Consider the following 1153433-nt stretch of genomic DNA (forward strand, 5'->3'; position numbering starts at 1 on the left):
AGAAAACTTTTCTGAATTAAATAGTGAGCTTGGCCTACAAGTATCCCTTTATTCTTAAAGATCAAAATTTTCACTACAATATGTTTGTCATTTCAAATATAAAAGAATATTTTGCAAGTGTTCTATCAGGAAGTAATATAGTTTACCAATAAAAGAGCAAAAATAAGGCTAATCTGAGACATTTTCTCTGTAACTGTAAACATTAAAGAAAGTCTATAGAGTGTTATTAATAAAAACATTGTATTATAATTTAAGAATTAAAAAAAGAATATCAAGTCATGAAAATCTGTACAATCTGCAAATCAATGGAGAACCATAGGATGTACATATATTTTATGTAAATTGTTACATACTTCATGATTACTTCTGTAATCTCATCATTCAAAAACTGAAAAAAGAAAAAAATGGTTACAGGCATATTTTCATGTCAAAAAACATCAGCATCTTTTTTATTGGCTGTTTTTTACTATGAGATGTAGCAGCTGTACGTTAATTTATTTAACCTGTCCTTATTGAGGTACATTTGGATTTCTTCCAGTTTTTCACTATTACAGATAGTGCTACAATAAACATTCATATAAATACTGGTTTTTCGTGTGTGCATTTTTAAAAAACTTTAATTTTAGATTTGAGGGTACATGTGAAGGTTTGTTACATAGGTAAACTCATGTCATGTGGGTTTGTTGTACATATTATTTCATCACCCAGGTATTAAGCCCAGTACCCAATCTTTTCTGCTCCTCTTCCTCCTCTCACCCTCTACCCTCAAGTAGGCCCCAGTGTTTGCAGTTTCCTTCTTTGTGTTCATAAGTTCTTATTATTTAGCTCCCACTTATAAGAGAAAATGTGGGTTTTGGCTTTCTGTTCCTTTGTTAGTTTGCTAAGGATAATAGCCTCCAGCTCCATCCATGTTCTCACAAAGGGTATGATCTTGTTCTTTTTTATGGCTGCATAGTATTACATGGTATATAGGTACCACATATTCTTTATCGAATCTGTCATTGATGGGCATTTAGGTTGATTCCATGTCCTTGCTATTGTGAATAGTGCTGCAATGAACATTTGCATGCATGTGTCTTTATGGTAAAATCATTTATATTTCTCTGGGTATATACCCAGTAATGGGATTACTGGGTCGAATGATAATTCTGCCTTTAGCACTTTGAGAAACCACTGTACTGCTTTCCACAATGGTTGAACTAATTTACACTCCCACCAACAGTGTGTAAGTGTTCTCTTCTCTAGGCAACTTTGCCAGAATCTATTAATAATAGCCATTCTAACAGGTGTGAAATGGTATCTCATTGTGGTTTTCATTTGCATTTCTCTAATTAGCAGTGGTATTGAGCCTTTTTTCATATGTTTGTTGGCTGCACATATGTCTTCTTTTGAGAAGTGTCTGTTCGTGTCCTTTGCCCACTTTTTAACAAGGTTGTTTGTTTTTCTCTTGTAAATTGGTTATGTTCCTTGTAGATGCTGGATATTAGACCTTTGTCAGATTCATAGTTTGCAAAAATTTTTGCCCATTTTGTAGGTTGTCTGTTTGCTCTGTTGATAGTTTCTTTTGCAGTGCAGAAGCTCTTTAGTTAATTAGATTTCATTTGTCACTTTTAAGTTTAATTAGATCTCACTTGTCAATTTTTGCTTTTGTTGCAATTGTTTTTGGCATCTTTGCCATGAAATCTTTGCCCGTTGCTATGTCCAGGATAGTATTGCCTAGGTTGTCTTCCAGGGTTTTGATAGTTTTGGGTTTTACACTTAAGTCTTGGTTTTTTGAGTCTACATCTTGAGTTGATTTTTGTATATGGTGTAAGGAAGTGGTTCAGCTTCCATCTTCTATGTATGGCTAGCCGGTTATCCCAGCACCATTTATTGAATAGGGAATCCTTTCTCCATTGCTCATCTTTGTCAGCTTTGTCAAAGATCAGGTGGTCATAGATGTGTGGCCTTATTTCTGGGCTCTCTCTCCTGTTCAATTGGTCTACGTGCCTGTTTTTGTAGCAGTACTATGCTGTTTTGCTTACTGTGGCCTTGTAGTATAGTTTGAAGTCAGGTAACATGATGCCTCCAGCTTTCCTCTTTTTGCTTAGGATTGCCTTGGCCATTTGGGCAGTTTTGGTTCCATATGAATTTTAAAATAGTTTTTTTCTAGTTCTGTGAAGAATGTTATTGGTAGCTTGACACAAATAGCGTTGAATCTGTAAATTGCTTTGGGCAGTATGGCCATTTTAATAATATTGATTCTTCCTATCCATGAGCATGCGATGTTTTCCCATTTGTTTGTGTCTTCTCTGATTTCTTTCAGCAGTGTTTTGTAATTCTCATTGTAAACATCTTTCACCTCCCTGGTTAGCTGTATTCCTAAATATTTTATTCCTTTTTTTACTATAAGTTCTGGAATACATCTGCAGAATGTGCAGGTTTATTACATAGTTATACAAGTGCCATGGTGATTTGCTGCACCCATCAACCCGTCATCTATATTAGGTATTTATCCTAATGCTATCCCTCTCTTAGCCCCCTACCCCCTGATAGGCCCCAGTGTGTGATGTTCCCCTCCTTGTGTCCATGTGTTCTCATTGTTCAACTCCCACTTATGAGTGAGAACCTGTGGTGTTTGGTTTTCTGTTCCTGTGTTAGTTTGCTGAGAATGATGGTTTCCAGCTTCATCCATGTCCCTGCAAAGGACATAAACTCATCCTTTTTTAGGGCTGCATAGTATTTCATGGTGTATATGTGCCCTATTTTCTCGATCTCCTGACCTTGTGATCCGCCCGCCTTGGCCTCCCAAAGTGCTGGGATTACAGACGTGAGCCACTGCGCCCAGCCCAATATGTGCCCTATTTTCTTTATCCAGTCTATTATTGATAGGCATTTGGGTTGGTTCCAAGTCTTTGCTATTGTAAATAGTGCTGCAATAAACATGTGTGTGCATGTGTCTTTATAGTAGAATGATTTATAATCCTTTGGGTATATACCCAGTAATGGGATTGCTGGGTCAAATGGTATTTCTGGTTCTAGATCCTTGAAGAATGGCCACACTGTCTTCCACAACAGCTGAACTAGTTTACACTCCCACCAACAGTAAAAGCATTCCTATTTCTCCACATCCTCTCCAGGATCTGTTGTTTCCTGACATTTTAATAATCACCATTCTAACTGGTGTGAGATGGTATTTCATCGAGGTTTTGATTTGCATTTCTCTAATGACCAGTGATGATGAGCTTTTTTTCATATGTTTATTGGCTGCATAAATGTCTTCTTTTGAGAAGTGTCTGTTCATATCCTTTGCCCACTTTTTGATGGGGTTGTTTTTTTCTTGTAAATTTGTTTAACTTCCTTGTAGATTCTGGATATTAGTCCTTTGTCAGATGGATAGATTACAAAAATTTTCTCCCATTCTGTAGGTTGCCTGTTCACTCTCATGATAGTTTCCTTTGCTGAGCAGAAGCTCTTTAGTTTAGTTAAATCCCATTTGTCAATGTTGGCTTTTGTTGCCATTGCTTTTGGTGTTTTCCTCATGAAATCTTTGCCCATGCTTATGTCCTGAATGGTATTGCCTAGGTTTTCTTCTAGGGTTTTTATGGTTTTAGGTTTTATGTTTAAGTCTTTAACCCATCTTGAGTTAACTTTTGTATAAGGTGTAAGGAAGGGGTCTAGTTTCAGTTTTTTGCATATCACTAGCCAGTTTTCCCACACCATTTATTAAATAGGGAATCCTTTCCCCATTTCTTTTTTTTCAGGTTTGTCAAAGATCAGATGGTTGTAGATGTGTGACATTATTTCTGAGGCCTCTGTTCTGTTCCATTGGTCTATATCTCTGTTTTGGTACCAGTACCATGCTGTTTTGGTGACTGTAGCCTTGTAGTATAGTTTGAAGTCAGATAGCGTGATGCCTCCAGCTTTGTTCATTTTGCTTAGGATTGTCTTGGCTATATGGGCTCTTTTTTGGTTTCATATGAAAGTTAAAGTAGTTTTTTCCAATTCTGTGAAGAAAGTCAATGGTAGCTTAATAGGGATAGCGTTGAATCTGTAAATTACTTTGGGCAGTATGGCCATTTTATATTGATTCTTTCTATCCATGAGTATGGAATGTTTTTCCATTTGTTTGTGTCCTCTCTTATTTCGCTGAGCAGTGGTTTGTAGTTCTCCTTGAAGAGGTCCTTCACATCCCTTGTAAGTTGGATTCCCAGGTATTTCATTCTCTTTGTAGCAATTGTGAATGGGAGTTCACTCATGATTTGGCTTTCTGTTTGTCTATTATTGGTGTATAGGAATGCTTTGTGATTTTTGCACATTGATTTTGTATCCTGAGACTTTGTTGAAGTTGCTTATCAGCTTAATGAGATTTCGGGCTGAGACATTGGGGCTTTCTAAATATATAATCATGTCATCTGCAAACAGAGACAATTTGACTTCCTCTCTTCCTATTTGAACACCCTTTTTTTTTTCTCTTGCCTGATTGCCCTGGCCAGAACTTCCAATACTGTGTTGAATAGGAGTTGTGAGAGAGGGCATCCTTGTCTTGTGCTGATTTTCAAAGGGAATGCTTCCTGCTTTTGCCCATTCAGTATGATATTGGCTGTGAGTTTGTCATAAATAGCTCTTATTATTTTGAGATACGTTCCATCAATAGCTAGTTTATTGAGAGTTTTTAGCATGAAAGGGTGTTGAATTTTATGAAAGGCCTTTTCTGCATCTATTGAGATAATGATGTGGTTTTTGTCATTGGTTCTGTTTATGTGATGTATTTCATTTATTGATTTGCGTATGTTGAACCAGCCTTGCATCCGAGGGATGAAGCCAACTTGAGCATGGTGGATAAGCTTTTGATGTGCTGCTGGATTCAGTTTGCCAGTATTTTATTGAGGATTTTCACATTGATGTTCATCGGGGATATTGGCCTGAAATTTTCTTTTTTTGTTGTGTCTCTGCCAGGTTTGGGTATCAGGATAATGCTGGTCTCATAAAATGAGTGAGGAAGAGTTTCAGAAGGCACAGTACCAGCTCCTCTTTGTACCTGTGGTAGAATATGGCTCTGATTCCTTCTGGTCCCGGGCTTTTTTTGGTTGGTAGGCTATTAATTACTGCCTCAATTTCAGAACTTGTTATTGGTCTATCCAGAGATTCAACTTCTTCCTGGTTTAGCCTTAAGAGGGTGTATGTGTCCAGGAATTTATCCATTTCTTCTAGATTTTCTAGTTTATTTGCATAGAGGTGTTTATAGTATTCTCTGATGGTGGTTTGTATTTCTGTGGGATAAGTGGTGATATGTCTTTTATCATTTTTTATTGTATCTGTTTGATTCTTCTCTTTTCTTCTTTATTAGTCTGGCTAGTGGTCTATCTATTTTGTTAATCTTTACAAAAAAATCAGCTCCTGAATTCATTGATTTTTTGAAGGCTTTTCATGTCTCTATCCCCTTCAGTTCTGATCTGATCTTAGTTATTTCTTGTCTTCTGCTAGATTTTGAATTCGTTTGCTCTTGCTTCTCTAGTTCTTTTAATTATAATGTTAGGGTGCCAATTTTAGATCTTTCCCACTTTCTCCTGTGGGCATTTAGTGCTATATATTTTCCTCTAAACACTGCTTTAGCTGTGTCCCAGAGATTCTGGTTCATTGTGTCTTTGTTCTCATTGGTTTCAAAGAACTTCTTTATTTCTGCCTTAATTTTGTTATTTACCCAGTAGTCATTCAGGAGCAGGTTGTTCAGTTTCCATGTAGTTGTGCTGTTTTGAGTGAGTTTCTTAATCCTGAGTTCTAATTTGATTGCACTGTTGTCTGAGAGACTGTTTGTTATGATTTCCTTCTTTTGCGTTTGCTGAGGAGTGTGTTACTTCCAATTACGTGGTCAATTTTAGAATAAGTGTGATGTGGTGCTGAGATATATTCTTTTGATTTGGTGTGGAGAGTTCTGTAGATGTCTATTAGGTCCTCTTGGTCCAGAGCTGAGTTGAAGTCCTGAATATCCTTGTTAATTTTCTGCCCCATTGATCTTTCCAATATTGACAGTGGGGTGTTAAAGTCTCCCACTATTATTGCATTGGAGTGTATGTCTCTTTGTAGGTCTCTAAGAATTTGCTTTATGAATCTAGGTGCTTCTGTATTGGGTGCATATATATTTAGGATAGTTAGCTCTTCTTGTTGCATCAATTCCTTTACAATTATGTAATGTCCTTCTTTGTATTTTGTGATCTTTGTTGGTTTAAAGTCTGTTTTATCAGAGACTAGGACTGCAACCTCTGTGTGTGTCTTCGCACATGAGATGGGTCTCCTGAATACAGAACACCGATGGGTCTTGGCTCTTTATCCAATTTGCCAGTCTGTGTCTTTTAATTGGGACACTTAGCCTGTTTACATTTAAGGTTAATGAGTGAATTTGATCCTGTCATTATGATACTAGCTGGTTATTTTGCCCATTCATTGATGCAGTTTCTTCATAGTATCGATGGTCTTTACAATTTGGTATGTTATTGCAGTGGCTGGTACCGGTTTTTACTTTCCATATTTAGTGCTTCCTTCAGGAGGTTTGTAATGCAGGCCTGGTGGTGACAAAATCTCTAAGCATTTGCTTGTCTGTAAAGGATTTTATTTCTCCTTCACTTATGAAGCTTAGTTTGGCTAGGTATGAAATTCTGTGTTGAAAACTCTTTTCTTTGAGAATGTTGAATATTCACCCCCACTCTCTTCTCGCTTGTTGGGTTTTTGCAGAGAGATCTGCTGTTAGTCTGATGGGCTTTCCTTTGTGGATAACCTGACCTTTATCTCTGGCTGCCCTTAACATTTTTTCCTTCATTTCAACCTTGGTGAATCTGATGATTACATGTCTTGGAGTTGGTCTTCTCGAGGAGTATCTTAGTGGTGTTCTTTGTATTTCCTGAATTTGAATGTTGGCCTGTCTTGCTAGGTTGGGGAAGTTCTCCTGGATAATATCTTGAAGAGTGTTTTCCAACTTGGTTCCATTCTCCCCATCACTTTCAGTTACAACAATCAAACATAGGTTTGGTCTTTTTGCATAGTCCCATATTTCTTGGAGGCTTTATTCATTTCTTTTAATTATTTTTTCTCTAATCTTGTCTTCACACTTTGTTTCATTTGGTTGATCTTCAGTCTCTGATATCCTTTCTTCTGTTTCATTGATTTGGCTATTGATACTTGTGTATGCTTCACGAAGTTCTCGTGTTGTATTTTTCAGCTCCATCACGTCATTTATGTTCTTCTCTCAACTGGTTATTCTAGTTAGCAATTCCTCTAACCTTTTTTCAAGATTCTTAGCTTCCTTGCATTGTGTTAGAACATGCTCCTTTAGCTCAGAGGAGTTTGTTATTACCCACCTTCTGAAGCCTACCTCTGTCAACTTGTCAAACTCATTCTCCAACCAGTTTTGTTCCTTTGCTGGCAAGGAGTTGTGATCCTTTGGAGGAGAAGAGGCGTTCTGGTTTTTGGAATTTTGAGCCTTTTTGTGCAGTTTTTTCCTGATCTTCGTGGATTTATGTACCTTTCGTCTTTGTTGTTGGTGACCTTTGGATGGGGTTTTTATGTGGACCTCCTTTTTGTTGATGATGATGCTATTCCTTTCTGTTTGTTAGTTTTCCTTCTCAGTCAGGCCCCTCTGCTGCAGGTCTGCTGGAGTTTGCTGGAGGTCCACTCCAGACCTTGTTTGCCTAGGTATCACCAGCGGAGGCTGCAGAACAGCAAAGACTGATGTCTGTTCCTTCCTCTGGAAGCTTCATCCCAGAGGGGCATCCGCCAGGTGGCAGCCATAGCTCTCCTGTATGAGGTGTCTGTCGACCCCTGCTGGGAGGTGTCTCCCAGTCAGGAGGCATGGGGGTCAGGGACCCACTTGAGGAGGCAGTCTGTCCCTTAGCAGACCTTGAGCACTGTGCTGGGAGATCTGCTGCTCTCTTCAGAGCCAGCAGGCAGGAAGTTTTAAGTCTGCTGAAGCTGTACCCACAGCTGCTCCTTCCCCCAGGTCCTCTATTCCAGAGAGATGGGAGTTTTATCTATAAGCACTTGACTGGGGCTGCTGCCTTTCTTTCAGAGATGACCTGCCCAGAGAGGAGGAATCTAGAGAGGCAGTCTGGCCACAGTGGCTTTGCTGAGCTGTGGTGGGCTCTGCCCATTTTGACCTTCCTGGCAGCTTTGTTTACACTGTGAGGGAAAAACTGCCTAATCAAGCCTCAGTAATCGCAGACACCCCTCCCCCCACCACGCTCACACATCGCAGGTTGACTTCACACTGTTTCGCTGGCAGCGAGAATTTCAAGCCAGTGGATCTTAGCTTCCCGGGCTCCGTGGGGGTGGGATCCTCTGAGCTAGACCAGTTTGCTCCCTGGCTTCATCCCTCTTTCCAGAGGAGTGAATGGTTCTGTCTCTCTGGCATTCCAGGCGCCACTGGGGTATGAAAAAACAAAACAAAACAAAACAAAAGAAAACAAAACAAAACAAAAAAACACCTGCAGCTAGCTTGGTGTCTGCCCAAATGGACCCCCAGTTTTGCGCTTGAAACCCAGGGCCCTGGTGGTGTAGGCACCTGAGGGAATCATCTGGTCTGTGGGTTGTGAAAACCATGGGAAAAGTGTGGTATCTGGGCTGGAACGCACAGTCCCTCACGTCTTCTCTTGGCTAGGGGAGGGAGTTCCCAGACCCCTTGTGCTTTCCAGGTGAGGTGACACTCCACCCTGCTTTGGCTCAACCTCCGTGAGCTGCACCCACTGTCTAACCAGTCCCAGTGAGATGAGCTGTGTATCTCAGTCAAAAATGCAGAAATCACGCACCTTCTGTGTTGATCTTGCCAGGAGTTGCAGACTGGAGCTATTCCTATTCGGCCATCTTGCCAGCCACGGGTATTTTATTCTTTTTGTGGCAATTGTGAATGGGATTGACTTTCTTATTTGGCTGTGGTTGGTGTATAGGAATGCTAGCGATTTTTGTACATTGAGTTTGTATCCTGAAACTTTGCTGAAGTTGTTTATCAGCTGAAGGAGCTTTTAGGCCAAGGCGTGTTTTGATTATCTTAGAGTTGGCCTTGTTCAACTTTGCTAATCTGATAAGGGTGAAATGATATCTCATTGTAATTTTTATTTGTGTTGTTCAAATGTTACTGAAGTTGAGTACCCTTTTGTATGCTTAGTGTTGTTTGCTTTTATTTTCTCATTTCAGAAGGTACCCTTTGCCATTTTTTCTTTTTTTTAATTTATTATTATTATACTTTAAGTTCTAGGGTACATGTGCACAATGTGCAGGTTAGTTACATATGTATACCTGTGCCATGCTGGTGGGCTGCACCCACTAACTTGTCATCTAGCATTAGGTATATCTCCCAGTGCTATCCCTCCCCCCTCCCCCCACCCCACAACAGTCCCCAGAGTGTGATGTTCCCCTTCCTGTGTCCATGTGTTCTCATTGTTCAATTCCCACCTATGAGTGAGAATATGCGGTGTTTGGTTTTTTGTTCTTGCGATAGTTTACTGAGAATGATGATTTCCAATTTCATCCATGTCCCTAAAATGTGGCACATATACACCATAGAATACTATGCAGCCATTTTTTCTATTATAACTTATTTTTGTTCTTTTTAAAAATTTTTAGTTTATAAGAGCTTATTGTATATTAAATAATATATTCTTTTCTCTTATCACATGTAGCTGAAAATATTTTCCGCAGTTTGTCACTTTTTAAAAAATTAGTTTGAGGTGTTGTTTGACTAAATGTAGTTTTTAATTTTTAGTTTTTTATATTCAAATTTTCCAGACCTCAAGTTTATGGTTCCTGATTCTTATGACATGTTAGGAATTTCTTACCCTAAGATTTTTAGAAAAACTCAACTAAAGTATATTTTATAGCCTTTGTGGTATTTTTTTTTAAATTACATTTTTGATATACCTGACTTCAATTTTGATATAAAAAGGTAGAATTTCAACTAGGAATGTAGCTTTTGATTTCATTCTATACACAAACTAGTGTTAGTAGGGGTTAAATGTTTCTAATCTTAATCTTTCCCCCAAGTTGATATCTTGCTGACCAAATATCATATATTAAATAATATTTCATCTTTTCCCAAGTGATTTTTATCATATACTGAATTACCACATATATTAAGTTCTACTGCTAGATTATATTTAATGAAATACTCATATTTAATTTAGGAGGCTGTGTCACATATAGAAAAAGTATAGCTTTGAGGCCAGATTCACGTAGGTGTATGAAATCATTTTGAAGAGAACTTATCTTTCTTGAGCGTCCACTATTTGCTAAGTACCTTATATATAACTCTTATTTCCAAGCTGTCTGACCTTTAGTTAAGTACTTACCATTTCCTTTCTTCTTCACCTGTGTAATTTGAACTGTATACCTATTCCCTACGGTTTTTCTGGGTTTCAAATGAAATACTGTAAGGCAATTCATGCTTTGCACAATAGTGCAGTTCCATAAAAATGACCATGTAAACTGAAAACATGTAAGGTGGTCTCATTGATTATTGAGAAAAATTATTGTTTTGTGTCTTTTAAAAATTTTGTCAAAATGTCATCACAAACTCTTACTGTTTGTTATAAATGTATAAGGGAATGAAATAAAATTATGAAACTAATGTTTACTCATACACTATAATTTAAAACATTAGAAATATTGAAAATTAAAGTGTTTTATATCGTTGTGAAAATTGTTGTATCGGGAATAGTGTGAATAGTATTCACCTTGTCTTACAGTAACTTTCAATATGGATCAAGAATCTTTTCTATACCTTGGTGAGTTGTCATACTCTTTTCCAAGTTTGAATCAGCTTCAGTATCTTATCATTTGCACTGTAAATATTGTGAAATATCTCCAAGAGTTTCTTTAATGTGAAAATTTTCACTAGTGTCATTTCTTCAGGGACCGCCCCATCCTTTTCTTACAATGACTTTCCTGATTTATGTTGATTGGCTCACCTTCACGAAGTTCCCTCTGGCTTCATATCTAGAGTCTCTTGATTGATGGCAGTGTTATACTTTCCATTGTCAGATAGTTCTTCTATAGGTCCGTTTATGTTTGATTCTAATTTCACTTTCTGTGTTATTATTTATTGTTTCATTGCTTCTCTTTGTCTTTCTTGGCCAATTGCATGTTTCAGTTATCATTCATTTATTTCACTGCATACACAAACTGGTGTTAGTTGGAGTTAAATACTTCTAATCTTGATTTTTCTCAAAGTTGCCATCTTGTTCATCAAATATCATATATTAAACACTATTTTGTCTTTTCCCAAGTGATTTTTATCATATACTAAATTACCACATATATTAGGCTGTAATTATTGATTGTATTTAATGAAATACTCTAATTTAAGAGGCTGTGTCACATATTGAAAAAAATATAACTTTTATAGATATATATCTATTTTCATAAAATGTCATGGATGTGTCACTGAGAGACAAGGGGACAACACAGCTACACATCTTGCCGTATGTGTATGAACTGAATAACAGATGATTAGTGACCAATCACTGGCAGACATTGAAAGAAGTGATGAAATAGATCACTAGTCATGATGCACATTGTTACTACATAGTAGATTTGTAGACTGAAGAGCCAGCAGTGAGGTTTGTACTTAATGCAATTATTCACAGTATACCGTGAGAACTGAAATCTGAACTGTGCTCTCGGGGAGCTAGTGTTCTTTAAATAAACTGTGGAATCTGAAATATATGTATATCAGAATTGTGAAAAGGTAAGAACTGGATGCAAAGTATATCCCACAGTCCTTGACACAAAGTAGGTGCTCATAAAAGTTAAGCTTCCTTTTATTTTCCATTTAGATGAATCTAAACAGGCCTACACAAATTTTAGTGTTAATTGGGGTTAGTCATTGTGTCCTTCAGCTACTACTAACCTCTGTATACTCCATCCTATAATCATGGTTTCCCTCCCAGTTTGGGGCTCTAGTTATATCTGACATTTTCAACCATTATTTATAAATATGTGAGTTTTAAAATTAAATGTTCTCCCTCAAAAAATGTTCACAAATCACTTAGGCACTGATAATGAAACAAGTGAGTCTTACCAATGAGAGTAGCTTTAGGTAGGTGACCAAGCAGAAAGTTCATTCAAGGGTTGATGTTTTAAATTTTTACTTCTAATGATGTTGAATTTGAATTATTTATTGGCTGTAGGAGACTAGGATGTTGAATTTATTGTAGAACCTTGAAAAGTGTTGTTACTTCCTTTTGCTAGCACCTTAGTACAGATACAACATTGTTGCAGTGCCACTTCCTCTCTTAGAGGTCTTCATTGAGTATGTGAAATGACTCCGAAATACCAATTTCAGACATGCCCATTTTAGGTGATAGTTTATCTTTCACAAAGGTAGGCCACCATTTTGTCATTCTTTAGCAGATGCCAATTGCTGTTAAGCTAAACTTGCTATAAACAATAGTAGTTCTCTGGCATGATGACTCTTATGGCCATCTGTTAGGATGGCACTGTGCCCACCCATAGGGTGGTATGCCAGTTTCAACAGGGCACAGGTGCCAGCCAAACATAGGTTTAGAAGGCTAGCCTGCAAGAACTCAGCAAGGAGATCCTCCAAGTGGTTAGTGATGCCAAATTAGACCCACATGCTTCATTACAAGGGATCACATCTGTTGATGCTTGTGGGCATTATATTGTCAATTAAGGCTTTTCTTTCTGTTTCTTTATTCATTCCAACTTTGGAATGCGAATACAGAAAATCAGGAGCAAAATTACTCCTTGGCCAGAAAAATAATCAGTATTTCCCATGTCATCCCCTGATGTCAGTTTTCTGCAGCTCCAAACTTTATTCTAAATTATGTGAAAACCGAAAGACACATGATGCTAACTTATGATGCTCTATTATTAAAGATGACATTTAGGAAACAACCAGCTAACTCTATCTCTGATTATCGACAACATTTTAAGAATTTATCCGCTGGAAACAGAGATTTTAATCCTAGTTAAGTGTGTGTCTCATGTATCATCTGTTATTTCTTTATTAAAGGATTATTTTCAACCAAAGACAAGATGGACCACAACGAGTAATTTATTATCCAGTGTTCTCTTTCATGTCTGGGCTGCAGTGCATGGCTTGACTCCAGAATAGTGTTATTACACCTTTGTGTGTTTCAAACTACACTACAGGTTAGGTACATGAGACATAAGGGAAATACAGCTACCTTTGCCACATAGAAACACAGAAAGAGTTTTTGGAGATTTGGGAACAGAGGCAGGGCTGAGGTTAGAGAGATTTCTTGTTGTATAATAGAGACCCTGGTAGTGTCTTAAATATGGGATGGTGTTTAGAAGTTCACATCAGTCATTTTCATTTCCCCCAAATGTTTATGCACCTAGATTACAGATACATTCATGAAGAATTAATAATACCATAGCTTGTCATGTAAAATAACCTAGAGGACTTTGGCATATATGCTTGACTTTTGTGATTGCTAGCTTAACATGTGTGTTTTCCTTCTCTCACTCTTTTCCCTTGATAACACCAACATAAACAGAAATCAAAACTGGGCATTCTGTTCCATCCCAGTGTATTATCTCCTCATGGTACTGAGCGTTCAATCTACCAATCCTAATTATCAGGCAGATTAGAAGTAACCAAAGCAGGATATATCCCACAAAGGCACAGAAATTATAGCATGGAAACAGCATAAAGGGACGTGGGTGATGGTGGGGAAGAGGAAAAGAGTAGAGTGGTGAGTGCACAAGCATTGAGGTCACACAGACCTGGGTTGGAATTCCAGCTCTACTCCTAGCTCCTATTAATTCTACCAGTTACTACTAGCAGATGTGTAAGCTTGGGCAAAACATTAAACCTCTCTCATCCTCATTTGTCTCACCTGTAAAATAAAGACAATTATACACACACACACGCTCACGCATGCACACACATACACACATACCTACTGGCACATAGTGGGCACTCTGCAAATGGTTGTTATTAACAATATGATTACTATTATTATGGTTTAGAGTCAAGGAAAGGAAAGGGTGGCAGAAGAACAATTTTATTTTGTCAGCGTAATGACTCAGAGGGCCCACCAGGTGCTTCTTCAGAATTATTTTGGAAAGCTAAATGTATTATGATTTCCCAGCATACTCCCCACAGTGGCTGCCCTAAGTGCCATTATTCTCTCCTAGCCCCTAATCCCATCATAATGCCTTCACCATGCACAGCTGATCATCTTTCCTCTCTGCATAATTAACCTTTCTCTCTTTTAGGATTATATTTAACACATACAAATATATATATATATATATATATATAATTTTTGGGGGGTTATCCAGTGCCCTGTGGCATGTGGTTTTCTTTTTTTTATTATTATTATACTTAAGTTCTGGGATACATGTGCAGAACGTACAGATTCGTTACATAGGTATACATGTGCCATGGTGGTTTGCTGCACCCATCAACCCATATCTGCATTAGGTATTTCTCCTAATGTTATCCCTACCCTTGCCCCCGCCCCCTGACAGGCCCTGGTGTGTGATGTTCTCCTCCCTGTGCCCATATGTTCTAGTTGTTCAACTCCCACTTATAAGTGAGAACATGTGGTGTTTGGTTTTCTGTTCCTGTGTTAGTTTGCTGAGAATGATGGTTTCCAGCTTCATCCACGCCCCTGCAAAGGACATGAACTCATTCTTTTTTATGGCTGCATAGTATTCTGTGGTGCATATGTGCCACATTTTCTTTATCCAGTCTATTATTGTATATAATTTTTCTATTCAGTATAAAGAAAAGTGTGATGAACATGCATATACCCACCCTGAAGCTTAAGGATCCAAGATCACAAACATCACTGAAGTTTCCTGTGTGCCACCCCTGCCCTCATTATGCCTCCTTCATCCCCATGAGGGCAAACACTATTCTGATTTTATCTTTTCTTCTTTTTCATTGTTTTCTGTTATACTTTTATCACATATGTGTCAATACTTAAATAATACATTGTCAGTGCTTTTGAGCATTATATGAATGGTGTCATACTGCCTGTTTTTCCCTCTGCAAGTTGCTTTTTTCACTCAACATTATGTTTGTGCAATTCATCCATGTTGATGCATTTTTGCAGTTCATTCATTCTCATATAAATAGTATTTCATAGAATGAATGAAACATAATTTATTCATTCTTCTTTTGGTGTCTATCTGGATTGTTTCCCACTTTTTGCTACTAATGAACATTCTTAAGCTTGTCTCTTCATGTACATGTGCAAAAGATTATTTAGGTATATACCTGGGAGAGAAACTGCTGACATTTAGGGTCTGTTTAACTTCAACTTTTCAAGACAATGTGAAACTTTTTGAAAAAAACTATGTTAATTAATACTTTAACCAGCAGTGAACATAATTCTCTTTGCTTTACATCCTGACTAGATCTCAGTATCATCAGACTTCAAAATTTTTGCCAATCCAGTGGTATAAAACTATACCCCATTCCTTCTAATCTGTGTTTCCCTTATTACTAATGAAGGTGGGCATCTTTCCATGTTTATTGGCCATTCATGTTTATTATTCTGTGAAATGCCTGTTAAATGTTTTGTCTGTTTTCCTCCTGACTTGTTAGAAGTGACCCACTTTATCTTAGTACACTTTTTGCCTTAAAGTTGACTTTATCTAATATCAGTAAACAATTTCAGCTTTCTTTGAGGTGGTATCAGCGTAATAAAGTTTATCACTTTCTGTTACCTTCAATCTTTCTGTTATCCTGTGTTTTAGGTGAGTCTCTAATAGCTAGCAGGTAAACAGATTTTAAAAAATTCAGATAAACAATCTTTGTCTTTTAACTGGAACATTTAGTTCACTTATACTTAATGTAATTAATGACATATTTAAATCTACTGTTCTTATATTTTCAGTTAGTCTTGGCTGTTCTATTTAATTTTCCTTTCATTAATTGTGGCCTTTTAGAGTGATCACATGTGTTTGTATTCCATCCCCCTTCCTGTACTGGTTTAGAAGTTATATATGCTTTATTTGTTATTTCAATTACAAATATATATACTTTACTTCTATTATTTTCAGTTATACTATGCACACTTATTAAAAACTAACGGCAAGGAATAACTTTACCCTTCTCCTGGGGAGTACAAAGAGCTTAAGACAGTTTTACTCTGTCATCCTTCCAACTTTTATTACTATTAAATAATTTTATTTCAGTTTTTTTAAGCCCACCAGATATCATTACTACAGTTCTTAAAAATTGATACATAATACTTGTACATATTTATGGGGTACATGTGATATTTTGATACATGCATACAATGTATAATTATTAAGTCAGGGTAATTGGGATTACTATGATTTTATAAAATCAGTGGTCATTATATTTGCCTACACATTTGCTACTACTTTTTTTAATACTTCTTGCATGTCAGATCTTCTATCTGCGACTACAGTCCTTCTGCTTGAAGTATATCTTTTAAAATTTCCTTCAGTGAGGCTCTGTTGGTGACGAATTTTTTGTTTATTTTTAAATGTCTTTATTTCCCCTTTGTTCTTATAGTACACTTTTTTTCTGAGTGTAGGATTTTTTTTTAGCACATTGAAATTTTTATTCTACTCTCCTCTGGCTTCCATAGTTAGTATTTCTCTGGCTTACTTAAAGGTTTTCTTGTTTTCCTATGATGTCTCTGGGTATAGATTTCTCTTTGTTTTTGTTGTTTTCCCTATTTAGGAATTGTTGTGTTTTTGGAATCTGTGAATTAGAATTTGTTAGTTCTGGAAAATTATCAACCATTATTTCTTCAAATATTGCCTCTATTCTTTCCAGTTTTCCCTTCTGGGAGTCTGATTAGACTTATGCTAAACCTTCACATACTGTAATCCATATCTTTTAGCTTCCCTTTCATATTTTTATCTGTGCTCCGATCTAGGTAATTTCCTTAGATACGCACTTTAGTTCACCATTTCTGGCTTCAGCTATATGTATTCAATTTGTTGCTTAAGCCATCCATTAAGATTTAATATCAGTGGTTATATTTAAGTTGTTTCTATTTTTAATTCTCAAATATTTATGTTCGTTGTTGATGATCTCTTGTTTTCTGCCCATTTTTGTTTCTTTTATTTCTTTGAAGATCCAGATGATTGTGCATCCTATTTTTTTTTTATTAGTAACAGTTAAAATTATTGGTTGGGTGCAGTGGCTCACACTTGTAATCCCAGCACGTGGCGAGGCCTAGGCTGGAGGATCACTTGAGCCCAGGAGTTCAAGACCAGCCTGTGCAACATGGCAAATCCCTGTTTCCACCAAAAAAAAAAAAAAAATTGGCCAGGGGCAGGGGAGGGGGTTGGGAGGTGGTGGCACACACCCATAGTCTCAGCTATGGGGAGGAGGGGACTGTTGCTGAGGCCAGAGGATTGCTTGAGCCCAGGAGGTCCAAGCTGCAGTGAGCTGAGATCCTGTCACTGTACTCCAGCCTGGGGGATAGAGGGAGGCCCTGTCTCAAAACAACAACAACAACAACAAATACTTAAAATTCTTAAAGGTTTAAATCTGTTCTTTCTTGTTTCTTCTGAGTCTTATTCATGGTAACTTGTTTCCTTATGTGGTTAGTGATTAAACACTTGTTTCCTTATGTGTTGTGTGCTTCTACTTGGCTAAACAATCTGTGAGGCTCTTATAGGTCTGGGTTGAGGATGGTTTTTTCACAGATAATTTTATGTGCTTTTGCTGGCCTAAAGGGATGCTACTATACTGGAATAACTTCTAGGCTTGGTGTTTTTCAACCATGCTGGTTGAGTAAATTTAAATCCCAGTTTCTTCTAAAGGAGATCTCTGGAAACAAATTTTTGGGTTTGGGGTGTAGTAGAGATTCCTACTATTATTATTAATTCATGTCCTTCTGCACCTGTGGTGAAGAAAAGTTTCCTTGTGGGCTTGCTCTAATGGCTGACAGATTTTGTTTCTGGCCTATTTTTCACTGACAATGTAGCACCTTGAAGAGAGCCAGATGTACCTGATTATCTCAGGTACAGCTTCTTTATTTGCCTAGGCCCAACGATTGGGATTTCATTTCCAACTTCCAAAACTCTCCGTTACTGGCATGAATATCTTCACACTGGGTTTTCTTTACTTTTACATTGTTTACTACCCAGTTCTGGTTTCAGCTTGTTCCTCCTTCTTTATCTACCTCCTACCCCAACTTCTGCTTTTCCCTCCCCCACTACCTTCGATTCTTCTTACTTTCTTCTGAGCTCGGCAATGCATTGTAAAATATATTGTTATAAGTCATCCACAGCATTTAGAATTTTCGAAGTAGTAGGGCTGTTTAGAATATCTTGTTCACAATGTTACCAAAACAGTTTTCCGTCTCTTAATTTCTAGTTCTCAAACTGTAGTGTCTTTTTTTCTTGCAAATAACACCTTTTTGTGTGTCCTTGATCTCATCTCTGCCCAGCTCCTCCCAAACCTGTTAGTCTGTTTCATCTTCAACATTTTTCCCTTCTGTATCCAAATGCCTCTGGGTATCCTTCCAAGAAAATCTTCCCACAATCCTAGTAGCTCTCAAACTACTATTTTATCTTTCTGATTACTGTAACTAATCAATCAAATATTATCTTTCTACGGCTCACACCTGTAATCCAAGCACTTACGGAGGCCAAGATGGGTGGATCACTTGAGGTCAGGAGTTCGAGATCAGCCTGGCTAACCCCGTCTCTACTAAAAATACAAAAATTAGCCGGGTGTGGTGGCGCATGCCTGTAATCCCAGCTACTCTGGAGGCTGAGGCAGGAGAATCGCTTGAACGCAGGAGACAGAGGTTGCAGTGAGCCGAGATCATGCTACTGCACTCTAGCCTGGGTTACAGAGTAAGACTCCATCTCAAAAAAACAAAACAAAACAAATAAACAAATATTATCTTTCTAATAATCTCCGCAGCTGGCAGCATTCTTTGACACCAACCCTCTTTCTTCTCTGAAACTTGAAACCCTTGGACTCCTCTCTCACTTCATATACAGGCTGTTGCCCAATCCTATATGATAGGGCTTGCTCTGGAACATATTTCATATCCATTTTTTCCTGTCCCAGGACACAGCCCCAGTTAATTAGTATAACCTTCTCTAACCAGTCTCTCCAGCTCAATTCTCACCAAAGCTGCATCTTCAATTCAGTAATGCGCTGCCTGGGTTTTCCATTAAAATGACCTGAGATGCTTTAAAAAATGTTAATACCCAAATCTCACCCCCAAGATTTCTGATTTGATGAATATGGTAGGGGGCTTTGCGCATCAGGATATTTTTTTTTAAAGCTCCCAGGTGATTCTAATATGCAGCCAACCTTGTGATTTATTGTTGTAACCCAGTGGTTCTCACAGTTCAGAGTGCATCTGACACCTCTGGAGGGTTCATTCAAAGTGAGTGCTGGGCACCACCCCCACAATTTCTAATTCAGTAAGTCTGCAGCAGGCCTGAACGTCTCACAAGCACTCAGGTGAAAATGATGACGCTGGACCAGGGACCACAGCTCTAATTCTATAGCCGTAGCTGAACAACAGGTCTCATAATATCGTTGCTCTGCTCTAAATCCTTTAAGGGTTCCCTATTAACTATCAAAATAAGTACAAGTCACTCTTTATATGGCCTTCAAAGCCCTTTACCATCTCTTCCTAGATTCCTAATTCCTGCTATATTTTCTATTACTTTCCCTATGTATCAATCAAATGGGACTACTGGCTCTTTTTTAAATCCAACTAGTATTATCTCTTGCCTTCATATATTTGCTCATATTGTTTTGTTTGTTTTTGAAAAATAAACTTTATTGTGTATATTTGAGGTATATGGCATGATGTTTTTTATATATATAGTATAATGGTTACCATAGGAGAACAAATTAACATATCTATCATCCCATTCTTTCCTCTCTGGCAAGAGCAGCTATAATCTACTCAGGAAAAATCCCAAATACAATACACTATTATTAACTATAATCCTCATATTGTACATTCGATCTTTCAACTTGTTCATCCTACATGTTTTTTTATTTTGTACCCTTTAACTGACATCTCCCCATTTCTTCCCCCCACCCTGCCACGACCCTGTAGAAAGACTGTTTTATTCTGTCTCTGTATATTTGACATTTTATTTAAAAAAAGATTCCACATATAAGAGATATCATGCAATATGATTTTTCTTTCTGTGTCTGGCTTATTTCATTTAGCATAATATCCTCCAGATTCAGCCATGTTGTGGCAAATGGCAGGATCTCTTCCTTTTTTAAGGCCAAATAATATTTCATTACACACACACACACACACACACACACACACATACAGTTCCTTTACCCATTCATCCATTGATGGACATCTAAATTGTTTCCCTGTCTTGCCTGTCATGAATAATGTTTCAATGAACATGGGAGTGCAGATATCTTATATGAAGTGGTAATTTCCTCTCCTTTGAGTATATGCCCAGAAGAGGGATTGCTGGCAATTGATGCTGATAATTGATTATGGTAATTACCATAATCATATGGTAATTCTGTTTTTAATTTCTTTAGGAACCTCTATAATATTTTTATAATGGCTGAACCAATCTACATTCCCACCACCAGTGTACAAGGGTTTCTTTTTCTCCACACCCTCAGCAACCCTTGTTATCTCTTATCTTTTTGATAATAGCTATACTAACAGGTGGGGAGTGGTATCTCATAGTGATTTTGGTTTGCATTTTCCTGATAATTAGTGATGTTAAGCACTATTTACTCATATTGTTATCCTGGCTAGTGCTTATGTGTTCACCTGTCAAAATTCTATCTATCCTTCAAGGTTTATCTCACATACCTCCCTCAATGATATTTCCTTTTTCTCAGTCCCCAACTGCCAATACATACACTCACTCACTCATTAACTCATTTATTCAGTATCACAACAGGGTCTCCCCAAAATCTTTCTACTATCACAGGCTGCCCAAACGATGCACATTAGATATGTGAAAGTCTTTATGCTTAACCACTTCCACAATTTATCAAACTAAATTTTAAATGTCTTGAAGAGAAGGAATGTATTGTATTATTAATAATACCTTATGTCCTTGCTATTCAAAGTGTGATCCAAGGCCAAACAGCATTGACATCACCTGGGTGCTCAATAACGATGTAAAAATCTCAGGTCCCATCCCAGAACTGTTGAATTAGAATCTACATTTAAAGGATGTGCAGGTGATTTGTATGCACATTAAATCTTGAGAAGCAGTCTGTAGTACCTAGAACAATGCTTGGCAAATAGTAAGTACACTTATGTGCTGCAGAATGACATTTTGGACAATAATGGACAATGTATATGACAGTGGCCCCATAAGATTATAATGTATTTTACTGTATCTTTTCTATGTTTGAATATGATTAAATAAACATTTATTATACTGTTACAGTTGCCTATTCAGGACAGTACCTGCTGTACAGCTTTGTAGCCTGGGTGTATAGTAGGCTACACCATCTAGGTTTGCATAAATGCACTCTAGGATGTTTGCACAATGGTGAAATCACTTAAAGATACATTTTTCAGAACGTGGCCCATCAAGTGTCACATGATCATACATGACAAATATATGTTGACCTGAATCATTTAGAATAGGAAATACAGCAGAATAGATCTATATTTTTTTCTGACCTTCCTCAGGGATACAGCTCATCAAATTGCATCCTGTATCATTGCGCAGTAAACAATAGGATTCACTGAGTCAAGATTGAATCAGAAAACAAGAGTAGGAACACAGAGATGATATCAGAAAGTAGGAACACGTCTGTGGAAGAATTTGTAATCTAACTCAGCAGACTAGACAGACTCACTGAGAAGATAATCTCAGTTTGGAGTGACTAGATAACAACCTTGTTGTAGAACATTTCTGCTGAAATGCAAAGTCCCCACCACCTGTGGGGCAGCAGCACGGTGAGGATTGCTCAGTTCCCAAGAATTTCTCTCTCTCCTTATGGAGTTTTGGGTTCCTTTATTTTTGAAAATTTAGACTTTTTAGTTTGAATCCTAGGAGAGAAAGATTGGTCAGGAGGAGTATTGCCTAGTGCTGTTAGTCACTTCAATGTAAGCGACCACCTTGAATTAGCGCACAGGTCAGTGAATCATGATTATCTGGCAGACATTTTATTATCCCATACTTGATGATATATTTTGTGTATATAGTCCATTCCCACTTTCACTGACGGAATTAAATGATCATTTATCAATCATAATTTTAAAATATTTATATCACACTTCATTCTGCAGAGGATTTAAGGCCATTTACAACATTTATATATACATGAATCAGATATGGGGGAAATATAAATCAAAATTTTAAAATATTAAGATTATAGAAAGAACAACACTTGTACCTAGATAAAAAAAGATCAACAGAATTGTCATAGTTGAATTTCAAATTTGCATCTGAGCTCCCTGGAAGCTAAAGTGAAAAAGGGAGGCATCAGTTCTACCAGTTGTTTTTGCAAACTCAAATAATGAAAAGTGCCTTTTAAAGGGAAAAATAAATTACTACAAAACTTATCTCTTAGCCTACTTTTACTATACTGTTATCATACTATGGAAAAAATAAAAGTGAACACAAACTTCTCATGTCTATGGTCTTAAACAACTACAAAACTGAATATATATATTATATATTACATATATAACATATATAAAGCAAAACTACAAAACCAATGACATCCAAAATAATTACATAAATTTAATGGACAGATGATGATGTGCTGAAACTAAATTTTGAATGTGGGGCCAAGTAGAGAAAAGATGTATTATCATCCTTTGTTTTCTACTTGTTTGTGGACTTGATCTTTCGGTTTTCTGCATGATGGACCATCATTTGGGTCATCATTGTTATCATGGTCATTATTTTTCTTCTTTAACAAGGAATTCCTTTTTTAACCACCCAGCCATTTTGTGTCAGGCAAGGAAATTTAACAGTGCATTCAAAAATCTACGAATGATTTACCAAAAATAGAATTTAAATTAAAGTTATTCACTGCATATTTTTTACAACTCTTACAGCGAATGAATTTAGAGAGTGGATGGAGTACATATTCTCCAAATATGCTGCACTATATGGCATGGCATAATGCTGAAAAGCCAGGGTTTGAAGTTTCAGGAGTAGGGTTGAATCCTGCCTCTAATATATATGAACAGTGCAACTTTTGGGAAATTACTTAACTTTTCTGGTCCTCTGTTTCATCATCCGTTAAAATGGGGGTAATGATAATACCCTATTATTAAGACTGTTGAAAAGAATGAATGAGATAATGCATGTAACATGCTTGTGTCAGTCAAGATTTAACCAGAGACCAGAACCAGCAGGAGATATATATACTAAGAGAGTCACTGCAAGGAATTGGTTTGCATAACTGTGGGAGTTGGCTAGACAATTCTGAATAAATAGGGCAGGCTGTTAGGAAGGGCCTGGAACCCTTGGGCATAGGCTGAAGCTGTGGCCGATAGACAGCAGAATTTCTTCTTCAGGAAAGCCTCAGCTCTGCTCTTAAAGCCTTTCACCTAATTGAATCAGGTCCACCTATATTATCTAGGATAATCTCCTTTACTTAAAGTTAACTGATTATGGACTTTAGTCACATCTGCAATACAACTTCATGGAATTCATGGGTTAGTGTTTGACTGACTAATTGGAGACTGAAACCTAGCCAAGTCAACATACAAAACTATCACAGTGCCCAACATGGAGAATGACTTATAGTGACTACTTGGTAGATGGTAGACAGCGATACTGTTGGAATGCTGCGTGACCATGGGCAAGACATAGAAGTGTTTTGAGAAGTAGCCTGGGGTAAAACATGAGATTCGGAGTTGGACAGACCCGAATTCAAATCCTATTATAGCAATTTACTAGCTGGATACATTCAGGCAAATGACATTTCCTCTCAAAGCCCTTGTTTCCTCACCTGTAAATAAATGTGAGATAGTACTCCTGACAGCTACCATGTGAGGTAAGTGTTACATGAGATTAGGCAAAATGCTTGGAATGTATAATAATTCAACAATGGTAGAAATTCCACTTTTCCCATTTGTTTTCTTCTTAACCTCTCTGGTCATCTGCCTTCTTTTCTATAGCATGAGAAAAAATATAACACCTACTAATAGTTTTTTAAGGATTGAATGAAATAATGCATTGGATCTTTAAATGTATATAGTAAGCACTCAATAAATGTTAGCCATAAATATTCATATTATTATTCTCTTTTTTAGCGTAAATAAAGGTTTTATTGGTCAGTTTGGGTGAGTGACAAACTGACATGTCCCCAATTCACTATTCCACATATCCAAGCCCCTGAGGGGGCAAGAGGAGAAGCTAAGCTTATTGATGGTGGGCAACGGGTGAGAGGTGGAAAGGACTTGAAGGCCTCTGAGGGTTAACAAGGCTACCGGGACTGAAACCAACATCCTAGGAATAAGTCCAGGATGGAGAAGGCATCATCCAGGGCTGGAGGTCTTGGTGATTCTGGATCATCCTAGGACTGCTATCTGCTTCGTGTTGGGTTACTGCGGTCTCTTTCCGGCCCTCACTGTCCACCACAGTCCAGCGCTCCTCCACTATCCCATCTGGCTTAGTGATCTTGGTCACAGAGATGCTCTTGAAATAGGATCTGGGCTGGGGCTGTAGAACCGGGCCAAGACCCTCCTGGGAAACCCGGGAATCAAGATCATTGTCCTCTCTGGTTCTAGGATGGGGGTCCACAGGCCATACGTCATCAGACCTATGAAATGGTCTCTGGGAGCCCCAGTCTGGTGCTGGTTTGGGGGAATCACTTCTTGCATCACTCTGCAAGACCCCTCAAAGATCCTGGGATGGTGACTATCTGGATACTTAAGCATTGATTCTCGAAGTGCCTGTCCCTCCCGCAGTCTCTCACCAGGTGTCTCTGACTCAGAACCTGGAAGGAAGTTCAGGAGGATGGGAAGGCAAGGTCCAGGCCCCCGTATTGCTGAAGATACTATTGAAATCTTGTACTAGGTCATCAAAGCCGAAGTTATCGTGGAAACGGATCCCTCCTCCTGGGCTGAAGCTGAAGCCAAAGCCAAATTCCTCGGTGGCGGGGGAGGGGTGGGGTGGTGAGGACTATGGAACCTAGGGTTCCCACAGCCCCATGAGACCCCTTCTTCCTCTTCTTCCTCACCATCATCTTCATCTCGAGTCATCCCTCCAAAAAAGGGATCTCTGTGGCTCTGAGGTCCAGGAAAGCCGAAAAAGCCCCGGAACAGATCAAAGAGGCTCATTCCCATATTAGGACTGGAATCTTTGAACCCCTCCAGTGGTCCATTCGCAGAAAGGGGAAACCTGCACAGCCCTGTGGGAAATTGAGTGAGGCGTCAGCCCATATTACTATTCTCTAACCATCACTTCTTGCAGTTGGGCTTCCAATAAGCACAGAATATCAGATAGCTTGAGATTGTCCACTCAGAGGAAGCCTGGAACCAAGGAATTCTATGTTGCTAGTTGAGGGCAGATTCATATGCTTTAGGGATCTAACCAAAACCTTGTTTTCTTATGTGAAATTGGGGATCTGCCTTCAAAATTGTAGATATTTTACCTCCTTGTATAGTATCTACAGGCAGAGACAGATTTTTCCCTTAGGAAGTAGTTAGGAAGTTTCCCTTAGGAAGTACTTCAAGTGAATAAGTTTTTAGGATTAAGCCATGGAAGTTGTATCTCATGAGGCTCTTCCCAAACTAGGGCACAATTTCCTATTAAAATGAAACCAATATTTTGCAGATTAACCATGCACACCAAACCTGAAACTTCCTTTCCCCTATGCCTTATTTCAAACCTATTCCCAACTCTTATAGACTCCACCTACAATATATTCTGAATCCAACAATTTCTCAGCCGTGCTGCTACCACTGTAGGCCAAATCCCCATTGCCTCTGACCTAGCTGCTCTCTGCCCTCCACTGTAGCCTCATTCTAATCCATTATTTACAAATCAGCCAGAGGATCCTCTAGAAATGTAAGCCTGATCATGTTATTCCCTTCTTCCTGCCCAACAGCCTCTGCAGGTTCCTTACTGCACTTAGGATAAGGGCTAACATCCTTTATGACACACAAGACCCTTCATGGCCTGGTCTCTGCCAACCTGTAGTGGACATTGTTGGTTTGGAGCAGCTCAGTATTCATTCTTTCTTCCTAACTACATTCCGCTTTTCTTTTAGAAAATAATTTCTTTCCCATTGGATATAGTCTGGGGGTACCATCAGACAGGCACTCTGTCCTCCCCTAGGTGGGGGCAAGCTCATATTGAAAACAAGACCATTAGGATGCTCCAGGAACTGAAGCAGAGGGACAAAGAGGCAGAAATTGGTTAAAGTTGATTCATCCAAGTGGGTAGCACCCAGACCTGGCAATTTGTATGCTGATACCCTTCCTGGACTTCCTACTCCCTAGCTCTTTGAAGCTTTCTAAATCCTGTTCATTTGAAAACTTTCCCATCAATCCTTTAAGCTCCCAATATCCTTCCCCAAACTGTTTCTCCTCTGTCATTTGTGTCACTTTTCTGCTGTCTCGCTCTGATCCAGTTATATTGCTTGTATTAGTCTGTTCTCACGCTACTATGAAGAATACCGAGACTGGGTAATTTATAAAGAAAAGAGGTTTAATTGACCCACAGTTCTGCATGGTTGAGGAGGCCTCAGGAAACTTACAATCATGGCAGAAGGGGAAAAGGCACATCTTACATAGTGGCAGGCAAGAGAAAGCATGTGTGAACACAGTAAAAACTACCATGTATAAAACCATCAGATCTTGTGAGAATTCGTTCACTATCCTGAGAACAGCACGGGGGAAACTGTCCCCATAATCCAATCACTTCCCTCCCTCCATATGTGGGGATTACAATTCACGGTGAGATTTGGGTGGGGACACAGAGCCAAACCATATCAATATGCTACATTACCTTTGCTCTGAATCTTCTTTCCCCACCTACTTTAGTCAGGTACTCACTCTCAAGATCTCAGCTCAAAGTTATTTCCTTATGATGCCTTCTCTAATTTCCCTCATTAGTTCAAATCCTTCTATTGGAGGTCTTGTGGAACTCTGCTTTTCCTCTATGTAGCTCTTAATGCAGCTGTTATTTTACTGAGTTGTGTGAAACTTTGTTTCTCTTGCTCCTAGAATACTAATTCCAAGAAGGCAGACATTGCATTCATTTTGTTTACTGATGCACCCTTGGTAGTGGGGCAGTGCCTACCATATACAAGGCTCCCAATAAATATTTGTTAAATAGATGAAAGCAAAATTTGTGTGGAAACTTAAGCCAAAATATGATACTTCTAAAACAATTCATGCTTGTTGGCAGTATAGCCATACGAAAACACAGTCAGGCTTTTCTATAGCCAGGGGTACCTTAGTGGAAAAAATTAAGACATACTGAAATAGTTGTCACTCACCTCAACAAGCAAATGCTTGGAGATTATGCCTGCAGAAGTCATATTTCTTCATTCATTCATTTACTCATTCCTTTATTTATTATCTACTCATCCATGTAGTCAACAAAAATGTGTTTAGAACTCAATTACTGGGGCTCCAAAGATGAATAATGAGATCAGATAAGCTTTGAGTATTAAATATATGTTTTTTGTTATAAATATAACCAGTTAATATAGAGAAAATATAAGTTAACTAGTTATTTGATGTAGAAATGGATATGCAAATAACTGATTTTTTTTTTCCTAAGATAATTGCCCTCATACAGTCATCAAAATAATGTTCATTGGGTTACTGTTTTTATTTTCACTTTTAAGACGACCTTCCTAATTATTTCCCCAGTATCATGGCTCTTTATCTCAGTATTAGCAGAGACATTTCCATCTTTCATTGCCTGATAGCCCCAAGTGTCTCCAACTAGATTGTGGAACATTGTGAAGGTTTTTACCATGTTCATGCTACATAACTAATTTTCATTGGCCGTGTTTCTTAAAAAAAACAACAACACAACACACATACTACATATTTTAAGAGAGGAGATAAGTAGGGCATCAAATAAAATAAAATAAGATAAAGTTCTGTACTCCAAAAAGATTGGAAATTACTCATGTTATCTTTTAAGAGTCAGCTTCCATCTATGATTTTTCTAGTCTCTCTCTCTTTCCCTCCCTGCCTCCCTCCCACCTTCTCCGTCTCTCCTAGGGTTTTAAAAATGTTCCAGCCCAACTCTGTCCATACACAATGAACATGTTACTCTAAATTCAATAATATTTCAGTTTTTAAGAAAGCATAAGTGATTGCTTCTTTGTTTTAATCACTTGCCCTACTTAATTCATTCATTATACTCAGAGGCTCTGAGATTAAGCCCCCAGGCTGGACAGCTTCATATGAATCCTTTATTTTTTATCTATTCCAAGTTAGATTAAGTCTAGGTCCTGTTTAATGAGGTGCCACTGCTGGGTTTTCATGCAGAAAGAATTCCTCATCCTCAGTGGTATGTATATACCAAATAAATTATCTTTTATTTCTTGAATCTCTGACTACTGCTTCCTGTATGAAAGACTACGATTATGAGCTCCCTGGGATCTGGGCAGCTGGATTTCTTTGATATGGATTTTTTTTCCTTTTCACCAAAGCCCTATCTTGTTTTTTTATTATATTTAGGGAGTGTGAGATTATGAAGAGTTTTCTAGACAGCACCAAGTGCCATGCCATGATGAATTGACTCAAGTTATTGAGTTAGGACTCCCCATGCTCCAGTCAATTTATATTCTTTGCTATAATCTGTTTATAAATGAGCAAAACTACTTTATGTTTCTGCCACAAATTTTATTGTGTGTGTGTGTGGTCACATGTGTGTTTGTGTGTGTTTTGGTGGGAGGAATTGTTAATGTTTTTATTTTTCATGCATGGTTGTGCACACAAATTCAATAATTTAATTTCCCCTTAAATACTGCCTTTTCCCAAACATCCAGTTTCCAGATTAAAAAAATGCATATGTAGGAGTGTTTGCAGTGTGCACTACATTCCTTGAAGACTAGTCTCACAAGGCTCTCTCATCACAACTAAGAGTTGTCATCCTGGCACTACTAAAGTGTTCACTGCTGCTGCTGAGATAATGGTACTGATTCCCCATGGGCCTGCTTGGATAGACTGGGACTCAGCAGCCCCATAGTAAGGTTAGGAAATAGTCAGGGAGGTGAAGAAGACAAAAAAAAAAATATATAGAACAAAAGGGTGGGTGGTGGAGGTAGAAGGGAGGAGAAGTTCTCATGGAAGGCAATAAGACATCAGTACTGCCAGCACATTACCCCCAGTGGCACCATTCCCAGCCCACTGTAGACAATCTGGATCCACAAGTCTGCTTTTTGGGACAAATTAATGTGTTTGGTAAGAACTCACTAGTAATGAGGCCAGTGTCTTGGGTAATGTTATCATACGGTCCACTTCGCTTTGTATAGAGGAAAAATAGTTTCCACGCACTCTTACTGCTGCTAATTACCAACAAAGAAAACCAAGACAGAGAGTAAATGGCAGAGTACAGATTTCTACCAATAACCACAAATCAAATGCTGCAGCAGGTTATATATAATTACAGCTTATCCTTACAAAATCATTTATAAAAGAACAGGTGGATTTTACCAAGCTTAATATTCTGCTAATTTAGAGCTCTGTAGCAACACCCTGCCAGAGCAGTGAATCTCAAACTTTTTCATACCATGCAGCAACAAGAATGCCTATCCAAACTCCTTGAGTAACCACATGAGTCTGTTCATGATTGGAAGCTACAGATCCGGGGGCTCCAGCTGTCCCAGGTCTCACCCAACCAATATGAGAACTGAAGGAATGAATATAGGGCCACCACTGTAATCCCACTAGTTAGATGATCTCTGTTCTAGACATTTTCAGCAAAATGGGATTCTACCACTTCATTTTAAAGTCAACTTTGATGGAATTACTCTAATAAGCACGTTTATCGATTTAAACTCTTGGATATGTATGCACGTGTGTGTGTGTGTGTGTGTGTGTGTGTGTGTGTATGTATGTATTTCTGTGAAAGCATTTCTATTTTTTTTGTTAAATCATTTCTCTTTCAACTTTATATTTCCACGACTGAGTCATAAGGCTTATTGCCCCAAGGGAGGAGAGAACAAAACCTGCCCCAAACAAAGAGGTTGTTGATCAGCTGTAAGTCTTAAAAATGGACTATTTTGAGACCATAGATAGACCATTGTCTTGAAAAACCAACTCTGTTGACAGATAAAATTATTTGCTAATTTTTTTTTTTTTTAGTTCTCATTTAACATATGACAAACTGGGCATAGCTGCCTAGATCATGGAGGTTTACTATATTCTTAAAATAGAGAAAACTCAGGAAGTGAGAAAAAAAGTTGAAACAGTTTTTTCTGTTCCTAGCTAGTAAGGGAAAAAAGAGAGAAGAGGGAAGGAGAAGGAAGAATTCACATGCTGGAATGTTTCTTGTCCCTGCTCTTGACATATTTTGGATTGGCCTTGGACTCTTGCAAAGGCCTGCACAGGGCCACATCCAGCATGCTTCAAAAGTAATAATAATACGGGAGAGCAAAGTAAGGAAGCTGCCCATCTGTGCTGAAGGCAGTGATCAAGGATCCCCATGGACTGGATCAGCTGGAAGATTCAACATATCCTGATGAGGGAGTGAGGAGGGGCTGAAAATGCCTGTAGTTGGAAAAAAATTGTCTCTATGAATGAGGACTTCCAATCTGAAGAAAAGTGATTGAGGCTATGGACCCTAGTGCTGAGTGTCAGCTGGTTGCCTCGAAAGGTCAGATGGAACTCACTGTACCTTAGATGTCACTAGTCCAGGGGGCAGAATACAGCACGGAAGTCTTCCCTTAGCCATGGTTTCACTTTCTATGGTTTAACTTAGCCACCATCTACCACAGTCTAAAAATATTACAATATTTTGAGAGACAGAAACCACATTCATATAACTTTTATTACAGTATATTATTGTAATTGTTCTACTTTATTATTAGTTATTGTTGTTAATCTCTTAGTGTGCCTAATTTATACATGAAATGTTATTATAGGTATATATGCATAAAATGTAGTATGTATTGGATTTTATACTATCTGCAGTTTCAGGCATCAACTGGGGGTCATGGAACATATCCCCAGCAGATAAACGGGAACTATCATAGCTGTTCTGTTACAGACACTAGCTAGGATCTAGGAAGCATCATGTGGACTCAGAGACACTATCTCCTCTGCCACCTTAGAGCAGATTCTAAGGTGGCCTTCTATGATTCCCAGCTGCTGGTGGTCACAACCTTGTGTCATCTCCTCTAGTTGATTATGGGCCGTACCTGTGACTTGCTTTCAACCAATAGAATGTGCCAAAGGGGATGGGGTGTTTACTCCCATGATCACATTATGTCATATGTCAAATATGAAGGTATCTCACTCCTGTGATTATGTTATATTATACAACACTCTGTCTTGCTAGCAAACTGTCTCAAGAGTCTCTTATTTTCTGTTGCTGGCTTTGAAGAAGCAAGCTGTCATGAACCCTACTGCCACAGAGAAATGAAATAATGTCAACAACCTGAGTGACCTTAAAAGTGGATCTTTCCCCAGTGGAACCTACAGATTAGAACCCAGTCTTGCTCAGTACCCTCATTTACAGCCTCGTGAGACCCTGAGCAGAAGGCCCAGTTAAGCTGTGCCCAGCTCTCTGATCCACAGAAACTTTAATACATATGTGTTGTTTTAAGCCACAAAGGTTGTGATAATTTGTTTTTTTTTCTTTTATTTATTATTATTATACTTTAGGTATATCTCCCAATGCTATCCCTCCCCCTGTGATAATTTGTTATGTATCATAGAAAACAAATATACCTAAGGTCACATAAGCCTCAGCCCCCTTGTATACCTGCAGACCACTTTTTTTTTTTTTTTTTTTTTTTTTTTTGGTGAGACGGAGTCTCGCCCTGTCACCTAGGCTGGAGTGCAGTGGCTGGATCTCTGCTCATTGCAAGCTCCACCTCCTGGGTTCACGCCATTTTCCTGCCTCAGTCTCCCGAGTAGCTGGGACTACAGGCACCCGCCACAATGCCCAGCTAATTTTTTTTTGTATTTTTAGTAGAGACGCGGTTTCAGTGTGTTAGCCAGGATGGTCTCGATCTCCTGACCTTGTGATCTGCCCACCTCGGCCTCCCAAAGTGCTGGGATTACAGGCATGAGCCATCATGTCCAGCTAATACCTGCAGACCACCTCGAAGAAGAAAAGGAGAGGAGGAGAAACTCTGAAAAAGAAAACATTTATCCAATAGAGACTGAATTGAAAAAAGACCATTAAAAGCAGAAGACATTGAATTGGACTGGGTTTACTCAACTGCAAGACATTTTTCCTAATATCCAAGAGTGTGGGGGTTGCCAAGATCATGTGGATGTTTTGATAAACTATAGAGAAATAAGGTACTTTTTGTATGTCTGAGTCTAGTGAGAGTAGATTAGTGATACACACACATACCTGCATACACAAATGCTTCAGACACATTATTGTGGTTATCTTGAAATTTATGTTTGGAGTCATTTTTGGGAGTTTCAATTCTTCTTGGATCCAGAGCATTCATGTCTATGATACCTCTTTACTTTAACCTGATGTTAAATCGAGATCAACTTGTGAACATCAAGGAGAACAAAATATATTAATGAGCCCAATAAACATCCTGTTTCTTTTCTTTCTTTTTTTTTTTTTCCCCCCTGAGGCGGAGTTTTCCCCTGTTACCCAGGCTGGAGTGCAGTGGCATGCAATCTCGGCTCACTGCAACCTCTGCCTCTGGGGTTCAAGCAATTCTCCTGCCTCAGCCTCCCATGTAGCTGGGATTACAGGTATACGACACTACACCTGGCTAATTTTTTCTTTTAGTAGAGACGGGGTTTCACCATGTGGGTCAGGCTGGTCTCGAACTCCTGACCTCAAATGATGCAACGCCTCGGCCTCCCAAAGTGCTGGGATTATAGGTGTGAGCCACCGCACCCAGCCCAATCCTGTTTCTTTGAACATGGTTTAATAAAATGAATAAAGCCTAGTATCTATGACTTCTGTTTGTGGTGTTTGGACTGCTCAATATAATGAGCCTTCATTTGGGAAACTGTATCTTCATCTGTAAGAAACTTTAAGATCTGGAGGAAGCATTAAAATGGCCCAGTTGATTGATTATACTTGGATGGAGTTCAGAATTGTTTATGGCAATGCATCTGGGAAACACTAGACACTGGCAGAGTTCAGGTGTCCTTCAGCAGCCACACGACTTGTGTTGACAGTGTGAAATGAAAGGTTTGCATTCTGACAGGGAAACCGGCATAGATCACGGGCACCATCCAGGATATTGTTCACTTGAAGTTCCCTGAGTGGACTCGAACCTCTCCAAAAAGAGATGCACTAATGGAGATTGTTAGATTCAATCTAACAATCTTGCCTCTAACATTTTGTTAGAGGCAAAATGATGATTGGCACAGTATTTATCTTTCCTACCCAGCTGTGCCGGAGCCAATCATTCCTAAGTAGCTGATCCCCCATCACTTTATAGCAGAGGAGTTCTCTTGTTGGGTATCAGATACTTTGCTTCCCTGATCCCTTATTCAGTGTGGGCAGGACCCATTGAATTTCCATCCATTTGATACATGAGGAAAGATTCATCTCTACACTCCTCAAATGAGGACCCAGGACTCCTGTGAGTCCTGGGCTAAGAAGTGCCTCTGAGCAAGAATAGGCCAGAAGGAAATAAAAGGATATATTGTTTTCCTTCCAGAAATGGACATGAGGATGGGTGTAGAGTTCATCTGTCTTTAGGAGTGAGGTCTTGGCAGTGGTCACACAAGCAGCTGGCCACTCCAAGGGGTTGGCAAGCTACAGGTGCAGCCCAGGGCTTTAAGTAGAACAATGCCTACAGTGGAAGGAGAGAGGAGAAATCAAACTGCTGGTAGTGTTGTGAGGTTCTTCCTCTTCTAGTTCATTTTCAGCAAAATTAAATGATCAACTGCTCATTTGATTTTTCTCACAAATGCATAAACCACTAACAAAGAAGTTATGGAACACAATGGATATGCACTGAGTTCACTGAGTTATACTAATTTCCTCAAAAAACTGTGCCTTTTGAAAGAGAAAATAATCATTCTTAGGACAGTATGGAATAACTTCCTTTAATAAATTTAAATCTATTTTTAAATATAAAGGTTTAAGTTGAGTAGAGTGGGCATGGAGATAGGGAAAAGGGAGAGAATTACTTACATCCATGAGTTCGTGTGTGTGACTGTTTTCTTGAAACATCCATATATCGTACTTCCTAGAGCTTAGGCAGTCTACTTTTTCAAGAGGAGTAGCAGTTTGCATTCCTCTACATCTGGGTACTATATTGGGGGCACTGAGCAGGAGGCCTTCTTCCTACTGACTTCTTTAGAGAAAAGAACAGTAACATTTCAGCTCCATAGTGGGCTGTTATCAAACATTTTGAACTATAATCTTGTAATTGCTATTAATGTTGCATTAAAAGATTATTTAATGAAGGAGATCATGCCAGGAAAAAGCATTATAATAACTCCAAGCAGCCTGCCTTCCACATACCTAGAAAAATTCCCTACTATAGTGGAAAGTGAAGACGAGCACTGCTTGCCAGTTCTAAATAATAGGCTTCACACTAGAATTATTAAGACCTGTTGCTTTTGTCATGCACTCACACACGTGTGCACATGCACACATACACACACACACCCCCCTCATAGACAGAAATACAAAATTGATACCAGTGGCTCACGATAAGTTGAACAGAAGTTTCTAGCTTCAACTGCAGTATTTAATCCGAGATAGTGGGGTAAGAACTTTATATAGAGAAACTCTATGGAGTCGGCCTTCAAGTATGTTTTATGTAGAAAAAGATTTCCTCTGCCCATCTCTCCCCAGTCTCTAGGTCCTCTTTTCTTTTGCAGCCAAGTTTTCAGAGGCTTGCATCTAAATCTGGAGGAAAAGCCATGTTTGGACTGAGAAGCTGGGTGGCAAAGCAGAAGAATTACCTGATTGCAAACTAGTATAGGTATTTCTTTGGACAAAAATTAGGTTCTGCGTGGGGCAATATGGCTTTTTAGGACACACATCTGGTTGGTGTATTTTACACCCCTTGTTTTGGAAAGCTACTTTAATCTTCACCTGTGTGGAGAAGCAAAACTGAGACTGAGAAACAAAATTTCTGTACAGCAAACCAGAGTTTGGCTTCTGTAAGCACGTCCCCCAAACACCAAGAGCTTGTCTGTAGTTACCAAAGAAAAGGAACTATCCTTTATTGAATTTTTGTCATGCTCTAGGCTTTGAGATCAATGCCTCATACATATCTGACTAGGGCAAGGTTTCCCAACCTCAGAATTATTGACATTTGGGACTGGAAAACTTGAGGGGCTGTAGTGTGCCTTTTAGGATGTTTAGCGTCATCCCTGACCTTCACTCACTGGATGCCAGTAGCACCACACTCCCCCCAGTAATAACAACCAAAAATGTCTGTAGACATTGCTCAGTGTCCCCTACTGAGGAACATATTTGCCACCAGTTGAGACCCACTGCTTTAGTGTGATTCTCAAATCCTATGTATCTGGTGCTATCATTATTCCCATTTAACAGATGGGGGAACCTGAGGCACTGAGAGGTAGTGACTCGCCCCGGATCATATGAGTAATGTGTGTCAGAGCTCCCAGCTTCTTCTCTTCTGTGCTGTCTCCAGCCTATTAGGTGATGAGAACAGCCGAGTGGATGATATGGTTGGGCTCTGTGTCACCACCCAAATCTCACCTTGTAGCTCCCATAATTTCCCACATATTGTGGGAGGGACCCAGTGACAGATAATTAAATCATGGGGGCGGGTCTTTCCCATGCTGTTCTCGTGATAGTGAATGGGTCTCACGAGATCTGATAGTTTTTAAAACAGGAATTTCCCTGCACAAGCTCTCTTCTCTTCTCTGCCACCATGAGAGACATGCCTTTTGCCTTCTGCCATGATTGTAAGGCTTCCCCAGCTATGTGGAACTGTAAGTCCAATTAAACCTTTCCTTTGTAAATTGTCCAGTCTCGGGTATGTCTTTAACAGAAACATGAAAACACACTAATACAGTAAATTGGTACCAGTAGAGTGGGGTGTTGCTGAAAAGATACCTGAAAATGTGGAAATGACTTTAGAACTTGGTAATGGGCAGAGGTTGGAACAGTTTGGAGGGCTCAGAAGAAGACAGGAAAATGTGGGAAAGTTTGGAATTCCCTAAAGACTTGTTGAATGGCTTTGACCAAAATACTGATAGTTATTATGGACGATAAAGTCCAGGTTGAGGTGGTCTCAGATGGAAATGAGGAACTTGTTGGGAATTGAAGCAAAGGTGACTCTTGTTATGTTTTAGCAAAGAGACTGGTGTCATTTTGCACCTGCCCTAGAGATTTGTGGAACTTTGAACTTGAGAAAGATGATTTAGGGTATCTGGCAAAACAAATTTCTAAGCAGAAAAGCATTCAAGAAGTGACTTGGGTGCTGTTAAAGGTATTCAGTTTTATAAGGGAAGTGAAGCATAAAAGTTCAGAGAATTTGCAGCCTGACAATGCAATAGAAAAGAAAATCCCATTTTCTGAGAAGAAATTCAAGCCAGCTGCAGAAATTTGCATAAGTAACAAGGAGCCGAATGTTAATCCCCAAGACTATGGGGAAAATGTCTCCAGGGCATGTGAGAGACCTTTGCTGCAGAGCCTCCCATCACAGGCCTGGAGGTTTAGGAAGAAAAAATGGTTTCCTGGGCTGGGCCCAGGGTCCCTCTGCTGTGTGCCCTGCATCCCAGCTGCTCCAGCTGTGATTGATACGGGCCAAGGTACAGTTCGGGCTGTTGCTTCAGAAGGTGGAAGCCCTAAGCCTTGGCAGCTTCCACATGGTGTTGAGCCTGCAGGTGCAACCTTTCTTTTGGAAGTTGTCTAGTCTCAGGTATATCTTTATCAGCAGTGTGAAAACAGGTTAATACAGTGGGCCTGACCATCAGTTTGGGGCCATCTAGGAAGTAGGTTACTTCACATGTTGACACCTGAGTTTCTGTCCAAGCTTTAAAGGAAGCAGCACTAGAATTACGGCCGGAAGCCTGAGGACCTACCCCAGAATCCTTTGCTTCACACTCAGCAGTGACCATTATCATCATCATCATCACAGGCATGGAAGAGATTTCAGGTTTTGAAGATTATCTGTTTTCTAGAGCCAGGTCTCATTATCTTTCTAGATATCTGGGTTTCAACTACAGCCAAATAGAAAAGGAGTGAAACACCAGGAAGATTGGGTTCTGATCTTGTGTAACTTTGGACAAATCCTTGCCCTTCTCTGTACCTCATTTGGACATGTGTGCAAGGAGAAGGTTAGACCTCATTATCTTAAAAGGCCATTTTAGCTCCAACATCTTATAAGAGGGCTTAGCCAATATTAACTGTAACTTGTATTAGGTGCCCTTGGGACTCAGCGTTGCTGGCTTAATGGCTATGAATTTGGTAAATGGTTTGGAGAAGGCTTATTGAAAGCATCTCAGAAATACCTTCCTTCTGCAGACTTAGAAGGACCTAGGCACAGACTATTTCTGAGGGAGAATACGGAGAGAGGAAAATTCCTTGTCACTGCTTGTTTTTCTACATTTTAAAAACCACTGCCACCAACCTGGGGAAATGCCACTGATTTGGCATTATGAAAAGAGTATAAAGACTTTTGCTCACAGTGCTATGGCTTTTATTAGATTTCTGGGGAAAGAACAGCAAAGCATTCCTTATTATATATCTTCAGGTCAGAATTCTATTGCTTTTGGCCAAAGGCCATTGCAAGACTTATAAAGCAAAGGGTAGATTCACTGTGATTTTTAGAAGAATTTGTAAAGATCAGAACAGAACTAAGTTAGAATAAGTCTCTGAGTGTAAGAATTGTCAACATTATCACATTTTTTCCTAAAAGGAATAATCATTCTTCGCTGTTTGAACTAGGGTCTACAATAGCTTATGCTTCAGTATTTGAATAATTCAATGCAAATAGACACTTGAAATATATGTCTGCAAAATTCCATAGGTAGTTAAAACTAGCCCCCAAGCTTTTGAGCTATATTCAGAAACAGATGACTTTGTGTACAACCGTGGACTTAGCCCACATATACGTGTTTCCCAAACTAGGAGATTCTGGCTGGTACTGCCTTCAATCATGAAAGTCAGCATGCCTTGGAAATAGAGTGCTGTAAAGGACTGGTTCTCCACCTTGACTGCACATTTGAAACACCTGGGAGAGCTTTAGAAGATACTGTTGCAAAGGTCCCACTACCCAGGATTCTTACTCAATTGGCCTGGCATGTGGCTTGGGAATTTGGGGTTTTTTAAAGTCCTGCAGCTGAATGAGCAGGCGAAGTTAAGAACTATCCTGTAAAGGCTTTTCTGGAAGGTAAGTTTTTCCAAGTGATTCCTTTTTACCATCCCACAACTATCTGGGAAATTATATGTGGGAATGAAAACAGTTTGGGGCATGCAATAAGTACTCAGTGTGTGCTCAATATGAATCTGAATCTGGAAGAAATATGCCTTTAACATAGCCAGGCCATCAAATGGAGTGTCTGGTCAAATATAGTTTTCCATATTTTTTTTTTGCCTCCACTTCTCACCTCAACTCCAGGTCTAAACATCCAGTTGTCCAATGGACATCCCTTACATGTCCCATGAGGACCTCACTTCCCATACACCTAGGCCTGGACTTGTGCTTGTCTTTCACAAAACCTGTTTCTCTTCCTCAGTTCTCCATATTGGCAGTGAAAGATACCCATCTAACCAGACACATAACTCATCTCCCTTCTCCTCTCTCTTCCCCACATCCACTCATGTATAGCCTTTTAAATTCTACATTAGAAGTTTCTTTTTAATATGCCTCCTCCCTCCTTTTCTCCTTTTTTCTCCATCACCATCATCACTACTTTAATATAAGGACCGCTCATCCCTTATTGCCTTCCAGAGGCTCAGGACATTTCAATGCTGGCTGCTAAATAGAATCATCTGGTGGAACTTTGAAAACATCCTGATGTCTGAGATCACCTTCAGATACTGGTTTCAAATGTTCTGGGATGGGTCAGCATACAGACTATTAAAAAGTAAACTCCCTGCTTTATAATATGTGGCTGAAGTTAGGGATCTCTGCATCTTATAGACTTCTCTTAATAACTTCCTGCCTCCAAACATGTGTTATCTGCTACCTGCTGACATAATCTTATGAAATTCCTGTTTAAACCCTTCAGTTGTTCCCTATAATCTCTTTGGTAAAGCCCAGAGTCCTTTGCAAGGCATTGGTGGTCCTTGGAGATCTGATCCCAGCTGATTTTTATGCTCCATCCCTTACCATGTCCCTTTTGCATATTACTTCATCAGCTCACATCCCTGGAGTTTTTTCACACTGCTCCCTCCCCTGAGTGCCTTTTCCTCCTTCTCTGCCCAGCAATAATTCATCTGGGTCCTTGTCTTCTGGGATCCCCAAAGTACATTGTTTAATCTTTGTTCTAGCACTGATCACATTGTAGACTAGTCAAAATTGCTGAAGTGTTTGTTTCTCTACCTCACTCTGCTTCAAATGGATTTTTATCTGTTTGAGGACAAGGACCGTGTCATATTCATCTTGTATCCCTACTGCGTGGGTCACTATGCATTGTAAAGATTCAATAAAGTGATTAAACCAATAGGCCAGTGCCTAGTTCAACCCTGTACATCAAAAGGAATAATATTGACACAATACAAATTATTTATGAAATTTGTTCTCCCTATTATGAGGCTGAGCCCAACATAAGTTTGTTATCTAGTTCTCAGGGGGAAAAATGACAGTTTCTTTAGGTATTTTATTATGATCTCACAAATACAGATTCTGATGTGAGTCCAAAATGACCACATTAATGTTTGCAAGGTACTGGAGAGGTGAGGGTGAGGGTAAATATAAGAGTGCTTTTAGAAAACTCTTTTGTAATGTTTCCAGGTTTGCACTCTGTTCATTATCCCAGCCCCATTTCTTTATTCAGATAGAATTTGGGTCACTGAATTACAGTATGGAAGAATTTTAGAGGAAGATCGATTAAGTGGCCCCTTTTGGTGCAAGAGAACTTCAGTCTGGCTCCTATGGCTTTAGTAACTTTGGCCTTTACTATCTTAGCATGTCATTTCCAGGAAAGTGCTTAGTTAAAATAAATACCTAGCTATTTAAATACCCAGTATCAATCAATTGACTGACAATATGGAGCCCATCAAATTGTCATTTGTCCCTCTCCCGATCGTCAATTTTTTTTGGGTAATTAATATTTCATGATAATTCCTTAAGTGAATTATTCTATGCAGATATATATTTGGGCTCCTAGGTGGGTATTTTTGTATGTATTTATATTATACCTCATTTCACAAAGGAATTAAGGTAACTTGTAAGAGGACAAAAAATTACATAAAAATTAAGAAAAAATTCCAGGGTTATAATGGTTATACGTTTTAATAAAATATTGGCAACCACAGGGATAGAGGTTTCTAGGGTCACTCGAGGGAGGAAAAATACTGCACAAGGTAGCTTTTGAAATTTTGATGTTAGATTGTTATCTTGAATTTTATAGAACAAAAGTAAGGCATGTATTTTATAAAATATTTACTATAAAGGAAAAAGTTTCATGACTGCTTATTCTGTACTTTATTGATTTTATGTTAAAAATGTAAACAAAGATTATCAGCAGTATTTATTACAAACATTTCTAGGACTCTGTTATCAAGTAACAAACTGGAACACTATCCAATAATACCTCGGCAGGACAGACCAGAGCCCAGGATTACCTTACTTTTTAAAAATGACAGAGAATGGGAGGAGAACACAGGTATACAAGGAGAAAAGTCACTAGGTACAGCCAACACAGTAAATAAACAGAATAATAATAGCAGGCCAAAAACTTAGTTTATTACTTGTACACAGCAGCAATTTAGAATTTGTGCAGAGATAATGAAATGCCCTATAATCTGATTTCCAGATTAAGTGTGTCATTAAGATAAAGGTTGAATAGAAGCAGGACTAAGGTATGCCCTTGCTTCACTCATGGTCAAAGAACTGGCAATTCCTACCTTTATTTCATCTGGGGTGCTGGTGAGAACCTGTTGAAGCAGAACTAAGAGACGCCTATCAGTGACGATGCAAGGCTATTTGTCCAGAGCTGATTTCTTGTGACAGAGCCAGAGGCTGCAGCAAAATCTACAAATGCAGCAGCGTAGTGTTTAATAGGGCTTCATACACTTTGTTGTACAAAATAATAAAGACGTCTTATTCTGTGTAAAATTCTTGTGCACTGAGAGCAAGTCATGCTAAACTAAGCTTAATGCCTTAACCATCTATTTAAACAGTTTTCAAAGTCTGTTATTAGACTCATTTGATCAGGAGATTGTTATAGATGTAATACATCTGGTTTTCTGCAGTGTTTGCTATTTACTCATTCAACAAATATTTGTCAAATAGCTGCTACCTGCTACTCCATGCCAGGCACTTCTCTAGGCACTGGGGAAACAGCAGTGGACAAAACAGTTAAAAACCCATGTTTCTTGGAGCTGACATTCTAGTGGGAAAGAGAGAAAACAATCAAGTAAATAATATAGTGTATCTGTTGATGTCAGTGCTGGGGGTTAGAGAATACTTGGCCAGTGGGGCCTGAGATGGGATGGGGGATATTATTTAATATAAGATAATCAGGGCAGGCCTCTCTAATAAAGTGACTATGAGCAGAGACTTGAAGGAAGAAAGGGAGACAGTCATGTGGCTGTCTAGGTAGAGTATCCCAGGTGGAAGGAACAGCAAGTGCAAAGGTCCCAGAGTACAAATGTTAGTGTTTGAAATGTGGCAGGGAGGCCAGCAGGACTACAGCTGATCGTGCCAGGAGGAGAGTGAAAGGAGAGAGGAGGAAAGAACAATGGCAGGAGATGAGAGGAAGGGACACATAATGTTGCAGTGAAGACCTTGGGGTTTACTGGGAGCAGAATGGGATGTCATGTTCTCCTCTGGCATCTTGAAGACGGAGAAATGAAAACTGAATAGAAGTACAGGTAAGTGAATTCCTGGGTGATGAAGCCACTACATCTGAAGTGATGATTAATTGATCAATGTAACAATGGAGCGAGGTCTCCAAGTGGCCTATCATGGAGTTCTGCACTTGGCTGTGCCATCATATGCAATTCCTTTGACTTGGGTAAGTAATCATGATTATATTAATAATAGCTAATACTTACCTAGCACTTACTGCAAGCCAAGCACAATTCCAATTGTTTTACATGTATTCCCTCATGTAATTCGCACAACAGCTTTATGATTAAGTGCTATTATAATCATCACTGATAAAGCTATGGAAACACTAAGATGCAAAATAAAGTGCCCTGCCTGGGTCACAAGGCTAGCATGATGGTGACCTGGTTCCAGAGTCTGTCCTCACAATCATTATACCGCACTCTCAACATAGAACACATATATGGTCACCAAATTTTCAGATAAAACAAAGCTGCCATAAATGATAATACGTTCGCTGACAGAAGCAGGGTTCATAGGAGACACATTTTTCCGTGGTGATCTAGAACATAAACACACACACACACACACACACACACACACACACACACGACTTATATAGCAGTATTCACTTTTACTATGTGAGTTGTACTCTATCTTTTCTTTTTCTAATTTTAATTTTTTTAAATAAGACATGACAACCAAACAAATTTTACATATCAATAACAGGTCCCAGCCCACAGTTTGAAAAACAGTTACCTACAACAAGGTATTAGTAAAACCTAGTCCTCCCAGAATACAAGGTATCACTTGCATTTATCACCCACCCCACCTATATACATATGTATACCCCCTGTCCAGATATTCTCTGGTATTTGTACTGTCTAACTGAATAAAGAGGAGCCTTATGAATGGGCTGTGGGAAAAATGGTATTCTGGCTATATTAAAAAGTTGACCCATAGAGTAGAGGAACAAGCACCCAGTTTTTTCATTAGGGAGATCTCACATGACTGAACCAATGGGCAGATAGCCAGAAGGCAAGTTCTATGTCCAGCTGTATAGCATAGACTAGAGCATGGAATACATTGTCCACTGACGTGTCAATGACTTTGTGGTTGCGCTTGACAGAAATTCCCCCATTATTTTGGAAATAGGTTTGTCATCAGCCCTAGTGTTCTGTGAGTTTCATTTTTTCTTGAGTGTCTTTATATGTATTTTAAGAGAAAAACTGCATCAAGAGCTGATAATCTTAACCATGATGTGGTAGATAGTTTTTGCTAAAATTCAAATCTTATTATTGAATAGTACGAAAGTTAAATTTTATTTTATAGTCCCCTTCCTTCATGTCTTTTTCTTTTCTTTTTAGCATAACACACTATCATTTGGGTCCTGGTCATTTATTGTCACTATTTTTCATTTATGACAGGGAACTAGATCTTAGATGATCATTGATTTATTTTGATGAAACAGTAAATTTCATATCCCTAAACACAACATTGAAATATAAAAATACCAATTAGGCCAGGTGCCGTGGCTCTTGCCTGTAATCCCAGCACTTTGAGAGGCTGAGGCGAGTGGATCACGAGATCAGGAGATCGAGACCATTCTGGCTAACATGGTGAAAACCTGTCTCTACGAAAAATACAAAAATTAACTGAGTGTGGTGGCATGTGCCTGTATTCCCAGCTACTTGGGAGGCTGAGGAAGGAGAATTGCTTGAACCAGGGAGTGGGAGGTTGCAGTGAGCTGAGATTGCACAACAGCACTCTAGCCTGGCAACAGAGTAAGACTCCATCCCCCCCAAAAAAAGAGAAATTCATCTTTACATATTTGAACTACCATTAATGTAATGACTTGGTAAGTACATGTTTTTGCAATATGAGTTGGTCTGTCTGCTATGCCACAGGCTCTTGAGAACTTGCCATGCCTATAGAACAAAGGCCGCATGTCATCTCGGTCCTCTTACCTCTCTTCCCCTCTTTGAATGACTCTCTTTTCTCTTGGTCTTTCATGATAGCATTTGCCCTTTACTTGGTACCAAAGCTCTTGTATGAAAATGCAAGTTCTGAAAGTTATATTAGCATTTAGTTACAAGGTGGCCACTAGATGAAAGTGATACTTTTATAATAATAAATGAAAATATAAAACTAAATAATTTTTATAAAACTTCAAGATCCCTGAAAATTTGTCATTTGGTTCCAGTTTGAGAAACATTGAGTTACACAATTGATACATTTCTAATGAAAGATGCTACTATTTATTCGAAGGAAATAAAGTATTTTATGGTGGGAAATGTTAAGTTTATCCTATGGCTTTCCAGGGTGAAAACAGCAAAAACAAGGCTGATGTTATATAGTTCTTTCTCATAACAATATGAGCACATCAAAAGTGACTTTGATGGAGCAAAGGCAATGTGGTTCAAGCAGGCACCATTCTGGTGGCCAGGCTTAATCCCAGGGAAGAGTGTAAAGAAGCTAGAAAGTGGCTAGTGGACTACAGGTCCTTCAGCTGGTGTCTGGTGTGGCACTGTGCTTCAGAGCATAGGCTGCCAAAAAAAAAGCACGGACTGTAGAGTCACAGATCTGGATTTCAATCCTGGCTCCACATCCTATGCTGATTTCTGTTATTTTCTCATTAGCCTGAGATATTTAAAATATTTCTAATTGGCAGCAGTGTGGCCGTAAACACAAAAGCCAACATGGGCGCTAAAATCACAAAGCAGTGCCCAGTTATAGGGGGTCATCCAGATGGTTTCTAAAATTCTTCACTGCTATTAATATTTTAGATCTTCTATCAAAGTTAAAATCCACACTTTAAAACATTGTTATGTAACTACAGAACCTCAAGAATATAGCGGTGGACCTTAGCTTAGGAAAGTGGGTTAAGGGAAGTCCCAACATTCTGTAGTAAACCTTAAGTCAGATTAGACCTTGCCTTATTTGAGGATGAAGTAACTGAGCACAAGATCTAAGAAAACAGTATATCTAAACAGGACTGAGACAGAATGTACCTTACAGCCTGTCTACTCACACTGCAATATGCATGATAATCCTGGTGTATCGTGTAAAATGCAAATTGCCATTCTGCAAGACCAGGCTGGCCTAAGATCATGCATTTCTAACTAAGCTTCCAGGTTATGCCATGCTATTGGTCTGCAGACCACTCTTTGAGTAGGAAGGGATTAGAACTCTGGTTCTCAAATTTGGCTACATATTTGAATCCCATGGAAAGATTTAAAAAATACTTATGACTTGGGCCCACCTTCTGAGATTCTGATCTAATTGATATGGAGCCTGAGCTAGGCATCATGGTTTGTAAAAGCTCTCAGGGTGATTTTTATTATGCAGCCAAGTATGAGAAGCACTGCTTTAGAGAAAGCACCCAGAAGTAGGTGAATAGAGGGGTGGCAAGAGGTCTAGAAATCATTCCACATAAGAGACAGCTGAAAACAAACCAGATTATTTAGCCCAGATTAAGAGAAATATGTGTGTGCATGTGTGTATATAAGGTCTCTGTGTTCTTATATTTGATGGCAGATAAGTAGACTGAGTCTGATTGTTGCAGAGGATACAGCTAGGGCTGAAGGATGAAAGCTACAGATTAACTTGATTTCAGCTTTTCACTTTAGCACAAGTTTGTGCTTTCTGACCTATTGGGCTGTCCAGTAAAGGAACAATCTCTCCGACAGAGTAGTGAGTTCCCCACCTGTCAAAGTGTACATGCAGAAGCTAAGTGCTGGTCTGCTGGCTGGGTTTCAAAAGGCTCTGTATTAGTCCATTCTCGCACTGCTATAAAGAACTACCTGAGACTGGGAAATTTATAAAGAAAAGAGGTTTAATTGACTCAGTTCTACATGGCTGGGGAGGCAGGCCTCAGGAAAATTCCAATCATGGTGGAGGGCGAAGAGAAAGCAAGCACATCTTTACACGTCGGAGCATGACAGCGGCGGGGAGTGAGGGGCTCCTCCTCCAACACGTGGGGATTACAATTCGAGATGAGATTTGGAGGGGGACACAGAGCCAAACCATATCAGGCTCACTGCAAAGGTTGGGAGTTTAAGCTATCTGACCTCAAATTTTCCTCCCGAGGGGCACGGCTCTCAGAAGCCCCCTGATTGGACCCCAATGTCTGCCCTAACCATGTCAGGTTGTGATTCTGGAAGTTACTTTATTCTTTAAAAGTTTGAGCAACTGGAGAATAGATATAGCCAAAGAGACCTCATTATATGACTAGGGCTTTAATTATAAGATGACTTTTTTCCTTTTAAATTTGAATAGTACATCATTTTTATGCAGTTGATTAAATAATAAACCTACCTTCTCACCCTTATTTGTGATTGCATTCATAAGCCATGAATAATTAGAAATAATATTTGAAACAAAGGCCTTCTGGGCTTATCTCATGAAAAAAATAATTAAACCATAATGAAATTTCATAAGAATAATCAGCCTCCTTACCCCCATTCCCAAAGACCACACACACACACACACACACACACACACACACACACACTATATTTAATATTTCTCAAAACCAGGAGAATTAGTGTGGGTTGTTTGTTCTTCCATGTGTCTCAGCATAGTGCTGTGTGTGTGTGTCTGTGTGTGTGTGTCTGTGTGTGTGCATGTATGTGTGTCTTTGGGTGATGTTGTTTATCTCTGTTAGATTTACCCTCATTTTGTGTTGACCAAGTGGTCAAATCTCAGACCTCTCAACAGAGGCAGTGTGGGGAAAGCAAATGGGCTTGGGAGTCAGAACAGGGGTCAATCCTGGAGCTGCCATTCCCTAGCTGCCCCATGATCATGGACAAAGTGCTCTAAGTCATGATAATAATGCCTTCCGTATAGAGCTGTGGCCATGATCGCTAAGATAACACCTTTTAAGTGCCTAGTGCAGAGCAGTACTGGGCACATTTAGGGGCTCAACAAAGGGCAACTATTACTGATATACTGCCAGTATGATTTATAAGCCCCTGACTCCCAGGCACTTCATACATATAAATGAGTAGTATGTAATCGTGAATGGGCAGCTGACATTCCCCAAAATGGCAGCTGTCTTGTGTTTGCTGATCCAGAATGCCTGAAAAGTGATTTACCTAAAGACAATGCAATTTTTGGAAAAATGTGGAGAATTAACAAATCCAGATATCTGAGATTCTCTGCCACCACTCAGTCCCTTCTGGCTCCTACTGTTGCAGACAGTAAAAATGATACTAATGATGACCTGCACAGCAGCAGCTATGGAGATGACATTTCTTGAGCTCTTACCACATGTCAGGTACTGCTCAAAGCTTTCCATGCGTTGGCTCTTTAATATGAAGTAACTATTGTTGACTCCGTTTTACAGATGAAGAAAATGAGGCTTAATGAGATTGGGAAGTTGCCCGGGACTACACAACTGATATGTACATGAAAGTATGGGTTCACAATCCCTTGTCTGCAATTCTGAAATCCAATATGGATTAGAAACTGAATTTCTTTTTGCAAGTTTCCAGCAAACTTCTTTGGTGTCCTAACTCCTTCTGAACAGACTGTATAGCTATTTGCAGCCTATTTATTCTACTTAATCTGACCATTCATCTGCTTCACGTCAGAAAAATTACTGTCTTGATTCCAGGGTGCTACTCCTGACTCCACTAGTGGTGTTACATCACATACAGTTACGTACATTGGATTGCATTTGTAAGACCTAAACAATTCTGATTTTTGAAACATTAGGCACCAAGTGTTTTGGGTGAGGAATCACAACCCTGCTGTTGAAAATATCCATATTTAAGTCACATGTGCATTGATTAACCATTTGTGAGTTTGACTGGTAGGCTCACCATGGAAGGGATTGACTTACTAATGGACTTCTGCAACACAGCCCTTCTCTAAGCTTCTGCCTATAAAACCCAAGGAAGAGAAATTGTCAAAGCCCTGCCCTCTGTGATATGCCGGTGCTATTTGGGGGAAGCGCCTAGAAGGATGCAAGGCTAAGGACAAGGAAACCTAACTTGAGAACAGCTGCAAACAATACACTCTAATTTCCATGATTAACATTAAATGAGACATTTGGGAAAGGTGAGAAGCATAGTTCCATTCCCCAACTCCTTGAAGTGCTTTCACATTTCTCTTTCTCTTTTGCAGCCATAGTTGGTAGAGAAGCTCAGTGGTGTGTGGAAAAAGGAGGCCCCAGAGCTGTCCTTCTTTATCCCATGGCCACAGCCGTTCCTCAGCTCATAAACAGCTGAGTCTTGGGGATTCTTCAGTGCCTCTGCTTGGACTAGGCACTAGGAAAATTTGCTGCTGTAAGTTGCCACAACCTGACCACAGCTATCCTATATTTATCCTTCTGTTGCACAACTTTAAAGGTAAGTGTTTGTTTGAAATAGATAGACTTTTTAAGGGAAAGGGAAGGCAGGACATAGAAGAGGGGCAGCACAGAAAAGACATGAGCAGAAATATCTTCCTGATGATTGATCAATCCCCCAAATGCAGACAGAATTCTGTATTTTCCCACCACAGGTGGTATTGCCCACCAAAATATTGGTTTTATTTTGCTTTTTCCTCTTATTTTCTGATGCAATTTGTCATGACTCACTTTGTGTTTCAGATGACAGGATGCAGAGAACTTAACGACTTTTGGGAAAATACAGTGAAATCAGAATGAAAATTGAATGTGATTTCTTGTGGTGCTCAACCAAGAACCAATATCGTTAGTCCATTCTGGTACATTTTTTTTCTAACTTTTTAAAACATAAAAATAACTAACTTGTATTTGTGCTGACCATGTGCCAGGCACAGTACTTGGCATTTTATTAATTTATGCCACACAACCACCTCATGTGGTGAGGCAGTAATTTTTTATTTTTTAAAAACTTTTAGGTTCGGGAGTACATGTGAAGGTTTGTTACATAGGTAAATTCATGTCATGGGGGTTTGTTGTACATATTATTTCATCACCCAGGTATTAAGACCAGTACTCAATAGTTTTCCACTCCTCTCCCTCCTCCCACCCTTCACCCTCAAGTAGACCCCAGTGTGTATCGTTCCACTCTTTCTGTCCCTGAGTTCTCATCATTTAGTTCCCACATATAAGTGAGAACATGTGGTGTTTGGTTTTGTGTTCCTGCATTAGTTTGCTAAGGATAATAGCCTCCAGATCCATCCATGTTCCTGCAAAAGACATGATCTAGTTCTTTTTTATGGCCTGAGACAGTATTTTAAGAAACAGATTTATTGAGGCATAATTCACATACCATAAGATCCACCCATTTAAAGTCTACAATTCAATGGTTTTTACTGTATTTACAGATATGTGCAATGATCACTGCAATGAATTTTAAAGTAATCCATCACTCCAAAAAGAAACCCCATACCCATTAGCAGTCATTTCCTATTCCTTCTCCCCTCCACCCCTGGAAACCTCTGGTCTATTTTCTGTATTTATGGATTTGCCTTTTCTGGGCATTTCATATAAATGGAATCATACAATATATGGCTATTTCTGAGTGGCTTCTTGTACTTAGCATCATGTTTTGGAGGTTTTCCATATTGTTGCATGGATCAGTACTTCATTGTTTTTAAGACTCAATAATATTCCATTGTGTTGGTAGATTTCATATTGTTTATCTACCCATCCATTGAAGGGCATTTGGATTCTTTCCAGTTTGGAGCTATTATCAATAATACTGCCATAAACATTAGTATACAAGTTTTTGTGTAAACATATGTCCTTATTTCTTTTTGGTATAGACCTAGGAGTGGAAGAGACAGTATATTTATTGTCTTCATTTTACAGGAGAAGGAACATAACCACTGAGATCATATGTCTCTATTTCATCAGCAAGTCAAGGCATTCAGTCAGCTGATCTAGTTGAGCATAGTGGCTTTAAAGTCACACTGATGTGGGTTCAAATTCTGCCTTTGCCACTTAATCACTGTGACCTTTGGTAAGTCAGTTAATCTCCATGAAGCTTGGTTTTCTTTTCTGTGGAATGGCGATGAAAACAATAGTAGCTATATCATGATCACTGTTGTTGTGAAGATTAAAGGAAATATTACATGTGATGTGCTGAGCATAAGACTTGCCTAGCACATAGTGCTGAGAAGGTTCTAGCTGCTATTACTATTAGCCTCTCCTGAAGCACCTAGAATATTACTGATAAAGCCTAGTTCAAAGTGATATTAACAATGAGCTCTGTGGTGTATGAGTTGTCATTGAGTCCAGAAAAGGGTGAGAGTCTTCAGAAATAATTACAGAAACTAAAGTAAGCATCTTCTAAGCTTAGAGACTGACATTTGGAAAGACATGCATGACTCAGAGTCAGGCTGACCCAGGGGCAGAACAGCCCACAACTAAACTGTCTGGAAGCACCACTCCAGATGGATTTTGTGGGCATGAAAGGGCCAGGAAGCCAACTCTATAGCCATCATAAAGGCTTCCTCCCAGCAAACCAGTGTTTCAGGAGGTCCAGACACATTGGTGAGGTTTCTCTTACATACTTGATAGGAGTGAGGTTGTATAGTGCAGTGACTAATGGTAGGAACCCTCACACACGACCACTTGCATTTAACCCTGCTTTACCACTTACTCACTGTGGGAGGTTGGGCAAGTGACTTTATCTGTGCCTCAATTTCCTCATCTGTGAAGTAACTAATAACAACCCCTACCTCACAGGGCTGTTATGAGAATTAAATGAGTCCATATATGTAAGATAGTAGGAACAGTACCTGGCACAGTATAAGTCCTATACAGGTTCAATGTTGCTGTTATTACTATTGTCCTCTTGTCTTGTAGCTGAGGGTCTTTCCAAGGGCCTGTTGGCCCAGAGGAATGATGGGTTGCTTCTTATTTCTATTACTGTTACATAACAAGTGACGCCAAAACATAGTGACTTAAAATAACAACCATTTCATTAGACTCATTTGCTCCCTGTGGCATCAATTAATGTCATTCAGTAATATTCAACTTGTATATGGGCTAGTATGAAGAATTCGAGATACCTTTATTCCCATATCTGGTGGCTCCTGGGGATGACTCAAAGATCAGGACTACCAGCAGAGGACTTTCACCTGGCCTGTCCTTGTGGCTTGGGCTTCCTTACCCCATGGGAGACTCGGGGTAGTCAGCCTCCTTCCATGGAAATTCAGGGCTCCTAATGCAAATGCCCCAGTGGATGGGCAGAAGCCACATGGCATTCTATGACTTAGTATTGGAAGTCTTGCAATGTCACTTCTGCCACAGAGCTTGTAAGTAATTAAGCCAGGATTTGAACCCAGGTCTGTTTGTCAGCAGAGTTTGTATTTGGAATGAGTCTTTCTCCTTACTCTGGGGAAAAATGGGATGTGTAGAAAGATGTCTCATTGGTATGGTACAAAGCTAACTGCATATGGCAATTTTCACTGAAATTATTCATTTGGTTTCCTCCCATGGTCACTTTATTACAGATAAATACAGCTGATGTCTCCACAGCATGTGATATGATTCTGGTAGAAGGGAAAGTAAATAAAAGAAATTCCTTTTTCTCAAAGACAATCAGGTTTATTCTTACTCCCAGAGAACTCATAGTTTTCACTTAACTCAAAAAGAAAAAAAGGAAAAGTACTAACCAAGAGCCAACTTGAGGAAGCAGCAGTTGGGAGCCACGAAGACATTTCTCTGAACTACCAAGTGTTGTGTGTAGGGGGAAAATGGATTTATTGAAATGCAAAAATATACAGTACACGTTATGCTGAAAATTGCCTATGTTGTAATTTAAATTTAAGGATGCTATAAAAAAATCAAATGTGGAGTAGGCCCACTTTCTCTATATTCAGATTGAGTCTGCCCTTATTACAATAATTACAGTACTATGCAATCATTATTTAAAGGGATCAATGATTTTAATGTGACTGATGTCATATGTAGCACAGTCACTGGAAAATATTATGCTTGTGAATGAAACAAGGCCAAGAGCTATTGAAATTCAGATATAGGCAGCTTTCTTTGTTTCATTAAGATGGTCTTGTCAGATAACATGGAAAAATGACAATTCATATAATCTGTTCCACTCTCTTAGTGCTTTCAGTTATGAATGTGAACTTTACCAAGCCCTCAAGAAGAAGAGAGCTGAGAGTTTAAGGTTATTGTATTTTCTTAGGTTATGGTTCAAGAGAAATTCTCAGTAGATTCAGAATCAGGTTATATTTATTTGGTACCTTTCCTGTCCCCGGCACCATACTAGGCATTTTTACCTCACGTTTGCTTAATTAATCTTCCTAACAAACTGTTGGTGATCAGTATCCTTAGCTCTGGTTTTATAGTTGAGGCAACTGAGACTCAGAGCACCTTTTGGAGGGAGGGACACTGTGGCTTGTGCCCTGACCAAATTTCTCTCTATCACTCTCATTCTACCCTTTCCCCATTTTCGGCTGCTTCAGAATTCTCAGTTCTTCAGTGCACTCTGTTTATTTTCAGTTCTTAGCTTTAGACCTGTGCTTTCCTCTGCCTGGAAGGCTGTTCCCATCTTGCGGAGATCCTTTAAGTTTCCATTCAAAATGACTGTTGTCAAAGCCCTTCTCTGGTTCCTCAGATGGAGTTAGGCCTATCCTCTACCTGCTTCCAGAAAGTTCATGCTCAATATTCATTCCCAGTCCTTTGCAGACATGTAAGTATTGAAGTATCTGAGTGACTCTTTAGATGTTAGTTTGTTTCCCGCATTAGCATTATAACTGTAATAAGGCAGGGGGTTTTGTTTACCTTGTGCTTCACCACACCCTTGTACCTAGTGCATTTCCTGGCACACAGTAAGTTCTCAATAAACATAAATTGACAGGCTGATCAGAGAAACTATTGACTTGCCCATAATCACACAACTGGTTTCTGCAACAGGGAAGAGCAATGAGCAAATTTATGATTCATCCTCCCATTTATACTCTAGCAAACAAGCTGATAGTTTTAGGATTAGGTTCTGCCTGATTAGAAGTATGAATGTAAGTAGCATTGGCTGAGTTACGTTTTCTGCATGAGAAGTTGAAATAAAGTTTACCTTTTAAAGTTATTCATAGTAGATTAGTACAGTGGTCTGGAGCACAGTTTTTGGAGCCAAGCTGTCTTGGTTTGAATCAAGCGATATGTGACCTCAGACAAGTTACTTAAACCTCACTGTACCTTACTTTCCTCATCTGTAAACTGGGGACAATAATAATAGTATCTGTCTCATAGAAAAGTTGTAAGGATGAAGTGATTTAATACAAGTAAAATGCTTAGAAACATGCCTGGCACATGGTAAGTGCTATGTAACTTCTGTTTGTAATGCATAGTATCCATCAGAAAAATCAAGTCCTCCTAGAACCTCAGAATGTGATGTTATTTGGAAATAGGGTTTTTTGCTGATGTAGCTAGTTAAGAACCTCGAGATGAAATCATCCTGGATTTAGGATAAGCCTTGCATTCAATGGTTGGTGTTATTATAAGAAGAGGAGAAGACACAGGCACACAGAGATGAAGGCCGTCTGAAGACAGCGTCAGAGATTCAAGTAATACATCTATAAACCAAGGAATTCCAAGGATTGCCAGCAACTGTCAGATGCTACAAGAGAGGCCTGTAACAAATTCATCCCAGTGAGGGTGAGAGAGGCCAGAGTGCCATGTGGTGACCTGAGGCCAGCTGCTTCCCCTGTTACCTCACTATCCCTGCCAGGGCCCAACTTGCAGGCCTCTCTGGCCAGAGGTTGGCTGCCCTCTTCTCAGCAATCCTGCTGTGTGTTCCCTTCTCTGCTTATCCTTCCATGGTAACTTTCCTTCCAACGTTTCTTCCTTAGGACCTTTAGAAGCCTGGTCCTGAGCTTAACTATTTTCCTTATCTAACATCCTTAACTAACATCTTTCACAGAATGTCTGCCCAACTCCTGCCTTGCTTCAAATCTGTTTCCAGTGCAGGCTGCTGGTTTTCCATGAGGATGGGAGCTCTTTCCTCAGACCCCCATTGACACTTGTTTCCTATGGCAGCTGTAACAAAGTTGCACAAATTACGGGCTTAAAACAAAAGAAATTTACTTTTCCACAGTTCTGGAAGTGAGAAGTTTGAAATAGGTTTTACTGGGCCAAAATCAAGGCTGGATTCCCTCTGGAGGCATTCAGGGAGAATCCTTCCTTGCCCCTTCCAGCTTCTGGTGGCTGCTGGCATTCCTTGGTTTGTGGCCACATCATCCCAACCTCTGCCTGTTGGGCGCATTGCCTGCTCATCTTCTGTGTCTCTCCCTCTTCCTCTCTTATAAAGACATTTGCAGTGACATTTGGGGCCCATCTGGATAATCCAGGATCATCCCCTCATCTCAAAATCCTTACTTTAATTACATTTGCAAAATCCCTTTTGCCAAATAAAGTCACAATCACAAATTCTGTGGATTCAGATGTGGGCATGTCTTTGGGTTCCATTCTCAGCTTCCTACAATCCTTCCGACCCTCCTCTCCTCCTTTATGGAAGATGTCTTCACCTTAGTAGTGGACCACCTGCTGGCTGCAGTCATCTGTGGTGCCCTGCTCATGCCCTCACAGCTCATTGTTTGGGGTCTTCCTCTCCATTATAAGGTCTGCCAGCATCCTTCCCGGGTGGCCTCAGTGTTCTTGCAGAAAGCCTACCCATTACCCTGGTCTCACAGCTCTCAGACCCCTTTTGTTCTCATGACCTCTGTACTCCAGAGGCTTCCATCTTCATGGTTAATTTCTCCTTTGAAATTTGAAACTTCAGTATCTCATTCTCTTGCCACAACTACCAAACTATTCTGGTTTCTCATGTCCTTACTTCCTTCTTCCTGCTTTTATGATCTCAATTTGATCTCTGGTCCAGTTAGCCCTCTCTGACTTCACTGTCTTCCCTGTTCAGAAGTGGCCTAGCACTCCAATAATCCATTTACCTGTTGCCAACTATGTATTGCATTTTTTATTTTGTGGTACAGAACTCCAACTCCGGGAATCTGAACTATCTGGAGGTTTTATACATCAGAAATCTTGACCCCACCCATATCTTAGCCTACACTGTCTGTAGGCTTTAGATATTCTTAGTAGTTTTAATCTTTCCTAATGTACTTTTTATAAGGAGTATTTACATTTTTATAAGGAGCATTTACATTCCCATTATACTATAGAGGAAAGTAGCAAGTTTGTCCCATTAAAATACAAAACAATGAAGCTGAACTGTGTGATATTTGAATACCAGCAGAACTTGGGTAAGGATTCAAATACTTTGAATCTAAATGGGCTGCTTAGTCTGTCCTTTTTATGAGAGGAGAAAAATAAACATGGTTAGAAAATGGCAGTTCTGTTTGAAAATAACTTTAACTCCATCAGTAGGTTTTCCCAGGTCGTGTTTGAAAAACTTCCAAAGAAAGATAGTTTCTTCATTTTGCAACCTCATTGTACTGATGGAAAGAGAAGTGGGAATGTTGGAGTCCAAACAGTTTTCAATGCCATGTGAGCAACGAAGGGCCACAATGCCATCCTCTGTCCCTTTGTCCCACCTTTACTACTGTAAGTGGCATTTTGAAACAGCCCATGGCATTTTCATTGTATAATCTTGCCTCATCCCTTGCTGTCCCCATTCCTTGACTCACACATGGGGACATTCCAACAAATAGGACAAAATTGACCCAAAGAATCCCTGAGGCAGTAGCATCAGGCATCTGAGACCAACTTGGAAGGTTGTTCCCCTGGCATTTAATTCACCCTCCCCCTTCCATTCATCCTGCCAAGAACAGGACTTCAGCATTCTGGGGCTTCATGGAAGCTCCTTTTAGAGCTTCACTCCAGGATATGGATTTAAGTGTCTGTGTTGAGGTTAGGATTTACCTTGTGCAAAGTCCTGAGCTGGGTGCACAGAGATGATCGAGGACACAGAATCCTTCAGGGAGTTTACATAGTGATGTGGAGAGTGAAGACGGTAGCATGCTGGAACTGCCTTAAAGAGATTACAAGAGCTAATCATTACATTTTTAAGAGTTCTGAGAGCTGTTTGTTAAATGCAATCACTATTAAAAATTCAATCATATAAACATGTAATGAAATGCATTTTATTGAAAACAAAGTAAATTCATCACTTTCTAATTATTTTATGATATTATTTGTGCAACTGGGATTATTTCCATCTATTGGTGTAGCGGGAACAGTATATAGTCATTAACTACTGTGCAATCCTCACAACCCTCCATTCAGTGACACCATATTGGTAGCTTGAAATTGACCATGGAGTCATGGTAGGAGTATTTACAACATTGAAATCAGCAAACACTGTAAATCAGGACTTTTTTCCAGAAAGTCAGTTATTCAACATTGACAGTGTCACCCCTGGTTGGGCAGGGAGAGAATGCCTTAGTAATGACTGAGTGCAATAATAGAAGCTCAAGCAAGTTCTCTGTTTCTGTTGGGAAAATGCTTCAAAATGGTGATGATATTTGAGAAAGACCTTGAAGGATGAATTACATTTTATCTGGCAGAGATTGATAGGTATGGTATCCTTGAAACACAGAATAATGAGCAAGGTCATGGCAGGGATAAAGCATTGGACATACCTGAGCAATAGCCAGGAATGTATCTGGCTGACATACATGGCCTGTGTAAGGCAGTAGGAAAATGAGGATGAGAAAGCCAGTCAAAGACTAAATGTAGAGGGTTTGAAAGCTGCAGTTAGGAGCTTGAATAAAATTCAGAGGAAAATAGGGGGCCAGGGGAGACTTTAGAGTGGAAGCAAAGCATCTTGAGAGCTGTGTTACCAGGAGCATGCAATAGGGCCAGAAGCAGGAGGCTGATTAGGAAGTCACTGCCTCTGTACTGTGGAGCTAACAAGGACCTAAAGTGGGATTCTGACTCAGGAAGGAGAAAGGAGGCTTCTGATGCAAGAGACATTTTGAATGTGTATTTCACAAATCTTGGCTAAAGTGTTGTTTCTATCTTTGAATGTTTCCAACGCTAGCTTTCGTATAACTTTCTACTGTTATCTGAGTGGTCTCTTAGCCATGTGATAAAAGAAAAAATATATAGGTAGATATAAAATTCATGCTTTTAATGGCAACAATGGACAAGTGTTTCACTAGTTATTTTCTGATTCAACTCCCTAAGGATGTGCCTGATATCTTCAATGTGGATTCAGGAGGATAAATAACAATATTTTAAATGTTTCATATGGTTAATCTAATTATAGGAGCCAATAGCCAATGTAGCAGTGTAGTAGGCAGCTTCTACGACAATGGTTTCATAGCTTGACCTCTAGAAAATTAGTATGGAAAAAGATTAAACTGAGGCCAGGAAAAAAATCTCTCTCTCTCTCCCTCTCTCTCTCTCCCTCCCCCCTCCCCCTCCCTCTCTCCACCTCTCTCCCTCCCTCTCCTTCTTCCCTCTCTCCCTTCCTCTCCCTCTTCCCTCTCTCTTCTTCTCTCTCTCTCCCCCCTCTTCCTCTCTCTCTCTCCCTCTCCCCCCTCTCTCTCCCTCTCCCTCTTCCCTCTCTCTTCCTCTCTCTCTCTCCTCCTCTCCCCACTCCCCTTCTCTCTCCCTCTCTCCTTATCTCCAAAAATTAAATAAATAGTTTTTTCATTAGCAATACTCATGAAATTTTGCTGTGGAGACATGGAATTCCAGGAGAGAAGTTTGGTTTCCTCACCACAGTCTGAGAGGGAGACCAGCATCCAGTATGAAATACTTCAATCTAGGAAGGATCATTTAGAGACAGGGTCTCTTTCTCTCTCACTCAGGCTGGAGTGCAGTGACACCATCATAGCTGGCAGCCTCAAACTCCTGGGCTAAAGCAACCCTCCCACCTCAGCCTCACGAGTAGCGAGGACTACAGGCATGCCACTACAACCAGGTAATTTTAAAATTTTTCATAGAGATGAGGTCTTACTATTTTGCCCAGGCTAGTCTCGAACTCCTGGCCTGAGGCAATCCTCCTGCCTTGGCCTCCCAAAGCACTGGGATCATAGGTGTAAGCCACACCCAGCCCCAATTTTTCTGTCTTTCCCCTCTCCCCATCCCCTGTTCTTTATTGAAAACCCGGGTTTCTCAGTTGTTTCAAAAAGTGCCTGAAAGCTTTGCAAAGTTGTGGTTTAGAAAACTCATGGTTGGACTTCAGCAGACTTGAAGTTGGCACATCAGACACCCTACCCTTAAAAACACCAAGTTCAACACCTCACTTCTGAGATTTCTTAGAAAAGAAAGCTCCCTATAGTCTTCCATCTTGAAATATAATGGAGATAAGGCTGCTACTGACACCGATTAAAGATGGTTGTGATTAAACTTGCTGATGTTTGTACGTGGAATTTACATTCATCTTGGGGGGTGAGAAGAGTGTGTGGCAATGTTTCTTTTCAGTTGCAGGGGGAGCTTTGAAAATGCTGGGTGGGTTGGAACAGGGATACCTGAGGATATTCAGAAGAGGCAATGGGAAAGATTGGAGTGGATGTTCTAGAGGTAGAGTGGATAAGAACTGGAGAAGAATGGATTGGATATAGTGTGCTGTGGATGATGAGGGCCTATGGTGTAGTGAGAGGCATTGGGTGGGCATGGATACTGTTCAGGAGGCAGTTAAATAATTGCTTTATTTCTTGCTATCAACCTTTTGGAGGTGATACTGGGAAAAGACTATGAGAATGATCTGGCCCTGGACATAGTTTTTCTTAGAGAATGAGTCATTTATAGAAGATTACTCTGAGAAATAAATTGGAGGAAAGATAACAATGGGTGCAGGTAGAACAACTTGGGGAACTATTGGTGACAGTTTTGGTGAGAGATGATGGGGACCTGAGGCTAGTGTATTGATGATGGAAATGGAGAACCTCAAAGGTGGAAGGCAATTGTGAAGATAGATGCTGAGTGACATGAGGGGAAAAGAAATTTAAGAATGAAATTTTAGAAAGAAGGCCTCTGATACATTTATTTGATGCCAAAAAGGGTCAGCTTCAGACAAAATCTGGGAACCATGGCACCAGAATGGAGTGATTTGGGGTAATTACTCTTTCTCAGTTGTGGTCTGTGACTGTCAGAGATCACAGGCAATGGGCAATCTTTGAACCCCATTTTCCTCTGAACTCTTCAGGAGCAGATGTGTTTCCAAACGTCAGTCTCTTCTGTAGTGGGCAACAACCTTTTCCCCTTTGTGTTTTGTTTTTTCCAAAACTTACCCCAAGACCTCGCTTCACATAGTTTTCTAACCTCTTGATGTCATTTCCTTGGGGCTGTGCCCTGGAGAGGCCCAGAAAGCCTCAGCTGGGGAAAAGAGGGGTCTTTGATTAGAGCAATCTCCAGCACAAAACACCTTGTCTTCCATTTGTATCTCGCTGGCTTTGGGAGCTACATGCTAACTTCCGTGGACAATTCAAGAAAAGCTTTTTGTCCGTTGTTTTCACAGGTAACCCAGTGACAATGTTCTCTTTACCTGAAGAAAGATTTGTGCCTATTGTCACTGTTTATAATTCAAAGTACAAGCTTTACACCTCTGATTCTCATAGTAAAACTACCATTGCAGTGGAAATATTTATATGACAGGATTCCCAAGCCTAATCAATGGCACACTTATTCCAAGTAGCAGTTGATGTGATTACTCTCAGGACAAAAAGAAAGCACTTGGACTACATCTAGGACTTCATAATAATGAAATTGGATATAAAATGAACCAATGCCAAGCCAGCTTTAATTCTCCGCTGTTTCAGACCATGGTTCTAACTGGGAGTTAGAGGGGATATCCCTCAAATTCTGTCCTTGAATGGTAACTACTGTATGAAAGTTTACCTTTTCCAATATCATGTTAAACATTGGAGATAGTCACCAAGTAATCTTTAGTATATCCTAAAGCCAAGCCTTGGACTGGCTGGTGTTAGTCCAAGGGTAATAACCAGGGAGCAATGAGAAGAAAGGAGGAGCTTGGCAGCAAGCAATATTAGTGGAAATTTTCTCCTCAGCAGGAGTTGGGAGCAAAAGGCGGCCTGTATATGGATGTTTGTTTCTTTTTTTTTTTTCTTATTCTTATTCTTATTCTTCTTCTTATTATTATTATTATACTTTAGGCTCTATGGTACATGTGCGCAACGTGCAGGTAAGTTACATATGTATACATGTGCCATGCTGGTGCGCTGCACCCACCAACTCGTCATCTAGCATTAGGTATATCTCCCAATGCTATCCCTCCCCCCTCCCCCCACCCCAAAACAGTCCCCGAACTGTGATGTTCCCCTTCCTGTGTCCATGTGTTCTCATTGTTCAATTCCCACCTATGAGTGAGAATATGCGGTGTTTGGTTTTTTGTTCTTGCGATAGTTTACTGAGAATGATGATTTCCAATTTCATCCATGTCCCTACAAAGGACGTGAACTCATCATTTTTTATGGCTGCATAGTATTCCATGGTGTATATGTGCCACATTTTCTTAATCCAGTCTATCATTGTTGGACATTTGGGTTGGTTCCAAGTCTTTGCTATTGTGAATAATGCTGCAATAAACATACGTGTGCATGTGTCTTTATAGCAGCATGATTTATAGTCCTTTGGGTATATACCCAGTAATGGGATGGCTGGGTCAAATGGTATTTCTAGTTCTAGATCCCTGAGGAATCGCCACACTGACTTTCACAAGGGTTGAACTAGTTTACAGTCCCACCAACAGTGTAAAAGTGTTCCTATTTCTCCACATCCTCTCCAGCACCTGTTGTTTCCTGACTTTTAAATGATTGCCATTCTAACTGGTGTGAGATGGTATCTCATTGTGGTTTTGATTTGCATTTCTCTGATGGCCAGTGATGGTGAGCATTTTTTCATGTGTTTTTTGGCTGCATAAATCAAAAAGTGGGCAAAGGACATGAACAGACACTTCTCAAAAGGATGTTTGTTCCTTGATCCTGGACATTTCAAAGACTGGGAGCCAGGCAAGCCAGTATTGGAATTCTGATGGCGTGACCAGAGAATCAGTTTTCTTATCAATAAAACATTTTCTCACAGAGTTCTTAGATTCCCCCATTCCATCACAAACTTATTCTTCCCTCAGTGCCTCATTGCTTCCCATCTCAGAAAATGGTACTGCTGTCCAATCAGTTGCTCAATCCCAAAACGATTTACTCCTTTCTTGTCCCTCTGCCCACATCTAATTCATCAGCAAGTCCTTCAAATCCCACCTCCAAAGCATAGCCCAAGTTTACCTACTTCTTGTAAAAGATCTGTATAATGAAAACTATAAAACACTGATGAAAGAAATTGAAGAGGACATCAAAAAATGGAAAGATATTTCATGTTCATGTATCCTAAAAATTTCTATACCACTCAGAGCAATCTACAGATTCAGTGCACTCCCTATAAAAATACTAATGACATTCTTCACAGAAATAGAAAAAACAATCCTAAAATTTATATGGAACCATACACAAAAGACCCAGAATAGCCAAAACTATCCTAAGCAAAAAGAACAAAACCAAAGGAATCACATTACCTGACTTCAAGTAATACTACAGAGCTATAGTTACCAAAACAGCATGGTACTGGCATAAAAACAGACACAGACTAATGGAACAGAGTAGAAAACCCATAAGCAAATCCACACACCTATGGTGAATTCATTTCTGACAGAGGTGTCAAGAACATACACTGGGAAAAAAGCCTCTTCTATCAATGGTCCTGGGAAAACTGGATATCCATCTGCAGAAGAATGAAATTAGACCCCTATCTCTTGTGATATACAAAAATCAAATCAAAATGGATTAAATACATACATCTAAGATTATGAAACTACTACAAGAAAACATCAGGGAAACTCCAGGACATTGACTAGGCAAAAATTTCTTGAGTAATAGCTCACAAGCAGAGGCAACTGAAGCAAAAATGGACAAATGGGCTCACTTCAAGTTAAAAAGCTTCCACGCATCAAAGGAAACAATCAACAAAGTGAAGAGACAAACTACAGAATGGGAGAAAATATTTGTCAACTACCCATCTGACAAGGAATTAATAGTGAGAATATATAAGGAGCTCAAACAACTTTAAAGGAAAACTAATAATCTGATTTAAAAACTGGCAAAAGATTTGAATAGACATTTCTCAAAAGAAGACATACAAATGACAAACAGGCATATGAAAAGGTGCTCGATATCACTGATCATCAGAGAAATGCAAATCAAAACTACAATGAGAAATCATCTCACCCCAGTTAACTGACTTCTACCCAAAAGAAAGGCAATAGCAAATGCTGGCGAGGATGTGGAGAAAAGGTAGCCCTTTTACAATGTTGGTAGGAATGTAAATTAGTACAACCACTATGGAGAACAGTTTGGAAGTTCCTCAAAACCTGAAAATAGAGCTACCATATGATCCAGCCATCCCACTGCTGGGTATACACCCAAAAGAAAGGAAATCAGCATATCAAAAAGATATCTGCACTCCCATGTCTGTTGCAGCACCGTTTACAATAGCTAAGATTTGGAAGCAACCTAAGTGTCCATCAACAGATGAATGGGGAAAGAAAATGTGATACTTACACACAATGGAGTACTATTCAGCCATATAAAAGAACAGAATCTAGTCATTTGGAACAACTTGGATGAAACTGGAGGGCGTTATATTGCATCAAATAAGCCAGGCACAGAAAGATAAACTTCACATATTCTCACTTATTTTGGGGAGCTAAAAATGAATACATTGAACTCATGGAGGTGAAGAGTAGAAGGATGGTTACCAGAGGTTGGGAAGGGTAGTAGTGTTCGGGGGTGAAGGTGGGGATAATTAATGGGTACAAAAAAAGTAGTTAGAGTGAATAAAACGTAATATTTGATAGCACAACAGGGTGACTATAGTCAATAATAATTTAATTGTACATTTAAAAATAAGTAAAAGAGTATAACTGGATTGTTTTTAACACAGAGGATAAGTGCTTGAGAAGATGGATACTCCATTCTCCATAATGTGATTATTATGAATTGCATGTGTGTATCAAAACATCTCATGTACCCCATAAATATATATGCCTACTATGTATTCACAACAATAAAAATTTTAAAAATTAAAAAAAAAATTATTGTTGTAGACAAAAGTTTACCTACTTTTCTTCATCTCCTCTAGCCATGCACTCTCTAGTTCCTGGACATATCTCACCAGGTCTCCACCCTAACTGTTCTCCATTCACCCACTCTTATCCCCCCCCTCCAATCTATTTCCCAGAGTAACCTTCTAAGAATTCAAATTGATTTACAATCCTCCAGTGGCTTGCCATTGCACTTAGAGTACAATCCATACTCCCCACTCCTTTCTACTGGTTTCAAGGCCCTCACCAATCAGTTCCTGCCTGTCTGTCTGGTTTCATCTCATGCACACTTCCATCTGGCTCGCTAAGTTCCAGCCACCCTGGTAATATTCGTCCAGTTGCAAGAACACAGGTGACTCTTCCCTACATGAAAGCATTTGCCTGGCTGTTCCCTCCACCTAAAACACTCTTGTCCCTACACCAACCCACCTCCCGTCTTTGCATGACTGGCTCTTTCAGGCCTTGACTCAAATATAACCCTCATCCGTATACACTCTATTGAAAGGAGCACTTGTCCCTTGACACAATCTATGGCATCACCCTATGTCAGTTATATTCATAGGACTTATCCTTTGTACCCATTTTTATTTGTGTGATTTTCATGTTTATTGCTGGCTTCTCCTCAGACCATATGCTGTATAACAACAGGGACCTTAACTGTCTTATTCCCATGGCTTTTCCGGCATCTAGAATGGTGCTTGACACATAGGAGGTACTGTATACATGTTGGTTAGAAATGAATGAATGAATACAAATGAGTAAGATGAATAAAATTTTGTGAGGATCAAGTGAAATAATAGAGGATGAAATCATCTGTAAACTGTAGAGTTCCATATTTTGCAGTTGTTTTTCTTTGTTCCATTATAATCCTTGCACTGCTTATTCTCCAGAACTCCTCTCCACGGAAGATGGAGAATGGTCAATTCTTTGCTACTGGTCTCTGCCTTATGCATTGGCCACACATGCTGTTAATTTGTTTGGTGAATTTTCAGTAGTTGCTGCTTCTGGGCCTCAGCATATCCAGCATTTATTTTGGCTTAATGATCCATCAGCCCATTTTATATTTTTGAACACTGTAAAGCCTGAATTATTAGGGGAAAAAATTATAATTTACTTTAGGAGATAGTTGGTTTATCCATTCACAGTGATTTTCTGTCCCTTTTCTAGGTAAGCTGGTTTAGAGATGCCTGAGGCCCATAAACTACAAATTTTAAGATGAACTGTGTCAACAGAGCCCTTTTTTCTTCCATGGTAGATAGAGTGACCAGTTGATTCTCTCTGTAAGAGAGGGTCTTTCAGAGAGCAGCTTAAAGACAAACCGCTATCATCTTTGTTTGAATAAATATTAAAAATCCTAGGGCTCTTCTCCCAAGGGTGCTGCTTATGCCTCCCAATTGTGTCCTTCCCCAAAGCATGGAATCAAGTACTTCCAATTGGTTGCTGAGTCACCTGCCATGGGCCTCTCCAAATAGTAACTCTTACCTTAGCTTTTCCAGCCAAGCCAATTCCTAACCTCATACCTAAAGGTGCTGGTTGAGACGATGGCTGCTGCTGTCTTGAAAGGTAATGAGGGAGGCTGGGCTGCCTGGTAGACTCAACATCATCACAGTGGTAACAGTGACAGTGCCATGTCATCAGTATCACAGAGAATCTCATGTGCTTTCCAAAGCTTTCCCATGAACTGGATTTCCTCAAGGACAGTTTGAAGAAGCTGCCTCCAGAAAACGATAGCTGGCCTATTTTCTGCCTGCACAGTGTATCAATAAGGGAAACTAATTGCATATTTCCTAAAGCCTCTTCTAACCTTTGACTGTGAGAAAAATCTAGAAATCCTAATTTCCAGCGCTCAGGTGTTTGCTGCCCAGGGAACAAGATTATTTTTCTTGTTGGCCTTGAATTTCTGTTTACATCTCTATAGATATATTGTCTCATTTGTTTGAATTTAGATGTGTCTCTCAGGAATTAGATTTTCTTTTGCCTGATTCCTTTGGTGTTTGTTTTGTTACCCATGGTAATCCTTACAGAAAGACGTGATATCAGTTGCAGGATTGTGTTCATTTTCAATGAAATAAAAGCAGAGAATACCATAAAACTCAGGCAGCCCATGATGTGAGCTTACAGCTACAAATTTCTTATAACCTTAATTATGGTCTTTTGCATTTTGCATTGTTTATCACTTTTCAGATGACATTGTCAAATCAATTAAGACTCCTACGAACTTAAACATTTAAAAATCCTATTCTCTATCTGAAGAGACTGACAAATGACATCATTTATTCTGAGAGCCGATTGGGTTTGGGCTTCTCAGTCAACATATTTGCAATCATCTCTTGCCTTTTCACTGTTAATTTTAGGGATTACCATAGTTAGCATTCTGCCAGTCTTCACTAGAGAAATAAATGTCCCTCATGAAAGAGAAAGTGTGCACTAAACTGGAAACTGCTGCCTCGCTATAAAGATTCTGAGGTTCAGGGAAACAAAAATCTGAATCTTTGCTAAAGCAAGCTGTTCTGATCTATTTGCCACGAAATCTCTCTTCACTGTTTCCTCTTAACCCCAATCTTGTTGTATATCCTTAAGCCAAATGCCTTATTGCTGTGAATAAGAAATCCTCTTTTATAATGTGCGTATATCCTTGCAGTCAGGAGACAGCCTGGCCTGGCTGTAGCTATAGGGGCCTCTGCAGGTCTGAGGTTAGTGGGAGGAATGTTTCATACCCAGAGTATCTGGGATTAGGGAAGTCAAGGAAGGGTAGCTGAGGTCAGTACACCAAAAGAGAGTAAACAGGTTACCAAAAGGGGAGAAAGGTTGAGATTCTACTGTAGAGACAGAGAAGAATAGAGCTGAGGAGAAGAGGATTAGAGGCCATGGGTTGAAACCTAAGTGAATGGGTGGGCCTGGGAACATTCTTTGTGGCAGAGGTACTGGGCTATGACTCGCATGTGGCTTTTTATTTGAATTCCTTGTTATTTGCATGGGAGAACCTGATCAACTATATCCTGGACATGGCAAAAACATGCCTTCTTCGTATGATGAGCAAACTTTTGTGCATAGGGAAGAATTATTGTGGAAAATAAAGATATTCATCAACATCATTTCCCCATTAAAAATGAAAATTGCTATATCGTCTCATGGCAAAAATGCAAATACTTACAACTTAGATTACCTACTTTATTGAAGAGCTTCAATGAGAAAATTGGCATTACTTTTAGTCACTGAAATTAATATCTAGACATAAGCGTTCCCTTTGAAAACTGGCACAAGACAGGGATTCCCTCTCTCACCACTCCTATTCAACATAGTGTTGGAAGTTCTGGCCAGGGCGTTTGGGCAAGAGGAAGAAATAAAAGGTATTCAATTAGGAAAAGAGGAAGTTAAATTGTCCCTGTTTGCAGATGACATGATTGTATATTTAGAAAACCCCATCGTCTCAGCCCAAAATCTCCTTAAGCTGATAAGCAACTGCAGCAAAGTCTCAGGATAAAAAATCAATGTGCAAAAATCGCAAGCATTCCTATACGCCTGTAACAGACAAACAGAAAGCCAAATCATGAGTGAACTCCCATTCACAATTGCTACAAAGAGAATAAAATACCTAGGAATCCAACTTACAAGGGGTGTGAAGGACCTCTTCAAGGAGAACTACAAACCACTGCTCAATGAAATAAGAGGATACAAACAAATGGAAGAACAGAACATTCCATGCTCATGGATAGGAAGAATCAATATCGTGAAAATGGCCATACTGCCCAAGGTAATTTATAGATTCAATGCCATTCCCATCAAGCTACCAATGACTTTCTTCACAGAATTGGAAAAAACTATTTTAAAGTTCATATGGAACCAAAAAAGAGCCCACATTGCCAAGACAATCCTAAGCCAAAAGAACAAAGCTGGAGGCATCACGCTACCTGACTTCAAACTATACTACAAGGACACAGCAACAAAAACAGCATGGCACTGGTACCAAAACAGAGATATAGACCAATGGAACAGAACAGAGCCCTCAGAAATAACGCCGCATATCTACAACTATCTGATCTTTGACAAGCCTGACAAAAACAAACAATGGGGAAAGGATTCCCTATTTAATAAATGGTGCTGGGAAAACTGGCTAGCCATATGTAGAAAGCTGAAACTGGATCCCTTCCTTACACCTTATACAAAAATTCATTCAAGATGGATTAAAGATTTAAATGTTAGACCTAAAACCATAAAAACCCCAGAAGAAAACCTGGGCAATACCATTCAGGACATAGGCATGGGAAAGGGCTTCATGTCTAAAACACCAAAAGCAATGGCAACAAAAGCCAAAACTGACAAATGGGATCTAATTAAACTAAAGAGCTTCTGCACAGCAAAAGAAACTACCATCAGAGTGAACAGGCAACCTACAGAATGGGAGAGAATTTTTGCAGTCTACCCATCTGACAAAGGGCTAATATCCAGAATCTACAAAGAACTTAAACAAATTTACAAGAAAAAATCAAACAACCCTATGAAAAAGTGGGCAAAGGATATGAACAGACCCTTTTCAAAAGAAGACATTTATGCAGCCAACAGACACATGAAAAAATGCTCATCATCACTGGTCATCAGAGAAATGCAAATCAAAACCCCAATGAGATACCATCTCACACCAGTTGGAATGACGATCATTAAAAAGTCAGGAAACAACAGGTGCTGGAGAGGATGTGGAGAAATAGGAATGCTTTTACACTGTTGGTGGTAGTGCAAACTAGTTCAACCATTGTGGAAGACAGTGTGGCGATTCCTCAAGGATCTGGAACTAGAAATACCATTTGACCCAGCAATCCCATTATGGGCTATATACCCAAAGGATTATAAATCATGCTACTATAAAGACACATCCATATGTATGTTTATTGCAGCACTACTCACAATAGCAAAGACTTGGACCCGACCCAAATGTCCATCAATGATAGACTGGATTAAGAAAATATGGCAGATATACACCATGGAATACTATGCAGCCATAAAAAAGGATGAGTTCCTGTCCTTTGCAGGGACATGGATGAAGCTGGAAACCATCATTCTCAGCAAACTATCGCAAATACAGAAAACCATACACTGCATGTTCTCACTTAAAGGTGGGAATTGAACAATGAGAACACTTGGACACGGGGCGGGGAATATCACACACCAGGGCCTGTCCTGGGGTGGGGGGATGGGAGAGGGATAGCATCAGGAGAAATAGCTAATGTAAATGATGAGTTAATGGGTGCAGCAAACCAACACGGCACACGTATACATATGTAACAAACCTGCATATTGTGTACATGTACCTAGAACTTAAAGTATAATAAAAAAAATTAACTACTCATATTAAAAAAATACTTTTTAAAAGTCGTTTTAAAGTATAAATACACACACAGACACACACACACACAAAAGAGAACCTAATTTCAGTGGGGTTGGGTCTAAAATTTTAACCTAATTTCATTGGGGTTAGGTTTAAACATTCAAGTGTTTCATTGGCTACAGGATAATGTACAAAAAAATGGCCACAGGTTAATATACAACAGCATAAGTACAATAAAAGGAATGGAGAGCACCACCCATACAGATTCTGATGGGGACGGCATCCCTGAAAATTGGGCAGTATGGTAGCCCTGAGTGAGCCTTAGCACGTGCCCTGGGTGAATGACCAAGGTAGATAAGTATAGTGCTTCTGCGTTCTTCAACTCTTCATTTATTCTTAATTTCTAAGAGAAGTGTACATCAGGAGACACAATGAAGAGAAATATGTGAAAAGGAGTGACTGACCTATTAAAATTAGAAGTTTCAAACTGCTAAAGGTAAAAAGGAGTGCAATTAATAGATGCGCAGGGCCAAAATCAACTAGCACTGTTTCAGAAACTGGAATCTATGTTCACCCTAATTAGCATCCTCTGTAGCAAGAAGTCTTAACCAACCTTGACAGGAAGGAGAGTTTCAAAAATGAATTGATTGACAATGAATTTCTTTTCAGCACTTTTACCTCTGAAGTAGTTTTCTATGGAAATTTATGGGTTTATATTAATTATCAAGTTAAGATTCGGTCTCTATATAAAAAATCTTGAGCATTATTTTATTTAACACATATTTCTTCCATATCCCCCAGGAGAAAATATCTAGCAATTTCTTTTTTGTGTTTTTATTTTTAAAAATAAACTCACTTTCATATACACGCATATCTAGGGATTTATAAAAGAAACTCAAATCATAAATTTCTGGGACCTTATCTATTCTTTCCTTGATTATCAGAATATTAAATGTTGATGATTTTTAAAAAAACATCTGGACATATTTGAGAAATAGCACACTGGGAGGCAATCTTCTAATATTTCTCCTGAGATGAGAGAACATGTCATAGTAAGGACAGAAGCCCACCATTGGCCTACCAGTCCTGAGTTGCTCATCTCTTGGGTATACTAGAAGGAGTGATGGATATACTCTAAAATGGTTCCTGACCAGATGCTGGGACATGCAGTGATTTCCAGAGCTCTGGAAATTAGACCTCATAGAGTAGGTGACATTTGAGAAAAGACTTACAGCAAGTAAGGAAGTGAGCTAAGGGGTTATCTGTAGATGAATATCTGAGACAGAGAGACCAGTAGGTACAAAGGTCCTGAGACAGAAATTTGACTGGCATTTGAGGAACAGTAAAGAGGCCAGTATGTTATGTCCCCCAGGCATTATTGAGGTAGATGAGAGTGCTGCCAAGCAGGAAAAACCTTTGGCCAAACTACTTTTCATTGCTGTCAGTGGCACCCTCTGAGGAGGCCCTCAGTGGGTGAGAGATGGAGGACTCTAGAGATCACGGGTGATAGTTAAAGGGAACATATATAGAAAATTGGGGTGAAAACCAAAGGCTTTGTAATTTTTTAAGTTGCTCTGAAGAAGACACTGTTAAGAGGATGAAGAGAAAAGCCAAGACTAGGAGAATATATTTGCAAGTCACATATTTGACAAAGAGCTTGTAAAGAAACACACAGAAATTCAACAATATAAAAAAAAAATTAAGAAGGCAAAATATTTAAACAGACACCTCACCAATTAACAAAAAATTTAAGAGGGCAAAATATTTAAACTGACACCTCACCAATTAACATATGCAGATGGCAAAGAAGCACATAAAATTATGCTCACCACCATTTATCATTATAGAATTGTAAATCAAAATCACTATGAAATACCATACATACCTATTAGATTGGCTAAAAATCCCCAGCACTGACAACACCAAATTTGGATAAGGATGCAGAGCAGCAGGAACTTTCATTCATTGCTGGTGGGAATGCAAAATGGTATAGCCATGTTGGAAAGTAGTTTGGCAGTGTCTTACAAAGCTAAACTTTAGTCACTTTAATGTTACTTCAGCAATCACACTGCTAGGTATAATCCAAGTGAATTGAAAACACATATCCACAGAAAAACTCGTGAATGTTCCTAACAGTTTCATTTATAATCACTAAAAACTGGAAGCAACGCAGGTGTCCTTCAATAGATGAATGAATAAACAAATATGGTCCACCCATACAATGACATACTATTAAATCAGTCTGAACAGGCATGCTTCCATTTATATTATACTCTGGAAAAGGCAAAATTTTAGAAAAAGAAAACAGATTCTTGGTTTCCAGGGATTGGGGAAGTAGGGAGGGTTGTATAGGTGAAGCACAAGAGATTTTATTAGGGTGGTAAAATTAATGTGTGTGAATTGTATTGGTGCATTTCACACTATGCATTTGTCAAAACCCACAGAACTTTATGGTATGAATAGTAAACGTTAATGTATACAAATTTTTAAAAATCATTTTGGAGATCAGAGAATCCCAGAATGGAATACAGAACAGGACAGAAGAACCCAACTGTATTATAAATGTATGAAATAACCTCACTGAAGGGAATGGGGGAAAATGTGCTGCCCTAAGTAACAGTGGAAATGGAGTCTTTAAGAATAAAGGCCAAATAAACTGCACCTAAGCACTAACTTCTAGTTAATAAAGTCGTTCCCCATAGAGGTATAGATTAACAATTATGACACTGCTATACATGTATACTTGAACAACTAAGTAAATTTATGGTAGATGATGGGAACCAGGATTTTCACTGTTGAAATGGGAGCTTACAGATAAGCAAGGGGAAGAAGCTAGAATGATCCATCTGATAATGAAATGGAGTTGGAGACATGGTATGAACTCATGTTTAGCTTAATTTAGATACAAATGGTTACATATAGAACTATATGTAGATATGTATATATACAGGCATTAGTAGAGATATACACCTCCTTGCTCTGTTGGCTGAGAGTGCCAGTAGCAATGAGCATACTTAGTACTCATATTTCAGTTTCTAATACCACCCTCCAACACAAGGAAACCAGAACTCCTTTGAGAGACAGCTGATTCTAGAACTGGGTCAGGAAATATCTAAGGTGAGCCTGGGGCATTTCATAGTAACAGAAATTAAGGAAATACTTAAACAAATTTGATAGGTATATTACAAAGGGGTACAGGGGCCAAATGAAAGCACCCCTAATAGCTAAAGCCAGAACAATATAGCCAACAAAATAAAGTAATATTGTATTATAACTCAAAGTGTAAAGTAAATATCTATGAGTCCATACTGATAAAAATTAAAAGTTGTATAAATAAATAAGTTAGGGAGAGAGACAATTCTCCCATTCAGAAGAATTATCTGGATACTGTGTTCTCCAAGAGGTGGAGCATGACTATGCACTCCTGCAGTGGGTGAGGAGCGGCTTTACAGTGGAAAAACTTGATATATGCTACATCAGCCAGGTCATCAAGGTTAACATCGACAGTGATAAATCATGTTGATAATATGTTCCATTGATATGATGTGACAAGAATGGCACTTTGCCTCTGTGGTCTTCTACCCAAAAACCCATAACCCCAGTCTACTCATGAGAAGAGCATCAGAAAAATCCCAATTGAGAGACATCCTGCAAAATACCTGATCAGTACTCTTCAAAAATGTCAAGATAATTAAAAAAAAAAAAAAAAAAAAAGGAAAGCTTGAGAAACTGTCACAGCCAAGAAGATCCTCAAGAGACATGACCACTAAATGTTATTTGGTATCTTGGATGGGATCCTGGAACTGAAAAAGAACTTTTGGGAAAAATCTAAGGAAATCTGACTTAATAATAATGATGTGTTTATACGAGTTCATTAGTTGCAACAACTGGATTATACTAATGTAATTGGCAAACTGGGTGTTGAGGGTGGGTATACACAGGAACTCTTCATGCTATCCTTGCAACTTTTCTGTAAATCTGAAAACGTTCTGAAGTAGAAAAGTTTATTTAAAACAAACAACAACAATAAAGCCCACATAAGGCTTCTGGAGTCAGATTCACCTAGGTTTAGATCCTCCCTCTGCCACTTACTAGCTCTATGAACTTGGGCAAGGTACCACATCTCACTGGGCCTCTGTTTCCTCCTGCATAAAATGGAATATGAAAATCGACCTGATAGGGTTGTTGTGAGAAATGTCGTGAGGTAAGTGTGATAGCATATATAATGCACATGGCTATTAGTTAGGAAGCACTCAATGAATGGAAGGTATGGTTAAAAGCCATGTGTGCTTTTGCTACCTGGTGGGGAGGCAGCAGCTTGCAGGGTTCCTGGAGTATGGCAGAAGAGATCAGTAAACTTTAGAAGACAGCTAAAGCAGGAAAGAGAGCCAGCCAGGAGCATCTACCAGGAGCCAGAGTGTGGAGCTAGGAAATGGGAACGCAGTTCAGATGAGAACAAGGAGCATAAATCCAAGGGGCTCTCAACATGAGGCTGAGCTGTTGCCCCAGCCTCATTTTTAGTTTCTCTCCATATTTTCGAACATGGGAAGGCCACCTGTGTTTAAAATCTCTCGGGTGGTGTAAGCCAAGTGAGGCAAACCCCTTAAAGTGGCACTGTCATTATCTTAATTGGTATTTCTCTCACCTGCTCCCCTCTTTTATTAGTTCAGTCTTTTGGTCTGATTCAATCTTATGCCAACTTTTCTAACAGGATGAAAGTAAGCCATGGCTTAGAGATCTGAAGATATGTTGCTTATTGATATTATTTGAAAGGAAGTGTCATTGGTATTGTAGTATCCAGTCCCATCTTGGGAAATAGTAGACAGGTTCTCAAAGTACATGGAGGCCAGGCTACAAATTTGCATGTACAGAGTTACTCTTTGAAAATGAGCTCTAGTAGTCCCTACTTCATTAATTTTGTGGTGCTTACTTCATTTACTAATTTAGTTTTTGCTTCATTAATTTTCTTAGAATTGCTTTAACATTTTAAATGCCAGTAGCAATTCCTCTTCCACAACTATACAATGAAAATGTGTGCTTGCATTTTCCCTTCCCATTTACTCTCTTACTTCTGCAGTCTCATATGCATGCCACACTTGATTTTCCAATTTGCTAATTATCCATGGGAAATATTTGATCTCATGTTTATTCTCACTCTCCTTAACACAGGCTTCTAGTGGTATTTTATTCTTTTCCCTCTTTCTTTCAGGGGAAGAACCTAAAGAAGACCTAAAATGCTTTGGCTTTAAGATCAAGATCAATACCTCTCAATTAGATGTTTCTGAGACCTTTGAATATGGGTTGTTACCTCTTCTAAGAAAATAACTGTGATATATTGCTCTTTTGAATTCACACTGTGACAACGATGTGATACATACACAACTACTACGCAACAGGCACTAAATGCTACCATCACAAAATCCAAGGCTAACTAGTAATGGGAGAAGGGAATTATAGAAAAACTCAGAGTCTGTACTTGGAAATGATGTGCAGGCTCTACACTTTTCCATAAAATGTATGGCACTGGGCATGGCTAAGAGAAGATACAAAATCGGGAGAAGTCAGTTGTACAAGTTTAGTGCTGCATACCTATATGGACTCTCCCTGTAAGACAATAGCTACTCTGGAAAATGTGCTGGTATATCAGTCCATTTTCACACTGCTGATAAAGACATACTCGAGACTTGGAAATTTACAAAAGGAAGAGGTTTAATGGACTCACAGTTCCATGCAGCTGGGGAGGCCTCGCAATCATGGCACAAGGTGAAAGGCATGTCCCACATGACAGCAGACAATAGAAGAGAACTTGTACAGGGAAACTCTCCTTTATACAACTATCAGATCTCATGAGACTTATTCACTATCATGAGAATAGCATGGGAAAGACCCGCCCCCATGATTCAGTTACCTCCCACCGGGTCCTTCCCATGACACATGGGAATTCAAGATGAGATTTGGGTGAGGACGCAGCTAAACCATATCAGCTGGTATTCTTAGCTCTCAGGGGATTCAAGTTGCCTAGGAGCAAAAAAAATTCCCATTCTCTCATTACTGCACAGCAGATGCTGTTCATTGATGGCAGAGCTGAGCTATGAGGAGTCTCAAGACCTTCTTCAGTGGGCCTTCATAATTTAGACTTAATTATATACTCTTAGTGCTGCCTGGTACTTTTTTTTTGAAAGAACATTTTTTTTTGATGCAACCCACAGCTGAAATCAAAGGCTCAATTTAGTGTGTTTCCAATGAAATATCATATATTTGACGAAATTACTAGGGGGAAAGCCCAAATACCATACTGGATAGATGACTTGTCTGACCGCACAGGGACTTCCCATTTGTGAAACAGACCACTGTAATGTGTGTTTCTTGGCAGGGCTGGTGTCTTAATTTTTTTTTAAAAAACACCTAGTACATATGGGGGCACTCAATTTTTGAAGAACAAATGAAGCTATCATAGAAATGTGTTTATTACATATGTTACAGAAATTGGAATATTTTAAAAGTTTTAAACAAATTTGCTTCCTAGCTAAAGACAGAATAAAGGCAGAATAAGTAGCAGAGTAATAAATTTCTTTTGTTTTTTTCTTCAACTTTTATTTCAAGTCTCAGGGTACATGTACAGGATGTGCAGGTTCATTACGTAGGTTGACATGTGCCATGGTGGTTTGCTGCACATATCAACCCATCACGTAGGTATTAAGCCCAGCATCCATTAGCTATTCTTCCTGATGCTCTCCCTCCCACAACATGCCCCTTCCTACAGGCCTTGTGTGAACCCCAGTATGTGTTGTTCACCCCCATGTTTCTGTGTGTCCTCATTGTTCAGCTCCCACTTATAAGTGAGAACATGCAGTGTTTGGTTTTCTCTTCCTATGTTTGGCAAAGTGATAAATTTCTATCCTGTGCAAATGACAGCCTGTGCTGAGGACAGCCTCTTAACAATGATAGCTGCTTTATTTCCTAAGTAAGTTTGATAATCACAAATCAGACATTCATAATAAAGCCAGGATCATCCCATTTTTCTTTGGTTTAAGACATTTCATAAGGCAGGAGGATATAATTAAACAATGATTGGCTTTTGGACTAAGAATATACTCACAAACACCGTGAATTAATTAAAAAAAAAACAAGATAATTTGAGCATTTTTTTCCTGCTGTGGCTAATATTTGACATTTGGTACATTCATTGTAAAGTTATCAATTCCAATTTTTACTGCAAACTGAAATGGCTATTTTATTTTTCTTTCTTTCTCTTTTTAATTTTAAACAAATGTACCAGTATTATTTTCTTTCTAAATGAGTATTATCCTTCAGACTAGTCTCCTCACTGAAAATACACTCATTCCAATGATGTCCCAATTGTTCAAATCGTTTTTGTTGCTACTCTCTTCATTCATTTATTCCGTAAGTGTCTGTGCCAGACACTATGGTACATCCTGGAGACAGAGTGGAGAGCAAGGCTTGGCCTCTGACTTTCCAGAGTTTTCAGTCTAGTCTCATGGTGCTGCCCTCAAGACAGTTGTGGTTCTCATAAGAAAACCACTCATTTAATAGTTTCTTTCTCTCGCTAAATCTTTTCTGTCAGCCTGATTACAGAATGGATATACATGTACCTGAATGAGTTTTTACAAATCAAATAAAACCAAAAAAGCAAACTACCACCATAGTAGCCTTACTTCTATCCATTAGTCTCCCTCCTCTGGGTTATCCCCACTGGTCTCCCTGCTCACTATCTTAATCCACTACCATTTAAAACCCTTTAAAATTTTTATTTCTTCATTTTCCCTAAGAGAGGGTCAACACTACCCTTCTGATCTCATCTCTTGCCTCGTCTTCTTTTCATGTTTAGTAATCTAGGCTACCTCTGTGATGGGCATTATCTGAGACCTTGCAGATCTCAGGCTACTCTTCTGTTGCTTTTACATGTGAAAGACAGCTTTGCTGGGTCTAAATCCTTAGGCCACTGTCATTGTCCCTCAAAACCTTGTAGGCATTGCTCCTTTGTCTTTTGGTGTTTTTTTGTTGAAATGGACAAATAATAGATAACTTGATTTGAGTCTTTGTTTGCTGCTTGAGGGCTAGCAGGAATCTTTTTAATAATAATTTAACAGGATATATCTGGATTATATATCGATCTTAGTTCAATTTTGTCTGAAATGTGGAAAATGGCAATCCTCTCCAAATCCAATTTCAGATAATTTTTCTGAACTGAAAATTTTCTTCGATTATAACTTTGATTGTTGTTTCTAATCTGTTTGCTCCATTTATTTCCTCAGAAGCAACTGGTACTGGTAGGTAGAATATGTCACCTATCTTCCACAATGGTTATTTTGTTCTCTAATCCCTACCAAGCATTTTAGAGATGTTTTTTGATATAGTTCTCTGTTTCAATGATTCAGCTTTCTGTTGTGTCAAGTCTACTTACTCCTTTTGATTTATTCTTTCATCTTGATTATTGTATTTTTCTGTTTGGTTGCATCACAGGAATCTGGGATGGATGATTGTATACATTCCTAAATGATCATGGAATGTGTTTGCTCCTTTATTTTCACTTTTATTGCAGATAAACCTCATTTTTTTTCTGATTGTCTCATACCTGTATTAAAGGCAATTTGGGAGGTTTTCTGGTGACCTCACCCATCTCATTGTCTTCCTGGAGGACAGATGTATGCATTTAAACACAACATAAATGCTGAATTCTGTGAATATTGTTAGCATGTCTTTAAAAGCACCAACATACATTTACTGCAACTGCATTAGCCATAACCTGGATAGGTCTCCCATATTTTGTAACTATGTTCACAGTCCTTTTCTGTAAATTGTAGTACTTTATGTTGATTCTTATTTTTAAATTAAAAAATGCATAACTAAAACTCATTTTTCCTCTCCATGTTCTTGATGTTTTCCTATTCTTTCCATGTCTCTTTACCATGTCTCTTAGTAAATGTAGCACTTTATATACATCTGCTAATAGCTCAATTAAAACACTACATTAAATTTTGGTCATTAATTTTATTTCCTTCAAAATGAAGATAACATTTTTTTCTGATCACAAAAGTAATACATACTCTATAAAAACTCAGGCAATATAGAAGCAGGTCACATGTTTTGAAAGAAGTTCATAGAAGGGAAAAATGATGTAGGTGATAATGGTTCAATTTCTAGGGAGAAACTGATGGAACTAAATTATACCGCCTAGGAAAGAAGTAGTTAGACACGTAGGTGCTGTTTTATTCATTTTTTGAAATTCTTAAGATAATGTCCAGGCTCTTAGAAAAGGAAGAAAATCTTTTGCCTGGTAACTCTCAGAAACTGCTAAATACTTAGGAAATACAGTTATGCAAGGCTCAAAGAATATGTAGTTCAACTATCCATTTAAAAATCAGATGTTGTACATGTTTCTAACTATCTGAAATGCCTGCATGTTTATGATAGAGGGAGCATTTAATGGGGTTGGACAGACTGGATTTCCAGACTCCAAAATACAGATGATGAATTGCAAATTCCTTCTACTTTATCCCTATGGGTTATGGTTTCCTCCTTAAAAGCTGTATTTGAATGATATATAGTGGCTGGTAATAGCATCTAGCTCCAACCTTGGAACTCCCTTTGGAACTCTGTAAAGCTTATGGTTTTTGTTCATATTCCTTTCTTTTAAAAGAATAGATCCCATGTTCTATTCTGAAGGACTATTAGTTGGAGCAGCAATTAGTAGGAATATTAATAAGTCCTTTCAAATATAAATGTGTATGTATGCAGTTACAGATGTGACTGTAAATGTGAAATGCCTATATAAATAATGCATATTTTCAAGAAAAATGCAAACTTTTCTTTTTAATTTTTTTAAATTAACAGATACAACTGTACATATTTGACATGTGCAACATGATGCTTTGGCGTATACCTACATTGAAGAATGACTAAATCTAGTGAATTAACATATGCACTACCTCACATAGTTATCATTTTTGTGCTGAAAACATTTTGCATCCACTCTCCATATTTTTCAAGAATACATTGTTAACTATATTCACCATGTTGTACAATAGATCTCTTGAACTTATTCCTCTTATTGAACTGAAGTTTTATATCCTTTGACCAACATTTCCCCAGCCACACTATAGCCACCTCCGCCTCTGGTAATTACCATTCTACTATATTTCTATGAGGTCAACTTTTTTAGCTTCCACATATGAGGGGGATGGTGTGGTATTTGTTTTTCTGTGTCTGGCTTATTTCACTTAGGTAATGTCCTCTAGGTTCATCCATGTTGTTGCAAGTTACACGATTCCTTCTTTTTTATGACTGAATAGTATTTGTTTGTGTATATACCACATTTTCTTTATACAGTCATTAATTGGCAGACACTTAGGTTGATTCTATATCTTGGCTATTGTGAATAATGCTGCAATGAATATGGGAGTGTAGGTATCCCTTTGACATACCAATTTCATTTCCTTTGGCTATATACCCAGTAGTAGGATTGCTAGATCATATGATAGTTTTATTTTTAATTTTTTGAGGAATCTCCATACCATTTTCCATAATGGCTCTACTAATTTACATTTCCCCCAAGAGTATGCAAGTGTGTCCTTTTCTCCACATCCTTTCCAACACTTGTTATCTTTTGTCTTTTTGATTATAGCCATTCTAACAGATGTGAGGGGATATCTCATTGTGGTTTTAATTTTCATTTTCCTCATCATTAACAATGCTGAGCATTTTTTCAAATAACCGTTGGCCAGTTCTATGTCTCCCTTTAAGAAATATCTACTCAGGTCTTTTGCCCATTTCTAAATTAGATTACTTTTTTTTTCTTTTGCTATGGAGTTGAGTTCCTCATATATTTTGTATATTAACTTTTCATCACATACATAATTTGCAAATATTTTCTCCCATTCTATAGATTGTCTCTTTACTCTGCTGATTTTTTCCTTTGCTGTGCAAAACTTTTTAATTTGATGCAATGCCATTTGTCTATTTTTGGTTTTGTTGCGTGTGCTTTCGAGGTCATATCCAAAAATTATCAGTCACAACAATGTCATGGAGCATTTTTCCTATGGTTTCTTTAAGTGGTTTCATAGTTTTGGGTCTTTCATTTAAGTCTTTCATGCAGGTTAAGTTGATGTTTATATATGGTGTGAGATAGGGCCTAATTTCATTCTTCTGCATGTGAATATCCAGTTTTCCTAACACCATTTATGAGACTGCCCTTTCCTTGTTTTATGTTCTTGATACCTTTGTGGAAAATTAATTGGCTATAAATGTGTGAATTTATTTCTGAGTTGTCTATTCTGTTCCATGTGTCTGTTTTTATGCCACTCCTTTGCTGTTTTGGTTACAATAGGTTTGTCATATATTTTGAAGTCAGGTAGTGTGATGCCTCAAGTTTTGCTCTTTACAGTGAAGATTCCTATGGCTAATCAGGACCTTTGTGGCTCCCTATGACTTTAAGGATAGTTCTTTGTATTTCTGTGAAGAATATCATTGTTATGTTGATAGAAGTAGTGTTGAAACTGTGGATAACTTTGGGTAGTACAAATGTTTTAAAAATATTTTTCTTCCAATTTGTGTACAGGTGATATCTCTGCATTTATTCGTGTCTTTTTCTTTCATCAATATGTTATTGCTTTCAGTGTACAGATGTCTTACCTCCTTGGTTAAATTTATTCCTAAGTATTTGTGGAGTTTTAGAAATGAGATTGTTTTCCTGATTTCTTTTTCATATTGTTTGCTGGTAGTGTGTATAAATGCTACTGAATTTTGTATGTTATTTTGTATCCTGTAACTTTACTGAATTTGTTTATTAGTTATAACAGTATTTTGGTAGAGTCTTTAGGGTTTTCTATATATAAGGTCATGTCATCTGCAAACAGGGATAATTTAAATTCTTCCTAATTTGAATGCCTTTTATTTCTTTTTCTTGTTTTATTGCTCTGGCCTCAGACCTCTGTTACTATATTGAATAAAAATGGCAAGGGTGGGCTTCCTTTTCTGATATGGCTTGGCCGTGTCTCCACCCAAATCTCATCTTGAATTATAATCTTCAAGTGTCCTGGGAGGAACCTGGTGGGAGTAATTGAATCATGGGGGCAGTTTCCCCCATGCTGTTCTCATGGTAGTGAGTGAGTTCTCATGAGGTCTGATGGTTTTACACATGTCTGGCATTTCCCCTGCTGGCACTTCTCTCTCTTGCCACCATGGGAATAAGGACATGTTTTCTTCCCCTTCCGCCATGATTGTAAGTTTCCTGAAGCCTCCCCAGACACATGGAACTGTGAGTCAATTAAACCTCTTTTATTTATAAATTACCCAATTTCAAGTATTTCTTCATCCCAGCATGCGAATGAACTAATATAGTAAGTTGGTATCAAGGTAGTGGGGTGCTGCTATAAGGATATCAAAAAATGTGGAAGTGACTTTGGAACTGGGTAACAGGCAGCGGTTGGAACACTTTGGAGGGCTCAAAAGAAGACCAGAAAATGTGGGAAAGTTTGGAACTTCCTACAGACTTGTTGAATGGTTTTGACCAAAATGCTGATAGTGATATGGACAATGAAATCCAGGCTGAGGTGGTCTCAGATGGAGATGAGGAACTTGTTGGGAACCAGAGTAAAGGTCACTTTTTCTATGCTTTAAGAGACTGGAGGCATTTTGCCCCTGCCCTAGAGATCTGTGGAACTTTAAACTTGAAAGAGATGATTTAGGGTATCTGGCAGAAGAAGTTTCTAAGCAGTGAAGTGTTCAAAAGGAAGCAGAGCATAATAGTTTGGAAAATTTGCAGCCCAACAATGCAATAGAAAAGAAAAACCCATTTTCTGAGGAGAAATTCAAGCTGGTGGTAGAAATTTGCATACATAATGAGGAGCTGAATGTTAATCAACAAGACAATGGGGAAAATGTCTCCAGGGCACATCAGAGACCTTTACAGCAGTCCCTCTTATCAAAAGCCCAGAGGCCTAGGAGAGAAAAATGGTTTCCTGGCCAGGCCCAGGGCTCCTCTGCCCTGCGCAGCCTCAGGACATGGTGCCTTGCATCCCAGCTGCTTCAGCTCCAGTGGTGGATAAAAGGGGGCAAGGTACAGCTTTAGCCATTGCTTTGGAGGGTACAAGCCCCAAGTCATGGTGGCTTCCATGTGATGTTGAGCTTGTGGGTACACAGAGGTAAAGAACTGAGGTTTGGTAACCTCCACCTAGATTTCAAAGGTTGTATGTAAATGCCTGGATGTCCAGGCAGAAGGTTGCTGCAGGGGTAGAGCCCTCATGGAGAACCTCTGGTAGGGCAGTGCAGAAGGGAAATGTGGGGTTGAAGCCGCCACACAGAGTCCCCACTAAAGCATTGCCTAGTGGAACTGTGAGAAGAGGGACACTGTCCTCCAGACCCCAGAATGGTAGATCCTCTGACAGCTTATACCACGCATCTGGAAAAGCAGCAGATAATCAATGCAAGCCCATGAAAGCAGCTGGCTGGGGGGGCTGTACCCTGCAAAGCCACAGGGGCAGAGCTGCCCAAGACCATGGGAGCCCACCTCTTGTATCAGGGTGATCTGGATGTGAGACATGGAGTCAAAGGAGATCATTTTGGAACTTAAAAGTTTAATGACTACCCTATTGGATTTTGGACTTGCATGGGGCCTGTAGCCCCTTTGTTTTCACCAATTTCTCCCATTTGTAATGGGTGTATTTACCGAATGCCTGTACCCCCATTGTATCTAGGAAGTAACCTGCTTTTTATTTTACAGGCTCACAGGTGTACGGGACTTGCCTTGTCTGAGATGAGACCTTGGACTTGGACTTTTGAGTTAATGCCAGAATGAGTTAAGACTTTGGGGGACTGTTGGAAAGGCATGATTGTGTTTTAAAATGTGAGAACATGAGATTTGGTAGGGGCCAAGGGCACAATGATGTGGTTTGGCTGTGTCCCCACCCAAATCTCATCTGAATTGTAATCGCCACAATCCCCACGTGTAGAACCTGGCAGGAGGTAATTGAATCATAGAGCCAGTTTCCCCCATGATATTCTCATGATAGTGAGTGAGTTCTCATGAAATCTGTTAGTTTTATAAGTATCTGGCATTTCCACTTCTAGCATGTCTCTCTCCTACCACCATATGAAGAAGGATGTGTTTGCTTCCCCTTCTGCCATGATTTTAAGTTTCCTGAGGCTTCCCAGCCATGTGAATCTGTGAATCAATTAAACCTCCTTTCTTTATAAATTACCCAGTCTTGGGCATTCATAGCAGCATGAGAATGGACTAATACAGTTTCTTATTTTGAATCTCTGGGGAAAAGCTTTCAAATTTTCCTATATGAGTGTGATGTTAGCATATGATATATGACCTTTATGGTATTGAGATATACTGCTTTTATATCTAATTTGTAAAGAGTTTTTACTATAAAAGGATGTTGAATTTTTTCAAGTACTTTTTCTGCATCTACTGAAATGTTTTTTCCTTCATTCCGTTAGTGTGATGTGTCACATTTATTTATTTGCATATGTTGAACCATTTTGCATCCCTGGTATGAATCCCACTTAATTACAGTGCTTTTTATTTTAAATGTGCTATTGAAGTCAGTTTGCTATAATAGTATTTTGCAGAATATTTTTGCATCTATGTTTCTTAGGGGTTTTGGCCTGTAGTTTTTTTTTTTTTTTTTCAATGTCTTCTTTTGACTTTGGTATCAGGGTGATGCTGGCCTTGTAAAATGATTTTGGAAGCATTCCCTCCTTTTTGATGCTTTTAGATGATTTGGGAAAAATTGGATTTAAAAAAATTCGGAAGGATTCATCAGTGAAGCCGTCATTTCCTGGGCTTCACTTTGATGAGAAACTTTGTATTATTGATTCAATTGCTTTACTCATTGGTATGCTAAGATTTTTTATTTCTTCACAATTAAGTCTTCATAGGTTGTATGCATCAAGGAATTTATCCATGTCTACTGGGTTATCTCATGCATTGGTGTATAAGCCTTCAAAATAATCTCTTATGATCCTTTGCATTTCCATGTTATCAGATGTAATGTCTCCTTTTTCTTTTTTACTCTCTCTTTTTTTTTTCATTATACTTTAAGTTCTGGGATACATGTGCAGAATGTACAGGTTGGTTACATATCGGGAGAAATTCAGCCCCGATATTTCATGTAGGTTCTTTTCTATTTTCCCTAAGTGTTAGCTGGTCTGAGAAATAAAGGGACAGAGTACAAAAGAGAGAAATTTTAAAGCTGGGTGTCCGGGGGAGACATCACAAGTCAGCAGGTTCCATGATGCCCCCCGAGCCTTAAAACCAGCAAGTTTTGATTAGTGATTTTGAAAAGGGGAGGGAGTGTACGAATAGGGTGTGGGTCACAGAGATCACATGCTTCACAAGGTAATAAGATATCACAAGGCAAATGGAGGCAGGGTGAGATTACAGGACCACAGGACTGGGGAGAAATTAAAATTAAATTGCTAATGAAGTTTCGGGCACGCATTGTCATTGATAACATCTTATCAGGAGACAGTGTTTGAGAGCAGACAACTGGTCTGACCAAAATTTATTAGGCGGAATTTCCTCGTCCTAATAAGCCTGGGAGCACTACGGGAGACAGGGGCTTATTTCATCCCTACAGCTGCGACCGTAAAAGACAGCCACCCCTGAAGCGGCCATTTCAGAGGCCTACCCACAGGGATGCATTCTCTTTCTCAGGGATGTTCCTTGCTGAGAAAAATAATTCAGAGATATTTCTCCCATTTGCTTTTGAAAGAAGAGAAATATGGCTCTGTTCCGCCCAGCTCATCAGTGGTCAGAGTTTAAGGTCATCTCTCTTGTTCCCTGAACATTGCTGTGACACTGTTCTTTTTTCAAGGTGCCCAGATTTCATATTGTTCAAACACACATGGTCTACAAGCAATTTGTGCAGTTAATGCAATCATCACAGGGTCCTGAGGTGACATACATCCTCCTCAGCTTACAAAGATGATGGGATTAAGAGATTGAAGTAAAGACAGGCATAGGAAATCACAAGGGTATTGATTGGGGAAGTGATAAGTGTCCATGAAATCTTCACAATTTATGTTCAGAGATTGCAGTAAAGACAGGTGTAAGAAATTATAAAAGTATTATTATAAAAGTATTAATTTGGGGAACGAATAAATGTCCATGAAATCTTCACAATTTATGTTCTTCTGCCATGGCTTCAGCCGGTCCCTCCGTTTGGGGTCCCTGACTTCCCGCAACATCTACATAAGTATACATGTGCCATGGTGGTTTGCTGCACCCATGAACGCATTATCTACATTAAGTATTTCTCCTAATGCTATCCCTCCCCTAGGCCCCCACCCCCCAAACAGGCCCCAGTGTGTGATGTTCCCCTCCCTGTGTCCATGTGTTCTCATTGTTCAACTCCTATTTATGAGGGAGAACATGTGGTATTTAGTTTTTCTCTTCTTTTGTTAACTTGCTGAGAATGATGGTTTCCAGCTTCATCCATGTCCCCACAAAGGACATGAACTCATCCTTTTTATGGCTGCATAGTATTCCATGGTATATATGTGCCACATTTACTTATCCAGTTTATTATTGATGGGCATTTGTGTTGGTTCCAAGTCTTTGCTATTGTGAATAGTGCTGCAATAAACATACGTGTGCATGTTTCTTTACAGTAGAATGATTTATAATGCTTTGGGTATATACTCAGTAATGGGATTGCTGGGTCAAATGGTATTTCTGGTTCTAGGTCCTTGAGGAATTGCCACAGTCTTCCACAATGGTTAAACTAATGTACACTCCCACAAACAGTGTAAAAGCGCCTCCTATTTCTCCACAACCTCTCCAGCATCTGTTTCCTGACTTTTTAATGATCGCCATTCTAATAGGCGTGAAATGGTATCTCATTGTGGTTTTGATTTGCATTTCTCTAATGAGGTGATGCTTAGCTTTTTTTCATATGTTTCCTGGCCGCAAAAATGTCTTCTTTTGAGAAGCATCTGTTCATATCCTTCAGCCACTTTTTGATGGGGTTGTTTGTTTTTTCTCTTATAAATTTAAGTTTCTTATAGAGTCTGGATATTAGCCCTTTGTCAGATGGATAGATTTCAAAAACTTTCACCCATTCTGTAGGTTGACTGTTCACTCTGATGAGTTTCTTTTGCTGTGCAGAAACTCTTTAGATTATTTAAATCTCATTTGTCAATTTTGGCTTTTGTTGCCATTGCTTTTGACGTTTTAGCCATGAAGTCTTTGACCATGCCTATGTCCTGAATGGTATTGCCTAGGTTTTCTTCTAGAGTTTTTATTGTTTTAGGTCTTGGGTTTAAGTAATTAATCCATCTTGAGTTAATTTTTGTATAAGGTGTAAGGAAGGCGTCCAGTTTCAGTTTTCTCCATATGGCTAGCCAGATTTCTCAACACCATTTATTAAATAGGGATTACATTTATTGATTTGCATATGTTGAACCAGCCTTGCATCCCAGGGATGAAGCCGACTTGATCATGGTGGATAAGCTTTTTGATGTGCTGCTGAATTAGGTTTGCCAGTATTTTATTGAGGATTTTTGCATTGATGTTCATCAGGGATATTGGCCTGAAACTTTCTTTTTTGGTGTGTCTCAGCAAGGTTGTGGTATCAGGATGATGCTGGACTCATGAGTTAGGGAGGAATCCCTCTTTTTCTATTGTTTGGAACAGTTTCGTAAGGAATGATACTAACTCCTCTTTGTACCTCTGGTGGAATTTGGCTGTGAATCTCTCTGATCCTGGGCTTTTTTTGGTTGTTAGGGTATTAATTACTGCCTCAATTTCAGAACTTGTTATTGGTCTCTTCAGGGATTCGACTTCTTATTGGTTCAGTCTTGGGAGGGTGTATGTGTCCAGGAATTTATCCATTTCTTCTAGATTTTCTAGTTTATTTGTGTAGAGGTGTTTACATTATTCTCTGATGGTAGTTTGTATTTCTGTGGGATCAGTGGTGATATACAGTTTATCATTTTTTATTGTTTCTATTTGATTCTTCTCTCTTTTCTTCTTTATTAGTCTGGCTACTGGGCTATTTCGTTAATCTTTTCAAAAAACAAGCTCCTGGATTCATTGATTTTTTTGAAGGATTTTCAGCCTTTTTGCACTGGTTTTTCCTCATTTTTGTGGATTTATCTACCTTTGGTCTTTGATGTTGGCGACCTTCAGAGGGAGTTTTTGTGTGGATGTCCTTTTTGTTGATGTTGATGCAATTTCTTTCTGTTTGTTAGTTTTCCTTCTAACAGTCAGGCCTCTCTGCCACAGGTCTGCTGGAGTTTGCTGGAGGTCCACTCCAGACCTTGTTTGCCTAGGTATCACCAGCAGAGGCTGCAGAACAGCAAAGATTGCTATCTGTTCCTTCCTCTGGAAGCTTCATCCCAGAGGGGCACCCGCCAGATGCCAGCCAGAGCTCTCCTGTATGAGGTGTCTGATGACCCCTGTTGGGAGGTGTCTCCCAGTCAGGAGGCACAAGGGTCAGGGATCCACTTGAGGAGGCAGTCTTTCCCCTAACAGAGCTCGAGCACTGTGCTTTGAGATCTGCTGCTCTCTTCAGTGATGGCAGGCAGGAACATTTAAGTCTGCTGAAGCTGCACCCACAGCTGCCCCTTCTCCCAGTTGCTCTTTCCCATGGAGATGGGCGTTTTATCTATAAGACCCTGATTGGGGCTACTGCCTTTCTTTCAGAGATGCCCTGCCCAGAGAGGAGGAATCTAGAGAGGCAATCTGGCTACAGTGGCAAAGCTGCAGTGGGCTCTGCCCAGTTTGAACTTCCTGGTGGCTTTGTTTACACTGTGAGGGGAAAACCCACCTAATAAAGCCTCAGTAATGGTAGACACCCCTCCTCCCCACCAAGGTCGAGCATCCGAGGTCCACTTCAGACTGCTTTGCTGCCAGTGAGAATTTCAAGCTAGTGGACCTTATGTTTTCGGGCTCCATGGGGATGGGATCCACTGAACTAGAGCACTTGGCTCCACGGCTTCAGCCCCCTTTCCAGGGGAGTGAATGGTTCTGTCTCGCTGGCATTCCAGGCACCACTGGGGTATGGAAAAAAAAAAAACTCCTGCAGCTAGCTTGGTGTCTGCCCAAAGGGCTGCCCAGTTTTGTGCTTGAAACCCTGGGCCCTGGTGGTGTATACAACCAAATGAATCTCCTGGTCTACAGGTTGCGAAGACCGTGGGAAGGGTGTAGTATCTGGGCTGGAATGCACTGCTCCTCATGGCACAGTCCCTCATGGCTTCCCTTGGCTAGGGGAGGGAGTTCCCCGACCCCTTGTGCTTCCTGGGTGAGGTGATGCCCCACCCTGCTTTGGCTCGCCCTCCGTGGGCTGCACCCACTGTCTAACCAGTCCCAATGAGATGAGCTGGGTACCTCAGTTGGAAATGCAGAAATCACCCACCTTCTGCGTTGATCTTGCTGGGAGCTGAATTTTTCAGATTTAAGATATACAACCAATAAGCATAATGTGAATACTCCAAAACTGGTCCCAAGCATTTTGGATAAGGAATACTCAGCCTGTTTAAGTAGAACTACTCTTGTAATTGTAAATATCTATGCATCCAATATTGTAATATCTTTTCTTATCCCTTTACTATGTCTATTTTATTTATTTATATTATTTATTTATATACTATTTTGTGTATGTGTATCCATATAGGTGAAATGAGTTTCTTGTAAGCAACATATAGCTGGGTCATGTTTTAAAAAATGTATTTAACCACTCTGTGGCTTTTGATTGGAGAATTTCATCTATTTATATTCAAAGTAATTATTGACAGGAATTACAACTACTATTTTGTTAATTGTTTTCTAGTTGTTTTATAGATTCTTTGTTTCTTTCTTCCTCTCTTGCTGTATTCCTTTGTGGCTAAATGATATTCTCTTGTAGTGTGTTTTGATTCTTTGTGTATCTACTATAGTTTTTTGCTTTGTCATTACCATGAGGCTTATAGAAAACATCTTATTGTTATAACTGATTATTTTAAGCTTGTGACAATTTAACACTGACTGCAAAAAGAAAACCCACCTTTATACTTTTAGTGCACTCCCTTTCCACATTTTGGATTTTTGATGTCACAATTTATATCTTTCTATATTTCATATATCATAACAAATTATTGTAGCTATTATTGTTATGTTTAATAGCTTAGTCTGTTAATCTTCATACTAAAAATATCAATGATTTAAACACCACTGTTACGGTATTAGAATATTCTGAATTGAATGTGTGCTTACTTTTACTAGTGAGTTTTATACTTTTAGATGTTTTCTTATTCATTAGTGTTATTTTTCTTGTAGCTTGAAGAACTTCTTTTAGCATATTTTTGTAAGACAGGTCTGGCGGTAGTGAACTCCTTTAGCTTTTTTTCATCTAGGAAAATATTTATCTCTCTTTCATTTCTTAAGAACAGCTTTGCTGGGTATAGTATTCTTGATTGACAAGTTTTTCTCCCCTTCAGCACTTTCAGTATATCATCCCACTCTTTAATGGCCTGTAAGGTCTCTGTTGAGAAGTCTACTGTTAGATATATTGGATATCCCTTATGTCATTGGCTTCTTTTCTCTTGCTGCTTTTAGGATCCTTCCTTTGTCTTTGATTTTTTACATTTTAGTTATAATGTCATGAGAGTCTTATTTAGATTGAATCTTATTGGAGACCTTTGACTTTTTATAAAAAAAAGTTTATATTTTTATGCATGTTTGGAAAGTATTTTTTCTATTATTACTTCAAATAAGCTTTCTACCACTTGATTTTTCTCTTCTCTTTTTATGACACCTATGACTCAAATATTTGTTCTTTTGATGTTCTCCCATAAATCTTTTACCCTTTCTTTATTCCTTTCCGCTTTTTTCTCTGACTATATAGTTTCAAATAACCTGTCTCTGAGTTCACAAATTCATTCTTCTGCTTGGTCAATTTTGCAGTTGATGCTCTCAATAGCATTTTTCATTTTGTTCATTGTGTTTTTCATTATCAGGATTTCTGTTTGATGTTTTTCATTGTTTCAGTCTATTAAATCTTTTGTTCTGGTCACTTATTGCTTTCCTTTTTTGTTGAATTGTTTCTCTTTATTTTCTTGAAGTTTGATGAGCTTCCTTAAAACTGTTGTTTTCAACACTTTTTCAGCACTTCATACATCTGAATTTCATTAGAGTCAGTCACTAGCACCTTATTTGATCCGATTGTGATGTCATGTTTCCTTGATCCTTGTGGTTGTGCATTGATGTCTGTGCATTGGAAGAAGAATGTGCTCATTCCAGTCTTCACCAACTGGCTTTGCCTGGGAAAGTCCAGTTGCAAATATGTCACTTATGTGCATCAGAAGCCTGGGGCAGCTGCAACCATCATGGCACTGCCAGAAACTTGGGGTACCCTGTGGAAGGCACAGCAATGGGTTGGACCAGAAGCCCAAGGAAGATGCAGCCAGCATTAGACTGGGACACAAATGAAGCCAGGGGCCAGTGAGGCCTGCCTACTGCGAGGGCTGCCTGAAACTGAGGGCTGTTGATGATGGCCTGGACGTGGTACAGGCTAGAGATTGGGTTTGCCATACAAGGCTGATGTCTAGAGGAGCTCTGTGGCACTGTCTGGCACTGGGACAGGTCTAGAGTCTCAATTTGTGGGTACTGGCCTGGTATTTGGGGCCATGAGGATCTGCCCAGGGCTAGGTTCTACTGCAGCAGTCCCAGTGTTGGGATCCCAGAAAAAGTCCTGCACTCACTGACGTCTCTTTCCCCCACATAAAGGGTATCTTTCTTTGTATTGTGCTGCCTGGTGTTGGCAGAGGGTGACCTGGCTAAGGTAAAACTGTCCTCCCTGTCCTCTTCAATGTGTCTTTTCTTATTATTGTGCTAAAACCAGGTACTCTGATATCTCACCTGTTTTCCTTAACTCTTGTGAAGGTATTTTTGTTGTTGTTGTTTGAATAGTTGCTTAAATTGATGTTTCTGCAGGGGGGCAATTACTAGAGAGTACTACTCCATCATCTTGCTCTGTCCCTTCTCAAAGTTACCATTTACTAGTCAAATGATATCTTAGTACTGAGCAAGTACCCAATGAAACCATTCTTATTTTCATGTAAATGGATATCTTTAGTTACTTGGCCAATTGTCCATAATTTCCAAGAACATAAACTTTACTGTGAGAAAGTTGTTTCAATACTCATTCATTCTTTCACTCATTCACTCTTTTATTGAGAATCTGTTGTGTATCAAGTATTGTACTAGCTTCTGGATAAATAATAACAAAAAGAGTAGAAGAGGCTTTGTTTTCTATGAGCTAGTAATACTCCAGTGGAGTCTACAGGTAATTATAAAATTGTACAATAAGTACAAGGACAGAAATGGCTACATGGTGCCAGTAGAGCACATAGTAGAGATATCTTACTTAGAGTGATGGACTAGAATGTAAAAGGCATGTTTATCAATGATATACATTGGCTCAGTTTCTATCACAAGGAGGGTTTCATGCTGAATTCTGAGTATTCAAGAGGTATATGACCTCAGTGGGCTTAAGATCAAATTGGTGAGAAGGAATATTTACATATTTAGGGAATAACAAGAAGACAGAATTGTTGTAGGACAGGAGTAGGAAATAAAGTTGAAGAGGTAGTTTAGAGCCATGTTATAAAGGTCCCTGAATGCTATAGTAAGAGGTTTTATAATTTATTCAATGTACTAATGAGTAAAAAAGGGCATTGAAGGATTTTAAGAAGGGATGAATGAATATGTCTAACTTCTCTGCTATAATATAAGCTCAAAGAATCCAGGAACTGTGTGTCCCATGTTTGGCACTGTCAATCCAGAGCCTAGCTCAATTTTTGTCCTACAGCATGTACTCAATAAATGTATATTGACCAACAGCCTATATACAAAGTGCTGCCTTAGAAAGATAACTCTGGCTGGCCGGGTGTGGTGGCTCATGCCTGTAATCCCAGCACTTTGGAGGGCCGAGGTGGGTGAATCACAAGGTCAGGAGATGGAGACCATCCTAGCTAACACAGTGAAACCCCGTCTCTACTGAAAATACAAAAAAATTAGCTGGGTGTGGTGGCAGGTGCCTGTAGTCCCAGCTACTAGTGAGGCTGAGGCAGGAGAATGCCGTGAACCTGGGAGGCGGAGCTTGCAGTGAGCTGAGATTGCACCACTGCACTCCACCCTGGGCAACAGAGCGAGACTCCGTTTCAAAAAAAAAAAAAAAAGATAACTGGCTGTGGTTAACAGCAAGTATTAGGTGGCAGACTAGAGTCAAATGAAAAAAAAGTCTGGCTGTTCTTGAGTAAAGTAATGAATGTCTGGGCTATAGAGAGAATATTGGAAACAGAATGAGGAAATGCTTGCAAGGAAGAAGTGGGTAGCTCTTAATGACCGGATAGGTTAATGAGCAAGGCAAATGTTGGAAACAAGGGTTATTCTAAGGTTTTAAGAGGATAATAGCAAAGGGCTGTTGGCAGAAATAGGGTAGTCTAGCAGAGAAACTAATTTGGGGAGAAAAATTATGAGTATGGGCTTTAAAAATACAAATACACTAGTCCAAAAATTGTCAACTAATTTCCAATAGACCAAGTATCTAAGAGATTGTAGACAACTAGTTTTGTCTGTTGTTATACTACACAGTGGTTATGTTCAAGCCATCAGTTATAGTAATGGTCTTATGCCAAGGCTATAATATTTTCCACACACATCAATAGGCAGGAAGTCCACTATGCCTTTTAAGATGGAAGCTTTTTGAGTGTGGAGTGTCTTAGTCTGTTTTGTGCTGTTATAACAGAATACCTGAGACTAGGTAATTTATAATAAATAGAAATTTACTGGCACACAGTTCTGGAGGTTGGGAATTCCAAAGTCAAGATCCTACTTAAAGGACCTTGGCAAGAGCCTTCTTGCTGCATTATCACATGGCTGAAGGCAGAAGGGCAAAAGCACAAGAAATGAACCCACTCCTATGAGTACTTTTTATGTCAGCATCAATCCATTCATGAAGGTGGAGCCCTAATGACCTAAACACCTCCCATTAAGCCTTACCTCCCAACATTTGTTGCATTGAGAATTAAGTTTCCAACACATGAATTCTGGGGAACACATTCAAACCACAGCATGGAGCAAATGAATCAATCAAATGAAAGTGTAAGTGACTTCAACAGCAACTCAATAATAATAATAATAAATCATAACAGAATTTTTGAAATACCTAACTATTGAAATACTATCTTTTTAAATTCAGTACCGCAATTTCAAAGTCCTGTTTCATTAACTAGTATACTGAAAAAATAATGATATGTATGTCCTTGCAGAGAACAGGAGTTGAATGGTGTTTAAAAAAATAGTAATAAAATACAATAGCAATTTACTAAGCCAATATGTCATAACTTTGATTATGCAAAAAGTGAAGTGGAGTGTAGTGAATTTGAGGTCAACTTTTCAAACAAGTCATCAGGGGGAAAATAAGAAAAGTGGCAAAGAGCTAAATATGCATGAAGCTGCTATTGAAGTTTAATGGAAAAATGGGGCTCTTGTCAGCTAGCTGAGTACTTAATAATGTTAACACCACTACAAACAAGTTGTGGTTTATTGCTTCAATTTCCTACATACTGGCAAGAGAATTAACAAGACTGATGCACTAAGATCTTAGATTTCAGTCAAATTAGGTGACTAAGAGGGTGATGAAAAAAACACTTGTTCTTGAAGGGAACACAACTCTATCAGGAACTTGTTACATTCTGCATCAGATCATTGGATAAGCTGCTGATTTAACAGTTACACTGAAAAGAAAACCCTTTAATCAGTCCTTTCTGCACAAGAGTTATTATGTTACTTTATTTAAAGGAATCATACGCAGAAGTAGGAAATTTAAGTACATCTTTAAATATTTGTGTGTGAATTCAGAGATGAATAAAATACAATGACTTTGTGAATATCCCTGATTCATTCAGAGTGTAAGATACTAGTGAAGTAGACTTTTTAAAGGTGAATGTACTTCAGTTTTCCCTGAGATTTAATGGAGGCTCTCCAAGAAATTAAACGGCTCACCTGTAATGTCTTAGTCAAATAGAAACTTTCTCCTTCAAGCTCTTTCTCAGCACCAGTACGGATACTACCCAATGTCAATCATCAGTGTTCGTATCCACCTTTTCTGGCTCATAAACCAGACAGAGAAAAGAGACTGGTCCATTACAAAATAGCAAGTACAGGCCAGGCACGGTGGCTCACACCTGTAATCCCAGCACTTTGGGAGGCTGAGGCTGGTGGATCACTTGAGGTCAGGAGTTCAAGACCAGCCTAGCCAACATGGTGAAACCCCATCTCTACTTAAAATACAAAAATTAGCCAGGTGTGGTGGCAGGTGCCTGTAGTCCCAGCTACTCGGGAGGCTGAGGCAGGAGAATCGCTTGAACTTGGGAGGTGGAGATTGCCCTGAGCCAAGATTATGCCACTGCTCTCCAGCCTGGGTGACAGAGCAAGACTCCATCTCAAAAATAGGTAAATAAAAATTTTTTAAAAATCAAAATAGCATATACATATGGCCTCTTTAGAAAAGAGTAAAACAAGAGGTAAAAATATGAGCCCAACTGATGAAGAGCTAAAGATGTTGCTGAGGAAGTATCACTGCAGCTTCAGCTTATTCAGTGAAAAATATCTATATTGGGTATACAAACTGATTAAAAGTCACCTAATAATAGTATATGGAGAAAAAACAGACTGTCATTGTTTAAAATATTAAGTTTTTCCATAGAATATGGGATGCTTTTTTAATTTGCAAGTTGATTTTTTTTTTTTTACTTTAAGTTCCTGGATACGTGTGCAGAATGTGCAGGTTTGTTACATAGGTATACATGTGCCATGGTGGTTTGCTGCACCTATCAACCCATCACCTAGGTTTTAAGCACAGCATGCATTAGGTATGTGTCTTATTACTCTCCCTGCTCTTGGCCTCCAACCCCTGACAGGCCCCTGTGTGTGTTGTTCCCCTCCGTGTCCATGTGTTCTCCTTGTTCAACTCCCACTCATGGGTGAAAACATGTGGCATTTGGTTTTCTGTTCCTGTGTTAGTTTGTTGAGAATGATGGCTTCTAGCTTCATCCATGTCCCTGCAAAGAACATGATCTCATTCTTTTTTATGGCTGCATAGTATTCCATGATGTATATGTGCCACATTTTCTTTATCCAGTCTATCATTGATGGGCATTTGGGTTGGTTCCAAGTCTTTGCTATTGTAAATAGTGCAAATTTACAAGAAAAAAAACAACCCCATCAAAAAGTGGGCAAAGGATATGTACAGACACTTCTCAAAAGAAGACATTTATGTGGCCAACAAATATGTGAAAAAAAGCTCATCATCACTGATCATTAGAGAAATGCAAATCAAAACCACAATGAGATACCATCTCACGCCAGTCAAAATGGTGATTATTAAAAAGTCAGGAAATAATAGATGCTGGTGAGGCTGTGGAGAAATAGGAATGCTTTTACACTGTTGGTGGGAGTGTAAATTAGTTCAACCCTTGTGGGAGAGAGTGTGGCAATTCCTCAAGGATCTAGAACCAGAACTACCATTTGACCCAGCAGTCCCATTACTGGGTATATGCCCAAAGGATTATAAACCATTCTACTATAGAAACACATGTACATCTATGTTTATTGATATTTTTTCTTCAGAAGATTTACCTGGTTTGATTCTTCTATTGGAGTAGAGGTTATAGATTCATTTAATCATAGGTTATTAGACCTTAGAAATCCAGTAGTTTAAAACTTTTAGCTGCGGAATTATTTTTAAAATGAAATCTTATGTGAAAGCCCAATATATCTATGGATGAAAACAGAGCTGCTTGGGTAAAAGTGGGGAAAGGAGCTGGCCCCACCAGCTGTCCCTGCCATCTCTGCAGCAGCCACTCCTAAGGCACATTAGAGGATCCCTAGAATAGTAGGTGTGATTAGAAAACACATAAATTTCACAAATAATAAAACTAAGGCTCGGAGGTAATAAAGTGACTTGGCCAAGGTCACACAACCAAGAAGGCAGAGGTAGTATTTAGGTCTTCCAAGCTGGGCTAAAGTCAAGATGTTTATAGCCACCCACTGGATGGTAAAAGGTGGCTTACCTCATCAGGCCTCTCAAAACTATCACTTTGTGGCAATTTTTAGAAATAATTAACACGAAAGAGAAAGTTACATTAATTTTCCTCCCATTAGATAGATGGCTTAAGAGTAAAAGGCAAAACAGCTTTTGTCTAGTGCTTGGTAGCTCTCAATTCCATGGAGGAAAGGAAGAGGCTAGGCACAGTCATTAGGAGGGCTTCTTACAGAAGCCGAAGTTGCTTGGGAAATTACAGAACCATTGACTAGAATACATCAAGTACAAAAGGGATATGCAATAATAGAAAAGTAGTTATGCACCTAAGTCCTGAAATGTAGTATTACATCCATCCTGAGAGGTAATCACTCCTGTCATTGCTAAGCTCTGCAATCATTCAGTCTAGCATGATAGATGGCTTTGTGCTCAATCCCATCACAGGCAGATCTTGCTTCAGAACCCTGGGCTCTTATGGCTCAGCTGAGGTTCAGGCAGAAGAGAGAAATAGCCATCCTGGCAGTTTTTCGCTAACCTTTAGGTATTGGTTATTGGCCTACTTAATGGAAATAAATGATTTTTTTTCATTAGTGCTTTATGGAGCCATTTAAAATTATAATCTTTCCTGTCTCAGAATTAGTTTAATATGATCCACTATGATTACCTCTAATTGGATTTAATTTAGATTAAAATGTTTGAGCTCATATAATGGATAAGGCTCTATTGCAGTGTGTGTCGGGAGGGGGGCATGTGGGTATGCCGCTTAAATTTCAGGAGATTGATTTTTCCTGCTATTGACTGCTGCAATTTATGTTACTAAACCCTGGACTAGCAAATAGTCAGAATGTCATTTTACTGCAAAAATAGTTTGTCCTTGTTGAAAGTTGTAGTTAGAGAACACAGAGTGTACTAAAATTCTATCTTGAGAAGGAATAAAATAGAGGCATGCTGTTTTCTTCTATCCCTTTCCCAACCCCCACCCCTGAGTATATGCTGCAACTTTTGCCCTAAAATGTGTATTTGTGCCTATATATCTCTCTAAAGCTCTTGAGGTTTTGTTGGCCATTCCTCATGTGGATACTGAAGAACCCTTGTTAATGGGCAAAATGGTAAATGGCATAAGCATTTAATTCAGGGAGTAATCATGGTAGAAACAGTCTAGGGCTCTAAACAATAGATGAAATGCTCCTCGTTGTGAAAGAGTAGGGGCTGATGGTTAGCATTGCATGAGAGCCCATTCCCGACACCTAACAGTGGTGTTTGCTTTCTGCTTGCTTCTATGTCCCGAGTGGATCCTTGCTTGTGTCTTGCTGCTTCCTTCCTCTATTAGGGCTATAAAATGACTTAGTTTTGCCATAATCAGGTGACTAAAACATTGCGGTGCTTTTCCAAACATGTATTTTTAAAGCCATTTACACAGTGACACTGTGTTTTAAGAGCTCAGTGTGTCTCTCCAGGGGCCTGGCACTTGCAGCTCACTAATGCACTGGCTTAGTTCCCTTTCTAACAGGAGGCACCGGTTAAAAGCCTGCTCCCACCTCAGACCCATTGATTCTAAAATGTGACTGGCCCAAAGGAGCCTTATTTTAGTGATTAAGACTTCAGATGGATTACCCTTGACTTGAATGCTATGGATGGATTTGGTTGTCACAGTGTGCAGATTTAGGGTTTGCTATTGAAAGCCACAGAGATGGGATATCAGAACTGTTCCCTGTAAAACTGGAAGCATTATATACTGACTAAACATGTGCATGAAATCCAAGAGGGCAGGAGAAGCAAATCTGGTTCCAAACCTGATGAGCATAATGCCTCCTTCCTCTGGTTTCTTTCCAGTCTTTCCTAGCATTCTGGGAGCTAGAATTTACAGCCTTGGGAACCTATTAAAATGAGTTTCAGAGTATTATGGAATTAAAAATGAGGAGTTAGGAGGAAAATTTGCTTGGAACCAGGCAAATTTATCAATACTTGCATTCACTTTGCTTTTGTTCCACCTTGAAACATCTGAGCATAGAAGTGATAGAAAAATAGACTCATCAGTACAAGTGAGTTGCTAATATTACAACTGAGAAGCTGACCTTGATAACCCTGGAGGGAGAGTTGGATGTTGGTGCTTCCTCTTTTATCCTTCATAGGTTGAGTCCCCTTAGAAACTGTTACTTTTGGGGTTAGACGTTGATTATAATCAGACTTTCCACTTGACTATGGGTTGTTATGTTCTTGTTGAAGGATAGACAGGAAACATCAAGATAGACACCATTGTTGTCAACAGGACTGGGTAATCCCCATTCACTATCAAGAGAAGGAAGGAAGTCCAGTTTTCATTTCCTTCTGTGAGATGGAGTATATAGCAAATATGAAAACCATCAAAGAATCTATGGAGGCTTCTGTTTAGTCTACAGCCAAGAATAAGTTAAGTCTCAATGTGAAGAGTAAAGATATATCTTTAGTAACTCATATAATTTAACAAAGCAGCTCCTGAATGAAATAAATGTGAGGAAGTGTGATGTGAATCTTAATAGAAAAGAGGAACTGGTAGCACAAATAAACAGTTTTCTAGATTGTCAGGACACTTATGGGTTCATGTAAATCCAATTCAGAATATGAGCTAGGGATTCCCAACTCTCCTTTAGTGGCGGTGCTCCCTTACTTAACAATCTTCTGTTCCGGCCCCATTTCTCTAAATAAAAGTAGTGAATGACATTTGTTTGTTATATTTCAGATTAAAGCGAGGATAAAATTATTTTTAATGAGGGATAATACAATTTTACAGTGCTCCTTAAGATCACTGGAGGCATTCTGAGGTGTCACAAAACCAATATTGGGAAACTAAACTAACTCTTCCGTTAAATTTGGTTTAAAGAGTTGGCAACTTTCAAATGTGTAATAAGTATGTTTAGAAATCATGAGGACAAACTTCCTCTGGGTTTTTACCAATTTCACCTTTTACCACAGCTCTTCCAACTCTGTGGCCATCTGTTTTGAGGTGGAGACTGATAAGTCCCACAGGAAACTTCAGATTCTTATCTATTCTTACTGATGCAAGAGACATCTCAGTCTCAGGGGAATTTTGTGGTCTAGTTCTTAAATAATAGCATCCCTATTAAAATGCACATTTGGTGATCTGGTTCATCTGAATAGACAAAATAAGAGGCTATATGGATTGGTTGATTGTTAGTACAGCCAGCCAAAGAGAGCACAGCCAGCAACCTACTGTTGAATTTTGGAAAGGGTGAACATAGCCAGTGGAAGCTGTTATTGTCCTTGTTATTATTATCATTGTCATTGTTATAAAATAATTCACATAAAAATCTAATAAATAGTATAAAATTAAAAGTAAAGTTTTCTTCTCTCTCCCCTCAACCCCAGTCCCATTTCCTAGAGAAGCTACTTTTAGCTTTTTTAATGATTCTAGAGTACCATAATACTAAAAATATAATGTTCTTTCTTGCTTTTTCATTGTTAAATAGTACATATTGACAGTATTTTCTGTTGCTCTTATATATGAGGAATTCAGGAAACTACACTCACTGTTTTCCAGATTTCATCTCAACTTCCTGATTTTATTAGATATATTATTTTTAAAATCGCCAGTGATTTCATTTTCAAATTTGAACAATGTATATCCAGCTCTATTTCTTGTTTCATCAAATTTTGACACTATTTATTTACTCCCTACTTTGTAAACAAAATAAACTAACACATACACACATATCCCACGTCTCCTTCTCTCCTGCCTCCTGTTGTCTCCTACATCATTACTCTTACGTTGTCAAGGTTTGTAACATTTACAACGTATTCTGTAACTACTGATTTGAACCATATGAAATTGTCATTTATGTTGGTCAAAAATAGTTAAATATCAGCAGTTTTATGTGGTTCATTCCATGTTTGCAGATGATATAATCTTATATTTGGAAAAACCCAGGGTCCACCAAAAAACTATTAGAACTGATAAACAAATTCAGTAAAGTTGCAGTATACTAATACAATTATGTTTTCTGTGCTTGCCTATAGCTTGATTCTAAAAGTTGAAAGCCAATAGACATTCATAATATTAGGTATATGTATGTTTCTCATGACAACAAAGTTTCATAAGATCCATGGTTTTAAATAGCATTTAATGACTTTCATAAATAAATTCCCAGTCTCAACCTGTTCCCTGTAGTACAGACTGATATCTAACTTCCTACTTACGTGTGCATTCTAACATGCTATCTCAAACTTAACTTGTCCAAAACATCTTTTTCTCTTTAATTTTTTATTTATAATTTTTGTGGGTACATAGTAGATATATATATTTATGGGATACATGAAATGTTTTGATACAGGCATATAAAATATAATAATCACCATCTGGGGCCAAGATGACTGACTACAAGCAGCTATGGTGCGTGACTCTCATGGAGAGAAATGAAAAGGGCGAGTAAATATGGCACCTTCAACTGAAACACCCAGGGACTCACATTGGGACTGATCAGGGAAACAGCTTGACCCACAGGGAATGGAGAAAAGCAAGGCAGGGCGACAGCCCACCTGGGAGTGACATGGAACCAAGGGAATTTCCCCTGCCCAGAGAAGCAGTGAGTGAATGTGCAACCCAGGGAAACCATGCTTCTCCCATGGATCCTTGCAACCCTTGGGTCAGGAGATCCCCTCATGAACCCACTCCTCTAGGGCCTTCAGTCTGACACACAGAGCTGCATGGAGTCTTGGCAGAACAGCCACTCAGGCATGCATGGAGGCCCAGGACACTCAGGCATGCATGGAGGCCCAGGAGCTTTACCTACTGTGGCACTGGGCTTTCCGGCAAAAAAGACTGCCACTCTGGTAAGGTGGGAGGTGGGACCTCCATACATACCCCTACAGAGGGGACTGAATCCAGGAGGCAGAGCAGCGATGGTCTGCGGGCCCCACTTCCACTGTGTCCCACAAGATAAGACCCACTGCTTTAGAATTCCAGCCCCACCAGCAACAGTATTGAGCCTACCTGGGATGGAGTTCTAAGGCGCGGAGGAGGAGGAGGGGCGGGCAGCCATCTTTGCTGTTTGGGCAACTCAGCCATTCTACCCTGTGGGCTTTAGAGAGTCCAAACCAACTGTGAACCAAACGTATCTCACAGCACAGCACAGCTGCTCTACCACAACATAGCCAGACTGCTTATTTAAGTGGATACCTGACCTGTTCCTCCTCACTGGGCAGGACCTCCCAACTGGGGCCTCCAGTCACCCCCATTGATGTTCTCTGGCTGACAGAGATTTGAATTCTTTCTGGGATGGAGTTCCCAGAGGTGGAGGTAGGCTGCCATCTTTGCTATTTGGGCAACTTAGACATTCCAGCCTGTGGGATTTGGAGAGCCCAAGCCAACCACCGTAGAAGTGATACCTCAGCATAGCACAGCTGCTCTATGAAAATGTGGCCAGACTCCTTCATTAAAAGGATCCCTGATGCCGTTTCTCCTCACCAAGAGGATCTCCTAATCAGGGCCTCCAGCCTCCCCTGCCAGTGTTCTCTATGGGATTGAGTTTCTGGGGGAGGGGTGGGCCACCACCTTTGCTGTTTGGGCAACCCAGATATTCCAGTCTGCAGGCTTTGGAGAGTCCAAACTGACCAGGGGTGGAAGGAATCCCCCAGCCCAGCACAGCTGCTCTACCAAAACATGGTCAGACTACTTCTTTAAGCCTGTCCCCAATCCATTCCTGCTCACTGTGTGGGACCTCTCAACTGGGGCCTCCAGCCACCCCCACTGGTGTTCTCTGGCTGACAGAGATTTGAAAACTTCATGGACAGGGCTCCCAGAGAGAGGGGCAGACCACCATCTTTGCTGTTTTGGGAACTCAGCCATTCCAGCCTCCACACTTTGGAGAGCCAAAGCCAACTGGCAGAGGCAGTACCCCAGCATAGTGCAGCTGCTCTATGAAGGCACAGCCAGACTGCTGCTTTAAGCAGATCCCTGATCCCCTTCCTCCTGACTGGGCAAGACCTCCCAAAGGGAGTCTCCAGTCACTCCGACAGGTGCATTCAGGCCAGCAATAGGTTCATACCTCCCTGGGATGAAGCTCTCAGAGGAAGGGATGGGCTTCCATCTTTCTTGTTTTGCAGACTTCACTAGTGATACTTCCAGGTACTAGAAAATGCGAGGCAATTAGGGACTGTAGTGGAACCCCAGCAAATGGCAGCAGCACTATGGAAAAGTGGCCAGACTACTAAAAGAAAAAAAAAAGCCATCCAAAGGTCAACAACCTCAAAGATTAAAGGTAGGTCAGCCCACAAAGATGAGAAAGACTCAGTGCAAGAATGCTGAAAACTCAAAAAGCCAGAGTGCCCTCTTTTCTCCAATGACTGGATCACCTCTCCAGTAAGGGTTCAGAACTGGGCTGAGGCTGAGATGGCTGAAATGACAAAAGTAGAATTCAGAATGTGGATAAACACAATCTTCACTGAGCTTAAGGAGCACATTGTAACCCAATGCAGGAAAGCTAAAAATCATAAAATATTGCAGGAAGTGACAGACAAAATAGCCAGTATAGAGAAGAATGTAACGAACCTGATGGAGCTGAAAAACACAATACAAGAATTTCATAATGCAATCACAAGTATTAATAGCAGAAAAGACCAAGTGGAGGAAAGAATCTCAAAGTTTGAGGACTGTGTTTCTGAAATAAGACAGACAGACGAGAATAGAGAAAAAAGAATGAAAAGGAATGAACAAAACCTCCAGGAAATGTGGGATTGTGTAAAGAGACTGGATCTACAACTAATTGGTGTGCCTGAAAGAGATGAGGAGAATGGAACCAATTTGGAGAACATAGTTCAGAATATCATCCAGGAGAACGTCCCCAACCTAGCTAGATAGATCAACACTCAAATTCAGGAAATTCAGAGAACCCAAGTAAGATACTCCATGAGAAGATCATTCCAAAGACACATAATCATCAGATTCTTTAAGGTTGAAATGAAAGAAAAAACATTAAGGGCATCTAGAGAGAAAGATCAGGTCATCTACAAAGGGAAACTCATTAGACGAACAGCAGACCTCTCAGGAGAAACCTTTCAAGTCAGAAGAGATTGGGAGCCAATATTCAAAATTCTTAAAGAAAAGAAATTCCAACCCAGAATTTCTTGTCCAGACAAACTAAACTTCATAAGCAAAGGACAGATAAGATCTTTTTCAGACAAGCAAATGCTGAGGGAATTCATTACCACCAGACCTGCCTTAAAAGAGATCTTGAAAGGAGCACTAAACCTAGAGGGGAAAGACCACTACCAGCCACTACAAAAACACACTGAAGTACATAGACTGGTGACACTATAAAGCAACCACATAAACAAGTCTGAAAAATAACCAGCTAACAGCATGATGACAGGATCAAATCCACACATATCAATACTAACCTTAAATGTAAATGGACTAAATGCCCCCAATTAAAAGACACACAATGGCAAGCTGAATCAAGAACCAAGACCCATTAGTACGCTGTCTTCAAGAGAACCATCTCACATGCAATGACAGACACACACAGACTCTAAATAAAGAGATGGAGGAAAATCTACCAAGCAAATGGAAAACAGAAAAAAGCTGGGGTCACAATCCTAGTTTCTGATGAAACAAACTTTAAACCAACAATATCAAAAAAGACAAAGAATGGCAGTACATAATAGTAAAGGGTTCAATTCAACAAAAAGAGCTAACTACCCTAAGTATATATGCACCCAATACAAGAGCACCCAGATTCATAAAGCAAGTTCTTAGAGATGTTCAAAGAGAACTAGACTCCTAAATAATAATAGTGGGAGACTGTAACACCCACTGACAATATCATCATCAAGACAGAAAATTAACAAAGATAGTCAGGACCTGAACTCAGCTTGGGATCAAATGGACCTGATGGATATCTTCAGAACTGTCCACCCAAAAACAACAGAATATATATTCTTCTCATTGCCACGTGGCACTTACTCTAAAATTGATCACATAATTGTAAGTAAAACCTCCGCAGCAAATGCAAAAGAACTGAAATCATAACAGCCTCTTGGACTACAGCATAACAAATTAGAACTCAAGACTAAGGAATTCACTCAAAACCACACAATTGCATGGAAATTGAATAACCTACTCTTGAATGACTTTGTGGTAAATAAAGAAATTGTCAGAAATCAAGAAGTTTTTGAAACTAATGAGATGAAAGATGCAACATACCAGAATCTCCAGGACACAGTGAAGGCAGTGTTAAGAGGGAAATTTATAGCACTAAATGCCCACATCAAAAAGATCTCAAGATAACAACCTAACATCACAAGTAAAAGAATTAAAGAACCAAGAGCAAACAAATCCCAAAGCTAGCAGAAGACAATAACCAAAATCAGAGCAGAACTGAAGGGGATAGAGACATGAAAAGCCATTCAAAAGAGCAGTGAATCTTGGAGATGGTTTTTTAAAAAATATAATAAAATAAATAGTCTGCAAGCTAGACTAATAAAGAAGAAAAGAGAGAAGATTCAAATAAACACAATCGGAAACGAAAAAGGGGATATTACCACTGACCCCACAGAAATACAACCATCAGAGAATACTATAAATACCCCTATACACACAAACTAGAAAACCTAGAAGAGATGGATAAATTCCTGAACACATACACTCTCCCAAGACTGAACAAGGAAGAAATTGATTCCCTGAGCAGATCAATAATGTGTTCTGAAGTTGAGTCAGTAATAAATAGCCTACCAACCAAAAAAATCCCAGGACCTGATGGATTCACAGCTGAATTCTACCAGAAGTACAAAGAAGAGCTAGTACCAGTCCTACTGAAACTATTCCAAAAAATTGAAAAGGAGGGACTCTTTCTAACTCGTTCTATGAGGCCAGAATCATCCTGATACCAAAACCTGGCAGAGATAAAACAAAAACAAAAACAAAAAAGAAAGAAAACTTCAGGCCAATATCCTTGATGAACATCGTTGCAAAAATCTTCAATAAAATACTGGCAAACCGAACCCAGCAGTACATCAAAAAGCTTATCCACCACTATCAAACAGACATTATCCCCAGGATGCAAGTTTGGTTCAAAATATGCAAATCAAAAAATGTGATTCATCACATAAATAGAACTAAAGACAAAAACCACATGATTGTATCAATAGAAACAGAAAGGCCTTCAATAAAATTCAACATTCCTTTTTGTTAAAAACTCTCAATAAACATGGTATTAAAGGAACATACTCCAGAACCATAAGAACCATATGTGTCAAACTGACAGCCAATATCATAGTGAATGGGCAAAGGCTGGAAGCATTTTCCCTGAAAACTGGCGCAAGACAAGGATGCCCTCATCACTCTTATTTCACATAGTATTGGAAGTTCTGGCCAGGGCAATCAGGCAAGAGAAAGAAATAAAGGGCATTCAAATAGGAAGACAGGAAGTCCAGCTATGCCTGTTTGCAGATGACGTGATCCTATATCTAGAAAGCCCTGTCTCAGCCCAAAAGCCACTTAAACTAATAAGCAACTTCAGCAAAGTCTCAGGATACAAAATATATATGCAAAAATCACTAGCATCCCTATACACCACCAACAACCATACTGAGAGCCAAATCAGAAATGAACTCCCATTCATAATTGTCACAAAAAGAATAAAATACCTAGAATTACAGCTAACTAGGGAGGTGAAAGATCTCTAGAAAGAGAACTACAAACCACTGTTCAAAGAAATCAGAGATGGCACAAACAAATGTAAAAACTTTCCATGCTCATGGATAGGAAGAATCAATATTGTGAAAATGGCCCTACTGCCCTAAGCAATCTATAGATTCAATGCTATTCCCATTAAATTACCATTGGCATTCTTCACAGAACTAGAAAAAATTATTTTAGAATTCATATGGAACCAAAAAAAAAAAAAAAGCCCAAATAGCCAAGGCAATCCTAAGCAATAAGAACAAAGCTGGAGGTATCACGCTACCTGACTTCAGACTATACTACAGGGATACAGTAACCAAAAGAGCATAGTACTGGTATAAGAACAGATACATAGACAAATGGAACAGAATAGAGAACCCAGAAATAAGACTGCACACCTACACCTATCTAATCTTTGACAAACCTGAAAAAAGCAGGTTTGTCAAACGATTCCCTATTCAATAAATAGTACTAGGATAACTGGCTAGCCATATGCAGAAGATTGAAACTGGACCCCTTCCTTACAACATACATAAAAATCAACTGAAGATGGAATAAGGACTTAAATACAAAACCCAAAACTATAAAAACCCTGGAATACAACCTAGGAAATACCATTCAGAATATAAGCATGGCAAAGATTTCATGATGAAGATGGCGAAAGCAATTGCAACAGTAGAACAAATTGACAAATGCGATCTAATTAAACTAAACAGCCCCTGCACTGCAAAAATAAACTATCAACAGAGTAAACAGACAACCTACAGAATGGGAGAAAATTTTTGCAAACTGTGCATCTGACAAAGGTCTAATATCCAGCATTTATAAGGAACTTAAATTTGCAAGAGAAAAACCAACAACCTCATTAAAAAGTGGACAAAGGACATGAACACTTCTAAAGAAGACATACACGCGGCTAACAGTCATATAAAAAAAAAGCTTAACATCACTTGTCATTAGAGAAATGCAAATCCAAACCACAATGTGATATCATTTCACACCAGTCAGAATGGCTAGTATTAAAAAGTCAAAAAATAACAGCTGCTGGTGAGGTTGTGGAGAAAAGGGAACACTTACACACTGTTTTGGGGAGTGTAAATTAGTTCTACCATTGTGGAAAGCAGTATGGCGATTGCTCAAAGAGCTAAAAACAGAACTACCATTTGACTCAGCAGTCCTATTATTGGGTATATACCCAAAGGAATATAAACAAATCTATTATAAAGACACACACACAGGTATGTTCACTGCAGCACTATTCACAATAGCAAACACATGGAGTCAACCTAAATGCCCATCAATGATAGACTGGATAAAGAAAATGTGCTACCCATATGCCATGGCATACTATGCAGCCATAAAAAACAACAGGATCATGTCCTTTGCAGGGACATGGATGAAGCTGGAGGCCATTATGCTTAGTAAACTAACACAGGAACAGAAAACCAAATATTGCATATTCTCACTTATAAGCGGGAGCTAAATGACGAGAACGCATGGACACAGAAACAGGAACAACATACACTGGGGCCTGTTGGAAGCTGGAGTGTGGGAGGAGGGAGTGGATCAGAAAAGCTAATATGTACTAGGCCTAATACCTCGGTGATGAAATAATCTGTGCGACAAACCCCCATGACACATATTTACCTATGTAACAAACTTGTGCATGTACCCCTGAACTTAAAATTAACATATATTTAAATGTGTGTGTATGTGAAATGGGGTATCCATCTCCTCAACTATTTATCCTTTGTGTTACAATCTATACTTTTATTTTAAAATGTACAATTAAATTAGTATTGACAATAGTCACCCTGTTGTGCTATCAGGTAGTAGATCTTATTAATTCCTAGCTTGAAAAACCATCTCTCTGCCTGTTTCTAGTAAAAGACACCACTACCCATCAGTTGCTGAAACCCCAAACCTGGGAGTCATCTCAGATTCCTACCTGTCTTTCACTCCCTACTCTACTTCCAATAATATCTCCTATTGTCTCTTCCTCCAAAACATATCCTAAATTGATCAATTCTCAACCCCTCTAATATTACCAACCTCATTCAAGCCATTATCGTCTCTTGAATCATAGTCTAGCAAATAGTAACTGGTCTCCCTGTTTATATTCTTGGTCTCATACCTACAGTCTATTTTCCAGAGGGTAAGCAGAATGATTTTAAAGCAGAATCCGATCATTTCCCTCCCCTCCTTAAAACCCTCCAATGGTTCTGTTGTATTTAGAATGAAAGAAGAAAACCTTTTGCATGGCCTGCAAGGCTCTGCATAATTCAGCCGCAAACAAACCTCTCTGATCATGTGTTCCATCACTCATGTCCCTCATCTGTGGTCTTTCAGCTACAGTGGCCTTGCTGTTTCTGCCCCATACCATGATGCTTCCTACATTAAGGCCTTAAAATGTGCTGTTTCCTCTGCCTGCAATACTCTGTTTTCAGATCTTTCCATGGCTGGCTCTTTGCTGTCATTCAGGTCTCAGTGCAAATATCACCTCCTTGCCTGATCACTCAATCTTAAATAGAACATACTGCCCCATCAATGGTCACTCATAACCTGCTCTACCACCTACCCAGTTTTATTTTCTTCATAATACTTAGAAGTTGAAATTTTCTTGTTTCTTTATTTGTTCCTTATTTATCTTCCACTATCTGAATGTTTGCTCCATTATGACAGAGTATTTTTTCTGTTTTTGTTCAGTCATGTATCCCCTGAGCACCTAGGACCAATGTCCAGCATGTAATATGCACTCAAAAAATATTTATTAAACAATACACTTTCTAAAGAAAGATGCCACATTCAGTTTGCTTCATCATTTGAAACATAGCTCTTTTGTGCAGCTTTTCTTTTGTGCAGCTTTTTTTTTTTGCCAGAGTTTCTAATTGCCTTTTCTTCCCTCCGTCTCCCCCTCCCTTCCTTCCTTCCTTTCTTCCTTCCTGTCTCTGACAGAAGAGGCACTTGCTACTATTTCATCACTAAGAACCTCAAAGTTCTTACACATGCAGTTTGTGGGATAGATTTATTTTCTTCTTAAAGATATTTTTCAAGCATTCCTCTAACTTCATGTCCGGATTGAATCAATTACCTTCTAACATTCTGGGATACATTTTTATTTCCCACTTTAAAAGTACATCCTTGAATGTTTTTCCCAAAAAAAAAATGAAAATTAAAATTTCTAAGTCTTTTTATGCAGAAAATGGCTTTATTTTGCCCTCTCAGTTGATTGTTTTTTCTAGAAATAAAATTACAGGTTTTAATTTATTTCCCATTAGAACTTTAAAGATATTGTTCTTTACAGTTTTAATAAGGAGAGTAACATCAATCTGATCCCACTCCTTTAGAGATGACTGATTTAATTGGTTTTCTTTTACACCAGGAATCTTTTCATTTGTTCGCTTATTCCACAAATGTTTATGGTGTATCTACTATATGTCAGGTAGTATTTTAGTAACTAGATGTATAGAAATGAATAAAACATTGTTCATTGTTTTGTAGGCTAAAATCCCTGCCTCATGAAGCTTATTTTCTAGTGGGTAAAGAGAATAAAAAGTATAAGTATATAAAATTTGTGGTATATAAGGTGGTGATAAATCCTCGGTAGACAAATAAAGCATGGAGGGATAAGAAGTACTAGGGGAGGGGATTACACTTAGATAAGGTGGTCTCAGAACTCTTCACTAGGAAAATGACTTTTGAGTAAAGATTTGAAGGAATCATAAGGATAAATCATGCCAATATCTGATGGGAAATATTTCCAAAGAAAACGAATAGTCACAAAAGCCCTGATTTTAAAGCCAGGCAAGTTCATTTCAGAAATAGTGGGGAGGGCAGGTAGACCAGTGGAATAAATGAATGAGTAGTGTGAGATGAAGTCATGGGCAAGTCATGGAAGATGTGATAGGTTAGAATAAAGAATTTGGTATTTACTCTGAGTGAGATATGAAACCACTATCAGGTTTCAAAGAAAGTCTTCTGGATTGAAATAGACTAAATATGGGCAAAGGCAGAAGCAAGGAGACTAGTGAGAAGGGTACTGCAATAATCCAGGTAAGAATGATGATGGTTTGGATTAGGGTGGTGGCAGCTGAAGTGGTGAGGAGTGTCTAGATTCTGGATATATTTTCAGACAGAGACAACAAGGTTTTCTGCATGTGAAATATAGGAGAAACAAGAGTCAAGGATAAATCAAAGTATTTTTTCCTAAGCAACTGAAAATATGCCATAATTAAAGTATGTGAGGGAAATTATAGGGAGATGTTTCCTTTGGGTGGGGTGGGTGGGATATCAGAAGCTCAGTTTCATGTATCAATTTTGAGATGTCAAGTAGGCAGTTGGATATACCAATCTGGATTCAGGAGAAAAATCCAGGATGAAGATTTAAAGTTAAGACTCATCAGCCTATAACTGGTATTTAAATTCATGACACTGGATAATTCCTCTTAGGAAGTAAGAAGAGATAGAAAAGAGTACCAAGAACCAAGTCGTGAGTTACTTCAATGTTTACAGTCTGTGGAAATGAGAAACCAGCAAAGAGACTAGAAAGGAATGACTTGTTATCAAGAGGGGAAATCTACAGTGAATGATGTTTCCTGGAAGCTAAGTGATTTTTCTCTTTATCTTTCATGAACTGAAATTTCAACATGAGTAGGTATGGGCCATTTTTTTAAATCCTGTTTGGCACTCAAAGGGCCCTTTTTATTTTATCACCTAGGTAATCAGCATAGTACTTGATAAGGAGTTTTTTGATCTCACCCTCCTCCCACCCTTCACACTTAAGTAGGCCATGGTGTCTGTTGTTCTCTTCTTTGTGTCCATATGCACTCAGTGTGTAGCTACCACTTATTAATGTTCCCAGGATTATCTATTTCCTCTAGTGTCATTTTTTTCCCAATTCAGGCTAGTCCTTCTCTTTCATGTTGTTGTTTTTCCTCAAACATCTAATTATCTATTATTGGTCATTTTAATTTATGGATGAAGAACTATATTGACTAGAACAGTCACTGGCATGGGTTTCTTTTACAGTTATACATGTACGTAACTCCAAAAGGCTACTCTCTAGATGGAAAATGCTGAATACTAAATATAGACTCTGTGGAAATGGGTTGACAGGCTTCTTTTTAGGATTTCTTAGTGGGAAGTAGGCAGGCTGCCTCAAGACTCCTCCATGTAAGTGCTAAAGTAAGGAAGTCTTTACTTTGGGAGTAGGGTAATTCAGAGTTCATTTTAGAAGTAGAAGACTTTCATGTATTTCATTCCTTGATGAAGTTAACTTTCCTTGTTGTGTTTTTTGTTTGTTTTGTTTTGTTTTTGAGACAGAGCCTCACTGTCACGAGTTCAATGGCATGATCTAGGCTCACTGCAACCTCTGCCTCCCAGGTTCAAGTGATTCTGGTGCCTCAGCCTCCCAAGTAGCTGGGGCTACAGGTGCACGCCACTGCCCCCAGCTAATTTTTGTATTTTTAGTAGAGACAGTGTTTCACCATGACAGGCCAGGCTGGTCTGGAACTCCTGACCTCAGGTGATCTGCCCACCTTGGCCTCCTAAAGTGCTGGGATTACAGGAGTGAGCCACTGTGCCAGGATTTCCTTGTTTTTTTTGTTTGTTTGTTTGTTTTTTGGTTTTTTTCCACTTCATATGAGGTGTAGTGTCATAATACTCTGTACTCTGCCTCTTTACTTTGCTACAATATTCATAGTATTGGCCTTCTCTAGGAAAATATTCTACTCTGTTTAAGAAACTGTACTTAGAACTCCAGAAAGGAATAAATATTATAGCTAGCTACTTTGTATGCATAGAATAGGGGGAGGGAACAGCTGGCCTTATTACCCATGGACAGTTTCCAATGTGACTACCCTGATATCTCTCCCACACCCCATTTCTGCACTTAGCACCTAATGACTATGAGCTTGGTACCTTTCAGGGGCTCTTACAAAGTATCTCCACCTCCCTGAGCCTTCTTCCATATGTATTTTGGATGACACCAGGCCGTGTGGTTCTAATCAATACACTATGATGCTTCACAATATATCTTTACTTTGATTTGGTTGGGTCCATGAAGAATGGGGAAGTAAACAAAAGTGCTCAGTCATCTGGAACCAGAAATCCTGCGGCTATTTTCCAACTTTAAACACTAACTACAGTACTTTCCTCACTTTTTGGTTCATCTCATAAAATGTTTACAGCATTAAACTTTTTATGTATGATATATATGTATGATATACTGCTTTCAACAAACTGTTCTTAGCCTCCAGATATCCTACCACATGCTTACATTTTCTTCTTTTACCTGGTGGTTGGAAATGGTGGCTAGGGAAGGGAAGAAGAACTAAGGTATTTCATTTAATATCCTTTACAGCTTTATGAGGTGGATAATATCCCCATCTTACAAATGATGAAGCAGTGGCTTAGTGAATACAGGAACTAGCCCAATGCCATTTGCATTGTCAGTAGTAGACCTGGTATTGGAATCCAAGTCTATTTTACTGTAAACCTATACTTGTGTTACAACAAGCTCCCTCCCCACCTTCCTGACATTGTCCTCTACCATAGAAAAGAACTCTGCCCAACTTAATGAATAATATTTGTAGGCATTAAAAATTAAAAATTAAAATTTCAACATGGTATGTATGAGAAGCATTGTAGTTATAGGATTTAATTGGTGATGAAGTGGTTTAGTGATTTATAATATTTTTTCTTTGCGAAACACATTGTTTTTCAAATGTTAAGAATTCTTTCTCAGTGGGAAGGCTGATAGTTTGTGCCTTTTATTTCTGTCATAAGTTTAATGAATAACCAGTAAAATTCTGCTGGAGGTAGTGGTTGTGTGAGTAATTTTTGTTGTTCATGGTCTGAGTTTGCATTGCAGGCGGTTGCTCATTTTTTTCAATCTGGCAGCTTTAATAGAATAGAAGAGCAGCTATCCTGAATGCAGTTGACTGTTACTGTCCAGCTGTAACAGCTAAATCCCACAGGTACTTACTCAGTTGTAGAGCTGTGAATGCACCCAATCAGCAATGATATGAATAGATTGAGGGAAGTATATTGGAGAACTCAAGGAGCAGACTGGCTGTAGCAGGATAGACCCCTCAAACCAGGCCATAGTGAGAAGTTCATCACTCTCTTCATTTTGCAGCCTCTTCTCCACTGACTGTCTTAGTCCATTTTGTGTTGCTATAAAGGAATACCTGACTGGGTAATTTATAAAGAAAACAGTTTTATTTCACTCGCAGTTCTGCAGGCTGGGAAGTCTGAGAAGCATGGCACTGGCATTTACTTGGCTTCTGGTAGGGCCAGGTGCTAGGTCAAAACATGGTAGATGAGGTCAAAGGGGAAGTGGATACATGCAAAGAGAGAAAATCTGAGGGTCATCTTGGCTTTATAACAACCCACTCTCAAGAGAACTAATCCATTCCCAGGAGAGTCCTATGAGAGTGAGAACTCACTCACTACTCTAAGAATAGCAACAAGTCCTTCATGAGGGATATGCCCCCACGACCCAAACACCTCCCACGAGGTTCCACCTCCAAACACTACCACATTGGGGATCAAATTTCAATATGAGTTTTGATGGGGGCAAACTCAAACCATAGCATACCATATAATCCGCAGTTCAACATGCAGGAACACACAGAACACAGGAAAGCACATTATAGTTACAATAGATTCACTTCTAGCTACTGAAAAAGTGCACTTGGGTCCTGGGGATAGTGCATCTGACCCTCTTAACCTCTGTAACTCACTTTTCCACCCCAGCTTTTCTGTCCTTCAATGAGTTTGCCCTTGTTCCTGGGGACTGCAGAGCTCAAGTGTGATGTTCTTGTCTATGTGCTGGGTCACCTTATTATAAAAACATTCAGCTGCTCATCCCTTGTGTGATGGCCTGATACCCATTCTTAGACCAGAGTTTCTCAGGCCTGATTCTTTCAAGGCTGATTGGACTTTCCCCCAAACAAATGTTTATTTGGTTATTACTAAATGCAAAAAAACCTTCCATTTTAAAAATAATACTAAAATGTTTATGAAGATAGAATCCGATAGGGCTGGAATTTGGGAGAGGTAAGAGAGATGAGCCTTGCAAGTGTTGCATCAGCTCTCACCAAAATATTTTCTTAACATTTGAAACAAGGGCAAGAAAAAAATCTCAGAATTGCTGTTTTGCTTTTTATCACTTCAAATGAGAAGTATAAAAATGTGTTCAAAAGGTCTTAAGAGTGATATAAATGCAAAATATGACTATGTAACTAAGTCTGGCTAAGTCTTTGACTCACTAAAGATTTACACTAATTTGACCCTTTTTCCCCTAAGTCATATAGAAAACAATAAGGCAGCAAACATATGCTGCAAGTGTCACTCTAAGCAGAAAGAATGTGACCTGCTATTGGGGAGTATTTGGTTTAACTTTCCAGCCTTCCTTTCTTTTCTTAATTACCATTTACTTAGAACACAAAACAAAGAGAAACACAGTGCTTAGCTCCCCATCACATTTATGGAGATGCCTTTTACAGTCCCAACTGAGAAAGGATAAGATGGCAATTGTATTTTACAAGCAATTAGAGGAATTTCTGGATTTCTACACACTCTGTGACTTGGCATCATGATAGAATCTAAAAGATTTTAATGTTAGTCCTGAAAGATGGTAAAAATCATGTCTTGTGATGTAGAAAATGGAAGTTTCTTCCAAAGCTGCATTAATGAGCCTATTTCCCTAAACCTCGTTAAGCCAACCATAGATGCTGTTCAGTTTCAGCCTATCTTACAGTTATTAGAAGATGATGTCAAAGTGGCAAAGATTTAGAATTTACAAGTTAAGACTTAGTGTTCAACTCTGGCCTTTGAACTACCCTGAAGTTATCTTCTAATTTAATTAAAGGCACATAACTAATTCAATAAGCTACACATATCCTGACTTGGAGTGCTTTGCAGGTAGTCTAGGAAAAAAGGAATAAAGAAACTATGTTTTTATAAATACAGTGTAGTACAGGTGTTACTGACTCCTGGAGATATTCAATTCCTGTGAATTAACAAACCAAAGCTGGAATTTGAGACAAGCCTAGAAAATTACAGATTAGATCATAGTAAAATAGGAAAAAAATCAAAATCCAGTGTAAGAAATTAAACTCAGTGTTTTTTTATTGGGGAAGGTATTCAACAGAGTGTGTGTGGTTGACCTAAAGGTACAAAATAAAGCTTGCACCTCAATTGGGGTAGCTCAAGTTTTTGTCTGCAGAAGCATGATGCTTTTCTGTCCTCTTTCATATGGGATTGCCTAGGAGCATTCGAAAGGTGAGGATGAGAGTCAGCCATTTGACTTTATATCAATTGCTGTTTTAAGGAAGCCATTTCTTAAAGGTGTTCATTTCTGTTTCTATGTCCAAATTTAGGAATAAAATAAATACTATAAATATCCATTAAAGCAATCCCATTTTTCACACTGCTTTACAGTTTACAAAGCACTTTGATCTCCCATCATTTAATATCTGAGAGGCAGGAAGGTAGCACAGTAGAGAGTTTCGGCTCTGGTTATCTGCCTAGTAGCTGTGTGCCCCTGGAAAAATATAGTGCCTGGCTGAGCCCCCATGTCTTCACTTGTCCTAAGGGGATCGCAGTACCTACTTGTGAGGGGGATTGTGAGAAATAAAGAAACACATGCCAAATGCCTGGTGCTGTCCTGGCACAGAAGGAAGCCCTAGCAAACATGAGCTCTCATTGTTATTAATATACCAAAGACCCTATAAATTAGACATGATTATTTCTAAACTGCAATTCATGAATCCAAGGCTTGGGGAGGTGAAATGACTGGCCAAATCAGCAGAAAAAAAGGATTTGAACTCAAGTCTTCTTATTCACTTATTCAAGTTTAGAGTGTACTCCAGTTCCCATACCACGACTGGTTAACGAGTGTATTTATTTCCTATGACTTCTGTAACCAATTACCACAAACTTGGTAGCTTAAAACAACATAAATTTATTCTCTCACAGTTCTTGAGGCCAGAAATACAAAATCCGTTTCACTGGGCTGAAATTAAGGTGTCAGCAAGACCCAATTCTTCCAGAGGCTCTACAGGAAAATCCATTCCTTGCCTCTTCAGCCTCTGGTGGCTGCTTACCTTCCTTTGCTTGTGGCTGCATCACTCAAATCTCTATCTCTGTGGACACATTGCCTTATCTTTTTCTGTGGGTGTCAAATCTCCACTGCTTCACTTTTATAAGGCTACTTGCGATTACATTTACGGCCCACCTGGATAATCTAGTGTAAATTCATCATCCTGAGATCTTTAACTTCATCACATCTGCAAAGTCCTTTTTGACCATATAAGGTAACAGAGACATATTACAGGGATTAAGACATGGATATCTTTTGAGAGCCAGTTATTGAGTCTACCACAGCTAGTATGGAAAAATTTGTCTGGGCAACCTGCACCTAGCTTGGTTTCTACCCATGCCAGTTTATTCAAATGCAAATCCATCTCTATTCTCCTGCTGGCTTAGACATCTGGAGCCTTGCCAGCCAATCTGGTCCCTTAGCCTGCTTTTGCATGAGCCTAGAACTTCAAAAGTCTGATTCCAGCTTCATCCTCAAGATCCACAATTGCCTTTCTGCTTGGATCTGACCCTTACTGGTTTTTCATGCCTCTCCCCAACGTATGACCTATACGCCCAGGGAATACCTCCAAAAGTCAGGTTAATTCCATCTCATTCAACAAGGGTTGATCTACATTCTACAGTTAGAGAAGGGGATAGTGGTGGAAGGCTCTGATGCACTCAGATTGGCTAGGATGTGAGTCAAGGATTTCAGGGCCTACAACCCTGGGTATCTTCTCTAGGATAATGGTGCTTTGAGGAAGTTCTGGAGAAGGCTACTGCTCCGTGGCCGGTGCTGGCTGCTCTGTAAGCCCCTGTATAATTTTACTGATGCTTATTGAAATACACACATACACATACACACACAACATACATGTATGTATGCACATGTGTGTATGTGTGTATATATAATATAGTCATAGATACACACATAGGATGAAGTATTTTGATGAAAAGTATAGGATATATGCATATACTTATAGATATATCCTATACTTTTCATCAAAGTACTTTATTTGTATATTCTAATTCACATGACAACTCAAATAATACCACTCAGTGGTTCTCATGCATTCATTTACTGAGAACCTCCTCCATGCCAGGCCCCTTTGCTTGGGGTTAGGGATACAGAGGTGAATCTCCTGTGGTCTGCACTCTTACATGGATCACAGTTTAGGGAGTAGACAGATTTAGATATGAGTAATTAAAGAATAGAGTGATTGTTGCTATTAGACTATGCAATCCTGGGATCAGGGTGAGGCGAGTGAGGTATACACGTGGGGCACAAAATTTAAGGAGTCTCCAAAATCTCAGTATTCAAGGTAATTAATATTTTACTGCAATACTTTGAAAAAAATTAATGGGAAAAAATCCATGATGAACAAAAGTGCCTTCTTTTGCCATGTAAGGTAACATATTGACAGGTTTCAAGAATTGAGTCATGAATATCTTTGGGGAAGGGGCATTATTCATCCTACCACAGGTACTAACATGTGAATGAGCATAATACTTTGTGGGGCAGTGCCTGTAAAAGGGGAAGCTGGGAAGGGAGTGGCAGAAGTGAGTCCACCACCCACACTTACAGATAGTTACCTGTCTTCACATTGATTCTTGTAAGTGTTTGGGGGGTGCTGGCAGTAGCTGAGCTTTGGTTGGAAGTCTGTAGGATCTTTTGTCTTGCCAAAATAGACTAGGCCTGATCAACTTTGGCAATCACTGCTCTGGGAAATCAAAGCAGGAGTTTGAATAGACATGTTCCACCTTGACAGGGTGCTAGCCAAACTTGGCATTATGGCCATCTGGAGAGATGACTAGTGATGTAGGTTCCATATGTGCTGGAGGGAATATTTTTTTGGATTGGTCAATGCATTGACCGCTGTGGTGTCTGAAGCTAGCAAGCTTGAAATGTGTGAGTCGATGAGAGCTGATGCCTTCAGGATGACATTCTTGGAATGTTTCACCAACTTACTGAGGGTCACAATGGACAAAAGAGTTAGTGTGATGCAAATGTTAGAGGCAGCTCCTAATAGGCAGCAGATCAAGTTGAAATCTCTAAGCATATCTTGCTTGCATTGGAAAGAATTTGTCCTAGCCTGCTTCAATTTCAAGATAAGAGCCAGGGCAGTGTGAATCTTGATTAAGTTAATGCAGAAAAAGAAATAGAATACTTAGGAACAGAAAGTACAAGAAGGGCCAGGTTTACTAGCCCACATTATACCTCTCCTCTCCTGCCCCCACATTTCATCCACATAGCATCTACCTGTTACAGAATCCTCCCAGAAGGTACATGTTTCATTTCTCAAACAGAAGCAATTTTCATAGTCTTCCAGTAGATCTTTAGTCATATTTCTATTTCCAAGTCAGGGTTACATCATGGTCAGCTAAGAAATATATCTTGTTTTTAATGTCTTTTTTTATTATAAGTGTAATAAATATTCATTCTAAAGAAACTGGGAAAGTATAGAAAAATGAGATAAGGGGAGAAATCATGTAATCAGACCCCTGAAAAACTAATTATTGAAGTATATTTTCTTTCAGTTGTTTTCAATGCATAGTGACTTTTCTATGCTTAGTTATATACATGCATGTGGGTATATATATGTGTGTGTGTGTATAGATGTAGAAATAGTATATATGTATATATATGTGTGTCTGTCTATACAGGATACACACATCATATACACATATATATACACACACACACATATATACACATATATGATTAAGAGTTTTTACAACTTTTTACTCTGATTATTTCTTACCATTTTTTGTTCTCATCTATTTTGACCTGATGATCAGCATCAGCCCACACAGTCAACCACTTCCTTCTCAAAACACTTACTTCTCTGGGCTTTTCTATCACTGAACTCCTAATTTTCATCTGATTCACTTCCCATTTGTTCTGAGAGTCCTTTGTCATCATGGCTTCCTTTGACTACTGAATGTTGGAATTCTTCAGAGCTAAGACCTGCTCCTCTTTTCTTCTGGCTTTGTATTTCTGCTCCAGGTGGTTTCTCCCATTGTCATGATTTTAAATACTATTTGGATGCAGATGCCTCTCATATTTTGATCTCTAGTACGAACCTCTTCTTTAAAATCCAGGTTTACACACCCAGCTGCCTTACTTGACATCTCTACTAGAATGTTTCACAGGCATCTCACACTCAACAGGTCTACACAGAGCTCTTGACTTCCCCTTCCTACACCTGCCTCTCCAATCTTGCCTGTTTCAGCAAATGTTACCATGTTCCACCTGTGGCTCAGTCCCAAATGAAGGCATCACCTCCATTTCCCTTGCCTCTCACATCCAATCCATCACCAAGTCCTGCTTAGCCTATCCCATATTAGGCTTTGAATTGACCCATTTCTTTCTATCACCATTGCTATCCCTTGGGCTACCTGACTATGACAACAGTCTCTAACTCTTGTCTCTTCTAATCAATTCTTTATGTAATATCCATAATCATCTTTTATAAAATAAATTATATTATGTGATAAAAATTCTTAAATATCTAGCTATTGACCTGATAAATGAATTATGGTATAAACATATGATGGAATACTATACTCTTATAAAAACAAATGAAGCAGGCAGCCATGACTGAAATGGAAAGATCTCCAAGATATGTTATTAAATGAAAAAAAAGTCAATATAGAGAGTAGCATATAATAGCAAAAGTAGTAAGTTTTGGCGTAAGAAATATAGATAAAACAATATCCATTTGTATCTCCATCATAACTCTAAAAGCCTTCATAATAAACTAATAAAATGGTTATTTGTGGATGGGTAAGGGAAATATGTGGTAGACAGGTAAAGGGGTGGGGGCAAGACATGCACAGTAAACCTTTTTTATATTGTTTGGATTTTTGAACCATGTGGATGTATTTCCTATTCAAAAAATAAAACTAGAAATAGCTTCCCATTGCACATAGAATAAAATTAATTTTCCTTGCCATGGTCTACAAGGCCTCTGCTCACCCACCACCACTTCCCTACCATTCCTATCACTCTCTCACCGCTTCTCAGTTCAAATGATCTTCCTTAGTTAATCCTATACACCATGCATTTTTCCATCTCAGTGCCTTTGTGCTTCCTTTTTTCTTTGCCTTGACTGCCATTTCTCCTGGTCTTCACATGGCTAACTCCATGAAATCTCTGTTAAAACATGACTTCAGGCCAGGCACAGTAGTTCATGCCTGTAATCTAAGCACTTTGGGAGGCTGAAGCAGGAGGATCACTAGAACCTAGGACTTTAAAACCAGGCTGGTAAATATAGTGAGACCCCATCTCTAAACAATAAAAAATTGTTCAGGTGTGGTGGTGTGTGCCTGTAGTCCTAGCTGTTGGGGAAGCTGAGGCAGGAGGATCTCTTGATCCCAGGAGTTTGAGGCTTCAGTGAACCATAATCGCACCACTGCACTCCAGCCTGTGGGACAGAGTTAGACTCCCCCCGACCAAGAAAAAAAAGGTCACATCAGAGATCTTGTCCCTGAGGTGACTTGGTAGGTTTGCTGCATCCTACCTTTTATTCATCTCAATCACGGTACCTTGGTCTCTTCCTTCCTAGCACGTGCCACCATTTTTCATTATTTTGTTTAAATAAATAATTTATTTGGTTGCTCATCATCTATATCTTTCACTAGACACCAAACTTCATGAGGATGGGAACCACATATATCTTTTTCACTGTTGTATAACCAGCTTCTGCCCTCTCTGCCTGATACATAGTAGGTAATCAGTAAATGTTAACTGCATGTGTAAATGCAGATGCATGTCATAAGCATTTAAGCCACATCACTGTAATTTTTTTAGAATACCTTTGTAATAATTGTGTAATATTCCATCCAGTGGCTACACAATAGTTAATGCAGCCATTTTCATGTTGACATTTAGGTGGTTATCAAAAATGTATGAAAATATGCTTAACCTCAGCATTGTCAATATTGCATATAGTCATGTTTAATTTTTTATTTATGTGATAGTTTGAAAAGTGATACCTTTAAAAATTTTAATTTTTCTTTCTTTGCTGATACAGTATTACATGCTTTCCATATGAACCACTTGGATTTCTTTTTTATGGATTGTCCTAAACATCTTTTGAATTATATCCTTCTCTTACTCCAATGCTAATGTCTTAAATCCAGGTCTTATCATTTCTGGCCTAGATTGTTTAACAGCTTTCCTACTAGTCTTGTGATCTCTAGCCTCACTGCCTTCCTTTCAGGAGAATGTATCCTTTCTCCTAAAGCCAGAGTGTCTTTTTTTTTTTTTTTTCTAAAATGAACATTTGTTTATAGTATTTACAGTATTGCTTAGAACTCTTGATCCCATTGCCTAGAAGATAAAGACTAAGATCTGTCATGTTTTACCCCACAATTATAGCTTCAACGGATCCAGCTAAAAGTCTTACCCCCATCCAACATCACATACTCATACCCAACCCCCTGCCACACACACACGTCATGTTCATGTCTAGTTAATTACTCTCTCTGGGAACACCCTTGTATCCCATCTTTCATCCAGCTGGGAAACATCTGCTCATCTTTCAAGATTAGATCAAGGGTCAGTTCTTCTATGAAGACTGAGTCTCCCAGTCTTGGTAAAACTGACCACTACCTTCCTCATGTTACTCTTATACTTCAGATTTTTATCATAGCAACTGTAATACTTGGTTGTGCTCCTTTTTTCAAGTTCAATTCCTAGTAGATTTTAACTACTTTAAGAGACCATTTCTTATAAACTTTACCTTCCCTAGTGCCTAGCACATTTCTTGAAACATGTAGTCTATAGCCAATGAATATGTATTGAAGGTATTTGCCATTATTTGAGTATTAGTATTTCCTTATAGATTTATATGAGTGATTTATATGTTAAACATAATAATTCTTTGTTTTACTTATGAATATTTTCATCAGCTTACAAATTGTTTAAGTTTGATTATAATATGCTTGAATAAGTTGGTTGCTTTATAGGAGTGTTAAATCTGTATAAAGTCAAATTTATTAATGTTCTAAATTATTTTTCATTATTTCTAAGTTTAGAAATTCCTATTCCCATTAGAGATTTGATAAATATTTATCTCTGTTTTCTTCTAGTTTTATTGTTTGCATGTTTTAAACATTTAACTCGGCTGGGTGCAGTGGCTCATGCCTGTAATCCCAGCACTTTGGGAGGCCAAGGCTGGCAGATCACGAGGTCAGGAGATCAAGACCATCCTGGCTAACATGGTGAAACCCTGTCTCTACTAAAAAAAATACAAAAAAAATTAGCCGGGCATGGTGGTGGGCGCCTGTAGTCCCAGCTACTCGGGAAGCTGAGGCAGGAGAATGGTATGAACCCGGGAGGCGGAGCTTGCCATGAGCCGAGACTACACCGCTGCACTCCAGCCTGGGTGACAGAGTGAGTCTCCGTCTCAAAAAAAAAAAAAAAAAAAAAAAATTTAACTCAATAATCCATCTGGAATTTACTTAATGATGTATAATAAGTATTTCATTTATTTTTCCCTAGTTAATTAACTACTTGTCCCAATATCATTTATTAATAAACCTTTTTCCCCCTTGATTTGAGATACCTTCTTTATCATATATTTGTTTCATATACATAGTAAGATCAGCATGGGCAATATACATGACTTCATTCATTTGTATGTCTGCATTTGTTCCGGTACCCTAATGCTTTAATAATTATAGATCTATAACCTGTATTTCAAATGCAGTAAGGTATAAATGAAATTGTTAATATCTGATATGATGAATTTCCATTCATTACTCTTGTTTTTCAAAGTTTTCTATGCAATGTTTTTCCATTTTTTTCTCAATTAAATCTTAGGATTACTTTATTGAGTTCCCAAAGGAGTACTGCTATTATTTTGTTTGGAATTCAGCTGAAATTATAAGTAATTTAAAAGAGAATTAATCTTCCTTTACCACATTTAGTCTTCCAACTCAGAAACATGGTGTTATCCCCTACTTATTCAAGTCTTTTTTAAATATATTTCTCAGTAAAGTTTTAGAGTTCTCTATTGTAGGTCTCATATGGTTCCAATTAAGATTACTCCTAGGCTTTTGAATTGCATTCAGAAAACTTCTCTGGTATGACTGAAAATGACCATGCAACCCACTGATAAATCTAAACCAGAATGTTGGGGCTGATATTTTTTAGGCCACGTGGTCTGATGGCAATTGAGGCCATATAGTGTAGTGGTTATGTTCATAGGCTTTGGTGTCTAGATAGATGTGATTCTGAATCCTGGTTGTCACTTATTGACTATGTGACCTTGGGCAAATTATGTAAACTCTGTTTCAGCTGCTTCATCTAGAGAACAGGGATACTAACAGTACCTCTCCTCATAGGGGTGTGGTAAGGAACTTGCAGGATAATGAAAGTGAAAGCTTAACATGGTGCTTCGGACATAATAAGTGCTCAATAAATGTGAGCTAAGATGGCCGTGCTGATTAATGGTGACAACAGAGAAGAATTGGAAATAGAACTATCTTGAAAATTCTGATAGCCAAAAATCACAGGAAAATGAAAAGGAAAAATACCCAAAGGAAAGTGAATGTAAACAGGGAGAGGAAAGTTAGAAAAGAATAGGTGCTTGTGTTAGGGAGTTATAAGACTCTCTTTTCTGGTTTGAAGAATATGGAAAAAGGCTGTATCATTATAGGAAGTAGCAATAAGAACTACACTAGGGAAACTACCAGAAGCCAAGGAGAGGGAAGGGGAAGCAATGATATGCCATAGATTTGATTCATCATTTTATTAATCACAGCATATTTTGTTTGAGAATGTCAGTAGCATTCAACTAGAAGGATAGATCACTTTTTAAATGTGTACAAGCATGGAGTAGAGAATGGGGAGAATGGAAGGGAGGGAGGAAGGGAAATAGAAGAGAGGTTGGTTCTTGTATGTGAATGCTTACACAAATGTATACTTAATTATGCCATATGAACAGCAGAGTTTGAATTTTAATCTAGAGGTGTTTTGGCATGGTCAACTGCAAGGAGGAAACTTCATTTATTGTGTGTAATCTTGTTTGCGGAAAAATCAAATTAGCATCCTTAATTTAATCTGAAGTACAAACAGGAAGCTGAAGGCTGAGGAGCCCTGTAAAGAGAATATGGGAAAGTGTCATGTTGCCTAATGGTTCCTGTTCCAACTCCTTTCTATTCCCATTAATATCCCCAAGATGCAACTCAGCAATGATATTGATATGGTTTGACTGTGTCCCCACCCAAATCTCATCTTGAATTGTAGCTCCCATATTCCCACTTGTTGTAGGAGGGACCTGGTGGGAGATAATTGAATCATGGGTGTGGTTTCCCCCATACTGTTCTCATGGTAATGAATAAGTCTCACAAGATCTGATCGTTTCATAAGGGGAAACTCCTTTCACTTGGCTCTCATTCTGTCTGGTTTGTCACCATGTAAGACGTGTTTTTCACCTTCCACCAGGGTTGTGAGGCCTCCCCAGCCACATAGAACTGTGAGTTCATTAAACCCCTTTTTCTTTATAAATTACCCAGTCTCGAGTATGTCTTTATCAGCAGCATGAAAACAGACTAATACATTAAATCGGTACCAGTAAAGTCGGACGATTCTGTAAAGATACCCAAAAATGTGAAAGCGACTTTGGAAATGGGTAACAGGCAGAACTTGGAACAGTTTGGAGAGCTCAGAAGAAGACAGGAAAATACGGGAAAGTTTGGAACTTCCTAGAGACTCATTGAATGACTTTTACCAAAATGCTGATAATGATATGGAACAATGAAATCTGGGTTGAGGTGGTCTCAGGTGGAGATGAGGAACTTCTTGGGAATTGGAGTTAGTTGCAGACATAGTAAAAGTGACTCTTGCTATGTTTTAGCAAAGAGACTGGCAGCATTTTGCCCCTGCCCTAAAGTTTTGTGGAACTTTTCACTTGAGGGAGATGACTTACGGTTTCTGGTGGAAGAAATTTCTAAGCAGCTGAACATTCAAGATGTGACTCGGGTGCTGTTAAAAGCATTCAGTTTTAAAAGGGAAACAGAGCATTAAAATTCAGAAAATTTGCAGCCTGTTGATGTGACAGAAAAGAAAAACCCATTTTCTGAGGAGAAATTCAAGTCAGCTGCAGACATTTGCATAAGTAATGAGGAGTCAAATGTTAATCCCCAAGACAATGGGAAAAATGTCTCCAGGGCAAGCCAGAGACCTTTGTGGCAGCCCCTCCCATCACAGGCTGCTCCCCAGAGGCTTAGGAGGAAAAAATGGTTTCATGGACCAGGCCCAGGGCCCCACTGCTACATGCAGCCTAAAGACTTGGTACTCTGCTTCCCAGCCACTCTAGCCATGGCTAAAAGGGGGCCAAGGTACAGCTTGAGATGTTGCTTCAGAGGGTGCAAGCCCCAAGACTTGGCAGTTTCCACTGTTGAGCCTGCAGGTGTGCAGAAGTCAAGAATTGAGGCTTATAAATCTCTATGTAGATTTCAGAGGATGTATGGAAATGTATGGATGTCCAGGCAAAAGTTTGCTGCAGGGCGAGGGCCCTCATGGAGTACCTCTGCTAGGGCAGTGCAGAAGGGAATTGTGGGGTTGAAGCCCCCACACAGAGTGCCTACTGAGGCACTGCCTAGTTGAGTTATGAGAAGAGGGCCACCATCCTCCAGACCCCAGAATGGTAGATTCACCAACAGCTGGCACTGTGTGCCCAGAAAAGCTGCAGACACTCAATGCCAGCCCATGAAAGCAACCAAGAGGCAGGTTATAACCCGCAAAGCCACAGGGGCAGAGCTGCCCAAGACCATGAGAACCCACCTCTTGCGTCAGTGTGAGCTGAATATAAGACATGGAGTCAAAGGAGATAATTTTAGAGCTTTAAGATTTGATTGCCCTGCTGGATTTTGGACTTGCATGGGGTTGTATCCCCTTCATTTTGGCCAATTTCTCCCTTTTGGAATGGGTGTATTTAGCCAATGCCTGTACAGGCTCATAGGCAGAAGGGACTTGCCTTGTCTCGGATGAGACTTTGGGCTGTGGACTGTTGAGTTAATGCTGAAATGAGTAAAGACCTTGGGGGACTGTTGGGAAGGCGTGATTGGTTTTGAAATGTGAGGACATGAGATTTGGGAGGGTCCAGGGACAGAATGATATGGCTTGGCTGTGTCCCTACCCACATCTCATCTTGAATTGTAGCTCTCACGATTTCCATGTGTTGTGGGAGGAACCCAGTAGGAAATAATTGAATAATGGGGGCAGTTTCCCCATACTGTTCTCGTGGTAGTGAATAAGTCTCATGAGATCTGATGGTTTTATAAGGGGAAACCCCTTTTGCTTGGCTCTCATTCTCTCTTGTCTGGTGCCAGGTAAGATGCGCCTTTCACCTTCTGTCATAATTATGAGGCCTCCCCAGCCATGTGGAACTGTGAGTCCATTAAACCTCTTTTTCTTTATAAATTACCCAGTCTCAGGTATGTCTTTATCAGCAGTGTGAAAACAGACTAATACAGATATTTTTAGATACAAGGTCCATTATTAAATATAAGATATTCTAGATATTCTGGAGTATCATGGCATACTCTAACATTAGTTCTGTAAAAGGCCTTCAAGACCAACTAATCGAAGGGCTTCATTTGACAGATAGCATCACTAAGGCCCATAGGAGGGAAATGACTCATGTACAGTTGTGTGGCGAGCTGGTTGGCAGAGCTACAACTGACACTGGGATCTCCTGATTCACAGCGCCCTTCTTTTCACCATAACACAGATTCTGCCTATTTTTGGAAACCCCCTAGGACATCTGTCTCTTGGCATATACTCATCCTTTGCTCTGGGACCTTCTAGTGCATGTAGGATATGTTTTATAAAAACTTACCAACGTGATTTTCTTTCCGTGGGGGACTAGGTTGATGGGAACATAATACAGACCACACATGGAGAAGGAAAGAATATTTTCCAGAAGTTAAATTGTATTTTTATCTTTTTCCCTCTAGAGGTATTTCTGAAAAGATTTTTAAAAATTTAAACATTATCACTTCATAGCCTCAAAGGCCGGCCTATCTGGGCAAGGTGTTCAAGATAGGCTGTGCCAATTCTGCTTCCCTTCTAGGGATCCCATGGGAAAATGGCTTACATCTATAGAACACTAGTTTTCCTCAAAGTATGTAATAACAATGATAATAACACTTACAGAACCCTTTGCAGCTTTCAAAATGCATACATATTATTTTAAAAAGCTATATTATGTTTCTGATTATACACATGTTCTTGCTCTTTAAAAAAATCAAAACTATAGAAACATACAATATAGACAGTATGTTCCATAATCTTACACCACTGGAGATAGTTATAGCTGTTAACCATTTAGCCTCTGTTTCCTGTAGACCATGTTCTTTACATATGTAGATGTATAGTTTCTCACTATTACAAAAGGGAGCACCCAATATAAAGAATTTTGCCCTTGATATTTTTTCAACTCTCAATGTGTCCTGGATAGCTTTCCATCCTGATCTATGTATCTTATTTTTTCTTATTATACTTTAAGTTTTACGGTACATGTGCATAACATGCAGGCTTGTTACATATGTATACATGTGCCATGTTGGTGTGCTGCACCCATTAACTCATCATTTAGCATTAGGTATATCTCCTAATGCTATCCCTCCCCCCACCCCACAACAGGCCCCAGTGTGTGATGTTCCCCTTCCTGTGTCCACGTGTTCTCATTGTTCAATTCCCACCTATGAGTGAGAACATGTGGTGTTTGGTTTTTTGTCCTTGCGATAGTGTGCTGAGAATGGTGGTTTCCAGCTTCATCCGTGTCCCTACAAAGGACATGAACTCACCATTTTATATGGCTGCATAGTATTCCATGGTGTATATGTGCCACATTTTCTTAATCCAGTCTATCATTGTCGGACATTTGGGTTGGTTCCAAGTCTTTGCTATTGTGAATAGTGCCTCATTAAACATACGTGTGCATGTGTCTTTATAGCAGCATGATTTATAATCCTTTGGGTATATACCCAGTAATGGGATGGCTGGGTCAAATGGTATTTCTAGTTCTAGATCCCTGAGGAATCACCACACTGACTTCCACAATGGTTGAACTAGTTTATAGTCCCACCAACAGTGTAAAACTGTTCCTATTTCTCCACATCCTCTCCAGCACCTGTTGTTTTCTGACTTTTTAATGATCACCATTCTAACTGGTGGGAGATGGTATCTCATTGTGGTTTTGATCTGCATTTCTCTGATGGCCAGTGATGATGAGCATTTTTTCATGTGTCTGTTGGCTGAATAAATGTCTTGTTTTGAGAAGTGTCTGCTCATGTCCTTCGCCCAATTGTTGATGGGGTTGTTTGTTTTTTTCTTGTAAATTTGTTTGAGTTCATTTTAGATTCTGGATATTAGCCCTTTGTCGGATGAGTAGATTGCAAAAATTTTCTCCCATTCTGTAGGTTTCCTGCTCACTCTGATGGTAGTTTCTTTTGCTGTGCAGAGCTCTTTATTTTAATTAGCTCCCATTTGTCAATTTTGGCTTTTGTTGCCATTGTTTTTGGTGTTTTAGACATGGAGTCCTTGCCCATGCCTATGTCCTGAATGGTATTGCCTAGGTTTTCTTCTAGGGCTTTTATAGTTTTAGGTCTAACATTTAAGTCTTCAATCCACCTTGAATGAATTTTTGTATGAGGTGTAAGGAAGGGGTCCAGTTTCAGCTTTCTCCATATGGCTAGCCAGTTTTCCCAGCACCATTTATTAAATAGGGAATCGTTTCCCCATTTCTTGTTTTTGTCAGGTTTGTCAAAGATCAGATAGTTGTAGATATGCGGCATTATTTCTGAGGGCTCTGTTCCATTCCATTGGTCTATATCTCTGTTTTGGCACCAGTACCATGCCGTTTTGGTTACTGTAGCCTTGTAGGATGGTTGGAAGTCAGGTAGCAGGATGCCTCCAGCTTTGTGCTTTTGGCTTAGGATTGACTTGGCCATGCAGGCTCTTTTTTGGTTCCATATGAACTTTAAAGTAGTTTTTTCCAATTCTGTGAAGAAAGTTGTTGGTAGCTTGATGGGGATGGCATTGAATCTATAAATTACCTTAGGCAGTATGGCCATTTTCATGATATTGATTCTTCCTACCCATGAGCATGGAATGTTCTTCCATTTGTTTGTAACCTCTTTTATTTCATTGAGCAGTGGTTTGTGGTTCTCCTTGAAGAGGTCCTTCACATCCCTTGTAAGTTGGATTCCTAGGTATTTTATTCTTTTTGAAGCAATTGAGAATGGGAGTTCACTCATGATTTGGCTCTCTGTTTGTCTGTTATTGGTGTATAAGAATGCTTGTGATTTTTGCACATTGATTTTGTATCCTGAGACTTTGCTGAAGTTGCTTATCAGCTTAAGGAGATTTTGGGCTGAGACGATGGGGTTTTCTAGATATACAATCATGTCATCTGCAAACAGGGACAGTTTGACTTCCTCTTTTCCTAATTGAATACCCTTTATTTTCTTCTCCTGCCTGGTTGCCCTGGCCAGAACTATGTTGAATAGGAGTGGTGAGAGAGGGCATCCCTGTCTTGTGCAACTTTTCAAAGGGAATGCTTCCAGTTTTTGCCCATTCAGTATGATATTGGCTGTGGGTTTGTCATAAATAGCTATTATTATTTTGAGATATATCCCATCAATACCTAATTTATTGAGAGTTTTTAGCATGAAGTGTTGTTGAATTTTGTCAAAGGCCTTTTCTGCATCTATTGAGATAATCATGTGGTTTTTGTCATTGGTTCTGTTTATGTGCTGGATTACATTTATTGATTTGCATATGTTGAACCAGCCTCGCATCCCAGGGATGAAGCCCACTTGATCATGGTGGATAAGCTTTTTGATGTGCTGCTGGATTCGGTTTGCCAGTATTTTCTTGAGGATTTTTGCATCAATGTTCATCAGGGATATTGGTCTAAAATTCTCTTTTTTTGTTGTGTCTCTGCCAGGCTTTGGTATCAGGATGATGCTGGCCTCATAAAATGAGTTAGGGAGGATTCCCTCTTTTTCTATTGATCAGAATAATTTCATAAGGAATTGTATCAGCTCCTCCTTGTACCTCTGGGAGAATTTGGCTGTGAATCTGTCTGGTCCTGGAATTTTTTTGGTTGGTAAGCTATTAATTATTGCCTCAATTTCAGAGCCTATTATTGGTCTATTCAGAGATTCATCTTCTTCCTGGTTTAGTCTTGGGAGGGTGTATGTGTCAAGGAATTCATCCATTTCTTCTAGATTTTCTAGTTTATTTGCGTAGAGGTGTTTATAGTATTCTCTGATGGTAGTTTGTATTTCTGTGGGATCGGTGGTGATGTCCCCTTTATCATTTTTTTATTGCATCTATTTGATTCTTCTCCCTTTTCTTCTTTATTAGTCTTGCTAGCGGTCTATCAATTTTGTTGATCTTTTCAAAAAACAGGCTCCTGGATTCATTGATTTTTTGAAGGGTTTTTTGTGTCTCTATCTCCTTCAGTTCTGCTCTGATCTTAGTTATTTCTTGCCTTCTGCTAGCTTTTGAATGTGTTTGCTCTTGCTTTTCTAGTTCTTTTAATTGTGATGTTAGGGTGTCAATTTTGGATCTTTCCTGCTTTCTCTTGTGGGCATTTAGTGCTATAAATTTCCCTCCACACACTGCTTTGAATGTGTCCAAGAGATTCTGGTATGTTGTGTCTTTGTTCTCATTGGTTTCAAAGAACATCTTTATTTCTGCCTTCATTTCATTATGTACCCAGTAGTCATTCAGGAGCAGGTTGTTCAGTTTCCATGTAGTTGAGCGGTTTTGAGTGAGTTTCTTAATCCTGAGTTCTAGTTTGATTGCAGTGTGGTCTGAGAGACAGTTTGTTATAATTTCTGTTCTTTTATATTTGCTAAGGAGTGCTTTACTTCCAACTATGTGGTCAATTTTAGAATAGGTGTGGTGTGGGGCTGAGAAAAATGTATATTCTGTTGATTTGGGGTGGAGAGTTCTGTAGATGTCTATTAGGTCCACTTAGTACAGAGCTGAGTTCAATTCCTGGATATCCTTGTTGACTTTCTGTCTCGTTGATCTGTCTAATGTTGACAGTGGGGTGTTAAAATCTCCCATTATTGTTGTGTGGGAGTCTAAGTCTCTTTGTAGGTCACTAAGGACTTGCTTTATGAATCTGGGTGCTCCTGTATTGGGTGCATATATATTTAGGATAGTTAGCTCTGCTTGTTGAATTGATCCCTTTACCATTATGTAATGGCCTTCTTTGTCTCTTTTGATCTTTGTTGGCTTAAAGTCTGTTTTATCAGAGACTAGGATTGCAATCCCTGCCTTTTTTTGTTTTGCATTTGCTTGGTAGATCTTCCTCCATCCTTTTATTTTGAGCCTATGTGTGTCTCTGCACATGAGATGGGTTTCCTGAATACAGCACACTGATGGGTCTTGAGTTTTTATCCAATTTGCCAGTCTGTGTCTTTTAATTGGAGCATTTAGCCCATTTACATTTAAGGTTAATATTGTTATGTGTGAATTTGATCCTGTCATTATGATGTCACCTGGTTATTTTGCTCGTTAGTTGATGCAGTTTCTTCCTAGCCTTGATGGTCTTTACAATTTGGCATGTTTTTGCAGTGGCTGGTACCGGTTGTTCCTTTCCATGTTTAATGCTTCCTTCATGAGCTCTTTTAGGGCAGGCCTGGTGGTGACAAAATCTTTCAGCATTTGCTTGTCTGTAAAGGATTTTATTTCTCCTTCACTTATGAAGCTTAGTTTGGCTGGATATGAAATTCTGGGTTGAAAATTCTTTTCTTTAAGAATGTTGAATATTGGCCCCCACTCTCTTCTGACTTGTAGAGTTTCTGCCAAGAGATCTGCTTTTAGTCTGATGGGCTACCCTTTGTGGGCAACCCGACCTTTCTCTCTGGCTGCCCTTAACATTTTTTCCTTCATTTCAACTTTGGTGAATCTGACAATTATGTGTCTTGGAGTTGCTCTTCTCGAGGAGCATCTTTGTGGCATTCTCTGTATTTCCTGAATTTGAATGTTGGCCTGCCTTGCTAGATTCGGGAAGTTCTCCTGGATAATATCCTGCAGAGTGTTTTCAAACTTGGTTCCATTCTCCCCATCACTTTCAGGTACACCAATCAGAGGTAGATTTGGTCTTTTCACATAGTCCCACGTTTCTTGGAGGCTTTGTTCATTTCTTTTTGTTCTTTTTTCTCTAAACTTCTCTTCTCACTTCATTTCATTCATTTGATCTTCCATCACTGATACCCTTTCTTCCAGTTGATCGAATCGGCTACTGAGGCTTGTGCATTCGTCACATAGTTCTCGTGCCATGGTTTTCAGCTCCATCAGGTCCTTTAAGGACTTCTGTGCATTGGTTATTCTAGTTAGCCACTTGTCTAATTTGTTTTTCAAGGTTTTTAACTTCTTTGCCACGTGCTCAAACTTTGTCTTTTTGCTGGGTGTAGTTTCATCATCTGAAGCCTTCTTCTCCCAACTCATCAAAGTCATTCTCTGTCCAGCTTTGTTCCATTGCTGGTGAGGAGCTGCATTCCTTTGGAGGAGAGGTGCTCTGATTTTTAGAGTTTTCAGTTTTTCTGCTCTGTTTTTTTCCCCATCTTTGTGGTTTTATCTGCCTTTGGTCTTTGATGACGGTGACATACAGATGGGGTTTTGACGTGGATGTCCTTTCTGTTTGTTAGTTTTCCTTCTAACAGTAAGGACCCTCAGCTGCAGCTCTGTTGGAGTTTGCTGGAGGTCCACTCCAGACGCTGTTTGCCTGGGTATCAGCAGCGGAGTCTGCAGAACAGTGAATATTGGTGAACAGCAAATGTTGCTGCCTGATCTTTCCTCTGGAAGTTTTGTCTCAGAGGAGTACCTGGCCGTGTGAGGTGTCAGTCTGCCCCTACTGTGGGGTGCCTCCCAGTTAGGCTACTCGGGTGTCAGAGACCTACTTGAGGAGGCTGTCTGTCCATTCTAGATCTCAAGCTGCATGCTGGGAGGACCACTACTCTCTTCAACGTTGTCAGACAGGGACATTTAAGTCTGCAGAGGTTTCTGCTGCCTTTTGTTTGGCTATGCCCTGCCCCCAGAGGTGGAGTCTACAGAGGCAGGTGGGCCTCCTTGAGCTGTGGTGGGCTCCCCCCACTTCGAGCTTCGCAGCCTGCTTGTTTACCTACTCAAGCCTCGGCAATGGCAGGCGCCCCTCCCCCAGCCTCACTGCTGCCTTGCAGTTTGATCTCAGACTGCTGTGCTAGCAATGAGCGAGTCTCCGTGGGCGTAGGACTCTCCGAGCCAGGCACGGGATATAATCTCCTAGTGTGCCATTTGCTAAGACCATCAGAAAAGCGCAGTATTAGGGTGGGAGTGACCCGATTTTCCAGGTGCCATCTGTCACCCCTTTCTTTGACTAGGAAAGGGAATTCCCTGACCCCTTGCACTTGCCAGGTGAGGTGATGCCTCACCCTGCTTTGGCTCACACTCGGTGTGCTGCACCCACTGTCCTGCACCCACTGTCCGACACTCCCCAGTGAGATGAACCCAGTACCTCAGTTGGAAATGCAGAAATCACCTATCTTCTGCGTCGCTCATGCTGGGAGCTGTAGACTGGAGCTGTTCCTGTTCGGCCATCTTAGCTCCACCCCTGTATCTTATTGTTTAATGGATATGTAGTACAGTTGACCCTAGAACAACATGGGTTTGAACTGTGTAGGTCCACTTATACATGGAGTTTCTTCTACTTCTGCCAGCCCTGAGACAGCAAGACCAACTCTTTCTCTTCCTCCTTCTCCTTTGACTACTCAACATGATGAGGATGAAGAGGATGAAAACCTTTATGATGATTTACTTGCATTTATTGGATAGTAAATGTATTTTCTCCTCCTTATGATTTTCTTAATAATATTTTCTTTTTCCTAGCTTACTTTATTGTAAGAATACAGTATAGTGGTAATCAATTGTTTATGTTATTGGTAAGGCTTCCAGTCAACAGTAGACTATTAGCAGTTAAGTTTTGAGAGAGTCAAACTTATATATGGATTTTCAACTGTGCGGGAATTGGTGCCCCTAACCCCTAAGTTGTTCAAGTGTCAACTGTATGCCATTGAAGAGATACTCTTTAATCCTTATAACAGAGATCTGCAAGTTATAGCCCACCAGCCAAATCCAGCCCACCTCCTATTTTTACAAATAAAGTTTTACTAAAAGACAACCATGCTTGTTTGCTTACGTATTATTATCTATGGCTATTTTTGTGTCACAATTGCAGAGATGAGTAGTTGCCACAGAGACCATCTGGCCTTCAAAACTGAACGTATTTACTATCTACTACCTGATTCTACAGAAAAAAAGTTTTCTAACCCTGTCTTATAACAACCACCCAAATTAAGCAAGGCACAGATTGCCTTATTTGGGCAATTGTGTGTGTGTCGGGGGAGGGGTGGTGAATGTTTCTGTGTGTTCATGTATGTATGTATGTGTCCTACAAATTTCATCCTATGTGGTAGTCTCATTCCTGAAATATCACATGTCAATTGAAGAATAATTTCAATGACCTCAGTTTGCTAATTAAAGAAGTATTACACCAAGTGATTTGTTCTAATGAAGAGTTCTTCTAAAAAGTGAAAAGGCAACACCTAATACCATACTGTTTTATTCAGTATTTTGGCTTGCTATAATGTGCCCCTGTCCATCTAAAACCCATATATGCCAGCACACATACTTACACACTCGTAAATACATTCATATGTACATTCACATTCATATTCACTCATTCACACACACACACACACACACTCATACATGCACAAAATACAATGTGAAATGAGTAATATCATGCCATCAGCATTAGCAGGCTTGTGCTTATTTTGGCTTTCTCATTCACCTTATCCTAGGAGGTGCCACAGTCCTCAGGTCCACTGAGGGAAAGAAAGGTTTAAGAAGTGTGGCCTGGCACAGTGGATCTTACCTGTAATTCCCTCACTTTGAGAGGCTGAGGTGTAAAGATTGCTTGAGCAAGGAGTTTGAGACCAGCCTGGGCAGCATAGTGAGACCTCATTTCTACAAAAACAAAAATATGAAAAAAAGAGCTGGTTGTCATGGTATGTGCCTGTAGTCTAGGCTACTCAGGAGGCTGAGGCAGGAGGATGGCTTGAGCCCAGGACTTTGAGGATGCAGTGAGCTGAGATGATGCCACTGCATGCCAGCCTAAAGGACAGAGCGATAGTATACCTCCAAAAAAATAAAAAGGTGAGATGTAGTGGCTTTGACAGATCTATGAGCTTGAAGGTAGGAAGAATATTCGGTGGAGTGAACAGCAGGAAAGGAAACCAAGTTGGAAGTGGGACGCCCAGATGTGGAGGAAACAGGAGACTGGAGCCTCTCTAGAGAAGGCTAGCCTAGTAGAGAGACCCGATCCCATAAATCAATGGTTTGTTCTGGGGCAGAAAGGGGGATAAGAAGCCATTGGCAGTACTACAGACAAGGTGGAATGGGAAGACCAAGCACATGGAAAAGATTGTGTCATTAATCTGAACAAGAGCAAAAAGAAAAGCCACCAGTTGTTGAATACTTCCTATGAGCTGGGCACTAGGTTAAATGCTTACCTGCTTACTTAGTTAAACCAATACTTGTCCTTCCCCTTCCTAGCTGAGCAGCTTCAGCTAAGTCACTAAACCTATCTGAGTCTCCCTTTCCTCATTTATACACTGGGAATAATAATGACACAGCCATCACAGATTTCTGGTGAGGGTTAAATACTTATAATGTGCTTAGAGCATTGCTCAGCACTCACATAATAAATGTTAGCCATCATTATCTTTGTTATCATAATTTCTTTGCCTATGACTTGGGTGCTATTATGATCGCCATATTACAGATGATGAAATAGAGGCTTAGGGAGTTTGCATGACTTGTCTAAATTGTCACAGAGAGTATGTTAGAGGAACAGGTTTTGGATCCCAAGTGAGAGTTCTTAAACACTCTACTCCAGGGCTTCTCCATCTTCCACTTGCAGATGGATCACCAGAGCATCCTATTAAAGTGCAGACCTTTAAGTCTGCAGATATGGAATGGGGCCTGAGATTCTACACTTCTAAGGAGCCACCGGGGGATGCTGGGTTGCTGATCCTTGGCCACATTTTCAGGAGGAAGGTTCTATTACCTTTCTATTAGAGACCTAGGTCTTCACACTAAGGAGATTCTTCTTAAGAATGTCTGTCTGAATTTCTCAACACTCTCCTCATTGAGTTTAGAACATTGGCTTTCAGGGTTTTTTTTTTTTTCACCTTAGATATGAGTCTCACAGAATTCAATTTAGTTTATCCTATAACTTGTCATCATTTTCAGACATGTCATTTGAATCAGCAATACAAAAATACTCACCAAGTTATCCTAGCTTTGCCAGTTAAATCGCTTTTAGTGCTTATCAAATCAATTTCTGAAATGCCAGTTTCTTATTGTTAATTATTACCTTTTTACTTTTATGAAAGGTAATGTATTTTCTTTGGTTCTTTTCCTAACCATCCATTCAATAAATATGTATTACCTCCCTACCATCGGCCAGGCACTGTTTTGGACACTCAGCATAGAAAAATGAACAAAAACAGGCAGCTTATCCTCAGGGAGTTGAAAACCTGTTAGAGGGAGGATAAAGAGAAAAATAAGTAAGAATACCAGATAGCAAGTTATTGATAAATTACAATAGAGACAAGTAAATCCAGGCAGCCGGGCAGGGAGAAGGTTGGGGGTGGTGAGGGGTGAGAATAGGAGATGCTTTTTTTCTGTAGAGTATCTAGGGAAGGCCACACAAATAATGTGTCCCTTAAACACAGCCCTCAGGAAAATGAGACAATACCATGTGTCTCTCTGGGGAAAGAATATTCTAAGCAAATATTTGGAGAAAAACCAGGAGGAGATTGTGGAAGTCAGAGAGTAGGAGGTAGCAAGAGTTAAGTTTGGAGAAGTCATGGGGTGGCACTGGCTAGGGAGTACCTTAGAGAGCTGTGGAAGAACTTGGGCTTTTACTTTCATGAGATGGGATCAATGGCAGAATTTTGAGCAGAGGAGTTTTTACAAGATGACTCTGGCTTCTGCATAAAGAATAATGAGGGGGAGGGGTTAGGGTCAGGTAGAAATGGAACATACACCAGTTAGGAGGTTGGAAATATTTGCTTTACGGTATGTTATGATGTAAGTAAGCATTTAACCACTGACAAGTTTGCAGGGTTGAACTCTGTCCAAAGGATCAGCAATAAGGATGGCAAAAACTACCATTGACCAAGGATCTACTCTATTTCAGGCACTCAGATAATGGTTTCACATGGTGTGATCTCACTGAATCCTCACCACAACCCTATCAAGTAGGTCATGGCCATTTTCAGAGAAGGAAACCAAGGTGCAGAGAGGTTAAGCCACTTGCTCACGATCACATAGCCAAAAAAAGGACAAAATCAGGATTCAAGCTTAAGTCTCTAATTTCACAATACTATCCTTCCCATAATCATAAGGATCACAATTAAAGACAGATCAAAACTACTGTCAACTGTAATTTATCTTTATTCTGTCTTTATCAATATGCTAACAAAATTGTGCTATTCCATGGCTTTATGACCAACCTTTAATTTGGAGCAATGCAAAATAACATAATGAGTATAAGATCCTAGGCTGAGAAACTGGGTCCAATTTTATCAGATGACTCTCTTGGCAAAGGAGATAAGAAGTCTGTTCTTAGCTGACCTATCAGCTTTCCAAAGCTTTTTGAGACAAACTCATTTTTGAGCCTCTTTTCCTCTAATTCTGATAATTTCATCAGCTACTTGTATTAAGGGGAACAGGTCACTCTCCCTGCTAGACACTGCTGATTAGTTTATGCTGGAGGCCGTCTTACGTGCTTGGTTGTTTAGGATGTCTTGCCTCTGTGAAGTGGCACTTAAGGCAAAACAAGGTTTTAAAGGCAAAACAAGGTTTATATTGCTTTTCAACCCTGGTGTTAGAAAAGCTTCTACTATGGATCATATGCTCATGGAATTAACTGCAATTTTTTAAGAACTTTATAGTGAACCCACTGCATTTGGTAAATTCAATTTAGTAGCCAAAAGACAAAGTCATTGCTGTAATTGTTAGGATCATATTACCTTGGAAATGCTAGAGTAACTTAAACAGAGAAAATATATTTTAGTTCTGGGTAAAACAAATCTAATAGGTCCATTTAACTCAGTGATACTACCCTTTCATCCCTTCCATGCTCTCCTAAACATGTGTGCACACTCATGCGCATACACACACAGACACACACACACACACACATACACACACACACAGGAAAGGCTGCAAGCTGTCTTTATAGACTTTCTATTGCTTCAGAAGCCACTTCCTGGCCTGGTCTTTCATCTGAAATCTCAGTATGACATCTCAGCACTGAAGGCAGTTATTTCTGTTGGTCTCTGGTTGAGAGATAGGCAGCGTCCCATCTCCAAAGCTTCATTCTGTGGGTTGGGTAGCCATGCTGCCCCTCACCCTCACCCCAACCTGCTCCCCAGCCAACATCCAGGAAAGAAGATGAAACTCTGGTGTGTAGACTTAACAATATTTTTTTAAAGACTGTAAATCTCTACTATTTATTGCTAGCAAATAAGCATCCTGGTGATTCACATGTATTTTCTGGCAAATGCTCACAGATACATGGCCAGCTGTTGCCCAAATTAAAGGGCATAAAGTGTCCCCTGTGAGCAAAAGTTGCAAGAACTTTATCTAGAAACTGTCAAGCAAATCTTAAGGCTTTGCCACTTAACTGCCTCATGACCACAAGCAAGTAACTTCAGCTCTCTGAGCCACAGGGTTCTCATTTATAAATGAGGTAAATGGCATTTCCTTCCTTTCCACTTGCATTGGCCCTCATTTTCCCCAGTGCAGGTCCTCTGGTTTGGTGGTGAGTTGTTTTCCCATCATAGATGCACTTAAGTGCTGTTTCCGGATAATGGGAAAGCAGAAAGCCGCAGGTGAGAACAGAGAGCTGATGGGCCACATTCTCCCTGATTAACCCCATGGGAATCCTTAGGCACATTTCAAGTCCTTTGGCCAGAATACAGGCCACCTAAGACCTTGCAGGGACTGAAGGACCAGCCTTTGGGAGAAGGGTGCTGCCTCAAGTGGCCCAAGGAAAGAGTCCCACAGGCAAATGTGGGTGCTCAAGCTGTAGCCTGGGCATCTTGGGTAATGTGATATTCTGAACTTCTGGATGGTGCTTTTCAGTTTATAAAACATTTTACCATCCACAATTGCATTCAAGCTTTCTACTCATGTGTGAGGTGGGCAGGACAGTTGTTACTCTACGTCCATTTTTACAGATTAAAAAACTGAGACTCAGAGAGTTGAAGGGACTTGCTCTTAGATGCAAGAGTCCAATCCATAAGACGAGCTTTACTAATCATAAACTCAGTGCTTTTTCATTATCTCCCCACCTTACTGCCAGATCTTTCCCTAGATTTGAAATAATAATGCAGCTGTTTTCCCTTCATGACACCTGTGAGGAAATGGAGCTGAAATTCTCTTTGTCTACACTTAGTCCCTGATGATCTTGTGGCTTTAAATATGCACAGATGCATTTGCATCTCCAGCATGGCCTCTTTTGAACTCTAGCCTCATCTATCCAACTGACTACTTGGAGTCTCCTCTGGGATTGCTAGGAGATATTTTGAACTTAGGAGGTTCCAAACTGAAATCCTGATATTTCCCTACCCCCTGTCCAGACAGGCCATTCTTCCAGCTGCTCTGGCCAGAAGCCCTGGAGTCACCTTTGACATCTCTCCTCTTATACCCTATGTCTGAGCTATCAGCAAAATATATTCTCCAATCTAACCATTTTGTCCCCTCCCACTGCTACCAGCCGGGTCTGAGTGGATCTCATCTCTCCTCTGCATCACTACAATCATCTCTCTGTTCCTACTGGTTCTTTCCTTTTCCCCTCAACACTTTATTCCTCCCAGAGGCAGCCTGATCACATGTGAGTCACAGCATAGCCCTCCTCTTCTCAAAACCTTCCCATGGCCCCCCAACTCACTCAGAGTAAAAGTCTCCACAGTGGCTTCTGAGGCCTTGCATGATCCAGACACCCTCTAACTTCTTTTTTTTTTTTTTTTTTTGAGACAGAGTCTCACTCTGTCGCCCAGGCTGGAGTGAAGTGGCGCGATCTAGGCTCACTGCAAGCTCCGCCTCCCGGGTTCACGCCATTCTCCTGCCTCAGCCTCGCGAGCAGCTGGGACTACAGGCGCCCACCACCAGTCCCGGCTAATGTTTTGTATTTTTTTTTTTAGTAGAGACAGGCTTTCACCGTGTAGCCAGGATGGTCTCTATCTCCTGACCTCGTGATCCACCCGCCTCGGCCTCCCAAAGTGCTGGGATTACAGGCGTGAGCCACCGCGCCCAGCCCAGACACCCTATAACTTCTTAGACCTTCTCTCTTATTACTTTCCTTTGGCTTCTCTCTTTTTCTTCTTCTTTTTTTTTTTTTTTTTTTTTTTAAATCTGTCACTGACTTGAAGCTCAACACTTGGCTATTCTCTTCACTCAAATTTCACTTCCCACCTAGCTGTTCCAGGAACAAACCAGACTGTTCCTACCTCAAGGCCTTTGTCTTAGCTGGTTCCTCTGCCTGGACCATGTACCCTCTTCACCCAGATATCATCAGGGCTACCCCCCCAACAACTCCCACAAAGTAGTGGCTGAAGACATTTTGTTGGATGGATATCTATTGAACATAGAAAGGTGGAGATAGAAAGCCAGTGAATGTCAGAGATGAGGAACTAAGGACACCAAGTCATTCAATTCATGCTGAGACCTTAGTCCCTGCCCCCAGGGCATTGTAATTTATAGGTTTGCATACTTGAGTAAATCATGCTTAGGATAATGATTAGAGACAGGATTAACAGTTGCCTCTCAAGGGCAGGGACCTGTATGCTTCATTTTTGAAACTCTAGCTACTAGCTATTAAGGTATAGTGAATGCTGAATAAAATGTTTATAGAGTACATGAAGAAATGATGGGTGATCCCATGAACAGAAAGGGGAATTATTAACTACAGATAAAAACGCTGGTGAGAGAGAGAATAAACATCCTTAATGATGATAATAGCAAACAGTGTGTAGCGTTTACTCCATGTCTGACACTATTCTAAATATTTTATACATATTAACTCATGTACTTTTCATGTAACCTTCTGAGGTATATATTTCCCCATTTTTCCAATGAGGAAACAGAAATACTTTGAAGTTAAATAGCTTGACCATGACCACACAGCTACTTAAATTTAAAGCTGAGATTTGAACCCAGGCAATCTGATCCCAAGTCTATGTTTTTATCTCCCACATTATACCAAATCTAAAATTTAAGATTATTATAAATGTTTATTTTAATATGCTGAGCCCTGGAGAGATGATTAAGGAGAGAATAATACTACTAGAATTCACTATTTTCCACTGTTTTTGAACCTTTATTAGACCAAAATTTTAGACTACCTTATTGACTAATGTTTAACAAGTCATATCTTAGATTATTATTCTTCTTGTTTTTTAAAAGCTCAATGTGATTTATGAGTTTGCATACCTACGTGAGTCAGCTTTAGGATAATGATTACAAATGAGTTAGGGGTTGCCCCTCAAGACCAGAACCTCGTATGCTTCATTTTTGAAACTAGCTTTTAGCCCAGAAAAGATATTGTTCAAATAATATAAAAATAAAAGGTTTTGCTCATGTGCTCTACTAAAAATATCATGGCTGGGGCATGGATTGGGGTGACTTTGACCTAGGCTAGAATGCCATCTATCAAAGGAAAAGAACAGAAGTTATGTGACCTTGAAAACTACTTTGAGAACCAAAGAATAAATTTCTACGGACTTGTTCTACAGTAAAGAACTCTGCCAAGATGGGTACATATTTATGCCAAGCAAGCAGAAATCAGTGTTGTTTTCATTTTGATTACTGTTCTTTGAGCATCCTGGGGAGATAGGCTAACAAGATGTGTGTGTGTATACATATATATATATATAAAAGACCTTCTATATATGAATATATATATTCATACATATATTCATATATATTCATTATATATATTCAAAGCCTTTTAAACACATATCACTATTATTAGAATGATGAAGAGACTTAGAGCAGTTTGATATTGTTATCTTTAGGTTACCTAATTTAGCATATGGGATTTAAAAGCTATATTCCTATTACCCTGTTCCTTTCAGCTAGTAAAAACATTAAAATCTCAGTGAAAATTGAGTCAATAAGATCACATAATATATACTCAGCTGCACGTCTCTATTGACAAAAGTACAATGAAAACATTGTGGTCTTACATAAATCTTTCTTCATAGCTCACTGGAATAAGTACATTCTTAGACAGTTTAATACTTTTTGTTAAATATATGAAGACAACAGTGAACTATATGTCCAGTAGATTGCTACCTAAGTTTTGTGATACAGTCTGTCATTGTGGCCACCTGTGTCCCAATATAATTAAGTTATTAGATCAGTCGATTCTGACATGGGGTGTTCTATGCATCAATTTGATAGACAAAAACAGCAAGAGTTGAATAATCTTCTTGGATAGTAGTTGCCAAAACTTGCTATAGTCTTGCTGTTTAAGAGAAGCCACTAGACTTATGAATATATTCCATTAGCTTGGCAGAATGCATTTCTGTAACATGCAGTCTCTGATGCAGAAGTAGTCATCATAGGGATGTTGTGGGGAGGGACAGTGACATCATTCAGCACCATTCAATAGCCATTCACATAGTACGTGCTCTGTGCCAGGCCCTGAGGTAGGCCCTGGGGGCACAAAGATGAAGAAGTCATAGTCCTGCCCCAATTTATAGCACTCCCTTTGGCTTTGAAATAGTATCTAATAGCTTTAGCATTCAATGGGAAGCTTATTGTGGCATTGGAAGGTAAAGGTTTTGTTTGCTTTGAGGAGGAAGGCTTCATCAGGTTGTGCTGATTCAATTGCTTGACATTTTCCTTTTCACTTTTCACCAGGGAACAATGGATTTCTGTGCAGAAATCACATGGATTGGCAGTTTGTAATTAGGGTGATTAAGGATTTTCCTAAAAAGTGTGAAGATGACAACAGCTATAAATAAAAGTTTAACTATTCGTAATTAATTTAGTCATAGCTTATGTATTACTACAAATGTTAGTAGCATCACTTGTAAATATATCATTGACTTGGAAATGAAAATGACTTATTGAATTTTGTAGTCCATTCTCTATCAATGCAAAATTTTTCCCTCCTGTATTTTCTTAATTGCTTAAGCCAATCTGTCATGTTTTTAACGACTTGATATATTAATAAATTAAGGTTTGGGGCCCACAGAGGGAAAATGTATATATATATTACAGTAGATTATGTTCCTTACAGGAGGGTTATACTCCTGTCAATATCAAACTTATTTGCTTTTTAAAAAGAAAAACAAAGGAGACTTAAAATTTTAAGAGAGAATGTTGAGTTCAATATAAAGACTAGCAAGAAAATTACAGTTATTAAAAGGCCTTCTATTTGAGTAAAATGATCACAATTTAATATTTAGACTCACTCTGTTGCAATATTTTTATTCGTGTTTAGTATTGTAACCATTTTGGATACCACATATTTTGAGGTTTTTCCAAAATGTCCTTAAAGAAATTAATGAACAATTGACTCTTTTGGTATAGGCTGTTTCTTCATCTCTAATACTCCTGCTTTTATCCAAGACACAGTAAGCTCCAACTTTTTCACGTTTCTCCTGCTGTGAACTCCAGTACCCTATATTTTTACCTAGAAGCACGGTTCTGTTGTGTCCTCTGGTTACCGATCCCCTGCACCCCTCCCCCCGTCTCTCTCTCTCTCTCTCTCTCTCTCTCTCATTTGAAATGTAGTTCCCTTCTTTCAGTACATTTTTTCCCTTCCCAAACTGGTGCCCATGATAGAAAAATGACATGTGATTGGGGCCAATGAAGCAACTATTATTACAAATCCCAAGAACTAGGCCAAAGAAGAAATGAATAGAAAAGCAATGACTAGACTTGAGTATAATTTTAAAAAAAATAGAAAATACAAATGAATTATGACACCTGTCATCTTTTTAATATGGAATTCTGTCCAATACCCCAAATCACTTGACATTTATATGTGACTTTGTTTTCACAAACTCTTTGAGTACAAAGAACTTTGTGATAATTACTTGGTTATTTATTCATGTTCTATGTGGGAGTTCAGCATTATATCAAGATCTCTTTTACATTAGGAGAACTTGAAGATGACAGGAAGACTGCTCTTTCAGCACCACTGACTCATGGGAAGTACAGAGGAAACCAAGAACAATGCTAATCTAAACAGCTCCACCTCCCAACTTGGACATGGTTCTCCTTGGGATCAGTAGTTTAGAACCACTTATTGTTCATTTCTTGAACAAAGGAACAGGCAATTTTTTTTCTTTCTTGAATTTGGAGATGGGAAACTTCATATTCTCACATTCAGATTCATGATTACCAGATTTTTAATTAATCTTACACATGTATCTTTTTTTTTCTCATGCTGAAAATTTCAGTGATTTGGAAAGAGGCAGGTGGAGTCCTGGCAGAGTTTGTAGAATGAAAGGGACTGGAGTTGACTTAAATGTTGGTACTTAAGAGGCACCAAGTTAGGAAAAGTTGAAAATTTTAAAAGGAAGGGATGGTCAATAGTGTAAAATTCCTGATAAAGTAGGAAGAGGGACACTCTATCCATAATATTACTAGGCCGCAAGCAGGGTTCTAGAATACTGGTGCAGGAATCCTACAAAGTCTTTGTCACTTGGAAGATCTCTTCCTCCTGGATTCTGTAGGAATGCATATCTTCCCCTAAGTTGATCTTGTCATGACCATTTAGGTTTAAGAGAAGGCATCATATATTGGTTCTCTACCGTCCATAGCAACACACTTAGGAATAGAACTGGCTTGGATTCCCAGGCCGATATTCTTTCCCTACATTATGCTTTTGTTGTTGAACATAGTGTTTTTAAAAATTATATCTTCATTATTTTAATTGCTGGTTAATGATTTTCTCTGTACTTCGTACATTTTGTCTACTGGTTTTATTTAGAGCTGGTTTCTGCATATGAAGTAAATCTGAGAGAGTGGGTCCTCCTTGCCCAGATGTCTAATGCAGCCCTCCTCTCCCACTCCTCTTCTCATATCCCTCTCATCACTGGTTCTACAGTCTTATACTACTTATTACCATTTGAAAATATCTCTTTAGGTTGTTTAATTTTTTATGATCTAATTAACTCCCCAACTGGACTTTGAGCTCCTTGAAGATATAAAATTTCTTTGTTCTGGTACTAGAACCATACCCCAAGTTCCAAACAGTGATTATCACATAGAAGCCCTTGGATAAGGCCATTCTAGAAGTTTGTAAGAAGTTCATATTTGTCCTTTCCTCAAAAACATAATTTGTAACAAATAAATAGATAAATAATAAACTCATTAAATGGAGTATCTGCAATAAGGTAGTATGTGTTTATTCATTCTTTTTTGATCAAATATTTACCAAATTACTATTTGGGCTGTGCACTGGGCTGGGTGTTTAGAGTACAGTAAAAATGAGACATGGCTCCTGCCTTCAAAGAACGTATAGTCTAATAAAAAAAAAACAAAACAGACATGTAAACAAAAATAGAAATATTGAGTAAAAAAACACTACATTCAAAGTCTATATAAATCATCTCTTCCCCCTCCACCCTGGCTTCACTGGAGTCATAAAGGGATATTTAAAAAATACTGATGCCTGAAAGAAGTCAGAGACAAAAGGCCACGTATTATTTGATTCCAGTTACGTGAAAATTTAAAATAAGCAAATGCATAGAGAGAGAAAGGAGATTAGTAGATACTGAGGGCTGAGGGGTGGAGGAAGAGAAGAAATGAGGAGTGACTGTTAATGTTGGTTTTCTATGTTCTAGAATTGGATAGTGGTAATAGTTGCATAACCTTGAAAATATACTAAAAAATTCAATTTTATACTAAATGAGTGCATTATATGGTATGTGAATTATATATCAATACAATTTTTTTAAAAATTCTGATGCCTGACTTTCACTTCTAAAGATTCTGATTTAATCAGTCTGGAATGTACTGTGGGCATTGAGGTTTTCAGAGGCATCTCTTGGGACCTAGGTTGAGGACCACTGGTCTGACTACAGTGGTAGGTAAGAGAAGGCAGGGATCAACCCTGTTCAGGAGAATTAGAAAGTTTTCCAGTGGCAGAAGATAGAATTAAAAGTTAAACAAGTCATTTGACTTTCATAGGTGTGACTAAGACTTGAGTCGACATAGAAATAGTCTATTATTGCTAATTTGCCAAGATTTTGTCAATATCTAAGCACTAATTTAACATAGTCCCTTTTATCTGCAGTGTCACTTTTCAAGGTTTCAGTTACCTGCAGTCAACCATGGTACAACAATATTAAATGTAAAATTCCAGAAATAAACAATTCCTATGTTTTAAATTGCAAACACCATTCTGAGTTGTGTGAACAAATCTTGAGCCATCCTGCTCCATCCTGCCTGGGACATGAATCATCCTTTTGTCCAGCATAGCCATGCTAGGGATGCTACTCTCCTGTTAGCCACTTAGTAGCTATCTCGGTGATCAGATTGACTGTTGTAGTATAGTAATGCTTGTGTTCAAGTAACCCTTATTTTAATTAATAATAGCCCCAAAGCACAAGAGTAGTGATGCTGGCATATTGTTAATCACTGGCTTTGCTTAATTTATAAATTAAACTTTATAATAGATATGTATGTACTTTAGAGGGAAAAAAACATAGTATGTGTAGGTTTCAGTACCATCCATGGTTTCAGGCATCCATTAGGGGTCTAGAAACATATCCATCAGAGATAAGGGAGGACTACTATATTTATGGAGCATTGTCACTATGGCTTCTAGGTGGTGAAGCAGGTGAGATTTCTTACCTTCAAATATAGAATATGGAATTTTATTTTTCCATATCTAAGCAGTCATATATATTCTGCTTAAATATGCATTCTGACCCTGATGTAGTAAAGTTTTTGGAATTTCACAAGGGAGTGGATAAAGCCAGTGAACATAACAAATTTTGAATAGCTTGGGATCATAAAAGAGTCACTCCTTGATCAGAGAGCTTTCTAAACTTTGGTAATTTTCTACCTCATAGCTGGTAAGACGGTAGATATACAGAATCAGTACAGTTTACAAAGGAAATTTCTTACATGTTAGCCTCCATTTGTGCTGTTCTCAAAGTTACTTTAAAATACGAAACCAACACTAGTCAAAAGCCCTTTAATTTTGATTATTTTTGCAACAGAAAATGGCAATTTGCTCAAGGGGAGAATTAGGAAATTTGATATGAGTTAGACTCACCACCCCACTTCATGTTTCACAACCTGAAATTTAGATGACAAGGCTGAATTATCCAATTACTGACTACAAATTCTTATCATTTCAGATGTTGACTAATGTTCTTGTGCTTCTCTGCCTCCTGTTACTTCAGCATTTAGAACATGATTATAGTAGACAAGAGCTTTCTTATTGGCTCGTGATGACTATAGACTCCACAGGAGCAAAATGGTCAGGAAAGATGACAAGAAAGAATAAGAGAAAGAGGAACACAGAGAAGGTGGTAGGGGTGGTAGAGCTACCGAAATGCAGATTAGAAGTGGCAGCTCACAGACTCACAAGGCAATAGATCACCACTTCCAAACCTTTGTGCTTATCAACCTGACCTTAGTCCTTATTAAAAACACAGATCTCTAGTCCCACCACTAGAATTGAGTCCAGCAGATATAGGGTGAGGCTCTAGAATCTGAATTTTTACATGGTCTCACCCAGATGCAAATGGTTCCCAGCCCACAGTTTGAGAAACCCCGCAAGAGAGATAGCATGACTAGTACTAGCAACAAAAACCACGTTTTGTAAATATAGAGCATTTTCACTGCATTTTTCTTTTTGCTTCTCATATGATCTTAGAAGATAGATTAGGTAGATATTGTTTTTCCTCATTTTAAAAATGAGTACACTAAAGTTATAGGAAGTTAAATGATCTGAAATCCAACTTTTTCTACTCTTAGATGACCAATCCTTTTACTAAAGGAAGAAACATGCACTAAAATAATTCAGTAATATAGAGACATTCAGTGTAAGGGTAAGCCTGCCTCATTAAGAAAATGGTCTTTAATGCAGGGTACTATTAAAGGGTAGAAGATAATAGAATATATTTTGTGGAAAGTTTTTTTAAAGTTTTAACATGTCAAAGTTTAAGACACCTCAAGTGCTTCCTTTCTTTAGTTTGAGCCTTCACTAATATAGAATCATCTAATGAAATATTTATTCAATAAATATGCTGCATAATTGAGATATTACTGGGACACAGCTTTGCATCTGTAACCCTTTGAAAACATCCTCAGTTTTGTACATATTATTTTATCATTATTATCCTTTATTATTTTAAAATGTATTTGCATCTTACACATATCTATGCTATTGTGCATGTGTAAACACAATAAGCCCATAAACAGTATTCAACATTTCCTCATTAAGTCAGTATTCTCCCATACACGTTGTTGTCCTACTTCATCTACCACTTTCTAAGATGTGAATCACCCATTCAGGTGCTCACTTTTTGTTTCATCCTCAAAATTGTAATTCTTTGTTCTTGATCCTCATCCCTTCACTCTGTTGAATAAGACTTTTTAAGCTCTCTGTGGCCATTAACTTGTTTCTTCATTCTTCCTTACATAATCTTGCCTGAAAAGCTCTTTTGTGGCACACCGTGAACCTATGTTGCTACAGGGACTGGTGGGTTGGAGCTAGGCTCTAATTATTTTCTTCTGCCTTTGTAAACTTGAAGTGCTAAAACACGAAACTACCACATAATTCTGTATTGATCATGTTCAGCCCTCCCTCCTCTGGTGACAAGCTGCCTTCTGACTATAAATCAAGGGGGCTATGCCAACAGTCACCTCCTGGCAGCCCTATACATTTTGAAGGGAGCCATGAAATGAACAAGAAACTAGTGCCAAAACGTTCTTGATCAAACATATAATTTCCTAATGAAAAACTCTCAAATCCTTCAGATGGTCCCTTCCTTTATTGGTGTCTTTATTCCCATGGACCAATTTATTTTAACATCTTCCCCTTCAAACAATTGTCAAGAACACTGATGAGCCCTTCTTTGACCTTTGTATTTTGAACCCTGGCATTTTTTTTTTCATGTTGAGCCCACATGTTTGTAGCTTTATGCTTTGTTTCACCAATTTTGGCTCCCGCTTCTTAAGCTTACCCTTTAGAGATTTTTAATCCATGCTGGCATTCATCTGCTGCTTTTGCCAAGGTGATACAATACATCAGCTGTATCAGCTGTGACTGGTGTGGTTGGCCATACTAGGCCTGACAGAAGAAAGCCCCAAAGTGGACCAAACTGAACACCTTTAGTCCAGATAATACAGATGCAGAAAGATGGAGACTGTCCCATCAAATTCAGAAAAGCAAGAGTTTCAAGTGTAAAAAAAAAAAATCACAAACATTTGGCCCAGATGATATGGCTGTCTGAATACTATATTACTTCTCATGTAAGCTGTTCCTGGGTGCCGAATACTAAGTATCTTAGTCAGTTCACACTGCTATGACAAAATGCAACAGGCTGGGTGGCTTAAACAATAGGAATGTATTTATCACAATTCTGGAGGCTGGAAATCCAAGATCAGTGTGCAAACATGGTTCGATTTCATTGAGGCCTCTCTGCCTGGCTTGTAGATAGCTATTTTCTTGTGTGTATTTGAATGACAGGGAGGAAGAGCAAAAGATAGAATATGAATGCAAGCTTTCTCTTGTCTCTTATTATAAGGAAAATTCCCATCATGAGGGTCCCACCTTCATGACCTCATCTAACCCTAAGTACCTCTTAAATGTACCATCTCCAAAGACCATCACATTAGTGCTTCCACATACAAATTTTGGAGAAGGGTACACAAACATTCAGTCCATGACACAAAGGGTGTGAAAGACAGTAAACCCATTTCCAATATCTCTGGCCTGGTGGACATCTCCATGTGAGCTGCCAACACTACAGAATTCAGGGCATGCCTTTGAAAGATGCAAGGGAAGCCTGGGCAGCTGAGCCCATCCCTGCATCCTTATTTCATTTGATCTTTGGTACTGCTGATCTACTGCTTTGATAATAAACCAAAGTAAAAGTGACCTCAAACCTGGATCAAACTTCATAGTTTAGTCTCGTGCAACTGTAATCAACTGTTACTTTTTTATCTCCACTGCTCTGTAGACCTTATCAGCAGGTCCACAGGCAACACATAGAGGAAGAGGCTCTGGGAGAGGCTTTGCCTCATTCTTTGCTTTATATTCACTTCTATTCCCCAACCTGCTTTTTCTAACTTTACTGGTTATTGATCCTGACCATGTGATTGCATTGACATTGAATGAAATCATTCTTTAAAGAATTTCCTTTTTTTATCTTTCAGAGTTGTATTAATAATTGAACTCATAAATATGCGCATATTTTTAGATGTCAGGGCATTGTACAAAAATGTGAGAAAATGTTATTGAGAACTGCTTTAAAGAGCTTAGGACAATGATGGAACAGATGGGGCTCTTTCTCCATGGAATCTCTCATTCTGTCGTTTGTCTGCTGTGGCTAGGACACAACTGTCAAAGGCAGGTGACTGAATGCAAAAAGATATTTACAATGACTGAAACTGACAAGGGACTAATATCAAGACTAGAGAAGGTCTTCCTGCAAAACAAACAGAAAGACAGCAGCCTAATATAAATATGGGGGAAACATATGAACAGGCAGTTCTCAGAAGGGAAAACCCAAAAAGCTTAGAAGCCTGCGAAGAAGTGTTCAAAATCATTATTAGTCAGAAAAACACAATTTTAATGGATGAGCTGTTACTTGGCAACTATTAGGCAAAATTAGTAAGAGGCAATGCTAAGTAAACAGCAGAGACATGAAGGCAGAGGGGCCTGGGGCACTGATGATGGGAGAATAGACTTTGAAGCCCTGCAAAGGGGCCGCCTCTAATATTTCTTGGAGATTCATACCCTGAATTCATACGTTCCAGCTCTCTTTTGCTGCATAGCAAGCAACTGTCTACTCAGTGGCTTTAAAAAATCAATTCTTATTCTGCTCATTAGTCTTCAAATTGGGCAGTGCTTAATAGGGAAAGCTCATCTCTGCTCCTTGTGGCCAGGGTAGCTCAAAGGCTGGGGAGTGACTTGATAACTGGGGGCTGGAACCATCAGAAACTCACTCCCATGCCTGGCACTTGCTTGCTGGCCATAGGCTAGCATCCTAGTTGAGGCTGTTGGCCAGGATTCTTCCAGGTGACTTCATCTTGTGGCTGTTTGGCTGCCACTCAGCATGGTGGCTGGGTCCCAAGAGTGACGGGCCCCACAGATCAAGAAAAAGATGCATGATATTTCAATGACCTAGCCTTGGCATTATGTAGCACTGTTTCAACTGGCTTCAACTCCTGATCAAGAAAAGAGAATGGGAACCTTACCTCTCAATGAAGAGTGTGAAACTCACATTGTAGAAAGTGTGTGAGGATGGGATAGGTATGGTCACCATTTTTAGAAAATGCTGTCTTCTACATCCTAACCAGAATCTCTGCCGCTGGGTTTCTACCTCAAAGGAATTTTCATTTAGGTCGACAGAATATTTCTGGCCATGTTACTGCAGCACTGATTTTGGTAGTAGAAAGTTGGAGGTGAGCAAATGTCCACCACTGAGAGATTAGAGAGTTGAGACATGATACACAAAACAGCATTACCCTGACACAAGAGTATTAGCTCAGGTTGGTGCAGTGGCTCACACCTGTAATCCCAGAAATTTGGGAGGACAAGGCAGGCAGATCACTTGAGGCCAGGAGTTCCAGACCAGCCTGACCAACATGGTGAGACCCCATCTCTACCAAATATACAAAAATTAACTGGGCATCATGGGGGTATGCCTGTAATCCCAGTCACTTGGGAGGCTGAGACAGGAGAATAGCTTGAACCCAGGAGACAGGGGTTGCAATGAACTGAGATCATGCCACTGCACTCTAGTCCGGGTAATAGAACAAGACCCTGTTTCAAAAAAAAAAAAAGAAAAAAGAAAGAAAGTGTTAGCTCATGGCAATGTCAATGGCTCATTAAAAGAGATAGATAGATCAACTGATCAATAGACCCATCAATTGATAGCTAGATATAGATAAAGACATGTAGATATCATATATATCTTATTTTAATAGGTCAGCAGTTAACACCATAAGATGTATAGTGCAACATCATTTGTATAAAGACACATACACAAAACAAAAATTCATCTTTTCCAAGAACATTTACAAAAGAAATGAATAGTTTCAACGCATTAAAAATGGCATCTCATGTTTGAGACATACATTTTAAAAAGAAGAGGAGGAACCAAGAAATGGACTCACACAGGCATTCATTCAATTTTTAAAACACCACAGTTGCACCCCCCCATCCATGGTTTCATTCTCCACGGTGTCCATTACCTGTGGTCAATCTTGGTCCAAAAATTCTAAATAGAAAGTTTTAGGCCAGGCGTGGTGGCTCACGCCTGTAATCCCACACTCTGGGAGGCCGAGACAGGTGGATCACCTGAGGTCAGGAGTTCGAGACCAGCCTGGCCAACATGGTGAAAGCCCATCTCTACTAAAAAATAAAAAAATTAGCCGGGCGTGGTGGCGGGTGCCTGTAATCCCAGCTACTTGGGGGACTGAGGTAGGAGAATCACTCAAAACCGGGAGGCAGAGGTTGCGGTGAGCTGAGATTGTGCCATAGCACGCACTCAAATGTGGGCAACAATGGCAAAACTCTGTCTCAAAAAAAAAAAAAAAAGTTTCCGAAACAAAAAATCCATAAGTGTTAAGTTGCTGGGAGTTCAGCATAGTGCGATGAAATCTCGCACCACCGGCTCTGTCCCACGGAGGATGGACGTCATCCCCTTGTCCTGCATATCCATGCTGTAGGCGCCGCCCACCACTAGTCACTCAGTAGCTGTCTCAGTTATCAGATTGATGGTCATGGAATCTCATCACGTAGACCTTTTATTATTATTATTATTATTATACTTAAAGTTTTAGCGTACATGTGCACAACGTGCAGGTTTGTTACATATGTATACATGTGCCATGTTGGTGTGCTGCATCCATTAACTCGTCATTTAACATCAGGAATATCTCCTAATGCTATCCCTTCCCCCTTCCCCTACCCCACAAAGGCCCCAGTGTGTGATGTTCCCCTTCCTGTGTGCATGTGTTCTCATTGTTCAATTCCCACCTATGAGTGAGAACATGCGGTGTTTGGTTTTTTTGTCCTTGCGATAGATTGCTGAGAATGATGGTTTCCAGCTTACCCATGTCCCTACAAAGGACATGAAGTCATCCTTTTTTATGGCTGCATAGTATTCCATGGTGTATATGTGCTACATTTTCTTAATTCACTCTATCATTGTTGGACATTTGGCTTGGCTCCAAGTCTTTGCTATTGTGAATAGTGCCTCATTAAACATACGTGTGCATGTGTCTTTATAGCAGCATGATTTATAATCCTTTGGGTATATACCCAGTAATGGGATGGCTGGGTCAAATGGTATTTCTAGTTCTAGATCCCTGAGGAATCGCCACACTGACTTCCACAAGGGTTGAACTAGTTTACAGTCCCACCAACAGTGTAAAAGTGTTCCTATTTCTCTACATCCTCTCCGGCACCTGTTGTTTCCTGACTTTTTAATGATCGCCATTCTAACTGGTGTGGGATGGTATCTCAATGTGGTTTTGATTTGCATTTCTCTGATGGCCAGTGATGATGAGCATTTTTTCATGTGTCTCTTGGCTGCATAAATGTCTTCTTTTGAGAAGTGTCTGTTCATATCCTTTGCCCACTTTTTGATGGGGTTGTTTGTTTTTTTCTTGTAAATTTGTTTGAGCTCTTTGTAGATTCTGGATATTAGCCAATTGTCAGAAGAGTAGATTGCAAAAATTTTCTTCCATTCTGTAGGTTGCCTGTTCACTCTGATGGTAGTTTCTTTTGCTGTGCAGAAGCTCTTGAGTTTAATTAGATCCCATTTGTCAATTTTGGCTTTTGTTGCCATTGCTTTTGGTGTTTTAGATATGAAGTCCTTGCCCATGCCTATGTCCTGAATGGTATTGCCTAGGTTTTCTTCTAGGGTTTTTATGGTTTTAGGTCTAACATTTAAGTCTTTAATCCATCTTGAATGAATTTTTGTATAAGGTGTAAGGAAGGGATCCAGTTTCAGCTTTTTACATATGGCTAGCCAGTTTTCCCAGCACCATTTATTAAATAGGGAATCCTTTCCCCATTGCTTGTTTTTGTCAGGTTTGTCAAAGATCAGATAGTTGTAGATATGTGGCATTATTTCTGAGGGCTCTGTTCTGTTCCATTGGTATATATCTCTGTTTTGGTACCAGTACCATGCTGTTTTCGTTACTGTAGCCTTGTAGCATAGTTTGAAGTCAGGTAGTGTGATGCCTCCAGCTTTGTTCTTTTTGCTTAGGATTGACTTGGAAATGCGGGCTCTTTTTTGGTTCCATATGAACTTTAAAGTAGTTTTTATCCAATTGTGTGAAGAAAGTCATTGGTAGCTTGATGGGAATGGCACTGAATCTATAAATTACCTTAGGCAGTATGGCCATTTTCACGATATTGATTCTTCCTACCCATGAGCATGGAATGTTCTTCCATTTGTTTGTATCCTCTTTTATTTCATTGAGCAGTGGTTTGTAGTTCTCCTTGAAGAGGTCCTTCACATCCCTTGTGAGTTGGATTCCTAGGTATTTTATTCTCTTTGAAGCAATTGTGAATGGGAGTTCACTCATGATTTGGCTCTCTGTTTGTCTGTTATTGGTGTATAAGAATGCTTGTGATTTTTGCACATTGATTTTGTATCCTGAGACTTTCCTGAAGTTGTTTACCAGCTTAAGGAGATTTTAGGCTGAGACGATGGGGTTTTCTAGATATACAATTATGTCATCTGCAAACAGGGACAATTTGACTTCCTCTTTTCCTAATTGAATACCCTTTATTTCCTTCTCCTGCCTGGTTGCCCTGGCCAGAACTTCCAACAGTGTGTTGAATAGGAGTGGTGAGAGAGGACAAACCTGTTTTGTGCCACTTTTCAAAGGGAATGCTTCCAGTTTAGATAGCTCTTATTATTTTGAGATACATCCCATCAATACCTAATTTGTTGAGAGTTTTTAGCATGAAGCGTTGCTGAATTTTGTCAAAGGCCTTTTCTGCATCTATTGAGATAATCATGTGGGTTTTGTCATTGGTTCTGTTTATATGCTGGATTACGTTTATTGATTTGTGTATGTTGAACCAGCCTTGTATCCCAAGGATGAAACCCACATGATCATGGTGGATAAGCTTTTTGAGATGCTGCTGGATTCGGTTTGCCAGTGTTTTCTTGAGGATTTTTGCATCGATGTTCATCAGGGATATTGGTCTAAAATTCTCTTTTTTTGTTGTGTCTCTGCCAGGCTTTGGTATCAGGATGATGCTGGCCTCATAAAATGAGTTAGGGAGGATTCCCTCTTTTTCTATTAATTGGAATAATTTCAGAAGGAATGGTACCAGCTCCTCCTTGTACCTCTGGGAGAATTCGGCTGTGAATCCATCTGGTCCTGGACTTCTTTTGGTTGGTAAGCTATTAATTATTGCCTCAATTTCAGAGCCTGTTATTGGTCTACTAAGAGATTCAACTTCTTCCTGATTTAGTCTTGGGAGGGTGTATGTGTCGAGGAATTTATCCATTTCTTCTAGATTTTCTAGTTTATTTGCGTAGAGGTGTTTATAGTATTCTCTGATGGTTGTTTGTATTTTTGTGGGATTGGTGGTGATATCCCCTTTATCATTTTTTATTGCGTCTATTTGATTCTTCTCTCTTTTCTTCTTTATTAGGCTTGCTAGCAGTCTATCAATTTTGTTGATCTTTTCAGAAAACAAGCTCCTGGATTTACTGATTTTTGGAAGGGATTTTTGTGTCTCTATTTCCTTCAGTTCTGCTCTGATCTTAGTTATTTCTTACCTTCTTCTAGCTTTTGAATGTGTTTGCTCTTGCTTCTCTAGTTGTTTTAATTGTGATGTTAGGGTGTCAGCTTTAGATCTTTCCTGCTTTCTCTTGTGGGCATTTAGTGCTATAAATTTCCCTCCACACACTGCTTTAAATGTGTCCCAGAGATTCTGGTATGTTGTGTCTTTGTTCTCGTTGGTTTCAAAGAACATCTATATTTCTGCCTTCATTTCATTATGTACCCAGTAGTCATTCAGGAGCAGGTTGTTCAGTTTCCATGTATTTGAGTGGTTTTGATTGAGTTTCTTAATCCTGAGTTCTAGTTTGATTGTACTGTGGTCTGAGAGACAGTTTGTTATAATTCCTGTTCTTTTCCATTTGCTGAGGAGAGCTTTACTTCCAACTATGTGGTCAATTTTAGAATAGGTGTGGTGTGGTGCTGAGAAGAATGTATATTCTGTTGATTTGAGGTGGTGAGTTCTGTAGATGTCTATTAGGTCAGCTTGGTGCAGAGCTGAGTTCAATTCCTGGATATCCTTGTTAACTTTCTGTCTCATTGATCTGTCTAATGTTGACAGTGGGATGTTAATGTCTCCCATTATTATTGTGTGGGAGTCTAAGTCTCTTTGTAGGTCTCTAAGGACTTGCTTTATGAGTCTGGGTGCTCCTGTATTGGGTGCATATATATTTAGGATAGTTAGCTCTTCTTGTTGAATTGATCCCTTTACCATTATGTAATGACCTTCTTTGTCTCTTTTGATCTTTGTTGGTTTCAAGTCTGTTTTATCAGAGACTAGGATTCCAACCCCTGCTTTTTTTTTTTTTTTTCCATTTGCTTGGTAGATCTTCCTCCATCCCTTTATTTTGAGCCTATTTGTGTGTCTGCACATGAGATGGGTTTCCTGAATACAGCACACTGATGGGTCTTGAATCTGTATCCAATTTGCCAGTCTGTGTCTTTTAATTGGAGCATTTAGCCCATTTACATTTAAGGTTAATATTGTTATGTGTGAATTTGATCCTGTCATTATGATGTCAGCTGGTTATTTTGCTCATTAGTTGATGCAATTTGTCGCTAGCATCAATGTTCTTTACAATTTGGCATGTTTTTGCAGTGGCTGGTACTGGTTGTTCCTTTCCATGTTTAGTGCTTCCTTCAGGAGCTCTCATAGGGCAGGCCTGGTGGTGACAAAATCTCTCAGCATTTGCTTGTCTGTAAAGGATTTTATTTCTCCTTCACTTATGAAGCTTAGTTTGGCTGGATATGAAATTCTGGGTTGAAAATTCTTTTCTTTAAGAATGTTGAATATTGGCCCCCACTGTCTTCTGGCTTGTAGAGTTTCTGCCAAGAGATCCGCTGTTAGTCTGATGGGCTTCCCTTTGTGGGTATCATGACCTTTCTCTCTGGCTGCCCTTAACATTTTTTCCTTCATTTCAACTTTGGTGAATCTGACAATTATGTGTCTTGGAGTTGCCCTTCTCGAGGAGTATCTTTGTGGAATTCTCTGTATTTCCTGAATTTGAATGTTGGCCTGCCTTGCTAGATTGGGGAAGTTCTCCTGGATAATATCCTGCAGAGTGTTTTCCAACTTGGTTCCATTCTCCCCGTCACTTTCAGGTACACCAATCGGACGTAGATTTGGTCTTTTCACATAGTCCCATATTTCTTGGAGGCTTTGTTCATTTCTTTTTATTCTTTTTTTTCTCTAAACTTCTCTTCTCACTTCATTTCATTCATTTGATCTTCCATCACTGATACCCTTTCTTCCAGTTGATCGAATCGGCTACTGAAGCTTGTGCATTCGTCACATAGATCTCGTGCCATGGCTTTCAGCTCCATCAGGTCCTTTAAGGACTTCTCTGCATTGGTTATTCTAGTTAGCCATTCGTCTAATCGTTTTTCAAGGTTTTTAACTTCTTTGCCATAGGTTCAAACTTCCTCCTTTAGCTTGGAGTAGTTTGATCGTCTGAAGCCTTCTTCTCTCAACTCGTCAAAGTCATTCTCTGTCCAGCTTTGTTCCACTGCTGGTGAGGAGCTGCATTCCTTTGGAGGAGGAGAGGCGCTCTGATTTTTAGAAATTTCAGTTTTTCTGCTCTGTTTTTTCCCCATCTTTGTGGTTTTATCTACCTTTGGTCTTTGATGATGGTGACGTACATATGGGGTTTTGGTATGGATGTCCTTTCTGTTTGTTAGTTTTCCTTCTAACAGTCAGGACCCTCAGCTGCAGGTCTGTTGGAGTTTGCTGGAGGTCCAATCCAGACCCTGTTTGCCTGGGTATCAGCAGCGGAGGCTGCAGAACAGTGAATATTGGTGAACAGCAAATGTTGCTGCCTGATCATTCCTCTGGAAGTTTTGTCTCAGAGGAGTACCCGGCTGTGTGAGGTGTCAGTCTGCCCCTACTGGGGCTGCCTCCCAGTTAGGCTACTTGGGGTTCAGGGACCCACTTGAGGAGGCAGTCTGTCTGTTCTCAGATCTCAAGCTGTGTACTGGGAGAATCACTACTCTCTTCAAACCTGTTAAACAGGGACATTTAAGTCTGCAGAGGTTTCTGCTGCCTTTTGTTTGGCTGTGCCCTGTCCCCAGAGGTGGAGTCTACAGAGGCAGGCAGGCCTCCTTGAGCTGTGGTGGACTCCAACCCAGTTCGAGCTTCCCGCCCGCTTTGTTTACCTACTCAAGCCTGAGGAATGGAGGGCGCCCCTCCCCAGCCTCGCTGCCGCCTTGCGGTTTGATCTCAGACTGCTGTGCTAGCAATGAGTGAGGCTCTGTGGGCGTAGGACCCTCTCAGCCAGGTGCAGGATCTAATCTCCTGGTGTGCCGTTTGCTAACACCGTCAGAAAAGCGCAGTATTAAGATGGAGTGACCCGATTTTACAGGTGCCGTCTGTCACCCCTTTCTTTGGCTAGGAAAGGGAATTCCCTGACCCCTTTCACTTCCAGGGTGAGGCGATAGCTCGCCCTGCTTCAGATCACGCTTGGTGCACTGCACCCACTGTCCTGCACCCACTGTCTGACAATCCCCCATGAGATAAACCCTGTACCTCAGTTGGAAATGCAGAAATCATTCGTCTTCTGCATCGCTCACGCTGGGAGTTGTAGACTGGAGCTGTTCCTAATCGGCCATCTTGGCTAAACTCCAAGAATTTATTTAAGCTCCCACTATGTGCCAGGTGCTGTTCTGAGCACTGAATATACAACAGTGAACAATAGAGATAGAAACTCTGCCCTGGTAATGCTGACATTAGGCAGAATATTAGATCGCAAGAGGTACCAAGCAGGGAATGGGGATAAGCAGTGCTAATGGCCACTTCAAACAGAAACTTGAACAAATTTATAAGAAAACAACAAACAACTCCATTAAAAAGTCGGCAAAGGACATGAACAGACACTTCTCAAAAGAAGACATACACGTGGCCAACAAGCATATGAAAAAAAGCTTAACATCACTGATCATTAGGGAAATGCAAATCCAAACCACAATGAGATACCATCTCATGCCAGTCAGAATGGCAATTATTAAAAAATCAAGAAACAGCAGATGCTGGTGAGGCTGCAGATAAATAGGAATGCTTTTACACTGTTGGTGAGAATATAAATTAGTTCAACCATTGTGGAAGACAGCGTGCAATTCCTCAAAGACCTAGAACCAGAAATACCATTTGACCCAGCAATCCCATTACTGGGTATATACCGAAAGGAATATAAATCATTCTGTTATAAAGATACATGCACACATATGTTTATTGCAGCACTATTCACAATAGCAAAGACATAGAACCAACCCAAATGCCCATCAATGATAGACTGGATAAAGAATATGTGGTACACATACACCATGGAACACAATGTAGCCATAAAAAGTAAGGAGATCATGTTCTTTGCAGGGATATGGATGGAGCTCGAAACCATTATCCTCAGCAAACTAACAGAGGAACAGAAAACCAAACACTGCATGTTCTCGCTTATAAGTAGGAGCGGAACAATGAGAACACATGGACACAGTGAGGGGAACAACACACACTGTAGCCTGTTAGGGTGGGGGTATGGTGGACGGGAGAGCATCAGGATAAATAGCTAATGTATTTGGGGTTTAATACCTAGGTGATGGGTTGATAGGTGCAGCAAACCACCAAGGCATAAATTTTCCTATGTAACAAACCTGCACATCCTGCACATGTATCCTAAAACTTAAAATTTAAAAATGAAATGAAAGAAAAATTTTAAAAATTGGATAGTGGTAATGGTTGCACAACTCTATGATAATGTACTAAAAACCACTGAATTTTGTACTTTATAGGGATGAATTTTATGTTATGTGAATTACATCTCAATAAAGTTGTAAAATAAAGAGGAAGGCCTGGCCAACAGGGCCTCTAGAGCTTTACTTCAAGTAATAGATTGTGAAAACTCAGCATGTGATACATGTGACAGGCCCACTCTTTAGGAGAAAACATGGAGCACACTGAGAGGTGGGAGAGTGAGTGAAAGAAAGAGGATGAGTAAGTGTTTCATCTCCCCCACCCACCCCATAAGGGTGGACTTTGTGGGAAAATGGAGGTTTGACAAAAATATTCCAACCAGATTTTTGGGGAAGTTGCCAACAGAGCAGATGTATGCCATCTTCACTGTCTGAGACTCTGGAAGACCACCTTTAAGAGTGTCCCTCACCAATAAGGAGTGATCATAACAGAGGAGGAATGGATACAAAAAGAAGGCCACTTCTTCCATAGCTCCTACCTGGCATAGAGGGATCCAGAAGTCTCTACATGCTCCCAGTGAGGGACATGGAAGGCAGCTGAATGTTGAGAGCCAAGGTGACTCCATGGCAGAGGCTACAGGTGGCCAGCCTAATCCAGGGCTGGTAGAATCATGTGGCTGAGACACAGAGGGCCTCAAAGGCAGTCATAGGATAAGGCAGGGCCTACTAGACAGGATGGAGAGCAACATCATGCCTGGATTGAGATGACAGGACAAGCGGTATTTCGTTAGCCCTGTACCTCATTGTTGGATGCCAGGAAAGTGGAGTATCTGAGGACATTACCATAGAGGCCATGAGCATCCCCACAAGGATCTCCTTGCCAACCTCTGTTGCTATCTTGGAAAAAAAGTATACAGGGATGGGTGGTGAAACTCTGGAACACTCAGCATTTACCTAAAGGGACTAAGTTAACCCAGAAGAGACTATTTTTGATTGAAGGAGACTGCATACCCACTAATTAGAAGATTTTAAGATACCTCTCATCACCATTATTTATTGTAATAGGGACTTCAGATAGAGATAAGAACACTTATCAGAGTTTCTTGACCAATCATTGACACTCTGGGTAAGATAATCCTTTGTTATGCAGGATTGTCCTGGGCATTGCAAGACGTTCAGCAGCATCTAAGCCCTCTACCCATTAGATGCCAGTAGTCACTCTACCCTCCATTCCAGAAGTCACAAAAACCTCACCTTTCAAGAGTAAAATTGCCCCCAGCCAAGAAACATTTCATTTTATGCATTCTATACACATCTGAGGACAGAGGGCTCATTTTTCCACCCCTCTCTCTACCTACATGTTCTAGCTCAGGCCTCAAATATTCTACATGATGTGAGACAAGCAAACTTCCTCTCCTGTGTGACTTCTTCCTCCTGTTGAACAATGCAAAGAGCCTGAAAGCCATGCCCTTTCCTGCATAATACATGCCCTTCTTTGTATTCGGCTTTGTTTCTTATACTAAAATTACATCCTGTTTCTTTGCTCTCAGAGCCCCACAGGCTGTGTCTCGAACTTCCTGTGTTCTGATATGTTGTATTACCTGTTCTGAGATGTGCTTTCTGCCACTAGTGTGATTTTAATTCATCCTTCCAGGTTTCCTTTGCCCTCCTGCATTTTTCCCCCTCCTACACTGCCTCCCATAGCGGCTACTCTTACCTCAGCACTCTTCTTTATTTCTTCTTTTTTGAGTTGGGTCCATCTCTCTTGGCTCTACTCAGCCCTTTTACCCTTGGTTTATTTTCCAATGGATTCTGGGAGGTGCCCATCCCCTACCTGCTCCACCTCCACCCTGCTGACCTCCTCTGTAGAATCCGATGAGCCATTGCTACTGAATGAGGAAAGGCTTAACCTTCCATTCCCCACCCCATATTCCTTTCCCTAGCCCCTCTTTTTCCTCCATAGCTTCTGTCTCTGTTTTTATTCTTTGTTTCTTGTCCACTGCAAGGTAAAATTCAGCCTCTTCCTTATGTTCCTCATCTCACCCTTTCCCACATTTGTGACATGTCTGTGGTCTTCCCTTTGTCACGTGAAGAACAGCAGTGGGGTGGACAGCCTAGTGAAGAAGATGCCCACAGTGCTGGGAGTCAGTCATTCAGACAGGGACATAGATCTTGGAACTTATACATTTCTCAGCTGTGTAAAATATGGGTAATAAGAGTCCCTAATCCATAGGGGCACTGAAGGATTCAATGAGTTTGCAGTGTACAATGTTTAGTACATTCTAAACTGTATACCCTGATATCTAGTGGATATGCAGTGAATGTTTGTCAAATGGCTAAAATTTTGCATGATATGCAGCCCAAGACCTGGCACATAGTGAATGCTCAAAGTAAAAATATTCTTCACCTGAACTGAATCAAACTCTCTTTTCGATATTAGATTTGATGGTCCAGACCTCAAAGCCAAACCTTACTTTCTTCATAAGTCACAGTCTTTTCTTCTTCAGATTGAAACTTCTCCTATGTCTATAATTTGATTCCTCAAGAAAGCAAAGATGCTACCTGAACCTACTACACAGAATCCTTCCCAAACTATTCTTACTGACTCTTCTCCTAGTGTACCCTACAAAGTAAACTCATTATTTTTCTGCTGATTTGAAGCTTATATCAAACTTTATGGGAATTTAATCACGACAAATTTGTCCCTAGGGTACATGCCAATTGGATTAGTAATCAGGATCCCCTGCACATAATCTCTGTGCAGCTTTTGAAGCAGATCCACATGCCAAATCTTCCCTTGGAGGACTCTCCCTGCTCTCCTCCTCCTCAATGTGGAAAAAATTTCTTATCTTTTCTCCTTTGTCAGCTTCTCTTCTGCCTGTATCTCTCATGGAGGGCTAAGGAGAGATGCCACTGACATTAATTGCCTCCTTTTTACCTCCTCCTTGCTCCCCATTATTTTATTCCTCTTTCCTCCACCCTGCTGCCATTCTTCAGACTTTTTTCTTTTCCCTCTGATTATTAAACTGAATTTAATCCTGCTGGATAAATTGAGCAGGTGGTATTAGAACCGTTGACAGATGAGGAAAGTCAGAGTGGCACATTACCACCATTGTTCAAGTGATAGAATAGCACAGCACTGCTGGAATCCAGATTAGACGTGAAGGTCCCACCTCTGAGCCTGTGGATTTTTCACTTTGTCAAAACCATATTGACTTCAAACAGAGTGTCAGTGGACATTACCAATCTCTACAAAATCTAAGGTATGTTGTGTTTTTATCGTTAAAGGTTGTTACCCATAATGAAGAAAGGATTCATATTAGTCTAATACTTCTATAGAGCAGTGTTCAAAATCATTAGTGTTTTATCTCCATATTTGTCATTTGTTATTTCAAAAATTATTTATGTACATAAACAGGAAACAGTAACTACAATTTTATAGCACTTCAAATTTACAAAGTCATTTTATAACCCATTGTTTCATTTGCATCCTCAAAACAATCTTGCAAAGAGTGCATTGTTAACCCTATTTTACAGATCATGAAACTGAGGCTCAGAAAACTTCAATAATTTAATGCAAGACACTCAGCTAGGAAATGACAGAACCTTGAGTTGGAAACTTTTCTTCCTGATTTCAAAGCTCATGCCCTTTCAGTTTGAGCATTTTACTTCACACATGAAGGGGCTGTGCTTCTAAAACCCATTTAGCTTAGTTTATGAATATTTATTTTCAAGAGTAGAAATGCGTCAAATTTACAGACAAACAATGTAAGGCAAATCAGTAATATTATGTTTAGCTATTGATATGAGATGATGCCACTTGCAGAAATAAAATTCATTACAGGCAATAGATCTTTTTCATGACTAGGCTTTGCTAGATCTTATTATTTTGTAAATAGCACCAAAATAAAGGAGTTGGGTTTATTAGGGTAATTAAACAAGTTGATTTAGTCCCCACTTGAGCACAGTGGGCCAAGGCTCGCCTGATTGCTCACTCACAGTGCTCTAAAGGCCTGTGACAGGGTATGGGGAAAACAAACTGGGCTTTGCAGACCTGCATGTGAGGCACCTGCATTTTCAGCATTGGGGGCTTGATCAGGATTTCCATAATGAAGTTAGAAGACAGGAAGATCTGAGACTAGATTATACAGCTCGTTGAAAATTCAAACTCTGTTTCTGTGAATTATTAGAATAGATTTAATCCCCAAGTTAAAAGGTTACATGCCTGAATTCATTTTGTATAGGGAGATGAAGTTCCCTTTCAGTTTTGAGTTTGTGGATGGACCAGATGGCATGTACATGCCCAGAAGGCCAGGTGACACAATGAGGGGGTAGATGCTTATGTACACGTTTCTGGATAGAGATTTCGTAACTTCCATGAGTTTCACAAAGAGGGCAGGGATTGGTTAGCCACTGACAAAGAGGGCAGTTGATGCATTGGGAGTGAGTAAGCCCACCTGGAGGGAGTGGGAATAGAGGAAGGTCCCAGGCAGAACCTAGAAAATCGACCAACTATAATACATATCAGACATTTTAATAAAATTATTCTCAAATCAGTGTCACATGAATTACAGATGGTGTGATTGGACATCACAATGATAAAGGTGGTGGTGATTCCTGGTGACTTTTGATTTTGGGCCTATGGATGTATCATATGTGATGCATAAACCCCTTCAAATTGGATGCAAAACTTTGTGTATATGTGCATATAAGCATGTCTAGGGAGAGGAGCTCTAGATTTCCTCAAAGTCTTAGAGAGGGTACTTGACCCCTTTGAAGGTTAGGAATCACTGTGGGGATGGAGCAAGATGGCAGACTAGAAGCCTCCATCATTATTCCTCCCAACTGGAACAACAAATTTTAACAATTATCTGCACACAGAAAACCAATGTCACAAGAACCGAAAATTAGGTGAGTAATCACAGTACCTAGATTTCACTTCATATTACTATAAGAGACATTGAGGAGAGCAGGAGAAACAATCTTGAATTGCCAAAACCACCCCTTCCCCATCCTGCAGCAGTGGCCATGCTGCATGGAGAGAGAATCTGCACTGTGGGGAGGGAGAGCACAGAGACTGGGGAACTTTACATTAAAATCAGTATTGCTCTGTCACAGGGGAGAATAAAGCCATGCTGGGTTCAACTAGCACCTGTGCATAGAAGGATCATTTGGAAAAGACCTGGCCCAGAGGGGCATCACCCATCCCAGGGGTTCGAACATGAGTTTCTCAGCAAGCCTCGCCACCATGGGCTGAAGTGCTTTGGGGTCCTAGGCAAACTTAAAGGCAGTCTAGGACACAAGGACTACAATTTCTAGACAACTGCTAGTGCTAGGCAGGGCTTAGAGCCAGCGAACTAGGGTGGCACATGATCTAGGGAGACACCAGCTGGTGTGGCTAAGGGAGGGCTTGCACCATCCCTCCCCCAGCCCTCCCCCAGCCCTCAGGCAGTGCAACTCAGAGCAACAAAAGTGACTCCTTCCTTCTGCTTAAAGAGAGGAGAGCAAAGGGTAAAGGGGACTTTGGTTTCTGCCTTGGATACCAGCTCAACCATAGTAGGATAGGGCACTAGGCAGAGTTCTGAGGCCCCCATTTCAGGACCAAGTTCACAGATGAAATTTCTAGTCACACCCAGGGCCAAAAGGGAATCTACTGCCTTGAAGGAAAGGACCCAGTACTGGCAGGATTTATCACCCACTGACTAAAGAGCCCTTGGGCCCTGAATAAGCAGCAGTGATGCCCAGGAAGTACACCATGGGCCTTGGGCTTTAAGACCTGCTGACTACAGGTGTGACCCAGCATATTCTGAGCTGTGGTGACTATGGTGAAAGACTCCTTCTGTTTGAGAAGAGCAGAGGGAAAAGTAAAGGAGACTTTGTCATGCACCTTGGGTACCAGCTCAGCCACAATAGGGTAGAGAAACAAGCAGGCTCTTAGAGTACCCGAGTCCAGACCTAAGCCCTTGGCCCACATTTCTAGACCTGACCTTGGCCAGAGGGGAGCCCACTGCCATAAACGATGAGTCCCAGGACTGGTAGCATTCACCACAAGCTGATGGAAGAACTCTTGGGCTTTAGGTAAACATCAGCAGTAGCCTGGCAGAACCTCCATTGACCAGTGGTGGTGGCCACAGGGAGAGGCTCCTCTACCTGTGGAAAGGGGAAGGCAAAGTGGGAAGGACTTTGCCTTCTGGTGTAAGTACCAGCTTAACCTCAGAATAGAACACTAGGTAAACTGCTGAGGTAAACTGCTGAGGTAAACACTAGGTAAACTCCAATACCTGGCTCCCAGACAGCATCCCTGGACATGCCCAGGGCCTGAGGGAATGCACCACCCTGAAGAACAGGGCCTTGGGCAAGATCCAGTGCTGTGCTGGCCTCAGGTCTCATCCTGAAGCCACAGGGGTACTTGTATCACCACACCCTCAGCTCCAAGTGGATCAGCACAGAGAGAGACTCTATTTGTTTGGGAGAAAGTAAGGGAAAAGAACAAGAGTCTTTTCCCAGAAATCCAGAGAATTCTTCCAGATCCTATACCAGACCACCAAGGCAGTACCTCTACAAGTCTGCAAAAACCACAGTGTTAGTGGACTTGGGCCCAATTTCCTTCAAATACCTGGAAAGCCTTTCCAAGAAGGACAGGTATAAACAAGCCCAGACTGTGAAGAATACAATAAATATCTAACTCTTGAATGCCCAGACACCAACAAACATCTACAAGCATCAACATCATCCAGGAAAACATGACCTCACCAAATGAACTAAATAAGGCACCAGGGAACAATCCTGCAGAAACAGATATGTGACCTTTCAGACAAAAAATTCAAAATAGCTGTCTAGAGGAAACTCAAAGAATTTCAAGGAAAAACAGAGAAGGAATTCAGAATCCTGTCAGATAAATTTAACAAAGAGATTGAAATAACAACAACAAAATAAAGCAGAAATTCTAGAGTTGAAAAATGCAATTGACATGCGAAAGAATGCATCAGTCTCTTAATAGCAGAAGTGATCAAGCAGTAGAAAGAATTACTGAGATTGAAGGCAGGCTATTTGAAAAAAACACAGAGAAGACAAAATAAAAAATAATAAAAAACAATGAAGCATGCCTACAGGATGTAGAAAATAAACGCAAGAGGGCAAATCTAAATGTTATTGGCCTTAAAGAGGAGGTAGAGAGATAGATATAGAAAGTTTATTCAAAGGGATAATATCAGAGGACTTCCCAAACCTAGACAAAGATATCAACGTTCAAGTACAAGAAGGTTATACAACACCAAGTAGATTTAACCCAAAGAAGATGACATCAAGGCATTTAATAATCAACCTCCAAAAGGTCAAAAATAACAGATCATAAAAGCAGCGAGAGAAAAGAAGCAAATAACATACAATGGAGTTCCAATATGTCTGGCAGCATACTTTTAAGTGGAAGGCTTACAGGCCAGGAGACAGTGGCATGACATATTTAAAGTGTTGAAGGAAAAAAGTTTTACCCTAGAATAGTATATCCTGCAAAATATCCTTCAAACATGAAAGAGAAATAAAGACCTTTCCAGATGATATGGATTGGCTCTGTGTCCCCACTCAAATCTCATGTTGAATTATAATTCCTAGTGTTGAAGGTGGGGCCTGGTGGGAGGTAATTGGATCACAGGGGTGGTTTCTAATTATTTAGCACCATATCCTTAGTGCTATCTCATGATTAAGCTCTCATGAGATCTGGTTATTTAAAAGTATATAACACCACCCCCTTTACTCTCTCTCTTCTGCTCCACCATGTGAAGATTGCATCTGTTTCCCCTTCTGCCAAGATTGTAAGTTTCCTGAGGCCTCCCGAGCCATGCCTCCTGTACAGCAAGCAGAACTGTGACTGAATTAAACCTCTTTTCTCCATAAATTACCCAGTCTCAGGTATATTTTTATAGTGTGAGAACAGATTAATACACCAGACAAACAAAAGCTGTGAGACTTTGTCAATACCAGACCTTTCCTACAAGAAATGCTAAAGGGACTTCTTCAGTCAAAAAGAAAAGGATGTTAATGAGCAAGAAGAAACCATCTGAAGGTACGAAATTCAATGGTAATAGTAAGCACACAGAAAAGCACAGAATAGTATAACACTGTAATGGTGGTGTGTAAACTACTTTTGTCTTAAGTAGAAAGACTAAATGATGAACCAATAAAAATAATAACTAAAACAACTTTTAAAGACATAGATAGTAAAATAAGACATAAAGAGAAACAAATTAAAAAGCAGAGGGATGAAGTTAAAATGTAGATATTTTATTAGTTTTCTTTTTGTGTGTTTGTATCTTTATTTGTATATGCAATCAGTGTTGTCATCAGTTTAAAACAATTGGTTACAATGGTATTTGCAAATCTTATGGTAACCTCAAATTTAAAAAATGTGCAACAGATACACACACACACACACACACACACACACACACAAACACAGAGCAAGAAATTAAAGCATATCACCAAAGAAAACAACCTTTGCTAAAAGGAAGACAGGAAGGTAGAGAAACCTTCAAAACCACTAAAAAAAATGTCAGGAGTAAGTCCCTACTTATCAACAATAACATTGAATGTAAGTAGACTAAATTCTCCAATGAAAAGATACTGAGAGGCTAAATAGATGAAAAAACAAGACCCAATAATCTTTTGCCTACAAGAAACACACTTCACCTATAAATATGCATATAAACTCAAAATAAAGGAAGGGAAAAAGATATTCTATGCCAATGGAAATCAAAATGGAGCAGGAGTAGCTATACCAATATCAGACAAAATAGGTTTCAAGAAAAAAACTGCAAAGAAGAGACAAAGAAGGTTATCATATGATGATAAAAGGGTTAATTTAGCAGGAGGATATAATGATTATAAATATATGTGCACACAACACTGGAGCACAACACCCAGATATATAAAGCAAATATTAGTAGAGTTAAAGGGAGAGGTAGACAGCAATACAACAGTAACTGGAGACTTCAACACACACTTTCAGCATTAGACAGAAGTCCAGTCAGAAGATCAATAAAGAAATATCAAATTTAATGTGCACTATGGAACAAATGGACCTAATAGATATTTACAGAACATTTAATCCAATGGCAGAATACACACTCTTCTCCTCAGCACATGGATTATTCTCATTCTGTAACCACAATGGAATAGAACTAGAAATCAATAACAAGAGAAATTTTAGAAGCTATATGAACACACAGAAATTAAACAATATGCTCTTGAGTGATCAGTGGGTCAATGAAAAAGATAAGAAGGAAATTGAAAAGTTTCTTAAAACAAATGAAAAAGGAAATACAACATACCAAAACCTATGGGATACAGGAAAACCAGTACTAAGAGGGAATCTTATTGCTATAAATGCCTACATCAAAATAAAAAAAAAACATCAAATAGATAATCTAATAATGAATCTTAAAGAATTAGAAAAGCAAAAGGAAGCCAAACCCTAAATTAGGAGAAGAAAATAAAAAGGATCAGAGCAGAAAAAAATGAATTTGAAATGAAGAAAACAATACAAAAGATCAATGAAACAAAAAGTTGGTTTTATGAAAAGATAAAATTGACAAACCTTTAGCCAGACTACAGAAAAAAGAGAGAAGACCCAAATAGATACAATCGGAGATTTTAAAAAAGGAGATATTACAACTGAAACTCAAAGGATCATTAGTGGCCCCTATGAACAATTATGTGCCAATAAATTAGAAAATCAAGAAGAAATGGATAAATTCCTAGACACACACAACCTACTAAGATTGAACCATAAAGAAACCCAAAATCTGAGCAAACCAATAACAAGAAATGAGATCTAAGCTGTAATAAAAAGTCTCCCAATAAAGAAAAGCCTGAGACCCAACGGCTTCACTGCTGAATTCTACCTAACATTTAAAGAAGAACTGATACCAATCCTACTATAACTGTTGTGAAATGGAGGAGGAGGGAGTACTTCCAAACTCATTCTATGAGGCCAGTATTACCCTGATACCAAAATCAGAGCAAAGACACATCAAAAAGAAAGAAAGGAAGAAAGGAAGGAAGGAAGAAAGGAAGAAAGGAAGGAAGGAAGAAAGAAAGAAAGAAGGAAAGAAAAGAAAGAAAGAAAGGGAAAGAAAACCACAGGCCAGTATGTCTGATAAATATTGATGCAGAAGTCCTTAACAAAATACTAGCAAACAAAATTCAGCAATACATTAAAAAGATCATTAATCATGACCAAGTGATATTTATCATAGGGAGGCAACGGTAGTTCAACATACACAAATTAATCAATATGATACATCATATCAACAGAGCGGAAGACAAAAATCATATGATCATTTCAATTGATGCTGAAAAAGCATTTGATAAACTTCAACATTCCTTCATGATAAAAACCCTCAAAAAATGGGTATAGAAGGAACATACCTCAACATAATAAAAGCTGTATATGACAGACCCACAGCTAGTATCATACTGAATGGGAAAAACTGAAACCCATTCCTCTAAGACCTGAGACATGACAAGGGTGCCAACTTTCACCACTGTTATTTAACATAGTACTGGAAGGCCTAGCTAGAGCAATCAGACAAGAGAAAGATATAAAGAACATCCAAATTGGAAAGGAAGAAGTCAAATTGTCCTTGTTTGCAGATGATATTATCTCATATTAGGAAAAACCTAAAGACTCCACACAAAAAAACTATTAGAACTGAAAAATGAATTCAGTAAAGTTGCAGGATACAAAATCAACATACAAAAATCAGTAGTATTTCTGTATGCCAACAGTGAACAATCTAAAAAAAAAAAAATTGAAAGTAAGCCTATTTGCAATAGCAACAAATAAAACTAAATAACTGTTAATTAACTTAACCAAAGAAGTAAATAATCCCTACAAGGATAACTACACAAAGCTGATAAAAGAAATTGAAGAGGACAAACACAAAACATGAAAAGATATACCATGTTCACGTATTGGAAGACTCAATATCGTTAAAAAGACTGTACCACCCAAAGCAGTCTACGGATTCAATTCAATGCTGTCCCTATCAAAATACAAATGACATTCTTCACAGATTTAAAAGAAACCATCCTAAAATTTACATGGAATCACAGAAGACTAAGAAAAGCCAAAGCTATCCTAAGCATAAAGAACAAAACTGGAGGAATCACATTACCTGACTTCAAATTATACTAGAGAACTATAGTAACCAAAACAATGTGGTACTGGTATAAAAACAGACACATAGACCAATGGAGTAGAAGGCAGAACCCAGAAAGAAATCCACTGCCTACAGTTAACTCATTTTTGAGAAATGTGTGAAGAACATACGTTAGGGAAAATACATTAGGGTCTCTTCAATAAATGGTGGTGCTGTGAAAACTGGATATCCATATGCAGAAGAATGAAACTAGACCCCTATATTTCACCACATACAAAAGTCGAATCAAGATGTGTTAAAGACTTCACTCTAAAATCTAAAATTATGTGACTACTGCAAGAAAACATTGGGGAACATCTCCAGGTTATTGGTCTAGCCAAAAATTTCTTGAGTGATACCCCACAAGCACAGGCAACCAGGGCAAAAATGCACAAATGGAATCACATCAAGTTACAAAGCTTTTGCACAATAAAGGAAACAATCAACAAAATGAAGAGACAACCCACAAAATCGGAGAAAATATTTGCCAGCTACCCATCTAACAAGGGATTAATAACCAGAATATATAAGAAACACAAACAACTCTATAGGGAAAAAAGTAATATTCTGATCAAAAGATGAGCAAAAGATTTGAATGGACATTTCTCAAAAAAAAAAAAAACATACAAATGGCAAACAGGCATAGGAAAAGGTGCTCAACATCACTATCATTAGAGAAATGCAAATTGAAACCACAATGAGAGATCATCTCAGTCAAGTTAAAATGGCTCATATCCAAAAGAAAGTAAATAACAGATGCTAGCAAGTATGTAAAGAAAAGAGAACCTTTGTACATCATTGGTGGAAATATAAATTAGTACAACCAATATGGAGAACATTTTGGAGGTTCCTCAAAAAACTAAAAATAGAGATACTATATGAAGCATTCCCACTGCTGGGTATATACTCAATAGAAAGAAGATCAGTATATCAAAGAGGTGTTTGCACTTCCATTATTATTACAGCAGTAATATCCAAGATTTGGAAATAACCTAAGTGTCCATTAACATAGAAAACGGGGTACTCCTAAGCTAGCAGAAGACAAAAAATAAAATCAGAGCTGAACTGAAGGAGATAGAGATACAATAAAACATTCAAAAGATCAATTAATCCAAGAGCTGGTTTTTTGAGAAAATTAATAAAATAGACCGCTAGCTAGACGAATAAAGAAAAGAGAGAAGATTCAAATAAACACCATCAGAAATGATAAGGGGGATATTACCACTGAGCCCACAGAAATTCAACCAACCACCAGAGGATATTATAAACCCCTCTATGCACATAAACTGGAAAATCTAGAAGAAATGAATACATACCTGAACACATACACTCTCACAAGACTGAACGAGGAAGAAGTTGAATCCCTGAATATACCAATAATGAGTTCTGAAATTGAGGCAGTAATAAATAGCTTACCACCACCACCAACAACAAAAGGCCCAGGACCAGATGGATTCACAGCTGAATTCTACCAGATGTATGAAAATGAACTGGTGCCATTCCTACTGAAATGATTCCAAAATATTGAAAAAGAGGGACTCCTCCCTAACTCATTCTATGAGGCCAGAATCATCATGATAGCAAAACCTGGCAGAGATACAACAAAAAAAGAAAACTTCAGGCTAATATCCTTGATGAACATCGGTGCAAAAATCCTCAAGAAAATACTAGCAAACTGAATCCAGCAGCACATCAGAAAGCTTATCCACCACAAGCAAATAGGGTTCTTCCCTGGGATGCAAGGTTGGTTCAACATACATAAATCAATAAATGTGATTCATCACATAAACAAAACTAAAGACAAAAACCACATGATTATCTCAATAAATGCAGAAAAGGCTCTCTGAAAAATTCATCCTTTCGTGTTAAAAACTCTCAATAAACCAGGTACTGAAGGAACATACCTCAGAATAACAAGAGCCATATGTGACAAACCCACAGCCAATATCATACTGAATGGGAAACAGCTGGAAGCATCCGCCTTGAAAACTTGCACAAAACAAGGATGCCTTCTCTCACCACTTCTATTCAACATAATATTAGAGGTTCTGCAAGGCATTCCAGCTGATGGGCCTCGCTGAGCTCCCAGCTGACAGCCAGCACCAACCTACAGCAGTATAAGTGATCATCTTGTACTTTCCTGCCCAGTCAAATTTCAGATGTCTGCAACTCCAAGCACATTGAGCAAAAGGTTCACAGAGATGAGTCCAGTCCTCTGTCAACCCAGATAATCCTGAGACAATAAATAGTTATTGTTTTAACCCACTACGTTTTGAGATAATTTTTTACACAGGAACAATCAAAATAGTTATTTTCACTTCTCATGGGTAAGTATTAGGAGTAGAACTGCTGACAGGCCAGGCGCAGTGGCTCACGCCTGTAATCCCAGCTCTTTGGGAGGCCAAGGTGGGCAGATTACCTGAGGTCGGGAGTTCAAGACCAGCCTGACCAACATGAAGAAACCCATCTCTACTAAAAATACAAAAATTAGCTGGGCTTGGTGGCGCATGCCTGTAATCTCAGCTACTCGGGAGGCTGAGGCCTACTTAAACCTGGTAGGCGGAAGTTGTGGTGAGCTGAGATTGAGCCATTGCATTCCAGCCTGGGCAATAAGAGTGAAACTCCATCTCAAAAAAATAAAAAATAAAAAAATGAGTAGAACTGCTGGATCATATAATATCTGTATATTAATCTTTATAGAAAATTACCAAATTATTGTCAAAAGTAGTTTTACCTCTTCATACTCCCACTAGCAAAGTAAGAGTGCTCTGGTTTCTCCATATACTCATCATAACTCTTTTTAAAATTTTAGCTACTGGCAATTAGTCATGGTATCCCATTGGGTTTTTAATTATTATTTCATGATTACTAATAATGTTGAAAACTTTTCATTGCGTTTAATTATCATTTGTAAATCTTCCTTTGTGGAATCTATTTACAAATCTTTTGTCTATTTTGTTTTAAATTGAGTTTTTGCCATTTTATATTTATTTGTCGGAGTTCATTGCATATTCTAGATACAAGTCCTTTGATTCATAGATAAATGTATTGTGACTCTTTTTATATATATATATTTTTTATTATACTTTAAGTTCTAGGGTACATGTGCACAATGTGCAAGTTTGTTACATATGTATACAAGTGCCATGTTGGTGTGCTGCACTGATTAACTCATCATTTACATAAGGTATATCTCCTAATGCTATCCCTTCCCCCTCCCCCCACCCCACAACAGACCCCAGTGTGTGATGTCCCCCTTCCTCTGTCCAACTGTTCTCATTGTTCAATTCCCACCGACGAGTGAGAACATGTGATATTTGGTTTTTTGTACTTGTGATAGTTTGGTCAGAATGATGGTTTCCAGCTTCATCCATGTCCCTACAAAGGAGATGAAGTCATCCTTTTTTATGGCTACATAGTATTCCATGGTGTATATGTGCCACATTTTCTTAATTCACTCTATCATTGTTGGACATTTGGCTTGGCTCCAAGTCTTTGCTATTGTGAATAGTGCCACATTAAACACACGTGTGCATGTGTATTTATAGCAGCATGATTTATAATCCTTTGGGTACATACTCAGTAATGGGATGGATGGGTCAAATGGTATTTCTAGTTCTAGAACCCTGAGGAATCGCCACACTGTCTTCCACAATGGTTGAACCAGTTTACAGTCCCACCAACAGTGTAAAAGTGTTCCTATTTCTCCACATCCTCTCCAGCACCTGTTGTTTCCTGACTTTTCAATGATCACCACTCTAACTGGTGTGAGATGGTATCTCATTGTGGTTTTGATTTGCATCTCTCTGATGGCCAGTGATGATGAGCATTTTTTCATGTGTCTCTTGGCTGCATAAATGTCTTCTTTTGAGAAGTGTCTGTTCGTATCCTTTGCCCACTTGTTGATGGGGTTGTTTTTTTCTTGTAAATTTGTTTGAGTTCATTGTAGATTCTGCATATTAGCCCTTTGTCAGATGAGTAGATTGCAAAAATTTTCTCCCATTCTATAGGTTTCCTGTTCACTCTGATGGTAGTTTCTTTTGCTGTGCAGAAGCTCTTTGGTTTAATTAGATCCCATTTGTCAATTTTGGCTTTTGTTGCCATTGCTTTTGGTGTTTTAGACATGAAGTCCTTGCCCATGCCTATGTCCCGAATGGTATTGCCTAGGTTTTCTTCTAGGGTTTTTATGGTTTTAGGTCTAACATTTAAGTCTTTAATCCATCTTGAATGAATTTTTGTATAAGGTGTAAGGAAGGGATCCAGTTTCAGCTTTCTACATATGGCTCGCCAGTTTTCCCAGCACCATTTATTAAACAGGGAATCGTTTCCCCATTTCTTGTTTTTGTCAGGTCTGTCAAAGATCAGATAGTTGTAGATGTGTGGTATTTTTTCTGAGGGCTCTGTTCTGTTCCATTGGTCTATATCTCTGTTTTGGTACCAGTACCATGCTGTTTTCATTACTGTAGCTTGTAGTATAGTTTGAAGTCAGGTAGTGTGATGCCTCCAGCTTTGTTCTTTTGGCTTAGGATTGACTTGGCGATGCGGGCTCTTTTTTGGTTCCATATGAACTTTAAAGTACTTTTTTCCAATTGTGTGAAGAAAGTCATTGGTAGCTTGATGGGGATGGCATTGAATCTATAAATTACCTTAGGCAGTATGGCCATTTTCACGGTATTGATTCTTCCTACCCATGAGCATGGAATGTTCTTCTATTTGTTTGTATCCTCTTTTATTTCATTGAGCTGTGGTTTGTGATTCTCCTTGAAGAGGTCCTTGACATCCCTTGTAAGTTGGATTCCTAGGTATTTTATTCTCTTTGAAGCAATTGTGAATGGGAGTTCATTCATGATTTGGCTCCCTGTTTGTCTGTTATTGGTGTATAAGAATGCTTGTTATTTTTGCACATTGATTTTGTATCCTGAGACTTTGCTGAAGTTGCTTATAAGCTTAAGGAGATTTTGGGCTGAGACAATGGGGTTTTCTAGATATACAATCATGTCATCTGCAAACAGGGACAATTTGACTTCCTCTTTTCCTAATTGAATACCCTTTATTTCCTTCTCCTGCCTAATTGCCCTGGCCAGAACTTCCAACACTATGTTGAATAGGAGTGGTGAGAGAGGGCATCCCTATCTTGTGCCACTTTTCAAAGGGAATGCTTCCAGTTTTTGCCCATTCAGTATGACATTGGCTGCGGGTTTGTCATAAATAGCTCTTATTATTTGGAGATACGTTCCATCAATAGCTAGTTTATTGAGAGTTTTTAGCGTGAAGTGTTGTTGAATTTTGTCGAAGGCCTTTTCTGCATCTGTTGAGATAATCATGTGGTTTTTTTCTTTGGTTCTGTTTATATGCTGGATTATATTTATTGATTTGCGTATGTTGAACCAGCCTTGCATCCCAGGGATGAAGCCCACTTGATCATGCTGGATAAGCTTTTTGATGTGCTGCTGGATTCGGTTTGCCAGTATTTTATTGAGGATTTTTGCATCAATGTTCATCAGGGATATTGGTCTAAGATTCTCTTTTTTGTTGTGTCTCTGCCAGGCTTTGGTATCAGGATGATGCTGGCCTCATAAAATGAGTTAGGGAGGATTCCCTCTTTTTCTATTGATTGGAATAGTTTCAGAAGGAATGGTACCAGCTCCTTCTTGTACCTCTGAGAGAATTCGGCTGTGAATCCATCTGGTCCTGGACTTTTTTTGGATGGGAAGCTATTAATTATTGCCTCAATTTCAGAGCCTATTATTGGTCTATTCAGAGATTCATCTTCTTCCTGGTTTAGTCTTGGGAGGGTGTATGTGTCAAGGAATTTATCCGTTTCTTCTAGATTTTCTGGTTTATTTGCGTAGAGGTGTTTATAGTATTCTCTGATGGTAGTTTGTATTTTTGTGGGATCGTTGGTGATATCCCCTTTATCATTTTTTATTGCATCTATTTGATTGTTCTCTCTTTTCTTCTTTATTAGTCTTGCTAGCAGTCTATCAGTTTTGTTGATCTTTTCAAAAAACTAGCTCCTGGATTCATTGATTTCTTGAAGGGTTTTTTGTGTCTCTATCTCCTTCAATTCTGCTCTGATCTTAGTTATTTCTTACCTTCTTCTAGCTTTTGAATGTGTTTGCTCTTGCTTTTCTAGTTCTTTTAATTGTGATGTTAGGGTGTCAATTTTAGATCTTTCCTGCTTTCTCTTGTGGGCATTTAGTGCTATAAATTTCCCTCTACACACTACTTTAAATGTGTCCCAGAGATTCCGGTAGGTTGTGTCTTTGTTCTTGTTGGTTTCAAAGAACATCTTTATTTCTGCCTTCATTTCGTTATCTACTCAGTAGTCATTCAGGAGCAGGTTGTTCAGTTTCCATGTAGTTGAGAGGTTTTGAGTGAGTTTCTTAATCCTGAGTTCTAGTTTGATTGCACTGTGGTCTGAGTGACAGTTTGTTATAATTTCTGTTCTTTTACATTTGCTGAGGAGTGCTTTACTTCCAACTCTTTGGTCAGTTTTGGAATAAGTGCATTGTGGTGCTGAGAAGAATGTATATTCTGTTGATTTGGGGTGGAGAGTTCTGTAGATGTCTATTAGGTCCGTTTGGTGCAGAGCTGAGTTCAATTCCTGGATATCCTTGTTAACTTTCTGTCTCGTTGATCTGTCTAATGTTGACAGTGGGGTGTTAAAGTCTCCTGTTATTGTTGTGTGGGAGTCTAAGTCTCTTTGTAGGTCTCTAAGGACTTGCTTTATGAATCTGGGTGCTCCTGTATTGGGTGCATATATATTTAGGATAGTTAGCTCTTCTTGTTGAATTGATCCCTTTACCATTATGTAATGGCCTTCTTTGTCTCTTTTGTTCTTTGTTGGTTTAAAGTCTGTTTTATCAGAGACTAGGATTGCAATCCCTGCCTTTTTTTGTTTTGCATTTGCTTGGTAGATCTTCTTCAATCCCTTTATTTTGAGCCTATGTGTGTCTCTGCACGTGAGATGGGTTTCCTGAAAACAGCACACTGATGGGTCTTGACTCTTTATCCAATTTGCCAGTCTGTGTCTTTTAATTGGAGCATTTAGCCCATTTACATTTAAGGTTAATATTGTTATGTATGAATTTGATCCTGTCATTATGATGTCAGCTGGTTATTTTGCTCGTTAGTTGATGCAGTTTCTTCCTAGCCTCGATGGTCTTTACAATTTTACGTTTTTGCAGTGGCTGGTACTGGTTTTTCCTTTCCATGTTTAGCACTTCCTTCAGGAGCTCTTTTAGGGCAGGCCTGGTGGTGACAAAATCTCAGCATTTGCTTGTCTGTAAAGTATTTTATTTCTCCTTCACTTTATGAAGCTTAGTTTGGCTGGATATGAAATTCTGGGTTGAAAATTATTTTCTTTAAGAATGTTGAATATTGGCCCCCACTCTCTTCTGGCTTGTAGAGTTTCTGCCGAGAGATCAGCTCTTAGTCTGATGGGCTTCCCTTTGTGGGTAACCCGACCTTTCTCTCTGGCTGCCCTTAACATTTTTTCCTTCATTTCAACTTCGGTGAATCTGACAATTATGTGTCTTGGAGTTGCTCTTCTCGAGGAGTATCTTTGTGGTGTTCTCTGTATTTCCTGAATTTGAATGTTGGCCTGCCTTGCTAGATTGGGGAAGTTCTCCTGGATAATATCCTGCAGAGTGTTTTCCAACTTGGTTCCATTCTCCCCATCAATTTCAGGTACACCAATCGGACGTAGATTTGGTCTTTTCACATAGTCCCATATTTCTTGGAGGCTTTGTTCATTTCTTTTTATTATTTTTTCTCTAAACTTCTCTTCTCGCTTCATTTCATTCATCTTCCATCACTGATACCCTTTCTTCCAGTTGATTGAATCAGCTACTGAGGCTTGTACATTCGTCACACAGATCTCGTGCCATGGCTTTCAGCTCCATCAGGTCCTTTAAGGACTTCTGTGCATTGGTTATTCTAGTTAGCCATTCAACTATTCTTTTTTCTAGGTTTTTAACCTCTTTGCAATGGGTTCGAACTTCCTCCTTTTGCTTAGAGAAATTTGATCATCTGAAGCCTTCTTCTCATCAAAGTCATTCTCCATCCAGCTTTGTTCCATTGCTGGTGAAGAGCTGCATTCCTTTGGAGGAGGAGAGGCGCTCTGATTTTTAGAATTTTCAGTTTTTCTGCTCTGTTTTTTCCCCATCTTTGTGGTTTTATCTACCTTTGGTCTTTGATGATGGTGACGTACAGATGGGGTTTTGGTGTGGATGTCCTTTCTGTTTGTTAGTTTTCCTTCTAACAGTCAGGACCCTCAGATGCAGGTCTGTTGGAGTTTGCTGGACATCTACTCCAGACCCTGTTTTCCTGGGTATCAGCAGCGGAGGCTGCAGAACAGCGAATATTGGTGAACAGCAAATGTTGCTGCCTGATCGTTCCTCTGGAAGTTTCTTTTCATAGGGGTACCCAGCCATGTGAGGTATCAATCTGCCCCTACTGGGGGGTGCCTCCCAGTTAGGCTACTTGGGGTTCAGGGACCCACTTGAGGAGGCAGTCTGTCTGTTCTCAGATCTCAAGCTGCATGCTAGGGGAACCACTACTCTCTTCCAAGCTGTCAGACAGGGACATTTAAGTCTGCAGAGGTTTCTGCTGCCTTTTGTTTGGCTATGCCCTGCCCCGAGAGGTGGAGTCTACAGAGGCAGGCAGGCCTCCTTGAGCTGTGGTGGGCTCCACCCAGTTCAAGCTTACCGGCCTGCTTTGTTTACCTACTCAAGCCTCAGCAATGGTGGGCGCCCCTCTCCCTGCCTCACTGCCACATTGCAGTTCAAGTTCAGACTGCCATGCTAGCAATGAGCGAGGTTCCGTGGGCATAGGACCCTCCGAGCCAGACGCGGGATATAATCTCTTGGTGTGCCGTTTGCTAAGACCGTCAGAAAAGCACAGTATTAGGGTGGGAGTGACCCGATTTTCCAGGTGCCATTTGTCACCCCTTCCTTTGGCTAGGAAAGGGAATTCCCTGACCCCTTGCACTTCCCGAGTGAGGCGATGCCTCGCCCTGCTTCGGCTCACGCTCAGTGTCCTGCACCCACTGTCCTGCACCCACTGTCCAACAATCACCAGTGAGATGAACCTGGTACCTTAGTTGGAAATGCAGAAATCACCCGTCTTCTGAGTCGCTCATGCTAGGAGCTGTAGCCTGGAGCTGTTCCTATTCGGCCATCTTTGAACTGCCATATTGTGATTCTTTACTCCAATCTATAGCTTGACTTTTTATTTTCTTAAGAATGTCTTTGAGGAAGAGAAAGTTTGAATTCTGATGAAGTCAAATTTACCAGTTTTTAAAATGATTAATAATATTTTTTGTGTGTTCTCTATAAGAAATCATTGTCTACCTCCGAGGTTGAAAGATATTCTCTTACAACTTTTCTTAAAGTTTTCCTTTACCTTTTATATTCATGTATATAGACCATATTAAATTAATTTTTTGTGAATGGACCAAAATAGTAATTGAGATACATTGTTTCATTTTTAATATAACTATCCAATTATTATAAGAAGATTTTTGAAAACTTTATTCATTAAATTTACTCAGAACCAATACATATATATGTATATATATACATGTATGTGTGTGTGTATATATATATGTATTTATGTGTGTATGTGTGTGTGTGTGTATGTATATATATATATGTGTGTGTGTACATATATATATATATATATATATATGAGGTTCTGGCTAGATAGATCAGGCAAGAGGAAGAAATAAATAGTATTCAAATAGGAGGACAGGAGGTCAAAGTATGCCTGTTTGCAGATGACATAGTCCTATATCTAGAGAACTCCATCTTCTCAGCCCAAAAGCTTCTCAAGCTGATAAGCAACTTCAGCAAAGTTTCAGGATATGAAATGTATGTGTAGAAGTCACTAGTATTCCTACACACCAAAAACAGTCAAGCCAATAGCCAAATCGTGAATGAACTACCACTCACAATTGCTGCAAAAAGAATAAAATACGTAGGAATAGAGCCAGAAAGGGAAGTAAAGGACAAGTGAAAATGTGGTACATATACAGCATAGAATACTATGCAGCTATATAAAAGAATAAGATTGTGTCCTTTGCAGGGACATGGATGAAGCTGGAGTCCATTATTAGCAAATAATGCAGGAACAGACAAACAAATACTGCATGTTCTCACTTATAAGAGGGAGGTAAATGATGAGAACAGATGGACACATAGAAGGAAACAATGGATACTGGGGCCTACTGAATGGCAGAGGGTGAGAGGAAGGAAAGGATCAGAAACAATAATGAATAATAGGCTTAATACCTGGGTGATGAAATAATCTGTATAATATACCCCCATGAGACAAATTTGACTATGTAACAAACCTGTACATCCTCCACATGTACCCCTGAACTTAACAGTTATAAAAAAAAGAAAATGAGGTGCTTATACACAATGGAGTACTATTCAGTCATAAAAATGGATGAGATTCTATCATTTTCAACAACATGGAAGGAACTGGAGATCATTATGTTAAGTGAAATAAGCCAGGCACAGAAAGACAAACTGGATATTCTGACTTATTTGTCAGATCTAAAAATCAAAACAGTTGAATTCATGAACACAGAGTGTAGATGGATGGTTGCCAGAGGCCGGGAATGGTAGTGGGGATCAGGCAGTAATGGTTATTGGGTACAAAAAATAGTTAACAAGAATGTATAAATCTAGTATTTGATAGCACAACAGGGAGACTACAGTCAATAATAATTTCCTTGTACATTTAAAAATAACTAAGGGTATAATTGGATTATTTGTAATACAAAGGTTGCATGCTTGAGGGATGGATACCCAATTTTTTATAATATGATTATTACACATTGTGTTCCTGTACCAAGATATCTCATGTACCCCATAAACATATACATCTATGTACTCACAAATATTGAAAGTAAAATAATTTTTTTAAAAGAATCACTACAGTGGAAGAAACATTTGTGAAGCTTTGAACTCTGACAATAACAGTGATTCAGCCTCCTTCCTATGTCAGACTCTCAGATTTACATTCCTTTCCATCTCTCTCTTTTTTGTTTATTTGACACAGTAGTGCATTAAGTTCAGAATAATGCAGTCCAATCTGAATACATAAGAGCTGAAAGGGGAAAGCTGAAAGGAGTGTATCTGAAGGGATTACTCCAAGAAGACTCCCCCAGAAGAGGTCTCTCTTAAAGTGAGATCTAGCAGGTCTGTTTAGCACTTGATTCTTGAGCTGGCATGCAGGAACAAGGCTGCTTGGGCAGAAAGGCATGGACAAGAGAGCTTTGGATGACCACACAATTGAGCATTGCATTCACATGCAAGACAAGGTATTTCCTTTTTGATTGTGTAAGACTCTATAAATGAGGAAGGTCATTGCCAGACAGAAAACTTCATGGACTATTTATCATTATAAAGTGGGCAGAAGATATTGACTGACCTGGTGGCTTAATCAGAATTCTGAGCAAAAGCTTCATTAAATGATAATTCAGTGCATCAAATTTATATAGTCCCTGTCTTCATTAACAATATAAATGTTTATTTAACATAACATTTTGGAATTGAACACAGTATGGTAATAAGTTTCTTCCCTCCCTAAGCTGCTAGCAATTGATTCTCACCTAGTTGTGTGGGTGACACTTAGGCTTTAGCCTTCTCAAGAATAATCCATGAGGCATGAGTTACTGTGCTATAATTCATATTTTGCCAGGGTTTTTAGATTTTATAAAGGAAGCTGTCTTTGGCATCAGTGGGAAATCTCCAGGAACAGACTGGATCTGTGATAGGACAGCCTCAGAATATTCTAGAATACAAATGGTGCTCTTGAGCTCCCCAATTTATTCCCAGCAAGAGGCCGAGGTTTTTGCAGGTATGCCCCCATTTATGTCATAGGTGTGCTTCTGAAAATCACTGTGTAAACACATCCACATACATAAATAATGAAGCTTTAAATTAACAGTATATTGTCACTATTGAAGAACAAGTTTTTGCAAAGCGAAATATCTTTTTGTAATGTGAATATCATCACTGGTTTTATAAGCATGGTTTCTGGCATATTCAGCTTCTTTAGAAGTGAAACCTATTCATATGTAAGCCCAGGGAACTAGTAATTGCAGTCTTCATGTGTTCAGGTTGACTGGGTCAATATTTTTACAGGGTCTCTCTAATTCTTTTAAGTTGGGAGCAGATGGCCCTGTTACATGAATGATAAATTGTGAAAATTGAGCTTAGAAGAAAAAATAGTATTAGAATCAAATAAAACTTGTTATGAAGTTAAAATGAGACATGTCTAATGATTTGTGTGGTAATTGGGCCAAAATATTAAGTGGTTTCTATAAATGGCTATAATTAGTGTGACTCTAGAAAGCCAGTCAAACATTTCTAGGGACAGAGGATGTTGAAGAGAGTGTTAAAGAAAAGTGACCAGACCTTTTTGAGAGCCCCTAGAGCCATATCTCAGAAGGACTCAGGGCTTTCCCCCCTTCAGCTAGGCATGCCAATAGCTCAGGTTTCAAGGAATTCCTGATTGATAGAGATTTATTATGTCAGACCCAAACCTGTAAGACCAAACCAGGCAAGTCATACTTATCGTGGACCACTTGTTTCTCAAGTTGAGCATGACTCAGAATCCCCTGGAAAGCTTGTTAAAGCACAGAGGACTGAGACCCATTCCCAGTGCTTCTCATTCAGTAGGCCTAGGATTGGGCTCAATAATTTGTATTTCTAACAAGTTCTGATGTGATGCTATTCCTTTGCGGGGACACTCTTTGAGAATCACTGGCTTAGAGAAAGGGTGGACATCTTAGTCTGTTTTCTGCTACTATAACAGAATACCCGAGACTGGATAATTGATAAACAGTAGACATTTATTTGGCTTATGGTTCTGGAGGCTGAGTCAGCATCCAGTGAGGGCCCTCATGCTGCACCATTCCATGGTGGGGGGAGGAGGGGCAAGAGAAGGCAAGAGTAAAAACTTTTATAACAACCAATTCTCACAATAACGAACCCACTTCTGAGATAAGGACATTAACCCATTCTTGAGAGTGGAGCCCACATGGCCTAATCACATCTTAACAGTCCTACCTCTTAATATTATCAAAATGGCTATTAACATTCAACATGAATTTTGGAGGGGACCTTCAAGCCATAGAAGTGCCACTGCAGGAACCTCAGGAACAAATGGCTAATCACGAGAAGAAGCCCAATAAGTTGTCATTTTTACCTCATGACATGGAGAGAGAACTGGGTCCAGGGGTGAGTGGGCTTCAAGAGCTATCAGCTCTCCTCAGTATCCCTCTCCCCAGGGTCTCACTTGCATTCATGGATTCATTGGAGACATATCAGTCATGGGAACTGCAGCAGAGAAGATTACAGTCCAGAAGGTATGATGAAATGTGCACACTGGATGAGAATCTAAGTTGACAATGCTATGTGCATACAAGAGGTACAACTCCTAATACAACTACACTTCTCAGTTTCATTCACCTCCTATTCTCCAATATGACAATTTCCCACACTCCCTCTCCACAATCACCCAACACGTCTTGCTCCATTCTCATTTAGGGGATGAACTTACATTTTACTTCATCAAAAACACCAAAACAATCCAAAGAGAATTTTCACAAGCTTCCACATCTCTCCAACCACCTTCACCTGAGCCATGTATTTGGTCTTCTATTCCATTACACTGGGTTAATTCGAGTTCTCCAGAGAAACGGAACCAACAGGATGTGTGTGTACGTATATGCATAGATGATAGACAGATAGATAGATAGATAGATAGATAGATAGATAGATACATACATACATACATACATACATACATACATAGACAGACAGACAGACAGACAGATAGACTTTAAGGAATTGGCTCACACAATTGTTAGGGCTGGCAAGTCTAAAATCTGCAGGGTAGGTTGGCAGGCTGGAGACCCAGGAAAGAGTTGATGTTGCAGTTCAAGTCCAAAGGCACTCTGGAAGCAGAATTCCCTCTTCTTTGGGGTACCTCGGTTTTCCTTAAGGCCTTCAACTGATTGCCTGAGGCCCACCATATTATAGAAGGGAATCTGCTTTACTCAGACTCTACTGATTTAAATGTTAATCACATCCAAAACACCCTCACAGAAATATTCAGGATAATGTTTAACCAAATATCTGGGTAATGCAGCCCAGCCAAGTTGACACATAAAATTAACCATCACACTGGGTTAATTGGTCATGTTCTTTCCTGGGCCAGTCCTTGCAATGGTGTCCTACCTAGATCCCATGCCCCTCACACATTCATGAACTTCTTTCCTGCCATCTGTCCTTGTTTTCCTTCCTGATCATTTTTTTCTACTTGATCTTTCTCATCAGCTATAATATCTCTCATCGTTATAAATTTTCCCTTGACCCCCATATCCTCCTCTAGCTACTTCCCAGTGGCTCTGCTCCCCTTTACAGCAAATCTTCTCCAGAGAGTTGTCTATAACTGCTCTCTCAATTCTTACTCCTCCAATTCTCCATTGAACTCACTGCAGTGAGTTCAGTTGAATGCCTTAGGTGAAGGCCTTAAGTGAAAGCAGTCAGGCTTTCATCCCTAAAACTACACTTGTCAAGGCTACTAGTCACTCTGTTGGTGTCAAATCCAATGGATGTTGTTCAGTACTCATCAAGCAGCAGCATTTGGCACACTTGGTTTCTTCATTTTTCTTCAAATATGTTCTTCAGTTGTCTCTCAGTACACCACACTCTGGGTTTTGCTCTACCTCATTGGCCACTAATGTATCAGTCTTCTTTGCTGGTTTCTTCTCATCCTCCTGATTTCTAAATATCAGAGTACCCTTTGGCTTAGTCCTTGGCTCTCTCATCTTTTCTATTTATGTTCACCTGCTAGGTGATCTAATGTGGCCCCATGGCTTTAAATACTTTGGATATACTAATGACCTCAAAGTTACTCCAATAAATGTGTAACTGCACGCTGGAATCAATCCAATGAAAGAAAGATACACTGTGCTATGAGATCATATGCCAGGGGTTCTTGTCTCAATCTAAAACAGGTGTTTACAAACTTTGGCCTGTAGACCAATATTCAGCTTGCAATCTGTTTTTGCCAATAAAGTCTTATTGGAACAGAGCTCCACCCATTTGTGTACTATAAGGCTGCTTTTTATACTACAATGGCAGAGTTGAATCTTTGTGACAGAGATTATACAGCCAGCAAACCTGAAAATATTTACTGTTTGGCCCAGAAGTTTGTTGACCCCTGGCTGGGAGATCAAGGAACACAAGATATTTGAATTGAGGTCAGAAATATGAATAGGAGTCATCCAGGCAAAGCAGAGACAAGAGCATTTCAAGGCACTAGAACTGCACTGTACAAACGTTGAGAGGGAAGGGAGCATGGGGAATCAGAGCACCTAATGGAAAGCTAATATGCCTGGAGAATGGGTTCAACATACCAAACAAGGCTGATTAATGGTGGGGGCAGTTGTGCACCTCACAAATATTGCATAAACCAGTGCTTCCAAAACTTTATTATGTGTTAAAATAAAAACACCTGTTAAAATGCAGATTCTGATTCAATAGGTCTGGGATGGGGCCTGTGATGCTGCATTTTAAGCAAGGATCAGGGGACACCTAAGTGGTATGTCTTCAGATCACATTTCGAATAGGAAGCCATGCTGAGTGGTTGGATAAGAGGCATGGGCGGGGGAAGAAGGAATAAAGGATGATTCCAAATTTCTAACTTGAGCAACCAGGTAATGCCACTCACTGGGATGAGAATACTGGGGACCAATAACGTTTGAAGATGGAGATGCTGAGTTTAGTCTTGGATAAGCTAAATTTGTGGTGCCGATGGGGACGTTTAGGTGTAGACCAGTGGGTAGTTGAATATTGAAGGTTGAGTTTAAAGGGGGAAATTGGTACTAAGGGAGGGTTTCTCAAAATTAGATGAATGAGACTTATGCATTTTGATAGGCTGGGGAAAGGAAGATTTAATGGGGATGTATCCAGAGGAATTGCTCCCCTTGGACAGGAAGACATGGGGGTGTGAAAGGTAAAAATGTTTGTTTCTGTAGGTGTGGTGGGTGGAGGGGAGCTTGAAGACACTCTCACTCTTTGCCCCTATTTCCCTTGTGAAAAAGGAAGCAAGGCCATCTGCTGACAATGAAGAGATAGAGTTGAGAATGGAAGAAGGGGGACACATTTATGATATGTGTATGTGAAACGTCAGTAATTTGTGTCTTCAGATAAAATTGTATTTTATTTTAAGCATTGTGGCTGTATGGTGTGGTGGAAAAAGCCTGAAAATTGGAGAGAATCAAGAAACCAGGGTTTTAGTACCAGCCCTGGTATTGACTTACTATTTGACACTTGACAAATCGTTTTCCCTGTCTGGGCTTCAATTTGCTTATTTATAAAATGAGAGGAGTGGGAATTTATCTCAAGGTCTCATCCAGTTTGATGGTTCTGAGTCAATACCAAAAAATTTAAATTTAGCATACAAGTGAAAACAAATATTTACGTTATATATACAATCGTAATGAGAAATACTATGTCAAAAATTGGATGCGATTCAAATATACATTTTATTTTAAGTCACCCTAAAAGTAATTGATGCACTAGAAAAGATAAGAAATTCTATAAAGATTTAGGTCTGTTAGGATTTCTGACTAAGGGTGTGCAATAATACATGACACTCATAATCTTTCAACTGCTTGGTAGTCATAAATCTGTCTTCACAAAATACCCTGGGAGACTGTTTCCCTTTTAAGATGGTATGGAAACTGAGGCAAGTAAATTGTGACTTGTCTAGAGCTTTGAAGGAAGCTTGCAGTCCTGTTTATTAAAGCCAGGACATGAGAAGGGTCATATTTGGCTGATTTTCTTTACTTGAAATGAAAAGGCTCTGGAGGAAGCTTGTAGGGAAACTGGGTCATGTCACCTTCACCTAATGACATGAAGCATATCCTATCAACAAGATTATCTTCTTTTAAGGGATATTTTAGAAGCTTCTTGAGAGCAGAAAACTATATACAACCCGTCTAGATATTTTTTACAGTTTCTAGAATGCATAGTAGGAAATAAATATGTAGTAGTTGAATAAGATTTTCTTTTTAAGCATTGTGTTTTAGAATGAGAAAATTAGACTTTTCCCAGTAATGCCTGGCCATAATCAGAAAAGTAATGGCTGATCCTCAGGTTCAGAGTTTTGCTCACAGAGAAGTGAGCTCTTATACTTTGTTCCTGGCAGGGAATTTGTTCTTGCCCAACTTGCTCTCTGGAATGAGAAAGTGGACTTTGGCCTTTTACTAAGCTGCTGTGTCCCAGTGTAACTGAAAATTTTCTTTACTGTTTTCCCATCTAGATGTTCAAAGCAATGGTGCCTCCTCCTATCTACCCCAAAGGTTTTTGTAATGATAGCCCTTCAGGACACTGAGCTCTTAGAAGAAGGGTATATATATATGAAAAGTATTATCATATACAAAACAGATACTTTTCAGCCAAGATACATTTTAAAACTAAAATGAATACAGTTTCTGGAGTGTCAGTTAATAAATATAAATGAATATACTGAACTTATCTGCATCATAGGGGGACTGAAAGAAGCAATTGATGTTTATAAGCTTTCTTGAAGTCTTTGAATTAAAGAGTCTAAAATGTGTAAGGTATGATGACCTTCCTTATTATGAAAGTTATAATTAATACACACACACATTGTTCAATTCAGATTCATAGCTAGGACTTGTTTAAATTGAACAAACCCTTTAAAATTAATATTTGGGGAGGTAGTCTCTATTCTCTCTAGAGTTCTAACTCATTTGGGTGGGCACAAACTTATACAGATTCTAGTCTCACCCAAGTACATTCTGCCACCTGTATTTTTTTTTTTTTTTTTTTTTTTTTTTTTGAGATGGAGTTTCACTCTTGTTTCCCAGGCTGGAGTGCAATGGAGTGATCTCGGCTCACCGCAGTCTCCGCCTCCCAGGTTCAAGCGATTCTCCTGCTCAGCCTCTGAAGTAGCTGAGATTACAGGCACGCGTCACCATGCCTGGCTAATTTTTGTATTTTTAGTAGAGAGGGGGTTTTACCACGTCGGTCAGGCTGGTCTCGAACTCCTGACCTCAGGTGATCCACCAGCCTCGGCGTCCAAAAGTGCTGGGATTACAGGCGTGAGCCACCGCACCCGGCCCTGCCACCTGTATTTTATAATTTTAGTAATCTGCCTTGCATTCATGGCAGGAAAGACTTAAATAACCCTGTGTTATTTATTCGAGCTTCACAGAAATCAGGAGCCAAATAAGAGGGAGGAGAGATATTTCTACATTTAGCAAGGTTACTTCAGATGACTGGACGTTCTCTGTGACATTTGCTTTAAAAACATTCTTCCGGTTTCATTAAACTGTCTTTGATAGATATCAACCAAATATTCCCTGTAGTCTAGTTTTTCACATTCCTAAATGATTGTCATTAGAGTTAGAAGGGAAAAAGGGATATACGAGTAAATGGGCTGAGATGGGGGGCAGACAGTTGGAAGAACTCATGGGGCAGGGCAAAGGAGTGACCAGTATTCATTAAGCAACAAAAACCTGTGGAACTTTTTAGAAGTATACTGTATTTTCATTCATTTGCTGAGAATGTAGATACAATTTGTTCAGATTACAAAGGAATGTCCCACTTAAGAACATACTGTTCAGAAGGACAGAGAACAAAATGTTTCTGCCCAAGCTCACTTGCTCAGGGTGTGCTAGGGAAAAGAAAAAAATTACCATTTTTATAGTTCAAAAACACTTGAATACTCTCCACTGTATAATTCTTTTAACTTTGCTGTGGATTTGAATTTTCTACAATAAAATGTCAGAGAAAAAAATAGAAATGTCTCTTTACTCCTATTCCACTACCACCCCTCCCTACTTCAGGCATCAAGCACACAGAATCAGAGCTCAGTGAATCTATCTAATTACTTTGTAAATTATATATTCTAGAATGTTCTTTGCCATTCTAAGGTGAAATTTAGGCATTCCTCTCTCATCACCTAAGGAGACGACAATAATATTATCAGAGCCAAACTATAGTAAGAGGTCTTTAAATACATTGAATCATACAGGACATAGAAAAGGTGGTAATAACAGACCCATACACACACATTATTAATACCCAAGTAGCCAGAGGTGATCTGAGGTTTTCCTCTTTGGAGGTGACAGACCAAGAGGTACACAGGGAAATAGTTCACAGTAAAAGAAAAGAAAAGAAAAAAGCAGTGGTCTTCATTATGTGGTATACCCTGTAGGTTCTTTAAAAAAATGTGGATTGACTATTTAAAAAGTGAAGTAACCAAATCTTATTGTTCAATTACTGTTGCAATTATGAGGATTGTATTTTCCAAACCCAAACTGGGACATACACTTTGAAACTGGGACTGCCTAGAAAATTCAGAATGTGTGATATATCCAGCAGTCTGATTCTGGTCTCTTTCTTTGTACTCCATAGAACTGAAGGAAAACATTTGAGACAAAATTCTATGAAGGTTTGTTATGAATCTCATTTTATGTTAAGGGACAATTGGCATTTTTGAATTGGAGTCCTGGGGCTGAAAGCACATGTGCATAATGTAAATATCTTAATTATCATTCATTATCCATCTTCAGAAGTACATTATTATACATAATTATGCATATGCCTCTAAAGAGGTATGGTTTTTACCTACAGTGACCACAGTTCCCAAATCCCAAACCAAGAAGCATAATCAGCATGATTTAACAAGGAGATTGGATTTTTTGAAATCTGGGCTGTCCTGAAAAAGCTCAAATATCCCTTGGCAATATCTGTGTCGAATATGCATGCACCTTTTAATAAAGCAAGGCAGAATAGGCCTGTTGTTCAGAGGAAAAAGGTCAGAAGAAGGTCATGGGTGGGTGACCTTGGAGCCATTTGGTCATATCTCTTTTGCAGCTGGGAGGAGTGAGGAAGGTTAACAGCAAAAGCTCTAAGAAAAAAAACAAAACAAAACAAAAAAAAACAAAAAAAACAAGGTCTGCATTTGGCATTGGAGTAAAAAGAGAAAAAGAAACTAGCATTTTGAAGGGCAGGCAGTAGTACCCTGGGAGGATTCTCTCTTAGACTGGGGACTTGGACCCTGGCCTCACTGTGTGTGAGCATAAAAGCTGTGATGGGCTGAATTATATACCCCAAAACTTATATGTTGAAATCCTAACTCCAAGTACAATAGAATGTGACTGTATTTAGAAATAGGATGTTTAAAGAGGTAGTTATGTTAAATGAGTTTAATTGGGTGTGACATAATCCAATCGGATTGGTGTCCTTATAAGAAGAGAAGATTAGGACACAGACACACACTCATGGAAGACCATGTGAAGACACATGGAGAAGATGGCCATCTACAAGCCAAGGAGACAAGACACAAAAGAAACCAAACCTGCAGACTTCTAACCTCCAAAACTGTGACACAGTAAATTTCTGTTGTCTAAGACACCCAGTCTGTGGTACAGTCAGTCCTCTTTTCCATGGGTTCAGCATGTGCAAATTCAATCAATCATGGATTCAAAATTTCTAAAAATAGCAATACAACAGTAACAATAACACAAAATTTTAAAAAATACAGTATAACAACTATTTACATAGCATTTACATTACATTAGGGATAAGTAATCTGGAGATGATTTAAAGTATATGAGAAGATGTGTGTAGGTTATATGCAAATACTATACCATTTTAAGTTAGGGACTTGAGCCTCCAAGGATTTTGGTATTGTGCAACCAATACCCACGGATACCAAGGGACGACTGTACTTTATTACAGCAGCCTGCCAAACCAGCACACCAACGTAATGTTGATGCACATCAGGGACTCCAACAGGAAGGGAGCCATGTGGACCTGGAAGGGAATAGGTCCTCTGGAAATTTCTTGCCCTTGGCGTTTTATTTCTCTGGTTCTTGGAGAAAGGCCCAAATAGAAACTTAGAAAATGTGACACACTCTGAGACCTATCGTTGTGAATTTTCTACCCCTGTTTCCAGCCTTTTCAGAGTGATTTGGGCATCACATAACCAGTGTGAGGCTTTACCAGTACTTGTATGAAATCAGCTTGCAAAGACACTGAGAAGGCTGGTACCATCAAAAAGATTCCTCATGATAGCACTGATGGATGTTACCCTCTAGTTCCCCCAAAGAGAGTTACAATGTCATGAGATGGCATCATCTTCAACTGATACCTCAATAGCTATTTGAATTTGATCACGTGCAAGGACAGTATTTGGTTGTAGTTGTTAACAGTGCCCTGGGTTATTGCCATCTCCCAAGATAGAAATCAAGAGAGATCACCAAACATAGCAGCAAAGGAAAGTTTATTCAGCTTGTGCAGAGGGATTCAGCACCAAGAAGGGGAAAAGAAATGGACTGCTTCTTAAAGGTAGTCTGTGGGTTAGGGCAATAGGGATTTTCTAGAGGAAACTATTACATCAGGGCAGGTAGGAGGGGTTTTTCTAGTGCTTGTGCATTAGCTCAACATGCTCCTTCATACATCATATGTAGCATTAGCATTTTAAATCTCCACCCTAGTCATAACTTTTGGCATTAAAATGAGAAGGGGTTAACCATAGTTTGGAGTTTAAGACTAAGTGTACATGAGGGGCCCCAGGGAAATCCCTAGCCTCCTGAAGTAGAAACTTTCTATTAATAGCTTCTTGGGTCTTTTGTTACTGATTGGCTGAAAGTTAGGTAAGCTACAGCTTGAGTAGTAGATTCTTGTTATTTTCCTCTAGACCATATTAAAACATGAAACCCTTAGGCAAAAAATTCATGACCAAGAACCCAAAAGCAAATGCAATGAAAACAAAAATAAATAAATGGGAACTAATTAAAGAGCTTCTGCACAACAAAAGAAATAATCAGCAGAGTAAAGGAACAACCCACGGAGTGGGAGAAAATCTTCACAAATTACGCATCTGACAAACGTCTCATACCCAGAGTCTACAGGGAACTCAAACAAATCCACAAGAAAAAACAAATAATCCCATCAAAAAGTGGCCAAAGGACATAAATAGACAATTCTCAAAAGAAGATACACAAATGGCCAAGAAACATATGAAAACAATGCTCAACATCACTAAAAATGCAAATTAAAACCACAATGAGATACCACCTTATTTCTTTAAGAATTGTTATAACTAAAAGATCAAAAAATAGTAAATGTTGGCATGGATGTGATGAAAAGGGAACACTTTTACACTGCTGGTGGGCATGTAAACTAGTACAACCACTATGGAAAACAGAATGGAAATTCCTTAAAGAACTAAAAGTAGAACTACCATTCAATCCAGCAATCCCATTACTGGGTATCTACCCAAAGGAAATGAAGTCATTATATGGAAAAGACACATGTACACACATCTTTATAGCAGTGCAATTTGCAATTGCAAAAATATGGAGCCAACCTAAATAACCATCAACCAACAAGTGAATAAACAAAGTGTGGTATACATACACCATGGAATACTACTTAGCCATAAAATGGAACAAAATGATGGCCTTTGTAGAAACTTGGATGGAGCTTGAGGTCAGTAATCTAAGCGAAGTAACTTAGGAATGGAAAACCAAATATCATACGTTATCACTTATAAGTGGAAGCTAAGCTATGAGGACACAAAAGCACAAGAATGATATAATGGTCTTTGGGGACTCCGGGAGAAGGGTGGGAGGGGGTGAGGGACAAGAGTACATACTGGGTATAGTGTACACTGCTCAGGTAATGAGTGCATCAAAATCTCGGAAATCACCACTAAAGAACTTATCCATGTAACCAAAAATTACCTGTTCCTCAAAAACTTTCTAAATTAAAAGTAAAAAATAAAATAAATCAGGGAAGCAACCAGCCTGCCTATTTCATTCCTCCATGAGAGATTGTATCCTCCTTATTCTTAAGGGGTTCTGGGTGAAGGTCTTTTTTTCTGTAGCTACTTTATGCCGAGCATGGGCATACTCCCTATCTTTATCCCTGGGAGGAACAGTCATCTCTCACAACTTGGTAGAGGGGCCAATATGGTCTGGACTGGCGGCCTCCAGAATTGGCTGGAAGCCTTGTATGACAACTAACTTGACATAAAATTATTATCTGGAACACAAAAATTTTACTAGTAGGTTAAACAAACATTAAACAAACAACAGCCCAGAAATTAATAGAAAAAGCATGGCCAATAAGGGCCCCAAGAAGGGAAGAAACCAAGTTGTATAGGGTAAGGCTGATTTTACAGCATTCCATATCGAGTCAGCTGTTGGATTCCCTTTGCCTAAAGAGTGTAGCCACTTTGCCTGATTACAGATTGTTTGGATGTTAACTTCTACTTGCCCTGTTGTATTTATCCAAGTACAGCAGGAGGTGTTGGCGACTGTGTGTATGCCTCCTTGTTCTGCCAATAGATAGTCTAGGTCTAAGTGGTTATCCAACACCACATTAGCAAGAAAATTGATGGAGGTCTTCAGAACTTTCAGAGCCTTTCCTGTCTTGTCTACTATATGACCAGTCTGTCATGTCAGATTACATAAGGTTACCTCACAGTAAGTGAAGACTCCGCAAAAGGCCACTAGTCCAATATTTAGGCCTATTCCCACTGTGACCATGCTGAGGCCTCACCTTGTTCAACTAGGGGCCTGATGTTGGCAGGTAGAGTTACAGAAGATTACTTCATTTATCATTTCCAAGGCACATTTACCCACGAATTGTATATTGTCTATGCAAGAATAGGCCTGAGCCAGTGGAGAAAATGTATAAGAGAAGTAGGACGTGACCCATGGGAGGTGGTTATTAGGGTGGCCATAAAGAAAAACAATTCTGGGAGGAGTGCAAATGCAAATGTCCTCCTGGGTGTTATTGAGAATTGTGAGGTTCAGGTTATTAATTGTGCAACTGGGGCCTTGATAATTGTCTGTGTATTGCTCCATGATTTAATGTACTAGGTGGTCAGGGATGACCTTTGAGTTACCTTGGAGTATGGCAGATCTGCCCCCGTAACTGAGCTTGTAAATTGCTGTGAACCCTTGGGGCAGTGTAAAGCCATATTTCTAAAGTGGTGGGATGTTACCCTGCCAGTATTCACATTGCTCTGAGTAATCAGAAAGCGTTTTGCTAGCAGGTTTGGGCCCATATATTTTTAGTATTTCTATAGGGCACCAATGAGTTAACTTATATGTGCAGAATTTTAAATTAGAGGTGGGGTACCAAGTAAAGTTGTAATGAGAAGGAAAATTGCAAGGAATACATCCTGCTCAGGTGTAGTTTAATTCCTCATTTCCTATAGCGAGAGAATAGTTTTTAGCTGGGGGAAGGGTATAACAAGGAACTTGATGGGTAGGAAGCAGTCTGGCAGCTAAAGGATAGGGTTTAGATAGCTGGCCTCTATTTAAGTGATATATGATCAGGTTTAGGGTAGACAGGTTTAAGGATCTGCAAAAGGAACACCCAAAGAGAATTGGCGGTGCCTGTGGCAGATCCAGCAGTTAGAAAGGGATTCTCCTCTACTGATGATTTTGGAGAAGCTGACTAGGCTATTGCAATTCCAGGGGCCTTGCACCCAGACTAAAAGGAAGAGGGTATAATGAGAGCATGATTAATATTCAAGTCAGGATGCCAGTTTGGTTAATAATTATGCACTTGTAAGTGACTTGATTCTAGCCAATAGGGAGCAGACAGAGTGATGCCAACCAGTAGATTATTAAGAAAACACTAACAATTAACAGGAAGAGTAAGCACACTCGTATCAGTTATTTATTTAAGAGTATTGCTTAGTTTTATTGCTGCCTTCCAGAGGCAGCTTCCTGAACAAATACTTGAGGTCCTCTGTAGGCTTCCAGGAGTAGACTGTTTCCTCTGAAAAGGCCTGTTCGTCAGGAGAAGCAAAAGGTTTTATTCTAGAGACATGAACTCAAGTCGGAAGTCCTTCCAACGTTATGACTGTTGGAGTGGACAAGATAACCTGGTAAGGACCCTTCTATTTTTCAGTTAACTGATCCTCCGGGTTTCCTTCTCACCATGTCTTGAGTAGGACCTGTGAACCTGGGCTAACATGGAAATGATCTGAAATCCCCTTTCCTAGCTGAGGTAATCTTATTACTATATTGAATGATTGACTGCTGAACTTGTCCCAAGTTAATGATGTATTTTAGAGCCTGATTTAAATCTTCATCTAGTAGAAAGCTTGTTTTGAGAAAAGGCCACCCATAGATCATTTCAAAGGGGCTGAGCTTTGTGTTTCCCTTCGGGACAGCCTTTAATCTTAGTAAGGCAATAGGAAGAAACTTAATCTGTGATTCCTCGGTGTTTTGGCATAGTTTAGCCAAGGTTTTGTTTGTTTGTTTGTTTGTTTGTTTGTTTCTTAAAGAGTTTGGTTTATTCTTTCAAGCTTCCTGGAATACTGAGAATGTCAGGTGGAGTGAAGTTTGTACTGGATGCCAAGACTGCTAGACAGTCCTTGGGTGACCCAGGTGATAAAAGATGGCCTGTTGTCACTTTGTAGGGAGGCTGAGAGCCTTAACCTAGGAATTATTTTTTTTAAGCAGCCATTTACAAACTTTGGTTGCTTTCTCTGTTCACATGGGAAAAGCTTTCCCCCAGCCTGTGAAAGTGTCTGCCAAAAATAAAAGATATTTGAATCACCCTTTGGGAGCATCTGTGAAAAATCAGTTTGCAATCCTCTCCAAGACAGGTCCCCCAGTGTTGCACTAGAGCAGTCAGAGGTGGAGCCGGTAGATGGTCTTGGGGATTATTTCTAAGACAAATTTCATATGCCTGAATTACCTGATCCACTGTGGTTTTTAAAGCCTTGCCCAGTAGGAGATTTTGAATTAAATTTCATAGTGAGCACCTCCTATAATAAGTTGCCTCATGAAGGCCCTTTATGATTTTCCACTGGTCAGCTTCTGGTAAGAAGAGGCATCCTTGCTAATCTTCTAGACATCCCTGACCATTTAAATTGTATCCCTCCTCCTCTGGCAATTTCTGTTTTAATTGGCTGTATTGGGGATTTGAAGGCAAAGTGGAGGGTCTTATTACAAGGGCCAAAGTGTCAAGTTACCCTATCCATGCTGCCTGTTTGGCACTTTATCAGCCTGGTTGTTTCCTTGGTTGATTAAAGAACTGTCCTTTTGGTGCCCTTTACAGTGTATAACAGCTATTTGGTCAGGGAGTTGAACTGACTCAAAAAAGGATAGAATCACTTCCTTATCTTTTATTGGGGAACTCCTAGCAATCAATATTAACCTCTCTTTCCAGACGGCTGCATGAGCATGGAGCACCAGGAATCTATACTTAAGAGTCAGTAGATACATTAAGACTTCTTCCTTCCCCAAGCTGAAGAGCCCTGAGTAGGGCTCTGAGCTCTTTTCCTGAGCTGAAGTGCTTAGGGGAAGTGCTTTTGTTTCTATGGCTTAGTTTAGGCTGACAGCATGTCCTGCCTTCCAGACTCCATTCTCTACAAAGGTACTCCCATGTAAACCATTCTTCATCTGGATTTTCTAAGAGGGTGTCCTGCAGGTCCATTCAGCTAGAATAGGTCTTCTCTAAAGTCTCCAAACAGGTGTGTTCTGGTGTCCCGAAAGTGAATGAGGGAAGCAGGGTGGCAGATTTCAAGGTCTAACATACCTTTAAGGTCTAGAGTGTCCAGTAGCAGGGCCTGCTATTGAGTTAACCTCCCCCCAGTCAACCAGTGGTGCCCTTTTATTTCTAACACATCCTGGACCTGGTGGGGAGTGTAAACATCAAGGAGTTGGCCTGTGTGAGTTTGGAGACCTCTCTAACCAGGAGGCTAGGGGCTGCCAGTGCTCTAAGGCAGCTGGGCCACCCCTGGGCTACTGGGTGTAATAGCTTTGAAAAGTAAGCCACTGGCCTTTGAACAGGCCCTAGCTTCTGAATTAGGACTTCCAGGGCTTATCCATACCTCTCATGTACAAAAAGAAAGGAAGTCTTCCACAAATCTGGGCAAGTTCCACACATTCCCAGGCAGGAGCCTGCCAAAACTCAGATTTTAGAGTCTCATATGCTTGCTGGAGACCTTTTTCCCAGTGGGACAGTTCTTTTTCTCCACCCTTGAGTACCTCATAAAGGGGTTTTACTATGAGGTCAAAGTTTGGGACCCAAATCTGGCAGAAGCTGGCCATCCCCAGAAATCCCCATAGCTCTCTTCTATTACCAGGGACCAGTAGGAAGCAATTGCCTTCTTTCAGTCTGGGGTGAGCATTCTGGCTCCTGCAGTAAGTATGAATCCTAGATAGTGAACCTGTATCTTGGAGATCTGAGTCTTGGAATAGGAGCTCTTATATCCCTAGTCAGCCAAGAAACTTAAGATTTTAATAGTATTTTGTTGAGAATCATGGAAGTCCTCACTAAGAATAAGCAAATTGTCCCCATCTTGCATACACCCTTTCAAGACTGAGCCAGGAAGAAATTGATTCCCTAAACAAACCAATAATGAGCTCTGAAATTGAATCAATAATAAATAGCTTACCAACTAAAAAAAAAAAAAAAAAAAGAAAAAAAAAAAAAAAAAAAACCTGGGACCTGATGGATTCACAGCTGAATTCTACAAGATTTACAAAGAAGAGCTTGTATAATTCCTACAGAAACTATTCCAAGAAAATTGAGGAGGATGGACTCCTCCTCAACTCATTCTATGAAGCCAGAATCATCTTGATACCAAAACATGGCAGAGACACAACAAAAAAAGAAAACTTCAGGCCAATATCCTTGATGAACATTGATGCAAAAATCCTCAGCAAAATACCTACAAAACAAATTCATCAGCACATTAAAAAGCTGATCCACCATGATCAAGTAGGCCTCATCCCCGGGATGCAAGTTTGGTTCAACATACTCAAATCAATAAATGTGATTCACCCCATAAACAGAACTAAAGACAAAAATTGCATGAGTATGTCAATAGATGCAGAAAAGGCTTTAAATAAAATTCAACACTGTTTCATGTTAAAACTCTCAAAAAATTAGGTATTGAGGGAACATGCCTCAAAATAATAAGGGCCATCTATGACAAACCCACAGTCAATATTCATACTAAATGGGCAAAAGCTAAAAACATTCCCCTTGAAAACCAGCACAAGACAAGGATGCCCTCTCTCACCACTTCTATTCAACATAGTATTGGAAGTCCTAGCCACAGCAATCAGGCAAGAGAAAGAGATAAAGGGCATCTAAATATGATGAGAGGAAGTCAAACTATCTCTGTTTGCAGATGATATAATTTTATATCTAGAAAATCACATAGTCTAAGTTGAAGATCTCCTCCAGCTGATAAATAATTTCAGCAAAGTTGCAGGGTACAATATCAATGTACAAAAATTACTGGCATTCCTATACACCAACAACAGCCAAACCAAGAGCCAAATCAGAAAAGCACTCCCACTCACAATTGCCACAAAAAGAATAAAATACCTAGGAATACAGCTAACCAGGGGGGTGAAATGTCTCTATAATGAAAATTATGAAACACTGCTGAAAGAAATCAGAGAAGACATAAACAAATGGAAAATCATCTCATGATCATGGTTAGGTAGAATAAATATCATTAAAATGTCTATACTGCCCAAAGCAATTTACAGATTTAGTGCTATTCCTATTAAACTACCAAGGCCATTCTTCATAGAACTAGAAAAAAAAAACTATTTTAAAATTCATGTGGAACCAAAAAAGAGCCGGAATAGCCAAGGCACTGCTAAGGAAAAAGAACAAAGCTGGAGGCATAATGTTACCCGACTTCAAACTATACTACAAGGCTACAGTAACCAAAACAGCATGATATTGGTACAAAAACAGTCTTGTAGACTAATGGAACAGAATAGCCTAGAAATAAGGCCACACATCTATGACCATCTGCCCTTCGACAAAGCTGACAAAAACTAGCAATGGAGAAAAGACTCCCTATTCAATAAATGGTGCTGGGATAACTGGCTAGCGATGTGCAGAAGATTGAAGCTGGATGCCTTCCTTATACCATACACAATAATCAACTCAAGATGAATTAAAGACTTAAATGTAAAACCAAAAACTCTAAAAACTTGGAAGACAACCCAGGCAATACCATCCTGGACACAGGCATGGGCAAAGATTTCATGATGAAGACACCAAAAGCAATCATGACAAAAGCAAAAATTGAAAAGTGGGATCTAATTAAACTTAAGAACTTCTGCACAGCAAAAGAAACTATCAACAGAGTGAACAGACAACCTAGAGAGTGGCAGAAAATATTTGCAAACTATGCATGTGACAAAAGTCTAATATGCAGCATCTATAAGGGACTTAAACAAATTTACAAGACAAAAACAACCCCATTAAAAAGTGGGCAAAGGACATGAACAGACACTTCTCAAAAGAAGACATTCATGTGGCCAAAAAACATATGAAAGAAAGCTCAACATTATTGATCATTAGAGAAATGCAAATGAAATCCACAATGAAATACCATCTCATGTCAGTCAGAATGGTGATTATTAAAAAGTCAAAAAATAACAGATACTGGCAAGGTTACCAAAAGAATAAGGAACACTTTTACATTGTTGGTGGGAGTGTACATTATTTCAACCATTGTGGAAGACAACGTGGTGATTTCACAAAGACCTAGAAGCAGAAATACCATTTGACCCAGCAATCCCATTACTGAGTGTATACCCAAAGGAATATAAATCATTCTATTACAAAGATATATGCATGGGTATGTTCATTGCAGTGCTATTCACAATAGCAAAGACATGGAAGCAACTTAAATGCCCATCAATGACCGGATTGGATAAAGAAAATGTGGTGCATATACACCTTGGAATACTATGCAGCCATGAAAAAAGGAATGAGATCATATCCTTTGCAGGGACATAGATGGAGCTGGAGGCCATTATCCTTAGCAAAAAAACACAGGAACAGAAAACCGAATACCACATGTTCTCACTTATAAGTGGGAGCTTAATAATGAAAACACATGGACACATAGATGTGAACAACATGCCCTGGGGCCTATCAAAGAGTGGAGGGTGGGAGGAGGGAAAGGAAAAGAACAATTAACTATCGTGTACTAGGCTTAATACCTGAGTGATGAAATAATATGTATATCAAACCCCCATGACATGTGTTTACCTATGTAACAAACTTTCATATGTACTCCCAAACCTAAAATAAAAGTTAAAAAAAAAAGGCCGGGTGCAGTGGTTCACACCTGTAATCCCAGCACTTTGGGAGGCTGAGGCGGGTGGATCACGAGGTCAGGAGATCGAGACCATCCTGGCTAACACGGTGAAACCCCGTCTCTACTAAAAATACAAAAAAAATTACCGGATGTGGTGGCGGGCACCTGTAGTCCCAGCTACTCAGGAAGCTGAGGCAGGAGAATGGTGTGAACCCGGGAGGCAGAGCTTGCAGTGAGCCGAGATTGCGCCACTGCACTCTAGCCTGGGAGATAGAGCGAGACTCTGTCTAAAAAAAAAAAAAAAAAAAAAATGATATTAAAAGACACACTACAGACCGGTAGAAAATATTTGTGTATTATGAACTTGCTAAGAATTGTATTTAGAATGTATAAAAAACTCATTCAACTCAATAATAATAAAAGTTAAAATCTATTTAAAAAAAAAAAAAAGAAAAGGGTACATGTATCCAAACTGTCCTTCCAGCGCCATCTGTTACCTCTCAGAGGGGAAAGTAACTCTGTGCTGGTGGAGAAGTAAAGGAAGGTACAAGCTTGGAACCTGATCAGAGCCCCATTGGGAATAGCACTGGGGGTTGTTGGGAAGTGGAAGGGTAAGTCCTCCCTGATCCAGCCCAGTATGGAGGAGGCTCAGAGTGAGAGGAAGGAGGACCCACCAGGGCAGAAGGACTCGTTGCTCCTGCCTACCTCTGGAGAGGTGTTGAGAAGACAGCATCTACAGGGTCAAAGTCTAAAGCAGAAATTGGCTCCTTTTTCAATTGTTTGAGAGATGCCACACAGACTGCAGGAGTCCCAGAGTTTTGGATCCTGGTTTAATTTTATAAAGCCAGCACATATGGGATCTCAACGCATTTATTAGAATTTCTGCAATACAAATTCAATTGTAAATAGTGTTATAACTCAAAGACCCCATTCCTAGGCTGTGTCTCTTTGTCCCCCTGGGGATTCCAAAGCCAAGCAACATTACAGAGAAACATCAGCTTCTTTTTCTTTAGATTATCCAATTCAAATTCATCTCAATTACTCAGGATGCATCCTGGGGAGAAATCTTTTGGTATGCTTGCAGTGTTTTCCATGGTAGACCTGGTGTCCTATGATTAAGTAGCCTGGTGAGGGATGGAACCCTTGGCTCTGACGAACCACTCCTCTTCCCACCCAACCCAGACCCTCAGAAACCCGGTGAGAACCAGGCAAGACAAGGAGGACAGAGGGAAGGGAGCTGACTGAGGGAGCTTGAGAGACTCTAGCTCTCAAATTTTCTGGCCACAGCCCTCAAAATCTAATAGGTTGTAGATTTTGCACCAGCTCTGAGTAGAACCTACTGTATATTTACATTCATTGCCACTGACTCTATCAAAAGATAAGGTGATGGACTAGACAAACAAAAAGAGTAAAGTGGTGATCTGGTCTAGTGAGTAAGCCCTTCTCCCAGGAATTGTGAAGGGTCAGGCTCACATGCAACAAAGACCATCAAGGGAAGTACATTTTCACTTAGACAAATGACAAAACAAATTTCCAGTTTCCAGACCCCATAAAGATGACAAAAATTGAGGAAAGTACTGAGAAATTTCAAAGTCTGAGACAAAAGGGAACTCCAGGTTGCTGACTGCTTTTTAGCCAGCTCAAGAACAGGGGACAATTTTTCAGTTCAATACCAGAAAGCTGAGCCAGATTCACTCCAGCTACCCAAACAAAATACCAGATGGGTAAATAGGAATCACTCCCATTGGCCAAACAGAAACTGAAACCAGCGTTCCAAGAGCTGATTAATTAAACACCAGGACTCCTGAAGAGTCAAAACAGACTGAAAAGGAAGAAGGTGAAGGGAAAAAAAGGAAAGGAAAGGGAAGATAGAAGATGAATGAAAGGGAACGGGGACACACTCAGAGTCTGGATCTGATTCACCAAGGCGCTAACACTAAAACAGTGGTCCAGAGTGCCAGCTTTTGTTCATGTCTGGTCAGACACCTCCTTCCTCTGGGCAATCTCACTCACTCTCCTGGGACCTAAAAGGAGAGCCTCACCTGGGGTGCCACAGAATGTTACCAGCATCATGGATTCTTGTGATTGCCCAGGATAGAAACCAAAAGAGATAACCAAACATAGCAGCAAAGGAAAGTTTATTCCACTTGTGCACAGGGGAGTCAGCACCAAGAAGGGAAAAGAAATGGGTTGCTTATCGAAGGTAGTCTGCGAGTTAGCTTTATAGGCGTTTTCTACAAGAAAGTATTACATCGGGGCATGTATAGGAGTAGGAGGGATTTTTCTAGTGCTTGTGCATTGGCTCAACATGCTTCATCATACATCATATGTAGAATTAGCATTTTACGTCTCCACCTCTGGGCATGATTTTTAACATTAAAATAAGGAAGGGGTAACTATAGTTTGAAGTTTAACTCTAACTGCACATGCAGGGCCCTGGGGAAGTCCCTAGCCCCCTGAAGCAGGAATTTGTGGTTAACAGCTTCTTGGGTCTTTTATTACTGATTGGTTGAGAGTTAGGTAAGTTACAGCTTGAGTAGGGCACTTTCATTCTTTTACTCCAGACCATATTAGAACAGGGAACCAACCAGCCTGCCTGTCTCATAGCTAGTTTGCTTTAATCTGTTCCCAGCTTACCTTCCTTTTCTCAGATGAAATGAGACTCAGGTTAACCAAAATGCCATCCTACCTTTTGTCTTTTGACTAGACACATTGCAGAGGTTTGGATTTGTTAACCTGGGATGGGAAAGGCTGAGAGGGGAAATGATCCTGGGTATGCTAATGAGAAGAAAGAAAACAAGGATGGCACGGATACCTCTCTCTCCCCCTTCTATGTGTGTCCTCTACCTGTTGTACATTCGTAAGAGATAGGTATTAATATAACCTACACTTCGTAGGTGAGGAAACAGGCTCAGAGAGTGAAAGGGACTTGACCAAAGTCACAGAGCCAGTGAGTCACAGGGTCAGGGAGAGAAGTCATGTCTGCATGACTCAAAGCTTATGTCTCTAATTACCCTACATACTACCCCGTGGCCTTTGCAAGTTATAAATAGGTCATGCTGGCTTTACTCATTAAGTCCTGGGTTGCTAAAGTGAAAGAAAAACTTCCTTCCCAGTATGCCTTGTACACATCCTGAAACTGAAAGAAAGCACTTTAGAACAAATTAAAGGCAGTTGTCTTCTGTGTCTTAGGGAACAAACATACTGATTGTATTTTTAACCTCAAATTGTAGAGCCTGAAAAAACTGGCTTGAGAAGGAGCCTAGATCATTCCCTGGACACCTAGAGGTCTAGAGGGCATGATAGAGGTTCACAAGTTTTTCTCAATGTGAAACAAACAATAATCCTCCCAACCAGACAGAGAATTTACATATGCTCCCTTTCAGACTGGGCAGGCAGACAAAGTCACAAGTGCTTTGACTTTGGGCTAAGGATTCTGTCAAGTCCATCAATCCTTTAACCTCACCTTCACAGCCATGATAGCTAACCCTGACTGAACACTTTCTGTGTGCCAGCCACTGTTCCACTTCCTTTACTCTTCGTAACAACCCTGAGGTTATGACTAGTATCACCTCTATTTTGCAGAGGAGAAACTTGAGGGCATCCCATGCTGACAAGAAACTGATTGGGAGTTACCCAATCCTTTCAATTAATTCTTTAAAAGGGAAAATTTATTTAATTACTACCTCATAAATGCAGGTGGTAAAGAAGGCTATTCAAATAAATAAATGCTGTTTGATATAGCAAAATATTTCAAAATGTGTAGTCTCCAGTGAGGAGAGTTCTTTATAAAGGTGGCCTTGATGATGAGAAGCTTTGGGCTGTCGATTGGCTTAGATCATATAATGAGTGATAATCTTACTGGGCTCTCAGAGAATTCCAGGCAGTCTAATGTAAACCCTAACCTTTGGGGGCCCATCTCAGGAAGATCAGTAACCATTCTTGCTCAAATTCATTGCTAGAGTCTCTGGGCTGGGTCATCGGAATGACCCATTTCATATGTAAAGTCTTTGAACACAAGAAATCAATCATCTTGTAACACTAAGATAACTCAAAAACCCAAAAACATGCAAAAAGGGACACACGTGTATGATAAATCTGTGGCTTGGGCCCCATTTATACTCTAAAATACATCACTCTTGCCTTTTGTTCTACTTATTGTCACTGGCTGCACTTTGCTAGAATGGTCAGATCCATTGGGGGTAAAAATCCCAAGCATAGCAACAGTGTCCAAGCAGAAGCAGCAGTCAAATGTTTTTAACCATCAGAGGGAAGGCCTGTGTACCAATAATCAACTCAGAAGCCAAATCAAAGTGGGTTCCACTGTAGCAGAAATGATGTGGAGTAGAACTAGCAAGGAAGGGCAAGCAGGCCCCATCTTTTAGAATTTTGCACCAGATCCGTGGAAATCTCAGTCCAGCAAAATGCATCTCAGCCAGCTAGAAGAAAACCGCTGGCTGAAAGTTTAGTGGCAGAAAATGTGACCCGATTTTCTTCAGAAATAACAATGATGGTCACTGAGTGATAACTAACTACACGCCAGATACTATTCTAAGTGTATGTTATCTCATTTGATTTTGTGAAGGGATACACAGCAACCCCATTTTGCATGGAGGGAAACTGAGGCTCAGGAAGATTAAGGAACTCTCCAAGGTGACACAATTTCAAAGCAGCAGGGCTAGAATTCTAATCTCAGTATGTGTAAATTCTAAGTCCATGTGTTTACCGACTAGACCAGGGAATAGCAAACTTTTCCTGTAAAGAGCCATATAAATATTTTCAGGCTTACAGACTACGTGGTCTCTCTCACAATGACTATTCTGCTGTCATAGTGCAAAAGCAGCAAAGAACAATACATAAATAAATGTGCATGACTGTGTTCCAATAAATCTTTATTATAAAACACAGGCAGTGGGCCACATTTCACCATAGTTTGCTGACCCCTGAACTAGGCTATAACGCTTCCCTAGTTGTCTGAAGCAACAATTTGCTCTGGTCTTACACTTAAGTGCCCTGTAATCAGAGACAGTGGTCTATTGGAAGGAAAGGGAACTGAGCTTAAAGGTTTCGGTTCGAGCCTCAATAGTGTCACTTTTTGTGGGAACTTGGGCATGTTATGAAATGCCTTTGTGCCTTAGTTTCTCTATTTACAAATAAAAATGAGACTTACTCTTCTGTGTACCTCACTGGAATATGTGTTTTCAGGAAGATAGGGAAAACATGGATGGCCTGCACCTTGATAAATGTAATTGCCATGTAAATCTTATGTGCTTACTTTTCCTTATACCAGGGAGTGGTTACCTGGAGCCCTGGTGTCTTTGGAAGGAGCAGATACCCCATAGCTTTTCTGCAGAAGCAGGTGAGTCAGGGGCACTTGCATACTCCTGTGAAACTCGATTCCTATGGCAACAAACAGAATCAGAAGCAGCTCCCATGCTGTGCAACAGAACAATGGGAAGACAGCAAACTAGAAAGGGAAAATCAGACAAGATATGGAATTGCAAGAATTGTCGGTTAAGCTCAGCTTGAGTGGCTAATGCTGATACCCAAATAAACTGCTGATGTTGATAACGTACTGTCTCTCTCAGTGATAGGGATTGTTTACATTGCGTGAGAGAGAGCTCTTGCCTTGTTGAAGCACGTGTTTGTGACACCATTTAACAGTTAAATAATATACTTCTTCCTGACAAGGGGCTTTTCAGTGCTCTCACATCTGGGCACCGAGAAGGAACTTTCCAACTAATCCCAGAAACTTCCACCTGTAGAAAGAGGCTGCAAGGAGGACGAGTCACTCAAGCTGAAATGGCCTGTACAGAGTATTTGGTCCAACTTTTCATGCTTCCAGTAGGGAAAAAGACCCAAGAGGTGGCCAGCTGAAGGTCCTTAGATGTAAATAGCAAGACCTGCACTAGAACCTGCACAAGACCTGACTCTTTTGCCCAGTGAGTCGTCCCATATTTGGAATTTGAAATGTCTGCTTCAATACACTGATATGTATTACCGTTACTTTCATTGAAATACCCTGATATTGGCAAATAAGCCCAAGGCAAGAATTTCCTTGCTGATTATTTTTGCAAATCTTCAGTTCAAAGCCAATTATTTGGCCTCCTTCATTCCAAAGCATAAGGAACAAGGCCCTCTACACCTCCATTTTCCCATGCAATAATTTAAAAAATTAGGTGACAGTCAGTAGCTTGCTCTTTTCTCTTAGTTCTAGTCATTATTACTTAGAGTCACATTGTAAATAGTTAATACTGATTTTCAGTATGTTTTAAGAGAACAAGTGGTATCTATTGTAAGACAACTTTTTTTCTTTCTTTCTTTTTTTTTTTTTTTTTTTTTTTTTTTGAGATGGAATCTCGCTCTGTCACCCAGGTGGGAGTGCAGTGGTGCGATCTCGGCTCACTGAAACCTCTGCCTCCCAGGTTCAAGCGATTCTCCTGCCTCAGCCTCCTGAGTAGCTGGGATTATAAGTGTGTGCCACCACACCTGGCTGATTTTTGTATTTTTAGTACAGACAGGGTTTCACCATGTTGGCCAGGCTGGTCTTGAACTCCTAACCTAAGGTGATCCACCCGCCTTGGCCTCCCAAAGTGCTGGGATACAGGCATGAGCCACCATGCCTGGCCAAGACAACTTTTTTAAAGCTCTCCTTTACTAATAATATCTAGACCCAACCACTGTGTACTATCTCCTAATAAATATTTTGTAAATTTTACCCTTAAAGTTACCAAAAAATAAAATATTTTAACTTTGCCAGTCTAGGAAAACCTCAAACAACAAAACCTCTGGGTCCCTGGATGTGAGAGTTATTTTTTCCTTAATTAGCTTTTAGATATCTGCACCTATTTGCAGAGAGTTTTGTATTTTTATAATGTTTTCAGGCAAGGTATTTCCTCAACATTGCCAAGGTATTTAATTTTATCTTATGCATTGTACACATGAGGAAACATTGGGGCAAGGAGAGCTTAAATATAACAATAAAAACATGGGATTTGGAGTCAGTGAGATTCAACCCATAGCTCCTTTATATTCTAGTTGTATGATCATGGGATAATTACCCAAACTCTCCATCCTCAGTTTTCTCATCAATAAATAGGGAAAATAATGGTACCTGCCTCCTAGGATTGAGTTCCAGGTGAAATGAGCTAATGCAAGTATGCTTGGCAAAGATGTGCTCAATAAGTGTTAGCCATTATTTCCTTGAGGAACCTGGGAAGTTTATACCACTTACATTCTACGATGCAGGATAAAAATGTGAAATATTTATTTTGAAGTCATGAATAATGTTAAATAAAAATGCAGAAATGCCAATTGTTAGTGCTGACATACACGCACCTTCTATGTTAAACCAACTTAAACTCAATTTCTCCATCAAAAATTCCATGCTGTGAGAAAATTTTTTCTGTCACCCAAATGCTTTCCCATTTTGAATGTAACTGGTATGTTTTATTAATGCTACATTATTTCCCACTGAACCGTTTTTCCTCCAGAGCATGTGATGTCATTTATAGCCACTGGCACACACATTTCTTCCATATTTTGTCAATTAAGCATGTCATAGAATTTAATATTTACAGTCTTGTATGGTTCACTGAACTAATTGCGGGAAAGAGAAATAATGACATGGGGAACAAAATAAGACATTCTGCTTTCACCAAAGAACTGGGGATAGAATCCTACCCTGTTGATTTTATTAGTGAATATTAAATATAATTATGAGGCTTATAATGAACATACTAATAACTTTGTTAAGCATTTCAAAGAACAAATTAATATTTAAATATTTAATATCTGGAACTCAAACTTTCACACTCATGCTTGCCAATTCTCTCATAACAGACAAGATTTGCCTTAGGAAGCAGATGGTACAGCATGTTTGTGGAAGGTAATGTTGCTTGTTGCCAAAACCTAGGTAACACAGAGGCAATCTCATTTGTGTCGGTGAGATTTGTGTGGTAGCATGGGCAGGCCACAGAAATTTTTGGTTTTGGCATAAGCAATTATGGGCAGAAATGTGTTACCCTAAAATTCCTGTGTTGAAGTCCTAAGCCCAACTACCTCAGGATGTGACTGTATTTGAAGGTAGGATCTTCAAAGAGATAATTAAGGTTAAATGAAGTCATAAGGGTGGGTTCCTAATCCAATGTGACTGGTGTCTTGATAAGAAGAGGAGATTTGGACACAGACACACAGGGAAGACCATTTAAAGAAGCAGGGAAAAGGTAGCCATCTACAAGCCAAGGAGAGAGGCTTCAGAAGAAACCAACACTGCTGATAGTTTGGTCTTAGACTTCTAGTCTCCATAACTGTTAGGAAATAAATTTCCATTGTTTACGCCAACCAATCTGTGGTGCTTTGTTATGGCAGCCTGAACAAACCCATATATAAGCCCAGTCATTGATGACTTGATCCCCTCAGCTGAGGCAGGGAATCATAGTAAGTTCATATATGTGTATCCTTCCACCTCATTGACTCAATGAGTGAGGAGCAAAGCTGTCAAAACACCCAGAAGGCCCTGTCTAAAGGCCTGCCTCTCAGGTAACAGAAGAGCTGGAATTTCCAAACAGAAGTCAGGCATGGGACACCAGAGTACAGTCAGGAGTTCAGAAACCTAAGGATGCAAAGCACAGGTTAAAGAGACAGCAAAGTGTCAGGAGCCACGGCACACAGAAGGGCCATAATACAGGCTGATAATAAATCTAAGCTCAAGTAAATGGATCAAATGCCAAGATGTGAACCTGATTCAGACAGTGATTTCTGCTTTTGCAAGTGGTTTTCTTATATTCTTTCTGTATATGCACGAACAAGTTCTGAGATGGTTAGTGTTGAGCTGGAAGAAGAAGCATGGTTACAGTGAAAAGGACATTGGGCTTCCAGTAAGGAAGTCTGAACTCACATTCCTGGTTTCAAATTATTCTGGCAATTCATTGTTCTGGAATATATTAGGTATTTATTTACAGTGTGTCAAGTGCTGAGCTAGGTGCTAGGGACACAGAGGAATAAGTGATCCAGAGGGAAAGGAGAGGGAGATAAGGGAAATTGCGGCCGAGGTTGGTTACGTTAGAGCTGTGACAAAGTATGCGGTGAGGACTTTCATTTAAGTTTCATCAGAATAAACACTCTGATGACAATTCAATACTCTGGATAAGGAAGGGGCCTCAGGATAGCTGACTAGATTCATCTGGTACTTGCCTTTCCAGCAGAGAGGAATCAAAATAGCCACTAGATAATCACACTTTGAATATATCATCTAAGAAAGAACACTGTAGTTCAACAGAGAAGTGATGGGAAGCACTGAAAACAAGGAAGGAGAAGAAAGCCAGGAAGCCTGTTTGGCTGGAATTAGCAGAGAGTCTGGAGAGGTTCCTCAATGTGGGGAAAGGGTAAGTGAGAGACCCCCAGCAGTCCACATTTCCTTTGCAGATAATCCTAGCCACAGGAAAGCACCTTGACCCTCACAGGCCCTGAGACACACACAGGGATCTGCCTGGAGACCTTGTGAAGGCATTGCTCCAGAGAGAGGGCTCATACTGGGTCCCACAAACACCTGAGTCCCAAGAAGCTCCAGCATGGCACCATTTTGAGAGATCAGCCCTCACCAGACAGTGTCCTTCCCTGGGGCTCAACAGCCCCTGCATCTCCACATACCTGGAGCCCCACTGACATAACCTACTCATAGCCACCACCACCAGGATTGAGATGAGAGCCACAGTCAACGACTCCAAACACCCCAGCAAAGGGGTGGCCACACATTTTCACTCACCCAAAGGACAAATATGACTGGGCTTTGCTCATGCCTTGGCTCTGCACTGGTGGCAACGCCCATAGCCCCAGCTACCTGCCTACCTCTGTTTTCACTTAAAGTAACACTGCCCTCCCCAGTAGCAGGGCCACTATACAGCTGCTGCTGCCTCTACCTGAGAATTCTTCTGGGGGCCTGTGGATCACCCACCCTTGCCAACCATAACCAGTGCCTGTACACACCAACAGGGACTCTGAGGGAAGGTCTGTTTGGACCAGCTTTACGCACTCCCAGTATTCAAACAAACCATCTGGGGGTTTGGCGATGGCCAAGCCCAGTTCACCACTGGTGGCACCTGAGCACTCCTCCTGGGATCTGACGTCAGGCCCATCCAACCTGCTGGTACCATCACAGCTGAAACTCAACTGCACAGGCCATATGGAGGGCTGGGGACTGGCCCACCCAACACCAACACAGGCAACCACCAACCCCAACATGGACCGCTTGGGTCCCAGAAGGTGTCTTACTACTGCCACTGCCATTGCTCAGGCTGCACCTGCTGCCCAGGAGCTGGAAATCTCTCTCACCTACTTAGCCCCCTACAGCCACTCCTGGCACATGATCAAGCCATCCAGAGGCCCCCAAATCAGCCCTCCTAGACTTGCTAGCACAGGTGGCAGCATATGCCACCCTGGGACCCAAGAACAGGAATGCGTAACCTACTAGTGCCACCACTGGGGCCCAAAGACTAGCCCAGCTGGTGTCCCAGTCCACAGGAAAACTTTACCACCCCCTTCATTAACAACCATGCCCTAAGCCAGGAAGTAAATCACAGACACTATTGGCAGTGTTTACAGCTGAAGAAATCATACAAAGAACACACTACTGTATGCATGTAGAATCAAAGCCAAAGTGCCCTCCCAAACCAATACCATAGATACATCTTCAGGAAAAAGTCCTCCCATATAAAAATAAATTTTAAAAAATAGGAAGAAGTGACTGTTATACCAGATATGAATATATTAATGTAAGGACACAGGAAACATGAAACAGCAAAGAAATATATCATCTCCAAAGGAAAGTAATAATTCTTCAGCAACAGATTCCAATCAAAAAGAAACTTACAAAATTTAAGGAAAAAATCAAAATATTCATAGTAAAGAAGCTCAGTGAGATACAAGACAATTCTGGAAAACACAAATAAATTAGAAAAACAATTCATGATATAAATGAGAAATTTACCAAATATATATACACATCAAAAATGAACCAGAAATACCAGAAGTAAAGAATTCATCGGATGAAATACAAAATACATTTGCTTCGACAATAGACTAGCTCAAGTAGAAAAAAATAATCTCGGAACTTGAAGACACTTCATTTTAAATAACCCTGTAAGAAAGAAATTAAAAAAAATACAAAGTGACCAAAGCCCTCATAACATATAAAATACCATGAAGAGACCAAGCATTCAAATTTTGAAGGCAAAGAGAAAGCAAAAGGATTAGAAAAGCTATTTAATGCAATAATAGATTTAAAAATTGCCAAGCCTAGCAAGGGATTCAGACATTCACATACAGAAGTAGATACATGTCAAAAAGATCTTCTCCACAGCACATTAGTCAAACAGTCAAAAGTCAAAGAGAAAAAAATGTATAACTTTAAGAGAAAAGCGGCTGGGCACGGTGGCTCACGCCTGTAATCCCAGCACTTTGGGAGGCCAAGGCGAGTGGATCACAAGGTTAAGAGTTCAAGACCAGCCTGACCAACATGGTGAAACCCCATCTCTACTAAAAATACAAAAATTAGCTGGGCATGGTGGTGTGCGCCTCAGAAAGCTGAGGCAGGAGTAATCGCTTGAACCCAGGAGGCAGAAGTTGCAGTGAGCCGAGATTGCGCCACTGCACTCCAGCCTAGGTGACAGAGTGAGACTGTGTCTAAAAAAAAAAAAAAAAAGAGAGAGAGAGAGAAAAGAAAATAAAGGAATCTCCCTCAAAATAACAGAAGATTTCTCAGCAGAAACCTTATAAGCCAGAAGAGAATAGTGTGATATATTCAAAGTACTGAAAAAAAAAAAAAGACACCCACCAGTCAGCGATCCTATACCCAGCAATACTATCTTTCATAAATGAAGGAAAAAGAAAGTGCTTTCCAGACAAGCAAAAGCTGAGGGAATTCATCACAGCTAGACTGATTCTACAAAAAGTGTTTAAGAGAATCTTAAAGCAAGAAATGAAAGAACAATCATGAAAATATAAAAACATTGGTACAGCAACCACTAAAAGAAGGAAGAGAAACAACTCAAATGTTACTATGACAGAATACCACCGAACCACAATGATAAACAAAAGAGAGAAAGAAAGGAAAGACGGAAATACAAAACAACCAGAAATTAATTAGTAAAATGAAAGGAATAAGCTCTCAAATAGCAATAATAACCTTGAATGTAAACCGATAAAACTTTTCTCTTAAAAGATATAGATTGGCTAAATGGATAAAAAATATGACCTAACTATACGTTGCCTACAAAAACTCATCTTACCTGTAAAGACACATACAGTCTAAAGCAATGGAAAAAGATATTCCATGCAAATAGAAACCAAAAGCAAGCAGTAGTAACTAAACTTACATTGAATGATAAAAATGAATAATAAGTCAAAAACAGTAACAAGAGACAAAAAGATTATTGTATAATGATAAATTAATTCATCAAGATGATAAAACAATGCTAAACATATATGCACCCTACACTGAAACACCCAGAAATATGAAGCAAATATTATTATATCTAAAGAAGTGTGGTGATTCCTCAGGGATCTAGAACTAGAAATACCATTTAACCCAGCCATCCCATTACTGGGTATACACCCAAAAGACCATAAATCATGCTGCTATAAAGACACAAGCACGCGTATGTTTATTGCGGCACTATTCACAATAGCAAAGACTTGGAACCAACCTAAATGTCCAACAATGATAGACTGGATTAAGAAAATGTGGCACATATACACCATGGAATACTATGCAGCCATAATAAATGATGAGTTCATGTCCTTTGTAGGGACATGGATGAAATTGGAAATCATCATTCTCAGTAAACTATCGCAAGAACAAGAAACCAAACACCGCATATTCTCACTTATAGATGGGAATTGAACAATGAGAACACATGGACACAGGAAGGGGAACATCACACTCTGGGGACTGTTGTGGGGTGGGGGAAGGGGGGAGGGATAGCATGAGGAGATATACCTAATGCTAAATGACGAGTTAATGGGTGCAGCACACCAGCATGGCACATGTATACATATGTAACTAACTTGCACATTGTGCACATGTACCCTAAAACTTAAAGTATAATAATAATAATAAAAAAAATACTTCCAGACACCAAAAAAATAAATAAATAAATAAAGAAGTGATAGACTTCAATACAATAATACTTGGGGACTTCAACACCCCACTCTCAGCATTAGGAAGATTATCCAGACAGAAAAATAGACAAAGGAAGTTTAGATTTAAACTGCACATTACATAAAACTAACTTAACAGACATTTATAGAACAGTTTATTCAACAGCTACAAAATAAGCATTTTTCTCATCAGAACATGGAAAGTTCTTCAGGATAGATCATATGTTAGGACACTAAACAAATCTCAACCAATTTAAAAAAATGGAATCATAACGAGTATCTTCTCAGACAATAATGGAATAAAACCAAATATTAATAACAAGAGGAACTTTGAAAATTGTACACGTTCATGGAAAGTAAACAACATGCTCCTGAACAATCATTGGGTAAAGCAAGAAATTAAGGAGGAAATAAAAAAATTTTTTGGAAAAAAATGAAAATAAAAACACAACATCCCCAAATCTATAGGATATAGCAAAAGCAATGGTAAAAAGGAATTTTATAACAATAAATGCCTACATCAAAAAAGTAGAATGATTTCAAATAAACAATCTGTCAATACAACCCAAGGAACTAGAAAAGCAAGAGAAAACAAAACCCCAAATTAGAAGGAAAAAAATAATAAAAATCAGAGCAGAACTAGACAAAAATAGAGATTAAAAGAATAATGCATAGGTTTCATTAAATAAAAAGTTTTTTTCTAAAAAAAACAACATTGATAAACCATTTGCTAGGCTAACCAAGATTAAAAAAAGAGAAGACCAAAAAAATAAAATCTGAAATGGAAAAGAAGACATAACAACTAATACCATGGAAATACAAAAAAATCATCGGAGTCTATAATCAGCAAGTATACACTAAGAAACTAGAACACCTGGAGAAAATAGATAAATTCCGAGGTACACACAACCTACCAAGATTGAATCAGAAAAAGATATGAAAACTGAACAGACCACTAATGAGTAATGAGATCGAATCGGTAATAAAAGGCCTCTCAACAAAGATAAGTTCAGAACCTGGTGTCTTCACTGCCAAATTCTACCAAACATCCAAAGAAGAACTTACACCAATTCTCAAACTATTCCAAAAAACTGAAGAGGAGGAAATTCTCTCTAACTAATTTTACAAAGCCAGCAATACTCTGAATTGACAAAACAGACAAGAACACAAAAAAGAAAACTACAAGCCAATATTCCTGATAAACATAGATGTAAAAATTCTCAACAAAAAACTAGCAAATTAACCCCAACAGCACATCAAAAAATAATATACCATAATCAAGTGAGAGTTAGCCCAAGGATGCAAGGAGGGTTCAACATACACAAATCAATAAACAATATATGTCACACCAAAAGAATGAAGGACATAAACTATAGGATCATCTCAACAGAAACAGAAAAAGCATTTGATAAAATTCAACATCTCTTCATAATAAAAACTCTCAACCCACTAGGCATAGAAAGAATATGCCTCAACATATTAATGACCATATATGACAAACCTACAGCTACCATCATACTAAATAAGGAAAAGCTGAAAACCTTTTCCCTAAGAACTGAAACAAGACAAGAATGCCCATTTTCACCACTCTTATTCAGCATAGTACTGGAGGTCCTAGCCAGAGGAATTGGCAACAGAAAAAATAAAAGACATCCAAATTGGAAAAGAAGTCAAATTGTTCCTCTTTGTTGATTATATGATCTTATATCTAGAAAAACCTAGAGACTCCACCAAAAAACACTTAGATCTGTTAAATAAATTAAGTTGCAGGATACAAATCAACATATGAAAATCAGCAACACTTCTATATAGCAACAATGAAATAGCTGAGAAAGAAATCAAGAAGGCAACTCCATTTATAATAGCTACAAAAAAGTAAAATACTTAAGAATAAATTTAACCAAGGAGGTGAAAGGTCTCTACAAGGAAAATGACAAAACACTGATAAAAGAAATTGAAGAGGACACAAACAAATGGAAAGACATCCCAAACTCATGAATCAGAAGAATTAATATGATTAAAATGACCAAAATGCCCAAGGCAATCTAAAGATTCAATGTAATTCCTATCCAAAATACTAGCGTCATTTTTCACAGAAATAGAAAAAACACTCCAAAAATTTGTATAGAAACAAAAAATAAAAAAGAGCCAAAATATCCAAAGCAATCCTGAACAAAAATATCAAAGCTGGAGGCATTGTACCATCTGACTTCAAAATATATTACAAGGCTATGCTAACCAAAACAGCATGGTATTGGTAGAAAAACAGATGCATAGACCAATGGAATAGAATAGAGAACCCATAAATAAATCCATTTATTTACAGCCAATTGATTTTCAACAAAGGCATAGAGAGCAAACATTGGAGAAAGAATACTCTGTTCAATAAATGGTTCTGAGAAAATTGAGTGCCCATATGCAGAAAAATGAAACTGGACCCCTATCAAAAATACACTCAAGATAGACTAAAGACTTGAATGTAAGAACTGAAATTGTAAAACTACTAAAAGAAAATAGGGAAAACACTTCAGAACATTGGTCTAGGCAAAAATTTTATGTCTAAAACTCCAAAAGCACAAACAGCCAAAACAAAAATGGACAAATGGGACTATATTAAACTAAAAAGCTTCTACACACCAAAGGAAACAATCAATAGAGTGCAGATACAACCTGTAGAATGGGAAAAATAACTTCAAATTATTCATCTGACAAAGGACTAATATCCAGAATACACAAGGAACTCAAACCACTCAACGGTAGAAAACAACAACAACAAAAACCCAAATAATCCTATTAAAAAGTGGGCAAAGGACATGAACGGACATTTCTCAGAAGAAGGTATACAAATGGCCAGAAGGTATGTGAAAAAAATGTTCAGCAGTACTAACCAAGGAAATGGAAATCAAAACCACATGAAATAACATTTTATTTGAGTTAGAATGGCTATTATTAAAAAACAACAACAGTTGCTGGTGAAGATGTGGTGTAAAGGAAATTCTTGTGCACTGTTAGTAGGATTTTAAATTAGTACAGCCACTATGAAAAACAGTAGGAAATTTCTCAAAGAAAGTACAAATAGAACTACCGTATGGTCCAGTAATCCCCCTACTAGGTACCTATCCAAAGACAAGAAACCAATATATCAAAGGGATACCTGTACTTGCATGTTTATTGCAGCAGCAATCACAATAGCAAAGATATAGAATCAAACTATATAAATGTCCAACAATGGTTAAATGAATAAAGAAAATGTATGTGTGTGTGTGTGTATATATATGTATATATATGTGTATATATGTATATATGTATATATGTATATATGTGTATATATGTATATATGTATATATGTGTATATGTGTATATATGTATATATGTGTATATATGTGTATATGTGTATATATATATATGTGTATATGTGTATATATGTATATATGTGTATATGTGTATATATGTATATATGTGTATATGTGTATATATGTATGTGTGTATGTGTGTGTATATATGTGTGTGTGTATATATGTGTATATATACGTATATATATGCATATATATACGTATATATATGCATATGTATACGTGTATATGCATATGTATACGTGTATATGCATATGTATACGTGTATATGCATATGTATATGTGTATATGCATATGTATACGTGTATATGCATATGTATACGTGTATATGCATATACATATGTGTGTATGCATATGTATATGTGTGTATGCATATGTATATGTGTGTATGCATATATATACACACACATACATGTATATATGCACACACACATATATCTATATACAAATGTATATATATATATATACATACATATGTGGGTATATATACAGCTATAAAAAGAATGAAATCATGTTATTTGCAGCAATATGGATGGAACTGGATGTCATTATGTCTAATGAAATAAGCCAAACACAGAAAGACAACTTTCTCATGTTCTTACTTATATGTGGGATCTTAAAAAGTTGATTTTTGTGCGTGTAGAGAGTAGAAAAGTAGATACCAGAGGCTGGGAACAGTGCATGGGTGGAATGAGGGAATGAAGAGTGGTCAGCCAATGGGTACAAACATAGTTAAATAGAAGATATAATTTCAAATGTTAGGTAGCAGAGTAGAGTGATTATACTTAGCAACAATGCATTGTATGTTTCTAAATAGTTAAAAGAGAGGGCTTGAAATGTTCCCAATACATAGAAATGATAAATACTCAATGTGGTCAACACCCCAAATACCCTGACTTGATCATTACACAGTCTATACATGTAACAAAATATCTCATGTACCTGATAAATATATATAAATATTATGCATCAGTAAAAGAAGTCCACAGCTATATAGAATGTACATTCTTCTAAAGCACATGTGGAAAACTTTAAAGCTTTGACAACACCTTGGGCCAAAAGCAAGCCTAACACCTTTTAAAGTATAATAATCAGCTCTCTGCAGTAAATAAAAATTAATACAAAAAATACAGCTAACACAGCCCCATTTGTTTGTCTTTTTTATTTTTTCATTGCTTAACTTTAATTGAAAATATAGACCTTAAAATATGGCACACTTTTTGTACTCTTTTGAAATTTCACCGTCAAACTTGTTTTGCTTTAAGTATTGTTTTCCTGATTTTGTATAGTTGTCTGGCTGTGTTCTCTTGTAGCTCATTGAGCTTCTTTAATATAATTATTGAGAATTCTTTGTTAGGTAGTTCATCAATCTCCATTTTTTCAGGGTGTGTTACTGATGATTTATTTACTTTCTTTGATGGTGTACGTTTTCATGCTTATTCATGATCCCTGTGGCCTTGATGTTAATTTCTCAATTTTAATTAATTTATTATGATTATGTAAGATGTTAACATTAGGAGAAGTGGGTGAAGTGTATACAAAACATTTCTGAACTATGTTTGCAACTCTTTTATAATTCTAAAACTATTTCAAAATAAAATATTTTTTAAACATTGATAATACCAAGGGTTGGCAAGGATACAGAACAACTGGATCACTCATATATTGCTGGTGGGAATCAGTTTGACACTCTGGAAATAAGTTTGACAGTTTCTCATAAAACTAATCATACACAAAGCATGCACTAATCAGGCAAATCATCACTTGCACTCATGGGCATTTACCCTAGGGAAATGAAAACTTATACCTGCACAAACAAATGTATAGGAATGTTTATATAAACCTCATTAATAAGAACCAAAACTAAAAATAAAATTTAGATGTCCTTCAACAAGCAAATCATTAAATAAAAGTCCTGTGATATATCCATACCACACACTGCTAGTCAGCAATAAAAAATAATGAATTGTTGATGCACAAAACAACTTACATGGACTTAGAGGGATTTATGCTATGTAAAACACCAATATCCAAAGGTTACATGTCGTATGTGCATTTTAATGATATGTTGATGGCATTCTGAAAAGACAAGACTAAAGCTATAGTGATAGATAACTAATCAATAGTTGTCAGGGTTTAGTGGTAGGGTGATGGGACAATTCTGTATTTTTATTGTCCTGGTGGTTATATGAATTTATACATGGGGTAGAATTCATGGAACTACACACCAAAAAGTAAAATTTACTATATGATAATTCTTAAAATAAATAAATAAAATACCTACATCAAAAATTAGAGCACTTCATACTTTTACTGTATTTATATTATAAACTTATAGAAAGGTGAAATAATTTCATTCATGGTGTTGTGTGGATTAATAGCTTATTCCTTTTAATCACCGAGTGGTATTTCATTGAACGAATAAACCATAGTTTATTTATTTATTCAGCTATTGAATGATATCTTTATTGCTTCAACTTTGGGGTAATTATAAATAAAGCTGCCCATAAACATCTTTATACAGGTTTTTGTGTAAACATAGTTTTTTTCAATTCACTTGAAAATACCTTGGAGTGGCATTATTGCATTATATGGCAGGCATATGTTTAAATTTATAAGAAACCACCAAACTATATTACAAAATGGCTATATCATTTTGCATTCCCACCAGCAACGAATGAGAAGTATTGTTGCTCTGAATCATTGCCAGCAATTGGTGTTGTCTTTTTAAATTTACTTTAGCCCTTCTAAATAGGCATGTAGTGATTCTTACCAAGGTTTGATTTGCATCTCTCTAATGGCTCGTGATGTTGAACATCTTTTCTTGCACATATTTGTTTATATCTTCTTTGGTGAAGTTTTAGTTCGAGTTTGTTGCTCTTTTTAAAATTGGGCTATTGTTTTCTTACTATGGAGTTTTGAGAGATTTTATATATTCTAGATACAAGCCATTTGTCAGATACATGGTTTACAAATATTTTCTCTTAATCTGTGATTTGTCTTTTTATTTATTTGACAATGTCTTTAACAGAACAACACTTTAAAAACTTTTTTAAGGACCCATTTATCTTCTTTTGCAGAATTATGCTTTGGATGCCATATCTGAGAACCTATATCCTAACCCCATGTCATGAAGATTTTCTCCTACCTTATCTACTTAATATCTTACAATTGTATGTCTTACATGTAAATCTATCATCCATTTTGAGTTAATTTTATATAAGGTGTGAAGTTTAGATAAAGAGTCATTTTGTTGTTGTTGTTGTTGTTATTGTTGTTTAGGGATATCCAATTGCTCCAGCATCATTTGTTGAAGACTGTTCTTTCTCCATTGAATTGTTTTTGTACCTTTGTTAAAAGTCAATTGGTAATAATTGTTTGGGTCTATTTCTGGGTTTCTTATTCTGTTCCATTCATCTATGTGTTTAGCCCTCAGACAATAGTAAACTGTCTCAAATACTGTAGCATTATAATAAGTCTTAAAATCAGGCAAAATAATTTTTCCAAATTTAGTCTTCTTTAAGTTTTTTTTTTTTTTTGCTATTCTAATTCCTTTACCTTTCAATATATATTTTAGAACCAAACTGTCTATATCTGCAAAATGATCCTGCTAGGATTTTGATAGGGATTGTGTTAAACCTGTATATCAATTTGGGGAGCATTGACATATTTGCTATGTAGAATCTTTTTATCCATGAACATAGTATGTCCCTCCATTTATTTAGGTCTTTGATTTCTTTCATCATCATTTTGTGGCTTTCAGATTACAGATCCTGTGCATTTTTCAATTGTTTTTCTGTAGAGGTGGGGTCTCACTGTGTTGCACAGCCTGGTCTCAAACTCTGGCCTCCAGCAATCCTCCCACCTTGAACAGACAAAGTGCTGAGATTACAGGCAGGAGCCATGATTCCAGGCCTTTGTGTATTCTTTAGATCAAATGTATACCTAAGTATGAAAAAGAGCAGGATAATGGAGGCAGGGATTGTAATTTCAAGTAGGGTAGTCAAGGTGATAGTTGAGAAAAGACCTAAAAGACATGAGGGGGTTAGTCATGCTAATATCTTGGAGAAGATAATTTCCAGTACTGCCAAAGCTCTATCAGTGAAAAGCCTTTAATGCAGGAGCATTCTAGGCATAGGAAGAGGAAGGAGGCTAGTTGACTGGTGTAGGGCAAATGAAGGGGAGAGTAATAGGAGAGGAGTAAGAAAGACAGAATAGATGGACAAGGCTGTATAGGACCTTGTAGATCAGGCCTTACACAAGACTTTGGCTTTTATCCTGAGTGAAATGGTGAGCTACTAGAGGAAAGTGTGCAGAGAAGGGCCATCATCCTGTTTTGATTTTAAGAGAACCCCTCTGGCAGCTATGTTGAGAACAGACTATGAGTGATCAAAGATAGAAGAAGCCAGTCCAGCTTAGGTGACTATGTAGTAAACCAGAAGTGGTTGTATTCTAAAGAATTTGCTCATTCAACAAATAAGCATTGAGCAATGGTGGAGGTTGTGGGAAGTTATCAATGATGCCACCAAAATCTCAGGCAGTTATCTGGAAAGTGACAACTGTGAAACCAAATTTGGAAAAGAAAAATACATTACAACAGCATGTATAAACCATCTAATTACAAGTGTTAAAATCTAATTAGTATTCAGTTTATAACACCTAAGGTGCAAACAGCAGTGTGTGGGAAGCCTAGGATGCTGTTGGACCTATCCTCTTTGCATGGATGAACACTCTTTATTGTCTACAATAAGTCTCCACATAAATATGTATGGCATATCTACCAGCTTTGCAAAAGTTATAAGAACTCAGTATTAGGCATTGGGGAATTTGATACAGATGAAATAGTACTGCACGGTAGGTTTATTCCTTAAGAAAACCAAAACTTCAATTAAACTGTCAGTCTTGTTGATTGGGAAAGAGAAGCAGATTTTTACTTGGTGTTGTTTCTTCCGCTTAGCCAATAATATGTGATCCCAAATCACACTTCTAGTTTTTGATGTGTGCATTCATAAGTGTTTGTCATGGGGCCTGATATAATTAAATGGATTTTCAAGTGTTTTTCGAGGTACATTGCCCTCCATCCTCAGAGTACTATGGCCATTATGCTGTAGATCTTCATTAGGCAAAACTTATAAATCTTCAGTGGCTTCATAAGGATGGATTAAAAATTAACTCAGGGTTTTTAATGTTGAAACTTATGAGCTGTTATTTTATTAGGGCATATTTTATTCCTCCTACTGCACATATCTACAAATAGCATATACCCTCAGTATAATCCCAGTACTAGTAATAGACTGTTCACTTGTTTTAAAAAGTAATTTAGACTGGAATGAGTAACTATGCCCTAATTGATATAAAGCAGGTTGAAGTTATTTCTTTGATTAGTTTATCATTTTTTGGCATGGGATTATCCATAATGTGAGTTATAACCTAATGGAAGCCTCCTGAAATGAATAGTAAATATAGATCTTCTAGCTTGTTATAAAGTCATTGGGTAATATAATCTTAGAGGTAGAAGGATCCCTATCTTTTAAAGGAGGAAATTCTCTCCCCCATCTCCCTAAGAATTGGTTATCGAGCCTCTGCTCAGACAGTTTCATCAATGGGGAGCTCCTTCATTTTGGAACAACCCAGTTTTATCAAATCTGTCTCTCCAGCCCTTCTACCTACTGGTCCCACTGGAATAAATCAGAACCGATCTACTCCTTCTTCCACTTGAGAGCCCTTCAAATACTTGAATCCCACTGTCCCTGTCCCTGTCCCCTATATCTTTCCCTGGTCTGGTTTTCTTCCTCTGGATGTCCATATTCTTCCTCACTTTTGACATCCTTGGTTCTGAATACCAAACACTTTGGCACCCCAGCTGGGCCTTTCCTGGAGTCTCTTGAGATTTCTGTCTCAGCTTGTCATTTACTTTAACAAGAAAAAGAATTCACAATGTTTCTGGGTCTGAAAAGGAGTGCTAGAAGGGGAGACAGCCCAACCATCTGGATGACAGACTCTCTCAGAGTTATACAGGACACTCTTCAAGTGTGGTAAGGAGGCCAAAAAATGCAAACATCATAAAATTTGGGGGTCATGCTACACCGTCCTGCTCCCTAAGTATAATCAGCCAAAAGAATTTGTTGGGTTCTACTGAAACCTCACTATTCATTCTGTCTCCCAATAATTTAACTGATTAGTTGCTAGCAGGTACATTGGATTGTAGTGAATTAGACCACTAAATGCCCCCATTTGATTAGTAAGGTGATATAACTGGCTCACAGATAGAGTAAGATTACTTTGGATTTCTCAGGGACCTAACTAGGTCAATTAATCAACTATTTGATCTACTGTTCAATGGCTGACCACCAGAAGCAAATGCTTATTTGCCTGGATTGGGATCATTAATATTACCTAGTATTGGCTGGGCATGGTGGCTCATGCCTGTAATCCCAGCACTTTGGGAGGCCGAGGCAGGTGGATCACCTGAGGTCAGGAGTTTGAGACCAGCCTGATCCACACAGTGAAATCCCATCTCTACTAAAAACATAAAAATTGGCCGGGTATGGTGGCAGGCGCCTGTAGTCCCAGCTACTTGGGAGGCTGAGACAGGAGAATTGCTTGAGCCCAGGAGCCAGAGGTTGCAGTGAGCTGAGATCACACCACTGCACTCCAGCCTGGGCGACAGAGAGAGACTCTGTCTCAAAAATAATAGTAATAGTAATAATAATACCTGATATTTATTGCTTATTATATGTAAGACAGTGTGTTAAGCATTATGTAATTTAATCCTCATAATAACTTCATTAGGGAAGTTTCATTATCCACATTTTACAGATGAAAAACTGAACATCCAATAGAGCTCAAGTGACTTGCCCTGGGTTACACAGACAGTAAATAGTGGAGATGTGATTCAAATACAAATCTGTCTCACTGCAAAAGCCCAAGCCCTTGGTCATAATATTATTGGTCTAAAGCTCTGTAGTTGTAACATCAGGCTTAGTGCTCATCATGCAAGTCTAGAGAATGAAGATATGCCCCATGTGGTGAGGTTAGAAGTTGAAGAGTTCTGGTAGGTAAGTAGGCCACTTCAGCAGAGATGCTATTCATCTATTATTATTTATCCCTCCATATTTATGCTTAATATCATTATCCAGGAGTGGCCAAGGCCTCCTTTCCAATCCCTCCCCCTGATTCTTGAACCTCATCCTTCACAGCAAAAGAGTTATCTCTGGATTCCAAGGTGTCAAATATCTGATAGGATAAACAAATTCATCTCAATATGTGAATAAAACAAGACTAGAGCACCTATGCCCCAGACTATTCCTTTATCTCTCTATTATTATAACATGTTCTCATTTAATGAAAGACTTCTGTATGCATTCTTCTGCATTAGCTGTCAAACCTTGAAGAATCACTGAAATAATGGGGGTTTCAGAGAAACTCCTAGATAAGTAGGTGGAAAACACATGTTGGATAAGGTATAGCCTTGGCGAACTTCATTGATTGCAGCTCTCTGCAGAGTTAATTCTATAGATGCATTATGAAGGCCGCCAGTTAACAATTCAAATATTACATTTGCTTTGCATAAGAACGTACACTTCATAGGCAGAGTGGGGGCAATGTTTTCATCTGCAGTAAAACCCCTGATTAAGCCATGTAATTAGGTTAATCAGGTGCTTTGGTTTCCTAACACAAGAAGTTTTACTGAATAGTAATACTAGATTCTTGGCAGCAATGTCAAAGATAAGCTGGTGTGTGTGTGTGTGTGTGTGTGTGTGTGTGTGTGTGTGTGTGTTTAAGTGCATTTCAGATAAGATAATCAAATTACTGTCACAAAATTCTAGAGTCTCTTGGCTATAAAGTGACATACTAAATATTGCTTTCTAATTTTCCGTTGTAATGCATGAAAGAGATAAGCACATACTTTTTATCAACAGCAATGAAAAATGCAAATCTATTGGAATAATAAAAAGATCTACTTAATGTTAATTAAGAGATAACTTTTTAAAGGAAATAATTTGCTGTTTGGAACTCTTTGATATCAAGGATCTGCTTCAGAAGGTTAAAGGTTAATTTTTGCAATTGATCCCATGTAGAGAACTGTCTTCCAGGAATTGTTCTCATATTGTTCCAAAGTGAGCATAGAGGGAAATGTAGAAGCCAGGAATCAAAAGAAACCAAGCAATGTGAAAATGATAAATCAGTGGGGCAGATGGAATTAATTTAGCAAATAGCAAATATGTTAGCTTGAGTGTCCATTTTGCACGGTGGATATCTATAGATAGCTTATTATGAATAAACAATATACCATAATGAAAGTTTCACCATAGTGTTTTTGAAAAATGGTGTAGTTACTCATTTGGAAGTATCCATCCAGAATGGATTATTATTAGTACTCAATTCTGAGACAGAAGAACCAAAGAGTTTGTTCCTTGGAGGACTAACTTTATTCCATAAGGTAACCCAAAGTAATACTGTCTTTATTAGTTTCCTGGGACTATCATAACAAATGACCACAAATTTGGTGGCTTACAACAACAGGAATGTATTGTCACATTGTTCCAGAGGCTAGGAGTCTGGACTCAAAATGTTGGCAGGACCATGCTCTCTCTAAAAGCTCTGGTGGTCTATCCTTCATTATTTCTTCCAGCTTCTGGTGGTTGCCAGCAATCCTTGGCATTCCTTGGTTTGTAGAAGCATCATTCCAATCACTAATCCAACTGTGTTAGCCCGTTTACATACTGCTGATAAAGACATACCCAAGGCTGTGCAATTTACAAAAGAAAGAGGTTTATTGGACTTACAGTTCCACATGGCTGGGGAGGCCTCACAATCACGGTGTAGGGCAAGGAGGAGCAAGTCACACCTTACATGGATGGCAGCAGGCAAAGAGAGGAGCTTCTGCAGGGAAACTCCCATTTTTAAAACCATCAGATTTCTTGAGGCCCATTCACTGTCATGAGAACAGCACAGGTAAGACCCACCTCCATGATTCAATCATCTCCCACCAGGTCCCTCCTACAACACATGGGAATTATGGGAGCTACAAGATAATATTTGGGTGGGGACACAGAGCCAAACCATATCACCAGCCTAATCCAGTATGACATTATCTTAACTTGATTACACCTGCAATGATCCTGCTTGTGAATAAGGTTACATTCACATGTATCTTTATTAAGACTTTAACATACCTTTATGGAGGACACAATTCAATTCATAAGAGTGTCCTATAAAAAGCACTAAATTTTTAAAAATCTCTTGATTAAAGGAAGAGATTCCAACCAACTACACTTCAACGATGCTATATCTTTAGTACCGAGTGTAGAAACTTGAATGAGAAACTAACAATGGACAAAACAAAAAACTCAAATACTCTTTTTAATTCTGGGTATTAGTCTGTTCTCACACTGCTAATAAAAACATACCCAAGACTGGGAAATTTATAAAGGAAAGAGGTTTAATTGACTCACAGTTCAGCATGGCTGGGTAGGCCTCAGGAAACTTACAATCATGGCAAAAGGGGAAGCAAACATGTCCTTCTTCACATGGTGGCAGGAAGGAGAAGTGCTAAGCAAAGAAGGAAAAGCCCCTTATAAAGCCATCAGATCTCATGAGAACTCACTCACTATCATAAGAACAGAAGCATGGAGGTAACTGGCCCCATGATTCAATTACCTCCCACTAGGTCTCTCCCATGGCATGTGGGGATTATGGGAACTTACAATTCAATATGGGATTTAGGTGAGGACACAGCTGATATGGTTTGGCTGTGTCCCCACCCAAATCTCACCTTGAATTGTAATAATCTTCATGTGTCAAGGGTGGGGCCAGGTGAAGTTAATTGAATCATGGGGGCAGTTTCCCCCGCATTGTTCTCATGGCAGTGAATAAGTCTCACGAGATCTGATGGTTTTGTAAATGGGAGTTCCCCTGCACAAGCTCTCTTGCCTGCTGCCATGTAAGACATCCCTTTGCTCTTCCATCATCTTCCACCATGACTGTGAGGCCTCCCCAGCCATGTAGAACTGTGAGTCTATTAAACCTCTTTCCTTTATAAATTACCCAGTCTTTAGTATGTATTTATTAGCAGCATGAGAACAGACTAATACAATATCCAAACCATATCATTCTGGGACGCCCTTTTCCTATCTACCACCTCTGCTTCCCAATATATCCCTAGAGTTAGTGGGGAGGGTGGGTGGTATCTTCAAAGTGACCATACATCCCATCCCTGAGCTTCATCTGAACCCCATTCTCACATCATACTTGATTAAGAGCACAGGCTTTAGAATCTTATTATTTACATTCAAATTTCAGCTACCTGCCCCCCCCCCCCCACCGGACCGTAACTTACCAACTGGCTTCATCCCTCAGTACCAACTAACACACAAATTGAAGGAGCTGTCACCATTTCTTTAGCTGAGTTTCTTACAGTGAAGTTGCTTAGTGAATTCCATCATTTGATGTCAAACTCCCTGCCACAACCCTATTAACTTTGAAAATCTTTTTTTAATGTTTTCATTAAAAGAAAAATATCCTTCTCAATGCATTACATTATTTTATTCATACATAACTAGATATCTAGCTCTTCATTTTGAACCTAATGCTCATCGTGGGATTTGCTCCTTTGACCTTTATGATCTTGTGGAAATCAGCATAAAATATGTTCTGGGAATTCTTTTTTCTAAATATTATTTTTGACAAATGCTGGATGTTTTAACTGATCTTTGACTTAAACCCTGGCAGTTTTATCTTTTATGTCTTCCTTTGCTCTTGTGGATGGGTTGGGGTGGTTTTTCTGAAAAGAATGTCAAAACACAGCAAACGGTTTAGAATAACTCTGTTTATATCCCTTGGTGAGAGGGGAAAGGTCTTGGGAGAGAATTAATAATGTCCTATTGCTGCTCGCAAAGGACATCAAACAAATTGGTAGTGATCTTGTTTATCGTGCAAGATAGTACTGAAATTCATAAGGATGAACTAAAGCTGAAGAGCCTAAAGTCTGGACCAGATGAAAGGGCCATTCTGTGCAGGTCTGGGTTGTACATTAGTGCAAGATGAGAATTCAAAGACAAGATGGCTGGTCAGTAAACTCACAGGAGAAATGTATTTATGGATGGAATGAGGGTGTAAGAATTTATAGTCAGAAGCAGTATATGTTTGTTTTTGTCTATATTGTAAAATTATTCTGAACAATTTTGAAAATCACTTGCTTCCATCTGCTTCTCAAGGGAATTCTGCCAGGCTACAAGCTTTCTCTCTTCTCCCAGGTCACTGGGCATCAATGGGACAAATAATCACTCCATGGCATTAGTGTGTATATCAAGAAAGAGAAAGTCACTCTTTAATAAAGCTAGAAAACACCAATATTTTCTCAGGAGAAATTGCAATTTTCATTTTTAATCTTACAACTGATAAAGTTGTACAAGATTCAGGACTTCCATTTTTCTCAGGTAAGTAAGGCTCCTTAACTATTATTTCTAGGGCTTTGATGGAGCCCTTTACCTCTTGGCCTCCCAAAGAACCCAAGCTACACCCAGGCAATCATATATCACTTATAAAGCACAACATGCAATGAAGGCTTAACTTCTAGGGCAGGAAGTGGCATGAATATACCTGCAGTTTGATGCAAGTATTCTAGGAGGAAAATAGTTCTCATTTACAACCAAAACGTGCACCCAGGAAGGGACAAATTTTCAGAGCCCCAGATAAGGAGGCAAGTGGCCAGGGTTCCTGACCCAGCTGTCACACAAACTATATGACCATAAGCAGGCAGCCTGCAATTTCCCCATCTCTAATATGAACAGGTTTGACTAAGTGAAATCTAAGGAGCTTTCCTGTGCTAAAGTTGAGGTGGTTCCCTACACACTATGCAGCTGTGTCCCAGTGTGGCTTTTGGGATCCATTTCTGTGTCCAGGCTTTTTCCATACTTCTGCACTATACATTTCTATTTACTCCCTTCCTCTGTACCTCACTCATCATTTTTCTTTTTCTCTTTGTTTCTCTAACCCTATTTCTTCCCTTTCCCCTCACCCTACATTAGGATTAAGTAAATTCCCTTTGGGATCTTTTTAGTGTTCAAGTGGCATTTAGATGTTAACAAAGCTACTAACCTCTGTTCTCTTAACAAACCAGGCTTTTTTATTTTAAATCAAATTTCAAAATATATGCAAGAAGCTCTTAATACCCACAGGTTATGATGAGGCATTGTAGAGATCCTGCAGTAATGCTGTTTCCATCTGGCACTCAGGGACTCTTTCACCAGGCTGCTGACATCTTGTCTGCATTCAGCAGTTCCCCTAATCTCATTGTTACCCCTACCCCAAGGAGTTTCCTAGGGCTAGAGAGACAACCTGATTGTATGTGGCCCTTCTGGAAACCAAGATGCTCTAACTTGAAGAGAGTACAGCTGTAAGTTACTTTGCCAGGACCCACTCAAACAGTCATGGTGGACCTCTCCACAAGGTGGCCCTTCTAGCCTTGTGTGGCCACTATTTGAACAACTTGAAATGCTCCATCTCTCATGTACATGTAGAGTAAATCACATTCTTATTTGTTTTATAATTTGCACAGAAGATATCTGCAGCCCTTTAGGTCCTCCACAATCACAAAATATTCCTTTGCCTCTGATCTGGGACATTGCGAAATTAGTATAAGCTAGTGTCTATTTGCCAAGTGCTCAGTCCCTCCTCACCATGACTCCATGGGGTAGATGCTATTATTAACATCCCTATTCTGCAGCTGAGGAAATTGAGGCATGGAGATGTTATGCAATTTGCCAGAACATATACAGTTAAGCAAGGAGCTGAGCTGAGTATCAAACCAAGGTAGCCTGGATGAAAGCATAGGTACTTAACCACTCTACCATGTTCACATTTTCTTTTCCCCAGTTCCACAGCCAGTCAGTGGTGGGACTAGAAAAAGAACCCATGTCTGTCTGGGGATAGAGCCCACATCCTCAGCCAGTATGTCCTGTGGAGACATGGTGGGGTTATGAAGCAGGCTGACCATGATATGCCTTCTTTCTTGTGATTCTGATGCTGTAATAATTGAAGTGGGGCAGGAGAAACACAATCAACAGTTGTAGATATTCAGGCTTTGGGGTATCACTTTGTAAAGGAGAAACCTGAAACTAAATGCATACCATGAGAATTACAGAACTACCAAACTAAAATGGCAGGGAAATTGTAATATCTAAAATCAGCTTGAGGCAGAATCTAATAAAGAGGGGTGGGGATTCAGTAACTTCTTGCATTCACACAATAAACTAATAAACTTGGCAATTGTCATAATATTTGGTTTCATCGAGAACAGAGCCTGTTTGCAACAGGGAATAACTTAATCTGTTAATTAAATACAAAATTCAGTTCGCATAAAAACATAATAATTAACCTTTTCTTACTTTAGGATAGCTGCATCAGTAAATACTGGAATTTCTCAAGAAAGGAAATAAGGGGGTACTTATGTCTGTAATGCTCACTATTGCTTTGCTGCTATAGATTTGCAAGTTCAGCACTCAGGAGACTTTTGTTTTAATTTTTAGATGTTTTTAATTTATTACAATTAGTGTATGCTACTATCTGGCAACAGTAGATTATTCAGTTAAATTCATGTTACTTTGGGTATATACCCAGTAATGGGATATACCCAAAGGATTATAAATCATGCTGCTATAAAGACACATGCACACATGTTTATTGCGGCACTATTCACAATAGCAAAGACTTGGAACCAACCCAAATGTCCAACAACGATAGACTGGATTAAGAAAATGTGGCACATATACACCATGGAATACTATGCAGTCATAAAAAATGATGAGTTCATGTCCCTTCTAGGGACATGGATTAAACTGGAAAACATCATTCTCAGCAAACTATCGCAAGGACAAAAAACCAAACACTGCATGTTCTCACTCATAGGTGGGAATTGAACAATGAGAACACATGGACACAGGAAGGGGAACATCACACACCAGGGACTGTTGTGTGGGGGGAGGGGGCAGGGATAGCATCAGGAGATATACCTAATGCTAAATGATGAGTTAATGGGTGCAGCACACCAACATGGCACATGTATACATATGTAACAAACTTGCACGTTGTGCACATGTACCCTAAAACTTAAAGTATAATAATAATAAAAATTAAAAAAAAAATTCATGTTACTTGAGCTACAAAAGATTCCTAGAGGAGTGTCCTGCTGTGAATTTCTACTTCTTTAAGCCCAACTAACCCCTCCACCCCCAAAATTCATTTTTAACACTTTAAGAAGCAAATTAATTGATCATTAATTGATATGGTAGATAATTAAATAGAACAAGATTGAAGGGATTAACGCTTGAATATAGAGCCAATCACAAACCTCTGTGCAGGTAGGATGGTGCAGTAGTTAAGCACCCAGGTATTCAAATAGACCTGGCTTTATAACCCAGCTCTTCCAGTTATTTAGCTGCAGAACCATAGGTCAGTTACCTAACATCTCAAAGGCTCCTTCCCTTGTTTGGGGTTAATGATAGGTTCCTATTTCATAGTACCACTGTTATAAAGATTAAGCAAGACAGCAAGGCTGAAGAGCTTGGCCCAGAGCCATCTACATTCTCCCTTTGATAAGCTAGGCTGTATTAATCCTGTGGTTTTCCAGAAAAGCCAGGCTCTCTCTGGTCTCTTTTAAGAGCTTATAGTCCCCTTCACTTGGCCAGAAACACAACCTGCCATGTCCATTGCCTTCTCTTGGCTCTCTCCTGCATGTCTTCCAGGCATGTATTCAGATGTGACTTTCCTTAAGAAGTCTTTCTTACTGTTAATTCTGTTAAGTGTGATAACAGTTATGTTGAAAACAAGTTTGTAATTTAAAGATGTGCAGTAAAGTATGTATAGGTGAAATGAAATAACATCTGATTTGCTTTGAAATAATAGTTCAGGAGAAAATGGGAAGAAGAAAATAAATGAAATGAGGTTGGCAAGATGCTGGTAACTATTGAAGCTGGGATATGGGTACACAGGGGTTTAATATAGAATTCTCTTTACTTTAGGGTATATTTATATACAGATCCCCAGTAATGACTGTAGCCTCCAAAACTATCATTATCTGAATAAATGTAAAGATGTTTTTGAGTATATATTTAAGATATATTAGAAATAAAAATCTTCCTTAAATCCCCTATTCAGCTTATTTAGGTGTCCCTCCTAGATAATCCTTAACAGCAGTATTATATTATCCCATTACTGCTACCCTAATTATCTGTTCCCTGGATGGTCCCCATTATTAGACCATGAAATCCTTGAAGGTAAGAATCTGTGTATTAGTAATTTATGTATCGCCACACCTGAAGCAAAACATATAAATGTAAGATGAACACTATGAAAAAAATATTCATTGAGTTAAATAAACATTTTATTTAGAATGCCTCTTTCATGCTTTGAAGGCTTGTTCTCCAAGGAGCTTGTTATCAGGACCTTCCTAAAGCAGTCTTAGGTGCTGAGAGTTCTGTCCTATATCAGGCACTGGCTCTTGGAACTAATTAAAGAGAAAAGCCATTGTAACACATGCTTATGCTAAGAGTCAAAAACTCTCTGTCACTAATTGTCTTTAGTTAGAAAGAGGTGAATTTCCACTTTGTCCAAAGAATGCAACATTCACTTTCTCCCAACAGCTTTAAGCTGTAACTTTGACTTAACAAATGTGTGCGTAACACTTCCTTAACAGTTCCCCAGTAATGCCAGTAGCCTCCAAAACTATCATGATCTAAATAAATATAAAGATGTTTTTGAGTATATATTTAAGATATATTTATGATAGCATTGATGGTACTGCTCCTGTCTCCAAAACATTTACTTTCCTGTCACTTTTACATTGTGTATACAGGTAAGAACATATTTTTAGAAAATATGGTATGTTTCTGAAGATCAAAATGTGATGTTAGCATACATCCCACTTAATTGTCAAAGCTTCATAACATGGCAGGGGTGAGGGGAGTTTAGGGAGATGTTGGTTAAATGATACAAAATTTTAGTTAAATAGGAGGAATACGTTCAAGAGATCTATTGTACAACATGGTGACTATAGCTAATAACAACGTATTGTCTTTTAAAAATTGCTAAGACAGTAGATTTTAACTATTCTTACCACAAAAAATAAATATGTGAAGTAATACATGTGTTAACTAGCTTATTTTGGGTATTCCACAGTGTATGCATATTTCAGAACAACATGTTGTGCACAATAAATATACACAATTTGTATTTGTCAGTTAAAATAAACAAACAAATGTATGTGTTAAAAAAAAAAAATCCGTAGCACTATTCAGCCCATCTTGAAGCACTGGGGCCATTCATCATTAAGTAATTAGAGGCAAGTTAGTCACCCATTCAATAAATGTCTGTTATGATCTTTTCATACATGCCAAACCATCTTTTAGGCACTGGGAATACATTGAAGAACAAACCACGTAAACACTCCTGCCATCATGGAGTTTACATTTTAGAGAATTCCACTAGTCCCATGTTAGAGATGCAAACAACTAGTGTAGGAAGTTCTCACTGGAAGCTATTCACTGAGGAGCTTGTTGCACTACACTCCTTCCATCTCATCTACTAGTCAAGGACCTTGTTCTAATCATTCTCCTATCTGTCTCCTGAGTCATCAATGTTATTTTCTCTACTAGATCATTTTCACAAATGTATACACATAATGTATCCCAATTAAGAAAAAATGCTCTTGAGAGTTCCGGAGCCAGAATGGCCGAATAGGAATAGTTCTGGTCTATAGCTCCCAATGTGAGTGACGCAGAAGATGGGCGATTTCTGCATTTCCATCTGAGGTACCGGGTTCATCTCACTAGGGAGTACCAGACAGTGGGCACAGGACAGTGGGTCCAGCGCACCATGCACGAGCTGAAGCAGGGCTAGGCATTGCCTCACTCAGGAAGTGCAAGGGGTCAGGGAGTTCCCTTTCCTGGTCAAGGAAAGGGGTGACAGACGGCACCTGGAAAATCGGGTCACTCCCGCCTGAATACTGTGCTTTTCCAACGGGCTTAGGAAATGGCGCACCAGGAGATTATATCCCGCACCTGGCTCGGAGGGTCCTATGCCCACGGAGTCTCACTGATTGCTATCACAGCAGTCTGAGATCAAACTGCAAGGCAGCAGCGAGGCTGGTGGAGGGGCTCCCACCATTGCCCAAGCTCGCTTAGGTAAACAAAGCAGCTGGGAAGCTCCAACTGGGTGGAGCCCACCACAGCTCAAGGAGGCCTGCCTGCCTCTGAGGCTCCACCTCTGGGGGCAGGGCACAGACAAACAAAAAGAGAGCAGTAACCTCTGCAGACTTAAATGTCCCTGTCTGACAGCTTTGAAGAGAGCAGTGGTTCTCCCAGAATGCAGCTGGAGATCTGAGAATGGGCAGACTGCCTCCTCAAGTGGATCCCTGACCCCTGACCCCCGAGCAGCCTCACTGGGAGGCACGCCCCAGTAGGGGCGGCCTGACACCTCACACGGACAGGTACTCCTCTGAGACAAAACTTCCAGAGGAACGATCAGACAGCAGCATTCACGGTTCACGAAAATCCGCAGTTCTGCAGACACTGCTGCTGATACCCAGGCAAACAGTGTCTAGAGTGAACCTCTAGCAAACTCTGACAGACCTGCAGCTCAGGGTCCTGTCTGTTAGAAGGAAAACTAACAAACAGAAAGGACATCCACACCAAAAACCCATCTGTACGTCACCATCATCAAAGACCAAAAGTAGATAAAACCACAAAGATGGGGAAAAAACACAGCAGAAAAACTGCAAACTCTAAAAAGCAGAGCGCCTCTCCTCCTCCAAAGGAGCGCAGTTCCTCACCAGCAATGGAAAAAAGCTAGACGGAGAATGACTTTGACGAGTTGAGAGAAGAAGTCTTCAGACAATCAAACTACTCCGAGCTACAGGAGGAAATTCAAACCAAAGGCAAAGAAGTTGAAAACTTTGAAAAAAATTTAGACGAATGTATAACTAGAATAACCAATACAGAGAAGTGCTTAAAGGAGCTGATGGAACTGAAAACCAAGGCTCGAGAAATACATGAAGAATGCAGAAGCCTCAGGAGCCGATGTGATCAACTGGAAGAAAGGGTATCAGTGATGGAAGATGAAATGAATGAAATGAAGCAAGAAGGAAAGTTTAGAGAAAAAAGAATAAAAAGAAACGAACAAAGCCTCCAAGAAATATGGGACTATGTGAAAAGACCAAATCTACGTCTGATTGGTGTACCTGAAAGTGACTGGGAGAATGGAACCAAGTTGGAAAACACTCCGCAGGATACTATCCAGGAGAACTTCCCCAATCTAGCAAGGAAGGTCAACATTCAGATTCAGGAAATACAGAGAATGCCACAAAGATACTCCTCGAGAAGAGCAACTCCAAGCCACATAATTGTCAGATTCACCAAAGTTGAAATGAAGGAAAAAATGTTAAGGGCAGCCAGAGGGAAAGGTCGGGTTACCCACAAAGGGAAGCCCATCAGACTAACAGCGGATCTCTCGGCAGAAACCCTACAAGCCAGAAGAGAGTGGGGGCCAATATTCAACATTCTTAAAGAAAAGAATTTTCAACCCAGAATTTCATATCCAGCCAAACTAAGCTTCATAAGTGAAGGAGAAATAAAATACTTTACAGACAAGCAAATGCTGAGAGATTTTTGTCACCACCAGGCCTGCCCTAAAAGAGCTCCTGAAGGAAGCACTAAACATGGAAAGGAAAAACCAGTACCAGCCACTGCAAAATCATGCCAAAATGTAAAGACCATCGAGACTAGGAAGAAACTGCATCAACTAACGAGCATAATAACCAGCTAGCATCACAATGACAGGATCAAATTCACACATAACAATATTAACTTTAAATGTACATGGGCTAAATGCTCCAATTAAAAGACACAGACTGGCAAATTGGATAAAGATTCAAGACCCATCAGTGTGCTGTATTCAGGAAACCCATCTCACGTGCAGAGACACACATAGGCTCAAAATAAAAGGATGGAGGAAGATCTACCAAGCAAATGGAAAACAAAAAAAGGCAGGGGTTGCAATCCTAGTCTCTGATAAAACAGACTTTAAACCAACAAAGATCAAAAGAGACAAAGAAGGCCATTACATAATGGTAAAGGGATCAATTCAACAAGAAGAGCTAACTATTCTAAATATATATGCACCCAATACAGGAGCACCCAGATTCATAAAGCAAGTCCTGAGTGACCTACAAAGATACTTAGACTCCCACACAATAATAATGGGAGACTTTAACACCCCACTGTCAACATTAGACAGATCAACGAGACAGAAAGTTAACAAGGATACTCAGGAATTGAACTCAGCTCAGCACCAAGTGGACCTAATAGACAACTACAGAACTCTCCACCCCAAATCAACAGAATATACATTTTTTTCAGCACCACACCACACCTATTCCAAAATTGACCACATACTTGGAAATAAAGCTCTCCTCAGCAAATATAAAAGAACAGAAATTATAACAAACTGTCTCTCAGACCACAGTGCAATCAAACTAGAACTCAGGATTAAGAAACTCACTCAAAACCACTCAACTACATGGAAACTGAACAACCTGCTCCTGAATGACTACTGAGTACATAATGAAATGAAGGCAGAAATAAAGATGTTCTTTGAAACCAACGAGAACAAAGACACAACATACCAGAATCTCTGGGACACATTCAAAGCAGTGTGTAGAGGGAAATTTATAGCACTAAATGCCCACAAGAGAAAGCAGGAAAGATCCAAAATTGACACCTTAACATCACAATTAAAAGAACTAGAAAAGCAAGAGCAAACACATTCGAAAGCTAGCAGAAGTCAAGAAATAACTAAAATCAGAGCAGAACTGAAGGAAATAGAGACACAAAAAACCCTTCAAAAAATTAATGAATCCAGGAGCTGGTTTTTTGAAAGGATCAACAAAATTGATAGACCGCTAGCAAGACTAATAAAGAAAAAAACAGAGAAGAATCAAATAGATGCACTAAAAAATGATAAAGGGGATATCACTACCGATCCCACAGAAATACAAACTACCATCAGAGAATACTACAAACAACTCTACGCAAATAAACCAGAAAATCTAGAAGAAATGGATAAATTCCTCGACACATACACTCTCCCAAGACTAAACCAGGAAGAAGTTGAATCTCTGAATAGACCAATAACAGGATCTGAAATTGTGGCAATAATCAATAGCTTACCATCCAAAAAGAGTCCAGGACCAGATGGATTCACAGCTGAATTCTACCAGAGGTACAAGGAGGAACAGGTACCGTTCCTTCTGAAATTATTCCAATCAATAGAAAAAGAGGGAATCCTCCCTAACTCATTTTATGAGGCCAGCATCATCCTGATACCAAAGCTGGGCAGAGACACAACCAAAAAAAAAAGAATTTTAGACCAATATCCCTGATGAACATTGATGCAAAAATCCTCAATAAAATACTGGCAAACCTAATCCAGCAGCACATCAAAAAGCTCATCCACCATGATCAAGTGGGCTTCATCCCTGGGATGCAAAGCTGGTTCAATATACACAAATCAAGAAATGTAATCCAGCATCTAAACAGAACCAAAGACAAAAACCACATGATTATCTCAATAGACGGAGAAAAGGCCTTTGACAAAATTCAACAACCCTTCATGTTAAAAACTCTCAAGAAATTAGGTATTGATGGGACGTATCTCAAAATAATAAGAGCTATCTATGACAAACCCACAGCCAATATCATACTGAATGGGCAAAAACTGGAAGCATTCCCTTTGAAAAGTGGCACAAAACAGGGATGCCCTCTCTCACCACGCCTATTCAACATAGTGTTGGAAGTTCTGGCCAGGGCAATCAGGCAGGAGAAGGAAATAAAGGGTATTCAATTAGGAAAAGAGGAAGTCAAACTGTCCCTGTTTGCAGATGACATGATTGTATATCTAGAAAACCCCATCGTCTCAGCCCAAAATCTCCTTAAGCTGATAAGCAACTTCAGCAAAGTCTCAGGATATAAAATCAATGTACAAAAATCACAAGTATTCTTATACAGCAATAACAGACAGAGAGCCAAATCATGAGTGAACTCCCATTCACAATTGCTTCAAAGAGAATAAAATACCTAGGAATCCAACTTACAAGGGATGTGAAGGACCTCTTCAAGGAGAACTACAAACCACTGCTCAAGGAAATAAAAGAGGATACAAACAAATGGAAGAGCATTCCATGCTCATGGGTAGGAAGAATCAGTATCATGAAAATGGCCATATTGCCCAAGGTAATTTATAGATTCATTGCCATTCCCATCAAGCTACCAATGACTTTCTTCACACAATTGGAAAAAACTACTTTAAACTTCATATGGAACCAAAAAAGAGCCCGCATCGCCAAGTCAATCCTAAGCCAAAAGCACAAAGCTGGAGGCATCACGCTACCTGATTTCAAACTATGCTATAAGGCTACAGTAACCAAAACAGCATGGTACTAGTACCAAAAGAGAGATATAGATCAATGAAACAGAACAGAGCCCTCAGAAATAATGCCACATATCTACAACTATCTGATCTTTGACAAACCTGACAAAAACAAGCAATGGGGAAAGGATTCCCTATTTAATAAATGGTGCTGGGAAAACTGGCTAGCCATATGTAGAAAGCTGAAACTAGATCCCTTCCTTACACCTTATACAAAAATTCATTCAAGATGGATTAAAGACTTAAATGTTAGACCTAAAACCATAAAAACCCTAGAAGAAGACCCAGGCATTACCATTCAGGACATAGGCATGGGCAAGGATTTCATGTCTAAAACACCAAAAGCAATGGCAACAAAAGCCAAAATTGACAAGTGGAATCTAAGTAAACTAAAGAGCTTCTGCACAGCAAAAGAAACTACCATCAGAGTGAACAGGCAACCTACAAAATGGGAGAAAATTTTTGCAACCTACTCATCTGACAAAGGGCTAATATCTGGAATCTACAATGAACTCCAACAAATTTACAACAAAAAAACAAACAACCCCATCAACAAGTGGGCAAAGGATATGAACAGACACTTCTCAAAAGAAGACATTTATGCAGCCAAAAGACACATGAAAAAATGCTCATTATCACTGGCCATCAGAGAAATGCAAATCAAAACCACATTGAGATACCATCTCACACCAGTTAGAATGGCGATCATTAAAAAGTCAGGAAACAACAGGTGCTGGAGAGGATGTGGAGAAATAGGAACACTTTTACACTTTTGGTGGGACTGTAAACTAGTTCAACCCTTGTGGAAGTGAGTGTGGCAATTCCTCAGGGATCTAGAACAAGAAATACCATTTGACCCAGCCATCCCATTACTGGGTATATACCCAAAGGACTATAAATCATGCTGCTATAAAGACACATGCACACGTATGTTTATTGTGGCACTATTTGCAATAGCAAAGACTTGGAACCAACGTAAGTGTCCAACAATGATAGACTGGATTAAGAAAATGTGGCACATATACACCATGGAATACTATGCAGCCAAAAAAAATGATGAGTTCATGTCCTTTGTAGGGACATGGATGAAATTGGAAATCATCATTCTCAGTAAACTATCGCAAGGACAAAAAACCAAACTCCGCATGTTCTCACTCATAGATGGGAATTGAACAATGAGAACACATGGACACAGGAAGTGGAACATCACACTCTGGGGACTGTTGTGGGGTGGGGGGAGGGGGGAGGGATAGCATTAGGAGATATACCTAATGCTAAATGGTGAGTTAATGGGTGCAGCACACCAGCATGGCACATGTATACATATGTAACTAACCTGCACATTGTGCACATGTACCCTAAAACTTAAAGTACAATAATAATTTTAAAAAAAAAGAAGTTACAGCAGAATAAGCCAAAAAAAGAAAAAATGCTCTTGACCCCACATTTCTCTCTAGTTACCACTCTACTTCTTTGCCCCTTTATAGAGTAAAAACTCCTTTAAAAATTTGCCTGTATTGATTTTCTTTACTTTCTCTCCCCATAAATGGTCATTTTATCTCCTTTCATTCTCTCTGGAACCTGTTCATATCAAACATTCCCTTCCACCAGTATGGCTTTTGTCAAAGTTACCTATGACCTCTACTTTGTTAAACCTAATGATTGACTCCTAGTACTTATGTTGCCTAACCTGTCAGAAGCATTTATCTCAGTTGAGCAATTTCTTCTCTTTGAAAAACGTGTGAGCAGCACATTCTCCTGAGCTTCCTCTTGCCTCACAAGCCATTCCTTCTCAATCTCCTTTGCTGGTTCTCCCTCTTTCTTCCATCTTTTATCTTTACTCCATCTACACTCACCCCTATGTTGCTATTGCCAAATTGCCTGGCTTTACTATCTATATGCCAATCACTGCCAAATGTCTCTCCCCAGCCCAGATCTCTTTCCTGAACTCTAGGCTCCTACATCCACCTGCCTACTCAACATCTCTACTTGGCATCTTAAAGTTCACATAACCCAAACTGATCTCCTGATTCTTCAGTCCCCAAATATGCTCCTTCTAGAGTGTTCTCTATCTCAGTAAATGGCAACTCTAACCTCCCATTTTCCCGATCAAAAAATCTCAAGCCATGCTTCACTACTCTATCTTTTTTTCACCCTACATGCTATCCTCTAGCAAGTCCTTTCAGCTTTACCTTCAAAATTTATCCAGAACAGAGTAATTTCTCCTAACATCTACTGATCCCATCTTGGTTCAAGCCACCGTCATTTCTTGATTGAATGTTCTCTACAGTAGCCTCCTATGTGATTTCTCTGCCTCTACTCTTGCCCTCTACAGTCTATTTTCTTCATAGCAGCCTGAGTAATTACGTTAGAATACAAGTCAGCTCCTGTCATTGCCCTCTTTAGAGCTTTCCAATAGCTTTCTATTTCTTTTAGTGTAAAAGTCAAATTCCTACAGCCACCTATAAGACCCCCTAAACTTATTCCTTTTGCCTGAAATAGTCTTCTCACAGATATCCACATGGCTTGCTCCTGCCCCTCCTGTGGCTCCTTGCTCAAATATCACCTTCTCAGTAAGACCTTCCCCAACTGCTCTATTCTCCACACCCTACCTCTCACCTATTTTGTTTTTATCCATAGCACTTTGTCATCATTTAACATATTGTGTATTTTACTTTCTTGTTTATTGTCTACCCCTCTGCTGCTCACCCAGAGAATATAAACACTAAAGAGAATCAGGGATTGTTGTCTGTTTTATTCATTGTTGAATACCTAGTATATAAAACAATCCTGGACACATGGTAGGCACTCAGTAATATTGTTGATTACTTGAATGAATGAATAAATGAAAACTTATTCTTATACAGGTATAGGAGACACACTAAACAACAAGACATGGTCCTTGCCCCAAAAAGTCCATGGTGGAAAGTAGAGAAATATAAAAGTTAACAGAATTTCTATTCAATATGTTGATTGCAGTCCTAGGTATGAATGTCAAGAAGGCTATGGGAACACATGGTAGATAATAAATGCTTACCACAGTTTTAATGAATGATTTCCAGTTAGTTTTACTAAGAAGAGAAACACTTCTCTTGAGACACTGACAGTCTCCTAATGACTCCTGTCCTTTACAATCCCTGAGGAAGGACTGGAAACTAAAGAGAAACTGTTGATATTACAGTGTCTAGCTTTACCATTGGAAATGTAAAGCATTGATCTTTGTTACTTGTTAAAATCACAAAGTAAAAATGGTGTTAAACTGAAAGCAAATGGCAAAAAGGTGCCAGGATAGGTAGTACCCAAGAGGATTCAAATGAGACTTATTACTCTGCATTAAGATGTAAATTGCATAGTCCTTTGAGTCAATATTTGCCAATTGTATATTTCCTTTAGCCAAAGGTGAGTCAGTTTGAGGGGTAAAAATAAAATAACAAAAGCATGAATTGCTGAAATGAACCTTCCCCCTGCTGCTAAAACTTTGCACTGACACTGTGTCTGACAACAAAGCAATAGATTGGGAAATGAAAAAGTGAGTCAACCAATTGTTCTGCCCACATGAGATAGATGCTTTGACTTCTTTACCCACTGAATTGATACTGTGTATGTGTGGTTTGAAGAGTAGAAAATGGGGCAGTGGAGGGGAGGGTATTTTGAGAAGCATTTGGTTCCACATCATTCTCTTTCTCATAATCTGACTTTTTCTGGGTGGTGAATGATTGAGAGTCAGCATAAACTGTTCCGCAGCTATCCCAAACATAGTTTGCATACTTTGGTTCCAAATACTCCTGTTTCATTTTTCTTCACATTCCAGGGAATAGTACATTTTGATCTGTACTAGAAGCAGACAAAGTCATCATAGGGGCCATTAGTAATTGGTACTATGGAGTAGGTATGCTCACTCAACTAAACGGAGTGCAGAGAATGAGAAAACCAGATCAAGGCTGGGCTCTTTGGAATCCCTACTTTGAAGGAGCCCATGAAAGAGAGAATGTAAGGGTGGTAGTCAGAGAAGTTGGAATAGTGGTCCATTTCAGTAGTGAAGGAAAGAAAGGATTTATGATAGAGGTCTGCAATGTCACATGCCTCTGAGAGGTCAAATCAGATGAGAACTAACCCCAAGGTGGAAGCAACCTAAATGCCTATCAACTGATAAATGGATAAGCAAAGTGTGGTAAATCCATACAATGCAATATTATTCAACCTTCAAAAGGAATAAAGTACTGATACGTGCTACAACATGGATAAAAAATATGCTAAATAAAGGAAGCCAGTTACAAAAGACCATACATTGTATAATCCCACTTTCATGAGATGTCTAGAAAAAGCAAATCCATAGAGACTGAAAGCAGATTAATAATTGCTAGGGGCTGAGGGGATTGAGGGGAAATGGGGAGAGACCCTGATTAATGAGAGCAGGGTCTCCTTTTGGGGTGATGGCAATATTTTAGGACTAGAGGTGATCATTGCACAACAAGTGAATGTACTAAATGTCATTGAATTATACACTTTAAAATGTTAATTTTATGTTAATGTGAATTTTACCTCGATAAAAAAAGACAGGGACTGAGCATGGCCCTTGGGTTAAGAGGTCATTAAGATTTCCATAAGAGCAGTGTCAGTGGTGTGGTGAGGAAGATGTCAGACTCTAGTCAGTTGAGTAATGACTGGATATTGAGAAAGGGGATGCAAGGAGTATACAGAAATCTTTCCAGAAGTAGAAAGATAAAGTTAGAGTTGGAGGGTTAAAGGAAGATATTGTTTATTCACTCAACAATGCAGGAGACTTAGGCCGTTGTATTTACTAAGGAGAGGCAACTAGTGGAGAGAGAGGGGCTGAGAATACAGGAGAGACACTGGCTGGCAAATAGAGTGAGTTTTCTACAGAGGCAATTGGGATGGGAGCCAGAGGTAAAGAGGTTCACTTTAAATAAAAGATGGACTATGCCTCCTATGGGAGGCAGGGAAAAATGATGCTAAGGCAGATGAGGGTATGTAGAGGAAGTTGAAGATTTTCCAATCTGTTCACATTCTCTCTATGAGATCGAAAGCAAAGGCAATATATAGAGGAATGATTAAAACTGGCTAGTTGAAATAGCCCCCGTGTGATTACCAGAAATTGACTGACTTTTCCTTTCCTATAACCCTTAATGAGGGAACAAAGACTGTTCTCAAGAGTCTTTCATTTTAATTTATTTCAGTTGTCTATATTGGGCTCATTTAAAAAAAATTCTATAACTCCTCACTCCCCACCGCACACATGAATTTAAATTTTGAATTCCATTTGTCTAATGAGTAAATATATTTATAACATTAAAATAACAGTAAACCCAGTGAGCCCTCCAATTCTAATAATCTTAAAGTACAGTATCTGAGGCATCTAAAGTTCAGTGCCTTAGAGAGTTAATTAAGTCAAGTTAATTGGAAAAGATCTAATCTCCAGATAGGTAACATGGTTGATTATCTTGTTTATGCTTAAACAGAATAACAGAGGTCATTACAATACTTTTTAGAACATTATTGATTGATACATAATTTCTTAATTAATTTTGATTGACAATATCTTGCCTCTTGAATTTACTCTTTCATCAGAATGTCCTCAGCACAATTGATCTATTGAAATCATGATGATTTAGCAAATGATCATTTGTGTAATTTAGTTTTAACATACAAAATACCCTGGCATTTGGCGTTTTACTGACACTCTGTGTAAGCTAGCACATTCACACGTATGTGTGGCATGCTACCAAGGGCCAAACTGAAAGGACGAAAGTTTCTAGGAGCAGTAGAGGTACCAATGAGTAGTTTGGACAAGATTTTTAGCACCCCCCACCCTCTTAGTATCCATAGCTTTCTCCCACTCCGAAGCTACTTCAGGTAAACATATACTCTAGGTAAAAACTATGGGCTTGGTCAAGTGCAGTGGCTCGCGCCTGTAATCCTAACACCTTGGCAGGCTGAGGTGGGAGGATCGCTTGAGCCCAGGAGTTTGAGACCAACCTAGTCAACATAGCAAGACCCCACCTCTACAAAAAATGTAAAAATTAGCCAAGTGTAATGGTGCATGCCTGTAGTTCCAGCTACTTGGGAGGTTGAGGTAGGAAGATTGCTTGAGCCCAGGAGGTTGGGGCTGTAGTGAACCATGATTGCGCCACCGCATTCCAGCCTGGGTAACAGAGTGAGACCGTCTCTCAGGGAAAAAAAACGTATATTTGCTTGGCAAATACAACTTCAAGACAAGTTTTCTAACCTCTTCTTCCAATCAGTTTGCAATCCTCAAGTCTGTGCTCTATAGAAATGAATAAGAAGAAATGCTGGAGCTCTGCATAAGATAGTCATTTCTCAAAATGAAGCTGGGACAGGCTGCTTTGTGACTGGAAGGTACTGTAGGGGAATCTGCTCGAGAGACTGTAGAAGGAGTTTCTAGTTTCAATAGAAGTTCAGACTAATATGATCTTCTAGGTGCATTTAACTATAAATTCTTAAATTCCAAGCTTTGCAATAAGGTTGAACCCCAAATAGCTACCAAAGATACCTTTAACTCATTCGGGTTTTAACTATATATGTATGTCAGCATATAGTTAAAACATGAATGTACATATATACATATGCAAACATGCACATACATATATACAGTATATATGTATGTATATATGAAGTATATAGATATTCTGTATATATGTATGTATATATACTGTTTATGTATGTATGTGTATGTTTGTGCTGAATATGTATGTGTGTGTTTGCATACGTATATATATGTACATTTCACTGAGATCTGAGTTTTACAATATTACAACTATTAAAATAGTTATCTATAACACTGTATTTCTCCCCAAATATTAATTATCAGGAAACTTAGTTATAGCAGTAGCTGTTTGTAAAAAGATATCCCCAAATAAGTTCTGAAGGCAAATTATCTTTCTTTTCTGCAATATTCCATAAATTAAGGCTAATGATTTTAGAGCAATTATCTGGAACAAACCATGGACTTTTAGAGAAAAGGAATTCATATGGATTCGATCTCACTTTGGAGTGTTCACTTGCACATTTGTGAGTTACCTTCATCAAATGTCTACTGTTCTGACCATTTTAGAAACATAAAAGATGGAGTTCGAAGGTTCAAACTGAAGAAAATGGAGAAAATTGACAATAATACGTAAAGCAGCTGTGTTTAAAATAAATCTTCAAATATTCTCTACCTCACCACTGGCACAGCTGTAGGGGAAACTGCTGTAAATGAGCATGTTTTACATTTGGACAGTATAATGAATTTTCCCATAATACTTAAGCAATTAGCTAAGCGTTAGTGTTTTGCATAGAATTTTGTCCTTGTTATAATAATTTCTTACATGTTTATATCACTTTAGAGTTTGTAGTGTTCTTTGATGTATATCCTCTTGCTTTAACAAGTTACCCAACAGTTCCTCTGTGCTAGGCATTTGACACGTTCTACAATCTATCTCATTTAGCCTTCACAAGAGCTTCATACAGAAGGGCCTGTGATCTCAGCTTGTGGATGAGCAGCCTGAGGCTTGGATTGAGTAAGTACCTTGTGCCTGCTGATGCACCTTCATATTAGAATATGGAGCCTGGCTTCTACCTCAGATCCAAGTTACCTGGAGCCCAAGCTCTTTGCCATCATCCCTTGTGGCTTCTGAACTTTGCCTTCCCTTTCTTCTTGTTTCATTTCCACCTCTTACTTACGTGTGGTCCCATATTGTTTAAAACCTTTATTGGTAGTTACTATGGGGAAGTAGTTATATAAGATAGAGCTGCTAAACAATGATGATCATAACAATAACAATAATAACAGTAGTTGCTAATATTTATTGAGCTAAACTGACTGTGTCTGGCACTGACTAGGGGCTTTTGATTCCTTAACTCCTTGAGTCCCCACACATGTATCATGTGTTGCATTTAAAACTTACTCAGTCCTGGGAAGCTGGCAAAACTAGCATCCATATCTATGGTTCTTTGAGGCTAAGAGACATGTCTAAGGTCACACTGCTAGTAGGATGAATACCAGAACCTAGGTTATCTCTCCTCCCATCAGATACCCTTACTCTCTACTGCACCTTACAAATACTAGTGATTGACCACTATATACCCCCAGATGACACTATTTACGTTTGTTTTACCAATTTATTTCCACAGCAGGCACTAATACTGCAGTAAAATTAATGATTGTGTCCCTCTTTAGTGCTCTTCTATTCAAATTGCTTTATGCCCCAAGGATAGAAAAGTGATGGCCTCTCTGTGCATCTGTGTCTCTTTTTCATTTCATCTTATTCCTGACAACAAATTGAACTTCTGATGTGGACAGATAAGATTCTGACTCACTGAGCTGCAAGGCGGGAGTGACTCAGTAGAATAAATGTGTTCTCATGGAAGTCTAGAAAAGTGATCTTAGGGAAGAAAAGAGCAGGTACTAAGAAAATTACGTTTGCCTCCAAGATGAGTCATGGTGTCAACACCTCATCGGAACTAGTCCATTTTGTCCTAAGTTCTGGGAAGCAGTTAGCTACTTTGCTTCCCTTGTCTATAAGGAAGTATGATATAATGGCAAGAACGTAGGAGGCCAGAAAATTGGGTTCTAAACTGATCTCGACCACTAACTAGCTGTGGGACCGCTTCCCTTCTCTAAGCCTAAGTCTCCTCATTGGCAAAAGGAGAATGTCACACTAACTCATCTATAAATGCCTTTTTACTTGAAAAATAATGATAGCTAAGTTTTGCAGAGGGCCTCATGAACCACTTCTATGAGACTTATTGCATTTACTCATCATTACATGCTGGCAAGGGAACCATTTGTCTTTCTTCATTTTACAGATGAGAGAAAGACCAGGACTCGAGAGCCTAAGTGACTGATCCAAGGTCATACAGCTAGAAGTGGTGGAGCCAGGAATCAAACTCATATATCTTTGATCCTGAACTTAATCTTCTGTTCACTACCCCACATCTACATTTGCTTACTCTATGTGTTAAACATTTGTCTGTATCTTATTGATTGACATGACAATCTCAACAGTTGATTTAGTTGTGTGTATAGATTCTTTTCCTAAATGGCCACACATTACTTTAGTTGGCTGACTTCCAACTAAAGAAACATGATAAATTGTAAGGAAGAATAATCTTTTATGACAGGGGTAATGGAGAAAGTAAATAGTTTCTTGAATAAATAAAATTTATTAATATGCCATTGTATTTAGGGCTTAAACTTACTCAGAAACCAATAAATCTCCAAAATAATGTATCCTTCTGAAAGGCCATCCAAGACCTGCTTCTCAACCATTCACAACATCTCTATCCACACACAAGTCTGAGATCAACTACACCTTGTGGCTGAGCCCTGGAGGAAGTAGACCTAACTAGAAAAACACCCAGATGGACTTTTGGCTGGGTTTCAGTAGGGGCATTCCATCTTCTCAGAAGCAGAAAACTGATAAGTCATCCTTTTTATTACTTGATGTGGTCTATGGCTTTAAATGATCCTGTTTAGTTTCTGACTCAATAAGCCTGAACCGATCTCCTAGAAGGCAAGCTCTGTGCCATGTGGGAAATAAGAAGAATGAATAAAGACTGATGGTTCTTATTCATAAGGAGCTTCCATACAAGTGGGGGAGACAAGTAAACCATAATTACTAATCCACACAGGATGCAGTAAATGAATAGGAACAATGGATGGGCTATGGAAGCTCAGAGCATAGAATAAAATAAATCTGGCTTGGTAGGGGCAGGGAATGGAATTGATGATCAAATGATCAAGGAAGGCTTCACAGAGGAAGTGGCACTTGAGCTGTAACTTAAGGAAGGGTGTGATTGCAAGAGATGGAGAACTGAAGAAACAGCATCCCAGGCTGAGAAAGCAGCATGTGGAAAGTCACAAAGGCATGAATTTTTATACTGACATTTAGATTGTCTTGAATTCCGTGCTTTATTCTGTTGGCATTAAGGAGGCGTTGCACATTTTGGGGTAGGAGATAGATGTGATCTGTCTGGAGGTTAAGTAAGAAAAAGTAGGTGGTGGTATGGAAGGATGGATGGGGGGGACAGAGGAGATACAGGATAAATTGGAGGTAATCATGAGGTTATGAAATGACAAGATATTGAGAGCCTGAATGGTGGTGATGATGGAAATGAAGACATGAATGCAATTTTTTTTGTGTTTCCACACCAAAGAGGGAGAACCTGATCAGTTGGATATGGAGATGATGAAGAAAGACGTGACCATCTGATCTTCAATAAAGCTGACAAAAACAGGCAATGGGAAAAAAGACTCCCTATTCAATAAATGGTGCTTGTATAACTGGCTAACCATATGCAGAAGATTGAAGCTGGACCCCTTCCTTACACCAAAAAGTCAACTCAAGATAGATTAAATACCTAAATATAAAATCCAAAATTATAAAATCCCTGGAAGACGAACTAGGAAATACCATCCTGGACATAGGAATGGGCAAAGGTTTCATGACAAAGACACCAAAAGCAACAACAACAATTGACAAATGGAATCTAACTAAACTAAAGAGGCTCTGCACAGCAAACAAAACTATCAGCAGAGTAAACAACCTACAGAATAGGAGAAAATACCTGCAAACTATGCATCTGAGAAAGGTCTAATATCCAGAATCTATAAGGAACTTAATTCAACAAACAAAATGCAATAACCCCATTAAAATAGGCAAAAGACATGAACAGACACTGCTCAAAAGAAGACATACAAGGAGCCAACAAACATGTGAAAAAATACTCAACATCACTAATCATCAGAGAAATGCAAACCAAAACCACAATTAGATACCATCATGCACCAATCAAAATGGATATTATTAAAAAGTTAAAAAAAAAACAGGTGCTGGCAAGGTTGTGGAGAAAAGGAATACTTATACATTGCTGATGGGGTGTGTAAATCAGTCCAACCATTGTGGAAAGCAGTACAGCAATTGCTCAGAGAGCTAAAAGCAGAACTACCATTCAACCCAGCAATCTCATTACTGGGTATATACCCAGAGGAATATAAATCATTCTCCCTCAAAAACACATGCATGCAAATGTTCATTGCAGCACTATTCGCAATAGCAAAGACATGGAATCAATCTCAATACCCATAGACTGCATAAAGAAAATGTGGTACATATACACCGTGGAATACTATGCAGCCACAAAAAAGAATGAGATGATGTCCTTTGCAGGCACATGGATGGAGCTGGAGGCCATCATCCTTAGCAAACTAACTCAAGAGCAGAAAACCAAATACCACATGTTCTCACTTATAAGAGGGAACTAAATGATGAGAACACATAAACACATAGAGGGGAACAACACACACACGGAGGCCTATCAAAGAGTGGAGGGTGGGAGGAGGGAAAGGAGAAGAAAAAATAACTATTGGGTACTCGGCTTAATACCTGGGTGATGAAGTGATCTGTACAACAACCCCCCATGACATGAGTTTACCTATGTAACAAACCTTCACATGTACCTCCGAACCTAAAATAAATGTTTTTAAAAAGCCAAAAATAAATAAATAAGTAAATAACTTACATAACACTTAACTGTTACATAACACTTAACACACACCTTGTTCTAAGGGTTTTACATAAATTAACTTATTTAATCCTCACAAAAACTTTTAAGATAGAGACTGTCAACTTTGAACATTAAGAAACTCAGGGAAAGAGAAATATGATTTTCTGCCCAAATTCACACAGCTAGCTCTATGTTAAAGATGGGATTGAAATCCAGGCACTTTGGCTTTTGAAATCCATGTTTTTTAACCACCACCCTCAAAAGCCAATAGGATTTGGGTGTACCTGTAACCATATAGCCTTGCAAATACTTAAGATTTTATCATAAATTATTGCCAATGTAAGTCCAAAATAATACCTCATAATTATTTTAATTTATATGTTTATGTTAGTGATAGAACCACTTTTGTATACTTATTGGCCATTTAAAATTTGTTCTGCTTGTTTATTTGATCATTTCCTTATTAGGATGTTTTTTCGACATTGTAGAACTATTTATATACGAGGAGCCCTGCATCTTTGTCATATATTAGGTTGAATCACATAAAATTGCCAATATTTGACCATTTTTGGTCTATAAAAATGTCAATTTCATATGGTTCAATGTAATGTATTCATTAGTCATAATAGTAAGTGATATTTATTTAACACATGCGAAGCACTGTGTTTTATTTACATATATCTCCTCATTTAATTCTGACAACTACTCTAGAGTGTACATGCTATCATCTGCATTCTACAGATGAGGAAACTGAGAGGTTACAAAATTTGCTGAAGTTCATGAAGCTAGTGGTAAGCATGTATGGGGGGAGGGGTATCAGGATTTGACTATCGTCTTTTGGACTCCAGGGGATATGTTTTTAACCACTGCGCTATATTGTTTTGCATGTTTGTATTCCAGATAACTTTTTAGACACAAGTTTCTCCAAAAAAAATCCTGGTGGAATTTTAATTTGGATTACATTAAATTTATAGATTAATACATGGGGAATCAATATCTTTACACTATTGAGTCTTCCTATCTAAAATCAAGGTGTGTTTCTCCATTAATTATTCTTTTAACCCCTTTATAGAGTTTTATATATTTATTTACAAGATTATTCAAAATGATAATTCCAAGGACTTAATAACGTTTATCCTTTGGGTTTTTATCTTTGTGTTGCTAATGTGATGGAATTGTTTTCCATTATATAATCTAAATAGCTACTATTTGCATATAGAAAAGTATTGATTTGAGTACTTTAATTTTGTACTTATTCATTATACTAAATTCTTTCTGTCTCTTGAATCTGTTTCCTTCTTTCCGTCACAAGACAACCATCCTCTCTTACCTGGATGACCAGTCTCCTAACACCTTTTTACCTCCTAGCTTCCCTGCTAAAATTTGTCTCACACTGTTACCACAGTGAGCTTTCAAAAGTACAAATCTCATACTTGCTTTAAACCCTTAAGGGGATTTATGCCCATTGCCTTTTGGAAACATTTATGCCCCCTCACAAGGTTTCCAGGTCTCCTTGTGACCCAGACTGATTTACCTACCTTTTAAACAGTGTGTCTTGCTACTCACCCACATGGATAGAATATCCTAGCCATACTAACTACTCTTATTTATTATAATGCGGTGTGAACATTCATGCCTTAACACTTATTGCATCCTATGAATAGAATGCATTTCTGCCTTATTCCCTTTCTTCCTGGGGAATGACCCTTCATATCTCAGCTCCTCAGCTCTTCTCTGAAGACTTTTGAGTTCTCCAGGCAGCTTCTCCATGCCATTCACTGTGTTTCCACACTGTACCATTTATATGTCCCCAGTATTGCCCTTACCATGCAGGATTCTCATTGTTTCTCTACACAGGTTAGTAGTTAAGATGGCCTTTAGAACCAGACAGATCCAAGTTCATAGCTCATGCAACCACTTGCTATTTGTGTAACCTTGGGAAGGGTATATGATCCCTTGTGGATAATAATAGATACTTCATGGGGAAATTGTGAGGATTATTTAGGACAATGTGTGCAAAGTACATAGCCTAGTGCAAGGCACGCAGTAGATACTCAGTATATTTTTTATTTAACAATGCAGAAGATGAGAAGAGGTAAGACTAACCAGATGGCATAGGCTTCAGGGACAGAGGGGTTGCTAAAGAAGATTTCTGGAAGTTATGCTGGGGAGCAGGGAGAGAGATAGCTTGTATGTTATCCTGAGGAGTGAGTACTGTGGAAAAGTGAGCAGCCTTCACTGAAGAGTAATGCTAAACAATGACATTTTAAGGGAAAATCGTGTTTTGGTTAAGGCAATGATAACTGCAGAGGAAATGTTTAAGATTTTCACTGAAAGTTACATGTGATATTGTACCTGGAAACCCTCAACTCTCCTACTCTGGAGAACAAGTTTCCCTAACAGGCTGAGGCAAAAATGTGGTCAATGGTGGTGAGTCATAGGAGGGATGCCAAGTGTGGAATCACCACAGATGCCAGTCAAGGTTCAAGGTGACCAGCTGTTCCGGGTGCTTTGACAATCCAAAGCCTTGGAACTACCTAAAGGTTCCTTCTGAGACAAATATAAAAAAATAGATCCCAAATGACTCATAATATGATTTCTCCCAGATGCTCTTTCTGATAACTTTGTTTCCAACATTGATAATCTGATGCTCTCCTAATTACTTTGGACCACTTTCTTCCTGGAAGACTCTATATGGCTCTTATCATTGAACAGCTGCTTCGCAATGAAGATAGGAAAAGACCTCCACTATCTTCTGTTATGATCTAAGGCCCTCAATGATGTACCCATTGCCCCCATGTATCTTCTTGGGAAGGCCTTTCTGAGGCTTTGGCTGGTATCTTAATTTCTTGTGGAATATACGTACTGGTGTTCTGGTGCTGTGATGTCTGGATATGTTGAGGTATTGACCATACCCTGGCCGATGGTTTTCCTTTTGTTTATGTGGAGAGAGTCCCTGCTCTGGTAAGGGAAGAGATGAAGGGAAGGGAGGGTAGAAGAGGGGAGGGGAGGGGAGAGGAGGGGAGGAGAGGGGAGGGAACAATTTACTGTGCCTTTTTAAAAAGAGATCAGCCAATAAAAATGTAGATTTTGGAGACAGACAAATCTAGGTATAGCCTTGCCTTCCTCACTTTAGGGGTCTGTAGTGTGGGGCTGGTTAATCTTTCTGAGCTTTAGTTCATCTGTAAAATGAAGCCAATACCATTTCATGTGCATGAGCAAATAAACATATAAAAAACTATGGATTTTTTTTAATCTTTTTATAAAGAAACTTCTTAAAAAGCAAAACCAGACCCAGAAGTTGTCTAATTGAGAGCACAATGGATTTAGGACCCACCCAGACCTGAGCTGGAGTCCTGGCTTGTGTGACACTGAGGAAGTCACCTTGCATTTCTAAACCTCAATGGTGTCCTGAGTGTTAAATTTCTTAAATTGAATTAAAGTCAATGTAAAGTGCACATGACGTGCCTAGTGCAGTTTCTGAAACATAATAGGCTGTTTTAGTCAGAGATCTTCAAAGAAACAGAACTAATAGCATATATAAATATATATATGTGTGTATATATATATATATATTTCTTATGAAGAATTGGTTCACATGATTATGGAGGATGAGAAGCCCTCCAATCTGCTGTCTGCAAGTTAAAAACCCAAGAAAGCTAATAGTATAATTCCAGTCTGAGCCTAAAGGCTTGAGAACCATGGGAGCTAATAGTATAATTCCTAGTCCAAGAGCAGAAGATGAGATGAGATGTCCCAGCTCAAGCTGTGATACAGAAGACAAAATGCAAGGGGGGGCTAGGAAATTCCTCCTTCCTCCACCTTTTGTTCTATTCAGACCCTCAGTGGATTGGATTATACCCACCCACACTGAGGAGAGCAATCCTCTTTATTACTGAATCCCTGTATTTAACTGCTAATCTTATCCAGAAATGCCCTCGAAGACATACTGAGAAATAAAGTTCAATCTGGGCACCCCATGGCCCAGTCAAGTTGACACATAAAATTAACCATCATATAGGGCTTCAGTAATTTTTAGCCATTGTTATCATCATCATCATTATCATCATCATCAATGGACATGTTTGCTTTTCTAGTTTTGGCATCAACAGCAGCAACAAACATTTATTTGGTGCTTATTCTATCCAAACAGATATCCTCTGTTTGTTACCCCAGTTGTTACTTAAATGTTGAATAGCCTTGAATAGTGGAAGCCAAAGCTATGGTTTTGGTGGTAACATCTAGTCATCATTTATCAGTATACACAACATACTAAATTTAGAAAGTCCCTAAAAGTTCTATGTCCTCAGACATAGGAGTATTCCCAGAGTCACAGGGGAAGGTAGAGTGTTTGAAGGTCCTGAAGCAGTTGCGATGTATTCTTAGTTCCTACATTAAAGTGTTTTCACCCCTCTCTTTTGTATGCACATGTGTGTTGAGTGGGGTTGTGGAAGTAAGAGATCTTGAGACTGAAAATGGGCTAGATTGTCTTCTTTCTTTGTCATTTAAGAAAATGATTCACCTTTCCATTTTGGGGCCCTTACCATAACTAAGGGGTACCTTTAGCCAATTATGACTCACTTTTCTATTTTGTGTTATAAATTTAGACTTGAAACCTTATACAAATGCAATTTTGATATATGTTTTCTTAATAGTAAAAGTGACTAAAACTCACTATAAAATCAAAGATCTTTGTGAAAATGTCACCAAAATGGAAAAAAAAGAAACCTTTTATATGTAGTAGCAATTTACCTCATCTAACGATGCCAAGGGGTTGAAAGAATTATCTCAGATATTTTTAAAAATTGATGGGCTTAATTTTTTTACATCCTGGATTGTTAACAAAAGAACAAAAACAAAAAAAAATTTTGTAGGCAGACATGCACCCACACCTGGGACCAATTAAATATTTTTCCTTCATCTTAATCAGAACTCTGGGGCTCCTCTCTTTCATAGTAGACCTACATTCCTCAATTTTGAAGGTTTTCTTTTCTAAATGCTATTTTTTAAAAAAAACAAATTTACTGATACTATTTGAGGATTTATTTAAATCAAATAAATTACTAGTTTTAATGGTAGTAATGATATTTCACATTTGGATTGATTTTACAGATTTCAAATGACTTCCACACATTATTTTCCTTGGTCTTTACAACAGATAACAGTCTTATAAGGTAAGCTGGCCAGTCCACGTTCCCACTGTATAGATGAAGAAACTGAGTCTTAATAGTAGTTCAGGATCATACGTAGGTCGTCTGATTACTTAACTCATTGTTCTTCCAAATGTACCGCCCTACTACTCAGTCATTCTTTGTTTCCTTTTTATTCCTTTAAAATGGCATGAAGAACTCTATTAGTTTCCTGCAGCTGCTGTAACAAAGTACCACAAACTTGGTGGCTTAAAGCAACAGCAATTTATTCTCACATAATTCTGGAAGCCAGAGTCTGAAATAAAGGGATCAGTAGAGCCATGCTTCCTCTGAAGGTGCTAGAGGAGAATCCTTCTTTGCCTCTTAGCCCATCAATCCTTGGTGTTTCTTGGCATGTAGTTGCATTACTCCAATCCCTATCTTCATTGTCACGTGGCCTTCTCACTGTGTGTCTCTGTGTCTTTGTCCAAATTTCTGTCTTCTCATGAGGATACCAGCCATATTAGATTAGGGCCCACTCTACTCCAGTATGACCTCATCTTAACTAATTACATCTACAATGACCCTATTTCCAAATAAGATGACATTCCTGAGGTACTTGGGATTAGGGTTTTAACAAATTATTTTTGGCACAATTCAACCTATAACAAGTACGAGCCATGACTTTCTTTTCCTGGGCATAATTTGATAAATTACACTAAAAAACAAAAAAAAAAGACATGTTATCACACCAAGCATCAAAACGTATATATAAATATTGACAAAAACACACAAAAATATCTTAATCAGTGGTATAGTATTTGATGATTTCTATCTATACTACAAATGGCTGGTGGGTTGAGTTTTTTGTGTGTACTTTTGAAGCATTTTCTTGTAAGTAGACATGTGTTCTCCCATAAATAATCTCTCATTTTTGAGGGATACCAAAACCTCTTAGCTCCTAAGGGGAGGGGAGATTACTAAGGGTGGAAATTTTTGGAAAATATCTTCAGGCATATATCTGTGTCTTTCGTAATGTGGATCTGGATACCACAAAGCTGGAAGGGATCCATGTTTGAATGTGATTCTCAGGAGCAGTTGCTTTTGGAGGGTACTTAGAGAGATTTTGTGATTAGAGAGGAGTAATCAGAAGGCATTTCCTTTCAACTGGGGCAAGAGTGTAAGTTTAGCTTTGGGGTGTGACCTTGTTCAGTGCTTTGTAACACAAATCCCTATTACATTCATAACAACAGGGCTTGCAGGAGGCCTTTGAGTAAATAATGGGTTCAATGTAAGGAGCATTTAGTGAGCAGTTACTCTTTGCAAGGTTCTTTATTATGTTGGACACAGAGAGGAGTCGATCATTACACTCCAGGGAATCTAGCCTAGTTGTTCAAGTAAAAATAATACTGGCAACCTACTTTGTGCAAGGCACGGTAAAGATACTGGTGATATAAAGGTGATGAAAAGGGAAAGAAGAAGGAGGAGGTGGAGGAGGAGAAAACATCACGGGGGCATTCAATTTCTAGTGAAAGGGGGAAGGCAAGTAGGAAGGCTCACATAATTCAGCATATTCAGGCCTGTGGGAAGACAGACAAGGTGCAACTAGCACAGCCTGGAACTTCGGGCAGGACCACCACATTGCATGATTCTGAGGAACATTAGTCACATAACTTGCAATACAAGGGTCCTGGTTCTGGGGGAAGGTGCTGCTGCCTTAGCTGATTAAACAGTGAATTAGAGTCAGCCAATAACATACGGAGAACAGATCCACCCCCAGTTCATACTGTTCTGCAAATTAGACAAAGTACCCCTTTGTCTAGGTGTGTGCAGCCTTTCAAATGGAATATAAGAAGTTTGGACCTGATTCTGCCAGTGGGGAGTGGGGAATTGCCTTGACTGTACTGGGCAGAGTATTAAAGTAGTAACATTAGAAAGGTTGCCAAGGTATCAATACAAAGAACAATGGAAGGGGAAGAGTGTGGAAGCAGTGAAGCCAGTTAGAGGCTATTATAAAGGTTCAGGAAGAGGAGGATGCTGTCATTTCTGACCAGGTCAGTAGCTTGGTCTTCACACTCCTTATCTAGTCCTGCTACAACCTATTTTCAACCCAGCAGATAAAGTCAGTGTTTTCAAGCATAAGACAAATCATGTCATTCCTCTGCATATACCCGGTCAGTGGCTTCTTATTACCTCCTCACATCACTGATCTTGGCATTCAAGGCTTGGAGATGGCATAGCCTCCCTCTTCCAGTTCACCCCATCCGACTCTTCCCTTTTATTTTCTGGGATTTAGTCAAACTGGTTTCTTTTCAGCACTTGAAACACAAAAAGCTCTTATCTGCTTTAAGACCTTTGCGTGGACTTTTATCTTCAGCTTGGAAAGCTTTTCCCCAGATCTTGTTATCATCCTAATCTTTCAGATCTGAGATAAAATGTCTTCTACTCAGAGAGGTCTTTACTTTATCACTTTATTTAAAGCGTCCTTTCTATTACCCTATCTCCTCATCCTACATGGTGGACACTGTTAATTGACTACATAGCGTGAATTCCCTCTTCCTGCCTAAATGGGACACTGCTTGTGTTCATGTGTTTAACTGTCTCCCATTCAACTCTGCGTCTTAAAGGAATCTGATGCTGCCATAGTTCCAAGAATGGGCATGCTTAGTATACAGGTAACTGTACTTTACTTGCTAACTGTTGGTTGAGGAATGGACATGAGACCGAACTCTAGACAATGCATTCATTCATGCAACAGATGTGTTCTGCACACCTTCTGCCTTTGTTTGTGCTGCTATAACAAAATACTACAGACAGGGTGATTTATAAACAATAGACATTTATTTCTCACAGTTCTAGATGCCGGGAAGTTCAAGATCAAGGTACCAGCAGGTGTAGTTGTCTGGTGAGGGTCTGGTCTCTGTTTCCAAGATGGTGCCCTGAATGCTGCATCCTCTGGAGGGGAGGAAAGCTATGTCTTCACATGGCAAAAGGTAGAAAGGTAAAGGGGGTAAACTCCCTCCATCAAGCCTTTTTATAAAGAGTACCTAATCCCACTCACAAGGGAGAAGCCCTCATGGCCTAATCACCCCTTAAATGCCACATCTTTTAATGCTATCATATTGGCAGCACATGAATTTTGCAGGGACACATTCAAATCCTAGCACCTTCTATAAACCATACACTTCTATGTCCTGGGGATACAGCAATAAACAAAGCAAATTTTAAAAATCTGCCCTCATGTAGTTTACACTGTAGTAGGGGGAACAGGCAAGGAGCTAAGGCAGAAATAGGGAGAGCAGCTTAATTATTGCAATAATCCAGGTGAGAGATGGTGACAGTGAATTAGTGAGAAGTGGTATGTTTCTGAATATATTTTTGAGGCACAATCAGGGTGAGAGATGGTGACAGTGAAGTGGTGAGAAGTTGTATGATTCTGAGTATACTTTTCAGGTACAACTGATAGAATTTCTTGGTAAATTGAATATGAAGTATAAACAAAAGAGGGAGAAATCCTGGAAGATACAAAGATTATTCTTCCTGAGAAACTGAAAGAATGGAGTTGCTGTTAACTGGATTAGACAGATGGCAGGATAAGCTGGTTAGGGGGGTGGTCAGGAGTTGAATTTGGAACATTTAAGTTTGAGATGGCTGCTAGACATACAGATGGAGATATCAAATAGGCAGTTGATTATAAAAGTTCAAGGGAGAGGTCCAGATTGGAATTATAAATTTGAGAGAGTCATAAGCATATAGATGATCTAAGTCTTGAGACTGGATGATATAATCATGAGACTTACTGTAGAGAAAAAAAGAGAAAAGTGAAATGAGAAATAAGATATTAAGCTGAAATCTGCAGAAGAAGAGGAGAACCAGCAAAGGTGACAGGCGAGGAATAGTCAGAAAAGTAGGAAGAAAACCCTAAAAATATGGCTTCATGAAAGTGAAAAGAAGAAAGTGTGTTAGGGAGGATAGAGTGATCATTCGTGCCAATGGCTACATAAGGGCGAACCAAAATGGAGTAATGAGCACTGGATTTGGTCACATGGAAATCATGATCATTTGGGATTGCAGGCAGTGTGATCCTGATTGGGGTTTCTTTCATTTAACTGTGTCAAGATAAAAGAAATAACAGCACATTTATACGCTCATGAGAATGATCCATTGCAGAAGAAAAACTTGATGATGGAGAAGAAAGAGATTTATTAGAACAAAGTCCTTGGTTAAGTGAGAGGTGATGAAGTGTACTGTGTGGTACATTCATAGAAGTTAGAGGGAAGGCAGGCTGTGTGCAAATGCAAGTAGGTGTGAGCTCATGGAAGCTTTCATCTATTTTCTTATTGAAATAGGAAGTAAGGTCATCAACTGATAGTAAGGTAGGGGAGGAAGAGTTCAAAGTATGAGAAAAGAAACAAAGGCATATTAGTCAGGGTTCTCCAGAGAGTACCAATAATTTATATATATATATATCATAAATATATTTTCTATATATAATATATATTATCTTACATATAAATATAATATATCTTATATACAAGATATATTATATTTATATATGATACATAATATATCTTATGTCTATATATAATATATAATATATCTTATATCTATATATAATATATATAAAGTATCTTATGTCTATATATAATATATAATATATAATGTATTCATTCATATATAATATTAATTATATATACTATTTATATAATTACTATATAATATATCATATATGATAATTAATATATGATATATTACATATAATATATCATATATTATAGGTAAATATTATATAAATATGTATTATATATTATACATAAATATAATATATTATTGATATATATTATATTAATATATATAATATGTATAAAATATATACATATAACATGAATTATCTTTATATATAATTTATAATATATAATGTATAATGTATCATATATGTATTATATATCATATATAATGTATAATATATAATATATGTATTATATATAATATTTCATATATAATGTATGATATATGTATTATATATAATATTTCATATATAATATATGATATATGCATAATATATAATGTATAATATATGTATAATATATAATATATAATATATGTATAATATATGACATATAATATGTAATATATGCATCATATATAATATATAATATCTAATATATGTATCATATATAATATATAATATATAATATATGTATCATATATAATATATAATATATAATATATTACATATTATATACAAATTATAATATATAATTTATATGTAATTTATAATATATTAATATATAATATTTATATATCATATTGATATATATTTCTATATAATGTATAATATATAATGTATAAAATATATTAAATAATATATGATATATGATATAATATATAATATATTATACATAATCTGAGATATATAATCTATAATATATAATATGATCTATTATATATTATAGATTGTATAATATATAATGTTATATGATTTTGTATTATATAACATATAATATATAATATATACCATATATAATATATATAATATATAATGTATAATATATAGCATATATAATATATATGATGTATAATATATTATATATTATACATCATATATGATGTATAATATATATAATCTAAATTCTATAAGATATATGATATATAATATATACTATATATTATATACTATATATTATATATTACATAGAATACATTATATGTAATATATACTTTATTTAATATATATATTATATAATGTAATATATACTTTATATAATATATATTCTATAATATAATATATACTTTATATAATATATATATTCTATCATATACCATATATTATATATAATATAATATAATATGTACTATATATTATATAATATAATATGATATATACTATATATTATATATAATATAATCTAATATATACTATATATTATATAATATAATATGATATACACTATATGTAATATATAATATAATATACACTATATATTATATATAATATAATATACACTATATATTATATATAATATAATATATACTATATATTCTATGTGATATAATATAATATATACTATATATTGTATGTGATATAATATAATATATACTATATATTGTATGTGATATAATATAATATATACTATATATTGTATGTGATATAATATAATATATACTATATATTGTATGTGATATAATATAATATATACTATATATTGTATGTGATATAATATAATATATACTATATATTGTATGTGATATAATATAATATATACTATATATTGTATATAATATGATATATACTATATATAATGTATAATATATATGATATATATTATATAATATATATGATATATATTATATAATATATAATATATAATATTGTATACTATATAATGTATATAATATATAATATTATATAATATATATTATACAATATTATATAATATATAATATATAATTTTGTCTAATATATAATATTTTATAATATATAACATATAATATATAATATTATATCATATTATATAATATATAATATATAATGTATCATATTATATAGTATATAATATATCATATTATATCATATATAATATATAATATTATATCATATATAATATACAATATTATATCATATATAATATATCATATTATATCATATATAAGATATCATATTGTATCATATATAATATGTCATATTGTATAATATATATAATATATCACATTGTATAATATATAATATATAACATTATATAATATATAATATGGTATAATATATAATATATGATCTTATATATATTATATAATACAATATATAATATATAATCTTATATATATTCTCTAATATAATATATAATATATAACATTATATATAATATAATATAATATATAATATATAATCTTATATATATAATATAATATATAATCTATAATCTTATATATAATGTAATATAATATATAATATATAATCTTTAATATAATATAATGTAATATAATATATAGATTATATATAATATAATTTATATAATATAATTTATATGATATAATTTATATAATATAATGTATATGATATAATTTATATAATATAATGTATATGATATAATTCATATAATATAATGTATATGATATAATTTATATAATATAATATATTATATAATTCATATAACATATATCATATAATTCATATAATATATATTATATAATTCATATAATACATATATTATATAATTTATATAATATAATATATTATGTAATTTATGTAATATAATATGTTATATGATTTATATAAGATAATGTATAGTATATAATTTATATAATGTAATCTATATCATATAATTTATATGATATATATTATATAATGGATATGATATATATTATATAAATTATATTATATATTATATAATTTATATAATATATATTATATAATTGATATATATTATATAATTGATATTATATATTATATAATATATATTATATAATATATTTTATATAATATATAATATAATTTACATTATATATAATATAATTTATATTATATATTATATAATTTATATTATATATAATATAATTTATATTATATATAATATAAATTATAAAATATATATAATATTATATAATATTAGATATATTATACAATATTATAATATATATTATATTATATAATATATAAATATATAAATATATAAATATATAAATATTATATTATAAAATATATAATATAATATAAATTATATTATATATTATATAAAATATATTATATATAATATAAATTATATAATATATATTATATCAATTATATAATATATATCAATTATATAATATATATTTTATCAATTATATCATATATAATATAATTTATATAATATATATCATATCAATTATATAATATATATCATATAAATTATATGATATAGATTACATTATATAAATTATATACTATACATTATCTTATATAAATCATATAACATATTATATTACATAAATTACATAATGTATTATATTATATAAATTATATAATATATGTATTATATGAATTATATAATATATATTATATGAATTATATGATATATGTTATATGAATTATATAATATATATTATATTATATAAATTATATCATATACATTATATTATATGAATTATATCATATACATTATATTATATAAATTATATCATATACATTATATTATATAAATTATATCATATAAATTATATTATATAAATTATATTATATATAATCTATATATTATATTACATTATATTATATTAAAGATTATATATTATATATTACATTACATTATATATAAGATTATAGATTATATATTATATTATATATATAAGATTATATATTATATATTATATTATATAATATATAATGTTATATATTATATATTATATTAGAGAATATATATAAGATTATATATTATATATTTTATTATATAATATATATAAGATTATATATTATATATTATACCATATTATATATTATATAATGTCATATATTACATATTATACAATGTGATATATTATATATATTATACAATACGATATATTGTATATTATACAATATGATATCTTATATATGATATAATATGATATATTATATATGATATAATATTGTATATTATATATGATATAATATTATATATTATATATGATATGATATTATATATTATATATGATATAATATGATATATTATATACTATATAATATGATACATTATACATTATATATTATATAATATGATATAATATTATATATTATATGTTATATATTTATATTAGACAATATTATATATTATATATTATATAATATTGTATAATATATATTATATAATATTATATATTATATACATTATATAGTATACAATATTATATATTATATATTATATAATATATATTATATATTATATAATATATATCATATATTATACATTATATATAGTATATATTATATTATATACAATATATAGTATATATTATATTATATCACATACAATATATAGTATATATTATATTATATCACATATAATATATAGTATATATTATATTATATCACATATAATATATAGTATATATTATATTATATCACATATAATATATAGTATATATTATATTATATCACATATAATATATAGTATATATTATATTATATATAATATATAGTATATATTATATTATATATATATATAGTATATATCATATTATATTATATAATATATAGTATATATTAGATTATATATGTATATTATATATATATAATATAATATAATATATATAATATAATATAATATATAATATAATAAATTATATATATAATATATAATTTATATAATATAATATAATATAATATAATATAATATATAATATAATGTATATAATAAATATAATGTAATTATATATACTATATAATTATATTATATAGTATATATACTATATAATTTTATTATATAGTATACATAATATATAATTATATTTATATAGTGTATATAATATATAATTATATTATATAGTATATATAATATATAATTAGATTATACATTATAGATTATATAGATAATATACATATTATATATATTATATATCATATACAATATATAATATGTATAATATATAATCTATATTATAGATTATATTATTATATATAACATAATATATAGTAGTATTATATAATACATATAATATATATTATGTAATATAATTATGTATAATATTAATATATAATAACATTATATATAATACATTATATATTATATGTAATACATAACAATATTATATATAACATGCTATATATAATAATATTATATATAACATGCTATATATAATATATAATATTATTATATATAACATGCTATATATAATATTATTATATATAGCATGTTATATATAATAATATTATATATAACATGTTATATATAATATACATAAAATATAATATTAACATATAATATATAAATTTTATATATATAATGTCCATTTATAAATAATATATGTGTGTACATATATATATTATGTATTATATAGTATATGTGTGTGGTGGAGAGAGGAGATTTAGAGATTTATTATGGGAATTGGCTGATACAGTTATGGAGTCTAGAAGTCCATGATCTGCCATCTGCAGGCTGGAGAACCAAGAAAGTCAGTGGTGTAATTTAGTCTGATTCCAAAGGCCTGAGAACCAGGGGGCCTGCTGGTTTAAGTTCTAGAGTCTGAAGGCCTGAGGACCAAAAGCTCCAATGACTGAGAATAGGAGAAGATGAACATTTCAGCTCAAAAAGGGAAAGAATAAATTCCTCCTTCCACGACCTTTGTGTTCTGTTCAGGCACTCAACAGGTTGCATGATGACCACCCACACCGGGGAGGGCAGGTCTTTACTCAGTCTAATGATTCAAAGGCTAATATCTTCCAGAAACACTCTCACAGACACACCCAGAAATAATATTTCACCAGCTATCTGGACATACCTTAGACCAGTCAAGTTGTCACATACAATTAATCATCAGAGAAGGTATAAAAGAGTTTTCCAGAAGAGTAGAAGAAAGAATGGAGTCAGGAAATATGATTGCACCGCAGCATTAAGAGTTCACCTAAGGCAATGGCCATTAATTTCAAGTGAGACCAGTCGTTACCGTGGTAAGGTTTTCTCTTGGCACATTCAGCTGAATGGGTAGAGACATGAGTAAAAGATGGATAAAATGAGACGTGAGGAGAAGTCTGTTGCAGAATTTCTGGTAAGACTTTCCTGTCATTTATTTGAGTAGGAGTAGATCCAGATCATGTGGGAACTAAAGCTTTTACAGTTTGAGGGGAGTACTCTTTGATAAAAGCAATTCAAAATTGCAAGCATAAAATTGTTTATGGGATTTCATATTTAAAATGAGAACATAAATCACAAGTTATAACTTTAAAAATCTGACATCACAGGTTCAGCAAAGCAACACATTGTTTTTATCAGCTGCCTTGCAGACTGTTAAATTTTTTTTCCCCTAGGCTTTTTTTGGCTGATACTCTTTGATCACCTCTTTTAATGGCAATGATTTTGTAATATTTTCTACAGAATGATAAATTAGTGTTTCCTCTAACATGGTTGATTAAAATTTTGTTTTTTTATCATTGGTAATTTAGAAGCATTACTTTGAGCATCGGAACTTGATGTTAGTACTATCAGATAGATTTTTAGAATTGTCAAATTTGGGGAAAACCTTTATCAAATTTCTTTCATAAATGTTGAAAGAAAGGTTTTTCAGGTCTTCTTGTGCAAAGATTACTCTTTGAATTAAGACACTTATAAACCAGTTTGTGGAATGGCCTCCTACAAATGGCAAACAGTTTTATATTCATTGTCACTGTCATTAGTTCATAGCAAATTACAAAAAAATTTAAGTTTTTTCTCCAGTATGTTTATGTGATTCACTTCTCTTCATTAAGTGGAATATCAAAAAACCCAAGTCTTTCCGTTGGATGTTTGTAATTATGATGCTGATATAGGAGAAAATTTCAGTTTTGAGAAGTTTGAATGAAAACCAAAATTTCCCCTTATAATTTTATGTTTGATGGTTGGAAGAATTTTTCACAGACTAGCTTCTGGCTCTGATTGTTTCAAACCTTGTTTGTTTTCCAATTCCACATATTTCTGGTATCGGGCATTGTAGGATAATACTGTGATATGATCTCTGTCCAGCACCTTCATTTCCCTAAAATTCCCAGTGCAACCTGACCCAAGGGAAAGTGTAACAGAAGAGATTTTGGAGTAGAGAGAGTGGCTTTAACTGAAAGTGGTTAAAATCTTATCTTTTCCAATTTTATGAAAACCTATGACCTTGTGAACACATTGCTAGGCCCTACCTAGAGCTTTGAAAGGAGCCTGTTCAAGTGAGGGACCCTAAAGCTTGATTAATCTTCATTAGCATCACAATAAAGTTTCCCCTGTTTTGTGAGAGGCCCAAAAGAAAAATGACTTTGTTGTATCTTCAGGTGATACCTAAAATTGCTGCAGCATCTTCCTCCCAGGCTGAGGATGAAGCCAGTTTCAAAGATGACAGAGCAGTGATAGAGACTACATGGATCCTTGATATTGTTGAGTCATTATTGAACCAATTCTGGAAACTGCTTTACCTCTGGACTTTATTTCTTAAATGATTTTGAGTTGGAGTTTCTACTACATATAGCTGAAAGCTTCCTAATTTCCTTTGTCTACTCTCCTTTCCTCTAAGTACTTATCAATTTCCAAAATTGTCTTTTGAGTTTACCTGTTTGGGGCTTTTTTGTCTATCTAAATGTAAGTTTTACAAGACGTTATCTTGTCTACTTCAGTATCTACAAAACCAAAAACAATGCCCAGCTCATAGTAAATGTTCAATAAGTATTGGTTGAATTAGATGAATGAATAAACAAAGTGTGGTGTTAACAGTGAGTGAGGCTGGCAATGAATCCTCACTTTTATTATGTTTTGCACTCTCAAATATGTACACTACAGAAAAGAGCCCATTTCAGTGAAAATATTCACCTGGTTATTGTGATTGCTATGTTGAAGCATTGTTATTGCAGACATTTCTTCATTCTACTCAGGACCAAGGGCCCACTGATTTCCTCCTGCCAACAAAGGCCAGGATGCTCTGGGGACTGAACGTGCAAGCCCAAAGGTTGTATTGTCTTGTTTCCATATATAGTATTAAATTATGGGCTATCCAACAGTTAAAGAAGCTAGACCTCTTGGTAGGGAAAAGAGATAAAACATTTTCTTTGGAGAGTAACTTTTGGCTCCTAAGTATGCTTTGTTCTTCACAACCCATCTGTCACCATGTTCTGACATTTCCCTGAACAGAACATCATGTGTATTTGCCCTCATCTCTTTATTCCCTGAGTAGGCTCCTTCCTGGAGTTATCTAGTGTCCTCAGCACTTTCACAAATGTTCTTCAACAACCCACTCTCCATCTCTGGCCAGTTTCATCCTTAATTTCTCACATTAATGACTACTTTCTACCAAGGAGCCTTTAGTGGCTTCCTGGGGTCCTGGAGGTTAAGGCTGTATTAGTTTCCTCTCAGCTTTAAGGAAAAGATATTAGATTCCCTGGATACAATTGGCAACTATAGTCTTGGTGCTAGTGACAGCAGCCAATTCCTATTGCAAGGCACAAGACCACTCCATAAACTGGAGAAAACTGCCTAAGTACTGACTCATCCATTTACTCTTTATTTATTTATTTATTATTTACTGGGCACTTACTGTGTACCAAACACTATGGACTAAGCTGGAGATAGAGAATCAGGCACAGTCCTTGCCCTGAAGATGCTCACTGTCTGGTGGAAAAAACAGACACATAAACTGATGTTTACAATGCAGTGTAACGAGGGTAGATCAATGTTAGAAGAGCCCTTTGGAGGGTCATCTAGCCCCCTCATGGTGATGTAAGGAGGAAAATCCTGTGGTAATCTAGCAAGGATGAGTATAAATTAGCCCCTTTTTGATAGAGTATTGAAGTAAGGTATTCCAGAAAAGGGAACAGCATGCACAAAGCCCTGAAAGACAGAATGTATGTAGCACATTCAAAGAATGAAGAAAATCAGTATGGTTGGTGAAAGAGTTGTGAGAATAGGGTTAGTAGATAGATGAGTAGGATGATAGGAGATAGATGAGTAGTAGATAGATGAGTAGTAGATAGATGAGTAGTAGATGATAGGAGAGGCAAGAAAGAACCAGAGTACGAAGAACTGTTAACATATTAAATGTGTCTTTACGAATTTAGACTTTGGCTCAAGAGAAGTGGATAAGTATTGATGGGTTTTCAACATGGAAGTGGCATGGTCAAATTTGCATTTTAGAAACGTCACTATGGCTTCAATGAGGAAAATTGATTGGAGAGGATTCCTGTGATAGGGAGCGCAGTTAGGAGACTGGTGCAGCAGCTTAGGTGAGAGATAATGGTGACCTGATCTATGATTTTAAAGATGAATATGGAAAACATGAACATATTTGAAATATATTTTGGAGATGTAGTTTACAGGAATTGGTGACTAATTTAGTTGTCTGGGAGTTGAAGCAGGGGGAGAAGTTAAAGTAGGGATGGGGGTAGGCAATAATTTCTTAAATGGAAAACAAAAAGCACTAGAAAATGAAATTTTAATAAAAATACATACATTGACTTTATTAAAATTAGGAGCTTCTATTTGTCAAAAGATACCACTCATAGAGTGAAAAGGCAAAGTAAGGACTGGGAGAAGATGATTTGAACTCATATCTAGAATATATAAAGAAATTATATACATGAAGAAGAAAAAGCCAACCCAATTTAAAATTTGGGTAAAAGACTTGAACAATCACTTTACAAGAGGATTTCTAAATGGTCAATAAGCATATGAAAAGGTGCTCAACATTACTAGTCATGAGGGAAATTTACATTAAAACCACAATAAGATATCACTATACTCCCAGCAGAATGGGTAAAATTAAGAAGGCTAACAATATCAAGCTTTGGCAAAGATGTGGAACAATTAGACCTCTCGTACACTGATGGTAGGAGTATAAATTGGTATAACCAGTTTGGAAAACTGATCAGCAACATCTACTAAAGTTAAACATGTATCTACCCTGTGACTCAAAAGTTCAACTCCTGGGATAAATAGAGGACTACATTTACCAAAAGATGTGTATAAAAATATTGATGTCATTCTTATGAGCCCCAACTGGAAAAATGCAAATCTCCATTAACAGTAGAATGGACAAACAGGTTGTGGTATATTCATAAAATAAAATACTACAGAGAAATAAAAAGGAACAAATAACTGACAGATAAAATCACATAGATACATCTCACAGATATAATGTTTATGAACGACAAATGAGTACCTACAATATGATCCCATTTATCTGAGCAGGCACGACTAATAAAAAGTTATAGATGTCAAAAGAGTAGTTATCTTTAGATGTTGGTACTGACTGGGAAGGAGCACTAGGGAGCCTTTGGGGCACTAAAAATCTTCCACATCTTGAGAGGGGGAGTGGTAACATGGGTGTACACACATGCAAATATTCATTGAACTTTACACTTAGATTGTTTGCACATTGTTTGAACATAATTATAGTACATTGGGACAGGCATAGGGGTTTTAGAGAGAAGATGACGTCAAATTTGGACATTTTGAGTTGTAAGTACATAAACACATTGAAATATATCAAACCAAAACTTGGGAGAGAGATCTAGACTTGATTCTTCAATTAGAGGCTGTTTTCCACACACAAGTTTAAACGGAGGCTGTAAAACAAGATAAAAGCATGCAGTCCATAAGATTCAGAATAATGAGTGATCTTTGCTTTTAGAAACCCTTATGCAAAAATATAGTGTGGAATAATGAATAACATTGTTAAAAAAAATAGATCAGTTGATGGAGGGTCTTAAATCTTGATCTGGAGAGTTGGAATTTGACTTGAGGTATAGTGGGAAGCTTTGTGTGTTCTTGAGCTTGGGAGGAAGAAAATCAACATACTTTTAAAAGTAGATAATTCTTGTAGCCATGGGAAAAATAAACAGGAGCACACCAAGTGTATTAGTCCGTTTTCATGTTGCTGATAAAGACATACCTGAGACTGGGCAATTTACAAAAGAAAGAGGTTTAATTGGATTTACAATTCCACGTGGCTGGGGAAGCCTCACAATCATGGCAGAAGACAAGGAGGAGAAAGTCACTTCTTACATGGATGGCAGCAAGTAAAGAGAGCTTGTGCAGGAAAACTACTACTTACAGTAACCATCAGATCTTGTGAGACTTTCTATCAGGAGAATAGCACAGGAAAGACCTGCCCCCAGGATTCAGTTACCTCCCACTGGGTCCCTTCCACAACACATGTGAATTCAAGATGAGACTTCGGTGGGGACACAGCCAAATCATATCACCAAGTCTGACGAGGGAAGGGCCAGTGAGGAGGCCAGCTGCAGTCATTTAGGCTTGATGTCAGAAAGGCCTGGCCAGAGGAGTGCCAATGAGAATGAAAAGGAGAAGATGCAAGACCAAGAAAGTGTCAAGAAAGAACCAACAAGACTTGGTGGCTGATGGTGTATGGATATGAGGGATAAAAAAATAAAAGCCTAGCTCCAGTTGAAGTAATATGAGTTAGCAGACTTCTTCAAACCAGCACTTGAACCTATTTCATAGTTATTGAGTGCACTTAATGAGGTAACACATGTAAAGTGGTTAGCACAATGCCACACACATGCTAAGTATTCAATTAAGTTAGCTGCTATTATTCTATCCACAGCTGCTCACTGCTAGAGAAATTTGTGCAACCAGGCAGGTTGGCTCCTCTTTAAATTCCTGGTTACCAACCTCAGATGGGTCCTTAACCCAGCTTACTCCTTCACCCACTGTACCCACTGTTTTTAATCTTTTTACCCTCCTCAAGCACCTTGCCCTGCTTCACACTTTCTGTCTAAGCATCACCTAGCCTGTCACATTACAGAGAAAACAGATGCCATCAGAACATCTGTTGATCCTCCCTCAACAGTTCACCACCCCAGTCCACATGTGTGTTTCTTTCCCATCCGCTCCTCACCTGCTGTTACCATGAAGAGGTGTGCTGTATCAAAGACCAGTACCCTGGAGAGCACCACTTCTAACCCCCACACTTGTCTCTTTAACCTCCTCATCTCTGGATCAGAGAAGGTAAAAGCAAGGGCTCTTACTGCCTGGGTTTACACACTGGCTTTGTCACTTACCAGCTGTGGAACACTGGGTAAGCCTCTTAACCTCTCAGCACCACCATGTCCTCAACTGTAAAATGGGGACAATAAACGTATCATCTTATAAGGTTGCTGTGAAGCTTCAATTAGATTATACATGAAAAGTGCTTAGCCAGTGTGCAGTATATGTTAGCTAATGATATTATCTGTTGCTCCTTGAGTCTTTCTATCAGAATTCTAATATTCTCAAGTGTCTTCCATCGTAAAAACAAAAAAGCTCCACATACTCTTCCAACTATTGCCTTATGTATTTGCTGCAACATAACAACTGAACAAATAATGTGTACACATTACAGTCATTTCCTTTCCTCCCCATTTATTCTTCAGATTCTTCCAAACTTGTCAAAGCCCCCAATAATTAAAATGTTGCAGGATCCAACAGACACTCTTCTGTCTTCATATTATTTAACGATTCAGCAGAATTTCCATGGCTTCTTGGGCATGCCCTTGTCCATTAACCCCACTGCCATTGATTTTAGGATTTTCTGTGATCTTGGTTTTCCTCCTACCACTTTATCAGATCTTGCATAATCTTCATTGCCCAATCCACCTCTCCCTGAACTTTAGTTACCAATGTTCTTATGGCCCTGTTCTAGACCCTCCCATAACTTCAATTACCACCTGCTTTAGTCAGGATGAGCTGTTATATTATGGTCAGAAATTAGTCCTGAAATATCAGAGATTGAAAAAAAAAACCAATTTATTTCACACTCGTGGCTGATGCAGGGACACTGGATGACATTTTATCATGTCCCAATCTCATGATATGGCCTCAGTGTCCACCACATCAGGGAATCTCAAAAACATAGAAAACTCCCACTCCCCCCATAACTGCTTCCAACTTTACAGTGACATGTGTCACTTTCACAGCCAAAACTAGATATATTGTTTGAATTCACTTTAAGGGAGGCTGAGAAGTCATATTATGTGCCAAGGAAGGAGAAGAGAGCTGATTATGGTGAGTTCTGACTATTTGCACCAAACCATCTATATGCCAATTAACCCGCCAAATGATACATGTATCTCAGACCTCTCTTCTGACTTCCAAATCTATTTAAGTTGGGATTCCTGGTTGCAAATAATAGAAATCTAACTCAAATGATTTATGGATATAACATAATTTGTTTTCCAGATTATTAAATTGTCTTAAGAAAGCTAGAGTCTGGGATATCTGCCAGAATTGAACTGGAACCAAGAAAACTAGAACCCAAGAAGGACTCTGTCCATCTAGTGCTGTATTCCTCTCTGTGTGCATCTACTTCATGATTTCTCTTTGCTTGTACCTGAATGTTTGTACTCCTAGTCAAAATTTCAGAACACAGTCACTACCATCCTTTGAATTTCCAAGTCCTCTGTTTTATCTGGCAGAAGAGAGTGTGACTCCTCTTTATCAGCCCTGTGTCTCAAATGCTAGGAAAGAATGTTGATTGTTTCAGCCTAGGATAGGTGCCAGCTCCCTGGCTATATCACTGTGTGTAGGGGCTCTGCAGCTAAGCTAGTGATGGAGAGTGGGCAGCAGAAGGGCAATTTGCAGAAATTAAGGACAATTTGGGGATAAACAAGACAATAGACGTCAAGTAAAAAATTTAGTAATACATTTAGCCAAGAGTTCATGAAAGTCTATTATATACACAATCCTGTTCTGGGCACTGGGCACACATTACTGAATGAGATAGAGCCCCTGCCCTCAAAGAGGTATATTCTTATAGAGTATAATAGCAAAGAAATAAATAACATAATTTGAGGTGATAAGAAATACTAGGAAGGAAAATAAAATGAAGTAAATGGAATAATGAGTGATAGGTAGTGCTACTTGAGATAGGATGATGAAGGACATGACTTCTGAAAAGGTGGCATTTGAACAGAGCCATGAATGAAATATGATAGCAATGCATGAGAATATCTGGAAGGGAGAGTGTTCCAGGCCAAGGGAAGAGAAAATACAATGGCCCTAAGGGATAAATGAGCTAGAGGAGTTCTAGGAAAAACAAGAAGAGTAAGTGAGGGTAGAGTGGTAGGAGCTGAGCTTGGAGAAACAGGCAGGGTCAGGTTATGCCTAGTTGGCTCTGTTAAGGACTTTGGATTTAAATCTGAGTGCAGAGGGAAGTCTTTGAAGAGTTTTCAGAAGCAGGAAGATATGATTTTATATACATTTTTGAAAGATCATTCTGGCTGCACTGATGATAAAAACCTCTAGTGGAGTGAGAGTAGAAGCAGGAATCCCAAGTAGGGGGCTGCGGCAGTTGTTCAAGTGAGAGAGGACAGTGACTAGAGCTAGAGGGATCACAGTAGAGGTGGTGAACAGAAGTGTTTGTACCGTGGGTGCATTTTGAAGAAACAGCTGTCAGAACTACCAATAGATTGGATGTGAGGAGCAAGAGAAAGAGAGAGGAGAGTCATAGGTTTTCTGCTGGAACACCCAGATAGATGGTGGTACCATTTACTGTAATGGGGAAGATGAGGAGAAACTGTTCATTCCTGTGGGAATGAACAAGATTAAGTTATGCTTCTTTGGATAAATTAAATTTCAACAGACAGATATCAATAAGGTGGAAGCCATTGGCATATAGATAATATAAATCCAAGGGACTCAATGTGTCATGAGCACACCAAAAGATGGATGCTTGAAACCAAGCTCTCAAGCTTCCCACACCCTCTCTCCAACCTGTATCTCCTCCGGTAATCCCTAGTTCAGTAGAATGTATCACCACATACAAGATTGTTCCTGTGAAAAAACCTGCATGTCATTGTTACTTTTTCCTCTTCATACCCAAATACCCAATTTATCACCAAGTTGTAATTGATTTCAAAGGCAAAATTTCTCTTGAATCCTACAATTTCTCACTAAAACAATTGTGTCTTTTCCCTGCTCAAAACTATTTAAGGGCTTCTCATTGCTTGAAGATAAATCCAAACCCTTCCCACAACTCACAAGGCTTTGAATGAGTGAACCACTGTAGTCCTCTCAAGCTTTATTTTATACCTCACAGAGTTCTTCCTGGTGCCCTCACTCCTGTCACACCAGTCTTTTTTCAGTTCCTTGAACACACCATAAACTCTCTCCTCCAGACCTCGTTTGTTTTTCCTGAAACACTATTTCTCCACTTCTGTGTAAGTTAATTTCTTTTTTTTTTTTAATAGACATTATAGCATAGTGGTAACAAGGACAGGCTCTGCAGCTGCAGAATCTTGGAGAATTACCTAAAGTTGCTGTATGCCTCAGTTTCTCCATTTGTGCAATGACGATAAATGGCTTTTGTGAGGATTAAGTGCGTTCAGTCATGTAAAGCCCTTCAAATAATACCTGGCATGGAGCAATTGCCCAGGAAACAGGTGCTCTTATTCATTCATTCAGGTGCAGTTTCAATGTCCTTTCCTCAAAGAGGTCCTTTTATGATGCCAGCTGCCCCAGACATGGTTAGGTCTCCCTGGTGGATGTGCCCATGGTCCACTGTACATATCTCTATCTCCCTTATCACGATTATAGTAATTTCGTGTAACCCTGAAATTACAGCTCCTCCAATCCTGGGCTGTCTTGTTCTATCTTTCTCTAACAGTTAAACACAGTGTTTCAACATATATAACTAAACAAAGTAATGCATATGCCACACACTGCTAAACATGGGGATTCAAAGATATCATCATACTCAGTAACACACACATACACACCCACATACACCAAGCTCTGTTAACTGAGTTCTAACATTCATCATTTAATGTAGTACATATAGAAAAGTAATACCCTGTTAAACATAGTGTGTCACACAGATATTACTATAGTGAGTTATTCACCCACCTTGCTCTGTTGAAGTCTACATGCAGTATGTGTTGCTAAACAGTGTTTCATGCAGATATCACTGTAGTGAGTCATTCATGCACCTAGCTGTGTGAAGCATGGTTTCAAATATGCCACTAAAGAAAGCAATACATGCACCCACACTGCTAAATACAGCATTTCACAGATATGTCACTATACTCAGTACACATGCCTCAAGCTCTGTAAACAGTATCTTTTATGGGGCATATTTGGGAAGGTGAGAGTCAGTCTATTCCAGAGGCCACCACTACTCTGTCTTGCTTGTGCCTTCTTGCTTCTCCCATTTCCACTTCATTTTGCAGCCTGCAATTCCTATGGACCATTTCCGTAGTCCAAGGGGTGAACACACATGCTCTCACAGGAAATCCACTTATGGGTTCACTCCAGTGCTTAATAACTTTTATTGTCCAGGGCCTAGAGCCCTGCACAGCCCCAGTCTTCACAGAGAACATCCTCACCTTCACATCTTCTCTGTGCAGATTCCCACTCAGCTTTAGGGAGGGTCCTCAGAAGAATCCATTCCTTCCCCCAGAACCTCGAACAGGGCTTTGACATTCCTAAGTCCCTTTCCTATATGGAAGAGACAAGGCCTCCGTATGAACATATGTGCAGCCCCAAAGGACAAATATAAATTCTCCAAACAGAGTTGTCTGAGTCCTCTTTAAAGGAGAGAAACACTTCCTGACTCCACAGCGATCAGCCCAGCTGACCCAGGAGGTAGTGGAGGTAGCAATTTACTCTGCTATGCAGTGCTTTGTCAGTTCCCCTTTGTTCATTTTAATGCTTTCATGACTGTGCCCGGGAGGCCTGTAGGTGCATAAGAAATGGGAGCCATTACTGGGTTTTTGGACTTTTAATAGCCACCACTTAGCTACACAAACACCTGGCAGAAGCTTTGAATGGAAAGGGTTTCCTTTGTCTTGCCTCTTTTGAATGTGGTCAGTTTGCTAGGCAGGTTCCTCAACTGTAATCTCAGTCTGATGAAGGGGATCCAAAGTGAGGACTCAGTATCCTCTAAGAAACTGCCAGGGGTAGAGCTGCTGATGGGACAGCACAGGGCTGCTCTTGAGTTTACCTATAAAATGATTTGAATAACTAACATTTATTTTTGCCTCAGACTGGAAGCTCTGTTTGTCCCCATATCCTAGTTCCTGGCACATAGTAAGTGCTTGATGAATATTTAGTCAAGGAATGAAACTTTCAGAAGTGTGATTAACTGCTCACATACTTAGATAAGTTATGAGAGAGCTCAAGTGGCAGGCTACAATTTGAGCAGAAAGGAGACCAACCGAGTTCACTTTACATTAAGGACTATGCAGTTAAGGACCCTAACTAGGAGATGAATTCGTATAGAATTTGTCTTGCCGGTTACCATTGGTCCAGGTGGGAAGTCTGCGTCTTGAGGCAGAGGGCTGAAACCCAGACAAAAACTCAGTATTGTGAAGTAGTAACTTTCCCAGGGATCACATGGGGGAAACAGGTGAGTTCTAGAGGCCTAAATAAGCACGCTGGTAGGGAAAAAGTCCTGAGGAACATGGAGGTGAGATACTGGCAATCAGAACTTCCTCTGCTCAGAGTAGATGGGCAGAAGGAAGCAAACCAACAAATCTCAATAAACTTAACAAAAGAAGTCACCTCTTCACACATCCAGAATATGGATCTGAAATACAAAAGTATGAGGGCTGAGCAGCATGCAAGTAACTGGCAGTAACATTTGAGTAAATATCTTTTTCATAGAGCCTCTGCATTCTGCCTAAGGCCAGAACAAGGCTCCAAGGGTTGATGGGATAGAACCCTCAAGTGGGTTCAGGAAATGAACTTGGCTCAGGGAAAGTTTACAAACTAAGGTCTGGATGCCAAGCTGTTCCTGACAGCAGAGGATGATGAAATTAAAAAGAGTACCTGCATTATTTTGACCTCCTGGACACAATCCCTTCATTCCTCTTCATGTTCCTTTGCTTTTGCTCTTCTCTTTCTTCCATTCTTTCTGTCAATTCCATTCTATTATTTTTCCTCCTACTTTTCCTCCTCCTCTTGTTCTTCTCCTTCTCCTTATTCTTCTCCTTATTCCTATTCTTATTCATATTAAGCAGATAATAACTGAATACCTTTTTGTCATACAGGATTCTCACATTACCATTATTTATCTGAAGCCCAGCTCAAGACCCAAGACCGGTAGGTTCTGAGATGTCTTTCTGATCCTGACATCATTCTCATGTTTTAGTTTTTATCTTTGGAACTTATAATTCTTTTTTTTTTTTTTTTGGTCCCATTGCCATGACCTCAATTACCGACACTTTCTAAACTTTCTAGAATTCATTTATGCCCATTGCAAGCTTTTAAGGACAAGGTCTATTTCCTTGTTAAACCTTATCATCCATTCACTCATTCAAAGCGTCTGTTGAGTGCCAGATCTGTTCTAGGTGCTGGTGTAATCTATAGATTTATTGCTTTCAGAAAGATAAGCACAGAAAACATATTTATTAATAGCATCTTAGTCTGTCCAGGCTGCTGTAACAAAATACCATAAACTAGGTAGCTACTAAACAACAGAAATTTATTTCTGATAGTTCTGGGAGCTAAGAAGTCCAAGATCAATGGACCCGCAGATTCAGCATCTGGTGAGAGCCTGCTTCCTGGCTCTCACATGGTGGGAGGGGCTGGCTAGTTCTCTGAGGTTTCTTTTATAAGGACACTAATCCCAATCATGAGGTCCCTGCCTTCATGACCTAATCACATCTCCAAAGTCTCCACCTCCTAATACCATCACCTTGGGGATTAGAGTCTCAACATATGAATTATGGGGAGACACAAACATTCAGACCAGAGCAGTCAGATATCTTTTTAAAAAGAATAAAAGAGGACAGTGTTTAATATTCTCAATGCTGATTAAGCAACCAAACACAGTGCAATTTTATTTTAGGACTGATAGTTGGTCTAGCCTAACTGAACTGGCTTTTTCCAGCACTTTTTGCACAGCCTCAAATTTAGCCTTCTGATACCTTTTCAACTGACAAGGAAGTTAGCTGTTCTTGCTAAAGGTCATCATCATTGCAGGCTGCTGTAGTTTATTGCTCTTAACCTGGGAGAATTCCCTTTAACAGGTTCAATTTTCATAAAGTCTTTTCTGCTTTTTTGGAGCAGCCATAATTTAGTGCCCCCAATTAATTGAGGGAGCTAAAATTTCATACATAGTTAACTACATCTTCAATCAGTATTTGGTGCCTAGAAAATAAGTCCCCAGTGGCCATTTGCCCCTGCAAGTCATGTTGCACTGAAAAATTGGTGCCTGTTCGCAGACTGTTTCTCCTTCAAATGTTCAAGTTCAGCAATGATAGCAGTCAGCTAAGTAGAGAGTGTTTCTGAGAAAAAGAGTGCTCAATGCTACTCTAGGGTATCTGACAAAGAAATGGAAGTGACTTTAACTTCCTCCAAGTAGATGAGTCAATAGTTATATTATTCACTCTTCAACCCATGTTAAATAAATGAGGGTCCCCAAGAAGCTATACATTCTCTTCTAATGGGTTGTTACTGTTGCGTAGAAGCAGTTACTCAACCCAGTTGCTGTCAGGACCTCACCGATTATAGATGATTCAGATATGGTAGCTCACCCTGTACCCTCATCCAAATCCCTGGAAGAAACATCTCTGAAAGGTTTGCACAGATTTCTGACTGGGATGAACACTTCAGCAAAGGGACAGAGTCCTGTCCCTTTGGAGGAGTCAAGAGTCCTTTTTGGACTCCAAAAGTCCTGTCCCTTTTGGAGTCAGGAGGTCTGGGCTCTGGACTCAACTCTGCCATTGATTCCTTGTGTGAGCTTGCACATGGCTTTTCCCCAAATCCTGCAACTGTTTCTCCCACTCCAGATCTTTGATTGTTGCCTGCTATCACTACACATTGCAGGAGAATTGAAAACAGGTATCTACTCAACAAATGTCCATAGCAGAATTATTCATAATAGTCCAAAAATAGAAACAACTCAAATGTCCATCAACTGGTGAATGAATAATCAAAATGCAGCATGTCCGTATAATAAAAACGTATTCAACCAATAAACAGGAATGAAGTACTGATACATGCTATGGTAAAAATTAACCTTGAATACATGATGTTAATTACGCTTATTGAAAGAAGCCAGAAACAGAAGGCCACAAACTGTATGATTCCATTTATATTAAATGTCCAGAATAGACAAATACGTAGACACTGAAAGAAGATCAATGATTGTCAGAGACTGGGGGAGGGGGAATGGAGAATGACTACTTATTAAGTACAGGGTTTCCTTTTGCGGGTGATGAAGATGTTCTTGAATTTGTTAGTGGTGAGAGTTATACAACCTTGTGAATATACTGAAAACCACTGAATCATGCATTTTAAAATAAAAGAATCACCATAATAGCTTGTTTGAATTATGGATTCCAGTCAAGAGTGGAGACCAGATCATCTATATTTTTAAGAAGTGGCCAGGTAACTCTAACGGTCAGACAAGTTTATAATGACTTTTTATTAAGGGCCCTATCCAGTCTCTACTATTTGACTTCTTGCTGTTCAGATTATTCATTTGTTCATCCATGCGCCATTCACTGTGCACTTGAATAAATGTATCAGACAGCTCATGGTAAAGATATGTAGAATAGACAGTTCTCACCCTAGTGAAACATACATTTAGTGCTTTGGTTACAAGAAATGTTTCTAAATGGCTTTTAAATTTTAATTCACATTCTATCAAACAACCAAACAAACTACTATAGAGAGCTCAGCACATCTACTTAATAAAACATTTTTTAGATGGAAAACGAGAATCATGATGTTGAAGAGTAGCTTCTCACCAAATTACCCTTTTTAGAGCCAGTCCTGCAGGGTCTATGACTAACTTCCAGAATCCCTTTGGTTAAATTAATAACCAAGACACTCAATGGTCTTTTGGAGCACAATAATATGGAAGACTCCATACTGAGACGTCATTTCTGTGGCAGCTCTAGTCCATGGCAACACAGAAGGCTGAACACATTCAAGGTTTGGGGGAAAGCCTTTCTAACTCATGAATAGGAGGGGGCCTCACAGCAGATGCCTCTCTTGGCACTAGGAAAAAAAGCTGCTTCTCACACTGTCACTTGCTGTCATAAAGCCTTGAAAATTCTGTGATTGGCCTTGAAAAAGAAATGAAACCACTATACAATGGTGTGATTGAAATTTCAAAAAGGTTGCCACACTAATTAGTGCTTATGATTTGGAGACAAATTGCTTGAAATGATGCTGATGTTTTTGAATGCAATAGAAAAATGTATATTCTCAATCAAGAGTAGGCTCTCGAAAAGGTTTTTTTTTTTAATTGAATTGAAAAAAATAGGAGGGTTCATAAAAAGAGGTAGCAGAGCAAGATTCTCCCATGCACACTTTTAGAATTATGGCAGATCCTGCTACTGCCTATCGTCTCTGCATTCAGGGAGCTTCAATGTCTTCAAAGTGGTCTCTTCATACCAAGAGGAATGAGATTTGAGGAAGAGGGAAGAATGATGCAACCAAATCATTCACTTTCCTGCAAAAATATTTCCACTTTGGATAGAGATAGAGAACACCATCCATTTTTTAAAACTGGAATGCTGGGAGCTTCATGAGACTCTTTTGTTCAAGCCTCCAGGCCTCTTAGCACAACTAGGTGGGGCACACCTGGAATAGAAAGCCCTACGTAGGGACTTCTGCCTATCTGGCTGGCTGCAGCAGATACTCCCACTTACTTCTCTCCTCCCCTCTTTTTCCTCCCCTCATCTATCCTCTTCCCTTTCTGTCTGTCACCCTTTGTCCACCCTGCCTCAGGCTTTGTTCTAGGTTCTGCAGAACGAGAGATAAGTTAGCCTTGTTCTTGTCCTAAGGGAGCTCACAGCCGGTGGGGGGACACAGACAGCAGACATAGGAACACCAAGCCAAAAAAATTCCCGTTTCAGAGGTGTGCATAGGAGGGAACAAGTACCGATAGCTTCGCTCGGTAGTGGTATGGCAGAGTAGATGGGCAGGGACCAGCAAGGCTTCCCTGGGGAGAGGAGAACGGATGAGGCAGATGCTGTGATTTCCTGCAGAAGAGAGGTACATTTTCAATGCAAAGGGCTTTGACCAGTCCACATGTTTGTGGGAAAGTAGGAGGAAGCCACATGAAGCCTGGACCTTTAGGTGTTTGGATGTGCCTTTTCAGGATGATGGGGTACAAAGGCTGCTGACTTCCTGATTTCCACTGGGGATGCCTGGTTTTTCTTTTCCATGTCTGGCCCTGCCATTTTGCCATTTAGTCGCAGCAAACATGCTAGGTGGTATTGCTTGTGGGAAATTTATTAAATATTTCAAACTAAATGTGGTTAGTGGAGGATTATAGAACACTTACTTTGTTACTTTGGTTAAGGCCGGGGAGAATCTTTTTTTTTTTTTTTTTTAAGGAAAAGGCTACCCTGATTATCAGAACCCCATGAAATAAAATAAGGGCACCTGTTTTCTTCCTCGGAGGAAATACTTTTTAAAAAGCAAGACCCCTTCCAGATTTCTAAGGGCTCCCGTGTTCTTGGATGCTTGTGAAATAAATGTTATTTTCAGGATAGAATGTGCCTGCTAAAAATCACAGACCAAGAAGGCATCTCTCTGCCTACTAAATACTTGGGCTGTGGTGTGGTGGACGTGACAGGCTAGAATTTCAGGATGAGAGACTCTCTTTCCTTCTTTCTTTTGTGCTTTGGGATATAACAGTGCGGGGGAGCTTGGTTATCCATGCACGCATCTTATGACAAGAACACCATGCATGATAGTAACCTACATTTGAGAGCTTACCCCAAGGGTGGCTTAGAGTTTAGATTGATTAATATTTGTTCAGATATTATCTAATGGAATCCTTGATTTTGTAGAATGGGGAAAATTAGAGAAGGACAAGCCCTGTAATGTTTCTTTATGGAATTGAGGCTGTCCAATAGGTCTTTTATGTCTAGTTTAAGTTCACCACACGTCATCACTTGTATATACATTATTATTTTCCTGTTTAGCGTATAAAATCTCAAGAAATGGTAATACAGCCATGAGATATTGTAAGTAATCTGGTGATGAGAAAAACAGAGACATATTGCTTATTTCTCACTTTTTTCTCATGTTACTGAATGCCCTTCCCTTCTCTAGTTGTTTCCTTGTGATTTTGTGCCACAGTTCAGCACTGCACATGTCCTAATTATGCAATACGGTTTGCTGAGTATCTCTAGGTGTGGAGAATAGAGCTGAAATAAAATGTATTTTTAGGCCGTAGTTAACTCCTGCTTGCTCGTGCACAGAGATGTAGTGCTCAATAGGACATGGGCTTTGGAGGGAGCAGAAATTGCATAAGAACCACAGTCTTGCCCTACAGGTAACAAATACTCACAGAGCAGCTGCCAGTTTTTCACTTATTAGCTAAGTGAACTTGAATAACATGTTTAACTTTTCCAAACCATGGTTTTGTCACCTGTAAAATGGGAATAATCACTGCCATGCTCAAATCCCTGCACTGTCTTCCAATCACACTCAGAATAGTATCCCGGGCCTTTACCATGACCCTAGGCAGGGTTTGCAAACTATCCTAAAGAGAAGAATCACCCGAATCACCCAGAGTTTTTGTTAAAACTTTTCAATTTTGTGCCAGAAGACTGGCACTCTCTCAAATACTAGTCTTGTATTAATTATTGGTGATTTCAATACCGACATGGACGAAATTCAAACACCTTGGCCTCTCAGTTCCTTGACTTCCTCCTCTTCTCCTGTGACGTTCTTCTCTACCCCCTCAGCCATGAGGTATCCCATGGCATACTTTAGCTCTTCTCATTACCAGTAACTACAACTCCCACAACCTCAATGTCATGTATCCTATTCTCTTTCCACCACTTCCCATCTTTCTGGCTCATTCCATCTAATGCTCTATCTCCAGTCATCCCTTCAACCATGGCGGACCATACAATCAATTGATCCTACCAACTTTTCACTCTGATGTCCCCTCTTCCCTCCTTAATTGCATGGACAAGCATTTTAATTGCTTCCTATACATAGCCTCAACTCCCCTGCACCCCTTTCACTTTGTTTAGCAAAACCACAATCTCAGTTAAGTCTGTCTCTCTGTCTACTTTGCACTGTACTTGTGCAGTCAGTCATGACTGGGAAGAAACCCACAACTATGCTGGCTGGTATCACTCTGAATTCATGACCATGAACCGCAAGTGGACCCTTAATGCTGCTCAGCAATTGTAAAAGGTTTGCCAGGTTCTTCTACTCTCCCACTCCCTAAGATGACTATTACATACCTTTTTCTACTAATCAAGCTTCCACCTCCTCCTTTCCATATTCATTTTCAGCTGATAAACATGCTTCCTATTATTCACTGAGAAAATCGAGGCAATCAGAACAGTTTACTCACATTCCTTCCACTATATCTACCAACCTGCCTTCCTTCCTGTTAACTTAACGAGCTGTTAGTGCTCAATCTAATGGTGAGTTCATTGTCCTTATCTTATTTGACCTAGCAACAGCTTGTTGACACAGTTGACCATTCCTATCTCTGAGACACCCCCAAACTCTTGGTTTACCTTCTACTTCACTGGTTGCTCCCCACCAATCTCCTTAAACTACTTTGCTGGCTCCTCCTCACCTCCCCGTTCTCTAAACCCTGGAGTTGCAGAGTCAGTCCTTAGACTTTTCTGTCTATACTTATTTCCTTGGTGTTCTCATCCAGTTTCATAGATTTAAATATCATCTATTTGCTGACAGCTCCCAAATTTATATCTCCAATCCAGACTTGATCGTCCTATATAAAAACAATGCAGCTTACCTGCATCCACAGCACTGGCAATTCCACTTATTGGGTTATGTTTTGTTTGTTCTTTAGCATGTAGCTATATCTAATGTACGATGTCATTGTTTAAAAGCCATAATCTTGCTCTGTCATCCAGGATGGAGTTCAGTGGTGCAATTACAGCTCACTGGAACCTCGAACTCCTGGGCTTAAGTAATCCTCCTGCCTCAGCCTCCAGAGTAGCTGGGACTACAGGTGTGTACCATCACACCCAGCTATATCATTTTTAAACATGTTTATTTTCTGTCTTCCCCTATTAGAACATAAGCTCCATCGAGAACATAAGCTCTCTTGTTGGTGTGTGGGTTTTTTTTTTTTTTTCTGATGTATTCCTAGTGCCTAAAATGGTACTTTCCATGTAGTAGGTGATGAGATTATTGAATCAGAATTTCCATGGAAAAGCCCTGGCAATTTGTATATTTGACATGGGTCCAAGGCGATTGCCTTATATTGGGGAGGTTGGAGGAAAGAGTTCTGGCCTAATTAAACTTTTCATTGTCTGCCCCCTCCTAATCTGCTTGACCTAATTTTAGCTACTCTGTGTACTGCCCGTGTTGTTTTACCACACTGGTCTTTTCATGATTCTTATAACATGCCAAATATCTTCTGACCCCAGGACATTTGCACTTGCTATTCTCCCTGCCTGGAATATTCTTTGCATGACTTCCTCTATCAGTTTATTAAGGACAATATTTAGTTTGTTTGGTTTAATTTGGTTTATTCAGACCTGATACATATTTAGGGCTGTGCTTGAAACACCCTCCAAGAGGTCTTTCCTCCTCCCATCATTCTCAATCCTCTACCTTTTTTCATAGCACTTAGCACTACCTGGAATTAGACAATACGTTTGTTTTTTTTTTTTTTGGTCTGTCTGGATTACTGTGTGAAAGTAATAATAGCTAACACTTGACATCTGCCAGATACTATTAAAAGTACTTTGCATATAATAATTGTTTTAATCTTTACAACAACTCCAATGTTGTAATTTTACCATATCCATTTTGTAGACATAGAAAACTGAGGCACATGGAGATTAAGTAACTAGCTCAAGGTCATACCACCCGTAAGCAGTACAGTTTGTGAATCTGGCTTCTGAATCTGCCTCTTGTTAGGTGACTTGAAGATAAAGAGGTTTGTCTATTCTCTTTACCATTGTATCTCCAGGGCTTAGAACAGTGCTAGGCACATAGTGAGTGTTCAATAATAGTTAAATGTTGAATCACTATGGCTTGTATTAGTCTTTTAGGGCTGCTATAACAAAACACTGTTTTGTTTTTTTAAAAAATACACCAGACTGGGTGTCTTATACATCAGAAATTTATTTTCTCGCAGTTCTGGAGACCAGAAATTCAAGATCAAAGAGTCTGCAGGTTTGGTCTCTCTTGAGGCCTCTCTTCTTAAATTTACAGATGGCCACCTTCTCTCTGCATCTTCGCATGGCCTTCCCTCTGTGTGTGTCTGTGTCATAATCTTGTTTTATCAAGACACCAGTCCTTTTGGAATAGGGCCCCACCCTTAAGGCTTCATTTAACCTTAATCACCTCTTTAAAATCCCTATATTTAATTATACTACATTTGGCATTAAGGTTTCAACATATGAATTTGGGGAGAGGTATAATTCAGTCCATAACAGGCTGAAGCCCAGTTCCTAGAGAATCAGGATACCAAAATCAGAGTTGCTGCCAAAGACCAGAGATGCCAGGGAAGAGAGAAATTCATGTGCCATGTACTCCACTGGTTTTCAAACTTGTGTGTGTGTGTGTGTGTGTGTGTGTGTGTGTCTGAACCCATTTCTCAAAAGAAATCTTCCATCTTCTATGGAAGCCTATTATAGCAAGCATGGAAACAGGGGTTCACTGTTGGGAGCTGAGGTGGAAGGCTGGATGGACCCCAAGCACTCACTGGGGACCCACAGACCCTGGAGGTCTCTTGACCAAATCTCAGCACCTCACTTTACAGAAAACACTTTTGAGTCTATAAAGGAGCTAGAACACTCTCTACATTCCCCATGTCTAGCAACAGGCTTGATCTCAGCTCAAAGAGAAAGCCAGAATGTCTAGGTCAGCATTCACGGGCTCCAGCAGGAAGCCTGGAAGCTTTGGCAGCAGGGAACCAGGCTAGGCCTTAAACCAAGAGAGTTTAAGTTTAAAGTGGCCATCACAACTATACCAGGTGTAGTTGGGAGGCTCAACCTCATCCCAATCAAAATAATGACCACGCTGCTGCTGCCTTTGTATTATTGGCAACTCATCATCTTAAATGAGAGGTTTAGGCTTTTTGAATGAGACAAAATCCTGCAGTTAAAGTTCTCTGATTGTATAGATCCATATAGCCTTCCTTCTAAAGCACTGGAACTGTTGAAAACACTATAAATCACTCCCAAGTGCCTGAATTCAAATATTATTTCAGTATGCAAATTACAGTCATAAAGCATAATGAAGCACATTAGAATATCAAGTACAAAAGTCACCATATAAATATAAAATAGGAGTGAATGAATGTGGTCAACGTTTTATTTTATAAAGGCAATGTGCCTCCTGAAGACTTTAAAGAGCTTCTGACCAATACTTGGAGAGCCCAGCTGAATTCCATAACCAGGAATTTTATTTTTCTAATTATGAAGGTGGCAAGAATATGAATGTGTGTTTGTGTGTATGTGTGTGTTTGTGTGTGTAATTTTGTCTTGTTTTCCATATTTCTCCATACTATCCTATTTTTAAGTAGGCTGTCTAGCTTGGCCATTCCTTGCATCAAGGATTTTTTCAGGTTCGAAGTCAGATATATGCCCTGGATCACCTTACTGGAAGGACTATGAAGATGGAAGAACTCGGGGGAATGGCTGCAAGGGTCATGTAGAAGAGATGCCTTACTGAAGAGTCAGGGCCTCAAATAACAGAGCTATAGCCCTGAAGGGCACATGATGACTGAGACAATATTTTTCCTAAGAAGAACCAGCTTCATGACCTGGGGTTCTCCTCAATGCTTTGGTGTTGTCTAAGTCCCTGGGGTTTTTGTATAATCGCAGGTATGGTAGAGTCCCCACCAATGACTAAGTTTAGATAGCCTACCATTCCAAAAGTATAGGACCTCAGAAGTAGAGTTAATATGGTTTAAACAAAATGTGTGTGTGTGTATATATATTATATATGTATTATATATAATGTATACTATATATTATATATGTATTATATATAATGCATACTATATATTATATACGTATTATATATGATGCATACTATATATTATATACATATTATATATGATGTATACTATATATTATGCACATATTATATATGATGTATACTATATATTATGTACATATTATATATGATGTATACTATATATTATGTACATATTATATATGATGTATACTATATATTATGTACGTATTATATATGATGTATACTCTATATTATATATGTATTATATATGATGTATACTCTATATTATATGTATTATATATGATGTATACTATATATTATATATGTATATGATGTATACTATATATGCATTATATATGATGTATACTATATATGTATTATATATGATGTATATTATATATGTATTATATATGATGTATATTATATATGTATTATATATGATGTATATTATATATGCATATATATGATGTATATTATATATGCATTATATATAATGTATATCATATATATTATATAATGTATTATATGTACATTATATATGTAATATATACATTATATATGTACATTATATATGTAATATATACATTATATATGTACATTATATATAATTATATATGTATATGTATATATGTAATATATACATTATATATATTATATATTATATATAATGTATATTGTATATTATGTACGCATTATATATAATGTATATTGTATATTATGTACGCATTATATATAATGTATATTGTATATTATGTACGCATTATATATAATGTATATTGTATATTATGTACGCATTATATATAATGTATATTGTATATTATGTACGCATTATATATAATGTATATTGTATATTATGTACGCATTATATATAATGTATATTGTATATTATGTACGCATTATATATAATGTATATTGTATATTATGTACGCATTATATATAATGTATATTGTATATTATGTACGCATTATATATAATGTATATTGTATATTATGTACGCATTATATATAATGTATATTGTATATTATGTACGCATTATATATAATGTATATTGTATATTATGTACGCATTATATATAATGTATATTGTATATTATGTACGCATTATATATAATATACATGTGATATTTCTTTGACTTCAACCCAAACTTGTGTCCAGCCCAGAACATAAATGAGAATGAAGTCCTCATCTTTGTCAAATGCCTTGCTTCTGCTCTTTTCTTCCTTCTTAACAGTTGTATCCCATTACATCTTTTAAATTACATAGATAATATGAGAGTACATTCTTGTTAAATAAGATTCTGAAATTTCAATTGCTTCAGTCAAGATCTAGTTCAAGATTTCTATTTTGTAGGAGGTCTTTCCCATCCTTATTTCTGTCTAATGACTTAACTCTGTCTTATTAGTGCTTCAGATATTAGTTTGTTTCCCATAACCAGGACTCATTATTGATCATTTAAAGATATTCTAGAGTTTCATTTATGTAAATTTTATCTGAGTAGATTACCATTTCTCAGGGGAAAGGGTTATATAAGGGCCTTTATTTCTTTGATAAAACTCTTGCTCAATTCAGGCTGGGCACGGTGGCTCATGCCTGTAATCCCAGCACTTTGGGAGGCCGAGGCAGGTGGATCACAAGGTCAGGAGATCGAGTCCATCCTGGCTAACACGGTGAAACCCCATGTCTACTAAAAATACAAAAAATTAGCTGGGCATGGGGGTGGGCACCTGTAGTCCTAGCTACTCTGGAGGCTGAGGCAGGAGAATGGTGTGAACCCGGGAGGCGGAGCTTGCAGTGAGCCGAGATTGTGCCACTGCACTCCACCCTGGGCGACGGAGCAAGACTCCATCTCAAAAAAACAAACAAACAAACAAAAAACTCATGCTCAATTCAATAACTCAAAGCATTTGCAGAGTGCCAACTTCTGTGCCAAACAAGGTATCAGGGATTTTTAAATTAATGAACAGATTAATTGCTTTTGGAATGAGAAGGTTCTGACCAGATTTAGAAGAGGGGAATCTCAAAGACATAAGCACTGAAACTGCCTAAGCTTCACTGACCGTGCAGTCACTCCCTTTGCACTTGGATATGAAAGATTGTATGATTCTCAGCTTTAGGAAAACTACACTTATCCCTGCACCATTCTCTGTCTTTTTCTATTTGTCTGAAACCAATTATCTGTACATTGTTAAAGACAGCCCTATCCATTAAGAAATGTATCTTCACTGGTTACTCTAGTGTATTGTTTGGGTCAGCCTCTCTAGCATAGATTTTCTCAAAATGTGGCCCATCCTCTAGGGTGCTTGATAGAATGCAGATTCCTGGGCCAAGTACTAGACCTTCAAAATAATATTTGCGATGAGCCTGAAAATCTGTATCATAACTTATCTACCCCAGGTGATTCTGAGGTAGTATCTGAGAGCCGTATCTCTAGTACCTCTGCGGCCACTGTGGTGAATTCCATCTTGGTTCTCAGTGTCTTCACTTCATCCCATCTTCCTTAATCACACAGAGAAGTCTGTCTCCTCTTTCCGAATGGCTCTCTCTAGTTTGAAGAATCAGTTCTTCCTTAGATGCAAAGCAGATCTGCCTAACAAAAACTGAGCTCAGTGGCCAACCCAGCTGATCATTTATATAACAATTTCTATTGTCCAATTTTCGGCAATTCTCCACTAATTCCAGAACCTAGATATCTTCTGGGGTGTGATCTTCCATAAACTTTCATAATTTGAGCTATATCATAATAGCTTAAATGAACATTAGTAGTGGTGTAGGCAACAATTCCACCAATGAAAAAGGAAGTTATGTGTACATTCAAAGTGATGTACACACACAGAAGCTGTTTCCCACATACTCAAAATATTAAACATGTGTATTAATTCCAGTGGTATTTATTGTTCATTTTTATATACTAGATGCTATGCTAGGCAAAGGCTAAAAAGTATTAGGAAATAATTTTCATCTCAATAGAGTTTAACAATGACATAGGTGTTAAGACTTTTAATTGAGCAATTCTTACGTGTGGTCTGTATCTTCCCATTCTAGAGCAAGTGGTCAGGGGAACCTCTAGCTTTTTATTGGTGTTTGGCTGCTCAGCTTCCAACAGAGAAGGGTGAAAATGAAAGAAACCACTTATTAAGCCAATATTTAATGAATACCAGGCACTGTTCAGGGTCCTGGGGACACAATGGAAACGAAAACAGGGATGGTTATTGCCCTCTTGGAACTGACAATCTAATGGGAGATACAGGCAATAAATACTTAAATGAACAGATGAAATTCATATTGTGAAATGCATAAACTCAGTGAAATGTCATAGTATATTCTAGGGTGGGGTGGGGTAAAGCAAAGATAAAAAGAAGTAGATGGATTCAGGATATATTTTTGAAGTAGAGCTATCGAAGTTTGCTGATAGTTTGGATGTGGTGGCATAAAAGACCAAAAGTAATCAACGATAACTCCTAGCTTTCTGATTTATGCAACTGAGTGGATGATGGTGCTCTTTATTGGTATGAGAAAGACAAGGCATATAATATCAGTGGTAGATGTGCTGAGGACCTAAAAGCTCTAAATTAGATATGTTATAATTGACATGTTCTATGAGAAATGCAAGAGTATATTTTGACATATAAGCATAAAATTCAGGGAAGGGCCAGGGCTGGAAATATAACATTGGTAGTCATCAGCCTAGATGCAGGCTAATTTAAAATTCCTGGGAAGAGAATATGGATAGAGAAGAAAGAGAAACCAAAAGCTTAAATTTTTTTTTTTTTGAAGAGACACTCAAACTCACTAGTTAACTAGAAAATATAAATTAAAACAAGAATGAGATCATCCAATGGACAAGAAGACTCAGAAAAGTGAAAAATGCCAAATTTTGGTGGGGATGTGGCATCAAGGAGCCCTCATGTACTGTTGTTGGCAAGTGGAGACTGGAGCAGCCATTCTAGTGGGCAACCTGGTAGTACTCAGCCAAATTAAACACCCACTCCATGACCTAGTAATCCAGTTCCTGGGATTGTAGCTCAAAGGAATATTCACATGGGCCAAATGGGGGACATAAGCAAGGATGTTCATGGAAATTTTGACAATCAAAAAGTGGTGGTGAGTTGGAGATAATTTGTGCATCTCCAACTGAAGGAGAGGATGGGTAGGATGTGGCGTGAGTACTATGCAATGCTCAATAGTGGACCAAAGGAATCTAACTAGTGCTCAGTAAAAAAAAAGCCTGCCACATATTATGCAATGCCATTCATGTAAGGTAAAATATATGCATACAGATAACTATGTGAAATGATGGGTGTGCTAATCAACTTGATTGTGGTAATCATTTCACAATGTATACATATACCAAATATGTTATACACTGTAAATATATATAATTTTTTATTTGGCAATTATACCTCAGTGAAACTGGAGAAAAACATGCACACGAAATGACTCTCTGTTTCATAAGAACAGCTACAAACAAAAGCATATACATTGATTATATGAGAATGGTTATCCATGAGGCCAAAGGGAAATGGGATTGGGAGTTGTTGATGAGAGGGAACAGATATATAAATAAAACGAGAAGGGCCTTGTGTGGTCCAATTATAAGGGCCATGATTTGAGAACTAATAAAACCCAATACACTTGAGGTTCAAATCAAAAGAAGAGAGATGAGAAAAGCAGGTACCAGACTGAAGAGCACCAGCATTTAGAGGTCAGGTGAGGTGAAAACCTGAGTCCACCAGGTAGGCTTTGTGTGCACCAGGCCCTCAGACTAGATGTAAGATGTATTCACATATTTGTGTCCTGCCTGACCTCAGAGGATTCTCTCTTCTTGTCAGGAATACTCAGAGGTTTCTCTCTTCTTGTCAAGAACTTCAATCCTCCCCAACCTTGGCAAAGGTTTTGTAAGTTTTAACGCTGGAGATATATAACACATAATTCAGAATAACCATTTCTGATTTGTTTCAGGAGACACTTTCCTTCAACTATTTAAGAATAAAAGGGGCAACAAAAATATACTGTGCCTGAGTTTTCTCAGATATGAAATGGTGATCACTTGGTTTTCATCAACTTGTGCCTGGTCTCTATTGTCAGCCTCCTAACTGATTTCCTCGCCTGAGAGCTCTCCTCCAGTCCTCCCTTTATATTGCCACAATGATATTTATAAAGACAAAAATGGGATCGAGTTATTTCCCTCATTAAAAGTGTTGCATGACTCACCAATGTCTTCAGAAAAATATCCCCTGCCAGGAGCAAGGCAGCGTGATGTTGGAAGAAACTCAGGGGTTTTGGGGTTAGACAAACAACTTGAAAATTAACTATCTATATGACCTTAAGCAAGTTACTGCACCTCTGAGTTTAGTTTCTATACCTGTAAAATATGGACAATAATTCCCACCTTACAGGGCAGTGGTTCTCATGATTTAGTATGTATTAGAATCACCTGGAGAGCTTGTTAAAACACAAAGTGCTGAGACCCACCCCCAGAGCTTCTGATTCTTTAGATCTGGGATGGACTTAAGAATCTGCATTTCTAACAAGTTCCCAGGTGATGCTGATGTTACTGGGCACTTGACTACACTTACAGAACCATTATTACAGGGTATTGTGAGGACAAGAGATTATGCATGTCGAGAGCCTCCCTACTATGCTGTCCATAAATGAAAGTTGCTATTGTTCCTTTCATGTCCCTCCAACCACTTGGTCTCCACTTCTCCAGTTTCATTGCCCACCACCAGCCTGCACACATCCTGTGTGCCAACCACAGCAAACCACTCACTGTTCCCTGAACCTCCGGTGTAGTTTTGCCCTTGGGGACCTTTGCCTGTGCTTGTCTTTCTTCCAAGAAGGTCCCCGCCCCTCCTCCCACCTATACCACCACCGCACTTTGGAAGAACTTCCTCCTCTTCAAGGCCCAGCTCAAATGCCCAGGAAGTTTCTTCACATCTTCTTCAGTTGAAATTAATTGCTCATTCCTACAACGCTTCATCCATCTATTTGTTTATTTATTCATTTTGTAAATATTTATTGAGTATGTGCTAGGCTCCATGTTGGCTGCTGGGAATGAAATGTTGAACAAAACCAGATATTATCCGTGTTTCAAAGGAACGCAAAGTCTTTGAGGGGAAAAGAATTGTTACTCAAATAAATACAAATGAAAGTAAAATTACAATACTGACAAGCAATAAAAGAGGGAAGAACAGGCTGCTTTGAGCACTTCTAACAGAAAAAGATTTATAGAGGATTAAAATTCCCCTTTTTCTATATGAATTGTTGAACTCTGTAAGGTTAGAATGGAGGAACAATACAAAAATGACTTGGGTTTGCATAGTGCTTTTTATAATGAACTTATTTTCTGGTCTATTATGGAGATAATTTCATTAATTCTCATAATAGCATGATGTGCAATCTCACAGCTAACACATACTGAGCACATACTAAGTTCATGCAAGTATTCTAGCTAGTACCAAGGGCTGTCAAAATAAATAAGGTGTGGCTCCTACTCTCAAATTGCTAACACCCAGTGGGAAAGGTTATATTGCACACGAGTCTCAAACCCTCATCTAGTTCTCTCCTCCCCCACCAGAATGCACATAGTGACACTTTCCCCTTGTGTACCAGTGTTCCCCAGGATCAAGACCAGTGCCTGGTGCATGATGGACAAGTGATATCTGTTAGGTGAATGAACACATCCCCACACTCGATGTGCCTGTTCAGGCTTCCATCATAATTGCCCTACACTGTTACAACCTGACCTTCCTGGCTTTAGCCATGCCACCTTCAAGCCATCCCCTTACCACAGCAAAAACAACAACAACAAAAACCACCACCATGCAACTCGCAACTCTTCTATCTGCTGTTTAAAACCTGCCAGTGCTCCGTCTGCTCTTGGGAAAAGTCCATTATGTCTCATGTGGGCTATGAGACCCTTTGTGATCTGGGTCTGGTGTATATCTTCTGCCTCAGCTGCTGTCCATCTTCTGCCTCAGCTGCTGTCCAGCAGCACTGCCCCCCGCCCACCCCCTACAATGTGGTCCAGCCAGAGTGTGATGCTTGTGGTTCCTTGAATGTGCCAAACTCTTTCTCCTCTGGAAACTTCATCCCTCACTTCTGTTCCCACTGCCCACTGCTGATAAATATAAGCTAAAAGTTAAATTTCCCAACTTTGAGATAACCGGCCAATAACTTCCTTATATCCTTTCTTATATCCTCAGCTTTCTATCTGAGGCTGGGAGGGTGAAGTTAATTATTAATGATGATTAACAATTGGGATAGAATTCCAGTGGTTTTACAGAACAATTGTAGCTCCTGACCTAACAACCCTATTCTCAAATTGATTTTGGATAAATATGTGATCGTTTAATGAGTGAACACAATAGCTTCCATAGGAGATCAGATAAAGTAATAGTAGCCTGCCCTTAAAAAACAAGCTCCCCTATTTTGTTAATCAATGAGGGACTAACAGTGTTGTTGCTTGTGGCTCTGCTAGGAACAGATCATATCTGCACATTTTAGTTTTCCTGATTTACAAATTGAAAATCAATGTGTCCTTATTAACAGTGCTTTAGACCTTGGATGGGTCTGCCCCATAGATCCAAACATAGTGTAAAGAAAGGCAAACTGAAGGCATAGCCCAATCACATGGCTGCTCCTCAAAGGAAGGCTCTAGTCTCTTAGGAAAGTCTGCATCCTCTTCCTGACATGTTGTTGACTGTTAACACCTGGCCTTTCAGTGCCATTAGAATAAACTTCATTAAAATATTGTGGCACTTCTGCTTTTAGTAGAACTAGAAAGCCGTGAAGCATGCAAACAAAGCATGAAAATGAGAGACACCAAGGATGGTTATGAAACTTTTTCAGACCTAAGAAAAGTTTTACTTCAGTCTGCATTTTGGTTTTGGTAGGAGTCCACGTGATTTCCTTCAGTTAAAGCAGTAGATCCATGTCTGTTTTCTAACTAGCCTCTTCTTGGTTACATGGTTAACTGGCTCCCACAGAGCCAATCTGGGCAATTCTGACAAGCTCAGGCAGTGGAAATGTCCAGGCATAGATAGACCTCTGGTGCCCATTGCCCATTCAAAAAAGTCAAAATATGAAGGCTGACTTATAGACTTCTGAGCAAATGTTCAGTGAGCTGAAACACCCTGGGAGACCATGACTGTGTCCTATGAGGATCCTCAGGCACAAATCAGTTTGTCCTGTAATATAGTTGTATGCCTATCTTCTCCATAAGTGTGTCAGTCTCTGTAAGGTGAGAATTCTGATCAATCTTTTCTCTGTCTTTCAAAATTCCTTTATTCCCTCCCACATCCTTCTCCTGAACACATGTACAGCTTCTGGTACAGTGCCTTACGGGACTTCAGGAAATTTCTTGAATCAAAAAATATCTTATATTCATGTTTGTGAGACTCAGCTATGCTGGCCTCTCACCACGGTTCAATCCATGTTAGGTATAAAATAGAATGTCCTAAACAGTTCTCTGGAAACTCACCCTTCTGGGGGTTTAATACTGAATTTCCGGAAGACTTCCCAAAGCACAGGCTCTGAATCCAATGGAGTAGGGAGGTTTATAAATAGCAAATTTATGCCTTTTTCTGCTAAAAGTTGCTTTTCATTTAATTCGTGAAAAAAATCAGTGTTACTATTTTTCTTGCTTTCTTTTAATGATAAAAATATAGCCATCATGTTATCCTTTTATAAGTATATTGCTGATTACATATCCTGATTCTTAATTTTTCTACTCTCTGTCATACCTGAATCCTATTTATGAAGTTAATTCATCTGAAAAAGAAATCACCCCTGCCATTTCTCAGTTCCTGCTTTTCTCACAGGTGACACATGAGTTCCTGGATACATTCAGGCAAGACCTGAAAGTATAAAATGTTCCAGGGCTGTAAATAATGTTAGGAAACCATTCTGCCACAGCCCATGGGGACAAGTAAAAGAAACCCTGGACACTGCCATTCTGGTAAGCTGCTGTCAGTTGAAATGTACACAACATTTTGTTCTCTCTGTTTCTAAGAAAGGAGTTATAAATATGAAAGGGCAAACCAAAACATTTGGATGCTTAGATAACTCTATCTCTGATGAGAATCCATGCTGTCTAAAAATAGGCTAGGAACTGGTTAAATGAAGAGGTCCTAGAGATTCCCATTCAAGAACCCTGGAAGGACAACAGGAGTAATTTTAATCTTAATTATTTATTGTTGCTCTGGATACCAAAGGCTGTTAGTAAAAACTAACACAACAAATTTCTAAATAATAAAGTTGAGAAATTGTTGGCTCGGGTCTGAGCCGATGGTTCCTATTCTGACTGGGTCCCTTTCAAGTGAAAATCATTTGTCATATTTCAGCCTTCCATTTTCTCTAGCCAAATGTCTTGGAGTGATCCTTGAAGCCTTTCACACTCCACATCCAAACCATTAGGAAATCTTATGGGTTTTACCCTCCAAGTTATGTGTAGAATCTGACCATTTCTAACCAACTCCACTGCTAACTACCCCAATTTAAACCACAATTTACTCTCACCTGGATGATAAATAGCCTCTTTCTTTGATCTGTGGGTTTACACATTTTATCAAAATTGAAAATTAATTGGCTATTAATTTATCAAATAGTTTTTCTTCCCTCTCTTTCTTCTTTTTGGGGGCTTCAGTTACGTATGTATTAGGGCACTTGAAGTTGTCCCACAGCTCACTGACACTGCTTATTTTATTTGTTTATTTTTAATTCCTTTGACTCTGGGTTTCATTTTGGATACTTCCTATTTATATATCTAACAAATTTATTAATTTTTTCTCATGCAATGCCTAATCTGCTGTTAATCCAAAATCCAGGTTACATTTTATTTTAGTCATCATCATTTTCATCTATAGAATTTCAATTTGAATCTTTTTGTATTTTCCATCTTTACTATGTTCAGTCTTTCCTCTAGCTTCTTGAGCATGTGGAATATATTTTTAATATTTTTACCTACTAGTTCCATCATCTGTGTTAATTCTGGGTCAATTTCAATTGATTGAAGTTTCTCTTTATTATAGGTGGTATTTTTCTCCTTCTTTGGATGTCTGATAATTTTTGATGGGATGCCAGACTTTGTGACTTTTTTTTTTTTAGCTTGTAGGATATTGTATATTTTTATTTGCCTGTGGATATTCTTGAGCTTTATACTGAGACATAATTGCATTCCAACTTTTTGGGGGACTAAATTTGTGGTCACTAACCTTCATGGTACCCATAACCTTGCTACTAGACAACTTGTGTTACTGTGGAGTTTGGTACTTAGAAACAACTATCTACAAACTACTCCATGAGGTCTCCCTTGATGTTCATATATAGTGCTTGTTTGTCACTTTTCACATCTTGAGTTGAGAAGCTTTATACTGCTATTGACACTAAGTCTTCCCTAAGACTCACAACAGTAAGTTCTCACTTAACATCACTGATCAGTTCTTGGAAACTAACTTTAAGTGAAATGACACACAGCAGATTTTCAAGTAACATAATTTCCTTCAACATCGTTTTCTTATAATGTTGATTTTAAAAATTTGTTTTGTTATACATCATTTCAGTTGAAGTCAGTTTCCAAGAACCTATTGAAAATGTTAAGTGAGAACTTGCTAGACTTTACTCATGTCCTTTCCATCTTTGTTTCTTCCCCACCTTGTTATACCCATTCCCACCCCAGGCCCACTGTCCTTAAGACTGTTTGGGGCCCTGGCCTATGATTGTTAACGAGCATGGCTAAGGGCCTTCTAGATTTACACTTGGTGATACTGTACATGTAGGCATCTGATAGCCCCCTAATGGCCCAATAACATCAGGAGTATCCTTTTCAATTAGAAAATTTAAGGCATCATTAAACAAACAAAAAACTTGATGTAGACATGTTAATACAAAGAACATGATTATAAGCAGGATGTTCCAAATTTCTAGTGAAAATCTATTTTGCTTGCTTCTGATGCATCTATAATATAGCATAATCAGTACTTTTAGTATGAATTACAACTTAAATACATGTCATTTTCAAGTAGATGCAGATCATGTTTGTTAGGGGAGGAATAAATGATGACAAATGGAATTGGACCATAGCATTTCCTGAATCCAGACTATTGAAATCTGCTCTAAAGTGTTAAGAGTTAGGTGGTACAAATGTATTCCCTCTTGAAAAGCTTTTGTTGTATAATTTCTATGTGGGGAAAAAAAGAAGGATAGATGACAGCTAACATATTTTTGTAAACGAAAACAGCATCTAGAGTCTGCCTGAGGAGAAATTGTCTATGAAGATCATATTTCTGAATAAAAACAGGATTTCCTTTGTGGTTTAATTCAATGAGCAATTATGGTAAAACATCATTAACTCAGATATACTCATTTTCAATATGTGATCTTTTGGACACGGTGGACAGAAGGTTACTTTTGTGTAGAAAATTTCTTCTTCATTTTTTTCAAAGATAATTCTTATCACTGCAATTTGTTTGGCCATTATCCATAACTTTGTCTTATTAGGTCCCCATCCTTCTTTGTCCTGTTATACTTGTCACCATCCCAGCTACCCACACTTCCATGCAGTTCATTTGTGGCTCATGTTCTGATCCTGATCTCACAAAGCAGAAATTCCATGAATTAACTGGGTAATGATCCTTTACCTGCGCATAGCACTTCTCACTTTATAAAAAATTTTATTTTTGTATTTTACTTAATCTTCATAAAAGGCTATTTTTCTCCCATTTTACAGATATGAATATTGAGGTTCAGTGTAGCAGTCATTAATACTGTTCACCACATGTTTCTACTTCTCCCCCTTCTATACAGATGCTAAGATGGCATTTCCTGGCTTCTTTATGGTTTTGTGGAGCCAGATGACTGAAAACGATGAGTGGTTAGGGGCAGTAACATGTACCACTTCTGGGAAGAGCAATTAATTGTCAATATCATACCCTCCATAGCTCTCTTTTCTATTTGCCACAGGGACTGCCAATGTTTGCTATAGTAGCTGCTAAGTGACTACAACGGGCATGGAACGTGAGCTGTGCTGGTATTTCCAAAAATGTCTTTGAGCTAAAAGAGTTAATTTTCTGTGCCACTGTTTGTCCAAGTCACTAAATACTAAGGTGCACTGCGAATCTGCAGGAACAAATAGTATGCAAAGTTTTCCCAAATTATTTTACCAGAAAAAAAGCTATCTTTTCTTGTATAAGAACTTGCAGCGTTAGCATCTGCAGAATACACTTTGGGAAGACTTGTACTAGACCCTCCTTCTGATTCTGTTCATGCATATTCCTTCATCTTCCTCAGGTTAAAGGCCTTGATTAGAGATGTGGTTAGGGAAGTTTGGTGGAGGTCTAGAGGGAAATTAGAATTAGATCGAAGATCACTTACCAGCAAGATCAGCATGAGCTAGGCAGAGGGTGGTGGCCACTGAGAGTATCTAAAGAAGCAAGCGCAAGGCCAGCTGTGGGTCCAAGCCCAGTGTGAATAGTGAAGAGGAAAAAAAGGGCAGTTGCCTAGAGAAAGGGACAGTCAAATTAGCCTCCAAAGGACATGGATGGTGGAAGAATCCATAGATGAGACAGACTGCTGACCAGGAAGTGAGTATTGGAAAGGCAGAGATACAGCCTTACTAACAGCTACTATAACAATTATTAAATCTTACAGAGAACTCACTAAGTGCTAGGTACTTTGGTTAACACTGTTTACATTTTTCTCACTTAATCCTGCAGGCATTATTAGCAACCCCACTTCATAGGTGAGGGACTTACATAGTGTTACACAAACATTAAGAAAGCAAGTTGGGATTTGCATCCATATCAGCTCAGTTTCAAACACCATGTTTTTAGCCACTATTCTCTGCTGCCTCTCTACAGCTTATGAAGCCCAGCTCTTAAGAAATACTTTCTGCGAGTAGCTGCAACACTAGAAAGATGGCAGAGCAAGAGCAAAGAAAAATCCCTTTGGTTCCAGAAAATCTCTTGAAAAAGAGGAAGGTTTATCAAGCCCTCAAAGCCACCCAGGCAAAGCAGGCACTCTTGGCAAAGGAGCAGAGAAAAGGAAAAGGGTCCAGATTTAAGCAACTGGAATCATTCCTACATGATTCCTGGTGGCAGAAATGTGACAAGGTGCATCTCAGACAACTAGAAGTGAAAGCTCATGACTTGGAATTGCCAGATAAACATTCCTTGGCCTTGGTTGTATGCATCGAAAAGATTGATGGCATGAGTTTACTGGTGCAGACCATTGCAAGACTTCACCTAAAGAAAATTTTTAGTGGTGCCTTTATAAAAGTCACCCCCCAGAACCTAAAAATGCTGCGTATAGTGGAAACTTATGTGACCTAGGGATTTCCAAATCTGAAGTCTGTCTGGGAACTTGTTTTGAAACGTGGACAATCCAAGGTCAAGAATAAGACCATCCCTCTGACAGACAACACAGTGATTGAGGAGCACCTGGGGAAGGTTGGTGTCATTTGCTTGGAAGACCTCATTTACGAAATTGCCTTCCCAGGGAAGCATTTCCAGGAGATCTTATGGTTCTTGTGCTCTTTCCACCTCACAGTGGCCCATCATGCTACCAAAAATAGAGTGGGCTTTCTCAACGAGATGGGCACACCTGGCTGTCGGGGTGAATGCATCAATCAGCTCATCTGCCAGCTGAACTAGACCCAAGTGCCAAACTGCAGTAAATTGTTATCAATGAAGTGGAAGCATGTGTTTTTGTTTTTTGGGATTTTTTATCAAGTATCTTCAGAGAAGATTATTTCCTGCTTTGTCTTCAAAAACTGGAAAGGAAGGGTCAAAGAAAAGACAGTAGCTTATGTTCATGGCAAGCACCTCTCATCACAGCCCAGTTCCAAGGAAAAATTCCCAGCGTTTTCTACATTGTGGCTGCCACCTCGTCTGAAATCAGCACATTCCATGGGGGAAGGAATCCTGCTTTGTTGCATCTTCTATCCCAGGTTTAATGTTGGTAAATGAGTAGCTCTAGCATTTGTATAAGGCTTCCTAAGACTCCTGCAGCAGTCGACCAAGCCCAGGGACATAATTGAATCTGGAGATTCCTGGGGCCTTGTTTTTAAAAAGTCTTGAAATACACATAGGAAGAAAGGCACAAAAACAAATATTTACTTGTCTCTGAAAAAAAAGAAAGAGAAATACTTTCTGCTATATTGACTTTTCTCTTTACTAGCCTAATTAGTGAAATTTGAGTGTATTCACAATGAAGAATCTAGAGCAGTAGACCTGTGGGATATAATTTTAGGGGACTTCCATGTTTGTATAACCACGTATTCCAGTCCTTTTCTCAAAAGTCAATCTAACAGATAAATCATCTTCCAAAATGGTCATAGTCAGTGAACAAAGCCTTTCAAAACACCTTAATAACTACAATTACTTTCTAATATAAGGCAACATCATTTTGATCTCAAAAAGAAACTGTTGTGTTTTGTGACAGAAGGAGAAACTGGATACAGACTGATCTCTCTTAGATAAATAACTGGAGAAATCCATCTGAAACTGTTAAGCCTCTAGAAGAAGATGACTTCTAATTCAGAAAGTTTCTTTTTTTCTTGCACTGCTCAAAGATTGGATTTGGATCATTTCGTTTTCTCCCCTGTTTAGTTTCTGTGATTAGGTCCACAGAGTTTAAGAGATATGAGTCATAAACTTTGAAACACAAAGACCTCTGATTCATCTAGAATTTGTTGAGTAGATGAGTCAGTATATTGATTAACTTGAGTGGCTACTGACACTTTTCCCTTTCATTACTAGTCATTCAGACACAGAATGGGTGGTGAGATACTTTTTCGTACTTCTTTATCATCAGATTTTGTTTTCTGTGGTTTGTTAGCTTTTTTTTCTTGGTTATCTATACAGAGATGAAAACTAAGCTATAAACAAAGGCATTGATTGCGACAGTGAGTTGAATCACTTGGTCTTTAATTATGAACTACTTGGAGACTGTTAAAAATTCATGCAGTCTTGTATTCATAGTGGTACAGGTTTAAAAGTCATTAAGAAACAGCATGACTAGGTTAGATAATTAATATTTGGCTTGAAAAATAAAAACATTGCAATTACGAACAGCACGACCCATGGTCAATTATCTATCACATTTTTCCTAAGTAAATTCTAAAATCCAAATGAATTTATTATGAAATTAGCCATTCATTCATTCATTCATTCAACAAACATTTATTATTTTTAACTACTGGGTGTCAGGAACTCTGCCAGAAACTGTCAAGGATCAGAGATGAAGAAAATCCCATTCCTACCCTCAAAGAGCTTATAATCTAACAAAGGAGTTAATACCTCTGCACACAAAATGCCCTTTAATACAAGATACATGTAGAAAATGAGCAAAGAAGCATCAAAGTAATTCAAGAAAAGATATACTTTCAATGGGAGAATAAAGGAAAAGCATCATAGAATACACAGAGTTCTGAAAAGTAATAGGGAACAGAGAAGGCATGATCAGAAAGTAAAATGTCATGAAACGTAAGGTATATTCAGGGACTGAAACTAAGATATTTTAACAACTACAAATGTGTGACATAGGGCACTGCCTCTCGAACTCTATCATTTGTAAGAATCACTTGAAGATCTTGCTAAAATGCAGAGTATTTTTTGGTAGGTCTGGGGTGGGTTATGAGATTCTTCATTTTTAGCTAGCTCCCAAGTACTGCCCATTCTGTTGGTCCATGGACCACATTTTGAATGCCAAGGTCCTAGGGCACTGTACTAGAAGTTAAAGACTGAAGAGTGCTCACAGTCAACAGTGTGATACACACAATAAGGGCAACAAGATCTTATAGGAAGGTGAAGTCAGTAAGCACTGGAGTTGTTATAAAATGTTTCTTAAAAGAAGCAGAGCTAGAACTAAGATGTGAAAGTATAGAGGACTCACTCAGTCTAACATGTTGGAGAGGCAGAGATTCTAGGTAGGTAAAATATGGTGAGCAAATATGCAGAGGAATGCATATAGTCTGTCCGGGCAACAATAAGCAGACCAGTCTGGCTAGAGTGGAAGCTTTTTGGAGAGGATTAGTGGGTTACTATGCTAGAAGCATAGGGTTTAGACCAGATCATGGAGGTCCTTGAGAGTCAGACTAAGATGCTTCAAAATCAGCTTGAATGCAGGCTTGGCATGATGGAGATACAATATTGAAAAGTCAACAACAACAACAAAAAACCCCACAAAACTACCATCCTGTCACTAAGCCATGTACCCATAGCACTGGACCTCCCTGAAAGGTGCACTTTAAAATTTTTGTGCAGAGCTGCCATATGGGTACCTTGCAAGGAGGCCTGGTAAAATGAGTGTTTCACTGGTTGTGGCTTCCATAGAGAGTATATTTACTAATGTGTAGTACTACTGTGTACCAGGAGGAAACATAAAGAATCAGAGATACTTAAAAAGCTAAAGATTAAGAGGATGGTCAGGTGGAAGACTGAGATTTGGAAGGCAATCATTTCAGCACTGGAGGATGGTAAAATTGCCCAGGAAGGAAGTCTAGAGCAAAAGTTCTTAACATTTTCTGCAGGGTCCTGGACTCCCTTGAAATTCAATTAAATTATGGCCTCTTTTACCCAAATGCTTAAACAGATGTACACACAAATACAATTTGGCATAAACTTACCAAGGTTTCCTGGAACCGTCAGAAGCTTTTCCATTTCTTCCTAAGATTAGAAACCTTGCTTCTAAAGAGGAAAAAAAAAAGTGAAGGACAAAGCCTTGGAAGAGGAAGCAGTGAAGAAAAACAAGGAGCCCTCAGGTAAGAGGAGAAACCATATATTTCTTGTAAGATTGCCTGAGCCAAGGAAAAAGAGTTTCTAGAAGGAAATGTCAACATTACAATAGGTCATAGTTCAATGAGGAAGAGCATGTTGAATCCAACTATGTTGGATCATGGTTGCTTGCAAAAGAGAATGTTGAGTAGCATGCTGAGAATATAAACCCTAAGTTCAGGAGTAAGTAGACAATGAAGAAGTGGAGTTGGAAAGAAAGAGGATTATGAAAAGAGAGATAGTAGAAAAAATGAATAAGGTAGAGAGGAATTTTAGCATGAATGAGAAGAAAACTGAGGAAACTTGTGTCAGTAAATTAAGGTGTGAGGTTGTCAACTGAGGAGGGTTTGTAGAGTTGGAAGCTTGATGAAATGTTGGAATTGGCTGTCATAAACATAGGGAGTCCAGAAGGGATGAAATCAAGATCTGCAATAAGTATTTGATATATTACTAATGATGAAATATATGAAGCTTTTGAGCTTACAATGTTTCTCTCTGCCATCGTTCCCCAAGGATTGGCCATTTATATCTGCCATGGTCAACTGCAAGGCTAAATTCTTGAGGCAAAATGCTGGGCATATATGCTTCAAGTCATAATCTTCTCATGTTACTGAAAAGTTGTTTTCTGTAAACAACTTTCCAAGAGTTGTTACTTCACCCATCAAATGAAATTTCTCCCATGAAGAGGCAGTGTTACCTGTATAAATTCACTGGACAGACAGCCACTGACAGTGAAATAAATTAAAAATTTCATTGAAATTACTGTACACACATGCATATGGGGAAGAATTTCATATTAAAATGTGAATGTAAATCATGAATATCAGATAGCCAATTAGCAAGAATTTGAAATATATAACAGTTATTGTCATACTACCCAGAGTAGTGATAGTCCAATTTGGAACATTTGAATAGAGGAAGATTTTAGTTTCCTCTGCTTCCTGGCAAGGGTCTAAAGGTCTTGAAAGGGGAGTTATATGGATGAAAAAGAATAAAGACTGATCCAGGGGAGCATGGCGAGGCACAAGCACATTTTGAAGGCAAAATATGTTGCTTGTGCCTGCCAAAATTGTGAATGGGTTTGTTAGATGGATTGAAATGTAACAACTATCTACACAGTAGGCAGTCCCAAAATCATCTGATTCACTTTTATCAGGTCTGATATATGGCACCCATTGAAATTACAGGTGTAAAACTTGTTATGAACAGTGGCTTGTCAGAGTGGGCAGTTTCCCCTTTCTCCTTTTGAACTGGTGATTACAGGAAGGAAGTGTTGCTGTTTTGATAATGGCACTGAATCTAGCCTTAGCAATTAAGGCTTCTACCCATGGCAAAACTTACATTTAATTTTAATTCATAAATAGTTAGATTTTTGTGCCTCCACATGAATTTTATCGACATTTGTCCACATTACAAAAATGCAACACCAGATGACACATTTTGGCACTGCATTTAATCTCCATTTGAAAGACAGAAAATTGTAATGGGGAGTTGGCAGAGGTGTGTTTCTGCATTTCTAGCTGGTTGTAGCATTTTACTTCTCTTTGAAGCTCTAGAAGTCATCACTTCTCATAAGCTGCAAGAAAATGGCTGGACTTTCTGAGATGTCAATATTTTACCGTTGTCAATTTATCCAGAAGCTGAGAACACACTAATCAGTCATCTATGGCATTCTTACAAAATAACTGAACTAGAGAGCTGTAAAATATAGGGTCACAGCCTACCAGCCACTCAGTTGTTATGAATAATGTGCAGGCAACATCATCTCCATTGAAAAACATTTTCTAAAAACCTAATTGCCCTTCTGGGGTTATTCTAAGAAGAGAAGGGCATAGAACCCAAGCCTTTGAAGAGGAGGACATGAACTCTGAACCCTCAGAGGTCACAAATGTGACACAGTGACAGTGGAGCACACCTATGGAGAGCAGGAGAAACATGCTCAGCCATGCGTGACCGTCCAGTCAAGCATATGGCAAGAGCAATTTTCCCATTTGACATCTTCCCTCCTTTTGGGCATCTCACAATCAATCAACCACTATTTTTGAGGGCCTACTATGTACAGGGCCTTATGCTTGTATCTGTGGTGATCTACCAAATTGGCTGGATTCAGAAAGGACAGCACAGAGGCCTTTGCTATAACTTGTCCTCCTTTCACCAGGATTTCCAAGGTTTCTGAATATTCAAGTATAGTTATGGGGGCAGGCTTAGTGTTTTCTTTAATTGAAATACAAACATATAAGGGAAGCAGAATCTTCTTATTAAAAATTGAATATTAATGTTAAAACATTTTATGTAGAACTAAGTTTTATGTGGGGCAAATTTTTGTTCTGAGGGCAAACTCCATGATACAGAATTTGAAGAGGAAGTTGGGAACTAACTTATCTGTGCTTGAAAAGTGCAGCAGGATACCAATTATGAAGAATTAGCTGCTATCCCCCCTAACAAAAGGGACACATATTGTACTGCATTCTCATTCTGTTCTTTTCATTGACACGGGGAAAGGATACTACAACAGAAATGAAAAAGGAATGAGAGCCACATTCATGGCTTGTGAATTTCAAATGCTGAGATCTAGAATGTCTAGGCATGCAACCAGCCTGAATCAGCCTCCTCACCCACTCCCTCGGTATATACTCTCTGAGGGGCAACGTAGTATCATCATCAAAGTGTGACCATCACAGACAGGCTGTATGAGTGAAAATCCCAACTCCACCACATACTAGCTATGTGACCTTGGGGAAGGCCCTTAACTTCTTGGTGCCTCAGTTATTCCACCTGCAAAAATAGTGCCAAAAGTAGTACCTACCTCACTGACACTATGCTTCCTGTACAGCCTGTATAACTATTAGCCCAATAAACCTCTTTCTTTATAAATTAGGCAGCCTCAGGTATTCCTTTATAGCAACACAAATGGACTAACATGGGAAGGGTTGGATTACAGGAACTGTAGGCAGGTTCTAGGGTTTCAATAACAGATGTGACTTGTGCCACACTTTGCAGTTAGTGGACTACGCAGTAGTGAGCCTCAAAGACATCTCTCTTGAACCCAACATGGCTGAGCAGCAATAGATTTGAAATGGATGAGGATATCCCTAGGTTGAAGATACAGAGGTAGCCTCTCAGCCTCTGTCAGTCCCAGAGCAGCAAGAAAGAGGAGCTGGATGGTTTTTCATACACCAGAGATGGAGTCCAGGACTGAGAAAACCAGAATGGGGAGAGGGACTACAGAGGAGAGTGAGAGTCAGAACAGTGACAACTTGTGTGGGTGTGCTATGGTTTGTATATTTTTCACCTCCAAAACTCATGTTGAAATTTAATTGTCATTGAAACAGTATTATGAGGTAGGACAATTAAGAGGTCATTAGTCTATGATAGCTGCACCCTCATGTATGGGATTAATGCTGTTATACAAGGGCAAGTTCCGTTCCTTTTTTGTCTCTTCTTCTGCCTTCTACCATGTGAAGATGCAGAAAGAAGGACCTCACCAGATCAGATGTCAGCACCTTGACCTTTGACTTCCAAGCCTCCATAACTGTGAGAGAATACATTTCTGTTCTTTATAAATTACTCGGCCTCAGATATTCTGTTGTAACAAAACAAAACATACTAAGGCAGGGTGCCAACATGAGAAGATGGAGCCTGCTGACGACCAGTACACTTGACCCTGGAACTCCAGAGATAAGTGGAAAGAGAGAGCCCCTGACCTGACTGAGATGATATGTCTTCCATCTAGCAAAGTGGAGACCAGTAAAAAAGGAATTAAATTGATTTATCAAAAAAGAAGTCACAAATTTTACATACTTGTGTTTAAGGCCTGAGATTCACTCCAAGGACTCATGTTTAGTTTTTTTTTTTTTAATAGTAACAACTATACTATGCACTAGTTAATATTATCCTCACTTTATAGATGGGGAATGTGAAGCTGAGGAAGACTAAGCAATTTATCTAAGGTCACAAGCCTAGCAAGTGACAGAGCTAGAATTCCAACCAGGTCTCTGGATCTAAAGGCCATGCCTGATCTTCCCACTCTGGCACTCTGCTTCTCAAGAGCTTGGAGGGACTATGTAAGTCTGGATCTCAATAAAGCAGGACTGAGATGGCCTCTATCAAATGATATAAAACACACTTTATATCTTCTCCTGAACCTCCTTCTCTGCCCACAACTTGAGCAGGTCCATTCCATGTGCTGAAATGAACCTCCTAGCCAGGGCAAACACCTTAGCCTTGCCATACCTCCGTCTCACCTTTAACTTGTGCCTTCTTGAATCTATCTTCTACTGATAATTTTCCATATTAAACCACATAAAAATGATAGCTCTCCAATTAATTTAAAAGATCTAGGATTGAACAGAAGAAATATTAAGCTAATACACAGATTTAGAATCAAAAGAAATCCAGTTCCAATGTCAACCCTCATAATAAGAGACCATACTAAAATAAACCATAGGAGGTACAGTGCAAGTATTGGAGGGCATGACTACATTGGGTTTTTTTTTTTTTTTGATAATAAAAAGGCACCTGGTAGAGAGCCAATATTGGAGTCAAATTTACCTTATTTTCATGAATCTTTACACAACTATCTAAGCCACAGAACTTAAACACTTTATAGAAGCACACATGAGGTGCTTTTATTTGTAAAAATCTCCCCTACTTATGCAAAGAATATTGAATCTTATTTCCTTTCTATGTTTGGAATTCTGGCTAAGCTTATTTAAATCTTTACTGACTTACCTTTAAGCAGTATCTGATTTGAATGCTTCCATTGCCTAATGCTAATATTACATTTTTCTTGATGCTTTTGGTTTCACCTTGCTTCTTAGTCGGGTATGTCATTTTTAGAAATAGATGATCATAGTCAAAATAATGCAACAAGGGGTAAATATACACAGAGAAATGTTATTTTGCATTTTCTATAGATGATAAGACTATCCCAGGTATGCATGCACAGGACTAAGCAGGCATAATTTTCACCTTTTGAATATAGTATAATAGAGTCAATGCCTGATTATCCATATGTACTGTATTTTTTTTGTGAATTGTTTGCATTAATTTTAATGCCTCTATCAGCTTCCCACAACTCCATGCAACATTCCTCCAAATCAACTTCCCCCATTGACTGGAATTATTTACATTTTCATTTGCTGAAAATACTGACTTATAAAACACAATTAGGAAAGTAGGCTTAATTAAAAGACAAAGTATTCTAAGCTAAGATAGAGAACACATCCAAAGCCAAACAGAAATGACTTTGGGTTTTTTGGACTTCTTGAGTTATCTGTACTACAATGCCCCTCTCTTTTATGGGTCATTGAGAGTTGGCTGTAATTTCCATTTGGTGTTAAATCATGAACGTATGAGTAGATATAAGCCAAGAAGCATGTACATCATCCATATGGAGCTGTTACAGAAAATACCCTGCTGATGCTGAAACAGTTAAAATAAGAAGCCAATCTTGCTGGAACAGTAAAAATAAACCTGAAGATTGTGAAGATAAAAGACCAGAGTATAGAAAAGTTGACCTTAATTTTCTTATTTTTTTCTATGCTACTCATTGTTCTATTTTTCAAACAAAAATTGCTGTTGAATACAAAGATTTGCATAAAATTCATGAAAAGTTGCATGCTAGAGGGCAGAACAAGAGAGCTTTTCAGCATAAGTGCACGTATTTGTATCTCTCAGAATAATTAGTCATAGTGAACCAAGCAAACTATGTTTTTACCATGGTGAACATTGCAAACCATTATTCAGTTATCTGTGAAAACTTCAAATGCCCTTTTCAAACACATTTTAAAAATAGAATAGTGAATCTGTGTATTTGAGAAAAATACAGATAAGAAGATGCTATGTATTGTCCAAGTAACTTATTAAGTCTTAAAAGAATTTTTTCTTGGAGACTAAGCATCGTATTTTGTAAAATTATACAGATTTAAAATGCAATAAAGTCATGTTTATCCTGGAGAAATTTGAAAACTGACATTGGTTTTAAACTCTGGTCAAATTTATTCTTGTTTTTGACTGGGTCATTTTAGTAGTTCATTTAAAAATCATTCTAAGTAAAGTACAGTATTTGTTGTATTATTAAGGAGAATAAAGAGGAAAATCGAATAGTGAAATCTTTTTTTTTTTAAATCATGGTTTTATTTGACTTTACGTGGCTACATGGCTGAAATATCAAGGTTGGGTTATTTTTTGCATTATCTGTTTATCTTCCTTTTATAGATAAATAGCGTTAGGATTTTGCTGTTGGCAAATCACCTCTTGCTTTCGATCATGATACAAGTTAACTCTCTAGCTTATGTCCAACTAGAAAAAAAAAAAAAAAGGAAACTAGCATAAGAATGGCAAATGCCGTGGCTCACGCCTGTAATCCCAGCACTTTGGGAGGCCGAGGTGGGCACATCACGAGGTCAGGAGATCGAGACCATCCTGGCTAACACAGTGAAACTCTGTCTCTACTAAAAATACAAAAAAAATAGCCTGGCATGGTGGTGGGCGCCTGTAGTCCCAGCTACTCGGGAGGCTGAGGCAGGAGAATGGTGTGAACCCAGGAGGCAGAGCTTGCAGTGAGCCGAGATCACACCACTGCACTCCAGCCTGGGCGACAGAGCAAGACTCCATCTCAAAAAAAAAAAAAAAAAAAAAAAAAAAGAATGGCAAATGCCTTATTTATTGACAGAAACAGTGGACCAAGACATTTGAAATCAGTTAATTCATCTGAAATAGTGGTCCCAGGTGGACCCAGATTTGAGACTTCAGTTCTATTTAGCACAACAGGGGTATAAACTAGTCAGAAATATATTATTTCAGAAACCTGAACCACAAAAGGGTCCAGGAAACAGCCTGCAAAGGTGGAAAGAGCAATGGATGAAGACTCAGGAAACCTAAGGTCAAGTCCTACTACTTTCACTTAGAAACAGGGAGACTTTGGACAAGTCATTTCCCCTCTCTGAGCCTATGATTGTCATCTGCAAAGTAAGAACAATAATATGTCTTCTGTTTTCTTGGGAGGATCAAATTAAAGTTTTGCAAACAATAAAATGCCAGAGCTTTGTACTGTATTCTCAGTATTGAGAAAAAGTTTTGCTATTCTCCTATAAGAATGAAGGAACTATTGGTTGTTTATCTTTATGTCATGTGTAATATATAATTTGTTGTTGTTTAATAACTATATAATGTTCCTATTCTACTAGGATGCCAGCTGGTATAGTTTACACTGAAGTAAAAACAGATAAATACGGAGATGAATCATATCAGAAAGAATAGTGGAAGCATTCATAAGTGTTATATGTTAATGGTTATGCTCAAATCAGTTTCCATACCCGATATTTCCATTAGGAATTTATGAAAAGTGGTTTGATTTCTTTGAGCTTCTAAATTCTATTTTGATGCCTTGTTGTTCCCTAATCCTAATTCCCAAATTTTGAAAGCCTATAAGCCATCAACAGTCTTTACAATTCATTGACTAGAATATGCAGAGGGCACTCTGGGTATTCTCAAGTGGTGGCACTCAAAAAGGAACCAGGTCATTTTCTGTACTCATTTTTTTTTTTCAGTGACACAATGTTGCAGTGACATTATCAGTCTCTTAATCACTCAGTCAGACAATGTCACCATCTCTAAGCACTGAGCAAGCAACAGAGCACTATAGTTACGTAGGCTGTGCCTTGCTTGCATACTCCCTACAGTTCCGCTGAGTACCCCACACCATCTTTCCAAATACTCACACAAGTAGGGCTTTGTACCCCTTCCTTAAGCCAGAGGGCGTAAGTACAACAGAATGGTCAGAATGAGAAAAACTTTGAACTCCATATTTTGGTTATAGTAAGTAGTCTTAAAGTGTCAATGACAATTATCGTCATTTAGAAAGCATTTGGACTACAAGTATTCTTGGATGTCTTTCCTAGAACTGCTAGTGGCACCACTTAACTATTTTGGAACCATTGGCATACACATTGTTGGCTGGAAAATTCAACAGCCATTTCCAACCCTCTTCTCTCTGCTTCCTACACATGTTGGAAGGCTAGGTACTTATAGCTAGGTTTGGCCAGAATTTGTTTGAGACTTGGGGAAATTATTGTGGTTTCCTGATAACAAAGCACATGTGTCTTCTCCTTTTCATTCTTCCTGCTAAATTGAAGACATAATGTCTGAAGCTACAGCAGCCTTCATGTGACCATAAGGTGATAAAACCTCACCACACACACACACACACACACACACACACACACAAACCCAAAGGCCAAAACTTTGAGTGTAGCAGAATAAAGAGATGGAAAGAGCCTGAATTCTTGAGGACACTGTTAAGCTGTTTGCTCAACGATGAGACTGCCTTACTTCATACTTAACAGTGAATATCCTCATAGACTCAAACTATACTCATCATCAGGTATTAGTTACTTTCAACTTAAAGCTTTCCTAATGAATATAAAAAGCATTCATAGGGAATATTCACAGTTTTAGAAAGGTGAATAACATTTTTCCTTAGAAATGCCCATGTCGTCCATCACTTAGATTGCAAAAGCAAAAGATTAATAAAGTATATACGAAGGAGGAGCCTGACAGTAGAATTTTTTATTAGACATCATTTTCATATCTAAAATTTTGAATTGTCCGTTGCTAATGGGCAATCCTCTCACCTCAAATTTAAATTCTTATCTTTTAATCTCTATTGAATTATAGCAATATTTTTGTTATTTTCTACCCTCCATAAAAGGGAGTAAAGTTAGTATCTACAATGTTGGGATAAAAGCCATCTTTAAATCTCTTAAAAAAAAACATAAACAGACATCAAGTAGTAATTGTAGTACAGCAGCCTGCAACCTGCCTGCTAATGTAGCCTACAAAAATGACAAAAAAAGGAAAAAATGAATCAATATAAAAACCATGCCCTTATCATAGCTTAAGGACAGAGAATTCCCAAACTTCAAAGTAACTGTGAGTGAAAAGATAAAATTCACCTCTTCCCAGAGTGTCGTCTCTCGTGGTCCTGGCCCATGTCTGTCCTACTATAAGGCTCTGTGGCCAGCAAAGGCAGACTGTAAACAAACAAACAAACAACCTCAGGGAAGACAAATGAGGGAAGCTAGAAAAATGTGCTAAGTTTATTTTAAATCTACTTCCAGAAAGAGTAAGTCCACTTTAATCCCGAAAATACTAAAATAAAAAATTTCTAGGAAGATGAGAACATGAACTATAAGGAGAGAACTTAAAATTATACATAATTAAAAGGGGCACATATGGTTTAAAGGAGTCAAGCACTCTTTAAGCAGGCAGGCATGATGTAAAAGAGCAGGCATGATATGAAGGAATTGGCTTCAAAACACATAGCTTTGGCAGGGAGAAGAAAAGTAAGTAAGAAGGAAGGGAAAAGAAACATTTGGCAAAATTGGGTAGTCAAAAGGAATACAAAGGCAAAGGGGGGAAATTTAGGGACCTGCAAGACAAAAGAGAACCACGTCATCTAAGCACTTACAGCTCCCACATCACAACCAAAGTACCTGGTCCTTGCTATACTGACAAAAGAAGATGGCATTTATTTTGCAGTCTTATAAAAATAACTCAGTACCATAAAAATGAACAAAAGAAAAGTGAAGTTAACAAAGCTATGACAGAAAATTAGGAAACAAAATATCATATATATGAACTGAGGAACCCCTCCCCCCAAAAAAAACCTATGAATCATATAAAGAAGTAAGTCAATACACCAAATAGAATTAAATATTTTTAAACAAGCTTGTGAGGCTATAAAAAACTACCTTGAGTCACAAAGTCAAAAACTAAAAGTAGAAATGAACTAAACACAGGAAGAAATAAAAAGAGAGATGAGTAAACTCTGCAAATAAATGGAAGAAAAATACAAAATTATCTTATAAAAGAAGAATAAATTACAAGGGATCCAAGGGAGAAGGAATGGGTTGAAATGAAAATGTAATAAGGGGCATTGAAAAAGGCAGAGAAAAAAAAGCATAAAGATTAAAAGACCACAAAATATAAGTAAAAACAGTCAAAAGGAAGGTAGTGGAAATGGAAGAGAGGCAAAGAAGAAATAATATTTGTATTATTGGAGTCCTGGAGAAAAAAATGCAGAAACACTGAAACAGGACTAATATTTAAAACTATGAAACAAATATCTTCCCAGAAATAGAAAAATGCCTGAGTTGACCCATGAGTACTTAGGGAAATTAACAGAGAATTTTCAACTCTAAAACATGACCTGGTAACATGATTAGATCTAAAAAATAAAAGTAAAATCTTCTAGGCCTCTAGGCAAAAAGATCAATTAACTTACATAACAATTAGACTGGCACAGAATTTTCATAATCAACATACAAGCAGAACAGCAATGAAGCAGCATTTTGAAAAATAAAATGCTCAATGAAATAAAGTATAAACCAATAATTGTATATATTAATACAATCAGGCTCTCCTTCAAGTTTCAAGACTAGAAAACCAGTTTTCAACATTCAATAATTTAAAGAATTTGATATTCATCACCTTGTTCTGATGAATACACTAGGGGATAAGTTTCATCCAATCAAGTTATGACTGTGAAACTTCTGCAAAAGAACATATGGTGACATATTAAAACTATAAAAGTACAGCTAAGACAAAAAGTATGAATGAGGGTGACATATACACACACAAAAATAATCTATTGTGATAAAGTGGAAATAATGTAACTAAAATTGAGAGGAGGAAGAGTGAAAGAAAAAATATAAAGGTCACTGCTATGTATTAAAGAATACAAATTGATTTTCTCTATTGTGTTTATTTTTTTCAATTGAATAGATCTTTCTTCTAATCTTTATTACTTACTTTCTTCTCTTAACTTTGCATCTAACTTGCTTTTTATTTTCTAGTTATTTAAGGTAGAATCAGGTTACTAACTTTAGATCTTTCTTCTTTTCCGATGTATACATTTAATGATATACATTTACCTCTGCATGCTAGTGCTACATTAACTGCATCCCACAGATTTTGATATTCAGTATCAAAATGTATTCAGTTCAAAAGACTTTTTAATTTTTCTTCCAATTGCCTCTTTGATCTATGTATTATTTAGAATGTGTTGTTTATTTTCCAAACATTTGGGTATTTTACAGATATCTTTTTGTTATTGATTTCTATATTAAGACCATTACAGTCCAAAAATACACTTGATTATTTCTATTCTTTCAAATGTGTTGAGCTGTTATTACATGGTTCAGAATATGGCCTACCATGTGCACTTGGAAAGAATGTGTATTCTGCTGCTGCTGGGTAGAACATTCTATTAATATCAATGAGGTAAAAGTGGTTGATAGTGTTGTTCAGGTCATCTATATACTTTCTGACTGTCTGCCATCTTGTTTTATCAATAACTCAAAGAGGCGTATTAAAGTCTCCCACTCTAAGTATGAATTTGTCTATTTCTCCTTTCAAATGGATCAGTCTTTTTGCCTCATGTATTTTGAAGCTCTGTTATTAGATGCATATACATTTTCTAATTGTTATGTCTTCTTGAAGAATTAACCATCATTATGTAATTTCCCTTTTTCCCTCTAATGATATTCTGAAGTCTACTTTGCCTGTAATTAATACAGTTTCCTTTTAGTTAATGTTTGCATGATATATCTTTGTTCATCTTTTAATTTTAACTTAACCATTCATTTGTATTTAAGGTGGGTTTCTTATCAACACAAGGATATATATTAGTGCTAAAAGTCATAATTTAGAATACAAATATATGACTTATAAATATTTATGCACCAAATAAGATAGCAACCACCTTTATGAAGCAAAAAATACAGGAGATGGCATTAATAATGGGAGAGATTAATAAACTAATTCCAGTACAAGGCAGATCACATTGACAAAACATAAGCAAGGATAGAGAAAATCTCAACAACACAATCAATAAAGTGTATTTTATGGATATATATTGAATGTCCTTATAATAGCAAATACACATTTTTCTGAATTGATTGCGGCACAGTCACAATACTGATCAATACTGGAATCTAAAGAATAGCTATACCGGCTTGGTTACATTTAGAAAAAGCTATAGCAATAGTAAAAAGTAAAAATCAAGTAAAAATATTGCATGCAATACTCTAATCACAATATAATGAAAGAAGACATTGTTATTTAAAAAGTCAGAAAATAGAAAAGGACCTTCAACCTGAAATTCAAAAAAACCTTTTTTTTTTGTTTTGTTTTTTGAGACAGAGTCTTACTCTGTTGCCCAGGCTGGAGTGCAGTGGCACAATCTTGGCTCACTGCAACCTCTGCCTCCCAGATTGAAGCGGTTCTCCTGCCTCAGCATCCCGAGGAGCTGGGACTACAGGCATGCACCACTATGCCTGGCTAATTTTTGTATTTTTAGTAGTGATGAGGTTTCATCATGTTATCCAGGCTTGTTTAAAACTCCTGACCTCAGGCAATCCACCTGCCTCAGCCTCCCAAGGTGCTGGGATTACAGGCATGAGCCACCACGCCTGGCCAACAACTCTTGAATGTAAGAGAAAATGTAAATTGATGTTATAGAATTAAAAAATAAAATAATGACATTAAAAACATTTCTTACCAGACTCTATGGAATGCACTTAAAACAGTGAATTAGGGGATAATTCACTACATTATACACTTACTGATAAAAGTGGACATTTGAAAATAAATGAAATGCCCAGCTCTAAAGAGCTAAAAGGAGAAACACTAATAAATAAACAAAAAAGTAAACAAAAAAATGAACAAGGAAGAATGTAAAGTTGAAAATAGAAATTAATGAAGCAGAGAACAGAAAAAAGTAGGTCTAATTAATCATTAAAAATTATTGGGGATTTTTTTCTTAATGTTACCAAAACATCAAAATCAGTAACTAACTAAAGAAACAAAGAAGGAAGTAAAATTGTGCAAAAAAGAACTGATAAGAGGGAAGAAATTTAAATAAAATCTAAAGATACTACTTTTCAGACCTCTTTGTAAATACGTTGAAAACCTAGAAAAATGGGTAATTTTTAATGAAAATCCACTTACTAAAAATAAGCTCATTCAATGTAGAAAATTTAAGCAGACCAATTTTCATAGGAATAGAGAAAGTTTTAAGGATTTACCTTATATTTTTAAAAAGTCACACTCAAATGGTTTTATAGGGGAACTCTACCAAGCTTTGAAATGTTAGATTGTCTCAATGTGCTATAAATTCTTCTAAGCATTGAAAAGGAAGGAAAACTTTCTAATTACTTTTATGAAGTGAGTATAACATAAATAACTAAATCAGATGAATATAATATTAAGAAACTAAACTAGAGAATAGTATCACCTATGATTATAATGCAAAAATGATTAATAAAATATTAAATAGATTGCAATATCATATTATGAAAATAATATACCATAATCATGTGAGATTTATTCCAGGCATGTAAGGTTGGTTCAACAACAGAATATTCATTAATATACTACATTGATAAATCTAAAAAATGCACAATTATGTCCATAGATGCTAAAAAAACTTCAGCAAATTTCATTAATTTATAAAAATAAAACAAAACACTGAAGAAAACAATAATTTAATATATGACAAAAGTGTTAAGTCACCGAGGTAAGATGGAATAAAGGACTTCCTCATAGATTGTTCTGGAAAAACTGGGAAGCCAATTGATGAAAAAGAAAAGATTAATTACATCCTCATTTCACATCAATAGACTCCAAATGGATTGGGATCCAAAGGTCAAAAATACAACCTTACAAGTATGAGAAGAATACTGAGAGAATTCTTCTTTAACCTTAGGGTAAACAAACTTTAAGACCCCAAATCCAGAGCCAAAAAAGAAAAGATTGATGAATTTGACTACATACAATTAAAAGATACATGAAAAATATTTTATAAAAAGTCAAAGACATCTGATAAACAAGGAGAAATATATTTGCAACATATACTACAGACAAAAGACTTACATCCTTATGATATAAAAACTCTTAGAAATTGAGGAACAAAGCTTCTACACAACAAAAGAAACTATCAAATAGCAAACAAACAACCTACAGAATGGGAGAAGATGTTTGCAAACTATGCATCCAACAAAGGCCTAATATCCAGAATCTAAGGGAATTTAAACAAATCAATAAGCAAAAACAATCCCATGAAAAAATGGACAATGGACATGAAAAGACACTTCTCAAAAGAAGACATACAAATGGCCAAGAAATATATACGAAATGCTTAATATCATTAATCGTCAGAGAAATGCAAATCAAAACCACAATGAGATACCATCTCACACCAGTCAGAATGGCTATTACTAAAATGTAAAAAAACAACAGATGCTGGCAAGGCTATGGAGAAAAGGGAATGTGTATACACTGTTGGTAGGAATGCAACTTAGTCCAGCCACTGTGGAAAGCAGTCTGGAGATTTCTCAGAGAGCTTAAAATAGAGCTCCTATTCAACCCAGCAATCCCATTACTGGATAGATACCCAAAAGAAAAGAAATCATTCCACCAAAAAATCATATGAATTCATAAGTTCATTGCCACACTATTCACAATAGCAAAGACATGGAATCAACCCAGGTGCCAATTAATGTTTGATTGGAAAAATAAAACATGGTACATATGCACCATGGAATATTATGCAGCCACAAAAAAGAAAAAGATATGTCTTTTGCAGGAACATGGATGGAGCTGGAGGCTATTATCATTAGCAAACTAACATAGGAACAGAAAACCAAATACTGCATGTTCTCACTTATAAATGCGAACTAGCCATTGAGCACACATGGTCACAAATATGGGAATGATAGACACTGTGGACAACTAGTGGGTATTTGGAGGGAGGGGGTTGGGTTTAAAAACCACCTATCAGGTACTATGATCACTACCTGGGTGGTGGGATTCACACTTCAAACCTCAGCATCATGTGATATTCCTATGTAACAAGCCTGCACATATACCACTTGTATCTAAAATAAAAGTTGAAATGAAAAAATTAAGGAACAAATGACCAAGACTTTGATAGGGATTGGGAAATAAGACAAGAACAGGCAATGCATGAATACACACACACAAACACACACTTCCATACAGATACACACAGACACACACACACACTTCCTACTTCTGTCTGCCAGGACACCTGGGAGCAAGAATACCCCAGTAGCAATGAACACATACAGTGCCCAGATCTTGGTCTCTAAACTCCTTGCTTCCATAAAGGGAACCAGGAGCTCTCAAAGAAGCGGTTGATTCTGGAGCTGGGGCAAAGAAAACACAAGATGATCCTGGAATATCTTGTGGTAATAAAAAATAAGGAAATGCTCAAAAAGGATGGATGCACATCAAAAGAAAACCACATTCCTAATTAAACTAAAGAGCTTTTGCATGGCAAAAGGTAGTCAGCAGAGTAAACAGACAACCCACAGAGTGGGAGAAAATCTTCACAATCTATACATCTGACAAAGGACTAATATCCGGATTCTACAACAAACTCTAACAAATTAGAAAAAAAAAAAAAAAAAAGTGGGCCAAGGACATGAATAGACAATTCTCAAAAGAAGATATACAAATGGCCAACAAACATATGAAAAAATACTCAACATCACTAATGATCAGGGAAATGCAAATCAAAACCACAATGCGATACCACCTCACTCCTGCAAGAATGGCCATGACCAAAAAATCAAAAAACAGTAGATGTTGGCATGACAGTAGATGTTGGCATGGACGCGGTGACCAGGGAACACTTCTACACTGCTGGTGGGAATGTAAACTAGTACAGCCACTATGGAAAACAGTGTCGAGATTCCTTAAAGAACTAAAAGTAGAACTACCATTTGATCCAGCAATCCCACTACTGGATATCTACCCAGAGGAAAATAAGTCATTATACGAAAAAGATACTTGCACGTGCATGTTTATAGCGGCAAAATTCACAATAGCAAAAATATGGAACCAGCCCAAATGCCCATCAATCAACAAGTGGATAAATAAACTGTGATATATGTATATACATATATATAAAATATATATTGCATATATATATCATATATATCACATATATATGATACATATATGATGGAATACTACTCAGCCATAAAAAGAAATGAATTAATGGCATTTGTAGTGACCTGGATGAGATTGGAGACTATTATCCTAAGTGAAGTAACTCAGGAATGGAAAATCAAACGTCTTATGTTCTCACTCATGTGTGGGAGTTAAGCTATGAGAATGTAAAGGCTTATGAATGACACAATGGACTTTGAGGACTCAGGGGGAAAGAGTGGGAAGGGGGTGAGGGATAAAAGACTACCAACTGGGTGCAGTGCATACTGCTCGGGTGATGGGTGCACCAAATCTCACAAATCACCACTAAAGAACTTACTCAAGTAACCAAACACCACCTGTCCCCAGTAACCTATGGAAATAAAAAAATTAAAAAAAAAAGAAAGAAAGAAAATCAGATTCCAAAATGACAGCACTCCCAATGGCCAAAGATGGAATAATTTGGAAATAAAATACATAATGATGATATTGGATTATAATTTATAGAATAAAATTAACATCCATGAATCCATATTGATATAAATAATTCAAAAAATGGGGAGAGGGGTTGGGTAATTCATTCTAACAGAATAATACCAATTGATAAATGTAGAAGGAAAGAGAGAAATAGTAAATAACCACTAAAACATCACAGTAAGCTAGGCATTGTGGTGCATGCCTGTAGTCCCAATTACTTGGGAGGCTGAGGCAGAAAGATTGCTTGAGCCAAGGGGTTCAAGGCCAGCCTGGGCAACATAGCAAGACCCCATCTGTTAAAACAAACAAAGAATCAACACAGTAAAGAAGAAATCTAGATGACCTAGAGTTTCTTGATGATTTTTTAGATATAACACCAAAGGCACAATCCATGAAAGAAAAAATTGATGAGCTGGGAATCATTAAAATAAAAAAAATTTTGCTCTGTGAAAGACACTGTCAAGAGAATGACAAGGCAAGCCGCTGATTGAGAGATAACATTTATAAAAAGAAATCTGATAAAAGACTGTTATTCAAAAGAAAACACAAAACCAGACTAAAATATGAGCCAAAGACCTTAACAGACATCTCACTAAAGAAGATATACAGATAACGAATAAACACATGATAAGATGCTCCACATCATATTATCAGGGAAATACAAATTAAAACAATGAGATACCACTACACATCTATTCAAATAGCCAAAATCCAGAACACTGACAACATCAAATGCTGGTGAGGATGTGGAATAGCAGTAACTCTCATTCATTGCTTGTGGGAATACAAAATGGTACAGACACTTTAGATGACATTTTGGCAAGTTCTTACATAACTAAACATACTCATACCATAAGAGCCGGCAATCGTGCTTCTTGTTATTTACCCAAAGGAGTTGAAAACTCATGTCCACACAAAAACCTGCACACAGATAATGTCTATTCATAATTGCCAAAACTTAGAAGCAACTAAGATGTCCTTCAGTAATTGAATGGATAAATAAACTGTAGTATATCCAGATAATGGAACATCATTCAGTGCTAAAAAGAAATAAGCTATCAAGCCATAAAAAGATATGGAGGAAACTTAAATGCACATTACCATGTGAAAGAAGCCAATATGAAAAGGCTACATATTGCATGATTCCAACTGTATGACATTCTGGAAAAGGCAAACCTATGGAGACAGTAAAAAGACCAATGGTTGTCCAGGGTTAAGAAAGGAGGGAGGAATGAATAGGCAGAAAACAGGGGACTTTTAGGGCAGTGAAGCTACTTTGTATGATACTGTAATGGTGGATATATGTCATTATACATTTGTCCAAACCCATAGAATGTACAATGCCAAGATTGAATCCTACTGTAAACTATGGATCCTTGGTGATAATGATGTGTCAATGTAGGTTCATCGATTTCAACAAATGCACCACTCTGTGGAGGATGTTGATAATGGGGAAGGCTGTGTATGTGTGGAGACAGAAGGTATATGGAAAATCTCTGTACTGTCTGCTCAATTTTGCTGTGAAACTAAAAGTGTTCTAAAAATAAACTTTGTATAAAAATAAATAAATAGCTTTGGGCATATATAGTTTAAAAAGAAAGAAATACTTGCTTATCCCTAAAACTGGGGATGGTGAGAGCAAGCATGGAATAAGCAGAGAAGGGAATTCAAATTCACAACTATTAGGTTGGTGCAAAAATAATTGCAGTTTTTGCCATTACTTTTGATGACAGAAAGCCCAGGTACTTTTAAGCTAGGCACTGTTACAAATTTAATAGTCATTTTCCATTTCAACATCCCAAGAACCTGAGTTGATATTTTGTAAGTGGACACAAAAGATGTTCAAAAATGTGTAGTGACTTGCTCAAGGTCACACAGCTCTTAAATTGGAAGATTTCTGGTAATACTTATTTTTTATGTTTATTTGTATTTTCTACATTTTCCTAGATTTAACATATATTTTGTTGGGGAATTTTTCAAACATCAAAGAAATATTATATTATTTGAATTTGTTTAGGTCTTTTAAAGCAATTATTTTAATATTCCTAGAGTACTACATTAAATCAATAGAATTATAGAAAACTTGTTGCTCGAGCTATACTTTTTGCAGGTCAGTGAGCAGGTAAAGCACTACTGCCTAGACATAGAAAAGGAAGGGATTGGGGATTCCAGTTGACCCTTGAACAACACGGATTTTAATTGTGAGGGTCCACTTATACATGGATTTTATTCAGTATGTTACATCTAGTGTGCCCACCTCTCCTGCCTTCCCTTCTACTTCCTTCACCTCTTCTGTCTCTGCTACCTCCCTTCTACTTCCTTCACCTCTTCTGTCTCTGCTACCCATGAGACAGCAAGACCATCCCCTCCTCTTCCTCTTCATCCTCAGCCTACTCAATGTGAAGATGATGAAGATAAAGACCGTTATGATGACCCATTTCTGCTTAATGGAATAGTAAATATATTTTAAATATATTTTATCTTCCTTATGATAGTTTTACTAATAGTTTATTTTCTCTAGCTTACCTTATAAGAATACAATATATAATACATATAACATATGAAATATGTTAATTTATTGTTTCAATTGTCATTAAGACTTCTGGTCAACAGTAGGCTATTAGTAGTTTAGTGTTGGGGGAGTCAAAGTTTATATGCAGATATTTAACTGTTCTAGGGGTTGGTGTTCCAACCCCTGTGTTGTTCAAGGGTCAAAGGTACTTTGAACCAGATTAGTCCTCTATCATAACAGCCTCCCATAATGTAAGGCCTCCTCAGACTTGACAAACATGATGTTTAGGTCTTAATCAAACCCACTGATTAAAATGTTAAATTTGAATACAGAAGAGCTAATAGTGATCCCAGTATACCTCACCATAAGGACTTTTTTAAGTCCTGTGAAGAACTACAAAATCCTAGTCATTTTTGGTTATCAGCAGATAGTAAACTCATTTGGTTGTTCAAATCCCTCTCCTTCTTATGCTTCATTAGGTACTGACCCTTGACTCTCCATTGGAAAACACACTTAGGGAGACTGTGGGTAAAGGACTAGCTATAAGGAGACATTAAGATGAAGTCTTCCAAAGCAATGTGGTGGAAAATGAGCTGTCAGTAAACCCTGGATCTTGTGTCATCCCAGCCCACTTTATGACTTTGGCAAGGCTTTTGTCTTTTTTGAGTCTTCTCACTTTCTAATGAGGGATGTCCTGGAAAGGAGTGGAACATTACAGAGGAACAGACCTCGATTTGAGTGTTGGCTCTGCGACCTACCAGCAGTGTGATGTTGAACAAGTTAGTTAAGTTCTTGAAGCCTTGGTTTCCTCACCTGCTGTGATGGTTAATTTTACGTGTCAACTTGACTAAGCCATATGGGCAAAGATGTGAGGACAAACTGATTATTTTCATAGTCTCAAAGTATCTTCCACAAGGTATTTATTAATTACAAGGAGAAAATTACAGTGTAGGAAGCCAGCAGATACTTTATTAAGGTTGATGCCACCAATGATAACATCACCAAATCCACGATGAGATGTATTGAGAAAGTTACAGTATTACTTCTGTGATATTCTTGCCAAAAATGCATAGCCTCAATCTAATCATGAGAAAACATCAGATATACTCAAATTGAAAGACATTCTAAAAATAACTGACCAATATCATGAAAGTCAGGGACAGACTGAGTAACTATTTCAGACTGGAGAAGACTAGGGTGACAGGACAACTAAATGCAGTGTGGGATCCAGAATTGGATCCTCAGACAGAAAAAACAAAAATGTCATGAGAGCAGAAAGTGGTGACATTTGGAGAGTTTCTGCAGTTTAGTTACTAGTACTGTACCAATTGTAATTTGTATCAAAATACAAATAATTTGTATGATTATATAAGATACTTACACTAGGGGAGGCTGGGTGAAGGGTAAATGGCAACTTTGTGTATTATTTTTGCAACTGCTCTGTATGCCTAAAGTTATTTCTTTTTTAAAAAAGTACAAATTAGAAAGACCTGCCCTTCTGAAGCTATCATTCTGAGAAAAAAGGAAGGAAAAAAAAGAAAAAGCATAATCACGTAAGTTAAAAAAAGACCAAAAACCTTGGACCTATCCCCCAGGAAATATAGTGAAAACCTGGGGTAAAGCACAGCCTTAAGCCTTCGAGGGGCTAAATATACAAACATAGATTCTTGCACTTTCATAGGTTCTGTTTGCTGACTTGAGTTGCTGCAATGGTTCTTTTATGATTCCTTGCTGTCTTTTCAATGTTGGTATGAATATATGGAGCCCTACATAGTTTGAATCAGGTGTAACAAGGACATCATCTCTGATTTCCCCACCCCTTTCAATTTCCTTCAACGGTTTTGTCTCCAGAATAGATTGTCTTTTCCACTTCTTCAAAGGGATATACCTCACTGAGAAGATTTCTACTAATTTACATCTCTTAGATAATATAAGGCAGATTTTTGAGACCCAGTAGGGATTGGCCTTGGGAACTTCTGCAGAGAACCTACCCCAATCTGAATGCAGAATTAACCTCTTTTTATAAAAATTATATATATATTCATTTAAAAGGTAATACAGGAGCATTACAAAAATTTTTGGAAAACACAGAAAAATAGAAAATCAAATCACCCACATCTCACTCCCTCACCTCCCTCTGAAGACTATATTTACTTTTTGGTACATTTGCTTCCTTCCAGTCTTCTTCTTATGCATCTGTTTCATATAGTTCAGACTTACGTTTATATGATGTCATACATTTTCCTTTCATAATAAAACATTTTTCAGGTTACTACAAACCTTTTATAAATATAACTGTAATGGCTGAGTAATATTTCTTCATGTGGCTATTGTCTCAATCCCTTCCCCCCATTTTTTGATATTTCATTTGAAGGAATGCCTTGTTAGTTTGTGTGAGCTTGAGGAGTTGTGCTACTCTTCTAGAGGATTCTGACTACTGGTGTGTTTTCAGAAAAGGCATCGTGATAGAGAGGAATGAGCTCTAGGCTTGTAGCAGAAGACGGGTTCAAATTTTGAGTTTTTAATAAAGCTTTTAAACTTCATTTACTCATTGTTCTTTTCTGATCCATTTCCTCAGTTGCAAAATGCCATAACTTATGCATAATCTTCAAGTTTCCCTTGAGTTGTAACATTCTATGATAAGATTATGTGTTTTCCTATTGACTTGTTTGAGTTCCTTATATATTCTGGTTATTAAATCCTTGTTGGATGGATAGTTTATAAATATTTTCTCCCATTCTGTAGGTTCTCTTCACTTTCTCTGTTTCCTTTGTTATGCTGAAGCTTTTTAGCTTGATATAATCCCATTTGTCTATTTTTTTTGCTTTTGTTGCCTGTTCTTTTGAAGTTTTATCCCAAAAAAAAAAAAAGATCTTTACCCAGACCAATATCCTGTAGTGTTTCCCTGATGTTTTCTTTTAGTGGTTCCATAGTTTCAGGTCTTATATTTAAGTCTTTAATCCATTTTGAGTTGACTTTTTTATGTGATGAAAGATGGAAATCTAGTCTCACTCCTTTGCATATAGATTTCCAGTATTCCCCGCACCATTTATCAAAGAAACTGTCCTTTGCCCAAAGTATGTTCTTGGCACCTTTGTCAAAAATGAGTTGGCAACAACTCAATAGTAAAAAACAAAACCAAATAATCTGATTAAAAGTGTGCAAGACCTGCATAGACATTTCTCAAAAGAAGACATACAAATAGCCAACAGGTATGTGAAAAGATGCTCAACATCAGTAATCATTAAGAAAATGCAAATCAAAACTACAATGAGATATCCTATCATCCCAGTTAAAAAGGCATTTATCTAAGAGACAGTAGAATGGCTATTATAAAAGACAACAAATAGCAAATGCTGGTGAGGATGCAGAGAAAGGGAAGTGCTCATACACTGTTGCTGGAAATGTAAATTACTACAGCCACTGTGGAAAGCAGTATGGAAGTTCCTTACAAAACAACAGAACTACCACATGATCCAGCAATCCCACTGCTGAGTATATAACCAAAAGAAAGAAAATCAGTATATTGAAGAGATCTGCCCTCCCACATTTAGTGTAGCACTATTCACAATAGCCAGGATATGGGATCAACCTAAATATCTATCAATAGACGAATAGATAAAGAAAATGTGGTATATATACACAATGGAATATCATGCAGGCATAACAAATGAAATCTTGTCATTTACAGCAACATGGATGGAACTGAAGGTCATATGTTAAGTGAAATAAGCCAGGCACAGAAAAACAAATATTGCGTGTTTTCACTCATATGTGGTAACTTAAAAAGTGGATCTCATGGAGATAAAGAATAGAATGGTGGTTAGCAGAGGTTTAGAGGTAAGGGTAGGTGGACTATAAAGAGAAGTTGGTTAATGGGTACCAAAATACAATTAGAAAGAAGGAATAAGTTCCAGTATTCAATAGTACAGTTAGAAGACTATAATTAATAATTTATTGTGTTTAATAATAATTTAAAATAGAAGAACTGGAATGTTTCCAACACAAAGAAAAGATAAATATTTAAGGTGATGGGTATCCCAATACCCTGATTTAGTCATTACATATTGTATACAGGTATCAAAATATCAAATATACCCTCAAAATATATACTAGTATTATATATCAAAAAATTTTTAAATGTTTTTAGTCAAAATTTTTTATTCTGTTTTCAGCAATTTTTAAAATTTTACATGTCAATGAATCAATATTGATATTGATGTTTACATGTTAATGCTTCAACGCTTATAGAGGACATGGTTATATAGTTCAAAATGTCAGGAATTGCTACCTACATTTTTTGTCAGTAGGCATACTCTTCAGCATCTGGGACCTCTAAATGAACTCTTTACAATTTTTCTATATTACCCCCAGTTTGTATAGAAAGCCTCTGTTTACACATCACAATAGCCTACATACTCTGAACTAAATTAATTGCTGACTGAGGTACTTTGGATGTCCAAGAGGAACACTAGGCCCTTTCCTAATGGACTTATTGTTAGAAGTTTCTTCCTTATTTTATGTTTTTTTAAATAAATCTCACAGAGATTATAAACTTCTTGTTCCTATAAATGGTCCTGATGCCTGTTCAACCTTTAAAAAATGTTAACTATAAACAAAATTACTGCAGAAAGTTTCTATCATCTTTTTATCAGTGAACTTCTAGAAACTACACTTTGGTGAGTGCTATGTAATGGTTCTAACTGGCTGCTTGGAGGCCTGTAATAAAGGTTAATGCATTGAAAAACCTACTCATTTAAAATATGCTTTTGGTTAAAAGCAGACACTTTGGCCAAAACTGGGGCATGTGAAAATCGAAAGAAAATACTAGGTAACATTTCCATTCTTCATTAGCTCTTGAATATGAGATCAAAAGATTTTCTTCACACTCACATTTGCCTCTGATGCATTCGAGGTGAATGAGAAAAGTAAGCAAAAGTTTTGTCTGCTTCAGAGATAGAATATGGTTGCCATTTGACCTAGGTGAAACAATTTCCCATACCCAATCCTGCAGATCAGAATGGGGAAGGCAGGATTCTATCGTGATAGAAGATTTGGGGCGGCAGAAGGGGGGCTGCATGTAGGACTTTACATATGCTACATCAATGATACCATGTTGGAGAAAACACACATTACTAATGAGGATAATAGAAAATGAAAGTACAGCCAGAACATTTCCCATCCTAGAGCCTGTGGCCTTCTTTTGGGTTTTATTTTTTAACTGAGAATTACTTTGCCACCTTACACTCAGTAGTGCCAGTATAATTTGTTCCAGGAAGGCATGCTTTAAATAAAGTGAATTGTATGTGCTTTCCAAGTAGAGCTGACCATTTTCTCTTTCAAGCAGTGGTATGGCAAAGTGTTTACTTAACCTGGGACCTTAAACTGGGAGCTTAATGAACACTTCTTGAAGATAGTTGATTACACAGATAATCAATCCTCAAAAAAAGTAAATCATTCTCTTACAGATTATTGGATGGAATTTTCATTTTTCTCCAAAGCATAAGTTTTTCCTTAATTTATGGTTCAAATGATAAGTATTTTAAAACATAAAATGGTATAAGATGCAGTGGCTTAAGATTTCAAGACTGCATAATTTGAGTTTCAGTTGAGACTTGGGGGATCTTGTTATGGTTTTGATTCATATAACTAGCTGTGCAATCTTGGTGAGTAACCTGAGCCTCCACTGGACTACAGATAATCAATAAGGTTCCTGGTAGTGCTGATATTCTATGATATTTTAAAAAACCCTATATGCTGGCAGAAAAGAAAAAGGCTATCTTGGGGCCATCATCCTGCTGAGAAATGTAAATGACTAAAATGTCATGATCTGATAAGTAAAGTCTCAAAGTATGGCCAGTTGACCTAAGGAGATGCTATTGAGTGAGGAACAAGTGTGACACCTGGAAGTGCAGCTGGGTGAGGGATATGGCCCTCTTCCAAGCTGTGGTCTCTCAGAAGATTGTGAAAGCATTTTGGCCTGGTTGGATCCCTCATAGCAATGCAAAGTAGACTATGGGGTGGAAATGGGCAGGCACTTTTTTGCCTGTTCACAACAGATCCCATTATCATTGGTGGTGGGTCCAGAGGCATCTCATTCATTGGGGAGGTTACAGGTTTATGGAAGAAAGAGCCTAAGGGGGGCCATTGGGGTAGTGGTGGGAAGTCTCCTCAGCCATTTAACTGTTAAAATCCAGGCCAACTCTGGGTCATCCTGATCATCCAGATCTGGTTTGACTGCTGTGAAAGGAGGAAGGATGAACCACCTAGTGGCAGAGAAGCATGGCCTCTGGAGCAGCAATTCCCAGGAGGTGAAGTGGTTAGGCAAAAGTTCTGGAGGCTGAGGCCTCTGCTCTCTTTTCACCCACAGAACAACACAGCCTAATTGTATCTCTGATGGCCATCACTGAGCCCAAGCCTCAAAGCTTTGAAGAATAATTCAGAGCTTGAGGGGCTTACTGCATTCTATTTCCTGAAAATAAAAAGGCAGAAGCAGCTAAAAGTTGACTTTAGGCAGTCATTTCATTTCTATTAATGACACCGCCAAGGATTTTATTGTTAGCAACTTATTAGAAAAATAAAAGTTTCTCACGATGCTAATAACCAGGATGCTTTAAACAAAGACACTGATTTAAAACCCTTTAAATGTTTCAGTACGAAAATCAATGATCTGAACTCCCTCCAAAAAATGATTACCACGTAGAAATAAGTTTAAATATCTTAATAAATATTACTTTAAAAGTATGAAAACTTGCAACTGGAACCCATGCCTGGTTAATATATACCCTTTTGTAAACAAACTAACAACAACAACAACAAAAACTAGAATAAAACATCCAAATATAGCTAGTACACTTAGCACTGCTGATGTCACCTGATGGGGAAGCCTCTAAGACATCAGCTCTAGGGATGATGAGAGCACACATTTATCTGGGGCTTTTTACCATTTACAAAGCACTCTCATATACAGTAGGTTTCCTCTCTGGCCACTGGAAAAATGCTTGACTTCCCTCTGGAATCCAGTCCTTCAGCTCTGCAGAGCTGGCCCCAGGAAGAAACTGTTGGGAGTCACACTGCTGAATGGGTTGATGAGAGCAGCCCAGGGACAGCACTCGGAGCTCCAGGAAGCAGATTTCTCAATCACCATATCAGACATGGAGATTATTGATCTGGGCAATTCAGATGACTCTTCACTTTGCCTCCCTCATCATTATAAACTACCAATCTGCATTTGGCCACGGACTGGAGGTTATATAAAGGGACTTCAAATCAAGGAGCCATAGAATGCTGGAGCTGGACTATTTCCTTAATTTATATACAAGAAATACTTCCTTAATTTATATACAAAATAAGAAATACTTCCTTAATTTATATACGAAAAATACTTCCTTAATTTATATACAAGAAAATGGAGCCCTCAAGAAGTTAGAAGAACGAGCCAGGGATTCGTCATCGCGTAGCAGCATAGTCATATGCAGAAGATAACTCCCTGTGGACACCTTACAGCCCACCAACATGTGTTCCCCAACAGTTGGCCAAAGAGGTTTCTTAGCCCTAGATTTATAATCTCCAGGAAAAAGGCCCATCTGAGTCTTCTTAAACGATGAAGCAAGAATTGCTCCACCGTATTCTTGCTTCCTGTTGCCTATTAGATTGACTTTCATTAATACAAGGGCATGGCTCCGTCAACTGCCTTCCTCCAATTCAGCCACAGTTAAGATCAGGGAAATTGCACCATGAGAATTTTTTTTCTAATCCAACAGTTAACTGATGCCACTTCAGTCCCAAACTCCCAGGGTATTATAGTTCATCAGGGTGGCCCTGAGACTATAAACAACAATGTGGTAAGTAGAACAAGCTCTGGATTTCGTGCCCAGCCCCAGCTGCTCAGCTGTCCCACCATGTGCCCTTGGTGAAATCACTTTCACTTGTTTCCTCTACTGTCACATGGAGAGAATGGTTAATCCTCTGCTTACCTCTCAGAGCTAAAGTGAGATGAAATACTTTGTGAATGCACAATGGGCGTAGTATGGCAGTGTGGATTAGTACATGGGCTTTGCCAGCAAACCAGCTTGGGCACAAAACCTGGCTATGGCACTTAAGAGCACTGTGACTTTGAGTAAATACTCAGATTCTGTGAGCCTTGGCTTTCTCCTACAAAATAAGTAAGTACAATACTAGTATCTACCTCAGAGCATCATGCCAAGGAGTAAATGAAATAATGTATATACAATGCTTAGTACTGTGCCTGGTATATAGTGGCTCAATCAATGTTATCTGTTTTATTGTTATGCTAAATATGTAAAAGGAATTACAGCAACATATCATCTAAAATCAGAATAACGTGACCTTTCAAATACCATAAACCTAATGAAGCAGATGACTGACATAAGGTCAGATGGTGTTTGATATTTAGGACTTACTAGGAATCCAGAGCCAGGGACTTTAGAAGAGCTCTGAAATGGGATCATTATCTATGATAACCAGAAAACTCAAGTGTAGGGTCTTTCAATCATGATGCATGATTGAGATCCAAAGTATAAATGGTAGAAACAGGAGTTGTGAAAAAAAATTACATATGCATATTCAGGAATTTCAGAGAATTGTCCTGACCCAATTTGAAATCAACTCCTGAGATTGCTACCTATACAGAAGCTGGTTAGATAGATCCTGGAAGGGTCTACTATGTGTCAGATACCATCCTAGGCTTTGATGACATAGACTCAGGCCCTGCCCTCATAAGGCTTACAGTTTCTAGGGAGAACTGAGATTGAAATAGGCTGGGCACTGTGGCTCACGCCTGTAATCCTAACAGTTTGGGAGGCCGAGGCGGGTGGATCACTTGAAGCCAGGAGTTCGAGACCAGCTTGGCCAACATTGTGAAACCCCATCTCTACTAAAAAATACAAAAAAATTAGCTGGGCGTGGTGGTGTGTCCCTGTAATCCCAGCTACTGGGGAGGCTGAGACAGGAGAACCTGGAAAGTGGAGGTTGCAGTGAGCTGAGATCGTACCACTGCCCACTGCACTCCAACCTGGGTGACAGAGTGGGACTCCGTCTCAAAAAAAAAGAGAGAAAAGATTGAAGTATTTCTTTAGAAGAATCATTCTGGACATTAGAGCCCATGTGTGGAAACTGCCCCAAATTCAGAGTCATGTCACTCCATTCTAAACTCATGGCAGCACCAAGTGGTTCTGTCAGAAGAGGAGCCACAGTTATGAAAGGTGGTGGTCCCCATGGTGCCCATGGAATTCTTTCCAGAAAGCTTCCGCAAATGAGCTGTAACCTGGATAGTCATTTCTTCCTAGAAAGTAAGTCAGCCTGACAGCATACCAGGTCAGAAACAAATGCTTAATATTTTAAGTGGAAATCTGTGGTGTGACATGATGACATGTGTATCACACGTTGTCAATTTGTTCATTTCCTGTAACTGACATGCACAGTGCAACTTTCTTAAACTAATCCTAATTTTTAGACACTACCCGAACCTGCATGACAGTGCCTTTAGTACAGCTGTACAAATGGAGGATTTCAAGTTCTTTGAAACAAAGATTAGTACCTGGAGACTACAAATTAAACTCCTTTAAAAGTAATTCAAGTCAAAAATCTCACTTTAGAAAATCTGAAAATCAGCATTTCTATAAAACCAATCCCTCTTAAAAACAATTTCTGGTTTTATCTCAATGGATTGGGGCATGGAGTCTCAGTTTTGATCCTTTCCTGTCAGAAAAGATGGCTTTCTGTTGGCCTACGGGTTCTCCCAGTAGGTTCCTTTTGGTTGGGGTTTTGCGACTAGGGGAAATTGGTGAGGCACTGGCAGGGGTTGGGGAGACAGTCAGAATGGGAAAAGCCAACAGAGGGAGAAGGGTCAGAGGGAGAGAAGGTTGTGCCTGAAGTTTCTAAAATATTTGGTTGAACTGAGAGTTCTGAAACTGGGGCCTGAGGTGGGTTTTGCTAGGTAAGAAAGGAGCTTTTCCAGCCAAAACAAGGGCATTAGGCTGGTGAGGGGGAGTATTCCACCTTAGCTAAGATGCCATAGTGAGTGGAATGAGAGGGAAGCAACTGGATCCCTACCACAGGCTAGATGACAGCTAGATGACCCCAGTATGACAGCAGCAGTGGGCCCTCCCTCCAGATAGCCTTTTTATTTCCTCTTGCTACTGCCCTCCATGCAAAGTGCTTTCTCCTCCCTCCTGCTAACTTTTTGGTGGAGGAATCATGGCTTGGATCCAGCATCCTGCCCACATATTTGAGGATTCATTGAAGAGCTGAGTTCTAGGGACCCTGGCCCCATCAGAGGCAGGGATGCACAGAGTGAGGAGGAAGGGAGAAAGTACACCTTGGATCAGAGAAGACAAAGCTTCTACCTTGCCCAGTAGCTGATGCTCAGTGAGCAGGTGCCAGGCCCGGGCCAAGAGGCCTCAGGGACAGCCTGGCCCCTTCAGTGTTGCCTGTCTTAACCTCATCTCTGTTTGAGGAGAGTGGCTAGGAAGTGGGGGCTCCTTCCACCCAACCTAACCTTCCTGCTTGGTTTTGATTTCAGGAAGGGAAAGCCCCTGCCCCTCTTTTGAAGCAGCAGCCGGCACCACTTGTCTCTTCTCTCCTTCCCGCAGGCACTTCTGTTCATAGTGCTGCCTCTTGCTGGCTCCTTCTGCTTCTGCTTGGTCCTCCTGCTGATTGCGAAGAAAGTGCACCAGTAGGGTGATGGGGGGCTGGAACTCTTAAAGGGGCAGCTTTATTTCTGTTGAAAATTTGTTTGCCTAGCATATTTTTTTTCTATCTTTCCCCATTAAATACAATTTTGTGAGAAAAGTAAACCAGAAATAAAGTGACCATAATCACCATTTAAATATTAATTGTAGATGTTCTGGCTTTCCTCTAAGGATTTTCAAGCAGATCAAGTAGTAATGCTGGCAACAATCATCAGCAATCAAATCCAATTGGAGGATTTTTTACTGAAGGCATAAAGATTGGGGGCCACAGGTCTGAGCGAGGCCATCCTTGTTGCTTTAAGGGCTCTCAGTCCAGGGCTGAATACTAGAATTCCATGAATAAATAAGGCACAGAGATAATTTGAAAATCCCCAGCACCATTTTTGCCAGTAACTGTTTCTCCATAGAGTCTTTTTGACCAGAGGAGTTTACAGGTAGCCAAATCTACAAGCCACTTTGAGATGTAGTCTCCCCTTGGCTGCCCACTGGTTGATTTTCCATCAGTCAACCAGTATCTGTTGAGGACTTGGTCCCATGCAAAGTAAATAGACATCTAAGCAAAGTCCCACTGGATGCTTGAGTTGCAGAATCTTAGAGCCTTGTTTCTCTATGTTAATGATGTGCTTTCTTTCCCTCATAAAACAATGTGAAAGAGACCAGACCCTGGGCCCCTTGTAGCTCAAATGCTGAAGTCATTCATGGTTGGAGCTGAGGCACCTTCTACTGGCTCCAGCCCTGGAAGAGCTTCCCAGGTTCTAGGTTCTAATCTGGGATCCCCTTCTAGGGGAAATATCAGATCTTGAGCATTTTAATGTCTTAGGGTCTCTGTTTCTTCAGGAAAAAAAATGAAGTTAAAAGCTATTTGGATGATTTTGGTTACATGAGATAATACTGTAGAAGCATATTCAAATAGAAGGGAGAATATCAGAGAAGTATGAGCCAGAGGGCTGCTGGGTGTTTTATGGGGAAACTGAGGCCCAGATAAGTGACTTGCTTGGAGTCACACACAGAGCTACTGGCACCCCGCTCTGTCAGGGCTCAGTCTACTGTCCTTCCCAAGAGAGTTCTAGCCTTAGGATTTGAATAATGTGCCAATACTATTCCCTCTGTATAACGACACGAAAAAGGCAAATTACATGCCTAGGACTCCAGAATGCTCATGTCCTGAAATGCCAGAAACCGGTCCCGCCCCTTCCCACAGACCTTTCTCTGCAAGGAGGCCAGGGAACCTTTCCCTCCAGGGAATTGGCTAAAGGGATCCACCCCTTCCTGGACCAGAGGTGGAGGTTGAAGGGAGTAGGAGGCTCGGTTAAACCCTCCACGTGCAGAAAGAGAATTTCAGGCCAGAAGGGAGACGGGCAGCCGGTGCGTGGGATACTGGGCACACACCCAGTGGTTTTCCCATTTCTCAGAGGAGGAGCGTGCAGAAGTCTTTTGCTCAAGGCACCTGGTGACTGTGCGAGGAAAGTGACAGTGGAACCCAGTTTAACAGTGTCCCAACCCCGAACTCAAGGACCACACAAGGGCAGTCATTTGTTCCTATCCTTGCTGCTCACTGAATCCAGGCCCTATAGCTCGCTGACCTACTAGGTGCGCGCCTAAAGGCATGCCTGGAGGACCTGGGTGCGGGCACGTGGAGCCACGGGGATGGTGAAGGTGACCGCCTTCTCCTTCCTGGACCCGCAGTGCTACGCACTACAGACCTGAGGGATGCTCAGGCCCGCAGAAGTTTGCTCCACTACTCGGGGGCTCAAGGAGCTGTGCTTGAGGTGGCAAGGGGCGACCTTCAACCCCACGGCTGTTTGTGCTGTCTTTTCTAGTTCAAAACTAATTCCCAGTGGTGGGGGTGGGCTGGGTTTCAGAGAGGGGTCCCATTCCCCAAGCCCGCGTCCCGGTCCCGCCAGCCCACCTCCTGTATCCCTGCCACGGCCCCTGCGTCCCGGGTCCAGGTCCGGGTCCTCAGCCCTGTGGCCGCTCCCACTAGCTGATTTTGACAGTGGAGGGTGGGAGGGGGTTCCCGAAAGGCAGGGGCGGGCTCGGCGAGCCCCTGCCAGATCCGGGGATGATAACGTGCCTGCTCCATGTCGCGGCTTCTAGCTGTCCAGGCTCCGCCCCCTGTGAGTGTGTAAGTGTGTGATGCTGCCGCGGCCGCCGCCGCCGCCGCCGCCGCCGCCGCCGCTGCCGCCCCGGCTGCCGCGCCGCGCCGCTGCCTCTGCCCCGGCCGCCCCCGCCGCCGCCGCCGCCGGCCCGCAGCCAGCCAAGCGGGCGGCCCAGCCCGCCTGAGCCCGCAGCGGCTGCCGCCGCAGCGTCGGGGCGCTGGGTGCGCGGGCTACCGCGGACCGAGCGGACCCGAGTGGGCGACCAGGCGCTTGCCCGCCCAGTGCCACTGCCGCCGCTGCCTCTCCGGAGCACAGGACCAGACACCTCCAGCGCCCGCCGCTGCTGCCGATGCGGCCCGGACACTTTTAGCTGGGCGGGAGGGCTGGAGAGCCGGGCCGCCGAGAACCGCCAGCGAGCTGTGCCGAGAGCCGCGCCGACCCGCTGCGATCAGGGACAGGCGCCCGCCCGCCGCCGCCGCCCGGCCGTTATGGATCTATTCGACTTTTTCAGAGACTGGGACTTGGAGCAGCAGTGGTAGGTGTTGATTTTTGCCTTCTCCTTTGATGAGCGAGTCTCCTGGCGAAGTCTGAGGTTTTCGCCTTTGTTAAGAGGAGCTGGAGCTGTCGTGGGGGGCGCCCCGGACTCCCTCCCACTTGCTCTCAGCCACCTCTAGCCCCGGCCGCGCTGACTCCTAGGTCGGATGCCGGGGTGGGGGGAGGTGCGGGAAGAGGGAGGGATGCGGACCCGAAAGCGTCGCTTTGCGCTCCAAGTCTAAAGAGTTGCATTTGGCTCACATCGAATTCGGTGCCGCCCGAGGGCTGAACCGCACGACCTCCCAGGAGCTTTTCTCTCGGAGCGGCTCGCCGGTCTGGCCTCCTTGAGCCCCGGATGCCGCCCGCCCGAAATGTCTCAACTTTCCAGGTGCCCAACGCCCGCGGCGGGCCATGGGGGAAAGGCAACGGCCAGGTGCCGCCAGCAGCCCTCTGCTTCCTTGGTGGCCACCGCCCCCGCTGCCGCCACCTCCATCCCTGCACTGGGCGGCGCGCACACCTTTCCTTCTGCCGACGCAGCCCAAGTTCCCTGCACTCCTGGGTGGAGCAGCGGCTTTGGGGGCCACCACTCAGGGGACCTTGGTTCGGGGCCGACTTCGGCGCTTGGCTTTCAAGATTGAGGGTTTTTGGAGTTGGCCCCCCAAATCCGCGGCTCTGATGTCAATGCACATTTAATTACCGGCTGGACCCCCGTCGGCCTCCCACTGGGAGGCAGCCGTAGTTTTTTGTAATGGGCATCCAGCTCAGATTCAAAGGTTGAGTCAGCTCTTCACAAAATACCCTAAACTTGTCGCTGAGACATTTTGAAAGATGGTAGAAAGGTGACTGGGGAGCTGGAAAGTTGTTACTCTCTTAGAGATGTGCGTGCGCGTGTGCATAAATACTGATATACATATCTATTAACTTTTCAAAAACTTCACCTACTACAAACATTATCACAGTTTATTTGTCATAATACTTAAACGTATCAGATTCCCCCCGCAGTCTAAGGAATTAGATGGGGAGGGGGCGCAGTGGTAACCGCTTAAAATTGCATTCTTGGTTATTGCCTTTTAAAATGTATTTAGAATGATCTGTAGTACCTACCAATAGTGCGAAATCTTTTGCAATGTTAAACTACTAGCGGCCGTTGGTTATGAATGCTGTGTATTTTTACAAGGATTTCCCCTGTTGATGTGATATTTTAGGCAATTTCCTTCTTTAAAAAAGGGTCATATGCCTAGCCAACAGCTTCATTATGCCAATCATGCCTCCTTTAGTTGCAAATCCAAGATAATCAGAACTTAAATACATTTTATTTTACAGCAATTCCGGATAAATCCTTGAAGCACAAATTATGCTGTATCAGTATTAATCTATAAGGCATTTTGGATACCACGGTTTTATCAGCTCTGTAGAAATACATTGTTACATTAAAAAATGCTGTTATTTGAAAGTAAAAATTACAATAAAATTATTACTCAATTAGATATTATGCTCCTGCACACAGCCTTTACTCTGCTTCACTAATTTATTTTGCAGACAACTGATAACCATAGCACTCTATTTGCATACAATTTGCCTAATATGTGGTGTGGGTTACATCGTTAATTTAACAGACATTGTTATAATTAATTTCATGGGTATAGTTCAAATGTTAAACATATACAAGGTATTAGGTTTTTAGAAACATGTTTTTTGTATTAATTCCGGTTTAATCTTCTGCATATGCAATTGCATATTTAAAGGGAATGGACTCTTTTATGTTTGATTTCTTTAAAAAAAATAATAGGCTCCCTCACCCCTGTGGGAGGCTTTCTTTTTCTTATCTTAAGGAAAATGCAAAACCTTTTTTTCCTCCAGATCCCTAACTGAGACACATCAGTTAAGAAGCATAGACTTGGACACTTCGTGAATATTATGTGAAATACTGATTAATTAGTGTAACGCATCTGCATAAATAAGCCTGTCCTTTCCCCCTGTACATGATCCAGGAAAATTTCTCCGTCTTACTGCTCGTGAGTGGCACACTTCGTTGTGCATCTCTGTTTATAAACATTTGTAATGTGGTTGTGCTTCTGTGTTTTGTATAGCTCCACGGAGAAAAGGAACATAAATGTGACAATAGTGGATGAACTAAAAAGCTTCACATTGTCTTGAGTGGAAATTGGTACCTTTCCCACTTCTCTTTGGAAGTCCACAGCATGCCAGTTACGTGTTCATTATATGTTTACTTCCATTCCTTGGGAGTAAATAGCTACTTAAAGTGATGGCCTCCACTCCCCACGCCCCCAAGCCCCCAGGAGGGCCAAGAAAGGAAAAAAGACCACAAAGTTAACGATCTTATTTACCTTGAATTTATTCTTAACATTCACTTGTGGAACAGTAAGCTCTGAGCTATCTCTACTGCAACCCTAGATGTCTGACAATAAATGGATCAGGACAGCTTAAAAACAAACTCATTTTCCTAGACATAATGAAGAAAGACTTTACATACACAGGCATATGTGTTATTTGCAAACACTTGACTGTAGTAAACAAAAAGTGTGTGCCCATTTATAAACACACACATTTGTTAGGAGAAATGCAAATGGAAAGGATGGGGTACTAATGATGCTGCAGTGTGCATGTTACGTGCAGTGTTTTGGAATGCTCACATGCCTAATGGAACATACCACTGGATTTCACAAACTGCAGGAATAACTTAATGGGTCATGCTCTGGACTCGATTAAAGGGCCAAAGCTCAAGTTCTTTAAGATTCTTGGATGAATGAGCAATGTTCACCTGAGTCTGAATTTAATATAAACCATTCTGTGAAAGAAAAAAGATGGCACAGATGTCTGTCTGTGTGCATAAAAGACATCACTTGCTCTTAAAGAAAAAGATAAATTAAAAAAAATCAAATTTCTTCATTTAAATCATTCCATAGACTTGTTTTTGGTAACCAAGTAAATGAATACTTGAGGTAACTGAAGATCATGTAATGATGTCATTAATCCCCATTTAAGAGGGAAAAAAAAGCAAATTCAGAGGGCCTACAAAATGTACAGCCTTTCGGTTCTGTAAGCACCTCCCACCCAGTATTGATTAGGTATTGCTTTGTGACAGGCCAAGGTTCTTTGTGGGGATGCTTACCTTTTCTTCATTGGAAGGAAGGAAAGGAAAGAAAAGAAAGAAAATACGGAAAGGGACACATTCTTAAAAAAAAAGAAAAGAAAAGAAAACCACCATGATAGCAAAATCAGAACGTTCAAAAGCCTAGTTAAAATCGTAGTTAAGTGATTGTGACAGTGGCTGGCTTCTCACTGCAAGGGACAGCATCAATTGTTTGTAGTTTTTATGTGATGACTCACAAATAGCCTAATTAGAGGCAAGCTTGCAAACGGGCAGTTATACAGGAAGAGACTTAAACTCACTAAACTGTTATATAAATAGAAAGTTCAAAGGTCTGTGTGGGGCTGTCAAGGCTGAGAAGGGGCCATGTGCCGGCCAGGCTTCTCCTCCTCCGGTAAAGGCAGCCCCCAGGGCCTGCCCCAGCAGTCCGAACTGCACTTTCCCCAGTTTTCTTCGACCTTGCGAGGGCGGGGCAGTGCCGGAGAAGGGGCGGGGGGCTGCTTTCTAGACAAAAGTGAACTGTTTCAGCTCCAGCCGGGCATGGCCCATGCACTGCAGCAACCCGGCTGCCTCGTCCTGTTCTGTGCGCACAGGTCTTCCGAGGCCTCGTTAGCTACAATCCTCCAGAAGAGCGGAACAGGACTGTTTATGGATGGGAAGGTGTGGGAGATGGGGGGAACACAACCTTTGCCAACTTGGAGATACTAGGGCTGTGGTGGGGTGGGGGGAGGGGAAGTCCCTTTTTGAATAAGGCCTAGAGATTCCCACCATTTCTTGTTCTCTACCTCCATCCATTTATCTTTCCCGTTTTCCCTCTGTGGTCTCTTAAAAGGGAGACTGCCTATGGTCTGTTTTCTTTGCTAGTACAGTATGCATTCTCCTGTGTGTTTGAGCATTCATTCAACAAACCATTTTAGGTTGTGTTTCTTAAGGGAATGTGCGGGTAGGAGAAATTTAAGTTGGTGAAATTCACTAGTAAGGTCTCCTCCGCAACTCCCCAAACCCTCCAAAGAATACAAGCTATCTCAGTACATCTTAAGAGGCACATCTATTGGACACGGAAGAAAATTATCTCATGGCAGAAATCAGTTTAATGATATATGAATTGTTTTGCTAATGATTCAGTCAAGCATTTAACAACTTTAAAATATACAAATCAAGATAGAAAATGACTGCCTCGAAAATGAATCCATCATTATAGACATGAATGAGATTCCATACATTTAAGCATCGTGTAGATGGATACAAATTATATTGTATTTAAACATGTTAATTATTGTTGAATAGAAATGGCTTTAATGTACTAACCTTTAACATGAAATAAATGCCCATTATTCTTAGCTAAGATTATTTTTGCATGCAAAATTTGCACTTATTTAACATAATTTCAAAATTGTAGAAGTCCAATGAAATGGCCTTCTCTGGAACAATTTAGAGCTGTGGCCTTAAGAGCTTGTAACTGTAGGTCATACCTCAAAGAGGAAAACTGCCATATACTTGATTAGCCTGTCATGTAGACAAAACAATTTTTGCTGCAGTGACTACATTTTTCACTTGTAATTTTGTTTTTCTTTTTCTGATTGCTGTTGGATAAAGAAAGATTTCAAAAACTTGCTTACTGATAAATGGAAAGAAATGTTACTGATTAAAGAACTGAAGACCAAACTTGAAGAAACCTTTTTGAGTGTGTGTGTCTGTGTGTGTGTGTGTGTGTGTGTGTGTTTTACCTGTGGTGGAACTCAACATTATCATTGCTACTATAATTTGAGTGTTTACTCTGTGCCACAAGCTTGGACTAAATTCTGTAAAGACTCAATTTCGTTTAATCCTTCCAACAACTTTCTGAGATAGGACCTGTTATGATCCCTGTTTTACAGATGAAGCAATGAAATCAAACAGGTACTCACTCAGTGATGCAATCCAGGTTTCAGCATAGATGGAGCTGACCCCAGAGCCTGCATCATCAACAACTGACGTTTTGTCTGAACATTTCCAACATGTGGAATGCTGTTCCACATGCTATCTCATTTGATCATTGTGAGTTAGAATGTTCAGGGGTTCTTGCCATTTTATTGAATGGCAAATTCAATCTTATAGAGGTTGTGTGACTCACCTAAGTTCACACAGCCTGTTGGTAGTAGAGCTTGCTCAGAAATCCACATCTGCCTATTTCCAAGTCAGGTGCCTTTCCACAAAAGATCATTGCCTATTATTTTTTGTGTGGATCTGAATATTTATTTAGCCGTCACTGAAACAAATGGATTGGATTGTGTATATTGTACTTGTGGAAAAAATCTGTGGAATTACCATGTAATTTGACCAGCCGTGGAACTCTGCTTTTTCCTTTTAATTAGAAAGAGAGGAGAGGGATAGCATTAGGAGATATACCTAATGCTAAATGACGAGTTAATGGGTGCAGCACACCAGCATGGCACATGTATACGTATGTAACTAACCTGCACATTCTGCACATGTACCCTAAAACTTAAAGTATAATAATAATAAAATAAAATAAAATAAATAATAATTAGAAAGAGAACAGTCTATATACTGATACAATCTCTTAGCATGTCATTTATGGATGCCCCCTTCATGAAAATGTGAGAATGGAAAATTATATATATATATAAAGGAGACAAATCTCAAGTCCTTGAGAATTGTTCATTTAAATCTGAATGCTCAAATTTTGAAGATTTGATACTTGAACATAAACAAGACCATGGTATATTTTTTGGCTCATTTGGAGCCTCAAAACTGGAGGTGGGAAGTTGGTAACATTTCTTTCCAAAGCTTTCTAATCTTACCATATGTATTAATTGATTGGACCCTCACAATAACCTTAAAGATCTGTTAGGATTGATATTTTAGCTTCATTTTGTAGATAATAAACGGAAGCTCAGAGAGGTTAAGTTACTTGCCTGAGTTTACACAGTAGGCGAATAGTCTTAGGATATGTGTTTGTTGCTCTTTTCGCTGCATCACCACTGTTGCATTAAGTTGTTAATACTTAAATACCCACGTTGCTTCCTAGAGAATGGTGTGTCACCCTCTGGCATCATTTAGCACAGTGTTTTTCCATCACAGGTACTCAATAAACATCTGTTGATTGATGTTACTGTCACATTCGACTCAAAGACTGTTCCATGCAAATGCAGGTCTCTTTCAAGGATAGTTGCTTAGTAAATCCTAGTGATAATACTGTCCCTCTGCCTGTGTGATCGTATATTAGTTATTTGTAATTCTTTTCATGTCTCTTAGCCAGTCTGATCTTTTTGCAGAAAATAAAGAGAATAACCAATGGATACAGAAGAAGATTAATAGGAAAAGGCAAAAATAGTATCCATGTAATTGGCATGATTTTAAAAAAACAGAATTTCTATGAATTCCAAGATATGTTTAGCCCAAAAGAAAAACAAGAGGAAATAATATCTTTTAAGGTACAGCATTATAGGAATTAATGGACTGGTATTGTGTCTCAATCTGCATTGAGAACATGAATAAAGAATGTGTAACAAAAATCTGAGGAAAAAATGAGTGGTCAGAGGGTTGGGATTCCTCCAGCTTTCCTTGAGTTTCAGTCTTTATGACTTGTATTTCATCATGAGAAGGCTGTTTTTCTACTTAACTGTAGCAGATCCACACCATAAATTATCATGACTGTTAAACAAAGGTCCAGCCCTGGGTTCTTCTAATGTAAAACTTTTATGTTACACTTTAATGAAATTTTATATGCATGTTCAAAGCAAGGCACACTTTACACCATAGAGAGGGTGATGCACTGAATTGTTGAATTTATTTTGAAGTAAATCTTTTAGATGACCTTAGCTTCTAACATCTACCTACTTACTGAGCTGAAAAAAAGTTATCTGAGAGCTGAAAAAAATGACATGATTTAAGCAGAGCTGACAATAGCACTATAACTGGAATGTGATTTTGATTATGGATTGCTTACTTTATGGGATGCTGTTTTCCAAACATACCTGTGTATTTTGCTTCATTTGAAAAATAAAATCAGCTAATGTTTCAAAGTAATCTTTGATTTGGTTCTTCAGGAGGTACATTCTCTTATATGAAGGTGTAAAAGCCACACTTTGAGGAATAAGCTAAGGAAACAAGCTTTGTTTTCATTACAAAATCAAAATCACACATCTGTTTATTTTTCCAATGTTTCTTTTGTTGGAGAAATAAAAGACATTACTTCCATCCTATGAAGGACAATTTGTTTTGTTAGATTTCCAAATAATAGTTCTCTGCCTCATCTACCATCTTCAATGAAGACCAGATCTCAGTAGCAGATACTGGTTCACTTGGTGACCTTTATTAAACCATTTTCCTGGAGTCAGTTTTTGTGTTTTGTAGGCAACGTATCTCCTGGAATAAATAGCTTTGAAATGGTTTCTTTTTTGTATAAGTAAAAAATAATATGCTACTTGTTTTGTAGTGGTGCTGAAATTGAAATCTCAGCTTTAACAATCATTGGAAGAAGTTGTTTGCTAAAATTGTGATGTCTTCTTGGTGTTTGGGTTTCTAGTATGGTTTGATCAAACCAGCCAAGCAGATGGAATGTGTTGTTATAAGGTCATTTTAACCTTTAGACTATGGCAATATGTACATGACAACCTGACTATCTGTTGAACAATGAAAAATGCAATCACATAGGCTTTATTTCCCCATTCAGGATGTCAGCCAACTAATTTTTTAATGAATTAATTTTCCAAAGGACTGATTGTTTTCATGCCAGGTCGGCACAGCCACAGTGACTAAATTAGACTCAGTGTGATGGATGTTTCTGATGAAGTGCCGTGGAGAGGTCTCATCAATTTGCCATTATTTGTTTGCTGCCAAAAGTGCTTGGCTTTGGTGTGTAGACATTAATCAGGTCGTAGAAGCTAGAGTTTTAAGGCTGGAGGGCCCCTTTGGATCATGTGATCCAAACTCCTCATTGTACAGATAAGGAGACTGAGGCCCAGGATGGGAAAATGACTTGCCCAAGGACATCCAGTCAGTAATTGGCAAAGCCGGGTCAGGAGCCCTTGTACCCTAGTTCAGTGTTTGTCATCTCTCAAGAACTGTTTGTATTGCCTACCTACTCTGTGCCCAGCACTCTGCTAGTCAGTCATTTTTAGGGAGAGATGAAAGGACTGTAGAAGATGACCTCTGGCCTCACAGAATTTACATTGGAATGTATAATTAGAATTAGGGAAATATTATGACATGGACTGTAAGTAAAATAGGAATTCTGGGAGAGAGAGAGAATGCAAGCTAAGTAGGCAAAACAGTCCTGGTCAAGGCCCATGAAACTCTTTTATTACTATTAGTGCAGTACAGAGTGAAATGGAAATCCAGAAATTTTTATTGTTTAGGGGACCCGGAGCATTGAATACTCAACATAAGACATTTGACTTTGGACCCTGAATTATCTGGTTTGACAGTAGCTCACATTCATCACATAATTGCCTGAGTCCTCTTTTGCTGTGTGAATGGAGTATTCTCATTAACACAGACCAACATTTGCTGAGGGACAACCACAAAAGTCTCCCAAGAAGAGCTTTGGAAACATTTATGCAAACATTCTTCAAAGAAATACCAAATGAAAATGTGTTTTTTTCTGAAATAATTGAAACAAGTGTTTGTAAATTGGTACAATTGCTAGCAAAATGGCCATTTTTCAAAAGAAGTATATATTGTAGCTCTTGAGATGTTCACAAATACATTGTTTCTTTTGCTCTTTCTCTTTTTCTAAAAATATAATTAACTATTTTGTTTGTTAGGTGTGTACCAATATTTTACCATCAGAATTTCTTTTTTCCTAAAAAGTGAGTTGGTGCCTTCGTACTGTGTGATTGGTGTTGACATCTGTGTTTACGATTAGCTGTTTGGCCACCAAGTAATTCTTTGCCTGGCTATGTCATTGTTCAAATCTCAGCTCTATCTCTGGGAAGCTGCTAGCGAGCAGCAGACCTCCTGCTTCCTCCGTCCCTCAAACTCCCATACTCCTACCCAGTCTGTTCAGATGCCTCTCCTCTGTGCTTTCATATCTTCCTGAGCTGACTTCCACCTGGGCTGGATCCTGCTTTCTCCCTTCCCCAACTCTTCCCATGCACCTTTGTTGTTGTGAAAGATGAGAATGTGTCTTTTATTTTTGTGTTCTCAGTCCCTGGCCCAGAATAATAACCTAATGCTGCCAGTTCAGAGTGCAGCATCGTTCATTTATTCAGTTCATTCAGGCACTATGCTAGCTCTTCAAAATATTAAATCTAGCTGAGAAGACCTAAAAGCAGTATTAATAGTAATAATTTCAGCTAATAATTACAGGTAACGTTTCCTATGTTACAGGTTCTGATTTGTGTTATCCGATTTCTCTATTAACAGAGCAGGAAACTGGGACAGAAGGGTTCAGCGACTTGCGCAAGGCCATACTGGTAGTATGTTGCTGAGCTTGAATTAATCCACAGGCCATGTGAATCCTTAGCTTCTCTGCTAATCTATAAGGATACCCTAGGATAGATGCTGTACTAGTGGCAAGCCCTGCTTGCGCTTGGGCTCTGTAGTAGACTGGGCTAATGAGGACTTTACCACTCATCCTTAGTATTTACAAATTGGGTCTAAGTTCATTACCAAATATGAGGCATGACTTTCCAGATATCTACTCCAACAAGAGACACACAAGTCTGTTCCTCTTTGGTGTAAGTGGCAGATTCTGAACTTGGGAGGAAGGTATACTGGTCCATAAACCTGAACCTAATTCAAACTTGACAAGAATGTGAGCTCATTAAGGGTGGAGAGTTTTGTTGGTTTTATTCACTGCTGACACTGCAATGCTTAGAACAGTGTGTGGTGCACAGTAGGTGCTCAGTTATTTTTTGCTGAATAGGTAAATGGAATGATAGACAAAAACCTGCTCAATACTTTGTGTGATTAAATTTGTGAAGAGATAGCTCAAGAGGTGTAAGAATGAGGACCAAGAGAAGTGCTAAAATCACAATGAGCAGACAGGTGGGTACAGGTAGGTGTGTTGCCTTGCCTTCTGTACATACTTTTCTGAAATAGGATGCTTATAGAAATGTTATAAATTAAATGTTCTTTATGTGCATCTTACTTGCCAGGAATACCATAGGGAAGTCTTTGTTGATGAGCAAAATCTCTCCCAAACAGCCCTAAACTTATCAGATTTGTGTACATCATTTTTAGATTTTAGATTTTTGTGTACAGCATTTTCTTGTCATGAGGTATACCTACATTTAATATCTGCAACAGTGCTTTAAGGGTAATTGTGCAGCCTTAAAAAAAAAAAAAAGGTGTAGTAACTTGTTACCATCCCTGAATTGTAGCTTTCATCTAGTACAAAGCTGGGAGAACAGACCTTCAACATTTGCTGAGTATTTTTCTCCACACTTTTGTAACGTTGTCTCCTCTTAGCTAGATGCCCCTTTGCTTAATAGTTCCTGCTTTGGAGGCTAACCTGGGATTTGAATTTTCCTAACATATATTTTTACATTGAACACATTTTCTATTTATGCCTCTGGAGGATTCAAATTACAATTTCATTCCAAGGATGTGCAGAAAAGTTTCCACACGTGCTGATTTTAAAGAAATCTATAAGATAATTTGGTAGGGAAAGAGGATTAGCATTTACAGAGCATTATGGCATATACTTTACAAACATCACCTCATTGAACAAGGACCCTAAAAAATAAGGGTTTTCACCCCCATTTTACAGACAAGAAAGATGAGGATCAGAGGGGTACACCCCTAACTTTCTCAAAGTCGCATGATTAGCCAACAGCAGAGCCCCAAGTCCAACTCAGGTTTCTTGGGCCCAAAGACCACATCCCTTCTGCTATAACCTGCCTTTGCAGAGTTGAAGATGAGCTGATAATAGAGTTTGTTGGGTACCTTCAATGTACTAAAAGTAATCTGGAAAAACACCCCTGAACATTATTTTATTATTTTCAAATTGCAAAATTAAAGGTGGCAGGATGCAGGTCAAGAAGATAGACAGAAACATGAGATGACAAAGAAATTTAGGAAATTTTAGTGGGAGTGAAACACCCCGCCGGTTAAATGAACCAGACTTTAAGGTACATACTAGGAGGACAGACTGTAGATAATTAATGGGTCTTTAATAAATTGGGTCTCATAATCAGAAATGAAACTTATCTGAATATTAATTACAGATCCAGAAAAAATGCAAGAGCCATGATGGACCTTTTTAAAAAAAATAACAGTTGAATGTTAACTATATCTCTTTTGCTACAATTAGGCATTTTGGCCATTTAGTTTTGAAGTTCTGTAACAGTTTAAACTTCAACAGTGCAAATATATTCAGACTGTAAGTGGTAAAACTTCCTGTCAAGAATGATGAAGACTGTTTTCATTGTATTCTGATTAGCATCATACTTAGAAATTACAGTGAAATGCCAATGAGCACTCTAATGCCATTGAAAAAGGACACCCACGACACATGTCTGCCATACATACTTTGGTAAACAATTGCAGTGACTCATATACCTTGAACAAAAAATAGAAATTTGATCAACCTATTTCAAAAGGCTTGAAAGTTAAAGCGAATTCTAAATGTAGATTAGTAGCAAATGATGACAGCCGAGCAGCATTACCTCAGTTGATTAATTTATAAGGGTACTGGTCAATGATTTTACCCAACAGCTATGCATAGTAGAATCCTAATGGGATCTGTCTGTTAAAATTACATAAAGTAGGGCATTTGATTTATTTCATAGTTTCTCAGAGCTCAATTTTAACTTCATACAAATAATGCATTAGTCACCCAGGATAAATGACATGCTGAATACAGTTGTGATTTTGTCTGCTTCTCATAATGAGATTTAGCAAAGGATTACATCTGTCTTTGTAGTTTATTCCTATCCTAAACATTTGTAGGTAGAGTGGGATCTTTTCTCTTGTTTCATATCTTGTTAGATGACATCGGACCATCCAGCCCTTTCCCTGCCTCTGGGCTTCTGGAGTGTGTAAGGAAGATTCACTGATTTAGGGGTAGTACTAAGAACTACCACATCTACAGTGAGGCACATAGAAGGGTTTAAAGACGTTGCTATTCTAAATATATCATTAGGAGTATATCACTATCTATTTATATATTGCTGAACTATTTTATTTCATTTTTGAGATTTGGTTATATTCTTAAACCTAGAGTACATATTATTATAAAGCAAATTCAGTAAAATAACACTAAAATCATTCAAATGTGCTAAAGCAGGTGAAAATGTGGGGATCACCAAACTTTGCCTACGTGCCTATACTCCAAACCATCATCTCCCTCACCCTTGACCCTGGGGTTGGGAGAGTCTTTTCTTTGTGCTGTGGATGCTGCAGTAGCTGCTCCAGGGATGTACATCTCTGAGCCTTACAGTGTCAATCCAAATATGATTTCAATGCCAAGACCTGGCTGACTTTTACACTCTGATCACCATTATTTCTGTCTTTTAGTAGCTTCATTGCCTTAATGGAGGACGGAAAGGTGAGTTTGCCGAAATGAAAAACTTTGAAATCTGTTCGGCCTACACTTGCACACCAAAATTAGAAGAAGGGGGAGGTTTTAAATTTGTGGCTGGCTGGAAATATGTGGGTTTATATTTTTAAGATGTAAAAAATATGATTAGGAGAAAGTTCTCAGAACTTCATGGACATCATGTAACTCTTAGAAAGTAAGGTAAATGATAAAATATGGGATAAGTTTCCTTAAATTGAATGTAATCATAAAAATTCAAGGCAAAGCAACATAGTCTGCAAAATTTATGAGATTTGAGGTGGGGGAAGAGTTTGCAAAGCTTGACAACCTCCAGTGCATCTGACCTGGCACATTCCTGTTGGTAATGAGAACCTTATGGGGTGCTGGGCCTCGGTTTTCTTAGGCAGGGCCTGCTCCCCAAGGGTATCATAAATGATACGCGAGTCAGGAACTTCATAGCTCATGGTGTTTCTCAGGGATATTTTAGTTAAGCTGACCCACCCAGCTACAGTGGCAGAAGTTGGGAAGAGGGCCCACTCATAAATCTTTATTGAACTTTAATTAATTAATTAATTATTTGCCATTGTTCATAGGAATTTGAAAGGGAAAGACGTATTGAATAACCATGCCTATCTGACTTTATAGAAATGGTCCAGGTTCTTGGGGTTAATGTGACTTTTATTATTTGATAGGCACACATTTGTTTAACAATGACAATAATCAGAAAACCACAGAAGTATAAATACCAGTAATGAAAAGTTCAATGCAAAGAAGAAAAAAAAAAGAAGAAGAAAAAGTGCAATGCCAAAGTTAGGGCTATTTCTTCTGGTGTTTTCTTATGTTTTGTCTTTCCTTTTCTTTCCTTTTATTCCCACATGCCGTGAAAGTTTAGAGTTGGCCACAATCTCATTTGTGAATTTGGGCCTTCCACTGTAGGATGTGTAGGGTGGTCAGTCATGAAATGTCTATTTGTAAATATGTGTTTGTTCAAAGCAGTCTTAGCACCCGGATTTCCTGAACATAGTTCTGATATGGCTTTATTCTCAAAGGACTTCTAGCAGTGATGCTACATTTTGGTGGTGACCGTTGGAGGCAAGGAAATGTCCAAGTTGAATTGTTCTATGTGATGTTAATCCTTTAACTATGAATGTTTACTGCCTTCCCTGGGAACTTGGAGCTTAGCCGACTTTAACAGCCATAGAAGACAAGCCTGATGTTACTTCTAAATACACAACCCTCAGTTCTCTATCGTCTACCCTCCTCTTTCACTATCTTTTAAATTCCTGACATTTATTCATATAAACAGTTTAGTAGTTACTGTTTTATTTGATTCCTTGAATAGGTCTGACAGCATTTGGAAAAAGCTTATGATGTGGGCATCATGGTCTTACTTCACTGTCATCCTTTTAATTGTATTACTTACATCTGATAAATTTGCAGATTATTTTCTACCTTTTATTAGTGATCTAGGATACTTATGGCAGTGTTTTGAAAGGTGAGAAACACAACACTGCTTTCTGATTTTTTTCTAAAGACTATGGTGCATTTTATGAGATAAATGTTTAAAAGGTTGTTATGAATGAGACAGCCTATACTGAATGACTGAGGAGACTGGACAAAATGAAACCTTATTTTAAAGGAAAAATAAGCCATTTTTACCTTCCGTAAGTTTACTTTGAAAGGGTAATAAACAAATTGTTTCCTCACTGGAAAAAAGGGAGGAAATAACATATTCGGGAGACAGAAGCCTTTAATATCTTGCAGGCTGTTTTACTGTATTCTGAATTTCATGTCCAAAGCTGTCGTTGCTAATGTAGATTTATGAACCATCATTTAAAAAAATCCAAGGAGGCATCTTGCATTTAAATTGTAGAATTATTAGACCTTAATTTTCAATGAAATAAAAAGACACTAGAAATTCTAGCTGTTTTGCTTTAGCTAATAAAGCCGTACTTGTTTCTATTTCCAGTGTCTTATTTCCAGGAAGACTGAATTTTCATAAATAGACAATGGATAAGTAAGCCTTCTTAGCTTTAGTACTGATACTTTGTATCCCTTCATTATTTATTAACTGGACAATTAAGGCCCTCTGTGAGATACATTTTTTTCATAATGATAGTCTCCCATTTAAAAATAGAGTTGTAAAAATCATAAAAGCTATAACAATATAAAAAGAAATGTGATCAATTTTTATGAATCAGTGTGAACTAATTTCAGTGGTGCGCAGGCAAAATGGTAAATGCAGCTATGGCTCAGTTCTCGTGCAATGTATGATGTGTAAAGAAGAAAGGAGAGTCTCCCATTGGTTCTTTGCAATGGTTGCTCCTGATTCATGTCCCAGCAGTGGTATAGGATCTTAGAACTTCAGATCTGTAAAGGTCCTTAAGGGGGATGAGAGCGGGGCCAACCCTTTGTTCAGTCTCCCCACAAGTAATCGTCCAGCTTCTGTTAGCCAAAAAACAAAAACAAAAACATAATGAGAATGAAACTACCTCCTATGGTAGCAAATTTCTTCTTTTTTGGATAGGTCAGAACAAATTCCATTGTATGTGGGCAAAGAAGCCTTCTTTGAACTTCCAGCCCTTGGTTGCAGTTCTGCCCTGGAGACCACACAAAATAGTCTAAGCTCTTCAGTTCACGTCAGCCCTCCCAAGGTCAAAGGACAGCTTGCCTATCTGTGTTCACTGTGTTCTCATTTTTTAGGGCAAAACGTCCCAAGCCAAGCTTGGAGAGACTTCAAGAAACTCTGTCTAGATATGCAGGAGGGAGGTGGCTGGGCCCTAAAGGCTCTAACTCTATTTTTAGGTTACACAGAGCAGGGAGAGGCGTCTTTATCTCCTGCATATAAACTTTTTCAAAGGAACTTGGGCTGAGAAGCAGATATTCAACATCCTTTTCCCAGGAAAACACCCCTCCGGATATCCTCTCTAATAGCCACAATATGAGAACCCCAAAAGATCAAAAGGCTAACAGGAACGTTTCCAGGAGGAATCAAATAACTAATGTTGAAGCCTGATGCTTCCTGTGAAACCATACATCTCTCACTGTCACCATATTGGCATATACTTGGCAGATGACAATGGCCCTCAGAGTTGAGCAACTACTGCACATCAGACACTCATCTGAACACTTTCCATACACAAACTATTAATACTTCCAGTAACCTTGCGAAGTAGTAGGCAAGCTTATTGCCATTTTTATGATGGGGAAATTGAGGCCCAAAGAGGTTGAGTCACTTGCTTAAGATCACATAAGTAAGTAGTAGAGCTGGGATTTGAACCCTGGCATTGTAACACTGAACTGTGATACAGCTTCTCAGAGATAAGTCTTGAGATGTTGCTCAACGTTGGCCCCCTCTGAACAAGCTACTACTTGGAAGTTATGAAAAGCCACTCTTCTGGCTGTGACCATCGTTTCATCCTGTAAGGGGGAGATTGGGTCCTAGTATTATTTATTCCACTCTGATACTACATCATTGAATAGCTACATTCTCTTTGCAGTCTATTTGGTAGCCTAGCACCAGCTTTGTGATGAGTGAAATCTTAAGTATAGTGCCTCCTGAAGAGAGGAATGGGCATTCCTTCATTCCTTCATTCAACAAATATATTCTGGGTGTCTACCATTAGCCAGGCACTGGGGATATCATAGTGATACTTGTATAAATGGCCCCTGGAGTCAGACCATTAAATACTTAAAGTAGAACAAGCAGTGGGCGAAAGTCCAATGTTTTTCTAAGATGCCCCAGATCATATCTGAAAATCCTTCTGGTGGCAGAGATTGTGGTACTTTAAGATGACAAAAACAGATACCCATTGCCCAATCCTACCCAGCCTTCTCTTCAGTACCACTGCCCTCGTTGCTTCATGCTGGAGATTTATGTGAGTGAGATCAGCATAGGAGATGGAATTGGTCAAAGCCACAGCAAATCCACTTTCAATGAAAGGGCTTGAGTCATCTGTCATATAAGGAAATGCATGGCACAGGGCATCTGGCTTTCTTTGTGGCTGCCAGGATGCCAAGCAGACCCAACACTCCCTTGAATGATTTTTTGTGTCTAGTACTCATTTTTTTCACTTGTTGTACAAGAGGCATCTTAAGTCAAAATCTAGCCCTTAGTACATTGTACCACATTGTTGATTACTACAACCTTTCAGTCATTATTCAACAAATGATTTCTTGTACTGCACTATTGATTAGTTATTATAAAACCCTGAATTCAACTGTACAGTGTTGGTTCTTTTTGCCAAAGGGACTCTAAATTAGAAAATAATTCTGATGGCTGGGCGCGGTGGCTCACGCCTGTAATCCCAACACTTTGGGAGGCTGAGGCAGGTGGATCACAAGGTCAGGAGATTGACACCATCCTGGCTAACACGGTGAAACCCCGTCTCTACTAAAAATACAAAAAAAAAAAAAAATGAGCCAGGCATGGTGGTGGGCGCCTGTAGTCCCAGCTACTCAGGAGGCTGAGGCAGGAGAATATTGTGAACCTGGGAGGCGGAGCTTGCAGTGAGCCAAGATTGCACCACTGCACTCCAGCCTGGGCGACAGTGCACGACTCCATCTCAAAAAAAAAAAAAAGAAAATAATTTTGTCAAATACTATTGTCACAGCTATTAATTGGGCATCCCAAGATGAATAGTTTCTTGCTACCAAATACCTTTTATAAATATTGCGTTTAAAATTTAGTCTAGAGATTCATCTTGACTTGAGGGGAAAAGTCTATTAAAAGGACTTTATATTCCATTTTGCTTTGGTCTGGTCTTGGCACAGGAGTGTGGATTTTGCTAAAAAAGACAAACAGAGCCAGCTGTTTTCTTCCAGAGAGCCACCTTGACTATCAGTGTGGGTGTCAGATAACAGCCTTTGTGGTGAGAAGTTTATTGTATTTACTTGGGCGGTGGTCTCTAGTATTTGCAGTGCTTCATTGGCATAGTGTCTCACTTCTGCAAGAGAAGTTATCCACGACCATGGGTCATTTACTGTATGTCAGGCGAGACATTTATAAACCAATATCCTTTGTGCTCTGCCCTGAGCAATGACCCCACATGTGACTGAGCTTTGATGGAGAAAGGAAAAAGTGGTGTGTTGTGTTTGGTCACTTTCCGCTTGAGTGGCAGTTACCTGGTAAAATTTAAGGTGGAGGAGTATGCATGTCTTGTGTTTAAGCAAAGACTGGATGACCCTTATTAGGAATGTTGCAGAAGGAATTCCAGCATTAGATAAAGGTTGAACTAGATGACCTTTGAGGTTGTTTCAGCTGCTGAGTTTTTATGATGCTTTAAAATCCCTTAGGAGAAAAGCTGCAGTATAGGCCATTGGCTGTGAATCCCAAGCTTGAAATTGTTGGAAAATGATGCTCAAATCAAATCACATTAAATTCACTTTAAAGTTTAGAAATATATGACTTACAATATTTTGTCTGTTGTTGGTTGGGGTAAGGGGGGAGAATAGGAGGAAGATTATTGCAACATAAAATACAACAAACCATGAAAACAGCATCATACATCAAAATTAAAATTTTTTTCTCAAAAAATTAAAAGGATTGGGAATCACTGACCTATATATTGCCTTATTTTTCTTTTTGGCTCATTTGTGAGCTCAACAATTCGAGCCTATTAATTACTGTTGCCTCCTATTGTCATTTTAATGGCACCTTATATAAATAGAGGCAATGAGGCTAGTTGCTACTCTCCCAACACACCCCATTTTTTGCATTTCTGACTTAGTGCAGGGACCCTTCTCGATTTGGTTATTGGCATGCTTGTTACAGAAGTCAGTTAACTATTCTTCAGGTCAGACGTGAGATGTTAGCATTCTCACAATGAAGAATATATGGTTATCTCCCTCTTATCTACTCACTTTCTGTGTATTTTTAAAATAAAACCTAAGCATCTTATTCTTCTTTGTTCATAACATAATGGAATAAGTATTACAGTCTTTGAACACATTCTTCGTGAAATCACTTGCAGCAATTTCTAGTGTTTGGTTTGTACTAGACATCTCCCACTCACGTAGACATGAAAATAATACGAAGCGGAAGAAACTACAAATGAAAAAAGAAAACCAAAAAGAGTGTTTACAAATTCAGAGAAGAATCTAAACTATTCTTGTGCTCATGCATTGAGGGCACATACTATGCATGTGACATCATTTAATGACATTAGAATGTGCCATTCGGAGACCCGAGGAAATAAGTTTATAAGAATGTTTACCTGTGCATATATACAGTGTGTATATATACGTACATATGTACGTATATATACACACTGTATATACAAACATATACAAACACATATATAAGCTAGTTGTAGAGTCTAGGCTTTTGTGAAACTTAAACTCTTAAGATATATGGTCCTAATACCCCATACCACCTCTCCCCACTCCATATATACAAATAACCTTTCTTGCTCTGTTAGCCTTTTTGTCTGGTTGAAGGCTGTTTTGTCTAAACATATTATGACATTTTGTTTTAAACATTTTTTTAGAATAAAATAATTAATGCTAGCTGCCCTGAAGATTTGTGCATTTAAAAGTAAAATAAAAGTATATAAATCTAGTTTACATCTGAGATGTTTCAAAGAGGGACTTTATCTAACAATTAAAAAACTTGCAAAATCCCTTAATGTCCAAGATGGACACACCCAGCTGTATTCTGGGCCTACTGCTTGTCTAGGACTATTTTCAAATGCTTTTGGATTCAGTGAAACCCGAAATGCATATTGCCTCAAGCCCTTTTTCCCTCTTTAACTTTGAGACCCCTGTGTATCTGGAGGGAAATGAAATACATATGTTTCTGATTTATTTACACTCATCAAAATGTTTTGTAAGAGCATTTGATGTTCTAGAAGCTTTTGTGAATTTTTGAAAATAAACTTTTGCAAACCTTCCTCACCACTCTCACTGCCACTTTCCATAAAAAAGTCATATTTAGCTGAGGGTAAACAAATTGAAGTGCCCAAAAGGGTTGAGTTCAATTCTTTGTAGCTTAGGCAGAGTGTCCTGGGGGCTCCAGGTGGTAGGCACTGGGCTCCCACATTTTTGTGCTGGCGTGACTGGGCTCAGCAGGTTGCAATACTCTTCTGGTTCTTCTTAACACTGGCCCAGCTGTTCTTTCTTTTGGATGCAGTAGAAAGAATTTCCAAATACATTTAAACTGAACAGAGAATTGACTCCTGTAACCAGAAATTTCATTGAACTCTTTGTAGAAGAAAGGCCTTTATCTTTATTTGTTATGTGAAATAAAATGTCTTAAGTGGGAATAACTTCCATATCTCACAGTGCCTTTTACTTCAGACTTTAGAGCTGTGTTAATAATTTTAATCGCTATACCTACAGTTCCTTTTTTTTAAAAAAAAATATATTAAGGAATCTGATATACAGTAATCAGAAACAGTTTTGATCAATCTCTTGCATTGTGGCTGGTGGCTGTAGCCTTTTTTGTAAAGTAATTTGTTTATGCTTACAATTACAAAGCGCTCTAATAGCCTTATTCTATAATGACCCAGACAGTGCCTCTGAGAAGAAGTCTTTGTGTGGAAGTCAAACAGTTTAGTGGAGCATAAAGACGGCAGACATTGCCAAGGCCAGGAAAGCCATTTATCAGTGCATGGCCTACTATGCACTGAAAATGAACTTGGATAGAAGCTACCTTAAGTCTACTTCCTTCTCACAGGGGTTTGACTTGAGGGAAGCAGGCTTTCAGGGTTGCAGTCATATCAGTGCATCAGTGGGTCATCAGGTACCATTTGTGTGGAGCCTCTGATAATGTCACTGTCACCATTCTTGCACCCTGTGACAACACAGAGGACTGGCTAATTACAAACCCAGGAAAGCCTCTAGTAATTATTCAAATTCACGGTACATTCAGGTATAACTTACAAACTGAATGTACCACATTCAGGTTCCACAGCTACCTGAAACACACACACACACACACACACACACACACACACACACACACACACACACACAGACACTTTTGCCTGGATCTTGCAAAAAAGTTACCCTAAAAAATAATATGTCTACCTTTGGTGGTAACTAACACTGCAGCACATTTCGTAGGAGGTAGTTTTTGTTATCAAGATATACTTCCCCACTATCTCATAAACCTTAAGAAGGTATTAGAAACAAATTACATTGCATAGTTTATATATCCATATCTCCAAGGATTTCTATACGTCAATAAAATGGCAATCATCAGATTTGTCCTGATGTGAAAGTCAGGGACAAAATGACCACCTAGCTTCTCAGTTGAGGCTACATGGAATTACATATGAATATTTCAGATAAGATCAGATCTGATCATAAACTCTTATTTTTGTAGCATGCAAGTGTGTGGATAATATGTAAAAAGGAAGACATAAGTCAAATGTGTTACATCTGAGACTCTCTTGCACTGAGATTGAAAAGGCATTGCGTCCATGAAACAGCCCTTGTGCCGTCCAAAAGCACTGCTCCTTTCTCCTCAGTTGCATCAGATTTCTGTGGAACTCATACCATTGCCAGATTAGGGTAATCAACAGGGGCAGAGAACTTCAAATGAAACTTCTGCCACAGTGCAAGCATTTGTCACCATATTGTCGGTGAGCCAAAATCTTTCCCCTTTGTGCTGATGTCTAAACAAGAATACTCTCACAATCTCCCCTGTTGTTCTTTTTCTAAGTGTGCCCTGAAAAAGTTCTGATGCAAAATAGTCAAATCACGGCTGTTACTTGCTTGCCACCTGTCCTGACGACAAGAGGAAACATGGGTTGCACCTACTGGACCTAAAGTCTTCACTTCTTCTCCAAGGATTGCAGGTGTACAGCTCACTATATTTAACTATGTGGGCTGTCCCAGAGGGGGCTTGTGCATACATTTGCATGGGGCAGAATGATCAGCTCTTGCCTCTAGTCCATCTGGTGATAGGGACAGTTTCACATTATATGTGTATTTTTGGGAACATTTTGTATTAAGAGGTGAGAGTGGACTTTCTGGGCATGCAATTGTTTGTTTATGGAAACAGGCATACATTGTGTCTACAAAGCAATAGGGAAAAGGCTTTGAGGGAAAACTTCAGTCCCTTCCTGCTTGGGGAACATGCTGTGGGAACCTTTTAAGTTTTTCTATTCATTATTTTACTGTTCTAGGTCTGCAATGAGTGGGAGTTAAATTTTAAATGCACATCAGGTCTTTGCAAAGGCTTTTAGTATACAATTGCTGGTACAGTTGCTTATACAATTGTACAGTTGCACAATGATTACTTACGATTGATGTGTACTTAGATTGACTTTGGCTAGGCAAGAGTGGCATCAAAAACCCTGCTCCAGTTTTGAAAAAAAACTACTTTATTAATATATTCCTATCTTGTTGATATTGTCATATTTATACGTTCATTTCTTGCAACCAAAGCCTTCTGGCACATTCATTTATAAACTATTCCAATAACTTAGTATAAAGATCTGCTCTATGCGATCACACATGTGGGCATGCAAACACTAATAAAAGGAGAAACTGAGGCAAGGAAATCATGCAAATTTCCTGAGGTCAAATTTTGTATTGTGATAGTACTGAGAATACATCCTTGAAACAGGAATTCGACTCCACTGACTAAAACACTTGCTCTCTGTAGCATCTTTGTGAAATGCAGGGGTGATATATATGCATATATATCATCTTCATTAACAGGAAAGTGAGATATTTATGGTAGCTGCTAATGTTAATATCAATTTTCAACATTAATAATAAAATGAGCAGAATGAGGCCAATAGATTCAGGTCCTGTATATGATTAAATTTATTTATTTTCATTTTTAAGTGAAAATGTTAAATCAATTGCATGATTTCCTTTGAATTTGTAATAATGACATTATAAAACATATACATGCACATATACCCCATTCATGTAATTAAACAGATTCATCAAACATATTGTTGAAAAATCTTGAAAATGCGTGGGACAGAGGATTAATTAACTCAGAAGCATGTAAACTCTAAAAAGTTTGTTAATCTATTTTCATTATACATATGCTCTCCATGTATGATTTGTGACAGCTTAAGGACAGATGGCCGAGTAATTTACAACTCTGACTTCAATTATATACGGTGTTGTTCAAATGAAAATAGCTCTCTTGCAGCATAGATAGAGATGTTAGCAACCATTTATAAGAAGTGTTTGGAAATTAGGATGAAAGACAAAGCTTGCTTTGTTTGACTTCATGCAAAAAAATTTAGAATGCCTGTTCATAAAATAATTTCCAAATATTAGTCTTTAGTTCTTGACAGTTTCAAAATTGTGCAAGTGTAAAATGGAATTATAACTGCTTTTCTTTTCTCTTTCATGTAGTTCATAGCAGATATTTCAACACTGTCGCTGCTCCAGAAAATCCTTGGATCCAGTTCCTCCAGATTGAGAAAGGAATGACATAGTCTTTAGGGTAATCATGTATGCAGGGATGAGGAGAATGGTCGAAGAGAGAATTCTGTGTTTTGACTTGGAAAGGCACCCACTCCACCCTTGTATTTTCAAAGTGGCTCTTAGATGTCGGGCAGTATGATTCTCATTCAAAGCCTGGGACACCAAAGAAGAAACTCTGTATCTTGCCACTTAAACTTACTGTTAGCACTTCAGTACTGATGTACAGCTTTGGTTGAAGCCTCTCTCTCTCTCTCTCTCTCTCCCTCTCTCTCTCTCTCTCTCTCTGTGTGTGTGTGTGTGTGTGTGTGTTCGTGTGTGTGGTTTGAAAATTGTATCCCCCTTCAGACTATAACCTAGTCTTTTAATGTGCATGAGGAGGGTAAAAGTAAATATATGCCCTTATAGAGAAAAGGAGGTAATTTATTTATTGCTTTTCCATTTTTAATTTGCCCATTCTAAACAATGTTCCAGAAGGATTTGTATGACTTAATACTTTCCAGAAAATATTCTATTTTTGTAGGCTAATGGTTCAGTTTACTTCTCATTTCTTCATTGCCTTTCAGATAAGTACTTCCACAGGAACTTAGCATTAAAATTTGCCTTTTCAAATGTACCATATGGAATTCCCAAAGGAAATAATTTTTAAAGTACCAGTCTCACTCAATTTGGCTGTAGAGCTGAGTTCTCTTCCTCTCACAACCCCCTTCCCCATTTTAAAACATTTTCATAAACTCAGAAACAGAGGAGCTATCAAGAATCTCTGGATCCATTAACATTCAGTCATGTAGAATTTCTCAGAATATTCCCATCTTAAAGAGAATGTGGAGACAACATTTGAATGGATGACATTATGTGTGTTTCAGAAGCCAGGTGTAAAGAGCACTTTTCCATACATTTTATATCTGAATTACCAATGCCTCATCTTCCAGAGAGCAAGCAGTAGGCGGCATGTGTGTCCTGGGACACTGAGCTTGCCTTCCTTTACCAAGGGCTGTAACTGCCACATCACCATTTGGAGTCATGACTTATAAAGTACTGAGTCTTCTTTGTTGACAACTGTTGTGGGCACCTCTCCCTTTTAAGTGTTCTAAAGGAACAAGTTTTGAGAAATTAGGTCAGTTGAATTTTCTAATATTTTTGGAATGTAAATTAACTGTACAAAAAGCTTCAACTGCAGTTGTAATTGTAGTTTGTTAAAAATGAAAAACAGAGATGTCAGAATTCTATTAGGAAAAAATAATTATAGTAATATTTTCCTGCTATATTGACCCTGCTAATTGTATAAAAGTAAGTACATTTAAAATTTAACTTATGTGTACGTGTGTGTGTGTGCATGTGCAGGAGAGAGAGAGAGGTGTTAGAGCCATCGGTTTGCTGAAGTAATAACTTTCCTTTTCTTCTTTTCTGTAACCAAGCATAATATATAAAGAGAGCTTTGACATAACATTTAAAGTCTAAACTCCAGCCAATGTCAATATTATATAGCAAATATTGACTTTAATCAAAAAGGTCTGACTAATGTTACAGCTTATAAGAACAAACAAAATTGTAACACTTATCATTAAATTACCACTATAGAAATATGTAGATGATAATCTCAGCCCAGTGAATGAGCTGATTCTCAATAGATAATGGTCCCATTAGTCAGATATTATCATTTAGCTTATCTATGTTACTTAGAAATAGTTTATATTTAAATAACCAGAATAGAAGACTTCATAAATACACATTAGGTTATGGGCTATAGATTTCAACACTATCTATCTATAGATAAAGCTATAAATAGATGAATATTGAATATAGTAATTTAACACTTAAGTAATTTTATAGTATCATTAAAAGGAATCACACTTGAGCCATTAATTGTAAGGATTTGAAATGTTAGAAAAAACAGTTGTGAAATTCACAGAGACAGACAGGAAGAACATTCTAAACATCATCTATTTTGGAGATGGAAAACAACATTTGATTTCACGTATATATAATGTATCCCATAGTAGGGACCCAGTGTCAGTAGGCTGAGATAACATACAAGAAATCTGGAAGTTCTGACTGCTCTGTGTGCTTAGGACCTCCACAGGGTACCAGACTTTACCAACTTCAGGACTTCCACTAGTCTGAGTAGCCAGGGCACACCAGTCACAGCTCAGAGAGACACATCCTTAGGTTTGCTGAAAACACCTGTTTCTGAGAGCAATCATAGTATAATAGCTTTGACTCAATAAAGTGATCTTCCGTGAGCAAGAAGATCAGTTGGCAGAAATCGAATAGGAAATGTGGCACAAAAAACTTGGCACTCCACTGTAAGAAATAACTTTACCTTTGTTAATTCGTTTAATCGGTGGATTCTTATTTTATTTAATGAGTTATAATCCATTACTATCATCATTTATTTATTTATTGCTAAAATTTAAGGTAATTTTAGATTCACACATAGTTGCAAGAAAGAATATACAGAAGTCCTGTGTACTTTTATCCAGTTTTCCACAGTGGTAATATCTTGCAAAACTATAGTACAATACAACCTTGTTTTTTTTTTTTTTTTTTTTGATGCACAAATTTTCCCAGACTTGACCAGTGGGAGCTCTTTCTAGCTGGCTCCTATGTCCTTTTGATTTTTAATCACTTCCTTAATTTCTGGAACAAAATACTTCAGGTTCACCTGGTACTTTCTCTGCTTCAGCTCTGGATCCACTTCTCTTAGAAGCCTAATTTCCTTTATTGGAAAATGGTACTTATAGAACATGATATAGAACAAAATGGTACTTATAGAAAAGGGGATAGGTATACCTTCACTACCGGAGTGCCATTATTTCTAGGCCATCTCAGCAAATAGATCTAGGAAATATATACACGTACATGCACATACACATACATGAACACACATCTATCTCTATTTCTATATCTGTTCATCTGTATATACAGTATATTAAAATATCATGAGGTTGTAATGATCTCACCAATTCCACATTCCAGTCTTTCCCCTTTTCTTACCGGTAACTCCCTTCTCTAAAATTGAGAAATTTAGCTCACATGATCCACAATATACTTAGTTATTTGCTCAATCCAAATGTGCTAACCCCTACCAGTGTGAAAAATCAGTTCAGGTAAGAGTCATCAATGGATTGTAAAAGCAGTGGGTGAAAGTTTGAGGAGTGATGAAATATTTACATAATTTCTAAATATTTCCCTACAAAATATTTATTAATTGCAAGGGGAAGAAGTAGCAAAACGGCAGTGGAGAAACCTGGCAGACACCACCTTAAGCAAGTGACCAAAAGTGAGCATCATCAGGAATGAGACATGGAGACCTCCTGTGCCTCCTGATGAAATGCACTGAGGGGAACACAAAATCACTTTTGTGGCATTTCTGCCAATAGTACATAATCTGAATTTAACTATGAGGAAACTTCAGACAATAAACCCAAATTGAGGAACATTCTACAAAATAAGTGCCCCTTTTCTTAAAAAAATGTCAAGATAGTGAAAAATAGAACTGGAGAAGTGCTCCAGGGTAAAGGAGGCTACAGAAACGTGAAAACTAAATGCAAGGCATGAATCTAGATTGGATCTTGGACCCTTTCTTTCTTTTTTTTTCTATAAAGTATATTATTAAGACTGTTGGTGAAATCTAAATAAAGTTTGTAGGTTAGATAACAGTAGAATATCAACATCAATTTCCTGATTTTGATAATCATATTGTGGTTATGTAGGAGAATGTTCTTTTTCTGGGCGATACACAATGTTGGGTTTACAGGTAGGGGGCTATCATGCTGCCAATTAACACTACGTGAAAGATATATAGGCTGTTTTAATATTCTTACAACTTTTCTGGAAGTCTGAATTTTTTTTTAAATAAAAATGTTTCAAAAAAACAAATGGGAAGTGTTCCCCCACCACCTCATCCTCGTTCTATGCATTGACCTTTGTCATTTCCTGGACCAGTAATTGGGTCCCTTCTAAGTCACCTGAAACCATCTTGTTTGCTTGCCCTAACTCTAGTACTGGCTCAGATGAGCCTGCCTCTGTACCTCTGTATCCCATTTCTCCTGTTGATTTCTTTCTTCTCCTGACATCAGAAAACCATTTGAAGGACAGTATACACATTATCCTTTCCTTGCCTCTTTTTACCAGCTCTCCAATGACCATTTGCCTCTAGCTGACCCAAGAAAGTGATGCGCTGCTAACTATAGGTAGTGTCCTGTAATTGCAGATTTCAACTTTTTTCATATGCTTAGAGTAGCTTAAGGCAAGTAACAATCTGTGCTAGGAGAAGAGCAAAGACTACTGTAATTCACTTTACTTTTTAAATTTACCTCTGGAAAAGAAAGAACAAGAGAGCCAATAAAACTTGAGGGATTTGTTAATTTGTTAATTTGGTATTTGATTTGCCCTTACAGCTGTACATCACCTTTTAGATATCTTTCTACTTTGGGAAAACTTTAGCACACTAGTCAATTATATACTATTTTAACTTCTCGAGGTGAGCTTCTCGTTTAAAGGGAAACTGAGATCAATTCTTTTGTAAAATCAGTCATCACTTCCTACTCTTGTTAAAGGAAATTTTTTCTGTGTTGATATGTCTTTAGGTGTGAAGTGCACATATATGTTATAGAAATTCTCATGGTGTTCCTGGTGTTCAGCCTTAGACCTTTGACAAACTCCTGGTAACATGGTCTCTTGAAAGGCAGAGTGGAAATTGGGGCTAGGCATGATGTTATGGCAATCATCTGGCTCAGGAAAGCTTCTGGAACTAGGGAGGGAAGTGCTTTCCCATTTACATTTTGGATTCACTCCAGTTCACATTTTGGATTCATTTCAGTTCATTAATTTTTTTTCCTAAGCACTATAATACTTTAAAATAATAAATATTTCTAAAAGAAACAATCCGTTCTCAACTCACTTAAACCAATGTATTCAAAAAGCCATATGAATGTTATTTTCATTCAGAAAATTACACATCTGGCTATGGAATTTGCTTCAACTTCAGCATGTTGAGTATAAGTGGTCCCTATTTTTTTTTAATAAAGGGCTTTTCTGTAGTTATCTGAGCACATTCATACAAATTTCTTTCAGATCATTAAAGTAAAAATTTTGATTTAATGCTGATAAATTATTTTAAAGATTTTCCTTTAGAAATATCTTCTGTTTTCCTACTATGCTCATAAAGTTGATAATCTTAAATTATACTGATACAAATTTTGTCCCAGATTCCAGACCTGAAATATCATCAATCATAAAGATTTATAAACAAACCAGTAAAAATAAGTCCATCTGTTTTCTACTCCAAGGGTGCTAATGGAGGTGCACACCAGTGTGATGTCCAGGACATTTTGTCTGCCTCCTTAATTAGTGAGAAAATCTGTGGTAGCCCAGTGCTGGCTTTCGTAGGTTGAGGGAGTGGACTGCCATGCATGACCCCATGACCCTTCCCATTCCATTGAAGCTTTTCTTCACCCATGATGACATGAGGCAGTGTGTTATCATTAAAGGAACACTGAGAGCATCTGTCAGGCACCTTTTTTGTTCCTATGCAATGGGGTCTTTATGTACAAAAACAAAGTATAGGTAAACACAGCTACAGCAACTGGCTAATCAGTAAATGAGTAGATTGTGCTTGTGTTGACATTTCTGTTGTCAACCTAATCATTTGTTTGTTTAACTGATGGTTGTTAACATATGAAAACTAAGCATGAGAAAGTGATAAATTGGATGCGTGTTTGTCCAATGGTTTCTGATGCAAGATGATATTTTAGCAAAAACCTTCTGATGTGCACAGATTCTCCGATGAGGTTCAAGGAGTAAATAAATTATTCTGAGGGTAGGAGTACTCCCACCACATGGCAACCTGCTTTGAGGCTTCTAGCACCCTCATCACCAGCTTTCCAAACCAAAGAATGAGGCTTCTGGAAAACCCACCCATATTTTACTAAGTATCACCAGATGGTTGTAACGATTATTAAAACAAAATTGGAAATGTTTTTCCTCTGTTGTTGGGAATGAAGTGACATAAGTGGCTCTTTTGGAATGGCTAAAATGATAAGGAAGCAGCAGGTGGGTAGTCAGCAGTTTCTAGAGGCACACTGTTGCCCATTTGAATCTTAGCTTAACCATGTAATCCTGTGACTTTGGGCAAGTCCCTTCCCCTCTTGGTGCCCTGGTTTCCTTATCTGTAAAAAAGGGTGGTTGTGCTTATCAGATAGGTTAATATGTGAAGGGGCTGAGAAGAGTGCCTGGCATCTGGTAATACCTGTGCCTACTTCGTGGGGAAGTCAGGAGCATTAGATGACTTCATGTGTGTCAATTATCCAGGATGGTGTCTGACTCATATTGAGCACCCAAGAAATGTTATAATGCTACTGTTATCATTATTGTCATTCTCAGGTCATCTGTGGGCAGATTTGCCAGCCTTTTCCATTGAAGAGCAGATACTCAATATATGGTAGCTATTGTTAATATTATATAATATTATGTCTGGCACATAAGTGCTAAAAAATATCAGTATCACTACTATTTAAAATTGTTATCACATCATGAAAATGTCCAGGAATCTTCCATTTGGTTGAATTAAAACATTTTCCAAGTTAGATGACTTGGCAAGTGTTGCCTTGGGGTGATTTTTGCAGACTGTTCATAACTCCAGTCTTTCATTCCCATCCCATGCCTTCCTCTTTTCATATGAATTAATTCTATGCATTGAGATTTCCTAAGTCTGGTGGCAATTCTTGTAAATTTGCTCCTTTTTTTTTCTTTCTTGCTTGCAATGTCTTATATAGTTAAGCTGCAATTCCCCACATCACCAGCAGGTGCTGACGTCTAACACATAATATGTTTCATTCTCGAATTTTTTAAGATTGGGAAGCTTGGAATTTAGGGAAAAAATAGTGTTATACTTAGGAAATGAGAATATTGGAAATTATATAAAATAAGTTGGACTACAACAAGTATATCCTATAGGTATGGTACCCTGACTATTCTTGAGAGAGAATTGAAAGCTTAAGACCATCCTGTTTTTGTCTGTTTAATCATTTACATTTAGCACATGTTTGGGTGGCTCTGCCAGGTGCTCAGCTGAGTGCTGTGGGACCAATGATGAGGAAAAAAGTGGAAAACAGACATTAACTTTGCCCTAGCTTTTTCTCTTTTTTAGGCATACAGACAGGAAAAATGGCCAGTGAATTGTTCATTAAGAAAAATATAACTTCTGTTTATTAAAATGGACTTTCTTTATTGAAATATATCAGAAAAATTAAAGCAAAAAATATATAGTAAAAGTATGAACATAACATTCAAATGCATCTTGAGATGATGAGGTAGAGGCAAACACAATTCTTCCCCATCCCCTATCTGACATAGTCTTCACAAAGCACTGTATTTGCCAGAAGGACTGAATATTCGACTTCACAAAAGAAGGCAATGAAATTTAGTACTGATCCAAATAAAATGAAATCCCGTGTTCCAGAATTCTGAATATTTATTTTAGGTACAAGGTAAAGGGCAGGTTGGAAAAATGTGGCTTGTTTATCATCATTTCATAGAAGATACAGTAGGAAAACATTCAGCATTATGGAACATGAGATTTCATCTTCAGGAAAGTTGTCCCGAGTTCTACTGAGGCAAGAGGAATTCAAATATGTATTCATTTGTGCATGACTATTTATTACAGGTAATGCATGAAGTAGAAGTAATGCATGAAGTAATGCATGAAGTACTGCATGAAGTAATGCATGAAGTAATGCATGAAGTAGTAATGCATGAAGTAATTCATGAAGTAATGCATGAAGTAATTCATGAAGTAATGCATGAAGTAGTAATGCATGAAGTAATGCATGAAGTAATGCATGAAGTAGAAGTATTATAGGTAATGCATGGGACCTCTCTGAGCCTCAGTGTCTTCATCTATGTAATGGGGTTGTTGTGAGGCCCTAGGGCATAGTGTAGGTGAAAACGTTTGTAGACTATTAAGCAGCATACAAATATGGAAGATGGTTAAGGGGTTAACGTTTTCCCAAATATTGAATTTATGTTTGTAAATGTATACATTATCTATCTGTCTATATGTTAAGTTGGAAGTATTTGTATTTTTATTACCAGGAATCAGATATTTGACTGTTTTAACAGCTACACAAGTCAGCTGGATTTCCTCAGCTTTTATTTTTATGTATTTGTTTATTTTAGAATGTTTGTGTATACATATGAGAAGAATAAGTATTGATAGAAGATTAATTATCTTTTTTTTTTTTTAAAAGCAAAACATTGAACTAGCTCCTTCCTGTCTTATTTGTTCAAGTGTTGTTAACATTCTTTAATGGGGGTTTTTAATCAGTTCATCATCATCACCAAAAGTACATCACTGAAATCTAGATTTAGTAAGCCCTACTAAGACAGAACATACAAATTGATATTTTTATGTTTTCTTGATTCCCATTTTGTGCAAAGCTAACTTAAGATGCCAGTGACTCACAAAACATATTGTTTAAACATGTTCAGATTGCTAACAGACCGTACTGTTATGCCTTTTAGATTCCAATAAACCATATGAAAATGCTAATTATTGAGTCTACATTAATTTGTATAAATTATGCAAATTGAGTAGCAATTAAGTATTACTGTAGTTGAGGTGGATTCCATGCCATTTTTTAACTTAATGTTGGACTGACACAGACTCCATTCACTAAAACAAATTGTTTTATTGTTGAGTGTTTACAAAGCAATTGCTGATGGTAATTGGTTGTAGATGACACTATTGTGCATTTCAGTAAGATTTATTTAACCATATGCACCACAACCAAAACACACAAACACAGGAAGAATGGTCAAGGAATGACTTTATGACAGTTCAGGAAAAACAGAGTTTCTGTCCATGAAAATAGGCATTCTTTAAGAAAGTTATTTTAGAATCAGACAAATAAGATAAAGGAAATCACTTGGAGAGATGTAGTTAAATAACAATTGAAAGAAGTAGAATTTAGCAAGAAGTCAAGGCATCACATTCAATGTTTTAAGCAGGATATTGGGAAGTAATTATAATTTTAGCTGCTTCCGCAGTGTATGGATGAGAAATTCAGCCCTGATTTGTTCAAACTAATTGTGTATACTTTCGCCATGGTGCACAATGGTTCTATCCAAATTACTTAGACATACACAAATATTGTAACCAAATTGTGAGCCTGGATGTGTGTGTGTGTGTGTGTATATGTATTTAACAGTCGGTCAAACAGCGTCTTCATACTTTATCAAACATTAATTAGCTAAGTTATGAAATGTTGGCATCTTGGGAGCAGCTTAGCCAATTTTTAGTGATGTTTCATAGAAGGCTAATTCTGGAAGAGATCATCTCAACCCATTATGTGGAAACCAGGAATCTGCAGTCATGCTCTATCACCACTGAACAGAACTCAAGGTCAATTATCTTCTGTCTCTGGGATTCAGAGTGGCTTTTGCATATGTAAAGGTTAAGCATATTGATGCAATAATTATGAAAGGAAAACAAATCTTTCCTTTCACCAAAAAGTGTTGTGTTAAAGCGTGCATAAATTATGATTCACAAAGATAGTAATGGCTTTAAGGTTGAAACATGGTATCCAGGTGATTAGTAGATTGTGTCAGCCTTTGATAATTTTTTTTTTTTTTTGAGACGGAGTCTTGCTCTGTTGCCCATGTTGGAGTGCAGTGGTGCGACCTTGGCTTAATGCAAGCTCGGACTCCCGGGTTCACGACATTCTCATGCCTCAGCCTCCCGAGTAGCTGGGATTACAGGCGCCCGCCACCAAGCCTGGCTAGTTTTTTGTATTTTTAGTAGAGACGGGGTTGCACCATGTTAGCCAGGATGGTCTTGATCTCCTGACCTCGTGATCCGCCCGCCTTGGCCTCCCAAAGTGCTGGGATTACTAAAGGCATGAGCCACTGCACCTGGCCCGATAATTTATTTTATGTTAGTTTCTCTAATCAGCGGTGGATTTGGAGAATCTAGATTGATGACAAGTGATCTTCCTGAAAATTGAACCAAAATAAAGAGAATATGTTATGAAATTTCTGCCAGGGTCATATTTATGCCATTATTCTAATAAGAACTTTAATAAGGCAAATCTAGAAATTGGTTTTACTGGTTTCATAAATTTGTCTTTCATAGTCTCCAACTCAATTTTCATTTGCTTTGACTTAAAATATATCAGCATTCTGAAAATTTTGAAGAGTGAATCATTAAATTCAATATTTATTACTTAATATCTTAATAATAAATGTTAAATCTCTTAATGGACTGTATTTCAAATACAGCTCACTAAGTCCTCTGGTTTTCTTTTAAAAACCATGCTTCATTGTAATTCCCATTGCCACTTTTGCCAGACATCCTATTTCCCTGGCAAATCTATTGAGGAAAAATGAAGTTTTAAAGCAAGGTCTGTGCTTGGAAAATCTAATTCACTCTAACTCACTAGGTCACTTAGAACCAAATGATTCAAATAGAATTCTACTTATAGCAAAAGAATGGAAGCTGTACATAGGGATGTGAGTGAAAGCCTTGCTGCTTTTCTCAGATAGGATGATTGGATACAACAGTGGCCCAGCACTTAGCCACAAGTCTGAAGACCCCTGCCTAGGACCAGCTTCATGGCTCTTGGCAAGTTGTCAAACTCTGTGCCTGAGTGTCCTCATCTGTGACTACCATGAAGATTAAATGATACACATAGGTGAAAGTTCTTTGGAATATGAAAAGGATGTATAAATGACAAGAATTCGGACTTAGTTAGTAGAGCAAGGCATTTAAAAGTTGACATCACATGTTTATTTTGGCTCAAACTGTGACACTGCATATTCTGCATTTGAATTCCAGAACTATCCATGTTGAGCTATGCAGCCATGGACATGTCACATAGTTTTGTAGGCCCCAATTTCCACAGCTGTGAAATCGTGAAAATAACAGTATCCACCTCATAAGGTTGTTGTAAAGGTTAAACAAAGTAATGTCTGGCACAAAAAAAGACACTTAATAAAGGTTAGATGTTACTACTGGGATACATTGTATTAATGATGACAGAAAGAAAAACCACTGTTCTTATTTCGCAAGTAATAGAAGATGTCTGACTAAGCTTTATTTCTTTTTGTATTCATTATCTTCCTACCAGAAGTTTTGATCCTCAAAACTTTATTGAATTGTCCTGAGTATCCCACATTTGTCCATGTAGTTTTGTTTCATTTCTAAATCACATATCCAATCTTGTTACCTGCTTGCTCAATAGAATAGGATGACTCCTCAAATGACACCCTGAGCTGTCGTACAAGGAAACGATAAAAGGTGTGGCTTTGTGGTGAGAGAGACATGGATTTGAATGCTAACTCTTCCCCTTACTCATCATGTGGCCTGGGTAAAGTTACTTAAATTCTCCATGCCTCAATTTCATCATTTGGAAAATGGAGATAATCATAGCACCTAAGTCATAGGGTACTTGATTGTGAGGTAATTTACACAAGGACTTGGCGAATAATAGTCACTCAATATGATAGCTGCTACCACCATCATTGTGGTTATTATGATGTGATTATTGTGATTATTAAGAATTAAATCCAAACTCTTGAGGCTGACATTTAGAAGCCCTCTATAATGCGATCTACCTTTATTCTTTTCATTCCTTACAAAACAGTTTTTTTTTTGTATTAGTATGGCCCAAATATTGCATGAGGCATACTTATATTAGCTTATCATTCACTATGTATCTGAAATTCAAATTTAACTGGGCATCCTGTGTTTTCATTGGCTAAATCTGTCCACCCTACTCACACATCTATACCTCCCACCAGTACCTCCACCGTACTTCCTGCCAGGGGACAGAAAGACTTCCAGAAAGGCAGAGTTTCCTAAATTTACCCATTTCTGAAGTCTCTACTCAAGGTGACATTCAGGCCCTGTGCCGGGCATTGTAACAAGAAATATTTTTTATTATTTTTCTTTATTTATTCTTATTAACATTTGTTAATTCTTACTTCCCAAATGTGTAGTGTATAGAAGATTGGTGGTCCTACTCACTTTCCCCATGGCTATAGCCTTAGTTACCCCAATCACTATCCTGCTCTGCAGCCCCCGAACTGTCACGGTGGTTCTTTGCCCTGGCTTCATCGTAGCTGGTGGCATCAGATTTTATGATGGTGTGACTCAGCATTGGCATGTTGTAAAAAGCTCCCCTAGGCAATGCCGATGTGCAGCCAGGGTGCTGAATAATTGCTAGGCTTCTGCTTCAGGCTGTTCCTTCTGTCTAGAGTGCCCCCGTCATTCCCATTCCCACATTTTTTTCTTTAAGAATTCGCACTTTGGGAGACCAAGGCAGGCGGATCACCAGGTCAAGAGATCGAGACCATCTGGCTAACATGGTGAAACCCCGTATCTACTAAAAATACAAAAATTAGCTGGGCATGGTGGTGCGCCCCTGCTGCTCGGGAGGCTGAGGCAAGAGAATCGCTTGAACCCAGGAGGTGGAGGTTGCAGTGGGCCAAAGATTGCACCACTGCACTCCAGCCTGGTGACAAGAGCGAGACTCTGTCTCAAAAAAAAAAAAAAAAAAAAAAAAGAATTCGACCATCCATTTAGACCCTAAACCATATCACTTTATTCATCTTCCCCAGACTCAACACTATCTGCCTTCCATCAGCAGGCAATCTTGTGCCTGGTTGTTGGTCCTGCAAGATTGGGAAGCCTGGAGGGCTGGGGGTGCCTGGTTGGATTCAGTGTCCCTTGCCCCAGTTCCCAGCACAGTCCCCTCAGCATTGCTGGCAAGCCATTGATAGCTGCCCAAATGAAATGACTGCGATATAGAGGCCCAAACTTTCTATGAAGCTAATAGAGACAGAAACTCATTATAACTTTTCTAAGTACTTGTTTATGAAGAAACCTATGCAGATATCTAGTAATCATTTTATCCCAAATTGAGATAACTGTTAACTACCTGTGTTGAAACTTTAATAAAGGGAATAATAAATATCTTCATAGAAAACATTAACTATTATCAAGCTTTGATTTTTAGTTTTACATTGCTATCATAAATCCGGTAAGGTTATTTCAAAACCCATAGAGGAGACATTGAAGTGGCTTAATTATGTAATTAGCGGCAGTGAACTTTGGGAATTTTGGTCTTTATGTGTGACTCCCAGACACCCATTGTGATATCTGCATTTTTGCTTAAAATAGATTAATAAGCCAATAGATTTTTTTTTAGAAAATCTTTTCCCATTTCAGTGAGCAGTGAAATCTGAATCTATAGCTTGCAATTGAAACTATTTTTCCCCAAAGCCATTGAGGGCTTTTACTCAGTCTGTTGTAAACAATTTATTGTTAAAGTCTTAGAATATTTGCATTTTAATTAAATGAAATTTTAATTAAATTCTAAACTTTGCTCAGAAAAGGCAAGTTTGGGCAGCTAATGCATGGTAAGGCGCCTATTCAGAGATGACTTAAACTTCAGGAATTCTGTGTTTGGTGCCATTTAAATAGCAAAGGAGTGTGTGTCTTTCTTGCTTAAAAATATTTCCCAGCTGCCTTTGGGGACCCTCCCCAGGAGCATACAAGAGGTTTGGAAAAGCTACAGACTGGTTAGATGTTGAGATGTTTTAGACAGACAGAGATGGATACAAGAAATCTGATTGTCGTGGAGGTGGGGAAAGGGTTGGTGAAAGATGTTGCTTAGGAGAGAGGTACATATGAATAGGTACAAACATTTACTAAACACCTTCTATGTGCTGGGCACCAAGTTACCCTGAATTCAAAGATGAGTTTTGCCAAGATGATTTACGTGGTCCAGGTATAAGTTGATGAGAGAGCCTGCTCTGTGATGGGAGCTGTGGGAATGGAAAGGAAAAGAGGAGAAACTTGTTTCTAAATTTTGATTTTTTAAGTTTTTTTTTTCTTTCTAGCTAATGCTTATATAATTGGAGCCTCTCCGATCCTGCTGTTATGCTCTAGGGCATATAGTTTGCAGTGTATGATTTTGTTTATTTCCAGGACCTTTTACTGAGATCCATTCACTGTCAATCCCCTGGCTGCATGTGTTGCTTTTCCTCCATGCTGCTTAGCTCTGGGCTTCCGATAGAGCTGCTTCGTTTTGGGAGGTCAGGATAATGATGCTGCCCCTTTGTTCTGTCCTCCTGAAATGAAGCGCTGATAGCAGAAGGTAAAAGGCAGTGGCTTAGGGAGAAGCAGAAATGGCCCCATCAGTTGCATCAAGATTAAACAATTCTCCCATCTAATGGTAGGAAATGAGGCGTTTTCTGCAAGCCAAACCCTGATAGCTGTGTCCTTGTGGTGCCGCACAGGACGTGCGGGGGTGTAGGTACTTTGTAATGAAGCAAGTTAAGAAATAGACTCAGACGTGGGCCATCCTTCCCCTCCCCTCAAGGGCAGACTTCAGTGTCATTAGACCAACCTCCTACGTAGTATCAAAACCTCTTATTCAGAAACACTGATGGGTATTTGACTGAATTCAAGAAAATGTACTGTTTCTAATCTCGTAACTGTTTATCAAGGAATAAAATCAAGCAAAATTATGAGGACATGTATTGGATGTTTCCCTGTGTGTAAGGCATTGTGCCTAATACAGTTGTTCTCAAGTATAGGTGAGCATTAGAGTCACTGGACTGCTAGAAGCGTGCAGATTGCTGGGCCTCACCACAGAGTCTCTGCTTCAGTGTGTCTGCTGTGGGACTTGAGAAGCTCCCTTTCTGACAAGCTTCTAGGTGAAGGCCATGCTGCCGGTCCCTGGACCGCACTTGAAGTATGAGGTTGAAGGGCAACTTACGAGGTCCATGCTTTCAAAACTTTAATGTACACAGAAATCGCTCAGGAATTCTGTAGAAATACAGATTATGCCTCAGAATATCTGGCGAAGCACTGACTAAATTTACCTGAAAGTTTAAGCAAAGCCTATTGATTTATTTGCCTGAAAATTTTGATTTATCAAGAACAGTATTTAAAAAGAAAATAAGCCTTTGATCACAAATGGCTACTATTTCTTAAATCCTTACTATGTGCAAGGTCTTGTGCTAAGTGCTTTGCATGTCTTATCTTATTTAGTCATTACACTAACCTTATTAAAGTGAAGACAATCCCCGTTTTACAGATGAGAAAACTGAGGGCTCAGAGAGATTACTCAAGTCATACAGCTAAGTAAATGACAGATTCCAGATCTGAACCTAGGTGTGGCTGATTTTGAAGCCCTGTGACTTTTATACTACACTGTTTCTCTTAATAGCTACCCAAGATGGTTTCCACTCTGAAGACACTAATTTGATATTTAAACTGTCTACCCTACTGTCAATTATGTTCCTTGCTGATCCTTCTTTGACTTGTCCTCTGCTGAGCAGAGTGTTTATGGCTAGACCCAGATAAGCAGACAGGCTCTGCTAACCAGAAATTAAAACAAAAATTTTCATTAAGCATGTGATGGGTTATAGAGTTGTAATTTTTCTTACATTTTGGGCAACCTTTAAATGTAGTATGCCCTATGAGAGTTACAGGAAGACAAAATAATCTAATTCATTAAGCACTTATTATGTACCTTGTGCTTTAATATCTTTTTTATCTTGTAACTCTCTTAACCAACCTGAAGGTAGGAATTACCTTCCCCATTTTATGGATACTATTAGAGAAGTTTACTAACTTGTTTAGCATCACACAGCTAAACAGAGGCTTGAATTGTGACTGGAAGCTGGCTATGTTAGATTTCTAAGCCATGCTATTTTCGTTAGATCATAGTGCCTCTCGGTTTCCTCATCTGTAAAATGAGGAGAATGATACTCATTATACAGGCAAATAATAATGTCTGACATAGATTAGGTGTTCAGCACATGGTAGCTATTTATTATTTTTATGAGAATCAACAAGAACTGGAAGCAACATAGATCCACAACATTGTACACCCTCATTTCTCTTTCTATTGTCCTCTCCCCTCTTCCCTTTCCCCATCCAACATTCTCTAAGATTGAACTATCTTTTTTTTTTTTTAAATAAAACATTGAACTAGCTCCTTCCTGTCTTATTTGTTCAAGTGTTGTTAACATTCTTTAATGGGGGTTTTTAATCAGTTCATCATCATCACCAAAAGTACACCATTGAAATCTAGATTTAGTAAGCTGTACTAAGCCCTACTTAGGCTACAGTTTGGACACAGGGATTTTCAGGTCAGTAGTGTTCACCTTGACCCTCACAATTACAAAGAGGAGTGCCATTAGATTCCCATTAATTAAAGGTAAATGCTACCTGTCACTTTGAAAGTTTTGGTGTTAGATTATGTCTGTATCTCTGCTTTAGAAAGACATGATTTAAGTTGCTAGATACAAGATGTCATTTCTTGTCTTTTCTTTTAGCCCTAAACATCAGCTTGCTTTAATTAGAAATAACAGTAAGGCATCTGCTGAAAATATGTGCACGTTCATTAATCTAGGGTCACTCAAGAGAATGGCAAAGGGGTTCCTATATTACATTTGCTAATAAAGAGTATAAACAGTATTTCAAGATGAGGACTGAAATGAAATACCTAAAACCTTACCAGGTCCAGCTGGTTCATATTTACATTGCCAGAAGGAGGGATTAGAGAAGCACTGCAAATGCACAACACCTTCTGCATTCTTAAAATTAAAGGGACAAATCGTTATCTGAAATGAGCTGCAGGCCAGAGGGGGAAAGATAACCATATCAGCAGGAACAAAGGTTGTGGCTGACCAGCTAAAAAGTGACCTTTTTTTTTTCATTTTCTCAGAATCTAAAAATGGAATCCCATTAAAATGCATTAAAAATAGGAAAAAAAAATAATATAAAAAAGCCAGTATAGTCGCAGATGCTAAATTTACACTTCCCACAACAGGGATTGTGCCTTAGTGTCATTCCCATCAACCCATCAACCGAGCTTCCCCCTAAGCAGACACCACTTCCTGGGAGTAAATGAAGCATTTTTGGGAGCTGCTCTCCCAGTTGGTCTCAGGCCACTAGGGTCCCATTCAGTTAGTTATTACTTCAGGACACTTACTGGTTCCCTAGTGGCCCCAAATAAATGATTGCAGCTCCTAAAAATCCTGACTTCCAGAAGTAGCTTGTGCATGAGGAGAATGTGCAAAACTCATGCAATGAGATAATTCTGAGGCTTCCAGAATCCTGTTACATCCAGTATAAAGCTGTGAAGCAGCCACAGTTGGTGTCTTTCGTTAGTAAAAATCATGGACATCCTTCAGGAAAGCAAAACTACCCTCTCACTGCTAGTTTCCTTCTCCATAGCCAAGACGCGAGAAAAAATAAATGTCTAAAAATTAAAGATCTTTCAGCTACGCCAGATGCCTTTGGAAAGAAACAACTCAGTCATTCAAACAGCCTGATTTTATGAGGTGACATTTTAGATTATGATATGACATTGCAGATTTGACATGATTGTGCTAATTGTGAGAAAATATGCTACTTTGATCAAACTAGAATGAAGGAAATAAAAAGACACTGTGGCTCAACTTGTAATAAAGCGCAGCTCATCCTCACAGCTTTGTGATTGTTGCTATAGTTATCTATTCAACATGGGATGCACAATACAGTTAACGTTTCATTACCAGTAGCCTGTTGCATGCTTATTGTTAAAAGGAATTTAACATACAAGTTTTTGTATGGGTTGTTCGCCTAATTCTGATTCCTCGTGCTGACTGGCATGAGACAGGGAGCTGGATTGTATTAAACTGGTTTTATTGTGATGTGACTATGATGGATGTGACAAGGGCCTCTATTATTCGCTGGGGAGTGTGGCCGTTAATGAAGCCATTAGCTGAGCTAAGGCAAGTGAAGAAAATAGGGAAATTACCACTATTCTGAAGCCATTAAGTTGTAATCCACCACTTTCTCTCCTTACTCAAAAAGGCATCTTCTTTTTAAGGCCTCCCTGACTGTCCTTTAAAGATTCATTAATTCATTAACTTTCCAAGGAGATGGGGGTAGATAGCATAGTTGAAATTTTAATCAGTTCAGCGTATCATATTATTAACATTACGGCAGTGTCTGTGCTCATTGCTGGACCACATCAGGTTAATTTTAAACAAACCACATTACAGCAGATGTCTTTCTGTTCTATGCATAACAGAAGAGCTTCCATTTGTAGAGTACTTTAGATTTCACCATGCTCTTTTATGTTTGGTTGATACCCAGGGCAGGCACTATGTACCTCTGCTATACAGATGAGTGAACTGAGGCTTAGTGAGGCTAAAATAACCTGAGGAATGAAGATCAGCCAGCCACTAGATGGGCAGAAGTGGATTTCACCTTTAAATTCTCACTGAACCTTTGTATTATGAATCATGCTTTTCCCATGTATAGTCTTTGCTGGAAAAAAGAAAACCTCTGGTGAGCACAAATCTTTTGAAAATGAATAACTTGTGTTTATTCTGTATTAAATGTTTAAAAATATTTATTTAGCTAATCAGGGATTTGCATCTTTTAAAAACAATGGCGGTGTGCTCTGTGCGAGTCATATATGTTATATACTACCCTGTGGGTGGTTTCAGTTTACTTATAAAACGTTTAGCTCAGTCAAGTTGGGTGATGTCTGCTACTTGGCAAAGCAGAGTGTTCTTAAAGACACAAGCTTTGGCTCTACAGCCCTTAGAAAACCAACATTTCCCAAGCAGAAGTTAGGACAGTTTTTTCTTTAAAGGGATAGTGAGGTCAATTCTATGCTCAATCCTTGCCATGCTAAGAAAATTTGGGACCCAGAACCAGTGCCTTAACACATCCCCAAATTGATGCATCTTCAAACCTATTTGTGTAGATATGTTGCACATATAATTGTTGCTACCTATTGCAAGGTCCAAATGGGTAAAGGATACACATTTTGATCTTCTACATTAGGATATTCTTGAGACCTCCTAAAAGGGAGCATGAAGAACTGAGGCTTGGCTGGCTGCTGGGCAGACCACTTTGCTTAGCAGCCATCCATGCAGACAGGTGCCCACAGGCTGAAGGGCTGTCAGGGGAAGGCAGTCACAGGAAGGAAGGAAGTAGGATAGGAACTGAAACAAAGATTATTTCTCCTCATATATTTATGAGTTCCTCTAGGTGGGCTAGAGCCTAGAGCGAGGAGAAACTCAGTATGTATTGTTAAACAGAATGGATAAAAGGAAAGGGACTGTGGGTTAAGAATTCATTGAGCAGTCTATCTTTTGGGTCATCCCCGTCTTCATCACCAGTAAGTCCACACCTGGAAATGGAACTTTTTCCTCCAAACCACAGGGTTGATCACCAGGGGGAGAGCTGTAATGAAATCTGTTTCTGAAACCAGTTGGCCTTACTGCTTCTGTGTGAGTTGGTGTTAGCAAATGGTTGCATGAAACCTTCCTGATGACTTACCATCCTCTAGAGGGCAGAGCCAGGACTGGATCCGGGCCTCCTACATTGTAGACCCTGGTATTCAAAAGGGTGTCCATGGACCAGCAGCAACAACCTCTCTTGGTATAACTTGTTGGAAATGCCCAATGTCAGGTGCCAACCAAACTTCCTGAATCTGAGTCTGCATTGTCGAAAGATCCCCAGGGAATGCATATGCACAATAAAGACCAAAGAGCCCTGCTGTTGAGCTCACACTGCTGATAGGCTTGGTTCATTGAAATGTGAATCTTATGTGCAATGACTAAAGATTGTGTTCTTTTGCCTTACTTTTACAAAAGAAGAAGGGAACTGATCTTGATTGGACCCCCTATCCTGTGTCAGTAACTGAATGTGCCTGGCATGCTATATTTCTGCTTGTTCAACCTTCACAACTACCCTGGGAGATAAGCATTGTCTTCCTAATCTTATAGACAAGGAATTCTAAGCTGAAAAACAAAGTGACTTGCCCAAGGCCACAGGGTAATTGTCAAGGCTGGGGTTTGAACCCTAGTTTGTGTGATTTCAAAGCCTTCCGCATGACAGCACGCTGTAGTAGAAAGCACAGAGAGAAAATCTGGAGATAAAATTGCCTAGTTCCTCGGGGAACATCTCTAGAGGATTGATTTTATTATTGTTGTTTAATAACCCTAATTATTTGAGTATATTTTTTGTAGTGGCTTACAGCATCTCTTGATAAACATGCAAGAATTGGTATTTGGCAGTATTATGAAAAATAACATTGGTCTAACAGTGTTTTAAGTTTAGATACTTTTGTGTAATGCTCAATTATCTGCACTTCTTACTTTCAACTTTTTATTAACAGGGTTAAAGTAAGTGAATAACTATTTTGCTCCTACCATCCATATCACTTATTTATTTTTGTCCCTCCATGTTCTGTGAAGGCAGAGGTCTTTTAAGCCTCAACAGCTAATTACCTCCCCTGGGAGAAAGCTGGGAAGACAGGAAACATCGAAAAGGTCAACTCAGTTTAAGCTGGTGATTTGCCACAATGTGAGGTGAGGTGGTCACTTTCGAACTTGGAGTGAATGGTCACTAAGTGACCTTGCCAGGCAGCAAGATAAGGAACCTCCCAGGGCCACCCGTTTGCCTCAGGCCTTGTGTTTTATTTCATAGCCTGCTCGAATTCATTATATGGTTACATTTTTCCCAAACAAAATACTCACCGCTTAAATATAATCCAGTCCTTTCCAAGTTGAAATAATTTTGGGATTTGCCATTTGAATTACCCACAAGACATCTTTCCTATATACCCATGACTGTTTCTTAAAAAGAATCCCAGTTGGGAAATGATTTGCTGCCCCAAAGAAACAAGCAGGTTTACATAGCCCCATCCCCACCCCGCTTTCACTCTCTCTGTCTCTCTCTCTCTCTGATTTCTTCAACCCTTCCACTAGGGCCAACTGAGAATCCTCCCAATGTGGGAGTGTGTACACACATGTGTGAGTGTGAGTGTGCACACATGTGTCTCAGTTTGCCTCTGTCTTAGGGATTGCGGCTGCTGTAAAACAGCCTTATAATGGGCAGGTTTTCCTACATGTTGATTGTTAATGAGATTAATATTTTCTCCGTTGTTATATAGGGCAATTCTGTGTTAACAAGCTGTCATCTTTTTCTTTCTTACTGTGGGGCTTTCTCAACTGTCATGCCATCAGGCTCATGAGCTTTTCATGAGAAAGACATGGGCCTCTTATGAGTCCACTGCGCTCAGTCCACATGAACAGCCAGTCCAGTCACTGGCAGAATCTGTGGTACTGTGTTACAATCACCACAGTCATGAGTAAATTTGAGAGGAGATGCTGTGAGGCTATGCAAATATCCCATTGTTTCTTAGAGCTTCACCCACTAATTTTAGCATCCATTGATGAAAGTTGCCTGCAGGAATTATTGCTGTGGTGTTCTAATGATTTTCTATTTCCCTCCTTCCATCAACCTTTACTAATTTCTTCTGTGAAGAATCCCTTCTTCTATTTATGCATTATTCAATTTGTTTTTATAAGTTGGGAATCATGGATATTTATTTTATTCTATGAGTTATAATCAAATACTGTTGTTATTTATTTTGTTGCTGAAATTGTTCTAGCTGTAGCTAGGGGTTTTCCACCCCCTTCATTTCTGGTTGAGGAACAGGCTGGAGAGGGGAATGCCTTGCCCAAGGTCATGCCTTTGGAGACAGCACCAGGGTTAGAACACAGATCTCTTTTTGAACTCACAGTTCAGGCCCGTCTCCATTATACTGTGCCACTTTATGAAACACTGAAAAGTATCTAGGTACACTGTCTCACTTTGCTGTGGTTTTTGTTTATCTTTTGATTAATACAGTTTTGATTGTCCTTCGGAGTTGGGTACAGGAAGAAATTTTGGGTGTCAGCCTGCTGTGTTGGAAAGCCTTTTTGTCACAGACAAATAACTTCACTAGCTTGATCTACTGTAGAGTGGAATTTAAAATAAGCTGGATGCCTTTTGTATCCCTTTTAGGTTGTTATCCGATAATAAGACAGCATAGGTAGGGTGATCATTCATACTGGTTTGTCTTGAGTAGTCCTACTTAGTGCCTATTTTTCAGGTGTAATCATCAGTAGTACCTTTTCCCCCCTCAAAAGTGTGCATATTTTGATGATCAGTTATATGGTCACCCCAGTCCACTGGTTTTCAAACTTTTGCTCCACATCAGAGTTACCTGGAGGGCTTAAATAAATTTGAAAAAAAAAAAAAAAAAAAAAAAAAGAGTCACCTCGAGGGCTTGTTAAACTACAGACAGCTGGACCCCACCCCCAAAATTTGTGATTCATTGGGTCTGGGGTGGGGCTTGAGAATGAGCATTTCTAACACTCTCTAAGGTGCTGCAGATGCTGTGTGATTAATGTGTTGATTAACATCAATAAATTTCTTAATATTGTAATATTTTACACCTTGACATGATGCTATGGAATAGATTTATATTAAAAACTCCTTACTTTTTCTACCTAGTAAATTATGTTTATAGAGATTTAGTGACTGACACAAAGGTAGGATAGTAGTAATAGCACTGCTAATTATATTGCTGTACGTAAAAAAATGACATCACTGTTATCCAGCACTGTTAATAGTCCTAAATGAAGTTGGATATAGTAACCTTTTATTTGAATATACCGTCTAAATCTTGCTGAATCTTTTTCTTCCCTACAGATTTTAAATATTGCATAGGCTCCATAGTTTTTATTTAAAGAGAAATGGAACTGGTAGGGGAACCAGCATAATTTTCCACTCTTCATGGCACTGACTTTGGGATTGACACCTGTGCAGGTAGAGGACCTTTTTATCTGATAGGCTAAGGGCATAAACTGACCTCATGACATACTCTTTCATATAAAGGAGACATAAAAGATGCATGTGTGCATGCACACACACTACCAACTATGATGATGACAACAAATTTCCTTTGTTTGCTCTTTCTTGGTAGCTTTTCGGTGACTGTCATATGCTTTCTTTCTGCATCACTTCCCCATTGTAGTAGAGGAGTATGCATGAAGAACACAATGTAAGAACTGAATTTGAGACCCAATGTGTATCATTGTATCATCCTGTGTTTCCACATTGATATTTCCCTGACATTTCATTAATATTGTTTCATTAATACTGCTTCAATAGTATTATAAGCATAGCTCATTTTCTTCTTTGTCTATGCTGGAGATAATCTCTTGGATGGGTACATCAATGGTTCTAATTATGTAATCAATAGTAAACCAAGTCTTGAGGCCCTGTGCCTCAGTGTTTCCTTCTCTGCAGGCCAGTATATTTAGTGTTTTTGTAGTATTGGGTTTAGATGCATGATACTGCTTTGTATTTGCTGTGGCCATATGCAAAAAAGATATTACTACTTTAGCCCTGATTGGTTCTCAGTTATTTGTGTGTTATCATGTATGTATTTAATTGAGCAGCTACTACGTGCAAGGAGCTGTGAGAAATGAACATGAGGCCAAGATATTGACCTTGCCTTCAAGGAATTTACAGTCTTGTCAGAGAGATAATCCATACCCACAAACACCATAAAAAGTAGACAGAATTAAGGAGTATGAGAGCTACACAGAGAACATGATGGGAATTCAAAGAAAGTACTACTCCTTTTTTGCAGTGAAGGGTCTAGAGTGGCTCTGAGGTTCATTTTGTACATGAAGAGATGAGAAAGGACAATCTACGTGGAAGATACAGGAGAAACACAAAAACAAACAAAAGAATATTCAGGGAACTGTTTGCAGATCCCTTTGTCTGGTTTCATGACACAGAATATAGCAGAAAGCCATGAACTAGCTGAAAGTAAGAAGGATGTGGCTGGCTGCAGACAGGCAGTACCAAAATGTGAGGGCATACTAATTCACTGTGGGCCAGTTACTATGCTAGGAATCGTATATACCTTCTCTCATTTCATCCTCAAAATTTCTCTGAGGAAGGGAATGCTTTTATTCTTTCCTTGTATTAAGGCCTATGAATATATTGCAGGAGAAAAGCTTCCAAAATACTTCCAATAAATATGTGGGACGGTTAAGCAATGGCATAACAAATTTAGTTGCCATGACCTAGGTCTGTCCAAAGGCCCCTGTACAATTCAGAAGCTCTCAAGAGAGAAATATCAACTTCCCAAGTGTCCAGGTTTAATAACATTTGAATAAAGAAAAAGTCCTTCCTAGGAGACCTCCATTTCACCTGGAGGTATTTCCTTTCTATTAGTTCTACCTGTCTATCTACGTGTGTACCAAGAAGAGGGTCAGGTTTTCCCCTTCATCCTGCACCTATCACTCTCCACTGCTTGTACTGCTAAGCTCTTTCATCATCCGACATTGACTTGTAATTTAACAGGGGCCATGTGCTAAGCAGGACATTGCAGTATTGGCTGGCCAGTTTGACTCAGCTGTCTTCCCACTGCAAGTCAATTGTTTTTGCCTGAAATTATTTCAGCAAGCTTTGTGCTGTATCTGTGTCACACTTTTGGCCAGTTTGTTAATGTAAGTGCTCCTTGGTAGTAGGAGTAAGATCAATTCCTGCTTTACCTACCCATGGCCCTTGGACAATACCCTCTACCCAGTGGGTTTCACCAACAGACACTTTGTGGTGGGCATATTGGCAAAAATGTTTGACTCCCAACCACTACTTCCCAAAGTTTTGCCATGCACAAAGCTCTCCTTATTTGTACACTGGGGCTTTCTGTAACTGCAGTGTCCACGCATGTCTAAGGATGCAGCCAAATAAAGAAGCTGCTTCCTTTTTATTTTATTTTATTTTATTTTTTTGAGACAGAGTCTTACTCTGTTGCCCAGGCTGGAGTGCAGTGGTGCAATCTTGGCTCACTGCAGCCTCCGCCTCCCGAGTTCAAGCGATTCTCCTGCCTCAGCCTCTTGAGTAGCTGGAATTACAGGCATGTGCCACCACACCAGGCTAATTTCTGTATTTTTACTAGAAATGGGGTTTTGCCATGTTGGCCAGGCTGGTCTCGAATTCCTGACCTCAAGTGATCCACCCATCTCAGCCTCCCAAAGTGCTGGGATTACAGGCGTCAGCCACCGCACCTGGTCTGCCTCCCATTTACTTTAAAACATCTGTTCTAGTCTTCCAGTGTAGGCATGGTCATAAGGTGGGAATACCTTTAATAGTTAAAGTGGATTCTGACCAATTGGCTCATGAAATTAAAAGAAGATAAAAATACAATCTTTTTGGTATGTGTGCCATAATATATACTGGCTAGATACATCTTTAACCATTTTTAAAGTATTGGAATATCATCTGTCATGAAAATAACTCTGCATTGGTATAAAATATTGCTTTTTATGATGTTTTTGTTTTAGTTAAAAAGATTCATAGGCTAAAAGGAACTTTAAAGGTCATCAGATTTGTTCTCATAATCTAGCAATCAGCCATTCTAGGCAAGTGAAAATGTAGTTTGCTTCCAACAGTGTCCTGAAAAATAATTTTTCAACCTTGAGGTGGGGCTATGTCAACTATTTCCGCATCCCATTCCTTGCCTGGAAATAGCAGAGACTCAACAAATATTCACTGAAAAAGCGAATGAGCCTTAAGGGAAATGCATTTAATTGGGTAGAAAGCAAATTCTGAACACATATTTGTAGAGTGGATGCATGGAAGAAGGAATGGACAGACAAGCCACTAGGAAATTTTCTGATATAGCTAACCTGATTTTCTCATGTTACAGATGAAATCAGTTTCTTCTTATTCAGTTTGCACAGTGTAAGTGAGTTTCCTCAACTAGTCATCATACCCCCTCTATTTGAAGGAAGTTATTAATTCTTCCCTCAGTCCTGTCTCTTCTGGCTGAGTAATCATAGCCTCGTTTACCTTTCCTCATAGGTTCATCTTTCCAAGCCTGTGAGAGTCTCTGTGGCTCTCTGATCCCCAAATGCATCATAATCCTCTCTCTGTTTTAGAGCCTAGGCCTAGATATGCCAATGTGAGATTTACAGAGGGATTAGTGAGCATTTTGTATCTAAACCTGGATGATGACAATCACAGACTTCATTAGTGGATAAAGAAAACCATAAGACAATAGGGGTTTTGTGGGATTTGTGGTGAGTTTTTTTCAAAATTATGTTTGACCACTCTTTGCTCTTCTTTCCCCCAGTTGCTATTTCTGGAACTCACAGTTGTGATTAGACAGCATCAGAAAAGGAGGCTGCTACCTTTCACTCTTGGTTATTAAAAACAATATGTCTAATAGTTTATTACACATTTTCAAATAGCTTCCTCTAAAAACTGGAGAAAGATTTCTCATGCCCCTATACAATTCTGTGGCTCAAAGATTGTCTTTTAGCTAGAAATATTGATTTGCTGTTGTTTAGCCCCCAATGGATTGCTTCTTATCTCTAAGACTGGGTTTTTGTTAGAATGAGAGTTGACAGAATTCAGATTTAGTCAAGTGAGGTGTGTCAGAGTTGGTAAAATGTTCAAGTTTGAGAACAAATTGGATATTAACTCAGGAAATTTTGTGTGAATTTTGTCAAAAGAAGTGATTTCAGGAATCAGGGCCTTTGTGGTGTATATTTGCGGAGAATAATTATTTAATTGCAGAAGATAATTATTTAAATGCCTGAGTCTCCTTTTGGGGGAGGAGAACTGATTTCCACAGATTTGTTTATACAGATTCAGTCATAAGGCAAACCTGAAATGAAAAATCAGTCCAAATTTTTAACAGAGAATTGCATCAGGTTTGGTACATTCTATACTGGATGATAATTAATTTTTCTTCTTTGTACTTTTTTGAAATTTCTAAGTTTGTTTTACAGTGGCCCTGCATTACTTTTATACATGCTCATATAGCAAGTAAAAAAAGACGCAAACATGTATCAAATACGACCCCTATTTTATCAAATAAAAAAATCATATACAAATGCTCCCCCATCAGGCTATGATTTTTTGACCTTACAGTGGTTTGAAAGTGATAAGCATTCAGTAGAAACCATACTTCAAATTAGTAATTGAAATGCATTTTCAGCTTACAATATTTTCCACTTATGATGGGTTTATCGAGGGGCATCTGCGAATACATATGTGCAGGAAAAAAACTAGAAGGAAATATACCAAAATGTATTGCGTTAATGGTTATTATCAATGATTGATAAGATTACAGGCTGCTTTTATGTATTTTTCATTCTTCTCTATATTGTTACAGTTTAAAGAACATGTATATGTGAATCAGGGTTTCTTAATCTTGGCACCACTGACATTTGCAGCCAAGTAACTCTTTGTTGTGAGGGGCCATCCTGATTATCGTCCTGAGTTTCCCTGACCTAGATACACACTAGATAACAGAAACACCTATTCCTCCATAGGTGTGACAACCAAAAATGTCTTCGGACATTGCCTAATGTCTCTTGGGAGGGGGCAAAATCAGCCCTGTTTGAGAACCACTGATATAAATTAAACAAGTGTTTCTTTAGTAAGAAGCTTTCAAGCCATATAGAAATAAAACTAAGGCTTAAATAACTACAAATAAGGTAAGCAAAAACATGGCTCCCCTACACTACTCTCTTCTCTTTCCATTCTCAGTAGAATGAAAGAGTGGGATAACGGCCTGGTTGAAGTTTACAGAGTTGTCAGGCGATGAATGGTTTTGATAAGCCACCAATTTCCTCCCCATAAAATAAATGGACTACATAAAGCAATATGGGCATAGAGATTTCTTATATGTTTAGGCACACAATTAGCACTTAATGTATGTTTAATAATAAGCATGAACCTCTTACCAAATTAGTAGTAGAACTTATGGTCCTTCTGTACTCTAAACTCTCCTCCAGATGCTGGGAAGTGAAAAAAAAAAAGAAAGAAAGAAAGAAAGAAAGAAAAAGAGATTGGGCAAAAGTTGAGTTGCTTTCTGCCTGTGATCCTTGGAATCACAACTTTAAAAGTTTTTTTCTGGAGACCCTGTGTATTGCAAAGGTCCCATTCAAGAAGAGGACTTCCTCTCTTTTGGAGAGCACCTGTGCAGTAAAGGGTTAACCTAGCAAGCTTGGGGTGTTCCAACCCTGCATATTCCAAAAACAGGGCCAATCAAGGGCTTCTGGGAGATAACTTCTAGGTCCTTGGAATATTCTGCCTGATGAGAGGGTCTTTGTATACCTGGGGATTTGAGCCACACCAGATAGTTTATGCTAACAATGTGGGTTATGGTAGGGTCCTTGGGCCACTGCGTATCAGTTTGACCTCTGGAGGGGCTGGAGACTGAGTAACTAAAATCAGGCACGTGGGTGCTCCATGACTACTGACTAGTCCTCAATAAAAATCTGGACACCAATACTCAGGAGAGCTTTCCTGGTTGGAAATATTTTGTACATATTGTCACACATCATTGCTTGGGGAATTAAGCACTGTCTTTACTACTCTCCTGGGAGAGGAAAACTAGAAGCTTGTACTCGGTGTCTCATGGACCCCACCATGTGTACCTTTTTCCTTTGCTGATTTTAATCTGTATTCTTTCACTGTAGTAAACCATAACCATGAGTATAGCACTTTCTGTGACTTGAGTCCTTCTGGCAAAACATACTTCAGAGTGGTCTTGGGAACCCCTGACACAGCCACATGTCCTTTAACTCACAGAGAGTGATGGGGAAGGTTAGGGTTGAAGCGTGGTAAGAAAACCCCAAAACCTTGCCCAGTGTGTGTCAACTCTGACTTGATGTACAGCTTGAACTGGCTATTTGGTCCTCTAGCAGGCAGGGTCTTCACAAGCCAGCTGAATGTTGGAACCCAAGGACCTGACTGAGGGGGCAAGCTGCACTTCATACCTGGGGTTCTATCCACCTGGGGAGGATATTGTTCAGTATCCCCTTCCCTGAGAATTGGACATATGTGTGCATTTGCCAGGGTTTCCCTTGCCAGGCAAGCATAGCAGAGGTATGGCCTTTAATTGCCTTTGGTTCTTAAAGTGTTCTGAGCAGTATACCTGAACCACTATGGTTGTTGGTCTGCTCACTTTGCTGTTTTGTTTTTTGAGTAGAGGGAATACGTTTAATATTACAAAACAAGTCTTGGCTTGACAGCACAGATAGATGCCTTTGCATGAATGAAAAAGTCAAATCTGGGAGAATGGAGAATGGAAGACCTTATAGCTTTAGATTTTTCTCTAACATGTTTCATTCAAAGCCTGTTTACCTCTGGATATGGAAATCGGGGACATCCTTTACTTAAAGCCTCTGCAGTGACAACAGCCTAAGTTAGGGCCCCAGCTCCATTCTAGGTATTTGTTGCTTGGTAGGAAGAAAATCAAAACAGTAAGAAATGAGTGGTTTTACCCATAGTAGCCTGATCCTGTTGGTAAGACAGGGAATTGCACCAAAGATCTGACAAATGGTGGGGATTTAAAAAATGCTCAGGATGGTTCTCCCCTCTGTGTCGGAACACATTACTTGAGGCTAAAAGGAGAGGAGACTCATCTTTATGTAATTTTTAAATTGAACTGTAACTAATACACAATAAAATGTACAGGTATTCAGTTCAGTGAGTTTTGACATTTGCTTACATCCAGGTAACTGCTACCCAAAACAAGATACAGACCAACTCTGTCCAATAGCAATATAATACAAGCCACATCTATAATTTTAAGTTTTTTTGCAGCCACACTAGAAAAGGTAAAAAGATACAGATGAGATTAATTTTAACACTATATTTTCAATCCAGTGTATTTGAGTCATCATCATTTCAACACATAATTAACATAGAAATTATAATTAAAATTCACATTTTCTTTGTAAGAAGTCTTTGTTACAAGCATATTTTATACTTACAACACATTTCATTCAGATGCCAATATTAAAAAAATTGTGGTAGAAAACACATAACAAGTGTACTGTGGCCTTCTCTGAAAGGGGTATAACGTGCTCAGGCTGTGACTGAGTACAGGCTTCTGGAACAGAGAGCTGTCCTTGGGTTTCACTTCCCAGTGACTTTGAATCCTGAATCCCTGTGGTCAGAAGGCAGACTCCTAGAACTTGATCTGAAGACTGAAACTACCCGAGCCTCTATCTGTGTCCTCAACTCATTCTTTGCTGTTTGTTTATTTCTTCCATGTCCCCAGACCCTAACTTCCTTCCACTAATATTACTGAGAATTTGCCAATGAAGGACAATCTACAGAGTGCTCCCAAAAGAAAGGCATTTTAATCCCTGGAAGAACTTACAAGTCAGGAGAAGACACTTCCAGACACCATTAAAAACTATGACATAGCCCTCAGACTAGTGGAAGCCTATGGTTAGAGGAAGCTTCCTCAGGTTAGAGGAAGGTACAATATGGAAGTATGGCTAGGAGTTGAGGATGCAAAGAGCAGGGTCTAAGAATGAATAGAGTGTGGATTAACTGTCAGATGGCCAGCTCTACTATTTATAGGCTGTGTCACCTTGAGCCAATTGCTTCATCTCTCTCGGCTTCTTTGCCATTATCTGCAAAACAGGGATAATACACATATTTACCAGAGCTGTCAAACATCAAACAAAAAAGAGTATTAAACATTTGTTGCAATGACTGGCTCATTTGCTCACTCATTCATTCAACAGATATTTTAAAATATCAACCGTATGCCAGGTGCTGGGCTAGTTGCTGGGGATACAGCAATAAAGTGAGGTAGGCGTGGTCTGTATTCTCTTAAAGTTTGACATCCAGTTGAGGAGTTAAATTAACAGTATTTATTATCATGGGGAGAGGCAGACATGAGAAAGGCCATGGTGCATGGTGCAGCTGAAGAAAAGTGAGAGGTTTAAATCAAGTTTACCTGTGCCTGGAGGGAGACAGGGCTGGAGGTTAGCAGAGGGTGATAAAACTGAAGGAGTTAGATTGGGTCCCCCATCACAGTCTCAATCCTGCTGAAAAAATTTTGGAAATCTTCAATAAGTTTTCCAGTATTTGGGATTATTCAAGTATTCTAATAAAACTAGAATAGACTATTGTTTCTTGTGGGGATAATGGAAGTCACTCCAGTTTAATTTGCATTTGCCATGTCTTACCATCCTGATTTCAGACTCTTTAAGATTAGGGAGCATGCTATCCCTGAATCTTCCACCCAAACTGCTTTTGCAGTGTAGCTTAGACTTAGATTCTTCTTGGCTCTCTGCATATGTTGGCCAGAACCGGGTCTGGCACAGAATGAATGTTCAATAGATGTGTGTTGAATGGCTGGATGGGAGAATGGATGGATGCCCAAGACACTGGCAGAGTCAGTCTGGCTATTCCAGGCTCTTCCCACAAGTCAACCCCTGCAGAGAAGAGGCATCTTTCCATTCAACAGAAGGGGCCCTGGCCTAGAAGTTAAGATGTCTGGGTCTTAGCCCTGTCTCTGCCATTCATTTGCTTTGTGATCTTGGGAAAGTCACTTAACTCCTCTGGGCCTGTTGCCCAACCTGCAAAATGAATGGGCTTTGACCTCTGGGATCGCTTCTGTGTTTCACATTTCACGATCATCTGGCTCCCAAGGTTCATTTTCTCCAGTCTCCTGGCCCCTGACACTCACATGTTGTGTAAGCTGCTCACTAGCCTATATTTTGTGGAACTGAACTCAAGCCAATTAAAAACAGAGTACATTAGCAAGAGTTTCAGTGAAGATGTCTGATCCCATTGTTGTTGCAAAGGATTAGTGAAGGGGCTGCGAGAGGATTATGGTCTCTGTTGGTAAACTTGTGTTTAATTATTCGTTCCTTTCTCTGTATTTTCATCGTACACCCACTGAGTACTTGACCATTGCTGTGCATGAAGAAGAGGAAGAATTAATCCTCATCTGACCTCTATTTAAATGATACATTTCAGTTTCGACATATAGTGATTCTAAGTTCCGCCCTGATAAGGCCAGTTTCTGCCACCTTTTTCATCTGTAACATGTTCTGCTTCCTGGTTTGAGCATCAGACTTGGATTTGTCAAGACATGTCCCTCAGCAATATCAGCATTTCTTTTTTGGGACAGTTACTGATTAAGCTCACAGCACTGGGGAGAAAGAACTGAACAGCTAGAAAGATGACAGCCAATGACTATAGGTTTCCCATCCCATTTTTGTCATCTCTCACAAAACTAAAATCACCATAAGAAATCTTTCTGCATATGTAAGAGTCTGTATTTTCAGCCTTGGAATATTCATTCAGTTTTTATGCATCTGATTATGCACATACCAATAACCCTCTAATTTATGGATGCTTGCTATTAGGTTTTGTTTAAATGAGTTCCTTCCAAAAGGAACCAGCCTTCTGTTCTAAAGAGACACGTAAACCACACGAGGTGAATTTTCCTACAACTGATTTCAAATGTGGAGTTTTCAGGGTGTAATTTAGATGTAGCTGTGGTGGTTTATGGCCACAGAAACTGTAGGTGTGTGTGTGTAGGAGGCTACATGGTACTTATGAATGACTGGAAGCCAGAGAGCAAAGGGAGAGAGCCAGTGGTGGAGATTTTAGCTCAGTTTCACATCTCTACCCCAAGGCATTAGATGCCGCTAATTCTTCAAAAGCCAAAGATTTGTTTTACAGAAGAAATTCTGATTTGATTAAGATATTGCTTCCAGACCTAATGTTCCTTTAGCAAATCATGCCTACATCCATGATTAGAAAAAAACTGCATGTTATCTAAGCGTAGAAAAGCCACATGATTTGAAAGTATTCTACAGAAGTAACATTTAGTGTAATTACAGTACATTTAGATTAATTATAGCCGTGGTTCCGGGCGCCACCATACTTAAGGTTGTATCAGCATTTTTGTTTTTAACCCTGCGTGGAGTAAGTTTATCCTCTGGCTGCATATTTTTTTACTCCAGAAAATATTTGAGTTCCACATAATGTGAGACCAAAATTGAATGGCCTTTTCTACTTTTAGGCTAACTTTAAAAAGATATAATTTCAGAGAGGCTATTCTCTTTAAGATTGCTGTTTGTCTATAGAATCTCAAAATAGGCAGAGACTAATTTTGAAAAAAATGAAAATGGTCATGATGCTTAGATAGGAAGTTGACTTGCTATAAATGGCTTGTGTTTCCCTTTGAAAGGCTTTATAGCATTGGCCGTAAAGTAAAACCTGGTTGACATTTAACTGCCATGTCTGTCCAGAACTTACCTATCTGACCTGAGTGTGTGGCTCCATTCAAATTGGGCCCTTAGGGAGGCACCATCTTATTCCAACAGTTCTACCTGACCAGGCAGGTAACAGTTTGAAATTTCATCTTTGTGAATGGCCTTTGGAATCTGTGGCTGGTTCTTTTTTAATATCATTTATTATAAACCCCAGATTTTCATTTCTTGATGGTAGTGGTGATTGTGATTTTTTTGAAACAATCAGAAAGTAATTTGGAGCAAGATTTGGTAAGGAGGCTGATAAGGTCGAATATAGGTTTTACTAAAAAATGAGCTGTGGCTCTAAGATAATGAGCCTAATTTTCATGCATGGTTCATAACTGTAGCTGAAGGTAATTCCCTCAGAGCAGTTCTAAACATGGTTGAAGAATGCATGTCTCCTTGAGGGTGGTGTATAGTTTCCTCATAGTGTTGCTTCTAAGAGTCAGCATTTATTTAAATGTTAAATGTCTGGTAGTTTCTCTTATGAAGAGTCTCTTTGTCTTATACACCATGTAAATAAAGGGAGTTTCTTTAAATTCTAAGTATTGGACTGTAATGAAACTAAAAATTGTTATGACTTATGGCCTATTTTGCTGTTGCTATAATAGAATACCAGAGACTGGGTAATCTATAAAGAACAGAGATTTATTTGTTACAGTTCTGGAGACTGGGATGTCCAAGAATCAAGGAGCTGCATCTGGCAGAGCATTCTTGCTGTGTCCTGCCATAGCAGAAGGTGGAAGAACATGGTTCCTAACTGTAGCTGAAGGTAAATCCCTGAGAGAAAGAATGCATGAAAAAGAGAGAGAAAGAGAGAGAGCAAGGTGGGAGCAAGGAGAGTGCTGACCTCTTAAAGATATCACCTCTCAACACTCTTGCATTAGGGATTAAATTTCTAACTTTGGGGGACACATTCAAACTATAACAACCTGTCACATATAATAAAAGCATTTCCTAAAATCTATTATCTTTATGCAAATGAATGGAAACATTCTCAAAAATATTTGTTAATGCTAGCTAATAGTTGGCATTTTATTGAGCACTTACCATTAGTCAGGCAATGTGTTTCCCGTGCTTTAACTGGTTTACCTATGACTTTGAGAACCTTAGAGACCCATCCTTTCAAATGGTGCCAATTATGCTCACAGAGAGGTTAAATAACTTGTCCAAGGTACACAGCTTGTAAAATACTGAGCTGGGATGAGAAGTGAGGCCAGTCTAACTCAGGGTCTGCACATTTTGCCACACCTGATGCTTCAATACATTTGATAAACACATGCATCCTGAGTAGAGCCACAGATTACTGCTTCCAAGCATTCTAGCCGTTCTCTTGGTTGATCAAGGCAAAAGGAAGGACTGTTCAGCCATTTATTACAGAGCAAGTTATATCAAATGAACAGAAGAATCAAGGCAAAAGCAGTGAATTTCTCCAGCCCTCACTTGGTTTTGTCTTTTCCCTTTCTATTTTTCCCTGCTAGGTTATATTTTACCTTTTCATGGTGGAGTTGTGCAGGCGAGTGGCTCTTATCAGGAACAAATGATGCCATAAATCCGGGCTAAAATCAATGAGGTTATGAGCTCTAAGAATGAGATGCAGTTCTGTGGGCCCAAGTGTTTTCCCTTCTTAACATGCCGCACCTTCGAAGCCAGAAGCCAGAGGCTTGGGTGTTGTTCTATATGCAGTTATTTCTCTCATTTACAGACATATATATAGCTGCTCTGTCACTGAGCTGGGTTCCCAATACCCATCTTCCCATTTTAAACAAGAGGAATGTGTCAAGAAGAAATAATAGAGAGTACATATGCTCTCATGCCTGTCTCCAAACATATAAGAAAAGAGACAAAAAAGGAAGTGCCAAACAAAACCACCTTTTGGTAATAACACTGTAATGTAAAAATTATAGCCTGGAATTCTTGCAAATGGCTTCATCTTCCTCTCTTGGAGAGACTGGCACCATCTCTTTAGCCTTACTCAGCTAAAGGGAACTGATTTACCAGTGCCAAATGCATTAATTTAGTAAGAAAGAGAAAAATAGCAATGGATGCCATTCAATTTTCTGATGACTGGTTATGGCCATTTTATGAAGTACTGAATTCACTTAGAGGAAACCCATGAACAGACACCAGGCATCCTAGGTAGTGGCTGTGAGCGAGAAACATGCCACTCAAATACTGTGTCTTCCATTCTCAGCTGTTGGTGCCCTTAGTGTGTGAGATAGTGGAAGGGTAATAGGAGTGACCACTGAGATTTCCACTCCAAAAAGACAGGTTCAATCCTGTAAGAGAAGCTAGTTTGGCAATTGGGGTTGGCCTATTCTAGTTGACTAGTTGGGAAAACGGACTTCTTTTCTACTCCCTCATCACACAGATTTCTTGGCTTGGGGAAGGGCCATTACTAGGGTCACAACATTTTAAAAATATCACTGATCAAGATGAATATTATTTTAATGTGGTATTTGTGAAAAATCAAAACCCATGCAGAAAAATCCACGATGAATAAACAATCCGATTTTTTTTTAACTTTAAGTTCTGGGGTACATGTGGAGAATGTTACAGGATTATTACATAGGTATACATGTGCCATGGTGGTGGTTTGCTGCGCCCATCAACTTGTCATCTCCATTATGTGTTTCTCCTAATGCTATCCCTTCTCTAGCCCCTCACCCCCTGACAGGCCCTGGTGTGTGATGTTCCCCTCCCTGTGTCTATGTGTTCTCATTGTTCAACTCCCACTTATGAGTGAGAACATGCAGTGTTTGGTTTTCTGTTCCTATGTTAGTTTGCTGAGAATGATGGTTTCCAGCTTCATCCATGTCCCTGCAAAGGACATGAACTCATCCTTTTTTATGGCTGCATAGTATTCCACGATGTATATGTGCCACATTTTCTTTATCCAGTCTATCATTGATGGGCATTTGGGTTGGTTCCAAGTCTTTGCTATTGTGAACAGTGCTGCAGTAAACATACGTGTGCATATGTCTTTATAGTAGAGTCATTTATAATCCTTTGAGTATATACCTAGTAATGAGATTGCTGGGTCAAATGGTATTTCTAGTTCTAGATCCTTGAGGAATTGCCACACTGTCTTCCACAATGGTTGAACTAATTTACACTCCCACCAACAGTGTAAAAGCATTCCTATTTCTCCACATCCTCTCCAGCATCTGTTGTTTCCTGACTTTTTAATGATTGCCATTCTAACTGGTGTGAGATGGTATCTCATTGTGGTTTTTATTTGCATTTCTCTAATGACCAGTGATGGTGAGCTTTTTTTTAATATGTTTGTTGGCTGCAAAAATGTCTTTTTTTGAGAAGTGTCTGTTCACATCCTTCACCCACTTTTTGATGGGGTTGTTTTTTTCTTCAAACTATACTACAAGGCTACAGTAACCAAAACAGCATGGTACTGGTACCAAAACAGATATATAGACCAACAGAACAGAACTGAGGCCTCAGAAATAATGCCACACATCTACAAGCATCTGATCTTTGACAAACCTGACAAAAACAAGCAATGGGGAAAGGATTCCCTGTTGGAAAAACTGGCTAGCCATATGCAGAAAACTGAAACTGGACCCCTTCCTTACACCTTATACAAAAATTAACTCAAGATGGATTAAAGACTTAAACATAAGACCTAAAATCATAAAATCCCTAGAAGAAAACCTAGGCAATACTATTCAGGACATAGACATGGGCAAAGACTTCATGACTAAAACGCCAAAAGCAAAGGCAACAAAAGCCAAAATTGACAAATGGGATCTAATTAAACTAAAGAGCTTCTGCACAGCAAAAGAAACTATCATCAGAGTGAATAGGCAACCTACAGAATGGGAGAAAATTTTTGCAATCTATCCATCTAACAAACAGCTAATATCCAGAATGTACAAGGAAGTTAAACAAATTTGTAAGAAAATATCTGATTTTTAAACAAAGACAGGATCTGTAACAGTGCCATTCTGAGCCATACTGAAGCCTGAGGCAAAAGGAAAAAATAAGACATTTCAATTTTTAACAGTATTGCATTAAAATTTCATTTATCTTGATGACAGTTTTTTTCCGCGGGGGCACCTCCTGTTCTTCTCAAAGTCCAGCTCTAATGCTTTCTCTCTGCGGTTTTACCTGATTTTTCTCTGTACCCCTCGCCACTTCAGTGTGAATGTGTTTCACCTCTGGTCATCCATCAATACTTTCTGCAGATCTCCTTATGGTTTCTGCCATGGTAGACCATATTTTTAGGTATTTGAAGTATTTGCATTTTTCGTAAGACAATGGCTTCCTTGAGGATGAAGTCTATGTCTTTTGCTTTTTGTATCCATAATGCCAGCCAGACATTTTGTAGGTAATAATAAACATATTTGTTGATTGTTAAAAACCAAAACATGAGTGAATGAATGGGTTAAATGAATAAATGAACATAACATTTGAGATTTCTTTTAGCATTTTATTAGTGGATTTACATTTCAACAATTATTCCTAAATATAACTTTGGGTCAATTTTGACCCTTAATTTGGGAAATCAAAGTCACCTGGGAAGAACTGGCTCTAGGGTATTTTCTTTTATAACCATCAGGCAGGGAGTCTTGTTTGCTAAATGAGTAATGATAAAGTCATCTTCATGAACCTATCCAAGCATTGAACTCATTTTCATTACATAGAAAACTCAAGAGCAATTCAGCATCAAATTAGTAAAGTCTTAGGACAGAGATGATATTTTGCTGAGTGTCAGCTTTCAGTTGATGCTTCATTAAGCCTATCTGGCTTTATTCTAGGGTGTGGTCCTTATCCGGGTCCCTGCCTCAGAATCAGGAGTGGGGTGGGCTTCTCTTTCCAGATGCCAATCCTTACTTGTACCTCGCCTCACTCCTACTGAGCCAGGCTCTCTAGGGGTTGACTTCTTTGGTCCTAGAAGGAATGTGGTGGAATACACTGCAGCCCTTAGTAATCTAATCTAAATGGTCTGTGTGGCCAAGCTGTTTGGAAGCCTACTTTACTTTTTTGAGGGCTACATTTTCTTACCCATTTTTATGACAGTGATTCAGTGGTGAGTTTCTTTTAGCTGAAATGGTTCAACCAAGGGGAAATAATCTTTTTTACTAAAAGAAAAAAAAAAAGCAGAACCAGAGTGGGGCAAGTTATACAATATTCATGATCACTTCAAATTAGAGAAGTAAAAGTCAGTGTTGAAGTGGCCCCTTGCATGTGGAGCTATTATGATTAGGATTCAGGGTCTGTGAAATCTAATCCTAGTTGCAGGACACTGTGAAATTATTGAACTTACATATGGGAAAATGTTAATGAAAGTGGTGAGTTCCCACCCCCTAACGTTGTTGCTTGTTTTAGAATTTAAGACAACAGAGTTATGCCAGCAAATGACAGCTTTGTTCTGTCTACCTGATATCAAATGACTGGTCTGACTGATTTCTTTTTAAACTACATTTAATCAATTGTCAAGTCGCTTTGGCATCACACAGACACAGCCTGTGCTGTGCTGGGAGCTGTGTATTGATTTAGTGTTAAGAAGCCATGGCTGAATGGTGAGTAAAAGTCATGCAACACCAGAATATAAACCATGGAAAGAATGGAGACTCATAATCACAGACACTGCTGCTCAGCTTTCCCAAGTTCTTCAGAAAAGTACAACCTGTAGTGTCTCCCCTGGTCCCCTTGTTTTCTGCAAGCAACTCTCCAAAAGATTCTAAACCTCACTCATAGCTATGGGTAACAAGCCACCAAAGGGCCTCAGTTTTGTCCTGTCATGTAAGCAGTCATTAAAACAATCTGTCTAACACTATGCTTTCTTCCTTTGCTTCCCCAAGCCCTCTGGAAACCAAGACTAGAGACATAGGTCAGCTTAACTATTCCAAACAAAACCCCAAACAAACCTGAAGACAACTGAGTTCAGGCTGAAGGTGATTTCATTGTTATTCCCAAGAATAATAGATGTCTCCCTTCCTCTCTCCTCCTCTCTTTATTCCTTCCCCTATTTCTTTTCCTTTCTTGACCTCCTGCAAGGGGCCTGCCAAACTGGAGGCCCTGAACTAGGTACTGAGGGCTCAGTGGGGAACTTGATGCCTGGTTGCATGGAGTTTACATTTCAGTCAGGGTCTGCAGACATGAAAAAAGCCACAAAGAAAGACACAATGCAGTTTCAGATTGCAATAAGTCATCAGAAGAAAGTAAAACAGGTTCCTGTAATGCAGTTACAGAAGAGGAAGAGGCCGACTTTAGCCTTGGTCGTCTGAGAAGGCCCTGTTTGAGCTGAGGCCTGCAGGATGAGAAGCTGGTCAAGTGTGAATCTTGGGGAAGCATTTCCGGGAGACAGCAGTGCAATTACAAAAGGCCCTGAGGCAGGGACATGCCTGGCTTGTTCACAGAATAAAACGAGCCTTGTTAAGGAGGGTAACTTTATAGAGCATGAGGTTAGGGATGTAGGCAAGGATCAGATCTGTGGGTACTCCAAAGGCCCAGATAAGCAATTGAAATTTCATTCTACCTGCAATGGGAAGCCTTTGGAGGAGTTTAAGCGTGGGCAGGGGGATCTGATTTACATTTTAAAGGGGCACATTGGCTGCTTTGTGGGGAACAAAATGTAGGAAGGCAAAGAAGGCAGTGGAGGCCAGCTGGGAGGCTGTCATTGCAGTGGTTTGCACCAAGGTAGTGGCCAGGGAAGGAGAGAGAGGTTGGCGGTGGAGTCCACAGAAGTTACTGATGGATCCTGTGTGTGTGCGTGCATGCTGGGGGCAATGGAGGTGAATGAAAGGGAGGAGTCCAGTATACCTTCTCAATTTTTGTGTTGAGTGGCCAAGAGGATAGTGGTGCCACTTGCTATGCTTTATGCTTATATAACTAGGACAGTCCATTGAGATGGTTTTTCACAAAGGACTAATCTTTGCCAAGTAAGTTTTGTCTTTGGTGAGACAACAGTAAAATAAAACTATTTGCAGTACTCAAATGGTTGTCTTTTACTAGCAGATTCACACATTCATTTGTAGGATTTCTAACATCTGGGGACTGATTTTCAGCCTGGGTTATCTTCCAGACTGTGAGCTACTTGAGGGTAGATAAGACACCATATCTTATTTCTTCTGGTACTTCTAGCGTCAGTGTCAGTGACCAGCACATGCCAGGTGTTTCATAAATGCTCGTTGAAAGGAAGAGAGGAAAGACAACTGATCCTTTCCAGAACTTGACTATCTTTTATTTCTAATGCTTATCATGACAATGACGAGGACACAAAAAGGAAAATAAAATAAGAGCATCTCTGCAGATTAGGAAGAAAACTTCAATATATCCTGAAGGGAAAAAATATGATAGAACAAAACAACAGACATGCTATAGATCACTTCTTTTCTCACTGTTGAAATATTCAATAAATCTATAGCAGCACTTACCTGTCTGGCAGTATCTTAGTATTTAGGACTAAATTTCAACTCAGTTGATCCTTTGAATTCAATCCCAGATAAGTTTTAAATATATATGTTGTTCATGTCTGAGACACTTAGGATGACAGATATATTATCATTAGGCTATATTCAGTAACTAATAAAGAAATTATTAAGAAAGAGAAGTACAAAATGCCTATGTAATTGTAGAGGAGCTGCCTCATTCATTTGATGCAATAGAGTCAGTGAGCTGTCTGGAAGAAAAACTATTTTCCTCCAAAGCATTTGGTAGTTCCCTCTTGATTCGAAAAAAAAAAAAAAAAAAAATCAACGTTACTCTGCATGCCATTTTGGAGGCGTTTTGACATGGCCAAAACCTGCGTTTTTTCACCCCAGCCTCTGCTCTGCCATTTTACACCATTTTCCATTCTTAATTGCTTACTCTTCTGTGCCTTTAGTCTTGCTCTTCCACTGGCCAGGAAGATATCTCCTTCACTTTCTCTACTTCAAGTAGCCTAATTATCCTTCAGTGCTCAGCTCAGATGCAGTCTCCCCTAAGCAGCCTTCTTGGACTTCCCCAGGCTGAATTCATGCCTTCCTCCGTGTTTCCTCCGCTTTGTATTATGTGCAGTTTTTATGGATGCCTCCTACAACTACATTGTATTTATCTTCCACAGTTCCTAGATAGCACATTCCACACAGTAATACTCAATAGAGGTTTATTGAATGCTTAAGTGGAATTGCAGTAATGTCACGGTCCTGTTTCTTATTGTCTTCCTCTGCATCAGAAGGAGGACATGTAGAATTGGCTGCTCTTTGCTTTTTACAGCAGGTCAAAATAAATGCAAGCTCTGACACATTACATGAAATTGAAATTAAGAAGAAAGAGTATGATGCTTGTTATCAGTGGAATCATGGGCATGGTGGGAGAAAATTACGCTAGTGACAGGACTGCTAGTCTCAACCTAGGAGACTGGCAGTAGTTGGCTTTGTGACTGCAGCCAAAGATTATACCATATTATATTAGTTGAATGGTTGAATATATATCTGTTCTTGAAGGAATAGTATGTAATTAATCACTAGTTTTTTAAATATATTTATGATAAGAACTCTGTTTCCCCTGTATTTTATTTTTCTTAGGTTGTTAAAAAAAACTACTGACATCTTTCAAACACTTTACTCAATATTCCCCCAAAAGCATCAGTAGAAAAAGTTTATGAATATTTTTATTAGAGATGATTTGGATTTTATTCCTGAAACACAGAGCTAGAAAAATTTTAAGGTCATTAGCCATAAGAGTTTTAAATACATTGTCATTTGAATGTTAGTTTTAGCTTCAAAGTTCTCTGTTATCTTTAGCTTTTCCCATTTTTAAGTTAATAATGATAAAAATAAATTTCATACTTATTAGCTTTTTTCATCCTAAGGTGTTTAACAAACCTTAGGGGTACAAATATAATGTGTAGCAATCCATATGCTTGCTCATAGGTTTATGACCCTAAGAGCATCATTTGATCACAATTATTTTTGTTTCATTGACATTCCACACAATCAACTGAAGAACTGGGTCCTAAGTTACTGGAAAAGTACAAGTACAAACTCTTGTCTAGCCAGTTAACATGTCTTTGAATATCTTTATTTCTATTCTTCCTTCCTTTCAACAACCCTTTGTTACATAACAGCTATGGTTGGGTTCAGAGCCCAAGACTAGGGGTATAAAGATCAACAAGGCTGTTAAAAGTTCATATATATATATAAAATATACACGCATATCTATGAGTTAGGTTAAAAGTATATATAAATATGTGCGTGTATAGTTAGAAGTATAAATGAGAAGTACATTGTCAGATGAGTATACATATCCTTAGTAATTTTAATTTCCTAATTGTTTACTCTCTGCCAGGCACTGTGCCAAATAGTTTATGTGCATCATCTCGTTTAACACTTGCAACAACTCTGTGAGATATCATTATCATATGGTGTAAATAAGAAAACCAAGACTCAGAAATATTATTATTATCTATTTTGCCCAAGTCTGTCAGCTAATAGTTGACACAGTCAGGGTTGAAACCCAAGTGTGTCTGACTTCCAAGCTCATTCTCTTTCCCTATGTTTGTAAGTGTCTCTGGTTGAATCAGATGCTGATTTCTTCCCAGAAGTCTAGATTCAGAATTAAAGGAACAAAAGAATGAAAGTATTAAAATGGTTGCTTGAATATCAAAACTGGATGGTCATGAATACCAAGGATCTATTTGTTTTATTATATATATATGCTTTGGCAATCCTGAATTGGAGTAGAGAGTCAGTCCTCAGACAATAGTTCTCTATTTGAATCAGAGCAATGAAATGCAGCAATTCAGTGACAGTTGCATCCCCCTTAGGTTCCCCAACTGAAGACCACCTTCTGGCTGAATTACTTTATAGTGTGGTCCTTTTGGTACTTCAGTAGCTAAGAAAGAGTTTTCAAATTAATAAGATGTTGAAACACCAGATGAGCCGTCAAGGGGTGTGCAAGGTCTCTATCCTTAAGAATCTCCATGTTGAGAAAACTGTTCATCCTAGATAGCTGAACCATTCACCTCTTGGGATCTTTGACAATTCTGTGATTTTTGCACGACATGCACACTTATCAAGTTAATTTCACCTTAAGCCAAAATCTCCTTTGTAGCTCTTTATAACCAAAGTGCCAGCAAATCAACAAGGTGTCTCTGACAACCCTTGGACTGGATTAGACTCTCTATTAGGCATTTGTGGTATTTTTTTGCTTCATAGTATTTCTTACTCTTATAGTTCAGTGATTATTTGTGTAATGCCTGTCTGCCATGCTAGACTATGAACTCCAGTTGGACAGAGACTGGATTTGTAATGCTCAGTACTCCACCTTACCTGCTGTGCTTAACCTTGTGGCTGGCAAATAGTAGGAAGTCAATAAATATTTATTGATGGAAGAATAAATGACTGAAATTTAATAGAAGACTGAACACATACAACCATGCAGCGGATTTAGTGTTGATTTATGCTACAGTGATTCTCATTCTTAATTTTTAAGCACACCCCTAGTTCAATACCTCTTTCATGACCTAACAGCTCTAGGGGTTTTATGTGATGGAGGGCGATTCTGTTTGCTTGGTGATTACAAGAGGACAGATACAATATTTACTAGCCTTAGCAATTCCTGAGCAAATGTGGTCCCTGGAGAAGGGAACATAATAATAAAGCAGGGAAACCTAGCCGTTATCTTGAAGCAAAGCCACACAGGCATCAAGGCTGTAGCTCGCATTCCTGTGGTCTGGAGCTCTGGAGTTTTCAAGGGTTATTTATGGTGACACTGATGAGACACTTCGTTTAAATACTGTAACTGCTGAAGTATCCCAGAATGAAAAACTCAGCTTACGGTGGAGTAAATACCTTGTTGACTCTTTTAACTCTCTGATATACCATTGTTTCAGGGATTTACACTAAAATACTTGAGTCTTGAGTCCTAAAATGACCCAAGAGAGATAAACTGACCATGGCTGCCTCCTGTACATAGGATTTGGTTTCTTAAAATGAAGCTCACTCTCATCTTTACTCAGCCCATTTTTCTTTAATTGGTCAAATGATGCTATAAATGAAGGACTTTGATAGCAAAAAATAAATGTTTTATACATTTCTAGAAAAAGCTTTAGGAGAAAATTTTAGCAAAAGAACAGATTCTTTCTTGTTTCTATAGAAACCAGTAGTGATCAGGAGGAGCGAGGTGTTCTTTTAAGCATACACATTAGTAAGGCCAGCTCAGCAGTCTCCAGCATACTGGAGAGCTGGAGTCAGAGACCCACTAGCTGGGGGAGTGCCTCTGTCTGGGTCCTTTTGATATCATTGGGAGTTGGGGACATCTTGCTGGAAATACCTGGTTCCTCATAGGCTGAGTAGGGTTGCAGTCCACAGTCACTCAGCATCACAGAGCCAGAAAGGTTTTTAAAGGAATCTCCTGTCAAAAGGGGAGGAAAAAGATTAACATAGGAAGGCTTTAATATCAGATGTCAACAGGCCTTTAAACGTGCTCTTTACCACTGAGCAATAAATACCCTGGTTGTGTCCTGACCAGATCACTTATAAACTGTCCAAAGCACGCATTCGAATCATTGGATTGTATGACAATTTGTTGCCCTTTCGGTTTGTCTACTTCCATAAAATCTTTTAAAAATGAAATTTGAATTAAATATATCTTTTTAAGTTAAATTTCTAGAGCTGTTAGATTCCTGACAAGTGAATGTTGGACAAGACTTACAATCAAATTCCAAAGCAAATACTTTTCTAAAGCCTAATCAATACTACAGCTTTCAATGATTTCTCTAGTCTTTTAAATGAAGTTTAGGTCAAATGTAATGACAGGATGAAGCAGATGCATTTTGCTTCAACCTGACATGCCCCAGAAGGTAAGAGAAATATCTGGTAACTGACAAAAGAGTTTTCTGTTTGCTTGACATTTACTTTGTATGTAAACAATCCAGTATATTGGCATGTCAATATATTAGTTGGTGGTGGCCCAAAACATGATGCGAATTTAGATAGTATTTCTTTCTGCTCACAAATATACACTCTTGATCAACAAGAGAACATTTATTGCAATCTTGCCTTGCAGTTGTCAGAGCAGAATGAATCATTTTGAAATATAAACTTCCTCAGATCTAAAATGTATCACAGGAAAACACAAGACATAAGGGGAGTGGATTATGAAATAAAAGGAGCATATTTCGTAGTCTATAGGTTATAATCATTAAAGATTGCCATTAGTAAGATACTGGGCCAAATGTGTAAGACTACATTTGGTGAGCAGGTATGAAAAGCTCATAATTTCCTTGAAACTGTTCTTTGGAAGCAACACTGCATTGTAGAAGGGTAAGAAGTGGCCCCTTACTGGCTGTGTGACCTTGGGTAAGTCACTTTCCCTCTCTGACTTCAGTTTCCTCATCTGCAAAATGGTAGTAGTAAAAATGATGGTGATGGTGATGATGATCATGATGAGGAGGAGGAGGAACAGAAGTAGGAATAGGAGGGAGAGGATTTCTCTATCTGGGGTTGTAAAATTTAGATAAGAAAATCCAGAAAACTCTGCATATAGAAGATGTACAATGTGAGTCATGTTCCTTTCTACTTTCCCTAAGAACAAACCATATTAGTACTTAACATTTTGCTTTTACCTAGCTTTTAGCGGTCGTTTCTTTGCTATTCAATGAGAACTGAAGTTTTGCTGAAATATGGGAAAAGTAACCAAACATCTCTAAAAAACAAAACAAAACAAAACAAACAAAAATACGAGGATTAAGAAATATGCCATATTTTCTAGACACATTTTATTTCAGTTTTTTTCCCTTGGGTGTAGAGTTAGGGTGCAAAATCTATCAAATTCTTCTATTAATTTTAAATTAAGAAATGTGGACATTTGCTATGTCAGAACCAAAGCTTTCCTGATTCTCTGAGGAGAACTGTGTGTGTGTTTGACCTCTAGGGCTGAAGTCACGGTGTTAGCCCCGTGTGACGTTAGTGTTCAGAAGCTCTATGCATGGATAAATCTTGGTTGCCTAGCACAGGTCGTGAAACATAATAGGGGCTCATTAAATATTTGTTTAATGAATAAATGAAATTATTATGCAATAAAATTAAAAATGTAATGTTTACCAAACTAATCTTAGTACATTTGTTTCAGTGATTTTTTTGTACAGTCATACGTGATATCAGACCACATGTAATATATATAAAAAGGATAGCTGTCAGTAAAATGGAAAGAATCCTTGTCTCCATCTCACTGGCTTGATTGATATACACTCATATCCAGTATTTCCTATAGACAGGCTACCATAATTAATTTGATTATTCTTTCACATAATTTTGATGGATCAAGATGCAGACAATTTACAATTTCTACCAATCCAAAGTGTACAGTGTATGCTTGTTTTGGTCTGTAATCTCCAGTCATTGTCATCATCATCAAGCCTACTTTGAACCGTACAAGCTACATAGTATCACATCTACATGGTTATAGACCCTCAGTATGCTTAAGATGAAATTTCATATCACCCAATAAGAAATCTTCATTATTTATTAAGAATGAGTCAGGAAGAGAAAGCAGTTGTGATTTCTTGGCTTATTTCTCTGACAACCTCTTCAATTTGAACCAAGCGATCATTACTCTTTTTTTAATACACACCACACACATAGGTGGATCAAGAGTTGAAGTCTCATAACATTTAGTAAAGTAGAAATATGCATCTTCATAGAAGAAATGTGGAATGTGTACTTGTATTCTTCCTTTTCATTTCAAAGATAGTGCTGCTTACAACACTGATGATCTGGGCATGTAGATGTGACTGCAAGGGTCAGTGTAATGACAATCCTTCTACCTGAGACACAGGACATTCTCCCTTTGCATAGGGCCTGGTGCTTTGTATTGGTTTCCTGGAGCTGCTGAAACAAAACACCACAAATTGGTGTGGCTTAGAACAACAGAAATGCTTTGTTTCCCAGTTCTAGTGGCTATGACTTCAAAATCAAGGTGTTGGGAGGGCCATGCTTCCTCCAAAGGTCCCAGGAAAGACGTGTTCCATGCCTCTTCCCTAGCTTCTGGTAACTGCATCCGTTCCTTGGATTGTTGATCCATCGCTCCAGTCCTCCACCTTTACATGGCCATCTTCTTCCTGTGTCTTCCCATCCTTTTGCCTCTATGTGTGCCTATCTCTCTGTCCAAATGTCCCCTTTTTATAAGGATACTAGTCATATTGGATTAGGGCTGACCCTAAGACCCTCATCTTAACTTGATCACCGCTGTAAGATCCCTGTTTCCAAATTAGGTTACATTCTGATGTGCTGAAGGTTAAGACTTAAACATATTTTTTTGGAGGGGGTGGAAACAATTCAATTCATAACAAATGTTCATACTAAAGTTTGTTGTTTGCAACTGCACCTCTGGCACTTGTGGTATAGATGAAGCATTAGCTCAAAAAACCCAACTGTATTCTTTAGAGCTGCTTTTCTGGGCAAGCCTGTGGACTACTTAATTGTCACCAGAGTTCTACCATTAGGCCATTTGACTTGAAGCCATGCTTCTGTGGATTCTTAAAGATGACACTTCTGCCCTCCTGCCTATGATTACTGTGCGTGATTAGCTGCAGCATTGCTTTCCAAATATTCCAGAACTTGGCGTTTCCAGTAATTTAGCTTAGACTGGTCTCTACTCTGCACCACCCCCTACCCCCAACTGCAGCTCATCTAGGTCCGTAAGTTTGACTGGGTCTGAAAGATATCAAGAAAATTTAAACTTTGGGGCACATTTTCAGTGGGAAAACAGATGGAAAAGCTGTATGGGAGTGTAAAGTAAAAGATTGTATTGATCAAAGAGAGGAATTCTAAAAGTCTTGGAGCTAAACTTATTCCTGTGGGAAAAGCTGCTAACCCAAATCCTCCTAGACAAATAATGCCAATTAAAAAAAGGCACTGAGTTCACTGGCTTAAAAGCAGGCATTCTCAAGATAGTATTATCATTTTAAAGCTTCTAAAAGCTTTCTGGGAAGCTTGAGTAGGTTCATTGTCCTAAGGACAGATGGACACCTGATAAAGTATTTATGGCCCAATCTAACTAAGGATCAGCATAGGGTCAAAGGGCCAGTGATAATAGGACTAATATCTCTAGATCCACCTACATATAGGAAGCACTTTCTAAAAGTTATGAGAAAAAAGATTATTGAGCCTGAGGCATTAGCAACTATTTTGATTAAATATTGGTAGGGAGCTTAAAGGTCATCATCAAGTAAGTGAAAAGACACATCACAGAATGAGAAAAATATTTGTAAACCATAGATCTGATAAGGTACTAGCATCCAGAAAAGACAAAAAAAAAAAAACTGTTACAAAATAATTCAATTAAAAATTGTCAAACATCTGAATAGATATTTATTCAAAGTAGATACACAAATGCTAATAAATACATGAAAAGACACTGAATATCTTAGTCATCAGGGAAATGCAAATATTGCTAAAAACCATGAGACACCACTTCACACCCACTAGAATCACTATGCCCAAGAAGATACACAACAACAAGTGTTGGCGAGGATGTAGAGAAATTAACACCCTTTGCTTGTGGAAATGTATTAAATAAAATTATGCAGACACTGTGGAAAACAATTTGGGAATTCCTCAAAAAGCTAAATATCGAATTTTCATGTGACCCAACAATTACGCTTCTAAGTATACATGGAATAATATTTAAGACATATGTCCACATAAAAACTTGTACTGGAGTGTTCATGGCAACATTACTTATCACAGCCAAAAGTGGGAACGACTCAAATATCCATCGACTGATGAATGGACAAACTAAATGTGGTCTATCTATACAAAGAATATTACTCAACCACAAAAGGAATGAAATACTGATATGTGTCACAACTTGCACTGCATTTTGTATGAACATTGAAAACATTATGCTAAGTGAAAGAAAAAACAGACATAAAAGGTTACATATTATATGATTCAACTTATATAAAATACACATAATAGGCAAATTCATAGAGTGGTTGTCGGGGGCTGCTGGGAGGGGAGAATGTAGAGTGACTGCTAATAGGTACAGGGTTTCTTTTTGAAGTAATAAAAATGTTCTGGAATTAGATAGTGGTGTTTGTTGCACATCTCTGAATATAAAAGGACTACAGAATTATCGACTTCGAAATGGTAAATTGTATTATCTATGAATTATATCTCAGGAAAGTTTTTAGAAAAACAGTTTCACTAACTAGCTTTAACATTCACTGATGATTCTTTGAAACAGCAACTAGATATATTGTTTACAACTTAGACCAACAATTTTTATTTCAGAAAAGAGTATTTTTTCATTGGCATTTAGAATTGCTGCTGCATGGTGATGATAAATAGCAGGCAGACTTAAAAAATTGTTAGGGAAATTATGTTAGAAAACATTAATCACTCTAGTTTTGTAAGAATTCACCCAGCTTCCAGAAAAAGATACACAGGCTGGTTTCAGTGGTGGATCAGCCAGCAATGACAGTCAAAACTTTGTAGTTTGCTGGCTTTTCAGTTGTAAGGTCAGCCATGTACTCCTTGAAGCCTCTGGGACCCTGATCCCCAGCACATCCACTAGAGGGGGAGCAAGGGAGACAGAAGAAACATGCGATGAGTGGTCTTGGGGTGGCTAACAGCCTGGGGGAAATGCTATATGGAGTGGATAGGAATTTGAACTTCTAGACCAACGTATAGTTTCTGGATATTGTCAGTGTCTGTGGAATGCAGTAATCGATACTAAACTCTTGGTCTTTAAAATGGTGATAAAGACTTTTTTTTTTTTTTGTCATCAAGAATCACATGGAAAGCACCTTAAAATTAGAATCTGTTTACATTGGACATCAGGGATCTTTTAAAATTACATTTTAAGAAAAAAACGTGGAGGAAGGTTAAATTTGATGTGAACAATCCTCGAAAACCAACCGCAGACATTTAAGGTTAACATATGTCTTATTCCCACAACATAGGCAACTTTAGTGTTTTTTGCAGTCATGGAAACAAGTTTGGGTTAAATGATATAGAGATTTGAAGCTTTACTCTTTGAAGTAAGCTAAAAGATAGAACAAATGGAATATTTCTTGTATTTGGGGAGAAAGAAAAATCATGATTCCACAGTAAAGTTAGTATTAGCGGTCATGTTCCGATGTGACAATCCAAACTAGAAATGTGGGGCAAATTTCTATTTCTGAGACTCCAAATTAAAAATCTTGGAGCTGGATTTTTTCACCCTTAGCATCGTGTACTCTGCCTTGATAAGGAGGAGACAAAGGATAAGCCAACAATCTTTTAAGATAATAAATATAGAGAGATAGTTGAGATTTAACCCAATCTATATGTCTCACAGCAACATCAGGGGTTTTGATGACCTGAATCATCCAAAGAAAGAATAAATATTGCTCAGTAAGGATTTAATAACAACTAAATTTTTTTATTGTCTGAGTCATGGAAATCGGTAATCCTTGTCTATAGTGTACTGATGGCTCATGAAAACATTAATTCTCAACAATATATAGTCAATTCCCACCAATCCTAAAAGCAGATTATCTAATATGTAGATTATTTCTGGCCCTTCTGCCCTAGTGACAAAGGGAAAAGTGGGGCCTTTGTGAATGGATGTGATTGAATAGCTCTATAAGGGTTGGTGTCGACAAGGCCAAAGTTAGTGGATTCTTCATTATGATTCATGGCCTCTTGTAGTCAGAAACACCCAGCAAACTGAGCCATAACCACAGCTCTGGGTTTGGTTGCTTTGATCTTAGTCAATGACCTGGAAATCTTTCTTAATAATAGGAGCACACAGATTCATTCTGTAGCACAGCAAATTGTTTATTCTTGTTTGGGTCAAATTGTTTAGGGAAGGGGTTGTGACTGAGGATCTTACATCTGGAGGCAAGGAATGGTGGGCTGAATTTATGGTACTTTTTCCTGCCCTGCCCTTGTGCTTCATGAAGATGATGGCACAACAGCTGTGGCCTTAGTCTTTACCCAACTGCTAATATCTAATAATAGTTACCACCATTTATTGGGTACTGGACTGTGACTTTTACTTACCTTGTCATTTAACTCTCAAGAAAAAGCTAAGAAGTACATATTATTGTTTCCATTTCAGGGATGATGAAACTGAGAGTCTGAGAAGTCTGTATGTATAGTATCAGTAACTGCTTTCATTGGAATATTGTGCAGATTCATAAATACATACATAGTGCTGGTGTGTGTGTGTGTGTGTGTGTGTGTGTGTGTGTGACTGAGCACTGGGCACTGTGCCTGGGACAAGAGAAGCACTAAGTAAATGAGAGTCACATTTTTTTTTGTCCGACATAGCACTGACTATTTTGCCAGTGCCTACCTATCAGATTCAATAGGTAATGGTTGAATTGAATTAAAATCTCACTAAATATTTTTCAAGTTGGCTTTCCTTCTGTAATTAGCTTTCTTACAATTTGAGTGGTAATTGGTTGATGGAAAGAATAATTAATAATAAAGGTTTATTTGTGGGGTGAGCATTTATCACTGTTCTTGTTTTCACTCTTTTACATCAGCATTTAATTCACGAAAAGGAGTATAAGTTAACTATAGAGAAATTATATTACTAAATATTGAATGGCAATTATAATACATAATATGTTTTCCTTTTAATTAGCAAATAGACTGTTCATTATGTTTTAGATAATTGTTACATATCACTTCATTTTATTTCTTTATCATTTGTGGCAGGTGATTACGTTTCCACAGGGTATAATTTTTAATCACATTATTTTGAAATTTGATTGCAAGATTATGCAGTACAGAATTCAGTGTATTCAGATCACCCTGAATCTCTCACATTCTTTCCTTCTGGAAAATTTGCCCTTCTTTCTTCTTCCCTGAATATGTATGATAAGCAAGAATTCAAAATTAATGAAGCCCAGTACTGGTGTAAATCTCTCTAAATTGCTCATATTTAGAGATCTTTGAACTTGAGCTCAGAAACTTCAACTTGTGTCCCATTGCAATAGCCATCTCTTCTAAAATCAGTCTTTTTTTGCTAATAAATGCAAATAATGTGTAAGTGCAAATAATAAATTATACAATAAAATAGAAAATAATATATAATTATTATCTGATATTATAATATTATATATATAATAAATACAAATAATAGCATCTCTGACTCCTCAAGGAGCTAAATAGCATGCGGTGTGTTGTTTCTAGCTTTCTTCTCTTCTGTCTTTGAGTAATTGAGCTGATCATGCCCGTTGTTGCCTGCTATGGGATTGACACTGCAAGTTTAGCTATGATAAGAATTCAGTAGCAGTGTACAGGTTGCTTGAACACAGACAGACCTCCCTGATTCTGTTTTGGTAATTTTTATAATGAAGGAAAGATCATAGGCAGCAGCACCTATTACAATTATTGTTATATTCAGGCATTGGCAGATATGGCACCCAGATGCTTTGTGGCAGTTTGTCTTAATAACTGGATTATCTGATTTCCTACAAGTTCTGCAATGACAAAGTGGCAGCCTTTGGGGGAAGATTTCATAGAATGAGCACTGTTTTAGGCAAGGCAGCCAACTTGGTTTAAAATCAGATCCTATCAGAGGAATGAGCAGAGTCTACAATTATAGGTCATACAAAGATTGTGAAGATATTAAACGTGAAGCAAAACTCTTTAATTTCCTTATTTAATTTTGTTCTGAGGAGTTTAAATAATACTGCTTAATGCTATCAGGATGATGTCAGTACTTCAAGGAAATAACTTTCCTATTTAGACTTGGTCATGCAGTCTGTTTAACAGCTATTTCCTTCATAATGGCATGTTGCATTTCCCAGCATTCCTTAGGGCATGCAAGGAGAATGGCATGGTCTTCTTGAATAATTAATATGGTTTTCTGAGCAGTAGTCATGGAAACCCAAGCAGTGTCACATATTTGGATTATAAGAATTAGGCACATTTTGAATATAACATTTAACCAAAAAGGTGGCTACCCACCAAAGACGAAAATCTTTTTCCCAATTCCCCTGGTTTAGCGACACGAATGTGGTTTGGGGTGTGTGTGAGTGTGTGTGTGTGTGTGTATGTGTGTGTGACAGAGAGAAACTAATCCTTGCTTCATAATACAATTATTTTTATATTTTTGTGTTTGAATTGCTTAATTGGTTCTCTTTGCTCTATTTTTGAATTCTCTGTTTAATTGAAATGTTTTCACATGCAAGCTTCTGTTTTCATACTTTATCTAGGGCTGCTCAGTCACAGGTTATTACTTTTTTATTAAAGAGAAAATGTAGAACTTAATTTACAATAAAATAGCATAGACCACTCACTGTCTTGAGTATCTCTAAGGTATCACATCCTTTCTAATGCTGCCCCAAACCTCTGATGTTATTAGGTTGTAAGATTTTCAAGTGTGTTAGACAATTGCTATTCATGAAAAAGCCTAAAGTGTTACTGCGAAGTTTCTAGACCTGCTCTATTAGACCAGTTGTATATATGGTTCTTTTATTTGTCTCAAAAAGTGTCTCTTCAGAATCGATATCGTCATTACCTTGGATGTGTGTGTGTGTGTGTGTGTGTGCACACATGTGCGCACAAGTCAACCAGGCAATAGCAGTAAGCTATCATCCAGTCTTCAGTAATGGTGTACGTGAAAAGAATAAAAATAACTGGAAGTTATTTATAGAGTATAAACCCTCTGGTTTCATAAACCGTGTATGCTGCTATTTGCTCAGTTTTATTCCACAAACAACTGCAGTGTCTAAGTCTCCCAAACCTCTGCTTTCCTAGACTGATGAAGGAAGTGATTAGTAATACCATTAACAAATAACAGAAGAGTAAAAAGAATAAAGGGAAGCAAAGATTTCTTTTTGTTACTACTTCTAGTTTCCTGCCTATTTAAAATTGTCTTTCTTACAAAAATGTGCCATGTCATGGAAGCCCACACATGTTTTAACTATTTTCTTTTGCACTTTCATTTGTTAAATGTGCGTAAATAGTGGGGATTTTCCTCGGAGCTCCAGATTTTTCTCTCATCTTACATTGATCCTTTCTCTATGGTGAATATGCTCAGCGGTATCATCTTTTTTCCCCCAAATGCCTTTACAACAAGGTATTACTGTGTCTCACTTGTATTAGGGCCCACCTACTTTTCACCTCTGAGGCTGCGCCTGTGCTTTCATTAGGATTCCAACTGCATCGCTGGCCCAGCTTCCATCCATCTGTTGATAAGTTGCAGCTCCTCTGCGATTCTTTTTGGAATTACCAGGCAAATACTGGACTGATGCTTCAGCAAATCCCCAAATTCTTTCTTTATTTTTATTTGGTCATGTGTTACACTTACTTTCACTCTTGGCCTTTAACTTTTCTGTGAAATGACTTAGTCAGAAAATTCCAATTGGAGGTGTCTTTTCTTATATCATTTTGCTTGTGCTTTTAGGTTTTGGAAATTTGTAGTCCTGTGCTTATGAAGTTTACCTGTTTGCAAGGGCTTGTTGACTTAATCTCGTGTATCTCCACTTTATCCCTTAGGCGCTCTTCCTGACAGTCCCCTTGGTTGTTTCTTGAAGGCCAAACTGTCATTTTGATAACTTCCCAGCATCCTTCTTCTGCCTCATCATTTTTCTAGATTATTTCTTTGAGTACTCCACTTAAGAGTCATCTCTTCCTCTTTCATGGTACCAGCCCCTCCCAGTCTGAACCAAGTGCCCCATGTGTAGACCATGGCATGACACTAATAGGTATGTTGAAGGGATCAGCTTTTATGTTTCCCCTGCTGCCTGAAAACTTTGAGGTTCTTGAAAACAAAGCCTGTTTGTTATTCATTTTTCTATCCTCAGACCTTTGTACATTGCTCATCACATGGTAGGTGCCCAATACATGTTCCTGGCAATGTTGGTTCCATGTTAAAGGTTGTTAGGCTGCTTCATTTTCTTACTTTGGGTTATTTTTGTTATCTATAGATGCATTCTGTTTTGGGGAAAAAAAACACATCATGGGATACTTGGAGACATATTTGTCACATAACTAGCACTTTGCAGGGCAAAAATATTTGAATATGGACTGTGAAACATTGGTTGAACGAATTAATTTTTTCTTTAATGTGTGGAGGGCATCCAGGGACATAAATGTTAGACTCTAGCCTTTTAGGCAAATGTTTTAGAAAGGCACCCCTCCCAGTGAAAATAAAATCACTATTGTCACCTTAATTAATTACAAATAAAAAGGTCTTACTTTGAGGTGGGTTCCACTAGAAAGGATGCCTTTTCCCAGAGGCTGAGCTCAGTTGCAGATTTTGTTTCTAGGCTACACATTAGCCATGCCTGTTAGCATGGCAGCTAAGTTGTTTTGAAGCATCAGACATTAGGGCTCTTGTAAACTTATAGAAAATGTGTCTATGATCAGAAATGTAAGCACTCTTTGAGTGATGCAGCAGCAGGCAGAATCAAATAGTAATTTGGAATAAAAGCATTTTTGTTGTGATAATTAAGCACCATTGTTAGATTCCATACGCTGAACTGAAAACCCACGTATGTCTGTAATTGATGGCTGAAATGGCTGAATATAGCCTCTGTATTTGTTACCAGATTGGCTCCAATATATTTGGTCTGTAAATAACATTGGAGTAGTACACACATCTATAGGGAGCTAAATTTTACCTGAGATGCGCATTCACAATTTTCTCTGAGTTCAATGCAAGGCCACACACAATTTAGTTTGGTGAATAACAGGCTTTTATCAGCAGCATGTATATCAGAGCTACACATGTTTTGAAAAATAAACTGATTGTTGTCATTTGCCATAGTAAAAGAGAGTTGTCTGTTGTAATATATTTAAATGATGCTGTTAGTCATTTATGCCCCAACATAAATGCTGCTTCATGTTTGTTTTATTAAATATAGTAGTATTGAAAGACTATTTTGTTGCTCAAAGACCTACATGAAAACTGGACTAAATAAAATTAAGGAGCTATCCCTGCATGCAGTGTGTGGAAACCAAGTAAAAAGTTTGATGTTTTGTGACTGTGACTGGAAAACTCATCATGATACTGACAGCTGAGCTTTATTAAAGCATTTAATGTGCAAGATGGCCAAATAAACATGATAAAATATGAGGATTTCTTTAGAGTAAATAATTTGAGGTGCTATGAAGGACATGGAGGAGTGGCAGAATTCAGCCTGGAGTTCTTGTGTGTACTAAGAGTGAAAAAGGGAGGTAGGTCAGCGTCTCTTTTGCAGTCCCATTAAACTAATTTCCTTTGGGTCGGGCATCACTATTGTGCAGATAGTGCATGATTTTTAGAGATAACATGTAACTTTGCAACCCCCTCTGCTGCCAAGTTGGTAAGAGCTCAGAGACTGCAAACTGAGCTGAACATGCTTTGCTGTTTATAAACCAAGGTGCCTCTGTGGAACTAGTACTTTAATACTTGTCCAAGTAGTGCTGCATTTGCCTGGATACACTTGCCCATTCATATCCAGGGGCTTTTTGCCCAGTGCCTCCTATTTGCCAGATGGCTGCTACTGGTTATGAGTCAGTGAAGCCTGTGGTTATCAAATTGAACTCAGCTTCTAGGAGGCTCTTAGTGGGCTTATCCTTGGAACCAGTCCATCCACCTTTTGTAAAAGAAACCCCAAATAAAATATCTGTCATTGGATATTTATTTAAGGGGAAAATAGGTAAAATAAAATGAAAAATATTATCTTCCTATTCTTTTAGCCATGTCTGTTAGCACGGTAGCTAAGCTGTTTTGAAGCATCAGACATCAGATCTCTTGTAAGTGTAAAGAAAATGTGTCTAGATCAGGAATGCAAGCACCCTTAGAGTGATCCAGCAGCAGACATAATCAAATAGTAATTTGAAATAAAAGGATTTTTGTTATGATAATGAAGCACCATTTTTTAATTCGGATGAAGCTGTAGAAAAGACCAAAACAAATTTTTAAAGACAATTATTTCAAGTTAGGCACATTTTTGAAGAAACATGTTCATAACAGTTATATATATATATGTGTGTATATATATATGTATTTTTAAAAAATAAGCTCAGGTAAGTGGGTTGAAATAAAATAATTTTACTTCTTAATGTAAATAACAAATCGAAATAAAATAATTTTACTTCTTAATGTAAATAACAAATCAACTTTATACTGTTATTATAGCTCTTAAAAAACGTTTTATTTTGACATACAGAAAGTTATAAGAATCATGGAAAGAATTCTCGTATCCCCATTACCCAGATTCCTCCTATGTTGACATTTGTACCACATTGCTTCCTCCTTCCCTCTCTCTCACAAATATATACATATATGCACCTCCCATACACATACATATGTGTGTATATATACACACATATGTATATATACACACATATGTGTATATATACACACATATATGTATATATACACACATACATATGTGTATATATGCACACATACATATATGTGTATATACATATATGATGTGTGTATATACATATGTGTGTATATACATATATATGTGTGTATATACATATATATGTGTGTATATACATATATATGTGTGTATATATACACACATATATATGTATATGTATGCACAAACACACCTTTTCCTGACTTGTTTGAGAATAAGTCGCAGACATATTGAACATAAAGTTCAATGTATATTTACTAAAAATAAAGATTCTTTTACATAAGCACAGCATATTGATCAAAATCAGGAAGCTAACATTGGTACTAATCTATCTAAACACTTTAATCTAAAGGCTTTATTCAGATTTTGCCAGTCGTTCCAATAATGTCCTTTAGAGCAAAAGAAAATCCAGGGTAATATGGTGCATTGGGTTATTATGTTTCTTAAGTCTCCTTTAATCTGGGACGTTCCTCGCTCTGTCTTTGTTATTTCATGTCCTTGATATTTTTGAAACTACAGGGCAGTTATTTTGCAAAGTGTCCTTCATTTTGGGTTTGTCTTATTAGTTTTGTCTTTGTTAGTTTTCTAGTGCTTAGAGTCGTATTATGTACTACTGGCAGGAATACCACAAAAGTGATGTTGTGTTCTTCTCAGTGCATCATTTTAGGAGGAACATTGTTGATTTGTCCCATTACTGGTGATGTTAACTTTGATCATTTGCTTAAGGTGGTAAGGTGATAGAAAGCTTGTCACGATAATGCCAGGTTTCTCCACTATAAAGTTAGTATTTTTTTCTTTGTAAACAGTAAATATCTTGTAGGGAAGTATTTTGAGACTATGTAAATGATCTTGCTGCTCATCAAAATTTTACCCACAAACTAATTAAAAAATAAGAACATATGAATATGCTCATTTCTTCAAAGAGCATATACAAATGTCCAATAAGCATATCTAAAGATGCTCAACGTCATTAATCATCAGGGAAATGCAAACCAAAACCTCAAAATCAAAACCACAATGAGATACCACGTCACATCTGCTAAAGTATGTTAAGAAGACACATAATAACAAATGCTGAAAAAGTGGAGAAATTGGAATCTTCATTCATTGCTGCTGAGAACATACAATGGTATAGCCACTGTGGGAAACAGTTTGGTAGTTCTTTAAAATGTTAAACATAGAGTTACCATATGACCCAGCAATTTTATTCCTAAGTATATACCCAAGAGAATTGAAAACATTTGCTCACACCAGAACTTGTACACAAATTTTTATAGCCGAACTAATCACAATAACCAAAAGGTAAAAACATCCCAAATGTCTATCAACTGGTGAGTTCACAAACAAAATGTGATATATCCATATAACGGAATATTATTCAGCCACAGAAAAGGATGAAGTACTGATGCATGTTACAACTTGTACCTCAACTTGGACAACCTTGAAAACATTATGCTAAATGAAAGAAGGCAGACACAAAAGACCACATATTGTATGATTCCATTTATGCAAAATGTGCAGAATAGACGAAGACACAGTGACAGAAAGTAAATTAGTGGTTGTAGCTGTTTAGTGATGGAAGGATGGAGCGCAACTGCTTAATGAGTACAGGGTTTCCTTGGGGTTAATAAAAAGTGTTCTGGAATTAATAATGGTTATGGTTCCATAACCTTGTGAGTATACTAAAAACATCTTAATTATACACTTTAAAATAGTAAATTCTATGGTATGTGAACTGTATCTCAGTAAAGCCATTACAAAAACTGAAGTTTCCCTCACTAGATTTAGCATTCATTGACAATTCTGCTGAATCAATTATTATTGTGGTGGATGCCAAATGGTGATTTTTTTTTAAAAAAAGGCTTTATTTTTAAGAGCATTTTTAGTTTCATAGCAAAATTGAGCAGAGGGTACAGAGATTTTCCATATGCACCCTGCCCCCATACATGTATAGCCACCCACCATAATAGTATCATGCATAGTAGTTTCTCTGTCCTAAAAGTCCCTGCAAATGTTAAGTCCTCTTAGCAGATAGAGCTAGAAAATCCATGTGTATACATATGTTCATATATGCGTATGTATATACACACATCTATTATATATTTTTTATCTTTCTTTCATACAGACTTCAATATAGACGAAGGCACACATTAAAAGCTACAAGTTTGTACTCATACTCTAATTTCCATCTGACATAACAGGGTTCATTCTTTCTTTTTCCTTTTCTGTATTTATAACTCCTTTTTCTGACATTGAGAAACCTGAGTCCAATTATTCACTATATATTAACTAATTAACTCAATTCTAGAATACACGGAAAAGTACTTTCAGAATTGCTAACCCATGACACTATGGAAAGAAGCCTACGAGCTAGTGTACGATATTTGCTTAGAGTTATTTTTGTCTTTAGCCTAAGGACATATAGTTTGAAGACTGTGCAAAAATCACTTACATTAGCTCTTAGTCCCCTTACGCCTCCACCCCCACTGTGGATATGTTATTCATTTGAAATATACTTAAGTTTGCTTATTTCTGTTTGAATTCCTTTAAAAGTTTTGTTTTTTTTTCACCTGTTTATTTTTTCTTTTCTTTTTGTAAAAAAAAAAACACTGTGAAACATTAACATGCTTTCAAATGTCAGAACTTTTTCATTTAAAAAGGTATCCGGGATCTTAACATCAGTTTATAGAGATCTTCCTCAGTTTAAAGCTTATTTTAATTAAATAAATCTCTAGTAGAGGAATGTTCAATAATGTGTTGGTCTCTTTACAAGAAAAAAATGTTATTTTATTTTCTGTTTTGAATTTTATTTTCAAATTCCTGGGTCTGAGGAACTGTTAAAATGTCCAAGGAAACATTAGCATTCAAGAGAGAAAACTAGGAAAATGACTGATGTAGTAATTAAATAATCAAGGAAGGTATTGAAAAACTGAATTTTATTGTGTCTGCTTGCCAGCTGTTAAAATGAGGAGCCCAGGTCAGCTTGACATAGTTATTTGCCCCTAGAGTTAAATGAAATGATTTTTTTTTTTTTTTTTTGAGACGGAGTCTTGCTCTGTTGCTCAGGCTGGAGTGCAGTGGCCCCATCTCAGCTCACTGCAACCTCCACCTCCCAGGTTCAAGCGATTCTCCTGCCTCACCCTCCTGAGTAGCTGGGACTACGAGCACATTTTTTGTATTTTTAGTAGAGACGGAATTTCACCATGTTAGACAGGATGGTCCCGATCTTCTCCTGACCTCGTGATCCGCCCGCCTCGGCCTCCCATATTGCTGGGATTACAGACGTGAGCCACCACTCCTGGCTGAAATGATCACTTTTTAACTCAATGCCTACTTAGTGGCAAGTGCTATTTAGGACATAAAAGAAACATGAGATTTGGCTGCTGACTTTACAGAACGTCAGATCTAATTGGAGAAACCAACCAAACATGTACAAAAAGAAAATTAAATCTTTCCAAATTCAGGAAAATAGAGGTGCTGTTCCAGGATACTAAATAATTACTTGACTAAATGGATTGTCCCAGCTTCCAAGGAAGCCCTGACTCCTCTGAGAGTAGTTCAAAGGTGAAGTGCTCTGAGAACTGGATTGATTGGGGGATGTCTGAGGATGAGTTAGGGTTGAGATAATTTTGGGGAGGGCACATGGGTAGGTAGGTGAAAGGAACCAGGGATCTACTGCAGAAGGTAAGACAGCTACTGGGTACAAACATAGGTAGGACTGTCCAGCGGTTTTGATGAAAGAGCTAGAGCCAGACTCCCTAGATTTCACTGTGGTGGCCCTGCCATTTATTAGCCCTACAATTGTGATCAAGTCACTCATTGCTCTAAGCATGTTACCCTCATCTATAAAATGGAGTGATAATAGTACTTGCCACCTAGAGATCTTGTGAGACCAAAATAAGATAATCTGTGCAACTTTTAGCACAGTGCTTGGCACAGAGTATGCTCTCAATACATATTTGCTATTTATCATGCAAAAGCATGAGGGCAAGGAAGCATAAGATGTAATTTAAGAAGACTGAGTAGGCCGGGCGCAGTGTCTCATGCCTGTATTCCCAGCACTTTGGGAGGCCGAGGCGGGCAGATCACGAGGTCAGGAGATCAAGACCATCCTGGCTAACATGGTGAAACCCTGTCTCTACTAAAAATACAAAAAAAATTAGCCAGGCATGGTGGCGGGCGCCTGTATTCCCAGCTGCTCGGGAGGCTGAGGCAGGAGAATGGTGTGAACCCGGAAGGTGGAGCTTGCAGTGAGCAGAGATCACTCCACTGCACTCCAGGCTGGGCAACAGAGGCGAGACTCTGCCTCAAAAAAAAAAAAAGAAAGAAAAGACTGAGTAAACCAGTCTGATTGGATCAGAATGGTCAAGATGGGAGCAGTGGGAGTTAAAGCCCGAAATATATGTTGGGAACATGCTACATTGTTGTGGAAGGAGCAGTATAGTAGTTAATACTTATATGCAACTTACTGTATGCTTGGCACTCATCAATGTGTTTTTTAAAAATGTATATCAGTCCATTTCTGCCCCTTGCCAACCCTATGAGAAAGGTATTATTATTATTATCCTCAATTTGGAAAATTGAGGCACAGAGATGCTAAGTAACTTGTCCAAGATCACACAGCTTCTAAGTGGAGAATCCTGGGTGCCACGTCAAGGTGTATTAACTAACTTTGAATTATAGATTTATAGATACTTGGAAAAACTTCTTTACCTCACTTCCAGAAGATGTGAATATGGAAGTGGAGGAATTAGTGGCAACAGTGGCAATGTTTATATTACCAGAAGATAATCTCAGCCGCGCCATGATGGAAATACATATTAGGCTTTTAGAATTTGTAGAGATTAATATTCCACAAGTGTTCATTTTAGGTAACATTAGCTTTCTTTCCTCTCATAAGTATACATTATTACAAGAGGATAATACTCAGATTGTTGAATTAGAGTGGTGATAAGTGTTTTAGTAAACCTATGGAAACACTTCTCAATCTGAGCTCTGTCAGTCTGCAAATTAAGCAAATATATACCCAGTTCATCTTTTCAGTGTAGTTTAAATATTTGAGACAAATAATTCTTCAATATTCAGAGAATAGGACAGATATTGGACTAATAAGGGATGCTTCTCTGAATACTTTTACATATTTCATTGGTGACCAAAGTACTTTATTATCTATATTATAAATGATATCAATAGACAGTTTAAACCATAGGATCACAGACTCATAGAGCAGGCCTTTAGAAATTTTCTGGCCCACTCTCTTCATTTGATCTAATGGGATAGGCTTAGACAGTGTCAATTACTTGCCCAAGGTCACACACTTAATACAGCCTCTCTTCCCTCCTTCCCTCCCTCCCTATCTCCTTCCTTTTTGGCTTCCTCCTCCTCTTCTTTTCTCCCTCCATCCTCCTTCCCTGTTCCATATTTTCTTCCAACAAACATTTGAAATTGGACACATTCTAGGTGCTAGACCCAATTCTGAGCTCTGGAGACCCAACAATTTATGAGGTAAAAGTGTTCCTTGCTCTCATCACTCTAGCCTATACTCTTAATAACTATTTCTAGACTAGAGCTTATACACTACTCCATTACTCTGCTGAGGATTCACTGGCTCAGATAATCTAGATGGGGAGATACTTTATGCATTAAACAAAAACAGTTGTAACATACAGCCAGCCTTTTGCATATTTTAGGGGATATGTACAAGAAAAGCTATTATTTTTACATTGATTCTAACAGTGTTTCCAAAGACAGAAGGAGCCAACCACTCCAAAATTGAATGACCAATGGAAAATTACTTTTAAATATATTACTCATGATGAAAAAGCATGCATTTTAGTATATGAATATTTTATTAAGCAAAGTGCCTGTGACTGGCTCCAGAATTTTGTAATACTTAGCGTGAAATATGTAATAAATTGCATAATTGAAAAAAGAAAGGTGATTACAAAAACATGGCTTAAGGGGCTAATAACTCCTAGAAAGTGCACACCAATGCATAACTGCTTGAGCATTAGAATACTATATCTTGAAAAAGGCCTGTAGTGAAAGTTTGAGTTGAACCCTTAAAAGGAAACATCACACTAAAGTTACCTTTCTCTCTTTACCAAAGGAAACAGTTGATTGTTGAAAAGTGGCTGAAGTTGATTGCATGGTCAGCCTGGCCCTAAAGTACCCTTGCAAATGAGACAGAAAATCCAGAGTTATATGCCCTCCAACTGAGAAAGCATATTTATTGACTTGAAGATATATTTGTTTTTCAGGCATGCTTAGAGATCTACTCTCTGTTTTCCTTAGGTATTATTCATTCTATGTATCTTCAAGTCCCGTAATTTCCCAGATCCTCTGCATACTCTTTGCCCGTAGTAGGTGTCACACGTAGGTTTGCTGATAGCATTGATTTTGCATGGGTTTCAGCTTCTGCCAAAAGGCAGTCCTTCGAGCTCCTCTTTAGGGAGCACAGGTGTGCTTTTAACTGTGGTGGCTTCATTAGTCTTGGTCCCTTCAATGCCGTTAGTGGATTTTTAACAGAAGGAAACTAGCCTGCTCCCTTACTCTCTGCAACACGGGTTCTTATGCAGTACATGTATTCACATGGGCCTTATACATACCACAGCTTTTCAAGTGAATGAAATGTCAACGTTAATCCAGAATCGGTGATATTTGTTCATATATGTAAAATGTAGACATTTATAATACAATTATGTGAGTCTGTCAAAGTTACTCCTTGAAGTGACGTGTGTGAGTAGTGCCATTGCTTTAAGGGTGGCACTCACAAAACTGGCAGAGGCCATAGATGTGCAGCAGACAGCGAAGGTTTCACAGCTGTCATCTCATCAGGCCTCTACTTTGTTAGTTAGTCCCTCCAACAAACCAGAGGGAAACTGCTTATGGAGGGCAGAGACGGGACTGACTCATGAATCCTGGATTCCAATAAAGATCATATTGAGTTTGTGGAGTCATTCAGTGATTCAACTTGCAGAAATTATCATGTAAATTTTATTTCTCCAAAGCAATCATTCCTGTTCACATTTTTAAAAAAATCAAAATCTGAGTCTTACCTGATTGGTATACTTTCCTTCTACTGTGAAAGTTGTGCTTTAAGTAAAGGCAGCAATATCAAAACAGTATGCAATTTCTACTAGCTTACCAGTGTAGTCATGTTTGTATGGTCACCCGCATGCCACTGTCTTCTTTTTGATCATCTGCTCTGGATTGTTTGAGAGAACTTGAACCAGGCTAAACTAAAGTGACTCACAACACTCCCTGGTGTTTCTGTTGTGAGTCGGCATCAGAACTTGTAGAACCGCAAAGACATACTCAGATTTCAGTTCTCCATGTTCACTTTAGAGATCACATGAGACACTATATGTTATTGAGTAAAATAAACTGAATCCATGCCATGGATCCATATGGCATGTGGACAGTTAACAGCTGAACTGGGTTGGCATTTGCAGCAGGGGAGTTGGAAAAGTGGCCTGATCATACCTAGCCAGCAGGTCTCTCGGTGCAGTGACAAGACAATCAAATTGACAGGCTTTGAGAACTTTCCTCTTTCAACATAAGGAGGCAGGGGAGCAGAGAGGCAGTGAGAGTCATTTAACTGTGCTGATGTGACTTTTTAAATTTGTTGCCACTGATGCCACGGACGTTAATTCTGGCAGGGTTAATTATGAGAAATTAAAAAAGCTGCTGTGAACAGACTGTACCTTTCACACTCTGATAAAGCAGGCTCTGACATGAGAACATCTCTTCATTAATATCCATCCCCAAAGGGCTACTACATGCAGCATTTGGAATATGAATCTTGAACTTCCAGGGACAATGCAGGACACCATGGAGATAGGGTTCAGAGAAGGATGACTATGCTTCTTTTACATTTTCAGGAAAACACTGCAGTGCCTGCCTGGAAATCATCTGGCTGGTGACATTTGGAAAGGATAATTTATTTATTTGCTTGTGGATGTTATGAGTTTTGAAATATGATTTTAACTTCATTTCATGTAGACCTCACTGCATCAGGGCTCTCAGTGTTTCTGTGTAATTCATGCAAACACCAACAGGTAGGCTTGCAGAAGCCTTGTAATTGTTTACTGTTTAGTATGTCACCCAAGTGGCTCTAGGGTATGCATTTGTTTCTCAGGAAAATTTCACCAGCTCCTTACACTAGGCACTTTTCCACCAGCCTAATATATTATACTAAATAGCAATCTTGTTACACCAAATACAGTGCAGAAAGTAAACTGTGAAAAAATACCAGTATAAATAGTGCAGCTCTAAGGCAGATGCTGGGGAAAAAATAAAAGCCTTCCTATACAATATGCTTAATTTGTATTATTGTAACCTGAAAGGCCATGTTTTGAAGGAAACTCACCTAGAAATGGAAGTAGGTAAAACAGTCAAATGCCGTAGCAGTGTTACCTTTCAGCAAAAATAAAGCCCTATTGTTCAATGGATTGGGAACTGAGAGCGGTCACAGAGCAGCTCTTCATGTTAAAGCTCTGTTCCAGAACACAAGTGTAGTTCCCCCTTAGTAAGGGCATCTGCTAATCATTACCACCAAACACGCAGTTGGAAAGACATTAAAATATACTACCTATTTTATACTGCAGAGCTGGCAGTGTGAACACAGAGCAATTCTTGGATTTGCTGGCTCTCTGAGGAGCTGACAGCCATTGGCGATTAGAAAAAACAAAATATGAAAATCCATCAATATGTAATTATCTCTTCTCTTTTGTCTGAAGATCATATTGCTCAAAGGGATATAATAAGGCACAACACTGTTATTCTGCCTCTGCATTCTGTTTCATGCGTTTTCCTTCCTAGTGAGCGGGCACCTACCTAGGCCTTGCTTCTGACTGTCCACTAAGAGCTATTTGCATAGCCATAGTCTCTACATGCTTTTAGGCCTCCCTCCCTTTCTTCCTTTTTAATTTCTCAAGCCCCTGAGACATCAGTGGTTCTCTATGAGAAGCATCCTTGCCTCTTTATATTCTTAGCTAGGAAATGGGTGACAAACCCCAATGTTGCCTCATTCAGTACCTCAGGGCATCATACCACATGGAAGTGTTCTTGGTAGCACCCTAGTGGCTTTAAGAAATACCCACATACCCTTCTAGAAGAACCCAAGAATCATGAGGATAAGATAGAAAGGAGCCCAGGGGTTGCTAATTTCCAAGACAAGGGATTGCCTCATTTGTTGTATTTGTTTTCCTTAGGAAATGTTTCCTACTCCCAAGACCCAGTAAAATGAATATTTTTCATTATGATTTCATAGAGGGGTAAACATAGATGGGGAAAGAATCATATGTGCAAAATAACGGGATCATAACTACTCTTGTGGTTTTTCCATTCAGAAAATACTTGTACATAGCAACTCATTGGAGGAGGGAGGTTGTGGTTTATTATATAATCCTGGTCTGCGATTTTCCTTAGATGCACAAGATGGTTGTTTCTGTTTCTCTTTGAATTACCCTTGTTGCCCTCTGGGTATTATATAAATGATGAACTTGTATGTTCATTGAAACATTAACAATCTTCATCCAAAATGTTTGGCATCATTTTTATTCCTGTTGAACTCATTGCTTTTGCTGTGCTGCTGTCATTGGTAGTATCATCCAAATATAATATTGGACCTAAATGCCATCAGCAGACATGAGCCACAGGGAATAGGGACATAGGTTATCATAATTATGTGAAATTTCTTGAGCACTGTTTACATGGAAGGAACACTTGATTATGTGTGGAAGCTTGTCTACAAGTCAGTCTTCTGGCTTGACTCTAGGGTAAAGAGTTCCAAAGCTCTGGAGGCAGGAGACCTAGGTTCCAGGCCCAGCCCTGCTACTGATTTGTTCTGGGCCTTTAAGTTAATTAACCAACAAGAGCCTCAGTTTCTTTCTCTCCTTCAGAAATGGAGCTAATAATCATTTCTGCTGTGCTTTTGTTACTAAGCATCAAATGAAATGCTGTACAAGTGCTTTAGATACCAAAAAGTGCTATGCATATGCTGGTTATTCTTGTAGTTTGTATATTATTATCTAAGTCCATTATTTAATGGCTTCCAGCCACAATCAACTCTTTCAAGGCATGGACTGGATTTATTCCATCATTAGCGAAGAAATTTCCTTTTCTGAGAGGGCCAAGATTACGTTTTGTGTAATCTTGCTTTCCATATAAGTGACCACTTTCAAGTACTAATTTTACATGCACTTGAGCACTTGGCAAATAAAGTGAAACACTTTTTTAAAAAACATCTTTTCTTTTGGACAATTGTTGCAAAACCCTGATATATCATTTATCATCAGGGTAAGGATATATGCTGTTTTCAACTGCATTTCTTGTTTTCATCGAAAATGCAGCCCATTCACAACTTGTTCCTGTCTAAGGAAAAGGCTTGCACTGCTACATTTCCTCATTAGCTCTGCCTAAGACAAACTCCTGTGTCATGGCTGATGGAGCCTTTATGAGCTTTTTAGCCAAATGACTGATGTTTGCCTCGTTATGTCAGATCTGAGGGCACTCCTGGCATCTCTCTTTATTCCCTGTCTAACACCATCAATCGAGCAGCTGCCGTGCACCCATGATCAGGCTGATTATGAAAATGTGCTCAGGAGCCTGATGACTCCAGTTGTTTTTTATCTGAAGAGGCCAGTAGATGCTGGCTAGAGCTTATAGTTATGTGAACAGCAGATTTTGTCCCAGGATTAGCAGGTGAGAATCACTGGAGCTGAGTCCATAGCAGCTAGGTGAGGGCCATGAAAACTAACATTGGTTTATTATAGAAGAAGCTCCTAGAAGGACTGGTTTTGGCCATTTTAGTCATTTTCCCATTTATCCCTTAGAAGATTATTTTGGCCTTTTCATTTTGGTTTCATGTCCTAGACAAGTTTATTATTCTCATGACCATGGGAAGAAAGCTTTTTAAGCCCAAGTCCTGCTAAAAAAAAAAAAAAAAAAAAAAAAAAAAGTATATTTTTCGTAAGTGCACTTTTTAATGAAGATAAATATTTTTTATGGGGCACATCAAATTCCAGCTGTACCTTCATGAAGTTTCCCTGAATATATGATGACAGCTTTTATTTGCTGCTGAAATTAAAAGTGATCTGTGACCTTCTCTGATCCTGAGACTGTTACTGGCCTGGTAGAGTGGTCTGCAAATGACGGGGCTTGGGCTTCATTAGGGCACTGGCCTACTCCTGTGAGCTAGCTTGATGGGGTTAGGCCCTGAGGCACGTGGCCTTTGGATGGAGCTCAGCTAAGTGCCTCATCAGCAGGGATATAACCTCCCAGCTGAGCCCAGGCAGGATGAGGTTGAAACAGCCTATTGTTTTTTCTCCTCTAGGCTTTTTTCCTTACTCAAAAGTAGCCCTGTGGCTTTTCTCTCTTTTCTTTCTTACCTAGTCTCCCTTTGTATCATCTTTTACTTGGAAAACCAGAAACCTGTATTATAATTTAGTTCAGAACCTCAGGTTGTTCTGAAGTGTTTGAAATAGATTGCTCTGCTGACCCTGCAGGGGAGCCCAGGCTGACCACACCAAAGGACATCCTCATGTGTTCAGGAAAACTTGGTGAGACTGTAGCTGGATCTTGATATGCTAATTTCTAGTCATTTGAGAAGCTGTGCATTCTCTAAACCGGCAAGTTCTTGTGGTGCTCAAACAAGTGAATGGGGGTAACAATTTTTATATTTGCTTAACACTTTTTGTAGTGTATCATGGTTGCGTTTCTAGCTACTGACAAGGAGTCTAGAACATGCGTGGGAGATAAAATACAATTCAAGGCCACCTGGGAGTGAAAGAGGAAGTTTGGCAAAGAACATAAGTTTTGTAACCCTTGCCTAGTGTTAGAATCACCCAGAGAGGGTTGAGAACAAACCCATGTCTAGAATCCACACCTGAACAGTTAAGTCAGAATCACTTGGATGGACCCTGTATGGGAATGTTTTCAAAGCTTCCCATGTGATTTGAGTGTGCATGCAGCCAGAGATGAGAACTACTGGTGTGGTAGAAGAAGCATGAACTTCTATGTCAAAGATGGGAGTTTGAGACTTGTCTTATCTCTGTGCCTTATTGGTACTGTGGACTTGGGAAAAATCATCTAACGTTTCTGTACCTCAGGATCTTCATCTGTAAAATGGGAATCAGAGTAATAGCTGCTATTTATTAAGTGCTTTCTTTGTACCAGCTATTGTGCTGAGCACATTACATGCATTCTTGTTTAATCTTCACAAAACCTCAAACAATTTGAGAGTACTGTAGTTATCTCCATTTTACAGATTTAGAAACTGAAGCTCAGAGAGTGTGAATAATTTGTCCAGGTTGTATGAACAATCAGCATGGAACCAGAACCCTCACCAGCTCATGTTTATGCCAGAGTCCAAGCTTTTAACCATGATTCTAGAAAGAATGACCACCACCAAAACAATTTCTTCACAGGGATATGAATTAAGTGAGTTAATATATGTTTAAATACTCTGTAAACTGTGCATGGATATACATGTGGAAGTTGCATATGAGTAGTGGTAGGAGTAAAAAGAATAGGCTGGAAATTTCGGTTTATGAAACATCAGAGTCAGTTGAAAAGCTATAGACATGCAAGCAGAAGTGAGTGGGATACGGCTAAGCATTTGTGGGCTGTTGTGGCTCGGTTAGAATTACAAGACAGCACTTTAGAACTGCTTAGCCTGAGCTAGTCAGGACTTACTGGGGTCTGGAATCAATTCAGAAATACATCTGGAACACCCTCCTGAGGACCTCTTTGCCTTTTGTTTATGTCTACTAAATTTCAGGTTCTTTCTCAGTTTACAGAAGTAACATCAGGCACATAATTCATGTTTTAAAAGAAGAGAGAAAGAGACGTGGTTGTCATATGTGAATTAGCTGCTTTGACTTTTTTCAATAGTGGATTGATCACATGCCTCTAATTTAACTCCCTTTTAAAACCACACCAAAACTGCAATAAGGGATTTTTTTTTAAAGAAATAAACTCAAAAGGACTGGAGATATGTGAGAGGAAATAACCAAATTTCAGAAGCTGGAAAGCATTTGAGCAAATATTGGCTGATTTAGCAGATCTGGAAATCCAAATCCTAACAGTGGGAAAGCTTAGAATCAATACAGTTCACACTGCAGAACCTTCAAAAAGCCAAGGAATTGGTGATAGCAGATATCCCTTGAAGCAGGAGTGAAGAGGGTATAAAATATAGAGGATTGATTGAAAGCTGTGTAAGAAGTTAGATCCCTAATTCCTCTCCCTCACTCTTACTGCTCTTCCTTTCCCCAGCCTTGCAGAAAATGGAACTTTATTTTTTGGAGAGGATAAAACAGAGGTTTGTTGTCCTGGAGTACTTTTCTGGAAACAGGGATTTTTAGTGAACAAATGCATACACCACCAGCTACACACAGGGACTGCCAGTTTGCTTCCACTAGAATGCTGGCAGCGAGGATTCACTGTGACATTCCAGAAAAAAAGGAGATAAAGAGAAAATTCCACAAGGCTGCAGAAAGAAGGAAGAAGGGAGGAAGGTAGGAGAGAGGGAGAGAATAGGTATCATGCAATGGGACAGAATGGCTTTGGATTTCACAGCAACACTCGAAACTCAAAGACAATCCTGAAGGAAAATAACTTCCACCTTAATATTTCTACTTAGCCAAATTATCGATCAAGTGGGAAGATAGGATAAAGACATTTTCAGACACTCAAGATCTCAGAAAAAAATTGACCTCTAACCAATTTTTTCTCAGTAAGCTACAGAGGATGTATTTGTTCACCAAAGAGAAGGAATAAATCAAAGGAGAGGATAGCATGTCTATAGGAAACAGGAGCCATAACACAGGAGAGAGGCCAAAGGAGTCTACCAGACAGTGGTGAAGAGAATCCCGATGTAGAGGGCAACCAGTTGAGGTTGAAGTAGGTCAGAAAGCTCTGAATGAAATTTATGGAGAAGATGAAATAGATACCTAATGTGAATAAATGTATTGACAGGATTTATGCAGCTAGTAGAGAGTTTAAGGTTGGATTAGTAATATGTGCATAGAAAAATGAGCCAAACATTAATAAAAAGCCAGTCATGATGATTGACTCCAAAAAGTTGCTCAGGAAAGGAAAATCCTAGTTTAGTACATGGCTTAGGTCTGAATAATATATACCACTAAAAACTGTAAAAATAAAAATTGATCTAACTAAACTTTTGATGTAAATATATTGGGAAGATGGAGGGATGACAAGTATCCCAGTATGTAGTAGGGAAGGGGAAAGCAAGAAGGCCAACTAAATGCTCATTTTCCACAGAAGGAAGTCAATACATAATACCTAAAAATAAAAAAAAATAGCAATCCAGTGTGTTTTTTAGAGAAATGAAGGCAAATGCTCCAAGAATAAAATAAAGTTGTAAGCAATTGCTTGTTGAGAAGAGGGAATAATCTAGGGGCACAGTGCAGGGCTGGGAACTGCTTTGGGTCTTTAAGAAGCTTTGATAGGTAGTTGACTCTTGAAATCATCATATGTATACATCAATTTGATAAAAATCCCTAACATCTACTGTGCTTTTTGGCAAATACAACAATGAAAACTGCCTTGAGATAGAAAATGAAATGCACAAAGTAGTAATAGAAACTCCTTTCCTTGGTGTAGGAGATAAGATATATATACCCTACTAAGCAGGTGATAGTTACAAAAGAAAGAAAGAAGTCCAACAGTAAAGAAGCAAAGCCTCCATCAAACTTTTATTTTGAAGGAAAAACAATCAAACACCAATGAAATGGGCTGTAGTGCATCTCAAGGAACAGGAGCGCCGCCCACCTCCAACCACTTCATAGCCACTTGTGCCCTGGTGTGACTGCCTAGCCAAGGGGCCAGGGAAGCTGCATAAAGATCCTTTCATCTAGCCAGGTCTCTCTCCTTAATTGCTTGCAAATCCAGTAGCGCTAACCCAAATACAATGGGTACTTGAGATTTAGCCTCTGAAAAGAGCATAAAGTGGGACGACTATGTTCCCATCTCCTCTGACGGTAGGAGTCAGGATTTCCCTGGAATTTCCCATTAGCCTCACTTTTTAGTATTTCAGCTCTCCCAATTAGGCCAAATAGTGATAGGCTGAATGCTGAGGCAGATCCTAAATGTCAGTTAGCGAGGTTTAATGAAAGCGAAGAGCTCTGTGCACAGGAAAGTCATATTAACAGATATTTGTAGTCATTTGCATAATTGATGTGACTAAATAGTTTAATCAGGAGAATATTGGAGGTATTTGTTACACTTTTAGCCTCCTTTTGTATTGCTCTAGGATAAAAACTGTGGAGATAACTGAAAGTATTGACTAACTCCTCAGGGGATGTGATATATCTTTTGACAATGAAAACTCCCAATAAATTCTCAGCACTACTAAGGAACAACTCAATGGACCATGTTAACACTTCCTGTCTGTCTGTCACCAGACAGCCACCAGGGTTTACTATAGCTAGGCTCTCTACAGAAAGGGTTATGACATCTGCTGGGGGGCAGATGAAGGGGTCTGACTTACCCTATTTTCTATGGTGAAGCTACAGTTAGTTAATTTGAAATTAATAATGCCTTAGTGGAGTTTACCAAAAACCTCTGCTTATGGGGCCTTGCAACAAAGAGGAGAATGTTTAAGCCGAAAAATGCTTAATATCTTTTAAAATCTCAAGCCGGGCTGTTTTTGTGTGTTACCCTATGAAAGGCCCTACGAGGAGGTGGAGGAGCTGAGGTGGGCAAAGAGAGGAGTGTGGTAATCTCAAAGAGCCTAGTGAGCTGGACAGCGATTTCCTTTCTCTGTGCCAGGTAAAATCAGCACAGGAGCCCTTAATCGCTTGTTGTTCTAGGGTATTATTAAGTGAATACATTTTTCATGGCCCACCTACTAGTGTAACTAATTAACAGCCATTCTCATTAATTACATTGATCAGGATCATAAAATAATTTCAAATTGCTGAACATGATCAGCAGGAGTAAAATGGTTTCACTTTAATCCCTTAATGATTTTTTCATGATTAATCAAACAAAATATATGTAGTTATTTGATCCACTTTTTTCATCTTCGAACTGCAACTCAGGGCAATTATAGTCGACATAAAGTTGATGCAAACAGAACTACGTTTCATGCAGTAGCTAATTAAGCAATAAGACACAATGGGGTGAGGGTATATGATTATCATGAGATAATCACCCCCCTGAGGAGTCACAGAGCAAAAGGTACAGTTGAGTACCTCTGCTCCCACAGGGCTGTGATTACCTTCGCATAACCACGTATCCCGCCGGCGCCTTATTGCTAATCGCAAACTCTTCGTTTTGCACAGAAATAAATTGAGGAAAAATGACTTTGATCATAGGAAATGGCTCACTGCAGTATAAAGGTTTCGTCTATTAACAGTGACAACATTAATGCGTACTTTGGAAGGTGAAATAATCAATCATGCTGTTCTCACATCATCAATAGGAGTTGGGGGGATTTTAAATTGATTGTTTACACTTTGAAGAGTACATACATCTGGTAGTTTGGGTGTGTGAAATGTAGTCTACAAATGCTCATATATCTAATAATTAATGTTTGATTTAATTGGAAAGGTCTTGCTTTTAAGGTACTAGACATTTTTGAATGAAATTATAAAATAATAGTAGGGCAACTCATTTCCAAAATCTAAGAAAGAGAAACAAATACATTTGCTAAATTTTGGCCATAATTCCTCAAATCACTGCCAGCATTAAAACTTTCACGCCATCTTCCAGCCAGCAACAAGATGTGACAATGGGAACACGAGGCCATTTAGGTGAAGGAGATAGTTCTGGCTCTGAGACATGGTTCATCCCCTTCCTCCTCCCCATAAATGAATAAACAAAATAAAACCCAAACAAACAAAAACGAAATAAAATGACCAATATCCTTCCTGTGCCATGGCCAGGTGGCAGAGTGAGAAGGCCCTTCTTCCTAGAGTGCCACTATCCCAAGGCACTAGCGTTCTCCTATCCTTGCCTGCACACTGCATGCCTTGGGAAACCAGAACTCATTCCAACCACCAGACTTAGTTACTTCTTCATCTAGGAGCAATAACGGTGTTAGAGCAGGGGTCACACAAAAGAAAAGCAAAATAAACAGATAAAAACCTACTACCCTTTCCAGCAACTTCTAAACAATACAGAGTAGAGACAGAATCTAATGGTTGACAAACATACCTTTGGCTACCCTGGCTGTGTAGTGTTTGCGTTTAATGTCTTGAACGATTTCGTTCTTGTTAACTATAAAGAGATCCCTTGTAAACGTTAATGATATTAATCAACTAAACTTCCCATTTATCATGAAAAATAATTATGTATCTGATTTATGCCTAAAACAATCAGATTTTTTTTCATTTCATGTTTCCCTTCTGTTGGGCTAAATAATTATGGCTTTCTCAAAAGTGGTTTCTTTAAAACCATCTTTCTCTATTTTAACTCTAGAACGGTAACAGAGTAGGTAAATAGTTGTTGGCTCTTGAAGAGATTCATCCAAATTTGCCCAGGTTTGTCTCAAAATTAGAATGCCTGGTTTAGCATCTGTGGACTTCCTGAAGGAAATGCAATCATGTACTTATTGTGACCCTGTGAAATGAATATAAACTGTGTCATATGCAGGATGCATTACTGACTTTATGACATGCATACATTGAAAATTGAGTACGTCCTATATATAAAAGCATCCTTCAATTTCTTATATTATGTTTTTAAAGTAAGCCAGTTAACAATATGATGAATTGAAAAATATGTATGTAAAACAATTGGACACCAGATTCAGGAATTTTCCTTAACATGTTGGTAAGTGCTGTCTTTGAAAACAAGAGTCTCACTTTAACCTTGCTAAATATTCCATTCAAGCCATATGGCTTGATCAGTTCAAACATTAGACTTGATGTGGCTCTGCTTGGCATGGGGTTCTCTACCATAGAGAAACACTTTTTGTGGTCAGCGTTATGAATGACCAAGACTTTGCTGAAAAACAAAACAGGCAGAAGATATAGGCAATCAGTATGATCTTGAAACATTGGCTTCATACTGAGTCTGCTGGTCTCTCTGCTTATCTTGGGTTCACAGCAGCACTCAAGCTTACATTATGTATTATGAAGAGGAAATGTCAGTTATTAACTTAAGTAGCATAGGTACGAATTGTAAAAGGGCTTTTAAAGTGCCAAATGCTGGAAAAAGGAAATTAAATGTAGTTATTTATGATAGAGCTTTAGAAATACTTAGATTTCTTCTTGAAAGACCTGGCATTTAGATTTTAAATCATGTTCAGTCCTCGAACTTGAACAATTCATGCAAAAATAAGAATAAAGACATCTTCCCCTATAATCATCTAAGTGCATATATGTGTATTTGGCCATGATTTCTGCTCCCCCATCCCCCAAAGCAATCAACCATCACAACTTTCTCCTTCAATAAAACATAACACTTTCTTCTGTCTGGTGAGTTGAAATGATGACAGGTGAAAAAATTGACAAGTGAAGGACATTTGTAAACCTCTTTCAATTGAGATTAATTTTTGATTTTTGTGTATGTGTGACTCTCCCACATTTGGTGGATATCGTCTAGAGAGATCTTTGCACTTGTGAACATTGCAGGTGTTTTGATCTTTCCAAGCTAAGGAGACTTGATAGTCTTGTGTGGAATTTAGCAACACAATAGGTCTTTAGATAGATAGTCCACATGGTATCAATGAAGTGCCATTTAGGAATTGCTCATTGGCCCAAACAAGTAGGAGGACAGCTTGGCGAGACAGATGGAAAGGGCTGCTTTAAGAAGGGATCAGAAAAGGCATTGCTCCTCTGCCGGCCTAAATCCACTAATCTGATGTTATTATTAGCGATAAGGAGCAGTAGCCAGAAGAAAATCTCATTCTCTACAAATGTCATTTAAATAGGACTCTGATATTTTCTGGTCAAGTCGACGGGCGTTATTCAAATGCTGAGCACTTTATTTGTAAATGCAAGAGGGAAAGAAAAGCTTCAGTTCAGCAGTACTTAGGACGTCAGCTTACTAGTATCGATTAATCGTTCAGTAGTGGCAGCTGCTTCTTTATTAAATGTGCAGCTCACCATATAAAAGATATCAGGTGTAGGAAGTGTTTGTTGATAATTCACATTTTCTCACAATATGGCAGAACCTACTCTTACTTGTTCAACTACTGCTCTTAGGAGTTCACCTCCTTCCATCTCCAGATGCCTGCCGCCCCCAAACTCCCTGTGCCTGCTCCCAAGTCAGTTAGTAGGCTGAGCCTCCACCAGGCAGGCAGTGACTGCAACATTTAAAAAACATATTTGGAAATACTTTAAAAGTGTCCCAAGCTAAGTGTACAGCAAATGCAAAGGCTCTGAGGTATGAATGAGCTTGGCAAGTTGAAGAAAGAGAAAGGAGGCCAGTATTGGCAAGAAGAGAGTAATTAAGTTGGAGAGTGGCATGAAATGATATAAAAGAAGTAGGGAGGACAGATACTGTAGGGCCTGGAAGGCCATGGAAAGGAGTTACATTTCATTCTCAGAGCATTTCTTTTACATTTCTTTTTCTTTCCTTGTCATTGTTTTGCTCTTTGGGAAGATCTTCCTACTTAAGTACTAATTTCAATTATAGATGTAGCACATATATTGCTAATGAGTCATAGTCTCAGAATTGTGAAACTACTTCTTACTTGGGGAATGAGGCAGCTTAAGAAGCTGAAAGAATTCTTTGAGACCACTAGAGGTACTGTTTAGCAAGTTATCTGCTTCACAGAAATTGTACCCCAGCGAGGGCAAATATTTTCTGAAGTTTCCTAAAATATCTCACAGTCAGAGGTGAGTTTACACTTTAGGAGAGCCTGGCATCTATGTAAATCGTCAATGAGTTTATCCCAAATTCACCTTTAAGAAACAAAAGTCCAATAAAAAAGCTTTCTAACTCTTTCCCATCCTTCAAGATCAGTTTTAAGTTAATCTTCCTTTAGTATTCTCCAGCTCTTTAAATTTTCTTGGCATTTAACTTCAGTGGCCCTCACTTGGCATTCAGTATAAATTAAGTGTGCGTGTATTACAGGCATATCTTTTTTTCTCCCTCCAACGAGAAAGTAGGAATTTCTTAAGGTTACATCTTTAGTACCTGAAATCCATATATTGTGAATTTTTAAGAACAATTTATTATAAAAGATTTTAAGTTCCATAAATCACTAAAATGTCTTATAAATTTCAATATTTTAATATCCCAGTGACAAACTCTATATGCCTCTTTCTGCAAACAGCATAAAAATGTTTTGTTAAATCCTATGTCTCCATTCAATAATGGTTTTATTGTGCTCATCAGGAAACATGGCCAATATATTGATTATTCATTCCTCATTAAATAAATTTCTTTTGAGTCATTACTGTGTGCTGCATATTCTGGATACTTGAGGATACAATAAATAACCAGACCAAACAGCAAGTGATACTGTTATGAATTAAAAAGCATTGGCTACTAGAGTAAGGATGCATGGGGTAAAGTGATGGAGTGAGGGCATTACCTTTAACAGGGTGCTCAGAGGAAGGCTTTTCAGAGGAGGTGCCATTTAAAAAGAGAGCTTGGAGAAAATTGTCCCGCGCTAAGTGTATAGCAAATGCAAAGGCTCTGAGGTATGAATGAGCTCGGCAAGTTGGAGAAAGAGAAAGGAGGCCAGTATTGGCAAGAAAAGAGTAATTAAGTTGGAGAGTGGCATGAAATGAAATAAAAGAAGAAGGCGGGGACAGATATTGTACGGCCTGGCAGGCCATGGGAAAGAGTTAGATTTCATTCTGAGAGCAGTGGGAAGTTGTTGGAGAATTTAAGTCAGGCAGTGGCAAGATTCGATTTATGTTTTATTAATAAAAATGTAGTCCTCTTCCATATGGAGAATGGATTCGAGGGTGTGGGATTGGAGGGGGTGATAGCGGAGGATGAGAGAAGAGTTGGATGTTTATTATGGCAGTTTTCTAGGTGAGAGTTGATTCTGACTTGGGCCAGGGTCATAGAAATATAGATGGAGAGAAAGGGAATACAATTTGGAGGTAGGTAGATGAAATTTGCTCATGGGATTGAGTGAACACAACGAACCAAAAAATAACTTGAGAGTGATTGTTGGGGCCATATAACGAGAAGAGGCTGAAGAAGAACAGGCAATGTAGAGTAACAGTTAAGAGCTCCAATTTTGCCATGGAGCAGCCTTGGTTTTGATCCTTGGACATATTCTCTAAGCTTCATTTTCCTAATCTGTAGAAGGTGAATAATAGTAGCCACTTCAAAGGGGTTTTTTTTTTTTTTAATGGAATCTGTAAGGACTAATGCAGGTAAAAAACTTAGCACAGTGCATCATAAATAATAAATGCTTAGTAGATAATTACAAAGGAGTCTTAGGAGAGAAACAACTTTGGAAATTCATGTAAGTTTTTTTTTTTTATTAAATAACTGATGGGACTTTCCCCTCTTCCAATTTGAAGTTTCTGATTTGACACATTAAAAAGTCAAGAATGTGTCTAGTGAGTCAAGGGTAATGTCAGCAGCACAGCTGGCTATCTTGAAAGATTTACCTCCACAAACCATAAGAAATAACAATATAGGAAAAGTAAATTCTATACAAAACCAAATTCTTTTAGGATAATTTGAAGACAGGCAGTGCCAAATGTGAAATCACTGTGTGTAAAGAGGAAAAAAAAAGTCACCAAATCTCAGTGTGTGATTTCATGATTCTTCCCTGACTCTGCTCTGATGAAAGACTGCAGTCAGCAAGGGGAGACTGAGAAAAACTTCAAAAAGGGTCGGTATGTGCATAATTCCCTAAGTTCTTCTATGTTGAAAACTTTTATTTTCTCCTATATTGGTATCTGAATAACAGACTGGCTAGATATAAAATCTAGCCACTTTCTTTCATTAGGTGTTTTCTTCCCCCCCATCATTGCCTTGGTTTTGAAAACTCTAATGCCAGTCTAATTCTTTTGTGTTCTGTAGCTTATTTGTATTTTAGGGGGAGGCTTTGAGATGTTTATCATTATCTTTGAAATCTACTAGTTTTGCCACCAAATGCATTGAGCTGATCATTCAGGATACTTTCTCCAGATGCAGTGAGCCGTTTCAGTGGGTTGATTCAGATCTTTTTCTATTTCAGGAACATTTTCTTTTATTGTAATTTTAATTATTAGCTCAGTTCCAGCATTTTTGTTTTTTCTTTTCCAGGGACCCCAATAATATAAATATAAAATAATTGTTTTTTGCCTTTCTTCCATTTACAATACATTATTTCTGCTTCTTTTTGATTTTCTTATTTATGTAATTATCTCGGTTATTTTTCTATATTTCTTCAGTGTCTCATATTAAATTTCATTTGAATCTATTCTCCCTCATGCACCTTGTAATTTATTCTTTATGTTTTAGATAACTTTGTCTATTTCATTTATTTATTGAGTTTCATTACTTACTTTTCGTTCATTCCTGGGTTTTTTTGTACATCTCTAATTTTAGGTTTTAGATTTCTGAGTCAAGGCAGATTTTCATATCTTCAAATGCATTTTTGAGAATATTCTTTTTGAGTATTTTAAATCTTTTTATAGTGTTGGATTATAGTTTTCTTGTACTTTGCAGTTGTTTCTTGGAAGATGGGTTTACTCAACTGAAATGTGTAAAATTTCACTTCCTGTGCCATGACACATTCACAAAAATTGATTATATCTTAGGTTTCATTGAAAGCATGAATCATTTTCATAAAGTACAAATAGTATAATACAAATAACACTCTCCAATTGCAATGCAATAAATCGAGAAACTGCTAACAAAATAAAAACTAGATTGTCACTTTCATCTAGAAATTTTAGTTTATTTTTTATTTTTATTTTTTAAGAGACAGGGTCTCGCTCTGTCACCCAGGCTAAAGTGCAGTGGCATGCTCATAGCTCACTGCAGCCTTGAATTCCTGGGCTTCAGCAATCCTCCCACCTTGGCCTCTCAAGGTGCTGGAATTAAAGGCATGTGCCACTGCAAAAACTCCTGAATGAAAGAGGACATGCAAATTGAAATTACAGATTTAAAAAAAAAGGAAAATAAAACACTACATATAAAAATCTATGAGATGCGTTTAAAGCAAAGATTAGAGAGAGATTCATTTCATTGAACACTTTTACCAATAAAAATGAGAGTGGAAATAAATGGGAAAATGCCAAGTTCAAAATATTAGAGAAAGAATAACAAAGTACACCAAAAGAAAGCAAAAAGAAGGAATTTATAAAGACAAAATAGAAAATAATGAGGTAGAGAGCAGAACAATAGAGCAAATCTAATCAATAAATCAAAGTTCTGTGATTTTTAAATTATGCAAATAAACTATTTGCTAATTTAATGAAGAAAAAGAAGTAAAAAGGAAAACTATACAAAATAAGATATGACAAGAAGGAACTATCCTTTAGAGAAAAATAAGTTTTCAAAAATCCCAAGTATTTACTTTTCAGATATCCACATGAAGTTGAAAACCTAGATAAAATCAATAATTTCCTAGAGAAATACATATTACCAAGACTGAGCTCACTTGATTTTAAAAGCTTAAACAGATCAATATCCATGAAAGGAATAGAGAAAGTTATGAATGAACTACTTCACAAAAAACACCAGGCCCTGATGATTTCACAGTTCCAAAACTACTCTGTGAATATTAGGGTTGAGCAAACTGTGAATATATGTTATTTGAATAACATATTAATATATGTGAATACATGATAATGAGCTTAGGTTTCTCACTGTTGGAAAAAGGAGTTACAAATAAGCAAAGGGGGAAGGCCAGATTGAAACTTGTGTTGGATTGTAATTGGAGGTATCAGTATGAACTCATGTTTGATAAGTGATAGATAAATAGATATAAACATGTATACATTCCCATTATTCCTAGCTTGGTTTGCTGAGAGAGCCTAGAAGTAATGAGATCCTCATAGCAATAAGCACACCTTGCACCCAGATCTTAATTTCTAAATACCACACTCCGATAAGTGAAATCAGGGTCTCTTGGTGAAGTAATTGAGTCCGGCACTGGGGCCAGAAAACTGTAAACTAAACCTATAATATCTTGTGATGCTAGAAATAATGAAGTGTTGACAAACGATCAAGGTGTCAAAAGGACAAAGGACACAGGAGCCAGCACAAAACAGCACCCAATGGTCAAATCATGGACAATTTAAATAACTAAATAAGCAGTGATAGTAACGGGTTATGATCCATAGAATGAAATAAATATCTATGAGTTCATACTGCTATGAATCAATGAGTGAGTGAATGAATGAAATACCAAGTCACTATTAGTGAAAGACCACTCTGTAATTATCGCAGGCAAGTTCAAACAATGAATATCAGAATCCATGGATGAATATTTGAGGAGAAACAGGGTGTTAGCATAGTCTGAAAATATCTCCCCCAAATTTAGACCAGTTAAAACGGGAAAAAGAGTAACTTTAACAACTAAAATTATTGACATCTTGAACTCCCTGATGTGATGCACTGAGAAAAGTATGATAACTACAATATTACTTCTGTGATATTTGCCCAAAGGCATAACTGCACATATAATCATGATAAAACCTAGGATACACACAAATTGAGGAAACTTTTACAAAATAAATTACCAGGATTCACAAAAAGTCTCATGATCATGAAAGATGAAGAAAGATGAGGAATTAATTGTCACAGATTGGAGGAAACCAAGGAGACACAACTAAATGCAATGTAGAATCCAAGATAGGATTCTGTACAGAAAGAAGGACAGAGGAAAATCTTTTGAAATCGAAACAAGTATTGTAGTTTAGTTCATTATGTTTTATTAATGTTGATTTTCTTTTTTTTGATAATTCTATTAAGGTAATATAAGTTGCTAACACTAAGGAAAGGTGGTCAGTGAAGACACCTAAATTCTCTGTATTTAAGTATAAAATTCTTTCAAAATAATTTTTAAAAAAAAGTCAAGTCAGCCTTGTGGATAGATTTGTAAAATTTTCTAAACCCAACCTGCTTTTTAGTAGCCTGCGTATTTTCTAAGGTGTTTCCAAGCCTTGTAGATGCTATAGCACGTGAAGGCTATATGCCAGATTTTTCAGTTTCTGTACCATACAGGAATTACCAGTTTTCAAACGATCACTTAGAACTAAAACTAGATTGTGTGTAATTGAATCTTTGACGATTCAGTAGGCACTTCAGGACTTTGCAATACCTCTGGATCATGATTATAAATGTCAAATTATGGTTGTACAGCATAGGAGACTCACACAGAAGTGCCAATTAACAGAGATTCCTGGTTGATACAATGCCACATAATGAGTGTTTTCCCAATTCAGGCCTGAATTAGTGAAAGTGAAATAAAGAACTTGCTCTCTTTTTTTAAAGCATTTACTCTAAACTCACTTGAGCTTGTTTCTGGGCATTATACAGCTCTCTTGCTCTAAGGCAATTATAAGAAATTGGCTTCATGTGCCATGCACCGTGTTTAGGGTCATAGACAACAAGATGTAAAGCAAGAATATTGAGACCTTACTATAGGCTGAGTACTTCAAGATGAGGAAACAGAATCTCATAAAGGTAAAGTAACTGGCTCCTATGCTCACTAAGCTAGTAAAAGCTCTTGCCCAAATCTTCCAGATTCCAAAACTTAGGTTCCTTGAATTATCCAAGATTGTCTTTAGAATAGAGATATACAATTATTTGAGAACTTGGCCTGTGATATGGTTTGGCTGTGTCCCCACCCAAATCTCATCTTGAATAGTAGATCCCATAATCCCCATGTGTCATGGGAGGGACCCGGTTGGAGGTAATTTAATCGTAGGGGTGAGTTTGCCAGTGCTGTTTTCGTGATAGTGAATAAGTCTTACAAGATCTCATGGTTTTATAAAGGGCAGTTCCCCTGCACACACACTCTTGCCTGCCACCATGTAAGATGTGCCTTTGCTCCTCCTTCCTCTTTCGCCATGATTATGAGGCCTCCCCAGCCATGTGGAACTGCGTCCATTAAACCTCTTTTTCTTTAGAAATTACCCAGTATCTAGTATTTCTTCATAGCAGTACGAAAATGGAAGGGACTAATACAGTCTATCTACATTAGAGGGCAACATCAAAGGAGCACACAACCACTCTATATAAATCCTGCAGGAATACCATTTCTCTCATCATTTGAAGATTTGTATCAATTAGTTTATTACAAGGAAACTTGATTTTATATTTAATTATAAGGAAAAAAAATCTCTTTTAAAAATGGTTCTACAAATCTATCTGGTTTCTTTTTTTTTAGAGAAGCTATATACTGGTAATGTGCCTGGCAGGCCATTGCTATCTCATCAGACCAAGAAGAGGGTTTGGACTCCACATGTTGCCTATTTGCCATGTGCACCTTTTCAACAGAATAATACGATGAGTATTTTGAGAAATTGATGATACCTTGCCATCTTCAGAACTGCTGCTAAAAGGGAATATTTAATATACCATGCAGAGAGGCAATTGTGTTTTGGAAACTAGAAGTCAGTATAGAGCTATAATCTAGTTTTGTTGCACTTACCAAGGTCCAGGATAGAATATGACCCTTGAGAGTAGGGTTTTCTGTAAAAAGGGACAAAAAAGCCATGGTCTGGTATTGGATTATATAGTTTTGGAAGATGTATTCCAGGACTTACAGCACTGGTTTTGACATACCCCATTGTGTCAACAATTTTTTTTCCAAATGGCTTTATGAAGCTATCATAAGGTCCTCAAAGCAAAATTAATTTTAATTAGCATATACACAGTCACATAACTATACAGTACTTCTATAAAGAAATGGGAAAGATGTCATGAAATCTAAGAAGCACAGATATGGAATTGCATCTTCAGAATCCATGGAAAACCCTGGCTACCTGGTGACTTTTGTGTAGTTGCTTGGCTCTGGAGGAAGCTAAGGCTTGTATTCTTTATTGGTAGGGGAGTCAGTGGAATACTTTATTTTAATTAATTAATTAATTTTTAGGGACCGGGTCTCACTCTGTCACCCTAGCTGGAGTGCAGTGGCGTGATTGTAGGTCACTGTAACCTCAGACTTAGCCATCCTCGCACTCCAGCCTCCCAAGTAGTTAGAACTACAGGCATGCACTACTCATGCCCCCATGCCAGCTAATTAAAAAAAAAATTGATAGAGATGGGGTCTCACCGTGCTACCTGGGCTGGGTGAAATATTTTAAACACTTCCTCAGACATCTCCAAAGTCTACATTTTACATTCTTGTCCTGAAATCCAATCTTAGTTTGTAATGGCGTATATGTGTAAAGATGCTTTGAACAACATGAATGTTTAGTGTGGCATAGAAAGTCCTTGAGCCAAATCCTGCCTTCAGTGTGCACTTAAGTTTCCATTAAAGGAGAGTGGCAACTGAGCTTATAGAGCTGAGGGTAACATTTGAATTCTTTTATAAGAAATCAGGGTACTAGGAACTAGGATATTGAATTTCACTTTTACCCATGCTGACATTGACTTTCCTCTGGAGCATCACCAACTAGTGAGATCTAGTTCAGTTGCATGATTTTTTGTTTTTCTTCAGTAACCAAAATCCAGAGATACAAATCCAGGGCTTAGGGGGCTCGCATATAGATTTGCCATAGTCCTGAGGGTCTGTGAGAGCTTAATCACTTTCATATTTTATTTATAAAGCAAATGTTCCATGACATTGAAACATTAAATGTATTATACTCAGTCATGTGCAATGTATAATTTTCTAAAATCTCTGATTAATTTAATATGGGTGATTTTCATTCTTTGATATATGGCCTTGGTGTAGTTTATAACAAGCTATAAATATTTGAAATGCCATGGAAATGTGGTTTGAGGAATAGTATTAACACCTGCCTTCCGTTCTAGTTGGGTTATATTAAGTTCTGAATGTACATGGATATGTTTCTGGGATATTATTTGAGCTGTGGTCTGTCTGTGTGTGTAGTGACTGGCTGAATTAAAAGGGGTTCTCACTATTTTCTTAGCTTTTGATCTGAAACCAAGTCTAATTTTGGGAGTTTTATAGCAGCATTCCTTTTCTGTACTTTGTAATTCCTTGTAGAAGCAGAAATGCCAAAGTACTTTGCATGCTAACTCCTCTCCTTCTTACTCCACACACCCTTCCCAACTCAGTATGTGCATTATAACCAGGAAATAAATAACGCGATCCCTGTTAAAGCCTGTACCCTGAGACACACACATTGGATATGGTCCTGGTGACATTCATCCTGTCATGGTATGGCTCAGCCAACCTGCCCAGGGAACTACAAGGATTGTCTTGAAATCTGATCACTTCCTGCTTCCTTGGCAAGGCAGGTGAAAGGGGCAGCCTCTGAGCAAAGTGGCCTAAGCTTTGCCCCTCCCACATCCATCTTGTTCTTAGGAAGGGAAAGAGTGAGTGCAAAACAGAACCTGTGAAAGCTTTTGGCTTTCCCTGAGCACTTCCTGGTCTCCACTACTGAGTAATCTGAACCTCATGAACCTCACTTCCCTTATCTGTCAATGATGGGTGATAATAGTGCCTATCTCATAGGATTGTTTTAAGAATTAGAGATTGCCCATGTGAAGAGAGAGAGGGGGGTGGAAGAGTGAGACCACTCATGCACACTTGGTACACAGTATGGGTGCATTGTTATTATCGCTGTAGTTCTTTCCCCTACTATTAATAATTCTAACTGTAAATGACTTGGTATTGAGTCACAGGTGGTGAAACAACCTCTTTGTTGCTCACTTGGCAGTTAATGGCCAATCCAGTAACAGAATGTGGGATTCCTGACTCCTACTTCGGGGTTTATTCTACCTGATCATGATGCTCTTTGCCCTCTTAGTATTCCATATTTAATGATATCTATGTTTTTGTGCATTTCCTTTCAAAACGATAAAAACCAAAGTGAAGCAAAACAGAAAAAAATTTTCTTGCAAATAACATTTAGTGAGGGCAGAGGAAATTGTACTTCCCTTTTCTGTTTTTCCGTCTTTCATTCTGAGTGAGCCATAGTATTACACGTAAAAGTTGTGTAGCTGCATCATTTTTCTTCTACAAGATGAGTAATTTATTATTTATGGAATTGGCTTGGAATTTATTTATGCAAGTGAACTTCTGCCATTCCAACTGCTTTTCCAGTGGGTAATGTGTCTGGAGAGGTGTGGGGGTTGGTGATCAGGCCGCTGCTACAATCTGGCATTTGGGAAATGGCATCAGGTTATCTCCACTTAGTGACATTGGGCTCAACTGATCTTATCAGCCTTTCCAAAGACTTCTGTGTAATAGTTGAGGGTCAGAATAAAATATATTTTAAAATATATTTTATTTCTCTATATAGGAATCACAATCCCTTTAAAAGGTATTGAGGGAGCTTGTTAAATGGGGAATAAAGCTAAAGAGGAAACAACGCTGAATGAATTATATTAGCTGACATTGAAAGCAGTAACTTATACAAATAATGCTTTATAATTATTTTACTTAGCCCAATGTTTTTCAAATATTACTCTGTCTTCCCAGTATTCCTAGCAGAGACATGAAAAACAGGCCCATTTATCTACTATATGATGTGACGGTTAAATGGAAAGTTGGGCTAGATTTTCACTTGTGTGAATTTGCACCCTGGAAGTTGGACATTCATGATCAAGTGGTCTGGCAGGTAGGGGAAGCCCTGGGTGAATGGTTGTTGTTTTAGGCAGTGAGATATTTGGAAGGTAAGCTTTCTTTGGAGAGGTTGGCTTTGCTGTCTTGTCTCCAATTTGTTGAAATTAAACACTACATTCAGGTAGTATGGTCTAATGGTTATAGTAATGTTTGTGAAGAGAGAAATGCATTTATATACACATAAGATATATTAGTTTCCCATGGCTGCTGTAACAAATCATCACACACTTAGTGGCTTAACACAACACAAATTTATTTTCCCACAGTCCTGGAGTTCAGAAATCTAAAATGGGTTAGCAGGGTTACATTCCTTCTGGAGGCTCCAGGGGAAAATCCATGACAGCAACCCCTACCCAGTACGTTCCCAAACTCATCTTCCTTTGCTTCCTTAAAATTGCTCTTTCTTCAGACAGACTGGGACAATCACTGTGCCCTGAGTGGGCTGGTTGGACTCCTATCTCTGAGCCTTACATAGTCTCCATTCTCCATCTTGGGAGGCTCCAGTTTCAACTCCTCCATGAAGCCTTGCTTGCCCACTCCAGCCTTCAAGAATTTCTCCTTTCCCTGAACCCACCCATAGTGGGCCCAGCCAGTCATTTGGCAGTTGTTAGGGAGTGTCTAAATCAGTTAATTGTCTTTATATGTCAATAGGTCTTATTTTTCCAAATAATTATAATCTTGAGATCTGGGGCCATTCCTTGCACATTTGCATGCTTTCCACTCAGCATTTAGTACCTAGTAAGCCTTAAATACATATTTCTTGATAACAGCATGTGTGAATAGGGATTAACTTTGCAGGGCTTTTGTTCTGGGATTTATTTTCCTGTGCTATTAATCAGGTACTTTATGCCATTTAAATTTATTGACATTTAATTTCTTAGGAAACCCCCTCAGTCTACCGTAGAGAATTATGTACTGACTAATTTTCATGACTGTGAAACTACATGAAAGTTCATGTAAGTTTTGTGGTAAGCTATACACCATTTATAGTTCTGACAATAGCGACTTTTCCTAAGCCTCAGTCCATGTATCAGACTAGGCCTATTTAAAAAGAGTTCTTATCTATGGAGATTTTTCCTCCCTGCTTAAGATGTCTGAAACCTCTATTAACAAAGCCCTCTCTTCTTGTGCATTATACTTGTAAGGCATAATCTTTGTAATTTCCTCCAAGGATTTCCTCAATATGAAAGAGTAAACTGTTTTACCAAAGCTATTGAATATACATTGCTTTTCTAATAGGGTATTTTCCACCTGATACTGCTGTTGCTGCTGCCAAACTAAGAAGTATATGCAACCATGTTAGCAAATGAACATGCTTCTAAAAACAGACACTGCATATGTGGGAAAAACATTTCTAGAGACTTACAAGGTTAAAAGGAGACATGATCACCAGACCAATCCTAGGTTTGTGGCTTATGTAAGACCTGGCTGGTAAGCTGGTTATTGTCCTCGTGGCAGCCCAGTAACTGGAGGAAACAACATGCTAGCTAAGGCCAGACATTTTGTACAAGAGAATTTTCTGATTAGTGAGAAAAGATAACCAATGTGCAAATATTTGTGATCCAATTGGTGAAATTTCCCAAGTGCTTTTGAGACCTTGGAGAATGTGGCCTTCATGACGTCATTCTTTGGTTCTCTCTTTCCTCCTTTTTGAAACTTGGCTCTTGAAAAGGAGGGGGAGGGAAAAAGGAGGTGGTCAATCTTTTAGAGAAGTTACAAAATAATCACTGTAGTTGTGTCAAAGCTGCCCTTTGAGACTATAATAATGATCACACCATAGATTTTAAGGCAGTCTTTCACTCACAGTTTCTAAATTGGAGAGGCTTTTTCCAGGAGACTCAATAGTGACCATAAGGATTGTTGTTAGGCTTCATTATGGCCTGCTTCCATTTTACATCCCCTAATATAAGGCCATAGAAATCAGAAGTGTGAATTCAGCCTTTCATTTATCATTGTACCTCCCCACTTATCATTAAATCCTTAATTTTGAAGGCTCAAGTGGCCTATTGTGTTGGCAATTAGCCAATTGCAGGTGCAAAATCTTGATGGCATCCACAGGGAGGCCTTGGTGGGAATTGTCTGAAGAAATGGATCCGTCTTTATGCACTTGGATGCAGAATTTGTGAGGGGATGAGTGTAAAGAATATTAAATGCATAACAGATGACATCCCAGGAAAGAATTGCAAGTGAAAATGAATGTGAAATTGCTTGTCTACGGGTTGATCTTCTTTGATTAGGCAAAAAAAGACCCTTCACTCTAAGCCTTTTACAATAGAAATACCCAGGGTACAGTGGGAATGGAGACATTTAGATGTATACTCCATTGCCATCTGCCTAAAGAGTTCAATAATGCGGTGGCCTTCCATGCCTTTCCGTCCCCATTCAATACCAAGGCAAAATGTTCGGGCTTGGAATGTGAGCCCCAGCACAATTTAGCCCCCAGCTTTATCTCCCATCACATGCCCTCATGAGTCCTGTGCTATAGTCTCCTGTTGTCATCTGAGCCATCTCTCTCTCTCTCTCTCTCTCTGAAATTCCTTTCCCTGCTTTATATACTTTAACTGATCTGTAAAGATGCACATCAGGTCCTCATCACTTCTGAGAAACGTTTCCAGGTCATTCTAGCCAAAGATAAAATCTTTATCCACCACATTCCTGCTGCACTCTGTATCTCTGTTTTTGTACTTAGCCTTGAATTAGAGTGATTTATGTCTCATTGATATGTGTACTCCTGTAAAACCTAGCTTGGTGATTTGGCACCGGTTCATTAAATTAATAACAACTGTATATCCAGTTTAGGAAAAACTTGACATAAGAAAATCTGAGCACATTCTTCTAAATAAGATACGTAAGAATTGGCAACTCATTAACAACTTAATGGAGAGGCTAGGGGGACCATCAGAGATGGAGAGCTGAATTGTTAGGGTAAACTATCAGTTGATGCAATTAGAAATGGAGACAAACCATTTTTAAAACTATAATCAAAGAGAAAGTGGGAATTGACTGATGATAGCTTAATTTACACACAATTTTGTGTACCTACAAGCTTTGCTTTATTTTTATTTTTTAGCTACACCTTTCTGAAATTTCTTGCATTATTGTAGAAGTAGGTGGAAAGCTGAATTGGCCCTTTGAATGAGAGCAATGTCTGCTAATGCCATTTATGAATCTAATGCTAGAGGCCAGATTGAAGAAATGAGACACAGTATTCTATTTTCAACCACCTGGAGGAGTGATCCCTGCTTGGCAAGGTGAACATAGATGAGATGCACTTTTACCTCATCCTAGCCAGCAGGATTTGGAAAGACCAACCATCAGAGTCAACAGATTCAAAACTACTATAGCAGGCCGCCTCCTCCATGTCTTTTCCTCCCTCTTTCCCTCCCTCTTTCTCTCACTCCCTTCTCTTTCTTTCTTTCTCTCTTTCTTTCTTTCTTTCTTTTTCTTTCTTTCTTTCTTTCTTCCTTCCTTTCTTCCTTCCTTCCTTCTTTCTTCCTTCCTTCCTTCCTTCCTTCCTTCTTTCTTTCTTTCTTTCTTTCTTCCTTCCTTCCTTTCCTTCTTTCCTTTTCTTCCTTCTTTCCTTCTTTCTTTTCTTTTCTTTTCCTTTTCTTTTCTTTCTTTCTTTCTTTCTTTCTTTCTTTCTTTCTTTCTTTCTTTCTTTCTTTCTTTCTTTCTCTCTTTCTCTTCCTTTCTTTCTCTTTCTTTTTCTTGCCATCTTTCTTTTCTGCCTTTCTTCCTCCCTTTCCTTCTTTCTTTTTCACCCTTATGTTTCTTTACAGGCAAAGATAAAGGACAAATCAGTTTTCCTTAATGAATAAATGATTCTATGCAAGAGAAAGGGGGAATGATCATTTAATAACTTTACATTATTTCCCCACACCTCCCTTATTTCTTTAGTCCCAAAGTGAACGTAAATTTCTGTTGGCTGGTATAATTTTTTGCCTGGCTCCAAAATGTTGTCATCAATTCTTGAAGGTTTGCAGCAAGTTTATATGTCTTTTGTCACCCAGCACAATTCACGCCTGCTTTTTCCTCCTGTGACTTCCATATTAGGGAGGATTAAAGCCCATTTTAGCCTAAGCAAAACAAAGTTAAGAGGGTAAAATATGCAGCATGCAGAATCAAGAAATGCAACAATGCACTCAGAAGCCAAGGGCTTACTCTCTTCAGCTAATGCACCATTTCAAGTCTCTGTCACTGGCCTTCTTGCACATAGAAGGTATGTGATAACTTTGAAAGAGATAGAATGGAATTTTACATTGACAGTGTCATTTTCGTGGTTTAAAGTTTAGATGGAGTTGTCAAACCATTATCGTGGCTCTGCATCATAATCTCTAAAAGAAAATTACTGTATGTGAAATTAAAATGAATAGTTTCTGATTTTCCCATCTCTTTTCTATTCGTGCCTTTAGGGGGCCTTTAAGGACTAGAAGGCAGAATATTATGAAAGGAGATAGATATATTTATTCTACTCATGAGAAGGCCCAATGCTCTTGGCTTCGCCGCCTGTGAATCATCATGTCTTTCCTCCCTTGAAGGATAAATATGGCATTCATTCCAACCCATTTAGCCCATTATTCTTTTGTATATAAAATAGGTCCAATTAAGACATTCTTGTGTTAATTTCTGCATTCTATGTATGGGTAGAAAGAATTTAAAAATATCCATCACAGCAAATGTCTCAAAATGTTTCATGCATACTGAGCATACCACTCTTGCCCCCCTCCCCAACCCAAAGGCAATAATTCACCCAATCATGGAGATTTGTGATTTTATGTTTTCCACTTACCTACATTAAGGCTCTGTGTATGTACAATTCAATATTTAGATGAAGCCATATATTTGTAAATATCTGGTGTTTTTACTAAAAGTTTTCATTTTTATCCAGATGTCTGACATCATAGAAAATCAGTCTAAGAATCTACTCTTTATATGTTAACTCATTCATGATTATTCAAGCATACAAACAGAAAGAGACATGCTTACCTTGTTCTTGTCTGCATCCCCTGCCCCTCCTCAATGAGCAAGGGGGTGGGATCATCATGTTCTGAAGTGTCTAACTGAAATTTCATTATGTGTCTTCCACTGGTCATGGAAATTCATTAGACAAGCCACTCTGGGCTTTAATCTTCCATTTACTAGCCATATGATCTTGAGAAAGTCATTAGACTTCTCTTTGGAGCTGGCTTCTTTAACTCATAAAAATGAAAAGAACCCAGGGAAGAGTTGGGATCTTATAATTGCCAAGACACCATTGCAACCCAAAGTTCTGTGAATTTCTTTACTTCTACCTTGTATGAAAATTAACAGTTGATGAATATTATTGTGCCAGTGTCCCTTGTGTTATAATTTAGCATACTTTGAGGTGATGGTGACATCTTGTGTGTAAGTTGGTATACAATAACCAAAAACATTGTTTTCAAAATTTCGAAATAAAAGGACAACATTTTCTTTTTTTTTTTAATTTTATTATTATTATACTTCAAGTTTTAAGGTACATGTGCACAATGTGCAGGTTTGTTACATATGTGTACAAGTGCCATGTTGGTGTGCTGCACCCATTAACTCGTCATTTAGCATTAGGTATATCTCCTAATGCTATCCCTCCCCCCTTCCCCCACCCCACAACAGGCCCTGGTGTGTGATGTTCCCCTTCCTGTGTCCATGTGTTCTCATTGTTCAATTCCCACCTATGAGTGAGAACATGCGGTGTTTGTTTTTTTGTCCTTGCGATAGTTTGCTGAGAATGATGGTTTCCAGTTTCATCCATGTCCCTACAAAGGACATGAACTCATCATTTTTTATGGCTGCATAGGATTCCATGGTGTATATGTGCCACATTTTCTTAATCCAGTCTATCGTTGTTGGACATTTAGGTTAGTTCCAAGTCTTTTCTATTGTGAATAGTGCCGCTATAAACATACATGTGCATGTGTCTTTATAGCAGCATGATTTATAATCCTTTGGGTATATACCCAGTAATGGGATGGCTGGGTCAAATGGTATTTCTAGTTCTAGATCCTTGAGGAATTGCCACACTGACTTCCACAATGGTTGAACTAGTTTACAGTCCCACCAACAGTGTAAAAGTGTCCTATTTCTCCACATCCTCTCCAGCACCTGTTGTTTCCTGACTTTTTAATGATGTAAGAAGCTCATACAAAATATGTATCCTCAAGATCGTATAATATTTGGTTACTAAAAAGATTCACTGCCAGAAGAGATACAACAAAGTTCCTCTGAATTATGAAGTAAAACTTTGATTTTAAAAATGTTGCTTTCCATTGAAAGGTATCTTTCCACAAGGGAGAACATGATGATAGATCTTTACACAGGAGTGACATCCAGGGAGAGCATTTAGGGTATATATACAATGAACCCTACTTATCTTCTCTTTCTCTCTCTCTGAGTGTATCTGTACATTTATATTTATGTGTGTATATATTTATATATGAATATCTATAGTTTATATTATTAGAAGATGAAAGTTATTTATAACCTGAATTATGTTATTTCTGTGACTAACTCTTTAAAAGTTCTAAATATCTGTTTGAGTCATTAAAAAAAATCTTATTTTCTTACCTAAGGGACACTTGAGGTTTATAGCCTGTGTTAGTCTGTTATCACGCTGCTATAAAGAACTGCCTAAGATTGGGTAATTTATAAAGGAAAGAGGTTTAATTGTCTCACAGTTCCACAGGGCTGAGGAGGCCTCAGGAAACATACAGTCATGGTGGAAAGGGAAACAAACACATCTTCACATGGTGGCACGAAGGAGAAGTGCTGACCAAAGGGGGAAAAGCTTCTTATAAAACCATCAGATTTTGTGAGAACTCACTCACTATCACAAGAACAGCATGGGAGTAACTGCCCCCATGATTCAATTATCTCCACCTGGTCCTGACCTTGACACATGGGGATTATTATAATTGAAGGTGAGACTTGGGTGGGACACAGAGCCAAGCCATATCATAGCCTTGAGATTGAATGGATCTAATTTTAAAAAATACCATTTCATTCCTTTACAAATATTTTCCTTTATGATGACATCAGCAGAAATTGGTACAAGGTGGATTTTTATAAGAGGGCTTCATGTTAGCTGGGTCAGTTTATTTAGGCATGGTTATCATTTTCTTATGAAGGAAACAGATTGACCAAAGGGATTCTGCTGTTCGTAGAAGTGAGCAAGTACTGAACAGGGAGAAATTTCTAGTCAAAATGGATGCCTACTGAACAAGACTTTTGGTACTGAAAGAGTATTATGTTGCACCTTTTGTCTTGCTCATGACCCTAGACCCCACTGCCTGATAACCACCAGAAGGAAAGAACTCCCTATGCCACTGAGTGAAGTTATGATGCAACCTGTCCAGAGGCCAAAGAATGTTAAATGAGAACACCCAAGGACACCAGAAAAATTGAGATAAACATTCTTTTCTTCCTGTTTCTTCCTCAGCTTCTTATATTCTATTTTCCTTCACTATGACCTATTATTCATCTTCAAAATCCCTCAAACTGGCAGTTTTGAAGGATTCCACAAGTAGCCTTGCATACAATCCCTCATGGCTGTCATAAAGACCCTGTCATTTGTCCTGCATGAGTCCCTCCTGACCTCTCTTATCCTGGGGCTACAGACTTTCTCCAAGATAGCTCAGGTGCTAATGTCAGCAAAACAAAGCTGATAATGATTGGTACTGTGTGTGGGAGTGCAGTCTGACTATTGAAACAGCACTAGAACAAGGACTTTGGACCAAATGCATAGCTGAGCCCAGAGGTTGCATTATAAAAATGAAATCCCCCAACTTCCTTTCCTCACACACTTCACCTCATTTTGCTGGATGGCTCTAATGTCATTGATGAACATATTCTTTACCAGAGCTGTTAAGAAATAGATTGAGAAAAAGTAGGTTTCATCTTTTATTCCTGTTATTAATCTTCCAAAAGTTGGTAAGATGTCCAGAAGATGAGAGATTGTTGGAAGATGGAATGCTGCATTAATTTAAGACTTCTCTGTGTTGATAGAATATTCCACATATGCCTTCTGTAAACAACTGTGTGGGAAAGATTTATCATAGTCCATGTATCTGAACTCCCAGTTGCGTAAGCTACATACAGAAGTCAAGCGGATGATATGTACCCAAATATATAACAACAGTTTTTCTCCATCTTGCCTCCCTAGAGGACTTTCCCAAACCACAGTCTTGATGACTGCTATTTCGCACTTTGGCTATGTGATTTTATGAGTTCTGTGTGATCTACCAGCATATTTTTGTTTGCTTTAGCAATTTTGCCAAGAAATACGTAATTGAGATTATTGTCCTGACAAAGCATTTTCATCAGTGTGATTAGAAATACATAATTTTGAAGAGTGACAGTAATTGCCACCCCAATATGTATGCACTTTTGAGCTTAGCTCAGAGGAACTAAGTCCTTAGAATGTCGATAACATGAATGTGCAGATGTAGTCAGCATTGTGAAACTATGGAGTTCAGTCTCAACAGAACTGTCACCAGAACTAGAGTCACAGGTGTCAGTTTTTCTTAGGGAAGAGTGTCTTGGGTCATTGGTTGCATAAAGTAAGGCTTGTCTCTCATTGCTACTCAGTAGTCTAGTAAGTGATTTTCTTAGGAAATCCATACTTTGTGGTTTGTGGCTAGCAAATGTGAAGGGAATGAGTTAGGTGGCAGGGGAGCTGTGTTTGTAATAAAGATTGTTTTCATTTTTCCAATAACTCTTCACCTTCGTACCATTGTTATTCATAATATGTGCCTTAGAACTCCCAAAATGTAAGGTAAGGACCTTTAAAAATATATCTTAATTCATTCATTTTGGAGAAACTGAAATGAACAAATTAGTGCATTTTATCTCTGCTGGTTAATTTCTGAATCACTCATTATGCCCTGGGTTCAATAAAAAATATATATATATCCTTCTCCTAGTGATTTTTGGGTTGTAATATAGACTGATCTTACTCTGGAAAAGACATTCTCATCAGAAGACCTGGATTCCAGGCTTTCTAATATTAATTTTGAGCATGCTTTGTGATTTTGAGCAAGTCTTTTTACGTATCCCTACCTTATCTTAGCTATTCCTCCCTACTAGGACTTTTATTTTTTCCTCTAGGAGATTTCTGGAACTTGTTGCCTCCAAAGGAAAAGCAGTGCCTCTTTAACTCTGATTTTTAGCAACTGTAGTAACCACCCATTTCATGAAAACCTTTTATCAGAGCTGCCAACTCATGCCATAAAGGATGGATTCGCATTTTTCAACTCTTCTATTTTCTGGTCTGCCCTTTGTTGGTGATTTCAATGAGTATCAAAATAGAATCCTTGCACAAGTAACATAACTCTCAGATAGCAAAATAATGATAGAAAGCACTCTTAAGGGAGAGTGTGCAAGGCAGTGAATGCTTTATGAGCCAAACAAGCGCCTGAGTTCAGAAGAGACGATTCCAGGGAGCTGTCCTGGTCTAGCTGCCATAGCAGAAGTGATGGCAGGAGCTAAGGACATAACAATTTTTATGCTTTCCTGAATCATGGGATCTGTAATTAGAGCAAGATCCCTTTTATTGGATGAGCTTGGGACAAGTTATTGGTTGGCTAATCAAAAAGTCATTTAAAGCAAGGAATTATTTAGAAATTTTAACATATAAAGCATTTTGTTTTAATGTGTATAATATATATATATTCATTTTCTAAATTTTGGTGGTCTTTCGTGGAGTATTGGATGGCTTATTGAAGTTCCATGTTGACTTTTTTTGTATAAACCACAGCCTTTATCCATTTCCAGTTTAAGTTTCTTTGAAGTGGAACAGGACTTACAGGCACTTGGGAAACGATCTCAGCAGTTTTTTAGTGATACATTTTAATCAAGTTTCTCCAGATATTCAGCTTAGTTTTTATAGAAACAGTAAGTCTGTTTTTCACTCATATTTAGTCATTTTATCTTATATTTGTTTCAATTATGTAATCGTAATAACAACTACAATTGGCATAAACTCTCCTGTGGTAAGAACGCAACTCAACTAACAAGAACATTGTGTTTCAGGCACTCTATTGAAGAGCCCATTAGCTGTGGATATTTAGCTTTTTTTGAGTAAAATGTGTTAGGATCATCCATTCATTTATTTATTCTATTTAATGAGCTACCTACTATGTGCCAGGTACTCTGCTAGGTGCTGGGAACATATTGGTGATGCAGTAAAATGCCACTGACCAGGAGCTTACATTCTAGTGGGTAAGTCAGAAAGTAAACAAGTAAATATAGCTATAGAGGTTTATCCTATTTACTTTAGTCTATTATGCATGATTTGCAATTACTAAATTATGATGTTAACATGTCAAGAGCATTAGGACTATACTGCTAGTTTAACCTTGTTACTTTAACATTGTCAATTGTTTACTCGAAATCCAGCACCTGAGTGATTGAAAAGTTTCATATTCTCAAGCCTGAAAGAGTCAAAGTGAAGTGGGGCATTTTTGTCATGTGATACCTCCTGATGCTTATAAAGTAGATGCAAACACCAGTTGAGGCAGCCCTTTCCGAAAGCTCTGACAATGATTTCTATTCATTCAGTGCACATGGGTTGAGACTGTAGTAGTCAGGGTCCTTCAGAGAAAGAGAACCAGTAGGAGATAGTGTAGGTAAATAGAGGGAGAGAGAATTTTACTTTAAGGGATTGACACACAAAATTGTGGGAGTTGGCACATCTGAAGTCTGTAGGGAAGCCAAGAGGCTGGAAATTCAGGTAAGAGTTGATGTTGCAGTCCGGAGGCAGAACTTCTTTTCTGGGAAACCTTAGCCCTTGCTTGTGACACCTTCAACTGATTGGATGAGATCCACCCACATTATGGAAGGCTGACTTGACTTAAAGTCAACTTGTTGTGAACATTAATCACATCTAGAAAATCCCTTCCCAGCAACACCTAAACTGGTTTTGACCAGCCTACTGGGGACCATAGCCTGGCCAAGTTGATATCTGCAGTTTACCATCACAAGCACCTACTCTATAGGTGCAGTGCTCAGTGCTGGGAGCTGACAGGTTCAGTTTCTATGCTCGAGAGCTCTAAGTCAAGACGGTCTGCCTTGAGTATCAGAACCCTACAATGTAGTAGGGAGTCAATTGCTATTGTCTCTTGTGATGTAGTCCCAGATCAACCTGTGCCAGATTTCTGGCATAGGCTGTTTGCCTATTCCTGCCACTCTCCTTCCCATGCCACGTTCTCATTCACTTACTCCTTGAACTCAGCATATTATTTGGTAGCCATGGTTGTATAGTATTTTAACTAAGTTGTCACTAACCTTTTACTCCAACTACATTGTAAGCTCTTCAGGGACATTATGTGTTTGCATCCTGGCAAGAAGACTGATGAAGATGAAGCAGTGGCTTGGTAGAAACAATTCAGGTGCAGTGTGTTGCCATTGATTCTAGTAGGAATTGCCTGGAGATTAAGAAATAAAAATAAAAAGTCATCACATTAGTTCTAAAGGTTATAAAGATGGTATCATATAATATAAAGAAATCCACATGCTGTATTTTTCTGGGTAAACCATTGCTCTTTGCTGACCCTTAGTTTTCTCATATGTAAATGAAAGGGACAGATGAAGTGTTCTCCTTGCTCTAAAAGCCAGTGATTTTAATTGACTTCCATGCAGAAGACCATGAATGTTATTTAGTATTGAAAGAATGGCAAACATTTGTTTTTTCTAGACCTTTGAAAGGCTTAGAGCTGGAAAGAAATTGTTCTTTTTAAGATCTGTGTGAATTGGTGTGCCTTAAAAAAGTGAAATGATGTGTTTGTATCTCCCATTCCACTGTGCCTAGCTTAGTGCCTAGCACCAAGGAGGTGCATATTAATGTTTGCAGAAACTGACTGAAAGAAGAACTTAAATATTGGAGGGTTTATTTTAGTCCTAATATTTTATATGAATATATTATCACTTCCATTATATAGTTCATATATATGTCCCACTCAAACATTTGAGTATATATATATATATATTTTAACTTGGTCTAGAATTTAAACCACCTCAATTCATATGAGGAAGAAGAAGAGTTATGTTAATAAATATATAGGTAATAAAAATAAAAATAAACAGATAATCTGTTTGCATGGAAGACTCGTGTATGTATTATGTATTAACATACAATAACCACAGAGTTTCAAACTGCATCAAGCTAGAAAAGCAACTCCAGATTCATAGTCCCAAGTGTGAGCCTCTCCTATCCCAGTTCTTTTGAAAATTTCTGCCTCTTTCAACGTGAGGTTTCATAATTTGGCCAACACATGTGCCTTTAAAGCCTACAGGGTTGGTAGAAGGTCTGTGATAAGCTGGCAGTTTTGTTATTCAGATAGTGATTTTGTCATTGCAATTTGACAAAAACTACACATCTAATTTAATTCTTAAGATGTTTCTAAACCAGTAGCTCTAGATATAGCAAGCTAATGTCAAATAACATAGGCTTATTTTGTAAGGGCCAAGTCTTTAAAATTTCTGACTTAGTGGGCAATTTTGAAGTGTCGAATAATGTATCTTCTCACAGTTAAGCTGCTTTGAATCAGCAGAGGTTTTGCAGTCCACAGTCCCTTCCCCATCACCACGTCTAACCTCATCACCAGCCACTTTTTATTTTGAACTCCTCTCCTTTAGCACCTAATTTTGTCATTCTGTATACACAAAACTATAATGATCTAGGTTAAAATGTGTTTGATTCCAACATAAAAAAAGCTTTCTCAGGATGTATCAGCATTGAAGTTGCTCCCATCTTTTAAAGCAATGCAGCCATATTACCAGCATTATTTTACTTTGTATACCTGCTTCAATATATATCTTATATTGCCTGTGCAGATATTTAACTTGCTGATCATAGCAAAATGAGTTTCAACTGATTTATGTATATTTTTTCTTTATGTATAGATATGCTTCTTATTGAACAATGATAACCAGAAGGAAAATAAGACTAGATTGTTGAAAATCAATGTAATTAGTGTTGATTTCTCTTTACATTTCTTTTTGTTTACATATCATTAGTATTTATAAAGCTAAAATAATATTCACAGTTACTTTCAATATAAGAGAAATTACTACTGCCCAAAACTAGACTATAGGGCACCCAAAATCCAGATGGGAAGTAAAATTTCTGTCACATGTCCAATTTTCCCCCAAATGGTAACAGTCCTTTTTATACTTGGACATCAACTGCATCCTAAACATGTATTCAGAAACATTGATGCGTCTAAGAATGGAGTTATAACAATTGTCCAAGGATGTCTGGAATTTAGTTTGTACTTAGCCCATAGCAAAATGCAAGTGAACATAAGAAAACCACTTCCAACATTTTGAGTCTCTAGTTATGAGCTCCATTTTCTCCATTGTTCTTTATTTTTTTTTCCTGCATGCTAATCAGATGAGTTTGTCTCTTGTGAATCTATCTCTGCAGGCTTCTGTACCATTTCCTTGTGTCTATGAGGGACCTGTCACTCCTCACTGACTTCATCTTAATAATTTGCTTTCCCTGTGGGCCTTGCTTGTCCACAGGAATTAGCTACTCCAAAGAAGGGATACCTAACTTGAGGCTCTAAGCTCAGCAGCCAGGCCCTGTCAATAGCTATGAATAACTGACTTCTGGGCATTCAGCTGCACATGAGCTTCCAGAGGTGCAAGATTGATGTGTCCCCTGCTGGCTTAGCATGATGGCCTGTCCTGAGACTAACATGACTTGTAGAACTGTTACCTTGTCACTGACAGATTTGCTTAGTGGTGCTGACTTTTGGCCCCTTACTCCCCCCGCCAAAGAAAAGGTCAGTGCAGCAAAAGAAATCTTCAAAGGACAGGAGAGTGGTCACTCTTTCCAGTCAGAAAGAGCATGTAGCTCAGTCAGCCTCATTATCAGTCACATCTGGCCTCCCACCAATTAGAGGATACTTCGTTTAGTGATCTAGTGCTGCCTGTCCCTTCCTCCTCTGGAATGGATGGACATCAAAAACTTCAGATGCCAGTTACCTTTCTTTCATTTCTCTAGTCTTATTAATGTGTTACTTTAAAAAAGTCACACTTTCTTTCCTCCATCAGAAAAATGTCTTTGTTCCTAAAGATAGAGGATCCTTCAGCCATTCTGACTTAGAAGGGAAAGGTAAAATGCATTAGTTCAATTTAAGCACCAAAGACTGTTATCACCAATGACCTATTTAAGCAGGGTATATCATAGGGATTAATGACAGACTCAAGGGAGCTGATGACCCACAGCCAAACCAAAAGGCCATTAACCCCCATCAGTTATTTAATTCCTGGGGAAAACCCATTTGGAGGTAATTATTGCTGTTATAAACTGGACAAAAAACAGAGGTGCATGAGTTATATTAATGAACCCTGATCATTTTATTTTATAATGTTAATCCAATAAAAAAGTAAATGGTTTTAAAAATTTGAGTTTCACTTTTTAATTTCTAAGGAAATGCTCCTTTGGAAAAATTGGTGGTGCCAAGAGAGGCCCAGCAGTTTGGTGGACTCTCCCTCTATTCTGTCTTCAATTCTTAATCTCAGACATGCTGAATTAAAGAGACATGGATGTCGGGTGGTATTGTCTTAGAGCAGCATCTCTCTACCATTTGCTCTTTGTGGTTATTTGTGTTAATATTTAGCCAGACAGGCCTTCTGCTTGCCAGCTTGCACCCAAGTCATTTTACTCTCCTGGTGCAAGTTCAGGTCTCTTCACTCCCTCCTCTACTCCCACCTTTGTCAACCATATTTGGCAAGAATGTACAATGTCTAAGGTGCTGTGTTCTACTGGGGGTAGGTGACATGGATGTATATTTGATATTAAAGACAAAGAGGTTAGATGATAGGATTTCTGAGATGAAAGGGGATGCATTAGTTTCCTAGGACTGCTGTAACAAATTGCCACAAACTTGGTGTCTTTAACAATGGTTATATTTTTTTTTCTTACAGTTCTGGAGGCCAAAAGTCTAAAATCAAGGTGTCCAGGGCCACACTAGCTCTCAAAGTTTTAGGAAAGAATTCTTCCTTGCTTCTTCCAGCTTCTCATGGTCCCAGGCATTCCTTGGCTTTTGGCCGCATTACTCCAATCTTTGCCTCCATCTTCACATGGCCTTCTCTGTGTGTCCAATCTCCCTCTCCTTTCTCTCATAAGGGCACAAGTCAGTGGATTTAGGACCCACCCTAAATTCAGAATGATTTCATCTTGGGATTCTTAATTTACTGCGGTGCTAAATACCCCATTTTCAAATAAGTTCACGTTCACGGGTTCTGGGTGAACATATATTTTGGAGATCACTATTCAAAATACTATAAGACTGGGCATAGTGGTTCATGCCTGTAATCTCAGTGCTTTGGGAGACTAAGGCAGGAGATTGCTTGAGGCCAGGAGTTTGAGACCAGCCTGAGCAATATAGCACTCCATCTCCACAAAAATAAAAAATAAAAAAAATAGCTAGACATGGTGGCATGCACCTGTAGTCCTAGCTACTCCAGAGACTGATGTTGGGGAATTGCTTGAGCCCAGGAATTTGAGGCTCCAGTGAGCTATACCATGATCCCGCCATTGCACTCCAACCTGGGTGACAGAGCAAGATTCCATTTCTGAAAACAAAAACAAAAAGCCAAATGCTACAGGAAGCAAATTCCAGGCAGGATCATTAGAGAAGACTTAATAGAAGTAACCTTTACATTTAGATGTGTAGAAGAAAGGTTTCTCGAGGTGGAGAGAATATCATGAGAGCAGAGACACAAGACAAAGGAGGGATTGTGGCAAGGATGGAATTGCAGAAGGATTGAATGGGGGTCAGCTTGCCCAGGCACAGAATGTAGAGGAAAGAGGAGTGAGGGGCAAATTTAGGAGATGGGCATGGGCCATATCATAACCATTGGCCTGGGAAAGACTGAACACTGTAAAATAAGACAGGAGGCTTTAGAAATGCTTATAAGAGAAAGGTAATGAAAACAGGGCAGTAGCAATATCAATTGATAGGAAGGGCTGGATTCTGAAGGTAAAATGAATGGTCTGGAAGCTTGTACATTTCATAGATGGATGAATTAGTGTGAACAAAGAGCAGTAAAGGGAAGGAGGCAAAGATGATGCCCATATGTCATGTCTGTGTGACTGGGGGTTTGGTGAAATTGATTAAAGAAATGAGCAACACAGGACAAGGAGCAAGTTTGAGAAAAAAATTGTATCATATGAACTTTGAGACATTGGAGGGCCAGGCAGACATGATGCTCTACTAGGTGAGATTTCAGGGCTTGAGTTCAAGGGGGTATCACAGGCGTCTTTTATGTAGATTTGGGTGTCTTTTGTGTAGAGCACCCTTCAGAGCTCTGAGATTGGCCAAGCTAGCCAAGGGAAAGCTTATGGTGTTCGAGAAAGAGCAAGCACAAGGAGAGCCTTGGGGACTTCCTCATTTGAAGGAGGAGAATCCAAAGGTGGGAAAGGAGATTGTAAAGAAGAAGCCAGGGCAGCAGAATTCAGAGCTGGTGAGCCCCATTTTCCCGAAGCCAGGCAGGAAGGTGTCAGGAAAGTGGAACTGCTTTGAAGTGAGAGACTGGTGATGGGGGGACAACACTGTGAATGTACCTAATGCCACTGAGTTGGACACTTAAAAATGGTTAAAATGGCAAATTTTCTACCATATATTTTCGATTATATATTAATATACTTTAATTTGAATACAATATTAATGTAATATACCAAAAAAGTGGAAATGATCAACAATGTCAAATACTGTGGATGAGTCTACGGAGATAACTGGGAAGAGAAAGCAAACGACTTTTAAAATATTTGCCAGAGAGAACCAACCATGATTAGAAAGGTTATTTAGTTATCCCCAGTCATCCTGATTTAGTTGGCACTTTGAAAAACGTGTTAGCATTTTGGGTTACTTCTTGTGTTGAACACTTGGCATTATAAAAAATTATTGGTCTGGGACAGGTAGGTAACCAAAAAAAAAAAAAAAGAGAGAGAGATTTATTGGGCTATGAACGCATGGCCTCCTTAGAGCCAAAGTGGTCATACACATTGAAGCAGAGAAAGCTAGCTATGAGATTTGTTTCTAGAAGTAAAATCCAAATTCTGATAGTTAATGATATGCTAATTGCTGTAAAGACATAGTGGCAGTTTCTTCAAGACTTTGACACCTTCTCCAGATTGATATAACAGCTGCACTGTATTGGAAAGCTACATTCTGCTTTGGCAGATGAACAGTGGCAGTCTCTAGCAGGCATCTCTCATGGTTTGCTAAGATATCAGTTTGACTCTAACATTTTTTTTATGTGTTGGTTGGCATTGCCCATAGGAGTGAGCATTTGCTCCATAAGTAAATGTGACTTTTATCGTAGTACTATTAGCTATACTGAAATAAAGTATGTATTTCCCAAAGTGTATCTCATTTTAAAGTAATTATCCAAGGAAAATAGAAACCTCACAAAGAATATTAATTGGCCTCAGGTGAATTACAACTATATGACAAGAGTTTGTTTTTTTTTTTTTTGTTTTGTTTTTGTGTGTGTGTGTGTGTGTGTGTGTGTGTGTGTGTGTGTGTGTATGTTCTGAATGATCAGCTAGGTTGAAGGAATAGGGAGAAGATGATAATCTCTCTATGTCTCAGTTTTCTAATCTGTAAAATGAGGGGACAGGACTGATTAGCCTCTGAAAGCGTACTTTCAACTGTAAATATTATGTACTTCTAATATTGAGAATAGAACAGCAACAGACATGCCTAAAAGTTTGAGATAAAGCTTTATATGCTTTCAAGTGGCAAATTGTTAGTTTACTTTAATGAATCCAAACTTTACGAAGTCAAATATTTGATTAATTGCATCATTAATCTGTTTCTATTAGCTGATTGAAACAAATTGTTTATTAATTTCCAGTTGGTAATATGTAAATTTATAATTTAATTAAAATCTCATTATGTATTTTTTAAGACAAAAGGCACATTGATACAGTTTGATGAGTGAGACACAGACAATGCTATAGAATCAGTTCAGCTGCAAGAAAGATAATTTGTTACCAGGCTCTGTGCAGAGGGAGAGCTGGGCCTGGGGCCAAGCTACTGGGCCCACTTAGAATCACAGGGAAGCTTTTTATAGAATGTGAGTTCCCTTGAACACTGACATGCTTCCTCGGTGAGTCTGAAAATTAAAACTTTAGAAGTGAGAAGGCTTCTCAAGATTATCAGGCTCTAGTCCGGCTCTCTGTCAGGTATTTGAACCCACAACTCTTGAGCCTGTTCAGTGGGCCAAGCAAAGCTTGCTTCCCTGTGGATGGAACCAAACTCACCGTCATACACCTTCTTCTCTGTGAACCCCCAGGAAGTCTGCTTTATCTTCCCCAAGCTGTGCTTCAAAGATTGAAAGACAGAGCCCCTATGTGCCCTGAGTCTTGTCTTTTTAAAGGCAAAATATACCCAGGTTTTTAAACAAGTGTCCACAGGACAGCATTGTGAGCCCACTCTGCTTTCCTTGAAGCTGATACATTCCATTTTACCTAGTTCCCTAGAGAATACCAGACCCCACAGAAACGCCCCCTGTGAGGGGTCTTACCAGAGCTTCTCTGGTCAGGGTTACCAATTAAATGTATTTTCCGTAGAGACCTGTGTGCAGGTTAGTGAAGCATCTTGAGGGAGGAGGTTTCTCACACAAAGGGCCTGAAGGTAGCCATTTCCCAGGGAGCATTAAAGTCCCTCACTGGGCTTAAAAATGTGCAGGGGCCCACATCTTGGTGATTTGGTTTTGATTTTCTGGATAAATTTGGGGAGCAGTTATGAGTGAGATACCACAGATAAACATTTGCCTTTGCCTTTGTAATGTAATTATTGACCATTTGGGGTAATATTTTTATCCCTTGTTTTCCTCAAAGACTTCCCTGATTCTTGCAGGTGGGAAACACTGAAGGTCACCTGGGTGCAGGTTCCAATGATGTTTCCAAGGTGGGAGACAGCTTGCCTCCGCCCATTGCCCTCACTCCCGCCTAACAGTAGAACGTTTAGGACGTTTCTTTTGGGCACTTCCCTCCACTGGAGGAACAGATCTTGCAGACAAATGTCCTCTCTTGCCACTTCTGTGTCCATTCCTGTCCCCAGCCAGCCTGCCTTCCTTTCTATGTTTTATAACTTTTCTGGGCAGAAAGACAAGGAAAGCTGCTGGTGGAGTCCAGAGAATATATTCATCCCTGCTAACCTTTACAGGTTCCCCTCTCATGACTGTTCATCAAATCTCTGGTTCAGCCTGACCTGTTCTTCATAGTTGCCATTCCACAGTTTTCCTCTTTCTGTGAGCTGAGGTTCTTACTTACCCCAACCTGGGCAGATGAATTCATCTTCTGTTTCTCTAAGGAGATCAAGGTCATTTGGCCATTTGGCATGAGTTTCATAATCTTTCTTCCTCTCCACCTGTCATAGTGATTCTCACTGCTTCCAAGTATTTGTCAATCTTCAGCCCCTTCTTACTTTCCCACACAGAGTAAGAAGTATCCTGATGCCGTCCCAAATTGGTCTCTCATTCTTCATTCTGCCAGTGCATTTGAGCACCCACGAACAATGGGATGATTTTTTCCTCTTTAGGTTAGTTGCAGGGTTCCAGAAGATTATATTTGTCTAAAGACTCAATACAAGAGAAGATATAGCCCAAATGGAATGTATCCTTTATCAGTCTAAGAAGGTAGTGAAATTATATTGATAAATGATTTACAATATATATGACTGTCATATATATATAAATATATACGACTGTCAAGCACACACGTAGAAGTACAAGGGCAATGCGCAAGCCTGACTGATTGAACTGGGAAAGATATAGCAAGAAATTTTCAAATTCAGACAGTTTGGTACCTACACAGACAGTGAAGAGAAGAATAAGCCAAAGAGGCCAGCTCCCTATTCTTTCCCCACACAACAAGAAGGACAACAGAGAAATAAAAGGGGCCAGATGGCTGTAAAGTGAGTTGTAGGATACCTCATTGCCGAGGACTTCATTCTAGTCGGCAGCTAAGTGACATTTTTACTCAGAGCTCCATTGAAAGGCAGGGGGAGGAGGGCATGGGCCAGAACCCGGGAGTTGATGAGAAACTGGCTCATAACAGTCTTCCAGAGGAGTTAGGGAGGTAAGTGGGAGATAGCCTCAGAACAGCTCTTTTAATAACGGCCTAACATACTCTTGTGTTTTGGGAGATCACAAGGCATTCCACAAAGGCTCAGATCAGCTATGGTTCAAACTTCTGTTTGTGTGGATACATGCAAGGTTGCCAGGGTGCCATGCCAGAGCCATGCCCCAAGAACAGTAAGAGACCATGTAAGGCACAGATGAATAACGTGTGTCTTAGTGTCTATTTAAAAGCCTACCTTTTGTGAGAAGAGGGATTCCATTGAAATGCAGCCATCATTTTGGATTTCACTGGTCTGTGAACCTGGTAGTGAAAGACTAAAAACGAATTTGTGTTGAACTTGAATGTTAACTTAATAATCAAATAAATACCTTCATGTTTAATGCTTAAACAGAATTTCATTAAAATTTCTTTGACGTTAAGCCAAATTTTGAAGTGAATTGGAACTGGTTTGCATTTCTTAAATTGGTCTTTCTTTGGAAATAATGAAAAAGTGTTAGAGTCTTGGCCGAATTCCAGTGACTGTGACTCAACTTGTTAAAGTTAAATTTTAATATTTACACATTACATAGTATAATATTTATACTAGGCAACAGATTGGGTGTGTAGAATTCAAAATAGGATACACTTTGACTTGGAATTGCAGTGTGGTAGTCATTACACCCGGAGAATTGGGGGTTATCAAATACTGAGACTCAGGCAGCCCAAGCAAAGGAGTTTGAAATGTAAACACTGCTAAGTGTGCAGTTCCAGCTTGTACTTATGTGTTGGTTTTCGTGACAATGTGTGCTTTGTACTCTTGCCGATCATTGATTTTACTGTTGTTGAGATACTTAGGGGAAAGCTGGCTTGTACATGACACCATCTACTAGGTTGGATGATAATGTAGTCAGTGAGACTGCCAGTGACCTCCCCTCAGCCTGCCAGGAGCCAGGCTGGCTCACTACTGGAAAGTAGGAGAAGTTATGTAAAGATGAATGTAATCATAGAATCCCAGAATGTAAGAATTGCTTAGCACACTGGAAACTTTCCAGTACAAACTCCCTGTTTTACATGTGAGGAAGCTGAGGCCCAATAGGGTTAAATGATCTGCTCAAGGTCACTGAGCTAGTTAGTGATAGAAAGATGGAAACCCGGGTCTCCACTTCTAATCCAGATAGATTAACTACCCCTGAATAGAAACTCACATGTAGTTACCTGAGACTGATCTATTTGAAGATATAGAAATAAACAATGGAGAAACTCCTGGATCAAGCATCCCTAGATTTTTTGGCAATGATGTTGTAAAGGGCATTCAAGAGTCATTTATACTGTAGAGTGCAACTGGATGATACTGCAGTTCCTTTCAAAAGTCAGGGTTCCAGAAGTACTGTGAAAAAATAGCAGCAAATACAAGTTGGTGTAGTATTAAACTCTCAGGTCTAATGCCTAGAGGGCAAGGGACTCAACACAGTGCCCTTTCTCACCCATCACGATCATACACAAAGGGATTACCAGGCCAACTTGTTAGGTCATGGGCACCCTGAAACTAATCTTACCACTTGTCTGAAAGAGGATTCGACACATTGAGTGAAACGTGGGACAGTTTAACTGCATGACTACATGCAGCCTCTTCTACTCTGTGGTACTGTAATGTAAATCTGCCTGCCTCATCCCTAAATTGTGGATGTGCATATGCATGTGCACACACACACACACACGCATACACAAGCCTCATCAGCATTCCCCGTACCCTTATATTCAGTCATATAATTGGCTTAATAGCGTCTTGTTGTCCCTAGAAGATAAAATTGAGACAACCACTTACAAAGAAAGCATTCTGTCAGTCACTTGGCCATTTAGTCTCCACATCCTTCTTTATTTAGTAACTCTTTCTACCTTGTGCCAAACCATGGGCTTTCTTTGGAGTGCTTCCAAGTTACTTTTTTCCTAAACTAATCCCACACAGTCTGGAATATGACAGCCTTTTCACATAGACTGGATTGCTTGCAGACACTATGTCCTGTTAAGTTTGTAGTGATTCATGAGCATTTTAAGTGAAACTTCCAAAACTCATTTTATTTGTTCAGCCTCCTGTTTACAAACCACAGGATACAGGAATGCTCTTTTCGCTTCCTCTTTCACTTTCTTTTCTCCCATGAAAAAGTGAACTAAGATCAAGGGTCAGAATAACCCAAAGGGTGGTAGAGAGAAAAGAGCACTAAATGAAGAGTCAGGAGACTTGGGCTCTGGTCCAAGTCATGCCACTGACCAGGTGGATGACATTGGACAGTAGACTTCCCTTTCGTGTACCTGATCTTCCCTAAAATGGAAAATGATGGCTTTGATCTCAATACCCTCTAATAACCCTTTGATTGAAGGTTGTTTTCATGCTCAATTTTCTCCTGGTTTCATGTTCCCGATTTGAACTACAATAAAGTGTTTTGCAGGTGTGTGGTGTCTTTTAGGGTAATTTTCCTTCTATTGGAAGATGTATTATCATCTCTATGGTTGCAATATCACTGAAACTCCTTATTATCAATAAAATGGATGGGTTAATATGTTAGATTTTATAAATGAGTAACCACAGATTTCATATGACTGTAATATGTAAACATGACAAATCCGTCTTTGATTGTTGTGCTCAAGTAAAATGTAAGAGGGCAACTGTGGCCCCACTTATCTAGGGAAATTGAGCATCTAGTTATCTGAGGTAATTTAAGCGTCTTGTGTCAGACTCTTAAGCTACTTGCATATAAATAGAAAACATTTCCATGGTCACTTTTGGATGGTTACTTTTGCTGGGTTTTACAGAATAATAATACCTTACATCTCTATGTAAGTGGGACCTGTTCCCTCTTCTCTCCCTCTCTAAAAGATCTAGTGTCTCTTCTCATAGAAATAACAAGCATAAAGATAAATAACGTGTATAAAGCAATTTGTCTTCAACAGACGTTTTCACATACCTTATCTTATTTGAGGGTCACAGCAATCCCCGGAGATACTTAACTGTTGAGAAGAGTCAGCCTTGCAGAGCTGAAGTGGCTCAACTCACCTCTCATGGGCATTAAATGGCAGAGCAGGTGTGGATGACACAGGCCTTCAGGATCTTCCCTTCCTCACCCAGTGGGCACTCTTCATGTGTGAGGTGGTTCTGAGAAGAGACATTTGAAAGTTTTCATAAATCATTCTCATGCATTCATTTGCCTCAGGAAGAATTTTGAAGCCCTACTGTATGTCATGTAACGGTTTGAGGCACTAGGATGACCACAGTGACAAACCATTATACCTGTGTATAATGGCAAAATAATGCCCCGCCTCCCCCAAAATGTCCATGTCCATATATATATATAATGTGAATACACTACAGGACAAAAGGGACTTTGCAGATGTGATTAAGTTAAGAATCTCTAGCTGGGGAGATTATCCTGGATTATTGTGGTGGGCCTAAAGTAATCATAAGGGCTCTAATAAAAGGAAGGCAGAAGGGTCAGAGTCAGAGAAGGAGATGTGATGAAACAAGTAGGGGTGAGAGAAAGAGAGATCTGAAGATGCTGTGCTGCTGGCCTTGAAGATAGGGGAATGGTCGCCAGCCAGGCAATGAAGGTGGTCTCTACAAGCTGGAAGAGGCAAGGGTATGGATTCTCCCCTGGAGCCTTCAGAAGGAACGCAGCTCTGCCAACACCTTGATTTTAGCTCAGTGAGACCTATTTCAGACTTCCTACCTCCAGAACTGAAAGAGAATAATTTTTTTGTTGTTTGAAGCCATCGCGTTTGTAGTTAATTTGTTACTATGAAACTGATGTAATACCTGTCTCTAGAAACTCATTATGTATTTGGGAGAATGGCAAATAAACAGCTCCATCAGAGAGGAATAAGTGACGTTGAAGAAAAGCTGCACGGTGTTGGGGACTGGAAACTCTGAATGCAGCCTGGAAGAAAGGTGCAAGGCTTCTTCAAGGAGGCAACAAGGAGGATAAATCACAGATGTTTGGGCATTTCAGAAATTAGTGACTGGGGCACAGTTTTTTATGTGTCACTGTGCCCAGGGTAGGGCCACTCCAGAGGGAAATGAATAATAGCCTCCTGAGGATTCTATTTACACTGAGGAGCGGGGGGCAGAGAAGTAGGGGGCCCACCACTCATAGGATTCTGTATCCTGGCCCAGCATTGGTAGAGTTATCCTATCTGCTTCCATGGAATAAGCAAGCCCACAGCCTGGGCGTCAATTATAGATCTGTGTAAAAGCTACATATATGCAATATATATGAGTGTGTGGAGATATATATATATATATATATATATATATTTTCATTTAGTGCTCCCAGCATATATATCAGCATAATATTCAATATCCATTAACTTAGGGACACACTGTGGAATCTGAAACAGCTGAAGCTTGAAGTAGATCATATCCTTTCTTTCCAGTCTGTGTTGGATCATCCATTACGATGAATAGAGGCAATTATAGGCAGATTCAATGACAGTGCTGCCATTTATTGGAGTATAATTCCTCTAGCCAATCAGTGCTCTAAGTAACAATAAATTATGTTAAACTTCCAATATTACTTGAGCATGTCGAGGGCTATGGATCAATGAGTGTCTGATACTTGAAAAGCTTCAGCATTCAGTTCTTGTTGAATCTGTAATTAACAAATGAAACTAAACTAATCATAGTAAATTGTTCATTTGGCTACATTTTTGTTGTTGAGCACACTGAGTGCTGAGGAACAAGACTGTGAAGTGTTGCAGAGCATGGGCCCGCACTCTTCTATTTCAAGGTGCCCAACAGCAAATGAATGCATGTATCAAAGCATACAAATGGTGAGTTGCTGTGATAAAATGATTCATCCTTGCAGGATGCTGATTTATCTGGCTTGAACAGTATGTGTTAATAAGAGATTGTTTTATATTAAAAGGCAGAGTTTAATTTTGATAGATTGGCTAGCAATTTTCCAAGAAAATATCAGTAAATTGAGGGAGTTCTAAAAGTTGTGTGTGAAATGTATGTGAAACAGGTAGAAAAAACTCCTGGTGGCTTATGTGAATCAAAATTTTTTCCAGCTATTGTAAGTACCTTGTGAAAAAAAAAAACCAGACATAAAAGGCTTCAAAACTGCACAGTTTAGATTTAAAGACACAGTTATTGGTAGATTGTCCCACTCAATTATTTAGTCTTTTTAGCTTTTGTGCCTGAAAAATGACTTCATCTTGTAAAAGGCAATTTACATTAATCCCGGAATAGTGCTTAGGATCTTTAAATATTTCAGAGAAGGGCACGCACTGATTCCCACATACCAGCACACTGTTTGTGATGTTCATTAAAAATATTAGGGACCACGATGTTCAGAAACTACTTAGCATAATTTTGTTGTACTAGTTAACTATGCACCAGTGATGCTCAATTGGGTCTTAGCATTAATACACTCATAATATATAGTGCACTGCTTCCATATGGTGCATTGGGTAGAAGCATATTAAACATATTACACAAACAGAGCTCAACACCTCACATATTATTGATCAACAATGCACCAATTAGACAATACAATGGTCATGAAAATCAACATTGGCATATGTGTCCCAGGTCCAGATGAAAGTAGATTGATGGGGAGAAATGAAAATAGAAAAGGGGAGATAATTAAACAGGATGGCATAAGGCCACATTTTAACCTGTTGTAACAGGTTAGACTGTTACAACAAACCCAAAGGCACAGTTTTTTTATTGTCCTGAGGCACAGCACTGAAACCAATATTGTTTAAGCTCTAAGTGACTTATTAAGTAGACCTAGAAAATTTCTACTTTTAGGCTAGTGCTGACCAATAGAAATATAATGTAGGCCACAGATACAAGCCACATATGTGAGTTTGAATTGCAGCCATATTGAAAAGGAGTATAAAGAAACAGATGAAATTAATACATTTTATTTTAAGTCAATGTATGCAAAATATTTCATAATGGTGTCTGTATAAAATTATTAATGCTATATTTAATATTATTTACATACTAAGCCTTTGAAATCTGTTATATATTTTACACTTATAGTACATCTTAATACAGACTAACCACATTTCCAGTGCTCAGATTGGCTAGTGGCTCAGATTGATCAGTGGAGTTTTGGATTATTTCATTACAATTGTATCTTATCCTCCGGTTTATTTTATGCTCCTTTGGATAACTGGGGTCTTTTTTAGAAGGCTGGGAGGGTGGGGTTGAATGTGTTAATTGCAGAGGCAGAGCCTCAGAATAGTCCAGGAACTTGCCCCAGGTCACACAATCTCTAAATGGCAGAATCACTCTCGGAGGTCTTTCCACCACATGACCTCCTCCTTCTGAAAGTCCATTCTTTGTATGTCCTTCCATATCCTTGTTTTCCATAAAAGCACAATTATGATCTATTAGCTAGTCAATTAATAATGATAACCCATTGTATTAGTCCATTATTGTATTGCTGTAAAGAAATAGCTGAGACTGGGTATTTCAGTCCATTTTCACACTGCTATAAAGACATTACCTGAGACTGGGTAATTTATAAAGGAAAGAGGTTTAATTGACTCACAGTTTTGCATGACAGGGGAGGCCCCTGAAAGTTACAATAATGGTGGAAGGAGAAGGGGAAGCAAGGCATGTCTTACATGGTGGCAGGAGGGGAGAGAGCAGGGGAACTGCCACACTTTATTTTTTTTTTTTTTTTTTTTTTTCTTTCTTTTATTATTATTATTATTATTATTATACTTTAGGTTTTATGGTACATGTGCGCAATGTGCAGGTAAGTTACATATGTATACATGTGCCATGCTGGTGCGCTGCACCCACCAACTCGTCATCTAGCATTAGGTATATCTCCCAATGCTATCCCTCCCCCCTCCCTCCATCCCACAACAGTCCCCAGAGTGTGATGTTCCCCTTCCTGTGTCCATGTGTTCTCATTGTTCAATTCCCACCTATGAGTGAGAATATGCGGTGTTTGGTTTTTTGTTCTTGCGATAGTTTACTGAGAATGATGATTTCCAATTTCATCCATGTCCCTACAAAGGATGTGAACTCATCATTTTTTATGGCTGCATAGTATTCCATGGTGTATATGTGCCACATTTTCTTAATCCAGTCTATCATCGTTGGACATTTGGGTTGGTTCCAAGTCTTTGCTATTGTGAATAATGCCGCAATAAACATACGTGTGCATGTGTCTTTATAGCAGCATGATTTATAGTCCTTTGGGTATATACCCAGTAATGGGATGGCTGGGTCGAATGGAATTTCTAGTTCTAGATCCCTGAGGAATCGCCACACTGACTTCCACAATGGTTGAACTAGTTTACAGTCCCACCAACAGTGTAAAAGTGTTCCTATTTCTCCACATCCTCTCCAGCACCTGTTGTTTCCTGACTTTTTAATGATTGCCATTCTAACTGGTGTGAGATGGTATCTCATTGTGGTTTTGATTTGCATTTCTCTGATGGCCAGTGATGGTGAGCATTTTTTCATGTGTTTTTTGGCTGCATAAATGTCTTCTTTTGAGAAGTGTCTGTTCATGTCCTTCGCCCACTTTTTGATGGGGTTGTTTGTTTTTTTCTTGTAAATTTGTTGGAGTTCATTGTAGATTCTGGATATTAGCCCTTTGTCAGATGAGTAGGTTGCGAAAATTTTCTCCCATTTTGTAGGTTGCCTGTTCACTCTGATGGTTGTTTCTTTTGCTGTGCAGAAGCTCTTGAGTTTAATTAGATCCCATTTGTCAATTTTGGCTTTTGTTGCCATTGCTTTTGGTGTTTTAGACATGAAGTCCTTGCCCATGCCTATGTCCTGAATGGTAATGCCTAGGTTTTCTTCTAGGGTTTTTATGGTTTTAGGTCTAACATTTAAGTCTTTAATCCATCTTGAATTGATTTTTGTATAAGGTGTAAGGAAGGGATCCAGTTTCAGCTTTCTACATATGGCTAGCCAGTTTTCCCAGCACCATTTATTAAATAGGGAATCCTTTCCCCATTTCTTGTTTTTGTCAGGTTTGTCAAAGATCAGATACTTGTAGAAATGTGGCATTAGTTCTGACGGCTCTGTTCTGTTCCATTGATCTATATCTCTGTTTTGGTACCAGTACCATGCTGTTTTGGTTACTGTAGCCTTGTAGTATAGTTTGAAGTCAGGTAGTGTGATGCCTCCAGCTTTGTTCTTTTGGCTTAGGATTGACTTGGCGATGCGGGCTCTTTTTTGGTTCCATATGAACTTTAAAGTAGTTTTTTCCAATTCTGTGAAGAAAGTCATTGGTAGCTTGATGGGGATGGCATTGAATCTGTAAATTACCTTGGGAAGGATGGCCATTTTCATGATATTGATTCTTCCTACCCATGAGCATGGAATGTTCTTCCATTTCTTTGTATCCTCTTTTATTTCCTTGAGCAGTGGTTTGTAGTTCTCCTTGAAGAGGTCTTTCACATCCCTTGTAAGTTGGATTCCTAGGTATTTGATTCTCTTTGAAGCAATTGTGAATGGGAGTTCACTCATGATTTGGCTCTCTGTTTGTCTGTTATTGATGTATAAGAATGCTTGTGATTTTTGCACATTGATTTTGTATCCTGAGACTTTGCTGAAGTTGCTTATCAGCTTAAGGAGATTTTGGGCTGAGACAATGGGGTTTTCTAGATATACTATCATGTCATCTGCAAACAGGGACAATTTGACTTCCTCTTTTCCTAATTGAATACCCTTGATTTCCTTCTCCTGCCTAATTGCCCTGGCCAGAACTTCCAACACTATGTTGAATAGAAGTGGTGAGAGAGGGCATCCCTGTCTTGTGCCAGTTTTCAAAGGGAATGCTTCCAGTTTTTGCCCATTCAGTATGATATTGGCTGTGGGTTTGTCATAAATAGCTCTTATTATTTTGAGATACGTCCCATCAATTCCTAATTTATTGAGAGTTTTTAGCATGAAGGGTTGTTGAATTTTGTCAAAGGCCTTTTCTGCATCTATTGAGATAATCATGTGGTTTTTGTCTTTCGTTCTGTTTATATGCTGGATTACATTTATTGATTTGCGTATATTGAACCAGCCTTGCATCCCAGGGATGAAGCCCACTTGATCATGGTGGATAAGCTTTTTGATGTGCTGCTGGATTCTGTTTGCCAGTATTTTATTGAGGATTTTTGCATCAATGTTCATCAAGGATATTGGTCTAAAATTCTCTTTTTTTGTTGTGTCTCTGCCAGGCTTTGGTATCAGGATGATGCTGGCCTCATAAAATGAGTTAGGGAGGATTCCCTCTTTTTCTATTGATTGGAATAGTTTCAGAAGGAATGGTACCAGCAAAGAGACTTAGACTCCCACACATTAATAATGGGAGACTTTAACACCCCACTATCAACATTAGACAGATCAACCAGACAGAAAGTCAACAAGGATACCCAGGAATTGAACTCAGCTCTGCACCAAGCGGACCTAATAGACATCTACAGAACTCTCCACCCCAAATCAACAGAATATACATTTTTTTCAGCACCACACCACACCTATTCCAAAATTGACCATATACTTGGAAGTAAAGCTCTCCTCAATAAATGTAAAAGAACAGAAATTGTAACAAACTGTCTCTCAGATCACAGTGCAATCAAGCTAGAACTCAGGATTAAGAATCTCACTCAAAACCGCTCAACTACGTGGAAACTGAACAACCTGCTCCTGAATGACTACTGGGTACATAACGAAATGAAGGCAGAAATAAAGATGTTCTTTGAAACCAACGAGAACCAAGACACAACATACCAGAATCTCTGGGATGCATTCAAAGCAGTGTGTAGAGGGAAATTTATAGCACTAAATGCCCACAAGAGAAAGCAGGAAAGATCCAAAATTGACACCCTAACTTCACAATTAAAAGAACTAGAAAAGCAAGAGCAAACACATTCAAAAGCTAGCAGAAGGCAAGAAATAACTAAAATCAGAGCAGAACTGAAGGAAATAGAGACACAAAAAACCCTTCAAAAAATAAATGAATCCAGGAGCTGGTTTTTTGAAAGGATCAACAAAATTGATAGACCGCTAGCAAGATTAATAAAGAAAAAAAGAGAGAAGAATCAAATAGATGCAATAAAAAATGATAAAGGGGATATCACCACCGATCCCACAGAAATACAAACTACCATCAGAGAATATTACAAACACCTCTATGCAAATAAACTAGAAAATCTAGAAGAAATGGATAAATTCCTCAACACATACACCCTCCCAAGACTAAACCAGGAAGAAGTTGAATCTCTGAATAGACCAATAACAGGAGCTGAAATTGTGGCAATAATCAATAGCTTACCAACCAAAAAAAGTCCAGGTCCAGATGGATTCACAGCCGAATTCTACCAGAGGTACAAGGAGGAGCTGGTACTGCCACACTTTAAAACCATCAGATCTTGTGAGAACTCCCTCACAATCACAAGAGCAGCATGGGGGAAACCACCCGCATGACCCAATCACCCCCCAACCAGGTCCCTCCCTTGACACTTGGGGATTGCAATTCAAGATGAGATTTGAGTGGGGACACAGAGCCAAACCATATCACTTGGCAATTTATAAAGAAAAGAGGTTTAATTGGCTCACTGTTCTGCAGGCGGTTCACACATGGCTTGGCTTCTGGGGGAGGCCTCAGGGAGCTTTTACTCATGGCAGAAGGCAAAGCAAGAGCAGGCACCTCACATGGCAAAAGAAGGAGCAAGGGAGAGAGGGGAGGTGCCACACACTTAAACAACCAGATCTCATGAGAACTCATTCACTATGGCAAGTACAGCACCAAGCCATGAGGGATCTGCCCCTGTGACCTAAGCACCTCATGAGATTTGGTGTTTTTTGTCAAATATCCAAACTATATCACCCAAAGAAAGCTACTCTAAAAACCTTAAAATAATGTCCCTTTGCTCTAACACTTAGGACCTCTTTCTACATTCTAGACGAACAGAATTTGAAAGCATTTTACAACGAGAGCAGGGGGTGGTATAGAAGAAAAATTAACTGCACCTGGACTCAGACAATCTGCATTCATATTCTGGTTTTGCCCCGCATTACCTGAGTGACAGTGAATGCTAAGCAGTCAGCCCTTCTGGGTCTCAGTGCCTTCATCTGTGAAATGGGAAGTCAGAGTGCCTGTCTGGCCTATTTCTCAAGATTGCTGCAAGTTTTGTGTAAGATCATATTTGTGTAAGGAATTGCTCAGTGAAAAGTACCATGCAAATGGAAGAGTCTGTTGCTTTTCAAAAGAGAAACATTTTAAAATCCCGATATGCCCCATATTTACTCATGTGTTTATTTGGTAATGACATCAATAATCTGTGAATTTACTCACCTTCAAAAAAAATTCAGCCATGACAGATAAGGCTAATATCATCTCAATATACCCCCAGCTCCACCCGTCACTTGCTTAACTACCTACTGCTAGTTTGCTTGATACAAGCATTTAGTCAAAGTAAGAACATTTGTATTAAGGGCCAGTGCTAGATAGGAGACAAGCAATTGGTGCACACATAGTTTTGAATGGAAGGCTGAGCTGGTGACCCCAGGTAAGCAGAGGCCTCTCACCTCCACAACAGAAAACATTTGTGCCAATGGAATTGCTCCTGTGCTGCCACATATAACGTGTTTATTGTGTGTGTAAGGGTGTATGCATGTGTGTGTGCAGTGCCGAAGCTCAAGAATGAATTACGCACTAGTGGGTAAATCCAGTGGATCCACACAAGATGCAAAGGATAAACATGGCTCAAATTGAGTCAAAAAGAAAGAAGAAAAGCAAGCATTTTCTGTTTTATATTAATTGGTAGGAATGTGGGCTGTAAAATCCTCTGTGACAGTATTTGGTGTGCCGAGAATGTTTTCTTTATTCAATGAGGATAGTAGAGGAGAAGAAAAATCTGCCACTAAACACTATCATACCACCTTAAGTAGTACTAAAGATAATGATTCTAATGCAGATAGAGAAAGGAGCTGCTATTTCATCAATGATAGTAAGTTTTGTTTAAAATATGAAATATTAAAATATTAAACTGCAAGGCATTGTCCATTTTTATTCACTGTTCTTCAGAGAGCAAATGCAAAGTTGCAGAAGAATTTTATTAAAAATAGCAGGCCTAGAAGAAGCATTGTTAACCAAATTACTATCACTGATATCATTTACATGTGTCATGTTTCAAAAGAAGAGTGTGTTGTTTTAATTTGCTTTTTAAACACCACAACAAGGTCTCCAAACATTTAAATAAAACAGAAACAGTTCATTAGAACAGAAGAAAACTATCTGAATATACTGGCCACAACTTGCTTAAAGCATTTCTGACAGCAGCCCTCTGTTGAAGAGAAAATTGCACAAATTGCCAGTTATTATCATTTTTAATAAATAAACCTTCTACCTTCTCCCTTCCTCCCTCCCTCTGGCTTCTGTGTGATTGTGTTCAACAAGCATATTTTCAGTGGGACCATTTCTATTACCAAGTGATTGAACTCTGATTTACACATCAATTACCCACCTTCATGGAGACTTTCATGCTCCCCTAGCTGACATCAATGAAACATAACTGCGTAAACGCTTTATTTCATACCAGTTTTGGATAACTGAGACTGATAACTAATCATATCGAGAGACAATGTGCTATAATACACAAAACAATAAATATTTCCCTTTAAAAATCTCATCTATTCTTTATGAGTTAACCATTCACATGCTTATCTCAGTTGTCCATTTCTTCAAGGATCTTCCTGTCACTGGGTATCTCAAATGAAGTTAGGGTTTTACCCTAGAATACAAGCATTCGCAAAGGCCAAATTATCAGTTTCCAGCTTCCCTAAGACGTAGAAATTCTTATTGTTTTCCTTCCAGTGTTGTAGATCTCTTGTTCACTCTTCCATGTTTGTCCCATGGTATCATCTTTAATACCACTTCATTCATGTGTACTTGAATTACCTGAAGTGTTCAAGTCCCAGCTGGAACACAGCTGGCTGATTTTGTTTCCTACCCCAAGCCAACCTGAGAGTGTTCCTATGGCCCTTCCCTCATAAAGTTATAACATGTGTTACTCTGCACTGCAATTGTTTCGGAATGGATTTGCCTCTCCTTCTGGGCTGTGAATTTCCCAAAAGCTTTTATTATGTCTTTTTTTTTTCTTTTTTTCTGAGCACTAAACATGGTACCTGGCATGACGTAGATATCCAGTAAGTGTTTGTTGATTAAATAGACAAATTAATGTATTAATTAATATTTTGTCAACATTTGTCAGTGAACTTAGGTAGAAAAATATGTTAGCCTGTCATTTGTTCATTCATTCCGTTGAGAAATATTTATTTTGAGCTGAACACTGAGCTTGGCATGTTTCCAGATACATGGGAAGCAGAAATGCATTATTCCTCTCTAGTGACAGTTTCATTTAACACCCACAAGTTCTTTCAGACATAGCAGGAAAGGGGAGAAAGAAGAATGAGTTGGAAAGCCAAAGGGGAGTTGTGCTAGATAGAGTAGAAGGGACAGGATTAGAATGAATCGAGTGCAATATAGAGTAAAGAAGACAAGGTCTAGATGATCTGCACGCACTGTAAGGAGGCCTGGAGATTTCATTGTGAACTGGCTCAGAAATGCAGTCTGTAGGTGCATGCATTTGGTAGTTTGAAATCAAGGTGTTGCCAGGGTTGGTTCCTTGTGATGAGTATTAGGAAGAATCTGCTAATTCTTCCTAATACCCCTGAAGTTTGAATGAAGTATGAAGTTTCTGGTAGTTTGTTGACAATATTTGGCATTCTTTGGCTTGTAGAAGCATCACTGTGATCTCTGCCTTTACCTTCACATAGAGTTCTCTCTGTGTTTCTGTTTTCACATCTTCTCCTCTTATAAGGATGCCAGTCTTATAGGATTAGGGGCCCGCCCTAGTCCAGTATGACTTTATTTTAACTAATTACGTCTGAAATGACCCTGTTTCCAAATAATGTCATATTCTGAGGTACTGTGCATGAGAATCTCAACATAGGAATTGTGGGTTGACACAATTTAACTCACAACAGGGTTACCCTGATTCTAGTCAGGCACCTTGTTAGGGCAAGAGAGAGAAGTGTAACCTAGGGAAGAGTCCCACCTATAGGTCCACATGAGAAAGCAAGCCTACAGTCATAACAGTTTGCTGCTGCCCTACTCTCATACTCAGGCCGGGGCTCTGCAGGAGTGCATGGTAGAAGGAGGCAGGGCCAAAAGGTTAAGCCTATAGGGGGTAGAATTTGCCTGGACAAAAATTAGTGAGTGCAGGTGGATCAAAGGCCTTGTTGAGATGTGAAAACAGAGTCAGCTTAAAATTGTCAATTATAAACTGCTCCTTAAGGGCATTAATTTCCTTAGTTTAAAAGTAATTAAGAATACTATTTCTGAGAAAATATTGTTTTAAATTGTTATTGAAATTGCCTTGCTTATAGCTGAATGAAAATAAAATACCTTTTAAAAGTGTCATTTATGAGAAACCAGAAGGTTATATTAAGACTTTGACTTGGAAAAGAATTCCTGATATTTAATGGGCATAGAGAAGAAATACTTCAGGTAGCTTTTTCCTAATTTGAAAGACAGAGCTGTTCTATGTAAGTTGGCTGCAGAAGCAACTGGTATGGAGCTTGGGATGTGGCGCATGGGATGAAGCCAGGACACATTGGGACAGGACAAGGGCTCATCAAGAGCAGAGGGCCAAGCTAAGCCTTGGGCCACTGAACAGGGTACTAAGCCTGCCTCATTAGGGCAGGCAGGCCTGAGGAAAGAGGAAAAGGAGGAGGTGAAGGAAGAGGAGAAGGAAGACCTCATCGATGACATCAACTGTGTACTCCTGAGCAGCACCACAGATTCCATAAACTGAACCTTGCCTCAAGCCAGAATTCAAATAAACCATGAAGTACTTTAGCGCCATCACAAGTATTCTAAGCTTGTCACTGCCTCTCTGCTTCCTTTCTCGTAAATCCATGGGACCATTTCTGGTTGTGGAAACGATCCTCCTGAAGTAAATCAAGAATTAGATCTAGTAACTCTTTAAAGCTCAGCATTAGTATCAACTTTGATTAATTTAGATAGGGAATTATAAATGAGATTGGTTCAAGTTGACAGTAAAGAGTGAATGAAGAAATATTGGAAGAAACATGAAGAAACAGGAAATACATAAAAAATTGTTACCTCTGATTGGCAATGGGGAACAGGGTGGATGCTGACAAGAGTGGAAGTGGGAATGTTTTATATCAATTTGATTTTTAAGTACAGTAGTTTAAATTTTTGATCATATTCAAAAGTCATAAAATATAAATGAATACATTTGCTATATTCACTATCCGATTACATATTTGCTTGGTTTTTGACATCCATTCAAGGCCCCTACTAGTCTTCAGGAAGTATTTTTATAAGCTTCCAAGTCATTCAGTTGTTTGCAGCTCTCTTGGTTTGGCCATGTTGAGTGTGAGGCACTTGTAAGGCACTGGTTTCTGTTGCAAATGGGTCAATGAGCCATATGAAGTGATAGTGAAGCCTCATTTTTAATTAATAGGTCAGAACTAAAGTTATTTTAAAATGATTTTCTATAAAAATGGAAATCAGACATGTAATCTAAGAGCATGTTATTAGAGCAGAAAAGAAAGTCAGGGATCCTTAATATCTATTGTGCAATAGAGCTGTAGTAGGGTGTGTACATATGGAAGAGGACAAGGAAGTGCTTGACATGAGATTCAAGGAGATAAAATCAGACATTCCATAGTTGTAAAGGGATAACTGACACATTCTGAGCTGCTTGGGGGAGAAGGGAAGTAACCACTTGTTGAGGAGATAGGCACCCCTCTCAAGCAGTCAGGGATATTGGACCATATCTCTTAGCCAACAGTTATAGTGTATGAGGACAAAAGAATTTAATTTCACTGGAGAGGCTGCTTTTAGAGGACGTTTAATTGGCATACAAAGTGGTTGATATGCTGAATACTGCTGCAGGCAGATGGGAACCTTTGGGTTGCTAGAGTCATGGTCATTCTATGTAAAAGTGGCATTTCCATTAAAATGGAATCCCCTGAAAATGGAGTTTTAATGCACTCTTACAATATTTTTGACAATCAATATCCATTTGAGTGTCTACCTATGCTTGCTTTTCTGAGAAGAATGTAAACCATGCTCCAATAGCCCCTGAGAAGCCGAGACATTCTGAAGATAGTTAAGATTTTAGACATACCTTCTGGATCAATTGCACTGTGCATGTTGTGTGAGCAGAGCTTAAATATGTGGATGTACCTCTCTGTGAATAGAGTGCCCTTCTCTTCTGTAAGACTAGAATCTTCTTTATGACCAAGAGGGTGGCCTCTGGATTCTGACAGCCCCAGCGGTTACTGTGTTTTTGTACCACTGACTAAATGTATGGTGTTGAGCATGTTAACCTCCCTGTGTCTCATGTATCTCAGTTGCCTCATCCGCAAAATGAGGATGGTATACCACTTCAGAGTTTTTTTGAGGATTAAATAAGATAATACTCATAAAAGTCCTGGAACAGTGGCTGGCATAAACAAGAAATCAACAGATAGTAACTATTAGTGTTATTGTTGTTCTTCTGCACAAGTCTATTCTTGTAACAACTGCCTTCACCTTCAAGGCACTTTTCCCAACATATACCAGCAACGTATATTTCTACATAATAGAAGACATTAGTTCCCTAAAGGTGTTTGGTCCTTGATTTTCCTTCATGAAATAAAAAGACAAATGATCTCTTCAGGTTAAGTTTGTCAGATTTTGATATGCCCAAATGGGTCAAATAAAGAAATTTACCTATTAATATACAGACCAGGAGTTATTTTCCATGTGATGCCTGGGACTCACACTGTGAGATCCTGATGCAGTTGGTCTAATGTATGCCCTGAGCCTGGAGATTTATAAAATCTTCTCTGGATGATTCTGATGGGCAGCCAAAATTGTGAACCAAGTGATAGAAGAAACATTTAGAAACATTTAAAATTAAAAGTTATTATTTTAAATTTCAGGTCATTATTAATTTGTGAATTACATTTTTAAATTGACCAACTTAGTGTCTCTGTCTCAAAGGTCATATCTGAGTCTATAGAGAAAAATTTGTAAAGGATATCTAATGAAATTAACTTAATCTGTTACTAGAAACACTTTAGACTTCAGCAAACATGAAATTTCGCTATGTTTTTACAGAGTAAAGAAGACCCAAAAGCTATAAAGAGATTTACATATCGCTTTATCAGGGTGTCAGTCATCATATCTGTTAAATGTGAGCAGTCATTAGTAGTTTACAGAAGCCTTTTTTGATAACTATCATATGTAACCTTTACACTAACTGCATGCAGAGAAGACATAAAGTTTATTTTCATGTACAAAGGAGGAAACTGAGGCTTTAAATGTAAAGCAATTTATTAATGAACAAGAAACTTGTAAGTGAAAGTGACAGAGCCTGTCCCAGATCATCTGAATCTGGATGCCATCTTTTTTGGACACACTGTAAAATTCCTTAAAGCTTTCTACCTGGGAACAACAGAATCTGTTTCTTTGATTGGCATCAGGTTAGGTTTTTACTAGGTTTTTACCATTCCTAAGTGTATTAAATTATCTTTGCAGCTTGAGTATTTGGTATTTGTTAGAGAGATGACAATGTCTTCTTGAGTGTTTGGTAGGCCAGTCAAAATAATTTTTTCCAAAGCCTAAGCCACACACTTTTTTTCAAAAAAGCAAATATGTTTTCCTTATGACATTTGCATTGACCATTGCTTATTTATGTACAGAAAGGTTATTTGTGTTCAGTTGGAGGATGCAGTGACTTAAAAACCTCTGACCTTAAGGAGGGAAAAGTCTAATGGGAGACTTAGAGAATCCTGGTTAAATCATTAGAAAAAAACAAGATTGAGCCCTCTTAATGAGCACAGTATATCATAGGACCAGGAATATCCATACAGTGGAATATTATTCAACTATAAAAAGAAATGAAGTACTGACCCATGGTACAGTGTGGATGTACATTGAAAACAGTATGCTCAGTGAAAGAGGCCATGCACAAAAAACCACATGTTGCATAATTCCAAGTATATGAAGTATCTAGAAGTGGCAAATTCATTCAGAGAGAAAGTAGATTAGTAGTTGCTTAGGGCTGGGCTGGATGGTAGGATTGCAGGACAGGATGATACCTAAAAGTGTACAGAGCCTCTTTTTGAGTTGATGAAAATATTCTAACATTATATCATGGTGATGGTTTCAAGACTCTGTGAATATGCTAAAAACTACTGACTTGTACACTTTAAATGGGTGAAATTGTGTGCTATATTAGTTATATCTCAATCAAGCTGTTATTAATGAAAAGAGAGGACTAGAAGAGAAGCAAAGCAGGGGATACAGAAACAAGGTAGGAGGGATGGCTCTTGGGGGGTCTGCCTGACTTAATTGGAGGATGATTAGACAGGCTTTGCAGATGGGCTGAATCTTTGCTTCCATTTTCAGAAATGGAGGGGATGAGGTAGTCCCAAGATGCTCCTACATTGAAACATTAAGCCTGTTTCTGCCAGGACTTCTGGACTATTGATGTCTACGTAATTTTAAAAACCACAGATGTAAAGGAAAATCAAAAACAAATTAGAATGATCAGATGGGCAGCTGTCTGGAGCTAAAAACTTGTGTGTTTCCTCACCCTTTCATTCTCTTCTTGATTATTTTTCATGAGAGACAGTGTTTGCAGGGAGATAGTTCATTTGCTGAAGAGAGTGGTGGTATGCTGAGTTCCTCATGAGTCCTGCCATTAAATATGGCTGAGGAGGTTCTACTGGTTTTAGAAATTCCTTTCCAAGGCCACTTACCTCCTATTCTTTTGCACACTTCCAGATCCAAGCTTCTTGTGTTTTTACTCTATATGTGTAAAATAATGATGGCCTGTTTTGAGCTGCTTTTATAGTTTTGAATTTAGCACTTTACATAATGTGGGTTAAGTTTGAAGGTATTGGATAGCAGAGATTTTCTTTTCTTAACAAAAAGAAGTTATGTAGAGATTAGATCAGTGTCAAATTCAAAATAGGACTAGGTATAGAAAAAGTATCACCTGACACTCTGGAACATATAATATGGATAAATATCTACACGTGTTATAGAAGGCAGGGATTCATTCAGAAGAACCACAGGAAGTGAGTGATAGCTTATGTTTGTCCTTTGAGTGGATTAAATATGTATTTTTATGCTTTCGCAAAGATATTAGCCAAATAAAGGTGTTTAGTGTAGTTGGACTGGAAAACAAGTGAGGCTGAATTATTTACCTTCATGTACACCATTACTACAGTAAATCGTATATTAGCAGCATTTTAAAACAAATTTATCATTTTAAAATATCAATTTTTTAAAGTTTCCCCAAGTGGCTTTGTAAAATAACCAAATTAGGTAAACAATGAGTATTAGCTTCATGAAATATATGAACCAAATGGACTGAAACTGGTTTTTACTCTCCCTCGCCCAGCCTCTTCCCCACAGATGCAGTTAATTTTTATAATCCCTTTAGGGTCTGTACATTTTGATATAAGGAAACTAGTGGTTTGTCTATACTCGAATCCAAATTAAATCCCTAAAGATTTTCCCTACTTCCAATTTCTAATAAAATGCAGTCCTAAGGAAAGGTGACCAATGGAGTGCATGTGAAACTCATCTTCATTCTGAAGTGGGATGGAAGCACAGGAGGCAGAAGGGACAAACCATGTAGCTTGGGAATGTGAAAGCCTGAGTTCCAGCTTCCTAGTTCTCTGACAAACCCGCTGTGAGGCCCATTACCTTACCTTAGTTCTATTTCCTCATCCGTAAAATGAGGGCACTGCAACTAGATGATTGCTAAACTCTCTTCCTGTTTTAAACAGTCTGTTGTAAAAGACTAGCCTGCATTGTCAGCCTGCGTGGGCTACCACTGTGCGCTAATGAAGACGGCATAATTGAACTTTCTAGATTTCACGGAATCTACGTGTGCCCTGCATTTTATTGTCCCACCAATGTACCTGAGGCTTTTAATGAGCAAAATGAGAGTTATCTGCATACAAGATAAGGTTCAAGTGTCTGAGAGGAGAAGGCTAGGAGAAGATATTACTTGTACTTGAAGATGGAAGAAACAGATTCAGATCTTCCTTTGCCACTAGCTTGATGACGACTTGAGACAGCTCCCTCTGTTCATTTTTGGAGGGCCTTAGTTTCCTCTTTTGTAAATGAGGGCAGTTCCTCTGTTTGTGGTGGCCAGGGAAGCACACAGGTGGGTGAAATCACAGCTAATATAAAAATCCTGGGCCAGGTGCAGTGGCTCATGCCTGTAATCCCAGCACTTTGGGAGGCCGAGACGGGTGGATCACCTGAGGTCAGGAGTTCGAGACCAGCCTGGTCAACATGGCAAAACCCTGCCTCTACTAAAAATACAAAAAATTAGCCGGGTGTGGTGGCTGGTGCCTGTAATCCCAGCTACTTGGGAGGCTGAGGCAGGAGAATCGCTTGAACCCGGGAGGTGGATGTTGCAGTGAGCTGAGATTGCGCCGTTGCACTCCAGCCTGGTCGACAAGAGGGAAAACTCCGTCTAAAAAAAATAAAATAAAATAAATAAAAGAAAAAAAAATCCTACGACAGAGAGAAGCTTCTCACCATCATGCCTTACATCAGGGTGATTAACAAAGTAGTTAAATGGAACTTATTCTTCTTTCTGACCTTTTCCAGTCAGCTAGTGTGGATATCAATGAAATAGCGATTCCAAAAAGGTAACCTGGAGAGAGAGAAACCTAAGGCCTTTGGTTAATTCATAGTAAATTTGGTTTTGAGTGGTCAGTTTTTATATTATCATAATGTGACCAATTTTATTATATCCAGGAGAAAAAAGTTGGAAAAATATCCTAACTTGCTAAGAGTGATGAATCCTTGAGTTGAGCTTTTTGGCTTCACTTCTCAGTATGAACATGGGTTTTCATGCTGATTGATAGGATCAATTTGTCCTGTCTTCATCACAGAACAAACTTGAGTTGTTCATACCGATGATATGATGATTAGTTCAGGTTTTTGGCTTGAGCATTTCTTTGTGGGCTATGGAGCTCTTTTTCCTTTGGAAAGCAGGCCTGGGTATGTAAAGATATATTGAATTATCAGGGGACAGACATATACTTTCCTGTAGCCTCTGCAGGGCTCACAGGTTCAAATACAACCTGCCTGAATCATAAGAAATGTAATTGAGTAGATAAAGAGGTCCTCATAATTATAAACTGCAGTAGGTATAACAAGAGGCTAAATACATAGCTGTGGTTTTAATTAGCTGGTGCTTCAAATTAGTAATGTTGGTTTCAGTCAGAAATCAGTGACGTTATAAACTGAAAGCCTCATCACCATGTAGTTCATTACTCATTAGACCTCACTGTGTGAAGCCTTCAATACAACGCCATGCTGAGCAAGAAAGGAAAAAGTTGGAGATATTTGGTTGCCTTCCAAGAGCAGTGGAGCTCTGTGGAGATTAAATTCATTCTCGCCAGAGATATGAGAATTAACTGTTCTTTGTTGGATGTGTTAAAAAATGCAGCAGGCAGTTTTGCTTGCAACAGATAACACCCGCGTGCACACTCAATCTGCTATTCAAATTTGTGTCTGGAATTTGGTAGCTAATGAACTGATGCAAAATGCAGCCAAGAGCCTCCTAACAAATCAAAGCCAGGGCTAAAGCACCGAAAGTGCCCTTACTGCTGATCATTTGAAAGGTTGTCACGCAAGTTGAAGCACGTTTCCTTTTCTTCTCCTTCTCCTTTCTTTTTCCTTCAGGGTTTTAATTATATCTTTCCCTCAGAGGAGAAGGAAGGTAGTTTGCAAAGCCAAGAGACCAAAGCACTTCAGTTCTCTTCGTGGGAGAATTAAATGTGATCTATGGGCCTGTCATTCTGAGCCTGTCAGGTGCACAAAATGAACAGATAGCTAGAAAACTGACATCCTGCTCGCATTACTCAGAAGGAAAAGACTTTGGTTCTTGTTTGTGTGTAGATACTAATCTGCTATGGAAAGCAAAGAAATTAAGTGTCCTTCTCCTTTGCAACAACCCTGCCCTCACTAAATATTGCTTTAACTTGTTACTCTACCCCGCCCCCCGTAACACCCAATCTTTCTTACATTTGGACAAATTGATGGGATTGGATTATACACAGCCAATTTATGGTGTTGAGGTACAGTCACAAGCGCCACACTTAACGGACTGACGATGTTACTGTGCCTGATTGTTTCCATGTCAGTCTCAAACATGGAGACATGGAGACACACAGCAATTGTTTGGGATTCTGAGTTCGACTTGTGAATGGAAATGAAAGATGATGCTAGAAAATCTAATACCTATGGAGGGCATCTGAGACTACAAATGATAGGATGGCTTCCAGTATCTGGACTTGATATCTTCCTTGACCAGGCAAGGCCTAGATGTGGGGCCCTGGCTTTAGGTAGGACTCTGAAGGTTTTCTTTACTTTACTCAGACGGTGATAACATTTGCTGAATATACTCATGAATGGTCCAGTGAGCTTTAATGTATCTGATGTTTGTATTATGAAAGTGTAATGTGCATTTAAACATCCTATAAATGTTGTTGCTGTTTTTTAATGGACAAATGAGTGTTCTTTATCCAGGAGATAAAGTTATTAAAGTCACTTTGAATTTGACCATTCAAGGATTCCTGTGAAGAAAAATGGATGATTAAGTGTAGTGGCATTGTACACTCCATGTTTATCAACATCTAGTTAAGCTGCACAGATAGTTTATGTTCTAGGTTCTTACTTTGAGCAAACTAGCCTACCAATGACAGGTATTAAGGTTTCGGATATAGTCAAAGCCTGTCAACTGTAGTTTTATATCAATAGATCTCTTGTAATTCCTTTAGCTATTATGTTCATTTGCATGTCAATTATCTAATTAGGTCTTAACATGGGAATATTAACATGGGGAAGGAAACCAACATTTATCCAACACCTGCTAGGCATTTTATGTACATTTATGTAATTTAAATTTGCTCAGTGTATATATACTCACTGGGTAAGGTTAACATCAAAAGCATGAAAAAAGCCCAATGAATAAAATAAGATACACCACTACGAGACTTACAGATTATGGTTTAATTTTCAGTCCTGCATGATGAAGAAAATAATTGTTTTCTTAGTAAGGAAGCATTCCATTCCATAAAACTGAAAGGCCTGGAATATAACTTAAATATTGTTTAGAAGCTTTTGATCCTCCAATGGGAAAGCCTAAAATGTGATGAGAGTCACAGTTAGTCTTTATAAAATATTTGTTCATTGAGGTCATTAAAGGCTTTTATTTATTTATTTATTTATTTATTTATTATTATTATACTTTAGGTTTTAGGGTACATGTGCACAATGTGCAGGTTAGTTACGTATGTATACCTGTGCCATGCTGGTGCACTGCACCCACTAACTCGTCATCTAGCATTAGGTATATCTCCCAATGCTATCCCTCCCCCCTCCCCCCACCCCACAACAGTCCCCAGAGTGTGATGTTCCCCTTCCTGTGTCCATGTGTTCTCATTGTTTAATTCCCATCTATGAGTGAGAATATGCAGTGTTTGGTTTTTCGTTCTTGCGACAGTTTACTGAGAATGATGATTTCCAATTTCGTCCATGTCCCTACAAAGGACATGAACTCATCATTTTTTATGGCTGCATAGTATTCCATGGTGTATATATGCCACATTTTCTTAATCCAGTCTATCATTGTTGGACATTTGGGTTGGTTCCAAGTCTTTCCTATTGTGAATAGTGCCGCAATAAACATACGTGTGCATGTGTCTTTATATCAGCATGATTTATAGTCCTTTGGGTATATACCCAGTAATGGGATGGCTGGGTCAAATGGAATTTCTAGTTCTAGATCCCTGAGGAATCGCCACACTGACTTCCACAAGGGTTGAACTAGTTTACAGTCCCACCAACAGTGTAAAAGTGTTCCTATTTCTCCACATCCTCTCCAGCACCTGTTGTTTCCTGACTTTTTAATGATTGCCATTCTAACTGGTGTGAGATGGTATCTCATTGTGGTTTTGATTTGCATTTCTCTGATGGCCAGTGATGGTGAGCATTTTTTCATGTGTTTTTTGGCTGCATAAATGTCTTCTTTTGAGAAGTGTCTGTTCATGTCCTTTGCCCACTTTTTGATGGGGTTGTTTGTTTTTTTCTTGTAAATTTGTTGGAGTTCATCATAGATTCTGGATATTAGCCCTTTGTCAGATGAGTAGGTTGTGAAAATTTTCTCCCATTTTGTAGGTTGCCTGTTCACTCTGATGATAGTTTCTTTTGCTGTGCAGAAGCTCTTGAGTTTAATTAGATCCCATTTGTCAATTTTGGCTTTTGTTGCCATTGCTTTTGGTGTTTTCGACATGAAGTCCTTGCCCATGCCTATGTCCTGAATGGTAATGCCTAGGTTTTCCTCTAGGATTTTTATGGTTTTAGGTCTAACGTTTCAGTCTTTAATCCATCTTGAATTGATTTTTGTATAAGGTGTAAGGAAGGGATCCAGTTTCAGCTTTCTCCATATGGCTAGCCAGTTTTCCCAGCACCATTTATTAAATAGGGAATCCTTTCCCCATTGCTTGTTTTTCTCAGGTTTGTCAAAGATCAGATAGTTGTAGATATGCAGCGTTATTTCTGAGGGCTCTGTTCTGTTCCATTGATCTATATCTCTGTTTTGGTACCAGTACCATGCTGTTTTGGTGACTGTAGCCTTGTAGTATAGTTTGAAGTCAGGTAGTGTGATGCCTCCAGCTTTGTTCTTTTGGCTTAGGATTGACTTGGCGATGCGGGCTCTTTTTTGGTTCCATATGAACTTTCAAGTAGTTTTTTCCAATTCTGTGAAGAAAGTCATTGGTAGCTTGATGGGGATGGCATTGAATCTGTAAATTACCTTGGGCAGTATGGCCATTTTCACGATATTGATTCTTCCTACCCATGAGCATGGAATGTTCTTCCATTTGTTTGTATCCTCTTTTATTTCCTTGAGCAGTGGTTTGTAGTTCTCCTTGAAGAGGTCCTTCACATCCCTTGTAAGTTGGATTTCTAGGTATTTTATTCTCTTTGAAGCAATTGTGAATGGGAGTTCCCTCATGATTTGGCTCTCTGTTTGTCTGTTATTGATGTATAAGAATGCTTGTGATTTTTGTACATTGATTTTGTATTCTGAGACTTTGCTGAAGTTGCTTATCAGCTAAAGGAGATTTTGGACTGAGACAATGGGGTTTTCTAGATATACAATCATGTCGTCTGCAAACAGGGACAATTTGACTTCCTCTTTTCCTAATTGAATACCCTTGATTTCCTTCTCCTGCCTAATTGCCCTGGCCAGAACTTCCAACACTATGTTGAATAGGAGTGGTGAAAGAGGGCATCCCTGTCTTGTGCCAGTTTTCAAAGGGAATGCTTCCAGTTCTTGCCCATTCAGTATGATATTGGCTGTGGGTTTGTCATAGATAGCTCTTAGTATTTTGAGATACGTCCCATCAATACCTAATTTCTTGAGAGTTTTTAGCATGAAGTGTTGTTGAATTTTGTCAAAGGCCTTTTCTGCATCTATTGAGATAATCATGTGGTTTTTGTCTTTGGTTCTGTTTATATGCTGGATTACATTTATTGATTTGCGTATATTGAACCAGCCTTGCATCTCAGGGATGAAGCCCACTTGATCATGGTGGATAAGCTTTTTGATGTGCTGCTGGATTCAGTTTGCCAGTATTTTATTGAGGATTTTTGCGTCAATGTTCATCAAGGATATTGGTCTAAAATTCTCTTTTTTGGTTGTGTCCCTGCCCGGCTTTGGTATCAGGATGATGCTGGCCTCATAAAATGAGTTAGGGAGGATTCCCTCTTTTTCTATTGATTGGAATCGTTTCAGAAGGAACGGTACCAGTTCCTCCTTGTACCTCTGGGAGAATTCGGCTGTGAATCCATCTGGTCCTGGACTTTTTTTGGTTGGTAAGCTATTGATTATTGCCACAATTTCAGCTCCTGTTATTGGTCTATTCAGAGATTCAACTTCTTCCTGGTTTAGTCTTGGGAGAGTGTATGTGTCGAGGAATTTATCCATTTCTTCTAGATTTTTTAGTTTATTTGCGTAGAGGTGTTTGTAGCATTCTCTGATGGTAGTTTGTATTTCTGTGGGATCAGTGGTGATATCCCCTTTATTATTTTTTATTGCATCTATTTGATTCTTCTCTCTTTTTTCCTTTATTAATCTTGCTAGCGGTCTATCAATTTTGTTGATCCTTTCAAAAAACCAGCTCCTGGATTCATTAATTTTTGAAGGGTTTTTTGTGTCTCTATTTCCTTCAGTTCTGCTCTGATTTTAGTTATTTCTTGACTTCTGCTAGCTTTTGAATGTGTTTGCTCTTGCTTTTCTAGTTCTTTTAATTGTGTTGTTAGGGTGTCAATTTTGGATCTTTCCTGCTTTCTCTTGTGGGCATTTAGTGCTATAAATTTCCCTCTACACACTGCTTTGAATGCATCCCAGAGATTCTGGTATATTGTGTCTTGGTTCTCGTTGGTTTCAAAGAACATCTTTATTTCTGCCTTCATTTCGTTATGTACCCAGTAGTCATTCAGGAGCAGGTTGTTCAGTTTCCATGTAGTTGAGTGGTTTTGAGTGAGATTCTTAATCCTGAGTTCTAGCTTGATTGCACTGTGATCTGAGAGATAGTTTGTTCTAATTTCTGTTCTTTTACATTTACTGAGGAGAGCTTTACTTCCAAGTATGTGGTCAATTTTGGAATAGGTGTGGTGTGGTGCTGAAAAAAATGTATATTCTGTTGATTTGGGGTGGAGAGTTCTGTAGATGTCTATTAGGTCTGCTTGGTGCAGAGCTGAGTTCAATTCCTGGGTATCCTTGTTGACTTTCTGTCTCGTTGATCTGTCTAATGTTGACAGTGGGGTGTTAAAGTCTCCCATCATTAATGTGTGGGAGTCTAAGTCCCTTTGTAGGTCACTCAGGACTTGCTTTATGAATCTGGGTGCTCCTGTATTGGGTGCATATATATTTAGGATAGTTAGCTCTTCGTGTTGAATTAATCCCTTTACCATTATGTAATGGCCTTCTTTGTCTCTTTTGATCTTTGTTGGTTTAAAGTCTGTTTTATCAGAGACTAGGATTGCAACCCCTGCCTTTTTTTGTTTTCCATTTGCTTGGTAGATCTTCCTCCATCCTTTTATTTTGAGCCTATGTGTGTCTCTGCACATGAGATGGGTTTCCTGAATACAGCACACTGATGGGTCTTGACTCTTTATCTAATTTGCCAGTCTGTGTCTGTTAATTGGAGCATTTAGTCCATTTACATTTAAAGTTAATATTGTTATGTGTGAATTTGATCCTGTCATTATGATGTTAGCTGGTTATTTTGCTCGTTAGTTGATGCAGTCTCTTCCTAGTCTCGATGGTATTTACATTTTGGCATGATTTTGCAGCGGCTGGTACCGTTTGTGCCTTTCCATGTTTAGCACTTCCTTCAGGAGTTCTTTTAGGGCAGGACTGGTGGTGACAAAATGTCTCAGCATTTGCTTGTCTGTAAAGTATTTTATTTCTCCTTCACTTATGAAGCTTAGTTTGGCTGGATATGAAATTCTGGGTTGAAAATTCTTTTCTTTAAGAATGTTGAATATTGGCCCCCACTCTCTTCTGGCTTGTCGAGTTTCTGCCGAGAGATCCGCTGTTAGTCTGATGGGCTTCCCTTTGAGGGTAACCCGACCTTTCCCTCTGGCTGCCCTTAACATTTTTTCCTTCATTTCAACTTTGGTGAATCTGACAATGATGTGTCTTGGAGTTGCTCTTCTCAAGGAGTATCTTTGTGGCGTTCTCTGTATTTCCTGAATCTGAACGTTGGCCTGCCTTGCTAGATTGGGGAAGTTCTCCTGGATAATATCCTGCAGAGTGTTTTCCAACTTGGTTCCATTCTCCCTGTCACTTTGAGGTACACCAATCAGACGTAGATTTGGTCTTTTCACATAGTCCCATATTTCTTGGAGGCTTTGCTCATTTCTTTTTATTCTTTTTTCTCTAAACTTCCCTTCTCGCTTCATTTCATTCATTTCATCTTCCATTGCTGATACCCTTTATTCCATTTGATTGCATCGGCTCCTGAGGCTTCTGCATTCTTCACGTAGTTCTCGAGCCTTGGTTTTCAGCTCCATCAGCTCCTTTAAGCACTTCTCTGTATTGGTTATTCTAGTTATACATTCTTCTAAATTTTTTTCAAAGTTTTCAACTTCTTTGCCTTTGGTTTGAATATCCTCCCGTAGCTCAGAGTAATTTGATCGTCTGAAGCCTTCTTCTCTCAGCTCCTCAAAGTCATTCTCCGTCCAGCTTTGTTCCATTGCTGGTGAGGAACTGTGTTCCTTTGGAGGAGGAGAGGCGCTCTGCTTTTTAGAGTTTCCAGTTCTTCTGCTCTGTTTTTTCCCCATCTTTGTGGTTTTATCTACTTTTGGTCTTTGATGATGGTGTTGTACAGATGGGTTTTTGGTGTGGATGTCCTTTCTGTTTGTTAGTTTTCCTTCTAACAGACAGGACCCTCAGCTGCAGGTCTGTTGGAGTACCCGGCCAGCCGGCCGTGTGAGGTGTCAGTCTGCCCCTGCTGGGGGGTGCCTCCCAGTTAGGCTGCTCGGGGGTCAGGGGTCAGGGACCCACTTGTGGAGGCAGTCTGCCCATTCTCAGATCTCCAGCTGTGTGCTGGGAGAACCACTGCTCTCTTCAAAGCTGTCAGACAGGGACATTTAAGTCTGCAGAGGTTACTGCTGTCTTTTTGTCTGTCTGTGCCCTGCCCCCAGAGGTGGAGCCTACAGAGGCAGGCAGGCCTCTTTGAGCTATAGTGGGCTCCACCCAGTTCGAGCTTCCCAGCTGCTTTGTTTACCTAAGCAAGCCTGGGCAATGGCGGGTGCCCCTCCCCCAGCCTCGCTGCTGCCTTGCAGTTTGACCTCAGACTGGTGTGCTAGCAATCAGCGAGACTCCGTGGGCGTAGGACCCTCTGAGCCAGGTGCGGGATATAATCTCCTGGTGCGCCGTTTTTTAAGCCCGTCGGAAAAGTGCAGTATTCGGGTGGGAGTGACCCGATTTTCCAGGTGCCGTCTGTCACCCCTTTTTTTGACTAGGAAAGGGAACTCCCTGACCCCTTGTGCTTCCCGAGTGAGGCAATGCCTCGCCCTTCTTCAGCTCGCGCATGGTGCGCACACCCACTGACCTGCGCCCACTGTCTGGCACTCCCTAGTGAGATGAACCCGGTACCTCAGATGGAAATGCAGAAATCACCCGTCTTCTGCGTCGCTCATGCTGGGAGCTGTAGACCGGAGCTGTTCCTATTCGGCCATCTTGGCTTCTCCCCCCCCATTAAAGGCTTTTGACACCTCCTTTTTTTCATCCACAGTTAGTCATTTGTTGTTCAAGTTAGACCCCTTTTTTTTGTGAAGAGTTTCTCAAAAAGGCTTCCATTCACCTTTGAAGAAAACTATGAGAAGACCAACACCACAACAACCAAACACAAAGAAGTGTAGGTGATTTGGTGATTTATTTTTTTGTGGACTTCCGAAAATGCCCTTAAATTCTCCTGTGAGTTCATTAAAACAAGCTCACTTTGGCTATGGGCTCAGGACAGAATTCCAATTTATCTTCAGCTCCATACTTTGATAATTCCTTTCCCTTAGGACTTTGTGACATCTGTGGATTCTGAGCCCTAGGTAGTTGGCAACACAATGTAACTTTAATTTAGTACCTTTCTGCACTGTGGACTGACTTTTGGGGAGTATGTAATTGCTTATAATAATCAAAAAAGGACAAGGGAAGAGAATTTTGCTTTACTTGCTTGTCATGAATATCATTTCAAATAAGCAAGTTTTTGTTTTCTTCTTTATTCTGAAGAGCTGGTCAGGATCTTAAACTCAATAGGTGTAATGAAAAGGATTATCTGCTCTCTATGCAGTGTCAACTTGGGCAGCAAGTTGACTTGAATTTTTTTCTTGTTATTGACAGCAAGGAAAATTTAAATGACTTGCATGATTAATTAATCTTTTTCTCTTTTTATCTTTTCCTTTTCATATCAGTCACTATGAACAAGACCGTAGTGCACTTAAAAAAAGAGAATGGGAGCGGAGGAATCAGGAAGTCCAGCAAGAAGAGGATCTCTTTTCTTCAGGCTTTGATCTTTTTGGGGAGCCATACAAGGTAGCTGAATATGTATGTAATTTTTCTTTCTGGAAAATGGTTGCTTGTTACATTTTTGAACTCACTAATCAACATTTAATTTATGTTTAAAGCACCCAACTCATTTCCAGGGGAATATATTTTACAAGTGAAATTTGTACGTACACTGTATTTGAGGCAACTGCAAGTTTCTGACGAAGTCTTCAGAAACAGATTTCATCTTCTTTTGGGAGAACAGTATGATTGAAGAGAGACTTGTGAGACTTCCTGTCTTCAATGAGCCCCTCTCTGCCCAACACTTCCTACAGCAAGGAATGCCCCCTTGACACTTCCTACTGCTGTGATTGTCAGTAGGCAGCTCCTGAAGACTTCATCAGAATGTCAATGGAGATGTCTGTTTCTTTTCCCAATCAGTGTCATCCATTGCAAGCCCACTGTTTTTTTTTCCATTTTAGGTTGTTAGCAGCTCTTCAGTGGTTTGAGTGCTCTTTGAAAATCATTGTTCTAGAATAAAGGAGAAAAGCCAATCATTTTTCCTGGTGGTTAATAATCATGGGTTAGAAGATTGTCTCAACCAGAGGGGGGTAGTAAAACTAGATTGAATTTCTTGTGGTATTCTGGCTAGTGTGTAGCTCCAATAATCATCAAACGCTGTGTCTACAAGTATTGATTTTACAATGACTGCTTCTGAACTTTCTATTTGGGGTAGAGATGAGAGGTGACTGGGAAGAGATTATGATGGAAGAATCTTATTGAATTGCTGGCAGCTGGTTGGTTTTTATTGAAATGTAGTAGCAGTGTAATTTTCTGTAATAAAACAAAAATGATGTAAGAAGTACAACAATAGAGAAAATTTTCAAGAGCTGTGATCTTAGAAGAGTACCCTTAAGGGACAGTGACTTCTGGAAAAGGAAAGTTCTTAAGGAAGACAGCATAGGCCCAAATACTACTTTGGGGTAGAGAGTAAGCTATTTGGATTGGTGACTGATGAGACCAGGGTCTTGTTACCTTGTTCAAAGCAAGTAAGCAACTCTTGATTGAGACACTGCAGGAACTTTCAAGTTTGGTAAGCCTGATGAAGAAACTTAGGTCACCTAAGCTACTGGTTTTCAATCTGTCAGTAATAGTATGATCCCTAAAAAAGCAGTGTTCCCATATCAACAGGTTAAGCTGTATACTACTTTGAAGGTATATATTTAGATATATAATTGGTTTAACAAACATTTATGAAGGCCTACTATGTGCTAGTCACTGCCTTACACCAGTGTACAAAGAGGAATAGCATAGTCTCCATTTTCAAGGAGTTCCTAGTCGAGTGGCAGAGATCATTTGAACCAGTGATGGCATGCCTGCATGGTAACAGAGAGATAGCAAGGGAAAGATCAGCGAAGACTTTGTATTCAAACTCATTATAAAGAGTTTGAACATAACTTTTTACATGATGAAAAAAATCATTACAAATATTTAAGTCATGGTATGGCCAGGAAAAATGAACAGTTTAGAATGATGATCTTGGGCAGTGTGGACAGTGGGTTGGAGGAAGGGCAAACTAAGGAAAGATAAAGAAGCTATTGTAATTGATGAGGGGAGCTTATGTCAGGAATGATTTAAGGTAGAGTAAGGAAGTTGAAATTATGGAATTGGGTGTCTAATTGCATGTGGGGAGTATGGAATAAGAATTAATGGTTCCCAAGTTTTTTATTTGAGAGGGTGGTGGTATCATGAACAAGTTGTTCAGGAGGAGAACACGGTTGGTGCTTGTAGAGAAAAAATAATTAATTTAGTTTTGAGCGTGTTGGCTTTGAGATGCTAGAGAGATATCAGGAGAGAGCTATCCAGAAGGCTTGGATATATGGGTCTGAAACTCATGGGAGTGGTGAAGGGAGAAGTTTAGCTGTTACTGTCTTATAGGTATCAGTGGAAGCTGTGAGAATGCCTACCATCACCGAAGAGATTATGGAGTAAAAAGGAGGACAAACAATTCTTGGGAGTAGCACCATTTAAGGGGTAAAAGAGGTGGTGAAAGCAGAGGCCAGGAAAAGAAACTCCAAAGGAATGACCAGAGTGGTAGGAAGAGAACTAGGAAAGAAACATTTAATAGAAACCTAGGGAACAAAGGAAGGATTTGCTGTGCCTCAGAGAGGTCAGGAAAGGTAAGAACTTTAAAGTGGCTGTTTGGATTTGGCAGTTAAAGAGTAATTGGTGACCTTACGGAGAGTTGTTTTATTTGTTGATGACAATGGTCATTGTGGGATGCCAAACTGCCAGGGGTTGGAGAATAAATGGGAAGTGGTTAAGTAAAGAAAGCAAGACAGTCAATGTAGATATGATCTTGCAGAAATGTTTTGCATGGAGGAAAAAAGAAAGAAAGAAAGATAAGTTAGAAAGTAAAGGGAGGAATTATATAAAGGGAAGCTTTTTAGAAAAATGAGATAAACATGAACATGTTTAGAGATTGATGGGAAGCAAATAACTTCAATGGTGAATGAGAAGGTGGAAGATACAGGAGAGAAGGGTGAGGCTAAGTTGAACAAGGTGCCGGAGGAGATTAAAAATAATACAAGATGGAGAGCAGTTGAGGAATCATGAGCTATGGGGTAGAAGGTGGGAACAGAACATTAGAATGAGAACAAAGCAGGAGAGGGGAAGGAAGATTGGGGAAGTGCAAGAAATCAGGGCCTCCATTTTCTGCAGAAAATGGAGGAGAGGTCAAAGCATGGTAAGTGTCTTATCCTGTCTCAAGCTGAAGAAGGAACAAGGAGATAAGTTTTACATGTTATCTTTGGATGGGTTAGAAAAATGAGCTTTACTCAAAAGGTTTATTCTTAAAATCCAATATCCACAGTATCCTCAACACTATAATGAGGTGAAGAACTCTTGATTTATTCTCCCTTCATAATTTTAAGTCATGATGAATTGATGGTCTTGTACCTTTAAGGTAAATGCCATCTTTTCACAAGGCCTGTTTATAGATCCATTTTTTAAATGTTAGCAGTGTCTTTTTGAGTAGGCAGTTGAAAAAAATCTGTTATCAACATTTTCAGAAGTTTCGAAAGCCATCTGTCTTGATATTATAAGGGTACATCAAGTAGAGACATAGATGGGAACATTTAGTATAGTGTGGGGCAGGGCCTATTGTGTGATTAGTAGCTTGTTACCTTTGTGCTTCCTAATGGGGAAAAACCTTGTTCTTTTTTTTTTTTTTTTTCTGAGATGGAGTCTCGCTCTATCGCCCAGTCTAGAGTGCAGTGCGACTCACTGCAGCCTCTGCCTCCCATGTTCAAGTGATTCTCCTGCCTCAGCCTCCCAAGTAGCTGGAATTACAGGTGTGCACAACCATGCCCAACTAATTTTTGTATTCTTAGTAGAGATGGGGTTTCACCATGTTGGCAAGGCTGGTCTCAAACTCCTGGCCTCAGGTGATTGCCCACCTTGACCTCCCAAAGTGCTGGGATTACAGGCGTGAGCCACTGCGCCCGGCCAAAACCTTTGTTCTTAAGTCAAAACTGTGAAGGAAAAGAATAATGCTAGTGATTGGTGACCTAATAATTATTTTTCTTTCACCCTTGCTTTGATGATTGGTTGTTATCTTGAGCTGCATCCACATTCAGGGTTCCCTGGGAGAACACTGGGGAGTAACAGAGTACTAGAACTAATGTTGCACCTCCATAAGGCTCCCCAGATCAAGACTGGGCTGGATACCCTTGGAATATCTGGACATGCCAGTGGTCCTGGGAGTCCTAGAGCTGGCCCATGGTCCACTGGTACAAACGAGGACATACCACAGCTCTTCCCTAAGGTGGCAGTGGGAGTGCTTATCAAATTTAGAATAAACATTCCTGATGGTGGGTCAAGACTTTCAGGAAAGTTCTTGCCACCCTGAAGCCTAAAACAAGGTCCAGTCACCTGTCCAATAGCGCCAGTGGTTCATAAATTAGCCAACATGAACACCGATCTCTAGGACCTATTATCCTTTCTTGGCAGAAAGATAAATGGTGATCTCTCATGTTCCTGGCTAATTTCTTTCCGTTCTTTTCTTTGCCTCTACCATTGCTAGAATGGAGAGAATGTTGACCACCCCTAGATTTAGTTGGTGATAGGGAACTTCTCTCTTGGGCTGCTTTTGTAGCATATGATTTTCAAATTGGAGTTTGTGTTATGCTTTTGAGAAGGATGTCTTCAAATGTGCCTGAAAAATATGAAGCCATTTGACTTGTCTAGGTTAGTGCACTAAGTTTGGTAAGGAACTGGCATGTAACAAGTGCATGCCAGCTTACTGTCTGCTAGGCACTGTGCTAGAGTTTTATGTGTGTGCTCATTTGGTCCTTATAACAATGTGTGTGTTCATTTAGTCCTTATAACAACTGGAGTATGCAACTTTCCCATGTTTTCCATGAGGAATTTTAACTCAGAGAAGCGAGATGGCTTCTTTGCATTTTTCATATCCTTATACATGGCGAATTTAGACCTTGCATCCAGTTCTGTATGATTCCGTATCTGTAACAGGAAGTTATTTATCCTCTGACAGGAAGTCAGAAGACTTGATAAGCTTACCTGCTGGGTGATGGTGGAGAAGAAACTCCCTTTCTCTGATCCATAGGTTTTCTTTTTCCTTTCTGGATTGAATCATAGTAATTAATAAGAATAGTAATATTTTATGGCTCTTCATAGCCCAATGAGAATGAGGAAACTGAGGTGCAGAGAGGATTATTAAATGGCTTAGCCAAGGTCATTTGTGTTGGGGCACATAGAGGTAGAGGCCAGATGGAGGCCGGAGCTACTCTGCTGACTCACATGGTTGTTTTAAGCATCAAATGAAATAACCTGGGAAACCTTGCTTTGAAATCTGTAAGGTGCTATGCAAATTCAGGTATTATCGTTATTATAATTAGAGTAAAGAAAGAAATAGAAACTTAGAGCTTGGAGAGATTAACTGCAAAAATACTAGAATTAGAAAAAGACAAATTACTAAATCACGTTAGCCACAATAAAATAAAAGAAAAAAATGAGCTTCAAAACTTGAATTATTTTGCTACTTGTATTAAAAAGAAATACTATGGTACAATAGCCTCTTAGCACATTAGTCTTGCATGCAATGAAATTATACTACTGATTTGTAGATAGCATTAGAAACAAACTGAGGGAAGTTTGCATTTCCTGAAGTAATGAGAGGCAAAAAAGCTTAAATGAGGGAATGCTGTTAGTCATGAGCCACAAACCAGACATGTAATTTATGCCTGAAAATACTTGGAAAATGCATTTCCTGATGATAGAGAAATTGTGATTACTTAGAAAATAATGGCTGCAGAGGTTACCTTTAAAGAATCAACCAATTATCTAGACCGGGAAGTAAAGAATTGGCCAAATTGAAAGAAGCATATAATTGATTGAAATGGCTGAATTTCATTTTTGTCATGTTTATAATGTTCAATCAAGATTACCAAGAATATTTTGCTCCTTAATAGGATTACTAAGACTCTGGAGGGTGAAAAAGAACATTTAGTGTGAATCAGAAGTTGCTATGGTGTATAATGAGAGCACATTGTGTAGGTGTGTATAAATGTATTTCAGGCCCCATTGGGTTTTCTATCCAGTGGTTCTCATATCTCCGTCTTGAGAAATTTAAAAACTGATCGACAGTTATCCACCTCCAGTGGTGGGAAGGTAGAGTGCTTACTCTGGCGACCTGGACTGGACTACTAATTATGTGCTGATTGTTGAATGGTGAACTTCTTGAGGCTCTGTGTCCATGTGTCCTCTGTGCATAATCCTGCCTCAGGAGGGTCTCAAATTTACCAGTGTCTGTCTTAAGAACTACTACAATAATTCCTACTTGTAGCCACAGAACATCTGTTATGCAAACCATATGGATCTTCCTTCAATCAGAAACTCAGAAAGCATCACCAGTGAACTCAACCTTGAACTGTGTGCTATACATTTCCTGTCACACGTCCTTCTGAGACAATTGCTCTATGAGGAAACTAGTCTAAGGGGGATGACATCCCTCTATTTCTCCAGGTTATCACAGCTTCACTCCTGTGTCATTACTGTGCAAGAAAGCTGCACGCCTGGATTGTATTAGCCTAGACCTCTAAGTCGACATGCAGGCATGCTTTCACTGAGTTAGTCATCATAAGAAAAAGCCACATGAAGACATATTTGCATAATTTTGGAAAATGAGGCCCCAAAAATTGTTACATTGCTCAAGTGTTCTTGTAAACATATCAGTGAGAGGAATTCCTTTTCACATTTTATTATCAGACAACCATTTGTCTCATTTAATGAATTAGGACATGTTTCTTTCGATGAAAGATAATTCTATAACCTACGAGCTTTTCCTTTTTGCCTTAGCTACCAGGAAACTCAAAGTTCAATTTAATGTTCAATCATAGTAACCAAGTTAGCCTGATTTTTGCCTTCTATTATGTACCTTTGACTTCGGCCATTGCAAATTCTTTATTTTGATATAGACAGGGTATGAATTTTAATTTATCCTCTTCAATTCTATAAAAATTTATTGAGTATTTGATTAGCACAAGACATGGTGCTACATCTTGGGTATATAAAAATAAGTGAAATGTAGTCTCTGACCTTTAAGAACTCATAGTTTTATTCAAGAAAAGATATCATAAGTGTAGTATACACTATGTAGTAGAAGGTTGATTTTCTAGACTTATTGAGAGAAATTTCAATTTTCCTCTAATTTTGTTCACATAGACACAGTTTTAGACATTGGCCAGTTTAGAAATTCTTTTAATTTCAAGTATATTTTTAAAACCTAGATATGGAAAAATATATCTAAGCTTGCTTCAGAAACCCAGATCATTATAAGTAAATGTCAATGAAGAGACATCACAAAGTAGGCAAGGTTCTCCCTACTGAGGACAAGATGAACCTCTTTTATTTACTCATGAAACAAGAACAGGAATTTGACTAGCTTGCTTGTAAGCAAATGAGCTTTCACGTTCTTGAGTCCTGATTATGTTTCCCTAAGGAGACTACAGTGACTTCTCAGGGCATGGAGGTATTACAGTGGTCTCTATGACACCTAGGGACAAGGTTCTGATTTTGCAGAGCTCTGTTTCTGTGAAAGCCAGATAGTGAAATGAAGGCATTCCAATGGGAAGTGAAATGGTGGTGTTTTCCCTTGTTGGGTCAGATCATTGAATATGGCCAGATATCACTGTTCATGAGGCAAACATCTGACCCAAGAGGTAATCTGTTTGACAGGCCAAAACAACCTAGAAATGTTTAAAGCTTGCATCAGATTCTTGTTGGACCCTCAGCACAATGAAATTTCTTTGTTTTAAATTTAGAGATTGAACAGGGAGCCTGGTTTTGGCTGCTGTCCATGTGGTTCATTGTGCAACTCAGTTGAAGGAGAGCACTATATACAAAGAGTTTATTCTTGTCTGGGCTAAAAAGTAATTCCTGCCATTAAAAATGACGAACCTAGAGACTTTTAGGAAATAAAAGTGACTTCTACCCATCTACAACTTTTAAATATATCTTCAGATGTACTTTTGAAAACAGAGTGATTATTCAGCTGAGGATTATACAGAATGTTAATTGTTTAATCACTACTTCAGTACTAAGATTGTGTATGATGCAATATATGATTGGAGGATAAGCAAACTAAAATTGACATATAGTTATTTGATTTCTAAAAATATCTGTCCCTGACAGAGCTCCCTTAGCATATGTTTAGCATACTTTTCCTTAATCTTTGAAATTTATATTTCTCCTATTGCCCTCATTTCTTTGGATGTGTCTCATATGGTTTCACACACACATGGTATGAGTTAAATACTTTATACGGTATATGGAGATGGTGCTAATAATGAGGCCAAGGTTACTGGTTTGGTTCTCTCTCTGTTCCTTCTTGGTATCGTTTGCTGGTTCCTCATCTTCTCTCAGTCTCTTAAAGGTTGATGCTTCCCAGGGTTCTCTGCTAATCCGTATCTTCTCATTCTATGTTTTCTTTCCCCAGACGACTTCACCCATTTCTGGCACTTTGCCCTCTATCCATCTGCATATCCTCCCATCTTCACATACAAAGGAAAACACATAGCCAAACAACAAGTTTAGACTGAGATGCTAGCCCTGGATAGGTATACTCCCTGTGTACACTAGGAGACTGGGCTGTGTTAAGGGCATGTGAAAAATCTTAGATGTTAAACAACTATCTTCAGCAGAGAGTGTACCAATGGTTAGATGGTCACTCCCTCCTGTGCATTGAAAATGTGCCCATGGAGTCTGGGACTTGAAGGCCACATAGGGTGGTATTTTTCCCATCCAGTGGCCCAGTTGCCAGATGGCCCCTTGAATACTGGTAGCCTTCTATCACTGCAACATCTTGGGCCAGGATAGTGCAGTCTAGGTACAAAAAGGTCCTTTGGCTTTCTGAATTCAGCAGCTTGTTTTGATAACCTCTTTGGCATATAAAGAGCATAAAGAAAGCCACTTTTAGGGGTGAACAACTGAGCTTTCATCAAAGTCATTTCCAAGTATACAGCTACCCACCATTTTTTAGTCATGATAACTTTGCTTTCTGTATTACAAAAACCCATGCAGGAGCACAATTATTTTAAAAACAATCACAGCCATTTTAATAGAACAAATACATCCTACAGGGGGTGGTGTAGCTGGTATACTGATTGTCCGTAAAATGATTTGGTTGCCTCTCTAACTGCTATACATTAGGCTAACATCACTTTGAAAAGATAACTTTGTTTTGGTTTACTTAAACAACAGTTTAAATACTTGAATAAATTTTCCTTAATCATTGAAAAGACACAGAAGGGCTTGAGTCACTGTTGATGAACAATTGCATCATTTCAAAGTAAATGAGTGTGAATCATCAATATGTAAACACAGTCATTCCAGAATATACAGGCAAACACTAGTAATTCATACAGTTCTTTGATTAGAAGGAATCAGATTCATTTTAGTCATGAGTTAGCTCAATTAGATGCTGTTTAATTCCATTCCTTTCCTAAGCTTATTATAGTCATGGTAGCACAATTTAACTGATTTTCTTATCCAATAGCCTAAGCCTTTTTCATGGTATAATGTGGTGCAAAGGCTGATATGTCCAAAATTTATATAGGTAGAAAATTCCATTATAACTCCAATGATTGGTAAGCAGAAGTTGTTAATCACAATGTAGAATGTAGCAATTCAGCTAATCTGTCACAGAATAAGTTATTTTTCTAATAAAATTAATAAATGATGTAATTTAAAAGTTTTTCTCAATGAACATGTTTAAGGACTGGCTAGGGAGTATAAAAATGTTAATCATACCCGCTCATTCCAGAAGCTTTTTCAATAGAGTTCTTGATTTTTTTTCTTACATAGCACATGAAAAGCATGAAATTATATGGCAGCAAGACATATTTAAAGAACCCCGTATGATAGTCTACTTAGGGCATCTGTTTGAAACATTAACATTAGGAAACACAAACCTATTCATTCTCTCTCCTCCCACCCCCATCTTTTTGTTATTTTAGACAAACAAAGGTGATGCACTTGCCAACCGAGTCCAGAACACGCTTGGAAACTATGATGAAATGAAGGATTTGCTAACTAACCATTCTAATCAGAATCACCTAGTGGGAATTCCAAAGAATTCTGTGCCCCAGAATCCCAACAACAAAAATGAACCAAGCTTTTTTCCAGAACAAAAGAACAGAATAATTCCACCTCACCAGGATAATACCCATCCTTCAGCACCAATGCCTCCACCTTCTGTTGTGATACTGAATTCAACTCTAATACACAGCAACAGAAAATCAAAACCTGAGTGGTCACGTGATAGTCATAACCCTAGCACTGTACTGGCAAGCCAGGCCAGTGGTCAGCCGAACAAGATGCAGACTTTGACACAGGACCAGTCTCAAGCCAGACTGGAAGACTTCTTTGTCTACCCAGCTGAACAGCCCCAGATTGGAGAAGTTGAAGAGTCAAACCCATCTGCAAAGGAAGACAGTAACCCTAAGTCTAGTGGAGAAGATGCTTTCAAAGAAATCTTTCAATCCAATTCACCAGAAGAATCTGAATTCGCCGTGCAAGCGCCTGGGTCTCCCCTAGTGGCTTCCTCTTTATTAGCTCCTAGCAGTGGCCTTTCAGTTCAAAACTTCCCACCAGGGCTTTACTGCAAAACAAGCATGGGGCAGCAAAAGCCAACTGCATACGTCAGACCCATGGATGGCCAGGACCAGGCACCGGACATCTCGCCAACACTGAAACCTTCAATTGAATTTGAGAACAGCTTTGGGAATCTGTCATTTGGAACACTCTTGGATGGAAAACCCAGTGCAGCCAGTTCAAAGACTAAACTGCCAAAGTTCACCATCCTCCAAACAAGTGAAGTAAGTAATTTTTAAAGTTTTGTTTGGTTTCACTTTTTTTTAGTTCTCTGCTCTAATCTCTATAATCCAGTATTCACAAGCAGCTCTCATTTACCTTAATGAGCTGTATAGGATACTCTTCAAGTTCAGGGTCTGAATTTTGATCTTCTGTCACTTGTGACATAACTGATTAACATGCTGCAAATACAGTTAAATCTCCATAATTTGGAATGACAAAAGACAAGGTCGGTCTGACTGAAAGAATGACAAGTTGGAGTTATAAAATAGTTTCATAAAATACAGTTGTGGTAATATTATGTACAAATTAATAACATTTGAGATTATAATTGGTCATAAGTAGTATAAGGTTCATGAGAAGATTGCGAGTCACTATATGCCTTCACTACTCAGTAGCATATTCTAAACCTAAAATACAGAAGTTCCTTAAAGTAGAAGAATGTAGAACTGTGGTTTGCTGGAACCTGAAGTAGAAGGCATTCTTTAAGAATTTTAGTTTCTTGAGTGATTACAGAGCTATTCCTTGGCAAGATCTTAATGTTATCTCCCGTATCCATCAATCTTCCCTTCTGCATCTCCTTCCTCCACAGGTATCTACATAGCCCTTTTATTCTACATTCATCCTTTCTGTCAAAGCAAAAAGCATTACGAGCAACCAAAAGCCCACTGGTTTAGAATGAGTAAATATCCTACCCATCTCAGGAATCATTGCCTTGTAAAAGAGAAGTCCAGAGGCACCAAAGCCTCTTCTAAGGAATGAATGGCTAATGATTGGATTCCAGGCCTTGTGGCCCCTGGGTGGGGGGCATATATGGTGCTGCCTCTCAGACACTACCATGTAAGCGGCTGTCTACTGCACTCAAGCACTTGATTGGAAGAAGCCACTGCCTTTAGATTGGATTCCTGTCACTGGTGACTAAAGGCTTGAAATAACACAGAGGAAGAAAGTAGGGTTAAATTCTTACTCAATAGGAGTGACAGGCAGTCTGTCTGAATGGTTGCAGATTCCAAGTTAGTGGTATCTGAGTTAGAGAAGTGTGACCCTATAAGCCCCCGGCTCTCCTTCCTTTATTTATCCTCAGCAGATGCGGTGATTTCAGAGGATGATGGGAACATAAAGGGAGGGAGGCCTGGGGCTGTTGACTATATTTTCTGAATGTATGTTTTTAATATTGTTTCATTTCTGAGGCAGTTTTGCTTTTTGTGTCATCATTCATCAAGTCTTGTCAAGCTTCCTCTTGAGTATCTCTCTAGTCTGTCATCTCTACCCCCACTGCCTTTGAACCATCTGTGAGCCTTCAGTGGACTGCTGTGAGAGCCCCTCTTGACTGGTCTCCTTCCCTCTAGTCTCACCTCTCTTCCATACCATCCATGCAGGCTCATCTAACAGGCAGATCTGACCATGTCACTCCCTGCTTTTGATTATTCAGTACCTTCTCATCACTTCCAGGGAAAAGTCCAAATTTCTTAGTCACACATACAAGGCTCTTCACCCTTTAGTTTCATACTCCTTTTTTGGCTACATATTTCACTACTTCTTCATGTGCAGTTGAAATCCCAGCCATATGGGACTACCTGTGGTTCCCTGTCATGTCATGCTTTATCACGCTTTCTTGCTTTTTGGCTTGCTGTCCCCTCAGCCTAGAATGTCTTTCCCCACCCTCCCTTGTCTTCCTGGTGAAGTTCTGTTTCTCCTTCAGGTCTGGTCAGTTGTCACCTTCTCTGTGAAAGCTTCCCTGATCCCCTCAGCTTAAGTAAAAACCCCTTTGTCTTGGCTCCTCTAGCACCTTCTATATGCCCTGATTGGCACCGACTCCATTGTATTGTAGTGATTCAGTTATGTTTCTATCTCCTCTACTAGACTGTGAGCTCACTAAGAGCAAGGAATACCTCATTCTCTCTGTATCCCAAGCGCCTAGCAAATACTTAGCACATAGTAGATATTCAATAAATGTTTGTTGAATGAATGAATTTCAAAAATGGTTACTTGATTACATTTTCTAAGCCACAATGTTAATCAAATAACATGCACAAATGTGAACAATTGCTAGGAAATCCATCATGAGTGATATCTTTTTCAGTTGTATTCTGTCTGCCTGTTTCTTACTCTGCTCTGCTCCCGTTCTGTCATTGAGAAATCCTAGCCATAATTTCTACTGAATGACTTAATACAGGCTTTAATACTTAAAAACCAAAAAAGAGATCTGCTTTGAAAAAGTACAAGTATAATGGGAGGTGGGGATATCATTCTTGTTTCTTCTTTTGCCCTGGTATCTGCTGCTGTTCTCTCCTTACACAGCCAGAACTGATCTGGAAATAGCACTGCCCCATAAAGCAGTCTGTCAGCCTGTTTCCATACCTCATTAGTAGAGTGACAAATCACAGACCCAGCGAAATCCACTCTGTTGTAATTCTTTCTCTTATACATTCACAAAATGGCTGACCCAGATTCAGAAATGACTTCATGCTTTCACTCAGTGCTCTGGCACACCAACGAGAGGTACATTTTCAAAGACAGTCTGAGCTGTCATCAGCTCTGGAGACGATTATCCCAGGAGCAGCCTATGTGCATGCAGCCTTTGGTGATGCTACAAACAGACCTTGCTAGAGCTCTGTATAAAAAATGGGCCAGGTCCAATAAAGTCATGAAAGGAGATCAGTGAAGAAAGTACTTATTTTAAAATATGGGTTTCAAGGAAGGATTTGACAGAAGAGTAGAGAGAAGCTTAAAGCCCTAAAGTCAGGGGCATATACAGAACCCAAGGGTAATGTGAAAACCAAAAATAGGAGGAAAGGAAAAGAGAGGTTACACGGCCCAACAAGAGAGCTTAGAAGGGTGCAGATTAAAATGCGGGCATAAATATAGACAGGGTGGAGCATTATGGAGCTTTGTACCTAATGGAATTTATGTGGCTAAAACTCTGACCAAGTCTGAAAATTTACCCTATTAAATCTTGATGCACTTTTCAAAAACACTTAGCATTAGAATTCAGCCTCAGTTCCCGGCACCAAGAAGTTTCAGGCACTGGGTTCCGGGTCCCTAGTCAGTGTAGCCGTCTTGATGAGTGGTAGCATTACTCTGAGTTACTACCAAAAAGGCTTATCCGTGGAGCAATCACAGTATTTCTTTGAGTATTCTCAACTTTTTCCCTGGCTTTAGTAACAGGAAGTTGATGAGTGTTAGTGAAGTGCATTTGTGGGGAGGGTGAAGCAGGATGGGTTGAATGGCCAGAAAACAGACAGTATTCTAAGCTATACAAATAAGCAGATAACATTATATTTATGAATTGAGAGATCACAAACTATTATTGAAATGTGATGTGCAAGTGTGTGTGCCCATGTTTGTTTATGTGTCCACATATTGAGTATATAGTGGGGAAATTTTTATTTTTTATCCTTGAAACATTTCCATGCTTCTTAGAATTTCTGTATCAACAATAAGGATATTAGAAGTATAACCAACTTTATTGCAAAAGGTCAGCTTTTCAATTGAGGTATGTCATTTTAACAAATAACTTTGTTTAAAAACTTTATGTTGGCCAGGTGCAGTGGCTCACGCCTGTAATCCCAGCACTTTGGGAGGTTGAGATGGGCGGATCATGAAGTCAAGAGATCTAGACCATCCTGGCCAACATGGTGAAACCCCGTCTCTACTAAAAATACAAAAAATAGCTGGCCATGGTGGCACACACCTGTAGTCCCAGCTACTCGGGAGGCTGAGGCAGGAGAATAGCTTGGACCCGGGAGGCAGAGGTTGCAGTGAGCCGAGGTTGCACCACTGCACTCCAACCTGGTGACAAAGCTAGACTCTGTCTCAAAAATAAATAAATAAATAAATAAATACATACATACATACATACATACATACATACATACATAACAAAACTTCATGTCATAGAGTTTATCAACATTCCTGGCAACAACAACAACAAAATGCTGATGTGTTCTGCAGTTGGGTTTAGAAGAATTTTCTCGGAACTGCATCTGAAAACAGTAAAAGGCCTATTTATATCAAGTGGAAACTAAGGGTTGCTTGCAGATGGTGCTTTATTAGGAAATGAATTTGTTAATAAATGTAGCTTTATACATGATTTCTTTACAGAAGTTTTTGTTTATTTTTACCTTAGGATAAAAATCTGCTGGTGTAGACAGCTTTGCACTTTGGTGCAATTTGTTATTAGTATAGCTTGCCAGGTAAATAATCACATGCACATGAAAAGATTGATATCACATATTAAATGTCTCCATCCTAAGTCAATAAGCTTTTGAAAGTACAAAACTAACGTGTAGAGTGTCATATCCCTAAAGGGTCATTTGCTTTACATGCTGCTCTTGGCTGTGATCTAAGGCTATCTGAGGCTCCAATTGCCACAAAACTAATGGCTTTAGAAAAGTTTAATAGAAATGGTGTGGGATTTGTCTGTAGCTTATTTTAGTGGTTAGCTTTGTCAACCAGCTGAAAAATTATTGCTCACATTTGTGACTGTGCCTGTTTTGTTTCACACCCAATGCAGTGAACACTGTGAGTATAATTACCTTTATTTATTGTGAGTTAGATAGTAAACTCAGGTCCCTTGTGTGAGAACTGCAGAGAATGCTAGGATATTACCATTGATGTTCTAGATATGTCCATGCCGCTACACAGAAATGAGACAGCTGCTTCAATGAATGGAAGGCCATCCAGTTGCTGTTTATAACTCATGCTAAGAATTTTTCACTTGACGTATTAGTCTGTTTTCATGCTGCTGATAAAGACATACCTGAGTCTGGGCATTTACAAAAGAAAGATATTTAATGGACTTACAGTTCCACGTGGCTGGGGAGGCCTCACAATCATGGTGGAAGGTGAGAGGCATATCTCACACTGTGGCAGACAAGAGAGGAGAGCTTGTGCAGGGAAACTCCCCCTTATAATAACCATCAGACCTTGTGATACTTACTAACTGTCACGAGAACATCACAGCAAAGACCTGCTCCCATGATTCAATTACTTCCCATTGGGTTCCTCCCACAAAGCATGGGAATTATGGGAGTTACAATTCAAGATAAGATTTGGGTGGGGACAGAGCCAAACCATATTAATCCGCCCCCAGCCCCTCCCAAATCTCATGTCCTCACATTTCAAATCCAATCATGCCTTCCCAACAGTACCCCAAAGTCTTAACTCATTTCAGCATTAACTCAGAAGCCCACAGTCTAAAGGCTAATCTGAATCAATGCAAGTCCCTTCTGCTTATGAGTCCATAAATTCAAAAGCAAGTTAGTTACTTTCTGGATACAGTGGAGGTGACATTGGTTAAATACAGCCATTCCGAATGGGAGAAATTGGCCAAAGCAAAGGGACTGCAGGCCCCATGCAAGTCCGAAATCCAGCAGGGCCTCAAACCTTAAAGCTCCAAAATGATCTCCTTTGACTCCATGTCTCATATCCAGGTCATGCTGATGCAAGAGGTGGGTTCTCATGGTCTTGGACAGCTCTGCCCCTGTGGCTTTGCAGGGCATAGCCCCCCTCCTGGCTGCTTTCATGGGCTGGCATTGAGTGTCTGTGGCTTTTCCAGGTGCATGGTGTAAGCTGTTGATAGATCTACCATTCTGGGGTCTGAAGGTTGGTGGCCTTCTTCTCACAGCTCCACTAGGTGGTGCCCCAATAGGGACTCTGTGGGAGCTCTGACCCCACATTTCTCTTTCACATTGTCCTAGCAGAGGTTCTCCATGGGGGCCCCGCCTCTGCAGTGAACTTCTGCCTGGGTATCCAGGCATTTCCATACATCCTCTGAAATCTAGGTGGAGGTTCCCAAACGTCAGTTCTTGACTTCTCTGCACCTGCAGGCTCAACACCATGTGGAAGCTGCCAAGATGTTGGGTTCCATTCTCTGAAACAACAGCCCAAGCTTAGCCCCTTTTAGCCATGGCTGGAGCAACTAGAATGCAGGGTACCAAGTCCCTAGGCTGCACAGAGCAGAGGGCCCTGGACCTGGCCTATGAAACCATCATTTCCTCCTAGGCCTCCTGGCCTGTGATGGGAGGGGCTGCTGTGAAGACCTCTGACATGCCCTGGAGACATTTTCCCTATTGTCTTGAGGGTTAACATTTGGCTCCTTGTTACTTATGCAAATTTCTACAGCCGGCTTGAATTTCTCCTCAGAAAATGGGATTTTCTTTTCGATTGATTGTCAAGCTGCAAGTTTTCCAAACTTTTATGCTGTGTTTCCCTTTTGAAATGGAATGCCTTTAACAACACCCAAGCCCCCTCTTGAATGCTTTGCTGCATAGAAATTTCTTCTGCCAGATACCCTAAATCATCTCTCTTAAGTTCAAAGCTCCACAAGTCTCTAGGGCTGGGATAAAATGCCACCAGTCTCTTTGCTAAAACATAACAAGAGTCACCTTTGCTCCAGTCCCCAACAAGTAACTCGTCTCCATCTGAGACCACCTCACCCTGGATTTCATTGTCCATATCATTATCAGCATTTTGGTCAAAGACAGTCAGCAAGTCTCTAGGAAGTTCCAAACTTTCCTGCATTTTCCTGTCTTATTCTGAGCCCTCCAAACTGTTCCAATCTCTGCCTGTTACCCAGTTGCAAAGTTGCTTCCACATTTTCATGTATCTTTTCAGCAGCACCCCACTCCTGGTACCAATTTCCTGTATTAGTCCATTTTCATGCTGCTGATAAAGACATATCTGAGACTGAGCAATTTACAAAAGAAAGATTTAATGGACTTACAGTTCCATGTGGCTGGGGAGGCCTCACAATTGTAGCAGTAAGTTAAAGACACGTCTCTCATGGCAACAGACAAGAGACAAGCTCTCTTCAGAGCTTGTGCAGGGAAACTCCCCCTTATAATAACCATCAGATCTCGTGAGACTTACTATCATGAGAACAGCACAGGAAAGACCTGCCCCCGTGATTCAATTACATCCCACCAGATTCCTCCTATGAAGCATGGGAATTGTGGGAGTTACAATTCAAGATGAGATTTGGGTGGGGACACAGCCAAACCATATCACTTGATGTATATCACCAGTTGATTTTTTTGTGCATTCTTATGAAAATACAATAGTACTGAGTCCAAGGCTATAGCTGGGCTATTTCCAAACCCATCAAAATGAAGGGATAACTTTATAATTTTAGGGTGCCAGAAAAGACTCTTGAGCTTAGTATTTGTCTTATAGCTGTGTGGAATCTAGGAAGCTTTGTATCTTCTTCTCTGCTAGTCCATCCCCTGGTAGTTGCATTTTGTTTATGCTTTTTTACTAACTCTTCCAACTCGCTGGTCTCATTGGTATTCAGATTCATTTTCTTATCATATTCCTCCTAACTTTCTCTTCATATTCCCCCTAACTTTAGTGTCTCCCTAAGCTAAATGAAGTTGTCTCCAACTGAACATGTGTAGTTGATAGTAATACAAATAGAATACCTGGCTTTGCATTCTTTGTGATGGAAAGGTTGGAGACGCTAAAAGAGAAGTGATTAGGAAAGGTGTCCTGAGGAGGGGAGACTGAGACCATTCTCACAGTAGCAGGACTGATTTGTCAGTCAGGGACATGTAGAGGTAACCAGGGAGGGTTTCACAGAGAATGAATGGGAAGTTTGTTTTGAACTTGGCCTTTAATATTGGGTGGTATTAGAGTAGTTCAAGAGGAATCTGGAGAGCACTTCGTACGTGTGCATATTAGTCATATTAGTGATGGATAGAGATAATAGCATATACAGAAAGGGGAAGTGAGTAAAATGTGAAGTATATTCTAAGGATAGGCCAGTTTATCTGCAGCTGTGGGTATGTGGGACCAAAGTGAGAGAGCTTAAAAGCCAGACTGTCACTTATCTTGAATTTGTAGGTAATGTGGCAACCAGAGTGTAATGCTGAACTTGACACGTTACTTTCCCTGTCATCGTAGGAGACCTAGGAATTCTCTCAAGACAATTGCCATCATCAATTCAAGCAGTAATTTCTGAGCTTTCCCATGTTTGTTCTCTACTTCCCTACAAGAAAGGACATCTCAATTCTTCTCTTGTAACCATCCATTCTTTTTCAGTGTGCTTCCCCAAGGATTTTTCTAAAGTAATGCCAAACTGGCTATTTTATACGATACTTTTCTTCCCTTGGAGTCCTTGTCCTCCATTCACCCCCTTTCTCTTCCATTTTTTTCATTGGCATTAGTCAAACTCAGAGATAGATCTCAAGGATGGCTTCTTAAAGAGTATGCAAATACTTGGGATTTTTTTTCTTTCTGTTTTCTCAAGTCCTCTTCTTTCTCCTATGTATTTTTTTTCTTTTCTAAGGCCGTATGCAAGTGGTTCTAGCCATCAGCATCCTAAAACAATGTCAGTGATTTCAACATGCCATTGTGTAGGTAGATCAGAGTATTTGGTTTCAGTGCATCTTTCTTGGTGCACTTTGCTTTTAAAGCCTTTGTCATTGTTTAACACTTTTTTTGGTGGGAAAGAAACCAAAAGATTGATTTATTCTTACTCTGTTTTAACAAAATTTAATTCTTATGTTATACACATTTCTGTCATCATTATTAATAATGATGCAATTTAAAACAGCACTATTTGATAATTTTAGTGATTCTTCATGAGGCAGTTGAAAATAAATCTCTACTTTGGAAAGTGTGAAATATTGCAAAGCATAGTTTTAATGAGGTATACTGAGATATGGGTTTCTCTTCTGGCCTTGACTTTGTTTGTAAAATTAAGAGAGTTATTTTGCCTTTCTAGGGCTTTTGTCACATGAGGAGATTAGACTAACTCATTGGTGGGGTTGCTTACAGCTCTAAATCTTCTCTTTGTAGTTAAGCCCAAACCTATCTTGTTTGTGTAGTAATTTCAGCCATTATCTCCCCCACCCATAACCCTCTAGGAGTATCCACAGTAGAACGGCATGAAGGGATCTGAGCCCTGCCTGCACACATTCAGAACAGTTTGTGACTTTGTAAGACTAGGTAAATATGGGCAGACTCAAATTGGATCTTTTTAGGGATTGACTACCAATTCAGCTGGGGTATTCTTATATTTCACCTTTTTTTTTTTAAGGTAACAGCTATATGCTGCATTTTACCAGAAAGTACCAAACTGTAGACTCAGCACATAGCCTCCTAATCCTTTTGTCACCACCCACTAAAATAATGAAAGATAGAGAACTCCTATTTTCACATTACTTCTAGGAAAATATTTTGACAGATTCGGTATGCAGTAAAATGGTAAGCTTTTGTTATGTGTGTTCCAAATCATCTTGTTATCACTGGATATATCGATTAGTTCAGTACTTTCTGAGCCAGTCATAAAAAAAGACTTCTCTCATTCTGCATTAAAGAATAAGAGAAATTGACAGGTAGATAACCATATTGATTCAACCCAAATAGTAAATGCAAGGGGCTTTAGACATAAGTCATAAATCTCTTTATGGGAGTTGTAAGTCTGTTTGGTATTTTCTATTTGACATGAAAGAATATAATCTCTAATTAACCATCATTTTAAAGTGAACTATGCTTTGATTTGAGTTTATAATACAGGTGCCAATAACATAAACCTGTTACCTTTATACTTTGTAGTTTACAAATGCCTTCATATATCTTATCTTATTTTGATCCAGTTCTAACGGGGTCTGGAATTATCATAATTTCCTTTTCTGCAGAAACTTAGTCTCGGAGAGGCTAAGCGTCACTTGCCTAAAGGCACACAGCCAGCAAATAGCTATGGCAGGACCAGGACCCAGGCTTTTAGTGATACTTCCACGTGGCATTTGGTGTATGGTGTGCTACTGTATATGTATGGGTTAATTTTCTAAAAGTAGCTCCTCTACTGGCACATAAAGGGCAAGAGAATAATGAGCTGAATCCAGCTTAAGTTAAAATTCCCTTCTTAGGTTCATATTACAAAAGTCTGGGACCAAACACACCAAAAAGAGCAATTTTTCTTGTGGTATTACAGGTTATAGTCATGTGTTTTTCATTTACAAATATGGTGAGAAGTAGTGTTTTTGCAATATTCCTAAATGAGTAACATATGACACAACTTGTTAGAGGACCTTTTCTTGGTTCATAAAGTTTCTGAGTTTTTGTGGAATGACTTTATCAGAAATCCTCAGACAACACAGCTAAAATCTAAATTTCTGTGGTTGAAACACAGCCACCCTCAAGAGAAATCTTAGATGTAAATGAGAGGTCAGTAAAAAGTGGGTATGAAACTAATTGCTATAGAGGGAGTAAGACTTCTCCCAATTGTTTGAGCCCCTGAAAAATAGATTAATTTAAAAAAAACTGTCTAGGATCATCAAATTGCAAAAGTAGTTAGCAAGGAACAGACAGATTTTGTGACATTTATTCATAGACACTAAATGGGTGAGTGTCACTCTACCTCAGCAAAAGAATGCAGATGGTCCATAGACAATCTACTTCAGAAAATAACTGTGAAAATAAATGAACTAAGTAGCTGTGAAAGTTCTCTGAAAAATGTGCAAGACTCTGCAAATGGGAGGCATATTAGTTTCCTGTAGCTGCAACAGAATATTGCAACTGAGTGGCTTAAAGCAAGAGATTTATTTTCTCACACTTCTGGATACCAGGAGTCCAAAAAGATGCCACACTCATTCCCAATACTCTAGAGAGAATATTTCTTTGCTTTTAAGTAGCTTCTGGTAGCCCCAGGCATTTCTTGGCTTGTGGCAGCATCATGACAATCTCTGCCTGGATCTTCATATGGTCTTCTTCTAGGTGTGTCTCTCTGTGTCCTCTTCTTCTAAGGACATCAGTTATTGGATTTAGGGCCCACCTTATATCCCAGGTGATTCATGTCTAGATCCTTAACTACCTCCATCTGAAAATACTATACATATATCCAAAAAGGTCACATTCTGAGGTACTGAGTGGACATGAATTTTTAGGGAATAGTATTCAACCCTGTATAAGAAAGGTCATTCTTCCCACTTTTCAGACTAAGAATAGAGAGAGTCTATGCTGTGCTCAATGTGAAAAGCCTAAGCCAGTCTTCTGGAGGTAGGTGGGATTCTCCACCTCAGAACTGACTTCAGGTTTAGTCCACAATGCTTCTGAGCCGAATCTTTAAGCTGTTCAACTTGACTGCGACTATGAGAAAGACAGTGGCTCTGGATAAACTATTAAAATATAATTGTGCAAAAATGAGATTTAAAAATCTTTTAGGGAAGTATAAAGTTTCTTTTCACTTAGATAATAGATAAAAAATAATTTATTAGTACAAATTGACTTTTTTGTGAGCTAGAGCTAGGTGGGCAAACCTTTTCTGAAAAATAATTATTTTCCACTATACGGGCTATATGGTCTGTCTGTCACAAATACTTATCTCTGCTATTGTAGCATGAAGACAGCCAAAGACAGTACATAAATGAATGGATATGGGTGTGTGCCAATAAAATTTGATATATGGATACTGAAGCTTGAATATCACATATGTCCATGTGACATGAAATATTCTTTTCCTCTTTTACAAACATCTTACAGTGTAAAAAATACTCTTAACTTGAGAGCCAAACCACATCAGGCAGTGGGCTGGATTTGGCTGGCAAAACTTAGTTTGCTGACCCCTGGGCTAGATCTAGACAAAGTTTCACACAGCAGAACACATTTTGCTTCTTGTGCCTGTTATCAACAGGAAGATGGCTTTTAGAAAGCGGGGAAAGTCAGTTTTGTTCTTTTACAGAGCAGAATCCTAGAGTCAGGAGAGGTATCTATAGTCAAGGAAGAACTGGCCAAGAGAGTAGAGGCTCTCCCAGGTCTAGGCCTACAGACAGGTGGATGTAAATGTTGTGTACACAGGATTTGAAATACTCTTTAACACCACAAATCTCACCCTCCATTCAAGAGAATCTTTTTTTCTTAGTGACTCATAGGGTGAAGGTCATTTTACCTTTTGCTTCCTTAGAATTAGAGTGTCTGGACTCCCAGCACAGGAAACCATTTGCATACCCAGTCTTGGACTCAGAATCACAAGATGTAAAAGAGGTGACCACAGAGATAACTGCTAAAAGGAAGCCAGCCCTATTATTTTATCTAAGGAGAAGGTGGCCTAGGCCAAACCCAATTGACATTCTGGAATCCCTTATAGATCAGAAGGACAAAAGCATGTATTTGACTTGGGTGTGGGGAGGTAGAGATTTCTAAGATTCTTGGAAAAACAAGTCCTCTTGTATAGCCTACGACTTTGAGTCAAATTAGGTGAAAGGGTTGATGGTCTGTGGCAGCCCCTACAGGCTTTGCATAGCTGATGTGTAGGGGTGTTTTAGTATGTGCGTGCACATATGCATGTGTTAGGTGTCCATGTGTCTCTTTGGGGAGGGGGTGCTGAGAAAGCCAGTGGACTTCTGGAGGAGGCTAGAAATTATGGCATTCTTGGTACTTTCTGAAATTTTTGCCCAGCATGCAGGGAGATATCTAGGTTCCTAAGTGATGTAGAATGAAGGAGAAATAACAGGCAGGTTCTGTTTAGTTAAGGCTTTAAAGATGAGGTGAGGTTCAGCAAGGGCTTTGGGAAACACATGGGTTGATGGAGAAAAAAAAAAAAAAAAGGAGGCTGTATCTTAGATGTAATGAACTGTATAAAGCCTTGAAAGTTAGTGGGGCTGTAAGGCCCATGCTTCCTACGAATGGGATCATGCCACTCACGTCTTAAAGTACGTATCATAGAAGAATGCTCCAATGATGTTGCAGTTTCATGAAGAAGTTTGGTGTTGGGAGAAGTAGCTGCTATGCTGTATAGTTTCAAAGTCACTGTTCTCACAGAAAACAGGGTGAATTGTGACTTCTGTCACTGTTCTTATAGAAAACAGGGTGAATTATGACTTCCGGAGTCGGTTAAGGAGATGGCCCCAGTTCTAGATTGAACCTGTGCTTTGGCCTTCCTCTGCTTGTCAGGTTCTCTTATTCATCCAGACCTCGAAGTGAACTTACTGGGGAAGCTGATTTCCTCTGGGACATCCAGAAATGCCTTCCTTGGGCATCTGCTGGATATGGAGACCAGGATGTTCATCCTGAGTGGGGTCTGACCAAATGTTCTCTCCTGTGTGTTGAGACCCCCAAAACTGCCTTTCTGCAGTTCTACTCTATTTAACTTGAATAAATGTGGCCTTCAGATTCTTGGGAAGATGAGAAGCTCTAACTTCCCTTCCCAGTCAAGATTGATGGATAAAAAGGGCCCACACCAGAGACGTAAGCCTGAACCCACAATCCACATATATTATAATAAATCTAGAAGGAGTGGTCTTATTCAATACTGGAGGAAGGCATTTAGCTCAAGGACAAACATTTTTAAAAAACCTAGTGTAACATTTTGAGTAGTTCACACTGAGTTTGATCCTATGAATTGTGATTTTTTTTTTTTTTTTTTTTTTTTTGAGACGGAGTCTCATTCTGTCACCCAGGCTGGAGTGCAGTGGCACGGTCTCGGCTCACTGCAAGCTCCGCCTCCCAGGTTCACGCCATTCTCCTGCCTCAGCCTGCCGAGTAGCTGGGACTACAGGCACCCACCACCACGCCCAGCTTATTTTCGTATTTTTAGTAGAGACGGGGTTTCACCGTGTTCTTGATCTCCTGACCTCGTGATCCGCCCGTCTCGGCCTCCCAAAGTGCTGGGATTACAGGCGTGAGCCACCACGCCTGGCCTGTGATTTTTTTAAACTCTGAAAATGTTATCTTACAGACTGTTGGAGAGATTCACTAGATACCTGTAAAATCCAGTATTTTCTTTTATTCATTCATTTACCAAATTTGCATTGAGTGCCCATTGTGTGCCAGGTACTATGCCAGAAGCTGGAAAACTGAGATGATGACATGTTGCCTTATCTTAGGTAGCTTAAGTCCAGGGATATAGACACAAAAACAGAAAAGTCACAATGAAGTATAATAGAACAGTGTTTGGTATTCTCTTTAAGCAGACAAAGAATAGCTATCTGAGGTGTTTAGAAAAGCTTTTTCAAGGAGGTAGTAACTTGAGGCTAGCTCTTGGAGTATGATTGGAAGTTTTCTTGGTGAAGAAGTGGAAATATAAGCTTTCCTGCAATGTAAACCCACATCAAGTTGTAAATTGGCTTGATGGCTTCTGGGATTCATGAGACACAAGAGTCAGCTGTGTTTGGAGAGAAAAAGGAAGATTGGTTGGGAAGACTGGGGGCTTGGTATTACCTCTACATGATGGGGAGTCTTTTCAATCATTAAAAGGTTAAAGGTATAAGGTATAATCATGGTAAATAATGTTTCAGAAAAGCCATCTTGACAGGATGATTGGCAGGGGAGTTGGGGGAAGGGAGTAACATGTTAGGGCTGGTGAGATTCGAGGCAGAAAGATTGAACAGGCTGTTGAAATATTCCAGGCCAGAAATGCTAGCAATTTGAATTAGGGTCATTTCTGAGATAGATTCTTAAGTCTGATTCAATGGAATCCAGTGATTAATTAGATGGGCCATTGAAAGGAAGCCCACCTAGAGGAATTTAAAATGATGCTGAGGTTTCTAGCTTGGGCAAGCAGTGGATGGTGATACCATTACCCAAGATTCCTTTCTTTGACACCGAGAGCTTCAAAAAGCAGGTAAGTTTTTCCCTTTATCTCTTTTATTGTCATGCTGTCATGATATAGCCTTTGAATGTCATGATATTTGATTAATGTTTGCACGGTGCTTCTTGTTGTAAAGCTATGTACAAAAAAATGATCATTTTCTTATGCTTCACTGAAAGATTTATTTCTTACAAATGGCCTTTTTGGTTCACCACTTAAAAATTAATGTCTTACCTCAGAGAGGTTTGATAGTACTTTAGAGAGCATGGGAAAATATGCTGAATATTTTCTTAGAAATCATAGAAGTGATAAGTTTCTATTAGTAATGCAGTATATTAAATATTAAATTATGTTTTGTCTTTTGTAGTTTTTGAAGCCAAATGAACACATTACCAGTTGAATTTATCTTGTACTGATAGCTGTGGACTTTTCTATGATACTTCCTGACTTTGTTTCTTTTAGACTGAAGCTGGCTACACAGGGAACATGTTTACAATGGAGAGTGGGAATGACTTTGCACTCAGTACTATTCTCGCCCTCAGTCCCTATGATAAAATATTGATGGAGAAATCGCATCCTTTGATTTTGGTGGAGTTGGTGTAGGGTTGTTCTGAGTATCTGTATATAAATTGTTACCTCAAAAACTGTTCGACTCAGCTCCCCTGCCTTTATTTGGTGACCATGGACATTGCCTTTTAGTTAAGATCAGTGAATTTCTGGTGGTAGAAGCAGAGGAAAGAGAGGAATTGAATGTACAATATTTTTGCACTCCATAGTTCCTAGGATTGCAATTATGTTTTTTTCAAATATAGAGAAATTAATCATAATGTATTTACTTGACTTTACTTATGCAGTCAGTCTCAGTTCTCAACTATTTGAAATACTCTGTAACTCCCACATACTTTTGTATTTTGAAATTGCTGTAAACACAGAGATTTTGAGATCTGAAAGCTTCACTTCTTGCAATGAAGAATATAGAAGCCTGGCAAGAGGAGGCCTCACCAAATGCTTCACCTTGGCTAATTACAGAACTGAGCCTTGAACTCTCCACCCATAAATCTGGGCATTAAGTGAAAAGAAAAAAAAAATCAGCATTTTGAAGAACAGCTTATATTCTGTTAATTCACATGAATTGAAAGAGCAGTACTCTGAGAAAACGGAATCATTATTTTCTTTGAGTGGGGGCCAAGAAGTGGCAGTAAGACTGTGGAGGTGATAGTGGCACTATTTATAAAATTACAGATTCTTGATTCTGAGAGGGCTCTGCAAAGCCAGCCAGTCCAATTGGCTTAATAGAAACACATTAGTCTGCTTTTAGGTTGCATATTCCTCACTCAGGAATGAGAAAGTACTGAAAGGTCACAGGTGAAACCTTCATCTGAGAGAGCTTGCATCAAAAATAATCAAGTACAGTGTAGAACTTGTCCATTCTCCATAACCCAAAGATACATATAAAAGTTCCTTAGTTGGTAGGCTCCAGCAAACATATTAGCCATATGAAAAAGCAACATCTCACTTCTATATTTTGACTTATGAAGGAAAAGGCCTCCCTGTCACATAAATATGTTCATTTCACCTCCTGTGGGGAAAAGAAAGGAAATTGTAGCTACAGTGTGTTATTGAATCTTCCTGAAATTAGCCTTTAGAGTTTTAGAGTTTGGGAAGATTGAAAGATTGACTGCCAATGCCTTCCACACACAAAAAACAAAAAAGTATTCTATGTTTGCATCAACACTTGTTCAATGCTGAAATACAGCTAGTCAAAACCCATATTAAAGTTTTTCATATATTACATAACACTGCTGTATAATACATTAAAATACATACTGGATTGGAGATAAATTACTGAAGAAATACCAGATTTAGTTTGTAGGTTTTAACTGCAACATAATTCATTGTGTGATTTACATAGGTAGACATAAGTACATTTCTTTTCAAACTATGTAGCAATATACGTATAAAAGCTATAAAATAAAAAAAGTAAAACCATACTAGATGACTGCTGAGAAAAGATGAATGTTAACTTTTTAAATAGCAATCTGATAGTAAAGTTAACATGATACAAGAGAAAAGGTTTTACTAATAGACATTTAAAAATTATGTCTTCATAAATCAAGAGGATATATTACTTAGAGCTAGAAATAACAGTGTCGTGCTTCCTGTTTTGAATAAGCCATTATGCATTTTTGTCTTTGCATCCCTATTTAATTTGTACAGTGTTATTTATTCCAATAATTAGTGTTAACTTTCTTGGCAGTAGACGTTATAATTACCTTTAAAATTTAAATGGGATAAAAATGCCTTGAGAACATGGTTTAGGAAAACTCTTAATATTTATTTTCACTTGTCTCTTTAATTATTCATTTATGTAGTATTTGAAAGAAAATCTGGAGAAATGGAAGGCCACTGACAGAATTACTTCCCAGATGAGCAGACTTGGTTTTTCAGTTGGTTGGGTGACATTCTGGACTGCCGAGGCATTAGTGATGCCAAATGGAAGCTCTACTACCCATTCAACATTGCCAATCTAAATACATTTCACTTAGAACAGCACAGGCCACTTTTTCTTATTCTCTTTCTTCTGAAAATAAGTCATTATTTAAAATAAGCCATTATTCTGAAAATAAGCCATTCACATGACTTCTGATTTCAAGTATACATATGCAGGTGATTATTTTCCTAAATATATAAATTAATTTGAAACTAGTTTATAATCTTAATAAATGCTGTAACTCTGAATAAGCATACTAGTCTCCAAGAAAATCAGTGTTTCAAAAGGTGGAAGGGATAAATCTAGTCTGTCCTCAGCCATTAAAAACTACACAAGCAATGTCAAGGTAAGGTTGACAGTATTCATTCATTTATTATGTATTGAGCACATCTACATGCATAATATAGTTTTAATCTTTACAGGGAGATCCAAAAACTTTAGAAGAAGAGATGACTGGATTTTTGCCAATTCCAGTCATAATACCTGGCACAGAGTAGGTGCTCATTAAATATATGCTGAATAAGTGAATACATCCCCTGGAGAGCTGAAGAGTTCATAGCATATCTGAAGCAATTAGACAATAATGATAAGAAAATGTGTATGCAGTTGTGTGATAACAAGTTATAAAATAAGGGTGTTGCATGTGCAGGCCTTTCTTGAAGATGACGGCCCAGAGATTGACCAGAAACAAGTCTGACATTTGAGGAAGTTAGCCTTCTAGGTGAGAGGAATTAGATAATCAAAGATCAAGAGTAGGAGTAAGCATGGTTTTGGTGGGTAACAACCAGTCACTAAATTAAAAAAAAAATCAACTTCGTTTGACCTTTATCAAGCACTTATCCTATGCAGAGTATGGTGCTAGGGCTTTGACAGACACAAAATTGGAAAAGATTGTGTTCTGCCTTCAAGAAACTTACATCTAGCAGGACAATTTTGATATATTCACAATAACAGCAAAGCAACAAAATGAAGTAAAAAATCAGAGTTGCAGGAGAGTTCAGAGTACCATGGGAGCCCAGAGCAGAGAGAGGTGCATGCTGGCAGGTGGATTTAGGATGGCTCTAGAGAAGTATGCTATCGGCATCTGCACTGAGCCCTACAAGACACTGGGATGAAATCATGGGCATTCATAAACTTTTGGGGCCTTCACCCTTTCTGAGAAGCTGGTAAAATCTCTACTCCCATGTCTCAGAAAAATGTGACTTGGAAATACTCAAACCATTTTTCATGCAATTGCTTAGGCTTCCTGAAGTCAAACTGTGGACCTCCAAGGGAATCCATGTACCCAGAGTTGAGACCTTTGGTGTAGTGAGAGAAAACTTGCTTTGGAAAGCGATAGAGCCATATTTAAATTGCAACTGCTACCTTTAGCTTTGTGATTTGGACAAGTTTCTCAAGCCTTCAGAGTCTCAATTTCCTCATCTGTAAAACAAGGATAATAATACTTACTTGAGATTATTTTAGCATAGAACAAGTTAACAGAAATCACCGGATCACACCAGGCACCAAACACATTCTACTTTTCACAATACCTTGGGGCTGCTTATGTTTTATTGAGAGCAGGGGAGTTGGCTGCATAGCTGGGTTATTATCAAGTGCTGTCTTTTTTCTATCCTTTCCTACCAATTAACAGATTATTTGTATTTTAAAATAATCCTCAACATGCAAAACTTTATGAGTACACAGGGCAAAATTAACTAAGAAATATCCCACACTGGATTCTTAGGATAAGAACACCAGAAAATGAGCCTAAATGTTCAGTTGTAATGTTGATGATCACAGTGTGCTGAAAGGTAGGTGTGTGTGTGTGTGTGTGTGTGTGTGTGTGTTTGTGTGTGTCAGTGTGTGTGTGTGAGAGAATGAAGAAAGAAAGAAAGGAAAGAAGAAAGAAAGAAAGAAAAGAAAGAAAGAGAAGAAAGAGAGAAAGAAAGAAAGAGAAAGAAAGAAACAAAGAAACAAAGAAGAAAGAAAGAAAGGAAGAAAGAAAGAGGAATGGAATGTTAAAATGGGACTTTAGTGGTGTCTCTGTTTTTATTTTCCCCACCAGAGGGCTTTGGGTTTTCCTAGGCCTCAGGTATTTCCATCTTCATGTAATTCCCCATGGTTTGTTTTGATTTACTGATGGATGGCTCAAGATTTTGGTAGAAACATGCATACTCACAAAGAAACACACAAACACACACATACACATGCACAAAAGCATGCATAATAACAGAACAAAAGCAGCAGGTGACAAATACATACTTTAGCTGTTGTACAAACTTATAATGTAGCTTTACAAACATGGTTTTTAGTGAAGAAATAAAAGGAGGGTAGTGATGGGTGGTTAGGTTTAGAATCAAAAGTTACTCAGCTGGTCGTTGTACAGGTGACTCAGTTTGGCTTTGTATGCTGTGAACGTTTTGATTGCAGGGCTTAAAAATATGTAATCCTAATTTTAAGAAAACTAATGGAATAAACACTCATTATGCACACAAAAGCCGTTCCATTCAGCTTTTCATTGCTTTGCAGTTATTTTCTCCAAAATAAAATGAGTAATTATTTGGAAGTACTTTCAGCACATGCACCATGTGGGCTAAGCTTGTTCCCGACATCTACAATCCTTTGAATGGAAGTGCCAAAGGCCTCCTGCCACCATGGGCCACAGCCAAGTGTCATGTGAACCTGAGTCTCACAGGTTACATGGGAAATAAAGGACAGCCAGACCAGCCTGCTCCTGGGAAAGATGCAAAATGCAGGAACTAGAGAACAGCGATGAGGTGTTTTTGGAGACTAGGCACCAAGTAGGTATGTCTTATGTTTAAGGATGGGTGGACAGGTGAATGGATGGATGGATGGATGGATGGATGGATGGATGGATGGATGGATGGATGGATTGATGGATATTTCAAGCAAGCCTAAGGACATAGTAAGTTTAGGATCTACATAATGGCTCACCAGGGCATGCTAATTTACTTACATAAAAAAGGAATCTTTTTCAAAACATTATACTTGTGATTTGGTTTACCGATAGTTAACATTCTATATTTTTTAGCAAAAACATATTAAAAATGTTCCTAACTTGTATTATTTGGATGTGTTTTTTTTTTCTTGTACTGAGAAATTCCAAAAAGTTTATTTGGATAGATAAATACCTAAACCTCATGTCTTTGGTAGAGTATATCAGGGAATTGTGGTGCTCAGGAAATGGCAGATATTATTCTCATTATTATTATTGTTAGAAGGACAAATAATTCTAGAGTATCAGGAAATGAGAGTGGATATAGTGTGGTAACACTCTTGTCTGAGGTGACCTGAGTAGAGAGGTCAACAGAGAACTTTGCCATCATCTAGCTGATGAGTTGTGTGGTCTTGGATTTTCTTGTGTTGGTTACACATACACAGAGCAGGTTGCGTCTACCCTCTGAGCTGACTTTCTCAGCTGTATCAGAGGGAGAAGTAATATTTGCTTTTTACTTTCTTTAAAAGGCTGTGTGACTATGTCCTGAGGTTGTGGATTGTGAGTGCTGTGTAAACTGTGAAGTGTTTTGTGCTTGCAAGATGAGGGTTTCATACATCTTCAGTAGAGCTCCCCAGATGCTTTTATCTGTGCAATTAAAATTACATATGTGTTCTTTTCAATTTCTATGGTTGCAAAAATGAATGTATCAGTCTACATAGTACTCAATGACAGAATGGATTTACTTTTAAAATACCATGTTTTGAGCTCTAGCTTTGCATATTTATGAACTTCTGGAGTTGTCCATGTGGATGTGTCCTATGCTACCCTGCTTTCTTGCGAATGAAGAGGTCTGAAATGCTTCTGGAGTACTTCTATGTCAGTTTTGCTTATATGCATTTAACATGTTGGTCTCACAGGGGACACATGTCTTTTTTAAGTATAAAGTACATATTTCTGGCCTTTTTCTTCCTTCTCCATTGATAAGTTGTAACTGCAGTTTTTGTTTGTAAGCTTTCCAAGCCTGGCGATTTTTCATCTGATTCAACCTTTCTCTTGACAAAACACCAGCCTCAAATGCTTTGCCCATTCCTGGTCAAGGCTTAGACTTGCACTCTTCCCTGTGGCAAGAGACTTTTAGTTGGCTTGTTGCCTCTCAGAAGACTACTTTCATTGGATCACTGACTTTTTTTGGCTTTGGAGGCTTGGGGAACTATTTAGAGCATTTCTTTATATGAGGCAACATTGCCCAAAAGAAAGTTACTTTCTGTGGACTTTCCATCATTAAGATGAATTTGTGCCTGGTATACATTAATTTCACCCATACTTAATATCTCAGAAGTTACCCTGTGAGACAGCCTGTGCAAACATTTTAAATGAAATAGATCTATGTACAATCTAGGTCTGAAAGGCATTGAAAGTTTTTAGTGTCATCATTAGAGAAGAAGCTATGGAGGCTACTTTTAATAAGAGTATGACAAAAGACATGTCTCTCACATAAGACCAACATGTTAAATGCACAGAAGCAAAATTAAGAATATTTATTATTGTCATAAACTAATTAATGCATATTATTGGCCCTTACTAATCAGAGGCTTTCAAATTAGAAATAGTTAGCTCTGAGATTTCTGACATTTTTGAATTTAGCAATGTCCAGCAGTGATAATTTTGAAGGAAGCTATTGATTGGCCTTTAAGTTTGCACCTTCAGCTTCAAATTCAGCAAGTTCATGCAATATTATATGGGAGCCTCAGTAGATTTTACTGAAAATGTAATACATTTCTTCAAAAAAGTTTTAAAAGGCAATATTTCAAGTTTGATTGATAAAGGAAGTATCCATAAGTTAATGAGGCAGTCCCAATTTCTAACGTGGGCCCTTTCTTATAAGCACAAATTTCTGTAACTGCTCAAAATAGTACTTAGGCACTTAGAACAAATATATACCTGGCCCATCTACACACCTATTTGATTTTTTAAATGTTGGAGCTAAGCTCCTAAGATTGCAAATGAACCTCAATAAGCAAGTATCAATTTAAAGAATAAGCACCCCAGTAGCTAAATTGAGAAATGCAATTGTAATTATTTGGTGAAATAGAAATCAGGTCATTGCGGCTGCACATTGTCATAGAATAAGCTCAAAAGGAAAATGTCTTCATTTTGACTAACATTGCCATACTTTAACTTTGGGATTGTTATAACTTGTTTTTTCACAGGTATTATCTGTATTATGTATGTTTAGGAATCAAAGCAGTTCTTACGTTTCAACAGCTAGGTAAAAATAAATGTGTGTAATTGTTGAAAAGTATTTTTAGTGTTTAAGGAGAAAGCAATGCTTTTTTGATTTAAGTAGCATAACTCAGGCTGGATTCCGCAGTAGACATCCCTGACTATAGACATCTCTGTAGGCAATTAAGTGCAAATTAAGCATGCTAAGACCCAAATTAGAGTCAAATCTGATGTGAGCCAGTTTACTCTGAACCACAGTCCCGGAGTGAGAAGTGATCTGCTAGGTTGCTGCTTAGCTCAGATCTTGGTGCTGCCTCCACTGGGACAGGAGGAAAAGGGGAGATGGAAGGAAGAACAATGAACAGTGGCTTAAAGTAATTTAATAATTAGCTTTCCACATTGGTTAATTTGTGCATTATTTACACAAAACCAGAAACATTTTTAACCTAGTGAATTATCCCTGCCTATAGTAGGAATTATTGGAGGATGCCACAGGAATATACAGGGCTATTGAAAGCATCTGCTTAGAGCCTTTAAAGCTTGAACCATGATAGCAGAAATGGTAACTTTATTTTTGTATGAATTTGAATTTTTCTTTTTAAAAATATTCTATTAAGCATTCAGTATTATCATTAACTAAATGACATTCCCAAACTCTAGAATGGGAGAGTAATTTCTCAGTGGAGAAATAGCTATTCTTATAAATAATAAACAACAATGATTCTGGTGAAATACTATTGTAGCTAGGAACCATTTAGGAGCCAATGTTCATGTATATGTAATAGTTTCAGAATCTGATGTTCAGAATTTCCAAATATCTCCTGTTTTCTGCATAGCTACCTCCCAGCCCCGTACCAAAATATCACTTAATCTTCATTTATTTTTTAAATTACTGGTCTATTTATCTCTTTTGTAAATTTTCAGGACTTTGACATAGAATGTGTCCAGGTGAAAATATATTACATTGTCTCTCTTTTTCTCTCTGTCTCAATTTCTTTCTTTCTTTCTCTCTCTCTCTCACACACACACGCACACACACACACATACATACATATACACACACTCCTATCTGTAACCATTTTTCTTCTTTCTTTTCGTCTCAGGAGATTTTAAGCAAAAACAGCTATGAATTTTTCTGTTTAACAAACACCAACATGGAATTCAGTAGTATATTAGCAGCGGAAATTTTGAAGTCTATGATTTTTTTTTTAGCAAAGCCTAAGTGAATCTGTGAGAACTAATAAACATGATAACAAAATGTTGCATCTCATTAATTGTTTTTATTCTGACAAATTCCTGATGATTTCATATATATTTGAGGCAATCCAGAAATCGAGCAATGGGGTGAAACCATTGATCTTATTTTACATATGCTGAATGAAAGGCCCAGGAAGAGAGAGATGCCATAATTGACAACAGTTCTTCTGACTCTCACATAAATGTATGCAGCAGCAGTGCCCTTGTCTTTTGTTCTTCCTTCATTTAGACTGAGTCAATCCATCAGCACACACTGATTGAGCACCTACTCTGTGCTAGATAGTGATAGGGTGACTGTATGAGTTATTGTTCTGAGCAGGACAGTTTTGAAAGTGAAAAGGGGCATAAACCAGTGAAACAGATGCCCGACTCCAGCTGAGGGACCTTTGACAAGTGACTTAGCCTCTCTCAGTCAATTTCCTCAACTGGGGATGATGATAATATATGTATCAAGTGGCATGTGTATAGTGCCTACCAGTACCTGCTACACACAGTAGGCCCTCCAGAAGGTTTTGATTTCTTCCTCTTTCCTGGAAGCATTCCTACTTCTGGAATCCTGGGTGTTTTTGTCCAATACTTAATGGCATTTACTGAATGCTGCCTCCTATTGGGGTCCTTTGGGTGCGTGCCTGTATTCTGTTACTGCTGTTTAGACCAGAATTTCTTGGAGAGCTGGGTCTATGTCTTTTTATTTTTGCATTTACTCTGATGCTGTTAGTTAATTAATTAATTCACTAGCTATTTATTGAATACTCTCATTTAGCAAATAATATATATATTTAAGATGAGTACAGAAAGATAGGCAAGTAAAACAAACCTGTGTCAAATGAAAAAATAAGAACCTGTGGAGCTTAAAGGATTGATATCATCTCTATAGATACTTTAAGGCTTAAGCAGTGGCTTGTGACTCTAGGGGAATTTTCCTGACTACATTCAGATGTGCAAAGCATCAGTTTTGTTGTCATATATGTTGGCATTTTCATTGGAACAAGAAGATAATAAATACAAATAACCATCTCTATATCATAGGGTTTCCTTTTTTAAAAACAACAAATTATCAGGTTTCAGTTTCAACTATTAAAACAATCTTGCCAAGAACTTATTTTTAAACCTGTAATTTTGTCAATTTTGAGATTTATTTCAATTTTTTTAGATGTCCAAAAAATAATTTATGCAGATTACAAAATCTAGTTTTCACATGAAGGTATCCTTGTTTCTTTATTTTTAATTAAAATCAATTAGGTACATATCAATGTGTTGATTTGGTAGCAGAAAATATAATATGTAATACCTTTCATACTAGAAAAAATCTTGAAGGGCATATTTTCAAATGTGATTTAGCTGATGAGATTTAGAGTTTTCTACATATTTACTTCTTAAGATGATATTGGTACTTAAGTAAGAGCTCATTATTTTAAAGCCTTTGATTTCCCTTCTGCTTGATCCTTCTGTGAAACCAGAAGCTTGTGTCTCTAGCTTCCTAGTCTCTTTTTATGCAATGTGGATTTTTTTTGGTATGTGTAGCACAACCAAGGATGTCAGGAGGTGTGTCGCTTTGTTTAATACACATTGATGTTTAAACATTTAAATATTGCTAAAGAAAACCAGCTGGCAAATAATTTAGACTTATGTATGATAAGTCATTCCTTTTTCCTCTTTCTCCGCTTATCCCCATCTCTTTCCCTTCTTTCTGTATTTGATACCTAGTATGCACTAGACATCAGATATGTATATGCAGCTGCCTTGTACACATCTCTATTTGGATGTTCCCATTGGGACCTCATATTCATAATAATTAACACTGAACAGTTGATGGCGCTACTATCTATGCCAGAAGCCTGGAATCACCTACAATCCCTCCCCCTCCCTCATGTTCTATAGCCTATCAATCACCAAATCCTACCTTCCTCATTTACTTTGAAACTGTAGTTCCAACACTTTGGCCGTCACCTTACAACAGGTAAGCATCATGACTCAGCTGATTTCTGCTGCTGGTTTTCTTACCTCTGGCCCCACACTGCTGAACCACTGCCTTCTCCACGTTGCAGCCAGACTGATTTCTTAGTGCCACCCATTGCCTAAAGAAAGAAGTCAAACCTCTGGAGATCCCCTTGTGACCTGGCCCTTGCTGTCCTTGCCAGCTTCTTCTAACTTACTGCCTTCCAGCTGTATGAAGTGTGCCATCATGCTTTTACCAGCTAATCTCAGTTTACTCTTGATATCCTTTGGGAAGACTTCTCAAAGCAGGTATTCCTCTTTTCTGTTCCTGCAGTTTTTGTAGTCCTTACGCCACTGAAACTCGTCTCACATTCTATTTTGATTGCCTGTTTACATATATTACTCTCCCAATAGCCTGGAAACTCCTTGAGGGCAAGGAGTATAGTGAAATTAATTTATCATTGTATCCCTTGTACCTAGCACAGAACCTAGCACTTAAGTAGGGGCCTAATAAATATAGTCATGAATCACTTAACAACAGGATGCATTCTGAGAAGTGCATCATCAGGCAATTTATCATTTTGTGGAATATGATGGAGTGCACTTACACAAACCTAGATGGCCATAGCATACCACACACCTAGGTTGTATGGCATATCCTGTTGCTCCTAGGCTACAAACCTGTATGGCAAGCGACTATACTAAATACTATAGGCAACTGTAACACAATGGTAAGTATTCGTGTATCTAAACATATCTAAACATTGAAAAGGTACAGTAAAAATACATTATTATAATCTTATGAGGCCACCATGACATATGTGGTTGGTTGTTGACTGAAATGACTGTACTTGCTGTAGTGTTCCTTGTTGTATTAGTTTGTTAGGTTGGCTATAACAAAGTATGTACTACAGCCTGGGTGGTTTAAGCAAAAGAAACACATTTTCTCCCAGCTCTGGAAGCTAGAACACTGAGACAAAGGTGTGGACAGCGTTGGTTTCTTCTGAGCCCCTTCTCCTTGGCTTGTAGGTTGCCATCTTCTTTCTGTGTCTTCACATGATCTTCCCGTGCAAGTCTGTGTCCTAATCTCCTCTTCTTGTAAGGACATCAATTAGATTGTGTTAGGGCCCACTCTGATTACCTTGTTTTGCCTTTACCACCTTTCTTAAGGCCCTATGTCCCAAAACAGTGACATTCTGAGGTAGTAGGGGTTAGGACTTCAACATACAAATTTGGAAGGAGGTGACAAAACTCAGCCCATTGCACTTGCCCTTCAGATATTTGCAGACTAGTGCTTGATTGTCCTGAAGGCCTGTCTTACGAGATACGAATAGAAATGTTTGGAGTGGGATTTTCACAATGGCCTCCTGGAGTGTCTGTGGTTGGGAAGGTCCCAGGTTTTAAGTGTGTGTGGTCCCCAGGACCACTCCTGGGCAATGAGTTTCTCTTTTTCTAGTTCATGGATTCAACTGGTTTGATTGCTTGAGGAGCAATGATGATAGGCTGTGTTCAGGAAATCAGAGTTGAACAGATGTCCTTTGGTAATATTGGCTATACTGCCAGATCTGAGGGCTTTTCCTTTACTTTCAGTGCCCAGTGAATGGTATTGTAACTGTTTAGAATGTGACTATTATCAGAATGCAAACATGTTTGAAAAACTTTACCCTTAGCTTCTCTGAACTGACTTACTACTGTTAAGGCAAACTTGGATACTCAGAAAGTATTTGGCTGGCTTTGTTGCATTTTCACCTTCTTGATGAATGGAATCTATTAGTTATTTGCTTATTCAGAAACATGTAAATCATCTATAGCTGATTCTCTCTCTTAGTGTGTTTGACTGACTGACATTGTCTGCCATCTCTCAAGTATTCTTTCTGTATATAAAATCCTAGACTCCTGTGCAGTTTAAATATAAAATTAAAATGTTACCAAAAGACTCAGGTATTTTCAGCCTGGCCTGACAGCCCATCTTATGGAAGGCCTGTTTGAACTGATGGGCCCTTGATGTCAGCAGACCCAGACTTTTCAGGTCAGAGGAAAGAAAGCGTCTAGAATCATAGATCTTACAGAGAAAAGAGGCTACTTGCCTGCACTGCAGTTTGTAGTGAGGGACTGTTGTGATCAAATAATCAGGAAAGAGGATGCCTCAAATTGTCAGAATGTGTAATCATTTTATGCCAAGTCAAGGATAACTCAGTAACTGAGCAAAAAGCTTTTTGTTTTCCAGTAAACTAATTAGTTACAACCCGCTCTCTGGCAGTGTGGACCATAGACTCATAGAACCACAGAGAATGTAGCAGTAAGGACCCATAGGGACCATCTAGTCTAAACCTCGTTTAGACATTTAGGGAAACTGAGGCCCAAAGGAGAGAATGAACTTACTCAGGACTATGTGTTGGGCCAGAGACTGAGCTGGCACCTGCATTTAGGTCTCCTGACCCTCAGTCCAGTCTCCTTTCTTCATTATATCAGAGTGTTTAGGCCTCTGCCAGTCATCTCGCCATTTGGAGGCACTATGGCTTACCATCTCAGTTGAGAGGCAAGAGTGTTTAGCAGTTAAGAGCATGTGATCAGGGGCTAAACTGCCCAGATTTGTATCCCCTACTAGCTCTATGACATTCAGCAAGGCACTTCCTGTCTGTATGAGTTTGTTAGCATTACCAGAACAAAGTACCACAGACTTGGTGGCTTAAACAACAAAAATTTACTTCCCCACAATTTTGGAGGCTAGTAGTCTAAAATAAAGGTGTCAGCAGGGTTGGTATCCTCTGAAGGTCTCTCTCCTTGGCTTGTAGATGGCCACATTCTCGCCATGTCTTCATGTGGTCTTCCCCTGTGTGTATATTAAGCTCTTGTTCTTAGAAGGGCATTAGTCATTTTGGATTAGGGCCCACCCATATTCCCTCAATTTAATCTTTTTTTTTTTTTTTTTTTTTTTTTTTAAAGACCCTATCTCCAAACATAGTCACAATCTGAGGTAATGGAGGTTAGGACATTCATATATGAATTGGAAGGGGGCACAATTCAGCCCATAACCATGTGTCTACGCCTCAGTTATCTTATCAACAAAACAGGGATGATAATAGATTCTACCCCAAAAGGGTGTGAAGATTAAATGAATTGGTCCAACATAGAATGCCTAGAACAGTGGTAGTGTGGGTTGTTAATTCATAAACTGACAACAACAGAATCTAGGATTTTCATTTCATTCACAAGTATGAAATCTAAGTGTTTAAAATGTCAAAACATTTTTCCTACTTTCATTTACTTATTCAACAGTTGTTTATTTTATATCTGTGTATCTTATATTGTGGTAGTTGCCATTCTGGTCTGAAGAAACTCATAGTCTAGAGCGGAGACACATGATTACAATGTGTACAAAGTGCAATGAAATATGAGCAGGGAGTCACTAAGAACTAATTTGACCTAGGAGAATCTAAAAGGCTTCCTGGAGGATGTGAGTGAGGAGCCAAATCATGAAGTGTGAGTAGGAATTGGTCAGCAAGCCAAATGCAGGAAAAAATTTAGACCTAGGGCACAGCATGAATAAAGTCTAGGGAATGTGGTGGTGAGTGGACCCATTGTAGTTTGGTACAGCTGGAGTATCAGCTGTGTTGGGGAAAGTGGTATGTGATGAGACTGGACATTTTGCCATGCTCAGTAGATTAAATTCATATTCTGTACGTTGAAGCTGGCTAATAGTGATGGCTGACATTACTAATTGATTGCATCACTCATTCTCACTAATCCTGATTGAGACCTTAAAATCCATCTCAACACAGCTCTTTAGGCAACCATCACCACTCAACTGGAGTTGGCCTATATCCCAGCTGTAGACAGTGACAATTATTAACGAATAAAATTAAGTTAGAAATATTCATTTTACCTAAAACTACTAGACTTGAGATTATTAGTTTAAAACCGCATATTTCCTTAGGTTGCAAAAATGTTCTTTTTTTTTTTTTTTGCCTGATTTGTAGATGTGATAGGAACATTCCTTGGAAGAACTGTAAGTAGATAACATGTAGTAAATTGGGTTTACAATGATTTTATAAAAAAAGGAAAAAAGATAAAACTGTCTCACATTTTGATCTGAATTTATCAGGCTCTTGAAGTTCAATGAAATGTTCAAATACATCATCATATCATGACCATTGGAATCTTGGCCTAAAACTCAGCATCGGAAAGTTTCAAGGAATAATACGTCTTAGCGTTTTTGCTTCTACTAAGGGTTACATGATTTTCCTCAAGAATGCAAACAAAGCAAAATCTTTAGGATTACCCTCTATCGTAATAAGGCAAGCATTTAGGACTGGATGTATTGGTCAACATTACTGATTTGTGTCACAAGACCCACAGTATTCCAGAAAACTTGACCTGCTTTTCTGTGTGCCATCTTAATACTTATGTTTTTGTTCAGAAAAGAAAAGGTTTCTGTTAAGGAGATAAACTAGATTAAAATGATTATTCTCAGTTTTGGTGAGTTGTATACAATTTTTATGAATCATGTACTATTCATTTCTGGCAAGATAAAGTCATTTATTTTGTGTCATACATATAATTATATATAAGCATATAAAACTTACATGTAGTTGCATGTTCTATTTGCTTTCTTAGGTTTTCTCTTATATGTGTGCAGAGACAAAGGATGGTATCAATGAAGCCATCTCAGGTCAGTTTCTTGAGGAAATTGATTCTGAGATGAAGATTTTTGCATGTGGGAAGGTTCTTGGGGAGTGCATTTATGGTCAACACTTGTGAAGGAGTAAAGAAAATGAAATGACTCTTTAGAGTTGTCCTGAATTGAGGCAAGGTGCCAGGTTTTGTTTGTTTGTTTGTTTGTTTGTTTTTGAGACGGAGTCTTGCTCTGTCACCCAGGCTGGAGTGGAGTGGCGTGATCTCGGCTCACTACAAGCTCCACCTCCTGGGTTCACACCATTCTCCTGCCTCAGCCTTCCGAGTAGCTGGGACTACAGGCACCTGCCACCAGGCCGGCTAATTTTTTGTATTTTTAGTAGAGACGGGGTTTCACCGTGTTAGCCAGGATGGTCTCGAACTCTTGACCTCATGATCCACCCGCCTCGGCCTCCCAAAGTGCTGGGATTACAGGCATAAGCCACTGTGCCCGGCCAAGGTGCCAGGTTTTTAAGCCCCTGCATCAACTAGTAATTGGATGTGGGCTGCCTCAGGAAGTAGGCACAACCTTGAGTCAGGAGCTTTCTTAGGGTAAGGGAAATTCTTGGAAAGGTGACTCAGTGGAGGGCAGCCAGCAGCCCACTCTCCCAGAAGATGAAAGAATTAGTGTTTCTGCTCAGAAAGAGGCAGGGATCTGGGACACTTGGAACACACCATGGACGTGTTCATCTGGACAAAAATTCATATCCTTTGCATCTTATGGAAACCTGTCTTTACATTGATGGTGGTATATTTAATAGATGTTTAGCTTATGATTTCCCATGTCTAATTTTAGTTCTTCTACCATTTCTCTCTGATATATGGTCTGATATATGCTTCTTTTGCTTATATCGTCTTCAGTTGACTCAACTTGATGTCTGTTTCTGGCTCTGGCCTCCTGGACTAAGCCATATAAGAAAAGGCCATCATTTGCTATATATTGATATAATTCTCCCTTCTGTACACATCAGATCTTGTCCGCCCAAGGAAAGGAAGTTAGATTGCCCAGAAACAATTAGTTGTTTCAATGGAATGCATGTTCCTGTCCTCACCTGGCAATAAGTTATTATGTGGCATGAATTTACAATGAATTCAACTTCCTTTCCTCTTGCCATACTTCAAAGTGAAAGTAAAAAGCTGAGTCCCATTTAAGAATGAAACACCGGCAGACAGGAAGCTGTCCAATTGGCTAGGACCAACTTATTGATGATGCCTTATGACGAAGGCTTTATTAGATGGAGAGGACTGTCAACTCAAGGGTATGGGACTATTGCATACAATTTAATGTCCATCAACTTTGCTAGATAGGGGACGGAGGAGGGTCAAGTGGAGTTCATAAAGTTCGATAGCTACAATAAGCAAATTTTTTTAGTGTTTTCAGTCTTAAAAGAAAACATTGGCTTTGTTGTGCCCAAATCACCTGTGGTTTGTTTGCATGTTTTGCTGCTTTAACTCCAAGAGATAAATGTACATAAGCAGTATGTGTTCATCCTGCTAATGTCATTTAATTTAATGAGTTTAGAAAAATTACTTGATTAACTTTTTATAGTAAGAGTTTTGAGAATTTATGTTTACATTTTAAATTTGAAAATAAAATAATCTATCTTCAACCATGAACAAGGTATCACAAAGCACTTTTTTTTTTTTTTTTTTTTTTTTTTTTTGAGATGGAGTCTTGCTCTGTTGCCCAGGCTGGAATGCAGTGGTGTGATCTCTGCTCACTGCAACCTCCGCCTCCCGAGTTCAAGCAATTCTCCTGCCTCAGCCTCCCGAGTAGTGGGGATTACAGGTGCCTGCCACCACGCTCGGCTAATTTTTTTATCTTTAGTAGAGACAGAGTTTCACCATTTTGGCAAGGCTGGTCTCGAACTCCTGACCTCAGGTGATCTACCTGCCTCTGCCTCCCAAAGTCCTGGGATTACAGATGTGAGCCACCATGCCTGGCCTTCATAAAGCACATTTTTAACTACCACCCAGCCATTCCAGTGACCATTTGTGTGGGCTAGGTTTTACTTTTAGCTTCATTTCAACTTCACCAATAATATTTTGAGAGCCTATTAAGTACAAATTGTATTTGTATGGTCAGGCCCCATCTGGTGACAGGTAGGGAGACTATGCATTTGGATGTTGCTGACACCTGGTCATGATAGAATCTGTGCCATTGGAAACAGAGGCCCAAGTATGTCTGAGATAATGACACTCTAGTGTAATGCATGTATATAGAATCCGAAGACAGGCCTGATGAATAACAATACCATCTGACAGCAAATAATCAACGCAGGAAATTTAGGCCACAACAGCTTGCTTGCTCTTTACACTGTCATGGTTGATTGGTTATTCTCATCACCCTTTGTTTAAAATCATTTCAGAATTAATTGGCATTCATTAACGAAAGTCTTTGCAGTGGAATTGCAGAAACAGTCATTAATGTAGCTAATAAACATAAAAAAGAAAAAAGGTCCTATTACTGGGTCCCTACAGGCTGTTAACTAACATTTTGAATAAGAATACATAAACATAAATTAAACATTTTTCAAACTGCTAAGAATGTGGGAATTTCACATGGTGGTCTGTAATAATGCTTTGAACTAATTTGTTCCTTTTTTAACATGTAGTTTAGAGAAAGTGTTTCTGCTTAGAAATTATTATCTTGGGTGATCTCTCAGAGAAGCCAGAGCAAAGCCAAAGGTAAGCCATCTTATCAGCCAGTAGATTTTAACTAAAAGTAGAGCACTCAAACGTAAGTATGACAATAACAAAGTCTAACATCATGGAGTTATTTGATCACTTAGTAGGTAGGTTTCTAAGGTATAAACCTTAACGAGATTTAGAAAAGCACTCATTCCACAAGACAAAGAAACAAATCTTTCCTTTCAAGAAGTAATGCTTTATTGATCAGGTGCCTCAGTTTTGGTTTATCAGTGTTGTATAATGTTGTGTAATGTTGCCATTAGAACAAACTCCAGAGAACATCCACATTATTTTGGAATGATGAAATGATGCCGACTTCTGTTTCAGTTCAAGGGCCTAGGGCTTATAAATATTTTCAAATTAGTTCTCACTCATAGACAGGAATTGAACAATGAGAACATTTGGACACAGGAAGGGGAACATCACACACCGGGGACTGTTGTGGGGTGGGGGGGAGGGGGGAGGGATAGCATTAGGAGATATACCTAATGTAAATGACGAGTTAATGGGTGCAGCACACCAACATGGCACATGTATACATATGTAACAAACCTGCACATTGTGCACATGTACCCTAAAACTTAAAGTATAATAAAAAATAAATAAATAATATTTTCAAATTAGCTTCTGACTCATATCTTTATCTTCATATACATAGCTCTGGTTAACTCCAAAATGTGCACCATTCTAGCAGAGCCTGGATAGAAAATCCATCAAATTTTCTTATTCTTCTGTAACATGACTAGGCATTTCCAGTTATCCAAAGGGAAATGGAAAAAATGGCATGTAGTTTTAAAACTTTACTTTCCTATTTAAAGGATATTTGTGTCACATGTCAGAGTTGTGTTTTTAAGAACAAGACAAGGTATGGAGAGAATCTGTGCTCTGACACCAAATACAGTAGAAACTCCCTTAGCTCATCACCCAATTCAAAATTTGCAAGATTAACCAACACTCTCTGAACCCTGTGGGAAGTATGCTGACTGCTGCTCATGATATATACATTGTTGGCCAGAGGCAATTTTTGGGTAGACTGCCACTTCTGCTCCCAAAAGTTGAATTGGATGGCTAGTGGGGGTTACTTGTGTTTGCTCCCAACCCTGTTAATGCCAGTCATACATATTATTGTAGTTATGTAATTAAATTTAGTATTGCATAAACCAAAGAAAAATGAGTGGAAAAGAAGAAAATTGTTTCTCCTGTAAAATGAATGTTTTCGAAAAGTTTAGTGGTATCAGTTTCCTATTTCTTCTCAAATGTCTTTAAGTTCCTACTCCACTTTCAGGAATCTCAAATGAGCAACCTTAGAGCATGTATTGTAGGTGCGTATGTTGTGGAAATCCAGTCAGTGAGTCTATACTCCAAGGCCTTGGCCTTGAGTTAAGAGATTTACAATTTTATGGATGAAGTTATAATATAATTTTTATATACCAAATGTTGTGATACCCCATTTAAATACAATCCTTTGATTTGATGCCCAACTGAGGGCTATAATCAATTCCAGTTGAAAGAGCTTCTCCTCTAACTGGAGAGTATCACCATTGTAGGCTGAGATTTACTGTCTCAAATGAATAATCAGTATTGAGCGTTATAGATCTTGCCTTTATGTCCTGCTACTACGTCTACAGCAGATGGGTCAGGCCATTTACCAATCCGATCTCCTCAGGCACATTTCTTTCCCTAGGCCATTGTTCATACCATTTTTCCTTATATACAGTGTTCCTTCTGTCCCCACTTTTTTCAATCTTTCCCCTTCCTCTTCAACAGGAGACATTTATCTAATTCCTAGTTCCCATCAGAAAAAAAAAAGAGCCAATTTAGGTAAATTTATAATTCTGAACTTTGGTTATTTGAGGTTATTTGATGTATCATCTTCATACTTGAGTAGCTGAGGTCATGTGTCTGCAAGCACCTGGTAGGGTTGTTGTATATAGGATGCAACAGAGTCCAGCCCAGGGCTCTGAGCCTTTTCTACGTGGAAAATGATTTTACTGCATTTATAAATGATATGACTATAGCTGGTTTGAAATATATGTCATAGCTTTAGGCTAGAAAAATGTTTTGTTAATGTATTTGAACGTAAAATACCAGGACAGGTAATTTATAATGGGATATTGATACACTTTTAACAAATTCCAGATCTCCTCAGAAGTGCAAATGCTGAATGTATTGCAACCATGTATAATTGTATTATGGCAATAAACATATACGTGTGTGTCTAGAGTACACATGTCATTGCAGGCATCATAGTACAGTGGATTTATATTGAACTTTTAACTATGACTAAAGTCAGTCCTGATTTCATTTAAAAAATTGTGTTAACCTTTGGTAATTAGAATATAAAACCAGGAAGACTCAAAATTGTTAGTCTAACTTTTGTTTATTGACTAGAACATCTAAATGGCTTTAGGCATCACAAAAGTATAAAAAAGTGGCTTCCTATTGGGTCTTTGATCCATTTTAATTTATTTTTGATGCTGTATGCAGTTTCTGAATATCTTTTGTGGCTTGTAATAAAATAGCCTCAGTGCAATTTTGCATGTATGTCAAGCGACGCGTGACCTGCTATGCAAATTTAATACCAAGGTGCCAAAGCTGAATTCATAATGTTTCCCAGCTACAGAGCTGTTTAAGGCAGTTTAGAAATCAATGAATATGTAATATGAAGGTGATAAGACCTAAATAAAAACCCTATTTATCTACTATGAAAAAGTATTTATACACAGAATACTTAGCACATGCAAAAAATGGACAGAGTTTCCAATTATATGGTTTGCATAAACAAATGTTAAACTGCGTGCTCTGAATAGATAATAATGTGGCCAGTCCCTCTGCATTGTGTTTTAAACTTTGAAAATGTTTACAGATGTGTTTCCCCTCTTAAGATATAAATAAAACAAAATGTGCAGCTGAAGCAGTGGGATCTACTCTGAGTTCTAGTGTTTTTTTTTTTTTTTTTTCCTGTATTTTATGTTAGCCTAGATTCTATACTTGATATAGGGCTGAACTTCTTTAATACCAGGGTTAGCAGACATGTGTTTTATGAAGTCTTGTGCTTTGTTTTGCAATAAGAAAGATCAATTGACAGTGATTGATTAAAGTGAGAAAATTCTAATAACCCAGGTTACTGTAGAATGTGTAATATTATTTGGATCTGAACTTCTGATATGCCACTATTTAAATCTATATGATGCTATTGTTTCTGTTGGTGTGGTTATGCCATAATTCTGGTAAACATTTAAGGAGTTTGTATAGTAGCTGACTACAGTGTGAGAAGAGATTAACAGGGAAGACAGGACTTGATTGATGGGAGTCAGTCCTGGCTTTTTATCATGGGAAAAATATATTTGTGCTTCTCCCCAGAGAGAAGGATAAAGCAAGTGAGTGTGTTTTTGTATGTGCAATGTGTGTGCTTACATGCATATGTAAGTGTGCATATGTATACCTGCACATGCATACATTCACACATACACTCAGTCTGTACTGTTTATGATGCCCCTGCCAGTCAGATTCCAGACACATTTATATCCTCTGGTTTAGAGTAAGCTGCTACGATAATGACAAATAGTGTTTAGAGCAGTCAAGGAAAATGTAGGGGTGAGATTTGAAAATAGCATCTATAATGCCATCTGGGTGGTGCTGATACTTTGGAGAGCATGGAATACACCTATCTAGAGGGCAAGTGCTCTCATAACAAAGTCAGAAGAAGGTCTCTATGGTAGGGAAAGTCATGACTCTTGGTAGATAATGATGAACTTTCACTCAGGGTCTGTATTTAGGTCTTTGAAGGAGGAAAATCAGTTTCTAGAAATTTGGCTCAGTTAAAGCCACAGTTGGCCCTTAGATAAGCTGCCAGAATAGACACCACAGCTAGAAAACTGATGGGTCCCTGTCTTTGAATTTTTACTTGCCATATGTTTCCTTTGGATAGCAGCATACTCAATAAGAATGCTTAAAAACCAGACAGTAATTCTAAGGAAGGCCAAAATAAAGAGCAAGTATAAGTATATCCGATAAAATGTCAATGTTTTAATGTTAAATTTTATTTAGATTGTTTTGGGCCATTGTATATTCTTTTAAAAAGCTTAAACACACAGTAATTTATGCATTTCACCTGAAGGTTACATATCGTTTTACAAATGAGATGTGATTTCAGGCACTGTTCATCCTGTTTAAGAAATGGAGAAACTGTCAGGGTATGTGATGTGATTCTCAAAATATCAGTGACATATTTGGGTTGTGGAGACTGGTGAAATGGAGATGTGGTAATTACCAGGGTCATTTCAACAACGGAAACAGCCAAACTTGATAATTCAGACAAAAAATAATCTACCTTGGCCACTTTCATTGAGCAGATGAACTAAAAAGTTGCCAAGTCTCAACTTCCTGATGCTCTGTTCAAACCAACCTTCCCTGCAACAGGACCAGGCAAGCAGGCTGACTCCCAGGGCAGGCTCTCGTTCTACTTAGCTTAATTAAATGTGCCAGGCACCCGAAGTGGTGGAGTTACCCAAGGGAATATTTGAGCCCCATATTGATCCAAAGGAAGGGAGTACTGTTGAAGTGTGTGTGTGCGCGCGCGCGTGCGTGTGTGTGTGTGTGTGGTGATTAGGGGGGATTCTATTCTGAAGTACCCACCATGTTTCTAAAAGAGCCTCGGTCCTGGCACTGAAGCACTCCATCCTCCACAAGCTCCCCTCCCCTGATATTTTCTTTCCAATAAGCTCTTCTGTCCTTGGCTTTTTGCAGATGCTTCCGTGAAGAGGAAGTTAATAACGGGTGTTTTGGAATATAACTACAGAAAAGCATTAAAATTGTTGTTGTTGTTGTTGTTGTTGTTTAGAAAGAACATCTGTAGACTCAATTATTTTTCAAGATTCTAATTTACTGCTGTGGAAACAACAGGACAAATTATATTATCTGTATTTAGCCCTACTCTGTTGCTATACTCCTGAGAATTTAATTGGCAAGCAAATGTCCTGTCAAAATGCCTTCTGTGGCTGGAAATCTTCGTAGCTCTTAGAGATTATAAGGCTCAAAATTAACTAGAATTCCCCTAACAAAATTTCAGTTTATAATTTGCGGCCTTTGCCCTTTGTATTCTGTGAGAACTTTTTGGTAGGTATGATGGGAGAGAGAGAGAGAGAGAGAATGTGTGTGTGTGTGTGTGTGTGTGTGTGTTTTGTGCCCATGTGCACATGTGCCCACACCATTATGGTAAATTGCCTTGGTGGATTCCACTCAGCTGTGTAAAAATCTGTAATGCTGGCAGGAACAATTATATCGTGTCCATAATATTGAAATAGACCTCCTAGGTTTAGAGAAAAGTGGTTTTTCGCAGACAAAATTGTGTTCTAAGGGATGTGCTAGTAAGCATTTTGATGAGCACAAGCTTATGTGTGGAAAATGTTCGACCCATCTCTCAACGCCTGGTGGAACACTCACTAGTTTTAACATTTAAAGTGCTTTTTAAAAATGGCACTTTAAAGAATCATATAGGGTCCTCCATCTGTTCTGATATCCATTCCTTCATAGATAAGAAAAATACGTTCATTGTTCTAGAATTCATTGCCATGATAAATGACAAAATTTCCAGGGAATTTATATAATGTCCAAATGAGGAAAGCCAATCCAAGAAAAATCTGCATTGAAAATATAACCATTATTTCCAACCATTACCCATGATTTTGGATGTTCAAAAATAGGAACAAAATTTTGAAATTATTTTAATACCCTACAGAATAGCACTATTTTCCTGAAGAAACATTTTTTCTAGAATCGTTGCTTTAGAATGTAGTTTTCAGTGCATCTTTATTGGGGACACATTGTGGTACACTCACACACTCAGTTTTAACCCTGAAGTGTAATTTACTTAGCACTTAAATTGATTTTATTTGTGGTTGTATGTCTGTGAATTAGTCTGTAACTTACTGTGAAATTTGCCATCTCTGCCGTGATCAACCCATGAAATTTATCATCTGTCTCTCTGATTTACATGAAATTCCATTTATAATCATCAAACCCAATTTACAAGTGAACAGTATTCAACTAAAATTCTGAACATTGAAGCATTTTGACATTGTATTTGCTGTGCATTGAAAGGTAAATTACAAGTGTGAACCATGTATAGATATTTTGACATTTATATTTTTAGGTTTCATTTGATCTTAAGTGTGCCATTATTGTGAATTCATTTGCTATTACTGGAAAAGTACTTAATATAATGGATTCATTAGGTATCCACGTGGATGTCACATTTTTTATATATGTTCTACTATAATTTTACTTCAATTCCGCTCTAAAATTGGTTGATGGATTCTCTCATAACTATAGTTCATTTCTAAAAATCTAAAACTCCTAACTAAATTTTCTCATACTTAAAATTGTTTAACTATATGGCTTGGAAATAGGAAATTTTACTTGGTCCTTGTCAGAAATATTGAGTAATGGCAGCTCCATTAGAATGGTGTCCATTGTTGATAACTGGGAACAATGTGGTGCAAATGGTGTTAAAGAGACATTGGTGAGGAGGAAAAGAAAAGAAATGCCATTTCCAGGTAAGTTTTTCTGCATCTTCTTTGGTAAATGCCACCATACCAAGCCCTCATTTGTTCTTGTCTTTTCTTAATGCTTTATCTGTTCCTTCAGTGCTGCAATCAGGCACAGGTGGTTCCCTTCACCAAGTGAATGAATATTTAGTGCTGTCAGGAGTGTCCCATGAAAAAGCCCTTCCAGATGTCTCCAAACGAGGCTGATTTGTCATTTCTGAACAGGGGATTCCTGTGAGTCACTTCTACACTTAAGTGAAACCTAACCGGCAGAATTACCTAACATTGCAGTTCAAACCCATATGATTAGTGATGAATCTTCCTATGGCATTTTAAACAAAAGTGGCTTCATATCCAATTGTACTGAAAGGGCAGACAGTCTGCATCAAAGCTTTGGATTGTTGAGAAACAATAGCATACGGTTATGATTTTAGCTTGTTTACAGCTACAGAGAACTGTTTGCTCGAGATACGATTTCGGGTAAACAAGCCCCTCTAGACTCACTTGGAAAAGTGAACAAGCTCATTGAAACTCTTTGCCTATTAGGCTCAGGAAGAAAATTGAGGCTGAAATCTGCCAATATTTATAATAGAGTATTTGATTCAGTTGTTTTATCTTATAGTAAAACCAGTCAGAAGAGACAGAATTTGAGGGACCAGAACAGACAAAAGTACATATAAAAGTATGTTTAATAAAGGCATAGTGTCAAGGCATTTAGACCTCTCTATCCTACCTTCAGCATTTCCCGTTACTTTTAACAATGTGGTGATTCTCCACTGTACTATCAACTGCAATCTTCTGATTTCAGGAATAAATTGCATACAAAAGTTATTTTCATATTACAGGGCCAGGAAGACAAAGGAATGCCAAGCCTGGACCAAGATATTCAGATTATAATTTGTTTTCTTTTTCTAAATCCTCACTAACCATGAACCATTTCTCCCATTCATGAACTGGTAACAGCTGTCATGCCAAATGATTCTTTTAAAAATAATATCTGTTTCCCACGTTGCAGGTGTGTGTATATCCCAGGAAAAATAATTGTCTGATTTATATGGATCCCCCAAGGTACATTAAACTTGGATATTAAAACAGTAGGTTTATTCTAGGTGAGGCATTGATTTAGAAGTTTAGTTTTTGTTTCAGAGTTTTTGAGAGTAAATCTCTTGCTTTAGGATTACTGATGCAGTGGAACAGACAACATATCAATGGTTGATTCTAAGGTAATAGAATTTAATACAGCTCACTGTATGGTTCACAGCCTTTTCCTCTACCCTCTTCTTGCTACCTATGCTAATCCTTCCCAAATCCTATCTCCTGTCCACACTTAGATTTCTAACTTTATTTTATATTTTCACCTGGATACCCCACACATAGTAAAAAATCCACTAATTTTATTCTTAAGAGTTTCACTTATTAGTTATAATTATTAATGGAACCTTAAATAGGCCAGAAAGACAGAACTCCGTCTTCTGTTTTATTGAGACAGGATCTTGCTCTGTTGCCCAGGCTGGAGTGCAATGGCGCAATCATGGCTCAGTACAGCCTTGACCTCGACTTCCTGGGCTCAAATGATCCTTGCACCTTAGCCTCCCAAGTAGCTGGGACTACAGGTGCATGCCACCACACCCTGCTAATATATATATGTAATAAATATATGCCTATAATTGCATATATATTTTATATATATATATATATATTTATATGCCTATGATTAGGCTGACTGCAAGTGGTTTGGGAACATAATTTATTTTCAGAAATTTTGTATGTTGGGTGAAATAGGAAGTACTAGAAATCCTATATATATGTATATATATATATATTTTTTTTTTGAGACATAGTCTTGCTCTTATATGCAGGCTGGAGTGCAGTGGCATGATCTCAGCTCACTGCAACCTCCACTTCCCAGCTTGATGCAATTCTCCTGCTTCCGCCTCCTGAGTAGCTGGGACTACAGGTGTGAGCCACCACACCCAGCTAATTTTTATACTTATAGTAGAGATGGGGTTTCACCATGTTAGCCAGGCTGGTCTTGAACTCCTGACCTCAGGCAATCCACCCGCCTCGGCCTCCCAAAGTGCTAGGATTACAGGTGTGAGCCACCACATCCGGCCTATTTTTTTTTATTATTATTTGTAGAGATGAGGATTTCACTATGTTGCCCAAGCTGGACTCCAACTCCTGACCTCAAGCAATCCTCCCACCTCAGCCTCCCAAAGTATTGAGATTAGAAGCAAGAGCTACCGTGCCTGGCCCCCATCTTCTTTTATAACATAATTTGTTTCACACAGGCACCCAAGTTCAAAACCCTACCTTCAACAGCCAATCCAGTACTGCCTGACAATTTACCAATTTATGATGCATTCCTCTTTGGATATTTTAAATATTTTAATCATAACATATATCCCACTTCAATTCTTATTCTGATACTTCTACCTTTTCTTCTATAATGTGTATTCCTTGAATAGATCATTTATTATGTTCATCATGGTATCCCCACTCCCCAACACAGTATCATTTACACAGTGAGTACGTCATAAATGTTTGTGAATCAATTCAACTGGAATCAAATGGAATCCAAGTATATAATTGCACAAAGTCAAGGTGCCACAGTCAAGACCTCATAGCAGAAGCAGTACACTTCTTAGTGGTTAACATGGGATGTAGTGATCAAACAGCAAACAGACTCTTAGCCAGGAGAAAGTGTATTATTTTCCAAAAGGGCAGTGATCACGTTGCAGTTGACTCTATACTGTTAAGACTGTGCCACAGGAGTTTCACTGAGGACTGGGTGCCACAGTTAAAGGCACCATAAACTGGAATGAGTTAAGAGGAATGTGAGCAGAGGACTTTGAGCTTTTTCATGTGAAGCCAAGTCAGATAACTTAGGGAACAACAGACTTTTCATCATATATCTGACAGTCTGTTGAATGGAAGGGAAGAGTAATATGGCTTGTTCTATGTGGGTATAAGGAATGAAGTCCCCATCAACTGATGAAAACTTCAGCAAGGCCAGTATTGGCTGAGTGGTCAATAATGTGTGCCTCATCTTGAGTTAGAGGAAGTATGAGTGTGTAAAGAGAGGCTAGAGAAGCCCTTGAGAGAGGATGATTCATAGAGGAGTCAAGTATAAGATGAGGATCCTCATCAACTAGAGGTCTACAATTAAGAGATCCTTCTAACTATGCAATCCTGGGGCTCTATACATTTGCAGAATTAGGAGATCCTTCTAACTATGCAATCCTGGGGCTCTATACATTTGGGAGGAGCCCCCCTTATCATCTCATAAAATATTTGTGAACTTAAGTTTTAGTTGTACATTTTGATCCTCTGTAAATCAACTGCACTTCTTAAACCCCTTAACTTATTTATTCTAGCTTCTGATATCACTCCCTTCACTTCAGTGCAAGAATCATTTGTGCTCTCCAGTAATTAACTCCAAAATCTTGTTTCTCAGAGCCTTGCATTAAAATTGCATTTTCAGAGGTGAGTGCTTCTGGTAGCCATTCTAGCTACAGTTCTTCCTGGGAAACTATATGGACATGATGTCTGCCATTTGGGAACCTGTCCATTCAGCAGGAAAACAAGTGATTCACCTTTGCATATGGAGCAATAGAATTGTAGGCCAGAGGAACTGTTGATAGCTTCTGTCAAGGGTTCTCCCACCATTGAATCCACCAGCATCACTATTGCTAAAAAGCTATCTGCTGTGATAAACTCAGCTATTTAAAACTTTGAGAAAGTTCACATGTCATACGACATTCATGGCACACGCTTCCACTACTGTAATACCTTCACTTTATTGGAGTTGTTCCAGATAAATTTAAGTACCTGTGTGATTCCTTTTTCAGATCAAGAATGTTCAGATTAGGATCAAGAGGGTGTGTTGATGTGATAGCTCGCACCAGAATATAAGGATGCTCTTTCTTTGAGGCTTGGAATAAAATGAAAGAGACATCACTTGAAATGCTTATGGCTTCCTATGCCCTTATTTCAGCTTTACTGACCATTTGCAAGGATGTTCCATAGTTCATGAATGCAACTCACATTTGAGTGTAGTGGGGAAAAATCATTGGCCAATTTAAAAAGTCATTGTCTGCAAATGTTTTGACTGAGTTATGCCTAAACAGAAGATTCTCTTTTTAGGATAGATATCATTCTTTCATCCTGTCTGGTGTTAGAGCCAAGCTGCTTCTTTCAGTAGTCTGTCGTTTCTTTTGAGGGCAGAGATTATGTCTTGTCTTTCACTGTGTAGATGTAGCTTATCAGAGTCACTTGTACTCATAGTAATGGCTTTGGACCCATTTACTAGATTGAATGGTTTGAATTTATTTTGGAAAGTTGTGATCTGTTCTAGTTTTTACTTCAGTTTTAGTTTCATAACAATAGCTCTGATTTGCAAATTGGAAGAATCTAGACTGTTAGAAGACTGTCAAAATAGAATGTGAATATACAGAGACACCATCTAATTCTCATTTCTAGGGATAGTAACATGGTAAGTTCTAATGTTGCCCTAAATACATATCTTTGAGGAGTTGAAATCATTCTGCTTGCTGTATTTGTACAGAGATATCTTTTATTCAGTTTTATCTATTCATTGTAGAGACTAAAATCTGTGTATTGTAGGCATTAACATATTAATCTTTTTAAGTTCTCCAGAATAGAATCTTTTTGGCACTTTCATGTTTGGAAATTATATCTCGTAATTAGGCATATTATCACTTTATAGAAAAATAATATATCACTACAGAACTGAAAATAATATATATATATATATTTTCCTTTTGTTTTTTGGTCATTTGGGGGAAGGAAGGTGGTTTACACTGAGTATCTCTTATTTGCCAAAAAGTGTGGGAAGTTTTTTTGTATACATCATTTCATTTAATTTTTGTGATTCTTTGAAGCAGGTGTTATCATCATCCCAATTTTATTAATGTTCAAACTGAGTCTCCAAGGGATTAAAGTATCTGGCTTGAGGTCATAGAATAAAGGATTTAAACTAAATATCTGTCCAGTTTCCAAATCAATGTTTCTTTAAACTACAATAAATCCATGCAATTGGGCTTGTTGTCTGTGGCATCGTGCTTTGTATTAGTGTTTTACTTTTGATCCAATGTCATCATTAGAATTTTGCAATGCCTCTCAGTTATTCTACGAATAGCTCATAGTTAAAGAAATGCAGAAAGAATGGCCACTCAAATTTTAATGGTGGTAATGTTAGAGGACAGAATTGCAAATGATTCATCACAAATATAAAATAAGCACATAAAATAAAAAGAACAAAGCATACTGTTGGAATTACCCTGCAGCCCCCTAAATCTTTTAAATCCTAACTTGCAACCACAATTGTTGGCTTATTCTTGTTAGCACTCCAGTATTTCAATTGTTGGCTTATTCTTGTAGGCACTCCAGTATTTCAATTGCTGGCTTATTCTTGTTAGCGCTCCAGTATTTCAATTGTTGTTTTTTAATGCTTGCTCACTCATTGTTGCAAAATGTTCTGGTAATTGGATCTTTAAAAAATCTTCAGAATATTATAGATGAGCTTGTTTGCAAATGTGCACATATTAGAGTCTGAACTGTGCACTTTAACCATTCTAGAGATATTGAAAACATGCTAGAAAGTTATGTCATGGAATAAAAAAGAGCTAAATCAAAGATTTAAGCTGCCTCCTGTCACTCCATTAGAGACAACTACTCACATGTTCCACTGTGGTCTAAGTGAAAGGTAAATCTTACAAGTAATAGCTTTATTCTCATATTCTTTGATCAGCTGAACTCAGTTGGAACTATATAAGCAACAAAAAAATCCCCAGCAGGTTAAATCTTTGCCTTTCTTCTAATCTAAATGAAAATACTACAGTCACTAGAAATATGGTAATATGGTGCAAAATGGATCACTTCAGGTCAAGATTTCATGGGTCAACTTGTTTGTTTAAATGTAGTCCCAGATACTCGAGTGACTGAGGCAGGAGAATCACTTGAACCTGGGAGGCGGAGGTTGCAGTGAGCCAAGATCGCGCCACCGCACTCCAGCCTGGGTGATAGAGTGAGACTCCGTCTCAAAAACAAAACAAAACAAAACAAAATTAGACAAATGCTACATTAATGTTTGGGTGGTAAGATTCTATTTTGAAGTCTGAAGTTTGCAGGTATGCCTATAGATTTTTGGAGTTTACCACTTTCTTATTCTGTATCACTATTGAAATATTTTAAATTACTATATTTTTTAACCACTTTTCTGTATTTAGTAAGAAATTTGCATTTTTGATTTGACGTAACAAAGGTTTTAATGTAATTTATGTTAGATTTTGCATTTTTTTCGTTACCATTGTACTTTAACCTGACGGAATGACTGATCTCTTTGTATTAGTATTGCGAATAATCATGTGAAATGTTTTGAGACAGAGTATTATATTTGTGAATATAATTTTATGGCTTTTTCACTTAGTAAGAACCTTTCTATTATCGTGGAAAACTAAGAAAATTGCTTTCTGCTGTACAATCTGGCATTCATTGTAGATTAAAGCTTATTTTTCTGTGAATAAAACTTATTCAATAAAATACTAAAAAAAATTTCTTAGGCTAATCAAATTTTGGATTGACTGCCTTGCCAAATGTGCCAGTTAAATAACTGCCTCCCTGACCACTTTTAACTTGAATGGGAAAAGACAGGATTAGAATGACTATTTTTAAGGATGTCTCTTACACATCCTTGGCACCTAGAACAGTCGTTGGCACACAATAAATGTCAATGTGTTGAATGTATAAATTAGTGTGTTTAATGTGAGTGCTCACCAAGGGAAAAACACAGTATGTTATTTGTCACCTCTGCAAAATTATAATTGTATCTATCTCATGGAGTTACAGTATAAGGATACAATTATATAATCATGTTAAATCCTTTGAGTAGTGTATGATACATTGTAATCATTCAATAAATATTACAGTATAAAGTACATAGTAGAGGATTTGCTTTTTACAGTGACTTTGCTGTTTGAACTGTGAGATACACACATACACACACTCGCAGGCAAGTGCACACACATCGACATGTGGCATGTGTGTGTGGCACACACATACCATGTGGCGTGGTAGAAAGGGTGGCATACTGGTGGTCAGGAGAACTGGATTGAATACTTATTCCAAAGTTTCCATGTTCTCTGAAGTCAGGAAGGCATTATTACCTATCTCGCTTCAATTGTCTGGCCTGTAAAATGGGAATTGTAATACTTGAACTGCTGGAAGGCAGGGTTTTAAGATAAACTCTCTTTAGAGGGCTTTTCAAAGGTACTTAATGGCCCTGAGTCAATGATAAACCTAGTATAAATTGAGAAAGCCTAAAATAAGAATAGGTTCATGACCTATAAATACTTAATCTAAAAATCATCACTTAATGATGATGATCACAGAACCTAGAATAGTCATGGGCTATTTAAACTGGAAAGATCCCTTACTCAACAGATTCGGAAATGGAGACTCTGTTAAATAAAGTAAATTGCCCAAAGCCAGACACGATTTCTAAGAGGAAGATTCCAATTAGAAATTACGCATTCAACTAGTGATGAGATTGATCAGGTTGTTCTCATTGCATCACTGACTTGGATTAAAAAATGGCACAACAGAACTGAAGACAAATAAGGCTCTTAAAATATATGCAGTGATAAAATGGATCTCTTTCAAAATGGATGATTCTCTGCACCCTTCCTCTCTGCCTCCCTAGATAGCAGTTTCCATCCATCATATAGGCAATATAGACTTGAGAGCAATACTTATGATTTTTCTAGGCTTCTGCTCCATCTTTCTGCTTAGACAAATGGAAACATTTAAATTCTTATGATTTTATAAATAACATAGCATTACATATTTATTCTTGTGGCAAAACATATATAACATCAAATTTACCATTTTAACCATTTTTAGTGTACAATTCAGTGGCATTAAGTATGTTTGCAATATTGTATAACCATCATCATTATCCATTTCCAAAATTTTACTTTTTTGTCACCTGAAACAAAAAGTCGAATATAAAACACATTGAGAAATAAAATATATGTTGATTTTTGGAAAATTTGTTAGAGTAGTGCATTAACCTCATGTAGATAATTTGCACAATGGGTTTATGTTTCTTTTTCTGTTAAATTCAGTTTAAACCATGATTTATTTGCACTAGGTATATGTCATAGCCCTTGGAGGCAAATTTCACATTTTTTTGAGTCTGTGAAATATTACCAGTTTCATAGGTTGGGCCAAGGTCAGTTGACTGGATGAACTGTAAGAATTATCTATCTTAAAAATAACGGCTGGACTGGGCTCATTTTAATACTCTTACTGATCACCATTTTCATATATTGTTTAATTATTTAGAAACCTTTTTCTGTAATGAATTACACCTGATTAAATTACTTGCATTACCATGTGTTTAAATGTGACAACCATAGTCAAATATTATCATTAAAATGCTTAATTTGCCAAGTATAGAATCAAGAGCAACTCAGTAAATAAAGGATGAAGAAATTTTCTCTATGTAGAATAGTTTTTCCTTTGCTTGAATATATCACAGTTAAAAATTTTTCTAACGGAGAACAAAGGCTAGAATCCAATTCAGCTCTGGAAAAAAAATCATTTTGTAAAATGGATAAACTGCCATTTTTCTTACCCAATGATTCATCATGTATTTCTAAATTCTGATAAGAATTGTTACAAGTCTTTTTTCTAGCATTATTAGAAAATCTACATTATTATGTATGACAGACCATGTCAAAATAATTGTGTGTGGGACTAGTCTAGGTTAAGGGGAGTCGTATTTGATGTTAGTAATTTTCACATTATTTCACCTATAAAAATTCTTCTAGCAGCAAAAGTTTTATTGCGCTGTATTTCAGAGTCTCTAATTTATTCATGGGATAAATGTTTCATATAATGAATTTTCAAGTAAATGTATTCTGAAATTCATGCATAACCATGCCTGCTCTAAAACTATAAAAATTTGGTTAAAATGGAGGCATCTCCTCATTCCCCTTGGAAAGTATATTGGGGAACCTGGAAGATTTTATGCTAATGAAGGCAATATGGTTCAGCTTTTCTTTTTATCCAATATATTTCTTTTATTGAGTTCAAGCCATTGTCCTAATTAATAACTTTAAATGGAAGCACTTCATCAATTGTATTGAGGCACTACTACTGCTTAAAAGGTAGTATGTGCTAGGCCCATCCTGTGTCATTCAACACATGCCTTGTGATAGAGAAATATGTTCTACATTTTCTTCAGAATATTTTGTGTGGTTTAAGGCCCTCTGCCATATGATCTTGTATCTGCCTTTCTTCCCTCACTCACTCCCTGCTTCATCTCCTCCTTTGGATTTTTGTAGTGGTGGTGGTGGTTGCTCATCTCGATGCTGTGCTACAGTCTGTGGGCATTGGTAAGGAGCATCTCTCTGGTGTGATCCACACACAATAAACAGACATGAATACAAGTAATGGTTTAAAGCATGCAGTCACATCTGCCTCCATCTTCACATGGAAGGGTGGTCTGAGGTTATTTTGGCAGGATTTTATTCTGCTATTTGTTCAATTTGCCAATGTAAGAGATCAACATAGGATTTGGAAGTATAGAGTCTATGTTTATCCTCAATACCAAGAATTCTTGTGCCTTGGAAATGTTGCCGTATGCCAAACCCAAGGTATTATATTTAAAGATTAAGTTCCTGAAAAACCCTGATTTTCAAAGAATAACATTATATTGCATTTGTTAAGTTGTAAAGTAGAATTTCATATATAAAAAAATCTGTATTCACTCCCCTCAAGACAGCGAAGAAGGTCACTTTTCCTAGGGAAAAGAACAACACAAATTTTAAAAGATCACATAGTGTATGTTTCTTTGCCTAGACAGCCTCTTTGGTTTGGAATCCTTCCCTGAAAGATGGGCAATGGTCAGACTGGGCAACCCCTCCCTCAATTAAAAATAAAGAAAAAACGGCTATTATGTGTAGTTTTTAATGAGTATAAAACTCAATATGCAATGAATTCAATATACAATGAAATGTCAGAAGTGCAATATATAACGAAATGTTTCGTTTGAAGAGAGAGGCTGTTGTGCATTTATACTCATTCATTCATTCACGCATTCAGCGACATTTATTGTGTACCTGCTATGGACTGGTCACTTTTCTAGGTTCTAGGGACATCATAATGAATAAAACAAGTCAGGACTCTGCCGTCTTCAAACTTGCATCCTTGGAGTGGTGGCAGATTGGTATCAGAGAATAATGAAAATAAGTATGTAAAATATAAAATATGTAGGATGATGACAAGTGCTATTAAAAACATGAAATCAGGGAGGGTGTTAGAGAATGGCTCAGGGGCTCAATTTCTAAGAGTGGTTAGGAGAGGTCTAACTGATGTGACATTTGAACAAAGACTTGAAGGAGGTGAGGAAGCAAGCCATGGACTATGTGTGGGAAGAGCCTTCCAAACAAGGGGAACAGCAAGTGCAAAGGATGTCTGAAAAATATAAACAGGCCATAGAGGCTGGAGCAGAGTACTAAAAGGGGAGAATGGCAGCAGATGAGACAGGGAGGGTAAGGTTGTTTCCATTTTGGTAGAGAACAGGTCTTGGAGCAGCATCTTGCAGACCATTTATAAGGGCCATGGATTTTACTCTAAGTGAGATGGAGAGCCATTGGAGGGTTTTGAGCAGCACGAGTGAGGCACCTTTGCATGGCACTTTGGTGGTTATAGAAATGCATCAAATTTTGTCATTTCTCTTGATATGATATAGTAAACTTCGATAATGGGATTTTATAAAACTCATGTCTCTTAGGGCTAGCACCTTCAGTGTTGGGGGAGGTTGGTCTTGCAGTGAAGAATGCATAATGTGCCCTGATTAAATAATTAGCAATAAATTTTACAGAAAATACCTTCAGTGTAGGATTTCCAGTACTTCCTGTTTCACCAAACATACAAAATTTCTGAAAAATAAATTATGTTCCAAAACCACTTGCAGTCAGCCTAATTATAGGCATCTCTATCTCTTCTATCCATTGGCAGGAATAAACTTGAAAAGGCTGCCCAGTTATTGAGTCTTGAGTCCAAAAATCAATATGAGGTAGTCAGTTCTCAAATAAAAGAGATTGGGAAGAAAGCAGGAAGAGGATTGAAAAATTGGCCTCCTCAGAAATGCACGAAGGGGACATTTGCAGTCTTAAGAGGCATATTTCCTAGTAGCTTGTCTTGTAGGGGCCCTACTGAGGTAAATGAGTTCATCTTAGTCTGTTTAAGAAGTTCCATTATAATGGTTCTTTCAGGGTGTGAAAATGCAAAGAAGTGAATCTTTCGATGACCAGATGCATGGAAGCCTGTTTTAAATGACTGCAATGTGATTGATATATGCTGCCATCGGTTGTGACCTAGGTAATAGCGCAGCTAAAATAATTTCAAATGGGTCAAGATATCCCTGGAGTACTTCCTGCAGTGTTATAAAAATCTCCCAGCAATGTAACTTAAGTTCTGTAAATCATGTTAAACTTAATGCAACCTTCTGCAAGAGCATTCCATTTCTATGATGCATTTAACTGCAGTTGTTGACATGTTGTATCTTAATTGAAGAAATATGTAAACTTTTGATTAATTGCTTGTGGTACTAGGAATATAAAATATACTGACCACTTTTTTAAAGTAAGATTTAGGGTATGTGTCTTTATGTATAATTGATTACTCCCTAATTAATTAAAATATGCTCCTTTAGACTTTGTTTTCCATCTCAGACTAATATTTGCATTCCTATGTTGTGGATTTAGTTTATGATGCTTATTTTTTAAGATAGAAAACTCTGAAACTCAAGGCTGACCTGCAGTATGTTCATCGTGTTTATTCTTACTGCTTTGGCACAGTTGAGTTTGATAATAATAATGCTAGCTTAGTTCAGTTAGATTCAGTGCCCCTGGAGTACCTACTCTGTGCAGTACTGTGTTTTGTGGAAGTCATGCAGTGTCTTCAAAATGAACAAGTATATACCATGGCTACAGCACAAAAAATTTACTGAGAACCAAAATTTTATGCCAATGGCCTGTCGATAGTCTCCTTGCTCCTAAGATGTTGCCTCCAGAATGTCAGGAGCTTCCTCTGTCTCATTCACTTCTGTATCCCTAGCCAGACTGACACATCAAGTTAACCATCACAGTGCTAGACACAGAGTAAATGCTTACTGCATATTTGTTGAAAGAATGAATAAATGTGAGAACAAACATTTGCTATATACCTACTGTGTGCAGGGGTCTGGGCCAAGTAGGTCACAGTCCCTCCTATTGAGTAGTTTAATGTCTTGATGTGGGAAATGAGGCTGAAGACAGAAATCAGAGAAACAAAAATAAAATAAAGGGAAGAGGAGAGTGAAAGTTCAAAAATGAGTTGATGGTGTCTGCCAGGAAAAACCAGGAATGCCGTCACTGCAGAGGTGGGGTTGAAGGAAGCATTCCAGGACCTTGAACAGCAGACCTTGAACACCAGGATGAAGGGTAGTCTGGCTGGGAGAATGACGTTGATAGAAGCGCTAACAAGGCAAAGGACACATTATGTTTGCAGAGCAGCAAGTGATCTGAGTTTCTTATCAAGCAATTTATAAAAATGTAGGCATGTTCCTTATCAAGCAATTAGTAAGCATGTTCTTCTAGCACCTTTAATGTCACTAGATTTAGTTTCTGGTTAGGTGTACAAGCAAAGGGGAAGAAGTTCAGCAAGTAATCCATCAAGAAAGCCCCAGATCAGCACATATATGTACCCCATTCCATTCCCACTAGTGTGTGCTCACTGGCACACACAGACATACACACACACACATGCATGCATGCTCCGGATGATTCCAAGCATAGCTCTCTCCTGTCGCTGCCAGACTTGACCTCTTCTAATGATGGGGAGCAGACCACAGAGAAGTCTCTTGCACACATCCCAATATGAGGATGATAGAGGTCATTTGAACACATATGTCCAAAGAGAAACCATGAGGTTTTAATAGTGGTCAAAAGCATTCTACTTATAGACTTGAATCCAGATGGATGAATTCGCTGGTCAACAGCATAGGTATGAATTTGTTTAATCAACTTCGTAAGAACCAAGTGAAGTTCAGATACACTTACTTTGCAGTCTAATTTTCTAGGAGTCCCAAAGTTTTAATGCAATCATCTTCTCTGATTTCCCACAGGAAATGATGATCCCATACATTTAAAATGTTTTAATTACTCAAGGAATACAGGAATACATGATTAAATACAAACACTACAGATAAGCCTCAAGTGCCCTTTTGCTTCTGTCTGAAATTCTTGTCCCTTCTCCTGCTTTTGTAGGTAAAAACTGCTATGAATTTGATGCCTTCAAAGCATCATTTCTCTCTGTCTCTCTCTCTCTCTCTCTGTGTGTGTGTGTATTCACAACCACATCATATATATTATTTTGCATAGGTGCATTTTACATAAATGGTTATATATACATATATATGTATATGTGTCTGTGTGTACATATATAGTAAGTGTTGCTGTTTTCAGCTAACTATATGTCATAGTAATCTACTGGCTTTAACCCAATCCTTTGACCAGCTGTCCCAAATTCTGTGCTATTAAATATGATAATGCACTGTTTATTGTGCCATCCCCTTGTTGGAGGACACTGGAGTTGTTTCCAGTTTTTTGGCTGTTGGAAACAGTGCTACACTTAACACATTTCTATACTATACTCCTAGTGCCCCCAGGGAATAATCAAAAGAGAGAACGTTGGACCCTACAACTTAATTTTAAACAAATGTCTTCTCATAGAAGAATCTATGCCAGTGTAAGATGAGCTTCCTTATTTCCTTAACTTCTTATTTCAGGTGATATGAACGACCTTGGTTGGGGGAATGTTTCTAGATTTGTCATTATTGGTCCTACATGTATTTTCCCATGGCATACAGGGCGGCAGGCCATTTTCTCTCTGAGTTTACTATGGATGGCTCTGCTACAGTGTCTTGTTTTAATTACTCAAGGAATTACAACTCAAGGTGTTGAAATTGCATATAAGAGGGGATTTCTAAATGCAGGGAGCCCCTCTCTCAGTTACCTTATCTATATATATTCTTACATAGGAACACTGACTTACTACTTGCTCTCCCCACTCACCACAGATGCCTCTTGTGGCCTCTGTCTTCCTTCTTTTTCTCACAAATAGTTATTGGACACCTTTATGTGCCACACACTATTGTAGACACTGGGGATCCATCAAGGAACACAGCAAACTAAATTCTTGCCCATGTGGAGGTTATATTTTAGAGGGAGGAGACAGATAATAAATGATAAGCACAATAAGGAAAGTATAGCATGTTCAAGCATGCTAAGTGCTAGAGGAAAAAAAGGAAAACAGTCTGGCAATTCTGCAAAAAGTTAAACATAAAGATATCATATGACTCAACAGTTACACTTCTAGGTATACATTTAAGAGAACTGAAACCATACGTCCACACAGAAAAATGGCACGCAGATGTTCATAATAGCATTATTCATAATAGCCCTAAAGTGGAAACATCTCAAATCTCCATCAATGGACAAATGAATACACAAAATATGGTCTATCCATACAGTGGAATATTATTCAGCCATGTAAATGAATGAAGTACAAATACATACCACAACATAGATGATCCATAACAACATTAGGCTAACTGAAGGAGGTTCGAAACAAAACGTCACATATATTACTTCATTAATATGAAACATTCAGAAATAGGCAAGTCCCTAGAGACAGAAAGCAGATTATCAGTTACCAGAGGCTAGGGGATGGGGTACACAGAGTAACTGCTTAATATGTAGAGTCTCTCCTTTTCGGGTGATGAAAATGTTTAAGAATCAGACAGTGGTGATGTTCACTTAACATTGTGAGTGTAATTAATGCCACTGAATTACACACTTAAAAATGGTTGGTGTTTAATTTTATGTCTTGTAGTGTTACCTAAATTTAAAAAAAAATGGAGCAGGTCAAGGAGGACCTGGATTGCAGAATTGGGGTGCAATTTTGAACGGTATCACTGAACAGGTGCCATCTGAGCTGCAAACATACCAGGTAGCAGGGGCAGCCATTCAAAGGGTCATAAGAAGGAGCATTGCCTGGTGTGTTCAGAGAACAGGAAGGAGGCAATGTGCCTGGATGTGAGTAAAGGAAGGGCAATAGGAACAGAGGCAGCCTTGGTCTTCCTCATTCACCTGCTGTTTTAGACACCACTGGCTGCAATTGCCCATAGTTAGTTACCTGCCCAAAGTTGCAGTGATGATGGTACTGGCAGTGGTGAGGAAAAGAAGAAGGGAAAAGGCAGAAAAATCACTCCAGATACTTCCCAAGGCCCAGAATTTGATCATACATTATTTCTTTTGACTATGAGTTTCCTTTACATGATATTTCCCCTTAGTTTTTTTTTTAACATATTATGAGTAGAATGCATTTTTCAGTAACACTTTATCTCATATAAAGGAGTGTGGACTTACCTTTTGTAACATCAGTGAAGAAAGGTTAAGGTTCCCAACAATTTAAAGGGATATTATTTCAGTGAATCTCTATGTGAGAATAAATTAAATAAAACAGACATGCAAAAGAAAAAGTGAGTTCATTTAGAGAGAGATCATGTCCCTCTGTTCTCAGATGCTTTTGAAGAAAACATAATCATGGATAATCATCCACTGTTGCATTCTCAGGTCTCCTCTGACCCCACAAAATGAGCACAGGGTCATCATTTCCTTTTCAGAAACACTTATACATAATTGAGCGAGGCAATGATGTGGACTGGGAAGGGCAATGGACCTAGGACTAGAAGCGTGGATTTGGGGCCCAACACTTGTATTTATAATTTGTACAACCTTTGGCAAGACACCTAACCTCAGAGCTGCAGGTTCTTTATCTTCAAGTTAGAAATGATATCGTCCCTACCTATCTAACTGGGTCACTGTGAAGTTCATATGAATCAAAGATATATAACTGCTTTGAAAAGTACAATCTCAGAAAGTATTACTATTAGTCTTCAGACATAAAAGCGGTTATCAAGCACATGTACCCTAAAACTTAAAGTGTAATAATAATAAAATAAAATAAAATTAAATTAAATTAAAACAAAGAAAACCTAAAACCTCTCTCCTTCTATGTGTGTTTGCATATTTATAATTTTTTTATTTTATGATAGTACACATGTGGAGTCTCTGAGCCCCTTGAGAAAAGGGAAACCTGTTTTATACATCTCTGTATCCCTGGCACTGAGCAGAGTTCTATACACACAGTAGGAGCATAGTTAGTTAGGCTAGGTTGAGTGAATGGATAAATAAACCAACTGTATTTTGAATTATTTTCATGAGGTAATGGTTTACAGTGTCCCACGATTTACCATGTGCACTATTTGATAGTTTGAGTACTCAGGTGTCTAAGAATGGATGGAGGAAGCTAACAAGACAGAGTTTAAATTGAGATGATGTCATAATTAGCTTATTTATTGTGACCTAGAATAAAGAACATGGTGATTCCACAACAGTTTTGGGGCAGTCTGGGATATTAAGGTGAGTTTTGGTTGTGGCAACCCAGAGGAAGGTTGCAGTGGCCCATCTATCTATCCCAGAAGAAAGATATGCTTCACCCCTCTTTCTTGATCCATGAAGTTCAAAAGGAGGCACCAAGCATTTCAGTCCTTCTTCAGGATGAAGGTAGGCAATATGAGTTGGCTGTAGAAGGTCTACAATCAGCCAATGGCTTAACAAGTAGCTTTTCTCCCTCTTTACAAATGAGTCCTTGATCACAGTGAGGTATTTCCTTTGGCTTAAAGATATCCAAAGCACTGATTTAAATACAGTTCCTTAGAGGTAAAATTGTATGGATTTCCTTCTCACCAAGTAAGGAAACTGAGACAAACACCAGTTAAAGGCCTCAGGGTAGTCAGAATGCTTCACTGACTGTCCCTTTTGGAACTAAGGACAACCAGAGCATAATGGATTGGATCTGAGATTCTCACATCAGAAAGTGAACAGAAGAAAACTGAATGTCATTCTGAGACTTCAGTGAAGGATAATGTCCATTTTCTCATCTACCAAATAGGGATAATTATCTCTAACTTACTAAGTGGTCGTGGGGATCAAAACAAACAACAATAACAAAACAGCCTATTTGTCTGCTATTTAAGTGCTCACGTGTTCCAGAACGGATGGTGCAGGCCAACAACATGGGGTTGAGTTTGAAGTCAGAATTAGCTTCTTTATTATCAGCTAGATTTGTTGCTTTCTAACCAGCAACAATGACAACAAAACTTAGCATATGGAAGGGCCCAGCAGAGCTCCTGGCATGTAGTAGGTGCTCACTGAATGTTAAGAAATACAGACCTGTAATGAGGGATGCTTGGCAATGGGTATGTAGAATGCTAAAGATAACCACTCACTTTGCCCATTTACATCAGTTAGACCATTGCCACCATTTGCACTCCCAGCCTCTTCCATTCCCCCAACTCTACTCTCTATTTCCCTCTGTGTTCTCTTGTGTCTTTCTCTCACTTTTTTCACCTCTCACTTTTTTCCTCCCCTACTTTTTCCTTGGTTCCTCAGTGAGATCTATGAGCATAATATACTCCAACTACAGTAATTCACGTTGCTGAAGTGGCTGCTGCTTTGAAGGAAATTTACTTATTTGATTTTGGGGGGGGAAGTTGTGGCTGGACCACTTAATAGAAATGTAGGTCTAGTTTTCTGGGAATGTTTAAAGAAATCATGCATGAATATACATTGTCTTCCTCCCTCTCTCCTTCCTTCCCTTCCTGTCTTCCTTTCTTCTTTCCCCGTTCCCATCCTCCCCCTTTCTTCCTTCCTTCCTTCAATCAATCATATATCCATATTCATATATAGATATATATCTTTAATCTTTTACCTATAACTCTTGTCAATTCTATCTTCATTTTTCCCCTTTGGGCTTATAAGTATCTATAGTTGGTGCTCCATAAATGTTTATTATGAGTAACAATGATAACAGTGATAGAAAGAGCAACACATGTGCTATTCCTCAGTGCTTTTTATCTCATGTACAAAATTAAACACTAATGTTGCCATCAGTTACTCCCAAAAAGATGGTGGAAGCATATTTGTTAGTAATATTTTGATAATAACTATATAAACAGCTATTTGTCATGCTATTCTGACTCCTACATCTTCATTCACAGAAGAACATTTTATTTACATTGTCAAGTAAGAGGGTGGCAATTTAAGTGAGACTTGCAATTTATCACTTGCTTTGCTTTCCAAGGCAAGTCCTGGGAGTTGCATTTTTGAAATGGATCTAGAATCATTCTTTTCTAAATGTTTTCAAATATACTCAGAAGGATAAAACAGATATCTATATCCATATCTCATATTTCTGTGGAGGGTTCATAGAGATATTTGTCCTCCATAGAGATATGAGATATAGATATTACCTGCATTTGCACCCTGGGATATTTTCCTTGCCTCAGGTAGTTTAGTTGATTCAAAGCCACCAGGGTTTATAACATGTCTGTCTAACTGCCTCTTGACATTATAGGCTTAAAGTCTATGTGTAAAGAATCCACTTGGTGGAGGGCAACTTTCTTTTGGGTGTATATTTTACAATCAAAGTGAGATATTCCAAAATGCAAAGGAAAATGTATACACAGGAAGAAACATAACACTGAACAAAATTGGACAAGCCTGACAAAAAATAGCTTTGGATAAATGAGAACTTGAACCTGGCAGTGAAGAGCACATGATTTGGAGTGGGCCAACACTGGCTCTACCATTTATTTGCTTTAGAACACTGGGGAAAGTCCTTCTCTGGTCCTCAGTTTCCTCACATGTGAAATGGGGATAATAATAGTCTCTACCTCATAGTGTCATTGTGAGTCACAAATGAAACAAATGCATTGAAAATCATTGTGCGGATAACATGAAATAATATTTATCTAGTGCTTAGCAGAGAGAACACTGGATAAATAGGGGCAGTTATCACTATTATCCTTTCAGACAGGTTGTCTGTGTCAGCCCCTCATTAGGATGGCATCATCTGCCTAGGTCCAACAGTGGAGGGCAGTGAAGAGGCATGATTTTATTTGACTATTTCAATTAATAAGTGTATCAGGTTGCTAGGGCTGCTGTAACATTGTACCACAAACCAGGTGGCTTAAATAACAAACATTTATTGTCTCATAGTTCTGGAGACTAGAAGACTGCAGTGATGGCAGGGCCATGGTCCATTTCAAGCCCCTAGGGGAAGATACTTCCTTACATTTTCCAGATTTTGGTAGCCCCGGGTGTTGCCGTAGCACTTCAATGTCTGTCACCATTGTCACATTATATTCTTCTCTGCGTGGGTGTGTGTCGATGCCCAAATTTCCCTCTTCTCATAAGGACATCAGTCATATTGGATTTAGAGTGTACCCTACTCTAGTAACTGCTCATCTTAACCTCACAAATTAATCTGCAGTGGCCCCGTTCAAAAATAAGGTCATATACACAGGTACCAGAGGTTAGGATTTCAACATACCTTTTGAGGGTGGGAACGCAGTTCAACTCATAACAGCAAGTATCTGTTAAGGTCTTATAGTATACTAAGTGCTGATCTTGATATGGAAGGACTGGTCAGAAGGGCAGAGGAAAGAGGACTTTAAATGAGGGAAATTGTGTGAGTTCTGGTTCAGGAACAACAACAACAACAACAAAAACCCACAAGATTTTGTTCAGCAAGTAACACTGTGTTGATTGTCAGAGTACGGATTTCCAAGTGAGCATGGTGGGTAGAGTTGCTGAGAAGACAGGCTAAGTGACACGTATCCACGCCTTCTGATACTTGGGCTTGCGCTGGCTCTTTTTTTTGTCTTATTCCCCCTCTTAAACAATGGCCCTTCCCTCCACTCAGGCTCACAAGAACTCAACCAGCGAGACCTTGTAATTTCCTACCTCTTCTCATCTTCATGTGAGATGTCCTCTTTCATCAATCACTGTAGGCTGTCAAGCTGGCCTGTGCCTGCATCATTACTGCTTGGAACATGGCAATGACTTCTTTCTAACTTGTTTTTCTGTTTCCAGTCCCTTCTCCCTAGTTGGTCCTCCATACTATTGCATATCTGAACATGTCAACACTCTGCTGAAAACCCCCTCAATGATTGTCCAACACTAACATGATGAAATTCAAACTCCTTAGTTTAGCATAAATGCCTAATATGCCTACTCCCTCAATTCTTAGGCATCCTGCAGTGCCATTACAATGAACTACCACTGTAGCATCTCAACTGCCCCAACATGTGTCATGCCTCACTACCTTCGTGTACCCCATTCCTCGGGGCAATGTTCTCTTCCTTTCTCTCCCTTTACCATATTGCTAGCTCTTTTTCAAGTCTTCACCACTCAAGTATTACCTTCTCCAGGAAGCCCTCCTTGATTTAGTGTCTAGTCTGAGATAGGTTCTCATTTTTCTCATGCTTCATGAGTATAGGGCTGTGGTCAATCCTCTACCTTGTCATATAACACAGTGTACACAATCCCTAATTACCGTGGTTTTCCACTCCACCACACAATGAGAAGTGTGGCTTGCGAAGGCCTATGGCTCATGTCTCTCTGTAGCCCCTATGCTGAGTGCTGGGCCTAGCCCAGGGCAGAAGGCCAATATAAATGTTCATGGGCTGGACAGTAGAAAGGTAGCAGGCTAGCTAACCTCATGGCCTGGGAGTTACCTCTGAGATGATTGATTCCCTAACGTCCTCTGGCAAAAATGTAGATCAAAATATATCTTCTACCACATACAAACACTTTGACAAGGGAGAAATTTAATGCAACTGAGAGAGAAGGAGACAAATTTTCTAATTATACAGCTCACGGGCCTGGCATTTGGCAGGGATCATGTGAAGCACTCACTTTTCTCCATTTTCAGTTACCATTTCCCAAAGTTTAATTATTGAGAGCACATCAGGCAGAAGATGAGGAGTGAGAATAAAAAAAAATAACTTCAGTAGACAATCACCTTGTAAACATCTTGAGATGAGGCTGACTATTAAACAGGAACGTTTGGTACCAACTGAAGCTCAGGCGAGTTTAGCCAAGCAAATCAATGCAAGTTAATCTTTCAGTGTCAGCTGGCTGAGTTTTGGACTAGTGATGAATGCCTTGACTGGAAAGATGAAATGCTGGAATGCCAGCCAGTGTTCTGACAGCTACAGATGGTGCCAATTACTGCCAGTGGAGCCTGTCCTGCTGTGAGCCCAAGATGTCTGATTTGTGGCCACAGGAAAATGAAAAAGAGGCCTTCCAGCTGGGCCTGTCACCTGTCGTTTATTGTTCTGTAACCAAAATTGTATTCAGGTGTGAAAACCTTTTTTTTTTTTTTTTTTTTTTTTGTTGATGGTGGTGGGGGCATTGGACATGGGGCGGAAACAGGAACAGTGTTACTCAAGTTAATCATACAGCCATGCCCATTGCCAAGCGTATGCCTGAGGAGGTGAAGCAAGTCACTACCAAGGTTGGCCACTTCTTCCCATCCCATTCCTAGCAAACAAAAGACTGTCAATTAGCCTGAAACATGGAAAAAAGCAAATGAAAATAGCCCCAAGGCTCATGATTGCCATGGGATTTTGTACACATAAGCATGATCTATTGTATCTTTTGAGGAGGATGTTTTTGCTAGGAAGATTGCTGTGCCTCTCTCCTATGGCAGACCTCAGAACTGGAATCTCCTTGTGTTTAGACCATGATAACAAATGAACTCAGGTACGTGTTGGGAGTCTAACACCCAATGGCCCTCTACTGTGCTCATCCTTTGAGAGAGTAGGCTGCACTCAAACTTTAGAGGTATCCAAGAATGATACCTTGGCATAAATTGCATAAATTGCATCCTCATTATAAGAGTAACAATATAAAAAATAATAAAATCAACAACAATATCTGCAATCACATTCATTTATTGAGAATTTATGATGAATAAAATATTAGGCTGGGTCTTTTACCTACTTTGCCCTTAATCATTTTAACAAAATTGCCTGAGAGATATTACTATCCCATTTTACAAATGAAGGCACTGAGTAACAGAGAGGTTGAATAGCTTGCCCAAGGCCACAGAATTACTGAGTGATGCCACCTAGATTTGAACACAGTTTTCCAAATCTTACAAGGGAGTGCAACCAAGAAGTGAAAAGAATACTATTACTTTCATGTCATATAGTTAGAGTAAGGTGTTCAATTTATGTTGGAATGAGCATAAAGGAGCTAACACTAAGCTCTTTAGTAGTAGTGGAATAGCAACAGGGAGGACAGACGCAACAGCAGAGTTAGTAATTAATACATCATTTAGACTTTTACTATTATTACTGTTATGCAAGTTTTGCTTCCAGTAGGTCACCACTGAATGTTATGGTTCTGGTCCTAGATAATGGATAGATAATACTAGGCACACGGGTAGTTTTTTTGTGAAGCAGGCAAGGACATAGGGTCAGCTGGTACCCAGTTTGAGTCAAGAAGAGACATCAGCCTAGTCTAGTTGTCAAGCCATAGGGTGGCATTTGACTCTTACAGCACACCTAAAGAAAGCCACTCTAGCCATATCCATCAATAATTCCATCAGTCCCTGGAGAACCCTTCGGAGGCAGTGTGAGGAATGGAAAAGTCAGTCCCAAAAGCCCTACCCCCACAGGGACCCTGTGAGCACTGTCACTCCTGCATGGCCTAATCTTCTGCTCCACATCAACTGAACTCTCTTAACCTGGATGTTGTCCTCCATCTAGTGTGGTTTCCTAGGAGGTGGAGTGGGTTCTGGGATCCTCTTTTCAGGATTTGGTCTGGAAGATCGGGTACTCTAATAAAAGACCATTTCTTCCTTTAATAAAACACGGAGCACAAACAGGCTCTAGTGCCCTCTGAGAAAATCTCAAAGACAACACAGTTTCTTAAAAGGCACTTCCTCCAACTTTGTGGGCAAGCAGAGATTAGAGTTTGAGTCCTAAGAAAACTTAGCTCACTAAGATATGGCTGGTGCCTCTAGAACACTTTTACTTCTCTGACATAATGTCCATCTTTGATAAACTTTCAGTGCATTTCTCCCTTTTCCTATTTTCTTACTCAACACAAATCGTCATTGACTGCACTTCGACATTTCTTTCTGTCTTTGTCGAGACATCTGTGATCTCTAATTGATTTCTTCTCCAAAGGACAATTGATTATAAAAACTTAAGGGACTCAAAATTATTTTACTTGTAATACTTTAAATTATTGTGGATAGTATATCCTGGCCACTTTAGTTTGCATTCCTGGCTTTTCAAGATGGCCAAGAGTTTCTTGAAGAACTAGCAACAAATCAGAATGATTTTTTAGAACTTTATATTTTAAAAAAATGGAGTGTTGAAGGGCTATAGGCCAGTTTTCCTCAGTAATTTCCATGTGGCGATTGTTTAGGGGTTTTCCAAGACCACCCAGTATTCATTGACTTGCTAGAAGGACTCGTGGAACTTAACATGCAGTCAAACTCAAGACTGAGAGACACAACAAGAATAAATATTACAGCAAGATCAATAAAGAAAAGACATCAAGAAGGGTCTTGAGGAATCCATGTGCAGGCTTCCTATGCTCTATCCCTGCCACGAGGGGCCACACAGCAAGCTCTCACCATAGCAACAAAAATGCAGCCACATACGTGTAATGTTTCTTTCCAGGAAAATCCATTTGAGACTTAGAGTCCAAGGTTTTTACTGGGGTCTGGTCACACAGGCCCACTCTGCCTAGCAACTACCAAAATTTCAGATTCCCAGAGGGAAAACCAATTTAGGGCCCCAGGTGGGCAAAACAGTCTTATCACTGAGGGGAAATTTCTTATCGGTATAGGGAACTGTTTACCAGTCAAGTGCCCAGACTTCAGCCGAAGACCAACCTTATAAAAAAGGTTTCTCCTTTCTAAAGAGAGCAGTCTCAGGCCTGCTACGTTAAACTCTGTTCTGCATATACCATCCTTTTGTCCCTTGGCCAAGGTATCTTTATAGCAAAATCACTATCAGTATGACCCCATTTGGCAGGGTAAGACTAACCTGCAGTATTGATCTCAGTCGTGTCTTTTAGGGGTCATGGATTTAGCCAGTTAAAACAAATCCCACCAATCATAAAGGTCTGTGTTAAAAAGCCAGGTGGCTTCCTTCTTAAGTTTTTGTGTGAACCATTTTGATCTGGCCTGGGGTATTGATTTAGGTGTAGCACAGCTCTGGCAGTGTGTTGGCAGTTGACCCAAAAACCTTGCAAGCCTGAAGTGGTATCCAGATAGCCAGGGCACACACAAGAAACACAATCCCCGAGGGCACACATGGTCCCCGTGCAGACACACAACTTACAATTGTTAGGGCATCCTGGGCAGTACAGAGTAACAGAGCCCCCAGTGTGGCCTCCCACCCAAAAAAGATGTGGCAGGCATCCTTTTTCTTGTGCTTTCTGAAAGGCGGAAGTAATGCTTTATAGTCAGATTTAAATGTTTATTTATTTATTTCAAATTAATAATGACCTATAATCATTGGCTTTATTTAAGCATAATAAAATGGAAATCTGCTTTTTTTGTTTTAGAATTATCTGACTGGAATAACCTAACTGCTAAAAGCTTCTAAATTAAGATGGACAAAATTTTTTTTTCATTTTATTAAATATGTCCTATAGGAATTGAGCTATTTTGCTCTCAACTTCAAACACAAATATTTAGCAAATTTTAAGATTCATTTAACAATGGAATTATACCAGCAGACAAATAGCCTTATAAAATGACCCTCAGCATCTGGGAAGCATGTCACAGTTGTGCATGTTGTATTTCTACCATATCACTTTGAAGAATTGATAGTTTCTGCTCCAAATGACTATGAATGCTAAATTGCAGTCTCTTAAATGGGAAATTGGCTTATACATTAGAACTTTTGGAAATAAAGATAAATGGAGAGAGTGAAAAGGAGGTCAATGATGATACAGTGCTTTACAGTTTACAAAACACTGTCCCATAGATTCTCACAATTGTCCTCTGAGGTTGGCATTCTCATTGCCACTTTAAAAGTAAAAAAAAAAAAAAAAAAAAAAAAAAAAAAAAAAAAATGAGTTTGGAACACGTTGAAAATCACTCTAAATAAACAAGTAGCAATGTATAGAATTAAACATAGGTATTCTGACTCCCAACTCTACTTTTTGAGCTACTATTAATACCACAAGGCTAGCTTTTAAGCCTTCAGCCTCTCACCTTGCTTCAGCATGGAAACAGCGTACAGCACTAGAGGAAGCCTAGCTGACAATTTGCTAGTGTTCTTTATAGCCTTATAGTGTCTCAAGGCTGATGTTTCTGTTGCAGATGTTCCTCACTTCTTTGATTCAAGATCAAGAGGGTTCCGATAAAAAGATACTGTATTTTGTATGTTTTCCGTAATTGATGGTGTTGATGTCTTTGGTGTTAATACATGAGTGCTTTTGAAGAGCCATTAGAACAGGGAAAAAGTTGCAAGACACAAATCTCAACTTAACACTATTCCGAGACTCTAACTAGTTAATCATTTGACTGTACATAACTAGCTGAGCTTGGGCGTGGCATGCAATTCTCACTCCAAAAACAGCTGCTGCCACAGCGTCATCGGGTTTACTGTCCATTTTCCTTTGTTGTAGGCTATTTAACAGCAAATCTTTAGCCTTAACCTTCCCTGGGACTGGCTTCTTGTTAAAGAAATCTCTGCTGTCTACTGAACTCATTTTCATTTCCTGCCAGCAAGAAGAGAGGGGATAAAACTGGTGCAATCCATAGGCCATAGGCCCCACATGGACAGTTTTCTGTAGAGCTGAAGCAGACGATGGGTGGGTTTATGTAACATTAAACCCAGGTGGGTAGTTACCCACTTTGCCTTGGTGCAGCATGTTTTGGACTTGGCACAAATTAGTGTGTTTGTCTTTCATTCTACTTGGCTACTAGCCAGCAAGGATACTCTATTTTCATTTTGAAATTTCACTTGGCAGATCCTTAAAAGTCACCAGAGGACTTTTCCTGAGTAATAAAAAGCAACTTTTATTGAAAACTAATTATTTTTTCAGATGAATATGCCAGCTGTTTAAAAATGCTGCAGTCATGTTAAAGCATATTTTATTTTTTATTTTTTATTTTTATTTTTTTTTCTTGGAATATTTTATTTTATTTTTTTTTCTTTTATTATTATTATTATTATTATACTTTAGGTTTTATGGTACATGTGCACAATGTGCAGGTAAGTTACATATGTATACATGTGCCATGCTGGTGCGCTGCACCCACCAACTCGTCATCTAGCATTAGGTATATCTCTCAATGCTAATAGTGTACTTGCAAATGCAGATCCAGTCTTGAAATGCTTTTTGACAGTAACTTGTAAGCACCTTATTCCAATGTACCTCTATGCCTAGTTACACGCAGGTCTGGAAGTCTGATAAATGCCAAAAAATATCCACTAGGTGAGTAAATCAGTTATTTGAAAATGGGCACATATTATAAAGTTCACTACATAACTAACAGGTTCACCCTGCTTAGGAATGAAGACTGACAAAAGAAATGCATACCATTATTCATCGAGCAATTTTAAGCTTTTAGAAGGGAGTAGGATTGAATTACTTGGGAAGGTTGTGGTTATTCTGGGTATACTTGGGTTTGTGTGTCACTCTGCATCTTTGCCTGTGTCTACACACGTAGTTATGTATTCCTTGTGTTCTGGGCTCCACACTAACCGCTGAGATATGTATGAAACACTAAGATGAATTAAACATTGTCTTTGCCTGCCAGGAATTTACAGTTTCATGGGGTGAATCAGAAGAGAGACAAGAACAGAAATGTAAACAAGACAGAATTATGCACGTGTGAAATAGAGGCTTGAGGGATATCTTGGACTTACACAAAGCCTGGTGTACACTCTGACTTAAGGGACCAAAGAAGAGCATGATAATAGAGGTCCCATTTGAGCTAGGTCTTCAAGGATGAAAATGGCAATGATTAATGGAATGTAGAAAAAGGACATTTTTCATTCATTGAAGGAATAATAACAAAGACACCAAAGAATAAAGGAGCGTGGTCTGGAAGGGAGAATATCAAAGGAGATGAGGCTGGATGGAGCAGATGATAGAAAGGTCTCAATGTGACACTACAGACGTTATTTTCTTTTCTGTTTAGATTTGTGAGAGGGAGAATGGATTTGCTCTCTGTTGAGTCTAGGCTTGTGAGAAGGGAACTGGCATACCCAGGCTTTCATTCTGGTGGAGAGTTGAAAATGAATTGGAGAGTCATAAGACTAGAGACAGGGAAACAGACCAGTTAGGAGCCATAACAATAGTTCAGGGAAGGGACGACAAGGGTTTGAAAGGGGCATTAAAACAATTATCCAGTGAATTTAATCAATGCAGAGAGTGATCTGGCTAATTCAGGGAGTTGGTAAGGAGGAACTTCACTCTCAATTACTTGTTTTTATTGGCTTGACTTGGCCAGATAATTGTCTCAACTTTCCACTTTGCTATGCCTATGTCACAGCCATTGTATAGTTTGGACAAATTGCTTAGTATCTCTAGGTTTCATTTTCACCAGCTCTAAAATAGTGATAATAATTCTTGCTACCAATGGTAATTGCCTCATAGGAATGTTCTACGCATTTTTGTGAGTGGTAGCATGTCCGTGGCATGCAATAATCATTAATAAGATTTCTAATACTTCTACTAATGTGCTTGAAGATCTTCTGAAAAGTCAACACACCCAAATACTAAAACACTTGAAGTGATAAAAGGGTGACTCCATTTGATTAAGCAATAATCCCTGATGGCCTCTCTTTAATTTGCAAATCCTCTCTGATTTAATTCAAAAATTTTATTTTATAACAGAAATGTAATATCCAAAGTTGTCTTAAGAACCTTTCTAGGATTTTTGCAACAGATTGGAGGCTGCTTTCCACCAGCTCCAAAGCTGTTCCAAACACCAAAGATTTCCTAGACGATGAGTTTGCCTGTCTGTCTGCAGGTAACAGTTGAAGTCCAGAGGTGTTTTAGAGTTTAGCAGTGTCCTTTATTGATGACCTAAGGACCCAGTGACAGAAATAAGTTTTGTTATTTTTCTAAATCATGATGAAAACTTTAAGAAAAAAAATGCCTTTGTTGACTGACCTCAGACTATTGTAGAGTGTTAAGAAAATTAGGGGAAGATTTAGATGACATTTTCTTTCAGGAAGTCAGCCTACTCCTCCCCCAGCCTCTACTCCACAAAACAAAACTGCACATTCATGAGATGCACATGTGTTGATATGATCCGAACTATGTTTTTCAGAACATCTGGAGTTAGTTGGCCAGTATTAGCAGTACTTACAAAACAAAACATCCAAAGCCAATGTTGCATGTCAGTTCTACTACTAACAAGCAAACAAGTGAAACCATTCCTGGGGCTTAAAACTAGTTCACCAGGAAATTCAGGCAAGTGAGAATTGAGCTCCCCATTGCCAGTGCAGCTTTCTGATGGTGGTGTGCTCTCAGGAAGCCAAGCTGTGGAAGACAGAAGCTCCACTTCAGCTACTAACAGCCTAGATGTTGAAGCATGTTATTCCAGGATGAGGTGTTTGGCAGCCAGGAAGATTGTGTACATAAATCTGGGCAAGACTCTAAAGACCTCTGTCTCAGATCAGCTCTTTCTGACAAGTCATTTCAGTGAGACCATTTCAAGATATGGCATCCAGTTCCTTGAGTGACCTAAATCTCCCCGATGCTGCTCTACCCCCAAAAAGATCCCAAAGAATTTATTTCTATCTATGGCTAGCCAAGTGTCTTAGACCAATTTATGGAGACGAGTTCTGCTGCATGTGTGCACACCTCAGAGTTTAGCAGTAGCAAGCCAGGTTGTATGCGTCTTTTCCCAGCTGGTCTTGGCAAAGGGCCAGTCCCAAAGGACCTAAACGGAAGTGGCAATGTTTGATTTATCTAAATGAGTTGCTTTCATAGGAATGGGAAGATTTTCTCTGTGAGTGTGTGGGGCTGGCCCTCACTTGATATCTGACTACAGGCTCACCTGTAGTCCATCCCCAAGCATCTGGGAAATTGCATTTTCCTTCAAAGTGCAACCCCTACCATTTCTCAGAAATAACAGAAGAAAGGAAGCATTTGGGACAAAGCACTTACTTTTGAATAAGGTAGAAAACTCTTAAATTTTAGAAGGAAGAGTTTAAAAACCACTGGATACAGAGTCAAAAGGCTCATGGTTCAAGAGAAAATTCTGCCATTTTAAAAACTACTGTGATTTTGGGGTAAGTCACTTCAGTATTCTGATCTTGTTTAACTTCTTATGTATAGAATGGGAGTACCTAGTACCTGCTTCACCAGCCTCTCAGCATTGCTTAGAGGGCCAAAGGAGGTGATCCATGTACTCATTCTTTGAAAAATATAAAGGATTGCTTATTTGGAAGTTTCTATTTGGGATGTGGTATGCTTTATGAGCAAAAGGCCCATAATTTTCCAGATTAACTACCTGTCACTAGAGGCAGAAATAATTCAATAACTCAGCAGCCCACTCTCTTATTCAAACAACACTGAATGACATGTTTGTGGCTTCCTTTTCCTTGTATATAAATAGCACCAGCTTCAAAATGATTTGATCTTTGGTCAAGAGGTTATTACTGACTCTGATTTAGAGATACAATTAACTTCACATCAATAACTGTATTCAACCTAAAATAATTATAATAATAAATATTATTTTACTGGCAAGATTTTTGTCTGGAGGTAGGGTTCACTGTTTTACCCTTGTAAGTGAGCTGCTGAGAATGAAGTAATAAAAATTAGTTATTTTGACTACTCATGCAACATTGTCTGTCTGCTTGGCGTTATGTGTTAAGAACATTTAATTATGGATGGGTGAAATTGTCATTCATTTATTTATTAAAATATTTGTGACACAACACCCACGTCTCCAGTACTGTCATCTTAGGTACTAAGTCCTGTAGGATTTTTCTGCCCTCAAACATTGTATCCCTTTAAATCTAGTATACTTTTCCTTCTTTCGTGCATTTATTCATTCATTCATCCTTTCATTCATTCATCTCCTTAATAAATATTGGAATGAACCTTTTTCTGTCTGAGAAACTGTGTTAGTGCTCTGGAAATTGGAACTCCGTAGGCTTGCCTATGATAAGACACCTGACACAAAGGAGACAGTAAAGTAATTTTTATGAAAAATAAAAAATTAAAATATTACTGATGAGCAAAAATACATATTTTATCCAAGCAAAGGCCATACTTTCTGAAACTCCACGATTTGTGTTTTTGTGCTTGTACGTTTTACTTTTTTTCCTTTATAGTGCTGCCACTGAGTTAACATATCAATAGATGCACAACCCACCAGTGGATATAATTAATGCTTGGAAATTGTAGCTTTCAGAAAGTCCCACCAAGCACAGGAAAATGTCTTAATTTGACAGTGGGCCTGACCAAATGCTAGTTTGTTTGGAAAGACAAAACTAGCCAGTTATGCAGTGTATGGTCTATAATCTGACAGAAGGAGACCAAAACCTACCTAGCTATTTCCATCCAGTGGCCTTGGTTCCAACAATAGTGCCATTTACAGCAGGACTATTAAATATCCTTGCATGGCATCACCTTATATAAACATAGTGGTGAGGGACCAGAAGCCTGGGGACAGAACATGTGCTGCAGCCCTCTGTCCACCCAGTGGGGACCTTCCAGGTCACATTAGATTCACACAGGGAGGGTGATGAAGTGCTTGCTCTGCACTTTATTTGCCTCTAGTTGTTGTCTATGGATTCCTTTCCTGTAATAGGCACTTGTTTGGCTACTGTACTTGAGCTGTTGTATGATTTCAGCTCAGGAGTTTGGATGCAGTAGCTGGTGAGGACTACAAACATAGTAGTGAGAGACCAGCCATTGAAAATGGAAGAGGAAAGGAATAGTTAATAGGCATATATTATGTGCTTGACACTCTGTTAGGCCTTTATGCACATTATCTCATGTGTACCTCCCAACAATACTATGAACAATACTATGAAGCTAGTATTGTATCCCTACTGTGTTGCAGAGAGAACAGCCACTTTCTCAAAGCCACACAGTAAAGCATGGAGCCAGGATACCATCCCAAGTATTCCTCCATATACTTTATTCAATTCGCCACACTGACTACTACATTATCTTCCTTTGTTGAATCAGGAAATGACATATATGATATCTACTGAAGATGGGTCATTCTCTTGTTTGTCTTAGGCTAACCAGTGTCACAATTTTGAAGATGTTAACTAAAGACATTTTAGGAATCTTAAAAAGTCTATCTCAATATTTACGAATAAGAGTCCCCCTTCCTCATCACTTCCACCAAATAATAGAGGCAGTGAAACCCAATGTCTACTAAATGGTTCTTTATAAACATGTTTTTTCATAAATTTTGTGCATTTGTATTTTTTGTGTACCTTCAACTGGTTTGAGTGTGTACGGAGACACAGGTGTGAGAACTGGAAGAACACTGAAAGATCATCTAGCATGTTTGACAGATGCAGAAATTTAGATCCAGAGAAGGAGACTGTTATTCTCTCCAAAGTCACCCAGCAAGCAAGTGAAAACACTAGAACTTCACCTTGAAGAAAATGTCATTGTGTGCCTATAGCTATAAATTAGGTCACCCAGACTTATTAGGCATCGATTCATATAATAATAGACCCCTAGTTTTGCAGAGGTTTGACAGATATGCACAAGTGGCTTGCTTGGGAATTACATGTATCTCAGGCATTAAAGCAAGAGATGGAATGTTATCTTTGATGCTGGAAAGACCAAAGACCCAGGAAAATAATTTTTCATCCAAGAATGGGCAAACAAATATGATCTCAGATTATCTGATGCACAGTTCTCTTTGAGAGTCTGTGTATATTTATGCACATATCCACCTTTAGTTATTCTTTCTTTCAATCCTATGTTTAGCTTTTAGAAATTTAAACAATGTGCAATTTTTGTTTTGTTTTGTTTTGCATTTCATTAAGGCACATGAAGACTATGTTGGAACACTTGGGCTAAAATGTGGTTCTACCATATAGTTTATCAATTTTAAACAGGTTAAATATTGGTACGTATGAGAATATTAAAATTTGTTATTCTAGTACCTCCATCTTTTTTCCTGCTTGTGTAAACAAATGAATGCAATTCATTGAGATTTCTTTATAGTAAAAGTAAGTGAATAGTACAAATAAGTTTCTGTTTTATTGGAGTACCTAAATATTTATTTTATTTTATTTTTCTTTAAGTTATTGGGGTACAGGTGGTATTTGGTTGCATGAGTAAGTTTTTTAGAGGTGATTTGTGAGATTTTGGTGCACCCATTACCCAAGCAGTATACAGTGCACCCTATTTGTAGTCTTTTATCCCTCTCCCCTCTCCCACTCTTCCCCGCAAGTCCCCAAAGTCCATTGTATCATTCTTATGCCTTTGCGTCCTCATAGTTTAGCTCCTACATATCAGTGAGGACATACAATGTTTGTTTTTCCATTCCTGAGTTACTTCACTTAGAATAATAGTCTCCAGTCTCATCCAGATCAGTGCAAATACTGTTAATTCATTCGTTTTTATGGCTGCATAGTTTTCAATTGTATATATATACCACAGTTTCTTTATCTACTCATTGATTGATGGGTATATGGGTTGGCTCCATGATTTTGCAATTGTAAATTGTGCTGCTATAAACATGCATGTTTGAGTATATTTTTCCAATAATGACCTGTTTTCCTCTGGTTAGATACCCAGTAGTGGGATTGCTGGATCAAATGGTAGTTCTACTTTTAGTTCTTTAAGGAATCTCCACACTGTTTTCCATAGTGGCTGTACTAGTTTACATTCCCCCCAGCAGTGTAGAAGTGTTCCCTGGTCACCGCATCCATGCCAACGTCTACTGTTTTTTGATTTTTTGATCATGGCCATTCTTGCAGGAGTGAGGTGGTATCGCATTGTGCTTTTGATTTGCATTTCCCTGATCATTAGTGATGTTGAGCATTTTTTCATATGTTTGTTGGTCATTTGTGTATCTTCTTTTGAGAATTGTCTATTCATGTCCTTAGCCCACTTTTTGATGGGATTTTTTTTTTTTTCTTACTGATTTGTTTGAGTTCGTTGTAGATTCTGGATATTAGTCCTTTGTTAGATGTATACATTGTGAAGATTTTCTCCCACTCTGTGGGTTGTCTGTTTACTCTGCTGACTGTTCCTTTTGCCGTGCAAAAGCTCTCTAGTTTAATTAGGTCCCAGCTATTTATCTTTGTTTTTATTGCATTTGCTTTGGGTTCTTGGTCATTAAATCTTTGCCTAAGCCAATGTCTGGAAGGGTTTTTCCAATGTTATCTTCTAGGATTTTTATGGTTTCAGGTCTTAGAATTAAGTTCTTATTCCATCTTAAGTTGATTTTTGTATAACGTGACAGATGAGGCTCCAGTTTCATTATCCTACATATGGCTAGCTAATTATCCTAGCACCAGTTGTTGAAAAGGGTGTCTTTTCCCCCACTTTGTGATTTTGTTTGCTCTGTAGAAGATCAGTTGGGTGTAAGTATTTGGGTTAATTTCTAGGTTCTCTATTTTGTTCCATTGGTCTCTGTGCCTATTTTTATACCAATACCACACCGTTTTGGTGACTATGGCCTTATAATATGGCTTGAAATCAGGTAGTGTGATGCCTCCAGATTTGTTCTTTTTGCTTAGTCTTGCGTTGGCTGTGCAGGCTCTTTTTTGGTTCCATATGAATTTTAGAATTGTTTTTTTCTAATTCTGTGAAGCATAATGGTGGTATTTTAATGGAGATTGTGTTGAATTTGTAGATTGCTTTTGGCAGTATGCTCATTTTTATAATATTGATTCTACCCATCCATAAGCATGGAATGTGTTTTCATCTGTTTGTGTCATGTATGATTTCTTTCAGCAGTGTTTTGTAATTTTCCTTGTAGATGTTTTTTTCTCCTTCGTTAGGTATATTCCTAAGTATTTTATTTTATTTTTGCAGCTATTGTAAAAGGGGTTGAGTTCTTGATTTGATTGTTTGCTTGGTGGCTGTGGTGTATAGAAGAGCTACTGATTTGTGTACATTAATCTTAGATCTGGAAACTTTGTTGAATTCTTTTATCAGTTCAAGGAGCTTTCTGGAGGAGTCCTTAGGGTTTTCAAAGTAAATGATCATATCATCAGCGAACAGTTGACAGTTTGACTTTCCCTTTACCGATTTGGATGCACTCTTATTTCTTTCTCTTGTCTGATTACTCTGGCTAGGGCTTCCAGTACTATGTTGAAGAGGAGTGGTGAGAGTGGGCATCCTTTTCTTGTTCCAGTTCTCAGAGTGAATGCTTTCAACTTTTCCCCATTCAGTATTATGTTGGCTGTGGGTTTGTCATAGATGGCTTTTATTACATTAAGGTATGTTCCTTGTATGCCAATTTTGCTGAGAGTTTTAATCATAAAGGGATGCTGGATTTTGCTGAATGCTTTTTCTGCATTTATTGAGATGATCATGTGATTTTTGTTTTTAATTCTGTTTATGTGGTTTGTCACATTAAATTGATTTGCATATGTTTAACCATCCCTGCATCTGTGGTATGAAACCCACTAGATCATGGTGGATTATCTTTTTAATATGTTGTTGGATTCGGTTAGCTAGTGTTTTGTTAAGGATTTTAGCATCTATATTCATCAAGGATATTGGTCTGTAGTTTTCTTTTTGGTTATGTCCTTTCCTGGTTTTAGTATTAGGGTGCTGCTGGCTTCATAGAACGAATTAGGGAGGGTTCTTTCTTTCCCTATCTTGTGGAATAGTGTCAAAAGGATTGGTACCAATTCTTCTTTAAATGTCTGGTAGAATTCTGCTGTGAATCCGTCTGGTCCTGGACTTTTTTTTTTTTTGGTAATTTTTTAATTACCATTTCAATCTCACTGCTTGTTATTGGTCTGTTAAGAGTATCTAATACTTCCTGATTTAAGCTAGGAGGGTTGTATTGTTCCAGGAATTTATCCATCTCTTCTAGGTTTTCTAGTTTATGTGTGTAAAGGTGTTCATAGTAGCCTTGAATGATCTTCTGTATTTCAGTGGTGTCAGTTGTAATATCTTCTGTTTCACTTCTTAGTGAGGTTATTTGGATTTTCTCTCTTCTTTTCTTGGTTAATCTTGCTAATGGTCTATCAAGTTTACTTATCTTTTCAAAGAACCAACTGTTTGTTTCATTTATCTTTTGAATTTTTTTTGTTTCAATTTCATTTAGTTCTCCTCTGATCTTGGTTATTTTCTTTCTTCTGCTGGGTTTCGGTTTGGTTTGTTCTTGTTTCTCTAGTTCCTTGAGGTGTGACCTTAGATTTTCTGTTTGTGCTCTTTCAGACTTTTTGATGTAGGTGTTTAGGGCTATGAACTTTCCTCTTGGCACCACCTTTGCTGTATCCCAGAAGTTTTGATAGGTTGTGTCATTATTGTCATTCGGTTCAAATAATTTGTTAATTTCCATCTTGATTTCGTTTTTGACCCCATGCTCATTCAGGAGCAGGTTATTTAATTTCCATGTATTTGCATGTATTTGGAGGTTCCTTTTGGAGTTGATTTCCAGTTTTATTCCACCATGGTCTGAGAGAGTACTTGATATAATTTCAATTTTCTTAAATGTATTGAGGCTCGTTTTATGGCCTATCACTTGGTCAATCTTGAAACTTCCATGCACTGTTGAATAGAATGCCTATTCTACAGTTGTTGGATGAAATGTTCTGTATGTATCTGTTAAGTCCATTTGTTCCAAGGTATAGCTTAAATCCATTGTTTCTTTGTTGACTTTCTGTCTTGATGACATGTCTAGTGCTCTCAGTGGAGTATTGAAGTCCCCCACTATTATTGTGCTGCTGTCTATCTCATTTCTTGGGTCTATTAGTAATAGTTTTATAAATTTGGGACCCCCAGTGTTAGGTGCATATATGTTTAGGATGGTGTTATTTTCCTGTTGGACAAGGCCTTTTACCATTATATAATGTCCCTCTCTGTCTCTTTTAACTGCCATTGCTTTAAAATTTCTTTTGTCTGATATAAGAATAGCTACCCCTTGCTTTACCCCCTGCTTGCTTTTGGTGTCCGTTTGCATGAAATGTCTTTTTCCACCCCTTTACTTGAAGTTTTTGTGGGTCCTTATGTCTTAGGTGAGTCTCCTGAAGGCAGCAGACAGTTGGTGACTTCTTATCCATTCTGCGTTTCTGTATCTTTTAAGTGGAGCATTTAGGCCATTTACATTCAATGTTAGTATTGAAATGTGAGGTACTAGTGCATTCATCATGCTCCTTGTTGCCTGTGTACTTTGTTTTAGTTTTTTCTTTTTGGTTTTTAACTTGTATTTTCGTTTTATAGGTCCTGTGTAATTTATGCTTTAAAGAGGTGCTGTTTTGATGTGTTTCCAGAATTTGTTTCAAGATTTAGATCTCCTTTTAACAGTTCTTGTAGTGGTGGCTTGGTAATGGTGAATTCTCTCAGCATTTGTTTGTCTGAAAAAGACTGTATCTTTCCTTCATATAGGATGTGTACTTTCACTGGATACAAAATTCTTGGCTAATAATTGTTTTGTGTGAGGAGGCTGAAGATAGGGCCCCAATCCCTTCTTGCTTGTAGGGTTTCTGCTGAGAAATCTGCTGTTAATCTGATAGATTTTCCTTTATAGGTTATCTGGTGCTTCTGTCTCACCACTCTTAAGATTTTTTCCTTCATCTTAACTTTGGATAACCCAATGACAATGTGCCTAGGTGAGGATCTTTTTGTGATGAACTTCCTAGGTGTTCTTTGTGCTTCTTGTATATGCATGTCTAGATCTCTAGCAAGGCCAGAGAAGTTTTCCTCGATTATTACCCCAAATATGTTTTCCAAGCTTTTAGCATTGTCTTCTTCCTCAGGAACACTGATTATTCTTAGGTTTGGTTGTTTATCATAATCCCAGACTTCTTGGAGGCTTTGTTCATATTTTCTTATTCTTTTTTTCTTTGTCTTTGTTGGATTGAGCTAATTTGAAGACCTTGTCTTTAAGCTCTGAATTTCTTTCTTCTACTTGTTCAATTCTATTGCTGAGACTTTCCAGAGCATTTTACATTTCTAAAAGTGTCCAAGGTTTCCTGAATTTTTTATTGTTTTTTATTGAAGCTATCTATTTCCTTGAATACTTCTCCCTTCACTTCTTGTATCATTTTCTGGATTTCCTTTCATTGGGCTTTGCCTTTGGTCCTTCCCTGATTGGCTTAATAACTAACTTTCTGAATTCTTTTTCAGGTAAATCAGGTGTGTATTCTTGGTTTAGATCCACTGCTGGTGAACTAGTTTGATATTTGGGGGTGTTGAAGGTCCTTGTTTTGTCACATTACCAGGGTTGGTTTTCTGGTTCCTTCTCATTTGGGTAGGCTCTGTCAGAGGGAAGGTCTAAGGGCTGAAGGCTATTGTTCAGATTCTTTTGTCCCACGGGGTGTTCCCTTGATGTAGTACTCTCCCCTTTTTCCTGGGGATGTGGCTTCCTGTGAGCCAAACTGCAGTGATTATTGTCTCTCTTCTGGTTCTAGCCACCCAGTGAGTCTACCCAGCTCCAGGCTGGTACTGGGGATTGTCTGCACAGAGTCCTGTGATGTGAACTGTCTATGGGTCTCTCACCCGTGGATACCAGTGCCTGTTCCAGTGGAGGTGATGGAGGGTGCAATGGACTCTGTGAGGGCCCTTAGCTTTGGTGGTTTAATGCTCTATTTTTGTGCTGGTTGACCTCATGCCAGGAGGTGGTGCCTTACAGAAAGCATCAGCTGTAGTAGTGTAGAGAAGGACTGGTAGTGGGCTGGGCCCTAGAACTCCCAAGATTAAATGCCCTTTGTCTTCCACTACCAGGATGGATAGAGAAGGACCATCAGGTGGGGTTGGGACTAGGTGTGTCTGAGCTCAGATTCCTTGGGTGGGTCTTGCTGTGGCTGCTGTGGGGGATGGGAGTGAGATTCCCAAGTCACTGGAGTTATGTACCTAGGAGTATTATGGCTGCCTCTGCTGAGTCTTGCAGGTAGTCAGGGAAGTGGGGGAAAGCTGGCAGTCACAGGCCTCACCCAGCACGCAAACTGAATGGTCGGTCTCACCCCCACTGTTCCTCCCCCAACAGCCCCAAGTCTGTTTCCAGAGGAAGGGCGAGACGGACTTGAAAACTTGCCCAAGGCTTTCCCCTCTCAGCTGCTAAAGAAAAGGGCTTTAGTTCTTCACCCTGCCTGTGAAGTCTGCTTGCAGGATTCGTGCCCTCCCCTGGGTTCTGGCCAGGAGGCTTCTCACCCCATTCAAAGTGTTACAAAGTCCAGCTAAAGAATTCCTTCTCCCTATGGAGTTTTACACCCTGCTCCTCTGGCCAATCTCTCAATGGATCCCTGTGGTGTCAGGCAAGAATGGGCTGCTTGGGGACCCAGCGAGCTCTCAGGACCTTTCTGCTGCTTCCTCTACCCCTGTATTTCACTTGGCTCGGCTCTCTAACTTGACTCAGGAAACAGACCTTCAGCTTCTCCTGTGGGAGTGTGTATTCAGGAGAGGAGGGTCTCCCTTTCCTACTTCCACAGTTGAGGCACTCACAGTATTTGGGGTGTCTCCCGGGTCTTGCAGGAGCAGTCTCCTTCCTTCAGAGGGTCTGTGGGTCCTCTCAGGATTGCTGGTTTGTTCTTGCATTCAATCTGGAGCTAAAATTCACAATGCTAGCCTCTGCATGCTGCTCTGTCCGGAGCTGCAATCTAGTCCTGCCTCCCATCCACCATGATCCCTGCAAGTAAGTTTCAATTAGTGTCCATTAGTTACAATCAAGATGATAACTCCATACACTTCAAGCCAAGACTTCTATTAATCTTTTATATATTAAAATACAAATAATCATTTAGCAATGTTTACTGAACATATTTCTGTGAAGAAATCTCTTACTAGTTTCTGGATGAAAATTATACTTGATTGTGTCCTCCCAAAACTTGGACCTACCCATGTTTGTTAAAATAGGAAAGGAGAAAGTAAGGTTTTGGTTTAATCATTCTGTTTTGTATGAGTTTGTAGGAGGTATTAGACATTAATCTGTTTCAAGTACAATAAAAAGCTCTAAAATAAATGTAAGCATTTCAGTTTTAGTTTGCTGAGGAATATAGCATGCTATAGTGGAGTAATTACTGCATCAGAGTCAGAATCCATTGAACTTCTGTTTTTCTGTCTATAAAGTAAAAACGGGACTAATAGAATCCCTAAAATTCTATCACGTTATTGGAAAACTTGCATGTGCTTTGCAGGTAAGGGATTTAAGAACGATATTTGCTGTAAAAATTGTGAGATGGGCATTATTTTCCCGCAGGAATAGGATGACCGGTTGCTAAATATCAGTGGGTTATGTTCTCTATTCCTAGACTTCCCATTTCCTTCATGAACTCTTATCAGTCCATCTTTCTGCAATCACTCAAGAGGTCTGTATGTGCTTTCCAAATTTCTTCTCTTGGCTTCAGAAATTTTATTTGGGTTTTGTTCCAGCCTATATTTTATTTGTTTACATAAAACTTGTCTCTACTCCTCTTCCTTTTTACTTCTTTTTGTGATTTGCTGCTATTTTGTGTTTCTTGACAGAGGTAAGTCATGTATTGTTCACCTGTTTATAGCTCTATTTCTAGCCAGCTCCTTCTGTCTAAACGTTCAGACTCACTTTCTCTCTCTAAAACTGACTTTAAAACTAATATTTTCTTTTCAGCTTGCAGTTCAGTATGTCTGTAAAGTTTTTGTGATACTATTTTCTCATGGACCAGAGAAAAACAAATGGTATTACATTATAATGCTCTAATACAATCAACTGTTGCATGAATGAAGTGTTTTTCAATGAGTAACAATATTTGTCAAGCAGGTATAATTCCATTTTGACTAATGGAAATAATTTTCTATCCTTCAATTGATGAAAGTGAAGATTTTACAGATCAAAGTTTTAATTTAAAAAATGACTACTGAAAATTGCATTGCCTGAAAGTGTTTAAATATAGCATAGGAGCTTCTGGAGATACACATGCACAAATAATTTTTCTTATTATGTACAGATGTTTTGTTCCTCATGGCTTGTTAAACAATGAAAATGAACATTCGGGAATGATATTTAAAGTTTGTTTGATGGGTGGGTATGTTTGTGAGTGTGTGTATCATGATGGGGAGTGGGTGAGTGCACTTGATTTATTTCCTATTTTCTTCTTGTTTCTGCTCCTTGCATTTTGCTGGAGCACCCTGAATGCTTTATTTTCTCAACCATGTCTACTCCCCCAATGACAAAGAACATTGAGGAACTACATGGATAGAAAAGGCAAGAGCTCTAATGAGGTCTTTAAAAAAGGACTCCATTGGGTGGTCAGAGTAGGGTGTAATAGTTATTTGATTTAAAATGAAGTCCTTAATGGCTTCTGTCACTAATACATTCTGAATTGATTATGGGAGTGTGGAATGCTTGCAAAGAATGGAGAAAACTGCCAAATACAGAATGAATTTGTTTGAAAGGCTTTTAAAAGAGGGAACAGAAACATAAGTAAATATGTGTATATGAAATATATAGAAGGAAATGGGTAACTGTGTGCATATGTTACTATTTTCTACTGTGGTAGGATTTCTGTATAGAAACAGCCGAAGGAATCATATCTCTAATTTTTTACATGCCAAAAGAAAGGTGTAATTAATGGTGCTAAGAATCCAAGCAGATTACCTTTATATTTTTCAAATTGATACCTTCTGCCTCATCTCATTTAATGCTCACAACAGGCCTGTGAGGTAGAGGCTCCTGTGAAGATAGAGATCCTGAGTCTCAGCACGGTTAAGTAGCAATCTGCCTTGGATTACACAGCCAATGAGTGGAAGGGCTGAGGATAAAACATGGCTCATAACCAAGTGTCCTTGTCTATTTTTTGTAATAAAATTTTATTATTTTATTATGATAATTTAGTTAAGAATCTTGCATGTATGTAAACGTGTGAAGAAGAAAACAAGTTAAGGCATAATGTCATCACCCAGCAATATCAACTACTAATGTTTTGGTTTATTTCCTTTCAGATGCATGCACGGGTAGACAGAAGACAAGAATTGAGGTTATCATTGCAATCAGAGTTTTGCGCCTTGTTTTCCTCCTTGTAATACAATATGAGCTTTTTATCATGTCATTAGATAGTCTTCAGAATTATAATTTTAAACTCCCAATGCCTTTCTCCTGGTTCATGCCACCCCTTTTTAAAGGAATTCATCCATCACTGATGACAGTCCAAAATGGAAAGATGACACATGCCAGTGATCTAAGAGCCTTCTAATACTCATGGTCATATTGTCATGGGGAGGTGTCACTTTAGTGAGTTTTGTTTTGTTTTTATTTTTTGTTCTGTTTCATGTTTTTCACGGAGGGATGGAGAGAAAGGCCTCTAAGCTATTAGGTTTTAAAGCAGACCCTGCTTCCATTTTTAATCCTAGACTTGTCATGATTCTCTCTCCGTGATTTATCTATAAAGTAGGAGTGCCCCTCACTGGTAAGGGAAGGATTCAATGAAGATTCAGGATCCCTTAATATGTAGGACTTTGGCTGAGGAAATAAAGGCTAGGCTAGGATTTTCCAAGTTGTCTCTACCATGGTACAGGGAATAGTGAGTCTTGTGCCTGGCTCCCGAGTTAGGTGGACGTGTTGGTGGATTATTGCTCTTGTAAATATCCTTCTGTATATATCCTTTGGTAAATTAACAGGTGGTCAGCACTCCTAGGTTTCCATGTTGCTTTAATTCTCATTGCCATATAACTCAGAGCCAGTCATTTCCTCAATGTGGTTTCATCTCTAAAATGAAGATGTTGGATTAGCTGATCTCCTTATTCCAACAAGTTCTAAAATTGTTATACATCTATTGTATGCTGTTCAGTAAATGGATGACCAGACATGAGCCCTCTAATGCAGCTCCACAGGCAGTGATGGGGAAGTAGAAAACATTTTCTAATTTCCATTAACCCCTTCCCCCATCTACTCTATCTCCGGAATTGTTTTTTTAGAAGCCAAGTGCTTCTTGACTTTTTGCAAAACAATATTTTGATGACTTAATTTAATATAGGTCAGCAACATATGGACTCTATTTTACTCGAAATGTCAACTGGTTTAAAAATGAAACAAAGATTTTGGCAAACATTTTTAAAAGTATCTTGAAACTTAACCCAGGCTTTCTGTGCCTGTGCCTTTATATGAATGTGATTATTGTTCTTGTCTCTTTAAATACTGAAGCCTGCAGTGCCCATTACAATTACATGTCCACTAAAGAACAAGTAGGCATCAGCTGACAATCATACTGCATTTTTATTATTATTATTGTTGTTATTATTTTTAGACAGAGTCTCACTCTGTCGCCAACACTGGGGTGTAGTGGTGCGATCTCGGTTCACTGCAACCTCTGCCTCCTGCGTCCAAGCAATTCTCCCACCTCAGCCTCCCGAGTAGCTGGGACTACAGGTGCCTGCCACCACGCCCGGCTAATTTATGTATTTTTAGTAGAGACAGGGTTTTGCCATGTTGGCCAGGCTGGTCTTGAACTCCTGACCTCAAGTGATCCACCCACCTCAGCCTTCCTGAGTGCTGGGATTACAGTTGTGAGCCACCGCGCCCAGCCCATAGTGCATTATTGAAAGGGAAAAATGCCTGCATAAGCAAGCACAGTGTAGCTTATAAATTAAAAAATAGTAGCCAAAGCAAAAAGAAGAAATATCAGTTGAAACAGCTACTTTATTAGTAATGTGTGATAGTGCTATAGGCAGACAAGTAGCAATAGTCTTCTACTTACATATATTCTTAATTAATCTTGAATCCCTGACAGGCTTTTCACTGAAAATTCCATTTTGCTCCTTTAGATATCAGACCCTGTTTGTAAGATGCTATTTAGTTTTCTCCTAGCTACAGCCTAACCTTTTCTCTCTCAAGCCTTTTAAAAATGAATATTTCATAGCATAATTTGCCTTCCTTTGTAACTAGAGTGTTTTGGAAAGCTACAAATAAGAAAACACAGGTTGCAAAGCCAGGCAGAATCTCTCCTCTTACTTCTATTGCATCAATCAGAATGTTGGTTTTTCTAAAGGGATCAATGCCATTTATCTGTTGGAGCACATTAAACCCCTGCCTAAAGGATTTAGGCTACTGTTTTCTCTTCCAGAAAGGAATTACCACAACCATACAAGTCAGCATAGTAAGAAGCTGAGAACATTTTGTCAATTCTCCCATTCATTCATTCATTCATTCATTCTTTCACTCATTCTACATTTCCTGCAACTTCCTATCCTGGGCAGGAGATAGATAAGTAAATAAGCAGTGATGATACCAAGCTTTCTAATAGAGGGATGATGCAAGGAGGGGCTTACTGCCATCAGGCAAGGCTTCTCATAATCAATTCCTTTCTGGCAGACTGAGGGCCAATTCACTGGTAGAGACTAGTTGGGATTGACATACCAATGAGGTAGAAACAGATTGTAGCAAAGCATGGAAATACAAAATGATCTGGCCCACTTTGGGAAGAAATTCAGCCTGTGTAGTCATTGACATGGTGGCAGAGAGGTAGATGGACTGGGGACAGGGTTCCTAGATACAGAGAAGCATTAGATATTTGATTATTTCTCTAAGAAACATACAAATAATTTTCAATGACCCCACGATTTCTACACGAAGCTCTCCTGACTCACACACCCAGAGACATTTATATCAATAAAAGTTATTGTTGGCAGTAACCAAGACTCCTCATGAACTCCTATTCACCCTTCAAGACCTAGCTTAAATAGCACTTTTGTAAGGAAGCTTCCCTTGATCCTGACTTCATGTCCCCTCTCAGAGCACTGCTCAAACATCATCTTTTGCACTGGGCCGACTTGCCTATATTGCTCACCATTGTATCTCAAAGTTCAACATGGTGCCTGGCCCCTAGAAGGAGCTTGACAAATAATTTTTGAATGAACAAAAGAATATATATTATGCCCATTAAAACTCTATGAAGGATACAGGTACAACCTTGAGCACTCATGCAAAAAAAATATTGTAGCTAAAAGAGTAAATGGAAGTAACACAATTTGAATCTTTATTATAAGACATTTAACTTAAAAGCACCAAGCTGAAAGTTTTTGGTTTTTGATTTGTCTTTCAAAGCCCAGAGTCACTTTCCAAATAATCTGCCTGGGACTGTTTTGTTGTTTACACATCTCTTTATTTTTTTTCCTGCTGTTATTTTCATTAACAACAAATACTTAAATATCATACTAAACTGAGCCACATTAGATCAACTCGAAATCTTTTAGACTCTCAAAAGCTGGGCATTACATATTCAAAACAGGACCTAATGTTTCAGAGCTTCATATTCTACTATAATTATATGGTTCAACAGAAGTGATTATATCTCTTCTTCAGTAACGGGCTGAAAAGTTTTGGTTTGCTGGTTCCCTCATAATTTACTGCCTAGGTATAATAGGCCAGTCTTGCGGAAAAAAAGATGATAAATGATGCTGGCTAGGAATCATAGATTTATTAAATTTCTATCAAACAGTGCAACAAAAAAAATCTGCTTAAGTTAGAAATGGGCTCAAATTTTTTAATCAAAATTCATGAGTCCTGATGCTTGGTTCAGTAGGTCCAAGGAAGGCTTGAATTGAAGACTGATTAAAGAAAATAAAAGGCTTATTTGAAGTAATTTTTCAATGACGGCTTTTAATTGGATGTTAAATCAAATTCTTATCTGCCTTTCTGCAGATAGCACATTATATAAAATACAGTTAGCGGCACTGCCACTGTAACGGATACACTGAATAACAATTGACTTCTCACTTTACACTGAGAGGGTAGAAGGGCTGTGTTTGTCAGCCTGTCAGAAATTAAGTATGTAAATTAATGCTTAAGTGTATGAATATGAATATGATTTACAAGAGGCTTGGAGTATTGTTGGGGAAAATACTGAGGTTTTTCTTTCCCCTTCAAGGTTAACAAGTACTCAGTGACCTTTACAGACAGCGTGCAGCCATGAGTGTGTTAGTGTGTGTACCCACGTGTGCATTTTGCCAGTGAGCTTGGGCTGGGAGCTTAAATACTCCCGAAGAGCAAATACCGGACTCATTCTCTAATGTCCCTTTCTGCCATCCATGAATGTCAGCCCATAAAAGCAATTTCATTAGCATTTCCTCATTTTCCAATATAAGCAGTCAGTGTGGTACTAATAATGGGTCCTTATCCATCCTTTGCAGAGGATGGGTATTGTGCCCTGTGGAGGGAAGATGGGCTACCTTGACTGGGGGTCTCAGAGAGCACCCTGGCCAGCAAATGTAAGCACTTGAGACCCTATTTGGGAAAAATGGTTGGCATTCCTGAAAAAGTGCTTAACCTTTTGCAGGCCATAGTGGGGACGGGGATGGAACAAGTTCATCTTTCACAGCTGACTGAGATAAGGGTGGTTTGCAAGAGTTAATGGAACTTTTGTAAGTACTGAATTAACTCCCAGGATAGCGTCTGCAGATTGAGGGAATGGAGTTTGCATAGAATGGTTTTCTCACATACATTTTTAATGGTAGATCTTTAGTAGACAGCTCATTAATTTCATGATTCATTACCATGAATAATATCCTTTAGGTTTGGGAAAATTTTCTCCCATTTTTATTCTAATTTTTGGAGGAACTGTAAAAGCTGTGCTTCACAGAATTTAAAAAGGGGAAACCCCAGTACATAGTTTAGTTACAAATACATACTAGTTTCTCTGTTACCCTAAACAGAATAACTTCTATGTTGGCTTTCCATGTTTGAATACACACAATATCATCATTTTGCTGATTGATAATTATTATTTAAACTAGTGAAATTTACGTTGCCTTCCTAAATAGTCTTTTTTTTTTTTTTTAAGTTTAGAAACAGAGTCTAGCTCCATCACCCAGGCTGGAGTGCAATGACGTGATCATAGCTCACTATAGCATCGGACTCCTGGGCTCAACAGATCCTCCCACTTCAGCCTTCCAAGTAGCTGGGACTTCAGGTGCATGCCACCATTCCCAGCTTGTCTGTTCCATTGCATATTTTCTTTACCACTTTTAGAGTAAAGTTATTTTAATTGACAAATTCTAAATTGCATTAATAATAATAATACCTACATCTGCTATATATTGAGCGCCTCATTTGGATCAGGCTGGTTACTTGATATTGATGGTTAACAGCAGCTTGTGGTGAGTCCTGTAGCGCCTGAGGAATATTCCAAGGCCATATGGTCAGAAGTGGCCCAGCAGGCATTGCAGCCCCACTTGGATTGACCCCAGACCCTACGTGCTGCACCATAATGTAGCATGCTTCTCTCCGTCTAATCTTCACAGCACTTGCAAGGTAGTTGGCATTAAGAATCTTTTACAGATGATGAAACTGAGGCTGAGGAATGGTAAGTAATCCAGAACACAATTAAGACATTGGTGAGAAATTTGAGCAAAAAGTATTTCCATTTCTACCCTTCACCCCCTGCCTCCTCCTCACCTTACACCGTGAGCACTTTCTCCACCATGATGCTGAGGGCCTGCACACTTTATTTATTTATTTATTTATTTTGAAGACGGAGTTTCACTCTTGTTGCCCAGGCTGGAGTGCAATGGTGCAGTCTCGGCTCACTGCAACCTCCGTTCCCCGGGTTCAAGCGATTCTCCTGCCTCAGCCTCCCGAGTAGCTGGGATTACAGGTGCCCGCCATCACGCCTGACTAATTTTTTGTATTTTTAGTACAGACGGGGTTTCACCATGTTGGCCAGGCTGGTCTCGAACTCCTGACCTCAGGTGATTTGCCTGCCTCGGCCTCCCAAAGTGCTCGGATTAGAGGCGGAGCCACTGCGCCCAGCCGCCTGCACCCTTAACATTTATTCAGAGACTCCTATGCAGTCGTCTTTTCTGGGACCTCATCTTTGTTGGTTTTATTTTTTGGGGGGAATAGCATTTGACATTTTCCCATCCTTCTTTTGAAGACTCTTAACATTGTATTTTCTTGGCTCTCATCCCGCCTGTCTGTCTGTGATTTGCTGTTTTTCCCTTCCATCCCTCAGCATGAGGTATCATTTCAGTACTTTAACTTTGAGCCTTCTCAGTAATCAGATGTAGTCATTCTCTTATCCAGTCATTTCTTTTTTTTTTTTTTTTTATTTATTTATTTATTTATTTATTTATTTTTTTCTTTTATTATTATTATTATTATACTTTAGGTTTTATGGTACATGTGCGCAATGTGCAGGTAAGTTACATATGTATACATGTGCCATGCTGGTGCGCTGCACCCACCAACTCGTCATCTAGCATTAGGTATATCTCCTAATGCTATCCCTCCCCCCTCCCCCCACCCCACAACAGTCCCCGAAGTGTGATGTTCCCCTTCCTGTGTCCATGTGTTCTCATTGTTCAATTCCCACCTATGAGTGAGAATATGCGGTGTTTGGTTTTTTGTTCTTGCGATAGTTTACTGAGAATGATGATTTCCAATTTCATCCATGTCCCTACAAAGGACATGAACTCATCATTTTTTATGGCTGCATAGTATTCCATGGTGTATATGTGCCACATTTTCTTAATCCAGTCTATCATTGTTGGACATTTGGGTTGGTTCCAAGTCTTTGCTATTGTGAATAATGCCGCAATAAACATACGTGTGCATGTGTCTTTATAGCAGCATGATTTATAGTCCTTTGGGTATATACCCAGTAATGGGATGGCTGGGTCGAATGGAATTTCTACCTCTAGATCCCTGAGGAATCGCCACACTGACTTCCACAAGGGTTGAACTAGTTTACAGTCCCACCAACAGTGTAAAAGTGTTCCTATTTCTCCACATCCTCTCCAGCACCTGTTGTTTCCTGACTTTTTAATGATTGCCATTCTAACTGGTGTGAGATGGTATCTCATTGTGGTTTTGATTTGCATTTCTCTGATGGCCAGTGATGGTGAGCATTTTTTCATGTGTTTTTTGGCTGCATAAATGTCTTCTTTTGAGAAATGTCTGTTCATGTCCTTCGCCCACTTTTTGATGGGGTTGTTTGTTTTTTTCTTGTAAATTTGTTGGAGTTCATTGTAGATTCTGGATATTAGCCCTTTGTCAGATGAGTAGGTTGCGAAAATTTTCTCCCATTTTGTAGGTTGCCTGTTCACTCTGATGGTAGTTTCTTTTGCTGTGCAGAAGCTCTTGAGTTTAATTAGATCCCATTTGTCAATTTTGGCTTTTGTTGCCATTGCTTTTGGTGTTTTAGACATGAAGTCCTTGCCCATGCCTATGTCCTGAATGGTAATGCCTAGGTTTTCTTCTAGAGTTTTAATGGTTTTAGGTCTAACATTTAAGTCTTTAATCCATCTTGAATTGATTTTTGTATAAGGTGTAAGGAAGGGATCCAGTTTCAGCTTTCTACATATGGCTAGCCAGTTTTCCCAGCACCATTTATTAAATAGGGAATCCTTTCCCCATTTCTTGTTTTTGTCAGGTTTGTCAAAGATCAGTCATTTCTTACTGTGCCATCTCTCCCAGACTGCTGTCTCACACTTCTAGCCATGCTCTACTTGTGTCAGATTTGGATTTAAATCTGGATCCTATGTAACCCTGGAAAAGTCAATGAACATTTCTATGTCTCTTCATTTGTAAACGGGGAATAATAATAGTTTTTCATAGTGTTAAATGAAGTGTAATATTTGTAGGGTTAAATAGTTCTTGCAAAGATTAAAAAGAAAATGAGATGCTGAAACTGGAGAACTGAGTACATTGGCTTGCACATAATAAGCAGTCAGCAAATGGTAACTCTTTTTCTTGTTACTACCATCCACTTTTGGGTCACGTGGCACAACTTGCCTTGCATTGTCATTCTTAATGACCATATCTTGTCTCCGTGAGAGACCATGAGCAACTTGAAGCTGTAGATATCCATATATCATTCTGCCTCAATCAAAAGGCATATTCTTGCCTTGTCTTTTGATAACAAGCATTTAGAGTGGTTTATTTTCATTCTGTGAGCTGAGTATAACAATTTATACTTATTTCCAAATTCTCCAGTGTTTGCTGACTATAATTGAAACCACATAAAGATACTCTGTTTAAATCCCATAAGTAATAATTCTGTGCTAACAACATTTTTGAATATTTCAAGGTAATAGCCAGTTTCTCCAGAGAATTGCTAGTATCACCAACATTTTTGGTGAAGTTTCTGTCTTAGTTTGTTTACTTTTGTAGCCAGTTTGAAATGCTAGATGTGGACTGCTGTGGACAGGGAAAAAACCAACAACAAAGTTCTCTAGCTAGTTCGTTACCTTCATTATGATGTATGTGAGAGCTAGATTATTCCCTCTATGCAATAGTTGTGTTTTCTAAATGAGGGAGTTGCTTTGGGAATGAGGGGCCTGTGGTACTTCTAGAGCATTCAGGATTTCCAGATCTGTAAACAGTTATGCACAATCTTATGATGCCCTACTCACTATGACAGAGAACATATGGCCAGACTGGCCTTTCTGTAGGAGAAAGCACATTACAGGATAAGAGTGTGCTAAGCAACCTCTAGTAGACAGGGCTTGTTCTCTGGAGAAATCTGTCTATTGTGATTGTGTGGGCATGTCAGTGGACATGAGGAGTTTCTGATTAGAAAGCCCATCTTGTCTTGGGCAGCCAAATAGCAGGTGCTTTAAAAATGGTGGTATTGACACCCATCACCATTTCTTAATTAGGCCTCATGGATTCTGCCTAGTTAATTTGCCTGCTTTCTCTGACATGATTTATTTGTTCACTCTCCGTGCATGTTGTCTTATTTCAATTGGGGCTGCTGTAACAAAGTACCATAAACTAGGAGGCTTATAAACATTAGAAATTTATTTCTCGCTGTTCCGGAGGCTGAGAAGTCCCAGATCACAGCGCCAGCAGATTTGATGTCTAGTGATGTCCTCTTACATTCTTAGTATCTTCTTGCGACAATCCTCATGTGGTAGAAAATGCAGAAAAGCAAGGCAGCTCTCTGAAGCCTCTTTTGTCAGCGTGCCAATCCCATTCATGAAGGAGGAGCCCTCATGACCTAATCACCTCCCAAGGGCAACATCTTCTAATACCATAGTATTGAGGGTGAGGATTTCAACATATGAATTTGGGGGAACGTAAACATTCAGACTATAGTACATGTACTATTCCCACTGCCAGGAATACCATCCTATTTTCCCTGCTAATAATCGACTCTACCTTTGACAACAGAGCAAACAAGTTATAATATGAACTTTGTTAGTCATTGTCTTTTATCTGCTGCTGGGCTTTCCACCTACCTTTGTATCCAGTACTTACCAGGGTGTCCTGAACCTAGGATGAGCTCTCTTAATATCTGTAGAAGGAAGGAAGAGAAGGGAGGAGAAGTGGGCAATTTAGTCAAACCACTGGGGAATCGAACAACTTGTTAATAATCCCAACTATGGAGTTTGTCCATCTAGTTCTAGTCCTGAATAGCATCCCAATTTTTTTAAAAAAAGATTTCAAGTGAGAGAACGTCATGTTCACATTAGTATTGAATGAGCCACAGCACGTCCCTGATTTAATTATGTTATGTGAAAATTTAAGTAGTGATGTAAGAACATATCGTTTTGGGGACATTTGCTGTTTTTTAATTTAACCTTTGTGGCAGCAGAAGCCATCTCCTCAATGAAGACCCCTAATGAAAGCTGGCAGAAATTCGTGTTTTTATTTTAACTTCATGGAAGAAAAATGATATGTTACTTACATAATGTTTCTAATTATAGCTTTTTCGTTATACTATTTTAATTGTCTTCTTAAATGCAATATTTGACTTGCTGCCAGGAACTTCTCAATGATTTCTTCATTGAGCAAAGGGTTTTTAGACATCAGCTATGTTTCTTAAAACTGTACACTTTCGCAACATTAAAACTCAATCTTTTCTCCCAGAGTCACGTTGCAGCTTATATTCCTCCCTTCCCAGGACACATCATGCCCCTTTGCATAAATGTGGAGGGTGAGGTAGGGAGAGCTTGAGCAGCCGTTTGTAAGGCTCACTTCTTTTTAAGCTTTAAGACCTTGGGGATGTTGTGATGATATAGCTGTTTGTCTGTGGGGGAGGAAATAGGATTAAATGAAATGAAACCATAGCAGAATCACTCAACTCCACTTTTTTATAGTATGCATAATCTGCTTTTTTTCTGGAAGTCATGAAAGATGTTCTTTATTTCTTGTTTTACAAAAATAGCTGCCTCTGGGTATTGATAATACTAGTTTAAATTCTTCAAAAGAATCCATGAATTGTAACTGCTCTGATAGTTCTGCAGCTATTTTTAAATTTGTCTTTTTGCTGAGAAAATTATAAGCTGTGTAGTAAATTTTAAGTGCAATTATATACCCCTGGAGGAAACTTTTGAGGCAATATCATAAATGGACTTATGAGGCAACCTCCTGATAATATGGGACAGCTGATTCCATAACATATGCATCTGGTCTTATATGCTTTGGCACATTTTCATTTATCTCATTAAACCCATTCTGACACATTTTTCATGTAATAGCTTTTCTGATAACTTTGGTTTGTAAAACATTAATATTGTATCTTTTGGGGGAAAACAATGATGTCTCTGTTTTAATCTCCTGTAGCTATGATGTGTATCCTGCACTTTACCGAGTGGCAGAAGGCACAGCTTGTCACTGTTAATTGTGACTGGGATATGTTGTTGATGCTGAGACTCTATCCAATGTCCTGAACTGAAAAGTTTTCCATAGACCACTGACAAGAATAGGCCATGGAGTCTGTGTTCCTTCAGTTTAGTTCTACATTCCATGGAAGCCACTGCTACCTGGCCTGTTACTTAGCCTTTCAGACATCTCTCCCATTCCTTCTGAATACCTAACTGGCTCTCAATCTTACTACGTATGTCTAGCTAAGGTGTGCAGAATACGAACTCCAGAGCCTCCCAATATTTAGGCAAATTCTTTTGCACTTGAGGGAGCAAGGCGATAAGTGGGGGTTTGATCAAGAGCTTCCCATCCAATCAATCATGGCTATGATCAAGAGTAGACCACAAAAGAGGAAGGCATAGCTATAAGATTCCAAATCACTGAACCTACTAAAACTATTTTCCAAATCCTATTAGAAGAGCACTAACATACAAAACACATTGATTATACAATAGGTGCCATTATGCCACATACAATATGCAATAAACACAAGTAACCATGCTATGTAACACTTTTTATCTCTATTAATCTAATAAGCAAGCTCTAACAAGCATTAATTCAACAGTAAGTACCAATAATTGTGTTAGGCTTCTTAGAATCCTAAGAAACTTTGGAGAATTGATTTGGTTTTCCATGTATTTTTAAAGCCTTTTTTTTTTCTCTGGGAAACATGAGCTGATAACTGTTTTCTTCCCGTCAATACATTTCCCTGTAGCAAAGAACATCAGGAAGGCATGAAGTGGGCCGGAAATTTATTTGCTTTGAGGATCCAGAAGCTATCTATGGGCTCCTTCTAGGGATCCAAACATCTGACCTTTCTTAATCTCAACTAATGGAACGAGTCACCTTTCACCTCTTCTTCCTGTGTGGCCCCTCCCACTATTCCCTTTCCCTACACCAGGAGGATAGAGTCCTGTTACAGAATCCATTCAATGTTTGGATGTTGATTATACATTGTTGAAGGAACAATTAACCATTGTTACAAGGGGATGTGTAAAGTGCTGAAAAGTGGTGACTTGTGATTAGAGGTGTTCCCCTTCTTTCTTGTTGAGAGACTGTTCAATTCAACTGTACTATTAAAGAACACAAGAGGAATAACACACATGACCCCTGCCCTCCGGAAGCTCATAATCTAAACTTAAAGTATAATAAAAAAAAAAGACTAAGATAAATATACAAAGGATTACAATGAATTAAATAACAGGACTCTTCCTTATAACATCTTTAAGGATTCTGAATAAGTTGGATGAAGGCATCAACATGCTGATTGAGTTCATGCACTCATAGATGGGCTTTTCATGTTGATTGTAGTGGTGATTACGTTTTGTAACTGTCATAGCGAGTGTAGGAGTCAAAGAGATAGATTAATATTTGAAACTTCCTGATTGCTTTCCATCTTGGCATCAGGTTATCATTTTACTTGCACTTATACCAGAAACTCCCATGTTCAAACACTTCCTTCCATATTATATATTTAGCCTTATCTTGATTATGACTGAAACTGCGTTTGTCACTTTTGTTTTCAAATCATCGTGACTCTGAGACAGTTCAATGCTTTGTCTGTGCTTAATTATGATATTCAGTTACAGAAAAACGTTTCCCTTTTTTTTCCAATTTGCCTTAATCAGGGCCTTAAGTCTGACCTCCTAGCTCTGAGTCATGTTGTATTTGCTCCTCAACAAAATAGCAAAGCAGTCGCTGTTCAGGTTACACTAAATCACAAAGTGATGGGGGTGGGGGGTGACAGATTCTGCAGCAAGTTAGAATCACATGCTGTTAGGTTTTTGCCTGTATGGATCAAATTCTAACAGAAAAATAAGAAAAAGAGCAGGTCACTGCATATGTCCAGATACTCTGAAGTGAGATGACAGCATTAGAGTGACAGTATCTTATTGTTCAGACAAAGGAATTATACAGAATTTCTAATTAGAAAATCAAAAATACTCAAACATTATTTAAATTATCATATGGTAAAATATCCAATGATTATCTGTTATCTGTCTATCTGTCTATCTATCTATCTATCCATTTGTCCATCTTTCTGCTTCTGTTTACTGAGCTATCATATGAGATGTTTCATAAATTTTGCTTGGAACACCCAAATATCTTCCCTGAAACAAATATGCTGTTGGTCATCTGAGCCCTTTGCTCCTTCAAGGAAAATTAGTGGAGCAGAACAACTGAAGTTGAAAACACTGGCTAGTTTTAATGTTTATAATTAGAGATTGTTTACAAGCTTGATGGACTGGACCTGAGCCAGGAAACTGTTAAAAGAGGCTGGGCCCATATCATTGTGGAGCAATGCAGGATAGGGGATTCATATAAAATAGGCTTTAGAATATAACAGCCTGCATTCACATTCAGGAACTGTCTCTTTCTAGCTGTAAGGAAGATATTTAACTGCTCTGAGTCTCACTTCCATTATCTGCAAAATGGGAACAATAATAGTGCCTACCTTAGAGGGTTCTTTAGGATCACATGAAATAAACCATGTGAAGTGCTTAGCACAAAAATTGGCTGTGCTGTATATGTGCTAACATTTATATAGAGCTGGCTTGGTGGAAGAACGGCACTGGCTAAGATTGGTGGGAGGTAAGAACAGTTAGCAAATTAATACAGTGAGCTTCTCTCCTTGTGCTGTGTACCTTGAACTGGGAATGATCTCATATGAAAGAGTTAACTGTGCTTTCCACTTTGCTGGTGAATTATGAGAATTCTGAACTTTATGATTTTGGAATGTGAACATTTCATTTGACAGTGGTGATTTGTGTCCTTTATAATCTGCAAATAATCAACCTATTTATTTGAAATTAAAAAGAAAACAATTCAAGAATTGACTTATTTCCCTCTGACATCTCAGTAGTAGTACATTTGAATCTTCATTCATTCACCATGTCTAAATCGTATAAAAACCTGCCCAAGCATGATGAATGAAGGTATAGTTTTGAATTTTAAAAATAAAATATATGAAACAGATGTTTGCAGCAAGCTTCCTCACTTTCTGGATGATTAGATATACGTGGTGCTGACTGAATATTTTGAGGGCTCATCTGGCAGCTTAAGCACAAAGTGCATGCTTGCAAGTTAGCAACTAGAATATAAGAAGTTGAGACACATAAATGTAGTAAGTGAATAAAAGTGGAACTTTTGATTTCTCAAGTCATTACGTTTGACCTGTCGACCCCTGGTCAGGGTGGGAGTTCATAAATGACAGAGAACAACAACATAACATGAGCACATGGAGTCCAAAAAAAGGATCAGGAGGGGAACATAATATGAGGAGGGTGAATTTTAAAATCATATTCAATTTAAATTCATTCTGATATATTTAGAAAATGTTCAGTTCTGTAACAATCTTACCTCAAGGTATAATATAGTACTGGACACCATGGCCAGGACTGTATTAAAGTTCCATTTGGTATAGACCAGGAGCTTACAAATTACAAATGCTTGTTTTTACAAATAAAGTATTGTCAGCACACAAATATACCCATTCATTTACATATTGTCCATAGTTGCTTTTGCACTGCAAGGGTAGAGTTGAATAGTTGTGACAGAGACCATGTAGCCCACAAAGCTGAAAATGTAGTATTTGGTCTTTCGCAGGAAAGTTTGCTGACTGCGATTTTAGAGGAACAAGAAAAAAGTTATCATATACATATATGCCTATATGTGTGTCTATGTATATGTGTGTACTGTATGTGTGTGTATACCCATATATATAAAAATACAATTTAAAGCACCATATATACATATTAATTAGAAAATTATAAAGCGTACTATACCATGCTACTAGCATGGTAGTTGGCTCTCAGTAGGTGCCCAGTGAATGAGAGTTATTAGAATTAAAAATAGTCTGCATAAAAAATAACCTAGATTAGATCTTTAAAAAGTGTTTTGGATCAGCAAGGACTATTTTATAAAGAAACTGAGGAGCAGGAAGACTTGTTCATTGCTGGTAAAATGAGAACTAACCCCAATCTTTACTCTTCTTTGCCAAAATTGAACACAATCATTGACTTAATAAGACTTAAAAATCCTCAAACCATTTTAAAAATCTATCTTTCACTCTTATTTTTGTTCTTATGCTTTATAATTATTCAAAAAGTTAAACTCTCACACCTCTCTCTGCTTTATAAGCTGGGAAGAGAAGCAGCAATATCAAAAAACAAAAGTCCGTTCTCATAACAACTGTAATTTTGTCAAAACATGCAGTGTCCTAAATGCTACCACGCAGCTCATTCGGAGTAAATTCATATATTTAGATGAGGTCAGGTGACATTGATAACTATCTGAGTAATCCATTTTACATTTGGCCTGCTGTTATTAAAAAGTACATATTTGCATTATTTAGCATGATCCTATGTAGGGCAAAGCCTCACACTGAGCAATCTGGTTGATTCCTGTGTATTGTATTTGAGCAAAAGACCATGTAGGTAGGGGCGGAATGCAAGAAGCAGAGTATGAAGCTCTTGAGAGTAATGTATAGAACAATTTTCTGAGGCCAAATGTTAGCTTGGAAAATTTGAGAGAAGAACTGTCAATCTAAATGTCAGGTTATTTGAAACAACATGATTCTTAAGACACAGAAACACGTTTCTCAAATATTGGATAGCTGTTTTTGTGATTTTCCTTGTTTAGTTTTAAGGTTGGCCCTTTGGCAGACATTTCCTGTAACTTTTTTAAATAAAAGTGATAGAAGTTGATTGTGGAACATTGGGAAACTGCAGAAATGAATAAAAACTAGAATGAAAATCACCCATAATCTCATCAATAAGCAATAACCACTGTAGATAGCTCAGTGATGTCTATGTCTCTATCTGGTTATTTATCTCCCCAAAACAGAATCATAATATGTATATGGTTTTCTGTCATGCCTTTTTGAGCATTTTCACTTATCATTAATTTTTAAAACTTGAAGGAAGACCTTCTATATAATATTATAGAACATGATTACATTTTTGATTTAACCTTTCCCCTTTTGTTGAACATTTAGACATTTCCATTCTTTGGTATTGTAAATAGAGCTGCAATAAACAGCATTTTGCATGAATCATTTCATTCATGTTTAGCTTTTCTCCCTTAGGATAAAATCCTAGAAGTGGAATGATTGGATCAGAGAGTATGAACATTTTTAAGTCTATTGATACATATTTCCCAAGTGTCCTGAGATTCCCAACTGAGCTGGGATTACAGGGGCCCGCCACAACGCCCGACTAATTTTTGTATTTTTAGTAGAGACTGGGTTTCACCATGTTGGCCAGGCTGGTCTCGAACTCCTGACCTCAGGTGATCCACCCGCCTCAGCCTCCCAAACTGCTGGGATTGCAGGCATGAGCCACTGCACCCAGCCAAGAATATGTTTTAAGGCGTACGAACAACAGTCCTGAATTTTCGATGCTAAACTCGGCAGTCCTGGGCAAATGAGAACAGTTGGTCATTCTATTTTGCTTTGTGTCACCTGGACGTAGGACTTAAATCCCGGAAATGTCAAGACTTTGGGTTTGGAATTTGAGAGAATCTTTACAGAAAGCTGCATTCCTGTGGGAAAGTCATTCCTTTAGTTCACATGATCCTAGAAAATATGTACACAATTATAAACCATTCTACTTTCTCTTAGGTTTTTGTACTAGACTTAACTATTTGCATGACATTAAGGGTTCTGATTTCTTTTGAATTATGAAATAAACATGTTTATACCCAAACAAGAAAGAATGAAGAGTTGTATTTCCCAAGAAATATTGTAGAATGAATTCAAGGATTATTACTGAGATAAGAAAGAATGAATGCAGTGTGACAATGAAGGCCCAGTGAATTCAGAGAAGCAAAATGGTTCTGAAAGTAACATTTTCTCACATAGTCCTCTCTGCTGACATTATTGTAACCACTGAATGCACAGTGCAAGCATGGTGTTGATTTTAAATCACAGTCAGAGAAATAGGGGCTGGACACATTTTTCATTATGTTTTGATGATAGAAGGATCATTATGTTATCCTAGGAATAGTTTTGTTAATGGAAATGCCTCTGATTCTCCCTAGATCTATCATAAATAGATTAAAATAGCTTCAGCAGCATTTATCCTGTGCTTCACTTCACTTCCACGATGTACTGTGATTATGACAATGCCTGAACTGTGTCTGAGAATTTTAAGTTACATTCAGCCTGGAATAAGAAATTATTGTCCCACCAAGTAAATCCAGTAATGCCATCAACTTTTTAGGCACGTTGTGAAAGCGATTGTGAATTAATTCACTTTTGCTTTCAGCCACAGTAGACAGAGTAGAGAGTGGACAATTCACCTGAAAGAGCTTTTTCACTTTTCTAACAAATGCATCTGCCCAAAAGCCATTTTGACTCTTTTCATAATATTAATGTTTTAAAATTAAAAATAAAACATTGAAACTAAGCCATTTGTGATTTTCTTTGTTCCAATTTACCATAATTGGAATTTTCATCAGATTGGAAAAATAATTCACGCCCAAGGTAACAGTTACTATGCTAGGTTTAATAACCAAGCTTTGAACCCACCCAAATCAGGATTTAGAATGGAAACAGTGACACGCCTCCTGAAATCTTTAAGCAGCATTGAATGGAGCTGCTTAAAAAGCCAGACTGGAGTTTTCTATGGGCCTTCTTAAAAAGAACTGCAATCCCTGCCTGGTTACAGAAAGCAGTATACAAGACAAATAAGAAATACTACCTTTCTTTCTTCTTTTCTGACAGAATTCACAAAAATTTCCTCAAGCTTTCAACAGTGTCTCTGTCAGTGGCTCCTCAGGAAGAAGGATGGCCTTCAGGCATCATCAAATATTCACAGGGAAGGAGGTTTTTAAGAATTGTAGTGCCAGTTGCATGCTCACAGCTGGACTGACTCAATGGGTTATGAGACAATGGAAGGGCAAGTTTTTAGTGTTATTGAAGAGAAGCAAAATCAGCGAAAATAAATTGGAAATTTCCCTTGTGTAAAAGAGTGAAGTATGCTGAGGTATAGAAGTGCATGCCTAGAGTTTGTATTGTTCATCTATTTGAACAAGTGCCTTAAATGAGGCATTGTTGGATAGTTTGTCAATATAATAAATAGTATATACAGCTTTTATTAAAACATGAAGTCATGTCCTTAGAATATAACTAGGTAAGATTTTAACATATTCCTGTGTTAAGCTGACATTCAGTGCCAAGTCTAAAAATATTGAACATAAACACCTCTATTTGCCAATAGATTTAAGTGCAACTCTTCTGCACTGGGCTCTTTCCATGTTACCTCATCTATTTATGTGGCCCTAGAAAAAATGTGTGAAGAAAGCAGTCTTACATTTAAGAACACTATTCCTATGTATTCTGACCTCAGTTTCCTTATATGTAAAATGAACTTTATATCTCTACTATTTAATGAATTTGTTGTGACAATCAAGGGTTATAATCAAGGGTAACATTGATCTTGTGTTTCACTTCACTTCCACAATGTACAAAAATATAGCTGGACAAAAGTATGGGTAGGTATAGCTTTGACCAGAATGGAAATATTTGGCTATTTGGAAATACTGAGAGATTTTTCTTTTTTTTTTTATTGTTTTAAACTACTATTTAGAACTATTATGTAACATTTTACAAATAGAATAGTTGGAGGGAAAAGTCACTGTACTTGTCGCTTAGTCCTATGGGTGTATATGGGGAGGTCATTTACAAACAATTACTAAAGAGGCAGATGATTTTGATGGCATATCACTCAACTGTCCTCCAGTTTTTGTTTTTTTTAATAAAAACTTGGCCCATTATTTCGCCAATTGAAAACGTTCGCAATCCAGTCTACCTTGATTTTCTGGGTCAACTCCCCATGGCTGATTAGTTCTTTAGACTGCAAACTCATTCATTTGTTTATTCAACGAATGTTTACAGAGTCCTCACTCTATGTCAGGCATGATATCAGGTGCTGGTACTACAGCAGTGAACACAACAGACACCTTCTGTATCCTCATGGAATGTAAGCTGTGTGTCTTTTCTGTTGTGGCTGCCCAAATGCCTAGCATAGTGCCTGTTGCATAATAGGTCTTAGTGAGATTTGCTGATGGGTGACAGATGATAGAGTGAATCAGTATATTATTTAAAAAGTGAGCTACAACAGTTCCCTGCAAGTGTAGACTTTGTAAGCTCCAAACACTATTCTCTGCCAATAATGAACCTCACTATATATATGTGCGTGTATATGTGTGTGTGTGTATGTGTGTGTATATGTGTGTGTGTGTGTGTGTGTATATATATATATATTTTAGGAGAACTGTTGATTCTTTTTACGTTTTTAAAATTTCAATAGGTTTTTGGGGAACAAGTGGTGTTTGGTTACATGAATAAATTTTTTAGTGGTGATTTCTGTGATTTGGGTGCACACATCACCGAGCAGTGTACACTGTACCCAATGTGTAGTCTTTTATCCCTCACCCTCTCCTACCTTTTCCCCTGAGTCCCCAAAGTTCATTGTTATCATTCTTATGCCTTTGAATCCTCGTAGCTTAGCTCCGACTTAGAAGAAAGAACATACGATGCTTGGTTTTTCATTCCTGAGTTACTTCACTTAGAATAATGGTCTCCAATTCCATCCAGGTAGCTGCGAATGCCATTATTTTGTTCCTTTTTATGGCTGAGTAGTATTCTATGGTGTATATATATATAGAGAGAATATATATATAGAATATATATATAGAGAGAATATATATATAGAATATATATATAGAGAATATATAGAGAGAATATATATATAGAATATATATATAGAATATATATATAGAATATATATATAGAATATATATATATAGAATATATATATAGAATACATATATATAGAATATATATATAGAATACATATATAGAATATATGTAGAATATATATATAGAATATATATATAGAATATATGTAGAATATATATATAGAATATATATATAGAATATATGTAGAATATATATAGAATATATATATAGAATATATATAGAATATATATATAGAATATATATAGAATATATATATAGAATATATATATGGAATATATATATAGAATATATATATGGAATATATATATAGAATATATATATATGGAATATATATATATATAGAATATATATATATGGAATATATATATATAGAATATATATATATGGAATATATATATATAGAATATATATATATGGAATATATATACAGAATATATATATATGGAATATATATACAGAATATATATAGATGGAATATATATACATAGAATATATATAGATGGAATATATATACATAGAATATATATAGATGGAATATATATATATAGAATATAGAGAGAGAATATATATATATAGAATATAGAGAGAGAATATATATAGAATATAGAGACAGAATATATACATAGAATATAGAGACAGAATGTATACATAGAATATATAGAGAGAATGTATACATAGAATATATAGAGAGAGAATGTATACATAGAATATATATAGAGAGAATGTATACATAGAATATATATAGAGAGAATGTATACATAGAATATATAGAGAGAGAATGTATACATAGAATATATAGAGAGAGAATGTATACATAGAATATATATAGAGAGAATGTATACATAGAATATATAGAGAGAGAATGTATACATAGAATATATAGAGAGAGAATGTATACATAGAATATATAGAGAGAGAATGTATACATAGAATATATAGAGAGAGAATGTATACATAGAATATATAGAGAGAGAATGTATATATAGAGAATATATATAGAGAGAATGTATATAGAGAAGAGAGAGAGAGAGAATGTATATAGAGAATAGAGAGAGAGAATGTATAGAGAATATATATAGAATATATATATAGAGAATATATATAGAATATATATATAGAGAATATATAGAGAGAATTATATATAGAGAATATATAGAGAATATATAGAGAGAATATATATGTAGAGAATATATAGAGAGAATATATATGTAGAGAATATAGAGAGAGAATATATAGAGAGAATATATATAGAGAGAATATATATAGAGAGAATATATATAGAGAGAATATATAGAGAGAATATATATAGAGAGAATATATAGAGAGAATATATAGAGAGAATATATATAGAGAGAATATATAGAGAGAATATATAGAGAGAGAATATATAGAGAGAATATATAGAGAGAGAATACAGAGAGAGAATAGAGAGAGAGAATAGAGAGAGAGAATAGAGAGAGAGAATATAGAGAGAGAGAATAGAGAGAGAGAATATAGAGAGAGAATAGAGAGAGAGAATATAGAGAGAGAATATAGAGAGAGAATAGAGAGAGAGAGAATATAGAGAGAGAATAGAGAGAGAGTGAATAGAGAGAGAGAATAGAGAGAGAGAGAATAGAGAGAGAGAATAGAGAGAGAGAGAATAGAGAGAGAGAGAATAGAGAGAGAGAATAGAGAGAGAGAGAATAGAGAGAGAGAATAGAGAGAGAGAGAATAGAGAGAGAGAATAGAGAGAGAGAGAATAGAGAGAGAGAATAGAGAGAGAGAGAATAGAGAGAGAGAATAGAGAGAGAGAGAATAGAGAGAGAGAATAGAGAGAGAGAGAATAGAGAGAGAGAATAGAGAGAGAGAGAATAGAGAGAGAGAATAGAGAGAGAGAGAATAGAGAGAGAGAATAGAGAGAGAGAGAATAGAGAGAGAGAATAGAGAGAGAGAGAATAGAGAGAGAGAATAGAGAGAGAGAATAGAGAGAGAGAATAGAGAGAGAGAGAATAGAGAGAGAGAATAGAGAGAGAGAGAATAGAGAGAGAGAATAGAGAGAGAGAGAATAGAGAGAGAGAATAGAGAGAGAGAGAATAGAGAGAGAGAGAATAGAGAGAGAGAGAATAGAGAGAGAGAGAATAGAGAGAGAGAATAGAGAGAGAGAATACAGAGAGAGAGAATAGAGAGAGAGAATACAGAGAGAGAGAATAGAGAGAGAGAATAGAGAGAGAATAGAGAGAGAGAATAGAGAGAGAGAGAATAGAGAGAGAGAATAGAGAGAGAGAGAATAGAGAGAGAGAATAGAGAGAGAGAGAATAGAGAGAGAGAATAGAGAGAGAGAATAGAGAGAGAGAGAATAGAGAGAGAGAATATAGAGAGAGAGAATAGAGAGAGAGAATATAGAGAGAGAATAGAGAGAGAGAATATAGAGAGAGAATATATAGAGAGAGAATTTATAGAGAGAGAATATATAGAGAATTTATAGAGAGAGAATATATATAGAGAGAATATATACAGAGAATATATAGAGAGAGAATATATACAGAGAATATATAGAGAGAGAATATATACAGAGAATATATATATAGAATATATACAGAGAATATATATATAGAATATATAGAGAATATATATATAGAATATATACATAGAATATATATATAGAATATATAGAGAATATATAGAGAATATATATAGAGAATATATAGAGAGAATATATAGAGAATATATATATAGAATATAGATATAGAATATATATATAGAATATAGATATAGAATATATATATAGAATATAGATATAGAATATATATATATAGAATATATATATATTCTATGGTGTACATATATATAGACATACACATACATACATATATATGCTTAATGGTATATGTATATAATGTGTGTGTGTGTGTATATATGTGTGTATATATATATATATATATGACATTTTCTTTATGCATTCATTGATTCATGGCCATTTGAGCTGGTTCCATATTTTTGCAATTCCAAATGGTGCTACTTAAGCTAGATCTGCCATGCATATAACATCTCATTGTGAAGATCCAGGAAAGCAAGTTCCCTCAGATCGCTGAGGATAGTTGACTGATTCTCCTTTCATGTACCCCATGCATCTTATAACTTCTCAGGAGCCCCTCTTTGCTCTGGCTGCTAGGGAACTGACTGCTCTTTGTGACCCACTTGGACTAAATATCCAGGCTTTCTAAGAAAGTACTTGGCTACTTAATCTTGGCCTGATCCCACCATCCATATTTCTTACAGTTTTAAACATTATTGTATTGTGTTTATATCCACAAACTGCCTGACATCTATTTTGTGACAGAACAGGATTGAACATGTAAAATATAAAAGTGCATGTGGCACGAGGTCACTGATCTTACAGCCCAGGCTGACGACACTTTTTCTGAATAGCTAACTTCTTGAACTCTGTGTTTGCTTTGCTGAATTACTGTGTATCTTAAAATAAATATACCATGTCCCTTCTCAAAACAACAAATATTGATTTCAAAAATCTTTTTTAGTTTTGAGAATCTCAAAGCATTTTATAGGTTAAAGGTATCTAGACTTGACCATACTTTTCTGCTAAAATTTATCCAGCAGTACTTGACATTGTGTTGAGCACTGATAAAGTATTTAGTGAATTTAATTATACTCCATATTTTACTTCCTGGGCTTTTCCCCGGGAGTACAAATCAAAATCAAAACCTTAGTCTCTGAGATATGTGTAGAACATGTTAATCGAGTATTAACCCTCAGGTTGGCTTTCATCTCTGCATCCTAGTACCAGTATTAGTATTAGGATGCTATATTCCAAACACTTTCTACTTTGAAGGAATGGGAAGAGATTGCTGCAGGTGTAATTTGTTATCTTCCACCTGATTTTTTTTTTTTAGCGAGAAGTAGGTGGTATGGCATGGTGACTCTAGTTATTTTTTATTATTATTATTATTATTATACTTTAGGTTTTATGGTACATGTGCACAATGTGCAGGTAAGTTACATATGTATACATGTGCCATGCTGGTGCATGGTGACTCTAGTTATTAAGGATGTGTTGTATACTTGAAAATTGCTAAGAGACATTGTAAGTGTTCTCACCACAAATAACTAATACGTATGTGAGATAATACAAAAAAATGAAAGAAAGAATAGAAAGGTAGGTGGAATATAAAAGAACAACAGCCAACATTGAGGAATATAGAAATCCACCTGATTATTTTTATGAAGTGGCACAGTAGAAAATTAGTAAGATACATTGAGGATGAATGCAAGGATGCTTCAGTTCTGGACCTCCAGAAGGAGAGCTTTGAATCTCAACTGATTTTTATTTCTACCACTGTTTCTATATTGGTGCCAGTTAGAAGCATAGCATGCAAGGTGTCACCCAATAAACGAATTTGGCCAGGGAATAAACTAACAACGATAACGTTTTCCTGGAAGCTAAGGGAGTAATCAGAGCAATGACTTTTAGAGACTTCGTTTTAGAAAAGTTCATGCTTTAATATTCAAATAATTACATTAATCTGTAGATTAGTCAGCTGAAATATTAAATTTTTTGGCACAAGCTTAATGAAAATTGTCATAATGGTGCCAAAAAGAAATCTTATGGCTGCCTTTTAAATACCAAAGAAATTCTCCATTGTTGTGATAAAATACAGATGTGGCATAGAAAGAAACTTGCATGGTGAGCAGAAATAGAATATATAATTAGAACAAAGAGGGCTTAAATCAAATTAATCTTCATCTGACAGGAACAGTTACATTTACATCATTGAGTGCAAAGTCATAGCCAAAATTGAAATTAGAAACAGATAATTATGATAAGAGAGGACACTTATGCTGACTTTTCTCATGCATAATTGGAAAGCATACAAAATGCAATGCTGTTTCTAATTAGAATTAGCATTAAAAGATGCCAGTTTTGATGAATTCTGGGTTTTGCCATAAAATAAGTTGTCTAAATAATTAAACTATGGACATGCAAATTTGTTTGCCTGTTTGTTGTTTGTTCAAGATTCAACTTTAATAGTATCAGTGATATGAATGCTGTTAATTTCTTTTGTCAATGGCATATTGTAATTTTGTTGGCTTTGTTTTATTTCTATTTTTCTTGAGAATCTGATTTTATTCTTAAAACTCTGTCATTCATTTCTTTCTGCAAAGTCTCTTTTCGTACGTGTACTTACATATACACATGCCTTATAAAAATACAGAGTTTAATTGTTCACTTAGCATGTATGAAAAGAGTGTGTATGACAGTTTCAGAAATCCAGATGTCTAAAGACTCTGTGATACAATCCTGCTTTTTTCACCTTGGAGTTCAAATGTGCTATTTCTGAATGGTTGTACCCAAAGGGAAAATGCGCATCCCATTGACAAATTCTTTTTGAAATATTTCTTCCCGAATTATTTACTAGAATCAATCCCTTGACTGGGGGACTTTTCCAGCAATCCTAGCAGTTGAGAAAAGCAGGGGCAGGTGTTGGCCATCAGCTTGGGGCTTCATTAATTCATGGTAGGTGCCTCACAACTCTGTAGTCTTTGCTTTTCTTTTATTGTTGTCGTTTTTAAAAACTTTTACTTATAGAGATGGGCTTTCGCTATAGAGTTGTTGCCCAGGCTGGTCAACAACTCCTGGGCCCGAGCGATCCTCATGCCTTGACCTCCCAAAGTGCTGGGATTACAGGCATGAGCCACCACGCCCGGCCAATCTTAGCTTTTCTTTACCTCTTGTCCTGTTACTCTTTTCTTATTGTCTTTTTTCTTCTTCCCTTTTCCTTCTCCAAGGTGAAGCTTCCAGTCTCTTCAGTAGTAGTAGTGGGTTTGGCTGTTTAACTAAATCTCCAGGGGCTCTTGGGAGCAATTTCATTCTTTTCCATTAAATTCATTCTGTCATACAATGATGCATATTACTGTAGATTGTGAAACTCCTAATTTCATTTTTCTTGGAACTGCATGAGTTTCTGTCAGGAGAAGTGGACCCAGACCAACCAATGAAAATGCATTTCAAAGCTCCTTATTTCTTGATTTTGGATAAAGAGTTTTTCTCTGCATAAACAAAATAGATCTTAGTTGTATAACATACAGGGTTTCTGGTTAGGGTAACATTGAATGCCTTTCCACCTAGGGCTCTTTAAAACCCTGTGAAGGATTAGATTAAAACCTTGTGAAGGTTGTAGATTTCCTTCCTAAGAAAGTCTTTATAAGCAAGGAGGATTCTGATCCATCAAGGATTATTTAGAGTGATGCTGCCTGAGGTTTCTCCAATTCTATGACCCTGATCATTGTCAGATTTCTTCTTGATTTAGTATTCTCTCAAAATTTCCCAGTACTCGGAAGTGCCAAAAGAAACATCAAAGTGTGGATTCTCTCTTGAATCTTAGTTGTAGTATCTTTCCTTAGCTTTCACATTTTTCTTTGAATTGTATTTTTATTTGTTTGGTTCATTTTGGTCTAAGGGCTGGGGTAAAGGGCAAAGGAGAAAGTCATTTCATTTTAGGGACCACAGTCAAATGATACTTGAAATGCCATTTTAATATCATTTCTCAGATAACTGTTTTGTACAGGTAAAACAGTTGCTGCCAGGATGGATTACATAAATGATTCATTTATTGTATATTATGTTAAATAAAGGTAACATGGAAGAGGGAAAGGATTTTAAACATCCAAACAAAAATAATAATTTATCATAAGAAGCTCCAGTTTTTATTGTTAGTGTGGTTGGATGATGTATGTTAAATAATTGTTGATTAAAAGGTAGTTGTAAAAGCTAAACATTAATAACTTAACAGGATTTTATTTGAGAAGATGATATCATGGAAGAGAGTGTGATTGTGATGCAACAAGTGGCATCAATGTGACCATCTCAGGAAGATTTTTGTTTCTAAAACGCAAACAAAGCATTTCAAATGATAGACTCAAAGGAGCACTTTCAATTGAGATATTTAGTCATATAGGCTGATTTGCTTCAACCTGAATGCAAAGTTTCTCAGGGAATTTGCCCCTGAAAGCCACTAGCAACCTAAAGCTCAGTCTTAAGACAGAAAGGCATCCTAAACCCTGTGATTTCATAATATCCTTGTAACCACATGCTGAAAAACTAATTTGCTAAGAACTTAAAAGGGTTGAGAAACAAATTACAGCCATCTTGATAGGGGGTGATTATTGGCATTACCAACTCAGTTGGGTATTCTTAATGAAATAAGACAGCTTTATTTTCACAACTTGCCTTGAAACGTAGGTGAAGGATATTTAATGCTTTTAAATTAGCAATATTATGTAGTTACATAGCACTTTACATTTGCACATATCATTGAAGTCAACTCTATTTCTTTTTCCTTCAAAGGCTTCTGGGAAGTACGTCAGGATAACCAGGCCCATTGTATGGAAGGCATAATTGTAACATGTGCTCTATCTGATGAGCCTTGCCTATGTAATCTGAACTCTTACATACCAATGGCCATCCGCCCTGGGAGGCTGACTGGTGCCTACTGCCGCCTTATGCCTCCTCCATGCTGTCACTTCTGCTTGGAATACTTGACTGTTTCCACTTACTTCCTCTGCCTGGTGAACTTTTATTTATCCTATGAGAGACCGATCAAATTTGTCTCTCTTCTGAAGTTTGCTCTGCCCCTTTTCAGCCCTTTTCTGAACCCCTTAATCACCCTCACCCCCAAATGCAGCAGTTAGTCCTTCTCTTTCCTAGTTCAAACTCCCTCTGTTCTGTTCTTAGGGCTACTATAGCATCTATCACGCTGTAATATAGTGATCTCGTCACATATGCTTCCTGCACTTGGCTGGCCTGGGACATGTGTCCAGGTTACCTGCAAATGTCTCCTCTCCTGAAGAAGTGGGATCCAAAACTAAAAGTCCTTAATTAAATGCAGTTCACACCTCCTTGACTTCACTTCCAGGCCTTCAGACGTGAAGCCTGCTGTTAACTACGCCTGCTGTTCTTGCTGACAATTTTATAGAGGATCTTTAAGGGCTTTCACACTGGGCCAAAAATGTGTGCATATGCATACACACACACACACACCCATACACACACATATTTGCAAGTTAATGTGATCTGCAAGACCTTTCAGTTTGAGAAGAATAATAGCTTTGGCTACAGAGAAGCTATTCCCATAGCTATCACATAGAGAATAAATTAAAGTTGCCTTCTAAGGCGCAGGTTAGGGAGGGAAAACACAGCATTTTGGGATCATTCACCAAAAGGTCTTTGCTGTGGCAGAAAGTTATGAGGACATGTTTTTATTCATTGTTTTTCTCATTTGTTGTACAACTGGCCATTAAATTGTAGGTGGTTCCTCCCAGCCGACAGTCCCATCTGTGTCCTGGATGGTGGCAAGTTTGTGATGGTTCAAGATCAAGTTCAAGATCCAGATCAAGAATCAGATCTTGCCAAAATGTCACTTCTTTTTTATTTCAACTTTTCTCATTTAATTCCTTTGAAGTAGATGTTATTCTTTCTCATTTAAAGGTGACAAAATTGAGACTTTGAAGGGACAAGGAGCTTGACATGTGTACAGCTAGAGTTTTATGCCCGTTGGACTGAGCCTTGAAACTGTGCAACCTCTCATTTCTTTCCACAGAATGGAGCAGGGACCCTGCTTGAAGAAAACTTGGTAGATGAAAAATGATAAGACAAGTACATTAGAATTTTTATTTTTAAAAGGCTTACTATAGAAGTCTTTCCAATTTGGACTTGCTTTGTGGAAGGCAAGATGTGCCTTCCTTCTGAAGAAGTTCCATTGAATACATTGGGTAAAAGGCAGCTATGGTGTCATGAAGGTTGCCAGCAGGCATGGAGTGTGAGTGGTTTTCATGAGTGTGAGTGGTTTTCATGAATAGCAAGAATACAAACCTGTAACAGAAGAACCTAAGGTAACAGGGTAACAGGCAGCAGGGACGATGATGTATTTTTGTTCCCTATCGATAAACTGTTAAACACTTTTACAATACACTGTTCTTTATGTTCCTCAGAATGTGTCACTGGGAAGCTCAGAAATGTAGAGCCATTTCTTAGTACTTAATGGACTAAGACCTCAGTCTTGCCCCTCCATCCTCAACTTGGCTCCTATTTCGCTCTGGGGTCTTTAGTTTCAATGAGAATCCAGAACAGACGTTCTGAATGTTGTGGGAGAGAGCCAGAGCCGCTGGAGTAGTATGGAAAATGATGCTTCTCAGACTCAGGACTCTAAATTAATAGAACAGATTCCAAACCCAGACCCCTTCTCCTTAACTTGATATTATATTTCAGACTGACTTCCAGGAAGAATCCCCAGATTTCCAGCTGCTGAAATGGGCAGTTACAGACAAAGAAGTGCATTTTGCAAACCAATAAAAATGGTTCCATAGCATTCTGATCTCTGCTGCTGGGGGCAGAGCTTTCCATGGAAAGATATGCCGTCTTTAGAAGTCTAGTTATCAGCAATTTCACAGGGGCCAATTCAAAGCCTTTCCAGATTATTCAGTCTTCACCCATCTGACATACATTTGCTGAGTGCCTACTATATGCAAGTACTGTGCTAAACATCAGTGATGATGTGTGATGGGGGAAAAACTGCAAAGGACAAACATTTATCATGATTGGATTAGACACTGCCTTGGTGTGGCTTGCAGATTAGGAGAGAAAATCACGCGTGTGGCATGATATTCACAAAAGCATCTATAGCTCAAGGTAGAAACTGCTAGGAGAGGTATAGATAACTCCAGCCAGTGTTGCTGGGGATGGCTTCAGAAGCAGAAGATTATATTTGAGAAAAATCAGCAGCCCATTCTATACGTGGACATTCTGAATTTGAAAACTGATATTTTCTTATATCAAATGGCACAAATAAAATTGTTACTCCTAGATACACTTTAATCCTGTTTGGCAGGGTCCCACACACTTGAAATATCAGTGGGATTTGTAATTGTAAAGTTGGGGGTATCATTCCAAGAGCAGGAGGTACTACAAATAGAGGAAATGTTAATAAAAACATGGACAAAGAGGTAGAAACTCATGCAAATTTAAATCACATAATAAGTGATATTGTACAGCAGTCCATAATCTATTGATAACTGGGAGGGATTTTCTTGGCTCCTGTAGTCTGGAAGGGCCTCACACAAGTCTTCAATAGAACATATGAAGAGCTGGGAGAAACCCTCTCCTTTGTGAGGATGGTAAAGCGTGTTTTAATGCAGATACTTCCTTGATCACTTATGATGACCTTTCTGTTGCTGAAATTATTTGCGACTTAATATGGTGTAAATGTATTTCACTGCAGGAGTATTGGTGCAGAAAAGAGTTAACATCGCAGTACTGAAACTGCAGTTTCCTGAAGCGCCTGCTTACAAGATTGGCCTGTGGCTGGCCTCTGGGAACATGGCTTTCAAAATGTTCCCTAACGGAAAAATGTGGCTCACTGTGCCTCAATTGTTTGTACAAACGTTGTGATTCATGCTGAATACCTGCTTTCTTTCACAGGATCTGGAATTTTTGTATGTGCTAGGCAGAAGGTGCCTATGTGGCTAGTCCCAAATGAAAAGATTCAGTGCTAATTCTATAATGCGCTTCCCTGAGCAGAACTTCTCATGAGATGGAGAGAACCCAAGGAAGCCCGCATATGGATTCTTCCAGACTCTGCCTATTTCTTTTTTCCTTATTTTCCTATCATAAGCCTTAGTCGTGAATGAACTATATGTTGAATTCCATGGGTGTTTCTAGTGATTCTCCAAATGTGTGGGTGGTCTTATGGACCCTGCCAAACATAATTAAAGTGTATCTGGGAGTAACTATCTTCTTTGTGTTATTTGAGAGAAGAAAATACCAGTTTTCAAATTCAGGATGTCCAATTATAGAATGTGCAGCTGATTTTTCACAAACAGAACCAAGACCTGCATTTCCTCCTTATATTCATTTTCTCCTTCTCTTTTCCATGTATAGTTGCAAGAGAATGGCCCCTGATTTTTATATTGAACTGCCTAGTAATGAGCATTCCTCCAACACACTGAATTCTCAGAAAAGAAGTCCTTTCAGGCTTGTGACCATCTTGTCTGTGTTGTGATTGGCAGTAATCCAAGTAAAGACAGTAGTAAATATGTTTTCTCCTCTCACACCAGGTGATCCTCAGTGAATCTGATTGTTGACTCATTTACTCTCTCACTGTAACAGATGTTGCTTTTGGAGATGGAAATCAATGTTACAAAGTATTAACAAGGGGAGAACTTACAAGAAAGTGAACCTAAATGATTCTTTGCTGATTTAATACAGCCTGATCTTGGCCTGTTATGTCAGATTTTGCAAACAGATTTTAAAGGTGTAATTTTAAGTAGGAAATTAGTTCTGTAACGTGTATATATGCATCCCAGATAGCCAAGAGTAGTGAAAGTAGGAAGACGAGACCCCAGTTTGAAATGTAAAGACAGATGGAAAGTTTACGTGAAAAAGAAACCTGCAAAATTCATGCAAGACTGGATGTAGGCAGGAGACTACTGGCCCTACAAATGTGTTTTTTGACCCATAATAGGTTACAGCCTGATTTAATAGGTCACATTTCACTGCCTTTATGGGCATCCTTACATCTTCTTTTCAGGGTAATTATCTCAACACACATCTGATGTGGCAATGTAATTGACTCTTGCTTTTGTACAGTTATAGGTTAATGAACCAGACTGACTTTTTTAGACCAAAGCACTCTTGTTTTGTTTTTGAAATGAAATAGAAATGTATTTAGAAGGCGATGTTTGATACATTAAAAATTCTCAGATGGCTGACAACTTTGATTTCTCATCCTTTATGCATCACAGTGTGTAGCCATGAAGAAAGGATTATAGAGGCATCTGAAAGCAGCTTGGATGTTTGAAATTTAGAATCCAAGAGGAAAGAATGGCAAAATGATGCTTTTGATGAGTTTAACGTTGGCTGTATAGAACACCATGTGATTATTATAGAAGAGTGGCTTACACTTTCAAAGTTGTTTTTTTTTCTTTCTTTTTTTTTTTTTTTTTTGACCAGAGCACCCTATGATTTTCAGGTATAATATGTGGTTACTTTAAATTTTCAGTTAAAGTTCTTTCCAAAAGTCTGTTTCAGATGCAACTCGTTTGTCCTCTGATGAAGCTGCATAAATATTTCTTTATTAATAATTTCTAAGTGGAGGCAGTAAAGATATAAAAGATATTGAAACTTAGAATTGAGATTGAGAAAACAAATGCCTTATCATTTATTTTACATTGTCATGGAGTTAGCCCTATGGAATCACCAACAAAAAATGAGCAGCAAATAATAACTAATAATTCAACCATTGATAACGAAGCAACTCATTATATATAGCATAATCATTTTTGTTTAAAAAATACTTGAATAACATAGACACAGAGAGGGGAACAACACACACCAGGACCTGTAGGGAGAGAGAACTTAGAGGTCAGATGCAGCAAACCACCATGGCACACATATACCTATGTAACAAACCTGCACGTGCTGCATATGTATCCCATGTTTTTAGGAGAAATGAAGAAAAAATAAAAATAAAATAAAAATAAAGATAAAAAAGAAAGTAAAAAATAAAACAAAAATATATTGCATTTGATTAATAGAAAGAAAAACACTTGAATATATAAAAAATACTAGAAGACCACACACCAAGATGTTAAATCTAGTAATTTCTTTTTTTTTTTTTTTCCTTTTCTCATGCATTTCTTTATTTGATTCGCCAAATAACTCTAAGATTGGTAGAACACTTTTCTTTTTTTTTTCTTTTTATTATTATTATTCTTATTCTTATTATACTTTAGGCCATGGATTCTTCTTTTAAAATATATTTCCTGAATTTTATTTAGATATCATGCAATTTTTGTTATAAGATGAAAGCAAATATATGTATCTCTTTTAAGAAGTAATAATTAGTGTGCGGAGGTCTGAAAATAATAGTGACCATATATTTCATTGTGGTTACATTTTTCTCCCCAAATCTTCATGAGAAGAAAGTAATCCTCCAAAGAATTCTGTTTCCAGCTCTTATTAACTAGCCTCTTATAACCAGTTGAGGGCCAGGGCAATTTAACAAGCATTTGTGAAGAGGGTAGCCTCCTGAGTAGTAAATGAGATTCATCTTGGAAATATGCAAAATTTGGGAGAGAATTAATCAGGGTGGCAAATGCAAACGATGAGTATGCTATAGAGATGTAAAGCTGCTGTTCAAAAAGGAAGGGAGGGAGGGAGGGAGGGAGGAAGGAAGGAAGGAAGGAAGGAAGGAAAGAAGGAAGGAAGAAGAAAACATTGTCAAAGGTTTAGTGGTAGAATTAGCTCTCATTTCAGGAGCCCTTAAAGCTGGGAAGAAGAGGACTCCAAATGCGCAGGAAACTGGGTCTCTTATAGAAAATCTGAGCTAGAAGTTGTTCATTTTGCAAAATGTCAGAATCTAGGAGAAGTGTGACCACCATGCTCCAATAAGTTATTTCATAGACATTCTTAAGCTTTTTGGAGAACACCACCATTTCCAAGAATTTCCTCTGAATGAAGAATTAGGGCTCATCTTGAGTTATTACAAGTATAACTAGCAGCACATACTCATCAGAAATGCCAAGTCAGGGTGACTGCCTAGATCCTATAATTTTAAACTCACTTGCCATTATTAGTTTACATCCCAACTTTTCCCAAAAATGAATCAGGTCAGCCGAAAAGTTAAAATAATGTCAGCAAAAACAATTCAAACAATTCAAGTAAATGATTACAGATTTATACAAATTATTTAGCGCAAGAAGGAAGAGACATACCAGGAACCTCACATGCAATCACCATCCAAAGGTGAGTACTTAATTTAGCACTGGTAATCTTCTTTTTAGCATGAGATAGATGTCATATCCTCCTTGTATGAGCACAGACTGACGTGGAAGAAAACAAGAGTCTGGAAAGATTTGTCTAACACCCTATAGATTCATACTGGTTTCCTGTGCTTGATGAGCACTTTAACAATTTTATCTCTTCCTCTCCTTTTCCCTCTTCCTTTCCACTCTGCTGAATTCATATTCTACATTCCTCTCTTATTCATCAGCCTCTCTGTGTGTTTCCCAGGAGATATACATAATTTCGCTCCTGCTATTCTAACACACATGGCCGCTGCTCTAAAAAAAATTCCTAATAGCAACCTGTGCAATTCTTCCAGAATACTCACTCCCTCCATCTTACTTATATTTTTGTGAATATGTTGGTTTTGCTTGGGGAAAATTTTGTTTCTTCGGGCTCAGATCAGTACATAGGGACTGCAGTTTATAGCTAACTGGACAGGCTGTTCTCTGTAAAACAGTAGCCTAATGCTGTGCTTATTCTTTGGTCAAATGGCAGAAAAGATTAAAAGCAATGATTGTTTCATCATGTAATGAACTTATGGGATCTTTTCAGTGATTAAAATGAGTGAGGTGGACTTTACTGGACTTGAACCGGCAGAGTAATTTCTATTGATTGTGTAGTTAAGCTCTTTTGCTTGATTATTTGTAGTTATGCATAACCAACACATCCTTATTTTGAATGTTTATTCATGCAAATTGATATACCTTTAGTGAAAAGCTCTACAGAGTAGTATAGCCGTCTTTCTTCATTTAGATATGTTTGATAATCAGGGGATATATTTGTTATAAAAATTGATTAGGTGGCCAGGAAAGAGTCTTATATTTATTTTGGTTTGTAACTTCTTACCTATAAGTTCTGTGTAATATGCATGTTTTACCTATACGTTCTGTATAATATGCATGTTCTACTCTGGTATCTGAAAATAGCTTATAAAATTAGAACTATCGAAACAGACAAGCTGGAATAATAATGACCCGTGTGCTGGCATGCACTTTGCCTTCTTTGACAGCACTTGGTAAGTGCTATATAAATGTTAGCCTTGATTGTTTTTACTTAAACTTTTCACATTGAATCTGTGAGGTAGGCATGGTTAGCCCCATTTGCCAGTGAAGAAAGTGAGGACCAAGGTTATATAGTTTCTCTACGGCAGGTGTAACAAATTACCAAAAACTGGGTAACAAAATAACAGAAATTTTTTATCTCCTAGTTTTGAAGGTTAGAAGTCCAAAATCAAGGTGTCTGTAGAACTTTCCAGAAGCTTTTGGGGAGAATCTTTCCTTGCCTCTTTTAGCTTCTGGTAGATGCTGGCAGTCTTTGGCTTGTGGCCTCATTGCTCCAATCTGTGCCTTTATCTTCACATCGATTTCTTCTCTGTATGTTTTGTGTGTCTTCTATTCTTCTCCTTGTGTCTTTCCCCAAACTCCTTCTGCCTCTCTCTTATAAGGATATGGGTGATTATATTTAGGGCCTACCAGATAATTCGGGATAAATGCATCCTCTCAAGATCCTTAACTTTTTTTTTTAATGTACTTTAAGTTCTGGGATACATGTGCAGAACATGCAGGTTTGTCACATAGGTATACATGTGCCATGGTGGTTTGCTGCACCCATCAACCTGTCATTTACATTAGGTATTTCTCCTGATGCTCTCCCTCCCCTCGCCCCCCACACCCCAACAGGCCCCAGTGTGTGATGGCCCCCTCCCTGTGTCCATGTGTTCTCATTGTTCAACTCCCACTTATGAATGAGAACATGCAGTGTTTGGTTTTCTCTTCCTTTGTTAGTTTGCTGAGAATGATGGTTTCCAGCTTCATCCATGTCCCTGCAAAGGACATGAACTCATTCATTTTTATGGCTGCATAGTATTCCGTGGTGTATATGTACCACATTTTCTTTATCCAATCTAACATTAATGGGCATTTGGGCTGGTTCCAAGTCTTTCCTATTGTGAATAGTGCTGCAATAAACATATGTGTGTATGTGTCATTATAGTAGAATGATTTATAATCCTTTGGGTATATACCCAGTAATGGGATTGCTGGGTCAAATGGTATTTCTGGTTCTCGATCCCTGAGGAATCACCACACTGTCTTCCACAATGGTTGAACTAATTTACACTCCCACCAACAGTGTAAAAGCATTCCTATTTCTCCACACTCTCTCCAGCATATGTTTTTTCCTTACTTTTTAATGATTGCCATTCTAACTGGTGTGAGATGATATCTCATTGTGGTTTTGATTTGCATTTCTCTAATGATCAGTGATGATTAGCTTTTTTTCATATGTTTGTTGGCTGCATAAAGGTCTTCTTCTGAAAAGTGTCTGTTCCTATACTTCGCCCACTTTTTGATGGAGTTGTTTTTTTTTTCTCAAAACTTGTTTAAGTTCCTTGTAGATTCTGGATATTAGCCCTTTGTCAGATGGATAGATTGCAAAATATTTCTCCCATTCTGTAGGTTGCCTGTTCACTCTGATGATAGTTTCTTGTGCTGTGCAGAAGCTCTTCAGTTGAATTAGATCCCATTTGTCAATTTTGGCTTCTGTTGCCATTGCTTTTGGTGTTTTAGTCATAAAGTCTTTGCCCATGCCTATGTCCTGAATGGTATTGCCTAGGTTTTCTTCTAGGGTTTTTATGGTTTTAGGTCTTACATTTCAGTCTTTAATCCATCTTGAGTTGATTTTTGTATACAGTTTAAGGAAGGGGGTCCAGTTTCAGTTTTCTGCATATGGCTAGCCAGTTTTCCCAACACCATTTATTAAATAGGGAATCCTTTCCCCATTGCTTGTTTTTCTCATGTTTGTCAAAGTTCAGATGGTTGTAGATGTGTGGTGTTATTTCTGAGGCCTCTATTCTGTTCCATTGGTTATATATCTGTTTTGGTACCAGTACCATGCTGTTTTAGTTACTGTAGCCTTGTAGTATAGTTTGAAGTCAGGTAGTGTGATGCCTCCAGCTTTGTTCCTTTTGCTTAGGATTGTCTTGACTATACGGGCTCTTTTTTAGTTCCATATGAAATTTAAAGTAGTTTTTTCTAATTCTGTGAAGAAAGTCAATGGTAGCTTGATGGGAATAGCATTGAATCTATAAATTACTTTGGGCAGTATGGCCATTTTCAGGATATTGATTCTTCCTATCCATGAGCATGGAATATTTTTCCATTTGTGTCCTCTCTTATTTCTTTGAGCAGTGGTTTATAGTTCTCCTTGAATAGGTCCTTCACATCCCTTGTAAGTTGTATTCCTAGGTATTTTATTCTTTTTGCAGAATTGTGAATAGGAATTCACTCATGATTTGGCTCTCTGTTTGTCTATTATTGATGTATAGAAATGCTTGTGATTTTCGCACATTGATTTTGTATCCTGAGACTTTGTTGAAGTTGCTTATCAGCTTAAGAAGATTTTGGGCTGAGATGATAGGGTTTTCTAAATATGAAATCATGTCATTTGCAGACAGAGATAATTTGACTTCCTCTCTTCCTGTTTGGATACACTATTTCTTTCTCTTGCCTGATTGCCCTGGCCAGAACTTCCAACACTATGTTGAATAGGAGTGGTGAGAGAGGGCACCCTTGTCTTGTGCCAATTTTCAAAGGGAATGCTTCCAGCTTTTGCCCATTGAGTATGATATTGGCTGTGGTTTTGTCATAAATAGCTCTTATTATCTTGAGATATGTTCCATTAATACCTAGTTTATTGAGTGTTTTTAGCATGAAGCGGTGTTGAATTTTATCAAAGGCCTTTTCTGCATCTATGGAGATAACCATGTGGTTTTTGTCATTGGTTCTGTTTATGTGATGGATCACGTTTATTGTTTTGCGTATGTTGAACTAGCCTTGCATGCCAGGGATGAAGCCGACTTGATCGTAGTGAATAAGCTTTTTGATGTGCTGCTGGATTCGGTTTGTCAGTATTTTACTGAGGATTTTTGCATCGATGTTCGTGAGGGATTTTGGCCTGAAATTTTCTTTTTTTGTTGTGTCTCTGCCAGGTTTTTGAATCAGGATGATGACAGTGTCATAGAATGAGTTAGGGAGGAGTCCTTTTTTTTCTGTTGTTTGGAATTATTTCAGAAGGAATGGTACCAGCTCCTCTTTGTACCTCTGGTGGAATTGGGCTGTGAATCTGTCTGGTCCTGGGCTTTTTATTTTGTAATTTTTTGCTTGGTAGTCTATTAATTACTGTCTCAATTTCAGAACTTGTTATTGGTCTATTCAGGGATTCAATTTCTTCCTGGTTTATATGTCCAGGAATTTATTTATTTATTCTAGATTTTCTAGTTTATTTGCGTAGAGAGTTTTATAGTATTCTCTGATGATAGTTTTTATTTCAGTGGGATCAGTGGTGATCTCCCTTTTATCATTTTTTATTGTGTCTATTTGATTCTTCTCTCTTTTCTTCTTTATTAGTCTGGCTAGTGATCTATCTATTTTGTTAATCTTTTCAAAAAACCAGCTCCTGAATTCATTTATTTTTTTGAAGGGTTTTTCGTGTCTCTATCTCTTTCAGTTCTGCTCTGATCTTGGTTATTTCTTGTCTTCTGCTAGCTTTTGAATTTGTTTGCTCTTGCTTCTCTAGTTTTTTTAATTGTGATGTCTATTTTAGATCTTCCTCACTTTCTCCTGTGGGCATTTAGTGCTATAAATTTCCCTTTAAACACTGCTTTAGCTGTGTCCCAGAGATTCTGGTACATTGTGTCTTTGTTCTCATTGGTTTCAAAAAACTTACTTATTTCTGCCTTGATTTTGTTATTTACCCAGTCATCATTCAGGAGCAGGTTGTTCAGTTTCCATGTAGTTGTGAGGTTTTTAGTGAGTTTCTTAATCCTGAGTTCTAATTTGATTGCACTGTGGTCTGAGAGTCTGTTTGTTATGATTTTCATTCTTTTGCATTTGCCAAGGAGTGTTTTACTTCTAGTTATGTGGTTGATTTTAGAATAAGTGCTTTGTGGTGCTGACAAAAATGTATATTCTGTTGATTTGAGGTAGAGAGTTCTGTAGATGTCAATTAGGTCCACTTGGTCCAGAGTTGAGTTTAAGTCCTGAATATCCTTGTTAATTCTCTGTCTCATTGATCTGTCTAATATTGACAGTGGGGTGTTAAAGCGTCCCACTATTACTGTGTGGGAGTCTAAGTCTCTTTGTAGGTCTCCAAGAACTTTCTTTATGAATCTGGATGCTCCTGTATTGGGTGCATATATATTTAGGATAGTTAGCTCTTCTTGTTGCATTTTTTTTTTTGCTTTCTATTTGCTTGATAAATATTCCTTCATCCCTTTATTTTGAGCCTATGTGTGTCTTTGCACATGAGATGGGCCTCCTGAATACAGCACACTAATGCGTCTTGACTCTTTATCCAGTTTGTCAATCTGTGTCTTTTAATTGGGGCATTTAGCCCATTTACATTTAAGGTTAATATTGTTATATGTGAATTTGATCCTGTCATTATGATGCTAGCTGGTTATTTTGCCCATTGGTTGGTGCAGTTTCTTCATAGTGTTGATGGTCTTCACATTTTGGTTTGTTTTTGCAGTGGCTGCTACCAGTTTTTCCTTTCCATGTTTAGTGCTTCCTTCAGGAGCTCTTGTAAGGCAGGCCTGGTGGTCACAAAATCCCTCAGCATTTGCTTGTCTGTAAAGGATTTTATTTCTCCTCCACTTATGAAGCTTAGTTTGGCTGGATATGAAATTCTGGGTTAAAAATCCTTTTCTTTAAGAATGTTGAATATTGGCCCCCACTCTCTTCTGGCTTTTAGGGTTTCTGCAGAGAGATCTGCTGTTAATCTAATAGCCTTCCCTTTGTGGGTAACCCAACCTTTCTCTCTGGCTGCCCTTAACATTTTTTCCTTCATTTCCACCTTGGTGAATCTGATGATTATCTATCTTGGGGTTGCTCTTCTCAAGGAGTATCTTAGCAGTGTTTTCTGTATTTCCTGAATTTGAATGTTGGCCTGTCTTTGTAGGTTGGGGAGGTTCTCCTGGATAATATCCTGAAGTGTGTTTTCCAACTTGGTTCCATTCTCTCCTTCACTTTCAGGTACATCAATCAAACGTACATTTGGTCTTTTCACATAGTTCCATATTTCTTGGAGGCTTTGTTCATTACTTTTCATTATTTTTTCTCTAATCTTGTCTTCATGCTTTATTTCATTAAGTTGATCTTCAGTCTCTGATATCGTTTCTTCAGCTTTATCAATTTGGCTATTGATACTTGTGAATGCTTCACAAAGTTCTCTTGCTGTGTTTTTCAGCTCCATAAGGTCATTTATATTCTTCTCTAAACCGGTTATTCTAGTTAGCAATTCCTCTAACCTTTTTTCAAGGTTCTTAGCTTCCTTGCATTAGGTTAGAACATGCTCCTTTAGCTCGGAGGAGTTTGTTATTACCCAGCTTCTGACGCCTACTTCTGTCAATTCGTCAAACTTATTATTTGTCCAGTTTTCTTCCCTTGCTGGTGAGGAGTTGTGATCCTTTGGAAGAGAAGAGGCATTCTGGTTTTTGGAATTTTCAGCCATTTTGCACTGGTTTTCCCTCATCTTCGTGGATTTATCTACCTTCAGTCTTTCCTGTTGGTGACCTTCAGATGGAGTTTTTGCATGGTTGTCGTTTTTGTTGATGTTGATGCTATTGCTTTCTGTTTGTTAGTTTTCTTCTAACAGGCCCCTCTTCTGCAGATCTGCTGGAGTTTGCTGTGATTTTCCCCCAGACCCTATTTGCCTGGGTATCACCAGCGGAGGCTTCAGAACAGCAAAGATTGCTGCCCGTTCCTTCCTCTGGAAGCTTCGTCCCAGAAGGGCACCTGCTAGATTCCAGCTGGAGCTCTCCTGTATGAGGTGTCTGTCAACCCCTGCTGGGAGGTGTCAGGGACCCACTTGAGGAGGCAGTCTGTCCCTTAGCAGAGCTCGAACGCTGTGCTGGGAGATCCACTGCTCTCTTCAGAGCCTGCAGGCAGGAACGTTTAAGTCTGCTGAAGCTGCGCCCACAGCTGCCCCTTCCCCCAGTTGTTCTGTGCCAGGGAGATGGGAGTTTTATATATAAACCCCTGACTGGGGCTTTTGCCTTTCTTTTAGAGATCCCCTGCCCAGAGAGGAGGAATGTAAATAGGCAGTCTGACTATACCGGCTTTGTGGCGCTATGGTGGGCTCTGCCCAGTCCAAACTTTGTGGTGGCTTTGTTTACACTGTGAGAGGAAAACTGCCTACTGAATCCTCAGTAATGGCATCCCAGGTCGACTTCAGACTGCTGTGCTGGGGCAGTGAGAATTTCAAGCCAGTAGATCTTAGCTTGCTGAGCTCCATGGGGGCGGGATCCACTGAGCAAGACCACTTGGCTCCCTGGCTTCAGCCTTCTTTCCAGGGGAGTGAATGGTTCTGTCTCTCTGGCGTTCCAGGTGCCACTGGGATATGAAGAAAAAGCTCCTGCAGCTAGCTCGGTGTCTGCCCAGATGGCCACCCAGTTTTGTGCTTGAAACCCAGGGCCCTTGTGGTGTAGGCACCCGAGGGAATCTCCTGGTCTGTGGGTTGCGAAGACCATGGGAAAAACATAGTATCTGGGCTGGATAGCACCGCCCCTCACAGCTTCCTTTAGTTAGGGGAGGGAGTTCCCCGACCCCTTGCACTTCCAGGGTGAGGCGATGCCCCATCCTGCTTCTGCTCGCCATCCTTGGGCTGCACCCACTGTCTAACCAGTCCCAGTGAGATGAACTGGGCACCTCAGTTGGAAATGCAGAAATCACCTGCCTTCTGCATTGGTCTCGCTGGGAGCTGCAGACCAGAGCTGTTCCTATTTGGACATCTTGCCTGGGAGTCTTTAAGATCCTCAATCACATTTTTTCCATATAAAGTAATATAAGTTAGTGTTCACAGATTCCAGGGATTTCACATGGACATATCTTTTAGGAACCATTTTCTGATCTTCCACAAAGGATATCCAACCAATAAGTGACAGAGCTGAGATTGACTGAAATTTAGGTATCCTGATAGCCAAGCCTGTGTTCTTCTAATCCTGTAGCAAACTACCCCATCTCTGCTCTAGAATAAATTTGGAGACCAGTCAATGTTACGTCTACATTTTGGAAGTTAGGAACTGAGTCCCTAAGAGGAGAGATGTTTTGATATCTGGTTAAGAAATATTAATAACAAACATAAAGACAAATCAGATTCACAGTTAATAGAGCAGGATGGTTTTTCCCATTTCTCTTTAAGGAATTAAGGATTTTGCTTGGTATATTTTATTTTAAAGACTTCTGGATATTATTTGGATTAAACTAAGCTAAAAATAATATTTTATTTTATTATGAATTTTAGTGAGCTTATTATCAGTAATATGTTTAGCATAAAATTTATTAGTGACATGCCCTTTAATTTAGCCTAATTGGTGCTAATTTAGTTAGATTGCATTAAATTACACCATTTAATGTAGCTATACGTGGGTCAAGAAATTTATTTCAAGAACTTAGGTAATTTTTCATGCAACTGAACAGTAAAAAATGGCATTTAGGTGGCTGAAAAATGCAATGTTCCAAAATAATAGTTTTCCTGAAGTCTTGTTAGAAAGGCACACAGATCTTGTTTTCCATCTCTACTCATTTTCCCAATCTGTAAAAATTAGCTAAAGTATAAATCAGGAAAAAGGGACTGACGCTCATAAGGACACTGGAATCTTTACAGACGATCCTTGTTCCAGCCTTCATTTCTGATTCACTGTGTTAGGGAGCAAATAACATTGAAAAAGACAAAGAGGCTGTTTTCTATCCTCGATCTTTATGTCTTCCTTTTTGGATTTTGTTGGTTAGGTGATGGAAGTATGATGCTATTGATATTTCCCCCTCGGTGGTATAAAGAAAAAAGCCAATTTATGTTCAGAAAACACATACACAAAAACAAAACACTTTGCCAATGTGCAGCCTGAGCCATTTTCTCAGACTCTGTTTTAACCACCATGAACCACCAAGAGGTTTGGGTGAGGTTTTATGAAGACATAAAGATCAAGGATGGGAAACAACCATTTTTTTTTTATTTTTTGATGTTATTTGTTACTTAACATAGCAAATCAGAAATGAAGGCTGGGAAAAGGTTTATTTGTAAAGATTCCGGTACACTTACAAGTGTTAATCTCCTTTTCCTGACTTGTATTTTAGTTAGTTTTTACAGATTGGGAAAATAAGCGGAGATTGTCTTTCAGGGGATCTTTCCTTGCCCATTTGTTCCTCTCATTTCTGTTAACTCTGTCAGTTCCAAACATCTCCTATAGACAACTAAATGGTTGCTGTAACACTACTGGAGCTCATTCTAGAACTTAATAACCATCCCAAGATATCATTTTTTTTTTTAGCTTGTCTCTAGAAGGAAGCATTGCCTTGGTCTTGAGGGGAGGTGGATCTGCAATAATCCTAATTTGACCCATAGGTGGCTTTTTCTGCAGTTTGCTTTCAGATAGCTAACAAATGAGGGCAGACTTGCAGAAGTATAGGCAGATTTGACAGAGACAGAATGCTTCTCTTAAGGAGACCTGTGAGAGTACAGGTGAACCAAGCATCAGATTCCACAGGCCTTTTGAACTAAAGGGGCATCACACAGTATTAGCAGTAGCCCTGGGTCTCTTCATGTGTTTGCAGCACAATTGAGTTGCTGCCTCTCCTCCTTAGCTTTCTATAGTTCTGGGAGCAAATGCCCCACAGTCCAGTTGGTTTTGCCATTTTGCAAGTTAGAAACTCAAGCCTTCAGTGAATTTCCTCTCCAGTGGCTGAGGAGATACCAACATGGCTAGGGGGTGACAGGAGTTCAGAGTAGATTAAGGAAACTTCCCTAATGCCAGAGAACTTGGAAGGTGTGCCAGCCATTGCTGTCAATGTCCAACAATGCTGCCACCCCTAAGCAGACAGGCTGTGAGTACCACCTGGTTACTGCCACTGCCTTTTTGGGTCTCTTCCTTGCAGGAGGCAGCTGAGGTAATGTCTTTGTTTAGCCCCTAGTGCTGAGCTCTTGTGTTACTGAACCCAAGACTCAAGAAAAATGGGACTTAATTAGGAAAAGCTGCAGGGAGCCATCAACGTGTCAGCAGCATTTTGAAAGAGAGACAAGAGGAAGTTGGGGATACTCTAGAGTCGAAAAGGCCAAAGGATAGTGTACAGGCTGGCAGCATTATGGCAGGGGTGCCTGTGTTGGCAAAATCCCAGGGCTGAATACCTTGATGAGGTGAAGCGTTCCCCAGTACCTAATGCTACGGTGCATTAAGGATGAGATAGTTCTCACTGAGTACTGTTCCTTGTAATAATAAAATTAATTTGACCATTTGGAACAAGATTTAGTAATGGGCCTCATCCAAGCTTCTAAATATGCATATTCCACTTTGGAACTGTACATAATTGCTCAATTGCACCTGCAAATCATGTTGTTAGCTCACTAATTATTCAAATAGTGGGGGCAATTCCACAATTGTGTATGTAATTGTGTTAATTGTTAATGCAGTTAGGTACAGGTGCACCGTGACTAATTACACATGCAGAAGCGGCTCCCAAACGGCTCACTGTCTCCATGCATGGGCTGCCCCTCTCGGAGACAGACATAAGTGGGTGACACAAACAAAGCCATAGGCCATCAGTGGGGGTCCATCTGGCAAGGCTTTCACTTGGGAGCCGCATATACATTTGGGAAACAATCAGGTCTTTGACTGAATTCAGCTGTTTTTGCTTTCGCTTCTCTGGTTCCCCCCCTTCCCCCAAGGCAGTGAGAGGCTTGGGGCACCGGGCTCCTGAGCTTGTGTGAGTATGTGTGTACGCATGCGCATGCACATGTACAGAGTCACACAGAAACTAGTTTGTAGGGCTCGCTCTACTCATCTTTTTGCTGATAGTTCCCTTGCCTGATGAGATTAGCTTTTAGTCCTGGATTTTATTACTATCTTTCTCTGTCATCCATATGGTTTCAGGAATCAAGTTTATCTGTACCCAGTATCAGGATATTTATGCCATTTTCAGGGTAAGAGATGCAGCCTGGGAGGTGAAATTTAAGTGATTTCTGGGACATTCTTATGTTATGTCAATGGGACCAGTATAGGGACTGCTGCCACATTTATACTTTACCTATTTCCTCATCTCTTCACCCAAGTCGGCCTCATTTTGTGGCTTGGTGCACAGCAGTAGTAACAGCCTTCCTGGCTACAAGACATGTCTGATAACTGGTGAAGTAGCTCTTCTGTGTCTGTGGGTCAGGGGCTGGTTGCATATCTCATGCTGTGGAAGGTATGCTATAGATATGTTCCCAAAATTTTAAGACTGACTTCTAGCAGCCATCAACATGTACTTATTGTTTTGACTTTGTACTCTGTAAGCCTAGCTCTGAGGAACTGGCTCTCTCATAAGAACACCCTCCCTGCTATAAGGAAGGCAGGTCAGCTGTAAAAAATTAATTAGCACTGGCTTGGAAGCTCAATGCCAAAAGGAATATAAGCCACACTTAAGACAAATCAGTCTGTGACTAAAAAAGGAGAATATTTTGAGGGAGCACTGAAGTTACAGGTAAGGGAATCCACACAAATTGGCCTCATACTGGTAGAAGCAATTCACTCTGCATCACTGTTGGACAAGGAACAGAATTGACTCACTTCATACCCAGGTCTCTGTCCCAGCAAGGTGCCAGTGTAACACAGGGATAATGTAGAACTCACATCACAGGATCGTTGTGAATGTTAAATGAGAGAATCTTTGTAGGGCACTTAGCACCATGCCTAGCCCATACTAAGTATTTAGTAAATGTGACTGTATCATTACTATCATTATTGTTATTGCTGTAATTATTTCTACTGTTGTCCTTTTACTCTATAAATATGGGAAATTAACCCTGCACTGCTGTTGCCTCCCCACCCCACCCTGGCCAGTCATTAACTCTGCCCTCCTGCCATTGAGCGTTGTTCATGCCTTCCTCTTGTCATTTTCTATAGTCTGCCTTGTAGTACAGGCATTCATGTGTTTGTCCTCACCCACTAACTAGGCTATATGACTGAATTAATTTGCTAGGGCTGCCATAACAAAGTACCACAACTTGGGTGGCTTAAACAACAGAACTTCATTGCCTCACAGCCTGGAGGCTAGAATTCCAAGGTCAAGCTTTTGGCAGTGTTAGTATCTTCGGAGGACTGTGAGAGAAAATCAGATCCAGATCTCTCGTTGGCTTGTAAATCGCCATCTTATCCATTCTTATGTCTGCATATCCCCTTCCCTCTATGCATATCTTTGTATACATTTCTACATTTTATAAGGTCACCAGTTATATTGGATTAGGTCCCAGCCTAGTGAAATCATTTTAACTTTATTACCTCAGTAAAGGCCCTATAACTAAAGAAGGTCACACTGTGAGGTACTGGGGGTTAGAACTTCAACATGAACTTTGGGGGAACTCAACTGAACCCAAACAATCACCATCAACAATACAGTCTGCATTTTATTTGTATTTGAAACTCCTACAATGATGTCCAGTACAGTGCCTGGACTATATTTGAAGAAGCAATGGGCCTGATGTGGTAGAAGTCGACAGGCCTGGGTTCTAATCTCTTTTCTCCCCACCCATGGACCAGTTAGCCAGTCTGAGTCTAATTCTCTATCTAAATGTGAGGCTCCTCATTCCTACCTTAATGGGAGTAATAAGCACTAACGATTATATACATGCACAGTACCTGAACATATTAGATGCTCAATAAAGTTAGTTATTACTCAAATTTTTGCTGAGTAAACTAATGAACAAATAATGTCTGTAGGAGTGATTGAAACCTACATATCTAGTCACAACTGTTGGCCAGAATTAAGTTTTTAACATCTTTCTTAAGTTGGCCTCTTTTTCATTTCCTTTCATGGTTTTTTACCTAGTCCGTGTGTAATGGAAAGAAATTAATGCACTGGTTTGGAATGGTGTGAGCAGCCAGGCAACTTTCTGAACCAATTTTGTGAGGAACAATCCACATTGCGGCTGTGTGTGTGTGTGTGTGTGTGTGTGTGTGTGTGTGTATACATAAGTTTATTTGGACAGTCCAAGTTGCCTTTTTAGGTGTGATATTTAATTTGTGAATTGGAAAATCCAGTTTATCACTTCAAATTAAAATTTGTCTATTAAACTTCAGAAATGTATGTAATTTTGTAATAAAATGTTCCCAATGACAACACTATGTCTAAGGCCATGATGTCCAGTAGTTAGGAAACAGAAAATAGGCACTTGTCCAGAAACGAGGAGGATTCAAAGTTCACATTGACATTGTTCTTCATTATAGTTTCAGTTCAGTAACACAAGAATGTCAAAATCAAATCCAATTTCCTTTTGCCTGCTCGTCTCAGCATTGCAACAGTGGCTTAATGTGCATTATTTGCTACTTGGTTGACATAGATGGGAAAATCAGTAACACCAAAAAGCCAACCTCATAATCACTGATTTTTTCACACTGTGTCAATTGCAGTAAATCACAGAGATACAGATACGTGTATTTGTCATGTTGAAGGTGATTAAAAGATGTTGAATCTGTAATCACTACAATGAAAGAGATTGTCATCAATAAAAAGACTGTAGAGCAAGGGAGTTATATTGATCTGAGCACAGGAATTTGCAAACTCTCTTTCTCAGTATCTTGCCCTTCCAGAACTGTAAAAGATACAGTAGCACATTTTGTGGAAGAAGGTTCATATTTTAGTTCAGAGCACTTTTTTCATTTTCAGCTTCCAGGTCCTAATGTGGACCTTTTCAGTGGATGGCTACATTGTCATTCATGTTATCTAAAAGTTGATCTATATCTCCCTACTAAGCTCAGCTTCCATGCATTTGGCCGCACATCCTAACTGGGTTAGGCATCATGGAAAAATCATTTGGAGGAGAGAGGGAGCTATAGAGACTGTTTATTTTCATTCCGAATTATCCACTGGCTGCAATTGGTTTCATACTAATTCTATAAAGCAGTATAGAATTGTGAGTAAAAATGCATACTAAACAACTTAATGCAATAAAAATGAAGCAAGAACACTGTACTTACATTAAGTTTTCTCTTTTCAGCAGTTACATAGAGCCATGTATCAAGAACATGTGTCTGTGTGGGCCCCCATTAATATAAAATTTGCATTATTGCAGGTCCATCGCTATTTATATTGGGGCCTAAGCCAACATTCTGTGTGCCAAGTCTGTGCACCTTCCCACTGTCCTGCCTCTGTTCTCACCACCCTCTTCTTTATGCTTGGGTGGTCATATTTTGAAATTTCCCCAGGACCAGTTTATCATGCAGTCACGTTTCTCATCACATCTGAAGGATGTTGTGCTTCGCATGGTAATGAGGCCCTCTTTGTTTCAGCTGCTGCACTGCTCTCAGTAACTCCCATCAGTTCCTGCAGTCTGAGGGCTAGTGCTGTGATGGTAGTGTGTGGAGGGTCTCTCAGGGAAAACAGCTTGCTTATTACTTGGTTGGGTTTTCAAAAACAGATTTAAATCAGTTTCAGGTTTTAAGCTGTTATGTTTACTCTGGTTTTTTAATGCATGAAAACAATTTATGAGCATCAGTTGCAAGCCTTGGGTGGTTATGTTTGTCCAGATTATTGTGCCCATGTATACAACTTATTGCATATTTTCAAAAGAGGCTGAACCAAGTTACCGACACTCACTTGAACATGTTCTAAAGAAAGAAATGACACTCCTGGATGGTATTAATTTATTTACGAATCTATTAACTGTGATAGTGTATTTCTCACCAGAACTGCTGAAGAATATTATTTTCTGTCTTCTTTCAAAATGATTATTATTTGGTTTCAAATTGCTTTAAATTGCATCCAAAGAACATGTTTCCTCCATAGAGATATAGTCTGTCAATTTTATAAAATATGTACCCATGCCTTATCTCAGCTAATTAAGCATCTAGTCCTGCAATTCTTATCTAGACCCTAGGAAATTATGAGAATTTGATGCAGTAAAAGGATGACAGGATTGAGTTTGTTTTCCCATTAGCTGATTATACCACGATTCCAACAAAATCTATGTCCCCTGAATTTGGACAGAAATACTGGCTATTACTAAAGATAGTGATTTCACTGAAAAACTCTCTGAGATCTTATGAATCATACTTGTAAACTCATATAACATAGAAGCCAGAATAGACCAAATAGACTAGAGAGGGAATCAGGCCCCTTCATTTTATAGTGAGGAGACTTTAGCCCAGAGAGCATAGGTGATTCACCAAAGGCACACAGCTAGGTAAATTAAACTTGATTTAAAAAATGGACCCTAACTGCCAGAATAAATAGAGAGGGATGGTCCCTGTGATATATTTTGAAGCTGTCAAAGGTTGCCTGGACAGAATGGAGAACGTCTGACAGGCCAACATTTACCAAGTGTTCTTAATGAAGGAATACCATGTTCCCCTGAAAGGAGTCATCAATTGTAGAGTATTATAAAATGACTTTCTCTTGGCATTGTTAATCGGTATAATCAATACATTTTATCTCAATTTACAGTCTTACACATCTGGGAGGTATGCAAAACCTGGAATACCTGCTTTTCCAGCCTCTTCAATTCATAGGTTAAGAACCTGACAGAGATCTAAAGAGGGGGGAGTATAACTAGGATATTCTGACCTCAGCTGCTGGGCTCTTTATTATGGGTCATCCCTCTTCTTTCACAGTGAACCTCCCATTTAAAAAATGGCCCATTATGAGATTTACTTATTGTCCAACTTAGCACTCTGAAAACAGAGAGCTGTAAGAATAAGTCCATTGATATGTTGAATTGCCCAAACAGTGGTACTGGTTGTCAAACGGTTAGCTTGGCCTTGCTGGTCAGAATGACAATTATTAAAAAGTCAAGAAATAACAGATGCTGGTCAGGTTGTGGAGAAACTGGAACGCTTTAATACTGTTTAATACTGTTGGTGGGAATGTGTATTTTTTCAACCATTGTAGAAGACAGTGTGGTGATTCCTCAAAGATCTAGAACGAGAAGTACCATTTCACCCAGCAATTCCATTACTGGGTATATAACCAAATGAATATAAATCATTGTATTACAAAGATACATGTACATGTATGTTCATTGCAGCACTATTCACAATAGCAAAGACATGGAATCAACCCAAATGCCCATCAATGATAGACTGGATAAAGAAAATGTGGTATGTATACACCATGGAATACTATGTAGCCATAAAAAGAAATGAGATAATGTCTTTTGCAGGGACATGGATGGAGCTGGAAGCCATTATCCTCTGCAAAGTAACACAGGAACAGAAAACCAAACACTGCATGTTCTTACTTATAAATGGGAGCTGAACAATGAGAACATATGGACACACGGAGGGGAACAACACTCACTGGGGCCTGTTGGGGGTGGGGTTGAGGGAGAGAGACCATTAGGAAAAATAGCTAATGCATGCTGAGCTTAATACCTAGGTGATGGGTTGATAGGTGCAAAAAATCACCATGGCACATGTTTACCTATGTAACAAACCTGCACATCCTGAACATGTACCCCAAAACTTAAAATAAAAATAAAAATAAAAAGATTGAGGGAGCATTTCAAACGAGACCAAATTGCAAGGTCTATGCACTTTGAAAGCTTTGGGAGATAATGCTGGAAAGAGCAGGTTTTCTCTCATTAGAGCTAAATGGAACCAACCAACCAGTAGTTAGTCCATTAGACAGAACTCGTGAGAAATGCAGCTTTTTAAAAATTAAGCTTTAAAATTCCCATAAGGAGGACCCATTTTACCATTAAATTGTCAATTGCAGGTCAATACATATTATTCTATGTATACTCTCACATAGACTTTCACATATGCAGAGAGAAACACTAAAGTTGCTATATTAGTCTGTTCTCATGCTGCTAATAAAGACATACCCCAAACTGGGTAATTTATAAAGGAAAGAGGTTTAATTGACTGACAGCACCACATGGCTGGAGAGGCCTCACAATCATGATGGAAGGTGAATGAGGAGCAAAGTCACATCTAACATGGCGGCAGGCAAGAGCATGTACAGGGGAACTCCCCGTTATAAAACCATCAGATCTCATGAGACTTATTCACTATCATGGGAACAGCACAGAAAAGACCTGTACCCCATGATTCAATTACCTCCCACCAGGTCCCTCCCATGACATGTGGGAATTATGGGAGCTACAATTCAAGAAGAAATGTGGGTGGGCACACAGCCAAACCATATCAGTTGCAAATTCAGAAATCCATAGCAGGTCAATTAATTGTTTTAAAACTTTCGCTCTTGAATTACTTGTCTTTATTCAACAGCCTCAAGATAATCTTAGCTTCTCGTTTGATTTAATTTGTTATGCAAAAAATAGCACGAAGTCCTCTTGTGGCTGTTTTAATCAGTTGCTTTTTGAGATTTTATAAAATAGCCAATTGAGCTCCACATTGTATTTTTTGTATGATTAATTTGAAGTGATTGTATTGGCCATAGTGGTTATGAATGCAAGGAAATAATAATCTTATCTTGCTTATGTTACTGAGCTGGGTATATATAACTTTATGCTCATCACAGCAATGGACAAATTGGGCTCATTGAACTGCAACTTACATTTTCATGATCATTCCATTGTATTATATTGGTACAACAAAGGAATTTTGCAAAATAAAAATAATGAAACAACTTATACTTTAGTAGTGGCTACTAGATTTATATATACATATAAATATAAATTCCTATTTGATAATATAGTTGGGAACCAGTTTTTTTGTACAGTGATTAAGAGCATGGGTTTGAAGTCTTACAGACATGGTTTTGTTTCTTGGCTTTATCACATAATAACTGTGGAACCTTGGGAAAATTACTGAGCCTCTATGAACCTCACTTTCATCATCTACACCATGGCGATAATAATGCCTGTAGCTTAGAGTTGTCATGTAGAATAAGCGAGATAAAGGATAGGCCTGGTACACCTAAATGCTCAAAAAGCATGTCCTATAAAAATAACCATTTATATCCAAAAATTAGCCGGGCATGGTGGCACACGCCTGTAATCCCAGCTATTCAGGAGGCTGAGGCAGGAGAATTGCTTGAACTCAGGAGGCGGAGATTGCAGTGAGCCGAGAGCGTGCCACTGCACTCCAGCCTGGGCTCTAAGAGCGAGACTCTGTCTCCAAAAAATAAAAATAAAAATAAAAATAAGATATAACCATTCTTATGACTGTTTTCACACAAAAGTGATAACAAAGGGCCTTGCTGACACAAGTTATTTTCATTTTTGTACCTTACCTTTAACTCAGTATACCATTACTCATTCAGTTGGGAAAATAATTATGTAAAATGGCAGTGCTAAGAGGGTCTTTATATAGAATTCTGTGTGCCCTGGAGGCATTTGTGAAAAAGTGTTTTCTGTAGGATGGACTAAGCCTGAAGGTTACTGTTAGGCTATGATTTGGCTGATGGCATATACCACAATGCCTAATTAGGGAACCCCATTGAAAGCGATCATTTTCTCTTTGATGTGGCCCTTCCATTTAAGGGTTGAATATTAGGGTTGTATTAATGAAACTAGACAAAAAAAGAAAGAAAGAAGACAGGAAATTGTCTACACTTTCAGAAACACAGCTCATAGACAACCTTAGAAAGGAGGCATGCCTGGATCCTTTACAGGAGTGGGGCATTTGCAGCTGCTCTAATGTATATCTCCCCAGAAATTAACAAGTACTGTTATTTTCTGCACTTAAATCATAACTTACAAAATAGGTTTATTCATCCAACTTTCTCTTCTCAGTACTTCCAAATTGCTAGCATTATATTTTCTCATCTCCTTGTTTTGAACATGGTTATGACCTCCTACACACTAGCTAACCTCACCTCTACAGCTAAAGATTCTAAGGAGGAGCTGCAGCCCTTTGCCTAACATAACATACCTGGCACTAGGCAAAGCTGTATTCTGACTTCTGGATGGTCCAGTCTTTGGCAGCGTGGGTGGGGGAGGGCAGGGCCTACACTGCTGGGTAACTGGAGAGCAAGTGCATCAAAAAGGTGCCCACAGACTTTGCCTCCCTTTTATGTAACTTCTGTTCTTGCTTTCACACTGCTTTTTTGGACATCTTTTTGTCACAGCTTTAACAATTACCCCATTATCACAGTATTTAGAATTTTTTGAAGAGATACTATGTTTTCAGAAGATACTGTTTTCAGAAGTAAGGTGGGGCACAACTCCTCTCCTCTCCTCCACCCCTGCTGCTTCCCAAGAAAATACAGAAAAGACTTTGTAGGACTTCCAATAGAAGAAGCTCGATTAGAGCTTCTTGAGTTGCTGAATTAAATCATAATCAATTCAATGGAACCAAATGGAATCATGAAGTAATGAATCCCCTGTCATGAGAGTCAGGTCAGCAGTACTTGTATGATATGATGACAGGACTTGGATTGATCAGATGGTTTAAGGTTAATCCCATACCTTCCATTCACATGGTTATGTGACCTTGGGCAAATCATTTCACCTCTGTGCACTGTATTTGTCCTCATCTTTAAAATGGGACAGAAGGTAGAAGGCTGGAGTATATAATCCCCGGGGCCTTTTCTCTGTCAGGAGCCTGTATAGGAGATGAGCGTATCCACTCATTTCTGGACAGGCAACTCAAAAGTATTCCACTGAGAATGAACAAGCAGCATTAGCTTTGCATGTGAATGATGGCACATTTATTATTAGATTTATTTCATGTATTACCTGTCCTTCCCCTCCCTGTCTTCCAACAGATTTAGTAGATCTCAGTCAGTTTTAATGCTTTCGGCGTCTGCTGCACCTGTAGTAACTGTCTGCCAGAGGCAGCCCTTTTTCAAAGTCCCTATCTTACTGTAAGTAACCAGAATTTCTAAAGATGGAAGGGTTGCCCCTGCCAACTCTATTTCACTGTTTCTCTATTTCTTGACACGAGCAATGAAAGGGAGATGGTATCCCATGTTGAATAAGCAAGTGTCTGCCTTCATTCCAGCCTTGTCATGGCTCCAGTAAGCTCATTTCATCACAAATTTATGACTCCTAAAATCAATATTGACTGTGGATGTTGGAGGGAGGACAATTTTGAGGGCACATCTGAATTACCAGTGAACCCACAGGAATTCCCTTCAGTTGGGTGAAAAATGATCAAGAAACAAAAGCTAAAGGAGGAGTCAAGGACTACAGCATCAAGGTGCGGAACTCATTGTTAAACCTGAGTCCTTAGTGCTTAGCAACTTTGAAGTCCTGGATGGAAGAAAGACTTGGTCTGTTTGTGATAACAGCAGGTGCTTTCCAAGGTACAGACTGTCTGAGTCATTGTACAGGCAACATTCTCTCAAGATCTTCTTCACTTTCAAGTTTTCAACATGCCATTTTGTAGGTTCCTTTTTAGACTATCAGTATTTTGCCTTTGATGTTGATGGTCAGCTTGGAATTTGTAATAACATTATTTACCATATAACAGGGATAAATAATCTTTCATCTTGCAGAGGCGGGGGAGGGGGGTTCATGGCAGTTTATCAAATTGTCTCCTGGATTGCTATGGCTCTAGTGGGAACTACATGGATAAATCTATGTTAAACAGCAGCAGCATGAAATAGTGGAAGAAACACTGGATTGTTTAGCCAAAAACCCAGGGGCTAGTCTCCACCACCTCTGACTAGCCATAAAACTTCAGACAAATCATGCAACCTTTTGAAGCCTTGCTTCTTTTTCATCTTAAAAAATGAAACTCATTTTATCTTATTTGCCTACTTCAGAAGATTGTTGTAAGCAACAAATGATACTGGGAGGGGTATAACAGATGGAGAGGATGTGAAAGGACTTTGTAACCTGGCAAGGACTCTAAATTTCCAAGGAATGATTTCTATTAGCGATGGTCTTAGTAGCAGCAATTGTAGAAGATATTCTTTATATCATCCTCATATATAAATTCCCTCATTCCCCTTTGTTTTCATATGCCACCAGGGTGCTGTTCTTAAAGTTTTGAATTAAAGGGTAAATATCTTCACTTTAAGGATTTAGGAGATGTCTCTCATGGGGTTAGATTATCATTTATAAAGAACTGAAACTGAGGATCTTGAAAATGCTAATTGTAAAGCTTATCATTACAGAGTAGATGCTAGATGCTGCCCTGAAACTTTGTAGCATCCTGATAAGGTGTAATGCTTTCCTTTTCAGCATAGATTGCAAAATGAAGGGTAAAACATTTAGAAATTAATAAAACACATTTATAAAAAATATACCTGGCCATGTGCAGTAGCTCATGCTTGTAATCCCAGCACTTTGGGAGGCTGAGGCTGGCAGATCACGAGGTCAGGAGATCAAGACCATGCTGGCTAACACAGTGAAACCCCAACTCTACTAATAATACAAAAAAATTAGCCAGGTGTGGTGACATGCGCCTGTAGTCCCAGCTACTCGGGAGGTTGAGGCAGGAGAACCGCTTGAACCCAGGAGGTGGAGGTTGCGGTGAGCCGAGATCCCGCCATTGCATTACAACCTGGGTGACAGAGTGAGACGGTCTCAAAAAAAAAAAAAAAAATATATATATATATATATATATATATACACACCTAAGTGTCAGACTAGATAATTTCAAGATTGGTGTGATCATAATAAATTTTTATTTACCAAATACCCTCAGCCTAGAGCTTTTCAGATAACCAATTAAGTGTACACTAAGTATTACTAATTGCATTATTTAAATTGGAATATTATTTTAGGTTTAGAAGGTCCCTCTTCTTCATGATAATGCATTTTCATGAAGAAAGACCTTAAAACTGATTCTAAGGATCTTCAAATAACATGTCATAGTGTAGTATATGTTGGTGAGTTTATTTATCTTGAGTTGGGAGCTTTTATAGATTCCAGCTATACGTCTTCACCACAAATCTTGTGTTTTTTTTTTTTTGTGCTCATGGCATGAGTGAGAATAAATGGAAGTTGTGGAGTCTGTGAAGGCCACTGGAGGGAGATTTCCCAGTCTCCTAATATATCAGTGTCTCTTCCTGTCTGTTTCTGATGGGGTCCTACAGCAGGTCAACATCCTTAGGTAAAGAAAAGCTTCCTAAGAGTTAGCAGCAGTCATTGAAAGTAAATTAATGAAACCCTGCATCTGCTGATCTACTTGACTAGAAGGAATTCTGGCTGCCAACATTTAGAAACCACTAGAAGTAATCTCCATTGGAAACCAGGCTTCAACTTTCTGCCCTGGGCTGCCCAAAGTATTGCATTAGACAATGCGAAAGTAAGTTGAACTTTGAATTATAATTTCAACGACTGTCTAGCGGAATGGATTCATGCTCTGGCACTGCACCTTTGAGGCTGTGGGTTGGTTCACATAAGATAAAAATCTGTCTGGCCTGACAGTTGAAAAGGTCACAAGAACACTTGATGTCTGATGGTCTCAGTGTATTGCCAAATCTTGATTAAAATGGAAGACTTAGGAACAATTATGTTTTTTTCTTTCAAAATAATCTTTTCAAACAGAGCCATTTCTACATGTTTTGGCTTTAAGTTTATTGACTTAGCCAAGTATCAATTATATTTTCACTACCATTTAGCAATAACCTGATACTTAACACGAAGCTCTCACATAGTTGAGATACTTTGGCCTTGGGGCCAACACGTTATTTTTGAAAATGACATCTAATTGTCATTGTAGTATCTTTGGTATTAAAAATTGAACTATCTACATTTTAATGCTTCCACTTTAGCTCTAAAGCACGTTGCCTGTCGTCTGTTTTCGTTATGAAAATACTTGCAGGAATGGCTTAACATTTTTACTTCTGTGGATCATGCAGGCTCTGTACCTGTGAAACGTGTAGCTTTTAATTTTAGATTAGAGACTTCTACTAGCTGGAGATTAACGCAAGTTGAATCTTTCAAATTAATCTGCTTTTGGGCCACAGATTGACAGACTTAACAGACACGAGTCACCTTAAAGACTGGATTCTAAGCCAACCCGCTTGTTTTACATCTGGGAAAGCTGTGACTTGCCCAAAGTCATACAGTTTGTCACTGAACCAATAGAGTTTCTTCAAGACAGTCAGCTCAAATATATTAAACAGTATCTCATGAAGTACTAAAGGAATCCTGAGGGCAGAGACAAAGTGTTACATATAGATGTCCACCATACTCAGAGAAACTCTGTTCAGATTAATCTACCACATTTTCTGTTCTTAGCCAATTACATTTGACTATGCCAAAAATAAGGTACTTTCAGGAAACTACTTTCTGTCTTTTCCAAATGCCAAAGTCACTCTCTATCTGATTTTTTTCTCTTATTCAAAGTTAAGGTCCTGTCTTACTTCCTTGCTTGACCACCAGATCCATGGACAGTTTTTCCTTTCATGACTTTCTATTAAAGTTATTGTCAGAGCCATGCATCTGGCTTTTTAAAATATGATCACCACATAAACTGGATTTCCAGGATAGCCCTGATTTCAGTTCATTCTTCCCATAAATTGGTATTCTAGAAATTCCCATATTTGGCCACGTAAATCACGTCATGCAAGCTGCCTTTGGTACCCACTGAAAGAAAATTTTTTTTCTGCCAATGTGCCTCATTTAGGGATCAAAAAAAGATATCTGCTAACATGCACTGTAATTCCTCACTTTAGATATGCAGGTCTTGTCTACTCGTCTTTAGTATACCCTCCCTGTCTTAGTCTGTCTTGTGCTTCTATAACAGAATACCTGAGACTGGGTAATTTATAATGAACAGATATTTATTGGCTCACAGTTTTAGAAATTGAGAAGTCCAATATCAAGATGTCAGCATCTGGCACAGGCCTTCTTTCTGCATTATAACATGGTAGAAGGCATCACATGGAAGAAGTTGGAGGTTGGGGAGAGAGAGAGAGAGAGAGTGAGAGAGACAGAGAGAGACAGAGAGAGAAGCAGAAACAAAAGAGTGCCAAACTTGTCATTTTATCAGGAACCCACTCCCATGATAATGACATTAATTTATTCATGAGGGCAGAGCCCCCATAGCCTAATCAACCCTAAGGGCCCCACCTCTGAATACTGTTACAGTGGCAATTAAATTTCAACATGACGTTTTGAAAGGACGAACATTCAAGCCATAGCACTCCCTGTGGACAGCCATTGTTTATCATGTACTGCATTTCACATAATGCTTAGCTTAGTGCACTGTGCATACTGAGGGTGCAATGCATATTTGTCATTTGGGATTATTTCCTTTACATGAACAGATTTTCCAAACGCCAAATTTAGAAGTACTGCAACACATTAATTCTGGTCAAGAGTAGGTCTGGTTAGTTCATTAAGAGTTCGTTTTATCAGTAATGTGCTGTGCTTGTACCTGAAATTATAAATGCCTGCCAGGTATCTGTTTATCTTACATACTTCCACAACTCAGAAATAATCAATACCTTGTTTTCTTGTGGATGCGAGACAAGTTAGGATCAGTGATTCTGGGTATATGCTGTCCACGTTAATTGGCATAGGCCGTTAGGCTTCATAAACCATGGTACAACATGTATCACTCCTTCTTTGATCTTCAGCATAAAATTCAATGGGCTTGAGATGCTCCACAGAGCTGGCCCACATTTAATGTCACAGACCCTTTATGACACACACTATGTCTATTTCAGGGGTCAGTTTTTGCAGAGTGATTTTCCAGAAAAGTGTCATGCCCTTCCATGAGCCAAGAATTTCAAAGTGTCTCATAAATGGTGGACAGACAGGACCTTGGGGCCATCTCTCCAGCTAACAGAAGATACTAAGTAAGGCCCAGGGGAAGTTTAAGAAACAAACTTCTTGTGTTTGTTCTATCGATTTTCTTGCCAACAAGAAGTGTAACAAATTGTGATGTTTCCAAATAAAAAGCATCAGGAATAAGCTCCAATTTTATTGAGTGATTTCCTGGACACACATGCAGGTGCATTTTGGAAGAGGCTAGATATAGTCAGACACAGGTAACAAAGCCAGGTCACTTAACAAAGCAGGAAAGACAAGGGCCACGGTTGCAAATCATTATTTATAATCAAACAAAATGGTAATTTTGCCAACACTCCCTTCTCAAATATAAGACCATCATCATGGTAATCAAACTTACTCTGACACAGTTTACTTATCAGGAGACCAATCTGAGATTGATGACCTGAAAATGGAGGTTGTCTTTCAATTCATTTGAAATGCAAACCGAGTAGACAACCTATACCTACTGTGGCATATTTTTAAAGCAAAATCAGGCACCTACAATGACCTCCTATTTACATTTCTTTGAGAAGAAAAGAAAATCACATAAAATCTATCAAGAAACACATTTCACAGCAGGCAAATTAATTGGTTTTACAGTAGTTGAATGGAGGGTTTGTCAAATAAAACATGCCGTGACAGTTAATAGTGTCATTTAGAGCCAGAAAATTATTGGCTTATTTGTTATTGGATAAAAGGAAGGCAAACATTTTGTATTAGAAAGTTTTAATGTGTTTAAAATCCTCATTAGGGATTAATGGACATGCTTGCTTAGCATAGCGCCTCATTAATTTGAGGCTAAACAGTTACTTCTGTGTTTCAGTCTCGGTGTTGTTTCTTAACATTTTTTTTTACTTCTCTTTAATTAGATCTTGCATTTGAGTTTGGTCTCTACACCATTGGAGATGTAGATTTAATTAATGAGATTTATAAATCTAATGAAAGTGAGTTATTCTTAGCTATCGTTTCATTTTAGTGAGCAGTTAAACCACATGTAAGTGGGCACAGATCTAAGAGATTTCAGAAGTACAGAAAAAATGTGAACTTCCCTGAATATATTTAGCTGTGTCACTTGGCATTAATAGATAAAAGTGTTTTAATTAGAGTCATAAATAATAGGGGAGCTGGCGAGGATTCAGTTCCCATGCACATGGCTTGTTCTTTAGGATCATCACTGTCAAAGAAGAGCAATTGTAACTCTGTTTCTGTGGAATTTCAGTGTCATCCACTGGCAATTAAGACAATCCTAAGTGCGGAGTATAGAGAGTCAATAAGGCCCCAAGTTCGTTAGAGGTTAGTACAAGAGTAGAGCCACTTTCTATCAAGTGTATTCTGTTGTCACTGTTTTATTGAGGGCATCTGTGGGTACAATTTATAAAGTCTATTCCATTTACATTGCTTTAAGAGGAATTTAGTTAAAGGAAAAACTGATATCTGAGTTTTTGGTTTTCAAACAGACATTTAAATTATTAGTTATTTATTTGTAAGAAGACCATCGTAGTTTCTTTAGGGCGAGGGACTGTGAATGTCAGGGTAAGTCCTTTTTTTCTAAAAGATTTTCAAAAAATAAGAGCCAAAGGTACATATTTAAAAGCCTTCTTTTGTAAACGGGGTTATGGAACTTCATTTAAGACCTCATAATATACCTGTGACAATGCCTTCAGAAATTACCAGAAAAAACTGAACTCCCACTTTTTTTTTTTCCCATGAGGAAGTCCTTGTATCTTAGACACTGTAAATGATTGGAAGAACTTGTCAGTCCAAGACACATAAAAGATAATCATATTTTAAAATATTACATGATAGCAATCACATATTAAATGTGTACAATGCTTGCTTGAATACAAAATATTTCAATGATTAAAAATAGCTCTCTTTAAACAATTCAGAAACTCCTTCTAATGTTCTAAAAGAATGTTTTCTCTCAGGAGGATATGAGTTAATCGAGTTATCTGTGCTCCCAAAGAGACAGAGTAGCATTCAGTTAGGCCCAGAGGAGATCCTCAAGCCTTGGGGCTTATATTTGGCCCTGGGCTTAATTTCATCTGGCCTTCTGGATAATATTACGGGAGTCACTACGGTGGAGTCCTGGTCATTAGTCCTACTCCTGCGCTTTCTACTTATTGCAGTCAGAATGAAGCCTCTCCTAGATTAGGGCATTTGGAGAACTGTGAACTGTGGTCAATTAATCAGTGTTGGAAAAAGCAGAAGCTAACAGTGAGGAGCAGTGTCACCTTCTTCCAAATCATCAGAGCTACTTGGCCTCCAACTCCCTTCTTTCTCCCCACCTCCTTATCCCTTCTATTATACTTCCCTAGCAAGTCTATGATCCATGTTTCTGTTTTCCAAGACAACTATTCCAACCTTTCTTTTCTCTTCCAATTTCCAGTAACCACACCCCACTCTCAGCTGATGATCTTGCTGCATACTTCATAGAGAAAAATAAGATACAATCAGACAAGTACCATCTCATCTTCTCATCTTTAATTTCTCCAACCCAGCTGCTTATGTACCTAGGCACTCTGCCTTCCCTCCTGTTACAATGGAAGAAGTGTACAGAAGTGTCCATGTTCCTATTTCAGGCCAACCTCTTCAGTTGTGTCTTGATCGACTCACTCCTTCTCAAGGACTTTGCTTTTACAATCATCCACTTTCTCTTTTGCCACACTTTTTCCCTCTTCACTGAGTTCTATGCATCAAGTATATAAATATATCTTAATATCATCCCTCTTATAAAAACAAAAACCTTGACTCCACATCACCACTTCCTATTATTCCATTTATCTGCCTCCTTTCACAGTAGGAATTGTTTATTCACTCTCTCCACCTCTGCCCCTTCCACTCTCTCGTCAATACACAATCAGGTTTACATCCCCACCATGCTGCTGAAACAGCTATGATCGAGGATACAAATGACCTAGATATTGCTAAAGCCAATGGCCTATTCTGCAGCCTCATCCTTATTTAATGGCCAGTTTTTCCTGGAAGCACTTTTTCTTCTAGGCTATTGTGACCCCATGCTTGCTTCCATACATACTTTAAGAACTCATTTCTGGCTTTGGAATATATGACATGTCATAGATAATATGCCATGCTATGTGGAGTGTGGCCTCCTGGCAAAAGGACTACTACATATAGCAAAATACGTAAAATAGGAAAGAATAAAGCAGAGTGTTAATAAAATCGTAGAATCCAAAAGATGTGTGAAAGATCGCATAACCTGGTGACCAGCCCAAAGTGAAAGTGTTGTTATTCTGTGGCAACATAGGAAATGTAAGATAATGATGTGTGTGTGTGTGTGTGTGTGTGTGTGTGTGCCAGCATGTTTGATGTTAGCGTAAATTTAACTGTGCTGTATTTTGAACAAACTGGCCTTTATTCTGAGATTATGCCTTGTTAACCTTTTGGATGTTATAATGTTCTTTTACAAAATAATAGTGCCAATGGTGGATTTTGTTTTGTAATGCCCTTATTGATAAAAGAAAAAGTTAGTAATCTTATATGTATCCCTCATTATTTTTGTACTGTTATGTGAAATACAAAACACTGGGTACTTGTAATATATTCCCATGCCTTCACTGTATAGGCTGTTTAGGCTGCAGGCTGGCGAGTGAAGAAGTGAATTGTCCCAAATTACACAGCTAATTAGTGGTAGAGCTTGGACACATAACTACTGTTTCCTGTCAGGTTTTTTTCACTACTTTATAAGATTTGTTACCTGAAAGTGAGATCGCTGCTTTGCAATTGTTTACTTCCTCTATATTATGAGAGTGTGCTATGATCTTTGAAGAGGTCAAGAGCATACTACAACTTTAAAGACCCTAACATTTACTCTTTAATTGACAGAATTCAAAGGTGAACTTGCCTCCTGATATATCTTTTTTATATATTTAGATAATGTATTAGTTCTCTCCAGTTTGTACATCTCTAGTTTTGCAGTCTTCTCTTTTATTATGAGAGATTATTATGCACCTGCACACAAGACAGTCACTACCATTAATGGGAGTACACTAAGCAGGGATTAAGTGGAATCTAGATTTTGATCCTAAATGGTCTTTGGTTGCAGTACTAGGACTTTGGGACAGAAGTGGATATCCTGTAGGCCCTGAGGAGTTGGCTGCTTACCTAGGAATTTCAAAAGGAAAGGACCAGGGCCAGAAGATCTGTGGCTTGTAGGGCAGGCACCAAAAGAGGAAAGAAGGTCAGGAAGAGCATAGGCAAGAGAGGGCAAGCAAGTGGGGTCAGAGTCATGGAGGCTGGCAAAGAGAAGTAGGAGACAGCTTGAGTCTGATCCCAGAATGATGGAATCATAGCAAGAAGCCTAGAGACTCTAAGTTGGAGATCTGTCCCTGTGGAACCAGGCTGGAAGACCCTACTCAGCCGGGGTATGAGTCTGGATAGCTGCAGCAGCAGTAACCGGAATGGCCTCACTGACTAGCCCAGGGGACTTGAGACAGGGCATCCTTGAGGTAATGTGAGCCAGGCAGCAAGGTGCTTCCAGATAGGTTCTTGATTTCTAACAGTTATATTTCTAGATGTTTACCTTGCTTTTCTCTGAGACTGTAATATACCCTCATTCCCCCCATCTCCTTTTATAGCTCACTCTTCTATAGAAACTAGTTATTAGACCAAATAAATGAACAGTGAGCTAATGGCTATTCAGAGCCCACTGAATTAAGTACTCTTCACTTGAAATTCCATCTGCCATTAGGTACTCTCAGCTGATGATGGGCCTTTCTGCATATGCATTCCACCGTTGCCCATACCTAATGTAATCACTGAAGAGATGTCCTCATAATGAAGCATGTCACCCACCCCTCCTCCACCTTTCTCATCCCCACTCTCCCTTATCTCTGTTGTCATATCCACTCAAGTCCCATCTCCAGCCTCCTTTTTCACCTTTAATGAGAGCCAGCAGATGGAAAAGCAGCCTGAGACTCTTTACACACTGGGACCCTGAATAGGATTTAGTAATTAGCAACATTCATAAGATGTCATGGGAGCCAGTTTACAGGGCAACCAAACTATCTCCTCAGTGGTTCCAAGGCTCAGAGTGCTGACACCTTTCTAAGGACTTTTGAGAGAACTTAGCATACAAAGTGCTGATGGAGACTTAACATGCACCCCCTACTAGGCTAAGGTACTTTTATATACCTCACTTCATTTCAACATCACAAAAATCCCAGAAGTGGATTTTTAAAACTTTTTCTTACATAGGTAGGGATACAGAGGCTCAAACAAGTTTGAGTGGCTTGCCCAAGGTCATAAAGCAAGTTGAACTTCAGAAATAGGATTGAAATCCAGTTCTATGGAGCCTCAAAGACCAGGCTCTTTCCACTGCCCCCTTGGAGCCCCCAGAAAATATAGTAAATTATCTCATTCATTTGCTCAAAGAAATAAAAGTTCATGGTTACCTTTTAGTTTTATGTTCATGTATGATTCCAAACAAAGGGTCATTTCCTGTATTTGGCTTAAAAAGACATATGTTAAATTATTTTGATCTTCATGCTCTACTTTTTGTTCTTTTTGTACTTTTTTGGTGCATATTACCTTGTTTTACATGAAGTATTTTGACCAGGAGACTTACTTAAAAACTGGCCAGAAGCAGTATTTTAAAGTAAACACCAGCTCTTTGGATGCCCAGGATTTTTGCTGTATTAAAATGAAATTGGAAGATGAGCTGGTTAGCTGGACCATGTAACTGTTGTGAAATCGTTTTTGTTTTGATTAAAGTTATATTACCCGAGGACTTCTGTCTACAGCTTATGCAATATTAACTGTTCCCGTTTAATCATAGACTCATGAATACAAACTAGAATAGGGACGGTTAAGGTGAGGCAGGAAGCAAGGGACAGACAGATCCTAATGTGAACTGAGTTTGTAGTTTTCCAAACTCATTTTGGAAAACTGGGACTCCCTGGATAGAGACACAGGGGATTTCATAATGCATGCAAATAAGAACTTCAGAGGCTGCTGTCCTCTGTTTTTACAAATTACCAACGATGGGAATTACAAATTTTAAAAAGATTGAAAACTCATTTGGTAGTACAGTGTCATAACCTGAGTTTTTATTTTATTAGTAATTCTGTGTCAGGGGACTTCTGTGTACCATAAACCAATCATAGGGATAAATGGGGAAGTTTGTTAATGAAAGTACAAACGGAATTAGTTTGGAAGCCGCCATCAGTGTCTGTTGTGGATATTGGTTAACTGGGCCCAGTTATTTAATTGGCAATTAAACTTTTGATTTTTAAGTTTTACTTTGAGAAAGTGTTTGTCAAGGTGGAATATGCCTAGACTAGTGGACTATGATTGCCAGGTATTGTGGGACCGCCCTCAGGATGATTTTATGGGAAAAAATGACCTCTCTTCTCTCACAATCCCTTGGTAATAATATACTCAGAGGCATGTATTGAGCTCCTCTGGATTAACCATGTGATGATCATTATTCTATTAATGTTTTACATTAATCTCCATGTTTTCTATTAGTGATAGCTGCTGCTTATGTCTCTCAATGCCACTATCAGGGTGTTTTTGATATCTTGTATTACCCTAATCGCTAAGAAGTATGCTCCAAACTGATTAATTCCAGAATGATTAAAACATCCTATGCAATTCATTTATTGTTGCTGCAGTTAATTGAATAGTTGATGATTTAAAGGTACCCTGATTATTTCACAAGATATGTATTTATCACCAGGCAGATAATTTGTGCGTGGTCTCTCTGTGGCTACATGGGGTGGCAGCCTGCACTGTCAGATGCAGAGAGGGTAGGCACTTGTGAGGGTTCTCAGTAAACTCACCACCTGCCTGATGTGCACCTCCCTTCCCTGGCCCTCAGAGGACCACGTCCGTGCCCAGCACAAGAGGGTCGTCTGGGGCCAGGAGTGAGAGCACAGCCTCCCCTGTGTGTCGTGCAGCTTGCTTTCTGCTCCAGGAGGAGGGGGCGGAGAGGGGGAATGAGAAAGGACGCTGCAGCTCTGAGTGGCTAACTTGCGCTTTGTGGACTATCTGAATACTCAAGAGTGGATTTAAAGAGAGGAGAAGGTGCCTCCGGAATTAAGCAGCAGCTTGGCAACTCAACGGGCAGCAGTTCTAATCCCAGTGCCACCACTAGCTCTCTTTCTCAGTCTCTGTCTTTCACACCTGTCCGAGTAACTCCTCCAGAATTACTGCGAAGACGTGTGGGTGTGTGTGAGAGGGAAAGAGAAAGAGAGTGCAAGAGAGTAGCATTTGGGGCCGAGCCCCAGCCTTAGCTCAGCTTTCTTCCAGTGTGCAGAGTGACCCTGGTGCATCTCCGCAGGGGGCTCAGTGACTGAAGTGGCCTCAGGTGGCCCCATCACTTCTCAGCCATGTCGAATCCTTGGCCTCTCACTCCCATATGGAGCGAGGACTACGGTGGGGACCTCAACGGCTGGGAGCTTCTGTCTGACATGGCAGTGTCGGTGAACCCGGTAGGTACCCTTTCCCTGGCACTTAAATCAGACCTCCTGTTTGGTCTTGTCTGTTTCCCTGTAAATGTTGTCTCCTCAATTTGCGTGGAGTCTTGAAGGCAGAAATGATGTTGTCTTCAATGTCTTTAAATCCTCCCTCTTGGCACCATCCTGAGCACAGTGTGAGCTCAATCAGGATTTGTTGTCTAAAGAAATAAATGGGAGAGCTGATGAATAGGCGGACAGGCGAATGAATGCGATCCTATTACCCTTGTCATGACTACCTTACAATGTATGTCCCAGTGGGTTTCTAATTGTTTGTTTTCCTATCCCATCTAGACATTTAACTCTGAGAGAAAGAACCTGAGACTCAGAGTGATTTGTATTACCAACTCTCCATGCTTTGCACTGTGCTAGGCACGTAGGAAATATTTGCTGCTTAATTAAAAAGCACTTGCAGGAAGGAAAAGCACTTGCGGTTCAAATGTGGTTGTCTTGCGGAGAAAACAGCTGTGGGCCTGGGCTAGATGAATTTGCGGAACTAGTAACTTCACGAGAATGTTGGATTTTAGTGTTTTCTAAAGAAAAATATCTAATCACTGAGTGTGAATGCATATTTATTTGACTGCTCTTGCCTTTAGAGTTCTCTGTCTGTCCTGAGTGCTGCCGACTCCAATAGTCAGTCATTATTAGATGTGCTGCAAAGCTCCAGAGTCCACAACTCTTTCTCTTCTGACAGTATGTCCTCCCATAAAGAAGTGGATATTTATATTTCAAAGAGTAGAGATGATATTTTCAGTTGGCAAGAGTGAGTCAAATCTTAGTTTGAAAAGACGAGAAGACAGGACTTAAGAAAAGTAAGGAGAACAACAGGACAAGGAGTAATAACTTAATTCATTGTAATGGGCTTTGCAGATTACAAAGCACATTCACATCACTTATTTCACAGGATGCTCACAGAAACCCTGTGAGATTTAAAAAGGATGGGTATTACTATTATTCTTTCCTTTTCTTTTACATTTGGAAAAACTAGAACTCAGAAAGGTACAGTTATTAGTCCTGTTCCCAAGTGATAGGGCCAGGACTCCCTCCCAACCCTTTTGACTCATCAGCAGGTGCTCTTGCTGTGTCTGCATATCACTGATATATTTTCACTTTGATTTAAAAATCAACACTGATGTGTTTGTGTGGGAAAAGGCGAACAAAGACCTTTTCATGAGACTGGGCCATACATTTTTAGCGTAGGCTGCCCACTCTAATACAATGCAACAATGATATTGAAGATTTAAGCCTTTCTTATAATCCTTTGACCTTTGTATTTGGGGAATGTATTTGTTAGAAGTTCAAGAACTCTCTTGGAAAATACAGTTGCTGCAGCACTGAACAATGGAGTGAGATTGTATTTGCAGTTGAGAATTACCAGTTTAGTTGTATAATCATATAAACATGTTAGACCAGCATCTTCCAGTGTATATTCTGCAAACATTCATTGTGTGGAATAGCAGTAGTTATTAATTCGAAAATAAAACAAACAAACAAACAATCAAACAACTAAAACTAAAAATCCAAGACTTAAGCCAAGGAAGTTGGGAATGTACTTTATTAAAAATTTTAGACAGGTGTCTCACAGCTTTTTATTTGCATCATGGATCTCCAAAGGGGGATACAATATGGGTTGCAGCATTTCCCATACTTCTTTGAACACAGAACCTTCTATTTTGCGTAACTAGTGTCCATGGGATGGTCACCTTTTTGTACTTCCCCAGAGCTTATAGTTGTGCATTAACTATGTCATTCTTCATAGTCACCTTCCTATTGAGCCTGTAAACTCCATGAGTGAGGAAACTGTGTCTCCTTTTGCTTCCCATTGTATCTCTGCCTAGCACCGAGTGGCACAGTCTTTGGCTCTCCAAAATTATTTGTTGAATGAATGAATGAATTGTGCTACACCAAATCACCAGTGGTTCTCTATCTGAAACCTGTATTTTAGATTCTTTACAAGATATGCCCAGCCAACTTAAGTCTTTTCTTCTACTGTTTCTTCTACCTAGTATTAGAGTATTATTGTTATCGGAAGGATGACTGTATAAATTTGTCATCCAAACTGGAGGACATTTTTGAGAGGGAAAGGGAATACCATCAATAATTACACAGATAACAAGTGTAACCTGGGGCTGTACTGGGCCATCTAGAATTGATAGCCCTTCATTATTGGTGACTGTCTCAGGCTGTCCTATTTGGGATTTTAGGCCTCTTGGAGCAGGGACTTTTCCATGTCAAAGGTCTTCAGTAAATACTGGTTGTAATTAATGCATGTACAGAAGTGACCATAATGCTGATTGAAGATTTGCTGTATTGTTTAACTTGTAGTTTTTACAGGTGAGGAAATCTAGTGCCATATTCTATTCTTCATTTCCCCAAGTATAGTTGAGTCCATACTTCAGTCTGTTGGGGAGTTAATAATTGTCCTTGCAAGAGGCCTGGGCAATGTTGATGTAACGGCAGTGCTCTCTTAACAGGATTGGGCTTTCATCTTTCAAGGCAGTGAATGAGAGACCCACTGTTCTTACCAGAGCAGGCAGGAAGCAGATGTGATCGGATTGCAATCCTGGAGAGGGTGAAGGTGTGAAGGGGAGTTAGGAATATTTGGGGGATGCCTAAAATCTGCACAGACAATGTGGTGATCAGCAGAGATTTTTCTAGATGGTTGCCTGACTCTCAAGTTCCTGATCATGCACTGTCTTGCAGCTGGTTTCTTATTTTGTTATCTCGCTTCTTGCTTTCACTGACTATAAAGCACCTGCAGGAGAGGGCTATGGGCCTGACATGGAGTAAAACCTCAGTACATTTCTGCTAGTGACTTGAATCTTGATTCATTAGGAAGGTGTCACACTGGGAAAAATGGATCATGGGATTGACTGAGTATACTTCTGAGACTTTTTCTAACTGCCAAGGCAAGCATGCAATTTACACAGGCCGTTATCCTTAGTGTTTTGTAGGCACCTAGTTGGACTCCCAAGTTCAAAAAGAACTCAATTTAATCACAAAAGTGTTTCATATAGGCCTTATATTTTTAATGAATAATATACAAAAGTATGTCAGAGGGTCAAAGATGCCTTAAAGATCACGAGATCAAGCTCTCTTTGGATAGATGAGCAAAGAGAAGCCCCAGGGGATGGGGGATGGGTCAGTGCCTGAAAGCAAATCACTGACAGAACAAGGAGTCACTTTATTTCTGCACCATGTACTGCGATCTTACTGCTTCATTAAAGTAAAACAAAATTAGTCATTTGCAGATATTCTTTTGTATTTAATAGGAAAAAATTGATAGCTAGATTTTCTTGCTTTACAGTTTGTCCTACAGAGTAAACTATTATACAAGAAGAATAAATAGATTGTGCCTAATGTTTTCTGTTTATTTTGTTTCAGGTAAGCCTTCCCAGTGATCCAAGCTGTGTTGAAGAAATCTTGCGGGTGAGTTTAAACCTTTATTTTCGTGCCTTTTAATAATGAAGCAATCTATCTGCTTAAGCTATTTAAAGTAATTACTGTTCTGTTTCAAGGAGTTTCATGATGGGGAATCCTGACATTCTACTTCAAGACCCTTCTGCTTATTCCAGTGGCCTCATTTCTTGCCCGTCTTCTTTCCATTTTGTAATCAAGCTAGTCTTCTAATATCACTAAGCTTCTGCCCTATCCATTCCTACATCCTTCTCAGACAGAGACTTACCACCTTCTTTAGGAAACTTTCCCTGTTCAAGCACCATACCCTAAACCTTTGCCTTTTACCTTTCTGGGATCTCAGCTCAATCTCACTGCTGCCGCCCACTACGTGGAACATGGTTACCGAGATTGATTGTGGCCTATAATGAGGGGAAGAGATGTGGGAATGGGAGAGGAGGAGAAGATGAGAGACTTGAAAATGATGGCATGTTGTGGAAAGTGTTACTTATGGAAGTGAGTGTATGTGTGTGAATGCCTTGGGGGCAGAACAAAGTTGAAAGAATGGCTATAATCTCTTCTGAAGTAAACAATTAAACCAAAAGAAGAAACCAAAGTTAAGCCAGAAAAACATATCTGTCTACTCTCTCTGGCCATTGGCATCATAAGGCAGTATGGAATCTCATGAATAGGAGTCATGGTAATGAGCTCCTGAGCTCCTGTCCCGGCTCTACGATTTGTCACTTCTGTGACCTTGGACAGATGACTTTATCTCTCTGAATCTCCTTTCCTTGTCTGTAAAAGAGAACAATAATACCTGCCCTAACTCCCTTATAGGCTACCAAGTGGTATATAAATGCTTGCTATTGTGATAAATGATGACCAGTGTAGTCATGTAAAAACCATGAAGGCTTTCTATCTGGGAAAGAAAATAATCTATGTGCCAGTGAAAATTCTGCACCCCCTTTCCTCAGTTACCAAAGTCACTCCAACTCCCTCCTGATCCCCCTCTCCCAGTAAGTGCCTTCTCAGCAGCCCAGTGTTTGAAGCAAGCTCTGAGAAAATGCAGCCAAAGGAATAGTCAAGAGCCAAAAGCTGTTTACCATTGAAATGGCTTGCCACCCGGAGTATACCTGATGTACACATTCATGCACCTGTTTCAGCCCAAGAACATTGTTCTTGACTATTAAAGAGATGAGTCAGTCATATCACTTTGATCAGCGATGAGACTATATGGATTAGGGCAGGGGTTCCCAATCCCAGGGCAATGGACTGGTACCATGTGTTCCTCATGAGAATGTAATGCCTTGATGATCTCAGGTGGAACAGTTTCATCCAAAACCAACTCCCCACCCCTACTCCCACTCCCTACCCCCTCATCTGTGGAAAAATTGTCTTCCATGAAACCAGTGTCTGGTGGTAAAAAGGTTGGGGACTGCTAGATTAGGACTATGCTGACTACTTTGGTAAGATAAGAACCCAGCAACCCCTCAGTCATCTGTCTCAGGGGCCCGACGTTTTGGGTGGAGACGAGGCAGCTGTTATGAGCACCACAAAAGGAATGCACACTGGGAACTCAGGCCTTTCCCATTGGGAAAATATATTCAGTCCTTGCTCACTTGTCAACAGCTTTTCTTAACAGAAGGTAATAACATTGAAAGAAATGTCTTACTCTGCTCTAGATAGTAACCTTGTTATTCCTTTCTTCTCCGAGTCACAAGCATAAATAAACTCAGTGGCCTTTTTATAAACTCCCAAAGGAATGCCAGGCATATCTCAAAATCTCACTAATTTGTCACAATTGAAATTACCTACTTAAAAGCAACCCGGTCCTGGTGGCTAGGTGGTTATGTGACTAAATGCAGGAAGGAGGGTGAACACCTGGCTAAGGCTGGCGACACCAGTCTCCTAAAGGAGCCACTTAGAGAAACAACAGAATTTCATTTACACATGGAAAGAAAAGAAGCAGGTTGCCTTAATAGGCTCACAAAAGATAACATGCTTTGAGAAAGTAACAAAAGTCCTTCTGTTATTCTTGAAAGAGAATCTAGAGAAATGTCTCTTTTTTTTGAAGGGCTATAGATTGTATAGAATTCTTTTTTTTTTTTCCAACAACACTGTTAATGAGTGGGCCTTCCTTTATTAAAGAAAGAATGTTTCATTCCCCATGCTTCGAATAAAAATAAGCTTTCTGAAATTTGCGTCCCCAATTTTATGACTAATTGTTAAATTTTTATAGACCACCTTGCATGTCACAATAGAGCATGCTTGTTGGGCTTTTTGTCTTAATTACACATTCATGTTCCTTTTGGTTTGAGGGCCTTAGAGGCCTGTGACAGGTTCTGCAGTAAATTTGTCACCTCATTCCGCATAAACCCCTTTCTTAGGGAAAAGTACATTTTATCTTTCTCCCTACCTCTCCTGGCCATGCTCGCTGCTTTTCAAACTAAGCAGAGGCCCAAACAGGGTCATCTCTCCTCACTGAGGGGAGCTATGCAGAGGAAGGAGTAGTAGCCCCAGAGTGGAGGAGCTGGCTTCCAGTTGCTCATGAGATTCCCTTATTTCCTAGCTGTGTTGCTTTTCAGTGTCTTCATCTAGAAGCATGGGCTAGTTATTACCCCGCCCATCTCTCTACCCACCTCCAATGAAGGAATATTTAAATTATACACATTGTTTGCATCTGCACCATGAAAATCTGAGTCCATTTGCTCTCCCAACTTTCCCACCTCCCTGATCCCCCTTTTTTCCCTCCACAGCCTGGCAAGCAAACACATACAAACCCACTTCATCTCACATGGGGACAGACTTCTTTTATTAACCAAATGCAACACAACCAGCCTTTCCCCACTCTCAGCCCCTCAATCCTCCAGGCTATGGAAATCCTTTTGCCTTATGTGTTTTGTTATGGCCCCCTTTCTCAAAATGCTGTCCAAATTCAAGCCAGTTGGTTTCTTTTGAAAGCCCCTCTCACCATTCATCTGGCAATGTTCTCAGCTCCCCTTCAAACCAGCGGGTCCACTTTTCTTTCTTTGCCCCCCTGGGCAAAGTGCTATAATATGCTGGAGCCCACCTTGTCTGGTCTTCCAGCAATTTTCTTCTTGCCCTCATGCCCTCACAGATGCAATCAGATTATAACACGCTAACTTGACCTGATGTGTAAACCTTATTTTCCTATAGCAGGTGATGGATTTTCAAAGCACTTGAACCTCGTTGTCTTATTTGGTCATAAGGAGTAAAGTAGTTTCTTACTATTTCATGAAATCGAAGTCCAGAGAGGTTAAATGACCTGCAGTCCAGGGTGGGGCTGGTATGTGGCAGAAGTAAAATAGTATCCGGCCTTTGTTTTCTAAACCTAGTGATCTTTGCACTACACCCAACTCTCAATCACCCTGTCACAAATCTAGAGTGAGAATCTCTGGATGTTAAACAAACTTGCTTCAGACAGTAGCTGACATTTCCAGCAACTTTAAGAATACCAGCAAACCAACATAATTTGAACAGATCTTAGAAATTAATTCTTCTTTCTTGTCATTCTTTAATATTTTGAATCTCATTTCAAATAATAATAAAACAATAGCAAATTTGCTTCTATTAATAAAACAACTGATAATAGTAATGTGTTGTCTATTGCATGCCAGGCACAGTTCATAAGCACATTATGTCTTTGAACCTTTACAATAACCCTCAAAAATTGTATTATTAGTCATGCTTTACAGAATGGTAAAGAGTGAAAGTCAGAGAGGTGAAGTAATTTGCCTCAGGTCACAGTTCTCCAAGTCTCTGACAAGAGTCATGCTATCCGTTCTTCTGGTCCTGTTGGCTTATCTGAATCCATTCTTATTTAACAGGCTCCAGTCTGCTTTATGATTAACATTATAGTGGATTCAACCACCAATTCATTTCAGCTTCTGTTATTTCCTCAATTTGTACAAATTCAGTTATGCCAGAATAATTTAAGTAGTTTTTTGAACAAACTAGAATTCATTGGCATACAACACCTTTCCACCAAACTGACCTTCTCCCACAAAATGAGCTATACAAATTCAGATGTCTTTGCTCCTTTTCAGGCATATTATTGCCTATTATGAATTTTACAAATCAGAAACTTAAAGGCAGCAATCTGTGCAATGCATCCCAGCTTTTACACTTGCTTCCGTCAGCATGCTGTTTACTCTTTAGAGTCAAGCTACCCTCACGTGCAAACGGAAATGAAAAATAACAACAGCTCTGGCCACAGTGATGGCATTTTGCAGTTACAATTCATCAATCATGGGAGGGATTCCTAGGCAGCTCATCTGTAATAATATGGGTACCAGCAGCAGCTTCTTTTCTGAGCTCTATGGGGTTTTATGGATCCTAGAGTAATCATTTCTGGAAGAGTTAAGCCAAGGAGAACAGCATGCTCTAAATGCTACTAGCTAAGGATGGATGCTCAATGATTATTTGTTCTACAGTAGTATGATTTATTTGTTCATAGCAAGAATTTACTTTAAAAAATCAAGAAACTATCAAATCCTTTCTGGAATCAAAAATGCAGATAGAGCATTTCTTTTAGATTTAATGCTAAACAGATTGTCCCTCCTAGCAAAGCACCTTCTGTAGTTGATAATTTCATAGGCAAACATCTGTAAGGGTAATTCCGTGTTTATGAGGGATGCTGAATTTGCTAGCTAGGATTTAGGGAACTTGATTTGATAAACTGTATCTTCTTACAGATTTCTTCCTGCCATATGGATCAGGTTGGTAAACACCTACTTGGCCACCTCTTTTTGATTACAGTATGATCTGTGTTTACAGCATTCTAAATTATGGCAATTCTACTTATTAGGCTTGTGTTTTAGTTAACAGTTTTAGCATGGAAAAAATTTACCAAATATTTACAGGGCAGTGCTTGTTATTTTATTTTTATTTTTTAACAGGGAAATAAATGAAAAAGCCCATCTTGCAAGTAAGAAAAAAAATGGATCAGGGAACAAAATTGGTCAGACAATTATGTCTGAAAGGAAATTTGATTATATTATCATAACTATGCAGCATAATCAAGCACCTTTCAGTAGAATTTCTTTTATAAATTTAACCAATAATTAGGCAATTGATTTTATATCCTGTCAAATTAATGTATAAATGATGTTCAACTTGGATTCATGCAAACGATTTTCTATATAGCTGTCTTAAATAGGAATCCTTCTGGAATGTTTCAGAAAGCATGTATCTTATTTGGATGTGGACTTTTAAAATTATAGTTTCTTGAAATAGTAATACAGTGTTTCACCCAAGAAAGACAATTCCTAAATATAATTTAGACTATAATTAATGTTAACATTGATGGAGTCAAATAAATGAACTAACTAATGATTGTGCCCTTTGCTAATCTGATGACTAGTTCTTACCTAATGGCACTGGGAAATATGTAAATTTGTCAGCAGGTGAAAATGCCCTTGACTGGGTAAATTATGTGCAGTATTACCTTTTCTGAAGCTAATTCAAAGCACTAATGGACTTAATATGTAGCATGCATATGTGAGGTGAGCTATTCATGGAACCAAATTAGCTCATAAGAGATGTTATCCATTATATGCCTCCTAGTAATCATTTCCTCTTTTCTCAAACACAAACCAACCCAGAAGAAAGATGCTAAATTTAATTATAACAACTTTATGTGAACAATGCAGGTAAGCCATCCAGTGTGCTTCCAAATGCACTTAGAACCTGCCAAGCAGTTTAAATATTTCTATGTGGAATCTAGGGGTTTGCAGCTAGTATATGAGGTGAATTTTAAATGATTTTACAGACGTCATTGGGAAAGCGAGTAATATGAGTAATGAGGTGACTGGGCCAGTGAATCATGGGAACCTGTCAAACATGGGGAGATGTCAGGAAAGAGATGATGTCAAATAGAAGTAACTTAGCAACCCAGCATTTAGCTGTCCAGAGAATGAGCAAGAGTAGCCCCTTTAAAATAGCTGGGTAAATTTATCAGTTCCTGTATATCTTAGGTATGCTATAAAAATAAGTCTGTTCTCTGTCAACCTGTTTCTTTTTGTGAATATGGTGATTTGTGATTTTCTATTGAATTGGATGAAAGCAGGTGAGAATTTAGGCCATGTGTAGAATTTACACCTGTTTTCTGTATCTTGGGTGTAAGGAGAGAGTAATGAAACAACACATTGGTTTGCCAAAAAGCATTCTAGGCTTATCTGAAAGAAGTAACAGCTTCCAACTGTTGTCTGAGAACCAGCATTTTTGTACTAGCTTTGCTAGTGGGATGAGGCTGGGGAAAGGAGAAGTAATGCAAGGAAGTTAACCATTCCACTTGCATCTGTGTAAAGGTGAAACTCGTGTCTCTGCAAAACACATTGAGGAAGTAGCCTCTTGGAATCAATTTGGTAGGCATCTCTCAGTTTTGAAATGAAAGAAAGAAGGAAAGAATAAAACAAGCTTGTCCCTTCTCTCATTTGTCACTAGAAGCATTCAGGAGAATGAGAAAAATAAACTTAAACTCCATAATTGATGTAACCAAAGGGTATCCATAAGCCTGACTCACAATTTATTTTGTGAAGGTCAAACAGGGAAGAAGCCAATAAGTGATTCCCATGGTCTTGGATTTGTGGTATAGTAGATGAAAGAAACACTGATTTTCAGAATAAGTGGAACATGGTGAAAAGCAGAAACAGTATTAGAATAATAAGAATGGGCATTAAAGTTGGAGATGGGAGCTTCCATGGACCAAGTTTGGGACACAGTCTTGAGAAGTAGGGAAGGCAGGACTGAATGAGAAATTAGATAAATGATCCATATTTGTGGAAGGCACTTTGTTAGTGAGGCAAGGTGGATGAATGAGATGCTGCTTTGCAAGTAGCCTGTAGGGCTGATGTCTATTGATAACAGAGAAGTAAAGCCTGAAAGCATTTGGGCACACAGTCTTGTATTCCGAACAGAATTCCTGCTAGTCTGGAATTCAGCCACAGCCCTGACTGGTCCTGGAACTCTTGACATGAAAAAAAAAATAGTAATAAAAAAGAATCACCACAAGATCTATGCAAAAAAATATACACAAAAAAACATGTGAGAAAAGTGTACCGGAAAAACAATATTGTTATGGAAAAATTAGAGCTGTGACCAACATAGTGGCATGAATTTGTTAAAACCATGAAGCAATTTTATCTGAAAAGACGAGAACAAAATCAGTGATACAGGAACTTAAAGACGCTATTTAAAAAATAGATAAATCAAGAGGTGTGAATTAATGAATTATGAACAGAAAATCGTCATAATTAATTAATTCAAGATCCTTTTCCCAAATAAAACAATAATACAATAAAATAGATACTTGGTTACTTAACGCCATCAAGAAAAAAGGGAAAACACTAATACATAAAACAAGAACTAATAAACAGAAATAACCTCAGATACAGAGAAAACTAAGAGAATAATGAGTAGCAATTTTCTCAGCTCTGTACAAATAAATATAAACTGGTGGATGAAATGGATGGTATTTCTAGTGAAATGTAATTGACAGAGATTAACACAGAAAATCTAAACAGGCTTATCGCCATCAGTGAAATGAAGACTCTCCCCACCCCTTAACAAAAGCGTCACTCCCAGATGGGATTTCGTGAGGAAATTAAACTAAACTTTCACAAAATTTGACAGTATAACTTTTACACAACATAGAACAAAAAGAAAAATTTGCAAAGTACTTTTTAGAAAAGCCAACCTAGCTTTTATTTTGATACTAAAATCTGACAAAAATAGAACACAAAAAAGAAAATTGCATAATAGTATCATTTATGATTATTGTTGCAAAGCTCCTTAATGAAATACTAACAAACAGAATCAGACAGCACTTTAAAGGATATACAATATCACCAAGTGGATTTCATTCCAGGAGTATAAAACTAGTTCAGTGTTAAGAAATCCATTTGTATAATGCCTTTTACAAAGAGAATAAAAAAAGAAAAATTACACAGTCTTCTTCAAATAGATGATAAAAGACACTTGACAAAACTGAATACACATTCTTGATAAAATAGAAATAAATGGAAACATATTTAATGTGATAAAATATATCCACCTTAACCCAAAGGCTAGTATCACATTTCATGGAGAAACTCTCAAAGCATTCTCATTATGGTCAAGAAAAAGACTAGATGTTCTTTATATCACTATCATTTTATGTTTTTCTGGAGGTTAGCCAAGACAATTAAATATGTAAAGAATAAGAGGCATTAAAGTGAGAGATAATGCTTAAAATGGTTACTATTTGTACATTATACATATAATGTTTTCCTGGAAACCAGAGGCAAATTAACTAAAAACACTATTATGAATAATACACAAATTCAGCAAAGTTGCTGTGTGCAAAATTAATGTATGGCAATAAATAGTTTTTACATATAAAGCAACCAACTATAAGATGTAATGGGCAAAAAAATCCATTTACACCTTATGAATTGATGTAACAAGAATTGTGTCAGAGCTATATAAGCAAACTAAGTCACTATGAGAGATGCCAAAGAATACTTAAATAAAAAGGCATACAATTCCTGAATAGGAAGACAATGTCACAGACGTTTGTGTTCTCCCTAAGTTAATCTTGGATCCTTACCTCACGCCATACAAAAACATTACTTCTAGATGTATTAAAGATTAAAAACAAAAACATAAAATATTAGAGGTATATATGGGAGATTTTAATTTATTTTTAATTTTCAGATCAAGTCTCATAATTAGATGGCAGGGATAAGAAGCAGTCAGGGGAAAGTTCAGAGGTTAGAGGAGACTGGAGAATGAAAGAGTAATTGAAAGAGAGAGAAGTCTCTCACTCTAAGGGAATATAGTAAGATTATGAGGCAACATGAAGGCTCCAGGTGATATTGAAGATATTATATTTATACAGGTTTCAATCTGTAGATTGTATAATTTCCTCCAGCAGTGCTTATTTCATTACCCAGAGACCACAGGCTAATGGGTCGATGACAGCCTGGAGGCCTTAGAGAGGTTGAAAATTGCCCCGAATCATATATTCATATGGTTATGAAGCAGCTGACACAGAATTGGAACTCATGTTGGCCTGAATCCAAAGTACATACTAATAGTAGTACCACTTACCTAGAATTTTTTTGTAGCTGGCACTGTTAGAAGAATTTCACATATAGTAACTCATATAATCACTATATCAATGCCAAGAAGCAAGTACTATTATCATCCCCTTGTTAGATAATGATGTGGAAGTACTCTGAGCTTAAGTGACTTTCTAAGTTTGACAGCTAACCAGTGACAGAGCCAAAATTTCAAACCAAGCAGTTCTTGGTCATTATGAATAATGTGGGTATTAATAATTGTATACAGATTTTTGCATGAACACATGTTTTCATTCATCTTTGGAATATACCTAGGAGTGGGATCACAGAGTCATATGCTTAGAGTATGTTTAAATTTATAAAAACCATACTAAGTTGCTTTTAGAGTGGCTGTACCATTTTGCATTTACACCAGCCAAGTATGAAAGACCACTTACTCAGCATGTACTTATTTCCCATTTGTATATCTTTTTTGATGAAGTGTCTGTTCAAATCATTTACTCATTTACTAAATCAGGTTGTCTGTTACCTTATAAATGAATCTTGAGAGTTTTTATTGTTTCTGGACATAAGTCATTTGTCAGATATGTGATTTGCAAATATTTTCTCTCAGGCTCTGGCTTGTCTTTTCATTCTCTTGGTGATATCCTTCTAAGAACAAAATTTCTTAATTTTGATAAAATCCAATTTATCTTTCTTTCACGTTATGGATTATTATTTTGTTGTCAAGTCTAAGAACTTTTGGGTTAATTCAAGGTCAAAAAAATTCTGTCCCATGTTTTATTCTAAAAGTTTTATTTAAGTCTTTATTTTGGATTAATTTTGATATGTGATGTGAGGTATAGGTTGAAATTTACATTGTGTTCCAGCATGATTTATTGAAAAGATTGTATTTAATCTTTCTCCATTGAATTGCTTTTGCATTTTTGTAAAAAGTCAATTGACCATATTTGTGTGGGTCTACTTCTTGACTCTCCAGTCTCTTCTACTTGTCTATGTCCCTGACCTTTCACTAATACCATAGTGTCTTAATTTCTGTAGATATTGTAAGTCTGAAAATAGCATAATGTGAATCTTCCAACTTTGTTCTTTTCCTAAAATGGTTTAGCTATTCTAGTTCCTTTTCCTTTCCATATGAATTTTAGATATATTATTTATATTTACAAAGAATTCTGCTTAAATGTTGGCTAGTATGCATTACATCTATAAATCAATTTTGAGGGAATTAACACCTTTACTGTGTTGCATCTTTCATCTCATGGATGTGGTCAATGTGCCTCTCCATTTATTTGGGTTGGCTACTCTATTTTTAGAGGGACACTGGTAATCTATAATCCCACTTTAGAAAATTCATGCTATGAGAAAAATCCAAGCTCCTAGAAAAACTATGTGAACAAAATTATTCATTACACAATTCTTTGTAATAGCAAAAAATGCTACTATATATTTAACAATAGGAGAATAGTTAAGCAAACTCAGATTTATACATTCAGAATCATAACCAATCATTAAAAAGATGGCTTTGCTGATGATGTAACAACATGAGGAAAAATTATGAGATAATGTTAAGTGAAATAACCAGAATATAACATTTTATGTACTTAAGTATTATATCTCTATAAAAATATGACTAAAAAGAAACTGAAGGAAAATATTTTGAAATGATAGTTCTTATTTTGTTAGAGTTAGAGTTATGGGTGAGTTTCTTCCTTTTTATATTTTCTCAATTTCTATAATTTATATTACTTTCATAAAAATATTTAAGAGGCAATTTACTCATGTAACGAACATGCATGTTTACCCCCTGAACTTAAATAAAAATGAAAAAACAATTTAAGAGGTATATTGCTGAACTAAAATGCACTTAGCAAAGAGTAACCAGGATAGTGGGTAGTTTCCAAACTAGAACATCTAAAGAGATAGACTAGATTAAACAGCAGAAAATTGAACTAGAAGAGGGAGCAGGCTGTGGCTGCCTGAGAGACTACCCTGTGGAAGCAAGAGACTCAGAGGCTGCATTTGGGATAGAAGACCTCAAATGGTGAAATCTAACTTTTGAGGGGCACTTATAGAGGGATAAGTATTAGGGCAATAAAAGCAAGAATGTTCTGGGGGGTGGGGCATCACGGTTAAGACAGTAGAGCTCGGCTCTTCTCCCTTGCTGAATGTTTTTGGGTAAATTAACCTTTTTGTACCTCATTTACAAAAGTGAGATAATATGCCCTAATTCTCAGAATTATAGGGACAATTAAATGAGATGATGCATATGAAACCTCTAGAATAGTGCTTGGAGCACTCAATTAGATCCTTCCTTTCTGCCCTGTTCTAACTGGTAGATCTGTCCAAGGGTAGAAGGAGGTGAGGTCTTTGTCACTGAAAGTGTTCAAATAGAGGCACTGTGCTCCCCCAGTACCTAGAGGATAAACTTCCAAACCCAGATCTTGGCAGTCAAAGTCCTTCCTTTATGTCACCACTCATGCCTACCTCACATATTGCCAATTCTCCCAACTGTGTGCCCTTTTCCACATCCATTGCAGACTTCTCCCCCTTTATCAAATGTGCCATCTCCTCCTCTGCCTCTGTGTGTTGCCCTCTCCCTCTGCCTGTGATCTCATCCACTCCTGTCTTTGTCTGGTGACCTCCTATTTACACCATGTAAGATCCACTACAGAGATCACAGATATTAATGAATTAATTTCTCTATCTGTCTTCTAGGTCCCCATAGCAATTTTTATATATCTACACTTGGCCTTTGTATGTGTGTATGTTGGGGAGTTGCCTCCTATGGTAGCATGTGAGGTCCATTAGGTCATAGTCTGTGTGGAAATCCTTACTCTGTCTCTTTGGCCAATTCCAGAAGGCCCCCCCACATACATGCACACAAAGGTGACAAGTGTAGGTGCATAAAAAGTGCATAGATTAGATGCAATGTGTTTATTAAATGACTTAAATTTTTAGAGGAATGGTTAGAGAAAATGACTTCATAGTGTTATTTCCACCCAAGGTACAATAATGATTTGATTTTCCATGAAAATATTACAAGCTAATAAGCAGATAATAGTGCTTATTGAGTAGAATAATTATACAAATATTAGGCATTTTAATGACTCCATTTCTTATTTCTCCAAATGATATATTGTCACCATTTGTGTGCTTTTTCCATTGCCAATTTCTTTTTAAGAAGGGCAAAATGCCACATGCAGCTCCAATCATTTAGATGTGTCTGGATTCTTGGAAATTTGACTACCCTATGTTCTCCTACAAATGGACCATGAGAGCTTGCTTGGAGGTTGTAGCAGGGAAGCACAGCTGCTCCTATACCTTTGACCTAAGAAGGATTCAACTCTATAGATAAGCAGTGGTAAGAGTGAGAAATGACACCCATCTAGCCAGCCAGATCAGTTGAATCAATCCTGACGTTCAGTGGGGTAACAGATGTCGCAGCCAGATAGTCATCACATCCTCAACTGCAAATTATTATTTAATACCATTGTTATAGTCCATTTTTAATATTTTTCCTCAAAATACAATAATGCTAGCATTATCAATTTAAACAAGGTACTGAATAAAGACAGGGCCCCATATGCTACTACAATGGGAGAGACTTTCAAATCTCTCAAATAATGTTTTGGCACCATTCACTTGCTTATTATCACTGTGATCACAAGAGCTTCCACAAGATGTGTTTTCTTCTCTACAGTGATTCCTCCAGGGTGTGTGTGTGTGTGTGTGTGTGTGTGTGGCTGATAGCCTATAAGTTGCTTCCATTAAACACTCCATTCCCCAAAGCCTTTCATTATTGGAATGAACACACTAACACGAACAGACTCATCCTGCTCTTTTCCTGGCAACATGTTAACTGGAAATTGCAGAATCATAAAATAAATAACTAAGGCCAATCTAAAACTAAGGTGTAAAAACAGCATCCTGGCTGTCTGGGCCTCTGATTATTTTCTATTCAACTCCCTTACTACTTCTCAGGACCTGTTGGGTTCAGAGGATACCTGAAAAGCTAGTCCATCCTCCAACTTTGTAGCCTCCTCACTGCTCTTTAATCCAGGAGCTCCCAGCACATCCTCACACTCCTAGTGCTTTTGATGCAAAAGTGAATAGCAGGTCTGACACCTGGAGAATCCACCCTGATGTTGTTAGAGCCTGGTCTGCTCCTGTCCTGTGTTACAGAGTGGAGACTATGCAGCATCGGCCTTTGAAAGAACTGGGATTAAGATCAAAACAATGTGCCAGTGACACTGGACCAGACATCAAGAGACCTCAGAGCTAGTTCTGACCCTGCCACTACCTTATTCTGTGACCCTTGACTAGTCTCTTAACCATTGTGTGCTTCAGGTTCTCCACCTGTAAATTGTTGAATTTTTTGCACTCTCCAGTACAGAAAACACCAAACCACGTGTGGCTGGCTATTTGAATTTTAATTAATTAAATTTTAATAAAATAAAAGTTCAGTTCCTCATCCATTTCAAGTTCTCTTTAGTGACATGTGGCCAGTGTTTGCCATATTAGACAACACAAAACTCAACATTTCCATCACTGTAGGAAGATACGGTGAACAGAACTGCCCCAGATATCTCTTCAGATTTGCTCTAGGTTTTTGTTCTGAGTTTTATCATCAAATAAAATCAAATATTGTTTTACCTTCTAGACTGTGTATTCTAAACTGTGTTTAGAGTATATCTGATTAATTTATTTTCTCCTGAGTCTTATATACAATACATTGATCAAATTCGACTCTAGTTCTGAGCAGTGCCCCTACTATATAAGACAGAACAAAAAATAAGTCTGAGTAGGTAGAAAAAGATACAGCAAGTATTCCCACAAAAGAGAGAAGACCAGAGAAGTTTCAGGCATACGCCTGGTTTGTTGGGCAATGCAGGGACCCGTGTACTCCTAACTCAGGCCTCAGGCAAAGTGTCTTTCCCTATGTTCAATAACATTAATAATGCTTTCATCCCTAGGCTCTGGAAATAAGAGGGTGCATCAGACCATTGAATGGCCCTTTTAGGAGAGAAATGGTACTATAAAAACCCAGGAATTGATTCATATTTGCTTCCTCTCTCTCTCTCTCTCTCTCTCTCTCTCTTCCTCTCTCACTCTCTTTCCTGTACTCTTCAGCTTTTCCATCTCTTTAGACATCCACCTAAGGTGCATCATTAAAGGAAGTACCACAGCAGCACTTGGACAGCTCCAGTGGCTTTAATTGTCCCATTTCTTCATTAAGGAAAGTTGTTTACCTATACCTTGCACAGGGGCTCGAGATCTGGATTATTAACATTAAAATGGACTGAGTCCTGAGAAAAGCCATTCATTGTACAAACTTTGAGTTATGTAGGGTAAATAAATTCTGAAGATGTATTGTATTGTATACTCAAAATTTACTAAAAGAATGGATCTTAAATGTTCTCACAACATTTAAACAACTAAAGGTAGCTATGTGAATTGGTGGACATATTAATTAGCTTGATTATGGCAATCATTTTACAATGTATACATACATCAAAACCTCACATTGTATACCGTAAATATATATTAATAATTTATTGTGTCAGTTATACCTCCATAAAGTTCGAGAATAAAAAGCCATTACTTGGAATGCATTCTGGTGACAAGGGAAATTTAATAAATTTGTGCCTCTCCTTAGGGATCGGCTTATTTTTACTGACTTGCCATTTGGATTGTGTGACCCTCACACTTGCCATTGGGTTGCGTGTGGCATGAGTAAGGGCAGTGGTTTCAAAACAATTATAAGTTGGGTTCTGTGGTTCATGCCTATAATCCCAGCACTTTGGGAGGCTGAGGTGAGAGGATTGCTTGAGACCAGGAGTTCAAGACCAGCCTGGGGCAACAAAAGGAGACCCACATGTCTATAAAAATAAGTTAATTAGCTGGGTGTGGTGGTGCACACCTGTAGTCTCAGCTACTCGGGGAGGCTGAGGTAGGAGGATTGCTTGAGCCCAGGAGTTGGAGGCCACAGTGAGCCACGATCACACCATTGCACACCACTCACTCTGAGGTGACAGAGTGAGACCTCATCTCTAAAACCACACACACACACACACACACACACACACAAAATGATGATAATGTACTTCTTATAACCACCGAATTATAATGGACTTCCAGAAAGGTGAGGGAAGCTTTGTTCCTGCTACATGATTGGAGTGTTCCCTTTTAGAAAACCTGTCTTATGGAGTATGGTGGTGCCCAAAGCCTAGAGCTCAAAGCCAGACACCTGGGCAGAGGTCCTTGAGCTGCATGACATTGTCTCCAAAACTCAGTTATCTGACCTATGAAATGAGAACAAGAAAAACTACTTCTCTGTATTATTGAGTGGATTAAATACGGTAACATAAATGAAACAGTGAATTCTAACCCCCAAATACATACAAGCTCCTATTGGATTGTTATTGTGACTCTTCTTGTTATTCAGAAATTCCAAATATTTTCAAAGGGTAACTTTGAATTTCATATTTCAACCCTTCACAGACTGTCTATCTGATTTGGCCAAGGAGTTTAGATTGCCCCTGTGCTTTTCTTGAATATTAAATATGTAAGCTCCTTTCATGTCTTTAATAGAATAGTTTTTTTTTCATTTTTGACCACTCCATAGTTCATAAGGCACATTGCAGCTTTTCAAATTGTCAAATTTGTTTAATTAGCCCAGAGACCCTGCCCGGTTGGTTTTTGTCAGCTGTATAGCAGGCTCTGTGGGTGGCTTGCAAATCTCTGACCTGGGTTTTTGTTTGTTTTTTTTTTTTTTAAATCATTTTACACATTTCTTTCCTTCTTTAATACAAATCAAGGAGAGACTAGATGAGCAGGAGGCAGTGGTGGGGCTGGGAGTAGGAAGGCAACGTGCTGTGGCACTGGTTGGCAACTGGCTTTTGGACAAGAGTTACAAATTGATTACAAGTAACAGTTGGAATCCCAGGCCTGAGAGATCCAGGTTTGTGAGTGTGTTGCAGGTGGGGTAGAGTTCTCCTTGAGCTATTTATTTACTTCAAGACCAATGTTTCATTTGCACACTGAAACCTTCCTAGGTAAGAGTTTGACATTGTTCCCTTTGAATCTTCTATTTGGTGCTTTGCTAAATTTATAGCCAGGAGTAAAATTATTGATCTGGTTACCCAAAAAGATGTTTTAGGCCAAAAAAAAGGTAGAGGTTTAAAGAGGATTTAGAGACATCCATGGGCAGTGGATTCTCAGAGGGTTATTAGGGAAGCTTGCAAGGGGTGGGGGGTGGGGGTAATTGGAATGCACCCCTTCCTTATGGTGAGTAAATGTTTTGAAGTACAAATGTGGATGCCCTAAAAGATGTCAATGGGAAACTATTAATAAAAGAAACTTTTATAATAGTCTCCCTGTGTGATTGTTACCTTTTAATTAAAAAAAAAAAAGACTTGGTAGTGAAATCCAATAATCAGATTGGATTGATGTTTAACAAATACTTAGTATAAAATATCAGATATGAATCAATAGCTACTTGTAGCTTACGCTGGGAAGTGGCTGTTTGTATCAAGGCAGAGAGGGACCTGCTTTCCTGGGTTTAACACAGTATTGAAGCTTTATAGCATGCCTGTGGGGCCACATTTTTGTACATACCGCTGGTCCCCAGTGTTCATATTGAGTTTAGAAAGTTCTCCTTCTTCATCAGTCAAATATCCTTTTAGAAAAGGATATGCCTCTCACTTGTGCTGCATTTTTACCACTGTTAATATGGAATACAGATGCTATTTATTTCCCGTTATTTGGAGGAATTGTAGAGAAAAACGAATCCAGGGAGAGGAGTGACTGTCCAGGCATTCAGAAATACTCAACCTATTAGGGGCTTGGAATACTTGGAGGGGGCTTTCTGAATCAATTTCACTGTGACTTAGTAGTGGTTTTGGTGTTGTTAAATTCAGACTACTGCAAGGAATTTGATACCTCTGTTGGTTTATTTTTATTTTTATTGAGGGGTATCTGTGGGTGGGGGGCGGGAGAGAGGGCCTGGTGTTCAGTAGTTAGACTGACATCTTGTGATAGATTTGTTAGTTAATTTCATGAGAATGGGACAAACCAGTTCTCTTTCCTGCCCCTGGCACTGTGATTCTAAGATTGAAATAGCTGTTTCAGAGGAAAGACAATTCCATGCAAATCATATTGGATGGAGTTTCAGCTGTATTAGTGGCCTGGTACCTTATTTTTACTGAGCTCAGGAATAATGAGGGACCGAAGCTATAGCCAAGTTGTTCACTGGAGGCTTCTTTCCATGAAAATAGATATTACTTCTTTATTCCCCAGCAATTGAGCCTCTGTCCCTTCTAAAAGCAGTTGTCATGAACTCCTCATTACCATTTTTCTTAACGTGATAAGTGTAAACTACAAGAAAGCTATCATGTTTGAAAAGCTACAGTAGCCCTTAGAAACGGAATACTAACATGCCTTGTGTACTTCTTTGAAAAGGCTTAGACTGAGGATTGTGTGAAATGTATCCTTCTGCCCCCCTTTGCCTAGAGTTGTCATTCTCTAGTACCTTTCACTTATAGCATAAGCTGGCTTTCTAAAGGACTGCTGTGTTGTTGCATCGACACCATATCTCTCTAACAATGTGAAATCAACAAATCCTTTTGGCAATTTCTGAAACATATAACAAATTGTGCATTATTCTCTAAAAAAATCAGCTTTGATGGGCTTATTTTCTTTCTACTTCGAATGGTAACTGGTAATTGTTATTACCTTACTCTCATTCCAATTATCAATACTCTAGCTACAGAGAGTACCACCAGACCCTGTACCGGGACCTAGTCTAGCCTCCTGGCTGTTAGATACCTTGCAAGGAGTAGACACTCAATAAATATTTTCTGAATGAATGAAATTAAATATAGATTGTTAGAAATGGTGCTGGAGGAGAAGCCAATGAAAGTGTGTGAGTTTTATCAAGTTGGTTTGCCTGAGCTGGTGCTAAAGGAACAAATTGGAAGGTAACCATTAAGAAACATCTCATGCTGTGAGGATATAGCATGTCATTCTATCTTTTGAAGTGACTCTGAAAGGAAAAAAAAAAAAAAACATGGCTGTAGTATTATGAAAGCCTGGCGAATTATCTCAAATCAATATATTTTAAGTGATGGTCGTTGGATGTAGTTGACAGCAAAATAATTTGAAACAGAAGAGCTGGAAATTCAACATTGCAATTAAAAATCACTTTTGAAAAGAGTTACAATGATCTGATGTCAAAATTAGCTTAAGAATGTAAGAAACAATTTCAAGGGTTAGAAATGTTAAGAACTGGCCCTCAAGAAACCCCAGAATCCTCACATACCTGAACTGGACCACTTAGCAAAAGCCCTTTACCTTGATTCCCTTTTTGATACTGCTCTTTGCAGAACACTTTCTCAGTGGCCAGTTCTTACATTTCTAAGATTTGAAATTGTGTTAATTTTGCCTGTACCAAACAAGGCAAACAATTCAATGTTGTTCAGTCTGATAACATTTCCTAGTGGGGTGTTCAGTCTTCTATTCTGACTGGTTCAACCTAATTTAGACAAAGACAAAGGTCTTAATAAAGATTAAAATTTACAAGGCAATCATGTGTTTAGGGAATCAAATACCATTAGTTAGATGGGCTGTGGCCTCAGGTTGCTGCTGCTGAAACCTTTTGCTGAACTAAAAAGGTCTGGTTGAATTCTGCCCAGTATATCACTATAGTGTTCTGTTCCCTTGTATTTACCTTTGGAGACCTTTCTTTGCAGTGTCTGAATGTAGAATGCCCGAGGAGTAACTGGGACAAAAAAAGTTGCATGAATAGGCCCTGCACATGGTCATATATGTTCCTGTTGTATTCAGTGGGTGAAATGGAGTTGATTGCATCTGGCAATGGCAAGAAGATGGCTTGATTGATTGCTTGATTGAGTACACAGTGGAGATGCAGAATACTGATCACTATACTTCCCAATTGTACATTATAATTAGGGCTCCTTTTCAATGGAACCCTGGTTTGGAGGCTGCCAGGATGAAGGCAGCCAATGTGAGCTGAACTTTTTGCATGTACAGTCCTGGGTCCGAAGGAGAATATTTCCAGATTCCCTTAAACAACTGCCGGCACTAAAGAGTTTGAATACAGAATTCAATTATTTATTTGAAGAAACATCACCAGAGTTTTTATGCTATGCCATTTAAATCATAAGTTAGTGTTAGAAACTTTTAAAAGAATTGCATTTTGCATTGACCCATTGTTATGCCATGGCCAAGAAGTTATGTTTCATGTAACAGTTGATTTTACACTTCCTCTCTATGAGCATTTGCATGGAAATCAGAAGAGCAATCTCAGGAGACTGTCTTAACAGCATTCCAAACAGAAGAATATTCATTCAATTGAATGGAACAGAGTTTTGACCACTAGAAAACCTTGGCAGGAATGGTTAGTGATCAAGCCTAGGAAAGTCTATGATTCCACTGTTGTTAGATTTTCTAAGAGTTCAGCAAACAATCAGACAAATTGGGCTGTTAGCTGTCTTACTGTGAGACAATAGGCTCCCCTCAGCATGTTTCACCCACCCCATCCCTGGGAGAATGACAAATTTCCTTAGCCAATTTAGTCAGCCGTGTTTATATGTCATGCAAAACAACTGCTCCAGATTCAGTTTTGCATCTTCTCATATATATCTTTGACTTTACAGAAGTAAAGTGTATGATTATCTGATTAGGTAAAGCAGTGCAGTTGGTTCACAACACCCACTCCACCACCTTTTAGGAATCCCTTTTCACTGCTCTAGGCAGAGGACATTTCGCCTTCAGAGATGAACTGCTCACTGCCTTCTAAGGCAGTAGGCTCCATGATTGGAAACCTCACATGATTGGAAATTCTTTATTAGTTTGAGCTAAAATTGGTCCCCTGATAACTTTACCCATACAGCCAGTCCTAAACTCTTGGTCCACAAAGCAGGTCTCAAATCTCTTTCATGTGAAAGACTTTCATGGATTTAAAGACACTTCTCACTCTCCCTTTTCTGTAGACTAAACTTTCCCTGTTTCTTTAATGTGTATGTATACATGAGATGAGCTTTCCAAGCTCTTACCATTCTGGTAGCTGTCCCTTAGAGATATTGCAGTATTCCCATGCCCCCACTGAGATGGGACATCCAGGAGAGCACTCTCAGAGGGCCCTGAGAGGAAAAAGATCAGTAGCTCTTCCCACATGCCCTACTTCCCTCCAAGGGAATTTCATTTGGAACAGCCAAGCTCCCTGACCCTGAGCAAAGGGCCCCTGTCCTTCCGAAGCCTGCCTGAGGGGGCCTAGTAGGAGAAACAGGTAAGTTCCTGTGTCTGTAGAGGCTGCACAGCAACCTGGCTACATTCTGGTGCACCACACTGGGAGCAGCAGCCTGTGCAGATCACATCCAGCTCCCTGAATCCTTTTACAAATGGCTGTGTGGCTGCCTCCATGGGCCCATCAATTGGGGGAACCCGCCCCCAATAATTCATCATTATTTCACATAGGTTCTTTTCTATTTCCCTAAGTGTCGGCCAGTCTGAGAAATAAAGGGAAAGAGTACAAAGAGAGAAATTTTTAAAGCTGGGTGTCCGGGGCAGACATCACATGTCGGCAGGTTCCGTGATGCCCCCCAAGCCACAAAACCAGCAAGTTTTTATTAGTGATTTTCAAAAGGGGAGGGAGTGTACGAATAGGGTGTGGGTCACAGAGATCCCATGCTTCACAAGGTAATAAGATATCACAAGGCAAATGGAGGCAGGGCGAGATCACAGGACCAGGGTGAAATTAAAATTACTATGAAGTTTCAGGTATGCATTGTCATTGATAACATCTTATCAGGAGACAGGGTTTGAGAGCAGACAACTGGTCTGACCAAAATTTATTAAGCGGGAATTTCCTCATCCTAATAAGCCTGGGAGCGCTATGGGTGACCAGGGCTTATTTCATCCCTTATCTACAACCGTAAAAAAAAAAAAAAAAAAAAAAAGACAGACTTTCCCAAAGCGGCCATTTTAGAGGCCTCCCCTTGGGAACGCATTCTCCTTCTCAGGGATGTTCCTTGCTGAGAAAAAGAATTCAGTGATATTTTCCTATTTGCTTTTGAAAGAAGAGAAATATGGCTCTGTTGCGCCCAGCCCACAGGTGGCCAGACGTTAAGGTTATCTCCCTTGTTCCCTGAACATCACCATTATCCTGTTCTTTTTTCAAGATGCCTAGATTTCATATTGTTCAAACACACATGCTCTACAAACAATTTGTGCAGTTAATGCAATCATCACAGGGTCCTGAGGCGACATTCATCCTCAGCTTACGAAGATGACAGGATTAAGAGATTAAAGTAAAGACAGGCATAGGAAATCACAAGAGTATTGATCGGGGAAGTGATAAATGTCCATGAAATCTTCACAATTTACATTCAGAGATTGCAGTAAAGACAGATGTAAGAAATTATGAAAGTATTAATTTGGGGAACTAATAAATGTCCATGAAATCTTCACAATTTATGTTCTTCTGCCATGGCTTCAGCTGGTCCTTCCATTCGGGGTCCCTGACTTCCCACAACACCCATCTTAACCCTACTCCTGCTATTGTTGTCCATTTCCTATTAATACCCCCACTGCTGCTGCAGATAAGGGTGCTAATGCCCTGCCTGGCTTTGCTCTCCTATTAAGGAGGAGCAGAGCATCCTACAGGCTGGTTAGCAATTGATAGCAGATTGAGGGTCAAGGAAGGATTTGTTTGCTGCTCTCCTGAACCCTAGCCCCAGGGCAGCCCTTTCTAGGCATCCTAAGGGCACTTGCGCCTTATTCCCTTGCAACCTGGTGCTTAGCTGCTTCATTCCCCCTTTTCTGGCTCCTCACAGAACTGTCAGGAACCATGGATACAAAGGGTCTAAATCATTCATTCAAACAAATTAGGTTTTTCTGGTAAGTCATTAACACCTCCTCCACACACACACACACACACACACATATGTGTTTTTGTAAATGCATAAGGACCTTTAGATAAAGAAACAGATTCAGCAGTCTAATAACGAGACCTCACTCACATAAATGTTTTCAGGTTTAATTTAGTTTTGGTGATGGAAAGATGCTGATGTTTCTTCATCCTTAGTCTGTGGTGATTTGTAAAGCTACTCAGTAGGATACCTTTTGGGAGTACACTATCTGTAAAGCAAAACTAAAAAATAAAAGAAGGAAGGAAAAGAAAAACTGAAGGAAGGAAGGAGGGAGGAAGGAAGGAAGCAAGGAAGGGAGCGCCCCTCCAATGGAAGTCAGACACCAAGGTTAGTTACCATGACTCAGTTACCATGACTTGTGAGTCATTTACTTCTGATTTCCTGTGAAAATATTGATAAACTTGAACACGATTTTGCAGATGTATTCTTCTATTCAACCGTGTTTTTATTTGAGCCACTCAGCTATTCACGCTTATTCTTAATCACAAGAATTTGTGAATACTTCCAAAATTGCATTTATTATGTTCTTGGTATTTTAGTAGAGGGAAGGGAGAAAGGTGTATGCAAGCTCCATCTTGAGCCTTGGGCAGATCCCAAGCTGCCTGGTTGCTAAGCCAAGGCATGCAGGCTCATACTGACAATGCCATAGCCATACCTATGGGGCTGGTAGCAATGAGCTTTGAATGTGTACAACACTATATGGTTTCCAAAGCTCTTACACAATTATTCATTTGCTTTCCCTTGTGTCAAGCCTGTGAGGTAGGCAGAACAGTATTGCTAACTGGGAGAACTAGAGGCCATCCAAGTCAAAGCCCACATGTTATAAGCAGGAAAGCTGAGGCCCAGAATGGACAAGCAATTTGACCAGGGCCACCCACATAGCTTTTGGCAGAGCTAGACTTGAGTTAAGTTCTCCCTATCTTAATACTTAGTCCAAGTTGCTTTTGGGGTTCTCTCTGACTATAACAACAACGATGTGAACTATCATCATCATTTGCATTCATTAAGGTGGTCATTTGAAAAATCGCCCTAATCATCTCTTCAGTTTGAGCTCTTTTACAGTAAGTACCTTAATATTTGTGCTTAACCTAAACACACTATTTGAACAGCTACTATGTGCCAGGTATAATGATAGCCTCTAAAAGGGATACACACACACTCACACACACATAAACACACATGTGTGTTCAAAAACACTGCTCCTCTCACTTCAGCTATTGAAGCCTTTTCCAAATGCCTAGCACAGTGACTTTCCCCACCACCTTGTTCTCTGCACCTTTGCTCATTCCCCTCTCAAGGTGATTCACATGTCAGGCAGTGAATGCTTCAAAAAGAGGTCCTTGACTTTATCATTTCCATGTCCCAGTGACTGGCTTATAATGGCTACATACGCCTGTAATCCCAGCACTTTGGGAGGCCAAGGCAGACTGATCACAAGGTCAGGAGTTTGAGACTAGCCTGGCCAATATGGTGAAACCCTGTCTCTACTAAAAATTACAAAAATTAGCCTAGCACGGTGGCACGCACCTGTAGTCCCAGCTACTTGGGAGGCTGAGGCAGGAGAATCGCTGGAACCTGGGAGGCACAGGTTGCAGTGAGCCAATATGGTGCCACTGCACTCCAGCCTGGGTGACAGAGCGAGACTCCATCTCAAAAAAAATAAAAAATAAAAAATTAGTAGAACAAATGCAAAGAATCCACCAAACAGATCTGCCATTTGCTGTGTGACCTTGGACAAGTCACTTTACCTCTTTGTGCTTCAATTCCTTTTCTGTGAAAAGGGTGTGAGGCTAATGCCTACCTGTTTAGTTTCTGGTACAAAAAGACCAACCAATTACTTACTACACACTAGGCAGGAGAGATACAAAGGTGAATAAGGTGAGGCTTTTGACAACATACTAGTTACTCGAGATAACAGCTATTCAGGTAGCTGTGTGTTAGATGAGTACAGGATCCATTTGAGATTAGCAAAGCCTGGAACACAGACTGTCTTCTGCCCTTCAGCCTGTGGCATACCCAGCTTTCGTGTCTAAATTGGGCAAAGCAAGGATACCTGCAAGTGGTTTTGGATTTGTTTTGAGTCCTAGCCATGAGCTATTGTTTGGATAATATGGTGGAAAATTGAGCCTTTTGTGATTTTGTGGGGTTTGACTTTGGAGTCTTTATATCACATTAATATAAGTGTCTTCCTATTATTAGAAGTTATGTAGAATGCTCTATCACTTATGAAATCCATTCTTTGCCAAATACTAAAAGATAAAACAGTGTTCCTTAGTCTTTTCTTCATTATCCATGTTAGTCAATCTTACAGAGGGAGACATATTTGTTATAGTGGAAAGCGTGCACTCTTGTACCAGTAATCAACCTTCACTTGCTACTAAATGTAAGGCTGTGTATAAGTGACCTCACCTCTTGGAACCCCCATTACCTCAGTTGCCCATGGGGAATATGAATCCCTGCTTTCTCTCTCTCTCTCTGTCTCAAAGGATCAAAGGATCCCAAACATAAAGCAGTGCTTCTTTGTGGAAGTTCAGACCAGTCTCAGATGTGTGTGTGTGTGTGTGTGTTTGTGTGTGTGTATGTATGTAACTTATTTTTGTTAAAAGAGAAGTGATTCTTGGTGTTGTGTACAGGTGCTCATCATTGGATCCTGTTATAAAAGCTGTGACAACATTTTGGGAGCAGGGGCTCATCCCTGCCTGATGACTGGGTGAAGGATTAGTAAAGTTAGGTAAGAATGCATAGGTGTCTTATCTTAGGAGTAGCAAGAACATAAAATAGATTAATATCCTTCAAGAGTTAATGAAAAGGATAACAATGGAAAATCTGCTGTGAGTGTGCCACACTTTACAGGTCTAATTCATTTTGAGAAGTGAAAGAGCTTGCTTGCTCCAAAGTCCTTTGCAGAAGATATTCTTTCAGGAAATTATATTCCTTTCAACTACATCCTGCCTACTGTAATCAAATGCATCGGCGGTAACATGGACTCAGTGTGCTGTTTCATGAAATTTCACATTTTCAAATACAGTTTGAAATCAGTTGTGATTGAAAATGTAGAAGTTTGTGCACTTCCATTTGGATTGGCTAATACGGCAGTGCACTCCACTGGTAATTCAAGATAATCAGGTTCTGCCTCCAAGTAAATACAGAAAACCTAGGGGAAAAGGCACACTTTGAGAAGTGACTTTATTTTTCCCGGTGTCTGAAACACCTTTTAATAAACCCAGAGGCACACCTCTAAAATCAACGGTGAAAGGGGATAAAATTAAGCCTCTAATCAATTTAGGCATACCCAGTAGTTGCTGAAAACAGACAACACTCCTTTTCCTGGAAGAGACTTACCTGCTGTTTTATTGACTCTGGCTAAATATGAACTATATTTTATTTATTTTGAGAAAAATATTATTTTAATTGACAAAAATTGTGTATACTTATGGGGTAAAACTTGATGTTTTGATATGTATATACATTGTGGAATGATTACATCAAATTAATTTACATATCCATCACCTCACATACTTTTTTTTTTTTTTTTTTGAGATGGAGTCTCGCTCTGTCACCAGGATGGAGTGCAGTGGCACAATCTTGACACACTGCAACCTCCACCTCCCAAGTTCAAGTGATTCTCCTGCCTCAGCCTCCGAGGTAGCTGGGACTATAGGCGCACGCCACCAAGCCCAACTAATTTTTGTATTTTTACTAGAGATGGGGTTTCACTATGTTGGTCAGGATGGTCTCGATTTCTTGACCTCGTGATCCACCCCCCCTCGGGCTCCCAAAGTGTTGGAATTACAGGCCACCATACCCAGTCCACCTCACATACTTTTTTTATGGTGAGAACATTTAAACTCTGTCTTAGCAATTTTCAAGTATACAGTACATTATTACTATTAATAACTATAGTCACCATGTTATGCAATCGATCTTCAGAACTTACTCCTTCAAACTGAAACTTTGTACCCTTATACCAACAGCTCCCCCATCCCAAGCTATATATTTTAAGTGATCTGACTATTTTGGAGACCAGTCTTAATCAGGAAAAACCATCTAAATTGTAAAAGAGATCATTGAGTATTTTTAAAACTCAGAGTAATTAGAATTACTGTTGTCACATATATTTACTTTGCGGCCAGTTTTGATGAATACATGAGTAGGATTTGTCATGAATGTTATCAACTGGATACAAATGCACAACTCAAAAACACTTGGAAGTAGTCTATCTCTTAAGTAGGTTAAGCATCTCCTCTAAATTGTGTATGCATTTTTAATGTACTTACTTCCTCCTTTTTAAATAGTGGTAAGTAAAATTCAATCTTTGTCAGGATAATACTTACAAATTCTGCTTCAGCAGTGCCACTGTGAATGAATCTGTGAAGTATCTCCTTGCATTACAGCTCTTCATACATCAAAGACTCTTTTTGAACTGAGTAATTATAGAAGGAAAAAAACCTTGTTTTAGTGCTACCTGAGAGTTCTTATTAATATTACCTTTGAAATGACTAATTATGTTACTTATAAAGACTGGAAAAAAACAAGTATTATGTAACTTACTCATTAAAAAAGACTTTCATAAATTTTGATCCCTTCCATCCTTCCCCAAATCCCTACTTTATTTCTATCATGACTTTTTTTTAATGCTTAATGGTTATATATGAAAATGATGACTCCAACACATACTGACTCCCTCCTGCTTCACAAAACTTGTCATCTTTCTGTTGCTGGGATTTTGAGCATGTGATTCAATTATCCTTGCTCTTAGCATAAAGCATGTTGGCCACATGCCCTAAGACTCAAGTAAGATTTGAACAGCACCTCTTTCAAACTGAGTATTTGAAAGAGCTGAGAGGGTGCCCCTGCCTATAACAGAGGGTGGGAGCCTAAGGGGCTTTTCCTGTTTTGAGACTTGAACTCACAGATACACTGTCTATGTGTATGGCTGTGTGGAACTGAGCTACCAATCACATAGTAACCTTCTCTATGAATGAGAAAGAATTCCCCTCAGCGGCTTCATCTTTGCATGGAAAAACCCACAGTATGTGCATCATGGGTCACTAACCGTTGGGCTGTATCAAGAGAAGAAGAGTATCAGAAGGCAGTGACAGTACTGTCCTCCCTTGAGCTGGCAGATCACACCTGGAACAGGATACCATGAGTTACAAGAGCCCCAGGCAATCTGGAGTTCCTCCTGGAAGCACCAACGATAGTAACAGTGAACAGAAATTGAGCATTAGAAGAAAAGTTGAAGGTTCCCAATAAATGCATGAACAAGCTGAGAATGTCTCAGCCTGGAGAAGAGACGATGCCAGGGAATAAGATTACTATCTTCCAACAACTGAAGGCTTGTCATTCAAAAGAAGGAGGAGATGCATTCTGTGCAGCTCCAAAGTACAGTCTATAAGTAGAAGTTCCTGGGGGACAAGTTTTTAACTCACAAAAAAGGAAGAATAGCCTGATCATGCTGTCTCAACATGGAGCAGGCCGCTTCAAGCAATAGCAAGCTCGCTGTCACTGGCAGTGTGCAAGCATCTGCTGGATGGTCCAAATGACTTTAAATTCACCTTAAATATTAGGTCAATTAAGTTAGTATTTATAAAGGAGATAGACTGTTTAGTGCTAAGAAAGGGCTTGATTTTTTAATTGCCCTGAAATAAAGTTGCTTTATTTTTCCTCATTAGGAGATGACCCATTCCTGGCCTACTCCTCTCACTGCCATGCATACTGCTGGACACTCTGAGCAGAGCACCTTTTCCATCCCAGGACAGGTCAGTTCTCTCCCTTCCTGCATTTTTCTTTGTCTTATTTTAATTATACCAATCTTCCAATTGAATTCTCAGTGACAAAAATGGCCTTGGTCTTCTAGTGCCATGAAATCTAGACTCTCTCTTGCCCCTCAGAATAGCAATATAAAAATAATTTTTATTGAAAGTGAGTCTTTAAAACAAAATACACACAGATACCGGCATGCATATCTTACTCCATAGGATGTTGCCACTGTCCAAGTCGCTGTGCCTAGAACAGATGAGACAGAGATTGAATAACTCATCCCTTAAGAAATATCAAATAGATGATGGAACAGCAAAGTTCAAGATTTTAAAGTTACAAAACCTATACTCTTTAATGAACTGATTTTCATTTTTATCACCTTCCAGTTCTTGCTCACAAGAAGACAGATCTTTACAAAACACCACATCACACTGACAGAGCTTTATCTTCTACAGTTCTATTGTCAAATGTTTAATATTATTTTATTTACCTTCTCTCAGTAAGAGTTGCTTTATTGCCATCACTTTTTAAAATGTCTGGACATGGCTATTCTAACATACTTTAAAAATATATATAATGTCTTCCTTTCTTCCTCCATTCCTTTCTTCCTTCCATCCATTTATTCAGAAATCATTTACTGAGAAGATACAGTGGGCTTAAAGGTAGGGGTGAAGAAAAACCGTCTACATGCTATCACATAGATCACAAAACAATGTAGTAAATGTCTTCACAGAGAAGACAAGACTCAGAGTCGTATCTAACACTTCCCTGGGGAGTTGAAGAAGTGCTCACCACTGAGGTGGAAACATTTAGAGGATGATTAAGACTCTGACAGGTGAAGAAGGGGCCAAGAGAAGAATACTGCATGCATAAGACTAGTGTGAGCAAGGTCATGAGAGATGAGGGATCATGCTGTAGTGCATGGTGACATAAGGTCTCAAGTGGCAGGATTAAAGTTTGTGTGATGGGGAGTGGAAAGAGAGGAAACCTGGGCAAATAGGTGCGTATTTGGAAAACGCCTTGGATACCACTTCAAGGAGTTTGGACTTTATTTGTAGAAGGAGAAACACCCAAAGGAGAAACCCTTAGATTTTAGGGTCATGATTTTGACAGTAACACTGATCTAAACTTTGCTTAATGATCTCCCTTCACCCATGAAAGAGGTCAGAACTGAATGAACAGCTAACCTCACTGTCCCAGTATGGGTGTGTGCTATTCCTTTTTGCATTCACACCCACCCTTTTTAGGCTTCTGTTCTCCTTCCCCCTGGCATCTCCAGCAAAGGGAGTTATCCATCCAGTTCAGGACCAACACTTGTACAGCAATTGCAGTGTTTTCAGCTGAGTTCTCCAGTTTTGGAGACAATTTGTGCAAGTTGCAATTTTGACATTTGCAAGTGTATACAATAGAACTGTTGTTTAAATGGGCTTTTATAGTAAGTGCACAATTTGAAATCAGGCACAGTTTGCATTTTCTGCCAATTACCTGTGCTACCATCAACCCCATGACAAAGGTAGAAGCAAGTGGACTAAAATGGTGAAAGCAAGAAGTCTACACACCTACTCCTGTTTCATTTGATTCCTGCCAAAATGTTGGTTTGAAAGAAAAGTACACTTTAAATAACAACCAACACATACAATGGCACCATGTGCCTCACGTCATTCTAAGCACTTAATATATAGTAAATAATTTAATCCCCACTACAACCCAAAGAGATTGGTAATTTTACTACCCCAATTTACAGAGGAGGAAACATGGTAGTTAAGTAATGTGCTCAGGATTATCCAGTTAATAAATAAGGGAACCAGTATTTAGATCCAGGTGTTACTGGCACCAGCGCTCATACTGTCTCTCTGCATATCTTTTATCACACAGGCTCACTGATGCCCCAGTTCAAATTGTATCTTCCAAAACATGGCCATCCCTATATGTAACAAAGGTGATTTCCCTTTCCTCAGTGCTTCCACCAGAACTAGGTGACAGCATCCTTTCAGAAAGCATCAGTTTCTTACATCCATGACAGAGCTTGCCCAGAGGAAAGAGTGCTGTCTTAAGAGCTGCATTCCCAGCTGATTTTAATCCTGGCACTGCCATTTGCTTGCTGTGTGGTCCTGTTCAAGTTCCTCTAAGCCTCTGTTTCCCCATCTGTATTGGGGTATGGGGTGTGTGTGTGTGTGTGTGTGTGTGTGTGTGTGTGTGTGTATACACTATATAATCCCAATGGATTTTCTAGGTCAAATAGTTGATGATTCTGTAAGCTTACTAAAACAAATACAGTTGAAAATTCTCAACTTACTTAAGCTTACTTATCAATTTCAAATTGAAAATGCCATGTTTTCTCATAGACGATGAAAAACCTCACAAGGAAGGGAGTAAGTGCATGCCAAGTAGAATTGAGAGAATAATAATATCCTCAGGAGAAGTTTAATAAAGTTTTCCTGGAGGTAAACATCCTCTAGAACAGAGGTTGGCAAACTACAGCCCATAGGTTTTTACATCTTTAAAGGGTTAACATTTTCAAAAGAAAAATAATATGTTATTATGAATAATATTCACATGAGTGTGGAATTCAAATGTCAGTGTCCATAAATCAAGCTTTCTTGGAACCCAGTCACACCCACTTATTTACGCATTGTCCATGACTGCTTTCACACTGCAATGGCAGAGTCCAGTAATTATGACAGAGATGGTATGTCTCCCAATGCCTAAAACATCTACTATCTGGCCCTTTGCAGGAAAAGTTAGCTGATCCTTGCTCTAGAATCTAGATCCTTTAGGAACTTCTGATTTTAGGATTATTGTCAAGGCTATTGCTTAGAAGAACCTCATATAAGTTTGTGAAAAGAACTTGGCATCATTATATTCTACTGCAAAAATTACATATATGACATGTCTATGAAAGAAATGCATAAAGCAAAGTCAGGCATTTAAAATAAATTTGTATTATTTGTTGTGCATTAACAATTACTGTGAGAACTGTGCAGATTATTTCTACAACCAAGCTATTTCCAATTGGGGCTGGATATGTGTGTAAAGTAACTTTGGTGATATACAGAGGTGTTTCATTTGTTTTGATTTGATTTCTAGTTTAAGAAATTGTGAAATCCAATGCATAATAATCAAAACATCATATGTACCTCATAAACATATACACCTACTATGTACCAAAAAATTAAAAATTAAAAAATAAAGTAAAAAGAAGTGTGAAATTCAGTTTAACATTAAAAATTGTATCAAGAATAAATATCAGTTACTCTAATTCAGTGAATGACATAATCTTCCAGTTTGCTGTATGCATTGTTGCCCTGATGCTCTGGAAGAACTGATTGTTTAGGTGTAAAGTCCAAAACATTTGGATGAAGGTTAAAAATTCAGGCATAAGACCAGTACAAAGACTGACTGCATGTTTTACTCTCTGATCAGATATTTGGCTTAATTGACTTTGGAACTTGTCATTTAATTTCCTGGAGGTATGCAAGCCCAAACTCATCCTGTACCTTTGTAATGAAATCCCTTAAATAGTAACAGATAAAAATACTTGTGTATAGTTACAGAGATATAAATGGTTAACAAGTCATTTATTTGACACTCTGGAAAATGAGATGTTCTGGATAATTAAAATTATTGGATAACTGAAGGTTATTATTCTATAGGAATCATGCAGTATAAATTATTTTGAAGTGTAATTAATATTTTCCTGACTTCTTTTAAAGATTATATCAAGCATGCTTTACTCTTTCTTGATAACTTATATATTACGATGAGTGTAAGTTATTGTAGTATGTGTAATATTATACTATGCTGCAATTATGTTCTCAGGGTCTATTAAGACAGGTGGGAATGCTTGCCTCTATGTTAAATGACTGTAGATTCTTGTGCTTTTTAAGTTCAGACTTTTCTGTGTCATTTTTGTGGGCTCCTTTGCTATTGGTTTTCACCTGTCAATTTTCTCAGTGCCTGTGCCTCTAGAAGTATTTCCCCTTCCTTGCCATCTGTGATTTGAAAATGAGTGGGAATCATTTGAGTCCTTTGTCAAAAGACAGTTCTCTATCAGGGAGAGCACAGAAGCCTCTGAGCAGCAAACTATATGGGCTTTGTGACAGACAGTTCTTTCTCTAAGAGGCCTTTTCTGCCTCTTGTTGAGTTTGTGGTAGTCTTCTGGAGCGGTGATCTTGCCAGAAGACAAATCTCTTGAGCAACAGAATCATACTAAATAGATTGGAAATTTCACTTTTGATTAAAGCAAAGTGTTATAGTTCTTGCTTACTTTTTATAAAAGATAAAGAATGCTGTGAGCCTAGTTTTCGTCTACAGAGGGTCAATATTAGGCTTAATAAATAGATTACTTGGAACAATGATTGATATAACTAATTCTTGTATTTACTTGAATTCATTGTCTCCAGTTTCTGGAATGCCTGTATTGCAGTTTGTACCATTTCTCTTCCATCCACACAGTGCCATGTGTGCCCTGAACGTTACTGTAATGCTTTTGCCTTCAAGTTTTGTCAGTATCCACACAGGTGTGCCACACTCCAAGCAAGGCAGCATGTGCAAATCTGGATTTCTCAAAACAGTGAATGAATTGTGTATAGTGTGACTTTCAAATCAAATTAAAATTCCTTTAAATAACACAGTCCACTAACATTTCACATTTCTTCCTATACTTCGACAGACTCGCAATGCAGTTTTAAGAACACTTCTTATATATAAAATGAGGTACATCTGTGCACATGTGTCATAGAAAGTTGGATCTGTTTCTATAAAAGGGAAAAACTGGGCAGATCTATTAATTATCATTTTGTTTACAGTTTTACAAAAAACATGATCATCTGTTTGAACCAAGTCCTCTTTATTCTTTTAGAGGCATCGTTTTCCAGCTAAGTGAGAAATTATACACTTCAATTTCACACATATGGGTCATTTGTTCCCATGTTACACACATTTCCAAATAGATACCAGTCTTACTTATAATTTTGATTAAATGGCAGTTATGATCATGTTGCAGCAGGTTTGGCTGGCAAATGTTTATCCTTCAAATAGAGTTATAGACAAAAGCCTAATTAATGGAATTGTTAACAGCAGCTTCCTATTTGCAAACATTAGTCAACTATATCTTCAGCAATGATTAATATACCTCTTATTCTCCTTGTGTCATTTAACTAATGTTCATGTCATATATATTATTCCTTATAGGAATCGCAGCATCTGACCCCAGGATTCACCTTACAAAGTAAGTGGTTTTGAAAAATCCTTCTTAGTCCAAACATCCATGTCCTCTGCTCCCTCATTTTTTCCTTTTTCCTACTTAAAATCATTAAAACATGAAAGAACAACAATAACAAAAAGTTATTTTAATTGTTAATTTTTAGCTCTCAGAAATAAGTGAGAAGATGCAAAGTTTGTCTTTCTGTATCTCGCCTTTTTCACTTAACATAATGACTTCCAGTCCCATGATATATCTAATTGGTTCCCCTTTTTTTTTTTTCATCTGTTACTTATCTCAAGAAGGTAACTTGGGGGACTGCATGTTTGGAGATCAATTTAATTCAGAATAATCATTTAACAGTAGGAACATGAACAGTAATTGTTTGTATCTTTTCTTTTCAGAGTGGAATGACCCAACCACCAGAGCTTCTACAAAGTCAGTATCTTTCAAATCGTGAGTAGTTGGATTTCCAAATCAGGGCTTTTGGGGGATATTTGGCAAGGAAACAGTGCCTCAATGCTGATCTAATCTTGTTCTCTCCTCTGCTCCTTGAAACTATGAACCTTGACTCATAATAATATGTAGTTTGGTTGGGGTGGGGGGAGAATCAAATTTCCCATTGTCTTAGTCTACTTGGACTGCTATAACAAATACTATAAACAACATGGCTTATAAACAACAGAAATTTATTTCCCTTAGTTTTGGAGCCTGAGAAGTTTGAGATCAATGCACCAGCATAAAGGGCATCTTGTGAGGGACCATTTCCTCATAGAAAGCTGTTTTCTTACTCTAATCCCATATGATAGAAGGGGTGACGGGTCTCTCTCAGGCCTCCTCTTATAAGGGCACTAATCCCATTCATGAGGGTTCAACTCTCATGTCATGATCCCCTCCCCAAATACCCATGTCCTAATACTATCACCTTGGAGGTGAGGATTTTAGCATATTAATTTTGGAGTAATACAAACAGATTATAGGACCCATAATAAGTAAATAACAGTAAAAGTTAATGAGATCACCATTAAGCTGTCTAAGTTTGTAAATACAGACCAGGTCAATACGTGGGATACGAAAACAACTGTGATTTCAGTGAAAAAATAAATCTCTAGATGGCTTGTTTCCCACATTTTAACTAGTTGTTCAAACACTGTATAGTATAAGCTAAAGACATTATTTTACACAATATTCAGTCACCACTGACTAGGATGGACGAGGGAATCTAAGCAGCCATGATTGGACATGAAATCTTGAGTGGATTGCTATGGCCAGTCAATCCAAGACCTCACTATTTGCAGGTCATCAGGCACCTGTATATTAAAGACAAACAAGGGCATCCAGGAAGAGCCAGAATAAGATATTACATGATGGTAGGTTGAAGTTCAGAAGCCAGGGCCCTGCAATTCATTCAGCACTGTCTTCATTTTTTATTAATGCTAACTGAAGGAGGAGTTTGGAGAAACCAATTTCCTCATATTAACTATTGTAGATTTTCTAATATCCATTTGTCCAAGAGAGTATCGAGGGAGTATTATTTCTCTCGCCACTTCTTTCATACCTAATAATAGAAAATGGAAGTCGATTTTTTTGTGTAATAGGCACATACTTGGAATTTTTCAAAATGAAATAATTTATGACATTCAAGTGGCCTAATGGCACACTTGAAGTGAATTGCTCACCTTTTGGAAGATCATGAATAATTGCATAAAACAACTGGGAATGACTCCCAAATAGACTGAAGATTTGAGAAAGTAAGTGGCATTTCTACGTTCTTGGTGGAGTGCAGTAGCAAAGCCCCAAAACCCTGACCCCATCACTGATCCATTTATTTGCTTTTCTAGACTGATCTGTGCCTTCTAATTCAAAGTTCAATTTCAACAACCAGGAATTCTCAATTTTAAGAAGCAAGAAAAAACAAGAGAAGGGGATAATAAAACCATAATCCCGATTTAAGGACCGAATTATATGAAAACACAAAGATCAAAGTCATCTTTGATGCTGTACATTTTAGCTTTTCCATTAATCACATTTTGAATTGCCCTCCACCTTGTTATTCTAGGAAACAATAGATCTAATCCTCCCTGCTTTCACTCCTGCCTCACTTCATCCCCATTAAAAAGTCAATAAGATTCACACACATACGCATACACACACTCACACACACATACTCACATGCGTTTAGGAAATCGACACAAGTTTCCAAACTTGAAGAAAATATAAAAATATATTTTCCTATGTAAAATTATCTTACTCCTAAAGCAAGAGTATTAGGCTCCCACTGTGAAATATGCTGCTTTCCATATATACCATAGAATGCAATGTTTCAGTAGTTTGTAACTAACAGAAATAAACTCGTCAATTGTGGTTTATAGTTGGAGGCTACATTTCCAGAGAACAGCACTTCGTAGCACAGTAATATATAGTGTAGTCAATACAACTAAAATACTCTATAGGAAGCATCAGTAAAACTAGAAGACACTGAGTCCATTTTATGAATGAGCTCCTCTCTTTTTATCTGTTTGATCTAAAGTCCAAGCACCGTCCGTCAGATTTTAGCTGCAATAAGTTCCCTTCTTACTGTAGGGTATGGGTTTAACATAGGACAGATCAGAATTGTAATAAAGTTATTTTTATTTTTAGCTTCCAAATTATCGGCTTAGCCATTACTATCATTCTCCCACATTTAACTACAGTGTGCTTTTTAAGCCACCTCCTAGGATTTTCCATTTGGCAGGGTAATCCTCTAGGTGATTAAGATCATTCTGAGTGCAGACAGACTGCTAATGCCTGCACCTTGGTGAGAAGCAGCCTGTAAGTCAGCCGTGATGCAGGAAAGACCCAAGGCCAGAAAGTGTCCCAAGCACACTCCTGACACTTAGTGCAGTAAAGAGAGATTAGAGTCTTGTAAAACAGAATCCCTTAATTACTGGGACACTTCATTACTTTTCCTCATCTTGGCCTGTTTTCCCTCGTTGACAAAACGCAGAACTTCCGTTGGAGTATGCATTGTTTATAAGGACTATACACATGGGCACCAGGTCTGAAAACATTGGCCACAGTGTGCCTGAGTATAAACTTGCAACTAGCCAGTCTCCCTCTTTCTTTTTGACAATTACTGCTGTCTCTGAGCCTGACCCCAACAATATGACTGGCTTTTTGGAAAACTGGTATTTTCCTTCTCAGTATGCTCCATTGTCATACAGTGCTTTTTATCAGTGTCCATCCATGCCATGACATCCTACCTGCTTCAGCTGGAACTCTGAATGCTTATGAGGCAAGAGTACTGAATTGGGGAAGTTTGGAGACCTAGGTTTAATCCCCTCCTTTGTGTTAGTTGTGTTATTGTGGGGGAAAGCACTGACCTAGTATCCAGAAGATATGAGGTTAAATCACAGGAGAATTTATTTTTATTTTAAACTATACAGACAGAGTCTCTTAAGCGGAATTAAACAAATTAATGAGTATATCTGTCTACACATGCAGGTACACCAACAAACACTTGTCAGTGTTCAAATTTAAGCAGTTATACTTTTAAGTAATTAATTCTAGCAACCTAAAAATGCATTTAACTTTAATCATTAATACTTTCTGGAGGAGAAAAGACCAGAAGTTGGTCTCCCACCCCTCAGCCTCTATGATTCTGTGCTATGTTACAGTCTTGGAACAGGCCCCACCTAAGTCTTCTAAATCAAACGGAGTTTCTAATCTCCCCCAAAAATGTCTCTGTCCCAAAAAAGAGGGTGAAGCGTGGGCATAAGAAGGTGAAATTGTAGTTCTCAGGGCTGTGGAGTTGTATGTTTACACAGTAATATCATGTCTGTCTATTCCGTCTCAAAGAGATCTTTTTATTTCAATGACAGGATTCAGACTCTGAATGGACTCACCAGACATTGTGTTGCTTTGTAGTTTCTCTTTCTCTTTTTCTTTTTCTTTGTTTTTTCCCAAGGTAAAGTCTCGCTCTGTCCCCCAGGCTGGAGTGCAGTGGCAGGATCTCGGCTCACTGCAAGCTCCGCCTCCCGGGTTCATGCCATTCTCCTGCCTCAGCCTCCTGAGTAGCTGGGACTACAGGTGCCCACCACCTGTAGTTTCTTAATGAAGTTATTAAAGAGCAATGAGGGAGAAAACAGAAACCAAGCCGAAGAACTTGGATTTTCTTTGTTCAGTTGGATTGATTCATCCAGTGTATTATAACATCTTGCCACTTACCTGTCAGTTCAGTGGCCTTCCCAAATGCATGACCTTATTGGTCTTTTATGGGACATCATACACAGGAATAGATAAGATGTATTAAGTTGCCCCAAAAAGGACTTTCAGGCAGGTTCCATGAACTCAAGGGTGTACATCCAGTTAGTTCTTAACTTCAATTTGTGAGGACTGTTGAGGAGATGGCAGCTCCAAGTATCAAGCTCCTTTGTAAAACTTGGTTGTTAGCATTTGGACTATGTCCAGGTGGAAACCATCCAGACCCCCATTTAACTGAGCAGCTCCTGTGTTTTAAACCATGCTGTCGAGAATGCCTGGGTAGTTTCCATAAAATCTTAATATAGCCATAATGTTTTGTTTTGTTTGTTTGTTTGTTTGTTTGTTTTTTTATAAAACCAGTTTGCCAACTTACGGTATTAACTATATGTTTTAAAACATCCAAACTCTGGATCCAGAGAGTTGATGGAAAGTCTTATGGAGACAGATTGATTGAGGCCAGCCTGAGTTTACATGTGGGTGGTTGTTATGCATGTCACATGAAGACATCCTTGATTGTAGCAATAGTTAGGAAGAAAGGGCACTATGCTATCACAGGAATGACAGACACAAATAATAATTATTGTGCTGTTGAGAACAGGTGCCAGGTGCTTTTATGTACATTGCCTTATTAAACTTGCCAGGCATCATGGAGGTGCTCCAAATTATTCCCATCTTACAGATGAGCAAAGCAAAGCTAGAATAACAGTCCTTCCTCCTGAAGTGTACACAGTCCAGTAGGAAGACAGATTGGCCATGCCCACTTATTTTGAATGGATATTTTGGCTACAAACATACAGAAGAGCCCTCTGAGTCACAATGCTCCTTAGTGAGAAAGTCTGAATGCAGGCCGAGGGCCCTGTGGGTTCAAAGCTCTCTCTCATCCTGCTGAGTTGCCCTTCCTCATGGGATTTGATAAGTTCAGGGATTTAGTATGCCAAAGTTTTCCTTTTGTACCTGGACACAACATTCCCACAACCTGGTGGGATGTAGTCCCACAAGAAATTATACTGCTCTGTTTTCGATGACACAAAACTGGGTCAAAATTGTTTTATGTAACTAAAATGTCATTATTTCTAAAGTTTTCTGTAAGTGTTATGAAAATTTCATTACCAAAGAGAATAGAAAGACTGTGAGAATGTTTTCCAGATTGCTATAACCAATACAGGAATTACATTATTTTTAGATCAATTTTGAAAATATTTTTACTAAAAAACAATTGATATTCATTACAACCCTGGCCATCCTTTTACCAAAGCCTTCATCATTGGAAATGTTTCCTTCGAGATTTTGATTTGAAATTTAAGAACTGCAATGCATTATTGCAGAGCAATAACCCACTTTCTAGCAATTTCATATATTCTTCCCCATGTAGATGTTTGATCTGCTACTTGGATGCAATTTTGGTAGCAAAGTGACTGTGTAATAGGGCAAGGAAGAAATGACTGTTATTTTCCTAATCAGATTAATTCTTAATCAGAATACATGATTTGGTACTTGGAATTTAAAACTACTGCTAATCAGTTTGAGGCTTATAAAAGCCAAACTAACTCTCCTGATAAACTGGTAATCTTGGTAACTTTACTAGTTGCAGACATTTTGGTTTTTAAATCAAGAAGTATACCAACTTTTGCTTTTAACTTGTCTTGTATGCCCTGCATCTCTGAGCTTGCCAACTTTTCCTGAGGACTTAATATATTTTTGGAAGTTCTCCACTGCATCAGGGGCAGCCACCTGGGAGCAGAGAAAACAAAATTTGGCAGCCTGTTCAAGCTGTGAATTAAAGGTAATTCACAGTTTGAAATGAATCAGCGTGTGGTCCTTGAGAAGAGTAATCAGACATCAAGAGGATTTTATGTTGAGGATTGTATATTGGCTAATGTGACAACAAGCAATATTGGCATTTGGAATGTTTGCATCAAGAAGCACTGAAGCTGCCGGGGCTTGATGGGTACCAAGATCTAAAATGGGGGCTCCCTTCAAAGAGAGCTGTAGATTTACATTTCTATCACAAAAGCTGAAAACAAAGATGGGTTGGCTCAGCCATCATAGTTGAAAGATTAGATCTGATTTTTGTGGTGGTGTTCATGGACCGACCTAAGTCTATCATAGGATTTGTATATCTCAGATGGCTTTTGAGACACCTCTGTAATTGAAAGCAAATGTCTCTCTCTCTCCCTCTCCCCCCCCCCCGCCCCCCACTGCCCCTCTCTCTCCTTCTCTCTCTTTCTCTCTGGGAAATGGCAAACATCGCTTCCTTTCTACTAGATTTCATTTTTTTTTTCAACAAAAGTGCATTCAGTATCTACTATATGTAAGGCTCTGGGCTAAAACACTGGTAACTCAGGGTGAAACACTGCACATCATTGTCTCAAGGAACTCATGGTCTAGTGAAGATAAGACTTGCACCGACAATGCCAGCAACCCAACTAACTCATACTTATTGAGTGCCTACTATGTGCCAGGCACTTCCCATGCACTTTTTCTCCTTACAAGCAATCCCATGGGGTTCATCATCATTATAGTGTACAGAAGTAGAAACCCAGCTCAGAGACATTGAGTGAGTTGCTCAAAGTGGCACAGTAACAAAGAGGGAGGCAGAACAGGACTGACTCCAGAACGTATGCTCCTAACTTACACTAAAGCCATCTCATGAGTCATTTGGAGGTGGCTTTACTGATTTGCAGTCAGGTGTGATCTTGCCCAGGCATTAGGCCAAAATGGACTAACCACAATGCAAGCCAAAATGGCAATGCCATTTTGGTTTAAAACAGGGAAAGTATTAGATCTAAGTATTATAACTGAGTTAGGTCTTGCATGTACTACACATGATGACATGGACACTGAAGACAGATCTGTCCTCAACTCAGGGCCTGCATCCAGATTGTGTCACCAGGACTCTAGAATATTCCCCTCAGTGAGGCCGAAGGATCTATTCCTGCAAGAGACTTAGACCATTACAAAAATAAAATTCATATAAGATTGATTTTGGTGGCATATCCCTTCAGAAATGTCCATTGTGCCACATTAAAGTGAAGAGAAAACTAATATTTGGGTCTATTTTTATAAGAGACTCATCCATCGCCTTTCATGCTTACCAACTTGTTTGATAATTAGAAAGTGGCTTTATATCCTCATGGTGAAATAATTTTCAAAAATATCCCCATCTGTTATCAACCACAGTTGCATATTTCCAAATTCTTCTCAGCATTTTTAAACAGTAACTGGGAGTGAAGCAAATAATGCTGGTGGAAGGCACTGAAATTAATACGCAAGGGACCAAAGTTAAAAAAAATTCAGTTGTATAATTGAATGTAATGTTGTGATAACACACCCCCCCACACACACACATGCATACATATGCTCTGTATCCCAGAACAGTAGGTCACTCTAATGTTGTCTGATCGAATGAGATGCACACATAGACATATGCACACTCTTTTTTCAGTTATTACATTGTAAAGTGCCATGATCAGATACTTTTCATGTGCACAGTGAATGATAATTTTAACACACTTTCACACAATACTTTAGCCCATGGGAGTGGCACAGCATTCCTGTTAGATAGCCAATTGAAAAGAAACCAAGCATAAGGAGGGGAAGAGATTTTCCTAAAGTCCTCCACCTAGGGAGTGGCAGGGCTGGGACTAGAAGCCAGGATTCTGCATTCTCAGAATATGCTGCCTTGTCCCCAGATTCCCCAGATGGCTGCAGGGCCAGAACTCATCAGAGTCCTGACAAGTCTTCTAGGCCCAGATGAAGAACATTTAACAGCAGTGTAGACAAGCTCCATGGATTATTCTTAGAATTTATAAAGAAACAAACAAACAAAATCTGAGACTGGAGTAGAGGAGAAGAAATATCCGCTTCTGAACTATTCATTTTGTTTTTCCCTCCTATCAAGCATCTCACAAACAGCCAGATCCTTTACCACAATTACGTTACTGGGAATGTTAGGTTTAAATGGTCTGCTCTTGACACCTTCTCAGAGTTGCTGAAAGCCCCTCCATTTTACACTGACGAGTAGGGAGCAGTGTTGGCAGAGTACCGCAGATGCACGCACAATTACAGCTGTAAAATCAGTTGAAGAATCTGACAAATGCCTTTCTTTGTGGTTCATCCACCCACTTTAACAATGAGGACCAAAAAAGGAAAAGGTCCTAAAGCTATTTGATTGACATCTACAAATATGCTGCCAAGACTGGAACAGAGTAGGTGGGATGGAGTAGATGGGGTTGGGGTAGGTTTTCTGAAAACCAAAAGAATAAAATTTATTTTCTTTGCTACCCCGTGGTTTTTTGACACTGAAGATCTACAGTACAACCCCATAGTACACTGCCTTGTCCTTGCCAAAGGTTCTAGGGTCCCTGAGAGAGCAATAAGTGAGAGAAAAGTATCCAGAGAAGAGTAGAAGCTAATGATTTAGCAACCTATAACTCTGACAGCTCCATTGCCTAATTTCTGGAGTTACTTGTTTTGGCATAAGAAGCCCACTTTATAAAAATTCCAGATGGAGATTTCAATTTTGTAACTACATAGAATATTTCTTCTTTTTTTCTTTTTTTTCTTTTTTAACTTTTATTTTAGGTTTGGGGGTACATGTGACACGGGGGTTTGTTATACATATTGTTTCATCAACAAGTTATAAAGTCCAGTACTCAATAGTTATCTTTTCTGCTCCCCTCCCTCCTCACACCCTCTCCTCTCAAGTAGACCCCAGTATCTGCTGCTTGATTCTGTGTGTTCATAAGTTCTTAACATTTAGCTTCCACCTGTAAGTGAGAACGTGCAGTATTTGGTTTTCTGTTCCTGCGCTAGTTTGCTAAGGATAATAGCCTCCAGCTCCATCCATGTTTCTGCAGAAGACATGATCTCATTCTTTTATATGGCTGCATAGCATTCCATGGGATATATGTGCCACATTTTCTTTATACAATCTGCCTTTGATGGGCATTTAGGTTGATTCCATGACTGTGATATTGTGAATAGTGCTACAATGAACATATGTGTGCATGTGTCTTTATGGTACAATGATTTATATTCCTCTGGGTATATAACCAGTAGTGAGATTGCTAGGTCGAATGGTAGTTCTGCTTTTAGCTCTTTGAGGAATCACCATACTGCTTTCCACAACGGTTGAACGAATTTACACTCCCACCAGCAGTGTATAAGTGTTCCATTTTCTCCATAACCTCGCCAGCAGCGGTTTTTTTTTTTTTTTTGACTTTTAAATAATAGCCATTCTAACTGGTGTGAGTACATAGAATATTTTTATATTTTTCAAAAGAAAAATCTTTTAAAGTACCTATTCGTCATAATATCTGGAAATTGTCTAGGCCATCTAAAAATTGAAAGGGTCATTCTAGATTTCTCCAAAATAATTTTTGTATATCACACGGTACAGAAAGAAAGGAAGAAAACAATCTGGATGTGAGCAGTATTCTCGGGTAATTGCAACCACCAGTTTTGGCACCTACTATATACCTGGCACCATGAAATATTTTATAAGCATCAGCTATTTCATGCTCACAGCAACCTTGTGAGATAGATATCGCTATCTCCATCACCATCATCACCACTATCATCACTCCCAGGATTGTACTCTCAAGGGCTCAGAGAGAATGCCAAACACCTGTGGCTGCACAGCCAATGCTGGTAGTCATATTTGAAGTCAGGCCTGCTTGGTGCTCTTTCCACTGTGCAATTTCACTGGTTCACTTGTTTAATCACCTTCTAGCCTCATAATGTCTCTGAGAGGTTGATAAGATTAAACTGATTTTATGAGAAGGAAATTTCGTCCCAGAACAGTTAAATGACTTGCTCAAGATCATACAGCTAGTTGTCAAGGGAGATGAAATTTCACTCCAGGATTCTTGGATGACAAAATTCAAACCTTTTTTAATACCCTGTTTGCCTCACCCACATAAAGTTTCAATTGAACTGTTATTAATTGTTAAATACGAAGGAAAAATAACAAAATAATCTTAATAATACTACTACTTTCTAGTTCTTTGGCATTATGTGTTTTCCACACATACTGTTATATAACACATAATATATATTGTTATATTGTTAAATCTTTTAGATTTGGTCTTTACTCAATTTCTGGAGCAAGGAGACAGGTGAGGGAGCCATTATTGTCCTAGAGAGGTCACAGATGTGGGGCATCCATTTCTGAGTGGCTTAAGTTCCAGCACTCTCACTCCCCTGTCATGTGACTTGATGAATTTATTTGGTGCTTTTCTGAGCCTTTGTTTCTTCATATAATAAAACAGAGGTGATATATTACTCAGACTCTGTAGCGAATTGTGTTGTCAACAGATGAGCTCATGAATGAGCTTTGCAGTCAGCTGCTCTCATTGGTTCTCTTTCCCTGTTAGAAGTGAGGAAAGTCACGCCCAGGTGACCTAAGTGAGGCGTCCCAGCTCACACAGGTAATAGTGTTGCCAAAGCTCAATCCTGTTTCTTGACTCCTAGTTGAGTGCTATTTTTGCTAATCTTGGCCATTATTTTTCAAAAGTGTTCTGTCAATGCAGTTTGAATCAAAAGATCAACTGCCAATGCTGTCAGAGAGCGATAGACTTAAAATCAATAAATATGTGTGCCACTCCTCTCCTAATTAGATATCCCCAGCATGTTTCTGGATGTTTCATGCTGCTGAGAAGAGTGACTGCATTTTTCCACTCAATTATACCCAAGGAAACATTGTTCAATTTAGTAATAGTTTTAGCACTTGTAGAAGAATTTGAAAACTTTAGAAAAATCTCATACGTTTTACAATCTCACTGTCTTAGAGAATGGGATTTGGGACTAGGTCTACCCTTTATCTTCATGCTTTTATGCAGCGCTTTAAAATTTTGATATTGAAGAGGGCCTGAAACTGGGTGACCTGTGTTGCCCTTTACTACTGGATTAAAATTTCAGGTTGCTACTATGGTAACCGTACCTTGAAAATTAGATCCTGACAGAGTCACTAAGAAATGTAAAAGTGCACTGCTGCCATGAACTTTGAAGAAAGGTTGCATACAATTGTCAGCGACAGCCTCTTAATTGAAATAATCTGCCTTTCCCATCTGCTAGAAAGAGTTTGTGTGTCTTGGGGAGGAGGGACAAAAAGATTATATCTTGATGGATTTTTAACACAAAAATGGCTGTAGTTCGAAACAGAGCTGTTTTCTGCATGAAATTTAAATCAACTTCAGCTCAATTTATGCTATTCAGAAAGAAATGTGATACTCAGTATTCACGGTGGCAAGAAGCCAAGATACACAGTAAAGATGTAACGATACTGAGAGAAGATACTGCTGGGGATCTATCCCAGAAAAACCCCAGTGGCCCCAGGGTCCAAATGGCAACCTCTTTCAAACCACAGATTTCTGTGCCCAGGCTTCTGGGAAGTTGGGGAATGCAGAGCAGCCGCATGACAGACTTTCAGATCAAGAGGGCCAGCAGTCACTGATTTGCTTAGTGGCATAAAAGCTGAAATCATATTGATGCTCCCAGAGCCAGGGAAATGAAACAAGCAACATAGGGTCTCTTGGCTTTCAGGAACATGAGGGTGAACGGCACTTGCAATTTCAGGAATTCCTTTGTGCGTCTTTCCCAAGGCAAGCACATCACGGTGTGTCTGGCTTTATAATTAGTTGTGGCTGTATCTGTGTTTCCATAACAGGATTTTTGTTGTTGTTGTTATTGTTATTGGGCCTTTTTCTTTTCTTTATTTTTTTCGACATTCTTATAAAAGGATTTTGATTTGTGCTTCTAATGCCACACATAGAAAATGACTCTAACTCTCTAAAGGTCTCAAAAATTTCAGACCAAAAGTGATGTTCTCACTCGGAGAATGTTGGTATACTATTTTGCACACAACAGATATCAAATATTAAATCTGTTGGACAATATCAAGTAGTTGGGACTGAGGGATGTGGAGCCATAGGAATGCTCACCACCTAGTGGTGGGAGAGTACCTTGAGGGGTAGTTCTATCTAAAGACTTCGGGTAGAATCGCCTCTCACCTCATTTGCGAGTCTCTTCATTTTGGTTTGGTCAGCGTAGGTACTAAGGAGACTGTGATAGTGATGATTGAATTGTGATATACTTCCAAACCCAAGCAATGCCCATGAAAGCCCAACAAAGACATATCACCAGTCTTCTACCTGTGAGGACTGTGGAACCACAGGTAGCAGGATGTTTGACTCTCCTGAACATAATAGTTTCACAAATCTATTTACCTGAGTGGAAGGGGTGGTATCCACTCCCCTATTTCTTCAGCAGCCGGTACAGGAAGAACCTACTACACAACAGATAACCAGAAAATATTCTTGAGTGTAAAGTGAAAGAATGATCCAGAAGGTATCACTTGCTCTGAAGTAATTTTTTTATATATTGTATCCTTATATTTGTTAATCCATATTTTAAAAGTAGTATCGTAAGAAGAAATATAAATGCATGCATGTGTGCATATGTATGCTCATATGTATGTGGCTGGAAAGCAAATACAATGCAGAACTTGAAGTGGACAGGCTCCGTAGCTGGAATGGCTGGGTTCAAATCCCAGCTCCACCATCTTTTAGCCATGTGATCTTGGTGAAGTTACTTAACCTCTCTATCACTCGGTTTCCTCATCTGTAAAATGGTGAGTAGTAATAGCACCTACATGATACGATTAAATGATTGAAGTGCTTATCACAGTGCCTGGTACATAGGAATTTTTTGATAAACACTTTTATTAGTCTTGTTCATGATTATTGCAGTCATGATCAGTGAGTCTTTTGAGTGAGTGCTGTTTGTACTACATTCCAATCTTCAGTCACTTGGGAAGCCTTTCACTCTATTCCCTGACTTGTCCCAGAGGTCTCCAGTTGGAGAAAGACCTCTCCAGAAAGAGCAAACCTGGACTACATTGAACATTTCCTCGGCTCACCTGCCTACCCCAGTCCCAGAGGATAAAAACAAAGAATGGCTAGAACGTCTGAAATGTATACATATTTGGTACTAGGCACAGTCTTCTCGTTCTTGGAGCTCATCACAGCATCTTATCCCAGTCACAATTGTACTCTTAGTTTGTACTTATTTTTAAAAATAAAAGCTAGGACTTATTAAGTGCCAAGCACTATGCTGAGTGTTTTATATCCACTAGCTAATTGACTATTTACAACCCAGTGAGATGTAGGCACTGCCATTACCCACATTTTACAAATGAAGAACTGGGTTTCATGACTTGAAGCTAAATTTTTATAGCCAGTAATGATGGATTCATTACTTGAACTTATGTCTGGTTGACTCCAGTAAGAGACCCCTTAACCCTGGCCCTCCTGCCTACCCATGGACTCTCCAATCTCAGAGTCCACCTGGACTTGATTGTCTTGGGAAATGGCAGCACCTCCTCAGAGGTAGTGGAGCAAATACAAGAATATAAGAGGGAGGAAACAATGGAGGACAGGAATTTGGCCAGAGATATTCTCTGCTCCTGAGTCCCAAAACATCCTCTCACATTCTGTAAAATCACCACTGGGATAATTTGCTGAGTCAAAATTTTTAATTCTGTGGTTCACATATATATGAAAAACTACTTTTGAAATATGCAACAAGCATGTTGTCAATTTTCTAATCAGGTGGGACAAATTCTTTTCTTTATTCCCAGTTTTTGCATGCATAAAGGAAGTCGTCTGAATAAGAAAACATGTCAATAAAATTTCATGGAATAGCCTCTGCCATTCTGTGAAATAAACATTCCATTCCCTTGCCTGGGCAAATTGTTCCTGTTGCTGCATATCTACTTCTGTTTCCTTGGTCTAAAAAGACACTTCAGACTCTGCCTTTAATTATGATAAGGCTTGACTATTAACCCTTGAGAATTAACCTTATTTTTGCTAGGAGGGAAGGTAAAATAACATTTAAATTGGTTTTAAGAGTAGGAATGGAATCTCAGAAGACACACTAATGTAGAATACACTGTATATCAAAATATATAAGTGCATGGTTGTAACAGTGGCTTAGTAAACATATTGCTGAGTGAACTATGAAAAATAATTCACCAAGGTACTGTTTCCCATACTCCTAAGCACTGAGTTAAGAGAGTAATGCCATAAAGTACATATGCACTGTTTAAAAATATTTGTGTGTTTTTTAAAGAATACTTTCTTCAGGCCCAATAGACTAATCATTTTTTCTTCCCTTGCTAAAATGTACACTGTAAGTAATTTAACTAAGTGGTATATTAAGTGAGGGTCTAAAATGGTTGTAGAAGATAACAATTCTGAGCAAAGAAAAATGTCTTTAGCAATTTGATTCTGAATGCAACATAAATTAACTTTATAAAATAGAATTAAAAGAAGTTCAGTTATAGCTTTCCAATTTTTCATATAATTTAGCATTTCATACTCATTGTATTTGCTGCTGGCACTTTTATTATAAAAGCCTGAAACTGCAGGTCAAATGAGTACTTATGTGGATATAAATAAACTGATTTTTGTTTTTCAGAGAGAGATCTTTCTCTGAACAACATGATTTATCCAAGTTAAGAGATTACCTCTGTGGAAGAGCAACTCTCTTGAAAACCATTCTGTGCATAAGGTTTTACGCAAAACTCCTAGAAACCTGTTCAAAAATTATAGAATAATAGGAGGTGTTCCTAAGCTTTCAACTCTCCAACGCTCTTGCTTAAATTTTAGATCTCAACTAAAGTAACTTGACTTTTCAAATTATGTTTCAATTCAGGTTTGTTGTCTTTTAATTCCATATTAAAAAGTTTGATGAGATTATGATGAGAAGAGGGGGGAGATGATAAGGCAGTTCGTTATGCACATCAAAGCATTTCAAAACATTTCTGGTTTAAAGCCATTAAATAATTTCCCAGATTTGAACCTGTGGTATAAAACTCTTTTTTTAGTCTAATTCCAATAATGTAAATGGGATACATGTGGAAAGATTTCAAAGCAACGTTTCTTATAAATAGAATTTCAATAGCTTCTCCTTTTAAAAGGAAAGCAAGGGGTAAAGTGGATGAATCATGACAGTCTCCCATAATGAGAAAACAGAGAAAATGCACATTGACATGCCCACCCTATTATGGTGTAGTTTGGCTGCATGATGGTTATTACTGAATGATTATAATACACAATTTTACATGGGAGATAAAAAGAAAATCATATATAGATGTTTTCCCGCTTGAAGCAAACCTGTCACAAAAATTCTAGCATATATTTCCAAACAGATAAAAAGGTAGTTTTTCACCCTTAAAAAGAATCCTTCACTTTGAAAATGATTCACCGCAGTTTCCCTCTAAATAGTAAGCTCATCTCATGCATTTACAATATGGTTTGATTTTCAAAACATCAATTTACATGCACTTTCCAGTAACAAATCTATTGTGCCATGTGATGCTTACTTGTATAGGATAGAAAAGCAAACGTATTTTTTCTAATTAATACACAATATTATAATGTACAACATACAAATATCAACACATTTTGTTCAAACTAATAATAAGTACTTGGAAATGGAGTTGCAAGAAAACCCCACTTCATTCACAACAGTTATATGGATTTACATTAAAAAGCTATAAAATAACACTGAAGTACATAAACAAGGTTTGAAAGAACTAGAAAGATATATATGTTCTCATAGCAGAAGTGTTACAGTGTCATTTCTCCGAAAATTAATTTATAATGCAATTCCGATTAGAATTCCTCAAAATGATTCTTTTTGGCATGAGACAAATTATTTTATAGTTCATATACTAAAAGGGTAAATGCTCAACCATAGTAAATGAAAAGAAAGAACAGTAGAAAATATTTACATTACTAGATATATGAAAAAACTACAATCTGCTTTAATAAAATCAATACATTATTAGCATGAAAATAGATACTAGATCAACAGAAGAGAAGAGACAAATCAGTCTCTCTCCCTATATATGTATGTAATATGTAACAATAGCATTACATTGATTCAAAGAGAAAAAAATTGATATGTAATGATGATACTGGCACTACTAGATCTCCATTTAGAGGAAAACAAAGGTAGTTTCCTATCACATTTAAATATATTAATGTAGGAAGAGAATGAGAAAAAATAACTAATGGTTGCTGGGCTTAATATCTGGATCATTAAATAATCTGTACAATAAACCCCCATGACAGGAGTTTACCTACGTAACAAACCTGCACTTGTACCCCTGAAATTAAAATAAAAGTTAAAAAAGATACAAATATAAAATATAAAACAACAATAATGAAAATACCTTTAGTAAAAATTCTTGGAACTCTATTTCTACAATCTAGGGGAGAGGGTCCTTCTTAATTAAGTCAGAAATCCAGAAGTTCTAAAAGATGAATAACTATAAACAACTGAAATATAACATTTGTATTGAAAAAGATGCCATGTTTCTGTAAACAAATGGAATTTTCCTACGTACAATGAAATGAAAGTTTTTATGAATAAAAATTAAGTTTGTATGAAGAATAAAATAAAAACAGAAAAACAAATGTAGACAAATATTTGTTTAAAAATTATTAAAATGTATAATTAAAAATTAAAATATTTAATTAAAAATTAAAAACACTATATAGCACATCTGACATGCCAAGCAGTATTCTAAGCTCTTTACCTGTTTTACGTCGTTTATTCTTTTTTAATTAATTGATTTCTTTAATTATACTGTAAGTTCTAGGGTACATGTGCACAATGTGCAGGTTTGATGCATAGGTATACATGTGCCATGTTGGTTTGCTGCACCCATCAACTCATCATTTACATTAGGTATTTCTCCTAATGCTATCCCATGCACTTTCCAGTAACAAATCTATTGTGCCAAGTGATGCTTACTTGTATAGGATAAAAAAGGAGAAGTATTTTTAAAAAAAATTTGAGTCGATGGTTTATAGTTTGCTTGTCTTTAATATTAACTATTTATAGTCCAGCAGATTTTGCTAACACAGGTTGAGATGGAGATGCCACTGGCTGCCTAAAAGCTAATTCTGTAAAGCTCATTCTTGATTATCAAAATGCCGTATTTCAGCAGCAGCCGATCAAATACGGCCTTGTTTTTGTTCTCATGGGAATCTAATCCTTGAGTCCCTTCTTTCCCCTTAAATTTGTCTGGTTCACAGACACATTCCATGAGCGGATGATCTAACAATAAATTGAGAAAATTAGATCAGTTTGCATAACATTTGAAAAGGAATGTAACCTTTCTTTGCACAATATTCACAGCCAAGGTAAAATGGACAGATCAGTAACTGGAAGTGTGGTGTAGCACCTCACAGAACATGAATTCTCTAAAGAACCCTGGCAACCCATGTGAAAATGTTACCTGGAATCATCATTTTGAATAGAGCAAAATGACTCTGGAAAAGAGTTAGGGCTGAGCTGTGCAGCATCATTTGAGATCTGTGCATCCAGAAACTATAAGCACATCTTGAATATAGAAGACGCACCTCCCTGCTTTCACTGTAACATTTTAAATAGTGTGCTGGCTGGCTTTGCTTTTTAAAACAAATGTGTTTAATCTTTGTTAGGGAGAGGGTGAAACCACACAGGAATATTTACAGCAATATGTAAATTGACATTATATGGCTTTTCTACTCTCCTAAGAAACTTTATTGGGGAAAGTTACTTTTTTTCTGCATAAAAATAGCAGCCCCTAAAATATATCTAAGCAGTTAAGGCTTCACCCCAATAGCTTGAGTAAACACACTTTTTTAACTTTCCCATGGAATTTAACTTTGAAGGTTTTACATAAGGTAATTCTGAAGTGGTTGTACAGAGTTAATCCTGGGTCTTTTACTTATAAAGCATTAATTTCAGACTTTTTAAAAAATGTAATTGTCTCAGATAATTTCTGAGAACAAATTGAGCTTCTAAGATTTAAAAAGAAAAGATCCAATTCTGTTTATTTGTGGCCACCAAGCAGGTCAGTGGGAGAATCATGTATGTGTCACTCAGTGATTATTTTGAGAAACTGAGCATACTGACTCTCATCTTCTAATTGAAAATTGGGTTGCTGCTGTGCTTTTTAAAAAGTTACTTATTAATATCAGACAAATTTCCTTGGAAGCTTTAGGCTATATGGTCTTATTTATGCCATGCAAATGATGTGAATAGTTGAGGCAAATAAAATCAGAGGAAAAGAAAACAACCTCATTTTTCTGTCAATTATGTGTATGTGTGAGGCAAAATTATTTTAAGTATGAAATATCTAGATTCTCTTTTACTAAATCCTTTATCATGAAATAGTTACTATGAAATATTAATTGGCATTCAGCAAAAAAGGGAATTATATGATCCAACATATTTGGGAAACAGCGGGTTAAAAAAACTAACAAGTCTTTTCATTGTAGGAATTCTTTGAGCCTTTAATATGCAAATGCTCACTGTGTTTCTACAAGAGGGGTGTAGAATATGAAGTGTTTTTCAAACTAACTTGGCTATAGAATTTTTTTTCCCAGAATCTCTACCAACATGATGTGGAATAATTTGGGCCACTCCAATCTAGATAACTACACCATTATAGAGTTCTTTGTGCATATGTAGACTCAGCTTCAATATCTACCTGGAGTATGGATAATCATTATCTTTTATCTTGCCATCTTCACTCCACCTTTAATCCAGTTGCCCCGCCACATCTGAAAATACATTTTAAATCAAATATCCCTTATAGGCAGCTTAATGAAATTACAGATAATTTGTATTTCAAAATTACGGGGGCTTTATTTTTGTATTGATAATACGGAGGGTGTTCTGAAATTCCACCAACTTTCACCCAGATTTCTTTTGTGAGGAGCCTTTTGTCTGTTTTTTTTTTTTTTTTTTTTTTTTTTTTTTTTTTTCCGCACTCAGACCACCTGCAACTGTAAGTTGTCTCCGGGGTGGCTGGCTGGGATCATCTTCCTTCACTGTGAAGAGAAAAGCTGGCTGAATAGAGACAAAAACACTGCATACTCACTGAACATTCTTGGGAGATAATTTGCTGCCATGTTTTATAAAACCAGGGACTGGATGTGCTTAAGAGCTTTTTATTAAATATTGCTAAGAGAGATAATAGTCCTATTATCCGGGTGACTTTCGAGACCATTCTGAATGCTAGTGTTATTGAAAACGCAGTAATGAAGTCAACTCTCAAATCTAAGCATGTGGATCGTCCACTTCAGACTGTGTCTTCCCTAGCTGGCTTGCTGAGGCCACTCAGCCCAGCTCTGGACTGCCTTCCCCTGCCCTCTGTGGGAATGTGTTTAGAGAATGCAAACACGCATAACATTAGACTGAGAAAAAATGCAATTAAGAAGATATTTTTAAAAAAATGACGGGAGGAGGTGATGCATTATACACAATCCAGAGTCTAAAGGAGGGGACTTCCCATTATGCCCTCATTTTCTGTGCACTGCTTGGCTCTATTAACACCAGTAATCCAGAGCTGATGTAGTCCCTCCGAAACAGCCAAATTATATTTTCAACAAGGCCAAGAATGTGTCCTTTATTTAAGCACTTTCTTGATAACTGATCTATTATGAGAAGCATTTACTACATAGTTAAACTGGCAAGAACTAGAATTTCTGGTTTTCTGATCTACACACTTAGAGCAAATATGTTCCTGTGTACACAGTACTTCATTTAATTATCATTTTAATTACTTTATTGACTTAAACATTAGTATTGAACACATTTTACAACAATGAATACACAAGCAATTTATAATTTTCATTATTTCTTATCTCATTCACATTTTCTGAAGCTTGATAGCAGATAATTAGTTGATTGAATATGAAAACACCCAAAATATTGTTGCGTAGCAGAGATGAGCTCCAATTAGTTGACTCTTTCTTCCCTCACCAATTACATATATTTTTTATATTTATTTCTGGTATATACTCAATATTTATAATATGCATGTTTGGAATTTGTACAGAGGGAGATGGCTCAGTGATCGTATTTGGACTATATTGTAACAGCTACCTTATAATATCTATGAAGACAAATATTGAAATTTTTATTTCTGGAATTAACATTTTACTTTAGAGTTTCTCATTAATCATTACTTTTATTTTATGTATGGTGTTAGAGACATGATTTGAAAATATTTTTTCTCAGCAAACTGGGTAGGGTTAAATTTAGAAACTTGACAATAGAAGAACTATCTACAGAAAATACCAAAGATGAAAATGCAAAATGCTGAGAGGCTGGTACGAAAGTACAGTTTACAAGACTGTACTCTCCTTGAGGTTAGAAGTTGCTGGAAAAAAGTGGCTGATGGTCTCACACCTCATCTAGCTAATCTCACTTTCCATTATCTTGGTTACCTGCACTATGAAGTGGCCATTCAACTTTATTTAATGTTTGCAAAATCTGGCTGATTGATTGCCTATTCACTGAGGTTTGGGGAACCTCAGATTGAAACATTATCCAGGCAGTAGCAACATTTACTTTTTCAAGGGCATTTAAAGGAATACTAGTAAACTTCCGGTGGGTATTCCAAGTCTAGATTTATGGTTATTCTTTGAGGAAATACCAAGAATAAGTAGAGATACCTGGTTTATCTTGTAAAGTTGAGGTAATCATTTTGTAGGAATGCTTTTCACTGTTAGTTGAGCCTTCCCTTGCTGTTGCAATTTTATTTGTCCACAGGGAGAAAATGGGTAGGGTGGGAACAATGCTAGGAATCCAGGTAGCAGTGTGTGAAGAAATGTATATTTTCATCTACAAAGAGAAGATAAATTAAATTCTTAGAAGTCAGAAGATTCTTATGTTTGCTGTAAGATAAAATTCTGCTGACAAATCCACCTCAGGTGGACCTGGCTTTGGGGAGGAAGGTCCTTAATTTGCTTTTCTCCCCAAATTCTGATGAAAGCCAAGAGAAAAATCAATTGACCAGTATCAAACTAGGGCTCAAAGATGCCCTGATGCGGCACTGCGTGTTCATTGGTAAGCCCCAGTGTACTGTGAGCAAGTCGTCATCATTTGGTGCGTGGCTGATGAGAGATATTTAACTCAAAGAGAAGTGGCATAATCGTTGAATTTGACTCTGCCAGTTGACTTACCCTGAAAGCCCAGAGTGTATTGGCTTCAGATGGTTAACTGACACAATTTCAACAGAATATTCTCCTCCAACTGGTTGGAGATCCAACTCAGTGACTTGAGATTAGCTGAAAGGTGGAAAGGCTTCTCTGCCTCTGTAACTTCTGTTTTAGCAATGGATAACTAGGAGTTTTGTTGGTGGTATGGTTAATATAGATAGCAGGCATTTCTTTTGGGCAGGAGAGCCTTGCTATTTGAGGTGAAGCCCAATGGCTTGACTTTCCCCCAAATTCCACAAACACAACAATATAAACAGATTTTTTTCCCATGAACTCCATTCTAGTGTCCTAGAAACAGGTAGATTTATGCAGATTAATTTGGCATAGTACAGCAAATTGCTGCTGTGAGATATATCATAGAATTACTTCCTAGCTCAGGCTAGCTAATGGCTAGAATGAAATAAAACATAAAAATACATTTACATACATTGTTTTATAAGTCTGATAAAGCTTTGTGTTACCTACCACTGGAACTGGACGTGTTTTTGCAAGCAGCATAAGGGTTGTTCATGTAATACTTTCATTATTTCCAGCAAGTGTAAAACAAAATAAAAACAAGAACATTGAATTTAGCCGCCATTAACCACCATTAACTGTAATTTTTCCTGACAAGCTCTCTCTCATCTGATGATGAGTGAAACGCTGGGAAAAGTCGACTGAAAAATTGTATAAACGTTGATGAAATATGCCTTGTATTTTAAGCATGCCCAGTTCAGACATTTAAAATCGAGCAATTTATAATGTGTTAGCAGCCACAACTCCATTATGTTTTAAATAAATTTATTTTTCTGCTTCTTGTGAGACTCTAAGTCACTCTAAGAAGACTTATGACATTTCACTGTAAAAGGCAGGTCACAAATTGAATAATGTGAAATAACTTTATTAGAGAACCGAAGAAAATGATATGGCAATAATGTGTTTTACAGTAAAATTTGATAGCCCTCTAAAGATCAATGAGTGTGTTTGTTTACTTTGAAGTGAAAGGACAAAGGCTTCATAATGGAACTCAGAGAAATGCCTGAATTAAAGGCATCATTGCCAGATAAAATGGCTTTCCTAGTCTGTGGTGAATTCAGAAAACCTACCACGTACTTTGCAGTAGAAAGAATAGCCTAGGTACTGTCTGTGATAGTATGTCATTGTAAAGCTGCCCTGGAATGAATGAAAGTCCTCTTGTGGCCACACAGAATAAAACAAGCTGCAAGTCACAAGGTTCTTGTCCTGTCCCAAACATTGATTGAAAGGGCACTTTATAAAGGGAGAAAGAAACAGCGGGGGCACCCTCATTTGCATCACCAAATCCTAATGATGGAGGCGCTTTTATGGACACACTGTGTACACAGAATAGGTTCAATTAAAAAGAAGCCATTTTACACTGGCCTTTACCCCACCAGGATTTTTTTTTAAAGACAAAACAAAGACCATTTATCTGGGTAACAATACATTACTTTAAAAAATGAGGCAGAGTGTAGAACATAGGGTAGGCAAGAGGCGTGGGTCTCCCATGGTTTTATCTTTGCCACTTCTTTTCTTAGCCAGTGCACTGTAGACGTCATGAAAGCATATCTTTGTCAAAATAAGGTAAATACGAATGACGATTAGAGTAGGCAGGAATCTTGTAGCTGACCCTGACTAGGAAGAGCAAGATTCAGAACTTCACTTGAGTTTAAAATGAAGTTCCATTAGCAGGGACCAAAATGAATTGCTGTCTGATAATTCTGGCCTCGATAAAACGAGTTGGGCGTTTGAGTTCAATGCCTATGGACAGATGTTCCACAGACAAAAAACGAGGCTCTTAATTGGCACTAATTAGCACCCTTGTTGGCAGGGAGAGATTGACAAGGTTATTTCTATGGCACTTCCCCTGCTGACTCCCATAGCTGTTCTTTCCAGGATAAGGGGAGAGCAATGTAGGTAAACTTATGCTCTTAGCCTTCAAGGATTATTTGTGCCCCCAAACAAAGACAGTCTTCGCATTTCTAAGCTGTCAACTTAGTAAGATTCTTTGCCTAGGATATACATTGGCTTTTATTTTTAATTAAATAAAGTGTAATTAGTAGGAAACAATCAATACGGTAGAGTGACAAGCACTTTTATGTTGGTTTGTTTGTCCCTGCTTAAAGAAGCAGAAGCAAAAAGAGAAAAAGAAAGAAGCTGTATTAAGGATGAGAAAAACAATCTAAGCACATTATAGATGTTAACACTAGTAGAGAACAAAGAAGGTGTTTTATACTGGCACAAATTCCTGCAACCTGCTGTGCAATACATCTTTTCAATGCTTTGTTTATAATCACCTTCATCTGTAAAATGGGAAAATGCCACCAGCCTCCTGAGAGGGCTAAAGTCTGTAAAGAACCTGGATGTCCTGGGGCATAAAGGTGTCTTATAAGCTATCTCTAAAATGAGTAGCATACTGAAGGAGCTGTGGCTGCATTCTAATATACATTAAGCAGAGCTATATGGAAGTATGCTTTCAGTTTCTGCAAATGCTTCTCTCTCTATAATTGCAAAGTTGAGAATTATGCAAAAGTAGTTATTTTGCATTTATTCAATTTAGTGCTAATAAGGAATTCAAAGAATGGATTAAAGTCATTTTTAGTAACTTGACAGATTTTTGTATACTGTAGCATGATGGTGTACATTGCTGAAGAGCTGGAGAGGCTCTTAAATCTAGACTAAGCCCATTTATTTTTCTAGGAAGACCGAGGGATTCGATATCCAGAACTGGATTCAAAGAATGCTCATCAACAACACACATGCGGTAGAAATCATGTGTGGGAATGGGGCAGCTGGATGGCAGGTTCCTGAGAAGCAGAGCCTGACATAGGCATTCCTGTGAATGAACTTTAAAGAAAAAGAAACCTGTAAGGAAGTGAAGAGAACAAGTGGGATGATGGGCTTGGCTGCAGCTTGATCCCATGAGGAGTCCTAGAGCATTAACCAAATCACAGAGTTGTCCCACATTGAGACAAGATGGGGCCAGCCGTTTGGCTGAATACTGGCTGAACACATTCCTGTCATTTGGATAGGGGTTTCCCATCCAAGAGCAAAGTGGCTTTCCTTTTGCCAAGGGCAAGTATCTGGAGAAGGGCCCACCTGGAAGTCCCTGGAGAAGGACCCACAATAGCTAGAGCATCTGTGCACCAGTCTGGTAAAAGAGATGAGGGAAGGGCCATGCTACCAGCCTTCACTACAGGGCCAAGGTTGGTAGAGCCAGGTAGCTTCCTACCTAAGCAAGGCCTTTTGTTTCCTGAGCAACTTTCAGAAGAGCACGGTGTTGACTGAGCAGAATAAAGCCCATCCTTAGATAGTGAAACTTTTAAAAAGTATCCTTTGATAATCAGCAACAGTATGCACATAGATGAGCTAAGCAATATTTTCTTTGATGCGAACAGTCCTTCTTGAAGTACAAGAAGACAACACAGATGTTTATTTGGCTTCTTATGTGTTCAGATACTATGGAAACAGAATTCCCAGTTCCTCAAACAAAACATTCTCATTCATACCTGTCCATACTTGCATGTGCCTCCTGTGTCATGCTCTGCCTGTGGTACTCTGGAATACTTGTCTTCTATTCACTTCTCAAGATTGCACACCAGCATAAATTCCTAGGTGAAGATTTTCTAGAACACAGGTCCATACAATGAAAAAGCCACTACAGAGGCTATGTAAATACTCCAAGTTCCAAAGACAAAGGGATTTCCAGTACTTCCTCAGGGCCATCTCTCGTAGCTTAGATTTCCTGTCCACACCCTGGAACCTAAAGCCTAGGCTCCTCTCAGTTCACTCACACTCTTTGCCCCTGAAGGCATTTCCCTTGTCACCAAGCACCTACTACAATTGAAGAGGGTACAGTCAGTCCCAAGCAGCCCTACCAGGTTTCTCTTACCTCCTCACCATGGATGCCTGGTATCCCTTCCTCATCAGCATTCTCTGATGCTGACACTGGATCCCATCCAAGAGCCATACACTGTGCTGGTACATCACAATGCCAACCACCCTTTTTACATACTCTTAAAAAAACCACCACCAGATGCCCCCAGCTCTTCTTCCCCCAAGGCCACAAAAATCTGCAGACTCCGTGCATCCCAGTAGTGATTTTCAGAGACTGTGGCTTCTGTTGCCCTTGAAGAATCCTAATTAGGGGAATTGCCTGGCCAAAGTTATGCTTTAGAATGATTACTGAAGCCATAGTGAGAGATCTTGAAGGCTTGAAATAAGGTAGGGATAGAGAAGAGAGGACGGACTGGAGAAAGGTATGATATCTGTGTTCCCATCAATGGATTTGAGTAACTGACAAGATGTGTGAAGTGAGAAAGAGAATAGAAGTGTTAAAATGATCAAGCTTGCTTGCTTGATAATTTGGGTAGGTGGTAATACAATAGAGATATCCTAGTCAATTTGTACTGCTATAACAAAATACCTAAGACTGGGTAGTTCATAAAGAAGAGAAATTTATTTCTTCACAGTTCTGAAGGCTAGAAGTCCAAGACCAAGACACCAGCAGGTTCAGTTGTCTGGTGAGCACGTGTTATCTGCTTCCAAGATAATGCCTTGTTGCTGCTTCCCTAGGAGGGATGAATGCTGTGTCCTTACATGGTAGATAGAACAAAATGGCAAAAACGGCTTAACAAGTTCCCTCCAGCTTTTTATAAGGCACTAATCCCATGTTTGAGGGCAGAGCCCTCATGGCCTAGTCACCTCCTAAAGGGTCCACCTTTTAATACTGTTGCACTGGGGATTAGGTTTCAACATGAATTTTGGAGGAGACACAAACATGCAAACCATAACTTCTGACACATGCTACAACGTGGATTAAACTCAAAAACATTATGCTAAGTGAAATATAATATGCTAAAAGCCACATATTATATGGGTCCCTTCGTAAGAAATATCTAGAATAGGCAAATCAATAGAGACAGAAAGCAGATTAGAGGTTGCCCAGGGATGGAGGGTGGAGGGGATAGAGGGATTGGGAGAATGATAGTTAAAAGTTACAGTATTTCATTCTGGAGTGGTGAAAATGTTCCTGAACTAGATCGTAGTGATGGCTGGACAACACTGCAAAGATACTAAAAAGCACAGAATAGTCCATTTTAAAAGATAAATGTTATATGTATTTTATTACAAAATAAGTAGATACATTAAAAATAAAACAAAATAAATGAAGGAATGCATACATACATACATACTTAAACCAGTAGGAGGGACATGCCAGAGATGGTGAGCTCAGTTTTAGCTTTCTTAGACTTGAGGTATTTGTGGAACGTTGTGGTGGAACTGGATTTAGGTGCCAGGAGCTCAAAAGAGTGTTATAGCTGTCAGGGCTGTAAATACATTGCCTCAGCCCACCCATTTTGGAGAGATGGGAAGGTAGGAACTGGGGCAAAGCCTTGTATTAGTTTCCTGGGGCTGCCATAACAGAGTACCACAAGTTGGAAGGCTTAAAGCAACAGGAATGTCCTGTCTTCCTAACTTCCAGATGTTAGAAGTCCAATAACAAGGAGTTGGTTCCTTCTTAGGTTGTAGGAGAAGGATCTGTTCCAGGCCTCCCTCCTTGGCTTGTAGACATCTGTCTTCTCTCTCCCTGAGTCTCTTCACGTACTCATCCTTCTATGGGTGACTGTATGCAAATTTCCCCTTTTTATAAGGACACCAGTCATATCAGATTAGGGAGCACCGTAACGACCTCAAGACCTTATCTCCAAATAAGACCACATTCTGAAATACTGGGGGTTAGGGCTTCAACATATGAGTTTTAGGTAGGAATGCAATTCACCCCCTAACAAGCCCATTTCCTGAATTTCCCTTTTCTGAATGGCAGCAATTTTAATGATCCTCCAGTTGCAGTAGTAATCAGCTGCACAGTTCTGTCCCATCCTAGGTAGAGGGAATTTGGGGGTACTTTCCCCCAAAACCACTCTGGAGCTTCCATCCATTCTTCTGCAATCTCTCAGAATAACATGGACTTAGGGAGCTGACTCAAGAGTCATCTGCCTGCAATCATTTTCAAATAACATTGTTATTGCAATTACCAAGTTGAGAAAAGCCTGCTCAACCACTACTTGGGCAATTGATAGGGTAATGAAAAAAACAAACAGATTTACTTTTTTATGTGAAGACAAAATGTTTGTAGGAAGCAGCTCTCACATTCTTTGTAAGCAGCTCTGCTCTGTGGATTTTCTCAGCATCTTTGACCAAGCCTGGCTTGTGACCATCTTGTTTTCCTATGGTAGTTCATTCTCTGTTTTTGTGGTGGGACATTGTGCCAAGACAACTCGCTCAAGATCGAGAGACAGATCAGGCTGTTGTCCCACATTTTCTTTCCACTAAATCACAGTTTTCTTTCAAGGGAAGGTGGCTATTGTGAAGCTGTCAAACTAGCTGTTAAATGGGCTGAAGTGAAGGCTCCTATTAACAACAGCAGCTATCTCTGTCAGATGCAAGCTCTGCAGACAGTTACAAGGTAATTTGGCCCTGATAGGTGGGCTATTGAAAATAACAAAAGGCAAGAAGAATGAGAGAGGAACACCCTTTTCACTTCCTGGTCTCAAAACTAAGGGGGCAACTGCATATTTCACACTTGGACCTAGCCTGCAGTTAGTGTGTTAGCCTGCAGTTAGTCCCTTCATAATCTCACAGGGACAAGGCATCCTCCCTCCCTGGGTGTTTTCCTTTAGCCAGGTCTGGAAATGGAAGGTGGCAGTGGGGGAGACAGCAACAAGGTCTCTATCAAGTTCAAGGCAGCCAAAGAGTTCTGAATGCTCATCATAATTGGGAACAGTGTCACTGGTGAGGGCAGTATGTGTGCTGTGTGTGTGTGGTTGTGGGGAGCGGGTGGGGGGCAGTGATGATGCCCTCTGTATGAGAAAGAGCAGTGTGGACAGTTTTACAGTGTCATATCCAAGACTGTGAAGGTTAGACAACAGACAACCGGAAGAGAATTAAAGGGAAATTATCTCTCAGCTTAAGGGAGCCCCAACTTAAATTGGATTTGTGAGTTAACATTTGCCTTACTGTAGGAGTTACATACCAGTACAGGGCCCTGATAGGAGCCTGGCTACCTAACCCCTCGTGTCATGGTTTGGAAAATCAATTAGCCAGTGAAGGACTGGGCCTTGCGTAAACTCAGCAAAGGAGAAACTGCGGCAACCCACGCAGTCTGCACCTCTGACCAGCAAGAATGGACACCTTTTTCTTCTGTTGAAATAGATTCAGAGTCCCATTTTACCTGTGCTTAATGAATTCATATATAACATGATCCTTACCCCAGCTTCTTCTGTAATCACTAAAATGTGAGCCTCCTTCCATCAGCCCTCACATCATATTAGAGCAACTCATCCAAATTGGCAGCCCACATTAACCACATGCCTGCCTGTGGGTTTTATTGGGAATGGGGGCAGGTGATTTGTACTGTTGAGAGGAACATTGCACAGACGGATTCCTTCTTTACTACCCTCAGGTTTGGAAATTCCAAAGTCAGGGAAGAGGAGAAGAGTCTTTGCCCACAGGATCTTGGCTTGGTCTCCACCCCATCCAGACAGCTGTCTCTTTAATATAATGCTTTGTCTCTCCTGGAAAAGACAAAGCTCTTTTCCCTTGGCGGGGCTTCTGCTGGTCGTATCAATTGCAGTTTTAATGTAGGGAAAAAATACAGTGAGAAAGAGATTAAGCAGGAAAAAATAGCTCTTTTTCTCTGTGTTTTTCTTGGCAGATATGTCTAGGAATGCATTGGAGACCTTCTGCCATACTTCTTATGCAGGACAGTAAGCAGAGTGGTTAGGGACATGGGCTTTGGAATCAGGCCACTGTGGATTGCCAGACCAGCTCTCCGTTCTCTTGTCCAGCTGTGAGACTTTTTTTAAAAAAATGACAGCTCTATTTAGATGCATATAACATAAAATTTACCACTGTAAAGTATACAATTCAGCATTTTCTAGTATATTCACAGAGTTGTGAAACCATCACCACTATCTAATTCTAGAATATTTTCATCACCCCGAAAGAATCTTCATAACATTAGCAGTCACTCCCCTTGCCCCATCCCCCCAAGCCCTGGCAACCAGTCTCTTTCTGTCTCTACAGATTTGCCTGTTTTAGACATTTCATATGAAAGGAATCATGTGATATGTGGCCTTTGGTGACTGGTTTATTGCACTTGGCATAATATTTTCAAGGCTTATTCATGTTGTACCATGTGTCAGTACTTTCTTCCTTTTTATAGCTGAATAATCATTCATTTCATGGATTTATCACATCATGTTTATCCATTCCATCAGTTCATTGACATTTGTGCTGTTTCTTCTTTATGTCTATTCTGCGATGGTTAATGATGTTGAGCATCTTTTCATCTGCTTATTGGCCATTTGTCTTTCTGTGTCTGTCAGTCTGGGCTGCTATAACAAGAATCCCATAGGCTGGGTGGCTTAAACAACAAACATTTGTTTCTCACGTAAATGGTGGTTGAGAAGTCCATGATCAGGGTGCCAGTATGGTTGGGTTCTCGTAAAAATCCTCATCCTGATATCCTAACATGGTAGAAAGAGAATGGAAGGAAGCAAGCTCTCTTGGGTCTCTTCTTAGAAGATCTCTAATCCCATCATGAGTATTTAACCGTTATGACCCAGTCACCTCCCAAAGACTCCACCTCCTAATATCATCACATTATGGATTAGAGTTTCAACTCTATATGACTTTGAGGGAGGGGGACACACAAACATTCAGTCCACAGTGGTATCTTCTGTGAAAAAATGTCTGTTCAGATCCTTCTGCCCTCACATTGTATTAGAGCAACTCATCCAAATTGGCAGCCTACATTAACCACATGCCTGCCTGTGGGTTTTATTGGGAATGGGGACAGGTGATTTGTACTGTTGAGAGGGACATTGCACAGACAGATTCCTTCTTTACTACCCTCAGGTTTGGAAATTCCAAAGTCAAGGAGGAGGAGAAGAGTCTTTGCCCACAGGATCTTGCCTTACTGTAGGAGTTACACACCAGTACAGGGCCCTGATAGGAGCCCGGCTACCTAACCTCTCATGTCATGGTTTGAAAAATCAATTAGCCAGTGAAGGACTGGGCCTTGCATAGACTCAGCAGAGGAGAAACTGCTGCAACCCAGGCAGTCTGCACCTCTGACCAGCAAGAATGGACGCCTTTTTCTTCTGTTGAAATAGATTCAGACTCTTTAATTGGGTTACTTATCATTTTATTGCTGAGTTTCCAGGGTTCCTTATAAATTCTGGGTACTAGATCCTTATCAGATATATGACCCACAAATATTTTCTCCCATTCTGTGTGTTTTCTTCTTAACTTTTTTAAGCCTGAATTTCCTCACTTGAATAGAGAAAATACAAGTATAACCTCCCAAATTTTGTGGAAAGAGTCAATGAAGTGATCCATTAGAGCACTTAGAGAAATGAATGTCTGGCACACATTAAGCTTACCTCAATAAGTCTTAGTTATTATTAGCTAGTATTGGCTGACTTGGATTTATTGTGAGACAGAGGCAAGGTGTAAGCCCTCAAGTCATAATTGTACATCTGACAGGTGTGATGTGAAAGATTCAAAGTGCTTTGATTAAACTAACATGTTATTCCTAGAATGATTGGAGCAATTTTATTTGAGGGACTACATTTTTATTCTGAATAGATTTCCTAGTTCTAGATATTAAATGCTAAGTCTTGGCCAGTATTGGGGTCTGCTATTCTCCACGTATCTATATTTATAGTTCTTTCTGATTCTATCTAGACAGCTAGTTACCTATCTATCAAGAATGTGAGTCTATGAATAACAGGATAGAAATAGCCAAGTTCTGGGGCAAGTACTCAGAATTGGCACCCTCTTACCTGTAGCCAAATCAGAAAAGAATAGAGCTCCAATTTCACAAAATGTTCATCCACTATATGTAAAACCTACTCTCATGTCTCTCTGTTGTTGCTTAAACTGCTTTCTTCAACCAGAGACCTGGTGATTTCCTCTACAGTGATTCTTTTAAGGCTGCTTCTAAATACATTGATATAAGAACCAGGCTCCAGTTTGCCTTAATATCAGTAAGAGTGGAAGCAATGGCATTTATCAAGTCCTCACGACGAACTCTTTTCACATATTATTTCAGCTAATCTTTGCAACAACCGTCCAAAGTTGTTATAACTAGCCTTGTTTTAGAGACGAAGAAAAAATGGCAACTCAGAGAGGTCAATTAGTTTGCCCAGATTTGTACACTTAGTAAATGCAAGAGCACAGGCTGGACCTGTAGTCTATTCAGCTCCCAACCCTTTGCTATTTCCTTTACATATTGTTACCCCTAAGGAAATTGAATTACAGAGCCCTTGATTGTTAGACAACTGAGTTATTTCCGTGTTTCAGAATTAGAAAGCCAATCCCTTCTAATTCATTAATATATGGTAATACAGAACAGTTTAGATAAGTGTGTCATTTGTTGACAGTGGCCCTCCCTTTTCTTGAGAATCCTCCTCTCCGGTTCAGTTTTTCTTTATGAGTCAGTGGCAGTGCTAAGATGATGGCGTTACATGTGTTCAGCAGGGTCACAGGAATAAGAAATACTCATGGTATATTGGTGAGCTACAGAGAATTCATTTGCCGCAAGTTGAGATTTGAAGAGAGATGGCCAAAATGACTCAACATGGTTGGCTTTCCACATCAATGTAATTGTGCCATGTGCTATAATTTATAGTGTAAACAAGTTTCCTGCAAAAGCTAAATATATCATGCAACTCATTTAACATGCACAGAAGGAGCCATTAAATTATTTCAGTCCCGTTACTCAAAATGTTCAGAAAATTCCTCTGTATTAGAGCCAGTGCAGGATTGGCTCTGCAGCCAAGTGCATCAACATAAATGTTGAATTCTCAGAAGGAAATGCATGCCTCATACTGTTACTTAGGGAAAATATATGCCCAGACATAGTGGAGCCCCTTCTAAAACAATTCTCATTTTGTTAAAACAATATTATCAAATTTTTAATCAGATTATAGAGCATCTCTGCATTTATAAAGCTTGCAGACAATTGTGAATATCAATTAAAAGGTGATGTGTTTTTAAAAGATTAATAATTTATGAACCATGGAAATGGAAACTGAGGCTTTTTATGTCATTTTCTAATTTTGTCTACCTACGTGGAAAGAATGCCTTGTGGAAGCCATATGTGATGCCTTAAAACTGTTTAAATTGGAGTAATTATCAGAACAAATGGTGTCATTGGATGATATTAGTCTGTGTTCCTTCTGTCTACCCAATGAATCAACATTAATACATATTTTTAAAAACATTTGAAGCATGGTCATCTGTGGTTTCTTTTGTTTTAAAGTATATGTTTAAAAATTGATCTAACCTTCCATACGTACTAAAACATACCTTAGATTGAGAGTTTGCAGTTACATATTCCTTATGCAAAAAGGGAGTATCCTTCTTTGCTCAGCTGTTAAAGAGTTTGGATAAGGAATGGATATAAAATTTTGTCAAGTATATTTTTGGCCTCTATTGAGGTGATCATCTGGTTTTCATCATTTTATTTGTTGATGATGTGCTATGTTCTACAAATAGACATTTCATTATCAAAATGTTTTAGCACTCCTGGAATGGTACTAGATTAATGTTTGATGATATATAGTTCAGTTGCATTTTAGGTAGATTTGAATTTTCAAGATTTGAAAAAGTTGATATAGTATTATTAAAAAGGTTCTCATTATTAAAAACATGATCTACTTCTGTTTCTGGCATGCAAAAGCTATTTGTGGCAAATATGCAGTTATTTTCCTTCTTTTGATTTTTACTTTAACATGAGAACACATTTCTCTAGTTTGCCTTGTTTCCAAATAAAATGACATCTGATGTGTCAGGATAATTCAAGCTCAACTATCTTGAGCCAATAATCACAGATGATAAAGATTGGGTGATTCCTATGTTCTAGGGGTTTGAAGTGAGATATTGCATTTAATAGTTATAACAAATCTATAAGACACTCAGAAGTTCAAGGGATTTGATCTGAGGTGACACAGCTAGTCAGAGTTTGAACTTGGGTCTATCTGACTGCAGTGCAAGCTCTATTGCTACACTGAGCTTTTCAGTGTACTCAGTAGCCACGCACAAGTCAATTAGCTTCGCAAAATGGAAAGTTACTGGTCTCTGAGGACTCTGAATATTGGCTAGTTCTTATGGATGTGTGTGCCCTTGGACCCAACATGTTACATGATGAGCTCTGGCTAGCTTAGCATGCATGCATCACCCCAGCAGAGAAACAAGTCCATTAGCTATTGTTCTGTTTATGGTAATGATACTACCAGTCTTTGTTAGAATTTAAATGTGGACAGCACATTCAAAATGAGACCTTAGTAAATGAGAGTCATGTTCAGCAGGTCACCAGGATCTGAAACTCAGGTCTTGTAAGGAGTAGTTATCAACTTACCGGGATGTCTGGTGGTGTAGGGGAGCATTTTTACCATGGCACCCTGGAGAACCTGCAGGTATCCAAATAAGCCACATAAGCAGAGGCTTGAACCACAGCTAATCTGAGCCTTGGTGGAACACCCAGTGATCCTCCCAGAACAAGAGAGGACAAGAAGATTGTGAGATGTACTTTAAGGTCATCTCCCACTCACTTCCCTATCTCCTTTGGAATGCTGTTATGAGACAGTTTCCCATCACCTCCCAGGTTCTGTTGAGGAGTTTTCTGTCCTGCCCTCCACTGAATAGAACTCTAGCCTATACAACTGCTAAGCCAAAGTCTAAAATTGACTCCTCAGCTACAGTGTGTCCTATAACTTGGTCTTCAGTCATCTGGCCTCTTTTGGTTGGTATCCTCCTTTTTGGTGTGTGGGACAAGAGTCGGGGGTCAGCTGGCACCTTCGGCAATTCTTCTTTTATTTTATTTCAAGCCTAGTTTAGTAAGTACTAAACTATCTGTATCTAAAAGTGGACCTGCATCTTTATTGGTTGAATTAGCCAGGCCTTGGCCTTGGCCTTGCCCTGTCTTGTATGTGTGTGTAACAGGTGGTACTCATACTCATCTGCTGGAATGCTCACAGGGGTCCTGGGCTACATGTGCCCAAGAAGGTCTATCCAGCTCTACAGAGTTAAAATACTGTCAATATGGGTTAGAAAGCAATCTACCTCTTCCCCTAAACCGGAGTGTGGAAAGTGATTTTGATGCAGCCAAAAGAGCTGAGCATACAAATCAGGTGGGATTTTTATAAATAACTGAGCAACAATGCTGTCAACATTTTAGTTGGGCCTACATTGTCAGGCCTGAATATTTTGCTTAAATAATCTGAAATAAAATGTGAATTCTTTATGCATCAGCATAAGGGAAATCCTATTTGATGTGTCAGTTCAGGTAAACAGGCCTTCTTGACAACCTTTCTCTGGAAATGGGTTTGAGAAATGGTTTAAAGCACTCCAAGCTAAAGTGTTCTGTTATCAGCAGCTGAAAATTTGCCATGCATCACATAGGACTAAGAATTGGTCCTTGCCCCCATTGACTTTAATGTAAGACACAATGGCTGTCAGCAGGTATGAGTTGTAGTGCACTTAACAGCGACTTAGTATTTCAGTTGTTTTGGACAGTTTCCTTAGATAGATATTAATGGACCAACTCCATAAAGGAGTTATTTCCTTAATCATTTGACAATTAGGAGCTGATGTGAAGAGATGAGTAATGAAGTACCCTTTGTGATTGTACTTTGGAGGTAACCACAGGGGTTTTTTGTATCTAATCTGCTGTAGTTGCTCTAAGAAGCTGAAGGGAGACTGAGAGAGGCAATTCCAAAAGGAATTCTGCCTTTCCTCATCACTTGAGAATGGAAGCTAACCAGTGACTGGGTTTGTCTCCAAAGAGAAATGCTGAGTACTGGAGACACTCTTCTGCCTGATAGAGAAAGGTCCTAGCTTAAGTCCTCACTTGGCATCTGAGCCTTATCAAAATGAAGAGACATTCGATAGACAGGCAGCCTAGTGTGAGGGAAGGCTTTGATGTCTGGTGGAATTCCTGATTTAAATTCAGTGTTCTCAGACAACCTTGAATGTTAGGATCATCAGTGTCCAAATTCAGTTGACTCCAATTCTGAAATGTCTCTAGAATCTGGTCTCCACTATTTTTACTGTCTGTGCCCTGACCCAGGCCACCAACCTGTGTTACCTGGAGTACTACGATGGCAGTCTAACTGGTTTCCTTGCTGCCTCCTTCTTTCAGTCAATCTATATTCTTTACTTCCTGAAATCTCACCAACAAATACCAAGCCTTGTATATGGTCTTGAATGAATTCCTATTGCTCCACTTGGATGACTTTCCATATCACCTAGTATGTATGACTCAAAGGAAATTCTTTCAAGATGACTTGTACCGCCCTACCAAAGAGCAGAACATCAGCTATCACGGTCCATACTTGAAATTTTTTTTAAAGATAAAAGATTCTGTGTTCTCCTTTGGAATTATCCCCGCATTTGTTTTCAGGCCCAGGTTGATCTACTGAGTTATGGTCTTCTCTGGGGAAATTCACTCTTAGATGTTTTAACACACACACTTCTAAAAAATGATACAAGACTGTTACGTTGTGTGTAACATTTTCTTGAAAATCATCTGAATTCTATTAGGCACTTTGTCATTTGCATGATAACTTGAGTTCCCACACTGGGAGGACATTATATAACCCAGAGAAATATACTAAGAAAATGAAAATCAAATCCAAAATAGTGACAGTAGAGCAGAAAATTGGTATTGTGCTGAATGTATGTGACCAATTCTAAGGAATTCCAAGGTTGAAGAGGTGACAGTTTGATTCAAGTCAATAGTCATATACATCAGGGTTCACACTATCAGCTTTGGCTTGTGTATACAACATAGACATAGATTCATATGTACCACATATGCGCCCAGACAAAAGGATAGTTACTCTACTATTCTCCTACTGTTGTTTGAGAACTCCGCACTCTAGGCTGTCAGGCTATGTGGCACTTTCTGAATCTCTGAGATACATATTATTTTTATTCCCATTGCATAGAAGAGAAAACTGAGGTTCAGAGAGGGTAGGTAAATTAAGCTCAAGTTCTCTTATTAAATTCTATGCAATATCCATGGAGCCACAACCATCTCCATAAAATGAGGAATCTTAACTAGATGAGTTGTTTTTAGGCTTTGTTCCTGCAAATCCCTGGGAGTTAACAAAATAAACTACTTTAATCTTATTTGAGGCTTCCTGTAAGGTTTCATTTGGCTACACAAGAAAAGATTTTTTGAGTTTAAGAGTTTGAAAATCATTGGCTTAAAGCAAGGGTCAGCAAACTTTATTTTGATAAGACCTAGATAATAAATATTTTAAGCCTTCGTTTGGTAGCAACTACTCAACCTGGCCATTGTAGCTCAAAAGCAGCCATGGATGATATATAATCAATGGGAGTGGCTGTAGTCCAATAACACTTTATTTATGGATAATGAAATCTAAGTTCCATATAAATTTTTATGTGTCGTGAAATATTATTCTTCTTTTGATTTTTTTACACATTTAAAAATGAAAAAAGAAAACTGTTCTAAAATCATAAGCAGTACAGAAACAGAGGGAAGGCTGCTTTGGGCTGAGGCCTTCAGTTGGCCAATCCCTGGACTAGATGGCCCCTAAGGGAACTCCTAGTTCTCACACTAAGGAGCCCAATTAATCTTATGAAATACCTATTTTCTGAACCCCCTGGAAGGCCATCAGCTACAGAAGACAATCTTTATCAGGCCCACGTGCCCATGGCAGGATGCATGTTTAGACCCTGCCTGTGGGCACAGTGGTTGGCACTGGGCTAGGGGTCCACCCCTGATAGATCTTGGAGATTTGTTCCTATAGAGTATAATACAGATTTTCAAACTGGTTGTCACTGCCATAGCCCTCAGACAGGGATTCTGTAGGATTCCCAGTGAGGTGGTGGCCATTGAATCAAAGTTTTAAGTTAAAACCTTGGGAAAATGAAATGGAGCTCCTCCTAAGGGGGAAAAAACAGCCTGAGCACCTTTACTGCAGGGAAGAAGAATGAATTCCCTGAAAAATATCACCTCCTCTTCCTTCCTACCAACAAATGATTCAATGCTGTGGAGACTACAAAGAACTAGATAGGAAAATATATAATTCTCTGAGTAATTCTAAACCAGTCATGTTTTATTTCTTTTAGATTACTTTATGAAGAGGAAGTGCCCTTTAAGGAGTCAAGAGGGCTAAGTTACTATTCTAGAAGAGGGACCAGAGTAAGACTCTGCCTAATGAGAACATGCAAGCCCTCTCTAGGCTGTGTTATTATCCTCAAAGTCAATTGTGTCATTCATTTGGGCCATCAGAAACTTACTCTGATTGCCATGAACTCTGGGGTATTTAGAAAGACAATGATAATTTAAACCAGTAACCAGAAGACCCCAAACTCATTGGGCCAGGAGTTATAGCTCTATGTTTTAGTTAAGAGCTTAAAACCTGAGTGTAATAGCCTCCTCCCTCTCCTATATGACAGAGGTAGCAACACTGGTTCTGTCTCCAACATCATTACAAGTCTAGTCTCTGAGTGTGGACTATAGAGAACAAGACTCCAGCTGCAAGGTAGAAGGTACGGGAAAGCACGTGCCAACTCCTAACTGGCAGATCATTCTCACAATTAAAGGTATTGAACAATAGAACGGTATTGTTAGCTACCTATCAGAGAAAACATGTATGACCATATGTTAGGGATGTTGCAGTTCTCTCCACTAGGTGACACAGTGACGTGGTGAAAGAGATAGCACTCTCAAGTACTTCCAACTGGAAGAGTACATCTGAGAATCAGTCACCAGCATTGCAGCTAGCACCATAGATACCTTGAAGCTGGAATCTAGCCAGTATCAAGTGCTGCTGTCTGCCAAGAGGAACACCATTTTGTAGTTCACAGAAAGGCACTGTGTAGGCTTGCAAGTCCTGAGAACAACTCAGTGTCCCAACGGTTGTTTCTGAGCAAGGATTCTGGATCAACTAGGAGCCTATTATGCCCAGTCTTACACGCAAACTTCAGAGACAGATGTGTGTTGGAACAGCTTCCTGAGAGTGACAGGCCTAAAGACACGGTGCTCAAGGTGAGCACAACTTCAAGTGGGGGGCCGCCCTCGGTTCATTTCTCTGGATCAGCAGGTAGCTTCCCAGGTATAAAGGTCAGAACATCGGGGCCACTCATTTTTTTCTGAACTCTCACTTGGTACGGTCTGGATGTTTCCTCTTGCAACTGTCTTTCAAATTTCTGGGATATCTTAAGCACTCCAAGAGGATCTAAGAAAACACAAGACAGACCTAATGGATTTAGGCCATTTCTGGAAGAGTAAACCAAAGCTCCGAAACTTTCCAAACTCCTTTATAGTCTTTGAACCTCTCCTTATTTGGTCATGGTTTCCAATGATGTGTGGGGCCTGATACCTCTGCCAGCCTCTGGGTTAATACATCAGCTTTTAAAAATTATTATTCCCACCTCTACAACAAAATTCCTTTGACAATAATAATAACAATATCAATAGTAACTAAGATGAAAGTGATAGCTGGTAGCTGTATTGGCTCCTAGGCAATTTGTATAAACTTTATTTTCTAATTCTAAAAATTGTCCAGAGTAGGTATTATTATTGCCCATTTTAACATATAGAAAATTGCAATTCAAAAGGTCTTATTTACTGGATTAAAAAAAATCCATTAGGAATTCCTGTATTTGAACTCAGGTCTGTTTGGCTCTCGAGACCTTGCTTTTAAGTCCATGCTGACTCAACCAAGGGCTTCTTCCTGCAGCCTTCTGTAATAATGTTTCAAGCCCTCTATTTTTCTCTTCAAAATCATCTAAGCATTCCACTATGTAAATTGGCAAGGTTTTTGGAGAGTGATCTTATGATTTTATGGTTATCATTCACATGGGACCTGTCATGTCGTAGTGCACTAGAATGTTTCAGTGCAAAGAGCCCTTGGAGGCCACTAGGTTCAGCTTGAAGCTCAGAAAACCAAGGACAAAGATCTTCTTTTGGTCCGTTCCATCTCTTCCAAATTTCACTATCTGAGCTTTTATAGAATCATCTCCTCAGGGCAAGAACTTGGTTTTTTGTTCACAGTTTTATAGATTATTCTGTGTCTTAATACTATAAATTATAGGTCATAGTAAAAATAAAAACAGCATTTTTACACCAAGATGAACACTGTGGATGACTAGACCCTGAACAGACAACAGACTTCACTAAGGAGGTCTAATTGGTTCTGTTTTCACCTAACTGAAAAGTTGAAGAACAATGTCTTTTTTTTTAAGATCATACACACAGGCATACATTTATATGAGCAATTTTTTTCACATTATGTGTGATGAATTTGTCTATGGAATTATAACCTCATGAAAAGAGATTACCGTTTTTCTGCTGAGACGACCTTAACTGCATTGGGTGTGAATGGTGCTGCTATAATAATTAAATCTAAAATCTTTCATAATCCTACGCTTTCCCTAGAGTAATGTTCAGCATTAGCCAAGGATGAAAATGCAAACAAGTACATGTATATTCAATAATAAAGCTTAATAGGTCAGGGAAGAAGTGGAATGAAATGAATGCCTAGTGCCTCCAGAGATAACTAATAGTAATTTGCCTTCCTAGTTACTTCTTTGACTTGTGTTTACTGGGACTTAAATATATGCATCAGATTTTCCTTTATTAACAATCAAATCCATACCAAGCTTGTTGCATGGTGGGGGTGGGGGGAGGTTGTTTAATGTCAACCGCTGTGTAGATTGGCTGCCTATTTCCAGAACTGTACGTTGGAGTGCATTTCATCTCCATGTTAAAAATCATATAATGTTGATTGGAGAGTAAAATAACTGCTGAGTTCAGACCTCTGTGCTCTGACTCTGGATGTGCTACTTCTACCTGAAGGAGAGAAACCTGAAGACCACAAGCACATTTCTACATCTGGCCTTGAGATGCCCTTAGACATTTCCCAAGTCGTCATGGATTATCTTCAGATTGTTCAGAAAATTAAAAGGAGAGGAGCAAAGGCACACAGAAACTTCTGCTTCTGATTACTTTTTAATAGTATTAATGAAGTCCATTATTTCCAACTGAGATAGCTTTCCAAATTAATGGTGCCCTGCATTATTAGTTTTGTGCTTTCATAAAGCACTTTCACATGCATTAGCTCCTGTTATGCTCACCACCACCCTCCTGTGATGGAACCAAAGTATTATCCCATTGAACAGATGAGGGACACAGATGAACCTCAGAGCTGGTAAATTACCCCAGATATTGGGGTTTATGATTAGCCAGCAATTGAATCCCAGTGTCTTGACTCCATGCTAATGTTTTATGAGGTTTTTGTTATTGCTGTCAATTTTATTGAATATACCATCTTTTATAAGTTGTACACTCTAGGAAAACCTTGTATACTCCCAATTCTGGCTGGAGATGATCTAGGTTCCATATTTGCCTCCGTAATTTCTAGCTGTGTGTTCACAAGCAAGCTCCTTAACCTGTCTAAACCTCAGAGTCTCCATCTGAAAAATGCAGCTGTAACATCATCTCCTTCATGGAAGTATTGTGAGGACCAAATTCCATGCTGCTGGTCAAATACTTAGGACTTTCTCTGTCTCTGAAAATTGACCCTCTAAATGCAGGAATTATTTACCATTTCTTTTGCTGAATACTTGAATGTAAATTAACACATAGACATTCCCTAGATGTATTGAGATACACACACACACACACACACACACACACACACACACACACGGAAAGTAAAGCCATTTATAATAACAAGCATAGGTAGTTTTTAAATATTTGAGTTCTATAGCTTATGAGAATGATACAGTCTTCATTTCCCACAATGTGTTGTAAAGAATTATTTGTTCAGAGTCATAAGCCTGCAACTGCAAAAGAAATACCAAGATACATTTTTTCTCCTTCTCTAAGATCTTCAAAACATACATTAGTCTCTTGAAGGAGAGTCGTAAATCCTGCAAATTTAGTTTATCCGAAAGCCACTCCAACAGTTGTCCTTCCCACCAATCATCCTTTATATCAGTCTTTGGTTTGCAGACCTCAGTGTACACATTCTAGCGTGATGTGACTGAGCATGAAAGTGGGGGAGCTGTGCTTTTTTTTGAGAGTTATTGGATATCCACTCTGCCCTGACTCTCTTTTCAATATTTGAACATAACCTCTGAAGTAACTTTCCCCCTATTTACCAAATTAGAAGCTTCCTTTTCCCTTCTGGCTTCTCTTCTGGAAAAACACCCAAGTGGGATTACAGAGATGGAAATTTTAGGAGTGGCTCTAGCACTAACTATTAATAGCTGGGTGAGCTTCAGCAAAGCAATTCACCTCTCTGAATCTTTCCTTCCTTGTCTGCAAAATGAGGCCAGTAGACTCTGTCATTTGTGGGAAGATGCTGTGAAGCACAGTGAGGTGAAAATGCTGCACCCCCTGCCCTCATGGGAATTACGGACTAGTGGGGAGAGATTCAGTGGAAAGCTGTGCTGTGATCCAGCTGGAGCTGAGGGTTGGGCAGAGGAAAAAAATATTCTTCCTGAGATGAGAGTTCTTTCTAGAAAGCTTTTGTAGAGAAAGTGGGATCATTGGGCTACAAAGGATAAATAGGATTTCCAGAGTTAAGAAAGAGATTTCTAGCCCTGGAGCTGAGCCTGATGCAGAGCCTAGATGCAAGAAAGAGCAATATATGCATAGGAAATGGTCATTGGTCCAGAGAGGCTGAGACTGTGCCCTCTTGAAGCCTAAGGATGAGGTATAAAGTTGTATTTAATAAATAAAAATATGAACACCAATAGGTCTTTAAAGACAGTGTAGCTGGAATTTTAAGATAATAAGCTATTCTTCCTGCTGTAGCTCACACTTGGAGAGGATGCCACTGGAATTAATATCCCTATAGAAACAAAAGGCTCTGTGGCTCCATAAACAATCTTGAAAGTGCTAGTTCATCACCAAAATCCAGACCACTCATTTTTCAAGTGCCTTGCCTTAGGAGAGAAAGATTTCTTATCCACATCATGGGCTTACACCTCTCAGATCAAATTTTACAGGAAGAGATCGGTCATATATCAGAAGGTTAATGACCAGCCATTTCTCTCCCAGCTCTTTTGCGGCCACCTAGCTACCCAGCAGCAGAGGGCACTGAAAGGCAGTGCAGGTTCACTGTGCCTTTTACCTCCGTCATCCAGAGAGACCCAGCAGGCTTTGACAACAGCTTCCAGAGCTAGGGACTGTTATCATGCCTGTCTTCTTTCATGGGAAACTCTGAGCACCTTGTCCTGTAGAGATCCAGTGCCACATCCCACATACACAGTGATTGATCAGTACATTTATTGCACTTTTAGTAGTAAAAATGTATAGAATCCAGTCATCTCTGGAGATGCTGAAATAGTATTTTCCCCTTGATTTAGGGGAAGGTAGAGAGGGAAGATATGTGCAAATATGATATAAATATAAGAGCTCAAATATCTAATTAGCTGAAACAATCTTGGTTCCCTCTACACCTTTGAAGGATTTGCAGCTGTCAGATTGTAGCTCCAATACTTTATTCTCATTGCAAGATGTATCTGAGGATGATTTAGAAAATATGCCTTCTAACTCAAACACCACTCTGATCTCTTTGTAGGATGCTTGAGGATGACCTGAAGCTGAGCAGTGATGAAGATGACCTTGAGCCTGTGAAGACCTTGACCACTCAGTGCACTGCCACTGAGCTCTACCAGGTAAGAAGAGCTTAGGGCTTTGTTTTGGGACTAAGAGGGGAGCAGGAGGAACTGGAATGGCTTTGACATGCTTTGACATGCACAAACTTCCCCATGCTTTATCTCTGGGCTTTGGAGAGAGGGAAAGAAGCAAAGATGAGCCTAGTGTTCTGAACAGGTCAAATCAGTTCAAACTTTCATTAAAGCTATAGTAAGGAGATGCAGAGCTCTTTAAAACTGCTTTCAACCCCCTCCCATCTCTCTCTCTGTTCCATACACAAATGCTGGTCAGTAGTAAGCAATAGAGATTGTCTTGCCCTCTCTTGGACTACTTATTGTCTTGGGTGAGGTATAATTTTCATTTGGTGACTCTGGTGTGAGGCTTGGAACCCATACTCATTAATTTAGATATAAATGTGATGCTTCATTCACCTTTCCCAGATGCACCATTTCAGAATGCAGCTGAGAATCAATACGCAACATCTTGCCATTAAATGAACCTTTAGGCAGAAGACATTTGGCAAAAACTTGCGGCTGCCCTCGTATCCTTCTGTTCCACATTTTAAGCATTTACAGTATTTTACCACCAAATGAGATGGCAGGAATGTGTGTTTTCAGCATTTCAATGAGACTGGACTTTATGATTTGAAAAGGCCAAGTATCATGTATGATTCATGAGAATGGCAACCTCTAGTGTGTGGTGTCAATGATGCTTGCACATTTTCTCTTTGAGAGAGAACTGTCTCGAATGTGGGGTCCTTCTGGGTGTGCTTATCACCTCAGGTGAGGAATGCAGAAGGATTGCCTTTCTTTAAATCCAGTACCTGACCAAGATCTTCCTACAGTGAAGTCTGCTACATTGTAAAACAGACTGTTTAAAGGAATGCTCATGCACTGGTATTTCAAGAGAGTTAACAAATATGGAATTCCATGTTCATTGAACATTTCATGAGGAAGAGCCTACAAAGAAAAGCTTAGGAAAAATTATCAAGGCTCAGCTACTCTATTCTCATCTACAGTTGTTTACCACACTAGAACTCCTACCATTCTGGTATACTTTAAAAATCAAATCCATCTTCAACGTTATATGGCCAAAACTTTCATCTACTTTACTTTCTCCACTTTCTTGTGCTTGAATTTTAATAATATGTAAAAGATAATTGCATCTTTGCAAGTTTAGTGCTTTATCAAGAACAACCACAGGGTAAGTACAGACTACATAGTGCTGGCCTAAGCCAGTTTCACAACTGTTTCCCAAGGGCTTGCTGTACATTTACTGAATGCAAGCTGTCTCCCTCCTACTTGAGTTGCACTTCATAACAATTGTAAAATGTGCACTTAATTTCCAAAAATTGTCATTTCTCTTTCACACATTTAATACGCCAATGGCAGGAGCATCATATTTGTAAGTAAAACAAAAGCAAAAATGAAAACATTCTAGATCATTGATTTTGACAGATAAAAAGTTGCTTTTTGATGGAAATGTTTAAAGTAGAATTCAATAATAATTGAAAGTAGATTTTGCACATTGACTTCCTCTTTTTGTAATTATATGAATGTAATCTGCTTTTTAACTTATAAAGTTATTTTCTGTATTTATCTCAAAACTGGCAAAGGATCTGTTGGCCTGAATCATCTGGGTTTTAGGGTATATTCACTGACTTTTTGTAAGTGCTGAGATTCTCAGATGATCAGGATTGGTGGGTTGGAACCTTTTTATGACATGCTGCCACTAGTCATGATGTCTTCCTCAAAAAGGCTTAGGTTCTCAGTGAAAATTTGATGGGGAGATTGAACTAGGGGCTCTAAGGTGAGGCAAAATGACAACTTATTCCCTCTAGCTAAGTCCTAGGAGCAAGATGTAGGCACAAGGTTATAAACATTTGCAAATGAACCCTCCTTGTAGAGTTTGAAGATGAGTTACAAGGCCTGGAAGGCTATAGACCAAAGAGAATGCTTGTGCAGTAGTGGCAGCAGTAATACTAGCAATGTTTGCAGAGCTCTGCCTTTAGGATGCATAATGTCCTTTTGTAAAAGTAAATGGGTTGAAATAATTTTCTTTTTTTATTGCGGCAAAATTCACATAACATAAAATTAACCATTTTAAAGTGTTTAATTCTGTGACACTTAATACACTCACAAGATTGTACGTCCATCCCAGTTCCAGAATTTTTCATCACTCCAAGTGGAAACTCCATACCCATTAAACAGTTACTCCCCATTTCCCCCTCCCCCTAACCCCGACAACTGCTAATCTACTTTTTGTCTCTATGGATATGTCTATTTCACATAACTGGAATCCTATATTATGTGACCTTTTTTGTCTGGCTTCTTTCACTCACCATAATGTTTTATTGGTTGTTCGATGTCATGTATCAGTACTTCATTTTGTTTTATGGCTAAGTAGCATTCCATTGTATGAATAAACCACATTTTCTTTATCTACTCATCATTTGATGGACATTTTGGTTGTTTCCAACTTTTGGCTACTGTGAATAGTTCTACTGTGAAGATTTGTGTACAAGTTTCACATGGACATGTTTTCTTTCTGGTGTGTACCTAGAAGTGGAATTGATGAGTCACATGGTAATTCCACAGTTAACTTATAGAGGAATCACCAAAATCATTTTGTTTTAGATAATATAGTGCCATGTATATAACATAGTACTGTTCACTCATCCTTGAATTGGGACAGTCATACCTCCAGCACCATCATAAGGAGGAGTACTGAGACTACCATTTTTGGAACCACTCTTGCTCTGTGCCAGGCGCAAGCTAGGTGTGGTGTCTCATTTGAACCTTACAGCAGACTTTAGCAGTAGGTTTGGGCCTCCTGGCTGAGCAAAAGAATTGCGGAGTCGTTCCATTTGTGGCAGAATGATTGGGGAGAAAGCATACAGACAAATGAATTGGTCCATAAAACTGTGCTCAAGAGCCCAGACAACACTGCTGGTTTCAGCTGACATAATAGTTAGAAATGGCTCAGAACCCAGTGGCTGCATTCATGCAGACATAGTCCAATAAAAAAGCCATTTACTTTCTGGAGACGTCCCCAAATCATCTCATCCATAATCATCACACCTTGACTCATTTGAAGAAACTCAAATTATCCAGGTGTAGTGAGTACACAGCAATCTTTTTCAAACAGTGTCTAAGAGCTTATACTGTGGGCTTAGAGCATAAGCATCCCCAAGGGAATGAATACATTTCAAATACATGTATGAAAATTAAACACAGGATCAAGTTGTGTCAGCTTCTAAACTGGCATTTGGGTACCGAGTATCTTACAATCAGAACAGCCTCCCCTTTTTCTGCTACTTCCACCTTCCACAGCAGTATTAGCCATGCTGAGCCAGGTGACAGGTCATGTGCACAAACACAAGCAGAGCAAGTAGGGTATGTTTAAATGCTAAATATTATTCCCTCAAATGGGAAAATGGAACATGAGTCCAGAATGGGGGCATTATAATATATAAATTAAAGATGCCAAATGGTCAGCCATAGAGACTCATGATCATAAGAAAACATTTTTAACAGAAGATTTTACCTTCGAATGACTCTTTAAAGTCAGAGATATATTATCATACATGTACATGGCTTCAATGAAGACACGACAGTGATTGCAGCCTGAAAAAACCTGTTAAAACTTTGTGTTTTCTCTCCAGTCCTCTACTGCATTTGTCTTTCTTGGTTGGGACTATTTGGGCAGCAGACATATCCATGCTGTGTTCTAAGGTGGTGGAACAATGCTGGGACAGTGTGGGAGAGTGTGTGAGGGTATAGCTGTATAGTTACACAGACATGGCTTTGAATTCTAGCTCTGCCACTCTCAAACTGGTTGACCTTGGGCAAAGACCTAAGTACCTATAAAATAGAGGTAAAAATAGCACCTTCTTCATTGGCTCATACTGGGGATTCAATGATTAGGTCAATCAATAGAGGCAAAAGCACCTGACGCTATGCTTAGCACATAGTAAGTACTCACCACTTTACATGACAATAATCATCATCGTTATGAGTGCTACTAATGATCTAAAAAGCTTCACATTCTTTGAGATGCTACATATATTTACTTTCCCTTTTCTTGTAAGGAATGGGATGTTAAAGACAGCTGCTGGGTTTTCTATCCTGTATATGGCAAACTTGAATGAAAATGTCTGTCATCCTAAAGTTTAGTAGCTGTGTGCCTGGCCATGAGTAATTTTAAATGTAGATATTAAGAACATAGTTTTTGGAATAAAGAAGCCTGGGGTTTAATCCCAGGCCTCAAATACTAGCTGTATACTAACTGTATGGCATTGGGAAAGTTGTTTAAAATCTCTAGGTCTCAGATCTCTTACCAGTAGACTGGAATAAACCAGCCTTGTCTAACTCATAGGAGTATTGTAAGGATCAAGTGAAGACAGTGTATAAGAAAATGCCTTGAACTACAAAATAGGTGGTTACTCTTCCTTGTGGTCCTTTTAAACATTAACTGGCAGCCCTCTCTTTAGGATCCATAGGGAAATAGACGTAGCTCTTCATTTTGGCCTAGGTATCCATAGGGATCTGTTAGGAACTGCATTGCATGTCTTAACTGGCCCCCAAAGGCAGCCATCAGATATGAATGACCTTAACTTTCCTTTAAGCCCTGACAACTTTTAAACTAGAGATCCCAGAAAGAAAGGCTAGGTTGCCAATGATCTGCACCAAGTCCTCCAGGAACTTATGTGTCTCTAAAAGAGTTTTTCTTCCAAGGCTTGGCATGAGTGGAGAGTTGATTCACACCCTTCTATTGTAGTTCTTACCTTCTCTTTCTGAGCTCATGCTGTGCTCAGAAAGAGCTCATGCTGTGCTAGAGAAAGCCTTGAAGGCTCTTCTAGGATGCTATACTCACCTTGGCTTTCTCTCAGGAGCTATCCCTGAATGGGAGATAAATAACTATTTGAAGTTGACATTGGATATTGCAAACATCCAGAACAGTGTTGGAATTAGACATAGTGCTATGTACTTAGTGTCTGAATAAACATAAGTGGTGCAATGTATTTTTTAAGTTTGATATCAATGACATGGTTGAGATTTGGGGGCCACATGATGTCCATTACCTGGCTGACTGCATTTTTTGCTTCTCAGCTGCCACTGTTGGCATCATAGATATAAAATCCAGCCCTGGCCTTCCCCATGAAACACTTATTGAATTGCCATTTTCAAGCCAGTCCTCCAGGGTAGGCAGAGATGGCCACTGGGGTTTGGCTAGGGAGTGGCCTGACCCAGGAGGACAGACGTTTTGGGAGTGGGAATATGTTATGTTCTCTGTATGCCCCTGCCTGATACCATTAAACCTCTGGTTTTTCTTTTTTGTCAGTTTTTCTTTTCGTTTTTCTCGAGGTTAAAGGAACCCCTGAAAATTAGGAGTTAAACCTGGAATCAATTTTCATTTACAGCTGAGAAGCAGTTATTGATGCTGTGCTTGCAGTTCAATAAAAGATCTAAAGATATAGACCTTGTGCTTCTCTTTCAATATAAGCAGCCTAATCAGTCTCAAATGTTTTTTTAACAAAGAAATTGTATCGACAGGTTTATTAAAATTGCTGTCTTTAAAGTTTTAAACTATCCGCAATTTGACTTATTCCAAAGGCTTCTAGAATGTGTGGCGGGCAAACTCCAAAGCTCCCTCCAGCACATGTTCTTAGAGCCAGGTAAACATCTGCTTAATGTTTAATTGAGTGATATTATGATGTCTGATTTCCACAGCCCTAAACATGTAGTCTGGTGTCCACAGGTAGCGGGATGGCTTGTGATGCCTGGGTTCTGAAGCCTAGTTAGATCTGGGCATGGCTGTCTCATGCCCCAGTTAGCTCACATTGGCATTAGAAGCAGCAGACTTTAGAAATCTAAAAGCCACAAAAGAGATGGATCTTGTTAGAAACTTCCTTTAGGGCATTATAACATTAATAACATCTTATTAATATGAATTAGATTGAAATATTAGATGACTTCATTTAGCACAGTTAGAAGTTCAGAAAACATTTGATATGACTGAAAATGTTCAATTAGTGACCAGGTTCACTAAAAGACCCTACATAAAGCTTGGAGTAGTATGCTAGTGCTTTAAAAACAGAACTGAACCATTAAAATTTTCTTTGAACACAAAACATTCTAATGTGTTGTGTCTGGGCACGTGATTGTGAGTAGCTCCAGTGTACCCAATTTTATTTAACCCCATCTTATTTCTTTTTCTGCCAAAGAAGTATGCTGGTATTCTGTGAAATGTTCACTTAATTGAAAGCATATTAATTACTGGAGATGTATGGACTTTCCAACTAAACACTAGTAGCAGAGTTGCACCTTAAGCATATGAGCATTTACAGAATACAATAATCTTAGATCTTGCCCTCCACTTCATAGTTTTGTTTTTTCTTTTTTTAAATCTTCAGATTACTAATTACCTAACACAAAAAAGTTGCTTTTAATCCAGTTTCTTTAATGCAGGTCTTATATTTGATCCATTTTGATTTGTTTGTTGTTTGGTGGTGATCATGGTCGTGGTTGTTGTTCTTGTTGAGCGAGCTTACTGGCCTGGTTGCTATTTGAGAATTTCAAATGAAATAATTGCATAGCCGCTGAAGACCCAAACATTCTGGCAGCTTTGGGATGTGTTCCTGATACCTGTGATGCACACTGAACTTTCAGAACCTAGTAGCCACATTAAATTGAAAGCCCGCGTTTATATGTTAAGTTTGCTAATGAAAAAGATGCAATGAATTTTACTCCTGCTATCAGCTGGCTCTTTTGAAGTTGGTGTGCTGTATAGAATATATTAGTTGTGACAACAGATACTCTTCCCTGCTGTAATCGGTCCTATTTTGTAGCCACAGTTCTCCCTCATCATACTGAACAAGTTGTTACCTCCCCAAGGTTCCTCTGCATTTCTATTTACTTTGTTATCAGCAGAAAGGCTGGGGAAAGCCTCTTCAGTAATGACATCGATACGACACACACAGCAAGAGAGGTCAGCCTGTCACAGCTCTAGAAACAGCAGATGGATTAGGATGAAACTGGGTGCAAAATAACTTTGATAGAGTCTTTTAATGTAAACAGTTTATCTGTCATTGCCTTTCATTGAAATCCCTCACAGAATGATAGCATTTGGGCCGTTAAGGTTACAGAATGTAGCTGAATAAAATCCATACATTGTCATACTCAAACTATCCACCAATTAGAGAATGAGAGGACATTTTAATTTATTCATTAAAGACAGGAGAGTAAATAGGATAACATATAAGGTTAATAGAGTAACATTGGCCTTCATATTCCCAAGATTGTATTTCCCATTTGGCTATATTAGCACAGAGACTAGATTAATAAGAAACTGCTTAGGGCTTGTACGATGTGGTTCTTAATATGCTTGAGACAAGTCTGTGACTGTTTAGAAACCTGTGCGCTGAATTTTTTTATTACAATTAGGTCTTCTCCTTTAGTACCAATTTTTTCGACTTGTAATCTATATACAATAGAATGCTTTGAGCATACAGAGATGCACAGAAGTGTAATGTTTTTATGTATTGTGCTTATCACATGGTCAGTAATGACCAAATACTGGCTAATGTTTAACAAACTTTATGAATTATCCAACTATGAGCATTTCAGTTGCAAAGCCAATAGCTCTTTTGCTTAGCTTAGCACTTTTCCACAATGACCTTAAGTCAAACACTGGAGAGGGTATGTTGCTTGCCCCAAGATCCAAACAGAAACAAAAATGGATATGATCTGTCATTTCAAAATAGATAATGCTCATATATGACAGGGATGACCACAGCCTTTTCACCCACAAAGAGCACACAGCACATATATGGTTCTGTAAAGAGTGGGGCAGTGAGAGAGCAGCCACCTCTGGAAAGCTGGGGACCACTAAGTACAAATTTCAGTTGAAGTGCCTGGAGAAAAGAGTCCTCATCATGTTGCCCTTTCTGGGCTGGAGGAAATGACTAGACATCACTGGTCCTTTCTTCACTCAAACCCCACCCCCTGTTTGGTCCAAGCACATTCTTTTCCTTAAGTCTCTTCATCATCCCAATTAGGGTCCTAATCCATTCTTGCAGCCTGGAAGTTTCACTCTGGAGTCATTCGTAAGTCCCAGGAAATGCACCATGTGTGCCTAACTTCATTGGTAGTTTCCAAGCCTTGAGTTTAATCAGGGTTCTAGAATATACCTAGAACAGTATGCACATCTCAAGCAAAAGTTATATAATGAAACACTTTGCCACTTTGAAAAAGTAAGATTTTGAAATTTATATTCTGGCTTGAAAAATTTACTGGGGCTTTGGTTTAGGGCTCAAGAATGCTTAACTCTACCCCCTCCCCACCAGATATCTGCCATCTGCTAAAAAAGTCACCAGGCAGGCTGCAAACACCAAGGACCTTGTTCTGCATGGAAAACTGAATTGATATTTTCTTAAGCAGCTATATTTACTTTTATCTTTATTTATCAAGAGCAAATAGCATAAGCATTTTAAGTGCACAGAAGAGTTTCCAAATTTGAGATTAACCAATCCAACATTAACCATTCAAAATACAGGTGGATGGGCAGAAAAAAGAAACAAAACTTTCCAAAATGTATGGGGCCACATAACTCGTATTTCACACAGCAAAAATTTCATAGGAGTCTTTGGAACATTTTACTAAAAATGTATAAACTTGCTAAAGCTAGTTTATTGTTAATGGAGGTCGACTAAAGCTTCATATTTAACCCTGAATCATATATACGTGTGTGTTTCTCAAAAAACTAAAAATAGAACTACTATATGACCCAACAATCTCACTACTGGGTAGTTTTCCAAAGTAAAGAAAATCAGTATATTAAAGGAATACTTGCACCACCATGTTTATTGCTGCACAAGTCACAATAGCTAGGATATGGAATCAATCTAAATGTTCATCAACAGACAAATGGTTAAAATGTGAGAGAGAGATATATACACAAATATGTATATATATGTATATGCATGTATATATGTATATATAGGTATAAATATATATGTATATATGTATAAATATATGTCTATATGTATAAATATATATATATATACACATATAGGTATAAATATATATGTGTATATATACATATATGCATAAATATATATGTGTATACATATACATATATAATATATATGTATAAATATATATGTGTATATATATACATATATATTATATATATATACAAAATTGATTACTATTTTGCCATAAAAGAGTATAAAATCCTGTCATTTCTGGCAACATTGCTGCAAAAGCAAGTAGGGCTTTAGTTCTTCCCCCTCCTGTGGAGTCTGCAGTCCGGATTCATGCCCTTCCCCCAGTTCTGGCCAGGAGATTTCTCAATGGGTTCAAATTGTTACAAAGTTCACCTGGAGGTTTCCTTCTCTCTGTAGCCTTTTCCGAGTACCTCCGGCAGCTCTCCTAAAGGACCTCTGTGAGGCAAAGCTGAAATTGCTTACTGGGGGGCCCAGCAAGCCCACAGGGCTTTTCCCACTGCTTCCTCTACCCCTGTGTTTTGCTAGCAGGGGTATTGTGCTTACAATAAAAATGGCTACATTTTTATTGTAGAGATACAGGGAACCAAGTTACAATTGGCAACATTAAATTCACACAGACAATGAGGGAAAGAGAGAATAAAAGTGTACAGACCAAATGTGTTAATACCCATGTAATTTTATTTGAATATTGACATAAGTGACACCCACCCACCACCTTAAACACACACATATAAATGAAGTCTGCAATAACATCCTTTTGTCTTATTGACAACAAGTATGGCCATGCTACTATATGACTGTATTTGTGGTGTTCTGGCTGTGAACAGTGTACTCTGTGAGTGTGTGTGTGTGTGTGTGTGTGTGTGTGTGTGTAAGAGAGGGAGGGGGAGGGGAGAGAGAGAGAGAGATACAGAGATACCGAGACAAATAGAAATTCTGTGCATTACTGATTGGCACACCACTGCCCTCACCTATGGATGTGCCTGTTCCAATCCCATATGCTCTGTTGTGTTCCTCTGTGAAGAGAGTAGTGCAGTGGTACTTGTGATAATTCGTCAGAAAAGTGGAAGAACCTGGCCTCTTATATCCTCATTTGCCCTCTTCTTCTCCCCTCTGTATCGTCTCACCTCTCCTGCCCAACCATTCTTACCTCGCTAATATTTCTTCTCCCAGCCCTCACTTGGAGCAGAATCACAGCATGAGCTCAGGTTCTTAAAGACAGCAATTAGGTTCACCTTCAAGCCTCTGAGCCACGAGCCTGCCTGGTAACGTGGAGAAAACTTTATAGTGAGTGAGAGCATCCCTATGACCAGGCATGTCCCAGAATCCCCGAGCCTAGCCTTCAGAATCCTCTGGGCATAGACATGGACTCGAGGGTCATTAAGTCTTAGTAAGTCTTTATTCCTCTTTACTGCATCTGCAGAGAAACAACGTGCTAGATACAACTCCTTAGCTCAGGGGAGCAGAAGTGTTATGAAATGAAGGGAAGGGAACTATCCTGAAGAGGGAGGAATCTGTTTGGGGGATGATGTTAATTCAGCTTCCCTCGGGAGCCATGAAAACATTGATTTTGTACCATTAAGTCTTCACAGTGTGAGCATGAAACTGTTCTCAGCAACTTTTCTGTTTTAATATATTTGCGTAAATCCTGATGTAGTTTCACAACTGTTACAATTGAGGCTTCAAAAGATGAAGGAGAAGACATCTAAAATAGACAAATTAGACTCTGTGGCACAACTCTGTTTATTGGCAGTGTGCATGCCTGCAGATAATGGCAGCAACTATCTTCCAACCCAGCAAGATTCTCCTTCTCAGTCTATAACTAATGGTGAACAGATACAGTATTTGGAGAGAGGCTTGCGTGTGTTTCAGCTCTTTTGGCAGAAGGTGAAGAAAATTCCACATTTTTTTTCTGATAAAACATATTATATTGTCCCTTCCAGCCAGAGCAGAAGTAGTGTTTCCTGAGAGGCTCCCTTCCTGAATGATGATAGGGTAGACCTGATAATACTACCAGGACATGCTACAGAGCCTGGTTTTCCTGACTATAGTTAGAAATAGACTGAGGGAAAATTCAGTACATTAGACAATTAGTTGGTATTTTTTGCCTCCTAGTTCAGACTATTTTGAGTTGTTAGCACAGAAATAGTAATGCTGTCTGTGGTCCAAGAGACATTCTGGTTTGATCTGCCATGTTCTTGTGTTCATTACTTCTCTTTTGATTAACGAGAAAGTAACTCCCTAGCTTCCTGTTTCTCCCTCATTGTATCCATCTTCCTTATTGTATCCACATTTATCTTCCCAAATCAAGTCTGACTCTATCCAGTTTCTGCTTAAAATTCCTTCCCTTGAACCCTACATTCTCCATTGTATACTACAGACTTTATGTAATAAAGGGCAAACACCATTGTTGCCAAGGACATTGTTGCCAAGTCCTTCACTCAATATTCAATCACACAAATATATGATTCAGGGCTAAATATGAAGCCTTAGTCCACTTTATATATATATATATATTCATATGAGAAAAATATATATATTCATATGTGTGCATATATATAAATACATATATTTATATATATATATCCATATGTATGTAATCCTTTTAGATATATGTGAAATACTCCTGTGTGTGTATTAAAATATAGAATACCAGACCTTAAAATGACCATAGAGTTTTTACTCCAGCTTTCTAATTTTCTCAATAAGAAAACTGAGATACAAAGTGGTCAGTTAGTATTTAGTATATAAATAAAAATGTAGTCTCATCACCCAGAGTATAATGTGTTCCAAAGGGATAGGAAGCCTTATCACACTAGTAGGTTAATGATAAAGATATTTTATCAGTATTTCCTGCCAATTAGGTTTTTGAATACGTAATTGAGTACCTACTATGTACTAATAATACACTTCCCATGTCTTCTGGTTATGCATGGTAGGGAGAAAACCTCTATTAGGCATTGATGGTCTCTAACTAAAAGATACATGTCATTTTGTGAGGTGTGCCCCCTTAGCATCAGGGGCAAGAGGGCTCAGATTGGTTAGGGGAAAGAAAATTGAATTTTCAAACCCACAAACCCCAGGGGAACAGAGTGACCAAGTGCTACTTACATTGGGCCTCCTGACTGGGGAAAAATAAACACCTCAATGCAATATTGAAGTGCTTGCCTGGCATCTCCATATTTACTCCACTTAGAGAATGATTAGTGTCAACAGATGACTTTGTGGGTGAAACATGCTTCTTCACCAAAGACAGTACATTTTTCATTAAGTTACAATAAACCAAACCTTAGTTATAAAGGAAATTTCCAATTGACAAATGGATCTTGCCAAAGGATTTTCTATCCAGCAACATAGCCAGAGTGAAGGGAGCAAGCCTTGTGGAATGCAGGCACTTCTGAATGCTGTTATCACATCATCTTTGGGCTGGATGCTCACAAAACTCTGGCTGCCATGGTAGTGAAATGCACATTCAGGTACAAGTAGTACCTGCTATTCAGTGGCTATTCAACTGGCTGTGGCAGGGTCTTGAATGGCAGTGTGAGTGAAATTGATATTTACTCAATGAGCAATGGGAAGCCATGAAGGATTATGACAATGAGAGCAATGTGATCAAAGTGGAGCCTCAGGAAGATTCATCTTGAAGTAGAACATAAAATAGATTTAGAATAGGGAGACCAGTAGAGAAGTGAGGTGGCAGTGGCCATAGTCCTGGTGAAAGGCAATACAAATCAAGTTAGCAGTAGTTGCAGGAAGAGTGAGGAAGGCACAGGTAGCTACAAGCCTTCTTCCAGAAAGTGGGATGGGAAATTCACCCTGTGAATGCTGCTCCAGACTCCCTCCTCTTCGGAGTGTAAACAAGAGCCTTACATTCAGTTGCAGGGTGAATTTAGATGCACATCAGCCCGGAGCTCAGCTCTTCCTCCAGAGGCTTATTTTTTCCCTCCATACAGAGCTTAGTGTCCTCTGGCACATTTTCATGCCCAGAGCATAATGTCCAGGCCTATGAGTTTGCCTAGTCGTTCTTGATTCATTTATCTCATCAATGTTTAAGTGACTATTAAGTGCAAGACATAGTTCTATCCACTGAGAACAAATTTTCCCCAAACTCTGCCTGTCAAAAGTATATTCCCTCCCCTGTTACGTATAGCAAAGACCTATTTCATTGATTATTAGAAAAGAATGAATAAAGTTAAAATATGGAAAGCCCAGTGATCTAAAGACAGGTAACATGTTTTTGCTTCCTAGAGGTTCAAGGTTCAAATACGAGATGTTTCCATGCACGTTTTCAGGCATCCATAATAGTGGTTAGTGTTTTCCTAAAGATTATAATCCCTGTATGACAAGTCAGAAATTCAGGCATCCAGGTGTTGCAAAATCTTGAGTGCCATTTTGTCCTCTTAATCTGCCACCCTTGGCTATGTGTGCTTAATGCCAGCTGGGGTTTAGCCTACAGGATACATTGTCTTTTGCCATATTACTCATTCCAGTGAAACTTATTTAAATGCTGTAATTAAGCAATTCATTTTTATATTTAAGCAAGTGCTGTCAGTATATGTCTCTTCAATTGTTTTAGCCAATTCTGTCGGTATTGATTTTAGGCCATCTGAATACCCTAATGATGAGTTCATTTGTTAATAGAAGAGTTTCTCTTCTGAACTTAGGCAATCAATGCAATTTACCAATACATGCTGCTAGATTAGGGTATAGCTGTGCCTCACAGAACAATCATGTGAAAAAAAATTAAATCCAAAACAAAACAAAGAAACACAAAACCAATGCAATTAATTGTTTTTCTGTCTTTTTCCATGTTGTTGAATACCCAGTTATTTGAAATTATCTGAATGATTGGCTTTTCCCTTTTGATTAAGAAATGTAAAAACCCAGTTTGGATATATCTGCTGGTAGAATGAAAGGAAAATGCATATGAAATGGAAATGTAAAAGGCATATAGAGCAATACTAACAAAATCACATTTTATGCTTGACTGACAGTATTATTATTGATTATGGAAAAAACCAATACCTGAGTCCATTGCCACAATATCTCTAGGCCATCCAAATGTTCACTTTGACGGTCTCAACATACAGGAAACACATTGCATTAGCTTTGTTTTCTGTAAAAGGAGGGGGATAATGTCATAAGTCTGACTGTTCAGAGCATGCTTCTTATAACCCCCAAAAGATTCTCTACATTTTCCATAAATATATATTTCTAGTCCAATAGACGTGTATATTTATATGTATATTTATACATATTTATACACGTCTATTGGACTAGAATAGCAATTAATGGAGTATAATCTCTGAGACAGAATTACCTTGCTAAAGAATTTTGAAGAAGTGTTATCATTATATAGAAAATGGCTGGCAAGTTTTCTAAGCACCTTTTATGTCATATTTTATCCTTAAGGAAATATAATATCATGTATGCCATGTGGATGGGACTCAAGAGACAACAACTGTCTTTCTTTCCTTCTTTCTTTCTACCTATTTTTTTGTAATAGTGCTATATTATATGGTTTATGTAATTCAACATGGTTCCTGGGTTACTTGAGCTTTAGTGCAGCACAAGGATTCTCTATATAAAAGAAAGACAAGGTTCTTATTTTCAGGAACATAGGTTTAGCGAGTGAGCAAATCTGAGCCTGTCTGTAGCCACATCATCCCTCCAAAGGAAATAAATTTGCTGATAATGAGAGAGGAGTCACCTCAGAAATGCTCCTTGGAATCAGAGAAGTTCCTTCTTCCTTGCATTTAATTTCTCAAGATACCCCATGACAGAGGTGGCCCATGTAGAAAAGGAGCTTCAGGTCTTCCCCATCCTCAGGGTCCAATGTTAATAAAAAAGTAAAGAGTCCATCTGATGGAGTGAAGTGTGGAGGGAGGGGCTACTAAAGGAGAGATCAACTGGAAAATACGGAATCATCCTAGGCTTCCTTGGAAACACAGAGAAAGAGAGAGAAAAGAGAGAAAGAAAAATAGAGAGAAAGAGAGGTCCGTAGAATCTAAACATATCAAAGTCTTCTGTGAATAGCACTTTCCAGACAGAAGCATTCTATTCACTCCAGAACCACTACTGATATGGAGAGCAGAAGATAGTGGTTCCTATAATCCTCATTGGAATGACTATGTAGGTTTCATACCACAACGTGGCCTCTACTCAGTAAGCCCATAAAGTATCTGGCTGTAAAAATCTATGCATGAACACCTGTGTAGAAAGCAGTCACAATCAAGGTGCACCGCATTTACATATCATGTTGCAGCTTCCAGAGCACTGTTGTCAATGTTGGCTACTCACAACCACCCTTGCTGTAGAAAAGGCAGGAATTATTATCTTCATTTTCAAAATGAAGAAACTGATGCTCAAAGGTGTTTAGTACTTGCCAATAGGGTAAGAGGCAAATCTGGGACTAGAATCCAGGTTTTTAACATTTCTGGCACAGCACTATCTCCACTCTAGCCTATTACCTCTCATCACACCATACTGGAGTACATTCTCTAACATTTTAATTTCTTTTATTGTTTTTTTCTTATACTAGAGCTTCCTCAATTGTGAGATAAGTATCATGATAGGGAACCATGGCACAAAATAAGGAGAATATAGGTTTTTAAAGGCATATAGACATTATAAATTAAAGCAGCATAACTGTTAACTCTCCAGCCTCCATTTTCCAATCAGTTTAAATTACTTTAATGTATGTTTTTAAACTTAAAATTAGCTGCAATCCCAATATGTAACTGTCTTGATGTTTGGTGAATTGTGCTATGTCATTTCCTTTTAATTTTCCTCCTTTTGCAGTGTGTCTCACATTCTGGCATGTGTATCTGGAACTTGGGATGGTCTTCTTATGTCCCATCATTTCAAAAGAGAAATTCTCCCTTTGTGTATCTTGTAGAATAATTCACATATCATTTGCACATAAATAATTCACTTAAAATTTTTTCCTCAAAGTCTCTTAATGTAATAATTCCTCACAGCATGCCTAAAACAACATCAAATTACAGTGAAAACAAAGTAACACATTGTGAGCTTTTTCTCATATGGCAAGGTTCTCTGCCATCATTTACTCTACCATCATTTACTGGCCATCATTTACTTGAGAGATTCAAGGTGATGAGCACACAAGAGGATGACATGAGGACATCTGACTAGAGCTGTTGGGACATCAGAATGATCGCAAGTTAATTTCCAAAGAAAAGAGAACCTCTCAGCATAGACATTTTCAATCAATAGCCAGGCAACCCAGAAAAAATAATTTGAAGGAAGTTATTTTCCTATGTTGGCTCTATAAAAAGATGTATGTTTCAAAGAAACTGGCCTCAAACATGATCACGTTCCTCCTGATCAGAGAAAAATAACTGGGTATAATTGACAGTTCCAAAGCATAGAACAGAGAGGGTATTTTCAAAAAACATGCCTCCGAATCAAAGGGAGGATAAGCAATGTCACTTTGATTTTTCCCTCTTCCTGTCTCCTGCCAGTGGCAAGCTCATCCTATCACATCCAACATGCTTTAAAAGGAAACCACTTGAACACAGCACCCATTACTTTGTGATAACCTAAGTCTTCCAGAACAGACTTATCTGGATTCTAAGGGATTGAAAAAAGTGGATTCACATGATTTCCACAGTGACATGTCTTCAGCCTACTACTACATCTTATTGCAAACCAGCCAGGCTTGGGAGAGAAAAGGGTTTTTTTTTTAAAAAGGCAGATGTGAGTGTGCATGTATGTACAGACTGGGTCCTGCTGCTGTAGGAAAGGTGCATGGCAGTCCCCACTTCTTGCCAGCACAGCTTCTCCCTTTGTTCTTCTGACGTGGGAGAATCTGCAGGATGAGTGAGGTTCGCATCCTCTGTACATGGACTGCAAATGGACAGCAAATGGACAAGTTTTCATATGCAAGATACATGTGACAGATGAGTTGGGCCAGCCAGACACATATTTCTTGTTTTCTCATTTTCACCTCTTACCTCATTCCTTAGCTTTTTTCCTATTCTAGCACTTGCCAAAATTCAACCTCAGGCACAGATGGTGAGAAAATGATTTTTGCCTACCAAGCCAAAGTGCCCAAATATTAATGGTTATTTATCTAGAAACAGAACTTGAGACTTAATAAATGGAAGCATGGATTTCCAGCACTAACATCTAAACTTTGGAAGTGTTTTATTCAGTTATTATGCATAGAGGTCTTCAGTATGTTGAATATCACCTGTCACCCAGAATGTCAAGTCCAGAGTTAGATTATATGTTGTCTCTGCTAAAAGTGGTTGCCTCTGTATTCTAATTTACAGCAGTATTCTCTTCTCTGTAGCCCTTACCCACCTCCAAGATGCACAAATTTAAAGGTCCCCAAACAGATACTTTTTAAAAAGATCTGAACAACCCTGAGGTTGTCAAATGGCTGCTTCAATGCTCTTTTTATCAAACATAATGTCTATAGCCTGAAAAAGTCTACGGGAGTACAAGTTTGGTTCTGATTACATAATTATGCTACAGAAATATGAAAAAAAAATCATCACTAAAACCCTCCAGGTGCTTAAACAGTTTGATAGACTGTAGCCATTCTGCCATCAGCACCCCCAGCTGTGTTGCTTAGCAACATTTTAATTCCAGAAGAATCGAAGGAGATGAAATCCCTGTGGAGAAGGAAACAGAAATAAGAGGGCTGTTGACAGATGATCTGAGTTGTTTCTTCTAATATACTGTGAAGATCACTAGCTCTTTTCATGAATGATAAATGGACTGTACACAGATCAATGGGTTCAGCACTAAACTGGAACCAGTCTCCATGTCTAAGGCAATGCAAGATGAGAGGCCCAGAGATTTCCTCATTTCTATGATTTGGTGTATATTTTCTTAAAGCTTCCACAGGAGGAAATTGATCTGAGTGTTCAGTCATTCCTTGCCTTTCTGTGGTGTCGGCTAATAAAAATGATTTTAGAAGTGGACACTCGACTTTCTATCATGGTGGAAGTATGGCCAGATGTCAGTAGTAGTGCTAGGGTGAGCAGTTCCCTACCACAAATCTAAAAATCCAGGATATGCCTATGACCATTCCATCTGCATCTGTTTCCCCAACCTGTCATTACAACCCAAGCAGGTCCAAACACGGTAAGATTAGACTGAAAGGTGGGAAGAGAGGGACCCTAGTTGTGCACCCAGAAGTCCACTTTTTTTTTTTTTTTTTAAGTTTACAGGTGGTTTATTATTTTTTTTTTCTTTTTCTTTTTTTTTCTTTTATTGTAATTATTATTATTATTATTATTATTATACTTTAGGTTTTATGGTACATGTGCCCAATGTGCAGGTAAGTTACATATGTATACATGTGCCATGCTGGTGCACTGCACCCACCAACTCGTCATCTAGCATTAGGTATATCTCCCAATGTTATCCCTCCCCCCTCCCCCCAACCCACAACAGTCCCTGAAGTGTGATGTTCCCCTTCCTGTGTCCATGTGTTCTCATTGTTCAATTCCCACCTATGAGTGAGAATATGCGGTGTTTGGTTTTTTGTTCTTGCAATAGTTTACTGAGAATGATGATTTCCAATTTCATCCATGTCCCTACAAAGGACATGAACTCATCATTTCTTATGGCTGCATAGTATTCCATGGTGTAGATGTGCCACATTTTCAAAATCAATGTGCAAAAATCACAAGCATTCTTATACATCAATAACAGACAAACAGAGAGCCAAATCATGAGTGAACTCCCATTCACAATTGCTTCAAAGAGAATAAAATACCTAGGAATCCAACTTACAAGGGATGTGAAAGACCTCTTCAAGGAGAACTACAAACCACTGCTCAAGGAAATAAAAGAGGATACAAACAAATGGAAGAACATTCCATGCTCATGGGTAGGAAGAATCAATATCATGAAAATGGCCATCCTTCCCAAGGTAATTTACAGATTCAATGCCATCCCCATCAAGCTACCAATGACTTTCTTCACAGAATTGGAAAAAACTACTTTAAAGTTCATATGGAACCAAAAAAGAGCCCGCATCGCCAAGTCAATCCTAAGCCAAAAGAACAAAGCTGGAGGCATCACGCTACCTGACTTCAAACTATACTACAAGGCTACAGTAACCAAAACAGCATGGTACTGGTACCAAAACAGAGATATAGATCAATGGAACAGAACAGAGCCGTCAGAAATAATGCCACATATCTACAACCATCTGATCTTTGACAAACCTGAGAAAAACAAGAAATGGGGAAAGGATTCCCTATTTAATAAATGGTGCTGGGAAAACTGGCTAGCCATATGTAGAAAGCAGAAGTCCACTTTTATGGTCCCTGATGAACTTTCTAGGCAGCCCTCACAATGCCCACCTGTATTAGAAAGCTGCGCTTGGACAGGTAACCATGTTTCCCAGGAGAAGAAAATTGCTTTCTGAGTCTCCAGTCTGCTTTTCTACAGCACCCTGTTTCGGTTAGCTCCTTATGTTTCTGAAGAGCATTTTATATTGCTTATTGTTTTGGTAGCTAGTTGCAATGATTATGCCTGCTAATATTGTCTAATTGCATTTTTTCTTCTGTTTACAGGCTGTTGAAAAGGCAAAACCTAGGAATAATCCTGTGAAGTAAGTTATTATTTTTATTAGTTGCAAATGTTAATTTTAATGGACTTGAATGCATGTGAAAAATAAGGTCATAAAAGAGACCTTGGATTTTGAGTTAATCTCTATTCATGACAATTTAAAGACAAAAACAAAACAAGCCAAAAAAGTCCTCCAATGAGCAGGGACTGGCTTATATTTTTCCCTGTGCTCCTGATGAAGAAATGCCCCAAGTTGTACCCAGTTTACATAAATTAATATGTGCAATCCATGAATAGCTGCCAAATACTATTATAATCATATTCAATACATAGTACTTCAAGCCTTTGGGTTTTGCACATGCTAAAAAGATTACATTTTTAATTGCAAACCTTGGACCTATGACAGAGACATAAATGACTGAAAGTGTGCCAAGTGATTTCCAGCCACGTGGGGAGGTTTGGCACCTTGGCATCAAGGCCTCAATACTCTGTTAATGAAAAGCTCATAAAATATACTTAACTAAAGGCTTTTCTTTTTTGTTTTAGCTAACAGAAAGCAATTCCCAAGGCATTTTATGAGATACTCTTAAATCATAAACAAGCTACACAGACCTCCTTTAAATATAGTACATCTTAGACATCCTGTCTCTTCCAGAAGGGAGACTTTCAAATTAAGAAGGATGGCTGTTTTGTCATTTGGTTTGTAACATCTGATTGCAGTGTTACAATGCATGCTAGTCCTGCCAGCTCTGTGGCTGAGGGAGGACTTTCTCTATTTGCTGTGTTATTATAGGTCTGGTAATATCACATCTCGAGGAACTATGTGTTAATTTATTTCGGCTGACTTCCATTATAGTTGGTACCAAATACAGAAATGGAGAGTACATAGACTTTTAAGTTTCTGGGAGAATGGATCAGCTAATGCCAATGACAAGAAATGTTTTTGTTTTGTATAATAAAATAACTGAATTTCCAGGGCACCAGGGTAGCATTTAGCATACCATTAAATCCAAGCCCTAGTACGTTTTTCCAAAAGGTGTTGTGTACTTTGCTTTTAAGTTTCATTTTTCTTAGGCCAAAGAATATTCCCTATCAGGCTCTGTAACATCTAGAGGGGCATCCGTAGTCTGGAGATATATTATGTTGTAGTCTTACGGAAGTATTTGTAGTAGCTGAGGTTTTGTCAGGTCGTGCAGTTGGGAGTTGAAATCTTCTCTGCAGCCTGATTTCTTTTCCGTCTGAATGCCCTAAAGGCTCCTCCACTGTGAGCCTGTGGCTGGCAAGCTCAGAGAATTAGAGGATGGCGCTAATGAGGCCAGGGTCAGGGCTTTTGTCCCTGGGTGGGCGATTAGTGATCTTCTTTCCTGCAGTTCAACTGCACTCCTCCCTCTAGTCCGGCTGCATGCAGATGTGTGCCCCAGGTCACAAGGAGTGGGGCTACAGCTGGAGGAATGTAAATCAAGGCCCTCAATGGCAAATGTCTCCAAGCTCCAGCCCTCCCAATAGGAAGTGATTCCCAAGTTGCATTTTTGCATGCATAGAATAGCCCATTGGCAGTGTTTGGGGTTGCATTTAATTCTATTCTAATGGCCTAGAAGCAGGACCTGTTTTCTCTTTGCTCCTTGTAAGAATTTGACCCTACAGTAATTGTATTTTTATGAGTTCTTATTAATTCACAGTGCAGTTTTGAGGAATGTTATAAAAAGAAGGAACGGAAACTAGAAGAGTCAAAGGATTATTGAGCTTTGTGCTTTAAATATATTTGAAAATCCGCTTAGTAATAAACCTAAGTCATAACCAACCGGGAGGTGTTTAGAATTGTCTTCTAATTAAATAAGATACTGTTCTCAGGATGAGTTTGGGTTCATGATACCAGACTCAGCACTTGAAGAAGGAGACTTCCTCAAGACCTCAGCTCAGAAACAAAAACTCTACAGCAGGGTTCAGTTGCTCTGCCTGACAGGAGAACAGAGTCAAAGTTTTTAAAAAGTTTTATATATAATGGTCCTTTTGCCATTTCTGATGACATCGAAGGCATCACTCCTGAGGAAATCTCAACTGCACAACCCTACTATGCCCCCAATTCAGCAGGAAGCAGTTAGAGCAGTCGTTGGCCAACCTCCCCAACAGCACTTGGGTTTTCCCGTTGAGAGGGGGACTGAGAGACAGGACTAGCTGGATATCCCAGGCCGACTAAGAATTCCTAAGCCTAGCTGGGGAAGGTGACCACACCCTCCTTTAAACACGGGGCTTGTGACTCAGCTCACACCCGACCAATCAGGTAGTAAAGAGAGCTCACTAAAATACCAATTAGGCTAAAAACAGGAGGTAAAGAAATAATCAAATCATCTATCGCCTGAGAGCACAGGAGGAGGGACAATGATCGGGATATAAACCCAGGCATTCAAGCCAGATCAGGTAACCCTCTTTGGGTCCCCTCCCACTGTATGGGAGCTCTGTTTTCACTCTATTAAATCTTGCAACTGTACACTCTTCTGGTCCGTACTTGTCCCGGCTCAAGCTGAGCTTTTGCTCGCCATCCACCACTGCTGAATGCCGCCATTGCAGACCCGCCCTTGACTTCCACCCCTCTGGATCCGGCAGGGCGTCCGCTGCGCTCCTGATCCAGCGAGGTGCCCATTGCCACTCCCAATCGGGCTAAAGGCTTGCCATTGTTCCTGCACAGCTAAGTGCCTGGGTTCATCCTAATCAGGCTGAACACTGGTCGCTGGGTTCCACAGTTCTCTTCCATGACCCACAGCTTCTAATAGAGCTATAACACTCACCACATGGCCCAAGGTTCCATTCGTTGGAATCCATGAGGCCAAGAACCCCAGGTCAGAGAACAAAAGGCCCGCCCCATCTTGGGAGTGGCCGCCACCATCTTGGGAGCTTGAAGAACAAAGATCCCCCCGGTAACACTAGACAATTTCAGTTACACACAATGCACTGGAACCCCAAATAGAGTAAAGGTTCAATACATGTTTTCTGAATGAATAAGTAAACAAATTGGACATATCCCAGAAAACAGGGATTCTTCCAGGAAAATAGGTTTCCTCCAGGAACCTAGCCTGCAGGCTTGATAAGGCTGGTGGCTCTCTTCTAGTAGAGTGTCACCATCATGTTAAAAGAGCATGTGTATCATAACTAACCAAGTGGTCCAGTCCTATCAGGTGAAATTCACCCCTGATATTTCACGTAGGTTCTTTTCTATTTTCCCTAAGTGTCAGCCGGTCTGAGAAATAAAGGGACAGAGTACAAAAGAGAGAAATTTTAAAGCTGGGTGTCCAGGGAAGACATCACGTGTCGGCAGGTTCCGTGATGCCCCCCGAGCCTTAAAACCAGCAAGTTTTTATGAGTGATTTTGAAAAGGGGAGGGAGTGTACGAATAGGGTGTGGGTCACAGAGATCACGTGCTTCACAAGGTAATAAGATATCACAAGGCAAATGGAGGCAGGGCAAGATCACAGGACCACAGGACCGGGGCAAAATTAAAATTGCTAATGAAGTTTCGGGCACGCATCATCATTGATGACATCTTATCAGGAGACAGGGTTTGAGAGCAGACAACCAGTCTGACCAAAATTTATTAGGCGGGAATTTCCTCGTCCTAATAAGCCTGGGAGCGCTATGGGAGACCGGGGCTTATTTCATCCCACAGCTGTGACCGTAAAAGACAGCTGCCCCCAAAGTGGCCATTTCAGAGGCCTCCCCTCAGGGACGCATTCTCTTTCTCAGGGATGTTCCTTGCTGAGAAAAAGAATTCAGTGATATTTCTCCCATTTGCTTTTGAAAGCAGAGAAATATGGCTCTGTTCCTCCCGGCTCACCAGCGGTCAGAGTTTAAGGTTATCTCTCTTGTTCCCTGAACATTGCTGTTATCCTGTTCTTTTTTCACGGTGCCCAGATTTCATATTGTTCAAACACACATGCTCTACAAACAATTTGTACAGTTAACACAATTATCACTGGGTCCTGAGGCAACATACATCCTCCTCAGCTTGTGAAGATGATGGGATTAAGAGATTAAAGTAAAGACAGGCATAGGAAATCACAGGGGTATTGATTGGGGAAGTGATAAGCGTCCATGAAATCTTCACAATTTATGTTCAGAGACTGCAGTAAAGACAGGCGTAAGAAATTATAAAAGTATTAATTTGGGGAACGAATAAATGTCCATGAAATCTTCACAATTTATGTTCTTCTGCCATGGCTTCAGCAGGTCCCTCCGTTCAGGGTCCCTGACTTCCCGCAACACAGTCCCTGTTATTCGTGACTCATGCCACATGTAAAAATGTTCCTCCATTGCTCTGGTTCTTTCTAGCTGTTCTGTTTCTGACCAGTTCCTTGTTTGATCTCGTATCAAGAAATAACATTTGATTGTCTTTTTGAGCATACAATGAAAATTGTGTACAGTTTTACTGGAAAACAGAGGCCCAGCGGCATCATTTACAACTCAAGTATGAACACAAATTGGTAAATATGAACATGTGTGTGGTTTCATATAGCCCTTTGGCGTAGAGTTTGGCAAATGGTTGAAAAAAATCAAAAGAAGAACATATCTTGACATGTGAAAATTACATGAAATTCAAATTTCAGTAAGCATAAATAAAGTTTTATTGGAACACAGCCACACTCATTCATTTCCATATTGTCTGTGGCTGCTTTTGTGCTACAATGGCAGAGTTGAGTAGTTGTGACATAAAATGTATGTAGCCTACAAAGCTGTACATTTTTACCATCTGGCCCCTTATAGAAAGTTTGTGGACTCCTGCTCTAGTTGGTGAGGTAGAAAAAAGCATTAAGCTTTTTTGTGATGCTGAAGGTTAAACTATCAATCCTTTCTCCTTTGGCCTTTAAAACAATGAGTTTTACTGAGCCCTTATTGTGTGTTTAGGACTTTCTAGGGTTGATGTGCCACTTAATTCTCATTCAGAGCAAACAGATTCGCTCTTCACGCACTACCTTTGAAAATCATACGGATATGAGATCCACTGACGGGGCATTGATGCCTCAGAAACAAGTGAACACATAGAACACATATCTAGGGCATACTGCTAGTCTTCCAAATTGTGTGTAGATGGATTTATTGCAAAGGGCATATTAATTTTCTACAATTCTGTCACTTCCACATCTAACTAAGGCTAAATTAGCTTTCAGTTATGATGATGGTAAATAAACTTATTAGTGTATGGCTAATAAGTTTCTAAAAGTTTTGCCTCCCTCTCCCTATTTCTTAACCACTCTTTCAATTTATTTTTAGTACTTTCATGGTTGTAAGCTGCTTCTTTCATTGCCATAGGGAGACTGTGATATACAGTAATTATGCTCCATATAAAAAAGAAATTAAATATATGCCTAGTGAATGTAAGCACATAATGTACCTGGATACACTAATGCCATTTCCTTGAAACATTAAATATTACCTCTGAGGGTAAGACTCAAACATGAGTGTTCTTAAGATCACTGATCAGGACAAGAGAAACCTGGTCTATTTCTCACTATATTGGAACCATACTGTTATCAGAGCTTGATTAGTATGTTCAAATTATGGCTCTTTAATGTGTCAGAAAGACTTTCACTTGTATTTTAATGCTCTGCAGCAGTCATCTCCAAGATTTCATTGTGACAGCAAGGCCTGAGAGATGTACAGATTTCTTCCACCATATGTGACTTATCACATACATTTTTTTCAAAAGCACATTTCTGTTATTAAGACATATGTGATAGTACATTTCTGAAAATGTGAATTGCTTTTGGCTAAAAGCCATGCACTAATAAGTTGAGTTGAATCTAACCAAGGTTGACATCTGTTACCAAAAGAGAGGGAGAAAGAAACCGAGAGAGAGAGAGCATGCACACACTGTTGTCAAGCATAAAATTCTTCCCTGCTTTTACACTTTAACAACATTAAACAATGTGATGGTTGTCTTTCACAATTCAGGATCAGAATCCACTCTGCATAGGAAATTACAGGTTTTTTAGGATCTGATTCATCATAGATATGGTGCTTTCATTAGTGAAAATGACAAATAGCCTCAAAAATTTTCCTGACTACGATATTTGCACTTTATTCATTTATTCATCTGATGAATATTTATTTAGGTTCTACAACATTCTGGGAACTGTGATAGGTGCTGACGGAATTAAAAGTAAATCTGACACAGGTCCTACCCTTGAGGAGTTTAGAGTCCAGCAGAAAAGATAAAATCGGTTTGTAAAAAATTAAATACAAGATACATGGGGAGAGGAATGTTTGTTAAGTGGGGAACAGATAAAGTACAGGGAGGCTCTAAGAACAAAAAGTGCTTCTAGTTTACACTGTCAAAGATGGAAGGGACAATGGGGGAGGAGAAAACATTTGCACCAGGATTTTAAGGACTGCCGGTTTGCGACACTGGTGCTGAGGTATGGCAAGGGAAAGCAAGGAGCCCAGGATGCCTGATGGGGTGCAGGCAGTGAAAGACCAGGTTGGAAACCAAGGCTGAGTAGAAATGGTAGCTTAGGGCCCTCAGAGCTCACCCAGATGAAAGAGATTCACATGGTAGAGTCAAATGGCACTAAAGAGCTCTTCACTTGGTACTGAATGTGAATTATCAATCAGTCCCCTAATTATTAAACACAAAGGGTTGATAGACCTGGGTTCTAGTCTTGAATCTGATATTAGTTTGTAGTATGAAATTGCATGCGTCATCTCCTTGTTATAGGCCTCAGCTAGATTATTTATATGGACATTCCACTTCTTTAAAAAAGCCAAAGCCTGGAAGTCTGTTTTATGATTATACTCATTTTAGAACAATATTAGCCCTGTTAGTTCGATGTAGATTCATGCATGCACATAAATTATATATATATATGTGTGTGTGTGTGTGTGTGTGTTTATGTGTGTATAATGCATCTGTGTTTAACTCCACACACACACGTGCACACACACATAATGCCTTTCCCCACCATTTTCACCTTTTACATTTGTGGAATAAAGGACAAGAAGCCACATCATTAGAGTTTAAAAAAGATATCTTAGGTAGAAAATAAGTGTGGCTCCAAAGACACTTGGTAAAGCCTTTGAAATGGCCCCCTAGGACCAAAGGTAATTTTGCATTTGGAGTCCATATCTCTTGTGATGTTCTTGTATACATGCACATCATAGACATGCAGAATGTCAGTCAGTTAAGTCACCATTCTGAATGATAAGGCAGTGGAATCTGATTTGTGCTCTGCCAAACAAGTTGTGTGGGATTTTTCTCCTTGAGAATAAAAGGCTCCAGCACCAAGAAGTTTTGGCATCTTCTATCATATCCCTTCCCTGGAGCATAACTGTGCACATTCACATAATGTAGGCTCAAAGAAGGAGTTCTGTTTAGCTTTGTCTTACCTAAGGATTCCCAAATGTGTTTGACCAGAGGATATCTTTGTCTGGCAGGGCAAATGTTTCATGAAACACAGAATCGAGTGTTGTTGCTAACAATAAAGTGGCTTCCTTCCATTTAGAAATGTTTAATTCCACATTTGTTGGCAAGGTCACAGACAAAAGGGACACTTGTACACTGCTGGTGGGAGTATAAATTAGTTCAGCCGTTGTGGATAGTAATGTGGCAAATCCTCAAAGAACTTAAAACAGAATTACTATTTGGCCCAACAATCCCATTTTTGGGTATATACCCAAAGGAATATAAATCATTCTACCATAGAGACATATGCACGTGTATGTTCATTGCAGCACTATTGACAATAGCAAATACATGGAATCAACCTAAATCCCCATCCACGGAAGACTGGGTAAAGAAAATATGGTGTATATACACCATGGAATACTATGCAGCCATAAAAATGAATGAAATTGTGTAGTTTGCAACATGGACAGAGCTGGAGGCCATTATCCTAAGCAAAGTAATGCGGAACAGAAAACCAAATACTGCATTACTTTTTAAAATTTTACTTTAAGTTCTGGTATACACGTGCAGAACATGCAGGTTTGTTACATAGGTATACGTGTGCTGTGGTCATTTGCTGCATATATTGACCCGTCCTCTAGGTTCCCTCCCCTAGCCCTCCACCCCCCATCAGGCCCTGGTGTGTGTGTTCCCCTCCCTGTGTCCATGTGTTCTCATTGTTCAACTCCCACTTATGAGTGAGAACATAAATACTGCATATTTTTAGTGGGAGCTAAACAATGAGAACAACGGACACTACGAAAGGAACAACAGACAACTGGGCCTATTTCAGGGTGGAGGGTGGGAAGAGGGAGAGGATTAGAAATAAATACCTACCAGATACTATGCTTATTACCTGAGTGATGAAATAATCTGTAAATCCAACCCCCATTACATGCAGTTTACCTATATAACAAACCTGCACATGTACCCCTGAACCTAAAATAAAAGTTTTCTAAAAAAAAAAAAAAAATGAATTGACTATAAATGCTTAGATTTATTTCTGGATTCTCTATTCTGTGCCATTCTTCTGTGTGACTCCTATGTGTCTTTTACAGTGTGACACTGTAAGTTGTTTTTATGGATTGTAAATGCCCTGAGACACAGTCCTCAATGAAGGTATAGGAAATTTGGGGTGGGTCCCACTGAGTGAGAAACATGAAGCTAAGTAGTCCCCAGTGGGCTTCATCAGATCAGTGGGCAAAATGCCCAGTCCACTCATTTCAAGATAATGAGGCACCCTCAACAATGTACTTCCTACATCCTCACCAAACCTCTAGTCAATCTCTAACTGGCTCTCGCCAATTTAAGGACAATTAATGGAAAGATACCAATAACATCTCTCTCTAAATAGCTGCATAAAATAAATTGGGCTCTTCATGTTGTTTAGACAGACACAATTGGATGCAACAGCAATCATCCTCACAGCTAAAGAAATTTGCACAAATGTCTGAACACCTTCCTTTTCATTGGTATTTGGATTTGTACCATCTAGGCAATCTCAGATGAGAAAACTGAGACCCAAAGAGCAAACTGCCCAGAACCCCAAGTTTTCAGGAACTCTTCAGTTTTTACCAACTCCCTCTCAGGACACACATGTCCACTTTCAATGCCTAGAAATGTGTTATTGGTTTTTTCAGTTGTATTATGTAACTTTATTTAACAATTTATTTTCTTAGAACATGACACCAAATGTGTCAAAAGTTAATGAATCATCAGATTTGCAGGTTCTTTAACAATTGTGCCAACTTCAATTATATTACATTTATAACTGTAAGGATAAGTTTCTTCAAAACTTCAAACACATTAGTTGCCAAATTACCATCACTCATCTTTCCAAAAGTTTTATGAGAACCTTTTCTCTTTAGGTGTTAAATTAATACCCTAATAACCACAGGGATAAAATAGAAACAGAAAGCACTCATTTATTGGTGAATCTGATGGACCTCAACTAAGCCAGCAAATGTAGAATTAAACCATTTTAAAGGGAACTAAACCATGTTATTTTTAGTATCAACATTCATAAAATACTGCCTGGTCCACGTGTTAGTTTCTAACTCTGTCCTTCTTAGTGTTTGCTGTTTAGACAAGAATGGACAATGCTGTTTAATCTGCCCACACAAGTCAGCTCAGTTTTGGGTATATAAGAGTTACACCTAGAATTTTATTTCAATATTGCCATGTAGTGATCTTTCAGTAAACTGTCAAAAATTTAGAGTCACATAGCTCACCTGCTAGAATTCAAGCAAGCCACACATTTGCTCTTTTAACAAACAATAATGATGTCCCTACTATGTGGCAGACACAGTTGATAGAGATTAGTTAAATAAGATCCCTACTGTGAGAGTCCCCACACACTGGTAGGGAAAGACAAAGCCATTACACTACAGAATAGGTCATTTGTATGATTGAAGCACGTGTAGCATTCTATGGGGCAGAGATGAAGGAGGGAGCAACTGCTGAGAGTGAGCTCTCCCTATCTCAGCAGGAGTCCCCCAGTGAACAGTGGGGAGAGGCCTTTCAAGAGAGCAGAACAACACTTTCAAAAGGCACTAAGAGAAGAAAGCAGATGCTGTGTTGTGAGCAATGTCTGGTACTTAGAGGCAGCTGGGGCGGGGGGTGGCATTTTTCACAGTAGCGGAAAATACCAAGTGTGTGAGTTGCAGAATAGAAAAGAAAGGAAAGAGTTGTTGCATGTGCCAGTATACCTAAAGCATCACACTGCCAAATATTAATACTTGGGCCCTACTTTTGGTATTAGGAGGAGAGCAGTGCAGTGTGGGTGAAACTAACAAAATGCTGGAAAGGATTCTTTTATTCTAGAAAATTAAAGGTTAGAGTTAGGGAGAGACTATAAGGTGCTCTTTTTAAACTGTTTGCAAATAAATAGACACATCAAATCCTTTCTGATTATATCTAGCTAATCCTTCTCTGTGGACTTTTATGTAAATCTCAGCTCGTATAGCGTTCCTGTAAGCATTCAGCTGTTCCCTTCTGGCTTCATGAACCCTTGATTATTTCTTGCATTTTTCAAAATGTTTCTTTCATACGGTTCCTTTCACATTACACAAATGTCTAGGCTACACTAAGATATAGTATTTTAGGCACGACACAAAACACTATTATTTTAGCTTCAGTTTCTGAATTCACTTCACAGACATAAAATTTCTTTCTGAATGTATTTTTGTCAGCCCAAAACATAAGCACAGTAGGGCTATTTTTATTTCTAGGGAAATGATGCATGCCCCCATGGTGACTATACACAGGGGTCCAAACAGTAAATCAGTCCTCTGTCGACCGCAGAATGCATTCAGAGTCAAGAGCCTGAGGTAGTAAGTTATTATTCAGTTGACTACTAGTTTGGGGGGACTGAAAACTACAGAAATGACTCATTTTGGCCAGAGACTCAAATAGGAAACAAATAGTATCTGCTTTCTTAAAGCTTTTGCCTAAATCAACAGGAGTTAACTAGAGAGCCGCCATTGAAAAAAAAAAAAAAAAAAGTAAATCTTTCTTCCACAGGAAAATGTTTTTATTTGTAGAATTTACAGCATAGGGGTATATTACATGTCATTATAATCCAGTTTTTATATGCACATGTGTTTATATACTCTATATCAGCATACTCTCATGCACCATGGTAATTTAAATCCAAGACAGAATTGTTCCCCTTGTTGGGGCAGGCAGAGGCAGCCATAACTAAAAGAAGGTCTCAAATCTTTTTCTCAATTCTTATTCCTTTTCCAATTTGTTTACTGTCTTCTGCACCTCTCAGCACCATACTGTCACAACAAGTGGGTCCCACGTACTTTGGGAAAGCATTTCAGAAAACTGTTGTAGCTTATATTCCTCCATGGAAGCCTGGCAAAGGGAGCTCAGGGCAGCCAAAGAGCTCATTCGTACTCATTCATGTTTGCATTATCAAACGCTGCAGTGTGGTTGCTGGGGATCTGCTAATAATAGCATCTACATCTAAAATCACAACTTATTCATCTCTCTCACGAGCTGGAGATGTGTGTAACTTCCAACACTGGCTAGGTGAAAGTTTAACTTGACTCATACCATGTTGCAAGGGTTTAATAGCAAATTAGACATGTTAGAAAACTTGCTTTAAATATATATGTGGATGTGTATATACACTCTCTACATACACATTGTACACTCACATATAATTTAAGCTTCACCTATTTCCAAACAGGGAATAATTGAAACAAGATTGTAGAGGAGAATGTTTAAAGAAAACAGAAGAATCTATTTCCAAATACTACAGAAACATCTGTTTACATATGTGATGGAACTAGAAAAAGCTATGTGTTTTTAAAATCAACACCCAAATAAGGGCCGCCCTACAATGTGCACAGCAGAGCACAGCTGTGCCCTTCCTGCAATGATGCTGTTGTGGTGCACAGCCCGTTGGGAGATCCCCTTGGAGAGTGCAGTCAAACCATGTATGAGGTTCTTCTCCTGGTCTTAGTGATGGGTAATAGACTTTTGAATGTGGTTTTAACTTTTTTTTTTTTTTTTTTTTGAGACGGAGTCTTGCTCTGTCGCCCAGGTTGGAGTGCAGTGGCGCGATCTTGGCTCACTGCAAGCTCTGCCTCCCGGGTTCACGCCATTCTCCTGCCTCAGCCTCCCGAGTAGCTGGGACTACAGGCGCCCGCCACCATGCCCGGCTAATTTTTTGTATTTTTGGTAGAGACGGGGTTTCACTGGATTAGCCAGGATGGTCTCGATCTCCTGACCTCGTGATCTGCCCACCTCAGCCTCCCAAAGTGCTGGGATCACAGGCTTGAGCCACCATGCCCGGCCGGTTTTAACTTTTAAAAACTAATCTAAGATGGTGATTCGGAGCCATGGATGTTGAAAAACAGTTGTAAATAAAAGCAGTTAATGTGGTTCAAAATAAGAATGATTTCCTCTTGCACATAGTGAATGCCTTGAAGAGGAATTTTACAAGGCTTTGAGCAGGAATAACAATATTGGACCACCGCTGTGCACAAAATAGCATACAACCTATACACGCTCACTCTCTTTGCCCTACTTTATTTTTTCTCTTAAGTACTCATCATTCTCTCTCTCTCACTCTGTCCCTTTCTCTCTCTCTCTCTCCATGTTTTCAAGTGTCACCTCCCACAAGAATGTAAGGTCCATACAAGTGAGAATGTTGTTTTAGTCACTGCTGTAACCCTAGCATCTCAAATAGTAGCTATCATATAACAACAGCTCAGTATCTTGAACGAGTAAGTACAAGCATCTAAGGATATGACTTTAAAGTTCAACCATCCTAGTTTAGTTTGAGTATGCGTTTAGTCTTAGAATAAGTATGATTTTGTGCTGCCCTTTGGAAATCATACTGAACTAATTATTAACTATTGGGTAAATTATTTGCTTTTGTTGGAAGGGAATAGAGTTTTATTTTATAATAATCTATATTCCATATTAGCTTTATTCTGAGCCATCATAAAGCTAGTTTTACTGTTATTAATAGAGCTAGAATTTGACCCTCCAAGTGATTCTTCTGGTGTATATCCACCTTCATACTTTTGATTCATTCCCTCTACAAATTGAAAAGAGGAGGCACAGGAGTGAAGAGATGTCGGCCTCCCTATGAATGGGGGTTAGTGCATGGGTAGTTATATTTGATGTATGTCATTAGGCATTTTCAAGAATGATAGAAGTCAAATTTTCATAACATGGGACAAGGAAACAAAAACATCATGAAGTTAACAGTTGAAAACACATGCAATTTTCTATTTTTGAAAGTCATCTTGATCCTCAGAAATCTGCAGGATTGGACACACAACAGCCAATTTCAGAACCCACACACTTGTCCTCTTCTTAGGAGTTATGGCGTCTGAGATGCATCTGATACTTCCCTTTTGTCCTTCCTGCGATACTCCACTATCACAGGACTAAAAAGCATTCAGCAGCTTTCCCCATTGGCCAATAGCTGGAAAAGTTGGATGGCTCCAAAGCTCTAAGGGAGCTGCCCTTAAGCAAGGCTTGACTCACTGTCACGGACATTTCTAGCCACAGGGTCTAGGCAATACCTCTGCAAAGTGGTTAAACTAAACAAGCTTTCTTTAATTTTATATTCTTCTCATGAATATGTAAGTCATTAAATCCTTTGGTCACATCTCAGTGATGGGGTAAAAATATCCCTCACTTAATATTGAAGTGTACAAAACAAACAAACAAACAAACAAAACCCAAGACCGTGTTACAGGAAATAACACTGCTACAAGGTTAATTTTGCCTCATACAGCATTTCCTAGAATTGAATTGCCTGATCTCCTCCCTCGGGGGTTGCTCCAATGCTTGCAATAACCAAGGCTGATTTTATTGGAAAATCACCTCTAGATGAAGAACATACTCCAGAGGAGATTTTGTATGGGACAAACTGGTTTCTGGTGCCAGTGGCATGTTATCCAGTTTAGCACTCTTTGAGTTCCCAATCTTTCTGTTCATTCAGGCAGCACATTCATTAGCAACCCTTAAAACACGGTAGAATAACTAGACATATCAGGGAATTTACTTTAAATCGTTTCCAAGACTTATTGGCTAGCAGGCCAGTATTCAAATTGTAGCTCTTAACATGCACATTGAATGTTTTACTAGTAGTGGTGAGACTCGCGGTAGTTTTTATTTCAAATGCTTAACAGTTAACTCTTTAACATAATATAGGACACTCAAAGATCTTGAGTAATTGGGAAGAATTATGGAGGGTAGATTGATAGGAGAGAGTATGATGATACTGAGTAGTGACGATCTCATGTTACCTTTGTAGGCACAGCTTATTGAACAGGCATTTCCTGTTAGTTGGCTTTTTTAATTATAAAGAGAATCCATAGTTATCTTGACAGCACAGCATAGCACAACTCACCCGGAGACACAAATTCGGAAATATACCCTAACTTCCAAACTTCAAGTGGAAATGGAGAATATTATAAATGGAATACATTGAGCCTCCAGGGGGAAGGAAAGGGAGGAGGAAATTGATAGAGAAGCCACACATCAGCGAACTCTGGTGACCTTGGGATGACATTAATTCTAGAGGCTAGAGGACAGATACTCAAAAGCTGATTTGATTCAAGATGGGATAGTTGGAGAAAAATCCAGAAAGGATAGTTTTATGAACAAGAGAGGGAAACAGCATATATCAAAGTACAGACTGCATCTGATCCTCGAGCTTCTTAGGCAAAACCTACAATAAGAAGGAGAGAAACAAACCCCCTGTTGTCTTCCTTTTGAAAGTCTCTCTGCCTGGGCCACTCACCAAAGCACAAGAAAACTTGTTCAGAGACAATGTACCTAATGCCTACTTCTAGATTTGTAATAATTCAGACATTAATGTAAAAGGCCAAAATGTCTGTCTATGCTGACTGGTTGGTACCTTCCTTTTATGAATTTTGTGTCCAGATTACTATTATTTACTCTAACTGAGAGAGGGAAAGTAAAACAATTCCCAAGATTCAGCACTGACACACAGCTTTTTAACTACTGATATAAGTGGCATATGGCTTAATACTTGGGTTTTCAGCAATCAAAAAGCAACCCTGTGCAATATCACCGTAGCTCAGTTCCCAGTGGGCATAAGAGATGATTAGATATATTGAGTTCTTTGTGTCATTCAAAGAATAAAGAATCTCATACACATTGGTGTTAGCTTCCTCTCACTTCATTTCAATTTTCAATCACCAGTGTCATCACTTGTAACAGTTTCTTCATAATGAAACCTCATGTCGAATTGGATTTGTCTTTCAAGTGAAAGCATATTGGGAAGCCTTCTGAAACCTGATCCTTGAAATAATTTTTACTGCTATAAAATTTTTACATATATATATAAATATATAATTTATTTATTTCAAATTCCCCAAAGAAGAATAATATAGAAAATGGATAATAAAAACAAAATTATGACATTTGAAAAAAGCTATAGGTTCACTTTTCATATTTGACAAGTCTGGGGGAAGAAGTGCTCTGGTTAATCCAAATAATTTGGTTAATAGAGCTACCACATATAGAGAGAATGATTTTCAAGGAATTAGAAGGCTATATACCCTTAATAAAAAAAAAAGAAAAAGAAACAATGTGATCCATAATATAATCTTTTCTAATTCAGAAAGACCATATAAGACTATCACTGTGAATAGTTCTCATTGTGCCATTTGCACAGAAATTCTGATTACTCAAAAGTTCTAGGTGCTTGGACACAATCATGCTCAGTCTCATTTTCCAGAATATCAAATTATGTTCTTGGATTTGGTAGTTTGGTGTTAAATCACGCCTTTGCTCTATGTGGCTTCCTACCACCTCAACAAAACTATAGTTAATCACACAGTGATGTAAAAAAAAAACATATGGTAGTGTCTGCACAAATTCTACAGTGTCCAGGTTAAGTCAAGCATTGCCTAGACATTTTGTCTCCTACTTTCCCAACATGAAGATAGTTGAATTGGGATAGTTTTTCTATAGATTATAGATTATTGAGAGTAGAACTCCCCCAAGGCTTTTTAGTAGTATAGATGACTGAAATCCAGACATATTGATCCTTGTAACCTTTGGAGTGACAAGGAGTAGGAGCCCTGAAACCTCTTGACTGCAAGCCATCATGTTAGTTTATCCTGACATACTATTCCAATTCTTTCCTTTGTGGGCCAAGATTTGTAAAAGGTTAGGAATTACTATCCTAGGGATTTAGGTGTTGTATATCCATGTTCATTTTTTCAAAATTAAAATTCTATAAAGCAAGGTAAACTACTCAGATGGTAAAAGCTTTAAAGTCGTGGTTCTCCCTTCAGCCAATTTGATGAACTAAATAAGCATTTCTTAAAGTATTGTTCATGAATGGTGTTTTGAGGGATGTCAGTAGGTATTGTGAAAGACAAAAATGTGTATGTCTTTGGGGTGTGTGTGTCAGAGTGTGTGTGTGTGTGCGCGCGTGTATGTGTGTGTGTGTATTTGGTGGGGGGTGGTTAAATAAGTATGGGAAATTCCGAGTTTTAAAATTTTTCTTCTAAGTTGAACTTTGAGCCCTTCATATTACATTGTGCACCTCTAAGATGGGGGACATAGTTTATTGTTGTGTTTCCATAGCTTATTTGACCCTAGAAGCTTTTTGCCTATGGAATATCAGAATCAACTTTGAGACATGCTGGAATGAGTAAAGTTGAGTTGTGTTGGTGATTTCGACGCATCAGTGGGTTAAGGAAAGTCATTGTCATGTAAGGCTACCCCTACCTGAGCCAGAAGCAAAAATATCTTTAGGCAATATGTTTCTGGCATATGGAGCCACTGCAGCAAACCCTGGAAGGTTCACCAGCCTACCAATGGGGCCACTAAGCTGGACAGTGGTCCTAAGCAGGGAGTCTTTAAGCCACAGCCTCATTGCAAGCAGGTAAATTGAGCTAAAAAGTTGGAGATTTATGGTTCAACTAATTAGGCGATTATGAATACTCATATTGGCTAGGTCAGCATCCTTAGTAATGTCTATTCCTCTCTTAAAACTTTCCCCATGGTAGACATATAAAGTGGGGGTTTTGAGATCATTACACAATTTTAACAGCTTTATTGAGATATAATTCACATACCATACAGTTCACTGATTTATACAATTCATTGGCTTATATTTTCACAGATTTTTGTAACAATCACTGCAATCAATTTTAGAACATTCTCTCACCCCCTAAGGAAGCCCTGTACCCGTTAAGCAGTCACTCCTCATTTCTCCCTCCAGTAAGCCTTGACCAGTAAACTACTTTCTGTCTCTATGGATTCACTTATTCTGGATATTTCATAAAAATGGAATCATACATTTTTATTTTGCGTCTGTTTCTTTCACTTAGTATGTTCTCAAAGTTCATCCATGTTTTAGCATGGGTTAGAACCACTAGCTGACTCTAACTAGGGAATGTTACTAGGAAAAAAAGAATGATCTTCCCTTTTCTACATTCCAAATGTATAGGGAGAAGGAATTTGATGGCATTTTAAGAACATTGAGAGATATTGAAACAAAAGTAAATGATAACTTGATACATTCTGGTGCTTAAGATAAAATGACTACTATGTGGATCCTTCTCAAAAGCATTGAACATCTTGTGGATTAGTTTTTAGTAAGCTGGTGTTAAGTATGAATGGTGTTCTTCAATTCTGTAAACTATTCGTCCTACTTGCAAAACAAGGAGGTGGTGTGGCTATTGTATCACATATCTATGGCTTCCCAATTCATATTCTTACATCTGGCAATTTCCTATTTTATGAAATATTTTAATATGGCAAACTCATTTCAATTACACAGTCATTATAAGTTTTGCCAAGGTTGAGTATGGATCATTTTGTGTTCATTAGAGCACAAAATTAGAATTTTCATTGCTGCAACCGTAAACACCATTGGCACAAAGGATTTGAGCATTTTCTCATAAAATTTTGGACAACTGATAATTGTTGTTTTCCCTGTTTTTCAGCATATTTTAACTTTTTGAAACTATTTTCTGTATTTCCTCCCGTGGTATATTTCTTTTGGCCTAGAAGTGATTCTCTTCCAAACGGATGATATCGCACACAATGCATGAACTAGTGAACACAGAGAGCACCCATCCCTAGAGTCAGGGGAAGGAGAATAAATTATTTCTTTAATGTTCTCAGCGTTAGTTGGTCCAAAGTCTGGCAGTTAGACCTGAGTAAGTCTGGAAAAACCGTCTGGCACACCTACATCTGTTCTCACATTTGCCAATCAGGATTTATCAAAAATCAATGACTCAAAAACATGAAGCTCTTGAGAGGTGCTAATTTGTGGCTAAAGAATAATTCAAATGCAGCACCATTTGGTCTTCATGGAACATGGTTTTGATTTTGGGAAATTCAATGACTGTTTCATCTTGCTGTCTTATATTCTCTGTTAAAAGAAGAAAAACTGGAAAGTAGTTCTAATCTAAGGAATTTATTTCCTCTACATTTGTCCCTTTGGAAATTTGGAATAACTTTGCCAAGGGGATTTAGATACATCAGTGCTATTCATTTATTAATGGTCACTCATACATCCCTGATCTCTTCCTACTTATCAGGATGTTCTCAGCAAAACACCAACACTTGATTCTGTTTTTCACTTACCATCCCTTTTCTCCAACCCTCTGCCTGATATTCGAAGTCAATCACCTATGAAGAAGGTGACTCCCATTCCTCTCCCTCCCAGGCAGCAAAGAGGAGATAACATTCATTATTCATTGCAATGTTTCCACTTTGCCAAGATATATTCTCTTACTTCAAATTCAGAACAGCTTATTGGCTTCTGGGAGTTCAACAGCCATGGGTGGAGGAACATGTTCATTAGAGGAAGCACATGACTCTGCCAGATTTAACTGACAGATTTTGAAGCTGGAGCAAGCAATTGGCTGACATTCTTCAGGCATGAATGTCCTTTGGCTCGTGCTGTGCTCATTGTTACACAGGTGCTCCTTATAAAGTACGTGCACATTTCTAACATAAAACCAATAATGTCATTCACATACCAAAAACTACAGGGAGCTTATGCCTCCGTGACAAATTTGAGATGGGAGCAATCTACACTATGATATATATGTATAGTATGATGCATATGTAACTGACTAGATTATACTTTGATACAGTTAGATTGCGTTTATCAGACTTCGTAGATTTGGAGATTAAAATGATTTGCTTTTGAACCTCATATGCTTGGGACAAGAGGTTTTGTCTCTGAAAGCCAAAAGTGTCTTGTCAAAAGGTAGCTTCCTTAATATTGCTTCTGAGGTCAGCTTTATGATGTCAGGTCTAGAGTATAAACATTAAACTCTACTACTGTTTGCAAAAATTTTGAAACAGAAAGATACCGGACCACATTTAGCTCACTAGTAAGTAAAAACCAAAGTGTGTGTGACAGATAAAATATGGGCATGTGTTAAAAAAAAAAAAAAAAAAAAAAACATGGTGTACATTAGCAGAGTTGAACTGGGTCCCACAGATACAGCACAGAGAATAGAAAAATACTTCAACTTCTAAGAAAACACTCAATTGTTTGCTTTGTAGGATGTATATAGTCTTTGCCTAGAAGAGTTTTATTCTCTCTGAGGGAATCCACAGTGTACCAAATATTCCCTCTTGCAGGATCACAAATCACTTTCTAAATCCGACCAAAAGCTTCTCTGATTGCATGTGTTTATGAGGCTGATGAGTGTCCAGGCCTTTGAAGAAGGAAGACTGTTTGGGTATATTTGTTACAGAAAAAGGAAGTTATGGAGGTTTCTCTGGAGCTGTTTATCTTTTGTGAAAAAGTAGAATATGTCAAAATAGAGCCACAGCTTAAACTCCGGCAGTTCCCAGCAAATAAACGAGGCCTAATTATATTTAGGACTTCAGCTCTATTTAAATCAATAATAACAATGGAAATGACCAGCAGATTTTTAATTTTTCTATAAAAGGTAAATTGAATGTCAGCTTCATATACTTTGGATGAGCCTCAACTCTTCCTAGAGTGGAATAGCAACTATGGGAAATCAAAATGTAAACCCTTTTTACTATATGGACTTTGATTTTCTTCAGGGACAGAATTAACCACCAAAGATAATGATTAAACCTACCAGCTAATGAAAAGACAATAGTGAGATAGTGAGATTTGTAGAAAACTCATCATGTATATGCATGGGTGTGCATGTGTGTGGGGGTGTTTGTATACACTTGTAGCAAACATCAGTTTTCTTTCACTGGAGGCAAATCTGCCTAAATTCAGGGTTCTTACCTGAAGCCTATGCCTTCCATGCAGATGAACAATGCTAGATGTTATGAGATTATGAAAAACGGAGATAACTTGGACAATTGGTACCTCTTCCAAGGAAAACATTCTCCTTAATTTGATGCATGTGAATGGAAATGTGTTGAGCCTCTACTCTGCTAGACACAGTAGGGAATTCCAAAATGAGGAAGCCAACACCTGCCTATAGGGGCATTAGAGGTTAGGTGGGGTGGGAGCAGGGAAAGGAGGAATTCAGACACACAGCTTCTTCTACTTCCAGATAGATGCCAACCCAAGTATGACACAGAATAACTTTTAATTTTAGAATTAGGCCAAAATTCCCCACAAATCCTTCTAGTTTCAACAACCTTTGGGTAATATAAGCTTACACTGCTTCTGTTGGGTTCTAATGTCTACACACTTTATCTATCTCACATTTTGCCAGAAGGTTCTTTGTAGGCTGAATATCAGCAGACAGCCCAGCCAGATCTACTCAATAAGTGAATGCATGTAACAAGACACTTGCACAGACATCTAAATCTAACCATTCCGTCAAACAGTAATAAAAAATAAATCTGCATGATATTAGATCAGATTATTTTAATGATTTCCTTCTAAGAGCAGCTATCCAGTTTGCATACATCCCTTCTTGAATCAAAAGAAGGGGGGAAATGCATGAGCACTATGACTCCACACAGTTCTAATCCTGTCTAATCTGTGAATCCCTATCTGCTAATGTATAGCTTCCTGTCAGTAGATAGCCATAGGGATAAACTTAAGAATATTCAGCGGTGTTATCCCAAATCTTAAAGAAACCATTATACCGATGAGATGTTATCATCTTTATTTTTAGAGAAAATTTTAAAAACCAGAAAATAATTTGAACTTTTTAACCAGCTTATAGAGTTAGTGCCTAGAACACAGTAGGTATTTAATATTTGTTTAAATGATTGAATGCAAGAAATATTAAAGAAAACCTCAGCCTATAGGACAACATTTCCACAGTGTGTGTTACAGGCACACTTGTCCCAAGGGATGCTAAGAAGTCAGCAGTTTGGTGTTCCAAACAGTTACCTCTATAACAGAATGCTGGCCGATGGCTCTGGTCTTGGGAGTTCAGGCCTCCTGAAAGGCTTTCAAAGAACCTAGGTTACAAGAGGCATAGCCTGGAGTAGTGAGGGGCACAGTGTTTGGGTTCAAATCCCAGCTCTGTCACTTCCTCACTGGGTAGTTTTGGGCAAGTTGCTTTAGCTCTCTTTGTTTCCCTTCCCTCATCTGTGTAATGGGGATAATGATAGAATGTGCCTTATAGTGTGATGGAGATTAAATGAGGTGATATGTGTAAGGCAGCTGGAATAGTGTAGCTATGCAAGCCTTTGGTATGATGTTCATTCCCATATTGGATAGCCTACCAGCTGGGTTCAATGGCAAGAGTTCCATACCTGGTGTAAGAAGACCTGGATTTGAAATCTGGTTAGCTTTGTGGCCTTGGGCAATTTCTTTAACTTTTCTTAGCCTTAGTTTCCTTGTTTCTAAAATGAAATAATGCTTCCTATAACTGCTGTGAGGATTAAAAAAGAGAATTAAATGAGATTCTATGTGTACAAAAATCCCTGGCATATGGTAAGTGCTGGATAAGTATCTTCTGAGTCTGCTGGATGAGGGTCCTTAGAGCAATGGCCCCCACACCCAGCCACGCTTAAGCTGATCTGATATTCCTGGTATTTTTCTTGCCTTATCTTGCAGCTCTACTGCTTCCCATGTACTGTGCATTATGTAGAGAGTAAGTCCAGAGGTGGGGAAGCATCAAGGCTGTACTGGAAGTTCCATTTTAGGCCGAGGCTTGCTATGTCATAAAAGAAAATAACAAAGTATGTGTTGGTATCTTTTGCCAAGAGTGACCTAAACACATCAAAGCCTGACAGTTCTATTTATTTGGTCTCTTCTGAGATGAAAAGGGGTGAATGGAAATTCTCGCACTCCATCTCACACTGGTTGCATGAGCTCCCTCTCCACCACTGACAGTGGCCGACTGATGGTATAGTTTAGGAGGGAGAGTCTCCCTCCACCCCAGTCATTACTCTTGTTGGGGATCTGTGTGAAATCAATTTCATTGCAGAGCAGGAATAGAAGTAGCCATGAATTCCATAGTTTCTAAATGAAGACACAGCATATGGAGAATACAGAGTGGAATTTATAGCTCATAATTACACAGGATATGTTGTCGGTCAAGTCCATCTTGCTGGTGTTCACAGCAATCCACTCCTGCCCACATTAAAGCATTGCCAAATTGCAATAACCTCCTGGCCATTTTCCCAGTGATTGAACCTTGCACCCCACTTCAATCCATATTCATTGATTTTTGTCAATCAAATGAAAGCTTATTGGTGGATCTATTTGGGTGACCTCTTAGAATAAAAGCCTCAGTGTCACATGGAAAAAACAGCTTATGAATTCTGCTCTGATGCTCTAATTGAAAGAAGTACAAAGCATTTAGCAGGTGCCCACCTCACAGTTCTACTTTTCCTGGATATTTTCAGATTTTCCAACCCTGAGACCTAAGGCATCACTTTCTCTAGTGATTGTGTTTGAGGTTTTTTATGAATTCTCATCATCGGTTTACCTTTTGGTGCCACTCTGAGTAATGTTAGGATTTTTTCTTATGGTATGCCCGAGACTTAAACTTTACAATTTATCCAGAGAGCTAATACCTTTTGGAAAAAAGAGAAATTGGGACCTTGAGCATGGACATTTATCAGTAACTACTAATGCTATGACTAGTGAATTATTTAGAGAGAGGCAGGGAGTATGTCTGAGGCAAGGTTCAAGGCAGAAAATATGTGTTGGCAGAAACCTTATAGCAGTCAGACTAAATAAGCTTAATAATTTTCTTTTCCTATTTAAACAAATAACACTTTTACTGTAAATCATTCCTCCCTGTTTTCTTCCTCCCTTTCCCTCTTTCATCTTGTTTTTCTTTTTTGCTGCATGTCTGCCTCTTCTTCTCTTTCCTGTTTTCTCACAGTCCTCTCTTTCTTTTCCTTTCCTTTTTTTTCTGTCGTACTTTCTCACACTCTACCCACCAGGGCTCAAACTCCACTATAGTCTCATTAGTCTGTAGTTTATAGAAGGAAAGTAAAGATACCTGGAGGCTAGGCTAAAGGGAAGGGTCCTCCAGCTATTCTCTTGCGCTCAGTTACTATTTTGAACACTAAACAGCAATTCACTCACAGGCAAGAGGGATGTGGCATTCTGCATTCTACTGAGATGTTGACTTCTTTCATGGAGTGTCATGAACAATGTTTATTACCAAAGCACTGTCAAACTCCCTATTTTTGGAGATGGAATAAATGATGTTATAATGTTTTTACACATTCACTGTTGAATTGTACTTTATTTAAATAAAACAACATTGGGGAAGGAATTATTAAGTATATCAAACTGGCATCTTTCAGGTGGTATTTCCATGTGCTGAGTTACTGAAATGAATGCAAAGATGATCAGGGATTTTCACTGTATTCCTGAAGATACAGATGGTATCCAACATCTCCTCAATGAAGGCTTTGGCTCTGTTTTTCATAAGGTTCCCACTCTGTTAATATGAAGTAGTGTATCTTAAATATAAACCTATCATCAGGTTTAGCAAATCAATACCATAAGAGTGTGAAATGTTCCCCAGAACTCTCTACAAGGGCATTTCACAGTAAAAGCAATTGAAAAAGAAGCTGCAATGGAATATCTTATGAGATAGCCATTTAGATCACAAAAGGGCCATAAAAGTCACAAGCAGTTTGTGTGAAGCAAGGTTCATAATATAACCATATAGGACTGGAAAGAAAGAGGAAAATTGCAAACCAATTTGTGGTTATAGCTTTTTCTGTCAATTCTACTGGGATTTAAAACTTATAAAAGGTAGAAACTTCTGCCAGCTTGCATTATGTAGAGAGACTGTGATAACCATAATCACAGTAGCCAAACACACACCAATTATTTGAAGCCAATAAAGTCTTTATTAACTTCAAAGCAATTAGTGCTTCTTGGATTTATTAAGCCACAGAATGAGAAGATGCCACCCAAGATCATTTGTCAGCAACAAATTTGGGAGTCATCCCGGGATGCTTCATTTACATATTTCAAAATGGTTTCGCAATTGAAGGATGAATAGTTTGAAGTTGAGTAGAAGAAAGAGTGGCCCTGCTTTGGGGAGCCCATAGAAGCTCCAAGATGGCACTCAGAAGCAGGCCCTGTTTGGTATTTAATGCTGTCAGACAACCTACCATGTCCATCATTTCAGGCTCTGCAGACCCAGCTAGCTTTCTCAAAGCAATTGCAGTAATAATTGCTGTCTATACTGAGGGCCTGCTGGGCACCACAATTTCTATATGCATCATCTCTAATCAGTTCATCAGCTCTGCAAGGCCTTATTCTCTTCTTATAGATGAGGAAACTGGGGCTGAGAAAAGTCAATTAATAGTAGTTGAGAATGGAACCCAAGGTTGCTTGGTTACCTCACTTGTGATCTTGCCAGGTTCCTCCTTCACTTGATGAGTCAGTTGATGGCCAGAGCCACACCACACACATTTTTCTACTTGAGTCATGTTGACATTACCAAATTGAGACTAATCTTCATGTCCTCTTAGACTGGAGGCAGGAGCTGACAGATCTCCTGGCTATATGTAATTCTGTATTTCTTGCTCTAGCTTTAAATTAATCTCTCCCAAATAGTAAGAAAACTAATTAGATTACAATTGCAAGTCTTTTAGCATGTATCTTTATGATTCACTGTTGATTACAAGCTGATGCACAGCCAGTCTATCCAGATCTTTATTTCCATCTGAGCAATAAAAGTAGTTTCTGGTTTCCCTTCAGTTAACATTTCTCTTTGAAGAGCAGCATTCCATTAATGAAGACATATGAAATGAAATTTTGTTGCTGCTGTACTCAATCTGATTTCTGCAAACAAATGAAAAGTAATACTGCCTCTTTCAATATCATTAGGAAACCTGACATCTCATAATTATCTTTAGGTTGTAGTATAGCTGAGGCAAGAGTCCTAGTATTTTTGTGCCACTTGTGCATCACTGAAGTTCTTTCCTCAAATGGCAAAACAGATTACACCGGTGTTCTTGTCATCTGTCTATGTAGTCTTTCTGAGACCAGACAAAAATGTCTATTTCTGTGTTTTGCAAAATCTTCACTCACCCCAAGAATTCATGCCTGTAGAGCACTCTCAGCGGATCACTCAGTAGTCGTAGCTTAGCTAAGAGTCTGGAACCCAGTAGGTATTATCCCCTTTCTTGGCTTATAAAAACCAAAGATGAGAGGAAACCCAGATTCAAGTTGTCCAGAGGAGTTCTGGAAGTCCCCAGGGCTCAAAGCCAGCTCTAAAAGATCCTACAAAATGAGTCACACCCTAGTACGTGGAAGTCAGTGGACATCCACTACTTGCTAAATTTATGGGCAGAAAGCACACTTTGCCTGAGTGTATGCTGCAGCATCATAGCCTTAGGCAGAACTGTGACACATGAAGCTGGAGATGAGACAGACCTGAGCCATTCTGACACTGCTGTGTTTCTAGCTCTGTGGCCTCAAACTAGTCTAGTTTCCTTCAAGGGCATCATGATTTTTACTGGCAAATGGGAATAAGTAAATGGAAGTTACAATCTCTGCACTGGCTCCCTCACAAGGTCACTTCAAGGAACAAAGAGAGGATGTTCTTTGTCCAAATTATGTATAAATGATAAGAGGCTATAAATTAACGTGAGATTATTCTCATCATACAGTATCCAAAGAGGTAGGTAAAACATCAGGTCTCAACATGCCCTGGCCTACAGTAAACATTAGAAAATATCCCATGAATCTGGAAAATCTTTCACACTGAACTATACCACCTTCCTTCATTAAAGGGGAAGCAAAGGCCAAAGGGGAAGCCCTGGTGGGGGCTGAAGTTGTGCAGGACACTTGCCATTTCTACACTGGAATGGAATTACTCAGGGGATAGCAGAAGCCCTCTGTGTTTCTGAGCCAGCCTAGGCCATTGTGAAATGTCCACTGTCCCAGCATTACCTCCCTGGTATAGAAACTAGTGATCACCTCAAATAGCCAGGGCCAATTAGCAGCAGAACCCTGCCTGCAAGCCACTACATGTCCAAATGCTCTGTTCTCCATCCCCATTCACTACTGTCATTCTAAATGTCAAATTTCAATTGCATTGGTCCCAAACCACATATGTGTATCACAAATAAAGCAAGGACTCTTTGAGGCCTCTGGCTACTCAACCTGGAAAGATGTCTATCACCTTGCTAATCACTGACCTGAAGCTGATGAGGGTTTAAATAACATAGTGCTCCTGGTCCCATGGCCACTAAGGCAGTGCGATTTCTGCAGCTTCTGCTGGCTGACTTCAGATAGAGTCTTGGGATGAGTGATGTTTTTGCAAACTGCAAATGCCTCTGAGTAATGGGTTTCATTCATTTCATCAAATACCACATTTTACAACTGGTTGTGCTAAGTGGACATTTAAGAATTCATATGCAGCCGGGCATGGTGGCTCACACCTGTAATCCCAGCAGTTTGGGACGCCAAGGTGGGTGGATCATGTGAGGTCAGGAGATCGAGACCATCCTGGGTAACACGGTGAAACCCCGTCTCTATTAAAAATACAAAAAATTATCCGGGCGTGGTGGCACACGCCTGTAGTCCCAGCTACTCAGGAGGCTGAGGCGGGAGAACCACTTGAACCTGGGAGGCAGAGGTTGCAGTGAGCCGAGGTCACGCCACTGCACTCCAGCCTGGGTGACAGAGCGAGACTCTGTCTCAAAAAAAATAAAGAAAAAATAAAAAATAAATAAAAAATAAAAATTCACATACAAGCCATGTTTGTGATTTGCATTCTCAACACTGAGTTATTTCATAGTATCTGCCCATTGCAGTGCACTGATATTTTAAGTAATATCTCTGCTTCTTAGAGTAAAAATTTTAAAATGTGATGGTTATTATAGCCATTATAACCCATTTATCAGAGTGGTACAGTTATAAATTGTACTGCTCCAATTAATTTGTAACTTTAGTCACTATATAAACACAAATCACACCAACTAGCATCATCTTATTTGCATGTTTTACACAGTTTTTGTCATCTATAATGACTTACATTGTTGAAATAGATTTGTTAATGTTACTCAGAAAGACAACAGCAAATTACCTTGTTTTCTCTTGTAACTGTTAATAAGGTGAAGGCTGAAATGCATGTTTTTATTCTGCTGTAGGTATTATGTCATATTTGCAAAGGAGTGGGGTTCTCTTTCTGAAAATGCATTGGGAAATTCTGGTTTTGACTGGGTGAGTGCTGGAGAACTAGTTCAGAACACCATTATGGGAAGAATCCACTCCAGAAAGAAAAGAGTGATGATCACAGTCTGTTCAGCCTTAAATCCAACAATTTGGACTGTTCATTTGCTACTTACATGTAATTGGGACTTTATATTTTCTTTGTTGCTGTTGCTGCTACTGCTGATATCAGGAAACACGTCTTAGGCTAACGTCATCCTCAGTATGGCAGATATGTAGTAGACTCCACTGGGAGCCAAGAGACTAGCACTCTCCCACCAAATCTGCCTCCAACTCAGGATTTCACTGTTGTCAATTCCCTTTCCTCTCTGGGCATCAATTTATGCTCCTATTGAGTGGAGGAATAGATGAGACATTCTCCAAGTTCAGCTCTAAAAAGTTTGATGGGAAATTTTATAAATTTGGATCTGCTTGTGAGGATGAATCATGGAACTGAAGGTACTGCTTAGGTTGAGATCAGGTATGGCCTGTACAACTTAATCTTCTGAGAATTTCTTAGATTGGAAACAAGCTAGAGTTATTCTGGGTTTCCTGGGGATTCACAAGAAACTATAGGCCTGCTGAGAGGCTACTGCTCCTTTTTGAGTTTGAAAAGAATGATTTTCTTGGGCGTCTACCACTCTATTTGTTGTTCCCTTTTGCATAATAGGAAGAGCTTTGGAGTGAGGTAGACCTAGATATGACTGCTAGCTCTTCCAATTATAACTTGTGATTATTGGCAAACTTACTTAAGCTACCTGAGCCTCAGTGTCTGGGAACCAGCTACACATTAAAAAGCCTTTCTTGCCTACCTTCCAACATCAAACTCATGAACACAGTCTCTCTCCGGTTGGGTTAGCTGGGTTCCAGCATTATTCCTATCTCTTTAAAGAATGACTGTGAAGATTGAGAACACTTGTGTGAAGTACTCAACCCCCCCCCCCCATCACCGAGTAGCTGCTCAATACATAGATTCTTTTATTCCTGTTTTCTGTTATTAGGGGTTCAGTTTGTCAGTCGTTGAAACCATCAAGCTTACCATAATTTTGAAAACACACACTTTTACATCTATTCGCATTAATTCATTTGTGTATTGAATATTCATTAAATGCCTACTAGCTCTCAGGGACTGTTCTAGGAACTAGAGATACAGCAAAAAACAAAACAGTCCAAAGCTCTGCCCTAGTGGAGTTTATATTCTCTTGGGTGGAGACAGAAAATAAACAATATGAAAGTATAATGATAAAATATATTGGAAGGTGATAAATATTCTAGACAGAAATAAATCAGGGGATTGTGCTAGAGATGGATGAGGTAGAGCTGTAGTTTTAAATGGGGTTATCAGGGAAGGCTTTTCTGAGAGCTGCATCGAGCAAAGACCAAAAGGAAGTAAGGGAGTGAGCCATGCAGAGATTGCAGGGAAGAACATTGCAGGGAAGAAGAGCCCTGCAGAGATTGCAGGAAAAGGAATAGCATGTGCAAAGGCCTTGAGGCAAGAGTGTACCTGGTGTGCCTTAGAAACAGTAAAGAAGATAGTTCAGCTGAAGCAGAGTAAGCAAGGGTAAGGATGTTGGGGAAGGAGATCAGAACTTGCACTGGGAATTAGACTGTACAAGAGCTGGTAGGCCATTGAAAAGACTTGGCCTAGATTGAGTGAATTGGGAGCTGCGAGAGAATTTCGAGCAGAAGAGAGATATGATCTGAATTATGTCATAATGGGATCACACTATACCTATTGACAAAGGACTATGGGAAGGGAGCAGGGGTAGAAACAGAGAGAACAGTAAGGAAGCTATTACCATAAGCCAAATGAGAAGGATGGTGGCTTGTATCAGGGTAGTGGTGATGAGCGGTGAAGAGTGGATGGATTAGTGATGTATTTTGAAAGGAGAACAGATAAGATTTGCTAACGGGGTAATTGAATAGGGATACAGACAAAAAATAAAAGTCAGAAACAATTCCATGAGTTTCAGCCTGAGCACTTGGAAAGGCGGTATTTGCTATTAGCTGAGTCATTTACTATAATTATTATTTACAGGTAGCATGATAACAATAAGACCATATGGAAATATTTGAATAATTTTTTTTCAATAAACAGAGTGGGAGAATGTTAGCTGCTTGTTATCTATTACCAATATTGAGAGGGAATGTCCAAAATATGTGAGATCATTTCTCCTTACACTGACCAGTGCTTCCTCCTTTTCTTCCCACCTGATCATTCCTTTGATTGACTTTCATAAGTCCAGGCTAGAATTACATGCCCCAAATCAGTGGTTCTCAAACTTGGAAATCAACTATGGCGCTTGTTAAGAAATCCAGGTATGAGATCACCCTCTCACATCCATGGAATCTGACTGCTGAAGCGTAAACACACAGCATTCACACACATCAAGTTGTCACATATTTTTACATGACTGAATCAGTCAAATACCTGGTTTGTGGTTGATCACCATTCAGCTTTCAAAATAAAATAGCTGGGTGTTTTAAAGAAAACATTTTTTCTGTCCAGGTTATCTGTACTCATCAGCTTCTGTCCACCATCAAAGTAAAATGGCCATAACCGATCTTATCCAGATGGGGGTTTAGGCAGTTGATGGACTGACTCTTGTGACCTTTACTTCCCTGAATGCAGTTTTGTTTGGCCTCCATTCCTCTTTTGACAGTTTCAAGAGCTGGATTAGTAAATCTCCAAGATCTTCTACACCCATATGATTCTAAGATACTGCGATTCTGCTACGTTGCTATGAAATTGTTATTAGAAGGCCATTTACCCCTTAAACCTGGGTATTCAAAGAACTAGAAACCTAAATGATGATGACAGATATCTTATTTGAATTTCACATAAGAATTAATTCCAAGTCAATTCAACGTAGCATAGTAGTAGAAGATCATATAGCCTTTGTGATTGGAAAGACTCTCATTCGAACCTTGATGCAAGTTGCTTAACGCCTCTTGTGCACCATAACAGCATGTGCACCATACTTCTATTATAAGGATGAAGTGAGGTTTCATGAAAAGTAGTTAGCACATTACCTGACACACAGTATGTCTCATAAAAGTAGCTATCACCATCACCATCATCATCATCATTGTTATTAACTGAAGAATAATAGATAAACATGCATTTTCAATTGTCATTGAAAGGCAGAGAGAAGGCTGCAAATAATTTTATGAAAGCATATGTTTAAAGATTTTAGGACTAGCTCTTCAATAGGTTTGTCTGAATATACACATATGGATGGGTGATTGGTTGAAATAGAGCATAATTTTTCAAAGTGTGTTTAGGCAAAACAAAAACAACCAAAAAGCCTAATTGTTTTTTTTTTTTTCTAGCCATTTACGGGCTGTGATACCTTGGACAAAGTCATGGCACATATTAAGAACTCAACAAACAAAGTTTTACTGGTATTATTGTTATTTTACATATATATATATACACACACACATAATGGTGACAAAAGAACCATGTTGGACAAAAAATATTTATATGCATGATGTCCTAATAACTTTGTTAGGTCTTACCCTCAAGCATCAGACTCAGAAGAGAGAGGAACATAACATATTTTGAAATTAGGTTTATATAAGACTTTATAAGCTACAGATTGTTGATAGGCTAACAATAAGCTTAAACTTGTGTCATTTGAAACTACACACACACACACACACACATATGTATGAATCTGTGCATTCTTATACAATTCTATGCCAAAATTTCATATTCCTATAATCCTTTTCTATATCAGTAGCTCATTTTCAGAGGTAATGTTATTGGTGCTCTTCACTCTCATGGACGAATTAAGTCCAAATCAACACATACCAGACCTTCCTGAAGCTCTCAGCAGACACCCAACTTCGTGATCCTTGGTTTCATGTGAAATTGCCTCCTCCTAAAGGCCAGAAGGGAAATCAGGACTTGGAATAAGCACAGCTCTCCAGCTCTGCTCCTGCCTTGGCAATTTTGATGTTTCACAAGAATTGCTGTGTTTTTTATAAGAATGATTAAAAGACAGATATAAAGGCAAATATCAAGAAGACTTCTGGCTGACAAAAGCAGAATTTGGAGAGACATATGAAAATAGTGACTTACTTCAGCAATAGAGAGAGTATATTTTATACTTTAGGTTTTTTTTGTTGTTGTTGTTGTAAAATCATGACTTTCTAGTAAATGACATCCTAGAAGATATTTATCAAAGCAGGAAAGCCGTGGAAAAGAGCACCTCGCATTCACTTTAATATTTTGCCTTTTCTTTTGACATTTTCTTGCCTAGAGATCTAATTCCATTAAATATGTACTTTTTTTGACTGGAAGTCTTCTTCGTGGATCTTTCAGATAAATCTTAAAAGTACATAAGGTCTGTAGGGCAGCTTTTTTTTAAGTGCAAATGAGACACACAGTAGAATATTGTCTATGAGGGTTTCCAAATTATTTATACTCCTGCAGAAATTTACCTTGCATTTTTTGTGATAATGATAAGGGAAAAGGTAAGATTCCAGTATGCCTTCTGTGGAGCACTGTCAAACCATATTAGTCCTATTTAATATCTGACATGCAGGAATTTACTTTGGCTGATACCCACTTTGATTGGCTTTATTAGGCATTGTCAAGGCTGTAACTTTGCCTGATGGACAAGGTAAATAGAAGTGTAATCAAGTGTCAAGTTAGCAGTGCACTCGGTAATATTCCATCATGCCTTTGCAAAGGGACCTGGCTTCACTACTCTACTTCACCATGACACTTCTCTAGGACTTTGGAGTGAACACGTTTGCTAAATTGGAAGATTACATTCCCACTGTGGTGAATTGGAATGTCTCCTAGTAGACTTCCAAGCATATACTGTTGCATCCGTAATTTCTTCTGTTGCTTTTATTTATCATTCCCTATGCCTCCAACTATTTTTCTGCATTCGTATGAAATCAAACTCCCAGCACAGGATTCACAAATGTAGGTTTTTAGAATGTCACATTTTATGGTTAGTCACTGTGGGAAACGGGCTACAGTTGAGGGGACCCAAAGTTGGAGTTAAGGGTAGGAGTAATCCAGATTTGGGTTATGCTCTGCAGCAGAACTACCACTTCATTACTACATATCTTCTAGGTGTGATCTTTTCAGTACATAAGACCTTCAGTATATCAAGGGAAAATGCAAAGTCATTGAATAAAGTGAGTAGGAGCACTGAGAAGCTACGGCAGGGCTGAAATACTCAGGTTAATATGTGACATTACTCAGAGGCTCAGTAATGCAGTGCAGGCTCCAGCCTTCTCCTGCAAAGCAGCTCAACTGATGGCTGCCGGCTAGGCTGGTAGTCCTGTGGGGTAGGAGAGGAGACCACAGTTAAGAATAGTTTTTCCTTTGCATTATAAAGGCAGGAAAAAAGTCTGTGATTATAAGGTTCTCTGCTTCCAAATGATCCATCTAAAAACTATGAGACTAGACATTAGAAAGACAAATATGAGAACTCAGAAGAAAGAAGAAAAGAAAGGGAAATAAAGACAATCTAGCCCTAAACACAACTAAATCATATCCCCAGTCCACCTTAGACCTCTGGTTTGTTAAAAACAACTTTGCATGAGAAGAGTTGATTCATTTTCCCCCCATATATATCTTACAGCTTTGGGTCGTCTCTGGTCATTAGATAATTGTAGTAGCTTTACACAACTAATTTTTCTATTGCCAAAGACAAAGATGTGTTGGAATTTTTGCATGGTGGAGGAGATAGTGGGAATGAAGGGAGAGTGCAAAATATGTTGCTTTTGCAAAATTGTCATCGAAAGGATAGCCAGAACATAAATGATACTGTTTTGGCTTCAAAAGGGTAAGCAGGTGTCTTCAAAGTCCCAAATGAGCTGTGTACAAGCTTGTACAAACAAGCGCAGAATCAGGCCTGTTTGTTATTCACACAAACAGAGTGCAAACCATGTGAATTCCACAGTTCCCAGGATTCAGATGGTGCACAATGGTCCATAATGAGCAGCACCTGTGCTTACCTCAATTACCAGACAGTTCTCAACAGCAGCAGAAAGGGCTCACTAGAATTGTTTTTCAATAATAGATTTAGTTATGTCTTTCATAATTGGATTCAAAAGCTCAAAATTTCATTTTGCAACTTGTTCATAAAATTTGTATGAAAAAGTCTGGCATTTGTTCAAAAGAAATAGTCTATGAAGAAAAAATTGCAAAACAGCCAACCGCTGGTAACTAGGCAGCCAAATTATAGTCCAAGCACTTGGCAAATACACCGTCTTTTTATTATTTCAGTAATTGAATTTCTGTTAAAGCATGGAGCATAATTTAACATGAGGAATTTATTTATAATACAATAGTGTTTCAGTAATAAATGCATTATGATTGTCACTTTTAATGGAGTCTTATGTATTCCCTCTGAGACTGTGTGGCAGACTTTGAGACAGCCACTGCACCAGTGTTGTTTATAGACAATTGAATTAATTGGAGACATGGTCATTAACTCGACCTGAATACCTCTGATTGCTTCTGTAAATAAGGTTAGAGAGCAAATGGCTAATCTTCGTTGTCATTATAGATTCCTCTTACATTTTCACACTGCCTTGTATATTAAGATCATTTTGCTAAGCAGCTTTTGAGACTCTCCTTATATTTACAGTATTGTCTTGCATGGCACATAACCATAATTGTATCAGACTTATATTACATTCTCCATATCTTTATAAAGCACGATACTAAAAAAGAACCTATGCTGAATCACAACTCATAAAAACCATCAGACCAATAAATGAATAAACCACAGTGTATAAACCATCATATTAAAGGAAAGTAAAACCACACTGCAAAATTGCTTTGGTCTCCTCTTACAGATCCTCTTAACACAGGATGGCCTCCCAAAGATACAATCACTAAAGAAAGAGCACAACAAGGAAAGCATTGATTAAAATATCTTTATGTTTCAGTTGATGTCATGCCCTTTCTTGCCCTTCTGTAACATTAGTAACATGCAAATCAGAGGAGGTTAGGTTCTTTCTCCTTGTTCATTCTAGAATGGAGTTACATAAGAACTATTTCAAATACAGATATTAAAAACTTTCAAATATTTGACTTACCATGTTATTTTTGTAGCTTTATCCTGTTATAGGCATGCAAGATATTTAGAGGGGATTTGGAGAAAAAAATCTTCTCCCTTTGTGACTCAAATAATTCAAAACGTGCGTATACTGGAAACATCTCTAAAAATGGACTTTCCAGTCATTTTATAATTCAGACAGATTATAAAGGACCATTAAAAATGTACAGCATTATGTTGAATAATGAGACATTTACAAGTAGGATACCACAAAGAAATGAAAAAGAAGGAAGAGGAGGAGCAGGAAGAGGAGGAAGACAAGAAAGAGGAAGGAGGAAAGAAAAGTAATTCTGTGCTTTTATTTTTCCCTTGGCAAGATTGAAATATACTGAATATAAAAAAAAGATCATTTATACTAGATCTGTATAAATTATCTATACTACTAGAAGAGTAGATCACTTCCTCATTGTTGTACCAAGCCACTGGAAGCCTATCAGTTTTCATGAGTTCCATGCCTAACTGAAAGTGTTGACATTTTCTTTGGCTATTAAACAGGTCATGCCCAAAAGAGAAAAATAACGACCATTTCAATTATTTCAGACTTTTTGCCTTTATATATTCTTACTTTAACACTAATCTTTGTGTATAGGATGAAAATGTTACATTTGACTCTCATACATATGAATGTACATATGTGTATGCTAGTAATCATGGCTAGAACCCAAATGTGGGTTGTTGTATATACATTGGCTGGCAGCAATATCATTTTTAATAAATGACTAATGGCCAACATGTGCTGCAGAAGTCAACATTTCTGTCCTTAGCCAGCTAATAGTAACATTATTTTTAAATTAATATTATGCACACCATTTGAAGGATGACACTTCTCCCAATGTTTTTACTTCTTAGCCAGCCATCTCAATTAGTGCTGAAATGATTCTACTTTCTTGGTATTAGCCATCTTGGATTTTAACCAACAGGTGTTCACACTCTCACATATACACTCACTCAAATGCAGACTTGCACACGTGCACTCATACATACACACACATTCATCCATTCACAAGGCGCAGGTATATATACACACGCACACACATATTATCTCTTATTTAAACACCTTGAATTTAGGCACAGTTATCTGAAATGCGTATTGAAATATAATTATAGTGAAAGGGAACATTTTGGCATATAACCTTTCTGGAAAATATCTCTCTGCCAGTGTTTTGCCCAAGTTTCTAACTGGCACAGTAACGTACCCAGGTTTTGTCATTAAGAAGCTGTAGTAGTATGGGACTCACAGAAACTGCACTGGATTTTGAGATGTTGATAACATCAGACTAGAAATTACTCTCATCTCACTAAAAGTACATGTCTCCCATGCTTTGCAAGTGAGAATATTTTGTTTGTTTGTTTGTTTGTTTTGGACATTTAAACCCCACCCCCCAAGTTGTCAAAGCCTTGTCTACACTATAATCCCTAAGATGTGCATTTGTTTGAATTTAGTAGGTAGGGACCCTGTAGCATTGTGATTTGCTGTTGACATACTAAAAGGGCATATGATGTAACCTTCAGAAAATGCAGATTTCTAGATTTTTCTGATGAAGTGGTTGACCACAAATATAATTTGCTTAACCCCAGAAGGTATTTTAATTCATGTTTTAAATCCATTTTATTCTAAATTCTTCCTTCTTTGAAATTGCTAAATTTCCTAAATCCCTCTTAATAACAAAACCAAACATCCTGACCTTATTACTACCAGCCTGTTTGTCATCATCACAGGTCCTGCCAGTTCTTGGTGAAATGCCTAAGTTTGTTTCCATTTCTTTCTATGTCAGCATCTAATAGACTCTGTGTTCATTTGTAACACAGGATTGTCATTCCTCTTGCTATTGATCTAGTTGTAAGCCCTGCCATTCCACATACAGGAGTCAGTGTTGAGTAAGGCTGCCTGTACTTAGCTATCTTATCACTGGTGGCCATGTACAGACTTCCTCTTGACGTCAAAGGCAAGTTGGGTACAATATCAAATGAGTTCCCCTAACATGAGGAAATTGTGTTCCTCTTTTCTTCTCCCATTTGCACTTGGCCTCCTTCAATTTAGCATTGATGAGAAGGGAGACTATTAGCTAGAAGGTAAGATTTTCAGGCAGACTAAAGATCTAGTATTTCCTTTGCTGTCATTCAAAATAACAGGCATATGAACTTCTGTTTAAAATAGCTGGGCTTTTTGACTAGAGGGCTTTTGTGTAGAAGATTTAAGATGTCAGCTTTAAATATGACATTGATAGTCTTTGGCAAAGAATGGGAGTGAATTTTTGTAGAAACTGCCTTTTTTTCTGATTGTTTATTAATGGTCTTTGTGATTTATAGTAAATGCTGGGGAGGATTTCCAGGCCCATTTATCATGAGAAGGGAACACCTTCTTGTTCTTAATGTGAGTGTGTCATAATTAGCAATGCATGTGGGCCAGGAGATTTAGCTCTGCCTTTTCTGAAAGTCCTTCAACCTCATATTTAATCCCAAACTGATGGAATATTTTTTCTTCTTTGAGGAAATTAATTATGCCACTGGAAAAATCATCAACTAGAGAGGGAGTTGATAACAGGCACAATGTAGGCTGGGTTGGCTAATGTATCAAAATGACATGATTAGAGTAACTCACATCTTAGACAAGTTGGAATAATGGAGTCATCATTCTAATTAAAAACAGGAAGGTCTGTTTGTATGTAGCATTCATTTTCAGTAAGAACCACACCATTTGTTTTTCATGTTCATGCATGTTTGTACACTCTGCGACCCATCAATGGCTGTTGCTCTAAATACCAATTACATTAAAAATATCCATCCAGATACTTTGCGTTTTGTCAATGGAACTGAAGCTGAAGAAGGAGTTGGGCACTGTGTCACATGGCCAGCATCCATAGAGGCAGTTGAAAGGTTACAAATCCATCATCATGCAACCTATTTGCCTGATTATTTTCATCAAATTAACTTATGCTTCATGATGTTTTTGTGTTCCATAGGCTGGCCTAAGTACTGGCTTCTGTTGATAACCAGTAACACATAGACATTTCACAGTTAAGTATTGTTCTTTACCAGGTGACTTTGTGCTTCATTTCTATATATTATAAGGCCATTTGAAGTATTTTCTTATAACAAGAAAATTATATACAATTTATCATGCCGGTCACCCTCGGATATGCAAAATGACTTTACATTCTGGTCCCTGCCATCAAGGAATGTACAATTTAGTGGTGCAGGTTAGCACAATGAAATAAAATCATCTGAGAATAATGAAGTGATAAACTGTGATGCAAAACAGGGAGATATCTGTAAGAATTAAAAAGTCATTAGCGATGACCCCATATTATTTGAATTTGAGCTTGAAAGATAAAGATTTAACCAAGCAGAAGAGAGGGGAAAAGTGTCACTGTAGATAGAGCAAACAGGATAAGCAAAGGCATGGAGGCAATGTGGGAGCAGAGAGGAGACAAAAGTTGCATTTGTGTTGGGAATAACAATCAGAAATAAAACTGACACTAAGGTAGGGTGTTGATAGAGATCTAGCTCTGAAAACCTTATAGCAAAGAGTGTATATATCTGCCAGAAAGTCATTGTGAATTCTGAAATAGAGAGATCTCATGATACAACATATTGTCACAGAGGGTGAGTATAAAAGAGCAAAGCTTTTAGTTCACCAGGGAATGAGGTCAAGGCAAGTAAGAAAAGAACATTGGATTTGCGACCAGGCACGGTAGCTCACGCCTGTAGTTCCAGCACTTTGGGAGGCCAAGGTGGGTGAATCACGAGGTCAGGAGTTCGAGACCAGCCTTGCCAACATGATGAAACCCCGTCTCTACTAAAAATACAAAAAATTAGCCAGGCATGGTGGCACACACTTGTGGTCCCAGCTACTCGGGAGGCTGAGGCAGGAGAATTGCTTGAACCCAGGAGGCGGACATTGCAGTGAGCCGTGATCGCGCCACTGCACTCCAGCCCAGGCAATAGTGTGAGACTCCATCTCAGGAAAAAAAAAAAAAAATAGAAAAGAAAAGAACATTGGATTTACAATGATGAGTCGGGAAGAGAAGGGTTGTTGCTGGCAGTTAAGAAGTAGTTTTAGTAGCCAAAAGAGTTTCAAAGCCTAATTACTAGGCCTGAAGAAGTTTCTAGTAGTGAGGAAGTGGAACCAATAAGTGTTGACTTTGACCACATCTTTAAGACGTTTTCATGGTGGAAGACAGTCAGTGACTTTTTCCTGATTAGGAATGTATGGGCTAGTCTGGGTGACCACCCAGAAGGGCTGTCTGTACATCATCCACTTCTCTTGGCAATATGTTGTGTTGCTGCCTTGTGAGGGTTAGATACAGCAATTTTGCAAGTTACAGTTTTTGCCATTCACTCAGATTTCTGATGATCATGTTTACAATACAATTATGAAGTAAGATTCATTCAGTAAGGAAACTATATGACTTTTATTTTAGAAATTGCGTATGTGACTTTGAATAGGCCGACTGCAACAAGGTTTTCCTAGCACACAGCGTTGGTGTACTTCAGTGTTTTCAACACTAAATTCTTACAACCAGATTCATTAGGTCAGCTGAAGAAAACTTTTTGGATTAATTTTGAGTCTTACTGCTTTCTGAGATGATTAGAAAGATGAGTTTTGTAGTGGGTTTTGATTGTTCTCATTGCCTCTAGCTTGACAGTGTTTAGTCGATGGTCACAGTAGCCTAGTGAATAGGTATCCTTCGATACCTGTTCCTTCTACCTTCTAGTGTTCTTGTGGCAATCAAATCATGGGAGTTAACTTGCTTGAAAACTGTCAAGTGCTCTGCACTTAAAAGTATTCTGATCTTATTGATCCGATGACGATGATATCGTCTTGGAACTATAGGGTCACAGAGCAATGGGGATGTTAAGTGCCTACCCAAAGGCAGAGGATACGTCTGTGGACAGTCCTCCCTGAGATTTATAGAGAAGACTTCTTTGTGGCTTTACTTTAGGGTGTATTAAGCACACTAAGCATTTTACAGGATATGTGGTTGATAAAGCCTCTGGTCTTAGAAGCTTACCTTCTAAATCAAGTGTCTGTGATACATCAGGTAACAGATCAGACATGAAGGGAAGCAGACAATACTGATAAGGAGAATGGCATTGACCAACATCACAAAAGAGATGTAGTCTAAGGAGAGATTGGAAGAGCAATGCCCACTTCCCAAATTGAGCAGCAGGTCTAAGTACATTGAGTAATAGGAAAGAAGACATAAAGCACGGAAAAAGGCAGAGGCTTATGCTAAGCCACTGTGAGACTATCTTCAGGAAGACCTGTGCCTGTCTAAGCATGCTTTGTACTTTCCTAGGGAATTCAGCCCGCCAGCTGCCTGGGTTCTCCTGACAAGCAGTTGGGCCCCATCTCTGGGCCAGCTTTTGGAACACAGTGGAGGAGATTCCTCCATGGAAGCAGTTTCTGGGTTTAAGACACCCAGTGGAAGTACACAGCCTGCTCCACCTACGATTTGTGACTGATGTGATTCTTTATGGGAAGGTCTTGACCTTGTTATAGACTCCTGGAGGCTGGCCCTTTCTGGGTTTCTTGTGAATGCAAGCTGCCACTCAATCATTCATTCTCAGCTTTGCAGAGGCCAGAGCTCACGGGAGTCAGTGTTCACATCCACTTGCTTGCCTTTCTTCTCTCCTTTGCTCCCGTTTTTAAAAATGGGCTTTAAAGGCAAAAGGTACAAAAATACTTGGCTTTATATGATTTTTTTCCCCACCTGTTTGGCTGTTTGATTGAAACAGCTCTGTCTCATGCCAGAAAAGTCAGTGTGATTTTTAAAATTATTTCCATAGAAACCGAAATATCAGTTTATTCTCCCATATGCAAATTGCAATGCTTTCAAGACATAATGGTCCATTAGCCAACGTTGGCCAGTCTTACTGGGAACATGCTGACATCCTCCATAGTGTCACCTCACCATGTACCATGGTGAGGTTGAATCTAGGTGCCTTTTTTTCATTCAGGTTGAATCCAGGTGCCTTTTCTTCATTCCTTTGAAATTGCAATATTGAAGTTAATCTAATAATATCCTTAAAACTATTTTTCAACTTGATATGGTTTGGTGCTACATCTCAGTATTCTCAGCTGTAAACTGGAAGTAGTAAGAGTATCTAATTTATCGTGTTGTGGTGCAAATTAAGAGTGAAACTGCAGGGAAAGTGCTCAGCAGCCCAGTTCCTGGCGTATAATGAACACTAGTACTACCAGGATGAATTATGCCCTGGATCCCCACTATGGCCATGGATATAGCCTGCTATGACCCTGACCCTTGGCTTGGGCAGTGGCAAGCCACCTTTGGACGTCATTAGTGATCCATAGGACATGTTCACAGGAAAGAAACATACATTAAGTGAACTGCTGGTGTGGGCAAGTAGGTTCAGGAAAGTGGTAAACTGATATCCCAGCTTATCAGAAGGAATCTGATAGAAATTGTTCAGGAACAATTGCCTAAAGAAAGCTTAAATTTCACCAAGTCAGATTAAAAATGATACAAGGTAGTCAACTTTCTCTGTTGCTAAAGGAGGACAAAATAATTATGAAAAAGTGAAATTCACAGTTCACCTCAAAATTGGGTTTTAGCCTTTAGTTTCAAATTCGTAACTCACCAGCTTCTTTTTCTCCCAGTGGCTCCCATCTGAATAGCCCCATGTAGATATCAGCCTTACCACGCTCAATGTGGTCCATTGGGAGTTATCTGCATCACCTGTGATTATATTGGAACTGCAGAACTCAGACCTTGCCCTAGGCCTACCTAATTAGAATCTGCAGGTTAATAAGATCTCCAGGTGATTCCTATGCACATTAAATTTGGAGAAGCATGGGTTTGTGAGTTTTCTCACCTAAATTACCTCATCCAGCCCTCTTAAAAACCTATGTGATATATTATCCCCATTTTACAGGTAAGGAAACTGAGACACTTAAGTGCCTAGCCTAAGGTCATACAATGATGAAGTATCCAAGGTGACACTCAAAAGCAGATCATCTAACTTCCAACCCTATGCTCTTCCCATTGTACTAAAACTGACTCTTTAAAACCAGTAAGGAAAATGCAGCTGTCTAGATATGTGGCAGTGGTTTGAAAATGGGAGACGGGGCACAGGTAGGAAAAGAAGAGGCCAAGTGCCTGAGTCTGGTCAGTCTACAGAAAGGACAACCAAGCCCTGATTAGTTGTGAGTCAAACATGGTGCTGAAAAGCCATTGCCAAAATCACTCATAATTATCATCTCAGAAAGGAAGTAGGGGTTGAGTAAGTTAGAAGAAATAGGAACCAACAGCTGGTGATCGAAAAATGTAAAAAGCCGGTCATTCACAGTTATCACAAAAGTTCCAAACAGTCTGTTTGCAGCCTCTCTGGAAGATGTAACCTCTCATTGCACCATTGATGTGGCATTAATCTACTAGCATCTTTTTACTCAGAGATCTGCTTCCCAGCACGTCATTTAGCCATCAAGGTCCCCTTCCCAGAGTGGGCTTATATGTTTGGACTTCTCTGAAGGGAAACTAAATTTTACAAACAAAAGAAAATCTGTTCAGGTGTAAGAGGGTGCACTCAGAATTTTAATTATTTGGATCTTGTATTACCTTCCTATTGCTGCCGTAACAAATTACCTCAAACTTAGTGGTTTAAAACAACACACATGTGTTATCCTAGAGTTCTGGAGGTCAAAAGTCAGATGTGGGTCTCACATGGTTAAAATCAAGGTGTCAGCATGGCTGCATTCCTTTCTGAAGTTTCTAAGGAACAAACTGTTTCCTACTCAAGGTAAGTTATTAGCAGAATTCAATTCCTTATGGTTACAGGACAGAACTCTCCATTGTCTTGCTGGCTGTTAACTGAGGGCCAGTTCCAGCTTCTAGAGGCTGCCACATTCCTTGACTTTTGGCCTCCTTCGTCCATCTTCAAACGCCAGCATAGCAGGTCAAGTCTTTCTCACACGGCATCACTCTGGCCTCCTCTTCTGCCTCCCTCTTTCACTTGTAAGGATCCCCGTTATTACATTGGGCCCACTTGGATAATCCAGGATAATCTCCCCATCTCAAGATCCTTAATATTTACATGTGTGAAATCTCCTTGGCTATATAAGGTAACATATTCAGAAGTTCTATGGATCAGGATATGGACATCTTTGGGTCAGTCATTACTCCATCAACCATAGATCACTTCAGTCATTCAGGGCTTTAAGCAATGTCATGTACAGTAACTTGTCTGAGAAAATGAATAGGAATGAATAGGTGTGGACTTCCTTATTACTCTTTGCAAGTAAATTAAGGCGGCTCTATTTCAAACATCAGGATGAGATAACAGGACAAACATCTTAGTGTATACATGTTAGGCAAAGATGATCTTTTTATGAAGTTATGTCAGGGTGTGGCCCAGATCACAACTGGACCATGATCGACTGTCTGCTTATCAGTAGCATCAGAGAATTAGCAGAAAATATATTTGATTGTGACTTGCTTGTGATGATATTGGGATATGAATTATTTTATTTTCAAATTGTGCTCGGGGGCATCCCAAGGAGGTGGGGAAGCTGCTGGGGACATAGGCTCCCTCCCCTCTCCACATCCCTTGTTTCTTTTTTCCACCACAGCAATTCTGTTTTTATCAGTTTTATGTATTATTCTTCTATGTACACTTTCTGTTGCTTTCTATTTCTGCATACACTATTTGTTGCAGAAATGGGCTAAGTGGATTTTCAGGGGACAGGGGAGATGGGGGAAGATTTCAAAACTGCTGACACAGACAAAATGGAATCTTCCCACTCTCTGGCTAGAATAAGTTCAGGGTTCAGAGTGTCTGCCTCTGGTGGCCTAATGTGATGAGGCAGGCATAATGCTCCAGTTCTGGAACCCAGAGTTCAGAGACAAAAACGAGGGAAGAAGGGAGATAAGATCAGCTGCGGATGTTGATTCCTTTGCCTGAAGTTCATCTGATTACAGCTTAATGATGAAATCAAATATGAAACCGTTCTAAATTACCTAATAGACAGACATTTTATCCCAGTAAAACTGGAACACAGTCAAGCTGATGAAATTCATACAAGTCTTAACTGAAGAGGAGAGTTTCATATAGGACTCTCCTATTAAACATCTCATGCTCCATGTCTTTGGCAAGTTCTGGGCCTTGTGAAATGTGTTGCCAAGATCAATACCCTGTGGACTTGCTTATAGAATCCTCCCATGTGCATTTCCTATACATAGTCTGGATGCCCACACAGCTTGATGGAGCAGAATGGCCAATTCATCATCTCTGTTTATTTCCAGAGAAAGGGATTTACAGTTAAATTAGAATTAGACTCAAACAGCACTGGTGCAGGTGTTTGGCTTTCTGGAGGCTGTTAATCTGAATTAGTAAAAAGTCTGACTTATAAAATAGCCTTACAGAAGTGCAGTTTTAATCCTGTGAGGTTTATACAATAACCCTGTGACTGATAAAGTATAGCAGAGACAGGACATTCCTAGACTTGCTTTAAGGAGCAGATTGGATTGCACAAATGTCTCCTCACATGTTTTCTCATAAAGTCCATAAACAGCCTCACTTAAAATCTCCAATACACTTTAGATTCATAAGGATTATAATCTTTGAGTTGGAAGACACCTTAAATTTTGTGGGTAGTGGGGCCAGTGGTGCAAGTGGTAAAGGAATTTACCAATACAGTTGTAGGTAAAGAAAGGAAGATTTATTAAAGTATGAAAATATGTTGCAAGGTTGCAACAGCAGAGAAGGGGCTGTCTGCAAAGAGGCAGGGGCTGGAGAGAAATTTTACAGGGTCATGCTGGAGGGGGCTATGTGCAGAATGAGGTCATTTTGCCCATGAAACAGGGTCATTGTGCCTGTGGAATGAGGTCATTGGGATTAGCCATCTCTCAGAACAATTGTTCATTGTTCTTCCCCACCTGGGCCCTCCTACACCTGGGGCCCCTTCCTCATTGTTGCTTACTTATCAGGACTCCATACTAAAGATCATCCAACCCCACTTCAGACTCACAATAAGGATTCTTCTCCCACGTTCTTTATAGCCGCTGGCTATCTGCTCACCTAAAGTGCAGGGTTCACTGGCATGCAAGGTAGTGCATTCTTTCTGTGGTCAGCTGTAAGTTTTTAAAAGTATTTCCTGATGTTGAGGTAAAATCTTCCTGACTAGATCTCCAACTCATTGGTTTTGTATTTACCGTGGAAGTTCAGAACAAGCCCACTCTTTCCCTGCCTCCAGGGCAGACCTGCACATTGTTTGAAAATTTTCAGTATATGTGCCCCTCCCCCCATCCCCAACCCAGAGTCTTCTTCAGGCAGAATAGTCGGTTTCTTCAATGTGGGCTTTGGCCTCTCCATCTTTTCTGCATCTATTCATTAATTATGGTGCTACACATTAATCCCTTTATTGCAGAAGAGTCTGGGTGGTGTAAGCATAGAAAGGCTATCACATATAGAGTCTAGGGTGCCCAGACTATCTCTTAAAGCCCATCTTTTTCCCCTGTCACTCTCAAGCTTTCTACCAGGGCCAACCCTGTCTGGAGAAGGCATCTTAAATGCCTCCCCAGCTTCTCTCCCACTGGCCTACCCTTTGATCACCTTCCCCAGCTTTGGATTCCCCCGCTAGGGTCACTGACTTGCTAAGCCATCTTCTCTGCCCCCAGTCTGGCCTATGACCATGAAGACCTAATGAATGGGTTTGGGATTATAATGAAGCTTAGTTCTACTTGGTAAAAATGAATGATGAATATGATAGCAAATTCTGATGAATATGATAGCAAAATCTGATCTTTGAAAAGGTTGAGCAGTCGACTTTGAAGTCATTACAAATGTGGGTCCTTTGAGAAGTTTTGTTACATTGTAGTGAAGTTACTGAGTACACTTTTAATATTTACAGACTATAGAGTGGATGGTTTAATATAGCAAATGTTAATTATTTTTAGTATCAGACATTATGTTTGTTGTAATCACTAGCATTCTTTTTAAAAGCAGTTTATTGAAATAGGAAAGTAAATGATGTGTGAAAAATAACATTAATACAGTCTTAGTGAATGAAGAATATATAAACTGTGCATTAGTTTTTCATCTCCTAGGCAGAATCAAGTATTACATGGGCTAGCTTTACTCATAGCCACTTTAATGTACATCTGGAAAATAAATTAGTAACGTATGAAAATAAATGTAGCAGAAGTGGAAATTTAACTAGCTGAACAGCTAACAGGTTTCAGTGAAGAACTGAAAGTGACATATTACGATGCTTTGCCAACTTGAAAGTTTCATGGTATATTCCAGACAAGAACGTGGCCTTAAGCCAACTATTCAGATATTGATGTTTGTCCTGCTTTTAAAGACAATGTTTCAGTTTTGTACTCACTTTTTGTCCCTGGGAGCAGTCCCAACCGGGCGGCGCAAGGTAGGCCCACAGGAAATGAGGCCCAGACTCAGATGTAAAGCTTACATTCCTTAGCAGACTGGCTGCATCTACAGTCTCCAGCAAGCCCATGAGCAGAAGATGGAGAGTAGAGGCACAGGAAAGGTGCTGGTGAGAGCAATTTTGCCTCCATTTAAGCAACCGTTATTCCCTTCCACAAACGCTGGCTCTCCATTTCCAACTCTGCAACTTCCCAGAGACAGCAATTCCTTTTCATTAACACACTGAAGTCCTTCACCCCTAGTTTGAGTTCTCATGGTGTCCTCCCTGAATTAAAGTCCACCCTCCTTCTTATCCCCATATCTGTATGTGTAAGTATAAAAAGCTGATGTACTTCTTCTTGTTCTTCCTATACTAATTTCCTCTAAGTGTTCATTGTCAAAATTGACTGTGCGTGGAGTCCCACCTGAGAACACAGAAACAGATTTAGCTATAAAAATTCTTAGGATACATAATTTCAGGTCTCATTTCATTGGGTTTCAGTCAAGGTTGCCCTTATGTTTAAAACAGTTTTAATTTCATGTCTTTATTTATATCTACTTATAAGTATTGTCAAATTTTCATATATGATTTCTATTCACATCCATAATTTCTTACAATTCTGAAATTCAAAGAGTTCTGAGATCCAATATTTTTTCTAACCTTGAGACAAACTCATTTGATGATAAAACCTGACCTAAACTGTTGTAAAGATATTTATTTAAAACATTTATGTATTCCTCTTACTGTGAATGTTACTGCAACAATAGTAACAAGTTTTATTAAGGGGTGCTTATCCAGATCCCACTGAGAATATTATATATGGTATATTCAGCATATTACTTTTTAAAATTAAAAACATCTGAATACTAAAATACAATACATCTGTTCTCAGAGGGGCTTTAGATAGGAAAGATATAGGCAAAACACATACACACACACACACACACACACACACACACACCCCAATTTTTCTACTAAATCCATGAAATTTTGATTTAGCTGAGGAATAAGTTGATTTTGGTAAATAAATCATCTGTGCTTCATGTGTATCACCTTAATGTATTTGGTTTTGAAGGAGTAATCCCAGGGATTTTTTGTTTCTTACAGAAGTTGCTAAAAAATTATCTAATAAGTGGAACTCTATCCAGAAATATTCCAAAGTCAACCTAGAGTCTATTTTAGCTTAGTAATAGCAGGATGACCAGCTTTGTATTAAAAGAAATGGGTGCATAAATGTGAAATGATACTAGGAAACAGCCTTTTCTCTTGAGAATCATAAATGTGGATACAAATTAGATTTTATCCCTCCATCCACCACCCAGTATTCTCAGTGTTGCAGATGCTCTGTGTTATATTTAAAACTTCACTTGGGAGGAATTGAGGCCAAGTTAGCCTAATCTCTGGATTAGTCTCACTTAGATTTCTGTTCTCTCAATCTTTATTTAGTAACCAAAGACAAAAACAATTGATTAGATTTAAAGAGAACTTTGCATAAATAGGGTATCATTACTGACACTAAAGAGAGATCTACAAAGGAATGCAGGGAAATAAGAGCCCTGTTATAGGTCTCCTCCCTTTCCCCCCACTGCTGGAGGAAGACACACAGTTCCCAGGAGATACAGTAGTCTCCTTATTTCTTGTACTTTCCCTAATCTCTTGATGTACTTGACAGAGAAATGTACTTGTAGTTCGCATTTACTTAGCAGATAGCAGTTTAAAATGAGCTTTCACTATGTGAAAGAAAAAGTCTACCTGGGAGATTCAAGGGCCAGTCTTTAAGGACACACAGCGCAGGAAGTGGAAAGGCCCTCTGCACTGAGTAGTGACTGATGAGGAGCCCATGCTGGCTTTGAAGGGATCCTATTCCTTCCCAAGCAGCAGCTCAGTATGGCTCCAGCTCAGCGATTGAGAGTTGTAATGTTGGAGAAGAGGCTCTAGTGAGGGCATGGGGTGGGGTCATGAACTCATTTGGTTCAGGCAATGAATAAAGGTCTGTGCTCCTTGAGTTGGGGGCTGGGGAATCCTTGCGGATCCTCTTTCTCACATTTGAACATGGGGCCACAGGACCAGGTGACCTCCAGGACCATACTGGGCTCTCTTGACTGAGCTGCTGCTTCAGATTTGGGAAATGCGAGGGAGAGAGCAAGGCAAGTTGCTGCTGCATGCAAGAGGCTGCAAAGGCCCAGTAGATGGCAAACAGACAAATAGGCCCCGAGCACTCCCCTCCCCATGAGCTAAACTGATCTCCAAAGAGGGGTTAGGCTGAAGAGACAGAGGGAGATTAGAACCTTCCCCCAAATTTAGAGACCCATTTCTGAGAGAAAGCAAAATTCAGTCCAAAGCGACAATGAGAAAAAGAAAGGTGATGGCATACCCCAGTGTGCCAAGATGCAGCTGAGGCTGACTTGTTATAGGACACAGAGAGCAAACGATCGGTAAGGAGGAGTATTAATTATCAATAAAGGCAGAGTAGCAAATGGTGTCACTTTCCAAATGCTTTGCTTGGTCAGCTTTACAAATTTAAAATCAATCATTACAGCTGGTTGCTCTCTTATGATCATAACTCCTTGTAAGAGTTACAAAGAGGTTATAAAAAGTATGGTGGAGGAGGCCTAGAAGTGTGTTGTCTCATTCCCTTATTCACGCACCCAACAGACAGAAATTGAGGACCAACTCTAGTCACTTTGGGGCTGAGCGCCAGGCCCTCAGCAATGAATATGCTCAGCACAGCTAGTGCCCTTTGAAGGAGCTGGGGGGCCAGGGTGCTAGGTGCTAGTCTTGGCTCTCCAACTAGCTGTGAGGCAGAGACCAGCTCCACTCCCTTTCTGAACCTCAGTTTCCTCTAATTAAAATGATAATTGAACTCACTCCTTCTTGGTAATAGAACTATATACCATATGTTTAGCTAAGATCAGAGCCCCTTGAAGAACCTGTGGGGTATTGAACAAGGGGGCAACAAAAAATGAAAAACTACCTTAACTGAAAAAAATGGGACAGTTCAACATCTAAGGCACTACATCTATATCTGCATCCAGAAGGCATGCAAACTTGGCTTAAGGTTTTTATGTTGAGTGAGGGTGGCAAGGCTTTTCTGGAAGACAAGGCAGTGTGATGGAAAGCCAAGGAACTTGCATACACATAGGCCTGGTTCTCTTCAAACCTTTCAACTTGGGCCAGTCACTGGGCCTCCTAAGCCTCACGTTTCCTATCTATAAAATGGGAAAGGTAAACCCCACTCTACCTGCATTTCATGGATCATAGGCCCTTCAGCTGAAGTGGGCTGTTTTCCATCTTATTTGAGAGTAAATGAGTCAGTGAATTATGTTGTTTTTCTTTCAGCCCACCCTTGGCCACTCCCCAGCCCCCACCTGCAGTGCAAGCCAGCGGGGGTTCTGGCAGCTCCAGCGAATCGGAGAGCAGCTCTGAGTCAGATTCAGACACTGAAAGTAGCACCACTGACAGCGAATCTAATGAGGCACCTCGTGTGGCAACTCCAGAGGTGAGTGAAGGTGCCAGGGCCCTAAGCATGATCTGCCTGTCCCGGAGGCAGCACCCTCAACACACACACATACACACACACACACACACACACACACACACTTTCAGCACAATAATTAATAATTAATTTAGCACAATAACCACTTCAGAAAAGTATCCAGATATTTAACAGAACTTTTAACAAACATATATTCACATACTCCTAACATGCATACATTTTTTGCTGTGTGACTGATTTGCTGTGTGACTCACTTAGCTTCTCTTAGCATAGTAAAACTAGCTTAGTAATGAATAGACTAGCAGCTTGTCTTCTGAGAGAACCAATGAAGCCAGTCAAGATCCAATTCTGGCCTTGGGGACACTAACCCTTACTCTAGATTAAAGTGATTAAAGTGTGAATTGCCACTTGGCAAGTAAGACCCAAGAAGTATGGCTTTCCTTAAAGGTAAAATGATTATTTAAATGTTATATGTTCTTTATTTTAATACGCATCCTTCAAGTGTGTTTGATAATAATTCACCAAAACATTTAACACAGCTCCATGAAATACTAAAATAATAATTTTGAAATAAAAGAATTTGCTTCACATCCTCTCTGAGTCCAGGATAGCCGCTCAATTTCCCTGAGCCTGCATTTGGTACAGCAAGTAAATTCCACCCTCAACCCCCGGCTCTTCATACACTTGTTTTTCAGTAATCAGAAAAGAAAAATAGGAGACAATAATAATATTACTGCTATTGATAATAGAAATACCTGTTGAACATGGACCATGCATGTGCCAGGCACTGTGCTGAGCTCTTGACTTGCATTTTCTCATATCATCCTCATGACAACCTTACAGAGTACTTCTTATTATTTTTGTTTTACAAATGAAAGAATAAGGTTCTAGGAGGTTAAAAAGAACTTTCCCAAGACCTCACAGATAGACAGTAGTAGAATCAGGACTGAAAACCCCAGTCCATGTGTATCCAGAGCTGATATTCTCAACCCGAGAGCTCCGCTGCCCACAGTGGCAGCTGATACAACTTCCTCAACCCTTGCCTGCCATTGTCTTGTGCAGGTTGCTAGCACAACTACTCAAGTGTTTTTAATTCTGTCACTCTCTATTGGCTGGTACCATAAGCCTCAGCTGATGGCTTTCAAAAGAAGAGCTATTCTAATAAAAATGATGGCTCTTTTTTCAGCTGGCAGAACTCAGAGTTAGGAATCAAGGACCCGAATAGTATGCATCATTGCCATGGTTTAGTGGATGCTAATGTCTGCATGCATGTTCCTATAAATTGGTTATTGCCCATACACCAAGGAAATCTCAGTGGTTTCTATTTTTTGGAAGTAAAATCTTTTTGTCCTTCAGTAAAAATACAAAAGGCCTGATCTGTTTGCAGGGAATGACAGCATCACATAGAAGGCACTGGCACTCTGGCAGCTGGAAAGCCTTTCCTTTTGAATTATACTTGAGGTGCGCTTACATTCCTTTCAGGATCAGAGACTATTACCTCTGCCTCCTGGTGAGAGGTTGAGTGATGATTCTCACAAAGGATTTTGGAAACAGGTTTCCCTCATGGGCATCCCTGCCAACCCACTGGAACATCTCTCTGTGAATAATTATTTTCTTCCTGGCCAAAATAGAGAATATTTTCAGAGAAGGAGTCGAAATGAGCTCAAATAAGTAGACTGCAGCTGGTTTGTATCTGGCTATTTAGGTCATTTGAATATTATGGATAGTGGGTATGTGCAGGTGTGTGTGTATGAGTGTGTGTATTTGTATATGTGTGAACGGTCACTTGACATCCAAAGCTTTTAGTAGTAGTCTCTGTACTGAGGGTTCTCTTGAATCCTTCCCAAGTGTAAAAATCATTCTTGCTGCTGTTTCTCAATCTGCAGCCTGAGCCACCCTCAACCAACAAGTGGCAACTGGATAAATGGCTTAACAAAGTGACATCCCAGAACAAGTCTTTTATTTGTGGCCAAAATGAAACACCCATGGAGACTATTTCTCTGCCTCCTCCAATCATCCAACCAATGGAAGTCCAGATGAAAGTGAAGACGAATGCCAGTCAGGTCCCAGCTGAACCCAAAGAAAGGCCTCTCCTCAGTCTCATTAGGGAGAAAGCCCGTCCACGGCCCACTCAGAAAATTCCAGAAACAAAGGCTTTGAAGCATAAGTTGTCAACAACTAGTGAGACAGTGTCTCAAAGGACAATTGGGAAAAAACAGCCCAAAAAAGTTGAGAAGAACACCAGCATTGACGAGTTTACCTGGCCCAAACCAAATATTACCAGCAGCACTCCCAAAGAAAAAGAAAGTGTGGAGCTTCATGACCCACCAAGAGGCCGCAACAAAGCCACTGCCCACAAACCAGCCCCTAGGAAAGAACCAAGACCTAACATCCCTTTGGCTCCCGAGAAGAAGAAGTACAGAGGGCCTGGCAAGATTGTGCCAAAGTCTCGGGAATTCATTGAAACAGATTCATCTACATCTGACTCCAACACAGATCAGGAAGAGACCCTGCAAATCAAAGTCCTGCCTCCGTGCATTATTTCTGGAGGTAATACTGCCAAATCCAAGGAAATCTGTGGTGCCAGCCTGACCCTCAGCACCTTAATGAATAGCAGTGGCAGCAACAACAACTTATCCATCAGTAATGAAGAGCCAACATTTTCACCCATTCCTGTCATGCAAACTGAAATGCTGTCCCCTCTGCGAGATCATGAGAACCTGAAAAACCTCTGGGTGAAGATTGACCTTGACTTACTCTCTAGAGTACCTGGCCACAACTCACTCCATGCAGCACCTGCCAAGCCAGACCACAAGGAGACTGCCACAAAACCCAAGCGTCAGACAGCTGTCACAGCTGTGGAGAAACCAGCCCCTAAAGGCAAGCGTAAGCACAAGGTAAGCTGTCCAAAGTGGCCTGCCAAGTGCTTTTGAGCAGTGTCTGTTTGTTGTCTAACTTGATCTTGAGCCTCATTTTCAAGGAAGCCAATGGCAGTGCATTGCAGATTTTGGTAAAGGTGATGATGCTTTCTGTGGGAAATGCAGTATTTGACATGACCAGAGAGGAAAAACTAGGAATGATCTGTAGCCAGTGGCAAGAGAGTCCGTTATGGCATATGAGGGCTTATGATGTGTAGGAAAGAAAAATATGAAGAAAGTCTCCTTACTTAGGCAAGGCACGCAAGTGCCCTCAATGTCCAAATGCATCTTCTAGGGCTTTTTCATTTCTCTGGACAAACATTAGCATCTCCACAGCCCAGTTATACTCTAAGTCTCCTGGGTCCTACCAACCACATGTTCTGCCCAGCCTGCTGGGATCACTGATCTATGCGGTAGGCTTGACTTGGGAAAATCTTACCTGCAGAAGGTTAGAGCTGAGTTCCAAGGCTACAAAGTATACTCATAAGGTGAAATCCAGAGTGGCCCTTTTCATTTGAACTATGTCTAGAGAAATGGTTTGATATCCAGTACCCTCATTCTGTCGTATCTCCACATCTCAGGGTAGTTTTTTTAGAGTGACATTATCTCATGATGATATTCAGGTAATCTTATTTCTAAGGCTGCCACAGTGGCTAGAAAGGAGGTTCCCAGTCCTTTCTTCATTTATTCTGTCCCTTTCCAGGAAAGACTTAAGATTCCTCATTGAGCCGCAGCCCCCACTGTGGCCAGGCCATCCTACTGACTAGGATGATGCAAAAATGATGGCAGTCATCATTCAGCTTGACTTTACAAGTTCCAAAACAGAGCATATTCTCTCTGAGTTGCATACCTAATGAGAGTACAGTTTGAGCATCCCAAATCTAAAAATCCAAAATCCAAAATGCTCCAAATCTGAAACTTTTTGAGCACTGACATGACACTCAGGAGAAATAGGTGTTCATTGGAGCATTTTCAGATTTTGGATTTTTGAATTTGAGATGCTCAACTGGTAAGTTTAATGCAAATTTTCCAAAATTCAAAAATATTCAAAGTCTGAAACACTTCTGGTCCCAACTATTCTGGATAATGGCTACTCAACCTATATTCCAAAATAGGGACCAAGAAGTCAAAGGCCTTTGCCCTACCACTGATTCTCCACATTTAGTGATGACGACAGTACAACCACAGCTGACAGTGTACCTTCAAAACAGCACATGCAAAAGTCCAAAGGTGTGCTTTGAACGTGGTTCATTTCCTTGCATGGTGCTCATTGTGTAAGCAACCTTTATATGTCAGCCATGATCCCCATGCTGCTTGGACAGGATTTATGTCACATTCAAGTTACAATTTTAGTTTCTAAACTACTCATTTGTGGGGGCATTGTTGATGGGAGAAGTGTCCAAAAATTGTATTAATAGATTCTCTTTACTTTTGTTGTGAGATTCCCATGCCACCCAGTCTTTACACAGAGGTTCAGATCACACAGTTCTACTATCTCAAATGCCAGTTTCTTTGTAGGACTAGGCTAGGCAAGGTTGATTGCTTTTCTGTCTGATCAAAGGTGCACATTTAACTCACCTACCTAATCTAGAAGTTAAAATAAAAGCAAACTATGTATCTTGCTCCTTTTTAGTGTATAAAATATGGTTATCTGAATGGTGCCATGCATTTCAAGCTATGTGTATTTTTTTTCCCTGTTAAAGCCAACAGAAGTTGCAGAGAAGATCCCTGAGAAGAAGCAGCGCCTGGAGGAGGCCACAACTATCTGCTTGCTCCCCCCTTGCATCTCACCAGCCCCACCCCACAAGCCTCCCAACACTAGAGAGTGAGTTTGCCCTGGCCCTGTATGATGGCTTGGTATGATTTCTCAGACTCCTAAGAAATCCTAATTGAACCTGTTTGGGGGATCTTGCCCCAGAAGACTTTAAGGTAAAAAACAGGATTCTCTCAGTCAAGGCCTTTCAGCTCTCCCTGGCCACTGGTCTAACAAGGGTATGATAAGGGGTAGAACATAGGCTGCCAGAATTGGGTGACTCCATGAGCTTTTAGCAACATTTCTTTACTCTAATTCAGATTTATCACTAAAATTAGTCAAAATGAACTTTTAGCACTCAATGAAGGGTAAAAGGAAGTAAATAAATTAACAAGAAGCATCAAGAGAACCCCTATCACTTTAACCAGATCACTTGCTTCTACCCAACGTTTAGTTCTGATGGTGATTACTCAATTTTCCTGGAAAAGCAACTCCTTGATCTTGACAGAATGAGGCAGCTGCTTCCTCTTTGATGTCATTAATTAACATTGATATGAATCTTGAGGACCAGTAGCTAGGTCCAGAACTCCACAGAAGCCAAGGGAATGAAAAAAAAAAAAAAAAAAAGCCATCTTTTCCTGACACAGAACTGTCCCAGGAGGAGGGCCACTCCCAGACAGCTTATCTCTCTGGCCTCCCCAAACATGTCATTCCAAGGAGCTGGCACCTGTTCTTCCTTCTCTCTCTGTGTGGAAGGTTCCAGAGTCCGGCAGGAGGCTTCCTGGCACCTCCTCACTCAAACAGCTTGAGTCTTCTTCAGAGAAGTCCTGCCTTCTGTTTCTGCCAAGCATTGTGACCAAGTTATTTCTGTCTTATAAATATCACTTAACTAACAATCATGTCAGCTACTTGAACCATTCTGTCTGCGTAATTATTGCCATAAATTCATTCAACGTTAGAGATTACTTCCATCAAAGCCAGTTTTGGAGCCTATTAGCAGCCCAGAGCAGAGAGGCAATCTGGCTAACTGCAGCTAACAACTGATTTCACAGATTACAGTTTAACATCAGTGATATGGCATCAATCTGCTACAGATAAGATGTCGGAAATAAGTTATCAGCTTACATTTGTCTGGATCTTTGTTGTTTTGAGATGAAAGGAAAGAAAAGATCAATTACAACTAGATGTGGTTTAACTAACAAGGAGATTTGGGTCCTGGGCTGCCCCCCGCCTCAAGGATCAGTAGTTATTGGTGAGGTTCATCTGTATTATCTGATATAACTTTGCTCTGAAACATCCCTTCACATACATACTTGAAGTTCTCAGAACTAGAGACCCTTCCAGTGGAGCAAGCTGACCCCTTCACCTCAGGGTAGACCAGGCATGTGACGAGGCATGCTCCCCGGATGGTCAGACATGGTCATTCCAGAGCCCTCCTCCGTTGTTTGCAAGGAGGAAGGACTAAAATGGCATAGCTGTGGTGGCACTGTTCCCTCAGTTTCCAGGCTTAGACCAGTTTGGGCCATCCAGCCTTGCCACAACCTTCAGTCCCCACTGCTACACTCTGTAGGTGACCCAGTGGCCTGTCGCCTTCCCCATCTTATAAAAGAGAGATGACCAAGTATTACATAAAGGTCTAGCCATTTGAGTTGGTTCTTACCAAATGTCACACTCAGGGTTGGGGTCCAACCCCAGCTGAGGTCTGAGGGGAGTGTGTGGATGTGGAGCAGGGAGCTTGGAGAACACTCAAGAGACAGCAGGTAAATGAGACATAGCTTTATTTAGCAGCTTCTTCACAGGGTGAGTGTTACATTTATACATTGCACAAACAATAGTGGCTGACAGCCAGGTGGTGAGCTTCTCTGTGTTACGTCTTCATGGCTATGATTATATAAGACATGGGGCTGTGTGCTTGTGCCCCAATCCACTGAGTCATCTAGGCTGTTTACCTCAGCCTATGCCTGCTGCCCTATGCCTGCTTGGCTGCAGCACAGCCATGTTCCTTATACCAAATGGTGTCTTTAATCCACTATCTTTACAATGTCTCTGCTTTTCTAGTAGGTGGGAAAGCAGTGTTTCCCTTGTAGCATTTATCATTCAGAAAGAACCTCAATTAGTTTCTTATGCCCATCAAACAGATGAGTTTTCTCTGGAAAACTTTCTGGAGTTGAGGAAGAATGAAGCAATGACTGACATTTTAGGGGTCTCCTCCTGGGAATCCTCTCCTCAAGCTTTGCATCTTTGTGCCTTATTAACCTTTCAAACAAAATGGGAGACAACATTCACTTTTCTAAATGACTATTCTAAACCTAACAAAGATTCCACACCAGACTATGACAGCTATAGTTCCCCATAGTTCAACAGAAGGACTCTCCTGGACCTCCCCTTCTTCTTTAGAGCTGGTACCTTCAGCAGGCCCTCTGAGGAATTGAGTGCAGGTGGTGATGCTCTTCTTTTGTCTCCTGTTCTACTCTGGCCTATTGGAAGAGGTACCCAAAGACGCAAAAGCTGCTTTTGTAGTTGTAAGTCATAACGATGACTGAGTGGTCTCTAGAAAATGCACCCTAGGTGTCTTTCACCAAGGAAGTCCTTAAAGACCCCATGGTTCCAGATCATGACCAGGCAGATGTAAAGGGGGCCAGGTCACGGGTGCTCACTGTACAGAATGCACTGAATCCCCGCTGGTTGGTTTAGTGGCAGACAGGCAGGTATTGCATGACTGTAGTTGCCAATGGCAAATTAACTGCCTCTCAGAAGCAGCTCTTTCCCTTGCAGCCCCCAGTTTCTCCTCAGGCAGCTCAAGTAGTGGGGGAGTATTTACAGCTAATGAACGACCATTCACCTCCTGTAGATGCCACAGCAATGCTTGACATCCACACATATAAATTCCCAAAGGCCTGGTGCCTTTGTAATTATTACGCTTAATGTGATCTGCTATTTGTGGAGCTTCCTCATGGACAAGAATCTTAATCCATATGTTCACCATCATTTTAATCAGGCATCACCACTACTATTTTAAAATGGTTACACATGTCAAAGCAATTTTTAAAATCCATTGGAAAGTATTTTTAATGAATTTTAATCAATTGAGGTAATGACAGAAACAGTTGCGTTTTTTCAGTTTCACTACACAACAAAAATTAACATAGGGCCATATTTATGAAACAAAAGATGGAGAAGATGACACATATTACAATTGGCAATTTTGTGCAACACAGTGGAAGTGGGCCAAGGAGTCTGCCTTGACTTCTATTTCAGGGAATCAGACCACTTGAATGCTTGTTCATCTTTGATTTGTTGCTTTGAGATATTGTAAATCTATATTTCTAGACACTGACTGAAATTGACCAAGAGGAAAACATAAATTCTTGTTGACTTAATTTGCTATTGAAAATTGTAGTCAATAATCATGGAAAGTAAATAGCTGCACAGTGCAATATTAGTTGTCTAAGAAAAGATTAAAATTCAAGTAATCTTCATTGATTAGTCTAAGACAGTAACTAAAATGAAAATCCATGACCCAATTACCATGTTAAGCAGCTAGCATAAGGTTTCAGTTGTTCTGTTTTATTTGAAGTCTCGGACTATTTGATGGTGCCCATTTAATGGGCAGATAAATCAGTTTGAAAGCACGGGAGTGCTTTTAAAATTGCAGATGTCTAGTGTGAATATGACAAAATAATATTTTTAAATGGAGTTTTGTAAAGTGGAGTACATCAGTACTTCAATATAACAATTTAAGGTCAGAGGCTCATTATGCTTGGTGTTGGAGTAGAACATTCTGTATATACAATTTGCAATGTATGTTGCAATACTATTTAGTGCATTATTTATTTCTAAGTAATGCGTAAGCATAATATTTCTTAAGAAAATACTCTTCCACTGATTCTTTATTGTGCCATTTATTGCATGATTGTGCAGTTAAGTCCTAGGGCAAAATAAATAGGAACCATCCTGAAAAATGATGGGATTAAAGTCTTCATTGTATTTTCCATAAAAATCTAATTAACAGTAATCTTGAAAAGTTGAAAATATCCTACTGTAGCACACTCCATTAGGCATTTACATTTGTCATGGAGTTCTGCTGCAAAGACATGAGTTTATTCTTGGATACATATGTATGCATATATCTATATTTATATAGAGAGATATCTATATCTATATAGATATCTATATCTATGTCTATATGCATTTTTAGATATGCTCTTCACCATAGGTAGAGGGATAGCAATTAAAATATGACTTCAGCTGACAGTACTAGCATCATGGGGAAAATCAGAATAAAGAGAGAGAAGACTTTATGACACCCTACACTTCTTGTTTTCCACAGAAATAATTCATCCAGGAGAGCAAATAGAAGAAAGGAAGAAAAACTGTTTCCTCCTCCACTTTCCCCACTGCCAGAGGACCCTCCACGCCGCAGAAATGTCAGTGGCAATAATGGTCCCTTTGGTCAAGACAAAAACATCGCCATGACTGGACAAATCACATCTACCAAACCTAAGAGAAATGAAGGCAAATTCTGTGCTACTTTCAAAGGGATATCGGTAAATGTAAGCATCTTGGAAGAAATATTATAATTGTCAGGTAGAAACAAGTTAACCCAGCTCATCTAACTTGATCATTTGGGGATGTTGCAGGAGGAAGGGAGGAAGATGCAGAGAAGAAATATGAGAGGCCTGTGTATACAAATACACAAACTTTCCATTATTTCTCTTTGTATAGTGCCTAGTATATTGTCACAAATAATTAGGGATTATAAATGATACAGATGTTATTATGACACTGATAATGCTTAAAAGAATCTGCAAAGTCATTTCCACAAGGGCTAAAATCTACTGGGGAAACATGATAAATATATTAATATTTGCTCCTAGAAATATATTATCCTTCTTAGGGAAATCACTAGGCTTCTCTGATAGCAGTGAGCAACCAGTGCCTCTTCTTGGGCCATTCTTTCTATTAATGATTTGAAATCTAGGCGACTTTGTGGCATAATTTTTGCCTTAGCCTGTGATTAAGACACTTAATTCTTAACTTGTATAGTGCTGGCGCTGCAACAAATTTGCTCTATGACTCTGGGCCAATCATGAAACATCTCTGAGATAATAAAATGAGTGGATTTGACTAGATGATCTATAAAGCTTCTTCTAGCTCCAAAAACGTTTGCAATTTTGTGCTCGCAGAGTCTTCTCTATTCCATTTAGGCATGAAGTCCTGTTTATTGACTCGACGGGTGAGTGAGTGTGGAGAGATGACATTTTTATATAACTTACATGATCATGGCTGAATTCAGACATTTCCAGTCAGATGTGCCAGGACTGACATAAATGCCATGTGTGGTGGATGTAATGTTTCAGGGTTCTTGCCACATATCTTGGCCATAGAGACAAATGACACTGTCTTGGGCTGGCCTAACTGTGTGGTCTAGGCCAATCTGGCTGTGGCAGTGGAGACGCGAAGCTGGCTTACAAGTTTTTTACGGCTCTGTTTCCTTTAAAATGTTTGGGTTGAAAAAATATCTTCATTTTCTTCGTATCCATCATAACAATTTGTAGATGCATAGGTTCTCAGCACATTTATATCAGTGAGATCTAGGTGGTAATAATTATTTTGTATTCAGAAGGTCCAGGATGAAGTGTAAAAGATCCACGTCAATATAAGAAACACATTTCACATTTGGCTTTTATCTTTCAAGTGACCCTGTTGACTATAGCAAGTGTCCGTGCATACGTGCATGCGTGCACTCAGCAAACACTGAGGGCACTGGGCTGTGGGGTGGAGGGACAGTATCACAAATCAGAGATGGCTCCAGTGCTCAAAGAGCTCTCAGTCTAAAGTGAGCGATGAGACATGTGCTCAAAGGACTAGAATATAAAATAGCTGGTGATTGGTGTCTTAGGACAGGGATAGAGACAGGTCTCTGAATGGTCCAAGGAGGATTAAAGTACTTCTGGCTGTAGGCATAAGGTAGTTTCCCTGGTGGAGGAGGCGTTTCCTGAGTTGATCCTTAATAGATGAGTAGGGTTTAAAAATGAAGGGAAGTAGATGAAGAAAATGTGGTCTGTCCACACAATGGAAAAGGAAGGAAATCCTGTCATATGCTACAACATGGATGAACCTTTAAGACATTATGCTAAGTGAAATAAGCCAGACACCAAAGGCCAAGACCATATGATTCCATTGACATGAGGTCCCTAGAGTAGTTAAATTCATAGAGACAGACAGCAGAATGGGGGTTGCAAGGGTCTAAGGCAAAGGGTAAATGGGGAGATACTGTTTAATGGGTACAGAGTTTCAGTTTTGCAAGATGAAAAGAGTTCTGGAGATTGGTTGCACAACAATGTGAATGTACTTAACATGACTGTACACTTAAGAATGGTTAAGATGATAAATTTTATTATATGTGTGTTTTACCACAATTATAAAAATTTCAAAATGCAATAAAAATAATAAGTTGAATAAATTATCACAAGGTGGTAAAAAAAGAAACAAATGAATGGAAGGCTTTTTGAAATCTAAAACTTCACATGTATCAAATCAGGAAAGTGAAAAAAGCAGGGACATGTTCAGTTCAGTTGAAACTAAGGTTCATGGAAGGGAACAGTCAGAGATTGGGCAGAAAGCTGCAGCCAAATCAGATAGGGCCTTGAATGCCAGCAAAGGAGCTTCAGCCTTGAGTTTGCATTTGAGTGCAGGGCAGGGAGATGCTAGGAACTTTGTTCAGGAAGCTCAAGCTAGCAGTCAGCAGATTGAAGGTGGAGGGAGAAGCTAGCTCAAAGGCTGGGAGTCCAGCCAGGAGACTCTTTGTTAGTCTCAGTGAGAAGCCATGAGGGCCTGCATTTTGAGGCTTTGAGGGAGAAAGGGACAAATTTGAGAGATGTTGGGGAGATACAATTAATAGGAGTAATTAACTGCAATTAACTGGTAATGTTGAGGGAGAAAAATTAAAGATGAAATAGAGCAATGGTTTTCAAAAAGAGTTCTAGGAGCATTATCACTTTTCAAAATGAAGTAATTTACAGAACTTCAATATATAAAACTGATTAAAGCAGAGCAGCTCAGATGGAAGGAAAGGTGGGGAGTCTCTACCTTGCCAGTTTCAGTGCCACTAGCCCAGATACTACTGCAGTTCCCTGTGTAACTGTGCCAAAGTCAGTTTGGAAACTCTTTATTGACACGGACAAATTCAGCTTTGATGACAGGGAAGACCATCCTGCCATTAACAGAAAGAGGAAACTGGTTTGATTAGTGATTTGATTTGCCAGAAATTTGAGGTGCTAATGGCCACGTTGGTAGAATTGTCCTAAGATGGTCACTGTAGGCTGGAGCTTTGGAGATTGGGTAAGATTGCGGTTTCCATTTGGGTGTTACCTACTTATTGTTGAATCTGTGCCAACAACACACAAGATTGACAGATCATATCAAGAAAGAAGAGAACTGCGGAGTGAACTTTGGGGAACACCAACCTTAGAGAGATACCAATTCAGAAGAGCAGAAGGAAGACGAGGCACCATGGGAAGTATGGTCAGACAGAGAACAGTCAGGAGAGTCCCACAGTTGCTGGGGGTGGGAGGGCAGAGTCGGCCACTTGAACACGGCAGGTAGTCTTGTGATACCACACTGTCACGTAATTACAAATCTTACCACCTCCTTTCTCCATCCTTTCTATAGCAATGACAGTTCAAAGCAAAGCCCTTGTAAGTATCTTACCCATTTGATTTTGCACCCGGTAGAAATGAGGCCTCGCCATCCTAAGATTTCAAAACAAAATGGAGACACACTCACATTTCACTTAGCTAGAAACCAACCAAGCGCCTCACATGAACAAAAGGGCTGCTTCAACCTCAGTTCAGCCAGGGCAGGGATGATTAGAGTACAATTTCCTGGTATTTTGCTGGACTGTATCTGGTATTTTGCAGAGTGACCTGAGGACATTACTTACCCTAGAGAAAGCTTCTGGGTTGGTTCCCTTATTAAAAATACCCACATTGGGGTCAAGGGATTTATTTAATATCTCTATCTCTCCCTCTCTTTGTCCATGCATCTCTTCCTTTCTCCCTCCCTCCTCCTCTCTCCTCTGTATATTCTTCCTTCCCTTTCCCCTCACATTTACCACTGGATTTAGACCTTTGCCGTGGCTGTCTTAATGGGATGGTGGAGCTATGTAATCGCAGCACCCAATTAGCTTGATGTTTGGTGTCATAATAGAACAAAAGCTGGTGATTCATGGCATTCATAAAATATCCAGGGTCACCTATTTATCCTCAAGCTGTGTGCATTGTTTTCTTTCTTTTTTTTTTTTTTGTCTTCTTTCGTAACGTGCTTGACATTCAAAGCATTTATGACAAAGTTTTTTAAAAAGCTGGACCTAATGGAAACTATTTGTCCTCCTTTTTCCCAGGAGGGAGACACTCCAAAAAAGGCATCCTCTGCCACCATGACTATCACCAATACTGCTGTTGCCACTGCTACTGTCACTGCTACTGCCATTGTCACCACCACTGTCACAGCTACTGCCACCGCCACGGCCACCACCACAACTACTACCACTACCATTTCCACCATCACCTCTACCATCACTACTGGCCTCATGGATAGCAGTCACCTGGAGATGACGTCCTGGGCAGCTCTGCCCCTTCTATCCAGCAGCAGCACTAATGTCCGGAGACCCAAGCTCACTTTTGATGACTCGTATGTTGTTCCAGATTATCATGGACAGTTTGGAGTAGTGAATGGGGGGTGGGGGTAGCATGGCTTTTCTAGTGCTATGCATGTGTCACCCCAAATAAGACCTCAGCATCAAATCCTGTACCCTTAAAAGTACACCCCACCCCCTGCATACACACTCACCACTCTGTCCCCACCAAGAAATGTTTTTGGCCCATTTTAATTATGCAGCATTGTTACTGTTCCAAAGGCAGGTTGTTTTGTCCTTTCCTATCCATGTCCTCACATATAACCAACACACAGATGTATAGCTAGGTTTTGTTTGATCTATTTGGACAACTGTAATGGTTGGGGTTGGAGGATGTGGTTATTTATCCTAATGGGCCATTATGTACTTCAGATTTCATTTACAGTATTATTTCAATGTTGGTCATGATGTGAATGACAGCATTAGTCTGCCTTTTTCAAGGCATTATATGGGAATAAATTTATAGCAGAAAAGGTTTGATGATTCAGTCTTTTAATGAAAAGATGAAGCATTGGTTTCTGAAAGAGCTTGTTTTATTTATTTAGGGTTCACAATGCTGATTATTACATGCAAGAAGCTAAGAAGCTGAAGCACAAAGCTGATGCACTGGTAGGTTTCCTTTTTCTCTTTGCTTTGTTCCCGTTAAGGATTTATGTTTCAAAGGAAAACAAAGAAAGCACTTTTCCAAGCAAATTTTCAGTATCACAGCCCACACCTGCCTGTCAACACATTGCTGCCCTGACATAGGGAGATTTGAACTAGTGAATTACTTAGCTCTGTAATTCCCAAAGTTCTCAGGTCTTGGTTATCATGTCATTTGTTTTCCCACTGTTCTTCCCCTTACCCCAACTTCAGAAGCTTAATGGCATATACCACTGTCATTATCTTTCAAGTGAATTTGGAATGACTTATGAAACTTCCCTGGAAATGATGTGCTTTTTTGGTCCAGTAAGCCAGAACTCGTGTGGGAATGTGAGAGTTGTTTAGAGCTGTCTAAATGGCCTCAAAAATTGGCTTTGGGAAAACTAGGCCTGAGGAAAAACTCAGCTCCTTGCTGCATTTGATGACATGTTTTCAGAGTGAGCCCCACAGTTAGGCTGGGGCCCCAAACAGAGAAAAGAAATGCTGTCATCTGGATTTCTCAAGATACTTTGCCCAGCTGCCTCCAAGGGTTTTAGCCACCTAGATCAGTGATAAGCTCAACATTTTGAGTTGTTTGATTTGGTTGAGGCTCCTAACAGTGGGTCTCAACCACACATCACATTGAAAGCTTTAGAATAACTCTGATGCCTAGCCCATATCCCAGACCAATGAAATAAGAATTTCTGGGACTGGGACCCAGGAATGAGTATTAAAGCTCCCCAGGAGGTTCCCAAGTGCAGATATTTGAGAACCACTGTCCTAGGGAAGGCCCTAAATTCAGGCTTCTCATTTTGACTAAACCCCATTGGGTTAAAAAATAGCATTCCCAAACATTGCATTGTGTCCTGCTAGGACTTAGTTGTCCCAGTAGTGTTTGATATTGGGAATGCTGTGATGAAATACCATGACTAGTGTGTGGCCAACATCAACTGTCCATGGTCCTTACATCTGCCTTTTCCCTACTTTCTGTTATTTCCCCGCTGTGGTACAAATTGCTTAGTGTCTGCAGGTGACCTTTCTGTGGTGTAAATTGTTCCTTAGAAGCAATTTTACCCTGCTCCTGCAGACAAAAATGACAAGACAGGCTGGGTGCTAGCTCCATTGGAGGTGCCAGGACAACTGTGCCTGTGACCATTGTATAGGTGATGAGAGATTTGAAAGGCACTGGATGGTAATGCTGCTGCCTCAAAGCCCAAAGGTTTTCTCTAAATGTCCTCAACTCTATGGCACTACAGAGCACTCAAGTGCTCCTAGGGTTTGCCCTCTGTCAAAATTGGGGTTAGGGAGCATACACATGTTCTGTTGACAAGCTGTTACATGAGCTGTTGAAGACTGGGATGTACATAGGAGACCATGTAAATGAAATGTTTGAAGAACTGAGAAAAATCGGTACCACAGACATATATACATATGATTATGAACTAACATCACTCTACATTCCAAGGTTGTGTTTATACGTATGTCTTTCAAGGGATCACATTTGGCCTAATCCATTTAGAATATGCATTCCCAATTGGGGAGATGCTGCCCCTATGGGGGCAAAAATTGGTTTTGGAGATGGGGTGAAAAGGTCTTAGTTATTGCAATGGGGTGTGACCCTCCAAAGGGCCACAGGGCATAAAGAGAGAATAAGTATATTTCTTGTATTAAAATTTCATTGGGGGTACGTGAAAAAATACAGTGATCCCTCTGTATCCATAGAAGATTGGTTCCAGGGCCCCCTCGGACACCAAAATCCTCAGATGCTCAAGTCTCTGGTATAAAATGGCCATTTGCATATAACCTGTTCACATCCTCTAATATACATTAAATCATCTCTAGATCACTTATAGTATCTGATACAATGCAATGCTATGTTAAGAGTTGTCATACTGAATTGTTTAGAGAATGATGACAAGAAAAAGTCTGTATATGTTCAGTGCAAATGGAACCATTCATTTTTTTCTGAATATTTTTGATTTAAGATTGGTTAAATCCATGGATGCAGAACCCACGGATACAGAGGGCTGACTGTATCTTAAAAATTCCTTGGTGGTGGTCGGGGGTGATATTGAAAAAAAAAAGGTTGAGGAACACTTAGAGGAATGATATTTTTGCTAGGCTTATGTGTATATTAGCCTGGGAAGCACCCTTATAGTTTAAGCCACCCATTTTATGGATGGGGAAACAGTCCCAGGGGTGGGGGGCATAACTTGGCTATTAATTGGCACTTTGGTCATGTAATTTTCTGTCTGGACATCAGCTACTCCTAGGGAAGAAGGGGTTTAGGCTAGGTGATCTTTACAGATCTCTCCAGCTATTGGGTTATGAATGAAAAGTCACTTTCAGAAATCAGGATCTAAGAACAATTTCCAAATGGGAGAGCCAGTGGAGCCAGATGACCTAAGGAAATCGTCCTGTAAGGCAAAAGAGAAAGGACCTAGTTTGCATATATGTACACAGGTTTTCACAAAATCAGCTTGAATTTGATTGAAACCGATATTTCTCCACAGTAGCTTACAGAAAGAAAACCACAGGATTCCTGCAGCTCATAAAAGCTGAAGAACATTTATTGTAAAAAGTCATTTACAATAAGAGATTCTGCAGGACCTCTAACTAATCATTTTATAGTTGTACTTAATCCTTGGCTAGAGACAGCTACTCTGCCATTTTGAGAATTGAAATTTTCACAGTTGCATAGAAAATATTTTGATAAAAGGTATACAAGAAAATTAAAATAGCTAAATCTGCATTATATTCCTTCTTTTACATAAAATACCATATTAGTGGAATTCTTACATCCTGCTATCAAAAATTGAAAATGTTAAATCCTGTTATAAAATACTCACTATAAAAGTGTCATATATAATATTCATTACACATAAAAAAGAAATCAGTATGTCTAAGTCAGTTTAATCATGACCATTATCAGGGCTAAAACCTTTGCAATAAAATTTTACTAAACTAAAATATTTAGTAGTACTACATTTTTTGGCTTTTTGACACAGTATTTCAAACTATCATTTACAATGCAAGTGATGTGATTATTGTCAACAGTCTTACTACAGCTTCCCATTTTTCATGACAATAGCATCAATTTGTTAATCTTCTCCTGAGTGTGAAGTTGATGTGCTCACAAAGAGTTCTAAAGCAAAAATGTATGTGTTCATTGTCCAAGAGACTTATAAAAAGCAGCCCTTAGTTGCAAGTACTGTCTGTAGGACACTACAATGAGCAGATAGTTTAGTAAATTTCATGAATAGAAACTAGTTGAGGCAATGATTTGGATTCAGGTCCACCAAAAAGATAGCAATAACAGCAACAACAATGCCACAAACCACATATGATACCCTGCCTGCATTTTTCTCTTCTCAACTAGCCTTGGTGTCATGATGATAGAACCTTAAGCCGGTAACTTCATTGTTAAGACCAATTCATACATTGTCTTCTGTATCAGGGTTTCTTAGCCTGGGCACTGCTGACATTTTGGGCCAGCTCATTCTCTATTGTGGGAGCTATTTTGGGCATTGCAGAAGTTTATAAGCATTTCTGGCCCCTGTTCACCAGATGCCCCCTCTCCCCAGGGGTGACAACTGAAAGTGTCTCCAGACATTGCCAAATGTTCCCTGTGGGAAGGGGGCAAAACTACCCCCCAGTTTCAAACCACTCTTTTATATGAAGGATAAAACAGAGAGTATTATCTTGATGAGTCGTCTTCCTGTTTCAGTTCGAGAAATTTGGCAAAGCTGTGAACTATGCTGATGCCGCCCTCTCCTTCACTGAATGTGGCAATGCCATGGAACGTGACCCTCTGGAAGCAAAGTCCCCATACACCATGTACTCTGAGACTGTGGAGCTCCTCAGGTGAATGGCCTTTCTGCAATCATCTTCCTACACTCATTTCAGCTAGAATTAGAAGCTATGTTTTAAAAAATATATCATTTCCACTTATTAATAATTTGTCCAAGCCATCCTCTTAGAAGTCATCATAATTAGTTCTTGCCATTTTATTAATATCATGGAAAATTTATAATTGATGGATGCTGACTTTATAAATTATCCCCTCCAGAAGTTATAATGTGAGTGTTATAATTTTCAATATTCGTAACATTAAAATGGAAATGTAGTGGGTAGAAATAAGTATAATCATTTTACCATTTAGCATTGACTTGTCTTTTCAAAGGTGCAGTTTTATAATTCAAAAAAATGGTGCTCTCAGGATTTCTATTACAAACCATGTTTTCTAAGAATTTTGATCTTGGTTATTAAAAAGGGAGGGGCGCTGTTCCAACTCAGAGTTGGTGTTTAAGGCTGCAGTTGTGGAGTAGACTTCCCATGCATCTGGAATTAGGGAAATAGATGAGGTGGTAGTAGGGGCTGGCGGTACAGATGAGAGGATGAGAATAAGAGAGGGGATATTAACTGCACACATTATTGGTTTCATTTACATTTTAAATGAAATTTTCTGGCTGTTGGTCTTGGTGGTGTAGAAATTCTGTGTTATCAAAAAATTCATAGAAGAAGAGGAAGAAGAGGTAGAAGAAGAAATAATCCATTCTGGTGTTATCCAGTGATTTGCAGATATTTGTACAATAATTTAATCCACCCCTGAATAGTGGATAAGCACCATCGTTCACTAGATGGACTAAGTAATCACTTTCGATTGATTGAGTAAGCAGTTTTTTACCTGAAAAGTCCTTATGTCCAGTCCCATCTGGCTTGATTAATCAATAATGCCAGGACTGGTTTATACTATCTTGCTTGTACCTGCATTGACTGTTACAAATCTGAGGATATTTGTACCTAAATCTTCAGACAAACATTGGACAGATTTAGTGTGCATATTTTCCCAGTGACACATTCCAAAAGATAAAAAAAAAAACTATTTTTTTAAAGCAACTCTGCTCACATAGAATCAGAAGTTTAGTTAAAGCCACAAAAGTAGGGTGATTATAAGGGCAACTCTAGCCTTGCCTGCTGAGCCAATCAGCCATCTTTCTCTTTGCACTGCTCTGAAATGTAGGCACTGAGAAAAGTGTCAAGTATTTCTCCTTGACTTATTTTATATACTGTGAAAAGCACCACCACCATTCTGTAGCTTTCAAGGAGAAATTGATTGCTCAGTGTCTAGTCAAACTACCTGTGATTTTCAAAGATACACAAGATGAACATATTGGCAAAAATTATAAGGATTCAAAACTGAAGGGAAACATTAGTGAACAAACACAGGGACAATTCATGCTCTCTATTCATTCAAAAATGCAAATTAAAACAAGGCACTTTTTAAATTAACAAGAAAACGTAACAATGTTAATATCCAGCACTAAAAACTACAGCAAAAAAAGGCCTAGCAGTGAACTAGACCTCTCCTATGCAGCTGATGGGAATGGAAATTGATTATTGTAAATTGAGGGCAATTTGGCATTGTGCAAGGAAAGCCATACAAATGAGTATTCATATCTTTTGATCCAGTACTTTAACTGTGGAAATCTGAGTTTTCTCTCCTGAAGAAAACAATTGTAAAGACTAGAACAAGTAATCGGTATGATGTTCAATTTGACATTATATGTAATAGCACACAATTGGAAGCACACCAAATAATAATAGAACGGTAATTACATAGTAGGACACTCAACAGAATACTTTGCAGCGATTGAAATACAACAATGACAGAGACTATGCAGCTGCACAAAATATATTTATTATATGATGTTAAAATAAAATCAAGCTGCAGAATAACATGCACACTACAATTATGATCATGAAAAGTTTGTATATGCATCTGAACCAAACTGGAAGGGAAATGAAATCATAGCTGTAATAAGTGAGTGAGATTATGGGTGTTCTCCCTCTCTGCATATTCTTCTTTCTTATTTTCTCTTGAGAAAACACATGCTGTCTTAAAAATATGAAAGTAAAATACAAATTTCATTTTATGGTAAAAGTGCAACGTGAATCATTAAGTAATTTTTAATTATTCACGAAAAAGTTATTTAGGGAAAAAACATGATTTATGTTTTATTATATGCTATTTTACTTCCCATACAAGTTTATTTCAATGAAATCTGAAAGTCAATGGAGAATTTACGAGCATTCACTTTAAAGTCAGTGTTTTTAAACTTTATTTTGAGGTAATTGTAGTTGCACATGCAGTTGTAAGAACTAATACAGAGAGTTCCTGTGTACCCTTCACCCAGTCTCCCCCAATGGGAACATCTTGCTTAACTATATTACAGTATCACAGCCTGAACATTGACATTGAAACACTCCAAAGACTTCATTCAGATTTCAACAGTTTTGTTTTGTTTCCAACTTCACCATTTTTGCATGTACCCTTTTATGTCTTCTCTATGTTTTACTTTTTTTATACTTTCTGTAAATTACATGTGTGTATAATATTTTTTTAATGAGAGGAATTTCAGTTGGGAATAAAATGAGTTAAAGCAACTAGGTCTTCTGGTCCATTTAAGCAATTGAAACTCCACTATCAAGTCACTTCAAATGTGGTTGCAATTAGAGGGTGAGTGTAATGTGAACATAGTTTTTAGTAGTGCAATATCATGTTGAAGAAATTTTTATTACTCTCTCCCCAACAGTATGCTGGCTACAGAGAGAGAGCCCCATTTTCTTCATTCAAGTAATTATAGTTGCTCTGAGCTCTGGGAATCTGCAATAGAAATGTATTTGTGAAAACAAGTGGGGCATCACAATGACTTGACATTTCAGTGATCCAACTGTCAAAGAAAGCTAGATTTATTACATAATAAAAATTCCTTTGCTTAATATTGCAACAAAAGAAGGGACCCACATTAAATGTACAAGTGCCTTTCCTGGAGAATGTTCACTCAACAGAACTAGAGCAATAACCAGGAGAGCAAGGCGGCTAGAATGCTGAGGAGGCCGAGTCTCACTGGGTGAGCCTAGGCTCCCCAGTGTTCTGCGGGGGAAGGTTGCTGAAAGCGAGGAGTCAGGCATGCCAGCTCAGTGGCCCTGCAGGCTTTCCGTCGCCTTCTTATAAATGAGAACTTTCAACTTCCTTCTGCCACACTGAACTCCATTACTTATTCTACTACAAGTACCTGTGAAATTGCATTAAAGCTCAGACAATGATTTTATGCAATGAATTGATTTTCAAGAGTCTAAATGCCCTGAATGGAATGTACTTGGCTAGAAGAAAAAAAAAAAAATGGGAACCACTCAACCTTTTATCACCCCAGTGCAGAACAGTAACAATTAAGGAGAATAGAAAGACAAAATATACAAGCATCATAAATTAAGGGTGCTTAGACCTTAAAATGCTGTGAAATCGACCTTCCTTTAAAAAAAAACAAAACAAAACCACTTTCAATAGGAATATATTCAAAACCTGAGCCATTAGAAAAGACTTTTTAACTGTGTGATTGAGGTCTCCCTATGCTCATGTCAGACATAGTTATATATTATTTACCTAATCTGTCATAAACTGAACTGAAACTGACATTCTTGTCCACCTCTCATTGAAAACCAGTCATATTATTTAGCTACAGTGTTCCTAGAAACAGTATTTTACCAGCATTTAGACACACACACACACACACAAACTCACGGTAATTCCACAGCATTGTCCTAAGGCTCATGATTTCACTGCTTTCTCCAGAGTTCAACTCTGTATTTCACACGAGTCCTCTTATGACATTTTTATCCTCATTTTGTGTATGTTTTTGGGGAAGCATGCTTTTGCCCACATGCACCAGTCAGTCCTCTTGCCCAGAGCAAATGTGGGAATAACTCATTCAGGCAATCAGAATACCAGCGACTTTGGGCATTTCTGAAGGATAATACAGATTCCACTTTAGCTTTTCTTTTCTCTTCAAAGGTATGCAATGAGGCTGAAGAACTTTGCAAGTCCGTTGGCTTCAGATGGGGACAAAAAGCTAGCAGTACTATGGTGAGTCCCATGGAGGCCACAAGGAAATTGCTGAAATGTCATAGAAGGATTTGAAAACTCTAGATCAACTTAAGCTGCTTACCCCAGATCATTACTCTTGTTTTCCATTAAACTATTAAAGGATAACTAATGGATTTCTTCATTCACTGACTAAACATTTACTCTCCTAATTTATACCCTTATCAAAATGGGATTTTAACGCTTGCCCCTTCCCTCTTTAGAATTTCTTTATTTACTTATGTTTCTCAATCTAACCATAGGAAAGTAACTGCAAATTGTGAATCAGCAGTCTTCTTAACAGTTTATAAAGTTTCACTAAGCACTGGCATTAACAGAAGCCTTTCCTCATCACCACAGCTACCGATGTTTATCACTCCTCTATTTGAGAATGTTTAAGCTGAAGAAGGACCATGCTATGAAGTACTCCAGATCACTGATGGAATATTTTAAGGTAATGCTTCTTTTGTATAATTTATAGGTACAGGATGATAAAATCACTAATAAGACATGACATGCAGGTTATCGAACGTCAAATGCTGCCAAAGGCTTAACCTCTCTCCTCCCTGCTGGCCATGGCCATCCTACCCGTCCTTAAGGGCTCAGCAAGGAGTTTATGTCTGATTTGATTCCAGGGAGAGAAGGCACGACGGTGCAATCCCCTGACTTTTTTCCAGACTCACCAAATGACCCTTGGCAGTCTCCTGGTTGCAGTGAGGAGTATGTCACCTTTTTGCTGCTCTGTGAGGTGGGCACAGCTTGTGCCTATAGGTATGGCCAGTCTTTTGTTAAATGATAGGTCAGCCCAGGAATCTCTCAGAAGTGAGAGAAGTCACTGGGGCCACCCTGGCTCTATGTGCACATCCACAACCCTGGAAGGCCTTTGTCCATGGGGAGTCTTGGAGTGCAGGAGTTGTCATTAAAAACAACTGATTGCTTTGGTTACCAAAACAAACAAACAAAGCCATATTGTAGGGAGCTGGGGCTTTTAACTTGTAAGCACAAAAAAGATAGGCAGTCTCAAAATGCAATGCCAAAATTTGAGAATGAGCCCAGGTAAAAATTGCAAACAGCAACTTCATACTAGGCCTGGTCACTGTACCCTCCAACACCAGTCATGATTTAGAGTTGCGGAGACTCAATGCTCCTTCTGTTGGGCAGGTCTAAAAAGAAAAGGACACGATTTTTTTCTTTTTTGCCAAGTGCGTGAGACCTCTTGGCTAAATCATACCAAAGTAGTTGTTTGAAATGAGCGAAATTATGGCCTTATGTGAAACATGCAGTGAGTGGAAGTGCACAGCTTTATGAAGACACTGTGGCACGGTTGGGAAAAAGAGCATGTTCCCCAGCTATTATGTGGTGTGGTCATAATGCCATAAGGCTAGTATTGATGTGGGTAAAAGGGAGTCATATACAACAGGCCCTCTTCTCTTCATATGTCTACACTCTTAACTTCTGCTTTCGAAAGTTCTTTATTGAACTTCAGTGGGCATCAGAATCCCCCAGAGGGCTTGTGAAACAAGGATGCCGTGCCCCAGCCCCCAGATATCTGATTCTGTAGGTCTGAGGCATGGCCCAAGAATTTGTATTGCTAATAAGTTCCCTGGTGATGCTGCTGCTGCTGTTCTTGTGATCACACTTTGAGACTCACTGATGTAATATTTGCCCTCTTTGGCCTACCCTATATAGTTTACAGGGTATTGTAAAACTCCAAACAAATACTAAATAAGTCATTCATCCAGGAGTATATTGAGCCTTCTTGAGATTAAAAACTGGAGTCTGCAGAATGCACCTTAGGTGTGGGTCTACAAAGCTCCAGGGAAGTATTCCATTCTCACTGGACTCCCGAAAATGCTGACTCTTTTCCTGACCCTCCTTTTGCAAAGGGGGCTGGGCTAGCAGCAAAGAGGCAGAAGATGAGCATCACGGGGGATGTAAATTCCGAGAGCAGGTCTGAGTCAGGCACAGTGCCACGTGAGTTGTGGCCATCTGTGCTGCTTGACCTTCTACCTGGCTAGGCCATTACAATGAGCCTGATACCTGTCCCGTAGTGGTAATGCTGAATGTCAGTTTTCCCTCTGATCCACAAGTGTGTGGTCTTGAAAATACAAGGAAGCCCATCCTTTAAACCAGCCCACTTCCATCAGAGGAACAAAGGCATATTTAGTATTTGATTGCAATGCAGCCCTGGACCAGTCACTTTGTTAAACAGGGAAGCTCTTTAGCCATGAGGGTTTGCATGTAAATATAGTAAATCAAGGTGATTCCTGAAAACAAACAAACAAATGAAAATACTGTTTGGCTCTGCACATTCTTGGATTATTAGAAATGACAGCTCACTCTGCATCTCAGGGAAAAAGTTTGCAACTGGAGCTAAAGGTGAAAAGCTTACTTGCACTCTGAAGAGCTTGTTTTGCAGAATAAATTTCAGATGAGGATAATTAAACCACTTCTTGGAGAACCGAGTCTGATTTCACTGGGCCTTTTAGTATATAAGATCTTTCATCAAGTGACTTTCATGGTCCTGATTGGAGCCCACTAATTATCCTAACCAGCTATTTTCATCGAGTGTGCGTCGTGGTGTGCTGACGTGCACATACATCCCAGCTCTGCATCCCAAAATGCTGCAATCAATATTAATGTACTCTAAATCACACTTCCATCTGTTTCTGAATTAATAAAACACAAAATAGATGTCCTTATTTCCCTTTCTCTCTCTCTCTCTCTTTTAGCAAAATGCTTCAAAAGTCGCACAGATACCATCTCCATGGGTAGGCAATGGAAAGTAAGTATTTTATGAAAATTGCTTTTTCATGAAGATGAGTGATTCAATAGACCCCAAATATTTTGCATTGACAAGTCAGGAGTGAAGGTCAATTCTAGAACTACAGTCATTTTTGTGCATACAAAATTCCAGCCAGGCTTCGGCTAATGGCAAGACAGAAAAGTTTAAAAAGATGTGGTTCAGAGTTGTTTAACTATTTGATCTTTAAGCCAAATTATAGCCATAAAAATATCTGCTAATAAGATGGCAAGCACCATGCCATTTTAGGGAGGCAGGATAAAGTTAACTCCACTGCAGTGATTTTTCAATGATTCACTCAATAATGAAAGACCAATGAAATATTCATTGATATATGGTAAGTGCTGTTTAATAAAACCAAAGGCATAATAGTGCTGAAAATGTGAAGGCACTTGGTCAGCCAATTATCCAAGCCTTCATGATAATTTTTATATTAATACGAAAATGCCCTAGCCTAAGATAGAAAAGCATCCACTATAATGCTGATTGGAGGCTCAGGGAACTCACCTGTGCCTGAGGCCTTATTTAGAGTTCTATCTGCTTGGGACAGCTCAGTCTTAATAGCAGTGGAGTAAGGGCCCAAAAACCGCTGACCTGGTGCTGAAGCTGCCCTTGGTTTACAGGGTAAGCTAAGAGGGCCCCTTCCTCTATCTGGGCTTGTTCTTTATTGCTAAAATGAAGGGGTTGGACCCAATGCCCTTGAAGGCCCACTGAAGAGATGTCTCTTATAGAGAGTGAGTTTGAATCCCAGTTCTGTGTCAGCTGTGAAGTTAGCTAACTAACCTGAGCATCAGTTTCTCCTCTGATTCCCAAATACCCCTCACCAGCCCAAGCCCACACCCCTCAGTGATGGGAAGGGAAACTAGATGACTGTGGACATAGACCGCTTTATAACTCCAAGCTGCTTTTTCAGTTTTTCATCATTTCAAAATTCCTGCATCTCTGATCAAAATAATTTCTTCAAGAATAAAACAGTCTCTACTGCCACTTTATAAATATCTAGAAAACATACTCCAAAAGCAACGGGACAATGAACTCTACTTTAAAATCATAAAAACATTCAGTGCGAGGGAACAGATCCATTGAAAACTACGCATTAACTCAATTACTGCACTGAAAGGAAGCACTGTTTAAGATGTTGAATTAGGTCTTACTCTTATATTGATGAACAAAAGGGAAAGAGTGCTTCTCTCTTAAGAGAATAAATAAATTCAGAAAATAAAAATAACCAGAGAAAGGCCCAGCTCTGTTTTCTCTGCGCACAGAGTAAAGTAAGGGCAAGGGCAGGTAAACAGCTATTAAAGAATCACTGGGGAAAAAAGCGTTTTTAAAAAAAAAAAAAAATTCTGAAATGAAAGAACTCAAACACAACCTAAGCTTGGGAAGTTGCATGAAAACCCTCCTGAAATGATTTTTAAGCAGATTTTGCATGAAGAAAGCACATTCTCTTTGGTAGGCCACAGAGCTTTTGACTGAGGCAACTCAAAACAGTCACTCAGGGGTTATGTCTCATTCATTCAGCAAATGCTTTGCGTGCATCTGCAGCACGATGGGCTGGGGACAGAAAGCTGAATTTGATATGGTCCCTGCACTCCAGAAGCACACAGTCCAGTGGAAGGAGGTGAAAGGTATGAACAAGGTGTTGTGGAAGCCTAGGAGAAGGAGCTTGGGCCTGCCTGCGTGACCAGGAAGGGCTTCTTGTCTGCAAGCAAGATTATGGCCTTGTTTCTCTGTGAATGAGGGTGGTGTCTGCCATGGAGGGCTCTCACAGCACCTTCCAGGAGCAGCATCCTCTGACTTCAAACCCTCCTAGGCTGGCTAGCAATTGAGGAAGTCAGCTGCCCAGAGGTGGTTAAGGGCTTTGCAGGAAATTATATAGAGAGATGAGCAGAGGGTTAAGAACAGACATTCAGGAACTGCTTCCATGGAAGCTGGGGAAAGAAAGTGCAAAGAAGCAATTGGAAGGAGAAGCAGAAAAATCTGCTGAGTTTACAGCAGGGGCCAGGAAACTTTTTATTTAAAGCACCAGACACTATATATTTTGGGCTTTGGGCTAAGAGGTGAAACCAAGGCTACCATGTAGAAAAATATGAGCAAAAACAAATTTTCACAAAATTTTTACTGATAAGATTCAAAATATAATAACAATTACATATAATTTTTGAAATACAAGTCTATTGGTGAGAAGAATGTAAATCTTTTTCATAACATTTTGCTTAGTTGGGGTTCAAAGTTAGTGTTCCCTCTCAACAAATCAATTGCAAATGTTCATCTTTCACAAACTATTCAGAGCTCACAGGCCATATAGAAACACAAGATGGGCCAGATTTGCTGACTCTTGATACAGGGTTCTGGAATCCACATTGTGGAGAGTTTAAAAAGGCTGAGCAACAATTTCGAATTCACAGAGAGAAAATAAAAAGAAAGAAGCTGGGCAAACATGGATGGCAGGACTTTGAGGTGACATGGTGGAATGGAAAGAGAATGAAGAGAATGGGCTTTGGAGGAAAATGGGCCTGCTATTAGATCCTGGCTCTTCGGCTCTCTGGGCTCTGTGGCCCTCAGGATGGAGCTGAACTTCTCTGAGGCCAGAAACAGTGGCAGCAGAACTTTCCCTGCAGAGTTATGGTGAGGCTTGGACAGAATATTGGTGAAGCCCTGAACTATGCTTGGCACATAGAGACTGTGCAACAAATGATGGCTGCTGCAGCTACTGTTGCCATGATTACTGTTGTAATTGTTAACTATTTAAGTTAGAAAAGATAATGATCCTACCTCTAGAATTCCCACAGCACTTGGTTAACACCACAGTTTTGGCACTTACTCCAGATTGCCAGAAAAGAATGTATTTTGCTCCTCTATTATACTCTTTGCTCTTTTGCAATAAGTAGCCATCCAGCCTATCATTCCCCAAATATTTATTGAGTGCCTACCTTATGTGAGACACTCTGCCAGGCCTTTTGTAGACATATACCCTATCCTCATGCTATATACGCTCTTCTCCTTCTACCTTCCAGAGCACTTTATATGTAGTAGATACTAAACAAAGAATAGAAGCAAGTCATTCATTTATTCAACTGGTGTTCATTGAGAACATATATGCCAGACACTGTTCTAGATACTGAAGTATGGCACAGAGTGAAACAGACAAAAAACAACAACAACAAACTGCCCTCATCAAGGTCACATTCTGTTGAAGGAGAAAGATAACAAACATGTGGCATACTAGGTTGTGGGAAGTGTCATGGAGAAAACTGAAACAAGGAAGGCAGGCAGAAAGGGCTGCTGAGGATAGGGGAGGGAGCAGTGGTACCAAGCTGAATCTTGAGTAGGGATTTTAGAGAAGGATGATGGTAGAGCAAGCCATAGCAATACTGGAGGAGTTTCTTCCAAGCAGAGGGATGGCAGCTGCCTCTGAAGCAGGAGGGAGCATGCCTGACAAGTTCAAGGAACAGCATGGCAGGGTGTGGCTTGGAGGTGAGAGGATGGTGGGTTGGACCAGGGTGGTAGTGGCGGAAGTGGTGGGAAGCATGTGCTTCTGTGCGCATGCTCATTTGCATGTGCCATGGAAATGTGGAGAAAAGGGTGAGATCTGCAAGTAGATACACACAAAGGACAGGAAGGGAAACCCCACGCAGTGATGAGAGCTGAGTCAGAGTTGGAAAGCACACTGAAGTAAGTGGGCCCTGCATCAGCCCTCTCTTAGCCACAGTCACAACTTCTTAGGCAGGTTTTCATTTAATGAGCACAAGGTAGTGTGCAGACGTGCATCAGAATATGTCAGACCTTAGAGCCTAGTGTGAGAACAGTAACAATTGAAAACAGACACTTATCCTAGCTCTTCTTGCCTCCACCACTATTTAAAATAAATAAATTAGAGAACAGTAGGAAGAAAAGTCCCCAATAACACTTCAGTGTAATAAAGTAAAAAGGGCTTTTCAAGATGTATGTGGTAAAGAGAGATGATTTGGTTTCTCTTGTGACTCCTGGACATGATTGGAAATCATTGAATCCAAGCTTTTCTTGCAGTCAAGAAAAGTAAGGCCGAGCAAGGAGAAGGGATATGCTCAGGGGTACACAGCAATTTTATGGCAGGGCCAGGGCTAGAGTCCACATCTCCTGGGATTCCAGTACCTCTTTCCCTGCACCATGTGGTCTCTCTTTCCCTTTTGTTTTCTTTTTTTCTGTCTTTTTTTTTTTTTTTTTTTTTTTTTTTGGAGATGGAGTCTCACTCTGTCACCTAGGCTGGAATGCAGTGTCTCGGCTCACTGCAACCTCTGCCTCCTCAGATCGAGTGATTCTCCTGCTTCAGCCTCCCCAGTAGCTGGGACTACAGGTGTGTGCCACCAAGCCCAGCTAATTTTTGTATTTTTAGTAGAGACGGGGTTTCACCATGTTGGCCAGGCTGGTTTTCAAACTCCTGACCTCAGGTGATCTGACCCCCTTGGCCTCCCAAAGTACTGGGATTACAGGCATGAGCCCCTGTGCCTGGCCTTTTTTTTTTTTATGATACAGCCTTGCTCTGACTCCCAGGCTGGAGCACAGTTGTGCAATCATGGCTCACTGCAGCCTCAATCTCAAGCAATCCTCTCGCTTCAGCCTCCCGAGTAGCTGCAACTACAGGCACACGTCACTTGCCTTTCTAACTTCTTTCAACATTTGTGGCACATGACAGCTTTGTCATTTTCTCTAAGAATTACAAGAGAAAGTCTTTCTTTCTTGCCATAAATTGACATTTAAGAGTTAATGACTAACACTGGGGAAAAAGACTGGGAAATAGCTTTTGCAACCTACCACAACAAAGAAACCCAGCTTTCACTGCCTTTTTGTCATTTCACTGTCTTCTGTGCCTAGATCCCTTAGCTTGGACATCTCCTCATCCCACTCCTACCTTAAGAATAAATCTTTCTATCAAGAAGTAACAAAGTAGCTCAGAAATTATAAACATAGCAGAAACACTCTCAAACCCATTCACACCAGACAAGCACAGAGCAAGTGTGAGGATGAACTTGCTCCCTCAGACCAGACCAGAACATACCAGAAAATAGACGGTTTGCAGAAATGGTCCAACTCTCTCCTATAGCTGTAGGCACAGCCTGTGTGAGTCTCAAGAGCACTGCAGTTGTAATTGTTCCCAGATCTAGTCAGCAGCATTTCAGCATTTTGGTATGCTACAATTGCTGTTTCCCCAAATCATCTGTATGTGCTGACCATCAGTATGCACATCTGTTCTGGGAGCCACCCTGGAAAACTAGAGTTGCCAACAATAGCAACTGGTAAGGGGGTGGGGGGTGGGGCAGAAGACAGAGTTCCTTGATTGTGTGATAAGGTGTGTTCAGAGGAATAATGAAGAGATTCTTTCAAACATGCAGACTCATGGAGTCCTAAGGACATCTTCCCTCCATTTCATTTACTCACTCATGTTCTGTCCTGATAAATTGATGCGTTTGCCTGGGCAGATGTTCAAAGTGTGACTGGAGGAGGATAGAGGACCAGAGGGGCACACAGACCTTGCTCCTGTGCACAGGAAGCCACCCATGCTTTAGTGACTGTTCCTGGGCAAGCCTTCAGGTTCCTTAGGTAGCCAGATCTAACCCTGGGCCCTGGAGGAAAAATGACCCCCATGCTGTATACAGCCAGCAGGTGACTCCTTGTTGCGAATATTAAAGAATGTAATGAAAATGTGTGTCTAAACACTGGTACTCTCTGAAGTGGAAACTCTGAAGACTTCTTTTTATAAATCAGCATGCAGGTAAATAGTCAGCAATTAACAGCTCATCTCTGTAGCATGTCTTAAAGAATCCTAAAGAGAGAGAACACTACTTTTCCCAGCTTCCCAAATACTGCTCCTTGGGGGGCTGTAAGAATTGCACTTTGCTTATTGTGGTAACTGTATTCGGAGCAAACTGACATTGTGGTTTCCACAAAACACTTTGATGATAGACCAATATTGGACATCAAGTGTTTTCTAACTGCTGATAGCCGTTCCGGCAGCAGGTAGAGAAATCATCATAGCTCTGAGCTGTTTCTTTCTCTGAAACATCACAACACTTGTTATATGTATTCAAAGGAAGAGCTATATTTGTGGGTAGAATTAATGCCAGAGAAATATCCACCCAGCCCTCTCTGGTATTTGAAGACAAAAGCAGTGGTGTGCATGGAGCCCTCGGTGGTGGTCAAAGGCAGTGGAGACTTTGGTGTTTAATGTTAGAAAAGAAGAGTGGGCCTCATTCTATAGCCTGGCACTGTAGCTCTGGGTGGCTTGGTCAGATGAGGCAGGTATGAGGTGGTAATAATCTCTGTATCCACTAGAGCCTCTGGAAAAAGCTATTGTGTTGACAAAAGCTATTGCACTGACAAAAGCTATAGATGTACTGTGAGAAGAGTCAGTGGGATGTGAGAACAAGCTCCACTCTGATGGGGCTTCACATATGTACACTATGCTAAACTTCACTCCAGCAAATGGCATTCTGATGAGATCCCAGCGTGATGGGGAAGGCCTAGAACCCCACTGTCACTCTTTCCTACCAGCCTAACAAGGCTTGTCTCTTTCCATTCCCCAGGAACACTCCATCCCCAGTGTCTCTCAACAACGTCTCCCCCATCAACGCAATGGGGAACTGTAACAATGGCCCAGTCACCATTCCCCAGCGCATTCACCACATGGCTGCCAGCCACGTCAACATCACTAGCAATGTGTTACGGGGCTATGAACACTGGGATATGGCTGACAAACTGACAAGAGAAAACAAAGGTATGCTCATCTGTTCTACCCATATAGCTCACAGACCATGATGGAATTAACTTCACTTTGAAGGACTTGAGTTGTAAAAAAGCCCTGGAATTTTGTCCTCCTTTAAAGCTTAAACTAATTTGAACTGTGATGTGTTTTGAATTTCACTCACTGACAAAGATCAACACAGAGAAACAGAGGCAAAGACAAAAATAATGGTTTACAAATTAATTATGATCCTGTTGGCTCCTGTTATTATTATTATTTTTTTTTGAGAGGTGAGGTTGAACTAAGGCCTTTAACCTTCAATATAATTATTAGCTCCAGTTGAGTACACGATAACGCAGCTTACATTTAGAAGCAAGGGCCAAAGTTCAGCTAGTACTTTTCACACACCGATGGCTGGGATGAAGAATCAGGGTGCTGTTCATGATGACGCTTGAACTTTGCTACAAAACAAATGCAGAGAGGACCCTGCTTTACCAGAGTGAATCCGTGGTCTTTGGTGACTCATGCTGACATCTGTGACCTTAGCTGTCATTGAGGATCACAACAAAACCTCACTACCCTAATGAAGGTGGGAAGTAAAATTAAACTGCACGTTTGTCCCAGCCATTCATTTGACTTGGCTGTTTCTGGCCCAGCAGTCACAGACTGCTCCACACCAGTCAAGGTGGGGACAAATGTGGGCTACCTATTACTACTGTATCACTGAGCATGTGGGGAAACCATCTCACTGGAATAGGAAGGATGCAGATTTTGCAACCCAGTCATTTAAGTTTGAATCCTACCTGGGTCATGCATTACCTGGGCAACCTAGGCAAGTTAATTAAATCTGTGAGCTACTTCCTAGCTTCTGTCTCTATAATGGACATAACGGTGATGATGGTGAAACTTCCCAGATGGATGATAGAGATGGGTTGAATTAAATAATAGGTGTAAAGCACCTAGTATAAAATTCTGAGTTCAAGGTAGAAATTCTACAAAGATTTATTATCTTTCCTTACTCCATAATATTATGTATCTATATAACTCAAAGATTTTGTGGCTCACAAAGCACATTCCATAATTTGAGACCTCACCCCTCAATGCAGCTATAAACTTACACTGACTCCTGGGAATATCTGCATGTGTTGGTTCCACAGGTTTGTGCAGCAATTTCTATATGCCAGGAACTGCACTATAGCTTTATCATTTGTTGTCTCATTTGCCCTTATTTCATACATGAGGAAACTGAGGCTCTATGAGATTAAGAAACTCACCCATGTTATCACAGCTCTTGCTTGTTAGAAGCAGGAATCTAGAAGTGTCTGATTCCAGAGTCTCATCTCTTAATCAATAGGCTACACTGTCCATCTAGAGAGCAAGATTAATGACAGGTCCTCAGAGACCTTTGGTGAGATCCAGAACCAGTTATCTGAGCAATTGATAATTTTTAAATTGTCTACTTTTCTACACCTCTGGAAATTCAGAGACAACTGGCCTATACAACCAGACTCATCTAGGGGTTCTAGAATTGCAAGTGAAGATAGACACATCTTAAGATTTGCCTAGCATGTCTGCCTCTGCTATTTCTCTCTTATTTTGTATTAATAACTGGAGGGCAGTTCAATATTTATGGATTTCCTTTATCATTGCATCCATTTTCAAAATCTGTTAAAGTATTTCCTTCTAAATTAACTTCAGAACTTTCCAGGAGCAATATGATGGCTGTGCTGATGTTAGGGTGAAATGGTGTTAATCTTGTCATTAGCACAGTGTGTCAAAGAGTTGCTAAATTCCCTGTGTCATTTTGAATGAAAACAACTCCATCACTCCACCAGCAGAGAGAAAATGTGTCCTGTTAATGCTGTCATTGGGGTTTTCAGCAGACTGGGGAGAGGACTAGTGTGAAATCTTCTGTTCAAAGCCTTGAGTTTCATACTTTGTCATTTCTGATCTACTTAGCTTTGGGGATTCTATTCACATCTACCTTGCCTACATAGAAAATAGAGAACTGAAGAGCTTCCCTTTTGGTTGCAGCTCTGCATCTTACTGGAGACAACCGTGTACTTGCACGATTTTTACCCAGTGGAGATGGGTGAAGTTGGTTCCCCCAGTGAAAGGTCTCCACTCCTGCCTCATACTGCCCACCATGCAGCTGCAGATGGCTTATTGTAGAAGGTTCTGGTGCTGAAATGAGCCAATGGCACTTATGCTGCCCTTTGGCCTTTGGTCTAGAAGCTTACCTGCCCAGCTGCTTATACTGCTCATTTGGAGCAGTTATTAAAATGGTGTCTAATTAAGAATGCCACAGAGAGCTTTGTACAGAATACCCAGGGAACATCCTGGCTCATATGAGGCTCACATTCATTCAACAATGACTAGGTCCTTAAATATTTTCCTTAATACTGTATTACATAGGAAAATATTTTAGATGCCAGAAATAATTTTCTTTTATCAGCAGAAAGTATTTTATTGCATAGTACAGGTTAAAAAGTATCATATAATCAAATGAGGTTGACACCTAGAGAAGGATCCCATATGTTATATATAACATGAAGAGTAAATGCATTGTTTGATGAAATTCCATCTGCTGAGCAATCAAGCACATGTAACCCATGCATGGAAATCACTTTCCAAGAAGGCAGGAGAGCATCCCACGTTAGGGCAGTCTCCAGTCCCATCCCCTCACCCCACCCCCTGACACGGATTCCTTGCTGCCAGCCAGCACATAGCTGAGGCTGCTTCCTTTGCCAGAGAGCTCTCTCATAACCAAGTGCCAGGCAAATGAATTCGTACATGAAAAGGGAACACCTAGCTAGTTTTTAGAGATCATATAGTTTTTCCCACATAGTACTTCTATCGCCTAAGGCAGACATTCCAAAACTCCAGTCACGCTAGTTAGTAGTGTAGCCTCAGGGCTGCCCCCTTCCCTAAGTGAACCAAGGGGAGATCAGCTGGGCATTCTTACCATTCATGTCCTAGGTCAGGGGCAGGAAAAGTTGTTAAGTGACAGATACTTGCAGGCCATGTTCCATCCCCAATGAAATTGGTAAGAAGACTTACAGAATCAAATTCCTCCTAGACGTTTATTTAGCTGTGGAGGCTGATGGCTACTATTAATGTCCAGATTCATGGGCCTTGTCTAGACCATGCCAAGAAAACTCAGTAAACTCGGTTCATTTAGACAAAAGGAAAAGAGGATATTTTCAATTCAGTAACACTGAATGACAAACAGCTTGACATTAGATAGACCATGGCTCCCTACAATTTTGTGTAGAAATACCCTTTTCTAAATATAAATATATAATCTATGAAAACATAAATATATTATGTACTGCAGAGTTTTTGGAGCTCACTAAAGATTAAAATAATAGGGCTTGATAAACTTGTGGAGTTTTGGTCTCCTAATAGGCACTCTATAAATATTTGTTGAATGAATGAATGGACAAATGAATCACATTCCCATTGTCCATGTGGTTGTGGTGTTGTGTGAAAGCAGCTTCTCAATGTGGTGCATATTTTCATGATATCATGTAAAGGCCTAACAGAACTGCTCTGCTTTTCAGAATTCTTTGGTGATCTGGACACGCTGATGGGGCCTCTGACCCAGCACAGCAGCATGACCAATCTTGTCCGCTACGTTCGCCAAGGACTGTGTTGGCTGCGCATTGATGCCCACTTGTTGTAGTGGGTGTTCTCAGATCTCTAGCATCACGACCCATCACTCTACCTCTACCAGCGCACTGATGGTCACTGGTGGAACTCCACTCATTGGGGAAAGTTCTCTTTGGTTATGTTTGTTTTTATGCTTCTTTTGTTATCTGTGAAAAACAGAAGTCATTGTAAGTTGACACTACAACTTAAGGGCAGTGTACGTTTTATTACTTAGTCATTTTTTTTTTTTTTTAGCATTTGATATGCATTTCTCAGATTCCACCATCTTTTTGTGGTTTATGGAATGACAGTCTCTACAATATTGTTTTAAGCCCACACTACCCAAAACAAAGAATGGGAAGCACTTGTGATAAAGACAGGCTCCTGAGAAATGCAACAAGTGGTCTTACATATACATGAGAACTTAGACACAAGGGACCATCCCCCAAACTATACTCTTATACCCAGAAAAGAACATATTTCAGAATCTATCGTTAAACTTTTGTGTGTCCCACAGATTCAATCTTCAGGTGAGAATTTTCATTGTCAAAACCCACTGGTTAGATGTTGTAGCAACATCATAAAATCAAGAGTATCAAGAAAATAAATGAGCATAGCAATGCTACTCTTAAAAAGATGCTATGCCACACAACCAGAGGACTTTCTTGTTAGCATCCCTTTCCTGATTCCCTATTTTGTTAATTTTAATGATAAGAAGAAAGGGTGACATTTATTTTGACAAGTTTTAGGCATCAGCTGGCATCAGTGTTTTTCAACTCTATTATTTGAAGTGTAAATCCTCACCTGGGGTTCTCTGTGTGCAAAGCTGTCCTTCTGAGGAACAGTTTGGTTGATGCATGCCTTAGTAGCCAAAATGCTACACTCTAGACTTACAAGTGGGAGTTAAGAGAGATCTGGAAAGTGTCCAACAAGGAATTCACACCTCTGCCTCCTTTGCAACAACAACATTTACACAGTTGGTAAGTGGGTCCATAACTGGCAGGATTTTTAAATTGTATTTTGCTCAAATCTATGGGAACAAAAGTCGTTATCACTACCTAGAAGTAATAATATACAGTTTTCTTCCTAGTGGCTTGAAAATCTGGACCTCCTCAATTATTATTCACATTTTCTCTCTTATAGGGTTTCTGTTTTCTACTTTCTTTTTTCTCTTATCTGTGTTTCCTTTTCCTTTGTTTGGCTCATTAACTTTTGACTGAATTACAATTACTCCTTTTATTAAAGTCCATATTATCATGAATCATTTCCATGAAAATTCCTAAGAAAACTCCAAACTCTCTAAATAGTAGCTAGCTTTTATTTTTTTTAAATGAGTCGTGGGGTTGTGCTTCACCTTGAGATGCTTTGAAAGAGCCCTAAACATTGGGAACCATTCACCTAATTTGGAGACATTTCTCACTGGTTGTGACTACCCCCTTATGATCCTTTACATTCATGTCCCTAAACATCACAATGTAAATATCATTTTTGATGTTCCAGCTCACCAGAAGATTCTTACACTTGGGGTAAACACTATCCATGCATTACTTACTGGTAATTACCTGCTGGTATATAATTCCATGTAGCCTTTAATATGCTGGGTTATCAAATTCTGTTCACTGAGTTATGACCAGATAAATAATAGATATGCACATGAAAGATGCAAACTTGTATGATTATTAAAACAAGCCATGCAGGTCCATGATAGAAACAGCAGGGGATGACTCTGCACTCTCATTGTCAAGGTTAGATATATCCCCAGTTGCAAAACAGCCAGACTTGAGCCGTGCTCTGGTCATCTTTGAATTTAAGGCCCTTTGTTGTATAAGGCTGTGGAAGTTGTACTCCAATGGCTGAAGCCATGTTGTTAATATGGTTGATGGGAGCATCCCAGCAGCTGAACCCAGCACTTTTTATGCTCCCACTGTGGTTGAGCTTTGTGATTACAGTCTCAGCAACAACACTTATGCATCCACACACACACAAATGAAACCTGAAAGAATCTTTTCTGAGCCTCTTAAAAGAGGAAAATGATAACATTAAAGACTCTGAACACCCAAGGTTGGTGTCACATATAAAAATTAAGCTGATGACTTTGCAGTGACTCAAGTTCTCTCTTTATCATGGTTTACCAGGTAGAGTGCCTGGCTATTACTATATAATGAAGTCCACTGGCTTGACTTGTAAGTTCAACCTAAACCACAATCCTAGACCATCATGGATTTAGGAGTAGATTCTTCTTGAAATCCCACATCCAGAAACTAGATATTAGAATGTTGAGGCAGTTTCCCAGAGAAACAAGCATATTGCCTCATGGATGAAAGACTTGTAGTTCTAGTTTCAGTGACTTGTTATATCTACTTACATACAACAGAGAGGCAAGAGGATTCCCTGTCATCTCTGGTGACTGAGTGTAAAACATGTGCCAAGTCTGCAGCACAGTGACCAAATCTGACAATCGAGCTCTGAATCACCACTTGATTATGTAGTAGACTCATTTATAAAGCAGCTTAGGAACTAATTAAACATGGAGGATGAATTACCTTCCTATCCCTTGAGATAAGACATCTTTCAGTTTCATGATTAAGGATTGTTGCTGATTTATAGTTACTCTATTCATCACAGTGTAAATGGTGATGCGTGTCGTAGGTGTGCAGCTATTTGAGGGACTAAGGGATGGAGATATTCTGTCAAATGAATCTCTTCAGTATACCAGTTTGTGGGAGGGATATGAGACATGTGGATGGCAGTGAGAGATTGTGCCTCTAGATCTTGAGGGAGGCTTGGTTAGACACACTTAAATAAGCATATGGAGGTTAGAATAGAGGGCAGAGTAAAAGGAAGCTCCATCTGAACAAGTACACCAAATGATCTCAGCCCTGCAACTTGACCCAGGTAGGGCCACCACTACGCCTTCACTTGTCACCGAAGCTCCAACCACAGAGAGTTTGACAAGTTTGTGTTATGATGTTGGCTTGGCTTTGTATTTTTAATTAACTTTGGATTTTTAGTGGTTTTGTCATATAACTGTCTGAGTTTGGTAGGTAGGATTACTTTGAAAAGGGTTTACTAGTGTGGTCCTCCGGGTAGAATTTAGCTGTAAGCATGTTGTTAGCCAGCCTGTAGACTGTTAATTACTTAATAATCTCATTGGGAAAATACTAGTAGTTTTATATTTGGATGACATAATTGGAAAAGCAGATTAGCTGCTACTACTTTTAAAAGACTTAAGGTCGGGATGCCTTTTTTTCCATGTAAGGAAATGAAAAGATCAAAATCTTCAGGCAATAAGCAAGTTGCAGAATTACAAACCATTGGCTAAAAATGTGTTTTGTTGAGTTTCCAAATGGATGAATTTTCATTTGGACATTACATCACTAAATTCATTAGATTTTGTCTGCATTGGAAAGATACTCTTCTAGCATATCTTTCCCAGAGATATCTAATTTGGATTCTGTTTCATGCAAATTTGCATCCCGGAGGTTGAAGCTGGAGTTTGAGGTTGGAAAATATTTTTGAAGGCGGAATCAGTTGAGTTGTGAGGGTGAAGCCTCACATACTTCTCAACAGACATGATAAAATTCACCTGCATGAGTTGGCAGGTGGGAGAACCAAACTGGATCACTGGGTAAGACTACTCAGTAAAGCAATGAACTGCTTGCTTAGAGAAGCATCACTATCCCCATTGAGAAAAATGTGTGGCAACATGATACAGCTACACAGTATCAAATGAATGGGTCAATTCAGCACCCCCAAATTTAATTCTGTGGGGAAAAATTATTGAGCCAGTTGTCAGTGTTCTGTTACACGACTGGCAGACTAAATTCTTCATCGTTGTTGTTATTGTTGTTGTTGTTTCTCATTTTCACTCGCACAGCCTTATTCTCATAATTAAAATCTAATTCATTTTCTCTTTAGTGTTAGTAGACTCCAACAACAGAAGTGGCATCTGTGTATTCATAATCAGCATTTACCCTGGCAGGAGACTAATCAGATAGGCCGGTCTCAGACATTAATCCTACCATCTGATATTTTTGGTGAAGGAAAAAGTATTAATTCTCTTTCCATCCTCCTCCTCAGAAATATAGAAGCCCTCTTTACCAAAATCATCACATTTTACTCTGTAATCTACCAGCTAAAAGAAAATTGCATTGTGGGGAGGGCGGAAAGAGGGTGGGGGTGGGGGTGGAGGGGGGGGAAGCCCCACAAAGCCAGATTGCAGTTCTTGCCCCTTTTTGCGTCTGACATGAGATGTTAAAGAATTATTCATAGTGCTCACATTGGGTTAGGGGACACTGAACTGCTTTTTAGATCCATGATCAGTCATCATTCTTCTAAGAGATTGGAGCTTTGCTGTTTCATTAACTGTGCAGTGTAGACTAATGGTGTTTAATAAAAATCATTCAAAATTTCAAACTCTTTTGCCAGTGACCTCAATTTTGTTGGCTCTTTGATTTATATCAGACTTTGAGGAGGGAAGGGGGGAAGTGAAGGAAGCCTACGTCCAGGCCCCTGACAGGATGCTGCAGTGGCAAGCTCAAGCTCGCCTGCCTGCCAGCAGTTGCTGGTGAGCAGCAGCATGCAGACCAGCTGTGGGAAGCCTCCTGAAGAATGCCCCAGCTGATGCTTTCAGCTGGGAATAGTTTGTTCCTATTGGGGAACTCATTGTTCTCCAGTCTCTGCAGCAGGAAGCCAGCTGTCATATTCGGAGGGAATTTCAGATGCTTTACCTTTTTGGTTTTGTCCTGCATCACTCATGTGGCTACGAAATAGAAGTGTCTCTGAGAATAGAGCCCAATGTGGTGACAATGGGTAGTCAAATGCACCCCAGATGCTCAAGCCCTCTTGTGGTTCTGCAGTGTTTATGAAATTGGGGGGAAGGAGACCCCGGACAGTAAGCAAAATTGGAGACACTCCAACGAGGCTAAGTTAATGCCATGTTGCCCAGATCAAGATCTAGCTTCTCATTTGGTCAGCCTAGCATGCAACCAATGGTGTGCTGGTAAAATGTTTAACGACCAGCTCACTGAGAATAGAAAGCACCTGGTTTGCATCATTTGCCAATTTCCATGGCATAAATACTACCACTTTAGATGATTTTAAGCTACCAACTGTGATGTCACTGAACACATGGTTGGAAAGAGATGCACACAGTTGGCTCTTGCAAGCCTGGGCAAAAATGCTTCAACACACTACTGGATGCAGCCAGTCAGAGGGTTCATATTTAATATATGTGTTCATGTGGACACACACAGACACACACACAAACTCACCCTTACACACACACTTCAATGACTAAAACAATTACATAGTTTTAAGATATGAATCAATGTGTGAATGTAGAAAGCTTATGATAAGGCCCTAGAGGTATGGGTTGCCCTGGAAGCCTAGGTTTTAAGCAGGAGAATAGCTGAGAAGAATGAAGCCCTCCTGAGCTGAAAGGAGAGATGGATCAATGGAGATGGTTTCATCATCTCCTTCCATATCTCACAGGTAAAATGGGCACTCAGAAAACCCTCATGATTGATTTTTTAAAAAGATAAGTGAATGGTTTTTATTTTATTATTATTATCATCATTACTTTGATTCACAAGTGCTATTTGTAACTTTTACATGTAACTAGGATAAAGTATTTACGGGAACTCTATGGAGAATAGCACAATCCAGAATTTACTGTGTTTTTCTTTTATGTGACATGGAAACTCAGTAATTCTCCCATCTTCACATTGTTGTTCATAAGATTTTTTACTTTAGTTATTAGGGAATCTAAGTTTTTGGTTAACATTTGCTTTTAGTTAAAAGTATCTACTTACTGTTTTAGCTCTGAATTCAAACCAGAATATCTCTGTATCAATTACATGACTAATATTCAGAAACAATAATCCAAACCAAAATAATTCTTTTTTCCACCCAGTATGAAGAAAACTAAGCTCAGTAACAAGAAGGCATAAACTAAAGTATATAATGAGGCTTTCATTAAATACACACACATACACACACACACACATACACTTTTTAAATTAGGCCTCCACACATAAATCACTTTGAAAGTAGAATAGAAAATCTCAAAGAATTCATTCTCCTGGTCCTGTGCATCTTCTGCAGTTAATAAGAGGTTTGTATCTGGAAAGATTGAAGAACTTATTCTAAAATCTTATTTTTCAAAAAAAAATTTCCATTTTCTGTCTGGGCCTGTATCCATGGTGGAATGTTAGCGCTGGAGGAGATCCATGTCTTACTCGCTCTTTCTGGCCCTTCTGTCTTTTGCTTCTGCAATTCTTTTTGTAGCTGGCACGATAGCAGGGACTGGGGGTCTATCCTTTCATAGTATTGCTACAATATTTGTCCTTACTGAAAAATGGTAACATCTGGGTCTGATTTAATTGGCATCACACTTACATAGGGACTCTGAGCACCCCCCTCACCACACGAGACAGTGGACCAGTTTTCACAGCTACAAAGAGCTAGAAATGTGTTTAACATCATCCAGGGCATCCCCTAATTCAAAACCATCCTCACTAATCAATCATATTCACTCATAAATATTACAAATGAGATTGATTCCATCTCAAGACAATTTGTCAAATACTTAATTTTCTTCCTGGATGATTCTACTTACTGGATATTTTAGAAAGAGAAATGTCTGAGATAAAATCCCTCACATTTACTCAATATTACAAATTACTGTTTCTACTCCTATTCTGAGTAGTGCTTCTGAAGATTGTTTGCTGTAGTGTTGTCTTTGATAAAATGAATGTCAGTAGTGAGCCTTTTAGACATACCATGCTCAGAAATCCTCTTTGGGATCAGAAGATACCTAAAATTCTCCCCCTTTGCCCACTTGGTTAGATGAATGACATATTCTTTGGATCCTGCAAAGAAGAGATTGGTTTCTTTTCTTTTCTGGTGGTGGTAGTGGTTGTATCTGTGGCTGTGATGGTTGTTGTTACTTGTCTCTCTCTCTCTGGCTCTGGCTTTTACTTTCCTGCTAGTGTTCTTTCTCTTTCCAAACAAATAGTTAAATTAAATGTGAGCTTCTGAATTGTACTTGTTCATGCTTTTAAAACATAACAGATTAATAAAAATAGATGTGTCCTGATTTAAAACATGCCCCCTGGAAAGGCATGCTGTATTATGAAATCGTGATAATATAACTGCATTATTACATGGCAGTATAAATATTAGTCTGTTGAATTCATTTGTCCAATTGTATAACTTTGTGGAGCAGTGTTTTGACCTTTGATACATAATTTTGGAGCAAGTGGAGTGGTTGCAGGCAGATGAGACAGTGTTAGATCAGGATTTTTCAATGAACTTTAGTTGGAGGCCTGGCAATTACAAACATCTTCAGATGTTTCTGTAACCATTATAAATACGAAAAAAACCTCTTCAAAAAATTTCCCATAGTACTTCAGTCAAGACTTTTTAGGTTCATCTTTTTTTTTTATTTCTCCTTTTCCTTTTCCATTATTTTCGATGGGTTTTGTTATCATTGACTGAAGAAATATTTTGATTGCAATGGTCTCTCTCTCTCTCTCCTCTATTCTTTCCTCCTTCCCTCTATCCATCACCCCTAATTAAAATATTGAAATCTGGAGTCTTTGATAAATCTGCATTAGACCAGGCTATATGCTAGGAATGAAATCTGGGCAAACATCGATGGGTTTTCAAAGAATGCTCCATGTTCATTGGGCCCTTTCACACCCTACAGTGATAAATGAAAAGGATAGAGGTAGTTTTTACAAAAGGGCACTTTGATAATATCCTCTGAGACCTAATGCAGTTTAACAAATGACTCCACCTATTTTTCCAGTAAGTAAATTGACTGAGACTTGCAAAATACCCCTGAGAGTTGTCAGGGGTGTCTTCTGCCTGGTCTATAGTGTGTGTGTTTGCTTTGTATCTAACAGGCACATTCACGTCTCGTGTACTCATATGAAGTATTTCCTAACATTCCCATTAGCCTGTATATAAGAATCAGAAAGATAATCCCAACATGTTGTAAATGAAGATGTGACTCTATAACCTTTCTCTTCTTCCTGGAAAAAAAAAGACATTTTCATGCATATTTTAAACAGAAATTTTGTATATTTAAGTGTCATAGAAAATATTTATTGAGTAACTGGGATACAAATGGGAATTTAATTGTCATCATATGCTTTGTGTGTGGGGATGCTTACCAACACCATGTCGCTGGACCATTGTGGCAAGCCATAACTGCACAAAGAGTACACATCGTCAGTGTGTGTGTGTGTGTGTGTGTGTGTGTGTGTGTCCCTGCATGTGCAACATGTCTAGCTTGCTGTCCTTCATGGGATTTTAGCTTTCCCTTCTTGAAAAACATTATTTTACAGTTCCAGGAGGCCCTGGTTACATTACTATATGAAGGCAGTGATTTGAAATGAAAATTCCTTTCCTCTTGGAAGCTTTGGTCATGATATCATTGTTCAATTAAATGGATTCCACCGGACTTTGTGATGAAAAAGGCTCTGTTAAAATCCAATTGAGTTTCCAAGAGGAAATTGTAGTAGGTCAAGATGCATGAGAGGGAAGATGGAGGCCATCTCAGCTGGAGAACATGAGCTGAGTTGAGCCCTCAGTGTTGAAGTTGACTTGCTCCAAGCTGCAGTCTAAAACCCTGGGGCCCGTGCCTGGCCTATGCTCCCTCCCAAGTAAGTAGAGGAGCAGAACCATCAGGAACAGACTGCCTGGCTCCTAAGAAGAAAACTTCCTGACGTCCTGTTCCCAAAGGAAGACCCTTTCCCCAAGGGCACCCCAGGTGGCTATTAAATTGTGATGATCATTCAGAAAGTGCCCCCTTGGCTTTATGAGAATCCAATTAGTCTTCTGAACCACCTTTTCTTGGGTGCAGATTTCCAACATTCATGCTCATTGCAGATCCACCAACTGTCACTGTTATTAACAAGCATGCTCGTCTTGTCAGAATTTCAGTAAGTTCCAATTTCCTGTACAGACCAGGGTAAACTGTTCTAACATCAATCAATTAATGAAATGTTATCTGGTTTTTAAAAGCTGGTTTCATGTGCTTTATGTGTATAAAACTATATCTGCCTGTGTGGCTTTGCATTTCAAATGTGTGGCGCACAAGCGTTTTGTTGGTGCTTTGTTCTCAGTACAGTAACTCTGTGTACAAACATTTTAATGTGGTTTTGTTGTTTTCCAACAAGATGTCTCTGTAAAAATGATATTGGCTGAGCTGGTGCGTTGGTTTCTCTCATAGAGGCATTAACTATACTGCCAATGCATTGAATTATTTAAAAATGCAAAATAAAATTTTTATGAAAATCTCATTTTAGACATGTAGATCATTCTGCTTAGAGACTTTCCAAGCCATAGTACCTTGTTATCAACTCTTCCACATTATAATACATAGCCGGTGCCCCCGCTTACATCAACAGCCATAAAACTGACGGCCATAAAGAAAATAACTCTCACAAAGCCAATTCATTTTATAAGAGAGACCCTTGGGCCATCATTCAAAGCCCATTTAAGAGAAAATTGTGAAATATTTAGTTATCTGGATTCCTAGTACACAGCACAAAAAGCTTGCAAAGTATAAAGTTATAACTAGTAGATGCTGACAAAAGAGAGAGAATTATAAAACTAGACTGAAAACTTAAAAACACAGCTGGCAATGGCCATTTACTGCAGGGGTATGCAGCCAGTAGCCCTGGGAGGACAGCGCAAACAATAATTTCGGGTCACAATAATGTCTGAAAGTCATCAGGAAAAGGTTAAGTATACTCTTAACTAACACAAAAACTCGTGCCATATATTTTAGAACTGTTTCCTTCAAAAAGATTTTCTGGACAGTTAAAGGGTAAGTTTCAGGTATCTAGAAATTTCATTTACATGAAATGTATTCTCTGGCCATGTAAAATGAGGAATTGCAGTGCTAAGACTACATGGCCCAAAACACCTGTCAGTAAACGCAACATTAACAGCTTGGCTAGATTTCCTGTGAACAAATGAACTACACTTGGCTTGACCAGATATTTTGACTCTGCATAATCATAATCATAGTCCAAGTGTAAGCACGAATATAGCTAAATGTGATTGAAACTGATAGTTGTAATATCGCCACTGTGAATTCCAAATCCTTTCCAAAATGGAAAGGCCACAATATCTGTAAATATGAACATTTTTATTGGGAGATGATGGGGAAATATTTGAGCTGAGTAAATAGAGCTAAATGGATTATAAATGTGTTCTCAAGCAACCAAGTTGTTTTCTGCTTCTCTCAAAGCAAACAGATACCATAAATGATGACCATGCCTGGGTAAAAGTATACACACATGCAGAGAAGAACTTAGAGGAAATATACAGAATGACATTTTAAAAAATTAAGAATGCTGGCATTATGCTAATTGATTCGTTTTTGTGACATTTACAACCAGTAAGGCACTACTGGCCAGGCACTGTTTTAGCACTTTCTTATATATTAATGCATGTAATTCTTTTAAAAGCCCTATGAGATTGGTACTAGTATATCTCTGTTGTATAGATGACAACATGGAGACACAAAGAGGTCTTCAGGAAAGCAACTTTCCTGAAGTCACACAGCCAGGTGTGTGACCCCAATGTGGCCCCAAAGGCTTTAATCTTAACCACTATCCTCTACTACTTGTTGTTATTATTAATAATGCTACTGATTCTATAAAATATGTTATTTTCATTTTAGAAACAAAAGTAAAGAAGGACCACAGGCCCTCAGGAAGTAATTTCTGCTCAGTCTTTCCAGCGTTCTCTAAAGGAAAGGCATTGGGCCAATCTTCCAGAAACACCTTTTCCTATGAAGACAGACCAGGGCACAGGAGGAGTCAACAACTCAGAAAAAGTTTGGTGAGGTGGGGCCCCTTAGTCTTGGAAGTAACAAATAGAAGAAGAGATGGCACCACCTTGAGATAAAGATCAGGCGTTGGATTGGCAGAGCTGTTTGTTTGTTTGTTTGTTTGTTTGTTTATTTATTTATTTATTTGAGACAAGGTCTCATTCTGTTGCCCAGGCTGGAGTGCAGTGGCACAATAACAGCTCACTGCAACCTTCGCCTCCCGGGATCAAGTGATCTTCCTGTCAGAGGTGTTTGAACCAGAGCACCTATCTTGAATAGGGGCTAGGTGAAATAAGGCTGAGACCTACTGGGTTGCATTCCCAGGAGGTTAAGGCATTCTTAGTCGCAGGATGAGATAGCAGTTTGGCAAAAGATACAGATCACAAAGACCTTTCTGATAAAAGAGTTTGCAGTAAAGAAGCTGGCCAAATCCTGCAAAACCAAGATGGCAACGGAAGTGACCTCTGGTGGTCCTGACTTCTCATTATACACTAATTATAATATATTAGCATGCTAAAAGACTTTCCCATATTAGCATGCTAAAAGACTTTCCCATCAGCGCCATGATAGTTTACAAATGCAATGGCAACCTCTGGAAGTTACCCTATATGGTCTTAAAAGGGGAAGAACCCTCAGTTCCAGGAAGTGCCCACCCCTTTTCCAGAAAACTCATGAATAATCTACCCCTTGTTTAGCATATAATCAAGAAATAACCATAAAAATGGCCATCCAGCAGCTCATGCTACTGCTCTGCCTATGGAGTAGCCATTCTTTTATTCCTTTACTTTCTTAATACATTTGCTTTCACTTTATTCTATGGATTTGCCTGAATTCTTTCTTGCATGATATCCAAGAACCCTCTCTTGGAGTCTGGATCAGGATACCTTTCCAATAACACTCCCACCTCAGCCTCCAGAGTAGCTGGGACTATAGGTGCAAGGCATCATGTCCAGATAATTTTTGTATTTTTAGTAAAGATAGGATTTCACCATGTTGCCCAGGCTGGTCTCTAACTCCTGCGCTCAAGTGATCCATTCATCTTGGCCTCCCAAAGTGCTGGGATTACGGGCGTGACCACTGTGCCCGGCCGATTGGTAGAGTTTTAAAGTCAGTTCACTTTAAGACAGGCCCAGCCCCACCCTAACTCCTACTCCTTGCCTCTGAGGTGCAGACACTGGTTCAGAAGGGAAGTAGAACATCTCAGAGGAGTGAGTCCCCTGGGCTTTTGGCAGGATTTTAAATGAGGTTCTCACTGCCTGAATTAAGTGAGACATGTAAGAGGAAGAAAGCCCCACTTTCTTCCTCGCAAAATGAAGTTGGTCATATCCACCTTCTCCCTGCTACCCAGAGATGAGCAAGATGTTATCTAGACTGGTGTTTTTCATCCTACATTCTCTCTTGGAAACCCTGAGGTTTTCCAAATAATTTCTTCTGACACACTGTCATTACCAAGGCCAAGAGACTTAATCCTCTGAGGGTGTAAGAGTAGTGAGGCAACTTCAAGGTTGCCTGTCTAGCAGGGGATATGCCATAAGTGGCACAGTGTATCACACAGAGGGCTAGGAATACACTGAGGCTCATGCTTTGGGGAAAGAATATGTTTAGTTTTGTGTGTTTCTCCAGGAAACACATTTTAGCTTAGGTGGGAGATTTTGTTTCATCCCCCTTTTTAAGAAAAGGGAATAAAATTGTAAAAACGTTAGCTGTGATATGAAAGAGAATCTATACAATTTGTTAAGGGAAATTTGGCCAATACGTTTCAGGTATAGGCATTTGAAATTGACTCATGTTATCAAAGCCCTTTGCAATTATGCAGGTCATGAGCTGGAAGTCCCCTGGGATTGACAGTTACACAAACTAGTGTGTGAGTTCAGGAGTTCAGTGAGAGGCAGGAAATGACTTTCAATCCCTGTCTTTCTAGCTCTGGGACTCTCCACCTTGAAGAAATACCAGGGGACTTTTAAAAATGCAAATGTCAGGCTTCCACCTCAGAGACTGATTCCATAGGTGTGTGTCAAAGGTCTCTGATATCCGTATCTTTTAAGGCTCCCTTTTTGGTTCTTATGTGAAACCAGGATGAAGAACCACAGGTCTAGGCTTATCAGAGAAAAGGCCCAGTTACCTATTTATCCCACCCACCTTTCTGCGGGAACAGGAGATAATGGTGCTTCTAGTGCTCTAGAAAAAACATCCCACAGGAATTCAAGCTCTGAGTATTCTTCTCCAGGGAAGGAATTTCCTTTCATGCTTTTATAACTCTCCAGGAATTTTCCAGTTAGCTCAAACCACGATGCACTTGAACATATTCTCATTTCCAAAATAAGATAAGCCCTGCAGCAGGCCATAGATGTAAGGGGAAACTCATGAGGAAGAATGTACCTCTCTGGAAACAATTCTCTTCAGCATGGCTGGACCTGGGCAGAGGATTATGTTGTGGATCTGAGTTTCTCCCACAATTCTCAACTCTGAGGACACAGCAGTGAATGACCAGAAAGGATCCAGAAGGAACCTTCTCTCATAGAGCTTCATTTTAAAAGTCCTCCCTACAATCTTCCCCTATGTTGTTTACATTTTCATAGCAGGCAAGGAATGTTTAGCTCAAAAGCCCTGGGGACAAAATCAAAATTTTACACATCAAATTGTTTTAAATATAGCCAGAATAAGCAGATTTTTAGCAGTTTAGAGCCTGCTTGTTTTGCATACCTCATGAAACTGTGCCCAACATCTCTTAGGCATAGATCAGATAACCCAGATAAAGATCATGGCTGCCCTTCAGAGCTGTCCGACCCAGAGACTCCCCATTGAGTTGCTGAGTGATATCAGCTAGATATAGAAGCCCACTCTTTCCCCTCTCTCTCCCCACTACCAAGTCCCTAGCTCTCCTCCCCTTCCTAGTGATGGCCTCTGGACCCTAGCATCTGGAAGGACTGATTCTGTGAAGGACTTTCCCTCACCCCTCCACATGCAAACCTGTCAGTGTCATCCAAATAAAGTTCATTGTGTGCTACTGACACCTCGCAGTGATATCCTTTTCCTTGATCAGCCCCCAAATTTCCTCAAACTCACCACACCAGGAATCAAAAAAGGGCCTTGAAAGGTCAACTGACAGGGGGAAGAGGCAAGCTTTATTTGGGGTCTCCTCCTGGAAGCCCCAAAGCATCCTGGCCACCCCCCTAAACTGACCAAGTCTTGGGCCAAGAATCACTGAATAAGTTCCATGATAGACACCAAACACATCTTAAAGCATTGCCCTCACTGAGAAAGAGCCAGCTCCTTCAAAGTATGGCCCAAACACCTCCAGTGCCCCGTTGGTGTGCCTTGCTCTGGACTTTAGGCCCAGCTCATCTCCCACACTCTGGCACAGAGCGCCTTCACCTTGGCTGAGCCTTAAATCTCACTAATTCTGGGAGCCCATCCCAGAAATTCTGATCTAGTTGACTTGGATACTACTCTCTACCTCCAACCCTCAGCTTCCTTAAATGGGTAGTTTGTAAGGTTTTCCAAGTAATTCTAATCAGCAGTCAGAACTAAGAATCCACTTTCCAGCCAAAGCTCCTTCATCTGGGGCTGTACATCTTACTCCTCACCCCCACCAATGTCTGGCAGTGGTGGACTGGATCCTTGAATATGGCCAAATTTCTGGGCCCATAGCCTATCTTTGGTAGATAATCAAAGGTCATTCAAAAGCCATTGGACATTTGGGCTTGGGAACTCATATTCAAACCTCGTGGTGTACACTTAGGATCCCAGAATATTCTTAAAATCCCTGTGGAATCTGTTATTAATAGAAATAGCCACCCACAAAATAATCATAATCTTTGCTAATTAAACTGTCAAGTGTAAGTTGTAGACCCTTATGAATTAAGCCATGCCAGTGCCTTCTCAGATTATTACCCTTAGTTTGGGGCAGAGAGGAGGCCTAGATTTGCATCTAAGCTCTAGGGAGACATGCACTGGTGTCCCATGATTCCATCAAGTCTTTGAGTGAAATAAAGGCTCTTTAAGAGAGACAGCATTGTTTAGGGCACATGTGGTTACAAGATGACTGAGAAAAAAGTTTCTTCCATTTGGGATTTCAGATTTATATTTGACTATCCAGTTGAATCCACAGTCTTAATCAACTCAGAACACAAAACACATCATCTGCAAGGTACAGGCTATGTCTTATGTTAGCTTCTATTATTGGGTAACAAAGTATCAGAAACTTAGTGGCTTAAAACAATGTATGCATTTATGACCTCTCAGTTTTGGTGGGTCAGGAGTCTAGGCACAGCTTAACTGGGTCCTCTACTCAGGTTCTCATGAGGGTGCAATCAAGGTATTTGCCAGAGCTGTGATCAGCTGCAGCTCTGGGTCTCCTTTTACACTTCCTCGGGTTGTTGGCAGAGTTCATTTTTTTGCAGCCATGAAACTCAGGTTATCTTGCTTCCTCAAGACCAACAGAAGATGGGGCCTGTGCTCTAGACCCTCTTTCAAAATCTCCCCTAATTCAGACCCACCCAGAATAATCTCTGTGTTAATGAACTCAAATTAAACTGATGAGGGGCCTTAATTACTTCTGCAAAATCCCTTCACCTTTGCTGTATAATGCAACCTAGTCACACAAGTGACATTCATTGTCTTCACAGGTCCTGCCCACACTCAAGGGGGCTTATGCAGGGTGTGCGTACCAGGGGGCCTGAATCTTATGGGCCATCCTAGATTTATTTCTACCCCATTCCCCTTAGGTGCAAGAAGACTTCTCATCCTGCACAGAAGACTCTTCTGCCTTCCTATTATCCCTGGAGCAGTGGACCTGGAGCTACTTAAACTATGGCCTTGCCACCAACACCATCCTTTTCTCTGTGCCTTAGTTTCTCCAAGCAGAAAATTATTCAAACAACCCTTACTTCTGTGCTGCTTAAGGGAGCGTTATAAATTAATGAATTAATTGTGTTAAGCTCATTAGTCAGATGAAAGGTGCTATAGAAATGCAAATTATTGTTATTTTGAAATCTTGTGGCTGTCATCACAAAATTCGCACTTAGTTATTAGACACTTTGCCTTTGCCATCTATCAGCCCCCAGTTCACTAACAATGCTCATATTTTGCTTCAAACCATTAATTTGGAAATAACCACCTTGGTGCTCATGATGTGCTGATGAGGAATTATCTGCCCTGGGAACTTGCCAGCAAGAATTATTAAAAAAAAAAAAAAAAATTTTGCATTAGCTGAAGCTCAAAGAGGAGAGCCAATGAGGAAGAAGGAAGAATATATTCCCACTGTTTGCTTCTCTTACCCTCCAGAGATTGCAGAATGGTTTCTGTCATCTCTCACATCCCAGGGAGCCCCAGTGTCCTGATGGGTGAGGTGCAGACTGGCTCCTCTTTTCTTTTGACTATAGCTGCAGCTGCCCTAAGATGACGTAAGGTTTCCTGGCCAGGGGGCTTGCCAAGGACAACTTCCTTTTCCAAGCACTCCTGGAAGACCTAAGCCCTGCTCCCCACATAGCATCAGACTCTTGATGGGGCCAAGTTTTGTTTCTCTCAGCCTTCATCTATAGTCCCTGCCTACTTCCACCAGTTCCCCTTGAGCTGTGCATATTCTCCTGAGCTTTTTCCTTGCAATCGACCCTGCCCTTGTTGGTTGTGGGGGAATCTCTGATCTACAGGCAGATCCTTTATCTTTTCAGGAAACCCCTAGCCTGTCTCCAGCCCTAGAGGGTTCTCTTAAATCCATCCTCCTTAGGAGCACTCCCCAAGGTTTACCCCAGCCTCTGCCTCTCTGTCCTGCTGTAGGAGCCGATGGGTAGAGACAGGATTGAGTGGGTGGGAAAGGGAGAGGAAAGCAGGCCTTGACCTAGAAATACCCAAGTCTGAGGCCTTTCGTTTGTGCTCATCCCTAGCTGGTGCCGTACCTCTCATTCGCTGTACTGACAAAGGGCTGGACCCCAGCTGCTCCACACTCTTGAGGTCATCCAGCCCTCCACTAGTTCCAGGAGACTTCCATGTAGCCATTGGTGTCAGAGCTGTGCAGCTCAGCTGTAATCCTCCCAGGGACAGGCTGACAAGATTTGAATGTGCAGAGTTGTAGGAGCCAGCTGGGAATAGATCTGCCATTCTCCTTAGCTCTGAGCTGGAGAAAAGTTCTAACTGCTTGCCATGGAAAAGTCTGAAGAATTTCTGCCCTTGGGTCAGTTGTGCCTAGTTATGGGTTGAATTCACGTCAGAGTCCTAACTCATAGTACTTCAGAATGTGACCTTATTTGGAGAAAGAGTCTTTCAGAAGTAATCAAGTTAAAATACACTCGTTAAGTTCAGTGCTAATCCAACATGGCTGGTGTTCTTAGACAAAGGGGATATTTGGAGAAAGATTCACATAGAGGAAGAAGGCCATGTAACTGTTCAAGGCCATGTAACTGTTCAAACCCATGTAACTGGGTTCAAGCGATTCTCCTGCCTTAGCCTCCTGAGTAGCTGGGATTATAGGCACCTGCCACCATGCCCAGCTAATTTTTTGTATTTTTAGTAGAAACGGGGTTTCACCATGTTGGCCAGGCTGGTCTTGAACTCCTGACCTCAGGTGATCCGCCCACCTCGGCCTCTCAAAGCGCTGGGATTACAGGCGTTGAGCCACCACGCCCGGCCTCACTTTATATTGTTTAAGCAACCAAGTCTATGGTACTTTGTTATGGCAGTCCTAGCAAATTAACATAGCAGTCATTCCTTTATTTGATAAGTAGTCTTTATGTGCAGAGTATGAGGTTCTGGGACCTCATGGGGGAGCAAAACCAGATACTCTCTCACCCTCATGGATCATATGGTCCAAAGGGAGAGAGAGCCATCCAGCAGGTATTTACACAAATAAATGGAAAACTGCAACTGAGATGAATACTGTGAAGAAAAATTGCCTGCTACTGTAAAAGCCTAGCACATAATGGGAGGTGGGTGGCAAGTCAAGGAAGGCTTCACTGAGGAGGTGTCACTTGATCTTAAACCTGAAAGCTACGTAAGCCTCAAGTAGACAAGGAAGAGAGGGAAGAGCAGTTCAGGCCTAGGGTGTACTTGGTACAAAGGCCCTATGCTAGGACCTGCTGCAGGCCCCCACACAGACTCTCAGATGGCCTTCAAACATGCTGTCACCCTTACAGCCCACGCATGAGTGCCGGTAGCCATTGTCAGCTCTGTGAGGGCATACCCAAAGGACCCTCAATGGAGGATACCCATCACTAAGGGAGGAAGAATTCTGATGAGAAGAAGGCCTGGGAACTAATGCAAGAACAGACTTGCCAAATACTGGCTTCAGTTTTCTGCCCTCTGAGTCCATGACATATGCACCAAAGACAGCACAGGTGTCACATGATGGAGTCATGAGAAGGCTGGCCTTGGCTGGAATAGTCATTCTGCCACTTTCTGGTCAACTCATCATTTAACCTTTCTGAGTTTCATTTTTCTCACCTGTAAAATGGAGACAATAAAGTGCCTCCCAATTTTAACCCCATATAAAGGGTATATATAGCACAGGACAAATACTCAATAACTGCTACTATTAACCTAGCAACTCTACCCATACTCTACTCCTCTACATTCACATATGGCATTGGGATTGTTTCTGGAAATGGGGAGTGGTAGACACACACCCATAAGATTAACCTTCCCTAGACCCCTTAGCAGAATACAGGTGGTAGGGTATGAGAAGGCAAGTCAAGCAGGTTGGGCTCTGTGAGGAGAGGTCGCCTCCAATTAGGCCAAAGGCCAGTGGAATGGGGATTGAGTAGTCAAGGAGAGGAGGCAGGGCCAAGGGAGCTGCTCCCTAGACCTGCCTCCAACCCCAACTGGTCCTGGCCTACCACTTCTGGCCATGTAGCTATATTTCCTTACTGATCTTCAGGGACTATAATTTATGGCTTGGCAAACTATGACTTCTTTGTAGTGGAACCATTGTGTTTGTTAGCATAATCATTTTGCAGAAAGAATGTCAATAAAGGCTGGGGAGTGAAACACAAAACCCCCCACAACCCCAACTGCTAAATAATTTCTGGAATGAGTTGTCAGGAACCTTTTATTTACTGATTTTGCGCATTTCATTTATTTCTGGCACAGGGCCAACCTTCCTGACAGTTAAGATTTATTGATTTAATTGCCTAGGGTAACCATGCAATAAAATCATCTCAAAGATAAATTTTCATGGCACTGTGCAGCATGGAGGTAATTTTTCAAATGCTACGGCTATATTTCTGCAGGTTACAGGTGCAAAATTTGCTTAAAGCTGGGATGTCTCATTATTGCAGCTCAGGAACATTGGGGACCAGCTCTTTGGTGGAAATTCTATAGAGGAGAGAGTGAGACACACAAAGAGACAGAGAGAGAGAGGGAAAGAGGGAGGGACAGGGAAGGGGGAGAGAGAGAGAGAGTGAATGAACATGAGAGCACAGCCCTTTCAGGAAAGAAATGATATTTCCTTAATTGGTTCATATAGTCAATGCCCATGAGAAAGTGGGGCTTCAGTTTAATTAGGAATGGGCTTGGAGGTTATTTACAGTGTTCTGTGGAATCATTTGTTTCCAGCTGTGCGACACTTTGTATGGCATGAGCCTCACAAGGTAGATGATTGCCACTTGTGACATTCGCGTTTATTGCTTCTTTAGATCTTTTTATTTACCCTGTTAAAGTGCTCATATGGCTTCGAACAACGGGTAAATGAAAAACTCTGATTAACTCCCAGGTTAATGGTAACATTTCGGGAAGTCAGAAATAGCATAAACTTTTAACAATGTGAAATCTTTTCTTATCTCTCTTGATTTATTTTACAGTGTTTTTGCTTTGATTGCAGGTTTCAGATGGTGCCGTTTAATAGCTTATTAAACTTGCAGCCTAGCAGGTCTGCTGTTTGGATAAAATTTTATTTTTGCTCAGGTGTAAACTTTTGGAGCAGATAGGGATTTTTTTTCCACTTTATTGAATTCCAGTGACCAGGGTCTGGCTGATTTTCTCAGATATTCTTTGTGTGATGCAGGACCATGCAGGAACCAGTCTGAAATTGTTGCCCTTGAAACTTCATCCTTGCCCATAGTGGAGAAGGATGACAACCTGGGATGGGAAGGAGAGCTTCAGCCTTTTCAGATGAATCTGAAAAAGGAGCCAAGACCTATTAATATGTGTTATATTTAAATTGAGCCCCAGCCCCCTCAATGCTCAGATGGTGAAACTGAAGCCCAGAGAGTTAGGAGTAGAGTTCCTAAAAGCAGATCTTCTGATGCTCAGGGCAAATCATCTCGTTTTTCTACTACCTATACTGCCCTGTTCACATTACTCACTGCAGTATAGTCCAAGTGCACATTAGCTTCGGAAACATCCCTCTCTTTACTTCAGTTTCTGTTTATAGATAAAGGGGGTTGGAGTAGATGCTCACTACGTGCTCACCTACCTCTGACAGGCTGTGATTCTAAGGACATGTGCATATCTAGCCAGTCTTACTCCTACCACCTGGCCATTAATCCAACTGAACCACTCTCCCCATGAACCATTAGACTTCATGAATTCAATATGCACATGTGCCAATGGCCCAGACTCACATGATCCACTGTTTCATGGCTACATATTCTCTTCCAATGGAGTAGGCTTTGCATAGTTCATAGCTTGTGATTTGCAGAACTACAACAAAGTGAAATTAGGCTTTGACTAAAGAGGAAGCGATGGAAATATGAACTAAAATGAAGTGGTGAGCACAGCTGACCATGCAGACTTGTTTCCCTGCTGTAGCCAATGGCTGGGTGGAAACTAATCTGATGTGGGGTTGTCTGTGGCAATGTTTCTGAGGGTCAGTGCCAGGACTGGTTGCTAGGCACTGGGTCTGTGTGCGTGCATATTCACATAACCCACCCAGATGTGGAAAGAGGCCATTCTAACTAGGGTCCTACACAGGAGGGAGTGTGAAGAATGAGAGGCTATGTGAGCATTGAGGGGATCATACCAAACCTGGCTCAAGTGTCCTGACTGGCCCCTGCCCAGCAAACCAAGGTTTGGGGTGTTCCATATTTGCATTGTAGCAACAGCCTCATATCTGTTCTTTCTGCTTCCACTCTTGCCCTCTCTAATATACTCTAACTGTAGCCAGAGGCACCTTTTTAACATGGAAATCTGATGATGCCAATTCTCCATTTATAATCCTTAAGAGACTCCCCATCACTCCCAGGATAAAGTCCAGAAGCCTTGGTGCGATGTAACAAGACCTGGATGTCCTGGCTCCTGCCTTGCTCTCCAGCTGTCCTCTTCCAACCAATTACCAATTCCTCTAGAGCTTCACTGAATGGGCCAGCAATCAACTCAGGTGCTCAAATGAAGCATGTGCATGCGTATGTGCATGCGTACCTGTATGTGTGTACACACAAGCATACACACACACACACACACACACACACAGAGTTCTCCTTGATTTTCTCCTTTCCATAATCACTTATATCCAATCCATCAAGAAGTCCTGTCAACTCAACTTCTAAAACAAATTCATAAGCCATCTCTTTCCTTCACCTCCACTGCCTCCATGCTGATTCAAGCCACCATTATCTCTCATTTGTTCAGTAGCATATTAAAGAGTCTTAAAAGTCTCCTGGAAAAGGAAAGCTCTTTAACTATGGTTAACCCTCAAGCTCCCAAATATATTTGACAATGACTTTTTTTGAACAACAGTTAACATTCGCTCAGCAACTATTTTTTGAGGGCTTTATGTTATAAATTGTCTAGGTGTTGAGAATATATCATTGAAAACAAAAAGACTAATTCTGTGCTCTTACAGAGCTTACAGTCTAGTGAGGAAGAAAGGCAATACACAAAATAAACTCTAGAACACCAGGTAATAAGTGCTGCTCAACTGGGACGAGAGGATGACTGGGAGGGATTCAAATGAAAACGCGCAGGGTTGGCTCTCCACAGGAATACAGACAGTTTGTCCATTGTGACAGAAGGGCATGCAGTGGACATTGGCACACACATCTGAGAATGAAATGTTCTAGTGTTCCAGGAAAATGTGCAGGAAGTTCTACCTAGAGGATAATTGCCTAACTCAAAAATCTTCTTGCTCCAGCTGAGTTTTTCACTATATCTTAGCTCTTGCCAGCACTGACCCCTTCTTCCACCCCTCCAACATACTCATACGCCTCTCCACTCCAGCAGCACCCAGCTACTTTCCATTTCCCCAAAAACACCTAGTGAATTTCTTTACCCACACTGCCCTCTTTACTTGAAGTGCAGATTCCCCCCTTCTTTGTCTGGCAAAATCAGATTTGTTTTTGTATCTCTTATCTCTTTAGCAATTAGCACAAGGTCTTGCCTGGAGTTGATGCTCTGAAAATCGTAACTTGAATTGTTCTACCTTACTCTTTGCTTACTTAACTCTTCCCTTCCCACAGCCACACCATTGTTATTACTTTTCAAAGGAGAAAACTAAAGCCTCACCACAAGACTTCCCAGGCCAAGAGGCTGTCATGCCCCATTTGGACCCACAAGGATGTCTTAAGGCCTCTGGCCCCCAGTGCCCCAGATATCCCTAAGAGGAAGCCCTATGTGAAGAATGGGAAGCTCAGAGTTGCTCTGGCCCCTCCCCTCTACAAATCCTGAGAGTGAAGGCTCAGCTCAAACCAACACTTCTGAGTCTCTGATTCTTTCCACTTGTTCCCAAGTTACTACAAGGGCGCATGTGAAAGCAATCAAGGTCCTTCCCCAGGCAAAGAAGACAATGGCCAATAAAGGGCTAGTTCTTGCCAAGAGAGTGGTTTGGGGACCATAGAAGGGCAAGGCTGAAAGTTGATCCCTTGTGAAGATTTCTATGAGCTTGTTAGGACCCAGTTAGTCCAAGGTAACGGATGGAAAAATGAAGGTCTCCCTCATATGGAAGACGTTAAAATTATAAAGCAGGAAGTTCATGGTAGGGAGGATATTAAAAAGCACACATTGGTGTTAATTTGGAAACAGTCATTTGGAAGAATGTACAGGAATGGAGCAGATCTGGCAGTGCTCTCTGGTTTAGAAAGCTGGGGGTATATTTCTCAATTGATCACCAGCCGGAAGTTCAAATGCATCAAAGCATTTATGGCTCCGCATTAACATTTTAAAGTCCACTGGGACATTCGTGTCTCTCTAATTAGAAAATTCCCATTGTCAGGGGTTCGAGGCTTCTAGCCTAACAGAACCACTAAGGACCTTTCCAATGTACTGGTCTATCTGCACCTGTATAGAAGGAATGGCCAGTTTTCTTGGCTTGTCTATGCAGGGGATTTACCAATGAATTTGGCCTGGTGTGCACTACAGTGACCATTAAAATGTAAGCATGACACATGTAAATTCAGGCCAGAAGGGTTTAAATAAACTACAGTGGGTAGAATCTAAAGCTGTTTCTGTTGCTGAGTGGGTTCAACTCACAGGCATGTGTCCGTGAACACTCTGCTGATTTGCTATCACCTTCATGAGCCTGGTTGGTGTGCTGGCAGCAGCCAGGATAAAGCACATTTCCCATTGAATCAGGTCATTGCTATGGAGCCAAGCAAAACACATCACTTTAGGTTTCTTCTACCTATAGTAGTCCTTCCCCTGGGTACCTGTGTCTTAGCATGGCCAACTGGATCACGATGAGAGAAGCCAGTAGCATAAGCACTGACTGCTGATTCAACAGCAAAGTAGAACATTGGAGGAAACTAAACTGGGTCTTCAGAGATCATCTCATTATCTCCACCTGGGTCTGGCTTCCTATTGATTTGAGCTGCTCTGCCTACGTCCCAGCCCCCATCTTCTGTGAAGCTATCCAATGTCTCATTTACTCATATGCTCATGAGCTCAACAGTCACTGGACACTCACTATGTGCCGAGCACTTTTGCTGGTCATTAAGAATACAAAAATGAATGTGACAGGCTCCCCTCCTCAAGGGGAGACAAGAGGCCCCCACAAAACCTTTGCTGAGAGACCTGTGTGTGGTGATGAGTACATAGCCACATGCCCCTTTCTCTACATCAGCAGATGTCAAGCTTTATATTCTTAATAACTATTGAGGACCCTAAACAACTTGCATTTACATGGATTATGTCTATCACTATCTACCATATTAGAAGTTAAGACTAAGATATTAAAAATATTAATTTGTTAAATAACTATAAAATAAAAAATCAATCCAATACATGGTGTCATAAACAGCACATGTTTATGAAAAGTAACTATATTTTTTCAAAACAAAAATTATTTAGTTAGAAGAGATGCATTGTTTTTCAGTATTTCAAATGTCTAATCTCTGCCTTAATGAAAGATAGATGGATTCTTCCACTTCTGCATTGAATCTGTTTGCAGTATGTTGCTGTTTGAAGTATATGAAGAAAATGCACATAGATACGCATTTAGAAAAAATAAAATTATTTTAATAGACCAGATAATTTTGAATATTCTTCACTGATGCAACATGAAAAATCTCAACAAAAGGGGCTTTTTAAAAAGTTTAGTAACAATAAAGATCTAAAACCATATCAATGAATGATTGTACTCTGCTATATTAAAATCCATTGATCTCTCTATCACTTTGAATGGATTTTTAAGCAGTCATGCTTTTGTAACACTGTGAACTGTTCATTTGGAAAACATTGGTGCCCTGAGTTGTGTCTATCTTTTAAATGATGATACCTTTCATTATGTAATACCCCAAAGCCACATTTGTTAGTATCACCACTGATCTGATGGAAAATGTCTTTGGCTATTGGGAAGCTGTCAAGCTCACCGTGGTGAATCTACGTTTCCCAAAATTCTAATTTTTGCTCGAAAGCACAAATTTTGTCGTTGGAAAAAAATTAATTTGTTTTTTATTTTTGAAGTGGCAGGGTCACTGTGTTCACTTTTGAGAAGATGTTTACTAAATACTTAAGTCTAAGTCACCGTAGATTGTCCCACGTAATTTCAAGTCAAAATGGGGTTCTATGAAAAAAAATTCAGACAGTTCATCTCACAACTCAATTGCACAAGTGGTTTTCTTTGAGTCAACAATTGTATTATAGTGTATAACAAATGCTTTATATGTAGTTCCCATTTTGTCACACAGAATATTAAAAAGACCTGTACTCAAGGCTTGAGCTTTCATAAAATTAATAACTTTTTCTACTTCTTCAAGGACATTCTTAAGTGAAACTGTTTTTTTAACTGCAAGTGTGGCAGTGAAGAAGCCAAAAACTACTAGTACAGTTTGGCCCTACTGGTTTGATTTGTACCCAGGTGCCAGTAGTTTTACTCACTACTGCTTTTGCACCATCCGTGCAGATGTCAAGCCGGAGAAAAAAGCAAATAATGAAAATAGTTTTTACTTCACAGAATCTCCAAAAGAGTCTCTGGGTGCCTATGAGTCTATGGATCACACTCCAAGAATCATTGTTCTGTTTAATTTTCATGCCACTCCCTTTAAAATGGGTGCCTAGGTTCACCAGACTCGGACCTGTGCCATTGAGTCTGCCTCTATGCATAAACCCCATGCAGTCTGCAAACTTTGTGAGAATGGGGTTCTGCTCATTGTTGTATTCATGTCATCAGGCACAGGGTCTGATATGTGGCAGGACCTCCTTTAATATTTGTTGAATGAAAAAATGAATGAATGAACGAATGAATTGTTTGAAAGTGAAGCTGAATATAGGGTACTGTGAAAGGTTCACCAGGAGGTGGCTACTATGCTCTCTAATTTATTTCTTCACTTTTCTGATTTCTGTATATGTAAGAATGGACTATACCTCTCATGGAAGAGTAGTGCTTTCGGAGATGAGCAAAAGCTACATTTACAGAGCCTTCTCTGCAGGGAGTGTTTGCAGAAGTCCTAAAATTGCTAACTCAAAGGGAGCTTAGTGAGAAAAATGAAAATTCCACTCCTTTTCTTGCAAAGGCTATTTCATTTTCCATTTTAAGATACTGATGATGCTGGCCTAATGGGGTCTATTGACAGAGGAGATGGAACCAGGAGGGCCCTCAGGGAGAGAAGGCTGCACCTAAAGGGCAGACTGGAGTGAACCACAATGAGGCACATAAAATTGGTCTTCTGAGCCACTCTACAGAAAGCCTTAGACATGAAAGCCACATTTGAAAACAAATCCCACATTTAAAAGGTAGCTCACATAGATCACAGAAGAAGCAGGAGCTATGCGCAAGAGAGACAGCAACCCTCAGGAAAGTTTTCTCCTGTTCTGAGTTGTGTGTGAATTAGTCCAGCAATCATGACTGTGGGAAACCCTTCTGTCATGTTCACTGTGGCCTAGGACATTGCCTGGCCAACAGTAGGAGCTTGATTGAATTAATTAATTAATCAATTAATGCTGAGAACTGTATAATCCAAAGAGCACATTTTACTACAACAGGCTACTCCTCTTTACAGACATCCACCTTGCCTGCTTTGGTTCTGGTTTCCACAGGCTGAAATGCTATTCTTTGTCAACATCAACCTCACCCTACTCACCCGTGAGTCTCCATACCAGGCCAACCCCCTATGAAGACACTGTCTTTCTCAGGCCCTGACTCCACTTGCAATGGAAGAGTTGACCTTAGCTAGGAGCACACACAAGATTTTTTTTCTCCCCATTCTACAGTTTAGAATAATGCTGGAGAAGGGGCTGTCCAGAAAGGCAGGGCTGCCCCTGGGATGTGCAGGGTCCTAGGTAAATATTTTTGTGGGTTCTTCTCTATATGAACAATTTAATGAAAACATGTATTGTGAAATTCATGGGCCCACATGAGGTACAGTGATTTGTTGATGAAGATTGAGCATTATAGGGGGAGAGGAGGTACTTAGCTGTTTGTTTACTGTGCCGTTAGTGCTTGTGAAGTTTCCCCATAGGGTTCAGGTTCCACATCTTCTTGCTTGGGCTCAGCAAGCATGTCTTTGTGTTCCTAATTATCTAATGCACCACACATGACTAAGGTGATATGTCCCACTGAGAAGAAAAGGGAGCATCACTGTTGTTGCTCAGTGTGCCATGGCTCTTGAGCACCTACTTGTACTGAAACAGTCTAGATCTTCTTACCTCTACAGGCCCCTGATACCCTTAAGTTCATGGAGGCTACACCAAGACTCATGACACTGCCATTATCCACCAGGCTGCCTGTGAATATCAGCTCCCTGTGGACTCTCAGACATTGTTACTGTGCTTCGTTGATGATAAGCACAAAGGCACACCTTCTCCAGAGTGTGCAGGAAAATGTGAACAATATGTCACTTTATGGTCATGTTCAATATACCATTTGGCACTTTATAGCATACATGTAGAATGACACATCTTCCAACCACAGCCTCTTGAACCCTGGAGGCCATAATCATTGCATTCCTAGGATGGGATGTCGTTCCATGTTGACTACACCCCTGCGTTCTACACATGCCACCACAAGCAGGGAGGATGAGTGGCGGGGACAGGGGGCCCATTGGCAGAGCATGAAAAGTGATCACATTCAGGTAAGGAATGATCATGACATCATCACATGATTGAAAGCAAAAGAGGAAATTTATCAGAAAGGCCAATTGAAAAAGTGAGACAACAATATCAGAAGCTCACAGAGATAAAAATAGTTAACTCTATATGACTGCTTGACAAGTGCCACAGAGCCCATAGAGTGGTGTCCTGGGTGTCAGTGGAAGGGGTCATATCAGGTAAAAAACTCCTGCTACAACCTCCACCTCTGGTGCTATAGACTAGAGGTGGGCACACAGATGGGCAAAGACTCATGCATGGGCCCACACATGCAACTCAAGCCCAACTGGTGATGGTATACTAACAGGATCCTGGAGCTCTGAACCTATCCTATGTCAGTCAAGTCAGCATGTCAGCATTATTCTAGCAGCCCAGTCTTGCACAATTTCCTGAAAGAAGTGCCATACAACACACTGGAACAACTTGTAGATATGAGTCCAGGAGCTCCAAAGGGGATCTAGTTGACCCCATGATCACCTGTGCCCTGTGAGGGCACCACAGGGGAATCGGTGGAGAGTACACAGAGAGAAGAAATGGAGACTGGAACTTACATGGGTCCCTGTTTGGGCTCAGGGCACCCTGTTCAACTGGCACTGCCAGTCTGTCTGGTCCCTCTCACTGGAAGAGGACTTAGAAACTTTCAAGGAAGGATTTTCCGGTGATTGGGACCTATAAAGGACCCAGTCCAGACTGGCAACACCCTGCCTGGATGATACTACTGGCCTTGTCTAGTCACAGGTACCAGATGGGGTCTTAGAAAATTCTGGAAAGCATTCCAAAGCAGGGGACCCCCTGAGGAATAGGGACTGGACGACAGGATATGTTTGCTGAGGTCTGAGGGTGGTATTGCAGCTAGAGACTGTATTTCTGAGCTCTCCTTGAATCTAGGTAGAGTTATAAGACTAGTTCTCACAATGGAATGTGAGTGGAATTAATGTGTAGTCCTTCCAGGCCAAACTAATAAAAAAACCAGAAATGATTTGTCCACCTTTCATTTCCATTTCTGCCAGCTGGTAGCAGAGTTCTCTGAGGCCCTAGTTGTGGCACATCCACAAGATGGAAGGACCCAACATTCCTAGATCATACGTGGAGGAAAGGCTGCCAACCAGCAATTTCCATAATGCACTGCCACCTGAATGAGAAATAAACTTCTATTGTGTTAAGCTACTGACATTTGGGAGGTTTATTTGTTAGAGAACCAAGTGTTATTGAAAATGTAAAGTTCAAGTTTACATGGGGCTTACATTAAGAGTGGTCATGATACAGTCTTAAAGCTCTCCAAATGTGTCTTCTAACCTTCTGATTAGGAGCAACCTCATTAAATCTGACATATCTTGGGATTCAATGGGACTGTAGCAGGTGAAGATACAAAATGCCTAGAGGTCACAGCTCAGGAGACAAGGATTAGCAAAAGGGATGGGTCTGTCTTTTTTGTGTTTTGCATTTCTAGCTGCACTCTGTAAAACTGACACTTGCAGGTTCAGACAACTGTGTCTGAGCTCTCCACAAAAATTCTCCAATGTCCAGGAGCCCTTGTAGACATAATGGATCTAGGACAATGGTGGTTAACCCTGGAGCTAAAAAAGTATAGAAAGGGGCTGGGTGCTGGGGCTCATGCCTGTAATTCCAGCACTTTGGGAGGCCCAGGCAGGTGGATCACTGGAGGTCGGGAGTTTGAGACCAGCCTGACCAATATGGAGAAACCCCATCTCCACTAAACATACAAAATTAGCCGGGTGTGGTGGCGCATGCCTGTGATCCCACCTACTCAGGAAGCTGAGGCAGGAGAATCGCTTGAACCCAGGAGGCAGAGATTGCGGTGAGCAGAGATCGTGCCATTGGACTCCAGCCTGGGCAACAAGAGCGAAACTCCATCTCAAAAAAAAAAAAAAGTATAGAAAGGTAATGAGGTTGATTTGTGCTCCCTGAATTTATTAGGCAGAGCTTTGATTGACTACATGATTTCATGGCCCTTCATAGTCTTCATTTTACTTTGAAATATAGCATATAGAACACTAATAATAGATGATATTGATTAATGGCGGATTTTCATGAGGAATAGATTTTTATGAGATGCAACAGTATTTATTTGAAACATATTGACATTTTTAGTGCATGCTGAACAGCTTCCAGATTTACAGGCTACAGCCTTATAATAGAAAAAACAACAATGAAGATCATTAGGAATCCTAAATTAAATTGGAAATCTTTAAGAACTATAAAGTTTTAGTCAGAAAGTGACTGTCAAGAGGGTCCTAAGTATTAACTCTGGGATTTCCAGCCACAGCAATCATGCCTTAGAAAACAATAGAAATCATAGTTCATTTTTAGCTGTTTTAATACAGGAACTCATCCCAATAGGAAATGTCTTGGCTTTACTCCAAACCTGGGAGTTTTTAGCAAGTATGATCTCTTCTTTTGTGGTTACCCTGCTATCAAAGCCCAAGAAACACTGCATAGCTAAGTGATAGAGTTACATAAGTGAGACAGAGAGATAAAAACAGCATGAAAAGCAACATCTCCATCATCAACTGGTTGTCAGCTTCTAAATATATCACTAGTCCCTTGAGGGTTGAAACATTGTCAGTTACTCATCTTTGTAAATTCTTCCAAGCAATCACAAAGTAAGTCTAATTTAATAATGTGCACATAGTAGGAATCAAAGGTCACTTATCTATTGACTTATTTATTCATTAAATGTATATTTCCTGAAGCCTACTCTGTGCTGAGCCATCGGGATGCAGAAAGAGATAAACAAGTCTTAACCTTAGGCCTTCAGTTTCACATACAACGGCAGAGACAAACCACATCTAGTAGATTACCACAATCTAATTTGATCAGCATGAACAGAAATGTACTGTTGTAGAATATTTAATGGTGTGAAGAGTGTTCAAAATGTAGCAGACTACAAAAAGAGAGATAACAGTATCTTATCTAAATAATAATTTATATAATAATCTTATCTAAATAATAATAGATAATCATCATTATTTTGTATAACACTGAAACAGTGTTATAATAATAATGTAAGCATATTTTTGCAAAGAAAAAATTGGAGACTTCTAATTAAGATGGTATTCTCAGTTCATATTCTGAACCATGTCCTACCACATCACCCTTTCTCCCTCCCTCTTCCCTTCCCATTCTTTAGACATACATCACTGTTAGATAAAATGTACAGAGAAATTTTTAAAAGAAAACAGCCAAACTCCAAGACAGAATGATAACCCTTAATACAGAAAAGCAAAGTAGCAAATAGGATGAAGTGTCCAGGACGGTGTACAGGGCATGGTTTTTAAAACAACCAGAAGCTCTTGAGTTTAATTAGATCCCATTTGTCAATTTTGGCTTTTGTTGCCATTGCTTTTGGTGTTTTAGACATGAAGTCCTTGCCCATGCCTATGTCCTGAATGGTAATGCCTAGGTTTTCTTCTAGGGTTTTTATGGTTTTAGGTCTAACATTTAAGTCTTTAATCCATCTTGAATTGATTTTTGTATACGGTGTAAGGAACGGATCCAGTTTCAGCTTTCTACATATGGCTAGCCAGTTTTCCCAGCACCATTTATTAAATAGGGAATCCTTTCCCCATTTCTTGTTTTTGTCAGGTTTGTCAAAGATCAGATACTTGTAGATATGTGGCATTATTTCTGACGGCTCTGTTCTGTTCCATTGATCTATATCTCTGTTTTGGTACCAGTACCATGCTGTTTTGGTTACTGTAGCCTTGTAGTATAGTTTGAAGTCAGGTAGTGTGATGCCTCCACCTTTGTTCTTTTGGCTTAGGATTGACTTGGCGATGCGGGCTCTTTTTTGGTTCCATATGAACTTTAAAGTAGTTTTTTCCAATTCTGTGAAGAAAGTCATTGGTAGCTTGATGGGGATGGCATCAGAGTGAACAGGCAACCTACAAAATGGGAGAAAATTTTCGCAACCTACTCATCTGACAAAGGGCTAATATCCAGAATCTACAATGAACTCCAACAAATTTACAAGAAAAAAACAAACAACCCCATCAAAAAGTGGGCGAAGGACATGAACAGACACTTCTCAAAAGAAGACATTTATGCAGCCAAAAAACACATGAAAAAATGCTCACCATCACTGGCCATCAGAGAAATGCAAATCAAAACCACAGTGAGATACCATCTCACACCAGTTAGAATGGCAATCATTAAAAAGTCAGGAAACAACAGGTGCTGGAGAGGATGTGGAGAAATAGGAACACTTTTACACTGTTGGTGGGACTGTAAACTAGTTCAACCCTTGTGGAAGTCAGTGTGGCGATTCCTCAGGGATCTAGAACTAGAAATTCCATTCGACCCAGCCATCTCATTACTGGGTATATACCCAAAGGACTATAAATCATGCTGCTATAAAGACACATGCACATGTATGTTTATTGCCGCATTATTCACAATAGCAAAGACTTGGAACCAACCCAAATGTCCAACAATGATAGACTGGATTAAGAAAATGTGGCACATATACACCATGGAATACTATGCAGCCATAAAAAATGATGAGTTCATGTCCTTTGTAGGGACATGGATGAAATTGGAAATCATCATTCTCAGTAAACTATTGCAAGAACAAAAAACCAAACACCGCATATTCTCACTCATAGGTGGGAATTGAACAATGAGAACACATGGACACAGGAAGGGGAACATCACACTTCGGGGACTGTTGTGGGGTGGGGGGAGGGGGGAGGGATAGCATTGGGAGATATACCTAATGCTAGATGACGAGTTGGTGGGTGCAGTGCACCAGCATGGCACATGTATACATATGTAACTTACCTGCACATTGTGCACATGTACCATAAAACCTAAAGTATAATATTAATAATAATAATAATAATAATAAAAGAAAAAAAAAAAGAAAACAAAAGCTACTACAAAAAAAATAATAATAAAAAAAATAAATAAAACAACCAGAAGTGCATAGAAGTTTCTGATGTTGGATGAGGCACAGAAATACACTACACAACATGGAAAAGGATGCAAGGCTTGTTGCTTGAAATGAGGACTTGGGATGGTGTTCCACTCAGACATTTAAGCTGAGAGCCAAATGAAGAATGCAATCCCATTCACAATAGCCACAAAAAGAATAAAAATACATAGAAATACAGATAGCTAAGGATAAAGAAGTGGAATATATCTACAAGAACTACAAAACACTGCTCAAAGAAATCAGAGATGACACAAACAAATGGAAAAACACTCCATGAACATGTATAGGAAGAATCAATGTTGTTAAAATGGCCATACTGCCCAAAGCAACTTACAGATTCAATGCTATTCCTCTCAAAATACTGCTGGCATTCTTTACAGAATTAGAAAAAAACTATCTTAAAATACACATAGAACAAATAAAACAGCCCAAATTGCCAAGGCAATCCTAAGCTAAAAGAACAAAACTGGGGGCATCACATAACCCGACTTTAAACTATACTACAGAGCTACAGTAATCAAAACAGCATGGTACTGGTACAGAAACAGACACATAGACCAATGAAACAAGCTAGAGAGCCCAGAAACAATGCTGCACATGTAAAACCATCTGATCTTCAACAAAATTGACAAAAACAAGCAATGGAGAAAAGACTTCTTATTCAATAAATGGGAATGAAATAGTTATGGTTATGGTTATAATAGAATGGTTATGGTCATAATAGAAAGGCTATGAAATAACTGGCTAGGCATATGCAGAAGATTAAACCTCGACACCTTCCTTACACCACATACTAAAATAAGTTCAAGATGCATCAAAGACTTAAATGTAAGCTCAAAAACTATAAAAACCATGGAAAATAACCCAGGAAATATTATTCTGGACATAGGACCTGGCAAGGATTTCATGACACAGATGCCAAAACCAATTGCAGCAAAATCAAAAATTGACAAATAGGACCTAATTAAACTAAACATCTTCTGCACAGCCAAAGAAGCTGTCAGAAGAGTAAATAGACAATGTACAAATGGGAGAAAGTATTTGCAAGCTATGCATCCAAAAACGGTCTAGTATCCAGTATCTACAAAGAACTTAAATCAACATGCAAACAACAAATAACCCTATGAGAAAAGGGTAAGGGACATGAACAGACACTTCTCAAAAGAAGATATACAAGCAGCCAAGAAACATGAAAAAATGCTCAATATTACTAATCATCAGAGAAATGCAAATCAAAAACACAATGAGATACCATCTCACACCAATCAGAATGGCTATTAATAAAAAGTCAAAAATAACAGATGCTGGCAAAGTTGTGGAGAAAAGGGAATATTTATACACTGCTGGTGGGAGTGCAAATGAGTCAGCCATTGTAGAAAGCAGTGTGGTGATTTCTCAAAGAACTTAAAATAAAACTACCATTTGACCCAGCAATTCCATTATTGGGTATACACCCAAAGGAATATAAATTGCTCTACCATCAAGACACATGCATGCATGTGTTCCTTGCAGCTCTATTCACAATAGCAAAGACACAGAATCAATGGTAGACTGCACAAAGAAGATGTGGCACATATACACCATGGAATACTATGCAGCCATAAAAAAGAATGCGGTCATGTCCTTTGCAGCAACATGGATGGAGCTGGAGGCCATGATCCTACGTGAACTAACACAAGAACAGAAAACCAAATACTGCATGTTCTTACTTACAAGTTGGTGCTAAACAATGAGAACACATGGACATAAAGAAGGAAACAATAGACATCATGGTCTACTTGGTGGTGGAGGGTGGGAGGACAGTGAGGATGGAAAAACTACCTTTTGGGTAGCAAGCTTATTACCTAATGAAGCACATCAGATCGATTTCATCTGGATCATTTCTCCTTTTGAGAAATGTCTATTCAGGTCTTTTGCCCATTTATATATATATATATATATATATATATACACACAAATGGGAGAAAGTATTTGCAAGCTATGCATCCAAAAATATACCAAATATATATATATATTTTTCCAGTTGAGTTGTTTGAGCTTCTTTTATATTTTGATTATTAGTCTCTTGTCAGATGGGTAGTTTGCAAATTTTTTTTCCCATTCTGTGGGTTGTCTCTTCACTTTGATGATTGTTCCATTTGCTGTGCAGAAACTTTTTAGATTGATGTGCTCCCATTTGTCCATTTTTGCTTTGGTCATCTGTGCTTTTGAGGTCATACTCAAGAAATCTTTGCCCAGACCAATGTTCTGGAGATTTTCCTCAATGTTTTCTTCTAGAAGTTTCACAGTTTCAGGCCTTAAATTTAAGTGTTTAATCCATTTTGATTTGATTTTTGTGTATGGTTAGAGATAAGGGTCTAGGTACATTAATTTGTATATAATTGTTCAGTTTTCCCAGTATCATTTTTTGAAGAAACTGCCCTTTCCCTGAAGTATGTTTTTGATGCCTTTGTCAAAAATGAGTTGACTGTAAATGTGTGGATTTATTTCTGTGTCCTCTTTTCTGTTCCATTGGTCTATGTGTCTGTTTTTATGCCAGGACCATGCTGTTTTGATTACTATAGCTCTGTAGTATAGTTTGAAGTCAGGTAATGTGATTTCTCCAGCTTTGTTCTTTTGCTCAGGATTGCTTTGGCTACTCTGTTTTTTTTTTTTTTGCCAATAAATTGGAAAACCTGGAAGAAATGGATATATTCCTAGACATGCACAACCTACCAAGACTGAACCATGAACAAATCCAAAACCTGAATATACCAATAACAAGTACCAAGATAGAAGCCATAATAAAAGGTCTCTGATCAAAGAAAAGCCCAGGACCTGATGGCTTCACCACTGAATTCTAGTAAATATTTAAAGAACTAATATCAGTCCTACTCAAACTATTCCAAAGAAGCAGCACTATTTCTGAAAGCCCCAAACTGGAAAAACCCAAATGTGTATTAACAATACAGATAAATAAATTATGCTGTAATTACATAATAGACTACTATACAGCAATAAGAATGAATGGTCTACTTCTACATGCAACAACATGGATGAATTTCACAAACAGAGGTGAATAGAAGCATCCAGATGCAAATCGGTAGAAAATGTATGATTCTATGTGTTTAAACTTTGAAAAACAGGCATATTAATCTAAGGCAACAGAAGTTAAAAATCATGGTTATCTTTGAAGAGGTGGATGTGGAAAATGATTGGGAGGGTACAAGAGAAGGGCTTCTGGATATTAGTAATGTATTTCTTGATCTAAATGGTGCTGACATAGATGTATTCACTTGGTGAAAATTTTTCAAACCATACCCTTATAGTTTATGGACTTTTACGTGTGCAGAAAATTTATAATGGACAAAAGACATCTAAAATTGCTAAGCGAAAAAATCAGAATAGAAAAAATATTTATATATTCTCATATACCTAAAAAGGGGAGGAAGCGAATGCACGCAAACATACATACACACACACACATATCTGTGTGTCATTGCTGTACCCCTGCTCCCTCCCCGCAAAAAGCATGGAAGGATAGCCATAATATTTTTTAAATGGCAGCTTACAGGAAAAAGTAAGTCACAAGATGGGAGTATAGAGATGAAAGCCATGTCTCCTGGGGATACTTGGATTGTATATTATACTTTGGAATGATATGAATGTTTTACATAATTTTCAAGGATAATTGAATGAAAATGAGAACAAATCTACTCCTATAAACTGGAAACAAAATTAAATGAATGAAACTGCGTATTGAGTTTGTGGCAGAGCCACACAGAAAGAGATTATTTCAACCGTCACTAATTGGACCATTCATCCCCAGCAGGATATACCCTAGGACAAAAAAAAAGCCAATCAAACAATGACAAAAAATCAACCAAAGCAAACTCAAAACTCCACAACAATAAAGCAAAACAAACAAGCAAAAGAGAACTGGAAAAAAAATAAACAGTTTTCAGTAACATTGGTAATAAAAATTATTATTGTTCTTTGAAACAATCACATATGTATAATTTATATATATAATTATACATATATAATTAACCTAATTAAGGAATTAGGTGAATCATGTCTTTAACCATGAGGTTTTCCTCTCCACAAAAAAAAGAAATAGAAACATAAAATTAAAGAAACTGACTATAAAGTTTATGAACCTAATGCTAGATGACGAGTTGGTGGGTGCAGCGCACCAGCATGGCACATGTATACATATGTAACTTACCTGCACATTGCGCACATGTACCATAGAGCCTAAAGTATAATAATAATAATAATAATAATAATAAAAAGAAAAAAGAGAAAAAAAAATTAAAAGAAAAAAAGAAGTTTTATTATAAATTGAATATGTATTTGGACTCTTATTTGAATAAACTAAGTGTAAAAAATTAAGAAAACTTGAAAATAAATTTGTACTATTACTGAATATTTGATAATATTAAGGAATTAATCATCATTTCATGAAATATTCTGTAATAAAAGTTTTTTAAAGTGTGTTTAAAATTCCAAGCAGTATCAATAAAATGAAACCCTCACCATCTACATCTAGACACATCATAATAAACTTCATGTTCTGATATGAAGGAAAAAGAAAAAATCTTAAACACTATGGTAAAGGCAGTGTATTAGTTAGCTATTGCTGCATAATAGATTATCCCAAAGCTTAGGGGCTTAAAATAACAAACATTTATTATCTCACAGTTTTGGTGGCCCAGAAATCTGGGTGAAGCTTACCTAGTTGACTCAGCCTTAATTTCTCATACAAGACTACAATCAAGATGTTAAATGGGGCAGCGGTGGCATCTGAAGGCTGAACTATGAAAGACTTTGCTTCCATGTTTACTTATGTGAGCTTAGCAATACTCAGTTTCTCACTGGTTATTGGATTGAGGGTCTCAGCTCTTTTCTAGCTGTTGGCTAAAGGTCTCCTTCAGTTCCTTGCTACATATAACTCTCCATAAAAAGTTCACAACAAGGCAGCTGACTTCATCAGAACAACCAAGTCGGGGAGGAGTAGAGGGCATCTAAGATTTTCTCTAATTTAATCTTCGAAGTGATATCTCATCATTGTTGTCATATTCTATTCATTAGAAGAAAGTCACTAGGCTCAGCCCATACTCATGGGCAGGGGGAATACACAAGGGCACACATACCAGCAAGTTGAGATTCTTAGGCATCATTCATTTTAGACGTTGCCTACTACTGGCAGATGAAGAAGTAAAAATTAGACTCACAGCAGATTTTTCAACAGCAATAATGGATTCTAATGATTCTAAGACAATGAGAGAATATCTTCAAAGTGCTGAAGGAAAATAGCAACCAACCTAAAATTTTATTCCAAGCTAAATTAGGTATAATAAAAGAGATGTTTCTTCAAGAGTCAATTTTTTAAACAGAAAAGTATTTTTTTAAAAAAGATAATAGCTCTGGAGTAAGCACAATCATTCAACATACCCAGGATTCTATGTCAAGATTAATTTGGTATAGAATTCAATAATAAATGTACAATAAAAGATGATTTTTCATACAAAAAATAAGAGAGTTTCCCACAACTACAAAGGATATATTTCAGCAGAATGAAGAAAATTGATGGAAGAAGGAAATAGTAGGATCCGAGAATCAGCAGAAATGATAGGAACTAAAACCTGTCACATCAGGGTGAAAAGGAAGCCAAATGTAGTCACAAAGAGATGACTTTTTTGAGACCAAGGAGAATCATAAATTTGATCCAGCACCTTGGGCGGCAATTTCCATGTCAACTTACCAAGGAAGAAATCAAAGACCTTGGTAGGTTACATGACCAGCACATGATGCAAGATACAGCTTCACTCTTCCACATACCCCTACCAAAAAAACCTTTGGGTAAGTCCCAGAACATAGTTGGAGACATTGATATAAAATATTACTGAAATTTTTCCATAAAGGATGGAATTTCAGCCAGAGATCCTTTTTCTTGACCTATACATATTTCACTATGAGCTTCCCTTCTTGCTCCAAAATGAAAACAGGAAGGAATCAACATTTTCTGAGTGTGAGAGGCCTATAAAGCTACCAGAAGGAAAAAGACTAAGGGGTGCAAATAAAGAAGAAGGCCAGAAAGAAGGGACTCTCAGATTCCCATTCAAGATAATATATTTTTAGACTTAGGAAAACATAAAAAATAGGGCAAAACAAAATAAGATAAGATTGTAAAGACATACTTTCAAATGTTTACAATGATCATGTCTGGGAAATACATATATGGAAGTATATATGTGGAAGTATAGTAGTCCCTTCTTATGGAGGGATATGTTCCAAGACTGCCAACAGATGCCTGAAACCACATATCATACTGAACCCAATATATACTGTGGTTTTTTCTTATACACATGTACATATGATAAAGTTTAATTTATAAATTAGGCACAGTACTCTTGCACTTTGTGGTCATTATGAAGTAAAATAAGGGTTAGTTAAATGCTGGGACTGCAGTACCAAAATAGTGAATCTGATCACCAAGATGGCTGCTAAATGACTGACTGGCTACAGGTAGTGTCTACAGTGTGGAGACACTGAACAAAGAGAGGATTCCAGACAGAATGGAGCCAGACAATGCGAGATTTCATAACACTATTCAGAAAGGTACACAATTTAAAATGTATGAATCGTGTATTTCTGGAGTTTTCTATTTAATACTTTTGAACTGTGGTTTACTATGGGTAACTGAAACCATGGATGAGGAGAGGCTGGTTTCAGTTACCCACTGGATACGGGGACTACTGTATTGGTGATTTTAATTTTCTTTTGTTTTTATGCATTTTTGTAAGTTACTACTATAATAACATATATTTATTATAATAATAAAAATGCCTCTCTCAAAAATGAATGAAAAGTAAGTTTTACAAAAATATTTTTATATTTTCTGTGTCCTGAGGGTTTGTCAGAGCATGTTAGAGATGGAGGAGTTGAACATGGTACAGGAAAATATTATAAACGTGTCTCATCCCAGCCCTCCATCAGCATCAGTTAAGTATTGTACCAAATTGCATATAACTTCTTGTGAGAGTCATTAGTGCTAATAACCCAATATTTCTGGCTCTCTGTCTTCTAGGCACATGGTAGGACTGTACCTCCCCACCCTTCTTTGAAGTTAGGTTGGGACATGTGACTTGATTTGCCCATAAAATATGAGTACAAGTGACACTGTCACTTCTGGATGCAATTTGCTGCGTAGTATTCCACTTTCTGAGGTAATCATGAGCTCACATACTGAGGTGGAGCCTCCAGAAGTCTGGGTTTCTGGATGGCTGCAATGAGCAGAGCCCCTCCACTGACTCATGTTGGATATATAGCATGAGTGCGAAACAGACCTTTAATGTTACTCCACTCAGATTTGAGAGTTGTTTGTTACTGCAGCACCTTCTAGTCTATCCTCGCTGATATATTTTCCTTTGGGGATCTGAGAGAATCATATTAAAAGCCAGCTGTGTACCTCTCACAGCTCTATTACTGAGCACCTTCTGCAAAATTAATCATGCTTATCTTAGAACAGTCTATGAAACCTAAACCTTAAAAATTCTTTTTAGGTATTTCTCATAGGATAGCCATCGTGCAATCAACAAAGGAGAAAGATATTAACCCCCTTCCCCACAATTTGTGGCTCAGGATTTAGCCTTCTATCTGTATTAATCTGTTCTCGCAGAGCTATAAATAACTACTTGAGGCTGAGCACAGTGGTTTGCGCCGGTAATCCCAGCACTTTGGGAGGCCGAGGTCGGTGGCTTACTTGAGGCCAGGAGTTCACGACCAGCCTGGCCAACACTGGCCAACATGGTGAAACCCCGTCTCTACTAAAAATACAAAAATTAGCCAGGTATGGTGGCGTGTGCCTGTAGTCCCAGCTACTCAGGAGGCTGAGACAGGAGAATCGCTTAAACCCGGGAGGCAGAGGCTGCAGTGAGCTGAGATCACGCCACTGCACTACAGCCTGGGCAAGACAGGGAGACCCCGTCTCAAAAGAAAAAAAAAAAAAAAAAAAAAAAAGAACTACCTGAAACTGGATAATTTATAAAGAAAAGAGGTTTAATTGGCTCATGGTTCTACAAGCTCTACAGGAAACATGGTTCAGGAGGCCTCAAGAAACTTATAATCATGACGAAAGGTGAAGGCCTTCACATAGCCAGAGCAGGAGGAAGAGAGCAATGAGACGTGGGTGCTACACACTTTTAAACAACCAGATCTCATGAGAAATCTATTATGGGACAGAACTAGGCAGATGTTGCTAAACCATTATAAACCACCCCCGTGATCCAATCACCTCCAACCAGGCCCCACCTCCAACACTGGTAATTATAATTCAACATGAGATTTGGGTGGAGACACAAGGCCAAACCATATCATATCATAGGCCAGATGTCAGTTGAAACCAGCATTCTCCTAAACAAATTAACTTGGGAACTAAAGTGGCTGAAATCCATCAAAATGGCCTATAGTAGACAAAATGTAGAATATGGCATGTGGCAATAACAACCTACATGAGGTGAGGGAGACAGAGATGAGGGAGCATAAATCAATCAGCCATTTCTTCATGGAGGTACAGGGCCAGTGCCTGCACCAGAGAAAAGTGACATGGATCTTCCCAGTGTTGACAATAGAGGCTTCTTGGAGTAACACAAAGAGTATTGACTCAGAAACTAGGAGACCAAGGCTATAGTCTCAGATCTGCCACTAATTCACAGTGTAACCTTGGGAAAGTCCCTTGGCTTCTCTGTCTCCCCATTTGTAAGATGAATGTGTTGGGTGGCCTCTGGGCTGTAACACTCAAGTGCCTTCTGGAACTAGGCAGATAACACAAATAGGTTATGTGCTTCAACTGAGCCTACTGCAGTAAGCAGTGGTAGGAACTTAGATGAACACATGCCCTGCCTAAAGGAATCAAATTCAAGTTTTTAAAACATTTTAGAAGAAAGAGGAAAGGCATGTGTGGGTCTCATTTGACTAGTACATCTCTAGTATATGATTGACCCCTGGTTAGTCTTGAAATATCTATCTATGCGATATTGTATTGTTAGGGCTTCTCATTTTTTCTGCTGACAAATTTTAGAACACAATGGACCCAGTATAGGCCTCCCACAATGTCTTCCAAATGATAGGCTTAAAGTCACCTGATGACTTCACCTTTAACTTTTAACACTTTATGCTTAGAAGATTTGCCCCAGTAGCCAGGGCTTCAGAATGATCTATTCCTATTACTCACTCATGAAACATCTCTAGTACTCACTCAGAAAAAAATCTCAGGATTGCTGTCCATTATGGCCTTCCTTTCCCCACACAAATGGCTAACTGCCTTGGAATCCCAGAGGCAGTGCAAGGCAGAGGGGAGAGGGAGAATAAAAGAAAATTGCTTTAAATGGGCTAAATATACCTATGAAGCAAAAAAGCAAATTTTCCTACAAGGCAAATGCATCAATTAAACCTTTCAATGGAAAGATGTTACTTATGCTCTCAGCATTAGTCTGGAATATATATTACAGAACTCTATTTACTCCTCTAATTAATATAAATGAGTAGTTACTATAGCAATTATTGCATTATATGATGCACATAAAACGCTGGCTATGCTTAGAGCTAGGGTCAATATTTTAAATCACTCTTGACTCATCATGAATCAAATATCCCTTTCTGGATATTCCAATGCACGAATGTTGAGCCTTTATTAGTAATAATGGAATGTGGAATTAATGTAGCACATTTTATCTTCAAAGTGTTTTAACTATATTAACTAGCTAAATTCCACAGCATTCTCTCTGTGAGCATCTGTCTCTCCCATCTTTCAGATGGGGAACCACTATAACCACAACGGAGGTCTGTTGAAGGGCATTCCTCTTTGCTATGGTTTCGAAATCCAGGGTACACAGTTTTATTATCTGTCTTAGGAATGACATAAGAAAGAAGAATTTACATCAAATCAGAATTCACAGTTGCCTTTTGGTGTGTGCCTGAGGATAAGTGTCTGAGGAAATGTGAGACGCCTGGAGTAGCCAGGTAGGGAGAAATGGGGAAGGGGTGGAGAAAGGGAGTGGATAAATTTGGCCTGACAGCCTGATGGCCTGAGACATACCAGGGAGGGGGATGGATGTGTAGCTCTCCTCTCTCATGCTTCTGTCTCTCAGCATCCTTTTCTGTGGCAAATCAATTCCCCAGGCCCCGATGCCACGTGGCACTTACCATAGCCTGGAACTATGCTCCCTCCATTGCTTGACTGTCTGCTCCTCTGGGGCAGAGGTAGGCCTGATTCCTCTCTGCTCTCAGCAATGAGTACAAAATCCGGCACAGAAGAGGTGCCCGATCAGGGTCAGCTTCATGGGCATGCAGTCAGGGTAGCTCCCCAGGGCTCCAAGCTCAGAGCTCATAAGGGTTTTGTGCTTCGCTTAATGCTCAGTGGTCACTGTCTTGAAATTCTTAATAATTTCATTTGAATTTGTGTTTTATAAATGAAATCTGGTGAGACAATAAGGCCTCAGTTCACCTCCCACCAACCCCCTACCTCTCTGGAATAGGTGCTTGGCTACCTGCTCCTCTGACCCCAGTATTCTAGGGACCACCAGTCTTCTCCCTCCACATCACCTCCCAGAGACTATAGTTGCCCTCTGCTCCTGGCAAGGGCCTGAGCATGGAAATCAGGCACACAGGCACTGTGGGGTGTCAGGGTGAGTCATGGCTTCACAGCACATTCAGCAACTAGGCAGGGATGAGCCTTGCATCTACCCCTGACCCGGGTACTGTAGATGTCCTGGAGGAGAGGTTGCAATCTCCAGCAGTCTCCTGTATGCTGTGGGTTGGGGTGGCCATCCAATGGGAAGGAGAGATGCTTGGCTTGGCTTCTCTGCTCTCAAGCACTCAGCCAGGGCTGTGTGTGTGTATATGTCTAGGAACTGGCAGGAGGGAGAATCTGGCTGCTGGTGGACCTCGTGGGGTCCCCTGGGTATCTCTGAGGTTTGTACTCTCCTTGCAAGTATCTCTGTGGCCAACTGAATGTAGCATTAAACAGCAAATAAAAATCACCAGGACAGGTCAGAGAGAAAAGGTAGAAGAAAGAAAAGAAAGTTTTATATTTTTGTAACTTTAACAGCACTTCCCCTGAATTTTGAACAAGGGAACCATATTTTAATTTTCTACTGGGTCCTGAAAATTGTGTAGCCAACTTGTCTTCAATAGAGACTCATTAATAATAATAGGCATTTTATGTCGGGCAATTGTTCTGACTAGGCACTATGCTACGTTTGCATGCATCATTTCATCTAATCCCTATGACAGCCTTATGAGGCAAGTCAATTCCTTACTACTTCCATCACTTAAGAGATTGTGTTCATAGGCATGTTAATCATCTTTTATGTGCCTCAGTTTTCTCATCTGTAAAATGGGCCATAATAGGTTAAACTACATGAAATTGTCATTTCGTACATCAGAAATGGTTAAATATTGGCAATTGTGTATGATTCAATTCCTCTTAGGAGTGCAGGGAAGATATAATGACATAACATAAAAGTATTGAGAAAAGTGCCCAGCCCATAATAATCAATTAATGGTAACTATATTCGACTTTTATTAATAGTAATGATATTTTTAGTAGTACATGATTCTTCTTTTTATACATAACGAAACAGGGGCTCCTAGAAGTTGGGTGACACAGCCAGAAACAGGTAAGTCTGAGATGGGAACTCAGGCCTTCACTGCTTGAGCCAGATTGCCCTGCTTCCATGGGTATTTGGAGAAAGCACCAGGCTCCTCCCATCTTGGTACAACCTTGGCCCAAGGAAGTGTGCCCTGAGCTGCAGCCCTGACAGGTCTCTGTGAATCCACCCTTAACACTGTCAAAGCCCTTACTAGCATTGCTTTTTCTCCATCTCTAAAATGAGAGAAATTTCCTCAACCTGAAAACACAGTGCATATATGTGTGTTGACAGTAAGAGGGCAGCTTGCCAGCAAGGTATTGTCTAAAGAAAATGAGTGTTTTCTTCTATTTAAATCCAGTTTTCCAAGGACAGACACATCTCAAGATTTGTCCTCTCTGATATCTTCTTTCTTGGAGGACTCATCAGGATTATAACTGCAATTGATTTCTTTTTATTAGCTGAAGATGAACTGTAAAAGGGTAAAGGTTCATTTTGGATAAATCCTCAAAAGTTCGGAAAGCTCCCAAGACTCCTGCTGAACTTTCTTAATCTCTCCACAGCTTTACGTTCTGTGTAATTATCCATATTTGTGAAGGGTAAACTGCTCTTGGCTTCTTCATCTCTGTCACTTCCGATTGCTTGCTGGTCCCAGAAGCACCACTGCTCTCCGTTAAGAGTCCCACGGTGCTTTCTTCAGAGCCCACACAAGGTCAGCATTGCCTGGGAAGGCAGAGGCAGTTCTTCCCTAAGGATCCGAGGCCTAACAAAGTGGATTCCATTTAAAAAAGAAAGCCAATAGTCAGGGGCCAGTGGGGAAAAAGTCCTGAAATTAAGAATGTTTAAAAAATGAAAGGCCCTTTGAAAATGAATGTGTTACTAAATCTTGCTGGGAAGTAAGACCTTAGTAATGGTTCCCATTTCTCTTACTCACTGAAGAGTGAACAAAAACGTCTCTTCCACTCTCATTTCCAAGAATTTCCTGACAAAGTCATTCCAACTGTCTTTCTGAGGAATTTTGAGAAGCGTTTTTTAACCCCAGCCCAGTCTTAAGACAACACTGCCCCTGACCAGTGAGAGGAGAAAGTAGGTAAAGTGACCTGGAAATGCTTCACATCCAATCCCGTCCTTCCACAGGAGACAGTCCCAGAGGTTGTAAAGCTCACAACACCATCTGAGAGTTAACAGCCCTCAGTCATGACCTGGCTTTGCCACTCACCCCCAGGGATACCTTGCCTCAGCCATTCTCCCTTTTGGCTTTTGGTTCCATCACCAGGAAAATAAAGGTTTGGATGCAATCTCTAAAGAACTCTTCAGTTTCAACACCCTACTTTAAAAATTTAGTGATGATAATATTAATGGCAATTACATAATAATACTACCTATTATTAAGAATCTATTATGTGCAATGCCACTTAGTAGCTAAGTGAACTTAGGGCAAGTTACTTAAACTCTGTGTGCCTCTGTTTCTTCATTTGCAAAACGAGGATGATAATAAGACTCACCTCCCACATAGGATTCTTGTGAAAATGAAATGAGTTAATTAATCTACATAAAATTCTATATGCTTGGCACATTGGAAGGCCTCAAGAAATGTTATCTGTGACATTATTACTATCTGCTGGGCATTATGTTAGGTGCTTTGTACAAATTAGGTGGTCTGTGCACCTCCTTCAGTGCTAAACTAGCTACTCAAATTAGCTCATCTGGAGGTGGGGTTATAGGTTACCTGAAGAGTGATAGAAGTAACAGAATTAGTGAGAAAAGGGGTAGATTAGTTTCATGTAAAAAATTATGATTTTAACTAAATGTTTTAAATGTCTTTATTATTTAGTCTATACTCAAATGTAAGTGTCCTTGTGAACCGATGGAGTCCTCACAATAATTCTAGGGATCCACGACCACTGAGGTCCATGTCTCCCCCAACAGGAACAGCTTACCAAGACCATGTCAATTAACTTCCCACTCTAGCTTCTTTGAAGGGCCTGGGCCAGGCCTGGGTAGTGAAGAAAGCACACAAGTGTCCTTTGTCTTCATCCTAGTTCTGCTAGTCTCTAGTTCTGGACCTGAGAATAAGGCTAATCTCTGGACATTGTTTTCTCTGGCTAGAAAAGGAGGGGTAGACCAGCCAGATGGTCTTACAGGCCAGTTCTACCACCCTAGTATTAAATAGTGTTAAATGAAATTTTATCCACAACTTATATTGATGGCTCTGTGTACTTGAAGAAAATTACTACCTTCCTAAGTAAGATAAAGTTTATATACTTCAAGGCTGGCAATCTCATGCCAGAGGGAGATTCTTGAAGTGAGAAGGTCAACTTTGTAAGTTGTATCTTGCACCCTTACCTAAAACCAGCCTCGTTCGTTGTATGGCCTCTCTGATTCCAGATGTGCCTCATGTACTGGCATTATTGGAAGTAGAGAGAGGGTATGGTGGTGGAGGTAGCCCCATCCTGTTACTCATCATTCTGGCTAGAGTGTGGACATAGGACTTTGCACTTTACTACTTCACAGCTTAACGGAGACATGGCTGGAGCATTTAAGTAAGACTTTACTAAAGGCTTGAGAAAAACAACTGGAAAATTAACCAAAGTGAGCTAAGAATCTATATAATCTGTCTTGCAAGCTTAGTTTTACTCTCTAGGGAGCCCCTAGTTCCTGTTCCATTCTAGCTCATGGTCTACCTACAAGCTCAGCAAAAGCAATCTTGGCAAGCACCCAGAGGTACTAGCTCAGAGATCTGTACTCCCTAAATAGTAGACTGCAAAATATCCGCTTAAAGAGTATTTAGGTCCCCTTCCCCTCTCCTGGCTTCCTCAAGGCCACCTACCTAGTTTTAGTTGTCTAAGAATCCACTTTCTTTAATTACAGACCCTGGGAATCAGAACAGAGCACCGCCATGGACCACCCAGACAACTTGAATTTGATTGAAATGTAACATAGTAATAGCAATTCTTATAGCTGCACCAAGAACTAACATGTTTGAGTGTCTATTCAGGCACTGTTCTAAGCAATTTACATGGGCTAATTTACTTCTCACAACAAGGTTATGAGGTTGATACTATTATCCTCATTAACAGATGAGGAAACTGAGGGCCATAGAGGGAAAATAATCCGCCCAAGGCCACAAAGCAAATTCCAGCAGAGTTGGGAATCCAGCCCAGGCAGTCTGACTCCAGAGTCTCCATGTTTAACTGATGCACTATGTGTGAGATACATCCAGAAACAGCCCAGGACTAAGCGAGTCCTGAAAGGAATTGGAGAGAACAGTTCTCAACATTAAGCAATATGCTCAGGTCTAGTAGGTGGTAGATAAATGACCATCTTTTGAATGAGTATATAAAGAATTGCCTCAAACTGCTGACAGGCTAGAGGAGAGAGACAGGCACACAGACAAATAATGATATAATCCCATGCACGCAAAGAGGAAAGTTACTGTCTTTTCTTCTCTTGAGTTCCGTATAAAGTATGAAAGAAGCAACTAGGTCCTTCTTCCAGGGCAAGCTTGCCAAGTCTCTCAGAGTGTATTGCTTCTATGAATACAGAGAGTATGTTGCTCTTCATTGTTTTGGTAGGCCACATTTGATATGTAAAGTATGTAAGAAATTATTACAGAGCAAAGGCAGAATTTTAGAATATATAAATGTCTTCTCGTCCATTAGGATGGCTACTATCAATATAACAGGAAATAGCAAGTGTTAGATGTGGAGAAATTGGAACCACTAGGCACTGTTGGTGAGAATGTAAAATGGCACAGCTGCTGTAGATGACAGTATGGCAGTTCCTCAAAAAATTAAAAATAGAACTACCATATGATCCAGCAGTTTCAATTCTGGGAATATATCCAAAAGAATTGAAAGCAAGATCTCAAAGAGATATTCGCATACCCATGTTCATAGCAGCATTATTCACAATAGCTAAGAGGTGGAAGCAACCCAAATGTCTATCAACGGAAGAATCGATAAACAAAACATGGTTCATACATACAGTGTAATATTATTTAGCCTTCAAAAAAAAAGGAAATTATGTCATATGCCACAGCATGAATCAACTTTGAGGATATTATGCTTAGTGAAATAAGCCAGTCACAAAAGACCAATATTGCATGATTCCACTTATATGAAGTCCCTAGAGTAGTTAAAGTCAAAGAGACAGATAGTAGAATGATGGTTTCCAGGCATTGTGGGGAGGGAGAAATGGGGATTATTGTTTAATGGGTATAGAGTTTCAGTTTTACAAGATGAAAATGTTCTGGAGATTGGTTGCAAACAATGTGAACAGAGTTAACACTACTGAACTATACACTTATAAGTAGTTAAGATGATACATTTGATGGTATGTGTATTTTACCACAAATTTTTAAAAAGCATAAACATAAATCACAGCAGTTGTGCTATAATCCTGATCAAATATGAAGGCATAATTTTGTGGTGATGCCCAAAGTATTGCTGACTCGTAAGGATCTTTGTTCACACTGATGCAACCTTGATTTCTAAGCATAACATGAAATGGCAGCCAGATGCACCTGGAATCCACAAATGAAATCCACTTTGCCCTTTTTTTCTGTTTCTGCAAATCTTTTTTCCATATTAGCACATTATTAGCAACATAACATGCCAACTGCCTAATTGAGAAGACATAGCCACAGCGTAATGATCAATGTGTTCAATAACCATAACAGTATTTATTCTGCAAGGGATAAAGACCATCAGAGTCTTGTAACAGGGCCCTAACATGGAAGCTATTGTATTTCCATTTAAACTGAAAAGAGGAATCCACAATCTGTGCTGCATGTTAAACAATAAAAGCCCATGAAAGGCAACTAATGGCCCAGTGCAGTAAAGACTGGGATACCTCAGTGCATGGCTACAGCAAGCCTTGTTCTCTACCAGTGTGTCTGGTCAAGGGGTCTTTGGGATAAATGGAGCCCAAGAGGCTTCTGAAGCACTCACTCAGCAAAGGTAGGCTTTTTCTAATCCTTCCATTTGACAAGTTTGTCAATCACCATGGACTCACTTGGGTGGACCCCTGAGAGAATCTCTGATTGAGCTCATTTTTAAGAACTGTTTAGTCCCACTGGGGAAGACATAACATGAAGTTTTTGAGTCCAAAAATCCTGGATTCAAATCGTAGCTCTTCCACTTAGCGGCAGTGTGATTAAAAAACTTGTTTTCCTCTGAGTTTCAGTTTCTTCTGTAAAATAAGAACAATAACAGTATTGGGCTCATAGAGTTGTTGTGAGGATTAGTGGGATAATACATGTAAAGCACAACAACAGTACTTGGAATTTATTATTAATAATTCCATAATATATTATGTTATTATTGCTATTTTAATATTGTACTCAGAAAATGAAGTGTCTAATGACCTTCCTGAAGTATTTCTGTGACTTAGAGTTCCTGGAAAAGAGAAAGGTGAATATCTTCAGTAACTGCTACATTGGGACATGGTTCAGTCAGTTAACAAGTAACTCCTGAGGACTCAAGGGGCTATAGCATAGTATTGTCCTAGAACACTACTGAATCTTTACCTTGGTCTTCTCATTAGCTATATGGCTGTGCATTTAGTAGCTTCAATAAATGTGGCTGCAAGGAGATGTCAGAGCATGCACTGCCATGGCTCAGTTCAGAGATTTCTGCTGTGTCAGTAGAGCCCTCAACCACTACACTTCCCTATCACCAACACAGCATTTGCTAAGTAGCTTGGCTCAGAACCAGTAGTAGAAAAACCTGAAAGCCCAAGTCTTCCTCCTAGAGATAGTGCAGGTATTTCTTGATCAGCCTTGAATGGCCTGACCACCAGAGATGCCTCCCTCACCTCATAGAGATTAGCCTCTCCTCAAAGAATTACTAGAGTTTCCCCATACCAGTTAAGTGGTTGTTTGAGGCCCTGTGAAGGAAGGACGTTGCCAATCAGCACACCCACTGGCTAACATAGACTCCAGGCTGCACCTGGTGTAGACCAAGTCTTAATTATTTCTAATAATTTTAAATAGAATATCTCATTCTGAGAGTATTTATCACATGCTTAGACATGGTTCTAAACACTTTACATGTATTCACTTATTTAATGCTCACAAGAACCCTATGAAGTAGATGCTCAAAGAGGTCAAGTCTTCTGGCTACTTTCCATAGACCTCAGCTGGAATGAGGCTCCTGCAGCTGCTTAGTGTCCATCTCAGTTCATTTTGTGCTGCAACAACCAAATACCTGAGATTGGGTAATTTATAAGGAACAGAAATGTATTTCCTCACAGCTCTAGGGGTTGGCATGTCCAAGATCAAGGCACCAGCATCTGGTGAGAACCTTGCTGCTGTATCACTCCATGGCAGAAGGCAGAAGGGCATGAGAAAGAGAGAAAAAAGGGCCAAACTTGCCCTTTTATAACAAACCCACTCCTGCAATAATGACATTGATCCATTCGTGAGGGTGGAGTCCTCATGGCCTAATCCCCCTCTTAAAAGTTTCACTTCTTAATACTGTTAAAACGGCAATTAAATCTCAACATGAGTCTTAGGACAAACATTCAAACCATAGCAGTCCCTCAAAGACTCAAATTACACTATATAGGATATTCTGATGTAAAGCCATATTCCCTATCCAAACAAACTTCTTTCTACCTATGAACTGAGGGCAACCAAGGTTAAGGTACAAAAAAGGAATCAGAAGTGTTTTTTTTGTTTGTTTGCTTGTTTGTTTGTTTTTGAGATGGAGTCTCACTCTGTTGCCCAGGCTGGAGTGCAGTGGTGCTATCTTGGCTCACTGCAACCTCCACCTCCTGGGTTCAAGTGATTCTCCTGCCTCAGCCTCCCAAGTAGCTGGGACTACAGGTGTGTGCCACCACGCCCAGCTAACTTTTTGTATTTTTAGTAGGGGCGGGGTTTCACCGTGTTAGCCGGGATGGTCTCGATCTCCTGACCTTGTAATCTGCCTACCTCGGCCTCCCAAAGTGCTGGGATTACAGGTGTGAGCCACCGTGCCCGGCCAGAAGTGTTACTTTTGAAGTGAGTAATGGAAATGATTTGGAGTTTCAGCACTGGCACTATAATACTGAGATAATACATGTGGAGTAGATTAATAAATGAATAAATCATATTAATGGTTTTTCAGCAAAGATTTATGTTAAATGACCCAATACCTAAACAAACAAAAAAGCACATTGGTAAGAAGAGATTTTCACTTCCATTTTGTGGGACCCAGAGCTCAGGAAACAGAGAAATAATTATATTGTTTTCCAAACCTCTGCTATGCCCTGAAATGGAAGTGGGAGAAGAACGGAGAACTCAGGAATAGGGAAGCATGATGCTTTGGGCACCTGAATAGTGTGTATCCAAAGTAGTAAAGGTGGAAATTGGCTTTTGTCTGTCAAACCAGAAGAGGCCCTTGCAGACTCTTTCTTCCCCGCTGGGCCATTGAACATGAAGTTATGAAATGACTGCAGCCCTCCCAGGGTCTTGCATCTGGCCAGAAACCCACTGAAAGCCTTGTCTTAATGCTATTTCCTAGGGAAGTACCTTTACAGGCAACTCAGCCCAGCCCTGCACTATTAGCTTCAGATGATCTGGGCAATGCAGATTTATCATCCTTAATCTAGTGGTTTAGTCTGATTCCCAGGAAAGAGCTTTGAATCCTGGTTTCAGTAAACATCTTCTCTCTAATCTGTAAGCTATTTATCAAATATGAATGCGCTTTTTGAAATGAGTAACTCATTTCCCTAGCGGTTTTGTTCCGAAAATAATTGAAAGTGACAATACAAAGAATTACACATAGAGTTGAATCATCATAAAATAAATATAAAGTTGGAACTGCCCTTGGAGGCTCACTCTCTTGTGCAGCTTCTTCTCTGAGGAGGCACAGATACTTCCATAGGCAGATCTATGTTCCATTATTGATTAGCTTTTAGACTCTTGTTACATATTATATTAGAATGGTTCTGTGAATAAAGAATGAATAGTCCACCCATACATATAAACATTTTATGAAAGAGCTTCTAACTTTTTTAAAGGAAACCTCATTTGGGCAAAATTTGAGAAAATAACAGAAGCCATTAAACCCATCTTCTAGGTGACTTCTTACATTTCTATTCTGTTCTTTTCAGAAGGAAGCCAAAGATCACATTTACCCAATTTGGCCTGTAGGTGCACGAGTGTGTGTGTGTGCATGTCTGTGTATATGTACTCACCACTTTGAGCAGCAATTTGAAACTAAGGCATTAGATGACATTCTAAAGGAGAAAAAATGATGTATGAGACTATTCTTTAAGATTAGCCATTAAAAGTATAAGGTTGATGTTTAAAGGGGGGTTCAAGTTCAAATATTCTTGAGTTTAGCCAAAAACATCTAGGAGCACACTCTTACTACTGCTTCCTCTCCCTCTCCTGCTCTTCCTGAATTTTCCTTTCTTTTTTATGTAAGTGCAACTGCCTCAAAAACTGTATGGGTAAGGGACCAGTGAACCTTGGAAAGTTATGTTGGTTGCCAAAAACAAACCACTGAATGTGGGTCAGTTTATCCAGAGCACTATTTTGGCGTTACTCCAACTACAAAATCCTGGTTGCTACACTTACCTCCACTTTACTCATTCTAGAATTTATTCCCACTGGTTATAGTGGCACAGAATATAGCCCTTCAGGCTGCCATTGTTGTCCTCTAATAGAGAAAATAACCTTCCTGACCAGGCACTTGTTGATCAATATCTGAGCTTGTATATGTTTTATATTGTTGCTGTAACAAACTACTACACACTTAGAGGCTTAAAACAACAGAAATTTATTGTCTTACAGTTGTGGGGATCAAAAGTGAGACATGGGTATAACAAGTCTAAAGTCAATGTGTTAGCAGGGCTGCTTCCTTTCTGGAGGGAGAATCTGCTTCCTTACCATTTCCAGCTTCTAGAGACATTCCTTGACTCACGGCCTCTTTTTCCATCTTCAAAGTCAATAATGTCACCTTTCTCTTACCCTTCTTCCATTGTGACCTTGCTTTCTGATTATGGTCAGGAAAGTTTATTCACTTTTAAAGACTCATGTGATTAAAATGAGGGTCCACCTGGATAATCCAGTACAATCTTCCCATTTCAAGGTCATTCACTTTAATCCCATTTGCAAAGTTAACTTCGCCATGTAAGGTAATAGGTTCTGGATTTAGGACATAGATATCTGTGGGGGCCATTACTCTGCCTTCTGCAGAGCTCCATCATTTTTTTTTCCTTGTGATGGTGGTAATACTAGGAGAACCTCCCCACTTCCACTGGGTCTGAAGAAAACAAGAGTTTATTCAATCTAAGAAACTAAAGAAAGAGCCTCCAGTGTTTCAGCCATCATGGTGGTCATTGAGATGCTCACTGTCTACAGCCTATCAGCAAAATGAGAAACTCATCTAGTTGGCTCAGATGAATCTGCACACTCAGGCCCTCTGGTGTTTGGGGTTCCTGATACAACCTGACTACTTAATAGCTCTTCTTTCGTGAAATGAGAAATTGTTTCTGCAGAGGTGGAAATTGTCGACTTCCATAAAATTGTACTTTTACAGTTGTCTGTTGTTCACAGATATATAAAGTATGTATACTTTTAACATAAAAACCACATTTTCTTCCGCCAAATTAGCACATACCATGCTTTTGCTTTCACTTGATAAATATATATTTTTATTTAAATGCCTACTAAATAGCAATGCAATTGTACACTGAAGGTAATGGAAAACTTAGCTGAGATGCCATAATCACCTTTTAAGTCAAATTGCTAGGCTTTCACTGAATCATGATTCCATGGCAGTTAAAACAACTGTAGGCGGCTGATGCTGAGAAGATCAATTGCATTTTTCAGCACAGGGAAGTAATGTATTTGCCCCCCTCAAAAGGTGTTTAAGTAATAAAATTTTTCACAATGCAAATTGGCTGCTGAGGTAGGGGAGGCAGTAATTTCCAGTGAGGTTTAGTGTGGGAGTTGATTCAGGCACTACAACTCACACAGACAAATCCAGGCTGCCAAGTCTAGAGCATTAGCAACGTCTTATACATTTGGGCAGTTCAGAATGTATAATTCAGCCTGAAAAAATAAACAATCCCTTTCTCCCCTTCACTTCCTGTGTAATTAAAGAAAATACTGACTTAGTTGCCTGGGTAATTACAATGCTGTAGGCCTGGCCTCAGGCAGTTTACAGAAGCGCCAGTAATACCATCTGAAAAGTGAAAAATATCAGGCAATCAACTGTTGGCTTTGTCAAATAACTGGTTTAAATGATTTCCTTACTCCTGTCCATTTTGAATTGAAGAGAAAATGTTAATTTGCCTGAGGGGTTCACTGCATACACATTTGGGCTATGGAAGATGCTGACAAGGACACTCCTGAATGTCTGCTATTTTATACAGCGAGCTCTCCTATTCACCCAGTGATTCCCAGCCTTAAAACCAGAGACAACACTGATTCCCTCCCAAGGGGCGTGAATTCATCTCAATGTTATGCCCTCTTCCCATCTGCTAAAGTATTCTCTAGGCCCATTCTTACTTGTCTCCCTCTTATTAGTTGTATGAACTCGAACAAGCCATTTTACCTCTGTGAACCTCAGTTTGCTCATCTGTAAATAGGGAAGACTTGAAGGCACACTATAATAGGTGCTCTAGGGAGTATGAGTGAAGATGATGATAGGAATGTGATAATGGTGACTCTGCTGTGCCTCCTGAGGGAAGAAGGAGGAAAATGGGGTGAGACTGAGGAGTTGCCTGCCTCAGAGAATTTCTGCTTGTGCCTTTCTCCATCCCTCACTTCTCTATCTCATCTCAACTCACTCAGTTGAGGGCTTAGATGAGAGAAGGGGGAGGGGGAGGATATAATATAACTCTAGAACACACAATGGTGAATAGTTCTGAGAGAGGTCAAGTTGCCTTTCGTGCTTCTTCCTCTCTACTGGGAGAAGGAACCTGTATCAAGGGATAAGTGGAACCAGAAGCACAACCACAGGTTTCCTAATCTAAACATGCAAACAAAACATGGTTTGTAATCCAGAAGCATTTCTCTACTACCTGGATTCCTTTCAGATTAGTGGATTAGGTGTTCAAATAGAGGCAGGAAAATCATAGGCTATGGAATCAGTGAGATGTGGTTTGAAGTTCTAGTTCTTCATGTACAAGCCTTTATAATACTGGGCTACTCACTTTATCTTTCAAAGTCTTGGTCATCTTACTTTTACAATGAGAATGAGAATTATAGGGGTCTTAGTCACTTTTAAACATATGGAACTGTTATAATAGCTATTTTTGTGTTTTTAAAATAAGCTTTCTTAGAATAGTTTTAGATTTAGAGAAAAATTACAAAGATAGTAAAAAGAGTAATCATGTATTCCACATCAATTTTCCCCTATTGTTAACATCTTACACTAGTATGACATATTTGTTACAACTATTGATATAATATCAATACATTATTATTACTAAGGTCCATATTAATTTTCTTCGGTTTTTTTTTTTTTTTTTTTTTTGAGATGGAGTCTCGCTCTGACACCCAGGCCGGAGTGCGGTGGTGCAATCTTGGCTCACTGCAACCCCCGCCTCCCGGGTTCAAGCAATTCTCCTGCCTCAGCCTCCCAAGTCTTAGTTTTTACCTAATGTTATTTTTCTGTTCCAGGATCCCATCTGGGGTTACATTTCATTGCCATGTCTCCTTAGGTTCCTATTGGCTGTGGCAGTGTCTCAGGCTTGACTTATTTTTCATAACCTTGATGGTTTTATGGAATACAGATAGTCCCCAACACAATGGTTTGACTTAAGATTTTTTGAATTTATGATGGTGCAAAAATGATATAGAGTCAATAGAAACTGTACTTTAGTACAGTATTCAACAAATTACGTGAGTTATTTGACACTTTATTATAAAATAGACCTTGTGTTATATGATTTTACCTAACTGTTGCCTAGGATAAGCTATGATGTTCCATAGGTTAGGTGTATTAAATACATTTCAACTTAATATTTTCAACTTACGATGGGTTTATTGGAATATAATCCCATCATAAATTGAGGAGCATCTGTATTGGTGAGGTATTTTGTCGAATGACCATAAACTGGGAATTGTCTGATTTTTTTTCATAACTAGATTGGTATTATGGGTTTTGGGGAGGAAAGCTACAGAAGTAAAGTGCCATTTTCATTACATCATCTCAAAAGAACATGACATCACCATCTGCCATCCATTTACTTATTTTTTTCAATCCCATTCTACATGTACAATGGTTTCAGAATTTTTCATCCATACAGTAAAAAACAACTTCGCCAGTACAGTTCTTTTTGTCTTTAGACTTAACATCTCTACTTATTTCCAAAGTTGCTTAAGTCAGCAAATTTTCCCCTACCCCTTTTAGTGTGGTTATGTCACACATTTCTAACACAACTAGATTATTTTGTCACAGTCTGCCAGTTTGGGTTCATAATCTCCCAAATGATTTTCTAAATGTACATACATTAAGATTCATACTTTGTACTTGTGTGGTTATTGACAAATTCAGTGTCACGTACCCACAACTACAATATAATACAGAGTAGTTGCACCACCCTAAGAAATCCCATAGGCTTCACCTATTCAATCGTACCCCCATCCCAAACCTCTGGCAACTATTGACCTGTTTTCTGACTTTATTTTTTCTTTTCCAGAATGTCATATAAGTGGAATAATATTGTGCATATTCATTTTAAACTGGCTTCTTTTACTTAGCAAGATGTATTTAAGATTCATCTATGATTTTGTGTGGCCTGATAGCTCATTCCTTTTCGTGATTATATAGTATTCTATTATATGGATGTACCACAATTTGTTAATTCATTTGATAATTGAAGATATTTTGGCTGCTCCCACTTTTTGCTGATTATGGTTAAAACTGCTATAAATATTCACATGCAGGTTTTCTGTGTAAACATAACTTTTCAAGTCAGTTGGGTAAATACCTAGAAGCACAATTGGATTTTATGGTAAGACTATATTCAGCTCTGTAAGAAACTGCCAAGCTGCCTATCAACGTGGCTGTACCAGTTTGCATTCCTATCATCAATGAATGAGAGTACATGTTGCTCCACATCCTCATCAGAAATTGGTAATATCTGTTTTTTGGATTTGGGTCTTCTAATATGCATGTAGTAGTATCTCATTGTTGTTGTAATTGGCAATTCCCTAACAACAAAAGATGCTGAACCTCCTTTCACGTGTTTATTTCTTATGTGTACATCATCTTTGGTGAGATATTTGTTCAGATGCTTTGTACATTTTTAAGTTGGGTGGTTTGATTTCTTATTATTGAATTTTAAGTGTTCTTTATGTATTTTGTATACAAGTCCTTTATCAGTCTGTGACTTGTCTTTTGATTCCCCTAACAGTGTCTTTTATGGAGTAAATTTTTAAAATTTCAATAAAGTCTAACTAATGCATGTTTTATTTCATAGATCATGTTTTTGGTGTTATATGAAAAAATTATCACCAAACCCAAGGCCATGCTGATTTTCTCCTGTATTCTTCTAGAAGCTTAAAGGTTTTGCATTATGAACTTATCTTCTCATTTTTAAAATGTTTTGCATTTCACATTTATGTCCTTGATCCATTTTAATTTTATTTTTTTTTAATTTAGGGTGTAAGGTCTGTGTCCAAGTTCTTTTTTTTCTTTTTGCTTATGAATCCCAAGTTGTCCCAGCTCCATTTGTATTCTTTTAAACTGGCTTCTTTCACTTAGAAAGATATATTTAAGATTCATCCACGATCTGTATTCTTTCTCCATTTGTATTCTTTCTCTGTCAAACTGCCTTTGTGCTTTGGAAAAAATCAGTTGACTATAATTGTGTGTTTCCATTTCTGATCTCTCTATTTGGCTTTATGGATCCATATGCCTATTTTACACCAATACCACACTGCCTTGATTGAAGTTGTTCTGTAGAAAGTTTTGAAATTGGGTAATATGAGTCATCCATCTATGTTTTTCTTTTTCAGAATTGTGATGGTTATTATAGGTCATTTGCTTTACATATAAGTTTTATAATCAGTTTGCCAATATGGTTTCTTTTTTTTTTTTTTTTTAAAAAAAAAGAAGCCCTTCTAAGAGTTTAAATGGGATGGTGTTGAATTTGTAAATCAAATAGGGAAGAATTGATATCTTTACAATAGTGAGTCTTCTATTCATGGATTATCTCTCAATTTTTTGTATATTTTATTTATTTCATCAGTATTTTGTAGTTTCCTGAGCTCAGATATCAAATGTATTTTGTTAAATTAATACCTTAGTATTTCATTTTTGCTGTTATTATAAGTAATATATTTTAAAATTCAAATTCTAATTGTCCATTGCTGATAATATAGGAAAGCATTTGACTTTTGTATATAGACTTGTACCCTGCAATCTTGATATACTCACATTAGTTCCAGGAATATTTTTTAATTTGTTTGGGCTTTCTACATAGAAAAACATGTATCTTCAAAGAAAGACACTTTCCTTTCCAATCTGTACACATTTTATTCCTTTTACTCATCTTATTGCACTAGCTAGGACTTCCAGTTGTCTTAGGACTTCCTATTCCTATGTTGAATTGGAGTGGTGAAAAAGGATACCGTTGCCTTGTGTCTTATCTTAAGAAGAAAGTATTCAGTCTCTCTCTAGTGTGATGTTAGCTGGAAGTTTTTCATATATACTCTTTATTAGCATAAGGAAATTCCCTTCTTTTCCTAGCTTTTGAGAGTTTTTATTATGAATATGTATAGCACTTTGTCAGATGCTTTGTCTGCATCTATAGTTATAGCCTCATTGTTTTTCCTATTAATGCTGTTAATATGTTGAATTGCATTGACTGATTTATTGATGTTGAACCAGCATGTATTTCTGGAATGAACCCCACTTGTTTATAATGCATTATCCTTTTTATATATTGCTGGATTTTATTTGCTAGTATTTTGTTTAGAATTTTTTGCATCTGTGTTCAGGAGAAATAGTATGTAATTTTCTTTTCCTAAAATGGCTCTGCATAATTTTCATATTAGAGTAATTCTGGCCTCAGAAGATGAGTTGGGTAGTGTTCCTTCTGCTATTTTCTGGAGGAGATTGCGTAAAATTGATATTAAGTCTTCCTTAAGTATTTTGTAGCATTCATGAAAAAAGACATCTGGGCTAGATGGTTTACTTGTTTGCTATGGAATGTTTTAAACTACTAATTCAATTTATTTTCATAGATTTAGCACTTCCAGGTTATCCACTTCTCATTGAGTGAATATTCTTGGTTTGTGTGTTCCAAAAGATTTGTTCATTTTATCTAAGTTATCAGCTTTATGTGGACATAGAGTTGTTCATAGTGTTCTCATATTATCTTATTTAATATTCATAAAATCATTAGTGATTAAACTTCTTTCATTCTTGATGTTGGTAGTTTGTGTCTTCTCTCTTTTGTCTTCATTGGCCTAGCTAGAGGCTAGTCAATTTTATTGATCTTTTCAAAGAACCACCTTTTGGTTTTGCTGATTTTCTCTCATTTTTCTGTTTTTTATTTCATTGGTTTCTGGCTTAATATTTATTATTTTCTTTCTTCTGCTTACTTTAGTTTATTTTTTAATTCATTCTCTATTTTCTATAGTAGGATCTTGGGATTATTAATTTTAGATCATTTTTATTTTCTAATATTTGCAAGTAACTCTATAAATATCTCTCTAAGCACTGTTTTAGCTGTATCACATAAATTTGATAAGATATATTTTCATTTTCATTCAGTTTAATAAATCTTGAACTTTCTCCAGACACTTCTTTTTTGACCGATGATTTATTTAGAAATGTGTAGTTTACCAAACATTTCAGACTTTTCCAGCTGTCTTTTTGTTATTACTTTCTAATTTAGTTACATTTTTGTCAGAGGACATATTTTATACAATTTCTATTTATTTAGATTTGTTAATGGGTGCTTTATGACCAATAATGTTATCTAGCTTGGTGAATGTTTCATGTATACTTCAGAAGAATGTGTATTCTTTTATTGGATGGATTCTGCTATAAATGTAATTTAGATCAAGTTGATTGATTGATAGTACCGTTCGGGTCATATTTATCATTACTGATTTTCTGCTTCCTAGATCTTGCAAATAATGACAGAGAGGTGTTGAAGTCTCTAATTGTAATGGTGGACTGATTATCTATTTCTCCTTTTTGGTCTATCAGATTTTACCTCATGTATTTTGATACTCTGTTACTAGGTGCATACATGTTAGGAATTGTTACGTGTCTTTGGAAAATTTACCTTTTAACATTATGTAATGTTCCTCTTAATCCCTGTTAATCTTCATTATTCTAAAGTTTCCTTGTCTAAAATTAAGAGAGCTACTCCAGCTTTCTTTTGATTAGTGTTCGCATAAGGTAACTTTCTTCATCTTTACTTTTAACCTATTTGAATCTTCATAATTAATTTTATAAACAATATGCACTTTACCTTTCCATTTAAAATTTATTCTGTCAACTTCTGCCCTTAACTGGCATATTTAGAGAATTCATATTGGCAGTGGTTATTGATCTACCATTTTTGCAACTATTTTCTTTTTATTTCTTTCTTTTTCTCCCTCTCTTTGTTTTCTCTAGTTTTAGGTGAGCATTTTATATGATTCCAATTTATTCATTTTATTTGCATATAATTTATACATGATTTGTAAAAAATTTTAGTGTTGTCCTATGGTTTATAATATACATTATTAAATAGATAATCTATGCCCTCAAACAACACTATACCAGTTCACACAGAATACGGGTATTTTAGGCCGGGCGTGGTGGCTCACGCCTGTAATCCCAGCACTTTGGGAGGCCAAGGTGGGCGGATCACGAGGTCAGGAGATCAAGACCATCCTAGCTAACACGGAGAAACCCCGTCTCTACTAAAAAAATACAAAAAATTAGCCGGGCGTGGTGGCAGGTGCCTGTAGTCCCAGCTACTAGGGAGGCTGAGGCAGGAGAATGGCGTGAACCTGGGAGGAGGAGCTTGCAGTGAGCTGAGATTGTGCCACTGCACTCCAGCCTGGGTGACAGAGCAAGACCTGTCTCAAAAAAAAAAAAAAAAAAAAAAAAAAGAATACAGGTATTTTATAGCAGAGTAGTCTCATGTTCTTTGTTCTGTCTCTTATGACATCGCAGTAATTCACTTAACTTATCCATTTGCTATAAACATTCAATAAATTGTTATTATTATTGCTTTAAACGAGCATTTATCTTTTACCAATTAAGAATAAGAAAGATATTGCAGTGAGAAAAGGATAGTCTCTTCAATAAATGGTTTTGGGAAAACTGGATAACCACATGCAAAAGAATGAAATTAGACACTCATCTCACACCATACAAAAATCAACTGAAAATCAATTAAATACTTAAGCATAAGACAAGAAACAGTAAATCTACTAGAAGAAAACACTAAAAAAACTACACGACATTGGTCTGGGAAGCTATTTTTCAGATTTGATCCCTCAAGTTGAAGGAATAAAAGCAAAAATAGACAAACAGAATCACATCAAATTGCTGGACACGGTGGCTCATGCATGTAATCCCAGCACTTTGGGAAGCCAAGGTGGGAGGATTGCTTGAGGCCAGAACTTTGAGACCAGTCTAGGCAACACAGTGAGACCTTGCCTCTATAAAAAATTTAAAAACTAGCCGGGCGTGGTTGTGCATGCCTGTAGTCCCAGCTACTTGGGAGGCTGAGGCAAAATGATTGCTTGAGCCCAGGAAGTCAAGGCTGCAGTGAGCCATAATCACACCACTGCACTCCAACCTGGGCAACAGAGTGAGATGCTGTCTCAAAAATATATATATATATAAAACCAAATGGCTTCTGCAAAGGAAACAATTAGGAATGAGGAGAGACAGCCTATGAATTGGGAGAATACATTTGCAAGCCATACATCTGATAAGAAGTTGTATGAGAAATTCCAACAACTGAATAGCAAGAATACAAAAAATCCAATTAAAAAATGAGCAAGAGACTTGAATAGATGTTTCTCAAAAGAAGACATACAAAGAAACAACAGATGCCGAAGAGATTATGGAGAAAAAGGAACGCTTTTACACTGTTGATAGAAATGCATTAGTTCAACCAATGTGGAACACATTGTGAATGTGGTGATTCCCCAAAGATCTAGAAGCAGAAATACCATTTGATCCAGCAAACCCATTACTGGGTGTATACCCAAAAGAATATAAATCATTCTATTATAAAGATACGTGCACATGTATGTTTATTGCAGCACTATTCACAATAGTGAAGACATGGAATCAACCCAAATGCCCATCAATAATAGACTGGATAAAGAAAATGTGGTACATTTACACCATGGAATAGTATGCATCCATAAAAAGGAATGAGATCATATCCTTTGCTGGGACATGGATGGAGCTGGAAGCCATTATCGTCAGCAAACTAATGTAGGAACAGAAAACCAAACACCATGTTCTCACTTATAAGTGAGAGCTGAACAATGAAAACACATGGACACATGGTGGGGTACAACACACACTGGGGCCTGTCCAGAGGGTGGGGGGAGGGAGAGCATCAGAAAGAATAGCTAATGGATGCAGGGCTTAATACCAGGAGAGGGGTTGATCTGTGCAGCAAACCACCACGGCACATGTTTACCTATGTAAAAACCTGTATACCCTGCACATTTACCCTGGAACTTAAAATAAAAGTTAATGAAAAAAGAAGAAGACATACAATGAGCAATAGATATTTTTTAAAATGCTCAACATCACTAATATTAGGAATATGCAAATTAAAACCACAATGAGATATTATCTCACACCTGTCAGACGGCAATTATCAAAAAGACAAAAGATATCAAGTGTTGGCAAGGATGTAAAAAAGAGAACTCTGTACATTGTTGATGGGAATGTAAATTAGTACATCCATTATGGAAAACTGTATGGAGGTTCCTCAAAAAACTGAAAATAAAACTTCAGTATGATCCAGCAACTCCACTGCTGGGTATATATTCAAATGGTATATCAAAGAGATATCTGCATTCCTTTGTTTATTGCAGCACTATTCACAACACTAAATTACAGAATCAACCAAAGTGCCCACCAACAGATGAATGGATAAAGAAAATGAGGTATATATATGCAATGGAATACTATTCAGCCTTAAAAAGAAGGAAATTCTGTCATTTGTGACAACACGGATAAAATTGGAGAACATTATGCTAAGTGAAATAAGCCAGGCACAGAAAGACAAAACACACATGTTCTCACTCATATGTGGAATCTAAAACAAACTTACAGAATCAGAGTAAAATGGTGGTTACAGAGACTGGTAGGGAGAATTGGGAGATGATGGCCAAAGAGTACAAAATCTCAGAGAAGAATAAAGTATTTTTTGAGATCTATTGCGCAGTGTGGTGAATATAGTTAATAATAGTGTATTTTACATTTCAAAATTGCTAAGAGTAAATCTAAAATATTCTCACTATAAAAAATAAGTACTCTAGGTGATTGATATGTTAATTAGCTTGATTTAATTATGCCACATTTAAAAAATAAATTATAATATCACTTTGTGCCCCATAAATATATACAATTATAAATTCATAACAAAAAAATAAGAAAAATGGAAATTTTATTTTACATTCATGTATTCATTTTATGACACTCTTCCTTCCTTTATGTAGAATCTAAATTCTGTCCAATATCATTTGGCTTCTGTGTGAATAACTTTTAATATTTCTTGCATAACAGGTCTGCCAAGAGTGAATTCTCTGAATTTTTGTTTATATAAGGATGTCTATTTCTCTTTCATTTTTAAAGGATAATTTTGCTGAACATAGAATTCTATGTTGGTGGTTTGGAAGAAAATTCATCATTTAAAGTGTACAATTTAGTGGTTTTTGGTATATGCATAGCTTTTGCAACCATCATCACTGCCTAATTCTAGAATATTTTCATTACCTTAAAAAGAAACACAATAAGACTGCTGGTTAGCAGTCACCTTCCTTCCACCTCCCCCTGTCCTAGGCCCTGGCATCCACTAATGTATTTTCTGTCTCTATAGAATTGCCTAGTATGGATATTTCATATGAGTGTAATCACACAATATATAGCTTTTTGTGTCTGTCTTCTTTAAATTAACATAATTATTTCAGAACTGTAGCATGTTGTAACATGCATCACAACTCCAGTCCTTTTAAGGCCAGATAATATTTTATTTTACGGATATACCAAGTTTTTTTTATTCAGTTGATGGATCTTTGGGTTGCTTTCACTTTTGGGTTATTAGAAATAATGGAGGCAGGCTCCGAAGATGGCCGAATAGGAAAAGCTACGGTCTACAGCTCCCAGCGTGAGCGACGCAGAAGATGGGTGATTTCTGCATCTCCATCTGAGGTACCGTGTTCATCTCACTAGGGAGTGCCAGACAGTGGGCGCAGGTCAGTGGGTGAGCGCACCATGCCCCAGCCGAAGCAGGGGCTAGGCATTGCCTCACTCGGGAAGCACAAGGGGTCAGGGAGTTCCCTTTCCAGGGGTGACAGACTGCACCTGGAAAATCGGGCCACTCCCACCCGAATACTGTGCTTTTCCAACGGGCTTAGGAAACGGTGCACCAGGAGATTATAGCCTGCACCTGGCTCAGAGGGTCCTACGCCCACAGAGTCTCGCTGATTGCTAGCATAGCAGTCTGAGATCAAACTGCAAGGCGGCAGCGAGGCTGGGGGAGGGGCACCCGCCATTGCCCAGGCTCGCTTAGGTAAACAAAGCAGCCAGGAAGCTCCAACTGGGTGGAGCCCACCACGGCTCAAGGAGGCCTGCCTGCCTCTGTAGGCTCCACCTCTGGGGGCAGGGCACAGACAAACAAAAAGACAGCAGTAACCTCTGCAGACTTAAATGTCCCTGTCTGACAGCTTTGAAGAGAGCAGTGGTTCTCCCAGCACGCAGCTGGAGATCTCAGAACGGGCAGACTGCCTCCTCAAGTGGGTCCCTGACCCCTGACCCCCAAGCAGCCTAACTGGGAGGCACCCCCCAGCAGGGGCAGACTGACACCTCACACAGCCGGCCTGGTACTCCAACAGACCTGCAGCTGAGGGTCCTGTCTGTTAGAAGGAAAACTAACAAACAGAAAGGACATCCACACCAAAAACCCATCTGTACATCACCATCATCAAAGACCAAAAGTAGATAAAACCACAAAGATGGGGAAAAAACAGAGCAGAAAAACTGGAAATTCTAAAAAGCAGAGTGCCTCTCCTCCTCCAAAGGAACGCAGTTCCTCACCAGCAACGGAACAAAGCTGGACGGAGAATGACTTTGACGAGCTGAGAGAAGAAGGCTTCAGTCGACCAAATTACTCCGAGCTACGGGAGGATATTCAAACCAAAGGCAAAGAAGTTGAAAACTTTGAAAAAAATTTAGAAGAATGTATAACTAGAATAACCAATACAGAGAAGTGCTTAAAGGAGCTGATGGAGCTGAAAACCAAGGCTCGAGAACTACGTGAAGAATGCAGAAGCCTCAGGAGCTGATGCGATCAAATGGAAGCAAGGGTATCAGCAATGGAAGATGAAATGAACGAAATGAAGCGAGAAGGGAAGTTTAGAGAAAGAAGAATAAAAAGAAACGAGCAAAGCCTCCAAGAAATGTGGGACTATGTGAAAAGACCAAATCTACATCTGATTGGTGTACCTCAAAGTGACGGGGAGAATGGAACCAAGTTGGAAAACACTCTGCAGGATATTATCCAGGAGAACTTCTCCAATCTAGCAAGGCAGGCCAACATTCAGATTCAGGAAATACAGAGAATGCCACAAAGATACTCCTCGAAAAGAGCAACTCCAAGACACATAATTGTCAGATTCACCAAAGTTGAAATGAAGGAAAAAATGTTAAGGGCAGCCAGAGAGAAAGGTCGGGTTACCCTCAAAGGGAAGCCCATCAGACTAACAGCGGATCTCTCAGCAGAAACCCTACAAGCCAGAAGAGAGTGGGGGCCAATATTCAATATTCAACATTCTTAAAGAAAAGAATTTTCAACCCACAATTTCATATCCAGCCAAACTAAGCTTCATAAGTGAAAGAGAAATAAAATACTTTACAGACAAGCAAATGCCGAGAGATTTTGTCACCACCAGGCCTGCCCTAAAAGAGCTCCTGAAGGAAGCACTAAACATGGAAAGGCACAACCGGTACCAGCTGCTACAAAATCATGCCAAAATGTAAAGACCATCGAGACTAGGAAGAGACTGCATCAACTAACGAGCAAAATAACCAGCTAACATCATAATGACAGGATCAAATTCACACATAACAATATTAACTTTAAATGTAAATGGACTAAATGCTCCAATTAAAAGACACAGACTGGCAAATTGGATAAAGAGTCAAGACCCATCAGTGTGCTGTATTCAGGAAAGCCATCTCACGTGCAGAGACACACATAGGCTCAAAATAAAAGGATGGAGGAAGATCTAACAAGCAAATGGAAAACAAAAAAAGGCAGGGGTTGCAATCCTAGTCTTTGATAAAACAGACTTTAAACCAACAAAGATCAAAAGAGACAAAGAAGGCCATTACATAATGGTAAAGGGATTAATTCAACAAGAAGAGCTAACTATCCTAAATATATATGCACCCAATGCAGGAGCACCCAGATTCACAAAGCAAGTCCTGAGTGACTTACAAAGAGACTTAGACTCCCACACATTAATAATGGGAGACAACGAGACAGAAAGTCAACAAGGATACCCAGGAATTGAACTCAGCTCTGCACCAAGCCGACCTAATAGACATCTACAGAACTCTCCACCCCAAATCAACAGAATATACATTTTTTTCCGCACCACACCACACCTATTCCAAAATTGACCACATACTTGGAAGTAAAGCTCTCCTCAGTAAATGTAAAAGAACGGAAATTATAACAAACTATCTCTCAGATCACAGTGCAATCAAGCTAGAACTCAGGATTGAGAATCTCACTCAAAACCGCTCAACTACATGGAAACTGAACAACCTGCTCCTGAATGACTACTGGGTACATAACGAAATGAAGGCAGAAATAAAGATGTTCTTTGAAACCAATGAGAACCAAGACACAACATACCAGAATCTCTGGGACGCATTCAAAGCAGTGTGTAGAGGGAAATTTATAGCACTAAATGCCCACAAGAGAAAGCAGGAAAGATCCAAAATTGACACTAACATCACAATTAAAAGAACTAGAAAAGCAAGAGCAAACACATTCAAAAGCTAACAGAAGGCAAGAAATAACTAAAATCAGAGCAGAACTGAAGGAAATAGAGACACAAAAAACCCTTCAAAAAATTAATAAATCCAGGAGCTGGTTTTTTGAAAGGATCAACAAAATTGATAGACTGCTAGCAAGATTAATAAAGAAAAAAAGAGAGAAGAATCAAATAGATGCAATAAAAAATGATAAAGGGGTATCACCACCGATCCCACAGAAATACAAACTACCATCAGAGAATACTACAAACACCTCTACGCAAATAAGGTAGAAAATCTAGAAGAAATGGATAAATTCCTCGACACATACACCCTCCCAAGACTAAACCAGGAAGAAGTTGAATCTCTGAATAGACCAATAACAGGAGCTGAAATTGTGGCAGTAATCATTAGCTTACCAACCAAAAAAAGTCCAGGACCAGATGGGTTCACAGCCGAATTCTACCAGAGGTACAAGGAGGAGCTGGTACCATTCCTTCTGAAACTATTCCAATCAATAGAAAAAGAGGGAATCCTCCCTAACTCATTTTATGAGGCCAGCATCATCCTGATACCAAAGCCGGGCAGAGACACAACCAAAAAAGAGAATTTTAGACCAACATCCTTGATGAACATTGATGCAAAAATCCTCAATAAAATACTGGCAAACCGAATCCAGCAGCACATCAAAAAGCTTATCCACCATGATCAAGTGGGCTTCATCCCTGGGATGCAAGGCTGGTTCAATATACGCATATCAATAAATGTAATCCGGCATATAAACAGAACCAAAGACAAAAACCACATGATTATCTCAATAGATGCAGAAAAGGCCTTTGACAAAATTCAACAACCCTTCATGCTAAAAACTCTCAATAAATTAGGTATTGATGGGAGGTATCTCAAAATAATAAGAGCTATCTATGACAAACCCACAGCCAATATCATACTGAATGGGCAAAAACTGGAAGCATTCCCTTTGAAAACTGGCACAAGACAGGGATGCCCTCTCTCACCACTTCTATTCAACATAGTGTTGGAAGTTCTGGCCAGGGCAATTAGGCAGGAGAAGGAAATAAAGGGTATTCAATTAGGAAAAGAGGAAGTCAAATTGTCCCTGTTTGCAGATGACATGATTGTATATCTAGAAAACCCCATCGTCTCAGCCCAAAATCTCCTTAAGCTGATAAGCAACTTCAGCAAACTCTCAGGAAACAAAATCAATGTACAAAAATCACAAGCACTCTTATACACCAAATAACAGACAAACAGAGAGCGAAATCATGAGTGAACTCCCATTCACAATTGCTTCAAAGAGAATAAAATACCTAGGAATCCAACTTACAAGGGATGTGAAGGACCTCTTCAAGGAGAACTACAAACCACTGCTCAAGGAAATAAAAGAGGATACAAACAAATGGAAGAACATTCCATGCTCATGGGTAGGAAGAATCAATATCGTGAAAATGGCCATACTGCCCAAGGTAATTTACAGATTCAATGCCATCCCCATCAAGCTACCAATGACTTTCTTCACAGAATTGGAAAAAACTACTTTAAAGTTCATATGGAACCAAAAAAGAGCCCGCATTGCCAAGTCAATCCTAAGCCAAAAGAACAAAGCTGGAGGCATCACGCTACCTGACTTCAAACTATACTACAAGGCTACAGTAACCAAAACAGCATGGTACTGGTACCAAAACAGAGATATAGATCAATGGAACAGAACAGAGCCCTCAGAAATAACGCCGCATATCTACAACTATCTGATCTTTGACAAACCTGAGAAAAACAAGCAATGGGGAAAGGATTCCCTATTTAATAAATGGTGCTGGGAAAACTGGCTAGCCATATGTAGAAAGCTGAAACTAGATCCCTTCCTTACACCTTATACAAAAATCAATTCAAGATGGACTAAAGACTTAAACGTTAGACCTAAAACCATAAAAACCCTAGAAGAAAACCTAGGCATTACCATTCAGGACATAGGCATGGGCAAGGACTTCATGTCTAAAACACCAAAAGCAATGGCAACAAAAGCCAAAATTGACAAATGGGATCTAATTAAACGAAAGAGCTTCTGCACAGCAAAAGAAACTACCATCAGAGTGAACAGGCAACCTACAAAATAGGACAAAATTTTTGCAACCTGCTCATCTGACAAAGGGCTAATATCCAGAATCTACAATGACCTCCAACAAATTTACAAGAAAAAAACAAACAACCCCATCAAAAAGTGAGCGAAGGACATGAACAGACACTTCTCAAAAGAAGACATTTATGCAGCCAAAAAACACATGAAAAGATGCTCACCATCACTGGCCATCAGAGAAATGCAAATCAAAACCACAATGAGATACCATCTCACACCAGTTAGAATAGCAATCATTAAAAAGTCAGGAAACAGGTGCTGGAGAGGATGTGGAGAAATAGGAACACTTTTACACTGTTGGTGGAACTGTAAACTAGTTTAACCCTTGTGGAAGTCAGTGTGGCGATTCCTCAGGGATCTAGAACTAGAAATTCCATTTGACCCAGCCATCCCATTACTGGGTATATCCCCAAAGGACTATAAATCATGCTGCTATAAAGACACATGCACACGTATGTTTATTGCGGCATTATTCACAATAGCAAAGACTTGGAACCAACCCAAATGTCCAACAATGATAGACTGGATTAAGAAAATGTGGCACATATACACTACGGAATACTATGCAGCCATAAAAAATGATGAGTTCATGTCCTTTGTAGGGACATGGATGAAATTGGAAATCATCATTCTCAGTAAACTGTCGCAAGAACAAAAAACCAAACACCGCATATTCTCACTCATAGGTGGGAATTGAACAATGAGAACACATGGACACAGGAAGGGGAACATCACACTCTGGGGACTGTTGTGGGGTGGGGAGGGGGGAGGGATAGCATTGGGAGATATACCTAATGCTAGATGACGAGTTAGTGGGTGCAGCGCACCAGCATGGCACATGTATACATATGTAACTAAACTGCACATTGCGCACATGTTCCATAAAACCTAAAGTATAATAATAATAAATAAATAAATAAAAGAAGTAATGCTGCTATGAACATTTGTGTTTAAGTCTTTGTGTACAAATACGTTTTCAGTTTTCTTTGGTAGACGCCTAGGAATGGAATTTCTGGATCATATGATATCCCTATGTTAACTTCCTAAGGAAATTCCAAAATATGTTCCACAGAGATTGCACCACTTTACTTTCCCACCTGCAATGTATGAAAGTTTCAATTTCTCAACATCCTTGTCACACTTGATGTTTTCTGTTTCTTCATCATAGCCATCTATGCAGGTGTGTAGTGCTTACTTACATTCCTATATCTTTTTCAATGAATTGGCTGTAAAAATCTGTTGTCTATTTTTTTATGTTGTTGTCTCCCACATATTTTGTGAGATATATCCCTAAGTATTTCATACATTAATGCTAGTGGAAATGCCTTTACTTTTTAAAAATATTTTGATTATTTGTCCTAGTATATTAAAAAATGAATTTATATATTGACTTTTATCTTGCAACTGTGCTAAAATCACTTACTAGTTTTAGTAGTTTTTTTGTAGATTTCATTGGATATTCTACATAAATAAATGATCAAGCCATCTGCAAATAAAAACAGTTTTAGTTCTTTTCCAAACTTGATGCTTCTGATATTGTTTTATAGTCTGACTTCATGGCCAGAACTTCAGTAAAATGGAAGTGAACATCTTTTTATTGATCCTTACACTAGAATTAAAACATTCAGTCTTCTACCATAAAGTATGATGTTACCTACTGGGTTTTTTAGATGGTCTTCATCAGTTTGAGGAAATTTTCCTTCTATCTCTAATTTGATGAGAGTGTTTTTAAAGTAAAGAATATGTATTGGATCTTATCAAATTATTCCTCTGCATTTATTGAGACGATCATAAAGCTTTTCATTTTTAGTTTTTTAATAATATGAATTACATTGATTTTCAAATGTTTAACCAACCCTTCTGGTCTCACTTGATCATGGTGCATTGATTTTTTATGTACTGATGGACTCTGTACTTCATTCTAGGTATTTTCTATATGTCATCAACAACACAAATTTCTCCTTCTGCCATGCCTAATTTGCTGTTAATTCCATCCACTGTGTTTGTCACCTCAGACACTATAGTTTTCATCTCCATAAGATCACTTGGGGCCTATTTTATGATTTCCATGTCTCTACCTAATTTTTGGACATATGAAATACAGTTGTTATAACTATTTTAATGCCCTGTCTGATAATTCTGAAATCTGTGCTAGTTCTGGGTCAGATTTGATTTCTCAAGGTAATTTTCATTTGATTTTTCTTAACTTAGTGAGGTTAAACATATTTTAATATGGTTAAGACTGGTTCTATATCTTTTTTGTAAATTGTCTGCTCATGTCTTTTTTCACATTTTTCTATCAGGTTTTTGGTATTTTATTTCAACAATTTTTAAAGTTTTTACATGTTAGTGATATTAATGATCTAGGTTATAAATTTTCTCCAGTTTTTCAGTTGCCTTTTGAATTTGTTATGGTGGTTTTGTTCTGCTTTTTAAAATTTTAAGCAGTGTGATGCATCTTGGGTGAGTATACAACCAGCAGACACCAGAAAGTAAGTGCTGCAAGGGAAATCATGGGAAGCCCCGCTAACCCTAAAGGTGGTGTGCTCAGGGGACTTCAGGCAGGCTGAATCCGCTAGTTGATCAGAAATATAAGACCTATGGATAACTTCACAATCTCTTTTCCCTTTCCTTCAGGGCCAAAAATTTGAGTTGGAGACCCTCTAACTAGGGAGCTACATGGATATAAATTAATCATACGGTGCCCCATCCAAGAAACTGGAAGCTTGTTAGAGCTATTCATAAAAATGAATTCTACCAGTGTATCAACTGTGAGGCAAGAGCCCAGGAAGGTAGGATGCTAACAGTGACAGCAATAAAATAAGGTGAGAAAAGCATCTGGCTTGTGAGGACACATTTTCAGAAGACCTTTGCACCTAAAGGTCACACACCTCTGCTAAGGCAAGCTCCTCCGTGGGAATACTCATCAGTCTTAGGTGGGAGTTTTCTCATGCAATCTCCCAACATAATTTCTGGCATATGAATATCTGCCTCATCTCTCCTACGCTGTTAAAACCCAAGTCCAGTACTATGTCTGCCAAGATGACCGTGACCCCAAGGTTTGAGATGAGATAAGGATACCCAGTGAAGCAAGTCTGTTTACTGAACACAGACTAAGGTCAGTGATTTCAGAATGGATTATGAAAAACTGAGGAGAGTTGCATGGATGTTGGGAAAAGGAGATGGGATGGAAAAGTTTTCTGGTGGTAGCCATGAAGTGAGAAGTCTTCCATGTGCATAAGATAAATTTTTAGTAGGAAAATGGATGATTTATGTCTCCACAGACACTTAAATATGGCCACATCACCGTGGGTGGATTGCAAGTAAGACATACAAAAACTAGGTAATGGTGAAGAATGGTAGAAAACAGAATGTAACACTGAATGGGGTGGCTGTGGAGAAAGGCTTGAAAGAGACATCCTCTCCTTGCCACGTGGTCCACCAGAAATAACATGGGAAGGTAAGGACAGTGACAGGTAAGTCTGGAAGCTCTTTTGGGGGTGCGAAAGAAGTGCTCCCTTTCTCCAACTAGAACATTATGACTTCCCTCACATTACCCCTTCCACATTATCCCTTCCCATAATAAGTTGTCAGGATAGTGCATTTGATATCTAAGCCTCTCTCCCTCGACCACCCAGGACTACCATTGGCTGGGCTGGGTAGTGGCTTACTGACCAATCAAAGCTCAGGGGTGAGGCTTGTCACTGTCCTGGGAGGGGTATATATAGGAAGAGCAGGCGACCTGAGGTAGACCATTGAGACACACTGACATGGTGAAGATGACCAGGACACCACGAGCTTCCAGCCCAGTTGTGGAACAACCACCTGCTGACACCAAAGAGCCAAGGAAGAGGGAGGCCCATTCTCAACCAAAGTCCAAAAGTCCTATCAAGGTGAGGAACCCACCCAAGCTCCTCCTTGTCTTCCCCTTGACTCCTCCCTTCCAAGACTCCTACCCTGTTCTTGCCTGACACAACCCCCGCCCCAGACTGTACCGCTTCTCATGAAGCCCCTGTTCCCACCCCTCCTCCATCTACTTCCTTAAAACAGATGCCCTTCTGTGATCTCCTTGTTGTCCTTCCAGGTTCCCAAGACTACCCGAAGGAAAAAGGAACCCTTTGAGGAAGTTCCAAGAAAAAGGCCACTCCCTAAAAGACCACCTCTTTAAGAAAACATGAGAAAGAGAGCAGGCCAACAGTATGTGGCCACTGTGACCAGCTGAATGAGGAGCTCAGTTAAAATGAGCCACAGCAGGACCAAAAAAGTGAGGAGACCTCCACCATCTGCAGCGTCTCCCTGGACAGCTAGTAATTTCAGGGCAAGGCCAGAGACCTCAGATCCATCTGAAAAGTCTCCAGAGGTCTGACCCCAGATAAATAGCCAACAGGGTCTAGAGTACATTCTACACCCTACTGGGTACGCCCCATGGTGATGAAAATAAAATAAACCTGTTGTAAAATGATTTGTGTGTCTGCATGTTCTAGGATGGTGGAGAGGGAGGAAGGAGGGAAGAGGTGCTGTGTGGGAAGGGAGGGAAGTGGATTCTGTGGGGCTGGGGTCAGACTGACAGGTCCACAGTTAACCAGACATGGCGGATAATGATTAGGTAAGTGCTGAACACTGAAGACAAATTTCCTACTGAACACTTTCACCAATGAGTAAGGTGGAAAAGGACTTGGTATCTTTGCCTATGAGGTTGGGTGGCAGACCCAGATGAGATGTGATGTGTGGGGTGACAATGACACTCCCCAAAAAAAGGCAGACAACAAAATCAACTGCAGGCCCCCTACCTGATAATGGTGCTTGTTGCACTCTACCCTATGATGTAAGCACCTAAAAGCCTTCAAAAAACCCCAAATATCTTACCCTTCTAAAAGTTAGTCCAAAGAATTAAAATAGTGGTGTTTCTGGAGATGTCATACACAACACTGATTACGCAACTTTCTTGCTAAGAAAAGGGGCGGAGTAGTGGATGAACAAGGGAGTAGCAGTTGGGGGTAGTGGTCTGCGTTCCACGCAGGCAATAAAGTAAAGCATTATCTGCAGAGGTTTTGTTTTCTTTTCTTTTGTTTTGTTTTTCCTATAAACATAAACCCCAAAAAAGTTATTCCTGTTTTTAATTATCACCTTCATACTCCAAAATTTTTGAATAATGTCAGATGCCAGTGATGAAATACTCTCCACTCCCCACAAAGTCTTTTGTTGGTCTAAGTTCTAGAAGTTTGGTGTGATTTATGTTGTATGTATATGTGTATGTGTATGTGTGTTTGTGTGTGTATATATATGAATGAAATTATTTCATGTTACCACATTCTTAGCACTTATCCCTTAAAAACCAATGTATTCTTCAAGGGAGTTAATTTGGAGAGCTCCCTGTTATACAGGTTGGCCCCCAACCCTGGCTGACAGTTACCATTGCTCCTTTTTGTAGCAAGTTTCTAATGGTTTGAAATGGCTTTAGGTCACTTTCAGTGCAATCCCAGTCTTTGATTCCTGTGTTGATGTGTGGAATACCTATATCTTATGTTGAAACAGTAGATTATAAACAAACAATGATAGCACAAAGATTGTAAAGGTTTACACTACCACATTAACTTGTTTTTATTTATGTTTAAATCAGCAAAACGGTGTGAACTCTTAGGTGCAAAGTTTTGCTTGAGAAGTCCAAAATTTTCCTGTATTCAAGCATAAAATATTTTATACTTATTTTGAAAAAGTCTTCATTTTTCAAAAATAAAAAAAAATAAAAATAAAGCGGAATTTATTCTTCTTTAATTGTTAGTTACTTATTTTAAGACTATAGAACAAAGCAGGAAAATAAAGCATTACATCAGTTGTGGTTACTTAAATTGTACCCTTTGCAGATGTTTTGGTTGCCTTAAAATATTTTTACTGCCTTAATTATAAATAAAAGTCAATAAAATAAATTTTAAAATATGTATATATTTGAAGCATTATTATTATTTTCCTTACATTATTGAAAATTTATTTAATTAAGGAGAGAATGTTAAAAAAAATACTACTTTCTGGTGTGGAATACATTATGTATGCTACTGGTGGGAGACTTTTTTTGCCAAAACGTTTTTTAATTCACCTGTAGTGTCCAGGCTTTATTTTGTATTTTTGCTGAGACCTTTCCCTTCAATTCCTGCTTTACTAAGAGTTTCTATAAGGAATGATTGTTGGATTTTGTTGAATGTTCATTCTGCATCTATTGTTTTCTTTTTTAGTTTGTTAATAAGGTAAATTACATTGACTGATTTTCAAATGCTTAAGCAACCCTACATTCCTGGGGAAAGCTTCACTTGATCATGGTGTATTATCCATTTTATATATGGATGAACTCTGTGTCTCATTCTAGGTAGCTTCTACTGCTATGTCTTCAAGGTACACAAGCCTTTCCTTCTGCTATGTCTGCTATGTCTAATTCACTGTTAATGTTATCAAATGTATTTTTCATCACAAATGCTAATTTTTATTTCTATAAGCACAAGCTAGGTGATATTTATGTCTCCCATAATTCTACTATACTGTTTGAACATATAGAATTCAGTTTTAATAACCATTTTAATGTCTTTGTCTAATTCTAAAATCTGTCAGTTTGGAGACAGTTTCCATTTCTCAGGATAGGTTTTTAAAATTTAAATTCAATGTTTCTTTTCATTTTAAATTAGTCATAGTCTTCTAAGGCTACTATAAGAAAATGCCATAAATTGGATGGCTTATAAAGATGGATAGTTATTTCTCACAGTTCTAGAGGCTGAGAAATCCAATTTCAAGGCAACAGCAGATTTGGTGTCTGTTGAGGGCCTGCCTCCTGATTCATAGTCAACTGTCTTCTTGATGTGACTTCAGATGGTAGAAAGAGCAAGGAGGGTCTCTCTCTTGGACCTCTTTTATAAAAACACTAATCCCATTCATAATGGCTCCACTCCCAGGACCTAAACACCTCCCAAATGTTCCACTTCCTAATACCATCACCTTAGGTGTTAAGATTTTAACTTATGAATTTTAGGGGGACACGCATATTCAGTGTATTGCACTTAACTTAGTGAGGTTAACCAGCCTTAAATATGGTTAAGGACTATTTCTATACCTACTTATGAATTGCCTGCTCATGTCTTTTTCATATTTTTCTATTAGATTTGGGTCCACTGTCCAAAAATTTGTCAGTCTTTACAAATTAAGGATATTAGCCCTCTAAGCTACACATATTTGCAGCCCTCTACATTACAATTTTTTCCCCAACTTGTCAGTTGTCTTCTGATTTACTTCATGTTGTGTTTTGTTTTTCCTTCTAAAATTTTAAGAAATGTAATGCATTTTGAGTGAGAAGGCAATCAGTGGACGCCAGGAAGTAAGTGCTTCACAGGACACCCTGGGAAGCCCCACTATGCCAAATAGGTGTGTGCTCAGGTAAGGACCACAAACTGGCTCAATTTGCTAGTCAATTAGGAACCTAAGGGCTGGGGTAAACCCCACCATGCCTTTCCTCCAGGTCCATAAACCCAAATGAGAGATCCTCTACTTGGGGAGCTATATGGACAGGACTTGATCACATAGTGTCTCCTTCAGGAAGCTGGAAGCTTGTTATAACTAGAGCCAACTTCGTAAGCATGCAACCTATATACTTGCACAGGGCCTGAAGCTTAGAAGGGCTCTGTGTACTTGGTTTAATGCTCTACTGTAGGAGTCTTGAATTTTGTAATAATTTTTGAACAGGAGTCATATTTTCATTTTACACTTGCCTTGAAAATTATGTAATTGGTTTCTTCCCCACCCTCAGGCTTCTAGAATCAGTATTTCTGTGGTGAGTGCTAGACCTAGAAGTAAAAAGGCTTCAGTCCCATTGCTCCACTACTTCCCAGCTGCAAATAATTCTGTGACTTTTTCCTCCTATTTCACATGGGAAACACATAAAGACATAGAAAACAAATATGTTCCTCAGGATACTCTCCCCAGCAGGTCCTTATGCTGGCCTGTTGCGACTTCCAATCTGGCATGCATGCAAAACCAAGACACCAGCTGTTGGAGTCTCCTGTCTGCATCAGGAAAACTCATATGGAACTTGTTCTTTCACTTTCCAGTTGAACTTATACCTTGAAACCACAGGCAGCCTGGCAAGTAGGCAATATGGACTGACTCCCGGAGTTGAAATCTTTGAATACTTTTCACTTCTAAGTTCTGAAATGAGGCCATGATCTGCTGGAGCATTGTGGTATCCTTTGCCTCTGAGTCAGAAGAAAGGAACTGGCAAAGGCTTTGTAGGTTGTCAGGACATCAAAAGGCCCTTATGACCTTTTTATAATTGTAAAGGATTCAGCAAGATTTGGATGAGATTTTGCCTCAAGCACTTACAAATTCTACCATGAGGAAAAGGTGATCAGCAAAATATGTTGGTCAGATATCAAAAGCAGCAGCGTATAGACGACCCCAGATGAAACCTCACTTTTCTTTCCCAGGTATGGATCAAGCCAAATGAAAGTGCTTTATCTGTTTTGGAAACCTGGATTTTCACCATCTGGTCCAACAGTCATGGAAATCTGAGAAAGCAGATTTCAAACACTAGTGACCACATATTCTGGAGAATGAAACATTCAGGGCACCACAGGCAGCTTTTTTCATACCATCGTTTTCTAACTTGTTAGCTAAAAGAGTTCTTACCTGCCATAAAAGCCATGTCATCTATGTATTTCATAGATGTTTCAAGTTAATAGTGACCCAAGTACAGCAAATTTTGTACCTTTTAGGAATTGCCTAAAGGTGTTCCTTTCTGCATTGCCTCTTGTGCTAAGCTTCTTCCAGGGCTGAAGATGAGCATGAGGGTCCCACTTCCTACGTGTCTTGTGGCATGACAGCTCCAAACCATACCAGCATTCCCATGTCCCCTTACATTTAGGCAACTTTTAAAAATGGGATGACCAGGAGCTGCTGAAATTTGGAGGGAGATTGATTGTATTCATTCTGTGTGTTTAGAGGTGAAGCATTAGGACAAATGGGCTTGGCAGTTGTGGGACAGGTACCTACCATTGCCAAGACACTTCAATTCTGACCTGTGACAGAGTTCTTGGGAGAGCTAGCTGAATCAATCTCCCAGGCCTTTATTTGTGACATGTAGTGATAGAGGCTCATTCACAGGTGACAAAGATCTAAGCATGCTTGGCGAATGGAGTACTGGCTGGTCTGCCATATGAAACAATGGAAGCAATCGCTTTAGGGGTGCTTTAACTCTTTAGGCCCCTATGATATAATTTGGTGGTTACCTGATTCGTGAGCCACTAATGTCCTGATTTTTCACCAATAGAAGCAGACCCCTTATTTTGAAAAGACTGCTAAACACCGGTTATCAGGCAATGATCTCTGAGGCAGGCTGCACCAGTAGCAGTGCCCAGCCCTCGTCCCAGCTTTCTCTCATTGGAGAGATCAGTATCCAGAAGTATATGACTCTCTGAAGTGAAACAGATTCTAATCCGAAATAAGTAAACATATTTCCTCTTAACAAATAAAAATGCTTCAAACTGAGAAGGCAGAAAGGCAAACACAATTCCCTTTCAAAGACAAACAAAGCCTTCAAATTGTGTGGTTCAACACGGTGTCTTTAAAGATCTTACACCACTTCCGCAATGTGCAAAATTGCTGTATATAAAAAATGCAACATGCAAAAAAAATTTTAAATTATAATCCAACTCACACCTATTAGGATGGCCTTCAAAAAAGCAAAACAAAACAAAAGAGAAAATAACAAGTGTTGGCAAGGATGAAGAGCAAAGGGAATACCTGTGCACTGCTGGTGGGAAGACAAATTGATACAGTCACTATGAACAACAATATGGAGTTTCCTCAAAAGCTAAAAACAGGACTACCCATGATTCAGCAATCCTACTACTGGATATTTATCCAAAGAATATAAAATAATTATATTGAAGAGATATTAACACTCCCACGTTCATTTCAGTATTATTTACAATAGCCAAGAGGTGAAAATAATGTAAATGTTCAACAAATAATGAATAAAGGAAATGTGTTATATTCATACAATGGAACATTCAGCCTTTTTTGAAAAAAACAAAAGTCCTATCATGCTACTATATGGATGAAACCTGAGTACATTAGATTAAGTGAAATAAGCCAGTCACAGAAGGGCAAATACTGTATGAATACACATATATGAAGTATTTAAAGTAGTCAACCCACAGAAACAAAAAGTAGAATGGTGGTTGCCAGGGGCTGGGGTTAGGGGGAAAAGGGAAGTTGCTGATCAATGGGTATACAGTTCTGGTTATACAAGATGAAAATAAATTCTATAAATCTGCCATATAACAATGTGCATATAGTTATCTATACTGTACTGTATATTTCAAATTTATTAGGAGAATATATTTGATGTTATGTGTTTTTTTTTAACCAAAGTATAAAAAAGTGATTTACTTGCAGAAGCATCAATAGTAGCTGCAAGTGGTTGGCTGCAGTAGGCTTGTGATGGGCCCAAATGATGCTCTCCAACTCTGAACAACTCAGGGGATATAGAGGATCCAGGGCCACTCTAGGCACCCATCTTACTACCCTTCCAACTTCACCCATTTTCTTATTATTTGTTAGGCTATATCACTCCTCTTCTTAAATGAGAAAACTAAGACTATATGTCTAGCAACATCTTGAAAGGCCACTTAAATCACCTATGTCTTTAAACAAAGCTCAAGTATAACATGGGCTCTGACAGGCCATGAAGAGTGGAACTGGCAAGATAAAGACTGGGGATGAAGGGGGTAGCCAGGTTTCTTAGTCTATTGAAGTAGTTATAACATAATACCATAAGCAATAGAAACTGATTTCTCACAGTTCCAGAGTCTGGCAGTCTGAGATCAGGGTGCCAGCATGGTTGAATTCTGGTGAGGACCCTCTTCTTGGTCACAGAATGCTGTCTTCTTGTGTCCTCACATAGCAGAAAAATAGCAAGCAAGCTCTCTGTGGCCTCTTTTATAAAGGCGCTAATCCAGTTCAGGAGGGCTTTACCCTTATGACAATCACATTGACTCCCACAGGCTCCATCTTTAAATACCATCAAATTGAGGGCAGAGATAGCACCATATAAATTTTGTGGGGGCACAAATATTCCGTCCACAGCACAGGGCTTTGAGCTTCACCAGTGAGCCTCATAGGTCATCGATTCTGCTGAGTCTGGGGCCAGTGATTCTCAGGATGGCTTCTAGCTGCAATTGATAATGTTTGATAAGGAGAGCCCCAGCATTTCAGAGCCAGAAAGCATACTTGACTGATTTTATTTATCTGCCATTCATGATTGTATTAGTCCATTCTCACACTGCTATAAACAACTACCTGAGACTGGGTAATTTATAAAGAAAAGAGGTTTAATTGACTCACAGTTACACAGGCTATACAGGAAGTATGGCTGGGAAGGCCTCAGGAAATTTACAATCGTGGCAGAAGGCGAATGGGAAGCAAGCACATCTTACCATGGCAGAACAGGAGAGAGCTAAGGCGGAAGTGCTACACACTTTCAAAACAACCAGATCTCGTGAGAACTCTATCACAAGAACAGCAAGAGGAAAGTACACTCCCATGATTCAATCACCTCCTGTCAAGCTCCCCCTTCAATACGTAGGGATTACAATTCAACATGAGATTTGGGTGGGGACACAGAGCCAAACCCTATCAATGATTCTGTCCCCTCATGCACTTGCTCAGTCATTCATAACACACACATTTTCATGTCTTCTGTGTGTCTGACACTGCGCCAGGCCCAGTGGGAATAGTAGAGAAAGGTGGCCAGAGGAGCACAAGAGAAAATCTTTTGACCTGGGCTCTAGACCAATATTTCTCTACCCATAAAACCACAGATTTTTGAGGGGCTTTGGAGTTAATGAAGAAGATTCAGCATGGAAAGCAAGCACCAACTCCGGACTGAATAAATAGTATAGGTGATTCATAGAGGTACTATAGCATAGTGGTCAAGAGCTGGGGCCCCAGAACCAGACTGCTTGGTTTCAAATCCCAGTTCTGACATGTGGGTAGTTTCTTCATTTTGTCATGCCCCATGTTTCCTCATATATATAATTGAAATAAATAATAATATTTACCCAAGAGTTAGCATATGTGAAGCATATAAATATTTGATTATTATTACATGTATGCCACATTTTTTCAAATGTCTCTAGATGCTATTACAATAAATTAAATATAAACTTGTTTTAAAACGTAACCTAATGTAGCTTATGGTTATTCTGCATTTTCTCAATCAACTGATGCCAAAAAATGTAAATATTTTCAAGAGAGGATATTGCTATTTATTTGTATGTACGAAACAAAAGATGGCACACCTCCTTGATGCTGTTGCCCCATGATTCTGGTGCTTTCCAGCCATTTCCTTACATAGACCAGAGTCTAAGATTAGGGACTGGCTGGGTCGTTTCTCATCCCAGCTCTGCTCTGTCAAGCATTCAAAAACATTTATTAAGAAACTAATTATACAAGGCCCAGGGTGAAATACTACCTCTTACCTGCAAGGCCTGCAACAAATTATTTCATCTGCCTAAATATCATTTTTAACCTGTAAAGTCGACATCTCACTTCTAGTTCGTTTCGAAAATTAGAGGAGTAATACATGTAAAATCATCTAGCACAGTGCCTGGCACAGAAACTATGCCCAATAAATGTATATTTTCTTTCTAACTCATGATATGACAGTTGAGAAATGGCTGCATAACCTGTCTAATCCTTTAAATATGAGAAATCATATTTGGTTTCATGATAGTCACAGAGGTGAAATGTACCCTGCTCTATTCAAGCACAGGTTGGGGATGGTATAAAAATGAGATTCCATAAAGCATATCCTGGCTATGGGCTGCTGCTGCCCTTTACGGAAAAGAATCCAGCACACAGACACTGGTTAGGAGAGACCCTAGCCTAGAAATGCTCAGCGGCTCAGAACTTAATCGGTTGGGTGTCAACATTCAGTTATGAATATGGCTCCTAAGTGTTTCTAATCTATATCAATGTCCTTTAGATAAACATACAGCCCCCAAAGGCCAAAGGGAGGAGGAGCATGGCTCTGAATTCTAGGATGAAGGATAGGAGGATGGATGGAGGCAGACCAGGAACATCAATTAACCCCAAACGTGTAACACTCATTTGTAATTTCATCCCTGTGGTTTACATGGCATTAGAGTCTATGCATGAAGAACATTGCAGTAATGATGATAAATCCCTACCCCATCAGAGATCAGGGTGACATGTGCTATGAGCTTCCTGGAAAAAGGTTACACATCCCCCAACCTGGCATAGAGGATACAGGAATGAACAAGTTGGATAATGACCCTTCCTTCATGTAGCTTATAGTCTAGTAGAGGGACAGATAACAAACACATGAATATCCAATATCAGGTGGTGCTAAGCACTATGAAGCAAACTGAATCAGGGCAAGAGGTCCATGACTGACATATTAAGTGAGGCTGGGGGTAAAGGTGCTCTTTTAAGATAGAGGGGTGAAGGAAACTGTCTCTGGGGAGGTAGCTTTGAACAGAGGGAAGTATGTGGTAAGGGAGGAAGCCTTGTGAGGATCTGGGGAAAGTGTCTCAGTCTGATGGCAAGGCAAGTGCAAAGGCTTTGAGGCATGAATGACCTTGGTGAGTCCAGGAGCAGCATGAAGAGCAGCATGGAGGTTGTGAGTAAGAAAAAGTGCAGGAGAAGAGGTCAAAATGGTAGTCAAGATATGACCACTTCTAGCCACCTCTGTCACTACCATCATGGTCTAAGCCACCACCATATCTTGCCTGGATTCCAATATAGCCTACTTAACTGATTTCCCAGGTTCTGCTCTTGATCTCATTCAGTCCATTGTACTGGTTCCCAAATTTCGCTGTGCATTGGAATCACCTGGGGAGTTTTATTTATTTATTGTTAATTCATGTTTTTGAATAATGTCTGTTCACAAATGGCAAAGCATTCCAAAGGCTAGTAGTGGCAGCATCAGGATTTGAAACTACTCAATTAATTCCTGAGCCTCTTCCACCATAGCTATTATAGTTTACTGCCTACCTGCAAAGTAAAGATACTAAATAGATCACAATTACACAGCACCTACTATGTGTTGTTAGTCACTATCTTACATATATTAACTCATTCAATCTTCATGGCAATCCTATGAGGTCAGTTTTACTTTTAACCTATGATAAGGATGAGGAAACTGAGGCTCAGAGATGTTACACTGTTTACCTAAGTTCACACAGCTAGTAGGTGGTGAGTTTGGTATTTGAACCCATGTAATCTGGCTCTAGAGCATTCATTTTCAAGAGAGTTCATATCACTACCAAGGGGACAATAATTTATTTTTCGCAGGATGAAAAATCATTACTTTTATATATAAGACCCAAATATACATACAGTACCTAAATAGTATATTAGTCAAGTTTCTCCAGAGAAACAGAACTAATAGGATATGTGTATATATTTATACAAAGATATAGATATTATAAGGAATTGGCTCATGTGATTATGGAGACTGGCAAGTCCAAAATCGGCAGGGTGGGCTGGCAGCCTGGAAATCCAGGAGAGTCAATGTTCCAGTTCAAGTCTGAAAGCCATCTGCTATAGAACCAGAAAGCAATGATGTTGCAAATGAAATCTAAAGATAATTTGCTGGGGAATTCTCTCTTGCTTGGGGGAGGCTGGTCCTTTTGTTTTATTCATCCTTTGAACTGATTCGATGAAGCCTACCCATATCATAAAGGGTAATCTTATTTATTCAAAGTTCACTGATTTTAAATGTTAAATCCATCCAAAAACACCTTACAGAGGCACCCAAAGTAATGTTTGACCAAAATATCTGGGAACGTTAGGGCCCAACCACTATAACACGTAAAACTAACCATCACAAATAGATGTACAGTATATCTGTGGTATTAACATCTCATGGGGAAAGTAAATTGGATTCTTTTTTTTTAAGTTTGAAAGGCTCCTTGAGTGGAGGGTGTATGGGCAATAATGAAAAGAGAGATTGAGAAACACTGTGCTAGAGTGTGCCTTCAATCATCACAGTTTAGGACAGCCAATCAGCTAAAGAAACCACATAGGTGGACAAGTGGCTTAGCTATTATAACTGGCTAACTAATACTTATTGCCAGCATGTAATGTGCAGTTACTACGGTTAGATTTTTACATACATGTGCAGGGAGTATGGGAGTATGGCTAACCACTGTCATGGTTCCAGCTTGCTCTATTTAGCTCCTTCCTCCCCCTCCAGGGGTAGGGGCTCTTACAGGTGTAGGGGCTACCTCTACTACCCAAATTCCCCTTCTTCGAGATCAAGGTGTCATGGGCATTATGGGCTGGTGTCCACTGAGTTAATAAGGCAAGGACAGAACAAAGCATGACTGGGCATCTCTCCTGCTAGAGTTCAGAACCCCACCCTTAATGTACAGATAGGGGTGGTGAAGAGGTTATAGGCTGTAGGTGGGAAGTTCATGGGCAAGCAAGACTGTGACTTGTGGGCCCTTTAAGACAACTTCGCTGACATCAGATCCCAGGATTTTAGGGCCCACCCCAAAAACGTTCTCATTTGTGCCTCATTGGGGAGCTGTTAAAATTTCCCATTCCCAGGTCACACACTTAACTAAAGCGAAAGACTTGTGGGTGGGAGTCAGGCATCAGCATTTTGTAACAATCCCCATGTGATTCCACTGTGTAGCAAAATTTAACAATCTCTGCCTCATTTTCAACACTGCTCCTAGAGTTATCTTAAAAAAACAAGTCTAATCATACATTTCTCCCCTGCTTAAAACCCTCCAGTGGTTACCTATTGCACTTGAAGTCCACCTTTTTCATGTGACCTATAAGCCCATCTCCCCGTTGTTACCTGAGTGCATTCCTCCACTTACTATGCTTTAACTGACCTCTTTTTGTTCCTCAAAGATGCTGAGCTTGTCCTGCCTCAGAGCCCTTGTACCTCAACATTGGAATACTATTTCTAACCCTAACTCTTTTTGTTATGTAGATCTCATCCCAAATATCACCCCCCCTAAGATTCGTTCCCTGATTCTTCTAGATGATTTTGTACACAGACAACTTTTATGTAAATGCTGTGATGTGCCACCAAGATTCCCCTTCAGGGACTGAAGAACTTGCCCCAGCTGGTGAGAAAGTTGTCAGTACTTGACTTTGGCTGGAAAGACTGTACCTTTCCAGGTGCAGCCTCCATCCAGTGACTTGCCATTGGTAAAGTTTGTGGGCACAGACACCTTTCTGTAATGTGGGACAACTCTGAAGGTCCATCCCAGCCTCAGCACTCCCCAACAGGTGACAGAAGGCTTGGCTGAGAATACATCACAGCCCAAATTCTCCCTTGTCCAATTCTGCTTCTTCCCCTTCCATAGCCATTGATCCCAAGAGCATTTCCCAAGGATATTCTTGTACACTAATTTCCATCTCAGAGTCCAAGGTAACTAAAACTGCAAAGGTTGCTGCCAGGAGTAATCTGAGAAAGGAAACACTAAGATGGCATTCTGGAGCTGGACCACCTGCCAGACAGTTGGCACTGTGGACCCCTTCACTGGAGATAGGTGGCACAGAAATAGCAACAATTTAATTGTTAACCATTTTACCTGTGGGAACTGGGATGTGACGCTTGTGGAAAGAAATTCACTAGCAAGAGTAGAATTGGTTGGCCTGTGTTAAGCATAATTAATGCTTTGAAGAAAGGTAACAAAAGGCTACAAGTGATTATTGTATAAGGTAAAGAGGTTCTCATATCTTGCATCCAGAGAGCAGAGAAAGCTAAGACCCAGGCTTAAAAATGAATCATCTAAGTAATAAAGCTCCAAAGAAGTTTAAACTCCCAACCACAGACTTGTTAGACCAAAGCCAGGGCCTTGATTGGGAAAGAATGGGACACCAAATCATAGTGTGGGGACACCTGGTTTGATATACCAGCAATCTGGAATCCTCAGGATTTCTCCCAAATCTTGTGCATATGCAGAAGTGGCCCACTCTTTCCTAGAAACGCTGTTTCCTTTCCTGACGATGATTCAGAGGCCTCTCCCTTGAAAATGACACATGCATTCTCAGGGTCTGCCTCTGCCTCTTCTTCTGGCAGATAGTCCACAGGGAGGTTATGTCACAATATAACCTGGCTAGGGGAAATGATGGGCCTGCTAAGGGAAGAAACGAACTTGACCTCACAGAAGCTGCTGGAACTAGTCAACCTGAACCAACCAGCAGGAGTCAGGAGAATGTGCGTGGGACTGAATTCAGAGGGTACTAGATCAAAAGGAAGTCAGAACATTAAACTGGATGAAAGGTATTTATATGAGAGCACCAATGACACAAGATTTAACACTCTGGCAAGGACCCTGGGAGATGATATGAAAATGCTGCCTAAGATGATGCTTAGAAATATGGAAAAAAACAGTAGTCTGCACCAATTAAGGTAGAAATGCCAGAATTGTTGAGACAGGCAGTAGTAAAAGGAATTAAAGGCCCTGGGAAGTGGGCTTGCTACAGTAGCTATCCCATGGAAGAGTCTGGAATTCCTACTGGATGAATATGCTGTGCAGGAGGGCATGGAGGATATATCATTTCCCAAGGCCATTGGGAAAACACAGGAAAGAGGAACACTAGCATCATTAAGGTCAGTGGTGGATCTCCCCTGCAGGACAGGGCAGATGGTGGTGCAGGAGATCATAGAGATGAGTTTACTGACAGCAATAAGAATAGCAATAGAAGGCAGATGATAATATTTTACCATCAGAAGCAATGAGTATAATTACTGTAATGAGCAGCAAAATCAGAGTTGCCATGAGGACCTGACCTATAGAGAGCTATGGAGATAGTTAAAAAAACACAGTATCCTTAGGGACAAGCGAGATGGGCAGCCAGCAAGTGTAGCATTCACTCTATACAGTCAGAGGAAATCAAGGACGGGTGAGCAAGAGGTTGTGGGCAGTCACACTGACAAAAAGTCAAAATTCCTTGTTTAGTTTCTACACCTGAGCAAATTTTCAGATCTGGAATCCACTGAATGGAGGCTGGGTCCCTGGGAGGAAGGCAAGTATATATGGTAATGATTCCTTTACATGTTCCCAAAAGGGACAAATGGTCATTTACTTGGATAACTGTACAGTTGTGAAAAGAAACTATCCAAACATTTCACAACATCCAATTTTCTACTGATAACTAAGGACTTGAAACATCATGATGACTCTCAATTACAGTAGGGGCATATGAGGACCAGGTAACCAATGTAGCCCTGGCCCAGATCTGGCTCAACAATGTGTCCACAGGATCCACAGACCCAAATGATGATCACTGATTCCTCTAGTTTTCAAATGTACAATTGGAATTGACATACTTGGTAGGTGACACATGACCTGAATTAGTTTCTTGGCCTGACAGATAAGAGGTATAATAGTGGAGCAGGCCAAATGAAGCCCCTTGTGTCACTTGGGTTTATGGTAATCTGAAATAGGATAATCACAACAAAGACTTCTAGGGTTGAAGAAGAGCAAGGTCATGCCATCTATGGTGGAGAATTATATAACTTTTATAAAACAATCTCTGGCATGCTACCAGGCGCTGACAGAGATGAAGTGTCTGATCATGAGTCATTAAATGACCATGGAGCCAGAGCTGCTCTACATGAGCTGGGTGATTTTAGACCCACCAAGTCATAAGGTTAGGTGTACTCAGCAGCAATCCATTGTAAGACCAGCTGATGGAGGAGGGAAAACACAGAGTTTCTTTCTCAGACTGGCTGAAGAAACAGGAAGAAAGCTGAAGACAGACCATAGCTGCATTGTAGCCCACTGAGGGGTGACCTTAAAAGAAGCAGTGAAGGTAAATCCTCCCAATGGGCAGAGTTTTAGGTGGTGCAGTTGTTCATTCACTTTATTTGAAAAGAGATATCCTGAGGTTATAATATGTAAGGAATCACAGGGAATTACCAATAGATTGGTTGATCAGAGGCCTGCAAATAGAAATATAAGATTGAGGACAAGGAGGTCTGAGATATGTATGAACTTGCAGAATTGAGTATGAAATGTGAAGATCTTTGTATATTTCATGATAAAAATCCATGAGAGAACATCTGCTATAAAAGAGGCACAAAAATCACAAGGTATACAAAATGACTAGACCAAATAATGTCAGTGTTACCCCAGTGCTTGCACAATGGACACATGAAAAGAGCAACCATATGGCAGAGATAGCAGCTATGCATGGGCCCACTGGCATAAGTTCCCACTCACCGTGGCTATTCTAGCTACTGTCATAGCAGAATGTCCAACTTGCTAGCAACAGAGACCAACACCTAGTCCTAATCCTCAATATAGGATATATTCCTAGCTTGAGGAAATGACCAGACACTTTGTGGCAAGCTGACTACATGGGAACTCTTCCACCTGAGAAGAGTGATACATTTGGCAAGTGCTTCATTTTGACAAGAATAAAACTATGTTCTAGAAATCACCTCAGACAGCACAAGAACATTTGATTTACCTACTGGCATAGGATCACATATAACAGCACATCAAACCAAGGAACGTACTTTACAGACAAAGAGGTGCTGAAAAGAGTGCATGACCATGGGATCCACTGGTTATAGCACACCTATACTACTTAGAAGCTGCCATCCTGACAAAGTACAGCCTGATGAAGGCACAGCAGAGGTGATAGTTCAAAGGGAGTTACCCTCCAGGATACAGAGTACAATATAAATCAAGACCTTTTTATGGTTTTGTGTCCCCAGTGGGTAAAAAATACATTGAATCTAGATTCAAAGAGTAAAGGCAGGAATGGCCCCTCTTGTAGGATTGGTGTTTACTGTTTTCACTCTGATCTTTTGGAGAATTTGTGTTTCCTGTCTTCGCAACTCTGGGCTCTATGGGTTTAGAGCTTATAGTTCCTAAAGGGAAAACACTTCTACTAGGGGCACAGGAGGGAGAAATGCTATTGTAGAATAGAACTAGGAAAGAATATGTGTGGAACTTAGGTGACCTAGTCAGTTGCCTAATCTTGATGGTGAATAGACAAGATTAACAAACACGGACTGAAAAGGTGAACAGGGATTCAGGCACTTCAGAGATAAGATCTCAATCATGCCACCACATAAGCCATCAAGACCAGTCAAAGTACTAACTGAGGAAAAGAAGAATTTGGAAAGGAGACTAGATGAGAGAGATATTGAGTGTCAGTTGTGGCCTCAAAACTAGTTGCAACAACAAGGGCTATAATTTGTCTCATAAACCCTCTTACAAATTTTTCCCCAGGAAAAGAAACTCACCAGAGTTCTGGAGTTGATGCTCCCAGAATTTCTATAAAGAAGGGGGTCCAAGTGACAGAAGAGATGGACTCTAGTGTACATTTTGTTAAAAATGTACAATCCAAATGTGCCTTCAGGACTGAAGGATTTATTTCCCTAGCTTCCACCGGAGCTGCTGGGCTTATAGTTTTCAGCTGTCAGCTCTCTTTAGAAATTGCCTTTAGCTGAACCTCTCCCAAGTTCATATCACCCTTCCTAAGGGAATTTATACCCAATGACTGATAAATGTGAGTGTAAAAATGCTTCATCTTTTTGCCATAATGTGGCACAACTCTGAAGGGTTGTCTCAGCTTGGCACCCCCGTTGGAGTCAGGCCTTTGTTGAACAGTGTTACAGTTCAACTTTTCCCTCTGCCGATCTTTCTTCCCTTTCTTCTCTACCCTTCCACGGTTGTTGATCCTGAGGTAGCTCTCTAATAAATTTCCGGTATACTAATCTTTGTCTCACAGTCAGCTTTGTGGAAAATCCAACGTGCAAAACACACACACACACACACCCCCTTGTAGTAATTCTCTATTATATGACCATGTAATTGCTCCACTGGAGTTACAATACATAAACTTTTCCTATGCATTTTTTGGTTGCCTATTATCTGTTTCTTCTCCTAAACATGAATGCCACAAGAGCAGGGGCCGCACATTGTTTATTCACCATGACTGACTGTATCCTCAGTCCCTCCTTTGTACATATATGTAAGGAACATAGTTGTGCTACAGACAGGCAGGCATAGGCCGAGGTAAACACCCTGCATGACTCAGTGAGATTGGAGTGCAGGTGCACAATTCTGTGCATTATATAACCACAGCTATGTAGCCATAATACGGGAAGGCTCATCACCTGGCTCTGAGCCACTATTGTCTGTGAGGTGTATAAATGCAGCACTGATACTGTCAAAGAGCTGCTGAATAAAGCCTTGTCCCATCTATCTGCTGTCTCTCGAGTGTTCTTCCAGCTCCCTGACCTCCGTCCACCCTCTCCCCTCAGACCTCAACTGGGGCTTGAACCTGACATTTGACATAGTCGGCAGGATAAGGTGAGTGGGCCTTAAGCCCCTGAGGCTCCTGGGTTGGCTATGTGGCTGCAGAATGGGTTGTGGTACCCGGTGGCAGCGGTGCTACTAGGATGGGCCCCAAAGGAAATGCGGGAGGTAGTGGAGGGGTCTCCCATGAGTGTGGAGAAAGCACTGAAGGAGCCGGAAGCACATAGCACTGAGAAGGAATGCACCTTCACTGGCAGAGTCGGATGGGTGTTTCTGACTGAACTGTGGGAAGTACATGTTCAGTCCCTGTGGGATGCTGCACAGGTAAGGGACCTTCAAGCACAAGCCACGTGCCTGGGGGCCCAAATACACAGCTCGGAGAAAAATCTGGGGGTAAGGAACATCCAGGCGCAAACAGGGTCCTTAGAGGCCCAGATAAACGGCCTGGAACAGGAGTTAGAGACTGCCGTCAGTGCGACCTTCAGCCCATCCTCCTGGCCAGAAACTCCTGTTTGGTCTGATGCTGAGGAGGAGGAGGCTCCCTCACTGTGGGCTCACCTCATGATCCATCAGAAGGTAGAATATAAGCAGCCGATGGGGCCTCAGCGGCTGGCTCAGGGACCCCCTACTGTGGTAGAACAGACTTCCTATAGTTCCTATACCCCCACTGAGCTGCAGGAGTTAGGCAAGCAATGTCAGCAGCGTCCGGGGGAGTCCCTCCCTGCTTGGTTACTCTGCCTTTGGGACAAAAGTGCTGACAGCATTTCCTGCTCTGCCTCTGAGATGGAGAAGCTGGTTTCTATTACAACTATCCCCTCCCTTTGTCAGTGGCTGCAGCTGAGCCAACAGTTAGCAGAGGGCAAAATGACCACACTCTGATTGAGTGGCTGATGGCAGCCATACAAACTGTGTGGAACGATGCTGGAGAAATACCAGAAACTGTGAGTAAATGGCAATCATATACAGATTTAATGCAGATACTCCGGGAGATGGGTATGTGGCAGGCCATGGTTGATCTGAGTACCCGAGGGCCAGATGATGAATGCTTTACCTCCCACATGAGGGATCTTGTGCTGGGCTCAGCGCCCCCGAGTGCTTTTGGCTCTCTGGCCACCGTCCTCACCCTGTATGTGGGATGTCACTTACATGAAGTGACTATGGCAGCCCTCAGGGAGGCAGAAGGCCATTGGCAGGACTGGGGAGTCCACGCCATAAAAAAGGGGAAGATGCTCCCTCCGCAGTTAATCACCCCACGAGATAAAAAGGAGCCCCAGTGGGTGACTTGCATGCAGATGTGGATTGATTTAATTTCAGATGTGGTTGCTCAAGAGAAAATTGGCAGGCAACCCAACGGAATGCTGTTGGCTCTGTGGAGGCAATTGTCCCCAGAGCAACAATTCCGGAAAATGCCCAAGAGGGGGCAAAACAATGTTGTTCAACCTAATCCCACTGGGACGCTTAAACTCAAGGACTATTTGCAGGCGGGTGAAGATATGGAGACTTTCCTGTTTGATTATGGAACTGACCAAGATGCCTGGCTCTGAGGGACACCAGATGACTGGAGGCCATATGTAGAGCTGGCAATCCACTGGTCCCCCACGAATGTACAGTGGGTCCTAGCACAGGTAGATACTGGTGCAGACTGCAGTCTTGTTTATGGGAACCTGGGTAAGTTTCCAGGCAGAGCTGCATTTATTAACGGTTATGGGGGCCAGTCAGTGAAGGTGAAACCTGTGTCTCTGCATCTTGGCATTGGTCACTTGGCTCCCCACCTATACACTACGTATGTCTCTCCCATACCTGAATATATTTTGGGGATGGACATTTTGCATTACACCCATGGCTGGAGAATTCAGACTCCAAATCTGTGTAGTAAAGCCGGTACTGCATGGACATATACATCACCGGCCCCAAGTTCTGCCACAACACTGACGGGTTACTTCCACTCATCAATACCATTTGCCAGGGGGGCATATGGAGATAACTGAGACTATTAAGAAGTTAAAGGAGGTGCAAATGGTGCATGGCACCCATAGCCCCTACAATTTCCTGGTATGGCCAGTCAGAAAGCCTGATGGGACTTGACAGATGACAGTGGATTATTGGAAACTGAATAAAGTAACACCCCCTCTGCATGCAGTGGATTTGATGGACTGCTTGACAATGGAACTGGGACAGTACCACTATGTTGTAGACTTGGCTAATGCATTCTTCTCCATTGACATTGCTCCAGAGAGCCAGAAACGGTTTGCCTTCACATGGAAAGAACAATGAACATTCACCATGCTGCCACAGGGTGCATAGCCCCACCATTTATCATGGTATTATTGTTGCCATGGATTTAGCTGCCTGGAAATGTCAAAAAGGGGTCCACTTGTTCCATTATATTGATGATATGTCAACCTCTGATTCTCTTGTAGATTTAGAAGTGGTGGCACCCTTCTGGCAGCAACATTTGGCAGCATGCGGTTGGGCTGTTAATGAATCCAAGGTCCAAAGGCCTGGATTGTCTACCAAATTCTTGGGAGTTATTTGGTCAGGTAAGACAAAGGCCATACCAGAGGCTGTCATTGATAAAAATCCAGGCATACCCCCAACCCACTATGGTGAGGCAGCTGCAGACTTTTGTGGGCCTCTTGGGGGTATTGGCAGGCATTTGTGCCCCATTTGGCTCAAATGATAAAACCATTGTACTGGTTAACAAAAGGGGGAGCTACCTGGGATTGGGATGATGAGGCTGAGACAGGCTTTCTGGCCGCCAAGTGGGCTATTCAGCAAGCACAGGGCTTACAAGTGATAGATCAGGGGTGCCCATTCGAACTTGAAATACATGTGACTACAGATGGTTTTGGCTGGGGCTTATGGCAGCACACGAAGCATTTTAGAATGCCAGTAGGCTTTTGGTCCCAACTTTGGAAGGGAGCAGAACTCCAGTATTCATTGATAGAGAGGCAATTAGCTGCTGCATATGCTGCCCTTCAGGCGTGTGAGAGCATGATGGGATGGGCTACAGTTGTCATATGGATGGCTTACTCAATAGCAGGGTAGGTATGCTCCTGAGTAACAACCCTCCACACTGGGATGACACAAACATCCACTTTAGCAAAGTGGGGTGCCTACTCAGAACAGTGAAGTACATTGAGTACAAGTCCCTTAGTAGCAGAATTACAAGAGGTCTTGGGGCCTATAGTCCTAATGCAAGATAAGGCCATGGGGTCTGAGGCACCCTAGACCTTGAGCCACCACTGTTTAAGGAAGGGTGCATCCCCCCGCCCCCATTCCTGATGGTGCAAGGTATATGGATGAATCCAGCCAGGGCGATGCTGCTGCCTGGACTGCTATTACAGTCCAGCCTAGTCCTGACAGTATATGGTTTCATACTGGGTGTGGACAAAGCAGCCAATGGGCTGAACTCAGAGCAGTGTGGATGGTGATCACTAAAGAGGAGACATCTATGATAATCTGCACCAATAGTTGGGCAGTCTATTGAGGCTTAACTTATGGTTGACTACCTGGAAGTTACAGAATTGGCTTGTAGGCCATCAGCCCACTTGGGGCCAAACCATGTGGCAAGACCTTTGGGAAACAGGTCATCAGAAAGATGTAACTATCTATCATGTGTCAGGCCATATGCCTTTGGCCACCCCCAGTAATGATAAGGCAGATGCCTCGGCCAAGGTCCAGTGGTTAGAGTCGGCATGAGATGTGGATTTGTGGCTACACAGGAAACTTGGACAAGCGGGAGATAAGCTGATGCAACAGGTCAATTGGTGCTGGGATCTGTCTTTGCCCCAGCAGGACATTTGCAAGGCCTGCCAGAAGTGACCAGTGTGTGATCAGGCATACCTTAGACAGAGACAACTGCCTAGTGTAACACAACAAGTGGACAGTAGGGTGGATGTCCTTGACCAGATGGCAAATAGATTACATTGGACCACTGCCAAAATCGCAGGGCTACACACATGCACCGACTGCTGTAGACATGGCCACCAGCCTGTTGTTCACCTACCCCTGCAGGGTGGCCAACCAGCAACACACCATTCAAGCCCTGCAACACTTATGTGCCTTATACAGCCATCCCCTGACCATTGAAAGTGATAGGGGAACTCATTTCACTGGACAGCAGGCACAACAGTGGGCACAGCAGATGGTCATACAATTGGGGTTTCATGTTCATTATAACTCACAAGCCACTGGCATGATTGAGTGATATAACAGACTCCTGAAGAACAGGTTACATTTGCATGTTACTCCCCTGTCTTTGCGGGCCTGGAGTTCCAGGCTGGACCTGGTGCTCCAAATCTTGAATGGGCGGCCACAGAAAGGTGGCCCAGCCCCAGTGGAGGCACTGTTACTCCAGGCCGGCACCCCTATCCAGCTACAGATACACACCAAGGATGACCTGTTACAACCAGATATGGGGACAAACGGTAATCTGTTGTTGCCTGCCCCAATGCCCCTGAAGGCAGGGGGAGAGAAAACCTGATGTTGGCCATGTACCCTCCAAGCCCCCAATTGCAGATGGTTGGCTATCATAGCCCGCTGTGGGGAGGGCTTGCAGTATGACTTACATGTTACTCTTTGGTTATTTAATGTGTGGCCTCCACGACTGACCAGTCTTAGGAGAACGGCCAGGGAAGGGACCCTCCTCCAGGGGACATATATGCTGTCTGTGTGGCCTATCATGAGCTCCCCTGTGACATTGGTATGGATACAGAACCCAAAAGAACCACGGGGAGCTGAGAAGGTGTGGTACCATCGCCCAGTGCAGAAGCCCTCGGTGGCAGCACTGTTATCCAGAGATAAAAAGTTGACCTGTATTTTGCCTGAGGGACGTGATTTACCCCTCTTATTACCTGTGCCTGCTTTGTCGTTTCGGCCATAGGTTGGCATGCTCCAACATCATTGTGGACAGGGCCCACACCTATGGCAAAGTGACCAATGTCTCCAACTGTTGGATCTCCACTGTCCTTCCAGTAGCAGCTGTAGACGGCCTGCCCTGGCATATACATTCAGCTTCTGTGAAAAACTGGATGTGGCTAGAGACTTGGGGTGCCATGGACAATGGTTGGGATGCAACATGGCAAACTTTTGATAGGGGGCATTGCAAAACCTGCATTGCAAAAAATGCCTGCCCCCTGGCTGACCCATAGCATTTATGATGAATGGGGCTGGCTAATGAGAGAACACGTGGTGCCCCCATTGCAGGTACCATAATATATAGATCAACACTGGGGTAAAGTCACTGTGGGATGGTTGCCCACTGTGGCCTGTAAAAACATAACACACGTCACCACACCAAGGCTGTGGTGGAACAAGCAGCCTTACTGAGGCCGAGCCCTGATGGACTTTGTGTCCCTGGGAGTTTATGGGTCTGAGGGGACACGGGATAGCCATATCTGCCAGCCAATTGGACTGGATGTTTTACTTGGCAGTGCCCTTATGTGCCTGCCACCGCACTTCCCTCATTGCCTAGGTGCCTGCACAACTGGAAGGTGCTACATTCCTGGTTTTCGCGAGTGTGGTGGGCCCCCTGGTGGCTCTACCCCTTAGCAATAACTATCATTGGAGCAGTTTTCATCACTGTAGAAAAGCAGATTACAGCCCTTGCAGAACACACAGTTCAGGTCCTGAATTACACCCGAGTTGCCCTCCTTCTATTAATTGATGAGGTTGATCAAACCAGGAAGGTAGTGCTGCAAAACTGGATGGCCTTAGACATAGTAACAGCTGACCAAAGTGGCACCTGTGCCCTTATAGGGTCACAATGTTGTACATATATCCCTGACAACCACCAGAACATAATAGCAGCTTTACAAGGGGTGTTACAGGAGATTAAGGTGATTGAGTGCCTTATTGATGACCCCCTACAGAGATGGTGGGCGTCTCTGGGCTCTAACCTACATTGGGCCCTAATAATAATGGGTAGTTATAGCAGGAATATTAGTGATAGGTTGTTGCTCCCTGTATTGTGGCTGTGGCCTACGGGTTCAGGGTGCCATCGTATGTGCACAGGTCCCCACTAAGAGGACTCCCTCGGCCTAGGGGATGGATTGTAAGGAACATGGCTGTACTGCAACCAGGCAGGCACAGGCCGAGGTAAACATCCTGCATGACTCAGTGGGATTGGGGTGCAGGTGCACAATTCCGTGCATTATATAACCACAGCTATGTAGCCATAACATGGGAAGGCTCATCACCTGGCTCTGAGCCACTATTGTCTGTGAGGTGTATAAATGCAGGACTGACACTGTGAAAGAGCTGCTGAATAAAGCCATGTCCCATCTACCTGCTGTCTCTTGAGTGTTCTTCCAACTCCCTGTTCCCCATCCACCCAGTCCCTTTGGACCTCAGCTGGGGCTTGAACCTGACAATATAGTTCCTCAATACTTTTTAAAAGAATAAATGAACATATGAATGATGAAAGACAAATAACACTATTTTAGAGGTCTGAGGTATGTCTCTTGCTTGTTTCTAGGGGCTCCTCAGCATTGATTTGGCTGAGGAAATGACAGATGCATGATAGAAAAAGGGGAGTACCAGCCAGGCTTAATGAGAGACTGATAGCTTCCTCCACCCACTTCTACCAGCACCGTGAGCAGACCAAAGTCAGAGTTTATGACTTAAAATTAGGTCTCAGGAATGAAGGAAGGTATCCAAGTCCCTTGAAGAGCAGGAAATCTGGAACAGCCTATGTGCTGGTTATTATCCATTAGCCACATCTCCATCTATACTCCACTCCAGAAAATTGATCTCTATGAACTTCAGACCCAGGTTCCTTGATTACGGCTAATGGATGGGTGGCTAGTTAGGCAATTGGAGAGAACAATATTGGCATTTTTATGACAAGGTTTGGAGAGGTATGTGCCCATCTCAGAATGGGCACAGGGTGTTAAAATAAATGTGTCTTAGGCAAAATCCAAAAGACAGCCAAAAAACTGAGTGCCCAAAGTGTGAGACAGGGAAAGCCAACCCCTGAACACACATCCTCCCTGGGGAACCTGAAAATCCAGATCATGGGAGAAGGATTTAACCTTACCTAGAGCTGAAACAAATTTAGAGAGCTGAGAGAAATATAAAAGTAGAAGAAGCAGCAGGAAGAGCCCTGTAGGCATTCCCAGACCCGAACGAAGCCAATGAAACCCATTTCTGACTTTATCTCACAGGGATCCTTTGGGAGGCTTCCAGTGGAATTGGGGAAAGACCACAGGGAGAAGGAAACTTCCGGTTGAAATTTATAATAATTTTGACTGGGCGTGAATTTTCCAGGGCAGAATCCAGGGGTGCAGGGCGAATTGGAAGTGCAGGTATGAGCACAGAAACCATGGCATGGAGGGGGTGAAGCCTGAAAGTCCAGTGGGGAGGCTTATAGCCTGGGACAAATTCCCAGCCCTGCTCACCAGCTACCGAGATATAAACTCAGTGCTGTTGGGGTAGCACCACAGAAGTGAGACTGGCCTTTCTGGCTTATGGGAGCTGGGTGAGGCCTGTCACTGCTAGCTTTCCCTCACTTCCCTGGTGGCCTGTATGAGGCAGCAAAAGCAGTCATAATACCCCCGGGAATGTAACTTTATTGGCCTGAGAAACACACCCCATCCCCCACAGCACCTGCAGAAAGCCCAAGGAGACTCTCAGCTCAGGCAGGTCTAACCCTGCCCCCACCTGATGGTCTTTCTCTACCAACCCTGGTAGCCAAAGACAAAAGACATAATCTCAAAAGATGTAAGCTCTATAGCCCCACCCACTGCCTGAGAAACCCAGTATTTATCCAGGAGACCCTAGGGCAAGCTTGTATCCTCCCTGTACCATCATAGCTGATGCTCTCTTGAAATCGCCACCTCCTGGCTGGAGGCCAACCAACACTAACTATTACAGCAGCTCATAAAACAATCCCGCCCCAAGAAAGGAGAAAACAACAGCTAACCTCACCGCCTGTAACATCCTGGCTAGCCAGAGGTCCTGAGTCTGTCCACATGACAACTTTACTGCCAGGACAACCAGCATTTGAGAAAACCAGCACATGAAACAAAACTACAACCAAGGTCCCACACAAAGTCCACTTCACTCCCTTGCCACCTCCACTGGAGCAGGTGCTGGTATCCACAGCTGAGAGACCTGAAGATGGATCATATCACAAGAGTCTTTGCAGACACTCCCCAGTACCAGCCTGGGGCCCAGTATCTCCACTGCGTGGCTAGACCCAGAAGAGAAATAACAATCACTGCATTCTGGCTCTCTGGAAGCCCCATCCCTAGAAGAAGGGGGAGAGCACTATGTCAAGTGAGCATCCTCGGGATAAAAGAATCTGAACAACAGCACTTGAACCTCAGATCTTTCCTCTGACATAGTGTACCCAAATGAGAAGAAACTAGAAAAACAATTCAGTAATATGACAAAACAGGGTTATTTAACACTCCCCAAAGATCACACTAGCTTACCAGCAATGGATACAAACCAAGAAGAAATCGCTGAATTGCCAGAAAAAGATTTCAGAAGGTTGATTATTAAGCTACTCACAGAGGCACTGGAGAAAGGCGAATACCAACTTAAATACATTTTTAAAATATTATAGGATATGGTTGGAGAAATCTCCAGAGAAATAGATAGCATCAATAAAAAAAAAATCACAACTTCTGGAAATAAAAGACACACTTAGATAAATGCAATATACACTGAAAAGTCTTGACAATAGAATTGAACAAGTAGGAAAAAGAACTTCAGAGCTCAAAGACAAGGCTTTCAAATTAACCCAATCTGACAATGAAAAGAAAAAAGAATTTTAAAAAAATGAACAAAGTCTCCAAGAAATTTGAGATTATGTTAAATGACCAAACCTAAGATTAATTGGTGTTCTCGAGGAAGAAGAGAAATCTAAGTTTGGAAAACTTAGTTTAGGGAATAATTTAGGAAAACTTCCCTGGCCTTGCTAGAGATTTAGACATCCACATATAAGAAGCTCAAAGAGTACCCAGGTTATCTAAAGTCAAGATGAAGGAAAGAATCTTAAGAGCTGTGACGCAAAAGCATCAGGTAAGCTATAAAGATAAATCTATCAGATTAACAGCAGATTTATCAGCAGAAGCCCTACAAGCTAGAAGGGATTGGGGTCCTATCTTTAGCCTCCTTAAACAAAACAACCATCAGCCAAGAATTTTGTATCCAGCACAACTAAGCTTCATAAATAAAAGAAAAATACAGTCTTTTCCAGGCAAGCAAATGCTAGAAGAATTTGCCACTACCAAGCCAGAACTATAAGAACTGCTAAAAGGAGCTCTAAATCTTGAAACAAAACCTTGAAATTCACCTTGAAATTAGAGCATAAATCTTACAGAACCTATAAAACAATAATACGATTAAAAAACAAAAGTATTCAGGCAACAATTAGCATGATGAATAGAATAGTGCCTCACATCTCAATATTAAGGCTGAATGCAAATGACCTAAATGCTCCACTTAAAAGATACAGAATGGCAGAATGGATAATAATTCACCAACCAAGTGTCTACTGTCTTCAAGAGACTCACCTAATACATAAGCACTCACACAAAGTAAAGAGGTGGAAAAAGATATTCCATGCAAATAGACACCACAACCTAGCAGGAGTAGCTATACATATATTTGACAAAACAAACTTTAAAGCAACAACAATTAAAAAGACAAAGAGGGACATTATATAATGATAAAAGGATTAGTCCAACAGGAAAACATCACATTCCTACATATCTATGCACCTAACACTGGAGCTCCCAAATTTATAAACAATTACTACTAAACCTAAGAAATGAGATAAACAGCAACACAATAATAGTGGGGAACTTTAATACTCCACTGACAGCCTAGACAGGTCATCAAGACAGAAAGTCAACAAAGAAAGTATATAAACTATATCCTAAAACAAATGGACTTAACATATATGTACAGATCATTCTACCCAACAACTGCAGAATATACATTCTTTTCATCAGCACATAGAACATTCTTCAAGATAGATCATATGATAGGCCACAAAACAAGTCTCAATACATTCAAGAAAAATAAAATTATATCAAGTACTCTGTCAGACCACAGACCAGAGCAGAAGTGAATGAAATTGAAACAAAAAAAAAATCAAAAGATAAATGAAACAAAGTTAGTTCTTTGAATAAACAAAATTGATAGACCATTAACAAGATTAGTCAATGAGAGAGAAAATCCAAATAAACTCAATTAGAAACAAAATGGGAGATATTACAACTGCTACCATGGAAATAAAAAAGATAATTCAAGGCTACTATGAACACCTTTATACACACAAACTAGAAAAGTTAGAGGAAATGGATAAATTCCTGGAAATATACAGCTCTTCTAGATTAAAACAGGAAGCCATAGAAACTCTGAACAGACAAATAACAAGCAGCAAGATTAAAATGGAAACTTAAAAATTGCCAACAAAAAAGTTTATAACCAGATGGATTCACACCTGAATTCTATCAGATATTCAAAGAAGAATTGTTACCAATCCTGTTGACACCATTCCAAAAGATAGAGAAAGAGGGAATTCTCACTTAATTATTCTATGAAGCCACTATTATCCTAATACCAAACCAGGAAAGGACATAACAAAAAAAAAAAAAAAAAAGAAAACTACAGACCAATGTCCCTGATGAACACTGATGCAAAAATCCTCAACAAAATACTAGCTAACTGAATCCAACAGCATATCAAAAAGATAATATACCATGATCAAGTGGGTTTTATACCAGGAATGCAGTAATGGTTTAACATACACAAGTCAATAAATGTGATACACCACACATAAACAGAATTAAAAACAAAAATCCCATGATCATCTCAACAGATGCAGAAAAAGCATTTGACAAAATCCAGCATCTCTTTATGATTAAAACCCTCAGCAAAATCGACATAGAAGGGACATATCTTATGGTAATAAAAGCCACCTGTGGAAAACCCACAGCCGAAATTATACTGAATGGGGAAAAGTTGAAAGCATTGCCCCTGAGAACTGGAACAAGACAAGGATGCCCACTTTCACACCTTCGATTCAATGTACTCCTGGAAGTCCTAGCCAGTACAATCAGACAAGAAAAAGAAATAAAGGCCATCCAAATTAGTAAGAAGAAACCAAACAGTTGCTGTTCATCAATGATATGATCAAATACCTAGAAAACACTAAAGACTCATCCAAAAAAGCTCCTAGAACTGATCAAAGAATTCAGTAAAGCTTCAAAATACAAAATCGATATACACAAATCAGAAGCACTGCTATACACCTACAGCGACCCAGCTGAGAATCAAATTAAGAACTCAATCTCTTTTATAACAGCTGCAAAAATAATAAAATACTTGGGAATATACCTAACCGAAGAGGTGAAAGACCTCCACAAGGAAAACTACAAAACACTGCTGAAAGAAACAATAGATGACACAAACAAATGGAAACACTTCCCATTATCATGGATGGGTAGAATCAATATTGTGAAAATGACCACACTGCCAAAAGCAATCTACAAATTCAATGCAGTTCCCATCAAAATACCATTACCATTCTCAGAACTAGAAAAAAAAATCCTGAAATTCATATAAAAAATGCCTGCATAGCCAAAGCAAGACTAAGCAAAAAGAACAAATCTGGAGGCATCACGTTACCTGACTTCAAACCATACTACAAGGCCATAGGCACAAAAACAGCATAAAAATATGTACTGGCATAAAAATAGGCACACAGACCAATGGAACAGAGTAGAGAACCCTGAAATAAAGTCAAATACTTGCAGCCACCTTTGACAAAGCAAACAAAAACATAATGTGGGGAAAGCACACCCTATTCAACAAATGGTGCTGGGATAACTGGCAAGCCACATGGAGAAGATTGAAACTGGGTCCTCATCTCTCACCTTATACAAAAATCAATTCAAGATGGATCAAAGACTTAAATCTAATACGTGAAACCCTAAAGATTCTAGAAGATAACATCGGAAAAAGCTCTTCTAGCCATTGGCTTAGGCAAAGACTTCATGACCAAGAACCCAAAACCAAATGCAACAGAAACAAAGATAAATAGATGGGACTTAATTAAACTCAAAAGCCTTTGCACAGCAAAAGAAATAATCAGCAGAGTTAACAGACAACCCACAGAGTAGGAGAAAATCTTTGCAAACTATGCATCTGAAAAAGGGCTAATATCCAGAATCTACGAGGAACTCAAACAAATCAGTAAGAGAAAAAAATAAACAATCCTATCAAAATTGGGATAAGGAAATGAATAGACACTTTCCAAAAGAAGATCTACAAATGGCCAACAAACATATGGAAAAACATATGAAAAAATGCTCAACATCACTAATGATAGGGGAAATGCAAATCAAAACCACAATACGATGCCACCCTTTTCCTACAAGAATGTCCATAATAAAAAAAAAAATTAAAAAAAAAGAGATGTTGGTGGAGATGTGGTGAAAAGGGAACACTTTTTACTGCTGGTGGGAATGTAAACTGGTACAATCAATATGGAAAACAGTGTGGAGATTCCTTAAAGAACTAAAAGTAGATCTATGATTTGATCCAACAATCCCACTCCTGGGTATCTACCCAAAGAAAAATAAGTCATTATATGAAAAAGATACATGCACATAGATGTTTAGAGCAGCACAATTCACAACTGCGAAAATATGGAAGCAGCCCAAATGCCCACCAATCAACGAGTGAATGAAGAAATGTTGTTATATACATACCATGGAATACTACTCAGCCATAAAAAGGAATGAAATTATGGTACTTATACATGTAACCAAACATCACTTGTTCCCCAAAACCTATTGAAATTATATATACACACACACATATATATATGTCTTACATGTGTTCTTGCCAAAGAGACTTGCCACTCCAGAGGAGGCCCCTGATAACCTGGTAGGCAAGATGAGACTTTCCCCAGCTACATCAATATTTGTTCAATAGGCTTGTGTACAAAGTGGCCACAGTGGCATGGATGAAGGCTATGAATGGGCTCCATAACATGGCCTTCTGCTCACCGGGCTTAACTTGGATACTGTCACTACAGGGTGACAAGTCTGTCAACAGAAGAGGCCAATGCTGATCTCCAACATGGTACCTCTCACTTGGAATGCTGATGTGTCCAGAGTTGGTTCCTTCCGGAGGGTTCTTGGTCTTGCTGACTTCAAGAATGAAGCCACAGGTCTTCGTGGTGCGTGTTATAACTCTTAAAGGTGGCACAGACCCAAACAGTGAGCAGCAGCAAGATTTATTGTGAAGAGCAAAAGAAAAAAGCTTCCACAGCCTGGAAGGGGACCTGAGCAGGTTGCCAGAATTTATTCCCTTATTTGTCCCCGCCCACATCCTGCTGATTGGTCCATTTTACAGAGCTCTGATTGGTCCACTTTACAAACCTCTAGCTAGCCACAGAGCACTGATTGGTGCGTTTTTACAGAGCACTGATTGGCGCATTTTACAAACCTCTAGCTAGCCACAGAGTGCTGATTGGTGCATTTTAAAATCCTCTTGTAAGACAGAAACATTCTCTGGGTCCCCACTGGACCCAGATTTCCACCTGGCTTCACCTCTCACTGAGCTAACCACCTAATGTCAGGTTCGTTCTGTACCATCATGAAGGAAGCAGAAATTTGTCTTTGTGGGAACAAATATTTTTCTGAGCACTGATTTGCCTTTCAAATCCACAGCACTTCTTCCACCCCCACCATTTATGGATTTAGGGAATATTTTATTCTCCACCTTGTTATCAGCCACAACATTGCCTCTTTTGACCAGAGAATTAATTTTGCAGCAAAAGTGGAGTCATTGTATTTTTCCTGTGGAATACACTAGTGTTAACATGGGTCCCCGCACTCAGAGGCCTAATAGAAGATGAGATGGCCTACTGGAGACTCAGTGATAATGCCAGCAGGGAGATAACACTCTGCAAAATTGAGGTGCTGATCTATAGGGCGCAGTATATGTTTTAAAACAGCATATAAACAGAACCAAAGACAAAAACCACATGATTATCTCAATAGATGCAGAAAAGGCCTTTGACAAAATTCAACAGCCCTTCATGCTAAAAACTCTCAATAAATTCGGTATTGATGAGACATATCTCAAAATAATAAGAGCTATTTATGACAAACCCACAGCCAATATCATACTGAATGGGCAAAAACTGGAAGCATTCCCTTTGAAAACTGGCACAAGACATGGATGCCCTTTCTCACCACTCCTACTCAACATAGTGTTGGAAGTTCTGGCCGGGGCAATCAGGCAGGAAAAAGAAATAAAGGGTATTCGATTAGGAAAAGAGGAAGTCAAATTGTCCCTGTTTGCAGACGACATGATTGTATATCCAGAAAACCCCATTGTCTCAGCCCAAAATCTCCTTAAGCCGATAAGCAACTTCAACAAAGTCTCAGGATACAAAATCAATGTACAAAAATCACAAGCATTCTTATACACCAACAACAGACAAACAGAGAGCCAAATCATGAGTGAACTCCCATTCACAATTGCTTCAAAGAGAATAAAATACCTAGGAATCCAACTTACAAGGGATGTGAAGGACCTCTTCAAGGAGAACTACAAACCACTGCTCAAGGAAATAAAACAGGACACAAACAAATGGAAGAACATTCCATGCTCATGGATAGGAAGAATCAGTATCGTGAAAATGGCCATACTGCCCAAGGTAATTTATAGATTCAATGCCATCCTCATCAAGCTACCAATGACTTTCTTCACAGAATTGGAAAATACTACTTTAAAGTTCATATGGAACCAAAAAAGAGCCTGCATTTTCAAGACAATCCTAAGCCAAAAGAACAAAACTGGAGTCATCATGCTACCTGACTTCAAACTATACTACTAGGCTACAGTAACCAAAACAGCATGGCACTGGTACCAAAACAGGATATAGACCAATGGAACAGAACAGAGCCCTCAGAAATAATACCGCACATCTACAACCATCTGATCTTTGACAAACCTGAGAAAAACAAGCAATGGAGAAAGGATTCCCTATTTAATAAATGGTGCTGGGAAAACTGGCTAGACATAGAAAGCTGAAACTGGATCCCTTCCTTACACCTTATACAAAAATTAATTCAAGATGGATTGAAGACTTAAATGTTAGACCTAAACCATAAAAACCCTAGAAGAAAACCTAGGCAATATCATTCAGGACATAGGCATGGACAAGGACTTCATGTCTAAAACACCAAAAGCAATGGCAACAAAAGCCAAAATTGACAAATGGGATCTAACTAAACTAAAGAGCTTCTGCACAGCAAAAGAAACTACCATCAGAGTGAACAGGCAACCTACAGAATGGGAAAAATTTTTGCAATCTACTCGTCTGACGAAGGGCTAATATCCAGAATCTACAAAGAACTCAAACAAATTTACAAGAAAAAAACAAACAACCCCATCAAAAAGTGGGCAAAGGATATGAACAGACACTTCTCAAAAGAAGACGTTTATGCAGCCAAAAGACACATGAAAAAATGCTCATCATCACTGGCCATCAGAGAAATGCAAATCAAAACCACAATGAGATACCATCTCACACCAGTTAGAATGGCAATCATTAAAAAGTCAGGTAACAACAGGTGCTGGAGAGGATGTGGAGAAATAGGAACACTTTTACACTGTTGGTGGGACTGTAAACTAGTTCAACCATTGTGGAAGACAGTGTGGCGATTCCTCAGGGATCTAGAACTAGAAACACTGTTTGACCCAGCCATCCCATTACTGGGTATATACCCAAAGGATTATAAATCATGCTGCTATAAAGACATGTACAGTTATGTTTATTGTGGCACTATTCACAATAGCAGACTTGGAACCAACCCGAATGTCCAACAATGATAGACTGGATTAAGAAAATGTGGCACTTATACAACATGGAATACTATGCAGCCATAAAAAGAATGAGTTTATGTCCTTTGTAGGGACATGGATGAAGCTGGAAACCGTCATTCTCAGCAAACTATCACAAGGACAAAAAGCCAAACACTGCATGTTCTCACTCATAGGTGGGAATTGAACAATGAGAACACTGACACAGGAAGGGGAACATCACACACTGGGGCCTGTCATGGGGTTTGGGGAGCGGGGAGGGATAGCATTAGGAGATATACCTAATGTAAATGACGAGTTAATGGGTGCAGCACACCAACATGCCACATGTATACATATGTAACAAACCTGCACATTGTGCACATGAACTTAAAGTATAATAAAACTTAAAGAACTTAAAGTATAATAAAAAATAAATAAATAAATAAATAAAACATTAGTCAAGATATGGTGATTTTCCATAGCCAGAATACACCAGTCTGGGAACCAAAGGGAATGAATAAAAATGACCTCAATCACTATTATACATTACATAAGTGTGCTTCCTGTCTCTCAAGCCTTCAGGTTAATGGGTTTGGAAGTGCCAGTACCCAAGGGAAGAATATTTCCACTGGAGAATAGTGGTAATGGTTCTCATTGTCAGGAGATTAGCTGAGCTGGGAGAGCCAGCTGAGCTGCCAGGTGTCATTGTAGCCAATTAAAGTAACAAGTTACAAATGAGTTAAGCCTCTAATCACTTACTAAGATGGTATTAGCAAGAGTCTAAACCAGAGTGCCAACTCCTTGTTTTATTTCCTCCTACGGAATGGCACACAAGTTGAGGGCCCAGTGGATCAGTGCGAATGTGGGAGTCATCTCACTATTGAAGGAGCCCTAAATAAAAGGCTCCAGTAGTTTTATGGGCCCTGGAATGGGGAATGGGAGAAAGAAGAGAGCTCAGAGTGAAAAAGTACTAGCTCCTGAGTCAGGGTGTGAAGTGTCTTCAAGGTTTTCCCCTCCTCCTCCCATAAGAAGGTCTCAGCAGAGATGCCTGAGAAAGGCCTCTGCCCAAGGCCTCAGATAGAGAGTTCAGGAGGTAAGCTGTCCAGGCTAGGAAAATAAATATGTAAAGATCATGACTGGCTAGAAGGATCTAAGGCCTTGACTCCAACTCTGTTTCTGTGCACCAAATCTAGTGTGAACAGGGAAGATTTTTATCTGCCAAGTAAACTCTTTGTAATCACCTATGGTCAGGCCTGAAATATCACACGTAGGTTTTTTAAGCAAGAGCTGATGAATTAGAAGTTGACACTGCCTACTGATCATTTCAGGTTCCCCAACATGCTGAACCAAGAGGTAGAGAAACAGGTGACCATACTGGGTGGCGTGATTGATCCTGATTGCCAAGATAAAATTGAGTTACTGTTACACACTAGCAGCCACGAGGACTGAAAATGGACCCAGGTGATTCACTCAGGTCCTTCTAGCATTCCCATTGTCAATAACAAAAGTTAATATAAGACTGAGGCAATTCAATAAGAGTGAACCTTTAAGGACTTAGATCCTGTGGGAATGAAGTTTTGGGTCATCATGCCATGTAAAAATCCTTGCAGATATCAGAGAGTAGAAAGAAGGTGGAATGAGTACGTAAACAAGGCAGATATAATTTATCAATAGAGGCCTGATGATCAGCTACACAAAAGGGAACTATGGTAGCCATGTGTTTTCTATGAATTATTTCCCTCCCTTCATCCTGGTTCATTACAGGAAGAGTATCAGGTCCCCTTAATATTTCTAACTTCGTGAAGTGTGTTCTTGGTAGGAATATGAATAAAGATATATGAACTTGTGATACATTGGTTAATGGGACTTTATTTTGAGGATAGGAGTTTCTTCATCTAGGCAAAAGATGAGACTAGGTGCTTCAAGGCAAAGTGGGCATGTAGGGTTTATTTCCAATTTTCCCACACCAAAATCCATCATCCACCCTTCTCTGTTCTTCTCTGTACCCCCATGAGACTGCCTCACCTGGACTCCCTAGCTTCTGGTTGAGTTTGGCCAATTCGAGCAACAGTAAGAGATAAGAGGGTGAGAGGAAAGAGGTTGGGATACTGACTCTCTCCTCACCTAGTCCCCACAGTGCCATGGATTTTCAGGGGCTGCTTTCCTTTACCCATGGCCCAACAGGGTAGCCCCTGTTCTATGGGTTTGACTCTCACTGAGCTGTAGTAATGATGTTATTACTCTTGCCCCTTTAGGCCTTAGAGATGTAACAGCTTCTCATTGTTGCTAGCCTCTGAATGCCCCACTACTCAGGCATTGAAGAGTGTCAGTTCCCTTAACCTTCCCCATACTTTTATAGAAAGTTCCTTCATTAAATTCTTTTCAGTTAAACCCTTTTGCATATGCTCTCTCTTTGCTCCAGAATTCTAGCAAATACACATGAGGATGAGGATTTCTGTGATGTGAGATTTTATGGAGAGATAGGTTTATGGGAAGTTCTAAGATAAGGAAAGTAAAGTTGGAGAGGAATAGATGTCTAGAGAATAATGGCTAAAATCCCTCACAATGTTTCTTTTCTAAACTTCAAAAAGAATGTCACTACTTAGCTTTTTTTCTGGACAGCCATAGGCTAGGTTGGGAATAGTGGCTGGAGAGTCCTACAACTCTAGGCTTTCAAGCCCCTTCCTTGTTCATGGGTGGGAAAGTTGGAGTAACCTAACCCATCAGAGGGAGACTGTAATACTCTCTTTCTTTATTCTAGCCTCCAATATCTTTCGCGGCCTCATCCTTGTTTGCCTTTCTTTGATTATCTGATGAAAATCAAATCAATCTAAATTTTACTGACGTCATTGCTATTCCAGTTACAAGAAATTATCCAAGGAAGTTAAATCAGTAAATTTCGAAGGTGAAACTCCAAGTGCTCCTTACATTATAACTCTCTCACTGGGTACAAATTTCAGTTTTTGTGGTGGAAAAGAAACAATGCTTAGTCCTAATGCCCCTTCCCAATAAACTAGTTATACAACTTTGGGAACATTTTCTAATGTATATGAGCTTCATATCGGACTTGTATACATCTTGCGGTTATTATAGGCTAATGAATATAAATCTTAGATAGGCCAAAAGTGAAAATGGCAAATGCACCCTTAGACTCCTTCTTAGAGGGTATCAGCTACCACCTACTGTATAGCCAGTTGTTACATGAAATATTCAGTAAATAAATTTATTGAGTACATGTTATATGTCTGGCACTGTGCAGAGCAAGTTATGCACATACCTCTCAAGAAATGAACAAGATGGCGGAGGAGCCAAGATGTCCGAATAGGAACAGCTCCGGTCTACAGCTCCCAGCATGAGCGATGCAGAAGACGGGTGATTTCTGCATTTCCATCTGAGGTACCGGGTTCATCTCACTAGGGAGTGCCAGACAGTGGGTGCAGGTCAGTGGGTGCGTGCACCGTGCGTGAGCCAAAGAAAGGCGAGGCATTGCCTCACTCGGGAAGCGCAAGGGGTCAGGGAGTTCCCTTTCCTAGTCAAAGAAAGGGGTGACAGACTGCACCTGGCAAATCGGGTCACTCCCACCCGAATACTGTGCTTTTCCGACGGGCTTAAAAAACGGCGCACCCAGGAGATTATATCCCACACCTGGCTCAGAGGGTCCTACGCCCACGGAGTCTCGCTGATTGCTAGCACAGCAGTCTGAAATCAAACTGCAAGGCGGCAGCGAGGCTGGGGGAGGGGCGCCCGCCATTGCCCAGGCTCGCTTAGGTAAACAAAGCAGCCAGGAAGCTCGAACTAGGTGGAGCCCACCACAGCTCAAGGAGGCCTGCCTGCCTCTGTAGGCTCCACCTCTGGGGGCAGGGCACAGACAAATAAAAAGACAGCAGTAACCTCTGCAGACTTAAATGTCCCTGTCTGACAGCTTTGAAGAGAGCAGTGGTTCTCCCAGCACGCAGCTGGAGATCTGAGAACGGGCAGACTGCCTCCTCAAGTGGGTCCCTGACCCCTGACCCCTGAGCAGCCTAACTGGGAGGCACCCCCCAGCAGGGGCAGACTGACACCTCACACAGCCGGCCTGGTACTCCAAAGGACCTGCAGCTGAGGGTCCTGTCTGTTAGAAGGAAAATTAACAAACAGAAAGGACATCCACACCAAAAACCCATCTGTACATCACCATCATCAAAGACCAAAAGTAGATAAAACCACAAAGATGGGGAAAAAACAGAGCAGAAAAACTGGAAACTCTAAAAAGCAGAGTGCCTCTCCTCCTCCAAAGGAACGCAGCTCCTCACCAGCAACGGAACAAAGCTGGACAGAGAATGACTTTGACGAGCTGAGAGAAGAAGGCTTCAGACGATCAAATTACTCTGAGCTACGGGAGGATATTCAAACCAAAGGCAAAGAACTTGAAAACTTTGAAAAAAATTTAGAAGAATGTATAACTAGAATAACCAATACAGAGAAGTGCTTAAAGGAGCTGATGGAGCTGAAAACCAAGGCTTGAGAACTACGTGAAGAATGCAGAAGTCTCAGGAGCCGATGCGATCAACTGGAAGAAAGGGTATCAGCAATGGAAGATGAAATGAATGAAATGAAGCGAGAAGGGAAGTTTAGAGAAAGAAGAATAAAAAGAAACTAGCAAAGCCTCCAAGAAATATGGGACTATGTGAAAAGACAAATCTACGTCTGATTGGTGTACCTGAAAGTGATGGGGAGAATGGAACCAAGTTGGAAAACACTCTGCAAGATATTATCCAGGAGAGCTTCCCCAATCTAGCAAGGCAGGCCAACATTCAGATTCAGGAAATACAGAGAATGCCACAAAGATACTCCTCGAGAAGAGTAACTCCAAGACACATAATTGTCAGATTCACCAAAGTTGAAATGAAGGAAAAAATATTAAGGGCAGCCAGAGAGAAAGGTCGGGTTACCCACAAAGGGAAGCCCATCAGACTAACAGCAGATCTCTCGGCAGAAACTCTACAAGCCAGAAGAGAGTGGGGGCCAATATTCAACATTCTTAAAGAAAAGAATTTTCAACCCACAACTTCATATCCAGCCAAACTAAGCTTCATAAGTGAAGGAGAAATAAAATACTTTACAGACAAGCAAATGCCGAGAGATTTTATCACCACCAGGCCTGCCCTAAAAGAGCTCCTGAAGGAAGCGCTAAACATGGAAAGGCACAACCGGTACCAGCCACTGCAAAATCATGCCAAAATGTAAAGACCATCAAGACTAGGAAGAAACTGCATCAACTAACGAGCAAAATAACCAGCTAACATCATAATGACAAGATCAAATTCACACATAACAATATTAACTTTAAATGTAAATGGACCAAATGCTCCAATTAAAAGATACAGACTGGCAAATTGGATAAAGAGTCAAGACCCATCAGTGTGCTGTATTCAGGAAAGCCATCTCACGTGCAGAGACACACATAGGCTCAAAATAAAAGGATGGAGGAAGATCTAACAAGCAAATGGAAAGCAAAAAAAGGCAGGGATTGCAATCCTAGTCTCTGATAAAACAGACTTTAAACCAACAAAGATCAAAAGAGACAAAGAAGGCCATTACATAATGGTAAAGGGATCAATTCAACAAGAAGAGCTAACTATCCTAAATATATATGCACCCAATACAGGAGCACCCAGATTCATAAAGCAAGTCCTGAGTGACCTACAAAGAGACTTAGACTCCCACACATTAATAATGGGAGACTTTAACACCCCACTGTCAACATTAGACAGATCAACGAGACAGAAAGTCAACAAGGATACCCAGGAATTGAACTCAGCTCTGCACCAAGCAGACCTAATAGACATCTACAGAACTCTCCACCCCAAATCAACAGAATATACATTTTTTTCAGCACCACACCACACCTATTCCAAAATTGACCACATACTTGGAGCTCTCCTCAGTAAATGTAAAAGAACAGAAATTATAACAAACTATCTCTCAGATCACAGTGCAATCAAGCTAGAACTCAGGATTGAGAATCTCACTCAAAACCACTCAACTACATGGAAACTGAACAACCTGCTCCTGAATGACTACTGGGTACATAACGAAATGAAGGCAGAAATAAAAATGTTCTTTGAAACCAACGAGAACAAAGACACAACATACCAGAATCTCTGGGACGCATTCAAAGCAGTGTGTAGAGGGAAATTTATAGCACTAAATGCCCACAAGAGAAAGCAGGAAGGATCCAAAATTGACACCCTAACATCACAATTAAAAGAACTAGAAAAGCAAGAGCAAACACATTCAAAAGCTAGCAGTAGTCAAGAAATAACTAAAATCAGAGCAGAACTGAAGGAAATAGAGACACAAAAAACCCTTCAAAAAATTAATGAATCCAGGAGCTGGTTTTTTGAAAGGATCAACAAAATTGATAGACTGCTAGCAAGATTAATGAAGAAAAAAAGAGAGAATCAAATAGACGCAATAAAAAATGATAAAGGGGATATCACCACCGATCCCACAGAAATACAAACTACCATCAGAGAATACTACAAACACCTCTATGCAAATAAACTAGAAAATCTAGAAGAAATGGATAAATTCCTCGACACATACACTCTCCCAAGACTAAACCAGGAAGAAGTTGAATCTCTGAATAGACCAATAACAGGAGCTGAAATTGTGGCAATAATCAATAGCTTACCAACAAAAAAGAGTCCAGGACCAGATGGATTCACAGCTGAATTCCTTCTGAATTGGCTGTGCTACCATTCCTTCTGAACTGGTACCATTCCTTCTGAAACTATTCCAATCAATAGAAAAAGAGGGAATCCTCCCTAACTCATTTTATGAGGCCAGCATCATCCTGATACCAAAGCTGGGCAGAGACACAACCAAAAAAGAGAATTTTAGACCAATATCCTTGATGAACATTGATGCAAAAATCCTCAATAAAATACTGGCAAACCGAATCCAGCAGCACATCAAAAAGCTTATCCACCATGATCAAGTGGGCTTCATCCCTGGGATGCAAGGCTGGTTCAATATACGCAAATCAATAAATGTAATCCAGCATATAAACAGAACCAAAGACAAAAACCACATGATTATGTCAATAGATGCAGAAAAGACCTTTGACAAAATTCAACAACCCTTCATGCTAAAAACTCTCAAAAAATTAGGTATTGATGGGAGGTATCTCAAAATAATAAGAGCTATCTATGACAAACCCACAGCCAACATCATACTGAATGGGCAAAAACTGGAAGCATTCCCTTTGAAAACTGGCACAAGACATGGATGCCCTCTCTCACCACTCCTATTCAACATAGTGTTGGAAGTTCTGGCCAGGGCAACCAGGCAGGAGAAGGAAATAAAGGGTATTCAATTAGGAAAAGAGGAAGTCAAATTGTCCCTGTTTGCAGACGACATGATTGTATATCTAGAAAACCCCATTGTTTCAGCCCAAAATCTCCTTAAGCCGATAAGTAACTTCAACAAAGTCTCAGGATACAAAATCAATGTACAAAAATCACAAGCATTCTTATACACCAACAACAGACAAACAGAGAGCCAAATCATGAGTGAACTCCCATTCACAATTGCTTCAAAGAGAATAAAATACCTAGGAATCCAACTTACAAGGGATGTGAAGGACCTCTTCAAGGAGAACTACAAACCACTGCTCAAGGAAATAAAAGAGGATACAAACAAATGGAAGAACATTCCATGCTCATGGGTAGGAAGAACCAATATTGTGAAAATGGCCATACTGCCCAAGGTAATTTACAGATTCAATGCCATCCCCATCAAGCTACCAATGACTTTCTTCACAGAATTGGAAAAAACTACCTTAAAGTTCATATGGAACCAAAAAAGAGCCCACATCGCCAAGTCAATCCTAAGCCAAAAGAACAAAGCTGGAGGCATCACACTACCTGACTTCAAACTATACTACAAGGCTACAGTAACCAAAACAGCATGGTACTGGTACCAAAACAGAGATATAGATCAATGGAACAGAACAGAGCCCTCAGAAATAACGCCGCATACCTACAACTATCTGATCTTTGAGAAACCTGAGAAAAACAAGCAATGGGGAAAGGATTCCCTATTTAATAAATGGTGCTGGGAAAACTGGCTAGCCATATGTAGAAAGCTGAAACTGGATCCCTTCCTTACACCTTATACAAAAATCAATTCAAGATGGATTAAAGACTTAAACGTTAGACCTAAAACCATAAAAACCCTAGAAGAAAACCTAGGCATTACCATTCAGGACATAGGCATGGGCAAGGACTTCATGTCTAAAACACCAAAAGCAATGGCAACAAAAGCCAAAATTGACAAATGGGATCTAATTAAACTAAAGAGCTTCTGCACAGCAAAAGAAACTACCATCAGAGTGAACAGGCAACCTACAAAATGGGAGAAAATTTTCGCAACCTACTCATCTGACAAAGGGCTAATATCCAGAATCTACAATGAACTCAAACAAATTTACAAGAAAAAAACAAACAATCCCATCAAAAAGTGGGCGAAGGACATGAACAGACATTTCTCAAAAGAAGACATTTATGCAGCCAAAAAACACATGAAAAAATGCTCACCATCACTGGCCATCAGAGAAATGCAAATCAAAACCACAATGAGATACCATCTCACACCAGTTAGAATGGCAATCATTAAAAAGTCAGGAAACAACAGGTGCTGGAGAGGATGTGGAGAAATAGGAACACTTTTACACTGTTGGTGGAACTGTAAACTAGTTCAACCATTGTGGAAGTCAGTGTGGCGATTCCTCAGGGATCTAGAACTAGAAATACCGTTTGACCCAGCCATCCCATTACTGGGTATATACCCAAAGGACTATAAATCATGCTGCTATAAAGACACATGCACACGTATGTTTATTGCGACATTATTCACAATAGCAAAGACTTGGAACCAACCCAAATGTCCAACAATGATAGACTGGATTAAGAAAATGTGGCACATATACACCATGGAATACTATGCAGCCATAAAAAATGATGAGTTCAGGTCCTTTGTAGGGACATGGATGAAATTGGAAATCATCATTCTCAGTAAACTATCGCAAGAACAAAAAACCAAACACTGCATATTCTCCCTCATAGGTGGGAATTGAACAATGAGAACACATGGACACAGGAAGGGGAACATCACACTCTGGGGACTGTTGTGGGGTGGGGGGAGGGGGGAGGGATAGCATTGGGAGATATACCTAATGCTAGATGAGGAGTTAGTGGGTGCAGCGCACCAGTATGGCACATGTATACATATGTAACTAACCTGCACATCGCGCACATGTACCCTAAAACCTAAAGTATAATAATAATAAAGAAAGAAAAAAAAATCAACTCATAACTTAAAAAAAAAAAAGAAATGAACAAGATATCCAAATGTGAACCCATTTTAAAATTCTTTTCGATGGATTGTTTTGAAGCAATAGCCAGATTCTTGGCCATATTCTTCCTCACTGGGACACTTGGTCTCACTTTTACATTGAAAAGGCTTAACTACACATTCTAAGCTTATCACAGATGATAACTTATTCCCAGATAACTGGATCTATAATATACGTCCTCCAACATAAATTCATATCATTAAAAGGATTCCAGAAGAACTGATATATACATATCTAGATATGTATATATCATATATATATACAGGTATATACACCTATATATGTATACAGGTGCCCATTTCATGCACACACACATCTTTCCACTCAGTGATAATTATTATAATTAAAATCTACTGATGACTTATCATGTGTTCAGTGTCATTCATTATGCTAGGTGTAGTTTATACATTATTTCATTTAATCCATATAAGCAGCCTATGTAGTAAATTCTGATTCTCATATTTTGCAGATAAGACTTAGTTTAAATGATTCACCCAAGGACACATAGATATAGTAAATGGTGGAGGTGGGATTTGAATTCAGTTTTGTCTGACTCCAAAAGGTGTCCCTGAACACCCTGCTCTACTTCATTTAATAGATGTGGCTGTGTTCCTTATCATATGACCCTGATCCTTCACTGAGCTATGGTTTGGGTAAGGTTTGTTCATCCCTACCAAAAGTTATGTTGAAATTTGATCTTCAGTATGGCAGTGTTGGGAGGTGGGGCCAAGTGGGAGGTGTCTGCATCATGGGGGCAGATCCCTCATGAACGGCTTAGTGCCATTCTCAAAGTAGCGATTAAGTTTTCACTCTGACAGGACAGAATCCGTTCTTGTGGCAATGGATTCGTTTCCTTGAAAGTGCATTGTTTTAAAACTAAAATGCCCTTCAGGTTTTGCCTCCTCCCGTGTGTCCACTTCCTCTTTGACTTTCTCTGACATGTTATAATGTAGCACAAAAAGCCCTAACTAGAAGCCAAGCAGATGCCAGCACCTCACTTCTTGAACTTCTCAGTTGATAGAACCATGAGCTAAATAGACACGTTTTTGTATAAACTACCCAATCTCAGGTGTTCTGTTATAGCAACACTAAACAGACTAATGCAGGGTATATGAAAAAATGCTCAACATCACTAATCATCAGAGAACTGCAAATCAAAATCACAATGAAATATTATCTCTTTATCTCTCTCCTGTTAGAATGTTTTTTATAAAATGGCAGGCAATAATAGATGCTGGTGAGGATGTGGAGAAAAGGCAATCCTTGTACACTGTTGGTGGGAATGTAAATTAGTACAATCACTATGGAAAATTTTACAGAGGTTCCTAAAAATAAAAATGGAACTACCATATGATCCAGCAATCCCACTACTGGGTATATATCCAAAGGAAAAGAAATCAGTATATCAGATATGTCTGTACTCCTGTGTTCATTGCAGCATTATTCACAATAGCTAAGATATGGAATCAGCCTGAGTGTCCATCAACAGATTAATGGATAAAGACGATGTGGTATATATACACAATGAAATAATATTTGGCCGTAAGAAGAAAATTCTGTCATTCACAATAATATGGAAGAACCTGGAGGACATCATGTTAAGTGAAATTAGGCACAGAAAGACACATACTGCATGATCTCACACATATGTGGAATCTAAATAAGTTGATCTCATAGAAATAGAGAGTAGAATGATGGTTACCAGAGGCTGTGCTGATTGGGAGGGATGGGGAGAGGTTGGTCAAAGGATACAAAATTACAGTTAGGTAGGAGAAATAAATTCAACAGATCTACTTTCAGCATGGTGACTATATTTAAAGATGATGCATTCTTTATTTTTTTAACTTTTATTTTAGATATGGGGGCAGATGAGCAGGTTTGTTAATGGCAGTGAGCATATTACCCAGTAGGTAATTTTTTCAACTCACGCCCCCCCACTCCCTAATTTCCTCCCAACTCCAGCAGACTGCGGTATCTATTGTTCCCATGCTTATGTCCATGGGTGCTCAATGTCTAGCCCCCACTTGTACGTTAGAACATGCAGTATTCGATTGTCTAATTGTGCATTAATTTGCTTAAGATTATGTCCTCCAGCTGCGTCCATATTGCTACTAAGGACATGATTTCATTCTTTTATATGGCTGTGTAGTATTCCATTGTGTATATGTACCACATTTTCTTTATACAATCCACCATTGATGGGCACCTAGGTTGAATCCATGTTTTTGCTATCATGAATAGCACAGCAATGAACACATAAGTGCATGTGTCTTTTCAGTATAATGATCTATTTTCCTTTGGGTGTATACCCAGTAATGCGATTGTTGAGTCGAATAGTAGCTCTGCTTTAAGTTATTTGAGAAATCTCCAAATTGCTTTCCACAGTGGTTGAACCAATTTACATTCCTGCCAACAGTGTATAAGTGTCCCGCTTTCTCCACAGCTACACCAGCATCTATTTTTCTGACTTTTTAAATAGCCATTCTGACTGGAGTGAGATGGTATCTCCTTGTGGTTTTGATTTGCATTTCTCTGATGATTATTTATATTGAGCATTTTTTTCATATGTTTTTTGGTCACTTGTATGTCTTCTTTTAAGAAGTGTCTGTCCCTGTTCTTTGCCCATTTTTTTTTTCATGATGTTATTTGATTTTGCTTGTTGATTTGTTTAAGTTTCTTATAGATTTTGGATACTAGCCCATTGTCAGATGCATAGTTTGTGAGTATTTGCTCCCATTCTGTAGGTCATCTGTTAACTCTGTTGATAGTTTCTTTTACTGAGCAGAAGCTCCTTAATTAGGTCCCACTTGTCAATTTTTGCTTCTGTTGTGATTGCTTTTTGGGACTTAGCCAAAACTTCTTTGCCAAGGCTGATGTTGAGAAGAATATTTTCTAGGTTGCCTTCTGTGGTTTTTATAGTTTGAGGCATTACCTTTAAATCTTTAATCCATCTTGAGTTAATTTTGCATATGATGAAAGGTAAAGGTCCAGTTTCATTCTTCTGCATATGGCTAGCCAGTTACCCAGCATCATTTTTTCAATAGCAAGTCCTTTCCCTATTGCTTGGTTTTGTTGGCCTTGTGGAAGATCTGATGGTTGTAGGTGTGCATCTTTATTTCTGAGTTTTCTATTCTGTTCCATTTGTCTATGTGTCTGTTATTGTACTAGTACCATGCTGTTGTGGTTACTGTAGCCTTATAGTGTGTTTTGAAGTTGAGTAGTTCCATTCTTGAAAAAAATGCTAAAAGAGGCCGGGTGCCGTGGCTCATGCCTGCAATCCCAGCACTTTGGGAGGCCGAGGTGGGTGGATCACTTGAGGTCAGGAGTTTGAGACCAGCTTGACCAACATGGTGAAACCCAGTCTCTACGAAAAATACAAAGTTAGCCAAGCATGGTGGCACACGCCTGTAATCCCAGCTATTCGGGAGGCTGAGGCAGGAAAATCCCTTGAACCCAGGAGGCAGAGGTTGCAGTGAGCCAAGATCATGCCATTGCACTCCAGCCTGGGCGACAAGAGAGAAACTCCAACTCAAAAAAAAAAAAAAATGCTAAATGAGTGGATAAGTATTCTTATCACAAAATGATAACTATGTGAGGCAATATGTTAATTAACTAGATTTAACCATTCCACGATATATATATTTCAGAACATCATATTGTTCAAGAAAAATATCTGCACTGCGAAGTTTATTACAGCACTATATTATCTATCAATTTACAAATAAATACATTTGAACATTCTACCTAAAAGTTCTACTCATCAAAGATTAATTTCTATGAAATGTTTAATAGAAACTAAATGACTAAAACAAATACATATTTATCACTTTTTCTCAAAAAGTTAAATTTGGTTTGTCATTCTCTGTGACCTGGGAAATGTTATAAAAATTGGATGAGCTAGCTCCAGCATTTTCACAGTTCTCAACTGTGAAAGCATAAATAAAAAAGAGTATTTTCTTCATGTATTGTTGAAATGAAGCATGCAAATGCAGAGAGAGTAAGCAAACTACTTCAAGACCCTTTCAAGCAACCAAAAAAGGACCCAAGTAGTCAATTCCATTCTAAGGAAAAGAGTGAGGCAGTTGCTAACCAGAGACCACAGGCTGACCCAGAGCAGAGACTCCAATGCCTCTGGCTCTGCCAAAAGCAGCAGAGGTAGCACATTGGAAGAGAATATTCCACCTACATTGGAGTGCAGCAAATACAGTGACCTCACAGTGCCATTGTCATGCATACCAACACACACTCACACCTTTTTACACCTGAACATAGATTTTCAGTAAATTCAACACTAAAAGTATGAAGGAAAGTTCAATGGATAAAGAATGGCCCAGAGACTTCAATTTCCCTTTATGACATACTAGATTATTCAAACAACCTTCCAACACTAAACAGCAAAGATTAATAACAAATATTTTTTAGCTTTTTGAAGATGTGATAACAGGGTAAAGAATTACAAGGTCAAAATCTAAAGGGAAAAAGAAATACACAAGTTTATAAAGAGGTAAACTGAGACCACTTGTGCTAAAGGCATATGCCAATCTTCTGTATTTTTAACTTGGGTTTTCTGAGGAGGCCAAAGGTCAAAACATAGGGCCCACCCAAAGTGGGAGACATCAGACAGAATAATCTTTTTACTTTAAACTTGGGTTTCAAAGGGCCACCTCCTCAGTGTAAAGATGAACCATGTGTAAACCTACCACTTTACCCCAGATCACTGTAAAGAAAGTTGCCTTAGTACTGCGGGGGAATTCACCCTCAGAAGTAGTAATCATAAGCTAATATTAATAAAGATTCAAAGCCCAACTGGCCAAAGTCTGCATGATCCCAAACACCAAAAGTCATGAATTTAAATTAAAATGGTTCCAGGCTGCTAGTGACCCTGGTGCCTGGCAGAAGCAAATGCAATCCTACTCTTGAGAAAAGCTGCACTGCCATAGGCATTAAACAATTTCTATAAATAATTTTTAAAGGACAAGAATTAGAACACAACTTAAAAAACTAAAGAAATAAGGAATAATGAGAATGATTAAATAGTAAAAGCAAACAGTAGAAACAGACCTGAAAGACATTAGATATTAGAATTATAGAACAAGACTATAAAACAGCTATATTTTATATGCCTAAAAGTGCAAGCTTGAAAATACATACAGGAAATAGGGAACCACAGAAAAGCAGATGTTTTAAAAGATAAATAAGCTGTCTAAAAATAGACAAAATATGGAAAATACAAAAAAAAGACTGTAAAAAACACAGAGGCTAGTGGAATAAGTGGGAGAGGGTTGGAAGAAAAAGAAAGAAAGGAAGGCAAGAAGGAGAGAAGGAAAGAGGAAGGAAAGAAGAAAGGAAGGAAGAATATTGAAATAAATGAGGAGATGTACTACGTTCACAGAATAGAAGACTCTCATTGTAATATATTAATTTTCTCAAAGCCAATCTATAGATTATGAGAGGATTTGGTATATTGGATATCAACACTTGTTATAAAACTACAGTAATTGAGACAGCATAGCATGAATACACAGAGAAATAAATAGACAAGGTGATCAGAACAGAAAGCCTAGAAATAGACCCACACACATATGGACTCTTTTTTATGTAAAGGTGACATTATACAGCACTGGAGAAAGAATAGCCTTTCCAATAAATGACATTGAATCAATAGGATGTATATTTGCAAAAAAGATGAAATTGGGCCTGTTCCTGTTTCTATACATGAAAATAAATTAACTGTATCTTGTAGAGCTAAATATGAATGACAAAACACTAAACCTTTTAGAAATTAACATAGGAGAGTATATTTATAACCTGAAGATAGAAACAAAATTGTAAATAGGACACTAAAATCAATAAGCAATAAAGGAAAATATTATTAAGTTGGAGTACATTAAATAATTTTTATCCAAAGACTTCATTAAAAGAGAAAAGGCAAGCAATGCTTTCTTCTTTGCTTTTTATACTTCACTATGCATACAGTAGATAGAGTGTTTATTAAAAATATAAATCAGATCCCATCACTCCTCACTTACAGCCTTCCAGACTTCTTATCCTAGCCAACACTTTGTCTAGTATCACTCTCCCTTGTCCATTATAATTCAGCTACACTCCAAATTCCTTCCTATCTCTGGAACTTCACACATACTGTCTTTATTCTACTCCTCAAATCCTTCTTTCCTTCAAATTCTTCAGGTATCAGCCTAAATGTCTCCTTCTTAAAAAAACTGTCTTTGACCAACTATTATGAAGTCTATTTCTACATTATTGTATCTTAGAACACCCTTGCTTTTTCTTTCATAGTACTTATAATGTACTTTCATTATATAAATCAGATATTTTACTTGTCCACTGAATTTCTGCCCTATTAGACCTAGATTCCAAAAATGTGTTGAACATGAATGGATAGATGGATGGATGACTGAACAATTCAGAATTTGCTTTTTACATTTGGTGAAAAGTCTCCATTTCCAGACTCCAAATCCAATAAATTTATTTCACCAAATATCTTTTCTGGTAGGCAAAGGGTTAGTCACTTTTCTATCCACTCATTGATTCAATCATACATTCAACAAGTGTTTTAGAAGAGGCTACTTGGGTAAGTGGATGGTGGTTAAGCCATTGAATGACCACATTTATGAATGAAAAGAGAAACACAAGGGTATGGTGAGATTCTTATATACAAATACACTTTAAGGACCCACAGAAATATGATTTGAGGGAGAAGTTTTCTGTATTTCAGTTGTGACTTTCTTTGCAGTTGTAATAGTGAGATAGTAACATGCTCTGTAATGTCAACTATTTTTATTCCAAAATTTGCAAATGAGTCATCAGTTATTTCTGTCAAGTTTTCTCAAGTATCATATAACAGCTGTATTTTGGAAATTACATTGTTTACTGAGTTAACTATTATATCTTGTGGTTGTCTGAAAGTGTGAACAATTTTGGCAGCATCTTCCAAATATACTACCTCTTTAGTAGGCATAGGAAACAATTAAGAGAAATTAAAATGTCTGGTGGTTGTAAAACATGGCTGCAACTTATTTGACACTCTTCTCATTGAGTGATGGAGTCCATGCCCCCTCCGTTTGAATCTGAGTGGGCTGTGACTTCTTTGATAATTAGAATACATCAGAAGTGACATTGTGTGACTTCCAAGACCAGTTTATGAAAGGCTAGACCAATCCTTCCTAGTTCTCTTGGAACATTTACTCTCTTTGAAAGCATCATCTCAGGTTGCTCTCTTTCAGAAGACAGCTGTCACATTGTAAGAGGCCCCAGTCATATGGCAGGCTACATGTAGGTACTCTGGTCAACAATTTTGGCTGAGTCCAGACTTCAAGACATCATAGCCTAGGCATTAGATAAATGAGGGAAGAACCCTCCAAGTAATTCCAGTCTTCAGCTATTCAAATTATCCCAGTCATATGTGTTCCCAGCTGAGGCCCCACAACACATGGAACAATCCCCACAGTGTTCTGTCCAAATTCTTGACTCAAGAATCCTTGAGTATAACAAATCAATGGTTTTTGGTTTTGACACTAAATTCAGAGTAGTTTGTTGTGTAGCAATAGTAATTGAAAAAAGGTGATGAAATGAAAATGTTGGCTGAAGCACTGAAAAGTGGCAACATCTTAAATATGGAATTTTAAAAGATAAATAAATAAATAAATAAATGCATTGTAAAAAGATTACAAAGCAGGGTGGGAATGATAGTTTGGAGGCAATAGTTTCATCTTTCAAGGATAAATTATTGGACAATGTCCCTGGGTTATAGGATTGTTCATATTTGATCCATAATTCAGGAAGGATCAAACACTCTATTAGTTTAATTATTTAAAGGTTAGTGTTCTCACATCCTCAGGCATCTCTAACATAGTAATCAGTATAGAGGTAAAAAAATATGTAGCCATAAACAACAACAAAAACAACAAATAAAATAGATTGGTGGATAAATAGAAGAATGAATAGATAGGTAGATACAGCAAGCATGGTGATAAAATAAGTGTAGTAAAAGGTTAATTGTAGAATATGGGCATATGGAGGTATATTATATCTATAGCTGTGTAACAAATAATTCCAAAAGTTAGTGCTTTCAAACAGAAAACCTTCATCACCTCAAAATTTCTGTGGGTCAGAAATCTGAGTATAGTTTAGCTTATCTTCTGGCTCTGTCTCTCACAAGGGCTGCAGTCAAGGTGTCACTGCTGCTGCAGTCATTTTAAAGCTTGACAGTAGTAGATCCGTTTCTAAGTTCAAGAGGTTGTTGACAGGGTTCAATGTCTTGCAGAATGTTGGCCAGGGCCTTTCTTGGTTCTTTGTCATATGGGCTTCTCTACAGGTCTACAGGACAGTTTACAATATGACAGCTGGCTCCCTTCAGAGTGAGTCAGCAAGAGGACAAAATAATGCTAGCAAGATAGAAGTTACAGTCTTCTGTAGCCAAAATGTCACTCTCATAACATCAAGATGAACTTATATTTACTCTTAAAAAGTCAACGAAGCAAGTACAATGGCTTAGAAAGATTTCCAACTGAAAGAGCTCAAATCAAAAGTGTTATTGAGCTGAAGGCTATAAACTTCAGTTTTCTGAAATATTTCTTTATATGGAAGAGCAGCATTCTGCTGCTTTCCTGAAGACTTCCCTGACCTATGAAGATTCCATCCTTCCTTATTAAACCCCTGCATTTTTGCTTCAGAGTGCTTGCAACCATGGCAATCCACCAAGCCTATGATTCCTACCTAGTGTTACCAGATAAAATATGGACTCTGGTTAAATTGGAATTTCAGATAAATACTTTTTAAAGGGTATGTCCCAAACATTGCATGAGATATATATTTAAAAGTATTCATTGTTTCTCTGAATGTCAACTTTAAGCATCCTATATTTTTATTTTCTAATCTGGCCACCCTGTCCCTCTAGATCTCTCCTGCTGAAGCCCGTGGACCTCCCACGCTCTCTCTCTTTGATTCCCCTGGGACTTTTCACCTTTCCACCTTGCAAGCCTGAAGGAAAGAGGAGACTGGGGTAGTCCAGGCTCCAGCTGCCAGAGGCTAGACAGGGCTATGGAATTGCTGCTGGCATCCACAATTAGCCCCGGGAGCACATTTTCCCATAGAAACAATAATCTTAATGGCGGCTGGCTTTCTAGTGCTATGGGCCCTATAGTCCAGCCATATTCTTGGTTAAATAGGCCTTTGTGGACTGGCCTGGGAACCTTCTCACCATTTGTAACATTGTTTCCATGGGAAAAATGCTTCTGAAGTTCCAAACAACTGACTTACAAACAAACTTTTGGAACAAAACGCTTTGCTAAATTGGAGAAGGCCTGTAGACTCTCCCAGAGTCATTCAAAGGCTGGTGACTTCACTCCAAGATGTTAGCAAAGTTTGGGCCTGCTTAGCATACCAAAGGGAGGCCACTGGGTTTGCTAAAGAAACTTTAATAAGCAAACAGATGAGATTGACAGATCCATAATAGACAAGCTGACTCTGTCTTTGATTGGCTCCATAGACGAGCATTTACACTGAATGATTTCCTTTAATCAAACACATGCCTTATCTGGACAGGCAGGACACTTATCCAACTAAGTGGGTGGCTATTAAGGAGATGGCAGGTACTCTGTATCTAATTGTACATTTAGCACCCTTTCACATACACCAACGCGCCAGAGGAAAGACAAGCTTATTTTTTCCCTCTATTGTCTGATACTTTCAATGTTTCATTGGTTCGTTCACCTTGATGAAAACAGAGCAATTACGCAGCTTTCATCTGCTTCTTTGAAAGGCATATGGAAAATTCTGCTTTCAAGAAAAAATTATTAATTCCACAAAAGTACTTCAAGGCATTCTGAGATGTGGTCTCCCATATTGCTGAAATTACATGCAGTGCTGCAGCATTTGCATAACAAATGTGACAGAATGGTTACTTAAGAGACTAAAACAGGAGGACTGAAATGTATAGAGATACCTCATTTCTCATTAATTATTATTCTAAATGAAATGTAATGCCACTAGCTATAGTATGCCAGAAGTATAAGAAGGAAATATATCATCATGTATTTAAAAATCCTTACAGAGTATAAAAATAATTAAGAAATTATGACACTACTGATCTTTTAGAAGCAATGTAGCCACCTGTTCATTCCTTTATTAATCACCAATTTTCTTCCTCTTTAACACTGCACATTAAAGATTATTAAAGGGAAGAATACAAAAATAGAGGTAGGGAGAGATAATTTATATTATGTAGCAAAAGTATATTAAAACGTCTCATTTTAATTAAGACTTTCACTAGTAGAGAAGGTCATATTTTTGGTCTGGTTTATAACAACATATAATTTGACTTAAAAGAATAGCAATGCATATTAATAATTATTATTGTTGATATTATTAATTTGCTCTAAAATTAGCTGTAAGTGATTCTTTTTTCTCCTTTGAGCAGCAAGCAATCCCTATCATAAAATTGTGTTTACTGGGTGGTTGAGAGAGATGCATTCAGTCAGGGCTGTAAATAGGAGGAAGGTAGTGAGTTTCTCAGGGAGAATGATGGGGTAGGGTGCTGCCTGTGCAGGAAAGCTTGGTCCATATGTCCCAATCAGCTGAGTTTCTGCCTTAGAAACTGGTATGTGACCCTCATAGCTACTGGGCAGACATTGATGCCACAGGGGGCAGCAACAAATGCCCGTTTAAAGATGCTGGAAAGGAAAGTGGAAGTTAGAGTCACAAATCGCTATTCAAGTTCTAAATGGGCAATTTTTTTTTATCATGTAACCCTGAGCCAGTCAGATTCAATTACTTTTTTTTTTTTTTCAAAATCTTTCCAGGCTTTATTAAAAATATCCCAAAGGTCTTGATTGTTATTTTTAAAACTATGAATTTGGAAACTGCTTGTTAACAAAATAAAGCAATCAACATAATCATTTATTCTGGTAATAATTATCATATAAACATTAAATTGTTTTATTGGTTGAATTGTGAGAACTCTAGCTATCACTGCTTATTCACAAACTTGATTTTTAATTTTATTTTTAAAGTTAACATAAAGTAAAATTGACTTTTGGGGGTGTATAGTCCTATGAATTTTAACACGTGTAAATTTGTGTAACTACCAACACAATAAAGAAACAGAATAAATCATCACCCCATAAAACTTCCCCCTGCCATTCCTTTATAGTAACAACTCTCCCGCCCCTTTACAGTGGCACTCTCTCCCACCCTTCCCTGGCAACCACCGATCTGTTCTCTATCACTATCATTTTGTCTTTTCAAAAATGTCACGTAAGTGGAATCGTACAGCATGCCACCTTTTGAAACTGTCTTCTTTCACTCAGCATGCCTTTGAGATTCATCCAAGTTATTGTGCTTAGCTAAAGTTCTCCCCTTTAATGGTTGTGTGGTATTCCATTGCATAAACATACCACAATTTGTGTAACCAATCATTTACCCATTGAAGAACATTTGGGTTGTTTCCAGGTTTTGGTGATTATAAATATATCTGCTATGATCTGTGATTATGCATAGGCTTTTGTGTGAACACAAGCTTTTATTTCTCTAGGAAAGAGTGATTAACTGAGTCATATAGTAAGTATAAATTTAACTTTATAAGAAATGGACACTCTATTTTCTAGAGCAACTGCACCATTTTGCTTTCCCACCAGCAACGTGTAAGAGTTTCAGTCGCTTTGCGTTGTCAGCACTTCATAGTGTGAATATTTTTTATTTCAGCCATTCCAATAGGTTTGTAATGGTATTTAATTGTAGTTTTCATTAAATTTCCCTCACGCGCAATTGTATTGAACATCTTCATGTGCTTATTTTTCTGTGCTTCATGTGCTTCATTTGTATATTTTCATCCATGATGTGTTTGTTGAAGCATTTTGCCCACTTCTTTTCAATTAGGTTATTTCCTTAGTGTTGAGTTTTGAGAATTTCATATGTATTTGCATACAAATCTTTTGTCAGCTATGCGGTTTGCAAATATTTTCTCCCAGTCAGTAATTACCTTTTAATTATCCTGACAGTGGCTTTGACAAAGAAAAATGGTTAATTTTGATGGAGTCTGAGCTATCATTTTTTTCTTCTTTTATAGATTTTTGTGTGTGTGTTCTGTCTCAGAATTCTTTGCCTAAGTCCAGATTACAAAAATTTTCTGTTTTTCCCAAAAGTTTTGTTGTTTTAGGTTTTACATTTAGATATATGATACATTTTCTGCAAATTTCTGTATAAAATATGAAGTTTAGGACAAGGTTTATTGTTTTACCTATGGATGTCCAATTAATCACCATCATTTGTTGAACAGGCTATCCTTCCTCCATTGACTTGGTTTTGTAACTTTGTCAAAAATCAATAGGTAGCATCTCTTACCTGGAACAGAGATCAACAAACTGTGACCCACAGGCCAAATCTCGGTCACCACTAATTTTTGTAAATACAGTTTTATTGGAACACAGACAAATCCACTTGTTTATGTATTGTTTATGGCTGCTTTCATGCTGCAAGAGAAGAGTTAAGTAGTTGTCACAGAGACCACATGGCTTGCAAAGTTGAAACTATTTTCTATCTGGTCCTTTACAGATAAAGCTTGCCCCTTGTCTAGACTACTAAAGCAGCCCCTATAGTACAATGAGCAGGACTATCAGACAATGACTTTGGCTGTACATTTTGGATTGCCTGGAGAATGAACTAGTAGGAGCTGGGGTTCTGACTTCTCCTAGGGGAAGGGGCTGCACCAAAACTCAAGTTCCCATGGGACTGGTGCCTTTTTCACTGTAGCAATGAAGACTGTAACATTCCATGGGTAATTGGCATTCCCAGACAACTCTTGTAAATCACTGCCACCTCAAATCCAAACTGCCTGTTGCTCAGCAGCTTGTATATTCCCCCATTGATATGACTGCTTCTTCACATTTACCCAATAAAAAGGGAGCCTAGCAATGGGGTATGTTCTCCTTACTAAGACCCAGTAGTGCTCTGGCTCTTGGCTTGCCTCTTCATGGGATGACAAGAGGACGGAGAGTCTGTGATTTGTTTTTTTTTCTGGCTGTTCTGGACCTGAAAATTTTTTATTTTTCTCAATAAAGCCTATCCCTTAACCTACACTATGTGACTGTGAAGTTCATTCACCCTGAAGGGTTATGCATGACAGCGGATCACCCTGATGAGATCCATCTTGCATGCCAGTTGGGGCACCAGAGAGACCCACCTACCACAACAGTCTCCTAACTCACCTCCCTGCACCCACATTGATTCTCTTTCAATTTCTTATTCACACTGCAGCTAGTGTGGGTCTTTCTAAACAAACCTGTCGAGTTACCCACTTTCCCCCACCAACCCAATTTAAGACATTTCAATGGCTTCCCATTGGTCTTAAAATAGAGCAAAATCGTACACATAGCTTAATATGACAGCATGATCTGGCCTTTACGCTTCTCTCCAGCCTTATCTTCCACTATTCTTTCCTCTCTGATCTCCAGCCAAACAATATTTTCTCAGTCACTTATAATAAATACGTTCCCTCCTGCTAGTAGGCACATCCTATTACATCTAGCTGGAATGCTTTACCCTTTGCCTCTCCTATTCTTGAGTATGAATCAAATGTTTCTTCCCCAGTAAGGGCTTTCCGCAACCCCTAGTCACATTCCCATAGCATTAGGAAATCTAGGAAATATTTTACACTTATTTGTATGAGTACGTGGTTAGAGTCTGTTTTCCTCACTAGACTATAAGATTCATGTCTCTTTTTGGTCACAAGGAGCCTAGTTTATAATGCTTGTAATAAAGTGGGTGTTCAATAATATTAGTTGAACATACTATTTTAAGTACAACATAGAAAAAGCTAAGCCTCAAAGAGCACATATTGTATGATTCTGCTTATATGAAATAACCAGAAAAGACAAATCTAAAAAGAAATAACGTAAATTAGTGATTGCCTAGGGCTGGAGGAAGGAATGGTGATTAAATGTAAACTGGCATGAAGAATTTTACTGAGGTAATGGAAATGTTCTAAAACTGCACAACTCGGTAAATTTATGAAAAAAATCATTATATTATAAATTTAAATTCCTGTATATAGTTGCGTCCTATAGCTTTTCAAGTTTATTCTGGCAATCTCTTTTAATATGTATGCTTAAACCATTTGTATTTAATGTAATGGCTGATAGGTTTGGATTTGAATTCATCATTTATTATTTGTTTTCTTTTGGTTTTATGTATTTTTCATCCATTGGTTTTCACGCTTCTGTCTTCTTTAGGTTTATTTGAACATAAGATATGCATGTCAATTTATCTACTGTGTTTTTGATTACACATCTGTGATTCTTTTTTAATTTGTTGCTCTAGTAAGTATAATATACATTTTAACTTTTTATAGTCTACTTAGAACTAATCAATTGCCACTTCAAAGAAATATAGAGCTCTCATCATCATATTGGTCCTTTTACCCTCCCCCATTTTATATTATATTAATAGTTGAGTTCTGTATTACACCTTTGTACATTAAAACCCAATCGGTGTTATAAGTTTTGATTTTTTTTTTTTTTAGATGTAGTCGCACCCTGTTGCCCAGGCTGGAGTGCAGTGGCATGATCACAACTGACTGCCACCTCGAACTCCTGGGCTCAAGTGATCCTCCCACCTCAGCCTTCCGAATAGCTGGGACTGCAGGAACACACCACCACGCCCAGGAAAATGTTTTAATTTTGTAGAAATAGAGTCTCACTATGTTGCCCAGGCTGGACTTGAACTCTTGGGCTCAAGTGATCCTCCCGAACCAGCCTCCCAAAGTGCTGGGATTATGGGTGTGAGCCACTGTTCTCAGCAACTCTTGATTTCAACTCTTGAATATATTTTAAGAATCAGGATAAGAATAGTCTAATTATCATTTATGTTGCACTTCTTTCATTCCGGGTGTTTCATATTTCCTTCTGGTATCATATCCCTCTCGGAGTAAAGAACTCTTAGCAAATCTTTAGAGCAGTTATACTAGCAATTAATTCTCTTACTTTTCCTTCATTTGAGAATATCTGTATTTTACCTTTGTTTTTCCTGAAGTATATTTCCACCTACAATTCTGGAATGGCACTCTTTTCTTTTAGAATTTAAAAAATGTTTTGAACTTTCATTCTAGCCTAAATGGTTTCTGATGAGTGTCAAACATTCCCTGAGCAGTAACATTGTAGCAACTATTATGTTGGCTTGTTACAGTTCCACAGATTCAGCTAGTAAGGAGACAGCAAGTCCAAATGGAGTTAGACAGTTGTACTCACACTGATAGCATAAGCAAGATCAGCATGGTGTCAACTATCTGCATCTCTATTCCCACAGGATGACACTGAACTGGGTGGACCAGATGATCAACAATATAAGCTGAGGATTGCTCTGTCATGTAACAGCCAACTCTAGACTTTAGTTAAAGGGGAAGAGGCAAGATGAATAGCCCTACACTTCACCAGAATCAGGGAGTTAGGATGAGGACCTTGCTCATGGCAGCCTCTCAAAAAATAGGGAGGCAAGTGAGAAACTTGCAATCACTCCTAATATGTTGCCTATCATACCATGTTTCAGAAAGATCACAGGATTAGGTCAAGGTATGGTTTAGCCTTGCCTGTGGAACCTATGTGGAAATGTGCAAGATGGTCAGAGTGCCATGGTGGAGCTGTTCCACTGCGATAAGAAATCCACAGACAGGCAAGTCATTGTTTCCTTATAACTCACGTATTATATTTGTCTGGCTACAGTTGAGAATTTTTTCTTTATCTTTAGTTTTCAGCAGTTTTAATATGATACGCTTGGGCCTGGAATTTTTTTAGACTTGTGTAGATTTCACTAAGCTTCCTAGATCTGTGGGTTTATGTCTTTTATCAAACGTGGGCATTTTTCAGTCGTTATTTCTTCAAATTTTACCTGCATCACATTCTTTATTCTCTATTTGTGGGAATCCTATAACTTCAACCCCTCTTATCAGAAAAATAGATTTCCCTTTTGAAACCACCTTTGAAAAGTCTATGACAGTGAGAGAAATCCAACATGGCTAGCTCCTTCTTGGTTCTAGCCTCATAGGCTGGCTGTCTTCCCTCATTCCTGGGCATTGGCCATGCTAACTAAGCAAGGAATTTAGTTTATGGTTTCACTTGGAAGAAAGAATTATAATAGTCCCTTCCTAAAACTAATCCCCTCTATGTTTGGGGGCTGAAACAATCTTCATAAAACTAATGAAACCACAAGATTAGATTACGGGAAGGACCTAATTCTGCTAAAATATAGGCACATTTTCTATAATCTCTTACTGCTCAAAAGTCAATATGGCCAGACGTTATAAGATTTTTGGCTTCCTTCCTCAATTGCTTCTATATATAACATCATTATTATAGAACCTCAGATTGGTCTTTTGAGATTTTTTTCAGACTTTTGCATTCTGGCAACTGACTCACCCCACCCAGACACAAGACTCAACTAGTCCTATGGCCTCTACCCAGAGGTAGACTCATTGCATGAAGACCATTTTCCACGCCCCATGACTTTGTCCCCAACCAATCAGCAGCACCCATTCCCCCCTAGCCCCTTGCCTACCAAACTGTCCTTGAAAAACCCTAACCTCTGAACCTTCATAGAGACTTATTTGAGTGACAACTCCAGGATTGCCTCTTGGTGGCCTTGTGTTAATTAAACTCTTTCTTGAGCAGGAGTTTCTACTCTTATATCAGATAAAAGGCTTTAAAACAATAAAAATTAAAGACAAGGAAGGGCATCACATAAGGGTAAACAAGGATAAAGATAAACAAGAAGACATAACTATCTTAATTATATATGCACCTAACAGAGCACCCTGATTCATAAAACAAGTTCTTCTTGGCCTATGAAAAGACATAGACAACCACACAATAATAGTGAGAGCCTTCAACATCTCCATTGAAAGCTTTAGCCAGATCATCAAGGCATAAAACTAAACTAATAAAGAAGCTCTAGACTTAAACTTGACACTTGACCAATTGGACCTAATAGCTACAGAACACTCCACCCAAAAACCACAGCATATACTTCTGATCTGCACATGGAACATATGCTAAGATCAACCACATGATCAGTCATGAAGCAAGTCTCAATAAATCCAAAAGCACTGACATTGTACCAAGCACACTCTCAGAACACAGTGCAAATGGAGAGAAAGGATATTAGAGTTTGAAAGAAAAAAACAGGCATTGCAATTCTACTCTCTGACAAAACAGACTTTAAACCAACAAAAATCAAAAAATACAAAGAAGGGCACTACGTAATGGTAAAGGGATCAATTCAACAAGAAGAGCTAACTATTCTGAAAATATATGCACCCAATACAGGAGCATCCAGATTCATAAAACATGTTCTTAGAGACCTACAAAGAGACTTAGACTCCCACACAATAATAGTGGGAGACTTCAACACCCCACTGTCAGTATTAGACAAATCAACGAGACAGAAAATTAAAAAGGATATTCAGGACTTGAACTCAGCCCTAGATCAAGTGGACCTAGTAGACGACTACAGAACTCTCTACCCCAAATCAACAGAATATACATTCTTCTCTGTGCCACATGGCACTTACTCTAAAATTAACCGCATAATTGGAAGTAAAACACAGCTTTGCAAATGCAAAAGAACTGAAATCATAACAAACATTCTCTCAGACCACAGTGCAATCAAATTAGAATTCAGGGTTAAGAAACTCACTCAAAACCACACAATTTCATGGAAATTGAACAATCTGCTCCTGAATGACTCCTGGGTAAATAATGAAGTTAAGGCAGAAATCAAGAAGTTCTTTAAAGCCAATGAGAACAAAGAGACAACATACCAGAATTTCTGGGATGCAGCTAAAGCAGTGCTAAGAGGGAAACTGATAGCACTAAATGCCCACATCAGAAAGCTAGAAAGATCTCAACATCACAGTTAAAAGAGCTAGAGAGGTAAGACCAAACTAATCCAAAAGCTGGAAGAAGACAAGAAATACCTAAGGTCAGAGAAGTACTGAAGGACATAGAGACATGAAAAACCCTCCAAAAAATCAAAAAATCCAGGAGTTGGCTTTTTGAAAAAAATAAAAAAATACATAGACCACTAGCTAGACTACTAAAGAAAAGGAGAGGGAAGAATCAAATAGACACAATAAAAAATGATAAAGGGGATATAACCACTGATCCCACAGAAATACAAACTACCATCAGATAATACTATAAACACCTCTACACAAATAAACTAGAAAATCTAAAAGAAATGGATAAATTCCTGGAAACATACACCCTCCCAAGACTAAACCAGGAAGAAGTCAAATCCTTGAATAGACCAATAATATGCTCTGAAAGTGAGGCAGTAATTAATAGCCTACCAATCAAAAAAGGCCCAGGACCACACAGATGAAGAACTGAATTCTACCAGAAATACAAAGAGGAGCTGATACCATTACTTCTGAAACTATTTCAAACAATAGAAAAAGAGGGACTCCTCCCTAACTCATTTTATGAGGCCAGCATCATCCTGATACCAAAACCTGGCAGAGACACAACAAAGAAAGAAAATTTCAGGCAATACTATTCAAGAGATAGGCATGGGCAAAAATTTTATGATGAAATCACCAAAAGCAATTGCAACAAAAGCCAAAATTTACAAATGGGATCTAATTAAACTAAAGAGCTTCTAGGCACAGCAAAACAAACTATCATCAGAGTGAACAGGTAACCTTACAGAATGGGAGAAAATTTTTGCAATCTACCCATCTGATAAAGGTCAGATATCCAGAATTTACAAGGAATTTAAACATGTTTACAAGAAAAAAAACAACCCCATCAAAAAGTGGGCAAAAGATATGAAGAGTCACTCCTCAAAAGAAGACATTTACATGGCCAACATATGAAAAAAAGTTCAACATCACTGATGATCATAGAAATGCAAATCAAAACCACAATGAGATACCGTCTCACAGCAGTCAGAATGGCGATTATCAAGAAGTTAGGAAACAATAGATGCTGGCAAGGCTACAGAGAAGCAGGAACCCTTTTACACTGGGAATGTAAATTAGTTCAACCATTGTGGAAGACAGTATGGAAATTCCTCAAGGATCTAGAATGAAAAATACCATATGGCCCAGCAATCCCATTACTGGGTATATATCTAAAGGAATATAAATCATTCTACTATAAAGACACATGCACATGTATGTTTATTGCAGCACTATTTACGATAGCAAAGACATGGAACCAACCCAAATGCCCATCAATGATAGACTAGATAAAGAAAATGTATTACATATACACCATGGGATACTATTCAGCCATAAAAAGGAATGAGATCATGTCCTTTGCAGGGACATGGATGAAGCTGGAAGCCATGATCCTCAGCAAACTAATACAGGAACAGAAAACCAAATGCTGCATGTTCTCACTCATAATTCAGAGTCGAACGTTGAGAACACATGGATGCTGAGAGGGGAACAACACAAACCAGGGCCTCTTAGCAGGTAGTGGGTGAGGGGAGAGAACTTGGAGAATCAATAGTTGCAGCAAACCACCATGGCACACGTATACCTATGTAACAAACCTGCACATTCTGCACATGTATCCCATTTATTATTTTAGAAGAAATGAAGGGGAAAAAAAGACTAACAAAGTAAAAAAAAAAAAGAGAAGATCTAAATAAGTACAATCAGAAATGACAAAAATGACATTGCAACTGACCCCACAGAAATACAAAAGATCCTCAGAGAATACCATGAACAATTCTGTGCACACAAATTAGTACCTCCAGAGGAAATGGATAAATTCCTGGAAACACATAATCTCCCAAGATGAAATCAGGAAGACATTAAAACCCTGAGTAGACCAATATTGATCTATGAAATCGAATAGAAAAAACAAACCTACCAACCACAAAATGCCTGGATCAGATGGATTCATAGCCAAGTTCTACCAGATGCATAAAGAAGAACTAGTACCTATCCTACTGCAACTATTCCAAAAAATTGAGGAGAAAGAACTACCTAACTCATTCTATGAGGCCAGCATCAGCTTAATACTGCAAAAATCTGGCTGTGACACAACAAAAAAGGAAACTTCAGGCCAATACCTCTGATGAACATAGATGTAAAAATCCTCAACAAAATATTAGCAAATCGAATCCAGCAGCACAACCAAAAGTTAATACACCATGATCAATTAGGCTTTATTCCTGAGATGCAAAGCCAGTTTGAAATATGCTCAAGCGATGTGATTCACCACATAAACAGAATTAAAACAAAAAACATATTATCATCTCAATAGACGCTGAAAAAACTTTAGATAAAATCCAGCATCACTTCACAATAAAAATCCTCAAAAAAACTAGGCATCAAAGTGTGTCTGGAAGTGGTGGGTTCTTGGTCTCACTGACCTCAAGAAGGAAGCCACAGACCCTCGCAGCGAGTGTTACAGTTCTTAAAGATGGTGTGTCCAGAGTCTTGTTCCTTCTGATGTTCGGATGAGTCCACAATTTCTTCCTACTGGTGGATTCGTGGTCTCACTGACTTCAGTAGTGAAGCTGCAGACCTTCTCGGTGAGTGTTACAGCTCTTAAAGGCAGCACGTCTGGAGTTGTTTGCTCCTCCCAGCTGGAGTTGTTCGTCCCTCCCGGGGAGTTCCTGGTCTTGCTGGCTTCAGGAGTGAAGCTTCAGACCTCCACAGTGAGTGTTACAGCTCATAAAGGCAGCACAGATCCAATAAGTGAGCACCAGCAAGATTCATTGCAAAGACAAAAACAACAAAGCTTTCACAGCATGGAAGAAGACCTAAACAGGTTGCTGCTGCTGGCTCCGGTGGCCTGCTTTTATTCCCTTATCTGGCCCCACCCACATCCTACTGATTGGTCCCTTTTACAGAGAACTGATTGGTCCATTTTACAGAGAGCTCATTGGTCCGTTTTGATAGAGTGCTGATTGGTGCGTTTGCAAACCTTTAGCTAGACACAGAGTGCTGATTGGTGCATTTACAATCCTTTAGCAAGACACAAAAGTTCTCCAAGTCTCCACCTGATTAGCTAGACACAGAGCACTGACTGGTGCATTTACAAATCTTTAGCTAGACACAAAAGTTCTCCAAGTCTCCACCTGATTAGCTAGACACAGAGCACTGACTGGTGCATTTACAAATCTTTAGCTAGACACAGAGTGCTGATTGGTGCATTTATAATCCTTTAGCTAGACAGAAAAGTTCTCCAAGACCCCACCCATCCCAGAAGCCCAGCCGGCTTCACCTCTCACTGGCACTGGCCGCCGTACTTTGCAGCACCTAACCCGGGCACTCTGGCAGCCCAGAGGGAGCTCGTCTGGTACAACCAAGAGGAAAAGAGGGGAAGGGAGAAAGAGACGGAGACCCGCCATCATGGCCAATGACCCCTTGAAGAGGGAACGGCAGTCCACGCACAGGACCCAGCCTCCCATCAAGCCCAGCAGGCACTGGACCCAGCCTCCGATCAAGCCCAGCAGGTGCCGGCCTGTGCGCTGAGTGCCGGGCCGCTGAGCCGGTGCCCACCAGGAACCCCCATCAGCCTGCCAGGGCCGTGTGCAGCCCTGGCTCCTGCCCACGCCTCTCCCTCCACACCTCCCTGCAAGCAGAGGGAGCGGCTCTGGCCTGGGCCAGTCCCAGAGAGGGGCCCCCACAGCGCAGCAGTGGGCTGAAGGGCTCCTCCAGCGCAACCAGAGTGGACGCTGAGGCTGAGGAGGCGCTGACAGTGAGGGAGGGCTGCTAGCACGTTGTCACCTCTCAAAAGCAACATACTTCAAAATAGTGAGCCATCTATGACAAACCCATAGCCAACATCATACTGAATGGGCAAAAGTTAGAACAATTCCACTTGAGAACTGGAACTAGAAAAGGATGCCCACTCTCACAACTCCTATTCAACATAGTACCAAAAGTCCTAGCCAGAACAATCAGGGAAGAGAATGAAATAAAAAACATCCAAATAAGAAATGAAGTCAAACTATCTGTCTTTGCTGATGACATGATTTCATGCCTAGAAAGCTGTTAAGACTCTGACTAAAAGCTACTAGAATTGATAAATAATTTTAGCAATGTTTTAGGATACAAAATTAATGTACAAAAATCAGTAGCATTTCTATACACCAATAACATCCAGGCTGAGAGTTCAGTCAGGAACACGATTCCATTTATAATAGCCACAAAAAAAAAAAAACAACCTAGGAATATAGCTAACCAAGGAGGTGGAAGATCTCTACAAGAACTACAAAACACTGCTGAAAGAACTCAGATATAACATGAATAAACAGAAAAACATTCTAGGCGCATGGATTGGAAAAATTGATATCGTTAAAACGGCCATACTGCTCAAAGCAATTTAGAGACTCACTGCTGTTCCCATCAAGCTACTGACGTCATTCTTCACAGAATTAGAAAAAACTATTCTAAAATTCATATGGAGCCAAAAAAGAGCCTGAATAGCCAAAACAGTCCTAAGCAAAAAGAACAAAGCTGGAGGCATCACACTACCCAATTTCAAACTGTACTATAAGGTTACAGTAACCAAAACAGCAAGGTGCTGATACAAAAACAGACACAAATACAAACAGAACAGAACAGAAACCTCAGAAATAAAGACACACACCCACAACCATCTGATCTTTGACAAGGCTGACAAAACAAATGGGGAAAGGACTCCCTATTCAATAAGTGGTGCTGGAATAATTGGCTAGCCATATGCATAAGAAGGAAACTGGACTGTTACCTTTAACCATATACACAAATTAACACAACATGAATTAAAGATTTAAATGTAAGACCTCAAACTATAAAAATCCTAGAAGAAAACCTTCTCAACATCAGCCTTGGCAAAGAATCTTTGGCTAAGTCCCCAAATCCAATAGCAACAAAAACAAAAATTGACAGGTGGGACCTAATTAAACTAAATAACTTCTGCATGGCAAAAGAAACTATCAACAGAGTAAACAGACAATCTACAGAATGGGAGAAAATATTTGTAAATTAAGCCCCCAAAAATGGTCTAGTATCCAGAATCTACAAGGAACTTAAATCAACAAGCAAAAAACAACCCCATGAAAAAATTGGCGAAGGACACAAACAGACACTTCTCAAAAGAAGATATACAAGCAGCCAAGAAACATGAAAAAATGCTCAATATCACTAATCATCAGAGAAATGAAATCAAAACCACAAGGAAATACCATCTCACACCAGTCAGAATGCCTATTATTAAAAAGTCAAAAAACAACAGCAACCAACAAACAGATGTTGGCAAGGCTATGGAGAAAAGGGAATACTTATATACTGTTGGTGGGAATGTAAATTAGTTCAGTCCCTGTGGAAAGCAATTTGGAAATTTCTCAAAGAACTTAAAACAGCTACCATTCGATTCAACAATCCCATTATGGGGTATATACCCAAAAGAAAATAGATAATTATACCAAAAAGACATATACACTTGTATGTTCATTGCTGTGCTATTCATGATAGCAAAGACATGGAATTAACCTAATGTGCCCATCAATGGTGGATCCTATACAGAAAATGTAATATATATACACCATGGAATACTATGCAGCCATAGAAAAGAATGAAATACTGTCCTTTGCAGCAACATAGATGGAGCTAGAGTCCATAATCCTAGGTAAATTAGCACAGGAACAAAAAACCAAATCCCACATGTCTCACTTATAAGTGGGAGCTAAACATTGAGCACCGTGGACATAAACATGGGAACAACAGACACTACAGATTACTAGATGGGGGAGGAAAGGAGGAGGGCAAGGGCTAAAAAATTACCTGTTGGTACTATGCTCACTACTTAGATGTGGTATACCCACATAACACAACTGCACATGTACCCACTGTATACAAAATAAAAGTTGAAATTTAAAAAATACATACATAAGCTCTTTCCCCACTGCAAAACCACAGTCTCAATGAATTTGTTTTGTCCATGCAGTGAGCAGGAAGAACCCATCAGGTAATTACACTTTCTCACAGATTTTAGCACCTGGAGCCTTGCTGCCATCACTGTTATTATCACCATTACTACTGTGGGACTGTCTGGGGGCTGAGAAGGAAAAGAAGAAAAAAAAAGTAAAATGAATCCTACTGCCTCTAAATATTAGTTATCCACTTTCCCACTTCTTAAACCAGAACTATGTTTTTTCCTGCGGTTTTGTCTAGGTCCCTACCTTGGACTCAGGACTGGAGATACTGGAGGGAAAAGAATGGGAAACTCACCAACAGTTGGTTGGTACTTCAAATTCTCATCTTCCTCTTCAATCTTCCTGCTACCATTTACTTTTCAAAGCTCTCACTTAGCTGCTGCATGTAATCTGTTTAAATTCTATAACTGTATTCACTAAGAAAGACAAGGTAGAGTATGGTTACTCCATCTTAACTCTTGAAGCCAGGACTTTCCCACCCTCAATTTTGTCACCTGAGAACTGAAACCATCAGTGGTTACACAGTATAATTGCATTAAGAACATGATCTTACTATTCCAGGAAATTCTTATCTGGGAAGATGAAATTGTATATAATTTTTGGTTGTTTCAGGGACTTCCTAAAAATTCAAATACTTGAACAAAATAACACTCATCTAATTCTCATCAGGGCAATGGGCCCCTTCTCAAATTGGCAAGTCATTCAGTGCACTTTTTTTGTTATTGTTACTCTTTTGTTATTGTTACCCTTACCTCACTGTGTTCATCAGTTCCAAATGATTGAAATATCACAAATTATTCCAATTCTAATCATGCTCCAGCGTTAAATTATCTATTCTAAATCAGACCTCCAAAGTCTTATGCATATCTTACTATTGACTACATCTTCCTAGACATTACTAAGACAGGCAAATACTGATATCTCTTATTGCAGTATGAGATAAATGGACTTAGCTTGATCAATCAAAACATTATTATGGTGTGTGTATCATAATATATATAATATATAATATATATGTGTATATATATATATTCTCTTTTTCTGGAGAACCCTAACTGGGACGCATACCATTATATATACATATGTGTATGTGTGTGTGTGTGTGTGTGTGTGTATATGTATGTGTGTGTATTCTCTTTTTCTGGAGAACCCTAACTGGGACGCATACCATTATATATACATATGTGTATGTGTGTGTGTGTGTATATGTATGTGTGTGTATATATATATATTTGTGTGTGTACCAGTTATATGTATGTGTGTGTGTGTGTGTGTGTGTGTGTGTGTGTGTGTGTGTGTAAAACAAGGAATTGACTTGCCTGATCATGGAGGCTAAGTGCCATAATCTGCTGTCTAAAATTTGGAGACCAAGGGAAGTTGATGGTATAATGTCAGTCCAAACTTGAAGAACTGGAAGACTAATGGTGTAAGTCCTGGCCTGAGTCCAAAGGCCTAAGAACTGGCTCTGATGTCTGAGGGTAGGAGAAGACAGATGTCTCCACTCAAGCAGATAGGAAATTCTCCCTTCATCTACCTTTTTCCTCTATTCGATGGATTGGATGATGCCCACCCACATTGGTGAGGGTGGATCTTCTTTACCAATTGATCGACCAATTCAGTCTACCAATTCAAATGCTAATCTCTTCCTGAAACACCTTCACAGACACACCCAGAAATAATGTTTTGCCAGCTATCTGGGCATCCCTTAGCCTACCCAATTTGACACATACAATTAACCATCACAGATGTGTGTGTGTGTGTGTTTGTGTTTGTGTGTGTGTTTGTAGAAGTCAGCAATTGACAGACCTATCCAAACATATTCTTGTGGGACCAATTTAGCAACTGAAAACACTTACCAGTTCCTCTACTTTCACAAAAATAGTTTAGACAAATCACTAAAGATCTTAACAAGAGTTTATATATCACAAATGAGACATGAAAATTACCCAGTTTATTTACACCTGCCAACCTTTATGGACTAGAAAGTTCCCTGGATCTCACCATCCCAGCATTGTCAATAAGAAGTTTTCCATTTGTTTTGCCTTGTTACACATGATACCCAGAAGACAATTTTATTTTTCTACGTCCACTTTTGTGTTCAAGAACTTTCCTGTATTAAAGTCATGTGGTTAGCTCCCATCTTCTGAGTCTCTCTCAAGCTCCCAGACACCCACCTCAAAACACTTAACTTCTGTACCTTTTTTCTTTGAACCAATGTTCCCTGTTTTCATACGTACAAAACTATCACCTGTTCTGTAGAGAACCAAACCATAATTATTGGATGCTTGAACTGTAAATGCCACACACTAGTGTGTTAATATAGGTATGTGTGTAGTTAAATAAATATGTCTGAGCTAAAGGAAGAAAAATAACTCATTTGCCCTTAATCCAATTTATTTACAGGCTATATGACTTGTCTGCCTTTTTAAAAATTTTGCCTAATATCTCAAAGGCTCTTCTCCCCTTTTTGCTTTTTATTTTAAACAAGACTGACATTAATGTCTTTAAAAGTATCATGTAAATATGTTATGCATGGTGTAACCAAAATGTGAGGCATTGCGATTTTAGAATCTGTGTCTTTAAAATTTTCCATTGCATTTTAGAAATATTTGGTGTAGTTTGTCATGTTGCAGTTTCCTTTGTTTCTCCAGCTTTTTTTCACTACCCAAAAGTCTCCACTTCTGCTTGACCATCTACTCCACTCTTCTTTCCATTTCCTATCTCGAATCCCCCTTTCTCTAATTACCTCTATCAAGTTTGACTCACATACACTTAAACAAAGATTTGTTTCTGGTAAAGTATACAGAAATAAAGCTATGTACACTAGAATTTTGCTTGAGGGGAACTCACAGTGGGGAAAGGATTTGTATAATTCCATGTTTTCTTTGGGGACTTTATCTCTGTTCTCTGGGCTTCTTATCAAACCAATTCACAGGGCTCTTCTGTATAATATTTGCATTTCCCTGTTCACAAATCACTTTGATATACATTTGATCCTTGCGAGAACTGCTTAAGACAGTGAGCAGCATTACCCTTCTTGAACAGATTAGGAAACTGAGGCTCACCCAAAAAAGGGACACCATGGGCCACATGCTAAACTAGGCAGATTTTCCACGTTTTAAAAAAATTTACTCATTCATTTATTTACTCACGAAATATCTTCTGCACTCTTAGGCCGTGTGAATTTCTGTGTTAGGTGCTAGGCCTTGATCCTATATTATTTTCAGACTTCTGAAGTATACAGATAAGACACCTTCCTTTAGAATTTGGATAATAAAATTCTTTTTCATACCTGCCTTTTTTATTTCTAGATCAAACCCAGGTGTATTTCAGCTCAACCCAAGTTGAATTAGAAATTAATGAAAGGAGACAGAAACAACACTAAATTGGAACTCAAGAGACATTAGGTACCAAACCTTACTCAGTCTTTCACTCCAAGTATGACCTTAGACAACTCTGTTTTTCTCTCTGAGCCTCAACTTTTCCATCTTTAAAGAGAGGCATTAGACTAGGGGTACGTACAGCTCTAAGAATCTGCCTTTAAAGATTCATATTAATTGGCTTTTACTATCTATTCAAAGGCCAGTGACTCTTAGTGGTGAGTGAGGACTACATTCCCCAGGGTGGGGTGTCAGAATCTCAGAGTGTGTGGAATTTTAAAAAAATGCTTTTAATATTATAATTGTGTATTTCAAAAAGCAAGAAAAAACCCTGTTGGTTTTTTATTGAAACTGTCAAATGCAAACTTAACGGTAGCCCTCTAGACTCGTGAGAACAGAGAACATAAATGGAATTTTTATAGTTAATTTAGGGTGGGAGGAATAGCATACTATCCTTTGACCTAAAGTGTCCGTAAGTTTTAAGAAGTAGAAAATGCTCTGCTTAGCTTGCAGGGGTGGCAGGCAGGGTTGGGGCAGGCGTCACAGACCCTGTGGCCACCGTTAAGAGTTTCTGGTGGGTTGCCTGCTGGGTGTCACTCCCTCCTCCTTCCTCCAGGTCCGTCTGTCTTGCGGGGAGGAAGCTTTTGCTGCAGTGCTCTCTCATGGCCACAGCAGCTTCCCTTTCTGATGGAGCTACGGATTGAATTACTGACTGCCGCAAGCCAAGTGTATTATTTAACAGTCATTTACCTTGTTTCACTGTCTTCCTTGGTAGACAATTTAATCTTGGTTTTGATCTCCATGTTGTGCTTTTTCCCTTTTGGTCTTCTAACTTGTTGATTTCTGCAAGCATGCCCTTGCTGCCCATTCCTCCCTTGATTTCATCTCTCATTTCACCTAACCTGTCTCTCTCCCTGGGCACTCCTTCTCAGTGTTTTTTATTTCCACTTTGCCAATTAGCACTTTGGTGTACACCCCCTCTCCCAGCCTCATCCGTAGCTTTTGTCTATCTTGCATTTAGCTATACATATCTTTCTGTCATATTCTTGCAGATTACTAGACCTGATGCATCAATTTTCCCCCTTTTTGCCTGAGAAAATAGTTACTCGCTGAATGATTGTGCTTTTCAAGCCTCCCCTACTTGAAGCTCACAAATTATCATTGATCAAAGACTTTCATTAAGTGCATCATTAAGCAAACACTATTCTTTAACACACCTGCAACCCGTCTTTCCCAGAAGAAGAAAGCAGGGAGAAGACCAGGGCAATTCCGTTGCTAAGTTCTTCCTATGAAGATGGCGTGAAGAGCAGCCCTTCATCTCCATGGGGCTGCTCTCGTCTCCACATGAGCACATAACTGGCAGTGACATAAATCAATTTTTTACGGATTAACACAGGCTTCCATGCAGAAGACAGGCAGGGCTCCTAGTGACTCGCATCTGAAGAATGCTCCTGGTTTCTTTTCTTGCTCCCTTTAAAATAAAACAAATACAGAGGCTTGGAGTTGAAAGTCTCCTGAATGCTAGCAAAGCTCTGTTGAACGAAGCAAGTTGCCACGCACTGCTGAACTCTCTTTGCTCCCAGAAATGCCACTTGAGCCACCTTCCAAACCTCAGCCTCTGTGGCACCCCTTTGAAAAGGCATTGTTTCTATTTCAACTGCTAAATGTGGCCACTGACTCCTCATTTACCCCTTTGAAGCCCAGCAAAAAGGGGGAAATTGGAGGGAGGAAAGCACCTGGGAAAAGCCGCCCAAGAGCAAACATCAAAATGCCTACACCCTGCATGTGTTAGAAAAAAAAAAATCAGTGAAACCCAGTGGGAGCCAATAGCATGTGTTTCTTATTCTTAAAACCCCAGCAGGCTTCACTCTACCCAGACCAACTTTTGAAATGTAAAGGAGAAAAAAAGAAAGAGGAGATGATTAACAAAGAAGAAAAGCCAGGCTTAGATGATGATTTTATTTCCCAGATACGCCTTTCCTGCCTCATTAATATACTTCTGGAGTGGATGAAAGTACTTGGCATCCAAAGCAGGTAGTAATGGCCCATCAAGAGATACCATGTCAGCTTCCTTAATGCTTTATCAAAGGTTTATTGAAGAATTCAGTCATCTTACTACTCTCACTGGTTTTAAAGAGTTACATGAAGACAAATGAAATGCCCCTCTCCTTCATACATTTTCCCTCAACCATTTCTGACAATATCTTTCATGTATAAGTCATTCTTCTCTGATAGCACTTGGCTGGGTCTATCATATTAACAATGGTACCAAGACAATGCCAAAGGTCTGGGTAAATGCTTTATGTTCATTTAAAGATGCAGAAATGTGTTCACAGCATATTAAACCCCAGAGAGCAGTGGGCTGTTGTTCATGCTATGTACAATATTACCTTTGCTGAAGCAACTTGGGCTTTGTAAAGTGGCAAATATATTATTAGAAGTCTGTATAGAGCTGTAGTTGAGACTATATTATTAGTAACAACAAAATGGAAAAGCTATCTCTCACTAGTGGTTTTATTGAAACCAAGCTTGAATGGCTTTTGCCAGCTTGCCTCTGTGTAGTAGTGGAAGCAGATTTACCCAGGTGTCCAAACTTGAGAGGTTCAATGTGCCAGACACTAGCAGTCGGTCTAGTCTCTTGTGTATGAAAGGCCAACCCATTCCACTCCATCATCATTCTGCCGTTTCCTCTGGTTCCAGGTTTTGAACCATATTTGGACCCTTTCTCTGCCTCTCATCAGATGCTATTATGTCCCGTTGTTTCTCTGTCTTATAGAGTCTTCTACCTGCTTCAGCCTCTCTGGGGCTGCCCTTGCTTAGCACGTCATCACCTCTTGTCGGGATACTGTAATAATATCTCCAAGGGTCTGCATACCTGTGTTGTTCCACCCAAGGCACCATGGCAGTTTCCATCCTGAAATTCAGCTCTGATCACTTGCCTCCCTGCTCATCACTCCCATCACAAAACCTTAAAAGACTTCAATTTGCTTGCATAAGAAAGTCCTATTGCCTTGTCCTGGCATTTAAAGACATGTTCCAATGAGAACACTTGGACACAGGGTTGGGAACATCACACACTGGGGCCTGTCGTGGGGTAGGGGGAGGGGGGAGGGATAGCATCAGGAGATATACCTAATGTAAATGACGAGTTAACAGGGGCAGCACACCAACATGGCACGTGTATACATATGTAACAAACCTGCACGTTGCACACATGTACCCTAGAACTTAAAGTATAATAATAAAAAAAATTGAAAATGAAAAGAAAATAAATAAAGACATGTTCCATGAGAATCCAGAAGCCCTATTCGTACCACATTTCCACACCAATATTTTGCTACTACAAACCTTCATGTAATCCTCTCCTCCAGGCAACTAAAATACTTGTTCTGCGTACACCTAACAAACATTTCTTCCATATTTTACCCTTTGTTCCCACCCCATGCCTACATATCCAACTCTTCTCCATCCTTCAAGATATAGTTCAAAGGTCAATTCCCCCATAAAGTCTTCTGTTTCCCACAGCCAGAAGTGATTGCTTCCTCTTCTGACCCCCACTCAGAGTACTTGCTTTCTGCCTCTGTTGTGCTTTGTCACTCTCTAGCCTATATTTGAATAATTCCTCCTGATACATGTAATAGCAGTTTTTATTTTATAAAATTGCTATGTATCTTAGTACTATGGTCTGAATGTTTGTATCAGCCCAAAATTCATATGTTAAAATCCTAACTCTCAGGACGATGATGTTAGGAGGCAAGGCCTTTGGGAGGTGATTAGGTCATAAGGGTGGAGCCCTCAGAAATGGAATCAATGCCCTCATAAAACAGGCCCAATGGACCTAGGTCACCTCTTCTACTTCTGTGTCTCTCTATAAGGACACAGAGAGAAAATGCTATCTATGAACCAGGAAATGGGCTCTTATCAGACACCAGTTCTGCCAGCACCTTGATTTGGTCTTCCCAGCCTCCAGAACTGTGAGAAATAAATCTCTCTTGCTTACAAGCCATCCATTCTATGATATTTTGTTATGGCAGCCTGAACTAAGACTCTTTATAATCTGCTTCACAACTCTATCACATAGGTAGGCATTATTATCCTAATTTCACAGATGAAGAAACTGAGACTGAGAATGATGAAATGAGTTATCCAAGGACCTACAGTTTGTGGCAGATTCAGGAGTTGAACCCAAGTTTATTCCTCCAATTCCAAGTTTATAACTCCTGCTTGTCAATATGAGGAAAAAATGTGGTTGAAGTTTTTTTTTGGTTTTTTTTTTTTTGAGAAATCAGATTTTAATTATAATGATAGTTATTTGATTCAACTGATCCACTTATCTTCCTCCTCTAAATGATTTTGGTGTGTGGATGTCATAGGACAGTGGGAAGGATAAGTTTGAAACTGTGTTTTGCCACCTTTGGCTTATATGTTCTTGGCAAATCACTTTCCTAATTTGGTCTTCACTTTCCTGATGTGTGACATGGACATAATTGTGCTTACTGTCAAAAGACAAAATTACAACACATTTAGTTTAAAGATCTAATTGGTTTTTATTTGCAATCTGGGAATTTGGCAACACCTCATTTCATAAAATAGAATGTCATGACATGAACAATTGGTTTCTGTAGGGTGGGAAAAAGCAAACAGAACAATAAAAAAGCAGATTGCTTAACATCAGGTGATTACCAGTCACTCTTCTTGTAAGGGTTAAAGAGAAGGGGATTTCCTTATTACACTGATTCAGGGAGATTGGGCTTTTTCGGATTGGTTGCTGTGAATCTCCTGTTTTCAGGAAATTAAAAAAAAAAACTGGTCTATTTGGGGATCTACCTGCTTTCATAAAGTTTCAGTTTGATTGTTTGGCACTCGGCATAAGTGACTCCATTTTTGTTTGGCCCGGTTTGTTGGGGCCTAGTATAGGAGACTAGTCCAAAGCAATGGCCTCCCATTAACTTCAGCATTACCTAGTCAGAATTAAGAGGATAATGTAGTTTCCAGAGGATTGGTCATCACCACCCCTTTACCTATGTGCTCTGGGTCCTCCCTGGGGTACTTAACACAGTTCCCCACCCACTTTGGGAAATAGGGAGCACTGAGATAAATACTCCTACCCCTGCCAGCAACTTTTATCTGACTCCTGTCCTAGGATAAATCAATGCAGCAGATTGTTTTCTGACCTTTTCTAAGTGAGATGTGCTCAGCAGTATCCTGAAGAGCCAGTTTTCTTTTTCAAAAATAACTTCAGGCAAATGGTAAGGCATTTATCCCCTGGATCCTGCTCTGCTCATAGCTCTACCCAGAGCACACCCAGGACTGGAAATCAATCATTTGGAGGTAAAAATAACCACTATTTGATGCAAAAGACTAATTTGTGATAAGACCACTTTGTGGTGACTGGACTAATTGAATTCAATTGGCTAGAGCACAGTGCTCACAGGCCAAGGGTTCCAGATTGATCCACATGTGGACCACTTGACCCGGTAGCATGCTGTCCCATTCATTCCTCCAGACAATTTGTCATAGGCCTTTCCTCTTTGACAGTTATTGGGAAACTGAGTGATTGATTCAAAGTGGGAATAAATAATAGAGACAGAAATGAAAACAGAGGTAAATGGTAGGAACTAAAAAAAAGTTAAGTAAAGTAAACATAAAGAAATATATAAAAAACCAATCATTTTTCAAACTGAATCCACTCACACAACTCCACCCAGGTCAAGAAATAGAACATTACCTGGATCCCAGATGTCTTCCTCATGATCAATTCCAAGCACTATTCTCTTCTCCAAGGGGTATGAATTTTCTCAGAAAGCCAGATCCAGAGGAGGTGAAACTTCTGGAAGGCAACCAGTATGGAAGACAAGTTACTTCACTTTGACTTTCTCATTTTTCCCCACTGTAGTATCAAAAAGATAATGCCTACCTTGGAAGGCTGTTGTGATAATTAAATGAAGTCACGCTTAGCTGTACAAAAGTTTCCTGACATATGATGTTTCGACTTACAATTTTTCAACTTTACAACGATGGTGCAAAAGGGATATGCATTTAGTGGAAATGGTACTTTGAATTTTGATGTTTTCCTACTCTACTGATATGTGGTGTGATACTCTGTTGTGATACTGGGCAGCAGCAAAGAGCTGCAGCTCCTAGTTAGCCATGACATCACAAAGGTAAAGAACCCATATTCTACAGTGTACTGTATTGCCAGATGATTTTGCCCAACGTTGGGCTAACGTAAGCGTTCTGAGCATGTTTAAGGTAAGTTGGGCCAAGGTATGATGTTAGGTAGGTTAGGTGTATTAAGTGCATTTCCCACTTATGGTATTTTGAATTTATGATGGGTTTATCAGGACATAATCCCACCATAAGTCAAACAGCATCTGTGTAAACTTAACAGGTGCTCAATGAATAGGTGCTGTTATTTTACCATCAGTATTATTGGTGAGTTTGGATGATGGATGATACAGTGTAAACCCAAACTCAAGGCATGTGCACGGTGCCGTCTACACTTTAATGTATCTCAATAGCAGCTGCTGCAAGAGATGTAGCCTGTGGCTGCTCTCACCAACAGATACAAAACCTGTTCCTACAAACCTCACTGAGGACCAGGCTGTGGATGCCCAAGAGTTCATTCTACCTGCTTCATTAAATAACTGATGTGTTTCTGGGCAATCAGGCCCAATCTCAGCCCTGCCACCTATAATTAGTTTGAACTGCAGGCAAATGCTGAACAGAGCCCAGCAGCAGTTCCTCAAGGGAAGGGCTGCAGGATCAGGGTTGGGGAATAGAACGTAGAGAGTCTGAGGGCTGTCATGGGTAACCTGAGAAAGAATAGGGTGGTATGTTCAGAATGCCCTCAAACCATTTTTTGTGAGTTTCTATGATCTTGTTACAGTCATCTCTTTTTAGTTGTGTGTATTCTGATGAGTGGAGAAGTGGGTCACCTTTTCTGTTTTTCTAAAGAACAATTAGCAGCAGGTGGGGATGGTGATTGGTTAAACCTACTTTTAAAAATTATGTCAAATAATCATGGCTTCCATGATCCTTTGCTTCAAAACACTCCAAGGAAAAAAAGCACTTGGTAATATCTGGTAGGATGTTTCTTGCCCTCAGGAGAAAGTAAAGCTATGGTCTTTGCTTTTTGGCCTTCCTTTTTACAATGCCTGATCATCCTCCCATTGAATTTCATCTTATCTTTGGGCCCATCCGATGCCTGCAGGCATCAGCCCCTGTCCTCTTTCTACTATCTAGGATTCTTACTCTACAGGGATGGACACTCAGCTTGGGCTTTTCAGCCATGATTGCTCGAAGGCTTCTCTTTAGAAACTCTGGTATCCTGAGAAAACCACTGCTCTTTGAAGAGACTAGGTCCAGCTTATGCTTCTCCCACCTTGGGAAGCTTTCCTGGATGCACCCAAGCAGACTTGGTCCCTCCCCTCCTTGTTGCCACTCTTACAGGAATCTGGAGCTCAGCACAGATTCCACTGCATTGAAATGTATTGTTCATCTCTTTGTCTCACATTCTGATCTCCCTGAGTGCTAAGAGTAATTTCCTTATTCTTCCCGATATCTTCAGCTTTTAGCTCAGTTCCTGGCACATAAAGGTAAGCAGTAATCTCCCAGATTGATGAATAAATGTTTGGGCTGATCATACACTATGAAAAAATCAATTGCCAGCTCTTTTTATCTACATTTTTCCTATAGAGTGATAATAAATAATAATTTCAATCTTTCTTACATTCAACCTAAAGTAGAAATTTGTTTTAGTGACATATCTCCTTGTATTAAATAATAACAAACAAAGTTATTTTGCCCAGGCTGCCTTGTCTCTTGACACGTTTACTTTCGCCTTTCTTTTCAGATTCCCCAGTGGCTATTCAGGTCTTCTAGGCCCATCACATCCCTCAACCTTAGGTTTCAATATTTGACTATAAATTTTGGGGGCTTGAAGAGTAACATTCAACTCCCACTACAGCCAAGTATTTAAAGTTGTCCTACAATTAGCCCCCAAACTGCTTTTTAAGTCTGACATCACAGCATCCCTTTGGAGTTTGGGTCACACTAGACTACTCCGGTTTTTGTTACATATACAGTCACCTTTCATGGCTTCACACCTGAAGGTTGGTCTTGTTGAAATGTAATCTCCATTGTTGGAAGTGGGGCCTTGTAGGAGGTGTTTGGAACATTGGGGGCAGATCCTTCATGAATGGCTTGGGCTGTCCCCCTGGTGATAAGCGAGCGCTCACTCTGAGTTTACACAAAATCTGCTCATTTAAAAGCATGTGGCACCACCCCTCCATCTTGCTCCTGCTTTCACCATGTGAGACACCTGCTCCCCCTTTGCCTTCTGCCATGATTTTAAGCTTTCTGAGGCCTCCATAGAAGCCAAGAAGATGCCTGCAGAACCATGAGCCAATTGAACCTCCTTTCTTTATAAATTAGCTAATCTCAGGTGTTTATTTATAGTAATGCAAGAATGGCTTGATACAACACTTTTATTCAAACTGGTCACTCCTACAGCTCCCTTCCCTACCCTTTTGGCCTACTGCCATCTTACTGAGATTCACATTCAACTCTAATGTCATCTCCACTATAAAATAAGTTGCCTGCTTCTCTATACTCCCATAATTCTTTGTATGCACTTTTCTGATCACAATTATATTTTGTATCTTACAATATTATTACTTGTGAACCTGTCTGGTACCTGCCTAGTCTTCATAATCCTGTGCATTCTCCATGATGGTATCCATCGTACCTGCCCCAAGTGAGTGCCCAAAAGATTCATAATCTATCCCTCAAATGTAATTTTATTTAACATAGAATTTAAGAACCTTAAAATGTGCTTAGATAAAATCAAACAAATTATAATTTGAAAACAGGATTTCTCTATTAACTTTTCCTGAAAACAGTTTTACTTACCAGAAGAAAGCAAATTCATCATAATTAACTAGGAATCCTTTTGTAAGATTTCTCAAATTAGTAAAGATGTCTTAGTTGGATCATACAGCCCTCATTACTTGATCATATGTGACAATTCAACTGTCATTAAATAGGAATTAAAATATTTTCCTGATGATCTTTAATTGAACATGTATTTTAATATGTATTGATGGAACTCTAATGAGGACTACAGGCAGCAGAGTTACCAGAGATCAGAAATCATGTTTCCCTAATGCCAATTATTGAGGGTCAATTGCCATTTTCATCTTGAGATGTGATTTTCGGGTAAAACTGGCTCAGAGTCACGAGCTGAATGTGAAATACTTGATTCTGAAAGGCATGTCACAGAAACCATGCAATTTTTGGAGATTAAAAATGGTCTATTGCTTTCTTTGGGGTTGGCTATGAAAAGAAATCACCATGTATGGAATTGCTTTGCTTTGGGGGAATTGCTTTTGTACTTTAGTAGTTAAACCGGATTTATTTTCCAAAATGAACTCTTTCTCTCAACAATTTCTGAGGGATACCCTGTGAATGATGCTTGCACATTTGGCAATCAGTTGGCCCTTTCCCATTGTGCCACTGCTCATTCACAACCTTCCCATAAACCAAGCAGTCAGGAGTCTCCTGATAATAAGAAAAAACGGAGAATGTACTGATGACTTTTCCTTCCCACCCAAGTTGGAAGGAAAGCCTGGTTGAGGTCTCTGAGCTGTTTTCTATCCACTTTAGGTCACTTAACACCTTATCAAACTAAGTCATTTATTGAGCATTAAAATTAATGTCCAAGAACATTAAATGTAAGTGAACATATCCGGGAGATTTAATCACTCTGTCTAATCAACCTAAAGGCTCTAAAAGCTAAACAAGCAGTCTATGTAAGGAGTTACATCAGAAAGGTCAAAGGGTGCTGACTATCCTAACACCAGATCGCAAGCTTCAAAACAAGGGCCAGTCGAAAGTGACAGATTCTAGCCATGATGATGTATGGAGACCTTCTCGGTTGACCTGAGGTGTCAACTCACAATGTAATGACTCATCAGTGAGGAAGAACGGTGGAAAGGGATCAGGAAAACAGTAATCTGGTTATGACATGTAATGTATGCCTAGAAACGAGTGTCAATTTCACCCGGACGGCCTTTTTAGCCTTGAAAAACTGAATCAACACAAATGAATGGAGTTCTGAAAGTTCAAAAGGTTTTCTTTGAGAGAAAAAAAAAGATTGCTTCCTTAAAATCAAGCAATCACTCAGGAGGCATACAATGCTATTACTTCCAAATGTCTCTCATTACCACTCAGAATATTTTTGTCTCAGATTTATGGCAGTTTGAGTTTGTTTTCCCTCAAAGCTTTCTTTACCAAAGAACCCCTTTTAATTTGTAACTTGAAAAAAAAAAATTCCCCACAGACATTTGCAGACAACTGCTGCCTAGTATTGCGAATTCTGCTTTCAAATGGGATTCAATTTTTGCTCATTTTCAACCTGAATCCTTTTGTTCTGTACAGCGGAAGCATGCATTTCTATTTCCACTGCCTTTTGTACTTTTCTTATTAAGACTCCTAGCCCCTGTTTAAAAAATCAAGCGTTTTGAAGGCAGATTAATAAAAATCAGAAACAACAACAGATTTATGTTCTCAAGAACACACATAACCACCCTGATGTCACCAAGAGCAGTGGATATTGGAGGCCAGAGTCTCACTTGACAGACAAATGTATTTATTGCATCTACATCTTAGTCACTTGGGTTGAACAAAGGAACCCACTTAGCAATTCACTAATTGCACCCAAATTCCAAGGCTTGTTTCATCTTGGAAAATTTGCGAGGTTTCCAGATGCTGACAACACAAGACAGTAACTATGATGTCTACTGTGAGGGCAAAGGGTGACCCTAGGAAATTTCTCATTATTGCCATGGCAATGATGGCTGCATAGGTGCAGTCTTTGTGTTGGTTGGAAAGGTTTTAAAATGCAGAGTTTGCGAAGTAAAGATGGTAAGACAGAGTAGCCCTTAGACAATCCACTGTATAATTATCTTCTGCTGAAATTAAAGGCTAAGTGACATGTTATCTTGTTGTCAACTTGAACACGATTACAAGAGATTTAACATAAATCACACTATCCTCTTCCTGTATATAGCATTACCCTTAAAACACACACACACACACACACACACACACACACACACACACACACAGATGTATAGATTCTGTTTAGAATAGGCCTGCCCTTCCCCTATCCCGCTGAATAAAATTTGCTACTCGTTTTAAAATAGCAACTGTTTTTAATCAGCTCAATATAGATAAAAGCCAAACACCCAAAGAAGCCCACATGGAAAAGTTTCCTTTGAGTTGTAAGCTGACGTTATTCTCCATATTTTTAGATTTAGCAAATATAGATCCAAGCCAGTTTTAGCTATCTCAAATTTTAAAGAGTATTAGAAATATCCCACTTTATTTTTGGTAGGAGGAAGGTTATTGTACCTTGGTTGCACTTAGGATTTGAGACTTTGAAATTATTCTCTGGGTTGAATTCCAGGTTGGGGTTGGGGCTGAGATGGGAATAGATCTGTTCAGGCTGGTTTCCAATTCAATCCTGTTTGCAAGGAGGGAAACCTGATCCTACCTACACAGGGCTCACTGTAAGAGACCTTTGGTTTTTTAGGTGAAGGTCTCCAATTTCCTTTTTTTTTTTTTTTTTAAGAGAAAACCTGGACTCAATCCATCTAAGCGAAGGGCAGGTCTTTTAGTTTATTTAAGTCTCAAATGGGGAAAAAAGCCCCCTTATACATAGCCCTTTGGTTACAAATCTATTGTAAACTTTTCCAGGAAAGTCACATTTCCCTCTCCGGTTTCCAATGTATAAATATGACAGGTGCACAGGAACAGCCCTTTCCAGATCATTGAAGTATAAAGTAAGTTATTCTTCTATTAAATACTGACCAAGATGGTATCCTTATTTACAAGATTCAGTACTCCTCCACCACTCCCACTACATACACTACTAACTCTTAATGGATTCTTGTCCTTGAATAAGACAACCTGACTCATCTGTGGAATGAGTCACTGCTCCTTAGAGCATATATTATTCCAATTCTCAAGAGCTAAAAGTGTCCAGACAGAAGTGAACCATACAACAGACAAAGGAAAGACAAATTAGTGGACAATCATCATGCAGCAAAAGAAAATCTAAATTGTGTTCCACAGACATGTGTATACTTCGCCAAAACATGGCAAAATTGAGTCAAAAATGGAATGTTTTTATTCTAAACACTGCATCAATCCAGAGGTTAATATAATACTTTGCTCCTTATAAACATGGCTAAAAGCTGTGAATGCAATCTGGAAAAAAATGACCATAGACAAAAATGACCACAGCCAAAAATGAATGCATAAGAGATTGACTGAAAGGTTTAAATCACTGTGTCTGTCAAGTAGGAAGAAGAAGGCCTCTCTGAGAGGAGAGAGAACTGTTACATCATTTGTGAATTGATCCTGTTGATTTTATGAGGTGTGTGACAGAGTTAGGAAATAGTTTATGCACAAATATATGGTCCACAAATGAACAGATATAGTCATATCATTTCTAAAGGACAGTATAGCATTGGTTAAATGACTATTTTCTTACTAATGATATCAACTTCAAAAATTGTTTCTATCTAGTACTGATTTTTATGAAGAGGATTTACAACCAGATCCATATAATATATTATGCAAGGCAATTTTGTTGGAGGGAACATTGGATTGGCCCAGATCTGACTCAGCATCTTGCCTTCATGGGACTGGTTGTTAAAAGACCAGAATGAGCATTCATACGCCGTGTCCCAAAAGACTCCAGAATCGAGCTGCAGTGCTCCAGACAAAGGCTTCAAGGCATTTTTTAAAGATAAGGTAGTCGGGCCACCAAAAGAGGCAAGACATGGAGGCAGTGTATCCAACTGCCTGGGTTCAAATGCTGACTCTACTACCACTAGCTATGTGAATATGGTTATGTTAATGTCTCTGAACTTCACTTTCCACATCTGTAAACTGGAGATCACCATAGTGCCTACTTCAGAGCACTGTGTTGTAAAAATAAAAGATTACACACGTTAAGCACTTAGAAGAATGATGCAGTGTAAGCACTAACTGAATGTTAACTCTTGTTTTTGCTGATGTGTAAAGTATTCTAGACTATTGGTGGAAGATTTCACACACATGGCTGCCTTTGAGATTGTACCCACAAGTTACCACTGGTCAAAATATAACCTAGCCTCCACATAAGAGTAGGAAAAGACAAGAGTGAGGACATAACTTTGTAATTGGCATCTTCTTTCTTGGCAACAAGTTCTTCTTATTTTATTTATATATTGAGCAACAAGTATGGCTCAGGCGCAAAGAATAGAACAATGATATAGATCGCTGTGGTCCTTGAATGAGTGGAGCTTACAATCTACCCTGTGCTCACACTTGTGGCCCTGAGGGATCTGGAATGGCTTTTTGTCACCATGTGGAGACTCCTGTATTTCTTCCTCTGTAGCCCCTGTGGCTTGAGACACAAGTTATCGAACTATCTCCAAAATAACATGACTGACTGCTTTCAGAATTTCAAGATTTGCAGTAAATATTTGTGTGAAAATGAACAGGTTTGATAACTTCTATGATTTTTATTTATGTTTCTGTGTTTGATATTTTTTTTTCTTGGATGCTGATAATTTATTATAAAAGTGACTTCAGGAATCTGCCTAGTTCCACAAAGGTTGTGACACAACGTAAATGATATACTCCACAATAAGACAAAAATAAGTGTGGAGGCTCCCCTCAACATAGCAGATTAAGTCCATCCTTCCTCATATTATTAGAAAATACAGAAAAATATGTTTTATAGGGAAGTAATAAAGTAAAGAAGTGCTGATAAACAAGAAAGACTGTCATTGGGAGACCAGAAATGTTAAGGAATCCCTGGAAGATAGAAAACAAATTGGACTGAAACTGAGACCAATGTACACATAGAAGATCTCTTCAAGCTCACAATCAATAGAATCAAGTAGCTGGAGAGGTTCCAGGGTTAACAGTTAAGGTAATTAATTTGGGAACTTCTTCCAAGAAGAATTCTAGAAAAACAAAAGAGAGAGATGATGGAGGGGAAAATGGTTAGAATAATTAATATCTACTCTTAGAAAAGTTCAAGTATACAATGCATTATTAATTATAGTCACCATGCTATATGTTAGCTTTCCAGAACTTACTCATCTCAAGTTTGTACACTTTGACCAACAACCACACCCCAGACCCTGGCAACCACCATTTTATTTTTTGTTTCTATGAGTTCAATGTTTTTTAGATTCCATCTATAATTGAGATCATGCAATATTTGTCTTTCTGTTTCTGGCTTATTTCACCTAACGTAATATCCTCCAGGTTCATCCTGGTTGTCACAAATGGCAGGATTTCCTTCTTTTTAATGGTTGAATATATGTATACATATACACACACAATGGAATATGTATATATATGTATATATATATATTCCTTATATATGTGTATATATATATATTCCATATATATACAGAAAATGTGAGATAAATGTTTATCAGTGAATGCTTAGGTTATTTTCATATCTTGGCTATTGTGAATAGTGCTACAATGAACATGGGAGTGCAGATATCTCTTTGACATACTGATTTCATTGCCTTTGGATATGTGCCCAGGAGTGGAATGGCTGGATCATATGATAGTTCTACTTTTCGTTTTTTGAGAAATTTTCATACTATTTTCCATAATGGCGGTACCAATGAACTATCCCATCAACAGTGTATAAGGGTTCTCTTTTCTCTACATCTTTACCAAAACTTACATTCTGACTTTTTTATAATAGCCGTCCTAATGTGTATGAGGTGATATCTCATTGTGGTTTTAATTTGCATTTCTATGATGATTAATAATGTTGAGCACCTTTTCATATACCTGTTGGCCATTTGTGTATTTTATTTGGAAAAAATGCCTATTCAATTCCTTTGCCCATTTTTAAATTGTGTGTGTGTGTGTGTGTGTGTGTGTGTGTGTGTGTGTGTTTTGTTTTTCTTTTCTTGCTATTGAGTTATTTGAATCCTTACCACACAAATGGTTTGCAAATATTTTCTCCCATTCTATAGGTGGCCTTTTCATTTTGTTGATTGTTTCCTTTGCCGTGCTGAAACCTTTTAGATTGATATAGTTTCATTTGTTTATTTTTACTTACATTTGTTGCCTGTGCTTTGGTGTTATATCCAAAAATGATTGTCAAGGTGACCATCAAGGAGTTTTCTCCCTATGTTTTCTTCTAGGACTTTTATAGTTTCAGGTCTTACATTTAAGTCCTTAATCCTTTTTAAGATGATTTTTGTGTATGGTATCAGATAAAGGTCCAATTTATCATTTTGCAAGTGGATATTTAATTTTCCCAAAACTATTTACTGAAGAGACTATCCTTTTCCTATTGTGTATTCTTGATGCCTTTGTCAAAGATTTGACTGCATATGTGTAGGTTTATTTCTAGTACTATATTAAACAGAAGTGTGATGAGAGTGGGTGGGTATACGTATAGTGTTCCTGATCTTAGGGGAAAAGCTTTCAGCTTGTCACATTTCAGTATGAGTTCAGTCATGGGCTTGTCATACATAGCCTTTATTATGTTGAGATACATTCCTTCCATAGTGTATTTGTTGGGATATTTTGTCATGAAACGATGGTAAATGGTGTCAAATATTTTTTCTGCATCTATTGAGATGATCATATGATTTTAATCCTTCATTCTGTTAATGTAGTGTATCACACTTATTTATTTGTGTATGTTGAGTCATCCTTGGATTTCAGAGATAAATCCCAGGTAATCATGGTGTAAGGTCCTTGATATGTGCTGTGGGATTCAGTTTGTTAGTATTCTGTTAAGGACTTTTGCATCTATGTTCTTCAGGGATATTGAACTTTCCTTCTAACTTTCTTTTCTTGTAGTGTCTTTCTCTGGCTTTGGAATAAAGGTATTGCTGGACTCTTCTTCAAGAGAAGAAGAAGAAAGAAGACACATCTAAACCAAGTAGAAATGAGAAAAGGAATATATCTGCATATAGCTATTAAGATTTTATAATTTACAAGAGGATTAGAGGATTTATAAGCTTATTCCAATAATTTTGAAAGTCAAGAAAGCTTCCACATGATGTAAATTGTTTCACAGCATTTAAGGACATTGACAGTTTACTTTCAAGTTATACAAGGCTACACTACCTTTATATTTACAAAAGATAAGTTTAGCACCAAAGGAGAATCTATAACCATTCTCTTCTCTGAAAATAGATCTAAAATCCTAAGTAAAATAGTGGCAATCAATTGCAGCAGCTGATCAAGTAGGCTGTGGCAAAGACTGCCAGTTGCCTATCCATTATCCACTCTCCTGTTCTTTCTTTCTAGTAGAATCTTAATTTTATTTAGTAGGAAACTGTGCCCAAATGAAAAGAAAAAGAAAAGAACAAAATTTCCAATCCTGCCTGTAGATATATGTGATGATGTAGCTAACTCAGTGCTGGAAAATGAGATGTAAGTAGAATTACTGAGTGGGAATTCTATGAAAGTCCTTAAAATAGGTACATGCAGGTAGCCTAATCTCTTTTACTTTCTCTCTCCCCTGTAATGAATACTCTGCATTTCTTCCTCCAGAATTGCTCTACCCTTTTCCATCCTGCTGTATGGCCCCAGGCCAACCTGTATGGATCTCATCAGTGTCCTTGTCCTCTGGCTTCTTGTTTGGGTTTGGCCAATGAGAGGCACCAGTAGGACAGTGATGCTGGAAGGGCAGAGAAATCAAGATCTTTGTTTCCTGGGCTCTCTCCCTGTTGGGCCACAAGTTGACAGTGGCTTCTTATCTCTACCAAAGGCCACAGCTCTGATCAGGCAACCCTCCCTTATAACCATAGCTGCAGCTCTTTTTGCATTACTGTAATCATTCCTGTCCCTTTCCCCTTCAAGCCAAGGAATGGTAATGGCTCCCTATTGTTGCTAACTCCTGGGTTTCTTACCATCCCTTTTTTATTTCCCTCTGCCCATATAATTGTAAAAAGTCCATCCATTAAATTTGATCAGTTAACTCACCTGTTTTTTGCCAGGACACCGACTTATATATTCATTCAGTCTCCTGTGTGGAACATAGATGTGTTACCTGGAGTTAACTTCTTTTGTGTTTCCAATTCAGCTATCACATTATTTCCTGGAGACTGTGTAGGCCCTTATTATACACTCTAGTTTGAGTGTATAATAAGGGTGATGTGGTAAATAAATGGATAGTAGGGATAGAAAGGTGTGACATATTATTATTTCATGTATCCCAATGGAATGAACGCTTATGTTCTCCCAAAATGTATATGTTGAAATCCTACCCTCCTAATGCAGTGTTATTATCAGTTGAGGCATTTGGAAAGTGATTAGGTCATGAGGTTGGAACCCTCATAAATAAGATTAGTGTTCTTATAAAAGAAACTTTACAGAGCTCACACACCCTCTTTCTGTCATAGGAAGACGCAGCAAGAAGATGATAGTCTGCAACCCAGAAGGGTGGCCTCATCAGAACCTGACCATAATGGCACACCGATCTTAGACTTTAAGCCTCCAGAACTATGAGAAATAGATGTTTGTTGTTTAAACTACTCAGTGTGCGGTCACTGGTTATAGCATCCAGAACTAAGATTTGTATCAGCCTACCACATGCAATAATATGTCATCAGTTGACTTCTTCTTCAGGTGAAGATAATTAGCTAGTGATGGGAAAGAGTACAACTCTTGAAGATCAAGCCACTTGACCCCGTTTGTTTTTAATAAATTTCTATATCTAATCTCCCACTCAAAACCTCATGCCAGCTTAACCCTGAAGGGGTCAATTCAGATCCTTCACTGAAATGCCCTATTTGAGCAAGTCTCCAAAATCAGAATGGTCTTTACTGGCATTGTTTCAATGCAGTGAGGAAATCTTATCCTTCTTTTCAAAATCACATGCAGCATCTTTCCCCTTGACAGTCAGCATACTTCACTGTAGAAAAGCAGAGTCTTAGATTCATTGCTTGATTCATGGCAATCTGAAAAGAAATGTAATCGAGCACATATTTTGATCATATTAGTAACTGTCATTATTCCTTTCGAAACTGAGACAAGATCAGGAGACCAGTTGTTGACCACTAGTTATTTTCTATAAACAAACCTATGTACGCTTGGACATTCAGGCATAACCTCTAATGTTTCGTTTGGCAACACCCTTCCTTGATGTACATATTGCAGATTCTCCATCAGTACTAATCCAGATGCACTGTTTTCTCCAGTTTAAACAATCATTCACGAAATAATTATTAAGTAAATTAAGAAAGCCCCCTCCCCTTCTGTACTGTCAGTTGTCAGTGATAAATATAACAATAAGAAAAGTAATTGAATTCAGCAATCATATATGTCCCACACATATGCCAACAGCTGATGTATACGCTATACATGAGTGGTTTTGTTTTGTGAAATATCTGCTTTCATGCACACATGATAGTAATTGCTCTTTTGTTTGTTATTGATGTTTTGTAACATCCAACAGTGTCATCTAACACCTTTTTCTTCTTTCTCTCTGAGCAGTATATTTATCACTAAATTTGCAATGCTATCACAAACTTCTTGGTAATCAAGTGGCTTCATACCTGTGATGAAGTCTGAGTATGTGTTTGGCTGTATGAAAGAGACCAAAATTACCAGAGGCTTCTATCTTTCATAACAGTCTGGAGTTAGAAGATTCAGGAATGGCACGTAGGCTCTGCTCCAGGAAGTCATCCAGAGATCAAGGCTTCTTCTAGCTTATTGCTTCTCCTTCTTTTAAGTGCTGCCCTCACCCGTGTAGTTCAAGATAGCTCACTACCACATCCACAATGCAGGCAGCAGATGGGAGAAAAAGGGTAGAAGGCACAATGTCTCTTTCCTTTAAGGACATACTCAAGTCTCATGAATCACTTGCCTTCATATTCATTGGCTAGAATTCAGTCACTTGGCTACACATAGCTGCAAAGAAGCTAAGCAATTACACATTTGTTCTGAGTGTCCACGTGCCCAACTAAAATGTCAGAGTTTTTCTTTCTGCAAAAAAAGTGGAGCACAGATATGGGTGACCTCCAGTAACCTCTGTCACTTCTTGATATTTCTACAAGCAGCAAATCCTTAAATAGTGCTCTTGTAGTTTGAACCTGTTCTTTGTGTGTAATTAATTACTGGAAAACTTAATTGTCCACTTGCATAACAAATATTTAATGTCATGTGTTTTGTTACAAAAGGACATGAAAGCTGTGATGCCTTTATGCAACCATTTAACAATTTTTAATATTTTGAACAGTCATAAGCATGTTTTCTTGTCACACTTTTCCTTTTCTTTCTCCCTTCCTTCCTTCTTTTCCGCTTTCCTTTTTTCCTTTTTTTTTTTTTTTGCCTGCTTACATGAAATCATCCCAATCACACATTCACTTGTCCTAGAACATACAGATACATGGTCTATATTTGTACTTGAGTCCTGCTCACCATTTAAATTTACCACTTTATTCTGAGTTACAATGTTTTGGTTAACATTTTCATAAGTTTTTTATATACTTCATTAAACAATTTTAAGTCACTAATCTATTTTTGAATTGAGCTTAAAATCAAGCACAGGGAACAACAAAAAATACTGTACAACACCAATAAGCAATAATATACAAGTGACATAAAAATATGAAAATGAAGAACTATCTTATAATTAATATTAGGCAAGAGAAGTTAATCAACTAAGTCCTTATAGTGGATGTGCAATTTTAAGACTATAATGATTATTAAGAACATTAAGACATTTCTGTGACAATCATAATTAATCTTACATTTCAAATCTAGGGAACATATGTGAATAAATTAATTTCATTGCTTTTTCCACTGAAACTATGGAATGTTTTTGGAATCACTTGATATCCCATCAGAGATCTATATTGGTGTTCTGAAGCCTGCACTTTGAGAAATACTATTTCCTTACTTAAATTGGCCCTGGTGTGGTTTGTATACTCATTTGCTCAGATCAACAAATTTGTTTCAACCTGGTATTGTAGCCAGCAAAAAAGATTAAGGCAGAAGAGTGGTTGTTCCTGTTATTTTATGGTGGAGCATATATTAGGAGTTTGTGAGAAAGAAAGACAGAAAATCAGTACTATTTAACAAAATAATCTTATTAACAGGGATTTTAATATATCTGAAAAATCAGTGTCAGTCAGTGGTGTAGTGGATTACTAAGTCACCTTTGCTATCCCGTGGTTGCTTTTCTGTAACTTCAGAAAGATTTGGAGAGATAATTTAGATATACATTCAACCTAGATTCCAGTGATCCTTGAATTTTTAAAATTTCTGGCAACACTACTAACACGCTAACATTCTAAGACCAAAGTTCTCGTGAAAAATAGAGATCAAAATGACTGTCAACCCACCATTTACCCTTTGCAGACTTTGTAGGATGGAAAATGTACTTGAGTAGAATATAATCAGTGAAAGGAAGAATGTCTCTGGCATGTGTTAAAGCTAAGGAAGACATGGCTTATGGATAGCTTTCATCTGGGGCCCGGGAAGCTGAGTAGATCATTTTCCTTGACTTCTTTCTCTTGGTCTTCACTGGATCACAACTTCACTGGGCCAGTGTTTGGGAGAGCCTTCTCCAAACTTATGGAGATAATAAATTGACATAGAGCAGCAACATCACATAGTTATTTTAAAATTTGTGAGAAATATGAAAGATTTTAAGGAGCTAGAGTAAGACTGATATCTGCTTTAACTCATTGATCTCAATGGCGTGTATTTCTGACTGAACTAGAATTGTGAAAATTGATGGATCAAAAGAGATTTGCTTACTTCAAAAACTTTTTGCATCCATTCATCAAATTGGAGAACATCAGGACTACAAAAGACCTTAGATGGGCATATAAACCTTCCTCCTATTTTACTCCATCTGCTAGTTAATTATCCTATGGTACTGGTACTATGTAACACCAAAATGACCAATCACCATCTATATTAGTAAGATATTACCACAATAATGCTGCATAACAAGCTCCCCTCCTAAAACTCAGCACAATGCAATAATAGCTATTTCATTTGCATTCACATATTTGTGGATTGACTAGAGATCAGCTGATGAAAGGTGGGCTCGACTGGGCTTTGCTCTAAGTTGTGGGTTGGATCCAGGTCTGTTCTACAGGTCTCTCATTTTCCTTGGGCAGTGGCTAAATGAGCATATTCTCATGGTGAAATGCAGGAGTGCAGGAGAATAACTTAACTTCACAAGCACATTTCAAGCTCTGTTAGCATCAAATCTATTAACATTATATTTGGCAAGGCCAAAATCAAGGGGGCAGGAAAATACACACAAGGTTATGTGCCACAAGGTTATGGCACAGATGTGGATGCATTAAAAATATTACAGGACAGTGAAAAATTGGGAGCAATAATTTAGTCTACCACATCATCCCCATGTCTTTCAACCGTTTCTCATACGACATGATTCTGAGACCTCTCTCCATCCTGGGAGCTCTCCCCTTAGCATGATCATGTTTTTCCTTATTTCTCTGATGATGTACTGGGCTCATGGCTATATAATATTTCAAGCATGGTTGATAGTCAGCAGATACATACCAGAGGTCATCCCTTTATATTAGCTGTGGCATCTATTAGCTCTGGTTCCATGTATTGCTGGAACTATACACAGTAGAGCCAATTTATCACCGCTGTCTTTGTGAAGGTCTATTTTACATGACGTGAGAGTCTAGTGACATTTTTGGTATCAATATGTTGCTAACAAGTTATTAATTAGCCACCATACTCTTTAATTAACTATCTTAATAATAAAGTTTCCATTTCCATTCTCATTGTGCACTCAGTTAATGCTTTGCTTAGGAAGAAAACATCTTATAGAATATTTTATATAATCTATTGAAGTAGCATGCCTTTTTAACAAACCAATCAGAATATATGAGTGTAAGTGTGTGTGTGTGTGTGTGTGTAAATTCTCCAAATGAATAGTCTGTTTTAAAGTGGGAAGTCATAAACATATTCAACATGTTTGTGAACATACTTTTGAATGTACAGTACGTGCCACAGCAGTATAAAATCCATGGGCATTCACAATAGATTTAGATGTAGGGCCTTGGAGACTGCAACTCTGCTTATATAGAAACAGTAGTCAAGGTCCCGTTTCTTACTATTCTAATGGGCATTATTGTTAGATCTTACGGAAGAAAATGAAAAAAAAAACTGTTTAGCATAGCTGTTCTATAATATTAACACCATATACCTTTTTTCAGAGTCCTGAAAAAGTACATAAGTGACTTTCAAATCCTAAAACAGAAAGTAGCGCCCAGAGATCGATGCTATAATTAATGATCTCAAGATGGCTTAGCAATAATTCTGATCTATAAGCTTTTGCACATTGCTATTCCCTTATCAAAAGGTGGAGTGTTTTTCCCTCCCTTTGAATCCAGGCAGGCTTTTGTAACTGCCTCAACGATGTAGTAGAAGTAACAATGTGACACTAGTGCATGAAAGGCAACACGACTTTCAGCTACCCACCCCATTCCTCCCTTGAGATGCTTGTCTTTGGAACCTAGCCACCAGAATGTGAGGAAGACATGTAGCCACTTGGAAAGACTGTTTGTAGGCTTTAAAGCTAAAGCCTGGGAAGTTTAGTCTGCTAGCTGACAGATGACGGTACCAGCTACCACACAATGTGAGTAAGTTAGCTTTCAGATGATTCCACCCTCCAGCCTTTCAGACAATTTGCTGAGGCTGAGTACAGCAGAGATGGGCATCCCCGTCAAGCCCTACTCAAATTGCAAATTGATGAGCAAAATAAATGTTTTCTGAGGTACTTGTTATACGGTAGATAACTGGAACAGAAGCAGGGCAGAGAAATCAGTCATTGGCTTGAGGGGTTGTGGGGACAATAGAGAGTGGAGACGTTGGGTAAAAGAGGTGTTTTGAGAAAAGCAGAAGAAAAATAATGAGTTTGGTTTTAAATATGTGGTGTTTGAGCTGCCTGAGAGAGGTAAACAAGTAGAGCTGTCCAGTAAGCATGTGAATATCACAAGTGGAAAAGTTTGAGGAGTCATCCCTCCAAAAAGAGTACTGGCCTGGGAGGCTACAGACAGAATCGCTCATTACTTAACCCCTAACTTGCTGAGAGACCATGGGCAAGCCCTCTTCCTCTCTCAGAATCAATACCCCTGATATACACTGAGAGAGATGAAATTTTAGGGTTCATTTTTGCTTTGCTCTAACAGCGTGTAACAGTGTTTATTATCAGATGCTTATGTATTTCTTGTTCTGTTACAGAAACATAATACAGATGAAATCCTGGTGATCTTAAATAAGTTTACCATTCAATGAAGATAATTCAAAGATCAAATTTATCATCTAAGAGCTTCTGAAAGAAAAAAGACTTCAAATGTAAGTTGGACTTCTCAGAGTAGCATTAATAAGACCCTCTTATGTACTCACAGAATTCACCTCAGAAAATTAACCTCAGGAAGCCCACATGGTATGGGGTGTGCTGACTCTGTCACAAATAGAAAGGGGGTACTTCTGACCAATCCTAACCTAGGTATATTGGAATATGTGACCATTACTTTCAAGCAGATTGTACATAATTCCAACGTTGACTCTCTGCTTTTATCATGGAGCTATTTCCAATATCATGTGTCCAATGTGGTTCTTTTTTTTTTTTTCTTTTATTATTATTATTATTATTATTATTATACTTTAGGTTTTATGGTACATGTGCGCAATGTGCAGGTAAGTTACATATGTATACATGTGCCATGCTGGTGCACTGCACCCACCAACTCGTCATCCAGCATTAGGTATATCTCCCAATGCTATCCCTCCCCCCTCCCCCCACCCCACAACAGTCCCCGAAGTGTGATGTTCCCCTTCCTGTGTCCATGTGTTCTCATTGTTCAATTCCCACCTATGAGTGAGAATATGCGGTGTTTGGTTTTTTGTTCTTGTGATAGTTTACTGAGAATGATGATTTCCAATTTCATCCATGTCCCTACAAAGGACGTGAACTCATCATTTTTTATGGCTGCATAGTATTCCATGGTGTATATGTGCCACATTTTCTTAATCCAGTCTATCATTGGTGGACATTTGGGTTGGTTCCAAGTCTTTGCTATTGTGAATAATGCCGCAATAAACATACGTGTGCATGTGTCTTTATAGCAGCATGATTTATAGTCCTTTGCTGGAGTTTCCGAGAAAGCTAGGGAAAGTCTATCCAGAAGAGACTTTCTTTACACAATTTTTCATGCAGTCATGAGGAGTTTACGGATCTCCTCTTGCAGATCATGGACTAGCAGGCTAAGCACCTTCAAATTAAGACTGTTATATTCTCTTTACCAGTAGATCAACTTCCAAACAACACTTACTGTGTAATCATGGGCAGGCTTCTCAAATTCCTTACCTATGCTGCTTTCCCATTTACTGTTTTATTATAATCTTTTTAAAAATAGGCTTTAGTTTTAGAGCAGTTTTAGGGTATCAGGAAAATAATGCAAAGTATAGAGTTTCTATACATCCCATTACCTCACACATGCACAACCTTCCCTATTATTGATATCCCCCACCATAATGGTGCATTTCTTGCAACTGATGAGCCTACATTGACGCTTCATTCTTACCCAAAGTCCACAGCTTATGTGATGGTTCATACTTGGTGTTGTACATTCTTTGAGTTTCAACAAATGTATGATGACATGCATCCCCATTATAATATTACACAGAGTAGTTTCACTGCCCTAAAAATCCACTATCTATTCATTCCATTTAAAAAATCAGTGATTTTTTAATGTCTTCATAGTTTTACCTTTTCAAAAATGTCATATAGCTGGAACCATATAATTAGTAAAGTTTTCAGACTGGGTTCTGGGTTCTTTCACTTAGTGATATGCATTTAGGTTTCCTCCATGTCTTTTTGTGGCTTCACAGTAGCTTATTTCTTTTTAGTGCTGAATAATATTCCATTGTCTTGATACATCAGTTTGTTTATCCATTCACTGACTGAAGAACATCTTTGTTGCTTCCAAGTTTTGGCAATTATAAATAAAGCTGTTCTATTTCTAGTTTGATGATAGATTGTATAACAAATGGGTGTGAGATTTTGTCAAATTCTTTTTCTGTACCTGTTCATATGATTATGTGATTTTTCATTTTTAGTCGTTGATGTGATGGATTATCATTTATTGTCTTAAGGGCAGTAAATAAGAAGAGAGAATAATATCTACCTTGCAGTGAGTGTCATTTTAAGGCCTAAACTGACTAATGCATGCAAAAGGCCTAGCCTTGCAAATGGCATGTAACAGGAGTACAGTAACTTACCATTTTCTTCTTTCTAATCCCTCCAACAAAGGTGTAAACTACTGATGCTCAAGCCATGATCCCCAATCTGCTCCCAGAAAAGCTCTAAATCTCCTGCCAGAGGAGCACCCAGGCACTTGGGAGGACGCTACCACCATGTGGCTACCTCAGCCTTCTGATCCTTGCTAACTTATCAAAGGGCAAGTTTTGTGGTGTAGTCCTCCTACAATATCTTCAAAACAATAATTATCAACATCATCACACACAGTTTTCTTATGCTTAGCAGTGCAAGTGCCTGCAAGATCATTACATATTAACTGATAAACAGATTTTTTTGACCCCACAATCTGTGAAATAGCACAACTGGTACAATGGAACAAAAAGTCCATGGCTTAGAGACCATCAGTGTTTAATTCCTCCCAGAGAGTGTTCGGAGACATCCAGATTCATGTCAGTGACTTAATGGAGCTTTCAAACATGTTGACCAGAAGTAGGATGGACTCCAGTAGGAGTATTGTCCACAGTAAATTACATGCACACTTTGAGAATTGAGATGGCAAGAGATAAGCATTTTCTTAGACTGGCTGTCATGAAGTTCTGAAACAGGCACAGTTTGAAGATTAAGGCTTGCCTACTCTATCTTCTGTACCCCCCGACTTTGTTGTATAAAGTAGAACGGGTTGGGGGGTCACATGGAGTTAGTTAAAGCTGAAGTCTAGCAAAAGAATACGCCAAGACAGACATGGATCTTCCCTGTGTGCCCCAGAGCCAGGCCTGCCTCCTGAGGAGCCCTGCTAGAGGGCCTGTGTGCTTGTGGGTGTGGGTTGTGGTCTGCTGAGTCATTGCTCTTTATTATAATTACAACTAATGAGGCTGTTGCTTTACAGGCAATTTTGTGGGCTTTCCTGCAGTTTTACTAGTTAGGAAGCAATTCATAACTATGAAGACTCTGCCTTCTTCCTAAATTTATGTGCCTAGGGAAGGGAGGTGTCTTATGTCAGAGGCGCCAAAGAAACTGCCACAGCAAAAGTCAGTCCCCATTCATTCCATGCAGCAAACATCTATTGACAGCTCCCTTGGGGTCAGGCCCTGGGGTGGGGGTGGGAAGTTGGAGAGGCGGCAGGGTTGAAGATGACATAATCCATGCCTTCACAGAGCTTGCAGTCTCATGGTGGTAACAGACATGCAAACAGGTCATTCAAAAGCCAAAGGCAAAGCCAAGAGAGACCTGGAAAATCACCAGAAAGCACCTGGGATGCTGTTCAACTAAAAATCCCCAGATGAAAATGTCTTCAATCCAGAAAAAGAAGGCCAGGTCTTCTTATGCCATTGCCCTATTAAAAAAACAAAACAAAACAAAACAAAAAAAACTTTCCACAGATCCCCAGCAACTTAGAGAAAACAATTCAATTTTACAAACAATTTTACAAAACCTGGCTCCATCCTACCTTATAACCTTATCTCCTCTGGCCAAGGCTTCATTCTGCCCCTATGTTTTCTCACTGCTATACTGTTTCCCCTGTCTTGTGGGGTTTTAAAAATAATTTTTAAATAATTTTTACTGTGAAAATTATACAAGCTAGTGAAAATAAGTAAAACTGATGGTGGCAGCAGCCTATCTAGAGTGGCTGCTTTGAAGACGCCAGCAGCAGCGGGGAAGGCATGGCAAGGGCTATGCACTCTGCGGAGCCAGTGGGTGCTGTAAACAGGTGATCCGAGTGGGAACCCCACCAAGTTGGCATGGCAGGAGCCCCTGCTCCCGGGTGCAGCTGTAGCCACCCAGCCACGGCTCTAGACCCAGGCATCCCTGCACTCTTAGGAGCCCAGGGAGTGCCTGCTCCTGCTCCCTGGCCTCTCCCTGCTCCTGGTGTCTGCTCCAGTGTGGAGCAAAGTTGTAGTAAACCCGGCTGGGTGTGCACATGCTTGGGGTGGCATTGACATGCTAGCCCTCTGCTGCCTTGGCCCCTCCGGACTTTGGGGAACTGACAAACACAGGAGGGATGAGCGGGGCTGAGGGTGGCTTGGCATGGGTCTACAGGCACTCCTCAGCATGGAAAGCCTGGGCACCATCAGTGGCATGTTGATGGCAGCAGAGGCAGACAGGTTCCTGGGGGAAGGGGCAGGTCCCCAGTGAAACCTCACCTTCAAGCCAGGCCTGAAGCCTGGGGCCCAGGGGCCAGGCTGCCAGTTCAGGTGGAGTCTACCACATGGAGCGAGAATTTCATTGATGCCTTTCAGACAATTGAATGGTGCTTTTTCAGGCCCACCCATGGCCACTCATGGACCAATCAGCATGCACTCCCTCCATTCTGAGCACATGAAAACCCCCAGACTCAGCTAGATGTATTTCTTCTAGGTTTTCTAGTTTGTGTGCATAGAGGTGTTTATAATAGTCTCTGAAGTTTTTATTTGTATTTCTGTGGAGTCAGTGGTAATGCCCCTTTGTCATTTTTTATTGTGTTTATTTGGATTTTCTCTTTTATTATTTATTAGTCTTGGTAGTGATCTATCAATCGTATTTATTTTTCAAAAATCAACTTTTGGTTGTGTTGTTCTTTTGTATGGCTTTTCTCATCTCCATTTTGTTCAGTTCAGCTGCGATTTGGGTTATTTCATTTTTCTGCTACCTTTGGTGTTGGTTTGCTCTTGTTTTTCTAGTTCCTCTAGGTATGATGTTAGGTTGTTAATCTGAAATCTTTCTAACTTGTTGATGTGGGCATGTAGCACTATAAACTTCCCTCTTAACATTGCTTTAACTGTGTTGCAGAGATTCTGATATGTTTTATCTTTGTTTTTATTACTTTCAAAGAATTTCTTGATTTCTGCCTTAATTTCATTGTTTACCCCAAAGTCACTGAGAAACAGATATTTAATTTCCATTCTTGTTATTAATTTATATTTTTATAGGTCTGTGGTCTGAGACTGTGGTTGGCATAATTTTCTCTCTTTTCTTTTTTCAATTTGTTGAGAATTCCTTTATGGCCAAGCATCTGTCCAATTTGAGAGTATGCGCCTTATGCAGATGAGAAGAATGTGTATTCTGTTTTTGCTGGGTGGACCGTTCTGTAGATGAGTGTTAAGGCCATTTGGTCAAGTGTAGAGTTTGAGTTCTGAGTATCTTTGTTAGTATTTGGCCATGATGATTTGTCTAATACAGTCAGTGGGGTGTTGAAATCTTCCACTATTATTACGCGGTTATCTAAGTCTATTTATAAGTGTCTAAGAGCTGGTTTTATGGATCTGGGTGCTGGAGTGTTGGGTGCATATATATTCAGGATATATTACATAATGACAAAGCATTCAATTCAACAAGAAGATTTTGTTATCATTATGTAATGTCCTTCTTTGTCCTTTTTTATCATTGTTAGCTTAAAGTCTGTTTTGTTTGAAATAAGAATAGCAACTCCTGCTCTTTTTTGTCTTTCATTTGTTTGACAGATCTTATTGCATCCCTGTACTTAGAGCCTATGAATAACCTTGCATGTGACATGGATGTCTTGAAGACAGTATATAATTGGGTGTTCCTTCTTTATCCAACTTGCCACTCTGTGCCTTTTTTTTTTTTTTTTTTTTTTTGAGATGGAGTGCAGTGGTGTAATCTTGGCTCACTGCAATCTCTGCCTCCCAGGTTCAAGCAATTCTCCTGTCTCAGCCTCCCCAGTAGCTGAGACTATAGGCGCACACCACCTCGCCCAGCTAATTTTTGTATTTGTAGAGATGGGGTTTCACCATATTGGTCAGGCTGGTCTCAAACTCCTGACCTCAGGCAATCCACCCTCCTCAGTCTCCCAAAGTGCTGGGATAACAGGCGTGAGCCACCACATCCAGCCCACTCTGTGCCTTTTAAGTGGGGCATTTAGCCCATTTATGTTCAAGATTAATATTGATAGGTACAGATTTGATTCTGTCATTGTGTTGTTAGCTGGTTGTTATGTGCACTTGACTGTGTAGATGCTTTATAGTGTCAGTGGTCTATGGACTTAAGTGTGTTTTTGCAGTGGCAGATACCAGTCTTTTATTTTTATGTTTAGCACTCCCTTAAGGACCTCTTTTAAGGCAGATCTGGTGATAATGAATTCCCATAGTATCTGCTTGTCTGAAAAAGGATTTATTTCTCCTCCACTTATAAAGCTTAGTTTGGCTGGATATAAAATTCTTGGTTGAAATTTGTTTAAGAATATTGAATATAATCCCCCAATCTCTTCTGCCTTGTAGGGTTTCTGAGGAAAGGTCTACTGTTAGCCTGATGGGGTTCTGTTTGTAGGCGACTGGCCCCTTCCCTTTAGCTGACTTTAACATTTTTCTTTTACATTTACCTTGGAGAATCTGATGACTATGTGTCTTGGAGATGTTTTACTTGTATAGTATCTCACAGGGGTTCTCTAAATTTCCAGAATTTTCATGTTGACTTTGCTGGCAAGGTTGGGGAAAATTTCCATGTATCATATCTTCAAATATGTTTTCCAAGTTGCTTGCTCTCTCTCCCACTCTCTAATGGATGCTGAAGAGTTGTAGATTTCATCTCCTTACATAATCCCATATTTCTCAGATATTTTGTTCATTAATTTTTTTCTTTACATTTATGTTACTGAGTTAATTCAAAGAACTGGTCTTTGGCCAGGCGCAGTGGCTCACACCTGTAATCCCAGCATTTTGAGAGGCCGAGGCAGGCAGATCATTTGAGGTCAGGAGTTCAAGACCAGCCTGACCAACATGGAGAAACCCCATCTCTACTGAAAATACAAAAATTAGCTGGGCATGGTGGTGCATGCCTGTAATCCCAGCTACTCAGGAGGCTGAGGCAGGAAAATCACTTGAACCCAGGAGGTGGAGGTTGCAGTGAGCTGAAATCGCACCATTACAGTCCAGCCTGGGCAACAAGAGTGAAGCTCCATCTCAAAAGAAAAAAAAAAAAAAAAGAACTGGTCTTCAAGCTCTGAGATTATTTTCTCAACTTGATCTATTCTGCTGTTAATACTTCTGATTATGTTATGAAATTCTTCTAGTGAGTTTTTCAGCTTTATCAGTGCAGTTTGGTTCTTTTTTAAAATGGCAATCTCATCTTTCATCTCTTGACTCATTTTACTAGATTCCTTGAAATGGGTTTGCAGTTTCTCCTGCATCTCAGTGATCTTTTTTGACATCCAGATTCTCAATTTTATGCTTGTCATTTTAGCCATTTCATTCTGATTAACTATTTCTAGGGAGCTAGCGCGGTTTTGGAGGTAAGGAGACATTCTGGCTTTTAGAGTTTCCAGAGTTCTTTCACTGGTTCTTTCTCATCTGTATGGGCTGATGTTCCTTTAAATGTGGTACAATTTGAGTATGGCCAGTTGTCTTCATTTCTGAATGTTTTCAGAGGGCTGAGGCTTTCTGAAAGGCCCTTATTTGTGGTTGAATTCTTGTCTTTGATTTCACAGGGGGGTATATTCACAAAGTATTTTGGCATTGAAGTTTGAGCTTCAATCCAGTAAATCCAGTAGATGGTGCTTAAGCATAATGGATGGTAGGTAGGCCCTTAGCCAAGTGGCTCCTCTGTATTTCCTTGCATTTGTAGCCATGCTCCCTCTCAGTGCTCTGAGAGTGTGGGCTCCTTTCCCCCTCAATGCTGGCTGTAGATGTCGGCTTGACACTCCCAGTCTGTGTACTGCAGCTGTGGGGCTAGCTCAGGCTTTTGTTCCCTCCCCATCTTGGGGACAGCATGGGCAGAGACCTTGGCACTGGCAATGGCAGAGGGCCTTTCACTTGTCCCTTGGTACTCCACCCCAGAGAAACACAGAGCAGCTACCAATCAGAAACATCAGCCTAGGGTGGGACAGCTGCATTGTGGGCCCAAACTGAGGAACCCTGCCCTGGTGAAGAGCAAGAGGGTGGGGGGCTTGCGGGGAAGACAGTCTGGCTTCTCTGTATGGTGGCTATGGCATGCTGGAGGTGCGAGTAAAACACTCAGGCTCTTTGTTCCCTTCTTGGACTGATGGTAGCAAGGGCAGGTACTGCTACATTGGCAGTAGCAGAGGGGCTGTCAGATACCTCTGGGAATTCCACCCCAGAGAGACACAAAACACTGCTAAGGGGAACCTTCAGGCCAGGGTGAGGTGGCTACACTGCAGGCCCATGCCAGGGGTCCTTCTGATAAGGACAGGAGAGAGGGAAATACTGGGTAGAAGATGGCAGTTTCCTGGCAAAGGCCCCACCCTCAAGCCTGAAGACCCACAGCCCTAAATGAAGACAGACATTCCTGTTTTTGCACCCAAAAAGTTGCCTTTTGGCCCACCATGACCCCTGTCCTGCACCCATATAAACCTCAAACCCCAGGCTCCAGAAGCAGACCAGCAAGCCAGCAGATCAGCAGACAATGGCAGAATGACACAGCAGAGAAAGAGAGAAGAGGAGGATCATCTGAACACCAAGAGGAGTTCCACTGAAGTGGTTGGAGAGGAGTCCACTGGGGGACCCAACTCCAGGGGTATATCACCTTCCCACTCCATCCCCTTCTTCTAGCTTCCCATGCATCCTGTGGAAAGCCACCTCCATCACTCGGTAAAACTCCGCATTCATCCTTCAGGCCCATGTGTGACCCAATTTTTCTTGGATACTGGGCGAGAACTTGGGATACAGAAAGCTGTCATATTGGCCCTCTGCCCTTGCAAAAAGACAGAGAGCCTATTGAGCTGAGTAACACTCAAGAAAAGCTGACACTGCTGCAGTGGCAATGGAGAAGAACCTGTGGGATTCTCTGCCTCTGGGATTTCCTCCTCAGAGAAATGCAGTGTTGCCACCCACTGAAATGTTCAGGCAGGGCTGACGTAGCTGTACTGGAGGCACAGGTTAGGAGGTCTACCCCAGTAAAGAATAGGAGGGTCAGGGACTCATGGGGAAAACTGTTTGGCTGCTTTTCCATAAGGCAGCTGTGGTTTGCTGGAGGCCTATGATAGAACTTAGGCTCTTTCCTCCCTCTCTCCATAGACTGAGGGCTGTATGAGTGGGGGCTGTGGCAGCTGCAACAATGGTGGGCCTGTCTGTTGCCTCTGGGACCTCCATCCCAGGGAAATGTAGATCTTCTATGGGTCCAAGTGCTCAGGAAGGGGTAGGGTGACTGCACTGGGGTCCTAGGCCAGTTGACTATGCCTGACAAGGTGTACCAGAGACGAGGCCTGTAATTCATCTGCTCCTCAGCACCATGGATGTAGTCACTATCCTGGGGGCATGCAAGCTGGAGCTGGGGTGCTTACGCATTCAAGGACCTTGGGCTCCATGTAGGCTTGAGCAGCAGCTCTTTCCAGCTTCCATGCAGCTCTCAATTCAGTCTGGAGGCCCTGGGAGGAGGGAGCAAGGGAGAATTTCCTATGCCCAGGATTGCAAAAGTCTGTGGCAGAAGTCAGTCTCTAGGGGTTCTCACTCACTCATTTCTCATGGTGGTAAGCCTCTCTTGGCACTGCACCAATCCTGAGTGGGTGGCTGTCCTGTCTTGCTTTTGTCTGCTCTACATGGGTCACATTGCTTCTTTGATGACTCTCAAGAAAGCAATGTTCAGGATGTCCTCCTGAACATTCCAGTTGAAGAGCTAGTGTTAACTAGCCAGTCTCATCTGCTTTCTGTGAGAGTGGCACACACTAGCTACTTCTAGTCAGTCACCTTGTCCAAGAAAAATTTGAAGTTAAGATTTTAACGTATGAATTTTTTTTTGAAGGGGGGCGGATACAAACATTCAGTCCATAACACTTCATGATAAAAACACTCAAACAACTAGAAAAAGAAGGGAACTTCCTCAGCCTATTGCATCTATGAAAAACCTACAAATGTCATTATACATAATGGTGAGGGACTGAATGCTGTCCCCCAAGATCAGGAAGAAGAAAAATATGTTCACTCTTTCCACTTCCATTCAACACTCTACTGAAGTTTCAAGCCAGGACAATCAGGCAATAAAACAAAATAGAGTATTCTGGCAGTTGTTCCAATTATTAAACATAGAGTTACCTCATATGACACAAGTTTCACCATCTCTTTGACTCTCTTTTTAATTGTCGTCATTCTAATAAATATGTAGTGGTATCTCATTGTGGTTTAAATATGCATTTCCCTAATGACTAATGATGTCAAGAATCTTCTCATGTATTTATTTGCTGTCTATGTATCTTCATAGGTTTAAAGTTTATTTAAATCCTTTGTTCATTTGTTCATTTGGGTGTTCATTTTCTTATTGAGTTTTGAAAGTTGTTTATGTATTCTAGAATTAAATCCTTTATCAGCTATATTATTTATATGCTTTGCAAATATTTTCTCTCAGTCTGTGCCTTGTATGCATTCTCTGACAGTGTCTTTCAAAGAACAGAAATGTTTATTTTGATAAAGTTCAATTTATCATTTTTATTTCTCTTCTATTAATCATGACTTTGGTGTTGTAGCAAAGAAATCTTTGCTTAACTGAAGGTCACAATTTTCTCCTATGCTTACTTCCAGAAGTTTCACAATTTTAGGTTTTATATTTATGTCTGTGATTCGAGTTAATTTTCTTAAATGGTGTAAAGTATGGAACCAAGGTTATGTTTTATTTTTTGTGCGTTTTTCCATATAGATATCCAATTGCTCCAGCATCATTTATTGCAATGTACTGTTCTTTCTCCACTTTATTGCCTTTGTTCTTTCATCTACATTAAATTGATCATATCTTCTGGTTCATTGATCTATTTTTCTATATTTATGTCACTACCTTGCTTTCTGTAGCTTTATAATAAGTCTTGAATTCAGGTGGTGAAAATCCTTTAACCTTTTTCTCCTTTTTCAAAGTTCTGGTTATTGTAGGTTCTTTGAATTTCCATACGAATTATAAGACCAGTTTGTCAATTTCTTAAAAGAACTGCTGGAATTTTAAATGGGACTATGTTGACTCTGTACATTAATTTGGGGAGCATTGACACATTAACAATCCATGAATATGTTACAGATCCCCACTTAGTTATGTTTGCCTCAATTTTCTTAGCAATATTTTATAGCTTTCAGTGTACAGTTCTTTTGCATGTTTTGTCAAATGTATCCCTATATATTTTTAAGCTATTGTAAATGGTATTGTAATGGTATTGTTTTCAAATTTCAATTTCTGAATGTTCTTTGCTACTATTTAGAACTACAATTAATTGTTGTACATTGATCTTGTATCTGCTAAATTCAATTATTAGTTCAAATAGTTTTCTTGCAGATTCAATCAGATTTTCTACCTAGATATACATGTCATCTGCAAATAAAGATAATTTAATTTTTATTTTAAATCTAGATGCTTTTTATTTCTTTCATTTTTCTTATTTACACTGGTGAAAACCTTCACTACAATGTTGAAGCAGTGGTCTTTAGCAGACTAAAGAATCCTTCTATTCTTAGTTTACTGAGCATTTTTATCAGGAATGGATGTTGGATTTTGTCAGTGCAAGGTTAGCTGAACATTTGAAAATCAATGTAATTTACCATATTAACAGACCACAAAAGGAAAAGTATATAATCACCCCAATAGGAAACATTTGACAAAATCCAATTCAATTTTCTGGAAGAGTTTGCAAATTGCTATTATTTCTTTTTCTAATGTTTAGTAGGATTCACCAGTGAATCTACATGGCTCCAGAGTTGTCTTTGCAGGAAGGTGATTAACTACAAATTCAATTTCTATAATAGATATAGCTTATTCAGATTTTCTATAGCTTTTCCAGTGAGATTTGATACTTTGCATCTTTCACAGAATTTTACCACTATATCTAACTTAGTAATATTATTGACAAAATATTATTGGTAATAGTCCCTTTTTTTTTTTTACCATCTAATATATCTGAAGAGATGTCACCTCTGTCACTCCTGATGTTAGTAATTTGTGTCATCTCTATGTTTTCTTACTAGTCTGACTAGAAGCTTATCAATTTTACTGATCTTCTTGAAGAACTATCCGTTTCATTGATTTTAAAAAATATTCTGCTGTATTTTATTTCATTGATTTCTTCTCTGATTTTTATTATTTTCTTTTTCCTGCTTAATTTATGTTTTATTTGCTTTTCTTAATCTAATTTTTAAATATTAGCGCTGATGTAATTGATTTGAAACGTTTCTTCATTTCCAATATAAACATTTTTTAAGAAAACAAAAATATAGCTATTCTTTTTCAGTAAGTTTCATTACTACTAAGGTATAAGCGTTTAAATTGTTTGTGTAAGCAGTTATTCTTTTTACCCCAGTTTTACATTTTGTACCACGAGTTATAACCTCCCACACAGCATAAAACAAAATATCATTTAAAATGTGATATCCTGGCCGGGCGCGGTGGCTCACGCCTGTAATCCCAGCACTTTGGGAGGCCAAGGCAGGCGGATCACGAGATCAGGAGATCGAGACCATCCTGGCTAACACGGTGAAACCCCACCTCTACTAAAAATACAAAAAAATTAGCCGGGCATGATGGCGGGCGCCTGTAGTCCCAGCTACTCGGGAGGCTGAGGCAGGAGAACTGCGTGAACCCGGGAGGCGGAGCTTGCAGTGAGCCGAGATTGTGCCACTGCACTCCAGCCTGCGCCACAGAGCGAGACTCCGTCTCAAAAAAAAAAAAATGTGATATCCTGCAAAAACTACAATCAAATTCACCAATTAGAATATATTGCATCTAAATTCAAAACATATTTAAATTTTTAAAAATAATTTCAACTTTTATTTTAGATTCAGGGGTACATGTGCAGGTTTATTACATGGGTATATTGTGTGATGCTGAAGTTTTGGGTATGAATGATCCCACAACCCAGGTAGTGAGCACAGTACCCAATAGGTAGTTTTACAGCCCTTACTCCCCTAGCTCTAACCCCTCTCTTGTAGTCCCCAGTGTCTATTGTTGCCAACTTTATGTCCATGTTCACCCAATGTTTCTAATATAAACTTTTTGATACTTATAAATTTCCCTCTAATGACTACTTAAGCTGCATTCTACAAATTTTAATATGTCGTATTTTTATTTCTGTTTATTTTTGGATACCTTATAATTTCTCTTTTGGTTGATTTTATCAACCCATTGGTTATTTGAAAGTGTGTTGTTTACTTGCAAATAGTTGAGGATTTTTCCGGTTATACTTCTAGCATTGATTTCTAATTTAATTCCATGTTGTCAAAGAACATAAGTTGTGTTCTTAAATTCATGTTCTAGAATATGATTTATTTTGTTAAATGTTCTGTGTACACTAAAAATAATTTGTATTTTGCTGTTGAGTGGAATGTTTTATAAATGTCAATTAGATTAGCTTGGCTGAGACTGTTGTTCAAATCTCCAATAATCTAATTGATTTTCTGTCTACTTGCTCTGTCAATTATTGATAGAGGGGTGTTGAAATCTGTAATTGTGAATTTGTCTATTTTTCTTTGAAATTCTATTAGTTTTTTTTTTTGAGTTTTGAAGCTCCATTTTAAGGTTTATGAACATTTAAGATTCTTATGTCCTCTTGATGAATTGACTCCTTTATCATTATAAAATTACTTTCTTTACCCCGGTAATATTTTTGCTCTGAAATCTACTTTGTCTAATATTAATAAGGCCACTCCAGCTTTCCTTTCATTAGTATTTGCAAGATATCTCATTTTCTGTCTGTTTGCTTTTAGACGGTTTGTGCCTTTACATTTAAAGTTGTTTCCTCCTAGGGAGCATATAATTGGCTCTTGCTTTTTTTTTAATTGAATCCGAGAATCTGTTCTTTAATTGGTATTGTGAAACCATTTACATTTAATCTTATTATTGATATGACTGTGTTTAAATTTATCCTTTTGACATTGTTTTCTATTTTTTCCATTAGTTCTTTGTTCCTTTTCCCCCTCTTTTCCTAACTTGGATAATCGAGTAATTTTTTTTTTGTTTTTTTGAGATGGAGTCTCGCTCTGTTTCCCAGGCTGGAGTGCAGTGGCGTGATCTTGGCTCACTGCAAGCTCCGCCTCCTGGGTTCACACCATTCTCCTGCTTCAGCCTCCTGAGTAGCTGGGACCACAGGTGCCCGCCACCACACCCGGCTAATTTTTTTGTATTTTTAGTAGAGATGGGGTTTCACCGTGTTAGCTAGGATGGTCTCGATCTCCTGACGTGATTCGCCCGCCTCGGCCTCCCAAAGTGCTGGGATTACAGGCGTGAGCCACCGCGCCAGGCCACTAATCAAGTAATTTTTATACTTTCATTTTATATCCTTTGTTTTCTTATTCATTATAACTATTTGTTATGTTTCTTTAGTGGTTGCTTTAGGATAGATTTATAGTATACATCTTTAACTTGTCACAACATGCTTTCAAGTGATGTTATTACCACTTCATGTATAGTATAAGAACCTCAATACAGTATACTTTTAATTGTCTTCTTCCAACCTTTTTTATATTGTCCACATTACATTCTATAATACTTTTACATATATTATAAACCCCACAATACATTGTTATTATTTTTGCTTTAAATGGTCAATTATCTTTTACAGAGGTTAAGAAAAAAATGTCAATCATACTTACTCATGCCAATACATTTCCCGTATTGTTCATTCTTTATAGATCCAGATTTACATCTGGTATGATATTCCTTCTGCTAAAAGAAATTCATTAAAAATTTATTGTCATGCAATTCTGTGGGTAATGCATTATTTCAGCTTTTGTATGTCTGAAAACATTCTTATTTCATCTTCATTGTTGAAAGATATTTTAGCTGGATTTGATGGCGAGTTTATATGTTAACTTGGCTAGGCTATATAATACCACATTATTCAATTAAAGACAAAATTTACTTGCTGCTGTTAAAATAGTTTTTTAGATGTAGATAACATCTACAATTGGTTGAAATTAAGTAACGGAGATTATCTTCAATAATTTGGATGGGCCTTATCTGATTACTTAAATGGCCTTAAGAACAAAACAGGTTTCTGTGAGCAGGAAAATATTCTGCTTCAAGAATGCAGCATCAGCTCCTGCCTGAGAATTCCCAGCCTACAACTCTGTTCTATGGATTTAGGGACTGCCATTCGCCAAAACTGCATGAGCCAATTCCTTAAAATAACTAGCAACTCCCCCACTACCCCTCTCTCCTACTGGCCCTGTTTTCCTGAGAACACTGATTGGTATGCTGGATAAAAATTCTAGGTCACAGGATTTTTTTCTTTCAGCATTTTAAAGAAGTTACTCCACTCTCTCCTCATTTGCATTTCTTCTGATGAGAAATGTGCTGACCTCCTTATTTTTACTCTTCTATTTATATTCTATTTTTTGTCTGCTTTTAAGATTTTTTTGTTTATTACTAGTTTTAAGTAATTTGATTGTCATGTATCTTGGTATTAATTTACTTCATGTTTCTTATTCTTGGGTATGTTTGAATTTCATGAATTTGTAGGTGTATTAGTTCATTCTCATGCTGCTAATAAAGACGTACTGCTACTGAGCGATTTATAAAGGAAAGAGGTTTTATTGACTCACAGTTTTGCATGGCTGGGAGGCCTAGGAAACTTACAATCATGGCAGAAAGGGAAGCAAACACATCTTTCTTCACAGAGCAGCAGCAAGGAGAACTGCTCAGCAAAAGGGGGAAAGCCCCTTATAAAACCATCAAATCACTCACTATAGCAATAACAGCAGCATGGGGTAACTGCCCGCATGATTCAATTACCTCGTATTGGGTCCCTCCCACAATACATGGGAGCTAGAATTCAAGATGAGATTTGGGTGGGGACACAGCCAAACCATACCATTCCACCCCTGGCCCCTTCCAAATCTCATGTTCTCACATTTCAAAACCAATCACGGCTTCTCAACAGTCCCCTACAGTCTTAATTCATTCCAGCATTAACTCAAAGTCAAACTTAAAAACTCATCTGAGACAAGACAAGTTCCTTCCACCTATGAGCCTGTAAAATCAAAAGCAAGTTAGTTACTTCCTAGATACAATGGAGGTACAGGAATTGGTTAAATACAACCATTCCAAATGGGAGAAATTGGCCAAAACAAAGGGGCTATGGGCCCCATGCAAGCCTGAAATCCAATAGGGCTGTCATTAAACCTTAAAGCTCCAAAATGATCTCCTTTGACTCCATGTCTCACATCCAGGTCACACTGATGCACGAGGTAGGTTCCCATGGTCTTGGGCACCTCCACCCCTGTGGCTTTGTGAGGTACAGCCTCCCTCCCAGCTAATTTCATGAGATGGCACTGAGTGTCTGTGGCTTTTCCATTTGCATGGTGCAAGCTGTTGGTGGATCTAACATTCTGGGGTTTGGAGGACGGTGGCCCTCTTCTCACAGCTCCACTAGGCAGTGCCCCAGTGGGGTCTCTGTGTGGAGGCTCTCACCCCACATTTCCCTTGCATACTGCCCTAGCAGAGGTTCTACATCCAGGCATTTCCATACATCCTCTGAAATCTAGGTGGAAGTTCTCGAACTTCAATTCTTGACTTCTGTGCACCAGCAGGCCCAACATCACGTGTAAGCCACCAAGGCTTGGAGCTTGCACCCTCTGAAGCAACAGCCTGAGTTGGACCCTTTTAGCCACGGCTGGAGCTGAAGCAGCTGGGATGAAGGGCACCATGTCCCAAGGCTGCATAGAGCAGGGGGGCCCTGGGCCTGGCCCATGAAACCATTTTCCCCTCCTAGGCTTCCAGGTCTGTGATGGGAGGGGCTGCCGTAAAGGACTCTGACATGCCCTGGAGACATTTTCCTCATTGTCTTGGTGATTAACATTTTGCACCTAGTCACTCATGCAAATTTCTCCAGCAAGCTTGAATTTCTCCCCAGAAAATGGGGTTTTCTTCTTTATCACATAGTCAGGCTGCAAATTTTCCAAATTTTTATGTTCTGCTTCCTCTTCAACACTTTTCTGCTTAGAAATTTCTTCTGCCAGATACCCTAAATAAACTCTCTCAAGTTTAAAGTTCCACAAATCTCTAGGGCAGAGGCAAAATGCTGCCAGTCTCTTTGTATAACAAGAGTGATCTTTACTCCAGTTCCCAACAAGTTCCTCATTTCCATCTGAGACCACCTTAGCCTGGACTTTATTGTCCATATCACTATCAGCATTCTGGTCAAAGACATTCAACAAGTCTCTAAGAAGTTCCAAAGTTTCCCACATCTTGTCTTCTGAGCCCTCCAAGTCTCTAGTAAGTTCCAAACGTTCCCTCTTTTTTTATCTTCTTCTGAGCCCTCCAAACTGTTCCAACCTCTGCCTTTTACTCAATTCCACAGTCACTTCCACATTTTCAGGTATCTTGATAGCAGCATTCCACTACCCAGTACCAATTTACTGTATTAGTCCATTCTGATGCTGCTAATAATGACATACCCAATACTGGGTAATTTATAAAGGAAAGAGATTTAAGTGACTCACAGTTCTGCATGGCTGGGGAGGCCTCAGGAAACTTACTATCATGGCAGAGGGAGAAGCAAACATTTCCTTATTCCAGTGGTGGCAACAAGGAGAAGTCCACAGCAAAAGTGGAAAAAAACCCTTATAAAACCATCAGGTCACTCACTATCCACAGAACACCAGCATGGGGGTAATTACCCCAATAACTCAATTATCTCCCGCTGGGTCCCTCCCATAACATATGGGGATTGTGGGAGCTGCAATTCAGCATGAAGTTTGGATGGGGACACAGCCAAACCATATCAGTTGTTTTATAGCTTATATCAAATTTGAAAAAAGTTTCATTCATTATTACTTCAAATATATTTTCTGCTTTCTTCTCTACCTCACCCTCTCTTCTTCCAGGAATCTAATTACATATATAGTAGGGTGCTCAACATTGTCACACAGCTCACTGATGTTTTGTTCATTTTTCTTTATCTTTAGTCTATGTTTTTATTTTGGATATTTGCTATTGCTAGTCTTCAAGTTCACTAACCATTTTTGATTTTTAATTTTTGTGAGCACATAGTAGTGGGGGTGAGGTGTAGAGATTATTAATGGGTATAAAACAACAGAAAAAAAAATAAGACCTGTTATTTGATAGCACAACAGGGTGACTATAGTCAACAATAACTTATTTGTACATTTCAAAATTGTACATTTTTTAAAAAGAGTGCAATTGGATTATTTGTACCACAAGGATAAATGCTTGAAGGGATGGCTGCCCCATTCTCCATGGTGTGATTATCATGCTTTGTATGCCTGTATTAAAACATCTCATGTCAACTGAGGGGCAGGATGGTCTACTGGAGACAGCCAGGAAGAACATCTGCCACCAAGAGACTGGGACATCAGGAAGATTGGCGCACTACTAGCAGATCGTCAGAGAGAAGGCATTGAAAGTGGATGGAGGAAAGACACAGATGCTGGAATGAACGAGGAGGCAGCTAGGAACCCTGAATAGTGATAAAACACACTGGGACTCAGTCCTGGTCCCCAATGACTCCTGGGGAATGGGTAAGTTAAACAGGCAAAGAACAACCCATTCTCACCACAGGCCTCTGGAATCCCAGCAGAAGGAGACCCTGTGGTCACCATGGACACTTGAGTTCACAGGGAAAACTGCTTAGAGAAGTGTTAGGGGCAGAACTCCAGCTGGCGCAGAGCCCAGAGGGTTTAGTGTGGGAGAATCTGTAGTGGAACACAGCCAGGGAAGCCCATCTGCCTAGGCTCAACTTGCTCCTATAGAAGACTTTAGCTGTAGAGGAACTATGGGACCTGAACTCTGAGGGGTAGTCCTGCCCATGAGAGAGGTCCAGTCCAAGCTGAGCATGTGTCAGTCTGCTGGCCTCTCCTGGGACTCAGCCTGGCCATGCTTGCTTGCACAGCAGCCTCCGGTGCCCGGGGGCATACCCCCTTGGGGCCTGCATCATAGCTTCTGAACTGGCGGACTATGCCTGACCAGCAGAGAGCTTCTACAGAGTGGCCCCTATGGACATGCACCAGCCTGCCCATGCCTTCCCCCTACTGCAGCCTCCCCCATGTCACTTTGCCTGCATACACTTGCCCACAGCCACCTTCAACATCACTTTGTCAGTGCATGTTTTCACAGGTGAACTTTGCCTCTCCTTCTCTACCAGTGCAAATGTGTGTGTGCACCCTGTGGTGCCACTGCTGCCAACATGAGTCCACCCCTGCCCCTCCTCCATCATACTGCCAAGATTCTTGTGTTGAACCCTGGCTCCCTAAAATGTTCCAGAAACAAAACCAGTTGACGGAACCCACCTTATATCATAATCAAACCTTCAAGGTCATCAAATAGGACAAAGGAAATAAAAAATTTCCTAAGCACAGCAATTTCAATGATTGATGGAACATCAGCCCATAAAGTTGAGAACGAACCAGCGCAAGAACTCTGACAACTCGAAAAGCCAGAATGTCTTCTTTCCTCCAACAACGGCACTAATTCTCCAGCAAGGGTTTTTAACCAGGCTGAGATGGCTGAAATGACAGAAATAGAATTCAGACTATGAATAGGAACGAAGATCATCAAGATTTAAGAGAATGTTGAAACTCAATCTGAGGAAGCTAAAATCACAATAAAATGATACAAGAGCTGACAGGTAAAATAGCCAGTATAGAAAAATAATGTAAGTGACCTGATATAGCTGAAAAACACACTACAAGAATTTCAGGATGCAATAGCGATTGTTAACAGCAGAATAGACCAAGCTGAGGAAAAAATCTCAGAGCTTGAAGATTTGCTTTCTGAAATAAGACAGTCAGTCCCTGAAAGACATGGGGAGAAAGAAAGCAACTTGGAAAACATGCTTCAGAATACCCATGAGAACTTCCCCAACGTAGCTAGAGAGGCCAACGTTCAAACTCAAGAAATGCAGAGAATCTCCACAAGGTACTTCACAAGAAGATCATCACCAAGACACATAATCATCAGATTCTCCAAGGTTGAAATGAAAGAAAAAATGTTAAAGATAGCTAGAGACAAAGGACAAGTCACCTATCAAGAGAAGTCCATCGGGCTAACAATAGACCTCTCAGCTGAAACCCTACAAGCCAGAAGAGATTGGGGACCAAAATTCAACATTCTTAAAGAAAAGAAATTCCAATCAAGAATTTCATATCCAGCCAAACTACACTTCCCAATAAAATAAAATTCTTTTCAGATAAGCAAATGTTGAGGGAATTTATAACTGTCAGATCTGCCTTACAAGAGCTCGTGAAAGAAGCATTAAATATGGAAAGGAAAGATCATTACCAGCCACTACAAAAACATACTTACGTACATGAAATAGTCACACTATAAAGCAACCATACAAAGAAGTCTGCATAATAATAATACTTTGATGACAGGATCAAATCCACAGATATCAATACTAACCTTGAATGTAAATGGACTAAATGCCCCAATTAAAAGATACAGAGTGGAAAGTTGGATAAAGAAGCAAAACCCAATGGTATGCTCTCTTTGAGAGACCAATCTCACATGCAGTGACACTCACATGCTCAAAATAAAGGGATGGAGGAAAATCTATCAAGCAAATGGAAAACAGAAAAACTGGGGGTTGAGGATTCTAATTTCAGGCCAAACAGACTTTAAACCAACAACGATCAAAAAAGACAAAGAAGGGCATTATTACATAATGGTAAAGGGTTCAATTCAACAAGAAGACCTAAATATCCCAAAAATATATGCACCCAACCCAGGTTCATAAAACAAGTTCTTAGAGACCTTCAAAGAGATTTAGACTCCCACACAATAATGGTGGGAGACTTCACCCCATTGGCAATATTAGACAGATCATCAAGGCAGAAAATTAGCAAAGATATTCAGGACCTGAACTCAACACTGGACCAAATTGACCTGATAGACATCCATAGAACTCTCCACCCCAAAACAACAGAATATACATTCTTCTCATGGCCACATGACACATATTCTAAAATCAACCACACAATTTGACATAAAATAATACTTAGCAAATGCAAAAATAACTTAAGTAATACCAACCACTCACTCAGACCACGGTGCAATAAAAATAGAAATCAAGACTGAGAAAGTCACTCAAAACCATACAATTACATGGAAATTAAACAACTTTCTCCTGAATGACTTTTGGGTAAATAATGAAATTAAGGCAGAAATAAAAAGTTCTTTAAAACTAATGGGAACAAAAATACAACATACCAGGATCTCTGGGACATACCTAGGGAAGTGCTAAGAGAGAAATTTATCGCACTAAACACCCACATCAAAAAGTTAGAAAGATCTCAAATTAACAACCTAACATCACAATTAAAAGAACTAGAAAAGCAAGTGCAAACCAATCCTAAAGCTAGCAGAAGATAAGAAATAATCAAAATCAGAGCTGAACTCTGTGAAAGAAACCTGAAAAAACATTCAAAAAATCAACAATCCAGGAGCTGGATCTTTTTAAAAAAAAAAAAAGTTAATAAGATGCATAAACCACTGGTTAGATTAATAAAGAAGAAAAAAGAGAAAATCCAAATAAACACACTTAGAAACAACAAAGGGGATGTTACTATTGACACCACATAAATACAAATAACCCTCAGAGACTACAAAGAACACCTCTATGTGCACGAACCAGAAAATCTGAAGAAGTGGATAAATTCCTAGACACATACACCCTCCCAAGACTGAAACAGGAAGAGACTGAATTACTGAACAGACCAATAACAAGCTCCAAAACTGAATCAGTAATAAATAGCCTACCAATCAAAAAAAGCACAGGACCACATGGATTCACAGCCAAATTGTACTAGATGTATAAAGAAGAGCTGGTACTATTCCTACTGAAACAATTCCAAAAAACTGAGGAGGAGGGACTCATCCCCAGCTCATTCGATGAGGCCAGCATCATCTGATATCAAAATCTGAAAACCATAAAACCAGAAAAGAAAACTTCAGGCCAATATCCTTGATGAACACAGATGCAAAAATTGTCAACAAAATACTAGCAAACTGAATCCAGCAGCACATCAGAAATCCAGTCTACCACGATCAAGAAGGCTTTATTCCTGGGATGCAGGGTAGGTTCAACATATGCAAATCAATAAATGTAATTTGTCACATAAACAGAACTAAAGACAAAAACTACATGATTATCTCAATAGATGCAAAAAGGCTTTCAATAAAATTCAATACTGCTTTATGTTAAAAACTCTCAGTAAACTAGGTATGGATGGAACATACCTCAAAGTAATAAGAGCCATCCATGACAAACTCATGACAAACTCAAAGCCAACATAATCCTAAATGGGCAAAAGCTGTAAGTGTTCCTCTTGAAAATGGTATAAGAAAGGATGCCTTCTCACCACTCCTATTCAATATAGCAATGGAAGTCCTGGCCAGAGGAACTGAGCAAGAGAAAGAAATAAAATGCATCCAAATATGAGAGAGGAAGTAAAACTATTCCTGGTTGCAGACAACATGATTCTATATTTAGAAAACCACATAGTATGAGCCCGAAAGCTCCCTAAGCTGATAAACAACTTCAGCAAAGTTTCAGGATACAAAATCAACACACAAAAATCACTGGCATTACTATACGCCAACAACAGCCAAGCCAAGAGTGAAATCAACAATGAAATCACATTCACAATTGCCACAAAAAGAATAAAATACCTAGGAATCCAGCTATCCAGGGAGATGAAAGATATCTACAGTGATAAATACAAAACACTGCTTGAAGGAATCAGAAATGACACAAACAAATGAAAAAAATGCTCCATGTTCATGGATGGGAACAATCAATATCATTAAAATGGCCATACTGTCCAAAGCAATTTACCAATTCAATGTTATTTCTATCAAATTACCAATAACATTCTCCACAAACTAGAAAAACTATTTTAAAATTCACGTAGAAGTGAAAAAGAGTCAGAATAACCAAGGCAATCCTAAGCAAAAGAACAAGATAGAGGCATCACATTACCAGACTTCAAATAATATTACAGGGTTACAGTAATCAAAACACCATGGCACTGATACAAAACTAGACATATAGACTGATGGAACAGAGTAGAGAGCCTAGAAATAAGGCTGCACACCTACAACTATCTATCTGATCTTCAACAGTGCTAGCAAAAACAAGCAGTGGGGAAAGGACACGCTTTTTAATAAATGGTGCTGGGATAACTGGCTAACCTTATGCAGGAGATTGAAACTGAACCCCTTCTTTAAACTATACTCAAAAATCAACTCGAGATGAATTAAAGACTTAAAACTCAAAATCTATAAAAACCCTAGAAGGAAATCTAGGCAATACCATTCAGGACATAGGCACAGGAAAAGATTTCATGATGAAGACACCAAAAGTGATTGCAACCAAAGCAAATATCGACAACTGGCATCTAATTAAACTCTAGAGTTTCTGTACAGCAAAAGATACTATCAACAGACTAAACAGACAACCTACAGACTGGGAGAAGCTATTTACAAACTATGCACCTGACAAAAGTCTCATATTTTTCATCTATAAGGAACTTAAATTTACAAGAAAAAAACAAACACCATTAAAAAGGGGGTGAAGGACATGAACACTTTTCAAAAGAAGACATACCATGCAACCAATAAGCATATGAAAAAGGCTCAGTATCACTGATTATTAGAGAAATGCAAATCAAAACTACAATGAGATACCGTCTGACAGCAGACAAAATGGCCATTACTAAAAAGTCAAACAAATAACAGGTGCTGGTAAGGTTGTAGAGAAAAAAGAACACTTACAGACCTGCTGGTGGGTGTGTAAATCAGTTCAACCATTGTGAAAAGCAGTGTGGTGATTCCTCAAAGAGCTAAAAACAGAACTACCATTCAACCCATCAATCCCATTACTGAGTACATACCCAAAGGAATATAAATTGTTCTATCATAAAGACACATGCATGTATATGTTCACTGAAGTACTATTCACAATAGAAAAGACATGAAATCAAACTGCATAAAGACAAATGTGGTACATATACACAATGGAATACTGTGCAGCCACAAAAAATAATGAGATCATGTTCTTTACAAAAACATGGATAGAGCTGCAGGCCGTTATCCTTGGCAAACTAACACGGGACACAAAACCAAATACCATATGTTATTACTTATAAGTGAGCAGCTTAATGTTGAGAATGCATGCATACAAACAAGGGAGTAACAGACACTGGGACCTCTCTGAGTGCGGAGGTTGGGAGGAGGGATAGGATCAGAAAAAATAACTATTTGGGTACTAGGCTTAGTACTTGGGTAATGAAATAATCTGTAAAACAAAGGTCTGTAACATGAGTTTACCTATATAACAAACTTGAACATGTACCTCTGAACCTAAAAGTTTTTTTAAAAAATCTCATGTACCCCAATAAATATATACACCGACTATGTATCCATAAATTCACTAATCCTTTATTCTGCAATGTCTAATCTGCTGTTAATAGAATAGCATCCATTGGATTGTTATTGTCAGACATTATGATTTTATTTCCAGATATTAGGCTTGGGTTTTTTACATACATTTTGTATCTCAACTTAATATTTTTAATATTTCCCTTGGCTTCTTGAACATACAGAATATAGTATGTTCATTTAATAATCATTTAATATTATTAATCATTTAATATTATTGCCTATTAATTCTATCATCTGTATCATTTCTGAATCTGTTTTTGTTGATAAATTTTATTCTTTTTTTCCTGTTTCTCTGCATGACTGATAATTTTTATTGGATGTAGACATTCTATCTTTTAAATTGATGTGTGTTGTATATTTTTGTTTTCCTATAGTCTCAAGGTTTGTTTGTAAATTCACCTAAATTACTTGGAAATAGTGTTATCCTTTAAGGTCTTACTTTCTAGCTTTCTTAAAGGGGACCAGAGCAGGATTTACTTTAGGGTTAATTTTTCCCTGTGACTGAGGTAAACCTCATCTATATAATCAACTTAATGTCCAATGAGTTATGAGATTTTCCACTATGGCTCTTGAGAACAAACACTATTCCAGGAAATGTATGGACTCCATGGATAGTTCCATCTATTTCTTTTTAGGTGGTTCTTTTCATGACCTTGGGTACTTTCATCACATGTATGCACTTACTAGTACTTGGTTGAATACTCATGGGGGACTCTGTGCAGATCTCTAGAGTTCTTTCTCTATGTAGCTTATCTTCTCTGGTATTTTACCCTGTGATCTCCAGCTGCCACAGCCTACCTGGACTCCTAATTCCTTTTTCTCGAATTAGGGAAATAACCCTACCTACTATCTAGCTTGGAGAATTTCTCTAAATAGTAAGCTAAACCAATTGTAGGCTATATTTGTTTCCTGTCCCTCTAGGATCACAGTTCTTCACTGTCTAATCTTTAATGTTTTGAGAATTGTCATTTCATAGAGTTTGCCTTTGTATGTCATTTCATCTGGGAGGGAAAAACTAGTCCCTGTGATTTCAATTTACTTAGAAGCAAAATTCTTCAGTAGTTTATTTTAATGGAAGAGGCTTGAGCATGTTTTAAGGCAAAGAAGAAGGTTATCATTGAGAAGGGGTGGTTTAATATTTACAAAGGAGACAATCAATGGTGCTCAGTTGTTGAGAAGTCAGATGTGGATGGAATCTAGAATACAGATGGAAAACTATTGGGCAAAATTCACCCCCGATATTTCACGTAGGTTCTTTTCTATTTTCCCTAAGTGTTGGCTGGTCTGAGAAATAAAGGGACAAAGTACAAAAGAGGGAAATTTTAAAGCTGGGTGTCCAGGGGAGACATCACATGTCGGTGGGTTCCGTGATGCCCCCCAAGCCGCAAAACCAGCAAGTTTTTATTAGTGATTTTGAAAAGGGGAGGGAGTGTATGAATAGGGTGTGGGTCACAGAGACCACGTGCTTCACAAGGTAATAGAATATCACAAGGCAAATGGAGGCAGGGCGAGATCACAGGACCACAGGACCAGGGCAAAATTAAACTTGCTAATGAAGTTTCGGGCATGCATTGTCATTGATAACATTTTATCAGGAAACAGGGTTTGAGAGCAGACAACCGGTCTGACCAAAATTTATTAGGTGGGAATTTCCTTGTCCTAATAAGCCTGGGAGTGCTACGGGAGACTGGGGCTTATTTCATCCCTACAGCTGGGACCGTAAAAGACAGCTGCCCCCAAAGCGGCCATTTTAGAGGCCTACCCTCAGGAACACATTCTCTTTCTCAGCGATGTTCCTTGCTGAGAAAAAGAATTTAGCGATATTTCTCCCATTTGCTTTTGAAAGAAGAGAAATATGGCTCTGCTCTGCTTGGCTCACCAGCAGTCAGAGTTTAAGGTTATCTCTCTTGTTCCCTGAACATTGCTGTTATCCTGTTCTTTTTTCAAGGTGCCCAGATTTCATATTGTTCAAACACATGCTCTACAAACAATTTGTGCAGCTAACACAATCATCACAAGGTCCTGGGCGACATACATCCTCCTCAGTTTACAAAGATGATGGGATTAAGAGATTAAAGTAAAGACAGGCATAGGAAATCACAAGGGTATTGATTGGGGAAGTGATAAGTGTCCATGAAATCTTCACAATTTGCAGTAAAGACAGGTATAAGAAATTATAAAAGTATTAATTTGGGGAACTAATAAATGTCCATGAAATCTTCACAATCCATGTTCTTCTGCCTTGGCTTCAGCCAGTCTCTCCGTTCGGGGTCCCTGACTTCCTGCAACAGAAAACTGACTTTATATGGGAGGAAGAGCAAATCCTGTGTTACAGTAGGAGGGATGGAGAAGAGGATGGGTGTATATGTGGCAGGATTTTCCATTTAATGGGCTCTATTTTTCTATTAAATAGAAAGAAAAGACATCTGCTGAGAATGAAGAAGGTGGTAGAGGTTAGAGACATTTTAAGAGACACATGTAGTTTTAAGAAAAGTTGTTGTAGAAAGAGGAAAATTGTTTGACCAGAAAAACATACAAGGAAGGTCAAGCCTTACTAATGATCCATTTAAGGCTCACAATCATAAATACGTATTGGAACAAATCTAGCCTAATATCTCCTCTTGACCATGAATAGCTCAAATTCAACATATTCACAACTGAAAACATAATTTTAAAGTGACTCCCTGACATGGTTAACTGGATGAATGAAAAATTACATTTGTTGAAATGGTCAGTGTAAGAGGAGGGAAAACTTAGAACAGAGATGTGTTTAGTTTTGGACAACCCAAATTTAGGAGAAGTTAGTGACCACCAAGACCACCCAACTTCAGCTTCATGTAATAGATCACACTGATTCCAATGGCTACATTTAGTCCTCAGTATTCAATGCCATTAATAATCTTGACAAAAGCCAATTGATATGGTTTGGATATTTGAGCCCTCCAAATCTCATGCTGAAATTTGAAAGCTGAAGGTGGGACCTAGTGGAAGGTATTTGGGTCATGGGGGTGTATTCCTCATAAATGACTTGGTGCCATCTTCATGGTAGTGAGTTAGTTGTTGCTCTATGAGTTTCCACAGGAGTTGGTTGTTAAAGAGCCTCACACCTCCTCCCCTCTGTCTTGCTTCCTCTCTGTGCATGTGATCTCTGCACACACTGACTCCCCTTCACCATCCAACATAAGTAGAAGAAGCTTGAGGCCCTCACCAGATTCAAATGCTAGATTCATATTTCTTGTACAGCCTGCAGAACCATGAGCCAAATAAACCTCTTTTCTTTATAAATTACCCACCCTCATATATTCCTTTATAGCAGCATAGGAACAGACAAAGACACCAATTCAGTGAGTGGTAGCAGATGTGATGAGGTGGTAACTGGTCAGGACAAGGGTAGGAAGAGGAAATACAGACCAAAGAGCATCTTTAAAAGAGATAAATGATTGGAGCATGTTTAAATATTATTGGAGAAGAGACAGTGTAAAGAGGAAAATGGTGAATATACATAAGAAAGAAAGAAATTATCATTGCTGTATGATTTTGTAAAATTGGGCAGGGATGGGATACATAGCATAGATGAAAATGTTGGCTTTATTATTTTTTACTGCCCACAATTATGCAGATAGAAGCTATCAATAAAGCAAACTACATGAGATTACCATAGACTCCTGATTATAAATGCCTCTGCAAAATGTGTGTGTTGTATCACTAAAAGAATCAGTGTAGGCATAAATGTTCCCCTGACATGACAGAAAATAATTTCCAAAAATAAAATAGAGGGCTATATTTTAGTACCTGTTTTAATATGAGAAGCTTTCAGAAGTAATTGGCCCTGGTCAAAACTAAAGTTATCTTTGTAGACCTTGTAAACACTCACTACAATATAAATAAACAACACTCAGCAGGCAAACTTGGTCAGTTATTTCAGGACACATTTGGCAGACAACTCATCTTAGCAGCCTCATATAGAATCAGACCTTCTGAGGAGTGTGAATGAGTGTTTTCTATGGCTGAAGGGAGTAACACCCATTTTGAAATTCTTCTAGGCCAAGTGTATTAGTGCATTCTCACACTGCTATAAAGCATATTATCTGAAGCTTGGTAATTACAAAGGAAGGAAGTTCAATTGACTCACAGTTCTGCAGGCTTAACAGGATGCATGGCTAGGAGGTCTCAGGAAACTTACAATCAAGGCAGAAGGGGAGGCAGGCATGTCTTACACGGCAGCAGGTGAGAGAAGAGTGCCAACAGGGGAAATGCCAGGCACTTATAAAACCATCAGGTCTCATGAGATCTCCCTCACTATCATAAGGACAGCATAAGGGAGACCACCCCCATGATCCAATATTTAATCATTTCCCATCAGGTTCCTCCCTTGCCACGTGGGGATTACAATTCAGGATGAGATTTGGGTGGGGACACAGAGCCAAACCATATAATTCCACCCCTGGCTCTTCCCAAATCTCATGTCCTCACATTTTATAACCAATCATGCCTTCCCAACAGTCCCCCATAGTCTTAACTCATTCCAGCATTAACTCAAAACTCAAAGTCCCAAGTTTCATTTGAGAGACAAGGCAAATCCCTTCAGCCTATGAACATGTAAAATCAAAAGCAAGTTAGTTACTTCCAAGATACAGTGGGGTACAGACATTGGGTAAACGATCCCATTCCAAATAGGAGAAATTGGCCAAAGCAAAGGGTCACAGGCCCCATTCAAATCCAAAACCCAGTGGGGCAGTCATTACATCTTAAAACTCTGAAATGATTTCCTTTGACCCCATGTTTCACATCCAGGGCATGCTAATGCAAACGATGGGCTCCCACAACCTTGGGCAGTTCCTTCACTAGCTGGTGTTCAGTGCCTGTGGCTTTTCCAGGCACATGGTGCAAGCTGTCAGTGAATCTATCATTCTGGGGTCTGGAGGACAGTGGCTGTCTTCTCACAGTTCCATTAGGCAGTGCCCCACTGGGGACTCTGTGTGGGGACTCCAACCCCATATTTCCCTTCCACATTGCTCTAGCAGAGGTTCTTCATGAAGTTTCCACTCCTGAAGCAAACTTCTGCCTGGACAGGCATTTCCATACACCTTCTGAAATCTAAGTGGAGGTTCCCAAACATCAATTCTTGACTTTTGTGCACTTGCAGGCCTGACACTACATGGAAGTTACCAAGACTTGGGGCTTGGACACTCTGAAACAATGGCTGGAGCTGTCTGTACCTTGGCCTCTTTTAGCCATGGCTGGAGCTGGAGTGGTTGGGACACAGGGCACCAAGACACTGGGCTGCTTTTGCATGGAGCAGAGGTGCTCTGGGCCTCGCCAAGAAAACCATTTTTCCCTCCTAGGCTTCTGGGCCTGTAATAGAAGTGGCTGTTGTGAAGGTCTCTGAAATGCACTGGAGACATTTTCCCCATTGTCTTGTCTATTAACAATCAGCTCCTCATTATTATTACTTATGCAAATTTCTGCAGCCAGCTTGAATTCCTCCCCAGAAAACGGGTTTTTCTTTTCTACCACTTGGTTATGCTACAAATTTTCCATACTTTTACACTTTGCTTCCCTTTTAAACATAAGTTCCAATTCAAACCATCTCTCTGTGAGCGTGCATAACTGAACACTTTCAGAATCAACTGGGTGACCTCTTGAATACTGTGCTGCGCTACCTGACTTCAAACTATACTACAAGGCTACAGTCACCAAAACAGCATGGTACTGGTACCAAAACAGAGATATAGATCAATGGAACAGAAGAGAGCCCTCAGAAATAACGCCGCATATCTACAACTATCTGATCTTTGACAAACCTGAGAAAAACAAGCAATGGAGAAAGGATTCCCTATTTAATAAATGGTGCTGGGAAAACTGGCTAGCCATATGTAGAAAGCTGAAATTGGATCCCTTCCTTACACCTTATACAAAAATCAATTCAAGATGGATTAAAGACTTAAATGTTAGACCTAAAACCATAAAAACCCTAGAAGAAAACCTAGGCATTACCATTCAGGACATAGGCATGGGCAAGGAATTCATGTCTAAAACACCAAAAGCAATGGCAACAAAAGCCAAAATTGACAAATGGGATCTAATTAAACTAAAGAGCTTCTGCACAGCAAAAGAAACTACCATCAGAGTGAACGGGCAACCTACAAAATGGGAGAAAATTTTCGCAACCTACTCATCTGACAAAGGGCTAATATCCAGAATCTACAATGAACTCCAACAAATTTACAAGAAAAAAAAACAAACAACCCCATCAAAAAGTGGGCGAAGGATATGAACAGACACTTCTCAAAAGAAGACATTTATGCAGCCAAAAAACACATGAAAAAATGCTCATCATCACTGGCCATCAGAGAAATGCAAATCAAAACCACAATGAGATACCATCTCACACCAGTTAGAATGGCAATCATTAAAAAGTCAGGAAACAACAGGTGCTGGAGAGGATGTGGAGAAATAGGAACACTTTTACACTGTTGGTGGGACTGTAAACTAGTTCAACCATTGTGGAAGTCAGTGTGGCGATTCCTCAGGGATCTAGAACTAGAAATACCGTTTGACCCAGCCATCCCATTACTGGGTATATACCCAAAGGACTATAAATCATGCTGCTATAAAGACACATGCACACGTATGTTTATTGCGGCACTATTCACAATAGCAAAGACTTGGAACCAACCCAAATGTCCAGCAATGATAGACTGGATTAAGAAAATGTGGCACATATACACCATGGAATACTATGCAGCCATAAAAAATGATGAGTTCATGTCCTTTGTAGGGACATGGATGAAATTGGAAATCATCATTCTCAGTAAACTATCGCAAGGACAAAAAACCAAACACCGCATGTTCTCACTCATAGATGGGAATTGAACAGTGAGAACACATGGACACAGGAAGGGGAACATCACACTCTGGGGACTGTTGTGGGTGGTGGGAGAGGGGAGGGATAGCATTAGGAGATATACCTAATGCTAAATGGCGAGTTAATGGGTGCAGCACACCAGCATGGCACATGTATACATATGTAACTAACCTGCTCATTGTGCACATGTACCCTAAAACTTAAAGTATAATAATAGTAATAATAATAATAATAATAAAAGAAATGTCTTTTGCCAGATTCCTTAAATTATCTCTCTCAAGTTCAAATTTCCACAGATCTCTAAGGCAGGGATGAAATGCCTCCATTCTCTTTCTTTTTTTTCATTATACTTTAAGTTCTAGGGTACATATGCACAACATGCAGGTTTGCTACATATATATACATGTGCCATGTTGGTGTGCTGCACCCATTAACTCATCATTTACATTAGGTATATCTCCTAATGCTATCCCTCCCCCCTCCCCCCACCCGACAACAGGCCCCAGTGTGTGATGTTCCCCACCCTGTGTCCACATATTCTCATTGTTCAGTTCCCACCTATGAGTGAGAATATGCGGTGTCTGGTTTTCTGACCTTGCGATAGTTTGCTCAGAATGATGGTTTCCAGCTTCATCCTTGTCCCTACAAAGACATGAATTCATCCTTTTTTATGGCTGCATAGTATTCCATGGTGTATATGTGCCACATTTTCTTAATCCAGTCTATCATTGACATTTTGGTTGGTTCCAGGTCTTTGCTATTGTGAATAGTGCCACAATAAACATACATGTGCATGTGTCTTTATAGCCACCTGATTTATAATCCTTTGGGTATATACCCAGTAATGGGGTCACTGGATCAAATGGTATTTTTAGTTCTAGATACCTGTGGAATCGCCACACAGTCTTCCACAATGATTGAACTAGTTTACAGTCTCACCAACAGTGTAAAACTGTTCCTATTTCTCCACATCCTCTCCAGCACCTGTTTCCTGATTTTTTAGTAATCGCCATTCTAACTGGTGTAAGATGGTATCTCATTGTGGTTTTGATTTGCATTTCTCTGATGGCCAGTGATGATGAGCATTTTTTCATGTGTCTGTTGGCTGCATGAATGTCTTCTTTTGAGATCCTCCATTCTCTTTGCTATGGCATAGCAAGAGTCACCTTTGCTCCAGTTCCCAATAAGTTCCTCATCTCCGTCTGAGACCACCTCAGCCTAGACTTCATTGTCCACATTATTATCTGCATTTTGGTCAAAACCATTAAACAAGTCTCTAGGAAGTTCCAAACTTTCCCACATCTTCCTGTCTTCTTCTGAGCCCTCCAAACTGTTCCAACATCTGCCTGTTACCCAGTTCCAAAGCTGCTTCTCATAAGTTGTGGAACTCCAGGATGTCAGTGAAGTACCTGTCCAAGAGGTAGCATATCATTGTAGTAAAAGCATGAATCTTGAAGCCACATTGCCTGAGTTCAACTTCTGACCGCTGCTTACTGGCTGTGTTACCTCAGGTAAGTATTTTTTAAAGATATCTGTGCTTTACTTTTCTTATCTGTAAAACAGGAAGGGGGAGAAGTTATAGTACCTACCCCATAAGATGAAGATTAAATGAATTAATCTTTGTAAGCACTTAGAGTAGTGTCAGGTACATGGTAAATATTTGGTGTTTGTTACATAAAAAGTAATATTTAAATTGGTGAAGAACTGCATTGTGAGAGAAATTCTGTCTACAAGATAAACTTTTATCTGGGTGAAAATATTGGTCACTGTAGTTAACTTTAATAGCATCACCAACTTGTCTATTTGCTAAGTTATATTAATCTTAGCTTAACTGACTAACCAGGTTACCAGATATGTTAAACAGAGTACCAAAGTTTTGAAGTGGATGCCATAAAACTAGCAAAACTCTAGCAGAGAGGTATAAAAATTAAAGAAGTTGATATTGAACATGCTATTTATAGACACTATAGCTTGTGTCTGAGTTGTTCTTTAAAGTGAAAGTCTTATTCCATGAGAAAAGCAGACAATTCAGCTCATAACTCCAAGCTGAGGCAATCAATGGACTTCGGTACATGGCAGAAGTGCTTTTATATGAACTTACCATTTTGTCACATGGAATATTAAAAAGACTTGTGCTTAAGGGTCAATATTTAATATAACTAATAATTTTTAATGATTCATCAAGGACATTCTTATGTGAAATTGGCTTTTTTTTACTACAAGCATGTGACAGTGAATAAAACAATGACTACTAACATGGTTTTTTTTTGCCACTGTATTGACTCACTAAAATCATGGTAAATAAATATGCTATAAAAAATGATATTTCAAAATTAAAATTTCAGACAAAAATATCCTCCTGAATTTAATCAGCACAACAGTTTTTAGTAAATATATATATATATATATATATATATAGTGGAACAAAGTTGAATTGTGCATTAAGTCTAAATGAACCCAAACATTTTGCTTGGCATACATACCAAGTAAGAGGGATGAAGAGGTAGCTTCATTCTGTTGTGCAAATGAGCTATTTCACATATTTCAACATGAAGTGATTTTTCTTTATTTTCCTCTAAAGTTGATTTTCTGTTCTATAATTTTATTTTTAGATGCAGTATCAATACAAGATAATCATGAGTCCCTCCACCCCAACAAAGAAAAATAGATCAAGATTATAATGTATACAGAAAAATAAAGCATAATAAACCTTGATTACTTTAAATCTTATGTTCAGACTATATTTATTTTCACATTGTTGTTTATTACATACATATACTTGTTTTCATTGTTTAATTATTCAATTTTCTTGTTCAGTATAGGTGATAATTGCTTATGTATCTTGGATTGAGATGAATGCATAATAATTTTTCCTGTTAAAATTAGTGGGATTTTTTTTTTTTTTTCATTTAACAGCTTTTCACTCAGCAGCAGGATTTTCAGGAGCAAATTAAAGCCATTAAATTAGGGATAGATATGTGCTATCTAGTATTTTAGTTATATTCATCAAGAGTGTTGTTCAGGATATCTAAGACATAATACTGTTGGAAACTGAAGTTCCCTAACTCCTCTTTAAATAAAAGTAATCAACTGACACATTAATGTAAGGGTGGCCCCATGTTGAATGTAATCTTATTATCACCATAAAATCTCATTCTCAAATAATGATCAGTTCACACTGACATGTATGTACACCTTTATTGATTTATATCCCTATACTTTTTCAAAAAGTTTTGTAGCAGTGTACAATGACATAATTTAATCAAAGCTCCTAGATCATTATCTGGAAAGTAGTAAGAACTCAATAAATGTTTGTTGTTATTGTTATTATACAGATACACATTGAAATCAGTAGGATAAAACTGGAAGTTTAATTATATGCAAATGCAAAGGGAAAATAAGCTAACATTAAGCTCTGAGAGTTATAGTGATTGAGCATTAAACTTCACTCGGATTTTCCAAGCAACTAGAGAAAAAGGGCTATAGAAGTATTTTCTGACAGAAGGAAATCTAACAATTCTTCAAGGAAATTAAACTTTCTCTTGGTGGTGTGGTTTTTATACCAGTGACTGTGAAAAACATAATGGACAATATCTTACATGATAGTTTTGTGGTAAACGCAGCACTTAATTCATCCATCCCTTACATTTAGAAAATATTTTGTCATTTTCTTTGTGGCCAAGGGCATAACAATAAAGCACATCTCAATTAGGGCATCTCTACAGCGAGCTAAACAAATGAGGCCAAGCATAAAGCTTTCCAGAAATCTAGATTATGAAGGTTAGAATTTACACTACCTAGTGTAACAATACCTACTAACAAAAAAAATACCTACTAACAAAAAAAACTTACTAACAAATAAACATGTTAGTAGCCATTGTTTCATTCACTGTCTCATGCTTACAGTAAAAAAAAGCCAATTTCACATAAGAATGTCCTTTATGAATCATTAATTATATTAAAAGTATTAATTATATTAAATCTTGACCCTTGAGCAATCTTTTTAATATTCCATGTGACAAAATGGGAAGTTCATATGAGAACACTTCTGCCATGTACCAAAGTCCAGTGATTGTCTCAGATTGGAGTTGCAAGCTGAATTATCTGCTTTTCTCATGGCATTACACTTACTTTAAAGAACAACTCAGAAACAAACTATAGTTATTCAAATTTGGGTATTTAGCAGACATTTTCTTGAAAAAAAACAAAATGAGGCTACTACTTCAAGAAAAACAACTGACAGGCCAGGTGCAGCAGCTCACACCTATAATCCCAGTACTTTGGGAGGCCGAGGCGGGCAGATCACATGAGGTCAGGAGTTCGAGACCAGCCTGGCCAACATGGTGAAACCTCGGCTCTACTAAAAACACAAAAATTAGCCAGGTGTGGTGGCGTGCGCCTGTAATCCCAGCTACTTGGGAGACTGAGGCAGGAGAATTGCTTGAACCCGGGAGGCGGAGGTTGCAGTGAGCTGAGATCATGCCACTGCACTCCAGCCTGGCAGACAGAGCGAGATTCTGTCTAAAAAAAAAAAAAAAAAGAAAAGAAAAGAAAAGAAAAAAGAAAAAGGAGAAAAACAACTGACGGTATTTGTTGCCTATGATAAATTCCATCATTAAAGTGAAAATTAGAATTTAGGAAAATTTGAATCTACCACCTAGAATTTGACAGCTTTCCAGTACTTAAGGATTTTTATGAGTTGGGGGGAACATTAATGAATGTGAATGCCTGATGTTTCATATTGAAATATGTGAATGTTTGGAAGATCTGCATAACCCAGTGAACCAGTATTTTACCAAAAAAATCCTAATGTATAACACTAAAAAGTTATGCTTGAGTAAAAGATTCATTCAAAGTGTAAGCAAGACCAATGGATTTTTATATAACTGAGTATAAAAGATCTATTGATATGATTTCAGAATTCAGACTTTAACTTTTAAAAAACTAACTTTTGGGGGTTTGATGTAATATCAAAGAAGAATGTCCACAATCATATAAAAAGGTGAATAGAAACCTCACTTTTCCTGCTATGTATCTGTGTGAGGTCATATTTCCTTTAACCAAAATAATATAATGCAACAGATTGAATACAAAAGCAAATATGAGAATCCAACTACCTTTTATTAAAGGAAACATTAAAGAGATTTAAAAAATATTAAAACAATGGAACCCTCCTGACTAAATTGTTTTGTTTCAGAAAATATATTTCATAAAATAATGTTTTAATTATAGCAAATACTTTGTTATTGTTCTAAAATAAATAAATGTGTAAAAATTGAATCAGTTTTAATTTTGAATATGGTAAATATTGAGAGTTATAAACCATACATACAAACAAAAAAATCTTTGAGTTTTTAAATAATTTTTAAGGGTGCAAATATTTCCTAAACCTACATCATTTGAAAACACTGCTTTGGCAATAGATGTTTAAGCACTTTCTGGAGAAGCTTATAAAACTTTAAAGACATTAAAGCAAACTAAATAAATGGAGAAATGGGTGATGTTCTCAGGTAAGAAGACTTAGTATTGTAAAGATGTAATTCTCCCTAAATTGACCTACAGATTCAAAGCAATTTCAATAAAAATTGCAATTTTTTCCCAGGGGAAGTTACACTTATTCTAAATTTTACATGGAAAGAGCAAATGTCTTAAAACAGTCAATACACTCCTAAAAAAAAGAACAAGGTAGGGAGAATTAGCCTACTTAATATCAAGACATAATTTTAAGCTACAGTAAATAAGATGGTGCAAGATTGTCCCTGGGATAAACAGGTTAGTGTAAAAGCTTAGAGAGCCCAGAAAACAACCTACACATATATGGAAATGCTGTATGACAGAATAACATTGCAGACCACAGGTAGAAACACCATTCAAAATATAGTACTGAGACAATTGGCTATTCACATAAAGAAAAATATAAAATTGAATCCCTATCTCATAGCATAATATAAATTCAATTCTAAGTGGAGTAAACACTTGAATGTGAACTTTAAAAGTATTCAAACTTTTACAAAAATAATACATTTCCAATATAACCTTAGAGTGGGAAAATTTTAAAACAAGTCACAAAAGGCACGAATTATAAAGGGAATGACTAATAAATTCAAATATGTCAAAATTAAGAACTTTGGTTCATCAAAAGACACAGTGAAGGGAATAGAAAAACAAGCTACAAGCTGGGTAAAAATTTTTGTAACATGTATCACCTACAAATAATTAGCATCCAAAATATATAAAGGACTCTTATAAACCACTTAGAAAAATACACATAGCCCAACAGAAAAAATATATATATAGCACAAAAACTGAATAGATATTTCCCAGAAGATGAAATACAAATGGCCCATACACTATGGATAGATGCCCATTCTCGTTAGTAATCAGGCGAATGCAAGTTGAAACCGCAATGACGTATCATTTTACACACAAAACATTGGCAACTATTAAGAGGTCTGACAAAACTAAGTGTCAGCAAGGATGCAGAGAAACAGGAATTGGGTGCTGCTGGTGGGAGTGTGAATTGGTGTAGCTACTGTGGCATCATAGACATGTACTGCTCATTCCCCTCTGTTTTCACAGGGCCAGACCTGTATTGAGGTCTGAAGCTTCTCTTTGTCTACACCTCTCTCTCCCCTTTATCCTTCACACTTTTCCCCAACAAATCTCTTGAATATCAAATTCCATTCTGGCAGATGCTTCTTAAAACACAAAGTGACTCAAGCTCTTTGGAAAATATCTTCACATTACCTGGTAAGGTTGAACCTGGCATGTTTTATAATCCAGTGACTTTACTCTTAAGTACAGCCTAGAAAAATTTATACCATGAGAAATTCACAAGAATCTTCATAGCAGCATTGTACCAAAGAGCCGAAACCTGGAAATAAGTCCAATTATTAATCACTGGCAGAATATGTAAATGAACTGTGGTTTATTCACACGATGATTACTTTACAGCCTGGACTACTCTGTTTATGGCAGAACTCCAGGGAAGGGGGCATTCACACAGGTTAAGAACCCATTACAGATAGATGCATCAACCTAGAAAACCTCAAAAAGGACAAAGTGAATAAAAGAAGCAAACAACAGAAAATTCCCTAGAGTATGATTTCATTCAAAGCCCCAAACCAGGTAAAACTAGACAATACACTGCTCAGGAATGTATGTATAAGCACAAAAACTAAGGGAGGAGTAGGGGTAATTCTATGATTTGGGTATCTTAATTTTTATCTAGAAGATGGGAAAAACAAAGAGCAAAGGAGTAATCAATACAAATTCCGGAGAAAGGTTACAACTGGGACAAGGAAGGAGGGACAGGGCATAGAGGGGGCTTCTAAATTACTGGTAATATTTCTTAAAGTGGGTGGTGGGTAATTTTTTATTAACTATTATTAGTAGTATTATTTTGTGTGCATGATATACTTTACAATATTTTGAAGGGGCTGGCACCTCCATGCCATAACAATTTAAAACAACCTTTTGGCTTATCTCTTCTTAAAACCAACTCCAATAACTTTCAGCATATGCTTTACTAGGTCGATGTGCTAAACCTGATTTGGGGAAAGGAAACAAGCAGTTGCTAATGACGATGTTCACATTTCTCCTCTTTATGTAGTGAACATGTTCTCTGGAGAGCAGAGATAGTCACAACAGATAAAACAGGTGTGCTGCTGAATGCTTTCCTCAAGTCCCAATTAGCCATGCAGCAAAAGAAACACAAAATAAAGCAGGCCTGTGTTTAAGTGGCTATAAAGGTAATTTTATAGAAATATCATGTGTGAATGCTTCCCTTTCAGAGTCAGAGAATTTGAGGAGGTGAGTTTGTGAGGGAGCTCCCTCACAAGACACAGCTAGAAGAAACAACCCCTTCCTTCTTCCTTCATTTTCACAGACACAGTGTGTGTAGGTGGAAGTGCTTCTTAACCAACCATTGGGCATCACTCTGGCTATGGCCAGATGTAGGAGTTTCATAACAAGCCCTTTAACATTCCCACTTGTCTGGGGTGAAGATGCTCCAGGAAGGTCTCCGTCAGGGACAGGAATGCCCCACCATTGAATGAGAATGGTCCAGAGTAATCCTGAAAAGATGGAATACATAGTTTCAAGCAGTACAATGGCCCCAACTGCTGTAGTCACAGGCTCTCCTGTTAACTCCATTTTCCCGGTAATAATACCAAGAAGGCATTTGCAGAATTATCTCATCCAAAGATAAGAAAACATAATGGTGTTTCAACATATGTAATTTTGACAACAATCTCATGAAGCAGATACTTATCAACCCCATTTTACAGGTGAGAAAACTGAGGCAAAAGAAGAGAAGTTACATGCCCAAGGGCACTCAGCTTATGAGTGGTATAGGTCTCCTAGCATTGGATAACAGAGCTCATTCACAGTCTCTGTCCCCTGCAGCATGCTACTTTCCATGTTCTGTGGACTGTGAGACCCAAGTCTCTCTTATCCATCCCTCTTTTCCATTCCCACCTACACTCACTTCTCTCAATCAGTCTCTCGGTACTTTTCTACTTGATTATTTGAAGAGCCTTTTGAAGGGTCTCTCCACTCCCTGTCTCTGGCCTCCTCTGTTCATCCATTACATTGTCCATTGACTGCCTTCTCTATGTAGCCTCCATGTATCCCCACACCCCATTCTCCTTCCCTGAGCTCCTATGGCATTTTGCTTAAACCACTTTTGAGTAGTGAGTTCGTGCAGCATTGTATATGGCACAACTATATCCCCTAATTATAACACTTATTATAACATTCTAGGAAATGCAAATGCACTTTTGGCCTTCTTAGCAATCGTGTTAGTTTCAGTCTCGGTGCACAGGAATTAGGAGTCATTCCTACTGGCAATAATTTGAAGGAAAAAAAGAGGGAATAAGAGGTAGAGAAATAAAAAGGGAAGTAAAGGGAAATGCAAAGAAGGAGTTGAGAGTCTTGCAATGAAACCTGAGGAGGAAAAAAAAAGAAGTTAAGGAAAGGTTAAACAAGGCCAAGATCAATACACTTGGTCTTGCTGTTTTCCCCATGCAGAACCAAGGCCAACAAAGACAGTGGCTGACCCTGCCAAGTGTAGCCTGGTATCTATTGATATAGTGCAGTAGTCCAGACATTAGGACAGTATATTAAGGTGGAAGCATGGGTAACCCCTCTACCACTGTTGAGTGTAGGGCAAATAAAGGTTGTTCAATGGAGAAGGGACCCGAGATGGAAGTCTCCACAGCCTTAGATCAACCTAGAGGGGCCTTGAACATGATTCATAACCTCAGTCCCCTTAATCCTTTTTTTCATAAGGTCTAAATTTCTTCAGGGATGAATAATTTTGTGAAATAAATATAATAATAGCAGTACAACACATTTAATATCTGCTGTATGCCAGACACTAGACTAAATGCTTTCTGTACATTATCCCATTAATCCTCACAACATAAACAAGTTAGGTTAAGAAAGAAAATATCATTTTCTTCATTTCACAACAGAAGTAATATAGGTTTTACAGATGTAGTGCCTTGCCTAAGGCTACATAGTTGTAAGGGGGAAGTTCGGGGATTCAAACACAGAGGGCTGTGACTCTGAAGCTGGTGCCTTCACCCATTAGTCTTTGCTGTTTCCCAGACTGTGCTCCAGGGAGAGACTAGGGTGGTAATGGGGTACACTGCAAGTGTTATGGGAGGGAAGGAAAGGGAAAGACTGTTTCGAACTAAGTAAATCCATGAAAACTTTGAGGAGGAGGTAGGCTTCATTGAAATATATTGTCATTACAGGGGAGCATCTGTACTACTGCACTGTATCAGTAGATACCAGGCTACACTTGACAGGGTCAGCACTGTCAATTTCCTCCAGCCAGACACCATCAGGAGCATACTGTAGTTCAACAAATCAGAACTATTGATTTGTTGCAATGAGGGTGACCACACATCATGAGGAATTGTATGGTGCCACAAGAAGAGGAGGATAGACAGCACTTGTAAGATTATCATAGGATCTGGGATTGCATTAAGTGGTTTAGGGGAAGGTTCAATGAAGTGGGACTCTGTTATGGATTGGATGCTGTGAGGAGTGGGGGTAATTCTATGATTTGAGTATCTTAATTTTTATCTTGAAATGGGAAAAACAAAATGAAAATAAGTCTATAACTGGTTAAAAAAAAGTAGCAGTTACTCATATTAGCCAGGATAGTGGGATATTTGGTCGGTCTTGTGCTTCGGACAATGTTTTTGTTTATGCCTGTGCTCAGACTTCTTTACAAGTAATCTTGATCCATCAAAGCCACAGAATGGCGTTATCTGATGTTGATGCTCTGTGTAATTGTTTATGCTTAACCAGAGAACACCAATGTCTAGTTGTGAATGCTCAACCAGCTTTCAGATGTCAGAGGCTGCTTTTCTCTCTTTTAACACTTAACTTCTATTCTTAGTCCTTCAGTCATGGGTTTCAGCTAGCTAAAGCCAAATAGAAACATTCAATGAGATAATACACACAAGGATGATAACTCTCACTGAATGCCAGGTACCATGATAAGTACTCTGTACACAATGAATTATTTAATTATATGCAATCAAGTAATGTAGTGTTAAATATTATTATCTCCATACTTTTTATTATTGTGGTAAAAACATACAACACAAAAACCTTCATCTAAACCATTTTTTAAGTGCATGGTACAATAGTTTTAACTATATGAACATTGTTGTACAACAGATTTCTATAACATTTGAATCTTCCAAAACTGAAACTCAAACTCTGTACCCATTGAACAACTCCTATTTACCTCTCTCTATAGCCCCTAACAACCAGTATTCTACTTTCTTCTTCTATAAATTTGACTACTTTGGATACCTCATATAGGTGGATTAATGCAGTATTTGCCTTTCTGTGGTTGACTTATTTCACTTAGCATAATGTTCTCAATAATATATCCTTAGCACAACACTTCATATGGTACAACCTGGATGAACTTAGAAGTTGTACCATATGACAGAATTTTCTTCTTCTTCAAGGCTGAGTAATATTTGACTGTATGAATGTACCACATTTTCTTTACCCATTTATCAATCAGTGGACATTTAGGTTGCTTCCACTTCTTGGCTATTGTGAATAATGCTGCAATGATCATGGCTGTGCAAATATCTCATTGATATCCTGTTTTCAGTTCTTTCAGATATAAATCCAACAGTGGAACTGCTGGATCATATGGTAATTCTATATTTAATGTTTTGAAGAACTTCTGCACTGTTTTCCATAGTGGCTGCATCATTTTACATTCTCAGCAATGGTGCACAAGGATTCCAATTCTTGCACATTTTTCTCAACACTTATTTTCCATTTTTGAACAATGGCCATCCTAATGGATGTGAAGTGATATCACATGGTAGTTTTGACTTGCATTTCCCTGATGATTAGTGATGCTGAGCATTTTTACATATACTTGTTGGCCATTTGTATATCATCTTTGGAGAAATGTCTATTCAAGTCCTTTTCCCATTATTAATTGAATTATTTGGTTTTTGTTGTTGAGTTGAGGAATACTTGATATATTCTGGATATTAACCCCATATCAGATATATGCTTGCAAATATTTTCCTTTCTTTCTTTTTTTAAAAAAATATTTTATTTTAATTTTAAATTCCTGGACACATGTGCAGGATGTGCAGGTTTGTTATATAAGTAAATGAGTGCCATAGTGGTTTGCTGCACCTGTTAACCCATCACGTAGGTATTAAGCCCTGCATGCATTAGCTCTTTATCCTGATGCTCTCCCTCCCCTGGCCCCCCGACAGGCCCCAACATGTGTTTCTCCCCTCCCTGTGTCCATGTGTTCTCACTGTTCAGCTCCCACTTACAAGTGAGAATATGCAGTGTTTGGTTTTCTGTTCCTGTGTTAGTTTTCTGAGGATCATGGCTTCCAGTTCCATCAATGTCTGTGCAAAGGACATGATCTCGTTCCTTTTTATGGCTGCATAGTTTTCCATGGTGTATATGTACCACATTTTCTTTATCCAGTCTATCATTGATGGGCATTTGGGTTGATTCCATGTCTTTGCTGTTGTGAATACTGCTGCAATAAACATACATGTGCATGTATTTTTGTAATAGAATGATTTATGTTCCTTTGGATATATACCCAGTAATGTGATTTTGGGTCAAATGGCATTTCTTGTTCTAGATCTTTGAGGAATCACCACACCATCTTCTACAATGGCTGAACTAACACCGACCAACCATGAAAAAGCATTCCTATTTCTCCACTGCCTCGCCAGCATCTGTTGTTTCTTGACTTTTTAATAATTGACTTTCTAACTGGTGTGAGATGGTATCTCATTGTGGTTTTGATTTGCATTCCTCTGATGATCAAGGATGTTGAGCTTTTTTTCATGTTTATCGGGTGCCTGTATGTTTTCTTTTGAGAAGTGTCTGTTCCTGTCATTTGCCCACTTTTTAATGGGGTTGTTTGTTTTGTTCTTGTAAATTTGTTTAAGTTCCTTGTATAGATTCTGGATATTAGACCTCTGTCAGATAGATAGATAGATAGATAGATAGACAGATAGATAGATAGATTACAAAAAATTCCTCCCATTCTATAGGTTGTATGTTCACTCTGATGATAGTTTCTTTTGTTCTTTAGTTTAATTAGATTCTGTTTGTCAATTTTTGCTTTTGTTGCAATTGCTTTTGACATTTTCGTTATGAAATCTTTGCCTGTGCCTATGTCCTGAATGGTATTGCCTAGATTTTCTTCTAGGGTTTTTATACTTTTGGCTTTTACATTTAAGTCTTTAATCCATGTTGAGTTAATTTTTGTATAAGGTATAAGGAAGATGTCCAGTTTAAATTTTCTGCATATGGCTAGCCAGTTTTTCCAGCAGCATTTATTAAATTGGGAATTCCTTCCCCATTGCTTGTTTTTGTCAGGTTTGTAAAAAATCAGATGGTTGTATATGTGTGGTGTTATTTCTGAGATCTCTATCCTGTTCCATTGGTATATGTGTCTGTTTTTGTACCAGTATTATGTTGTTTTGATTACTGTAGCCTCATAATATAGTTTGAAGTCAGATAGCATGATGACTCCAGCTTTGTTCTTTTTCCTTAGGATTGTCTTGGCTATGTGCACTCTTCTTTGGTTCCACAAGAATTTTAAAGTACTTTTTTCTAATTATGTGAAGTATGTTAATGGTAGTTTAATGAGTACAGCATTGAATCTATAATTTACTTTGGGCAGTATGGCTATTTTCATGATATTGATTCTTCTTATCCATGAGCATGGAATGTTTTTCCTTTTGTTTGTGTCCTCTCTTATTTCCTTGAGCAGCGGTTTGTAGTTCTTGAAGAGGTCCTTCACATCCTTTGTTAGCTGTATTCCTAGGTATTTTATTCTCTTTTTAGCAATTATGAATGGGAGTTCATTCATGATTTGGCTCTCTACTTGTCTATTGTTGGTGTATAGGAATGCTTTTGAATTTTGCACATTGATTTTTGCATCCTGAGACAGCTCAAGTTGCTTATCAGCTTAAGAAGCTTTTGGGCTGAGATGATGGGGTTTTCTAGATATAGGATTATGTCTTGTAGAGTTTCTGCCAAAAGATCCGCTGTTATCCTGATGGGCTTCCTTTTGTGGGTAACCCCACCTTTCTCTCTGACTGCCCTTAACATTTTTTCCTTCATTTCAACCTTGGTGAATCTGACAATTATGTGTCTTGGGGTTGCTCTTCTCGAGGAGTATCTTTGTGGTGTTCTCCGAATTTGAATGTTGACCTGCCTTGCTAGGTTGGGGAAGTTATCCTGGATAATATCCTGAAGAATATTTTTCAACTTGGTTCTGTTCTCCCTGTCACTTTCAGGTACACCAATCAAACGTAGATTTGGTCTTTTCACATAGTCCCATATTTCTTGGAGGCTTTGTTAATTTCTTTTTACTCTTTTTTCTCTAAACTTCTCTTCCTGCTTCACTTCACTCATTTGATCTTCAACCACTGATACCCTTTCTTCCACTTGATCGAATTGGCTACTGAAGTTTGTGCATCCAGCCTGCCTTACAAGAGTTCCTGAAGGATGCACTAAACATGGAAAGGTACAACTGGTACCAGCCACTGCAGAAACATGCCAAATTGTAAAGACCATCGAGACTAGGAAGAGACTGCATCAACTAATGAGCAAAATAACCAGCTAACATCATAATGACAGGATCAAATTCACACATAACAATATTAACCTTAAATGTAAATGGGCTAAATGTTCCAATTAAAAGACAAAGACTGGCAAATTGGATAAAGAGTCAAGACCCATCAGTGTGCTGTATTCAGGAGACCCACTCACATGGGTTTGAGACACACATAGGCTCAAAGTAAAGGGATGGAGGAAGATCTACCAAGCAAATGGAAAACAAAAAAAAGCAGAGGTTGCAATCCTAGTCTCTGATAAAACAGACTTTAAACCAACAAAGATCAAAAGAGAGAAAGAAGGCCATTACATAATGGTAAAGGGATCAATTCAACAAGAAGAGCTAACTATCCTAAATATACATGCACCCAATACAGGAGCACCCAGATTCATAAGACAAGTCCTTAGAGACCTACAAAGAAACTTAGACACCCACACAATAATAATGGGAGACATTAACACCCCACTGTCAACATTAGACAGATCAATGAGGCAGAAAGTTAAGAAGGATATCAGGAATTGAACTCAGCTCTGCACCAAGCAGACCTAATAGACATCTACAGAACTCTCCACCCCAAATCAACAGAATATACATTCTTCTTAGCACCACATCACACTTATTCCAAAATTGACCACATAGTTGGAAGTAAAGTACTCCTCAGCAAATGTAAAAGAACAGAAATCACAACAGTCTCTCAGACCACAGTGCAATCAAACTAGAACTCAGGATTAAGAAACTCACTCAAAACCACACAACTACATGGAAACTGAACAACCTGCTCCTGAATGACTACTGGGTAAATAACGAAATGAAGGCAGAAATAAAGATGCTCTTTGAAACCAATGAAACCAAAGACACAACATATCAGAATATCTGGGACACATTTAAAGCAGCGTGTAGAAGGAAATTTATAGCACTAAATGCCCACAAGAGACAGCAGGAAAGATCTAAAATCAACTCCCTAACATCACAATTAAAAGAACTAGAGAAGCAAGAGCAAACAAAATCAAAAGCTAGCAGAAGTCAAGAAATAACTAAGATCAGAGTAGAACTGAAGGAGATAGAGACACACAAAAAAACCTTCAAAAATTAATGAATATAGGAGCTGGTTTTTTGAAAAGATCAACAAAATAAATAGACCACTAGCAAGACTAATAAAGAAGAAAAGAGAGAAGGATCAAATAGACGCAATAAAAAATGATAAAGGGGATATCACCACCGATCCCACAGAAATACAAACTACCACCAGAGAATGCTACAAACACTTCTATGCAAATAAACTAGAAAATCTAGAAGAAATGGATAACTTCCTGGACACATACCCTCCCAAGACTAAACCAGGAAGAAGTTGAATCCCTGAATAGACCAATAATAGGCTCTGAAACTGAGGCAACAATTAACGGCCTACCAACCAAAAAAAGTCCAGGACCAGACGGATTCACAGCCAAATTCTACCAGAGGTACACAGAGGAGCTGGTACCATTCCTTCTGAAACTATTCCAATCAATAGAAAAAAAGAGAGAATCCTCTCTAATTTATTTTATGAGGCCAGCATCATCCTGATACCAAATCCTGGCAGAGACACAACAACAAAAAAGAGAATTTTAGACGAATATCCCTGATGAACATCGATGCAAAAATCCTCAAAAAAATACTGGCAAACTGAATCCAGCAGCACATCGAAAAGCTTATCCACCACGATCAAGTGGGCTTCATCCCTGGGATGCAAGGCTGGTTCAACATACTAAAATCAATAAACGTAATCCATCACATAAACAGAATCAAAGACAAAAACCACATGATTATCTCAATAGATGCAGAAAAGGCCTTCAACAAAATTCAACAGCCCTTCATGCTAAAAACTCTCAATAAACTAGGTATTGATGGAACATATCTCAAAATACTGAGAGCTATTTATGACAAACCCACAGCCAATATCATATTGAATGGGCAAAAACTGGAAGCATTCCCTTTGAAAACTGGCACAAGACAGGGATGCCCTCTCTCACCACTCCTATTCAACATAGTGTTGGAAGTTCTGGCCAGGGCAATCAGGCAGGAGAAAGAAATAAAGGGTATTCAATTAGGAAAACAGGAAGTCAAATTGTCCCTGTTTGCAGATGACATGATTGTATATTTAGAAAACCCCATCATCTCAGCCCCAAATCTCCTTAAGCTGATAAACAACTTCAGCAAGGTCTCAGGATAAAAAATCAATGTGCAAAAATCACAAGCATTCCTATACACCAATAATAGACAAACAGAGAGCCAAATCATGAGTGACCTCCCATTCACAATTGCTTCAAAGAGAATACCTAGGAATCCAACTTACAAGGGATGTGAAGGACCTCTTCAAGGAGAACTACAAACCACTGCTCAAGGAAATAAAAGAGGACACAAACAAATGGAGAACATTCCATGCTCATGGATAGGAAGAATCAATATCGTGAAAATGGCCATACTGCCAAAGGTAATTTATAGATTCAATGCCATCCCCATCAAGCTACCAATGACTTTCTTCACAGAATTGGAAAATACTATTTTAAAGTTCACATGGAACCAAAAAAGAGCCCACATTGCCAAGACAATCCTAAGCCAAAAGAACAAAGCTGGAGGTATCATGTTACCTGACTTCAAACTATAGTACAAGGCTACAGTCACCAAAACAGCATGGTACTGATACCAAAACAGAGATATAGACCAATGGGACAGAACAGAGGCCTCAGAAATAACACCACACATCTACAACCATCTGATCTTTGATAAACCTGACAAAAACAGGCAATGGGGAAAGGATTCCCTATTTAATAAATGGTACTGTGAAAACTGGCTAGCCATATGTAGAAAGCTGAAACTGGATCCCTTCCTTACACCTTATACAAAAAATAATTCAAGATGGATTAAAGACTTAAATGTTACACTTAAAACCATAAAAACCCTAGAAGAAAACTTAGGCAATACCATTCAGGACATAGGCATGGGCAAAGACTTCACAACTAAAATACCAAAAGCAATGGCAACAAAAGCCAAAATTGACAAATGGGATCTAATTAAAGAGCTTCTGCACAGCAAAAGAAACTACCATCAGTGTGAACAGCCAACCTACAGAATGGGAGAAAATTTTTGCAATCTACCTATCTGACAAAGGGCTAATATCCAGAATCCTACAAAGAACTGAAACATATTTACAAGAAAAAATCAAACAACCCCATCAAAAAGTGGGCAAAGATTTGAACAGACACTTCTCAAAACAAGACATTTAGGCAGACAACAGACACATGAAAAAATGCTCATCATCACTGGCCATCAGAGAAATGCAAATCAAAACCACAATGAGATACCATCTCACACCAGTTAGAATGACGATCATTAAAAAGTCAGGAAACAACAGGTGCTGGAGAGGATGTGGAGAAATAGGAACACTTTTACACTGCTGGTGGGTGTGTAAGCTAGTTCAATCATTGTGGAAGACAGTGTGGCGATTCCTCAAGGATCTAGAACTAGAAATACCATTTGATCCAGCCATCCCATTACTGGATATATACCCAAAGGACTATAAATCATGCTGCTATAAAGACACATGCACACGTATGTTTATTGCAGCACTATTCACAATAGCAAAGACTTGGAACCAACCCAAATGTCCATCAATGATAGACTGGATTAAGAAAATGTGGCACATATACACCATGGAATACTATGCAGCTATAAAAAAGGATGAGTTCATTTCCTTTGTAGGGACACGGATGAAGCTGGAAACCATCATTCTGAGCAAACTATCGCAAGGTCAGAAAACCAGACACCACATGTTCTCACTCATAGGTGGGAATTGAACAATAAGAACACTTGGACACAGGGAGGAGAACATCACACACCAGGGTGTGTCATGGGATGGGGGGAGAGGGGGAGGGACAGCATTAAGAGAAATGCCTAATGTAAATGATGAGTTAATGGGTGCAGCACACCAACATGGCACATGTATACATATGTAACAAACCTGCACGTTGTGCACATGTACCCTAGAACTTAAAGTATTATAATAATAATAAAACACATAACAAAAAGGGATTATATCATCTACAAACAGAGGTTATTTGACTTTCTCTCTTCCTATTGAATATTCTTTGTTTCTTTCTCTTGCGTGATTGCCCAAGCCAGAACTTCCAATACTATGTTGAATAGGAGTGGTGAAAGAGGGCATCCTTATCTCATGCTGGTTTTCAAGGGCATTGCTTTTACCCATTCAGTATGATACTGGCTGTGGGTCTGTCATAAATGGCTCTTATTATTTTGAGGTATGTTCCATCAATATATATTTGGGATAGCGCATATATATTTGGGATAGTTAGGTCTTCTTGTTGAACCTTTTCCCATTATGTAATGGTCTTCTTTGTCTTTTTTTATCTTTGTTCATTTAAAGTCTATTTTGTCAGAAACTAGGATTGCAACCCCTGCTTTTTTATTTCCATTTGCTTGGTAACTTTTCCTCTATCTCTTTATTTTGAGCCTATGTGCGTCTTTGCACGTGAGATGGGTCTCTTGAAGAGAGCATACCATTGGATTGTGCTTCTTTATCCAGGTTACCATTCTGTGTCTTTTAATTGGGGCATTTAGCCCACTTACATTTACATTTAAGGTTAATATTGTTATGTGTGAATTTGATGCTGTCATCATGATGCTAGCTGGTTATTTTTCAGACTTGTCAATGTAGTTGCTTCATAGTGTCATTGGTCTTTGTACTTCAGTGTGTTTTTTTAGTGGCTGGTAGTGGTTTTTCCTTTCCATATTTAGTGCCTCCTTCAGGAGTTCTTGCAAGGCAGGCCTGGTGGTTACATATTCCCTCAGCATTTGCTTGTCTGAAAAGGATTTTACTTCTTCACTTATGAAGCTTAGTTTGGCCAGATATGAAATTCTGAGTTGGAAATCCTTTTGTTTAAGAATGTTGAATATTGGCATCCAATCTATTCTTGCTTGTAGGGTTTCTGCTGAGAGATCCACTGTTAGTCTGATGGGTTTCCTGTTGTAGGTGACCTGGCCTTTCTTTCTGGCTGCCCTTCACATTTTTCTCCTTCATTTCGACTTTGGAGAATTTGATGATTATGTGCCTCAGGGTTCATCTTCTCATGGAGTATCTTTCAGAGAACTGGAGTTATCTGAATTTCCTGAATTTGAATGTTGACCTGTCTTATTAGGTTGGGGAAGTTCTCCCGGATGATATCCTGAAGTATATTTTCCAACTTGGTTCCATTCTCCCCATCTCTTTCAGGTACCCAATCAGTTGCAGGTTCAGTTTTCTTTACATAATCTCATAGTTCTTGGAGGTTTTCTTCACTCCTTTTCATTATTTTTCCTCTAATCTTGTCTACCTGTCTTATTTCAGCAAGATAGTCTTCAAGCTCTCAAATTCTTTCCTCTGTTTGGTCTATTCAGCTATTGATACTTGTGGTTGCATTGTGAAGTTCTTGTCCTGCGTTTTTCAGCTCCATCAGGTCATTATCTTCCTTTCTTAACTGGTTATTCTGGTTAACAGTTCCTGTAATGTTTTATCATGGTTCTTAGCTTCTTTGTGTTGAGTTAGAACATGTTCCTTTAGCTCAGCAAAGTTCATTATTACTCACCTTCTGAAGCCTACATCTATCAACTCATCCATATCAGCCTCTGCCCAGTTCTGTGCCCTTGCTGGAGAGGTGTTGCGATCATTTGGTGGAGTTGAGCCACTCTGGCTTTTTAAGTTTTCAGTGTTTTTTCATTGATTCTTTATCATCTTTGTGAGTTTATCTAGCTTTGATCTTTGAGGCTGCTGACCTTTGGATGGGGTTTTTGTGGGAACTTTCTTGTTCATGCTGTTGTTGTTGCTTTCTGTTTGTTTGCTTTTCTTTTAACAGTCAGGCCACTCTTCCATAGATCTGCTGCAGTTTGCTGGGGTTCCACTCCAGACCCTATTTTCCTGGGTCCCTCCCGCACCTGGAGGTGTCACCAGTGGAGGCTGCAGAACAGCAACAACAGCTGCCTGATCCTTCCTCTGGAATCTTTGTCACTGAGGGGCACCAAACTGATGCCAGTTGGAGCGCTCCTACATATAAGGTGTCTGGTGATCCCTGTTGGGAGATCTCACCCAGTCAGGAGGCACAGGATCCAGGACCTGCTTAACGAAGCACTCTGGTTACTCCTTGGTAGAGGGGGAGCACTGTGCTGGGGGGAATCTCACTCATCTGGACTGCCTGGATTCCTTGGAGCCAGCAGGTGGAAAGACTAAGTCTGCTGATACACAGAGAATGTGGTTGCCCCTCCTCTCAGGGGCTCAGTCCCAGGGAGATCAGAGGCCCTGGTGGCGTGGGCTCACAAGGGGGATCTCCTGATCCACAGGTTGCACAGATCTGTGGGAAAAGTGTTGTTTCCCAGACAGGGTAGCATGATCTCTCACTGCCTCCCTTGGCTGAGGGTGGGAGTTCCCCTTGCCCCATGTGGCTCCCAGGTGGGCCGTCACACCATTCTACTTTTCCTCACTCTTCATGAGTCACACCAACCACCTAGTCAGTCCAAATGAGAGAACCTGGATACCTCTGTTGACGATGCAGGATTCACTTGCCATTTTGTTCTTCTCTTTGTGGGAACCTCCGACGACAGCTCTTCCTAGTAGGTCATCTTGGCCCCTTGATTTTTGTTTTTAATTCTGTTTATGTGGTGTATCACATTTATTGACGTGCATCACATTTATTGACGTGCAATCCTGCATCCCTGGTATGAAACCCACTTGGTGATGGTGGATTATCTTTTTGATATGCTGTTGGATTCAGTTAGAATTTTTGGAGGATTTTTGTGTCTATGTTAATCAGGGATATTGGTCTGTCATTTTTTTTGTTGTTGTTGTTGTTGTTATGCCCTTTCCTGGTTTGGGTATTAGGATAATACTAGTTTCACAGAATGATTTAGGGAGTATTCTCTCTTTCTCTATCTTTTGTAATAGTTTCAGTAGTATTGGAACCAATTCTGTTTTGAATGTCTGACAGAATTCAGCTGTGAATCTGCCTGGTCATAGACATTTTTGGTGGCAATTTTTTTTTATTACCGTTTCAATCTCGCTACCAATCATTCATCTGTTCAGAGATTTTATTTCTTCCTGGTTTAACCTAGGATGGTTTTTATCTCCAGGAATTTATTCATCTCCTCTAGGTTTTCTAGTTTGTACATATAAAGGTGTTCATAGTCGCCTTGAAAGATCTTTTGTATTTCTGTGGTACCGTTTGTGATATCTCCCATTTTGTTTCAAATTGACCTAATTTGGATATTCTCTCTTCTTTTCTTGGTTAATCTCAATAATGATCTATTAATTTTGTTTATCTTTTCAAAGAACCAGATTTTCTTTTATTTATCTTTTGTATTTTTTGTTTCAATTTAATTTAGTTCTGCTCCGATCTTTGTTATTTATTTTCCTCTGTTGGGTTTGGGATTGGTTTGTTCTTTTTTCTCTGCTTCCTTGAGGTGCGACTTTAGATTGTCTATTTGTGTTCTTTCAGACTTTTTGATGTAGGCATTTAATGCTGTGAACTTTCCTCTTAGTACTGCTTTTGCTGTATCACAAAGGTTTTGATAGGTTGTGTCACTATTATTCTGCTCAAAGAATTTTTAAATTTTCATCTTGATTTCATTGTTTACCCTAAGATAACTCAGGAGCAGGTTATTTAATTTCCATGTATTTGTATAGTTTTGAGGGTTCCTTTTAGAGTTAATTTCCAGTTTTACTCCACTGTGGTCTCAGAGAGTATTTGATATAATTTTGTTTTTCTTAAATTTACTGAGACTTGATTTGTGGTCTATCATATGGTCTCTCTTAGAGAATGTTCCATGTACTGATGAAAAGAATGTATATTCTGCAGTTGTTGGGTAGAATGTTCTATAAATATCTGTTCAGTCCATTTGTTCTAGGGTATAGTTTAAGTCCATAGCTTATTTGTTGACTTTCTGTCTTGATGACCTGTCTAGTGCTGTCAGTGGATTATTGAAGTCCCCCACTGTAATTGTGTTATCATCTATCTCATTTCTTAGGTCTAGTAGCAATGGTTTTATAAATTTGGGAGCTCCAGTGTTAGGTGCAAATATATTTAGGATTGTGATATTTTCCTGTTAGACTAATCCTTTTGTCATTATATAATTACCCTCTTCATCTTTTATATATCGTTCAACTCCCTAAATCCATTTCAGCACTAGATAAGGTTAAATTCTTCTCCCATGATCTAGCTTTTTAGGTTCCCCACTAGCGATGTGTGTTCAGAGGCAGACATTTCCCCCTCTCATATGTTGGGAACTCATAGTTTTTTGGCTGTCTCGTGGAGTTTGCAGTGGCCAGCTGCTACTTTCAAAGGGTCTGTGAATTCTTGCCTTTTTCTTGGTATATTCCTGTGGTTGTTCTTGGAGCAAAAAGTTCACAATGTGAGTTTCCACATGCTTTTCTGTCCATCCAAGTGGGAGATTTACGTTAGTTCTGTCTCCTATCTGCCATTTTTCTGGTCCTCCTCTTTCATTTCTGATATTAGTTATTTGAGTCTTCTGTTTTCTTTCTTGGTATAGTTAAAAGTTTGTCAAAATTTTTTGATCTTTAAAAAAAACACAACTCGTAGATCTTTTATTTTTATTTTTATTTTTACTTTTTCTATTTTCTATTTCATTTATTTCTGCTCTAATATTTATTATTTTCTTCCTTCTACTAAATCTGGGCTTAGTTTCAGTTTATTTTTCTAGTTCCTTGAAATATGAAGTTAGATTGTTGATTTGATATCTTTCTTCTTTTAATGTGGGCATTTATTACTATAAATTTTCCTTCCACTACTTATTTTACTGCATTCCATAAAAATTTTGGTATGTTGTATTTTTATTTGTCTCAAGATATTTTATTATTTTCCTTGTGATTTCTTCTTTGACCCATTGGTTGTTCAATAGCGTATTGTTTAGTTTCCACATATCTTTGAATTTTCCAGTTTTTTTCCTTTTTCTGTTGATTACTACTTTCATTCCATTGTGGTCAGAAAACATCTTTGTTATAATTTTCATTTTGTTACATTTGTTAAAACTTGTTTTGTGGCCTAACATGTGATCTATTCTAAAGAATGTTCTAAGTTTGTTTGAAAATAATGTGCATTCTGCTGTTGTTTAGTAAAGCATCTTGTATATGTCTGTTAGGTCCAATTGGTCTATAGTGTTGTTCAAGTCCTCTATTTCCTAATTGATCTTCTGTGTGTTTGTTCTATCTGTTATTGAAAATGGGCTATTGAAATCTCATAGTATTATTGTATTACTACTATTTCTTTCATCAGTTTTGCCAACCTTTGCTTCTTATATTTGGCTACTCTGCTGTTAGGTGTGTACAAATTTGTGATTCTTATATCTTCCTGGTGAATTGACACTTTTATCATTATATAATGTCTTTGTTTGTTATTACAATTTTTGACTTAGTCTATTTTATCTGATATAAGTATAGACAACCCAGCTCCTGTAGATATTTTATTTTTGGTTAACATGGGGATTACATAAAATATATTACAATTATAATAATCTATTTTAAACCAATAGCAATTTAACTTCAACTACACATAAAAGTCTATTCCTTTACCCTTTCCCCTCCACTTTACATTATCAGTGTTACAAATTGTATCTTTTTATATTTTGTATTCATTAACATAGTTTTATAATTATACTTATTGCTTAAGCTCTTATATTTTAAAATTATATACCTGGATTAACAGTGATTTATGTACCATCATTAAAATATTATAGAATTCTGTACTGATCTATTTATTTACCTTCACAGAATTTTATATTTTTGCATGCTTTTTTGTTGATGTTTAGTGTCCTCTTGTTTCAGTTTGTACAACTCCCTTTAGCATTTCTTATAAGGCAGGTCTGATGGTGAACCTGCCTCAGCTTTTGTTTAACTGAAAAGGATTTTTTTTTTCCCTCATTTTGAAGAATACTTTTGTCAGATTTAGTATTTTTGGTTGGCAAGTTTTTTTTTTTTTAATTTCTGCACCTTAAATATATCATCCCAATCCCTTCTGGCCTGTAACATTTCTGCGAGGAATCTGCTGACAATCTTATGGGTGCTTCTCTGCAAATGACAAGTTGCTTTTCTTTTGCTGCTTTAAAGATTCTTTCTTTGTCTTTGTCTTTTGACAGTTTGATTATATTGTGTCTCAGTGTGGATCTCTTTGGGTTCACCATAGTCGCGGTCCTTTGAGCTTCTTGGATTTGGATGTCCACTTCCTTCCTCAGATTTAGAAAGTTTTCAGCTATTATTTCTTCAAAGATGCTCTCCTCCCCTTTCTCTTTCTCTTCTTGCACTTTTTAAGGGATGAGCAGTTTGAGGCTGACAGAGATTAGATCAATTTCCCAAAGATACACAGTGATAATGTTGCAGAACTAAGTTCTGAATGAAAGACGATCTGAATCATAGACTCTGTGCTTAGTTAGCATCTGTACCCCATACTGCAGCTGGAAGTCAAGGAGATGATGAAGAACCATACAATCTGAGGCCATTCAGTGCAGGAGCAAAAAGGACTATGTCACTGAGTCAAATGGGAAAAAGTCTTCTTTCCTACTTGATATTGTGTTTACTTAGGAAAATTAACATATAGATAATTTTAGAATGGTTTACATTAAAATACATGTTTTATATGTAAATATGCTTTTAAAATTTAAAAAAGGATAAGCTTTAGTTTTTAAAAAATCACTTATGTGAGAGGTGCTTTTTAGCCTAGCTCTATCACTATCTCACCTTATAATCTGAAGCAAGTCACATTGCCAGGCAGTGTTGACCTTGGATTTGAGCCTATGACTTCTCAGCCCTAATGCTCCTTTACAGGACAGGAGCCATGTGAAATTAAGCTTTACAACACTTATATCATACTACAGCATGTGGCCTGGCACTTAATAAGCCCTGTATCAAAAAATGCAGGTACTCCAAAATTGGAAATAGTCACCTGTAGGACTTACGTGGCCCAACTCTTAAAGTATTTTCATGGCTGTAGTGGTGTTAGGAGCACAGAGGTTGGTGGAGTCCTCACAGCTATCAGGGTAGAATAAGTCTTAGGAAAAAGGAAAAATGCAGAATGGGCAGAATACCTGAAAGACAGGACCAGAAGACAGGTGGGAGAGCTATCCCTACTTGCTAACTGGTGAATCTGGAAAGGGGATATGTAAATAAGGATAGGAATCACTACAAGTTCTTGCACATTTCTTTCTTTCCTCTGTCTTGTTTCCTCTTTCTTTCTTTCTTTCTCTTTCTTTCTTTCTTCCTTTCTTTCTCTTTCTTTCTCCTATCCTTCTAATCACTATAGAAAAATATGAGGAAAAAATAGGGGGAAAACAAAGATTACGAGATATTCTCACAATCATTCTTGCTGAGTTACACTCCTTGTGTGTAACTTTAGCAAGTTACTTCCTTGCTAAATGGTATCCTGAATCTCCATATTCCAGTTATTTTTATACATTTATCATTCATTACTTTTTATAACAACATTATAACATTAATAGAAATCAAAAACAGACTAATGTACCTGCAGTCTCACTAGCTATATGAATCAAACAGGATCTCATAATCAGAGACAATCAGTTTTTGAGTCCTGATTTTGCCACTCCCTAGCAATGTGGTCTGAAGCTGCTCAGCTTCACTAAGCTTCATGCTCATCCTGCAGAATGAGCATGACAATAATGCCAACCACCCAGGGTTGTTGTAAGCATTAAATGAAATAATGTACTTAAAAGTACCTCATAACTGTGATTTACTGGGTACTTTAGTTATAATTACTTTTGTCTTTTACATTCTCTTCCCACTCTTGTCCTTAAGCATCGAGAACTTTCCCAGCTGCGATTGTTTTACACATAAACTCATAACTTGCCCTTTGCTCTTATCATGGACTTGCTTGCTTGTTGCTATATCACCACTATCATCATTTTTAAGGTTGTAGACTATGTTAAGTGGATGTGCCAAATGTACCAAACTGCATTAAATCATTTCCCTCACTGCTGAGTAGTGTATCTATTCGTGAAATTTTACTATATAGATAACAAAAATGAGCATCTTTTAATGGTTTGTAAGTTTTTGAACATCAACAGGACATTTAAACTCAAAGTCTCTAAGGGCTTAAGAAGTTTTTCTTCTGAGTGTGTAAATGGTCAACATCAGGCTTGCTGCCAGTAAGGCTTTCATGAGCCAGAGCTGTTCTGCCACAAGGACAGTACTGAAGGGCCCATAAATTGTGCTCGTGACCCTGCAAAGACAGGAAACAAAGACAGAGTAGGGCCTGGGCAATGATTTCTCAGTGTGACTGTGTGAGTTACTATGCATATTGCTGGGAGCAATTATTTAGGAATCGGAATAGATGTAAACACAGCTTTCAAGCATCACAAGCAAAAGTCCTTGCCCAAAGAGGTTACTATTTAAAATCGTCTAATTTGATGTGGGAACAAAGAGCAAAGCCACCCAGGCTTCCAGTCACAAAAAGTCTGGACATGAAATTAGTGCCATCAGAGAGGTCTTGCTAGGAGGCAGGTCTGGGGCAGGTCAGAGTTGGAAAAATGATCAGAAGGAAAAGAGGCCAAAGCCAAACACCACTCAGGAGGAAGGAAAGACTAGGAGAGCAGAGGCAGTTAGGTAAAGCAAGAGAAATCAGAATCTAACCCTGGGGGAAGAAGCTCCTTCAAAGCTACCTCATTAGGAAAGACCAGGTGGAGTGGAGAGAAATGGCCTCTCCTTTTAATGGAAAAAACAAACAAACAAACAAACAACAACAACAACAAAAAAAAAAAACAGATGGTGACTGACTTCAGGAACAGGAAGTGGCCCCAGAGGACACAGATGCTAATCATCATATAAACCCAGGGAAAAGCCAGACTCCCTCCACTGTGACACATGGAAGAGGTGATGGGGAGTGAATGCAATCACAGACTAATTTGACAGTGTCATTTCCCTGCTTAAGACCCTTCAAAGGTTCCCCTTTGCTTTTAGGACAAAATCTGATTCTATGATATGGCTCACAAGGCCCTGAATTTTCTGACCCCTCCCTCTTGCCAGCTTCATGTCTTCTCACTGCCTGTTGTTCTGGTTCAAAGCTTGCTCTCTCAGTTCTTTGAAAGAGTTTTGCTTTCTTTCATTTTCAAACCTTCTTACATCCTGTTCCTTCTGCTTGCAACACTCTCCCTTCCCACTTTCCTCACCTAGCTAATTCCTATTCATCATTAGAGTCTCAATTTAAATGTCACTTTTTCCTGGAAGTAGATGTTTATGCACTCCTTGGCATTCTGTGTATATTCTGTAGTAACACTGGCCACACTCTTTAGTAACTGTTTACTTTCCCGTCTCTGCATAATCTGTAAGCTCAAATGAACCAGGTACTACAGCTTTCTTCGTCCTTGCTAACTCCCTAGTGTCTGGCATACAGTAGGCACTTGATAAGTTATTTTGAATAAAATAATAAATAGATGCAAGCAAACGAACCAATTACTTTTAGTTCATTCACCATTTACTGAGTGCATAGTCTGTAGAAAGCTTTGTTCTAAAAGTAGTTAACAAGACAGCATGGTCCCCCGTCCCTGTTTGAGCCCTCTGTCTAGGCTACTGGGAGCATAGACAGGCACACAAACAATCCAGATGTAATTAATAATCCAAGAGAGATGTAGAGTGCTCTTAGTGAATGGGGCAGGTAGTCATGTCAAAGAGGAAGAAAGAGGAAGACTCCATGGAGACAAAAGGATGGGAGTTTGGCCTTGGAGGTCCGGTAATGCTTTAGCAGACAAAGAAGGCTGAGGAAGTGTGTTTCTGGGAAATAGAGTAGCTACAGCAAAGTCGTGGAACCGGGAAAGAATGGAAGATGTTCGGTGGACAGCGGGCAGGCAGGGTGACCACTGTCAGAGATACGTACTTGGGCTGTGAGATGAGAATGGAAGGTAGACAGTGGCCAGATCACAGAGGGTCGTATTTGCCAAGCAGAAGAAAATGGACTTTAGCCCATAGTCAATGGGGAGATATATATATCATGTTTGAGCACAGAAGTCACAGGAGAAGAGCTGTTCTGTGGTTGATGGGCTAACTGCCAGAGGACAACAGCCTGCATGATTGGGGAATCCTCATTTTGTAAGAACCAAGCCTGGGAGAAAATTTTCTAAGAAAAACCTGCACTTCATAGTTTATAGTATAAAACTGTATAAATGTTTATCGAATTACAGAAGATATAGAAAGAATGTTGGCTGAATCCTGGAATACTTGAATGAAATGGGCTCATTTGGGGCCAAACTTATGATATGCATTTACCTGGCATATACCAACCAAACAGAATGGCTGCAATATAGGCACAGGTGAGAGGTACAAAATGGCTGCAGTGGAAAGGATGAAGGACAGGAAGACAGGTTAGGGTTCTAACTTCAGCTCTGCCTCTGGCTTGCTGTGCAACCTTAAGCAAGTTCCTTCTTCCCCTTGGGTCTCTGTTTTCTCTGCTAAACCCTTTTCATTCTAATGTTGTATAGTCAGATGGGAATCTCAGAGTACACAGTTTAATTTCAGAAGATGTCCCATCCCAAGGCTGCTGTTAGCCTTTGTGAAAATAAAAGAAGAAGTGCCCCTCCCTCTAGACACTTTACTTACTTTAGTTAGACAACTTCTGTAAGAAATATACAAATCTTTTCCACCTACTAAGTGAGGGGCATCCCCTAGGGCTGTACGGTACACAACCTACACAATTGTCTGGCAACCCTAGACTCATACAGTACTCATGTCCAAAAAGAGAGGCTGAGAAAGTCATTGGGCTGACCCAGTAGACACATATTACTGTTTTAGAACCGATAAGGAAGAATGTGCCTTTTGAGGTGAGCGAAGTAGATTATAAAAAGCCTGTCATAAGCAAGAATAACAATGACTCCCATCAACAAGGCGATCGTGGCAGTCCTGCAGCCTTCCCTTCTCAATCCACCATGCAAAACTTTCTGAAAATGACTTTAGCCAGAGACTTACAAGCGGATGTGGGGCTGGGGGCATGAGGATTAGTTGAATAGCCCAATTGCTTTGGGTGGCAGAAAAGGGATGCCTTTCTGCCTGGCCCCTATGTAGATGATGACAGCTACTTGAGCATGTCCTCTCAAGCAAGATTTCCTCAAAATCATTTCAAAAGGAGCCTTACACTGTGGGGACTTTCTCAGACACTTCAGACACTCAGATACAGACAGCAACAGTGGACTTGCCATGTAAGTCTACTGAGTATTTTCAAGGACTGGTGTTTCTTCCTCCACAGAAGAAAGCTTTGTAGCACGCGATGAGTACATTTATCTAGGACTAACATATTTACCAGCAACTAAAACATGAAATTAGCCAGTCCTTAAAGGCGATTTTGTCTTTCTCTGCCTGATGCTTTAATAAATCATCCCAATCAAGGTCAGCAGGCATTGGGGGAAGGTACCACATTTGCTTTTCATATTCTCACATTCTGCATGAACAATCGTTTTCCATTCAGGGCCTGTGATGACCCCCTTGAGACCGTCTGCATGATCTTGTGATTTCTAGTTTCTGGGGGACTGGCCCTGTATTTGCCTTGGCAGACTATAACAGAAAACTTTCTTTCCTTTTTTTGGTTTCAAAATGTAAAATCCTGGGAATGTTTTAGAAACAGGCCTCTGACCAAGACAATGTTTCCACTGTAATAGAACATAACAGGGAAGGTTCTCATGAGCAGAATCCTTCTCCTTCTCTAGCCATATTTTTTTTAAAAAGTGAAACAGACTTTATGTGATAGGTCATATTTCTATCAATGTCTCCTGCTGCCATATGTATGAAACACATTCCTCTTGTGTTGACAGCCCAGAAGCCCCAGAAGATGCCATTTTTTTTTCTGCCAAATAGTAAACTTACATGCTTCTAGGAGAAAGAAGGACTTAGATAGGATGGGGATGGTCCAGCTAATGGTCCAGCAATGGTCAATAATGGTGATGGTGACAGTCATCCTAAGGTCTAAGGTCAGACGGGTCTTTCTCCTGGGCTGAGGGGGTGTGAAGGAGGACCTATAAGATGTGAACCTTAGCAATCTACTTAGGAAGATAGGCAATGTGCAAACTGGCCCAGGGCTCCCAGTGCTAGGCTAGCCATAGGTCTCCAGTAAACAGCCCATTCTGCAATGGAAGTAGTGCTCCTGAGGATTTTAAAAACCAACAAGATATGAAAATTACTCACCCCATTTAGGTTTTTGGTCTTCCTAGGTAGGCATTACATTAGCTGAATCCAAATTTCCTCATTGGGTATTTGCATTTTCTTCAAATTTGTATGCTGTACAAAACAAAAGAAAACAAATGGGCACTCCTGACACCAGGATCTGGAAATGAGGAAGCACATTAACAACTATCATGATCTTAGAGAGCATTTTTTTAAATTTTAAAAATAATTGCTAAATTTTCGTGATGTCTTCAATAATAATTTCATGAATCAAGCCCCCATTTATCTCATTTGATAGCCAGTTCCACATTTTACCTGAAAAAGGAAGCCATGAGGAAGCTGAAAATTCTGCTGTCTGCTAACTTACATTTTTTGCTTTTCCAAAATATTAACTCTTTGTGATGCTTTTAACACAAATGAAGAGAATAAATTTAGCTTTGACATTTTATCATGAAGTTAAGATACTAAAGGAAAATGCCAGAGTGCCTATTCTGGTGAGAAGGAGAGATGAAGAGAGAGAGAGAGAGAGGTGAATCTTTGAACTTTGGAGCCTCGGTTTTTCACTTGTGAAAACAAGGCTGTTAACACAGGTGGATGGTGGTGATTAGAACCAATGTATGGTACCTCTTCTCAGTGGCAGCCTGATTCATGACACCAGCTCTGAAGGAACTAATTAAAGCAAAAAAATGGGACATCACTGTCTAATGATCATCCCAGTCATTTTTTGAGGACCTACTATGAGTCACATGCTGGACTGGGTATGCATCATCAAGCCCTCTCAAGTCCTTTATGGACCAGATGAGAAATACATAAACCAATTAAAACCTTCTCTGGTTGATGCTTCTTCACATTAACTCCATGAAGTAGATATTATTATTTCACCCAATTTATGGATAAGGAAACTAAGGCTGAGGCAGGTCAAGTAATTGGCCCAAGATCACAAGTTAGTAACTAGAAAAGCTGTGCTTTTAACCCAAAACCACGGAATGCCAGATTATCTGCTTTTCCCAGAATTGGTATGACTGAGATTTTTCAATGGTGCCAAAGAATCAGAAATATTACAAAATATTACAACTGGAAGGGATCTCAAGAAATTATCTAACCCACCCATCTCTTTCCACAATTGAGGAAACTGAAGTTCAAATTGAATAAGTGATTTGACCTCAGTCACATAGAAAATGATTGGCAGAGCTGGAACAAGAATGAAAGTTTGCAGGTACAGGAGGGATGTTCCCTGGGGGAGCAGCTCTCCTCCATAAGACCACACTGCTCAGAAGAGAAAAAGGAGGGAACTAGCAGCCTAGGCTCCTGCCATCTGGCTCAGGGCCTGTCCTCTTCTAGCAGGGGTTCTTGACCTGCAAACTGTGAACTTGGATTGGAAAAAAGTTATGTTGTTAATTTCACCAACTTCTAAGTAGATTTAGAATTTCCCCTAATTAACGAATATAGGTAATAAACCACAGCGGTATTAGCAGTACTTTTGACATGTTATCAAGATAAATTACAGATATTTGCAAATCTATATCTAAATTAGAGTTGTTGAACATATCTCAAAATGTCATTTATACTCACTACTCTAAAATTGTAGTACTTGTTCATAGCAAGGAGTACATATGTTACTGTATTACAAATTTGTTTGTAAAAACATTTTATAGCTATATTTCAATATTATTTGTGTCTTTTGTAACCTCATTTATTTTATTATATTCATTTAAATACCATTTTCTGATATGGGCCTATAGGATTCACCAAGACCACCAAAGGGGCCAGGGTACCAATACAGGTTAAGACTACCTGCCACATAGTAAACAGTGCTCTCATTCAGACAAGGTTAACCTCTAGGTGGGAGGACAACAGCAAAATCCTGTCTCACCAATAAATGACATTCTCTTCTAAATCTCCAAATGTGTGTCTAATGACATGCCCCAAAATGGACCTGAAATCAGTTCTTCCCATGATTGGATTTCAACTTTACCCCCTTTCCTAACTAAACACAGAAGAAAGATCGTAATGAGCCAAGAACAGCTGAGGGACAAAGAAAGATCTTGCCCCCACTACAAATGCTTTTGGAAGGCAGAGAGCTGGCTTTTCATACCCAGATCACAAACTCACCAACTAGCAACAGAGTGTATGTCCCCACTCCAAAAGTTCTGGAACACACAATCGCTGGGATCACAGAAGGGAAAAATGGGCTGAAGTAATTCTAAGAATTTCTCACTTAGGAGCACATAAAATGAGCAACAAAGTAATTAAGGGACATATCATTTAAAGGTCCCTGTTAAACTTTCTCTCTGGAGTTAACTGTGATTCCCAAGGCAGTCTGATGCTAGAGATGGCCAGAATATACCTGTAAATACTCAACTGCTGGAGCAATTATGAGAGCTAGCTGACCGTTTCTCATTTGGGGAAACAACTGCCTAATTGCATCCTTAACTAAGTATTTGCAGATATTGTCAATACATGCAAAAGAGAAGGTCACTAAGAGCTATGACCATGAGCCTCATTATCACAATATGAAGTCCTTCTACAGCAACAGTGAGGAGACCCAGAAGCCAGCAGCTTTCCTGTGGATCAGTCATCCTGGTTGGACAGAGAGGAATGAAATAAGATAGGAAAAGTGAACAAACTGTGTTATTCTCCAAGGGCCTGAACCAGGCTTCTGGAATGGTCAGCCTCAATCAGGCTTATTTAACTGCAAGAGAAGTGGCCCCAAGGTATCACATGAGGAATGAGACAGGGAGGCAGCTGGCTCCCCTATTTTCAGACCTGGCATGATACAATACTGGTTGAACTCTTGTAAAGTTTGGTCAGACCCTCCAAAGCAACCCTGCCTTCATTAACGATGCATCACATGGATTGAACTGTGGCCGTTGCTCTGAATTGCTACATCTGCCCACAGAGCTGACTGAAGATGTGACTTTTTAAAAACAACTGCAAAGCTCAAGATTTGGCTATAAAAAGCTTCTCTTCTCTTTTATAATCATCAAAGGAATTGGGGAAGGGTTTCACTTGACTGTGTCTCTCAGTACCATGATCACACTCACCTGTTGGTCAGTCAGCTGCTTCCTGTTCACCCTGACAAATCAGAGACTCAAGAAATGCCAGAGGTGGGAGGGCCTTTGGAGCGCTCCTTATGTATTTTTCAGATGAGGAAGTAGAGGGAGAGAAGAGGCTTGTCTGAGATCACACAGAAAGTTAGAGAGAGAACTGAGACAAGAATCCAGTCCTCCAAGGGCAGTGGCCAGGATACCACCTGCTTGTCAATTGCTCCTTAATATGAAATGTACATAGATGACCCCTGAAAGTAAATAATATGTGTGATAGAACCTTGACAGATCCAAGACAAGTCACTTCTGGCCTCCTCTTCCTCCTAAACCTGTCCCAAGGAGCACTCAGCTGCACCCCAATTCTGATTAATATCTGGCAGATAGAATTCCCTGTACCTGTGTTGTCCCCAAGATTTCCTAAAGTGAATGCCACGGGAAAAAATGCGTAAACTAATGATGGCTGGAGATGGCAGAATCTTGTGGCAGGCAATGCCATAAAAATAGAGAACAACTATTTTCTAGGTATAAATATAAAACTCCTCTGGGAATTTATCTGAAGGAAAAGTGTTTCTGTAAAACTGAGTTATAATCTAAATTATATTATTTGGAGCTATGTAAATGTGGACTAATAAATAACACATAAAATAAAACGGCATGTTATGAGGAAGACTCATCCTGTATTTCAAGTATTTTCTCACTCTAAAATTTGTTATTTAATATGGACGCTGTTGCCACAAAATTTCTAGAGTTTATTCAATATCTTTTATGTGCTTTACAAGGTCATTAGAGAATTTATTTGCTCTTTCCCTTACAGATTGGAAGGTGGGCAGTGATATATGAGGTTTCACATTTTATTTATTCACCAAACTGTTCCAGATGTGATCCCATCATTTATCCACTGACACATCAAACCTGCTGGGTGCCCTGCACACTGACCTCCTCCCAACGTTTTCTTTCATGCTCTTAAAGTTATAGCAGGGCTCACTTCGATGGGAAGACAAGAGAATTGCTATTTGGGGAGAGGTGGTGGCAAGAGGGAGACGATCAAACTTCAGTAATAAAAAATTTAATTGCTTGGCTACAATTTGGAAACAATATCCAGGTGGAAAACTGACCCAATACCTTTCACCTAAACCACTGCTTCCTGCTTGCCCTCCACACAGGGCTGCATGCCTCAGATTTGGAATGTGCAGAATCTGAATAAATGGAATTGAACAGGTACTAAATCATTTCCCCCTTCTGCAAGTGATTTGTCACCATAATAAGCATTCTGAGGGTGATAGACCTTTTATTACTACACACTGTTAAGCAGGAAGGAGGCTGCAATGTATTCCTGGCACTCTTTAGGAAAAATAATTACCCCATGCAGACATTTTTTAAAATATCGATTTAACAGAAAGAGTTATATTTAAACCCAAGTGCTTATTTAATACAAAATATGAAACATTGTTATGTTTGCATTGGAGAAGATAATGGTGACTCATTCTATGCCACCACAGTCTCTGAGATGCAATCCACATTTTCCAAAACAACCTCTCAACATATTTTGGTATGGAGAAAGAGAGAAAGAGGCTTCCCAAAAGAGGGTTTCTCATTTGGGAAGCCTCTCCATAATGCCAGTTTTATGTATACTATAAGCACTCATGCTACCATCTAACATTTGAAAAGCATTTTCTAATTTGCTTAATGATGTCATATGCTTTATCCTGTTTGATCCCTACAACAGCGTTATGAGGATTTCAGGGCTGATGTTATTAGTCCCATATTCCAGAGGAAAATACTGAGGCTCAGAGAGACTGAAATGATAATGAAAAAGTATACTATGTATCTAGAATTGGCACTGTAGCCAGTGTTGCCAAACTTAGTAAAAATAATTTAGCATATTACGTGGTACATAGCTGTACTAAAATATTATTCATTATTTATTTGAAATTCAAATTCAACTGTGTATTCTGTATTTTATCTGGTTACTCTAACTGTAATGGGATGCCAAAATGAGAAGTCCTAATCCCTTCTTGCCTCTGATTAGAAAAGTGTGGGTGAATGGCCCACAGTCCCATGGTAAGTAAATGGTAAAGTTGGAAATTCAGGTCATTTATTTCACCTCTTAGCTGAGTACTGACACTTGGGACCAGAGGCAGGAGAATGGGCACACGCTGTGGTGTTGTGACAGGACGTCAACATGCTCAGGCCAACAGAGGTGACAAACAGTTCTCTCAGGCCCTTGGAGTTCCTATGCACAGCTAATGCAATGATCCAAGGGCCGTCTTTGCCTGGAATCACCCCCACTTATCCAAATCCAAACTAACTCAACCTAACAACCACAGTACCAAAATGGATGGTTCTCTTAAAGTGGACCTAAGAATATATGCTCAGTCTCAACCCAAAATACAGAAATGTACATCAAAGCAATGCAATACCATTTTTCTGCTTATCACATTGGCAACACACTACACTATATTATACTTGGTGTGGATAAGAGGGGGAGTAAGAAAATGACCTCTTTTATACTGTTAGTGAGAGTATAAATAGAGATCATCTTTCTGGAGATGGATTTGGCACTATCCATGGCAATGTAAAACTCACCTACAATTTGACCCAGCATTTTCTAAGATATGACAACAAAAGCACAAACAATTAAGATAGCTGATTATATGTGTCAAGCTGACTGGACTAACAGATGCCCAGATAGCCGTTTAAACATTATTTATAGGTATGTGTGTGTGATATTGTTTGGCTGTGTCTCCACCCAAATTTCATATTAAACTGTAGTTCTGATATTCCCCACGTGTCATGGAAGGGACCCAGTAGGAGGTAATTGAATCACGGGGGCAGATTTTTCCCATGCTGTTCTTGTCACAGTAAATAAGTCTCATGAAATTTGATGGTTTTATAAAGGGCAGGTCACCTGCACACACTCTTGCCTGATCCCACGTAAGATGTGCTTTTCCTCCTCTTTTGCATTCCACCATGATTGTGAGGCCTTCCCAGCCATGTGGAGCTATGAGTCCATTAAATCTCTTTTTCTTTATAAATTACCCAGTCTTGGATATATCTTTATTAGCAGCGTGAGAACAGACTAATACAGTAAATTGGTACCGGTAGAGTGGGGTGCTGCTGTAAAGATACCTGAAAATGTGGAAGTGACTTTGGAACTGGGTAATAGGCAGAGGTTGGAACAGTTAGAAGGGCTCAGAAGAAGATAAGAAAATGTGGGAAACTTTGGAACTCCGTAGAGACTTGGAGGGCTCAGAAGACAGGAAGATGTGAGAAAGTTTAGAAATTCCTAGATACTTGTTGAATGGCTTTGACAAAAAATGCTGATAGTGATATGGACAATGAAATCCAGGCTGAGGTGGTCTCAGATGGAGATGAGAAACTTGTTGAGAACAAGAGTAAAGGTCAGTCTTGCTATGCAAAGAGACGTGACATTTTGCCCCTGCCCTAGAGATCTGTGGAAATTTAAACTTGAGAGAGATGATTTAGGGCATCTGGTGGAAGAAATTGCTAAGCAGCAAAGCATTCAAGAGGTGACAGAGCATAAAAGTTTGGAAAATTTGCAACCTGACGATGCAGTAGAAAAGAAAAACCCAATTTCTAGGGAGAAATTCAAGCTGGCTGCAGAAATTTGCATAAGTAACAAGGAGACAAATGTTAATCACCAAGATGATGGGAAAATGTCTCCAGGGCATGTCAGAGACCTTTATGGCAGCCCCTCCCAACACAGGCCCAGAAACCTAGGAAGGAAAAATGGTTTCATGGGCCAGGCCCAGGACTCCCCTGCTGTGTGCAACTTAGGGACTTAGTGCCCTGCATCCCAGCCACTGCAGTCATGGCTAAAAGAAGCCAGGGTTCAGCTCAGGCTGTGGCTTCAGAGGGTACAAGCCCCAAGCCTTGGCAGCTTCCATGTAGCGTTGAGCCTGTGGGTATACAGAAGTCAAGAATTGAGGTTTGGGAACCTCCACCTAGATTTCAGAAGATGTATGGAAATGCCTGGGTGTCCAGGCAGAAGTTTGCTGCACGGGTGGAGTCCTCATGGAGAACCTCTGCTAGGGCAGAGCAGAAGGGGAATGCAGGGTAGGAGCCCCCATACAGAGTCCCCACTGAGGCACTGCCTAGTGGAGTTGTGAGAAGAGGGCCACTGTCCTCCAGATCCCAGAATTTTAGAGCCACCAACAGTTTGCACCATGCACTTGGAAAAGCCACAGATGCTCAACCCCAGCCCATGACAGCAGCTGGAAGGGGAGCTGTACCCTGCAAAACCACAGGGGCCAAGCTACCCAAGGCCATGGGAGCCCACCTCTTGCATCAGCATGACCTGGATGTGAGTCATGGAGTCAAAGGAGATCATTTTGGAGCTTTAAGACTTGACTGCCCCCCTTGATTTCGGACTTGCATGGGGCCTGTAGTCCCTTTGTTTTGGTCAATTTATCCTGTTTGTACTGGGAACATTTACCCCATGCCTGTACCTCCATTGTATCTGGAAGGTAACTAACTTGCTTTCTATTTTACAGGCTCATAGCTGGAAGGGACTTGCCTTGTCTTAGATGAGAGTTTGGACTTGGACTTTTGAGTTAATGCTGAAATGAGTTAAAATTTTGGGGTACTGCTGGGAAGGCATGATTGGTTTTGCAATGTGAGGATATGAGGTTTGGGAGCATCCAGGGGTGAACTGATATGGTTTCGCTGTGTCCGCATCCAAATATCATCTTGACCTGTAGTTCCCATAATCCCCATGTGTCCTAGGAGGAATCCAGTGGGAGGTAATTGAAATATGGGGGCGGGTTTTTCCCTCGCTCTTCTTGTGATAGTGAATAAGTCTCACAATATCTGATTGTTTTATAAAGGGCAGTTTCCCTGCACACACACTGTGGCCTGCTGCCATGTAAGACATGCCTTTGCTCCTCCTTTGCCTTCTGCCATGATTGTGAGTCCACCCAAGCCATGTAGAACTGTGAGTCCATTCAACCTCTTTTTCATTATAAATTACCCAGTACTGGGTATGTCCTTATTGGCAGTGTGAAAAGGAGCTAATACAGTGTGAGAGTGTTTTTAGAAAAGATTAGCATTTGAATTGCTAGACTTAGTAAAAAATATTTTCTTCAGCATTGTGGGTGAGCATCATCCAATTTATAGAGAGCCTAGATAGAACAAAAAGGCAGAGGAAGGGCAAATTGACTCTCTGTGCTTAAGCAGAGACATCCATCTTCTCCTGCCCTTGGACATGGGTGCTTTTTATTTTCCAGCCTTTGGACTTGTACCAGATCTTACACTATTGTTCCCCAGTTCTTAGGCCTTTGGATTTGGAGTAGGATTTACACCCACTCCCCATTCTTAGGTCTTTGGAATTAGAATAGGACTCACACCACTGGCTCCCTGGTTCTCAGGCCTTTGGGCTTCAACTGTAACTATACCATGGCTTTCCATAGTCTCCAGCTTGCAGACAGTAGATTGCAGGACTTCTCAGACTCCATAATTACATGAGCAAATTTTGCATACTAAACCTCTTTCTATATTTCTAAATATATCCCATTGACTCTAATTCTCCAGAAAGCCCCAACTAGTACAAAAGGAATCCATTTCTTCAGATTTCAATCAAAATATGTAACAACCTTTTTAAATTTTTGTAGCTAAGTCATTTTATCAAAAGCAAAAGACAGCTGGACTGTATAAGTGGTAAATTTGGAGGTGTCAGCTTGAGGAGACCATGAGGAGATTTTGAAGGACTGACACTATTATTAATTGATCAGGAAAAAAAATTTTTTTTTTTAATTTTCCAGTTACATGGTTAACTCTAAAGGCAAGAAAGATATAACCCTGCTAGTATAGTTTGTTATTTTATGAGGTAAAAGATGAATGGCTTTAATTAGCAAGCATTGAAACATTTGAACTCTCCTTCAAAGAAAAGGGAAAATGAGAAGTAGTTGTTAAGCATGGACAATATGCAAGGAAGGCACGGCAGTAGACCTATGGCCCTAAGAGTCTGTGACCAGACACCATTTCCATGCATCTATCCACCAGAGTCCTAGTTTTGCTCTACCCTTAGGAGATCAGAGACACATGTCTAAAGTGCAAATCAAAAGAATATAGTAGAGTGCAAAGAGCTTCTGCCTAAGATTTACATTAGAGATTTACTGCTTGGATCTCAGGGAAGTGCTTTAACTTCTCTAGATCTTGATTTCCTAATCTGCAGCCAGGGAATAATAATGCTCGTCTTATATCTCACAGGGCCAATACTGTTTTAAAAGTAGAAATAACAGGTGAGAATGTTGACAAAAGTAAAACCATAACATAGATGCCTGGTCCTGTAGTAATGAGGCTTGGACTGGAGAAGACATTAAAGGTATGTCTCAATTCTGCATGGGCTGGCCTCACGATCTTGGAAAATTATTCCATTGCTTTAAGGACTTTCTGGATAGGAGAACAGAAGAGCCTAGGTTGGCTACTATGCAGTCTCAAATATGTGTAAGGCATTGGTTGTTAACTTTGTAAAAATAGTGATTTCAACCTTGCACTCCTATGTCCTCAGAAAAAATTTTCTGAGAGCTAAATTGCCATGGATTGCAGATGATGCCATGTGTAAGTGGTAGGTGTCTCATGTTTGAGGATCTCTTGGGATATGTTGAAGGCTAGAGCGGCATGTTCACTCCTCCTACTCATATGGCCCCTCTCACCAAAAAGCCCATAGAGACAGCCTCTTTGGATGAACATATCTAGCATTTTCTTTTCATGTGTTATAATTAGATTGTAATGATGTATCACAAACTGGATTTTTAAAACTATACCCTTAGTTTTGAGTAGACAAAAATGCTTTAAGTTTTACATTACTTTTATATCTGCTTCACGTAAGTCACCTTTCTATATAAATTTCTTCACTAAAGACATGATTCTTCATTTGTTGTCTGCTCAGGAATATTTTGTTCTTTGCAGTTGTCTACATTGTATTTAGCTTTTCATTAGTTTTTACTCTGGTTTGAGTAAAATAGAAGTATATTTTGCAATCTTTTTTTCTTCTTCTGTTTACAGGTGTTTTTATTTTGTCATCTTGGTAACAATATTTTTCAGATCTATTTGTAATCTTTTAATATCCACATAGTTTCTTCTACAATTTAAAAATGTAAAAATTCAACTACACGCTGAATTTCCTGAATTTAATAGATATTCTTAGGAAATAATTTAAGTAATAAACCACTAATCATGCCTCCCCAAAATGTAGGAATTTAGCTGTTTAAATTTACTTGTTCTTGGTTCTATGAATAATATAATATTTCAGAGTATCCCCAAAAGCTCTCCAGCCAAGGTGCTCTGAGGTTGCGGGGGGCCTATGTCCATCTCAGGGCCGTTGGGAGAATTACATGCAGCCATGAAGGGACAGTCTTTGTCCTCTATCCACATGTGAGTAATCATTTTTATCCATGCCACTCATACATTTGGCAAGATAAATCAAACTTTCAATTTTGAAGACCAAAAATGGTGGTATCAAGGAATATATCACCATGCTGTTAAACCCAGAGTGATGTACACCCCTCTCAGAAGGCACGTGCCAGATTCATAATGTGAATAATCCTACTTATTACTGCAGAAACATCATTTGTTTGATTAGAAGTTGCTGCCCTAGTATTATGCAATATACAATATATGCACTTTATTGCCTTTTTAAAATTTGAAATTTGTAAAACTGTGAACCACACCTGGCTCCAAGAGTTTCAGGTAAGGGATAGTGGACATGTACAGTATAGTGATTTAAAAGGTGGGCTCTGAAGCCAGACCTCCTGCCTCTTGTCTCAGCTTTACCATCTAATAGCTGTGTGGCCTCTGGTTAGTTACTTTACCTCTCTAAGCCTTGATGAAAAGAGTGGAACCTGGTTCATAGGGCTATAAAAATTGAGTGAGGGAATAAACATAAAGTACTTAGAAAGCGCTTGATGTTAAGAATAATGATCTGGGGACAACTGACATAAACCTGGACTCCCCAGGAAGCCAGGCTCCTACACCCTAGGATATATCAGCCATCATCAAAGAGGTGAGCTCTAGAGAATCTGGTGACACTGGTTGCTGGAAGAGAGTGAAGGGAAACATTTACTGATAAAACTAAACCTCACTGCCATCACTTAGGGTCCCAATGTTTGACACCTGACATGTTCTTTCAAATCTAGGCTTGACTTTGCTATCAACTTACGTTGTGAGCTTGAGCAAGCAACTCACCCTCTCTGGACCTTTGGATCATGAACGAGTAAATCAGATGATTTCCAAAGGCCGTCCAGCTGGAACACATTGACTCCAATAGGAACATACAGCAGAAGAACAACTCTGGTTGGGGATTTGAAAACCTCTCACTTGCTAATTCCCGGGGCCTAAGGCAACACAATCCTTGTTTTCATAACCCAGAGTTATGTCCAGGGCCAGACCAGAGCAGCAGATGGACAGACCTGACTCCTGGACGTATGTAATTGATCAGGACACACTGTAATGAAGTAATTTTCTCGTCTTCATTCTCCATGTCAGCAGGGGCCTGTCTGCCATGCAGGAAGGGTGACAGAGTAATCTGAGCCGCCGCTGAAAACCTGCTTTTTCTCCACAGTTATTTCGCCTGCCACGAGCTGTGGCAGGCAGTGGGAAAGAGTCCAGACAAGCAGGGGAATTTGGATGCTCTCAAAATATCATACAGGAACTTTAAAAATTGAACTGATTTATGCTTTGTAATGCTTTCAATAATGTGTAAATGAAGTTAGAACTTGAATCTGAATTTAAGGAAAAATTTTATGTTACCAGACATGAAAGGGCCACAGAAAAATCTCATTGTATGATAACGCTCTCTCTGCTGTACCGAGAATTGCACTTTGCATAAATAATGGATCCTGGGGTAGAATGTGTAACATGCATTACTTTACAGCATCAAAGAACGCTCAAAATTACCTGGAGGTCTGAAAACTCCTCTGGGGCTTATGAATTCCTGGGTTCAGGCAAAGGCCTTGCCACTATAAATCTGGCTTACAAGCTCTCCAAGCTCAAAGTGCTGCCATGGAAACTTGACACATGCCTCAACCTTCTCAACTGAGGTACGGGCATCATAGGCTCATAATTTGCCCCAACCCAGACTCTGGATTAAGAAATAACCCACAGTCTCAGTAGGGATCTATGTGGAAGACAATACTTCTCCACCCAGGGACCCTGTGCCAAAGGTCAAGTTGTGTGACTCAGAGTAGCTGCGGCCCTAGAATGCCTCCCACACATACATTCTCTGAGCCAGTGGCCCATATTTTCCCCCTAAGGTTTTATTGTCTCGCATTTTTTTAACCTCAGAGAATTTTACAATAGCTAGGTTTGGGACAAAGAACATAAACATGGCTCCAGCAAAACCAGTTGCACACGGTATTGAAACAAAGACTTAAGGAGGAAAAATGCAACACAGACCTGAGTGTTGTAGCCTTTTTGCTAGTGTAACCTTCTCTGCCCATTGGGAACAGCTGGAAAAGCTCTCCTGAAACCCAGAGGCCCTGAGTTGGTCATAAAAATCCAGTTAATTTGTCTTCAGTCTGATTTGAGGTGAGTATAACAAACATCTCTGGGAGCATCATGCTTCTGCCTACCAAAATCTTCAGCACAGCATTTGTTGGTCTTATGGAAACCCGCTAGTGGGGTCTGCTTAGCATATCAAAAGGCAAAGGGAATTTGACTCTTTCATTACTAAAAGCTTTTTCTAGAAGTTAGCATTATGTATCTCTAGTTCTGAAGACTACTAGATATTGTTTCACACTTGAAATATCATAAGTGAAAATACTAGGTAGAGTATAAAGTATTACATGGTATAGAGATGTCACATGGAAGTTCTGAAATTGTACAGTTTATCCCAGTTGGGCCACATCATGAAACTGGAGAGGTGTGTTGGGTGCAGCATGAACCAGGACAGAGGAAAGCAGAGAGAAGGTGCTCCACACTGATGAAGCAGCCAGAGGAATGGGCCTTGGCAGTGGAGGGGAACATCTGGGCTCAGGCTCTAGACACGGTAAGTGTGGCTTTGCCTTGGCTGGGGCCAGTGGCAGGTTAATAATTTTGTGTTACAGTAAGGATTAGAGCACAGCTTATTACTGCAAACACACTAGTGAGGCAGACCTGGCAAAGAGAAGACTAAAAGGGGGCAAGCTGCTGTCAAGGAGTCCATGTCTGGGACCCCAGACCCATAACAACATTCTGGGGCTAACCCAAATCACCTGAGGCCCCAGTCTCATGACCAGTGGTCTATTTTTATGCACAAAGATTGTAGTCCTACTTACAACCAGCCCATCCGTGTTAGAATGGTGATTATTAGTGTCATACAAGTCTGGCATAAATACAGAACTCGTGCTTTTCAAAGCATATCTTCATCAATAAATTCATATTTGCCTTCACACAAAAACATTTTAGGCAAATAAGGCAGTTGTTAATCTTCACCTGCATAGAAAGAGAAAGTCTTACCTAAGGTCACCCAGCCAGCCAAGAACAGAGGAAAGTGGCCTATCCTCTGATCTCAGGTTTTTCACCAGTTTCATGCCCTTTTTAAGGACTGACCCATGCAAATTTAGCCAGGTTTCTACTGGTGAATAGCTCATTTCCATAGGGCCTCCATATCCTGGGCTGCTTAGGACCATGGCCCCTCCATTTTCTAATAGGTCTGCAATTTAAAAACTGGATTATGATGAGAAGCATCTGGAGTCTGATAAAGGCTAATTACAGTTAAGAAATATGAAAATTGAGAACTCAGGAGAAGATCAGCTTCTACTACTGCCTGGGCAGAATAATCAAGAAATTAGCACAAACTGATGGTGACCATAAAGAGACACTAGAGGATAATTGAAGTATTAAAATTAAAGATATTCTGGCAAGTGATTTGTCCCTTGAGAATCCAGGCCGTCCTCCTTGCTACAGGACATAATAAGACTGAAGAGCTTTTCAACAAAGCAATGGGGGCCCTGTAGGAGGGTTGCCTCATAAGCTTGGGCTGAGGCTGGGGCAGAGGGATGCTGGTTAATGAGTAGGCTTTTCTGCATGAAGCATGAGGACCCTGGTTGAGCCCCACACTTTCAGGGTTGCTCTAACAAAGTAAAGCAAGTACAGAGAATGGCAATCAGAGAGAAGGGTCTGAACTCACAGCATGGGAAAACCTTTATAGATGGCCAGGCTTTTTGTTGGTTGGGCAATGGCTCTAGATGAATACAGTTGGTATTTTCAGTTATTTTAGCGAAGACATCATGAGGAGAGGAGATTGTACATAGTCTCTAGACTACCAAAGGAATAGCTAAAACTACATTTAAAACATTTTTAACCAAACATTGTTGAGCTCCTTTCACGCTCCATACAAGGGACCTACGGTTTCCATACACGGTCTCATGTAATCCTCAGACCACCCATGAAGTAGGGTCCGATCTGCAAAACAAGGTATTATTCTTCTTTTATAGTTGGTAAACAGACTCAAGAGAGACAAAGTGGCTTCCCCAGAGTCAAATGAAGGAAGACTGAATCTTGACATTAGTTCTGTCCTGCTCCATATCCGCTACTTCACACAGATCTTAATTTGACATAAGAAACACTGAACATTTAGAGATATGCCACAATAGGACTCATGCTTCATGAGGTAATGAATTCACTATCATTTGAAACATTCAAACAGAAGCTGGATAACAATTGACAGATAATTCAGATATTATGTACAGGTTGGAGCATATGACCTCTAACATGCCTACCAACACTGAGCAGTTGGACTTAGCCACCTCTAAAGCATGTGTGAAGTAGGTGGGGTACACGTTGTAAATAAATCCCTCATTGATCCCCAGTAACTAGAAAAAAGGGAGATCGATGACTCACAAATCATTCTAAATCCTTCTTTTAGCCTTCTAATCCAGGGCTATTCACTACCCACTTCACAAAGTTCCCTAATTTGACAGCAGCCTCTTGTTTTCTTACCCTTTAAAATAATGTAGAAAAATATCCATAGAAGAAAAGGGGGACAGATGTGATGTGCAGCTTAACATGGAGAACAATTTGCAGAAAGGTCCAGGGGAAAAAATAAGGTGGCCCACCATGACACAGTAACTGTCAATATTTTCACCCATTGACCATTTTCCAGAAGGCACAGGATCTTACTCAAGCTAATAAATTTTAATCTTCGTTCTCAAGCTACATAATACGATCCTTAAGAAGAGTACCTTTCACTCTAAACTACACCCACCCCACCATCTGGTCATCCTCCCAAGGAATTAGGCTCCAACATTTCCATCCAATCTCTGGCAAACCTTGACTCTGTGAACTCTGAACATGCTTACTGGCTGAGCCTTGATGTGCATTCTAACACAATGTCATTTGGTAACATGATCAAAGCAGACACTCTTAAATAATTAACCTTGGGAATACAAGTATATGTGGAGAGACAATCAGTGTGTTATATCTTTATACCCTATCTATTTCTCCAGAAGGATTTTAGGCAGCCTAAGTATGATATCTTAGTACCAATACAATAAAACAAAATTATTAAACAAGAATAAAAAATAGAAGGGCCAAGTATTAAGGAGTTAAGGGGAGAAAAAAAGGATTATATGGGAAGATCTGGGTCAGAGACTCCAAATGCAGATGCCTAAAGGGGCCAGGCAAGTAAAATAAATGCGTGGGGCCAGGTTTGAGACAATTGAGATAAGTAGGGCCTGTGGAATTGATGAATATATATATATGCTCAAAAGCTATGTGTGTTCATGAGTCACTTAACAATAAGGATATGAACTAGAGTTACTTAACGATGGAGATATGTTCTGAGAAATATTTCATCAGGGAATTTTTATCATTGTGCAAATATCATAGAGTCTACTTACACAAACTTAGGTGTAAGTAGGTGGTATAGTCTGCTACATATCTAGGCTATATTGTATAGCCTCTTGCTTGTAGACTAGGGAATAGCATTGAATCTATGAATTACTTTGGGCAGTAAGGCCATTTTCGTGATGTAGATTTTTCCTATTCATGAGGATGGAATGTGTTTCCATTCGTTTGTGTCCTCTCTTATTTCCCTGAGCAGTAGTTTGTAGGTCTCCTTGAAGAGGTTTTTCCTGTCCCTGGTTAGCTGCATTCTTATTTTATTCTCTTTGTAGCAATTGTGAGTGGGAGTTCATTCATGATTTGGCTCTCTGCTTGTCTATTGTTGGTATATAGGACTGCTTGTGATTTTTGCACATTGATTTTGTATCCTGAGGCTTTGCTGAAGTTGCTTATCAGCTTAAGGAGTTTAGGGGCTGAAATGATGGGGTTTTCTAAATATAGGATCATGTCGTCTGCAAACAGAGACCATTTGACTTCCTCTCTTTCTATTTGAATATGCTTTATTTCTTTCCCTTGCCTGATTGCCATAGCCAGCACTTCCAATACTATGTTGAATAGGAGTGGTGAGAGAGGACATCCTGGTCTTGTGCCAGTTTTCAAAGGGAACGCTTCTAGCTTTTGCCAATGTAGTATGATATTGGCTACAGGTTTGTTATAAATAGCTCTTATTATTTTGAGATATGTTCCATCAATAGCTAGTTTATTGATTGTTTTTAACATGAAGGGATGTTGAATTTTATCAAAGGCCTTTTCTGCATCTATTAAGATAATCATGTTTTTTTGTCATCGGTTCTGTTTATGTGATGGATTACGTTTATTGATTTGCATATGTTGAATCAGCCTTGCATCCCAAGAATGAAGCTGACTTTATTGTGATGGATAAGCTTTATGATGGACTGCTGGATTTGGTTTGCCAGTATTTTATTGAGGATTTTCACATCAATGTTCAACAGGGATATTGGCCTGAAGTTTTCTTTATTTGTTGTGTCTCTCCCAAGTTTTGGTATCAGGATGATACTGGCCTCATAAAATGAGTTAGGGAGGAGCCCCTCCTTTTCAATTGTTTAGAATAGTTTCTGAGGAAATGATACCATCTCCTCTTTGTACCTCTGGTGGAATTTGGCTATGAATCTGTCTGGTCCTGGGCTTTTGTTGGTTGCTAGGCTATTTATTACTGCCTCAATTTCAGAACTTGCTATTGGTCTATTCAGGGATTCGACTTCTTCCTGGTTTAGTCTTGGGAGGGTGTATGTGTCTAGGAATTTATCCATTTCTTCTAGATTTTCTAGTTTATTTACATAGAGATGGTTATAGTATTCTCTGATCGTAGTTTTTATTTTTGTAGGGTCAGTGGTGATATCCCATTTATCATTTTTACTTGTGTCTATTTGATTCTTCTCTCCCTTCTTCTTTAGTAGTCTAGCTAGAGGTTTATCTATTTTATTAATTTTTTTAAAATGCTTCCTGTATTCATTGATATTTCAAAGGGTTTTTTGTGTCTCTGTCTCCTTCAGTTCTGCTCTGATCTTAGTTATTTCATGTCTTCTGCTAGCTTTTGGATATGTTTGCTCTTGCTTCTCCAGTTCTTTTAATTGTGATGTTAGGGTGTCAATTTGAGATCTTTCTAGCTTTCTGATGTGGGTATTTAGTGCTATAAATTTCCCTCTTAACACTGCTTTAGCTGCATCCCAGAGATTCTGGTACATTGTTTCTTTGTTCTCATTGGTTTGTTTCAAAGAACTTCTTGATTTCTGCCTTAATTTCATTATTTACCCAGGAGTCATTCAGAAGCAGGTTGTTCAATTTCTATGTAGTAGTGTGGTTTTGAGTGAGTTTCTTAATCCTGAGTTCTAATTTGATCGCACTGTGGTCTGACAGACTGTTTGTTATGATTTCAGTTCTTTTGCATTTGCAGAGGAGTGTTTTACTCCCAATTATGTGGTCGATTTTAGAGTAAGTGCCATGTGGCACTGAGAAGAATGTATATTCTGTTGATCTGGGGTGGTGAGTTCTGTAGATATCTATTAGATCCACTTGATCCAGAGCTGAGTTCAAGTCCTAAATATCCTTGTTAATGTTCTGTCTCATTCATCTGTCTAATATTGACAATGGGATGTTAAAGTCTCCCACTGTTATTGTGTAGGAGTCTAAGTCTCTTTGTAGGTCTCTAAGAACTTGTTTTATGAATCTGGGTGCTCCTGTATTGGGTGCATATATATTTAGGGTAGTTAGCTCTTCTCGTTGAATTGATCCCTTTACCATTATGTAATGCCCTTTTTTGTCTTTTTTGTTATTTTTTGGTTTAAAATCTGTTTTGTCACAGACTGAGATTGCAACCCCTGCTTTTTTCTGCTTTATATTTGCTTGGTTAATTTTCCTCCATCCCTTTATTTTGAAGCTATGTGCATCTTTGCATGTGAGATGGGTCTCTTGAATAAAGCACACTGATGGGTCTTGACTCTTCATCCAATTTGCAAGCCTGTGTCTATTAATTGGGGCATTTATCCTATTTACATTAAGGCTAATATTGTTATGTGTGAATTTGATCCTGTAATCATGATGCTAGCTGGTAATTTGGCACACTAGTTGATGCTGTCTCTTCACAGTGTCATTAGTCTTTATATTTTCTTCTGTTTTTCAGTGGCTGATACCAGTGTTTCCTTTTTATATTTAGTACTTACTTCAGGAACTCTTGCAAGGCAGGCCTGGTAGTGACGAATTCCCTCAGCATTTGCTTGTCTAAAAAGGATTTTATTTCTCCTTCACTTATGAAGCTTAGTTTGGCCAGATATGAAAGTCTGGGTTGAAAATTCTTTTCTTTAAGAATGTTGAATATTGGCCCGCACTCTCTTCTGGTTTGTGGGGTTTCTGCTGAGAGATTTGCTGTTAGTCTGATGGGCTTCCCTTTCTAGGTGGCCTGGCCTTTCTCTCTGGCTGCCCTTAACATTTTTTCCTTTATTTCATCCTTGGAGAACCTGATGATTATGTGTGTTGGGATTGATCTTCTCGTGGAGCATATTAGTGGGGTTCTCTGTATTTCCTGAATTTGAATGTGGCCCTGTCTTGCTAGGTTGGGGAAGTTGTCCTGGATAATATCCTGAAGTGTGTTTTTCAACTTGGTTCCATTCTGCCCATCCCTTTTAAGTACTCCAATCAGTCATATATTGAATCTTTTTACATAGTCCCATATTTCTTGGAGGTTTTGTTTATTCCTTTTATTTCTTTTTTCTCTAATCTTGCCTGCCTGTCTTATTTCAGCAAGATAGTCTTCCATCCCTGATATTCTTTCTTCTGCTTGATCAATTTTACTATTGATACTTGTGTATGCTTCACCAAGTTCTTGTGCTATGTTTTTCAGCTCCATCAGGTTATTTGTTTCTCTCTAAACTGGTTATTCTAGTTAGCAGCTCCTCTAACCTTTTATCAAGGTTCTTGGCTTCTTTGCATTGGGTTAGAGCATGCTCCTTTACCTCAGCGTACTTTGTTATTATCCACCTTCTGAAGCCTACTTCTGTCAATTCATCCATCTCATCCTCCATCCAGCTCTGCACCCTTGCTGGAGAGGTGTTGTGATCATTTGGAGAAGAGGCACTCTTGCCTTTTGTGTTTTCAGTGTTTTGTTGTTGTTGTTGGTTCTTTCTCATCTTCATCAGGTTGTCTACTTTTGATCTTTGAAGATGCTGACCTTTGGATGAGGTTTTTGTGGGGACTATTTTTTGTTTATGCTGTTGGTGTTGCTTTGTTTGTTCGTTTTTCTTTCAATTTAGGTCCCTCTTCTGTAGGACTGCTGTGGTTTGCTGGGGGTCCATTTCAGGTCCTATTCATCTGGTTTGCTCCCATGCCTGGAGATGTCACTTGAGGAGGCTGGAGAACAGCAAAGATGGGTGTCTGTTCCTTCCTCTGGGATCTCTGACATCGAGGGGCACCAACCTGATGCCAGTAGGAATGCTCCTGTACAGGATGTCTGACAGTCTCTGTTGGGGTTTCTCACACAGTTGGGTGGCTCAGGAAGCAGGACCCATTTAATGTGGCATTTTGGATCTCCTTTTGTGGAGGGGGTATGCTGCACTGGGCGGAAACCCACTCATCTGTGTGCCTGGATTCCTCAGAGCTAGCAGAAGGAAAGACCAAGTCTGCTGATCCGTGGAGACTATGGCCACCCCTCCCACTAGGGAACCAGGCCCAGGGAGATCAGAATTCGTCCCTGAGCCCCTGGCTGGAGTTGTAGTTCCTGCAGGGAGGCCCTGCAGCCCTGGTGTTGGCTGCTGCCCCTCCCCCAAGGAGCTCGGACAGCTTAGATTGCAGGCAGCCACAGCAGTGGTGATGGTCACCCCTTCCTTGAGGAACTTGAAAGGCTCAGGCCAATTCTAGCCCAGTGGCTGTTGAGAATCTGCGTGGCTCCATGGTTAAGATACAAGGCCCCAGCAGTGTGGGATCCTGAGTGGGATCTTCCAATCTGTGGGTTGCACAGTTCCATGGGAAAAGCACAATTTCCCAGTCTGGGTAGCATGCTCACTCACCACCTCCCTTGGTTGGGGGTGGGGGCTCCCCTGCCCCCTGTGGTTCTCAAGTCGGCGGCTGCATGACACTGCCCTTTCTTCCTCTCTGTGGGTCATATCAACTGCCTAGTCAGTCCTAATGACAGAACCTGGATACCTCGGTGGCCAGTGCAGGATTTGGACCCTGTTTTGGATTTTTTTGATTGGAGCCTCCGATCACTGTTGCTTCTAGTTGACCATCTTGGCCCCACCTCACCAGCTCCTGGTTTTTTATACCTTATAGCCAGTCAGCAAAACCATGCGAGCTCTACCTTCAAAATATATTCAGAAGCTGAACCCTTCTCTTTCCCTCTATTGAAACCACTCAGGCCCAGGCTGCCATCTTCTCTGGTTCACTTTATTGCAATAGCCTCCTAACTAGACTCACTATTTCTATTCTTCCCCCAAACCACTTCAGTATAGTCTCAGTACAGCAGGCAGAATGGATCTTTCAAAATGTATCATGTTTTTTCCATCATTGACACTTTCCACAGGCTCTTCATCTCATTCAAACTAAAAGTCAGTCTTTACAAGGGTCTAGAATGCCCTCCATGCTCTAGTCCCTTGTTGCCTATCTGACTTCATTTACTACCATTCTCCTCACTCCCCTCTGCTGTTCCTCAAACAAGCTGGCCATGTGACTTACTCAGGGCCTCAGCAAGTGCTTTTCACTCTGCCTACAAATCTCTTTCCTCAGATATTCACGGGGTTTTCTCCTCCCTTCAGTTATGTTTTTAGTCAAATATTATTTTCTCAGGGAGTCCTTCCCTGGCCATCCTGTTTAAAACTATCATCCTCCCCTCTCCTAAACTCCTAATTTTCCTTCCTGGCATTATTATTCCCAGTAGCACTTTTTACCAGCTAACATACTATATAAGTGACTTATTTACTTCACTTATTGATTGATTATCTGCCTACATGGGGGACAATTCAATCCTACATTGGGCATTGGAAAATAAACTCTGATGAAGGCAAAGATATAGGAATCTTTGTTTATACCATGACTCCATTCCCAGTGTCTATCATAATGCCTGACATTTAGTAGATGCTTAAAAAATATTTGTTGAATCATAAAGGATGAATAAATTCTTTTTACTGTTCCTTGATGCCTCAGCAAAAATAATAATTATCAGTAAATGTTACTATTTATTGAGGATCTGACACTCAGGTGCTGTATGTACTTTATCTCACTTAATCATCCAAATATTCCTGCAATATAAACTGTATTATGTATATTTCACAGAGGAATAAAATTGCTAATAGACAGAATACAAGGTAGGAGGGAGGATAATAACAGCAAACATTTATTGAACAAGCACTACTAAATGCTGGCTGCCATTCTAAGAGTTTATTATGCTGTCTCTCATTTAATACTCCTAAAATGTTATTATTATTCCAATTTTGCAAATGAGAAAACTGAGTCATAGAGGTTTTGAATGACTTGATCAATGTCACACAACTGGTTAAAAATAGCCCTAGGAGTCACACCCAAGCATCGGACTTCAAGGCTCAGGCTCACATTTACCTATGTAACAAACCTACACGTGTACCCCTGAACTTAAAATAAAAGTTGAAAATTAAAAAAAAAATTAAAAAATGAAGAGTTACATTTTGGCCATGCAGGATTTAGGATGCTTATGACACATCCAAGGGGAAATGTAAAGAAAACAGTTGACTCTGCAAGTCTGCAGCTCAGGGAAAAAAGTCTAGACTAGAAATACCAGTTTGGAAGCCATGAGCATAAAGTTGATATTTAAAGCCATGAGAATGGATGTAATCATGGCTCCTTGTGTGTCTGTGCTATGCTCAGATATATTGCAGCAAAGGTTGACTGGGGAAAGAAATAATACATCCCAAATGTATAAATGAAGCTTTCCTTTGAGATGAGCATAGTCCCAGCCTGTAGGTGATATTCTGGTTACTCCATGCTGAATTGGATATAGATCCTCTTTCTGTCAACATTGAAGAGCACCTCTCATTCTTTCTAACCCTCTCTTGGGACCATGAGTTTGAATTATCTGCATTACAGTTCTGTCAAAAACCCAGAGGAAGCTGTTGATATTCGAGAGTGCCAGTTTTACGGAATTCCTCCAAAATTTCAAAGCTTTATCCTCCTTTCATACCAGCGCACCAGGAAACTACAGACCTGGTCTCTATCACTCTGCTCCCAGTGGAACTGCCTTTACAAAACTATAGCTTAACATTACGCATTTGGATTTTCCTGAGGGCCCACATAATAGATACCATATGTAAAATATCAGTACTTTTCTTAGGTAAAACTCTTGTTAGGTATACTATCCATTGTGTCATACAAGTTCCCTTAAGCAAAGACTTAGGCAACAATTTTTTCTTAGAGTTCTGAAATTTAAAAGACAAGTTTTCTCTCTTTATAGGCTAGTCTACTTCCTTTTGTGAGCAGCTGAAGATCCTCTAGGCCATGTTTGTCCATCTTTGCCTTGTCTTGTAGGAACTTCAGGGTTAAATCCTTGCTTATCTTTAACAGTTTCTCTTCATCTGCATCAGGAGTCATAATCTGGGGTGCAAATGATGCCTACTGATGAATTGTGTTCAGCTGGCTTTGTGTTTAAAAAAACTGCACTCGTGTCACATAATATTTTGGTTAACAATGGACCACATATAAGACAGTGGTTTTATAAGGTTATAATAGCATATTTTTACTGTACCTTTTCTATATTTGGATACATTTAGATACACAAATATTTACCATACTGTTACAGTCGCCTACAGCATTCAGTACAGTAAAATAGTATACAGGATTGTAGTCTACGAGCTATGCTATTCCCATCAAACTACTATTGATGTTCTTCACACAATTAGAAAAAAACTGCTTTAAACTTCATATGGAGCCAAAAAAGATCCCACACAGCCAAGACAATCCTAAGCAAAAAAGACGAAGCTGGAGGCATCACGCTACCTGACTTTAAACGATACTACAAGGCTACAGTAATGAAAACAGCATGGTGCTGGTACCAAAACAGACATAGACTAATGGAGCAGAACAGAGACCTCAGAAATAAGACCACACATCTACAACCATCTGATCTTTGACAAACGTGACAAAAACAAGCAATGAGGAAAGGATTCCCTGTTTAATAAATGGTGCTGGAAAACTGGCTAGCCATCTGCAGAAAACTGAAACTGGACCCCTTCCTTACACCTTATACAAAAATTAACTCAAGATGGATTAAAGGCTTAAATGTAAAATCCAAAACCATAAAAACCCTAGAAGAAAACCTAGGCAATACCATTCAATTCATAGGCATGGACAAAAATTTTATGATGAAATCACCAAAAGCAGTTGCAACAAAAGCTAAAATTAACAAATGGGATCTAATTAAAGAACTTCTGCACAGCAAAAGAAACTATCATCAAAACAAACAGGCAACCTACAGAATAGGAGAAAACTTTTACAATCTATCCATCTCACAAAGGCCTAATACCAGAATTTACAAGGAACTTAAACAAATTTACAAGAAAAAAACATCAAAAAGTGCGCAAAGGATATGGACAGACACTTCTCAAAAGAAGGCATTTATGCGGCCAACAAACATGAAAAAAAGCTCAACATCACTGATCATTAGAGGAATGCAAATCAAAACCACAATGAGATACCATCTCATGCCAGTCAGAATGGCTATTATTAAAAAGTCAAAGAACAACAGATGCTGGCAAGACTGTAGAGAATTAGGGAACACTTTTACATTATTGGTGGGAATCTAAATTAGTTCAACTATTTTGGAAGACAGTGTGGTGATTCTTCAAGGATCTAGAACCAGAAATATCATTTGACCCAGCAATCTCATTACGGGATGTATACCCAGAGAAATATAAATCATTCTATTATAAAGATACATGCACATGTATCTTTATTGCAGCACTATTCATAATAGCAAAGACATGGAACCAACCCAAATGCCCACCAATAATTGACTGAATAAAGAAAATGTGGTACATATACACTATGGACTACTATGCAGCCACAAAAAGGAACGAGATCATATCTTTTGCAGGGACATGGATGAAACTGGAAGCCATGATCCTCAGCAAACTAACACAGGAACAGAAAACCAAACACTGCATGTGCTCACTCATAAGTGGGAGTTGAACAATGAAAACACAAGGACACAGGGAGGGGAACAACACACACCAGGACCCGTGGGGGGTGGTGAGGGGAGGTAGAGAAGGACAAATAGCTAATGCATGCAGGGCTTAAAACCTACGTGACAGGTTGATAAGTTCAGCAAACCACCATGGCTCACGTATACCTATGTAACAAACCTAACCTGCACATTCCGCACATGTATCCCAGAATTAATAGTAAAAAAAAAACTTTAAAAAAAAAAATAGAAGTCAAGGATGATTTGAAATGTTGGAACCAGAAAGAACTAGTCCCAAATCCAGCTGCTGTGTTTGAATCCAAGTGGCAAATTACGGTCACTGCAGCAGGGGCCCAAAAGCACCTAGAACTCTGACAGGGGTAAGTCTTCCCCATTTGGAACAGCTTTGGTCCCAAGAGGGTGGGGAATTAAACAAGAAATCAATAATACAAAGACATCAGGAAAATCTACAAATTTAGAAAAAAATGCAATTTAAAATATTCCGTAAACCAAAGAAAAAGTCTCAGTAAAGTGTTAAAAATATATTTAACTGAATAAAAATGCAAATACAACATATAAAAATCTGTGGGGTGCAGCCAAAGGTGCACATAGAGTAAAGTATACAGCGCTGTTTATTTTAGAAAATAAGAAAGATCTCAAATAAGCTTGCACTTCAAGATACGAATGTGACCAACAAACATATGAAAAAAAGCTCAACATCACTGATTATTAGAGAAATGCAAATCAAAACCACAATGAGCTACCATCTCACTCCAGTCAGTATGGAGATTATTAAAAAGTCAAGAAACAACAGATGCTGGCGAGGCTCTGGAGAAATAGGAACACTTTTACACCGTTGATGAGAATGTAAATTAGTTCGACCATTGTGGAAGACAGTGTGGTGATTCCTCAAAGATCTAGAACCAGAAATACCACTTGACCACGCAATCCCATTATTGGGTATACACCCAAAGGAATATAAATCATTCTGTTATAAAGATACATACATGTGTATGTTCCTCACAGCAGTATTCACAATAACAAAGACATGGAATCAACCCAAATGTCCATAAATGATAGACTTGATGAAGAAAACGTGGCAGATATACACCACGGAATACTATGCAGCCATAAAAAGCAATGAGATCATGCCCTTTGCAAGGACATAGATGGTGCTAGAAACCATTATCCTCAGTAAACCAATATGGGAACAGAAAACCAAACACTGCATGTTCTCATTTACAAGAGGGAGCTGAGCAATAAGAACACATGGACACAGGGAAAGGAACAACACACACTGGGGCCTGTTGGGGTGGGGGTGCAGTCGGGGGGCTGAGCATCAAGATAAATAGCTAATGCATGCAGGGCTTAATACTTAGGTGATGGGTTGATAGGTGCAGCAAACCACCATGGCATACTTTTACCTGTGTAACAATCCTGCACGCCCTGCACAGGTATCCTGGAAATTAAAATAAAATAAAATTTTTAAAAGATATGAAAAAAGCAAAAGCAAGCGGAAGAAAGAGGATAGTAAAAATAAAAGCAGAAATCAATGAAATTTAAAACTAACAATAGAAAAAAACAACGAAATAAAAAATTTAACAAAAATCAATAAAATTGATATCACCCACAGCAAGACTTATTAAAAAAAAGAGAGAGAAGACACAAATTAATATCAGAAATAAAATGGGGAATATCCCTAGAAACCTTACAAACAATAAAAGGGAAGTAAGGGAATCATATGAACAACTCTATTTATATATATTTGGCAGTTTAGATTAAATGGACCAGTTTCTTGAAAACCACAAGCTAACAAAACTTATTAAAAAGAAATGCATAAATCTATATAGTACTATAATTAATAAAGAAATTGAATCTGTAGTTTAAAACTTTCAAAAAAGAAATGAAAAATTTATTAGCGAATTCTAGTAAGCACTCATACAAGATATAACACCCATTTTACGTAATCTCTTCCCAAAATTAGAAGAGGAGGAAACACTTTCTGATTCATTTTATGAGGCCATTATGTCTGCGATATCGAAGTCAGACAAACTAATTATAAGACAAGTACAGACCAATACTCCTCATGAATGCAAAGTTCTTCAACAAAATATTAGCAAATAAAATTCAGCAATATGCAAAAAGAATTATATGTAAAAGGAATAATAATAAAGAAATTATAACATTGGTTCTATATTCAATCAATGAATGTAATCCATCGTATTAACAGTATAAAGCAGAAAACGTAATCCTAACAACAGACGCAGAAGAAGCATTTGACATAATGTGATATACATTTACAAGAAACACTTCCTCAACTGATAAGGGCATCTATCAAAAAGCCTACAGCTAGCTTAATGTTTAATGGTGAAAGACTAAACGCTTTCCCCTTAAGATTTAAAACAAGGCTAGAATGTCTACTTTCACCACTCCTATTCAATATCTTACTGAAAGTCTTAGTGCAATAAAGAAGGAAAAAGAACTAAGAACCATATAGATTGGGAAGGAAGAAATAATATCATCCCTATTTTATTTGGCATGATTGCTTATGTAGAGCATCCTAAGGTATCTACAAAAATTCCCTAGAACTAATAAGTGAGTTAATCAAAGTCACAGGATAGAATATCAACACACAAAAATCCAACATATTTCTAAATACTAGCAATGAAGATTTGGAAACCACAATTTTTTTAAATGCCATTTACAATAGCTAAAAAAATATGTAGGTATACATGTAGCAAAACATGTATAGAATGTGTATGCTTAAAATTACAAAACATTGATGGAAAACAAGACAACCGAAAGAAATGGAGAGACAAACTATGTTTACAGATTGGAAGACTCAACATATTAACAATATTTCCCAAAATTGTTCTATATATTTAATAAAATTCTAACTAAAATCCCAGCAGGATTTTTAATAGATACAGACAAGGTAACTCTAAAATTTATGTGGAAAAGAAAAGGAACCCAAATAGTGAAAACAGTTTGAAAGAATAATATTGAAAGACACACTACGCAGTTTTACAACCTATTATCTGCATATAGCTACAGTAATAAATACAGTGTGATATTGGTAGACATATAGATCGATGGAACAGAATTATGTCCAGAAAATGATCCACACAAATAAGTTCAATTGATTTTTGACAGAGGAAAGATAGTCTTTTCAAAAAATGGTTTTACAAAATTTGAACATGTATAGGAAAAACAAACAAACATCTTATTTTACCTAACTTCACACCTTATAAAAATTAAATGGATCATCAATCTAAATGTAAAACATGATATTGTGAAAGATTTACAAGAAAACACAGGAGAAAAATTCTGTAAGCTTAAGTTACGCAATGATTTCTTAGACATGACCAATGGACTGATGCATAGAAGAAAAATTGATAAATTGGACTTCAGCAAAATGAAAAATTTTGCTGTGCGATACACTGTAAGAAAATGAAAATACAATCTAAAGACTTGTGAAAATATGTTTCAAATTATATATCTGATAAAGGACTTGTACTGAACATGTAAAGAGACTCAACAATAGTTCAACAATAAGAAAACAATGCAATTAGAAAATGGATTAGAGACCTGAAGAGACACTTTACCAAAGAGGATATATGAAAGATGAATGTGCATATGAAAACATGTTCAGTGTCGCTAGCTATCAGGGAAATGCAAATTAAAACCACAATGATATATCACTACAAACCTATGAGAAAGGCTAAAATAAAAAATACTGACAAAGTGTCAGTGAGCAACTGGAATTCATATACATTGTTGGTGGGAATTCAAAATGGTACAGCCACTCTGGAAAACAGGTTGTTTTGTTATAAAGTTAAACATGCACTAAGCATATAACCCACCTACAGCTCTCTTGAACATTTTCCCCAGAGGTATTAAAACTTATATCCACACAAAAACATATGTATCTATGCTCAGAGCAGCTTATTTACAATAGCCCCATATTGGAAACAACTCAAACGTCCCTCAATAGGAGAATAGATCAACAAACTATGATACATGTATACAGTGGAATACTACTCAGCAATAAAAAATAAATTGTCATAGGTATCAACTTGGATGAATCTAAAAGGCATTATGCTGAGTCAAAAGGCTAGTCTCAAGTTGTATTCTATATTATCCATTTATATAACAGTCTCCAAAAGGTAAAACTGTAGTGGTGAAGAACAATATATGTGTGTAAAATTCTAGACTCCTATTCTGTTATATTGAACTATGTGTCTGTACTTAGTGTTGGATTATGAGCATCTCAAAGGAAACAGCCATATGACATTCACCTTTGAACTCCCAATACCTTGCACATAGTAGACTCTCTCTAAAGGTTGCTAAATGAAAGAATGCTGACTTTGAAATTTCACGTATAGAGATACAGGTGGGCAAATTCAGAAATAGAACCCAAGTCATGGCTTTTCACATCTGTACACCTCCATCTACCAATACTCAGAAATAGCAACTACTCCAGCATATCCTCTATAAGAATAATCACTCTCAGCTCTCCCTCATTATAACTGCTGTGCACAACAGCCAAGCTAAAGGATAGACTATCACAGAAGTAGCCTTGCTCTAAGTAATTCCAAATCTTGATGAGCTAAGTTTTTGCTCAGATGGTGAGGGGGACTTTCATTTGTTCATCAGTCTCCTTGGCTGGGAAATTTATGGTAAATTGGCAAGGTACCTTCAATTATACTGCAAATTTTTTTTAAAGAACTGCCAGTGAAATTTTTCAGATGGGTCTTTCATTATCTCAGATTCTGACAATTTCAGGCCAAATCCTTAGCATAATTTTATAGAAGTCACAGAGTGTCAATTTTGTGAGTCTTGGCAAGCCATGTGTTATTTTTTTTATTGGCTTAGAAGTTTGTACGTTTTATGCTTTTGTAGTTTTGAGGCCAGAATACAGCAGTTGTCCATTTGCTCATGTTTATAAGGTTGGTAGCTGATGGTTACACCCATGTATCCCATCAACATTTGTGGAGACTGTGGCAATCAGATATGGCCACATTATTCCATATTGGCCAAACTTCATTCAACCATCCAAACCAATTATATGCCTAATAAATTAAAATAGGCCCTGATTCTAGTCTTGTTTGTTATAAACACATTCAAATAATCTTAAGGCAAATCACACAAAATAAATGAATTCAGCAAAAACAAATCCTTTTGCAAATTAACATTACACATTTATTATTTACCCATGCAGATAGCTAATCCTGCAAACCACTGTCTCCATGGAAGCACCTATCAAAGCTCGTACTCTCTGCTGCATATATTTCACATGGAAATCCCACACTTTCACATCCAGTCTATGGTCAGAGGCTCATGTGTATCTGAAGCTTCATAGTGTCTGTCAGTCCATGCATCCAAGCTGGCTGGGTCACTGCTCTGGGACAGTATCCTGCATGCCAAATGATAAAATTAGTGAATTTAAATAAATAGAAACTACAGAAATTCTCAGATTGTTTGTCAACTTTGTGTAGGTCACCTGCTGTTGTTTTGCAGGTATCCTTAGTTTGGTAGTTCTCAGTGTGAGCTGCGCATTAAAATTACTTGAGGAGCTTTTTAAACACATCCATGGCCAGAATTTACACCAGAACAGTTAACTTTGAATCTGTGGAAGTGAGACTGGGCATTGATATAGAAAAAACTTTCCAGGTGTTTCCAATGTGCTGCTATAGTTGAGAAGTGCTTCTCTGGATGAACCACAGTTACAGACACTCCCATACAGTCATTGTGGACCTTGCCACAACTCTAATTTCATTTGTAATATTCATATGCCAGAACGATTTGGTAAAAAATGAATTTTCACCTGGGAGTAGTTTGTCCTTCCAAAGGAATCTCTATTGGTAGAACTCTTGAGGGAGGAAGAAAAATTTGCAGTCAAATATCGGCCCCCAGGCTCTCTTTGTAGTCAGTCCCCCAAGTTGTACATCTTCTTAGGGATAGTTTTACTTCCTTCACTACAGATGTTTGGGTAGCTCTGAGCTATGACATAAGTTCACTATGCCTACTGATAAGAGTGGCAAGGGGATGAAAGTCTTCCTCCAAGCTGTATTCTCAAAATGGTGTCCTTAGGGAGCCTTACAGAACAAGTCCTGTACCACACCAGGGCTGAAAAGTCAGCTGATATTTTGTCCCAGTCTCTTTAAATGACCTTAATTTACTAACACAAACATACCTTAGAAGCATGTAAAATATCTATAATAATATATATAATATATAATATTATAGATAATAAAATATCTATAATAAAATATAAATATATATTCCATGTTCACAAGTGGGAATAATTAATATTGTTCAAATATCCATACTGTCAAAAATAATCTACAGATTCAATGCAATCTCTATCAAAATTCTAGTTACATTTTTCACAGAAATAAGAAACGTCCTAAAACTTATGTGGTAGCACAAAAGATCCCAAATAACCAAAGCAATCTTGAGAAGAAAGAACAAAGCCATCAGACTGCCAGATTTCAAACTCTACTACCAAGCTATAACAACCAAAACAGCATGCTACTGGTATAAGAATAGAAACATAGACCAAGGGAACAGACTAGAGAACCCAGAAGTAAATCAACCCATTTATGGTCAATTGATTTTCAATGAGGATGCCAAGAACACATAATAGAGAAAGGACAGCCTCTTCAATAAATAGTGCTGGAAAAACTGGATATTCACATGCTGAAGAATAAAATTAGACTCTCATCCTATCCCATATACAAAATTAAACTCAAAATGTATTAAAGACTTAAACACAAGATATGAAACTGTAAAACTACTAGAAGAAAACATAGGGAAAAGCTTCATGACATTGTTCTGGGCAACGATATTATGGCTAAGGATAGAAAAGCACAGACAACCAAAGCAAAAACTAGCAAATGAGTTTACATCAAGTTAAAATAAAAAGCTTCTGCACAGCAAAGGAAATAATCAACAGACTGAAGAGACAACCTACAGAATGGGAGAATATATTTGCAAAACAGGCACCTGATACAGAGTTAATATCCAAAATATATAAGGAACTCAAACAACTCAATAGTAAGAAAGTAAGTAACCAGTTTAAAAAAATGGGCAAAGAACCCAAATAGACATTTCTCAAAAGAATACATACAAATGGCCAGCAGACATATGAAAAAATGTTCAACATTATTAATCATGAGGGAAATACTAATTTAACAACAAGGAGATGTCACCACATACCTGTTAAAATGACTACTATCAAAAGACAAAAGATGAGAATTGTTGGTGAGGATGTGGAGAAAAGGGAATCCTGGTACACCGTTGGTGGGAATGTAAAGACATTATGTAGTATAGTACAGAGCTTCATCATTTATAACTCCTTATTTCCTCCATTTTGTGGGTTGTCTTTTCACTTTCTTTTTTTTTTAAGATTGGAGAGTTGCCTTTTATTTTTAAAGATTGGAGATTCACCTTTTATTTTTAATTTTTGGTGGTACATAGTAGGTATATATTAATGGGGTACATGAGATATATTAATACAGGAATACAATGTGTAATAATTACATCAGGGTAAATGGTATAAGTATCACATCAAGAATTTACCCTTTCTTTGTGTTACAAACAGTCCAATTTTAGTTATTTTAAAAGGTACAATAAATTACTGTTGGCTGTAGTCACCATGTTGTGCTCTTAATAGATCTTATTCATTCTATCTAACAATAATTTTGTACCTATCAGTCATCCCCTTTCCCCTCCCCCCGATACTACCCTTCCCATCCCCTGGTAACCATCATTGTACTCTCTATCTCCATGAGTTAAATTGTCTTAATATTTTTAGCAATGATAAATAAGTGAGAACATGCAAAGTTTGTATTTCTGTGCCTGGCTTATTTCATTTAACATAATCACCTTCAGCTGTGTCCATGTTGCTGCAAATTTCGAGATCTCATTCTTTTCCATGGCTGAAGAGTATGCCATTGTGTATATGTACCACATTTTCTTCGTCCATTTGCCTGTTGATGGACACTTAGGTTGCTTCTAAATCTTGGCTATTGTGAATAGTGCAGCAATAAACATGGGAGTGCAGATAGCTCTTCAATATACTGATTTCCTTTCTTTGGGTATATACCTAGCAGTGGAATTGCCAGATCATATGGTAGTTTTTTAGTTTTTTGAGGAACCTCCAAACTGTTCTCCATAGTAGTTATATTAATTTACCTTCCCACCAACAGTGTACGAGTGCTCCCTTTCCTCCACATTCTTGCCAGCATTTGTTATTGCGTGTATTTTGGATAAAGCTATTCCAACTGGGGCAAGATGATAGCTCAATGTAGTTTTGATTTACATTTCTCTGATGATCAATGATGTTGAGTACCTTTTCCTATGCCTCTTTGCAAAGGAAACAGGCATAGAACATTTGTATGTCTTCTTTTGAGTAATGTCCATTTAGATCTTTTGTTCATTTTTAAACCAGATTATTAGTTTTTTTTCTGATTGAGTTAATATATTCCAGTTATTAATCACTTGTCAGGTGGGTAGCTTGTAAATATTTTCTCCCATTCTGCATGTTGTCTTTTCACTTCGTTATTTATTTTGCTGTGCAGAAGGTTTTTAGCTTGATATTATCCCATTTGTCCATTTTTGCTTTGGTTCCCTGTGCTTTTGAGGTATTTACTCAAGAAGTCTTTGATCATTCCGCATGTCCTGGAGAGTGTCCTCGATGTTTTCTTGTAGTAGTTTCATAGTTTAAAGTTTTAGATTTAAGCATGTAGTCCATCTTGATTTCATTGTGGAATATGGTGAGAGATAGGAGTATAATCTCATTCTTTTGCATATGGCTATCTAGTTTTCTCAGCATCATTTAATGAAGAGACTGTCCTTTCTGCAATGTGTGTTCTTGGGGCCTTTGTCAAAAAGAAGTCACTATGGATGTACAGATTTATTTCTGGGTTCTCTATTATGTTCCGTTGGTCTATGTGTCTGTTTTTATGACAGTACCATGCTGTTTTGGTTACTATACCTCTGTAATATTATTTGAATTCAGGTAATGTGGTGCCTTTAATTTTGTTATTTTTGCTCAGTACAACTTTGGCTATTCAGGGATTTTGTGGTTTGATATAAATTTTAGAATTATTTTTCTATTTCTGGGAAGAATGTCATTGGTATTCTGATAGAGATTGCATTGAATCTGTACACTGTTCCGGATAGTATGAACATTTTGACAATATTAATTCTTCCAATCTATGAACATGAAACATTCCATTTTTTGGCGTCCTCTTCAATTTCTTGCATCCACGTTTTATAGTTTTTTCTGTAGAGATTTTTTTTTTTTAGATGGAATTTCGCTCTTGTCACCCAGGCTGGAGTGCAGTGGTGCAATCTCGGCTCACTGCAACCTCCACCGCCCGGGTTCAAGCAATTCTCCTGCCTCAGCCTGCAGAGTAGCTGGGACTACAGGCGCCCGCCACCATGCCTGGCTAATTTTTGTATTATTAGTAGAGACGGGGTTTCACCATGTTGGCCAAGATGTTCTCAATCTCCTGACCTTGTGATCTGCCCGCCTCAGCCTCCCAAAGTACTGGAATTACAGGCGTGAGCCACTGCACCCGGCCCATTGTAGAGATGTTTTTGCATCTTGTGGTTAAGTTTATTCCTAGGTATTTTATTTTATATGTAGCTATTATAAATACCATTACTTTCCTGATTTCTTTTTAAGATTGTTTGCTGTTGGCATATAGATATGCTACCAATTTTGTAAGTTTATTTTGTGTGCTGCAACATTACTGAAAATGTTTATCAATCCTAATAGTTTTTTGGTGGAGTCTTTAGGTTTTCCAAATAAAGATCATAACATCTGCAAAAAAGGGTAATTTGACTTCTTCCTTTTCAATTCGTATGTGCTTTATTTCTTTCTCTTGCCTGATTGCTTTAACTAGAACTTCCAGTATTATGTTGAACAACAGTGGTGAAAATGGGCTTCCTTGTCATGTTCCAGATCTAAGAGGAAAGGCTTTTTTATTATTATTCTTGATCTTTGGGAGTTCGATTATTTAATGTCTCTGAGGTAGTGTTCTTTTGGTTAAATCTGCTTGATGTTCTATAACCTTCTACCTGAATATTGATATCTACTATAGGTTTGCAAAGCTGTTATTATTCCTTTGAATAAACTTCATACCCTAATCTTTCTCTCTCTACTTTCTCTTTAAGACCAATAACTCTTAGATTTGCCCTTTTGAGGCTATTTTCCAGACCTTGTAGGCATACTTCATAGGTTTATATTCTTTTTTCTTTTGTTTTCTCTTACTTTATATTTTCAAATAGCCTGTCTCCAAGTTCACTAATTCTTTCTTCTTGTTCAATTCTGCTGTTAAGAGATTCTGGATGTCAATTGCATTTCTCAGCTCCAGAATTTCTGCTCAATTCTTTTTAATCATTTAATCTATTTGTTAAATTTATTATAGGATTCTGAATTCCTTCTCTGTGTTATCTTGGGTTTTGTTGAGCTTCCTCAAATAGCTATGTTGAATTACATGTCCAAAAGGTCACATATCTCTGTCTCTCTGGGACTGATCACTGGTGCCTTATTTAGTTCTTTTGGTGAGGTCATATTTTTCTGGATGGTCTTGATGCTTGTAGATGTTTGTCAGTGTCTGGGCGTTGAAGAGTTAGGTATTTATTGTAGCTTTCTCAGCCTGGACTTGTTTGTACCAGTATTTTTTGAGAAAGCTTTCCAGGTATTTGTAGTGACTTGGGTGTGGTGATCTAAATCTATGTTAATTGCAGCCATGTCTGCTTCAGGGAACATCTCAAGCCCAGTAATCCTGTGGCTCTTGCAGACTTATGGAGGTACTGCCTTGGTGGTCTTGGATAAGATCTGGGATCATTTCTTGGATTACCATGAAGAGACACTTGTTCTCTTCCCTTACTTTTCCCCAAACAAATGGAGTCTGTTTCTGCCGAGCTTCCTGGAGCTGGGAGAGGGATGACACAATCATCCCCATGGCTACCACCTCTGGTAGTATGCTGGGTCAGACCTGAAGCCAGAATAGCCCAGGATCTCACCGAAAGCCCGAGTGACCACTGCCTGTCTACTGGCTATGTTCACTCAAGGCCCAAGAACTCTACAATCAGAAGGTGGAAAATCCAGCCAGGCTTGTGTCCTTCCCTTCAGGGAAGCGAGTTCCCCCAGCCCCAGATGGGTCCAGATATGCTGTCCTGGAGCCAGAGCTTGGAATTGGGGACCTTCGGAATCTACCTGACACTGTATTCTACTGCAGCTGAGCTGGCGCCCAAGCCAGAAGACAAAGTCTTTTGCACTCTCCCCTCCCTTTTCTTCAAGCAGAGGAGTCTGTTCCTGGGCCACCACTGCCTCAGGCCCAACGCGAGTACTGCCTGGTTACCACTGATGTTCACTTAAGGCCCAAGAACACTTCAGTTAGCTTGCAGTGAATGCTGCCAGACCTCACTGTCCCCCTTCAGGGCAGTGGGCTCCCCTCTGGCCCAGGGAAGGTCCAGAAATGCCATCCAGGAGCCAAGTCCTGGAATTGGTGACCCCAGGAGCCCACTTGGTACTCTACCCCACTGTGGCCGAGCTGGTACCCAAGCTGCAAGACACAGTCTCCTTTACTCTTCCCTCCTCTTTTTCTCAGGCAGAAGGTATATCTCCCCCACGACAGCTGGGAATGTACTGGGTCACACCTGAATCCAGCACAGCTCTGAGTCTCATCCAAGGTCCACGGTGAATACTGCCTGGTACCACTGTTGATTATTCAGGGCCCAGGGGCCCTTTAGTTAGCAGATGATGGATTCTGCTACGACTGGGCCCTTCCCTTCAAGGCAGCAGGTTCCCTTCTGGCCCAGAATTTGTTTAGAAATGTAATCCCAGAGCTAGACCCTGGAATGGCAGCCTCAGTACTCTCCCTGGCATCATATTCTATTCTGGCTGAGCCGGTATCCAAGTTGCAAGTCAAAGCCCTCTTTATTCTCACCTCACCTCTCCTCTCCTCTCCTCAAGCAGAGGGAAGTAGTCTCTTCTAGAGCTGTGAACTGAACTGCCTGGGGTTAGGGGAGGAGTGACACAAGTACTCCCTTGGCCTCGCTAGCTGGTGTCCCATGAAGTCATATGCACCCCAAGTCCACTGGCTCCAAGCCCAGCATAGCACCAAGACTTGCCAGAAATTGCAGTCCTTGTGGCCTAGACTGCCTTTCAAGTTTATTTAAGACTCCAGATAACTTTAGCCTATGTTGGAGGAGCTTGCTGGAATCCAGGTTCCAACCACTGGGATGGACGATTTGCCTCTGGGTAGGGCTGGTCAAAAAGCTCTCTCCATGGGTGCTGGCTGAGTTCTGTCTTTATTGTTTTCCACTGTGACAGAGCAGCACTGAGTTCCAATGCAATGTCCCACAGGTGCTACACTTGCCCTCCCCCAGGCACACAGATTCTCTGCACCGTGTGGACCCCGCCAGGGGATGCGGGAGGAGTGGTGTTGGCAATTCAAGACTATCTTTCCTATCTTCTTCAGTGCCTCTTTCAGTGACATGCAGCTAAAACCAAGTATTGTGATCACTCACTTGACTTTTAGTCCTTATGAAGGTGCTTTTTGTGTGTAGACGGCCATTCAACTTGGTGTTCCTATGTGAAGGAACAGTCACTGGAGGCTTCTATTTGCCCATCTTGCTAGATCTCCTCTGAGCTTTGTCCTTCACTTTCTTGATAGTATACTTTGAATTGTAAAAGTTTTGCTTTCGATGAAGCTCAATTTATCTATTTTTTATTTGGATGCTTGTGCTTTTAGTGTCATAGCTAAGAAATCATTGCCTAGTACAAGGTCACAAACACTTATCCTTCTATTTTCTTCTAGAAATTCTGTAGATTTAGCTCTTACATTTAGATGTTTGATGAATTTTGAGTTAATATTTGCATATGGTATGAAGTAAAGGTACACATTCGTTTGCCTGAGATATTTAGTTGTCCTAGAGCCATTTGTTGACGTCAGAATCCCCCAAAATTTAAAACTAATAGTCTACTGTTGACCAGAAGCCTTACAGATAACAAATATTAACAGTAAATTAACATATATTTTGTATATATGTATCATATACTTTATTCTTTGAAAGTAAGCTAGAGAAAAGAAAGCATTATTAAGAAAATTATAAGGAGAAAAACATTTACTAGTCTTTAAGTGGAAGTGGATTAACATAAAGGTCTTCATCCTAGCCAACTTCATGTTGAGTAGGCTGAGAAGGAGGAAGAGGGGGTTGATCTTGCTGTCTCAGAGGTGGTATAAATGGAAGAAAATCTGTGTATAAGTGGAACCTTGAAGTTCAAATCCATGTTGTTCAAGAGTCACATTTATATGCTTCTAGTTGCCATGCTCTCTCTCTCTCTGCCTGACTCTTCATCCTGTCTCCTGTGATGTGGGAATGAAGCATTGCCCTCCTGACTCGTTGTACTCTCCCTGTCCAGAAGCTGTAAGAAAAAAAAAAAATCTTTGAACTTACTTCCTTTTGTGGTGGTATACTGAATTTGTGCCTTCCATCTGATGAATCAGGGGCTGCCCCAGGTCAAATTTTCCCCAGAATGCCAGAGAGAACAAAAGGTCAGGCTCCCAGCTCCAGAGTGATGGTCATGCAGGCATAAACTGGACACGAGTCAGACAAGAGCCGCAAGGGCATCTGCCAGTGTAAACAAGTTTCTCATGTGAGGGACCCCTTGGTTGCATGTTGAACAAGTAGGCATTAGGTCATTCACTAGGTAAAAAAAAAAATTATCTTATGAAAGGCACAATATAAACTCTAATACCCAGCTTCTCTTCATTTTCCATTAGGGCAGGGTTACTAGTTGCTCTGGTACTGGAACCCTAATTTAGCTGGAGGCTCTCAAAACACAGTATCACATTGTCTTGGTTTCTGGAAATTTGTAGTAAGTTTTGAAATCAGAATGTGTGAGTCCTTCAACTTTGTTTTTCTTTCTCAAGATTGTTTTGGCATTAAAGTTCCCTTACATTTCTATAAAAATTTTGGAATGAGCTTGTCCATTTCTGCAAAAGATGGCAGCTTGATAGGAATTGCATCAAACTGGTATATTGATATGGAGAGTATCGTCATCTAATGCATATTAAGCATTCCAATCCATGAACACAGGCTGTCTTTCTATTTCTTTAGGTCTTATTTTTTATTGTCAATTTCACTAGGCTATCTAATTGTGAACATACATTGCCAACATCTTCTTGATGGATTTACCCTTTATCATTATAAAATGTTCCTTTATCTTTAGTAATAATTTATTTCTGTTAAAGTCTGTTGTCTCTGATATTATTATAGCCATTCCAACTCTCTCTTTTTATCATTTGCATGGCATCTCTTTTCATCCTTTTATTTTTCATCCTGTTTGTATTTTTGAATTTAACATGAGTCTTCTGTAGACATAATACAGTTGGATCACATTTTTATCCATTATGTCAATCTCTTAATTGTAGAGCTTAATTCATTTACATGTAATGTAACAACAGATAGAGAAGAACACAAATGTGCCATTTTGCTACATCTTTTATATACGCCATATCATTTGTTCTTAGTTTCCTCTATTACTAGAGGAAATTTGTGGTAAATAGATATTTTTTAGTGTACCATTTTAATTCCCTTGACACTTTGTTTACTATATATTTTTCAGTTATTTTCTTGGTGTTTGCCCTGGGGGTTAAAAATAACACCTTAATTTAGAATAATCTTATTCAGATTAATACTCATTTAACTTCAATAGTATGCAAAAGCTTTGTACCTGCAGTTTCAAACTCCTACTTCCTGCTGTTATTGTCACAAGTTACTCTTTATACACTGAGTTCTCATAAATTTACAATTATTGCTGTGTGCAGTTGTCTTTTCAAATAACTAGAAAAAGGATTTACAAATTAAAAATTCATTTATACTGTCTTTTATGTTTACCTACGTAGTTACCTCTACTGGTGTTCTTTTTTCCCACTTGTATTTGACTTACTGCTCTCTAGTCTCCTTCTATGTAAGCCTTAAGGATTCCCCTTAGCATTTCTTACAGGGCAGATCTGTTAGCAATGAACTCTTCCCAGAATCTTTTTTTTTCTATCTTGAGATGTCTTAATTTCTCCTTCATTTTTGAAGGATAGTTTTCCCAGATGTAGAATTCCTGGGTGCAAGCATTTTTTTTTTATTTCAGCACCTTGACTATGCCATCTTACCATCTTCTGGCTGATATGATCTCCAGTGAGAAATTAGCAGCTAATTTTATTGAGTATCCCTTGTAGGTGGTGATGAGTTGTTTCTCTTGCTGCTTTCAAGATTCTATCTTTGTCTTTGAACAGTTTGGTTATGATGTGTCTAGGTGCGGATCTCTTTGAGTTTATCCTTCTTATAGTTTATTGAACTTATCGGATTACAGATTAATGGTTTTTTATAAAATTTGGTAATTTTTCAGCCATTATTTTCTCCCATACTTCTTTTGCCACTTTGTCTCTCTCATTCTGGAACTTCCATTATACCTATGTTAGTACACTTGATGGTGTCTCACAGGTCTCAGATGGCCTTGCTCTTTTTCGTTCACTCATTTTTCTATTTCTAAAACAGGATAATTTTACTTGTTGAAACTTTACAAAGCACTTGTGGACATGCATTCCCCAGCCTTTCTTCCAAGGCTTTTTGGTTAATCTATTGTTTGCCCTGATTATTATGCATTGCCTCAAGCAGCAAAGACTAAAACTTTTGCCTATAAGTGTTTTTGACAAATGCCCCCAGGGTAGCAACATGAGCAGTGGGAGAGTTCTGAGTCAGATGAAATAAAGAGTGGGCTTCTGGTTGGATCTTCTAGGGAACCACTAGATAAAATAATGACAATTCTTTGCAAATGAAATCTCTACTCCCTCCAGAACCAGTAATATGGGCTGTTATATTTAAGGATAACTCTGAGCTGGTTAGTGAGGAATAGTACTAGGGTAAATGAAAATACCGTAAAGCTTGCTGTTCTTATTGAGATTCAGCAGTGCATTTTTTGAATAAGTGCCCCCATGGGTTGCTGCAAGACTTGGTTAACTTTCAGAGTTACAAAAAAGTTGACTCTGATAATTTTTGCCAGTTTTTTAAATTGACTTTTTTGGGGGGCAGATTTTTGGAGTTCCTTATTCTAGCATTTCACTGAGTTCACCTTTTATACCATTTTTGAGCATTTTCTGTGTTACAGACACAGAAATATCTGTCTTTATAATGACCTCATTTCATCTTTGTAATAGCACTTTAATGTGGGTATCATTCTGTTTTAATAGATAGAAATTTATGATAAAAATGCTCTAAAATTGAATTATATTGATAGTTGTAAAACTCAGTAAACTTAAGAGAAATCATTGAATTGTACACTTAAAAATGCATAAGAAAACTGAGGCTCAGAGACATGAGATTACACTTGGAAGTAGCAGAACTGTATTAATCTATTTTCACACTGCCAACAAAGACATACCTGAGACTGGGCAATTTATAAAGAAAAAGAGGTTTAATAAGCTCACAGTTCCACATGGCTGGGGAGGCCTCACAACCATGGCAGAAGGCGAAAGGCACATCTTACATGGCAGCAGTCAAGAGAGAATGAGAGCCAAGCCAAAGGGCTTATAAAACCCCTTATAAAACCATCAGATCTCGTGAGAGCTCACTCACTACCACAAGAACAGTATGGGGGAAACAGTCCCCATCATTCAATTATCTCCCACCAGGTCCTTCCCACAACATGTGGGAATTATGGGGGCTAAAATGCAAGATGAAATTTGGGTGGGGACACAGCCAAACCATATCATTCCATACCTGGCCCCTCCCAAATCTCATGTCCACACATTTCAAAACCAATCATGCCTTCCCAACTGTCCCCCAAAGTCTTAACTCATTTCAGCATTAACTCAAAAGTCCACAGTCCAAAGTCTTATCTGAGACAAGGCAAGTCCCTCCCGCCTATGAGAATGTAAAATCCAAACCAAGTTAGTTACTTCCTAGATACAATTAGGCAAATACACCCATTCCAAATGAGAGAAATTGGCCAAAACCAGGGATCCAAAGGCCCCATACAAGTACAAAATCCAGTGGGGCAGTCAAATCTTAAAGCTTCAAAATGATCTCCTTTGACTCCGTGTCTCAAATACGTGTCACACTGATGCAAGAGGTGGGTTCCCATGGTCTTGGGCAGCTCCAGCCCTGTGGCATTGCAGGGTACAGCCTCCTTCCTGGCTGCTTTCACGGGCTGGCATTGAGTGTCTGTGGCTTTTCCAGGCACACATGCAAGCTGTTGGTGGATCTACCATTCTGGGGTCTGTAGGACAGTGGCCCTCTTCTCACAGCTCCACTAGGCAATGCCCCAGTGGGGACTCTGTGTGGGGGCTTCAACCCCACATTTCCCTTCCTCAATGCCCTAGCTGAGGTTCTCCATGAGTGCCCTGCCCCTGGAGCAAGCTTCTGCCTGGACATCAAGGCATTTCCATACATACTCTGAAATCTAGGCAGAAGTTCCCAAACCTCAATTCTTGACTTCTGTGAACCTGCAGGCTCAACACCATGTGGAAGCTGCCAAGGCTTGGGGCTGCACCCTCTGAAGCATGCACCGAGCTGTACCTTGGTGCCTTTTAGCCATAACTAGAGCAGCTGGGATGGAGGGCACCAAGTCCCTAGGCTGCACACAGTGGAGAACCCTGAGCCCACCCCAAGAAACTATTTTTTTCCTCCTAGGCCTTGGGGTCTGTGATGAGAGGGGCTGCCTCAAAGGTCTCTGACGTGCCTTGGAGCCATTTTCCCCATTGTCTTAGCCATTAACATTTGTCTCTTGGTTACTTATGCAAATTTCTGCAGCCAGCTTGATTTTCTCCTCAGAAAATGAGTTTTTCTTATCTATTCCATGTCAGGCTGCAAATTTTCCAAACTTTTATTCTGTCTCCCTTTTAAAACTGAATGCTTTTAACAGCCCCCAAGTCACATTTTGAATGCTTTGCTGCTTAGAAATTTCTTCCACCAAATACCCTAAATCATCTCTCAAGTTTAAAGTTCCACAAATCCCTAGGGGAGAGGCAAAATGCCACCAGTCTCTTTGCTAAAACATAGCAAGAGTGGCCTTTACTCCAGTTCCCAACAAGTTCCTCATCTCCATCTGAAATCACCTCAGCCTGGATTTCATTGTCCATATAATTATTAGCATTTTGGTCAAAGCCATTCAACAAGTCTCTAGGAAGTTCCAAACTTTCCCAAATTTTCCTGTCTTCTTCTGAACCCTCCAAACTGTTCCAACCTCTGCCTGTTTACTCAGTTCCAAAGCTGTTTCCACATTTTTGGGTATCTTTACAGCAGTGCTCCACTCTATCAGTACCAATTTACTATATTAGTCATTTTCACACTGCTGATAAAGACGTACCCGAGACCCGGTAATTTATAAAGAAAAAAAGAGTTTAATGGACTTACATTTTCACATGGCTTGGGGGGCCTCACAGTCATGGTGGAAGGCAAAAAGCTTGTCTTGCCTGGCAACAGGAAAGAGAGAAATGAAAGCCAAGTGAAAGGGGAAATCCCTTATAAAACCGTCAGATCTCATGAGACTTATTCACTACCATGAGAACAGTATGGGGGAAACCACCCCCATGATTCAGTTATCTCCAACTGGTTTCCTTCCACAACATGGGGGAATTATGGGAGCTACAACTCAAGATGAGATTTGGGTGAGGACACATACAAACCACATCATGAACCATAATCTAAATCCAGGTCTGTCTAAGTTAAAAAAAAGTTTTTCTACATCAGGTGGCCTCCTATGGTGGGGTCAAGCTGAAAGCTTGCTAAATCAGAATAAAGAAGATATAGGGAGATTGCTACCAGTTGAGGCTGGAAGTGAGCACCACAGATGGGCCCACACTCCCACAGGGAATAAGCACTTCCATAGGTTTTGTTCAAGTTATTATCAGATGAAATGTACAATAGGGGATGCATAAGTAAGGTGCAGCTGCACTAAGTTGCTCTGTGTTCTTTCCATGTGTCTATTCCCCTGGCTTTCCAGGGATAAGTGTACTTTTATAAAATTGATCTCTGTTTGTATGGAATTTTCTTTAAGGCCAAGTTTAACATCTCTGACTTCACAGAGAAAGATCTTGAAAGCCCTAGAAAATTTAAAGAAGAAAGTACTTTCTCAGAAAGCCCTTCCTGACTTTCAGGCCAGGACAAACCCCTTCTTTATAGGCTGTTGAGGGTCTCTTAACCTTCCCTTTGGAGCACTTGTTATTATAATTTTAGTTGTATTAATATGACTACTGATTGTTTCCCCCATAAGACTTCAAGCTCCTTGAGAGTAGGTAAACTGACCCTCTTTTCACCTCTGTGCCAGTGTCTGACACATAGAAGATGCTCAGGAAATATTTGTGAATGAATTAACAGGAAACTTAGCTTCCTTCCTTTATATAGTCTGACGTTGAAATTAATCTCTTTTAAGAGGATAAAAGAATAAAAATATAGAGCATTGGTAAAAATAAATAAGATACAGTATAGTAAAAAGAGACACAGAAGAAATAATCAAACCATTCTTCTAGGAGTAGATCCAGGTCTTGTTGTGTCTAAACCTCATAGAATTTGAGGAACCCCTCTTTAAGAAAAAGAATTTCGGCCAAAATATGTAATTGCTAGGACCCCCACCCAGTCACAGACATGGGCACAAATTATTAAGATCCCTTATTATCTGGGCAAAAGCAGCTGTAAGATTCTGCCAGGAAGCTCATGCAGAGTCCACAGATGAACCCCACCTGGAGCCAAGACCCCTGGCTGTGGGCTTGCCCAGCATAGAGGGAGCATTTGATCTCCAGCAGCCATAGAAAGGGTGTGCTGCTATCCCACTAACAAGTTTCCAGGCAGCTGGCAGTGCCACCTTCTCATCAATATCTCTGGGTTCCAAGTACCCTAGGTAGCCTACTATGATTAACCCCTGTTGTAGATTGCTCAGGAGAGTCTTCTGGTTTCCTGCTCCCTAGAGGCACAGAGAAGAGGATACAGGCCTTCCTTTTGGAGAGAGAGAGAGACGAGGTGAAAAGGAATATTGTAAAGACTAGCAGCCTCCTTGAGAACAGGGAGTGCACCAGAGACATCACCTCTGGCTATGCTGGCACAGAGTATGTACTCAGCTAATATCTGTGGCATCAAAGTGGACACAGTCTGACAAAAAGAGCCACCTTCCAGTCTTGTTTCAATCCCAGCCCTCCAGCCTACTAGGAAGCTGCAGAGTTACTCAGTGTCTTCTTGGCAATCACCAATGCTTCCTTCCTTCTTAGACCAAAGCTGCATCTCTCTGGATTAACTGAGCCACAGAATACACAGGCCTTTTGATGTTACTTCAAAATAGTGTCCTTTTGCAGAAATCATGCCATCAATCCAATGGACATGCCTCCCTCTGTGAACAGTGAGGCCAGGGACAAATAAATGGCCAGTGCACATCACGAATCCCTCCGTGACAGGGCAGCTTGGAGAAAGGAATGGAGTTCAGCACATTTGTATAAAATAAAAATGGATGGGTTCTGTTCTGCAACAATCTGAATTTCAGCCATTCTGACATCTAAAAATGCCTTACCCATCTTCTTCACTGTCAAATACTTTAGAGCTTGGGCTGCTTGTCAGGGCTTTTTAGTGGGAATATAAGCCTAAAAGGATACACTTTCAAAAGAATTCCTGCACCTTTCACTAAAGGCAAGGCAACCAGATCTCCTAACTTCTGCAATTCAGGGCCCACCTGTAGACCGGCTTTATCATGCTCAGAAAGGGAAAAGAAGAACAAGGGCAATGGCCACTAGCAGGAGTGGAGCATCCAATTGCCAAGCCTTGAACTTGCTCCCCATTTGTCATTTCTCCATTTATGTAACAAATATTTGCTATACCCAAATATTTGGGTCACAGGCGACCCTGTGATCTCTCAGGAAGAGACCGTATCTTGTTTCTTTTGTTGTCAATGATCATGAATTCAGGATGGAAAGAGATGTGGCCCTGGCCCTCTAGGAGATCACAAGATAGCAAGGAGACAGATAACTAACCCAATTAAAATAAATTATGACCAGTATGGTGATAAAGATAGGCACGGGTGCTATGCTAACACATAGAGAAAACCCCTAGTCTCCAGGGATGGTGCAAGGTTTCCTGAATGAAATGACATCTAAGATGATACCATAGAAATGAACAGCACTAAGCCTGATAAAGGCGGAAGGGTGTTGCAGCCAATTCCATCAGGCTTAACCTGTGGTTAGAGTGGCCCCAAAAGCAGTAGCAGGGGTGTTTCTGCAAGGGATTGCCCCAAACAGGGCCAGTTGGGATTCCAAAGAAAGAAGGACTAAATGCCACGGAGATCCATCCAAAGCATTTATTAAGAGAATTTACATACAGAGTTCTGTATGTAAATTTGAGCAGTCCTCAAAATGGACAGTGAGCAGCAGGAGTATTTCCACCTAGGTAGTCTGCAACAAGGGGGTTGGGCTACGGAGTTTATGTGAGGCTTTAAGTATCTAGCTCAGGGGGAGGGTCTATTTTTTGTTTGTAGCAATATGTTTGATTTTTTAGTTTTTTGGACTATAGCCTAAATAAGTTTATCAGTGTTTGGGAATATTCAAGACCCTGACTTGTGTTCAAGCCTGCAGGGAAAAACATGTAGCTGGCCAGGTAGCATAGAGGTCAAGACAATCTGTGTTCCTTGATCAGGAACACAGCAGGGAGTACTACGGTACTCTACACAGACAAAGGGAAGTACAAGGCCAAAGGCTTAGAGATAAATAAGAACAGGACACATTGTGGGGACCTAAATAAACTTAGACTGGCTAAAGAATCCAGTTTTGTCTGTCTGGCTAATGGCAAAGAAGCAAGATATGAGACTGGAGAAATAGGCGGGAGCCTGGTAATGAAACCATATTAAGAAGTTTGAATTACTATTGCAGTAATGGAGCTATTGAAAGGTTACAATCAATAAAGTAGCTGGTTAGTTTTCAATTCTGGAAATCCCTCTCTGGCTATAGAGTGAAAGGTTGAAGGAGGAGAGACTATCCATATGAAAGATGGTTTAAATAGTCCAAGAGATGATGGTTGCCTGAACTTAGGTGGAGACAGTAGGAATGGAGAAGAGTAGACAGATTCAAGAGGTATTTTCAGAGCTATATTCAATGGCACATGTAGGAAAAGAAACAGGGCTGGGTATTTCCATTCCCCAGGGCTTAAGTGAGAGACTGGAGACAGTGTCTAGAAGGGAAAGCAAGTTTAGATATGAGTCAAAAAATTGCTGCTACCAAGAGGTCCAAGGAGGCAAAAGCCAGGAGTAGGACTCCGAAGAACAGGCCATCTTTCTACCAGGGAAGCTATTGTCTGGGTAACCATTGAGGAGCAGGATCTAACTGATGGGAGATTGAGAGGGTCAAGAACTGGGTCCTCAAGGAATAGTTAGCTCCTGATAGCTAAGAAATAGGATCTAACACAAAATCTCACCATGCTGCTCCCATGCTATCTATTCCATTCAAGATAATCTCAAAAACAGAAGGAAGCCAGGGCCCAAAGTTTATATGCATCAGTAGCTTCAGTCATCATTGTGTGGAGTAGGGATTCTGGAAGGGCTCAGTTGGCAGATCCTGCTCCACATGGCATCAACTGGGCTCACTTTGTTGTGTCAGCTGACAGGTGGGCCAATTTGCAAAATTTAGGATGCCTTCAGCCACATGTCTGGTGCCCCACCTTCTGGGGATGGTTGGAAGTTTTCCACTCAGGGGCATTATTGACCAGAATGCTTACACATGGCTTCAGGGTAGTTGGAGTTCATCCACAGCATCCCAGAGCTCCCAGAGAGGTGTCTCAAGATTCAGAAAATTGGTACGCATCACTGCCATTGTATTCTACTGGTCAAAGATCGTGTAGATATAGATTCCTCTTGATGGAAGGAATGCCAACAACTTTGCATCCATCTTTAATTCACCATGAGACCTGAAAAGACATAAGGTAGGTAAGGTGCTTAGCATAGTGTCTGACACATAGTAAGCACACGATACAGGAATAGAATTGTTTGTAGCTAATGGCAAGGTTCAAGTGAAGAAAACCATGAATTGTAAGGTCTTTGCATAGTTGTCAAGCTATTGTGGCTCTTCACTAGTTAATATGATCCAATCCAGCCCCATATTCTGCTCTCAATTCCTTGGGCAGTTTGATAATTACATCTTCTGCATCTACATTTTTTTTTTTTTTTTTTTTTTTTTGCTGAGAAGAAGAAATAAGGTTGTTGTAGAGAGTGGAGTCCATGTGCAAAAATTAAAATCTGTGTGTCAGCGTGTCCTCAAAATCAGTGGACAGGAGGGAAGAGAAGCAAAAGCATGCAGGGCATGCCATGGCAAAAGATTTGGGCTGCTGAGAGCCCCTGATCCACAGAGTTGCCGTTGCTTTTGGTCCCAGGATTTAGTGCCAGACTCACAGAGATGTCGTGAAACAGTGAGACCTCCTGGCACTGGAAAAGGTCATGTACCACACAACATGAGTACCCTCCTGAAACTACCTTCCTATCCAAATGCCTCCTTGAAAATCCCAACTCAATTGAAAAAGAAATATCTGTCAGTCCCGATATATTAGAAAGACAATTCAAGCAGCTGCTATTTGTATTTTATTTTTAGACATCTTTAATTTTTCCTTCAGACTGATCACAATTTCTATAATATTATTTCTTCTTCTAGGTCAAACAACATCTGTTGTATAAAAAAAAATAAACTAATTCACATTGTCGAGTTTACAACTTCCATTTTTAATGTTCTGCAGCAATATCATGCAGTTATTTTATTTCCCCTCAGAAGAAGTCGTTATGGTTGATGGTGTCAATCGACCATAGATTAAAGGGTCCCCAGACTGTGGCACATTGTTGAGGCTTTTAGTGTCAATAATCCTTGAGTAGGCTCTGATATGATTAACTACAATAACTCTAAATGATCAATTCCTGTTTATTGTTAAAATGGAACTCTGCTTATGCCAAGGAATACCTTTCAGAAAGTTCCTTTCTACCACATTTGTGTTTCTTCCTGTCTTAGGATCTCCATTAAATAAGAAATCTGGGTGAAGTCACTTTTGCAGCTTGGTCCTAATTATGAGGAAGGGATGTCATTAAAAGAAGCAAATGAGCAAGTTTTTGACTAATGAGCAGGTTACTGTAGCTAAAAACTACTGAAGAATTAACCCCCTGGCCTCCTTTCAGTTTGGTGCACATGCTGTTTGCTTCTTCAGCCTGGAAACCTCTTCCCTACCCCTTCCTTTAGCTAATGCCTACACATTCTTCAGATCTCAGCTCAATCATCACTGTCATTTTAAATCCCCTCTCCCAGCAGAATAGGTAAAATCCCCTTACTCTACATTCTTGCCACACCATGTACCTTTCTGCTGGCACACTTACTACAGTTGCAATTTTGTTTAAATTTGTGAGATCATTCACTGAAATGTATACCTCTCCCACCAAACTAGAAGATCTGAGTAGAGGCACCATGTCTAATTCGCTCATCATTATGTCCCTAGCACCTGGCACAATACTTGGAATATAGTAATCATTCAATAAGTACTTGATGAGTCATCAAGCTAGCTCTGTTCCTGTATCTGGACAGGCAGCTCTAGCTGCTGTGGCATACAGCCCCAGAATCTCAGTGGATTAACACAATAAAGATTTATTTCTCATTCACATCAAAATATAACATAGATTGGACAGCTCTCACTGGAGGCTATTTTCCACGTGATTATCTAGGGATCCAGATTTCTTCCATCTAGTGATGCTACAGTCTTCAACATATAGTGAGCCCTCTGTAAAGGCAGGTTCTGCATTCACAGATTCAACCAACTGCAGACAGAAAATATTCAGAAAAAAACAAATGAAAAATAACAATACAACAGTAAAAAATACAAACAGAAGAAAACAATACAGTATAACAACTATTTACATAGCATTCACATTGTGTTAGGTATTAAAAGTAATCTCAATATGATTTGAAGTATTGGTGAGGATGTGTGGAGGCTATATGCAAGTACTATACCATTCTATATCACAGACTTGAGCACCCACGAATTTTGTTATCTGCAGAGGTCCTGGAACTCATCCCTGTGAATACTGAGGGATAGCTACATAGTGCGCACAATCTCTAAAGAAGGGAACAAGAGAACATGGACAGTGGTATAAGGGATTCTATAGCCAGGCTTAGAAATGGCACACTCTCACTTGTGCTCACACTCCATCCAACCCGACCATAAGCAGGGCTAAGAAATGTAGTCTTTCTGTGTACCCAGGAAGAGAAAACAGGATAGGTGAATATCCGGTCCATCTTTGCCACATGCTGTTCCACAGCTTACCACCTTTTACAACAATGAATACCAATAAGAAAATAAACAAACCCCAAAATATTGTGCTCACTTTCTCTCCCTACTCTTATACCTTACCTTAGCCATCCTTGATTCCAATGATTCCAATTAGAGTTGAGGGCTTTAAATCAATGGCGTCTTGGTTAAATATTGTTTAAAAAGCAAGTAGATACCTAGAAAACTGAAAAACATAACCAACCCAGGTCAGCTCCCTCATCAAAACCCTCTAACAGCTTCCCATCACTTGTCACAGACATACAAGGTTTTCCATGCTTTGGTTCTTAATACCTTTCCAGAAGCAAGCAGGAGATTTGTTTAAGGTAACTTGTTTTATCTTGAATATTCATGCGGCTGGGTGTGGTGGCTCACACCTGTAATCCCAGCACTTTGGGAGGCCGAGGCAGGTGGATTGCCTGACGTCAGGAGTTCAAGATGAGCCTGATCAACATGGTGAAACCCCGTCTCTACTAAATATATATATATATTATATATATATATATATATAAATAAAATAGCCTAGCATGGTGGTACATGACTGTAATCCCAGCTACTTGGGAGGCTGAGGCAGGAGAATCCCTTGAACCCAGGAGGCCGAAGTTGCAGTGAGCCAAGATTGCGCCATTGCACTCCAGCCTGGACAACAGAGTGAAACGGTCTCATGAATAAATAAATAAACAAACAAACAAATAAATATTCACGTGAAACTTTTCATTCTGCTCCAAAATATACTTATGGGTATTTAAATTTAAACTGGCTCCCTAGAAATTTCTAAACACAGTGATTGTTTCAGGAAGATGTCCTGCCATTCTTCAGGTTTTAGAATGTTGTCTGGCATGAGTGCAAAGGTTTAAGCAGCACAGCCCTTGAAGCCCTTAGAAAAGGAGTGTTAAACTGACTCTACTAAAAAGAGCCCAGCAGAGATGCTCCTGCCTCGGACCCTGTCTTAGTTTGCTTGGGCTGTCCTGACAAAGTACCACAGGCTGTGTGGCTTAATCAATAGACATTTATTTCCTCATAGTCCTGGAGGCTGGAAATCTGAGATCAAGATGTCAGCAAGGTTGGTTCCTCTCAAAGCTTCTCTCCTTGGCTTGCAGATGGCCACCTTCTCCCTGTGTCCTCACATAGCCTTGCCTGTGTGTGTGTCTGTGTCCTAATCTGTTCTTCTTTTCAGGACATCAGTTGGATTGGATTAGGGCTTACCCATATGCCCTCATTTTACCTCTTTAAAGGCCTATCTCCAAATACAGTTACAATCTGAAGCATAGGAGGTTAGGACTTCAATGTATGAATTTGAGGGGCACACGATTCAGCCCCTAACAAACTCCCAAGGCAATCTGAAGAATACTGCAAGAAAAGAAAACTTCCCCTATGAATTCATTGCAAGAAATAAATGGCCCGTCCCTCAACATATTTACATATCCACCCATGTTTTGGCAGTTTTAGATTCAGAGCATTTTGATTTAGGGAATTTTTGCATCTGTCTAGTGGCTGTAGAGGAGTTTTGTGCTTTGTGGCACTGTTTTGTAGTTGGTTTTTCCATAGCTGCTCCACATCTAAAGCAATAAAAGGGATTTGAATTGCAATAATTTGCCTTCTCTCTGTCACTCACAGTGCCCTGACCTGGTTGCCAAGCTTTTGAGAAAAATCACAGTTATACACACACTTTCTGTGCTGATACCTGCCACCCCTCTATTTGTTTTCTGATAAATACGCCCTTTCCCTGGAATTCTACTCAAATGCCAGTCTGTGATTGATTCTGGTGCCTGTCTTTTCCCTGTGTTATATGACAGCCCTTCCTGCATAAGAAACTCTGCCCCTTCAGAGAAATGTGCTCAGAACTCAGTCTCCTCACTCTTCCCCCAGCCAGCACTCAGCAGCTGCTGAGCAGAAATGTGTTTTGGGAATGCCAGTGTGACAATTACACAGGTACCTAGGAGAACCAAGAGCTCTGGTCTCGGCTGCATGATGGCTTCAGGGAAATTAAGTACAAGCTGTTTGGTGAATATTTCTCCTTAGGACATCATGAAATCCCAGAGGTGGGGATGCATGGACAGTGCCTGCCTGTTTCTTTCCCCCTCCTCCCCCAAGCTTCTAGAAAGAAGAAAGAAAAACTGCAGCTTAGTATTTGATATTTTGAATTAATTAGAGCCCCAAATCCCACACCAGCCAGCAGGCTTCTTAATGAGGCCAATGTATTCATCTTCTTCAGGGATCATTACAGTGCCTCACAATGCCCTATGGGTTTCAAAGCACTACTGCACGCCACTGCTTCATCTGGGATCCACAATCACCTTGGTAGGTGGTCAAGACAGAAGTCATTCTTTCCATTCCTAGATGAGCTTTCAGGGATATTGAGTCACTTTCTCAAGGTCACATAACTAATAAGCAGTAGAAACTGGATTTGAACTCAGCTGGTCTGCTACCAGGTTCCATGCAGCTAACCGCTGCTATTCTACACTGCCTCTCCAGAAAGATGCACGGCTGCTTCATGACAGAGTTATTTAGGGATGCAGAAAAAAATACAGAGGTTCAGTAAAATTTGAATTTCAGATAAACAATTAATAAGTTTTTGGTATAAGTATGTCCCATAGTTATGCTTATCTCACAAATCGCATGGAAAATACTTACATGTACTAAACATTTATTTGATGTTTACCTGAAATGTAAATTTAATTGGATATTCTGTTTTGTATTTGCTACATCAGCCAATGCCATACTCAGCACTATCCTAACAAGGCTGGCCAACCACCTGGCCTGACCAGCTCTACTCCAGCCATACCCATGCCTGCCTAATGCCACTTTCTTTTACTGACCCTGGCCTGAAGCTTACCAGCCATGCCTTCTCCATCCTCCTGACTTCACCTGCTTAATGTGTCCCCAAGCCCCAGACAGTCAGCATTAGCTTTGGTTCTCTCATCTGGCCCTTCCTTCCCACTCCCCTAAGCACCACTGTGATCCAGAAGCCTATTACCTCTCATCCAGATCATGACCAAAGTTCTTCTAGTTGCTGCATTCAGCAGATGATTGGCAGACATTTTCTGACCAAAGCACAGAACATTTATCTATTCAAAACTTGCTAAAGGCTCCCTATGTTTCTTAGTGTGGCCTTCAAAGCTTTTTGGTTGGGGTCCAACTTGACAATGCCACCTCCTCTCCCCACCCCTACCACAGTTGAGTGTGGATTATAAGCCTCAGTCACACTGAGGACCCCAGTTTCCCACTTTTGTTTGCTTCTGTCACTCCATTGACCTTGAATCTCACCTCCCTTGGCATCTTCAAGTCCAGTTTGACAACCACTGCCTCCAGGAAATATTTTATCCTTTCCACTCACACAGCCATAAGTGATTTTGCCTCTGGCTCAACTCTCACAGTGCTTCCTAACCCTTTTTGGTACATGCCATAATATCGTTCTTTTCTTGTTTTTGCCTATGTCTTAGCTCTTCTCTCCACTTTCTTACATTCCTAGAGGACAAGAGCTATTTTTGTGTTTTGTTTCTTCTCTAAAGGGCTTAGCACAGGTTCTGTCACATGATAGATGTTCCATAGAAATGTTCGGATATAAGTGAATGGCCTGATCCCAGAATCATTCTCTACTCAATGACACTTACTCTATGCCAACATTGGGCCAAACATGGAATTAGAGTGACCACTAGGATCTGGGTCTTATCTTAAAGGCATACCATAAAAGCAAAGCAACCTTAACTGGAATGAAACTAGACCACCCCGAAACCAATCTAAGATCAGTGTTTCTGCAAAAGAATCACACACCCAACTCCAGAATGATTTGAAGAATAGGGGAGGACTTCACTCAACAACCCTTGAGAAGGTTGGAGAGTGTATGCAGAGGTGAGGACAAAAGTACATCTTACAACATGCAGCAAAATATTCTCTAAGTCCTCTTCCAATTCTCCATCCCAAACCCACTCTTTGCGGTACGCACTTATTCCATCTATTTCTCTCCCTCCTCCCCTGATGTCAAAAAGCAGCTCTCATTTGGCCTCAATGGTGCTCCATCCTCAATCCGGCCCTCTCCTGGGATTTTGTGTGGTTTTGAAATATTGCTGCCCACTTTCTCATATTGAGCCATTGAGCCCTTCTCTTGGTTTCCATGGCTACATCCCCAGGCACTACCTGAACAACAGAGTACCTAGAGAGGCTAAGGAAAAAAAAATAATAATTTTTTCCCACCATAAATTGATGAGACACTCTGTGAGGGCCTTCGAAATGTATAGGAAAAAAAGGCCCAGAAAGAAGAAAAGCAAAGAATGGGAAGGAAGACCTGAGGAGGGGGCCGGAAGCCTGTACTGCTCCTTCATCTTTGATGACATTTTCTCTTCCAAGTCCTCCTTGCAACTTGTAGTATGCTGTCTCTAAAGTGGCCTTTAAGATGACACCCAATGTCCCCATCTCTTGGTATCAATGCCCCGTGTCATTCTCTCCTCTTAGGCTTGGGCTGGACCTAATGACTCACTTAAAACAAAACCAAATATGGCAGAAGGGATGGGATGTGACGTCTGAGATTAGGTTATTAAAAAACTCCAGTTTCTGAGGGCTCAGTTCTGTTCCATTGGTCTATATCTCTGTTTTGTTACCAGTACCATGCTGTTTTGGTTACTGTAGCCTTGTAGTATAGTTTGAAGTCAGGTAGCATGATGCCTCCAGCTTTGCTCTTTTGGCTTAGGATTGTCTTGGCAATGCGGGCTCTTTTTCGGTTCCATATGAACTTTAAAATAGTTTTTATTCCAATTCTGTGAAGAAAGTCATTGGTAGCTTGATGGGGATGGCATTGAATCTATAAATTACCTTGGTCAGTATGGCCATTTTCATGATATTGATTCTTCCTATCCACGAGCATGGAATGTTCTTCCATTTGTTTGTGTTCTCTTTTATTTCATTGAGCAGTGGTTTGTAGTTCTCCTTGAAGAGGTCCTTCACATCCCCTGTAAGTTGGATTCCAAGGTATTTTATTCTCTTTGAAGCAATTGTGAATGGGAGTTCACTCATGATTTGTCTCTCTGTTTTGTCTGTTATTGGTGTATAGGAATGCTTGTGATTTTTGTACATTGATTTTGTATCCTGAGACTTTGCTGAAGTTGCTTTCAGCTTAAGGAGATTTTGGACTGAGATGATGGGGTTTTCTAAATATACAATCATGTCATCTGCAAACAGGGACAATTTGACTTTCTCTTTTCCTAATTGAATACCCTTTTTTTCTTTCTCCTGCCTGATTGCCCTGGCCAGAACTTCTAACACTATGTTGAATAGGAGTGGAGAGAGAGGGCATCCCTGTCTTGTGCCAGTTTTCAAAGGGAATGCTTCCAGTTTTTGCCCATTCACTATGATATTGACTGTGGGTTTGTCATAAATAGCTCTTATTATTTTGAGATACGTCCTATCAATACCTAATTTATTGAGAGTTTTTAGGGCTGTTGGGGAAAGGATTCCCTATTTAATAAATGGTGCTGAGAAAACTGGCTAGCCATATGTAGAAAGCTGAAACTGGATCCCTTCCTTACACCTTATACAAAAATTAATTCAAGATGGATTAAAGACTTAAATGTTAGACCTAACATCATAAAAAACCCTAGAAGAAAACCTAGGCAATACCATTCAGGACATAGGCTTGGGCAAGGACTTCATGTCTGAAACACCAAAAGCAATGGCAACAAAAGCCAAAATTGACAAATGGGATCTAATTAAACTAAAGAGCTACTGTACAGCAAAAGAAACTACCATCAGAGTGAACAGGCAACCTACAGAATAGGAGAAAATTTTTGCAATCTACTCATCTGACAAAGGGGTAATATCTAGAATCTACAAAGAACTCAAACAAATTTACAAGAAAAAAACAAACAACTCCATCAAAAAGTGGGCGAAGGATATGAACAGACACTTCTCAAAAGAAGACATTTATGCAGCCAACAGACACATGAAAAAATGTTCATCACTGGCCATCAGAGAAATGCAAATCAAAACCACAATGAGATACCATCTCACACCAGTTAGAATGGCTATCATTAAAAAGTCAGGAAACAACAGGTGCTGGAGAGGTTGTGGAGAAATAGGAACACTTTTACACTGTTGGTGGGACTGTAAACTAGTTCAACCATTGTGGAAGACAGTGGGGTGATTCCTCAAGGATCTAGAACTAGACATACCATTTGACCCCGCCATCCCATTACTGGGTATATACCCAAAGGATTATAAATCATGTTGCTATAAAGACACATGCACATGTATGTTTATTGTGGCACTATTCACAATAGCAAAGACTTGGAACCAACCCAAATGTCCATCAATGATAGACTGGATTAAGAAAATGTGGCACGTATCAAAATTGACAAATGAGATCTAATTAAACTAAAGAGCTTCTGCACAGCAAAAGAAACTACCATCAGAGTGAACAGGCAACCTACAAAATGGGAGAAAATTTTCGCAACCTACTCATCTGACAAAGGGCTAATATCCAGAATCTGCAATGAACTCAAACAAATTTACGAGAAAAAAACAAACAACCCCATCAAAAAGTGGGCGAAGGACATGAACAGACACTTCTCAAAAGAAGACATTTATGCAGCCAAAAAACACATGAAAAAATGCTCACCATCACTGGCCATCAGAGAAATGCAAATCAAAACCACAATGAGATACCATCTCACACCAGTTAGAATGACGATCATTAAAAAGTCAGGAAACCACAGGTGCTGGAGAGGATGTGGAGAAATAGGAACACTTTTACACTGTTGGTGGGACTGTAAACTAGTTCAACCATTGTGGAAGTCAGTGCGGCAATTCCTCAGGGATCTAGAACTAGAAATTCCATTTGACCCAGCCATCCCATTACTGGGTATATACCCAAAGGACTATAAATTATGCTGCTATAAAGACACATGCACATGTATGTTTATTGCGGCACTATTCACAATAGCAAAGACTTGGAACCAATCCAAATGTCCAACAATGATAGACTGGATTAGGAAAATGTGGCACATATACACCATGGAATACTATGCAGGCATAAAAAATGATGAGTTCACGTCCTTTGTAGGGACATGAATGAAATTGGAAATCATCATTCTCAGTAAACTATTGCAAGGACAAAAAACCAAACACCACATGTTCTCACTCATAGGTGGGAATTGAACAATGAGAACACCTGGACACAGGAAGGGGAACATCACACTCTGGGGACTGTTGTGGTGGGGGGGGTAGGGGGGAGGGATAGCATTAGGAGATATACCTAATGCTAAATGACGAGTTAATGGGTGCAGCACACCAGCATGGCACATGTATACATATGTAACTAACCTGCACATTGTGCACATGTACCCTAAAACTTAAAGTATAATAATAATAAAATAATAAAAAAAAGAAAATGTGGCACATATACACCATGGAATACTATGCAGCAATTAAAAAGGATGAGTTCATGTCCTTTGTAGGGACATGGATGAAGCTGGAAACCATCATTCTCAGCAAACTATCGCAGGGACAAAAAACCAAACACCACATGTTCTCACTCATAGGTGGGAATTGAACAATGAAAACACCTGGACACAGGGTTGGGAACATCACACACCGGGGCCTGTCGTGGGGTGGGGGGAGCGGGGAGGGATAGCATTAGGAGATATACCTAATGTAAATGACTAGTTAATGGGTGCAGCACACCAACACGGCACATGTATACATATGTAACAAACCTGCACGTTGTGCACATGTACCCTAGAACTTAAAGTATAATAAAAAAAAAAAAAACAGGCAAAGAATAAAAAACAAAAAACAAACAAAAAAACCCTCCAGTTTCCGTATTAGTGTCTTTCTCTTGCTTGTACTCTCTTGCTCTCTCTTAGATTGCTCCTTCTAGGTGAATCCAGCTGCCATGCCATCATTTGGAGGGGTCCATATGCATGAGCTTGGACCCATTTCCCCACAGTTGACCCTTGAGATGACTGCAGCTCCAACTGCCATCATGACTGCATGACATACCTTGAGCTAGTGGCCTCCAGCTAAGCTGCACCCAGATTTCTGACCCATACAAACTGTGAGATAATAATTGCTGGTTGTTTTAAGCCACTAAGTTTTGGGGTGATTTTATTTGTTATGCAGCAATAGATAACTAACACACAGCTGAAATTTCCACATGCTTCACTCAAGCACACCCACCCTACTTCATGTCCAAATGTCATTTTATAATGCTGCAGTTGAAATGATAAAGCCGGTGGTCTCCAGAGACACTTGTAGGGCTTTTATAGCTGTTACAAATTCTGCTTCATGAATCCCAGACCCATATGCAAATGTGAAGCTCAACCTTTGATAAGCCTTTTGATTTCCCTTTTAGCTAATGAAGTGAAAATACACCATTTTACACTAAGATTAAATTGCAAAAATGTTTCACTCTTGTCCCCAGTTAGTTGTAATTAAAAATAGAAATGGAAGAACAGGAAAAGTCACTGACTCTCTTCTGGCATACTGAGCAACGGAAAGGGAAACTGTTATCCTCTGCAACTTCTAAGTGGAGGTAAAAGGGTGGGCATTGGGGAGCAGGGTGAGAGCACAGGCCTGCCCAAACTGGCAAAGGGTGTGCAGTCATCCCCCAGCAGCTCAGAATGCCAGAAGAAATATTTCGCCATGCTTTCTGGGGAGGAGGAAGGGAGGGAGAGCATTCCTATTTCTCAATGTCTGCTTAACACAGAGCATCTTAACTTGGGGCTCACAAATACTTAGTAGGACATGATTGAGTTTTATAGGGTCTGGAAATTGCTGACACATAGTAAGAACTCAAACGTGTAAAAAAATGAAATGTGTGTGTGTGTGTGTGTGTGTGCGTATGTGTGTATGTATGTATGGGTGAGGGAGGTGTTTAGGTATCCGTATGGCTGAGACAGAGGAGTGTATATGCACCTCTGTGTAGGTGTGTTGTGTATAGGGATCTATGTGTGAGAGATAAAATAGGTGAGAAGCATATATATAAGGGTGTGTGTGTTTAGGTACCCACATGTACGAGAGACAGCGTGAGTGAGGAAGCATCTATGAGCCTATGTGTCTCTGTGTGAGGGTATTTGTGTAAGTATACAAATACTAGGGTTATCTATGTATGAGCTAGAGTGTATCTATGTATGTGTGGGTGTGAAAGTATGGGTGAATGGTGGATACATATGAATGTGCATTATCGACATGAGAGAAAAGTGGCTCTCTGATTCTGTAATGCTTAAGAATCCCCTGGGCATCTTGTTAGGAAGGTAGGTCCTCAGTCCCTGCCTCCCGAGATTCTAATTCAGTAATCTGGGGATGGGCCCAGAAATCTGTAGGTTTTTATCCTGATGGTTCTCAGGCAGGTAGGTCCAGAGAGAAACACTAAACCCAGAGGCCCAGAGTGAAAAGGAACTGTGAAAGTCATCATTCCACAGATGAGTAAACTAGGTCTGGAGGAGGAAAGTGGCTTGTTGCAGGCCACACAACTAACAAATGAAAGCCACACAACTAACAAATGAAAGCCACGACTCAAACCCTGGCTTCCTGTCTACCAGCTCAGTATTCATTCAGCTACTGCAATATTTCTCCAATGGGAAGAGACTTGGGGAGAGAGTCACATGAGGGCTTTATTCAATGTCCCCCATCCCATATAGTGGCCCTTGAGAATCCTTGTCATAGTGAACATTTGTTTGTGTTAATTATATGCCAGGAGGGTGTTGGGGAAGAAACCAGGGCTTGATATCATATCACATCCCTGCTAGGACTACTGTATTAAACCGCAAAGGCAAAGCACATCCCTGTAAAGTGAGCCCTGTGTAAGGGGACATCCTAGCTGGAAGTCCAAAATATTCTACCCAGCGAGCAGCTGGGATGAGGGGGCAGATACCCTCTTGGCAATAATTGGGCTCATGGATGATTCTGTCTTCACAGAAACTGGGTGTAGCCAATGGCATTTCATAGGAGAGTCCCTTCAAAGACATACTTACAAAAGAGCCGAGTGCTATTTTTAATTCAACCATCATGCCATCTAACAACCTCTCTCATTACCCTCTACCTCACCCATTCATCTCAGATGCTGAACATTGTCGGATGCTTTTTAAAAATCTAAGCACACTGTAGCCCCTGAGTTTCCTTTATCTGCCATGACAGCAGTGTCTTCAAAGAACTTCCGTAGGTTATTTTAAAATGACCTCCTCTAGCTTGGAGCTTAGTTTCCCAGAGAGCTTTCACTTCAGTGCTGGATGTGAGAGGGGAGGACCAGGAAGGCTGATTCAGCAGCCCTGCTGAGGCAACAGTGAGCACTGGCAGAGAACTGTGTGTGGGGCCCAAAGAGTTAGTGGTAGTTGTGAGGGGAGGCTCTGCCTCTTTCATGAGCTGATGTCAACTCCTTAACTCCTGGTGTCTTCACCTCTGCAACAGCTTAGCCAAGGGAAGGATGGAGCCACTTCACCCCTATCCTGACCATTTCATTTACCATGGTGCTGTAGACACACGGCGGCCACTAGCACGCCAGCAGCCACCACAGACGATAACTCAACAAAGAGATTGGCTAGGCCACAATCCCACAATCCATTGTTCTGTGCTCTTTCCATCCTGGTCATGAGGCCGGAGGCTAACAAACAGCCAAGCAACACAGGGCTGAGTCGAACAGAGACGATTAGGACACTTGAAGTCTCCTTTGTGGCTCAATAAAGGTTGAGCCAGTGGTGGAAAGCATCTTCAGGGAAGCCCAAGCTTGCCACCTGAAGCATAGAGCTGTTGATTCCGCCTGGGATTTTCCCATTATTCACTGTGTTTCATGTAGGGATTAGCTGAAACCTGATTTCCTGGGCTCTCAGGCTTTCACTGCTTAGGTACTTCCTGTGGAGTCTCACAGCCTTTTCCCTGAGCCTTTCAAAGATCTACACCTCTGTGCCTCTGTATCACTAATGCTGTACACTTCTCAGTCAGGATATAGCTCTGGAAGGCAGGGCTTCCGTGTCATGCATGCACCTTGCCCAAGACCGTTCAAATTATGCATGTTTGGAAATGTGTGTATCTCTGTTGCTGGGCAAAAATTGGATGCTCAGAGCCTCCCTCCACTGTAGGCTAGGATGTGCTACCTCTGTTGGTGGCCACATACTGCCCTGTGACATGGGAAATGCGGGAAAGAGAGCAGGATATCACCTCTCTAGGCCCGCACATGTCCCAGGCACAGGCATAAGATCTCAATCCTCACAAAGATCCTGTGATTTATCCTCCAATTACAGTTGAAGAAATTGAGGCCTAGAAATATTTGGTAATTTTCCAATATAGCTAGTAAATTGGCAGAGCTGGATTGTAGCTCAGATTATCATGAGGATTAAATGAGCTGGTGCAGTTAAAACCACAGACCTCCAAACAGTGCTAAACGGGAGCTCTTCTCACCCTCCTCTCATGCGGCAGTTCAGTTGTAGCACCAGCATAAGGAATTGCCCATCTCTGGGCCTGGGTTTCTGCATCCATGAACTAAGGGGACTGACTTTCCAAAGTGTGTTTCTCTGAATACTGTGGAAAGAAGATAGCAACAAGGAGAGGGAGTGAAAGCCGCCTCTAAAACCACGAGGCTTTCCTTTCCCCTTCAAGCAGCAGTTCTGAGACTGGGGGCAGTGGAGAGGGTTCAAGAGAGCTGCAGACCCTCCCAAACAACATTGTGTGCATGTGCCTGGGTGGATTTTCCTGGAGAAGGTGGTCATAGCTTCAATTCAGGGCCAACACCCAAAAGAAACTATTAAAGGTAAATCCTTTGAGAGGGCACCCAACATCCATTGGGCATTTATTCCAAGCTCAAGTTTCCTTATTACTGTAAAAGGCTAAAGTGATTTTTAAAAGCTGTACTTAAGAATTTGAGGCACCATTTGTACGTAGACTAAGTCAATCAAGAGAGGCCTTGGAATCAGATAGACTGGAATTCAATTGCAGCTCTGCCATTTGCTGGCTGTATAATCCTGGCCCAGTTACTTCAGTGAGCCTCCCTGAGCCTCACTGAGCTTCACTGAGTTGACACGTAGTAGACTTATCAACTGAGGAAAAGTATTACTACAACCTGGCACGTGGTAGGCATTGGTTAAATGCTGTTGTCCTTTCTTTTCTTCTAAATCTAAATGCAAAGTAAAGTTTTAATCATTCCTCAGAGTTGGCAGAATCTCAACTCTGAAATAGTTATTATTGCTATTGCTGTTGTTAGCTAACAATTAGGGAGTGCTTACTATATGCCAGGCACTGTCTTTAATGATGTTCATATATTTACTCATGAAACTTATTCACTACCACGAGAAAAGTATAGGGGAAACTGCCCCCCATTATTCAATTTTCTCCCACTGGCTCTCTCCCACAACACATGGGAATTATGGGAGCTACAATTCAAGATGAGATTTTGGTGGGGACACGGCCAAACCATATCAGAAGTGCTCATAAACCTGGGCTTTCCTCAATCTTGTGGGAGGAGCCTGAACTCATCCCTAACCCCAGGACCCTAGGCTCTGGCAAGGGCTTCAGGTTTATGGCTAGACTATTGTTACCATGACACTCCCACTGCAGGCTGGACTCAACCTTATCTTCTGGACTCAGGAAGCCAGACACATATTAATTCCTTCCATTACAATCTCCACTCATTTATGCATGCATGCATTCATTCATAAATAAATGCACTATTTATTCACTTGACATTTCTTTCCCTTTTCGCATCACTACCCTCCCCCCTTCTTTCACCTCCTTTCGCTTCTGTCTCATTCTCCATAACACATGTCAACAACCTCAATGATATCTTTCAATATTTTTCTATATGCTCAAATACATTTGGGGCAGTTGATCATTGTTTTAGAAATCTGAGATCACAATGTGTACAATTTCTGCACATTACTTTCCTCACTCAGAAATCTCTCCCAGAAATCTTTCTAGGTAAACTAGTAACACTCTAGCTTGTTTTTTTTGTTTGTTTTTTTTTTTCATGGATGCAGTCAAATTCATCATCCAACTTAACTTTCAGCCACACGTAAGGGTTGGCAGTTCCCTGAATACCCTAGACTGTATCCCATCTCTATGCCTTTGCCCATCCTGCTCCCTGGACCTGGCAAGTACATTTCCCTATTGACCTGAAGGATACTTTCTCATCTGTAAAGACTCAGCTCATAGCAAATCTTTCCTGCCAACAAATGACCTGGCAGAAGTGACCCTGCTCTCTTTTGTCTCCTCAAGGTGCCCTGAACAGACTTCTATCCGAGAGTGTCTAAGATGTTAAGTGATATATTGATATCTGTCTCCCCCAACAAGACTCTAAGTTCAGGAAAATAAGACTTGTCTGTTTTGCTCACTGCTGGAATACTGTAGGTACCCAATAAATATTCTGAGGCCGGGTGTGGTGGCTCATGCCTGTAATCCTAGCACTTTCAGAGGCCGAGGTGGGAGGATCCCTTGAGCTTAGCAGTTTCAGGCCAGCCTGGGCAACATGGGGAAACCCTGTCTCTACAGAAAATACAAACAAACAAACAAAAAAAAAATGGCCAGGTGCGGTGTCTCATGCCTGTAATCCCAACACTTTGGGAGGCTGAGGCGGGCAGATCACCTGAGGTCAGGAGTTCGAGACAAGCCTGGACAATATCGTGCAACCCGATCTCTACTAAAAATACAAAAATTAGCCAGGCGTGGTGGCATGCCCCTGTAGTCTCAGCTACTCAGGAGACTGAGGCAGAAGAATCACTTGAATCCAGGAGACAGAGGTTGCAGTGAGCTGAGATGGAGCCACTGCACTCCAACCTGGACAACACAGTGAGACTCCATCCCAAAATAAATAAATAAATAAATAAATAGACAATACAAAAAAAAATAGCCAGGTGTGGTGGTGTGCACCTGTAGCCCAGCTACCTGGGGAACTGAGGCAGGAGGCTCCTTTGAGCCACGGAGGTTGAGGCTACAGTGAGCCAAGATTGTATCACTGCACTCCAGTCTGGGCAACAGACTGAGACTCTGTCTCAAAAAAAAATTAGACATGATGGATGGATGAATGAATAAATGAATGAGGATAACGGAAGCCTGAACCGAAGGACCAGCAGTGGAAGAGGAGTGACATTGGTACACTTCAGAGCTATTTATGAGGTAGAACTGCCAAGACTTGGCAATTAGTTAAGGGAGTGTTTCTTATTTCCACAAGAACATAATAAGCACTATGAAAGGTCATGTTTGTCTTCTTCGTGGTTTCCTCCCCATTGCCTACATTGAATAGTGCCTAGTGCATAGTTGGTGCTAAATAAATATTTATAAAATAAATTAATTGCACTGGATTCAGGGATCTGCAGCCTGAGCCTTGTCCCTGACCCAGAGGAATAGACCCTTCAGCAACCCAAACGTCTCACCTTGCCGGCTCTCAAAGACTTCTGCTCTCTGCTTGCTCTCCTGTACTATCCAAAACATGATGTAAGATCCTTCTCCCTTGGAATCTTTCTGAAGTCCTCTCCTCCGCTAGTCTCAGTTATTTCCAGCCCAAGCCTGTGCTGATGAATGACTATGTGTTTGTGTGTGTGTGCATGTGCCCATGTGCGTATGTGCAGCTGTGTGCGTGCAAATGGTGTGGGTGTGAAGTAAGATTCCCAGCAGGGAGGCTCAGAATATTTCTATCACAGAAAGAGGGAGAAGAGCTCAGGGGTTATTCTTGGCAGCAGCAGAGAAAACTGATATTCCTGTGCTGAGGTGAGGGTGGGCAGGGCTGCCTCACTCTCCTGTTGGCACTAGGTCAGAATCCAGGGTACGGAGAGAAACCTTTAGCTCCAAGAAAACTCAGGAGGTAGACCTAACTGTGAGATATTTACCCTGAGTTGCCTTTAGGAACCCTGGAGTCCAGGTACAGGTATATAAAGGAAGAGAAGCCCAGTCTTCAAGCCAAATCCCTAGGAAGGCTTCATCAAAAGAGGATCTCCCCCCATGCTCCTAGCCCCATCTACAAGAGGGGTCCCCGAAGGCTGAACGTTGCTTGGGGGTAGCAAGGAATAGAGTAGTGAAGAGTGATTCCTTCTTGGGACAATGGCCATACTCCCGTATAGTTTCTGCCATAAATCAAATTTAGAGGCCCAAGGAATTCATCACACTACAACAAAGCAATAGCCTAAGCAAACGCACTAATGATGATGAGTACAGAAATTTCCACAGGCTAGTAAGCTCTGATATGTGTCTTGAGGGTACATAAAGAACAGACTGAACTGGATGGTAGATCCCAGACCATGGTGTTCCTTGAATGTCTTTTTAAAAGGTTTGGGCTTTATCCTGAAGGCAGTTTGAGGAGTAGGGGGTGTAATCCATGAAAGAGTTTAGGCAAGGAGGTGACATAATCAGCTTTCGATCTGCAGTCACTTTGGTGGCAATGTGGAAAACAGACTGGATGGAAGCAAGATTTAGATACAGAGGAACAAAGAAGAGACTGCGAAGGTTTCACTGGCACCATATATATGGAGGGAACATGGGAAAAGTGGATCATCAAGAGATGCTTAAGGGATAGACTTAATAGAACCAGGACAGTGGCAAGGGAATGTAGAGCAGGACTAGATTTCAAAGAGATGATGGGAAATCGTGGAAGATGGGCTGGAGTTGAAGGAAGATTTGAAGGAAAGAGGCAAGAGTTGAGTCAGAGATGACTCAAGCTTTACAAAGAGCCAGGAACAGAAAAGATAAACAAAAAGTCCTCAGAGAAGTGTTGGTGTGGTTGGAGGGCTTTGGGGACAACAGGAGTGCAGAAGCCTGTCTTCGTCAGTTAAACTGGGGGTATCAGCTGTCAGCCTAGTGTCAATGCCCAGCAGGCAGTTGGGAAGAGAGGTCAGCACTGGAAAGAGCAACCTGAATTTGACAGGATGAGATGACTCAACCCACAAGCCAGACCAGTGCTATGTCACTGATCCAGAACACAGGCTCAGACAAATTGGACAATCCTGGCCTGCAACTTGGCACGAGGCACATGCCATGCTGCCTCCCAGCAACAGGTTTTCACAATCTAAAATCCATCTCCTATATGTATGGCTTGAAGGAGATGCATTTAACTTAGATTTGGAATATAAAATGTGTATACAACCATTTATTCCATTAGTACATTTACCTTCCACCTCAGAACTAAATGCCTCTACTAATTAAATACATTTATTTTAACTGCAGAAGCATTTATTTCCAAAATAAGGACATGTTAATTATCTGCAAAGTGAAATTAACCCCAGGATGCTAATCTATATATTCATCTGCCTGGATATATGTTACACATGGATGCCTGGTTGTGCTGCCAACCGTTGCACAACACTGTTCAATGCACTCTTACCACCTGCATTCCCATCCTTCTTGTTATCGTCTTACTGAGAACTGCATGGTTGATGTGGAATGTGTAATTTAAATGTTACCACATTCATTCCAAACCTAAGAAGACTACAGATACAGGATTCACAAGCAGGTTCTGATATAATTCAAGGGCATTTTTACCGGGAGAGGAGGTAACTATCTCCAACTACCCTGAGGAGATTTTTGCTCATGTTTTATGAGAACTGACACCTTAATACTCTTGTCACTGACATTTCCTAGACATGGGTACATATCTGTAATTCTCATGATAAGTCATTAGTGTTAATTAAGCCACATCAATAGCATAATTTAGCTAGTCAGTCAACATCTTCTGAGAGCTCTCAATGGGGGTAGCCCTAACTCAGAGCATTGGAGAGTTAATAAGGGAAAAGAAAATGCAGGAATAGAAAGAGTTTTCCAGAAAGATGGGCATTCTTGCCTTCACAGCCACTGGGGAGTCACTTGCAGAAACTTCAACAAGGAATGAGGTCTTCTTTTATGATATAACATCTGTTTTTCTCATCTGCACAATGGAGCAGAAATACCTTGCAACAGTCTGGCATCAAGGGGAGAAGCTTCAGAGAGAGTAGGCTTCAATGCCCCCGGGGAAAGACAAATGGAATGCAATTGGTTCCAGCAGGAATTTGGCAACTCTGTTGACCAAATTCTGGCCGTTGGTCTACCAAGTCTGATCAGTCAGAAGTGAAAAAGTAAGAGAGCCCTCTCAGTTAACAGAATGTCTTCTCTCTTCCTTCCTTTACATTCCTCTCTCTCCCTGCCTCCTTCCCTTTCTCATTCCTTTTATCCCATCCTTTCTTTCTTCCAGAATATTTTTTGAGCATATACTATGAGCATGTACTATTTACTTAGACACTATGCTAAGCAGTGGAGAGACAATAGTGAATAAATAAAAGTTCCTTCCTCTAAGCAGCTAGGATTCTAGTGAGGGGAGAGAATCATAAGTAAACAAATGAACAAACCAAACAATATGTCAGCTGGTGAGCAGTGTTATAGAAAAATAAATGAGAATACAGGAACAGAAGTGATGAGAGTGGATGGCATTTTAACTTCAGTTAGTTCCCTGTGCAGCATAGACATAGTAGAAGTCAGCAGGAAGAATATTCCTACTCTTGGATACCCAGACTCATGAGGCATGCATGCAGTGTTAGTAGCAGTTGAAATAAATGTTGCATTTTTAAAGTGCTAGCTTGGTGCTACTGGAAATACATATTTTATACATGTAAATGGCTTTCCTAGCCACGTACCATGTGCTCATGCCTACAAAAAAGACAAAGGCCATTACCACTTACTTTTTCCCTTGGGCTAGCACCAACTTGACTCCCCAAAGGAAGGCTCAAGAGCTTTAATCTGGAGATTCCCTGACTTCTGATGAGTGATAGGACACATAAAAAGGAAATGCAAGTCAGAAGTTATGCTTCTACTTCCATGAATGAGACGTGGGTTGGGCTCAAGGTGAATAAGAGGCTAGAACTGAATGGTTTGAGAGTGGTCCAGAAGATGGCATTGTCTAACATCAGGGTTAACTGCAGCTACACTGAAGAATTCCAAATTAGGGATTTAAACCCCAAGTCCTCTGGTCCCCTATTTATCCTTGATTGTAGTATGTAGAAGAATATGGATGTGCATAGGCCATTTTACACATAAATTTTTAAAATACACTAAAGTACACTAATGTGTTATACACCAAGTTCAAGATGCTTGAACTTTGCTTTGCTTGGCAGCCGGTGGTTCTAAGAACTAGACTCAAGATGTGGGCATTATCAAATAGCTCCAATAAAGGAGGACAGAGGAAAGATTACCTTCATATGCCCATGGATGTCTACCAACTTGAAAGGATATATCATGCTATTGAGGTTCCTGTCCCTTCTTAGTGACCAGAGAAAATGGTAATTTAAGATGGAATTATCTAGAAGACTTAGCCTATGTAGATGACTATTATATATCAATCTGTGCATTTGTTTTGGTCCATCTCCTCCCAGGTTGATGGATGCAGCAAACCACCATGGCACGTGTATACCTATGTAAGAAAACTGCACGTTCTGCACATGTATCCCAGAACTTAAAGCATAATTTAAAAAATAATAAAACTTACCATGCTATAACTTGACAAAGCAGAAGACTGGGGAAAAAAGGGTGGTTTTTCAAATGGGATATTTTAGCCCTGAGATAAAAAAGAAACAAGCCAGAAGTATTAATAAAAGGAACAACAGAAGCTGCTATGAGTAAAAACAGAGCATAGGATTGATCATTACTTAATTCAACAAGCATATGTTTTTCACTCACATCACAGTTCAAATGGATTTTTGCCAACCAGTCTTTCACTTGGTGCCTTGGGATCCTGGCTTCTCAAAAAAAAAAAGAAGAAGAAGAAGAAGAAGAAAAAGGACGAAAAAGAATGGATGCTTCATGATAATTTCATGTACTGCTGCAGCATTAGCGCCTAAATAATGTCTGGCTCAGAGTAGATACTCAACAAATATTTGTTGTATGAATGAATGACATAACTGCTTGCAACACATCTTTGGGAGAGCACAAGCTGCAGCCCCTTAAGGTACTGGGCTGCCTAGAGAGGGCTGTTTGTTTTCTTATGATTCACTTTTGAGAGTTCTCTGTATAAATCTAAATATCTCTTTGTCAGGTATTTGCTTTGCAAATATTTTCTGTGCCTTGTCTTTTTATTATTTTATCAGTGTCCTGTAAAGGAGATGAATTTTTTTATTTTGTCCAGTTTATCATTTGGTTCTTTTATGGACTGTGCTTTTGGTGTCATATCTAAAAAATCTTTGCCTAACCCAAAGTCACAGATTTTCTTCTAAAAGTTTTACAGTTTTAGGTTTTACATTTAGGTCTGTGTTCTATTTCAAATTAATTTCTGATTATGGTGAGGTAGTGGTCAAGGTTCTTTTTTTGCATTTGAATACTCATTGTTCCAGCATCATTTATTGGAAAGATTATTCTTCCAGCTCCATTCATGTCCCTGCAAAGGAAATGTTCTCATTCCTTGTTACAGCTGCATAGTATTCCATGGTGTGTATGTACCACATTTTCTTCATCAAATCTGTCACTGATGGGCATTTGAGTTGATTCTTTCTCCACAAATACAGCAATATTTGCAATAGCACACTATTGTAAACAATGTAAATGTTCATCAATAGGGGACCAGTTAAATAAATTCCAGTGTATTTATCCAGTGGAAATCCATGGCACCATTAAAAAGAATGTAATAGCTCTATACATACTTATTTTGAGCAATATTTATGCCCTGTTAAGTAGACATAACATTTTAAATTGAAATAAAATTAATTTTCATATATTTTCCTGTTAACCATATGTTCACATCTTTTCATCCAATAAATATTCATTGAGATGTTCTTGTGTGCAGGCACTGTTCTAGGCACTGAGGATACAGCAGTGATATCTAGTGGGAGAAAGCAGACAATAAACAAATAATTAGTGTGATGGTTAATTGTATGTGTCAGCTTGGCTGAGCTAAGGGATGCTCAGATAGCTGCTAAAACATTATTTCTGGATGTGTCTGTGAGGGCGTTTCCAGAAGAAATTGGCATTTGAGTCAGTAGACTGAGTAAAGAAGATCCAACCTGACCAATGTGAGTGGCCATCATCTAATCCATTGAGGGCACAAATGGAACAAAAACGCCAAAGAAGATAAAATTCTCTCTTTCTTATCTTGATCTGGGACATCTGTCTTCTCCTGTCCTGGGACTTTGGTGCTCCTGGTTCTCAGATCTTTGGACTCAGATCAGGACTTACACCATTGGCTCCCCTGGTTCTCAGGGCTTCTGGTTTGGACTGGAACCACACCACTGGCTTTCCTGGGTCTCCAGCTTGTAGATGGCAGATCATGGTGCTTCTCAGACTACATGATAGTGTGAGACAATCCTTCATCCTGAATCTCTTTCTATACAGCTATATATCTCTTATTGATTCTCTCTCTCTGGAGACCTCTGATGAACACAAGTAGCTACACACAAAATTTGATCATGATAAGTGCCATGGAGAGAAATAAAACAGGGTAAGAAAGATGTAGAGTGTGGGATTGAAGCGTTACAATTTTAATAGGGTGGACATGGACAGTTTTACCAAGAAGGTGACATTTGAGTAAAGACTTAAAGGAGGTGAAAATGTGAGTCACACAGACATCTTGGAGACAAGCATTACATGGTGAGGAAAAGCAAGGCCCCCAAAGCAAGAGCTGTTGGAGGAATTTCAAGGAGGCCAGTGTGGCTGGAACAGAGTGAGCAAGTGGAATGGAGTGGCAGGGAATGAGTGAGGGAGACAACAGCTCAGTAGGGCCTTATGGGCTACTGGAAAGACTTTGGCTTTGACTCTCAGTGAGATAAGGAGGTATTTGAAGGAGTTTCAGCAGAGAAGGAACAATTCTGTTTATTCTTAGGCGCTCTTTACATATTTAGGAAATTACTTCTTTGTTAGTCATATATTTTGGAATTTGTTGTTCCCCATTTGTCATTTCTGTTTCTACATTTTGCTTATAATATTTTTCTATGTAAACCTTAATATGTACTTGGTTAAACTGATAAATTCTTTGCATAATTAATAGCTAGCTATTGTCTGCCTACCTAACATTAATTTTTGCTTTATCTAGTAATAGGCCTGAATTTTCATTTGGGATCCAGCCCTCTGCCTCACACTATGCAGGGCCTGGGAGACTAAAGCCTGCTGGAAATAACTCCAGCTTGGCCCCCTGCTGGAAATAAGTCCAGCTTGGCCCTGCCAAACATTACAACACCTAGCACCTGCTCTCCCCACCATAGTGACTGATTTGGGCAGGAATGAGACCACAGCCACTCCAAGAGCCCAGCTGTTGGCTATCAGTAACATCTTCTCCTCTAAACAGGAGATCCAGCTATATTGAAGGCTTCCAAAATTACCCTATGCCTACCTGTCACAGGAATGTTCAGAGGACTAAACCTCTGCCTTTCTCCACCCCATACTTACTTCATATGGAAATATGAATGGGCAACTTCACAATTTATTATTTACATCACCTAGATGCAAGTCAGAGGGAGAAGCAACAAATCAGCAGTACCTAAGAAGTTCTCAAGTCCTCAAGGTGAACTTTACCTATATATACAAAATATATTTGCCTCTTTAACCCTTTTTCTTACTCCCACCACTTTCCACCCAATGTGTGATAATATTAGTCACTTCATAGAGTTCTTATGAGAAGTTAAATGAGGAAATCATGTAAACCACTGAGGGCTGGCAACAAGTTTTGAATAAGTGCTATTGAGTTATGAGTATTATTATCTCCCTTGGGCTGGATTCACAGTGTCACCTCTTCTGGGACCATAGTAAGCCAATGGTTCCAGTTCCTTCTATTATGTCATTTTAATTTGGGGAATGGCTTAACATATTAGATGATCCTTTACGTGCCTGAGCAGTCTTTCTTTGATGGTATTTCTATGATCTTATGAAGAGCTAGATGTTGCTGCTCCATTTTGTCTTGCTGGTGGCAGCTGGTATTTAGCCAACTTGTCTTTTTGTTCTGTCTTTATATTTTTGGTTTTGTTTTTTGGCAGAAGCCTGTGTTTTTCAGATTACTTTTTGCTTGTGTCTATTTTTTCCCAAAACAATATTGCATATTAAACTTATTGTATATTTAAGTTTGTTTTATGCATCAAAAGTTGCATTGAATTTCTACGCTATTGTGGGGCAAATTGACATCAATGTAATTTAACTCATTTTATCCCAAATTAGGCTATGTCTTTCCAGATACTCAAATCTTCTTTTATGTCCCTCAACAGTTTCCTTCATATAAATATTGCATATTTCTAATTAAGTTTATTTTTCTAATCTCCATTTTGGATGTCTTAAATATAGTCTTTTCTCCCTTTGCTCTTTATCAAAGATCGGCAAACTATGGCCTGTTTTTGTAAATAAAGTTTTGTAATAAAGTTTAAATGGCCACTCCCATTTGTTTACATGTTGAGTATGGCTGCTTTCAGACTGAAATGACAGAATGAAGTGGTCATAACAGAGACCATATGGCCTGGAAAGCAAATATATTTATTATCTGGCAATTTACAAAAAAAGTTTGCCAACCTCTGCTTTATATTTTTGATCTAGTTGTTATTTGAAAATAAAGAAAGCTATTGATATTTGTATATTAATTGTTTACCTAGCTACCTTACCGTTTTTATTACTTAATAGTTTACAGTATTTCTTTTAGTTTTTCCAGGTGTAACATCTGTAAATATTAATAAATCTATTTGCTAATATTTCGTTTAGCATTTTTATATCTATACTCACATGAGAAGTTTAATTTTCTTTTGTGTTTATCAACCTGTGTTCACTCAGGAAAATGAAGCCACTTAAGTATACCAGGAGTGGAGGGTTTAATATAGAAATGAGGGCTTATTTGAATTTTGGGAAAGCTGATGAAACAGGTCAGCAGAGTTACTGCAGAAGACCAGGAAAGTTACATCTAGAAGGCTAGGGAAGCAGACACTAAAGACTTAAGCCTGAAGCATAGAAGTAAGGATCCGTCAATACTTATTGGGAAACTTCTGGAATTCCCAAGAACCTCTGAGAAATCTCCCATTCTGTGGCAATAAAGTGGTGGTACTCAAGCCATCACCACCATGGCTCATATGTCTCATTGCACTATGTCCAAAGACAAATGGCCTCTGCTTCTCTTCTGTCTCCTAAATCTCTTAAGATTTCCTCTTATTTGTTTAAGTCTAACCCAGAAGACTTACATGGCAGGTAATTCTGGGAAATGTATTCCCTTGTTTCTCCGAAGGGGTGGGGAACAACTTGACAACAGAAAATCTAGCACCCTTTTTAAGGTTTTGGCATCAGTGATTTCTTGGTGCTCTAAATAGTTCTTATGATTATTCCATGAGTGCTTAAAAAGAATATGTATTCTCTGATTTAAGAATATGTAATTGATTTAACTTATTGATTAGATATTAATAAAATAGATTTTTAAATTACCTTATTAATTTGGTTAAGTCCTCCACAACTACTTATTTTTTGACTATTTGTCATGGAAAGGTATAGCTAAATAAATATAGAACTACTCTATATGTGTTTCTAGTTCTCTCTGTATTCTCTACATTTTGCTTTATAATTGTTTTCTTTCTTAGAGACAGGGTCTTGCGTGTTGCCCAGGCCAGAGTGCAGTGGCATGATCGTAGCTCACTGTAGCCTTAAACTCCTGGACTCAAGCAATCCTCCTGCCTCAGCTCCTCAAGTAGGTGAGACTACAGGTGTGCACCACCACACCCTGCTAATTTTTTTCTTATTTTTATTTTTAGTGATGGAGTCAGGCTATGATGCTCAGAGTGGTCTTGAGCTCCTGGCCTCAAGCAATCCTCCCACCTCAGCCCCCTGAGTGGCTGGGATTATAGGTGAGAGGCACCATGCCTGGATTTGCTTTATAAATTTTGATATGTTACTTGGCACATAGATATTCATTGCTGTTAGACCTTCATTATGTGTTGTACCCTGCCCTTCTTTGTTTCACTTTTACTTGAATTCAGCCTTGTCTGATATTAATTTTCAGCTGTCTGCTTTCTTATTTCCATTTTTCTAATATGCTTTTGCCTACTCATTTGCTTTCAATTTTTTCTGAGTCATTTCATTCTAGATGAGTATATTACAGTCAGTACTTAATTGGGTTTTTCTTTGTCACTGAATATGAGTGTCTCTTTTCCTGTGTATTGATAGGGTAGATATGTGTAGTATGAGTGCTGCAATTTTTTAAAAAATTTTGATTTCTCTTTGTTTTATTTGGGGTCTCCGGTTATTTTTTAAGGTATATAGTGTCACTTATTTTTAATGCTTGCCTCTATAAAAATAATTTTATAGGCTGTACTTAATCTTCTATTTATTTAGCTAGTTTATATTGATTCTTCAATAACAGTAGTAAATGTCCGTACTTCTAACTCCCCTAGCCCTCCACCCTTTAATTTTGTGGGGTATACTACTGGCCTTAGTTTTTCTAGTGGTTAATTTTATACATTTAAATAGGTTTATACCTTTTAAACTTCAATGGCCACCTTTAAAAATATTTTGACCCCACCTACTATAAAAAATAAGCATGCCATCTTACATACACAATCTCACTTTCTCTCCCCATACATTCCCTAATTTTTACTGGGTATTTTAATATTTCTTCATCTTCATGGTTGATTACATTTACATGTACATTGCAGTGGTAGTTCCCATAATTGTTATAACCTTTAACCATAGTTCTACATTTATTTTTGCCACCGCTTTTCCCATTCACCTTTTGGTTCAACTTTATCTTCTAGTAGTGTCTTCAAAAAAGTGTTCTTGGAAGCTACAGCCCATGAAACATTATTGCATATTTGAAAATATTTATCTGTCACCATTACACCTGAATGACAATTTAACTAGGTCAAATTTACTGGCTCACATCATCTTTTTTTTGGTAATTTTTTAAGCACTTCTCTACTGTCATGTAATGTTGTATGTAGGATAGCCTAAAGCCAACTTGTGTTTTTTTATTTTGCTGTTATAGTAGTTTGATCATTTTTTCTGGATGCCCCATAGGATTATTTTTCTTTGTCTTTATTTCAGGAAACCTTACTAGACTATGGTTCAGTTCTGACTAGACATTTTTTTTCCTTAAGAAACACCATGCCCTTTAGATCCTTAGATTCAAATCTTTTTTAATATCAGTAAAGTTTTTAAAATTACATATTTGGATATTTTATACTTTTCTAGTTTTTTCCTCTTAAAGAAGAAAACATTAATTCTAGTGTTGTCACTCCTTTGCCTGTCTTCCATATCTACAATTTTCTTCTGATCACTTTTTATAATTTCCATTTCATTTTGCTCAATTGCCTCAAAGCTGCTATTTTTCTATTGTCAACAATCTGTACTCTTACATCAGCTAGTATGATAATATTGTGTCACTATTTACTACTATTTACAAGCTAACCATAATTTCTCTGATGATTTTAGTTTTCTCTTCTACTTTGTGTCCTAGATACAGGCAGCTCAATTTTAATTTCCGTCGCTTTTCTTGATTCCTTATACCTCTGCATTAAGCTCTTAATTCACAAATTACTTCAATTGTTAAGTTATTGAGTTCTTAAACAAATATTTGGTCATGATTTTCATCTACTCCACATCAAAATGTTCACACTGTGTAGGCTGTCTGCCTTTTTTGTCCTGCTATTTTCCACCATTTTGTGATATTTTTGTATGGATCTCCTTGTTCCTTTTTTATTATTAGTCATCCTTGAGTGAGCAGAAATCTTCCTAGAGCAGGTATTTGAAAGAAGTACTGTGGAAGAGGGGCTGGGGCTGTGTTCTGCGTTAGTGGAAAATCCCCTAATTCTTAGTAAAATCTTTTATGATTCATGGTCTTGTGGGAGAAGGTTGTGAAGTGGGTTTTGTGAATGTGCTTCGTGTGCAATAGAGAGTGACTGAGAGGTGGTTTAACCTTTCTTCTTAGCTCACAAAGAATGGCTGCTACAGAGCTGCTTAACACCCAGTTTTTCTTCTACATGCTGCACATTTACAAAGATGGAGTATCTGTGAGTTTTCTCACTCATTCCTACCTCCCCTGCCATTTTAAAGTATCCAAGGAAGTTGGGGAGATTCCCTCAGCTAAACAGGCACCCAGATCTTATTGTTCCAAACAAAAGATTATTAGATTTGCCCTCTGAGTAGGTCACCTACTTTGGAGAATTTTGTGCTCTGCCAGCTCTCCTCAAGATTTGGAAAAGCCATTATTTTCTATTGGAGACCCCATCACTCCAGTCCAAAGTTCACTGCATGTGACATCCCATCTTATTTGTCTGGTTCCTGATTATAGGAGTTTCCTAGTTTCAACAAAAATACTGTCTTTGTTTTTGTTTCTCATTCATTTTTCCCCAATTTTGTTTCAAAGGGAAAAGTAAAAACATTCTTACTCTAACATCTTAAAATTAATGTCTGGGAGGAACCTAAACTGCTCATTAATATATGCCATGCTGTATGTGATATGGCAGAGACTGCTACCTGTCCACCAGAATCTATTTATTTTTCTTGGATGCACAATAAGACTACATTTCCTAGTCTCCCTTGCAATTACATGTGACCATGTGATTAAGATTTAGTGGATGAAATTTAAGTAGAAGCAAGGTGTGTAAATTCTAGGGCTTGGCCCATTAAAAACTTTAACATGGGCACCTGTGTGTTTTTCTCTTTCTGCTTAATTGGGTTGGAGATAATCACAGTGATGCTGAAAGCCATGTGCTAAAGAAGGCAGAGCCGCCTCCTGCTTGGGCTCCTGAATGACTGTGTGGAACAGAGGCCCTTGCCACTCTTGGGCCATTCTGGATTGTTACATGCACAAAGAGTAAAGTTCTTTTCTGTTAAGCCATTAGATGTATGGGTTTATTTGCTGTTACAGCCTAGTCCAACCCAAATGATACAGTGAGGGAGGCAGGACAAGGAAGAAACCTATTCAGTATGGACTTATCCTTAGGGACAAGTTATAAAAATTATAAGGATCAGACACCACTGCTGGTTGATCCACTATAGACCAGAATAAGCAGGTGCTATGATTCCAGAAGGAGATGCCATGGTTGTGTGAGAGAGAGATTAACCATTCCTATAAACAGAAGGGTCAAAGAAAGTAGCCAGTCACCAGAATGTTTATATTAAGGAGGATTGTGACTACCTGTATATAAAGTATAGGAAGAAAATGGGGCAGGGCAATTAAGATGAATTGCAGACAAAACTATTTGTGCATATTAATTTGAATTTAAATTTAAACTTAAGGATAATTTAAAGGAAAATCTTCCCTTACCTATTTCATGCTGAAGGGGTCTTTCAAGTTGTCAAACTCTCTCTATATAAATAAGACTGCATAACCCAGACCCTCCGGAATCCAGAGATGAATTGCATGTGGTAGCTGATGTGTGGGAAGCCCACAGAGCAGCACTTCTGGTCATTGCCATCCAGCTAGCTGGTGCTCTCAGAAGAATGAGATGAAGAGGCATGACTTTCAAGCTTCCTCTGCCATACAAGGTGAGTTTGGGTTCCAGACTTCTTCCTAGCCCCTGTTTCTGCTTCCTCTGATTTAATACCCAGTCACTGAGTACCTACTGAACACTCGGCATTAAACTGAAAAGAACAGGGAAGTCAAAAACCTTTCACCAATGCCTGATGGGGATAAAGACATGACCCATCCCTCAAAGAGCTTGTGGTCTTCCCGTGGCAATGCCCTTCCTCCCTAGGCCAGATGGACTGTGAAAAACAGCAGTCTCAAGTGGATTTATTGGGAAGCTCATGAAGATTCAGCTAAATGGGCCATGTTTGCAGGGACCCCTTACAAGGCTCTGCACTTGATTTTGTAATTTTGAATTATTTTTCTCAAAAAGGCCTCCCAAATTATGTAAGCTTCAGGCCCTATAAAACTTGGATCTGTTCCCTTGAAGCCACATAATCTGATCAGAAATAACTTTCAGGGCTCATTGGGTGCTGGAGAATTCATGGTTAGATATTTAAATAAAAATGCAGAGAATCTGTAGGACTTTCCAACTGAGACCAAGGCTTTTTTTTTTTCTGGTAGCTTGACTGCCAGGAAACAGAAAGCAGGGCATCTCCACCTGCTGGCAGAAGACCAAAACTACACCATATTGCATTGACCGCAGACATCAGGCTTTGTTTCCTTTTAAGTGAATAGGTGAAATCAATCAAGCAAACTGGAATTAGGAAACAGAAGGACCACTCACAACCATACCTCCACAGCAAAGCTAACACTTTCATTTTGAATAACCCCTTTCCATCCCCTGTTTACATCAGTCACATTTTTGCACGGACATAATAGTGTTTCAGGCAGTCCTGCTCTACAGAAGGCATTTGTTTCGCTGACCATAAGCATCTTATGTGCTTCTACATTGTCTTTACAGCCAGCTGTCTCAAGTTCTACATCATCTGTCAGTGATGGGTCCTGAGTAAATTCAGCAGTCTCCTCTAAGTAACTTGTATATATCTCTTTTATAAAGAATGCTGCAGTGGCCACCCTTAAGTGTAGAACTTTGTCTTTCCTTACTTACAGGAAACTGGGGACCAAATGCCACTCCATAGCATAGCTTAGGAGAAGTGAGATTCCAAAGGACAGAGTGGCCTGGCACATATGTAGTAGATGACTAGACAAATGAGAGTGAATGAGCGAGTCTGTTGTCAGTGGATGACACGCAATGCAACCCCAAGGGCCTGCTGCAATTTGCACAGTCCCTAAAACATCCCAGGGATCCAGTCTTATCGCAGTCTCATCAACATTGACAATAATCATTTAGAGAATTTTCACCATGAGACTTTTGACACTCTGCTCTGGGATTTTGGAGTTCCAACTGCTTTAACAATTTATATAGTCACTCAAATGTAGAATCCAGTGAATTATTAATGACAATTTTGCTCTGCATATTGAAAGGGCATTCTATATTAATCAATTACAAATCATGATAAATTGTTTCTAAAAATTATACACTTGAAACCCAGAAATGTTCAAGCCCCTCACCAGTTTACATACATCCTTAACCGTGGCTTGTTAACTGAGTGACCAGGAAACAGAGAAAGGAGGATGTACTTAATGAATAACTGGCCAGAAGTCAGAAGACCTAGATTTTCTTTCTATCCCTTCCATAGATTTGCTCTGTGACCCTAGACAATTCATATGCCCCCTCTGTTACCATACTTTTAAGCTGAAGGGGTTATAGTGCATACTTTCTGAGGTCCTTCTAACACTGGAGATCTATGAGTTCATAAGATCACACAGAGTCTTGGACTTTTCAGAGATCACTAGGCATAAGAAAGCCCTCGAGGACATCCTCTTCCTAGACCAACCACTCCAAGCTAAGACCTTAATGGGTCTACACTGTCATCCATTTATATAGGAGAGAGGATGGTACAAGCTAAGTGAAAGTCTGTTGTCAACTCAGGAACTAGGGTACAGTTCCAGCAATCAATCTCCATGGAGGGTTAGCAGAGGCCTGGCCTAGCCAATTAGGGTTTGGCACTGCCATATGCTACTAGAAAACACATGCTTTCATGCCAGGCAACAGGGTGGGAAGTGCAATGCCATTAAGGACCATACCTTAGCCTACTTAAACTAGCCTGGGATTGAGTTACTGAGCTTAAAATAGAATTCAGCACACTTTCCTGCCCACTTCAAGTCAGGCCAGCCCCTGGAGAACTCCAGGGACAAGGCAAGTCTGGAGTTTGTCCCCAAGGAACTCCCAGTCTAGTGGAGGAGATGGGCCCATAGCAGAGTTACAAATGTCCAAAATAAGAGCACAAATTCCTGGTTTCTTAAAGAGAGTTCAAGCACACACAGAGAGAGAGAGAGAGAGAGAAATTAATTTAGATAAGGAAGGGAGGTAGGGAGAGATGGTGCCAGCAATGGCTTCCTGAGGAAATGTCACTTGTGATGGGTCTTTTGAGTTGGACATTGATAGAAAGCAATCAAAAGGGCACGAGATAGGGTAGCTGTCAGGAAAACAAAACAAAACTGTATGCACAAAGGTCTAGAGGCAAGAAAGCATGGGTGTGCTTGCGTAGCAATGAAGAACGTGGTTTGGCCAAAGCATAGGATTCACAGAAGGACCTCCCCAGGCCATCAGTAGTCTCTCCTTCGCAGGAGTCCACTGTGGCTGGATGAGGAACAGATCAAAACAGGTCTTGTTTGAGGCTTGGCCCAACAACAGGGCCAGCTGTTGACCAGGGCTTCCTTTACCCTTAGCTTTCCCTCCCGCTAGTGTAGTCAGAGACTCCAAAGGCAGTCCCAGAGTGTTGTGCCAAAACAAATGCACATCAGGCTATTGTCATCAGGAACCCTTGTCTTGTTCTGTTTGTTTTAAGAAGACATAAGTGAAATAACCAGGTCTCCGAAGAGAGGGCAGAATTGGGTTTGTCCCCAAGGAAAATGAGGTTTCTCCACCATGGCTGTTCTCCCCATGCAGCAGCGGCCAGGGGTCCCCAGCAGCTCTTTGCTCAGTGCCGCTGCTGCTAGGCCTGATGCTTCCCATATGGTCAGCTCAGATGCGCAATACTTCTCCATTTTTATTATTTAAGCAATATAATCATTATTGCTTTTGTTACCCAAAATCTTATAAACACCCATTTAAGAGTAATGTAGGAATCATTTTTCTCTTTTATTTGATGAACTAATCTTTCTGGTTGGCTCTCGAGGTGGGAGCGGTGGGCAATGGGGACCAGCCTGCTTCATCTCACTCTTTCCTAGGCCTGCTCCTTAGGCACATGCCCCACAAATCCCACCTCCGCAGGTTGGAAAAGGGGCCCACAGAGGATCTCGGGTATCTGAGGAAGGGCCAGAGGCTATTTGGCCTGACATCCTGGAACATCACCAGCCAGGAGCCATAACTCCTTTAGGCTAGCCTGCCTGCAACTGGATCAGGTAGAGCAAAAACGATTGATCTCATCTTCTAATTTTTAATGAGTGGGAGTGGCTGTCTGGAGTGCTGTGTTGGGAAGGAGTCTGAGGCAGCATCTGGATCCTGTGTAAATATGCCTTTCCTGTTCTTGATGAAGCTTTCAAGACATAAGATTTTAGAAAGTGTTGGCTCAAGTTGTAGGTTGTGGGAGGAAGGAATTAGTAAGAGCCGTCATAAACTCAACATCTATTGTGTTCCAGGAGCTGTAACCACTCCCTTCTTTTTAGTTGGGGAGGTCAGGATCTCACTATGTCACCTAGACTAGAGTGCAATGGTGTGATTATTGCACATGGTAGTCTTGAATTCCTGGGCTCAAGTAATCCTCCTGCCTCAGCCTTCTGAGTAGGTGGGACTACTGGTGTGTGCCACCACACTCGGCTTACTCCTTCCTTTGTATCCTGCTGCATCGTTAGTGCATGATACCCACCACCCCCTCAGAGGCCCAGCCTAGTGCGGTCTCTCAGAAAAACACCCTTTGAGTCAAAAGAGACAAACTTAGGGGGTGCCCGACTCCAAAGTCCAGGCCTTCCTCCTTTGAGGAACAGCATGTCTTCCCCAGGGAGTATCATTCCACGGAGACAGGGCCTTCAGACAGATCTCATTTTCATCTGTTCTTTTACTAGCCCTTGGAGGATTTGCTCCAAAAACCTAAGGCACTGAGGTTTACTCCAGCTTTACTTCCCCCATACCTGCTGAACAACTCTGGCCCAGCTTCCCCACAGCAAGGCCCATGGCTCTAATAGAGCCAGAGAGGCAGTCTCAGCTAAGAAGAGCTGTATCCTCCAGGGACCAGCAGGAACTTCCAGAGATATCCTACAAGCTCCAACTGCTGGGAAAAGCAGACTGGGGTCTTCCTCAGGCTTCACCAAAGATAGCCAAGTGGCAGCAATGACATGAGCACCTCATTCCTGTCCTAGACCCTGGCAACTCCATGAGAGAAAGGCTCTGAATTCACCTCTGTTCCCAGGATGTGTGACATCAATGCACATTGTCATACCAGATACACCTGCCAAACTTGAGAACCCCTGGGAAGTGACCAGAATGCCACTGAATTCAACACCTTAGACCAATGAACATGACCTGGGTCCTGTAGGATAGGAGGCAGCAGCAGTGTATACCCAGACCTGCCCTCAAGAACATCTCTGACTTTTAGACATGGCAGGAACATTGGAATCTCTGCCCCCACTTTTTTAAAAATCTATTTGGATTCCACAAAAAAAAAAAAAAAAACAAACTGATTTTGAAAAAGGAAAATTTCACTCCCTAAAAACAAGAGTGAACATTTTATCAGTTAAAAGTAACAACTCATTTACAGAAAGGGAACAGGCCCAGAAAAGAAAGGGCCTTTCCCTTAGTCTCACAGTTAGATTTTTTTATGGCAAAGCACAGACTAGAATGTATTCTTCCTGAAGCATATGGTATGGACTGAATGTTTGTGTACCTACCCCTCAAATTTATATGTTGAAGCCCAATCCCCAATAGGATGTAATTAGGAGGTGAGGCCTTTGGGAGGTAATTAAGTTATAAAGGTAGGGCCCTCATGAATGGGATTAGTGCTCTTATAAGAAGAAAAACAAGAGAGATGATCTCTTTCTTGACCATGTGAGGATACAGCTAAAAGATGATCATCTGCAAACCAGGACAAGAGCCCTTCCTAGACAATCTATCAACACTTTGATCTTGGACTTCCCTACCTCCAGAAATATGAGAAATACATGTTTATTATTTAAGCCATCCAGTCTATTGTTATTCTGTTATAGCTGCCTAAACTAAGACACCATACTATCCAAGCACATTGACACAAGCCTATTTCATCCCCTGAGAGCTCTGCTAGAGGTTATGAGCTCATGTGACCTGTTGAGTGGCAGAAGTAAGAAAGCAAGTGTCTTAGCTTGTTGAGGCTACTGTAACAAAATGCCACCAACTGGGTGGCTTAAACAACAGGAATGTATTTTTTCACGGGTTTGGAGGCCGGAAATCTGAGATCAAGGTGTTTGCAGGGCTGTTTCCTTGACTTATAGAAGCATAACCCCGATCTCTGCCTTCATGCTCACATGGTGTTCTTCCTGTGTGCATATCCATCTCTGTGTCCAAATGTCCCCTTTTAATAAGGACACAGGTCATTAGGTTAGGGCCCATCCCAATTACCTCATCTTAACTTGATTACATCTTAAAAGATGATTTTCATCTAAATAAGACTACATTCTGTGATACTAGGGTTTAGGACTTTAACATATGAATTTAGGGGTTGTCTCAGTCTGTTTTCTGTTGCTTACAACAGAATATCTGAAACTGGGTAATTTATAAAGAAAAGAAATTTATTGCTTACAGTTGTGGAGGCTGAACTGTCTCTCTTTTTCTTTCTATAAAGCCACCAGTCCCAATTCCATGATAACCCATTAATCCATTAACCCATCAATCTATAAATGAATTAATTGGCCACGCACGGTGGCTCACGCCTGTAGTCCCAGCACTTTTGGAGGCTGAAGCAGGCAGACTGCTTGAGGTCAGGAGTGCAAGACCACCTGGCCAACATGGTGAAGCCCCGTCTCTACTAAAAATACAAAAATTAGCCAGGCGTGGTCATGGGCACCGGTAATCCCAGTTACTTGGGAGGCTGAGGCAGGAGAATTGCTTGAGCCCAGGAGGCGGAGGTTGCAGTGAGCCAAGATTGTGCCACCGTACTCCAGCCTGGGCAACAGAGTGAGACTCCATCTCAAAAAAAGAAAAAAAAGAATTAATCAATTCATAATGGCAGAGCCCTCATGACCCAATCACCTCTCAAAGGCCACCTCTCTCAATACTGCCAAATTGGGGTTAAGTTTCAACATGAGGTTTAGAGGAGACAAAATTTCAAACCATAGCGGGGCTATGGACAAAATTCAACCCGTAACGGGAAGTATAATTAGAGGCCAGAGGTCAGAAATAAATAGTGAGGTCGCAAAAGCCCAAAGGGCTTTCTGAGTGAGACGGGTGCTGGAAAGGGGATAGGGAAGGCAGCTCTGCCCCTTGTTTTCCCAGTCTCTGCCGCTCTGGGTCGTTGGGGAGGAGAAGAGAAGAAACGCTTTTCCCTCATAGGCAAGCACATGTGGCTAGAGTTACTGAAGCACCAGTGGTAACAATGCTCTTATTGTCCCCTTCCTTCTCCGTCTTCCTTGTGCATGTACTCACCAACAGTCATAATGGCATGGCCAAGAACGTCAAACTAGAAACCACCTCGAAGATACTAAACTTCACAAAGTGCTTTCCTTTTACAGTAGAATAACCCAATTGTCCTTCAATGGACTGGCAGGACTTGTAGCTCTCAGCTTCTATAGCTTCAGGGATATCCACAGAATAATAGCAGTTGAATGTCTTTTAAACTCAATTGCTGGTTTTATGCAATCCTATTTGGAGAGCAAGTGGCCCAGAGAGAAGGGACTTACCCAAGGTCACACAGTGACTTACAGACAGACTTGGAACTCAGTCCCCAGTTTCCACCTTCTTATAAGAACTATCAGATCATGGGGATGCCCAAGCTCAATGTTGTTCTTTCTGTGCTACCCTCCTTCTAGCATGCCATGTTGCTTACCTCAGTGGAAAGTTAGTAACAGGTTTTCCCACCGTATATGGACCCTAAAGATATTCAACAGGGACCTCCTAGAAATACTGTCTTGCTCCAAAGAAGGGACACCTTGTGGTGGTGTGCGTGTGTGTGTGTGTGTGTGTGAAGGGCGTGCATTTCCAGCATCGAAATATGAGCTTTGCACTAGTTGTGTATCTCTACCTTCCCTGTCAGTTGTAACTTCCTACTCTTTGGCAGCCCACCCTTGAAAACATATTGCCTCAAATCTCAGTGCTGCTTCTGCTCTGCTGATAGGCCTAGGAATCAACGGCAAGTAACGACCTACTATGTGGAGGCCGTGAGAAAGATTTCTGAATGAAGTCCACCTACATATGGACTTTATTGCAACTACACCGGCTGCTGAGGTGGTGGGAGGGAGTTGACTTTTTCTCATTCTTGATTGAATATCAAACAGATGACAGGGTAGCCAGGTTTGAGATCTTAGATGGTGAGTAAGGAAAGATCTAGAGAACACAATGTCCAAGCTCAGGTTCTAGGGTGCTGAAAGCCTGGAGTACAGCAGAGTACTGGCAGCTGCTTGTTACTCAACAGAAGGGGTACTCAGACACTCGGATCTCACTAACGGTCTCAAAGGATGACATGTTCTCCAGAAACATGGCCTCTTCTTTGGTGAAGTCACTGACCCTGTGCCAAGATGCTTGTCAATTAGCCATTTGACTGAAAGGCAATTCTTCTAAATGTTTCCTCAGCAAGACCCACGACACAAAATTTGTCTGGGGACACTTGCATTTGTCACCTTTCTAACTGCCAGCTATTATTAAAGGCATTAGAATAGACCTAGAGTAACTATTTCACCATTAACATAAAGATGGCTTTTAAGTTGTCCTGGAATAAAAGAAATTGTGAGACTGTTCAAATGTAAGAGGTCAAGAACCCAAGTGAGTGGCTGTTTCATTTTTTTAAGTATCTAATAATTTGCATGTAAGAGATTTCATACACTGAAATGAGTTGAAAAATGAAGGTGGGAATAATGTTTATCTTACCTTTCTAAGTCACAAAATGTACTACAGAACTGAAATGTCATACCAGCCCAATGAATTTTTATAAGCTACCCATTTTGTACTGTCTGTTAAATAATACTGCTCTTAGATTCATCATCAAAAATCCCTCAGAATCATTCTTATTTTAAAATCTAACCAGAAAATATAGTTGACATCCAACTCATCAGCTTTCTTATTAATGTGTGTCAAGCTATACGGCAGGTCCTATACTGTGTACCATATATTTTATCTCCTGCGTCCTTGGCAACAACCCAGTGCAGCAGATATTAACACCATTTTATAGCTGGGGAAACTGAGGTCCAGAGAATTGAAATAACTTGCTCCAAGTCACACAACTAATAAGAGGTAGAGCCAGAATTTGAACTGAGGTATTTCTTCTTTTTTGCTACTATCTGTTCAATAATCAACCAATAGTAGCCATGTGGCTCTGCATAGACTGTGGTGGGGAATCACTTGGGCAAGGTTTGCTCCCGCTTTGTAGAAGATGAGAGACCAGTTTTCACAGCCATATAAATTGTGAAATGCCTCTCTCGCATAATCTCATATTTGATCCCATTGACAAGCCAATCCAACGTTTTCGTCCAATGAGACATAGAAAGTAGGAATATTTATTTATGAGAACGAGTCTACATCACCTTTCAATTAGGGGCTCACATGCCCTACTTGGGCAGCCTACCTCCATAACATTAACACCTTGAGATGATTTGTATCTAGAGGCATACCATTTGTATTTACTGAATAAATAAATGAGATTATTATTCATTATTACAAAGGGGGTGCTGCAAAAAGGGGGTCTCTGACAGTGAGCTGGGTGAGACCCAAATGAGATGAAAGAGTTTTAGGAGTGAAACAGTGTGTTTTCAGGAGCAGTGTGTTTCTCCAGCCCCAAGACCCTTTATAGAAACAAATTTGCTTGGAACAGATTTGCTGTGTTGATGAGTTCACCCATTATGACTTGGGCAACATGGGTGAGACAACCTGTTCTCCTGGCACAAATGCCGATCTTAGATTCTCTTCTCTCCCTGTGGGTAGAAAGCATTTCTGAAAGAAATGGGAAACATCTGGGGAAAAATACAACACAGCGGTGAACATCAGATGCCATCCACCAGATTAGCTCCTGAGATACATTTCCTGAGGAAGAAGAATACAACCTTAATGCAATTAGATGACAATACTGCAAGCCAACCAAGAAGCTAAAAGGTTTAGGTATCTCCCTAAGTTCTAAGTGGCTTTGTGTGCACCAGTTTAACTTTCCACCAAGATTTTAGGAGTGTGACATTGGAGCCTATGAATTTAGATAGCTCATTGGTTGTGGGACACTAACCACGCACCAATATCAAGTATGTTTTTAGATCCCTCAAACATGAGGAGAATTCAGGTAGAGTATTGCATGCTGCCACCTACTGCAGACTCGGACACAGCTCTGAATTTCTATTATGGCCTTATTTCTAACTTTCAGACTTCATTAATTTGGGTAGAATTATGATTTGGCTTTGGCTTTTTATTAAGGTTGTGTGTGACAAAAAAATTATGCTTTCAATTTGTAAAAGCAAATACCTACGTGAGACCTGTCATGGCCAGCATGAGCTGCAGACAGTCACGCTGATGGGGTTAATTGCCATTTTAAAATAATTCACTGCCTCCAGATTGATTCTTCTGTTTTTTGTCTTTACACAACATTACTGTGTCTCACTCTAATTATTCAATGCTAAGTTCATACTTCTGAAGCAGGAGACTAGAATCAGAGGAAATGGTGTTTGATTTGTTGCCATGGAAACATCTCGCTGTAGATGGACTCTAATCCCATGACAACTCTCTCTCTCTTAAGAACCATTTTTTTCTGACATAATAAAAATCTGATCAAGGTCAGATTTAATAACCATCTCAATTCCCTGACTTCCTCCTGTATTTGGTATCAGAGAGTCATTTTGACAAAGCGATGATTAAAAGAACTTCTGCTTGCTTTCTGTATAAAATTATTGTTTATGCCTCTAAATATATAAACCTGGCTCTGTGTCACATTAATTTGCAGCCATACCCTTTGTTATTGCATAATTTCTGCATTTAAAAAGTTACTTATAATTGAATTGTTTGCACTACGTTGGCAGATGTTAACATTTTGTGGTGCATTGTTCTTGCTAATACATACATTAGGGGTATCAATAAAGCTTATCATTTGTCAACAAATGGTGTTTACAGTATTAGCAAATGTCACGATCATTTATCTTTCAGTTTGTATTGTAATAATTTTCTGAACTGATTATCATGCAAGTATGCAGTTCATTGAGATGGGAACTGTGCAATGCTGCACTGAAATGAAATGAAATGCTTCATGTTCAGAAAGGTAAATGAGAAATTTCCTGCTGTGTGACCTTAAGCAAGGCCCTTCCTCTCTGGGCCTCTGTGGCCTCATCTGTACAATGAGAGTTGAGACCACATGATCTCTAAGGACCCCTCCTACATCTGGCAGACCCTGATCTTCATCAGCCTTGCCAGGTAAGGGTCATAGGCTCCTGCCTGGACCCTCTTTCTGAGGGTTTTATGAATCCTGGGTCTGTAACCGAGTCTCCTACTTGCCATGCATATGGCACTTGGCCAGTCCCAAAGCTTTTAATTTGCTTCATTATAGCCTTACACTCATCTTGTGAAGGGGAAGGGCAGGGATTTTTAACTCCAGTTTGTAGGTGAAGAGCCTGAGACTCAGAAAGGTTAAACCACATGTTCAACATCACACAGCTTCTATTTAGTATAACTAGATCTCATATTCCCATTCTTTCACACAGTCAATGGAGTCACGTTAGTGAAACATTGCTAGGTATACAGATGCATTGAACGCCATTTGTAGACAAATGATAAGCTTTATTGATACCCCTAATGTATGTATTAGCAAGAACAATGCACCACAAAATGTTAACATCTGCCAACGTAGTGCAAACAATTATAAGTAACTTTTTTAATGCAGAAATTATGCATCAAACCCCTTTCAGACTCACAATTTTTTTTTTTTTTTTTTTTTGAGAAAAAGTCTCGCTCTGTTGCCCAGGCTGGAGTGCAGTGGCGTGATCTCAGCTCACTGCAAGCTCCTCCTCCCAGGTTTACGCCATTCTCCTGTCCCAGCCTCCCGAGTGGCTGGGACTACAGGCGCTGGCCACCATGTCCGGCTGATTTTTTTGTATTTTTAGTAGAGAC

General features: G+C 38.9%; 1 protein-coding gene, 1 long non-coding RNA gene and 2 pseudogenes across 8 annotated transcripts; 2 read left to right on the top strand and 2 right to left on the bottom strand.

The window, feature by feature from the left end:
• Positions 1–24248: 24248 nt before the first annotated feature.
• LOC129025069 (HCLS1-associated protein X-1-like) lies at positions 24249–25235 on the bottom strand (annotated as a pseudogene).
• A 275692-nt stretch (positions 25236–300927) lies between these two features.
• On the top strand, positions 300928–301677 carry LOC129025252 (ribosomal protein uL30-like; annotated as a pseudogene).
• A 34982-nt stretch (positions 301678–336659) lies between these two features.
• AFF2 (ALF transcription elongation factor 2) lies at positions 336660–841409 on the top strand. 7 transcript variants are annotated; one of them, XM_054472110.2, is made up of 21 exons: positions 336660–337155; positions 497230–497362; positions 506839–507699; positions 656822–656866; positions 684542–684628; positions 689823–689859; positions 690237–690288; positions 732779–732875; positions 752425–752462; positions 801748–801907; positions 803791–804801; positions 806526–806647; positions 810906–811128; positions 814980–815269; positions 815819–815882; positions 819622–819758; positions 823750–823821; positions 824179–824272; positions 826551–826603; positions 833185–833375; positions 836906–841409. In XM_054472110.2, the coding sequence occupies exons 1-21, from the start codon at positions 337109–337111 to the stop codon at positions 837025–837027; spliced, it is 3936 nt and encodes a 1311-aa protein (XP_054328085.1). In that variant the 5' UTR covers positions 336660–337108; the 3' UTR covers positions 837028–841409. The 7 variants fall into 7 exon arrangements, with proteins under 7 accessions (XP_054328085.1, XP_054328086.1, XP_054328088.1 ...); XM_054472111.2 differs by having other exon boundaries at positions 497230–497350; positions 690237–690270; XM_063660856.1 differs by having other exon boundaries at positions 336980–337155; positions 690237–690270.
• A 193780-nt stretch (positions 841410–1035189) lies between these two features.
• LOC129025439 (uncharacterized) lies at positions 1035190–1107981 on the bottom strand. Its single transcript, XR_008497213.1, has 4 exons — positions 1107922–1107981; positions 1094700–1094902; positions 1064962–1065054; positions 1035190–1036151 (listed from the first exon to the last, which is right to left on the bottom strand). It is a non-coding gene; the product is annotated as an uncharacterized LOC129025439 (long non-coding RNA).
• Between the last annotated feature and the right edge of the window lie 45452 nt (positions 1107982–1153433).

The sequence above is a fragment of the Pongo pygmaeus genome, chromosome X (genome assembly GCF_028885625.2).
Source record: "Pongo pygmaeus isolate AG05252 chromosome X, NHGRI_mPonPyg2-v2.0_pri, whole genome shotgun sequence".
Classification (NCBI taxonomy): Eukaryota; Metazoa; Chordata; class Mammalia; order Primates; family Hominidae; genus Pongo; species Pongo pygmaeus.

Excerpts from the sequence above, each read along its gene's own strand:
- AFF2 (XM_054472110.2), top strand. The coding sequence starts at position 337,109 with ATGGATCTATTCGACTTTTTCAGAGACTGGGACTTGGAGCAGCAGTG. Across the intron at positions 732,876-752,424 it reads CTGCCACTGAGCTCTACCAG|GCTGTTGAAAAGGCAAAACC; the intron begins GTAAGAAGAGCT and ends TTCTGTTTACAG. Across the intron at positions 819,759-823,749 it reads GAGACTGTGGAGCTCCTCAG|GTATGCAATGAGGCTGAAGA; the intron begins GTGAATGGCCTT and ends TTCTCTTCAAAG.